The 1,153,433-nt window shown below is 41.8% G+C and overlaps 12 protein-coding genes and 1 long non-coding RNA gene across 39 annotated transcripts; 6 read left to right on the plus strand and 7 right to left on the minus strand.

Annotated features, from left to right (window-relative positions):
- Positions 1-10,655: 10,655 nt before the first annotated feature.
- Positions 10,656-17,600, minus strand: MANSC1 (MANSC domain containing 1). The gene is made up of 4 exons (XM_049822265.1): positions 17,573-17,600; positions 16,726-17,316; positions 15,688-15,828; positions 10,656-11,881 (listed from the first exon to the last, which is right to left on the minus strand). The coding sequence occupies exons 2-4, from the start codon at positions 16,943-16,945 to the stop codon at positions 10,887-10,889; spliced, it is 1,356 nt and encodes a 451-aa protein (XP_049678222.1). The 5' UTR covers positions 16,946-17,316; positions 17,573-17,600; the 3' UTR covers positions 10,656-10,886.
- A 3,951-nt stretch (positions 17,601-21,551) lies between these two features.
- BORCS5 (BLOC-1 related complex subunit 5) lies at positions 21,552-98,436 on the plus strand. The gene is made up of 4 exons (XM_049822385.1): positions 21,552-21,801; positions 22,378-22,521; positions 76,864-77,021; positions 94,262-98,436. The coding sequence occupies exons 1-4, from the start codon at positions 21,744-21,746 to the stop codon at positions 94,490-94,492; spliced, it is 591 nt and encodes a 196-aa protein (XP_049678342.1). The 5' UTR covers positions 21,552-21,743; the 3' UTR covers positions 94,493-98,436.
- Positions 98,437-102,359: 3,923 nt separating this feature from the next.
- Positions 102,360-171,189, minus strand: DUSP16 (dual specificity phosphatase 16). 9 transcript variants are annotated; one of them, XM_049822376.1, is made up of 9 exons: positions 170,912-171,189; positions 152,590-152,669; positions 141,590-141,667; positions 134,240-134,841; positions 132,935-133,073; positions 118,084-118,247; positions 111,022-111,181; positions 110,200-110,323; positions 102,360-106,586 (listed from the first exon to the last, which is right to left on the minus strand). In XM_049822376.1, exons 4-9 carry the CDS (start codon positions 134,468-134,470, stop codon positions 105,410-105,412), a joined length of 1,995 nt encoding a protein of 664 aa, XP_049678333.1. In that variant the 5' UTR covers positions 134,471-134,841; positions 141,590-141,667; positions 152,590-152,669; positions 170,912-171,189; the 3' UTR covers positions 102,360-105,409. The 9 variants fall into 9 exon arrangements, with proteins under 9 accessions (XP_049678333.1, XP_049678331.1, XP_049678336.1 ...); XM_049822374.1 differs by lacking the exons at positions 152,590-152,669; positions 170,912-171,189 and adding exons at positions 140,403-140,514; positions 170,623-170,752 and having other exon boundaries at positions 141,594-141,667; XM_049822379.1 differs by lacking the exons at positions 152,590-152,669; positions 170,912-171,189 and adding exons at positions 140,403-140,514; positions 170,623-170,752 and having other exon boundaries at positions 134,240-134,593.
- A 19,143-nt stretch (positions 171,190-190,332) lies between these two features.
- On the plus strand, positions 190,333-207,314 carry CREBL2 (cAMP responsive element binding protein like 2). 3 transcript variants are annotated; one of them, XR_007508744.1, is made up of 5 exons: positions 190,333-190,491; positions 200,758-200,955; positions 202,103-202,250; positions 205,674-205,796; positions 206,361-207,314. XR_007508744.1 is itself a non-coding variant. In XM_049822387.1 (4 exons), exons 1-4 carry the CDS (start codon positions 190,477-190,479, stop codon positions 206,363-206,365), a joined length of 366 nt encoding a protein of 121 aa, XP_049678344.1. In that variant the 5' UTR covers positions 190,333-190,476; the 3' UTR covers positions 206,366-207,313. The 3 variants fall into 3 exon arrangements, 2 of the variants coding, with proteins under 2 accessions (XP_049678344.1, XP_049678345.1); XM_049822387.1 differs by lacking the exon at positions 205,674-205,796 and having other exon boundaries at positions 206,361-207,313; XM_049822388.1 differs by lacking the exons at positions 205,674-205,796; positions 206,361-207,314 and adding an exon at positions 202,985-204,169.
- A 12,770-nt stretch (positions 207,315-220,084) lies between these two features.
- On the minus strand, positions 220,085-231,343 carry GPR19 (G protein-coupled receptor 19). Of its 2 annotated transcripts, XM_049822383.1 has the most exons (3): positions 231,057-231,343; positions 226,684-226,749; positions 220,085-221,456 (listed from the first exon to the last, which is right to left on the minus strand). In XM_049822383.1, the coding sequence occupies exon 3, from the start codon at positions 221,434-221,436 to the stop codon at positions 220,192-220,194; it is 1,245 nt and encodes a 414-aa protein (XP_049678340.1). In that variant the 5' UTR covers positions 221,437-221,456; positions 226,684-226,749; positions 231,057-231,343; the 3' UTR covers positions 220,085-220,191. The 2 variants fall into 2 exon arrangements, with proteins under 2 accessions (XP_049678340.1, XP_049678339.1); XM_049822382.1 differs by lacking the exon at positions 226,684-226,749.
- A 39,474-nt stretch (positions 231,344-270,817) lies between these two features.
- Positions 270,818-275,356, minus strand: LOC126048010 (cyclin-dependent kinase inhibitor 1-like). Its single transcript, XM_049822386.1, is given in 3 exon segments — positions 270,818-270,885; positions 274,964-275,245; positions 275,248-275,356. Coding segments are annotated over 3 exon segments (459 nt in total).
- Positions 275,357-336,041: 60,685 nt separating this feature from the next.
- On the plus strand, positions 336,042-339,206 carry CDKN1B (cyclin dependent kinase inhibitor 1B). Its single transcript, XM_049822384.1, has 3 exons — positions 336,042-337,003; positions 337,616-337,746; positions 339,031-339,206. Exons 1-2 carry the CDS (start codon positions 336,529-336,531, stop codon positions 337,735-337,737), a joined length of 597 nt encoding a protein of 198 aa, XP_049678341.1. The 5' UTR covers positions 336,042-336,528; the 3' UTR covers positions 337,738-337,746; positions 339,031-339,206.
- A 57,284-nt stretch (positions 339,207-396,490) lies between these two features.
- On the minus strand, positions 396,491-900,649 carry LOC126048006 (potassium voltage-gated channel subfamily KQT member 1-like). Its single transcript, XM_049822381.1, has 16 exons — positions 900,267-900,649; positions 875,883-875,973; positions 854,859-854,985; positions 848,874-848,952; positions 845,849-845,945; positions 840,806-840,946; positions 833,697-833,807; positions 832,583-832,678; positions 831,536-831,664; positions 828,921-829,083; positions 802,075-802,189; positions 615,160-615,235; positions 611,465-611,559; positions 610,434-610,474; positions 601,375-601,436; positions 396,491-397,729 (listed from the first exon to the last, which is right to left on the minus strand). Exons 1-16 carry the CDS (start codon positions 900,647-900,649, stop codon positions 397,574-397,576), a joined length of 1,962 nt encoding a protein of 653 aa, XP_049678338.1. The 3' UTR covers positions 396,491-397,573.
- Positions 444,106-476,325, plus strand: LOC126048013 (uncharacterized). Of its 7 annotated transcripts, none has more exons than XR_007508751.1 (4): positions 444,106-444,259; positions 444,908-449,368; positions 458,568-475,205; positions 475,570-476,325. It is a non-coding gene; the product is annotated as an uncharacterized LOC126048013 (long non-coding RNA). The 7 variants fall into 7 exon arrangements; XR_007508746.1 differs by lacking the exon at positions 475,570-476,325 and having other exon boundaries at positions 458,568-467,349; positions 467,701-474,331; XR_007508748.1 differs by lacking the exon at positions 475,570-476,325 and having other exon boundaries at positions 458,568-467,023; positions 467,258-474,331.
- Positions 900,650-914,807: 14,158 nt separating the features above from the next.
- Positions 914,808-940,301, plus strand: MRPS35 (mitochondrial ribosomal protein S35). 2 transcript variants are annotated; one of them, XM_049822162.1, is made up of 9 exons: positions 914,809-914,827; positions 914,859-915,021; positions 916,963-917,006; positions 918,035-918,202; positions 918,599-918,659; positions 921,951-922,090; positions 926,350-926,459; positions 928,217-928,286; positions 939,799-940,301. In XM_049822162.1, the coding sequence occupies exons 2-9, from the start codon at positions 914,868-914,870 to the stop codon at positions 940,075-940,077; spliced, it is 1,026 nt and encodes a 341-aa protein (XP_049678119.1). In that variant the 5' UTR covers positions 914,809-914,827; positions 914,859-914,867; the 3' UTR covers positions 940,078-940,301. The 2 variants fall into 2 exon arrangements, with proteins under 2 accessions (XP_049678120.1, XP_049678119.1); XM_049822163.1 differs by lacking the exons at positions 926,350-926,459; positions 928,217-928,286 and having other exon boundaries at positions 914,808-914,827.
- A 6,882-nt stretch (positions 940,302-947,183) lies between these two features.
- MANSC4 (MANSC domain containing 4) lies at positions 947,184-956,121 on the minus strand. Of its 2 annotated transcripts, XM_049822364.1 has the most exons (5): positions 956,073-956,121; positions 955,784-955,928; positions 952,637-953,045; positions 949,391-949,525; positions 947,184-948,399 (listed from the first exon to the last, which is right to left on the minus strand). In XM_049822364.1, the coding sequence occupies exons 3-5, from the start codon at positions 952,863-952,865 to the stop codon at positions 947,711-947,713; spliced, it is 1,053 nt and encodes a 350-aa protein (XP_049678321.1). In that variant the 5' UTR covers positions 952,866-953,045; positions 955,784-955,928; positions 956,073-956,121; the 3' UTR covers positions 947,184-947,710. The 2 variants fall into 2 exon arrangements, with proteins under 2 accessions (XP_049678321.1, XP_049678322.1); XM_049822365.1 differs by having other exon boundaries at positions 955,784-956,080.
- Positions 956,122-963,470: 7,349 nt separating this feature from the next.
- Positions 963,471-976,741, plus strand: KLHL42 (kelch like family member 42). Its single transcript, XM_049822209.1, has 3 exons — positions 963,471-964,488; positions 971,884-972,077; positions 975,945-976,741. The coding sequence occupies exons 1-3, from the start codon at positions 963,551-963,553 to the stop codon at positions 976,394-976,396; spliced, it is 1,584 nt and encodes a 527-aa protein (XP_049678166.1). The 5' UTR covers positions 963,471-963,550; the 3' UTR covers positions 976,397-976,741.
- A 66,388-nt stretch (positions 976,742-1,043,129) lies between these two features.
- On the minus strand, positions 1,043,130-1,056,544 carry PTHLH (parathyroid hormone like hormone). 8 transcript variants are annotated; one of them, XM_049821777.1, is made up of 4 exons: positions 1,056,447-1,056,544; positions 1,053,662-1,053,784; positions 1,047,628-1,048,050; positions 1,043,130-1,043,604 (listed from the first exon to the last, which is right to left on the minus strand). In XM_049821777.1, the coding sequence occupies exons 2-4, from the start codon at positions 1,053,760-1,053,762 to the stop codon at positions 1,043,595-1,043,597; spliced, it is 534 nt and encodes a 177-aa protein (XP_049677734.1). In that variant the 5' UTR covers positions 1,053,763-1,053,784; positions 1,056,447-1,056,544; the 3' UTR covers positions 1,043,130-1,043,594. The 8 variants fall into 8 exon arrangements, with proteins under 8 accessions (XP_049677734.1, XP_049677732.1, XP_049677739.1 ...); XM_049821775.1 differs by lacking the exon at positions 1,056,447-1,056,544 and adding an exon at positions 1,055,033-1,055,079; XM_049821782.1 differs by lacking the exon at positions 1,056,447-1,056,544 and adding an exon at positions 1,055,029-1,055,067.
- Positions 1,056,545-1,153,433: the final 96,889 nt, after the last annotated feature.

Consider the following 1,153,433-nt stretch of genomic DNA (forward strand, 5'->3'; position numbering starts at 1 on the left):
TTACTTTTTTTTTTTTAATCTTTATATCAACTAATCACAATGTAGATAATAGTTTTAATTAGTCCTTGCTCACTTCTCAAGTAAAGCAATCCCAAGATATTCGACAGTGGCTGATTCTACAGTCTATCCCTTTTTAACAATCCTTGCCAGTAATTTAGTTAGTGAATTTCTGGTTTATTAAAACCATGGCGATCTTTGCACCAAAGCTGTAGGACTCGGAGGGCATGGCTGAAGTGGAAACAGAGTGCCAAATTCTGCCCCCTACCCTGGCAGCAGCATGAAGTGCAGGTTATGCTGTAACCACCCCCTGCCTCCACAAAAGATACTTGAAATATAGACACAGGACACCAAAAAGCTTGGCACATGTTCGCCCTGGCCATTAGCTAAAGTGTCTCCCATTATTTCATTGCCTGTTAGAGCAGGGACGAATGTGGGTCCTTAAGCTTGTACTGGCTCCGTATGTAAAGGTTTCCATGGCTTATGGCCTATAACTCACTCTTCATGTGATGAGGGGATGGAAGAGGCAATTATATATGGTTGAATATTTGCTGCTTTTCCATCTCCATTAGTTCTTTGAATAATTTCCTTACAGTATGGACTTTGATAAAGACTCTTCCAGAACAGCTGGCAACTGAATATAGATAAGTGACAAAGGAAAACACAGAGAAAGACAGACCCACTCCCCAAGTATATTTGTTAAAACAGTTGCGCCTGCTATAAAGATATAATTGAAGGATCATCATATTCCATTTTGGAATAATTAGATTATATTTTCTCCTCTCAAGAAAAAATAGTGATTAGAGTGAGGCTATCCAATCCATTCCTCATCCTTCCTTCTTCCACCCCCTCCCCACTCAAACCTACAAAGACAGTATTTGGTCACATGAATCTTTGAATAAAAGACAGGGAATTGTGTCTGAATAGCCCTGACTCATAAAGCTCCTTCCAATGCCTTTTTCAGTGCCGGAGCTTTGCAGTTAATGCAACTTCTACTAATTTTTTTCCTTACTACAATTGTGAAAAATCTAATACCTTTAGAATGATCTGAAAAGAGCTTACACAGAACAAAATCCCCATTTAATCTTGGCATATTAAGAAATCTTTTCTTTGAACAATACATTTAAAATTCTATTTTCCCAAAACATTTTTTTTTTTAAGATAAGTAAAGCTCTAAGTATTGAAAGAAATTATGATTTAGAGTCCTATCTTCATTTGTGGTTTAGGAACCCTGGCACTTTAACTGGAGGAAACGTTAGTGAAGATATGTGTGCATCCTGTGGTACACTCTGGCAGTAGATCATTAATTCAGTATATCAAAAGGTGTTCCAGTCACCATGTTAAAAAAAAACAATGGGAGCCACAGACCCAAACCACTTAAAGATAAGAGAAAAAAACATTTGCAGAGCATCATATATACCAGGTGTTTAGTTGTTGCTCCCACTTTGTGTACTATCCCTCAGTTCTCAAAGTCATAGAACCATAGAATCACAGAACGGTTTGGGTCAGAAGGGACCTTTAAAGGTCATCTAGTCCACCCCCCTGCCATGGGCAGGGACACCTTCCACTAGACCAGGTTGCTCAAAGCCCCACCCAGCCTGGCCCATCCAGGGATGGGGCATCCACAACCTCTCTGGGCAACCTGTTCCAGTGTCTTGCCACCCTCACGGTAAAAAATGTCTTCCTTCTGTCCAATCTACACCTACCCTCTTTCAGTTTTAAACGGTTGCCCCTTGTCCTGTCACTACAGGCACTGGCAAAAAGTCTCTCTCCATCTGTCTCATAAGCCCCATTTAAGTGCTGAAAAGCCACAGTTGAGGTGTCCCTGGAGCCTTCTCTTCCCCAGGCTGAACAACCCCAACTCTCCCAGCCTTTCTTCACAGGGGAGGTGTTGCAGCCCTCTGACCATTTTTGTGGCGTCCTCTGGACCTGCTCTAACAGGTCCATGTCTGTCTTGTGCTGGGGACCCCAGAGCTGGACACAGAACTCCAGGTGGGGTCTCCCGAGAGTGGAGTAGAGTGGGAGAATCACCTCCCTTGACCTGCTGGTCACGCTTCTTTTGATGCAGCCCAGGATACGGTTGGCTTTCTGGGCTGCAAGCGCACATTGCTGTCTCATATCTAATTTTTCATCTGCCAGTATTCTCAAATCTTTCTCTGCAGGGCTGCTCTCTACCCATGCATTCCCTAGTCTGCATTGATATTGGGGATTGCGCCAACCCATGTGCAGGACCTTGCACTTGGCCTTCTTGAACTTCACGAGATTCATATGGCCCCACCTCTCAACTCTGTCAAGGTCCCTCTGGACGGCATCCCTTCCCTCCAGCGTGTCGACCGCACCACTCAGCTTGGTGTGGTCGGCAAACTTGCTGAGGGTGCACTTGATCCCACTGTCCATGTCACTGATGACGATATTGAGCAGTATCAGTCCAAATATGGACCCCCAAGGGACACCACTTGTTACTGATCTCCTGTCTGCTGATCATTTAGACCTTGACTGCAACTCTGGATGCAGCCATACAGCAAATTCCTTATCCACCAAACAGTCCATCCATCAAATCTGTATCTCTCCATTTAAGCAACAAGGACATTCTGCACATTCTACAGCTTTTACAAAACAGCAAGGTTTGGGCAACCTGCACTTGCTCTCTATTTATTTGCTTTACCCCAGTGAGTCATCACAGTGTGCAAGCAGAAGAGCTATAGCTCTTGGTCTCATTCAGTGCCCCAGCAGCTCCCCTGGTTTCTGCACAGAAAGTTTAGAGCACTCAGCTATGCATCTGCTAATTCTTTTTATTATTCTTTCCATTAAATATGTGCCATGGTTTATACTTACATGAACACAAAATGTTTGGGACTCGTGCCTATGGTGTAGCTGGAATGCTTGTTATAGCTCTTTGAGACAAACAAAGGGCAAAATCTGGTTTTTTCTGAGATACTGGGTTTTTATTACAATAGATTCAGAAGGACATCTTCATGAGCAAAAAGCACTTGACATTATGCAGCCCTGGGTCTGTGACTTATGGATCACCCAGTAATTATTTTGCTACATAGATACCATTTCAAAAGAAAGTTTAGAACATCAAAGTTCAAGTTTAAAATACTCTTCAGTTTTAAACAGGAAGATCTGAAACCTAAAGCAAAACACAACCTAGCAAATACAAAGGCAAATTCCCATTCTCTTTCCCTGTGCAAAACCTCCACTCTTGAGCAATGTTGGATAGACAATGGAAAGGCTGTGCAGAAAAAGAAGCTACAGGACAGATACTGAGTTGTCACAACTGATGGCAATAGGGTAAAATAAATGTAAGTTGAGCTGAGTTAAAGATTGAAACAAGATTTGTTAAATTTTAGGTCAAAAGCCAAATGAGAAATATGCAAAGTCTTTCCTGGAGAGGCCTATCTTGTTTTACCAGGTCCATTATGAGACCTGCAACCAAGGTCATTTCTAATTAGGACTTAATCAACATTCAATCAGGTGAAAATTAACTAAAGGAAAAAAATAATCGGGGTCAGTTACAAAGTTATAACCTTTACCCCAAAAACAAGACTCATCTTTGAATTCAGCTTTCAAGCTTACATTCCTTCTACAGTCTCAGCTGGAACATAGGTGTCAGCCGGGAGCACAACAGGTCCAAGAACGAGTGTGTCACTTGCCGGCTGATGCACGGTGACTTGCTGTTTTGCAAGGTCACAGACCTCAGCTGCTGCATCTGCCCACTCTAACCCCATCTGGATTGCTACCCAGGATAGCCTTCTTCTATGTTCGAAATGCCTGATGTTTTCCAAAGTCAGGAGGTGCTCCAGCCACGAGGAAGTAAGCTGCACTGTAACATCTTATAGCACTTACGCGCTTTACTGGTTGCTCTTTTTGCTATAGCTGGTTTATGCAGACTGAGTTCCTGGAAACCACTTTCGTTACCAGTGGATAGGGTACCCACTGGAGATGTCTGCTGTCACCAGTGATATCCAGTTTTAGTGACTGCAAAAACATCATGGCACTTGAACTACCCTCAAACTCACCCTTGAGACAGTCTACAGCATAATTCTGGGAAAGCTTACAATCTCTCTGCTAGACGTAGCATGTGGATAGACTTCAACATTCAGGCCTGTCACTTTTCAAACTCTACCATCCTTTACAACACTCACTTGAATGGGGTATACCCTTGCTTTATGTATTTGTTGGTGTAGGAAAGCTGCATGTGTATCTTGTTAAGTTTAGTAGGGAGCAGCATAGCGTGAGCTGTTCTCACTTTTTTAAGACTATACCTCACAAACAAATTATTTTTTGCCCTTTCTAAAACGGAGTGCTCCATAAAGGCAACATATAGCATGTGCCAAATCTGGAGTCTTTCCAGAAATAGTGGTGAGTTATCACGTGGTGGAAAAACATTTGAACTCCTTATTTCGTGCCCTGAAACAAAACAAGGACGTAGTTAAATGGCATAGTTAAATAATCAGAAGCAGCTGGGAAAATGGTCTTCGGATTCTTTCAGAAATTTTACCTCTGGGCTGAGAAGTCCTGTCATCCTATAAGGCAATTGTTTTGGAAAGTTATGAGCCACTGAGTGGAAGGACTTGACTTGTAGCCATAAAGTATGTGCTGGAGGACCTCCCACTGACACCAATGGGAGTTGCACGCACAAAGACAGAGCAGCACACAGCCAGTGAAGTAAAGGAATCATCTCATTCCTAACTTCCTTGGGCTACACAGGACTTCAGCAGTGTCAGTGGAACTTGGATTTAGGGATAGGGGAAAAAAAGGCTCTTTCATAAAAGCAGACAGGAAAGCTTACTTGGAAACTAACTAAGAGCAGGCAAGCCTATAGGAAATCTGTGTCATAGTCAGGGGTTTTCTACCATCTTCCTAGCACAAGAATAAATGTTTGAACTTTGTGCAAATTTTCAATTTCAGTGTTGCTGAGAAGAGCTGCAAAAGTTGCAATGTCAAAGTCTAAGCACCGCTGATCACATCCTTCTTTCAGTGTAAGTGGGGCACAGAGTAAACCTGGTGCTGCTCCCGGTGGCTTTTGAACATTCAGCCAGAACTCGGCTGCTTCTCTGATGTGGCAGGTACCAAAGCACCTTCTAAGTCCTTATACCTTATATAACCATCCTTACCATCCTAGCATTTTGAAGAAATACCTTTGTGGTCTTCAGAGTGACTGTTCAAATCTGCAAATGTTTCAAAACATGCCTATGGTTTAGCCAGTCTAACCCACAACATCCTGAAGTTGTTCTGGATGTTAACTGCTTGTTAAATTTCTTTGAGAAAATACAGAAAATTATCTAATGACTATTCCTGGGTCTTGTCAGTATGATGGAATTTTCAATTTTCTATTAAAAACACAGCAAACCAAAAAGAAGAGGGATCAGAACACCCTGGGCATGGCATATCTAAACTCTTTTGCCACTTAAAACAATGACATTTTATAGGTTGGAAGGAGGGGAATAACCCACAGGGGAAGGGGGGGTTCATGAAGTGAGCCAATATACAGGAAACAGTCATCCAGTGTAGTTGTACTGAAACTTAAAAATACATTTAATCATTGTTTATAATATCTACCAAACACAAAGAGGACAAAGAGCAGCAGCTTTAGGCTTTGGACTTTGATATCCTGAAGAAGTGTAGAGACCTAGAAGAAAAAATCAAATTTAGACTGCGAGATAAGAGCATAGGCTTCCTGAAGATGAAGGAAAATTTTCAATATATCCTAATCCTTCAGGGGACCTACCCATCAAGGGGCTAGTAAAGCATCTGGGAATAGCATGTACACTCCTGAAGGGATGTTCAACACTTTTAAACAATGAGGGGACACAGCTATCCCATAACTATCAATGAACAGGGATGTAGAGAAGTATATTACCTGTATGAAAGAATGAGTAATACATAGGAAGGGCCCAGCATTCTAGGCCAATTTCAGGAGCGTGACAGAGCACAAAGTATAGCTCCTCTATATGAAGGGATACTGAGTGGAAACTGTTGACTGCAAACTCTATGCTTGTATCAGCATGGAGCGTGGGATGGTGGGATCAAAGCAGTATCTAGTGGTGTCATCAGATTCAAATCTACTGAGATGGTTTTGTACGAGGAGGAAAATAAGATTCAGTTTTGAAACTGTCTTCTCGTGTAATTATTTTTCTGTTTTTTGTTTGGTTTGTTAGTGGGTTAGCGCATTGGGTTTGCATGGCAAGGTTTTGGTAGCAGGGGGGGCTACAGGGGTGGCTTCTGTGAGAAGCTGCTTGAAGCTTCCCCTGTGTCCAACAGAGCCAATGCCAGCCAGCTCCAAGATAGACCTGCTGCTGGCCAAGGCTGAACCCATCAGTGACAGTGGTAGGACCTCTGGGATAACAGATTTAAGAAGGGGGAAAAAAGTTTCTGTGGGACAGAAACTGCAGCCAGAGAGAGGAGTGAGAACATGTGAGAGAACAAACCCTGCAGACCCCCAGGTCAGTGAAGAAGGAGGGGGAGGAGATGCTCCAGGTGCTGGAGCAGAGATTCCCCTGCAGCCTGTGGGGAAGACCACGGTGAGGCAGGCTGTCCCCCTGCAGCCCAGGGAGGTCCACGGTGGAGCAAATATCCACCTGCAGACCGGGGAGGACCCCACGCCGGAGCAGGGGGATGCCTGAAAGAGGCTGTGACCCCGTGAAAAGCCCACACTGGAGCAGGTTTTCTGGCAGGATGTGTGACCCCACGGGGGACCCACGCTGGAGCAGTCTGTGCCTGAAGGACTACAGCCCGTGGGAAGGACCCACGCTGGAGCAGTTTGTGAGGAACCACAGCCCGTGGGAAGGACTCACATTGGAGAATTTTGTGGAGGACTGTCTCCCATAGGAGGGACCCCGCACTGGAGCAGGGGAAGAGTGTTGAGGAGTCCTCCCCCTGAGGAGGAAGGAGCAGCAGAGACAAGGTGTGTGAACTGACCCCAACCCCCATTCCCCATCCCCCTGTGCTGCTGGCGTGGAGGAGGTGGAGAAAACTGGGAGTGGAGTTGAGCCTGGGGAGGAAGGAAGGTGTTTTTATGATTTAGTTTTTATTTCTCATTATTACCAATAAAATCAGGGTTGGATAAATTAAATTAAATTTTCCCCAAGTTGAGTCTGTTTTGCCCATGATGGTAATTAGTGAGTTATCTCTCCCTGTATTTATCTCAACTCATGAGCCTTTCACTTTATTTTCTCTCCTCTGTCCAGCTGAGGAGGGGAGTGATAGAGCAGCTTGGTAGGCACCTGGCATCCAGCCAGGGTCAACCCACCACAGTTAGTAATTTACTTGAAAGAATCCTGAGTATAAGCATTTCCTGCTCCTAAAGGAATTACAATAAACTGAAGCATCTGAATTTGAAGAGAACATGCTATACTGAGTTTGGAGCCCTTTGAGGTAGGGACTATGTGCTCTTCTCATACATCTCAAATAGATCTGCAATTTATTTCTTTAAGATTGTTTGCAGTTGTTTTAAAACTTGGGCTTTCTATTTGCCCTACTGTACAATACCACAAAACAGTTTTGTTAACCACTGTCTATATTTAGTTATTTAGACACTTCATGTTTGCTCAACACTATAAAGCAACAACATGAAAACAAGCAGCTACAGCATTTATTACACTCTCCAGGTGATTAAAGTCAATCAGCTTTTGGCCTCGAGCCATAACATAACTGGTTACCTTCAGAAAGAGCCACCCCAAGTGCACAGGTTGTCATCATAGCATGATGGCTGATGATCCAGTGACATGAGTGTGGTGCACAGTTAAGACCACAGAGGACGTCAATGGAAAAACAGAAGAGTGCACAGGAATTTTAGATAAACAGTGTTGAAAAGCATAAAAACTGGATGGATTTTTTACAGTTACTCTGTCTCACTCCATTCTCATTATACAAGAGCATTATCCAGACAAATAAATTAGCTCCAAAAACGCATATAATTAAGCAGCATAGTTGAAAGAATGACGATAGGAAATCTCTCTCTCCTGCTCTGTTAACTGGCAATGCCCATACATGACTAATAATACAATCTGATTTAACATTATTAAAATAGAGAAGATAAAATGCTTAGTTTTGTTGCCTTCTACAGCTGTTCACTACCACTATATGATATAGTAAGAAGTTTAAAAAGTGTGCGTATATAATCCTCCACCCAGGACCTTCCAATAAAAAAACCAGCTTTCCTATAAAATATTTTTGCAATGAAATAGCCATTTATAGGAAAGTAAAAAACCGAGCTAATTAAAACATTTTTAAATTGGCATCCTCAAAACTTGTCAATTCTATTTAATAAACTGTGGTTGCCCTCTAGTGTTCAAACATAGCTTCAGCTTGTAAATGGCCCTCCAGAAAGATTCAAACCAGTCACCTAATAATTCCATTTTTCTTAATCCAACAAGACAAATGGATGGCAAAATAAAAAGGTGTTTCAGTACACCTGCCTAATACTTACATTTCCTTGCTCAGACATAAACCAGGATTTTTAATGTAAGAACATTTGAAGTTGTTTGTTTCATTCAAAAACTGTGAAAGGCCACTCCACTCAGCATCCCCACCGAATTAGTCATGGTATCTGTGCACCTCTCTGCTTTACTTCTGCCATTCACCATGCTTGACATACACTGCTGTTTGGGTTGGAGGGCAATGTTTCTAATTATATTAGCCAAATACATGCCCAGTGCTCTGAACGTCCCCGAGATATGCCTGCCTGCCTTCTCTTGAACGTAGCTCTACTGTACTGTACCAATTAATACCAACCATCTCTCCCTCCAACAAATTAGTTATTACAGCAGAAATGCACAGTGAGGATTCAGGGGTTGTTCTCAGCACCTCTCCTGCAATAAGCTGCCATGATGGCATCAGCAACATAGAAGGCTTCTCGCAAAGTTGTAGTTCTTTTGGGAGAAAACTGCGGTCAACCTCAGATCTGCACCTGCAGATCTTTACAGCCCACAACTGGGCCTAGTACTTGTCATTTTATTAACTCAATTCCCAGAAATGTTGTTACCCCTCGTCACATTCCTTGACCAGAAACCTTTGAAAATAGCTATTAAAAAACAACAACAAAAAAGAAACTGAGGTTAAACAAAGTGCAGTCAACAGACAAGCTGATAAACTTGAGATACTTTTCTTTTGTAATTTTGTTCACTTTTAAAGAGGTTATCCAGAATGTTTTTCATTTAAGCATTGTCAGACTTAAGCAATGTAGAAGACCAGCTGGTTTTGTATGTATAAAGCAATCTGCAGCCTCCATATATCCTGACATAAGGAACACTGACTCTTCTTTGATCTTTGAATAATGGAATTTTCAGAGAATTTTCTGCATAAAGTTATTGTTAGAGCTCTCAGAAAACTTACCTTGAGGCCATTTTTGGATCACGATTGCTTCCCACCGCACTAAGCTTGAGAGATCTAAGAACTTCTTGGACATGAGTCACATTTCATATTTTGTAATAGAATTATTTCCCTGTATTCATGAGGCACCCTTCTTTCTCTGTCCTGATGTTTGTCATAGGTTATGCTGCCTGCCACATGGATACTCTGAGATCTCGTCTTTCATTCTAAAATCAGATTCAGACTGGGTGTGTGTAAGGGGAAATGTAAAGAATATAAACTGGAAGTTGGGTAGCAAGCAGTAGATGCTCGCACGTACTCTCACTCATTTCTTGTTGCAGAGGTGGGGAAACATATGGAGCAGCTATGCTTACCGGTCACATAAAGATGACCCTAGAAGTGAAGAGGGTGTGCTTTGAGAGCTGGTAAAAGCTCTGCATGTTTGGGAGGGACAGCAAGTCCAGCACTTGCAAGCAGCTCTTTCAAGAGCCACCAACCTGGTGAGGGTAGTCGGAGAACACCAGAAGCAGGAAGATAACGCAACCTTGTTCATCTGCTCCTGCTGACCATAGGAAACTTCTTTGAGGTTGGCACCCTCCTACAACATAGCCACCATTTTCCTTTAAAACTTCTTTACCTCCCCTGAGATGTCCAGCGAAAGGAGACCACACCTTCCTGTGTGTCTTCTGCCAATAATACAGCTGTTGTCTTTGCCAAGCCCCCTCACAAGTTTCTGCCTGCTCTGCGATCAGGTGTTGAGCCTCAACTGTTAGGGACTTTGGTATATTAGAACAGATTCTCTCTCATGCACATGCCAAGTCACTTGGTCACGCCATTACTAAGAGCTTAACTGCAGCTTGGTTTACTTTGATATGATAAAAACTCTTCCTCTCTGACACATGTTGCAAAAAAGCAATGTGCTACAGGGTGGTGAGCTCTTTGGAAAAGGCAAACTCAGATCTGCAGCATGCGGTTTTAAGGATAGCTTGAGATGTATGCAGAAAAAAACATTAAAGATACATATATATATCCATAAACTATATGTAGCTAAGGAAAATTAAGCTACGTTATGTGTACTACAATTTTTACTGTTTGTACCTAAAACCATTTGGACGCAAAGCTCTACTACTAAGTACTCCTTTAAGACTACAAACAGAGTAAATAGGATTGCCAGACAATCATGTAACACTGTGGCATTTGGTGCAAACAGCACTGAAAATTCTCATGCGCTGCAGAGGTCCTCAATTTATTAGGTGTACTTCTATTCCACTAATCTTGTCACAGTACAGATTAAGCTCTTGAAATGCTTTTTCTCCTTAAATATAAGACCTTCTTAGCTTAACTTGGATTTGAGTGTTTATTTTCAGGATTTAGTAATAAATGAAAAATGATAGACATTACAATTCAGCGTAGAAAGAGCAGTTCTATTCCCCACCAAAGCCATCTGCCGCTTTCCCATTAGCAGCCAAAACCCAAATCTATCCTCTTCTGAGATTTCAGTATCTACTGTTCCGTTTCATAGTTGTCCTCTCAAAGATGACAGATGCTCCTTACAATCTTATTCCCTCTCCCCATCATACATCAGCATACATTCCATTGATCAAGTAATCCAGCCTGGTATAATGCCTTTTCTGAAGAGACTCGCTTATTTTCTTCCCTGTCAGTGCAATAACTAGCAACAGGAATATCACCCCAAAAAGCAAAGCCGCTACAAGGCTGCTTTTTTCTCCCAGCTGAACAACACCTTTTCCTCTCAGAACACTCTCTGGCAGGTAGCTTCCTGAATCAGAGAGGTCATAACCCTGAGGGTCATTTTGGGAAGCCACGGGGGAATCACTAGTAGATGGAGCAAAACCTGAAAAAGAGAGGAGGGTAACCTCGCTGGTACTGTTGGAAGAGGCAACTGTTGGCTCAGGAGGCACAGCTGAAGTTCTTAGCCCTGACGGGGTGGTAGCAGATCTGGAATTTGTGGTCATCCGCTTGATTGTAGGAGTAGAGGAAGTTGCGGGACTGGAAAGAGGAACACGAGTAGCAGCAATGCTGGTGGCAGGGACACCAGGTTTAGCTCTAGCAGTCGCAGTAGGTGGAAAGGTAGCTGTGGTGGTGGTGACAGGAGGAGGTTCAGCACCACCAGGATGCAGAGAGATTTTACGGGACTCCAGTCGGGTGGTGCTTGTAGGCAGCGGAGTAAGAGTAGTACTGCTGTGGTCGGGAGCGCTAGACTGAGTGGTGGGGAACGAAGCAGAGAGGTTTCCAATTTGAACAGCAGAAGACGTCTTTGGCGGCAGGTTAATTACTTTCTGCCTTGGGATGGGGTCTAAGCTCTCAGGATGTTTTGCCCTTGGAGGTTCAGGAAAAATGGTATGAACTTCAGCGTTGTCTAAATGCTTGCCCACGTGGTTCAGGAGTTCAGATGTCTGATGAGAGACAGATTGTTGCAAAGCAGCAGTAGGATTCTGATGGCTAGTCTGACTGCGAGAAATAAAGGCTCCAGCATCCAAGGACAAAGAATACCCATTTGAAGAAAACTCCTCACTTTTGAAGGTTGTATCCTCTGACGCATGGGTGTCTGGAAACAGAAAGGAAATACCAGTATTTAATTATTAATCTCTCTTTGACTCCCACAGGCTTACTCCATTTGTATTTCTTAGTAAGAGAGAGATAAGTGGGCTCCAGAAAGTAATGACTAATGAAACTGAGGCATCAAGATCTTCCTTTCTTTAAAATATAGAGAGTGACTTTTAAATTCTGTCTGTGTCACAAGACCTGTCAGCCTCAAACCTGGATATATGAGACCCGGATGCAGCTTATTACAGCATTGACCTGTGCAGAGCAAGCATCCTAATCTGATTGTTTTATACTCCTATTGCATGCATGTAAGCCTTTATTTAGAGGTGAAAAGCAGAGTGAGTAGGCCCATTGCCTTCAAACCGTTCTCCACCTCTGTCAGTTAAGAAGTAGATATTACCAACCTCACTTTTATTTGTCAGACATACACATTTCCACCTAGCCAAGATGATTATATAGTCCCCTTTCTTGTAATATCCAAGCACCCTGTGATTGCCTGACACAATTCAGTTCACATACAAAAAGTGTATTGTGATATGAGGTGGCAATAATATCCCCATTTTATAGGCCATTTTATACACATACTGATTTGTAGGAAAGACCTTAGCTCCTATTGCCATGCTACAAGAACGACATTGCTCTGAGAGTCTCCAAGGTATTTGCAGTGAAGGCCTCCACAAGAAGCAGACTACACTTTATGATTTCTCCAGAAGTCGATATGTATTCTGTGCAGAACAGGTGGGTGAAGGTCTTTCAATAGAATTTGGAAGCAGGGCAACAGCATTATGTGACAGAAATTCCATACAAATGATAATCCTAGCAGCTACCTGATTCTACACAGGTATTACAGAGAGAATTCAGGTGAGCACGAGTTCTTGGAAAGACTGGCTAATTGTTATAATTCAGATTTATATACATGCATATATTAATTTTATAATTGTATTTATAATTATAATACATATTATCATTCAGCTGCCACACAGAACATTTAAAAGAGAACATGCTCTCAAGTAGTTCTGACTCTCACTCATCTCTTTTTTATAGACAAAAAGAGGTTTGTTAACTGCACTGGAATTGAAACAAATGACAAAAAGTCTATGACATTTTCATTGTCACTTTTTTCTCAAGTAGGAACTCTTATCTAGAGGGGTGGATTTATGTCAGTTTTATTATACATACAAAGAAGCCTACTTGGCTGCTGTCTTAATATATATTTCCAAGCCCTAAGACTCCACAAAAAAACAAAGTGCAAAAAACCCCACCAAAACCAACAAACCAAAAAACTGGCAATGCTTTAAACAAGAGCACAGCAACTACTTCCCTTGAACTATAGACACCAATTTTAATGCTACCCTTCCAGTCAGGCACCAGCTTGTTAGCAAAGCAAGATCCTAGATAGAGATTACGGACTCCAACCACAAGGTCTGACTTAGAGAAAGCCATACTCTGGTTTTAGAGAGTGGCCTTAAATAACAAAATGTTCAGCGATTACAGAATCAGAAACTGCACGGCCAAAGACACCCAAACTCTCAGCTGCTTCTGCAGCTCTGGACACACTTCTAGACCAGTGAGGAAATGGCCTGTCACCACCAGAGTCAGTCCTCAACTCACTTTTTCCCTGTTCCCGATGCACTCCCAGGGACGGTCCCCCCACCCCGCGCGTTTAAACAAACAGCGGATGTCGTGTGACAACCACAAAGCACTTGCAGCATGCTATGGCATCTTCAGTTCACTCGCCTGGGCAACAGCTAGAAAAGCCCTGAGCATTCAGGCAGCGTTCAAAGGACGGGTGGAAGGAGCACAGGGAGAGGGAGGCTACCTGATGAGTCCCATACAGGAGTTAAGTATCACTGATACTCTGCTGCACTTGGATTAATTAATGTAACTGCCTGCATTAATTAACTCTACTCCACATTTTCAGCATCAAACCTTGATTTTATAGTATACTTTTTTCTCCATTTTAGACTACAAGCTCCCAAATGTAATTGCCCAAAACTGTTGCGTGTGAGGCCCAGCTGGGGTATTAGGATAGATAAGCTTGTTGGTAAGAAAGAACAAGGGCACTACACAAGTCAAACTTTAAAAAGAGATTAAAAACCCAAAGTGGTCCTGCTGGTATCTCAAATCCGATAAGCTGCATTAGAAACCAAACTTTAGGTTGTCACTCTTCAAAAACAAACTAAAGACCTCCTGAGCATACTTTGCTAGAACCCAGCAGTCTTGCCTGGGTATCTTGGTGGGGTGGAAAAGGCAAGTGCCACAAAAGTACATGAACAGCAGAAACCAGAAATGTTACTACTTTTTTTAGCAAGAGCTCTTTGCAACCAGGACCAGGAAATGTTTTACTTCCCAAGCCATAGGTTGTTTCCATTAGTTAGCAGCCACAAGGATAGTTAAAAAAAGAAAAAACAAAATTTCATTACCAACATAGCATTAGTATTTTAATTTGCCTTATTACCAGCAAAGCACCTTTCCCCCTTTTAGTTTGGTTTTCAGGGTAACCACATTCAGATTCTCATACAAAAAAATGAAGCTTCAAATGTTTGTCAGTACCAACGCCACCCAGGTGCCACCTTTGAAAACTTCTTCAGAACATAAGGTAGATAAACTAGCATAAATAAGCTAGCATAATCTTTCCATAATTCAATGTTCACAGAAGCTAAAAAAATGCAAAATTAAAAAGAGATGGTATAGGCAATCAAGCTGTTAACTAACCATTACACTACATGCAGGACAAAAGCACAAGCGTGATTACATTTCTTGTTAATTTGTTTGAAACCCCCATATGCTTCTAAGGGAGAAAGAGCTGGAGAAAACAGTTCTAGCGATAGTTTTACAGGCATGTAATTCATTTGTTGCACATAGCTTTTGCCCAATTCCTGTGTGATTATGCTTGCACAAAAATACTTGGTAACATTATCTGAATAATCTTTCTACATATCTTGCTGTCACTCCTTGCATAGTTCCTCTTGGAAAAGTTCTCTTTTTCAGCAAAAGTTCAGTCTCTGGAAATACGAAATTTCTGCTCTCTCAAGCAGCCACACTGAAACCACCTTGTGAACTCTTGGCAGGAGGACAGTCTAATTATCAGTTTCTTATCTGAGCCGTTCAAACAGGTCTGGTGCAAGTCAACGTCAGTCAACAAGTAAGACTCACTATTAAAAATCCCACAGCACATGACAGATAGCAAGAAGTTTCTGAGTGTGCAGCCCACATGCCATAAAGTTTTGAGTTTAGGCAGTCTGCATCTGCACTTCAGGTTCCCTAACTGGAAGCAGAAGATAATGATTACTATTGCCAATTACTCAGCAACATCACACCAGTGCTCCGAGGCTTGCCCAACATTTGCATAGTGTTTCTGCCTGTGTGTATATGGTATTCATCAGAGTAGCATGGATCCTTTGAATACACTGACGGCTTACAAGGGCATTGTATTTCCATTGCTTTCAGTGATAACTCTTCAGCATTACATACAGGAAATTTTGCTTCTTGAATATATCAAGATGGAAGCGGCTTCTTTTTGTTTTAAGCAAGAGAAAATTATGAGGAGTTCTGAATCTAACGTGAAGGAATTTCATAAGGGTTGGGATGTTATTCCAGCTGGGAAGCTGGGCCCATGCAGGAGCTCACTACACACCTGCCCATCCATCTTCCACAAAGCAAAAGAGCAGCACTTTCAAATTACGGTGCTTGGCTTAGAACATTTTACCAAAAATGCAACCCCCAAACATTTTCTGGTCACTACTGAAAACTCACAGGTACAAAAGTCATCTAGTGTGGGGACTGGTGGCTCTCACTGTTATTTACCTCTCGTTATCTTGTAGCTCACAAATCCTGTCACGGGTTTCATTGGACAAGCCTCTGTGCTAGGGCAGTGAAACAGGTAGCAGTTTGGATGTGCGCTTGTCCTTCGAGCATCAAAAATCATCAAGTTGCACTTCTTGTCTCCTGCAAAACATGATAAATACATGTTTCAGCAACAAGAACTTTTATAGCATCTTGATAACGAGGTCTAGTTTGTTAGATTAGTTTTTCCTCATGTGAGTAAGAGGAAAACTACTAACGTGTAACATTCCTGCAGGAAAAACAGCCCAGGACTGCGAAAGAATGGCCCGGGGCCAATACATGAAAGGTCACACCTTCCTCTTCCCGTACAGATGAACTTGGGGAAATAATGAGTCTAATTCCTCATCCTCCCCTCACCCACACCACACTGGCACCACTTCCTATATAACAATTTCTGGCTTACAAATCCTGATAAATCTGAAAACCTCCTTGATATACTCACAGGGAAGAAAATTATTTATATGTTTTTCCCTATCCCATCCCAGAAACCGCTTGGCTTGTCGCTGATGGAGGAGTCACCTTTACCACTGTCATTTCTCCTTGCTGCTCTACCTCCTGCTGCTGCTCCGAGACCTTGATGCGAACCAGCGGTCTCAGATAAGGGCAAGCGCTCTCATTTTTCGGCTAAAGTTGAAGACGGTGCAAAGCGTCGCTTACTTTGTGGAGCGTCCACCAAGCGCAGCTCGTGCGTCTTCGACTTAGGGGACGTGAGAGGTTGTAACATTCACAACTACCGCCGTTTCTTTGCCGCAACTACGATCCTGAACGCTACGGGGTCTTGCGTTAAGACCCAACGGCGCGCTTGGCGAGACGGGACGGCAGCCGCAAGCTGTTACTAGTCGCAGCGGGCACGAAAGCCTAAATTAAGGCTTCTGTGCTGACTAGAGAGAGCAGCCTCGTCCCTTCTGCCTGAAAACCCCGCGAGCCCAAACTTCAGGATTAACTCCCCGAGCGGTCGCACGTCGGACTGCCGCGAAGGGCCGAGGAGGAGCCGGTTACCTGAGAGCTTCTCCCCGGAGCAGCAAGCGCGAACGCAGGCCGCCGCGGTGGGGGCGTAGGCTGGCTCTGCGCCCCGGATCCCTCGGGCCAGAGAGAGGTCGATATCGATGATGGTATCTTCCATCTTCTCCGCGGAGCACTCCTGACCCAGGGACGGGCCGGCCATCAGGCAGGTGACCGCCAGCAACCGAACCGGCCACCGGCTGCTACCGGGGGACATGGCCGGGGTCGCTCGGCCGGGGTCCCGGCGGCGCTGGGATGGCGCCGGCCCCGGGGCGCCCCTTTACCACAGACGGGCCGGACCCTCCTCGCACGGAAACCGCCGTTCGCCGCCGCCTTCCCCAAGCGCCGGCAGCCGGGGAAGCGGCTTTCTGGGGGCACCTTCGGGCTGACCCCGCTCCCCTCTTCCCGCCGTCCGGGGGCGGGAAGGCAGCGGAGCGGCGGGGAACGGCGGGCGACCCGCCTCGGCCCGACCCGGCCCGGCCCGGCGGCACGTCCGGGAGGAGGGGCCGCGGGGGAGGCGGGCACCGGCCGCCCGCCTGCCCGCCCTCCGGCCTGCCCGCCTGCCTGCTCTCCTGCCCGCTTGCCTGCCTGCCCGCCTGCTCTCTTGCCCACCTGCCTGTCTGCCTTCCTGCCCTCCTCCCTGCCCTCCTGTCCCCCCTCTTGCCCTCCTGCCTGCCCTCCTGCCCGCTTGCCCTCTTGCCTGCCAGCCTGCCCTCTTGCCTGCTCTCCTGCCCGCTTGCCCGCCTGCCTGTCTGCCCTCCTGGCCTCTTGCCTGCCTGCCCTCCTGCCCGCCCTCTTCCCCTCCTGCCTGCCCTCTTGCCTGCTCTCCTGCCCACTTGCCTACCTGCCTGCTTGCCCCCCTGCCTGCCCTCCCGCCTGCCCACCCTCCTGCCTGCCCTCTAGCCTTCCTGCCCTCCTGCCCACCTGCCCTCTTGCCCGCTTGCCCACCTGCCTGCCTGCCCTCTTGTCCGCCTGCCTGCCCTCTTGCCTGCTTGCCCACCTGCCTGCCTGCCCTCCTGCCCTTCCCACCTGCCCTCCTGCCTTCCTGCCCGCCCGTCTCTTTGCTACCTGAGTAAACCTGTTCAAATCATAGCCAAGCACAGGGTATTTGCTGAACAGGCGTTGTACGGACAAGCCAGTCTACTGGGAGCACGGACTGGTGGCTTAGCCAGTCTTCTCTCAACAGCCTTAGTGCAATTGCTTGCTTAAGTAATGTTTTTCCTTGGAAATTTTTCATTTCCTCTTTTAATTTTTTTTTTCTTCTTATTTTTGGGGCAGTGTTTAGGAGTGAAAGTGGCCCAGAGGGTAAGGAGTGCAAGGAATAAAAAGACTGTAAGGTATAGTCCTTCTTTTTCAGGTCTCTCACCCTTAGAGAGAAGGATGAGAATGCTAGGAGTACTTAGAATAACAGAGTTATGCATAAATAAAAGACATTTTCTTTTTAGGGGTGGTCCATTACATGAAGAGATACCAAAGGGCATGTCATTTTACATACTGGAATGGTCAGAGTAGAATAATGAAAAAAAGGGTGTCTGGTTGCACCTCTGGCAGACATCCACCGTCTACTTTAAAGAAACTTAAATCGAGGTGAGATTTCTTGCTTCTCTGAGATCCTCCCCTGGAAGGGGCGCAGTGCCGGTGGTGGCAGCGGCCTCCGTGGGCACATCCTGCTTCACGCTGCCCTGCTGCCTGCCCTGCGCTGTGCCTAACACCGGCGACCCAGGGACCCACGCCAAGGGGTGGGCGGCTGACTTGTTCTTCACGCCCAGTCGGTCCCTATCTCCTTTGTTAATACAGCTGGGTGCTGGCATTTATCTGGACATAAGTGCTGTAAGAGACCGAGCCCGTCATCTCATTTCACATCAAATGGCTAATCTGGGGCAATTCCTAACGTTGCGTTGTAATTCTCGCACACTTGGTGCTTTTTTTCTGAAATTTTCAGCTGCGCTTGTTTAAGAAAATGTTTATTTCTAGCCAGGTTTCCCTCTTTTAGTCAACTGGTAAAATTATTTTCACTATTAAAAGAAAAAGCTGTAAGAGAACGTGAACATTTAAGTTGTCACCTACTAACCATATCACACAATGATAGTCACTATGGGAATGAATACTAAAAGCAAGCACAAATACTACCTGTGCTATGCCTTAGGCAGAGCCCCAGCTGCCACCTGCTTTTGCTTACATAGTGGTGGTGAGAGAAGCTGAGCTGAAAGACGCTCAAAAAAAAGGCTGAAGGTCTGGCTGAAGTGGTTGTAACTGGAGGGTGAAGAATATGGCTCTTCAGCGGAGCTGTTGTGTTAGCGTTAAAGGTTAGGGGTGTCGGGGTACTGGAATGATAGCGAATGTGTAGACCTGCACAGACAGGCTTAGATGATTATGGGATTATGAAAGGGCTGATGTGATATATAATATAAGCAGGGCAGAAGAGATACTATGGGATGACACGATTGCCCCAGTCCAGCCACCATTGCTTCTTTCCCTCCTTCCTACCTCCTTTCTGTAGGGTGGGCACTCAACCTCCCTGGAGAGAGCAAACGCAACTCAGCCAGGCTGATGAGGTGCAGGGAGCCGAGATCCATCAAAAGCCATGCGGAAACCACTGGCTAGGAGAGACCGTGCCTTGCCCAGTGGCTGCCATGCTCCCCTCCACACGGAGATGGGAAGGGAGGGAGACCAAGAGAGGGGAGGATAGCTGGACCCCATCAGCCCCGTGTCACGGTGCTAAGTCGCTAAATGTGTTATCCTGCCTCTGTAGAGCACCTCCCCGCTTGGGAGCTGGTGCCCTACAGGGTGAAACACCTGGGTGCAGAAAAGGGGAACTTCAAATATATACATGTAAGTACGTTTGTGGGTATTCACACTCCCCTTCACTCACATGTAGTTAAATCCCTTGCCCCCCAAACTAGTCATTGTAAACCGGTCTGGGAGAGTGCAGGAGCGTGGCTCCTGACCCACCTTGCTCGGTGGCGGCAACGAGGCCAAGGGGACTGTCCCCACCTAATCGGGACTGCACATGAGGTGACACTCCCCCAATGCAGGGGCAGGTAGGTCAGGGCTATGCCTGTGCCGTGTTACCCCCATGCACAGCTTCTGCCTGAAGGCCTAGCCAGGCCCTTCTGAGGAACCTGCAGTTACGTATTTAATATACCAGGCAGTTTCAAATTATCCACTTATGTCCAGCATTGAATATACAGAGTAAGTCATAAAGGAAAATGAAACTGATAAGAAATGATATAAAATATATGCCAAGGCCCTTAAGTTGCTTGGGTCACGGTAACACAAACATCAGATTTATGTATTCTAACGTAGAGACATAAAACCGTACGCTGTTTCAGTACATTAATTCAGTTACTGTCTGCAGGACACTACAGAGGACTTGTGTTATACCTACATTAGTGGCAAAATAAAGAATTCACTCACACAACTAACACATTAAAATATACCTTAATTTTAATAATGTTTGCAATGATAAAATTCCACACGGTAGACACATATGTTGGTTGATAGCTAAATTAAAACTTTTCCGGGGGTGGTGGTATACCGCAAATTCACACTTTCACAATAATAAATGAAAACACTGCAGAGAGGAGCAAGAAGTCCATTCCATAGAAGTGGAAAGGATGCAAATTGAAGTTAAATGTGCTGATCCAACACAGCTAATTTTAAAATTTGTCCGAGCCTGACGGATATTGTCAAATGACATTGTGGCAAGCAGTAGGTAGGCTGCAGTCCCATGGACATAGTGCACTTCATCTTTAAACACTGCAGCATTTCTCTTTAAACACTGCCAGTCCTTCCTTAAAAGCCAGAGACTACTCACAGGTGTGACTTTATTCATGTGTGTGCATATTGCAGATTAGGAACTCAAGTCTGTAAACCAAATTGCGCCAAGAATAGTTTGTTCTTCCCCCCAAATAATGACATTGCTTTCATACTATTTATTTGTTATATTGGCAGGGATCAAGCAGTCTTTCAGGTAGCTGAAAGAAAGGTCAATTATTATTAGGTTACAAAAGCACATTGTAGAGCCTACAGCTGGCAAAATGCGATGCTGGATTGGGACCGTCTTCCCGCAGCCTTGATCTGGCTAACAGTTGTGAGGTGCTGTTCCCATGAGACAGGAGCGTTATTTTTGTGTTAAATTAAAACTTGGTGGCAGTTAGCAGAGGCAGCCAGGGGAATCGACGCCGAGTTCAGCGCAGAGCTTTCCATGACGCTGGGAATCGTATGCGGGGGGAGAACAGGCTTGTTGGTAAGCTAGCCCAATTCCACGGTTATAGACGACCCTTCCGTCATAGACAATTGCGCAGCTTCTTTGCTGATTTGACTCTCAAATATTAAAATAATAAGTCTGAAATCTCAAAGCATGTTTCCTTCTCCTTTTCACTTTTTTTTTTTTTTTCCTTAACATGAGTTGCCTCTGAACTTTTGGTCGGGGCTGCTTTTACCTCACTCCTGGCCCAAGGATGAAGGCAGCCGGCTCCCGCCCCGCCTCGGACAAGGGACTGTAGGGTTGGAATTTTTTTTATTTTTTTGGGGGGGTGGGTGGGTGATGTCTGCCAGCCCACCCAACAACCCACGGGAGAACAGCGTGGCCCTGCCAGGGGTGGCTTTACCGGGCGGCCTGGGACCCAGCACTCTGGGGTTCGGTGGCTTTGCCTTCGGCCAGAAAAATTAATATCCCTAATTCAAAAAAAAAAAAAAAAATTAGCGCTGGTTTGCCTCCCCGCCTCACAGGAGGGCCGGGCCTGCAGGCCGAGGGTGTGTGTGTGTGTGGAGGGGAGAGGCCTCCGGCCTCGCAGCCGCCACCCCCTCGTCTCCCCGGGCCCTGCGGCCTCGGCCTCTGCGCGGAGCCGGGCCGTGCCGGGCCGGGCCTGTCGGGGCGGAGCCTGCCCGTCACCCGGGCGCAGCCGCCGGCGGAAGCCCCGTCGGCGGGCGGTGGTGGCGGCGGGGGCCGCGCTGCTCCCCCCGCCGCTCTGCAGGTAGGCGGGGGAGGAAGGCCGGCGTCCGCCGCCGCCATGGGAGCGGAGCAGAGCGCGGAGGCCGAGAGCCGCTCGGGCGAGCCTAGCGCCTCAGGTCGGTGGCCGGGCCGGGAGGGGGAGCGGAGCGGGACGTTGGCGGGAAGGGGCCCTCCGCCCCCGGGAGCGGGGTTCCCCCTGCCTTTGGGTCGGCGGGGATGCCCGCGGGAGGGCTCCGGAGTTGTGTGGAGGCGAGGGGCGGAGGCGGTTGCTGTGGAGAAGCGAACGGCTTTTTTTTTTTTTATTTTGCCAGACTGCAGCCGCCGGCGGCGGCCCGGCCCTTCCGCTGGCGGCCGAGGCCCGCTGAGGGCGGGTGGGGGTAGCCCGGAGGCCGGGCGAGGGCCCGTGTCCCGCTGGAGGGAGCAGGGTGAGGGGGAGTAAGGAGGAGGGTGTCAGCGGTGCAGGTGTCTTAAAACCGGCCGCGAACCAGGTTTTGAAAAACTTTTGCAGTACGTTCTGGGAGGGAGAGGCCGAGAGGGGAGCGTGCGGCCCTTCGGGGGTCTCGGCCGTGCGTTTATGCCATAAAAAAACGTACCTGTACTGTGTCGAACGTGGCAAGGCTTGCTGAGGGTTGAGTTCTGATGGAATCTGCTTCTTCATCTGATCGTTCCCTTCCTCTCCTGTATCCTTCCAGCATCTCCGTCGCCAGCCAAGCAGCGAGCAAAAATGGATGACATTGTGGTGGTAGCCCCAGGAACGCAGTCCTCCCGGAATGTCAGCAATGATCCAGATGTCATAAAACTGCAGGAAATTCCAACTTTCCAGCCCCTTTTGAAAGGTAAGTGATTGTTCTTCCTCTGTTTTTAAAGGCCTTTTATTTTGTTTTGTTTTGTACCTAACAGAGTGTGTGCTTTGTGTATCCTGAGGTTCCTACTGAAGTTCATATTTCTGTCCATATTTTTCATTACACCTCTTGTTTTAAACTTTACTTTCTTTTGTTCTTTTGTAATTATTCCCGGCCTTCTAGAATGGTGGGTGAGCTGGTTTAGAAGTGTGCTAGTAACGTTCTCTGCAGTGGAACCATCTGCTGTGACGATAGTACAGCTCCAAGCATGTGAGCTCACCCTGTACCATTGGTTGATGAGAGATGCCATGTTATATATATATTAGATGCCATTCCAATATATAGTGGACCACTGTCTCCAGTTTTGCTCTAGGCTCTTAAAAACATCTGTGTGTTACTTTCTTGGAGTCATGGCTACATGTCTATGGATTCAGTTGCTTTAAAATCAGTATTTCATGTTGGGGTTTCCAACCTAGAGGAGATTTTGTTCTTGGTTTGGGAGGTGGGCCTTAGGGGTTGGACTGAGGCCTAGGGTGGTCCTTAAGCCCTGTGTTGACAACATCCCTTTATACAGGTGAACCTCTTAAATTCCCACTGTGCCTCTCTCCCCTTCTTTCTTTGTTTCTTTTCCTCCTAGTTTTTTGGTTTCTTTCTTCCCTTGCACCCATTCTTTGTTCCTCTTATTCTGTTCAATGGGAAGTGAAGATTTGAATCGGAGTTGCCAAACCAACAGTTTACCAAAAACCATTTGTGTGTTTTGCGGCCTGGCTTCTAGTGGTCTCTTTTTCTGGAGGCTGTGCAGCATCTTTAGTCTCCGAAAGCCCCTTGGGAAGGAAGATGTCTGGAGCAGCCTGCGCAAATTGATTTGGTAAAGGCAGCCTGCTCCTGGGTTCCTCTCCCTGGAACGGTGTGGGTCAGCAAGCTTGTGTGAATGTGCTGTGGACACTCAGTGAGGCAGTGTTTTTTTGAAAATGCAAGGCCTACTGTGCATGTGTGCATTGGCTGCGGCACTTGCTCATGCCTTGTAGGCCTGCTGTGACAAGAGAGGAAGGAGTTGGGATGTTCAGTCTTCCCTGCTATTGGAAGAAATGATGTGGTCTTGTACAGCTGCAGGTTTAGGTGCTACTGACTGGTCTGAGTGTCACTGATTCATGCCTGGCTGCTGTGAAGTAGCCACTTTGCCCTGCAGGCATCACTAGAAGTGACGTAACATCACAATGTCACTTTTTGGATAGGAACTCTCTAACTTTTTTTTGTTTGTTTTCTGTGTGTGTGTCCGTGTCTGCTGCATGAGGACCCTGGAACATGACTAGAAATTGTGGACACTATGATAACCCAATGGGCCAAATATTTGGCATTTTATTGGGTACTGCTGGATAGGTGTCTAGATGTGCGCAGCACTGACTACTGTTTGCAGCAGAAGGGACAGAAAGATGGGGAGGCCATTAAGTAGGAGAAGAGCAGACATGAATGTTTTTGGGGCTGGTGCTGCTGTGTTATATCTTTTTTTTTTTTTTTTTTTTTTTTTAACTTTACAGAGGGTGATGTAGAAATCTGTATTTGATTTATTCCTAACACTTTCACAGCCATTTTAGAATGGACTGTATGATTGCTGATGTTGGCACAGTATTCATGTCAGCAGCAGGCTGGATCATTACCTATGGGCAGAACATGCTTTGCCCGAGTCCTTGTACAAAAGGCAGAACCAGGATCTCGCCAGTGGCAATTTGGAATATAAATGCTGGAACCCACATCCACAACAGAAATAAGGAAGTTTTAATCTGAGAGACCAAATTTAGAAGATGCATTAACATCTGGCACCGAGGTTGTTCTGTGTGTGAAAGAGTGCAATGACGAAGAGTTTCAGTTCCACCCAGCCTCAAACTGTGGTGAGCAAACCTGGGTTGTGTAAGAGCTGTGGAAGTCCTGGGAAGCAGGACTGGTGATTGCTCCAGAGGCGGTGTTCCTTATGGGTGGTTGAGGAGCAAGGATACAGAGCTTGAGGTAGGAAGTGAGAAAGAAGAGATAGCAGCAGTCGTGTGGCTGAGATAGAAAGGTTGGAAGGCACTGCCTTAGATGGCCGGTCCCGGTCCTTTAACTCCTAAACATGCATGCGTGAAGTTGTTTGATGGCAGGTCATCTTGGTCACTGAGTTGCTTTTGCTTGTCTTACTTCCGACCTGAAGCCGTGTATGTACGATAGAAACCTTTTCTATTTCTATCACTTGGCCTGCTAAGACTTTCCCTCCGAGTCTCTTGCGATGTGGTGACATCTGTTGACTGCTCAAGAGTATTGCATGCTTAATCATGTTTACGTTTGTGAACAGCTTTTTCAGCCTCAAATACTTGTTATTACTTGAACAACAGACTGCAGTACTTGTGTTCACTACAGAAAGCAGTGTGGTCTTTTGAGTGAGTCGAGTCTTGAGAGACCCCAGATCTGCCACAGGCTGGCTTGAGAAGCTGTTCTGGTTTGGACTGGTCTCTGTATTCTTCACATGCAAGATCATGTTCCTAGAATGGATGAAGAAGGATACTAGAGATCTTTTAGGAGTTAATCCTAAAAACTTGTGTCTTGTGATCTACCAGCTTGGAGAGCTGAAGACCTGAGCTCATAGCCCTTGTAAGCTTCATTATTCTTTTCAGTTTCTCCTTGGCTAAGCAAAGCCAAGGGGTTTTATTTTGCTTTTAAGTCTCAGAAGCAGCCTAGTAGTTAAATTGGTGGACTGGGGAAGCACATGGTCATGAAGAGACTGCATGTTCTTGAGAGACAAAGAACTTAAGAGCTGAAGCAGTAGCCTCTCTTAGCCATGTTGAGTTGAGCTTGTGATCAGTGAAGCTGGAGGTCTTTAGCGTTGTACACCCTTGCATGGAAGAAAATGCAAGTGTTGTGTCCATTGCATCTTTCATACTAGGTTTTCCTTGACTTCTACAGCAAGAATTGCACCTCAGAGTTACCAGCTATGATTGTGTAGGGTCCTTCTAAGTAATGTTTGCCTTCTTCAAAGTACCATCATTGTGACTGAGCATGCGTAATAAGCAGTGTTTGAGAGGTTAGCGTTTAAGTATTTGCTGATTCCAGTGTTTAAACCTGTCAGACATAGCTCTTCGGTAGGGTAGGCGCTACTGTCCTGAAGTGGTTGTGTAGCACCTACTGTGGTGAGTCAAGGACTAGAATGTCTGTCTCTTTTCTTAATGCCAGGGACTATCTTCTCTGGTGCTGTATTCATGTGGACAGAAAGGGGAGAGTGTCCCACATGTGGTAGGTTTAGGAAAGCATTCCAGTGGATGCCTGTTGTATTGCCATTTGTAAACATCAAATCCCAATCTCACCCAAACTGAGAGGAGGGAAAAACTACTCTTAGGGAGTGCACCTGGGAGTGAAGTGCTTGACTGTTACTCTCCAGAAACTGCTATATATTTGGGGTGTTTGCATTTTTTTTTTCCCCTGAATGTAAAAAACCTTCTATTAAAAATGCTAGCAGGGAACTTCACTGGTTGATGAAACAAGACTCTTTTTAAAGTGGGGAGGACAGTTTGTAATCTAGACTTCTGGGAGCAACAGAGGAAATCTCCTATATTCTCCCTGGTCACAAGCATTCCCTGTAGAGACCTCTTTGTAAGTGATACACAACAAATGGGATGTGCTGTTTCTTTCCTTTATGCAGCTTCCTGAGGATATTTGCATGAAAATGAAGCCTCTGTCTGTTCAGTGTCCCCTGTTCTTCCAGTCTGTTCATAGCATGAAGTCATCACCAGCTGTGGGTAAAATCCAAGTCATCTTCTCTGAGTAATCCAAAGTGGTTTTACTTTTGTAGCTTATGAACAAAACTTATGAAGGTGTTTGGAAAAAAACTAAAAATGCAATTTTCTGTGTGGTCATGATTGTGGAAAGTTGATAAGGTACTACAGTGTGGGATTTTTCTTGGAAAGACTCTTCCTAGATCTGTAAAGTATCACCTCTGACCCAGGATTTGGCTTTTAAGACCAGGGGATCCTCTCTGAGGATTGAGGACTGCTAGTAAGAAATGGGATTCACTTGACAAAGCACCTAAAGCACCTTTACCAACAGGTGGGCCAACCTGAAAACAAAAGTGTTAAATTAGGAATGATTATTGACCACAGTTAAGTGAGGAAGCAGTGGACAGGGTTGAAAAGCAAAGGGTGAATATTCTGTTGTTTGACTTTTTTTTTTTTTCTATGCGGTTTTTCTTGGTCATTAAAGCAAGATGGGTGGGGTAAGGAAATAAGCATTGTTACAAAGCTTCCCAAAAGCTTTTGAAAAGGGTGTTTACGTTTTAAGTTTGTGTTGTGAAAACAGAATGCTCGTTACATTCTTCCAGAGGGCATCAGCATCTCTCCCAAGCCTCAAAAATGATTGAGGTCCGTCTTTCTGGTAGCAGTGGAGTGTTACGGTAAACAAAAAAGACAGCTACATATAAAGGACTTATTGGTGCGGGTTAGTAATATAGAAGCTGTTTGAGAACTAGTCATCCAGCTACAAGTATAATTCCTATTCTGTGCCAAGGTCAGCAAGACTTAAGGCAAACAAAATATTGAGAGCTTGATAGTAGGAACAAAAACATTGACTGGTGTATCTGTTAATTTAACAATCAAATTAAAATGGGTTGAGACTGACACTGTTACTTTCCTTGACTGATAAGTTCTGAGAAAGGGAGCAGGTCCTGGGTGAGGTCGGAGTGTGTGTGTCTGGGGCTCTATTTTGGGCAACTGTCTTGTAAGTGGCATGCTCTAGACTTTGTAAGACAAAGTAAATCTTGTGGGTCTTTTTGAAGGAAGTCCGTGTAATTGATATCCATTTGTGACTATGTCTTCTTGCAGGAAAAATGATTTAACTTTCATTGCCAGTGGGTTAAATGGAAAGCAAAAGGTTCCAAAGTTTGTGTTAGAAGAAGAGTCTTGTTACTTCTTAGTTACTTTGCAGAAACTGTGTCACAAATAGATTCTAGGCTACATCAGCTGTTTCTGATGGTATTTAATGTCAGCTTGGTCATTTGTTTTGGAAACTCCAGATAAAAAAGGGTACATTAAACAAATGGACTTGTCTATATGATGGTGACAAAAAGATTTCCAAGCAAAATCCTTCTTCTAGGCATTTACCTAAAATAGAAATTGAAAGAAATGAAGTCTAGAATGGCATGATAGAACCAAAGAATGGTTTGGGTTGGAAGGGAGCTTTAAAGACCATCTAGTCCAACCCCCCTGCCACAGGCAGGGACATCTTCCACTAGATCAGGTTGCTCAAAGCCCTGTCCAACTTGACCTTGAACACTTCTCATGATGGGGAATCCACACCTTCTCTGGGCAACCTACTCCAGTGTCTTGCCACCTTTGTCATAAAAAAATTTTCTTCCTTTTGTCCAACCTAAACCTACCCTCTTTCAGTTTAAAACCATTGTCCTTTGTGCTCTTGCTACAGGCCCTGGTAAAAAGTCTTTCTCTGTCTTTCTTATAAACTATATTTGTCCTAGGGAGCCTTTTTTTGGAAGTAAACTTGTTCCTACTTATGGCTAGAATTCTGTACTGGTAAAAGGTGTTCAGCGTGAAGAAGCAAAATAAACAGAGGTTACTGTCTCACTGCTGAGGCACTGCGTGGGCAGCAGAAGCTTCCTTACAGTGCTGTGCCTCCTCCCATCCTCATAGGATTTTGTGATTAGTTTGCTCTCCAGTCTGGTTTTATGGTTCATCTGGTCACCCTGGTGGTATTGTGAGCATTTGAAACATCCTGACTGCCTGACAAAAGCTGCCAAAAAGGCAGTGGCTTTCTGCTTCGGCTGGCCAAGCTCTATCAGTTGTTAATTTTGAAGGGTGTCGCTTGTCATTTCCAAATTCTGTGATCAGTCCCATTAATGTTCATGGGCTACTTGTGTCTGTTGACAGACTTGCAGACTCTAACCTGGTTTTTGAAAAGGGAATGTCTTAGCGAATGGTCTTCATGCTTTATTGAGACATTTCTGGAACATCTGAAAACCAAGGTGTTTCAGTAGCCCATGGCTTATATAGAAAATGGCAACTTTCAGGTTGCATTCTGTTTGGTCCCAAGTTAAAAATTCAAGTAGCACATGGGTATGGGAAGAGAAATTATTCTTGTTTTGAAGACGAGTTCTTCACACAGTGTAAGAATGACTTTCAGTTTCTTCTTGTATTTGGTGTTTGCTTCACAGTAGTTCATTGAATGCCCAGGCTGGCAGCTTGCCCCTGTTGAAAGGGGGACTTACTCCTTGTTGCTTTTGCTTCTGGCCATGTGGGTATGTGTCCTGTTGCTCTGGCTCTAGTATTTCTTGGGCTTTTTGGCAGAAAACTTATCTTTTTCTGGTTATTTCTGTGCCAGGTTGGTGAGCAGAGCCAGCTTGCAGGAGAGGTCAGTGAGTGCTAGAGTTGATGTCTGATAATTGACGGGAGCAGTGGTGAAGGAGGAGCCCAGGGCGTTAGATCCCCTTTTCAGTAGCAACCTGTTAAATCGGCTCAAGTCTAGTGACTTCATTATGTCTTGATACTGTGTTGGTCATGACGTTGAAAGAATTAGCTTAAGTGTTGCCTGTTCTCTCTGTGTCTACTAATGGTATCATACAGAGGACTCTACGATGTAGGTTGTGAAGTAGCTGCTGCTGGTGAAATGTGATTAAACTGCTCCTGTGATGTGCCTGGGTTGTCTGTCCAAAACAGTGGTTCCTGAACACATCTCTTTACTATGAGTCTGCATTTAGCTGGAGTCTAGTTCTGCATGCAGGGCCTTCTATCTTAGCTGTTTGCTGCAGTTGTGCTTTGTTTCCTCTTGCTTTAATGTTTTGGTTTTTTTCCAAGGTGGCAGACTATTTTCTGCTGCTGCTGGTTATACTTTATTAGGGACATTGTCTTTTTAAAAATTCAGGAAGACAAATTCATGCCCAGGTGGTGACTTAGGTGCCTTATGAAATGAAAACTGGAATTCGTTCTGTGTGCTAGGCAGACACCCTCTGGCTCCTCCTCAGCTGACGGCTCCTCCTCAGCTGATGGCAAATGCCTTTTTGATGCCTTTGGTTTGAAGGCCTGCGCTGCCGTCTGCCAGGTCTTTTCCTCGGGAGGTGGTGCAGGGAGGACTGTGACCTTCTTCTAGGTAGGTCTTGTACATTACAGTTAACTTCTAACTAAAACAACACCTGCAAGTAACTTGACACAAACTTTTGGTAACCAGTCCCCTGTCAATACTGGCAATTCTTTTGTGCTGCCATTTTCCTTGTCCTTTCCTCCTCATTTGGAGGAAATGATTGCCAATATGGTGGTAGCATCCCTTGGAAGTGTAAGTGGTACTCAGTACGGAGCGTTAAGTAGTACATACTGTGGGTTCACTGAATATGGGCTTGTGGTTATTTAGAGATAATTCAGTAGTGCTGTCTTGTGTTCTGAGTTATCTATGGAAGAAATCTTAATTAAACTAAAAAAAAAAAAATTTCCTGCTAGATATTTAATTGTTGAAGCTGTTGCTGATGCCTGCTTGGCCTGTTGCTCAGGAATGTGATGATACTGTTCTTTTTGTTTCGTTTTGCCTGACAGTCTTTGGTTTGTAGTGTGCAAGTTCCCCTGAGAGCAGGGATTGTTTCTGCGAGTTAGGCAATGTGCTGATATGTAACTGGAGACTGTGGCTTATGGGCAGTTTAGGTATGGGTCATGTGCTAAGACTGCAGATTGCATTTGCTATCATATGCAGCATGTCTTTTGTTAGAGGAACTCCTGATCCCCCCAGCATGGAGAGAAACAGTTATTGAGGGTTGCTGAGGCTCTTAGTTCAGGCTTGCCTGTGTTCCCAGGCATATCACATAGGTGAGAGGTGGCTTCTCTGCAAGTTACGTGTGGTGTACTCCATTCCGTTGTCAGACATACATGGTATGCATCTCGTAGCTTGTAGCCATATAAAGTATATTGTGTGCAGCTCATTAGCATCCCCTAGCCCAATATAACTGGATTCTTGTCCTACAAATACTACTGCTGCTTTAGTAAGAATAGCAAAGCATGGGAAGAGGTTGCTCAGTACGGTTGTAGCATTTCTGTCCTTAACGTTTTTAAGGACATATTAAGCAAAGATCTATCAGGTGTGAATTGGAAGTAAATGAATAGGTTATGGCTAACCCAGTGAGATCTTTTCTTACTATGCTGCCTGTTATCCTTATTTGCATTGCTTTGTTATTTATCAAGAAAGGCATTTCACAAAGAAGAAAACGAGGCCTTTACTCCGAAGAGTCTAGGATATAGTTTACCTGGCAGTAGTGTAAGAAAGAAACCGAAGTTATGTGGCAGAAATAGTCTTGAAAGATAGGTCCAGCATAAGGTGTGTCTTTTTTGTCTCAGTTATGGTGTTTTTATTACAGCTGGTGCACATCTTCAGCAGAGAAGCTGAAGGGAGATGCTGAGAAATCTTCTGTGAGGGAGAACAGTGGTGAAACTTGTGCTGCCGTACTGATGCTGTGCCAATCTTCTGTTGTCTTCCAATCACAGGAAACGTAAGCTTATGTTAGGTAGCTTGAAAAGATTGTTTATACCTTTATAACTTTTTTGGTAAGGTCACTTTTCAGGCAGGAAAACTACTTGTCAGAAAAATACTGATGTATTTATTTTTCTGGTATAGCATGTAGAGGAAAGGTGGGTGTTTAAGAGTTTATTGCCTTTAAAGCAATAGATTTCGTCACATCTGACTCCTCAGTATTTTCTGTTGACTGACATATCCTCTCTTCTTTCCCTGACCTTGCTGTATGCTGCTACTTCCATTTATTGTTTAGGGAATTTAGCTAATAGCACACGTTAGTGAATTTTGTTCCTATAATTCTCTAAACATTGCGATACTTCAATCCTTTTTAATTCTGCCCCTGTGCCTTACAAGGAGGATCTGCTTTTTGCAACACTTAACAGTGCTGCTGAGGGTATAGGGCTCTAAGAATTTTCAACATCCAAATTTGTTGGATGGACCCCATGCTCCTAACAGGGTCTGTGAAAATGAGCATGTTGGGCAGAAAGAAATACCAAGAATGATAATGTGAGTGCACACCTACCTGGTGTTTGGTGTTTGTTTTGTTTTGTTTTTAATTGGTTGGGTTTGGGTTTTTTTGGCTTGTGGACCAGTATTTTGTATTATGGAGAGCTGTCTCTCTGTATTGGTTTCATGACTCAAAAGTAGCTCCTGAAAACAGAACCTAGAAGATGCCTCAGTTTTGAGGAAAGGAGCTTTCCTTTCAAAGGGTAGTTGGAGGAGAGGAGAGGAGGATGATAGTGATGTCCTATTTCCATGTATTCCTCAGTGGATTGTTGACTATTTGGAGACCTGCTCTAACTCAATTTTATGTGTGGGAGGATTTGAGTCTGTGGTTAGATATTACCCAAACAATATGCTCAACACAAGCTGGGAGAGTATGAGGGACTGTGGATACTCGGTTGTCTACCTTTTCCCCGCGCCGTCCCATAACCTTGCAAGCTGTTCTGCATTGCATGGTGTAATTCATGTATTGGCAGATAAACAGAATGAGTCTGAGTCTATAAACCTAGATGATTAGCCTGGCCTCCCCTTTCCTGGGTGGGTACCCTTGAACTCCAATTTCTGCTGAACCCAATAGCTGTGACTCCTGCTTGGACCTCCTCAGGCACATATGGCTCCTCCCCACCATCTTGCTGCACGTGAGTAAGCTTTGGTGGTCATCACAAGTCACCTGGAGATTCTCCTTCCTTTACCTTCACAGAGCTTCTGTGACAGAGCTCTCCAGCTGGCCTGTACGGCTCTTGGGGTGCAGCTACCCTTTGGATACATTAGAAGATGTGCTGAGGAAAAATACCAGGTGGTAAGGAGTTAACCATGTCCTGGCTTATAGATTTGCCACACATTTTGATGAGGAGTAGCCGCATGTTGGCCAGTGTACCTTGAAATCACTATTAACTGGTTAAGGTGAAATGAAAATAATTATTTATAACATCCAAAATACATAGCGTAATTACAAATGTTTACAGAAGGTATAATCTCTTTATGTCAGGAGGAGATTGGAAATTGGATGCATCTGACTAGTAAGGTATAAGAGCTAGTGTGCTCTACCGGAGTGTCACCAATCATCTTTCTAGGACAAGGATAAGCATGTGATAGAAAAGCACTTACAGAACTTTTTATTTTTTTGGGGGGGGGGGGGGGAAGGTGGTCCTTGAAGGACTTCAGGCATCTAAAGCTAGCTAGATATTTTTTTTTTTTTTCCTCCTTCACATTTGTGTACTTTTATTCAGCATTATTGTCTTGCTCATAAGTTAAGACTTGCTTGTAAGTCTTGGGTTGAGTCTGTGACTGAAGGGCCAGTGAAATGTCTCTTCCTACCTTCCCTGTTTGGTGTGTCTATGGGTACCTTCCTCTGATGTATATCCCTCTGTTGAACCTGATGTTTTGTATCAATGAAAATTGCATGCAAAGAAATGTTCCGGTTAAAAACGTGTGTAGGTTATATACATATACAGCCACGCATGTGTGAGTGTGTCTGTGTATTTATAGAGATAGATAGTTGGAGAGATTACTCTCCAAGACTGCTCCTGTAGGGATATTACAACAGTGTTATTCAGCGGTCTGAAGTCTGTAAAGTAAGTTTCCCTTCTGTAGGTTAGATGGGGTTGGAGAAAGAGTAGGGGACCCAATGGAAGCTGCCTCCTGGTGCCATTACTTTGGTTCTCTCCTCTTTAGCTAGTCACTGTGATACCTACTACTCCTTTGACTTTGCTGTATTCTTCCAGCCATTAGTATCATGATGTATTTGTGTTTACTGGATAGTAACTGCTATGTTACATGTTGCACACTTGGATGTACAGACACAAGAAGTTTGTGTGGGGGAGGTGTCTGTCATGCTGGGACTGAAACATCTGATGATCAGGGAAGGGATGGGACCTTGGAGTCTGACTGAGTTCCAGAGGGGAACTCTGACACACAGACAGAAAATTTTAGTACCTTTAGTTACTATGGCAATGAGCAATATAGACATGTTCAGCCAGAGGTGCAAAGGAAAAGGCTGGAGGATGCTGCAACAAAATACCTGACTCTTCTTAATGAGAAATGTCTGCTATCTTGGAGGAAAGGATGAATGGTAATTACATATTTGAAATAGCACTTTAATGAGGAATCTCTCTGCTTATAAATATAACAGATTTCTCTGTTACCATCATCAGTGGTCGCTTCAGTTACGAAGAAGTCTTATTTCCCTATCTTCTGGTGTTGAAAATCTAAATTAAAATGTAAAAAGAAAATGAGCTAGACATGCCAAAGGTCATTTTGCCATTACCTGCAGGACGGGTCTGCCATTAGGAATCGGTGAAACTCTCAATAGAAAGCGAGAAGGAAAGAAGTCAAATGCTTTTGAGCTATTTCCTGCATCCCTAAACCTCCCACCTCTGTCCTCAAAAAAAAAAAAAAATATTAAGAAAACACCCAACAAAACAAACAAAAAAACCCAAACCAGACAAAAAGCCCCTAACACCCCACAAAACAACAACCTGAAAGTATTTTGGCCTGAAGTCCATATTCTAGACTTCATATCTAGTATGTTGCTTGACGTACTTTATTCCAAGTGCCTTCCCAGCAAAGATCAGTGAGCTCTCTACTTCCCAGTGGGCAGGTGGCTGACTGACTGCCAAGTGCACTATGCTGTTTAAACCTCATTGATCCCCAGTGCTGACCTGTAGTTGTGTGCAGTGGCAGGACATTTCTTTTAAATATTTTTTTTTTCCTTCTGCACTGAAAGGCTGAAGATGCACCAACATGCTCATTTGCCAACAGTTTCTTGTTTGTTTGTTTTTTAAATTGTACCTCCTGATATATCCCTTAACTTTGAATACTGTTGGCTTTAAAATATTTTATATGTGTGTATGTGTGCATACATACATCCTATATATAGTATGTATATACTATATGTACAGATGATGTATGTATCGTATGTATTTTCTGTACATAGAAACTGTACATGTATACTTCTTGTGATGCTGCTTGGGCCCTGTTAATGATCATTTGCTTGACTGGAACGCTTGTGTCTTGCTGCTAGGCCAGTAGCAGTGTTGCAATGCATCGCTTTTGCAAAATGAATGTTTCTGTTTGATCTTTGGCTTTATAGGAGTTAATAAGTTTATCAAAGTCCAGAAGATTATTTGGTTTTAGGCCAATCAATTTTTTGAGAAAGATTATGATTAACCAAGAGGCACAGTGTAAATTATTACACCGTGAGTCCTAGTTCTTGATTTATTTTTTTTCCTATGAGTGCTGATTCAGTTAAGTAACCATCAGCAAAGTAAAGGATGAGTGGATACTCCTGTATCCACAGCCTGTCTGTAGTTAACTGCACTTACTATAACATCACATCATTCAGAACTCTACTCTTGTCTTTATTTCCCTGCCCAGGCACTGTTAGTAGAATAAAAAGCAGATTCCAGGAAGTTTTATGTGTAGATAATACGCCCCTTTTCTAATTAAGAATTTGACTTACTAAAATTATATAAAGATAAAAAGGTTATTAAGGTAGAAGTGAAAAAACAAGTTTGCTCAATCCCTAAATCTTGTTGTCAAAGCAGTATGGTGGGATCTTAGCTTAACCATGTTCTCTCTGTGTAATTGTGTAAGATGAGATTGGCAACCAAGCAATAAAGCACAAGTCAGCAAGCTCATTGTTATAAACCCTTGAATTTTAGAACCAAAATCTGCCTCTATTCCTTTCTTAGGGCAGCTTAACAAAAAGGAAAATAGGAGTTTTGTGGTTCATTTGGCTTGAACAGTGACATTTGACATACTGAATTTTGTAATATTCCCTCTGTTTTCCAAGTGGAGCTGGTCATGCTACTCTTGGCTTAGTTGTCTGCACCCTTGCATATATAAACCAGAAGATGCACAATTGCAGGTTACATGCTGAATCCTGAGGTGCAGATGATCTGCTGGAGATAATACTTTTTAATTTGCAATAGTAACAAAATTACTAGTAGTAACCCTTAGTAGGAAGTGGAATTGCTGTCTGTTGTAGGTGTGCATAAGCACCACTCTGCCAGCGTGCTGTACAAATCAACATAAAAGCCTACATCATCCTGAGGTAGTGGTCAGAGAAGGGACTACATTAGTCAAGGATGAGGGGCAGGAGCTGTAAAGCAATGGTTTGTTTCAGTAATGGATGTTTGGGGTGAAATTGCAACTTTGCCAAAGTTGAAGGCAAAGCTCGTGTCCCAGCAGAGCAAGGATTTTTGTCCCAAAATAGTGTGCATTTCTGTATAGTTTAAGCTCATATGGTAGAGTGCTAAGGTTGATGTTTGAAGTTTGACAGTAATAAACATGTTGTGGAGACAGTGTGGAAAGGTGCCCAGTAAGAATGTTGGACTTGATGCTCCCACTACCCTCCCACCCTTAAGTTAGATCCACAAGGGGCTTGGTTGTTCACGAGATGGGAACATCCTTAAAGGTTTTTGTGCTCACCTGTCTGTTTATACACTCTGTATTAAATAATCACGAGCTAGAAAGCATTTGTAGCTCAGAAGAAGGGATTGGAGACCAGGATCCTCACTAGTTCCTTCACTCTAGCTCTACCCCTTTTATTTATCCACCTCCCTGTTGGTTATTCCTTGGCCATGCGTACTGAACTAAGGGGCTCCAGACAGCCTTTGGCATGACAGAGGTGCTGCTGAGATGCTACTCAGCCTTCATAAAACTGTGGTCATCCTTGGCATACTCTAGCAGGATTTTAGCACCTGGGGAGATTTTTTTTTTTGTGATGGAAACTCTATCTTCCAGCAATCTTAAGACACTTGAGAAGTTCTAAATATTGCAGTGCAGTGACGTGAGTGCCTTTTGTGGGCTGTTGTCTTGGATGCTTGTGGAGTTTTTTGTTTGCGGTGTTCTTGTGTGTGTAGAGAGCGTTTGAGTTCCCTGGGTGCTTTTACCTGTGTTGCACATGTCTACTTTGCTCATGTTCCAAAATGTTTACTAACTGTAATTTTGGCACATAATTTCAGAGAAGACACATGATATCATGGCAACCAGGGCATATGTTCATTAAATGTAAAATGCCCTGCAGTGCAATATCTCCTGTGTTAGAGATTCACTTTGAGCTGATTTGAGGCACTGTATCCAGTATGTTTTTTTCATATGGTAAAGAGTTGAAGGGCAAAAGTAAATGCATGTGCTGTTAGGAGATGAATTTTTTTATGAGGTTAAGAGCAAACAGTAAAAATACTAGGCTGCTGTTTGAATTCATTTGTGTGGGTTTTTTTTTTTTCTGTTTCAGTAGCTGCTGCATATAGAAAATAACTCTGGAAATGGTAGGTGAGTCTGTTCTAATGCAGTGAAAACTGGGACTTTATGATTGCAGGCTACAGTCCTCTAACTGATACAGTTGGAATACCTCTTAGAAGTCACTTGTGCAACTTGCACAGACAGAAATAACAGAGTGCGAAGTGCAGTTCGGTGTTGCAGTAGAAGACCTGAGAAGCTCAGTCAATAAAACTAGATTTTTCCACCATGGTGTATCAGCCTGGCAGTGATGTATTCTGCCCAAGGGAAAGGTGTAACAGCCGGTGTAGTACTGCTTTTCAATCTGCCTACTGAGCTGCGGCTGGGGAGTCAAGGGGACAGCGTCACAGGCTGCTAGTAAGTTACTCTGCTGTGGAAGAGAAACCTGTGCATTTCATGCCTCGGGAGTAGTGGGGCACAGCAGCAGTCCTTCAGCTCAGTGCTGCAATGTCCTTTCTCTGTTTTCTGATTTGTTGTTCTTTACCCCCGTAGGCCTTTGTTGACATGGAGACTTGGAAAGACTGCAGTCTAGGTAACTGCCACAGGGTGTCACTGGAATACAAAAGGAGTAGTAGATGTGATTGAAAAGGACTGGAAACCTTGCTGAAACAGCGCATGGAAACTGCTTTCTCTTCAAGCTCTTTTCATGAACATTTGTGTTCTAGTTGCATTCGTTGTACCAAGTGCCCGAGGTCTTGGTGGCCTTGGTGGCAAGCTGGGTTTGGTACCAGCTGGACCTGTGAGCTGAGCCACACAGTGCTTAACTGAGAGACGGCTACAGCCTGAAACAGTACTGGGTCTGTGAGGAGGAGATGGTGCAGAGATCTTCAGCTGAAAGTCTTTCAGAAGTCTTTATGATCTTGACAAATAAAAATCTTGTGTGCCACTTATTTTCATTTGTTGATATGAGGAGTTTTCTAAGCATGTATGGTAAGAAAATGAAATATAGATCAGCAGTAATACAGATGGAAGCACATGAGGTTTGGCTCTTGTCCACGGCTATTGATCCTCGCCTGAGTACCCTGTCTGTGACATGGAGTTTAATAGTATTTTCTTGGCAACACTGTTTTGATCATAGGTGTGTTGAAGACTGAGGTGTTCTCATCCAAGATACTGGTGCATAGTAAGTTTTTCCCCAGTGGGCCATTGTGCTTGGAAAAACATTCATCCAGAACACGGAATGGAACTGGAGAACTCATGTGTGTAGAAAATAATTGCAACACCCTCTCCTTCCCACCAGCCCCAGCCCCAAGATATTAATCTCGATCAAATCTTCTTTCTAGTTCATCATCAGCCCTACAGCACCTAGTGCTGCCAGGGTCCACAACACGGTATGAACTGAGACCCTTTAGCTAGTGGGTGAGGGGACAGAGGTGAAATGAGAAAGGGGGAAAGAGGAAGAAATTATGCATCTGTTAAGTGATGGCCTAAAATTCCAGACTTTAACACCACCTTCCTAGTCTTTGTATCCTAGTGTATCTCACATAAATGAACACATTTGTTTGTATATGTCTCTTCAGCTTAAAATGCAATGCTTTGCTAATTCCCATGTTATTTCTTAGGAGAGTGAGCGTGGAAGGGAATGTCATGAACGTGCATCTCTGTTGCCTTGGAAATGTCATTAAGATACCTCGACTCCAGTCAATCATGCCAGTAAAAGCCCTTTCACATTGCAAGGGATTTAAGTGGTTCTCTTTTCATTAATGCATTAATGGGAGGTGTGTACCAAAACATCTGGACATCAGTTGGGGAGTCAACGCCCTTCACTATATGCTGTTCAAACCTTTTCGTGCCTGTGAAGGTGTTGGCACTCACCAGGAACTTGAGGCTATAACCTATTTGCATATAACCAGTTTTTAAAAATTAAAATGCTAATATAGGCAACCTTAACGCTTGCCCAAACTTGTTTTCAGTGACACACCATGCAAAATTGCTTGTGCTTGTTCTCCTCCCCCTGATCTCACTGTTCAGATTAGAGATCTCTGGCAAGACATGCCTCTTCAGCACTCGGACTTTGGTATAAAATTACTGGAGTCTGAGTTTCCTTATTTAAAATTCATTGTTTCTGCAAACTCTTTCTAAACTCATGTGCCAGCTACGAGGGATGGGGAGCCATGTTTCAAGTTAAACCAGAAGCAGAGTGCCGAGGAAAACCCTTCTCCTGAAGAATCCCTTTCTTTTTCAGATATTACCTGGCTTGGACAAGTGATCATCTCTTCTCTCTAGGTTTTGACTGTGTTATGTCCTTATTGTGGTGGATTTTTTCTTGTGTGTGCGGGCAATCCTTCAAGGACAGGATGCATCTGTGACTGACCCTGCCCATTGTACCTTGGCATATTGCACTTTCTCTATGCCTGCTGTGTGTAATTGGAAGCTGACCTGGAGTCCACGGTGGATACCACTTGTGGTTGTGGCAGTGTAAATGGGATGTTTCCAAAGTGGAAACTGGGAAGTGTGGTCTTCTTATGGATCAGGGCTTTGTAAGTCATAGTGATCAAGACACTTCAAAAAACATTGTAACTTTCATCTGGCTGTGTTTTAGTGAGTGACCCTTCGCTTTTAGTTCTTGGTGAGACCAAGATAATGTACTGCAGCACCCTGCTTCTTGGACCACATATTATCCTGGTGATATATTTCACAAGTTTTAAATAAAATTGCTTATGTTTTAAAACGTTCCTTTCCACACGATACCAACCACAAATAAAACTGCTGGAAAGGCACTGCTGACACTCTTGATGCTGACTGATCTCTCTTTGCAAGGAACGGGTCAGGGATGTTCAGCCAGATGAGGAAGAAGATGGGCAAAAGGTTGGTCAGGGTTTTATCAATTCTTATTCTTCATAATAATAGTCTTGGAGGATTTCTGTCAGCTAATCAAAGCCTGAACCTAAAGGGAAAGTTTGATTTTTTTCCTTCTAGTCCTTAGGTCTCGATTTCCTCTGAGTAAACAGAATTTTTATCTGTAATAGGAAGTGGAAGAGATACTGGAGATGGAACTTCTTCTTAAGTAACACCTCCTGAGAGATTAAATCTTGTTTTTTCTGTGATGTATGAGTAGCAAAAGCAGATGATTGGAATGGAAGTACATGTTTGTATTTATACGTTTGTACAAACAGGATGACTTAACTCTTGCTTTTTGCTGCCTCCCATTGAGGGGTCTTGTCATCAGTTTTAGTATGAACTGAAATTTCAAGTCAATTTGAGTGGTGGCTCAGTTGCTTTCATTGCGATAGTTTGAAATTCTCCACTGTTCTACATTTCCTCAGTTTTCCATCTGATCTATTATATTCTATGGTAGAGAAGGCAGTAAGGAAGCATACATTAGTCATTGAGATGAGAGGCTTTATTTCTTTTCTTGAATGTTTGCTCATAGATACTTTTTTTTTTTTTTTTTGGTAACTGAAATCATTCCCAAGCTCTGAATTGCACTTGGATATATGGGTGGCAGAAACAAAATTGCTGTTTTATCAGAGATGAATCTAAACTGCACACAGCTTTGTCGTCTTTGGAGCCAAGAGCCCAGTGGAGCTTTAAAATGGAATTCACTGCACCTCTGCTGTTTGCTAACACAGGGTGGTCCAGAGACTTGAGGTGCCAGCGTGGATTTACTTTGTACAACCTAGCACGTGCGGTGCTGCAGGGCCTTGCTTTGGAGAGGAAGAGGATTTGGCTGTGGCTTCAAATTCTGTGAGCGATTTGGCGTCTTGCCGCAACCAGGCAACACAAAACTTACAAAAAGTGCAAACCCATGGGGTTTTTGTCCATGTTGTCTTTGACATCTTGTTACCAGGCTTTTTGTTTTAGTAGTAACTTCAGTATCCTATGAGTAAGTATCACTGCAGGCAGTTGGAATTTTCTTGCTTCATTTCCTAATGAAGGCAACAGGAGATGAAAATCAGACTTTGGTTCACATATTAAATTGGTCTCGAGTTGTAATTGTTTCAAGGGTCCAAATGGCTGGTTTGATGGAATTTATTTATTTACTTATTTATTTTTCCACATCATGTGTCTAATTAAACTAACTGTGATTCTGGCTCAGAAAAATTTTGTGCAGATATTATGTGATGCTTAAAGCTTCTTATTGGATGACCAACAAAAAGAGAAGAATAAAATGTTATATTCATTTATTTCAATCTCTCATAATACCTAGTTTCCAGTGAAGCAGCAGTATATAGGTATGCTGCCTACCTGCTGTCCTGTGTTAGGAGATAAATTTGATGCTTCTATCTGTCCTTGCTTAGTTGTCAAGTGTTCTGTCTCTAATATCTGGATATTGGGAACATCTGCTGGCATCTTGGTGAACAACAAAGCTAATGATAGTTATTAGTGAAGTTTTGTGCAAAAATTTGTTTCTTCTGCTATAAGAGGGATTTCTTCCCTGTGACCTCATAAGCTGTTGCTGTGCTACTACTTCTAGCAGCTGTGCTGCTACTACTACTATATACCATCTATGTGAAAGACCCTGCTAGTACAAAACTCTCAAATCTGAAGTTAGATTTGTGCTTCAACTAGGTGTTCCTGTTGCCTTTTTTTTAAGTTAGGAAGTATAAGGCTCACACAGTCGTGTTCTGTGTTTTAACAATTTCATAGAGACGTAGACGTGCATTGCTGAGGGGAGGGGGAAGGCGTTGACTGTCACTGCATGTTGAAGTGGGCATGTGAAGTATTTCAAAGTCTGTTCACTAAAAGTTTAGAAAGTTCTGGAGGCTGATGAGGAACCTGATACAAACCTAAGTCTTGGATTCACTAGGTTGTAATTATTACAGCTGTAGTAAATATGGAATTTGATCAATGCTGAAATGGATGTCATAGCACTTAATGTTTAATGAAGACTAGCATGTTAATAAAGTAACATATCAGATGTCAAAGGTGCTGTTGGAAACAAAAATTAACAGACTTGAATTTGCCTGTTTTCATCACTTCTTCTGATGTAAAATGCAGAGGCTGATGAGCTGTCAGTGGTCAAGAATGGATTTGGACTCATTTTGGAAAGTCTGTTTTACGTGCTGCTTCTGTTTTTAAACATACTGATATGCCTGACTTTTGCAGGGTGGAGGGAGACAGGGGCTTTGTTGAACCTGGAAGGCAGAAGTTTTCCGTGATGTTGGCCTTGGGTTTCTCCAAATCAGCTTTTAAATTTATTACCCTCAATATTTTTGTTTTTGAAAGACATTGGTTTTCTCATCTCAAGAAATTTGGACCAAAAGCGTAAAAGCATTTTAAAACCAACCAACCAACACAAAACAAAAAAAAAAAACAACAAAAAAGCCCCAGCTCTGCTGGTTAAAGCTATTTGCCTGAAGTATGTTTCTCCAGAGGGCCTCTTAAAATTGCATGTCTGTGATAACATCCAACAGGTGAGAAAAGGTGTGGGTCCAAAAGTTGGGTACCATGCAAACATTGCATGGTTTTGTGGATTAATCACTTGGGTTCGTAAATTATTTCTTTTGTCTAATGATCTGTAGTACATCAACTGATGACTGAGCTGCAGTGGTGTTTCAGACTTCCTGTTCTTTATTTTAAATGGCAAATGCCTTTATTAGTATCTAAATCCAATTACTTTTGTTGTCAATGTTTGCATCTGTATTTGGATGAAAATGTGAAGACTCAACCTAGCTTTTAATGCCAGGCAATGGGACAGATGTGGGAAGAGTAGATTTATTTTTCATGTCATAACTCTTACCTGTGCAAAGAAAACTGTGGTGGTGTGTCTACCTTTGTACCATCTCAGCTTGCAGAAGAAAGCATCTACAAAGGTGCAGGTTAAAGTTTTGATTGCATCAACTATTTAAAATCTAAATTAAAATAAAGTAGTTTTCCTGTGCAGTGAATCGACAGGAGTGAGTTAGATATAGAGGTGCTGTACCATGGCAGTAGGACTGATGTGAAGAACGTTGATCTCTCAATAAAGATACAAAAAACTGGTTGAGTGAGTTGGCTAAAAATGGGCTGTGCTCATGTGTGCCATCACGGTCAATGTGCAACAGGGAAAGATAAGGATAGTGCATACAGGACAAAAGAAAAGGGAGAAATTGTTAAATATTGACAGATCAGGTATACTTTTGGAAAAAGGGGAGAAACTGAGGATGTTTGTTTTCCAACCTCTAATCAGTTAATGTTTAACCAGTGGTCACAGGTGACTCATCTCTACTATCTGTTCCTTGTAAATGCAAATTTAAGATGAAAGAAAAATAGGGTGATCAGCGTAACCAAGGAATTATCTGGGAAATAAAAAAGGGAAAACGTTTCTGGCAGGCAAGGAACTGAATTGGCTTATCATGGGATCCAGCAGGCACTGGGGCTGGCGTGGGGAGAAGTCCCATGGGTTGTGGAGTGAGGTCACGTCGGGGCCAGCTGAGATCCGCTTTACTAGTTGTAGAGCCGCAGCCTCATGTGGTTGAGTAACGCTGGAGCATACAGGCTTACGGCTGCGGTTGCTACGTCATTCTCCATAAATCCATCACAGATTTCCATCTGGAAACATCTGGCACCATGCTGGTTGAAACTAGCTGTCCCAGCTAGGTACTTCAGAACTAAGGAGACACTTATCTTGGTGGTTTAAAGGCGAGCATGTTATCAAATTAGGTTCTGGACTCGAAGTGGAGAAGATAATGTGCGCAGGATTTATTGAGGCGCTCGGGTTTCCCATGAAGGGTCCTGGCTGGGTTGGCCTCTCTGCTTTGCTGACGGGCTTACCCTGTTGGAAGGGCGGCCGTGCAGCGGCTGTGGGGGGCAATGCGGTGGCAGGAGCGGAGGACTTGCACCTCAGTGGCTTTCTGTACAAATATTTGGTATTCCACTCTTTGATGCCCTGTTTGGTTTAGTGATTTTTTTCTAAGAGCAGGGGTGAACAGAACAGGCCAAGCTAGCGATTTGGGGCTTTTTTTTTTTTTTTTTTTTTTTTTTTTTTTTCCCCCTAGAAGCAGCAGAATTGATCTTTTCTTTGGAAAGCAGCCATCAGAGGGAACTAAGGTTGAAAAAGATAAAAAGTGCTGAGACTGTTCACAAACATTTTGTTTAGAAACTGTTTTGATGCTGACTATTTCGATGCTTTTGATTTTACCCCTCCCTTATCTTAACTCAAGGGGCTTAACAGGAAAACAGAATCTGTACTACTTCGAATTTTTGACCCTACTGAAGTTTTTCAGAAGGCTGATCACAGACTATACTGTGATAAACTGCCTCTTTATTATCCAGATGGCTAGGCTTATTTTTCTTGCTTGTCAAAAGAAGGTACACTGTAAATTGAGATAAGAGTGTATTATTGTATTGTTCAAGCCCTGAATATCAGAAAATAAAATGAAACTTACTATGCAGTTGAAAACCACAGAAGTCTCTCTCCTCTGTCATTTCCCCAGCTTCTAGTCAGTACTACTTAAATGAAGCTTGCAGCATGTGTGAGTTCTTCTTTGACTGAAGTCTCAGTGCACGTAAGAACAAAATAAATGTGACCTCTTCTCGAGCGCTTTTCTACTCCTGTGGCCCACCGCACTGGTTACTTCTCCTTTGAAATATTTCCTTCACAAAATGGAGCCACAAATGTACCCTCGCATGAAATAGAAGGGATTTAGGTTGATGGCATTTGGTTGTAAAAAAATAAAAAGAAATTTTCTAGTATGTGAAAGGGGAGGGGGAATTGGCTTTAGCACAGTATTTACTAGTCCCCCAAAGGGTGTTATTCAGTCTCTATAGTCAGCTTAATATGTCAGGCTACAAACCAAGTACATCCTTGGTACTTGTGGATAGCTTATTATAGTAAAAATGAGAATGATTTCACTGTTCTTTCAAAAACATGGTAAAAAGTCTTTGGACCTCAGTGTAATAGTCTTCATGTGAGCACGTGCAATGCCTAGATAACTTTTTTCCCCAGAACTTTTAATGAAATAGGTAAGTTTCTCCAAAGCATTTGACAAATTGGCATTTTCCATGTGCAAACCTAGTGTGCATATTCATCGGTGTGCTTTGACTGCTCTCACTCAGCAATAATATTTACTTTTAATGGCTCCCCCTCCAAACTTGCTTCACCCTCTTTGTTAATAAGGCAGTTTCTGGAGAGCGTCTGTGGCAGGAGCAACTCTCCAGGTCTACTGGGACAGTTTCCTGTGAAGCCACCGAGGAGCAGGTAGGTTGCTCTCTCCTGAGCCACAGTTGCGTGCCTTATGCCATGCCGTTGTGGAGCAAGCACAGCAAAAAACCAGAAGTAGGATGGGATGGGATGCAATGGAAAAAGGGACTGGATCCCTTTTTTGAGCACAAGCAAAAGAATCCGTGCCAAAGTCCTAGCCGTAATACGCCTTCACATACTGGTGTCGGCTATTATCCAAGTACGTTTCTACTCCCTCTGCATAATGGTAAAATAAGGTAATGTCTCCAGTCACAAACTCGGTGCACCACCTACCCTATTGTCCGTTTAAACCTGTGTCAGTGTAATTTAAGAGAGGGTCAAGAGTTCTGCTGGTGAGAACTTAAGTGCTATTTCATTAAATGTTGGTATTTTGCTCAGAGCTATTGCTATCCCACTTTACATTCTCAGCTGTGGGACATTTTCTCCTGAATTTAAGCCAGGATGTGCTCACTTGCACGGAGCTGTGTGCAAATGCCTTTTTCTCCCTTGAGGCTCAGTTATCAAAGTTTGGAATCCACTGTACCTAACATATATCTAATTTTGTTCCTTTAACACACTAGCCTTGTTCCAGCCAAAATGTTGGTCATGAAGCACTAGGATAAGAAAATTTTAAGCTTGAAAGAAAACTTTTTAATTCTTCCACAGGAAATCTAATAAATGACCTTAAAATAGTGCCTTATCTCAACTCTTTGTTTGTCTTTTTTTTCTTACAAAAGTAATAAACATTCTTTGAGTCCGGAAGGATCAGAGAGCTGAAAGACTCCCATGTTCATGTGTGTTCTTTTTCCTTTCTATTTATTTCTTCACAGTGACATTATAGATCTTGCCTACCTGAAGAGCCTTATCCTTAAAATAATACTTTGCATCAGGATGCATAGTGGTGGAATAACAGCTGCTCCCCGTGGAGCTTCCTGTAGTTCCAGGGACACTGAAAGCCAGGGCTGCTGCCACCCATCTTCTCCCGGGCTGCTCCCTCGGAGGTGCTGGTGCTGGTATTGCTATTGTAAAACAGGTCAGGGAACAGAGATGCACTATTCTAAAAGTGCTACTTTACACTGGCCTAAAGGCCACAGTTTTGCTGATATTTTGGGTCAAAACAGATAATTTCTTATTAGATTAGGTTCGTTGTTGGGTTTCGGTGGGTTTGTTGGTTTTTTTTTTTTGGCTTTGGTTTCAACAGTGAGCCTTTGAAACAAGACCTGGGACTTCTGATGATGTCATTCTGCTTAATAAAAAAGCAAAAAAGTTAAGTAGCTGGTTTTAGTTTTCATAAATATTTAGCATTAAGTAGAAATGGATCATCAGGACTTATGCACATTAGAAAGCAGTAAGACAAGTGAAAATGCTAATGTTTGGGGTTTTTTTTGCCTTCTTCTTCTTTAACTACATGCCTGCTGACACCTATGAAGCAAAACACAGACTTGCTTAATAGGCCCTAATGTTCAAAATGGCCTCAAGTTACACCATAGCAGCTTTTGGTTCAGAGTTGAGCCAGGAAGATCTCCTCAGTATTCTTGTCCTTGGAAGGACACTGTTGTGTCTTCTCTAGAAAGACCTCATGGTAGATGATACCATCAAAGATTGTAAGGTTTTGAAGACATCTGTTGCCTTGAATGTAGGTAGGGGTTAACAAATTGTAAAATGTATGGTTTAGTTCAAGGGGATCCCTTACATTCCCAGTGGCAGTGTAAAAATATTGAGGTGATCTCTTCTGTCCAGGAAAGCATACTGTCCAAAACTAAAAAGGGAGAAAGGATAGTTAGATTGAGTCTTTGCTCTTACAATGTAGAAGGCAGTTAATTGCTGTAGCCCCACAGAGCTCTGCTCTTCTGAGGTGTCATGGAGGAGTTTGGGATGATATTAAATATACTTGCCCTCAGGCATGTTCTTGTTATGTAGTTAATCATGCACGCTAAAGGTGATGCTGTAGCTAATGGAATTTTTTTTTAAACTTATATGGAGGGGTTTGTGCTTTAACTGCTGTGCCCCCTGCTTTGGGATAATAAACATAGGTTTGTGTTAGAAAGCTGTTCTGTATTGAGAAACACGTTTTTCGGGTGAAATAATTTATAGACCTTTGACATACCTCTGGTTACTGTTCTTATTTTGGGATGTTGGCATCTTAGGGGTGTTTGTGTGTGTATGTGTGTGTGTATATATACGTATGTGTGAATATACAGGTACATATATATGTACACACGTATGTGTGTGTATATATACATCCATATTTTTAATGTTTCTGGTAGGTTAGATGAAATACTGCAGGATGCAGAGAAGCAGATAATCTTCCATGCAGTAGAGCACATGGACAAAGACTCCATAGCTTACCTAGTTCTGGCTGCTTAGATATTAGAAGAAGTAAACCTTGTTGCTAGCTAGACATGTACCTTCCTTGTAGAAGGAGATTTTAAAGACTTTTGTGTACAAGCTTACTTTAAAAGTAAATGCTGATATTTTCAAGAGTAATGAGTGATATTGGGATCCTTTGGTTTTTGGATACTTGGTTCTAATAATGTCTTTAAACAGTCCTAAAATAAAGGCCCCTTTCTGCCAGCTGCAGCCCTTTGTGGTATCCTAGTAGTGAAAGCATCTCCGATGTCTCGGGCCGCAGCTCCATGTGTGCTGTAGGAGCAGACGTGAAGCTTGAAGGGATTTATGCTGCTGGTCATCCTACCAGTAGTATGGCTGGTAGGACAGGTCTGTGGCACAAGGCAGGCCTATCTGACCTAGCCTTGCACTCCCGTTATAGTAGGTCCTGCTCTGTCCCTTCCGTCCGTCCGTCCTTCCTCCCACTGCTCCTGGCCTGGTGGACCTGCAGTGAACTTGAGCAATGGGAGCAAATAGGTTTGCTCCCGGGCTGGGGAGTTGGGTTGCACAGAGGGGTCTAATGAGAACCCGTGAGGATGGGACCACCTAGTCAGGAGATGGGTGCTGTGAGGAAGGAGGACACTTAACTTTTGGTGGCTGTGGACTGTTGGGCTGGCTCAGCTGGTGGTTTTTACTGGCAGGTAAAAATAACTAGGTGACTGTACACTGAAACACATGAAGAGGACCCCTGTGATCTGCTTTGCTGTCTCTGCTTCTGGGAATAGTAAAGTCAAAAAAGGCTGTTTTAAGAACATCTTAAACCACTGTAGCCTTTTATTCAGTGACTATCTGCCCCTGTTCAGTGACTGTTAAAAACATGCTCACGAAGTTGACTTTTCGCTGTCCCCTGCTTCAAATGCAAATAAATACTCATTGCATAGTTGTTTTCTGATGTCTTTGAAAGGAAGCTGTTTCTGCAAAGTGGATACAATCTGTTATCTGAGCAGCAGTCCAGCGCGTGGCTGAACTGCTAATCAATTCCTGCGCGGAGAGGATGCCTGGAATATAGTTCAGAAATGTTCTAGGTTCATCATTTCTTAATAGAGGGATCAGACTGATGCATTAGTTTTTCTTTTTGGCTACATCTAGCAAACTAGCACCTCATGGAGCATTTGGAAAAGTAAAATAAGGAAATATGCTGCTTTTTTTTTTTTTTTTCTTCTTAAATGAACATTTGATTCCTATCAAAATGACATTTGTTGCCTTGAAATTGTATAACCCTCTTGTAGTAAAGTGAGGCAGTTGCTGAAGAACTGCAGGTTTAAAGGGTATTTGCTCTGAAAGCTTGCAGAAGGCAAAATTTCTCTGGCCTGTGCAAGCTAAGTGCTTGGCTTGGGCTCTACCTGTAGGATGAGTACCATGGGGATTGTTGTTCACTTCTTATGTGCACGTTGTACCTAGGGTTTGTGTAGTTCATTTGCCTGTGCTGATGGATGGGAGAACATTAAAATGACGCTGTACACAACTGGAAAACTCTGAATGCGGAGACTGATGGAGAGAGGTTGATGTTCTCTCCAAGGCAAAGTGAGACAGTCTGTTTCCTCAGGGTCAAGTTATGCAGTGTAGCTTGAACTGATGTAATAGCTCCTCCTTTCCAAAAGAGGAGAGTATACCTTCTCACGTTCTTCCTTTGCGTGTCGTTCCCCCTCCATTCATCCTCATTGAGTCTGATGTTTATCTGACCCTATATGAAGCCAATTTGTCTTGCTAACCTGGCGGAAAACTCTTTCTCTACCAGGTTAATTTTCCACCGTTAATAAGCTGATTTGGTTTAATGCTCTATCAAACAAGTGCTAGGGTTGGTACAAGAAAGAAGGTATAGATGCTGGGCCAGCCTTTTCTTATAATGATGAACTATTATAGCATTTAAGCGAGTGTTGCTGCTTGATGACCCAGTCCCTTCCCACCTTTCCCTTGTGTTGGCTCCAGCACGTGTTTGGATGATGTGCTGAAACATGTTGGCATCTAAGCTGCCATGAAACCACAGTCTTGAGGTGTCATAAAAGAGCTTTACCTGTTTTACTCTTGGTGAGACTCAGGTTTCACAGAGGACTTCAACTCCCTGGTAAGCACATACTGGCGTCATGTGGCACACGTGTGTCACGCTGTCTGCCCTCGGATCCTGCTCAGAACTCCAGGGTCATCTGTCCCTTTAGATGAAGTCATGTGTCCATGTCCGATTGCAGCATTTGCTGGGTAAAATCAGTCTAATAGATTGTACTTCTGCCATTTATATTGTCAGTTGCATGTATATCAACCATTTCAGCTCAACTGTTTGATTTTTTTTTTTTTTTCTTTTTTTCTGTTCCAGCAAACTACAGTAAGAAATTTGGACCCAACAATAAGTCTCTAGTGGGATAAAATTAGATTTTTTTAATGATTTTTTTTTTTTTTTTTGGCCATGACTGCAATTGTTCTGGATATCAAAGACTCTTGTTAATTTTTTTTTTAATTTTTTTTTTAAGTTGTTGAATAGCCTGTTCATTCTTGGCTGTTTTCTTCTATTCCTCCTCCTCTCAAGTGGTTGCACAACTTGACATTAAAATCAATAATTCCTCATTGATGATTGCTGTCAGGCTATGACATCAGGATTTTCTGGAAATACAAATTCATAGTGCTGATAGCAGACTATATGATTTCATTCTGGAAACTGGCCAGTGCAGTTGGGCTCCCTGATGTACAGGATGCAAGGGAGGAGATGATACAACATTGGTGTGCATATGTGCCTGACACATTTGGTCTGTGTTTTCTATTTTGTTTTCTAGGGACTGCTGCGTTACAAGAGCACATCTTTAATTCAGGTGTGCTCTGATAAAACCAGAGCATTTCCTTGTTATTAATTGTTTGAATATTTTGGTGTTCTGATTCAGCTTTCTTGTTTTCTGCCTGTGCCTTATTTATTTTTGCCTTGAAGAGTGAATTAATTGCTTCTTAAAAACACTGCTGCAGGGATTAGCCTGCCATAGGCATTCTACTTCTTGCCTTTCCGCAATTCCTGATGGTCTAATATGTGGGTTTCAGAGGCTTGGTGCAGACCTGCGTTGAGGCAGCACTCTACTCTGAAGCAGATGTGTTCAAAAGGATTATCAGGAACATTCTTCATTTGCACGTGGGTGGAGTGGGCTCAGTGTTCAAGTGAGAAAGACCACAGCAGGCAGCTCCAGAAGTTAGGAATTGCAATTAGATGCTGGAACAGTCAACCACAGGATGCTGACAGGGCCAAGAATTTAACAAGGTTCAAAAAGGAGTTGGATGTTTGCTTAGGGGTTAGGAATACAGGGAGTTGTCAGAATAAATGATTACCAAACGTTTTGGAGGGAGCCTCAAACCTTACGTTTTTGAGTCTGTGCTGGTTTCTAGGTATCCGGCTAGGTTACCCGTTACCCAGCTTCTGCTGATTCTAGGGCTCTTAATATTGTAGGTGAGATGCAAGACTAGTCAGACTTGTAGTTAGCAATCCGCTTTGGCAGTTCTGTGTTCAGAAAATTATGCCTGAGGCTTTTGGGGACCGGGAACGTTGCATAGGTAGGTTTGGCTTGCAATGTGGTGTCCTCTTGGTTTCAGACATTTTGGGGGTGAACTGCTTGTGGTAAGGCAAGATACTTGCACCCTCAGCAATAGTCTGATTCCTGTGTGAACTCCCAAAGTGCCTTGGTGAGGAGTAATGTATGTTAGGGGCTGACTTTTAGATAGCGCAAGGCAGTGTCAGGGAGACTCAAACCAGTGACGCAGAACATTCTCGGCTAATAAAGCTATTAAGTGTATCCCTGAGCTGGGCTGTACGCTTCCGCCAGACCTAAGCCTGTATCTCTTGCAGGAGACTACGTTGGGCTTTGTAGCTGTGCCTGCTTGTTCGACATTGACTTGTACCTCTTCACAAAGCTTTTTATTTTAAAACACGTTTGCCTCACATACGCATTGTACACACCTCAGGCACTGCAGTGGTCTTTGGGGAGTGGCATGAGCACAGCAGGTTTCATCTCCTGATGTTCCAGCTGGCTCGCCAAGTTCAGTTTGAGCTTAAAGCTGGTTGAAGGCAGTCTTGTTTTCCCTACTCCCTTGTGTTATCCCTGCCTCTCATGCAGCCAGACAGAGAGCTGAGCCAACTGAAAACTTAACCCTACCCTCTCTAAAAATAACACTAGTTTTTCTCAGTTCCCTGATCTAGCTTTCCACCTAGCTGTAAAAGCGCCAGTGACAATATAAAGGAGAGGTCAGTATAATGTGGCCAGTTGTATATGGGGGTGTAGGGCAGCAGGTTTTCCTTAAATTGGCTTACCCTGTATGCAGAGATACTGTATTTCTTCCTGCAATCCTAAAAACAGATGCAAAGCAGAAACAAGTGGGGGTTTATCCCCCCCCTTTTTTTAAGAAAAAAGAAACTTTCAGTCTTTGAGGTTAGGCTTCCATGAACTGTCTTAATCTGCTAAGAGGTTATTTATTTATTTTGCTGCCAGTTTTAAGATAAAACTGGTAAAAAAATCCTATGGGTTAATGTCGGTGCTTTTGGATAAAAATGAAAATGAGAGAATTTTCATCATCTTGCTATGTTTGCTGGACAAACCTGATGCCAACAAGGGCAGTAATATTGTCAAGGAATGCTCATTAATGTTCTCTTTCTCTACCAGCAGCGTAATTTCTTGATAGTTAAATGGTAGGATCTTACACTATGCCTTTACCAGTTTTAAAAATTTTCTTTAGGCAATAACAGGATGTATTGTAGTGTACAGAGCACCATGGATGAATGAATGAAACCTTGCAGCATGTGGTCTGATGACTATTGAGAAGTTGGCATTGGTCTGTAGGGAAAGTCACCTTTCTTTTTAATCGTTTGGATGGCATGAGTGAAAGGGAATGTTACCTTCAATAAAGCATGGTTAATGCCAGGAAATGTAAATTTGTTTACATTGTGATTTTTGTGCTGCAGCCATAGTTGAGAAGTGGCTAGTTTTTCTAGAGAAAGCGTTTTCTGCCCTGTGGTTTTCTGTGTTTTGAACCTGTCTAGGTATCTGGCAGTGTTCGGGTGAAGGTTAACGTCTGGGATGCAAGCTGCTTGCTGTCTTCCAGGTTCTCTACTGAGATCACCCCTCTCTTTAATGGGACTCTTGCAGTGAAACCTGGAGGACGCAACCTGCTGCAAGCTCAACTCCTCAACCCGGATTCCACCTGGTTAAACCAGGACAGATTGATTAAAGCATGCAGAGAAATGATGGGGTAGCTATTGCAAAACATACAAAGACTTTCTTCCCTCTTTTCAAAATGTACTGAGACATGACAGTGTTCTGGTCTTAAAATCGGTGGAGCCTGTGAAACATGTTTTATGGTATTGGCCTGGAGGAGAAGCAAGTGTATTCTTAAAGACTGAAGGTGGGGAAGTTGGAGATAAATAGCTATGAAGTTTGGCATGCTCTAGGAGGGCAGAGGTTAGGATAGATGAGGCAAAAGGAGTGGCTTTCTGACCTAGAGCTTGGAATGCTCCTGGTAAAAAGGACCAGAGAGGGGCTTCCGGCCCTTCCCTTGGAGGAGGAGAGGGCAAAACTGGTCCTGGTAAAAAGACAGGCTCTGCATGGTTGTTGAAGCCGGTGGGTGCAGGTGGCAGAAGTTGCACGAGTGGGGAGGTCAGTAGCTAGTTCCTGTGCGACCTCGGGCAAGCCTTCCTGTGTACTACAATTCTGGATGGTAGTCATGCGTGATTTTTAAGAACTTAGGTGGGCATTACAGGAATTGTAAGTTGAAACACCTGTGTTTACCTTGGTTATCTCTAAGGAAAGACTTGATGTGGATTGAAGTGTTCTGGTTGAATGACAGCTGTCTTTATTAGCCTCAAGCACTGAAGAGTTGCATGCTAACTGCAAAAATTGCCATTTAGGAATTTTGCTTTTTAGACAAAAAAATCAAAAGGCAAATAAGGAGTATGGGAAGAACATGTGTTTCCAAGCTCTCTGCAGCCAGCATGTCTAGAAGTACAGGGGATAGTCCTATAACTTTGTAATGCTGTAAGAAAAAATACTGCATGGTATGAAACTTGCAGTGCAGTTATGGAAGTAGCACTGGGTCTAAACATGTGGGGTGGGTGCGTGCGTACATTCACACATACAACAGTAATTACAATAGCCTAAAATTCATGTCCTGACCACAATGATGTTGCTCCATTTTTCAGTAACTAAGAAAGGAATTTGGCCCAGTGAATGAATTTGAAACGCTCTCAACTGGCCCGAGTGATCAAGAAGCATTCCTTCATGTTATAAGAAACATGTGCATTTTATGTTCGCAGGCAGTGATTGCCTTATACCAGAATGCAAACGAAGTACTCCTTGCTGCTGCTTCTCCTCTAACTCAGGCTGAACTTGACTAGTTTGCATTAACCAAGTGGGATAAAAGAGGCATAGTGCAAGCACTGAGTTAGAGCTGGGTGTAAGTTAAAAGTCCTGTTCTGGTAGCGATTCTTCATAGCTCTCTGTCAAAAGGGTACAGTATGAGCCTACTGCAAAGAAGTAATGTGCAGAGAAGTTTTATAATGTTCTTTAAGAGCAGTAGGGATTACATAAGCACTGTTTACAAGTCATTGTTGCCCTTATGAAGCCTAATTTTTGCCTTTGCCTGTTGCTCAGAATTGCTGAGGGTGGCAGGTGCCACTGGAGACAGCCTAGTCCGCTTCCTCTGTTCAAAGCAGGGTCAGCACGAGTGGGTTGCCCAGTCTGGTTGTGTTTTGAGTATCTCCATGGATGGAGACTCCACAACCTGTCTGGGTAACCTGTTCAGTGTTTGATCACCTTCATAGTAAAACAAACGAACAAACAAGAAACCCAAAAAAACCCACAACAAACCAAAACCGAAACAAGCTTATGTTTATGTGGAATTTTCAGTATTTCAGTTTGTGTCCGTTACCTCTTGTCCTTTCACTCCATACCTGAGAGAAGTCTGGCTCCATCTTCTTTACTGCCTCCCATCAGGTGTTGATCATAGATGGGATTCCTCCCTGAGCCTTCTCTTCTCAAGGCTGAACAGTCCCAGTTCTCTTAGCCTCTCCTTGTGTGACATATCTCTAGTCCCTTAATCATCTCCGTGGTCCTTCTCTGGACTTGTGGCAGCATGTCCATGTCTCTCGTACTGGGAAGCCCAGCACTGTGCACAGTACTGCAGAGGTGGCTCCTCCAGTGCTGAGCAGAAGGGAAGGATCACCTCCCTTGATCTGCCGGCAACTCTTCCCAGTGGAGCCCGGGATCTGTTGGCTGTCTCTGCTGCGGAGGCACGCTGCTGGCTCACGTTCAACTTGCTGTCTACCAGGACCCACGAGTCCTTCTCTGCAAAGCTGCCTTCTAGCCAGTCAGCCCCCAGTGTGCGTTGGTGCTTGGGGCGATTCCTCTCCAGGTGCAGGGCTCTGCATTTCTTATTGCTGAACTTCATGAGATTCCCATCAGCACATGTCTCCAGCCTGTCAAGGTGCCTCTGAAGGGCAGCACAACCCTCTGGTGTTATCAGCCGTTCCTCCCAGTTTTGTATAATGTGAAAGTTTGCTGAGGGTGTGCTCCGTCCCATCATCTAGGTCATTAATGAACGTGTTAAACAGTATTGGCCTCAGTATGGCTCTCTGGAGTAACACCACTAGTAATTGTCCTCCAGCTGGACTTCATGATACTTGTCATAACCCTTTCAGCCTAGCAGCTCAGCCAGTTTTCAATCCACCTCACTTTCGGCTCATCCAGCCCATTTAGAGGTTGTATTAGGTTAAAATCTGTATCAGTAAATAAGGACTCGTCAAACCATTGCTAGTTCAAAAATCCAGATAAATATTGCTGGAAACAGGAGATTAAAAATAAATAGTAATGGAAAAGCAGATAGAGAAGGCTGCAAAAGAATGAAGAGAGGAAAGGAGGTGGATAAGTACAGTTTTGGGTGGAAGGGGAGTTCTGCTAATTAGCTGTGGCTTAGCTTTTCCTTTGTCTATAAGAGACTTTGGAAGTGTGGACTGATTTTTCTTTTCTAAAAAAAAAAAAAAAAAAAAAAGTAGGTCAAAATGATAGGAAGGAAAAGTTCACAATCTTGTTTGGAGATCTCAAAAAGTTACTGAAAAAACCTGAGCCTTGCCATGGCTCAGTTTCACAAGGACAACTGGCTGAGATCAATGTACTGGATTCAAACCCTTCTTGTCCCCATAGGAGAACAACTTTCCTTTGATTATTGTTGATTTATCCAAACTTTTCTCTCTTGAGTATGGGAAATGATCCAGTACTTTAATTAGTAGGCATTGTGAACCTCAAGGTCATGCGTGTTATGTACACGTTTATCTCAGCTTGTTCTGTTTAAATTGATACTAATTGGTTTTGTTGAAAGCAAAGCTTCTGATAAGATGTCTTGTTATCAGTGTTACTGCTGAGCTAATTAAACCCCTGAGACAGCATTGCTATATGTTTTTTCTTCCTGTCATAAAAAAAAAAAAAAAAGTGTTTATTTTGTTCATAGGCATATGAATTCCTGTATTGCAACTATCACCTCTCTTGTTACATAGGGGTTTATCTTACTGGGAGGGCGGCTCTGGCAAATTCTGCAGTCAATCTATCTGTTGAAACAAAACAGCCAGAGACTGCCAGAGAGGTGTTGGTCGGCCAAATGCCACTATAATTAGGTGGCTAATTATAGTCAAGGTCATTTGGGAATTTGTGTCCCTGTCAGTATTTCTGTGACCAAACATCCCATTTCCAGATACTGGAAATACTCAAATACTTCAAGTATCATAAATTATGATACCCTAAAAAAGAACTCAACGCTAAAATGAGCAGAGGTGTGAATATCACCCAGGTTTCCTATGGAGCTATGTCTCTACATGTCAGCCAACAATAGTTTCACCTTTAGGACAGTAAAGCAACCACTGACACAGTAGCATCAAATGGATGTCCTTGTATCCCTTCAAAAATATTCGCCCCTTTTCCACCCAAGCTCTGACCACTGAGTTAAGATATGTTTCAGTGCAAATACTTGTAGTGAATTTGGTGCTAAAAATGTGCTTCATGTATTCTGGAAAATCACTCTTTAAATTTTATTTTAAGGCTGGCATGTGTTGTTTCTATTTGTGTAGTTTTTTATGCATGCTTCCCTGGAATGATAATACATGTTCAGTTATAGATTCGTAGTGTTGTTTCTATGTAAATTGTTGGTGCATCTGGCTGGCTGTTCAGTCATGAAAAGTGACAGGATAACCTTGATGGCAGTCTGTTGCAGTAGGGATGTGGCATCTTATTAGGCCTTGAAGGCAAGAGGAGAATTTCTATTCATTTAGGTGGCTGTCTTATTGAAAAGAGAGAGGGGCGTCCCAATAAGTAGCACATAGATTAATCTACTCAACCCTTTGTTGCAAAATATGTATTAGCAGGCTAGCTGATGACTATTTTTTAACTACTACTAATATTTTACAGTTTCAAAAAAACTGTTATGTGAAGAGGAAATAAGACCTTGATCTTCCCAAACATCTTTCTAAAAGATAAGCAACCTTCTCACTGGAAACTGATTTAAAACGTTGCTTACTGTATCTGAGAGCCTGTATCTTCCTTCCTCATGGTTTGTTTGAGAAGGTACTTCTTGCCTGATCTTGACTATGGTTGTTACTTGTACTCTGCCTACTTATTTAGGGTATGACATGGTCATGAACTTCAATGGGAACAGTCAAGGCTTTTAGAAGATGAGGCTATGAGTACAGAACTGTCTTGTTTGTTAACATTTTCTGTCTGAAATAAAAAACAACAATAATAAAGGAAGCATAAAAAACAGTGAGAAACTACACAAGGACAGAGTTTGCTGTTGTGAAAGAGGATGTTGCAGGTAGCCCTGTGGCAGCAGGTATCGCTAACATTTGTGAATTCGCAGGAACGGCTGGATCCAAGTGATATTAGCCACACTACTGAGAATTGGAGAGGTTTAAAAATCAAAGGACAGGTTGACTGACCTGTCTGAACACTGGATTCCTATGCTTTGTTTTAAGCCAGGTCATCACCTTCCCTTTCTTTCTTCTAGAAGACTCCTCTAAGTGATGATGGCAGGGAGTAATTTTCCTCAGTACTTCTAATGCTCTAATACAGTTGGTATGTGTTAATGGTAACATTTGAAAGTAATTTTTTTTTCTTCATTTGCTTTCTGAAGAAAATTGACCTTCATTCTGTCACATATAAGCTAAAAAGATGTTGGTTTTATAAGCTGTTCAGAACAGCTGCAACCTTTTCATGAACACCAGAGGAGGTTTTAGGACTATTTTCCTAGAAAAGCAGGAGTCTGTAGGTTGATGCTACCAGAACATCTCCTTCCAATTACAGCAGACTTTTCCGTCTGGAAAACTGTACAAATGGATTTTTCTTTCTCCCCAGTGACCCAAGGAAGAACACAGTAGTGGATGCAAAGTATCCATCGTCCTGTAAGTTGGAAGTTTCTGTACAATGCTTCCTCTTCAGTGGAGTTGTAGACAGGAGCCATCCCAGGCTAAAAGGTGTCTGTTTTCATTCTTTGTTCACTGCTAGACATTTCAGGGCTCTTGAATCTTACTCAACGCTTTTGGTTTTGTAAAAATCTTTTCTCACCCTTGCTTTAATAGATTGCCCATGGATTCCACGTTGCTGGGACAAACAGTAATGCATTTCATTCAGTACTAGTTGCCTGAAGGCACAGGTTGATGTATTTCAGATAAACGTCAGCTTGGGTAAAATGCAAGGGGAGTGTGCGAGGAAAAGGATCGTCTGCTTCCCTTTGCTCCAGAAAGCTGGTGGCTTGTGAGGAGAGGACAGAAAAAGGATGGAGGGGAGAAGAGGAAAACATCTGAGGTGCTTTATCAGATGGGGGTCAGCCCAGAAGCATGAGACAATATAGATGCCAGATTGAGCAAATATTGCTGAGTCTTGGTGGAGAGTGCTGCTGTGCAAGGAGACAAGGGTACATCAGCCCATTAATCAGCTATGCTTCTTCACTAACTTTAGAGCATGCTAGGGAAGGATATAAGAAAACCTGTACAAAAAAGTAAACAAAGGTCAAAAATCCATAGGTCTACACTCCTGAATTGCTTTTTGCACACGCTTTGTTCCTATCTTTTTTGCTTCTCCCCAGTGTCAGCTTTTTATTGTTCATAGGGAGACAAACAGATTCTTGTTCCAGAGGGAAAAGGGTGGTGGGAAGACCCGGGTAAGCGGGGAGGAATGTCCTGTTCACTGCCTCGCTCTGCCTCCAGGTCGAAGACATGGGGGGGGATTTCAGTGTATAAGGAGCAGCAAAGTGTCAGAAAACAAGCGACAATGAAAACAAAATGCAGCCAGTAACCTTGGGGCTCTGACACTGAGCAAATGTTTATCAGAGGAAGATTCTGCTGGACATCACCGGATAAGAATGAGTTGATGTCACTATTGGCAAGGGCAGAAGCTCGGTTTTTTCCACACAAACAGCACAACACGGCAAGGGGGAAGGAGAGGGAAGGGTGGGAAGGAGGGGAGGGGAAAGAGGAAGAGGAGGAGAGCGCTGTTTGCTATAAATTGGACTAATAAAAATATATAAAAGCATGGCTTGTTTTGTTGGAAGGGATCTCAGTGCTGGGACATAAATAGACAAAGGTTAAGGATGCTTCAGGGCTCCTCCTACACTGCAGCTCTGAAGAGCTGTACACAGATTCCTGACGGCCGTTGCGTAATTTGCTTTGACTTGCTCCGAGTTGAGAGCATACTATGGGCTTGCTGCTGTGGCCCTTATTCAACAAAACTTCATTTGGCTTTAATGGGAATTTTTGCTTGAGTAGAGAAGTTCAGCTTTTGTGACCTCTGGTAGCTTCAGTGCCTGGCCAATGAATAGGAGGATCTCCCCTCGCCCTCAACCCCTGCATACCCTTCTTTTAAAGCTTCATCATATTTTATACTTCAAGTAATGCAAAGTTCTCTCTGCAGAAAGAGGGACTTAAACCAGGCAGACAGCAGAACAGTGAAAGCCACCTTCCAACAGATACCACTCTGAAGCTAAGAAGTGACTACTGGTATTTGGTGAATTTGATGGTGAGCAGTGTTGGAAAGCACCTCAGAAAAGGTGTAGGTACAATAAGTGAATGTTGTGATAGAGCACTTTTTCCTAAAACTGCTTCTAAGAACAAAACAAAGTGTCTTCTAAAACAAAAAAAGCATGGGAAATCATTAACAGCATCTAATCTATAATCTATGAGCTGTCTATACTGGAACACCTACTGCTGGTCATCCCCTGTATGAATGCTCTTGCAGACCATAGAAGTGACATGGCTTTTTATTTATTTATTTTAAACCTATGACTTGGTCTAACAACTTTTTTTTTTTTTTCTTTCCTTAACAAAAATAGGAGTTGTATGGTGTTTACTCTGTTTGTGTTCGTGGGTTCTAGTTCAGAGCAGAAAGTGGCACAAGTTGAACTAGGAAAGAGCTCTCCTAGGCTGGAATAAGTGCCAGTACTCACCCTTCTAGCAGTGTTAGATGTGAGGTATTTTCTGTGTCCTGTATCCCTTTCTTTCCTCATCTCCGCCATGCGTACAAGTTGCTATGGGCAGCCTACAGCTACCCAAACATCTGTAAGGTATTTGTGTCATTAGCAAACAGCCTTTCATGATACTGAGAACTTGTGAAAAATTGGGCATTTATTTTTCAGAACTTAAAAGGATTTAAAAACTAGATTGTTGGGGGCACAAACTTTGCAAATCAATTTAACAATGTAGCTAATATTCAACTGGCACTCATTGCCAGGCTTTTAAGAGCTGCTGTAGTAGTGTAAAGAGGCAAAGCTTTACATTTGACCCTCATGTTGTGCAATTCCCTCGGGTATATTTGACTTTCTGGAAGCTTTTCAATTTGATGACTTCCTGCTGGACAATGCTATCTCGTTCAAAAAATTTGGCTAGCGTGGTGTTGATTGAATAGATTTGAGTGATTTCTGTTGAATGACAGACATGCGCACACTTCAGACCTCTTTTGCAATGACTCAGCTCTGGGTATGAGCAAAGAACAGTGCACCAGACTTCAAGGCAGACTGGACAAGGAAAAGCTGTTGCGTTTGTGCTGGAGCCGTTCAGAAGCGCAGGCAGTGTAACTGGGAAGGAGGAATGGTCAGGTTTGTTTTGTGCTCCACTTTTTTACTGGAAGCTATCAGGATCAAACAAACCATTTAACTGCTGCTGCAAGTGCCGTCCTTCTCTCCCTCAATTATAGCAGAAGAAGAGAAAAAAATAAAATAATCACATATTAACTAGAGAGTTGAATGAAAACATTTAAGGTACTAATGCATTTCTAAGAGAGTCTTAAGATCTCAAGGCTCCGGACTTTCAAGTTTTAATGTGTTCTGAGTTGTTTTGCACCTTAGTTTTAAGGTAGTTGAGGACATAGATACTGTTGTATGTTACTGTCACTCATGTCTTCTTTAGAGTTGGTTTTCCTATTCTCTTTCTCCTCCGACCCAAGAAGAGATGCGTACATGTCTGTGCTACCACGGTTTGTTTTCATACTGCTTTTAGACTTTTTTTTGTTAGAGTGGAGATGTGGGGTCAACATGTTGATACGTATTTATATTAGTGAAAACAAGAAATGCTTCATGATTTCAGAACAAAAAAAAAAAAGTAAGGCTCTTCTGTTATCACCCCTGTGGTTACAGATTCCCACATGATCAAAATTCTTCCCCTACAACTTCTAAAAAAAATTGTGGCTGATCCCTTCTACATCCCTTTTCTGAAACCTACCTCTGAGCGTGTTTTTATACAGTTTGAAAAAGCAGTGCTAAAATCATTGCAAAAGTAGATATATTTATGTAGGACCCTATACCAAAACAGCATCTTGAACAGCTACTTTCTGTTAACAGCTGCAGGTCTTACAGCCATCCTGATGTTACCGGTGAGCCTAACGTGAACAAAGTTTAGACATGCAAGGTCTATCACCTTCATAAGAAACCTAAGAAAGTATGGATCGTGTCCTGCAGATGGAGAACCTAACGTCAAAATCACATTCCAGTGACAGTGAATCAGTGGTTAGATGTAGTAGGCAGAGGTCACTTAAACCTGGATATACTGTTTGTAGGACTTCGCTATTTTGCTGGGTTCAGTATTACGCTGGACCTGATGGATGGTTTTCTGAAAGTTAGACTGAAGCTACCGAGTCTGCAGACTGTGCGCAGGAACGAGCCGCTGCGGGTAAGGAGTCAGTGTATGTGCAGCATCTACCTCTTGTAGGCTGGCAAGGGTGAAGCAAGGCAGCTTGTCTCCCCGGTCTTGACAAGTAAGCCACCCTACCTTGCATTTCCCAAGGGAGGTAGCCTCTGTTATTGGCTTATTGCTGCACTTTTGATTTGTGTAGCCAGGCTCTGAATCTGAAAAACTTAACGAAAACCAGGAGGATTTCACAGTGTAAAGGCACTGGCGCTCCAAGGTGCTGCTGCTGCAGAAAACCACCATTGTCTCCTGTTGTGGTGGGTTTGGTGGCTGCACAGCCACCAGGTCCTTTGGTTGGGTGGGCCAGTGGGAAGGAGAAGCAGTTCTGCTGAAAAGGGAAGGCTTTTGCTGGATCAGCCAGCTTGAACCAGTTATGTCCCACAGCCATGTGAGTGCTAAGCCTGGGAAAAGGTGGCTGGGGTCAGAGCGGCACACAGCCCTTTGGGAAGGGGGTGGGTGGGAGAACGGGGACCCGTTCTGGGGCTTGTTGGGCACCTCTTACCCTGCAAGAGCTCAGCCTATGTCTGTTTAAACTGCGGTGGCAAATTGCTGTGGAAGAGCAGCCCAACTCTGGCTGATACACAATACCAAGTGACTGCTTGCAGGCATTGGAGCATGATCCTTTCTTCAGTCTCTGGTGATCTGAAAAGCAAAAAGTCTTAGGTTCTGTCTCATGGGAATGCTAAGACTCTACAGTTTGCTATTAAGAGCTTTAAAAATGCCAAATGCAGTGAAAAACAACTCTTTTCTCACTTCTGTAATTTTAAAATAGCAGCAAATGCAGGTAATGTCCCACCAAACGTTTAATTTTCAATTGTTTTCATGTATAATCTCAAACACTTAAATTGGAAGCTTTCTGCCTTTTTTTCCTCTCCCTATTTTTATAACAAAGAAGAGCATTTGCCTGGGAACAAGGCTGTCTTTGGCTTTACAGCTCATCCCTTCCTGGTATTTCATTTCTTATCTGAAGTCAGAACCTTCTGCACAGAATATAAGAATTAATTGCTGTCGCTGTTGCAAACCAAGTTGTTGTTTTGGATCTTTAGTGAAGAGAAACTGAGCTCTATGGGCATGTATGTGTATATACATATACTAATACAGAATAATGTGGTTTTCTTGAGGTCCCTTTCTGCCCAGCGGTACATTGCAGAGGAGGAGAGGTGTCCGGCCAGTTCTCTCTTGCTCAGGGGCTCCTCCTGGATGCTGCATGACCTGGGGGCCCTGGGTGCTGCTGGCGGAGCAGTCCCGTGGCAGCCAGGCACCTGGGGCTGAGGAGGTGAGTGCTGTGGCAGGAGGCCTGAGCTGGGGAGCAAGCCTTGCTTCTCACCACGTAAGCCACGGAGCATCGCAGCTCTGCGCTCCGATTCAGGCCCCTCGTTAATCATTAGGAAGGTTACAACGCTGGAGCCTCACCAAGAATCGTAACTGGCTTTGTGCACAAGTAGTACCCGATGGAGATGTGTTAATTGAAATGCTGTTAAGTTTCTCTTATAGTAAACCAAGTCAGAAAATCTGGTTTGTTTGGTGTTTTTTTAAAGCCATACCAGATAGAATACTCAACAGTTGAGTAACTATTCAGTGTTTTTAGTTTTATTTGGCTATTGTGTATATTGTCTGGTGTTATGAGCACAAGGAGTAGACGAATGTCCTCAAGTACCCATAATTACTCTAACTGGTGGTATTCTGATGCTGTATGCATCCATAACATGGTGTATTTTTCTTTCTCTCTTAGCGTAGTCAGAGGATGCTGAGAGTGAGTCCTGTGCCTGGGGGGCTCTTACAATTTTGCATGCCAGACTCTGCCCTCGGCTGAGGAAGAATGTCTGTCTGTCTCCAGATCATCCTGAGTGGGAGAGCTGATCTAACAGCTGAGAGGAGGAAGGCTGTACCTATAGCTGTGTGTTTCGTGCTGCTGCTGAGGCTTGTCAGCTCCCTTGTGAGCCAGTTTGGCTTGGTGGGCTGGTGGGGAACTAATAGTGACAAGTAGGTAGTTTTGGGGTAGGCTGATGAGCTGAATCCATCTGTGGGGGAGCTCAGTGAGAACCAGAACTGGTACAAGGACAGGGCCTGGCCTGCGTGGCAAGGAGGGGTGGCAGAGCAACAAGTTTCATCCCCTTTTCAGTGGCAGAACCCCTTAAGTTCAGCTCAGGATGTAGTTCTGTGGGGGTCCCTTCTTAAACAGGGGCAGGGGGCTTTTCCTGACTTCTGGGAGGCTTTCCGGGTATAAAGGCTTTATAGGTCTTGTAATGGACCTTAAAAGTACCTTGAGGGAGACGTGATTGCGGATGAGCAAAACTCCACCTACCGTGTATTTGGAATAGTTACGATGAGGAAGTGAATTTTTGCTATAGAATGACTGATACTTTCCATGACAGACTTAGGAGATAAGTTCGTGCTGTGTGTGAGCACACCATCGGTAGACTGTGTATTAAAAAATAAGGGGGGGGGGGATGTTTTTACAGCTGCACTGTTTGGGGGGGGTTAAGTGCAGGGAGAAATGAATTCTTATATTCTGGGTATCTCTAACCACAGAGGGAGTGACGCATGTGCTTGGCGGAGCTGGAATGTGGAAGTTGTCAGGGCTGGCTCCGAAATGTGTCTCCCTGGGCTGATGGCTATGCTGGGACTCGAGTCATTGTCCTCCAGCGTGGGGAGCTGGGGCTCAAGAAGCTCCCAGGCTCACTGACGCTGTGCTGTTACTTGTTGTAACTGATAAAAGCGGTACTCCTAGAGTACTGTTATCTACAGGTTACCTATAAGGACAGGATTGCACAAATATGGTCATTAGGTATTCAAAGCTTGCTTAAGTAGCAGCTTATTTTAATAGTAAGATGATGCTCTTTCATAATATTTTACTAGTGAGTTCATTTACTGAAGTGCAAAAGGAATGTAAACTGTCTACTACAGAGGAGGTGCAATTTGCTTGATTTGCCCCCGTCCCCCCCGCCCTGGGGATTTTAAAACACTTCATGCTAGGGATTCCTTATTGTGCTTTGTCTTTCTTCAAGGCACTTTGCCACTTGACAGTATTTGACAGGAGCTGATAAACACGGAGGTAATATAGAGCACAGCAGGCCACTTACTTCTGTGTAACTGTTGAATGTTTTAGGTGCCCTAATAAGCCCTGTAAAGCTGAGTAATTAGTTTTTTAAACACACTGTCAAAAGTAAATAGTGTGTGTATTGTCTCCTCCTTCTCTCCCCAACTCAACCTTTGAGTAATTTCAATATCCTAAATTTAGTTGTTACAATTTCATGCCAGCTCCATGATTCCTTCTGGCCAGGGAAAATACCCTTATGTTGCAGTACAATGCTGGGAACAGTAATAGTTATTTAGATGCCAGTCCTGCTGGGAGAATGACATCCGTTGTATCCCTTGAGTTACTTCTAAAATTGGTTCTAATGGATGCGGGAAAAGAATCCAAGCAGACTGAGAAAGAGAAGTACATCAGCGCTTGAGTTTGGCTAACTTGAATTAGGAAGGCAGGAACAAAACCTGAGTATTTTAAGTACAGGTAGGAGAGCTAGGACAGGGATGAAAGCATTAGTTCAGACTTCAGCAGCAGGGTTCACAGAAGAAATGACAGATGGTAGGATCATTTAAATAGAAAATGGCTCTTCCTGAATAATTTTGTGCTGTTTGGGCAGTGGGGTTGATGAAGAAAAAAGTTCAATTGTCTGATGGCATCCGGGTTTCCAAAGTGATGGTTCCTCACTTTGTACTGAACAGGAGAAATGCGGTGGGTAGACCTCTCTTTCCTTTACTCAGTTGGACTTGCTAGTAGATAACCACTTACCCTAATAAACGAAATAGTCCACTTAAACTTGTTATAAGAAAAAGTAAGGAGCATTTACTTAATTTGTGTAAAGTATATGCTGTATGAGCTATGTAAATATGGGTTGTATCATTAAAGAAGTTTCATCAGCCCCACTTGGACTTTGCTACTCCTGAGTAGTGCAGCCATTTCAAATCATGCTGGTAAAGCCTTCAGAGAGGAAAAAAAGTATCATCCAAATTAAAATTTGGTTGTGAAGTGGCAGCCCCTACTGCTAGCAAAATGACTGAGTGGTAAGTTGGGTCACGTGAGAAAAAAAGGTAGAGTAGAAAATGTCAACTGTCTTGCATTTACAAATGACTCTTGCTCTTCCTATATGTTCCTGAATGTACCTAGTAGAGAGAAATCACTATTCCTAGTACTTGTGGCCAGAAAGTGTCAATAGTATGTTTTGGACAGTGCTTCTTTAACGTATATTTTAGATAGTGCTCTTGGAAAAATGGACAAAGGCCATGACATTGCCATAACTTTTAGCCATGATGTTAATTTTACTATGGCAGTGTGCCTTTGCTCAAACCCTTGAGGTTTGGGGCTGCAGTTGTAATTGAGGATGTAGTGTTTGCCAGAACAGAAGTGAATGATTTTCAGTCTAGCACTTGACTATGTTTTGATATGATACAGAAATTCCCTGTGAGGAAAGAGGAAGAAAATATAACAGGTGTCCACTTTTTTGTGATGATACAGAAATGATAGGAAATACATGAAAAGTGCTGCTACATACCAAATAGAAACCACGTATTTCATGTATATAAATGATGGTTATACCAGAATCAGCACTGTGCTTTGTTTGCAATTACAAAGCATCGATAAAAAGTTTCATCAGCAGAGCCTATTACTTATTTAAAAGGAACTCTTTCAGTGAAGCTATCATTAAAGTTTTCTCTGCCACTTTTAAAACCCTTTTCTCCATCTCTGGAAAAGAAAACTGAAGTCTTGGACTTGCTGAATCCATAAGTAAATGGCCTGTTCATCAGTCTTGCTCTGTGCCATGCTGTGGCAATAAACTGCAAACAGAAAAGTCAAATTGACATCTGAACTGAAGAAAGTGCCTGAAACTTTGGAGAAAACCAACAAACAACGATATTGGTTAATCTAATAAAAGATGTTACTTGTAGAAGAAGCATACCTCCTTTACAGGCATGTCGTAGATGTAATCTGTGAGCCTGAAGTGGCTGGCCGTTTTCCCTTACATCGTCTTTCCTGTAACGTGGTCTCAGGCACAAGGCCTATGAATAAGTTACTGTGGAGAAAACTAGGTTGTGAACTCAGGCTTGCAGCACTTCAGCTACGCTGTAGTAATTGCTTGTGTGTGTGCTTTTGCCTCTTCGTAAAAGTAGCACAGTATACTCTACCCCCACTGAATTTACTTGGGGTTAGTGTGTACACAAGCTGGTTATTGTGGAACAGCAAACGTGCCCCAACTTCACGTGGGTGCCCTTGGGCTCAGAGTTGACTTTAGATGTCACCTTTCTTCCAAACCACTGAACACGGGTTTTTGGTTTTGTTTTTTTTTTTCCTGCTAGTATGTGCTATGTCGTGTGGATGAATATCCATGCACTTTTGCCTAAAATAAAATAAAGATTGCCATGAGGCTAATCTTTATTACTAGTAATAGAATCAATTAAATGAGTTTTAGCTTGTAGATTTTTGTGACATTTGGGTTTTGTTTTTTTTAAATTTAATTTAAAATAAATTGAGTTTGTTCCTGCTGTCCCTTTTCTATCTACAGCCTAGAAAACTTTGCATCTGGTGGCAAATTTCAACCAAAGTTTGCAGTGGGAGAGAGATACGAAAGGTAGTTAAAATCCTGTTATTTCAAGGAAGATGTGTGGACAGGTAAAGTTGAGACTTTCTCAATGCTTTGCATGCACAAAAAAATTTGAAGTGACAGCTTGCTGTTGCTAAAACTGAAAAGTCCCACTCTGTCCTTTCCTTCCCTTCCCTCTCTTCTGCCTCTGCTGGCACTAGCTCTAGTTTTTGATCGCCTGGTGCTCTGATTCCTTTTGCTACCCTAGAGGAAAAAGAAAACCACTGGATTAGTTCTCTGTGGCTTTAGTGAAGTGAATTGTTTTTTGTGCAAAAGCTGTGGTGAGGCATGTGATGAGGAAGATGAGAATTGGACCTTCTCTTTTGTGGAACGTGTATGTGGGGGTTGGAAGGAAGAAGCTGTTGATTTGGCTCTAGCTGTCTTACGAACCTTTATTAGATGTCTGAGAATCTGTGTGGGAGAGACTGTGTTGATGCTCAGTCCTCAACGCTGATGGCAGGCTCCGCTGCCGCCTGCCCTGCTGGCATTTGGTATTTGAGAGTGAGAGAAGGAGAGGGATGTTCTGGCGGTGAAGTCATTAGGCCGAGGGACAGCAGTTTCCATGTGGTCTCAGATAAATCATTTAATCTCTTGGTGTCTCAATTCCTCATCTTATAAAATGACGTTAGTCTTCTGGCCTTTTGGTTTGCAGAGTACTGAGGATAACGGGGTCAGTTGTAGCCTGTGGATATCATGTGCTTATGTAATCAGATGATGGTGGGTCTTGGGTCTCTCTTGATGTGTTTTCCAAAAAAAAAAAAAAAAAAGTTGCTGCAGAGTAAATACAATTTAGTGCATGACACAGGACCATCGTCTCTCACTTCCCTGTGAACTACCCCATCCATTTTTCTAGCCTTGTGCCTATTTTTATACTTCAGGTTCTGTTGCAGGAAGCTGGCCATACAATATTGCAACTGTGTAGTCAAACCCATTTCTTTTTGATATTACTTATGCATTCTAGAATTGAAAAATCAGTGGGGAGATGGACTGGGTGGGACCTTGGAGGCTGCTTTTAGTTGACAAAGTGCAGCTGTGTGCTTTTCTTCAGAGTATGTTGTGTACCTTTTTTCCTACCTGAAGCTTCAAAAGAAGGGTATTGGTAGACATGCTTCCAATTTTATGGCAACCACTAGTGACTTTTTGAAGGTGTAGCACTGGGCAATCTCATACTTCCAGAGAGGCATATCTAAGTAACTGCAAACTGAAATCTCAGTACATGCAGATGGTGCGCTATTTTCTCCTTTTGGACATTCAGGTTTCTAACAGTCCAAATGAGGAAGCATTTCTGATTTCTTTCTGTTTTACTTCTTTTCAAATGGAAATTTTAACTTAGAGATTTTTTTGCATCACTGAGACATTTGTGTTTAGCAGCAGTCTTCAAATTCCTGGCCATGATCAGGCTCCATTGTGCTAACTGCTGTACGGATCATACAAAGTGTGGGACTAAAGTCGTCACATCAGAGAAGCTGCAGGCTTCAGTGGTGCAAAAAATTGTGTGCACATTATTGATTATGTATAGCCATACCTATGTGACAGGAGAAAGCTTTAGTGATGTATAGAAATCTTTGCAAGATCTAGTCCTAAGGAAAAATGAGGCTCAATAGGAAAGCAGAAATATCATAACCAAATACTGTTTTTATTGTAATAATAATAACAACAACAGAATCCCCTCTGAATCACAATTTCTTCTAATGTAAATTATGTGACCTTAACAGGTGGAAATCTCTTAAGAGTGTAGAGTTTTTGTCTTAGAATTGTAGCAGACTACATTTTTATAGAAGCCTAAATGTCTAGATTCTTCTTAATGTTTGTTTTTTAAGACAAATGGCAGAGGAACAAAAAAGGAAGGTGATTTATATATCCTGGTGAGTACTGTTTTACAGTTAATAGCTTACACTGCGTTAGGAGGCTGAGGTGCAGTATTCATACTGAGAGCATATTTGAGCTCTGCGGTCAGAAAAGTTGCCTGTGAAAAGATGTGACAAGATGAGAGTCTTCAGCCCATCTGTCGCCCATGCAGAAGTAAATGATCACATGGTACTGACTCCAAAGTAGAGGGAAAATCTGCTGTTACAGCCAACATTCCTTGCCACAGTACAAATATGTTCTTTGCTCACATAATAGCTATTCAGTTTGCCTACAGTCATTGTGTTCCCCCATTAAAGTTCAAAGGAATTGAAAATACACAGTCGACAAAGCCAACTTTTGTCTTGGAGTGAATATGTATTTTATTACAAGGTGTTTTATCAGTGAGATTTTTAGAAAATAAACTGGTCTGTGAAAAAGATCATGTGGTCATCCACATTTGAGCTTAAATATTTCTGGGTGAGTAGCAGTGATTTTATTTTTTTTTCTTTTTTACTTTTCTTCAGCTTCTTTACTGTTGACTTTTATTAATTCTATGGTACGTGCCCTTTTCTTAAGGGTGGCCTGGGTTTCCAAATTTGAGTGTATAAATTTTGATGTTTCCCAACTGAGGTGTTATTAAAACAAACAAACAAAAATACCACAACAAAACAAAACAACCTCCCAAAAAGCTATTTTGACTCTTCAGGGTTTGTTGAAAATGCAGTCTTTACTTAGTCTTCAAGAATGAGAGAGGAAGTACACAATTAAAATTCAAAGCATTTAGTCAGTAGGAGCCCTGTAAATCTGATTGCCTTACTTGTTTGGAAGTCTTTTAATGCCTTTTTATTCTGCTACACATACAGGTGCAATTATTTCTTTTCCATATGTCATATTAAAGCTGTTCTGCATGGAGAGTATATGAAAACAAGCTCTCTATCTCAGCTAATAGCAAGTTGCTGCCTCCAAACTTGTGCAAGCAATAACAGTCAAGAAAGAAGACTCGGTCTTTAGGGATGTAATTTCATCTGTTTCTTGTGTGGATCTTTTTTTGGTCCTTAGGATGCCTGAAGGTACTGGCAAAACAATCTCCCCATGCAAATAGCAACAAGAAAGGCGACTGTAATAGTTAACCTGTGGCCACTGAGGCCAGGCTTTATTTAAGAAGCTGGCCGGACTGGGTAGCTTCTACCCAGGAGCTTTAGAAATGCTTGATGAGGCAAGTCGTGGGGTTGATCGTTTTTAAATACTCTTGGAACACAGGAAAATTCCTGGAGTCTTGAAAAACACTAGCGCTTTTTAAGCTAAAACTAATGCTGTCTTAATGAGGGTAAATGAAATGACTCAATGCTATTATATTAACTGTAACCATAGTCTGCTCAAATTGAATGAGGAATAGAAGAGCTGAAAAAGTTTTGCTGTCGGATTAAATTTATGAAGAGGAGTCTCCTAAAAAATGAGGGTAGTAAGAGCAGAAGTTGGGAACAGCTCAAATGCACTAAATTGCACGCAGCACAGGTGATTTTTGAAGGATGGGAGAGGGAAAAACAGTGTAGTTAAAGCAGTGTGAAGGGAGCTGTAGGCAAAAAGATAACCACACAAAAAAAAGGGCAAAAAGAACCTTCTGTTAGGAGACCAAAAGATCACAAACTCTAGCAGGTTAACTATGAAATCATGAGGACACCAGAGTAGAAATTCCTTGAAAACAGCTTTCTGCTAGCATATACTTAATAAAAGCTTTTTAGACTCTCCAGAAGCTTGCTGAAGAGTCTGTGGGATTGTCTTCAGAGAAGAATTTCAGAAAAGCAAAATCAATTACTTGAATCAGCATTTGCTACAAAAGAAGTATGTCATTCTTTACAAGGGTGAATGAGAAGTGTTCACAGAAGAGGTTTTAGAAAAAATAGTGATGTACACGGTAATAAACCTCCAGAAACAGGTACCAGAACTGGGAATGCCTCTGTAAAGTTGACAAGCTATTGTTAATCGTGGTGTGTAGTCTGTTGCTTCATTTAACCTTGCTCTCAGGAGAAGAGGTGATGACATGTGCAATACTCTTAAAAAGGGATTTGCTGATTAGTAGGTCCACCAAAGGGGTAGCAATTATAGAAGCAACTGGATTGTTAGAGGTGAAACCATTATACTATGTAGAAGAATTGACTTGGCTTTTAAAGAGGGAAGTCAGGCCTCAGGTTAGAGGTATTTGAAGGTGTTACAGAGGTAATCAGAGAAATTAAGTCTTCTGCGGGAGAGAAGACTGATCAGTGCGGTTCTTGAGCTTGGAAAGGCGGTGGGAGGAAGTACACCCCGCTCTAGATTCTGTTGTGTTAGAGCACAACTACTACAGAGTAGCAAGTGTGAAGCAAGTGAAAAGAGTTTTCTTCACGCTGTGCATAAATAAGCATATTCCTTACTGCCACAGGATACTGTAGAGATAAATGTATACCTTTCAAAAAGGATTAGTGAAATTCAAGTATCATAGCTTCACTGAGCACAGTATTTTGTGCCTGAAAATTTTATTAATAACTTTTGGAGGCAGGAAGGTTGTCGTAGAGGAAGAAAAACTGATATTGTTTTCTAAATGTCCACTGTTGTCAAATGTTGGAAGCAGTATTCTGGGCAAGGTAGAATTCTGGTCTGATTAAATAAGGAGTTACTTTTAAAGTCCTCACTTATATTCTACAGAAAGATTGGTTAGCTGATGACAGCAACCCTTCCTGGCCTTAAAATTAGTAACAAGACCACAGTATCATGTGTTTTGCTGTCTGTAATAATGAATTAACAACTGTGGACCTGTTGATTTTCTTTTTGTAATGTCTGCTGTTACTGGTTGAAAAGGTGATTGACAAGTGGAAATACAGAAATCAAAAAGAAATATTAATGCTTTTCAGGTTGGAAAGCACTCAAGTTGTTAGGATTGTCAAAGCAGCAGAACGAAACTATGGTGGGTTACTATGTTCTGTATGTATGTAGAATCAGTATAGCATGTAAAGCATTTTTCTTCAAGAACTTCACTTCTAGTCATAAAAATGCTTTTTAAACTAAAAGCTTTCTTCTGCTCAGTAGGATGTGATTTGTTGGAAGTGTATGTTGACCTGGAACCAACAAGGAGATGACTAAGTAGGAGGAAAATGGTTTTAACATGCCTCTGCTTTGCCAAGAAATATGGAAACAATAACAGATTTGTCAAGTCTGTGGGTCAGCTAGCCTTGTAGTGATATATGATATTTCTCTATGCATGACATACTTGGTGTATTGGGTTGGTTTTTTTCTAAAGCACCATTTAGGAGCTGAAATGTGAATCTTTCTTTGTCCCAGTTGCTGTTTATCACCTTCATGGGCATGCTGTTTGTTTATCAGATGTATCCAGAGTAGGTGGGAGATCTTGACTTCTCTTCATCGTGGCAGGCACGTAACATGGTCTGTCTTCGTATTTGTTTTATGGTGTAATTTGATAGCCAAGACTGTGCATGTTTGGCAGTTGCCAAAGCATTTTTGGTCCATGTGCTAAAGCTCTACAGTAATCCTTCTCCTGTTTCCCCATTTTTGTTTTCCCCAAGCCACGACATCTTCCATGCCGCCTTTCCTTATCGTGCTGGGGTATGTCGCATCACTCATGTGCTAAGCAGTCTCTTCTCGAGGTTTCAAATGGTGCAAAGATGATTCCTGCTGTGCCTCCTTCTTTGGAAGAGAACCAACAGCTTGAAAAAATGAGTATTCAATTTAATAAGAAATTAAAACTTCAGGTGCTGTTTTCTTCCCATTTAAGAGCAGAACCGTGCTCATGGGGGGTGGGGAGTAATAATCACACAGACAAAATCAGAGGAACACCCTTTCCTCAGTGAAGAGGTAGTAGCTCAGCAGTTAGTTGCCCTGAGATGTGCTGGTGATCAGGTTCAAGTCTGGCTGTTTTGGGAGTAAGCCTGAGCCACTCGGTTACCTCTGTCTCTCCCCCTTTTGGCACTTGTAAGAGTGACCTAATAAATATTTTGTTGCAACAGATATGATCTCATATCCTTTTACAAACCCTGGGTAGACCAGTCACTGAGGGATAGCCCTGTTCAGTGGAGAGTTCAAAGTGTGGGACAAGAAGGAAGCAGTGATTTTCCAAGAGGTGGGTTGTTTAATAATACCTGGAGGTTCACAGTGCTGGCCATCTCTCTGCTCTAAAAATCAAGCTTTCTCAGTGCTGAATTGCTAGAGGCTTTTAGATATCTCCTCAACTTTCTGTTAGTATAGGAACAAAGGATACCAGCAACACCCTTTTAAACCCCCTACCCTTTTCTGTGTCTCACTGATTCTGGTTCAGGGTTTTTCCTGTGGGTCTCAATTTTTTCATGGGTATAGGGAAGTGTGCTGCTGTCTCTTAAGTGCAGAGCTCACGGAGGAGGTACTGCATTAAACCTGTTTGGGCTTACTGCCTGCTGCTGGGGAGACGAGGAAGGCAAGAGATCTGGGTTCCATGGCACGGGGCGGGGGGGGGCTCCTTTCCAGCCCTCCATCTCTCTGTTTCTACTCCCTGGGCTTCCCTGGTAAAACCTTTCTGGGATCTGAGTGCTTGCAGTCTCTCTTCCATTGAAGTTTCAAGATGACTTATTGTTGCCATGTGCTCTTCTGGAGCAAAGCTACTGATTTGCTAAAAAATAAAGTGCAGCAAATCAATAAAATCATAGAATCTTAGTGGTTTGGGTCAGAAGGGATGGTCAAAGATGATCTAGTCCAACCTCCGTGCCATGGGCAGGGACACCTTCCACTAGACCAGGTTGCTCAAAGCCCTATCCAGCCTGGCCCTGAACACTTCCAGGGATGGGGCATCCACAGCTTCTCTGGGCAACCTGTTCCAGTGTCTTGCCACCCTCATAGTAAAAAATGTCTTCCTCATGTCCAATCTGCACCTACCCTCTTTCAGTTTAAAATGGTTGCCCCTTGTCCTGTCACTTACAGGCCCTGGTAAGAAGTCTGTCTTTTTTACAAGCCCCCTTTAAGTATGGAAAGGCCATAATGAGGTCTCCCTGGAGCCTTCTCTTCCCCAGGCTGAACAACCCCAACTCTTTCAGCCTTTCTTCACAGGGGAGGTGTTCCAGCCTTCTGACTGTTTTTGTGGCCTCCTCTGGACCGGCTCTAACGGGTCCATGTTGGTCTTGTGCTGGGCTCCCCAGAGCTGGATGCAGAACTCCAGGTGGTGGTCTCACCAGAGCGGAGTAGAGGGGGGTGTTAATGTTAAGAAAATGTTAATATTTATAGAGTGGGCAATAAGTAGTTACTGGGAACAACAAAAATGGTGGGTCGACTTTTTGACAATGGGAATTTCTGCCAGGTGGATGGCTGTATGGCCTTTTTCATGCGGTTTACTTTTTCTTTTCTTGCAAGTTGAAACTCTTAAGCTAAATTGTTCTCTGGCATTGTCATCATGAGCCTAGAGGTCTTTGGAGAAGCTAATTCTTTTGGCTTTTCCCTACTGCATCACCCAAAACAATACCATAGTCTATCTTTAAGCGGCATATGCTGTTTGTTTTTTATCGCTACTCCAAACATTTGTACTGGATTGTATTTCCACCTCTGCCTTCTTACAAAGGAATTCTAGCTGAACAGTTAACGTCTCCCTTCACTTGCGCTTGTGTTTTTCTGGATAGTGAATTAGAGGCTCCTTACAGTTTATTAATTTTGCTTTTAGCATTTTGTAACCTGTACAAGGTTGTAAGTACATAATACAAGTTTGAGTAGCGTGTTCCTTTATAGCTCATTTTACAGTCCTTGGGCCTATTCTGCTTCAGAATTCTCATAAGCAGTGTAAGTTGGCCAAAATACACACTTCATGTTAATTACGTCTCTTAAATAGAGTCTAATTTTCTTCCTCCTCTTGAAGTTGGTGAGAGATTAGTAATAAAAGAAAACTAGTTGGTTGATAACATCATGTATTTGATAGGTGCGGAAACAGGATAACTGCCTCAGGTGTAAGGTGAACTCTTCATTCCTGTGTGAACATTCAACATACAAAAAGTTGACAACATTATTTGAACATTTATCCTGTCAAGATAATTTTATAGAAGATCGGAATTAACAAACTGAGGAAGCACTAGAACATAATGTATACATTTAAGAAAGTCCTATTTCTTTCAGTGGGTTTGCTCCCATTAAAGTTTTGCTCTTCAGCTGAAAGTAGGCTTGAAAGATTTGCGATAGATATTGCTGGACCTAAGATTTTGTTTGAGATGATTCTTTTTAAAACATAAAAAAAAAAAAAATTTGGTTGTTGCTAATACAGGGGTTTGAGACTAAATAGTGAAGTGTCTATTTCCTCTGCTGACCTCTTGACTCACACAGCACAACTGTAGTGGGCAACAAGTCAGTAAAACAAAATTATCCTTTTTTCCCCTTAAGATGAGGAAAGAAAAGGTTTTGTGCAAAGAGTAATTGAGAGCATCCTGAGAGAATAAACTGTTGAGTGTTGATGAAAAGTAAACCTACTTCACGGTATCTGATGAAGTTGCTGTCCTGGTTTTGTTTTCATTTCTGTCTGCAAATGTTTTCAAAGGTTTAACTTTCTCAAATTCATAAGATGCTTCTGACTTACATCTTGGTTTCTATCTTGTTCTTGTGTTTTGGCAAGAACTCGATGTCACCAGTTGGAGCTTCCAATAGGCATGAGGGCCATCCAAAATAGTTTCCATTTCCCACTGAGGTACATTCTTAGAAGAACTTTTCCAATCCAAATAACTGGCATTTATTACTTTTTAATTGCTTAGTGTGATACTTGCTTACATTTGCTGTTTTAATGTCTTTTCCTGTCTGTAAACTGAGAGTCCCAAAGGGCACATGCGTGCAGTCACTGAATTCAGTTTACATAGCTTGACGGATGTTTTGGGAAAAGCAGATTGTGTGTATGTGCTGGTTGTCACAGATGGTGTCCCACTAAGAAAAAAGTTGTGCTAATGCTGAAGGAAAATTAAATGAAAGTAAGTAAATGAAATAGCAAAAAAAGGGTGGCCTGAGTTTAGCATGATTTTTTCCAGCAGCTTTGGGGAAAGTATGGCACACGCATGCTTGAGCTCAGCAAAGGCTCTCAAGTTGTGCTATGTAGGCAACAAACAATGGGCAGGAGAAATTTCTCTGGACAATTTCGCTCCTCTGGATATTACCAGTGTCCCAATTTTAAGTCTAATACCCTTTTTTGGTGAGCTTTTTTTGAAACCTGTTCACACAATTAGGTAAGGATCTTAATTCCATTTTAACAAAAAAAAAAAAAAAAGAGAAGAAAGTATATTGCTAGTCTTTGAGATTGTGAAGAAAGATCTTAGAAGATAAAAGGGTTCTGAATCCTTAAAAAAGGCAAGGTAGGCAAAACGTGGACATTTCACCCCTAGTAATTTAACTTAGGTGGGTAATTTTTTATTCAGGTTTGTTTCAGGGGGTCAGTGAATTTTTAGAGCTCTGGTTTTGACAGCATGATTCTAGTGAAAACAGTTTGAGTCCCATGCCCATATGGGAATGCAGATCTCAACTCCCTTCCCTTCTGGCATACATAAATAAGGAGGGGGTTCATTTTTTACTGTTTAGGACTAGCTTTACACAGCATATCACTGAAAACCAAGCTGAGGTGCGTTAATGGACTTGCATTTAGAGTCTGTGTTTAACTTCTTTCGGGGGGGGCTAAGCTGTATGGCAAACTGTTCTTTGCACTGCTATAAATCCTAAACATCCATAAATCTTCAATCCGCACCCTTCTTACTTTTAGCCTTCACTGGACTGTTACGTTGCTGGAGTCTATTCAGTAGCCTAAGATCCTGAATTAGTTTTTCATTACCCCTTCCTTATAAAGCTTTTTTCTGGGTTTGTTCTGCTGCCTCTCAGCTTGCAGCTGAACCAGTTCCATGAACAGTCAGATTAACTCTGGTCCTTCCCTTGCCTTGTAGGACTCCTCAGTGGGCAGACTTCTCCGACCAACACCAAACTGGAAAAGCTGGACCCCCAGCAGGTGCTGCAGCTGTGTCTCCGGTACCAAGATCATCTTCACCAGTGTGCAGAAGCAGTTGCCTTTGATCAGAACGCGCTCGTGAAGCGGATCAAGGAGGTACTGCCTGCAGCGTGCCTGCTTCGGTGGGGAAGGGCTCAGGGCATCAGCTTGGCCATCGTGTGCTATGAATGCAGGTGCTTGCTGTAGATAGCCGTGGGTCACTTGCAGCGGTCAACTTCAGAGTAAACCCTGCAGAGAAACTTTGTGGGTCTGCACTTCAAGTAGAGTTTCCTGGCTTTCATTGTGGTTACTGTTAGGTGGTGTGTTTATTGGTTATAGATAGATATAGATATGGATATAGATTCCTGGCTGTAAACAGTGGCTGTTCCTCTGGTATGGCAAGTACTGCAAGTAACTGTTGAAGAAGTAAAAGATGACTGGAATTTTTAAAGGTAGCATTCCTTATTTCGGTCTGTATAGCATACATTTTATTATGCCTCATGGTTAGGCTCTAATTTAAGGAAAGAAATGGTTATCTTAATATCTATGGTTGGAGAAGGTAGTAGTTCTTCCTTTCTTCTGTGGGTTTGTAGAGCTAGACTTTGTTTTCAGAGCCCATAATGTGTTGTCTCTTCTCTGATCTGTATGGCAAAAAGATCTTCCTGTGCTGCTGTTCTTACCACTAAACCATCGTTTGAAAATCACTGATCTACTTAGATATTCAATGATACTGTTGGGGAAGAAATTAATTCCTGGGGTGAGCATCCCCAGGGTGAGCATCCTGCAATGGGATTGTCTCATGTGTAACTACTGATGTTGGAAGCAGTAGGATGACTGACAGATTTTTTTGTTTTGTTTTGTTTTTTTGTTTTTTGTTTTAAATGTCAGGACAGACTGGCATGAGAGGAGATGCTGTTTGAGAATGTTCTCTCACACATTCCCAGATGTGTAGAAGAACTGGTGAATGCTGCATATGTCAAAAGTCTCTATGAGACCAAATACCTTTCAATGTCAAAAGAAAAATTTTTGAACAGGTGGTTAATTTTTATTCATGCAGTATAAACAATGACCTTGATTCGTTGTTGCTTTATTGGCTTAGAGTTTAGAAAATCCCACATGACAAACTGGATAATAAATTTGATTCATGAGCTGTTTTGAAAAGCTGCTGTCATCATGAAGTTGTAAGTCCAAAGTAACATGGGAGCCATTAAAAAGGCCTTTTTACTTTGGTATATCAAGATCTGAGGCCAGCTATTACACAAGATGTAAAGATATTTGCAGATGTTGGTGACTCAGATCACACAATCTCAGAAATGGGATTTAATTGCCAGCCTAATGACAGTGTAGTGCATTAATCCAAGCAGATTGTAATTCTTTTGGCTGTTAAAGTGTGAGAGGGAATATCGACATGATTTAAAGTCATGGTAGACGCCACCAGTGCAATCTGCATTAGTTGTATTTGCCTCCTATAGGGCAAGTGGCAGAGTGCCTTTCAAATTAGCTATGGTGATATTTTTTTCTGGTTTGTAAGGCTTATGGGTTTTTTTAACGTAAAATAAATAAAATTATGATACCGATATTGTCACTAGCTTCTTTATCACAGACTCCTCTCTGACAAAGTAAAGAAGAAATGGGCGACTGTAACTTGGGCAACTGACAAGTCAGTTGAGTTGGTGGGTTTTTTTGGTCACAACACTTAAGTAACTTCAGATGCTTTCAGTTCCTCTGCCAGATCTGGTGGGGTTTTACTGTTCATTTTCCTAATAATTTTTAAATGTTTTTCTTGCATTGGCTGTTCTGTGTGTGTGTTCTGGAGGAGCCGGGTGGGACCCACTCAAATCATTCTTTCCAAATTGTTTGGGCTCTCCTTGGTGCACTAAATTGAACCACTGTTGACAGTTGTTGACAACGAGGGGTGCAGCTGAACTAGAGCAGGGTATGTCTCTTGTTAAAAGCGTAGACAAAGGAAATCGCATTTGGCTGCACCCATTTGTCAGCAATGATTTAGTTTCGCCATGTAGACAAAGCTTTGACCGCTGCTAAAGAGTAAAAATGAAAATGAAGTGTATTGTGAAAAGCATAATGTGTGCATGAGCTGGACAGTAAATTCTTATCCTCATTTTGGTAGTCAGTATTTCCCTTTTTCTTTCTTGAACGCTGTAAGCATTGAAGTGTTTTCTTCCAATAACAGACTTATCAAGTGACTGATGCTTTTAGCTTTCCTACAAAATGTTGGTAAGCTTCAGTCCCCAATTCCCTACCATTTGTCTGAGGTATGTTCACCTTTCAGACTGTCACTGACTGTACTCGGTGCAGTAACAGTCCTACTGTATAGTATGCTACAGTCGTACTGCCTGCAGCCAGGTTTGGTTTTTTTTGTAGTCTTTCCTTGACAAAATGTCCCAGGGCAAGTATCTTTTGCTCGTTGTCTGTGTGGCCAGAAAAAAAGTTTCCTGTTTTCTGGCAAAACTCAAAAGTACTGTTGTAAATTTATTGGTCCTCGATAACTCATAATTGACAATGGTGGTTTGTAAATTGGCACACAATCTGAATTAAAATGGGTCTGAATAGGAAAGAGAATAAGCTAAGGAAAACAGAAACATTGTATGACAGTAGTTACTGCAGATCTAAGTAGACCCATCTGTGCGTTCCCTTACTTTGGGGACCAAAACAGTCTAGCTTTGCTCTCTATTCCATTTCCCAGTTTAGCTAGAATTTCTTTGCAGTGTGTTGGCTGGATCTGTATCTGCTCCTAAACGTAGAACCTGTGCAGCTTCGAGGTTGCTGTGACTGTTCTCTCTCAAGAAGAAATACATTTACCCAAGCATTTCCTTGAAGGGGAAAGAATTGAAGATGTGATTGAAGATAGTTGTCTCAACTGCCTCTCTTCAGCAGTTACACTTACTCATACCCAAACTGTTGGTTTTGGAGGGGATTGATTTTTATGACAATAGGCTTTGTCTTCACTGCCAAAAAAAAAAAAAAGGATGTGCTTGCATCTTTTAAGGGAAAAAAAATAACCACTATGCATTAAATATTATGTTTCATATTAATTTTTGGCAGCTGACTCACCATCTGTTGCAATACTGCATTAATTTCAGGACCACTGAAATATTTAGGATTCCTTTTAATTTTTTCTCCTTATCAGTTTGAAAAACAACAGAACAGCAATTTGGGATTTATGTATGTGTTAATCCAGGGTTATGGCATCTCACAAAATTTGACAGTTTTCAAGAAAAAAGCCTGTGTGCAGCATTTTCTGGGTAATTCGTCTATACTTTGGTATTTTTTAGGATGAAAATTTTTAGATTATTGGATGAACGACCACATTATTGACTTCTGGGGGCATTCTGTTCTGATGGGTCTGGGAACAGGATCTAGCCTGTGTACTGATGGTATGTTGGACCCACGTGAGCTTGTTATATGTGTATGTTAGGAAAAAGGTGCATTTTTAAAACCCAGTAGATAGTATGTTACAAAATGCTAGGGTATAAAAGGCAATTATAGGTAGTTAACAGGTTAAATTGATCTTGCCTGCACCTTGGAGCTTTTGCCACAAAATGTTTAATGATGGGGACAGAGTTGGCGATGCGCCTTAGGGAGAATGTGATATTTCTTGTTTCTGTGGTGGGTTTAGGGTCCTAGCTGTAGACAGGAGGTCTTAACTTGCTGCATCCCACATCTGCATCTGCTATGGCAGTGCTATAGATCTGCATTATAATTAGTATGACGTTTTAAGCAACTCCAGCTGCTGTTGGGTTTGAGACCTGCATGTGATTTCTTCGCCAGGAGTGCCTGCCTCGGTTTTGCGATCTGTAAAACGGAGGGTTTCTGCCAAAATTAGTTTGAAGGCGAATGTTGACGAGCACTAAATACTAGGTATGACTTGGGGAAAAGAAGGAAATGAAGCAGGGAGAGGGCTACTTTACATTAAGTCCTTATCCTTAATGGAGGATACCTGTTTTGGGTGGCAGGAAGAGAATTTGGAGAGTCATCTAATTAGGGAATGTTGAGTAGCAAGGAATGGGAAAGAAGTAGAATAGGTAAAGGCTGGGGAACAAGACCTAAATTTTCAGAAAGGGCCCGTGATTTTGTGTGCCTCCAAAATTGTCTAGTTTCAGTGCCTTAAACAAACCCTATTTTTCATGAACAAGGTGCTAAGCTTCTGCAAAATCGCATCTTTCAAAATATCTGAAGCTGAGTATCCAAAAATTACTAGTCACACTTGAAAATTCAGTCCTAGCTTCTTACTATGAAAACAAAAGGGAAGCTGAAAGCCATATAAGCTCCTTTCAAGGAAGCGTTTCTTATTAGACTTCCAATATTGGCAAAGGGGATGTGCTTCTCAAAGCATCCTTTGTGTACCCTTAAAGGCAAATGTAGTTCCTAGATTAACTGTGCTTAGAATGTATTTGAAAGTCGATCATTGGGAGGGCTCTTATGCTTTGCCCTAAAAACAACTATCAATGCAGTGTTATCTGTAGCTTTAATTGCCATAGGAATCCCAGACTGACAATAATTCTGAAAACAACGCTTTTTACAGTACAAAATGAAATTAAAAATATCTCAGTCTAAGATGATACACATCTTTGGGGACCCCCCCCATCTTCAAATGTAATAAACATTACTTCTATATTCTTAATAGTTAAACCACTTTTGTCCAGGCAGGCATTAATATCACTAATTGGTTTGCCACATAGCAAATTACAGCGTATGGCTTGTTTCATACCTGTAAATTCGTCTATGGGAACAGCTCATTGTTTTGAACAAATATTCCAGAATAAGATGTGTATGGATTTATTTTTTTATGTTTGTTTGGTTTTGGTTTTTTTTCTTTACCAGCTTGCTGCAAAAAGTAATTGTAATGGGGTTTTCTAGTATGTAGTTAAGATGTCCAGAAATACATCTCTTAATATTTGGCAAGTAAATAACTTTTGAACCACACATACACCACATCGTGTCTCCCAATGTATTTCAGCTGTTTAAAATTATGGATAGGAGTTAAATATAAGCAACAGACTAAAAAAAAAAGCACTTTTATACACAAGCATTATATACAAGCACATTGTAGCTTATCCCATGTATTTAAGACTCATAAATTGTGATTCAGTCATTCATGTCACCATGTGTGTGAAGTAAAACATGCCCAGCAACTTGGGGATTTAGGAATTTCAGTTTATTTTTTGTGAATGCTTTGTGGCTTTTTGACCTTGATTGCATCTATGTTGTTTCTTTGACATCGAGCCTTTGTTTTATGGAAGAGACTTGTCACCTACTGGCAAAACGTGCTGGGGAATGTGGCCTGCCGAGGTCATCAACGTGGCTTTGTTCCACCCTGAGGGGAGGACGGGTTTGCTGTGGGCAGGACCCCTGGCTTTGAACCCCTCTCCTTAGAGGTGAGAGGGCTGGCAGTGGTAGGGACAGCTTGTAAAGGTGGAAGGTCCTGGTGGAAGTTGAAGGACAAGGTACCTTGAAGGTGGTGATAAAGGGAAAAGCTGCCTAAGTGGGGGATGCTGTTCCATCACTAGGAATGAATGAATTTTGGGCCAGAAGCCTTGGAAAGACATTGTCTGGCTGGGGGCTAGGTTGATGCAGTGCAGGATCCCATTAACCAAGCCTGCAGTTAGACTCGGGGTGTATTTCTGCTGCAAGCATATATAGTTTCTACTGGTGATGCGCCACAGTTGCTCTTCTTAGCTCCATTCCTCTCTAAGCAAAAAGATTTGGAGTGTCTGGGATTCATCCCGTGCTCCAGTCACAGTTGACCAGTGTCCCTTCAGAGAATGGACTCAAATGAAGGGGAAGTTTCATGGAGGTGTTTTTTGCTTGCTCGTTGGTTGAGTTTGTTTTAGTACTCTGCTGAGAGATGTTTGTTGCTGTTCCTGTTAGTTACCGTTTCCCTGTAGGTGGTACCAGACCTGAGTTTCCAAAACTATTTGTGAAACCTGCCCTGAGAATGACACACCTTCTGACTAAACTGAATTAGGCCAGCAAAATATGAGCGGCCTTGCCAAGCCCAAAATGTTTCTTCAACTTCAGGCCTTTGCTTCAAGGTCTATGTACTCGTATGGATCAGACCACTAAGTTACCTTTCGTCCCATTAAAAGGAAGGGCTCAGAGGATCAAAAATAAGGCTGTTAATTGAAGCCTGGCAAAAGTGAAAATGGAGGTGTGTTTCATTTTGACACAACATATAAAGAGTTTCGAGATGAGGCCATGTTAACTTGCAAGCAAAATTGAGCCTTTTGGTTCACAGACTTAAATTAGCAATGCCCCAAATCCAGGGACAGAGGCCTGAGAATTCCTTGGAATGTAATATTTCTGAAATGGGGAAGAACCTGGGTTGAAATGACACTTGTATTTTCAAGGAATTTAATGCCATGCTGCCATGCTTTTTAGAAAAGCTAGGGAGCATAGTGTTCTGTGAGGAAATCAGTACCTTAAATACAGTCTTTGGTGTCTTGGAATTATGAGGACTGTGGCGCTCTATCAGGCTCTTTATTCCTCCTCTCTTCTGTGATGAAGTGTTATTTATAAAGACTGGAATCTTAACAGGCACCATCATGCAGAAATAAATGTACAGGGTTGTTAAGCTGGAAACTTACCTTCATATCCTCTAGTTCATGTTGTTCTTTTTTTCCCTCCAGCCTGATGTGCAAGTAGCTTGAATTCTCAAGTGGTGGGGTGATGTCCTAAGGAGCCAGCATCAACATGGGAAACTGCTTTTGAAAAAGCTTCCCAATTGTTACTTTAATACATAGAATCAATGGCTTGCTGTCTGTGCCTGAGGCAGATGGCCAGTGCTCTGTGGTACACAAACTTTATGAAGTGATCTAGCAGTTATTAAGGAAGAGGAAAGATTGTTTGCACTTGTGACAGCCTGAGATCTGTTGCACTGCTTCATTTGGTGTTATAAAAAAGACCAGTCCCTCACTCCTGGAATATATGTGTGAAATCAGTTCCAGCACATTTCCTTCTCTTGTGCTTTGGTTTCTTACGGCCTTTTAAGAAAAGATCTAAACTGGAATCCTTTTGACTCCCAAATTTCCAAGAAAGAGTAGAAAATTAAACATAAACAAGCATCTAGCATTCAGAAAGTTTTGTGTTATTATAGAACTTAAGTGCTTAAGAGACTGGCACTGAAGGTCAGAAGTCTTAGTATGCTAAGGCTTACATTAACACTTCCATCAGGATTACTGCATCGAGTTTATGATTATCAGGTACCAGAAGGAATAGAATTCGGTTTCTTCTCACAGCCTGTTTAAATTAAGAAATTGAGTTTCTTATTCTAGCCTTCTTTTACCAGGCGGGAAAACCCCCAAACAATAACAAACAAACAAAGAAAGCACCCACCTCACCCCAAAGCACTGTAGATCTTGAAATAGGAATAAGTATTGAAGTCCATTCCAGAGTTGGCAGACTTGATACTGAATTTGGGCATGAAACAGATTTGAGATATGAAGAAAGCAAGTATCAGCCTGGGGGTGTGTCACACAAGGTATTCCCAGGAGAAACAGGAACATATCGATTGCACAAGGCTCTGAGACAATCTTGTCTGATGCACTGCGCAGCTCTCGCAATGTTCAAGGAAGGCAAGTTCATAGTACAACAGAAGGGCTATAAGGATTTGGGGGGGAGGGGGGAGCTGGAAAAGCTTTACTTGTTTGGCTTAGTCAAATGAAGACCAAAAATGGTACAATTTCTCTTTCTAAATAAGTCTGGGGTTAAACGTAGATTGAAAATGGTCTTCTCCCTCCCTGCTGGATTGTGTTGATACAGGAAAAGTCACTTTACAGGCTTTCATTCTTAACGATTACTGCCTGTTTCAAGGTCGAATTGAAATTTTCAAGGTGTCAACTCTACCCCTAAGTGAGAATTGGGGGAGGAGAAGGAGGCTGGGGTGGGGTGGGGGGGTGTGTGTCAGTAATGTTAGCTAAAAGCCGTTCAGCAGTTTGATGTTCTTTTTAGATTGGTTTGCAACTCCAAATATTTGCAAATAATACTGGCTCTGATGACTTAAAGATGCTAGATGGTAGGCTGGGGGAGCGGGGTTGACCTTGTGTTAGCAGCCCTATAATTAGCATTCTGATAACAATCAGATGTGATCTGCAGAGATGACTTCATGTTGAAAGTATTACAAAGCCTTAGTGCAAGTAATCTGTCCATCTTGCTTTTTATGAAGGGTAGGGTTTCCTTAATGTTTCTGTGCCATTGGGGCATGAATGTTTCTAAATGAGAACATTATTAGCCATTATTTCAACACTGCTCTAGAGGTATGAAACATATCATTTACTAGTAATTAATTCATATGGGTGTTGTTTCTGACTGGATGTGTCATCTACCTCTGGAAGCCTGAATAAAATGCTGAATTATAGTATAGTAGAATACCCTTTAATCCAGTGTATGAACTGTGCCATACTGTGGTGTAGTGGAGAAGAAATAAGTTGTGGGGTTTTTTTGTTTGTTTGGTTTGGTTTTATGTTTTTACCAGAAGAGAAAGTGATGTACTTGAAGAGCAATTGCTGGGGCTGGCAAATTATCTAAAAGATAAAATCCCAAATCAGATAAATTTCAGCTGAAAAAGGTGCTCAGGTAGTTGTAAAACTTTCCTTTTGCTTAATCCAGTCCATAGAATTTAATTCTTGCTTATGCCTGACCTAAGCTACATGGGAACTGAAGATGAGCTACTTACTTTTCAATTACAAGTTCTTCTGCCAGGTTATAGCCCAAATTTTCAAATGCCTTCTTGCTTTTGATCAATTTGTTCTAGAGACCCATTTGTAGAAATAAACAAGGAGAGAGGAGAAATACTCAGCCTTCTGTGAATGCTCAGAGTGGATTAGAGTTACCACTGCTCACTCACTGAACTTTTGTCTGAATTGTTGATGGTTGGTGGTGGTATGTACTCGTGTTATTTTGAACAATAGTCTATAGCCTCAGAAGAGCTTGCTATGGAAAGCTAAGCTACAGTGCTTAGGATTTCCTTAAGGCTTTCCTGAAGCCAAAGGCTTACTATCAGATGTTGTGACCTCCAGAAAAGTGCTGGGACATTTGAGCTTCAGGACTGTGGAAGTATGGTGGAGTCAGTCTTGAAAGTAGCTCTTCTGGGAATGAAGGGGTACATATTCCCCTTCTCATCATGACTGGGATGCGCTTGGTTCATTTCATGTTCTGTTTGAACATGAAAGAGCTGATAGAGCTTCAAAAAGATCTTTCAGAAATTTTTCAGGTTATCTATGGCTAACATTGTTAGAGCTGACATACCTTTGAGTTTCCCTGATGAGAAGTTGTTGATTTGGACTTTCATATGAGAACTGTGTCTGTCAGGGAAAGGGCAAAAGCTCTGATTCCTGATTGCTGGGCTTGTGCCCCTGCACATCTCACACTTCAGCTTCCTTGTGTGTATAGAGGCCATATGCACAGCACATGGGAGGTAGGTCTGATGCAACCAGATGTGTTGGACGGGCTGTGTAAGTGCGGCAGGGTGCTTGGACCCATCTTTGTCTGCAATTCCCCAGACAAAAAAAAAAAAAAAGGGTGTCCCTAATAATCCTTTTACCACTTCACAAACTGTAGGAAATGGTTAAAACTCGGCTCCTTTGCATTCTCTGAGAACAGGTTTAAGAACTTTTTCTTCTTTAGTGTTCTCTTCTAGAAAACGCTTTCTTCTAGTGTGTCTAACCCTGACTAAATACGGCAAAGGTAGCATCCCCTTCCGAAAAATTTTGAAAGACCTTTTCTAGGACACCTGGAAAAGAAGACCTACGGCTACCAGGTCCCAGGTGTGATGCTGAGAATAATGTCATATATCAGACAGCTTGCAAATGTAATGATGCTTACTATTTTAGATAGCACCTTTTCACTCTGAAATGACAACGGTGGTGTTTTCTGAGAAACTTCTCATTAATGACAGTGGTCATCACTTTAAATCAAAGCTCATTTTTGATGGGAAAACCAACTTGCTTAAAGGTAGTCATTCTAACATGTTGAACGTACAGAACTGAAATTTATAGTAAAATGAAACCCTAAGGGTGAATAACATTTATAAGTGCTGTTGTCCCGTAATATTCCAGCTCTGGCTGGATATGGGAGTGTTCTGAATGAGTAATATGGCAGCAGTGTAAAATCAGGAAATGAGGGAATTGAAGGCCATGTTTTGTAGCACAATTATTAGGTAGTCTGAAATAAGAGTTGTGCAAGTTATCATTTAGGCAACAGATCAATCTGTTACAGATACAGATTTTTCCTTCTCCAGGGACAGCAAATTAAAGACAGGTTAGGAGTGTCTTATTAATTTCTGTGGAGTTGTACTCCACAAAAGAGAGGTTTTGTGAGGATGTTGTACACACAGGTTCATTAATCTTATGTGTTGTTTGGGTGGCTTTTTGTTATTTATTTTTCTTAAACTTTGTCATTTAGGAGAGCTATGGAAGTATTTCTAATGCTTTGAATATTAGTATTTTTTAGTCATGATACATTTTACAGATGACTTTTTAGATGGATGCAGATTGTTCTATGAAAGCAATTGAAAGCTCTAAAACGTGTTCTTACTAGTTAAAGTCAATAAGCTAGAAATTACTGTAAACTTTTCTTGGTGACAGTTTAGAAAACTTACTGATAAAATCAGATTTATTTTTTTTTCTTTCCCCCAAGAATCTTGTTGTGCATTTGAAAGTCTGATGGCCACAGCAAACACTAGGTTAGGATCCAGGAACACATACAGTGGGAGAGACGGTGCTTCTCTTCACATAGCGGTCCTGCCGCTTCTGTGACTGTCAGGCTGACAGGTCAGTCAAGCAAGCTGATGGAGAGAAGACCAGACCACTGAAGAAGAGAGAGCCTGGAAAGACCAAACTTGTTTTGTTCTCCCCTGCAGACTTACGTGCAGACCTGAGCCCGTGATCATGCAGCTGATTTGGAGGAGGAGGGTGGGACTGCTGCTTTACAGCCTGAGGTTGTGTTGGATTTTGTGTAATGTGAAACTGTGCCCTGAGTTTCACTTGCTTATGTTATGGTTTAGCTGTTTTGAGGGAGAAGGAAGATAAATAGCTGTGGTGTTGAGGAAAATGTAAGTAAAGTAAGTCCAGTAGAACAGGACTGTGATACGCGATGTATCCAAGCTGGAGAGCTGGCTACAGCATCTATAGCACCAGATTCCAGATGGCTGCTGGTTGTCAGGCTTTGCTGTCCATCTTCTCCCACCTCTGTGAAGTGGGGCCCTACTTTTTCAAGCACTTGGAAGTCTACTGGTTCATTAGTGCTGGGTGAGAGGTAGGTATTGTTTTAATTGTAGCTTTAGGACTCTTAGCTGTTTTGGTTTTTTTGGTGTTTTTTTGTTTTGGTTTGGTTTTTTTTAGCAACAGGTAGTGATAGCAGTCATAACTTAAGCTTGGGGAGCTGCCAGTTGGCAGAAGGATGCTGGTAGCTCTCAGGCAGGGAAGGCTCAAGTCAGAGCTGAGGGAGACGTGGGCTGCGGAGGTCAGACCGCAGGGTAGCGACAAACATATCCTGTCCAATAATGCAATATGCAGGAAGGTGGAAAAGCTAACTTCAGGAACGAACCTTCTGAATCATTTGAATTCTGAATGCTTTTGTGTAACACGAGGCCTCCCAAAATAGTTACATCTTGATATTACAGACACAGCAGCCTATCTTACACTATTGTATATCTATTATAGCTCTAAGGGACCAGGTGTGATTTAGCTGTAGATCTTTTGAAGTAGGGGCCCTGATGTACCTCTTAATACTATTAAACCTCAATGTGAGAGCCAGTTAGAATGGTTACTCTTCATACTCTAACTTGATTGCGATCCATGCAATGCTTAGACAGAATAGCCCTTGGCAATTTTTTATAGCAATGACAAATTACAGAGGGAGCAAAAGGAACATTTTGGCATGGCATTTGGTCTTGGATGTGATAAGCAAGACGTAAACACAAATTGTAATTGTTTACCTGGCAGTGGCGCAGAGGGAGGGTACTCACAAGAGCTGTACTCATGACTGGTGCTGAAGAGAAGGATGTGGGATCCTTGGCTGGGCATCTGTTTTCTGCCCTAGAAAAGATGCTACCCAGTAAGTTTATCGCTTACCAGTGTGTGGGATGAGTGGGAGAAACAGAGGATGTTCCTGTCATCAGGAAGTCATCATGATCTATTGTGCAAACTTTGCGTGACATTATCAAAGAGAGAAGGAAAGAATTAAAAAAAAAAAAGCCATTAATTGAGCACACTTGTTTTCAAGCACTACAGAAAGAGGAGCTGTCTTCAGTTTTAAGTGCGTTGATTGAAAAGTATTTTCACACCAGCACATCGTGACTAATATTTCATGCATTCGTGTTCCCGCCTGTCACTTTCTGATGTGGTTTTTGTGCAGCTGCAGGAAGGAGTTAATTTCACCCCAGCCAGGCACCTGACAATGTGAAGGGAAAGGCCGCTTGTGCTCGGAGCACTGTTCTAGCAAGTGAACTTTCTGGAATAAGGATTGTACCTTAATGGCTGTGTTTTTTTGAGTGGCAGCCACAGGGGATGGGAGCTGACAGCAAATCGTTCAGGCAGAGGGACACAGGACAAACGGATGTCTAGCTGAGCTCTTGAAGGCTGTTGCTGAGTGGGGGAGAACAGAACATCATCTTGCCTTATTGGCATTTTGAGGAGGGAGTGGAAAAGCTGGGAGTGACAGAGCATCCTCTTAGAAGATGTATTTGTTTTGCTACAAATGTCAGCAGTGCCCCTCTAGAAATTTGATTCCAAGTTTAGTGAACTTCTGATTGCGTTTCCATGTTCTGCAACCAGGGAAGATGTGTCTACCTGCAATTTTCAGTCTCACTCATTGAACTAACAAGATGCGAACTCTGTTTCCTAGACCTCAGGACACTTACATGACCGTGACAGAGATGCTATAAAACCACACCAGGTAAGAGGTGTATATAGGGCACTGGTTTGTTTTCAGTGTGGTCTCTTGAAAAGAATTGGGTAGTGTCCAGTGCTGATCTCACTCTTTTTGTGGGCTAAATTAATGTCTTTATTCTGCTTGGCAGTGTGGGCCAAGAAGAATTTTAAAATGAATGCAAGAATTTGTGGTGTGCAAGATGTCTGAAAGTACCCTCAATTGGTTTTGTGTTTCATCAGTGTGGTGTTACAAATGGGCCTGTGTAACGCAGAGGAGTGTCTGCGAGTCCTTACTGGTTGGCAATGTGAATGGTGTCGCAGGAGGGGCTGTGCTGGCGCTCTTTTAAGTGGAGGAATATCCATCTTGCGCTGTTGTTGGAAGTAATTATGAATCTGTTTTCATTTGAAGAAAGAAAAGCCCAGTAGATGTCATTTCATGTTTAAAATGTGAAGCTGAGGCATAAATTAGTGTCCTGCTGCTACTGATCCATGGAGGAGTCATGAGCTTTGAAACGGAAACAGACCCAATTTCTGAATGTCAGTGGCTGTACAAAAAAAGTACATCACGTTGGAAGACCAGTTTTAAGCTTGTCTGTTTTTGTGATACTATACTCTTAAAAGAAACACTGAAAAAACTCTTCTATCCTTTTCAATGTAGGAAGGAAAAAAATCCTGTCTTCTACTCTGGGCATGTCCAGCCTCAGGTTTCCTGCTCTAACAGGAGGAATTTTTTCTGGGAAGAAATAAACTGTGTATTGGGAACTCACACCCATTCACTGAGAACATGTCATTTTTTCCTCAAGACCAGGCTGGGCAGAACCTCTTGCTATGACAAGAATTAGGACGCCGATCTCACGTGCTGGGCTCTGCCCTCTGCTTTTGTTCTGTTGCTTCTTCACAGGCTTCAGGTCTGGTCTTTTGACTCTGAACTCTTCTGTACCTGTCAGTTGGGAGTGATGATGGCTTACTCAGTGGTGATGCTTGCAGGATAAATTGGTGATGGTGAAGCCTCGATGGGGAAGTCATCGAGGGGCTGGTGACAGTGCAGCTCCACATCTGTCATGGCTTGTGGCTACAGGGTGGTGACCTGCTGGTGGGGGAGTTGCCTACAACTGTGGTGGCCCAGCGTTGTAGGAAGCTCAAAGCAAGCAGAGTAGAAACAACGGCTCAGGTAAACACTTGCAGATGGTTGTGGGGAAGCGGAAGAGCTGCTGGCTCTGAGGCATCTTGCTGGGCTTCCCAGAGAACTTCTTAGCTGGGGTGGGCAAGAAGGCTGAGACCTGAGTGTTTTCCAGAAGAGAATGTGGCAGGGCCTTGTGTCAGGGAGGTGGGAGTTGATGGGAGCAGATTCACTCATCTGACCCTCAAGGGTGTCTTGAAAAGCGTGGACTGCCTTGGATGTAGGCAAGGGAGCAAACTCTTTGCCTAAGCTCCCCTTCTCCAGATGCTTTTTATTGCTACTGTATGGAATTAAATAGATGGGAATTAAGCGGATTCTTGTGTGTGTTCCCGAGTCATTGCAGATTCCTAAAGGACAGTTTTAGTCTCTGTGGTGGGTAAATAGGGTTGACCCTCTGAGTCCTGCAACTGAAGGCCCCGTCTGAGCACCAGAGGAATGGGACTGCGTGCCAGGAGAGGTAAAAGCACAAAGTCTGGCACTGGAGGAGCTTGCTTCAGGGGGAGGAGGCAGGAAGGATGTAAGTGTGTATTTAGGCCCGCTTCAAGGAAAGCTGCAAAGAGGCATTGGCGTTTATATATAGCAGTTAACAGGTAGCTTTTTTTTTTTTCCTAGTTAAAAAAGACCAGGTTCAGTCTGAGTAAAAATTGACCTTTCCTCACAATTATTCAATTTCAGTCCTCTTTGTCGCGTCGCTGGCTCTGCAGCTGCCGTGGCCTCCCGCAACAGGCAAACTTGAGCACTAGGTGTAGGGAAACCATAGGAAACACACACTTCCACCCTTTCTCTTTTTTGTGAGGCAGCTTTTTTTATATCCATTGTGAATGCGTCCAAAAGTAGCAAAGAGCTTGGAAGGCCACTCTGCGTTTCTTCTTCCTTTTGCAGGTCAGCTTCAGCTTCTCCCCATGTTCCCCTCCTAAAAGTCAACAGATGGAAATTATTGGAATGGAGAGAAAAGGGGGCCTTTGGGTTTTTTGTTTCAGAGCTTGGTAGATGAGAGCTTTGCCTCTTGCACAGTGCTGTGAGGCCATGTGGAGAACCTGCCTGTGGAGGAGAACTTGAACACCAGAGGAGGCTTCTGCCTGGGTCCCCATGCTGCTCGGTTTAATGAGGCGTGCTGGCTTTTGGCAGGTTTCTGACTGGCTGCCACTCCACGCCACTGTCTCTCATTAGGTAGGACATTTTTAGGCACTGGATTGAATTTACTTCCATCCCATGCAGACCTGGTGGTGGTCTGCTTTTTACACACTCTAATTTACAGAGCTAGCGCCAAGCTACTAAATTATTAAGCTGGGGTTTTAATAGAAACCCCTGTGTAGGCTTAAATTGTTTCCACTCTATTTGGAGTTTCCTGCTCTGCTGGTTTTTATTTTGTCCCGTGCATGAAAGCATGGAGGGAGGAATTCACAGGAAAGCACAGAGGCAAAGCGGAAGAATTCAGCCTGAGAGCACTAGAGAGTACAGACGAAATAAAAGGTTAATTGGTACTGTATCCAGCTCTGATGGAGGTGATAGGGGGAAAAAAATGCTTCCTAATCCCCATGGCAGTTCAGCGGAAACTTGTGTGTTTGTTTTCAATGCTGTTTGTAACTTAGGTTTCTCAATAAAACATTTTCTTGCCCAACTATTTTTGACTTGACCTCTTCCCCAGGGCTTGAAAGGGGTGTTTGTCAGCAAACACAGCTCCCCCAGTTTTTCCCCCAAACCCTGCTGCCGCCAGCGGGACAGCAGTGCTCTGTCTGGTGGGACTTCCCTCCTCGGTGGGGGATGCCCCTTCCAGCTTTGCACCGTTTCCACCCAGTCCTCCCCTTGCTGCAGGCTGTGCCCTACAGCCCTGCACCACTGCGTACTGGGTCAGGATTGCACTTACCGATTAAGTACTGTGCAAGTCAGATGGGGTCAGCATGGCTTGTATTTTAGCACTGCACCAATAAATTTGTGTTGTTCCTGATGACAGGTTGTCCTGGTTTTGGGACACAGGTACGGTCACTGTCCTCCACCAAATGGGTTGACTGTCACACAGTTAAAGTGAGGGATGTTGTTTGAACCTGTGCTTCGTGGTAGACCAGGAGTTCTCAGCACCGATTCCCCGAGGCTGCTTCATCACGAGCAGTGACCTCCTTCCTCTGCAGGTAATTAGACAGGAGAGGTTTGGAAAAACGGTGATAAGAGGTGGCAGTGAGCTAAAACTGGTCAGTGGATGTCCGCTCCTGCCCTTCACTTGTCGGCCACTCTGGGCATGCGCCGAGCCCCAAGCGAGGGGACGAGGACAGGGCGAGCATGGTTGCAGGATGCATGCCCACTGCTCAGACACACTGGTTTGAAGACCCAGCCCACTGGAATGACTGGGGTTGTTGAGCACAGCTACGGCGAGCCGAAGCAACCGAGCTTCAGGTGTGTGCTTGAGAGCTTGGAGCAGATGTGTTACCAAGCTCTCTGAATAGATGGTACATCTTACAACATGTAAAACAGCTTAAACCGTCCGACTCGGCTCATGTGAGTACAGTACTAGCAGCTATCAGCTGAATCCCGCCTGGAGTTTGCAGGTCTGGCTGAAGAGAAAGTTGGGCTGTGAAGTATAAAGGCTACCTTCGTCACTCAGTGGCAGGAATAGCACTGCAGTTCCTGTCATTGTCATCATGCTCGAGCCATGTTTGGGTACTTACCGTGTTTAATTGCATGGCTGATTTACTTAATGTCTCTCCTGGGGTCACTCATAACACTTTTATTTTTAGGATTCGGGGATATTAGGGACACTAGCAATCCACTGTGGCTCTCTCTCAAAGCGGGAGTTTTCCAGATGCCGATGGTAATAATAGCAGTAGGTTCATCACAGAGCAACCTGGCTAAGGCAATGAAATTAGCACTGGCAAGTGTGGTAGAGCTTAACACTTGCAAATGAACAATCTCCACCGAAAATACACTACAGGTGTAGGTGGAGGCTATGAGTTCCCTGGATTCAGGTAACTTGGAGGATATGCATATGGTTTATTGGGAAATTCCTGGCAGTGCCTGTTTTTCAACCCTGTAAATAAAGAATTTTCTGATCAAATACTCAGTGTTTGGGTGTAGAACTGAGGTGGTCATATGTCCTCCCTGGTATACAGCTATGAATTATCCCATTTCATGACAAACTGGTTATGTACCTACAGAGGAGCTCCTTTGTTCCTGGCTGGTATATTAGTGGGGCATCTAAGGTGCTTCTCGACTGCTTTTAGGAAAGCCAGTGTGCTGAAAGGCCTGCGGTAACAGTTGGCCTAACGTGCCTCGCTGTGCTTGTTGTTTTTAAACAGATGGACCTCTCTGTGGAAACTCTTTATAGCTTCATGCAGGAGCGTCAGAAGAAGTATGCCAAGTATGCGGAGCAGATCCAGAAGGTCAACGAGATGTCTGCCATCCTCCGGCGTATACAGATGGGCATCGACCAGACGATCCCACTGATGGAGCGGCTGAACAGCATGCTGCCAGAGAGCGAGAGGCTGGAGCCCTTCAGCATGAAACCCGACCGGGAGCTGAAGTCTTAGCTGATCTGGCAGGCCCCCCCTCCTCACCTTCCACGCTCCAGCGTTCAGCACAGACGCGCTTCCAATGGGCTGAACTGGCAGATGTTTGAAGCGGACGGCGGTGCTGCCTGACTCTCTGCCAGGGCATCAGAGGAAGAGCAGCGTCAGCTGCCAGAACTGCGCAGCCAGGAATCCAGGAGCTCCCCGGTCCTGTCATCTGGAGAAGATGATTTACCATTCTTGCATCTCCCTCCTCTTGCCCTCCTGTCTCCTTTACCGCTACCACCACCTGTGCTGAGACATTTGTTTCGTTGCTGTGACTAGATCGGGGTTTACAGAGGAGGAGTTGTCTTTCATCTGATTTCTGTTTTTTTACTAGGAAAATTCAAAGGGATACGGGGTGTGACAAACCCTCTAACATGGTTTTTGTGCCACTGGGGTTTAAACAATTAGATGGCTGGCAGGTATTTCTGAGATGCCCTGGCCTTGGAAATGTGTGTGGTTTATAGGTGAAAGTGTGGGAGCCAGGAACTGGCTTATTAAAATCTGCCTATTATCATAATTAACATGGTTTGCATGGCAGGGTTTTGGCATGTCCTCCTCGAGGCTTCTGTTTTTATGGGCTCGCTAATTTATGAGGCTGTAAAGGAATAACTGTTCCAGATACGTATGTCTGTTAATGTTAAGCAAGCCTTAGCGTTCCTCTCCCCCTTGCCCTGGCAGTGTCCCTGTGCCCCAGCTGGTGGCATTTCGTGTCCCTGACCTTGCACAGTGATTCTGACAGGTGCTGGCACCGACCTGCTCACTTTGCCTCCCAAAGTTGGACGTGAGGTGTCTTTTTTTAATTTTTACTGGGACACTCCAGTTATCTCGGTGCTGTCTTTTCTACCAGAGCGATGCAGTTGTTTCTTTACCTTCAAGTGCATGGGCTTGGAGGGGGGAGAGATGAGAAGTCCTTTGGGTCTTTGCGTTGGCTTAGCTGCCGTCATGCCAAGAGTTTGCCTGAGCACGGTGTTTAATGACTGAACCCACGTGGCCCTTTGGGACCGTGCTCAGCAAACTGCTCCAAAGGCAACAGGACGTTCTTGCCTTCTTCCAAGCCGAGGGCCCTGCTGGAAGGCAGGCGGTGTGTCCGTGCCACCCGGGTGATGGGCTGGCCCGTAGGAGACGGGTTGGTTGCCAAGTCTGTCACTGGTCTGCTGGATGCAGGCAGTTTGCGGCACCTCTCCGAGCTTTGGTTTCTCCCTGTATAAAACGGGGATATTTTACACGCTGCTGTAAAAATATTTACGGATCTAGAAATAGGGTTTAACAGCTGGCGTTGCCATTGCGTGGCAGTTCTTGTCTGCAGCAGAAAGAGCATGAAACCAGGAGTGAGGAGTCCTTGGTTTGCTGTGTCAGGTGTAGGTTTGTGTGTGTTACATTAGCCCCAGGATGCTGTTGCTGGCAAGGAGGCTGAAGCACGTCCAGGAACCCCAAGGGTTGTTGTATGTCAGGACTGCGATTCCAGTGGTGAGGACAGTCCTCTTTGAGAGAGTCAGTGACGGCCCATCTTCCAGTACATCACAAGGCTACGTGACTTGCCAAAGGCAACTTGCTTCGATGCCTCTTAGTACTTAAGAGTACTTAATCAGCAAAAGATGGTCTCTGACCATTTGGGAATAAAAGCGCAGTAGGTTTTTGATGGTACTAATTACTGCCTGGCGGCAGGAAGCAACTGGCTGTTCTCTTCTTGCATTCCCAAAGGCCACGTAGCATAGAGTCAATTTTTGTGATACAGACTGCAGCCAACTTAGACGTGTAGCTGAACCATAGCGGTGACTGGACCCCAGGGCCTGCTGAACACTGTCTGAAAGCAGAATCCCATAGAAATGATGCCCTGGGAAGAGCGATTGACTGCTTCAGAGAGGGCAAGGAACTCAGCAGATTTTCTAGTAAAGGCAGCAGAGTGGGCCTCTTTGTCTGCTGTTTCCACCCCAGTTGTTGTTATGTGGTTGTGTATATGTAGGTGTACGCTGTACGTTGCACAGGATATAACATCAGGCTTCCATCCTTGCTCATGAGTCCTGCAGTATTTTACACTTGGTTTGTTAAAAGCTCAGATGAGACTTAACAACCCACGAAAACCTGCTTGTCATGGCCATGCCCATGAGTGTCCTCATTGTCCATCACAGAGTATGCCTCTGCCTCCCACCATCAGACACACCAGAATATTCAGCAGCTTTAAATAGCGGCTGCAGGCGTTTTTGTCCTCCTTGTCCAGATGATGCTGTCTGGAAGTTTAGAATGTGCGACATTCAGCCGTCTGCCAGACGGGATCATGAATATCCCACACCCTGGCATGCTGGAAGCCTATACTGGTGGGAAGATCCTGATATTGGATCTCGAGGCAGGGGCTAGGCTGCAGATGCTCTCTCCTGTAAAGCTTCTAGACATCTGGCCTCATGCTATTAAGTATCGGATCAAAGCATTGCTTCTTGCAGTGCTAATGAGGGCAAGCGAATAGTATTCCTATCTGAAAGCTGCAGGAACGAGGGCTGCAAATCAGTCCCTTCCTTATTTGCTATAAAACACCTAGACATTGGCTGATAATGGGAGAAAAATGCTTGTTCCTATGAACGCTGGCCTTTAAGCTTGTGGCTATGCTGCTGGGCCTCCCAGCTAGAGCTTTCTGAGCAGCAAGGGTAAGTTGTGAAAAACATTAATAGCTTAACGAGAAAGAAATCGGAGCTGAAACGTGAAGGCTGACCTCTTCCAAAGCACACGGGTCATCACCTTCATTCCACAGGTGATAAAGTGTTGTATGGGTACCGTAAGATAGTGTGCACCCTCTAACAGTTCTCAAATGATGGTTTACAGTTTTATTTAAAACATTGTCACTAGCTTCATTAACTATAAGTCTTTGGACCTCTCACCGAGGGGAAGATGTTTCCTGCCACATCTTCGTGAGCTGCTGTTTGTTGCTTGGCTGCTCCTCATTTGCCTTGCTCTGTGTGCTGCTGTCAGCTCCATCTCGGATGCAGGTGGTGCTCAAGGTGAGACACTTGCTTTGCTCCCTTTCCTGCTGTCTGGCAGAAGATTTGAGATGTGACTGGAATTACCTTTCTGCTTCTGAATTTCCTTTTCCAAGCCAAATGCTGTTGGAGAAGGCCTCAGGTATCTCTCATGAATGTACTAGCCGTTCCTTCCACCACAAAGTTAGTGCTATGAACAGAGAATAATCTGGTGTGCTCCACTGAAAACAAACATTTCTGTCCTTTTCTGCATACTGAGGTGGTGTGTGGTACGGGCTAAGCTGCTTGATACGCAGTCTTCTGAAAAGCCGGAGAACAGGCTGAGTCTCTGGGTCTGTGGTGGCCCGCTGGCCTGAGCTGCTCTGGTTCTTCCCCTGATTCTGCTGTTGCGACTCCCTCCTTTGTGCTGCTGCTGGTGCTTGTTGCATCCTACGCTGGTCAGTGTGCTACACGCGTGGAAGAGGTTTGCTTTGTTGTTTCTGTTGTTTTTGAAATTTAATGCATTGACAGGGTGCTTAAGTGCCAACCTATCCGCAGGGCAATTTCTGTGAAGATCTGGTGAAGGGGACAGAAAAGAGTTTTCGTGTTGGTTTTTTTTAAATATATGTATTTTAAATTAAATATATTTAAATATATTTAAATATTTAAAGTGTATTTTCCCCTCCTCTAAGCTTTTACACAGAAAGAGTAAAAATAGGTGTTTTCACAGGCCCAACTGTTGCATGAGCCAGCCCCTCTCTCTCAGACTGCGTGCCAGTGGTTTCCCGAGTTACTATTGTAATGTCCCTCTTGTACCCGAGCTGCCAGAGCGTATTTGGATTACCAGTCTCGTGGCTGAGCGCTCCTCGGTTTATGGGTGGTTATCCTGCTCGCAGACTTGCTCTGCTTTCAGCTCCCTACATGCTATGTGTTCCACAGCTCCATCATTAAAACATTTGGTATTCGCTCTTTTCCAAGCGTGTTGTTTCTCCGGTTGCCTTGCTTATTCTTCATTTACAGCGCACCACTTCTTGCTGTGATGTCTATGGACAATACAGACGCTTTAGCGTGGGAGGTCGTATCTTAGCTTTACTGCTTTGTACACGGAGCCCACCTTCGTGCCACGGAGGTGGCTGGTTTCAGCTGCTCTGGGGTTGACTCTGGGCTGGGACTGTAAGGAAATGTGTGTCCCGGAATGAAAATAAATGTTGGGTTTTTTGGATGCTGTCCCAATTCTGGTTGGCACTGCTGTCCAGTTCAAATAAATGATGTGCACAGCAATGCTTGTGGCTCACCAGCAGTGGGGCGGGACTGTAGTTCAGCTGGCTGCCTATTTTTCTGTGCTGGTAGCCTCCTGGAGGTAAAGCAGAGGGTCTGGGATTAGATGGGCTCAGATACTTGTCTAAGACTGCAGCTTCCCTACACAAAGCACTTGTGGTGAGACACCCTCTGCCTGTTTTGTTAGGGCACATGCACCCAACGGCTTTACTAAGATTCAGCAGGAAGACTAAACATGAGCAGCAAAGCATTTCTCATTTCTTTTTTTTTTGCTCCCCCCCCCCCCCCCCCCCCCCCCCATCTCCCTGCCAAAAAGAGACCATGTCCTGACAGACACTTTACATCCATTCTTTGCCAGATCGCAGAAGGAACTAGAGCTGGGCATCCTTGGGCAGGCTGGCTTTCAGGGTGGCCTCTGCCCTGCCGGCTGCTCATCTCCTACAGATTCCTCACGCATCACTGGATGGGTCGGTTTGCACTTTTAGCCAAAGTTCAGCCTCTTTTCAGCTGGTCTGTGGTACTTCTCTTGAGGGTTGTTGGTTTGCTTTCAGCTGCCACAGTTAGGTTTTAATTTCTTCATAATGGGAGCCTGAATGGGACAGCCTGATGCACAGAAAGGAGAGTAACTCACCCCGTGGTCCCCAAAGCCAGGGTAGGTCTGGGTGTGCTCAGCAAACCTACAGCATTGCGCACCTCCTCAGGTGTGGGGGAGGAGAGGAGCACACAAAGGGCAATTCTTAGTGTCAGCTGCCTAAAATACCTAAAATAACCCTTTTTGTCTTTTTAAAAGCTTTTTATTTTAACAGATGGAGAGTGAGCACTGACCTCATAGGGGAGCTGTGACGGTAATATGATGGCCTACTGCAGGACAGTAACGCAACCAGAAATAAATGAGGATGGCTGTAGATTTTGTCAAAACCTGACTCCTAGTCGGGTATGTGAACGGCTACTTTATACAGAGATTTGAGAGAACTTCCCAGTGTAGCTTACAACTAGCAAAAGGGCTTCCCAGCCCCAGTGTTGGGGAGCTAATTGTTGACAGCCCTGTAATCTGCAAAGCACCTGATGCCCACTCTGCGCACGGAGGTGGCAGGAGCCTGCGAACTTGGTGATCTTAGGGAAGCCCAGCTTTGAAAACATCCCGACATGGAGCTGTTTCCAGCAGAAACAGGTTAGTCTAATAAACTTAGAAAATCAGTGGTAGAGGTGAGTAAGTGGATGTACCTGCAGCAGAACGCTGTTCTCCTGGCATTGGGGAAGCAAAGCGGTGATGGACTCTCACCTGCTGCACAGAGGTGCTGAAGAAAGATGTAAATGTACAGGGTTTTTTGGCTGGCTTGGTTGTTTGGGGTTTTTTTTAAGTGATTTGATGCCCCAGCCTTATCACTGCCTGTACTACATCACGCGTGGGTTTTGTACAGCATTGGTGCTTGCTGAGGGTCCCTGTAAAGAGCAGCTGAAATCCTTCCAGCAGGGCAGTTCCCCAACTCTGTTTTACAGCATTTTGTGCTAGGAAAGCAGCCCCTTCCCAGAGGGGTGGGTATTGCAGGCTAGAAAAAGCTCCCTTTCCTTTTCTATTTATAGTGGCTGTCATTAATATTCTCAAAGTGCAGAACAGCCGAAGGCTCCACTGCAGAAACACTTCAGTTTGCTTCAGAGCAACTCTTTGGCCCCGAAGGCCAAGAAGTTCTCTGTAGGCATGGTTCAAAGGGAAAGGCCAGTTGCCAGGCTAAGCCGGTACATTACGAACCCTGTTCTTCTACCCAAATTCCCAGTTGTGGTTTTGTGTGTATAATGTAATGGTGGCATTGTGTTATAATGCTATGATGTCTGGAGTACTAGAATTACTCTACTTTTATCTTGGAAACTTTAAGAACAAATAACAGGCTAGCCAGTTTGGTCCCTGTTTAGTCAGGGTGTGGCTAATTAAAATGTCTAGGTAGGCGAGTTTGGCTGAATCTCAGTAATTTCAGATTTAACAAGCGGCAGTAACAGCCTTATTAGGACTCCAGTGCTGTCCCCAGGAGAAGCACGAGGCCACTGTTCTGGGCTTTTGATACCACCACTTTCTGGTAGAAATCAATTTATAACTTGTGCTGTGAGTCAAAGCGTAACGAGCAGCTAGCAGATAAACACATAGTACGCGTAGCAGCTCATGTAATTACCACATTTTAATTCTCTTCCTTACCGCTCCCCCCAGTCCCCTTGAAAGCAGGGCTGCCTGATCATGCTGGGGGCAGGTTTGCCCTGTTTTCCTGTTTGTGTCACTCCAGGAATGTAACTGTGATGGTTACCTCAAGAGCCTAGTGACCTCGGGGACCTCTTCCCAGTAACGCCAGTCAATGAAATGAAAATGAAATGTTGATGACATGCATGAGACACATTTCAGTTGCCTCTTGGGTTTTGACTGGAGATGGAGTTAGACTGTCTCGTCACAGAGCGGTCTGCTGGCAGGGGCAAGAGCAGAGGGATGGAGGAACAAGAGCAAAGTCCTGCCAAGCAGGTAAAAGGACGAGTGGTGAAAGCTAAAGTGCGTGCTTCAAAAAACAACTTGAGGGAACAGAGCTAGTCTGACCTACTGGGAGCAGAAGTGGACTTTGGAGTAGGGTGAGGGAAGCTAGAACAGGTAGATCTTGGAAGATTGTCGAGTCCACCTGTTTTGTAGGCTAGCGAGCGGATGCCATTTAGGTCTAGTATTGTGCATGGTTCTTGTTTTACCATCTAATGGATAAAAGCTTTCTATCTAAGAGCTGGTATGTCTTGTTTGTAGAAAGTAAGCACAGAAGCTCACACTGGTTGTTAGCTGTGCTCTGGCTGATAGTACGGCCTCTTCTAGAGAGGCCAAAGATTCTGCATTTCCCTTGCTGGGATGATGCTTTGAAATTCTCTTTAATAAAAAAAAAAAAACCACAACCCCCCCCCCCCCCCAAAACCATTCTGTTACTGCACCTGAGTTTGAAGATGCTGTTACAGAAACTTGTAGGCTTTGCCATCTAAGGAGATAACCAAAGCAGCCATATTCTACTGCAGGATTTAATTTTAATGTATGTTAGGTTTGTATAACCTATTCTCTGAAGGAGCAATGAGGGGCATACTCCTCCCTCCCTCAGCAATCTGAAATTGCTCTGAATGCTTCAGGACTGGCAGAATCAGTCAAAACAAGTATTTAAACAAGTAATTAAATTCTTCTTCAAGTAAGAAGTATGGGAGTCAAGAAAAAAGCATGGGGTTCGTTCTAGGTAACAATCAATTTGAAATACTTGCTTCAGAAAGGCTAGCACAGCTGCCTTGGGAAAGGTTTACCCACAACAGTATCAGACGTTGTAAGGTGTTAACACAGAGAATTCCCACTGTTGCTGTTGAAGGGAGCAGAAGAGGTGGGGTGAACAGGTAAGAGGCCTAAGCTGTTAGTGGTGCTGTAAAATCACCGCTGCTTGCGGCAGGCGATCCAAAGCTACCCCATCTGTGTCACTCATTAACAGGCACGCATCCGCAGAGAAGGACACGTACGATAAGGACGAGTCCCCTGCTAGTCCTGGGTGCTGGGGAGCAGGTCATACTGCAGGCGGGTAATGCACACTCCATGGCCAGAGGCATGCAGGCTCCTTCCTCAGCCGTTCTATATAAACAGGTACCATTTCTGATTTTATTTCATCATAACATACAGGTAATGCTCATGACACAACAAGATGAGAAACTCACATCTCTCTGAACCATTTAAACAGCTTGCCATACACCAAAGAACATTATATTCATATTGAACATGTACACATTTCCCCCCTCACATCCTCCCCTTTGCTTTCCAAACTTCTACAAACCATTTCCAGCATTGTTCAGGTACGGGACGCTAGTTCAGATAGGAGACAGGGCAGCACCCTGTGCAGGACATGGGGTTAAGGCTTCCTCCTACAGGAACCCGTCCCCTAAAAATACTGAGCCTACAGCTTTGATTCATTCAAGGACTATAGTGTATTGGAAATCAGGAGGAGCCAGAAGGCCTGATTTCAGTTCCTCAGAAGGCAATTAATCAAACAAAACCCAAACAAACATATTTGTATGTATAGAGAGAAGGGGAGAACACACGTCTGTGAAGGAGCACAAAAGACAGGAAGCTTCTTCTGGCTCTAGGGACTGATTTGTGTTAACCCCCATTAACTGATTTAAATCAAAGGCATGGGCTTTTACTGAAATCTGGCTGAGAGGAGCACTGCTAAACCATTTACATAGCATGTATACACACTGTGTGTGTATATACCTGAAAATAGCTGTAATGTAATTGCTTTCACTTGATAGTTAAACAGAGACAAGTGGCAGTATGTTTAATGAATAGCCAAGACCTGACATGCTTTCCAGCATGGTGTAAACCTATCCCTTGCCCAGACTACCCCTTCTTCCAGCATCTCATACACACAGCACGAACACAGCCTCTGGGTTCAGTTACTCCTGGTGCTGCCTCGCTGTGCCTTTTGCACTTTTGAGGATCAAGTTAATCAATGCTGTAGCTTTCAGTGCTATTTTCAACAGTCCACTGTAGGAAATTAAAGTCACATCCTAGCCACAAAACAAAACAATGACAGAAATCTTTTCCACTTTTCAATATAGTAAAACCTGAGATTTGAGTCACAAACAAGCTAAACTTACAGTAAAAAAACCAAACATAACCCAAGCTGCTGACTTGAATTAGGGCTTCAGTTTGCTGCTGACGAATTTTTTTTAAAGCTGTTGGCCAGGGGTAAGTATTTGTTACATGTGATTTACAATTTTCAGCTGCCTGCACTGAAACGGGACAAAACAATATAGTTCCCCACCCCTGCCGACACACATGTTCTCTTGTTCTGAGGGGTGCTGGGGAAGACTGAGATAACAGGCACGCAGCTCCCACGGGAGCAGGAGGGATGAAGCTTTACTCTACCTCTTGCGGCAATGCGCGCACATAAAACAATTTGAGCAGTGGCAGCCAAGGTACCGCACGAGTGGCGAGCTGGAGGGGAAGCAGCTGGTTCTCTGTCAAAAACAACACAAGAAGGGCTGTGCCCGATCTCCCGTAAAACACTCGCGCTGGCAGCAGGGAAGTGACACCTCCCTGAGCTGGTGTGTTCCCCTGGGGTGGTGAGGGTGAGGATGCGGAACTGGCCAGGATGAGCTCGGCTACAAGTGTCACAGCCAAATCACGCATCGGCATGCTGGGAAACCAGGACCCTACGCTGGGATGGAGAACGATGGCCAGTATCGAGTTCCTTAGGAGCTGCGAGTGCGGGAGGTGAGCAGGCTTCCCACTAAAGCTGTCTATTCTCTAACCCCCTTTCTGTCACTATGAGATGGGATGCTGGAGGTCCCCTTCTGTTTTCCTTGGACAGCCAGCCAGACTTCTCTTTCTCAGATGAAGTCAGCAAAACTATCGAGAAGCTTCTCTCTCCAAGTCAACGTGGTTTGGGTGAGGATGTTGGGATGGAAAAAAACATCCACCTGAATTACCCCCAGCCCACACGTGACTGGAACCATATATGATGAGCAGTTCCTTAATGGTACTGCTCAGTTAAGGACAAAAGCCCATCCCAACTCATTTTTAGCTTTAAAAAACAAAACAAAACAAAAAGCCTCAAGAGCCACCTATTGAATTGTCAATTGGCATGAAAAGGATGGTGCAGTATTGTACCAGCCGCTTCTCTTGCACATAACCCTAAGTATTAACCACTCCATATAGCTTAGAAGCCAAAGCAGCTACCCCTCTCCCAGAAGCCAGCTTACTATCAAAAATACAAATACTGCTTATTTTATGTTTCAAAAGACTGGCAGAAACAGTCATAGATATGGTTCATTTGTCTTTTTTAAGAATTGCTGCTGACCCAACTGAAACACTTGTGCGTAGACAGCTTTAAAAAAAAAATAATAATCAAATGTGGCTAGTAGTTACTTGTTCACATTGCTTATGAACTGACTACCAGCATCTGGCAGCCATAAAGCCCTAGTTTATTTTTTGTATTTTTGAGGTACTGGGTTTTTTGTTTTTTGTTTTTTTTTCTCTGAAGCGGCTCTCTAGCAAATCACCTAAAGCCTATCCATTAGAACAATAGTTACACCAGTATTTACATTTGTCTGAACTGTCTGTTCAGACCAGCCTTGCTGTAACCAGTCCCTACATCCTTTGGAATCGCTCCCGGTCTCCTTTCTTACGAGAAAAAGGTCTCCCTCCAGAGGTTGGCTCAGTGTCAGGGCTAAGGTGCACTGGTGAGGACATGGGGCATGAGGAGGGGAGAACAAAACTAGCTTTGATGGGTAGGAGCATGCTTCAGTGGAACCAGAGAAAGGGTTTGATACCAAGAGAGCTTCCTTTTTAAAAGCCACTGAAAGGATGTGCAATCCATTGCATATAATTGCTTCCTCTGTCAGGGAAAGATCTTTGAAATGTTCTGCCCTTCTCCAGGAAAGGGGAGGAGAAAAACCCAGCGGTACACTTGGTCTCCTCGGGCAGACGCTCACTTATCATTTCTTTGCCATATTAATCTAGTCACTGTGTTCACACTTGAAGCCTTGCATTTCTTCCCTCCCTCCCCCCCTTTTTTGCAGGAAGTTTGTTCTTTTCAGATTCACAGGGACCTCTCAAATGCTGAGGGAGCAGCCTGGAGGGGGAAGCAACTCGGATACAGTCACACAAGCCTGCTGCCCCTCAAGACACTTCAATGATTTCCATGCTGCCTGAAAAACTCGACTGACTGCCTACTTTCCCCAGTTCTTCTCTGGATCTGTTGTCCGACATGATGCTCTCCCCAAACTCCATCTGGCAGCTTCTGCGCTTAAACTGCTTTTCAAAAGAGCTTTCCTCATGCCAGCTCCGCCTGGAGTCACCTCGATCACCCTGCTTCGCCCTCCTGCGCACAGCACAGGCTTGGTCGCAGCCCGTGGGCAGCTGACTACAGCTGTAGGCAGAGTAAGCAGCACTGTTCCCGTAGATGGCGGAGGCAGAGTAGAAATGCGAGGACTCGGTTGCAAAATACCAGCTGTTGGTAAGGGACGTAGCCGATGTCTGGGGAGCCAAGATGTCCGAGTGCCAGCCTTTGAGGCCCAGCCCAGCAGCCGACTTCGCCAAATGCTGCTGGCTGGTGGAGAGACCAAACAAGAAGTTCGTTCGGTAGTTGTCTTCCATGCTCCCGCTCCGGTGGAGGGGGTACAGGAGCGACCGCTGAGTGGTGGCACTGCTGCTGGCTCTCCCCAGGTGGTGCCGTTTGCTCTGGCTCTCCAGCTGCCAGGGGTTCTGGGGTTTCTTGGGAGGGTTTGCTTCCTCTTTGTCAGGGCTGGTTTCTGGGGTCTGCTCCGAGACCTCCTGGACAGGGGAGAACTGACACAACTTGCTGCTGCCCTCTAAAGCAGTCGCGTGTTTGTAGTATTCCAGGGTGTCTTCGGAGGAGGCAAAGCCCTGAACTGATGCAGTCACACAGTTGCTACTTGTTGAGTAGGATACAGATTTGATATCCAGAGAAAAGGAGCGCTTCAGCCGGTTGCTGTCTTCCACCTTATCTAGGGAGACGTGCAGTCCGTTTATGCCCTGTACCAGTGGGCCATCTTCCAGAGGGGACAAGTGCCCGCACGGTGCAGCGCCGCAGTCCGTCGGCTTCTGTTCCACGATCTCGGAGGTAGCAGTAATGCAGAGCTGGTTAGCGGAGAGGCTGCTCTGCCCAGCTTCTGGGACCAGCACATGTTCGCTGCTTTTTTCCAAATGCAGAAGTTTCAGCTTACTGATATGTCCGGGCTGAGCACTCTGGTTCTTGATCTTTTTCTCAAAGTCCAAAAGCTGGCCCAGAAAGTTGAAGTTGGGAGAAATGGTTGGCCTTTTTTCTTTCACAAATCTGGAAAGAGGGGACAAACAAACCAAGAATTAATTTAAGGACCTGCTGCTCAGACCTGAGATAACACTAGAGCAATTGTTGTAAATGTTAACAGCCTAATTTAACTTGTCAGGATGCCTGGACTGAGGTTCAGTCATGAAACACGGATGGAGAAAAGAATAAAAAGGCAGCTTTTAAACAAGGTAATGCTGGATGCTCTCAATTCTTTCTGTAGCTTACTTAAAGGTGGCTAAAAAAGGGACAAGCAAGCTGCTTTTTTTTTTTTTTTTTTTTTTTAACCTCTTTATGATGTCCACAACAAGGTTTGAGTGAATCATTTTCTTTATTTTACTTTACCACGGGGATCTCTACTACCTCGGTTTCTGACCAGAGTTAAGAGCTGCTCAAGTTCTGCATGAACAGCATCAGAGCTCTAGCCAAGAGACCCTGGACTCCCTTGCGCTGCAGAAATCAGACCACCTTCCCCACCGTTCAAAGGGATGAAATCCCATGTTTCATCTCTCTCATGCTGTTGTTACTGCAGTGAACGCTTCCTACCCCGTTTATCTTTGTCAGGCAAGACAAAGAGCTCTGATATATGCTGACCTTATACAGTAAATGTCAGTGATTTCTACCATATGCTGGTATTGACCACTGATACGATCATCAAAAAGAACAACAGAAAGGAGCAAATGCAGCATTAAAACAAAAACGCTCTCTCAAGCGCTGTAGGTGTTCAGCAGTAAAGGGCAACAGTATTACCAAATCACTACAACAGTTAACCTATTTTTGAGTCCTGTAGGAAGCAGCCCGACTTGCAAATGTGTGCCAATCTAAGCGTGCACGTACATACTCAGTTGAACATGAAGAAGGTGCAATGCATACTTAAAATGTTTTCTCAAACCAGGACTCTAAAGGTATGAAAGACTTAAGTATTGTAAGTCATGTCATATACTTCAAAGTTAAATACAAAAGCATACTTCCTACCTGTCTGGTCTGCAATATAGCTAAATAAGTACTCTCTATTTTTTACAGGCTGTAAAACAGAAAGCTGCCCAAATCCTTCCACCTCTTGTTTGGTTTGTTTTGTTTTTTTTATAAAAACATTCCTGGAACTATGATAAACCAGATGACAAGGGAATTAACAAGGGAAGAAACCTTGAAAAGCTAAATCTAGTACAAACACACATACAATGGATCACTGGGAAAATCAAATATTATTAAAAATAAAATCTCTCTGGGCATGTGTACAGAAGGTGACTGTACAGTCATTAAAAACAGCATGAGAAAAACTCAAAGGTGTACTTGTGTGTATGTGTACACACTAGCACAGAAGCAGGCAAGCACATGAAAAATATCAAACAAAACCTGCATTTTTGTATTATGGTTTTTTTCAAGTTGCCAAACAATAAACAGTAGTAGAAATAGCTGAGCTGACATGATAATCTGGAATATCAGGTTGCACAAACTGATAGTGGAAGCTTCCACCATGAAGTGTAAAAGACTGTCAAATAGAGAAAACTAGTAAGTCTCCTCTGGGGAGATTCTTTAGCTTGATCTCTTAGCATTTCATTTGGGGGCTTGTATTCCGGTGTGAGCAGCTCGCGCACAAGAATTCATACAGTCTTCATTTGTTTTTTTCCACTGAAAGCAAGATCCTTATGGTAAACACTGCGATTTCTGGCCTGTGTTCTGCTAGCCTCTCCAAAACTCTCTTCCTTCCACTTTCTCCTCATCGCAGTCCTAAATTTAAAACTAGCTTTTTAAAAAATGAAAAGGGTACAAGAAAGTCTACTGGATCCCCCTGACAAGTGTTAAGGCTTTGCAAACTTTTTCATTTAAAATTGCACACTCTTTTTTTCCAATTGGAAAACATGCATAACATCTAGTTCTGATGTTTATTTCCCCTGTATATAGTCCATTATACAAAAGAAAAGATTAAAAACATTTATTTCCTCAGATCTTTCACTTCAAGTAACAGTGTCACCTTTTTATTTCTGTAGTAGTGTCAAACATTTTATCTAATGACTTCCATTAACTCAGGTAAAAGTATTTTTCTTTCAAGCTTTGCCAACAAGAGATCACAAACCAATGAGTGAAATGTGCTGCAGACGGTTCTCACTAAGCCATATCAAAGGAAATATAGCAAAATATAATTAAATTTCACAGTAGTTGTTCAGTATCTACAGTGCAAAGAGAAGAAGAGCTAGGATGATTAATCCTTCACACTCAATTCACACTTATGGTTAAGAAACAAACTAGAATTTAATGCAGAGATTTCGTGGAAGAATTTAGCAGCAGCACTTCAGAAGTTCCCTGAAGCATGTGCATTTTAGAAGTGTTCAGTATTCTACAGCTCTAACCTCCAGACCACTACAGCCTGAGACCAGACAGGTTTTTTTAGTGACTCAAGCTCATACCTTGCACAGTATCCATCCACTTCCACTAATTCATCCTTATTGTCTATACCTGTATAACTGTGAGTTTTCAGCTACGCCTCCTAACCAAACCTGTTTCACCATACATGTTGAAATTACTGCACAACACCAAACTGTCAGCAGGCTTTAGTAAGAAACTGTGGAAAATTTCCAAAGGCAATGGGAGCTGGTTGTAGTTCAGGCACCTCTTACATGCAATTTTTTCACTGCATACATAATTATGTTCATCAGCTTAAAAGAAAATGCCCCAGGGAAATCAGGCTCCACAATGGAATATCAAATGTTCATCCCTCCATCCTTATCGGTGTTTTAGAGATGGTGGTAGCAAACACACTAGTGATTTTGAAGGTGCTCCTCTCCACCTGGCTCCAGCGCAATTGTTCAAATTGCCTCTGCACAACGCGTGTTACAGCGACATGTCAGCTGTGCCAATTAGCCTATAAAGCCTATCAAAAAGAAAACCATTTTCTGTACAATGCAACAAAGCACTTTGTTAAATGAAATAACAGAAGTCATGGTAAACTGCAACCAAGCCACCTGGAGTGTAGTAAAGTGTTCACAATCCAAATATAGAAAAAATGGTATTTGAAAGGTTAAAAAGCAGGGGAGGGAAGAGGGTCTCCACAAAAATTCCCTAATGACACAATTGCTGATACTTCAAAATACTTTCTCCCAGAGTTTTTGGTTGACTTTAGTAGCAATAAAGAAGCTTTCTTAATTCCTAGACATTTCACCTGCAGGCAGTTCTTTGAGAGCATTACCAAATACCAAACTGCAGTCAACAGATGCAGCCTAGCATTTGTCATAAGCATGTCTCTTTAACCCTATCCATTCCATTCTCTCGCTGACTTACAAGATACTGTTATAAGCGTGCTGTAGCTGTGTGTGTATATGTCTGTACATACACACACATTTAATAAGCAGTTTAAATTCCACGTATTTGCCTACTTGGAGCAAAGACCAACATCAGCATTTTGCAGGTGGGCAATTAATATTAGCTGTGTGATGTCTACACAACACCATCAGTTTGGTTATGGAGGAAGCCTACATTTAAAAGAAGTGTGCGCAGAGGCCAGGGAACTACCAGACAAAATAACATGTCAGCTTCTACCCTTGGTCATACAATCTTTTATCATTCACCGTAAAAACAAGCCAACAGGCACAAGAATTAGTATAAAGGGAAATTTTCTCCTTACCTGTAAGCTTCATCTAAGGACATATCCATTCTCTTCATGATATATGCAATAGCAATTGTGGCAGAGCGAGATATTCCAGCTAAACAGTGCACTAACACACGGCCATTTGATGCTTTTGCTTTTTCTACATAGCAAAGAAATTGGCAAGTGTCAAACTCGGCAGCATTATACCATGATGAAAAGTTTGCAAAGCAAGCAGTTTTATTTAAAATTGTTCCAAACTTCCAAATTAACTGCTAATTGCAAATCTCATGGAAGCTTTAAACAAAAATCACTTATTTTCTCTAGCACTGTATAGCATCGAGTATAGAAAAAACATGCAACTACACACAGGAAACATACTGCAGTTACAGCATACCGCTTTTTAATACGCACATAAACAACCCTATTTAGATGTCTGGGAAAGGTGATTGTTTCTAATTTTATGAGCAAGTAAAAAGCAAGCATTCATGATGGAACAATTTAGCCAGTTCAAATTTGGCTAGCTCACTTCTCAAAGCTAAAGACAGGATCCATATGTCTAATTTTCTAATTCGTTCTCTGCAGACATGTATCAGGCATCTACTAGGTTGCCAGAAAGTAGAGTTGTGCTCTTAAAAAAAGTGTCTTTGTTCCATAAGTGCTGGAACATGCAGTGGCAGAATCTCCCTATGTTATTTTGCTTCTGTGTTTATAAAGTGATGGTGATCATGTATGTAGATCCTTAGGGTATTTTCATACCACCCAGAAAGCACTCGGGTCTTCTCCAGCCAAAACAGTAAGGCAGACCCACAAAGGAATCCAGAATCTGTTTTAGAGAGAGAATTTAAATTTTCTTCTCACCTATAAAATCAACTGATTTATCCAACCAAGGCAAAATTTTCTCACAAAAGCTGTCGTTCACAGGCACTCTCAGGAAATGGGATTCTGGAATAAAATCAGGCTTTGGACAAGTATTGCTGGCATTCAGTACGTAGCCAATATCATTCTGCTGCATCAGCTCCTAGGAAATAGAGAAAGATTAAGCCTAGAGAAGTCAAATGGTACCTTTGGCACATTACAAGCCTAAAAACCAAACTGAGATTCGTGTTGGAATTGCTCTAGCTGTATTAGGGGCATTCTTTTGTGAAAAAAACAACTCAGCTTTTGATTCTTCAACTTTTAATAAGATAGCCAGTGTGTCCAACTAACACATGAACTGCAGAGCCCATAAAAACAAGGTTAACAAAGAACAGAAATAATGGTGGAATACCTTCTGCTACTATGAAGCATCACTTCCAAGAGATTTTTTGCTACTTTGGTTTAAATTCTCACTGTGCAAGCTGGCAACATAACCAAACATTTCCCACATGTAGTTTGCTGACCTGAATACGTGTTTTCCGGACCACATATCTAAGACTGAGGTTGCCCCATAACCGATATTGGTGAGAAATATGAAATAAAGTGGATGTTTCCTGCAGTCACCTCTTCCAAGTGTCCAGGACTTCCTTGTTTCTAAGGCAACATGCAAAATTCACTCAAAGCCTTGAGGGAAAGAGCTGACTAAGAGCTGACTGAAGACCTTGAATTAGACCATTTTCACACAGCATTAACTGCAGTTTTATAGTTCTGCTTTGTGCTTTATGATTTAGTTGTTCATATTTCAGTTCTCAGTCTTTAGTTCTCTCGCATGTCAAAGATTGTCACAGGAACAAGCAAAGAGACTCAACCTATAAGTCAACTGGGCTTTTTAAATAAGTCAATTTTCATGACTGCAAATAAATTTAAAAAAAAAACCAAAAAACAAACTTTTCTGCACCTTGCCATACTCTTTGTATTTAGAGTTCTGCAAAGTAGTATCTGAGGCAGTCAGTACCTTAGTGCCAGAACATGTGACACAAGTACTAGAAAACTAGAGATGGCTCTACCAAACCCATGCAGTCTCCTGCAAGTAAGCATCTTGACACAGCCAAGCAATTAAGCAGGTTGGAGTAATACTGATCAAACAACTCTTCTGGTTCAGATACGATCTGGCAGTAAGTGACATGCAGTACTATGCTTGGACAGTATTTACGCTGAATACAAACATTGGGGAGCTTTTGGCCAGATTTCTATGGAAACTAATGTCTGAAACTAAACTGAAATGTAAAAAAGGCCAACAAAAATCTGGTTTTAATCCTTTTGCTTTTATACCAATTATATAAAAAAGAAAAGTTATGTCAATCCATGGGAGCAGTAGCAAGAATGAATTCTTACACTGCAGATTTCAACTGGAGATCTACCAGTATGAAAATACAGTCATGATGCCAAATGGTCGCTTCTTCCCCATGTGTATTTTTTCTGCAAGCATAAAGATGCTTTAGTGAGGAGAAACAGGGATATGGCTATTTAGCCAGAACTCTCATCTTATTATTTAGACTGCTCTGGTTTGAACAAGTGATGTTGAGTACACAGGTACACCACACATATGTTACAGTGTGTATGTAGAAGGGATGAACACACACATATATATGCATGCATAAATTAAATGTTCAGCGAGAACAAAGGACTGCAGGGGAGAATGGAATCTACATCAGTCATTTGCAGAGGCAAATGCATAAAGTCCAGCCAATAGTGGTTGTAAACAGGGAATTTACATGAATTTCTGCTAGCAAGCTGAATTTTGTTGCCTGGAGCAAAACGAGCAGCTTCTCCAAACTTTGGATGAAAAGTCCCTCACATCTGCACATTCAGAGGTGCCTGAAGGTGTAGGCACCTTAACCTGATGAACATACATCGTATCATAAACATACCCATGCAAGGGGAACAGGAGATGACCAATTACTCACAAAGCAAATCATCAGAAATATAATTTGCAGCAATAGTGAGGGGAAAAAAAAAAAAGGCTTGATGTGTCAACATAAGTTCTCAGCCTTACTGCTTCTTGCCCTGCAAGTCTCCTACATCACATCACACTCCCAGTAAAGCTCAGCTTCTCATCAATGACAACAAATTCCAATGTCACCGATTTCCCCCTCTCCCTTCCTTCCCGTCTCCCCAACTCAACCAGCAAGCTTCCTCTCAGCCCTGCGTGCCTTTCATAGCCGACTCCGTCGCACCTTCCTTTACTATATTTAGCTCTCATACCCCGACAGACCTACCAGTTTAAAAGCAGGAGCGCTGTAAGGAAGTAGGGGAATATTTGGAGTCATCCAGAGAGGGAAGGTATTGGGAATGGGGTTCTTGGCACAGGGGACTAGCTACCACTAGACCTGTGGTATCTTCCGTGTGTAAGACCCCCGATCCCATCATCTCTGCCTTGCTGTCCTGGCCTACACAGCTTCCCCCTTCCAGGATCCCAAGCTCTTCAGCATCAACTTCCATAAAATAAATATCTGCTTTAGATCACTATGTTGAAATACTGCCCCCAAACCAGCTCACCTACTGTTGTAACTGCTTAAAGGGGAGTGAAGAAAAACTGAAATAGCAGGTACGAATGTACATGTGGGGTCATGAACTTTATCATGTCTAAAGGAGAGAGGCGATGAAGGTATCACTAACAAATGGACTGCCGTGATGCGTGTTTGTTCAGAGTACAGCTAAAGGGTGCTACCATGCTGATGAATTTAGAAGAAGAATAGAAAACTTTATTTATTTTTTTTAAAGCATGAACACTGGTGGGCTGCACAGTTCAACCATCACAATTCCACAGTTATGCAAGGTTTTTGATGTGGAATTGATTATTCAAATGAGAACGAGAAGGCTGCAGACGCCAAGTCTGAAGTCTCCGAGCCAAAAAACCACCCAAAAATGTGTTAGTGCTTGTCTTTGAGACGAAGGCTAAAGAAAAAAGTTATGCTTCCTTCTGTTCTGAAGTATCAATCATTCCCTGCACAACACGCTCCAATATAATAACCATAACAGTGCCTTCATTGTAAGGCACCCAAGAGGAAGAAGTGAATTACGATGGGAGGAAGATCCAGAAATCCTAATACTAACAACTTTGTGAAAAGAAGGTAAATGCTCTTTTGTCAGCTTATTTACATTTTATGACTTGTTTAATCTGAAAATTAATGGCACCCTAAAATGTTATTTTGTTCCAGGAAATAAAATCCAGGTCTGGAAAAAAAGAAAGAGAATAGTTATGTAAGTAGCAAAGCAGAAAGTTTTACACTTTAAATGCTGGTACAAAACATGGGATGTAAGTAGGAGGCTCATTCAGGCCCATAAGCACAACGCAGATCAGTTTGCTGTTACACTAACTTTCAGAAAGGACACTATCACTCCCGTGTAGGTTAGAATTTAGTTTGCCTCTCTTTCACAAAGAGCGACAAAGATCTGTAAAAGTAAGTACCCTCTTGCAATGCCACCAATATATCACACTGAGACCCAAAAACTGAAACAAACTTTTTGTTAGAACTTTTAAGAAGACCTTTTAAGAGGTTTTTAGTATTTTGATACTGCAAAAAAATATTATGAACATTTTCAGAATTAAGCACTTAGAAAGAAATCTGTAAAGCAAAAAATAAAAAAAATATCTCCAAAGGCTTTTCTGAATTAATCATTAATTTTGCTAAAGGACACAAACCAAGCATTTGTGTTGGCATCTCTTTCATAAATAAAGCGTTATCAGCAGAGGTATTAATGGCAAATAGCGTTAGTATTCTAAAAAGGTCATGAATACAGACTGTCCTGCAACAAGATAAGCACTTCCCTACCCATGCACTCAGAGATAAGCTTATAAAGATCCTGAAAAGATAAGCTCATCTTGATAAAACATCTTTTAATCATCAGGTTGAACAGTAGTGCAGATTAAGAGTTCTTTCTGCAGATATTTTTGATACATTTTAATTTTAGAGAAATCAGTATGTCAGTGGAAGGAATCATAGGAACTCACAGATAACATCTGAAGGCAAAAATAAGGTCAATCAACCACACCTTAATAGTTTTGGGACTCCTACTAGAATTTTTCAGAAAATTATTTTTAAAAAATCTGGACTTGAATTAAAAAAAAAAAAAAAATCTTAACAGAAAGCTGACTTCTTGTTCCCAGTAGCCAACAAACCAGCAAGGCCATTAAACCAGAGCATGCAAACTTAACCACTTACCAGCTTCCTGGACTGTCCTAACAGAGACAGAACTTTGCTACTTATCCCTGGTTTTCGTTTCTTGCCCTCCTCTTTTGAACATTCTTCACTTCTCAGCTTTCTCACCATGTATTGGTATTTCTGGGCACTCAGTGTAGTGTCATCCTCCTTGCTCTCCCCAATATCCCTGCGTAGGATCCAGGCTTCCCCAGAAGCGAAGCGTGTTGAAGGGACAGCAGGAGAGATCTGTTGTTCACATTTCTAACACGCTGATGTCCAGCTACTGCTAACTTTTGGTTGAATCAAGAAACTGATTAAACCCAGGAAACTGGGAGTTGCCAATAGTTGGGAAAATGCTGACTGGATTTTAAGAGGTAGACATCATAATTGGTTCCCACAGCTTCTTTAGGTTAATAAAGGTAATAATATTAAGGTGGAAGCCATTTTTAATTTTCCACAGGCAGTCACTGAAACTGAAGAGGGAAGATAAGCTACCAACACTAAGTTCACTGCACTGAAGTAGACCAAGCAACGTGCTCAGAATAAAGCATTGCCTGCATTTGTTCAAAGTAAGAGGAAAAAGGGTACAAAACCCAAGCAGATCTGAAATCGTAGGATGTGTATTTGTCCTAAAATGGGTAAGAAATCTAAGAGGTTAATTTAGTCATCAATGGAAGAACTGCCAAAAGATTGACTATCAAGGATGACACCAGGCAGTAAGAACTCGCTGAACTTTCTGTGGATTGTATGCTGTCATTTTTGTGGTTCTCCAAACAAAATGGGAAACAGTCATCCTCGATCGTAACTCCCAACAGTATGTGAGGAAGTACAAATCTGACCAACTCCTGGAGGCCTTACATTAATTCTAAAGTATTTGCAGCTGCAGGGCTTCCTTCAACAAGTGCTGAAATAATATGAAATAAGATTGTAGATAATAGGCAAGAGAGCCACCACCAGGTCTAAACTCTTTCTGTAGACGGCTCTGCCACACTCAGGGCTCACCCGTAGTAATTGCGGTTTTAGCCCTATAATGAAATTCCTGACTGCCGCTACCACTTGGATTCCTTTCCTGGTGAGGCACACATACTGTGCCTGGGCCCAACACCTATTCACAGGCATCAATTTACTGCAAGGAAAGGGAACAGCCTCTTTCATCCCTCTGGGATTATTCACCACTTAAGGGCCACAGCACTGGAGTTCCAGTCACATCCCAAACGAAGGAGCACATCCCTGGCCCTGGAGGAGAACGAGGAGAACAGGTTGCCCCCTCACTCCCACTGTGACCTAGGATAGCACTTGCCATTCACACATTGAAACAAACAGCGTAAAAGCATCTTTCTAATACTCTACCACTGAAAGCAAGGAGGTTTGTTGTTGTTTTTTTTTTTTGTTTGGGTTTTTTTAATTACTTGGCTCCTGCTGTCTTTTGTCTGGGGACCACAAATTGCTTTTGTAGTAGGAAAAGTAATAAGCTGCTTTGACATCCGTCATAAGTGAATCAAGTTTGAATTGCTGACTGACTTGCTACCTGGCAGTAAAGACATGGAAGATTTTAAAGGACACAGTAAATACAATGACTGCTGACTATTCTCCATATAAAAGGTATTTCTGTGCACTCTATTAAAGTACAATTACCTTCTACATGATTGCTTGTGTGTCAAAAATCCCCTTAAAACAATTGTGCAAAAACTAAAAATAGCCTATTAATGGCCAGACTGGGATGGAGTGAAAGTAGAAGAAAGCAGTGAAAAATATGATAATGGTCAAAGCATATGAACTTGATCCAATTATAGGACTATTAGGATATTTCCTGCCTTAAGCTTTATACATGGATAAAAACCATACACATAAGCCTTGCACATAATTAAGGCAATATGCTAGGGCGAAGCATTCCTCCCCTCTCCCCCATCCATGTATTTAATGCCAGCTTATAAAAGCTGTTGGAGATTCAACTAATGAATAGGACTGTCAGATGACATGGGAGGCAAAAGGGCACATGCGGCAGAAGTGATAAAAATTCCCTTGTGAAGGGACCCAAGATGTAGATTGTAAGCAATAGAGTTGATCTCATGGAGGCAAACATCTGTGGATATACATAGGAATATAGAACTGTAGCAATTTGAGACAAGCTCTTTTAGACATCTGATAGTCCAGCACCCTACAAGTGCTATATTTGATGACTTTGCTGACTATTTTAAGTATACCAAAATATCCTGGGCTATTCTTTAGGAACAGAAATTATTAAATGCACATGTATTTAGAAAGAATGAAAGTTTCAGTGCCGTGCTACCATAAAAGCTCATTTTAAATGACCCCACTGATTATCCAGATCTGAACATTTTATTACATGTACAAAAATTTGTTTGCAGTAGTCCCTCATTACACAATTCATGGTATTTAAGTGCTATTTTTTCCAGCACTTGAAGGATATACTAAAAAACAGACAATCTTCCTTTGTCCTACTGTAACCACTGATATAATTGTGTTAACATCGAAGACCTGCCAAAACAAACCAGTCAGAGCTATACACAGGAACATATCTGACCTGCTGTAATGGCAGATTTGCTAAGTTTCCTGTTGGTTGGTAGGTTCCCGAGGAAGGTACGGTATCATCTTCTCCAACATGAAGGAGAAAGGAGACCGAGTTTCATATTACATGACACGTGAATTAATTAATTATGTGGTCTGTGTATTGTTAGTTGTCACATAGTTTTCCATAGCTTATGCACAGACAGCTATTATCTGTATCTACTTTAGGTGTTTTATAGCTGTAATGATGCAGCATGATAGAAGCATGGATGAAGACACATGGAGATTATATACTCATCCAAGTAAACAACATGACGCCCAGAACACTCACCTTGTTGAGGACATCCCGCTGACACCCAAGATAGAGATGAGGCAGGATTCTGGTGGGGCCAATGTTGGAGACAGGTAGGCAGGGTTGAGAAATGCAAGTAGGGATGAGCGTGGATTTTCCTTCACAGAGACCAGGGAAAGAGCTGGAGAACTCAGCAAATCCACCTGTGAGAGGAACAGTATGTATTTAATATACATGCAGTCTTGTAGGCATTGGTGCCCGTTCCAGTTCTCGGAAAGCGGCATTTGTTGCAGGAGATGGGGAGGCATTAAGGGGCAGTAGGAAAGCCTTAACAGAGGAACTGTACGTGTGCCTCTTCCAGAGGTCCCATGACTGTGTACTTGCAGAAGGCAAGGCCTGGCTGCGTATTCCCACTCTGCCTGGAACATTTATTTCTCTCTCTCACTCCATTCCTCAGAAGTTTTCGATGCTTTTTCCCATTCTTAGTGATATGGGGAAAGGAGACTTGAGAAAAACAGCCACAACACCCACCACACCAAAAGCGCACACAGCTTTTCCTCTCTGCCCCTGCAAGCTGTTTTCTAAACACCTCCTGCTCCTGCATGAGGTCTATAATTAGACTTAATTAAGAAAAAATCATGTTTACTTAATTTGGTAAAAGCATCAATATGTGGTTATTAATGCTTGCTTTTAAAATCCTGCATTATTATTTTCTATGCTGCTCCATAATTAATACATTTCATCCAACACACTGGAAGAGATTTCACCTTTCAAAACCACACCAAGCCAAGGCTTCTCCTTCTCAGGGGAAGGCTTCACCCAGCCATGGACTTCCCATGCAGCTCACCACAAGTCTCCTCCCTTTACTGCTAGCTGGTTCTTCATCTGCACCAGTTATTAGGCCCCATCCCTATTATGGCTCCAAAACATTTTCATTACTGTTTCCCACCACTACATTAAACCACTCAGGAAAACTAGAGTGGAATGACTGGTAACACATTTAAATCCACCTAAAATCCCAGTGGCCATCAAAAATGCTCCCTGGCTGTTTCACCAGCAGCATGGCACAGCTGCTATGGAACATTAAGGGAATAAAAAGTGAGGCTGAGACTGCTCTAGAGACAAATAGATGCAACCCAGCTCAAGCTCTATTTCTTTTTCTTGCTCGGCTAGTTCCCAGCTTCCCTCCCATCACAAGGGCTGCATTATAAATCTGTGCCACTAACTGTGGTCCAACTGGCCTTAGCCACAGTTAGAAAACAGAACCAAAGAAAACTCCTACAACAAACTTATACTTTGACTAAACATGTTCTCAGAAAAGCTAGCTAGCTTTTTCCAAGCCGAGCTAAACCCCAAGCTCAGCTCGTTCTCATACTTTATCTTCACAAACTAGTCTGAAGAAGAACTGGAGGCAGCTGCTTAAATCAGTATGTTATAGGCTTTTTTTGACTGTTTTCACCATTTAACAGCCAACCAGTAAGGGTGAAAGTCGCAAACTATAGTGAAAGTCCCCAACTATTTCCCTACATTACAGCACAGAGGCAAGCAGAATTTTAATTGAAGGAAGCTTAATTATAACCTGTTCAGAATGAGGTACCTTTTTATCATCACAGAAGTGAAGTATTAACATGCTAAGTCTGCCAAATGCTATGTTCACTATTACTACAGTTTGAAGATGTGAATTAAAATTATTCAGGAGTAAGATAATGCAAGCCTTGACAAAACAGTACATTACCATTGCCTGAATTATGCCTATTCTTTGGATTTAAAAATCTGTATCTTTAGTAAATATAGAAAAAAACCAAAGTAATAGCCATGCGTGTAACAGTCCATTTCATCTGATAAACAAAAAAGCCATCAAGCAGATTTCAGCACAAAAGTTTTATGAACAGCGATTCCTGTTCAGTCTCCTGACTTACAAAAAAAATCCCCCAAATCACTTGTCTATTTTGTTAGGCAAGTGATTTTAGACAACCATGACAATGCTCATCAGGAGAATATGAGCGTGAGGTTGGACTGTATGGGACGGGCAGGGGGGATACTAAGCCAAGGCACTGCCCATCACAGAGCCATACCCCAAAGGACCTAGGCTAGGGATACAGTAAAGGTTAGGCTCTGACATTTTCTATTCCTATTAGCTGGGATTCCTCCTCCTTGCTTTACAACCTCCCTGTGTGTTCAGGAGCACAAATGTTGCTTGTTCGATGTCTCAGTCAAATGACAGAAGGAGTTTGCAAAACAATTCTCTCTCATACTTGCTTAATTTTCTTCTGTATGGCATAACATTTTCCCCTCTGTTACAGGAAGCAATCCTTGAATTTATAGGCATTATATGCCTCTCAGATTAAATTTAATATAAGATACGGTGACCAGCAGTTCCTTGAGAGATTGGGGGAAGAAGGGGAAACCAAGTATTGATCTTTGGTTTCATTTGCTTATTCTTTATTTCTTGTTGGCTGCTTTCTGGATCCTCTCTCTGACACAGCTGGAAATAGAGAATTGACTCTTCTTCCTTACAAAGAAGCAGCACAAGCAAATAAAAGATTTTACATCTGTGCTTTCTTTGCAAGAGACTACATGGGCAAAGTTTAACAATAACAAAAAAAGAATTTTCCCAACTACCTACAGATTGGTCTCACTTTTGTATGAACACTGCAACAAGAAATTAAGCAAGAAGCTAATATGCAAAAAAAAATGAGATTTTGGCAGATGGAACCCACACTCTGTCATCATAAGTGTAAGAGCAATTTTTAATTTTATTTTTATCCTAGGGCTCTGTCAAGGCAAGTGATTCAAGATTAGATGCTTCAACACTTCCTCTGGGACATTCATCCTTTCAAAGTCATGTTTCTTCTTTCTACTCACGCTTTACTAGTAACATGTTGCTTCAGTATCTTTACAACATGAATTACAGCGACAAAACTCTCAAATCGGGTAAGTCTGACATTTTATTACCTATTTTTACACATGCTCCCAAGTGAGCCCTCATTTCCTTTTAATGTATTTTAAGCTGGTATTAGTATCAGTAGTGAAATTACTTGAAAAAGGATGAAATCGGTGACTTGTTTCAAATATTAATCTATCTTCCCTGCCATCTTCTATAACCATTTCAAAAAGTTAGTAGCTTTTCAACAAATCTGGCTTTGATTTATGGCACTCCAAATAGGAAAAACACATTCTAGATCAGCATATGTTGAAAAATTGTTTTAAAAAACCCCACAAACAAACAAAACCCATACCAACAAAACATACTCGTATATGCATCCTGCTAAACTACAGATTTCTTCTAGTGCAACAAACATAGTATCAGGAATCTGGAACAACAGCATCCATGCGTATGATCACTGAGCTGTTGTGTCATGAGACTAACTTCTATTCTAAGGAACTGCACTCATCACTCTTTGCTGGCATTAACTTAAAAAAATTATCTATTTTTTAAATTATACAGATATATTAAAAAAACCCAGCACATAAAGATGTGTAGAAAAAAAGGTACTTATTTCATGTGTCTCTCTTTTCCAACGCAGATTATGGTCCCCAAAGCTGAAGTGTACGTACAGTCTACATGAGGAACCTCTTAAGAGAAAAAAGTGCTTTATGCACTCAGGCTAGCTGTACACTTGTGCTGTAAATGAAGCAGACTGTCTTCAAAAAAACAAACTTTAAACATTTGGAAGAATGAATTTAGCCTACAGGTGGGAATGCAGAATAGAAAATAGAGCCTTAAAAGAAAGATGGGATGGGTTTAGTTTCAAATTCCATATTTGAGGATGACCTTTGCATCAACGCAAATATTGTCTTTAAATGTCCTTACCTACCTCAGTTGGAATAGGGCTATTGGCAGCACTGTGCAGTTTGTTTTAATAAGAGAAAATACACTTTTCTTCTGGAGCTAGTTTCTAAACAACACCCCTTCTCCCACCACTACTCCAGCCTCTTCAAATAATAAATCAATCACAAAAGCATGTTTAAACTGTGGGGAAAAAATATCTGCAGGTCATTAACAGAGCTACTGGGTTACTAAAGTTTCACTGAAATCCTTAATAATGTAACTGGGCCCTGGAAATAGATGACTGACAAACAACGCCAAAATATTCTCTCCTAAATAGCTATGAACCATACAGGTTTTCTGTTTTCTTGATGGTGGTGCTCAGCTGAAACAGCTCTCTTGACATTCCACAGGATGAAACCACTTCTTGTCTATTTGAATGGTATGGACAGAGGAAGGAGGAAAGGGAATAACTTTTATGTATTATACATATATCTATAAAATTTTGCTTGTGTTTAAAAAGATCTCCCCCACCTCCCTGGAGGCTTTTGAAGTTTTTCACTCTACTTTTTCTGATATCAATGAATTAAATGGAAGACTCTTACATCACCACTCACGGAACAGTTCCACCACATCTGAAAACCTTGATGGGCAAGCACGATAAGGAGCACAATGCATCTCCTTCTTCAGTTTTAAATAGACGGTTGCTTGTTGCTTCTGTCATGACTTCACATATGTAAGTCATCGTATCCTCTGGCTGGTAGCAAGTAGCTAACAGTACTCTTACGTCTCTTACTTGAGTAACAGGCCCTACCCAAGTCTGAAGGAAAAAATCTTTGGGGAGGATGACTACCATCATTACGGGAGCAAATTAAAGCAATGAGACAGAAGTCATTTCAGACTTTTATCATCCAGTATATTTTCTAACATGAAAGCAAAGATATCAAAGTAGCAGTGGTAAACTGTGAATTCAACTGGTTGTCCCTTATGTTTCTGAGACAAAAATCAATTCATTAAATTTGGCTCTAATTTTAGATTATCCATCAGGAGACTGCAAAGTTCTGTAACTGTCCCAAGGCAACTCAGCTCTTGCTTAGGTAGCTTGTTAAAATAAACAGACCAGTGAAATTATTTCAGTTTTAACCAAGTGGCAAGCATGCCCTGGCTGCAGCATGTTTAACGAACAGCAGTACTGTACCGCATTCCAGTGCTGACTTGTTCTGTTCACTTCTTGTGGCTGCGACTCACGCAAGAGTTTTTACAAAACCATGTTAAGGTGCCAAAAGCCATCAGCGGTTTTGCAGCCTAAGCCCTCATGCGTGTGGCAGACAACCCAACACCTCCTAGGTCTTTATAGTAAAGCCTGCGTTTCTTCCTTACAAGCCTCCACATCCATTAGCAGAAATTTGGCAAGATCCAGCAAACGACTCAATTACCCTGTTGCTATGGTTCTGCAAAGTGGTGACTACAGACTTTCCTTTGATCAAGACATTACCGTTTCCTAACTACGATTGTGATCGTAAAGGTATGATCGTTAAATGAATCTTGGTATCAGAAGTTTCGTCTCCCTTCTCAGCCAACTCAGGAAACAAAATAGCGCCAAACCCAGAAGGGATTAAAAAGTTTCAGCAAAATTCCACAGTAAAAGTTATTCTTTCTTACAGATTCACTGCATAAATCCTCGTATAAATAAAACTCCCAACTACTTTGCCAGCAGCAGGAAGAGGAGAGGGAGAGAAGATGGGATCAGGTGGCAACAAATGATAGCCAGAGAAATGTTACTGGTTTGGGAAGAGCTACCTTTCACTGAGGGAATGGAATCCATCCAGATCCTTATGACTACTTAGTTTAACTACCATCAGACACAAATCCTAAATTAATACAGAGGAATAACTACTGAGAGCCACAAGCATTTACATCAGCTCATCTCTAATGTTCTGTGGAAACAGACCAGGAGCATTCCACAGTGCTGCCAGTTGCCACGCTGTAGTTGGAGGGACAGTAGCTCTGTAAACTGCTATGGAGGTTTGCAAGTGAAAGGCCAGTTGAGCTCTAAGATCTTGATTTGAACACTTACTACAGAGTTGTGAAGTGCAGATAACATTTTACTGGTTTTACCCAATACTCAGTAAAACCATTCCAGTTAAATGACACCATAATAGGACATAACACTGGGGGGGGAAATGGTGGATGTTTCCTGTGTTCATTCCATGTTATGTTGGTTTCTCTTCCTCCTCCCTATTTCCTTCAAATGGGTCAAACCACTCAGAGATGTAACCAATCAAAATAAGACAATGTCACAGGAAACATAGCAATTCTGAATCAAAAACTAAAAGCATTTTTCTTTGCTTATAGAAGGCCAAGTACTTGTGCGACTGATCTGGCATTGGGGAAGAGTAAAAAAGTTAAGCAGAAACACCAATCTACTAAAAATTCAGTTTTCAAAATATAACTTGTCGTTCTTAATTCACATCAACACACATCCCTTCCTTACACAAACACAGGTTACTCGGCTTTGGCTTTAGACTATCATGGCTGGTCCAGTGAAATTTCGTCTGTTATTGAGCAGATCAACACCTGCATCTACCCTGCACACATCCCCCATCCACCAGTCCAGTACCCCCTTTGCTCTCCTGCCCTCCACCTCCCCCAAACACCTTTCTTTTCTGCAGGGTGCTGGAAAGAGAGGAGAATGCCATTTTCTCCTCCTGCTAGCTTTCAAAGTTCACCTTGAGCAGCTCACCGATGCTTACATGACATATCACAGTAACTAGGCTGTTGGCTGGTTGTAATTACCAACGGTTATGTTAGCCAAACAGGCCTGCTTCAGTGACATCTTCCCCATCCACGCTTATTTGTATGTCCTTCCTTTGCATGCATGTGGAATACAGCACAGATGTTCCCTCATACATTCATCCTATGTCTCAACTTGCATATATTTCTAACATACAGAAAAATCAATCATGAGGCAACCAGTATCTCTTTAAAGTTGCTTTTAAAATTACTGTTGAAACAGCCAATTCTGTAATTCCTTTCCATCCTCATATGTTTGCAGAGATCTGCACCAGAAGTTTTATTCTTAATCATCTGGAGATAGCTGCTCTTGCTATCAGGCAAGTGCATACTGACAAAGCGCAGAAAGGAACAGAGACCTGACTACACTTCAGAGACAAGGTGGATTAAGGTTGGGTATGAAAAGTGCAACAACTGACGTGCCCACAAGTCTGCAGTGAAAGGGAAACATAAAAATAGGGGGCCTCCCCTTTAGGTGTAACTTGCTTTTTTCTGTGTAACTGTCCAAGTATGGAGACAACTCCTACAAAGACAAGAGCTCCATGCATATACAAATTCTAACACTAAAAACTTACCAACAAGCTTACACTGCATTTGTTCTGGGAGAATTTCTTACTACTTCTTTGTAAAGGCAGTCATGAACCATAACTTGGAATGAAAGCAAGATGAGAAAGTAGGTGTTCACATCACTTGATGTGTTTCCTATAAGCCTGTCAGCTAAAGCTCAAAGGAGAATGCCAGCAATTGCTTTTCACGCCCAGAGCCTGGCACCATAGCCGAGGCGGAGAGGAGAAGAGAAGAGATTCAGTTAGAGAAGAGGTTGCTAACCGAGATGAAGGTGCCGGCCAGCTTCTCTAACTAATGGAGACCGATCCAAAAGGCCAGAAGAGCAGCTTTCAACTTTCACACTAAGCAAACATGTTTTTCAACCAAATAATTCAAAGGGCTGTAGAAACCGAAGAAGCCCACCTGCCATCAGTGCCCATCTCTTGGTGGATCCTCGGGCGGCTATCACAGCCTGAGCTCCCCAAGGGTCCTTCTTGCATTGCCGGGACCCACATGGCACTGCTGCTTGGTCACACCAGCAAATCCACAACCAGCTCAGCTCAAGCCAAAACTACTTTTCGGGGGGAGATGCTAATTTGAGGCTCAATGCTGTACCAGTGCTCATTTCCATAGGGCTTACAAGAACTTCCATTATTTTATTCATTTCGTTACTCCTTTTGTCAAACCTTACTGAAGCTGACCAACAAGCTTAAACATCTTTTGTGGGTGACAGCAGAGAGACAGACAACATGGCAACTCCTGTGAGCTTGGCTTCCCTAAAACTTCAGGCTAAGAAAAGCCTATGAAGTGTTTTATACAATATCCCTGCAGATCCAGCTGGCCCTGCAGCTCTGCGTGCTTCAGACAGGATGCACAGAAAGATCCCGTCTTGCACTCATGATGGAGAAATAAGAGACAGTGAACGTGTCTGGTTTCCACAGGTCATGAAGTCTGCTGGAAAAGCCCAAGGACAATGCACACTGGTAAAAGAACAAACTTCGGCATTTCTCTTAAGTGCCATTCAAATCAGATGCTTTGTCTTCCCCCGCTGCCCCCCCCTTTGGATTCTGACCATTCAGAAAAGGCCAAAGGGAGAAATTAGCTTTCTTCAATGAATTCTTGAAAACAGACTAGAAGCAACTTCCCTCCTTTTCCCACAAGACCTAATTGTCTGCCAGTTCATCAGTGTTAACTCAGTGTCAAACACAATTATTTTAAAGCAGGGAGTGGAAAAGGTCTAAGACCCAAGTGATGAGTCAAAAACCAAAGACTACATGCATGTACTAGGAAAGGATTGCAAGAAGACTACTTTGAAGCTCATGGACTTGGCAGAAGATGCCACCACCTTCGTTAAATCCAGAATTGGCATCTTCATTAATGGCACTAATTATTCATAAATTTTATATAGCCATATACGGATAAATATTATACTGGTATCCCTTTTTAAAGGAAAAGAAGAATAAAAAAGCAGCAAAATTTGCAACGACTTCTACAACATAACATTTAGACGCTGTCATTTTAAGTAAGCCTTACCAAACTCCTGTATTCACCAAAAGTACGCAGTGAAGTTCATTCATGTTTAGCTTTTTTTTTTTCCTTCTCCTGATAGCAATTTAGAATTTGTTACTGTAAATACTAGTTAGTGATAGACACATAACGCAATGTTACTGAAAACTATCCTAAAACAAATAAATCAAATTTAAACAGCACTACAGCAAAGACAAAAATATACAAAACTAACATTTACTTTGCCTCAAATCAGAGCAGAGGCTCTTAATGCTGTGACTTAACAGCACTTTCACAGTCACATTCCCATCAAACATTAAAATGTTTATCTAAAAGCTGCAGTATAGATTTTCCCCTCACCAAGGAAGGAAAGTTGTAAACTTTCTGACTCACAAGTTTTATTAATCTACAATGTTTCCACTCTGTTTAAACGAGCTGCAGACCTCCACAGGCCATTACAATTCACGCATTCCAGCTCAGCTCCGCAGGGATGCTTGCCATTTTCCATTACATAAGCCCAGGCTGGATTGCCCCGTTAGGAGCGCTGCCATCCCCACGCCCGCTCTCCCCTTCCCGTCCCCTCTCATCAGCCACCGGGAGTCCTTCCACCGGATTCAAGGTTTCACGGTTTGGGAAAGCTACGGTGTTTTTATTACGGCGGTCTTCAGAAAGTAGCCCCGTTATGCCAGGTGTTTTACAAGCACAGTAGCAAGGGAAGTTCTTTGCCCTGGAGGGTTTGTGCCTTTGGTAAGACAAGGTTAACAGGCAGGTTAAGCAAACAAGGTTGGGGGGGGGTGTGTGTGTGTCAAGCCCGCACTCCCACCCAAGTGGTGTATAGAAAAGTCAGACTAAGGACAAGTAAAGAGAGCATATTGGACACTGACACTTGCCTTTTCTGCCTTTAAAGAAAGAAAAAAAATAAATACCTTCATCGTAATTTCAGTCAATTAAGTTTCACAAGCATCCTGAGGTATCCAAAACAAAAGCAAACTTAGCAAGTTATTCTTGGGTTTGACAAATGTTATGAGAGCTCCACACTAGTCAAACTTTGCTCTCTCTCAAAAGACAGTAAGTGGATACACATATGAAAGTAATAAACCCTACTCCCATTCTTCAAGTGCTTAAAACAATCATGGCACTAAATGAACACTCAAAACTGCGTTTTAAGTACAAAGGGTGGGAGGATATTCACAGAGGACTGACTGTAGCCAAGGGTACTAGTTTTTCTATGCTCCCATTAAAATTTGATGGAGACTTTTGAAAAGGGTGATTCAGAGCTAAGCTCCTCTCTCGCTCTCGTCTCCTCCCCACTGACACTGGCTGTACTCCGTGGGTTAGGGGACCACTTGGGGAATACTGCACTCCCTCGGCAAGATTTTCACCTCTTTTAACAGAGACTTGCTTCTAACAGCATCAACCATTCAGAGCATCAAGACAGCTGCCATCACAGTGCAACTACCCTTCCTTCTCTAAACACTGGGAGGATATTTAACAGCTTATTCTCGCTAGAATTATTTCAACTTGCAGATAACTTGATCATTGTAATCGATGACCTCATTTGAAGGCAAGGCGTGCTCTTCTCCTTGAGGCACTCTGCAAACACTTATATATAGGGAACGCTTAGAACTTCAGCCAGCCACAACCAAAAGTTACTAAGCTCCAAATCCAAATGTGAAAAGGTGTCAGGATGTTAGACAGGAATTTATCAGAAACCACAAACCACAGCTACTTCATGCCATCTTTCAATCCACACTGGGTACCCTCCTACTTGGCATATGGGACTACAGAAGCAGGGAAGAAAGCTCAGTCTCGCAGCCCTGGTCACTTCAGGAGATAGAAATGACCAGCTCTACCTATACGAGAATACTGTCAAGATTTCCTGCTGCTCTGCCACAAGGCATGTTTTTTCTGGTGACAAAGTGGGGAGAGAGCGCTGGGCTTTTTTTCCATCCAGCTCTGCTTTAGGCAAGTAGAGACAACACAGTGGTAAACATACCCTCAAGATACTGGCATTTTTGTACTAGGATTCCTTTAAATGGGCTTCCAATTTCAAATATTTTTAAGAAAAATACCAGCATAAACAAGAACTGTAGAAGAGTTCCTGACTTGTTTCCTTCTCCTTGCATGTCCCATGCAAGTCTTCCATTTTGTACACACACTTTGTTAGGCGAGGGACAGGTCAGGGGGAAAACAATGATTTGGGAAGTTTCAGCAAAAACATACCTTTTGCAACAGTATCTGGCTAATTACTGACTATTTCATTTCCAGGACCTTTGCCCAATCTCACTGAACTCATTGTTTGCTCTTTCTTTACATACTTTCAGCTTATGACTTCATCCACTGTCCACTGCAAGTCACCTGCCTTTGTCACTGAATAGAAAATTAATAACTTATGTCTTTCTGCTTATCACGGTAGGTTTGTGCCCTGTAGAAGCTTATCAGAGAGCCCTTGTGAAAGCAAAATCCATTAAATCACATTAGTGCTGACATTTCTTATAGGCAGAAGAGTAGCAGAGATTAGTAGGCAATTCACCACTTGGGCCTTAATTACTTGTCAACACCACTTTTTTTACATGTTGACTGTACCCACAGTCAAACCATGGTTTTGGGAGGGGGGCATAAAGCTCCCCAGCTCGGTGCTCAGGGGGTCTGCAAGTCAGATGCGAGCTTCATGCCTGGAAAATCTGTAATTCTCTACTAGTAATTCTCCAAATTATACAGATAACCTGCTCTGGCTCCACCCAAGTACAACAACTCTTGCTTTTGGTCTCAGTTCAGAGCCAGTACAGTGTTTCTGTGTTAAGCTATTACAATTTTTAATGTCAGGTTGGAAATACAGAAAGGTAGGCATTTCTGTTTTTTCAGAGATCATTCTGTTTAGAATGAGTCTTCTGTACAAAAAAATAACTTAAAAACACCACCACAAAATAAAAAGCTGTGCTTTATCTTCTTCACAGCCAACATTTGAAAGGTAACCATCATGAAGACATCTGTGCTTGCATGGGTAGGAGTATGCCAGATTAACAGAAACAGGGAAGAGCAAGTGTTTTAGCAAAGTAGAACATGAGTGATTTCCATTGGCATAGTGGAATAGAATTTAAGCAAGACTCTTGACCTTTACCTCCTTAATAATGCTAATTCAAGCAAGAATTGCTAGCCTCTTTTCACTGTTTTTGCAGACCAAGCAGAAACATCATAAACATACTGTAACTAGGAAAAGGACTCCATGAAAGTAAATCCAGTTCTCAAAGAGAACACTGGAAAGAGAAGGAATCAAGTCACATCCCTGTGTTTAAATCTTATTTAACTTAGCATGCAACGATGGGACTGGGGTTAAGCCTTCAGTACCCACATTTCAGTATTTTGCACACTGTTAAAAATTAAGAACCAAAACAAATATTTAAATTCCTGAAAACATTCCCCACCAGATTATAAATATTTTTATGAGGCTAGATCAAGAGCTTAAACTAATTGCTAAGGGTTCCTTTGAGGTCTTTACATTAGTTACTTGAATGAAAAACAACCTCCAGGGTAGAGCATACCTTTATGCAAAACTTAAATAAAAAGCCACCTCACTGAGCGCTCAGTAATGGGGGGAGGCAGGAAGAACAGATGCAGGAATTTCAGATATTTGTTAATTGCTTCTTATTCTATCCCAACAAAAAAATATTTTCCTACCACAATATGTTTATTTAAGGTCACTATTTTAAATAAACCGGATTGAGTGGCATAGGGAAAACTCAAGTCCAAAGGTTTTTCTTTTTACGTGGGGCACTGACCCCTACTCTCATTATAGGCTATAAACATTTACGAAAGTTCGTCATCAGCTTGCTGAGACAACACATTTTATCTAGTTTCCTAGAGCCACGTATCAATAATCTCCAAGAAACTTCCCATAAGACCGCAACTAGCACCTTCTCCTTCACCCCACATCTCAAAAGGTTTCTCGTGTGCATTTGTTTGTCAAGTAACTAGCTTTTTAGTAGATGTAAGAAAACAACAGGACTGTGAAATATGTTTTCTTATGTAAGGATTAAAATCAGAACAAATTCATTGTAAGAGAAGGAAGTGCTAGAGAGCTGAAAGAACAGAGTTGATGTTAATTCCTTTACTACTGATTCATCTTAATTGGGTATATGTCCTGAAATAAGAACTTAACTGTAATAGATCGGTTGTAAACACTTTCCTTACATTTCCCTTTTGTTCCTATACTCCTCTACCACTGGTTTTAAAGCCATCAGTTGTTTCTGCATTCGTAAATATCCTCCTCACTGTCTGTTTAACCAAAAATAAGATTAAATTCTCAAATCTTTGCCAAGAGAAATGCATTTGACATGCTAAAATTAAAATCCCCCTTTCTATAAGGAGGGTTTTAACACATGAGATTCCCTTTCTCTCCCCCTAACACCCAAACTAATCCTTACCAGCTGCACATGTCTAAGTTCACTTCAGCCAGCTAAGGTGCACTATTACCTTGCATGTGGTTTAAGTTCCATTTTCAGCTTGAACAAACAACTACCACGTGCTAGAAATAAAAACAAAACAGAACAATTCCTCATAGTATCATTATGCTACACTCAACTGGTCTTTGCCCAGACTATGCGCTGGGCAGCTGGAGAACACTCCCTTCCTGGTACTGTCCATTCCTACAGGAGCCACAGGCAAGTCTGAGGATGGAAACTCTCTGACCACCAGCTTCACAGGGTCCAGCAGAGGAAAAAGAAGATCAAAGCCATGTCTCACACAACTAATCTATAGAGGGACAGTAGAAGGAAGGGAAGTTTTGTGATACTCCCCTGTGCTTGGCCTTATTAAGGATCCCCCCCAATTCCTCCCTGCCGTGAGGTCTAATTATCAGTTATTAGGAGACCTGTGTCTCTTTTGATTATGGAAATTAAGCTGTGAAAAGTCTGTATTCCTGCATGGGGCTGTAATATGCTTCTGGTTATTAAACAAACCTCAAGACAGATGAGCAGAGTTGGATATTCAAACAATAAAAGGATTTCTTAAGAGACATGAACTGCTTCTAGACTGGCCTATTTTTTAAATAACAGTTTTAAATTTAAGGGAGTATTAACCACATATTTCAGCACTCTTGCATTAAGCATTTACTGTGTCTAGACACCACACATTTACTTGGTGGCTCATATGGAAGAAGAGTTACTTAGTCCAATATTGTAGTCCACAACCCACAGGTGTAATTCTTACCAAGACAGCAAAGAAAGCAGAAGCACCAAACATAGCCAAAGCAAAACCCTACTTAGTTTACTGTAAATACAGCTCACGTAAGCACCAAACGCACCTTTCCAAGTGCAGGAATGATTCATTTTCTCTGTACTCACTTTCAAAATAGTTTGGGGGAAAGTTCTCTCAGTAACACAACCACCTCCCTGTCACCTTCATCTGAAGTCACTAAAAACCTCAGTGAAACCTTCTTGCTAAGGGGAAGCATATCTGCCTTTCCCTCATCATTATTCAGTCTCTGGCTTTAGTTTTAACATTTCTCAGAGACTACGCATACACTTCATTAGATCACTGATTGAGTCATTGTAATGGGTTTCCCACTTGTATTGGTCATTCCCCCGTCTTTCAGCCCTGGATCTACTTCATGCCCCTCCTTGTTCCTCCTTGTGAACACTGGGTCTACTGTTCCATGACAGAAGTAACAACACAAGCGCATGTTAACACCAACAAATCCTGTATTAGCAGGGCTTGAGTTTCTATGAATGCTTTGACCTGGGATTTAAAAAAAAAAAAAAAAAAAAAAAAAAAAAAAAAAAAGGAGGGCTGAGGGAAAAAGACCTAAATACCTAAATAGAGTACTACCACTTAAGGAGGTGAAGTTTAAAAAGTCACACAAAATAATCTCCATAACTCTGGGAGATAATTTCTCTTGTTCTTATTGTAGTAATTACCAATTCAGCAAGGAAGAGGTTTTCCTCCTAGCTCATACAATACTTAAAAGACCAGGGAAGCACATTTCTTTTACTATTTTTGACCGTAAAGTAGCAGACATATGCATCTAAATAACCCTGCATTGCTCGATTTCCATTTACTTAGCACTAATGGTGTAATATATCCCCTGTAAGATGCAATTTCTAAGCATTATATGTATTACGAGTGTCACTATATGCATAAAGAACTACAGAAAAAGCTATGCTATAACTGAAGTTTATACCAGCACAGTTGCAAAACTGTGTACACGTTTATATAACAATAGCATTTTCTATCTTCTCCTTATTCAAGTGTTTCATTTTTTTTCTTGGTACATCATACCTGAAAGCAGATACACAGAGCTGAAATTCTTCTCCAGTTTGCCCAGGAGCACAGTAAGAAAGCAGTCAGATGAGAGAGAGGTCACATCTTTAGAGCTTTGGTCATACACCACCACTTCCTGCTTGCAATCAATTTCAATCTGAAACACAAGTAATTCAGAATAATATAGGAAGCAGGGAGATGATTAAAAGCACCACATTATCACCCTCATCAGGGTTCCCACGTATTTGCTATACAGCAGTTCAGATATATAGATTTCTTACAATGCTGTACACAAAACAGTTTTTATTTTATACTTAATATGCCTGATCAGATTTAATTCCTTTGAGAGTTTGTAAATTGATTATTTGCTCCAGGTTGGAGCGCACACTGCAAATTTCTACCATTAGGTAATTTTATGTCACTTGTAAAATGCTTTGCCTTCAGCTAGGTTGGTTGGTTTGTTTAAAAACCAAGCTTTTTAAAAGAAGGCCCCACCTCAGTTTCTGCTTCTACGTTTTTTTGCATATAAATAGTAGAGACCTTAAACTACCTAAAGCCACACACATTTTATCCATCAATAGAACTTTATGTATAAAATACAGTTTAGATGATCAATAATAATAATAATAACAGCAATCATCATCATCTTCAGTTTTTAGCATGTCAAAGCAAGATTATAACAGATTATTTTTGTACCCAAAGCATGTGAAACAAGTACCAATGGATTAAAAAAAAAACACCCCACATACGTAGATACACATTAAGTTTAAACAGATTAGCTATTTTCTTTTCACTGATAACACTACTTAAAAAAACAAAACAAAACAAAACAAACAAACCCCATCAAAATACTCAGACGAAAAGCATTTTAAACATTAAATAGGAGCCAGGATTGACACAGCTACAGTTTCTTTCCAAACTGTATGACCACTTGTTAAGAAATCCCTACCACCGCAGATCCCAAAGAATCCTCTGCAGTTTAGGAGGAGAATATTTCCTGCCTTAATTACATACATTTTAGGGACTGTGCTTTACAAGACATACAAGAACCCTGAGAGCATTCTTTTGGAGTTATTTCTAAATCCCTCCCCATTACTCTGTCACTTAGGAGAGAGCAGGCTACCAAGATTCCCAAAGATAAACTTAGTAGTAACCAATAGCCTCAGACAACAGCTCAGCAAAACTCAGTCCCCTAGTTTAGGTTGGTTTTTTTGGTTTGTTTTGTTTTTTGTTTTTTTCAAATGAAATACCTAAATTATTACAAGTTGCTTTCCAGGCACTCCTTTGAACAAATACAAGGAATAAGAGGAAAATGACCCCTACCTTGTGTTTTGCTGAATGCTGAATGAGCTCTGTAATCAAAACTTTGTCCTGCTGCAGCCTCCGCTTCATAAGCTTGGAGCAGTTGATGTTGATGGCATCCAAGATGTGGGACGTATTGTATTCCACAAAGGGGCGGCTATCAATCAGCAGCAATTTTTCTGTACCACTCTCCAGCAAAGCCACCAACTTCTCAGCGACAATGGGTTGAGTCCTGATCATCTCATCGGCCATGACAACAATAAGGCCTCTTTCACCACCTCCCTCTCTAATTTGCTGCGATGATGTAATGGCTGTGTACTCAAAGGCTTAGCCACACCATTGTACTAGAAGTGTATGAGGTCATGCTGGTAGTGACTGGCAAAAGAAAAGTTAAACCCATTTTCAGAAAGAGCTCTTCAACTGAATGTCTCCTCCTGCTTCCAGTTGATGTGCTGTTACAAAGGGTTCATTCCACAAAGCAGCCCCTCACATCTGATTCATCAGGAAGATGACTATGGAGTAGCCATTTCACAATTCAAACAAAAGATGCTTTCTGGCTGCCGCTGCATTACATCATTCTTTACCTTTGCTCCCACCCATCAGCTTTACACCGGACTAGGAGCCTGTAAGAAGGAGAAGATTAAAAAAAAGAAAAATAAAAAAAAAAAAACAAAACCACAAACCAGTTGAGGCTGTGAAAGTTTGCAGAACAAAACAAAATTAAACTCTGGGGCTAACTGCACAGTGGTCTGTACCATATAATACAGACACCCCTGAGAAGTTCTCCTCTCTGCTGTATATGCCAAACACCTAGAGAGAGTATTTGCAACTACAGTCTCTGAATCTATTCCAACTACCTTGCCTGGACAATTATCTTGTATTTCAGGCAACATACCCTGTCTTAATTGCAGACTTTTGTTGCCACTAGCTCTGCCTCTTCACAAGACTTTGTTAGAATATAATTAAGAGATACTACCCCAAAACATGGTATTCCTTTCAATAGCAAAACTAATTAAATGTGTTTCAGCACTTCACCACTTAGTAAAGAGTTGTAAAATTAGTTAGGATACACTTTTAAAGTTTAATGCCTTGGAAAGTATTTTACAAACCAGCACTGCAAGTCAGGGAACTGAAACTGTACAAAAGAAAGGACAAAACTTACATCCACTTCTCTCCTTCAAGAACATGGTTGAAGAGAAACCAGAAGAACAAGATGATACATCAGGACACAAGCATTTTATTTGAATTAATCACCAGACATAGAAGAGAGGCCTCGTGAATACACTACCAAATGGTAAAGCTGGGAACACTGACTCTGGTCCTTCTGGAGCAGGTGGGACAGTTACGTGAGGTGCGTTATAATGTCTGAAGCAAACTATACTTTTGTAAAATTAGATCCTGACAGCAACCAAACCACATCAGCCAAAATGGCAGCAGCAGCAGCAGCCGAGCAGTAAAAACACCTGACATGTTTCACAACCCGTTTGTATTTCTGCCTCACAGGTGTCCTCAGGCTTTTCAGAGCCTCCCAAAACACACTTGGATGGAATAAGTCCCTGTAGGAACACTCCTCACAAGGGGCTTTGCCCATGAGAGGTTTAGCTGCCTTTTAGCGCACATAGTGCCACAGCTACAGATGCAACAGAAAACATGAGACAACTTGCTTTGCTCCCACAGTTCAAAACACGATCTCTTAGTGCGATCATGGATATTTTCAGAGACCGCTGTCTATGTAAGGCTGCAAACAACCGCTCTGGGGGAGACACAAGCCATGGGTTCCGCTGCCTTGGTAATCAACTCCAGCAAGAGGGGACAGCTGAGGGTGGTAATTTCTTCAGCCCAGGTGGTGGAGCTCACAGGTTGGAGCCTGTACATGGAAGGACAGGCCTGACAGAGTCCCTCACCTCGTTAGTGTGGCAGACCTTTTCGAAATGAGCAATCCAGGCTCAAATCGGTGCAGGATAAAGGCAGCTCAGCAAGAAACCACGTTTCTCCAGTTTGCGTGTCTCACGCTATCGCATTCCCTTTTCCTGTTTGGGGAAGCAATTTTGGGTCAGCAAAACTACACACCACCTCTTGCACGAGGCCAAGTGTGCCTTCAAGCGACTCTTACGTCAGTTCTGGCCCGCGCCACCCAGCCTGTGACCCAAGCAGCCTTTCCACCTCTGCTTTCTGCTGGCTGGGACAAAGCAAAGTAACACAACTGTCACAAAACTGAAGTGGCCAGATGAAGAAAATAAAAATCCAATTGATTGACACTCTTAAGGCAGCGTAACATTTGTAAACAGAAACAAGTTATGAGGATACATTTTCGTGGATTCTTAATGTATGTATGGGTACATATAGGATGAAGATTTTTTATCTTTAAAAAAAAAAATTTACATCTTCAGCTTAACAGGTTCAACTGGAAAACTTACAGTCTACTTACAGCGTTGCTGCTTCAGTTTGAAATGTTTATTGTCTATCTTAATTGCAAGAGAAGTAATGAATTCAAACTAATTTATAGATAGTTTATTAAAAGTCCTGTTACAGCAACAGGTCAGTTGCATTTAGCAATAGGAAATCCCAGGTCAGCAGATGTTTTACTCATTAGGTATATTATACAAATCTACCTATACAAAATCTTAAATAAATTAAATTCTGAGAAAAGTACAAACTTCACTTTAACCACACACACAAAAAAACAACCTGAAAGAAACTTATTTTGTGAGAGTTTCATGTAGCAATACAAAAAAATCACCAGGTTTCACATAAACAGCCATTAGGTTGACAAAATGTGATCTTCTATTTGCCTTGACTCTAGCGCTATAGAGCCAGTGCTTTCAAGCTCGTCCAGATAAATGGAAGTGTATAGCAGGGAAATGCATATTGCTCTAAATGACAAGAATTATTGGAAAAATTACTATACTAGGTCTTAATTAAACCTATTAAAAAACCTCCTTATCTTTGCAATGTGGTTGGCAGGTGTGCTCCCCCTAAAAGAGCAGTCGTTATATACTGGCCTTAGGAAGATATCAAAAGACTATTGAGTAAAAGTAAGGGGGGGAAAAAGTGAAACTTGATAGTTGTGTCCATTTTTTTTCAGACAGGAAAAGGTATTCTGCATTTTTTTTATTTCTCTGTACATGTTCTGTCATGAATTTTGATTCTCTTTTATTCACATCAAAGGCTGCCAGATACCAAACCCACTGAACTCAATTGAAAACTTTTCCACTGGCTCTAGTGGGAATTGGCTCTAGCTCCTTTGTGAGCTAGACAGTTTGTTCGTGAACTAGACAGTTTGTTTTGATGGGTAAATTGCTGACTTAAAATCCAAGTAATAACAGGAAAATAAAGCAGCTGAGAAACTACAGAACTCTAAAACAGAGGCTGTTAAAAATACATAATTTTTAATTTGCAACTTTCAGTTTGGGTATATTTCTTATCTGCTAAATGCTTAGTGCTCGCTGTCTCAGCCTTCACTCTCATATGATAGAAGTTTGTTTCAGAAGACCCTTAAAAAGAATTGAAACCAGTCACATATGGTGACTGGGTAAAGAGCATGTAAATAACATAAGGCAAGTGGGCTACCAGTCAAGAATCCTATAAATAACACTATTACCTTAACGTGTAGCTATGTGTTAAGTTTCTGAAAGCATTCTGCCCATGGCTTGAAAGTAATAAACTTAACAGTAATGTCACCTCAAGTTATTGTGATTGAAATCCTATTTTGACAGAAGCAGCTACATTGGGCGGGGAAGGAACAACAATTTTATCAATTACAAGTTTTTGTTTTATTTTAATTCTCTCTGTTTCTGGTATGATCAGCCTTTGGGACTCTTCCTTCGGACCTATCTAAACAAGAGAAACTGGCAGCCTCCTGCTTTAGGTAAACACTAGAGCTCTCCTCCCATTCCTGGTGACTGCTCTTTATCATTCAGCTACTATTAGGTGCTGAAATACGTTTCATTTCTAATCATAATTTGTAAAAAGCTAAAATTCAATTTTTTGACCGTTCTCTTCCTGCTGTGCTACTTGTGACTTTGATAGCAATGGTATGTATTAACACCATACTGTCTCATAAAATGATGCAATATAACATTTTGCTCTAAACAGGTCATTATGTTGCTGATCTGCAAGCTAGGAAACCATCTTAGCCACAGGATGTTCTACACTGAAATCAGGATTACGGAAAAGTGATCTGTAATTTAACTATGAGAAGACTGCATGAAGTCATTCACATACACACTGGTAATACTGCATGGCTTCTTCCTCCTTGTAGAGGGACTGCAACATGTGGCACTTCTTGTTACCTCTTCTTTTAAACTCACTGTAAAGCTAAAAAGATCTGTTCCACGCTTGCCGAGTATCTTTACAGTTTCTCCATACTGTTTAAAGAACCAAAACAACAAAAACCATACCATCTTCCACACAAACAACGGTGGATCTCTAATAGGTATGTGTAATGCTGCCACAGAACTACAGGATCTCTCTTTGCCTCGGGGATTCCTGTCCCCATCCCAAATGGCTAAGATGGAGCGAAGCAGGCAACCACATAACTGGAAACCTGGCACTTAAGTTGTGTGTTTGATTCTTCAGTCAAAATAACTCACATTTTGCATGCACTCCTAATTTCTACTTGTACCACTTTGACTCCAAGCAATTCCCTTACATCATAGCACGATGCTTGTTTGAGTTACCTCAGGTCTTGGTTCATATAATAGCAACCATTTTGAAAGAGGCAGATTTAGCAAGAATGTATTTTTAAAACTCTCAGAACAACACTCTAATTCTAGCTCAGTTAAGGAACTAGCAAAGAGCTTCTAGAAGCATTGCTACAGTGTCTGAAAGCCTTCTACCTCACATAAGAAGATAACCTTAAAGTTGAACCTTGGTGTCATAAACGCTCAGCAGTTTTGTTCCTGACTTCACTAGCGCCTGCTTTGTCAGGTGCCTACAGCAATACTCCCACATATGTCACTGCTGCATGGCAAAACACCAACAAAATAATACAGCATCTGAATATCAGAAGGTCCTGAATGGCCTGAGCCAGCCTGAGACACCTGAAAGAGCTGATTTTTTTCAAACCCATGTATTTTTCTAGAGGCAAACACATGCATGTATGAGAAAAACACTATCCTCCCCTATAGTCAAGTTCCCTTTCATGTTTCTCAGGATGGACACCAGCATAAAAAGGAAAGCCAAAAGCTGAATCAAAACACAGAGGTAGGAGATCCTAAGCTGTAGGACACATGCCACTGCTGGCACATCAGGTGTTTTCAAAGCAGTATTTGGCTTCAGTGTTACTGAGCTGGGAGCTGCCAGGGGTTCAATAGCTGGTGCCAGTACCTTCAGCACAGTCCCTATCACCACAGTCACATGTGATACTCAACAGACAAGCCTACACAAACTCCTGCATCAGGGAGGAACTCCTGATCCAGGGATCTCAGGGTGAATTCCCACTCCTGCAAGATGTTTTTTCCCCCACAACATCTATGATAGCCACAGCATTCCCTCACCAGCCTCAGAAAGATGGAAATAAAAGTTGTTCTGGACAGATGCTTGTAACCTATGCTACTAGACGCTGAGTGACAACCAAGGAGAGAGAGGGCTGATCCTTGCTCAAGTTGCTACTCATCAGTAGCGAGAAACACAAAGTGTCTATGGAGCTCAAGAGAAATAAGATTTCTAAGTGACAGTGAGGAATGGCTATACTTCTGAATTCAGCAAGTAAGACAATAAATTCCAGAGATAAACAACTGTGTAATAAAGTGTAACAGTTTAACAGTGTAACAACTGTGTAATAAAGGGAAAAAATACATAACTGAAGTTACAAGAAGCCTATGTCTTGCCTGCCATTGTGCAGACCACACAGGAACGAGCTTAAAAATGCTTGTGATCTAAAAGAAGAGCTGTGTTAACAAGGGCTCCTGTTCCTCAGCTGAGTGGAATGAGGGTGTCTTTTAGTTTTTCAGATGACTCAAACAAGTGTCATCATCTCATAAGCACATCATTTCCTCACATTGGTTGGGGGGGTGGAAGAACACAGACTTTCCTCCCAAGCACGCTACACTTTTGTGCAAGAGTGGAGAGCAGCAAGAATTCACTCAAGTAGAAACACACACATTTTTTTAAAAATTAAAAAAAAAAAAAAAGTCACTTATGTACCATGTTCATAAAAAAGAAGCAGTTTTAAGAATTTCACCTTGCTTTCCTTATCTGTATGATCAGAATGGCTGCTCTCTCCTCTCCTACTTTCAGCACATCTATACTTCAGATATATGCAGTCAAAATGGATAGTGTTAATTTTCTTTTCCCTGTAGAAACAGCAACCACATGCATTTTAGATTACACAGTGTATATTCACGAGAAAGGCAAGTATGATCCACGGGGAAAAAAAAACAGATGAAGGAGAATTTTCTGTTCATTACTCTATTGTCCTTCATCCTACTTGACTAATTACTCAGTTTTGATTATTAGTTCTAAAGAAAAGTCACCCCACTTCATTGTGCTCACCAATCTGAAAACTGAGACTTGGAGAGAGTCAGAAAGCAAATCAACTTCCATGAATAAGCTGCACAAAAGACCTCCAGTTTAGATTTCTAAGCTCACTCTATTTCTACACTTACTGCTCAGTGACATTTTTACCACCAGCAATCTACAGCAGCTGGGCTAAGCAACATGAATGGACCTTACATTAGGTAACAGTAAGATATTGCTTTTCATACAAATAGTGGTATTTGAAATAATATAATGTGTTCCACTACCCAAACAAAACAAAAAACCACACCACCAAAACACCACTTTTTGCTGACCTACTCAACGTAGCCCTCAAATACGTGCAACATTCTTGCAAATATCATCCATGCACCATCACCAACTCTAAGCAATAAGCCAGATTATCATCACTTGCATTCACCAAGAAGCCAAGCTTTGCCATTCACTTGTTCACATGGAACAATAAACATTTATTAAGTATTATAGCAGGGAAACCTGACTGATTGAATGTGAGCTCATGGGAAATGTTAGAACATGCTGTCGATATGTTACATCACTCTATTCAACAGCTTAGAGACTTTATCTGGGGACTCCCTTCTCCACCCATACAAGCAAGAAGCTCTTTCCATTTCAAAATACTTTTTTGTTGCAGGTTCACAGCATGTAGTTCTGTGACACCCAGAATGAAAGCCTACCTAATCCACTCCAAACAAATACTGTAATACATAACATTTTTAGTTTCCTATTGCCTGGGACACTAGGCAACCAGGAAAAGAGTCAATGGATTTTTAAAAGATGATTCTCCCTGTATGACTTTCAAGTCAAAGCAACTGAAAATTCTGGAGTACTTTTATATGAATTCATGATTGTTTCATGTCAAAAGCAATTACTCACCTACATTTAAGTCAAAATCTAAACAGGCTGAACAGGACAGAGGGTGGTCCACGTACAAAGGCCAGTAGAGGGAAATACCTAAACACAGGAAAAAAAAAATCCTTATTACAAGACAAAAAAGCCCCCAGAAAACAGATTTCACGCTTTCAGTGCAGTCATTTGCTATAAAACTCCCCCAAACACATGAAAACCTAGGTGAAAAGAGATTTATAAATGCTACCATTTGTTTACATGGAAAGGATCTGAAATAGAAAGTTATGTTATACTGATTTTCTAAAAAAAAAAAAAAAAAAGAAAAAAACCCACAGCAAATCTCTCCACTATCTTTAAAAAGAAGAAAGAAAAAGGTTGGAGATACTTTAAAAAAACAACAACCATACAAAAAAACCAACAGTAGCCTTCCAAGCAATTTGACACATCTCCCTGCTAGAAAACTGATCTCTAACTAGCATTCAAGGGTGATGCATTTGCATGAATTCAAGCAAATTCACAAACTCTTGTTCAGTATCTACTAATAGAGGAGATTGCCATAAGTAAGTCCGATTACACATATATTTTGTATGGACAAAGACTAACGAAACAGAACATCTCAGGTAATTAATCCTACCTCCCCACATGCTAAAAAAGCCAACACTTGAAACTGGTAACACTGGCATCACCAATCATTACGTACAGTCATACCCATAAAACTTCTATACAAAGCACCTGATGTTCCTATGTGAACAAATTAAATAATAACCTTTACATGAGGAAGTAAAAATAAACACATTAGTGTCAATTCCAAATGGTTTCCTGGGCAGCTAAAAACAAAATTCAAATCATCACTATCAAGAGATGACAGCTACGCTTAATCACTGTAACATAAACCATGACAATAAATTATTGCCAAGCACTGCCTTATTACGAAATCCAGGAGTGGCTCTGAACCACGTCGTAAACGACACGACAACCACGAAGAGCCACCACGGCAGAGGGCCGAGCACATTATGACGGCGAAGAGATGCGAAACCCACGTCATCTCACAAGGAAAGGAGCTACAGGAATCGCCTCTCTGTCTTTAGGCAACTGTTCTAAAAAACCTTGCCAACGCCAACAGTAGAATATGGGGCTAGAGCCCTTCGGACAGATAATTAAAGAGTTTGCTACCCAGAACACACTCTGTTCAATGGGACAGACACCTCGACTGTGACCCATGTGTTTGTCCCTAGGAGGTCCCACTTGTCCACCGTTAGCACACAGGAGTATGTACTCCTATGAGAGCAGCAGGGTGGAGAGGTGGACAAGATCTGCTGAAGATTGTGCCAGGTCCGTTTCTCCCCCTGCCTGCTCCGGCTGGCAGATGCCCTTTCCAGCCCCAGGAAGAGGCTCTGCAGATCTCCTTTGCTCCTGTTCCTAGTCCAGCGGCAGAAGGCAATGGAGAACAAAGAGAAAGCTCATCCTACTCATCGTATTTGTTGCTATCCCCTTTTCTAATCTAATCCCTGGAAATTAAAAATAACCTAGTGCTTAACACTGATTAGGCTCTGCCTAGAGACAAGACCCTCTGATCAGAGACCACCTTGTGACAGTCCAAGGAAACAAAGTACTGGGACAAAAAGCATCTCCCTTTTTGTTTCTTAGTGCTTCACGTGCAGTTTCTGAAGTCTCTCTGAAAACTGCCAGGTAGTCTTCACATTCACTAGTACCTGCCATCCATGCCTCCCCAAAGTCCTTACAAATAAACTAGCTGCCACCTCAGGAAACTATATACTACTTTTTCCCAACTTTAATGAATAGAAGTAAATCAGGAGTTTAAAGCAGCCCATAAAAGCCCTCATCTCACCATTGGGCGGAATTAATTCTGCTGAAGAGCAGATGAGAAACAAAGCATATACTTAATTTCAACATAGTTTAGTGGAAAGAGGTGTCACATTTTTAGAACAGGATCCACTCATGATTGAAGACCGAGCTGCTGCAAGTTCAGCCATAAGCATTAAGTGCATTTGGAAATTCCCTGGCAATGCTGTTAAAGGAACAGACATTTCCTGTAATTTTCGGAAACATTTTATATCTCCCCTCCTCCTTTTTAGCCTTGGTGGTAAGAAGGGGGAGGGAGAGAGAGGATACCATATTACCATATAAGTGAAATATGAATGAGCCACCCAAGTTCAAAGTGGAAACTTCAGCTATTTGTGCTTAGGAGAAAGTTTTTAAAAAAAAGTCTTTCATCATTAAGAGGCCAGGATTTTTCTGCTGACTTTAGGAAAATAAATATACATCCTTTCAATTAGGGTGAATTACAAAAGGATATAAACTTGCCTTTTTACTTACTTCTGGCAAATAAGAAGTCCTCCAGGCCTTATTTAAATACCTTTTTCCATTTTCCAGAATTAGAAATGGAAGCCTTTTTTTCTCCTCTCTTGCTCAGGGCCTTCCCTAAACTGCAGCTAAACGAACCCAACCAGTTGGGTCACACAGAGCGTTCCTCCCACAGCTACGGCATTCTGGTGCCAAGCTAGAAGCCAGGAAGAGACTGAACAGCCAAGCGTGACAGCAGCCTTCCAAGGACCTCAGTACCTACCTCTCCTTTCCTAAAAGTTTAATCCTGTCCTTTCCTAAAAATCTAATCTTGTATGAAATATGTGGCATAAAATTTATAAAGTTTGCAATAAGTTATAAAATGATTTTATTTCTCTACATAATCTGAGTCTGAAGAGGTCCAACCCAAAGCCACAGCATGTAACATAAGAATTCACAAAGTGAATTAAAACAGAGGACAGCTGCCTATCCTCACAAAACACATCGCGAGTGCTATCTGGGTCCTGTATACCGAATGGTGAAGATCTGTCATTTAATTGTGACAACTGGCAAAGTCCACGCTTGCCAGTCTCTACCAGCAACTGTATTTTAGTTTTCAATTCAAAGACGCAACCTACAAAACCAGAAAACCTTAAGGGGTTGAACTACTTTATAAATCCTCAAGCTGTTGAAATCCCATCATATCCTTACTCTTTGTAGAACAAGACTGCTTTACAGCAGCCCCTTTCATGATACCAAGGTTTCTATCTACTACACAATCCACACATCCCAAATCAACTGACTGCGTTCTGCAGCTCTGCAGACCAATATGAATGGTGACTTCTGTATTTTACATGATCATATTTTGCTGAGAAACAGATTGAAAGGAGGAGTGCCCTGAAGAGAAGTGCTACCTAAATATCAAGCGCAGCAGTTGTTATAGTCCATGCTACTTCTTTAAACGGCTTCCCATGAAAGAAGATAAGATGGGACCTCAGAGTCTTCAAATAAAGGATAGCCTTTAAGTTTAAGGCCTTTTGCCTAGTGAGCGAGGGGGAGACATTCAAATATGGGTCTGCAAATAAGGAGCCAAAAATTTCGAAAAAAATCTGCAACTCTGATCTGCTTTGTGGTCACTGTATGATGAAAACAGAAGGTGGATCTGAAGTCTTCATACAAGAACCAGGACGGATTAAAGGCAGAGGATAATGATGGTAATTTTATTAGTGAAATAAATCAGAATAGCTTCTGGGCAAGGCAGGGGTGAATTTCTTGCAACAGACTTGTTAATGACTCTTAAATTAAATTGAATGACTAAAGAACACAGTGAGTCAATCTCCTTTAAGAACAGAGACCTGTAAACTGCTTCTACGGTATGGTACACTGTGGGTTAAAATGTTCTGGTCTTTCACCCATTTGAGGAAATGACACCAGTTCTCCCGGAAGGCAACATGCACATTCAACCCCTCCACATCAGGGCATGAGAAAGTTTGGAAGGAATTTCTTTTTTTTTTAAACTGTCAACATTAATACTTTGTTTCTTCCTGCTTGTGTCTGAAAATACAGTGCTGCATTGCGCTGCATGCATGTTCCGTCAGCTGTACAGAGAAACATCTAGAAGTTTAAAAAAAACCCCAACCTACCAAGTGTTAATTAAATCCATTGTCAAACTCATTTAAAAAACTCTCTGCATGCTCAAAACAAAATCAATATTGTGAGCAGTGTGTGCCACATCGTGATAAAAGCACACAGAAACATTTTCAAAAGGGATGTTGGGCCCAACAAAACATTGACATTACACATATGTAAGCTCAGCCCTACTCAGTAAAGCAGTTAAGTTTAATTGGGTTTCTCCTTAAATGATGTTTATATGTCAAAGAGACAGAATAGATGGTGGAAAACAGTGAGTCCACAAACACTGTGCAGCCCAAGTATCTCGAGGTGGGTGTAGAGAAGGAAATGTAGAGGTATAATGGTATACAGCAACGGCTCCCCATTAATGTGGTGGAATAATTCCAAGTTGTTAGGTGTTCCCAGAAATTAAACAGTTGCAATAATCCTGTTAAGAGGTCTTCCATTCTGGGCTGTGCAGAGTAGGAAGAGGTTCAGGCTATGACATGGAGTGACTGCTGAATTGCAGACGAGGCCCAGAAAATAAATTAACAAACTCCTAGATCCAGACGATTGGGACCCAAATTTCTCACCATGGTGTAAGACTCCTGACAGCTCACGCACACTGGGAACAGAGCATATTTTCATACCTAATTTGTACCCACAAAGGCAATTCTGACGGCCTGCTTATTGCAATCGCTTTCATACTTTAATTTGATTGACAAGATGGTACCAACAGGGCCTCAGTTCAGGAACAAAAGCAGAAGTCATGGTATCTCACTGAGCTACGCTCCAGGTAACATGCCCTGGTACGTCTTTCCCAAAGGATCTCAAGTGTTTCTCTGACTTTGAATCATGTTATAGAAGACCTGCAGTAGTGCTAAAGCCACATTTCTAGCATGATAACTACACATCTGAAAAGAGAAGCCATACGTATCTTTACAACGAAAGGAGAGAGGAGAGGGTGACTTATGTTCCCCAGCTGTACCTCTTACATCACTATAAATATTACCATTTAAGTAGACGAAGGAGAATGACATAACCACAAAATATATTAATCCCCCTTAAGAACAACTGACAAAATATGATCACCATTACATCTAGTTTGCAAGAATTAAAAGGGACCGGGATTTTTTAAATTTTGAAGAGCAAAAGCATGCACTACCAAATCAAAGGAGTAAATTCTGTTACTATCTGATACGCACCTTAGCCAAAGACCAGCATCAATAAGAAATGCTCTGTAGCAACCTTTCTGGGCTTCTAACCGGATTTGGAATAGCAAAGAGAAACAACATGTATTCCCTTAAATTACATTTGTATTATCTTGTTTGAAATGTGCTTACATGTATGCACAGCTCCGTACGAATCTATAAACAAGATTTTATATTTCTCCAGACATTGTAGAGGTGCTCTGGTTTACACAGTCCTCTAAAAAGCAACCAGAAAGGCATTGATTGTTGTCAAAGTAATCCCAAGCGAGAAGAGTTCAATATACTTTTGCAATAACTGAAGTAATATATCAACAGAATGGATCAATTTCAGTGCACACGGAGCCAACTAAAATACCTGGAAAGAAGTGTATCACCTGCAGACTGCAAGACCCTGGTATTTCTCAAGGTATTCAGCAATGGAAGAAGCACCAGTTATATGTACAATCATGGATACATCAGTAAATAATACTGATAAGTTTTATAATAACTTACTTATTATACATAAATTCCTGTTGATACCACTGGCAAGTGTTCTGATCATTTTCAGACAGACTTCCAGTCTGCATGTGAGCAGCCCATAGGAATGAGTTAGGTTTTGGTACGCAGTCCTGAGATTTTTACCTCCAGGAAACTGATCCTGAAGGATAAAGGTATATGATGGGTGGTCCTTAATCACTTCCTTTATGTGAAGATTGAGGTCAGAGTGGAAAAAGAGCCAAGGAAGGAAGTCTGCAGCACCCCTCAAACACACACACACACCTTCCTGAACAACTCCTTCGACAGTTTAGAGGGTTAACTCGTAGTTTAAATTAAGTAGTCAGAGGTTGGGATAGAAATAAACAGCTTGCACAAGCAACACACTGTGCTATTAAGTTTTTAGAAGTGACTTAAAAATTAGGTCAGTCTAATTTGTGGCTGATACTTTGTTCTTTCACTACTATGAACTCACAATGATGTCAGTCTCATGTTCAAACATGCCACATTTAGCAGCGTACAGGCTTCCTGAGAGACTCTCTCAGCCTTCCTTTGTGCAAAAGGCTTCTGCCAGATTCTTAGCTCATACTTCACTGACTAAGGCATGCCACTCCAGTTTCAAGGGAGTTACACTGGCTTCCCGTCAAATACTGCACAGTTTGGGGGTTTTTTTCTCCCTTTTTTCTTTTTTTTAACTTTACTGACTAAAAGTTTAAGAACATGTGGCCATATTCAGGTTACCATTTTAGGCCTCACCTTCATTAGACAACATCCAGAAGAGACCTACCCATTAAAAGGTGTGGGAAGCAGGTGTTTTTAATTAATTCAACCCACCTTTCAATACTTAAAGAGGGCTTGTAAGAAAGACGGAGAGAGACTTTTTGCCAGGGCCCGTAGTGACAGGACAAGGGACAACCATTTTAAACTGAAAGAGGGTAGGTGCAGATTGGACATGAGGAAGACATTTTTTACCATGGGGGTGGCAAGACACTGGAACAGGTTGCCCAGAGAAGCTGTGGATGCCCCATCCCTGGAAGTGTTCAAGGTCAGGTTGGATGGGGCTTGGAGCAACCTGGTCTAGTGGAAGGTGTCCCTGCCCATGGCAGGACCAGATGATCTTTGAATGTACCTTCCAACCCAAACCATTCTATGGTATTTTCCCATCCTTACCTGATCTAAAGAAATCCTAGATTTCCCTGTATTCTACACAAATTCAGCTAACTCTCAAAAATGCAAAGCATCACACTGAATTGGGACTTCATACAGAAATGCTTCTTATGCAGCCACCCGAAAAAAACGAAGCACACTCACATACAGAAGCTAATCAGCCTGAATAACTTTTGATGTTCAAGGAAGACATCTTTTCATTATTATTTCTGACACAAAACTTGCTGCAGGGTTTTTAAGCATGTTAGCAAAGACGACAGCTTGAAAAGCACAAGGATAGTGTAAGTTTGTCTAGCTGTAAAACTTCAAATGAGCCTTTGACCCAGCAAGTAAACTTGTGCAAGCATCTTTAACTAGACCCAAGCGAAGCAGCTCTTTGAACCACCACTGCTGCTTGTTTTGCCTGAATGGCAAAATAAAACTGAAAAAGATAAAGGAGAGATTTTAAAAGCAGTTATTAGTCCCTTCTACTTCTCACCTGTCAGCAGGAGACCCACTCTGAGGTGCCACCCTACCTCTTCCCCACTGTTTTTCCCCTCATCCTCTCAGACAGGCCCAATTAGTCTTTTCTGCTCTCTTAACTTAAGGGCACAAAAAAAAATCTCAGGTGGGAGTAAAGGAAAGACATCTAAAAATACAATGGTAGGTAAAAAACAGGTCACTGTTTGAAAATGGCAATCTGTAAGCTTGTTCTTAGCGATCCTAATTCTCACCATTTAACTCATGTTTGTGCCTGTCACTAAATATTTATACTTCACATTGCGTGCATCTCAACCACAATCGAGTCCCACTGCAGCAGCCACCACTGAAACTCTACTTCACAAACACTCAGCTGGAGCAGAAGCAAAAAAGGAAACAAGGGTGACCATTTGTAGGCTGCTAAAGCATTTCTCTTGAGGCTACACTACAAGACATATAATACCAGCCCAGACTCTCCCACTCTCTTGTTCATGATGCTGTTTTTCCCAACCGGTACAGATATTTTTATTTATTCTTTGTTTGTTTTAAACTATCATGTCAGTATGTTCAAACCTGTATTACACATCCATGGAACAATGTTATTGCATGAATCCTTAACATGGCTAGAAAAGCATCCCACTCTGTCTCAGGAAAAGATGCATTATCTCACAGTCATTTCCAGCACCAAATTAAATTCCAGCTACTCTAATAAAGAAAACATACAGACAAGGTTCACAAGAACTGCATATCCAACAGATCCCCACTATTACTGCTGTATCTGCAACTGCCCAAGGATACAGGAAAGGCAAGTCTTGCAGGGAGAGGTGACATTTTTTGTGAGGACAGTTAACGTGGAGCAATAAGAAGAGGGAGGGCACGAACTCCAGAATGCACAAGCCCTTCCTCGCACACACGGACACGAAACAGAACTAAACCGTGACACAGAAACAAGAGCCAAGGCTTCCAAAACATCTCCACATCTAGCCTGTCCCTCTTCCCAAACAGGAAAAGAAGAAGTCCAAAGCACATCCCGAAGTATGTCATAAATTACCCAATGAATCATTATTCCTCATGGAAACTGTCTGGCTGAAGCCACACCGCTGAAAATATGCAATAAAAGACAGAAAGAAACCTAACAGATACCCTCAAAGAAAGAACGTTCCCTTCTCCCCAGATTCTTGGGAGTTAATACCAAAACAAGAAAATCCTGGAGTCATCATAGAGTTACGAGATTTGTGGTACATTTTTCCCATAAACAAACTTTTCTCTGGATTATTAAGTTGTTTATTATTATTAACTCAAACTTGACCTAGATATAGCCTTATATTCACTGCTTTTGTTTCAAGTGGGATTTGTGTTCCTGAAACCTTGCATCTTCCCCAAAATAATCAGTTTAAACGGGGGGGGGGGGGGGGGGGGAATGGGTGTGGATGAATCCCTCTCCTTACAAACCTTTCTTATAACCTCTCTGAAAAAAAATTTTGTATTTTCTGGGGAAAAAAAAACCACAAAAAAACAAAAAACAACAAGAAAAACCCAAACAAAACAAAACAAAGCACACAAAAAAAACCCATATAAAAATTATAGTTTCTTTAAAAGTATTTTTCAGGTTACTGAAAAATTTTGACTATTTCTAGCTACAACTACGAATGTACTGCATTACTCAAAATTATAGAACTAGAAGTTTCATTCTACAATGCTACAAGGAGGCAATAACTTAGCTCTTTTAAAGTAAAACAAATTTTCCTTCAGTTCCAAGCTGACTTAAAGGTATCAGTGACAGAGATAGATGAGATTAGACGCATTTGCCTTCATAAAGTCATGACAGTGATAGATGTAGTTGATGCGTTTGTTACCTGGGAGTTTTTTTGTTAGTTTTTTTTAATTTTATTTGGATTGCAAAGAAATGTTAGCTAGCTAGTTTGCCACCTAGAGTGGTGTTTACAGTTTGGTTCTCCACAGGAACTCTGAGCGGCATGGAAAGACTAACCCTGGTGGTCTGAACAACGGAGTATGAGGAGTCATGGCAAAAACACCCGAGAGAAGCCAATTTCTACCACCAAATGCCAAAAGCATTTCAGATGTGCAGACTTAGGCAAGAAATCTTCCAGAAAAGACTTCACCCCTGACTGCAATTGCCCTCTCTGATAGGATTATAGCACAGGTCAAAATGTGCAGGAAAAGAGCTGAACGCAACCGCAGAAGCAGAGGTCACCAGGAAAGAGGGGAAGGAGCGGCACTCCTCCCAACCCCTTCAGGCTTCTTCCTCTGCAGCCACACCACCAGGCTCAAGCTAGAACAGTAAACGCCTAGGGCACACGCGTCCAAAAATCAAATAATCCATAACCTGGGAGCTGGGCAAACTCCAGCACAAACCCAAATAATTTTTTAGAACATCTAAATTTTAATTTAGCTTAGACTGCTTTGGAACAGGCAAAATAAAAAAACCCTATTACTTAGATCTAGAAGAAGAAAATGTATCTAGTCTACCTGTAGCTACAATGCCCATCCAGGACTAAAACATTCTTCCTAATCTTGTTCTCACCATCAGCTTAAAGCATAGTTTTGCCAAGGTTCAGCTTTCTGGCACTCTATTGAAAGCATAACCACATAAGATCTTCTTGAGAACCAGCTTTACGTTTGGCAGGGAGACCACCTGGCATCAAAGGTATGCCTATTGGTATGCCTACGGCCATATGCCTGAATTTTAGTCAAAAAAGCAAGAAGCTGCAGGGGTATTTTTATTTTAAAATGTGTTTGGCAGCTAAATTCTCCTGATATTCCATGCATGCTTCAGTGCAGGGACAGACAGCATGCAGAGATGCTTAAATCTAAGACTCACAAGCTAGCTCTGAACCAAACCACCAACTTGGTGCTCAAACTAACCTTGATGGAAAGGAGGGTTATTTGTGCAGGCTCACCCCATGGCATGGCTACAGAGCTTTCGACACCCAGGCTAAATACTTTCTCCATGGCACTCCACAGCATAGGGCAGATGGACTAGGCTGAGCATATCAAGCTGCACTGTTCCCCTCGCTGCCATATCCAGAACACCATTACAGTACCAAACACCAGAGAAAGCAGATGATCTCTTAAGCTTGTGTTATTACTTTTGCTCAGACACACAGACAGCATAAGGAATGGAAAATAATCTTACCGCCAGCACACAGAAGTTCCTGCAGACAGCAGGGGTGGTCTCTATACAGAATTGAGTGAGAAGTGTGCTGGAATAACTGAAGGAGAGGAAAAATACACTAGTGCCCCAAAAAGATGAACCCGGCCACCAGATATTAATCCACAAAACCTACAGTTGTCCCCAAGAGTTGATACACGTTTGGTTTTAAACAAAGCATTCACTGCTTGGATGGGAATGGGGGACTTGTCCACAAATAGTTCCTGCTCTGCTGGTACAGATGGTGCCTGCTGCCTGGGTCTAAAGATCCAAAGCCCCGTGACACAGTTCAAAGTGCACCATTGCCCCTTATGCTAGACTGCCTTAGTTTTTTGCTGTGTTTAAGGTAAAACTCAAGTTAACAACTCCTTTCAGCACAAGTCTGTAGAGTCAAGTATGAAAAAGCACCAGCGTGATGATTGCTCACCCAGTCTCAGCACAGCGTCCTTGTTCTTATGCAGCATGATAGGGACATTCCTTGTATAAGCACCTTCCTCGGGGCAGTACTCGCTCAATCAAGGAGTAATTATTTAACCACAATCCCATCTGCTTTGCATTCCCATTAAAGAAAATCTTATGCAAAAAGGTAAGAGCTTGGCTACGAGTCCTTGGCCCAAATACCCTCTTACCAGTGCTGTGCTGCTTGCCAGGTCATCGCTGTTTCTACTTCAGACGTTTGCAGCAGACAGACCGTGCCAAATCCAAAGAACTGTCATTAAAAGAAAAACTTTAAGCTTAACCATAGGAAGTGCTCTCCATGCTTCCCTAATCTTGTCAAACTATACTGTACAGACAGTTACAATTAATAAAAGTATTCTTAGGAAGCTTAATGGCAACTCGGGAGCCACGGTTTCTCTGCTTCAGGTAGACTGGAATGAGGAAAACAGCAGGGAAGAAAATTTCTTTTGCTGTACAAATGCAAATGTACCCTCACAAATGCAAAAAAGGACTCCCAAGGGAAACCGCTCCACTACGGACAACAATTTAAGAGGTGCAGATCTACCCAGGAACATCAGCTTCTCTTTCTGCCTACCCATGGAAAATACCTTTACTAACAGCACCTGAGCTTGTAAGCACAGAAAAGCATGATCCTGTTCTGCATTAGCTACTTAAAGGCATTTGAGGTGTTTCTTCGAAAAGGAGTGAACAAAGTTCGCCAGCTCCAAGAAGAACATCTGAAAAAACATTCACGCCGTCACCACTCAACAAAGATAGAGCTGTGCAATAAAATGGCCCACTCCTTCACTGCATTTTGCACCTACTACGGTATATATAAACTCATATGACAAAGCAGTAACTCCCAGACAGGCTGCTGAATAGTCTAAGGATCTTTTAGCACATGTCTATCTTGACAAAACCATAATCATATCCAAAATCCTTTTGGTGAGCAAGTGACATCAAGAAAATTATTTACTGACTTAGAATTCGTATTTCTTTTTAGGGATAAATGATCACAGAGGACCAGACCAACTAAGAATCTAAATATGGGTACTTTATTTTAGTATTTTTAAGGCATGCTCAAATCCTCCTGAGGCCTTTCACAGACTGTCTATCCATCCATCCAGGTTAAAGGCAATTCCCATTGTATTCCACCCAACCTTTGTTCTTTTCAGGCGTTTAAAGGCATTCAGGTTTATCTACGAGAAAGCTTTTCTGAAGAGCAAGCTCCAAGTCTGAACCCAGCAATTAGACTACCAATAGTTTCAGACACAAACTTGCAAAAATCCATCTCTAGACTACTGATGCCCCAAGCAGGAACAGTGTGTTGCATCCACCATGGCAGAAGCATTCAGAACTTTACAAAAAAAGCAGCCAATGTGCAAAGAGCCTGGAGGTAACAGTGCCATCAGGTTTACTGAGATAGGTGTCTCCCGATTGTCTCACAACGATTAAGAAAACCTTAAATAATTACAAAGGAGAAGAGCAACTCTGGGCCACCTTTTATGCTTCACAGGTTTCAACTAAATCATAAAGAACAAGAGATTAAGCCTCCTGGAAGGTCTGGTAATTTTGTTACCGTATTTATATTATTATCATGATCAATTGTGTTTTGATTTTAATTTTTTAATCCAGAGGAGAGTTACTTAATCCATTATAAAACTATAAACATAGCTAAATCGTTTGAGGTTGACAGCCATGCTAAGAGAGAAATTAATTTGTGGTATCCTATACAAACAGTTCAGTGAAAACCCAGCATTACATATTAGCACCTGATAGGCCTTTTAAAGACAATGTCAGATCTGAAAATTCAATCAGAAAACTTGCCAGTTTGTTGCAGCTTTGAGTTTCCTAAAAAAAGCAGCCTGAAAGTTCTGAAAGCAAATCTCAATTTAACACACACACGTGCAACTCCTTCACTAAGTCCACAGAGAACACAGTAACAACAGCGGTCAAAGGGATGTGTCCTGCTGGAGCAGAAACAAGTTTACATGAACTATGTTTTGGGGACTGTCAGGAACCACCACATGTAAGCCCATCACTTTGACATCTCATCTCATCTTAGGTTGCTGTCTCAAAATTTAGCTCTGTTAAAACCTCCACAGCAAACCTAATCATACATTAAGGAAACAAGCACTGCTTGTAACAGTCCCGAGAAAAAGTAGGAAGACAGGAATTAACACTAAGAGTTACAGAAGAAAGGTGGTTTTGTTTGTTAAAGATTTACTTTGAAGATGTCATCTTACGCATGCCAACTGTTGGCAGTCACCAGCAAAAATAAATTCTTGCTGTTAACAGAATTAACTGAAAAGACAGGCAACTTAAGATGTTACTACATTTTCTTCTGGATTTTAACCACCACACATTGCAATAAAAACCATGACAGAAAGAAAACATGATTAACGGATGACCAATGTAGAAAAACAGATCACTAGCTAATGGTTTCACCTACAAATCAAGTCACTGCACGTTTAAATAATTTCTAGTACCCTCCTGAAGGAGCTCAAAAACCTGCTACAGCTTTTTGCATTCCCCTTTCCCATCAACTTACTTCATCGCATGACAGATTTCTCCCTAGACTTCTATATCAAAGCTAGAGTTGTATCCTGTCCATTTTTCCACTTGGTATTATGACAATTTAAAACAACACAGATGGGTGAAAAATGCTCACCTAGGCACACAATCTCTTTTTGCTAGTAGCACAGTAGCATTTCCTTTGGCCTTGACTATGCTGCTCACACCTATGCAGAACACTGAAGCAAATGTAATTTTCCAGTCCTGTTTCTTTGACCAGATGCATCTTTATTTTCTCCTTAAGCCATACGAGATAACATGAGACCCTCACCTGTCTCGCACTCCTTGCAAACACTGCCTCAAAACCACTACTTCGCCACAATGTCTACAAGGACTTTGGCATCAGTAGTAAGACTATTGTGTTGACCAGAATTGCCTAGGTGAACACCACTCCTCCCTGCCTCTGGGATCACCAAACACAGCAGAGTCCACAGTCTCCGATTAGCATCCTGGGTTCTGTAATAAATATCTGTATTACTGCATGGAAGGGATACTCTAAAAAAAGTGTATATTAAGTAAAAATAAGCTGTGACTTTGGTTTTAGATGCCAAAGCAAACAAGATTAGTACTCCATAAAGAAAATAACTGAGTTATTTACCACTTTGGAGTTCTACCAAGTATTTGATACAACTAAGCTAAAGCCGAGGATTTTAGTCTATTTTCACGACAAGTTGTTCTTGAGTAATTGGGTCTCAAGACAGCACTGTTTTTTGCAGAAAAAAAGATGCAATCTCCAATACCTTTTCTCTACTTCTGGAGTAACACTTCTTAATCACTCCATTTCACAACAGCGACCTTAACAAAAAAAAATGAAGAAACAAGTATTTTGTTATCAAGTCCTCTGTGCTTAGTGTTTCATAACAATTTTATGTATGCAGAGATGCCATGTCATTCCGGACAGAGTGTATTTCAAAATGGAAAACTATCAGCAAGGAATTTAGAGAATCATGCTCTAATCATGCTCTCCAAATGAAGGGAAGACAGCTGATACAGAAGCAGAGAACACACTCTACGATCAGTCCAGCCTTCCTTACTCCTTCAGTTGGTAAAATGGCACTGGCATTACATTTGAAGTCAACTGAAGCACTCTGTACCTGAGGAACCATACGTTGCCATGAAGACTGATGAGGAAGAGTCTTTTCCTAGAGGAAAATAAAAACAAACCAACGCCCAAAAGAGGCTGTATGTGGCTGTCGGGAGGAGGGGAGGAACAACAGGAAGGAGGAAGAAATCACTACGAATCTGGCATCTTTAATTCAGGAAAACATCAGAGCTCTTGCAATTCCCACAAACTAAACAAGACATCACACAGTTACTGTGGAAAAGGGGGAAGAGTCAAGCTAGCTCTGTTTAGAGAAGGAAGTAAGGGGAATACCATGCCAAATGCAAGAGGAATTTAATTTGATGAAGGAGAATCTACATTTCAGTTTAGCCTCTGAATCACAGCAGAACATGCCAAGGGACGTTTTTCATTCCATGTTTATTCTTTACCTGGAAATAAGAAACTAAGCTTTTCTGCTGCTCCTGACTAGACTGATCTTAGTACTATGTCAGAAAGCCAGTTTACTGTTTGCATTAGCTCACCACTAAATGACAGTGACTGTAACACAACTGAGTTCACCACACTCATGGAAGGAATCCTACCAAAACCAGTACCGTGCTGTTACATTTCAGAAATGGTGATTAAGACACCGCCGGTCCAAAAGATCCTCAATTCAAGAAGGGAGAGGAAATTAAAAGCTGCATGTTTAGCTCCCGGCTGAGTCTGAAAGTTGCGGAAGGTATACATACCACTTCACAAGGAAAGGGAACAGGAAGCCAGGGAAGAAAAGAGTCATTATGTTCAAATGGTAATATTTTCGTGAGGTTACACAGGCCAAATGAGCATATCCTAGAAAAATGTGAATCCAAGCCTGGGCAAAAAACATAAAGCAGAATAAGTGACAGCAGATGGGGGGCTGGGGGGGGAAGCTTTAGAAGAGCAGACACTATTAGACTGGAAAATGTATCAAAACAATAGGAAAAATCCTAAGACCTGGTGCACAAAAATGGAAGGGTGCAACTAAATTTGATATTAGCAACTAGATAAAAAGAGCTAAGAAAGCAAAAATAGGCTTTGCAACGGCCTCTCCCACACAGGATGCTGGCAAAAGATAAGTTCGAGATGGACTAAGATGATCTACCGTCAGGACTGACACATCAAAAGAAGAGAAGAAAAAAAAATTGGTTAACTAACAGTAAGCCACCATCTCCTCAAGATTTATGAGGGAATTAAAGAACATAAGGGCTGAGTAGAAAACAGAAATACGTAATACTTATTAAAGCAAGCTATTCCAGCACAGGTACGAAGTGTTTGTAAAACATGCTATAGGTGACAGAAAAAAAGAAAAAGAAAGAAAAAAAAATAATTAGTGAACTTCTGTACTAGAAAAACTTATTTAAAAATAGCCACACAGAACCTCTGGCAGACATGATGATAGGCATAAAGGAGTATAAGGCAAGAAATGAGAGAGGACACAAACCCACCCTTTTCCATCTGACCCAAACCCGCCATTAAATTTGCCCATGTGTCTTTGAGCATGTCAACTCAATTGTTTAAAGGAACTTTATCTAGACTTACTAGAAAGTCAGTCTTGGAATCTATAACAAAAAGTTCCAAAGAATCTAAATTTTAAGATAAACATAATATTTACAGCCATATGCACACAGCCATTCCCCACCACTGAGGAGATGGAAAAAAACCTCAGAGGAGTAGTAAAGGAAAAAAAAAAAGAAAAGACAAATTGATGTCTGTTGATAGAAACAATATTGGATGAAATTATTGGACATTAACCACTTTTTCAGTTAATTATTTAGCTTTGCAGCTGGCTGAATGGCAAAGCTGCATCAACAGGCAGGCTACTTCAGTTGACTTGTTTGCACAAATGCATATGCAAATTTGATGCAAGTCAGCAAAACTCAGTCTGCGTGGTCTGGGAAAAAAAAGCCTCTTCCCTGAATGACAAAAGCCCTCAGCTGACAAAATGCCACCAGTAACAAGACTAGCGCCGACATGCTGTAGGGACAGCAGTTTCATCAGTAGGATGCTCTGGATTCCCATCTGCCCTATACCTGATCTTCCGCAACACCATCTCTTCCAGTGTGGATGCCACTGCGTTACAGCAATGCAAGCAGCCATGCAGCGACAGGAGCTCTGCAGAGCTCCCGTTGAACAGCAGAACCCTTTTACTCTAGGCAGTACCCCAACATGACGATCCTGGTATCAGCATACGACTCCTCAAAGTTAATGTAAAGAACACTCAAAAAACCCAAATGATTTTGAGATTGAAAGTATACGAAAAATACAGTGTTATGATTAAAAAGAAGTCAGAAACACCCCCCGAAGAGGAATGGGAGTACTATATCGAGTTCTAGGTTTAATCAACACCTCCTCCAGAGCAGCAGGCAGAGATGACACAAGCAATTAACAAGTGAGGAAAATGAGAGTTCCATATGACAACTCTGAAGATACTAGTACCATTTAAATTAATATGAGGAGAAAAGGAAAAAAAGAAAAATCAGACAGGGTAAAAATAAATAGACATTCCTAGCCATCCATTCTCAAAGCAGAAAAGAGATTTTTCATTTTACCAAATAAGTATGATATCAAAGAAATGCTTTCAAGTTTTCAGTAGAAAGGGATGAGGTTTTCATTTCAATTTCCTTTGAAAGACCAAGTAATGATCAGAAATCACAAGCATAGTCAAACAGATAAACCATAAGCTACCGAATGAACAAAATTTATCTGCCTACTTCAGAGAGCTATAACCACTAAAACTACATACCAAGCATTTGATGAAGACCATGTATCCAGATCTTCTCAACTCATCACACCTAGACATAGCCTAAGAAGGCTTATCTGCAAGGCTGTTCTGCTTTGCTAGGTATTTAATTGCTTTTCTTATCACATAAACCAAGATATCACTTTGAATTAAAGCTTTACAAGATATAAGCTGATCTGGACAGAGTATGCATGCATATATACGTATGTGCATGTTCATGTATGTATAGATACACAGTTTGTATGTGGATGTATGTATATGAAAACACACACACATACACACACACATATATATGTATATGTGCTGCCACAGTTTTAAAGAAAAAGCGTCCTGACAGAACTCAAGTTCTAAACTTGTCAGGTGGCAGACAAGCAAGTTTCCAACGGCGTATAAAACTCTTGGGGCTCCAGGAACTCAAGCCAAACCAACCCAACTTGAATGCACAGCTGCAAACAAACAGCAACCAGTTTTTTAGCTTGAATCAATGGTTCCAGCCTTAGCTTCCAGTGGGTGAATCCACATAATGAATATATTTCTTGCTGCCTCTGCAGAAGACAAGCTTGGAAAGGAATTCCTCCAAGTTTTAACAATTCCTTTCAAATTGCCATGGGCTACAACGGGCGTACCTGCGCTGCAGGACAGGGGTAACTTCAACTCAAGACTCAGCTCGTGGGCCAAGAGCACAGGAAACCCCCAAAGACGAAAGACACGTCTCTGGAACAAGAGGAAATTCTCTTGCTGGAGCATACCTGGCTACTAAACCACAAAGCCCGTTCCTACCCTCTCAACAGGCAGACATGTCAACAGGAGACAGAGCCCATCATACCTTTGGCTGCTCCCCAAACTGCTGTTCCAGAGCCTCACGCACACACACGCACCCAACTGACGGGGCAGACTGAGGGGGTACGCTCTGTGACAGCTTAAAACAAGCTAAGTCAGGGCTACCAGAGAGCAACCACGTCCCTTACGCCAGCTCACATGTTAATGCAGTGAGCTGACTCAAAGAGCTAAATCAGTTACAAACTAACTGTACAAACAAGTAGAATAAACAAACACATAAATAAACCACATCCAAACAATTTTCGGCCATCTCTGGATCCCGGCTCTGGCTCACTGTGGGATCCTGAGAGCGATTACGAGAGTGAGTTTGCGACAATGGTGGCTGGGAAGACAAGAAAAGAATCACAGTAACTGTAAGGATTTGGTGTTACCTGCCATAGAAATGCACACCCGGTTGCACTAACTTGAGAGCGCTCCACCAGTCTCAGTGGATCCACGCTAACATTCTCCTATTTCACTTTTACTGCTACTGAACCTCTTTCTTTCAGACAACAAGGGTAATGCAAGTTGGACAGTAGGCAGAAGAAAGGAGAGGATAGTCTACATAGTGTTTTACTTCTAAGGCTTGTCTGTGTGTCAAAAAGGCAGGCAATTTAAGGTCTGGCATGGAGCGAAGGACCACCTAGAGCCTACGGAGCAAACAGTATGATAGATTTCTGGTCTGCTTCAAACAAAACACAAACAGTTTAACTCAAAGAGCAGAATAGGCTACTTGTGAATTCATTCTCTGACTTGGCCTCAAGTGAAGTCGGAACAGTCATAAAAACTACTCTAAGCAGCAGACTCAGGGCAGCAGCTAGAGGCAGAGGGACTGTGTCAAGCAGCTGGACTCAGTAACCTTTTCTACTAGCACAGCTGGAAAAAGACACTTTGTCAATAGCCTTTAGACTACTGTTCTTCTACTTTGTGTATTTAGGTTAAAGCTCCTTGTGGCACTGACTAGTTGTCCTTACAAAGCACTCACCCCAATAGCAGTGTATAACATAATCCAAAAATGTTAGAAGACAAACAGCAGGGGCCTGAGGAAGCTGGTCATATTCTAGAAGCAAACACAAAATTTGCCAACTTTTTTTTTTTTTTAAAGATAAAAGCTTCTCTTCCACCTAGAATAACTACATACATATCTGATTTTTAAAAAGCCAACAATAAATTACGAACAGCATGAAGAAAAAGAGCACCTTGCAACAGAAGCATTCAGACAGAACATTTTCCCCACTCCTTTCCATCCTCTCAGTTACACTGAAAGACACATCTTTCCCGAGTGGACTCGGGAGCATGCTACTTGAAGCCTATGTCTCTGAACCTTACAAATTTCCAACATGAAGATATGGTCTATAGTGCAGCATTTTGAAATCAATTCATTCTTAAATATTTACAAATGCCTAGTGATAAAGACCAAATACACAAACCCACCCAATATTATTCTCTCAACAGCCGGCATATATTCTAATCCAGCATTTCTAGTTTTAATATGTATGTTCAGTTACATAAATTATAAACCAAAATACAGACTCAGAAAGGCAAAATGCACAACTTGGTGATTAACAATCTTCAGAAGATATTTTCTAGATGCAGAAATAGTATTTACTAGTATGAACCCACCAGAAGGTACACTTTTCCCTGTACTTCCTATAACTTGTCTTTAGACTTCATTTAGACAGGCTGTCAAATGGCTTTTCCTCATACACACAGAAAATAACTCTTTTGTTATCTACTACTACAAGCTTAGTATTACTAGCCCAAGTGGAATGATCATATCCTGCTGTTGCATTAGAACTACATTTTCTGTGATTTAAAGGCTCATTTTCATGTGCAACTAATGCAGAACTTCTCTCTTCCTTTTAAAAAATCTTTTTCATCTCTGTTGCTCTACTTTCTTCTTTTTTTCCCCTTTTATTTAGCCCATATAGGTATATTTTTCCAACACCTGATCAATACTTCTTCTTTTCCATTATTCCCTGTTCTTTCTCTCTCTCCAGTTCTGTTCCTTACACACGTCTCCCTTTTCTAGTATTCTCACAATGACAGAAGTTGACCCTAATATCCCACAACTTTTGAAACTGAACATACTGTTTGGAACTTCAGCTCCAGAAAGTGATAAGCCTGAATATTTTTCCACTGTAGTGCAATTTAACCACATTTTGAGTAAAAGCAGAAGGATCACAGCTCTGTCCACAGACATCAGAAGATAGTACTGCATTTCAAGTTAACCATTTAAACATAAATGAGAACAAATTCTGCAGAATTCTGAATTCAAAGAATCCTATTTTACTGCTGGTGGAGAAGCTGAAAGATGTGGTTATATGTTGGTGGTTTAATTACTTTACCTTCATCATGTCCCAAACCAGCTGATCTACTTGACCCTCGTCCCACTCCACCTGTCCAAAAAAAGTAATGCTATTTTCTACCAATAGGTAGACTTCTCCAGCTGCGCTTTGATGTATAACAATTGACATTTGAAAGGGAGAGACCTTTCAGGGAGGAAGTTACACTTGTAGATTCTTACTTTGCCAACATAAACAGAAAAAAACAGGTAAATAAGTGATAAATAGTTAAGTAAGAATAATGCTTGACTGTACTGAAAAGCAATGCCACCGGTTGTGCCAAACATTAAGCACTCAGTAGAAATGCCTTACTCTGGTGGATATAACAAGAAGATTTTTGTAAGTGTACTTTATAATTTAGTTAAGCAAAGTTATACAAAAGTGTGCTATTACTTGATATCTACTCCAGTATCGGCAGGTTCCAGGTCAGGGAAAGCATACTATTAAGTGAGGTTGTTTGGTTTTTTTTCCTTAGGACCTCTAACATCTATCATATGCTTAAATATTTGTTTTCTTTCCTTTTTTTTTTTTAACCCAAAATTGAACTGGAGACCATGCATGTCAATACTGAGGCATAACTGTTTGCTGAGCATGTACACACACAAAAAAATAAGTGCTCAACATCCCTCTGAAGTTAATCCATAACATAAATTCTTGGCTTTGAAACATTCAAAGACTTAAATCATCAACACAGTCTTGAATATTTTTTTTTTAATTATTCATCAAGCCATGAAAGCCATTTTTCTGCCAAAGTAGACAGCCTCTTCAAGGAAAAGGGAGAAGGAAAAAAAAAAAAAGAAAAGAGGAAAAACCACCATCGAAGGACTTGGCAGCCTTTAAAAATTCCCAAAACAAACACTGCATCTCTCTAAGCTAGCATTTGCTTACTGTCACTGTATTCGGGTTTTTTTGTGTGCCTGCCACTAACCAGCACGTACGAACTGATAGTTCCAAAGCTTTCTGAAAGGACAAGACCCGAACCTTTAACCTGAATCAGTCCCCCCCCTTCCTCACCCACCCACCTCCCCTATTGCATTACCTCCTTATTGTTGACTGAAACAGTAGACAAAGTCAGTGACTGAAAAGAACATTCTGCCTATTTTAATGCAAAATCTTTAAAATCCTCACCACAGCTCTATTAGAATGATTAGATGATCATTGGTTGAACACTCTAAAAATCCTGCAACTAAGAGAAAAAGATTTAGTGTTAAAGAGCAGCTGTATTTTCACTTAGCTATGCAGACATTTCATAGCCACTTTGCCATACTGGCTTATGTCTGGGCGTTTGAATAAAAATAGCTAATGTGCTTGCTTGTTACGCCATTAAATAAAGTGCACAAAGGAATTGCCAGTACTTTTTTTGCCCATGAAAGGCAATGGTCATTAATAGCTTGTATTTGCAGAAGGCTGTCAGAGGAACAGCATGCCTGAGCTTCCTCCGCAGCTTTCTATAGGCTTAACCACACATGAGGCAGCAGGGGAAAAGACACTACACGTTTCCTCATTCCAGGACAGGTCACACCTGCAGGAGAGTAGGCAAGTCATGCAAGCCTCAATTGGAGAAAAAGATTCAAGTCCTGTAAATTTGAGGGGGCGGAAAGACGCGGGTCTTCTCATGGAAAAAGTACCTTGGGAAAATGTGCAATGATAGTATGTGTTAGTATTTCAACACTTTCCTTTTGCTGTCCTGACTAGTATCTTGGAGATTTGCACTTGTATTACTATTCTTTTTTCATCCATTTTATGCTTGAAGGAGTTAACTAACTTTCAGTAATATTTCAAAAGGAAATAGGCAACAAATAGGCTACTCATACAGTCATGTCTGGGCTGGATAAACAGATTTTTCAAGCATCTTCAAATAGGTCCACCTGGAAATCACAGCAGACAGGCAAAGTGAGCCACACTGAGGAAACAGACTTTGTCAGCTGGATGGTATCCAAACATGGATCACCTAACAAGCAGAACGGAGGACTGAGAAGCTGACAGCATGCTCACAATGTGTCAACCATGAGAAGCCAGGGATTTTCACAAGCTGGACAACAGAGCTCACTCCACTGATCAGGAAAAATGTATCAACATACATACTCAGATGAAAAGTTACATGCAAGAAAAATCAAACCAAAACAAAAAAGGGAGATGGTAAGAAACAAACAAGGTAGCAGAGGCAAGTACAAGCACAAGCAGCTTTATTAATATGCCCTAAATAAGACTCCTACTAGCTAGGAGAACATGAAGTTCACGAGCTCTCATAAGGACGATGCCCGTTTGCCTTCAGCTGCCATGTCTCCCGGAGATGCAGGACTATGAACCTATAGACCAGGCATTTGTTGATTACCTCTCTTCAGTAGGGCCTCAGAGCACTCGCTGTATAAAGCTGGAGAGCTTTTAGGAAATTGAAATGACATGGGAGTAGCCTGGGAGAAAGGGGAAGAAGGTACTGGGTCGTGCTGCTATGAGAAGAGACTTGCCATCAACGCAGAACTCCAAACAGACTATGGGAAGAGAGATTTTCACAGCCTATCCTCAATTTGGAGCACACCTGCCTTGCACCCAGGGTCTTGGAAAAGACAGAGGGAGCCCCACTAAACTAGTGACACCACTTGCCTTCTGCTAATCTGGACTCAATCTAGTGTGTACTTTCAGATTTATTTGGACCTAACAACACGTCAAGCCACGACACTAAGATTACTGCTGTACTTATTTGCTGGAATATTGTTTGTCCTTGCTTAAAAACTGGCAAAACTTTATGAATCTTTGTTGAAATCAAGATGAAGTTTATTCTATTTGCTCCCCAAGTGTTCCTAGCAAGAGGCCTCTACCTAAGTTCTCTTATTTTAGAAAGGCACTTCTGAGTATGATGGGGTTAGAAGAGAGACGTGTAACACAGTTTCTTCCCGCCCCAGCTGTCTTCCCTTCCAGTTTTCCAGAGTTCAGACTCCCATGAAATTGTCAGGGACACCAGAGCTGGAAAGGAAGAGAAAACACTGAGTCCAAAACATATTTTTTAAAGAAAGAAGGTGTGATATCCCAACACCTAAGCAGGTTCCCACCTGTAACAAAATACTTGTGGGAACTGTGTAGATGATAGGTGCTATATTTATTCCACATAGCATTAATACAGTAGTGGAAAGTAATCTCATGCCTGTTCTTCAGGGAAACATTCTTGGTACTTATGACCCACCTTTAAAATTAATGCTTGTTTCAGTAGCGGGATGGCATGCTGAGAGAAGCCCTTGGAAGTGTAGTTCAGACTCTTTGCATGTATTTGGATGATGGTGTTTAGAAGATGGATGGCTTCCATGCTTAAGGGACTATATAAACTTGGTGAAATACGCACTATTGAGAAAGTCACTCTCCTGCAAGCACCATCTTGCAGGTAGAAACCCAAGTCCTGACACGGCATTTGAGTCTTTAAGGTCTGGGGTGAATAATTCTTACACCTAGCAATCATGAAGCAAAACCAACACTCGGGCTATTAAAGTGTGGTGTTTATATCCCTAACATTATGAATTATTCAGCCTTTGAACATGCTTTACTAGGGGTTCAGTAGGAGTAAAACGCAGTACCGAATCAATTTTATCCGGAGTAGTGTGGCAGGGAGGGAGAGTAGCTTTCCTACTTTGAGAGCAACATCTACGCTACACATGCAGAGCCAAAGCCTTCTAATCCAGCAGGCTGAATACATACTAGTTATTCAAACTCAAGAACGTGTGCATAAAAGGAATTTCATACAATTAGTCTCTGTTGTCCTCCTCATTTTATGCTCTCTGTAAAGTTCTCATTCCAATGTTGCTACATTATACACTCGGACCCATCTTTTTGCCTCCCACAATGCCTTCAGTAATATAAAAAAAACATTAGACAAGCAGGCAAGGATGTCTAAAAATTGAGTATTTGTACAAGCCACTGATCTATTATTTAGTCAACAAACAGGCTCAATTCATAGGTTATTATAGCAAAGCAAAATCGAGTGAAGCACAATGACAGGTAACACTATTTTAGTCTCAATATTAGAAACCATGTGTCATAGTTTTCTGCCAAACTAATGTAATGGAACACAATTATGATTTAGTGAAGAAACATTTTCATACTGCTTTAGTGGACCATCACTTTGGATAGCATGTAACAAGATCTTATGGAAGAAAAAAAAATTACATTAATCCTCAATTAATGAAAGCCTCTGCACACCTCCGCTTGTGTATCTTGATTTGTTAAACAACTGACATAAGTTTATAACTTAAGCTTGAAACCAAATGAGAGCACACGTTTGCCTGAGGAGGTCCGTGCAAGGAACTGATCCTAGTTTCTGAGAAACAGGATGAAAACTTGTACTACACAGGGCAAAATTCATTCCAAGAACACACTAAAGAGAAGCTGTATAAGTTACTGGTGACGTATAGCTCATATTGTGACCAAGAAAGAGCAGAGATAACTGACTTCCTCTCAAAGTAGGACCCTGTTTCAGCAGTTCCTTTCATATATTCACACAGCATGAGCATTACAGCTTCGGACAGTGCAAGCACAGAAAAGCAGCAGTGCAGGAGCTCGGGAAGGTCCGTGGCAGAAGAGATCATTCTGCATCCCTGCAGCCCCACAGCAAACCTCCTGTCGCTGAGGCAACACTCTTTCCTAGCCTGCCCAATTATTAATTTTGGGGGTTTTTTTCAGCTGCCAGAGCATTTCGTAGGGACACAACATGGAAAGCTGCCAGCCTTCCCAGAGCCAACTCTGAGTAGGTCAGTCTTGGCTCAGCAGCAGACCACATAGCGCAGCAAAAGGAAATGCAAGGCCTTGAACTCACGCCCATCTTCCCTCTCGTCCTCCATACACACACCCTAGACGCAGATTTTCTTTGATCGCAGAGGAATAGTAATTCACTGGTGGCCAACACCATCTCCACTGGAGACCGCGATAGCTGCCAACAGGCCCTATCCACAAGCAAACCGAGAACTGCTCAGATTAAAACAATGCAAACCCAGAAGTTAAGATGCCAAACTTTACCATTAACGTGTATTTTTGGCTTCCTTCGGGTGCTATGGGAAGTTACAGAGTAACTATAACGGAGATTTCTTATTTGGAGCTGCCAAGCTAATACCAATCTAAAGATCAGGTTGGGCGACAGAGAGAAGTGGCGGTGCGAACTTCCCTGTTCCCACGGCCGTCTTCAGACGGCAGCAACACCGCGGTCACACCGGGCATCTTGGCCTCTAGCCTTGCTCCATAGCAAGCTTCTTCTCAATTAGCTTTGATATCAGAGCGGTGATACTATTATACTCGTGCTGAAGAAAACCCTGAGGATAAGGTCCCCCAAGTAAGGACTAGGAAGTAGCCTGAAGTTACAGCGTTCACATCTGCACCTTCATGCAGATGACTCCTTGTCTTCAGTTAATTGCTAGCTTTAGTCCAGACTGACACCCTGATACACATCACCAGGCCACCCAACACCTATGGCTTTTGATTCATGGAGAAAGTAGAGGCCACTTATGCAACTGACAGCCCTAAAGAATGATGCATTACCCTTCGTTTATGCAGGGGGACACCAAATAAATCAGAGAAATATTACCAATACTGGTATGATATGTAGTTACTGATACTTAAAATAATCCACAGAAACCCTCCATGTCACTACACCAAATCTGGAAGCAATCCCTAAGGAACTGTAGGGAAAGTGAACGTACCATTCAATGCGTCAGGGACACAGCTGCTTCCCTACGACCCAGAAAAGCAGCTTCTTGATAATTCTTCTTAAATAATCATGGAGGTACCATTACACAACCACGCACAAAATACTACAAGATTGCAAGAAACATTTAGTGATTTGATCAGCTTAACAACAAATCTGTAGAGACAGATACACAGGAGTTGCTAGCCAAACCCACGTTTCTTCCTAGGGGTGAAACAAAAGCGAAAAAAGGATGTGCCAATGCTTCCACACCTCATCCTTTGACAGTAACTACTCCGTGCCATCTGGCTATTAAGGATTTGTCAGCATCTGTAGAATATCCATGATGCTTTCCTGACTGCAGGAAAAAGGAAAAAGGAAAAAGGAAAAAGGAAAATTCAATAGGAATTGCTATCACCCTGCCTCCTTTTTCTTGAGGGGAAAAAAATGCTTCAGCTGTGCTTACTGTATTTCTTAGAAGATTTGTATTTTGAAAACAGTGGATATTCCTGAACAGGTCTGGGGATTAAGGCGTCGAACTTTGAAAAGACAGGTGACTGAGCAAGGCCCTCACCCTGCACACAGCTCTGACTGTACAACACACTGGAGCAGAGCTCACCTGAAGACCAATGCAAGTAACAATCAGCGGCTAATTTGCCTATTTGGCATTTCTTACAGCAGTCTAGAGGAGAGCCTGAATTTGCCCTCTGCAGGCTTCTTAAGGCCTACGTGAATCACGTATCTTAAAGGCAGACGAGCGGCTGACCCATCCCACCATGCAGTCTCTAGTAACTCCGCACGTCACTCACCCCATCTCCAGCTGCTGGCTGTGAATACAGAGGCACAGGACTCCCAGGGCATGTCATTTTGCCAAGGAAGGTGCACAGGCACATGGTAGCTACAACCACAACTCCTCCCACGGGCTGAGGGCTGGCCCAGACCCCAGAGACAGAGCTCCCAGTGAAATCCATTTAACACATTTCCGCACAGCTTCTGCCGATACCGTTCCTATGGACGGTTGAAGCTATTCTAGCTAAAAGCAAACATCCTTGCCAGGCTAGCTGCCTTCGCTGAAAGAAGAGCATGCATTTTACAGAAACAAAGATAAATTGAGTTCACTTTCTTCTACAGAAGTTTTTCTGGTGTGATTTTGTTCATTATATCTGCTTAGGTAGCTAACAAAACCAGAGCTACTGGAGCAGGAATATATTTATGTATCTTTATAAAACATGTTGCGTTTTTAAATGCTTGGTTGGGCTTCCTGGACCTTTGCACATGGATTAAGCATACAGTGCTTTGCAGCTACCACCTCTGATTAGCACAGGAACTGGCACCTTCTCTGCTGCTTTTACTTATTTGTTCATTTAAAAAGAGACTTTGAAATGGTGTATTAAGATATACTGAAGCACTACTCTATTAAACAAGCATAACGACCAGAATTTATTACACCTCAGACATCTTTTATAGATTCCTTCCTAAACATATTAATAAGCATACTTGGTAAATGCAGGATTTACTTTTGCGTGTCACTATTCTTTGTATCTTTTGTCATTAAAAATTAAAGCTAAAAATACGCGTACACCCCCCACCACCACCCCGTTGCATACTTGCTCCACATTCAAATAGAAACCCCCAGACAACCAACATAAACAACTGTGATGAATGCTTCAACCTCCAATGGGCAGTGGGATGAACACCATAAAAAGAAATTAAGACTTACTATTTTTCCACCTCCCCTCAAAACACAAGAGTCTAAACCAACTCCTGTTTGGTCAGTTGTGACTTTGTAAACTCTGTATCTACCAAACCACATGCTGCCAGGAATAGCATAAATCTCAAAGCAAGGATTACAAAATCATTTTGGGGTTTTGGTTGGGTTTTTTTCTTTTAAGAACCCCAGCACGCATCCTTACAAGGAGAAACAGTTCGATCTGCTCTTTGCTTTCAAAACTAGCAAAGATCTATTTATTCTGCTGGGTATACACTGAATGTTTTAACAAAAAAAAGTTAGCCACAGGTCAGACAATACAGCTCGCTATGACTACACCCTTCACTCGAAGGAAAAACGGCAGATCGATTTTCTATTTCAACCAGCTGAAATGACAATAAAAGAAAGTAAATCCTCCTGGCTTTTCTTTTCTAAAAAAACCAGCCTCCCATCTGACATCTAACCAAATGTTTTTTGGCCACTGAAAAAAATCCTACCATTGGTCAGCCTCTGCAATAGGCACATCCCATACACCTTGTTCGGCACGCAATTGATGCGCACTCAACTCCTCATCCCGCCGCTTCTACGGGGGGGGGGGGGGGGGGGGGGGGGGAATAAAAGTCAGAAGAGGGTACCTGTCAGGCTGCATCCTGGCGCCAGCCACGGAGTTACAAGTTTACGCCAGTGCAATACCAGGTTAACAATTTGCAATTTGCTTCACTCCTGGACTCCACCGCAGCCCTCCATTTTGTCAACTGCCTCAATTTAAACGCTTTCCAAGTTGAAGGCAGAACTTCAACATTTCTTCGGGAGCCCTTCGGGGCTTTAAAAAGCATCCTCGACCATTTTAAGCAGCGGAAAACCTACTGGGAGCCAGCACCGTTTGCTAAGTTTAGAAAGGCAGACGCGCACACCAGAGCTTATCGGCAGCCTCCCCAAACATCCCCTGCAAGACGGATTCGGGGCGCGCTGAAGAAGTCAGCGCTCTCTTGCTCATCCCTTCCAGCGGCGAGCTGCCTCCCCTTCCCCGCAGGGAAGGCGCCCGGCTTTCTCCCCCCCCCCGCCCCCTTCTCTCCCCTGCCTTTAGGAGGCGAGGCAGGTGGATATCGGGAGGTGAGAAAGGGAAAGGGAGAGGGAGGAGGAGGCGGCAGGAGCCGCCGCGGGCAGCAGGGTGCCGAGCGCCCCGCAGCAGGTAGGGGGAGCGCGGGGCGGCCCGCCGGTGCCGGTGCCGGTACCGGTACCGCTGCCGGTACCGTACCGTACCCCCGTCCCTCCCTCTCGGCCCCGTTCCTTACCACCCGCCGAGGCGGCCGGAGCCTGCCCGGGCCCGGGGCAGCGACCTGTCCGCTGCGGGCGCTCTTCTCCGGAGGTGAGGGGGCGGCGGGGAAGGGCATGCGGGAGGAGAGAGGGAGGGAGGGCTCCCGCCGCCCGCCTCTCCCTCACCTCCCTCCTTCTCCTCCTCCTCCTCCCCGCCCGGCCCAGCCCTACCCGGCCCCCCCTCCCCGCACCCCTCGCCCCCCTCCCGGGCCGGCTTAGACGGGGCTGCCCCGGGCGAGGGGTCCCTGCGCTCCTCCCGGCACTTACTGTGTCACCCCCTGTCTGTCTGTCTGTCCCCTCGGCAGGGATAAAAGTTGTTGCCACCAGCCTCGCCGCTGCCGCCTGAAACAACTTTGTCTCCTTCCAGCCGCTGGGAAAGCTCCTCTTTTTCCTCCTTCTTCAATTAAAAAAAAAAAAAAAAAGAACAGAACAGCAATTAAAAAAAAAAATAAAAAAGAAGATAAAACCTATATTCGGCTCTTAATTGTAAGAGGGGGAAGCGTGAAGGTGGAAGGGGAGAGAAGAAAAAGGAAACATTTGGAACTTTTTTTTTCCCCTCTCCTTCTCCCCCCCCCCCCCCAAGATGGCTTGAGAAAATTAAAAGGGGACAGCGATGAGGGGGAGGGGGGACACACTGAAGAGCTCGGGAGCGGGGAGAAAGGTTTGGGGTCTTTGGGGGAGTTTTTTGGTGTGCTTTTTTGTTTTGTTTTAAAGCCTTCGGTTCCCTGAAGGACCCAAACGATTGCAAACAAACGGGCAGAGCAGGCAGGCACAAGGAGGGGAGCGAGCGAGAGAAAAAAGAGTTTTGCTGGTCAGTAAACTTCAAGCTGCTGGGATGAGGTCATTGGTGTAAAAATAAAGCGATGGCGTCATTTGAAACCAATCCCAGTGAATGAACTCAGCCGGGGGAGGTGGGGGGTGAAGGGGGGGGAGAGGGAGAAGGAGAAAGAGGAGGAGCGGGGAGAGAGGATCCCTGCGGGGAGACGGAGGCAGCGGCCGCCGCCAGCCCCGGCAGCGGGAGGCGGAGGAGCAGGGTTGGGGGGGCTCACCCCGTACCAAACTGTCACTGAGGGCGAAGGGGGGACGACGACTAGGACACGACACACGCGTCCGCTGCCCCCGGCCTCCCCCTGGAGCCGCCGGGCCGGCCCCTGGGAGGAGCCGGGGCCGCGGAGCGATTCAACCGAGCCGCCGCCGCCGAAGCTTTCCCGCCCCTCGACCGGCTGAGGAGACAGGCTCCGCCCGCCTTGCCCTCGCTCGTCGGCCCCGGCCCTGGCCCTCACCTTTCCCGCCTGTCAGCCCCGGCCCTCACGTCCCGGCCCTCACCTTTCCCGCCTCTGTCAGCCCCGGCCCTCACGTCCCGGCCCTCACCTTTCCCGCCCCTCTCAGCCCCGGCTGTCCCGCCTCAGCGTCCCCTGCCCTGCCCGGCGGGTGGCCTGCCCTTGCGCTCGGTGCCACCGGGTAAAGGGCTCTTCAGTACCTAAAATACTGGTCCAGCCTTCTAAATTAGAAGCGGCACGTGCGGCTATGGCGCAGGGCCGTCGAAGAGTTACAGCAGCAAATCCTCCTGGGGTAGCGTGGGTGTGGGCAGAGCGCCCTGTTGGGCCGCGTGGTGCGTCGGGGGCCTTCACCCTTTAAATAACCTTGTTAAGTAAAAAAAACCCTAAAACCAATACCTCAAGGAAAGCGAAAGTTAGGTCTAAGCAGATGCACAGAATTATTTTTGCCTAACTCGTACCTCTTCTGGCTAGTACCGATGTTAACTAGCGAGGTGCATCCTTCAGGGGTTTGGTGGGACCTGCCTGAATTATGCATCCCTCTTCCAGGTGCTCCAGGCTATTCGGCAGCCCTCTTTCTCCCTCAGCAGCCCTCTTTCTCCCTCAGAAGCATCGTCACCAAGGGGAGCCCGCCGGCACTGCTGGGCATGCAGGATGTCTTACCCGGCAGACTCCAAACTCCGGTTGGTCCCCTCTGCTGGCTTTCGAATCCCTGTGCCACAAACCCTTGGAAAACAGCACGGGAAAGGGGATTAACCTCATGGGTCCTTGCGCTCTTGGTGGCTGTCTCTTCAAACAAAGTGCCTCAGGAAAAGGTATGCACGCGGCTATTGCCCCACTCAAAAAGCAGTTTGTGTGGGTGGTGTTTCAGGAAGCAGGTGACTCCAAACAAGTTACACGGTGGTGGGCTCTGTCCTGACAAAACTGACCGGGAACCACCTTGGTGAAGGTCCTGGTGTTAAGGGGTTGCGAGCTGCCTCTCACGAGGAAGCCTTGCTGGCACTTGTGCTGAACAGTCGTGGCCTCTGCAAGGGAGTGCAGAGCGTGTGGGGGAGAGAGAGGTCCCGAGAGACACCCAGTCTCCATAAGGCAGTGACAAAACAAAGATCAAAAGCAGTGAAGAAACTGCGGCAAAGCAATTTTATGTCAGTACATTCGCTGTTTTGCATGTGTCCGTCTTGTAGTAGCTAAGGAGCATTTTTGCCTTTTTTTTGTCTGCTAACCAGTGGTCCTGAAGATACCTTTCGCAAACCCCCAAAGTGCTCACAGTATTGAAAGCCTGCACAGTTAACTGCTGGTTAACGGAGCTAGAACTGACCCATTTCGACGAAGGGGATCAGAGAGCGTGCCAGAGAAACTCGAGGTGACAGCCAGTGCCCCAGCTTATTCAGACCAGAGAAGTGCAGGAACAAATAGTTCCAGCACGGTTATCCTCACAAAGAGAAGTGGGGAGCAGCAGAGAGGGGCGCGTGGTGAGGAGGAGAGACATTTCAATTCTCTCTTCCCTTTTGTCGCCTCAACTCGGGTAACACCTTATGTAACTGTTCTTTTTTTTATTTTGTTTTATTTTTAATTGGGAGACTGAAAAAGTTTCCTCACTGTAAAACTGTAAGAATAAAACGTACTTGTGATCTTTTTGGAATATTTTTATTTTTAGCTGAGAAGAAGGATATATACAGAAAAGTCTAGGACAGCAAGTTAAAGCTTTTTCAGCGTACAGTCAGGATATTTCTTTTCCCTAATGTAATTAAAGGTGCGGCTAAACCACAGTGATATCACAATTAACTCCTGCAGGTTGAAGTTACTACTAAGAATAACTTTTTATTTTCAGCTGAGCTTGAGCTGAGCGTCTGATGTGGGAGAGCACTGCAGGGTGAAAGTGTACAAGTTTGTTGCTAACCTGAAGACACAAACGGAAGGAGTCTGGAGGACTCGAGCGCGGCAGCATCTGACCTTGCTTCACTGAGATTAGCGGCCACGTCCTTTACCTCCTGTTCGCAATGGGCAAAGCGTGCGCGTGTTGGCAGCTGACGTGCCTCAGCTGGCAGCTGGTCACTCGTGAAGGAGCAGTAACTCATTTGTGTGTCAGGGTCTAACTCCAGCTTAGTATTTTTTTTCCTTGAAAGCCTTTGGTTCCTCCCTACCACTTGCACAGCAGGCTCCTGGAAACGATCTGAACTGCAGGTGCAAACCAGGGAGGGAGTCAGGCCTTAGTTTGGTAAAGGAGAGGAGATCTAGGTCCCATCTGCCCATCTGGGACAGGGACTGCTTGGCTTTGCTGGTGTCCCTGCCTGGTGACCTTCCCTCCCCAGGTTTTCAAAGGTCCATTGATTCTATGAAATGTATTTTGCTACATTTCTGGCAATGGATTTTTTTGACCTCAGCACTCACTGCCCCTTTTTGGCAAAATAGTACTGAAAGAGTTAATACGTTAGCATCCCTTTCTTGTGCCTCCTTATCAAGCTCATGAGATAAGAAGACCTGAAGTGCCTATATGGGGTAAAACAAGGGCAAAAGACATTATGGTGGCTATCCAGCAGGCTATGCAACAGCACTCGAACTTTGACACTCCAGCATGTCCTAGCAGTTCACATCGTGCTTCTGGCAGGAGCGGCTGGAATTGTGTCACCCCTTGCTGCCCCTATTGCTTGGGGGGGTGGGAAGGGGGAATAGGCGGGTACTTCCAAGAGCTGGAGGTCATGCACTTTGTTTACGAAGGTTTCTCTTTCTTTATTTGTAAAAGCTAGCATACCTTTTTGTTCCTTTTCCAGCTACGGGATTTTGTGGCGCTTCACTTGGTTAATCAGTTAGCAGTGGTTAAACAGGGGAAAGATGAATGGCAGCCTGAGTAACGTCATCATGTTCTCTGTGCAGTGGAAAGGAGCGGTTTGCCAGAGGAACCTCTTGCGAAATAAGTGAGAATTGAACTTAAAGCACAGAATTTACCATGCTTTAAAATCCCCTTGTGGGTGCTCACTTCCTCCACAGGCTGAAGTGGGGTTCTTGAAGAGGTTACCATTCCCAGGCAGCTCCCAGTCACTGTCCCGGCTGTCTTCTGCCACAGGTTACCACCTCTCCTACCTACCTGCAAGCTGCTCACGCAATCCCTCCCAAACTTGTTTCAGCCAAAGCCAACCAGAGTAGCTTAAGCAGTTTAAATAGTAGATGTCAGCTGAACTGGTCTGGTTTGGCTGAAATGGATTAGGGGAAACACAAGTCAGCAGATGGGAAGTGAGGTGATGACCTTTTCATGGGCAGCTTCGGGGCAGTGGGTAGTTTGGCCTAATCTGCTTTCAGAGCAGACCGCTGTACCAGACATAACTGCTACCGACAGCTCTTCAGGGTATTTAAAAATAGAAGAGTTGCTGAGATACCCACATTGAAACAATGACAGCATTTTTAGATAGTACCGGCTTTGCTGGCATAGACAGCAGGGTACAGCAGTCGGAGCGGTGCAGGTTTGTGGGATAGCAGCAATGGGAACGTGAGGATTTGGAAACCGGTAGGAATAGAAGATGTAGGACTGAGGGTGGGGAAAGAGCAGAAGAGAGAAACGTTTGCAGATGGAGATCAGTGAGAGATCGCAGAGCTCAGTCTAGAGGGGAGGAATTTGAGTAGTGTGAGGAACGCAGGCACCAGAGACATAGGCTGCAGAGCAGCAATGCTGAAGGGAAACCAGTGAGTTGAGAACAACCAGTATCTGCCCATTCTTCCACGTGTGCATCAGACCTTGGGAAGCTCTACCCCTCTGGAAAATGCTTAAATGAGAATAGCCTCTCCAGTCTGTCACTGCAGGTAGTTTTCATACCTCTACCTCCCTGTAGCTTCTCCAGGACTGCCAGATTCACAGCATGTCAAACAAGCTGGAGTTAGTATGCAATTGGAGAGGTCTAGGTTCAATGCAGACATGTGTTTTGGGGCTGGGAGAAATGGAAGACAAGACAGAGCAATATTCTTGTTCTCTGTAAGACAAGAGTGGATGATTTGGAGCAGTGGAAGAGAAAGGGAGAGTTACAGGAACCAGAGCAGCAGAAAGTACAGAGAAAACGGAAGGAGACCATCGGCTGCCTGCTTCCCTCTATCTCCTTACTTCATACATCCTATATCCAGTACTCAATAGGAATTTACATGATCCCTATCTCTATGGTTTCTGAGTACCCTTTATTTTTGTAAGTCTTTTGTGGGACAGAGGAATATCATGATACCATGTTTTATGGATGCAAGAATGAGTTACTGACATGAAGTAACTCATTCAAGGTAGTATAGCAAGACGGCTGCAGATCAGAGAACTGAACCAAATTCTCTTAAATTCCAGATCTAATCACTTATTCATCCTTCTCCCCCTCCCCTCTTCCATCTCTCGAAAGAAATAGTAACTTTTCTTAGTTACCTGAGCAGGCACATTTAGTAAAATTAAGCACTTGCACGAAAGTTTGTTGGCTTTGTTTGCAATTAGAGACACACACACACACACAAAGAGGCTATAAGTGAGATATAGACAACAGAAGACAATAAGAAAAGACAAAGGAAGAAGTAATAATAATTTCTGATTCTATGGATGGGCTTTATAAACCTTAGGGGCTTTTGATCAATCCTAATCATCTTAAACGGAAAAAAACCCAGCTATTTTGATGGTTAAACCACTTCTATATGAAACAGCAAGATTAAGTTTTGAGAAGGCATTTGAAACTGGAGATCATAATAAATATTATTTACAGAAAAGGACCATAATAACATGTTGTCATCAGGAAACAGATAATGAAATGCTGTTCTCAAGAAACAGCAAGTTCAGACAAATCTACAGCAACTGAGAAACTTAACTAGTAACATTTCCCACTTTTCTGTATATCTAAAGAGAAAATATTTAAATAATAACAACAACAAAAAGTGATACATTAAAAAACAAAAGCACAAACACATTCCAGAAATTAAGATAATCGTCACAATAAACACCCCCCTCACCTTCTTTCTTTTCACTCTTACTCACTGCTAGTCACTTGTCTGTAGGCTGGTGTACTTGTACTGAAATCAACTTGTAATGGGCCGTAAGCACATATGTTGTAAATCATCATTGCTCAACTAACACTTAAGTTGCTATGCCAATTTATACTATCTGGAGAGTAGCTTTGTATGTTCATGTTTTGTTTGTGGCCAATGATGAATCAGAACTAAAAGATATTTGTGTTTACTATGAGGGCAATGTAAAATGTATGAGGTCTTTGACTATTCATATCCTTCTTTTTAACTACTTGAATACTTTAAATGATGTGAGAGTATAGTAATTACCAACCTTAAATACATTTTAGACTTCTTTTCTTTTTCTGATAATGAAATATTTTCCTAAGGGTACCAAGGATACGATGAAAAAGGACAACAACCATAAAATGCTTTAAAGTTGTGACACGTGAAATGTAACCTGGGTCAATATAAACCATTAAGTACAAAGTTACTGTCTTGATAGCATGCTAAAGTAAGCTCACAATCAGGAAATTTATTTAAAAGTCTGAATGTGGAAAGTGAATGAATAACCTGTGGTATTAAAGACCAGTTTATTTTTATTCATATTTATTTCTTTTAAAATATTTTTATTTTCAAGACATGTACACAGGAGAGGAAATTTTCTGACAGTTTTAGAGTCTTCACCATTTCTCCTAATCCATTTTGTTGTTTCTGCCTACCTTTAACAGCTCCTGACACCTACAGGTATCCTAAGCCTTGTGGATTTGATAGGTTGCTGTTTATTTTATTTCTGTTTCTAAGGTGCAATTTGGGTATTGCAGTAATATGCAAGCGAAACTAAGTTGTTATTCAAACGGATTGTGAAAGAGATGGATTTCTCTTCTGTAGAATCATTAAAATGTACTTAATAGATAAAAAGAGCCTCATATCAAAAAAAGAAAAGACAGACAAACCCATAATGGAAATGACGAAAACTTGAGTTCTAAAAGGGAAAAGAAAATCAAGTTAATTACTGTTTGTTGTTCCTGTGGGAAAGAAGGGCATGAGCACCACAATGACCTGCATTTATAAACTTTCATCGGTATAAACCTTTAAGTGGATAACACCCAGAACATCAATATTTTGGCTTCACGGTAAAAACATTCATAGAAAAAAGACTGTTAACTCTGAGGAGTGTCTTGTTTAGTTGAATGCAGTGGTCAGAAAATTGCCAGTCTGGTACTAGCCCAATTGTCAACAACATACAGCAGAGTTTGTTGAGAAGGACAGGTGAAAATATCAGGTTACAAGGAAAAGAAGCATGTGAAGATTTCAGAGCGTGTCATTTTTATTTTTTTTTTTTTAAGATGCAAGGTTAGAATATGCCTATTTTAGTAGCAATCTATCTGAGTTCAAAACTCTAAGGTGGAGGTGAGGTGAAGGACTGCTAGTTTATTTTTATATTGCCTTCTTGACTACCCTTCCGATGCTCGGGAACAAGCTGGCTTCTGTGTATTAGGTATGGGTACAAGTCTTTTAGCTCTACAGGGTGGGGCTGAAAATCTTGCAAGAACATTTCTGCTTCAAAGCAGTTTGCCACTTGTTCTCCTTGTAGCTGGGGGAAGAATCATTGACATATTACAAATGTTTAAAACCCTGGTTTATGTTCAGCCTGCAAAAAGAAGGGGAAAAGATCAGTGAGGGTAAAGCACAGGGCTGCACATCCAGTGTTTTATTTTATATGTGAAGGTCTGCCTCAGACTTCTCATGACTTACTTGGAGCTGCATCCACTTACCTCAGATATAAATTTGGCTTGTTTACTCTCCTGTTATTAAAAAATTGTTTCAAGCCACTGATCAAATGATGATGAGTTCCAGATAAACTTATGCTGAAGAACGTGCATCTTCATGACCATTTAAAATCTAAATGGGATATTATGAAATCAAACTGGGCAGAAGGTTTTTTAAGAGGGGGAGTTTCAAGTAGAGGGGACATGACTTTCCAAGACCTTATTTCTTGGCAACTGTGTAAGCTCAGAAGAACTTCCTAGACAGGAATATATGAGGACACATTCTTTTGTAAGGCAGTCAATGGAGGCATTTATGGGAAAATGGTAGATGCAATTTGAGTTCCAGAATATAAAAGGAAAAAGAAGTCCCTGTTAGAAGGGCCTGTCTAATTACTAAGTTGCAGAAATTGTATGTTTATTCATCTGTTATTTTGTACTAGGACTTACAATTAAATGATGTCAGCTACAGTTAAAGAAAAATGGTTATTATAACTGATGATTCATTTAAAATACCTTCTTACCATATAGTGCCAGCAGGGGATCAGGATGCAGTTGCACAAACGCTGTAAGCTGGACATCACTGAAAGAAGAGCTTGGTCCCCCATTTGATTTACAGCACGTAAATGGACAAAGGCTTGAACCGCTGCAGAGGAGATGGCAACATGGGAACAAGGATGCACCGCAAGCAGTAGGGAAAGAGTGAACCAACGTGTGTCAGTGGCAGTCCCTACTCACAGGGCTGTACAGAGCTTGAGAAGATGCAGACCGATGACTTGGTTGAGCCCATCTATCAGGTTGCCGATGCCAAAAGGAGGTGCTTTAGCTCACAGTTTCCTACCCTCTGCTTCTAACTGTGAGCTCCTGCCACTTGCCTTGCTGTGGATCTGGCATTGTTGTAATGCAACACGGGTCGATTCAGCTTGCTAATCCAGCAGAAGTAGAGTGAGTTACTCTTTTTGACAGGCACTAGGTTTGCCGTCCGACTATATTAGAAAAGAGCTCTTTGCAATAAGGGTGGTCAAACACTGGAACAGGTGCCTAGGGAGGCTGTGTCTTCTCCATCCTTGGAGATGGTCAGTGCTGGAATGGACAAGGCCCCGAGCAACCTGATCTAACTTTGGAGTTGGATTTAGTGTTGAAGTTGGCTCTGCTGTGTACAGGGAGTTAGACCAGCTGGCCTCCAGAGGTCCCTTACAACCTAAATTATTATGGTATAGAGAGGGCAGTCATGATTCCTGTGTCTTGTATCTTTATTTTACGCTGAGAAATCTCAGTGCATCAGTATACCTGCCTGAAAATTTATCTGTCAAACATTAAGGTAGTCCTGTCATTATTATGAAATTTCAGTGTATAAATTTCTATGAGCAAAGTTATTTCAAGGAGGAAGTTTGGTTGGATGGTATAAGTCAGTATGTTAAAAATATAGATATTGTAGGGTTGATCTCATTATTGCTAAACCAAACATTATAAAGCCAGCTTATTAAATATGAATTCATACTGTAAAAATTACTAAAGTAAAATGTACACAGTTAAAGTTTACAAACAAGCTTAAATTTATGTTGAAGAGAGACTCTACAATAATCATATGATAATGCATAATGTATTTTAACTGGTCTAGATTAATCTCAGTCGATGTTAAAAACTTACTCAGATTCTGTCTCTACTCTGTCTCTCTGTGGCATGCCTGCGATGCAGCATGGCTTGTGGATTTTATTGGACCAATAAAAGTTGTTGTGCTTAGCAATTGGACTTCTTTATGGTAGCACATTACACTTACATCCATTTAGAGGCCCTTTCACATTGTTGGGGGTGTGAAAAAAGACCCTGGAATAAAATGAGTCAAGGCTGTATATATGTAATTGAAGGAATGAAGGTGTGAAATCCTTCAACGACAACAACAACAACAAAATCCCTAGTAACAACTGCATATGCAAATATATCTTTAAAAAAATCCCATAGTCTTATTCTCAATTACATACCTTCCTCTCCATAGCTGTCCATAAGTTGACAGTGTAGCTGTACAGGGTATATTTACTTCCAGTTAAATGTTCCTCAGCACTTCCAGAGTGGTGCAAAAAGGCTGTATTGTACCATTCTCTTGTTTCTTCTCAGTTGTGCAGCCAAATTAAGAACTTTATAAGCCAAAAACATACAAAGACAAAGCAACAAAACCATCTAAATTGTTTACGAATTATTATCATGCCAAGGAGCTTTATAATTTTTTTAAATTATTTCCATTTTATGCAGACTGTCAGCACTATGGATTCAGGGACATCTGTCTTTTCTGCATTTGAGGACAAGTCAGTACAACCCTATCCTGATCGGTAAGGCACCTACCTTGTTTTCAGTGGTTTACACAGGTATGCTTAAGTGGTTTGAGACGCCAGTATTTCAAACAGACTTTTAAGTAGGTATGTGCTTCCTCTGGCACTTCAATGTATTTTGGTGGGAACACGGCCGTAGACTCCACATTCCGTTCAGAGACGAGCGCAAGCACAAATGCAACCATACTGCAAATGGTCTGGCACCAGGGGATTTGGACCTGAGATGCGCTGAACAGATCATGCATGTGTTGCCCTACAGTGCCAACCAAAAATAAATGTGTCGCAGATAAATTTGCCTCAGGGTGCTTCCCTGTGCAGGTAGTTTCTGCATGGTGAGAGTCTGTACCGCACTGGCAGCAACTGCAGCCTCTCTGGAACTACATGTTCTTTGCAGAGGGTTTTTTCTATACCAGTTGTTAAGTGAGTTGCTCCAGGTATGTACACAGCAGCACTTTTCTAGGATTCCTGGATGCCCTGTGACACATCCGTTAAAAGTAGTAGTCTGCTGCCAAAACCGATGCAAGAAAATCAGGAATTGAGACAGATGAGACCCCCAGTGTAACTCACAAATTCCGGTTTCACTCTTTGAACCGATGTGTAGGACACCAGTCACCAACTTAAGTGGTGAATCAACCATTCTTTCTTGAAACTAGGAATTAAAAAATCATTTCCTTTGTTTGGACTTCATTTTCAAAATCCCAATTGTCTCTAAAACATGCTGGGTCTGATTGCTAGTTTAGAGCAGCTGGAGATCTCATTCTTCAGAAGGGTATCTGCGCTGCCTTGTAGCTTCTATACTCAATTGAAAATTATGTCGAAGTGGGAGTCAGATGCTGACACCAGAAAGATGACAATTGCAGCTTGGTGGTATTCTACATTTGTGAATCTCTCTTGTGCCTGGCCAAAGCACCTGTGGAAGAGGAGTGAACTTTATAAGAAATTCTGCCTCTAAATCTCCACATGGAGCAGAGCCAATAAGAATCAGGCTTGCTCTTTCAGTACATCTATCTGCAAATAGCTACAGTATAGTACAAATAGACATAATAATCCAGTTTATTTTGGATGATTGATTAATGGGAACATTACTCATATACTCAGTGCATGACATTTCCTATTACTTGTTCATATCATTTGAGAGTTAAAAGATATAAATACTTAGGAATTTGCCACCAGTTGGGTTGCCACCTGTCTGCTGAACACATTAAAGGGGGAAAAGGGTGAGTTGTATTCCATTTAAGAATGCTGTAGCTATCTGAGGGACTCTGAATAACATTTCTGACACTGTCAGGGGAAAATTTTCCGTAGCAGTCTCAACACGCATTCAGCAATAGGGTCTTTTCTCCCTGACATAGCTAGACATTTAAAGGACATTAAGAAAGATGGAGGTAGAGGGACGGGAATGATTTCACTGAAGCAACTTGACAGCACTCTGGGGCTGACGCTTCCTTCAATAAGACAAGTCACGAGACAGCTAAGGATTATATATATGCAATCAAAATGAGCATTTAGCTAACAGCTGTCTATTTGTGTATAGATTCATCGCTTCCTTGGTTAATGTTTACACCTGACATTGTAGCAGTTGGTTAATAAATAGCTCATTTGCGTGAAGAACTGGAGATGGTAAAACACAACAAAATCTATAACTGACACACGCAAATCCCCCACCTGCATTTCTTTTGGTAAAATACCTGTCAAACTGATGGCAAAGCTATTCTGTAGCATGACATCACTTGATCCTATGAAATGACGACTGACGAGTCTATTCGCAGCATCTATAATTAGCTACTTACCTCAGTTTCAGTGATTTCGAGCAGCAGACTGATGTAAATGCTTTAAATCAGCCTCTGGAGACGCCTTTGAAACTAAGCAGACTAATGCCTAACATGGGCATCAACCCTACATACGTATGTCAGGCTTTCTCCCGCAGATTTACCTGGGCCTTAAAATCATGGGAAATGCATGGAGAAAACTCATCAATGTCCTATTTGGAAACAGATAGCTGTGGATCTCAAAGGATCTTGGGGAGGATGAAAGCTCCTCTTGCTATAGGGTTGGTGCCCTTGAATTACCTCACAGCATCATTTAGCTCTTTTCTAGAGATGTGCCCCAGCAGACAGAAACCACTAATAGTCCCTTGCGGAGTGCTATAGAAGGAGAGCCATTCAGGAATTAATAAAGCTTTAATGTACACTGCTTCTGGGTCTGACAACAAAACTGTTGGAGAACATGCAGGAAAGGGGCACAGTGCCACAGAGAGCTTCTGCCGCACTCAGGACCACACCACAAAGTCTGATCATGAATGGTTTGTAACACAAGACAGTGGAGACATAAATGGAGCAAGCTATTTTATATAGTTTTCTGAAACTCTAGTGTAGTGTCAGTCCCCAATTCTGGGTGTACAATATAGTCCCCAGTCCCAAATCCTCAAAGGAAATCCTGAGGTAGAAGTTAGAAAAAGACCACCTGCTTAAAAAACAGGTAGCTTTATTTCAGCGTATATTAGTGTTTCACAGAGCCCATTTATTTCTTACCTTGGGTCAGTCTTGTCTGAAAGTTGTTTAACAGTATTGTAACATTCAAAAGAAGAAAAAAAAAAGTCCACAGTGTGTTTTTTGATTTAAAATATGGTCCTTTTAGACACAGGGGAACCCCCCTCCTTGATCTTGTACTTTAATATTTTTTGCAAAGTAGGCAATATTTTCTAATTTTGATCTTATAATTACAGTTAATCCCTCAAATCTTCAAACAGTCACCACAAATCAATTGTGCTTTCAAGTCAGAGACAGTCTTACAATTATTATATATATATATTTATATGGGAATGAGAAGGAGAAAATTAGTTACATTTTTCATATGATACATTTTTTCATAAGACAGACTGCACTATCAGTCTGACTTGTCAATTTAAATGCCACTTCTTCCAGTAAAGTCAAGACTGAAGTGGTCAGAGTAGAAAAATAGCAAAAGGCTAGAAGTGCACAAGATCCTCCAAAATAGCTGTATTGTGCTGTACTTCTGGGGGCATGCCCATGTCTACACTAAGCTGGTGTCACACGGGCAAATTCTGGTCCCCCATCACAAAGCAGGGCACCCGAATACGACACAGCTTCTGTCAGCAGCATGCATTCAGGTTCCCTTTGCTCAGAAACTGGAGAGGAGAGAAAAGAGCTGGCTGTTACGCACGTTGCACCCAGATACTGGATGTGATCAGGGTATGTGCCTGGCTGAGGAACTTAACAGAGCTTCTGGGTCTCTCATTTTAGTTGTTACCTAAATTACTTCAAATGCCTGAGAAGCTGTTCCAATTTGCTGTGAGCTACCAAAAGAGAAGCATGGCAGTATTTAGATTCATTGTTTAGGTGTCAGTAGTACGTCCCAAGGAAGGTGACAGAGCATCAGGTCGTGTGAAACTAGAAAGAGCAGTTCAAGGGTATATCTGCACTTTTTTACTGGGTCATACATGGTCGACTCGATAGGCAAAATTTTGCAACCTCAGTGAAGTGAAACACAAAATTTGATCAGCCTATTTTGTAAATACATGCTTAAAAGTAATTTGCTCTAAACCCAACCTACTCAGGTGAATCAAACTCCAGCCATGTTAAAAAAGTGTTATTCGTATTGTTCTGCCCCTTTCATCTGACCCATGGTCGCTGAGCAGGATCGTGCCCATCTGTAACTACTGCCAGGTGCCGTCATGGACATGTTTGTCAGCAAAGGTCAGTCAGCTCAGCAAATTCAAGCAAAGGCTCATTCAGAGAATTGGAGCAGGTCGTTGGCCGAGGGGAAGGGCAGGAGAGGCAATGTAGGTAAGGGAAGAGGAAGCTTGGTGGTTTTTTCAGGAGATATTGGTGGAGTGGGAGCTCAGGGACATGTCAGGAAGATTTTGAGAGCCAGGGAGAGGGGACCTGATGACAGGTTAAGGATGTCTGTGCTTTGTTCTGTATCTTTCTGAAACAGCACATTTTTATTTCCCCTGTATGGATGGGCAAGGCAGGCAGCCTGCCAGCTCCCAATAACCTGCTGCTTGTTTTGCCTGTTGCCTTGAAATAGCCCTGCAAACAAGTTTGTGTTGTCCAGGAGTGTGTTCTTGTTTTACATCCAGTTAATAGAACACTTTTCATGGTGCAGCCTTTGATCCCATAAGTCACTTTTGTTCACATGAGCAGTCTCATTAAATACAAATCCTGTTAAACGCAAATACAAGGCTCATCAGCAGTTACAACAATACTCAGAAATCCAATATGCTTAAACAAAGTTGCGACACACAAGTTAGCTGATATGATGCTGACTTACTTAAGATGGAGTGAGCAGTGCAGACCAGGGCAAAGTACTGTATTCGATGACCTGACCCTTCACGTGAAACACAATGACATTTCTGAAAGTAGTCAAGGTCATCATGGAAGTCCTCTGACTCAGTTACAATGCAGATCCAGCTTGCCATACGAGTCCTTCATTTTGTGCTCAAGCTATGCAGAAACCTTGTTTGTGCCCTTGAGCAAGACAACAGTTATCAGACTTAGATTAGTAAATGTTTTGGTTGTGAGCACAGTCCATGCCACAGAATCTGGGTCTGGACACAACTGTTTAAAATTATTTTAAGTGTTGTGGAAAGCAACCAGAAATACTCTTACCAGAACGGCCAGCTACAGGCAGCAGTTTTTGGCTGGCTCTAGTAGGTATGCATATGCAGGCATATTTGTTTGCGTAGGCCAAAGGGGAGGAGCATGTTGCAAAATATCTTAAGAACAAAAAATGACACTGAGCTGAAGTGGATTTTTAAACCTCTTGAGTATGAACAATATGCTTTTTTACTAAACCAGTTGCAGATAGAGATCAATGTACACAATTAAAAGAAAAAGACTAATCCTGCTGTAAGTTCACCTCAAATATTTCATGAATTTCACATGATCCACCCACTTTTTTCTGTACCTCTGCAATTACCATATCATCAGCAATAATTCTCTGTTGTTCAAGTGCCAGATACAACATGGCTGTCACATTCCTGAATGTGGCATATTTTGCTGCTCTGTTTGTTTGTTGTTTCAGAACAAGATTAAATTTTATTCACTTGCGCACCGCATTGAACTTTAACCCACTCTTCGTCATCTTCTTAATCAGTGATTTGTTTGTCTTGCTCTTTGGTTCTCAGTTTTTTATATTTAGTTTAAATTCTGCATGAAATCCATGTTATTCAAATCCCTTTTTGAACCATTTCTAGTTTTCTTCTCATCTTATTTGGAACTATCAATCACATGCATGAAGTATAGGAGCATCTGACTTTTTTTTCTGCCTTCTACTAGCTACAAAATATGAAGTAGCTCCTTTCCAACTGCAGCATGGGCATTTTCATGCAATATTTTAATTCACAAATAGTCTATCCCTTCAGCAATATAAAAGCTTCATGAGCACTGTTTCAAGATTTTGCTTCCATGGGAAAGTTAGTTTGACTAGATAAAGCTGTAACTTTTCTCTGTCTGTGTATGCACAGGACAACAGCTGATTATTCCAAATGAACTTATTTTGAGTCCATTTTACTTGAGAAGTTAATGTGCAATAGCTAAACAGGAAGAACTCCCCTTGTAGATGTCACTTCAAGCATTTGTAACTACAGAAGGCACTCATCTTGTCACAAAGTAGAACATTTAGCAAATATGAGAGCAAAATCCTTATCAACATTTAATTATACAGTGTATAGCAAGTAGTCACTGATCAGGCTCCCAATGTGCTATGCTTTGTTCAAACACTGATTAGATTTTAAAAATCAGCTTTCAAAGAGCTTTTATTTTAAATAGAATTTTCTTTTAATGCTACCAACAAGGTGATCAATCACTGTACTTGTGAACATGTGCTGTCCCTGTGTTTACCAGGTCTTTCAGAGCTTTAGCATATCTAGCTTATTTCTCTAATGTAAAAAAAAAACCCAACCCAAACCGGTATACTTTTATCATAGTTATAAAAGCGACAATAAGATATAGAATATTATGTAAATAAACATATTTTGTCACTCCCCAGTGACAAATAAATTAACTGATGGATATAAATGACAAATTGAGGGTGTTCTCTGTCTCAGTATCAACAGAGTCTAAAAACTGAAAGACAGAGAGTTTCTTCTTGTATTTCCAGAAATGTTTCTTGGGTATCAGATTAAAGGGTATAGGAAAATGCAATTCCTTTATTGGTTCTACAAAAAAACCCCAAGGGATTGAAAGACAGGCTGTCCTCGCACAATCTTTCCCTCATGGCAATTGAGTTAGCATCTCTATTAAAGCAATTGGCATTTTGGTACGTTTGGAAAAAAACCCAAGAAAATATCTTAACTGCATCCTTGTTTTCCCATCCATGAATGAACTGATCTCAAAGGCTCTGAATCTGCAAAGACTCCACAAATGGACAGTGGAGCAATTTCAGCAAAATGCTGAGTATTGATGCCAACAGGTTGCAAGATTTATTCTTATCTCAGGCAGGCTTTCAGAGGAACAGATTTCCATTTGCACAAATTAAAAAATTTGCAGTTCTAGAAAGAGAGAATAAACACCTCTTTGGGATGTGTTGACATCACTGCAAATACAAGCACACGGTGCAAAATCACCCCCTGAGCTATTATCTCTTTTTTAGTCACACTGACATAAGCAATGATTTTTAAACTATTGCCTGATCACTGAACTCAGTTTATTTATATACCTCAAAGTCTCTCTGGATCTCAGAAGCACAACCCTTCTTTTAATAAATATAATTCATTTGAGCAAGGAACTGCCAACAGTTATTGAGTAAGACGATTTGTGACATTGGGTTTAATACAAGGCAGTGTTTCCTTGGTGTGCATCACTATGGTTTAGCAATAAAATCATTAGGATGTCTCAGAGAATCGCTTAGGAATGATCACTTACTAGGAAAAACAGTAACCTGCAGTTAGTGAGGATGAGTTGGTCTAGTACACAGACCATTTGCCTTTACTTTAACGAAAGAAGTTTTACTTAAAAATCCTAATTCACTTGTGAGTCTTTGGGGGTCAAAATGGTGACCTGTTAGACAACATGGAAAAAAAAAAAAAAAAAAGCCCCACGGGGTCAGACTATGGTTCCATTTAGTTGAGTATTCTGTCTCTGGGAGTGGCAGGAGGAAATGCTTTTTATGGAGAATATGTGAACTTGGTCTTTTTCTGTGCTCTGCTCCTCTCATACATCCCCAGTATACCAAACTGTTAGATTAGGGATGGTGGAGAATACATCCCTTTAGTACCTCTTTATGAAATATAAATCTGTCTAATCCTTTTTTTGAACGAGCTGAACTCTGCCTTACAGTGTCCTGTGGCAGTTAAACTCCAAGAGTTCACTATTTGCTCTGTAAAGTACTTTCCTCTAGCTGTCAAAATCAGTTTAAAACATTAGAACCTTATGCGCTATATATATGTGCATATATATAATACTCAGTTCCATTTACAACTGTTCTTTCTGACAGATTCCTGTTAAATTTGCATGTTTGTATTCATCCAAGAGGACAGCATAGCCATAGTGGAAAAGCAGACTGAAATGCATATTTTGAGTTGTTTGTTCCATGCTAAAATATGGAAGATCTTAAGTGTTTGGGCAGGGAACTTGTGCTTATCCTGGTCAGAAGCTGAGAGTTCTGCTTCTTAAGTGATATAAAGCAGAATGGGTAGTGTGGGGTAATCTAGTGGAAGGAAAAGATGCAGCTGTAACTCAAATTTGCTGGTTAAAAGGATTCTGGCCTTTCTGAATCAGTATCAGGGCTCTGTCTAATCTCCTTCCTCCACTCATGTTGCAACAGAGGGTTGCCTAAGTGAGCTATGTTGGCTCTTTGCCACTCAATATTTCCCTTCACCAGGGAAACCCCCAACTGGCTTTTAAAGCCAGCTTTATGGCCCCAGGATAGAGCCAAAGGTGGTACAAGGCATCTCACCACCTTCTTCAAGAATTTGAAGGCAAAGATGGGGGAGGGTATCACAGGAGACAACCTAGGCAAGCTCATAGCAAGCTATTCTTTCCACTTTATTAGCTGATGCCTGTTGCCTAACATACTGATCATTCCCGCTTTTTAATATATTTCTTTTTTTATTTCAGGGGCACAGTCGCAAGAAATGATACAACTGTTTCGGACAGGCAAATAGGAAGCAGTGTGCAAACAGCCTTGTCTTTGACAACTGAAAAGCATATAAGCTTATAGGGGAAAAAAACCTTATAAAAAGTGCTTTGTCTCTGCCATCCAGAAAGCACATCCCTCCAAAAGGAAGGTCTGTGATTCAGGGGGAAAATCCCATGACAAAGCCTTTAGCCCTAACAATTGCATGTAAGAGAGATTAAGTCATGGGAAACTGTTGTGAATAGAGGTGCATGAATAAAAAGAAACATGCAGCAACATGAAACATGCCTAGCTTCAGGTTTCACTGCAAACTTGAAACACGGACCGTGTTTACAGCGTTGTTCGCTGGGGTACACGCGTCTTTTGAGCAAGCAGTGGCCTAATTTCCAAGGACCTGGGGGGAGAGGGCACACACGTGTGGCTTGGCTTTGCATCAAAAGCATTCAACATTAACCTTTTCTGGTACGTCAACATGAAAAGGAGAGGAAACACGGTACTCTCAAAGGATAATTCTCAAAAGGACTGCTTCTTCGGACTCGGGGTGGCTTGGCATCTCAGTCCCTGTACACCAGGCAGCGTCCAAGCGACCAGGAAGACTCGGTTTCAGGAACCTGAAGGGCAAAGCAAGGCAAATGGTAGCAGAACACTTAATCGGTTGGTTTGGTTTTTAGTGGTCGCGCCATTATACAGCTGCTCAGCTAGAACCTTTAACGTCTCTCTGCAGCTATCACCAGAGGCTGCGGCGGGGCAGGGCTGCAGTCAGTCAGGCAGGCAGGCCGGCTAGCTTGGACATGGCGGAGGCGGTGGCACTGGCGGTGGTCCCGTCAGCGGCAGGAAAGATTGGGGTCAAAATTACTGCTCATCGCTCGAGGGAGGCAGTGCGAGAGCCAGAACCGGCGGAGGACGGCACACAGGTGAGGACTGGCGGCGGCACCAGGTACCTCAGGGCGGCCGCCGGCGCTGAGGCAGCCGCCCGCCTCAGCCGGCGGGAAGGAGGGAGGGAGGGACGGCGAGCAGCCCACCCGCGGCGAGGCGCGCAGGCCCCCGGCGCCTTCTGGGAAATGTAGTTCTCCCTCCCGGAGGGGAGCCAATCGCCGCGTCTCTCCCCGCCTCACCCCTGCGGGGCCTGCTGGGAGATGTAGTTCTTCCCGCCCCTCCACCTCGGCAGCGGCCAATGGCGGCGGGGCCGGGCAAGACTACTTTTCCCAGCGCGCACCGCTCCGCCGCCGCTCCCCCGCCCGCCCAGCGCGGGGCGGGGCGGGCGGCTGTAAACAAACAGGGCGGCGGGCCATGGCGGCGGCCCCGGGCCGCGCTGGGGGGCGGTGAGTGCCGGTGTCCGCCGGGGCGGGCGGCTTCGGTGAGCTCCCCGTCCAGGGGCTGCGGGGCCGGGGCTGGCGGCACACATGGATGACAGCAAGGTAAGAGGTCTTGCGGGGCCCGCCCGGGGGCTGGGGCCCGTTTGGAGCTGAGGGGAGGCCGCCGGGCTGCAGGTGCAGGCGGTGTGCCGGTGTGCGGTGTAAACCCCCGCAAAGCCTCATGGCGGTTAATAGGCAGGGAACCGCGAGTGAGGCGAGTGCTCCCGCTGAAGGCTCTTGAGGTCAACTTCTGTGGCATCTTCTCTTGAAGGCCTCTGGTCGCTGCCGCAGGAAGGGGGGTTCGTCCCCTTCCTTCTCCTCCCTTGCCGCAGGCAGCGGAGCACAGCGCTTGCAGGCCGCTTCTGGGTTTTCCTTAAAGCTCCGGGCGCGGGCCAAAGGCTGGATACGGATCAGGGGTCTGATCTGGTGTGGTGGGTCGTGTGCCTGTAGCACCCGGAATTTCTTGGATAAAGAGCGATGGCGGACAAATGGTGAGGTACTAGGGTAGGAGCTTGGGTTGCAGCCTTGTGATGGGCGCTGGTGCTTCGACTCTGCCTGCTTCTTGTTATGAGAACAGCACAGGGGCATCCCTGAAGGCCCGGGGCATCCCTGAAGGCCCAGGGCTTCCATTTAAGCAGAGCGAAACATTGGAAGATGCATAAGGAACGCCTCTTATGCCTGCTTGCACCGGGCTGCACCTAAAGCAGCACCTGCACGGCCAGCCTGAGGACTGAGAAGATAATTGCTGTGGCCGCTCAGTGCAGCGTTTCACAACTGAAACTCCCGGTTGAGTTTGGGTATTCCAGCTCACCGGAGTGGTGGTTGCGGTAGTAGCCTGGGTTTTGTGCCAGACGTAGGTTAAGTCCCCAGGAGCGAGCTAGGTGAAACCACACTTGAGGTAGGCTGTGAGGCAGCTGTCTTCTGACTTGTAATAAATTCTGAGCTTGGCTTGAGTATTAAAACTGGTCATATGGTAGTCACATGCCTGTGGTACCTTATGTGTTCTCAAGCTATCTGGTTTTCTTCCCACTTAATTTTTATTAAAATTTTATTAAAACGAAATTGCACTGCCTGTGCTGATCTGCCTTAATTCAAAGGGGAAGAAAATACTGATGTAATTTCTTAGGGAATGAATCTGGGAAACTTAGAAGTGATCAATAATTTGTATATAGGATCCCCAGAATGGATCATAAGTATATAAAAGTTTCATGACTGTTTGCCAATTTAATGTGTATACTATTTGGTTTTATTGAGGCCTTTGTCTGAAAGCTGCAAAGGAAGGTGGGGGGAATCTGCATCACTGAAGTCAACCAAATGATCACAGCTGTGAGAACTGCATGAATGTTTATGTCATCAGGGCAGCAGTTTAGAAGATCCAGAAGATTTAGTTCTGGGGCATACGTAGTTCATGAGTATTAGCTGATTTTTATTTCTGTTAAGAACATTGCATTTCTCCTGTATCAAAATTAACTTATTTGTAACAGATGACTTCCAGATTTTTTTATTTAAAAGCCAATTTTTGATCTATTGTCGTGTCTCATGAAGTCCTGATAATCTGCCTTTTTCTTTTTTTTTTTTTTAAACATTTTGGATGCATTTACTAAATAAACTAAATCTTTTCACCCAATCAATAATACAAGACTTTGCTCTTTTTTTCCTTAGAAAAATTGATGTTGAGTGAACAAAAAAAAATGCAGAGTGGAGTATTTACCCTTCCTATCTTTAGTCTCAACTACAGTTTCCTAGTATGATGTTTTTATTTAAAACTTACTGCTGAGATACTTGCAAAGACAGTGGCATTGAAAAGGGTCCTGCCTAGAACTGCTGGGTGTGACTGTACCTAAGGAAAACTTTGAAAATCTTTGTTACCTCAGCAGGTTTTTCATTAGGTAATAATCTTGGGCGATACTGGAGCCTCATATCTTATACTGAAAACAGCTGATACTAGTCAGTAAGTGCCTGCTGCTTTGAAAGACTTTGCTGTAGTTGTTTTGAAGGGCTGTGGTTCCTCTCAGAACAAGTTCATGAGGCTGCAGGTTGCCCTAAGGGTTTGGTAGCTCCCATCAAGAGATCCCATTTCTCTTGGGAGGGATTTTCCCATTGCATGTTGCTGTGTTGGGGTGAGGTGAGCACTATTTATACTTAATTTTTTAGCCAGTGTGGTCTTACAGCTTGAGCCAGCATGTCCTTGAAATCTTCTAGAAGTTCCACTGAGTCACATTTTCCTCCTTATTGAGAGGGTTGGCCTGCCCGATTGGAGAGTCTTATCTGTGAATTGAACGAGTGTGACTGTGAAAGGAATTTCCCTGTAAAAACGGAGATAACTAAATTACATTAGTAGTGAAGTAACCATTCTATAGCTGCATCTATCCAAGTTCAGTGTTTTCCTTCATCTACATGACATAAAAAATTTTGGATTGGGCTTGCAGGCTGTAATGTTTTCACTAATTCTTAGTGCACTATAATTTAGCCTTACCTGGTTTAAGAGAGCATTAGAAAAATGGTTCATTGTAACATATTCCTCAAAATGGGAAGGAAATACTAAGGAACAAAGGGGGGGAGAGAGAATATCTGAACATCAGATCTAGAAAACTGATGTTCCGGTCTTAAAGGATGTTGTTATATTATTCACACAAAAAAACCCCACCCAAACCCAAAATGTGACCTGTTCTTCTTCCTGCAGAGTTGCTCTGAAACTAGGGCTTGTTCAGATACTGGTCTCACTTCTCCTTGCTGCGGTTTGAGCTATTGGTTGTGTAAGGGAAAGAATTTAGTTATGTAGTTGTTCCTTGGCTATTAGTCTCTGTTAAAGTAACGCTTGGTATCTCTGAAGTATTTAGACACAGGAAAAAGGAGAAATTCTGTCCCTGTGATTTCAGCCTTTAGAGGTGAAATTACTTGGTTAGTTTACAAGACTACATATAGCTTATTGTATACTTATTATATACATTGGGAAGCAGGGGGTTTGCATTAGGGGAAGAAATAATTTTCACATTTGTGTTAGCTGATAAATAACTCTTGTTGGTAACCATTAAAATACAGTTCTACATAGCTAACTGGAATCTTTTGTATTACTTGTAGAAGTTTTTATAGGGAACACTCTGGCAATACTTAATGTGAGTAATTAACTTGTCAATTTATGGGTAGAAATGAGAAATAAAAAAAATTCTCAACATTAGATCGCTTTTGTTATTCCAGTGAAATAAAAAACAAGCAAACAAAAACCAAACCAGCCCCACCATCAAAAAAGGTTGGGATTGCCCTCTTTTATTGGAAATATTCTTTTCCTGTACAGAAAAGATAGCTTTAATTTTCAAAAAGTTTAGATTAAATGTATTTTTCTTCAGAAATAAGCTGAACTGAGCCAAAACATGAATAAGTAGATTGAGATTTAAGAAAAAGTGCATTTTGGAGACAAATATTATATTTAAATGGTATTTTTTAATTTAAAATGGGATTTAAGAAAAAAATTATAATGCATCATTCTTAATCTTAGCATTGGAATGTAGTAATTGATTACTTTTTCAAATGGGAATGAAAATTTAGTGAAATGCACCCAATTGCTTTTTAAAATGCCTTGCTAGTTCAGGGCAGCTACTTATGTGTGTTGGATATACAAAGGAAGGTAAAAAAGCAGGCTTAGGAAAACCTTTGTTACCCAGTTCTGGTGACAATAAAACAGTCCACTCTTCAGATTTTTAAAAGGGTAGATCTCAATCTCTTGCACTTGTTTTAATTCCAAGTTGGTTTCTCAACTTTGAACAGACTGGTTCTTGGTTGTGGCTTTCTTTTGCTTGTAAATAAATTGCTGCGTCCTCTACATGAAGCAGCAAATTCCTTCATACCTGTAAAAGAGGCTGTGGCTGTTGAAAGCTGGGTCTCCAGCTCAGATTGTTTGCTTTCCCATCAGGCTGGTCCCAGGGCGTTGAGCAAGGATGCTGGTCTTGAGGTCTGTCTGTTTCTAAACTTCCACAAGCTTGCGATGTGTGAAGTGAAAGAAAAGCCTTTAAATAGGTAAGGCCAGAGCATTTTCAGGTGTTAGCTGAGTTTGAAAAAGCAAGCACTCAGATAAACTGTTCATATGGGGCATTTATATTTACGGATAGAGCATCTGTCGATGTCTTGCTCTGGTGTTTGTTTGTACAGCCTTTCCATTTTGGTGGAGCATTTGGTGTTAGGGCAGGGGCGGGCCCACAGTAAAAGGCTGTGCACAGGATTTGCGCTGTTTTCCCCACTGCCTAACATCAAATACCCAGTCACGTGTCATCCCAAGGGGAATTTTGCTGGAAGTCATCATTACGGGGATGCAGATGTCCCTTGGAGGGAGTGTGGGAGCAAGTCAGAAGTGAAATCTTGTGCTTAAAATAGAGAACTTCATGGGTCTTCATTCATGAGATGTCCTCTCACACATCTCTGCCTGTGACCCTCGCTGTTGTGGGTGACCAGGATCACAAAGAGAGGGGTGATCTCCCAGGCGATCCTGGAATCAACTCTGAGGAATGCTTTGAACACCACAGCAGGGACTGAGAGCTAGTGTGGAGAGCAAAGCACAGGATCTCTTTTCATAATGACCTCAGTTGTTAAGGAGGTGGGTTACTATGTTTTCATCCTTCAGGGTTTTTTCAGAGTATGCAGGTTTGCAAAGTGCTGGAGAAGGCTTCCACCCAGGGTCAGGTCCGAACGTAAAGTGTTCTCATTGCTGCTTGCTTGGAAATACAAAACCTAAATAGCTTTGGTTATAATTTGAGACAGGCAATTTCAAATCATCAAATGTTTTAACAAGTTGCTGCTCAGCATTGCTCAGATGATGCGTCTGCGTTCTCACATTTGCAATGAGTGAGTAAAATGGATGAGCTTAAACTCTATAGAACAGCTAGAACAGTTTTATTTCACTGTTGCAGTGGGCTAGGAGGATATACGTAGTAGTGTTAGTTGACCATCCCTGTTCCCTGTTTAGAGCTCTAACAGAGATAAGTTTAAAGAAATGCCTGGGTTCTCTTAGTGTAAACTGGGAGAATGCGTATGGCATGTTGGTGGGTGTGCTTCCAGGCGTGAGGCTTTAAGTCCTTCCTGGGGGGAAGAGGAGGGCTCTCACCTGTAAGGTGGCATCTGGGTGATTGCTACGCAGTCTTAAGTGGCAATTCCTGCCCTGAAACTTAATGCTTACCCATCTTGACTTGTGGATGCCTGCCTAACACTTTGTGAAAGCTTGATATTTATGCTTTCTCAAAATAGATGTTTTGGCAAAGATAGCCTTCTTTACACACCTGTGCTAAAGATTACATTCTTAGTACATTAATCGCTTCGTATGATTAGAATTTTAGGATTAATTTCTATTGACGTATCTGCTTAAGACTTAGAAAGTGTTTGCTTGCTAAATAATATCTTACATTTTTGGATCATTATTGAATGCATTTTGTCTGCCAGTGAAAGTTAACTAAGTTATCTGTGTGAAGCATGTAAAATGTCACGCAATGGAGGAATAACCAGCATACTTTCTAGCTGGGTTGTGTACTGCTACTGTGAATGGTATGCTGTGACTTAGCAGATCAGATAACTTCATCTTTATTAGGAGACTTGTGACTAACTTCATTTGATTACTGATTTTGAGAAAAAGTTTGTAAGCGTGAATAGATTCCTCCCCCTCTACTGTAATGAATGCAGTGCTTAGGTTTTATTTCTTTGTAATAATTTTTATAGTTTTATATAAATTCTGTAGATGATCATCGGCTCTGTGCTAAGTTAAATTCTGCAGACCTATACCTTCAGCCACTAATGCAACCAAGAGTCTGCTTAAGACGATTCCTTGAGCTGGATCTCAAGTACTGGTTGATGGAGCACTTAAGAGCTACTTGTTTATCTGTGAATGAACAGAGAGCTGCTGGAAGATGCTGAACTGCTCAATGAGATCAGCATTGCTGATCTGTAGTGCTGTACAGTGCTTCAGATAGTGTTTTAATCTGCCAAATTGTTCAAAAGCCATAGATGCCATGGTGAGGCCAGCTTTATCAAAATCTTCCATCAGTTCCTTGGGGGTGTGAGTGCTAGTAGCCGTGTTATGTATGTATCTCCTTCCTAAGTAGGACCTCTCCATCATGCAATCTGGTACTGCTTCTGTAGAGATCTGCTGAATCCCTCTAATAAAAAATCCAGAAATCTGAGGGCTTTTTCTATGTCAGGGCAAGTAATTGCAGCTATTTCCAATTCCAGGTCAAATAATTTTGTACCTGAACACTGACGCCAGGCAAGAATGATCTTGTGATCTAAGTACTGTATTAAAAAGGGAGGGAGTTACGTTTTTCTATTTTCTGAAGTCTCAGTGAACTGAAGTAGGATTTTGGTCAGACTTCTGACAAATGCATGTCATTATTAATATTTCTATGACAAATTTTATGATTAATGTTGTTCTGGGTCTTGATTGTATATCACTCCCTGAAAAAAACCCAAATCCCTACTGCTGAATGCTAATAGATCACATCCCTTTATAAATTCGGGGGGGGGGGGATAGAAAGGCAATAAAAAAATGTTTGCTTGCTTGTTTTTTCTTGGTCTGCTGCCATGTTCGACATCAACTAGCACTTCTGCTTTGTCTTCTTTCTGTCACATCAGCATAGCAACTGAGTAGGCAAACATGACTAGAAGCCAGGGAGATATGGTAATGTGGGATGGTGGCAAAGGATTTATCAGGGCTTTTTATCCCCAGCTGTGTTGCTTAAGGTTATGGCAGGAGCTTCTAAATACTGGTGAGGAAAAACAGGTAAGGATGCAGGATTTGATTATCTCTTCCCAAACTAGCTGTGCAGGGTGATGCCTAATTGTATGGTGAACTCCAGTTCAGGAGCCACGAAATCAGTATGAATCTTTGGGGATGATGTAAAGGCAGATTGTTAGGGTTTTACTGTTTAAAGACAGAGTTAAAAAGGAAAGAAGCTTTTCATTATTTTCATAGTCCTTGTGGTTAGAGCATTGGCAAGAGATGATCCAAGAGGTTCAAGTCTTTTTCCTTCCATAAGAGAGCTTGTGTGGGGGGCTGCTGCAGTGGTAAAAGATCTTGGGGGAAAGACAGCAATTAGTACACCTATCTGTAGAGAGCTCTATAGTGACTAAAGGGACAGCAGTTAATTGATAGTAGTGGATCCAGCATGCATTTGCAATATGTGAAGCAGTCTACACCAGGGTCTAATTTCCTTTCAGACTACAAAGTGCCTTTAACTGTTTTATGCCCACATCTCTACATCTGTCCATAAAAACATGGCCTATAAACTTAGAGTTTGTATGAGCTCACTTGATATCTTAACTGGTGTCAAGATCCACTCTCCCTTGTTCTTTGTATGTTTTTTGTGTTGATGTGACCCCTACCTTAAAAAAGGCACCAGTTGCATATAAACATACACAAGATGCTTTAAAATAACAGGTCCTTAAATAGAAATTATTTTGTGAGATTGTGGTGTTCGATGTATTTAACTGCTGTGAAGCTGTGCTGCTTGTGAGTGCTTTTCATGGCCAGTGCCTGCCCAAGATGCTGGCTGTGGAAAAGTTGGGTGCTATTTGCCAGTAGCTTTAACTTGCTCGTTGTGAGAAACTGTGGTAGCAACTGTTCACCTACCTGACGTTGTGGTGAAAGGGCTTGGCTGTGACATGCTCCTGTGCAGGACTAAGACTCGAGTTACTCTTTTGTTCATAGGGCAGTACGTGGTGTGCTGGGACTCCAGCCTTGAGTGCTAGCTAACTCTTCTAGAGGGTCAGAACTCAGAGTGGCAAAGGTTTTTTGAGAGAGCTGGAGTGTATGTCTCTACAAGACCTTATCTAGCTCTTGAATTCAAAGATTTACTTTAAACTACCTTGCATTGGCACAGAAAAGCCGCAAGCACTAGATATCTTTGAGAACTGAAGTACTTTGGCTGTAGTGTGTAATGTAATATATAGAAATCTTTCAAGTGCAGGTAATAATAGAGAACAAATTGTGAGTGCCTACAGCCCCTCCTGGGAAGACTGTGTATTTCTAAGTCCTGCTGAGCTAGGAGTGTAAATCACACCACACATAAATAGGAGTGTGGTTCCACGAGAGGACAGAGCCGTGCTTGTCATGCCCAAAAGGGGACAGTCACTTTCCTTTCTTTGGAGCTTCTTTGCCCCTTGGCCATGGCGGGTTAGTTTTATCCTACTTTGGTGAATAGAAGATCTTAAGGAGATCACCTTGGTGGAGTGAATGGATTATTAAAACTGTATTCAGCCGTTCAAATGTAAATGAGCTTGGTTTTTGTTTTCTTTGCTTTTCTGAATGTATTGTGTTTGTTTCATTATCACTAGATGTCCATTAAGTACTTTCTGTTCCTCCATTTGCTTATGCTAGGCAGCTACTCCTGAATAAATTAGGAAAGGCAATGTAGAGAGGGTAGGATTATGTTGGCATGTGATTGTTGACTCACGTTCCAAAGAAAGAATAGGCTCTATTGTATAATCCTTTTTTTTCTTCATTCTAGCACATAAATTCATTATGTTATTGTTTTTATTGCAGCCTGCTGAGTTTGTAGAACAAGTGACTTCTTTGAATGTCAAAGCCACCTTATTTTGTAGCATCACACAGTAAAATGCCTTTTTTTAATGAACTCTGGTATTTTGAACACTGCCTATTAGAAAAAGTCCTGTCTGTATACAGTATGGTGAAACACCTCAGCCAGCAGTGAAATTCTTGTATATAGGTGTGTCTGTTAGGTGTGTTTCTCCACACCCCCTCCATTTAAACAGTGTGGTCAGAATGCAAATAAAGAGAAATCCTCACTTCAGAGGGGAGGTGGGGTGTGTGGCTGATGTAATGCTTACAGGGCGATACTACCCAATGGCCAGTGTACTAAGTTTCAGACCATACTTAAGACTTTCTTGTGCTGTGCTCTCATGTTAAGAGTGAAATATTTGGGTGGGGAAGCATAGAGTAAATATTGAGGAAGCTATTCCCTTTTTTATTTGTAGCAAGAGAAGCTTTCAGACCTGTTAAAAAGAAGCCACAAAGAAGAGGGAAAAATGATTGCAAAATCAACGTTCCATAGGACAAGAAACTAGGGGGTCACATTTCTGGAAGGGAGATTGAAATTAGGCACTGGGAGAGTTAACACTGGGATAGGTTGCATGAGGAGGTGTGAGGAGAATTTTCCAGGCTGTGTAATGATGTTTTGAAGGTAAACATGGCCAGAATGGTTAGATACAACTGGAATAGAGGCAGCAGAGGTAGGACTCAGTGTAACCGAGTTCCCTGTTCAGTAAAAATCCTCAGAAGATTCCTCTGAAAGAAATTGGGACTGAGGAATCGCAGATAGCTAGTGAATAATTCCGACAAGTTTAATCTTTAGAGTTGACTGAAACTGTGGTTGTTTCATTGCAGCAGACCTAGGTTTTGGATTATATTGATACAAATAAATATTTTTTTCTTCCAAATTAAAGTGTTAAACTCCATAATATAATATTTCTAGGGCTAGCAAGTATTAGGACAGGGGTTTTTGGTAATATTAAAACAGTTTCACTACAAGTTGACTATCATGTCTGTCTCCTCAATGTTCCAGATATCCTCCTAGATATCTGAAGTACTGTGTCTGGTTCTGGGCTCCGCAGTACAAGAGAGAAATGGAGCCACTGGAGAGAGTCCAGCAAAGGGCCACTAAGATGATGAAGGAACTGGAGCATTTCTCCTATGATGAAAGGCTGATAAGGCTGGGACCATCTAGCCTGGAGATGAGAAGGCTCAGGGGATGTCATTAGTGTGTACAAATACCTGAAGGGGAGGGTGTAAAGAAGATGGAGACAGGCTCTCTTCAGTGGTATCCAGTGCAAGGACCAGAGGCAGTGGGTAGAAACTGGAACACAGGAGGGCCCATCTGAACATCAGGAAACGCTTTTTTACTGTGAGGGTGACTGAGCACTGGCAGAGGTTGCCCAGAGGGCTTGTGGAGTCTCCCTCCTTGGAGATATTAAAAAGCCATCTGGACATGGTCCTGGGCTGCTCTAGGTGGCCCTGCTTGAGCAGGGAGGGTTGGACCAGATGACCTCCAGAGGTCGCTGCCAACCTCAACCATTCTGTGGAGCTCCTCCAAATCAGATTAGTAGTGTTTACAATAGGACTGCTTAAGCACTGACTTCACTATGAAGTCATATCCCTCCCTTTTGGTTTTGATGCCATCACTGAAAACTTCATACATCAGCCCCCTTTCCTCTGTTGCTCCAGAATCAATGAAAGTATATGCAATATTTTCTACTTGAGACACCTAGTAGGCAGAATGACATGGATACAGCATTACCTTTGCAGAACAGGATCTTTACTGTACCCTCCCTTTCCAGGTGGTTGGAGGCAAGGTAAAGAAACCAGGCAAGCGAGGTCGTAAACCAGCCAAAATAGACTTGAAGGCAAAACTTGAAAGAAGTCGTCAGAGTGCAAGAGAGTGCAGAGCCAGGAAGAAGCTGAGGTACCAGTACCTGGAAGAGCTGGTTTCAAGCAGAGAGCGAGCCATCTGTGCTCTCAGAGAAGAGCTTGAAATGGTAAGAAACTATCATTTAACCTAACCCTCAATATTATTTGGGACCTGTCCTCGTGGACATTTGTTCTCGAAATCACTGTGACTGAGCGTGGGATTTGGATTGCCGTAAGGTATCAAAACATCAGTAACAGATGCATTCAGCTGTTTGCCTACTTTGTGTGTTGAATATGAACCTCATGACACAAGTTATCTGCTGGTTTTGAACTGGAAGCAAGTAAAGAAAGTGCCGTTACATACGGGTCTGTTGTCTTTGAAATGTTTGTTTTGGAAAACCTCTGACAGAGGTAGAAAGAGGTAGAGGGTGGAAAGAAATGTGTTAAACTATCAAGGGGGAACATATATCCACAGTGTGTCATTGCTTCCCACAGACCTTTGCCTCTGTTGGGGAGGTTGGTTCTTGCAGCATACTTTCTGTGTAGATGGTTGCACAGCTGTCCTGTGTTCCAGCACATGTAAGATGGGTGTCTTGGCCAAATAAGCTGCATTAACCGAAGAGAATGTTTCATCTGGAAATACAGATTCAGCTCTTCAGTGATACTGAGATGCCATTGAGATTTCACTGGAGCTGAGGATATTGCCTTGACTGCGCCTTAGGTTTTTTTGAATAGGCAGGGCTAATCACCACAACTGAATAGGGTTAGGGTTGGGTGGAAAGTCAGCCAACTGACCACAGGTTTTTCAGTGTGCTTCAGGGTTTCCCAATGATGGATTTAAGATGGGGGAACTAGGAATAAGGCACGTGTGCTGTAACCGTGCCTTGCACAATCAAAAAGGACCTCTTAATAGTCAATCAGCCCCAGAGTCATGTGAAATATTTGTTTTTAATAGGCCATGAACTGGAACGGTATTCTGGCATGCCAGCAGCGAGAAAACGCACAAAGTGTTCCATGTTGTTTAATAATTACAGTATTGTGTCTAGCACTGCCACTGAGTAGCAGTTTATTGACTGAAACAGGATTTACTGAGGCCAGGTATGCAACCATGGACACGTGCTTAGCTCATTAGTGCTCTGCAGTTTTGTAAGAGGCTTCAACTCAGTAAATTCAAACTGTAAATGAATGTACCGGAAGGTAAAGATTACAGCTCTGTTTTGTCTGCTAATGTGATCCTGGCAGTTTGCTAATGCGTAATGTGTTTGCGTATTTCAGTACAAGCAGTGGTGCATGGCGATGGACCAAGGGAAAATCCCCTCTGAAATAAAAGCCCTGCTAACTGGAGAGGAGCAAGGCAAAGCACAGCAGAACTCAACCAAACTTGCCAAGGCTGGGAAGACAGAAGCAAACAGCAGCAATCCTTGTAAGTATCCAGCCTATGATTAATTCCTATTTTGTTACATCTTTTGTGGTGTAGGAGGATGGCTGCGGTGTGGGAAGAAACATAAGGATGTGCTTTTGGGCACAAACAGTTGATTGAAGCAAAGAGCTTAGTGGGTGGTACAAAGACTCTGTGTAATGTTTACATGGACAACACAGAAATTACACCAGCTAGGAAGCTGGGCATTTACTTTAAAAGAAGACTCAATCTTTGTGTTTCACCAAGGCCTGTGGAGACCTGTGAAGACCTGAGACTGTAATCTTTTACAGTGTTTTCTGTTTTCCTAATGCAAGGTAAATAGAGCACATAAAACATAATTAAATTTTTAAAAACTCCATCAAGAAAACATCCTAGCTGCAAGCACTCAAAAGTGAGAAATGCTGGACTTGGGATCTCCTATGGAGTATTCTTTCTGCCTCATTAGTGCTTGCCCAGGGAATGAAATAAGGTTCTTCTGGGGATTGAAAGGTGAAAAGATCACGTGATATAAGGTAATATTCCTGATATGTACATGCAAAGGAACAGAGTTAAGGTGTAGCATGGGTAATTCTGTATCTCGCATCTTCTAATTTTGTAATATTTCGTGCTACAGGTTAAATTACACTCAGCTGTAAATTTTTTAAAAATAAGAATTCCTAGCTTTATGTTTTTAAGAAACAACATGAAAATCACATTTGTAACTGTAACAATCTTCCCCCATGGTGCATCATTCACAGGAGGCCAATGCAGAACCTTCCGTACTGCAGCAGAGATAGCTTGGTAGCTAGCAGAAGAACGCTGTTGTGAGAGAAGTGGATGCATCCCCAGATGCAGGGGGAAGGATCCCAGTCCGCTGTCTTCTCTTTGCTCCTCCCCACATGAAACTCTTTGATTGTGGTGTTCCTAAGCCTGCATGGAGTGGGGCTTTTGGGGTAATAGGTGTTTGTGTAAGCGGAGCCTTGTTCTTCCTTTCTCTACACCACCCTCCCCAAATACAGCTATGGCAGCTTTTGGGCATTCCCAATAAGAGATGGGGGCTGCTTTTGTGTCAGAGCCCAGAATTAGACTGGGTTTGTGGTCAGTAGTTATGTGGCTGGTAACTGGTGTGGGAATCTGAGAGGTTCTGTAAAATAAAAGCAAGAGGAGGATCTTCCAAGAGCTTTGCTAAAGCCAAATGGAGTACTATAGGTTGAGGAGAAGGAACTGGATCAAAAGCTTTCAGTAAGAAGGTTTATAGTAATGTAATTTGTAACCTAAATAAAGATGTTGCTCTCGGCATCCTTTTATAATGCAGCATTTCTTTCATGTTATTGGGACTCTTTAAGAGACCTACGAGATATATTCCCTGCTTCTGCCCATACTTCTTTTGCAGGATGCATTTCCCACCCCCCACGCTCCCAGTAAGGTAGTCAAAGCATCTCCCTCCACCTTGCTTTGAGCAGTGGAACAACTGCCACCTCATCACACCCACTGTGCCCTGCTATCTATCTTTCTGTATCTACCTACCCTTTGCCCCTAGTATATTTCTGGACGGCAACTTAATAGGAATACTGCTGTGCTATCCTGGTTTCCCAGCTAAAGATAATGCCAAGAACTGGTAGCAAGGAAAACAAGTTGCATCAGTTTGGTTTTATGATCAGAGAGGTGATGGCAAAAGTCTTGCAGGCTGATTGACCCATCCCAGATATTGACAGATAACCTGCTGCTTTCCTTAGACCGCTCTTTCTCCTGTATATGCTTTTTGCATTTATATGATGCAATGTGGAGAGTGGAGCTCTTGGGATCTTCAGTGGCGGTTTTGCTTGCTTATTCTCTGTTTCGTTTGTGACAACGTCTTTCTCTGTATTTTATGAAATGCATGGAACATTTTTTAATCTTATGTTTTCTTCTTCATTTCATAGAATAAATATTATAATGAATGACTTTGCTAGACTGAATGTTGCCTTCTTTTTATTGAATTAATTGGGTCTGTAGCATTACCTCAATTCAGGATTAGTCAAAAGCACTGAAAATAACAAAGTGCCATACTTCAGTGTACAGCACAGTTGCTTTCAGAATTCCATTCTGAGCACTTGTATGTTAATCCTTAAGGCATGGTTTTAAGTTTATTCTCTAGACCCTCCACACATGTACTTAGTTAGCAATTGCTAGAAATGTTGCATAGACATGGAAAACTATTATGAAAGGTTAAGTAACACTGAAGCAGAGTTGGGGAGGATATGAGGCATCTGTCGTCCGCCCCCTCTGTATTTTAAGCTCTGAACTGCAGTTTGTGCTGAAAGATAGCAACAAAGCCAACCCATAAGTTTGGGGATTTTTGTCTATGCTGAATGCTTGCCTTTCCTTTTTCTGGATTCTCTGGAGGAAAGAAAAACTAGGCCAGATGTCCAGAACTATACTCTGTGAACCTTGCAGTTGGATTTTGTAACATGATCATGCCAGAAGTGCAATATATTATTTTTAGTTAGAATTAGATTTACACATTCTAGTTTCAAATGCAAACTATGTATTGTTATTAAACATATATTTCAAATGTTATGTGTATACTTAAGTGTGTTTCTGAATCAGGGATGTAGGAACCATGCAGAGGAGTTATGGTATGTGTGACCAGAACAGCTTCACTCAGCACTAGGTAATGTGACGAACGCAGCTCTGATCTCACCAGAAATACCCCACTTGCTCTCTTCCCTCCACTCCTTTGTTTCACTTTCTGTGATTCCAAACAAGAAACTTCTCAGAAGTTTTCTTTTATGGAGGAAATGGAGAGTTGGAATTTCTCATTGTGATGAGCAACAGTTTTCATCTATTCCCCATCGCAGTGGCTCCTGCTTCTTGGCTTAGCCAGCAGTTACAGGATTGTGTTTGGCAAGCCTGGGCCCAGCTCTGTGGCAGAAAGAGTGGCATCCATGTTCTGACAGGTTTTTTGTGCTTCATGCAGATGGGACAGGAGGCATGTTACAGCCTACGTAATTTTAAATGGTTTCCTTGTTTGTCCTGCAAGCTAAAATACATGTGACACATAGAGGCTCTAACTGCAATTTTCCAACCTGCTCTAGATGCTGTAGTTGATTATGAAGTGTAGGATTCCCAGCAACAATCATTACTTAAAGTTCGTGGCTTCTGTCACATGGCAGATCGTGCTATGGTATAACTGTTCTGAGCTTAGATGGATCTCTGGGAGTCCTTTATTTTGGAGTTTGCAGTTTAGCAGTTCCTCTTGAAAACTAACAGAAACGTTTGTGGTTCATGCTCATATGATATTCTAATGCTTACAGTCTTCATCCATGTTGAGGTGGCTCCTAGAAGTAATACAACCAGGTCCTCTGACTAGGAGTCTTATATAGTACCCTAAATAATGGAGGATGATTTAGTCTTATCCTCCCTTTGTGTAAGATGGGTACAGCATTCCACCCGTTTCTCCTGCAGTGAGTGTGTGCAGCTGGTTCTCTCTCACAAACATTGAAGAAAGGAAATAAGCCTGGAAATGCTTCATTTTCCCACTTGCCATGGAAATCTAATGGTCAGCTAGAACCATTTGCCCAGCTAAAGGTGGGTATCTCTTGGAAACTATCCACAGTCTTTAAAAAATGCTGTCTGTAGTATTTGGCATTTACAACAACGCTAGAACTCTGTTACAGTAAGGTGCAGTAAGACTGAACTCGATGCTAATGGAGTAAGCACTGTACAGTTACACTAATCCTTTTTGAGAATGTAACCCAAGGATTTACCAGAAAGTGGAAACTTCCTAAGAAAAAAGTGCAATAAGTCTTGTCTTTTTATATGCGGTATATATGCTTTGTGCATAGAATCCTGAAAAATGAAGTGGATACATTTAATCGGCTTGTCATTTAATTGAGAACATTTTGTAATTATATGTAAAAACAAAAAAAATCAGTCTGCTTTCATAATCTGATGATAATAAGTGTTTGTCAAAGAATCGGTATTCTATTAAGTGCTTTTCAAAAGACTATTATATCAGAGGTGTTTGGTTTTTTTAATGTATTAGATAAATTTCAAAAAGCTTTTCTCTATCTTGACAGCTCAAACCTGACTACCTTTGTGCGAGTGCCTGTGACTGACTTGTTTTTCTGTTTTTTCCCTTTTACGTTTTAGGGTGAGGATTAATCTACATCAGTAATGAATCTAGTTCTTCCCGGCATCCCATGAGGAGATGGAGAAGATTTGGCATCATAGCTCCATTTGCTACTTCCCAAGAAATTATAATCTTTATAATTAGCTATAAAATGACTATTAATATAAGGACCAAATGTTTCAGACTAGTCTAAAAATGCAGAGAAATCAGAGGAAAAGCTGAAATAAGAACCCTAGTCTTTCTCATTATGCTTAAGAGTTACAGCATGAGTGGCAGAGTATCATCTGATGTAGTAATCCCTGTTGTGGGTAAGCAAGGCAAAACACCAGCTTGTGAGTGTCCTGCTGTTAGTGCCACTGAGCATGAATTTCTCTAAGTTACGTCAATAACTGAATTTCTTGTATGACTCTGGTGTGAATTTGTATGAGAAAACAGAAGCTTCTAATACACAGTAAAATCTGAGGTATCCCATACTGACTAGTGCATCAGTGGACTAAAATTCAACTGATGCTGTGTTTATGGAATGTACAAATTTGTATATGTAGATACAGAAGTAGAATATGTAGTGTCAGTTAGAGCCATTGCCTTAAGCAATTTCTGCAAAGGCTGCTTGATATTATTTATATCATTATTTGTATTTTCTTTATCTTACTTTAAATTGTAACTAGAAAATGCAGTCCTTGTTCAGCTAATGATTTTCAGCAACACTTCATTTAAAAAAAAAAAATTAAAAAACCTAAACAACTGACTTTCAGTTTCTTTTTTCCCCACCATAAAAAGCACTTGGAAGGTGGAAGTTTTCCTTCCATAACTAGTGCAAGATTACCCCTGCTTTTTTGTGTGTCTGCCTGTAACTGACAACTGGCTTAATCAATGCTCCTAACACTAACTGCTGCTTCAAGCAATTCTTGTGTATGATCTCTATATATTAGGGTGGGTAATGGTGACCTTCTTAACTATGCTGCAGCTGATAGGTATTCTCATGATGAAATAAATTTGTGAGTAAAAGACTACAAGTGGATTATAAAATGTGTGTTTTCATGAGACAGTGTGTTCAATGTGAATAGAAATAGCCTGCTATGAAAGGTGATTTTTTCCATACCTTCTTTCTCATTACAACTTTCAAAATACATTTTGATAAAGTTATACATACAGTGCAGGCAACAGCAATGCTTGCATAATCCTGTGGAAAGGGATACCAGCAGTGTCCTCCAACTTCATCATCTCCTTATGTGGCATGCTCTGAATGCCTGCTGATGTAAGAACAATTCTTTCATATTCCCTATCGAACACAGATCCTGCCGTGTTGCTAGGTCAGTGTTTTCTGTTTTGAATTTCTGGGCTTTTTCTTTCCCCTAAGCAGTACTTTGAAATCTCCCACTTTTTGGTATGCATTCCTTTTTCCCTACAGAAATAGTCTTCTGTGAATCTTCTTTCTTCCCTAAGTGGTCTGTCAGCTATTTTCAAAAGCTGTCAAGGGTTCCTTTTCCAGAGGACTATATAAAACCAGGGGTTCCTCTCTGCCTCTGCACATGTGCTGTACTACACCCACCAACTCACACTGAATACCCTGTCTCCATTTTAAGCTCTCAGTAACATCAGTGTAAATACCCCTTCTGCATTGCAAGCTCTTAGTAGTGTCATCACCCTTTGTAGCTCAGGACCCACTTCTTGTTTCTCTGCATAGCCTAGCGGAAGCAGTGCTGATACCAGCTCACCCCAGAGTGGTTTTTAGCTTGTTCAAGCGTTCCTCTGTTTAGCTGTATGATCAGGGGAAAGGCAACGCTGGCAGCAGACAGCAAGGATAACGTCGCACAGTTGTAGGTAGATGTTGGGCTTGTGTTCAAGTGGTTCTGCTACTCACAAAGTTGTAAGTCTTCTTTCACTGAACCATTGAGGTTTGGATTACTTCATTACTTGTATTTCTGCAAAATTCTAAGTTGCCCAGCATTTTCACCAGTGATAGTGTTTTCAAACAAAAAGGTTAAGTTCAGCTTGGGTTTATGTACCTGAAACACTCTATGGAACTAGGGAGGAATTCAATTGTGAGACAGAAAATTTTGGCCCAAGGGCCTTTATCTCATGAACATCAGCCAGAAGAGATTTCATCGGAATAAACAGAATAATAGTGTTTTTTGAGGTTTAAACTGCGAATCCTGTCTGGAATCTCAGAGAAAGGGGAAGCAGGTATCACCTAGATTTCGGATCAGCTAATTACTCCGGTGACATATTGTCGTGGTTTAAGCAGGTAACAAAGCACCACGCAGCCTGCTCGCCCCCCCCCCCCGCGGCGGCATGAGGGGAAACTACAAAGGCAGGTTCGTGGGTCGCGATAAGGACTGAGGGATCACTCCCCACTTATGGTCACGGGCAGAAGACAGGCTCAACTTGGGGTAAGAAACAAACTCAATTTAATTTACTACCAATCGAATCAAACCAAGGATCATGAGAAGTAAAACCCAACCTGAGAACACCTTCCCCCCAGCCCTCCCGCCTTCCCGCCTCAGCCCCGTTCCCGCCTCTCTCCCCCTCCTCCCCCCGCAGCGGACGGGGCCGGGGTCGGTTCCTCACACGGTGTCTCTGCCGCTCCTTCCTCCTCAGGGGGAGGACGCCTCACTCGGCCCCTGCTCCAGCGCGGGCCTTCCCACGGAGCCCGGGCCATCTTGGGGGGCCTCTGCTCCCCCGCTCCCCTCCACGGGCTGGGGGGGACGACAGCCTGCCGCCTCACCACGGGCTGCGGGGGCATCCCCTCCTCCGGCGCACCTCCTCCCCCTCCTCCTTCACTTATCTTCGTATCTGGGGGTTACTCTCACGTTCCAATACCTCCTCTCTGCTGCAGGTTTCCTCTCAAATCTGTTCTCCCAGAGGCGCTACCGCCATTGCTGAGGGGCTCGGCCTTGGCCAGCGGCGGGGCCGACTCGGAGCCCGGGAAGCTTCGAGCAGCTTCTGACAGGAGACACCCCTGCGGCCCTTCCACCCGTACCAAAGCCCCACCACACAAACCCAAAACACAAGTATTTGCGTAAACGTTCACAAGGTGATAGCTGGCTTATACTGCAGGGATCTATTGAAGAGAACAGAGAATATCGCCGTTCTCGCTTCAGCAAGCTGCATTTCTCATGACTTTATTCTTATGGTTTCTTGCCTTCCGAAATACAATAGCAATTAGCTTTTTAATTACTAGTATACCAACAGAACCAAAGTAGATTGCTGTGGGTGTGTGAGAAACAGCCAGTTAACTACTTCAGCTTCCTGGATTTACGTAATCTTGTGTCTTTTTGCAGTGGCCGCTTAACGTTGTCATCGTTTCAGTCCATGCCACTAAAGGAGTGGCATTGTCAATGGAGCTGGTATTGTCTACACATGCTGGCAGATAAAAAAGGCTGACTGACAACTGGGGAACGATGATAAAGGTTGTCTGTTTTAATCCCTCTGCCATGAACTTCTCTCTCGTGGAATGAGCACAGTTGCAGTTTTGTGGATATATTGATAAAAAAAACGTAGGCAGAATGATGAATGGCCTCTTGTGATTGCTTGCATTCACCCTGCATTTTTTTCTGAATCATACTCTGCATGAAATAAGTCCTATAAACAAAACAAATGTGCCTGTTATTAACACAGCTTTGCCTTGGTCTGTCAGAAATACTACCACCAGCTATAACTTTCAATATCACTGGTTAACGTGGATTAAAATGATTGTTACTGTAAAACCTCTTTTCCCTGTCTTCATTAGTATAAAGTGTTTTCAGACATCAGTGAGAATTTTATAAAGTAGCAATTTCAAGTTAATTAGAAGAGGATGGAGAGAAGTACAGGGATTCCTAGGGATGCTTCTAAGCCTAATTCTTTCCATTTATGCCATTTTTCTATCATGCTTGATTTGAAGGTCTACATGGAGGTGGTAAGAGAGCAGAGGATCGTTACTGATGCACTCCAGTTTCTTTACTGGGGAGCTCACCGCTAGCCTTCCAAGGAGCGTTGGGAGCTTATGTGGTCACAACTTTACTATATATAGCAAGGAGCAGGGAAAACTCGGCTAGTAGTGTTTCTCTTGCAGTGATCAGGCTACAAAAGAGAATCAATTGTGGGGTCTATGCTTGGCAGCAATCATTTGTCCTGAGGGTAGCTGACAGTTGGAAGCCTGGACCCCTGCAAACTCCTCTTCTGCCCTCCAACAAAAAATGGAACTTGAGTTGCTTTCCATTAAAAAAATCTAGGGTTTCAAGCTCTCCTCCTACCTGTACACCAGCTTTTCTTTTTCCTTTGAAGTTTTCTTGTAGAGAATTGTCACTTTAGCTCCCTCCTTTGAAGATTAAAATATTGTTACCTGTGTCAGAGAGTATTTCTGATATTGTTGGGGCCACTGAAGGACTGTTTTCACAAACTCATTTTCCTTTGGCTTTGATTGGACTGGGCCTATTTAGAGTCATTTTTTGTTTCTCATCTGAAAGGCAGAAACTTCTTAAATTGCTCCAACCTGATCACTTGTAACTGTACACTTAAATATTTGACACAGATGCTCATAGCTAGTATCACTAGCATCCTTTTATTTTGCTCTGACGTTTGGATGAGGAATGAATATATAGCACACTTATTTTCTTGCTTTTATCTTAGCTTTAATAATGCTAATATACTGTTATGCTTGTGCTGTTTTCATATACTGAAATTACAGGAATGTTTGCATGGTAAAATCTCATGGGAAGGGATTTTGACTGTGTCACTATAAAGCAAGTTGTTCCATTGGTAAAGTCCCTACAGCCTGATTTCCTTTGAGTTTGTGATCTTTGCCTTACTCTTCCTTTTCCTTCACTCGGTAACTGCAGCTGCACCCCTTTTGACTCCCTGAGTCCTGCTGATGGGTAGGAGACAGCCAGCCTGTGGCTGACCTTCAGGGATGCTTGCACATTGACTGGTGAGCAAGGACACGCGCCGGCTGGCTGGTGCACTGCTTTTAGAGTACAAAAAGGGTGATGCAGGTCTCTTTTGCTTTCCCATGCAAGTGGATAGGTTAGTCCAATCAGCCCTAGATTGTTAGATGTCCAAATTGCATTAGCTTTATGATTTCCCTTTCAAATTGAGTTGGACTTGGCAAAGGGACTCGTAAGTTGCTGATACAGACTGACTGCAAATGCAATTGCATAAGCCCTGGTTCCCCAGAAAACCAGGCTGGTGATAAACAAGTCCCAAAATGAGCTTGTGTATACTCAAAAGTCTGAGAGATTCTTGGTTCCAGTTCTACATTTTGGATCAATTTTGACCAGATTCCATCTAAGAGAGAAGACTTCTGTATAACCAGAGTGGCTGAAGAGTCTGGAGATTTCCCTGTAAAGCTGAAATCAATAGCTCACTTATGCTGGGATTTCAAAATTTACAGCGGTGTTATGTTGGTGGATGAAAAACCTTTTCCTTCAAGGAGTTTTAGACATATATGGCATGTGATAAATTTCTCAACAAATGAAAAATAGATGATTCTCTCAACTAGCACTTCTGAGATATTGTGTAAAATAATGTAAAATAATCTAAAATGATCTGGACAGGCTGGATCTATGGGCCGAGGCCAATTGTATGAAGTTCAACAAGGCCAAGTGCCAGGTCCTGCACTTCAGTCACAACAACCCCATGCCGCGCTACAGGCTTGGGCAAGAGTGGCTGGAAAGCTGCCGGGCAGAAAATGGCCTGGGGGTGTTGGTCAAGAGGTGGCTGAATATGAGCCAGCAGTGTGCCCAGGTGGCCAAGAAGGCCAACGGCATCCTGGCCTGTGTCAGAAATAGTGTGGCTAGCAAGAGCAGGGAGGTGATTGTTTCCCTGTACTCAGCACTGGTGAGGCTGCGCCTCGAGTACTGTGTTCAGTTTTGGGCCCCTCACTACAGGAAAGACCTTGAGGTGCTGGAGCGTGTCCAGAGAAGAGCAATGAAGCTGGTGGAGGCTCTAGAGCACAAGTCTTAAGAGGAGTGGCTGAGGGAAACGGGGTTGTTTAGTCTGGAGAAAAGGAGGCTGAGGGGACACCTTATCGCTCTCTACAACTGCCTGAAAGGAGGTTGTAGTCAGGTGGGTGCTGGTCTCTTCTATCAAGTAACTAGTGATAGGATGAGAGGAAATGGCCTCAAGTTGCACCAGGGGAGGTTTAGATTGTATATTAGAAAAAATTTCTTTACCAAAACAGTTGTTAGGCATTGGAACAGGCTGCCCAGGGAAGTGGTGGAGTCACCATCCCTGGAGGTGTTAAAAAAACACCTAGATGAGGCACTTCAGGACATGGTTTAGTGGGCATGGTGGTGTTGGGTGGACGGCTGGACTTGATGATCTTAAAGGTCTTTTCCAACCTAAATGATTCTATGATTCTATGAAAATACCTAAACTGAGAAAGTGGTTTCTGAAAGTAGTATCAATTAAAACTGAATATGCGAATGGTAAAAGTCTAGTCAGGTGAGCTTGAAACCCTAAAATTCAATTTTGGTGTCTTTGGCTTGGAAATAGGAGCATTTCAACTCATTTCTTATACAGCCTCTGCCCCTATAATATTTGGAAAACTTTCTCATGTGCTATCAGTTTTAAAGGCCAGATTTTTACTAGCTGAAGATTGTTTATCAATTAAATGAGAATATAAATTAAATGAGGATTGCAGCCTTTTTACATAAACTCTCCTGTGGCAAGTGTACAGCAGAAGGTTTGGCACTGTGGAGGTGTTTTACAGGTGCCTCCTAAGAGATACTTGTGAATAGGATGTCCTAATCTAAATTATGCTCTATGTTTCTTTTAAGCCAGAAGGTTGTTATTTTAAGTTAAAAGCCTTAGAGAAATAAAGTGTGTTTTCAGAGAAATTGAGAAGAAAGTCATCCTGAGGACTAAAGTGATAATGCTACTGGTCCTGCAATCACAAGGAAATCACAGGGAAAAATATTGGATGTAAGGAATGAGTTACAGAGTACTCTGGATTAATACGAAAGACCAAGTCAATAATGTGGCAAGAGCTGTTTCAGAGTCTGCAGAAGGCCTGTCAGCAGATCAGCTTCAGGCAGTGCTGTGAGTTAATACGAAAATCAGGGCTGCTCCTGCTGCATTTACAGCTAACTGGTAAATAATCTGAAATCTTGTTGACTCTGGATATCACTTAATCGTTTTTCTTCCTGTATTTGGATCAATATGGAGACAGACTCTGTGGAGTATGTATGGCAGTGGAGATGGTAAATCTCCAGGGCTGAAGTGTTGTAGTGCCTTTGGAAATAAGATGGGTAATTACACCCATATGTATGTGGCCTCTGCTGTCTAATTCTGCATGGCCTCAAAAAAATGGAAGTTCTTGATCAGTCTCTCCTCCCCAAACCATGGAAACAAAAGCGTCTCTTGCTCTTACTTGTACATGCAGTGAAAAAGCTAGTGTCTGGCCAGGCATGAGATGAGGACAAATTAAATTATTTGGTGATGTAATCTTTTTTTTTTTCCTATTCCTCTGCAAATGTAGGGCCAAATCAAGAGCTGGTCTAAAATGATTGAGATGCTGAACACAAAGGAATTATTGCTGCCTATGACACTTCTGAATTTTATGCAGCAACCAGTTCATAAGAAAACTGGAAGACTTTGTGTGTATTAGTGGTAGTGCAGAATAAATCTGTGTTTTAGTTCAGACTGCTCACCAGAAGGTGACATTTATATAACAATCTTCCAGTAGGTGTGTTATGTTTTACTAGAAGCCAGTTCAAATAAAGCTTATGTAATTTATAATAGCCTATTCCACAACACTTGCTAGGTTGAAAAGAGCCAACTAATAAAGACATATTCACTTACAGAATCACTTAGGGGGCTAATAACCCTTCCTTTGAGTGTATGGGTCTGGCTTTAATAAACTGCAAATCTGCTTTTTGTTCTTTTAAACAGGAAGGATCTGATATTGAGAATGGCTGAGCACTCAGAATTTCAACTAAACTCGATGGCATGCATTCAACACCTTGAAAAACCAACTCCTAAATCAATGTCAATTAATTCTGAAGTCAAACTGGTTGAGTTGAGGAGACTGAAAAAACTCAGGGGATTCTTAACTGGGCATATGGAAACTCTTAAGTCCAATTATGGGTGATAGCCACCTTGCTGTCACCTCTGGGATGCTGGCTGAAAAATATTTTCAAGCGGTGTGTGTCTGTGCTTCTCAGTAGCCTTCACCCCTCAACCAAAAATTTTAAAATATTTTTAACCAAAAATCCAACTTTCTGCTGAAATAACAAGGGGGGACGTAATTTGACAATTTGTAATAGCAATTCAGAAGTGCAAGCCACTTAATACCAAAAGTAAACAGCAATGATGGAATTTCCACTTAACAGGTGTCTGCTTAATGGAAAAAATAAAGTTTAATGGTTGGCACTGTGTCATGTTGTTACACAGAAAACATTTAAGACTAAGCGGTAGATGGGCTAGAGATCCAGCAGTCCTCTCTTCCAGAACTGGTCCTTTGCAGATAGGGTTGAGATGTGTTTGTGAACTAGTAGTTTTTGTTTGCTCAGTGCCAAACCTGCTATAATAACTTCTGCCAGCTTCAGCCCATGTCTGCATGCTGGTTTCCTCCTCGCTTACACACGTGCTTACGGACACGCACGTGTACTCACGCAGGAGCAGTGGTTGGCATCCCAGGCACCTAACCAACCTTTCTGGGGTAGAAAGGTGTCTTGAGAGCTGTATGAAGCTCCAGGGGCAGTCGCCGTCTATTCCCACATTAAAGTGTGTTTCTTCACAGTACCTTTATCTGAGTAGCATTGCTTGGTTTAGTCCTAAATTTTCCTCACCCCTGTGTGTGAGCTGGTGCAGGCAGGATGCAGGAACAACCACAAAACCATGGATGAAATGCAGAGAGTAAATTTATCTTCATTACCTCAGCAACTGGGGGACCCCCAGAGCAACACCCGGGCAGAAGCACACACCACGGAGCTCGGTCTGTGCTAGAGGAACATTGAGCCTTCCATTTTCGCCTGTATTTCAGGGATTTGTGCAGGTGTAGTTTAGCACTGTGCTTTGATCTTTCCCACAGCAGGGCAGGAATCTGAAGCATGTTTGATAGGGTTCCTCTATTGCAGGCTTATGTTATCGAAACACAGATGTTCTACTTGTCCAACACACAAGGCTAAACAACAATTAGTATGATAGATGTGTTTTTCTACACCTCAGCTGCAGGTCACTTGAGCATGTTTATAATCCTCCTCACCAATCTTCCATTATTTTCCCACACCCTCATTAACTTTATTGTTGCGTTAGATATATCACTGAAACAATCTGTTGGCAATGAGGAGTTGTGAGGGAGTGTGGAGAGATTTGTTTATATTGATGAGACAAATCCTGCAGCATTTTCCATTTCTTGCTTAGATAATCCATCATCTTCCCCCCGAGTCGCTGGCACCTCTGGGGCCTTGGCAGACTAGGAGGTACCTGGCGGTTGGTTCTGTCATACCCATCCATCACCTGTCCTGAAATGATGGAAGGAGTGGAAAAGATTTCTTCGTGCTCTGGAGCCAGGTCAGCACTTGTCAGTCTCCCTCCATTTCATCACATGTTTCCGAAGTGAACCCTAAGCACGGAGTAGCTGCGATTTCAACTGTGAAGCTGCCAGATATTTCCATCTTCAGCACTGCTGTAGCATGGTGTCTTCTTCAGCTCCCACGGTGGCAGCACCAAACTGCCAGTGGCTGGGTGTCATCTGAAGGGCTGGACGTGCCAGAGTGGCTCGGGCAGCCTTTCCTCAGGCACCTCTCCCAGAAGCAAAGTGTTCACCCAGACATGAGCCTGGTCAGCAGCCATAGCCCATGGGAGAAAGGATAGAGAGGACTGGCAGGACTTGGGAAAAAGGGAAAGGAAGGAGGTAGGAGTGAGCATGTACGTGTGCACCTGACGTACAGGCACATCGCTGCTCTTTTTGCTTGTGCTGTGTGGTGAAGGCTGGCTTTTCAGACCGAGGGATCTGGCAGCTAGCTAGCAACTGAAGCAGTGGGGTTTTTTTGATTGCTCTGGATGATTTTTTTAACCATACTGAAAGCTGCATTACATGGAAGTAGAAATCAGGAAGGTTTATCAGTATAACTGCATAAAGGGCAGCTGCATGGGCAAATTCCTCCGAGTTCAAACACAGCTTATGTTAGTGAGAATGTGTTTTTACCAGTATAGTATTGGCTAAAAGAAGCTATACAAGCAGAGTCACGCTTACTCTGGTACAACTGTGACTGGGCTTTTACTGATATGGGAAGGTGGTTTAAGAAAGCCAACCTCCAGTCTTTGCTCATGGTCACAGGGGCGGTTAGCCCTGTGATTTCAGGGCAGAACTGCCAACTGTTTCAACCCGGGGACGTTGTGTCCCTAGCTGTTGTGTCATGGCAGTCCTGGGCTTTTCCTTGCCAGCTTGTGTAGTTTTACAGCTTCTGAGAGGTGGAGAAATGCAGCTGAGTTCACAAGAGGGAAAGGCGCACAGAAGTCTGTGGTTTCACACCCACTGGTGTGTTCTCTGGGCTTTGTATGTGAAATGACATCTGGCAGACTGCGGGTCTGCAACATGGTGCTAGTGCCTTAGGGGTGGACTGCCTCTCTCCCTCCCTTCTGTTTCAGCAATGGAGCAAGTCTGAAGCAATGGAGCAGCTCCTGCACATGATGGCTGCAGCAGTATTTTCCTTCGGGATCCATAATGGTCTGACTCCTGCTCCTCATCTGTGGGCTGGAAGCTGGCTGTGCACAGGCAGCATCCACTGGAACATCTTTGGGGTCCAACTGTACAAGGGCTCACCATCTACAGCCTCTCTGGATACACCTCAACAGGACAGTGACTGTTACGGTCTGTCCTGTCCTTGATGCCTAGATAACAAGGCCGCCTCATGCACTCCCATTCACATAGACTTGAAGGAACAAGTGTCCTGGTTCCCTCTGGACTCAGACCTAGTGGGAGGTGGGTAACCATGACCCTGTGATCCTCTACAACCTCAGGGCTCATTCTGTTCAGTCCTGTTTCTTTGATAAAACTACTAACGAGAAGAACAACTGTTGGGTTTCAGTCTTGCAACCCAACATTAGAAATAACATTGCTAAGTTGACCTGGCTTGCTTACCCTAGATCTGATTTTACTGTCTCAGAGGTAATTAAGTGGCAAAGAAAAACTAAGCATACAGTGATGTTTCAGGGAGAAACAACCTGCTCGGAACATGAACAACACAGAAAATTGGTCTTGTCTCATTTTCAAGGTCCTCTCTCCTCCCAGTTCATGGGATTTTTTGCTAATGGCCTTAATGAGAAATACCAGAACCTTATTTAATGGGGATTTCTGAATTTGTGAAATACATACTGGAAGTGTTCCTGCAGTTAGTAAGGGTTCTTACAACCATACTTCATATGGTACAGGAGGAGGAAGGAAGTTTTCTACCATACATGCAGGAATATTTCTCAACAAAGGAGTTTCCCCACCCACAATGCCAGCACAAGAGTCTCTTCAGAGGATGTCAGCTTGAGGCTCCACCACACGTGTGCTTCTGCTCCCTGCTGACAGGAAAGGGAGATACTCAAGTGTGTTTAATAAACCCTGTAGTACTCGCTTCTCTTGTTCTATTAACTTTCGTTACTGCAGCACTTCCAGGCCCCAGGCATGAACAGGAACCCAGCTGTGCCACATTTGCTCTGAAAGCAGAAGAAAAGGATAATCCTTCTCTGAGGAGGTTGTCGATGAGGATGTCTCTTTCAAACATACAGTGGGGAGCTTAAGATTTTGAAATAGGAGTATATGGAGGGATAGCTGACACCTGCACAGTTTTCTATTGCCTAGTTTAATGCCTGAGATCAAAGTGTCCACAATGCTTTTAGGATGACTTGAGTGTGAAATAGCTGCTGGTAGTTTGAACTTGAGGATGCTTGGCCATGCCCTGGCTGCTACATCAAGGTGCTCCAAGGAGAGCCTGGTCTGGAGCTGGTTCTGTGCAAGAAATGACTGAGTGGGATGAGACTTTAGTCCAGAAAAGAAATAACTGAGATAATACGTGATAGGGGTTTACAAACCGAAGACTGGCAAAGAGAGAGTGGGTGGGGATCAACTATTCACCGTCTGCTGACTTTGTCAGAGCTAGTTGAGAAGTAAATAGAGAATAGGAAGCAAGTGCTTGAGATCCTCAGCTGAAAAGAAGTCAAATTCCTGATTCTCAGGCAAAACTCTCTTGAAACCCACTCAGATAGGGCCTGAGCAAGCAGGGTGGGGCTTCTTGTCCAGTCTTTGGGACTTTGTGACTAGGCCCATTCTTGATCTGGTCCAAATTTACTGAATGGCACCACTTTGAGGCAGCTACCCTGTGAAGTGTGTTAATTCTTAGCAGTGACTGCTGGAGGCTGGAATGAGGTGTCAGTAGAGTAAGTGCTCTGTAGCTTCCCTGCTTCCTACCCTGCTTCCTACGCTCTGTTCTCAAGTACCAGCTGATGGCTATGGTCAATGATAGGATACTGGGATGAACGGAAATCAGGTCCTGGCCCTGCGGGACTCTCCTGTCAACAATGTAGAAAAGACAAAATGGAAACTTTACTGGTGAGGGGTGCAGTAGCCTGGGCTGGACCTTCCATGGTTGCAGCTCACGGGAGCACATGGATCCAGGAGAGTAAGGGGAATTCACCAAGCGGACATTAGTTCCGACTTAATTTTGTGGATGACTACTTACCTGTGTTTTCTGATGGTGTGCTACTGTACTTCTGGACAATATTATGAAAATTAAGAAAAGAAATCAATATTCCACACACAGAATCTGTCCAGTTCTAATTAATGAGGTTAATAACTGCAAAAAAAAAAAAAAAAAAGGCTATCTGTTCCAAAAGTATAGATGACTTTGGGTGGTTTTATGCATTTATACATAATAGCCCATGCACAGGGATGAAAAACAAGCACTGTTTTCCAGTTCCCTTTTCCCCCTACATTTAGAGAGTGTAAGAACTTTTCTGTTTTGTGAAAAGGTTATGCTTGTGATTCAGGGAGAGCGGTTCCAAAAAGCAGGATGCTTCCTGCTCCTGCCTGGCAAAAAGCACTGCCTGCTGCAGGTGCCACAGGCGTACCTGAGAAGAAGGGGCTTAGGCCAGGAGATGCACTCAATTTAAGACGTGGAGGAGTCCCGGGGTACCTGGTACAGCCGTGGCCCCTTTTCCTTTTGATGAGCAGGTCTTCTCCCAGGCGGTGCCCACCCCTGGCTTCTGGGTGGGTGCAGCAGGCTGTGTGTAGAAGCAGCTTGAGAGGAGGCGGGGAGGGCCAGAGCAAGGGAAGGACATTTCTTGGGCGGTTTGGACCATGAGACCTCTGGAGAGGCGCAATGAGGAAGATGCAAAAGCATTCAGTGCTGGCCTGATGCTGACCCTACCGGGGCAGTGGGAATTTTACCACTGATGTCAGTGGGCTCAGGGTTAGGGCAGCAATGCCCACGTACGGACATCTTACCCTTGGGGTCTGGACAAGGAGGAAAACCCCAGTGCAAGGATATTCATGGGGACCGAATGAAAGGAAGTAGAGATGGCTTTGTGTGCATTTATGCATTTATGCATTACACCGTGGCCCATGTGCAAGGATGAAAAACAAGCAGTGTTTGCCATTTCCCTTTCCCCCCTACATTTAGAGAGTGTAAGAACTTTTCTGTTTTGTGAAAAGGTTATGCTTGTGATTCAGGGAGAGCGGTTCCAAAAAGCAGGATGTAACTAAACTGAAACAAAATAGACTGGACACATCAAAATCAAGGCATTTAATAAAATAAAACATCTTTTTTTCTTCCCTAGAAGTTGTGTTAAAAATACGTAAATATACCTTGGTTCAAAACTGAGAGAAAGCTCCTTGTTCTGGGGGGACGTAGGAATGTTTCAAAGCAATGAAGCCAACTAGACAAACGTATTGGGGGGATTGGACTGAATAGGCCAGGCAAGCTTTTTTTCCTTTTCTTCTCTGTTAAAAGCATCATAGATGGAATCTTTGGTGACAGTTTTGGCTGGAGCTGGGTTATCTGCGATCCCAACGTGATTTTTTTTGGCTATCCTGGAACTGGTGGTGATGGTGTATGCGTTGCTTCTGTAGCATTTCATGGCAGACATGCAAAAAGTTTCTTTCATCCCTCTTCTGAAGTTGGCATTATACACAGAGTAGAGGGTTGGCTTGGAGGCTGAAGAGCTGAAAGAAACCCAAGTGACAGCCAGGAAAAGCAAGGTGCTCTTTCTGTAGTCTGTTTCCTGCGGGTGCCACAGCTGTACCACGTAGAAAGGGAGCCAGGACAGGAGGAAGACCGAGTTGAGCGTTAAGAACATCTTGATGGTTTTCACTTTTGTTCTTGGGACAATATTCATTGTCCTCCTGACAGTCCTGCCATCAGTGCCTATTCTCCAAATGTACCTGATGACCTTCTGGTAGAAGAGGATGATGAGGATGGAAGGGATCAGAAACCCCACCAGGAGGTGGATGGCACCGTAGAGGGCTCCTTCCCAAGAACTGGGGAGGAAGAAGTTGCAGTGGTCGTCGCTGTTGGAGCCATAGAAGAAGAAAGCCGGTGATGCCAATACGGCATCAAACAGCCAGGAGGCCAGGATCATTTTCTTGGCTTTCTCCCTGGACACTTTGAAGCTCAGGGGGTAGAGGATAGTGTAGAATCGATCCACGCATATCGAGAGGAGCACGTATATCTGGACGCCAGGGGTGAGGTACTGTACATACCTTACCAGCTTGCACATCGCGTTCCCCAGCACCCACCTGCCGTAGGTAAACTGAAGCAGCACGAAGGGCACGCTTGCGACACTGATGAGAAGGTCTGCACAAGCCAGGGAGACAACAAAATAGTTGGTGGTGGATTGCGTCCGCCTGCTTCTGTGGATCACTAAGCAGACGAGGGAGTTTCCAAAGAGGGAGACCAGCCACAACGCTCCCAAAACCATGCTGGCTGCTGCAATTTCCCCCAGCCTCAGTTGATACTGCAAGACAGTGTGGTTCTTGCCTGAGGGGGGTCCTATGGGTGACTCGGTCCCCCTGTGGCCAGCAGGAGGGGTGGCGGTTTCGGGGTAGCTGTTGTTCTGCAGCAGGAGCAATAAGGTAGGGAGAACAAAAGGAGCGCTGCTGTTATCCATGCTGTGGACAAACATGGCCAGGTCTTTTGCTCAGGCTGTATAAAGAGAGAAGAGAAAAGGTGCTGTTTAACAAGTATGTGTGAAAAACCTAGCTTAGCCAAGGAAAGGTAATTTTAAGTGGTATATGTGCTACTTAAAGTAGCAGATTTCAGAGAAGCGGTCAGAAATATACGGTGAGACTGTCTGGTACAGCAGAGGCCATTAAGGTTCCTGCGGATTTTTGTTACTGTCCTGAATATTTCAGGACAGGCATTTCTGTCCTCTGAAAGAGAAATGTCCCTTTCACAGCTAGAGACTGGGGTGCAGTTTCACCAATGCTGGTGACCTGCAAAGCGAGGGAGCAGAATATGCCCCACCGAGCCCAGAAACGAGCTGTTCTTCCCAGTGTCCGTGGGGGTGGCAAAACCCCAGACCACCAGTGTCCGTGCTCCCTTGACTGGACATAAATGCGTCAAGTAGCGAGACAAGGGAGGTGTTTCTTAGACCGAGAGGTAGAATGGGAAGTAATATTTTCCACTTTTTAGATGTTTTTTTTTTTACCTGTCTGGATGCTTGAGTGACCTCTGTATTTCTAAGCAAGCACTGAAATATAGCGTCTGGGATCAAACTGTGGCTGCTCCGTTGTCGTAGTTATGGAACACACCACAGTGATACCTATGACGTCATTTTTTAAGGAGGAGTGCAAAGGCTCTTAGTCATTAGAACTAGAAAGTCTCTTTCTGTGGGTATATTGTGTGAATGCTTAACTCCAGATTCTTGATATTGTGTAAGATACATCAGTATTCAATTAATGACCGGAAGATCAAAAAGTTAATCCCAGAAGCCAAATGGACTCATTCAAAAACCACGACCATCCTCCTCAGCTTTCCGAGTGATCCAAATTCCCAGCTTTGCTTACTGAGGGTTTTTTCAGTGCTTTCCTGATGTTTTTTGCTCTGCCTACTGTAGCCCTGCATCTATTACCAATTACTTTCTCCTTGTCTGCCTACTCAGAGTGGAGCCTGAAAGCGCAAAGCCACCGGATGAATTTGGGATCTTGCTCCTTGTGCTGTTTTGCATGTCATCTTCAATAACACAATGCAAAAAAATAGTCAGATGTGGAAGAGGAAAAGATGTATTAATTCCCTGATGTGTTTTTTTTTCCTCTAGCATTTTAGACTCTGTATTCATTAGCTGCTGTTAATATAACAGTGCGTGTTTCACAGGAATAGGCTTGATGTACAATCAGCTGCCCAGCACAGGCATAGATAAGGGGCACCCAAAAATGCAGAGTGGGCTTGAGAGCAGTGCGGCACAGCTGCATGGATGCAGCCGCTCTGCGTAGCCTCTGCCGGGCTGCTGCAGGACCCCGCTGCGCCTCTCCTCCCCACCTCACACCGTGCCTGGCCGCTGACTCTGCATCATCGGAAAGTGGGTCAATGCCTGAGTCACCAACGCTGCTCCCAAAGCAGCTGGCCTTATTTAGCAGCTTTCCCATGCAGGTAGTGTCTGAGAGCTAAAATGTGACTCAGGTTAATTTGGACTTGTAGCTGAAACGGTCTGAGTCCAGTGACAACTAGGTTTGTTTCAGTGGGGCGTGTTATCAAGGACTTTTGCATGGCACTCTCCTGTCAAAATAACACTTGGGGCATCAGTAATGAGACCCAGAAGTGGGTGTCATGGTGGTTGAATTGCCAACCGCCTGCAAGGGGCACCGTCTGCAGGTGATACGTTGCCCCTCGCCCCGTCTTCTGCTGGAGGGCGGCGGGTGCTGCCCAGCCTGGCCTTCGCTTTCCCCTCATCCTTAGTTGCCTTCCTTCATCGTTTCCTTAGTAGCCTTGCCTGGCAGATGATTCCTGGTTTCTCACACAGCCCCTGCTTGCCTTTGGATCTGCTCCCGGGGATACCCTGCCGTCATCATCTGTCTGCAGGGTATTGGACTGCTGTCTCTGGCAGAGTGGCAGGATGTATTGACAGTACAACCCGCTACATTACATGTTAGAATTATTTGTAATAGAATAATACATGTGGGGCATATTAACCAGTTAGAAAAGAACATTATGGGCTAATTTTCTTCCTTAATTTCCCTTCTTGCCATGCAGAAGTATGTGCTATTTAAAAATAGCCAGCTGTGCAAATGAAACTTTGTAGAAGAATAACCAGATGAAATTTCTTGACCAATATTGAAGAGCAGTGGAAGCCAGGTACAAGAATGAAATGCCCTTCCTAAACTGTTAAAATATGCAGACTCGCTAACACTGTTCTCATGATATTTCTCCTGGTGAGCCAAACCTACTGTCTGTGTCTGTTCAGACCTGGCAGAGTGGCAGGATGTATTGACAGTACAACCCGCTACATTACATGTTAGAATTATTTGTAATAGAATAATACATGTGGGGCATATTAACCAGTTAGAAAAGAACATTATGGGCTAATTTTCTTCCTTAATTTCCCTTCTTGCCATGCAGAAGTATGTGCTATTTAAAAATAGCCAGCTGTGCAAATGAAACTTTGTAGAAGAATAACCAGATGAAATTTCTTGACCAATATTGAAGAGCAGTGGAAGCCAGGTACAAGAATGAAATGCCCTTCCTAAACTGTTAAAATATGCAGACTCGCTAACACTGTTCTCATGATATTTCTCCTGGTGAGCCAAACCTACTGTCTGTGTCTGTTCAGACCTGAGACATTTAGTTATGCAGGTGGCTGAACCCCAAAATAGTTACAGGCTTGTAGCACTCAAACGGTACTTTTTTTCTGTTGCATTTTGCCTAAAAGTCATCCCAACGGCTGTTTACGGGAGAACTCGGGTTACCTGCAAACAGGCCTTTGAGAAGACAGGCATTCCCAGGAGGGAGCAGCGTGTAACACGCTCAGAGGTGCGTGTGGGGAGCTAACCGGTGGGTGCCTGCAGAGGAGGGAGAATGGCAAGAGATGGAGCCAGCTGTCTTCTGTCGGAGCTTTGCTAACAGAGGGAGCAATGCCTGAACGGGAGAAGCCTTCCCATGTGCCACCCTTCACCAGAGACCATATGCTTGTGGTGAGAGCCAGAGTATTTGATTACAGGTTGCTGGTGGTGATGGTTTTCTCACTGTAAGGAAAACAGAAGCAGCACCGAACACAGGTGCAAGTAATACTACATTTTGTGATGCTTTCTTCCTTGGAAAAATCCAAAGTCATTCAGCACACTTCCCACAAGGTCCAGGTGAAAATTTAAGTGCAACAATAGGGACTTAACTACCCTGAACATAAGATTTTTCTGGTTGAACAGCAATTACTTGTTTTATTATTTTTTTTAAAAAAGTAAATGCTATCTGATTAACCAATGTGCTCTGAGATGCCTGCATTCCTAGTCATAGATGATTTTTGCTTCTAATGGACCAGAAGCTGATTTTCTTTTATATTGAAGGATCCCTATTTAACCCTATTTTTCCTAGGTGGCACTGCGATCAGAATCATGTCTTGATTTAGCACTAAGAACCTTCGTGTTTATGGCCCAGCGTATCTTTTTGTTCTGTGGGCAAGTCTGTTTTTTATAGTGGAGACTTCAACTTCTGCATTATGAGTAATTCTCCTAATGGCAGTAGGAGCAAGAAAAGCTCAGCATATGCACCACTAGAGAAAAAAATAACTAGAGATTCTGTATCTTGCTACATTATGTATCTCCAGTTCCCATGTCCTCATTTACTGAAATATGGTTTAAGTGTTCGTGAACTGTTCAGCTTGTAAATATCAGATCCAGTGGTGAGCTCTTTAGTCTCCCTCTGCCTTGCAGGTCAATAATCAGATATTAGAAACACAAAAAGTAAAAATTATGTATAGCAAATATATGAAGCCTAATTACATTTTTATTTAACAAAAATGCTTTTGTTTGATTTTCCCTTTAAACATATTTAACATTGAGCTGAGCGAAAGGCTACTTTCTAGTAATTATGGGTCTGGATGGATGCAGCAGTGCCAAAAATCTCACTTTTTCTTTTGAATATTTTAGAGCAGGAATGCTTTTAAACCTGGTATAAGGACTTCCTGTATTTCTCTTTAAAACCCTAATTTTTTTGCATTTGCTTGGGAAAAAAAGGGCATGTGAAATGACTCATAATCATCAAACAGGGATTTCCTGGTGCCACAGTTCCTATTTTATGGACCTTAATTTGCAGTTTGAAGGCCCAAACACTCCATTTTCAGGGTTATTCCTTTGGGTTGATAGCAAAGGAAACATATTCTTGCTAAGTCTCCAAAACAGATCTGTTACTTGGAGATGAAGTATTTGAGCCACAAGAACTTCATAAAATCACTGCCACGTCTACTTCGCTGTTGCATAAAGACCATATGGCACAGCTACTATGTGTTTGCCTGTTTACTGTCCTGTCTAGAAATGTAGTGTCCATTGCAATTTGGAAGAGTAAAACCTAACAAGATTCACAAAGGAATGCAATAAATGGCTTTTTAAATGTTTAATCAAAAGAATAAACATTTTTTCCCCCAACCACTGTTTTTTAGGATTAAAAAGGTAGCTAAAGAAACAGATCATTGTGCATTACTTAACCTGACACTATCAGAGGGGCTTTTTTATTCAACATATTTTACCTCTCTGCATCATAACTGCAAAACAGTAGGCAAGCTTTGTCCCAGCAAATTATTTCAAAAGCATTAAGCTGGCCATTTACTCCATAAATATCCCTCTCTGAAGAATATCTTGGGAATAGCTGCCAGACTGGAAGAGGAATGCTTCATCCTACTGAGTTTAATCAACATTAGAAGTGGGAGTAAATTGAATCAGAAGGGGGGGGGCGGGGGGGGGGCCTTTTGTCTGCATGTAAGATGCTAGAAGGAGACATTCATCCCTGCCTAAATTCAAATTAACTGCCCTGTGTGTGCATTGTCTCAATGTAATAATCCTTTTATAGAAGAGCACAGAATGTGTTAACCTCTCTCCGTTTCTTGCTATGCAGAGATGTCTGTGTGCATATTGAGGCCATTTAGTACTTCTTCTTCCAGTGGAGGAATGCGGATACACATGCTTTTGTAAGCACACAGATTCTCTGCCAGTTCTTTTCTCTGGTCTAGTGCTTATAAAAATGCTCAGCTATTCGCTCTGTTCCTCTTACGAAGGCTTTTCTATTCTCTGGGCAGCTCTTCTGAGCAAAGCTTGAAAATCTCTTGATGTGAAGTGTGTTCTTCCTCACTCTCTGCATTCCAGTGCATGGGGATAGAAAACATCTGCCCCCTTTTTATCAGGAGAATAAAATGTTTTGAATGTAATAAAACTTTTAAGATCCATACCCGTATCTCATACGCTGCTGCCTGCTCCCTGGCTCTACCCGGCTGGTGAAGATTCCTCTTCTGCATCTAAAGATGGTATGACATAATGACAGTGTAGATAGGCTCTTTTGTGGATGTGAAGCTTTCAGTACCGATGTGGTCTCAGCTCAACTTATGGAAAAAGCTTCTGAATTGAACTGATGATGTAAGTTGATATATTTTATTGCATCTTATATCAGCATCTGAGAGCCTAGCCTGTATTGCAGGGTGGTCGTGGGAGCAGGAAATATGGATAGAATCAAATAAAGGAAGGAAATGTTCTTAATTTCCAGCACATCTAAAGAATATATGTTATACTTAGCTACTGCATGAGCATGAATCTAAACAAGATTTTTCTGCTGTATGGTTGAGAAAACTAAGGGCAACTGGGCAGTCTCTTTGCCATCAACCTTCATTGATTCTTCCTGTTCTTTCCTGACTATTTTAACAAGGTATTAAAGCTGAGAACAAAGATATAATACTGCAACACTTGCTGGGATTGGGGCCGATTTATATTCCTTGTGCTGGTTGCCTGAGGAAGAATCCTTTTTCAGCTTTATCCTTTTAACTGAGCTTAGCAAGTGGTGAGCCATGCAGTAACTAACTAGACCAAGAACCGGGTCCATGTATTGCTTATGGGTCTATCAGCTCACGTCTGGAGTAACTACTCAGTGCAGACCTGTAGCACTGGGTTTGAGGCCTGGCCCGGGGCAAATCCATGTGGCATGGTTTTGGTGAACATTCAGGGTTCAAAACCATACATAAGTCACAAATTGCTGCATATTGGCTGAGTGTCCTTAGGAGATAGTGCCATCTCTTGAAGCTCATTGTTGTGTTAAACATTCTGGGAGCAATGGATTTTTCCTGCATCTGAAGTCAATGAATTTTTCTCATGTATTTATTTACTGTGGGTTAGGACTGACATGCAGGCAGTCACCATAGGTCTATTAACCTCAAGTGAGTTGCTAAGACCCAGTAATTTATTCATGCACCTAAGCCCTAATAGTGTGTTTCTTCTCTGTTGTTGGTGGGAAGGAGCCCTTAAAGTAACTGCAGATTCCACTTACACCCAACATCGTGCTCTTGTTCAGGGACAGAAAGTGGTAAAATATGACCCAGATTTGTGCTCACCACTACCCAGATAGACACCCTCACCTCATCAGCTTCTGCAGAGCGAGGGAACAGGTGTAATTCTCTTCAGACAGGGCTATGCTGAAGCACATGTGGAGTTTGCAACCATCAGATCAGTAGAAAGGATGACCTTTCTGGAGAGATAGGCAGGGTCATTTGCAGTGAGAAGTCATCCCCAGTAGCTGTAGGGTCGGGTCATCTGTAAGGCCTGGGAAGGACACAGCCTTCCTTCCACAGACCTGGGCTGTGCCGAATGAATTGCTGGGTTTGCCATGACCTTCGGACTGCCTATTTCTTCCATCTCTCTCCTCTGCTCTTGCCTACAGCCTGGTCTGGCTAATCATAGGAGACTCACACAGCATGGTGCTCTGGCTACTACCTCATGAGCATAACTAGTGCAACACACTGTTTACAAATGGGTACGCAGTGGTTATGAGTGGTTCTGAGTCTCTTGTAATAGATGTAACTCTTCTTCCCCAAAGGAAAGACCCACCAACTTTTAAGTGTCTCAGAGATTTATTCTATCCTCCCATTGCTGTGACTAGTAGGCAAAACCCCAGATTAGCACTGTTGTAAAAATGATGGCAGAACCCAGATCTGTGCCCAGTGTGACTGTGGGGGCATGAAAAAGTGGGAGCAAGGAGAAGAGGGACCGACCTCATTTCTAACTCTGCTGTCAAAATAGGTTCCACCTACTGGAGTTGTCCAAGAAGAGTGTGGAGAAGCTTGAAATATACCTTGGCAGGCTGCATGCCTCCCTTAATGAGGATTGAGTCTATCCTCGGACATGGCGAGGCTGGACCCTTTCCTGATTCAGAGGTAAAAAAATGGATGCTCTCTCCCTCAAACTTACATTATTTTTTGGCAACACCAGGCCCTGCCCACAACACAGCATGCTCCTCTGCTTGATGTGAGGAACACAGTGCTTACCAGGGCTGGTTTGCAATGGTGGGTGTTGACAGATAAGCTGTGGTGAATCTCACGCTTGGCTGATTTCTCTGCCCATCTCTTGGAAATTCTCACCCTCTCCCCACCGAGTGTCGTCTCCCCCACAGGGAGAATGTGCCAGCAGCTTCAGTGAGGACTCCAGCAGCTTAGCTCACACTCTCACTAGCAGTGAGCACAAGTTCTCCTCCTAGGAGAACCTTAGGGTTTTTTTTTTTTTATTGCTTCCATATGAAAAGGTCATATAGAAATGAATTCTTGATATTAAATCTTGTGAAATCTGCTTTCTCAGCACATGAGAAGTTAATATGGTAACAAGATTTTTTTACAGTGGTACAAACATTTGTGCTGGGATGTGAGAATGCCTGTAATATGGCTCTTGACCCTTCTCAGTAATGTGGATCTAGCACTCACATGACACTGGTCACCTGTGCCAGATACAGTGACAGAGAGTGGGGTACCACTGGTGGCTAATAATCATGCTAGGGATAGAGTTGCCAGAGATCTCAAGATGCTTCCAGGAGGACTTATCTGATAGGAATAGGAGGAGGAGACCTGAATGAGCAGTAGGAGAGCGTTCCCATGGGTGTCCATCAGAGGATATGGCCGTTAGTGAGAGCATTTCATAGGCTTCCTATACTAACTTTGCTGGAGAAGCCAGGAGGGCTGAAGGCCATGCAAAGCCCACAGTTAGGTTGGAATGCCTGATGCAGAGATGATTGTTGGAAGGGATGTCTCAGCTGAGCTAGGCTCAGGGAGGACAAAATCAGGCTAGGAGAAGCCACTGCAGCAAGATGCTGGCCTGCTGATAACCCCCGAACTGGAGACGTCTTCTTGGGCAGGGTGCCAGTTGCAAGAACTGTGTTGGCTGCCTGTCAGAAGGAGAGTCTAGGGAGTGATGGAAGCTGCTGGAATGGAGGAATCCCCAAAACACAAGCGCTGCATCATGTTTTGGTGCTGGGAGAACTGTGTTTATGGTGGGGAGGGGGAGAAGACTCTACTTGAGGATTTAGGGGGTTATTCTACATTGTCTGATTGAAATTGCTCTCCAAACTGTTAAACACCTGAGGGAGGATGCCTGGTGGGGCTGCAAAGGAAAATGCAGATGGAGATCATACGGTGTGACCCAGATGGGGGAATTGCACTGCACAGCTTTGCCAACAGAGGCTTCACAGGAGAACTGCGGGGGAGTAAGAGTCTGCAGGCTCTTACTTCAGGCTGAGGAGCAGAACTCCCCAAACGTGTCTAAGGTGTAGAAATTCCTCCCCTTACTGACACATCTGAGACCAGGATGTTTAAAATAAACTCGTAAATCAAGCTTCCAAAAATCCATATTTAAACACCCCCCAAAAGATTAGCTTTTAGGGATGCTTCTGAGTTGGCACCCAATTTTTCTGCAAACAAGCCACTTGTTTAAGTGATTAGCAGCAGCTTTAACAACAAATCTTCAAGAACCACATTTGAAAATCTTTGCCAGAAAGAATTGGCTATGAATCCTGCCTCATACACACAAATGGCCTTTTGAAAGCAGAAGGCAGTTTTACTTCTCCATTACTCTGTGGAGCCAACATACTGTTTGACATGCTGGAAGCCAGCTGGATAAATGAAAAATATTGCTATGCGTTCCTAGAGAGTATGTGCCTGAATTAGCAAAACCAGAATAGCCTTCTTGCCTCTGCTGGCTACAGATAAGCAAAGATTACTATGTCTGTGGTGTTTCCCTAAGTAGCTGCATCCAGGCACCCACACAGAAGAAGGGAGACAACACTTTCAGAAAGGAAGATTTCAAATTAATGACTGAAAAATACAAACCCAACTGTTTCAGTGCAATAACACAAGGAAGGAAGAAGCTGTTTGAATGGATCTAGAGACAGATAAAAACTGATGGGCCGATTGGTCTGCTCCATCTCAGCAAAAGTAATTTTCTGCTTTCATTGACCTGATCGTGTCAGGGGATTGTTTTAAGACAAATAAGTGGCATAATTTAAAAATTATGAATATAGATATACAGAATGTAGATTTGAACAGAAAATATGGTTATTCTGCAGTAATTCTACACACCTCTGTGCTTTCAGCAGAATCAGCTTAAAATTCAAGCTCTGCAGAGCATTTGCTCCTGAGGAATGAGTCCTCCCTGCTAAAACCCAAGAATTTAAAATGCACATAAGTAAATACATGTAAGATAAATTACTGGAAAAGATCATCTCACTTGTCTGCGCAAAGAGAACTATCCCTTTAGCCACAGCACCGTTCAGCACAGCACCTATCCATCCACGTACCTGCTCCAAAGCATAATCCCAGGGGCGCCGGTCTGGTCCTTTCTCCGTTTGTTATCCCAAGCGAAGGCACCTCTGGGAAGGTGCCAATCATGCTGGAAACCACAGAGTATATTCACATCTGTAGCTGCCTCTGCCCGGATATTTGTAAATCTGGTTGAGGGGGAGGGATGGGGTATTCTCCCCCTCTATCTTTGACGGAGGAAAAAAAAAAAAAAAAAAAAAAAAAGACGTTTCGCAGGGCTGGCTGCTGCCACCAGTTTCTTTCTGTGTCATGTGGGATGCGGATCATGTGGCAGTCCCTTCTCAGGACCCAGCCTCTCCCTCGTCTCCCCCCCCACCCGGGTCGGGATGCCCGAGTGTGTCCCCCCAACCCCCGGGTCGGGGCCGGGCGCCTCGGGGTCCCTCAGCACCACGGACAGCGCCGCGCCGCCCGCCGCGCCGCGGAGCCCCGACGGGGCGGACACGGGGCCGACACCCCGACACCCCTCCTTTAACTCCCGGCCTTTCGGCGGGGGTCCCCCCCGTTCCCGGGGGAAGGCAGGGGAGGGGAGGGCAGCCCCGGGGGCAGTGCCCTACCCCCCCCACCCCCCCGGCCTGCTGCGGGGCTCGGCTGCCGGCGCTGACGTCCCGGTTGCTATGGCGAGGTGCGGCTGCTCAAGAGGATGCTTTTTCTTCCACGATGGTCGCCATGGGACCCTGGCAATTGAAAGAAACGGAGCGAATGAATAAGGAGAGGGAGGTGGAGAGAATATTTAATTAGCTTCCTCTGGGAATGTGTGTTTTGGTGGTGTTTTGTTGTGGTTTTTTTAATTCCCTTGTAGATACTGAAACTGGTTAAGGGGAAAAAAAAAAAAAAAGAAAAAGAAATCAAGACTGTCTGGTCCCCCCATTTTGCATTGGGCACCTTTTTTTTTTTTTTTTTAATTGATGGGGGATGGCACCAACACCGTTCCCTGCCACATACGCTTTATTAAGCAAGGCAGAGTAATGACAACCCTCCCCAAATCTCAACGAGCGGTTGCTCACAAACATTTGTCCTGCAGAAGTACAATGGCTTCATAAATTATATTGCACTGTAAGTTTAAGGAAGGAACGTATTGTTTTAGTCCTGACAAACTTTCTGCCCGTGAACTAACCAAGAAAATTGTTTGGCGCGTGTATTTGTGCTATTTCAGGATTTCTCATTAGGTGCATGGGTCAGCTGAACCAACAAAGGCTGACTCAAAGGCTGGGTATTTTCCTTTGTTTTCCCTCATTTTTCAGGGGAGAACCCCAAGCATATTTTTGTAATTTTTTACCAGATATTTTTAGGGCAGTGGAGGAAAAGTACAGTTCCTTATCAAAAGCTACTTTCAAGGAAGAACGTTGAAATAAACAGGTTTTTTTTTTCTGAGTAATTACTGCAGTATAGTTTCATTTCCTATATTTTATATTCTTGAGCTACATTACATGCAGTGGAGCAGTTATCCTGGGAATTAAGTCAGAAATATGGAATAGCTTCTCTACAAAGCATGGTTTGAATAGACAGTCCCAGTTAGAAACAGGTAAGGTGTGGACAGATATGATAAAGTGAATGACACAGAGAGTGTGAATAGGGACTGTCTGTTCAGCTTCCAACAGAAGAACTTGGAAGGGAGCATCAGATGAAGGAACCTGGTTCAGAACACCCAGAAAGGAGGGCTTCCTCAAAATGTGAGTGTAGCTTTATGGGGTTTCTTGCCAAAGAATGTTCTGGGTGCAGAATTTCATGTGAATTTGAGGGGAGATTGAACAAGTGTTTGGAAAAGTGCTAAATAGATCTAAACTGTCCTAAGCCAATAAACCACTTCACTTTCAGAAAATCATCTGATCTCAGGGCAGTTGGAGGTTGGGAGAACTCTCAAAGTAAGTATTGTGCTGGGGTTCACTGAAAGGTATCTTTATAACCAAGCCAATAATTGTATAAAGTTTGGGGTGGGAGTACATCTACAGTATTGCCCAGTCAGAGAATGGCAATGGTAACGGCAGCTTGACCATACACCAGCTTCATTTCCAGATATTTCACACTCTGTATTTCAAACTGCGGATTTTTCCCAACAAGTTTCTTTTTTTACCATTTTCCTCCCTGTGATTGTTAGTGTTAGAGAAAGATAATTTTATTTTTTCACCTTCTTTCAAACCTTGTTTCACTGACAGTGAAGGCGGGTGAAGGAAGGGTACCTGACACCTGTGTTGATGGAGTATTGCACAGGGACATGGAAACCACTGGACTGACTCACACAATCATTCCTCTAGTTGAGGGATGCAGTCTTTGGCAGTGGTAAATGCACAGTGTTTTGGAAGAAGGCATAAAAACCTGACAGTTGTTTTGGGGATTCACTTTCTCTTTTTTTGCCACATAGACATCAGGATCAGGACTTGAAATATGTAGTGATATTAGTTTCTCATGAGCTTAGCTCCCATTATCTATTCCAGTAGCTGCTAAATTAATCAACCTTTATAAAATCCAGGTACATCATTTGGGAATTGATAAACTGGAAGGGGGGTGAAGATGTACACCTCATTCGGCATATCCAGAAAGCCTGAAACATCAGGTTGTTCATATTATTTGGAAACTTGTTTCTCTGACAAGTTCTAAACATTTTCTTAAGTTTGTCCTGAACAACCCAGGTTATCCCAAATTTGAAGTCAGTTGTTGCCAGAGCCACAGTTGCTGTTGATTATTTTAGAACTGCTTTTGCAGGGCAAAATAATTTTTGCTTAATGTTGATCTTTCAATTGTGCATTTGTTTGAGCAAAACTGGAAGTAAATCTCAGATTAATTTTTTGACACCTGTCACATTAAAGAAACTTTTATTCCTGTCAATGAATCCAGTGACAAACCTGGACAGAGATGTCAGGTCTCCAAGCTGGCACCTGACTGGGGACAAAAGGGCATTCCGTGGACTCAGTGCTAGAAAGTTTGCTTTGTGGAGCGGGGGGGACAGGACAGAAAAATAAATCATACAAAACACTATGAGGTAATAGGTGCAAATCAAAATATATGGCACATTGTGCCCCCTGCGTATTGGGACTATTATGCCTGAGGTACTCCATGTGGTGCGTACGGAGTCTGTGTTTGTAGGGTCAGGCTGTGGGAAAGCAGTTACGATTTCTGCATGGGGCCAAACTCTGCTCCATCCTGAGCCTTTCCATTTCGTTCAGTGGGACCAAGCTCTGGAGCTCGGTACACAAGGGTCAGTAGCCCTGGGGGGCTGAAGGCACACTGGAGTTGCACAAGAAAAAGTCAGTCTTAAATTCCTGCCTCGGTTGATGCCTGAGACGTGCAGTTTGGGATACATCATTTAACCTCTCTGGGCCAAATTCTGCTCAGGAGCACTGGATTAAATTCAAGGTGACTCTGCTGAAGCCACATGGCAATGCCCAACCTGTTACCAGTTAAACATGTCTCCACTGGTTGTCCTAGGGCTGAACTTGGCTCAGGGCTTTGAGAACTCGGACCAGTCTGTGAATGCCTCCATGTTCTCTAAGAATACTTCATTTCAGCCTGGTTTTGTTTGAGGGATGGACTGGTGATTTGGTATACCTCAGGCATGATCCCTCAGGACTTTTAGGTCTGGTGTGAATTGTGCCCGTAAAGCGTAGTGGCTCAAGGATTGGGGTATTTTTTATTTTGTTTGTTGTTTTCACCTGTTTAAATACCAACAGTGGTTCAGAGAGTAGTGAGAAATGTCCCACAGCTGAGCTAAAGCCATAGCTTTGCTCAGACCTTACAGGGGTCACAGACCCATGAAGAGAGAGTGAAATTTGGGGATAACAAGCTCTGGGGACATCTTATATCTGCTTGGTGTGGGAAATAATAAGTTGCCTGGAGGAAATATGACTCACTCTTATATGTGTTCAGAAAAGTAGGGAAATATCTAGGTTTCCGTTTAATCAAAGCTTAATAAGAACTAGTTTTCTTTGTCTCCTCCCCAAACATTGCATGCAAAGCAGCATTCACCGGCCCTTGAAGTTAATGTACTGCATTATGCATTATAATAGATGACATTTCATGTGACCTACATGCACACAGTGTGGCTGGGATGAGTCAGATTTCAGTGTCTGTGGCTGCCGCACCTGTTACATTCTTAAATTAATGCATATATTTGAAGTGGGGGGAGGACTGATGCTGAAGTTTTCATTCAGAAGCAGCGGTAAGATCTATACCTGCTTTAAAGAGGAACTCATTTCCCTGGAGACGCTGATCCTGCGCCTCTTGCTCAGAGAGAGTTTCCAATCACGCAGTGATGTCAAAGTCAGGTCAGCAGGATCAGGACAGAAAGGATTTCTGGCAATGCCAGTCAGGGAATCCTAAAAAGGGGGGAGCGCTGTAAAGGATGCTATGGCAAGCACAGGAAGCACAGATGATCCAGCACAAAGAAAAATGGAGTCACAATTCATTCTTTTAATCTGATAATTCATTCTTTTAATCCTCATGGGACATGACTGAACGGGAGATCTTTTTTGGATTGGTTGCGTACCTACCTTCTACTTAACAGAGCAAAAGAAGAGCTTTTACTTTCCTGCTGCAGAGCATTATTTTTTTCTTTGGGTTAGTGGGACAGAGGTGACAGAAATTATCTGTTCTAGATATAGGGAGTCAGAGAGCCACAGCTTGCCTTAAACCAAACCAAATCAAAGCAACCCCCACCGAGCCCCAAATCTATGAATTGCTTTGATCTGTCTACCTTCAGGTAAGAAGACCGGATTACTGCAGGCTTCCACTGCTCTCCTTAGAAGAGCTATCCCCATTATAAGTTTAACATGCTTATCAATTGGTTTCCCACGGTGTTAACCTGGCTTTTTAGCAGCATCATTCTGCTGGGCCGCAGAAATGTGAACTGGCTATATATCAACACTGTAAAACATAATACTCCTCCTGAGAGCAGGTCTAATTTTACAGGATATAGAGGGTGAGGAGGTGGTCTCTAGCTGCTGCGTTTGTTACATGCCCTGGCTGTACATCCCCTCAGTCAGATTGGGGTTGTATCCAACCCTGAGTGTGTGCTACAGATTGACACAACAGCACAGGGGTCTGCCCAGTTCAGTGCCGTGGGCAGGTGCCCGAGGCGGACAGGTATTTAAAGAAATAATCTTACTGTGGAGCTGTCTCTTACAACACACAGACCCACTGTAGCCACAAAAGTATCCTGCTACATCCTGCTAAACAGTAGCCCTTAGTCCTCAGCATCTTTCACCCAGCTAAGACTTTTACATAAAATTTTACCCAGTGAGTCAAAAATGAACTAGGCATTCAGGAGACCAAGCCTTACAGGCAGGCGATAAAGGTAATTAGTCCCTTCAGTGCTGCAGTGTCTCCTGAAAATGGGATAGTAGCTTTGCTTCCAACATAGGCTTGCTATGCTGGAGAGAGCAATGCTTAAATATATTTCCAAAATCTGGGCCAAATTCTGATGAGCTCTATCTGATGTGTGGGGAAACACAAGCAAAAGGAATTGAAATGCTAGATGTTAGTAGAGCTCTGAATTGAGCCCTGGTCAACATAGAAAGCATACTGCTCACTTGGCCTAGGCAAATAAAGAAATAGGACACTTTTTTGAATTATCACTAACATGGACTTCTTGAGTTTTCCCAGGAAGGAAATCTAAACTGGAAAGATTCCTCATATAAACACTCCCATAAGCATTTTTACATGTTCACATTTAATGCATTGGTTATTTTCAGATATTTTGTGTAAAATCCTTGCCTTGTTATGGTCAGTGATTTGTCTCTGCTTTGGTGAAGGAGGACTGGGGAGTTCCCTACACAGCTTGAGCCCACATGAGGTCCCAATGACCTTCTCATCTTAGGTACTTCCTTTCTCATGCTGCCTCTTTAAACATGTAGACACTTGCCTGTGCTAAAATGGAGTTCGTTTCAGCAAATCTAGCATAGGGCTTAGGGGTTCTGTATGCTCTAATTATCCTTGTTCACACCTCTCTGGTCAAGCCTGGCTGATGGTGATGGCTGGAAAATCAGGTCCATCTGTTCCCTCCAAAAGATGGAATCAAATGGCATTAGTGAGGAAAATACACCTAAGAAGTGCTATAGGCATGCCTGCTTTTAGCCTAATGGCAGTCTCATTAAAATCAATAAAAAGACTCCCACTGACTTCAGTAGGGAAATCATTTCCTACTCTGGAATTGTCTGCTTGGGTTATGCAAAGGAAGCAAGGTCAGGCTTTATCTTAAAGTTACTTATATAAATAACTCATTACAGGGTTAATAACTGATGACTCAATTCTTACAGAGCCCAAAAGGTCAAAGGGTTGCTTACAACAACTGATAAAACACCCTTGACTGATGTACTCACAGCATCCACGGTAAATGCTGCTGATAGGCATATCATGCTTATCCATCAGTCTTTTATGAACTACTTATAAATGCCATATTGTTATAAATCTCAACAAGCAAAACAAGTCACTTCTGTGTCAGAAAGCTGTGCACAGAGTTCAGAAACTCAAGTCGCTTTTGACGTCCGCAGAACACTTGGTTGGTGGATTGAATGTTGCTTCAGTTGTGAACATATTTCTGGGGGAATATGAGATAGGAAGCCTTGTGGTTGGAGCATAATATGTCATTAGAAAGCCAACTTCTTTTCTGGCTTAGCTTTACGATTGTGAAAAAAACAACCACCAGGGAGCTGATTCAAACAAACATATAACAAACGATGGACAAACCCTGAGAATGGACGCCAGGTTTTGCCACATATTGGCTGTTGTTTCCCCTCACTTCTTGATTTGCTCTTAAAAATGAGTGTGAGGCTATTATGTGTGTCTATTATAAAAATAGCCATCATCTGTCACTCACTGGGGACACCAGGTTTTCTTACTTGAACAGATATGGTAATTTCTTTCCCCCCACTGTGCAATAAACTCTGAGGTTATTTGTGAAGCACTCCAGCACTTAGCTTGAATCCTATCTCGCTGGGAAGAGCCTAAATGGAGTCACCCCTTTGAAGTGTTGACAGTGGCACTGCTGGACTCAGGCCCTTTGTCTTCCCTGGACGAAGCAGTAGCTGCATACCAAATCCCAGTGTCAAAGGGAGAATGGGGATCCTGCTGCTGCAGAAAGCTGGAGTTGACCGTGGGGACACCGGCTCCGACTCTGTGCTGAGCTGGGGGGCAGCGAGGCTTTGGGAGGTGGTGATAACCGGGACGACCACTTCTGCTCGTGGAGCACCTGAGATGGATTTGGTGGGGAGGCGCTTATGTCAGGACGTAAATTCTTCTCCGGAGCTCAGCACCCAGGTCGTTAATCCTTCCTGGGGCAGGTTCAGGTTTTACTCTTTGAGTCACTTTCTGGAGGCTGCTGGGAGAGCTCACAGAAGCGTGCGGCTCTTAGGAATGGCTCTAGCAATGCCCTGGCAACTCTTAGCTTGTCTTGGGGAAGGACAGAGAAGGATGCACATTACAGGGACTTCCACCTCTTCCCTATCTCCCCAACAGTTTTTCACGGTCGTGGCAGAGCAAATTCTGATATGTGTAAAACTGTACGAGAGAGAAATGTACTCCAAAGAGACACACAAAATAGTGGCCATAGGTGGCTATTGTTATTTATTGTCTACAGTCAGCATGCTTTTGGGACAGTGATGTTCAAAGGGACCTGTTCTTTGTCCCAGCCTCCTGGCCAAGAAGGCTCCACCGTCGTGAATTTGACTTGAACGGTTTATAAACCAGAAAAGAGATGCTGCCTTCGTGCCTTCACCCACCAGAAATCTGCCAGGGCTGCACTTACACTTTCTTAGTGACACTCCATTGTAACTTTTCACACTTTCATCAAGACAAAACCCCACAACGGTTTTGCGTGATTACTCTTTAAAAAGCTCCCTCCCTGAAGAATGGACTTATCCGGGATCCCAGACGCGGCGCTTCGGAAAGAAATTCAATGCTGCCCTCCTGCGGCCTCGGGCTCTCCATGCCGGGAGGAAGCAGCAGATGTCCATCATCAGCCTCTCCGCATGGTTTTTCTGCTCTGGAGGGAGGAGAGAGAGGCACCAGGCAGTGGTATTTCCACACTGGGGTTTTTCACACCTCCTTCCATTATGACACCTCAAGGAGGTGCCTAAGTTTGAAGCCCCACCTGGTAAATCAAAGAATGATAACAGCTTAACTGAGTTGTTTGCCATTGCTCTTTGGAGGACCTTACCTTCTTCCCGTGAGTAGGTGGTGAACTCAAGACTGTCAATGCAGATGCAGGAGCCTGAACAGCCATCGGTGCCTGTACAGCCTCTAGGCAACGACAGTGCCGATCACAACCAGGCCTCCCTGGTTTTTTATCCCATTTTTTATCTGCATTGCCTATTTAAGGCTTCTCAGTGACTGGGCGGAGAAGGTGGTGACTCTTCAAGAGGCATTGCTGTCTCATTTATCTTCCCTGTTTCACACAAATACACCCATTCCTTGTACTAAAAATCGCCAGGCCACTTCTGATGACCTGTGTCTCCTGGCCACCAAGGGCTGGAGATGCCTGCACTGCTATAATGAGACTTCAGCAAGAGACGATTTTTAGTGAAGGAATGTTGAGACAACAGCAGTTGTAGATTAAACAAATGTGCTATGCTGGGTGACAGCTGGCTAGCTGCGGAGGTGGTGATGCGTTAAACAGGGCTAAATTCTGTACTAAGTTTAAGTCTGGAGTAACTGCCCTGAAATAAGTAACGTAACTTTGGACTGACTCTGTCATGTTGGAGAGCCGAAGTTGGCCTTGCAATTATGTGAAAAAGTGTAGCAGATGAAGAGTTTCGGGAAAAATTCAATCAAGACAGAGTGAAATCCAACAGCTCTGACCAACCCTTTCTCCTCTTTTCTAGTAGCATTTCTGGGGATGGCTCCTTACGCCACATTTCTCTATTTTTAAAAGGGTTGATGGATTTGCTTTATAAGGCCCAGACTCTCATTTACAGATCTCATTTACACCATTGTATGCCTGCCTATTTCTATGTAGTTCAGCTCTACTTGAGCCTTCCATAAGCAAGACAAAAAAAAATCACAACTGGGCTTATTGTAGCTGAGCAGCAGGTGAACCAAGAGGCCCGCCTGTTGCAACAGACACCTTGAGTGCCATGACTAGAAAGACACCGGGCTGACTTCTGTCCTCATATGCAAATCCTGCTAACATCAACATCTAAGGGTATGCACATCTGAGGGCAGAATTCAGCATCTCTTGCCTCTTCCCCTCCCCCAGCTTTGTAGTTGGGAAGGGGAGCCAAGAGTCACGAGGAATCGCTACAGAGGGCAAGACTGTTCTTGCAGGAGCAGGTTTTCTATTTTTTGACTGGTTTTTAATGCTTATCAGATGTGAAGTTCATAGGAGGAGTAATGAAGCCCAATCAAGGTATTACTTATGCTGAGAAATGGCTGGGCATGTAAGTATGTTGGTACTGGGGGGCCATACTTGTAGAAGATTAAAATGCATTATATATAGTTAGGGTTATAGTTTAGGCTGCTTTAAGGTTGTCACCTTTGAAATAAAAATGGCATATTAGCAACATGGCTGCTGTGCATGCTCTGTACGTGTGTACTGGCTTTAAGAGCACTGGACAAATCTGTAATGCCCCAGCTCGCTGCTGGCAACTTTGTGCTGGGGCCATGAAATTAATTACTTGCCTCACCTCAGCAAGCCAGGTCTCACGCTACCTCTTCCTCCAGGGCCTACATATTCTGGTGAAATTCAGTGTATGTTTCATGATGACAGTGCTATTTCTCTTCTTCCAAACCAGCATCATTCAGAAAAACATCTGCTGATACCAGCGTCCCCAGCCTTGGTTTGCAAATGAACCAAAGTTTTGCTGAAATCGATGGTGCTGTGCTGGTTTGTGCTAGCTGGTCCTCTGTAGCAATGAAGTTATGGGAATTTTAAAAATCTCAGGAAAGGAAAATTGAGACAGATGTCTCCCCTGTTGTTAATACTGTCTGACCTTTTTTCCTGTAGTTTCTCCTGTGTATCATTTAGCATGTGAACACTTCAGGGAAGAGGAGAGGAAGGAAGTATCCTTAATGGGCTCTTTCATGAAATGAGGTAGATTAGGTGACTGGTTTTTTGCTGTAGAAGATTGTAGATTTAACACTGCAGACTTTACTCTTTTAAAGTGTTTAGCCCTCCCTTAAACTGTGAATTTGGCTTAGAAAGGATTAGAAGATGGGTATCAATTTATACATTTTTTTTCATTTCCCCCAGCATAGTCTAGATGCCTGGGTCAGGCTTTTACTGCAACCCTGAGAATGCTAAAAGCTCTCTTCCTATCTTTTAAAACAAAAGCAGCTACAGGGTATCAGTAGTGGGATGATAGGAAAACCACCAGGTCTCACAATATCCGAGTTAATGCAGTAAGAGCTGGCAAAGCCGTCCTCTTGCATGCAGAGCACTGGCTTCCTAGCAAAAGCACACCTGGCTACGGCACATGTTGGTGCACAGCTGTCTCTTGGGACAAAAGGGGTTCCCTTTCATAAGAGTTGCCTCTGGGTTGTAGTGCTTATACCTGAGTGAGCGTTCTGCTCGTTTAAGGTTAAATCCTACATTTCTACTTGCAGGGGATGGTATATTTTTCAGGTGACGTGCCTGAAATCCATGCAGATGCACATGGCCCATTAGGTACAAGTCTTTGTAGATGGGAATGATGAATAATCTTATTGGAAGGGATTGAAAATGATTTGTCTTTGGCGCTTCTGACGTGACAGAGATTGGTCCCAAGACACCAAAGAGTTGGCTACCAAAATGTTGGGAATCAAGGGAGAAGGGCTCCCAGGTGCTAACGTAGACATGGTCTTTGTAACGCCAGCCGCTACTTAAACAATCTGTGTGTCAGCCATTATGTATAAAGTATAGCAGCACTTTTCTTATCTTACAGGGATGCTGAATCAGGCCCACGTACGCACTGACTGCTTGTGGCTTGTGGAAGATATCTTTGGCCTGCAGTGCCTGGAGCAGGGCATGGCTCTTGTGGGGTAAATAACCGGTGGTGGGACAGTGGTGTGAAACGGACAGGACTGTAACAGAGGTGCCTACGGGGGACAGCAGGAGGAGAAGAGCAGGCTTGGAGGCTGTGTGGTTACAGAAAAATGAGGCCCTGGGTGTACATCAGCATGTCAGCCTTTCGTGACTGCTTTAATTTGGACCCTGTGAGGTTGAACATGTGAGGTGTGCATCAGTTCGGAGGTGGGAAGTGCCTCACTGACAGCGTCTGGCTCTGCTTGGTCCCTTGGCAGCCAAAAGCCGCCTCCTTCCTCTCCTTCACTCCTTTCTTCACACAGTCGCAAATGGTTGAGGTTGGCAGGGACCTCTGGAGGTCCTCTGGTCCAACCCTCCCTGCTCAAGCAGGGTCACCTAGGGCTGTCCAGGGCCATGGCCGGATGGCTTTTGAATATCTCCAAGGATGGAGGCTCCAGAGCGTCCCCAGGCAGCCTGGCCTTGCCTCCCACCCTCCTTGCCCAGCTGCTCTGCACTCCTTGCTTCGGTCCGTAGGTGTCAGGGAGCTCCAGCCGATGCTCCCGGCGCCACCGGTCTGGCTCCTGGGCATTCTGCGAGGAGGAAACCCTGCTGAAATCCAGAGGAAATATGTGGCACACAAACGTGCAGAGGATGGGGTGCAAGGACGGTGAGGTGATGGAGAGATGGAGCGTTTGGGGAATTTCTCCTCGGTGAGGCAGAGTAACCTCACGGATGTGGGCTGTGCACCGTGGAAAGCTGCAGGAGGGAGTCCTGCGACTGGCTAAAACTTCCTGAGCTCCTAACTTTTCAGTACTCTAGACCCCTCCACCCTCCCCTGGTGTTCTAGACAAACTCACCTCATCATCACTTCGCTGATATCTTGGGCAAATGGCTTCATCTCACAGGTTTTGGTTTGCCTGTCTGTGAAATGAAGCTGATAATAATCACTCAGCGGTGTCTTAGGGCTACAGCACAAGTTACTTGTTTCCCACCTGACTTGAACAATTAAAATGCAGTAGGAACAGGGATATTATGCCCTGGGATGGGGAATTTTGTCCAGCATCTGTGTTCTTACCCTCTTCAAATTGACCTGCAAAAATGACAACTTTGCCGGCTTGTGAAGACAGCTGATAAGTCTAGTCAGGGAGCAGTGCTGATTTTTATAAACGAGCTGCGAAGCCCATGGTGACTATCTTTCGCGATAGACTAAGTAATTGAATGGGTGCAGGTATAATCAAATTGCCTCCCCTAGCTGCTCTGCTCTGCCCTGCGCTGGAGGTGGCTGCATGCAGCAGAGTGATTGACGTGATTCAGTTGTGCAAAACCCAGTTTCGGAGGTGGTGAGTTAATGAAATGTCAGTGGCAGTGACAGATGGAGTCCGAGGTAGATGGGATTTTGTATCTGGCCCTGCCAGTGATCTCCATGTTATCTGTGGGGAACCCTGCACAGCTGTGGCTGCTGGGAGATGAGCTCTGGGCTCTGGGCTAACAGGAGCACTGAGAGGTTCTCAGCTCCTGCTCTCCAGGCAGGAGACAACTTTTTTATACCGTGACTGAGGTGTTATGTTGTGACACAGCATTCAAGCTAGTTAACCAAGGAAAGGGAACTGAATACAACTCTACTTCTATGGAAGGACTTGCAGGGAGCCAAGGTCTGGCAGCCCTGGGAACAGGAGATCTAAACACTCCTTCGGTCTTTCAAATTAGGCATCACAGAAATATAAGTCTCTTACGGATGCCACGGTAGGTGGTCTAACTATAGCCTTTAATCCTTCTGAGCCTCAGCTCCCTCTTTTTTAAGATACAGATAGGGATACTTTGCAGCCATGCTGGCAATATAAATATCTCAGGGACTGTGATCTTTTCTAGTATCTTGTTACTGTGGTGGCAAAACACATAGGCAGAACATTACTATTTGCTATTAAATTTCCAGAGCTGGCTTCTTAGACAAGAGAGTGTATGTTTTGGAAACAGAGGGAGGGAGGGCTAGAGACAGGGGGGACGTGCTCAGCCTGGCTGTGGGGCAGGGAGTGGGCAAAGATGCTGCTCCCAATCTGCCTCTCCGGTTATGGAGCCGTGTTGATGGATTTTGGGGGAAGCCTGTCTGACACAGGCTGCTACAGCACCAAGCTCTGAAGGTCTGGAGCTGAGGAATAGAGGCATCAGGAAGCCTGCCAAAAGATACCAGGAATCTGTCGTCGGCTCAAGTAACCTTCATAAAACAATAAAAATCACAGCATCCTCTGGAGATATATCTTGACATTTCTGAGCATGAAGAATGAGTATGGGTCACAAAAACTTTGGGGTCCTGCAGCGGTGCTCTTACAGGCAACCGCACTTTGGAGCTTTACTGTACCCTATAGAAGGCATGTGATTAATCCACTTAACTTGTGGGCACCAAATGCTTGCCTTAAGGAGAGAAAGGATCTAATATGGGTCTTAACGCCTCGGGTGGATTTCCTGGCAATCCTAGACATGAGATTTTTCTTACAGAGATTAGTTAGATTACTTGGTAGAAATGGAAATCAGAAGACCTGGGCATGGTTAAAGGAGGAAACAGGGAAGGGATGGTGTAACTGCAAGTTTTTTCATGGGGTGTGGGAAGATAAGAATGTACTTTGGGAGGTGGAAGGCAGACGTATTTCTTTTTAGTGAGGAAAAAGGACTGTGCTTTGAAAAGCCATGATATGAGAGGGATGGAAATGGAGGATATGTAGAAATATAAGGCTCTGAGACCAGGAGAGTACAGTTACGAAGATGCGTAGCCAAGTGAGGAATAATGTATCAGTGAGAAAAAAGATCTCTGCATATACAACAGGTGATTCTTACTGTTTATTTGACAGTTTCCTGGGATAACATGGAAAAATCACAAAGGCAGTCCAAAAGAAAATTGCCAGTTCATACCGTGTTCCAGCTTCCAGCTGGGACAACACTTGTTTTGTTCTGCATCTGATACAGAAGCCTCCAAAATCTGCTTTGAAACTGAGGGATCGTTTTATCCCTGTCTCAGTAACAGCATCTCTGCAGTTAACTGGAGGAGAGTCTGAGCAGTTGCTGGCAGCTCCTCAGCACAGACACTGCACCAATGATCTTTTAATAAGAGTTTGGAGATGTGTAAGTGTTCATGGTACAGTATATGCATATGCACATACACATTCACCTGAGGAAAATTTTCCCCCGAAGCCAGTGCTGTCCTGTTCTGTACCTCCAGCTCTTTCTTCCCCAATAGCGGAGCAGGGCGAGAGGTCCTCGTCCGGCTCCTCCATGGCCTGCCACCTGCCTAGAGGGTGAGATGAAGGTGCAGGAGGTGGGAAGATTTTGGAAACCACCTCGGTATGCTGGATCCGGCAGAAATCAGTTGTGAGGCAGGCTCAGCAGAGGGAGCCTTGGGTTCAGTCCTGGAGCTGAGGAAGGGAGCAGACTTAATGCAGCTCAGAAAGAAAAGGTCGCTTTCCTTTTCCTCCCTCCTCTGGGACCCTGAGCTTGCTGGTGGGACTAGGAATGGCCAGGCAACATCAAACGGTTCCCTTACGTGTGTATATTTGAATATTTTATGCTGCCCGTGGAGTTCATAAAGCACTTTAGAGCCTGCCCCTGTGACGCTGTGCTCCAAAACTCAGCTCTCCCACCGCATCCCTGGGGCAGCTGTCATTCTTCTGGCAAAAGGAAGAGCTGGAGGAGGAGGGCTCCAGATAGAGTCGGTCTGTGTTGTCCAAACTTGTTTGCTATTCAGTGTAGTTATAGTACTTTGAAACCGTCTAAACATCCTGCTGCCTGGCGTTGGCTTCGCCACCAAAGAGCTGGTGTGTGCTGGCTGGGGAGGGAGGTGTTTCTTTTATATGGCAGCTCCCAAACAGACTCCCTGTGTTAAATATTAAGCTCTCGCTGCTGATCTTACAGGTCATTTTACTGTATCTCCAGCTCTCTTGACACACAAGAATATTTGGAGTGTAATGTGAATTTTCTATACATGGCTGTTTCATTTTTAATTTTTTTGATTGAAAACTCAGGCTTTCAGCTAAATGAGTATTTTTAGAAAAATGCCTGCTTTCCTCATAAAATATTTTTGGTCAAAACCTAACATTTCTTAACTTTCGTCTGAAAGGCTTTCATTTTTGTGACAATCACTGTGTGAAAACATTTACTCCTCAAGTTCACAGTTGTTTTTTTCAACAACAATTAGGATTTTATTTTGGAAACTTCCTGTTTTCCAAAGAGTTTTGTGTTTAAGCAGCGCATGTGCCCAGCCCTGGTTCAACAAAAGCCGTTCATGTGCCAGGGCAAGAGGCAGAGGAGAAGATGGATAGCAGTGGTGCCTTCGTGGCTGCTCATTGTTCAGGAGAGTAACTGTTAAGCAAAGATGGCTTTAAAACAAAAAGAACTTTTTTGTGTGTGTGTGACATATGTTGTGAAAAAACTTTACTGCTTCTTCATCCCAGAACTTCAAGGTCTGAAATATTTTTGGGTAGGGTTTAAGCTTGGTTGTGTTTTTTTTTCATTTACGTGTCCATGACTTAACTGAAATGAAGCAGTTTTTAAAAAAGCTGTGTCAGCAGTGGACAGGAGGTGAAGCCCCAACCCAAGGCATCATACATGACGTACCTGTGAGCTCCCTTTCTGTTTTCCTCACTTCTTACATCTTTTTCTCTTTGTAGTGAAGGAGGAGCCTGTCCCCTCCAGGGTCCCAAACTGAGTTTTGATGCAGTAACCTTGCAACTTGAGCTAAAACTGGTTTGCCTGTTCCAGCAGGTAAGAGGAAAGAAAACAAGCCTTATTAGAAAATGAATTGGCCTGCCTATGATTTTAAAGACGGCTTGGCATGTAATTTGATTCTCTTTAAAACACACCAGCTGGTAAAAGACTAGCTCTAACAGGGACTTGATGTGAATCTCAGCAAGTTACCATGTTTTTAACACATCCCGCTCCATCATTTATAAAGACCTGTTGGAGAACAAGCAATTGTGCTCTCTAAGGGTGCTGCCTGGTCTGCTGGAGCACATGGGGCACTTCCCAGTCTCTGTCACCATCCCCTCTTGCAGAAACACAGAGAAATAAACTCAAGGAGCAGCTCGTCAGCCTCTGTCCCATGTACAGATATGACCTAACTGGGTAGGGCAGAGGTTCCACCCTTAAGTAACAGCATCCCTGCAAGTGTGGCTGCTTTGCTGGATAGATCTCCTTGCAGAGGTTTCACCCTTGATCAGAGCGAGTTACAGGCATGACCATCTCGGGTGATTGCTCTCCTGGGAGGACAGTAAGTACTCCAAAATGTGGGTGGGAGGAAAGAGGGACTTTGAAGTCCCTGCCTGGTTCCCTCTGAAATAACCCAATTTGATCCCCCCGCAGGCACACCAGATCTCCCCACTTGACCACAGCAGCTCTCTGAACCTGAACTGGCAGGTCCTATGGGCTAAGACCTGCATGGACCTTCTTACCTGGGCTAGCAGGTGGCTCAGCCCCCAGACAGAGACCACTTGATGGTGTTCCTTCCTGAATATGGAGAACTACCATAGATTTCTCCCACATAACATGTCTAGTCAACACACTGAGTCGGGCTGTATGAGAAACAGAAGAAATACAGAAGGGTTGTTTAGTGAACAGCATTTTTACAAAGTGCCTCCCAGGTGCCGTGCTCCTTCAGCAGAGGAGCTGGGTGAGGCAGGGCACGTCCCCATCAGCCCTTCACGCACCTGCACTTCTTCTGCTCTTCTACCAACCCCACTGACATGCAGTGCAGGGACGCCTTTGAATTTCACCCATGCGAGTCCAAAAAATAGATTAAAGTTCTGTGTGACTGACTTAGACAAATGTGCACCCTTGACTCAACCTCCGATGACTTACATACCCCCTCCTACGCCTGCACTGATGGGCAGACCCCCCCCCGGGCACTGTTGGCAGCACAGAGGCATCTGTTTAAGAGCTCATCACAGGTGCATCAGAGTTTATTTCATGTAGCAACCCACCACAGACCTGTGTAGCATTTAGTTAAGGCACACTAGCAAATCCTTCAAGCAAAGAAGGCCCCTACAGGCAATGCCTGCAACAGACGATGCTCAGCATCTCTGAGGGGCCCAGACCTGGCGCAGAAGCCGTATAGCCCTGCTGCTTTGTTGCGAAGAGCACATCATGCGATGTGAGTTTGGGTCCAGGGCTACAGTAGTGTGGTCATTCACCTCCCAAACTGACAAGTACAGCTCCCAAACTGGCCCATAAATGACAGTCATGTAGATAAGCTGCTGTTGAAAACCCCTGAGCTGAAGGAGATGGAGCCACTCTCCGGTTCTTGGAAAGCATGGAGATGCGACCAACATTTCTAGGATAAAGACAGGAGCATTTCAAGGTGAATAGCAGCGCATACCACCAGCCCAAATTAGTTTCTTTAGCCTTGCTGACTACCAAGGGTGAAGAAGATGGGCTCGAACCAGGGAAACCAATATCCTCAGCCCCACTCGGCACCCCTGAGGGCTGGCAGGGCTCTTCTTCAGCTCCCTACCTCGGGAGAGAGGGTCTAATGCTTTTGCTTAAAGGACGTTCATGGTGTGCATCCCAGCTGGCTGCGGCCCGAGGATGGTGCGAGAGTGTTTCACGGCATCAGCAAGGACAGGGGGAACAGCCGGGAGGTGGATGCCGCCTCGGAGGAGCGGTGGTGGGAAGCCGTTGAGGGTGTGTGGCCAAGAGCCTGGTGGCTGCATTAAGCGTAGCCGTCGGTAGGCCGTTTATCATACGCTGTGTGACCAGCCACCGATCAACAGCAATTACTGGTTTTTTACGGCTTCCAAACAATGTTAGTTGCAAGCTGTGTTTGCTGTCATAATGTAAAAACCAGATAGTTATAGGATGAAAAAAAATGGCTTTGCATCTGCAGGAATTTTGTGCTTTTCTTTTAAAGTTAACAGGTGTTCTTGGTCACCCTGCAAAAACCGCAGTGAAAATATCTGCATACCACTGAAATGAAGCAACTCCCAACCAACCCCTGTGAAGAAAATCCGACCCTTTGCTTTTGTTTTGTAGAAACAAATGGGCAAACCCCCTTCAACTATGGGTTTTCATAATGATAGAGAGGGAGCTTTCACCACCATCCCAGTTTTGTGCAGCATCTGATGCAGGCTCATGGAGACAGGGGACTGTTATTAGAGCTGCGTGAATAATCTACAGCAAGTAACTGAATGGAAGTGTTTGGCCTTTTTTCTGTTTGTAAACTATCTGTGAGCCTGCCTGGATGTTCTTGAATGTGTTTGTTGTTTGAAATAATACTGCCCATAATTTCTGTGAATAATCATTTATTTGTAGCTTGCCTGTGAGCATTTAGATAGTCAAAATGTCATTTCTGTTCCATGGTAACATGAGTGCAACCCTGAGATTTCCAACAAGAGTACCCACAGTCAGCAGCGGTAAATTCACTTGCTGTAAAAACCTACTGAAATCTTTTTGGGCAATGTATGGTCATCTGCAATATTAATGGGAAAAAAAGAAAAAGTGGGGAAACGCAGTCAAATAACAGTTCTTTGTAAAGCATTAAAAAGTATCTCCTATGATTCTTTCTATGGCTAAATGGATGATTTAAGTTTTTATGATTTGCAGTCTGGAACCACTCAATCAGAAGTGAGTTCGCTTCTAAGATTTCTACTTGCGCCAGACACGGTCCCCTGGCCCTATGGCTCCAAAAGGGTGTCCGTGTGCTGTAGTCCAGATCTGAACCACCTCAGGACTCCAGAAGTTGTATACTGAGATACTCAGGTCTCTGACTGCCAAGGGACTGTTCAAAGGTGCAAAGAAGAGCTCACCGTTTGGTTTCCCAGTGAGGCTGTCCCTGGCATAAAGGATCACCCTGGCTGTCGGGGTGATGGTGCCCTCAGCAGAGCCTGCTGCCTAGACTTGGGTTTGGGCACCAGCACCGCTGACCTGTCACTCAGCTCAGCTCGGCACGAATGACCGCAGCTCACTGCTGCTTCTTGCCAAGCTTTCAAGAGAAGGGAGCGTACGCTTTCCAGGAGGAACCCGGTCTACCGGCGACATTCGCCATGCTGTGTTTGTTTTCATCCATAGCCCTTTGGTTACCTGGCATGGTTGAATGGGTTTGCGATAAGGACACCTTGAAGGATAAATTGTGTAGGTATATTAAGGAAGAAATAGTCAATACTATACACAGGCTAAGCGCCTCCACCCCAATTTGACATTTATGTTCAAGGGAAGAAGTAATATTTTGCAAAGAAAACAGTGCATGAATCCAGTTTGGGTCTCTGAAAAATTTTCTTCTTCAATTTCTTTAATACAGGCTAGTTGTTTACTCATTGCATTCTGAAATATACTACAGAAAATTATTTCTTCTGCAAATATTTCCCAGCTCCTGAACTGTGTTTCCAAACAGCTCATCTCTGGACTATTGTACCTGGATAGGCATTTTCAAAATACTCAGATCTCTCTTGGCACACCAAAGAGCAGTGTGGGCTACCAACTTCATGTATCTATGTCATGAAAACATTAGGCAGATCAGTTCTCAGAACTGAGGCTGTCCTCTGTCTTGCATGCCAGACATCCCCAGAGCAATGGATTTTGTAACATTTCAAAGCGATACTTTCTGGTATCTTATAGCTTTCTCAAACGCTGCAATGTTAAATCAGTTTCACAAAATTTTTATTGCCATCTCATTATCTACAGGCTGCTTAGGAAGCTGATGGACAGCAGGAGGTCCGTAAATGACAGTTAAACCTAAAGCAGTGTGGACAAAGGTGTGGACTTGGATTCAGGAGATGAAACGGGCTGTGACCTTGTCCAACTCACTTTATTCTGTTTCCCTTCCCAGCTTTTGTCTTTACCACTTAAACCATAAACATGTTGGGTTTCCTACAACAGATGAAGAAAAGAAAGTTAAGCTTATTGTAATGGGAGGGGGGGGAGAAAAAATAATCCTGTTCTTTCCTTCACCCTTCCTACTCTGTCCCAGGCATTTTGCTGGTTACTTTCATCCTCTTTTCTTCTGTCCTACCCCTCATTGGGACTCCTTCACTGCCCCTCTCTTCCTCCCATTCCTTTTTCTTTCTTTTCTTTCCCCAGGAAGGTTTTAGTGGAGGGGAGTCGTTTGAGGGAGACAGTATCTGCCCATGGAGCTTGTGACCAGTACAGACTGAAATGAGAGTTGCACTGAAGATGAGGCTTTTTTGTGGAAAACAAAAACAAAAATAACTTTTTCTCATATTATTGACATTTTTCAGAGGGTATTGTCATTTGTAGAGTGAATTAAAGCCAGAATTTAGGCTTTGGCTATTGAAATGTTTTGACAAAAATGTGCCAACCTCTAATTTATTTTTTCAATTCTCCAACTAAGGGAAAAAAAAAGATTATTTAAAAGAATCTTTCCCGCACAGCTCCTCCCTCCCCCTTCCTTTCTTTTTTTTGGTCAAAGAACCAATTTTCCACTTGCACTAATTCAATACAATCTTTTTGTTTCAGAAGCCGCGTTGCAATAATATTGAAAAAGGACTCAGAACCAGCTGATTTAATGTTGCACTCGTGGCTGTTTGTAGCCTTCTCATTTTGCTTTACCTTTTCTGAGCTGCATTTGGTGGGAGGTGTTTTATAGGCTAAAGCATCCCAGGTACTCTACAATTCTGCTTTAATGCTGTGCTGTATCACTGAGCTGTAGCGAGCCAGGGTGCATCGCGTGGTCACCCCATTTCACAGCCAGCTAATAGCTGATGCTGGAGGCTCGTGTGTACAGCTAGTGGGTGATCTGGGCTGCTGGAGGAAATAATCTTTTAAAATTGTTCCCAGACAGTTAGTCTGAATGACGGTCTGTCATTTTGGGCTCTATATGGCGTGTGTGTGTGGAGGGTAACTGAGGGTTGGGATTGATTTAGGCCTGAAAAAAAATAGCACGAAAGGGTGGTAGTGACATCCTGGACCACCAGACCAGTGCTTAAGCTGTGGGGACATTCCCCAGACTTCATCCCTTCTCCCCCTGCAAAGGAAATTAATTAATGTAATTTATTTACAAAACCTCACATTCTGTTTTTTTTAAGTAAAACAAGGGCTTGGGGCTGTGTTTAAAAGCGAATGCTGTAAAGGGACGTAGTGGTGGGATGTCTCTCATTTAGTTGTTGAAAAGGGCTCCAGAGGAGCCTTGGACAGAGCGTTCCTGCGAAGGAGGGGGAAGATTTCTTTAAAAGCAGCACTGACGTGCACCTTAGACACGCTGCTGGTGTACAGCCCATCTGTCTTTGTTTGCCTTGCTTCATCACGTCGCAAGCTGTGCTGGGCAGGCTCCATTAGGCTACGTGCTCACAGCACCTAGCCTGATTTGGGTCTCTGCGCTCTACCTCAGCCTTAAAAATACACAGATGATTCACGTTCCTCAAGAGAGATAAAGGACATCGGCTCTGGGGAAGGTGGGATGCAGCTTTCTTGGCTGTAACCCTAAGGTATTTGGGAAGGGAGACGAAGCGGCGCACAGACCGAGTCTGGGAAGAAGAATGATGCAGCAAGGATGGAGCAGGGGCTCACTAAGTGGCACGTTTTTAACAGCTGGTGATATTTAACAGCTGTTTTACTGAACGGGACTGAACTGCCTCCAGCACAGTCCTCTTTACCCTGGTGAGTTAGGAAGAGTGCTTGAAAGGAGCCGGAGAGAGGTTACAGAGCTTTACCCAGTTCTTAGGGCATTAAGTCACCTCCATTTCCAAAGAGGACAATTACACCAGTGTCGTTTTATGAAGAAATGAAATGCAAAGGATGAGCCGGCTGGTTGGCTTTAGTGCCCTACGGCACTAAGTTATAATATCTCCTTCGTGATGATGCTACGATTAGGTCACCAGGAAAGTTAAATTCCACTTCTTGGGCATAACGGAGACTTGGCTCGAGATGCGTGCGGGCTCTGGCAGCACCTATAAAAAGGAGTTAATGGCAGAGCTGGCAAAGTGGATATCTGCCTGCTTAATTTTCATTAATCAAGGGCAGTTGTTCACAGTGGGGCAACTCAGGCCAGGCTAGGAGAGTTAGCTACAGAATAAGGTTTGACTCTAATCCATGCTAAGAATGACTGTGTTTCTTTCACAGGGGGTATACAAGACCAAGGAGATTTTGCATGTATTCTGAAAAAGTTCTCCATCCCTGTAATCTTAGGGTTTTGTGGCATGATCTGGAAATATAACAAAAAGAGGCTCTGGGTGGCTCCGTGCTCCTCTGACTCAGATGCAGCATTTATACCCTGCCTAAATCCTGTGTACTCTCACTGACTCTTGCAACATCATAAACTTCCTTAATATAAATCTAAAGATCACAAACTCGTGTCTTAAGTTGTCACTGATTAGTTAGAGACACAGTCCTGGAGCAGAGTTTGAACACATGGACAGGATGGTCAAGGCCAAGATACTCACTAGTCCTTGTTGCTCTGTCTCCAGACTTTCTCTTCACAGCCTGTCCCAGCATGGCTGTTCATCAAGCGTGGGAAGAATCTGGCTTAATTGGTCATGTTGCAATCTTCCCACTGGATCTATTTACACCTGGACAACGAGCCTTGTTATCCTTCTGGCCAAGATGAGTATTCACAGTAGTGTCTGACAAGTGAGAGTGGGGGGATTCAGGAGAAAAAACATCTTTGTCCAACCCCAAAAGGCAAGGCTTTTTCTAGAGAAGTGCGATGGGTTGCTTAGTGTTCGTTACGACTGAACAGCCAAATAAAAGGAGGAGTATGTTTTAACTTGTCGCCTCCCTCCTGAGGGCAGATGTAGGGTTAAATCAGTATAGTTGGAGGTGGTGGCAAACTGAAGGGCCAAGAAGGCGGCGATGATATAAGACGTGTTTACACAGCAAAGGAAGAGGTGCGATTTCCACATGTGCCAGTCTGACCAACGAGAGCAGGTAAGGGATGGGCATTGGGCTTTGGTGTGTGGTTGGGATGGGAGTCGGTGGTCCTTCAAAGTATTGTGCTTTGGGTGGTTGCCTGAACTAAAGACTGCGTGGCTCACCTTCACTCGTAAACTAGCTAGGTTAGGCTATACAGACAAGCTTTTATGTGTCTGCACTTATATCTCCTATACCGTCAGTTTTCAACTGCAGAGACAAAAATCAATTGCTGGAATGCTCTTCCTGAAGACCATCTGGATCTTGTGTGTTGGCACTTCATGATCCTAGAAACACCGTTGAACTTGGCAGGACTGGCCGAAAACCAGCAGTGCCTCAGGCTAGGATGAAGGTCCACTGACCAAATAGTGTGGAGGAAATCTTGTCTGTGCTTTAATTTATTGTCTTGCATTGCTAGTAAAGCTCGATGCGTAAATCACAATGATTAATAAATCTTTTATGTCCTTCTTTTTGCCTATTTCCAAACTGTCCAAGCCATTTTCTCAACTGCATTTGTTATTCAGAAATTTTCACTGAGTAATTTCTGGAGATAATTCTTGTGTTTTTATCTTGTCTGGGAAATTATGCTGTATCTGACATTGGAGCTGTTTTCATTAGAGACATAAATCTTTCTTTTGTTGTTTCAGAATCACATTTCCCATGCTACCATTTACAATTACAGATATGAAACTTGCTTTCTTTGACTGCTCTTCAACATCCATTTATCACTGGCTGTTTCAGCTGCTGTTGAAATGCAAGTAGACTGTATCACCCTTACATTTGGGACTGAATACCATACACAGAAGCATCAATATACTCGCACAGAAATTAAAAGAGTGAATGAGCATCTGTGAAGTTTCCTTTTTTTGATGGATTTGCTATAATTTGTGTATGCAGTCCGTATTTTGTCTGAGTACCAAACTGATGCGCAACAGAAAGGTGAGGCCATCCATGGGCTGTATATGTTGACGGCGTGTGTCGAAGGATGTCACATTACCATCACCCTTGCTATTTGCTCACCAGACACTGATGCGTCAACCCCTAATCAAAATGGCCTGTACAGGCACGGAGTAGACCTGAGAGACTTCTCCACTAACTAGAAAAGGCAGAAAGAAATAATTCATTATGGCAGTGATCCTTCAAACGGGGCATATGTAATATAGTCATTTGAGCAATGCTGGCCCAGGTTCAGCAGGAGTGGTGAGGAATGAGGCTGGCTGGACATCTGGTCCCCAGCTGGATGGCAGATGCTCCTTAGGGCATCCCAGGAGACTGAGTCCCTGCAGATGGAGACAAAGGAAAGTGGGTACCCACCTTTCTAGGCCAGTGCTCTAACCAACAGGGGTGTACAGAAAAAAGAAGAGGGGAGGAAGGTGAACGTGGACAACTACTTCATTCTGTACTTTAGAAGAAAGTGTTGGCCACCATGGCCTTTTGGAGGGGGGAGGAGGATCCTGAAAATATGCTCTGAGAATGGTTACTAGGTCAAGAGCCTCCGGGAAAAGAGGAGGAGAAATATTTTGTTCCTTGATCGTAACTCAGCTTAGACACTAAGCTGCTCAGACATCTTTGGGCATACAGAAATGGAGATTACTTGTCTCTGGGATCAGGCTCCAGCTGAGCAAATGTTTCTCCAGGACACAGTTTTTGGACTTGGGTACCCAAATTCCCCTGAGGTCTCACTGGCTACAGCCTCTTTGACCTCGTCTGATGTAAATGTCAGGCTTTGGGGCATACTGCTCCAATGTGAGCAGAGCATTTTCTATCATGAAAGGAGAGGCTGGGACAGAACAACTGTTTGCAGGAAAACATCTTAGTGGAGGAATTTTACCATTGCTGCTGGGATAGTGTATTTTAGAGGGGTAATAAAGGGGAAATTTTCTGACAAGCTTGAAGTCTAGAGCATTCACCTTGAATTGAGCAAAGGGTGGCAGTTGGTGGAATAAGAATATCTGAACTCAAAAGCAAGCCAATGCATGCATGCAAAAACATTTGGCAATTGTTTAGTGGAACAACGACAGCTTTAATAGCGCAGCATTAGGCAGAGGGCCAAGAGGCAAAAATATTTGTAAATAGGGTTTGCTAATTTTTTCCACTGGCAAACACAGCAAAAGAAGGAGGGGAAATTAGTGCTCTAAAGAGACAGGCCTGGGAGCACAGGTCCCTCTAGGTTTATGTACAGAATCCCTCTGTAATCCACATCCCAAATGCAAATAAGAAGCTTGTCTCTGTGTGCGTGTGCGTGTGTGCATGCGTGCTTAGCAGAGGGCTATAAAGAGGACATGGTAAGGAAGCATTCCTCCAGTTCAGAAACAGGAGCTGTAGGATAACGAGAAATAGAGAAGGAACCTTCCTCCTCCCCAAAAGGATGCCAAGGCCAAAATGTGAAACCAGTGCTGGCAGGAGATACGGAATACTTCTGCCTATGGACCTGTCCTTTTGAAGGCTCTCTCACAGAGTGGATGTTTGGGAGCTGTTTGTACTCCAGCTCTCCTCCCTCCACTTGGTGGCTTCCTCCTGCTGTGGTCGTACGGAGGAGTTATCTATCATCTTAGAGATGTACTCTGAAGCACACTGAGATAAGATGATTTGGGAGATCTGTAGCAGAACCAGTTAGCAACTGGGCCTGGATTTACTCTCTCTTTGACATATTACTGGGAGTTGTCTCTTCCACAACCCCTTTTCATCTAGAAGGAAAATCTTCTGAGCAGATCCTGTCTATTCTGTGGCTGTTGCTGCTGCTCTTACCTACATGGTGAACCTGAGCTATGTGTTGCTGACAGAGAAACACATGGAAGTCATCAGGGATGTCAATTCTGTAGAAATCAAGATATTAGCCCGTCTTTGATTACAAAATAACAGAGCTTTTCCAGTTTGTTTCTGATCACAAACAGAAGTGCTTTTCACAGGAGTGTCAAAGTATGGGCTGAAGTTTTGGAAGAGCCGTCATTTGTCTCCTTTCTGACATTTTTTCATCAGATGATAAGATCTACTTTTGAGGCCACCTTTTGCTCCTTGCCACAGTAAGAATAAACTTGACTGAGATACAACTTTACTGCAGAAAAGAGCAGGCCATAAGGATTTTTTTTGAACTCATGCAATGGGTGAATTGAATGATCTCCTCAAATTCAACATCATACTGTAAATGTTTCTTCTTGACCCTGAAGCACAATAACTCATCTCTCTGATTTGCACACATTTCAGTATCCAAGTAGGTGATACATGTATCTTAACTGGACTTAAACTGAAGCCTTTTGAGGTTCCTTTTTGAGGCAGAGCTTATCTATTTTGGTTTGGCTTCAGCTTAGCCAAAACTCAAGCTCTGAATAATTTGTATCTAAATAGTGAAAAAAGGACTGTCACAAGACACACCGTTCATGTGAATAATACAAAGTCTTACAAAAACCCAAAGGAGATTAATGATAAAGCTCCTGTTAACATTTACCTGACAAAAAGAAATAAAAAGGCATCTTAAAGGTGACAAGAAGGAACTAACGGGTGTTTTACACAACTAATGCAGGTATGTCAGCAGTACTCTCTGAATCAGTCTGCTGTTCTTCCTCCCTCTGAAATAATCTAACCACGTATAAATGAAAAAAAGAAAAAAAAAAGAAAGAAAAGTGTTCAAGGGAGAGCTTGCATACCTAGCAGCGCTTTCAGAGGGGACGGGGAGCAGAGTAAACACAAAATGTGTTAAGCTAAAATTATCACATGATAGGTAATAACTTCCCACTGGCATATTGTTTTTCTACAGAATGCTTTGCACCACAAAGCTCTTACTTGCATGAGAGATAAGAAAGGGAGTAGCTGTGTAGAAAAGCTTTGGATGTCCATCCTATTTAAAACCAATGATGTGCTGCATCCTCGCTGAGGTACAGAAGTGAGGAGTGGGTTCTTAGGACAATCAGTCAGTTCAGTAAAGGTCCAAGGACAGATTTTTACATCTCCTTTTTAACTTCTCTGCTGCATGCCTGAAGACTTCATGTTTTGCCCATCCGGTCGACGGAGGCTGAGCCAAATTCCCTCTCTAGTTCACGGATGCCGCACTGCAGCTTACTACTTAGGTGAGCATGGGGCACCTTTGCACCTTCCTGATTTTGGAGGGGATCTGGGAGCCTTGCAGGAACCAGGCAAAATAGCTGAAACACCTTTGGCCTCCACCAGACCTCTCCCTTTCCTCCTTTGGCACATATTAGCCCTGGGCCAGTGAGGTGGTCATGTAGAATCAGCAGTGAGCCATCCAGTTTGGTCTGGGGGCTCTGCAGCTCATGTTTGCCTGCAGACTTGGGCTGCAGGAGCCTAGGACTTGGTCCTGGGAGTTCAAGAAGTTGTACTTATTTATTAATGCATTTAATAAATATTGAAAGAGCAAAAGGTCACGGGCTGACCCTCATGCGAAAGTTTTGCTCTTTGCAGAGAGTACAGAAGGTTGCTTACAGGGAGATCGAGAAGCAAGCCCCCCGGCTCACTGCTTTTGTGGCTTGTGACCGAATCCCACTAAAAACAACTTGTGATTTATTTCAGCTGCATAATAATATTACAAAGTAATAAAAATAAAGGCATATTTAATGATGTCCTTCCATTAAATGGTATGCCCTGGCTGTCTACCAATGGCTCTACAGACCTACTGGCGCCTGTGTCAAGACTCTTTCTTTCAGCGTGGGGTGAGACATTAAATACCATGATAGAGTCCTATGTACCACCAGGTTATGCTGCACAATTCATTTCCATCAGGCAAGTCATTTTTTCCTTTCCTTGGCCATTGCAACTTTGTTATGCTAATAAATACGCTTGTGTAGTGGGACCCAATTTAAACAAAGACTCGACATAGTAACTTTGCTGGACACATCCAGAATGGGACATCTGGGTCTCATCACAGCCAAAGGTCTCTTCTCTCACCCTCTCATCTTCACAGCATATCAGTGCTCTCAAGCACAGCTCTCTTCCAGTCTCCCGTACGCATTTGTTATTTTCATTATTAGCTGAAAAAAATCAGGCAATCCCTGTTCAGAAGAGGAAAGGAAGAAGGGTTTTCAACTGTACAGGGAACTGGAGAAAAAATGAGGAGAAGAGGAATTACAGTGGTGGGATAGAAATTGTTTATCGACATCTTCCTTCTCAAAGGATTCAGAAGCTTTTTACAGACTGGATACAGATCACTCCTCCGAAAACCAAAATGCTGCTATCTCTTGGGCAGAAGCGCGGTGGCTGTGGTCGCTCTCCTGGCGTACACCGCAATGTGTGTGGTGAATACTACCCCAAACAGCAGCTCACCAGGGGAGGGCTGAGCAGGCAGGATTACAGCCCACCGATGGTTCGGAGTCTCAAAAGCCTGCTTCTGTGAAAAGTGCAACAGCACGTGCTTGTTAGGATCTCCATTTTCTGCCCTTGCTGAGCTGTTTGGGATAGGCTGGAAGTTGCTCTCAAGCAGCCAAAGTGAAGGAGGCAGCTTTTCCCCATATGTACTACCCCGTGCTGATTTGCTGCGGAAAACCCCTGGAACTGCACATGTTTTCGCATCACGTACCACGTCGCAATCTGCTGTATCTACCTTGGGTAACACCCAGTAACCCGCACTAAAGCTGCCCACGCTGTGGGGTTGATCTGCTTAACCAGCCTAGATGTTCTTATCTAGGTGCAGCGCAAGTAGATGGGGGGGTGCTGGAGTGCCTGGAGGTCAGAAGCAGAGCGTCTGAGGGTGGTGATGCTGGACTTTCCCCGCTTGAATAAATGCCAAATACACAGAGGAGGGAGGCAGGGAGGAGAGCAGGCGAGGCGGCTGGCCTCAGACACAAAACCTCAGCAGAGTTTCCAGGGCCTGGAGGCACCATCAGGGACTTGCAGTGTAGATGCTGTGAGGTGTGAGATTAAAGCTAATGACAAGGAACGATACCCCCGCAAAGGTCCGTAGTGCTACGTAAAGGCCTCGGTTCATCTCTGACGCAGGGATGGTTTCCCACGTACCGAGTTACCAGCACCGCTTTCTGCAGTGCTTGGGTTTTCCTTGACAGTTTCCCATCCAAGGATCCAGCAATGTTGACCTTGGTTAATTATTCCCAGAGGGAACGTATAAGCACAGCATCCTCCCACACAAAGCTGCGCCGCCAGATGAATCCCAACCTGTTCCAGAGGCGGAGGAAAAGGCGCCTGGGGGCAGGGAGAGCAGCTCTGCCCACTTGCTGCCCTCTCTGAACGACCTCCTCGCTGTATCATCTTGGTTTCCCCCATTTTTAGATCAGACCTTGAACTGCGACGCTTTGTTTACTAATGCTTTTAGGCTGGAGAGCCAAGTGAGTTTGGCACCCATCACTCTTCCATTTACAAATCAGTAGCCAACACTGAATGTGTTTTATCTGTTTTTTACCCTCTTACAAGATATTGTTTATTTAGTCATAGGAACAAAGCATAAATGATTACAGCAAGGTTTCTGCCAAGCAGTTTTGATGCACTCCAGAGAGTGCCCCTTCTCGTGCTGTGATTGGATTCAGTCAGCAGCAGCGGAGCCCCTTTTTGAGAGGGGAAAAAAATAAATTCTTCAAAGTGCTACTGTATTCTGGCTCTTCTGCTCCTCAGCGATGGTCCTGAGTGACAAGTTTTGTAACTCGGCTAGGCTCGGTAGTCAGCCTGGGCCACCTCTTCTAACAAACCCAAAGTGTTTATTGAATCTGTGTGCTTAACTGAGACCTCATGCTCTCTTGCTTGATTTCTCACGGCAGCCTGCTGTTAAATTCACCTGACATACTAGCACAATAAGAATTTAATAACGTATTACATAATTATTACATATTCTATAAAATACAATATAATTGGACATACTAAGTTATACAGAATTAACATGTTGTTGTAGGGCAACTTCCTTTGCAGTCATTCCCTGGTCACAGTGGTCTTGGTAAAGGAATAAAACAGTAATAATGAACACGTGCTGAAGCAATATGTTTGATAGTTGATGTTTTCTTTATAACTCATACATGAGTAAGGAGAATGAGAAGAAGAAGGAGAAAGAAGAAGGAGAAGGAGGAGAAGGAGAAGGAGAAAGAGAAGGAGAAGGAGAAGGAGGAGAAGGAGAAGGAGAGCTCAGCATTTTTCCCTTCTCACTTTGCATTTTACTGAAATTGCAGGTCTAGCCAGTTGTGTGATAAAAAGACAAACAAACTCCCGAGAGCTGGGGGTGCGTGACTCGAGGAGATTGGCTGGCTAGGTGCAGGGCCTAACCTTTAATCTGCCTTGATCGCTCCTTCACGTTCTCTTTCAAAAGCTCCTTTTCTGCACTCTAATGTTCTGCCAATCATAATTTGTGTTTCTGAACGCATGAAAGAACTGTTTCCTGTCTCTGGTGGAAAAAGGGAGGGAAAAAAAGTATTTAAAGTCAAAACGAAATTTTTCTTTTAAAGCTTACTATGGGAAAACAAAAGCCATTTCCATTACGGGCACAGTTCAGGCGTCTCTTTAAAAGCGATCACACACGGGAGGTGTTAACAAGCCATGTGCACAGGGTTACATTCTCTTTTCCATTCAAGTGTCAGCTTTGCTAGCTTGCAATCGGAGGCGAATCAGTGATCCATGGCTGAGCACATCAGAGAGGTATGATGTAATGGGCCCTGCGCTCAATCCATCCTTCACGCGGGCGGCGGAGCCCCGTCCCATCGAGTTAATCATTGACATGAAAGAGTTGCCTGGGCACTGACGTGGGAGGGGACTGGGGAAGGCAACGCGTAACCCCCCCATAAGCTGAAGCGGTGGAAATTTTTCTCTCTTACCCAGCCACCAAAGTCTCCAGGAGGTGCTTGGCACTGCCGGGAAAAAGGTTCTTTGATGGGAATTGGATGCCAGCGCCCTGTTTGGAGGTGCTGGTTTATGCGTAGCAGCTCCCCACCACCACTCGGCTAATCTCTATTACATATCTACAGACAAAACAGCTACTTGGCATTGTGTTGCGGATGTCTGCAACTTTTGCCAGGACGTTGAACAGAGGCCAGGAACTTGGGTGGAGACAGGAGCCAGAAGGTCATCTGGGGTTGCTACTCTTTGTTAGAGCTAAATAACGTTGTGAATGTATTAAGCCCCTTTCCACGCACTGATTTTTATTTTTTATTCAATGCCTTCAATAGTCTTTTTTTTTTTTTTCTTTCACTGGGCTGGATTCATGTACAAATATGCAAGGCAGAGCACTCTGCTCATTTGCACTTAGCGTGAAACCCTGAGTTTGAGGGTTTTTTTCAGAAAAAAACGAACCAGCATACTTACTGCAAATGTTTGCTCTGTGAGAACAAGAACTCGGGTGCTTTGTCATTTCCTCTCTTACAGACACCGATCAGACACTCACCTTCACGAAACTATCAGACGATCTCATTATTGTTCCCTCAGTGAAGAAGTTTTTTTTTTTTTTAAAAAAAAAAAAAGCTGGCAGTGGGTTGAAGCAAATTGTGGCACCTGGAATTGCAAAGTTGCTACTGGATCCTACAGCCCTGCTGAGCACTGGTCAAGCTGCTGGAACACCATGGTGGGGACTGAAAAATGGCACGAGTAAGATTTGTGTTTTATACAACCAATGTTATTAAATGAGTTCTGTGGCTGCATGGATGTATCTGCTTACTGACCTGTAAGATGCCAAAGTTTACATGTATATTACTAAGTTGTTGGTGTGGATCTCCTTCATGAAACAGGCTGCAGATGAAAGGAGATTAATACCTCATCAATCTAAATTATGGTTTCTTCCCATGTCAGATTACAGCAAAATACAGTAAATAATTTTCTATCAAGAAAATCTTGTGACAGTCCTGGTTTTGACACCATGGCAAGTGCATGGCTAGGTGAGCATGTGGCGTTCAGGGTTTCATGGCAAAGCCTCCTCTTCACTGGTGAGACTGATGCTCCTGTGGCTATAGACAAGTGGCTTCTTCCCTTTTTTATTCAGGTATTCTTTTGCCCATGAACACGTACCGTCTATTGAATTCTACCCATCCCCTGCTCCACTGCCTGGGGTACAAGAGTCATGGGAGATGTGTTGCTGAGATAGACATCACCAGGCTTTTTTGGTGCTGGGGAACAACCCTATTCTTCTCCAGGTTGGACAATTTAGATGTGAATATCCCCATTCTGTTTTTCCTTCAGGCCATGGTTTTCCACCAGTCCCTTCCCTGACAGGTAGTGCACATTAAGATAGGAAAATCCCAGCATGGCCCTAAAACCCCACAGGTATTCACTGCAGTCACCTCTGCTGAGCCCGGTGTGATGTGTTCGGGACGGGATGCAAACAAATGCCACTGGCTGCCAGAAAATCCCATGTTACCTTCAGATGTTTCCCAAATCGTGTTCCGTGATGGACACCCTCCTGGTCCTTGACAGTCCTGGAGGAGTTTGTGATGCATCCTTTGCAAGGCCCCTCTCTCAGCAAGAGCTTTGTGTTGCTTCCTTGTTACACCAAAGGCAACGCGAGTGTTATGCGTTACCCATCTGCTGCTCCGGTTCATCCCTGGAATAGGATTGCTTTGTATTGGGCAAAAAAGTCCATGTGTCTAAGATGCAAATAGAGCTGTATCTCTATATATTTATATAGCGATATATGGATGCATATACATAATAAATAACAACATATGTATAAACATTTTATTATTTATTAAATAATAAATATGTGCTTTTCTATGTTTTTTTCCCCTAGAGTCTTGCTGAATGAAAGGTGTTGTAACATAAAAGATTTTATTCATGGCTATGTTTATCCAGACCGTGGCACCGTTTTCCAGAGACATTATCTAATTCTAACATCTGAGAGAATCTTAGAATAAGATTTTGTGGTCACCGCAAATAATAAAGGGAGAAAGATTGTGGAAAGGTAAAAAGGCTGATCTTGATTTGCAGCAGGCAAGCTAAAAATTCCCTGCAGTCTCTCAGTCCTACATCCCAGCCTCTTTGTGCTGCTTCGCTGTTTAGTATGGCTCCTTTTTTTTTTAAAGGACAAGACAAATTGTCTAGCCACAAGAATTTAAACAATGCTTTTAATCTGAGTGAAGAAATATGCTGTACTGCTTGGCTGCCTTTACAGTCTACTCTTGCAATATCTCAGCAAAAGGTGTATTCGTAGCAGGGGGAGCTGGAGCTTAATGTAGCTGCGCCGTAAAGCTCGTTTATCCCCACTGCCCTTGATTTACAGCTCTCAATAATTCCCTTGCCATTTTTTTTGGCTGAGAAACCTTCAGAGGTGGTGTCTGCCATGGAGGCCAGGGGAGGTACCCCGCTCCCCCCGGCACTGCCCTCGTCCGAGCGGCACTGTCCCCACTGTCCCGCAGCCAGACGAGCCGGCTGATAATTGATGTCGCTTTTTAAATAACCTGCCTTTTAAGAAAAGGAAAATTGCATTGAAGCTTTTTACGCTGAAACCGTGAGGAAATGCACTGAACCGCACAAATTTTTGTAGAACAGAAATAAACTTTTACTCCCCAAAGGCTGGTGACATCTTGATGCTCTTTTTTACATGGCTCAAGTGCCTGACATAAACCTCTCCACCCCTCGTCTCCAGCTCTATCCTTCCTCTCTTAGCCCAGCATACCCTATTTCACAGGATCCTGATATTTCTAGCGAGATTTGGTGTGCATGCATCTGCATGGCCACAACGGCCGCATATGAGTGGGTTGTATAAAATCCTGCAAAAGGACAGAGATTCAGATAGTGTCCCTCATTTGCCTTTAGGGAAGACAGTGCAGATTCTGCTACCAAGAACAACATCCCTGTGCTGCTGGTGGGAGCAAAGGTGAGTTACCAGCATTTCCCATCAATTCTTGGAGTTCCCCGTTTTCCTCGACAGCCAAAACGTGCATCTTGTGGTCAGAACGGTTGGCCATTCCTGGGTACACACATTTTCTTAACATGCATTTGGGAGGGTCTGTGCGCTATGTCAGCGAAAACAGCTCTGCACCCAGATATAAATCCATATATTGGAAAGAAGGGAGACAGATGGTCTCTATTACCCCGTGTAATGAAACACAGGGTGCAGATGATCTGAAACAATTAGAATGGGAGTTCTCCTATCACAGAGTTTTAAAGAGATTTCATTCATCGTATACTTAGAGGCACAGCTCCAGCTCCAAGGACATACCTGAGACAGGGATTTAAAAATATTCATAATAAAGTTTTTCTGCTCACTATAATGTTATGATTTTAAAGTATAAGATCGCTTGACTCTTTAAAACCAGAAGCAAGCACTATGCATCACGTGAATCCTGTGAGTTTCCCTTTTCCAGTGGGATCATGAGAGTGTTTCTCCACTTTCTTCATGCCAAGGACCACTTAAATGTTTAGGAAAAGGAGTCAGCAGACCAATTATATTACCGCTGCCACAACAGTTTCATTTACAGCAGCTGAACACCAGGCTGATCTTTGCACATCTGTGTATTTTCTCCATTTTGCCTCCTTGCTGCTATGCTGTGGCAATGTGCATGGTTTTTTATTTTTTGAAAATGCCTTTAATTGGTACATGGATCCTCTCCTGAAGTTTCAGGGAACACTAGAGGTCCCCAGCCTGTGCTGCAAAACACTTGCCTGGGGCACTCCTTTCCAATTACCAGCTTACCTTGGTCCATCGGTGTTGCAGTGGGATGAACTACCTACCGTCTTTGGCCTCTCGCTGACACAACTGTGCGGGAAGAAATGTCATGTTCGTACCAAGCTGGCGAAAATATTTATTTAGCAGATGCGTACGTGTTGGTTTTACCGCCTGACCGCTGAAGCTGCTCAGTGGTTTGGAATGCTCCTTGCCTTTACGGAGGGGATTAATGGGCAGCGTGAAGGTTATTATCCTATAAACACCACTGATCACATGAACCCGCCACTTCTCAGCGCCTCCTTATAAGAGAAAGTGGTGGGTTCGGAAAAGATCATCTGAAAGAGGGACCTAGAAAATCAGACCTTTAAATCCATATTTAGCTCCTGAGCTGATTTTTTTTTCAGAAGTGCCGCTCCTAAGTAACTCCTCCAGTTCAGCAGAAGTCATTGTAATGAAAAAATCTGTGTGTATGCATACCATATATTATAAATCACTTCATCTCCTATTGAAGCATGGCAACTTCTGGGTAAAAACATGGCAGATGTTTAGCATGTCATATCACAGCAGCTCTCCGTAGCAGATTTCAGCGGGACAGGAAGAGTGCCATGAAACTGCAAGAAGGATTTAGTTAGGCGAGACGTAATTACCAAAGTTGGACTATGTCCAGGACACTGGGGCAAACCCTCCTGCCTTTGCAAATTTGATTTTAACAACTTTAATTTTAAACACCTGATAGTCATATTTCTTGCCAAGGGAACAGATTGCTGAAAGTAAGAGAGGCAGCATTTCCTAAGCAGAAAAATCTCAGAAAATGAAGAAAGGCAAAAAAAAAAAGTTTCCTCCTATATGGTTTGTGACACCTCAGTGGGAAACCATGAAATATCCACTGCAGAAACACATTTTCTGGGCTGTAGGTCAGCTTAGCTTATAGTACTCCACAGCCTGAGCCAATATTTTGTGCATGGAAGTGATGAATTGTAGAAAGTGGAACAGCACAGAGGAATCAGTGGAGGGAGGCCAGGTCAGAGCAGTGCAGAAACAAAACAAGAAGAATCTGCCTAAAAAGAAGAAAATTCAACGTCTTTTGCTATTAAAACATATTTATGCACCAGCGTTGATTGATAACATTGCAAATATCCACATCCCACAACCAAATAGTTCAACACACCAGCTTGTTTATGTGGAATTCAACTGCATCTACAGCATTGCAACAAAACAAGCAAAGCAAAATGAATACCTGAAAGAAAACATCTTGTATAACACAGACCTTCTGAATCTCAGGAGGAACGTTGTTGATCTTGTCTACCCCTGAGATTTGCCACGTGAACCAAGAAAACCATTTCTCACAGCAGTTTGCAAGCTTTGGAATAAGCACGTCCTGATCCTGCTTTAGCGCAGGGGGATGGAGTAGGTGACTTTCTAGGTTCCCTTCCAGCCAAACATTTCTGTGATATTAAGGCCCACCCCCAAAGCCTATTAACAAGGATTCAAAAGATAATGGTAAAATAATAAAGCGTCTACCATAGCAAGTGGATAGCTTCTCCAGGAAACCAATACTACCCTACAGAAGGGTACTTCAGAATAGTTTGCAGAGGACTTGCTTCAAGTAGAAGAAAGCTGTACTTGCATCACCCTGAAAATAACTAGAAGCATGTGGAGAATCTCTTTTCCTGGCTTTTTCACCCACGTGAAACAACCTTCTCCAGTTGCTGCTGAAAGGAATTTAATGAAATAATCCACACCTGAGAGATTATTTCCATGTTTGTACAAAACATAAAACAAGTGTTCTGTGCTGCACATGGGACACATTTATCTCGGATGGAAAAAATCTGAACTACTGATTTCCCTAATGTATATGCTGGTCACACCGTGGTTATCAGCGGAAGCTAGGTTGTGGCTGTTGAGTAATATATGGCCCTGAGTCACGCATGCAGCTTATATTCAAAAAAGGGGAAGGAGGAGGGCTCAGGCAGATGTAGTTGCACTTACTTATCAGCGTGCCGAGGTTACGGTGTGCTGTGGGCTCCTGCTTCAGACTCCCTTCTGCTGTGTGATCCTCACACAGCCACACAAGACCTTACACCAGTGCTGCTAACCCTGTCTTTAGTGCCCAAAGTCTGAGCACATCCCTTTGCTTCTCGTTATGAGAAAGTGCCGCTTCGGGATTTGATGGATGGCCATAGACCCCCGCAGCCTATCAAACTCACAGGTCAGCAAATAAGCCCTCAACAGCTTTGTTACAGGATTAGGCTCGGTACATTCAACGCACTGTTTAAGCCCAGGGAAGGAAGCAGCCCAAAGCTTCAGTGTATTGCCTTTTCCATCAGGTCTGCTGCCTCATTTAAAGAATGGGAATGTTTTAGACCCACCTACTATTAAAAAAATATTATTATTACAGCTTTGCTACATACTGACATATCCCCTTGAGCATACTGTGTTAAACAAGGAAGTGCAATTCACAAGTTGAACAAAATAATGAAATGCTCCATGTTTCACTGTTTCTTCATCAGCATGGTAATGAAACACAGATATACTTCATCTACCCAGTTGACGACGAAGCTCAGACACTAATCAGAGGTTTGCTGTTATTTTTGGCTGTCGCACGCAAAAAACTATAGCAGAAACCATTTTCCTTTATCTTTTAAAACCCGTCTATGTAGAAAGGAGGCAATGGCTTTACACAGCTAGCCTCCTGTCCATTTGTACTGTAGAGTAACTAAAAGGACTAGTGCAAAACATCTCAGCCTCAGTTGTCCTCTGGTGTAAATCAAGGCAGTTCCACCACAGATCAGTGGAGCTGTAATATAGTGAACACCAAGGGAGGATTAGGCCCTCTGGTACAAGTATAAGAATTTCTAATTGCAAACACAGGTATGAAAACAGTATTTCCACGCCTCCCGCCGCCTTCTTTTGTGTTACTGCGTATCCTCATCTCCAATATTCTGTCACTTCAAAAACCATTAACAAATGCATCATCAGCAAGCAGAAAGACTATCACCTAGTCTGGGCAGCAGCAAACTCTTTTCTAATCCAGCCCTGAACTCTCAGTCACAATCACAGTTAATTGAGATGCTATAAACACGGACAGGCCAAATGTTCAACCATGTCTCCACCTTTCTGAATATATTGAAATTCCACTCTAAGGCTGGTATCTGCACTGGTATCTAACACCTGTGTTACTGATAATTTAAACAATTGTTTTATGAACTCATAGGACATTATAGTGTCCTGATTACAAAGCATTTAAGGCAGATACTTCCTTTTAAAGGTATGCTTAAGCACTGAGCTGTTTTGGAATTAATATGGGGGGGGGGGGGGAAAGATCCTTTCTTGTTTCTTTTGGGACAGCAGTAAATTGAAAGCCGTTATTTCTCCTACTAAAGAGAAGCATCCCTTTTCCCCTTGAAAGAAGAAGACTCAGCTACTTCATGATAACTTCACGCATGGCCAACTTCAGGGCTTTTATGCACAGCTCATGCCATCCTGGTCAGAAAGTAGTTCTGCAAGTAACCCTGCTAAAAACCAGGCTTAAATCACAAACACATGGAGAACCAGTTGTGCAATTTTTCTTAATTAGAGAAAATCACCGCACTTTAAAAAAGAAAAATAGATTAGACTGTTCTAATCACAAGCAAACTTTAAAAATAAAACCAAATATACAAAAAGCCCAATCCCACAACTTTATGCTACATCTTGTAACAGACTGGCCTGGCCCACAAACATACTGAAGGCTCTGTGAGCAGCAGTTGCCAGGCTGGCCCTCATCCTGCTTCATTTGGGTAAAACTCCCTTTGACATCAGCTGGAGCAAGGTTTGTTCCTAACTAAATCAAAAAATCCAAGAGAGAAAATCACAGCTCATGACTCTTGCATGTAGCTGGAAATGGGCTCCAGTCCTGCAATTTGCTGAGTATCTTTATCTCAGCAGACTGAAATCACTGTCTTGGGACATTCTGGGGAAAACCAACTATTATTTATGTCTAAACACTTGTAGCTCTTAATGGGAAAAAAAGAAACACACTAAACCCTCCTGATGTTGCAGGTAATGCAGGGTGTATGACTTGCTTACACCACTTCTCATGCGTACACCTGACACACACATGCAAACACGTTTATTTTTACTACCCAAGAGAAACCTTAGTTTGTTTACATTTGAGACAAAAAGCAGCAGTCCATCATGTCATGTCGTTCTAAAAACCTGACATTTACAGAGCTCTTTCCAAACAAGTTCATTAAACACTGCATGCATCTTAAGGCCATATGCAGCAGTATAATTTAGAGAGTATATTTTATAGGTTTCTTTTTCTGGTTTACCCGCTGGTTATTATGTGCTGTAAAATTTCAATTATCCTAACTAGTCAGGGGAATAAAAAAGGGAAATAAAAAGTAGGTGATGGAAGAGTATATGTTAACAAATGCCATACAAAAGCAGTCCATGCAACACCAAGATTGTTACATGCGTAACTTTTCAGTGTTACTAATACCCTTTCTCTTCTTACAGAAAGATTACTAGAATAAATAAAAAGCACAAAATGGCAACTAAACTATCTCACTCATTCTTACTATGTTCCTACAAGCAGCAAGCATTTTAAAACACTGTGGACAAACACACAGCAAATTTTATCCTCATTTGCACAACGCAGACTCATAGACCTAGATGGAACAGCGCAACCCAAATTAAAGGCTGGATTTGGCCCAGTTGGGAACAGGAATGACTTGAAAGATACAAGAATATATCTGCAAATTTCTCCCCATATCATATAAGTTTAACAACCTAATTCTTGTGTGTGGGGCAGACATACAGGGCTAAAATGGCTGCTGATATAAATGGAAATGTTCCCAAGTAATTTCAGCTTTCTCCACTTACATCCCAGCGTTTGGCACCCAAGCGCTGTTAGTTATGCCCTGAAGAGTCGCAAGCACAAAATTCTGTACCCGAAAAAAAATCACAGAAAGGGCTGGGAATTTTTTTTAGGGTGTCAGATCTGTAAAGCTGAGACGGTGAAACTTAGTAAGCCGTCCCTGCTAAAACCAAAAAAGAGGGTATGTAAAGATGTGACAATATGAAAGGCCCCAACTGTACAGTGACTTGTCCAAGCACATTATTACACATATACAGCTGTTTTAACTGTTTACCACTTTCTCATATACAGTGATTTTCAATGCATGTTAAACTTCTAGCCTTAGCCAATTTCTGGAGTGTCCAAACTTGCTTACCAGTGTTTTTAATGTCAGTTATTTCTCATCAAAGTGATTCCAGTTGATTTGGCCTGACCCCATCCCAATGAAAGTATTTTCTGTTTTCACTGCTGCTGTCAGGAATACATCTCTGTGGGATGCCCCTAAGTGTCTGCAGCCTGCACAACCGGTTTTTGAAGGCTGAGGAAGCTTGGCAGATGTTTCCAACCTCTCCGGTGCAGAGCAATCCTCTCCTTGCTTTCAAGAAGTTGACTTCTTCACAGCCACGCGCATATTCGTTTTGACTTGCTGCTTTGCCAAGTAGTGATCTGGAGAACAACATATAAACAGAATTAGGGCTATGACACTGATAACAGCTGCTTTTCAAGAAATCCCTCAAATCTCGTTTTCGTGTTGAAGAAGTCATTTAGACTTCTCTACAGCTCGTGAATGAACAAAACTAATACCTTTAGCATGTTCCACATAAAGCTATGTAATACCAGGCAAAACAAAGGAAATGTGCTGGCTTTTATCCAGTTGAGATCAAAAGACTTTGGACCTTCTCATGCAAGCTGAGTAATGTGACATTTCACTCCAACTTTCAGATCCACTGCTGCAGTGCTTTCCAGACAGAAATAAGGGCTTTTTTCCTCCTTAAAAGTAACAAAAAATACTCTTTAAAATAACATCAGAAGAACTATATATAGGGCACTTGATTTCTGCTTATTAGATCAAACTGCAGATTCAAGGAGGACTGCATAAAACCTTGCACTATCACTGAATTATTACTAATTCTTTGCTCAGCGAGTAAGCACTGTGGCTTATGGGAAGAACATTCATTACATTTTCTTATGTATGTGTGGCTGAATCTTTGTTTCAGGTGCAAACATAAATCAACCTTAACTGCAGAACCGTGATTACAACACAGGAGTTTCCCTATGGGTTCCTTCCCTGCCTCTCACCCTTGCACAAAAAAATACAAACTTTTTTCAGGTCATAGGGCAGAATTAGCTAAAATGGAAGCTAGATGATTGTTGATCTTTAGAGTCCATGGGATTTACCTGGTGTAAACTGCTTGTATTCATAGCAATGAATTTGCTCCAATTTCAGTTGGGGTTGCGGGGGCTCCATGATATTTAACACTGAGCTTTCTATAGGGTCAAACTGGCAACAACTATCAAGTCCTCGCAGCATAAAGTCTTGCATTGGTTTCAATGCAGAACATTATTGGTGGGATGACTGGAATTCTGTAAGATTTCACAGCCAAGTCTGTGCAATGAAATTCCTGCGCCCAACTTCCTTAAGGATATGTCTGCACGGCACAGTGTAGTGGAGCGCAGCGGTACCTGAGCTAGCCCTAAGTTAAACTTCTGGAGCAGGACATGATTCCAAGGAGAGTGTATTCTCTCAGGTAGGAGAATGCACTGCTAGCTCAGTAGAAAAGCAAATCCTGCTATTGCTATAACCCGCTATAGTCTCTCAGTGGAGCAGGAGAGGAAAGGAATAGCAGCAAAAAAAAAAAAGCTTACATTACCAAATGTAATCCTTTCTACTTATTTCTCCCATTTAAAAGACTTCTATATAGCTATCTTCCATTTTATTTTGGGAAAAGAAATGCATTAGGGAATATGCTTAGTAGGTGAAATTCAGAAAAGACTTAAATAGTGGGTATTTCCATTTCTGCCTGTGAATAATTTTAGCAAGAGCCCAGCTGCTCAGATGCCCACATTATGGAGCCTAGTTTCAAAACTGATAGAGGTGCTTAAAAGCCAGGGGGATGCAGATGCCCCAGAGCCAAATTCAGATGGTCTAGCCTCCATCTAAGATGCTAAACAGAGTCCATGGAAATTGGCTGGTTTGCCTAAGGGACCCTAAAGAGCACTTGCACTGGCGTAAGTGAGGTACTGAGGAGGATGCTGCCTGCAGCCTGTCAGTAGGAAAGCCTGGCCACAGGGACCTGGGGGGGAAAGATTTCTGTTGTTTAAATATACCTACCTAAATACCTGTTTTCCTTTCCTCCCCATTTTCCCCCCAGTCATCTTGCATGAACTATCTGCTTCAGAAGCAGGACCAGCTAGCGAAAACACCGGATTGTTACCAATTTTCTCTCTCTGATATTTAGCAAAGGAGGCAAGGATTTATGAATGCCTCCCAGGAGAGCCAAGGTCTAAGTGTATCAGACTCAGGCAAGCCAAAAGGTTTGGAAGAGAAGAGGAGTGAAGAGCTGGCATGGTTCACCAACCTTGAAAAAAAAAGAAAAGGAAAAAGTGAAAAAGGCTTATAGCCTGTATCTAAGCTGTTTTTTTATTTGAGGCTCTCCCAGAAAACAAAGCAGAACCACACTGGGGTCACAATGAAAAAGAGAGAATGGAGATGGACTGCGTGTATGTAAAAGGGTTGGGAGATAGAAGGAAAAATCTACTTTCGTACCAGTTTGCTCTCTGCGTGTCTGTGGAGTCAAATGCAGCAGCAAAACCTCTGCTCTTTCCACTCTAGAGGCGCCAATGTCCACAAAACCCCATGGCTGGTTTTTAATATATCGATACTTATTTAATGGGCCACAGCTGTCTTTGAAAGTCTAAATTAAACACACATTGTTGGATCTTAACGTCAAGCATTACAGTGTTCTTGTTGACCAAAGCAGAAAGCAGATAACCGGGTTCAAATCCAACCTCAGATCCTAATCCTCAACTGACCTTTTATTACGGGATGGCAGAAGATGAGCAAAGGGGTGGAAGCATGGGGTCAGACCATATCAGTAGGTATGACTTTCCCTGGCTCAGTTTTGCCTGAATTACTTCGGTCGTGCCCAGAGGGACAAGGTTCCTGCAGCTAGAGGGAAACTTCTAATGCATCCTTCAGCTGGCAATCAGAAGGCTGTGTGTCTGTGTGCCTGTAACAGAAGGATTGAGAGAGGGACTGATCTCCAAGCCTCACCAAAAGAGAAGACTGCAAACGATTTTCCTGGCCCATCTCGCACACTCAGATTCCTAGGGGAGAAGGGTACTGTTGTTAGACTAAAGTGTTTTCTCTTATGAAAACACATGTGGGAAAGTGTTAAACTGTGCAGCGCGGTATTTTGGTTTCCACATCCCCTGATGAAATGTTTCTTGCCTGGGGAAAACAAAACGGAAGAAAAATATCCCCTGGAAATATCTGCATAATTTACTCCCACACACCTAGTGAGAGATTTACAATTGAACAGCAGTTCCCTGAAACCATCACAACATTGGGCTCTGAATTACACTTCTGTACTCCTACCTGTAAATTATACTGTTAATTAGTTAATGGCTGTAAAGTGCTTTGGAGAAGAAAAGAGCACTCATTAAATATCATTGTTCTGCACTCCAGTGTGCAATGTTCCACTCTTCATTAATTTCCAACCTCTTCCTGAACCTCTCGCTAGCAATTAAGTTTCATACTCTTAAATAGCAAATTAGTCTATTGTCTGACTTAACTGAGATCAACATCACTGTTCAGAAAGTGTTTCCTGAAACCTTAGCTTCAATTATCTTCTAGGCAATTTCAAGCTGGTGTCTCACATCAAATTCCCCAAAGAAAACCCTAGGTTCTTGAAAACCTCAGTCCTGGGTAAACCAAACCTCCAATATGGACAAGGGAAATCTAGTATATAGGATTAGATTTTTCGAACAAGCTCAAATCCTGTTGAGAAGAGAAAATAAGGGGCCAGAGGTTCAGAAGACCTTAGCATGCAGGGTGCTGAGGACTTTCAAACACCTAAAGCTCTTTTATGGATGCTGAAACCCACTCCTGGCAGCAAGTCCTGGTGAGAGGCATTTGAAAACCTAGCCCTTTCTGCCACCCAGCCAAGTTTAAGATCGATTTGCCCGTAAAGTTCCTGGATGCCTTCACTGAGTACAATATCCAAGCTGAAGTTAGCAAGAGACCCGCCTGCTTTCTCTGGTTTCTGGTCTTCCTCCTAAGGCTTAGGTGGCTGAATGGTGTTCCTTATTGCATTCAGGAAAGGGTGCCCACAGCCAAACCTATAAGCGAGCAAAAACCCAAAACCTCCCATCTGATGGGCAACCTGTTTTCCTGCTGGGCTTCTGCTTGAGAAATCACCTCACTGCCTGTCTTAGACTGCCTTTCTAAACATCTAGCCCTCCTAACCATCATCCCACCAGAAGTGGTCATTATCTTACTGCTCTAACTGTGACAAGTCCTAAACAGACCCCCAGGGCCAGGAGGGGGGTTGTGGCACAGCACCTTTGAAAAACACAAGCCCCATGACCATCAATTTAGAGTGTGCCTTCCTTCTCCTTGAGATGCTTTTTTGAAGGGTTGCACATTCTTAAAGCAACACTGGCTTATGGGCCTGTCAAAGAATTTCTAAGCAGCTGCTGGGACCAGGTGTGATCATCTGAGCCACACCGGGGTGTCACACACCTGTCAAAGATGACTGTCTTCTTTTCTTCCCTTCTGAGATCCTCTTGCCCCCTGTTTTCTTGGAAGTTTTGGGTTTCTCAGTCAGCGCGACCTGGGCAAAATGGTGACTCTTGTCCCCCCTGCCCAGGGGACGGTTCAAGGGCTGCAGTGGTCTCCGAGCATCTCCCACCACGCAGCTGTGGTAGAAGGTGGGCACCTCGTGGCCCTCGAGCTCTTCCCACTGCAGGAGCCCCTCCGTCGGCACGTTCCGGAGGAAATCGAAGTTCCATTTCTGCTGGCCCCCTCGCCGCTGTGACGCAGCATGTGCTGGAAGTCCTGCCGCAGCTGCTCGTTGTCTACGGGGCCAAAGAAGTTCCTGCGGGCGTGGGTTGTCTTCCCTGGCCTCCGTTCCATCTTTTCTCGCCAGTGCTGCTCTCCAGCGACCGTATACAGCAGCGACTCCCTGCCAAGGACAGAAAGATCACCAGCCACCCTTTGCACACTCAGTTTAGTGGGCAATGCATAGTCTTTAAGGGAAGAGTGGCAGTAAACCTAGATAGTTTTGATCCTGCTGCAGGAAATCTTGGCTTATTTTGAAAGAAATTTATCCCAATCTGCAGTCCAGAGTGAGAATTCCCATCTATAGGATGTGTCTATAGAAGGATGGGAAGGGGTGAAAAGCCCTCACTTCTTTTGTGCACCCTTATTTCAGTGTACACTGAGTGAGGCCTTGCCCTCAGGGGACAGAGACACATGAAGAAGTGGACAACATCCCTTGAGGTAGTGCAGCAAAAGCCAGAATGCACAGAAGTGCAACCTGGGGAAACCGACCATGAATATCACCTTAAACAAGGGAAAGGGCCTGAAAATGAAGACTTCCAGGACAACGAAGGCTGATGGCAATCAGTGAAGGACAGAAGACATCTTTAACTTTACAGTGGAGGTGGTATCTCTTTCCTGACTGCTCTTAACACCATTTGTTTTGCAGTGTCAGCCAAGTTGGAAGCTAAAGATGATCAGAGCAATCACCTGTTTCTTGCCTGACATTTTCTTTCCCTCTTCTTGAAGCAATTGCCTGAGAAATGGTCCCAGTCACAGACAAAAATGCTGTCTTTCCTACAATGGCAAATCCCACACAAGCACCAGTAGGTGGATTTCCCATTTGGTAGGCTGGCATGGGGACAGAAGAGATGGGGTTTGCACCCTTGTCTGGCAGGTAAGGTGGGCACATGGCAAGACTGAGAAATCGGGCATTTTGCATATTTCATAGGCCAGAAGGGCATAAACATACCAAATACATTCACCCACTAATTCCTGCACCAGGTTTTTAATTTCTGGAAGATCTTGAATATAGATCTTAAAAGTCATTCAATTCTTTCTCTCTCTGGATCCACAAAACTCAGTCCCTCTCACAAGCTGTGATGCGTAGCAGTGGACAGGCTAAAAAGAAACCTGAGAAACATTAGCAAACAGCCAAATTTTGGATTTGTGGTGCTACTGTATTCTGAAGGGCATAAAGAGTTTGGGGACAGAGCTAAGAGAGGTCAACTGGTGATTTGTTTACAGACCATGCCAACAGTCAGAGCAGCAGAGCTCCTGCAGAACCTCAAGCTTCAGGCTTGTCTCCAACATCTCAAAGAGCGCTTCAGCTGCAGCAGACACAAACCCAGATGCGAATGGTATAATCACCACCTCCCCCATATTATCTTTGCAGGGTTGTATCTAATCCACGCGAACTCTGAGCATCCCCTCGCAATCACACCCCAAGTGCCTACTCTGACAATGTCACTTGGTGGCTCCGGTATCAAGAGCTTGTCAGCAACTGGGTGGTGTTGGCACTTAGATGGTTCTGCACGTAAGTCTGCTGCAGAAAACTCAGATACTGAGGGATGCGGCTACCTCCTCCTAGGTGGAAGCTGAGTGTCCGTTCTGCAGCTGATAACACACCTGAGCAGCTGAGGTCCAAAGAGGTGGACTGGCTCCTGCATTCATTTATAAATCTTATTCCCTGCCCTTAGGGGCTCTGAACCAGCCTCCTGCAAACGCACGGCCCACAGCCACAGGAAATTAAACCAGAGAGTGCCAGGTCTGGGTCGCCCTTCTGGTGCATGGCTTGATTTCCAAACGTTGCGTGTGGTTCTCTGGAGGCTGACGTCTCCCATGGAGCTCCAGGATGGGAAACAGAGTATCCCTGTTCTGTCTGGGACACCATCTGGGGCTGATCATTAGGTCAGATGGGACTCCGGAACCTGCCGGGCCCTAGCCAGGTCCCACTGGTGGCACTGCCCTGTGCCGTGTGGTTACACCGGCTCGTTGGGTGTAACCAGCCTTCAGCACTCGGCTGCCAACAGGAGCAAAGCTGGCGGGTGCCCACCAGATATTCCTCACTCCCTGTAGGGACTATGAAAGGTGGAAAAGCGCTTTTTCTGTGGAGAAGCAACCAAGAGCACAACAACAAGGATAATCCTCTAGGTGGCATCCAGAATCCCCAAACTTCACACAAAACTTTTCCCGGGGTTGCGTGCAGCCTTGCCCTCAGCCTTCGGGATACTCAGCAGTGCCAGCTGTCACTATAGCTAATAACAATCACACCTCTGCCGCTTCTTCACCTGATGCCAAGCCCTTGGCAGCTTAAAATGAGTTAATTCAAAGGCAATCAGGTATTAGGAAAAAGCAAAAGGTCTTAGGAAAGGGCAAACAGTGCTTTGCAGGAATATTCCTCTGTGTTAGAAACTTTCCTCATACATATTAGGAACTGTGCGATACCAGCGAATCAGGGTTAGGAAGAAAGAAGGTATTTATGAAACGACTGTGGCCTTTCCCAATAGCATATTTTAATACCACATAGGAATGAAGTAGAAAAAACCTCTGCCTTGCTCTGTTAATTATGGCTATTCCAGTGCACCCTGTGAATCCAGTGCCTTGTCTTTAAGACTGTCTACTTCCAGGTGTTTCAAAGGAAGATAAAAAGCCTGCAGAGAGGGATAATTACGGAATAACCTTTCCCTGTGGAAAGTTTTCTAATGTGCTTAGTTATGTCACGAATCACAAACACTGCTAACTCTTCTAAACTTGTGTACCTATCATGTGTATATACTGCCTGTTGTCATTTCCATTGTTCACGGTCACATCCAGGGTGAAATCCTGGCCCTACAGAAGTCAGCGCAAGTTTGCCGCAGCAGAACCAGGACGTGACTCCTCGCTTTTTTCAGGACTCTTTCCAGGTCTTGGCTCCAAAGCTGCACCGTCACTATTCCCACAGCTCAGTCTGAGTTGCGTGGGTGTATTAAAACACCCGTAAAACAAGACCAAAATGTTTCTGAAATGCAAAAACATTATCGGTAGGGTCATTTATTTCTTATTCCGTGATTTCTGCGCCACCTAAGACAAGCTGTGGACCCCATTCTGTCAGGCTCACACCCGTACACACATCCTTACTGAGCCAAGGCAGGACAAACGCCGACGGCTGGAGCTCTGCACCGGCAGCGGCCGCTTCTGTCTTCTCTCCAGTTCTGCGCTAGCTTGAATGAGCTGAAAAGAAACAGAACCTTCACAGGCAGTTCAGCGCTTGCTCCTTGTGTCAAACTTTCAGAGCATCAGAGGAACGCTACCCCACGTTTCCGAATTTCCTATATATGCATGAGTTAAAATAACAGATGATAACAAGCCAGGGAATAAATGCTGGGGATATTTCATTTTCATTCTTTTGGTGAAGATCCACTTTCCTAAACAATTGTTATACTGAAAGTTGCTAGCTATGAATCTTGTTTTCAGACGCAGTGCTTCGCCTGCGGCAGGTGCTCAGGTACCTTCAACTCGTTCTTTTTCGAAACTAGAGCTGAAAAAGAGCTCTCCCGGTCCCTCCGGGGTGCAGACCGAGCCACAGCCCTTCTCTCTGCCTTTTAAATCCTCTCTTTTCTGCCTCCCCCGGCGCTGGCTGCCCTGGCAGCGCAGCCGAGTGCCCCCGGCCGCCCCCCCCGTCCACATCGCCTCTCGCTTTTACACCCGCGGCGGGCGCCAGCGTGCAGCGGGGGGGTTCGCATCCAACACGGGGCTGCCGGCCGGAGTTCCCTTCCATGCAACGTTGTCCCGAGTGCCGCCTCCCTGACGGCGGCGGGAGGCGGCCGGGATCGGGATCGGGATCGGGACTCATGTACCGCCGGGGCGGGCCGGGGCGGGCTCCCGTCATGGCGCCGCAGCGTGATGGCGGCGGCGCCGCCGCCGTCCCCCTCTCCGCGGCGGGCGGGGGGCCGAGTCCCGCCTGCGGGTTGCGGAAGGGAGCGGTGCTTCGAGGCCCTCGCTTTTGGGGGCGGTGGGCGCAGGTCGGGCCCCGGAGCCCTTCCCCGGGAGAGCTGCGTGCGGGTCCCGGGGGTGGCAGCGGGGTGGTTTCCCGCGCAGCAGAAGGCGGGCGCTCCCTCAGGGGCAGACCTCAGCGCTGAGGGAGCGGAGGAGGGACAGGCGGTCGGGGCGGGGGTGCGTGTGTGGGGGGACACACACCACACACAGGGGTCCAAAGGAGAGCCCCCGGCCGGGTGTCTGTGGCAAGGCAGCGGCCCCGTTGGCTTGGCAGGGGTTGGACGCCGAGCAGCTTGACGGTATCCCCTCGGTTGTGGGTGGAAAGGTGCCGAGAGCGTTTTCCTGGATTTGGGGGGGTAGTGGGGCCGGGGGCTGTTGGGGTACCGGAGCCCCGCCGGGTGTGGGGGTCTAAGCCGAGCGTGGGTGCCTGTGGGTGTTGGTGAAGACTCTTGTGGTGAGCACACGGGGAGGCACCAAGAAGGTACTGCTGTGATGGTCACGTACATTTGTATTTCAATATCATCATAATCGACACTGTATTTTCCTGAGTTTTAGTAATCTTTAGCATTTCTACAAAAGTAAAGTGTTTCCATGTTTTAATTTCCCAGTTACCCTCAGAAGACTTGTGAGGCAGACCGAATAATTCCTTTGTGGCAAGGTAGGTCTATATTATTTACTCCGTTTTTCAGGTTATGATACACAGGCAGAAGCAGGCAGGTGTTTTGTTAGCGTTGGGGCAGCTCCATCTTTGGAGTTTCCATTTCTGAATTTGAAAGGCCTGCTTGGTTTTATTCTTCTGGGTTCTCTACTGATGTTCAAGAGCAGGAAGAGAGGAAAGACCTGGAGAAAGGCTGTGGTTTTCTTTAGTTTGTTTACAAACCAGGCAGAAAAGTATTATTAACGATCAGAAAGATAAGGGTTTGACTGAGAAGGGGATAAAAATATTAATTATATGAGAACATGACTTGTTAAATCAGCCAGCAGGGCCCTTTCTTCCATCTTCCTCCACTCCCAACATGTAAGATTTACATCATACTTTCATATTCCACCCCTGAGCATTACCCCTGCAAAGGCAATGCCAAAACTTTGCTTTATATGTCGCCCTTCAAAACCGCCTCTAAACTCTTGCAGGGGAAACTGGATGTGGTGTTTTGCATTTCCATGTGGATCGTGACTGTCCCCAGGGCGGGAGAGCTCTTGCAGCCAAACCCAGCAGCAAGGAGGGGGACAGAGCAGAGCCCGGTGATGTTCCTTCACATATCCCAGCCAAGGGAGGTATGCAGCCCACTGGTAGCCCTGGCCACATCATCACCTTGTCTGCCTTCAGTTGCAGAAACTGACATGCTTAACCACGTGGTGTGGGGACAATGTTGAGCCTTTGCCATCAGAGGAGCCCACAGCTTTTTCCAGCCTCCATATAAACCTTCCTTGAGCCCCTCATGGCATCCTTACATGCCCCCACCCACTGCCCTGAGTGCCCTTGCCGCACACACTGATGGCAAACCGTTGTACCCCAACACAGGGAAAGACTCCGCTGGGGCTGCGTGGTGGGAGATTGAGCATCAGGGGCTGGTGGAGGGCTGAAATCCCGCCCTGAGCCCTCTCACCTGTGGAATGGGGAGACCCTTTTTGCTCCATTTTCACTGCAGGTGTTCCGGTGCTAGTCCAGCATTTCTGTGTCGAGGCTGGAAAAGGAGAGCTTTCTTTTTTAAGGTTTAACGGCAATTTCAAATGTTAAGAAAACCCGCCTTTATCTATGTTGTTATGTCTTGCAAAGTGTTTTTTGGTTGTCCTTCATCTTTTCAGAAAGCCTCGCGTTTTAAGCAGTTTTTTTCTTGAGGTCGTTCCTTTGTCATATCACAAACTATGAAACCGTGTGTTTTGCTGGCAGCATTTGTTTTTATTGTAGTCTATCTAGGTAGAGTAATTTCCTAGGGAAGTAGCAGTGCCACTTATGTTAGGGCTCGGTTTGTTTCACAGAAAATTGAACTTTTTGGAAACAGAATTGTGGTTTTTCTTACTGCATTTTTTGGGGTGGAAGCTCAAATTAATAATACAGTTTCTGGCATAGATGCGTGTAATCGTGTGCTTTATCTTAGGCACGTGTATATATTTGTGCCAAATGCTGTGAATCATCTTTTTAGCTGTTTCAAATCATGATCCGAGTTTTCATAAGATTACAAAGGCAATTCATGTTTAAGCATCGCCTCATTCTCAAGGTTCTGCTTTTGGTTTGCAACATGCTTTTTACAGCGGGGATTACTCTCCAGAGGATTACTCTCCAAGTTAGGCTTGCCATCCGTTCTGAATTTCTGAGATCACACATCCTTTGATGTCTCTCGCTCTCAACTTGATACCTAGCTACTGCTTTGCAATTCATTGATGGTGGGCAAAGACAACGGGATGGCTCAAGGGCTTGCAGCAGAAAGAAGCCTGTACGTATGTGTTTGTCTTCCAGTCATGTCCTGGTTGCATCCTCCATATCCTTTGATCCATCGGGATCGGCACTTTGAGATAGGATGCTGTCTTTATAGTTCTAGATGGGAAAAGTAGGTTAAGAAAGGCAGGAGCACCGACACAGTAGATCTTTACAAAGATATTTTTTTCTCAGTTGTGGTTGTGTAGAGTTTTGCAGCTTCCTATTTTCATGCATACCAATAAGAATTAAATAATAATAAAAAATAGAATGTTTGTATTCCTGGAGATTGTGTGACAGCTCAACCCAAAAGCTGAATTAAAATGAAGGATGATGGGTTTGGTGGGAAAGGATTGTTAACTTAAGGCAAGTGTGATAAATGTGAGGCATGACAGCCACATTATTATTATATCAGTTCTGGTCTCTGTGCAAAGCTAAGGGCTTATATTTTCTGTAACTTGTAGCCTTTATGAAGTGCCAGTGAACCAAAAGACAAATTGCCGCAGGACGCCAGAGCTCTCTAATAGTGTGTGCCTTGAAAAATGTAACTAAGTTCCTATTTTCAGTTAACTCTATGAGTGAAAAGATAAATGGAGGGAGAAGAATCACTGCTCCATTATCTATTCACCTGTTCACTGGAGATTAATTTTCAAATAGGCTTAGGAGTATTGACTATAACATAAACCCCAGACATAAACACAGGAAAGATTGAGGGCTAGACAATCTTTTACACTCCATTTATCCTCTTACACTGCATTTAAAATTCAGTCACAGAAACTAGACCCTGTAAGATTTTGAGGGCATAGGAAGACTCCAGACTTTTTCCTCAACCTTCACCCCAGAAAACAGGTTTTCTGTTAGTTTTCATATGTGCAGTGTACCTCACTTACTGAAACAAAGCTATTTTTACTTTCTTAAGAGTGAGAAGGATGTTCTGTGTAATTTAGTTAGCATGTAGAAAATATAGCTAAGTATATTTCTTAGCAAGTATGCCCTGTATTAGAGGTGGAGCAGTTACATGGCCTTTTGCCTGATGGCATATCCCTGAGCAGGGAGAGCAAGAACAAATATTGAAAAAGAAAGCATATGTATAAAACAAAGAGGAAGGTTACTGCTATAAATATCAAAAGTACTTGTGCAGATGTAACATAGATTCTAGTGCAGGGAAAGCCAATTCTGTATGAAGGAGAAGAAAAACGGTTGTATGAAGAGGTGGTAAATGCAAAAGCATAGCTAGAAGCCTCTGTTTTGGGAAGGAGGTGGGAAGAGCCCTCTCTTCAGGGAGGAAAAAAGGGATGGTTACTGTGGGTCCTTTTTCTGAAGAGAACTGGTGGTGTAGGTGGCTTCAGCCTGGGAGGGAGTGACTGCTCATGAGATAGTCAGGACCCCGAAATTGCAGTTCGTGGTGCCCCATAGATGAGAAAACCCTGTGGTCTAGCTGGATTCAGTATTGCACGATGGAGGACGAGGAGGGCTGGGAGGGCAGGACAAACAGAGAAAGGGTGGGTTTCCTGTAGAGAAGTGTGGTATCAGCTGGCTGGTTGCTTTGTCAGCTCAGCACCCCCACCCTGCCAGTGTAGCACAGGCAGCTCAGGGGAGCAATGATGTCTGTGCCCACCCCTCCATGCTGGTGGAGAGGAGCTGGAGGAGGACTGGGGTGGTCTGTCTGCAAGAAGGTAGGGACAATGCGCTACCATGCCAGAGCTGCTGACCCTCCAGGGCAGGTTTGCTGGGCACTGGCAGGATGTGGCAAAGCAGAACCTAGGTGAAAGATATCAACCCAAATCAACATCTCCTTCACTCCTGTGCTTCTCTGCTGATGCTGTGCTTCGTGCTCCCTGGTGCCCTGCCACATGGTCTTGCAGGTTGGGAGAGCCAGAGAGGAGAGTTCGTACACCAATGGGAAAGGCAGGCAGGGAGCACTGCCCATCATGAACCTGCCCTGCTCTCCCCAGTGCTCTCCGGCAGGACAGCTGAGAATCAGGCAAATGAAGGCAAAGGTGCAGGAGAATTCGCTATTCACTCCTCCCCGTGGCCACAGGGCTTCCCTGTGATGGTGAGTGTTTGAAGGGGATGCTTGGACCTGCTCTGTGCCACCCCTGAATCAAATTTTGGTGCTCAGTCTTTGAGCAGCAAAGTTCAGTCATGCCTGCCTTTTGTTCAGTTTTTTCTCAAGTGACAAGCAGCAAGACTATGAAACAAAACTCTGTAAATTAATAGTATACTTCTGGAGAGGAGTTCTTGAGCTATATATTGTAATTCCATCTGCCTTCATTCACTTCCATGCAGAGATGTCAAAGAAGTAAGCAGGAAATGGAAACAGTGCTCCTGAGCCTTTGCTTTTCTTCTTTCCCTTTTTGGGCAGCAGGTGCTATAGCTGATCTAGATCTAGGTATTACCTGCTAGGTATATTGTGTAAAGGAGTATGCAACGTCATAGCCATTGTCAGGCCAAAGAGCACACGCATCAGGAATATATACAGTGCCCAAGGAGGCCTGGGCACTGGCATGACCTGTTGCTCCTCAAAGCTGGTGGATACTGAGCCATGTGCTTAAAAGTGATTAGAGGACAACTGCCAGACAAACGGCCTGACCACTTAGGCCTTTTTTCCTCAGGAGACCAGGATAAAATGGGAACAGAGGAGTGATGTCAGCTGTAGTTTGCATGTTTGTTCCTTTCTTAAAAATGTTCTTATTTTAACCTGTACTTCCAATGTCGTAATCCAGAATTTAACGCATTATTTAGGGTGAAAGCTACTGTGTGATGTTCCCAGTGAGTTCTGGAGAGTCTCACAGACCCAGCAGATACAGAGAAAGTGAATTTCTATAAATTGGTTTTGTAAAGAAAGCTTTCCAGGTGTCTGGAAGTCTAATCATTATGGAAATCCGAAGAGTCTCACTAAGATGCAAAGGTCATTTGGGGGCCAATAGTGTCAAGTGGTAGAAGGAGGGAAATTTTGCCAGGCAGGCTTTGGCCCATGCTTGTCCTGCAGCAAGAGGCGGTCCACAGCTTCTGTCTGTTTCCAATCTGACATCCAAATTTACCCGGAGAAGCTGTGGATGCCTCATCCCTGGAAGCGTTCAAGGTCAGGTTGGATGGGGCTTTGAGCAACCTGGTCTAGTGAAAGATGTCCTTGCTCATGGCAGGGGGGTTGGACTAGATGATGGTCTTCAAAGGTCCCTTCTGACCCAAACCATTTGGTGATTCTAAATTTAACAGTATTTTTTGCCCTTTTTTTCCACTCTCCCAAAGCTGGTAGGAGCCTTAAGGATGTGGGAAGGGTTTCAGTCATTTTCTCTCAGATGGACACCAGTGCAACCAAAGCTCCGTAAGCATCAGAAGCAATGAACCTGCTTCTTAAGGATTTGAGTCCTTTACCCACTCTCTGGCCCAGTGAGCCAAGACATACGTGATCTGTGGCGAGGATAAAACTATGCATGCGTTGCCTGACCAGCTGGATGCCACCAGGTTAGAGTACGTGACTGAGCTCTGTTTGCCTTCTGCACTGGCACTTTAATTTGGGTGCATTTCCTTTATTCAGCTGCCAGTTTTCACAAAACTTGTGAAAACATAATTTTCTTTGATATTTCTTCCCTTCTACCAAATGCGCCAACATATTCCGAAGCTGTGAGGAGAGGTTTGACAGCAGGGTGAATGAGGATAAGTCTCACTTGCTTTGGAGAGCAGGCAAAAATGGCAGCTGATTAGGAATGTGACAAAATGCAGCATGTTATGGCTATTATTTGTTCCTCATGCCTCCTTTTTCTGATTCATCCTGTATATATGTATATATGGGCATGAAGCCATGAAAAATGGGATGTAAGTTAGAGTGTCTCAGTGTCTCTAATGTTTATCTGGGAGGCCTGTGAGATCTGAGGAGCAGTACACGGCCGAGGTCTCCCTGCTGGGGACACAAGTAGTCATGGTTATGCTAGATCTTCTACTGCTTGCTCTCGCAAACTGGGGTATGAACTTCTAGTGTATCACTCCTTCCTGGTCACCTCTAGCCTGTAAGTGTTAGCTTGCTCCCTGGCTTGGCTTTAGTGTGGGCCAGATTGCATGCTCTGAGGTGATGCCCTGCCGTGGTTTGGGGGACCATGTGCCAAGGGCCATTTCCGACTGGCGCTCTGGATGGGAGTACGTGAAGTTTGGTGCCCTCTGTGCAACACAGTTCTTCAGCCCTACGTCAACGGGCTTTGCACCCTCAAACACCTGTACATGCTCTCATGACATGCCCCAGGGTGTGCAGCATTTCCCACTTTGAACCGAAAAATAAATAAATCTGGTCGTAGGAGTACCATACAGGGTTCAGTGCACCAAACGCTATGATGTGGGGATGTAGGCAGCGTGTGCTGCTTAGTGTCACAACCAGAGAATGGTCCCTGACCCTGTTTCACTTAATGTTGTAGGTGTTGCCTGTGTCTCTCCACCTCTGTTTTGTTAGCAGTAAAGATGGGCTGCACATACTCCAAACTTTATTCAAAGCAAAATGAGGCTGTTCAACTGTGATCATGGATTTGTAAGACCAAAGTGTGCTTGAGCAGTTACCTGTAATAGCGCAAAAAAGCCTATCTAAATGTTAATCAGAGTATTTCTTTTGGCAACCTCAACAGCTAAATAATTTTTCAGTTAAATAATAATTAAGGTGCTGCATAGGGCAATTTAGGCCAGCACTAATTCTCTGACTGAGGTTTTAAACCCTTGGCGATAAGGGTGCGTGGTGCGCATGCTGCCAGTGCCCTTTGGGGAGGAGTTGACTCATCACAAGGAGGGTGTGCTGGGCTGCAAGTTGCCTCTGGAAAGGCATTTACTCAGGTAGGACTTCATGGTGGGCCTATATCAGAGAGCCTTGTGTGGGCTTTAAGTCAGACGTGAGCTGTGCTTCCATGTTAGAGTGGTGCGGTGCAGACCTGAGGTGGTGGACCCTGTCTTGTAGCTGGGCTTGTACAGGGTGGCCTGGCCCAGGAGGTCTTTCTCAGCTGTCTGAAAACTACAGAGAAAGACTTGAGTTTTTAAGTATGGTGCAGCTTCCGGAGGAAGAAATTAACTTGACATGGAGTGATGAACCTAGCCTCCTCCGATCTCTCCTCTGACCTAAAACTCTGGGAAGTGTTCTCATTGTAGTTATTATCCAGTAATTGCATGTTTTCCTGCATACTACACAGAGTGCCAAAACCTCAAGGATCAGTGTTTGCTACACTGTAGAAGACATTTGTTGAAAGTATGATATCTCCTCCAGCATGGGATCTGGGTTCAAAGTTGTTGGTCAGTGTTTGTAGCTCTGTTCACACCCCTGTTTGTCATTATGTCTGCAGTTAGTAGCTGGTCATATTTTAGCAGAGTAGATGTGGTATCTCTCAAATATTGATTTTCTGGTAAAAGGGCTGTTTACTATGTGGGGTGGAGTGAAATGTACCATATAAACATAGGAGACAGCCTAAACCCAAGAAAGGCCACAATTCAGAGACTGCACTGCACGCCATCATTCACCATGACTTGGATTAGGCCTCTGAGTGACTTGGGAATGAAACTGAATTCCCCAAAGCCAGTGTGGATGGGATGGGTCAGTATAAAAGGGACTGGAGGGGGAGAAGTACATGGTGAAGAGGTGACTTGCTGTTTCGTACAAGCTAGGGGCTGCGAGAGACAGGAGAGATCCAACAGGACAGACCAACCTTTCCAATGTGGTGGGCTGCCTGGTGCCTCCAGCTGGGGACCGCAGGGGCCAGCTTGGGTGGTCATCTGGCATCACCTGGGGCCTGATAGTGAGGGAGGGAGCTCACAATGCAGAGCTTCATTTTGTTTTGTGATTTTTTAATTATTTTTTTTTCCTGGTAAAGGCACTTGGTTTTGGTCAGTCAGAAGAGCAAAGGCTTCTGTAACCTCCCTACCATCAAAGTAGCTCCAGGTCTATCAGGTCTTTGAAGAAAGACCTGGTACTCAGAGATACATCGAGGGTCTCACTGAGGCCAGTACTGACATCACTGGGAGAGCCTCTGCTCAATTTTGACCCTTTTCCAGCAATTTTGCTCACACCTGGGGCCAGGGCGGGCCTGCTTTTGGTCACCAAGCTGCATATGTGGCTATGCTGGCTGAAGGGAGATCACAAGGGCTTGAAGTCTGTGTGCCTCAGCATGGTGCCTGATGGCCAGCAGGTAAAAGAGCAGAGCTTTCCTCCTTGCGTAATGCTACACCATTAGTTGCACGGTGGGTGTTTTATGCTTTCCTCTGAAGCATCTGGCACTGGTCACTGTCTGAGACGGGACGCTGGGCTGGATGAAGGATCGGTCTGCCCCAGCGTTGCAATGCCAGTGTTGCTGTCTCCCTGGTGGGCTAGCGTCCTGTGATATCCTTCCAGCTGGTAATGTGCCCAGGACAGAGTTTTAGCACCATCCACCACTCGAGGTGCTTGCAGCCTCGGTGTAGTATTACCAAAAATAAAGCTGTTTGAATGAAGCAAGTGTTTGGAAACGAGCTGTCTCTCTCCTGCTCTCTTTCTCTCTCCCCCCAAGGGTGGCAGAGCGTGCAAGAGCAGAGGGAGGAGAGGAGCTTGGCGAAGGCTGACCAGGACATGAGCCCTCCCTTTTTTCCTTCCTTCTTCTCCTCGGGGAAACACAAATGAACGCTTAGGCCACACAGAGCATGCTCACCAAAAAAACACCGTAATGTCTTCATCTGTAAAAAGAGCTCTCAGGATCAGTTTCCCATCCCTTAACCCATCACCTGACACACTGAAAGAGAAGAAGAGAGTCAGGAGCCAAACACAACATGAATCAGATTAGGACCTTTCTTGGGACTTCTTTATTTTTACTTTTTTTCCCCATTTCAGTTACTTACCTCATTTCTCCTGAACACCAGGGGCAATAGCCCAGACAATGGACTGTAACATCCTTCACAGGGTAGATTTTCTAGTCTCCAGCCCAAATGTTTACTCCTGGTTCTGGTTAGTCCCCAGTTGAAGCAGTTAGCCAGTTGGCTGGCCATCTCTTCATACAGCTTATGCTTTCATCAGGGGCTGAAGTGAGCCTGTACCATCAAGGGAGACGGCAGATCTTTTTTATCCTGTTTTCACATTATGCGCTCTGAAACAGCTCAGCTGGGACAAGTTGAGTCTTGGGGGCATGTGCATTGCTGTAGAAGTGTCAAGGAAGATTAAAAACAGGCACAGAAGTATGACTGCTAGGCTAACCTCCAGAAAATGCTAGGAGGGGAGCTTTTTGTCTCAGTGCTAGGTATAAGGAGGTTAGAAACTGAGCAAAGACACTGTCTGCTGCCCTTTCATTTCTACTGTGTGTCTGGAGGTTACAGGCTGGATATACATGCTCTGTAGTAAGAGAGACAAGCATAAGCCTATTTTTTCCTTAACAGAAAAAAAAGGCACAACATTCAGTTAACTGTTCAGGCTAGAAAATGTCACGGCAGTGGTGGTAGTATCAGTTTATTAGCACAGGTATGTGATGGAAATACCATACTGATGCTTCTTTCAGTGTTGTCCCTGAGCTCCCTGTCCAGCTGAGCAGAAGAGATGGATGCGAAATGACATCAGCATCCTTCAGTTAAAGGGTGATGGGGGGGAGGTGGGAGTAAGGGGAGGTTAGACTAGCCTGCTAGCATTTCAAGTGTATTAAGGCAGAGGTGGAGGGGGGAGTGGTTCACGTGGCACATTGTGAGTAATGAGGAGCCAAAGACTGGGATATAGGATATACAAAAAGAAAGTTTAGTCTCAGTTTCAGGAAAGATGTTCTGTCAGCTGTTATATTGTTGACTAGTTTCCCAGGGGAAATCGCAAGGACAGGATTTTTTAAAACCAAACGGGGCAAAGAATGAGAAAATTCACAAATGAAACCAGTCCCAAACTGACCCCTCGTGAACAGCCAAGGTCCCTTCCCTTCTTTTCTGCCTTCAGTGGTTCTTGCTCCCCAGTTAATTCTTCCGCATTAACCCTTGTTTGTATGAACAGCCACAGTGTATCAGACGCCTGATAACATGGCATGTCCTCTCCCACTTGTCACACTTTCCTCCTGCTCTGTACTCTCCGTTCTCCTTCCTACGCTTGCTCTCTCATCCTCTCCCACCCTACTACCTGCCCCCAGGGACTGAGCTGGCTCTCCTCCCTCTTCTGGTTCCACCTTTCCCCAAATTTTTGTGAGTTTCTTACTGCGGAGGACTGCAGCGTGCTGTGTTCCCACAGTAGTGGGTCACTATGCAGGAGACAGGGTTTTTCATCCCTACAGCTCCGTGCGCCTGGCTAAGAACAGGGACAACTGTTATCCACATTTTGCTTATACGAGGAAGCTGAGAGGCAGCCAAGAGAAGAGGTTTACTTGAAGTGGCACGCTCAGGCCAGGAATGGGCTGACTCAGTTCTCTGGTATCCCATCCCAAATCCTTTCCACCGGGCCCGCGCTTCCCCACTCCTGTCTGACCTATCCATCAGGAAAGTCTGTAATGTGAGAGCGCTCCTAGCATGTTAGGCAGTACAGAGGAAAAAACATGATACAGAGGGAGATTAGACTTAGGTGTGATGCTGGAAACTTCCCACTTCCCTCTGGATTAAGCATTTAAACCATTGTTGCCATTTCTTTCAACAAATAAACAGGGCAGATGTAGCATTATTTACCAAGTAAGGAAGTCTTCATAAAACATTCCCCAGATTTGAAGTAATCATGTTTTTCAACGGAATATAAAAAAAAACCCCAACAATTGGCACGCAGCATCTTCTCGTAAGTCTAGGCAAGAGGCACACATTTATTTCCAGTAGCAGCACACAGCGTACTGACTGTAACTAGGTGAGAATGCTAAACAGACCCAGTTTCCCTGCTGGTGTCTGAAAACAAGGATAAATTCCTCTACAGACAAAAGACAGATGGTGTGGGCATTGCTAAAATCCTGGCTTCCCAGAGTCAGAAAGCTATGCAAATTCAAAGGTTCAGAGTGTGAAAGATTGTTAATTAATTATTATCTTTATTGGGATGTTGTCATGCTTTGCCAGTGGCACTGAGGTCTGGCAGAAAGCTTAGCCCTGCGGGCAGGCAGAGTATTTCTGTGATGGTCTTAATTTATCCTTTGCTGGATGAATAATGCACTCACTGTTTCCCATGCAGAGGAATGGAAGTCAGGCTGTTGTTATAGAGGTAGGGGATGCGGAAAAAAAGATGTGAGAAGGGAGCAGCGCTTTTGACAGGTGTTGTCTCCTGATGCACTTGACTAATTTGTGGGGAGAGTGGAGGAATGTCTGAATGCAAAGTTGTTGTGGATTTGATGGTTTTAGTGTTGCATGATACACTGCCTCTGCTGCATGAGCACTGCATCTCTGCCACCGTACCTCACAGTGAAGCTGCTCCAGTACTGACCATTCGGATCGGGGTACCTGCACACACCACTTCTAAGCCCACATTTTGTTGTGGGCTTAAAGTTCTCCATATTTCGTATGGCTGCTGCTCCATCGCTGTACAGAGCATGCTCCGGGGTTTCTTCCTTGGTGCGTGGTGGTAATGCCTACTAAGAAACGGATGCTGAGGGACAGGCGAGGGATCACCCACAGCTTCTTGTGCAGGATCTGGCTTTTGTGCATCAGTGCTGCACTGTCAGCGTAGCTCAAGCAGCACAAAGGGGCTGCAGTGGTGAATATGAGCAGGTTGTTAAAAATGAAGCTGAGTCAGTGGAAGGGTGACTGATGGCCAGGCTGGGGAAGAAGGCAGACTGGAGGAGGACCAGTGAAAGCAGGAGCACAGAGGGAGAGTGGGAGTAGAGATAGGAGATCTGATAGGAGGTCTTGCTGAGAAACAGATGAAAGGTGTGTCTTAGCTAACTGGGAAAAAAAGGCCTGGAACAGGGAACCAGAAATACAAAAGAGATAAAACAGGACAGTGCAGGAAAGGGCTCATTTGTAATGGTTTGCAATAAATATTTGTCTAAGGAGCACAACCCCCTCAAACCTGGAAGGGAACCAGAGTTTTTGATTCTCCCCTGCTGACAAGTCTCTGTGAAACAAGAGGGCAGTGTGTCCCATCTGGCTGTAGTACAGGGACATCTTTTCAACTACCTGATGCTAAGCTCAGGTGACAGAGGTGTCCTGGGTATCAGTCTTGCTGATGAGCCAGTGTGGTTTTGCCCAACCCCACCCTACTTGCCACTTTAGACTGTCACTCACCTCTTAACTTTGTCAGCCATTGTGTTTACATATCTAGTGCTTGATGCTGCTTTTAACAAAGTTCATTGTCCTTGTTCAGTGACACTGTGCATTGGCTTACATAGCTGGTTCTCATCTCACGCTTCTCCACAGCTCAGAGATAGTTCAGCACTGCAGGTTCTCTCCTGTTGCACAATCCCATATAGCATCTGCTGTGACCCCATCCATGTAGCATGCATATGTGAACCCATAATCTGGGGCCAGTGATCAGCAGTGTGTCCTGTGAAGGGATGTGCTGGACAGTGGCTGCAGCACTGCACCACAACTGAGGTGTTTGTTGCTACCTGCAGGTGTGTTCCTGTCTTTGCAGTGGATATTGTCTACCTTGACTTCAGGAAGGCTTTTGACGCTGCCTTCTGTAAGATCCTCATAGAGAAGCTGTTGAAGTGTGGCCCCTGTTCAACATAGTTAATGATCAGGATGATGGGGCACAGTGTACTCTCAGCAAGTTTTCAGATGGCATCAAACTGGAAGGAATAGCTGATATGCCAGAGGCTTGTGCTGCCATCCAGGGGGACCTGGACAGGCTGGAGAAATGGGCTGTCAGGGATCTCTTAAAGTTAAACAAGGGGAAGTAGAAAGTCCTGCACCTGGGAAGGAATGACCCCATGCACCAGTATATGCTGGGGGCTGCACAGCTGGAATGCAGCTTTGCAGAAAAGGACCTGGGGGTCCTGGTGGACAAGTTGAACATGAGCCAACAATGTGCCTTGGCAGCTAAGAAGGCTAATGGTGTCCTGGGCTTCATTAGGAGGAGTGTTGCGAGCAGGTTGAGGGAGGTGATCCTTTCCCTGTGTGCAGCCCTGGTGAGGTCACATCTGGAGTACTGTGTCCAGTTCTGGGCTCCCCAGTACAAGACACGGACATGCTGGAGAGAGTCCAGCAAAGGGCCACTAAAACGATGAAGGGACTGGAGCATCTCTCCAATGAGGAAAGGCTGAGAGAGCTGGTACACTTTAGCCTCGAGAAGAGAAGGCTCAGTGGGGATCTTATTAATGTATATAAACACCTGAAGGGAAGGCGCAAAGAGGATCCTGACTCCATCCAGGACCAGAGACAGTGGGCACAACCTGCAACACAGCAGGGTTCATCTGACCATCAGGAAACACTGTTTTACTGTGAGGGTGACTGATCATTGGCACAGGTTCCCCAGAGGGGTTGTGGAGTCTCCCTTCTTGGAATTATTCAAAAGCCATCTGGACATGGTCCTGGGCAGCTGGCTTTAGTTGGCCCTGCCTGAGCAGAGGGGTTGGACCAGATGACTTCCAGAGGTCCTTGCCAACCTCAATCAGTCTGTGATTCTATGGCTCCTGGGGCTCTCTCCTCTTTGCACACTCCCCTCCTGCACTTTAGTTTCATGGCCTTTCTCCATAGCATGACCTGTTACACCAGCTGGTCCTCTCCTCCCTCTTTTCCCATAGCGGGACATGGCAGACTGAAGTACTTGAGAGGCCCCGAGTATTGAGGAAGACTCCTGAGTGGTCTGTAGTTCAGATAGTCGAGCACCAGCAAGTTCAAGTGATGTTTCCAGTTGTTTCTTTGTATGGTCAGCAGTGTTTCTGGAAAGGCACATTTTACTGCTGTGTTGACTGATAAAAGAGCATCCAATCCTGTTAAGGGGTATATCTGGAAAAACATTAATCAAGTCAACCAGATGGTCAGTTTCAGTGACTAACAAGGGCTTCCCAAAAGGCTTCTAAGTGCATGTTTTTTACTATCATAAGCGTGAGATAAATATTCCTTTGATCCTCCCAGAAATTGTATTGTGATTTCTCCCTTAATTGATTTTAAATGAGCCTTTCTCTCATTTCCCATTAGTTCAGGTTTTTGCTAGTACTGATGTGTTATTTTACAGCATATCAAAGTGCTGAAAATGTATATGTGGCTCCCAAAATTCGTACAGATTACAGGATAGGGAAGGAGGTGGAAGAAGAAAATACATTCTTTCACCACTTCTGCTTCTAATGCTGGAGGCTTCTTTCCAGTCAAAACAGGGCAATGTCAGGTTTACTTATCTTGGGGATCTTAAACATGTTGTGCTTCAATAGCCTGCAGGCAAGAGACCTCACCCTCTCCGTGCTGTGCTGAACAGAGGCTTGAGCCTGCTGACGTTCTTGGAGCCTGATGACTGTTGCTCCACTTGAGAGCCTTTACAGCATCAAAACATTGGCTCATTTGCCACCTGCTCCCTCCCAACCTATAAAGGAGGATTGTGGGTTACTGCTATGCATCAGTTTTGTGCAATGTGACTGCTGTGTCACATGTCATAGTTGTTTTCTTAGTTCTTTCCCTCCGTGTCCTGAAAGCTTTTCATTAGTCATCTGGGGGGGGGGGGGGGGGGGCAGGAAACCTCAACCCTCTCTATTCACATTCTCATGGTGAATTTTCCAGCCTGGATTTTTTAAGACACAGGATCTGGATCCACACTTGAATTTTTTGCAGTCATGAGCAACCAGGTCAGGAAACCATGATTTGAAAAAAACCGGGTCATTTGGGCTTCCAGGTTTGTGGCTCATTTCATTTCCTGGCAGACTGTGTAGCACTCTGTCTCGGCTCTACAGTGTGAGCCATGGCTGCTCAGCAGTTCTGGAAATTTGGGTCACTTACTGTTAGGGGATCAAGAAACAGATTTAGATTCCTGATTTCTAACCCTCCAACTTTAAAGAAGGTCTCTTTGTTTCTTGTGTGGGGCACCTGACACCAAACAGTTCCTGCTATTTGTAGCAAAATCATAAGAATAGGGTAAAAACCTGGATGTCCCCTTGAGGCTTTTTGGAAAATCCAGGGTGTCTAAACTGGATCTCTCAAAGGGGTCCTCAGCTGGTCTTCTGCATGAGACCGTGGAATATTAATCTCCATGCTATTCTGCATTTACTCTTATGATCCCCTAACGCACCTTAAGAGTTGGAGCTTGACATGGCATTATTAGCCGAAGACTTTGCTCTTCTCTCTCTCTTTCCAGTTTTCTTCCCAGGCTGTCAGTGGCCATTTTGCTGGATAAGCAGATGTTGCAAGGATACAGATACCCAGCCCTGGGGTAGGTCCTAAACTCTGCCGAGAACCTCATTCATCTCTCCTGTGGGCTGATTCCAGACCTTTACAGGTGTTGGCTCATTAGAAATATTAAGTGTAGCGCATAAGGGGAGTCTGGGCTGGGCAAATCAGGCCTTAATAGTCCCTGGCTCAGTGGAGTATGGGTGTCCAACTCACTTAGGCTCCTTTGGGTAGTACCAGCTGTGGAACTCAAAGCAGCTGGAGATCCTTAACCATGTAAAGTCCTGTTTGCACTTGCTGTGATTTTAGGCTATTCTGGTTATTGCTATTATTAGTGCTATGGCCATCCCAAAAGGTGATCAGCTCACATCTGAGTCCTAGCAGTTGGCTGGCATGGCCCTTGGAGGTGGGTTGGTTTCCCACAGGGACTTCCAGAGAGGTGCTGGGGAATTGACACCAGAGTTTGTGGGGGCAGAGGTCTGGGTTCAAGCAAAGCAAGCAGATTCACAGCCTCCTTAGTTGATTCTTACTTGGGTGTTGCAACACAGAGGTTTCTCTCTGTGGCCAGAACTAAGGGGGATTTTGTTCTTCCTTTTGCTGTTGTGATCCTACTTTTTGACCAAAGGTACTCTGTGTCTCTATTTCCCTGTCATTCCCTATGTGTTACTCTGCAGCCCTTCTTACAACCCTTCTGTCTGGTTGGGATCGCCCCTGACTTGGTCTTGGCTTCACAAACACCATACTCAAAGCTGCTGAAGTTTCAAAATAAACAGCAAAAGGAGGAAGTTAATCTCTGAGTGGCAAAATTTGCCGTTGGGTTTTGGTTATCTTGGAACAGGTCAGCCATGCTGCTGGTTAGCACCACCATAGATTTCCAGGTTTCCTCCCACATTGCCAGGTTTCTCCCTTCTCTACATCTTCCCTCATTTTCTCATATTTTATGCCCTCCCCAGCCCCCCTTCAGTCACCAAGGTCTGAGCAGGCAGTGTCACCCTGTTGTGGCAGCAGCATGGAAGCTGGGCAGGAGTGGGTCAGGAGAGAGGAGGGTGCTGAGACCTCATGCTACTTGCTCAGCCAGTCCAAGGGGTAGCAGTGGATTAGGGGAGCCAAGTCCTCCCTGTTTGCATGCCTGTGCTCCCCTGGCACTAGCCTGGCTCTGTCTGGGGTATGAAAGCCATATAGCTGTGTTCATGCTGCACTGTGCCCCTGGGACAGCTTCCTTGTCTTGGTGTTAGCTCATGAAATCCCTGCAGTCCACTGCTGGGTTGTCTGTGTCCTTTTGTTTTTTCATTGCCCCCTCGCTGGATGTTTGCGGATCACATAGGCTTGGTGTAACCATAGCTTTCCTTGTTTCAGGTTTTTATTTAGGGAAAGATTTCATAAAGTGGCTCAACCCTTGCCTTTATCCCCTGTTTGGGTGACCCATGCTCTTTGTGATAGGAGAGTGGTGGCCCCACTGTGAAGGTGTTTCCCTTCAGCCTCACCACTGCACCACATTAGCCCCACCGTACCGTCTCCCCACCGTACACATGATTGAGCGTGGACTGTGTTGCAGGGATGAAGGTGCTCATTGTCTCTTAAAATGGGGTGTATTGCAAGGGCAAACAGGGAAAGAAAACCAGCAGTACTTAACCTCCTCGCCCTGCTAAGCCATAGCACCACAAAATACTCACCAGGAAAGTCCCCTTTAAACACTTGCAATCACGCAGGGGTTTATGTAGTTGGTGCAGGAAATGAATAGCAGAAGAGCGTGTCTCAGCAGGAGACCTGGCTGGTTGGTGTGATGTAAGGACAGAACACAAAGAGGAGTCCCAGTGCTCACCGATTTCTCCTTAGAAATATGCCCAGGAGGGAAAACCAGCCATCCCCGTGGCACAGCTTTTTTGCTGTAGGTGAATTCCTTTATCCTCCTTTGAGGTGACTGCTTAGCAATCACAGTATGTTTGAGCACGCTCAGTATTTCCAAACCGAGTCTCTTGTGTTAGGCTCTGAAATCCATCCCTGAACACCCATGCAAAAAATGATCTCCTTTCTGCCTGCAGTCTGAGACAAGTTAGGGCAGGAGTGGAAGGAGAGATAATTCAATACCCCATTTCAATAAGGCTTGGGCTTTTTTTAATTTTAAGGTATTTTAAAGCTATTTTTAAAATTCAGATTTCTACATCCCTACATGTATGGCTTTGCCCAGTCCTGGCCTCCCTGTGATCTGCTGGTTAGCTGTGCCTGTGGTGCCTGGAGTCCCTCCTGTGCCCTGCGTGCACTGAGGGTATCTCCCCATGTTCTGGCGTAGAGCCCTTTCCACTTGTGGTAACTGCTCAAGGACAGGCTCGTCTGCTTGACCATGCAAAACCTTCCCCTTCCCTGGCCCAGGAGAGGTTGTCTGAGGCTGCTGCAGGTGGTGGAGTGCTTTGGAGGCACAGCCGTTGCCCAGGCAGGCAGGGAGCTGTGCCTGGACCCTGTCCATGTTATGCTGGGCAGAGCAGGCAAGCGTGTGGCAGCACACAGCTGACTGGTGTGCCAGCCTCTATGCCCACTGCCACGTTCCAGCTCTGGATCCTTCCAGAGTTAACCAATTCCTTCACCAGTGATGCCGAACCGCTGCTGGATCCCCTCATCTCCTGTCCTCCTACCCAGGACAAGACTTGGTACCAGGTTACTCTATGTGTGCATTAGAAACTGGGATACGAATATGCATGTGAACAGAAAATCTCCAGAGGCCCATATGAACCCTCACTGTAAACACAAAATTAATCAAAATAAAAAGCAATTCACCTCTGAGAAATAAATAGGGGCTTCTGAACATCATATTGGTTTGGCTGTAAGCCTGCAATAAATTTGCTGCGAGTTTAGGACTTGCTCTTGAAGGAATATGTAATTTCTCTGTAGCCCATGTGGCTTCCCTAGAAAGACAGCCAACTTCTGCAGCGTACCAGCAATGCAACAGCAGCTGGCTTTTCTCTTCCTTCTCTGTAGTAAAGCAGCTCTCTTCCTCCCCCAGCTCCCAAGAGGTGAGCACTAGGAATTGGTACAAAAACCTCTGGGCTTGTTATTTGGCAAGGCCTTCCCTCTGCCTTTTTAGGTTTTGGGAGAATGGGAAGGAGGGAGGCTCTGCTGGTTTTGCCAAAGTGGGTCCCTGAGGGTGGGCACCCGCCTTGCACCCCACAGCATTTAGCTTGGGCAAGTCTGGTGCCCCAACTGCCAACCTTGTAAAGAATTCCTACAAATATGTCAATTGGAGTATGTGTGTAGTCCCACTGACTTTGAGGAGGCTGTTGTGTGTTTAAATAGAGGCAAGCTGCTAACGTGCTGGACGGCTTTGGGGCTCAAACAGTAAGCTGTGTCCTATGGGATGCTACATGGTGGTGACTGTCCCTGGAGCCAGGGGCATTTGAGGGAGCTTGGTGCTCTGGAGGACAAGGTCTCTTTTCCTGTGGAAAGTCTGGAGTTTGCTTCCCCACTGCTGGGTTTACTCGAGAGAACCTGTTCAGACCCACTGCCACTTCCCTGAAGCCTGCAGGCTCACACCACAGTGACTGTCCAGCCTGGCTGGAGCAATGCAATGGGGAGTCATGGCCAGGGTCTATGAAGCAATGGGAAGCCCCTACATATTCTGGCTCTAAGCACCAATTGCTGTTCCATCCACTAGGGATACATTATGATAAGCTAAAGCCTTTACATGACTCAGTGATAAAACATTTATGATCTGATGCCTTGGGAGAAGAAGGAAGGCAATTTCAAAGTCTGAAAAGAAAGCTATCTTTTTAGTAACAGCCTTCTTCAGGCTAGAACTGTATTTATTATCATATTAAATGATACTGCTGCGTACTGCGTAGCACATAGCTGCTTAGAAATTGCTTTAAAGAAAAAAGGAGAATGAGTTACAGAGCCCAAGGTACAGATGTTCAGCCAGCAGAAATCATCTTTCCCATGTGGAAGTCCATTGAGTTCTACATCTAAATTCACTAGCACAGAAATAAACAATAACAATACATTAGAATGCTTAAGCAGGTATTCAACTAAACTTTAATTGCTGTTAGAAATCTGCGGTGGAAAGTGGCCTAGAACCAGACGGCATTGCCTGAAATTGGTATCACAGCTGTGGTTGCCAACGAGGTTTTGTGAGAGTTAGGCACTCGGCTGTAATTCAGTGGGGTCTGTGCCCCTGTCTCCCTGGCTTTGTAGGCTTTAAATATTTCATGTGTTATGTAGTGAAGCTATAGCAGCATTTGAATTCTATGGACCATGCTTTAATGGCCAGCAGCAAGTACAATAATGGGAGTGGTGAGTAATTTCATACATCTACAAAGATAAGTGCATATTGTTGACTAGAGACACATTATACAAGGATGTAATATTTTATTGCTATGGGGATTTTCAAAAAAAGAAAGGTATATTGGCATAACTCTTTTCCACTGAAATCCAGACACTGTTCTCCTGGACTTGGAAGAGAGCAGCTTTTAGCCAGTGCCGATTGCTGCTAAAAATCCCACCAAAGGGAAACCAGTTGTGCACACTGGTGTCCAGCCACCCATCATTGTGCGGGGTACCGACAGTGCTCTGTCGCAGCTGAAGCACGAGCGTACTGAATGCCACTCTGCAGTTACCCAATGGATGACAGAAGTTAACGGGGCTTTTGGCATCACCATCTGCGTGGCTGTGATTGCATCTTTGACTTTAAAAAGCACTGAGGAGCTTCAAGGTTGCAGGAACTGACTTTTTATGTTGTGTGGGAGGATTTCCTCACACTCAGTGGAAAAAGAGAGGAGACTGCAGTGGACAGATGCATGGGCTGCTTTTCTCTTAATTCCTGATTTTGAGAAAATCTAATTTCTTCTGGAAATTAGACTGTCTCATTCAGTATATCAGATTGTTTCATAGTGCCTGGTAACTATTCTGTGCTAAGGGCTTACCTATGCTTATCATTTAATGATGTAGTTCTATATCTGAGCCGTATTCTCAGTAGTCTGAGTTTGTTTTTTAAGCTCTGCTACATAAACAGCTTTGCAGGGAGGGACAGAAGGTCTAAAGTTGCTGCAGTGGTTGTTGGGGAGCCCATGGAGGAAGCCACTGTGGGTTATATTCTCTCAGATCTAAAGAAAAGGGACCAGACTCATGTTAGTGATGCTGGAGAAAGCGATGTGTAGGTGCCAGAACAACATGCTCTTCATACTGGCACAGAAGATAATGGCTTGGGCATTTCTGCTGCTGCAACAAGGACAAGGATGAATTTTTTTATGTGCTATGCAAAAAAACTTCTGATAAATGGAGAAAAAGCAGGAAGGAGGAATCTGTTAGCTCCTGAACAATGGGTCTGCATGACAGAGAGAGGACTAGGGTGGTCAGCTGCAACGGGGAGCAGAGGGAGAGAGGTGAGTGAAGACAGGAGGGTTTTGGAGGAAGGGGAGTGCGTTTGGTCTTCGCTATATTAAACCTGATTTGTCAAGAAGAAGCGTACGAAGGACAGGCAGAGACGTGGGGCTGGCACTGAGAGATGGAGATGGGATGGGGAGACCCGTATATCTGTGGCCCGCCAGCTCCCCAGGGCCGTTAAAACTGGGAGAGCGAGGGGGGTGACCCCAAGAATCGGTGCTCCTACAGCTGTCCTCCTCCAGCCCCCCTCTTTCTACCCTTGTGTCCATCCCCTCCAGCCCGGGGGGAGGATCACTCCTGGTGCCCCCTCTGCGGCATTTGGCTTGGTGTCCACCACCTCTGCCCGCAGCCCTTCCCACCACCTATGGGGCTGGAGGTGTTTGCCCAGTAGGCAGTGATGCTTTTCAGGGGGCTCTGCCACCGCGTGAGGGTTCAGATCCTGGAATCAGCCAGGTGTCTAATTTCTGGGGGGTGGTAGGACCTCATATCCCTTTGGGGGTGCTGAGTCTCCCCTTTTTGATGGGCTATGGGTAAAGGGGAACAGTCCAGAGCAGCCAGAGTGATTTGTTCAAAATCTCTCCCAATCTGAAATTGAATTAGCAGGAGATCTGCGTTTTGTTTTGGTTCTTAAGTAGAAACAGCTGGGGTGAAGGGATGGGGGGGTGGAATAAAAAGAAGCTGCTTAATCAGCCTTACTTTGGGCAGTTGCTTGGAGATGTTCCCACAGGGCTGGGTTTCTGCTTCCCATACACATCTACTAGCATGTCTTCCTGGAGTTTTTATTTTTCAGTCTGAAAATGTAGGTCAGTGATAGAGCATAAGTCACACCATGCTGGAATATGTAGGTCAGGCAAACTGTACCAAGAAAAGGGAAAAAAAGAAATTTTACAACTGCTTCCAGCAGGAAAAGGCCACACTGGGAATTGGGCTTTTGAATGGGATATCCTCTCCTGATCCAAGTGCCCCGGCTGGGACGCCCAGCAGTTTGCAGCCAAGAATAACAGGAGGATCAGAGAAGGGGAAGGGGGAGAAGGGGAGGGCAGGGGGTCTGACCAGCTCATATGACCCTCCATTAGAGACTTATAAAAAGGGCTGGTGCAAGCTCATTTTTCATGAGTTTTAATCCCTCCTTTTTATGATGCTGAGCCAAGGGTTTTTCTGGAGAATCTGAGTCACAAGGCTTGCAGCTGGAAAGAGAGGATTGATAGTGGCAGCTCAGCAGGCACAACCATGTCTGGAGAGCTGGGAGGGGAGCAGCAAAGCCACTGGTTTTCAACAACACCACAGTTGTCTTTGAAGGAACGGGGGAAGAGTGGGAGGAACACACCAAAAATATTAGGAAGGGGAAGACGGTGGTTGTCCTTATGTCACTGTTTCTGCTGCTGCTCTCAGGAGCTCTTGGAGTAGAGGATTTTTATAAACAGGGTTGTGCATGTGTGCGTGTATGTAGGGGAAGTCTGCTTTGTGATTTCACGGTAGGCTTAGCTGGAGGCATGTTTGGGAGCAAGAAGATCTCTTAGGCAATTTGGTGTCCCAGCTTGTGTTTGCCTGTCTTTGGTTTTATTTGGAAATTGAGGGAAATAAGAGGGCTTTTTTTTTTTTTTTTCTTAAAATGTGTTTTTCCCCTTATTCCCTTTAAAAAACTATTTATGAAGGGTGAGGTAAAGAAAGAGATTTGGGGGAGAAGAGGACTTGCCAACCACCAAGGCAGATGAGCTTCTCTCCTCATCTCCAGACCATGCAGTATTTTATATAGAGAGGGTTTTTCACTGGAGCTTGACTGGAGTCCCATCCCTTGTGCTGCCAAGTCTGATATCTGAGCAGGAGAAGGGAGGAGCAGGAGGGATGCTTTTGCTCTGGCTCAGCCTCAGTGCATTCCCTCATGGTATGGGCTGGGCTTCCTTTAGGCAGGAGACCATTAAAGCTGTTTGGTATAAAACACAAGGCTCTTTCCCAGTTCCATTTGGGTTTTTGTGTCTGTCAGTCAGTACTTCATCAGCATATTTCATAGCAGATGCTGATGAGGGACAAGAAGTGCCTATGTCCTGTTACATCCCTCTGCCTGCTCTTTCTGCCTGATGGTCCAGAGCCTTATTTTCTGTTATCCTTTTCCCAGGATAGGTGGCAAGCAAAGGCTATTGGCATATTTAAATCTTGTTAACTCTAACAGCAGTTGCCTTCATGTCTTCACTATGTGAATGGGAAGAGCATCTTCTTGGGTTTTAATCAGAACATGCCTGTCCTCAATCCTCACTGCAGACTGATGTGTACAGTTGGTTCCTTCTAATTCATTTTAATTAAGAGATCTGATGAGGGATATTTTGCGCTGTGCTGGGAAAGGGCTGTTACACACTGGCACAGACCTTTCTAGAGCCCTCTCTCTGGTGAGCGTTGCTTAGAGTAAATAAGTCCCTGACAGGTACAGCACTTGGCTTCCCTGGTCATGGTTGCGTTACTGTCATCCAAGCAGAGGGATATACCCAGTTTAGACAAACAGGAAAGCACTTGCTGCAGCTCTGTTTGGATGTTTTCTGGTTGCTTCATTCTTTTCTGCCTCTTGAAGGAATTTGAATTCGTATGGAGGAAGGAATTTAATTGTCTATGCCATTCTGACTGGTTAAACAAGGTAAACCTCAGGCTGCAGCCTGCCTTCATTTCAGGGCAGGACTTTGGAATGCTTGTCAGTGCTTCTTGCACCCTGCTATCCAGGCAAAGGATACCCAGGCTGGGAGGGTGCCACTGCCTCCTCCAGCAGGTCCAGGCTATCTGGACACCTAAGGACCAAGACTGTGAAACAGCAAGCGTCTGTGCTGCAGAGTAGACACAGTCATAACAGCTGGACTACACATGAAAGTCTCTTGGCTCTTTGCATGAGCCTGGCTCCTGCCTCTCAGCTCCTTGCCATCCCATGCCAGCACAGCTGACCTCCCCAAAGTACCCTCAGTCCTGTGATTCAGCTGTGGTGCTGTTCTTATCCTAGATCTTCCTCCCCATCCATACCTTTACTATCACCTCTGAGCTTCCTCTGTAACACTCCCAGCTCTGGTCTGTAGCCCCCCCCGTCCCCCCTTTCCTGGGCTTTGCATGCTTTCCTCTCTCCTTCCCACTCTTTTCCCCAGCCATCCCAGTCCTGGGTGCTTCACACACGTTGGTCCATATCCCCAAGCTGAGACCTGTGCTGCTCTCCTTCCCACACTCTCACAGTCCCAGATGCCCACAGAGCTCCATGCGACCCTGCAGCCCTTTTGCACTCCCCATTTTGAGCCCCCCCCCCCCCCTCTGCTAGCCTCCCTCAGCCCTCACCTGCATGACATCTCCCTTGCTGTTCCCACCTGGGCTGCCCCCATGACTTGTTCAGCACAATTCATGTCCTGTCTGCTGTTCCTGCCTCTTGGTTAGGTCGACACAGGGACACTATAGTGTGCCTCCCTGGCAGAATTTTGTGGGGTAAGGAACCAGGTAGTGTTCAGATAAAGTGTTTACCTGGGAGGGGAATAGCCAATGTGTGCTGGAGCTGCTGGAGCTGCGGGAGCTTTTACTTGGGCTTTCCCACTCTTTGTTTGCCCTGTAGTTCCCAGTGCTAGGAAGGATAAAGTAGTATTTTTGCCAGTCTTGGAGCTTCTAAAAGGTTCAGTTGTAGCCCACTCAGGATCCTGAACCAGCAGCCTGGTTCCTTTGCTCCTCAACAGCAAAGGCAGCTGTGGCTGTGGAGCTTATTGGCGGATGTTTTGGACTAGCTGTCCCACATATCAAGTCTCAAGAGCTCAAGCAGAGCTTTAACTCCTAGTTAGATCCTTACATAACTAAATCCATTTAAAATGTGGACCCAAATCACTTCTGAAAGTAGGACACAGGCACCTAAATCACTGAGAGATTATTTGGAAATGTTTACTTGTGGTCTTTGTTAGGAGCCTGTGGCTAAATGAATCTGTCCTAAGATATGCAGACCTGATTCTCCTCTCAAGTCTGTTTTGGAAGTCAGGGGAAAAAAGTGACCCTAAGGTGATGGACTGATACTCGTGTAAAGCAGAGGTAAAGTGGAGTGAACATCCAAGCCTGCATCAATTTGCTTTGAGCGCCTGGCTATGCATTAAAAAGCATAACAAGCATAAATATCATGCAGAAGAGAAATGCAAATTCTTAAACTGTGAAGAAGCTTAAGGCAGTAAGGGGGAAAAAGTCCCCAAACGGTATTATCTGAATATCCTAAAAATGCATTAAAATTGAAGCCATGATCACCAAGTAGTTTGGTGTGTGCATATGCATTTGTATATTCATCTGCAAATACCTGTGTCTTCCAACGCTGAGTGTGAGATGATGGTGTTGCATCAAGGCTGGACTGTCGTGATACTCCAAGCGCTTTATTGGCAGATCATCCTGAAAGGCCTGATTTTGAACTCTTAGTTTTACCCAAGTGTCTTATGAATATCAGTGGAACCAATGCCCTTATAAATTAACCACAAATATATGTAAGTGTTGGCAAGCTTGGAGCCTAGTCATTTACTGTAAGGGATTAAATTGGTCAGGGGAATCACATTCAAACCAGAATTAATAACAAGGAACAGTTATTTTACATCTGCTTCATACGAAGGTGGAAGGGTCCTTCAGTGCAAAGCTGTGGACAATCAAGTTGATTTTCCTATTTCACTAAATCAGACTTCTCAGGTACTTTCAAGAGCAGCGAGGAAATACCGTAAGATCACATGGCAGGGGATGTCTGGTGCCTCCAGCTGTGTGATGCAAGCAGTGATGCATCGGTAGCTGGGAATCCTTCCTTCTGGTATGGCTCTTTCCAGCATTATCTGTATTACCACCTGTTGTAGTGCCATCATCATCCGCAGTTCATACACGGTATAACGGTACGGAAAGCCCCTGTTATGCTACACTGCCTAAATGCAGGAGCCATGTCCTTGGCTGTTGGGGAATGTGTGCCAATGGGTAAATGTCATGTCTGGGATCCTGTGCGCTGAACCTAACCTCATATCCTTCAAGTGCAGTAAATACTGATTTATACTGCTGTAAAAGTGTGAAGAATTGGTTCGCTCATCTAAGGGCTGAAAATTTTAAGGAAACATGGTAATTGCAGTCAGCCTGGAAACACCATGATACAAACTTTCCTAAAGCATTCTAACATTTATAAAGCGAGTTTCCAGTTTATCAGTGCAAATGGCTCTAACCTCTCTGGGTTTAAAACCAGCTTCGTTTAGCAGAATTTAGATCAGAGGTCGGCTATTTTACAGCAAGTGCTGAGGTAACTGTAAAAGTGGTAACTTTTTTCCAAACACCAAAGAAATTCAGGTTTGGTTGGAGTCCTGAACAAAGCTTTGGGTTGATTTGACATAAACCAGGTTAATTGAAATGGTCTAAGCAGCGAGTCTTTCCTGGTCCCTCTCCTTTAGGCTGGAATGTATTTGGAACTGCTCATGCCGGCAGATAATCAGGCAGCCCTGGGGGGCTGGCAGCTTTGGCAGGGGACTGAAGAGCAGCTGTGGACAGGCTGTCGTAATGTCTTTAACAAGCATGGCTGCAGCTACAAGCGAATGTGTGTACGCAGCCTAAGGGCTGCAGTTATTTAAGTATCCAAATTATGTAGATGGCAGCATTGCTATACATCTAGTTGGCCTCTTCAGATAACTAAATAATGTCAGAAAAGTGGTCTGAAGTTACTCCTGACATCCATAGGTAAGGTGCAAGTCATGCTTATTTCTGCAGACATACAGTTAGACTCCTCAGGAGGTGATTGTGAGAGGGCAGAAGATGTCAAGTGAGGAGAAACTTCTCCTGTGGTTTGGAACATGGTAGTTTGTAGCCTTTACCAAGAGGTCATGGGGAACCAAAAGCTCAGCCAGAGAGTGATGCTACAGCCATGAGCTCCCCTCACCAGGCTGAGGCAGAGTCAAGAGGGAGCCCACTTCTCTCTATTTTTTGCTTCTTAGTACAGAGGAAAACTCAAAATAATACTTTTTCCTCAAAGCAGCAGCCCACAGCCTCCCTCTCTGCTCAGCCAGGCATACCTTTTCTCTTAAACCTCTGCTGAAACTGTCAGACAGACCTTAAATCTCAACTCTTTCCTAACTGATTCATGCATGAATTGTTCCATAGTAGGAATATCCCAATCCTTTTTACAGTTTTCTGGGGCTGCCCATGCCCTTCCCTTCCTGGCTTCCCCAGGAGCCCTGTCACCATGGGTTGGCTCTGTCCTGCTGCCCTCTCCTTGGGGTAAAGGTTAACGAAAGTGGCTTCATGCCTCTGTGTGAAGACCTTTGCAGAGCTTGGAGGGGTGCACACATGCTGCTAAGGCTAATGTGAGTCCCAGGTCTGCAGAATCAGCAATGCCATGCCATGGGAAAGATATAAAAGTGTCCTGTTATAACACCTTGCACTCCTCCTGTCTTGACTCCCCCCCAGACTGCACAGCAGTTTGTTGCAGAGCTAAAGCGAGCAGATAATGTGAGGTGTGTGACAGCAGCTGCCTCCTGGCATCTGTGAATGCTTGTATGTTAGAAACCAGCAGCCACTGTCCAGTGGTGCCATCCTTCTTTACATTTCTCTGCACTGACCTCAGTTGGATTCTTCTGTTTTGGTCAGTGCTGAGTATTTCCCTACCAGGAGCTCCTGGGGGTCTAACCAGCAGTTGGAAAAGAGATTGAGAGTCTGTTAGCACAGGATGCAAAGCAAAGAATTACACCCTCAACAGTGGTAATAGTGATGTAAGAAAAAATACTTATTTTAGGCTTCTGATCCTGCAATGGGCTCAAGATGGACCTTGTAAAGAGTATGTCTCTACAAACACTCCTTTTTTTGACAAAAGCACGACACAGGAACTCAAATTCACTTGTCAGCTCTCAGACAAGGTATTTCTTTCTTTCCTTCTATTTTCCCAACTCTGAAAGGAGTGAGCTTGCCGAGAAGACACAGACCCAGCTGCGTGCAGTGGAACAGGGCTGCAACATAGGTGAGAATGGCCTGAAGCAATTTGCATGACTTCAGCTTGCTTTTCTGTCCAGGGAGGTGGGGTAAAGTCTCCTTTCATGTTACTGCGATGAGATCAGTGGGTATGCAAGGTGTTCATTAACAGCCACCTTAAACAATTTTGACATTTTTCCTTTATAAGGCAACAATATTGAAACCTCCTGGGTCTAATATTTCTCATTAGTATGAAAATTAGTGAAGAATGGGCATCTATTTTTTCTCTGCTGACAGATGAAAACTGTTATTCACAGGTTGAGAGTGTAGCTGACAGGATGATGCCTAAATGCCATGCAAACCAAATTTTCCTTGGAATTGAGTTCAGGCTGTTATGCATGAGATTTTTCCGTACTGTCCTATGGTAAACAGGCTAACCCTATTGTAGGGAGAGTGGAACAGTATGGTGATGAAAGGATGTCTCCAGCAAAGATGCTAGTGCCCAGGGAAGCTGGGAGCAAGGTGGGGAACCCAGCTGGGCAATGAGTCTTTGGACTAGATCTCAGCTGTCCTCTGTTTGCCTAAAGGAGCTTGGAAGAAGATCTAGCCCTTCCATGTTGTGTGTAAATTCAGTAATTGGGAGCTTGTTTGGGAGCTGAAGGGATTTCTTGATACTGGTGAAGGGAGTGATTACATGGTATTTCGTATTTTCAAAACAATTACACATCCTCTTTGCACTCACAATTTGTAATGTATATGGTGGTGTTTACAGCTCATCACTCAAAAGAGAGCAAGTTCCTGAGGGATGGAAGTAGAAGGGTAAAGAAAGAGGAGAACAATGTAAATAACTAAGTATCCTCTTATTCCCAGTATCTAGAAGGCTAATCCTGAACTACTTGGGGTAGGGATCCCTTGAAGCAAGGAGGAGTTTTGCTTCAGCAAAGAAAACAGAGTGCAGATCTTTGATTTTGTGTAAATAAATATATGAGGGAACTTCCAGAATCAGCAGTAGCAGGCATTGTGGAGCTGAGCAATTTTCTCTGTTAGGAGATAATATCTATATGGTCTAATTATAGCTACAGTTCAGCATACGAGGGAAATCCCCACCATTACTCTTTACTAGCTGCTGCTGCAAAGTTTCACAGTCTGAACCATGACCTGCTTGTTAATTTATGTTTCCTACAAACCTGTCAAACTACAAACTTCTCTGTTGGTGAAAAAAATCCTCCCTTGCTGACCCATCCCTTCTCTGTCTCATATTGAGAAAAGTCTGCACTAAGAGCAGTCTGAAGCTAGCCATTTCCGTGAGTGCGCCAGTGGCCAGGTGCTAAGGATCACAGAAATACTGATGTTTTTGTTCATCCACTTGACATACAGAAAGTCTTGAGAGATTCCTGGGGCACACAGACCTCTAGGCCACATGTATGGCAACTCATTCAGTGCCTTCATTGAGCTTTTCTTGCCCTCCTCAACTCCTCTTCCATGGGTGGGTCGCTTCAGTGGTAATGCCTGAGAGTTTCCAAAGTGGAGTGAGCCACCTTACAAAGATGCCCAACTGCATCTTTCCTTCTCATATAAAAGAGTGAGTAGAAGCTGGGACATGGGGCATGAGGGCAGCCAAAACACTGTGTTAACCCTGGGAGAGGCTGTGGCTCTGTCTGGTTGTGGAACTCTGCCAAAACCATGACCCAGGAGATGCAGCCCAGCACAGCTTCCCCATCTCCCGCATCTGGCCTTCACCAGGTCTTTCTGCTGCTCTTCAGGATCTGCCATGTGCTGCCTTTGGCACCTGTGCTGGCGGTGGCTGACTTGCTGTTGAAAAAGGGTCTTAGTGTCAGATAGTTTGCAAATAGGGCCTCTTCAGCTGACTTCAGTGAGGTGCTGCTCATGTCTGTAAGGTTAATTCTCTTCTTTCTGTTCCTTCCCCCAGCTGAAAAGTTTGCATGGGGAGGATTACAATACTGGGAAAGAAAATACGTGCCAGAGCCCCAAACGATTTAGGAGATTGTTCATGAATACAATTCAGTTTCTTAAATCTTAGATTTTGATCTAAACTCCTCCACCCTGCAGCCATTTTGTCCTGGATGCAAGCATCTTTATTTGCCCTGCAAATACAGCCATTGCCTGTCCAGTTTTCCCCAGAAATGCCCTCTTTTTCCAGCTGAAACACTTACCCAGGTGAAATCCTTAGTCCAGGCTTTGGACTAAGGTCTTCAGATGCCTCTGAGTTTGGTTGGAGCAGTTGTTTGCTGCACATATGTTTGTCATTTGTGTGGTGCATATTCTGTAAGTTCAGTGTGTCGGAGATCTTCTGGGTGTGCTGCTCACAGTATGTGCACACATATCTCTCAGCACAAACGTCCAAAAGCTCCCTAAGTGCTTGCCTTAATCCGAGCTGCTTAATGGCTAACTCCTGCCTGAGCTCCAGCAGATCCAAAAATGAAGCAAAGTGGCGTGGATATCTTACAAAACACAGTACACCATGTTTTCAAACCCATCACGAATGAGAGCCTCCTCCGATAGTTCAGTGATTAGCACACTGGACACCAAACTGGTTCAGGTTTGTCCTAAGTCCGGAGAAACTTTCAGGAGAATATCTCTTGTTAGAACTACGCTAATGTGCACCAGAGGATGCCAGATTCTTGTAGACAGAAAAAGAGCAGGTAGAGCTGGTTTCTGTAGCCTAATCCTTAGGGTAGTTGCTGGGGAGGGAAAGCCCTTGATCTGGTCTCTGCTCCTGTGTATTACTTCTACTCTACCCCTTATGTACTTTCCAATACATTTTTGGTGGGTAAAAATCAGTGATAATCTTGGGGCTGGGACAAAGAGCATAGGATTCCCCAGTCACTACCCCAGAGCACTATTTCAGTTCTCAGCTTTTTGATGGTTAAATGCATGTTTTGTGTTGACACAGCTGTTTTGGAGAGGAGGAGATGCATGTCCAGAAAAGCCTACAGAGGCCAGTTATTAGAGCATTTCTGACGGTGCAATGGTTTTAACCCTGCTGTGAAGACAACCTAGGCATCATATCTGGGAGGTGCTCCTACCACTCACGTTAGGGTCTACTATCCTTCCTGTTAGAAAGGGCAGTGGTGGCAAATGCTGCACGGAGTGGAGATCCTGAGCTGGCGTATGGGGATCATGTCCCTGCTGAGCAGATGCAGCAGATCAGCCTCCCAGCCCAGGCTCTGGAGCTTGGCTGGACTTTGGGCAGGCACCTGGGGTTGCTCAGCCGCCTGTCAGGGCCTGGGATCTCTGTATCCTGGCCAGAGCCAGAAATGTAGACCACTGAGGAGCTCGGCTGGTAGATAGCGGGATAGGGGAAAGGGGAGATTCAGAGGTTTAAGATCCCAGTGCCTAAATTCTGTAAGCATTTTGGCCTACCCTGTCTTTTCTGGTATAAATGTTCTACCATAGCTTTCATCTATAGCATAAGCTATATAGAATATTTCCTGTACGAATTACTCTATGTCTTTTCAAAGTACTTATCCTTCTAATTATTGGTTCTAGGTGATCATGCGATTTATATTTATCAAATGCATTGTCTAAGCATATATATATACACATATGCATGTACAAGGATGTATATACCCTTGCATATATATATATTTGCATGTACATTAGTGCAAACACATGTATATATATTTGCATGTACGTTAGTGCAAACACACATGCATGTATACATATACATGCATGTATATATATACAGGAACAACAGAGTTACTGATTTAGGTTGAATCTTCTATTACTCGTCAGTGGCTGATCAGCACAGACTGAATGCTGGGGATCTCCTCAGCTGGAGATTCAGCTTTCTGACAACAGAAATTCCCTGCACGCTGCCAAACACAATTTCCCTGGAAAGTGTCCTGCATTTTTCACCCCAGCAATCAATAACCTGTGGCCTGCTCCCATGGAGCACGTAACCATATTAGGGTTTTGTACTTCAGTTGCATTTGTATCTCCATTGAATTTAAAGTTTGCATGGCCATGTGTAATATCCAAGCAAACACAAAAGCTAATGGTATAAGCCCCACCTGGCCAGATTCAATATTCAATGCCTGTGTGAATAATGGCATTATTGTGTCAGGCAAAGTTTACAATGGAAATTCAGAGCAGCTACAGGTGGTTTGAAATCAAACAAAGAAAAGTCCGTTTACTCAGTGAGCTTACTAAAACATGGTTGCAATTCAGTATCAGCTGATGATCAGTTCTTTTAGATAAGCAGCCATCTGTCACCCACCATGTGCTTTCGGTAAATAAAGAGTCCCCTGTGGGCAGCCCATGTGCCTTGGGATTCTCCTTGGACGTCTGCTCTTCTCTTGAGGTATGGCTGGTAGGTAGGCTGCAGACTTGCCAGTGCTTTCAGGCTTCCCAGAGAAGACCCCCACAATATGTGCTGTGTGAGGAGTCAGGAGGCTGGGGACTTCCCAACTGAGTTGTGTCGGTAGTGAAAAAGAAATTATTTGACTTGGTTGATGCAGGACTCCCTGCCCTTGTTTCACTGGTCTATGAGTACATACGCTCCTGCATAGCAAAAGCAAAGCGTGGTTTATCATCAGGCATGTATACAACAGACCTAAATATCAGAACCAAGTCTGCACTGCTGTGCCACCTCCTCTGGGCATGGTGGTGGAAGACCTTTAGCTAGGGGCAGCAGTGCACGTGGGAGAACCTTGACTTGAAGCGAAAGTGACAGCAATACGGGCAGCTGCTGATACCACTGCAGTATTCCTGATACGGAACAGGGCTGTGCTCTGCAAGGTGCACATCGGTGCTGCCCAGCTCCTCTGTGCCTTTTCCTCCAGCCCTGCTCCTTCTCTGCAGGTCCCAGCTCTCTACAGGTCTTCTCTGTGTCAGCGTCAGGGGGCTAAGCCTGGAGGCAGGCCACACTCCCCTTGGTATCCCCCCGCCTGGCAATATTCTTCTCTCCCTCTCTCCCTGTAACAAGGTGCCAAAGCTGTGGGGCCAAAGTGCTGGGGGCTGGAGTAGGGGATGTTGTGGGGCTGGCTAAGTACCAGTTTGTCTGAGAGATGATTTGAGAGTCCTGCTTATGCATCAAGGTGCAGCTTCCACCATGAAAGGAAGTCTCCCAGGGACAGATCCTGGCCTCATGGAGAGCAGACTAAGTGGGGAGCAGAGGCTTAACTGAGGGAGGGAGAAAGACTGACCATCCCTTTCGGAGCCACCCCAGATCCCATTGACATTTCCTCCAGAAATCCTAACAGTATTCCTGTCCCTGGGGCTCACAGTGCTTTCTGAGTCCTCCCATCCTGAAGAAGTTGAATGCTACAGACCACTTTCCACTGCTCAGCTTTACCAGGTAATGCGATATCCATTCCATGTTGAAAGATGCGTTACTAATTTCACCGGTTAAATAATTCAGGATTGAGCAGAATGCTCTGCGGTAGCTGATAATATACTCGGGATTGCTTAGCTGTATCTCGTTTCCAGCTGGTGGATCACAGTCGACCTTTTTACATGGTTGTTATGGGGCATTTTAAGAACACAAGAGGAAGGTGCAGCCCAACCTCTGAGCTGTCTGCAGGCAGCCCCAGTACCTGCAGCCGCTGAGACCTGCCTGCAATGAGCTGCTCTTGGATGGCCAGCATGGAGCTGTGCACAGCTGTGCTGCCAACGTGCAGCAGTATGACTTAGGGAATCGTGAGCAAAGGGTCTTAAGGCAGCCAGTGTGTTGGACCTGCTTAGTACTGATGGATTGGGAAATAATGGTTGATTTTCTGGTGTGAGATCACAGCTCTAGCAAAATGTCTTCCCCCCGGGCTACCTGTGGCTAGTAGCTGCTCCAGGCGGAAACAAGATCTCTCCTGTTGCCAAAGACCTTTGCTATGGCACTTGCCTTTTACCTCCTATTTTGTGATCCCGTCAGTCCACTGGGGATCCTTTAGGAGCAGCAGATAATAAATGCAAATCCAGAAGAACCTTTCACCAAGGCAGAAGGTCACTGGGTGACCTTGGACAAGTCACTTAGACATTTGAGTTTCTTTTCCCCACAAGTTAATGGGTAAACAGGACTGCCCTGCCTCACAGGACTGTTGTCAGGATAAATATGTCAGAGGTGCAGGAGTGGCACAGCATGCTTTAGAAAGGGCTAAAATCAAGTTGCCTACACACCACTCCTGAGTGCATCACAGTGCTTAGCTCTCCTACAGCATCTTTCTTGTGTGAATTCCAAATGACCTACCAGACATCACTTACTTTAACTTTAAAAATGTTACTGTTAGTTATTAGGCCCCTTGTGTAGTGAAGACAATAGCAGGGTAGTGACTTTCCAAAGAAAGCAGGAGTGGATTCATTTTTCCTGACTCTCAGTGCTGTCCCTTGAACACAGGAATTGCCTTTCTTAAGCTTCAGACTCTTTGGTGATGTTGTCCCTAACCCCAACATTTACACACATGAGCTCCCTCACCAAGTGTGACAGTACCTTCAGCCCTGGCTGGCAGGTTCAGAGAGGCTGAGTTGTTACTCTCATTTGCATGTATCCTACATGTATGGAAGATGAAGGCTTAATTACTAAAATCCTTACGGTTCCACACTGTCTTCCTTCAGTTTTCTGCTGCATGTGCAGAAAAGCAGGCATATTCCCCTCCCAAATGCTTGTAAAAAATAACAGAATGGCTTAGTGTATTGTAGCTTGAAGAACCATGGGCCAAATCCATAGAATCCAATTGATTCGTATAAGAGAAAGAAAATTTGGGGACCCACAAGCCTTGAAAGGCTGTTAGAGGGAAGGTGGTCCTGGGACAGTCCATGCACTGCCACAGAAACACAGAATCTGAGGACTGATGAGGATGGAAGACACCTCTGGAGATCATCTGGTCCCACTGTCCTGCTCAGAGCAGGGTCAGCTAGAGCAGGTTGTTCAAGGCCATGTCCAGTCAGGTTTTGAATATCTCAAAAGGATAAAGACTCTTGACTTTTTTAAGTTTAAACTTTCATGCTTGAGCAAAACTAAATCGGATTACTTGAGCTACTTTTGCAGTGAATCCCTATCTTAATTTAAATTCAGCACAGGATGATAGTGGGCAAAAGAGTTTTGATATCCGACAGCTGTTAGGAGACTACTGAGTGTTGTTTGCCTTAACCTGGTCTCCAGTGGATAACTGACTAGGTAGGCTGACAGTCCATGGACTGGACGGGCAGGGAAAATAAATTATAACTTCATCCTAGATTCAAGCCCCTCAGAGAGGATGGCAGTGGGATGGCAAGGTAAGCCGCATTGCATTCTCCCTGGGCACCCACCTGGCAAAGGTGGAGCAGACCCTCATGATGCTCCTCACTGGCAGCTCTCTTCAGGGTTGCAGTTACACAACATGTCGCAAGGAGAAGAAAAACAAACGTTTTTTGTATCTCCTCACCCATCTGCACTTCCTCCTTTGGACCAGTACTGCAAACAAAATTATCAGAAGCATCATGTTGGCAGTATTTTTAGTAAGCAGAGACTCATGTGAACTTGTTCCTCCTTCTTGTCCTTGTCCCCTATACATACAACAGATTGGAGAGTTTTCTGAGCAGAACCTTTTGAGGTTCCCCTATTTCTGCCTTCCAGACAAAACAGCTTGACTATAACACTGCAGGCCTAGAGCTGACTGAAGAGACAACTCCTCTTTAGGTGGAGGGAATCATTTCCCCTTTGTGTGCTAAGTGCTTTGCCAGGTTAGGATTCCTGGAGTTCCAGGGACTGCCTTGCTGTTGGGTCATGAATGGCTCAATACACAATAGCTGGCAAAGGAAGATGAGGAAATTCGCAGGGGAATACAGAAAAAAGAATAGAAAGTGTGTTTATTAATAAGGAATGTTCCCAAAGGTTTCCAAATTATCCAAAAATAGGCACACGCATTCCTAAGGACAGTGCAAATGCGGGTGGCAAGATCCTCCTGCTACTGTTTGGGGAGAAATGAGGAGGGAGGTGGAAAAGAAATTAGAAAATGTATTTTCATTCAGTTCTCTGGCTTGTCTTAAGCAAGGAAACAACTATCAACTTTTATCCTGCACCATCTCAAGAGCATTGCTGCTGACATGTGTGTTCAAAGACTGGTTTGCACTTTGCCATCAGATGAGGTTTTCCCCTCAGCCCCACTGAAGGGAAAAGCTGGCTGGGCCGGATCCTGCCTGGTGCTTCAGAAATACAGACTGCGTCGGTCCACGTAACCTCTCTCTTCTTCTCTGTTTCCTAAAATCACTTCTTTTTCTGCTTTGAGTTGCCACTTAAACAGCACCTCTGGTTTTATAAGTGCACCTGCACAGCCAGTCATAAGGCTCCTGATGCGGAGGGTCGCTGCTCGCCTCTGTCCCACCTTTATGATGGGAAACGTTATCTTCATGGTCTTCATTTTCCTCCTTACCTTTTTCTTCCTGTTCCCCCCCAGTTCGGAGTGACACCTAGTGCCTGGGACAACTCCTGCAAGGCTTTGCTCCTTTTATCCTCTCTCATGCCACAGACACATGCTTTATATAAAGAAGGGCCATGTTTTGACACAGAAATGGGGTGCCTGGACAGGGCTTGGCCTTGGGCTGCAGGAATTTATCAAGAGATGCTGAAGGAGGACGTTAGCTTGCAGCTTATTCTCATCTACTGTCCTACCTCCAGCTCCCTTTGAAGCTGATGGAGGGCTTTCCCTGATTTTAATGTGAGTCAGACTAGTGCTTAAATAAAATAGGATTTCCTCTCCCTTTTGGTCATAGTTTTCAGGGTACATCTTCCTGCATTTCACCAGAGAGGTTTTCTGGAGTGAAGTCTGTCTGTTTTCTTTTGCGGAGGTGGTAGGTGTTCATAAATAACAAACTTAGTCCAGGCTAAGTTCATTATTGCTGTTTGCTGTATTTTTCATGTTCCCTTGTTTAATTGTTTTGAATAAAGCAAAACAAAACCAAAAAGTAATTACTGAGTATTTCCCCACATTTCACAAACTTCCTTTTTGAGTCATTGTGTACCCTCCCTGGGAACTTGGTTCTGATCTCTTCTGCTTTCTTGCTGATGTGGTCTGAAATATTTTGAAATCTGCAGGATAACTTAACCAAGGTATGTTTCTAGCCTTGCATTTGGTATCATAAACCCTTGGGTAAATTCTGAAATTAATGTTTAGTTACCTTGTGAATCTGTGAATTCCAGAAGTTAGCATGGATTTTTCAGGAAGGGACTATTTTGCATTCTTTTGAGATATCCCTTCATGTGCACTAATTAATTTAAAAAAGAAATAAAGAAAAAAAAGCCCTTTTTTATGGGCAGAGGGGGCAGGGAGAGCTGTTTAGAGACTGCTGTTCTTTATGACTTTAATCTCCAAAATTCTCCAAAGTGCTGTGTGCTATGGCCCTATGCCTTATTTGTTCTTCTAGTGGCCATCCTCATATCAAGGGGTCTTGCAAAGGGGTCTTCAAAGAACAGTTAAGTGTTTATAAAAGCGTAGAATCATAGAATCATTTAGGTTGGAAAAGACCCTTAAGATCATTGAGTCCAACCGCTAACTAGCACTGCCAAGTCCAGCACTAAACCATGTCTCTGAGCCACACGTCTTCACATCTTTTGAATACTTGCAGGGATGGTGACTCAACCACTTCCTTGGGCAGCCTGTTCCAATGCTTGCCAACTCTTTTGGTAAAGACATTTTTCCTAATATCCAATCCAAACCTCCCCTGGCGCAACAAGACGCCATTTTCTCTCCTCCTATCACTTGTTACCTGGGAAAAGAGACTGACACCCACCTCACTACAACCTCTTTTCAGGTAGTTGTAGAGGGCGATAAGGTCTCACCTCCTTTTCTTCAGACAAAACAACCCCAGTTCCCTCAACCGCTCCTCATAGGATTTGTTCATGTTATGAAGCTGTCTCTTTTCGTGCCATAAGTACTCCCCCTTAGCCCAAGAAAGAATTAAAGACAGTGGAAAGATCTCAGTCGCCCTTCCCATTCAGGGGCTCTACAGGTTTCTTGTGAGCAGGGTGAATAGTAATAAACACAGGTATACTTGAAAATTATTGGTCAAACCTTGCTGAGTGAGATAGGTACAATGCTGGGAAGGGCCCACGGCTGGAAGACAGGAGGTATCCCAGTAGAGAGGAGATTATTTTGGAAAGATGTCCCTGTAGAAGGCTGGCAAGGACAAAAACCAGCAGTTCCTGTCTGCAATGGATCCTGTGACTGATGAGCCCCACTGGCACAGTGCTGTGGGAGAACAGATATACCAGAGGTGTCTTTTTTCTTACAGTGTTGGGCCATTTGTTCTCCTCATGCATACTCCTCTCAGTGCCTTATTTCTTTCTTTTTCTTTCCTGGGTCTGTTTCAGTCATTGCAGCAGCAATTCTCTTCCGTGTTTTCCTGACTTGCAGTATGTGCCATGTGTTCGGCACTGCTCTGCTTCATGCTCTCCTCTGAGCAGGGTCTTCAGTGGCCACCCTGAACAACCAGTGAGCCTCTGGAGGGCTTCACCTCTTCCTAAGGGCTTCTGACCCAACAGTTCACATTGGAAATGACTGATGTGTGTGGTTACGTTTCTGGGCCATGGAGTGTTTCTTGGTTTCTTAGATTAGTTTTCTGTCATTCGAACACATTTAGCACTCTGTTACATGAGTGCCTTCCAGGGATGTTGTCAGCATCGGGCTAGCAATCAACCACAAGACCACCGCTCATGACTTCTGGCTCCTCACAAAACTTGGCAAGCCTAAATTATTGCAAGTCACATTCTGCTACCTTTTTTCTTACTGATTTCTCATCCCATATGAAATTTCTCATAGTGAAGAACATCTGAACTTGTGTAAAGAAGGCAATCTAAGAATCTTCATGAACACCCAAATTTTATCACCTTACTGTTAATCCGCATCCTTCAGACTGACAATAAATGCATGGCAAAGCATAGATTCTAGTAATACAAATAGATAAAAATTAGGTTAGCTTATTTTGCTCTTTATTTTTTTGTATGTATTATAGGTTGATAGAGAGAGGACTTTAGATGACACAGCCCATGACATGCAGGCATAAAGTGATTTATATTCTTGTCCCAAATTCCTTGGCATTAACCTACGAGGCTTTAAGAAATGAGTGATATTTGCTCCTAGTGAAGTCAACGAGTGTTTGCTTTTTGCAACTGCATTTTCTTATCCTGCAGTTTAGCAATAAACTGTTTTTCCAAGCTCACATTTTTCCCCCCCAAATCACTTTAACGACTTCATGAGTAGGGGTGGAGGGAGTGGTGGGGGTGCTTTAATTTAATACAGATTTGTGTTCTGTTCGGCTTTTATCAGATTCACTTTGAAATGGTACAGATGAAATATCTTACAATATCTGGGTTTTCTTTCATTAATCATGTTTTACATTCACATAAAAATGGATCTTGTACCAAGTAGTTCATGGTTATGTGCACTGTAAAATTAACTGAGTAGTCACTCTACACATAAATAAAGCATGTGCCTATGACTCAAATTAAAAACAAATCCCAAATATTTCAGGTCCTATCTTAGTATCTCTTTTTGGCATGCCTAACCATGAAAGTCTTTTTAAACACCTTAGATTTGCTGCGTGTCTGGTTATAGTTCTGGTTTCTCTACAGAAGCCTTGCTATCTAAATGGGTTGAGGAAGGCAGATTACGCTTCAGGTCTCTGGCTCTTCAGCCCCTCTGGACCAGATCCACGGAGGCGAAGGCTAGTCAGTGCTGTGCTGTGCCCTACCTGGGTCTTCCTCTTGATCCTCGGAGATGCGCAGCGCACCAGCCCTCTTCACAGGTGACCAGAGGTATCCCCCAGCCCTAACGCTCGGGAGCAGGGGAAGGAAAAACAGCTCCTTCTCTCAGTCGGAGTCACTGGTCCTGGGGCTGTATGTGCGCTTAAAGAGTACAGCAGCAGCTGAGCGGTGCTGAGCAGGGGTTATAGGAGCCCGCCCGGGAACTGGGTGGTCTCTTGGGCGGTCAGTCTGATTTTAGTGGATTTGCCATTTGACCCAAGGAGACAACAAGGAGTGCAAATGGCAAGAAAAATTATTAGTGTGTAAAAAGAATAATTTAAATAAATTGGTGACCCAAATAGGCAGAGTAATGGGACAAAGGTTGAAATATTATGTTTCTAACCACTGCCGCTTGTTTCTTACAGCATGTGTTGGGGAGGAGGGAAGAGTCCATGTGCCGTCAATTGCTTTTACAATTAAGACTACGGGCTGTGGTCAGAAGTGGTTCATTTTGGCTTGGCTGTGAGGAGCAGGGATATATGTAAAGGGTGTCTGAGCCTGAGGTTCTGCCTGTACTTGACAGTTACCCCCACTGTTACCCCCCAGGACTGGGCATATTGCCTCCTTGCATCTGGCTCGATACCTAGATGAAAGCCAGCCCTTCAAGTTGCAACTCTATCGCATGCTCTGTGGCCAAAGTCAGAGTGAGCTGTGCAGGAGCACCGGGCTGAGAAGAGGGTATGTAAAAGCTGAAAAGCTGCAAGAAGCAGCTTAGGCTGAACATTCAGCGTGTTACATTACTAGTGTCGCTGTGGATAAACACAGAGTGATACATATGGGAAAAAGCAGGCTTGTCTCACACGGAAAACAATGGGCTAAGTGCTCGCCGCTGCGGAACGCAGTCACGGGCTGTAATATTAGGAAACCACCTCGGGGATCAGCAGGAGCCAAAAACCTCGTCTCATTTTAGAGAGCAAATCAGAAATCTTCACTATGCCCCTGTACAAATCTGTGGTGTGCCCACGTCCATGAGCAGTTCTGCTCTTCCCACCTCACAAAAGATGTGCAGAACTGGAGGATATTCAGAGAAGGATAACAAAGGTGATCCAAGGCATCGGACAGTTTACTTACAAGCAAAAATTAATTAAGCCAGCTGTTTTAAGCTTCCCTAATTCTTCAGCCTGGGAGAGGATTGGTTGAGGACATCTATGATAGAAGCCTATAAACTCATGTAATGTCTTGGAGGGGTGATTATTCACTGTCTCTTCCAGTACAAAGCAAACAAGCTGTCAGGGTCAAAGTTCAGAATAACCAAGGGTGAGCAGTTCTTCCCATCAGGCATAGTGAAGCCCTCGCCAGCAGATGCGGGTGTTAAGAGTTTACATAGGCTCAAGTGGTGATTGAACAAGTTTGCAGAAGGGAAATCCATCCTAGGTTATTAAACACAAAAACACCAGGAAATTCCTGAGTCTCAAACCATTAGAGTTTGGGAGAATACTCTTGGGAAACAGCATTATAGGCTTGCCCTGTTCCTACATTCTTCACCAGGCATTTGCTTTTAGCCAGTGTCAGAGACAGGAAATTGGACTAGAGGGACCTTTTGACTGACTGGTACTCTTAGCCTCACTATAGTCATCATCAGTATGCCAGTCTATAAATGTTTGCTAGGAATAGGAACATTCATCATAGAAAACTCCACCATCCTTTAAAAACCAGAGTGCCCTGTAGATGGTCTCTGCAGTCTTCACCACCCTGCCTCAGGAGGGTAGAGCACATGCAAGTGTTTAACCTAAGTGGAATTATGGCAGAAGGTGAACAGCAGAGTTGGCAGTTGGGTATTGAAACAAATGGACAATTATTCCTTTGCACATTTAGGTGTTTGTTTAACTGGTTCGTTTTAGCATACAACAGGGCTTGGTGGTATGATCACAGTACCCAAACTTACATGTTCCTAGTGGCATTCCCTCTAATAAACACCCTGATTTATCTGAGGTACTGTATTAAAAAAAACCCCACCAACATGAAGAGAGTAAAATGTGGCATGGAAGGTGATCTCTCAGGTCCAAGTGAATCATCTTCCCTTAGAAAAGTTTTCTGCTATTAGACTTATAGTCAACACATTTGGTCAATTTGAATGAGTTCAGACCCAAATGAGTTCAGACTCGTCTTTTCCAAGTGAAGGCTTTTCATCTGCCCTGGCAAATTGTATTGGAAAGAGGCGTAATCTAGTGGCCTTGTAGCAACAGCCTTGTTCCCTCAGTGAATCTTTCTGACCACTCCTTAGCTAGATACCCCTAGCTCCTAAAAGTGGAGATGGAAAAGATCTAATAGGCAAGTTAAGTCTTCCTGATGTAGGATGTCCAAGAAGATGGCTGCATCAGTTCCACACTGACACCAATGATGGCCTCAATTTCTGCCCATTGCCACCATTTCTCTTTTACTCTTTTAAGCTTTCTGAAGGCAGTGTTAAGTGCATGCAAACTTAATGTTATAAGTCTACTTGCTGTCAATGGAAAGTTGAGCATATGCACAGTTGTTTTTCTTGATACAGAATTGAAGGCTTTTATTCTGGGCTCAGGTATGGATCATAGCCCACTATACAGCCTCGTCACAAATCAGGAGCAGCAATTTACTTTCCTTTACAGGGAATCTGACCTATGTGAAAGTGCTGAATACTTATAAATGGAGAAAGCCTGTGAGCTTGGTCCAACACCCTTAACCCCTGGCAAAACTTTTATTTCATAATGGGACTTGGAGGAGAAATGACTCTAATGGGAGGTACGAAAGTAAATTAAAACAGCGATGTTAATTTGGAGTGAGTGTAAATGGGTGTGACTCTTTTGAAATGGATGAAACTGCCCTCCCTTTCACCAAGTCTGGATTTGCTCCCTTCTCCCTCCCCGTGCCTGTGGAAAAGCAGGTGCCCTGCTCAGCTCAGGCTGGGAGCCTAGGTGTGTGTCCTCATCTGTCAGTCCTGCCCTTACCCTTTCTTTTTACCAAAACAAAAACAAGCCCAGAGGAATTTAAACCTGCTGGTTTTGTTCTGTTAACAAATACTGACTGCAAACCCGTTTTTCTTGCTCTCTGGGTGGAGAGGGAAAGACAGTATAGGACAGGGAACTGTAGATGAAGGGCCGCATCAAATTGATGTTTGCTCTTGTAGAGGTTGGGGAAGGGTGGTTGGAAGGGTTAAACAGGCCTGGTTTTGAAAGCAGTGGAGAAAGGAAGCATGACGGCAAAAATATATTAAAAATAAAACCAAAACATAAAAAACTGGCTGCAAAGATGGACTTGGGCAAAAGCATTTCATGTGGAGAGTCATGCACACATATGGGATAAATTACCAAGAAAGGGCATGGAAACAAAACATCTTAAATGTGTATTTAAAAGCAAAAGAGCAGGGGGAGAAGAGGAGACAGGGGATGTTGCTAAAGAAACATGATGAGAGAGACGGCGTAGGAGCCAGCAGGAAATGGTAGCAAAATAGCTGCCAGCGAAAGGGCCAGTGGGGCCGATGGCGTTCGGCTCCTCTTGTTTGTCAAAGACCTTTGTAGTACCTTTCCTGCTGGATTTAACACAGATGCATAGTGCAGTGTGCAGGGCGTATGCACCTGAGGACGCAGGGAAGGAGAAGTGTGCGGGAAATGAGGTTGGGAAAATGGAAGAGACAAGCAAAACACCCGGTCCCTCACTCAGGGAATCGCTGTGGGCTACAGGGCAGGAGGAAGAAGTGAGAGGAAGGGAGTGAGTACTCTTTGCAAAATACTCCCCTTGGCTGCCACCCAAGAACTCCTATGGGAAACTAAGGTACTTTTGGCATGTGTGGTGCTAAAACAAACCTTATCTACACCACAAAAATTAGAGCTGCGCCGATTATCTGCATGCATTGACAAGGGTAGCTGTAATTGGGACTGTTCTGGTTCATACCTATTCTGCTCCCCATGTTCCTCCATGCTCCCAGCGAGGAGCTGCATAGTGGCTGCAGAAACAGTGCTGAACTTAGTTTGTCCTTGTCTACACTTGCAGCTAATTCACATTCAGCCCTGGTTCAGCCACTTCTGTTGCTGACACCTGTTGTCAGCATTCGGTAATTTCTTTTTTTAGGACAAGCCTACGTTGCCCTGGAGCTCAGAAAGGGCCTTAAATTAGACTTAATTCTATTCAGATGTAGTTAGCAGTATTTAATTAGCACAGTCCTGAAGCAAAAGTCAGTCTATTCCTTGGATCACTGGAGTGCATTCTGGATACTTTCCATATTGCTGCAGGAGTCTGACCTTTATTTTTTTTATCTTTAGCCCAAGAAATGTGCTGGGGCTTTTCAAGAACTTTCAGAGTAGGGGCCGCATCTTAATAGACAGATTCCTTTGCAGATGGCTTCCTGCTCGTTTGCAATTGCAAAACTTCACTGAGGCAATTACCATGATTGCAGACATGGGAATGTGACATTAGGAAAGCATTTAATGTATTCTCAGCATCTGTTACAATACTGCTGCAAATGGAAACCATGGGGAGATGCCAGCACTATGGGTAGGACTCAACTTGCTTAACTTTGACTGACGAGAAGTTCACATCCAGTCTGAACTAGACATATAGGTACTCTCTGTAGACAGTGAACAGACACAGGCATATCCAGAGAGTGATTCACCTATCCTGAGTTGGTGTCCAAGGGAAGAGGGATGACTTGTCCTCTGATGGTGCTCCATTTTCTGAGGGAGTAGTTTAGACTAGCAATCCCATATTAGGCAGCTAAAATTAGGTGACTTGAATCCTGTCCTCTGTGACCATTGTGATTGTCACAGACCACTGGAAATTGCCTCAGAAATGATGAGCCAATGCTAATTGCACCTCCATGGACTATCATCTGGCAAACTATGAGATCTGTCGTTTGCCAGAAGAGTTCAGCTTATGCCCAGAAAGTGATGCAGGAGCTGGCAAGAAGATACTCTATAGGAATAAGAAGGGGGGGTGTATCAGCAGTAATGGAGACAAACCCCAGCCTTCAGATTAAAAGCCTTAGCTGTGTAAACCAAGTAGAGAAGGGTGCTCTAGGACCTATTTGTTTTACCTTTTCTGCTTTTTCATTCAGTTTCTTGCCCATTTTCTGCCTTGTTTCTATGGAGATGCCTACACCACACGGCTAGAACATCATCCTCCTTAAATCCATTTTTAAATGGAAGTTCAGACAAGACTATTGAACTGCTTATCTTAGAGGCTGTTAGTTCTCTGCTGGTGAAATATTTTCATGTTGAATGACATAATTAAATAAGAACAAAGAAATAGAGAGAATTAAAAACATTTATATCCATTTAAAAAATAACTAAATTTCAGGCCCTGAACATAAAACAACCCAGAAAGACAATGAAGAAACCCCAGGCTGGGTGACCCAGGAGAGCTCGTTGGCTGGGGTGCAGGTGGGATCTGAAACGGGGGTGCTGTACGAGCCCCGTGCTGTGGGAGAGGATACAGCTGTGATTTGAAAGGATTGATTCCTCCACATTTCTGGAAAGGAAGAGTTTGGGCACCTTCATGGCTGTGGGTCTTGAGAGGAAATAAGTGTCTGTCTTCCCTGCAACCCAGAGCCAGCTGCTGAAACGGCACAGATTCACCCAACCGAGCTGGGTGTCCCGAACAGGCTGGGTACTGCAATGTAGCGGGTTTCATCTCCCTCATCTCCTCCAGTGGATTCTGAGGCCTGCGCAGAGCTTGGTGTTTGTTGCAGTTTCATGGTTTCCAGGAGAGCTTGCAGCAGCCGCCGGTGGTGACTATTGCAGGCCTTGAGAGCGGCGGGTCTCAGGCTAGAGCTTTTCACCTCAGCCTTTCCTATTAATTACCTTGTTGAATCCTCAGAGTGCTGGCTTCAGCAGACCTCCTCCTTACACGTCCACCCACATCATGGAGGGTGGTGGGATCCAGCACCCTCGCAACTAGTGAAAACATCTCATTTGCTTTGGGGTATCTCCCACTTGTGTTACATGGAAATACCAGCTTGACCGCTGTCGGTGGGGCAGGGGCCCATCGAGGCCGGGGGAAGCCAGGAATCCCCTCTGTGACTGGGCACCTAGGGCCATGCGTGGATGCTACAGTGGCCAGAAGAGTCAGTGCCTGCCCCTGCTTTACCATCTATTAACCTGTGGGTCCTGCCAACACGCTTGTTGGTGGGGTTGCGCTGTGACCCAGACCTGGGAGCTACACCAAATATTAAAAAAGCCCTCTCTATCCCTCCTTTATTACTGATTTAACCTTGGGCACTTCGGTGACCTAGCTCAAACCGTGGCTTGCCGAACAGCAGCATCCGCTCCACTGAGGGGGAAGGTGAAATCAGGGCGAAAATGTACAGCTGGAAATGGTGATGGTGAAGAAAACATAATATTGAAGCAGATCCTAAGAGTTTTCAGAGGTTTCTATATAGCTTAGGCCTAGCTTTTAAGAAGTTAGCCTGAAACTTGAACTAATGTGATTTGTTTCAAATCAGCTGTTGGGGCAAATGTCGTGCTTCTTTGAATTTAAAGTATCTTCGAGTACTCTAAATACTCAAAGTACTTTAAGTACTTCTGAGCCTTTGAGTACCTCGGTGTGTCCGGCAGTGGGAATCAGGCCCCTACAAACACTCTGACGGGGCAGTGCCACAGAAATCATCCTGCTCACCTTCCCTCTTCTCCAAACCCTCATTCCCCTTTGCTATCACAAACATTAGCATGGCTGTGCGCTGAGATGGTTGGGGAAATAGTCCTGGGACTGCTCCTGCATTTAGTATCTTCTTTCCTTCTTTAGGAAAGACCACTTTTGGGCCTCCATTTCCCTCTTCCTCAGTTGTGAAAGTGCAACTGTTTACAGCAGAGCTGCAAAATCATCTGGATTATTCCTCCCCCTTATTTTTCTCTTCTTATTTTTCAGTTTCATTTTAAAGACCTTGCTTAAAGTTGAGGTGGGAACAAGTAGTCAAGGGTGGCAAAGGGTGGAAACCTCTTAAATCGTCTTTGTGACATTGTAGTGAGGTTGTGAAGGGGATCGTGCAGCGAATTGTGATGTTTAACCAGGGCCTGCCGGGGCCGGGGCCAGGGCCAGGAGCTTAGCTGTGGATCGCTGGGCTTTTGGGGCTGGAGACCATCCCTTTGCAGCCCCCCCGAGGCTGAGGAGCGGTGTGTGCCCATCTTCAGACCACACCGTGCCATCCACTTCTCCAGGTTTTTGGGGAGCTCTGTCAGGCTGGTTTGCGACAACTTGCTTACGCAATATAGGCTGTATCTTCTTGCTGCTGCCAGATTGTGGAAATCTGCAAATAATTGCGAAGTCTGCCAGTTTAATTGGATTGTGGTGTATTTGCACAGATGGGTGAAGTCTTCCAGGCCAATATTTTCCAGAGTGACTTAGCAGTCTGTCAGCTTTAAGGTGCCCAATATGAGACTCCTTAAAAGCGATGGGTTTCTGCAGATTTTTTTAAGAGAAGCACCCGCAAACAGAAGTAATCCAAACCTTCGATCACCCAGACACCCCTTGCCCCAGAGACCTTGAGATGGGGGATCTTTCATAGTAGCTTGATGTAAGCCAAACTAAATTCATAAAAATAATACAAGACATCTTAACACATCGTTTGTTCAGCAGAAAAATCCGGTGTGAATGTGTATGTGTGCAGGCATTTACACAGAAAGTATAATGAATAAATGAATATTTGTGTGTTAAGGGAAGGAGGAAAAGAAAGAGTCGGCTGTTGTTGTTGTTGGTTTGGTTTTTTTTTAATAACGTACAAAATCTTACTGTGGAACAGTGTCCCTGTGTGCTCTGGCCCTTTTCCAGGCCTAGAGCTAAGTACTTACTGGGGAAAAGAAAGCATCGTACTTGACTTTCTGAAGTATAGGCTGTTATCATTTGTTAGAAGCTGAAAAGGAAAAGAACCAAATTACTTATTAATTAAATACAAACTCTGTAAAATTGTTCAGAAATAACCAGCCCCTGGGGCCCAAGCTACAGATGCCCGATATTTGAATGTACAAAAGAAAGACAGTTTATTAGCATTATCATCAACTTTTTCTACCAATAACTTGCAGGGAGACAAGAAAGCTGTAGTAGATACTGCTGTTCTCACTGAAAGATTCCACTGAATCACCCTTGCAAAAATAAACAATTTGTAAGAAGGAATAAATGGCTATTGTAAAATGTTGTTAGGAGCATCCACAGAAGGGGTAGTACCAACCTAAAATCAATTCAATTAAGTAAAAAAATAATTTCACAGGCAGAAAAATGATCTAGCTACATGATCTTGCTGTAATTATTATTGAGAACATGACCTTGGAAGTCTGCACAATTGTAATGAAGTTGAGGTGCCCTAGTGCTAAAGTGATTCTTGAAAATAGGACTTCAGCAGCTTGAACCAAAGCTAGCTGGCTTTGTAAAGTCTTCCCAAATGATTCTCCAGATCATGTTCAGAGCTGAAGTCAACCCTTCACTTGTGTAGCCAAAGTGGATGGCGGTTCCCAGTGTGAGGACTTCTCACTATTTTGCTGTGTCAATTAGTTTTTTGTCTTAAAGTTCTTAGTCCTGAAGCCATGCTACTGCTAGAGACTTTTGAATCTTTCCTTTCCAGTTGAATGAGTTCCTCGTACCTGTGGGTAAGGGGGAAGTCTCAAAAAGCAGAAGGCATTAAAAAGTACCCAACACTTACTCTTTTGGAAACTTCAGCATTATTAAAACCCTGAAGCGACCTTGCACCCTCAGAGCTGTGTATTCATTAGAGCCCAACCTCCACCTTCCCACCAGGCACCCTGAGAAGGCTTATTGCCAACCATCTTCTAGAGCATTAGAGACCGGTTTTCAAAGGTATTTAGACACCTGAATGCCTTTGAGGAGTTGGCCCTGAGTTCTCAGCAGGCTTAATTTGGCCTGGTGGGTGGCTGACTAGCTTCTTTTGAGTGCTGAGAGTTGGGGTTTTTGTTTCTAACTCTGGGACTGAGCAAACCAACCACAGCAGAGTGAGGCAAGCCGAAGGAAGGGTCTAGCAAGGTCTAATAGTTTGCTCTGAAGACTTGCAAGGAGCATGTTAGAAAGGGGTCCCCGCTGGCCAGAGCAGCTTTGGCTGCTCTCAGGTTCTTAAGGTTCTCTTGGAATGATGATGTGCTGTAGGGTCAAAAAATGTTCAGACACCCACAAGGTCAGATGAGGGCTTGGATTAATTTTTGGTAGTTTTGGATGTTTTGGAAGGGCAAAAGAGTTCTGAGAGGTTGCACGTGGCTTGCGAGTACTGAAGACCACCAGGAACAGAACTAATTTTAGGACTTCGTTATGGAGAGTTCAAGAGCAGTTATTGAGTCAGACCATAGCTTTTGGTGCTTCTGTGATTTCCCACCTGACTGTTGCAGACTTGGGGTGGGAGGCAGCAGCAGAAAAGGAGAATTGCACGGGGCCCTCATAGTATCAGCTATGTTTTGTCAGTGTCATTCAAGTAAGCTATTAAATATAGACTATAATATTTGCAATGTTGTTCTGAGTGGAAGTTGTTCTCAAAAAGCTTTTCAAACTGGAGATAACAAGGTGACAAATCCTTTAAAGTGATGCTTTCAGGTACTTGTCTTTGAATAGATGTCCCAGTTTAGCTGCTGGCAGCCAGAACAAAGGGAGTAACCAGGCAGCTTGTTAGAGTCGAAAACCACAGCAGATTAGGCCTCTGCTCTGAGAAATGTTTAACTCCTTATGAGGGAAACCCAGAACACATGCTGGTACATACAAGGGCTCTCTTTTTCCATCTTTCTCCTAAGCAACTGAAATCATGGCCCCAGCACATTTTGCAATAGGCTGGCTTCAGTGAAATAATTTTTGCCTTTTGGCTTGCCAACTTACTCTACTATTTTAGGCATGGCTGGTTTAGATCAGCCGTGAGCAGGGTTAGGAGCGCTGATGGCAGCCTGTTGGTAATTGGACTCAGCAGGCTCTTGCCCTGGCAGGACTGCCACTGGTGGGGATGGACGGTGGCAGAGCACTCCTGGGGAGGAGCAAGGAGTTGTAAGTTTGGCTGCTGGCAACTGGGCTGCAAATTCTTAGAGAGCTGAGAAAAGGGGGAGGGGATCCTGTCGAACCTAATATGCAGGTTAGAGACAGTTCTTGGGCGGTTGTTTTTTTCCCTAAGCGGTATCCCCCAAAAGACCGTGTTTGGTTCCAGCGTGGGGTCACTGGGATGACAACGTTTCTTTTGTCTTGAAGTGCCTGTCACCTACCTCATAAGGATTTTCCTGTTGCCAGATGCTTGCAGAATCCATTTTCAATTTTTCTCTGTAATAACATCCCATTGCTGTAGGTTAATGCCCTGGCTTTTGCATCCTGGAGCTGTACAATTCCCTTGCTGGGAACAATTAGCACAAACGAGATGTGGTAAGCTTGAAATGTAATGGGTACTGTTATATTTGTAATTACCCTGGCACCTAGAGACCTTGACTGAGATTGAAGTCCCACTGTACCCAGTACTGTACAAACAGAACGTTTCCAGCAGCTTAAAGTCTAAACACATTAGGAGAAGGCTGAGGGGAGAAATGCAGGTGCCAAGAGTTGCAGCAATGTGCATAACATGACCCAAGGCAGCCAGAACCAGAACTCAGATCTCAAGCACTGCTAGTAATCAGTTATTTAATGCCATCATTTTGCTATGTGAGTTGGGTCATCTCCCTTAAAGGGTTTAGAAAGTAGCCAGACCAGTTCCTCTGTTTACATAAGGAAGATGTTTGCAGACCTCTTGATCCTAAGGCAATTAATATAGCCCATTGCGGGGGTGGGGGGTTGGGGGGGGGTGGAATCTGGGCTAGATTCTCCTGTAAATGGCACCTAGAATGCCTAAAATTCTCACAGATGCAGATGTTTTTGTGTCGGGTTTTTTTTGGTGAGTGGCCTCTTTGTGGTCAGTTGTAAGCATCACATTTACATAGTTTTGTATTTCTGACAAAGCCTATTGCATAAAGTTGGGATCCTACCAAATGAAAACAAAACACAACACTAACGAAAAATAACAAGCTCTTCCAACAATGTTCAGTAACTGAGTTAGAGGTTAGTGCTGCATTCTGGAAAAAAAAAAAATAATCCAGGCACCATATGATTTCATGTGCTAAAAACTTTAAACATTTCAGAGGAACATAACATATGACATAGGGTGTTTTTATTTAATGAATGGCTTTAAGAAATGGGGCCAGTGTCCCTTCTCACAGATGAACGCCTTGCGCCAAGAGCGTTGCTGTACAATGTGTCATCACTTGGGAACCTAAAGAATTGTACTTGAGAAAACATTGCTACAAAATATCATCCCCTTCCCAGAAAGGTTCACTTCAGGCTTTGTAGAAAAACAGAACAACTCATTTCCACTGAATATAATTCATCTGTTGAGAAACTTTCTTAAAGGCGTAGGTTGCGGAGCAAGTGGCTGGAAAACTGTTTAATCTCATAGTGGCAGTAATAGTTTGTCATTATTATTACTGCTTAGCTCTTGCGTTGCACTTTCTATACTTGGCGGACTTTACAAACACGAAGCAGTTAATCCTCACCGTACCCTGGGGAAGAGGTAGAGTGGTTTTGGATGCTTTACGGGGTCTGTGCAGAGGTGCACTCCTGGAGCTGGAGCTCCCTGAAGTATTTCACCTGAGCAGGGCTTGTCTTCAGCCTGAGGTACAGCTGCTGCCCAGGCAAGGGCCTTGCATTTCACTGTAAAGGTCAACCACACAGTGAACTGGAGGGCTTTGTCCAGCTGATTTGTACCTGAGAATATTCTGTGTGGTTTGCATTGTGACTGGGGGGGAAGGGGAAAGGGAAAGGGAAAGGGAAAAAGAAAGGGAAAGGGAAAGGGAAAGGGAAAGGGAAAGGAGCTGTTTAGCTTCCATGAGAAGCCTCTAGTGAAGATTCTCATGTCAAAAATTTGCTATTCTAACAAAGTGGCAAGGAATTTGTGATGTATGAAATGGGAAGTCTTACACAAATGGAATTATACTGGCTTGAAAATGCTTTTGTTCATATGGTGTGTTTTGTCTGGGGAAATTAGGCCAATTTACAGCAAGTAATCATTTTACTGGTCTAAGTCTCACCTTCACAATAGTGTAGTTTGCTGGGATAGCTCAACATAAGAGGGTGTGTGTGTGTGTTTATTTTTAGGGACTGCATCTGAACATCCTCTTCCTTGTCCCTGGTGTGGAAATGGAAGAGTTGATTACCCAGAAGGGTGCATTGCTGCTGGCTGTAGGACACTCCCAGCTTCACCTGCTTCAAAAGCAGTTTAAGCTCGCTCTCATTTTGTACTTCAGGCAAAATGAAAAGAAAAAAAAAAAAAAAAAAGTGGTCTGAGCCATACCAGGAGATTCTTCCCTGAGATAAAATCAGGGTCGTTTAGAAGGCCTGCTCCTTTAGCAAGTCAAGGGAAGGGTGGCGACAAGCAGAGAGCTCCAGAGAGAAAAGAATGAGTAACTTTTCAGTGCTAATAGTTTAACCTGTATCTTTTGCAGACATAACTGTTTGTATAATCTGCCCTACAGCACGGTGAGGTGGTCCAACCCCTTGCACTAGTGCAGAGAAGGCAGTTCTGACAGATTACCCACTTTTTAACACAAATCGCATTAAGGACACCCCTAAGCTGTACCCCCAGCCAGCACCCTCTCAAGGGCTCAAAATCCCCTGAACCGTTCCTTGCACCCTGTTCCTGTCCGAGGCTTCTGCAGGTGTGTGATGGGGCCCACACCCCAGGGCACAACTGCTTTCCACGTGTTGCAAGGGAAATAGAGAGCAGAGCCCCCCCCAAAAGTGAAGGGCCACAGGGATGAGAGTAGGGACCCTGCCTTGGCGGGGGTGGGATGCTCTCAGGAGGGAGGCCGAGTCCTGGCTCTGGCCTGATCTCTGTCCTTAGGCTCCCTCTAGAGTTTACATCAAATGAGCAAAAGGTCTTAAAACTCGGCTTGGCTGTATTCCGCGCCCCCCCCCCCCGCGTCCGCGTCGTGGGCAGCACGCCTGCCTCCTGCCCACGCTGAGCCCTGCTGCCTGCAGCAAGGGGCTTGCAGGCAGGACGGGCAGCAGGAGCAGCTCCCTGCAATGCGGGGGGGTGGGGGGAGCTGGCATCTCCCAGCCCCTTCCTTGGCACCGCTCCGGTCCTGGGTGCTGCTGGATGATACCCCAGGGTCTTCGTAAGCTAAAATGGCTCTTTCCTCCCCGACAGTCTCTGCTGCTGAGCCTTACCGGGCCATAATCCTGCCCAGAAGGGAAGGGGCTCCCATTAAGCACATTAAAAATATCCCCAGTGTACTCAGGTGAATTCTTGGGGCCTGTGCCTTGAATCTCGTAGAGGCCTCACCCCACAGCTCTTGAGGAAATTAGCATTTTGCCTGAGAAACTGGAGGTGTGGGGAAACAGCATCAGCTCAGTAACAGCTGAGGTCGGCGAGAAGCAAACTTCCTCAAGGCTCCAGCTTTCCAACGGGTCGCTCCATGCTCCTGCCCTCTTCATCCTCAACTCTGGAAGACGCATCCTGTGGAGGAGCTCGGGTATTATTCCCAATTTCCCTGCTATTTGCAAGGCAATATTGCAAATCCCAGACAACCCAGATGCTTTACGTGTGCAGTTTAGATGTGCTTTGCTGGTTCACTTGACAACTTTATAAAGTGCTGGGGAAGGAGGGTGGCCAAAATGAGGATGGGAAGCTTGCCTGGGCGGTTCTGGAGGAAAGAAAAAACAGCGAGCAGCTCTGCCAGTGGAAAAGCCCCAAACAAGAGAGAGGAGCAGGGTACTGGGAAGAGAGGGGACAGGGTGTTCAGAGACTGCTAGAGGAACCAGGACATTCCTCGCACAGACCTCCCTATAAATACTCCTCCCTCCTTCCTAGTTCACTCCTCCAAGTTTTGCTTGGGGGGATTGGGGGGGTTGTTGATGTTGCTTGTTTTCCTTTCTTTCCCCTAATCCCCTCTTCCGCTCTTCGGCTGCATCTTCAGCTTAAATGGCAACAGAGCGAGTTAAAAACGGCTTTTGGTGGCAAGAGCTTTGGGGTGGCTCTCGGAGCTCGACCCCCCTCCGCATCCTCATCCCCACCCCGCTGCGCGGCCGCGCAAAGCCCCTCCGCAGCGCGGCTGCTGTACCCCTCTTTTGCAAGACGATGGCGCTCTGATCTTTCCAGAGCTTTACTCCGGGACTCTAGTATTTTTTTTTAAAGCTTCTCACCCCCCCCCCCCCCCCTTTTTTTTTTTTCCACGCTTCGCTGCTACTACAGGCGGGCGCCTGCCTCTCTCACGATTTGCTGCAGCCATCGGGGGTGCCTGACTGTAAACAAAACACTTTAGATCATGGCAAGGTCGCTGCAGACACAGCCTTTTTTCTCCTTTGCAGCCGCAGCGATTTAAGGTGGATTGCCGAGACCGGGGGGGGGGGGGGGGGCGCGGGGGGAAGAAGCCGAAGGGGCCGCGGGGACCGAGCGCGACCCCCGAGCGCGGCCACCGGCCGCGCTCGGGGGTCGCGCTCGGTCCCCGCGGCCGCGGATGCTCCAGGGATGCGGATGCTCCAGCTTCTTCCCCCCCCACCGCGGGAGGCCGCTCTGTTAATTTTTTGGTTTGGTGTTTGTTGGTTTTTGTTTTTTTTTTTCCGTAATTTTATCCCCTTTCTTCATCATTTGTCCCAGAGCGACCCCAACGTTTTTCGACCGCGCGGGTTGGGGGCTGCGCTGCCCGCGGAAAAAGCGCGGAGCTAGCGCGGCTGCGGGGGGGTACAGCCCCCTCCCCGCCTCTTCCCAGCTCCTCGGAGAGCAAGGGAGGGGGTGATGGTGGAGAAGGAATAGAGGGATAAGCCAAGGCGCAGACCACTCCTCTTTCGTTTTCTCTTTTGCTTCCATTAGTGGCTTAAATTATTTGCGCCCCCGCCCCTTTGGCTTTAATTACTCGTTTTCAATATACTTGTACAGCATCCAGGGGCTTAGTCCCAGGCCCTTGTGCTGGGGGGAGGTATAAACAGAAGAACAAAATAAAGAAGGTTCTTGTCCTACAGTAACTTGTTTCTTCTTTTCCAAAGGCTGCAAATAAATCAGTGCTCTTGTGCACCGCAGCCGTGTTCCTGGTTGTTTACCTGTGGGGCATGCGGTCTTTTCCAATATTTGGACCCTGTTATTTATTTTTTTTTTTCCTGGTACGTGTTTCTACTCTGGTACAATGTCGTAATCCTACTGACGAGGGGTTTGCCTTTCTTTTGTGGACTAGGGAGACAAGCAGTGACTCTCAGGGAGCAGAGATTGGGAACTCCTCAGCTAAGGAGTCACCAGTGAGACGTTCGGCAGGTTACCAGCAGGCAGGCCCACATCAGCAGGGTGAGCCCTGGGCATCTTCAGAGAGCCCCCCGGACATATTTTGCAGATCACTTTCTTAGCCTACAACGACTCTCTTGTGTAGATCAACAAGCCAAGCCAAGTGTCCCACACCTGACAGAGTGAAGTCTGAAATGGCACTTCCTTGCTGGTGGCTATGGAAGTCAAAGGCAGGAAAGCCTGGAGAAATGAAGATGAACTCCTGCAAATAAAGCAGATGAATAGGCCCAGCTTTGCCAGCTGATACGGTTTTATCATGGACGTGCAACTTCAAAAAAAAGTCTCAGCTCCTGCAGACATGAGAATGTCAGCTTTAATTTTCTTAAGTGAATTGCTACAACTTGCGGTTGATGAGAGGAGATGGAAAACAACTTCCGAGTGCTAAAAAGCCCAGAAAACAAATAAAAAATAACATGGCTAATATTTTACTTCAACCTTGTGGTTTTTAAACTGATCTCACTTGTATCCTTCTTTTTTTTTGGCCTGTGCACATCATTTTTTTGAACTGGGGTCCGGTGATACTGAGATTACTCTGGTGAGTGGTGTGAGCAGAGCCCGGGGGCTACTACCTCGGGGCTGATGAAGGCAAGCAGACTGCTGTGGCCTGGGCTTGAGCGCTGTGTAATGGTTTTGACCCCCGGCCAGTGTACACAGAGTTCAGCATATCACTTCAGAAGAGCAACTGCAGCCAAGGGTTTGGTGGCCCATCAAAACTGCAGGCCCCAAACCAGAGTGAGCCTGTGGGTGTAAGTACAGCACAGGGTGAAAGCTCCGTGTCTTCAAGGCCAAATCAGTTGACTCTTCCCTCGGCCAGTTAAACCCAGTCGTGTTGACCCCTGCCTTGTTGAGGTAGCTTGTCACTGGTGCGCCCCCCCCCCCCACCCCAGAAGCAAAATTTGGAGGGGGTTGCTCTGCTTGCAGAGGAGACCTGGCCAGCTGGATGGGTGTGAAGAGCCTCCAGCCCTCCAAAGGGTCAGGCCCTGGATCCGAGCCCCTGGAAAAGTCAAAACCTTTGGCACCTGAGAGCACCCGCCGTGTCCCGCAAGGCATCGAGGGGGCTGCCCTGCCGAGTGAGGGAAGATGGCCGTGGAAGGGGCCGGAGACAAGGAGGGTGGTGAGGAGGACGCTGCGTTGCCCTTATCCCCACCGTGCCTGCCGTGGCTATCCCACGAAGTTGCTCCAAAAACCCCCGGCTGTGACTCTTGGCTGATCTAACCTTCCGAGCACCCGAATGGGACAAACCCGAATGCTTTTGTTTTCTTTCCCCTGCTTGCTGAGATCTGAAATCCCTGCGGAGGTTTAGTGCTTTTTTTTTTTTTTTTTCCTCTCCCGAGCCGTTTCTTCACCTTGTCCTTTCTCTGCTGAGAAGGCAGCGGGAGGTGATCGCCCCGTCCCTGTCCCCGGGAGCCCCCAGCCCGGCTCTGCAGCCGGTGGGCTCGGGGTGCTGCGGGGTCAGGGTGCCGGCATCCCCTGCAGATCCCGGGGAGACAGCCCCCCCGCCCCCCCAACCCCGGACCTCGGGGGGCTGCATCGCCAGAGCCCAACCCGGGAAAAAAAAAACCCAACCAGGGCGGTGGGAGACTCCTGTCACAGAAACGCGTCAAAATGTCACCAGCCGCCACCACCACGCAGGCCTCTCGGGCAAGCAACGGGATGGGGCGGCGGTGGGTTGGTGGGTTTTTTTTTTGGGGGGGGGTGGGGTGTGGGTGGGCACAAATCCCACCGAGCCCCAGCTTTGCGGAGAGAGGTGCCTTCCCACCTCTCTCGCCGCCATCGCTCCCCGTCCCCCCGCCTCCCCCCCGGTTCGGTTCGGTTCGGCTCGGCCCGGCCCGGCCGGCGCCACCTTTAGAGCCGGCGGCGGCAGCGAGGTAGGGCCGGGCCGACGGGGCGGTGCCCGCCGCCGTAACCAATGGCTCGGCCGGGCTGTTTAAATAGACTCGTCCTGTCAATCATTTTCTTCTTCGTCAGCCTCCCTTCAATCGCCATATTGGGCAACCGAGAAAAGGGCTCGTCTCCTCTTGTTTTTTTCCGTCTCGCTTTTACTACGCGGCGGCGGCGCGGGCGGCGGGGCCACCACCAGCACCACCAGTACCAGCAGCGGCGGCGGCGGCGGCGGGGCAGCGCCGCTCCCCCACCCTCCTCCGCCCCGCACCGCTCCTCCACCCGCCCGGGGCTCCCCGGCGGCGGCGGCGGCGGCGGCTGTCGGGGTTCATCCCCGGGCCGGCGCCTATGCGAGGGCGAGCGTTCGCCCCTTCTCCGCGGGCCGAAGGCGAGCGGGGCCGAGGCGGAGCCGGAGAGCGGGGCGACGCGGAGAGGAGGCGCGGAGGAGAGCCGCCGAGAGCCGAGAAATAAAAGGCGGAGAGGAGGAGGAGGAGGAGGAGGAGGAGGCTGGGGGGGGGGGGGAGCAGCGAGCAAAACAACCGCCGCCAGAAGAAAGAGGGTGGGGGGAGATGTCAAACGTCCGTATTTCTAATGGGAGCCCTACCCTGGAGCGCATGGAAGCCAGGCAGTCGGAGTACCCGAAGCCGTCAGCTTGCAGGAACCTCTTCGGGCCGGTGAATCACGAAGAGTTAAACAGGGACTTGAAGAAGCACCGCCAGGAGATGGAGGAGGCATGCCAGAGGAAGTGGAATTTCGATTTCCAGAATCACAAGCCGCTGGAAGGCAGGTACGAGTGGCAAGCCGTGGAGAAGGGGAGCTCGCCCGACTTCTACTTCAGACCCCCCAGGCTACTGAAAGCTGTCTGCAAGACCTCCGGCCGCCAGAGCTTGGATGTAAACGGGAATTGCCAAACCGTGGTTTTTGTCGGTTCTCAGGGAATCTCAGAGGACACTCACTGTGTAGATCAAAAGACTGATGTTTCTGAAAATCAGACGGACTTTGCAGAGCAGTGCACTGGGCAGAGGAAAAGACCTGCCACCGACGGTAACGTACCCTCGCGAAAACCGCAGCGCTTTTTTCTCCGCCTGCCCTGCCGGTGCCAGCACCGGGGCTCTCGGCCCCTTCGCCCCTGCCACGCGTGGCCTGGCCGCGGTGGGCTGTGCCCCGCCGGGCACCGGCTTGGTGTATTCCGCCTCCTCCTTTCGCCTAAAAAAAAAAAAAAAAAAAAAAAGCCCAGGTGCTGTTGGCGGTGCCGGGCGGGGGGGGGGGGGGGGGGGGGCCCCGCGTTAAGTGGGAGCCGGTCGATGATTTGCAAGGAAAAGCCCTTAGACGCGGATCATCCCCTCTGCGGGGACCCGGCCTCCTGCCCAGGTGGGAGGAGGTTCGTAACGCTCACACGAAGCCAAAGGGGGACAGGGATTTTAGCCGAAAACGGGAAAACTTGGATTTCTTACCTAGAGAGCTGCCCGTCTCCCCTCCCCCTGCTCGCTTTCACGTAGCCCATAGCCGACATGGGGATCCGGGAATATTCCCCCCCCCCCCCCCCCCCGGCCCCGTCTACCCCCCCCCCGGCTGCCGAGCAAACATCTGGAAGGAAAATATTTTAATATCACTCCCCCCCCCCCCCCCGCCTTGTTTTTAATTTTCCCCTCCTAGATTCCTCTCCTCAAAATAAAAGAGCCAACACAACAGAAGAAGAGGTCTCAGAAGACTCCCCCAGTGCCAGTTCAGTGGAGCAAACACCCAAGAAATCAAGCCCAAGAAGACATCAAACGTAAACCGTTTAGGTAGGTTCCCTTTAGGATCTGGCATTGGGATGCAAAGAAGGGAAGGAAAAGGTGACCGAGGGAGGCTCGCCCTTCTATAAGGGGGGGACAAGGGGGTGTCGAGCCCCTCTGGGCTGGCTGCGGGGTCTTTTCTCCCAGGAAGGGTGGCTTTTCCCAAGCGCTCAGGGCTGAGTGTGCGTTGGAGGGTGGGGGTGGGACGCGTTGGGCTTGGGAAAAGAACAAAACAAGGGGCTAAAACCCAGAGCCGGGCACCGCAGCCTCGTCCGGGCTGGGGCAGGGGCTGGGGTGGGAGCCCCGGCCGCGGTGGGACCGACCCTGCCTTCCCTCCTCGGGGAGCGGGACCGGGAGCGGAGGAAGGGGCAAAGCCCTTTTCCCGAGGACCGTGCGGGTGGAGGCACCGAGTTTCAAAGGCGGCTGGTGCGTGATGTGAGATGACAAGGGATTTCGGGGGGCTTTCCGCGTCCCCCGTCCGTCCCCCCCCGGTGCTTTTTCACCTACAGTGTCAGCGTTGCTGTCGCATGTCACGGCGACCTCCCAGCCCCGGGAGAAATAAGTCAAAAAGTTGGGTCTGAGGGCAAACCGGGCAGGTTTTTTTAAAATCCGAGCTAGGCAAGGTTGTTTTTTTCTTTTTTTTTTCCTTTTTTTTTTTCTTCCCCTGGTTGTTTTGGTTTGGTTTTAGACTCTGGCAAAGGGGAGAGAGTGGGTTAATGCGAGCTGGGTTGTCCTGCCTTTTTTTTTTTTTTTTTTTCCTTCTTCTTTCCTTCCCCCCCCCCCCTCCCCCTTCTTGTTGTTGTTTTGTTTTAAGGCGAGGGCTGGGGCGGAGGGAGTTGGTAAATTGCGCCGGCGGTTTTCGGAGCCGAGGTTAGGAGCGAGGTTTACAAACACGATTTGCGATTGTGCAGAAAAGAGATTAAGCTGTAAAGCAGAAGTTGCAACAAATTAGTCCCGCTGGGGTGAGCGATGGAGGAGCCCGTCAGCATGCGTGGCTATGCAAATACCGCTACTGCCGCCCGCTTGTTGGGGACACACACGGGCACACACCGGGCCGAAAAGGAGGGATCCCACCGCTTTTCTACCCCCCCCCCCCCTCCCCCGGTAAAACGGGCGGAGGACGGGCGGGCGGGGGTGCCAGCAGCGCGGCCCCGGGCAGGGCCTGCCCGCCCCGGGGATGCGGTGTCGGTTTGAACCGGTTGCGCGGGGGATGGCGTTTCTTTTTTCGACGTTTTCTAATCGTTTTCTCCCTCTTCTTCTTCTTCCCCCCCCCCCCCCTCTCTTCGGCTGCAGAGCGGAGGATGTGCGTGTGTCCTCGTTCATCGGGTGCGGCGGGGGGCGATGAAGCGAGGAAGATGTAAAAGTTGTAGTGGAAGCGAAAATACATATCGCCGATCTCCGTGGGATGGAGGTCCTGTACAAGCACTGAAAAAAAAAAAAAAAAAAAACCAACAGCAACAAAACAAAAACCAACAACAACAAAAAGCAAACAATAACACTAAAATTTTAGGCACTCTTAAAAGACCTGCCTCTAAAAGCATTGGATGTAGCATTGTGCAATTAGGTGTTTCCTTATTTGCTTCATTGTACTACCTGTGTATATAGTTTTTACCTTATGTAGCACATAAACCTTGTTGGGAGGGGGGAGGGCGTGGAAGAGGGTGACCGATTGGAACTTGCTTTCACAATCTAGCAAGCAAAGAAATGTATGAAGAGAAGCAGTGTAGGTTTTTTTTATTACTTAAAGATGTATTGTCCCTTTACGTGGGTCCGCTGTGTTTTTTTCTTTATTTTTTTTTGTTTTGTTTTGTTTTTAATGGACCATGGTGGTAACCCTGCTCAGAGCAGATTATGACAGGCCGCTTGTGAAATTTCGTCCTACTGCATTAAGCTGAAGAGGTGGGAGCTGTGATGATTCCGTTATGTAGTAGCAAAAGTTCCGCCCCCCCCCCCCCCCCGACCTCAGATCTATATAGCAAATATGAATGCGTGTAAGAGTCATGTAAAATCATCCTGTTGTTATGTTGCCTGATTTCCTGGTGTTTTTTGGTTTGGTTTTTTTTGGTTTTTTTTTGGTTTTTTTTTTTTTAACTAATTTGGAGGGCCTTTGCTCTGAATCTCGAATATTGTTTTCTGATCTGACCCACTTCCTGAAGTGTTTGTGTGTGAGGGAAAAGGGATACTACATCTTTAAACAGTATTTCTACATTGCCTGTGTACCTGTATGTAAAAATAAAAAAAGTTTGAAGTGTACCTGTGTACATAACTCTGTAAAGACACTGAGAAATTATACTAACTTATTTATGTTAAAAGATTTTTTTTTAATCTAGAAGACAATATTTTTCCCCATAAAGCCAAAGTGGCATGTTTTTGTGCATTTGTAAATGCTCTATTTGGTAGACTTTTTAGGGTTTTTTTTTTTGTTTGGGTTTTTTTTTGTTGGGGGTTTTTTTCCTTTTTCTGATAATTAATATGGCTGTGCTTAAAGGATTGCAGACTGAGCCAATTTAATATTTTTTTTTGTAATGTGTGGGAAAAAAAAATCCAGATTGATATTGTTTCACATCAAGCAATCAATAAAGAAAACTGCCATATATAAGAAATATGTTCTTCATTAGTGTGTGTTTCAACCTCCCTCAGCCTGGCACAGGAGGAAATAAGGCTCCTTCGAGAAATAACAGCAAGTTTCCTTTGGGTATCTCTTCCCGTGGCTCCAGCACAGGTGAAAAATAAGGAATGCAGCTCGCTCTCCTCACCCGTAGTGCCACGCTATCGTTTCTCCTCTGTGATAACTGGGAATAACGTGCCCTTTTAATGCAAGAGAGTGGAATTTCCTCCTGTTGCAATATATTTTTTTTAATTTTTTTTTTTATTATTTTTTTTTGAGGAAGAAAAACACCTCCCTCGAGCTTGTTTCTCACACTTGCTCGTTCGACTCGCAAGACTTAAAACTCGAGCCTAAAATTAGCCCCTTCCTGGCCCAGACCCGCTGCCCGTTGTGGGCCAGAGAGCCACCAAATCTCCGGCTTTGCCCCCCCCCCCCCCAAGCCCTCGCCCTCCCTCCCGGTGTGCCGTGCCGGTTAACCCCCCCCCCCCCCGGCGGTTCCCCACGGACACCCGTGATGCCCTCTCCTCATCTCTCCTCATCTCTCCTCACGGCCGCGTTCCCTGCGAACCAAGATGGCGCCTCACACACCCCTGTCCCAGCAGATGCTGCTGCGGGGCACCGCCGCCCCCCCCGCCACCCCAAACGCGGGCAGATGGCACCCCGAGGTGTGTGCGATTCAAGCCGCGAAACGTGGAAAACCCTGGCGAAAATTTACCCTCCCCCCCCCCAAACTAATTTTTTTAATTTTTTTTTAAATTTTTTTTCCCCAGCACGAACAAAAGTGATCGTGATGGAAAACACAAAACAGCGGCGTCTCCCCGAGCCGGGACAGCGGAACCTCCCCCGGAGTTTCCCCGGGGACTCTGTGTGTGTTTGGGGGGGACACGGACACGCTCGAGGGGAGGGGGGGGCGCTGCGTTAGCGCCCCCCCCCCCCAAATCCCGGGGTCGGGGCTTGTTGTCGCGGCGGGGCCTGGCGAGCCTCCGCGGGAGGAAGCGGCCCTCACCACTGAGGGGGGGGGGGGGGGGGGGGGAGATTTAAGGTGGCGCGGGGCTGTGCCGGGCCGCGCCTTCTGCCTGCGCGGCGGGAGGAATTTTTTAAATTTTATTCCCCCCCACCCCCTTCCTCCTCCTCCTCCTCTTCCTCCTCCTCGTCGCAGCGTTTCCTCCTCGGGCGGCTGGAGGCAACCTTGCCTCGCTGCTTCCCTCCGCCTGACGCGCCGCTCCCCGGGACCCGCCGGGGACGGGGGGGGAAAACGGGAGGGGGGCGGGGGGAGGGGGGAGGGAGGAGCCAACGGCTGGGGTGGGTGGGTGGTGGTGTTAAGCCCCGCCCCGCCCCGCCCCGCCCTGACTGATGCAATAGGCGCGGCGGCGGGAGCGCGCGCGCGCGCGCCGCCCGCCCTCCCGCCCTCCCTGCCGGCGGTCACGCGTCCACGCGGATGTGCGCACGCTCGCACGCGCGCCCCCCCTCCCTTCCCCCCCATTTTCCCGCCCCCACCCCCCCTCCCCTCCCCTCCCCCCCCCCATGTCGGTATTCCCATGCCAGAGGAGAAGGATGTGACGGGTTCCTCCAGCGGGATTATTTGGGACGTGGATCTGACCGGTTTGGGTTTTCTTCGGTTTTTTTTTTTTTGTTTTTTTTTTTTGTTTTTTTTTCATTCGAGACGTTTGGCTGGAAAAGTCCTGACAATGTGTCCTTAAAGTCACTTAACACCCACCGCTTCTCAGCTGGGGAAGGAGCCTCCTCTTCCTCAAATGGGGAAATTAACTGGAAAACCAAGTTTTTCCGACATCCATACCCAGCTGCGCCTCTGAGTAGCGTCAGCTGAAAAAAAAAACAAACCCGAAGAAACGCTGAATTTCATTTGTGAAAGAAAACATTCCACTTGCAGAAATGTCAACATGTTTTGTTTCAACATCTTCTTAGGGTATTTTTGGTATTTTCAACTTTTCATTTTAAGATGGTGTCGTGGTTTCTTTTTTATTTGAAAAGTAATCTACTATTCTTGTGCGTTTTGTGTTTTTTTTTTTAAACACCCTCCAAAAGAAAATGCTGATAGTATAATGGCTTTAAGAAAATGTGTGATCTGCAGTAAAATAATTAGATTATATTGTATAAATTGTTTTGCTGTGCCCCCAAATGAGATCTTTCCTGCTTTGATTTAACTGGAAAAACCTTGAAGACTTTCTGTTCTTTTTTTAACATTGATCTCCCCCCCCTCCCCCCCCCCCCCCCAAATGTTTCATTTACTTACTGAGCCAAAAAAAGGCATTTTTCACGCTGGGCGGGTAGTATCTGCACTTGCGGTTCGCTGTGTTTTGCCCAGGCTCGGCCACCTCCTCCATCCAGGGAGCGCGTGTACCTTCCCTCTCCCTGCCTGCCCTCTGCCTTGCCCACATCAGCCGCTGCAAGACTCAAAATGGGGCAAAAAATAGAGGGGAACGTGCTTTTCTTCTCCGTTATTTTTTTTCTTTTTCATTAAAAAAAAAAATAATTCCTAATTCACTTTACTTAAAGGCAAGCAAATGTGTTCTTTCCTGTAATATAAAATTAATAACGATAATATAAATATAAAAATAATAATAGGATAATCTAGAATGATAATATAAAAAAGTGCCACTGGCTAACCCCAAACCAGCATTAGACTGTCCACCCTTCATCTGCTTCTGCCTGAAGAAAACAAACCCAAACTGACAGCAGCTACAAAAAAACCCACCAAAAACCCAAAAGGAGGTTACCAGCCCTGCAAAACACGCGCGAACAGACGAGAGAAGCAGGAGCTCCGCTCCTCTCCCGTCCCCTTCCCCTGCCCCGGGGATGCGGCGAGGTGCCGGGGAGGCAAAACCAAGAGGGGAAAAAGTCTCGCTTTGGCAGCGTGGACACAAAAATATTGCTGAGGTGAAAAAGAAAGGTCTTGGGGACCTTTCGTCCCTGTCACGGGGTCAAGTTCCAGCCCCAAGCCGCCACCGGAGCAGGGGGGCACGTCCCGGGTCTCGGCGGGCTTTGGAGCCGGCGTCGGAGAAGGAATATGGACGCGTGGCACGTTCCAAGGAATGGATGGGTGGAGAGGACCAGGGTGAAAAACGGAGGCTGCCCCGCAGTCGGCACGCTTCCCAAAACGGGAAGCAGGACCTTCTGCAGGACGCCCTCAGCCTCCCCAGGCCTGAGCCGCCGTCGGGATGCGGTCGTCCCACCGAAATTGCCGTCCTCCGCAAGGAGCCGACGCGTGATCCCGTGCGTCCGTCTCCAACCGAGACATACTCGAGTTAGATAAAGTTGGTTTGCCTTTTTTTTTTTTGGCTCGGGATGCGGCTGCCCTGCGTGTTGCCGCCGGGGAGGGGGCAGCTCTGCCCGTTCCCCTCACTGGGGAGCGGGGTTTGGGGGACCCCCTCTGCGCCCCCCCCTCCCCCCCCCCTTCCCCAGCTGGGCCTGGCTGCGTGCACCCTCCCCGTCTTAATTAACCTCGCTAAAAGCCACACGTTCTCCGCAAGCAAAGGGCACAAGCGGTTTGTGGGGACCACCTCCCGGGGCTCGGGGTTGGCGAGGCGGGGGGAGTTTTCCAGCTCTGGATTTTGGGAAAGGGAACGTTGCAGCTGCAGGCAGCACCTTACGCAGTGGCCCGCGTGACACCGGTACTGGCGTCGACGCGGCGGAGGACGCCGGTTCAGGGCCCAGTTCAGCCAAGCTGGTGCTGGTGGCCGGCTCCGGCCGCGCTGGCAGGGGGATGCTCCGCTGCCTCCCGGCACCTGCCGGCCGGCTCCGGGTGGAAGCACGGAGCAGCACACCTGGTGGTTTAGTGTTCCCTATCCGCAAAGACGGGCTGTGCCAGTTCGGGCTTTTATACCTGGCCATCCTACCGCGCCTGCAGCGGTTTGGAGGAGCCAGCAGGCAGGAACATTAGTTTCGTTCCAATTTTATCCTTGGCCTCACATCTGAGACTTCGAGCAAGGATTCCAGTCGTGGGCAGACGCCCCATTTTGTGTGCTCCAGACGCTACTCCCACAAAGACCAAGCAGCCCTTTACGCGGAGGCCAAAAAAACAACCCTTGCCTGATAAAGCCTTTCTGTCATGACTGGATCTACCTGGATGGAAACCGGGGACCTACGAGTGCAGGAAGGTCTCCCTATCCCCCTGCTAGCCGGGCAGGCTGGAAGAGCTCTGGGAGCAGACAACCGTGCCCTGGTAAGCACAGACATAGCTGCGGTCCTCGCTTTCCTTGGGGAGAGGTGCTGGAGGTCTGGGACTGACCATACCCTAAGTTTTTCCTGCCAGATGCGAAGCCTGGAGTCGGCGTCGTAAGCTTGGTAACCTGGTAGACCCCAAACCTTCTTTCTTTTTTTTTTTTTTTTTTTTTTTCTGGAGCAAAGTGATAAATTGTTCCCATCGCAGCTGCCGGCTTCCTGCTGTATTTATTTTATTCTAGTTGGGGACCGGGTATCAGAAGAGAAGGCACATGTGCGTGCAGACAAATATAGATATTTATTTATTTTTATTAGTGGATTAGTGGAACAGAGACCTCTACTGGCCCAGCTCAAAGAGCCGCTGCCGAGGTCTGCTGCCGGTGGGATTTCTCGCTCGCCTTTGCTTCACCGACTTTGGACATTTCCTCCTGGGTCACAGGCATTTGCTAAGGAAAGCTAAGAAGCAACCTTTCACATTTTCCCTTCTTTTTAAAAAATCCAGCACATAGGGAGTCACTCGGTTGCAATGGCTAGCCCATGAATTTATGACAGTGGTCCATGTACTAAGTAAAGGAGCTTGTCTCCTTTAGGAGGGGACAAACCTTGGGCACTGAAGCATGGCAGAGAGTTAGAGGCTTATCGGTACCGGAGGACAAGGCAGCAGGGTGTTTTCGTCTATTCCATTGATTTCAGTTGCCTTTTATTCTCTTTCTGTTCTTCCTCCCGGCTGGTTGTGTAGTACTGCGGTGAGGATGGCTTCAGAAACCATCTCTCACGGGCCGGTGCTGTTCAGCGTCTTGCCTCTGCTGCTGTCAGGCAGCTGGATAGATGTTGCCTTGTACCTGGGCCATACCCGGGGTCAATAATCAGTGGATGCTTATCTTCCTGGGTCGGGGAAAAGTTAATATATAGGCTTTTTTTTCTTGCAAAGCTGTCTTTCTCTGGGTGCGAGTAATGCAAAAGAGGGCTTGGTGTTGGCAAACAGGTGGAGCTGGGTGAGCCATGGTTGTGCACGGAGTGTGAGGGCTTTAAGTCCTGCAAGCAGTGGAGGCAGCAGTTTCACAGCTGAGTCTGTACTGCTCAAAAACTGGCTTAGGCATCCCCTTCCTTCCTCATCCAGCCCACTCATTCCTGCCCCTGGCATTCCTGGTGAAGTTACAGGAGGAACTGCATCAGAGAATGGATCTGGCAGAGGTTTCCCACCTTCCCTTCTTTGTTGTTGTGTTTTGGGTTTGGGTTTTTTTTTTTTCCCCAGCTGGATCCATTTCTGTTCTAGTTCATCACACGGCTGCACTAACAACCCGACCAGCACAGTGGGTGGGAATGAGCAAGCTGGCAGCACAACCATGAAATCACAGCCTGCGAGCTGGTAGTGTCTTCCTCGTGCTTCGCAGAAAAACAAAAACTAAAGCCTTGTGTGGGACAACTGCCGTCCGCTCTACAGTGCTGAGGCTTGCTAGGAGGTGCTGGGCAATCTCTGGTACTGTAGCCCAGGGCTCTGCCTTCCAGCTTTCATCTCACACCTCTGGCTGTCGAAATCTGCTCCACAAAATTACCTGAGAGCTGCTTAGCTAGGGAAAGAGAGATTAGCGCAGATGGCCTGAAGTTTCCAGATTATCTGCCAGAGGATGTCCATCGCAGAGGTATTACGGCACGATCTGCCGAGTCACATTTCTCCATTTTTTGTAGGAAAGTAACCTGGCGCACTGGATGCAAAGACAGAGGAAGGTGCACCAGTGGCTTGTGGAGCTGCAGGCCCCACGTTCTTCATTGCCATCCCCGTGCAAACTGAACCTGCAGCGAGAAGCTCCTGTGATTGCTCCTGTCCCACGGCCAGGTCCGTGCCTTGCTCGCGTAACCCCACGGATCGCTTCCAGTCTGTCTCCAGCCAATGCCCCGGTCTGTGGTCTGTGCATGGTGTAGGATCACGGTGAAGGGGAGAGGGCACCGCAGCCAGGCAGAATTTTAGAGGCCCCTGAGCCGAGGGACCCGTGAGAAGGCACAAGCTCTAGCTGTCACCTGGTAGACAGCCCTTCCCCATGCACGCCTTTGGACAGCTCGGTGGAGTAGGTGCTCTCACTGTACCTTTCCCAACAGACGTCTATAGAAAAAGCACTTGCTTGCTTTCAAAAGACACTGGAAGAAGGAAGTTGCTCCACGGCTACCTTTTATGCCCTTTCTTTCCACCCTCCCCATCTGTTCCCCTTTTGCCAGTCATGGAGTGGTGAGAACACCCACTATTTTGGAGATACCAACTACCTCTTCTGCCTCGGGGACCAAACTTTCTCTTCTCTCTGGAGAGTGTCCCGGGTTCTGCATTCTCAGCTAGCCTGGGTCCTGCTGTCCTTCTGAGCTGTGCCATCCTCCAAAAAAGAGTGAAGGATTCACTGTGTATTGTCCAGAATTCTTTTGGGCAGGAGCTGGAACATGGGGCTCCTTGTTCTTAGCTGAGTGTCCCATATGCTGAGCACAGAAGCCCGTTTTTTTTCTTCCGTCTTTCTTTCCTTTCATCCTTCCTCTCTCTTTCCAGATCTTTGAGGTCCCAGTGGAAAGAAAAGCTTGACAGACCTGACCAGTTCAGGTCCTAGGAGGTAGAAGGCTCCAAGCCCAGCTCACTTCACCACAGCAGGTTAAGCCCTCTGCTATGCTCATTTAAAATCTGACCTAAAAGCATGCCCCTGCTTCCTAGAGCTTACTGCACATCACTCCCTCCTGATGGCATTTACTGCCCCATCTAATCTGCATTTCTCCTGCCCCATTTATTTGAAATAGCTCTCGGTGCTACCACATCATGTCCTACTTGTCACTCTCGCCTTAAAGTGTGGCTCTGGTCTGAAAACAACGATACTGATGGTATTTTACTTGGCTAATCTGTTCAGCACAAATAAGAAGGAGGGTCTCTGGGTTCTTTTCTTGGGCAGCAATGGAGCAGTTTGCATGTCCCTCATTCATAGCCAGTGGCTAGCGAGGGTGTCACAGAGGGCTTTGCTGGCTGACCGTGTTGTGTAGGTGGTTTAATGGGTTCTAAGGAATCACTGCTGCTTCTGACAGAAACCTGCCCTGTGTTTCTGATCTCAGTGGCTTGGAATAGGAGAGTTGCATCAGGCTCGTATCTTTTATGTTCCAGGTGCTTGGTGGCTTGAACATCTTCCTATCTATCAAAAACCTGAATTCCAGTCTGAGGATCATATTCAACCCCCCTGCTTTTCAGCTAGAATCACAGAATCACAGAATGGTTAGTGTTGGAAAGGCCCTTTTTTGAAGGTCATCTAGTCCACCCCCCCTGCAATGAGCAGGGACGTCTTCAAGTAGATCACGTTGCTCAAAGCCCCGTCCAGGCTGACCTTGAATATTTCCAGGGATGGGGCATCTACAACCTCTCTGGGCAACCTGTTCCAGCATCTCACCGCCCTCACTGTAAAAAAATTTCAGATCCAGGGGAACTTGTAAGCTTCTCTGTCCAGGAGACAGGGGGTTTCTCAAGGACCAGTCCAAGACCCAATGGCAGAAATTCCCCAAGGAGAATCACAGACATACTTCTTTCTGCTCTCCATTTAAGGTATGCTTCCTGGTGCTGACTTCTCTAGCAAACATCCAGAAGCACCTTAAAAACAAAACGCCAAAGCGAAAGAAGCCACTGAACAAGCAGACCTTCCATGGGCAAGAGGATGAGAGCGAGCAAGCAAACCACATGTGACAGATGTTAGGCGTGTTGCTGAATGCAATTCTGGAAGCCGCTCAGATGCTGTGGTCAGGTGGGTGGTTGTTACAAACCTATCTGGGCTAGAAAAGAGAAACATTTTTCTAGCAAATGAAAGATATCTGGTAGAGAAAGCACTGAGAGGTAATAAACACGCGGCAGGGAACTGCCGTTTGGGAAAAGGCTTTTTGGGGTGAAGCCGCGTCATCGTGGTGCTTTCTAAGTAAGCGCCCCGACACTTCAGAGTTGGGAAGGAGAAGATGCGCTCGTGGCAGCGTTACTGAGGCAGGCAACGGGCACGTGAAGGACAGACCTGCCGTACCTCAGAGTACGAACTGGGCTCTACTATCACCACAGCCTGCTTTTAACTGAACAGCCAGATACTTCTGAGGGGGCTTTTTTCCCCGCCCCTAGTTCCTGGGTGTCCTGCAGGGGTTTTGGGTGAAGCCCCGAATGAGTGTTGTGACTGCTCGCTTTGAGGGAGGGTGCTTTGTGCTTGCTCTTCAGTTCGTCTCCTCGTCGGCTAAACAGTTCAGTGCGCTGAACTCCTCTTTCTGTAGACTGTGTGCGCCTTTCTAAAAAGAATAAAAGGATTGTTTGGTGAACCAACGTTTTGTAACTGTGAAGAAATTATGGTGGATGAAACTGATACACAAATCAGTATTTTGTCTGATGAGCTGAAAAACTGTGATGTTGCAGAAATCCCTCGGCCGTTAGGCCTTCCCTAGTACAACCTCAGTGTTGAGGATGCTGTGATGCTCCCTGGGAAAGCTCTGTAACCCCAAAACTGTCTCTGTTCTCCTCAGCCCACTGTGAACATGATCACAGTACTTCGAACTGAGCCTATGAATCTCTGCGGTGATGAGGCTCTTCATTAGGGCATTCATTTGTGGAACACGGGTCCTACGTAACTGTACGGGAATGCAGTCGCTCTTTTAGGTGCACTGTAAGAAAGGGTAGGAGAGTAAAGGGAGAGAGGTGGTGGGACCATATGAATCTGAAGTCTTTGATCAAATGCAAGTATTTGAGGGGGGGGACAGTGAACAAAAGCAGGGCAGGGAAGTTACAAAAAAAATCTGAAATGTAAATAGAATTTTTTTGTTTGTTTGTTTGCATTGTTTTTGAAGCCTGGTAAATGTTTTCTCATAGGTGACAAACCCTTTTTCAGTCATGTAAGACAGCACACGGGATGATGGAGTTTTTCCAGGCTGCCAGAGTGTCTCTCTGTCTGGAGATAGATAGTTTATTGTCACGTATGACCTTTCGGTAATACATGATGGTAGCCCAGGGTGGCAATCTCAAAAGACCAAAAGAAACTGAGGACACTTGGATTATGCTGAAGAATCTGAACATCGTTTTCTGCTTTTGTACACCAGCCACAAAGAACTGCAGCATTTCTTGGGTCAGATGAGGCGCAAAAAAGCAGTTTTCACTTTTTCATTAGTACCCCACCCGAGGCTGGATGCCTGTAATTTTACAGGAATACTCAGAATTGACAGATGGCCATCAGTATTTTCTGTGGGAGTTCAGCGGAGGCAGGTAATGCTCCATCTTCAATCTACACTGAAATGGATTAGAAGTGACAAACGGGCTTTTCCAAAGAAAGTGTAAAGGTTTTCCTTCTTTAAGAAAATTTGTAAACAGCCTGCCCTCCCCCCTCCCTTCCCTCACATTTGGGTTGCTTATCTTTGCAGTCTGGGCCAAGGCCCCTCCAAAGACTTGCAGGAGCTCTGGCCAAGCATGGGGGGGCCACTGATTCTCCACTTCACTGCAATTTGTTGCCTCTTTGAAGAGCAGCTGTCGCCTTTGAAGTGAACTTTTCTGGGCAAATGAGTATCAACGGATAGGGTGAGATTTTGGCTGCAGATGGGCAGCAGCAAATTCCCTTCACAGAGGGGACTCTGCTGGCAGAAGACTTGCAAGATGGGGGTTCAGCTGCTCCACCAGCCATTTCTCACTGAAAATACGCAACAAGTGGGGATGAAGCAGAGGCAATACCAGAGCTGCTCTGTGTTAACCTCCTCCTGGCCTGAAGTCCTTGGGAATGGTTGAGCTCGCTGCCCTGCCTGGCACCAACCCCTCGGTACACCTCTGAGCTGATCTGGAGCTCAGGTAAAGGCAGAGTTTCAAGTCCAGGCTAATCTGCCTCCAGCATAGGACGGGATGGCGTTTTGTGTAGGTTTGTCTGCGTTAGAGCAAGCTTATTGGGCAGGGCTGGGTCATTCCAGAGAAGCACAGAGTCCTGCAAATGCTCAAATGTCTTATTACCCTTCTGCCACCTTTTGTTCCTAGTCTTTTTTTCCTCATCCAGTATGTCTTTTTACTCTCTGCAGTGGATCCTTGTTTTCTCTACGCTTTTCATCCAACCTGCAACTGACCTCTGGATCCAAAACCACTCTCGCTGGCGGTTTGTGCTAATATTCAGGACTATTCCCTGTCACTCCTGAGGATCTGGCGTGCGTCCCCCCTGCACCTGAGTGGCTGCTTCTGGCTGGGAGGGAGGTGGCACCACCACTGCAGGTAAATCCGCTAGAGACTGGGAGACAGAGCCTGACTTGTCCTGCCAGGTGCCTAAATCCCAACTGTCTGTCCTTAAAACTCTGGGTCATCTGTCACGGATATCTGAAGGTGCCTCGAGTTCATCAGTACCTACTTTACGTTCTGTACCTTCTTTGATGTACGTTCATCAGTACCTACTTTGATGGTTCTGAGGTGTCAAGGTCTGCCCAGAAGTACTGAGCTTGGCTGACTCGCTCCCGTGAGATCCTCTGGTTAGTAATCCTCAGGATTTCTCTTTTGCCCAGGCCAGGCACCTTCAGCCTCCCTGTATTTGGGCTTTGCAGCTGCCACTGTAGGCATGTAATTCCCCGTATGAATTACAGCGGGAGTCCAGGTAACCTGGGTCAGACATTGGAAATACTACTGGGGGGGGCCAAAGAATGAGAATTTGGAGACTTGGGCAGGGAAAGTGTCACTCAATTATTTGGTTCATCAGGATCATAAATTACTGAAAACCTGGCTCTATAATGCAAACTTTCAGGTGTGTTTAGTTACGGATGTATATGGCTATATGTCGTACGCTTTGCTGAGTACGACAGCCCTTTGGAAGGTGAAACCTGGAACCTGTCTGCTGGCTCTACTGATTTTTGGGTTTGCTTTGTACAGGGCGATTGCTAAAACAGATTTGTTTGTGGATGTCAAGTGGCTCACACTACTGTGTTTTTATGCAGCGTTTGACAAGTGCTGGACTAATAGACAAACAAAGCAGTCTTCATGACCACTCAAATCTGGCTTGACTAAGCACACCAGTGCTGAATAAAGTATATATGCATTGTTTTCAGACAGCTGTAATCCCTCTGCAGACTTCAGGGTAATTTAATCTTTTGACATGACTGTGCAACTCCTGTTATTTTTAGGCACATACATTAAGAGAAGAAAAGGTCCATTTAATCTGAAAACATATTAGCAAGTTTTCCTGCTTTCACAAATCTGAACCAGGTACCGCAGGGAATAAACTGAAGGTCGTTAACATATGATTGCTATTTGATGGCCAGAACGAAGCAGTTACGTACTCGCTCCTTACCGGCAGATACTGCAAAGCCAGTTGCCGCTCTCAAAGATCGCCTCAGCAAAGATTAAAAACTCACTGCAAATTGTGCAAAATCATACCCAGACTCTCTGCTGATACCAGCTGTCTGCAATCCGTGTGTGCAGTGGACCGCTGGGCATGTGGGTGAGCTGGTGGGGATGAGGGAAGGGCCCAAATTGGTGACGAAGGCGGCGTGTTAGTGCCCTCCCCGATGATGCCTGAGGATGCTGAACTCGGCTGGCTCCCGTCCCCGGGGTTGCAGCCCGGGTGACTGTCACTGCCCGCTCTCCTGCTCTCCTCCTTCTCCTCTTCCCAGCCTCCTGAGTCACTCGGGTCAAGTGACAATGGAGCCTGTCAGGCTACAGGGCGACCCTGGTGGCCGTGAACGTGGCCCAGATGCTGGAGCTCAGGCTCGAAGTCTCCTCTTTGGCACAGCAGGGAGCTCCTGTATCGCTCACCCTGGTCCCTGCGCAAAGCTGTTTCCCTCCCCGCCTCTAAAGGGCAGATGGGGTTACCAAAATCAAAGCAGTTTCCTGAAGGAGGTGAGGATTTAGTTTCCTACTGAAAATTGCTAGCAGCGTTATCCAACAGGCATTGGGACACGTGATAAAAACCAAGAAGGACGTTCAGGCCCTTCTGAATATTCCTAGCAGCGTTATCCGACAGGTGTTGGGACGCGATGAAAACCAAGCAGGATGCTGTTCAGGCCTCCAGAGACTCTTCCAGGCTTTGCTTGGGTGGGAAGGTGAGGTTATGTGTGGCGGGCTTTCCTCATGACTGTCCTCTTTGAGAATAAACGGGGGAAGGCAAAGGGCAAAGTGAGAAAAAACCCCTTAAACTGCTGTGTGTCATGGGGTGGACTGTTGCAGCTAGCAGATTGTTGATTGTTTGTTGAAAAGCCTCCCTAGCTGTGTTTGCTTTGGATACCACAAGTCGCTTGGTCAGGACGGGGACTGTGAGTCATGCTCCTCCTCGCAGTGGAAAACGTGGATTCATCCACCGCTCCTTGCCCGGGCGCGTGGCAGGGCGGGCTGCCCCTTGGGAAGACGGGAAGGTGGCACAAGGCAGGAATCATGGAGGCCTTCCCCTCCAAAAAGTGTTTCTGAAGTGCGTTTTGCTCTTCAGGCATCTGTCCTCAGTTCTGGGGAGAGCTTTGCTGGAGCCTCAAAAAAGTGGCATGCTGGAGATCACGACTTCTCGTGTGCTGGTGTTGCTGTGGATACAGGGCTCTATTTTTGTGCCTATCAAGTTTCGCCTGCATTTTACAGTGCCTTAAATGCATTTTTAGGATTTGGGGTTGTGGACAGCTCAAAGCATCGAAGTCGCGTCTTCTGCGGTCTCAGCGGGAGTTTAGAGCAGGCTGGTCGTGACGACGTTCCCTCCGCTGCCTCTTCCTCTGGCAGAACGAAACCAGGTGGTGGTTTCATCCAGTTTATAGAGGAGCGATGCCTTTGTCAGCGAGAGATGTTGCAGCTCTCTTTCTTTGGCTCGCGCGGAGAAGCCCTCGGTAGAAGAGAGGAATAATGCCAAGAGCCGTCGGAGGCACCGAAGGGTTAGCACGCAGGTCAGCGTGGACCTCCACTGCCAGGATGCCAGTACTGATTTTGGCCCTGAATGCACAGAGCACACAAACCACCTTTGTTTCTCCGTTTTCCTCAGACCGCTCTGGATTTAACCCTTCATTTTCTTTCTGCTGGAAGCATAGACCTGCGATGGTTCCAGAGGCGAGTGTGGGTAAAGACTGTCACTGGGGACACCGGGCAGGGCAGAAGGACCTCTGCCTTAGGTGGTGGCAAGGCATTAACTCCTTCCTTTACATCAGGGAGAAGAAATTCTTTCCTCGCTGAGGGACATATAAGGCTTTTGAGCGCCTTTGGTCTGCCGCACATTAACACATGCCTTAGTGTTACCCAGTAAATGGTGGAATAATAATAATGCGGTTACAGGCCATCTGAAATGAAGTTGTGGGCTGTACCTGTCCCCATGGGCTGCAGGCTCCTGCCTCCTGTGAAAGAGCATGGGGCTAGTAAAGAGACTGTGTGTGGTAAGAGAATAGGTGTATTTAAGGAAATGGGGTTTAAATGAGAATTTAATTACTCGGTTTTGGCCTCATATCTGAGCAAGAATAACATGAAAACCTGAAATTAAGCACTTGTTGCATTCCAATACAGGGAAGAATGCCTCCAGTATTTGAAAATAATTCGAAGATAAATAGAATTAATACTTAACATATAAAAGAGGCAGCTAATGTTTTGACAGACAAGCCTCCTCCTCAGAGCCAAGAACATGCATTACCTAAAGGAGGAAAATCCTCATTTGTACTGAAGGTTGCCAGGAGTCATAATTAAAAAGCAAAATTAGTCGAGACGAGGATGGAATGAAGACTAAAAAGATTGTTGCTTCTTAGATAACCGTGCAGGCATTGCAGAAGGAGCACACATGGTTTCGATGATTTTTGTTTTTTTCTTGATCTGTCCCTCTGTCCATCAAAACATTCACTGCAGGTTCCCTTATATTGAAAATAAAAATAAAAATAGAAGTGTCCCACTGAGCAAGTTGTTCTGCCATAGGTGGAAATAAGCCTCCTTGCCCTCTGTCATGTAGAGTGTCTGATGTCTAATGAGGGGCGAGGTGGGTTTTTTTTCTGTTTTAGTGAGTCCATCGCTGGGGGCGTCATTAAACTTTCTATTCTCTCTTTTGCCACCCACTTGCACAAAGTGCGAGGGTTTGTACTAACTTGGCTACAACTGCCCCTCTGTCACATTTGATGGAAATTTCCTCAGCAGCTGAAAAGCTCCTGGGAAGGCCAAGGGCAGATAACTGGAGACATACGGACCCACCCACATGCCGTATGGTTGCATAAGGCTCATTCCTGCAGGAAACTAGCCTGAAATTTTGCAGAGGATTGGACCCATTTGTAGGAGATTTGTCATTCCGCTATTATTAATGCAGCACACTGTCAACGGTTACCCAGATGTTCCCAAAACGCAGGGAAGAATAGATAACAGCAGTGCCACAGCCAGAGAAATGGTTAACTGGAAAGGAAAAACTGAGGTATTTTTCTGTCAGAGAAAAACAGTGTCTCACTTGGATATATAAAACACACAGCCTTCTCCACCTTACGTGCCTTTCAGAGTGGCAAATGTATAAATCTTTTCTTCCAGAAAGGAATCCAGATGCTCACTTACTTTAATTCAAGTGAAGATAAAATGGCCAAATTTTCTCTGCCTGGAACATCTGCAGAAATGCCACTGAGGGATTTTGGCTTGTTGTTTTAGATAGAAAATTGCAGAAGTCCTCCCATTTTTTCCTCTTTCGAGGTTGGACCAAAAATACATTCAGCAGTCATAAACTGTGGCATATTAATAGAAAGATTTTTCTCTATAAAATGTCCACTACTCCTAGAGGCAGATTTGTACTATATAATCTACCATTTCAAAGGCTAAGGTCACCACCAAACATGTCAGCCCACCAGGATATCATAACACATAAATTACATAATCAATAGCACATGTTTTCCTCCTTTCTTTACCGATTAATGGATTTCTAAAGTAGAGAGCTTGGTTTATATTGTTCCAATCATGTTGGACGGGGAAACCTGTCAGAAGGAGGATTAAGCAAAAAACCAGTATTCGAATAATCAGTAGAAGGCTGGTGTTTAAGACACTCACATCAATTCTTTCTTGCACAGCATTCAGCAAGTGCATAGGAGCTCAGCTGTACTTCCAGTTCTGTTTCATGCCTTCGAACAATTTTATTAATACTTTAGAAAAATTAATATATGTACCACCAGAATATATCCCAGCTTTTTTTTATTCACTTCATCTCAGATTTGTAACATGTTTCTGTGCCAGCATACTTCTCATAAAACCAACTCATTATCCTTTACCTCCTCCATTCTTGCAGTTTCTGATTAGAGCATTCCTCTAATTTTGAATGGGATTAGGGCCAGAGGATGAGATAGCGAATTATTTATATCAGTTGATGGGATATTTCCTGCTCTCGCCACCATGTTTTTGTATAAATTAGGTATTTCTTTGTCAAGGTAATGGGAGTTTGCACCTGGCTCAGCTCTTTACGCTAATTATTCTTCCTATCTGTTTACTTACTAAAGTATAGGTATTTGGGGCTGAATTGTGAAACTCAGTGGTCACTTGTAAGGATAGTCCCACTGAATTAGTAGGCATACTTACTTGAATAGGTGCTTATCAGTGCAGCTTGGCTTAATTTCTGTTTGCTTGCAATCAGTATCCAGAGCAGCATAAGCGATACTTCACGATGTTGATCCCTGATCGCATCACATGAAAACACGTTTTTAGAAGTGCATAGGAAAGAGAGTCAAGCACAAGCTTGTTTTCATTCTGGATTTCTTAACTGTTGCAGGCTTGGCTTTGTCACCTTCACTTTCTGCTTCGGATTTCTTAGATGTACAGTTAATGTTCTTTAATGAAGAAAAGCGAAAGAGAAACCAAACTCCCCAAAGGAAACCATTTCTGGGTTTGTGTTATGTGAAGGATCTTCCCGAGTCCCAGGCTGGTTTGTCAGCAGTTTTCCCAGAACATATGTCCTAAGGCAACCAGAGAGGCATCAGGATCAGACTTCTGCAGGCTAACCTCTTTCTGGAGCGAGCCCTTGAAGGAAACCTACGCCCCAGTAGGTTTTGCTGTCAGTGCAGGTGAGACTCAAGGAACCTCTTCTCGTTCCAGAGGGTCGTATGCTCTTAAGGGATAGTCCCATTCCTTTGGCATTCTTGCAGCAATCGTTGACCACCGTTAATGGAAGATCCGCTGTACAATGCTTGACAAAAGCAGAGGCTAAGCATATGAGTAGGAAGGAGGTTAGTGGGCTTGGAGGCATTGCTTCTCTAGCAATGGCTGGTTGGCAGCAACTGACCTTTTGTTGAGCTAGAAGCTTTTGGAGAGCCCAGAGCTTGGGAAGACAGTCCCCTCATAGTTTCGCAGTCGTTTCCCCCATCCCCTGATTCACATGAGATTTCTCCCTTCCTTCCATCATGGGCCAGGCTCATGGATGAAGCACACAGGTGGAGTTTTCAAACCCTACAAAGTCTGCCCTGAGCCTGCACAGACTGAGGTTTCTGGGAAGCTTATCACGTGGCTGTTTTGGACAAAATCACACAGTGCAGCAGGAGGGCCAGTTTTGACTGCACAAGTGCCATATTCCTTTTCCAGTGTGTGGAGCCGTTACAGGATCCCCCAACCAGCTCTTTTCATATGTATGGTCTGTAACAGGGGCAAAATGTGTTTTTCCCCTAGCCTTGTGCTGAGAAGTGACTGAACCATTTTGCTGAAGCTTTCCCAAAAACCACTTAGCCTGGGGCAGGCAGCATGCGTGGAAAAAATCCAGCCCAAACAGCTGAAATTTGGCAAAGTTCAATGCAAACTGAAACACATTCTTCTCATGGAAAAGTGCTGGGTGACCTAAGATAGGCAGAGCTCCCCGCTCCACCTAGCTGAGGCACACAGGCAAAGTATGCAGCTTACCAGCTGCGCTCATCAGCTTGGTTGTATGTACTCCGAACAGCAAATTTTATGTATAAAAATATACACCCTTCTCTATATACATGCTGCATAGCTCGCCGCTACGCAGGATTCCTGGCTGCAGATCAGTTGCATCACTCCCCTGATGTCATCCTGGCATATACTACCTCCAGCATTCTTCTCTGCCCGGGCGAACGGTATAGTCCAAGACTGGTTTTTGTTCCTCTTTTTCCGCCCCCCCCGTTTGGTTGCTGCCACTGCAGAAAATCAAAGGCAGCCTCACACATTTGTCTCTGTTTTTCATTTTGTTTTGCTACAGAAGTTAAAAAGAAAAATTTTGGAAGGACTTTCTTCAGCACAAGTGAGGAAGCAGCTGTTTACCATGAAAAAAGCCCATAAGTTTGTGCTTCCTGAGCTAGGAAATAGCTGCCGTCACCACCACTACGGTTTCTTTAGACGTTTCTTGTGGCCCGGGAGATGACTTGCTTTGACACTGTGGCACTCAAGGCTGGAGGATGACACCGGGGTGGGGATGGGAGACTAGGCAAAGTCATGTGGTTGTGACTCACTGGAAGTTATTTTTCAAAACCTTTACTGAGACCGTATGTCCAACAGTCGGTGCCAAGCCCTGTAAGAAATCTACCCTGTGTTATAGTTTCCTTGAAAGAAGAGTGGAAGGAGAAAATGCTGTGGGAATGTCGGTCAGCAAAGGCTGTGAAACTGGTGGCTCTGCCACGAGGATGGGATGTTTTGCTCTTTGTGCAGAAGTCAAGGGAGAAAAAACCACTGCAATCCGCTATCGGTGTTGGCACACAGTTAAAAACCGACCGTGTCTTTTTTCTTGATAAATGGTACTCAGCAAAGGTGCCACTGTTGACCCTTGCACTGCGTGTGCACAGGCAGAAGGTCCCTGCAGGAGGTTTGGCAGGTCCTCCTGCAGTCAGGGGCAAGCCATTCTGGGAAATGGGCTTTACAAACATTTCCTCCTCTTTGCACAAGCAGAAACACAACAACACAAGAAGGGTTGCTCTCATTTCCCAATTTATGCCCGCTTGCTTCTCCATCTGGGCATCAGCGCTGATGGGCTCCCACGCCTCTTGGCCAGCACTGAGTGGGCTGTGGCAGCGTTGAGCAGGCACCGACACAGAGGGTGTGTGAGAGGGTTGATCATAGAAATAACTGGATCTCTCAGTGTAGGCATTTCGGGTGTCTCCATATACCATGTTCTGCGTGTGACCTCCATTCAGTGACGCTTTGTGGCCCTGTATGGGGATGGGGAAGGCAGACACTGGCCACAGCAGTGTGGGACCTGCTCTGAGGGCCCAAGACTTATTGCCTGTAGGTTATTTTCGAGGCTGTGGAAGAAGTGTGTTGCTGGACAAGGATTTGAGGGCCGGTCTCACCTGTCCTAGGCTGGTGTTTTGCCTACAGCCTACTCATCCTTCTTTCTTACAAGCAAGAAGCTTCTGCATGCAGTAGGGTATGAGAGAAAAGGGGATATAAGCACATGTCTCAGAGACATGATTTTGTGTGGTCTGATTTAGTAACTCCACCGTGGCCACATCTGGAAGCAGGAAAACAAAAAGAAGCAGCTGTTACTTTATCTCACTTTTCTTCTGCTCTGCCCGGGGGACCTGGCTTTCCTCAGGCGATGCTCCCTGCAGGCCAGGCTCAGCAGGGGCAGCAGGAACATTTCGCCTTGAGGTCCAACGACCCAGCTGATGGGGAAAACACTTGCCATTTTCCACGGAAAAGGCAGTCGCCCTGCTAGACAGTGACTGCCACAAAAGTGTCAGTGGGGGACTTGGGATCGCTGTCCCTGTCGCACCAGGGCAGCACACAGCAGTGAAGACCACCCGTGCAGCGGTGTAGATCAGCCAGGCCCACGTAAGCGACATGAGCTGTGCTGGCTTACACCAGCTCCAAGCCCACCCCTGGGAGCTTTTAACGTCCTTGGTACCAAGGTACCACGCGAGGTGCCATGGGAGGACCGTAGACACCTGCGAGCAGCACGGCCAGCACACCAACTTCATTTCAGCTTCCACTTCATTTCCCTCTTAGCAAGGAAATCTTTCTCTTGAAACTGAAGTTTCACAATGAATGTACATTTGCTGAGATAAGGTTTGCGGGAGGATTTTTTTTCGTATACTGCTGAAAACGCAGCGAGCTGAGCATATTTCTGAGTATTTATTTCCTTTCTTTGGTGGGGGCAAGGAGGTGAAGTGTTATATGTGGAAAAGAAACATAATGTAGTTACTGTTTCTTTCCCCCAGAAGGTCCTGGTGACAAGTCCTTGAAGGACACAGAAGGAACTGCATGCCAAGGGAACCCAGGAGACCAGGTTTGGGTAACCTAACCCAGAAGCCTTTTCTGGAGAAAGGGGAGAATGCAGGAAGGAAAAGCTTTTACATAGGAAGTAACAAATTAGCGGGACCAGAAGATTGTCTGGAGGGAGGGAGGAAGCTGGAGGGGGGTGGTGGTGGCTGGTGCATTTACAAGCTGCTGCGAACAAGGTGCTGAACTTCCCGGGAAGCTGTTTGGGGTTTGCCAGTGATCCCGTCGCAGCTGTGCCTCTGGCTCGGAGACAGCCTGGGTGCACAAGGGATGATGCCCTTTCCCTGCGGGCAGTTCACGCTCTTCCTCGGCGGCTGGCCAGGTTAGGGCGCGGGCTAATTGGGAAGAGAAGTAGTTTCCTCCTTAGTTTCCCCTCCCCACGCACTTGGAGCAAGGGTGGAAGCTGGGTGCCGGAGTCCCTCCTGTCTTCTTGGGGCTGGGGTCCTGGACCCGGGGGCTCGGGCTGAGCCCCTAGGGCCCTGGATGGAGAAGTAGCCGGGGACAAATGAGGAAGCGGTGGGTTGAGCAAAAACCTTGCGCTATAGAAATCTTTTTTTTTTCCAGAAAACCAGGGAAGGGGGTGGGGGAGGCAGGACACCAGCCACCCTGTTGCAGCAGCGATGTGTTTTCATTGTGATGCAAATATCTTCACGTAATTTGGGTCAGGTTCAGGTTCACCCAGTTCTTGTGGCTAGAACTGAAACCAGGATGTCTTCACTTTTGCTCACAGCTCTCCTCGCTCGCTCTGCGATCCCAGAGCTTGTTTTGCGACGGGGCTTCTTCCATGTCTCTTAGAGAGGTGCCGTTTGGTGCAGCACACCACCGACCTTCGTCAGCTAGGTGGTCACCATCCTCCTCACCTCCTCTCTGGGGGCTTTTTTGCGCCGAATAGCTTTTTTTCTCCAGAAAGAGCTGGCATGGGATGTGCCGGGGAGCACATGGGTGTGCTATGATGCTATGAGGTTTCGAAAACTGGTTTCGTTCAATCAGTCACTTACACTAAAGTTAGGCTGACACTGTCTGCGGCGCCTGCAAGAAACCAGCCCCACAAGCACCAGATCGCAATCGGTGAGACACTGCCCTGTACGCCAGTCTGGACAGCTTTGAAAATAGCGGCTTTACTTCTGGGAAACACGACGTACAGATTTGAACAGGAAATTTACTGCCTTCTTGCACAAAACTTGACTTCTCCTCACCCCCTGCTTGCAGTGAGCCTGTAAATGTTTAAGTCACCTCACTGTTATCCTGTGTGGGGTCTTTGTTCCTCGCCTCTCCCACTTATGTTGACCTAGCCCCGCTTCTCTCGCCGCACAGCCGGCATTAAACTCCGGGGGCACAGGGCAAAGGCAGGGCTTGGTCCCTTCTCGCCTGCCCCCCTTGGAGGGGCTGACTTTTGCTGCTGTCTAACGTGGATTAGTGGGGCTCCCCTCCAGTTTTGGGCCCTGGGCAGTCACCTTGGTTGCTCTCTCCTAAATCTAATTCTGTTCCGCTTTGTCCAGATTATAATGCTCCCTGGAATTCATTTTAAATGCAGAGCAGGGTCAGGGGAGGCTTCAGGGACAGCGCAGATGCTGTTAGGGCTAGGGCTGTGCTAAAGGCGCTTCAGGCCTGGTTTGTAGAATTGGCTGTTAAAATCATAGCGGTTTCCTGAGCTGGCTGTTAAAAAATCACCTTCAGCAAGCTCGGCTCCCTGCAGCCGCTGCCACCTCTCCTGGTGCCCAGGCTCCCAGGCTGGATGCTGGGCATGACTCCTCCTACCACCCACGCCGGCTCAGAATTAAAAATCTCTGTCCCCATCAGTGGACGGCCCAGCCTTTGCTTGTTCTCCATCCTGGCCCTATCCCTCATGCTTCCCGGCCCTGGCCCTGACCCAGCTGGCAGCTCAGCCCGCCTGGGTTCAACGCTCATCGAGCCGTTTTGTTACATTGAGCGGGGATGGAGCACAGTGGAAGGGGCGCAAACCTCAAAAAGTCTTGCGTTTCAAAATCGCCTCTTGCTTTGAAGGGTCTGATACCACTTTATGGACTTTCACACTCCCGTAAGGCAATTTGGTTTCCTCGCACTTAAACGCAGCTGCTTCTGGTGCGAAGTATGGCAGCTGCTTTATGCTGCACAGGAGAACACTTTGGCAAAGGAGACCTAATGGTTGTGCTTGGCTGAATCTGCAGAGGGAATTTAGGTAGAGGGAATGTAATTATTGGATTTTGGCCAGCACATTGGGAGAAAACACCTGTACTCTTGTGACATGTGCCATGAGATAGTAATTTGCAGCAAAGGAAAGCGTACACAGTGAAGCCGTCGGTGTTAGGTAGGTTACTATTCTGGATGTGCAGCGTCATGAGTAATGTTCTGCCCTCTCCAACCATGGGGAATGGGGTTTTAATTCTTTGTATATGACAACTGCGTGAGCCAACCGTTTCCCTTAACAAGCACTCATAGAAAGAGGTAGTGGTCTACTCTAATTTTGTAGGGTTTATGGGGAAGCTGTTGGTAAGTTCTCCTGAAATAAGTCTGGTTTCCTGGGCTTTGGTTTCACATATAATTAGAGAAAAAAGCAAAACTGGAATCTTGGATCTGTACAGCCTGAAAGAGTAGGGATGGAGGAATAAGGGTTTCTTCATTAGGGCTGGCTCTCTTCCACCCTGCCCCAGCTGAGACCCTAGGGGGTAAGGGGCTGAGTTTGGGTTTTGAGGTGGCAGTGCTCAAGATCCTGAGGTTCTAGTGAATGTGGTGCGAGACGAGCTGGTCTCCTGGCTATCCTGGGGGATAGCTGAAGTCATGACAACAGCTTCTTTGGTTTCTCTTTTGTTTTGTATCATCCCTAGCCCTTAAGCAGAACCACAAACCCAACTGATGTGAGAATTTTGCCTTGCTGACCATCTTTGGCCCTTCACGGTTACTTTAAGGTCCCGTAGAAATGAACATTATAAGCTCATCAGAGAGGAAAAAAAAAATTTTTCATGTTGTGATTTTGCAGTGACCAGCCTGAGAGGTGGTGAGATCTGTAACATAACTCATATGGATGTGACATATGACAGTACAAATGATAAATGAGTGTAGCTGATATTGATCCCAAATTTGACATCATTTTGATCAGCTGCAGGATTAGCTTTGCCTGACAGCATCCATTCTGGGAGCTGGACTCCTTCTGAAGGTGAACAATATCATTAAATTATCTCTTAATAAGCAAAATAAAAAAAGGACCCCCCCCGCCCCCCCCCCCCCCCCCCCCCCCCCAGGCTCACTAAGAAAGCAATTAGGTTTTGGACTGGACCACAGAATTACTGTGAGAATGAGCAACTGACTTTTTCTTATGAAGGAGGAATTGCTGTGTTACTTGGAGGGCATAAGGATGCTACAGAAAGAGGCACGAGTTCTTGGAAACAGCACTACTGTTTTTTTTCCCCAACAAATTCAGGAAAATTCAGGGGGATTTCCAAAAAGCAGAATTGTGGCTGTAAAGAATGGTGGCTGTTCCAAACAGATAAATCAATCTCCAAACACAATGATCCTCAAGAGAAATAATGCTATTTTCTCCCGGCTATTAGCGAAATAACTATTAACCCCAACGAGAAGGATATGAGGAAGTTCTTATGATGAAATGTTTACAAACAGGAAAACCCCATGGACTGTCTTCTTAGTACCTAAAGAAAGGTCTAATTCTGCTGGGGGGAGGTCAAAGGCATTCCTTAAACCAGGGGATGAACCTCCAGGTTGGGTCCATTTTCTTTCTTTCAGCTCTTGAGATCTTCAAGGGTCAGGTGAGTAGGGGGCATCAGGAAACACCTCAGCCAGGGAGATGGGGTGCAGGATCCGTGCAGCTCACAACTGGTTGATTTTATCTTTGTTCCCTGTTGGGGGAATCGTGTCTGACACCTGAAACATCCCAGAGGGGCAAGAAAGCAAGTGCTGTTCTTCCATGTTTGTCTAGAAAACACCGAGCCATAGCAGCTCGGACCTTCAATGTTTCTTGGAAGCTGCTTTCAGTTTCCAGGACTGCTGGTTCTTGGTGATCTGCTACATATCTCTGAGGCACACATCTCCTGTGCTGTGTGTAAATCTGCAGCAATACATCCTAGATTCCTGTAAGCTCGTACCCCCCCATTCGATTAATAGAAACCCCAAGTTCCTTTTTTAGCTTCCTCTGCTGACCACAACTCACGTCATGAGTAAAGTCCCGCCTGCCATGCTGCCTGCCAGTGTGTGTGCATATGGTCTACAGAACATGAATGCAGCAAACCACTTCACAGCATTGTTGTTTTCTTTTGCCTCTTTTTTTTCTTCTCTCAGTGGAAACTATAAAGACCGAAAGCCTTTGCTAATAAAATTCACACAGCTGCTGTTGCTGCAGATGAAATCCTGACACCACAATAGGGATTTCCAGGCATGGATGCCCCCTTGCAAAGTGCACTGGAGAGAGCAATGCATTTCCAGAGCTTGGAAAGCCGTCGCAAAGACATGTCGCTGTGTGTTTAGCCACCGAACCTGCAAATGAACTAGCCTGCAAGGCTGTTCTCTGCAATCAGGGCAGGCTTGCGATTTCCTCCCTCACCCCTGTGCCGCCAGTGAAGCTGCCCTTCCCCCAAGCATAGCTATGGTTTGGAGATGCCAGGTTCAGACGCCAGTTCTGTCCCGAAGGTGGGGATAAGAGAGTTCACCAGTGGCTCACGTTTGGCCTGTCAACTGCTGGCCATTTGTCTTCTAAGCTTTCAGTTGCCTGATGATAAGATACTGCAATGAGAGTGCTGACACAACAGTGTGGTTCTGCCATGGGGCAAAGGCAAGGGCGAAGAAGGCCTCCATTCCTGCTTTCCCCCTTCGCCTCAACAGAGTTGAAAAGCTGTTTAAAAAACCACATATACATAAAAATTAGTTTGCAGGTTTGAGAGTGGATTCCTCCAGAATGAGCGTTTGGGAGGAGCGGCTGGCCATGCTACAGAAATAACATTTTCTGTTGGGTCCAGCTGTGCCAGGCTGGATAGTCTTTGTAGGGTGGCAGGCCCCTCGTCTTGAGCAGGAGTGTTTGAAGGGTAGAAAAAAGGTCGATTTCCATTGAAGTCTCCATTTCTGGATTTTCTTCCCCTTTTCAGTACAAGCCAGCATTTATCTGTAGGTTTCCAGAGGACAAGTCACTTCTGATGTAATACCGTTTGGTGCAAATATAGCCCGAGTAGCAGCAGTAGAAACTTAATGTTATTCTGTCAGGATACTCAAGCCATAAACACGCAGACATACGTGAAAGATTTCCAAGCCACAGTACTTTCAGTTCTTGTGTGTGATATTTTGTGCCGATTGCAACAGGAGCTGCTTTAGGTGGCCACTTGTACTAAAAGAGTTGGGGCAGAAAGGTCTCTGTGGGAATGAGAGAAGCCGTTGCCCTCTTTCAGGGCCACCAGAGCTTTTGCAGAGCCTTCCTGAACTTCACCATGGCTGGTGGCCCGCTTGTTGCCCCAGGCGTGAGATGTGGGGTGGCTGAGCCACAAGGCAGGTCTGGATTTATGCTAGGTGTCCTCTGCTTCTTGTGGCTCACAGCTTACTCCATCCTGGTGCCCAAAGCCTTATTTCACCTGCCAGTGATGGAGCAGGAATGAGCAAAGGCTGTTTGTAGTAACAACCTGATTGGGGCAAATCAAGATGAATGCGCTGCTTTGGTCTAGCATTTACCTGGGCCTGGTAAGAGGTGTGAAAGTGCGAGGTGGCGTTGTCTTTCCCAGTATTTTGCCTTATTTTAGTGTTCTGGACCCTCCCACTGACCCTCTGGAGACAGCACCTGCCGGAGAGGCTGAAAGCACTCTCTGCTGAGCCGTTCAAAGCCCTTCAGAGTTGTCCCCTGGTTTATTCCCCTCTAGTTTAATGCAGGTGGTTTACACATCTCACTGCCACAGGTGCCTATTCGCAAGAATAATTATTTGTTTGGAGCGTATTCATAATTTTCTGACATGGTGCCCCTTTTCAGAAGAGTGCAGCACTCTGATGCAGCTACTGGAGCGTGTCGTGGCATCACTTAGGGGAAGGAATAATCTTTAAAACCTGTTCCTAGTCCTGACTGTTTGTGTTGTTAAAAAATAAATAACTCTAGAAAAGAAAAGTAAATATCCCCTCCTTCTCCTAGTAGTGTTGCCTAATTATTTCAAAATCTGGTCCCTGAGCATTTTGCTCTGGTTGTTAGAAACTACATGTTCAGCAAGATGCTCCTGCAAGGCTTACGGCTTCTGTTCCTGAAGCCCAGAAATGGGGTGTGCCAGCTGGGGTCTGAGAGTTTGATCCTGCGGCTCTTGTTCACACAAAGATTTTAGTCTTGCACCTGTACAGGGTGCAGAGCAAACTCCCATCCCCTTTAAGCGCGATTTGAACAGGGCCTTATTCAATGCTTGGCCTTTCACTGGGTGAAGGGGTAAAGGGAAAAGAGGACTAAGTGAAAAGAAGTATTCATTGGCTTCAGCAGGAGTAGGCTTTCTTGCTTGGCTGAAGACTACTTGTTCCCCTAATGATCGCCTCCTTACTTGTGAAGTTCATTGCATGAATTCGAGCTGGTCCTGACAGATCCTGTCACCATCTTCCATCCTTAGCACAAAACCCTCACGTACAACTTCAGAGCATCTGTTAGTTATTTACTTATTTATTTATGAGCGTGTTGGCCTGGTTCAATAAAATTGGTTATTAAAAATTATAGCTGGCTCCGAGGTTGCCTGTTCAAAGTTGCTGCCTGCAAGCTCTGCTCCCTGCCACCGCTGCTTTTTCACTGGAGAGCTGGATCACGTTTTCTTCTCTTGGCGAACACTCTTTCTGCTTCCCCAGCCTGCTCCAGCCTGGATGCAGAAGTCTCTCTTCCAGCCCCAGCTCCAGCTTTCTGGGCCCGTTTGCAGGTTACTAGCCCAGCCTGCTCATGCCCAGCCCGGACATTTTGATTCCCAGGGGCCAGTTTCTGTTTTCCCAAGAAGGGAGGGCTGCTCAGGTCAAAACACCCGAGCTGAATGGAGAGATCGGCCACCTCTTTAAGCCTCACTCTCCTATTGAAGAAGAGGGCAGAGGTTTATTACATCTTCTTTTCAGCCTTTTAGACACAAGCTTCAGGCTGCTGACAAAGTGCTATTTGGCTTACTGCTAATCTGGCAGAGACCGAGCCCCGTATCTCTTATTTACAGCTGCACTGCTAATTAGTTAGCAACAAAAATAGATAATAAAATACAGCTCGTACTCAGGCGGGTTCTGGCTAAAGCTAAGCTGAGATATAGTAAGGTAAAAAACCTCAAGACTATGAGCCATGCTGAAGGTAAATCCCACAGAATACAGAAAATTACCTCCACCCTGGGAAAATCAGAAATTTTAAGGTGTTCTCCATGCAGAAAGCTGTGAAGGTAACACATCAGAGCCAAGACTAGACAAATACTCCTAATGTGCACATAATGAAGCCTCTGGATATTGAACAGGCTGGAGCTTGAATCTTTCCCACTGTGGCAACTCCTGTCTAAAACATATAGTTGTGATGATGAAGTCAGAGGATGCTTTATTTTTAAAATATTACTTTAAGAGGAGATGTACATCTTTTCCAATGTTTAAAAATAAATACAAGTCATATACCACTCTTGATTTTATGGTTCTTCTATCTGTTTTGCTGGGTGTTTGCTAGGAGGACATAGTGAATGCAGAAGGACCCAAACGCTCGTGTAAGTTAACCTTAACCTCACGCTTCTGTTTTGCTTGGAGACCCACAGTAGGTTTGTGCTGGTGACATCCTAGACATGTCCTGTGGCTAGATATGTGCAATACTCACAGCACAGGGCTGTGAGCATTCCTACCCATTTCTACTAAATCAGCTTTCTCCCATCTTGCTTGCTGTGACTTGGCTTTCAGGACATCTCAGACCTTGTTTTTGCCCACATGATGTGCCCTCTTGAGTTTTATCCCATAGCCTCGCTGGGAGCGTGTCAGAAATCCAGTGTTGAGTCCTACTTCTGCCTCAGGGGACTTTGGCCCGTCTCTGCCAGGTGAATGTCGTGATGCCTGGGTTTTTGGGTGCTCAAGCCTGGGTTTTCTCAGCCCCAGAAATCAAAGCACTTATGTATCAGCCTTAGCTAGTCTTCAGACTGGGAACTGGATGCCAGTTGTCTCACTCCTAGATGAGTGCCCGACATACTAGATTGCTGTTGGCACTAGCTTTCCTCTCCTCTCACTTTCTCCTCTCTTCCTCCATCCCTGTGAGTGGCATGGATACAGTGAAATCCATAAATCAGTGCTGTGAATCCCATCAGTCAGCAAACTTGCTGCTAAGTTTTGAAGTTTGCTGGAGTGTGCTGGTCTGCCTTGTAAATCTGGCCCACCTCACTGGGTCCAGCTCACCAGCTTAAGAGCAAAGACCTTATTTTTTTCTTGAGGCCCTGTAGAATGATGTTGTCTAGGAGCCCATGGGATGTGGTGATGTGTTGTGGTCTCTTTTTGTCTTAATTAAAAAAAATAATAAAAAAATTACCATTATTTTTTATTCAAGCATTTTCCAAAGCACTTTTTTTCCCCCTTAGTTCTCTGGTGTGCATGAGTGAGTTGTGCTGCTAGAAGAGCTCAAGGCCAGTGCCGTGTCAGATATTTGTGCTCAACATGGATGTGGCATGTAGACGCTCCTTGTCACTGTGAATGGGGCATATCCCTCCTTGCAGGTAAGCCAGAAAAAAAGATGATCATGAATATTCAGAAAAAAAATATTTAAAAAGCTTCTGCTGGCTAGATTTTTTCCTGTAGCTGTTAAATGCAAGGACTCCCTTTTCATTAAAAGTGACTGTATTTCCCGAGCAGTGCCTCCAGGCACTCCCCCCCTACAGATAATCATGCAGAGAGCTGGGATGGTTTGAGGTCTCCAGACGGGAGAGTCTTTCGCTTGGAAGGTGCTAGGGCCAGGGCAGTCCAGCCAGACAGCAATCAGAGGTCATTTCCACCTGATGGCAAGCTTTGCAAGCCCGTGTGAAATAGCTTGGTTCTTCCACAGGTTGTTTTCTGTAGATTCAGGTTTCCGAGCTGTGAAAGCAACAGTCAGTAATAGCAGCGTTTAGCACAGTTTGGTTTCTGGCTGGGCCTGAGAGCCAAGCTTTGCTGTCCTGCCTAAACCAGGGTTGGGCTAACACGTGGAGGCAGAGCGTCTTTTGGGATGTCCTTTCTGGTGCAGAAGACAGCAGTGGTGTCACACCAGGATCAGACCACACACTTGTGTCTGCCGTGGTCTGGCTCCAGCCTGCTCTGGCAGAGGAATAAACATCAGCCTTGAGGGACTGCAGTGCACCAACTTCCCCGTTTTCAGTTTAGAGACAAAAAGAAAAGGACTCTGTGAGAAGTCTGATGAAGTTGGCTGTTTCAGGACCAGCAGAAACTCTGCTGGCCCTGTCCCCTTTTGAGCTTTAGCAGTTGCTGTGATTAGGGTCGGGATTTCACCCCTAATCTGGAGAGGTGCTGGGTAGGTATGAACACTGCCAGAAACAAAGCAAAATTGCATGTAATTCGCTTTCCTCCGGATGAGGCCCAAGGGAGCAGGTGTGCTGTGAGGATGAGCAGGTCTGTGAGGGGAAAAAACCCCAAAAAGTAGAGAGGAAAAATATGTGGAGAAATTAGGAAGTGAGCCGCAGATTAATTAATTGACCAGAAAGTTAGGAAAATAGAAAAAACAAAAGCAATTGGAGTATTTTTTCTCCTTCTTTACAACAGCTGTGTCAGTATCTTTCCTTTCCTTCCCCACAGCAGTGTGGCCTCCTCCATGAGAGCTTCAGCGGCAGGCATCGCGTTTGAGACGAAAAAACAGCCATCAGCAAGAAAGCCTAGAAATATCCTCTGCAGACTATAAGATTTCAAAGGGAGCGGAGAAAAGATGGTCCCCAGACAGGGCAATCAGGCATGGATGGGCCAGGCCACCCAGGGAGGACATCCATCCCCCCTGCAGCCGGTCCAGGGCTGCCTCCAAAAAGATGGATGAAAGAGATGCAGCCCTGATGTACCCACAGAGTGACCGCTCGTCCTAACAGGGCTGCTCCTTGCAGGGCTTGGGTTTTCCCCACCGGCGTGGAGAAGCAGCAGCAGCTGGGAAAAAGCATTTCTGCCTTTTGTCAGCCTCGGGCAGAGGTCGGCACTGGAGGCATCGTCCTGTGAGCTGGTGGTAACGTGGCGTTGGTTAGAAATGGGAGGAAGGAGAAACTTAAAAAAAAAAAAATATATGGAGAAAACAACTAAAAACCCTAGTGGGAAAGATTTTAGGAAGAAGCAGGGGCTTCCCCTGGGGAAACTTGCTTTGGCCTTTATAGTTTAGAAGGCATGTGAGCGTGTTTCCTCTGGCATAGCCCATTGACTGACTGCAGAAAATGCCCTCTCCTGCAGCGCCATGTGTTCGTTCTCCTCGCAGCCCTCCCTGACCCTTCCCTGCCCTCCTGCAGGTCCCCAACTCATGTACAGCGAGTCTTCTGCATGGTTTTGGCCACATTCCTTTCTGCTGTTTACCGGTGAACCTCTCCTTCTGCTGATCGCTACTGCCACCGCCTCCCCTCTCTCTTTGCAGAAGGGCCAGAGCCAGGAGCATCTGCAAACCGACGGCCCTTTCTTCCCCTCTCGGCCCTGGGATTTGTGGAGTGGTAGCATTCCCCATCACTCTGTGTGCAAGACATGCCCTGGGGTGCCCAAGCGAATGAGGGGATGCTGAGATGGGACATCACCCGTCTGGAGGGTTCGCACGGGTCCACGGTCCTGGCACAACTTCCAGCTGCCCAAGCCTTGCCACAGTGCCGTCTTCCCATCCCCTTCCACATCAGCTAATGTCCTGAGGCTTTGAAATGTGAGTCCAAACCATTGGTTATTGAGTACTGTGCCTGCTACATACAGCTGCTACTCCCTCCCCTTCCCCAGTCTTTTATTTCTTCTTCCTGGCATAGGCTTAGGTGGGCATGCATGACTTACGAGTTTTAATTTCCTGTGGGAAACTTTTCTTATGGCCTGCAGGTAGGTGCTTTGTTATTTTTCCTTCCCTCCCCTGCCTCCCCCATTAGGCCTTTCCTTAGCTTTAGAGCTTTTCTGTGCCCCTAACAGCCTCCTTTGAGATCCTGATCCCCTTTGGATCTCATTTACTTCTGGATGTAACTTGACTGGTTTCAGAGGTGTTAGCCCTCATTCACATCTCAGATAAATGAGAAGCAACCCAAGAGTCCATCTGCTGTGTTTTCCTTGGTAAGTGTAAAACAGCCTGTCCATGCTGATATTTGCAATTGGGAAACATCCCGTACCAGCGCATCCTTGCATACAGCAGCGCATTTAATAGTCTGTCTGGTATGGGAGACTCTGGATGGAGGGAGGTGAAATGGTCTGGCCAGTGAAAACTTCTAAATTGTTATCTCCTGCTGAAGAACATAATAGGCTACGGTTCGTGCTGCCTGCATCACAGATGACACAGGCAGGGATGCACACTTGATGGCGGTGGTGCCGCTGCTGGCCATCAGCAGGGCACGATGGACATGATGAACACAAAAGGGTGACAGTACTCTGGGACCGCGGTCTCCCAGCTTTGCACCAAGCCTGGAGGCTCGGGGATCAACAGGAGTGGAAGCTAGCTGTCAAAATAACTGGTGTTTCGCAGTCTCTGCTTCCATCTCACCCCGGTGCACGCGGTCTTTTAATTGGTTTGGACAGTTGATTTCCTCAACCAGCTGAATTTTGACCTTCCAGTGGGCTCAGAGGCAGCAAGCTGTAACGTGTCACTGGGCTGCACTTACCAAAGGGGCAGTGGACGGACACGCAGGCAGTGCGTGTATGTGTGCGCACTGCATGTTTGTGTAGCTCAGTGATTAAAAGGGAGGCGTATGTATATACATACATACATAGAGACACATCTATAAATATATATACATAGGTTGAGCTTTGAAATACGTCTCTTCCCCACCCAAATTTTTCCATCTGGGATCTCAAATGGTACTCCTTTTTCATTTCACTCCAACCCACAGATTCCCTTGGCCCTTAGGATGTAGGGTAGGACTTCATAAAATCATCCTTCCCCAGGACTTTCGTGCTCCACAGCACCTTTAAACATCACTTGTAAAGAGAATGTGTAATATCACGGCCATCTTCAACATGTGCCCTGCTGCCCACAGGGTCCTTTCCAGCTGTCAGAGCCGAGCATGTGGGTGCTCAGGGGTCTGGATCTGCCCATTAGAGCCCTGACACTGACCCCTCCCCCCCCCCCCCCCCCCCAGCTATACTGATTGATTGTCCTGGCTGACCTTGGCGCAGTGGTGAGAAACGATGGCAGGTCTGTGCCACAGCCTGCACTGCTGGGGAGTGGCAGGAAAGGAAAATGCAGCCCAGCAAACAGCTCTGGCAACCTGCGGGGATGGGAGAGTCCAGCAGCTACAGAGGAGGGCAGAAGGGCAACATGCGTTGAGCCTGGGCTGATGTTAACTCTGTGTTTTTACGCAGTCCTCATCCTGACATCCCGTGTATTTAGCAAGGGGTTTTTTAAGAACAGTTTGGAAACACCTGACCTAGGTTGAGTAAAAGGCTTAAGTGGCTGAGATTTCTAACCGTTCACAGAACTCAGTGCTTCGCATTGGGAAGAAATTTGGAGGTTTTGCTGAAAACCGAAGCTTTTCTTTTGCTTTCCAGTTCTTCCCTGCTCATTTATTAGCTGCCTCTGGCTTGGGTACCTGCAGAGCCCCACGTTGCGTTGTGCAGATGCTCTCCGTGCTCAGCAGCCCCGTAAAAAGCCTGATTTTCAAATGAGCCGAGCCTCTGAGCAGGTTCCACTGGCTTCACCTTATTATCACAGGGCTCCAGCTCCAACCTACCAGTCAGACCCACCAACATCAAAGGCACTGCGTAGATTCACACCAGATAGATAAAAGCCTCTTGGGATACACCCTATTCCCTGCCCACGTAATGCCGCTTTCCCACCTGGCCGGCTGTGGGGTAGCGGGGCAGGGTGGGACGAGTGCTCGGCGTGGCAGCCTCTGCCCCCATTCCTTCTCTGCTGGAGGCACCCAGAGACTCAAACGCTGCCTTCGCCCCGGGCCGCTGTCTACAAAAAGGGAATTTCACTTGCCGCCTTCTCCTTTGCAGGCAGCAGCTGCTGATGCTGCCACGGGTGCTGCAGAGGCACGGGCACGCCTGGCCCGACGATGTGCCGATGCCCTCTCCGCCGGGCATTGTCTGCGCCATAAATGCCACGTACTGCGAAGAAGCACAGCGGGATCTTTTTCTGCACCCATACGGTGCAATTTTTGCAGGGACTTCTTGGACAGTAGCGCTTTGCCTACAGATCTGTGGGAATCCAGCACGAAGTGTCCGAAGTCCTCTTTGTTCAGGCCCATTTTTTCACCTGTGGGTCGGAAAATTCCCGCAGCCCCAGTCCCTGGCTGCCTTGCATCCTCCCCATCTCCTGGGGTAAGGTGACTCGCTCTGCTGCTGGCTTATTTCAGTTATTTCAGGGAAAACTGAGAGCTTTGCTCTCCGGATCTCCTTTCCCAGGCACAAGGCTCGCCTGGATCCTGATTTTAAGTGAATTGGTTTTAAAAGCCTGGACTCCGCTGGGTTTCCTGTGAAATTAAATCTTGAAAAAAAAAAAAAGAAAGTGGCTGCACCTTTTCTAAAAAGGCCCTGCTGTCAGCAAAACGCAGCTCAGAGTAGTGGGGCAGCATCTCTGTGTGGTGTAACAGGCTGCCTACAGGCTGGAAAGGTATGAGTTTGCACAGCTTAGCTTATATAAATTGAACAGCAAGTGCCAGCAAACTGCAGCCATACGAGAGAGCCCGAAAGGTTTGAAGTGTTGCAGAACAAAGCTACTTTTATGATTTATACACTTGCCAGACAACCATCAAATTCTTTGCTGAAACTGGAGCTTCCCTGGTAGCACCACGAGGGCTGGCTGGCCTGCGAGGAATTCTTGGCATTGGAGCAGCTGTCCCAGAGTGGTACAAAGGGCTTTGCCAGTGTGAGATGGAGCTATCAATAGGATGTCTATCAGGGCAGGCAACAAATGGGCCGCCGGTCTTGGCTTCGTCTGCCTCCCCAGCCCCAGTGCGTGTGATACACAGCGGTAACAACCCCCTAGACAACTGTCATAACATTTCTGGGCAAGGTGCGGTAGCCAGTGAATGGCCCCTGTGCTTCGTAACGAGCTCTTGATCGTCTGCTGCGCGGAGCTGGGTGGCTGGAGCAAGGGGAGAAGCCCACGGGGCGTGATGCCCCGGTACGGGTGGGCTTCGGGCTGCCCACGGGGCACGGCGTGCGTTGGGAGTCACGCCGGGCCCTCGGCTTTGTCGTGCTTCTGTTTGTGCCCAGCGAGGAGGCTCTTAGCCGTAAACCTTTCTGAGGTACCGTTTCCTCCTGTGTGAAATGGAGAGGATAGAATTTAATGACTTCATAGCCAGATGAAGCATCTTTATAAAGGCATCAGGAAAGGTGAGGACTCCGGAGATTTTGCCTGTTGAGTGAGCTTTGGCCGCCGTGCCCACCTGGGTGTATGGCTTAAAGGTAGGGGCTTGTGCATCAGTGCTTCCCTGGAGGTAGGTAAAGAATACTAGTGAGAGCCTTCAGCCCGATGTCTCTTTGCTAGTGCTAAGCTTGTATGCACTGAGCCGTTATTTATTTAGAGAACAGCTCTTATTGCTGCTGTTTTGCCAGAAAACAACCTCTGGTTTCCGCTGGCCTCTGAGTCTGCAGCATTAGAGATTATTTTCCACATTTGTTTGCACATTGCTTTCATTAATGCTTCCAGCAGAAGTCTGTGGGCACTAAAGCGAGGAGACAGGGCACAAAATCAATGGCAGGCAGGCAGAAGGATGTGGCATGTGAAAGCCCTGCAGGAATGTGTTTGAATATCATCATAGAAAAGTTTTTGGAGGTTTCGCAATGGTTGTAATGGTACACAGCCATCGCGGGGGCTATCCCATTAGCTCCTGTGGGCTGACTGTTCGGATGAAGGCATTCACCTAAAGTAAGGAGGCTGTGTCTGCTTGAAAAGTTTTACAGGGTGGGACTCCAGTTTCAGGTGCTCAGTATCCAGGGATCTCCTGTACCCAACAGTCACCAGAGAGCACCACACAATGATACATAAATAGCTAATTTTACTTTGGGCATGAGCTTTGGTAAGCCTGGCCAGTTCCTTCCTCAAGCTTTTCCTTACAAAGTGCATGTCATCTGGGATTTCTGTATCAGCTGGAACGACTTATTTTGCAGGAGCGTGATGGTGATGATGCTCTGTAGTGGATAGGGGAGAGAGGGAAACCCGTGCCAGAACAGAAACATGTCAGGTTATTTTGGTATGGGGTGAAGTGAGGGACTGGTCCCATTGAAATAACAGGTTTTGGCTCAGACTCCCAGTGGGTCTATTTTCTAGGGTGAGGCAAAGAGGGAGGCCAGTTAACACATGGTGAAAGAACTGGTCCTTTCCATTGGGAGCCACTGGTTTTGCCCGGCTCACCCTGTTTATTCGCAGGCAGCTGACTTGTCTTCTTCTTGGCTTTCTCTTCCCCCAGCTAATGCAGACTGGCCATCTCTCCCATTTAAACAGAATCCAGCAGTATTTTGATGCCAGGGAAAATACCAAAATGTTGCTCTGAAAGCCACAAAGGGTTCAATTATTTCCTGGAGACGATATGAAGCCTATTGAATTGCAAGAGATGGTTATCGTCTCTTACTTGTGGAGGAAAAGGGCTGGGAGTGAGTGGAATAGATATCATTGTGTAGGCAGCTTTTGCCTATGAAAGTCACCCAGCTCAGTTCATAAAATTAGGTTAAGCACGAATTGCAAGAAGGGAAAAGGGGGACCGAAAACCTTGGCACTTTCTTACCCTTATCTCTTCTCCTCCTTTGTGCTGGGCTTGGGCTCCAGGGCCTGATGGCTGCGTAAAACGGGGGCATGCTCGGCTCTGGAGAGCGGGAGAGGCAGGGATGTCTCCTGTAGTCCTCCTCTCCACTGCTCCTCCTGGAAACCAGCAGCCTTTCAGTAGGGCAAGATGTGTTGACTGCAGGGATGAGAGGGAGCTAATTAGCTGTCTGGGTGTTTTATTAGGTGGACGAGAAATGGCTTTTCTGGGAGAACAAGAGAGGAGAGCACTAAGAAGTAATTTTATGCAACTTGTTTTTAGCCCACCTGCTTATTTTCCATAAGAGGTGTCATTTTCTGATGATGGGAAACAGGAGATGTGTCTGGGACACTATCGGGGAACAAGTTTACATAGCATGGCTTATACTGGTGTGCCTGGTAGTAAACAGGAGGCATGTGGAAGCATGTGTGCATAATGCCTGTTGTACCAGACTGCCTTTGTGTGGGATTTCAAAATAGTTCAGAGACTTAATTGTGGTAAAAAAAGAGTAATCTTTGGTGCGTGGTATGGAGGAGCTGGGAGAAAGTGCGAGCTGCTCTTTGAGACAGCCTCCTTAGCAAAGGCTTGGGAAGCAGAGTTGCGTTTATTCCACCAGTTAAAGCACCTGCATTTTGGCCATTCAAAGTAGCTTCCCTCCTAGAAACTCAGGTTTTATGTATGGCATTTGTACAGTCAGCCAAAAATAGCATTTGTTAGGTAGCCCAGTAGCAGTGTCTGGTACAAAGAAACTGTAGCTTCTACAAAGAAGCCCAGATAAGAAACAGCTGATTCCAGAAGCATTGCCTGAGTTATAGCCCTTAATCCTATTATAGCAGGCAGTGGCCTCTCCAGGTCTCTTTCAGCTTGCTGCTGTTTTGTATTTTAAACTGGCGGGATTTTCAGCTTGCTGCATGGGAAGACACCTTTCTTTTTTAAGGAAGGAGGGGGAAAACTGACTTACATGGTATGTGCATGTAGGTACTTCTGCATTGCAGCAGCTGTTGTGGTCGCAGCAGGGTTAAGGAGAAAGAGGAAGGTTCCTTTGTGTGCCAATAGGTGGGGATTGGAGCTCATTTTTCAAATTAAGAGTAACGAAGGAGAGAAAGCAATACCCTGATAAAGAGTCCAGTATGGTGGGAGAGTCCAAGAACAAGAGATGCTGGCTTGGCTTGGCCTCAAGGAGTTGTTCTCGCAGAGGAATGCGTGCAGGGATGGAAAACAAAGCACGCCTCTGCTCCCAGCGTGCCTCTGAGGTCCGGAGAACCGCCCAGAGCAGTCACTGTCCTGACCCAGAGGGGATGGAGCACTGACACTGAAAGGGCTGGCTGCCACCCTTACCCTCTGTCACTTTTAGCATGGCCCCAGTCCTGCAGAGAAGCCCTCAGCTTGACTATTCCGAAATCAGTGGCATCAGGTAATCCTGGCAATGTCAGCCCAGAGGGGAGGCGTTTACCCAAAACAGATGTGTGTGTGTCCTAGTCTGACCCTTGGTGAATATTGTAAGATGGTATTTTTCTTGCCATACTCCCAGCACAGTGTGTGCAGGGAAGCAACACAATGCTCATGCAGACTCCCTGCTGAGCTTGGCCACCAGACTGTAAGTCCATCGAGGAGTCCGTGGTCACACCGAATAGGACCGGGTGCTGTCTCTAGGGCGCCAGGCTGAGACCTTCCTGCCAGTCCAGAATGGTCTGGTAAGATCCCTTCGTGTGTTATTTTGAACATCCACTGGACATGGGTCTTCAGGAGCAGCCCCAGGCTCTGGAAGTAGCTTTAGGCAGAACTGTAGTCCCACCAAAACCAGTAGACTCTTCTGGCTGTGTGGATGCACGTGCTTCTCTGTCTTGAAAGCTTGTAACACAAAATCTCAAATTGTAGGCATTTGTGTAAAGCCAGTATTTTGAGTTGATCCATCAGTCTGTTTTAGATTAGCTAAGAGCTAGCTCTAAGCACAAGCTTTCCTCCCCAGTCCCATGGATGTTTTGCTGTGAGAGCCCCCCAAGTGTCTGGAGCTGCACCGTGGATTGTTAGTGGCAGTTTTAGGCTTGGGATGTAGTTTTAAGCATTTTGTTGTACACCAAAACAAGCAGGGCATTTGTTGATTATGGAGATGTCCATTCTCCATTTATCTTCCTACTTCAAGGCTTAACAGGGCAAAGGCTGAAAATGTATCAGTTGGTCTTCCCGCTGCCTACCTCCCCACCCTCACTTCCTCCAGCTATTTGCTTTAAGTTATTTGCTCAGGATTTGTTTTCCCTCTGACTTTACAAGTTTGCCTTGCACAGCAAAAAAACTGCTATTTTGTTCTCTCTGGTATTTGGCAGGAAAACAAAAAGAACACAAAGAAGAAAAGGATAATCATTGTTTTTTTTCCTGATGATTTAACACACAAGTGTTCTTTTTAGTGCTACTGTTGCTGCTGTGTTAAAGCATCTTCTTTTCTTAGGCATGCCAAGAGCTACTGCGGAGAGAAGAAAACAGGGTGTCTCTTAACTGTGCTTTCCTGGGGCTGGCAGTGGGCTCTAAGCTGAGACCTGCCCATCCGCCTGGTGCTTGCTAGCAAGGCTCCCTCACATGTTATTTTGATCCAGGTGATGGAGTTGGACAGAGCGGCTTTTGTGCAGGGATTTGCAAAACTCGTCTCTTTGCTGTTCTATTCCAGTGGAAGTTGAAACAGGTGTGCTGGAGCCACTGTACTCCTTGCATTTTTGTCTTTTTTGTGGTTCATGTTCCCATGCATTATTTTGTTTTATGACACTCCTTATTTCAGGTTGGGGGTAACCTTCCTCTCCTCAGGACGTACGAAACGGTTGATGAAAGATCCCCGGTGGCTTCTTCCAAATAACTGGGCAAGGACGGGTTTGACAGCAGGGTTGGTAGTTGGCTCAGGAGTGTATCCGGGCAGTCTGAGCCTCTAATTTGGGATGCATACTTTCTGGTTTCAGCCATGAGACTAGCCTCTCTCATGATATTTTTGTTTTCTTCTTCCAGAACAGGTGATGCCCAGGGCACGCTGAACGAGAAGGCAATCCAGCAAGGGCAGTGGGATGAACTCTCCTAAGGGAGTCTTCTGAGGGCCAGAAGGAAGAAGCCTGGGGGTCCAGGCTATTTCCTCTCCTTTCTTTCTCTAATGCTCTCAGTCATTCCCTGCCCCCTCCTGCTTGCATGAGAGAAAATGAAGAGTCCCTCACCTTCCTCATACTGCACAGCGGGTGGAAGAGGCTTGCTCACAGAGTGAAAGAAGAAGCAGGAAGAGGAAAATAAACAGCTGAGTCATTAGAGCAAAAAAAACCCCCCCAACACTTCAGGAACGGGGAGGACTGGAAGGGGCTGGCCATGAAACTTCAAGAGAAACCACAAATGCGGCAGTGGACATTCACAAAGGCAGTCCCTCTCCATCTGCGGAGAAAAGGGCTACAATGGCTCCCACAGAGGACACGGAGGTACCAGGCAGCCCTTGCCCAGGGACAGTGGCAGCATTCAGCAGGTTCCAGCTGCTGAGAAATATGTGGAAATTACATGCTGCAAGTCTGTCAGCTAAATAAACAAGGCGGAAAAATGGCTGAGTCAGAAAAAGTGGACTATTAAGTTCAAATGCGTTATTAATTGGAAAACTGCTTAACACAGCTGGAGATCCTATGGGCATGGGTAAATAAAAATATGATGATGAGAGAACCAATTAAAGCACTAATTAGTCCTTTTAGGAAGTTGTCCAGGTCCATTAATGATAACCCTTAATTGTAAGCTATGGAACAGACAACTTATCTGTATTGCTGCTGCTGCCTTGAGCATGTCCTCTGTGTGCGTGTGTGTGTGTGTGTGTGTGTGTGTCACTTTTTTTGTGTCTATACAGAAATCACCAATTAAGAAACTGCACACTTATCAGTGGCAAGTGCAGGTTAATGAAAAATTAGAAACTTGCTCTTCCAACTACCCCGTGGGTAGTTCACCGAAGAATTATGTACTAGGATAGAAATTATGCGGGTCCACTTTCTGAAATGAAGGACTACCAATTTTTCCCTCTCATTCCCACAGCAGCAGAAATAAAGCAGCAATGCTGGAGCTGAAACCGTTTGCAAGAGCTAAGCATTAAGTATTAATAACCAAGTAATTATCGTACCAATAACTATAATGAAAAACACAAGGTAGTGTTTCCAGAAGATTATGCTTTGCAGAGATGGAAAGAGGTTTCTTGAAGTCCATTGCCCTGCCTGTACAGAATATAGTTTTGAGGCTGAGGAAATCAGCAATTACTGAAGGGAACGTTCACTTGATCTTGGCCTCTGTAGCTCTGCCTTCACCAATAAAAGCAACTGTGGAATTAGTAGGGTGAGGGAAAACGCCCATGTGCTTGCAAATAAGAACGCTGGCCTCCTCAATTTCGGTGTATGTGGAGCTGTTTTTCTGTTCAAGTGCATCGAGAAAAAACCTTCACACGTTTGTGTCTTGGACTGTAAGCGCCCCCTGAAAATAACAGCTTTTCAAGGTATAGTAAATCTGAATGAGTATGTGCAAAGGGTCGCTTCTCCTTCTGCTCAGAGACAATAAAACATGTACAACAAACAGAAACATTATCAGGATGCCAGAAGCCTTCTTGTATGTTGGTGAAAGTTATCTCAGACCATCATGTTAGGCTTCTGTGTTTCCCCAGATCTCAGATTCCTAAATTTTCTCTGAAACACTAAGTTTTATACTCGAGATACAAATACAATTTTAGGTTCCCATTCAAGTTGCTGGGCAGATTGTCATTAGTGCATGAACTAAACGGCATGTGGACCTTTGCATACGCCCATTTAGTTTGCAAACTTCAGGGCAGGCAAGCGGCACCTTGCTTTTAATAGCTATACTGGCTGGAGTCCTACTGCGAGGAAATGAAAGGAATGCTCTGTTCATCGAATGACCAAGGCTTATTTCCTTCTTTCCATGACTGTACAGTTGGACCTCTAGGTCCTTCTGATGTGTGAGCCCCAGCTAAACTGCACCACGTGTGTTCAGTAGCTAGTTACTGAGTAGGACAGTCCTGATGGGGTTGTAATAACAGCCTCGCCTGGGAACAACAGCTCCTCTTTTTGCTTTGCTCTGCATCCACGTGCAAGGGTGCTAGACTCCCTATTCTAAACTTCCAGTCGAAACCAGGTGGGATAAGTCATCTCTCGAGAAGCATCTGCCTGCCACTGGTGACTAAGACTGAGTGCTTAATTTAGAGCAGATGCCCAGCTCTTAAATAGATGGCTCAAATTAGGTGAGGCAAATCCCACCCACAGGGAAGGTTTCTGATCAGCTGAAGCTCGTGCAGGACTATGGAAATGTGTGTTACATTTTCCATTGTTGAGATTTAAAAAACTGTTGGGAAAATCAAATACCCAATAACTGTATAAATTATAATAGCCTGAAACAACCTTACAAACCACTGGCTCATGGAACAAAACACGATCTTACAGCTCTCGTGTGGTGGAGATTCCTCTATTTGCTTTCCTTTCAAGATGCAGCTGCAATAACAAGGCATATGTGATTTTAATGTGACACCATAATCTGTCAACCCTGAGAACTAGGGAGCAGGCCCGTAGAAGATAACTAGCTCAACCTCACAATGATAAACATGTCAAGATACAAAAATCAGTTCTTCCTTTACAAATGAGAGAAAGATGTCATGTAATTGGAGATGTCATGCTATGCTGGGATGAGCAACATTCCCACAATTAATCATACCAGATACATTATGTAGTAGTTGTTGCTTGAAGACAAAGGAGGAATAAATACTCATGTAAACACGCCAAATATGAACTCTCCACAGATGTTGATTGCTGTTCTATATTTAGCATGAAGCACATCAGTACGTGGAAGATATGCTCTACGTCCAAGCAGAATGATAGCTCGGAAAAGGGCTTATGATTCTGTGTGGAGGCTGCAGGTAATGTGGCTGGTGTCTTTTCTAGGGTCCTTAGGAAACTGGATGTTAGGAGCTCCCCTATTGACAGCAAAGGAAAATTTGCCATTTTCATGAATTAGGACTGCATTGGGGCCCTGGTGAACAAGAGATGTTTGGCTGACGATACAGTGGCTTAGAAACTGGAGGCGAGTTCAAAAGTTCCTAACAACACTTCCAAACAAGAACTTTGTGAATACAATGCAAAAGCGACCATGCATATTTGCTGGAATAAAAAACCAAATTAGCTTCAAGCTGGGTTTGTGATTCCTCCCTGACTTGTATGTTTACTTTTCATTAATATTGATTCCTTCTGACCTTCAAGTGCCTCTTCTTCATTGTACATGCTCCACAGTGACTAGCTTACTGGCAATAATATTAATAGCAACAGAAATGTTAACAATAGAGACTATTTGCATGGAGAAATGTCACCTTGTGAATAAAGATTTTTATTTTTTTTTTTCATCAGAAAGCCTCATCTGGGGACCAAAAATGATATACTGTGTGACCTTGTATATAGTGAAGCTGACTGGTATTGCATGAATTTTGATATCATAACAAATGGCTGACAAGCAGTGCAGAGACATACGATCCATCCTGAAAACAGCTCAGACATGAGATTGATATATAAGATTAGGAAGCCATAACCTCTAGGTGACCCATATGGAAATGAGAGCCAGGCTAAATTCAATGAGTAAAACGCTTGCTTAGGTCTAGCCAAAATGAAGAGGTTTTACATTGATTTAATTCTTGCCTTTTTTACTGCTTCCCTTTGATTTCCTTGTCAGCAGCAAAGTTTCCATTCCCATCACCAGCAGTGATTTGGGAGCGTGGTTGGAGAAATCTTCTGAAGACACTTCTCCCTTGGCATCTGCCAGGGTTTCTGTAGCTGTGTTGATCCCTTCCAGTCCTTGGCCTGGGTTTATTTCAGCTGTGTCCCTCTGGTCTCATGGGAGAGACAGCTAGGCAATGGCAAAGGTCGCTTCCTCCGCTGGTTCTGAAGTACCTCTTCCACGAAGGGATGCGTTGCCTTCGGGAGCCGACGTTCTCCCCTAGGTGTAATCAGAACCTAGACATCCAGCCTCCCGTGATAGACACACTGCATAATACTTGGAGTTACATGTAATATATCCAGGCCTCGATGTTCCTTTGCTAATTGATTTCTGCTCCACGGGCTAGCCTGTTCAGTAAGTGAAATTCTCCTAGAAGAAAAAATGCCTTTTGCTCTATGTTTTCCATGGGGAGCTCTTGTAGAATAAGGAGTATGGAACAGCTTACTCCGAAATAGCTGTGCCAGGAGTCCTTCTGCCCTTCTTCCCAGGGTGAAATTTGTTTTTGTTTTTGTTTTAGTACTATGGAAAAAATCCTCTTTCTATAAGAAGCAGCTAAACACAGAAATCTTTTACAGTCCCCTCACAAAGCTGTAATAAAATTTGCATGAGAGAAGAATTTGTGCTTGTTTATTTGGTGCCCTTTATACCCCCTATTGCCTAGAGCTAGCACATCTGACAGCAATGATGGGCTATGGATATGGGAATAGCAGTTCTGTGAAATCTTCCCCCAAACGACAGTACTTGCGGTCTGATTTGTAAATACAAATGCCACAGTGTGGCATCCATGGCATAGAAACTGACTCCAGGATTTTGAAAAATTGAGGCTTAAGGTTAGACCTGCGTTGAACATGGAAATCCATATTAGGTGTGATTTTTTAGAAAATGTCAAACCAGGAGACAAAGTGTGATGGATGCCCAACTTCCTCAGGCTCCTCGGAAGAATCCTCGCCCTCGGCTGCGAGAGCAGCTACTGTGAGCTCCGAGCATTTAAAAATCATATCGCTAAAGATGTGGGTGGAGGGCTGAGATTTTCCAGAGCCTTTAAGAAGTGTTCTACTAGGCACTTGGATTCCTGTGTTATTAAGATGCTTTTGAAGCTTTTACCCAGGAGAGACTAACTTTAGGCACCCACTTTTGAGAATCTTAGCCAGAGGGAAAACAAACCACTGATAAAAGTTAGACAGAGTCTGTGTTTTGGAAATCTTCCCACAGTTATTTACACATCTGTGTATTATCTTGTATTGGTCACTGGTTTTTATATGTGTATGTGTGGTTTGTTTGGGTTTTTTTACAGTGCACCTACCACAAACCTCAATTCAAATACAACCCAAACAACCAGGCAGTCACTAGCATGTTGGGACCCTATCCAGGGTGCATGTTCTGTAGAGGATGAGCACATACAATTTAAGCAACAGTCTCCTGATGCACAGATGCACAATAGGCTGTCAAATGTTACCTGGCTCGGTTCTCATCGCGTGGCAAGTCCACAGCTGCTCTTTGAATATTGAAGGTGATGTGGTGAGTGCTCAGTAACAGACACCGAAGCCAGCGAAGAAATCTGCTATTGCAGAAAAACTTGACTTTGACCTTTCCCCATAACTAAGCTTCTTCCCCCCCCCCCCCCCCCCCCCCGCCTTACTTTACATTCTTTTAAGAATTGTGAGGCCCCAGAGACTTGAGGGAAAATTCATACAGCTCAGGTCATTTTGCCAGTCTGTGCAGCCGTTCAGTCAGTAATAAACACTCTAGCAGGGCAATGATTATTAGAATAGTAGGGGGCATTCTAGCCAGCAAGCCACATGAAAATGATAGACAGTTGCTGAAATCAAGAGAACTACAAAGCAAAGGAACAAAAGCATAAGTAAGTGAATCATTAGGCTGGGCTCAGAGACGTGACATACCAAGTGCTGTGCCTCCTATAAATTTGGTGAGTTGATGATTTACCATAGCACGGCTTTTCAGTAAAGAAAATGAAAACTTCAGGAGGGCTCTTCAGTTCCAAGAAACAGCACCAAGAGAAACATACCCTTTGTGTCACAACAGCTGACTTGGTATTAAAAGCATTGATACCAGTGAATGAGGCTGGAAGAGGCTTCAGACTCTCTCATTCCTATTAGGGTTTAAAAGCACTAGTGCCAGATCCTGCAGTTCTTACTCAAGCAAAGCTCCCATTGATGTGTTCTTAATCTGGAAAAAGTCAACATGGATATTTATGGAGCTGTAGTGCCTAGGGGCTCTAATAAAAACTGTGCTAGACATTGTACCTATATTTAGTAGCAGCCAGTTCATGTCTCATAGAACTTGTGGTCTGCATAGACAAGACTGATAAAGCAGATATGGGGTAGGAATTGCTGTTAGTCCTGTTTTACAGCTGGGAAGTGAAGGTTAGAGATTGCAGGGGGATTTTGAAAGCCACATAGTGATGTTGGATATTTATTTCCCATGCATTTTAAAGGGAATTGGACGTACAGATGCCTTGGTTGTGTTGAAAGGCTCAGCCAAACACAGGCATCCCAGTTTTGGCGGTATGACGGGAAGTCTGTGACGGATGTATAATTAGTTTAGATCTAGACATTCCAGGCCAGTTTGCTACGCCAAGAACATCCATTTTTGGAGAGAGTTTGCCTCAAGTTAGGGCTGCAGAATTCCGACCTACGGACAATGGCTGCCATCAACGTATGGCTATAAAACCAAACAGGTCGGAAACAGAGACAGAGGGAAATGGGAACCCACATAACCCTGATATTACTCTGAAACCTCCTTTGCCTTTGGTGCATGTGGCTGCCCCTTCTTGCATGTTGTGGAAGCCACCTGAAACCCACCAAACCTTGACTGCATCGCAACTGGATACCTAAGCCCAGGCTGGTTAGCTGTAGAGAATGCCTTCAAGTGAAATTTGGCAACTGTGCCTGGAGCATCCAGGTCCATAGAAACCTAACCTGTCACCGGAATTTCCAGGCCAGTGGCAACCACCATGTCTTGGAAAGAGACCAACAAGGCAGAGAAAAGAGCTTGGAAAATTGGAAAGGGTTCAGAAAAAAGCTCACCAAGTGATCTGAAGCCTAGGAATCTGTCTTAGGTTGAGAGTTGTCAGAAGCTCCGTGTATTTTACTCAAGGAAAGACTGCAAAGTGATTTAGTAGAAATATCAGTATGGGCAGTGACTTTTGAAAAGAAGCAAGGTGATTTTTTTTGTAATTTATCTGACTGCTACCTGTGAGATTCTGTGACTGAAAAGTGCCCCTGGACAAATTTGGGCACAAAAATCTTATTTATTTTGCGAAAGATTAATTTCACCACTAAACCAGCAGATTCTCCCTCACTGAAAGATTTGACAGCAAACCTGAAGCTTTTCTCAAAGCTGTGGCCTTAGCCAGGCAGAAGTGTTCAGTTTGATCCAGGAGTTACTTTGTGAGGAGCAAAGGACAAGAGTGAGGCAAGACGGTCGCTGCACTTTTTAACTCAGAAGCTGGGAAAGTCAAATAGAAAAAAGAATTTTATCAGCTACTGCCTTAAAAATTCCTGTAGTATTTCCTTAAGGTTGCGTATTTCTTGTCCTCATACAAAAGACTTCTTGGATCAGAGCTCTTGCAGCCTCCTGCAAACTTATTAGCCAGCCATTTCAGACTAATGAAATCAGTCAACGTAATGGATACAACGCATACCTAAATATAATCAAATTAAGAATGCAGGCTCTCTCCTAACTTTGGATGAGATCTGGAGGGGCCCCAAACAAGATTGTCTAACGTATTTGAGGTCACTGTGGGGCCCGATTTTCAGAAGCACTTACTGTGTGGCCATCAGTCTTGTGCCATTGGTGTCCCAGCACAGGTCAGCATCCCCTGCGCTGTGCTCTTTGGGAAAGGTGGTCTCATTCCTGGTCCTAGGCCCTCAAAAAAAAAGGTCCCATGATTTGCAAATGCTCTTTCCCAACAGGACTCAGCTCTTAACAGAAATGTTGTGACTTAAGTCTGCTGGTACTGAGTTTGCGCTTACTTGAATTTCCACACTGGAAGCACTAGGTCTTTAAAGACTCACTCATTTCTAGTTCTAGCTTAAACAGAAGTTTGTTTATATGTGAGTATTATATTTTAAAAAATCAGATAAAAATAACAGCAGAATAACAGTAATAATAAAAGTCTGAGTTAGCAAAACAAGGGGATCAGATGCATGAGTGAAAATAATGAATTACACCAGCTTGTGAATACAGAGCCACTGTACTTCCATTTTACTCTGCATTTCACTGCTCCAAAAATGCCCATTGTCTTTAGTGGACAAGCCCTCGATCCTATAAAAATGAAAAGACTGTAACTTGTCCTTTTAATGCCTTCCCCCCCGCCCTCTCCTAATGGATCATCTGGAAGATAGAAGGGCAGAGGTTTACTGTGGGGGGAGAGGGGAAAAAACCCAGCATCTCCCAAAATACCCATCTAGCACCCCATGAATATCGAGGGACAAGCAGGGACGCCGTGCGCCGTCAGCTGCTGGGTTCCCCTCCACTTGCCTCCTCCCCACCTGTTCCCAGGCCCCTCTGCAAGTGTGAGATGGGATTTCAGCGAGCCGAGTCCTGGAGGGGGGTGAGCCGGGGGGGCCAGGAGGCAGAGCATGGCTGGCCGGGTGACACATCCAGGATGAAATGTCCAGGTGCAGGGAGCAGGAACAAAAAAAAAGAAAAAAAAAAAGAAAAAAAAAAAAGAAAAAAAAAAAGAAGAAAATAAAAGGCTCATGCGTGCATGCACACAAATCAATAAAAAGTGTAATGCATCTTTCTTTAATTAAATCCCACCCTTGAATTCGCTGGGCAGCCCCGGCCGGCGGCGACCTCTGCTCCCCTCCGGTTTGTTGACTGGCACAGCTGTTAGTAAATCACCTGCTGGTGCGGCTCTCTGGGGCTTTAAAGGTCATCTGTCAGCGGCTGCTGGGGAGAGATAAAGAAGAAAAACAGAACCAAAAGTCTAAAAAAAAAAAAAAAGCATTTTATGAAAGCCAAGCCGTTTGAGTACTCTGCGTCCAACCTTTCCACTGTTTACCTTGCTGGCACCTGGGGGTGGAGGGGCTGTTTTTATTCATCCAATTCCCCCTTCTCTTGTCTATGCATTTTTCCAAGTTTCCAGCTACTTCTATAATCCTTTTGTTTTAAGCTTTTCTTTCCTGCAGGGGAATGCATAACCCCGCTTCAACAGCTCTGCTGAGTCCCCGAGAGCCACACACAACTCCCTGTGGGAGAGGGTGTTGTTGCTTGGATGGCGGGGCGGGGGGGGAAAGCAGAAGATCCCCCATCCTGGCACCCCTTTCCCCGCTCCCCTGCCCCCCCGGCACCCGGTGCTGTGCCCTGACGTGGCCGGGCGTGCAGGACGGCGGTGGTGGGAAGGACACGGAGTGCATTTCGCCCTCCTCTTGTGCTTTGGCTGGTAGGAGCTGCGGTCAGGAGAGGTCTGGAGGATGCCCCCATGTCCCCTGCTTCACTCGGGAGCTGGTTTTAAGCTGCGGGGCTCTCCCTGTTGGTGCCCGCCTGAGCCGCGCTGCGGCTGCATTGCAGCCATGCCCATGCTGTGTACCCCATCGATCTGGAGCCGTACCTTGACGTCCCAGCTTGACCTCCTTCCTTCTTCACCACCGTGGACTTGGCAGGTGATCGGGACTCTTGGTTGAACCCGCTCTGCTGGTCTTGCTCGAGTCCTGTGGGTCTACGTCCCGGTGGGTGAGAGCATGGCCTCTGCTGACCTTGTCATCGCTCCCCCCGGGCATCTCCCCTCCTCACGCATTGCAGCCAGCCCTCATACCCCCTCACTCCCTGCTCCAGGTTACTTTAGGAGAAGCCAGAAGCAGCCATGCAACCTCAGCCTGCTGTTTTCATTTCCAGAGACCCGTGGCTCCAGGGCCCCAGAGCTTCTCCAAACCAGTCATGTAGATAAGGACTGCCTATTGAAAGCCAAACACATCACTTCACCCAAATTGGAGAGTGGGTTGGGTGGAGGGGGGAGTACATGGAGCAGCTCTGTCCCAGGACATGAAAAAACATGATTGTCATAGGTGATTCCTTGTCGCAAACAACTCCTTCAGCTATTTATGCTTGAAGGGATAAGCTGGTTTTATGCCTATTCAACAGTTCTGCTGTCACCTTAATTTTCAGCTTCATGCAAAACATTGTCAGTGAAAATGATGTTATTTTTACAAAATGGGTACATGGGAAAGGCCCAGATAATTTGGGAGTTTTTTTTCTGCCTGATAATTACTGAGATATTTCCAATAATTTATCGTTTTAATTCAGCACTGAACACACAGCAACCTTCTCAGACTTTAATCCCAAGGCAGGCAGAATGTGCAGGTTCTGGTACAACTTCAATTTTTTTGCTTTGGGTTCATTCATATATTAAACTCAAAGGGAAACTTAGGGATCTGAGAACCCGCTCGAAGCAATGCCACTTGCAAAACTGATTGCAGTCATTGCGCACCTCCATCATGTCTGTCTCTGTTCGTTTCCAAACACATGCATTTTCTGTGGAATAAAAACTACTCTCTGCCATTGCAATATATAGGTTTTGCAGGCCACTGGAAAATTTTGTATCTAATCCAGAGCTCCAGTAAGGTTAGTGAAACTAGGCCTTCTTTTAACCTACCAACTGTTTATTCAGACACATGGTAAGAGACATCAAGCCAAATTCATTTGTGGTGTAAGTCTATTGTCTCCATTAGATTCGTACCTGCATTGAATTTAGCCTGCTTTGACCACAGACCCATCGAGCACAAAACCTCTCAGTGGTCTGTGCCTCTGCAGCAGTTTTCATTCTCGTCCCTAATGCTCTTCCTTGTAAACCCCGTGGAGAGGAATGACCATAGGCTGTCAGCTGCAGCCCTTTGGACTAGAGCTTGGTTGGTGCTGACGTTTATTGCTATTGCTTTCCTAATGCAATAGCCTTCCTAATCTGGAAGACTGGCTTAACTGGACCGTTGTGTGGGGAATAACATGATAACAAAGAGGAGAGGAAGCATCGTGGCAGTAAAAGAGACATACACGGCCCTGAGGATGGGGACTTCGTTGGTCTCTTACTGCACTCTGCTAGTCCCTGACCAAAGCAGTAGCCTTCTGGGAGTTGACCAACAGGGCTGGTGGAATCCAAGAGTGATGACACTCATGGTGTAGCCAAACTGAAGAATTTGGTGCAGTACTGATGTGTCACAGGAGCTGTCCCTAGCTCTTCTTGGCCTCCTGACCTGCTATCAAACAAAGGCAAACTTGTACTTACAGTACCAACCATTAGAAGTAGAAAAAAAATCTGTAGTTGGCAAAATCATTTGTTTAGCTTGGAAGAAATGAGCTGTTTAGTGTTTCAGAAAGGGGAAAATTCTTAGCAAAGAAAACAAAAAGAATGAGGACACTGCATCAGGCAATTGCTCTTCTGTTGCAGGAATAGTGCACGGGTACTTCCCCTTCTTCCGCATCTTGGTGATATAAACCCCTCCACTACAAACATTAAGCTACTTGAAGGGCCCTACAGACTAGGCATGGGATGGACCTCTCTCTGCATCAGAAATGGTAAGGAGTGCTCTCCATGAGAAGGACTGGGGTCATTTGGATCAAAACTCAGAAGCTACTTGCAAAGTCTCCCAAGTCACCAAACTTCAGGAGCGGATTAGCTTCATGCTACACTGTAGGACGATGACAAAGGGCAAGCTGTAGGCAGAGGGGAACCAACACACTGCCTTTGCCTGCTCTCATATCACCTGTGTTGTCAGAGATAACTGAACTATGAGCTGGGTGAGCCTTAACTAAATCATTGCTCACCTGAAAAGCAGAGGCCAGGAGACGTGGCAAGACCCCGCTCCTGTCCCTTCTGCTGCTCAAGGACTCTGAACGTCTCGGCAGCAAGTGGTACTTATGGACATCCAGTGCTGTGCTTATCCTGCTGAAAGCATGTCCATCTCTCAGGGCATGCTTTCTTGAGCATTCCTTTTGTCTTTTGGCAAAGAAAACAGCCTCTTAGACCTTTCTGGTGAGGGTTGTCTATAACCTGTGAGCTGGCCAGAGGCTGCTTCATTTGAAACACCGGGGACTTTGCTTCTCTGTAGCTTGGTCCTTAGGTAAAGTAGGTGTAAAATGCTACTAGGCTATTTGGCTGTGTTTAGGCTTTCCTAACAACAGATGTGACAACCCAAGGTACATGGCAGTAAAGAAGAAAAGCTGCATTGTAGCTATGCATAAGAAGTACTTGACAGGTATTTTTGAAATGTGAATTTTCTTTCCCCTCTAAGGCTGAGGTAAGTCTCAGGCAAATGCTTAGCGGACATTGTTCTTGAAAATTATGATTCTTTGGCTAAACAAAGAACAACCTTTGCCAGTCTGATTGGACAGACGAGCTACAGCAGTTACATTAATCACAGAGTTCAAAAATCCCCTTCCCTTCAGTGCTCTTATGGAGTTGGTCCCTTCCCCGCAGCTCCACCCACCCCAGGGGGAGATCAAATAACATCACGAAGATGAGTTAAAATTCTGTTCACAAACCCACATGTACCAAATCCAAACCCTGAGATGAACGGGTGCTCAGCCAGGAATCTAAGCAGAGACATTGTACTTTTACGGAGTCATTTGGGAGCCACTGTAAACCATAATAAGGGCTAAACACAACATAGTAAGTATTTTGGCAAAACAGCTCATTGTAGGGAAGGCGTTCTTTGCCGGTTTACTCTTTCGCGTCTGACAGACACTGTTTACGTATGACGGGGAGAGAGCAGATGCACATCCCCAGCACCAATAACATGAATATAATCCAGAGCTTGGGGTTCCCTGGAGGTTAGAAAAGCATGTGGTATGCAGTGGGAAAAAAGTTAATGACCATTGACAGGAGATTCAAAAAGTTAGTTAGACATTTTTCTCTCTTTCAGTGTTTAATACTTCCAGCTACTTTTGACTGTCTCTTGACTAAGAGGTTGCTTTAACTAAGAGAAGAGGTTGCTCTTCAGGCAGGCTGAGAGGAACTCAAACCTTTTCCTACCAGGGAGGTAGAACGGTACCACCGTGTTTAGTTTTGCTGTCTGGGTTCTGCCCGAGCTAGAAATGATGCCTGAGAAAGATCTCCACCTGGGCTCTTCACCATGCTTTTCCTGGGCCATTACAATGATTTTAGCATGTGGTCCTTCAGAATACTAAATAATGCAATTTTGATGACTGAGATTCTTCACCCGATGGCATTTGAGTCCCTGAACCATGCTTTTCTTTTTAGACACATTGTTCAGACTGTTCAGAAAAGTGCTAAATGAGCCCTGCCATTTAAGGCTCCATGAGCTACAGCACATCCTAAATATATTTATGAGTGCAGACCCTTCAGGGCTTAGGCCTGAAACATCAGCAAGAAGAGAAAACCGCTTGAGGTACTGAGAAGAGGCACCAAAAGAATCCTGCTCATTCTCCATACCCAGTGAGCTGGGAGCTTAGTTATCACCCTACGGAGGTGAGAGGCACTTCCAGCACAGGGTCCTCTGGTGATGCCAGGGCAAGGCAGGAGGATGGAAAACCTCCAGGGCCACTAAATGGACCCATTCCCGAAATGGACAGTGGTGGCTGGAGAGTCTTTTCTCACTTTTTACTCTCCGGAGATGGAGAGAGTGTTCCAGATGAGGCAGCAGATTTATGATCTGTGACCCATATCGGCTGTTTTGGGGGCACAGTTACCTTTCCTCAGGCATGAAAGCCCCGGCTGATGAAAGCTGAACTTCTTATCTCCCTCACTGCTGCAGCCTTATCATACAGAGTACTTTAATCCCACACATCACTTCAGAAATATCGTCATTAAAGATCTGGCTATACATTTTGAGATAAGATTGGTTCACGATAGAATTACTGACTATGTAATTATGGAAATGAGAAAATAACCCCCTCAGGCTTTATTTAATGACTTCTGAGCATCTTGCATCATCATAGGCAGACATCAGGCTTCAGGATGCCATGCATTATTAAAAGGAATGTGGAAAATCTTGTTTTGGTTGGTGTCGATGTCTCTAGTAAGGGAGGACACCATGTATCTTCACAGTGAAATTGAATCGGGTAGAAAAACATGTGATCTTTTTAAAAATAAATAGCTAATCTTTACTTGATCTCCTGTACTTCTGTCTTTTGATGCATCGGTAAACCGCATTCCTGACAGCCACCCTTGCTGATACTGTGGCCTTGAGAGACCTTGGCCGCCTGGTCTATGCCTCTGTTCTGAATCAAAAGACAATGTGGGACCATTGCAGACCTGGCTGCACAGTGCAGATGATAACTTCATTGAACCATTCATGGTATTATTACTATTTTACTGATGCGAGAAGAGTTGCTGTAGGAATGAGCTTGCTGAACGTACTCTTTGGTCAGCTGTTAGGTGTGTGATGTGTGTGCTGGACTTCCAGCATGGAGAAATAATGAACATCGGTGCACTAATGTTAGTAGAAATGGAGATGAAAACACACAAATGGACTTCCCTGGGAATACTTTCTGCAATTTTGCCTCATGTAAGAGCCACTGCTGAGAGGGAACACTCGATATCACACCCATTTTTACAAAGGGTAGTAAGGAGGACCCTGAGAACTGCTGACCAGTCAGCCTCACTTTAGTGCCCAGCAAGATCATGGAACAGATACTCCTGGAAGTTATGTTGAAGCATATGGAGGACAAGGAGGTGATTAGAGACAGCCAGCATAGCTTCACCAAGGGCAAATCATGCCTGACTGATCTAGTGCCCTTCTACAATGGAGTGACTGCATCAGCTGGGCAAGAGCAAAAGATGTAATCTACCTGGACTTCTGTAACGCCTTTGATAGGCTCCCCCATAACATTCTTACCTCTAAATTGGAGAGATATGAATGGAATATTAGAAGGATAAGGAATTGACTGGATGGTTGCATCTAAAGAGTTTCAGTTAACAGCTCAATGTTGAAATGGAAACCAGTGACAAGTGATGTTCCTCAAGGGTCTGTACTGGGACCAATACTATTTAACAACATCTTCATTAATGAAATGATTGAGTACACCCTTAGCAAGTCTGCAGATGACACCAAGCTGAGTGGTGCAGTTGATACGCTTCAGGGCAGGGATGCCATCCAGAGGGACTGTTAGAGGCTTAAGGAGTGGGCCCATGTGAAACTCATGAAGTTCAACAAGGCCAAGTGCAAGGTCCTGGATGGGGGCAATCCCCCACATCAGTACTGACTCGGTGATGAATTGATTGAGAGCAGCCCTGTGGAGAAGGACCTGGGGTTACTGGTGGATGTAAAATTGGACATGATTCTATGATTCTCTAATTCTATGATTCTACGAGAGGAAATGCCCTCAAGTTGCTCCAGGGGAGGCTTAGGTTGGGTATTAGGAAAAATTTCTTTACGGAAAGTGTTGTCAGGCATTGGAATAGGCTGCCCAGGGAAGTGGTGGAGTCACCATCCCTGGAGGTGCTCAAAAAATGTGTAGGTGTGGCACTTCAGGACATGGTTTAGTGGACATGGTTGATGGTTGGACTTGATGATCTTAAAGGTCTTTTCCAAACTAAACTATTCTATGATTCTATGAGCAATGTGCGCTTGCAGCCCAGAAAGCTAATCATATCCTAGGTAGCATAAAAAGAAGCATGGCTAGTAGGTCAAGGGAGGTGATTCTCCGCCTCTACTCTACTTTTGTGAGACCCCACCTGGAGCACTGCATCCAGCTCTGGGCCCCCCAGTACAAGGAGGACATGGACTAGAGCATGTCCAGAGGAGGGCCACAAAACTGGTCAGAGGGCTGGAACACCTCTCCTGTGAAGAAAGGCTGAGAGAGTTGGGGTTGTTCAGCCTGGAGAAGAGAAGTCCTCTGGGAGACCTTATTGTGGCCTTTCAATATATAAAGGGGGCTTATAAGAAAGATGGGAAGAGACTTTTTGCCAGGGCCTGCAGTGACAGCACAAGGGGCAATGGTTTTAAACTGAAAGAGGGTAGATTTAGATTGTATCTAAGAGTGCCCCATCATTGGAAGTGTTCAAGGTCAGGTTGGACAGGGCTTTGCACAACCTGATCTAGTGAAAGGTGTCTGTGCCTATGGCAGGGATGTTGGACTAGAAGATCTTTCTAATCCAAACCATTCTATGGTTCCGTGATACTCACAGTATTCAGAAAGATAATGCACATAAATTTAAATTCTTTCCAATCACATGCAAGAATTATGGCAAGTTTCCCTTAGGAGAACTCTTCCAGAAGATACTGTTGGTGGTGTTTCATCCAGCAGATCCATACTGCAGTTAGCAAAGTTTGCAAAACCTGCCATAGTGCACCTGATGGTTTTCTGATACTGTTCCTTGATGGGATCATATCATGACTTCATAGGACTTGTGTTGCAGGAGAACTCCACAGGGTTTTGGAGTTTCCTGAAGGTCATCCCTCTTTCCATTTCATTGTTGCTACATACTCAATGACCTAGCTCTGATGCTGGTACTGCCGGTGTAGTGGGTGGTAAGGCCTGACAAAAACACATCGAGTAGAAGCCAGTTCTTGCCTTCGGAAATCATAGCTTGCTGCTGAATGTTTGCTGATAGCACACCTTGGTAGAGGGGCACTCAAAATACTCATGACATGCAAATGTATTAATATGCAGTCCTGTTCACTGTGCAAAACCATCTCTGCTCAGAAGAAGGGTCAGGGAGTATTACCAGATGGTCGCATCAGTGTTACTCCTGGATACTTTTACCCCTGGGCAATCAGAAAGATTTTGCTAGATATCAACTCTTGTCCTAGCCGTGGGTGTGGAGATTTGCTTAAGTAAGGATAAGCTATGTTGCTTTTATTTTTTTACCATTAATCTCACGATATGGTGTGAAAATGGGTGTCTCCCACCAATCTTCTTCCTTCTTCTCTGCAATTTGTTCAGGCCGCACCCTTATCTCTCCATCGTGGCAATAGTGATGGTCGCCGACACGTGTTGCTGGTGCTGTCTGAACACGTTATGCCACATCGCAGTGTTCGCAGTCGCCTGCTGTAAAGGGGATGGATGGCCAGCACTGCTGGATTTTCAAACCCTTAAAGGCTCAGGTGCTGGCCTCAGTGAAGACTTGCTGCAGAAACTTTGGCTTGTGTTTAAAAAAAAAAGGCACGTGCACATACACGCATGCACACATTCTTTTTTTCTGAAGGGCTCACTGTGTGCCTCTTCATCCTTTCCTCCCACCCACTCATCCCTTCTGACGCTCTCCATAGCTGAGACCACTTGTATTTTATTTAACTGAATTTTCCAGGGAAGGGCATTTAGTGTGTTTTCCAGGCACTTCAGAGCAGTGGGTGTTACTGTATGTATAGTGCCTTAACACTTCTATTGAGACTCATTAGTAAGTAAAATACTGTTGCATTCCTCAGTCCACCAAACAGTGACCACGCATACCCTCACACAAATACCTGCAGTGTACCCGAGGGAAGTTTCACCTTGTGTTGGCCACAGAAGTCCCTGAGCCCTTCTGCTGAAAGTTGCACTGCTTGTCTTCTGAACCTCGGTGGCAAAGGGATCTCCAGGGAGATTTTTTACCCGTGGCTGATGAAATGGTTCCTACCCTTGGTGGCCAGTTGCCCTTTTAGCTCTGAGTGGCCAGAGTCAGTGAAGTTATATGAAGGACCATTATAGAAACTCATGACCCTGACTGAAAGCCAGGAGAAACTCAATGCTCTGACAATGATTATTTACCATTTTCCCATGTTACATGCTGTATTTGGTCATGTTCAGTTACTCTGTAGTAATCAGACAAGATGGAACGGCGGCTTGTCAGCTGATTTAATTAAAACCACATTGCTTTTTTTTTTTTTTATTGCCTCTCACACATCATTAATATTCTGTCTAAGACGCGCCTGCAATCTAAAGATTGGAATCAGTCTCATTGTGCTCTTTCCAAGCTTGAATTCCCAGACACACAAACCTGGGAAAGAGTTTTAAAGGGACAGGTAATAGTTAGAAGCTAATTTGATTACATTGAAATGGACCAGTCATTGGTCCAAATAAATGCTTATTAAGGGACCAGTCTTTCAGGTTGCTTTTAAATGCAGTGCAGGCTTTGCTTCCATGGATATGAGTGGGAATAGAATATATTTAGGATTTCCCAGGAATCAGGTCTTTGCTCTGCAGACTTCCGCTCATTCAAATGGTTGGTTATGCAAATATATTAAAAAGACTTGAGTAAATAACACTGCGCCCTTTTTAGCTTCGTTTATTATTTACATATTTAGCAACAGTGTAGTATCGTCCGTTTTCTGGAGTGCCAGGTAGGATCCATTTCACAGTGACAGTATGTCAGACAGCATATGCACTCGATTTGCAACCAGATTACAAGGGAAAAAAAAATAATCTAGCATTTAAAATTCTATACAGCAGTTTATTTAAACAGCGATTAACTTTCATCAACAGTATGTGCATTTCTGTTTTCTTTAAGAAACCCTGCCATTCTCAATCACAGCTGCAGCCTTCCTGCAGCACCCTGTTACTCAGTGACTTGAACTGAGCTTTACAGATATTTCACAGCCAATTACCGTACAGGTTTCTTATGTTAAAATTAAGGCAACTGGAGTCAACAACCACTGCTGAATGAAGGTAAAAGCTTGAGAACATTTTGCATAACAGTCATCAGCGTAGCTGATAGCTATTACAGTGTTCTTGTGCAGTAAGCCTACGCAGATACTATCTCTCTTGCCTGTCTGTTCCAACATGCATCTCATCTCATTTGCAACCCTTTGCTTTAATTAGCTGAAGTCTTTGCTTCAGCCTTTCATATGTCAACCAGCCTGTATACACTTCCATATTTTTAATCAGTAGCCTGTTGTCTTTACTTTGTCATTCGCAGTAGCATATAAATCTGCCCTTCTTATGATCCTCACTGCTTGGTAGAAGTCAAAACATGCTGTTTAATTTTCCTGTTCACTGATTTCCATTTGTTTCATGTTCAAATGCTGGCTCTTTTCCCCCTTTTGGGCATGCTGTGAGCATTAAACTTAGTGATTAAATGCCAAAACCCCAGTCCTTTTCCCCTTCCTTGCCCACGAATGGGTCATCCTAACCCTCGCTCTCGGATGCTTTACCTCACCAGCACGCCCCGTGCGTGTGCAGCGAGCCTAAATGGGGCTGGCTGCCCGGGACTGCCATCGACTGACAGAGGTTAGCTAACGATGGCTAATTAAACAGGTGCAAAACTTATGTGCTCTCCTAGGGTCGTGACTGTCTTCTTGCTGCTGCTTCTCATTTTTTTTATTTAATCTACTACAGCAGAATATTTCATTTCACCCACCACACGGCCGAATCCTGACACACCAAGACTTAAAAATAACCGGACGCAAAAGAATGAGAGGGTGACATGTGGCTGTCCTCCGGCTTTCAAATTTTCCGGTTCACTGAGGGGGAATCCGAGGTTGTCTGTAGCTGTCTGACAGGTGGGGTGGCTGGCCCTGACATCTGTGCCTGTGGCTGATCCCCAAACTGAGCCTGGAGCGTGTTCAGGATGTCATCTAGCTTCTGGTCCATCTGCATGACCTGTTAAGGAATCAGAAAGCAGACGAGCTGTCAAATGGTCGCACATGCTTCTGGTGAGAGGCATTCACTGGCCAAAAGCTCTGGATGGATAAAGCCTGGCATGGAGCGTGGGCGTCTGAGGAAGACCAGCTCCTCTGAGTTTTGCCTAGCCTGTTGCTCTGGAGAGATGGAATGAGGCTACAAAGTCACAGGGAGGGCTGTAAAGCCGCGTGAAGCGGCAGCAGAAGGACGGGACGTCGGTGGCCCAAGGACTTGACCCCTTGAGTCAGCCATTTTGTCTCTCAGCCTTTTCCCAGGATTGCGAGCTTCTCTCGGCGATGATGCATCCTGCAAATATCTGCCCTGAAACTCTCTTTCGCTCTTCGGTTTATGGTGAATGTTTTTTCCCACTACCTCTCCCAGCGCTTCACCGCCCTTAGTTGTAGGACATCATGCTTTCCATTACTGTCTTGGGAAACGAAACGGCTCCCCTCCCTTCACACTGTAAATAGATGCCTCTGTGATACATGTTACAGTCAGAGATCCTACCAGATACGGTGTTTATTCCCATGCATTGTTAGGAGGATAGCCTACTGAAAACCACATAATAATACCAATGACTTCATTAAAAAAAAGAACAACTGTTCTATAGGAAGCTCGACGTGCTAATCCCTCCTCTCATTTCTTTGCTTTCCAGCTGAAATTTCTCAGGCATAGTCCCTAGGCAGAGGAGTCTTTTCTAGTTATTATTATTTTTAAGTAGGGAAAGGCAAATCTGGATTTTTAAAGGGACGCTGCTCTCATACTTCCTACTGCTTTTGTGAAATTCTGGCCTTTTCTAGGAGCGCCAGGCAGGCATTATCCCGTTGTGCTGCTAGGGCTTGCCTTCACTGCAAATGGCGTCCCGCTCACCCAGTGGGACAGACTGGGGACTGCTGACTGCTCTGGTTTGGTCTGATGGCAAAACTGTGGCCAGCATCGTGTAAGCAACTGGGATTCCTTCTAATAATGCTTGAATACAGTGCAGCTTTGTTTAATAGATGAGCCCAAGAAAAATGAGCATTTTGAAGAACATTGGAGAGTTCACTTTACAGTTATCTGCTGTGAAACTCTGAGCCTCTGAAAACTGTGATCTGTCCCAGCGGGTCTAATAAACTTTGATAGCAAACCTTTTAAAGTGGTATCAGATCTAAACTGAGCTTTCATTAAAAAGGGAGACAGAGAGAATGAGAGAGAAGGATTCCAGCCTTTTTCTGTGCAAAGATAACTTTGAAAATCGCCATTGGCAGCATGGACTGAAAGTTTAGCAGGCTGAGATTGCTTTAAAAACCAAGGCAAAGAAAATCACCTTATCCACTTTCCCCTCCTCTGCCTTTTCTCACTCCAAGTGTCACTCCCCTGGGGGCCCCTCAAACCTCGAGGTACCAGGAGCTTATTCATGTTATATCATTTTGGCAACCACTATTCTCTCCTATACACAACCTGCCGGGGGAAGGAGGAGCGGAGTCTCTCTCCTACCTCACGGAGGGAGAGATGTGCTCGTCTCTCATTTCTACTTTCATGCCAACTGTCTCCTAGTAGAAGAGCCCCTCTCCCTGCCTCTGCTCTGGTGTGGGTGCGGGTTATCTGGGGCACTGTTTTTAAGCAGCAAGGAGGGAGTATTTAGGGCGTGGGTGACACAGCAGAGCCCTTCGCTAGGATTTCTACCCATGGGCTTTCAGGCTCATGGCCGGCACTGCCCGAGCCGTGACCGGAGCGGGCAGGGAAAGGTGTGTGGGCATGGGAGGATGGGGGCTGCTCACTGCAGCCCCCCCAGGTCCAGGGCGGTCGGTGCCAAGCCTGGCTTGGGACGAGTGACAGTCAAACATCAACTGGGGGAGATGCTGATGCTCTCTGGTTGAGGGGAAGGGACGCTGGCAGAGGCTGTGCCCGGCAGAGGAGCAGCCGCTTCCCGGCCAGCCTGACCCCATGCCGCCGGTGGCATCTCTGCCTTTTCCTGCATCTCAGGAGCTGCTAGGAGAGCGTGGTCGATGCTGCTGCCGTAGGTCTCTCTCTCTGGTGTGGTCACGGACAGAAGCACTGACAGTGCTCTCATCTCGGGCACAACAGCTACACGTTCCGCTCAGCATTAACTCGGTTGGCAGTCTGGAAGTCACTAGTGGTTTAAGGGTTAAGCAGCGTGGAATTAATTTAAAAACCACAGCATTTATTTTCTCCTCCGTTCTTGAAAAGCCTGTTTGGCTGATGCTGGTAATGACTCAACAGAATCTTTCTTAAGCAGAAGGGTTGCGCAGAGCAGAAACTAAAGCAGAACTAACACATTACAGTAGGGTAAAAAGAGGTGTAGGCAGGGAAATGGGATCAGGCAGATGAAAGATCTTTTGGGGCTTTCTTTTGTGAGGCTTTGTTGATTTTGATCTGCACTCTTGATCTTAGATAAGCTATGCCTGCATATTCCATGTCATTTAAACTTGCTGTATTTCCCTGTATTTTGCCAACGCAGTGAAAGAATGTGATGTAGAATAATTTTATGCACTTTTCTTTCCAGGAGAAGAGGAGGGTGGAGAATGTAAATATTCATTTGTAGGGAGGGAAAATGAGAAATTCATACATAAGGGAGTAGATTACACTACACTCTGTCACACCTTGCACATAAGGATCTGCAAATATTTCCTGAACGTTAACAAATGAAGCTGCTCAGTTCTCCTGCATCAACCGTATACACGGGAGAGTTTTAGTGGTTATTTTTGAGTTTAGAAGCAGGACCATGCAAAATTAAGCGACCCATAAGAAGATGTGGTCAGTGGCAGATCTCTTCTAATTCTTAGCTTTGCGTTTTATACACAGGTTCAAGCCACCACTTTCTGGCTTCAGATGCTCTAAAATATGCCTTACTTTTTGAACATACAACTAGACCGGTAAAACTTTAGTCAGAAAGACAAATTCTTAGGTACCTTGTCGAATTGGAGCCCATTAAAAAGGGGTCAAGTTTGGAGGCTGGTTAACTGTGATTAAAGAGTGACAAAAGGAAAGCTATGGACACTTCAAGGCTTGACTGAAGTCAGTAGGGTGACTTGCAGGGTTAGAAGACTTTTCACATGGGTGCAGGTTTTTCACAAGAGAGTCCTGGTTTTAGGTTTCTCCAAAACCACCTAGCAGCTATTACTTTCCTTAAGCCCGAATGGAACGAGTTGCCGGTTTTGAGTAACACACCCAGGCAAAGCGTGCGGGCAAAGGGTTAAATTGTGCAACATGTTTTTCGGCTGAGTAAAGTGAGAAGCCATCCAGGGCTGGCTGCAGAGTTTCCAGAGAGATGTGATATGGCCCTCGCAGGCTCTGTGGAGACAGGTGAGTTTGGCAGCTGTCCATGGGCAAATGGCAACAAAACTTCTGTTCTCCCACATCACAAAAGCGCTCCGGAGACGATCTATAAAATTGTTAAAATGCTTTTATATCCTTTCAACTGCCCTGTAGAAAGGAGACTTGCAAAAGCAGTTTAGAATATTACACTGTTGTTATTGGGGCTATGAGGTGAGCTGAAGGAGTGTTGAAATGTATATTCATTTTAACATCCCCCCCCCCCCCCCCCAGCCCCGTGAAAGGGGGCTGGACTCCATGGTGACATGCAGGACTGTTAGACAAATAAAATGTCTTGCAACCACCTCCAGTGAGTCACAGCAAGCCATGAACGGGAACTGGGTCACTCAACCTGCGGGACGCAGGGCGTCTCTGCCCTTCACCTCCAGCACCAGGTTGGCTTTCAATACCTATGTGCCGTTTGAGGTTGCTTTTGAGCCTCTGTTTGTGAAAGCTGGCGTCTCTAAATTCCTCTTTTTACCTCGGTGGGCTCCTGCTGCAGAAATGCCTTGTGGAGAAGGGGACCCTAGGAATGGCAGCCGCACGGAGGAGGAGGGCTGGATCATGCTGGGGATTTGCCAAATGCTGGACAGATTCCTAACTCCTCCGAGAGCTTTTTTTCTGACATGTTTTGCACACGCACACCATAAACAAAATGCATATGTGGAAAACTCAGTTGGAGTAGCCACATGGTCTCCCCCAAATCCTCTCACTTTAAGCCAGAAATATCCCTCCCCCCAGGTTTTGCCTATCTTTTTAATGTGATTCCTGGAGGCTGGGAGAGCCAATATCAATTATGCGCACAACACACTGACTTGAACTCTTTCCAGAGGAGTAGCAGAAGGGGGAGATGGTCTGCTGGAGCACTGAAGTAAATCTGTAAACCCACAAACACACTCATGTGTTGCTAAGTAGGTGGAGCTTTGTATCAAAAGCTAAACCCCATAAATCAAATAAAGTTGCTGTCACCTCCTTAAGGCTCTGCTCTCTCCCTGCCTGTAGCAGTCCTACATGAACTGATCAAAATGGCTGAGCTGTACAGCCTTCGTGCAGTTGTCTGCAACGTGTCTGGGCTGCTGGTACTGGGGATGCAGCACGAAATGGAGGAGGGAGACAAGACAGCCCAGTTCGTGTTACCAATCAAAATGTCATGGAGCAACAGCAAGTTCTGCTTTTGGTTAAGCTAGATTGACTTTGGCTTCCCGTTTGCCTCACTCAAGTGGGGAAAACTATGAAGCTGTGCCCACAGGACAGCCCAAGGTGTCGTAGCGGGGTGGAGGACTGGAAGAGACTCTGCATTGTTGAGCCCCATCCCCTGCTATTGGAGCCACAGTACGATGGGTGCTTTGGTTCTGGAAGCCCCACAAGACACCCAGGCTTTCTCTCCTTGACATGCAGTCCTCATCCCACAACAAACAAACTGCAAACCTAAGCATGGATGACCAAGAGCCACCAAAGCACAGTGGGCCACAGAAGGCGAGCAAGGGCATTGCCAGATTCTCTGCAAGGTGTTATGTGATATTTTCCTACAAAGTCAACCATATCTGGGGCCAGAGCTGCCGTGGCCATGCAAACACCACATCCCAGCCCAGGGCCTCCGAACCACCAGAGTGCTCAGTTCAGCCCACTGAACACCCCTTCTCTAGCACTGGCCCAACTTTGGGCTCACAGGTTTACCACCACGTAGACATGTCCCACTAAGACCCTATCATTTCCTCTCTTTCCAACCTTTGCTGCAGCTCCTGGCTTCCAAGGTAGCTAGGGTGAAGGAGGATCCACTCGCTGCAGCTCTGACTTAGAAACATTTGATTTGAGGGCTTTAACGCCAACTGCTTGGAGAAGAGTCATCTGATGGGTAGGATTTATTTTGTATGGAGAGAAGAGTGTATGTGAACTTTTGTCTGCCATGAGGTATTCTACCTTGCATGTACTTATTTCTGAATATTCCCAGCTTGTTATCTGTGATAGGTCACCTAAGATCTAGTTCACAGGAGAAAATGCTAATCAGTTTAGTAAAATCAGATGCGATTTAGTTGAACTAGTGCAATCCATTTTATGGATGCTTCCATTTCTGCCTTATGTAACATACTGATTTAGCTTAAGCTCGTTATCCAGAAATTCGTGCCATTTTCTCGTGTCGACCAGGTCTGTCACACGATTTTTCTTCTCATACCAGATGGTGGACTGATTTGATTAGATCCTGTAAAGCCTATGTTTAGCTTTATGTGCACATCTGGTCTTGTAGCTTCTCTCTGCCTACAGTTACACCCAATTATTCAAACATACTAATTGCCTATCGTACGGTTCGAAGTCTGAATTGTTTATTTTAGGAATTGCTTTATTTTTTAGCATGTCCCTGAGTGGATTTATTGCTGTCCAGAGACTGCTGATTCTGGGAAGGGAAATCTTTTCTCTGCAGCACTATGTGCAAAACTGCCTCCCTCTCACCTTGCTTCTCCCCTGTTAGAGAAACATCATTGAGTTGAAATGCTAAAGCCACCGAAACATGGTTTTTTTTTGTTGTTTTTAGCATAGCCAGACAATGCAAATATTGATGTAGCCTGTTGGTAGCTGTCTGTGAGGAAGCAAATGGCCACACCAGCCATTAGAGACCACGAATAGCTTGGGGAGATTTCTCTTGTGCGAGGTGCAGCTCTAATGCAGCCTCTGTCAGCCTGGTCCAGCAAAGTGCTTATGGATGTGTTAGCTTGAAGCATGTGAAGATTCTTGCCGAGTTCACCAAATATTTAAGCGCTTTGCTGGACCGGAGCCAGAATGGTCAACAGTTTGCAAGACTATACCTTTAGGACAAGCTTTTGGAGTCTCCTAAAGGACTCATACACACATATGTACAGAATTATACTATTTTCAAGTCTCTGAGGAGTGATAATAGGCATCTACCATGGCATCCTTCATGAAATGACTTTGGCATCCATATTAGCAGAGACCTAGCATTGAAACAACAACAACAACAACAAGAGGGCTTTGATGAACAGGCTCCCATTAACTGGCTGTTTTTGGGATGAGTTGCAACAGATTTGGAATTGGCCTCAATCCTAAAATGATGCTGCATCCCAAAGCAAGGTTGCCAGGTGGCACGTACACAGGGAAACATCTCACCGAAGTGTGTCAATGTCTCGCAGCCAACTGCCAGCGCTCCCTGCCCCAACAGTGAGCTGTGCAGCTCCTCGCTTCGTTCTGCTGAGGGTGCAAACAGCACAGAAACACCAGCTTCAGTCAATGGGAGCTTTTGCCACTAACCTCAAAGGTCAGGCAAACAGGTACATGAGCAGAAGCTACACAAAGCCCACTTCCATGACAGCCTATTGTTCTGGAAGACCCAATTCTCCATGAACACCAAAAATATATTAACCACCAAACTGTCTTGTTTGACTTATTCCGTGTACCCCTTAGCAGATATCGGTTGTTTATTTTCATTCCATGAAACTTATCTAGATAAGTCCACAATTTTCCAGGCCTCCCTTCCTTTATCCCAAACATCCCCACCCATTCTTAGGTCAGGTGTTATAACCTTTGGTGCCCTAGAATATAGTAATCTTTATTTCAAGTATAGCTTCATTTATTTTGGTTTCCATCTACCTTTCCTGTTTAAATGGAAACACAAAGGTCTATCCCTCTGCACTTCGTTCCTGGGGTATTTCCTGTTGGTACCCTTTTGGTGAGCATTATATTTTTATATTTCCTATGCCACAGCTGCACTGATGAACTTCTGCAGTAAGACCTGTGTCTGTGATTGCTGCTTCTGGTGTAAGATGCCGTTCGCTTAATTGCTAAGCAACTCTCAAGAGTTCAGCCCTGGGTTTCTAAAGCAGGCCTGGTCAGCACACAGATTATGTTAGCAGTGTTACTGCTTCGGGGAAGGTGTGATATTTTTCTTTCAAATGAATCCTGGCTTCCTAAGCAAATGAGGTTTAGCTGATGATGTGTCTGTGTATATGGTGCCACAGCAGCTTTGGAGTAAACTGGCCAGCTTCACACATTTGCCAGAGAGTTGGAGTCCTTTTACAGATAAAAAGTTTGGACAGATTTCTGAAAGTCGGGCACTTGTGCAGAAGACAGACATCCAAATTAGTGCCTCATTGAAGGAAAGGCAGAAGAGGAAGGTGAACTGTATTATTAGACCCTGGAGAATCCACACAGGATGCCCTGACCACAGGAAAAGCTTTATTCAGCTCTTGCCCCTTATTAGCCTCGGATAATCAACCACAAAATACAGAGCCACAGGAAACCAGGCAGCATAATTTCTACTGCTCCCAGAAGTACTTGTTTCTAGCTGAAGAATTCAAGTGGTGCCACTCTTTGAGTGGACACAACGGTAACGTTCCACAGCTGCCATTACGCAGCAGCTCTCGGCTGCTGGCTGTGCTGTAACTACTGCCAGAGTTTGCCTCATTTTAGCTATTTGCACATGCACCTGTGTGTCTGTGTGCAGCCAGTGCTTTGAAACATTTGGGTTTTTTCCCCTGATTTTCCCCCGGTAGGTAAATCAGACTTTGCAGAACTGTCTTTCTCTTGATTTACATACATAAATGGTTATTTTTGTTGTTGCAGGATGTTTCATTCTTTACTCTCCTCCAGATCCTGCTCAGATCCTCCCTGTAATCTTGCCATCTCTCTTTGCGACATCGCTCTTCAGCCGCACCCTGGATGACGCACTGCCATTTCTCAGCTCATTATATTGTGTGGCTACGAGTCCTGCTGCAAAACCAGCGTGGAAAGAAACAACACACAAAAAATAACAAAGCTAGTCCAGCCTCAAAGGTGGATATGCAGCTACTGTGAGTCACACCTTAATTTCACAATAAAGCAACCTTGGAACTTATGCTCCCAGATGCTGATTAATTTAATTTTTAAATCTCTAAACAATGCTGGACAGAGAGAAACAAGGAAAAGAAAATGAAGCACTGAGTATTTAAATGGTGCCAAAGGAGCACTGAGAAAGAAGTGGCCCTAACCTTTCACTAGACGGATGCGATAAGCTCAGCATTTTAGATGGGTGTGATGAACTCAGTGTTTGTGCTTCACCTAACGCTTTGAAGAGATGGTATCAAGCCTTCTACACTAGGATTGTTTTGCCTTTACTTTTGCTTTTTTGAGTTCTATTAAATCTCCTCCATGAGAACAAAATCTAACCTCACCAGCCTTATGACCAGACAGGCTTCACCAGTTCCTGTAATGGGGAGGACACTTTGGACTGTGCTGCAGCTGGTCTGTTTCTTCTCAGCTGAGTTGCAAGGATTACTTACTGATACTGAAATCAGTGGGTGAATCCCCTTAATCCAGGCCTACTGACCTGACATCTACCTAAGGTAGCATCTAGTTAGCACAGCTGATGGACTGTGTATGACAAGGTTACATTTATATGCCTTAACACAAGTATTGATACACAACTGCTCTCCATCGGCACTCATACACACAAAGCTTTACTTCAAATTATCAGTCCATCTGGTTTTATAGGCTGGCAAGAAAGGCAAATAGAAATGGAGAGAGGGAGTGTTATTATTGGGAGGAGCACAGGCATTATGGTGATGGTGATCTAGATAGCAAGACATGTAGGTACTAGAAATGTTCCAGGCAGTTCTTGTCAGACTAGACCAGAACTTCACAAACCCAAGCTCCAGTCTACTCCCCAGCACAGCCTTCCTGCATTGAGGACAAATGACTTCCTAGATGAACCTCATCAATATTTGTTAACCACATGGATCAAATAATCTGCCATTTCTTTTCTTTCTGACATGAAATCACATGAAACTGGATACGTTTGAGTCTTGGTACAACACAGAAGACACAGATGTACAAAAGAGAAGAGTGATCTAAAACGGGGACTGAATTGTTGGCTGTAAGAAGGAAGTAAGTTATATTGGAAAAAGGAAGATCAGTCCCTGTTGGAAGAGGACAGGAGGAGAGAAGATGGTGGTTCTCCTTTCTCTTTCCTACCGTTGGCTCTTTGAGGATTGAAATGGACACGGCAGAGCAAGGCTGGAAGTGTGGCATGGTGGTCATGCCAGGATAAAAAAATTAATCGGGAAGAAAAAGGATGATTGTCCGGAGATCAGAGGGTGTCACTGGGAGGCCACCATCTGGGCTTCTATTTTCAGCTCTGCGAAAGAATTGTCATACCATTTTAGCCAAACCCCGTAGCAAAACTAAGGGCTGGTCCGTGTGCAGATTTCTGCTGATGTCAGGAAACCAAGCCTGTTCCTGGACACTCATTTTGATGTGCCCCATTTCAGTGAAAGTGATGAAGCAAGCTTCATAGGAGCTGACTCCTAAGGGTCGTGGAAAGTGAAAACTGTACCTTTGCACTACGCGCTGTTGAAAAGGGTGAATGAAAACTTCTGCCCTTATTTCTTCTCTACTCTGCAGGGGCCATCTTTAAGTAACAAGTTCACTGAAACTCTCCCACCCTTTGAAGGACGCCGCAAGCCTTGCTTAATGCACACAACACAATTTGAGGAAGAAGCTACAGAAGCACAATGTGGTGTCATGTATTTAAATCATGAGGATTACAAAACACCATTGTTTGCTCATTAAAACACAGAAACCCAAAGCAAGTAAAATATTATCAGACAGTGCTGATTGAGGGCGTAGCAGTTCTTGATTCTTACTGATTCAAACATGCTTTGCTGAACCCTTTGGTTTTAGCCTGTCTGGCTTATCTGTCATTTGATGGATTTTACTAGCTCGCTTGTGTATACGAGGCCTGATTAACAGCACTACCACACACATATTTTTAATGAATTCTTGAAAAAGTCATGGTGAGTGGGTGGACTCTAGACTGTCTGGTCCGGTTTTGCCGCCGCAGTGACCTGACGTTGAGGGTGTCTGTCTGTCTGTTCAGCCATACCAAGCCACAGCATTCGGTCCCAGATCAGCAAAAGCCACAGGCATAAACTGTGCAGCAAAAGCAACTACACAGCAAGAAACGGTTCATGACTTGAGCTGAGATTGCTCAGCACCTGGAAGGGTCTGAGCAATACGTGCGGTGTGACAGCATAAATCAGTGCATAAACCAGGTATAGCTACAGGAACTGTGGATGCAGAGCATCAGAAGAGATTGCAGGGAGAATGAATTTGACTGGATTTGTCTTTTTTCACCTTCCCAAGCTAGAGAATTAATTGCATAATACATTCTGTAGCTAAAGAGATGTCCGTGGGCTTTTAAAACACTGACTGAGAATAGGAGACTGAGTAAAGCAGATTTTCCAAATCCAGAATCTCAACGGTGGACTTTTTACATTTCTTTTGTGCTTGAAAAATAACAGAGAATTTTGAAAAATCAGCATGGCTACATCCCCAGGGGAGACTCAAATAAAGCATTAATTAAAGAAAGGGAGGTGTCTTATTTGAACTCTGCTGAGCTAGATGGATTACCTATGAAAGCTGGCATTGACAGGACAGCTGTACGAAGAAGCCTGTGGCAGAAGTACCGGTGTCTTATACAAACAACAGGAGACAGGGCGGGAGACGCAAAGCCATAATTGCCAGATAGATTTCTTCCTCATGAGGCATATGCTAAGTCAGCAGAAACCTGCTTCAGTTTTCTGTTGCAAGGCACTGCACTGTTAATTAAGGAAAAAAAAAGTCGGTTATACCTCCTATCGCTCTTACAGCTCTTTAGCCTTATACTGCAGGGAATACTGCTGGGGAGAAGAATATTATAGATCTTGCTTGGAGAAACAATCATTTTTTCTCTTGCATGTCTCTTCTTTTTCATATATCATTGCAGAGAAAAAGCACAGCAATAAAAAGGGACATGTATTAACATGAACATTGAGGTGTAGGAATATGAGAATGGCCTGGTGAGATTTCACTGTCCCAGCATTTAGTAAAATAATTTAAACTGGTGCTGCAGTTTAATTAAGCTTTTGGGTTACTGGCTTTTTTGAGGTTCTACAGGTAGATCTGAGAAGCCATGGAGGTCTTTACGCAACTTTCTGCCATGGGGGAAAATAGAACTTTTTCAGGTCAACAAGCTAAAATTCATTAATAAAATAGGTACCTGTTGGGACTACCGAAGACCCCCAGATTTACTTTGCTTCACATCTACTTGCTCTTTTAATATTTTTACTTAGCATGCACTACTACTTTGATCTTCTAACTCAATATAATCTATAATATGTCTAAGACTTATTTAAAAATGCCTGGGTTATTTGTTGTTCTGCAGTGTTTCTTGTCCCTTCAGAGCAAGCTTGCTTAACTCCATATGTAACTAGTTATCAGTGAGAAGGAAAATAAGATATCTATCTTTTTGCTAATTAATACTTCAGAAAGCTTTCACTTTCATGTGTTAAGGCATATGAAAAATCCCAGCTGTGACTGGGTGCTTGTCTTTCTGCACCAGTATGGCGTAAACCAAAAATGACCATCACCATGAATCCATGACATTGACGCTCCGGTTTTGGCTGCTTGACTGCTGTGCTTGGCTTCCGTCACTGCATGCTCAGCCCTGAAACCAGGATGAAAGAGCGTGCTTAAGCCCTGCTGCTGCTGAAAGGCATGGCTCTGCCGGCCCAGCTGCACCCTCCTGCCCTCCCCGTGGTGTAGAGGTCCACGGTCCAGCCTTGGCTGGACTTAGGAGCAAGCCCAGGAGAGCCGTGCAGCACAGCAAAGACTACTCATCCAGGAGAGCTGCCTCCAGCCTGGATCCCAGGGCCATGGATGCTTCCTCCTCTGTGCTTAAATGACTCTTTTACTGCTGAGAGGTTACGCAAGAACACAAGGAAAAAGCAAAAGCTGTACGTGAACCGCGGTCACGTACTGTGCTCCAGCTGAGGCACTGTGCACCCCATCAAAAAAGCTGGGGTTTTTCGCCCTGCTTTCCCTTACCTCTAGTATAGTCAGCTGAAATGTCCGTGGTAAGGCACACAACCGCTTTTTCCTAGGAATCTGAGCTAAGGTTTTAATTACTGTTAATAAGAAAGTGGATTTTCTATCCTGCAAAAAGAGTAAAAGTAAAAAAAACCATCCTCCAGACCCCCAGACCATGCCAAACCTGGGTAAAAGCAAATAATTTCTTTCCCATGAAATCTAAATTTTTCCCTTTCTTATGTGCTAATAATTTGCAGAAGGCAAAAATCACGGTGAAATACATGCCCCCCCCCAACTTTTCATTTGGAAAACACTGAAATACCTCTATTCACATCTTCACTTGTTTTTACTTATTGTTCCTAAAAAATTCATAAAAATCAATATGATCTTCTGTAACACAGCAGATCCTACAAATTTTGCCAGGGAAGGTGCGCTTCAGCGTGAAGGCTCCTGCCAGCTCTAGTTCAAACCCTTGTGACTTAGCAGATCCCAAAAGTGTACGTGGTCTCGCACAGCCGGACAGCGCGGCAGCCCCAGGACCCAGCCTCGCTTGCACAGCCTGTGGAAAGACCTGCAAGCCAGGAGCTAGGAGGTCTCTGCTCCTCTGAGATGTCGGATGCTCTGCTAGGGGTACCAGGCCATAGCTAGCACTGTGCCAAGCCCTATAACGGGGCAGGTTCATTTCGGTATTCCCCTCCTCGCCTGTCGACGGGGAAGATGTCCACACCTCCTCTCTCCTGGCCAGAGGAGCTGCCGAGCTTTGCGCTACCTGCCTGCTGCTCTTTATCACGGGCGAGGAGTGGAAGCGGCTGGATTCAAAATATGTTTGTACGAAGCCTTTATTGGCAGGCAGCTATTTAAAAAGCTGTCCTATACGCTGCTAGCCTCAGGCGGAGCCCCGTGTACATCCCCTGGATGCAGGGCTTCCCCCAGCCTGGGGAGGATGTTACTCTCCTCACCTCTCTGATTTTGGCCCTGGCGCGGAGTGTTGCCGCACTTGACCACCCTTGGGCCTTTTGGAGGCTTAAGCATCATCACTTTTTGGGGGCTGAAGCCCTTCACCTCTAGCCCTAACGAGGGAGGCAGAGGCGAGCAGCAGCCACGCGCACAAGAGGGTAGCAGTGAAGGCTTTGCACGCCCGTGCTGCCAGCCAACACGCCGTGCCTCCCCGCAACCTCCTGCTCATCGGTTCCCTCCCGACGGCCTCCCACGGGGACTCGGGCGAGGAAGGCGAGGGATTACTCAGCTGAAGGCGGTTGCGGCGCTATACCCCGGGACGGAGCAAACGCCTCCGTCCGGGATTTCGGACACGGTTCTGTTTACCTGCAGCAGTCGGGCACCGCCAGCGAACGCGGCGATCTGAAATTTGGTTTTTAAAGCCAGCCATGGCGGTCATAAGTGGATCTGCACGGGCAGCCGGGGAAGATTAAATCCTCTTGTTAGCCACAGGGCAGTGTGGTGTGGCAATTAGTATGTTAAGCAGAGCTGAGAGAGACTTTTGTAATGAAACCGAAAACTTGGCTGGCTCCCAAATTCTGCAAAGGTTCAAGAACCTTTCAGTAAACCTGGATTGAGCCTTGGCAGATTTATAATTTCAAGGAGGAACCGTTAAAAACACCCTAGTTTGTGCAGGATTTTGAGCCCAGACCCGGCCACACTTGGCACTTTGGGAGTTTTGCTTTGGGTTTTTTGCATACAAATCCAAAACACAATGTAGACTCAGCAGGGAGGAACCGATGCAAACCAAAACTGCTGAGTTTTGCACAGCTCTAATTATAATCTCTTCACAGTCCTGGTTTTATTTATTATTGTTTGTACTGTGGTAGCAGTGCGGGGCTCCAACCAGCTTTGGGGCCGCGCTGTGGTAGGTGTTGTAAAGGCAGAAGAAGGAGGCAGGATCCCCGGCCTGAAGAGTTTATAATCTAAATAAACAAAAAAGATAAAGAATGAGGGAAAGACATAAAACACATAAGCAAAGCGATTAGGGGGTGTTGGCAAGACAACCGCCTTTCTTAGAGTCTCTCTCACCCACACATAAAATCTCTGTCTATTTACCTCGTAAACTCTTTGGGGTCAGAGCCGCATTTTCCAAAATGCGGAGGGAGATGGGATGTGAGAAATGATGAGAGAAACGAAGGTGCTGGGGGGCAGCAGCAGGATCGGCAGCCCACAGGGCGGCCCCGCCGGATTTCGGCAGCCAGGGTGGGAGCGGGAGGCAGGCGATGGGGAGAGCCGCGAGGGGGACGGACGAGACAGACGGCAGTCCCTAGCTTGGGTCAGGTCAGAAAACCCATCGTATGCACTATGACAACCTGGGACAAGTCACCGGACCACTCCGTGCTGCAGTTTCCTCTAGGGTTGAGCAGGGCTAAAAATATTTCCCTATATGGCTTAATTCTTCCTTGATGTAAACTGCTTTGAGATACTCAGGTGAAAGGTGCTAGAGGAATGCAGAGATTTATTTTTCATAAACCTCCTTACATATTCTTTTGACTGCCAAGTCAAGGCCTGAAGCCAGGAATTTTAGAGATGCATACATCTCTCTCACTATCTCTCTCTCTCTCTCTGAATATAAAATATATTTATGAAAGAGGCCAAAGTATATTTTTTTAGAAATGAAACCTTAAGTTAGATATCCTAAATCTATATATAGGAACTTAAATGAATGGCCAGATTTAAACCAGGACACTTTTATAAAACTGGGTTCAGGAGTCTAGCTATAAGTTCTTACTTGAAAATGTTTAGCCACAAGCTAGCTGGAAATTTCATATCTTAAAAGAAGTTCGTAATGTCTGTTGTTTTTTTTTTTCTTCTAGGATTTAGGTGAAGGTTTGGGCCAGTTATTTTATCCCAATTATTCACCATTCTGCAACTATTAATTAAAACAAACAGCTCTCTGAAGCTATTTCTCACAACGGGGAAGATTTATATCTGGAAACTGAAGCCTGTTTTCTCACTGCATCTATTTATTACACTGCAAAAACATCCAAGTTTGTTATTGCAGCAATCACCAGCGCGAGCTCTCAGAGCTCCTTGCCAGGCTTGTGATATTTATTGTTTGTTAAGCCCCAGCTCCTGGAGTGAAGTGATTAGATGAGAACCTCGGCTTGCAGTTCAAAAAAAATGATGCAACTTTGCGCTGGACCACAGGGTCGGTGAGAGAAACGGCAAAACACGAGCAGAATGTACAGTCAAGGGTCCAAACATCAGAAAGGCGGGCAAAAAAGAAAACCCCACATGTATTATTATTTTTAAAGCCTAAGGACTCTGAAGCCAACCTCCCCCTTATAATTTGGAAGGGGGGGGGCTGACTCATGGTTTCTGACTGCCAAGGCATGACCATGGCGGGGGTTACTCATCGCCTTAGAGCTGCCCCGAGGTTTCTCACCGAGGGGCTGCTCACCCCTCTGCTGAGCTGCACGTGTTTGTTATCGCGGGGTGTTGGGCTCCTGCCACTTTTTTTCTTTCTTTTTCCTTTTAAAACAACTTTACTGAGGCATTAATTTATGAAAATATCCTGCGCAAGGAACTACACGGACTTGGCAAAGAGAGACGATAGGTCAATTCCTGGCCCTTCCAAATCTGACAGGATCCCTTTAGCTTTCAAAAAAAGAAGAAAAACAGAACTATTAAAAAGTCTCAGCTGCCAAATAGTCAGTACGTCTATAACAATGTAAAGCAAATGTAAACATTATATGATGAAACGCATTTTTTTAAAAAGCCTTCTTTTCTCAGCAGTTAGATGGGCTTTATATACAATGGGAAGATTCATTCCTGAAGGTAGCTCCAGCATATGAAACAAACCCTTACGTATCACAGTCTAAAATATCTATTTTAATAGAACAGCAACTGAGGCATCGCCTTTACCTTGGGTAAAGCTCATTCAGTCTCCCGATTTATGAAGGCTGTACTTCTCACTGCTCCGCTCCCCGCCTCGCCGTGCCCACAAACCCTCTGGGGAGAGGAGAAAAATATGTCTGCAGTGAAGGAACCTAGCTATTACCAGTGTAACTAAAGGAGATTAATAACGGAAAACCAATGTGAAGAGCACAACACAAACACAAGCAGGAGAAAAATGAGACCGTTTGTGTGTGGAAAAATAGCTATACAAGGTTACGGTTTGAGACATGCAAAGGTCTGGCGTGCGTTGTTCGCCAGGCTACGGATGGGAGCTGGGGACACAAGCGGGGATCCAGAGCCAGCTCTGGCCGGACCCTGTGCCCACTCGTGCCCACAGGCATGGGAGAGAGCATGGAGAGCTCTGCTTTCTCACTGCTACAGCCCTGAGGAAAGGTCCCGTTGACAGCAAGCCAGGGTAATGCCGTGGTGTTTTGGGTGCTTGGGAGGATGGGAAGAGGATAGCAAAGCTTTACACAAAACCTCGTGACAGTAGTCACAGGTGAATTGTGCTGCTCACATTTTTCTCCACAAAGAAAGCAGAGGAAAGAAAAAATTCACCCTTGACCTTCCCGCTCCCCTTCAATGGGTCCCTGCTGCAGAAAACGCACTTGCCAGATGCCTGCAATAGGCCTGCAAAGCAGCATAATATTGAGCTCATTGCTGCTGGAAGTTCTCCCTCCCTTGCCACCGTGGATGCTACCTGTAGCGTGTGGCAATAAACTTCGTGCCCAAAAGGCAGAGCGGGTCCCAGAAGAGGCAGTAGGGAGGAACACGGACTTTTCAGCTGCCTGAATGTACTGTCTGTCGCCGTGCTGCAATTTGTGTGGTTTACATTTATTCATTTACGTGGGTACAATTCACATCTCTCTTTAGGGTGCAGTTAAATCTGACTTCTAGTTCAAGGTGTGACTTCAGGAATCAGGACAGTTATAGACCGGCAACAGATGCAGACAGTTAAAGCTTAGAGGAGAGAAAAATCTCCTCTCGCATGAGTGAATAAATGCCAGAACACCCTGAAATCCCACTATTTACCAGAGAACCTTGCATTATGAATGTTTGTGGATCTCTCCTGGGGCTAGGGTTAGGCACGCAATAATGAACCGGTATTGTCCTTTCTGTTTCACACATACTTTGTGAGCTGGTGGAAGACAAATGTTGGACACACTAGCGCTGTCAGCTGCTCCAGTACACTTCAGGAACATCATTCTTTCTATTCCTGCTGTTAATTCAGCAACAGGCCCTGCCAATAAACCATAGCAATAGCTGCCTCACAGGTCATCATCCCTACACAAGAGGAGGCAGCTTGCCAACACCAGACAACTTACCCACCAACCACGGACGCTCTGGGATAGCCAAATCCTCATGGGCAATGGCAGCCTCTCCTGAGCTGACATCCCAGCGGGATGTCCTGGGGCTGAAGGGTTAAGGCATGCTTCCCGGACTTCCGAAGCCACAGCTGATCAACCCAAGGGTGCAGGCTGATACAGTCCTACAGTTTTGTGCGTGCTGCTCTGGTCCAGAACAAGTCAGCACTGGGGTGTCCACAGCTGGTAAGACCTATGTCAAGTGTCTTTGCTCTGCCACGTCTCAGCCTGCGTGAGCTGCTAGGCAAAGCTCACCATTGTCTTCTCAAGGTTACAAGGTAAGGCTGAAGTGGCCTCCAGCCAAATCGTCACATACCCAGCGCTCACATCCAGAGAGATGTATGAAGGTAAACAGCTTGAACAACTGGGTACTTGCTGGAAGGAAGGACACGTCAAACCAGAGCTTTCTGTTTTATTACTCTTTTGCAGACAGATCAAGGGAAAAAGGCAAGCATCCCACAATAACTTGGAAAATACCTCAGTACAATGCTCAAGGCTGTGGGATGTGCCCTCACAGAAAAGCCCATCACCTAATGCAGTCCTGTTGTTGGCACAACCGTGCAATTAAACTTAAGCACCACTTAAGACTTTGGAGGCTTAAACTCAAGAATGCCATGCCCAGACAAATTCTGCTGTAAAGACAAAGTGACTTAGGCAGATTTGTAGATTAAAATGGAAATGCCCTCGCTGTACTGATTACTTATGCCATTTTATTTTGTCCTTCGCTTTTGAAGAGAACTGTTGTGCGAGGAAACAGAGCTTCAGTTTTCTTGTCGAAACTCCTGACGCCAGTGATCCCCCACTTACATGCAAAGCAAAGCTATGTGTAAGTCATAGGGTCAATTTGTTTACCTTGCCTGTGGCAAGAGCTGGGTTCATCAGGTTAATTTCAGTAGTTGCTAAAAGGTCTTGAAATTTTTTCTAGTGTCATATGGCTTTTGCCTTTTTTTTCAAAGCAGGGGGTAACCATGGACTGTTCAAAACATAATGAAGTAAACAACATTTTTCTGCATCAAGCTCATCCTGCAGATTAATTCATTTGCATTTCTAGCCCTTTCAAGTGAAGGAAAGTCATACAGATGTGAGCAGTCATTTAAGGATTTTAAGGGTTATGGTTCGCATCATCCAAAATTAATTCCAGGACTACTTGTTCACAGAAAAGGGAAAAATGAAGGTGGACATGCTGGCGTGTTGGGAAAAATGGGGGATTTTTAATTAAAAAAAATTATTTTACAGCTGCTATTATTTATTTAAGTTCAAAGCCTCTGGGCACATCCACACTGATCTGTTGTGAATTGCTTCTTTGTTGCTGGTTCTAGCAAAGTTGATTTCATATTGCTGATTCATCTAATGGGTTTGGACTGCTCTTGTTATCCTTTCAGATAACGGACCATTGAGCCTGCAAGCAAGTTTGCTGTCTGCTACCATCAGCTGACTTACTTCAGATTTCTAAAATTGAGTAGTTCTTGCTTTTTGGGGTTTGTGCGTATAGGAAAAGTGAGAACTTCATGAGAATCGGAGCAGCAAAATACTCGTTTGGTCAACAACTGGGACGTCTTAAATGTTGGTAATGAGAACTACTCCTGTACACAGGAACGAGTTAATCCTGAGATAACTCAATAATTTGCCATTAACCGTGGCTATTGATTCTGCTGCCTGGCGTTAGGTGAAATTACTATGTAAAAAACCCACAGTGGCAATAGCAAGAAAGTACAGTGTTTTCTGGCAGACTCTGCAAGCCCCTTCAATGCAGGAAGCAATAGATTATAAACAAGTTTTATTTTAATCCCTGCAGGACATATTGTGAGAGTCCAAGAACAAGACCTATTTTTCTCAAAGCCCTCCAGAGAAAAAAGTTCTTGAGATCCCAATACAATATCAAAGAGATCAGCCAGTAAAGAAAAACTATCTGTTCCTGGCAAGACATCAAAACATTTCCCACAAGTTTATAGTTGTCCAACTGATCATCAAAGAAAAAAGTTTTGGTTGGGTTTGGGACTTTTTAGTGCCAAGAGGTGTTATTGATTCTGAGACGCCTGGTATTTTCAAGTATGCCAGCCAAAGGACTGCTGAGGGAACGTAAATGGTCCTTACTATGTGAAATGTGTTATCTCTGGGCTATTTTATACATAAACTGATCTTTCTGTGAGCAAAAGGCTTAGCGGCATGCCCAGTGCAGGCAGCTATTACGCACACAGAAGCTTCTATTTGCACATCCCGCCATGCACACAAAAAGTGAGCATAAATATATTTCCTGTGGAAAAAACTGATGTCTAATTCTTAAAAGTACATGAGTCCATTAATTTCTACTGTGCTCACCATGAACACATCACAAGGGTTTATTTTCATTTTTTTTAGGTGGGGAAATATCTTCCGCTGAAGCAATGAGAGGTTCAGCGGCAGAGATAATTTGTGGCTTAGCTGTGAAGGGATCCAGAAGGCAGCATTATAATCTCCGATTTGTAATACTGTAAAGCAGAGGACCTCAAGCCATGAGACACGGTATTCTTGTGCCGTACACAAATGCAGAAAAAAAAGCCCTGCGCTGTATGACTGCAGCCTCCACGACATTACCTGCGTCACTGGGTGAACCTAAGTTTCTAGCTATCCCAGTAAGCACCCTGAGTAGAAATGCAGTTTACCAAAACCGCAGCGCTTTTGCTGATTTAGCTTCTGCCAAGTCGATGAGGAAAACAGTGCTGAAGCTGTGTTTATGCCCGTACCAGTGGAGCTAACCAGAGCTTATGGCTGCAGCAGTTCTGGGAAGCGCGGACCTAAGGAAGCCGGCTTTCCTATGGCACCGAAGGCTGGATACGTGGGTTCTCGTTCTCTCTCTCGTCTTCTCTCCGTTCCCAGCTCCCGCCCTGCTTGCTCTGCTGTCCCCAGGCCAACGACAAAGGGCTGATTGAGCAGCAGTGGCCAAGGGACAGCTGCGGGGAGCAGCTCTGCTCCGCTCCCCGTGCCGAATCACCCCGTGGCGAGGGACGAATGTGGGTTTGCTCGCAGCCGTCCTGCGGGCAGGGCTGGGACCTGGCCTTTCAAACTGAGGAGGGATTCAAAGAAAAGAAGCCAAAAGCAGGAAGGAGTCTTCTGGCTCTAAATTAAACCTTCATTTGGAAGGTCAGCTGCAAATGCTTCAGATCTCCTAGACAGTCATGAGGTCAAGCTGTGGCTGGGAAACCATCAGCCGCGGCCAGGGCTGCGCAGGAGAGCTGGAGGGGGGTCTCTGCCGAAGAGTGCTCCTGCCCGGGAGAAAGACAGTGTCTCTGGGAGGACAAGCGCAAGTATTTTGGCAAATCTTCCTCGATGTCAGCTTAGGCTTTAACTCGGATGACGCTGTAAGGCCATTTCCCTCTTCACACGCAGCCTTGCCATGCAAGCTGAGACGATTTATGGTCTGTATTTGCCCTTCACGCAGGCTAGCAGTGTGTCAACTTCTCTGAGATGACCAAACCAGTCGCCTGAATGCTGATAATCCCCCAGCCAGAAAGGCTGCAGGTCCTTCCCACTACCTCTCGCTCTCCCCGCCGCTTCTCTCCGACCTTCCCACAAGACAGCAGGGGAGCACCTCGGTTCCCAGCAGCACAAAACAAATGCAGTCTTGGCAATAGGGAGCTGTTAATGAAACACCCTACGGAGGCTGATGCTTGCACATGACTTTGCAGAGTTGCTGGAATAACCATAACACCTGGGCTAACTCTGCAGCAAACTCCTTGCCACTGCAGGGTGCCCGTTGCCCTCCTGTCTGTTCCCCATAGACCTTCGTCCTGGTCCTCGTCCCTCCTGAGCTGCAAGTGCTGATGCTAGATGACCCTTTGGACTTCTGCACTGCTGTAGCTGGGCGTGAGCAAGCCCCAGTGCAGCCGCACGGTGGCCCGGCCACCGAGAAGGATCCGTCCCCACAACGGATTTGTACGCACTGGGCTTCTGAGCCGCCACCTGGCACAACCTACCCGACGTCTGTCCCAGACAAAATAGTGGCGGCCCCAACATTCAAAACTTGTGACTTCAAGGTCATGCTCCTATAGAAGTGATGTCCTTAGCAAGGCTGCAGCCCATCTCGCATCAGAAGAGAGGAGATTTCCGAAAAGCTCAGCTCTGACAATAGGCAACGCTTACTTGAAGTGTTGCCAAAAATCGGACGAGTTATTATTTTTGCAAAGCTCCTTCGCCATAGCTGCCCTGTTGTCCTCTTAAATGCAAATGTTTCTGTCATCTGTCACAAAGAGTGCTGCCATTTTGCTGCAGCGGTAGGAAGCCCAGGCTGTTGAGATAGGAGCTGGAGTTTGGCAGGAGATCTGTGTGAGTAGGGAGTGAAAAAAAAAAAGCCGAGGTGGAAACACGCCAGCGGGAAAATTACACTGTACTGAGAAAGCGGCGGTGCAGAATTTATGAAAGCAAGGGGGCAAGCCCCTTTCAAATGTCCGCCCTTATGAGAGTAAGGTGAAGGCAGATGATTTGCTGGAAGCTAGCTCGCTTGGTGTGAAAGCCAGTTGACGGTGATCGCTGCTGTTAGGCATGGCAGCGAGTTTTGTAAATGGCATGAAGCAAATTCCAGCTTCCAGAGCAGAGCACGTAGCTTTGCAGATTGCTGTGAATGCTGACCCTCAAAACTGATTTTAACTCTGTTTTATCCTCAGTGAGTCAACCTGCATTCCTCGTGACCAAATTCCTGGGAAATCAACACCACGGAGAAAGTCGGCCAGTGATTTTTCACAAAACCATTTCCTATGCAAATAATGTCTTTGCAAGGGACTTAATGACATTTTATTTTGCTGCACAGTTTTCTTCACGTATGCTAGTCATTTGAAAAGGTAAATTACCCAGCTCTGGATATGCAATACTAAAATAATAGAAGGGTTGAAAAATTTTTCTGTAAATGGTTTTGACTGAATTATACTTCTTACTGATTTGTTTTTAGTGATGTAAAAGGTATTCAGAATTTTCTGCTTTCCTTTTAAAAACAAAGTGCAGTTAACACCCTAAATTTCCAGCCTTTGATTTTTTTAAAGCCTTTTACTGAAAGTGTGTTTATTTTAACTGAACACTTTTCTAAGGAATTAAAAAGTCAGTTTCAAGTTTTTAATAAAAAGGAAGAAAACTGATAGAAAATCGATAAAAATAACAGATCCCTCCCCACTCCACTGTCCCATTCATAATTGCCATTTTTTTTTTGATCAGTTCAGCAACAACGGCAAATAAAAGCCTGAATCCAAGCATCTGTGACTTAAACCAACAACATGGCATGACAAAGCGTGCAATTACACTACATTTGCGCACTTTTTAAAGAGGCAAAACCTCTTGGCCGTTTGCCACGTCTCTTACAAGGTAGGAGAGGGGTCTGGGACACCTCGGGGTGACTGCTGGGGGGACTGCCCAACCTCCCACCCACCACCACGACGGGCACAGGCTCAAGTTACTTGTCCTGCCTTTCTGCTTGTGCTTTTAACACTTATGGCACCTATATATATATATATGTCGTTTTCTCATTTGCCTGGTTTAACTATGCAACCAGCTACAGTTTGCACACTTTTGTTCATGATTTAAAATGACATTTTTATTTGCCCACCAAAATTTGGAATGTGGCTTAATCCTTCCCCGCTCCAGACCAGCGTTCTCTGTAACAGGAATAATGTTTAGGATTCAATTCATACTCCACCAGGCGAATATAATCAAAGTCACTGCAGGCTCTGATACTGGGGTGGGGGAACAAAAAAACAAAGGGAAAAAACCCCAAACAAGTCACTCACCCCCCCACCCCCTAGCCCTTTCCTGGGACAGAACAGTGTTTTGTACTCCGTTCAGCTTATTTGGCTGCAGCGCTGGTGGTGGTTCTGAGCACAGGTACAGTGACCTGCTGCTGCTGCTAAACAATCTGGGGGAGCCACCGTGATTTTGGGGATGAAACTCCCCTGGGAAGAGCAGATAGATGCCTTTTCCTGGCTCAGCCCAGGGGGACGGCTCCCCTCTGCCCCGACCCACTGTGGTGTTGCACGTCGGTGCATGCTGGAGGGTGTGTGTGTGTGTGTGTGTGTGTGTGTATTACTAGGGAAGTATTGAAAAAAAAAAAGAAAAAAAAGGAAACATTTTCAGGGACTGCACAGAAAACGGCGCAAGAGTTGCTAGAGCAGTGTGCATACGCTCGAGAGGAATCCCTTTCAGTTCCTCTTTTCTTCAGCTTTATTTAAAAAGGGTTTGAAGGCTGGTTTAATTACGAAAACCAGCTCTCTAGACACCAAACAAAACGGCAGCCTAGCCTAAGTTGGCACCAGGACAGATGCATATTTTGCTCACTTCTCCATGCCAATCGGCTGTAGCGCATCCAGTATGTCAATCCAAGTTGGCTGTCTGAAATCCAAGTTTAGTGGCCTGAAAATATCCCAGTCCGGCTTTGTTTCATGTGGTAAACAGCTTGCTCAGTCTATTTCTTCAACGTTCAAAACAAAAATCAAAACCTCCCAAAAACCCGTTACTACATGTTATGGTAATAGCCTCTCTTTGCATTTCACCCCACTGCAGGATTTCCCTTTTTTTCTCTGTATACGCTGACCATGAAACGCTGGCAAAACACATCGCTTTTTTAAAGATAGGTGATTCTGCCGGGCAGTGAGCATTGGTGAATGGGTTCAGAGTTAAGACTGAAACGACCAAGTCCTGCAGCAAAAATTCGGGGCGGGGAGGGGGGGTGGGTGTTTAGTGCTTGCAGCTCTGCCAGCTCCTCCGAGCTGCCTGGCCATCTCCTAGATTCAGCTAAAATCGGTAGCAGCTACCTGCAGGAGCAGGCAGGTCTCGGGGACGGCGGCTTTGCAAAGCCTGTTCTGCTCGGGGCTTTCTAGAGCCCGGTGGCTTCTTGGGGTTCGCCCCCCCCCCCCCCCTCCTCTTACAAGGTTTTGCAGGACGACGGGTGTAAGTCAAGAATAGCAAGCAGTGTCAGAGAGGGTTTATCGTGATTTACCATTGATGCAAATTCCCTCCCCTCCCTTTGCCCCCCTCTGCCATTTCAGTACAAATAAAGGGGCCCAGGCTCCCTAGTCAGCCAGCAGGATCGGGACTGCCAGAAGAAAACAAATCCAATGCGGGGAGGCTGCCCACAAAGCACGGCTTAGTCAGTATTGCGGAGATGAGAAAAAAACAAACAGCCTCCTGAATGCCAGTGATGGAATATGGTTTCCTTGATAATTAAATTCAAGCAAGGACTCATCTCTCCTGGTTTCCTACTGGCTATTTCCTCCCGAAGGAAACTGAACGTCTCTGAAAACCTGAAATTGGGTCTCCATTTGCCAGCTTTCTAAGCAGAAGCAACGGCTTTCCACAGGGTACAGCTGAACCCCATGGAGACGATTAACGAGGCAATCATCTAGTTTCCACCTTTCCCTGATAGCTTTGCAATTGACCCAGTGGTTACCAGTGTATTTCAGGGTCAGTGGAGGAGAAAAAAACAGATAGAATGCGAAGGGATGACATAAATATTTAGCTTGTGAAAAATGAGGTTAACAATGTCAGGGAATCTGGAGAAATCCCTAGGAAATCAAGAAATATCCCCAGCTGTCACCTTTCTTCTCTCACCTTCCTAGTGAGAAGTTACACGGTGTTCAAACAAGGCAAGAGCATGCTGCCTTTTAATTATCGTACTTATGCGCTTTACATGGGCACTTCACATAGTGGAAGTGCTATGCAAATATTAACTTTGACTCATCTGAACCTTTAGTTTAAAACAAAGAAACCTGGGAGGTGTGGGGAAGCAAATATTGGGAGAAGAGACTCAGTTCTAGCTATTTACCCCGTCAGTGAGCCCGACTGCAGGAAAAGATACCGTCGACTGCAGAGGCGAATTCAACTGGGCTAACGACACTGCGAGATCATATGCGCTATACCGCCGCGTGCTTTTTGCCCCAGAGCAATCCCCTGCTTTATATTTGCACTTAGAGACTGTAAGAACAGAAACGGAGTAACTGCAAGCAGCCTCTGTCCATCCTGGTCTGCAGTATCTGGGCTTTTCCGAATACACCTTTCCTGTTCCAAACTGCAAGGCAGGGAAATGGTGTGGGTATTGCATCTACCTCAGGGCAGCGTCTCTGTGAAACTTGGCAGGTTCGGTTAAAAGCAAATCGCTAGCAACAGGCGAGGAGCCGTGCCCTGCCATGCCTGCCTGCGCTGGCTGGGACGGAGAGGCGTGGGATGCAGCATCGCCTGGGAATCCGCCGTCCCGTTCCCTCAAAACGGAGCGTTTCTGAGACTTCTGAGTTTCTGAAGAGAGGGTTGCGGGGAGCGGGAGGGGAAGGCGACTCAAGCGGCGCTGGGAGGCACCGTGCAGGCACAGCCCAGGGGACCTGCCAACCCCGCCAACCAGCAGAGCCCGGGGCAGAGCGGGCAGGGTTAATCCTGACCACAGCACACACTTCCCCTTTCTCCTCTCCCTGCAAGAAAAAAAAAACAACCCCATATTTCCTGCAAGGGGATGATGACTTTGCAGCGCTTTTAGCAACTCTCACAGCGGCCAGGGGATTTTCTAGGTATCTGGGCTGGGAGACTTCGAAAGCATGTGTTTTTCCACCGAAAAGCACTCTCAGTATCATCTCATGGATTCGCACGCAGTTTAAATTGCTCCAGTGAGGAACATGCGGATTCATCCGGCTTCTGTACTAACCAAATAAATAGGATAACGGCACTGAGGGCTAGGCTCCTAAAGGGCATCTGCCTATTTGCAGGCAGTTATCAGGAAATGCACATGACCACATATAGACACAGGGGTGGATTGAGAAAATTCCTGGTCTCTGGATGAGTCCGGTGGAGCTTTTATCTCTTGGGACAGATGATTCATGATCCGCTGCCTGCTGAAACTCACAGACGTTTTATCCCTTTGCTGCTTTCCAGTAAAAAATCAGCAGCATCTGATAGTTGAGGAGGAAGAGGAGAGGAGAAGCAGAAGAGCAAAGAAAGCAGAAAAGAAGGATGGGCGTTATTTGCTGGTGAAATCTTAGCAGGGGGACTCGGTGTTATTTCCCTGGAACTGGAAATTCTCTGCTCCCACCTTCAGGGAGGGGATGGCAAAGACTGAGGGAGCAGCGAGCAGCCCTGGGTGAGCAGGGGAGTTGCTGTGTCACTGCCTGGCAGCCCCACTGCCCTGGTAAGGTGTAAGAGCCTGGGTTTGGAGGGCCAGTCCTTGTCATCCTTGGAGGGTGGCAACGGGAACATGTCTCCCGGAGGACCGTGGGACCCTCAGAGCTCAGAAATACAGACCCATCTCCGACACAGGAACCGTTTGATACTGATCGGAAACAAAGGCAAAGCTAACTTGCTGCCCTGGGTGCAGAAACACAGCTTTATTTAACAGAGGCACAGACATCCCGAAGAGAGAGGGGCTTGCCAAACTGAGGCTTTTTCTTTCTCAGCAATACCTGGCAATTTTTTTTTGTCCAGATGCTGTCCATCCACAAAGGCCAACCTCCTTCTCTGCTCTCAACTTTCCTCCCAGGATTCAAATCTTAACACGTCTAAAAGTAACTTGGCTTCCTTCCTAGAAGGAGTGGGCTTACGGGAAAGGGGCTGCACAGCGGCAACACCTTGGTTCAGCATGGAGAACGAACCTGTGCACCTTTTCAAGCCCAAACATCAGGGTGATGGGCATTTGCCATTATACAGGAGAGGGAATGTATCAAGATGGTGGGCAAGCTCAGCTGTCACCCATTGCAGGGGAGACAATGAAAACTCTGTATTGGGAGTGAATAAACGGTTTACTGTCACTGAAACCTCACAAGTCAGCTTGCAACCCAAAGATTAACAGATTTTCATGAAGGTCTCTGAAACCATGAGGCTTTTTAGTTTTATTTTTTTGCCCTTCCTGGCAAAAAACCCAAAACAAGCCCCTCCTGGTTTTGGAGCACTCAAGCCACAGGGCTTTTAGATGTTTCTCTGCAATCATATGGACCAGGAAGGTCCTTCTTATTTCAAAAGAACGCTGAGATTCTTGCACAACTGCTTCCACCCAGGAGCTTATGCCCTAGCCCCCAGCCCCAATCCCAGCCCCAGTCCACCAAGTACCTCGAGCCTTGCAATTAAGCCTGTTGGCAATATAATTGTGATGGTTGGCAACCCAGTGTCACTGAAGGAGCTTCCACTCCCGTAGCTGAAGGATTTGGGCTCCCTCTCTATTTCACATCTGCACCGATGTAGAGGGCATAGAGTTCCTTCTTCGTATAATAATGTCTTATTTGCACAGTAATCTCAGCTGCGGAATGGAAATGTCTTCTCTGGCCCAAGTTGTGAGCTGTTAAAAATCTGGCAGATCCCATGCTAGAGGTGGCTGCATTTCAGTGGTGGGAAAAGTGATTTTCATATTGTTCTGGCACAGTTCTTGTAAACTGAACTTCTATAACATTTCTCTTTGAGATCCATGGGAGTTTTTGCCTTCTCTAGGCCTGCGGTGCAGGGCCATCAGTTTGCAAAACACTAGAAGAATGACTGAGAGGAATGCTATAATGAGGTTTGTTTGTCAGAGTTTTTTTATGTTTGGTTTCCCTTGAGATAATCAGAGTTGACTTTTGCATCTTACACTCAAATATTTTTCAAAACTCCCTGCACTCAACAGGACACAACTCACTTGTACAGTTATGCCACTGATGTGCATTTTTTATATTGTTATGATTTTTCTGTGTAATTGATAATGACTTTCCCTGCTAATTAGGTGTGCCACTGAGTGCAATTTAAAATCATATCCTTTCCAAGGCTGAAGCTAACATTCAGCATGCAAACTTCATAACCCAATTTCAGCAGCATTGTGCCCCCACTCCTGCACCTGTGGGCACTTATTTCTGCTTGTCACACTGTGGGCCCGAGTAGCCGTGTGGCAACACAGGAAACTGGTAGAGGAAACTGATGCAAGTGAAAGAGAATTCAGAAAACAAAAATGGTTATTCTTCAGCAGGATCAGTTCCCTGACCTGGTTGATCGCACAGTCCCATGAACAGCTGTGCTGGCACAGTGCAGAAGATGGTGCAAGGGTAGGACAAGGTGGCCAAGGCTTCCTCTGCTGCTGCCTTGGAAACCACAGCTTGAGCTGCTTCTCGGATGTTCCCATGATTTATTTCTGATGCTCTGTTGGCAAGGTCTTTTCCAAGGAAAGATCTCACCATCAATGACTTAACAGAATATCAGAAGCAAGCATTAACACACCTACACATGTCCGAGGGCTGCAGGTCAGGCAGTCCTCTGCACGGTGCCTTGTTCTGGGACCTAAACAGAGTCTGGCACAACAAGGGAGATGCAGACCCTGTGGCAGCCTGTTTCCTCTGGCTCTTGCGTCTACAAGTTAGACCACCAGTGCCATTAAGGACAGGTTGTCCTGTAGCGGTGGCACACAGTAATTTCCCCATTGCTGTGTGAGATCTACTGTGCAACCTTGCAAGATCTCATGGGAAAACCATTTACTTTCATCGAGCTTTTGCACTCCATCTTGTCCCTCTTATACAATTTCAGTGAGGAGCTGAGTTTTTGCTGGTATAATAATACTAAAAAAAAATAAACCCAAAGGAAATTAAACCACAAACAACTATATTCAAAAAACAAAGGGTCTGGCTGGTGCCCAAGAAAACAAGGAAATTTAAAGATAAAGCAAACTGTCCTTATTTCACCTCATTGTGCCTGAGGATGGCTGGGCTTTCCAAAGAAGGCAAGCCACGGCATGCCCCGCTCTGCCAGGGAGCGGCCAGCAAAGGGCTGAGCCCTCCCAGCAGACAAGCTGGACTTTCTCCCCGACTCCTTAATGGGAAAGTCATGCGGCAACGTTGAAACCCAGACGCTGAAATCTAAAAGCCCTCCTAGCCATGTGCGCGGCTGGGATGGATTAGGACTAAATGAAGCCCGGACTCGCTGACAGGACGTGGAATAGGGGAAGACTCGAACGGGATGAACTTCCCTTGAACTCACTGATGGGTGCCCAGCTCCCCAGGACTTCTGCCCGGCCAAGGAGAGGGAGCGGCAACTAGCCGACCTATGCCAGGGGATGCTGGTCACGGTCTGGGAAGGGTGGACTGCATGTCTAAAATCCAATGTCTTAAAATCATGAGGCTCTGGAGTAGCTGAGGCTTCAGCTTCGACACCTCATCAAGTCAGAGGGGGGAAAATTGAAAGCGGCAATGCCAGAGCTGTCTGGAGATTTCCCATCCTGTGGCGCTGCCATGGCTCACACTGGTGGATGGCCTGCCCTGGCTTCCCAGACTCAAGCGAGGGCTAATGGCAGGACAACCTGCCCAAGCCAACAGAGTCATCTCTGCTCATGCTCAGCCTGAATTGGCTTGTGGTGCTCAGAGGGCAGGCAGGGCAGTGCGGGTAGAATTAGCAAGGAACAAAATCCTGAATAAAGCAACCCACTTTGCATGATTATTTGTTAAGCAAATACTCACCTTGATTAGTGTATTTTCTGGTTTCATTATGACAATGCCTGGCAGCATGGTCTGTGCTTGCAGTCCATGTTAATGGCCCCTTTTAACCTTATAACATCTTGGAGGAGCAAGTTGGCCCTTCTTAATTTTTACTCTTTTGTGATACCGGTTTTACTACTACCATGGGCTTCCAGAGAAGCAAACTCTCATCATTTCTATTCACAAGTTATCATTAATTTAGCAAAATCTATTTTATTTATTCTTGAATACTTTGAATATCAAAGGATTTCCTCTATCCTCCTCCTGAGCCTACGTGGCCCTGGTGAATGCCTGCGCTTTCATTCAAAGGCATAGGCGGTGGCCTTGAATGTGAAGATGTGCCAAACCATTGGGAAACAATATACCATACCCCATCTGTGACATCTGCATCCCTGAGAACGCTTCTTGCAGGTGCATGTCCTAGTACAGAGTAAAATGCACACATCTGATTTAGGTGCTCGCTGAAATTCCATTAAACAAATGAGCCGCATGCTTTTTTTCTTTTCTTTTCTCACTGTCACATAAATTTAGCTCTACTAATTCCCCTGTACTCACTTGGACCCCATCAATATTTTCTACAATGAAGTGAAAGGCAAGCAATAAAGCCACTGAATAACCCATCCTTTCAAACCTGCTATGTCTTAAAGACAGAAATTGTTTCCAAGTGATCAGAACATTTTGCTGACTTTTCTTTTCGATACAGTATGCCCTTTTCTACTCCAGGAATCAGATGGTTTCAGGTCTAAGAGCCCACTTCATTTATAACCACTTTTCTTAAAGACAATTGGGTGCAAAGACTACCATCTCCTTGCAGCTCCATTGGCAGAGCCAGATGCCCTGAAATCCCAAGCTTTTTGGCAGTTTGCAGGGGAGCTGGGAACCTAGAGGCCAGCTCTGAGGGGGCATTCATTGCTTTGAAAAACCAAGCTCCCCCCTAGGTTGCCAGCCAAGAACTACTGGGGAACCTTGACTCCCAAGTGGGGTGGGAACCTGGGGAGCTGAATTGGGCCTCCCACGTCCCAGCTGACAGCCTTAATTTCAGACCTGTTGATTATTCTGGGGTCTGGCTTTCTTTTTTGACATGTAACATTTCAAAAGGTCTCAGTTGCAACTCAACATGAATGAGGGAAATTTGTGGAAGCTTGAAAAAACTTGGCAGGATGGAAAAGCTCTTTCTCACCCATCTAAAGTCTTCTGTTTTCTCCTGGATGAGCACAGTGGTTTTCAAGCTTATCTAAATTTTTCCCAGTGGAAGTGGAGACTCCTGCACAGTGAAGTCATGAGAATAGCTTGCTTTTCTGTTATCTTTTGTTGAGCCTTCAGAAGTTGTACACAGACCTCCCTGCACTGGATACTGTTGAATGAGAGGGACAAATGCTAATATCCAGTATGGGGACCCCTATGTTCAATTCCTCCAGAGAATTCCTCTTTTACTGTGCTTTTCAGATGTCTATATAAAATTATTGTTAGTTATTTAGAACTACACCTTTTCTTATTTTGGCCTTAATGAATCAATGCACCTACCACTACCAGGAGAATCTGTAGCACCATTTAAGAGCCTCATTATTTGGGATGCTGATGTCCAGACTCCTACTGGTTCTTACCAGCTGCTAAATAAGAACACCTTTTCCATTGATTCCTCATCACACAATTCGCCAAAAGAGTGTAGTGCTGCCCAAGCCATTTGGCAATTGGGCCATACTACATATTTTTCAGTGGTCAGGTCACAAGGCAGGAAGTGATTAGAGTTAGTTTGAACTGGATACACACACAGATAACGCTGCTAAAAAGTGCTTCCTCTTGAAATTACTTGTGTCCGGTGCCACTGTTTGCTAGACAGTTTGCAGTGTGAACTTTCTCAAAGGAAGCCTCCTTCCAAGCCCAGGCTATGTATGGAAGCTGGCATGGAGTCCTCGCTGCAGATGACTCGGTAGGGAGCGCACACAACTGTGTGTATCATCACATCTATACAAACAAACTTCACCTACTCGCTAGCTAACCAGCCTGCCAGCAAGCATCTCAACAGTATTTCCCCAAAAAAGAAGAACTAACAGGATGGGATCTTTGCATCTGTTTTACCCTGACATCAACACAACTGTCAGAGAGGCACAACTCCAGCGCGTAAACTCTCTGCTTTGAGTCAGGGCTCCAACTCGTTTCATTTGTGGCTCTGACTCACCGGCACGCAGTGCCTGACCGCTTCTACAACCGGGTGGTGGCTGTCTGCTTGCGATAGGATTAGGCAACCACAGGTGGCACCACCTGCTGCAAAGCTGTCCCGCCTGGGTTTACTCCGCTAATGACTCCTAGACATTTAAGAGCCTGCTCAGTTGCTGGAGGCGAAGTGGCCAAGGGGACAATGGGCTCCTTGTAGTTGTTCAACAGTATCACTTGACCTTTCCATTGACTGGCATTTGGCATAGCACGTTGGGCTTGCGCAGTTGGCTGTGCCCCTCCAGAAAGGTGGCAGGAAGAGTTACAGGTTTATGTTGATCTATGAGACAGAGTGTAGCTTTCTCTTTGCCACAAAATCCACCCTTCAGACAGTAGCGTGAACTACTGCAGGTTTTGTCGCAGCCACTACAAGTCTATGGTGTGTAGCTGCTGCTTTTCTTTATTCCTGTGCTTTCCTTATTGTGCCTTCTGCTCATTTGCACAAAGTACCTAATTAAGCGTGTCTCCTGTAGGAGAGCCAAGAACCTCACTAGAGCAAAGATGGTACACATTAAAAGTGCTGCCTTGCTACCTTTGCCTGCAGCCTAAGGAGTTAAGCCAGTGGAGCCATCTATTGATAAAGCCGCCACCAAGTGCCACTGTCACTGTCACTGCTTACCACAAGTCCCAGGCCCATTTTGAGTAAGGGAACTGGCTATAAAGTCCAGCGCTCCCAGGTGACATCTCCAGAACCTGCAGCTCTGATGTCAGCATCTTCTGTGATGATAGATGGGAATTGCTTATGGCATTTATAAAGAATAAATTCCATGTGGAGGCTAATCTAAAGTCTTAGAGTTTCATTACAAAACTCACCTATATAGTCCACCTTCTGCACCCTCTCCCCTCCAATCCCTCAAAACATACAAGAGGTGGGAGCCCCCAAGCAGATCCCCTGAACCCTACACCTTACCTGCCTGGCTGCTCTGCAGCAGAATCTTGGTGTTCACAGGATTGCTAGGTGAGTCTTTCATTTTTATTCTGATGCAGCTTCTTGGTATTTTTAACAGGGGCCCCACCGCCTCATGCAAATGAATGCTGTATGCTTGTTTCCTGGTATGGGGCATAGGCATGTATATGTTTTGCTTTAATATCAAATGAAGTAAGTAATTACAAAAATCAAAGTGGATGTGCCATCCTCTAGCCCATGCAAAAGAGGTCACTACCATGGCTACCTGTCTTCTCAGGTCAGCCTAAACTATGAGCAATGTCAGAAAGCCAGGTATCTGTAGACAGACCACAAAGCAAAGCACAGAATCTGTTCTAGTATATGACTGATCTCATTTCTTGTACTGTGCCATCCCACAGTGCCAAGATTAAATCTGGTAAACCAAGATTAAACTCTCTGCTGCTGGAGGCAAGGGCCCTTTGGTACCCACATGAGGAGGTCCATAGGCAAGCTATGGAGTACAAACAGCTGAGCGTCTGATCCAGCTCCAGGGAACAGAGAAGCAGGCACCCCTCAGACTTCACTTGGAACAGGACTGACTGATAAATTTACCCATATTCATAACTTCAAGATTCATTTTCAATTAAAAGAAAGTTCAAGTGACTTTCACCCTACAGCCACAAAATGAGAAGACTTTTCTAGTGCACGTGTGTGCACACTCACCAGTGGGAAACACTGTAGATATGATTTTTTTATCTAGTCCAAGGTAAGCAAAGGTTTGAAACTTTTGGAGGTCAATGTATGTTCATGTACAAATTCCAGAGGGTCCTTAAATACTGAATATTAAGAACTCATTGTAATGCCAAAGTCCTCATCAGAATGAGCAATCCAGCACCATTATTCTTCAGAGTCTGTAATTTAGACAGTTTACTTGGGATCAATTTCATTTCAGGTAAGCCAACTGAGAACAAATGAATTTCATCAAAACCCCACTTCTTGCTTTTAAATGATTAAATGTTGTTTGCAATAATGACTGCAACTGCTATGTTCCCTACAAGACCATTTCTAAGCACAAGGACATTTTGATTTCCTAGAACACTTATTTGTATGAGTCTAGAGATAGCTTCATCTTGTGGGGCCATTGTTCAGTTTTCTTCATTCCCTGAGAGCACATCCTGCAACAAATGCTCAAAACCTAAAAACCTGATGACATTAAAATGCCCAGATTCATTTACTTCCCTGAATGTCATGCGGTGGAAAGACGAGACAGAATTTCTTGCCTCTGGCCTAGTCCTCTCTTTCTGATCTGAAGATGTCGGCACCACTAAAGCATCTTGGCTTGGCATTTGCTTTATCTCTTGTTTGCAAAGATACTGTTCTGAATGGTACTTTCTTTTCTGCTGTACCAAAAGGCTGGATATTAAAAGGGAAAAATACTAGTGGAAGAGATGTTTGTCTTTCCTGAAGAACAACAAACAGAACTAGATGCGGACCTACAGCCTCCAGCTGTCTAGTAGACTGGCTGTCCCAAGCTGCAGAATAGCCATCCTTTCTGTAGCCAACATCCCAACATTCCCATGCATTCACATGCTGGCATATCAAGCAACCTTGTTCACTTCAACGCTGTTTCTTCAGATTACTCATAAGGACCCAATGCAAATTAATGAAAACAGTGACAATATTTGTAACCCTTGATTCAGCTATTCAGTTTCTTCTGCTGGTACGTACAAGTTCTCATACTTGTCTCTACCGTAGATTTTTTAAGAGTGCCACCAAATTAAAGGTGACAACTAATGTCAATAAGGGAGGCAAGAGGAGGAAGAAAAGGTTTCTTCTATGACACAACAGATTGAATTGCACAGAAACAATGCATGACTTTTGAGTGCTCATGTCCGTAATGCTACATTGACATATTAATGTTCTTTAATACATAGAGTTAAAAATGAAAGCTTCCTTAAAAGCTCAGCCATCCCTCTGCTATCTTTTAGTTCAAACCACAAGAAGTCAGGAAAGGGAAACTTTGAGTTATGCAGCTTAATATGGCTATGTTGCACATCTAATATGAATCAGATTTTAAAAGTTAAGCATTAATCTTTTGTTGTTGTTGTTCTTTACTTATTTAAGAACCTGAAACTCTTCTGAAATCAGGTGACAATCCCTTTTCTTCTGAAGGACCTCATTAGGGCCACCTTTTTAGTCAGAAATGGCTGCACAGGAGCTCCTGATTGTGCAAGAACCCGGTGACTAAGGCACCCACTGAGAAGGGGTCAGTTTTCTCCTTTGTCCGAGGGACGTAAACTCGCATCTCTAGTGGCAACTGCTCTCACAGCTGGGAAAGAAATTGTGCCCCCATTGACTCCAGTTAAATGCATCGGTTATTGCTGGAAGTCATGTGGAGTAGGCTGAGCAGAAAGGCCAGGAATGACTTTACCCTCTCAGGATAGCCCAGTGAGTGCGACACTTGGAGAGGAGAAATAAATGCCTGATCCCCCCAGGAGCTGAAGCCAGATCCCCTGTACCGGGAGGAACGTAGTCATTGTTAAAGAAGGAGTCATGCTACCACTGTCACCCTCTGGGCTCTGAAGGAAAGCCACACTGACCACAGCATTTCATACAGAGCATCATTCAACGGGCTTGCTCAGAGATTGCGGAATGAATTGAGTCGTTTGTGTGATGGATGTAGAAAAATGCCACCTCTGTGGTCATGATAGGGCTTAACTACGAGGCAGGCACTGAGCAGCACAGTCCTGTCAAGATGGAGGCAATGCTGGGAACGCCCTGGAGCACAGATGTAAGTACATTTGTACACTTCTGGGTACAGAGCTGCTGGTCTAAGTTTTCAGTGCGAGGTGCTAAAGTCTTATTTTGGGTGCCTAAAGCCTTTTATAGTTCTAGATATGCCTACAATGTGTATCAAGGAAGGAGTATGAGAGAGAGAGAGAGACTGCTGGAGCTGCACCCTGCCTTCCCTGGGACAGGCTTGTCAGGAAGACATTTATCAGCAGTCCTGGCTAACTGGGGAGGTCCCAGTTGACTGGGGGTTAGCAAATGTGATGCCCACCTACAAGAAGGGCTGGAAGGAGGATCTGGGGAACTACAGGCCTGTCAGCCTGACCTCAGTGCTGGGGAAGGTCATGGAGCAGATCATCTTGAGAGCCATCACACGGCACGTACAGGACAACTAGGCGGTCAGGCCCAGTCAGCATGGGTTTACAAAAGGCAGGCCCTGCTTGACTCACCTGATCTCCTTCTACGACAAGGTGACCCGCTTAGTGGATGAGGGAAAGGCTGTGGACGTTGTTTACCTGGACTTTACTAAAGCCTTTGACACCGTTTCCCACAGCATTCTCCTGGAGAAACTGGCTGCTCATGGCTTGGACGGGTGTACTCTTCGCTGGGTAAACCCTGGCTGGATGGCCGGGCCCAAAGAGTTGTGGTGAACGGAGTTAAATCCAGTTGGCAGCCAGTCCCTAGTGGTGTTCCCCAGGGCTCAGGACTGGGGCCAGTTCTGTTTAATATCTTTATCAACGATCTGGACAAGGGGATCGAGTGCACCCTCGGTAAGTTTGCAGATGACACCAAGTTGGGCAGGAGGGTTGATCTGCTTGAGGGTAGGAAGGTTCTACAGAGGGACCCGGACGGGCTGGGTCGATGGGCCAAGGCCAAGCGTATGAGGTTCAGCAAGGCTCAGTGTCAGGTCCTGCACTTGGGTCACAACAATCCCATGCAACGCTGCAGGTTTTCCATACTCCAGCTTCCAGTTAGCCCATGTAACCTTCCTTCTGCACAACCACCTGCAATCTAGAGCTCTAAATGCACACCCTTATCTCCCCAAGCACGAGCATCTCATTGCTCACTCCAACCATGTTCTCACACACCTAAAGCACATGGCATCTCCCAAACCTCTGGGCCGGTCCTGCCTCTCAGACAAGGGTTCATACTATTGCTCGTGGAAAGAACAGCACTAGCATTGGCAGCAGCAAACCAGATAGGTGCTCAGATGCCAGAAACCAATTTATATTCGTGCGTTCCCTTAAAACTTGCAAACCAGCAGAATTGGAAGTGCTTGCTACCCTTCCCTAACCCAGCCCTAAGAAGTGGTTTATGTACTTATTAGTGAAATGGCAATCACAGGATGGGACTCCCAGTGCTAATGATGAAATCGCCCCCAGGATCAAATGGGACCAGCTGTCCAACAGCGCCCAGCAACACTTGCCCAGGAGGGCAAGGCAGTAAATGAAGAGCACTGTGTTCAAGCGAAATTAAAGAGCTGATGTAGACACGCTGATATATCCAGCCACTAATACTGGATAAATTCAGTGTAATGCCTTGTAAAAATCTGTTTGTCACTTCCAGATGCTCATGGTTGTAGCTAGTTACTGAGCTTGGGGGGCTCAGATGTAAGTAATTAACATCCTAGCCTTGTTAACATTCCACTTTCTTTCATTCTGATGAAGCATCATACTGTAAAGCAGACACCAATGAAAAGCATGTCCATTTTCAAATTGTTTAAATATATTAATCATACAAGCCAGGATGGATTTCAATTCATCATTTTTTAACTTGTGTATGGGGGGAGGGATTAGCTGACAGAACTGTGCAACGTCACTGCCAAAAGTCCCAGCTCTTTTAATAACTGTGTATGAAATCAGAAGAAAAAAAAATCTTTAGCTTAGTGACCAGACCAAAATATATTTTTACAGCTGCCAAGGTTCTCACTGAAGATGTAAGCCAGAATCTAAAGGGATCCTGTGTATGTGTGTGTTGCATTAAGATATCCTACTTACAACAGCACTACCATTAGTTTTGCCGGAGGCAGAATGGTGGAAGAGGAGGGCGAAGGCTTGGCAGAGGTTGCACTCTGGCCAGCGCTGTGTTACTACGTACAAACTAAATCAGTTAGGGAGGCAAGTTTCATGTCAAAGTTGCTGTTTTATTTAGTGTGTGCGTAATGGCTATGAAGGGGCTGGATTGCCTCCTGGGTTCCTCTGGTGGTGGACGAGGCTGGGGCTGGCCTGCGAGGAGATGTTTCTCCTGCGAGCAAGCACAGGGACACACTGTGGTCGCTCAGCATCTGCCTCCCCCTTCCCACCTTACCCCAGTTAGTGCAGGTCAGACGAAGGGATAGATGAGCTCTGCTGCAGTGATCCTCTCTCTGTGCTATAAATCTTTTAAGGAGGCTCTTCTATACCCACAATGTCCCAAGGACAGACTTTTGGTTGATTGAAAAAATGAGTGGGCAGTCAGGAGATCAGGGACAGGATAAAATTCAGTCTCACCACTTGGCTGGTGGGCTGCTGCAAGTTCAGTTTCAAGGGCTACAGGGGAACAGTGCAAAACTGAAACTCGGCACAGAGAGAGCTCTGCTCACGCTATTGCTAACTGAAAGCCAAATATTCAATGCAGTGCCCAAACATATGATTTGGAAGTGACTTTGGGCTGGTGAGAGCTGCCAGACTGCTAGCACTGGGATCTGAAGCATCCTGTAAAGACTCAGCAAGCCCCCTGGACCTGGAGGTGGGGATTCATAGTCAGCTAATGCTGATCTAAATCTGTGACAAAACAGAAGGATGCTGTCCTGCCTTAGACGCAGCACCCTAAATAGTGTCATGTCCTCTGGGGTCAGCGTGCTTGCAGGATGGGAGCCTTGGTGAACAGCATGGCAGACCCAATAACACAGTAAATGTCCCTGTGTCTAGCCCATTTGAACCTGAGGAGCTCTTCTCTGAGTAATGTTCCCCCCAATATTTACCAACTATCTTATTTTTGTGCAGACTGGTGTTAACTGTCCCATCCCCTGCAGTCCTCATTGCAAAACAGAAGATGGCCATTACTCTCTTAGACGACACTGACACTGTGTAAAATTATTGAAGCCACTACTGTGTACACAGGAGAGTTACCTTCTGTCTGCTGAAACCAACGCAGGCATTAACAGTGGAAACACTTTAAAGCCTTGAAGCTGTTTTTCTTTTAGTAGCTAGACTTGATGCATTAACCTATTGCTCACAAGTCTCTCATCAAGTGGGAATGACTTTCAGGCAGTAACATTTTGTCCAAATACAAACTTAATTGAAAGATCTGACTTTCTACGGTCTGCCCAAACACCTCCACCTATAGAACGAAATTTCTTTTATTGAAGCATTTTCTTTCTTAGGGGCCATATTTCCTTTTCATTCTGCCATACAAGCGCCAAGAATGATCAAAGTCTCAAATGGAATCCCAGCTGAAAGTGGTTACAAGAAACTGGAGATAATAAAACAAATATTGTAAGACCCCTAATACGAGCAGCTCTCATAAAAAATGAGCAATCAGGAAATATCTTTGCAAGTCCTCTTTTAAGTTCATTTAGTACATCTATTACACGAGCTCTGAAGATCTAATGTCATAATTCTCCAAAAGTACCATAATGCTGTTTCCACTTAACTTAGAGATTTTCAGCAAATTTTGCAAATAAACAAATGGCTTCATGACATGTATTAAATTCAAACTGAACAAGATGAAGATACCAGAGCAAAACAAAGTACACAATAAAAGAATAGTTGCAGATTATAAATCACAGTTTATAAATGGCAGATTCCAAATCACAATTTATAAATCACAGATTATAAATCGTAATTGTCCTTCAAAATCTCTCACACAGACTTTTGAATTTCTTTTCTGATGCTGATGGCCTAATCTGTGTTCAAATTATCACTTGGTACTTGTAATAAATTCTTAAGATGAATGCAAAAAGAAGTATTAGTTTGTTCTATTAATTATGTTAGAAAATGCTATGCAACATTTGAAATATACCCTTTCAGACGAATGGAAATCAAATGTAGCCCTGTTCCTTTACAGTCTATTTCTCCTACTTTTAACAAAAAAGTTCAAAGAAATATGAAACAGCTCTGGGAGGGCAACTAGCATTGTAACATATTTTCCTGGAGAAAGGAATAATTTGGATTTTTTCCTGCAGATTGAATCTGAAGCACATTTGAAAAATGGTCAGGAGCCATATGTCTGAAATCTTCAAGGAATATTAAGGCTAACAGGCTAAATGTCTGCCTCTGAGATGCTCTAGAGGATGCAGATTGGCTAAATGATGTCCAGCCTTTGTAAACCTGGATATACTCCAACTTGGTGCTTGGAGAAAAGGACCTTAATGAGGCTTTGGTATCTGCATCTATTGTTCAACAGAACATCTTGAGCTGGGTAAAAGATGGATGTAATTTGTGAGGATCTAAACCTAAGGCAGCAGCTCTTGCCCTTATATGCACTGCTTCAAAGGCTTCCTGTGAAGCCTTGAAGATCAAGGAAAAGGGAAAGATCAAGGAGAAGGGAATGAACTATCTCAGTCTGACCTGCCCTTTGGCCAAGCTGTCTGGGGAGGTGGCATGTGAGGGCTTTTAAGCCGTTCTGCTATCAAACCCAGCAAGGGAGCATGAGGTCCATGGACCCACCAGTTTGGGTGGTATTGCTTCTGCTTCTGTCAACCTCACCAGCTGTATGTACTCTCATGGGGACCAGAGGATTTGGGAGATCATGTGCTGCTGCTGCTGGGCAGTGGCACTCTTTCTCTCCTACCCACTAAAAAGGGAAAGGTGCTTGAAGGTTTACCTCTTTTTTACCATCTTGGCTGGAAGGGAATGCCCAACTACTAAAAGAAAATACACGGCAGGACTCAGGACTACGCAATAACTTGGAGGGACTCAGTTTAGGATAAGTTTCTGGAAGCCCTCAGCTCTATCAATTTGCAAACTGTGAAAGTAAACACAAAACCCAAATATGTTGACAACTGTAGTCCATTCCCCCCTTCACTCTATGCAGTCTGTAAAGGGTCTTTTTAATCCCAACAGCAGAGCCTCACCACTGCTGCTGGTTTCAGCTGCGTTCCTGCTGGTGGGGGAACAACAGGGGAGAAGAAGTAAAGCTACTGAATGGCGCAGGAAATTTTTAGTGAAATCTCATGAAAGATGATTACCTGGAACACATTACAGAGACTCAGCAAATACCTAAAATTCCCATCAGGTTGGATTTGACGATGAGAAGGTCACTTTGAGACGTGGCAGACTTAACAAGCTTATGAAGTCCCATGAGATTTTTAGAAAGTATTATTAAGCCTCGGTGAAGACAAACGTGGAAACAAAAAAGGCAGTTCTGCTCATGTCTCAGGATAGTCTTGCCTCCAAGAGTCCACTGTTCCTGACTACCTTAAATGTCTTTAGTGTGCTGTTTTTTGTTTCTATTTTGCTTCACAATTGCCACCAAAGTGAAAAGTACTTCAGATAAAACAGAAAAAAACGATTAGCAAGTTCTACCGAGTGTGCAGCATCCAGCCTCCTGACTTTAGACCAAGCCAGGAGATGTAATGGAAATTTTTACTGTGTATGAAAATGGTTATTGTCACAACTTCAAAGCTACTCAACCAGTTTTCTGCATACTTAATCTGCTTTTTACATTTCACTAGTATACTCAAAATCGATTGCCAGTATGTCCAAGCATTACAATAAACATGCAGGGTTTGTGTTGGCATCTACGGCACAATTATGCATTTGCTTGTTTGTTTTTTGAAGCACAAGCAAGCTACGCCAGTTTTACTGATACTGGAAAATGAACAAAATGGGCACTTTCAGTCCAGTAAAATTTGACTGAGAGAGTTATGAACAGCTAAAAAGCTGTGTTCATAGACGATACAATGGAAATTGCATTCAGTCATCATCGCTAGTGTACAGCCATAATAAAACATCATTAGTCAGCTTTGATGGAAGATGCAAAGTCTGTTACTCTGATGGAGTCTGTGGGAATAACAAAAAGCCTTTGTCTGAGATGTGGAAGGGTCCCCAGCATCCTTTCTGAACAGCACTGACCCTCTAAACTAAACACACCTCTAGTCTAAAATCTTTTATGCAACCATGGAAAATAATGGAAATGAAGGTGCACGGCCAAAAATCCTATCCTGCCCTGGGAAAGCATTTTGAGACAGCTCACTGTCTATGGGCAGCACTTACTGGAACCCCAACAAGTGAAGTCTGGGCTTATGGTAGCCCCAGATTTGTCAGGCCTCCGGAAAAGAAAATGAGAGAGAAGGCAGGTTCGGGTTCCTTCAGGCAGGAAACAACAACAGTGAATTATCCAGTACAGAGCTGTACTGCTTCTGGTACCCAAACCAGTTCACTGCCCTCTTCTGCAACTGATAGTCCCTTTGGGTCTTTCTTAAATCAGTGAGAAAATCAGCCCGTAGGTTCTCAATCCAGATTTCCCTTCCACACGGCGAAAGTTAAGAGCTGTTCAGGTCGTGTAGGCTATATTTATTTCGCTATTTTATTTTATTGAAGGAGAGCTAGCAGGGAGCGGGGGCTGCTGGGGTAGGCGCTGTGCAAGCAGAGGAGAAAGGCGTGGGTGCCTGCCACAGGGTGATGGGGCAGCGCGCAGCCCTGCGGCTCTGCTGATCGATGCTCTTTTGTTCTGTCGAGGAAAGCCAGCGAGGTCTTGTTAGCATTTGGCCTTAGGAAGAAAGGGTTAATTGCCCCAGTTTTTGCCAGCTGGGGAGGCGCTGAGCCAACAGAAAATTGGGAAGGGAAGCAGTACAACCAGCTCTTTGGAGTGGGAGGGGAAAGAGGCTGCCAGGCCTCACTGTTTGTGTTTGTATTTCTGTTTTAAGTTCTGTTTTGAAATAAAACACATTATTACACCTCTGCAAACTACTGAGTTTTATAAGCCAGCCTGCGATACAGCCTACGATCTCGCAGAAACAAAGTCTAGGGGCACACGTAGGAATACAAAGGCAAAAGAAGATAGGCTGTGGTCTCAGCAGCTACTTGTGCTGGCAGGAGCAGGTATCTGCATAAAAGCAAAACTAGGAAAACATCCATTTGATATACTTTCCAAACTGCAGCTTGATTCAGTCAAGGCTCTTTTCATGCTCAGCTCTTTTGTTTCAGTCTTACTACTGCTTGTTTTTCAAATTGACTATTTGCTGCAGGAATTTTGGTTTAATTTAACAGGCAGCTGGAGCTTATTAAACATGATTTTCTGCGGTAGTATTTTATATCAGTACTTGATAATGGCACACCTGTAAACACCCTCTATAACAAGCACCTTTAGGCACCCGTGGAATCCGCCTGCTGCAGTCGGCGTGGCAGGGATGCTGGGTAACAACAGTGCGGCAGCTTAAGCCCAAACTTTCTTCAATTCATTTTTCCCCTGTTTCCTAATCTCTCTTGACATAATGTTGAAAGTTATTACTTAGCTGCATAAAGAAAACCATCTGTCAATTATTTACCTGCTTACATGTGGGACCAGGTACCCAGAAGCTGTTACGGCAAGCCAAGGCAAATGCCCGGCTTCCAAGAAAGCAGAAATCCAATTGCAGTCATCTGATTCAACCGTTTATCTAGGGTAAGTCAATAAAAATCTGTTCTCCGTCAGAGAACAACTGAGATTCCTCCAAATACCATTTTTGACATCCAAGTCACGGCTGAGTAGCCCTTAAACTTTTTTTGGAGCTCTTGGAAAATGAGATTTTTAGCAGCTGTAAGTAAGTATTTAAGTGCATGTCTTGCTGAATAGATGTATGGAGATTGTTCATGTTCATCTATGAAGTGTATCCTCCTTGTGTTGTGTAACAAAAATGCTAACATCTGAGCTCCGGTCGGCATCCGGAGTGCTCGTGTCATAAGTTACAGAATTTACTGCTTCTCCAGTTTTCCTGGCATGAAGACCGGACTTTTCAGAAGCACTTGGTGCCTGCTGAAATCTGGTTCTCTCAGGGTCACTATAATTTCAGTGGAAGTAGACTTTGAATTGAGGGCTTTGGCTATGTGTGCCTTGACTAAAATACCCGTTTTTTTACCTTCCATCCTGCAAGTAACAGGAAACTGTACCAAAGGTTTTGTGAGACTCCTCAGAGAGACCATCTGGGAAAAAAGCCACTCTTGAAGAAACTTGTGCTTTCCTCTCTCATGACCTGTAGGCAGATTTTTTGCTAATGTTACTTCACACCAGCTATTTTCTGCTCTGGTTGGTAGACTCACTTGAGGTCTGTGGATTTCTTATTGGGCTCCCTGGAGCTTAAAAAGAGAAAACCAGGAGTTCTTGTTTTAGGCTTGTGTGCTTGAATTTGCTGTAGCATAGCCTTCAGTGGATACTGTCCCCCTGGGTTCACAGAATTGGAAAAGGACTGAAAGCCAGTGTTTTAGACTGCCATTGCTTAAAATTAAAAGATATCTTTTGATAAACAGAGATTCTGCCATTTAAAAATCTGGCTCATGTTGTTAACATTTCCATTTTGTTGTGATTTCTTTTTTCCTCTGGTAATTTCTAAGGAGAGGCTAGCAGTTGTGAAACAGTGTCGTCTACATGGCTCTTTACTGACATCCTGCATCCAGGCTGGATAAATCCCGTCAGCTTGGTGGGGGTGCCTTGTCTATTTGTGCTATATATTAGCAATATTGCCAGAGGTGGGGAGGGTAAAACACTTGCTAATAGATAATTCCAGGCATATATTACTCACTTCCCTGCTCAAGGACTGAAAGCTTCAGAAATATATTTTTCCTCCATCCCCCCAAACTGGACAGATTAATAGAACTGTTTCCTTGAATTACTTACTCGCAAATCATAGCAGTTATAACTTGAACTTCCAGAAATAACGTGCTAAAGATTTTGTAGAAGATAAACTTGGACTATGTTTGCTGTAAATAGTCAGCATTCATGTAGCAGTGTGTCAGCTACTGGAATAACTGCATGCTGGCCTTAACTTTACAGATGATCTTTATTTGCAGATGCTCCATCTTTTCAAGAATAAAGAGAAGAGGAAAAAACCCCACATTTAGTGTTGGTTACAGTGAGATCAGTCAGGTCAGTGCTGAGCATTTTTGGAAATCCCAGACAATAGAAGCTAAAATGCTTATTGTGCTGGCTGGATAGGAAAAATGTGGAACCTATAGAAGCCAGAAGCAAAATGGCCAGCTTAAGGCAGCATTATCAGCAGCTGCTTTTCAGTCTTAAATAGAAAGTGCTTTTTAAGGAGGTCTGTTGGGAATACTCCTACAACTAAGTGAACCCATAACAGCGTGCTGCTGATGACTAAGTAAATGGAGATGGAGGAGGAGAGTTCAATGGTTCCCAAAGGAGTTGCCATATTTCTTTCCAGGATTTCTTGGACAGAAGTATACGTCTGAGCTGTTTGCGATGCCTTCATAATAAGTATGGTCCTTGTGAGACCTAGTATGCATGCACTGCTCCAATGTTTTGGTGTGTGCGACGGGTCCAACACACTTGGCACACCTCGGGCTCAGTGGCTGCCCCCGTACTCATAACACAGGGCTAAGCCCTGGCACCTGATCACCCGTACTGTTAAATTGCTGCCATGGTGCTGGCTCTATTTGGGCCAACTGCTGCCCTCCCAGACAACGTGTGGGTATGGAAACACTTCGCTGTGTTGGAAAATAAAATAGGAAGGGTGGGAACTGTGCTGAGCCTATTGGCGTAAGTGCAGGAGAATGGGCCTGTGCTGGTTTTTTTCATATTTAAAAATATGACCACTGTGTACAGGCTGCAAAGCTGAGCTAGGATGCCTTTTGCTGCTCTACAGGGGGCCTGTCTGAGATGTGCAGTGGGGGATGTCCTAGACAGTTGTACAAAATCTTCAGATTTTCCTGGGACAGAAACAGAAAATGGGAAGAATTTGCATAAAGGATATTTCAGGATTTATAACTTCCTTTCAGCAGTTTTTTTATTACAATTTTGCCAGCATTCTGTGTTGCTCTTGCATACAAGATGCTGCATAGTCAATGCAGCAACGAAGAAATCACTGCTTTGCTACAACTTAAGCATAAACTCTACTTACAGCTCACAGTCCAAGGATGCTCAGACCTGACCATAGTTGCTAGTGAGATCTAGATCCTCCTTTTTTTTTGCTCTTAAACCACCTCTCCCATTCAGGACAGGCTTTCTCTAAACCCATTTTGTTGTCAGTTTATATTTTCATTTTCAGAATACTCAATTTTTACCTGCAGTGGGGGCAGCTTGACGGCACAGAGGCCTACTGTCAGGGGCACACATGCTGCAAATGCCATTGGAGGCAAGTCAGCCCTTTCAAAGACATTTTTAAAATATCATCTCCACAGCTTGTGTGGCCATTTGTTAAAAACAAATGGCATTTGGGGAGTCTGGAAACCAGGAGCAGCCATTAGGTGGATCTAAAATATGTGTCATCTGTTTAGTGTTGTATCCCCTTACGCACTGTCTCTTCTCAGAAGGCCGGTCCCTCGAGATTTGTGAGATCAGAGGGAAACAGGAGACCCATCTGCAACCTGCTGATTAGCCAGCCATCAACAGATTATCTCCTACAAAGGGATGAGGGTAATGGGCTGAGGCCAGCTAAGTGCATATATGGTACTGAAAGCACCAGTGCCACAAAGATGGGAAGGACCAGATGATGTGACTTCTGGGGAGGGCACCTTTAAACAGACACAAAAAGAAGGGTGGGATTGTTGGGTGAGTCACTCCAGAGCACTTGGCATCGATAGCAAATCGATGGGTTCAGCCTGGCCTTGCGGTTTCCTTTCTGGGCACAGATCTCCACAACCCGGAGGAGCTGGTGGGTGTACGGTATTTGCAACTGCTTTATTTTCTCTGGGCTAAAAATACTCTGCAAACTTTGTTTCTATTTTCCATTCCTAACAGCTGAGCCCTGGTCTGGAGGGAATGAATGTGTTATCCCACTGTGAAAACATCTAAACAGGTGGAAAGGACAAGGGAGGGTAAAAAGGGAGGGTGGAGTCTGGTTTTAGACAGAAATCCTGTTTCCTTTCTGAAAACAGAGTGAAGGTCCTGTAGGTTATTTTAAAACTAAAACTTGTGTTCCCATTCTCATCTATTTGCTTATGTGAAAGAGCCTTGTGTTGGGAGACATCAGGAAGAAAATAGTTATGAAAGAAAAGAGAAAATTGTGGGCACTGTGCTGCTGTTTCAGTCAGACCCAAGCATTCTGCCAATAAACTTCATTTTTCACCTGTAACTTCTGTTATGCCAGCTGGAGTCTCCCATTCAGCTTTACCAAAGTGCTTTCTTTTCTCTTCTTCTGAGAAAGCTCTTTATGAAAACTATCCCAGTTCTGAGATAGCTCTGTCGAAGCAACTCGGTGCTGACTGGTGGTGCTGTTTCTGTAGCCATCCCTGTGCCTCAGCCCAGAAAAGGATATCAAATAGGCTGAATTGTGCTAAATGTTATGTTTTCCATTTTTCAGCATGGAAATATTTTCCATTGAGAATCATGATCCTGCCTGGTAAGACTCTCTTCATCCAAATCCTGTCTGGATCGCAAGTAAGTCTGCAAAGGCAAGGGCTAATGCACTAATCCATTCTGGTACTGTATGTCTTTAAAGAAGCTTTTTTAGAAAAGGAAAACTAGAATCAGAATCCAGAGCCTTGTACTGTACAGAATGTAATCAATAAAGTTATTCAAAGTTTTACACAAAAGCACTCACACAGATCATTAGGGCAGAAACTTTAATCCACTGAGGTTTAGAAATGAGGAATTTCTTAAGTAGCACCTGAGATATTTTTTTTCTCTCCAAGTCTGTAGGGCTTTGTGGACTGTAAATCCTGCCAAAACACTTTTTCAAAGAAATATTGGGGAGGAAAAATAAAAAGAGGAGCAAAGGGAAGCCAAGCTGAAATCTGATAAACAGCCCCAAGATTTCAGCCCTTTCAGGGGTCACTGACTATTGCCCCAGATTCTCCCCTAGGTGATGGAAGTTAGTAAATACTCATAAACGGTGGGGAGGAAAAACTGTGCTGGTGAGAAGAACAAAGCCATGCTGGTTTCACCTTTCCTACACCTGAGCCTTTGGGTAGGCTTTGAACTCCCTTAAACGTGCCTCCTACCATTTGTACTTTTTCTGCTTATCAGCTAAACGTGGGCTGGCTCCGCATCCCACCTGCCCTTGCTGAACGACAGGTTGGGGCTGTGTGAGCCCTGGATTTGCCTTGCCTGTCCAACAGCAGTTTTCTATCTTTCAGCAAAAGCAGCTAGGCTAGAGGAAGACCTATGGGTCAAGCACGAACTGACGGGCGCTCTTCTTCTGGCAGGCGAGTGCAGCTTGGAGTGGGCGCCGAGTCTTTCTCTGCAAGACCATTAGTTTGGGCGCACCGAAGGCAGCCCCATGGCCTGCTAGCAGATTAGTAACACAGATGAGCGATGTGTTGGTCCACCAGCCCAGCCTCAAGACTGTGCCTGTGCAGCCCTGCAGACGTAGCTGCAGGTTAGGCATGAGCCCCACAAGTCCCGGCAGCTGCTTTCCAGTGCTTGGCATGAAGATGGCCTGGAAAAGCATCCTAGAGGTGGGTACCAGGCTGCGGGAGTTCAATGACTATCACTGGTGTGCAGCTGGCACACTGGATGCTCTTCGCCAAGGAGTTTGGCCACAGAAAGGACCTTCCTATGTGACAATTCACCTGACACGAGATAGAAGTTGTCGTGGCGAACTGTGATTCCTCCCACATCTTCTGAAGAATCTGTGAGGTTTGCAAAAAAGCCAAGGGATTGTGGGGCCCTCGCAAAAGATAGCATTGGGACCATACGTTGCTCTTGTGGCAACTTCTACCACCGTTATTTTTTGTGTATCCTCTTTGGTCCAAAGCAGAGAGAGGACTGAGAGGCAGACAAGCATGTGTGAACTACACGATAAATGAATGAAAAGACACATCTACTCTCTATACTATACTCATATAACCCAGACTGTTGTACATATCACCTATGCATTTACTGCACACATTTTATTGCAGTAATGTTGGCATCAGACTGCATGCTTATTTAAGTTGTCTGTATTATGACTGCACATTAGGTCTGGCGGAGCTGTGATGTATGGTCCTCCCCCTCCACCAGAAGATCTGTGGCCTCTACAGTGGAAAGTTAGCTATCCTGCTGTTGTAGGCCAGTGGTTTTCAAACTGCTTGTGAGGCTGGGTGCATGATCTACAGCTGTCTTGGATAGCCATATTAACCAAGGGCTTGCAGACTCGTTAGTTTTATGTGAGGCTAAGTTCATTTCAGAACTGCCAAAGGCCCCTTGGTCCGTCATGGTTGGGAATGGCTGATTTAGGCTTGCTTGGGGTGCCATATCTGCTCGAGGCTAAGGGACAACGTGTTGTGAGGGCTCCTCAGAGATCGCTTCTGCTTCATATAAGCCACTGGAGCAAAAGGAAGTTGGCAAGTGAGTGTTCCTGCCTTCAGCAGGTAAATGGAGATTGTTATGATTCATTCAGATTCATTCAGAAACAACAGAGCAGTTTCACCCATGGCCGTTAAAATGGATTCAGAATACGATCAAAGAAAGTACAGGCAGAACAACTGTTTGGTTGTGTCACCGCCAACAGAAATATTTTGACTTCATCCTGATTACAAATACTCAAATACTGAAAATACTATGATGCAGGGTCTGATGTTCTAGAGAGCAGCCATGAAATAGAAGTCAAGGAAATGCAGCATGGTCAAAGCCTGGTATAACTAGTCATTCAGGGACAAACCAGAAGCAAGTGGTTATGGGAGCAGACTGGAGAAAGATGACTGGAGAAAGAAAACATGAGAAGGGAAAAAAATGATTTTGCTGCCTGACTGCTGGTTCAAGGTTAAAGAGAAATGATGAAATCAAAGCGCCCATTAATTCTAACTATTCAATCTAACTTAGTTTGCTAATGCTGCAAACCCACTGGTTCGCTTTTATCTAAAATTGAAAAAGCGTAATTCAAAGCCTGTTCAAAGAGAATAATGAGATAGCCTGGAAGACCATTACCTAAAAACCAGTTACAATTATATGTTATCTGTTTGGACTCAAGTTTTTATTAGCTTGCATTTGCCCTCCAGGGCATCAGACAAAGGCCATCTATTTGTTAGGCTTTGGAGGAGAGCTAAAATCAAGCCGTTTTGGACAGGGTTGAGGGCAGGACTCCCATATCTCTCTCTGGGATTTCCTAGAGAGATGTAAGCATGCGTGACTTATGCAGTGACTTTACCCTGTGCATGTACTGCACCAGTGATTTGCAAATGTATGGCTAGACTTCTCTGGGGTTTGTAGATGTCCCCGTACGGGCTGTAGCAGTAGCTCTGACTTGGCTATAAGACTTACAATCTTATCCCAGACAAATGGCCAAAATTGTTTTTTTCAGCTGAGCAAGGCTTCTGGACAGAAAAACCGGAATGGGGGAAGCAGGAACGGGGGGAGCTACTGTACTTCCTGTCGGTTAAATACCACTTGCTCTCATGTGCTGGTGGCTGCCTGATAATCTTGTCTGAATTGCATATATAATTGCTGTCGGAGTACTTTATGGCTTGTGTAGAGGCAGTATAAGTACGTTAAATCCAAGTAAATTCATAATACGTTGGACAGTTGAAAGTTGCTAATTCTTACTTTACCCATCATAAGCCCAGTCTCTCCCTCTGCAGCTGTGATTTAGTAACAGGGTACTGTTTTGTAGTCTCAGATTACTAAGACTTTGAGCACAAAATTAATTCCTTACATAGCTCAGTTGAAATTAATGGATTGATTGATACTGACGATTTGATGTTATTCTGTTAAACTGTTTTTGCAGAGACAGAAAAATGTGTAATGGTATGTTTATTTGTATGCTGTGGAGCATAAATGAAAGAGTTGATTGAACTGTTTTATGGAAAAAAAAGGATAATAATATCTTGGCTGTCAGTACTCTTTTGTATCTTTATTGTCTTTGATTCTTTACGGCCTTTACTGGCTTCAGTGGACTTTGGATCAGACAGTTACTAATTTGTCTTCAAATCTTTATGCAAATGACAACGGCACGTTCACTAAGTGTGTGAATTACTTAATCTTCTGGGAAAATTTTAAGTTTACATTGTAAACCAAAGACCTAACGGTAAGTTCTGAGGCTACTTCTGTCACCCCTATAAAATTATTGTTTATCAACCATCTCATACGTTTCCTTGCCAAACTGCTAATATGAGGAAAAGTAGGTTGTGTGTGGTGCTGTGTGTAATGTTAGGGAACCACTGGCAAACGCTGACTTTTAACAGATGCTTTTATAAGAAAAAAACATGTAAAATGTTGTCTAGCAGAGGATGACAGTGAAAGACTAAAGAAAAGAAAGGATACTCAGAGGTGGAAAAACTGTAAATTCAATGTCTAGTGCTAACATGTCATACGTGAAAAAGAAGTTCAAGGTTCCCCTTATTTAAGCTGTTCAGGACAAGTAGTGCTGCAGGGGTGGAACACAGGAGGAGATCTAAATCTCTCTGCAGGCTCTCTAAGACTTGAAGAGAGCTCTGGAAGGTGCTCCTTGCAAAAAAGGCTTTAATAAAAAAGGTGGAGAAGTAACTGCTCTAGTCTGGATTCAGATCCAGACAAAGCCCGAGTTCCGTGGTGAATAAAGACAACTGCTCTGGCAGAGCTTTGCAGGTGATGTGGGATGGTGTCACCGTCCTGTCACCATGCTGAGCTGAAATCTTACACGCTCTGGCTGAGGTGATCAAATGAATGTTTCTTCCACTCGATTGCTGCTTCTCTGAAAGTATCGAGCCACAGTCTCTGGGGTGAATGTAGAATTTTGCTCATTATTATCACAGATTATTATATCTCCCATGCCAGTCACTGGAAACCTGCCTAAAAAGTCATAGATCCCCGTGGAGCAACAGCCAGAACCTGGATCCCAAAATATCCCTCAAAAGGCTGCATGATGGTAAGTGCTGGGTCATTCTGAAGCACTCCCAAGCCACGACTGTTATTTTTCTCTGCTAAAAATCATTCTAAAACTCTGAGGAGGAACACAAATAACAGGGATGAAAGCCTAATCTTTGTCAGAGATCCAGACACTGACTGTATTGTAGTTTCAGCACGGGCATGTGTCCGACATAAAATCAAGGAGGCAAATAAAATGGGAGCACTCAATGCGATCGTGCAAAACTGGGATTTAACACTTTTTCAGCCTGACCAGTTGCAGCCTGGAGTGAATAGTGACCGTGTATTCTGTAAAGGAGGAGTTGTTTTTGTTTTTGTTTTAAAAAGAGCATTCAGATCAGCTGAGTTTGAGCCAATACTGAAAACAGAGCTGCCAAATTTATCATTGACCAGAAGATTTGTATGGGGCCAAGGGAGGTTGGTACAGAGAGATTAGAAGCAGATTATCAGCATGCTTTTAGCTTTATCTGTTTCTAGAAGCAAATAATTAGCCTCAGACACAACCTCAGCTTTAAATAAGTTTCAGAATAGAAATTATTGGTGTGAAAAGACTGATAAAAGTTATAGGAACTGTTATTTCTGCCAGAATAAATTCATTCCCAGAGGAATTAATTTCAATCAACATGGTTTCTGCAGCACTGCTACATTTTTGCCAGGAATAGCCAATTTCAAGAAACTAATTTAGTTCCTTATTTCAAATCCTTGGTGTAACCTGCCTGAAGAAAAAGAGGAAAAAAGAGACAGCTCTGACGTCAGGAACTGGCTCATTTATCTTCTGGAGCTTTGTTATGAAACTGAGAAAATTGCTGGTAATGGCTTTTTTTAGGAGATAAAGTGGGTTGATTCATCCTAGTTTCTGAATTGCACGTGACCCAAAAACCCCGACCAGAGCACAGCCGAGCGGCTCCCAGCACGAGTGCTGTGAAATGTGCGCTGCGTAGCCGGGGCTTATCTCGCCCACGGAGAGATTGTCACCCAGGGAAATAAGCGTAATGTAACTGAGAAACGGCATTCGTCTGTGCTAGTGTCATGTGTGGTCCTAAATGTGGGTTGCTGATAACTTTGGAAATGAAGGGAACGCCCACGGTTTGCCAGCAATATCCAGGTTTCCTTATGATCTTCTTGACAGCCTGGATATCTGATGTCACCTCTTTCAGCTTAAACAGCCTTGCAGAAAGCATTATAGGATTCTTTGCAGCCATAGGGAAAAAGTGGTCTGACTTTAAACTGGTATGTTTACATGTTTTTTCAAAGCAATGAAGATTCAAGTAGTTTCCTTATGCTCTGTTCCCTTATGTTGCTGTGAAAGCCTCAGTTATAGAAATTAAGGATCTTTCTGGAGAGTAAGGGGAAGTCCTTTTTCGTATTTGAAAACTTATAAGCATTCATTGGAAAAAATCAGGTTAAAAAAAAAGCCCCCTATCTCAACATAGGCAAAGTGATAAAGGCAAATGAGAAACGAAAGAAAACTTTGTACACTGGGATAGATGCTACAGACGATTTTTATAAGACAAAACTTAATGCTGCTGGTACTCTTATGCTGAAGAATAAGAAAGCAGGCCTTTTCATCTACATGATGGGCTTTTTTGCCAAACTTGAAAACTGCTGACTGTGTCCAGCCTCCTCCTTTTCTGGGAAAATATCTTGCTCGTACTATGCCTCTAGCAGTGTTAAGTTTTCTTCTGCCTCCCCATTCGGGGTGTCCTCACCTGGTGAAATTCACATCCCTGGCTGAACGCAAATCCTTAGGAGGCCAGACCAGAAGTTAAGACCGAGGCAACCAGTACACTTGTGCCAGGAGATCATCTCTGATCTTCCCTTTTGTCAGGGAGAGCTGAAATCACCTTAAAGGAGAGACCTCGCTGCGGGGGTAGGACGGGCAGATGTGGATGGAAACGCCTCTGCCGCAGGAGAGCCACAACCAGGGCTTTTAATGTCCCGTATGACCGTGGGGCTTCCTGATCCCCTCTGGCAGCTGGCTCACACTCGGTGACTTATGACTTATCTACTAGTGCTTTCATAGGCGGTTTTAAATCCAGAATTTACAGGTTTAGTTGTTACCAAGAAATCCAGGACAATGCTATACCAAAAAAAGGCATTCTTCTCACTCAAATGCAAGGTAAACCCCCAACTTTTTCTCCAAGTCATTTGATAAATAAGAAGCTGCATTCTTTCACAAAGCTGTCTTGATCTCCCTACTCAGCGCCCTCACGACTCTACTCCAGGGAAGATGACGGTTACACGCTTGGTGAGGTGAGGTAAGAGCGATGCATCAGCCCCACCGGTGGCCTGGCAGGGCAGTGACTTCTGCAAGTGCTCGGATGGCGAGAGCTAACCTCGCTGCCTCGCAGCATCCTCAGGGAGGGCAACTGGTGTCAGCTGCACGGGTGCTCGGCGTGGCTTCCCCGAGGAGTGAGAATAAAACTGCATTTTTTTAGTTATGGTAAAAGTGTTTACAAATCCATGTCCGAGTGGGAGAAAAAAAAAAAATTGACACAAATGGGGCCTGGCGTATGCCAAATATATGAGCTGTTCTAAAAGTACGATGTGTCATGGGCTCATTATTCATCAATGCTTCATCACACTGAGTTTATGGTGGCATTAATACTGGAGAAAAAAAGACGTCATTTACATGAAACGCTGGAGACACTCCCTCCACCCTTTGATTCCTTCAGTAAGCTGGAAGGAGGTTTGTGTGCGCATGAGAAAGTGTGCTATACAATGCCGGCCTTTATTCTCTTCTTGAATTACTCATACTGTGCAGTATGTAGCGCAAAAAAAAAAAAAAAAAAAAAAAAAAAAAATGTTTGGGGCTTATTTTGCTCTTAAGAAATAACAGTGAAACACTGAAGCGAAGCTACAATGCAAAGTGAATGCACTGGTCGCTTCTGGAGTTTATTTTTCTAGTGTTTTTTTTGAATGCTAGTATCTCTTTCTGTGCTTCACACTGAAGTTGTTACTTTCCTATGTACACAGGACAAGCCAAATTCCTTCCCCAGCCCCCTAAGTCCTGACCTTGACAAAGGAAGGACTGTTGTCCCACTGCACAAGGTTCTGCGGGCTGTTAAGCAACTGAGGTGGAAAGAACCGGCCGGCCGAAGGGAGCTGGCGCTGGGGAAGGAGCTGGAAATTTGGGCTGGCATCAGCAGAAGGGATTGGGGCAAGGTAGAGAGCTTTGCATGAAAAAACCCCAAATCTCATTGTAATGCAATTGTCTAGCAGAGGACTTGCGAGTTCAATAGCTGACCTCTTTCCCCAGGGTTGGTTTGGGTTTTTTCTAAACCTTCTAGGTTTTCGCTCCTGACAAAAAAGGGCGTATTTCAAAATCCCAGCCACTACGCAGAGCAAGGAGGAATATGGGAGGCTGAGTTCAATGGCCTTCGAACGGGGCTATTGCATTGCTGCCTTGCAGCCAGGGGACCACGTTCTAAAAGGGGCACCAGACCCACGGGAAGGACACAGAAGACAAAACAGGGGGTGCGTGCCTGCACATTTACATCTCCTGCTGACGTCCACCGTAAAGAATTCGGATGGGTGTGTTTTGACTGAGTCGTCTGGCCATCAGCTAAGGTTTAAAGATCATTTGATCACTCATTTTGGAGGCTGTTTAGTTTTTCAAAGTTCATTTCCTAATATAGGCAAAAGACCAACTTTTTTTTTTTTTTTGCATTTTTTTGTGAAGAGGTGAGAATCAGCTTTTACTACCTATGACATTATCCATCTAAGGTTTCTTCAAGCCCATGCTCCAGTCCGACATAACACAATAGACTGGACTGGCTCCAGAGGAGTTTGTTTAGTCCCATATATAATTATTACCTTGTAAACAGGATGCACCTTTAAGTTATAATTTAAATATGATAAATGGGCCAAACCCAAGTGTTTTATTATCCCAGGACACAGTTATTACCAACTTAACAGGAAACACCTGCAAGTTATTGTTATAATTAGAGATGGCTGAAAAATGGGGAAATCATTTTGTGGGAAAAAAAAAAAGAATTATTGAAGTTATTTTCATTCTGAAAGGTTTGAATGTGTCCATTTGGGCAGAATTTTATGCATCCTTTTCATTGAAATCATGTTTTAATGTTCTTATTTGCAGAGAACCGTTACACACTTCCACTGAGAATTAGCTTTTAGTTAAAGAAAGAGTACTAAAAGGAACTTTAAAGCCACACAAACTTAAACTCTCATTGAAACAGCGATCAGAAGTTTTGTTCAATGAAAAATGTAACAATGTGGGCAATTTGTTGGTCAACAATTTTTGTTCCCTAAAAGAAGATTATCTTTAATTAAAATGAGAAAATGTCAAGATGTTCTGATCATTATCTTACTGGAAAGTGTCTCAAGTTCTTCTTTCTGCCCATGAGCTCGGGTGGCAGCAGCTAAGCTGCCAGGAGGATTACTGCCTCCTGCCCCTCAGCGCTGCCTCTGCGGCTGGGGGTCACGGACCACTTCGCTACGCGGGCTGCGCTGCTTTGGTGAGCGCGCCCCGATGCGCTGTGGCCAAAGTAAACTGCGTTAAGAAAGGTCTACTGCTTAAATGTTATAGGCACGGGTCCTCAGCCTTTGTCACCGCAGCCTGAGTGCCACCCTAATTGCTCGAAGTGGAGACGGTTTCAACCCTCAGTCCTTGCTCCAAGCCTCATTCATGCTCCCTGGTTCGGAAGCTGCTCCGCGTCCCGTCAGTCGGTCTCCTCCCTCGTCTCAAACACCGTTCAGAGCGGGAAGTCTTGTGGGAGGCTAGGGTGAAGAGAGAGATCATACTTTTTTGCAAGGGACAGGGACGAAAGACCCATGAAATGACTTGGGAGTGGGGACTTGGGCAGTGAGGAAAGCGGTCTCAGGGGTGGGAGGCATGAACTTTACTGTAAAAGGTTTTGGGATAGCCACAGCGCATTGGTGAAAGGTCAAGAAGCGTGTATCCTCCTCAGTGTGGTCACTGTCTGAGGGGGCTTTCCCGGTAACTCAGGGCTGATGTGTTTTTTTTAAGAAAGTATTTAATTTCAGAAAGTTCTAGAAAATAATTTGAAGGTTTTTACTTTATGGTTTTGAAACTGTTATTGTTTTACTTGTTGTACTACTACTGATGTCACGAGAGCTGAAATAGACTATTTTATTTTAAATTCATGAAGGACACAGAGATGTATTATACTCTTTTCCAGGTTAAGATGTCTACTGTGTATGCTGTGTGATAGCAGGGCATGATATGCGTTGTCTCAATGTTCATTTTAAATGTTGCTACTACGTTAATGTGCCATTATCAGAAGTTTGTCAGATGTATAACCACAAATATGTATGCATTTCAAATAACACCATTAGTCTAAACCTTACGGGGATGAAATGAAACATTTAATAGAAATAGTTTCCCAATTTTTGAAATAAGGTTGCATTAGATTAAGGGAGCATTACTAAAGTAATTAACATTGAAAATGCATAACAATGTTTTAACGAACAGACCGTCCATCAGAATAGTTTATTGTAGAGGCAGTTTAGTTCTGACTTTTTAGTGATACAATTTTTAGTGCTGAAAAATTTTGCATTTAATAATACTTTTTTCAGAAGGAAAATACGACAAAGTTGGTGAGCAGCTTCATGAAAAATCTTTTAAAATAATGGAATATGTCTGTAAGGGACAGTGTTGAAAATCTGTGAGTCTCAGTAGACTTCCATAGGCCTGGGTCCCTTAAATATGGGACTTGGGGCTATCAAGTTAGTAGAAGGCTTTACAAATGTTAACCGACATACACTGTCTATTCAATCTTCCTCGACAAGATTAGTTTAGGAAGAATATAGTGTATAAATGCACTTTTAATGTAAAATGTATTACAGTAATTTAAAGCAGGATGCTGTTTAGACAAAAACACTTCTCCTTTTTTTGCGACAGTAACAGAAAGACAAAGACCAGAAAGCCAAGCTGGCTGGAAACTGTGGTAAACAAAAATGAAATTGAGTTATCTACATCCTTCACTTCTTGCCATATTTAACTTGACATTTCCCTTTAAATTCAGATTTGCCTTCTAAATGCGCAAAGGTGAAATGTCTTACTACTTGCTCTTGTTATATTATAATTATTGGCGCTTTTAGTTTTGCTACAACTAAATGGTGACTAAGAGAAGTGACTTGAACACATGCTGGTTCTCTTTTCTCTGGTACCATCAGACTTTCCCATTGTGCATGCATAAGTAGGAGAGGACATGACTGAGTAATCAACATGAGTCACTTTCTATCTTTAGTGAAATAACCCTCTGTTCAGCATTCCCCTTTGCCAAGTAGCAGGCAGCAATTGCAAGTAGGTAATTGCACTGCTAACACATGCCAAGGCTCAGATAAGAACGGATCTGGGTACACGCAGCGTATTAACAAATTCTCCAAGCACTGACTCTGCAGAATAAGATTCAGCATTTTCATCCAAGATAATATGCTCTAATTAACCAGTGCACGGTACTTTACACTAAATACAGGGCTTGAATAGAACTTTGGGAATGGGATAATGGAGGCTTATTAGGTTAATAAAGAATCATGTGTTCCAAGGCTGACTTAAAAACACGATTAGACTTCCTTTAAAATAGGCCAAAGTATTTCAGATTTAATCAGTCCCCTGGAGGTTATTGAAATTATGAAATAGGTTTGGCAATTGATAAGTGACATCATTTATGCTGTTCAGCAAATGAAAATGCTCTAAAGAAACACCAGGAGCTTTGGTGGCTAAAAGCCACCTTAAAACAGCCTCAGAGACTGGATGCATTTTGTCCAGCATTTGGACAGAAAACATTTTATTACAAAAGTGAGAACCAGTCTCTGATGCTGTGTAAGATTTCTGTAACAGAGGGAAGCTATATGTTATGCCTTCTGGCTTCATTAAGATTACTGGTTGCAATTCCCTGGGAAGATTCTCCTCTAGGTCTTCGGCTTGAATTTAGAAGCCATCCAAAATGACTTTGCTGAGAAACCTTGCTCAAACTTAAGAGAGGCAGTGTATGTACTGGGATGAGGTTCCCTGATTCACCCTAGTTAAGTCTAGACATTCAGTCAGGGGATGCTTTGCCCAAAGCAGGGGACTTCAGCTACTTGGATGAGTTAACGGCATCTTACAAACTTCTTTCACACCATGGTGCTCCTTTCTCATCAAACTTTGGAAATATTACATAGTTGTTTCATATAGTTCCTTGGGCCAGTTTGGGACTACCCAGTCTATAACTTGGAGTATCATATGTGGTCCATTATCTGTGAACCACCGGTGCAGTGGTCTCCCTACTGACCTGTCCTTAAGCCCATGTGGCATCTACGTGACATCACTGGGATGCCTTCGGGTGGCCACAGAAGTTGGGACGCACGTGTCCAGGCAGAGGGAGCTGATTTCAAAGCTCTGTGCTAGATCTGTAGGACAGTGTTCCTGCACAGACATAAACTCTTTGAGGACTCGGTCCCACAGAATGTTGGGAATTTACTTTCTCTTGTCAACTTTCTCTCAGCAACTTGAAACAGTTGCTGGACTGGTTTGACACCTGACAGCATTGTCTGAATCCCTCCTTGAGGCTTTTATTGTGACTGGATGACACAGTAGCATACACAGCATTAATTGCCTTTCTATTTGGTTGGGTTTTTGTTGTTTTTTTTTTTTTTTGAGGGAGCGATTTTTCTTGCACATACACCCTGAAATGTATTTGCTATGCCAGCAGTCTGTGCCATTACTCCTGCTTTTTATCAATTCAAATTTTTCTTAGTTGATTACCTTGCAACTGATGAGCCAAACACCCCAGGGCCTGATCATTAGGCAAAAATCTCACCTGAAATCAAAGGGAGTTACAGCCTAGAGGGTGGGACTGTCTATCATGAATATTGAAAAAACATCATCAAAATGCATCACGCCATCACGTATGTGTAATCAGTAAAGCCAAATGTGTTTTAGCCTTTTTAGTGGAAATAATATTTAAAAAGAAAAATACCGGAAGGGTGGGAACACATCTGAGGAAAGAGTCTGCAAGTAAAATTTGGCTCACGTGACTAGTTTGGTACATTTACAGGGAATTATTTCTATGAGTGGAGCTGGCAGAATTTAATCTTTCCTTTGTAGATCTTCTCAGATTAACATGAGTTTTCCCACATTTTTGAAAATCAAATATTATTCTAGCTTTTTTTTCAGTTTTTCTCCACTTATCACCCGTCTTCCTCCATCTTAGCTGAAATTAAGCTCTAGTTGACCCATAACTAATACTTATAAAACTGTAACTCTCAATACCTGCAAACGAACTATCTTAAAACAGTCCAGCCTGACAAGGCACAAACTGTTCTCCTCCTAAACCCCACAGTTATTCAGTGAGTATCACAGTATTTCATTGCTAAGTCCTCTAAAAAGTGTTACAGAGAGTAAGTACGTATGACAAATCCAGACTTGTAGGAGGACTCCCACATGCTTTGCACGGAACCCTAATTCCACTGCATATCATGAAATACAACTATTTATATAGTCAGATCAGTTCCAAAAATCCCAGCTAAGAGAGATGCAGAAAATATGTGCAGAACTGACAGGCAGCACCTGAATACTAGGTGAATATTATCCGTGGATCTCTTCTTATTCCATGATGTGACATAGATCTGAACAAAGCTCTCCTTAGTCAGCACAGGCCGTTAGGAAAAACATTTCCTGAATTATGTGCAATTTCTGGAATTATGTTAATCATTTGCAAGCCAATAAGAGTTATGTTTAATCATGCAGTGCGATCCTGCTCTGTATTGGCTGTACAGAATAATTAAGATAACAAAGCCCGAAGTTGTCTTTTGTTTACCTCAAATCACATTAGAATACAATGAGATAAGCAAGAAAATCTTGCTTTCAAGTTCTGGAAGTCTGTTTCCTGCTTCAATGTGTATGTGCACTAGGAAACAGTAACTTAGGTATGTTTAGAAGGTCATCTGTCAGCCCCTTTGTTCATATAACAAACAGTTGTATAGTATTTGCCTGGGGAGGGGGACTCCACCTGCTTTTGCTGTTTTTCAAGGCACCATAAAACACGGAGAAATGCCACTGAGAGAAGGCACTGACCTCGCTCCCCTTTTTAGACAAAAAAATTAGGTTTCTGCAGCAACGTCATGCGTATTAATAATGAAAGCCGGGAATTTTTTTTCCCCTTCTCATTAATATGCCCAGTCATGTCAAGAACAAACACTTCTTTGCATATCTCTGTGGATTGCCTCCTTAGGTCCCTGTGTTTTGCAGAGGACACTCACGAGGGATTAAGACCTTCACGTTCAGGCCAGTGGCGTGAGGCTGGTCCTGCTCAGCCAGGTCTGGAAGGGGCAGGTGGTACCTCTTGGGCCTGACCTCCATAAGCTGATGCTAGCCCTCACCTGCTGCTACTCAAATTCTACCGATAGTTACGTTCAAGGCACCCAAAAGGCCCCGGGAGTCTGCTCCGGCTGCAAATGGTCAACGCGTCACTCATTTGTCGCAAAAAGGCAAAAGGAAGAATTTATTTTTTTCAGTGAGTTAAACAAAAAAAATTCAGCCTGAATCCTCTCGCAGTTGGGTGCCTGTAACTCAGCACCCGTTTCTCCAGTGGGACGCCGGTCCCTTTCCCTTTGGGAAGACCAGGCGCATCGTCAAGACAGGAGAAGCCAGGTGAGCCGATGAAAACGACGTTCTGGGTACCCCAGCGGCACTGCGCTTGTTAACGCGCCGTGTCACCAGCACAGGGCTGGATACTGGGCAGGATGACTTCCCTGGGTAACAAAGCTCTTGCTCCTTCGGTTGCCATTGTTAGAGCCAGCAAGCTCTGCAGGACAAGCGATCCCCCCTCCTCCGCCCCCAGTGCCGAACTGCTGAAGGGAGCAGAGCTGTCACAAGCAGGAAAGAAGGCAGCCCCTCAGATGAACAGCGGTAGGTGGGGAGAGGAGGGAGGGTGAAGCAGGCCGGGCCACGAGATCTGGCGTCAAGTCTAATGACGCAGGTCGCTCCACGCGGGGACTCGGTACCCGCGCACCGGCCGCACCTTCCCCGGGGGATGCTGCGGGAAAGGCTGGCGGCGGCACGCCGGGGCGATGCCGGATCCCTGCCATGCTCACAGAAACTGCCCTGCACCCTGCTCAACTCAGCAGGTTGTCCTGGTGTCAGGGACCAGGGACTGGGAGAGCTCCCGCACGGACAAGACCCATTGCCCACTCCTACCACCCCTCCGAAGGATGGGGACAGGCCTGGGTACGAACTGGGGCAGTTCCAGCTCAGAGAGTCCGAGCTTAGTAGGTGTAAAGGAGAAACGCACTCAAACTTAATCAAGAGTTTTCGAGAGGCAAGATTTTACCCTTTTCCTGTCTGCAATTCTTCATCCTGACTCTTTTCAGCTGTGGCCAAGTTAAACATCCCTAAGATCCGAGAAGGCTGCATTCAGCAAAGCCACACGCAGCAGCTTCTTAAAGATGCAACAAGCCTTTTGCCCCCTCTCTGTTGTGCGGCTACACTTGGGGCCGCCTTTCTTTTTGAAAAGGTTCTGTTCTGCACATCTGGAGCTGCGCGGTGCCCCACCAGGAAAGGAATATGTTTATGGCAAGAGTAAGAATAAATATTTACCAGAATTCATCTGTAACAACAGAACAGGAAAACTATTTAAAAACAACAACAACAATAAAGAAACCAGGAGTGGTTAATCCCATTGGCTGGACCGATCTATTTTTACACTAGGAATAACAAACTGATTTGCAATGAATTGTACTTATTATTTTCCATACAGTAGCACCGAGGGCCCCTGTTCAAGAATCAGTCTGTCACTGACATTGCTTGGTTTTATATCAAAAACTAAAGCATCATTTTTATAGCATATAATGTCAATGTTCACAAAAATAACCAAGTGCTGAGGCTTCAGTCCCACTGAAGTGAATTTAAAGGCTCCCACTGACTTATGTGGGAGTTGGATCAGGCCCCATAGAAACTGCTTATGCCCAAATACAAAATATGGCTGCTGCAAGTAGGGGCAAGCTTTAGGTTTGTATGACGGTAATTATATTTTAGATTTTTGTATGGGGAACATATATTTATTCTTGCTTGTTTTTCAGAACTGTTTTTATCTTTAAGTGTTATGATAACCTCTTACTAGGCTCTAAGCTCACACTATAGGTTAAGGGAGGAGTGAATACCACTAGTGCCTCTGCCTAGGAATAAACTCAGCATTAACGGGTGCCTGTGTTTGAATTGTACCAGGCTCAGGAAGAGCAAAGGAGCAATTGCTCCCTGGTTAGAGCCACTTTTCGGAAACTCCTCTGCGGAGAACAAGGGCTCGAGGAAGCGGATGCCTCCCAGGAAGGAGGAGAAGGAGCTGGGTGTTCAAGTCAGCATGGAAACCTCAGAAGGACCTGCAGGGACAGAATTCTTAAGGAGGATGGAAGGGGAAAGGGGCATACGCCTTTAGGGGAGGATCATGCTAAAGCTGCAAGAATCTCATTGCAAGACTCAAAGGTAGACAACGTAAGTTGTGTAAATCTGAGGTGACCTGAAATCTTGAGCAGACACTGGTGTAATACACAAGGAACACTAGCCAAGCATTGAGGAAAGAGCAGCAGAGTGTGACTAAGAAGTGGGTCTTAATTTACCCAGATCTGTATAGCCTTTATGTTGCTTTTAGGAAAAGACTAATGCACCGCAGGCCTTTTACAGGTTTTAAAGATTATCCTTTTTAAGATGGAGAATATGCCACAAGAAAAGGAGGAGGAGGTGGAATGCAGTACAGAAGATCAAATGGCCACCTAGCACGTCTTCTGTTTCCAGCAGCGGCCAGCAGCAGATGTTTATGGGAGAGTATAAAACTGAGGATGTGCAACATTATTCATTTCCTTGTTTGGACACCCATTTTGGGTAATCAGCTCTTCAGGGACTTCCTGAGCTGGATGTTCAATATGGACAGTCATGTCCTACTGGTACAGCTTTCCGGCGTGAATTTGTCCAGTGTCTCTTTGAACCTATTTGAATATCACTCTCCTCGCTGTCCTGTGGCAATAAGCTCTGCAAAGTTACTATATGATGTCCAATAAAACATAGAGCTTTTTCACCCCCCAACCTGCTAACATCATTATTTGTCACGTCACTTGCATTGTAAAACTTAGTGACTAATGGTTAACTTCTGTCTCTCTCTTCCTATTTATGAATTTAGAGACTTCTCCCATATCTCCCCTCAATCATGCCTTTTCCAAACGGAGGGCTTCTAGTCTATGCTGCATGTGTGGTGGAACCGCACACACCTTTGCTCATCCTTGGTGTCCTTTGCTGGGCCTTCTCCAGTTCTCCAGTCTCCTGAAATGGGTGTGATCAGACCTGTGTATTGTAATCACGCTTTTGGAAAGGGTTTTTTAGTTATTGAAGAATCTGAGGATGCTGCCACCAATTTGATAGCTAAGACGGCAGGATCTGGAATACAGTTGCCTAACTAGAAATTCCGAGGAAGCACTTGGCAGTTTCTTAGGTTAGAAATTTTTTTTTTTGGGGGGGAAAAGTTTGCTTGGAGACCCTAGACCTCCTTGATCAAGGTCCAAAATAATATAAAGGGGAGCCCTGCCCAAACAAGCCTAAATCACAAGGATCCGTCTCCCTGGCATTCCCATGTAGAGCAGAGTGAGGATGAAAGCTGTGTCATCCTCAAATCCGTATGTATGATCCTGGAATATACACAGGTGGCATTAAAGGCCTCTGCTCCTGTTCTTCATTCCTCTGATTCTGTGCCTAACGGTAGCTGCTAAAGAAAGAGCTAAGGCATATTCTAAATCTCTTGTGACTTTTCCTTTCTTTTTACTGACTTTTTCAATTTCATCTGGAGTTGTGAAGTCTATGTAATTTTGCTGAAAAACTAGTAAGATAAGAAGTAGATTATCTTGACATACCTTATTTATGGTAAATTCTTTCCTTTCTCTGTAAACTCACATTATGTTCCCAAGGATGAACACATACAATTAAGGCCCTTTGATCCCAAAGGGTTTCTTCAAGAAAGTGTCTATGTGAACTGGAGATGAAAATCACCTAAGGAAAATCGTAGCACATATATTTGAAAATCCCAAATTCAGTCTTTGGGTGATTGTGGAAAGACCTATAAGACATAAATTCTTAAAAAAATAAGGAGGCAATAATTTTCAAATTAGGTGTTTAAAAATAATCCACTGGCTGCTAAACACTCATGACTCTTTCACTGTTTGGAGAATAGCTATTAATTTACGTAAAAAAGGCAGACAATTCAAATAATGGGAAGACCACTCCTTCCTCACCCTTTACAGCTGATCCAGTGCTCTAGCCTTGTTTTCATTCAACTGTCTAAATCCTCATCTAAACCACTGACCGGATGCCGTGCGGAAAAAATATCTTGAAATAAACAGGCTTCTATATTTATACACATTCTGCTGTGCTTATGATAAAACTGATTAAGAAGCTGCATGTTTCTGGAAATCAAACCATTCTTCACAGAAATAAAGATTACAACAAAAGAAAGAGGCAATCCAGTGTTACATCAGTGGTCAAAGGACAGAGCAGGGATGTAATCTGAATTTTGCTGAAAGCTTTGACAAGCTGTGGAAGAGCTCTGCAGGAGTAAAGCACAGAAACCTGGCACTGTCCATCTGATAGGGGCAGAAGAACATGGGATGCACAGCGAATAAGCAACAGCTGATGTAGTCTACTGAGGCTGATAGCCTTTTCTTGCCACTCTGACATATTAATCTGTCCTACCGTCCTTTCCCTCCCACCTCCTACTGTTAGCCACCTCTCAATGAGTTTACCTGTCCTCGGGGGCTATGCCGGTATATAGTACTTTCTCTGTTGTGACCAGTTTTAATTACGTGTCTTAATTGAGCATACAGCTGCTCTGATGAAGGACAGAGCCATATTGCGAGTTGGTGAGTAGCAGACCTGGTATTTGTGGCATTTAATTCAATGTAAGTCAGTCTGCTACCTGAGTCACATCCACATGGGGAGACTAGTTCTCACGTGCTTTTTTGCAATAAAGAGAGAACACTGGAAGCCAAGCTTTGTTCACTATTACCCAGAATTTTGTCAGCATTATACAATTTTTTAGTCACTGTTTGTCATTTCAGACCAACAGAAAACACTGAGCAGAAGGCTTGTTACCTAGTAAACCTTATCTGAAACAGAAAGTCCTGGCAACATGCAAATCATCCAAGGCAAATTCTACTGGCATGATATTTATAATATCCAGATTAAGTCAGTAGACGTAATGACGAGGTATGATAAAAGCAATATAATTTTAAGGCTATTACTGTTATCTTGACAATGTGAAAAATGAGATCCCATCTCATTTCGTGCAGCAATATAACTTACTGAACTCAGCAACAGTTGCATGAAAAATATTGCAGGGCAGAAACTGAGCCAATGTTGATGGAAAAGAATAATATCCCCCAAATTTAAGGTTATGCAACTGCGTGGCAATGCAGATCGCCTAGAAATGGAGAGCGCCACAGAAACATAAAACAGTAGGACACTAAGTCCGTGCAAATGATTTATAAGGGGACTTTTTTCCTTAACGAAATGATGTACCATTAAGTGAATGGCTTCTTGCTGTTCCATTAAGTCCTAACTGTGGCCTGTTGTGTCGTGGTGATAGCCAGAAGTGACTCTGCTGAAGCCAACAGAATAACCTCTGTATATAAGTGCTCCCTTAGAGTGAAGCAAAGACAGTGTATTTATTTCTGAACAGGAGCAATGGTATTATGACATGGTACATTTTGCATATTGCTATAATGGTTCTTCTACAGTTGCTATAATTTTTTTGGCATGCCAAACGGGGATATATGTTTTGTGATTTAATTTTCCAGCTTCTGGTGTACTGCTTCTTACCTAGAAAGCAAACTAGCATGTTTTCAGCATTGAGAACAGGGACTGGTTTTGCCATCTGGGATTGCAGAAAGCAAAGCAGAGGAAAAAAGATATTGTGTGCCTGAACATGGGAAATAGAAGAGGCAATACGCACACACAGAAGCAAGTAAGGCAATATTCTATATACAGCTGTATTTAGCACTGAGGATTTGTTAGAAGAGAGAAGACAAAAGATGCCAGCTCAAACTCAAACTCCTTTAGAGGTCAGCTGTTCCAGGACCAAGCTCTTGAAACCTCTGAAGGAAAACGGAAAACATCCCCAAACAAAGAAAATGCAGTGAAAACCTATCTTGGACACATGTTAAATAACAGCACTGCCTTGAGATAAGAGGGTATTGGGGAGAAATGAGAAAAGTCATCACTCCTGGGGCTTTATTTCCGTGGGGTCCCAAACTTTTAAGTTTACTTTAAAGCTTAAATCACTCTCAGATGATTTCTCCTAAGGGAAAGCCTGAGTTAAAAGAGAATGGGAAAGCATAAACAAGTTGAATGTCACAGCCTGGTAAATAACAACAAGTAGCGGTCCTAAAGGAATGGCTGCGGATTTTAAGGAGACATGGACTCATGCAGGATGTGAGTAACTCCCGGAGACTTCCCACTATCTTTAAGTGGGCTCCCACTGACGTTATTGGTATCCTGTGGTGAGAGAATAGGGCCAATATTTTTAGATTTGTGTACGTTAGCTATTTTCTGGAGTTGTTACAACACTAGTATATTTTTAGTGGTTCATTATATTAAGTCGAAGAGCCTTTGCGTTGTGTTGTGTCATACACAGCGTGCGAACTTCCTGGAGCTCATCTGTTCCTTTGATCCTACCAGCCACAACAGCAGCAGAACTAACTCATCATCCACGACTATTTCTTCCTTAATAGGAGCTCTCCAGGTAGGCGGAAACGCGCCAAACGGGATGGTAACAGCCATATCGACTCTGAGTCCGGCACTGATGTGATGTCCACTGCGTATGGGAAGAATCTGAGCAATATCAGATACATTGCAAATATTTCATGTGTTCGCCTTCCAGAATTCTGTAGTAATACTATGTCACTGGATTCTAAGCATATTTTGCATACTTTGCAACTATAGTAATGTCACACTATAGAAATGATAAATTTCTTGCTGGGTACAGCTATCTGTGCTTATTGTGTAGATGACAGGATTTATTAGATAGACTACAAGGCCTGATGCACTTTTAGAACTCATAATTGAATGTATCTTGACTAACACGTTGACATAGAGACGTCATTTCTAGGTGGTTTTTTCTGGTGTATGTTTCTAGGAAAGACTGAAGGTCAGTTTTCCTTTGTAAAGTTTCTTTGACTTTCCTGTTATGATTGTTAGTCAAAATTACAAAAATATGATGTTCTGCAAAATCTATATTTTTCCTACTGCCTTCCTTTTCATCAGTGAACACTTAATTTGTGTTGTCAGTAACACATGCTAGCTGTTAGAAAATCCAAATAAAATTATACAGTGCCTCATGACAGACATACCATTTCCCCACTCCTCACTGCTATACACACAATCCTTCATGACAGCTGTTTAATATACATGGTACTGACTTTCTCCATAATGCCAGTATCTTATGTGAATTTGCTAGAAAAATAACCCAGTATTACTTCTAATTTTGAAAACATGGGAGTAACTAAATTCTTATGTACAATATTTTGAGAACAGTTATATAAGTTTAACTTTATGCATTTCAACAGAATTTGCAGAATACTTGTATTTGAGTTAGAGAATCACGCAATGTATTTTAACATATTTTTGTCACAATTATCTGTACTGGCCTTTCAGACCAATCCCCTCAACACAGTGTATCTTAAAGACTTTCAGTAGTTTATGAAGCAACACGACTATTGTCTGAGATGTATTTTCTTTTTTTCCTTTTCTCTCCATCTCTCACAGGCAGAAGCCTCTGCAGCACTAATTTCTTTCTTTTTTCTTTTGTGTATGTGTGTGTGTACATTGCACTGCAAATTTCTATTAGTGAAAGAAGAGCTGAAGAAGAGCACCTCTTTATACTTGGACCAGAAATTGGTGACATCTGAAGTAATGCAACACACTAAACTACAGTGCACAGACAGGAGGGCAGTAAGTTACCCTGGTTCAAAGTATGTTTAAGATAACATTTTGGTTGGCTTGCAACAGCCGTGCTGTGGAAGCTCACAAGCTAAGAAAGGCTGGGCCTCATTAATACTTGGATGGGAGATCTCCAGACAGCATTAAGATTTATTTCAGAAAGTTGCATTAGTGACTTCTTAGCCGGCACTTTGACTTGGTGCTGTCTCAGTGTTTAGCATGTTTATAGGGATAGAATATTGCAAGAGAGAAACAGCTGTATTTTCAACTACTTTGCACAGTCTTTACTTCAGCGCAAAAGAGAAAAGTCAGATCCAGGACATAAAAGCGAGCGTTTTAGCACTAAAAATGCTCTGTTGCTAGTTGTAAGTATAGAGGAAGTTTAACTGTAGTGTTCTTGGCCAAGCCTCTGCTTGGGCTCTTTCTGCCCATGAGTGCAGTTTCACACGGGGCTTGAGTCAATCTAAAAGCACATCGCTACTGTGACAGGAGTGGACCTGCTCTCCACCACCACTTCCAGGCGCATACTCCTTACTCTGGCCTGCTCTGCCTGAAAGGCAACCCTACAAAACACCGAGGTGATGCAGAAAGGACCGGACGGATCAATGAGGCGATGCAGCTGCACGATTTAAGGATGCCAGCACAGGGGATGTGGTGGGGACCCATGGCTGGGAGCAAGGCAGGGCTGTTCTACTGGTCACCATCAAACTGTCTCAGGTGACTGCTGAAGTGGTACCCTGCAATCCCTCAGTGGTTTTGTCTTGAGAAGACATTCTGCTCATCCTGTCCCAGGCCTTTCTGTGCAGGGTTATTTCCATCAGCTGCTGCATCCCCTCAAAGGATGGCTGCTGAGAGAATGAGTGACAGGGCTTCATTTATCTTCCATGCAAAGGGTGCTGGCCTTCCACAAAATAAAAGACCTAAAATTTTCAACTGCCTTGGTTTCCACAGAATCCAAATCCACTGAAAGTAGAGCTCTCTTAAAAATCTCCTGCAGTCTCTCTGAAGGCACCGCAGAGGGTACGTGAGGCCCTGGTCGCAATGTGAGTATTTAGGTTGCCACCCCAGTTTTTCAAAACATGTCGGGCTCCTCAAATGCTGCATGATGCGCAGGAACTGTCTGCCAAGAGGCTTTGTCCTCCTTTGGGTTAATTTCTAGGGGAAAGTCTGAAGTCCCCTAACCTAATCCTTGCCATCACAGTTTGTGTGTATCTGTGCATCCATGTATGTACATACATGTATACATAAACATAAACATGTACACACACAAACTCTTCTGGGAAAAAAGGAGGGATAAGTTGTTCATTACAGAAGCAATTCTATCACTACATGAAATTTAAAACTTAGTGGTTTATTCAGAATAGTTTATTATTATTTTTGCTCTGCTTTGATAGATAGCAACTTCAACAAAAGGGAGGAAGAGAAACCAGAACTGTGCACCAGCCAGTGATGGGAATGGAAACATCTCTCTGTCCTTCCAAATGTAATCTCCAGACCAGCTTTCCCTCACGCTGCTCTTTCAAGCAGCGATAGGTTGGAAAGCATTTCACGGCTTCAACTGTTTTTTCTATGCACAGGAGAGATTCCTGGTCTCAGCTGTGTAAATGTTTTAACTGAGATTCATGCTTGGCTATTCAGGTCATTGCTTTCTCTTCCGGCCCACACAGGCCAAAATGCATCTATATAAGCATAAAGTGTCCAAAATCAACACAGTATTTTTCACTTGAACACACCCATGGCACGTGGCTCACTCAGAGCACGGGGTACAATGCCAAGCAGTAGATTTGTACATTTGCCTGATATGAACTTAGCATGATTTATAAAAAAAGATGCAATAGCTCTGTTGTGTGCCTTTGCAAATCTGACTTGGCAGAAACCCTTTTCGAAGAAGGAACCCGAGGAAACCAAACTCTCCCTTCTGTCTTAAGAAAGGACTAATCTTATGTAGGAAGTGTTCTCAAGATATGTAATAATTTATATTCAGAATTACAATGTATTTCTTTCTGAATTTAAGTAACCCTCTAGCTCCTTTACTGGAAGAATAAAATAATTTTCCTTCAGCTGTTTTGACTTTATTGTATAAGGGATTTAGGGACGCCTTGAAACAAACAGCAGTTAACTGATTAAAACACCTTTATTTATAGAAAGACCTAGGTAGCTCTAGAGACACGTTTAGTCAATGCAAAAATGTGCAGGGATTGTGTTCCCACATATTCTCACTCTGCCTGCAACTCTTTGCAATGGTAAGTGAAGATAACGAAACCCAAGGCACACCCTCCTGTGGTGCCAAGACTCTCCTTTTGTGATGCTTCCCTAGAGGTTTCTCTCAAAATTCAGTGTAATCATAAAACCCAGGAACTTGAGAACTATTTTTACTAAATTTAATGAGGAGGTCATGAGGTTTTTTGTGATCCAAACTTGAGGTCCTTCTGAACTCACTGCTGAGGTATTTTGCTGTTTGACATGTCCCCTATGGGGTGAAAGTGGCCATGTTCTCAGCACCCAGGAATTGGTTTTGGTATTTCAGTAGATAATTCACTGCCACATATACCTATCCTTGTTGCTGGAGACTGCAAGGCTACCTGATTGTTGGGCACCCAGAGAAGGGCTCCCAAACAAATGTTCACGAGGCCACTGTTTGCAGCTAATTTGGCTCATGGGTTTCCCACTCCTCTGGGCTCACAGACACTTGCCTGCTGGCATACACAAGGAAGCCAGAAGGCTTTGCTACTGTCTGAGAGTCCTTGAAAAATACAACTAGATAGCTCTGGCCTTGGTATAGGTGCATTTACCATTTTAAGTCTAAAAGAATATGTATGTAATAAAAATAACATAGTTCTTCTGCAGCTGATCTCGCAAAACAGGAGGAGGAAGGCTTCCATCTTTCCCTAAACTTGGGAAAACAACAAAATAATGAAGGGTCTAATGCTAAGAGGTCAATGCAGCTGTCTTAAACCATGTCCATTTGCATATCATTGTCATTGCCACCATTGTCACAAAATCCCCCTTCTCTTTGCCAGCTGCAGTCTATGGAAGGAGGTGCTGCCTATGAGTCTTACCACACAAGGACCATCAACACGTCTTGCCTACAGCAAAGGAATGCTCTAACCACTAAGCTATTTGATAAGCTTCACATTTTCTTTTTCCAGCTTTGTAAATCTATGTCCCTATTCTATCATGAGTTTTCTCACTTCTACTCATCCGATCGTCTCCTCCATCTCACCAGGGGGAAGTGAGTGAACGGCTGCGTGGGACTTCGCTGCCGGCTGGGGTTAAACCATGACATACTTCTTTCCAACAGCATTTATCTCCACAGATTTGGATCAAAGTTGGCAATAGTTCTGGGACAACAAAGCCGCCATTTTTGGTAAATCAGTTTTGGCAGAGAAAAAATCCCCAAGTATTTTTCTGCTTTTGTTCAGGGCAAAGTTGCTTTGGCATCTGGATAGCCCAAACTGCAAATGCGTTTGTGTACATCACTGTAAGTAAACAAACTTCCCGCAAGAGTTAGAATAACATTTATTTGTGCTGAAAAATGCTTAATCGATCTCTTCCTCAGCGACATGGTTGCTTACTGTGTCCCTTACCAGCTGCATTCGTTACAAGTAGCTATGCCTGCTTCAGATGTCACTAAAGGCAAGTGTTTCACATAACGGGCCAATTTAAAAGGTGGCTTACAGAAGACAAAAGTTAAACCAATGCAGAAGTTGAAAATATTTTTCCCCCAAGTTTCTTTTCTCCCTACAAAATGAATAAAGTTTTTACGCTGACATTTCAGGGCAACTGTCATATTGCCTCAACCCCTTCAGTTAAAATTTGCCTCAATGTCTTCAATTCAATATGGATTTGTAACAAGATGGCCTTAACGCTGGGGTAGTTTCAAAGTCATATACCAGTGCAGATTACCAGACTGAATGAAAAATACACTATGTTTCAACTCAAGGTTGAGATATAGAAGGGGAAGCTTGTGTTCGTGAAACATGAATCATTGTAGGGCCAAATATTGTATTGTACTCAAATTCCTCAAATTCCACTTATTTTCACTTGATTGTTTTTTTTTTTATCCTCACAGAGGCACCAGTTGCCACCTCTGGTCCAGAAAGGTGTAGTACCAGGACAATATGGAATAGCTACAGGACAGTTTAGAGCTATACATTTGAGTCCCTTTCACTATTTTGGCTAGCTTAAGGGAAAGCAATAAAGCCATGCAATGATGCATAAAGCAGAGGCCAGCTTGAATCAACAGGATCATTTTCATAGGCCAATTTGCCTCTGTGAAGACCTGAATAGGCATGCTACCTGTCTACCCAGAACTAGTTACAGAAGTGTTAGAAGAAAGGAAAAAAAAGCAAGAGGTGGAAGCAGCTGTTTGTTGATGCTCTCACCTGGCACTAGGACTGGCTTGCCTAGAAACAGGCCACATGCTTTCTTAGTGCGGGACCTGGAGTGAAAGGAACACCTCCAGGTATTGCAACTGGATCCCAGGACACTGTTTCATCTGGTCAGTCAGTATTTTTCTGAACTGGGTTTTTTGCCACCCTGTGCCTGCTACGCGACCTTAGCTGGGTTCACCCCATTTTCCTCATGACGTGCCTTAGCTGGAGGGTTAATCTGTTCCTGTTTCCCCTAGACACCTCACTTTGCAGTAACAAGGTATTTAAGTATCTATCTGAATGTAAGGCTTCATACTGGAGTTTTTGGAGTAGAGAAGACATGTATTTTTTTTCAAAGTTTTCAGCTACATCCTATTAGTATCTAGTCAGTATGTGTAATGCTGTCTTATAACAAGTGGCATAGCAAGTCACGGTATTAGTGTTTTCCTTCTGGTAGCAACCAGTGATCCATAAACACTGTGCGGGCTGCAGTGGAAACACTTGTCTTAAACTTTTACAAAGCCAAGATTAGTGAAGTGTAAAAGGAAACATGAACACCCCTATTATCGATAGGAAATAAAAAATGAAGAGTTATTTGGAGCTTTTCCCAAGTTCAGATGGGAGGCTCGTGTCACAGCTCCAGCTCCCTTAATGCCAGACCCACGATCTAGTCACCAGAACTATCCTTCTCTTAGTAAATCTTTAAATGTCTTCTCCAGCACAGCCCACTACCAGATGCTTCCAGTCTGAATGGTACAACTCAATCAATTTTCTTGTTAGATGTGCTAGAAAGACATGCAGATTATGTCTGACATCTTACAATTTTATAAATATATTTTGGTAACTTTGATTCAATAACCCTTGTAGAAGGATATAGTGAAGTGGTAATCTCAGGAGACATGATTTGATGGCAGCAGTATTGCAAGATATTTCAAGCCTGCACCCTGGTTTTTCCTACCCCTGAACTGTGCCAGAAAAACTCTCACTGAGACCCTGCTGTGAAAGAGGTCAGGGAATTTGGTAGATCCTCCCCAAAACAATTTATTTTCTTTTTGAATTTTAAAATAAGGCAATTCATTCTCCTAGAGGTAGGAATGAGAGGTGTTATACTGGAAAAACTGAAGCTGCATTGCTGCTCAACACTCTCTGATGCAGAAAAGAAATGATAGGGCATTTCATTTAATATCTGTGTTATATGTCCTGACCAACGCTATACCCACAAAACTTAAGTGAATATGCATCTTGAAAATGAGATTTAACGAAACACACAGGCTGAATCCCCCCCTGCTCCCCGCTCCTCATGTTTTGTTGAGCTAAATCAAGCTGTGAATATTTCCATGCAACAAAACATCTATGAAGGCCCATGTTTTACTTATGATCCCAGGGGAAAATGTACTATTACCATGCTAATTTGGAGAAGAGGATGCCAGATGGATAGAACAGACTGCTGAATAGATTTGAAGTTAGGAGAGCTGACATCTTGTGTAGGATGCACAATATAAAGAATTTAAAACAAAAAAAGAAAGAGAAGAAAATGCTAAGTCTAGAGTAGCCTAGAGGTACTATATCAGTCATATAGTGCATGTGAGTAAAATATTGTTAATTAATGAGGGTTGAGATACGCTTAAGGACTAAGAAAGAAGAATATACATCTGGTGTAGAAAATAACACAGCCCACTCAACGAGCATTCACATTGCAAGCCTGAAGCAAATGCTAGAACTGTTGATAAAAAAGCCCACAAGAGTTGCCAGAGACCTTAGTGCAGGAGATAAATCTGAGAAAGAAAATACAACAGCATGTTGTCTGTTACGTAAAAGAACATACCAGGTCCATCTACACATACATCCTGTGTCTGGTAGCATCCCGCAAGAGACAGTGAAAGAGTTTGCCTGCCTTATTTTATTTTCCCAGCAAACTGTGGCCAAAGGTTGTAATCATGTTGTCAGAGCACTTGATACACCTTGCTTTTGTTAATTTGTCTGCATTACCATTTTGAACCTGTTTATGCATATGTAAACTATCTGGCAATGGTGAGTTCAACATGTGAGTCACAAACATGGTATTTCCTTTGATTAAATTGATAACTGGTGTTTTCATTTGCTGTTCTTTATTTCTTGTACAATTGGAAGGAGGGAACGGCCATTGCTCCTTCTTCTGTATGTTATGTTTAATCCGATGGACCCTCTACAATGTCTCTTTTCCAGGTTGCAGAGTCCTAGTCTACTCAATCTAAAGTTGTACAGAAACCTCCCATGCTTTTGACCATTCCTGCTCCCCAGGTGTACTTTCTTTCTAGTTCTATTATAGTCTTTCTAGAACTGCATGCAAGATACACAATGTGGGGTCACCAGGGATTTATATTGCAGTATAATGCAATATATCTTCTCTTATCTTCTTTTGGCTTTTCATTTCTCTCCCAGTAATTCCCAAATGCCTTTTTCACTGCTGGCCTCAGATGGCTTTTTTAGAGAACTGTAGAAGAGGACTCCAAGGTCTCCTTTGTGAGCGCTAGCTGCTCATGCAGGGACTTCCCCATACAGAAATTCTTAGGGTTCTTTCTCCTCTTATTATGGGTTATTTTGCATTTATTGAGTCTGAACTCAGTCTACTATTTTATTATCCTGTCAGCTGAAGCTCTTCACAGTCATTATAGTTCTGAGTACCTTGAATAATTTTGTAGCAACAGAAGACTGCCACCCATAAAATGCTAAATAATCCTAAATTACTGGCTTTTGTTGCCACTGCTCACAAGAGAGAACAAGTCTCATTAACGCTTTGATCTTGCAAGTCTATCATATTAAGGGTACATTCAAGCAATCTATTCTTTATATAATACAGAGAAGGAACAGATAGACATACTGACAGAAGAACATGTCTGTACTATGGAAGGGATTTGCATATTGCAGCTCAAGTCTGTGTGAAATGAAGTCAAAAACGTAAAATACCCAATGGTGCAAGTCAATTATATCAGCAAGTATTAGTGAACCCCAGGGATCTCTTTCTCCGCCTGCCATATATGTTCAGAGGAGCCTGATGTCTCTGCAGCCCCCAGGGCATTGCTTTGGTCCATGCATACAGAACTGCTGTCCCAAACTGAAGTTACTGAGGATTTATTACCACCAATATAATAATCCTCTTTAATTTGTAAGCCTAGTTGCTGGACTCTTCACGTGTATTATCCATTGCGTCAGAAGATAAACCTTTAACTATGTAACTGTGGCAATGCTTCAGTGATTCCACTCAGAAAATATGTAAGCGAAGCTGTGTATGGTGTTTGCCTCTGATTCTCTTATGTAGTTAAAATACACGAGGTTTATTCTCAGTTGTTGAATCAGCCCCCCTTTCTTATCTTCCTGACAACTACTTGCAACATCTGTCAATGCTTATTTAGGAGTGCACCAAGACACAAAGAGCACTAGGACAATTACTCTGAGCTATGTACTCCATTGTCAGGATGCTCTTGTCTTGGCTTTGAAAAAATATGTTCGGTGGGAATAAGATAAAACCATGTGACTTTTTTATGGTTGAGAAAGTATATGTTGGCAAAGGCTTGACTCTAACAAACGCTGTTTCTTCTTTAAATAACATCAGGGGAAAACCCCATCATAACTCTTTTTAACTATTGTAAGACAATAAGCTACTCTACCCAAATAACATATGGCATCTTTCTCATTTCAACCTGCAGTATATCTCTTTGACAGACTTCAAAAAAGTCCTCATAGTCACAGGGAGACAACACTGGCAGATACAGAGCTCAGGAAAGTAAAATGAAAATTTTCCAATTGTTTCAATGGGAACAGATCTTGTCAAAAGAAGGAAAAGGATAAGACAACGGAATTTCAGCTGATGCGGATGGATGGTCCTGCTGTTGCCACGGAAAGCCTAATGTATCTGCTGACAACTGCAGAAAGATGTATTTCCTTCGGGGTTTTTTTTTGTTTTGGGGTTTGTTGGTTTGGGGTTTTTTTTGAATACTTGTAAGTTTAGGGACAGTTCTGTTTTAGTGCCTACTTAGTGCTGAAAAAACCAAAGAAAGGGCAACTTGCTTCACTTCCAAACGGAAAGAAAATTCAATGCACAATTTATTTTTTTTTTTTTTTTAATTTTTGAAAGCAGCTCATTAAGTACTATGAAAAATAACAATTAAAAGCACAAATACAAGCAGGCAATTACTGTTGAGCATCACAAGTGCCCCAGTCCTGCATGCATTTTTGTGGCAAGTTCTGGGACTGCCTACTGAAATAACTGCAACAGACAGAGGTTACATGCCTGAAGCACATCTTTATACGGAAATATTCGCACGACCTGGGTGTTAATGCCCATGTTTTCACAGAAGATGACATTTTTTCACCTATCATAGTCTTGATTAAAATCCCAGTGAAGTTGATGGAAAGGGTTCACATGCCTGTAGAAGTCAAATCAAGTCCATGAGAAAAACTCACCACTCTCACGTGTTCAGAGCAGCACCAAGTATCTGTTCTTTGGGTTATCCTGCTTGGACAAACGTGTGCCCAATGGTGCTCAGGTAGGGCTATCTAGAGCCTGTAATCCAGTATAAATATTTCTAAACTGGGTCTAAATAACTAATGCTGGGTGGGTGAAGCAATGTAGAGAGGTCACCTGCCTACAAATAGGCTGGTGGGGGCGTTGGGGTGTGGGGAGAAAGAAGGGGAGACCAAACCACCCATCACTACGGAGTCATCGCGGGGCCCTTATTTTGTGAGGTGAAAGGGAAGAAGGGAAGAGGCTGCCCATGGTGGCTGCATCCAACTTTGACCCAAGTTTGCATTTGTAAAGATAACTTGGATAGCTCTCCCATTACAAAGCAATCTGCAATACACATTTACATTTACATTGCTCTTTAAAGATTAGAATTTTCCTTTTTTCAGACTGATGCATATGTAGAGCTGTAGACAACCTTCCCTTCTTACAGACAAAGCCCACATAAGGAAAAACCACTGCAACTCACCATGTCATGCTGAAAACTTACACTGAACAGAAGAAGCAAAACTGCTAATAATTATGGTTGCTCAGTAGGTACAAAATAATTTCTCCTCCTCCCCTTCCCTCCAACATGCTGAAGAATCAAAAAGAGCACAGACACCACAGTGTAGTTTAGATGAAAATATTACTAGTTGAATTAAATATCTCACATATTAAATGACTTTACTTGCCCATTTTGTTAATTGACTGTAAGGGAGACTTGCTCAGTACTTGGCCAGGGCAGATTTCTGCTCAGACTTGTCATCTGGGTGACTGTGAAAATCCTGTGTATACTTATATGTATGTACACATAAATAAAGTTATAATCACATTATGAAACCAGTGACTAAAAGTTTCAGGCCTTTGTGACTGATTAGCGTCATGGGCAATCTGATACACCAGAAGCATCCCCAGTATTACCTGAAATGCTGCAAAGCTGAGGTTATCCTAGCCACAATCACATCACATCCACAAGATTTCGAACGTTTATGAGAAGGCTAGTATCACTGCTGGAGTCTTCTTGTGACGCTGGGCATGACAGCGCAGTACTGCTAGGAGTAGTAAAACCCTCCGTGAGAGATCATGTCAAGGAGATCCTGAGTAGGGCAACAGTCTTCTCTGGAGAATGCATTTGGGACTGTGACAACGAGTTGGGGGCACGGGGATCATCTGATCTATTCATGCAGGTCTGAACTTCCCTTTCCAGCGTCCCCAGGGATCCAAGCTCTATGGCACTGCAAAGCATTTTGATGGGATGTTATATGTGGCAGAACCTGTTCAGGAAGCTGCTGTGCACCTAAAACTAAAAAGGAAGTATTGCTTGTGCTTATGGACAAGAATTCAGAGAAAAGGTTTATTTTCTAGTAACTAGAATGCTCTGAAATATGCTGTCGATGTGTCCATAATAACTATGTAATCATTCTCCTAATAGCTTTAAAGGTCCCATAATATATTTCACAGTTATAATGTGAGATATATGTCTATTTTTTGAAATGACTGACAATTTTAATAATTTTACAAAATAGACTCAATTGTGGAAGTGACCTCTATGGTTCTGTAGGAATATACATGTAGAAAAATAATGCCAAATTTTGAGAAATTAACGAAACGGTAATTTTACTAAATGACCGGCTGAAATAATAATTTTGCAAAATGGCTGGAAATTTTAGTCATTTTGCAAATGATTCATTTTGCAATGTGAAAAAAGCATGCTTATGTATTTGCAGGTGAATTTAATGCCCAAGAAAATGGGGAACTAACAAGCAATTGCTACTCCCTGTATTTGCTCCCCAGCACTCAGAACTTCTCAGACCCAGCTCTAGCAATCCATCTGTCTCTTGACCTGAGCTGTCCCTGCTAGGTTAACTGTAGGCTTGCCGGTAAGATGATTTTATGTTGGATGTTCACTAAACAGAAGCCTGCAACTCTGTTTCACTTCTGGTCCAAGTAAATGTAAGAACAGATGTCTCAGGGCCGAGAGAGTGATATGGCTCCTTGGCTGCTTCTGCTAATCTGACCCAAATGTATCTGCAGTTTAAAAAATTAGCAGAACGTCCAAATGCCAAAAATTCTACAACTAAATATGCAAACAATTACCAGACTTGTGCGAATGTGCGGGTGCGCGAGCCTGCGGGTGTGCGTGTGCATGCCCACAGCAAATCCACACCCACATGGACTGCCATTAATCACTCGGGGATGTTTATTCCTGGCTCATGAGGATGCATTCAAAGAACAAATATTTGGTTTTGGAATGCATTAAATGACATTTTAAAAAAATAACAACAGTGTTTCTTGAGGGAGGAGACCTCTGACAACCACACAATGGGTTTTCTCTTCTATGGTGTTAAATAGGCTGGCTGGTAGAAACTACCGAAGATGACTGCCAAGCTGCAAACTGTGTGGGACAGAGACCATCTCTTCTTACACATGCACACAACATGTGGAACCCAGTTCATGACCAATGGCAGAGCCTTGGTGAAGGCCTTTTCCAAGAGCAGGGGTCTTTAGTCTCCAGGCCTTTCCACTTGCCCTGTTCTCAGTCGTGACACTAGCTTAGATCTCTTATGCCAGCTTGCTTAGTTCATCAATTGATGACATTATGAAAAAAATACAGAACATGTGGTGATCACTTGGAAGTGTTTATACAAGAAGTTTTGATTCTTGCTAGCAGGCTAGTGAAAATGAATATACACATCTGAAAATGAACATACACATTGGCATCCGCTGTGCAATTCTTCTGTAGCAGCCCAAGGAAGCTAGAAGCAACTTAGTGGTGGAAGAAAGCAAAAGGCTCAGCTATGCTCAGAGATACCCTGCATCTTCCTTTAGATGCCAAGTATTAAATTCTGCTAACTCCTCATCACTGCCCCACTGCAGCATATCTCTTTCTTAATCTGCAGCTAGCTGAAAAGTGCTCATCAGAGCAGCATAGCTGTGTATGGGCATGGGCCAAGATTTATGTTAGTGGGAGCAATGAAAAGTAGCCAGAGGCGGTAATCTCTTTGGCTTGGAACAGTTGTAGATGGAAGGAGATGTTTGCCTGCCATCTTAGTTGTTTTTTGTTTTGTTACTCCATAAGCCCAAGCACCAGAAAAATTCAACTATTACCTATATACGAAGAAAGAATAATTGAAGGGAGTTGTTTAAGCAAGGCTGGATGAGAAGATGCTTTCAGATTTCTGAACCTTGTGTAATTTATGGTCCATGATGCTATGGCTACATTTCTCAAATGAAATGACTGGTGACTGTCTCTTCACATGATGGTCCAGCTACCCAGCAGAAGGAAAGCCCTTGTTATTTCACTACCGTCAGATAGTCTTACCTCCCAGTTTCATGTGAGAAATGCTCAAGGGACCAACTGAAAGAGTAAGCCTGAATCTCCTCTGACTAACAACATCTTCATATTGTGGAGCTCCTCATGTGACTGCATGATCAAAGAGAAAAGAATCAGGCTACAGGTATGAACTCATAGAAGTTTTCTTTCAACAGAAAATATCCTTGGCTCCCCAAATATGATCTCCTTCCTCTTGTTTAGTCCTTTTCTCCTTAGTCTGCACTTACATTGCACTAAAAAAAGGTCTTTTTTTTGCAAGGCCAAGCTACCAGGTTCTCAGATCCTACCAGCACTGTACTGAGTAAAAAAAAATAAAAATTCTGGAGACTGCCTATAATCAATATCGTTTATGGAAAATAAAATCCTTAAGATATCTGGTGGAACTTTTATTATCCTAACACAGGTATGATGTTGTGAGTTTTCTGAAGCAAACCTATACTTAAATTGTGTGAGACGCTCTGAACTAGAACATTAGTGCTATAAAGTGCCTTCCAAATATTTATTTTTAGGGAGAGGACAATCCAGGGTTAGAGGAGATTGCCGTCATGAAAATGCAGTGGTTAACACACATCAAGCATAAGTTAAACCAAACTTATTAAACTTATTGACCAACCATGAAATCCACTTCCATTCTTTTCAGTCTGAATCATATTTTAAAATTTTATACATCACATCCATACATCTATAATGTACACACAGACACAAACTCACATGTATAGATTTGAGCATAACAGTAGATAGCACATACATGTATACAGGAACTTCTGCGTGCATGTGTAACAGCTGCAAAATAAAAGACAACTTTTGTCTGCTGATGTTAGCACATCAACCTGGATAGGAAATAATAATGATACAGCTACAGCAGTAAAGGAGCAATTTATTTAGAGCAAATTTACTCAACAGCTAGAAAAATGAATATATGACATTGAACAAACTGAAAACAGTCTTAACCTTTGTTGCTTCCCAAACACCATGACAATATTTGGAAACCACCTGTGAAACATACACAAGGACTGGCATAATTTCTTGGTTTTTCTGCTTACTTTTTCCAAAAAAGGGACCTTCAGACCTGTGCACCTGGAGGACACCATACGCAGTAAAATTAAAAAAAAAGGAAACTACTCAGAAATACTTCTTTGCCTCCAACCCTAACAAGACTTCTTTGGGGATGTAAAAATTCAGTAATACTGAACAGCTGCTAGGGTAACCTAAATACAATACCCAGAATCCTTTTTCTAGCCTGTTATTTTATAATTTATCAAAATGTTTCAATGCTCCTTCACTTGGCTATTAAAAAAATATTATTAAATGGAAGAAAGACTCTTCAGAAGGCTTTGAGCTTTAATGCGTTTCACAGAACACCCAGTCAGAGCGGAATGAAGGTGCAAAAATCCTGCCAAGGGCTCAGTGAATGGATAAAGTGTTAGAGGTGATGTGTGTTTTCAGAAGACATTAGACAGTATGATTTCAAAATTAGGACAGGACACTCCCCCCTTTTCAATCTGAAGGCCAAGTGTTAAAGCATATGGGCACATTGCGCTGGATAGACCGCATCCTTAAAGTCTTATTCAGGTGAGAAGTCCAAGGGATGAAATGAATGGGAAAGGGCAGATGCTCAGCTTGGGCTCCTTGAGGTCATACATGAAACCTGAAAGTTTCTGTTTAGTACACATGCTTCTTCTTTAAATGCTAAATACTAGTCTATGTCTATCACAGTAAATGAGTATGTATTCTGACTTGTACACATTTCAGCGTTCTTACGCATCTTGCTTCAAAACAAGAACATGAATCCAGAACCAGGAGCCCATTCTCTGATACCGACAATATTAGCTAAAAGTTGATGGAGCTACACCCATTTTAACCCTGATACAGGAGGGAAATCAGAAAGTCTAGAAAGGAATGTGCTCAAATCCATATGCTGTATTTGAAAATTTGGAAGAGTGGTGAGGAAGGAGCAAAGCCAAAATCTAGATGTGAGTTTGGCAAGTAGTACAAATCCCAGCAAAACCTCTCGGGAGCTTTGGACACTCAAGTTCTGCTTCCAAAACTGCTGCTGGGCCTTGAGCACATCTTGAACCTGGGGTGCATAAATAAATCATGACACCAAGAGAATAAGTTTTTAACTTCCCTTATATACAGTGAGATTGTTTTTATATGCAGTCATTCTTGATACCTGCCTTGCAGACAGGATTTAAGCTGTCTGTTGGAAAATCCTTTGGCTGGCCATTGCCCTTGCTGTTTTCTTTCTAGCCAGCAGGGAATGCTGGTGTATGGAAGTAACTCTCCCTATCACAGGCAGAAATGCCTCTTCCTCAGTTAGGAAAGCATAGAAAACATTCCCTGCACAATCTGGAATTTATTTGTTTCTGGAAGAGCGGATTTCAGACAAAATGCCAAACTGGCTTTCAAATGCAGAGTAGTCTTACCTTAGTCTACCCTGTTTTGCTAGGGTTTCTAGCAGTCTTAAAGTAGGATGTCCTATTTTACAGCACTTGCTCCTAGCGCTTCAGCCAAGGAGGGTCTTCATGCTGCAGTCATAGAAAACCTAGCTTGTCTCCAGGCTGGAAGACATACTGGTCTTTAAGTTGCCAGCCACTATTCTTAAACACGTAAATGGTCCAAAGATCTCTGAGAGCTTGACATGATACGACAAAGCAAAGGTATTTATGTTCCATGATTACTTTCCCTTTTCAGACCCCGTGAGGATAACGTACAGATGTACTTTAAGACCTTCAGTGTTCTCAAGAGAGAAAGCCCTTTTGGCAGGCATCCTTACTTTTTCAAGAAACGTAAGGTTTTTCTAGCTTTTAATTTATAGCACTGAAAGTATCTTTTCCATTCTGTAGTTGATGATACTGAAAGCTGGAAGTTAATAGTACCATAAAAAACCCCTAAAGCCTTGTTTCCAAAACCTGTACACGTTCTTTATACTTTTTGAATCAGAAGATATTTGGGAGCAGATTCTCCAAAGTAACTGAGCTCCAAGATAAATTTCCATGGGGACATTCTCCACTTTGCACTCAAAACCCGCAATCCCCAAGAACAAAGTTGCTCCACACTTAACTGCATCCCTCAAGAGCACCAAATGGAAATGTCTGCCAAAGGAGAGAGGAAAGAAGGATGATACTGTGTTTGGGCTGCAGTTGCAAACCTGCTGGGAGGGAAAGGAGGCAGTGCAGCTGTGGCAGAGAAATGCACAAGTTTTATCTGACTTGACTTCCCAGATCATAAATCTATTGATCTGGAGGGGCATCCTCATTCTTTGACAGCAGTTCACAAGCCTCTGGCAAGCACTAGCATAGGGATCGCTGCCAATATCTACAACAGCAAGGGCTGTAGTTTGACAGCTTGGCAAGGAGTGCAGCATGGCAGAATTTCTGCCACCCTGGGGTTTTGTGCCTCTGCCTCAGCTACGGGTACTCCAAATGCCCAAGGAGAAGTGAACCAAATGAGCGGTCAGGCTCCCAAATCTTGTGCAAGATGCAAAATCATGAGGCAGGCGATGTGGGTGCCACGCAGGGCCGTGTAACAGGGGAGGTAGCAGGTGCTGTGCCATCAAGAAGGAGGTGCTGCAGCTGGAAGGAGAAAGCCCACTGTCTCCTGGGACTCCTGAGTCTGGGGTCCCACCAGGTGTCAGGCACTCCAGCTGTAATGCCGCAGGGCCATTGTCCCTGTCTAATACACACGTATGTATACACACCTATACAAACCATACACTAGGTCCAGCCAGTGACTGAATTGTAGCGGCCAGCCACCAGCCTGACAGAAGACCCTGACTGGGATGGCGAGCTGTTGTACAGAGCTGCACATGGATAGAATTACACCTGTCCATGGGGGGACATAAGAAAAATGTCAGCTGTGTGAGAGTTTTGACTTATATCTGACAGGTTAAGCATAGATAGATAAGCTTCTGCTCTTCTCTTTAAGTCTGTCACTACCTGTGGTAGGAGTGTCATCAACTGCTGTGGTTTAAGCAGCTGAAGCCCCTCTGAGTTTAACCCACCTGCATTTGTGAATCAATAAGCTATGCATGAGCCTACCCAGGTCTGAGCACCTGGTGCTGGGCCCTGACCCTTACGTCGCTGGGTGGGAAAGTAGTTGCTTTAAGGAAGCCATTTCAGCTGACCCTCAGCAAGTCTGCAGAGGACACCAAACTGGGAAGAACGGCTGATACACCAGAAGGTTGTGCTGCCATCCAGAGGGACCTTGACCGGCCAGAGAAATGGGCTGGCAGGAACCTTGTGCAGCTCAACAAGAAGTGCAACATCCTTCACCTAGGGAGGAACAACTCCATGGACCTGTAGGTGCTGGGGGCTGCAGAGCTGGAACGGAGCTTTGCAGAAAAGGACCTGGGCGTCCTGGTGGACAACAAGATGAACATTGGCCCAACAGTGTGCCTTTAGCAGCTAAGAGGGTCAGTGGTATCCTGGGCTGCATTAGGAGGAGAGCTGCCAGCAGGTCGAGTGAGGTGATCCTTTCCCTTTATTCAGCCCTGGTGAGGCCACACGAGGAGTACTGTGTCCAGCTCTGGACTCCCCAGTACAAGAAAGACATGAACATGCTAGAAACAGCCCAGCAAAGGGCCACTAAAGTGATTAAGGGACTAGTGCATCTCCCCTATGAGAAAAGGCTGAGAGAGCTGGGACTCTTTAGCCTTGAGAAGAGAAAGCTCAGTGGGGATCTTATTAATGCATATAAACACCTGAAGGAGGGGTGTAAAGAGGATGGAACCAGGCTCTTTTCAGAGGTGCCCAGTGACAGGACCAGAAGCAATGGGCACAACCTGAAACACAGGACAGTCCATCTGACATCAGGAAACACCTTTTTACTGTGAGGGTGACCAAGCACTGGCCCAGAGAGGTGGTGGAGTCTCCTTTCTTGGAAATATTCAAAAGCCATCTGGACATGGTCCTGGGCAACCATCTCCAGGTGGTCCTGCTTGAGCAGGGAGATGGACCGGACGACTTCCAGAGGTCCCTTCCAACCTCAGCCATTCTGTGATTCTGTGTTCTTGTATTATAGCGCTGCATCACCTATTTTGCAAACTGCATTCTGGGTATTCTTGGGTATTCTTTTACTGAAGCATTGACCCTTACAACTCAGTATGCTCCAAATATACCGCAGCTGAATGAAATGTCGTGACAAATGCTCTCCAGTGCCACTCACAAGCTGACAACACATAGGAATATTTTAGTCTGGTGTTGAATGACATGTGGTAGTTGCTGCTCCAGAGGAGGACCTCTGTCACTCTCCACAGACAAGGGAAGCAGACCCATGCTGGACGTCCTACCTTCTCCACTGCTGATGACCAGGTATCAGGCCAAGTATAAAGGCCAGCTGCTGATGACAAAATATGAAGGCCAAGTGCAAGGTCCTGTACCTTGCTTGGGGCAATCCCCAATATCAGTACAGACTGGGTGATGAATTGATTGAAAGCAGCCCTGTAGAGAAGGACTTGAGAATACTGGTGTATGTAAAATTGGATATGAGCCAGCAATGTGTGCTTGCAGCCCAGAAATCCTGGGCTGCATAAAAAGAAGCATGGCCAGTAGGTCGAGGAAGGTGATTCTGCCCCTCTACTCTGCTCTGGTGAGACCCCACCTGGAGTTCTGCGTCCAGCTCTGGGGTCCCCAGCACAAGACACACATGGACCTGTTAGAGCCGGTCCAGAGGAGGCCACAAAAATAGTCAGAGGGCTGGAACACCTCCCCTGTGAAGAAAGGCTGAGAAAGTTGGGGTTATTCTGCCTAGAGAAGAGAAGGCTCCAAGGAGACCTTATCGTGACCTTTCAATATATAAAGGGGGCTTATGAGAAAGACGCAGAAAGACTTTTTACCAGGGCCCGTAGTGACAGGACAAGGGACAATGGTTTCAAACTGAAAGAGGGTAGATTTAGACTGGACATGAGGAAGAATTGGTTTTTTTACTACGAGGGTGGTGAGGCCCTGGCACAGGCTGCCCAGAGAAGCTGTGGCTGCCCCATCCCTGGCAGTGTTCAAGGCCAGGCTGGATGGGGCTTGGAGCAACCTGGTCTAGTGGAAGGTGTCCCTGCCCATGACAGAGGGGCTGGACTAGATGACCTTTAAAAGTCCCTTCTGACCCAAACCGTTCTGTGATTCTCTGATTCTATCTCCGTGATATCAAAAGTTTTACTTCATGACCACATAGACGTAACAATCATAACCAGCTTCACTATTAGCTAAGCACCTCGCTGTTGGTTTCAGTGCTGGGTCTGCTTTTTCCTGAAACTCCTCACATTATCTGGGAAGGAAACCACACAGCATTGAAAGATCAGTTTATGACAAGACAGAGCTATTTACTAGCTTCGTAACACAGGGCACCAGGTTACACACCATCCTGACTATTCATTCCCTGCACTGTTTCCCCTCCGAGCCTCCATCCTATCGCTGACAGTCCTCCTTGGGACTTCTGGAGCACCTTCCCTGCCACAGCCACGGGGGACCAACTTTCCTACACGCAGGCTACCTTCCTCTCTTTTTGCAGACTGCCCACCAACAGTGGCAGATCTGTAAGTGCTAGATACGAAGGTTTCACAGGAGCTAAGGTTGGACTTGCTCCTGCCACACAGAAGCTCCTGAATCAAAAGCAAAAAATATGTGGTTTGTTTTTTTTTTTAATTTCTCTCTCTTGGATAGGCCACATTTGCACAGACAAGCAATGATCCAGAAAGAATAGAGTGATTGCTACCACATATTGCTGTAGCTCCTATCCTGATGGAGGCAGCTAAGCAGAGATAAGGCTAAAGAGCAGTTCCCGTGGAACTGCAGTCTTAATTTTTATAATAGGATGCTGTGGAAAAAAGTATTATTTTTAGGGACCCAGTTATCTGGGAAATTTCAGCTTGCAGCTGAAATATTACTTTCATGATCCATACACATGGATTTTTATGAATGGTTCTTAAGGGATACTTTTTGCTTCCAAGCCAGTGTTTGGTGACATTTAAAATTATAATAGCAGCATTATGAGGAATAACCTGGTCCAAGAACCCTTTAGAGCCATGAGCACACGTAGCAGATGTGTAGCATCTGCATGTAGCAATAGCTCTTCCATTCACCAGGGTGTGCAGGCTCTGCACAAAATCTCATGGACGAAGCTGCAGGGGGGCATAACCACCACAACAGTTGGGCTGCTTGAGCTGCTCCTCTGCTGTTTCATGTCCTCACTGAGCAGAGAGCACTCATTTCCCATGCCTGTGGAGAGAGCTCCTCTCAGAGATCTAAACAGCTAAAACTTTGCAGCAGCTTTGCACCCCATCACTCCCCTGCCCTCAGAAAATTGTACTTTATCCAACAGCTGAGCACCTGCTGGCCCCCAGTGTCTGTCTCTCAGTTGCAAACACCTGAAAAGTGCGGTATCATTTGTGCCGGGTGATCAGCCTACAGTATGATCTGCACGCGTTCATCAGGACCATGGCCGAGTGCCCCGTGTGTAGCTTCCAACAGTGAGACTCTCCCTATATCTTTTTTCTCTTTTCTTCTTTTTTCTTTGTTTACTTTCCAGGAATTGTCTGAAGTGTTTCCAGTCTGACTTTACCCACCTTCGGTTCTGATCTGACTTTCTTTTTTTAAAATTTATTTATTTTTTATTTTTTTTCCACGGGCAGCCTCACTTGAACCTCTCAGCAGCTTAACGGCTAAGTCTGCTGACTTGCAGCATCCCCGGGGACTTGATTCAGTCAGACTCTCTCTGTGGGTCTCTTCAAAGAGCTCCAGCTCAGAGAGCTGCAGCAAACTGGCAGCTTGCTCTGCTTTTAAATACATAACCAAACAAACTGACTGTCAGCACAGGGGAGCTGGTAGGGCGGTGAGCAAAGGACTGGATTTGTCAGGGAAGTGGTGCAAGAGAGGGAAGAATGGTCTTGAAAAGTATCCCGGCAAAATCCATAGATATATCACAGAGAGCGACCCAAGGTGGGGAGTGCAATCTGCAAGGTATTGAGATTTTATGAATTTTATAATGAAATAGAGGAACTTTAAAATTTTCTTTTGGGTTGACTTGAAATGTGCTTTGGGATGTTTATCCCTTTAAAGCCCTCCTTCCCTTGTTTTTAATGAAATATGGCTTGAGTTTTTTAAAGGTCATCTTGGAGTAAAGGAAAGTTTCATTTCAAGATTGATGAAACACAACATTTCAGCTTTCCATAAGCAAGACGTTTCCATTTTTAAAAAAGTTGAATTGCTTTTTCTTGATATTTTCAAACCCCTTCCCTCATTACTTTTGCTGGGACAGATTCCTAAATTTAAGTGGATTCACGAACAGTTTTAATTTCTCCAAAACTCTGTTTGTGATTGCACTTACTATCTGTCAAACTCAGGAGCCATATGGTGCCAACAGACCTTGTGTAGAAGAGCAGTCTCATGGTTAAGCCGTCACCCTGGGACTCAGGAGGCCCGGGTACAGCTTCTGACTCTGCCAGCTGACTTCATGTTGGCCTTTACCCAAGGCCAAATTCTTCAAGGTATTTTGGCAGTTTTGTTTTTCAAAAAGGTGCCAAAATAGGCTAGGCATCTAATACACACACTGACATAATTTCCTGATAACTAGAACTATTTAAAACCCTGGGATGATGTAGGATGATAGAGCTTCCCTCGCACTTCTTTGCTGCGTTGTGTTATGCTATATTCAGGGTGCAAAGCCGCGCAGACAGGTCACCCAGCGGAGCTGCTGGACTCCAGATCTGGCACCCAGATCAGTAAGAGGCAATTCTAACCGGTCCCTGATCAGCTTATTACAATTACTAGCAAACTGGCAACCCAGCACGCTAATTAAGATGATAGCAGAGAAAAAACATGGAGCTGCAGAAGGTGTTACATAATTCAGAAATGCTTTGAGGAAATGAATCCAAACCAGAGCTAAGGAAAGGCCAAAACACCAGACCGAGGTTTCTGCAACTGTCCCTGGGTCGGGATCTGCTTGGGAGAGCACTGGCAATCTTCATTCCAGCCAAATTCTCCTCATTCTCCCTGAGATACTGTTCTCCTGGGTCACCCTGTGGCACAAATAATGAACCCATTGGAACAATTACTTATATCCAGATAGTTCTGGGATGGTCTTTTGATACCCTAAAAATTAAAGGTCATGGTTGCTCTGAGGGAAGGCGCTTTCACTGTCACCATACCAATGAAGAAGGTGAGGAAAGTGTCGGAAGAGACATTTGTCCAGGATCACACTCAGCAGCAGTAAAGGGAAGAGACTGTCACATGATACCCAAATTATTTTTTTTTCCTCTTTTCTGACCTTGCATTTTGGGTCTTGGTAGTATTCCCCACCTTTGTAACAGGCTGTGAGCTCCTCAGAGCAGGAACTGCTCCCATTGCGGTCACAGACGTGACCACAGGTAGAGACACATCCAAGCTATCCTAAAGCCGCCCCACTCACCGCTGCAAGTGGAGCGGCAGTGGCACGAAGTTCGGGGGGCACTAACTGCAAAGGTGTGCTGGAGGAAGAGGCACCGGGTCTCGGACAAGGTCACAAATTCAGCTTAAAGTTAGCTCAGATGCTGCAATCACATCTCTGGATTACACCTTAGACGTAACTGCACGCACTTTACTGGCTCCTGTGTTGTTCAAAGTATTATACACATATATATTACTACACACATATACTACCTTATATACAGATTACATGAATTCTTTGTCCAAAGCCATAGCCTGATTTTTGCACTGGTGTTGAGCCTCCTTTACAGTTCCTGGGAATTACAAATTAAAGGATGTGAAGAGATGATAAATACGGCTGAGCTCTGATGAGCTGGACTTTTCAGAGCTGCCAAAACGCATACTCTCTTCATGCAAAACTCCCTTGCGGAATCAGTTACACTCACTTATGAATTAGCTCCATTGTTAACACCTCTTAATTTTTTTGGTCAATGATAGTAACCAAGATCCTGAAAGTTCCCATCTTTGTAAATGAAATCACCTTTCTTAAAGTAAGAACTTCAATGTGAGTCTCCCATGCCGTGGGGAGACGCTGCACCAGTTTCTCCTTCCCCTGCACAAGACTCATGCCGGGACAGGAGGCAACCCGGAGATGCCCGCGCCATCTCTGCCGGGGCAGATCTTGCTCTGTTGAGCAGAAATCCTCCCCTGGACTTGGTGAAATCTTCCCCACTAAAGTTGCTGCCACTGAGAAATTCCAACAAAAGATCACGTTTGTGGCAAGTCAGCGTTTTGTCAAGCACAGCATCTTTTGCTGGAAAATCCTTTACCCGCTCCCGCCTCGTCACTGCCAGCCCTGCCGTCCTCTGGCTCTGCGAGGCAGGGACGGGTACGTAACGAATTCACTCCTCTGCTCCGGCTGCAACCCCAGCCTGCGGGTTTCGGTACGGGTGCACATAGCCTCATCCTTCTCCAGCACAGAACAGGGGGAAATTTCAGCAGAGAGGCTTACAGAGGTGCAATTCCCTCCACGGTACCTGTGACTTCACCGACTTGTTTTCTCTTCACTGTGCTTTACAAGCAGCAAGGTAATGGCACTGCCCATATAAAACACTAAGCTCCCATGCTGCCATAAAAAAACCCTTAAGAAATGAATTTTTACGCGAGTTTCCTATAAAGCATTTAAGAAAGCATCCTTGGAGGATGTATCCTGTGTATACACGGAAGTGCTAGGGTGCTTGAGGAGAGAGAGTGAGTTCATAAAATAAATGCCTTTGTGACCAGTCCCTGCAAAATTGTCATCCATAAGAAACCCTCCCAGGTCAGACACTTGTACAGACACTTGTTATCTTTGCTGACACTGCATCTGTTTGACCAGTTCTGTAAATAAGGAGATGAATTCAGTTTTCAGGCTGTTAAGTTTTCACAAGCAGCCAGTTCTCACTGAAAATGCTCTCAAACTCTCCCCTCATAAAATGAACATAACAAATGAAGCATCTCTACTGTGACAGAGGAGTGGACCACACTGTCTTACAAAGTGCAAATTTTTAAGTCCAGAAAGAATTGAGAGAAAAGACTAAGTAGAAGTAAAGTACTCTGAATTCTAAGGAATCATTTGCAAGTGAACAATAAAAATAAGCAAGTATTTCTCGTTTTGGAAAGGGGAGGTGCAAGCCCGAGGGCTGTTTGTGCATTAACGTGTCATAGTGGCTTTACAAGTGTGTGCCTGCCTGTTTATTCATGGATGCAGCAAGAACGGTGTGCTTTCCACGGCAGAGTATGTACTGCAAGTAAGAAATATAACTCACAGATAAGTAGTATTGCGTGGAGTCCAAACACCCATCAAAAAACTGCGGGAACTTTGGTGTCTTTATAAAACATGTTTTGATGGGGAAAGACGTGTATAACAACAAAGCCATCTTACTGGTAACAGTGTTTAACATTTCTCCTAATTTCGTTAACGCTTTAATTCTTACAGGAAGAAAGGCTGGCAAAGTTCATTTGGTTTTAATTAGAGGGGTGAAGTAATTAGGTGACTAGGGTTTGCAAATCAGTCAAGTTGTTTTGAAAAACTAGTTTACAGAATCTTTTTTCCTTATGATTTGTTCTCTTAAGAAAAAAAGAAGAAAAAAAAAAAAAAGAAAATCTGTTTAAGATATATTTCCTGGCTTAAATGAGGCTTGTGGTAAGTATTAGGGATGAAAGTAGAAATTCAGGTGTACTAGAAATAATAATTTTTAAACTGTTTTTCCCTGTCTCAAGTTTATGTTCAGACTTTACGAGCTCTTTCCAATGCATGTCTCCAGTGCCTATTACCACAATATGCTCTTCTCAAATACAGGCCTGTTAAACTTACAGGGAAGACAGGCGGTCACCCGCTTCGTGATTTTCCTTAGTGTGGTTTTTCACACTGCGTGAGCTGAGAGCTGGGTTTCAGGAGGAGAGAAAAGTGTTTGTTTTGCTGTTTGGGACTTATTTGCCCGAGCAAAAAAAAGCTAGAAGAAATTGGGATTCATTGCAATGGTCACAAAGAAGGCCATAAAGTGATTTTTACTAGAGTTCAACTCTTGGTCAATGAGATTCATGTTTGCATATATATCATGGAGCCGTCGGGGTCCTGCAGCAGGTGTTCTGTGGGGAAACACTCGGCCCCACAATGGCACCTGTGCCCATAAAGTCATCACCTACCGCCCGAGACGGGCGCAGAAGCGCCGCGGGTCGCGGAGCCTCTCTTGTTCCGACACCGCCGCACGGTCAGGGGTTGGGCTCCTTCGAGGGGCGAGCCGGTTGGGAAGGATTAATGGCAGAATTACTCTTTCCCCTTCTCGGGGCAACAACTGCCAGCGATACGCTTCTCTCCTGACCCCCGCCAGCCCTGCTCGGAGACAATAGTCAGATTTGGCTGCAGCTGGCCGGCGAGCCGACATAAAACTGAACACCTGTGGACCAAATATGCACAGCTGCAGCGTGCCAGGGCTCAACTACCCATTGTGCAAGCGACGCACGTGCCGCCTGTGAGTGCCTATGAAATGACGCAAGTTCAAAGACGGAGCCGTTGCGGGGGGAAGAGAGGTTTGCCGGAACCCAAGTTATCTGCTTTTACTCAAATGCCCCCAAAAGGCTTTCTGCGGCAGAGGGCATTTCACAGAGCTGTGCAATGTATGGATGAAACCACTTCTATGCCTGAAGAATTAAACGTCTGCTGAGGATGCGCTTGGCCATAGTTTGCATTCAGTTTTTGTGTTAGCTCTGTCATTCACAAAGAGTGATTCACAAGAACAATTAATTCATTTAATGGCCCAGTCTATTACTGATAGATACAGAAAATACCTAGGGAATCACTGAGTTGCATCTTTGTGAATTATTTTGTGTACTGTACTCCGAATACGTAAAGTAACATATATACCTACTATTAGCCACAGTAAATGACTGTAATGCAGAAACTTAAGGGCAGATATTTCATGGAGCTACTTTTGTTCATGAACTTAGAGGGCTGTTTAGACCATTCTTCCTACCCAAGATAACACAAGCTTTAGCAAATTAAGAAGTGGCTTTTTCCAAATCTGAAATGCCAAATGGTAATGATCTGTTATCACGGATAGGGGACGGCTACTCAAATTTATTTGAAGCTGCTCTGAGAAAACATCACTGTACAGAAATCCCCCTTGGAGATTTCAGCTCAGGCAGAACATTGGAGGATGAGCTCTTGAACTAAGAAATGAGGATAGTAGTGGCTGCATGCTGAAAATTTAATTCCAGCATTATTTGTATCCCTAAAAATGACCTGTTCACTAGATGTGTGGTCCAACCTGACTGGCTAAGCACTTTGGCCTCTGGTCTTCTTTTAATTGTAGGTCAAGGCCCCTTCAGAAACTCCTTCACCCGTGTTACGAGAAGTACCGAGATATTTGCACACCTGTCTGACTGCTTCTAGAGATGTGCTCAGTGTTCCCAGTTCTTCTGAAGAGTCCTTAGGAAAGAGGATAGTCAAAACAGGTCATCCCCTCCAGAACAGTTTATTCTGTCAGCCTTTGTTCTTAGGGATGCTTGGAAATATCCAGGGAAGAGGCTGGAGGCCTGCCAGCATTCCCGTGGACCCTGTGATGTCTTGCTGTGTATGTGAAAAGTTAGGGGCTCTCGGGCTCCCGGAAAAAGCCAGAGACAAGGTATGGGATGGATTAATTGTCTTGTGACTATATACGTCCCATCAATGTTGACTGGACAGACTGGGACCATCTGGTTTAATACTGTTACTTCAGACTCTTAAGTAAGTTGCATGTACTAGCTGACTGCTTCGGGACAGACGCATGAGCACAGCTTTACTTTTTTCCTGCTGGGAAATTGACTGTGGGACTTCTAAATTTTTAAGTTAGTCTGAAAATGAAAATAATTGTTGTGGGTTTGTTTCAATTATATATTTTTTTTTTATATTTTCAGGAGAAAATGTCCATGAAGCTGTTTTTCATGGTGAAAGTTTTACATATTCAAACCAAAAGAAATTAAGAACTTGAACTTAACACAACAAGGTGCTTTAGAGTGTGTGTTTGTTATGTTCTCTGTACGGCAGCGTGGCTCAGCAAGCTTCAGTAAGAATTTGTGGCTTCTGGGAAGCTGGCACTTCTGAAAACCAAACACCCTTGTTTGTCCCCCAAACCAGTTGACAACATAAGGCAAAATCACTATTCACCCAACGTACCTCTACACTGATATGAATAAAATTTCCAAAACGGAGATCCTATGCCAGTTTATGAGAGCTATTAAAAGGGTGTTGAGTTTTTTATGCTTACTGGGAAATGGAGGGAGGCCACCCAACGCATTTCACAAAGGCTGCTACAAATCCTCCAGTCAGTAAAAACTTTCAGTCATCCAGGGCTGGATTTGAACTGGCAACCCCGATGTAAAAGCTGCTGTATCCCTTCGCCACTCAACCCCTCTCTCCCCAGTTTTTACGGTCAGCAGGTGTGTGTGTAGGAGAGACTGTGGGCTCTCATTTCATTTGTTTCTCCTGATTTATGACATAATATCAGTTAGGCAGGCTTCATAAAGTTGGAGGCCAGGAAGGCCAACTCGATCATCTACTCTGACCTCCTCTGTAGCACAGCTCATTAAGTTTCACCCGGACACCAGCATATTAAGCTCAAAGACAAAAGTGAGACTACAGCACCTTAAGTACACAGGGGATTAAACTATGTGCCACAGACGGAACACAGGAGAGATGAAAAGTCATCACTGCCCAAGACCTCTGCAGTCTCAAAGAAGAAGAGAGTTGAGAGAAGTCCAGCTGCTATCATGTAGAAAGAGGGTAGAGTCCCCAAATCAAAAACAATGAAGCAAGAAAATTAAGAGTGAGAGCAAAACAGCACCAGAAACTTCTGCCAGCCTGATCTGGGGGAAAATCATATCTTAAGTCCAGATATGGTGGTCAGCAGAGACCTGGATATGACAGAAAGGAACAGCAGCAGAAATACAGGAAATAAAACTCTACCATTGCAAGATCGCTCTTCTCTTTCCTTCTCCCTTCATGCCTTTGAGGAAGGCCAAAAGGAAAAAAAAAAAAAAAAAGGCAAAAGGCTGCCTTGTATGGCTAATGTTAGAATTGCTTTGTATAAAGGTTTAGAAGGGCACTCAGAGACGTTGGGCATGTGATGCTGAGAAGTGATGAGTGTAATGTCATTTCAAGATGAGAAGCTAAAGCGTGGGGAAAACCAGTCCTCAGAACAAGCCATGAGACTAGGGCAGCTCTCTTGAGCCTGGACTTTCCTGACTAGGAAACAACTGACTAACAGGGATCATACATGGAATTAATTTACTGTCAGAGTGGGGGCAAAAATGATAGTTTTGTTTTGTTGGTTTTATTCCATCAGGGCAAAAGCATCACTGGAGAAAAGCCAGTCCAAGCTCCACAGTTTTTAACAAACTAAGAACGGGACAAGAGACAAGCATTGCAAGCAAATACAAAGATTAAAGCAAAGTTTGGTGGACTTCAGCATCCTGTTTCTTTCAACTGTGTAAAAGTTTTAGGGAGAAAACATACAACAATGCCTTCCCCGGAATTATTAGGTGAAATATTAGGGTTTTTAAACAGGTCAAAATTCTCAGCCATCACCTTCCTGCCAATTTTATTCTTCCATTTTCATATTAAAAGGCCAGGTGCCGCAGCAGCACTGTCTGTTGCTGCCAAACAGCATGGTGTGACTTCACTTGTGCAACTAATTTTCCTGATTTTAATGGGATTTCTCAAGCAAGTAAAATTGCATGCATACTTAGGTATTTTTTTGGATTCAGATTAAGGCTTTGCCTTTGCAGAGAGTGAAAGAGAGCCTGTCTGTCTTACCTTTGCATTTGCTTCATGTTTTCTTAGGCTTATCCATGTCGTACTACTGAATCTGAATCCTGGGGGACTTCAAGAAGTAAACCCACAGTATATGGGGTATATTGGGTAAGTATATTCAAAAGAGTGGAGAGTATAGTGCTGGGTGGCTGGTTCATACAGGTGTCTGAACAAAGTCACGGAAGGCATGTCCCACAGGTCAGCTTGTCTAATAGCCCTGAATGACACAGTAAGTAATTTGTCATCTAATATTTCCAAGTTTCCCCTTCTGGTCATTTTCTGAATGTTGTGGATATAAGGAACAGAACTATCTCCTCTCATTGTCTATCTAACATATTTCTCTTTGGCTGCACTACCTTCAGGGAAAATACACTTTTGTGGACACCATCATCAACTAACTCTTGTATACTGAATAACTACAAGGGATAAAAGCCCTTATTAAAAAAAAAAGAAAAAAACCCAAACCATAAAATGTTAGCATAAACTGAGGATTTTACAAGATTCTGCATACAAGTATAAAATCAAATTCTCTGGTGTAATGATGTCACCTGCACATACAAAGCAACTCATACAGCTCCTTTTGCACCAAATTCTCTCTTGATATCTTTCTACGCACCACAGAAACTTTGTGCTCCCTCCACAAACGATGGGAGGGAGGGAAAAAATTAAGAGAGCTGTGGGGAGAGACTGGAAGGGAAAACAAGAAAATGATCAAGGTTGTTTTAAAAAACTAAAAGAGAGAGGGATGCAAAGTGCTGGAAAAAGTGTCTAGAAGGAAAAAGTGTAGAAGTGGAAAGGAAAGAGGAAACTCAGCAAAATATGTACAAGTCAGAGACCAGCAAGCCAGGTTTTCAGCTGGGATAAGCCAGTCAAACTCAGCTAAAGTGAGTGGAGCTGAAATGATTTCTAGCAGCTGAGGTTCTATCCCATTTTGTTACATTAAAGAAATAAAGAACAGGAAATTTACTTTATAGAGAACTCACGAATTAAATGTGATTTAGCTGGCTCCCAGAAAAATTCAGCAAGAACCCTGCTAAGGCCCACTATTCTATATATGTTATTCAATTAGTCTCCTTATATTTTAGAAAGCTTGGTGTTCCTACACTCAGGGTGGATCCTGAGGATGCCCAAGAAGATCCAGATGTGAAGCCTGGGGTTCTGCATGTGTCCAAGTACAACAGGGAATATCTGAAGGCAGACTGGGATTTACCTACTGCATCTACACATTCAACACAAGTCACCCAACTTTTCCTAAGCCTCCATGTTTGAATTGCAGAGTCCTCGAGTTTATCACAGCAGGCAGAGAAGGCAGCAACACATGCAGTAAATCAAAGCCTCTTGTTAACAATTGCTATCCCAGACCACTAGAAAGATTGAGAGAGCTGCTAGCCCAGCTTTGGAGAGCATATCTATTTGGTTTGACACAGAACAGATCATAAATCAAACAAAACAAACCCCCATAATTAAGCCTCACGTAAGGTTGCCTTTCTTGAAAACCTGGAATAGTCAAGGCGCAAGCCAGCTGTGTCTTTTGGGGTGGCGGGGAGGACTCCAGAGTCCCCCTCCCACACGCAATCTCTCCTTGCCGCACTGTGGCAGCCCTCCATCCATCTGGAAACGCTCTGAGGTTCGGAGGAAGCTCGAGAGGAGCAATGTGCAGCGCTCCTTCTCACAGCCTAGGGAGCTATGCCAGGGACCAGGTTCAAGACCTAAACAATGCCCTGCTTGGCTAGTGGTTTGGATAGAAAAATTAATTTACAGCCGAACTGTGGAGTAGGGGCCAAATTCCAAAGAGCACTGAAGTCTCTGGAAGCTTGGCTGAAAAATTAGTAGCGCTGCTGCAGCAGCTGAGATTTCCACTTGTTGCAAACAGCGACAAAACTTGATGGCCACGTACACAGGTAGCCCAAACTGACCTGCACATCCACTGTGAGCTGTCACTGCGGGCACCAACCGGGAACGGAGTGTGCGGTGCGGCTTTTCACCATGACTACAGTTAAGGTTAGGTCTCCTTGCTGAACTAAGCAGTGGGTGTTTAAAATGAAGAAAACACTGAGACGCTAGGAGCTGTAGTGCATTAAGTCTGACTGTAACACGTGGAAACACTTCTTCGTATTAAACATGAGAGTGGTTGCAAGCAGGTCTTTTCCTGGAGGCGAAGTGCAAATTCTCCGGCTCCTGGAGAAGAGCCAGTATTTCTCCGAGGCAAGCAGGAGCGCCTGGTGCTGCCGTGTACCACATCTACAGTTCAGTGTCTCGCTGACTTCTCCATCTCGGTACTTTTAGACAGTAGAAGGACCGTTGAATTGCTGTGCTCAGGAAAAAGTCTGCACCAGTCTGGAGTAAGGGGAACCATCCAGCACTGGTTTTAGTACTTCTGAAGTAGACTGTTACACTCAGCCCTCCACATGGAGACTGTGGCCACTGTGACATGAAGCACTGGGAGCAATGGGAGGGGAAGATGTTGAAGATGCTTCCCTAAAGGAAGGGGAGATGTTAATGGTTTCCCGGGGGGGGGGGAAAAAAAGAGCTGTTTCAACAACAAGAAAACCCCTTGGGATTTTAGAAGGGTGCAACACAGATCACAGGCCTGTTTATAATGTGTCCAATGAATATTTCTGAAGAACTTTCAAAAGCTTTATTTCCCATTTTTACCTAGATTCTCTATTACCTTCGAGAAGATGCACCTTTCTGCAATAAAACAGAGCACAATCAATGTTGCCAATTTAATCTGACTTCCCATGTTTTGGGATAAAAGAAGAGGGTTTGAATCTGCCAAGGTAAAAAAACCCAACACATTCTTGTCTCTGAGTGCATGGCTACTAAAAATAGATCCTGACTACCTCCCTCATTCATTGCTCTCAAAAGGTGGGGGGCTGTGCACGCAGCCATCACTTGCAAAAGGTGTGCCAAGCCCGTTCAAAGGAAGTGGCTCATGAAATAAAACTTTACAGCTAAAAAGCTAAAAATAAAACTTCAGTTCTTCTCAAGTATCTGGCTTAATATTCTCTCTGTTATTCTTCTTATTCTGATGATTCTTCCTGTTATTTGTACAGCTGAGCCAGTGTTTCCAGGCAATTCACAAAGTTACTCGGAAAGCTCAAGTGGGACATGAGGTATTATGAACTGTAATTTTGATCCTCATTTACACTACAGCTTCATTTACACCCAATTTTAAAGTCTCTTTACATTCAAAGAGGTATGAAGGGGCTTTTTTTGCAACAGTATCAGGGGTTTTTTACATGTATCATTATACTATTATTATTAATTTAATTATAATCTCTCCTAATCAAGTTTTGGAGTTTTCCAAGAAGAACTCAATTCTTGGTAAAATTCCACAGAAATTAAGGGAATAATAAAAAGAATTATTTTGGCCACTCCTATTATTTTTAATAATTTTTCTACTACATGAAAGAAAACCTGAGGAGTGATATAGTGCAAATTAGGTTACTTAAAACTTGTTCTTTCTGAACTGTATATGCAGGAGTGCTATCAACTTTTGCAGCCTTGAAAAAAAAAAAAAAAAAAAGGGTTCTCAATGATAGTGATTCACTTCATAATTCAGTATTTAATCATATTTCTCTCAGGTAAAGATAAGATTATTAAAAGACTTTTCAGCATAAAGGCAAGATACTTCTCCTTCAGAAACTGTAGGGTTTTTAAGGGCAGGCTTTCAGTTAGTAGTGTAGTTGCAAAGTTAATCTAAACACCTTCTCATTACCCATGACCCTCCCACACCTGGTTTCAGTTGACCAGAATACTAGTTATGCTCTTGCCTTTCCTAACAACTAGGAAAAACATAGGAAAAGAATGTTTAATGTAATCACATACACATATTCTTGTAAATAAAATAATTTCATGCCATGTAAGGTATTTTGCTACTTGAACACTGCACTAGTATTTTATTTTAAGACTTTACTATAGATTAAAAGAGATATTTGAAACTGAGTAATGCTTTTTTCTGTCCAGTTTTCATAAGCATCCTTTTATCTCTCTGCCTTCTGCACCTTTCTCTGTCTTCCCCCCCTCCACCTTTTCTTGGCTGTTGCAAATGTACATTCCCTTAACATGAGAACCTCTCTTAATGAAAGCTCATGAAGATTTTTCAAACTATTATTTTCAGAGGGATAGATCAGGTCCAAGAAGCATGCCTGTACATGTGGAGATTTTTGTTTCAAGACAGTACGACAGACGTCGTGTATTTGAAGGTAGTCATAGGCTGAATTGAGCTCACCCCATATAATCCACTAACATTTTCATTGTGAGGGATGACATCATTTAAAATGGGCTTTTTATACCGGGAGCAGGGCTGATTCAGAGCATGCTGAAATCAGTAGGAGTCTCTCTACTGACTGCAGTGAACTTATGATTGAGTCCTTTAATACCATCTGTAGAAGACAATTTCAAGGCATTCCTTCCATTTAAAAACCTCAAACACCCTCTGGTGCACAGCAAGGCTTTTAAGAAGCCTGCATGTATCCAGCGGGCATGGCAGCCTACCTGCTCACTGCGTGTTCCAAAGCCCTGCAAATTGCCCTCAGCGTTTGTTTGTGTAAGAAATATCATAATAGTCATTGTACCATTTTGACAGCTGAATGCAGAGACCCCTCGAATCAATAAAGTATTGCTGATGTGCCAGAGACTGAAAAGCCTTTGCTTCACTTTGACTTTTTATTCCTACCAAATTGCCATTTACATTTCAGCAAAATTAAATATCCTTCTGTTTAGGTGCCAGCAACTGATGGGAGCAGTAAAAGAAGTTAATTGAAAGCTACTGGCTGCAATACTCAAGCAAGATGAAAAAAAAAAAAAGAAAAGAAAAGAAAAGAAAAAGTCCTGGTTTCCTAAAAGTCCTGTAGCTGTGACACAGAGTTACTTAGGACTATAAAATATAAAAACCTCATGTTCTATTCTTGGGATGTTCCATTGCGTTGACTCTTTTTTCCACTCAAACTACACTTTTGACTTTATAGCAGTCTGTCTAAATCACCGTTTAGGTCAGGTGGCTCCCGATACTGTACAGCTCACTGCTCCTACTTTTCTCTCTCTCACACAAACTAGCGCAGGGCCGGGTATCGCCCACCCTTACCCACAGTGAGAAAGCTCTTCCCTCCCAAGTATTCCTGTTTGTAGAACCGCTGATGGATCCCTTTGGGAGAAAAGGGGATGGGGCCAGGCCCAGAGCTGCGCACAACCTCGATCCAAGCAGCAGGCAGACGAGGAGGGGGGTTTGGGACAGCCTGGGGTGGGGGCTGCAGCGGGGGAGAGGTACCCGCGGCTCCCACCAGCACTGATGCTTCGTTCTGGCTCGTTGCATCTGGCACGTAGGATGGAGGCGCTGGAGAAAAGCCATAGTGCTGTGGGGGGAGAAAAGTGAAGCACATGGGAAGCAGGAGGTGAGAAACTAACTGGGGAGAAGGAAGAATGAAGCCCCTCTAGCCCCCTCCCAGCAAACTGAGAGCTCTCAGGCCTTTAAGGTCCTATAATTAGCTGCTGCAACCTCGCGGAGCACCTCTGAAACCGACTGTGCACAGGCGAGTCCAGGATCCAACCCCAACTCTGCAGCCCACCAGACTAAACATTTCGTTCAGCAGAGCGCTGTGTCCACTAGCAAAAGTTTGCAAGATGGGGTCCAAAGCAAGCGACTTTACCAGAAACAGTTTTAAACCACGCGAGGAATGGGAGCAGGGAAGACGGCAGAATGGGAAGGCAAAGCAGAAGAGACCCAAACCTGTGTCCAAACCTATGAAGTTTTGGGATACCTAGCAGTTGAGCAGCAGGTGACTGCTTCCAGGCCTTTTGCTACCTTTGCTCACAGCTGGTGTGACCCAAGGCTAAGGAAGATGCTCACGCTAACGGAGCCACCTCTGGTCTCTTTTTATGCTTTTATTTCCAAATACAACCCCTTTGTCACCACAGAGTATTACAACACAAATAATTTCTAAATCAAACTTACAATTTAGCACAAATACTGTTTCTTTCTTTCTTGTACTTCACTTATCGCAAACTCGGGTGGACTTGACCCCTCCTTCTTCTCCACATGTACAAGACAGTGTATTTGGGATTTCCCTGTAAGATCCACCTTACAGACTGGTCCATACAGATCCCACCACTCCTAGTCTGTCTCTGATGCTAGTCAGCATCAAATTTGTCTGAGGAGAGCTCCAGAAATGTTGTGGAAGGCAGCCGTGCTCTGCATTTACTGTTCCTTTCACTTCTTAGGTCTGTCTACAGAAACTACAATTAGCCACATACATAGACTAATCCCTTCTTTGAATAGCGCTAAATTCTCACCTCAACAGCTTCCTGCAGCCACGAATCCTGTAGTCTAATTACACACCCTGTGAGAAAGCTTTTCCTTTTATCAGTTTTGAATATGTTGCTTTTCTGTTTCATTGTCTCCTGTTTCTAATTTTTTCAAAGTCCCATTCTGAGCAAACAACTTAAAAGTCCCAAATCAGCTCTTCACTTACAAGACATACACAGACTGAAGAAAGGTTTCCCTCTTTCTCCTTGGGGCTTTCTTGGCATGAATTTTGGGTTGTTCTGGCAATGTCCAGTGTCTGCTGGGTGACGTGTGCTCATATAATCTGGACTATGTAAGAGGGGTTTTTTTTTGTTTGGTTTTGTGGTTTTTCTTAATTCAGTACTTGGGTAACTGAACAGAGTAAAAACAGGTACCTGACATGAGATGGACTGATCTCACTTCTAGCCACTTATCTGTAATGCTCTGGTTTATATGAATACTGCAAATCCTTCAGAGACTCTTTGGCCTCCATACAGTGAAGACTCCTAGCTAGATTGGTGGTGAAAAAAACCAGGAATTTGCAAGTTTTGGATCAGAAACAGCCATAGAAATAAGCTTTTCACATACTGAAGGCTTTGATGCTGTCAAGCCCCAAGTCACTCAGCACATGCAGCTCCAGCTGCACCAGCCCTGCGTTCGCGTGGCCAACTGGGCGCCCAGCTGGGTTATTTCTTACTGACGGCTATTCCTGATGCCGGGCAGCCTTGCGGCACAGCTTTAGCCCTACTCCGGGCCTCGCACGGCCACGTTTGGCTCCAGCTGGTTGTCGCTGGAGCTAAAAGGCAGCAGCCCCTGGTCACTTATCCCTTCTGTCCGTCCCACCATTCGCTAGGTTAGAAAATGGTGAGTGGATGGAGGTGACGAAGGACTTCTCTGCTGGCTCTGGGCCACCCCGAGGGGGACGGTTACGCTGTCCTTCTGGCTGCGTTGAGCTCTTTGGGCTAGGTAAAGTGGCAATAAAAACTACCCACTGAACAGATGCACGGTTTCAGAAATGTTACCTTCCTTCTCACTTCTCCTTTCCTATGCAGAACTGATAAAGCCAAAGCAGAGGTTAGTAAACATCGTGACAGGCCCATAAGTCAAAATGTATGGAGCTTGTGCAATGGCTACGCAGCACAATTAAGTTCCTTGTGAATGACATGTAGCGTTACTCATGAAAAATATTATGAATACTCTGCATTCACTGTCATAAAAATAAACATGCTGTGACTAGACAAGCCAGTTGTGCTACCGTTACGTACTTTGCTGTTATAATCCAAGACATCTCTGTCGCCAGAACCGAGGCTTGCTGCTGAAGCACTTTATAATCTGGCCACTGCAGAAATACTGATTTCTGTTTGACTAGTATTCAGTCTGGCAGTTCAAGCTTTCTTTGGACTGGGCTGCTGCTAAGCTGTTTTTTGTTGGTTTTTTTTTGTTATTAAGAGAAAATTAAAGCCTGGAAAATTTAGTTCCTGGTATCACTACAAATTATTAGGCAAAGCTGGTTCTGAATCCTGGGCAATGAGTGTGATCTCTGAAATCTCCCAAATGCCACTGTAACTTCTATGTGCAATACAGGGGGTTTATTAAAATGTAATAGGTTCCATCAACAACAGTTGCCAGAAGTCCTGCAATTTCAAGTATGAATTACAGACCTTATGTCTCCAAGGAAGGACAAGGCAAGGAGATTTGACACTAAAGCTTTCTTAGGGCTGTCTCCAAATGAGCTTGTTACCATTTTAGGTATGATACAATCTGTTAAAACCCTATATTAAAGTATTAAGGGCACATCTCAATGAGGCACCAATGGCCGTTAGCCAGCTTGCTACAAAATTCCATTTAAAAATTACTATGAATATTTGTCTAGTTTTATTCCTATAGCTCTGAAGAGCCCAAGACTATTTGATATACTCCCAGGTTGTGCATTCAAATGCCCAATATTACACTAAGAGTTAAGATGGATAAGCTTGTTATTATAAGGTAAATTCAGGTGTGAACTTGCAGCAGTACAGTAACTGTTGTGCACACGTGGCAGCTTGTTTAGCTGTCCGTACCTCAAATTACTGAAGATCAGTCTAATTAAGTGAAGGACTTTTCCAAAAAACAAAGACAAACTGCATAATCCTTTATACAGAATCAGTAGCCACCATGGATTTGTAAAATGATCTAAACAGCTTGTTTACAAACAAACAAGAAGATTATAGCTTAATTCAATATAACTCCTTTGAAATAAGTTTGATTTAAATAATGTTATGCTCATTCAAGTACATTGCCACCTACTTCCCTTTTTGACCCCAGCAAACACAGGCTGAGGTCTGGATGGACTACTCTTGCGATTATGAGAGATAAAAAAAATCCCTTTTTTTCAAGATGGGTTTCTTAAGAGACTGTACAGGAAAGGGGGACTGGAAAGAGGAATTGACCGTCTGTGACAATGGAAAAGAAAAGCTTCATATTATAAATCAAGGAGCAAGGGCTGGAGGAGGTGTATGTGGTCTCCATGCCTGGTCCTAGTCCACAGAGCACACTTGATAAAGGGTATTACAGTAGCTGAAAGAACAAGGAAGGATAGATGGACAGAGCATAAGGATGAGAAGAGCAGCCAGGCAGATGATAGTTAGTGACAGGTATGGTCAATGGGAAGTGGAAATAAAATTTTGTACAGAAAAGACAGGACATATCTTGAAATGAAGAAACCAGAACATCTGGTGCAGGAAATCAAACATATTATTGCAGGAATTACCCAAACCTGGTCTAACTATGGTTGGAATAGGGGTTGTGATCAAAACACAGTTGCTGGAATTACTTCCTCTTCCATGAAAACACATATAATGATAAAAGCCATGGGTAACCCTGTACATTAACAGAGAGGTAACATGGATAAACAGAGACAAAACTGTGACTATCTGGTCACCATCATTTCAAATGGGAAAAAAATTGGGCTACAGGCTGGAGTCACATTTTGGGATGAATAAAGGTCTATGTAATGCTAGTAGAGACAGAAACATTTCTGAGCATTGTACTATGTTGAGATACCATAACTTTCCAGAAATATGTTGGAGAACAAATTCTATCAATAATCTTAGAGACCAAAGGTTCTTGGCAGGGGTACCTGACAGGTTTGTTTCACAGCTGCTCTTGTGGAACGAGCAAAAGGAGATGCTATCTTATTTTTGGTTTTGGTGGGTACTTGAGGAAATGATAGACAAACGGTTCAGAGAAGTAAGCTTAGCTTGAATGTTCATGATTCAATCCACCTTAAACTTAGGAGAAGGAAAAACAAACTAAAACTATAAATAATGAAGGAAAAACTTCAATGAACTTAGGGAAACAGTTAGTGACACAAACTGGTCTGAGGATTTCTAGGATTTGAACATGCAGGAAACCTAGACTATCTTTGAATTAAGGTACACAAAGTTGTCTGAAACTTGTGTCAGACTGGTGTTTGGAGAAGGATTTCACAGCTAACCCTATCTCAAAACAGGACAGCAAAAATAATAAGAGATCCTCTTAATATGCAGAAAAAAGATCCATCTTCAGAAAAGATCTGTCAAAGAAAAACTGTGTTTTACAACTGGAGAATTGTAGGGCTATTGTGAAAATTTCCCATTCAACGCCTTTCCGAAAATTCAACTGCCTCAAAACAAATGGCAAAGGGCTCCTCAGCCATATGAATAGAAAAGAGAAAAGGGAAAATAAGTATAAACTTCTGAGCTTAAAAATAAAGTAGGTGTACAATAAACCAGAACTAAAACTTGGCCGTAGTGCCAAGGCAGGAGAGGAAATGGAGCACAGATTTGGACAGCGTAAAGAACGTGGAGGTATTTTCTAAACTTACATGCTTGCTGCGTTTCTGCCTTTCAGTGTGGTGTATCAGATACAGGAATGGGTTAAAGTCTTGTCTTGGGCTAAGAGAGGAGAAGTCCGGAGATACTTGAATCTCCTTGTGTTACCTGGAGTGGGACAAACCATCAGGACTGAATAGCACATCACCTGACAGAAAACACTGTTCTTCAGAGACAACGGCAGCACCATCCATTTGACATTAACTTTCAACGTGTATCCCTAGGATAAATGGAGTCACCTGAAGGACAAGTTACAGGAGGAGGAGAAGCAGAGAAGAGCTAGACAAGCACACGGAGAGAGGCACACACAGACGCTGACACTTGTCCTGGGGGGTTTCGAGGCCTATGAACAGATGTTGTCTGAGTGTCAAAGATCTGGCTAAGATGGTTTCTCACCTGAGAATTCTGTGACTTTACCGGATGACCAACGAACATAAATCAATGGGAGAAAAGTTATCTGGCCTAGCTGCAATGTCATTCTGACTGCTGATCTGTCCTGAGGGGCCTGTGTCAATTCGGGTTTCTTTCTGGTGGGGCCATGGAAATAGTATGCTGTGACAACCAGAGCAGAAGTTGTCAGCCAGGCCCACAAGTACTGAAAGCTGCAGCCAACTCCAAGAGTTATGTGAGGAGGTTGTGTCAGGGCTAGGGTCAAGAGAAAGATGCGTCTTTGTCACAAATGCACAATAGGGATTACCACGTTGGAGGTGGAAGCAAAAACATTCCTGTGCTCTAGTGAAAGGATTAGCTTTTGGACTGATCTCTTCAACTATTTTCATGAATGGTCTTGGCACAATAACTGGAATGCACAGGAACGCATTAATCAAACTTTTTGATGAGAATTTGGGATATTGCCAGTGCAGCAAAGGATCAAACTGTCATACATGAAGAACTGAACTATTAGAATAAAAGAAGTGTAGTAGGTCATGCACTTATGAACTAATGGTAACAGTTTCTGGAAAAGACTAGGAACTCTCCAGTTGGAAAAGTTCAGGGAAAAAAAAGCTCAGGGAAGCTTGAAAATGCTGTCAATACAGCATGACCAGGAGCCACCGTGTGATGCAGCTATGAAAAAGATTGCTGTAATCCCATGATAACTATTTCCACTCAAAACAGGAAAGTGTTCGTATCACTGTAGAGGGCAGGGACAACTTTTTTCCAGAAAACCTTGTACTGTTCTATTCACCCATGCTTAAAAGAGAGGAATTCAAAGTGGGACAAACACACAGACTCATTAACGATGCAGTTTCCACATCACGGTGAACTGAGTCCCACTTGGTCTCACACCCTTTCTTGTGTTCATGCAACTGTGTGGTGAACCACAACAAGAGAGGAAAAATCTTTTGAGGCAGAGATTACCCTTATAAGATTTGAGGATACAGTTCTTGTAGAACACATAATACTTAAAGACATGGTATTAATTTCCTTTTTAAGAATTCAAATATATAAATGGATTTTTAGGGATATCTAGCTCCCATTATTTTAGTAAGAACTTCAAGTGTTCAAAATACTAAAAAAAGCACCTTAACTGCCATTTTTCCAAACATGCTCAGCAGTTAAAACCAAAGGCAAACTGTTAAAGAGGTGAACTTCCACCAAGGAACTGAAAACAGTTGGGTTTCCAGAAATGCCTTGTACCTCCCAGGTTTTCTCTTCAGATGGATATGGAGCCCTGGAAAGAGCTGAGCAGAGACAACTTCTGACATTCTGGCCACTTCAGACAGCTGTGTTAAGTAAGTGTGCCTTTATGAAAATCTGGCCCTTCATTACTACAGCAACCTGCAGGGGAACTCCTGGATACTGACTTCTTATGAAAATTTGGTGCTTTAATGGATTGTCTGGGTTCATAAAAGCATCAGTAGTCCTTAATCAGGGCTCACCTGATGTCTGTCTTCATATGATATACAGTAACATGTGCACAAATAAATCATATGCATCAGCGAGGCTGAATATTGTAGCACTACAGAAGACAGCAGCTCAGTAAAATCTTGTCCATACAGAAGAATGGCAAGGATTTCTGACAGGGATATTTATACTTGCATTAAGAAAAAGTGTAAAAAGGTTTATGTCCTGATTCACATAGGAACTTAAGCATTACAAGTCCTTTGATCAGCAGTATGGGTAGAAGCGGGGTGTTCATGCTTCCTACAGCATATGCAGAGCATGTTGAGTTACAGCTCAGTGTACTGATGAAGAATACCAACCTGAGCATGGTCCCTTCCCCCAGGCACCCCCTGCCTGAACGGAGGCCACGAGGGCCCTGGTGCTAGGATGTCATTCATAATTGCCCAAACTGCCAAGTCAGCAGGGACCATTCTGGCAGGATTCATACTCCAGATCTGCCTCCTCATGAAGAGCACCTCAAACAGTGCTATCTTTGCAAACACAAGTCAGGTTCGGGGGACTCCTTCTTTTATGAGATGTGATGGTGGTTGAAGAGTTGAGCAAGAATTGACAGGTCTGTGATTGGTATGTCTTCAACCTGAGAGAGCCTTTGAGAAGGATTGTCCACTGCCTCCCATCAGGCAAGAGCAAGGGGGCATGAAATGAAATAATTGGTTTGCAGCACAGAAAGAGCACTCCAGGTGGCACCCAGACTGTAGGACTCATTGCCACAAGTCACTCTCAGTGCCAAATGCTAGCAGAGGTTCAAAAGGTGATTGGACAAAGACACGGAAGAGAGGTGCAGCAAGAGCTTTGCATTTAATACAAAGATAGCATGTCTTTCTTGGGAAAGATTGCTGGAGGCTGGGAAAATACCATGGGGAATAGCACTACCCATTTGCCATGCACTGACACTCTTCTCCAGGCATCTGCTACTGGGCCTTGCTGGAGACAGGGTACTGGCCTCACTGGACCTTTGGTCTGATCTAGAACTGCCATTCTGATGTTCCTTTGGAGCACAATTAAGCTACCTCATCACAAAGAAAACAGTAAAAACTGTCTCTCTCTCTTAGCCGTTCAGAGATAAACTCCTTTTCTTTCCTAGAAAATATTGGGCTGTATGGATGAATATGAACTTCAGACAACCAATAACATCAACATGATAGTGGAAGACTCGTAGTAACAATTCATATGAGTATGTTAGTCACTTATAATGACTTCTAACTTCTTCAAGGACATCAAGACCTGCAAAAATTTAGACAGATTTTTCCACCCTAAAAGTAGGTCCCTACAGGTAGGCCCCTAATACCATATTTAAGCTTCTGTCCTTTATTCAGAGGCAGCAAGAACCCAACTATTTCTATTTTCTCCATTTCTTCTGCCCAGTAACTGGTCAGTTGCAATCTGTATTAATAAAGTCTGGCCTGTATTAGTAAAGTCTGGACTATTCTTGCCTCCTTAAAGATATCCTGTAATTAAAAGAATGGCTTATGTTCCTCAAAATTGGAGAACACAGAGATTTAAAAGCCTGGACAATGCCTTCTAACCTGGAGATGGAGGATGAGCAAGGAGAAAAATAAAAAGAAGGATATTAGTCATATTGCAGAAAAAAGTTGGATGTCTTTTTACCCCTCAAAGATGATAATGACTCAGCTGTTTTCGTCTCAAGTTACAGAATAAAGCTGTTGCTTTAACACTCATTAGCTGCGTACAACTTGCTTTCTTTAGCCAGATTGCGTATGTGAATGTATTCATGGCAAATAAACCACACCTACAAATGAAATATATGTTTATAGGGTTGATGTTATCTTATGCTTCATAAATAGTGTACCATGCGAACAAGCACTGACAAGATAAAACAAGTGTCCATAAAAATATTTGGCCTGGGAAAACTCTGCTTCTGGATTTAAAAGCTACCTATTGTCACAGCACTGGACACATACTTTCTGAAGCAGTGCCAGCCATACTTTCTAGACCACCATTAAGCACCCATGTTAATGACTGAATTTTTCAAGACTGCAACTCCAGCGTAAGCACTTGAGTAAATGCTGAGCTCTTTGCAAATGCTGACAACAAGCAGGAGATGCTAGCTGTTGAGTAACTTTTGAAAGTCTGGCCAGAACTTAAATGATAAGCAGAGATCATATAAAAATGCAGTCCAATTTATGAGTTTTAAACACTTGCAATAATAGTTCTACATATGAACTTTTAGTATGTGAGCATCCCTCTTCAGAGACATTTTGTAGGAACAATGATGGGGGTGTAAAGAATGAAGAAAACCAGTCTGGCTTGCTTGTAGATGCTCTGTTGGATTTTTTTTCCCCCCTTGTTTGTGTTTTTCCTACTTTCAGAATATACCTTTTAAACATTAGACAGCTCTGAAATACGTACGTTGAGTCACGGTAAAGTTACCCCGCATTCGCTGACCCATGCGATTTCTTTACCTTAAGCCATTTATTGCAGCACTCAACGGAGACTTCTACACAGCAACTGTGATCCAAGCTGGCAAAAGTTTCAGGTGCTGGACTACGTCGTGATACCATAGCCTAAGTGCCTCCCTGCTGATGTAGCTTCAAGCAGGGTTTTCTCTAACACAGAGAGAACTTTGTTTCAGAGCCCTCTCATAGTCACTCCTGCAGATATTAAGCATGGTAGTGTAAGCCCATGGCATGCCTGAGACTCAGCTAGAGGACTACTGTATAAACAATAGTAACAGTAATGCTATATGTTCGATATAACACCTGGTACTGCAACAGGCCTATTCCCATTTTGTACATGTAGACCAAGCAGGCTGCTGTAATCTGAGAAGAAACATCTGGTTCACAAGCTTTCGCTCGTTCTTTTCTAAACTGAAAAAAACCCCAACCCCTAAGCCCCTCCAAAACCCCACCCCTTCAAATGCCCACGGAAATGTCCAATAATTATCTGCCTTTTCAAAATTAGCAAAGTATCACTTGGTCGTGATTAAGCTCATTTCAAACCTGTTCCTCAGGAAATGCCACTATTAAATTCCAAGCAATTCTTCGGGCAAACCCACTTAGCATACAATAATAGAAAAATACATTTGTTCCAGGTGCTTTCTTGGCAGAACCTGACATTCAAGTCTGTTTATTCTTTCCACCATCTCCCAAACTCCCTTCCAATTTTGTTATTCTGTAATCCTCCTGGTTGCCCTGTCTCCTTCTCATGCAAGAGATGGCCAGGGAGGGAAGGAGCTTTAATGAAAGGAGCATGGATCAGAGCCACAAAGTGAATCCAAATATGACCTTTGTTTTCTTATTTTGCAGCTGACCCACATGCACTGTAAAACAGACTCTTCCATAACCACTATCCCATTAAAAAGATATTTAGAGCCTCAAATATTCTGCATGTTTTCAATGGAATTTATTCTTTTGTTTGCATGCTTGTTTATTAACTAACATTGTGCAAGGTATTGTATAAAGCACAAAGGAGAACATGCTATTTTCTTCAAAGGTCTTGCAGTCTAAGCAGATAGGCAAAGAGCCGAAACAAATACTGCAGCCCATAAAATGCTGGCAGTTATGGCCACAGCTTCCAAAGTAACTTAGACTTCTGTGTATTTGATTTATAAGAAGGTCTGTATTGTGTTTGCTCATTTTCAGGGGGTGGGGATGGGATGACTGGCAGGTGCCCCAAATTAGGTGCATATAGGAAGTCCTGAGCAGAACCACTAAAAACAAATGTGCCCCAAATACCTGATCCCTTTTAAAAGCTTGATCCTGGAATTTTTTATTTCTGAAAGGAAACTTCCATTTCGATAATAGGTGTTCATAGTACCTTTATTACATGGGCTGATATCTGTGGAGCTCTCAAAAGAAATAAGCTTTATCCAGAAGCAGTTTTTATCACAACCTAACTTCCTCTCAACCCAAAAGTCAATGCTCAAAAGGTTTACAGGTTTGGGGTTTTTTCACCTCTGAGTTTGAAGAGGACTTTGGCAATGGCTAAAGAGTCCAATAAAAAGGGACTTGCTACGGAACACAGGAGCACACCAACAGAGAGATCCAGAGAGGAGAATAATATGATTTTATCAATCATGAGACTAGGAATATATATTTGGGTAATAGTACAGATCTCAAAGCCTAAGCCACTGGGCTTGCCTCTTATGTGCTATATATTTTATTCTACCTCTTACCTCATTTACCACTGAATCACTGTAGTGCAACCTCTCTTTCCAGGTTACAGTTGTATCAGATTAGGACATCTGCTTCATATTCATCGGAGGTTTTTATTAATAATGCACTTTCCTGAATTGAATTCAAGTCAACAAGGTAATTGTATCCGGAAAGAGAATACAGTGTATCTTCCTTCTGTTTTTCATTTAATTAATTTGTGCTGTGGACAAAAACTTATGTGTAAACCCCCCTTTCCTTCCATAGTTTTGCATAACTAATGCAGGCAGAGCTTTGCCCTACAAAAGCAGCAAAAATACAAATCACTTTTCAGCCTTTCAACCCTCAGAGCACTGTAAAAACATGTCACATCTGTTTCTTTATAATGGAGACGCAACTCTCCTGTCCCGCATGACAACTGAAGAACCACTGGACTTAAAACAACATAAGAGACCATTTTATAACACAGGACATTTTTAATCACATTTTTTCTTTGCTTGTTTTAAAAATCTTGTAAACTCCAAAACCAAATGGATATTTAAGGAGAGATCTATTTAGAGGAGAACTCTAAATTCCTTCTTATCTGTAAAAGGGCTCTGCAGTGCCCATCCTGGTCTTCCAGAGGTCGTGACGGGCCTCTAGAATAAACACATGCTGATCATGCTGGAGATCCATGGCATTTCTAATGTTGGAAATATAGGAAGAGAAGATACCTCAGAGAAAACCAAAGACAAAAATCTTCCAGATACCTTTCAGACCCTCATTTTGTGCACTACAACATTTAAGGGTGCACACAACCATTGAAAAAAGATTATTTTGCAGTTTAAGTAGAAATTGCTCCATACCGTGAAATAAACTGTATGATCATTATGGTTGAACAGTGGTTTGCCGCTTCACAGAACAGTTACATCCCTAATCCTTTACCAGGAAACACATTTTCAGGGCTAGGACTACATAGAAATGTATTATGTGTACTAACAGATCATCCGTCTATGGGCAAGCCAGATACTGCTCTTCACAGCAGAAGAAGCTGGCTTCCTAAATTAAATACACATAGTTGTCTGCCTGTAGAAATCATTTGCTTTCCTGAAGGGCTGACAAGGCAGCAGTTCCTACTGTTTTTTTAAAAAGCTCAGGCCTCCTTCATTTAGCAACCTTGATATAAAATTAGAAAGCTAACTTTAGATACCGGGGTTGGAAGATGTTGGTGGCCTGTAAATACGATTACATGTCCGACAGTGCAATTAAAGTTCTAAGGAAATAATTGGTATGTTATCCATCCATCCACCTATCTATCTATCTATACTTACACACCCATACATCCCTGACTACTCCCCCCAAGACGTGAAATTAGCAGTGGGACCGACCATGAAATACATCTGCCTTGACTTAACTCTGGCCCGTTCTTTCTGAATGAAGTTAGCTACCTAAGCATACTTCTTGCCTATCTACTGGCCTTGAAATTGGAAAATAAATTATATGTGATGCTATTTTGCCCATCCTTGGTTACCTCACTGAGAAGGTCCCCACCCATCTTGGCACCATCTTTTCAAGACAGGAAGCACAAAATTGTGACCACATAGGGTAAAGGTGGTGCCCCAACAAAGCCACAAGGACTCTAAATTTAAGCCTGCCATAAAAGCTTTGAAAATGATGACACACAAAGAAGGAGAAACTATGGGGAATGAAACACCTTAATTTTGAAAAACCACAACGATCCACCCAGCACTTTTAGAGCTTTGAGCTCTGAGGCATGAATTAACCACAGGCAGAGTTTTTAACCTACCAGACACAGGCACTTATTCTTTGTAACTTTGCAGCTGCTTAAAAAGGGATGGATGTGTCTTACAAACTTAAAGCGGGCTCTCAACATGTCTATATCTGTTTAAAAAAAACAACCCACACTCACAGTCCAGTAGGCTGGGCACCTGCTTCAACATATGCCTGGGATTCCCAAAGGTAAACTAGTGACCCTTCATTCTGGAACGCAAAATTCAGGATACTGTACTGGTACCTGACTTAGAAAGTTCAGAGCACCCTTGTTCTGCAAAAAAAGTGCTCTGCACTACTTCATCTTGAGCTAGGGTCCCCCCCAAAAGGCATCTGAAATAAGCAGTGTGAAAATCTTGGCCTGGAGTTTGTGATTTCAAAACTCTTGTGGGTTGGCCATGTTCCACAGAAAGGTGCTGACATTGTATTTAACTGTGACTGTAATTAAATCCATTTATTGCATCATTCGTTATTCATTTGTATTCATTAGTCAATTATTGTTATTAATTAAGTGTTCTTTGGATTTCACTTTCATTTGAGTAACACTCTTTAAAGGACAAGAAAATGGTATGAGGTGCCTTCTCAAACATGACGCTATCCAGAACCAGCGGTGAGTGGAAAACTATTATGTACATTAAGCTAAGCTCTTCCCTGAATTAGGGAAATGCTGACTAGTGTTTCCTCTGAAGGTATTTTTTGGGGAAACTTTGTGTGCTGGTGAATGTGAATATCAAATTAAATTGAAAATAAAACCCTACTCTCTGGAATCTACTTCCCCTCAAATCAGTCACAGTCTAATCACTGCTTTCCTTGGAGCAACACTGTGTTTTAGTTTGGGGTTTGTTTGGTTGGGGTTTTTTTTTTTTATGTGCTCAAAAGACAGGGTGAAATTATAGGAATACAGGGATAGAGGAAATTCAAATGGAAATAAAACATGTGGCATGGCCAAGACACAGTTTATAGCCTTCTGCAGGTTACTGCACTTGCTCTTACGGCCAGGATTTGCCAAGGAGCCCGAGGTGTGTCTTTGCTGAAAAACATTAAGAGACCACTGCACAGAGCCATAAGATGAATTTTAAAATCTCAGCCCAGAATCATTCCAAAATTTGTTACAGACACCAACTCTGTGTCCCTAGCAACTCTGAATCCCAAATTTGAGGTGATTTTGGGAGCATCTGAGAAGAGCAGCTTTGGGCTAGGATCCAGACGTGCCCTGAGCCCCGCTGGCAGGGAGCGGGCTCTCCCAGAGAGGTGCACTGCAGTGTAACTGGGAGCACTGGTCTCATCTTCACTCCACCTGCACCCTCTCCCTCTGGCACGCTTTACCTCCGGTTCAGTGCAGTTCAGCTGAGGTGGGAGAGCCTTTCTTTCCCAGTCCTCCGCTGCTCCAGCAGGGCCCAGTAGGTTTCTAGGTCCCTGCAAGGCAAGACCCCAACTCGAGCAGTGAGCGAGGCGCTCCTGGGTGAGTCAGGTGGGGAGTCTAAAAGCAGACTGAGAAACCTAACCTTATGGAAGACAAAACTCTAGTAGATATCACGGAAAAAAAGTTTGAGGATTTCATTCCTGCTCTCTTTATCTGCTCAAAATGTTTTCCTCAACAATTGTCACCTTTTTACTGAAATAAACAGGGGAAGCTCTAGTCCAAAAGCTTTAAAGAGATTTTTCCGTGTGTACTAGTATATATATATGTGCAACCAAATGTTTTAAAGCAAATGACATCCAGAATCTACATTTATTATTGGCACGTGATGTTCCTCCATCTGTCACTCTGACAACAGAAGCAAGACCTCTAATCCATTACAATCTCAAGACATTACCAACTCACTCAAATTACTTTAGAAAGCACAGTAAAATAATGTTTTTCATAGAAATGAGATGTGATAGATATAATTCAGTAGTCAAGAAGGTTGAAGGAGTCTTGTGGTTGCAATTAGCCCGCTACACTTATGGGATCCGTCAAACTATAGAGGAGAAACCGAGCGCAGCTCTGCTGGAGCCAGAGACACGCTTTTGGGAAGATGGACAGGAGCATGGACAGGGCTCCCATTACAGGGATGTCATTGCCAAGACACAGCCCCAGCTTGAGATAACAAAGGGAGAAGATGGTGGCTTATTTGGCTTACTTTCAAATTTGGGACATTTGCCTCTTTAAGGCATTTCAGTTCTCCAGGAGAGGCTCATGACAGGAGCAGGCTTCTGCTCCACAGGGGATGCCACGGAGAGGGAACCCACCAGAAGCCTTCCAAGGGAGCGTAGTTGGTCGCTGCTCCGTGCTCTGCCTCGAAGCCTGACTTCACAGGAGGAGGAAAGAAGGAGCTACAGGAGGGCAGATTGCCTGGCCTCAAAAGGAGATTTCCACTATGGAAAAGTTGTGCATAGCCTGACTTTGCTGGTTGCTGAATGAAGGGGACTATACAAATAGGCAGGCACACTCACATAGATGTTCTTAAGGGAACATTTACACACCCCTCGTCTTTCATCTAAAACTGTATTTTCATTCCTCACCTTTCAATTACTGAAAAGTCCTAATTTCTGTGACCTCAATAAAAAATTATATTCTGAGACCAAAATGCTGAGTCCTCCCTGGTGAGGGGGGTAGCTGAATCTCGTACATCGTCCTGGAGATGGACTGTTTTTCCTCTGTGCAGTTCCTAAAGGCGGGGTATACTATTAAGAGGCTTGTCTGCAGACATAAGGGCAATAATCTGACTGGAGCCAGTCGGTCCGTGACCTTAAGTGCACCATTTAAAAACCACACCTCAAGCCTTGCCCTCATTCTTACTCCACCCTCTGCAGAACAAATCACACCACTCCAGCTTCATAACTCTGGGAGGCTATTTACCCACTTTGGCTATGGTGCCGTCAGCAGCTTTCGGCAGAACTGAGTTAGACATTGTGGGATAGCTTTAAGACAAAAATCTTTCTTCTGACTTTTCTTTTAATATTACCTTGAGTGCTTCTCCTTGCTTTTCACGTTTCCCTCTCCTAGCTTGACAGCACGTCTGAATGAGTTTGCATGGAGTTTATCAAGAACAGCATTATGACTAACATATTTTCATGGGTCACAGAACAACTTATATCAATCCAGCTAATTAGCTCTTTTCTGTGGTACTTTTTTTTTTACATGAAATATTTATTCAGTTTTCTTATCTACTGGAATTTGTGATGTGCAGACAAAGACATACCACAAAGCGATGCGTTATGAAACCCACAAGCCACTGATCTTTATTTGTTCACAAAAACATTCAAAATTAATTTCTCCTAAGGGATAAAAGAGGCAGAGAGAGCAAACTGAAGGAAGATGAAGATAAGGCAGCCTGAAAGAGACAAGAGCAAAGCTTTGCCCAACATCTGGATCTGGCACCTCACCCTACAGAGAGTCATCTGAATTCTTGCACTTTCAGCCTCTTTGTTACATTACTGGCATTTTAGGCTGACTCCCGTCCATTTCCTAGCAGCTGGGAGAAGCCACAACCTGCCTGATGACACAGGTTCTCCTGCCGAGTAAATCTCTATCAGCCCCTGTAGGGCTGGGCAAGTGCTGGAGCAGGGCTGTGCTCTGTGACAGCCCCTCCAGGCTGTTGGCAGGGGGCTGTGAATCACAGAGTGGAACTTGGTGGCAGGACCAAGGAGCTGGAAGGTCACCCAGCTCATCCCCTGCCCAAGGCAGGTCGGCTGCATCCCTGTTCTTCCTAGTACAGGTTTATCAAGCCTCTTCTTAAAGATCTCTACAACCCTCCAGGTAATCTAGTCCAGGTCTTCATTTTCTCTGTCATTAGAAAGTGAAGAGTATTTCAGCCCTGTATTACTTGCTCCAGTTTATCTTATCTAGCATGCAAATAGAGAACAGAGCATCCTTTTCCTCCTTTTAGCTGTCTTTTATGTATTTATGGCATCATGCTCCTCCTCCTGTCTTCCCTTTTGCAGGCTAAATTACCAGAGATGAGTCACATTTTTTGTAGGCCATTTCTCTAAAACCTTTGATCATACCCTCCGCTCTCCTCTGCTTTCTCCAATACCCTGAACTACAGTACCTGGGACAACGCTCATACCCTGACCTAAAGATTGACGAGTGCTAGAAGAAATAGAATGGAAGAATTATTTCACGTGTCAATCAGTCTCTATTCCTGGTTACACATCCCAGGCTGGCATTGCGTTTAGCCTGGATCCAGTACACCACTTGCAAGTTTTTCTCTGCAAAATTGCTGTCTTGCTAACCCATTCCTATTCCTCATGCCTGCAGTTGATTGCTGCTAAAGTGTAGTTTCTGGCACTTGTTGTTGTTGAAATGCATCCTATATTTTCAGGTCACTTCTATATGATCAATTTAAATTTTAATCCCGTCCTTCAGCACACTTGCACTTCCTCCCAAATTGTAATCTGCAAATTCAAGAAATGTGTTCTCCTCCTCTGTCACCACGATCATTAATGTAAACATACCACAGTATGAGATCTCCTTGGAGTTCCCCAAATAATTTTCCACTGAATACGGTTTTTCACCTAGATTTCCAGCCACCCCTTCGTAGACATCTCCAGGCCACATTTCCTTTGCCCTGTTGATGAGAACAACCTGCCGGACAGAGTCAAAAGACTTGCTTATTGGCTGCTTGTCCTCCAGGCATACAGTGTTGCAGCTGGCGTCAGGCGCGATGAGTTAACACGCAGGACCGAAATCCACCGCTGCCGCTATCGCTCCCTTTGGATGCTGCCCTTTAAGGAGCTCGGCCAAACCAGAAAAGCAGGGCCTTTGTGTTTCAGCACACTGCAAAACAAGTCTCAGAAGGAACATAGGAAATCAAAGCAGTTTCTACCTTTATGCTGGTTTTGGATTGCAAGCAAGAGCCCAAAATTCAGCCCTCAGCGGACGGACGGTAGCGTGCGTTTCCTTCCCACTGTCATTGGAGGGGAAGCAGGCAAGTATTTCAGGGCTGAATTTGGACACATTGCTTATGCACATGCTTTCTTCCTCTTGATCTGCAGAGAACTGATATGATCCTGAAAAACTCATTATCCAAAACCTGGGGCCACTGAGCTCCAATCATCGTGGAACAAGGATGTTTCTTGTGGTTGGCTTGCATGGTCCTTCACCTATCACACTTGTGATTTGCAATTTTGTTACAAAAATTAAAAAATACTATTCTAAAAGAACCGTCTGCATTTGAAACACTAGAAATATTTTACTAGTCCCAGATTTTCTTCAAAATACTTTTTTTTACCTTTCACTGCAGACAAGACTTCTACTGATTTAGAAAAACATTTTGCCAGAAGGACTGATGTTGTATCCAGATCTTGCAAATAAGACTTTATTATTTTGTTCTGCCCCTGGCTTGCCATTTATCTTAGTGGAATTCCCACCTGCTTCTTCCAGGTGCTGCCAACACAGATTCATAGGAGCTCTATTAACTTTTAAAGTGCTAGTTAATGTCATTCTAAAAAGCCGCTTGTTTTCATCTTACTGCCATCAGTCGAAAAAAAGCAGCACTCCTCTTTTCAGCAGCTCATTAAATCTTATTAAAATACATGCCTGCAAAATAGGTAAATTAACTCCACAAATCCGCTGTGACAGTGTCCAGCCTGCCAGCCATTCTTTTTTCTTTTTTTTCCCCTCTCTTTTCTTTCTTTCTTTTCTTTTCTTTTAGTAGCAAGCTACCAGACTGGTAAGAATGGATACATAAGTGCTGCTCTCTCTCTCTCCCCCCAGCTTCATTTAATTTGAGACTTTACTAATTCATGCAAAAGAGATTTGGTTCTTCACTCACTACATCAGGGTGACTCCACTGACATTTGCCTTTACAATAGCTCAAATAGAGGAAAATTAAGGCCCCAGACTTGTCTATCTTTAGGCAAAGTATTTCTGTTAAACCTAGCTAATGTATGCTAAATGTTTTTAGGTAATTTCACTGTCTTTCACTTTTCTTACATATAGATAGGTATTGCATATGTGTCAGCCAGCAGAACGTTCACAAAAGAGCAGCTTGTGTGTCTCTAGTTTGCAAAGAACAAATAAGAACCACTGATTTCCAAAGCAGCAGTTCTGATAAGAGTAGCTGATTAAGTGAAATACAGATGGAATAAAAGACTGCCATCTGCCTTCCTGTTTTAATTTTTGTGGTAAATTCTGAGAGCCTGTATCTCTCATTTATGCATATACACACATGAATCATAGCTGCAGGGCAAATGGGGAGTACATGAGCATTATTAATTTGATAAAACAAAACAAAACATGAAAAGAAAAATAATTCCTTGTGTTATTTTTGAAGGGACCTTTATCTTTTGTTTGAACTTCAAACAGAGCTAATGCCAAGTAACCCAACCTTAATTTACCATGAAAGGCACTAATATCCAGTCCTTCACAGAAATGATCCACAATCAGCATTTCCTGCAGGATCTTTGCAACAGTCAGTGGATATTTTTTGTTGCCGTTACCTACTTGTGAATATGCTTTACAATCAATTATTCATCCTGTCTCCTCTACCTCTACCGCCTTTCATCCTTATCTCTGAAGAGGGAATCAAGATGAAAAACATAATGGCTGCAAATTCATTACTTTATAACTGTTATTCTCTTCTGTGACTCCCTTGGCCAAAAGAGCACTTCACTCATCGCTGGATTGCTCAGACCCTTTGTAACTTCTAAAATATTACTACCTAGCGCTCGCTCAGTTAAAGTTCAGGCTTATCAGGAGAGGATATTAAAAAATGGGGAGGCACCCGGGTTCAGTCGCAGCATGAGCACCAGTGCTGGTGCAAAAGCTGCCAGATCGTGACTCTTGCTCATGCTGTTTCCCAGCATCCCACTTATACTGGCACCACATCCAGCTCCTCCGCCATCTCCAGTCTGGACTAGGGCCCTTCCTCTGGGAACAGCTGTGATTTAGGGGAGTAGGGAATTGGCTCTCCACCATGTAGAAACTGCTATCCATAATTGAATCATGAGAGATGTGCTTCGTCTAACTTTATTCCCGTCACCGCCTATGCTTTGGTTTGCATAACTGCATGGTTACCCGCTAGCTATAAACAAGAGGAAGCCTTGTGAAACTCCTGGTTTGCATGCAAAGAAACACAGCGGTAGAGAAAGGAATATTATGGAGAATGTTCTGTATAATATTTCAAAATTATGGAGACCAGATTTTTTTTTTTTTTTTTAATGCCTGAAAGTTTAGGACACTGAGATGTTTTGGTCAGAACCTAACATTTGTATTGAATTTTATTAAAAAACAGAAAGAAAAATGTGTGTATTTCTGTAATTTTTAATCTAAGATGCGATTTGACACAACACCACGGAATCTTTGTCAGTTACACCAATTCCCCGATTAAAAGGAGAAAAAGATCACAACTGAGAGCAACCCTTTGCAAGCTCCTTATGAAATGGCACCCAGCAAAGTGGTAACTGAGGACGAGTAAGAAACCTGGAGCTGGATGCAATACCAAGTACCTTATGGATAACACCTGAGCTCAGCTGAAGAGAATGAACACGTCCCCCAATACAAGAGCGCAACAGTCCGTTACTGCTTTTCATCTTTTAACTCCCCAACGTAACTAAGGTTATAGACCAAACCGCACAATCTTTCCTTAGGTGGCAAATGAAGCAGCTCATGTTTCAAGCTATTCTCTTTGCTGTGTCCAGTGCACAAAGGTCTTCCCTGGTAGCTGCTGTGGATGGGTGTAACCTAGTAAGCAAGATGAGAAAAAGAGGCTCGGGCTTGCCGTGCTGTTTAAACTCCAAGTTTAATTGTATCTGGTTGCCGAGATGCACGTAGCTTTTTAAAACTGTAAATAGAGACTGGCTTCTCAAACAGTAGCTGCAGAAGCCTGCTGACAATTTCATCTGGTGACAGGAGCTAGTTTCAAAGAAGATTAGTCACTGCTATTGAGAACATTCATTGAGAACTCACTCTTTCTGCCTGCAGATTACAAAGGTTTATCAGCAGTGCCGCTAACCTAAACAGACTGGGGTTGTTTTAACCATCCAGTTGCAGCAGTTTTCTAACGTCTTCTGGACCCAGCTTACCACCAGCTTCTTTTAGCTGCAACAAGTTGCAGAAAGGAATATGACTCTTTTAAGACTGTTTTTAGCCAAGAAAACTAGGCTAAGGAAGAGCTACGTCATACATTAACTGGGATTTCCATTCAGTTCTAATTAGGCTGCATAAAAATGTCTCCAAACATATTTAACTTGTATGCAGTGGCATAATGTTCAAGGCTTAAAATTTTAATTTATGGGTTTGGGTGGGTGCCTGATACTTCTAATGTTTAATGAATCTGTCCTCACTTGGCAATTTGCCATTGGTGATCATAGAGTTTGTGCATGCCCCTAGGTATTTATATCTGTAAAATTGATAGTGTGTGAAATGTCTTATATTTGACAAAACATGGCTGTTTTATTTTCTTCTGAAATGACATAATTACTCCTGCAGGATATGTGGTCAGTTGAAGATTGCAATTTTTCATATTAAAGAGTTCTATATATTATTTCTGACAACCAATGTTTTATTTTTGTGAAAGATTCAGAGTGTGTTTAGTTAGTGGCTGTATTTTGTTTAAGTCTCACACTGGAGGCTCCCTGGGACAGGGGCTATCTTTGTGTTGTAACACAATTGAAACAATAACTTTGAAAAACTCTGTAAAAATGGGATTTTCCATTAATTGAACGGATGGTGATTTGCTAAAAATACACAGAGAAATTAAAGCAAAGTGGCACAAAAGCTAGTAAGAGTAAACACAACAAAAAATCTCTTAGTCTAAGTCCAAAAAGAAAGGAACAAGAGACAACAAAAAGCTCATGGATGTTAATAAAAAAAAAGGGGGGGGGGGGGAAATCCTTTTGTTATTCAAGCAGGTCTTTTAAAATATCTTTATTTTTTCCTTTCAAAGACCACCAATGACATATTTAAGTAAAATTTCCACTCCCTTGCCAATATCTACTTAAAAACTACAGTGCTAAAAAAAGACAGGAAAACAAAATCAGGAAGGCATGCATATATGAAAATGAAACCAATCTAAAGTCCTCTGGATACAGTCTGAGGGTTCAACGCTGGTACAACAGTAAGTCTTTTGAAGGACTCCCAGTTCAGCTACAGTTAAGAAAAAATATGGTGTTGTCAACCCCTCTGTACTGCTCTGGCTTTTGTGAGATGAGCCACCATAAAAATTCAAAGCACCTACTCTTTCGGTGTCTGCCCAGGTTCATCCAGCTGTAAAACTAAACTTGCTCACGTCCCTTCTAACACGGTTGCACTGACAAATCTAGCAAATCCAAGAGTTATTCTCTGTGCACTAAACAGTCTCCCCCGTATCCTCTAAGAAAGGAAAACAATAATTTAAAGGAGACACCTTTTAGAAATGGCATATACCAGGCTATTTTTTTCATGACAGTTGCTAACCCTTACACAGGGCTAGTCTGGGCTTGTCTGTGAATAATTAGCAGGTAAAAGGGCTAGTTTGTTCTCACTCTAACGTACAGCAACAGTGAGTTACATTACAGCAAATACGCGTTCTTAATGTCCACAGTGCCTGTTATTTTTGCTATGCTGAATCTCCTGTGTAAAACAGAGCAGAAAATAGGAGGTAGTGTCCCTCACTTGCTGTCTTCTTTAGAGTGTCAGGAAAGGTCTTATAAATCAAAGGTTTAGAGCTGCTTTTTCTAACAGCTCTGTTTGCCTTCCTCTCTAATGCACTACTTCCTGAGCGTGATAGAGCCCGGGATATTTTTAACAGCTTCTTTCTCCTACATCTTCCTTCTTCTCCATAGCTCCCATTCTCCAGGGATCCTCCATCCTTCTGGCTGAAGGACTGTCAAATTTGCTCGGAGCCTAGCAGTCCTTTTTGGAGGTCAGTTTGCAGGAGCCCCGCTGCCTGGTACGAAACTCCAGCTCCACGGGCTGAGCAAACTAAGCTGACTGGCCTCGCATGTGTAGGCGTAAGAGTTTCTCTAAAGAAACTAGGCAACAGTCATTCGGTTTAGATCGGCGCTGATAACACATTTTCCTACGGAGCAGGTTTTTTATGGAAGAAGTTTGGTTTGTTAAGATGGAGACAGTTTGCAGGGGTATGGCAACTCCAGATAAACTTTTGGAAAACCCAGGCAGGCTTTTTTGACCAACTTGTTTACCTGTTGGTTTGACACCCTGTGTGTCATGGCCACACAGCGGTCAACACTGTGCCTGTCTACTGCCGCTCTCCTCCTGGCCAAATCTGTTGCATCATTTGTTACCTCTGTTCTCGGAGGCTGTTCTTAAATTTTCATTCAAGAGAAGTTAGCTTTTTTTTTACTTTTTGTTATGACCTGCAGCAATTTTTCCTCCCAGAAAAGTGATTTCCTTTCCCCTGATGCGAACCTGTCTGCACCGCTTTACTTTTGACCTTGTCTGAAAGTTTCTTTGCATCAACCTTAACATGCTTGTGGTCCCATATAACGGTTTATCCTTGGAGCTTTCCAGCTTCAATTTTATTACAAAGTTCTTTGTCCCCAGAAAACCTCATCCTTCATTTAACTTCAGTATGTAGCAAAGGTGTAGATTGTTCCTGAACATTTAGGGTTCGGAATAACTGAAATTAAGATTGTGAACTTAACAACACCGTCATAACATCTGCCCACTGAAGTCAATATTCTGAATTAATTTGGCCTCTTTACCTATGAAATCTTTCTTCTTACACAGTGTTTGAATTAAGCTTTCACTTAGACCAACACAAAGGTGATGGAGATTATTTGGCCTGACAGCTGTAACTTACTTATTTCACCCACTGTGCCAGTTTGGTTACCTTGGCAGTAAAGAAACCCATTTTAGCACTGCAAATGGGCTGTAGAAGTTGTATAACATTTTCAACCTCTGAGACAGTTTGGCAGCTTGAGCAGAGCTCAGAGATACTGATAGCACACACAGAAGGGGAAGATTACTGGTGTTTCTAGGCTGTTTCTGTTCACTTACTAAATAAATTATTTAAAACTTCAAGGCTTTTTGTCAGATCAAAATTTCATCTAAGCTAAATAATTACGTGCAAGAGGAATATGAGAGAAAGAATGTATAATAACAGGCATGCTTGGCATCGGAGCTTGAAAGAATCCTTCAGTGTGTTCACAAAAGCACATGCAGACAGAAAAACATGCGCACGTGCAGACACACGTGCATATGCATGCGTACACTTCTTCAGGCTCCAACTGTCACACACATTTGTTTGAGGTTTTATGGGTCTCAGAAAATGCTACAAACCTAAATCAGAATACAGCGAAGGGATTCACATTTTTCAGATATTATTATTTTCCTAAAGTGATATATTCACTTTCTGAATTAACATCCTTTCCATTCCAAGGGCCTATTATGAGGGGGGGAAGGAAGGGAAGGAAAAAAAAAGTAGAGAGAAGGCAGTGAAGGCTCCAACAACTTCATTTGAAACTGAGTGATATTCAAATTGTGCTGTTCATACATATTTCTGTGCAAATTAGACCAAAAAAGAAACAGTAGATACACTGGAATAAGGATTATTTGTTAAATTCTACTGTAAAGAGCGGCTGGACGTTTGTGTCTCTCATAAACTCCTCTGACATAAAATAACTAGTTTTCCTGGAATATTTCTGTTTAGTAAAAAGGTTTCACTGCTGAGCACAGCTTTTTTTTTTTTCCTCCTCTTTTTTCACTTCCCTCCCCCCCATTTCTTTTTGAGTCTGACGGTAGGATAAAACCTCAGTGATTAGCTTCGTTGCCAGCAACAAGCCTGATTCTTTAATGTAGCTGCTCTGCTCCTTAGCTTTGTTTTCATTATTATTTGCATTGTGCAGCAGATGACTAAGAGATAGTCAAAAGATCAAAGGTTTCCTTTGATGGTTTATATCACGGATCCCTGCTGTATTAAAAAGGATCTCAGGTCAGGACATTCTTGTTCACACGCAGATCTGAACAAGGGGCTGCACGGGGTGATCAAACTGGATGAAGGCTGAACGCATCCATCAAAGGGCTGGCCACATTGGCCCAAACAGAAGAGAAGGTTCTACCTCCATAACCATGACATTAACTAGTGACAGATGTCTCCCAGTGCCTGCTGCTTTGATGTGTCAGGACTAAGGAGAACCAGAGAACACGGAGAGGTTACACTTTCCACAGTACTCTAGAACTGGTTTATAAAAAAAAATAAAATCATAATTCGTAATGACCAATTTCTAATATCCAAGGAGCTTTGTTCTTTACAGAAGAACACAGACAGGTCCATCTTGCGTAACCAAGCCACACATGTGCCAGGTCACAATATGTATCTCTTGCGCGTTGCATTTAATCTTGCAAACATTCAGTAAACAATAGTAAACTAGTCATCACAGCGTCTCTGTGAAGTAAAGTACTATCATGCACAGAAGGGAGATGGAGATACTGAGACCAAAATGGAAGGCCCAGTCTACAGAAGGTGGGCTGGTGCAGCTTGTCCACTTCCATATTTAAAACCCCTGGCTGTAGGCTAAAATGATTTTGTGTGTGTGTTTGTGAGAGAGGGTGATGACATTTTTATACCATTTAGGATATATCAGGTGAAGATTGCTCTTGCAGCAGGCCTGTCAAAACCCCCACACTAAGCGTGACACTTGTTTAACGAGTGTCGGCACTCCTCTCTTGCTAGGTATCTCACCACCGTGCAGCACAGAGGAACCGCCGCTCTCCTCTGTCACCCATCCACCAGATACAGCAGCCTGCCCTGATTTAGAAACCAGATTAAGCCCAGATGCGTCTTGGTTGCAATTGCACGGAGCAGGGAAGAGACTGTGGCCCGAACGGTGTCAAGAGGGTATGAGGCCAAGGAAATCCTGTGCAAAAGAGAGTCTACCCCAGTGCTAGGTATGGTCGTTTCCCTACCCCACAGCCCAGAGCAACATTTCCTCCAGGACAGGATTCGCGTGCTTCTGGGATTCCCATCACATCAACCAAGATGCCGCTTTCTCCCGCACTGAAGAGACGTTTACTTGGAAGGGGTACACAAACAACCTACACCCATTTCCTGAGTAAAATAGAAAAAAGCAACAACAAAACCCCTTTTCATGCCAGGCAATTTTTATTTACATTAGGACTTTTGCCAGGATAAGTGCTGTCAAAAATAATCTCATGCCTCTGAAGCATATTAATCTACCATTAAAAGATTTAAGTGTAGACTTGCCCTACATTTTACAGACCATCTCTAGCTGCCATTACTTGCAACAGCAGCACAGCTACACCTCCAGGGGTAGGATTCAGCTCTGAAAACATCATGCGAAGAGAGGTTTCTAACCTGAAGTAAGTGTTGAAGCCACTTGCCTCATGTGAGTAAGGCTTCTCTCTCATAGCAGTGAGCTCATGGCACTTCCATAGCTCTTACAGCACTTCCAAAGATGAGTTCATTTTGCCTAGCCTACCATCTGTGTTATGATGCTACAGAGGAAGACCTGTTGACACATTTTGGTTGCGTATTTAGACATCAAAAGTTAAGCGAAATGAATCCCACCGTAATGCACGATGGCTTTCCACTGTGCAGCTGATGTCAGATTTGGGATTTTAGAAAGAATCTTGGCTTGTGTTTTTGTATTCCGTCAACAGTTCCTACTCAGATCATCCTAAACTGGTCTCCGTATTAGAAATCCACTGGGCTGAATTCACGTTTCAAGTAGTATGCATCTGACAGTATCTGTGAGACGGCTTGTTGAATTGTGTTACATCCTGTGCCTTTACAAAACCGACAACACCCCCTCCTTGACCCTCAATGTAGTCGGCAGATACAAAACTAGAAGAATCTGAAAATCAAAGAGGAAGTTTAAAAAGAAAGCCCGTTGCCGAGTAGCTTTGTAGGAGTATGTGTAAGAAGGCATAAGTTCTTAAAAATGTGAAAAAGCAGCCTTCTCCAGCTATCATCAGAGCCAGCTTCTCCTACTGGACCACGGAGGATACCAAGCATCAGAAACCTCATGATCTGAGTGTGCTTATGAAGTAATGGAAAAATTAAACTCTTAAACTATAGACTGCTTAAGGGACCCTTTGTACTAATATCAATATTACCTGGATTAGCCCCATAGTTACTTGACTTAAATTCCCCAAACTTGACAGGCTTACAGCCCAGGTTTTAACTGTTCTCCTTTCTACTGAGACACCACAACATGTTTTTTCTCTCTTCTCAGAACATCAGATATCCAGTTCCAGTAACGGAGAGTTATTTGTCTGTCAGTTCCAGTCTCTGACTGGTGGAAGAGGAGAGGAGATTCTGTTTTGTTACCAGTGGACTTTTGTGTATAGTGCCTTGCTTTCCAAAACGATCACTTTTTTAAATGCCAGTTAGGAATCATGTTTTGAAACACTTACTCACAGCGGTGAATATTTATGTAATAGTTTTAGTGGTGGTAGCGTGGATACCTGTAAAGTGGAAAAACGCCCACAATTTAGTCTTGAAGAGGTGGGGGTTTTTTAAAGGACTTTGTTGTAGGTCTCCTATTAAATTTCTCATCTAAAATGGAAGCATTTGCTTCATGACTGAATCTACTAGAAATTTTTAGATTAATATTCTCTATTTGCTGATGATGTATTATGAAAAGTAATAAGGCTTGTAAGCCGTATTCTGGTACACAGTATTCTCGTGGGCTGCCTTTTTTTGTTGAATGTAGGCACCAGAGTTACACTGCTGCTTGCAGAGAGAATGCCTGGCAAAAACGTGAGGGCAAAAGCACATTTGTGTATGCACAGGCTATATCCCAGCCTGTCAACGACTTGAAATAACATGCAAATAGGTGCCAGTACATCTATCATTCTGTTTATTGTCTTTACTCACTTTCAGTTTGACTTCTCATACAATTCTGGCTCTAAGCAGTTGATAAACACCATCGGACTACTGGATTTTGTTTCCCACCAACATCACATCTTTATCTTTTGGAAAGGTTGATGAAATACAAACAGTATAAGAAAAACTTTACTGGCAAGGGCCTCTGCGTCTTGCTACACCAGCGCAATGTACTATGGTTGCTTTGTATCTGTTGCATAAAGTTTGTTTGAGTGACAGTCTGACAAATGGTCTTTTTAGCACTGAAACTTAAACAAGGAGTGGATTGAGTAAAATCACAACCTGGACTGACTCAAAATGACATATCAGGACCATTTTTCAGTGGTCAGTTTCCTGATGGTTGAATTAACTGCAGTTTTATCTTGCTCTGTATTAGCTGTTTTACCTCACTTTCACCAAATTGCTTTCTTATCGTCATAAACACTACTGAATTACGGTAAACTGCCAAAGTGGCAGAACTCTGTTATCCAGCCTATGGGTGCAATCGCTGGATTTTCCTCTCTCCGTTGTCCATTGTATTTGAAATCATCTCAAGAGAAACAAGCCAACAAAACCATATTTTATCTTGAATTGCACAAACTGTTACATACAGTAACAACTCTATTTTCATATGCCTGGATATAAATTCCATGGACAAATATATGCCAGACAAATCTATGACAGAAAAATAGCTTTGCTCAATCTTTTGGCAGGTTTAGGTGGGTTTTAAAAACAAACACATTTCTGTAGCGGCCTCTCCATTCATTTTGTTGCCAAGATGACCTCCAGAGGAGACTGAAGGAAAGGCATTGAGACTTTGACATGGATGGGTTAGAGGACCTTGGAATTTCTCTCTTCTGAGGGTAAGAAGGCTCAGAGGAGAGGTGTGTCAGGGCAGGATATAATTTTCTCAAGTTAGGGATGAACTGTGTGTCTTAATCTTTTCCTATTTCAATGGAAGTACAAGGCACCTAGTCAAGACCCACCAAAAGATTTCACTGGTCAGTAACATGTGAGGGAAAAACCCCCTAAAGAACAGAATGATGAGCCCAAAGTCAGCCCCACGGCTTCTAGAGAAATGCAACAAAGAGTCTGATTCTTGAAAGGCCTGAAATTGTTACACTTTCCTCCTTAGCTTCTTTGCAGGAGAAAGCAAGGTCCTTCTGCTCAGGAGACAGAAAACCAGTGTCTAAAATTTGCCTTTTCAGTAACTAAGAGTCACCATTGCACTAACTTAGTGACCAGTATACATGCATTGGTTTCCTGATAATTGCAGACCTGTAAGAAGTAAACCTATTTGCCACTGCTGTTACTGGAACACAGAAAGAGAGAGATGAGTCAAGACAGCCTGAAAAGTATGCCATGACCTGATTCCACTGCATGCTCCTGAGCCCATCAAAACCTTTCTCCTGAAATACTCCAGATCATCCCAAATTGCCCCTTTCAAAGACAAAACAAGAGCTATAAAAAGTAACTAGAAGGCAAAACTCTTTGTGTTGATTGGAAGCTGCCACATTTTAGGAAATGGCACTTTGTGTCCCCAGCTTCAATTCCTTTCACTTGGCTTTAGCTGGAACACTGCTTCTGCCCCTTTCCCTTGCTGCAGAAGCCCAGAGCTAAGAGAAAAACATGTGTCCACAGGAAAAGATCAATTTTGCTTCTGTCAATAATGTATTGGGACCTGGCAGGAATAACTAAGCAGGTGTGCGTGGATGTGATTCATAAGCGGCTTACAAGAAGCTATCATTAAATGTGTAATAATAGCACGGTGCTGGCAAAATGAGACAACCAGATCAGTCAAGGATACAGGATTTATAGACCAGTGCTTTATGCAACATCCTTGAACTATGCTTTCCAGGTTGGCTCTCCAACAATCTCATGTTTGTACTGGCAGCTCTGTCATATGGTACCCACATTTTCCTGGGATCTGAAAATACAAAGTCACCATAAAAGCTCCAGTAGCGAATGGGACAGGATGTTCTACACCCACCATTTGATATTTATCAATGATCACTGGGACCAGAGAGGAAGCGGTGATTGAGAAACAGGGCTGCCTCGGCTGCTGATCTCCACTTGGATTACAGCACTGGTGACAGGCAAAGTCTTTTTCAACAGGTTTGTGAGTCATCAGCAAACAAAAGAATTAGAAAGAGACCTTGTTCTTCTGAGGGGCTTGTCCCCAGAGATAGCAGAGAGTGGGACTGTGGATCCTACACAGACCGCCGCCTTTGCAGCACTTCACAATGATTCTTCCTGTGCATTTTCTAGCAGTACCTGCTTTTGAGCAGCAGAAACTGAAATCCAGCTGGTACGGATCAACAGAGTGTTACTAAAGCTGTGACCTCAGTAGACACGAATATGCATTCTTAGTACAAGTTCCAGGTGTGTCTCTTTATACCAGTACAAGTTAAAACTGTGCTTAAAAATGAGTCAAGGAACCTTTGTATAAGCACTCAATTTACCTGCTCTGGCTCAAGTAGGAAATGTTTAATATCATTTGTGTTTTCTTTCTAAATACCAGGGTTTCTGAGCTGCCTGTTACCGTCTTTTGAAACAGAAAAAAATGAGCATCATTATTCTGATTTTAGGATACAGGCACTTCATTGAGCTTCCTCGCTTTCAAGATCGGGGGCCCTGAACGCAACCCCCACCGAAGGGCCTGGCAACCTGTGCACAAGGCGGGCACGGTACGGTACGGTACGGTACAGCCCCGCAGCCTCGGGTCAGCCTGTTGGGAGCAAGCGCCTGGCCCCCTTGCCCAAAAGCTGTGCCATGGCTTTACCGCCGTGCTGCAGCTACCCCCCCCCCCCCCACTCCTGCTGCTTCCTGACAGCAGCTCGCTTCTCCTACTTTCCCTTTCTAGTTTCAAGAGCACAGCTAATTAAACTACGGTTGTGCTAGAATTGGACTTCAACCACTTTGCGGAGCAATCGAATCCCATGCTCCATGAACTGACATTTCTATCTGCATTGCCGTGTTCATTCAGTACCTCATCCACACCTCCTGGTCTCTCGTGTAGACCGCTGGTTCCAAACCTTCACTGTCACATTTCCCTCCCGTTTGGCTTACGTACTTAAGCAACTGTCTCCTCCACCCTGAGAAGTTTGTTTCAAGCTCCTGTTTCAATGTTCCCTGCATTGCTGCTCCTTCTTGCCCCCCTACCCACTGTGCACAACTAATAAGCCAAGAAAATCATCATAGCTTCTTATCTATTTCCTTCGTGGAAGCCTCATCTGCAGTGGAGAAGCCTGGCCATCTCTCTAGTGAGGACTGCCTTAGCACCTAGAAATCAGGGAGAGGGACCACACTATTGTTTTCTAAGGTGACTTAAATGAAAAAGTAATGTTCACACTTTCAGAGTTCAAAAGAAAAAAAAAAAAAAAGAAGGAAAAAAGCGTGACCCAGCTACCCAAGTGGCAACTGTGCCAGCACACTGGGGACAGTATCTTCAGAAAAGTTCTCTGATGTACTTAATGGGGGTCAACCATGTGATGGAGGTCAAGCCACCATAGACCCACCTGAACTCATCCCCTTATTTAACATGACAGAAATTGGGTTGGATGCAGAAGAAAGAAAAGTGCTTGGGCCTTACTGTAGGCAATTTCTGAATTTATGATGTGCCCTACACCTTGCGCATAGCAAGATAAAAAAGTGACCGTTGATAAGTGGGAAGGGTAGAAACAGTGGTAATGTACAATTTTTAGACTCCAGTAATGTGAAAGGAAATGTTTAATCCTTCTCTCTTCCTTTTCCCTTCTGGAAAGCTGCATGCCTGAATGGTTTAGATAGGGATGAACATTAAATATAATGAGTCATCCATACCAGTTAATCTGCCCGACTGGGAGAGCCTGTGGCTGAAGCCAGGCATCTGGGTCTGTGCTAGGCAGCTGGGATTTATGTCAGCTGTCTGGTCTAGAGTTGCACCAGGACCACAAAAGGTTGCCTGATTTGAAGCGTGTGGACTGAAGGCTCCCCGCAGCAACACAGATGGGGCTGCAGGGGTTGTGGAGTGTGGTTCCAGGCAGACCCAAAACAGAGACGCACATGAAAAACTATGTGGGTTATCGCAGAAAATAACACAGCTGGAAGGATCTTAAGGGTTTAAATGATTTCTAGATTATTGCAATGGCTGAACAAATACTTTGTGACTTCAGAAAAATCAAGAAAGATGACCAAGTAACATCCAGTGCTGGAATACCCACCTCAGTTTTTGGGTAAAATTCTCCCCAGAATAAGGCGCCATTGTAATACATATTGCTTGAACATGCACACCTCCCTCTAACAGACAGACTCTCTAGAGCTTCTTTAACCCAGGGTTATCAGGTTAATTCCCCTGAAAAAAGCTTTTGTTAAAGAAAAAGGAGAAGATCCTGCAGGATCTAAAAGGAAAGCTATGTTTTGGCCACAAGTTCCAAGTATCGGAAAAGTGTATTTTCTCAATTATGCGTGTGTGGCAGCCTCCAGTTTAACCACATCTTTGGCAGCCTTAGCTAACCTATGAGAGCACACCCATTCCTTGGATATGATAACCAGGCTCACTGGACAAGGATATAGTGATAATTCATCTGTTCGACACTAAAAAAATGCCCGTGTGCACTATTAGCCAGATTATTGTCCCATTTAACTGTTTCTTCATCACTTTGGTGTTTTGTGCATATTTCTTTGGCCTCTGTATATTATATCTGACTAGTTTTCAGTGGGTTGGAAGTTACTTTGCTTTTCCTTTAGTACCTGCACATTCAAAACCCAGAGACCTTACTAACTTTCCTGCATTCTCTCCTGCCTCTGCGTAGACTCCTTTCATGCTGTGAATACCGAGGGCAAACCCTCTTCTAATGTAGAAGTAACAGGCCCTGAAAACACACCTCAAGTGACAAGGCATGGCACATAACACGGGTGACACAGCCCAGCTTACATCTTGAAATGCATCCTGTGGTCTGCTGAGCAGTATGGGAATTGGATGTATGCCTGAAAAAAAATGGAACGGACTCTACAGGATCTATGAGACACAGTGAAAGCGTCACTGGAAGACAACATCTACTTTCCACAGGCTGGTTGTTGTTAAAGCATCTGCTTTAAGGTATCCACACTTTAGGTCCTCAGCACAATGTCATGCGATGCTGCACCAATAGTGTTTGCTTTTTTTTTCATTATCTCAAGAATATCTTTCTTTTTTTCATATACATCTTAAAATAGTTGTCTTAAAACCTGGAAAATATTAGAAGCGAAAAGTTTCCCCTCCGTTTTGCATATGTAAATCTTCTGTGGTTTTAGGGCATACTTTTCTGAAGACGGTTCTTACAATTGTCTTCAGAATGATAGCTAATTATTTTCCCTCATCTCACAAGTACAATAGTCCCTGACTTAGCTATGCTTTCAGGATGAGACAGGGAAAAAATCTGCAGAAGTAAATTAAAAAATGATACAGTAAGATTATTACTTCCGTTCATCCATCTAGAACATCCTGAGAGGATGACAAAAGGTCTTGGAAGTCCATTAATTTAAAGTACTGCTGACTTTCTCTGTGCAAACATACATATGAACACAGTAAAAAAAAAAAGATAAAAGGATGAGTGAATCACTTCTTGTAACTACCTTAAGACTTTGTAAGATTTTGTGCTGGTACAGCATTACATCTGCTTGTGAGAATCCCATGCGAAACAAAAAGTGTACCTGATGGGAGATGGTAAGCTTAGACACAGCTGCCTAGCTTGCTATATTTTGAGCATATATGGTTCAGAAATCAATAAGGGGAAAACTCTGCAACTTCTCATACTTACTGTAGACCATAAGCCAAACGCAAAACAAAATGAGCTCAATGGACTCAAAAGATTCTACCCAGAGCATTTGAAAACACTGGGGACATTTTCAGATTGGGGCATCTACCTGGTGACTTTCTGGTTCAGTAAATTATGCCATATAAATAATCCAGTTTAAAACTTAAAATGCCAGCCTAATGCCATATGACCAACCTAATTTAAAAGTCCACTTGTAATAACTTTGTAATTAATCAAATAGGGTTTTTTTAATTAAGAAATGGATTTAAATGTGATTACTGATTTATAAGCATTCTAACTCAGAGCCAACATGTTTTTATTTTGTTTGCCTGAATTTACACTGGAGGTTAATTAATCCCGATGAAATTAAAGTCATTGTAATTTTGAGTAACAGCATCTATATGAGATCATGCAGTTTAGCTTTAATGCATTTTAATCCACTTTCATACATCTTGATAATTTGCATTATTTTTCCTCAGGGTCCATGTAGGTAAACCCTAAATACAATTCTAAAGGTACTTATGCAGGATCTATGATTTATCTCAGTTTTCCCTAGAGGAGTGTGGCGGGGTGACGGTGTATCAGAGCACTTACTCTCAAGTCGGAGAAAGGCAGAGGAGGGAGATCTCTGTGTCTGGTTTTGGCATAGAAAAGGAACTATGTTTTCACTGTCCTGCCTTTTATTTGCAACTAGCATTTTTTTTTTCTCCTTGCAGCTGAAGCCCCTAACAAAAGGGAAAGAATGAAATGAGACAAAAAAGCATCTGCTCTGCATGGAATTGGGCCAGTCCAGTCAAGTTTAAAGACTCTGAATCATTTGAGGGGTATGAGACTGGCAATTTACTAATGACTACAACTTATTAAAAAGGCATGAAAAGCTCCCTAATTACATATTTGGATGCTAAGTAGCCATTCTCAGCTTCAGAGACAGCATGACTTTCTCTTCCAGTCTTGTCCCAGACCACACATTAAAGAAAACAGGCATCATAAAGGGTCAGGCATTTTAGACGCTAGGAACTAAAATGTTGTAAAAGAGTTAACCAAACTCTTACTTGAGGCTTTAGGCTACTTTCTGGTTTAACTCTTATTGAAGGCTAAAAAATTTTGGTCATCTTGCAGTGTATCCATTTATAAATATGTAGTAAATCTCCCTGAAATTACCATATATCCTAAATCTTTCAAAAGCAACACAGTACATTAATACCAGCTGCCTTTCCTACCCTACCAGGCTAAGATCACTGGATCATTAGTCTTAAACATCTATTACACTGAAAAACTCAAACAAATCCTGAAAAGCTTTTGGACACAAAGTCAGACATTCAGAAGTTTGGACGTGCCAGAGTTAATTTTGACCACAGCCTTAATTCCGCTTCCTTGTGGGTATTAATTATGAGAGAGTCTTTAATTACATGATCATACAGCCTTCTTGTCCACAGGAACCCTGCCTCATTTAGTGCAAAAGTTCAATGGGGCTCAGCGCAGGGAAATCTATTTACAATTCCTATTATACAAATTACTCAGTGCCTTTATTTACTGCATATCATCCAAAGCCAGCACTAAATATAAAATTATTAATTTCCTCATAAGTGTTATGGGGTTTTTTTTCCTTAAATAATGTATTGACCTAGCGTCGGTCTGCTCCGCAAAATTCTTGAATTCATCTGCAAAAGACAACCTTGAAAGATGGTATTAGTGTTGTTATAGGTCCCAGTTTTCCAGGATTTACTTTTTTTTCCCCTCTCCATCCATAAAGCAAAGCCCATATTTTCTGGAAGTGATGGATTCATTGAGTATGCACTGTACAGCTCAATTGTGCAAAGTTTTATGTTACAAAAAGTCTGGTATAACCTGCATGTGTTGGGTTTGCAGTGTGTGAGCAAAGCACCTGCCTAGAGCACAGACACAAACCAGCCCTTTTCTTTTCAGACATACCCAACCCCAGGCAGAAGCACAGAGCCCCTCCATGCAGTGCATTCATTTTCTCTGCTTTACGGGAACGGAAACGATGTACAGATAGTAACACTGTTGACAGAAGAGGAGAGTCTATTCAGTGCATTGCTGCTGGTTACAAAATTTAAAGTCCAAAAATCCCCTACAAGCAAGCACAAAATCAAAATCAACAGTGGTCTTTGCAGCAAGCAATTAAATGCAACATATGTGTAAAACCCAAGCAAAATAAAGCTGATCCTGTATTTTTATATCAACAGCTCTACAGCTGTACAAGTACTTAATATATGCCTGTTTCTTTTGCTACAGCAACAGTCAGATAACAGTAACTTCTTATATAAACTACTGACCCTGTGTGTAAAATTCACATCAACCTGGTTCTGCTGTTGGGATGGACATATGCAGGTGGGTAGTACACTTTCAAGGAAGAGAGACAGACAAGATTTCTGTGGCTAGTCATTCATATGAGCAGCACCTAAATCACAAGCAATATTTCACCACAGCTGAAAACAGTATGCATGAGACCCATCTCATGTAAACTCAGCCACCTGGAATATAGGTGTCTAGCTGAAGTTATCCTTCCAGATTCCCTCCATCATCAGTGGGCATGGGAGCTTCCAGGAATGCTTCATCCCACCTGTTCTAGATTAAATGCATGCTATACTACAACCTGCCAAACTATATGAAACACGGTCTGTACAAGTTGACTACAGCCAATTAAATTATGATCTGAAAAGTGTTTGTTGGGTGTTTTGGGTTTTTTTTAGACTACAGAATAGAAAGTGCCTAAATTGCATATAAGCCAAAAGAGTTCAGCTTTCCTACAAATGCAGTTCCATTCACGAAGAAGACGGTGACACCACCAATGCTATTTGCTGCAGCATCACTTACCTTTAAAGTTTCCCATCAAATGCAGAGCCAGGCACGCTTAAATCCTGAGATGAAGTTGCAAGTGCAATTTAAAGCATGGTGGCTGCACTACTACCTTATTTCACTTAAAGCAAACACTTTCTGAGTAGCTGAGTCTTTCCTTGCCACAGGAGTGGCCACATTATGTAAAAAGAAAAAAAGTCCAATGTAATATTGAGAAAGGATTACTCTACACAGGAATAAAATCCCTCAATGCCATAACCCCTTCCCTCAACACACACATCTCTTAGGATTCCTACAGGCTCTTCCACAGAGACAACTTGGGAGCTGGAAAAGGAAGAGTAGATGGGTAAATGTCAGGCAGTGCTCCTAATTTTGTCAGAAAAGCTGTCACTGAAGTTCAGGCATTTTGCACACGGTCTGCAGGCATTTTTGGATTTCCTAGACCTTGTTAATCATAGAATACACAACACAGAGGTGGAGCAACGAGATGGGGCTAAGTTCCAACGTAGCGCCTCTGAGTAGAGAGGGGTCAAATAAAAAACCCAAAGTCATTCACGTATGGCCAGGCACAATCTGAAGACCACGCTCATTTTCTGAAGAATGCTTCAATAAACTTGAACAAAAGCCATATACTATTAAACCAACAGAGGCATAAACACCAAGTTCTGTTTCAGCTGATAGAAGGACAATGAAGAAATAATAGTACAACTCACAAGTGTTGTAGGGAAAAAGGCTAAAGATTATAAAGGTATTTTTATTCTTGGCTGACACTTCTATCAACCCAAGCCAAAAATCACAAGAAAAAGAATAGCTGCTTTCCTTTATCCACATAAAAGGATTCTGTGCTGAGCAGCACTTAAGAAAAATGATCAGATTGTGATTATATAACCCTAGCATGAACTTGGTGACCAGTATAGTCATGTCAAATTAGGATGCATTATTCAAGCAGCGGGGAAGGATGAAAGTGTTTACCATCAGATATAAAACCCCTGCATTTCCCTTTCTTCTAACCTGTTCTCTTCTTTTTCCTTTGCTGGCTATGTTGGTGGGCTGGCTCACTTACTGTAGCAGCTCTTCTTCAAAAACAGAGAAATTATCAGTAACAGATGGTGATGGTAACTGAAAAGGAAAGACATCCAGTCATTATTTCTCCCATCTGCCTTTACTAGAAGCTTCTATCTTCTCCCCCTGTCAGGAAGCTGGTTTATTTCTTGCTCCTCTCTTCCCCAGAGCTCTGCACGTTCTTTCCTCTTTTCCTTCATACCAGGGCTCCCATTCTGATTTTTTGCCAGGGGCTCTTCATCTGACCCCATTCTCACTTTCTTCATCACCTTTTTTTAACTTCTTTTCATTAAAATGCATAGCATTGTGCCCATCAATGTCTAGACCACACCTTGTCACTTTTTTTTTCTGTTGATCGGATTTTAAAAAATGAAAAGGCAACAAAATGGAAGAAATAAATGCCACTGAGCTGCAGGGATGAAATACAAGATGAGGCTAAAGCAGTCATAAGCAATGTAAGTTTTTAGATGCAGTTTAACTATGTCTAATTAGTATAATGCAAAGCAATTGTTATATTATTCAGGTGTATTTTGTGCACAGTCATTCTTACTGTCTGAAACTTACCAACCATATCATGACAGCTAGCAAGCTTTATTTTTTGACCACTTTACAGCTTTGAAAACCAACAAAAGCAAAATTTAAGGCACCAAGCCCCACAAAACCAGAGTGCTAGAGCCAGCTTTGGCAACCACAGCACTTGCTAACATCCCATATGAATTTACTTTATACAGTTTTTACCCTCCATCTGAAGATCACAATAAGAGTTTGGAAAATTCAGCTACGTATTTTCAATGATATTTAATTCCTCTATTAAGTCAGTTTAGATTGTCTCGCTCCTTTTCTCAATCGCTCATTAACAGTGAAATATAGAAGAGATAGTTATCTGCCTTGATACTGCGGAATTATGTGTGGACATTGAAACACATACACAGAGGAAAATTTCCTTTTCACCTACTTTTTTGTAGTATGAACTTGTCAGTAGAAATAAGCTTCTTAAGCCTTGGGTAAATATGTTACTCGGATAACGTGATTGCTTGATTCTAGAAGTGAGGTGAAAGACTTTCCATTGCACAGACCAGCTCCCTCTTGGACGCCTTTAAAAGATTCACTGGCTTACCATTAATATATGATAGAAGTCATACAAAAAATTGCATCCCTTTCGAGGATAAGTAATGTGGTGAACTGGTGAACATCACTGTGTTACCAGAGACCTGAAGCCGTAGTCCTGTTAAGAATATTGCAATATGACCTTAGCTTTTCATTGCAAATAATCTTCTTTTACCTTCATTTGCTTTTTAGAATAATCCATCCAGAAATCAGAACCACCAAAACGAAAGATTATTGCTGGGATGAAACAGCATTCATTCTTCCCTTCCTGTGCACTAATTCCTGCACTCACCCTAACCGTCCGCCTTCTCCCTATGTACTCTCAAGGGAAAGAAACGGCTTTTCTGGGGGAATAATTTTGAGCACTCGCCTTAGGTTCCTGCTCAAACGACTCTGAGCAGGGGCATCAACCTCCCTCCTTGGACTCTGGCAGGGGTCTCAGTTCCTAACCCATCCACACTCTCTGCTGGCACAGCATGCCTTTTCAAGAGGACGTGGGATGCGTGGGGCCACCCTGTAAAGAACAAGGAGCACACAGACATCTTGCATCAGTTTGAAAGACGGGGGATGCTTACAAGCAAACCCACCCCCTCTTAACTCTGAATATGAATTTGTTTCTTTGAGAGGAAACCTACGTACCCCTGAAATAGTCAGAATCCTTTCCTTAATATTCCACACCAACATTTAACATTTCAGTATATCCTTCTCATTAGAACAACAGTAGAAACTAGCAACTGTTCCTCAACCCAGAAACGGTCTGTCATCTATTTGGAAGACACTTCTCCTTCATGCATGCTTTTGTGTTGTTTCTTATTTATTCTATAGAAACTCTTTGTGCAGTCAGCAGCACATAGTACACTTGGGCAACAGTTGGTTGCTCCAAAGAGAAATCACACCCCACCAGCGACAGAAGGCAGTGCAGTACAATTTCAAGGAGAGAGCCTGAGCATTCCTAGCTGGAGAGGCAGCCCCTTATTGGCCAGGTCTAAAGAATATCTTACCCACAATCTCAGCCTTCTCCCTCCCACCTTCCTTTTTCTTTTTTTTTTCTTTCTTTCTACTTGCAATGCTTTTCTTGGCACCCCCTGACATTCCACCAGACTGACAGCTGAGCAGCACCTCACTAATGTATTACCTGATTACATTAAGTACTTTCACATGTGGAATTTTGCACATCCAGTATTCAACCAGTGACAGTAACAAATAGGGTATTAATTAACAACACAGTGATTAAAGACTTAGGATTCCGACATCTGTAATAAATGTTCCAAAGATAGTGTCCTTGCATGGGGGATCTGTAAATCAGGGTGCTTGCAAAATGAGCTCTGCTCTTTCTCAGCTCATTGCCATTCGCTGAGTACTAACGAGGTTAACAAGGCAGAGCTGAAGCATTTGAATCAACCCTTACTTTTTCAGAGGACTTAATGAATCATGAGCAGACCATTCATATCATGTGTTTTGCAGCAATAAGGGGAAGTTGATTAAGCAGCTTACCTACCCCACAGCGTATGAAAATCACAGTGTATCAGAGGGGACCCAATCAGTTATATGAGAAATGTTTTTATTTCCTTCTCAACATCCAATTTGATTATCTCATTATGTTTCACCACACTTTGTCTAACTTAGCAATTTGCTTCCAGATCATTTCATTCTTCCTTTTTTGCTCACTGTTAAAAAACAGTGACAGGTCAGATGGAAATTCCTTCTCCAATAGGCCTTCAGTTCAAAGATTAAGTTGATTAAAATGTCATATATGTAACAAAAATACTGGCATTCAGTCAAAATATGACAAATTAGTTACGGCTTGTCTAATCCACATTCAGCTATAAAACATGATTTACCAGATACACTCACCTAACAAAGGGTATCAGATTTCTTACTGAATTCCCTCTATTTGACACTCTCATAATATGCAAACATATATGGATTTCATTTTTTCATTTCCTTCCTGAAAGAATATTTCAACCTGTTAATGTATACACAAATCCTGGTAATCCTGAAAGCTGTTTGGGCTTTATTTTTCATTCAAATTATATTTTCTCTGATTTTTTCCCATTTTCTTTACGTTACACACATCTTTGTGCATGGATTTACAAGAGCAGGCAAATAATGAAAATGGCACATTGTCTCCAATAAAGTAGTGGAAATAGGCAGAAGACCAAGATTGTAAAAAGATATTTTTAAAATCAAAGTTATTAACATCCTAGCAGGTCTTAAAGTTCCCTGGAGAAATGGTTAAAATAGACTCCTCATCATACCGATAAAGGTAAAGTTGGCAGTGGCTAGGGACAATTACAGAGAGGTACTTCAGAAACTTTTTTTTTTCTGGTGCTTCTACCAGGTGAAGACTGTATGAATCCTGGAATTGTAACCCCACGGAAACACAAGTGCCTTTGCATCTGTTAGGACCGCTTTTGGATTTCTGTCCTATGTACAATGGAGATGTGAGACTCAGTCTGTGACGTTAATGGGATCAAATGGTGATGCTTAATCCTATGGAACAGGCAGAGGCCATTTGAACACTCTCTTGAACCCTTATGGCTCTTGCTAAGGTCTTGACCTTTATCTTCTTACTATAAAGTTTGCTAACCAAAGGCATCTTGTTTCTCTCTCTATGTATTATACTAAACTAGATAGATATTAGTTTCCTTGTCAGGTGATATCAGAACCAAGAATGTGTGACAAGCAAAAAGTGCCTCTTTTACCCAGAAATTCTGGTCTTTTTCAGTGCTACTAATTTTCAAAGGAAAAAATAACAACCACACATCACGCTATTTTTCAAGATAAACCATGGCTCAGACAGGTTTTTTCTCTTAGAACAGACACGCTGTGCCTGATGCTGTGACCAACTATATCCCTGAAAACACGTTCTTTTGTACAAAATGAAAGACATAGTAATAGAAGTGGTTATTTGGAGAAACCTGGTTATGGCACTTAAACGCTTGGACTAATACAAGAAAGCAAGCCACGAAAATGGGTGTAGCAGAGAATGGGTCTTGCTGTAGCCGTTTCTGCTGACAGCGTCTCTAGCATGTACCCACCAAGGACAATGGGAGGTATTAAGAGTTAACAACTGAACTTTGACTAAACAATAGGTTTGCTAAGGAAGTTGACTAAAGTTTAAGATAACCCCTACTCCAAATGTCTCCTCAGCAAGCAGATGTGTAGTGAATGGAAAATTCCTAGACACAAAATAACCAGTCAGGAAGCTATGGGTGAGGAAAAAAAGGGGGCAAGAAGCTCAGGGGTTTTCTGTGAGGAGGGCAGAGAGGCTTGGATTTACGTGAGGTACTTGCCAAAGCTAGGCTTTGCCAGAGCATATCCGTAGTTTAGAAGTCAAGAGAGCACTGCAGAATAAAGATCATGGGCAACCTTTATCCAAATAATGCTGTCGAGTAGTGAGAAAAATGAAGTAAGCATCTCTATAATTTGTTATTTTTATGCCACAGAGAGAGAACAATAATATTTCAGAATCCTGGGCACAGCCTCTCTGTTCATCGTCAGCCCTGGCCAGTCAGGTGTCCCTGAAGAGGGATGTTAGCCAGAGCAGCCATACACCTGCACTACTGGAACAGGACATCTTTAAGCTCCTGGGGATACTTGGAGTCCCAATCAGTTTGGGGATTTAAGACAAGTTGTCCTCAGCTGCAAGTGCCCATTTCCAGGAAGCGATAACACTGAGGAGACTCTGCCAAGCAAATGTGCCTGAAAAGCCAAGTAAAGAACCAGTGCTAACAACCTCACGTGCTTCAGGGCAACTGATGCCACAGGTCTGTCCTTGGTAGCACTGGGGCCAAACAGCAAGGATTTTGAAATGCAAGCAGCAAGTTCAAGGTGGTTGCGGAGCTATGAGCAGTGATACATCAAGAGATGGAGTTGGGAGAAGCAGAAGTTCTCATTTCTTTGATTTTGATGCCAATATGCCTGAGAATTTCTTGCCTATCACAGGGGCAAGAAATGGCTTCACAGGTAGCAGACAATATGTTACCTATTAGAGAGACACCAACAACTACCAGGCTCTAGCTAAGTTCCTGCCTGCACGGATAAACTCTAATTCGAGAATGAAAAATATAATCTGGCACACCTGTCCTTGACAGGTCAGTCACGCCCAGCTTAGTGTATAGAAGCTTGAGACCCAGCAGCATAGTGAGGGGTCAAGAAAGGGAGCTACGGCAGCTCTGCATCAACATTGTCTCACTTGCTCTTCAGCAAAAATAAGTCAACAGCCACTGCCTCCCTCCCCCTTGAGCCACACGTTCCCAACGATTTCGTTCCTATGTCTCTTCTCCCCTTTGACAGCAATGTTAATATGTTTTTCAACGCTTCTGCTCCATTTGGTGCTTCTTTTATGTACTCTCTAGCGCTTTCCCTTTCTACCACCACCCACTCCTCATTTTCCCAGTTGCCGGTTGCCTCTGTTTCATTCTGCTCTTCCTGACTTAACCTGTCACTGCTACTGCCAGCTCTGCAGATCTTTTTCTCAGAGAACATCCAAAATACACACAGTCCTCTTGTAAATGTTATGCTCTCTTTTCATTTGGGTCTTTTCCTGACATCTAATTCTCTTTTTTTGCTGGGGCGTTAGGTCTAATCAATGCAAAATGGCTGTCACGTTAAAAAAAAATTATCTCATCTTAGAATCTGAGTCATTTCAGGATAAAAATGTAATAAGGAAGAAAACAGCTTGAGGTCCCCAGGAATCATAGCAGGGCAAGAGCTTAAACAGAAACCTCATTTTTTGTGCTGTGTGGTCTTTGTTCCTCCCTAAACTCCATGGGACAAACTCCCTGATGTGGACGAAACAGCATCTCGGGAGCGGCAGGTCAGAGCATCCTCTCGGCGAGCACAGCGCACCCGCAGAAGCGGACAGCTGTCAACTCAGCCCTGAGAAGCAGCTCGACTAACTTCTTAGATTTAGGCCAGTGTTTTCCAACGGCGGGTCGTGACCCCACATGGGCTGGGGTCAAGACAGAGTTCATAGGGGGTCACAAAGTGTTAGAAAAAGCTAAAGAAATATTTAAGCTTAAGGTTTTCTGTTCGGTTTTCTCCCAGTTGGGGGGGAGGGGGGGGGAAGTGGAGCTGCACACAAACAGATGATCCAAGGAGGCCGATTGTTTCAGAAATCCTGACTTGAAGAATTGGGAATTCCACACTTGAGAGAAATAAAATGGTTCTGTGGCTCGTGTGCAGGGGGAATCCTTTGTCTATGCAGTTCTTTTTATTTTTTTTTTTCTTTTCTTTTCTTAACAAGTTAGTTTGAAACTTGCCAGAAGTCTGGAAAGATTTCAGTAACCTTAAAAGACAGACTAGCAAACAAATACAAGAGACATCAGCATGAGCATCCTAGTAATAGTACCTGGCTTTCATCAGAAGAATTTGAAAGGTTTCTCAACAGTGAAAGCATTTCTACTTCCAGTAGAGTAAAGGAAGGTTTTCATTATCCACATTTTACAGAGGAGAACCTGGCTAGGTGACTTGGTCAATGTCACGCAAAAGTTCTGTGGCAGAGTTGAAAGCTGAGTCCAAAACCAAATCCTTAATTAAGTTAATGCCCTCGCCGCAGGACTATTCTGTGCTCAGAGTCCTGAAAAAAATGCATTTTCAATCATATGGATATCACCAGCACCTATGTAATTAGAATTGTGCAATTACAGGAGCATTGCAACAGACCTCAGGGTCATGCAAGATGTGAGAGGGATTAATCCAATGACTGATTTTTTAAATTTTTTTTTTATCTTACACAAATAATAGAGATACAGCCATAGATAAGATAGTGATTTGCCAATACAATTTCATCCCCAAAGGGAATACCTGCAAAATCTTGCCCACACTTGATTATAAAGATCAAATTCGGTGGTTGCTTTTTGTCCTTCAGGAGCAGGATGGCAGTTAAACAAACAATGTCATTACAGACATTATGGGTCCTACTAATAGCAACGGTAGGGAAATTGCCAAAGGTCTTCCCTCCATGGGCCACCCTGCAGTCCCTTTACTATAGCTTTTGCTGACCCGAGATAGATTGAAACGTGGGAACTGAGGTGGTGTGGGACAGCGGGCCGTGGCGGGCAGCCATCCCACAGCAGCGAAGCCAGGTTGGGCTTGGGAGCAGCTCCAGCACAGCCTTCCCTGTGCGCGCAACCCAGAGCGAGATGTGCAGCCCGGACCTCGTCCATGAGAAGAGAAAAGCTCTTCAACAGCATTTCTGAACTCGAGTAAACTGCAGTGGTAGCAAGGCGTATCGGTAGGGGATCAGCTCACCATGACCACAACTCCTCGGAGCAGGGACTAACCAGCACCAGAATGAGCCTGCATTGATTACGTTTTACAAGTCAAAATACTTTCAGTTAGCTGATATTTGGCACTGGTTCATCAAGCCAGCTGCTGGCACAATCCTGTTTTCTTGTGTAGATAAGAACTTGGCCTCGCCCATTACAGACTGATTCGTTAGCTGGGAAAAGATCATTTATTGCTTTCACATCATTGCTTTAGCTATCCTTGGATAAACTGGTTATGCAATTCAATAGTTGATATTTTTCTGCTTTCAGTGTTTTCTTGATATCTGCATTCTGCATACTTTCCTACTTACTTTAAATATTTCCTTATTCACTTTAAAATATTTTTAAAAGTGAAAACTTGTAGTAATTTTCTTCGTGCCATTTCCTAGTGATGAAAAGAATCGTGCAAGTATCTTTGTATGTAAGAATAAGCCTGTTACAAACTAACAGATCCTCCCACTGTTTTCCCCCTTGAGTTTGGGAAGCTTATCTGTTTACAATCATCACCTCTGTTTCTGCAGGGGAAGTTTGGGAAGCCTGGGACATTCAAAAAAATATTTATGCATGTGCTGAGCGGGGTGGAGTAGGAATGGATACAGACTGGGAACATTTTGATTCCAGAGCTCTTAGAAAACTGTTAACAAGATGATGAAAGCTTGATCTCATAGATCTGTTACGCTCTACTAGGCTACTTTGCAAGGTTTCTTTGTGTATGGCAACTGTCAAGTCCCATCAAAGTGCCTGTAAAATTTTCACCTGTTAGAAGCAAAATCACTTTTGTTTGCCTAGACAAATACAGTGATAAAGGTGCTTAAAAACATCTGCCTAGAGACACTTTAGGCTCCCTTGGTATCTAAGCTCTCTTACCCCGGTAGACATGACACAGGTTGTACTGAAGACCTGTGCCCTTCTGGAAAGGAGGCTAGAGGCCAGCTGACGTGTCCTAGGGCATCTTAAATGGCACTACAAACTGTTGTTTCTGTGGTAACTGAATCCCACACATATTTTTCTTGGGTTTCTGTTCCTTTTTTAATAACAGAATGAAAAATATTATGGCTCTTCATTTCATCATTGTAGGTACTTGTGTGTGTGTACATTTATAAACAACATTAGGGCATTGCACAGCAGCAGCAGCTTGAAGAAAAATGATGGCAAGGAACACAGGCTTGCCTGGCAATAGAGAAACTCACTGGACCTCTTAACTGTTCATTTTCCAAGATCTGGATTTTTTTAAATGTGAAAGTTTGTTTAGAATGTGTAATATCAAGAGCTAGGTGTTTGAAAAAGACTTAATGTTGAATTGTAGCTAATTGTTTGTTCTGGAAGGTACTTGTAACATATATATATGTATAAAACTATATAATTTGATATATTTTTTTATATATACATTACATACATTTAAATGTGGCAGCTCATCAGCAGAATCAGCTGAGTTGCACTCTCTTCTAGAAGGGGGAGTATGGATAAGCACAAGCTCAAAGTTTCTGTTAAATATCATACCTAGGTAGTCAAGACAGGGAAAAGTGTGGTACAGAAATATAGAGATGGCAGGGACTAAAAGAAATAACATTTCCAGCTCACACCACTCTCTCGTCGGTGGCTATGTATGACATCTCCATCGTGACTTAGCTGCACGCCACTGGGCTTCAAAAATTTGCAGCCAGAGCAAAAGGAGACTCCAGAGGTGCAGATAGTTACCTTCTGAGATATAGAAGTAACTTGAAGACCACTCCTAACGCTGCATGATATACAACATGGTAAACAACCATGTAGGCAGTCGTGAACTGAATAAAATACATAAGGCTTCAGGATTTCTAGATGGAGCACTGAGTGGAACAACTTCAGGTTTTCTTCAGGTTTTTAAGCAAAATCATATTTGGAGAGAGTTCTTGGCTCAGCACTTCTTTATTTTCCTTCATTTGGAAGGAAAGGGCAGTTCAACTATCTTTGCTGGAGTCTAAACAGGACCTAAAAAGATGAATTGTCAACTTGCCAGATGGGCTAGTGGTTTTCCATGTTCCCTACCTACCTGATACACTCACAGGAATTGGGCCAAGAAGGAAGATCCTGATGAAATCCTGGCCCCAGTGAAATCAAGGCAAAAGTTTTAGAAGGTGGAGATATCAAAGGTAATCTCAAATTGTCTGAACAATGAAAGGGTCTCCAGACTCAAGTATGTTGTGAAGTCTGACTTCACACAGCTGTAAATGGAAGAAATAAAGAGTAGATATACCCAGTTGACAGAAGACAGTTTTTTTTCTGAAAGCTCTGACAGCCTCATTTCTGCAAAGACCAGAGCTAATACAATTATAAACACAGAAAAAAGGCCTCTCAAACTGTTCTAGCCAAAGCCACATGTTTAAAATGCATTACAATGGGTGTTAGACTCAACCAGCAATTATCTAGATCTAGGCAATAAATAAATAACAATAACTTTAATTACAAATCTGTGATAGAACTCATGCAAGGGACAGAAAAATTATGTCTGGAGCTAATTAATGCTCAAAAACTAACAAACACGAGAAAGATAAACAGAATGAGATCATCTTCAAGGACTATGAGGAGCTAAACTGTGGTGTATTCCCTAGGCAGGGATGAAAACAGTGACAAATCTAAATCAGTTTTCCTGGGAATCACAAGTTTTTTGAAGGGCACATGAAATACATATTGCATAAACGTTCCTGATACCTAATTCCAAAGAGCTCAACGCCAGGTATGGTGATTTAAAATCGCTCAGTTTCCTTGCGTCAGCAGAATTCTCATAAACATAGGCATGCCCAATATGTTGACTGTGTGATTTCATATAAAACCACAATTATCCTTGTGCTCCAAGTCTGTAAACAAGAGTTATATAAATGGCACAATTTCATGCAATGTTTTATCTGAAGCAGCTGGCAGCTGTGCACTTACCCACACCAGCACATCTATCAACAACTCTGAGCCTTTTCAAATACAAGACTTGCATTACAGAAAATGCAGCTACTTTAGACCTAAAATTATCTCTGTCTTCTCAGCTGTGTCCTTGGATTAGTCTGAGCAAGTGCTGGTCCTACGCCTTGTACCGTAAAGCATACTAAAGTAGGCATCATGGTGACAGCACAGCTATCAAAAGGCATTGACCAAGTCAGGTAGTACTTGTCAACAGCGTGTCTCTCTCAGCACTGAATGTGGTGGCTCTGGTGAGCGACATTTGATTGACACCTCGCCTCTATTCATCCACACAACAGGGAGTGAAGAGCTATAGGTAGCATTTGTCCGCAGTCTAACCCGTACCATCTCTGGAAAGGACACTGTCTGGCAGTCACCAAAGTCTCAGGAAAGTCTGCCCCTGATTTCAGTGACTCTTGGTCTGGTCTGCAGTCACTTCGCTGTTGAACCCTGCTGCTGGCAATGGCAGCAAGGGTTCCAGGTGTGAAGGTGGTCTTCATACCGTCCTGCAGACACGGGTCCGACAGGAACTCGAGCAAGGCTGTGACTACTTAATCATTCATTCCGGACAGGCTACTCTAGACCATTGCTTTTCCACAGGCTTCATTCGACAACTAAAAGGCTTGATGCTTGAAGGTTTGTCCATTCATTTTCAAATACTCTGAACGTGCACTACGCTTTCTCTTTCCCCCTTGTTTTTCTTCTTACTAATGACCCACGGTTACAGTTAATTTTTTAGCAGAGACAAGCCCAAATATTGCAGATTGCTGTAATGTTAAAACTGGCTCCATTGTGAATGCTTGAAGTTACTAATAAAAAATTCTAAGCCAAGTAATAAAATGTTGTTTAATTTGAGTAACCTAAAACTAAGCTCAAAACACAGAGGAGGGAGATTCCTCTCTCTTCTCCATAAAACTGTTCCACAGTTGTACTATCAAGGCAGATAAAGGGAACATATTTCACTCCCTACATGTCTACTCCAGTAGGTCTTTTTTAATCTTATGGAGAAAACACAAGTGAACCTTTAATACCAGCCAAATCCAGCCATGAGGCAGCACAAGAAACTCTGGTTCATCCTGCTGTCTCAGCATAACTTTATCTGTTTAAAAATTTTCAGTGGAGCTTGCAGCAGGGCCAGAAATTATTTTTCTGTGAAAAACTAATGAGAAAAGTGAAAAAAAGAGAGGTTTTTTAGTTAAAAAAGCAAATTCGTTTTCCAAGAGTCAACCTCCCAAACTGTCAGATTTGTGGATGACAAAACCAGAAAAAGTTTTTTCCAGAGAATTTTGACAAACATCAACAACAGTTAATACAAAAAAAGTCTATTCTTGTAAAGAAAAGGCAATAAAACACAGAGGAGCTGGTTGTTCATTAAAATATTTCATAAGCTGTTCTTCAGACCTTGTTTGTGTCTTGTTTCCATGTCCGTTAGAAAGTTAAAAAGGAATGAGGAAGAAAGTGCGGTAAAGTTTCAAAGAATTAGAGCAAAAAGACCTTAGTGACAGCTAAGGCTGTGTGATAATTGTGCAGGTAGTGCATTGTCTGTCTTGTTTTTTTCCAAGACAGAACCGACACATAACAGAAGAGGAAAGTGGGGCAGCACTGGGGAAAGCCTAGAAGTAGCAGCCATATAGAACTTAAGAGCTTCCCTGAATTTTGCTATTTTTTCCCACATGGCTAAACCCATCGCTGGTGTAAATCAGCAAGTATCACGGTTTACTTCAGCCTCATGGCAGAGTCAACCTCTTGCAGGAGAAAAAAAGTCAAATTTGTATGAAGCTTGTTTCACAACTTATTCTGCCACAGATTTCCAGTTTACTAAGTCAACCAATCTTTCTGTACCTTGGTTTTCCCTTTGAAATATGCAAAGGCTATTACATATTATTATATATTTGCTCCTAGAAGTAAAACCAGGAAAAGCATATGTGTAAGAGTTCTGACACTACCACTTCTAGGCAGGAGAAGCAGATGAGACTTGCATAAATCATCCCGATCACTGACTAGAAACGGGCCTTGGAGGGGGCTTTCTTCCTCAGGCAGAACTGCCATTTGCACAGCACAGTCTTGGCTTGACTACTTTTCTTTGGGGCTTTGCATTGCTGGGCTATTGCATTCCCAGTCCTGGCTCTCTTCCATAATAGAAATAGTTGATCGCGCATAATTTGCAAAAGTACATCGTGGTTTAGTCTTCCTGTCTACTAGGGACAGCGTTTGGCAAGCGAAAAGATCTGGAGGTGAGGATCTCTGGATTGTGTGAATACGCACACATGCGTCGAAAGGAGAAGTGGCTTCAGAAAACATCAGCTCTTGGGAGTAACTTCTGGAAAGATTTCCAGGACTTGGAATCTGTCATGATTAAAACCAGTTGTTCTCTTTCTTATCTTCTGTCAAACTTGAGAAGTGTAATGACAGCTCTTAAAGATCGCACTCTGCAAGGATTGGGAATGCTCAGAGTGGCACGTGAGCCAGAGAGTGAGGGAGATAAAAAAAATCAGGGGTGAGAGTTCCCTTCTGCATATCACAGAAATGTGGGCATGCTTTGCTTTGCCTCCCAACTAATGATATAAGAACGTCTCATCCTTGAAGGTATTTGGCTTTAAAGTGAAAATCTAAAAGGTGTCTATTGACATTAATATCAAAAACATTGCACTGTGCTCCAAAATGAACTTTTTTGGCTCATACTGTGAAATGTCAGCTTAGAACATAAGAGTGCTCTGTTGTGGTAGCCTTTGATTGTCATATGTGTATGTGCATCCACACACACACACACTCACACACAAACAAATCTGTTTAGCGACGGCCTCCAAAACAGGGTCTTTGGAAAGGTTACCGCTCCACCATATGTAGGACTTTGATTTATAGTTATATTTTTCACAGCATGACACACATTGTTGGTGAACTGAGGCTGTGATAAAATCGTAGAGGTGTAAAGTTTCACTGGCTGGATGGTAAAGAGCGAGTCAGAGAGAGTGTAATGCGAGTCGAGAGCTGCTCTCCAAATGAATGAACTTGTATTGTGGATCTGGTTACAGCCGGCACACTGCCCTAATCCATCAACAGCAAGTTCACTTACAAACCAGCCTTTGTTTTTAATCCATGAGCCTTTGGGGATTCACTATAATCAAATGACCAATCAGAGGAACACATAAGAGGAAAAAAAGATTGCTACAGTGAAGTTTACTCTCAGCCACAAACTCTCCCTCAAAACCCCCCAGGTAATGCAGATAACAGTATAATGCACAGCATTAAGCTTACAGGCATTAAAAACTCCAAGAGTTGAAAGTGAAGGCATGGCAAACCAGATCTCGTTACTTTCTGGGGGTGCTTCTCCGAGGCTCGAGAAGGCTTTGATTTCAAACCATGTGTGCTCGTGGCGCGGACACAGATTAGTGATGGAAGACAGCCACGGGGATTGCAATTGCTACAGCCCGCTTGGAGTTTTCTCTTGTTTTGAACAAATTAAAAAAGAACATCCTGGATTTTGCAATTAAAATGTGTCAAGCTGAAATAACATATGTTCATTGGCAAGGGCGTGATATTAAGCCTTGGGGTGTGTCTATGTATACATAAACAAATACTTTTATTTAAAAATGTGTACGTGTGTGTTTTATTCTTTCTCAGTTTAGCATAAAGTATAAACAAAGAGTAACCTTTAGGCTACTTTTCCTCGCAGAAGACTAGCCCAAACATCCAGCACTGCCCAACAGCCCACATTAGGATGGCAGACACATCCCTAAAGATGGAACTGGGCACAGACCACAGTTCCCACGTTAGCATGATAATATTTTGTTTTCTACTCCCGTGCCACAACTCCGGGCTGCCTGGGCCACCCTATCTAGCTACGCTCCCCAGCAGTCCCTCAAGACGGACCCAGAAGAAGAGGACGCGCAGCGCAGCTCGCTCAGCACCATATGGCTGAGCTCCTCAACGTGTGTGTGCGCGGCTGGGGGGGCAACGGGGGTGGCAGGGGGGAAGGTGGCAAGACGCGCACACCACGCCATTAAAGGAGTGACAGATGGCGGTGAAAGTGCCATAAAACCGTAAGCACTGACAGCTCACGGCCACGACTGAAGCAGCTGCTGAGGTATCACGTTGTAAACAGCCCCCCCCCCCCCCCCCCCCCGGTAGGGCACCCCCCTCGCAGCTCTTATCACAGAACCTGTCATCTCTCGCAAACGCTGCCCTGTCCTGCCACAAACCCACCTCACCCGTCTCTCCCTCTGGCAGGGGATGCCGTGGGGTGAAAGGCGGGTGAAGGAGAGGGACCGCGAGAAGTTTACGGCGGGACTGGAAGAAACCCTTTTGCACTCTGGGCGATCCGAGACGAGCGCAAAAATGGGGAGACAGCCACAAAGTCCCCCATGCCAGAGCATGGGCAGGACATTAGTGCCACCAAGCCGTCACTACACATTTCTTGGTACTCCTCAGCCCGGTGTCCCAGCCGCGCAGCCTGACTCCACGGGCAGGAAGGTCTCGCACTCAAGAGCGTGGCCAGCTCGTCCTAGCGATGGACCAGCTGAACAGCAAAAGCCCTCGGCCTTCGGGTCTGCTGTCCAGCTACGGTGAGCTTCCAGCCTCCTTTAGAGACTTCCATCAGACCTCGTGCAATCTCTCTTTACATCTTGTTCCTATCATGCTAAAGAGAGAAACGTACAGTATTTCCTCTACATGGAAACTCTGGATGGCCAGAAACCTGGAAACAAGCTCTCTGCTCTTAGGGAACTCTTCCTTTAACCCGTAAGGAAGCTGAGATACCACAGCCTGTTCTCAGGAAAAACAATATTAGAGACCATTACTCCTGGGAGCTCATCTCAAATGTCTTTTTTTCACCTTTTTAAAAAAAATATATATACATACACACACTTGGGTTGGGTGGCTGCGACACCCCGTCATTTCTGCTGACATTCCCAAGTCCCACTCCACTCACCCACTCAGCTCCAGTGGAAATTGTGAGCTTTGATGCACGGAGGGACGTAGAAAGAGGGCAGATCAGTCACTCCTTGCGTTTGATCTTTCGATACTGTTGGTACGGCTGCCCTCAGGGTAAGGAGCCAGCGGAGTCCTCTAAAAGCATTTTGGTTTTCTCCTTTCAGAGCAACCTCAGAGACCATCCAGCGACTCCTCTGGCTCCTGACAGAGCCCCGTGGCACAGTCCCGTCCTGCTGAGACCCTTGTCGGGGCGGGGGGCATCTCTGTGGGCTGCAGTCCCTGCGAGTACACTCTCCCACCAGCTTTAAGTGGGTATCAGACCAAGCTGCATCTGGTTTTGTCAGAGCAAGCACAATCTCTGGGATCTCCAGCATCTGACAGAGAAAGGGAAGCATTCAGAGGATCTGGGGTGTCTATACTGGCTTTTTTCTGGCATTATCTGACTGCTTAACACTGGAGCAATGCACAGCCGCAGGGTTTTACTTAACTCAAAGTATCTACACGCTCAGTGCAAAAGAGTTGGCCAGGGCTGCTGGCCTGGGAAACCTGCCCTCCTCCCTGATGTATAGAGCTGTATATAGCTATGTATATAGCCTTGCTGTCTTCCTCCTAGGCTAAACCCTGCTCTAGGGGATCTACCTGGGAATGCCGCTGCGAAGAAATGAGGCAGTCAGCTACTGTAGCGTTGCTTGCTGGACCAGACGTAGATCCGTGGGATTATTTTGGGACTGCTTCATATCACTGTGAGCCTCCCACATGTACACGTGTTGGGGATGTTAGTTTAAGGACTATGAAAGCATCGCAACCCTGATTAACGCTGCGTAACTTGAAGCACTTAGGTGCCTAATTTGCTTTGTTTTCAGTGAGAAGAGAAGGCAGGAGAGTCAATCCTGTCGTGTACAGCCTGAAGTGCCTGCAGCAGGTGCCCTTTGCTAACCCAGCTTGAGCTCTGTTGAAAATAGGCACATAGAGAGTGCCTGCTTTCCTCTACACACTGGGAAAGGAACTGGGAGTTTCTTCACTGTGGAAATACTGTACAACGAGCAGCACAGTCTGCTGGAAAAATTTAGCTGGACCACTTGTCATATGAAAAGTTCTGTTCTCACCCAAATAGAAACTTAAAAAAGTGCTGACTTCAAAAGAGTACAATACTACATTTTTAAAATCTCTTTTTTTTTTTCCCCCTTTTCATTTCAGGAAGTAATTTTTTACCAGCTGGATTTTGATTTTTCTTATTTTTTATTCTTTCATGACATAGTAGGAATAATTTACTAATAACATGTCGTTAAAATAGTTCAACAAATTTATTTTAAGGCTTTTTTTCTGAAGCAAGCTTTAGTATGCAATGCTGAGGAAAACATCTTGTCTCCTTTCCCTGACCCATTTGATGTAACAAACAGGCTTGAGACAAAGATCAAAGTACAGCTTTGGGATGAGGGGATCAGCGAGATGATGTCCACTGATACATTTTAATCTGCAATTTTACTTTGCTTTACTCCCTGCTTCCCACTCTGCTTCTTACCTGTGCTGGAGCTCTTGAAAAGTCCTTTCACCCTGGTGTGCCCTTCCTTTCCTTACATTTACCTCATCTGGACTCTGTACAGATTAGCAGTTTATTCCAGCTTCCCTTTGGAGGGAGCTCTACACAGCAAGCCTGAAGTTATTTTCCATTCGTACCAGAAGCAGTTCAGCAGCGGCAAAGCCCTGTCCAAGGCACTGTCTTTTTTAGCAGCACCAACGAGCCCACGCAAATCTCCATGCGGCTGTTCCTTAGAAAGCATCTAGTATTTGGGCTTGCTCATTTAAAGCCACTTGCGTTGTATGTCAGTCTGCCAAGAGACATACCCATGGTCTCTTTACCACTGAGTCTCTTGCAATCTGCTTGAATGTGCCTCTTTTCTCTTCTATTTCCATGTCTTTGGACAAAGGTTTTCAAACTTTGCCAATATAAGGACCACTATTTTTTTTTTATATATGGGTGTGGACTTCTGTGTTAGGAAGTTAAACCTCCTGACTACATACTTAGTATTCTCCACTAGCTTCTGTGGCCACGTTATAAGTCATCTATGGAGCCACAGATCACAAGCTGAAAACCACTGTTCTGTGATGCTTAAATACTTATGTCTATACTTAGTTATGAAAATGGTATTTACCTAGGAAAACATAGCTAATCAGGCTGCAATGTTAAAAAAAAATTCACAATTTTCAGCATCTCTGCTCCTGATCCATGGTGTCATTACAAGAATTTATTTTCCTCAAAATAAATGTAAGAGAATGCTCTTATGGGTGCTGAGGAACATTTCCAACGTGAACTCTACACACTTCAACACCAGAAGGCTTTGTAGAAAGCAGAGTAATTCCTCTCCCTTTCCCCCTCATACAGCCTCGTCTAAATGTGTCCATTTTAACATCTCATGCTTTTGGAGTGGGTTAGGCTTCACAGTACTGGGGTAGCACAGGAGAAAGGAGAAAAAAGTTTCAGTGTCACCAACTTCAACAGGATATTGCAAATGGTCTGTCATCTACTAGAAAATGAGACTGAAGCTACATGGTGGCAATGAAAAGACACAGCCCTGGTGACAGTGCAGGCAGACATCAATTCTTCAAGTGCTTCCTGTCATGAATGCAGACATCTGGCAGAAAAACACTAAGATTGATTTAGTATCTTAAAGGATACATGAATATGTTACTAGAGGCTCGGACTTACAAATGGATTTATGAATTTCCTTTAGAGATTTGGGAAATTTTTTTGCTGAATTAATTTCTCATTTCATTGAGTTTTTTTGGGTTTATCATATTGTACTGTATGCTCGTTCATCATCTGAACAAGGATAAACTAGATTAAGAAAATACAGAAGTATTTGACTTCTGGTTAAGTATCATCACCAAGCCTAACAGAGAGCTGGTAATTACACAAACCTCTATTTCCTTGTGCATAGGAACCAAGCCTCAGCCTGAGAAAGAACTACTATTTCGCTAAGGTAAGAAAGCTGAAATCGGATGGTGTTATATTATTACCTTATTATTGATAAACGTGGACTGCTAGAATGTTTTAACAGTGATCCAGCCCAGCAATCCTTTACTCATGCAGGCTCTGTGTGTAAGCTTAGGCCCTTAAATGGTTGAACTATTCTTAGCCTTATGTGGTGAACACCCAGGAATGTTCATGGGCAGAATATTAAGGACAGAAGATGGCCCTAACAGTGCTTGGCAAAGGGAGATGGGATTTATGGAAAAATTGCTTTGATGCCGTTGACTCCTAACTACTGCCTTCTGATGCTGCCCTAACGTACAAAATTCGCATTAAACTTGCATTCCAGATGAATGACAGGGAATGAAAAGCAAAAGGGATTTCAGTTAAAGCCTATGGAACTAGATTCAAGCCCAGGATCTGGCCAGGTTTAAAACCAGGCTGGATCTCTTCAGCTGGGAATTCCCTGACTGAGAAACTCTCTAGCCACTTCCTAAACAATATCCTTCCTCTGTAATTGCTTTATAGGAAACACAACATACCTGGTCCAAGTGCTATTTGTGGCTGGCACAATTACCACTGGATGCCACAAAGATGCTTTAGAACTGCAGCCATGTTATATAGACATCTGACTTGGAGGATTCTCCTTTCAAATGTGCTCAGGAACACAGGAATCCTCTACAAATCTTGCCCCACGGTTGTGCTTGCTTGTTATCACCAATGCATGAGAGAAGCTTAGCCAAGCAAAATAAATACACTATTTAAGAAAAAAAACAAAAACATTTCTACAGCTATCCTAAAAACCATCCAATGTTACATTACAGTGTAAAGTGAAGCCACACGTAAATAATTACTACAAGCACGTATTAATTGATGTTGCTTAACAGCTATGAGAAGCAACTAAACGGCAGTTGCGTATGAATGTATTTTGGGAATGGATGGCAGGTATTTATGCAGTGTTGCAGAGCTTTGTCACTACCAGACTCTATATTTCTAACAGAATATTATTTGTTTCACGGTAAGAATGAACCTTTCCTGAGCTTGCTTTTAAATCATTGTAATTACCACCGCACTAAGTTAAACAATGCCTTTTGCAAGCTAGAGATGAAGAATGACTCGGTCTGTGTATGAGGGAGATGCTTGACCTATCATTTTGCAGCCTTTTTGGGCTGGAACTGAGCAGCTATTAAAATAGCACCACATAAATACGTGATACTTTGAGAGCAGAAACTCGGCGCTCCCCCCTCGAACAAACCCAACCTCCGAAGGAAAAAACACCTCATCCATTTAAAGACAGAGGGAAGGTAGTTTTTGTCTTCTGACCAGACTATAAGAACCAGCAGCTACCACTGCTGGGAGGGGGAACGAGTGGTCTTCAATAATCACAACCGACTGGGTTCTTCGCTTTTCAGCTCTTTAGCCCCAGAGCACCCTGTAAGGGTGCTGACTTAGGAGGGACACAGAGGGAATAGTGCCACCTACTGAAGTAATTCTTTTTAGCACTCTAATTTCTTCACCTTGGCTCTTTCCAGCTAAGGTCTAACCATACTGCAGTGTCAATATGGTATTCGTCATATGAAATAGCTCCTCTTCTTCCCCAATTTTGTCAGGCACCGAAAATAGCATTGCAAAACCCCCACAAACTCAACCCCCAGACACCGCCCCCCCCCCCCCCCCCCTCCCCAAACAAGCAATAGACTACCATCAAACTATATTATTATAAAGCTATTCATCTGAGAAATGAAACCTTGGCAGGAGAGTGTCTTTAAGCCTAGGGAGACTTTGAAGCTAGATCAGAATTTTAGATCTGCTCTGATTCTATTTAGACGGATGAAGAAATGCAAAATTATTTTAATGGGTGGAAGTTCACTCTGTGATTTTCTTCCAGCTAATTTATTTAGTGTTGGACCAATAGCCTTGAACTACAGGTTTGAAATTAGTTGCTGTAGGGACTGGAGATGGCTTTAAAAATCCTGACTTAAAAAGATGAGGTTACCTTTTAATCTCTCTCTCTCTCTCCCCCAGGATAAACACAACCCTTTCTAAAGCATGGTATAAAAAAAAAAAAATCCCCCTTCCCCCATATCAATGAATGTGTATAATAATGCCAGGCTAAAGAGCAGCACTTTCTCTTTTCAGCAGGTGGAAGAAATACACCAATGTCCTGTCTTCAGATATTGATTAGTGTTGCCGTGCACCGCCAAAGAGCTATGTAGAGTCACTTCACTGGCAGCTACTTATCAGCAGTGAGTGAAGTGGTCCCTACAGTTTCCCTTAACTACAGCACAGACTTAAATAGTTAATGCCTGCAAAGCGTGATGAGAGGCTTGTTAAGAATGCTCTAGGAACACAGTGACATAACAGGCACGCCATGCGCTGTAAACCAAATTTACCAGTAGAATTATTAATCAACAACCAAAGTCATAAATAAGAACAATGAAATGTTGCAATTCAAAAGTCATCTCGAACGTCTTCCACAGAAGATCTGACTCTGGATGCTGTTTCTGCTGACCCACCAGTAATTTTATTGCTGCAAAGGCAATGCAGCGTATCATACCATGATAGATTTGGGCTGCTTACTGTTATTGTTGGCTCTTGCTGAAGTACTAGAGATAATACAGGTGTTCTGTGCTGTTAGAGCTGGCTGTGCTGGAGAGAAATCTGGGATAAGCATGGGGTGAGGATATGTCTGCTGTGGTGAGTGAGAGCAAGCAGTCAGATGGTATGGAGAAAAATGTCAAATAGACTTCTTTTTGGTCCACTTCAAAATTAATGGAGGACTATTTTATCAGGCTCCTCCTAGTTAAACGGAGAGGATGCTCCATAAATAGAGATCTCTGTTAGCTGGTTGGTTGTTTTTTATCTTATTTTTGCTGATCAGCTGAATGACTCCAACCTACTTGGTCTGATCACCCACGCTAAAACTGTTAGCATGTATGAAGTCATGTGTTTCGCAAGTTTAAAGCTAGTACCCGTGTCTAGCTCGTAACTAGGAGTCATCCTCAATCTGCAGATAGGCAAACTGAGGTGTTGACCAACTGACCATTGCTTCATCTTTAGATGAAGCAATTTGTCCAAGGCTACATGTTAAGTCTGGGAAAGAGCCATAGTCAGGAAACAGGTGCTTCTCAATCTGAGAAGACTGTTTGAATAACCAGAGCAGACAGGATAGTTCCTGCTAAATACAAACTCAGGTGAGTGGTATCTCTTTCTAGTATCAGGGAAGCAATACAAAGCTAATCCCATGCCTCTGTTTTTATAAAAATACTTGACAAATATCAGGAGTAAATAAACAGCTGCCTCTGAGTTATTTACAGTGCTGTTAACCAGTATTTAGGCTTCAAAATTGATCACCAGAGTCAACAAAGGGTTGAACAAACATATCCATGGTAGAGTATTTGTATTTGAGATTAAGTACACATATATAACTGTGAACGCATGTGTTCAGCCAAACTATTCAGGCTAATTATGAAAAGACATCAGACTGTGCATTAAATGGCATTTTGGTCAAAAAGCAAACAAACTATTCATGCAACTAACTCATACTTGTCCTCATCTCCTTGAATCTAATCTAAACACTTATTTGGGACTCTTGCCAATACTCTATATTGAGCTTTGGCCCGATCATTTTTAATGAGTTGCTTTTGGTTTCTCCATTTTAAATTCTTTCCCCTCTACCACTAGTATCTTCTCTAAAGCCTTAGTACCCTTTGAAAGGAGTAGTTCAATAGCAAAGGTTCCCTCCCCACACCCCCATGCCCCTGGGAAAACAAGGCAATAGACACTATACATCCTTGCTGGAGCTTAACCTCAGGAGAGTAGCATCAGGAAAAAAAATATTCAGTGAGGCCCTTCTCTATTTCAGGCTTAATTTTTCATACTGCAAATAAATTAAACACCACAAGTGCTTCAGGGCTGAATTTGCTCCTCTGCAGCAGTGCAGAGTGCAAGTGAGCATGTATTCGGATGGGCGGATACTACAACTTTTCAGTAGGGACTTGAATAAACAACAGAGCCAGAAATAACCCAGTGGTAAACCCAAATAGAGGCAAACAGTTTGGCTTTTGCATTTGTGTTTACCTTTTTTAACCCACTTTTTCAAAACCTTCAGGGAACCGTAACAACCTGGGATCTGCTCTTTCCACAATACATCCACCATCCAGGAACTGAAATACCAGGAGAAGATCAATTCTTGCAGTATTTGGGCTTCACAAATCACCCCCCTTAGACATTTAAAAATTAGAGTCTGAGAATAAGTCAGTCCAAATGTGAGAGAATTTGTGCACCTCTTGGCATATGAAGCTTTTACACATAAGCAGTATCTTGTTTGGGGAAAAAAAAAAAAGAGCGGATTGCACAGTTAGGGAACTTGGAGCAACATTGCACTAGAAAATGTTTCTATTCCTTTCCATCTGCCCTCGGAGGGATAGGTTACGGGGCTCAAGCGGGGGTCAGCAGGGCAGACGCTCCGCTAGGCTAATCCAAGTTCCCAAATTCCAACAACTTTGTGGTAAAGGCAGACGTGGTGTGAGGAGGAAATGCCCACGAGCCTTCTGCCTCCATCAGCCGGGCAGCGAGCAACCAGCCCCTGCCGACTTCTGTGCCTGCACCTCCTTCATCGTCTCCTCACACCGCTTGGGGTCCAGTCGAGGTTGTTAGCAGCCAATAGTTAGTTTTTTCTAGGACAGTTTTACATAGTCTACTCGGAAAGCTTTTGCCCTCCTGCTTTGACTAGCGTTCGTCTGGAGTTGGCACCGAAATGTACCTCCTAATTCTTGTTAGGGCTCTGGACTACAGCGAGGAGCTGGTCAGGGGCAGAGGGTTGGTTTCTTGTCCTGCAAGACAGCAGCCCACGTAGTGGGCAGGGGTTCGGTCCTCTTGACATTTCCACCCTGTGGATATCACTAACACTGTCAGTATTGCTGGTACTAACGCAGTGCCCTCGCTGGCTGTCTCACCACCGAGGCCAGGCGCTGGACGCTTCCCATGCAGCCTTCCCAGGGAGAAAAGCAGGTGGGGAAGCTCACAGTGCTTGAGCCAGTCCTATTTCTGAAAAAAAAAACCAACCCCAAACCAAAAAACCCCACCTCATTTTCTGCGGCTGCTAGTCTAGTACCTTTTGTCAGCACTAAATACTAATGGGATGAAAAAAGAGATTAAAACCAAAATCATTCTTCTGCTCCGTGTAAGAGATTTCAGGTGCAGGGGTTTGTATCCCGAATAACAGGCTACTTGAGTAGAAGCTGATTTTTAACAATGCCACGTTCTTATATTCAAAAAAAACCCAAGCTGCGTGCACTGTAGCTACACACCCTGTTTCACTCTGGGTCTATTTTAACAGGGTTTTAAAGCTATTTCACCTGAGTGCCTGCTGATTAGCATGCTGAGTTTTTTAAACCAATCCATTGAATTCACTTCCTTTCTGTGTCCCCAGTGCCCATTCACCTATAGAAATATATAGACAAACAAGGCCACAGGTGCAGAAAATTGGGCCTTTCCTGCTGTTTATTACAATGTTGACCTCAGGGATTTGTTGGGGGGGGTGGTGGGGAGAAGGAAAGCAAAAGAAGAAATACATGCTTTGCAGTAGGATTCTGCTAAAATCCTACCTTCCTTTTCTTGCACAGTTAAAAAAAAAAAAAAGCCTCCTAGCTGCCAACAAACACAGATATCGAATTATTAGGAAGCGGAGGTGGGGGCAGGGCTGTTTCTTTCACATCTATGGAGGGAATTTGGATGAATCGCTGCTGCCCAGAAAGTCTGCTCTTCTCTCGGGCCCCCTCCCTGTCTGCAGTTTGCCTTCTGGTTATTCTCGAGCAGAAGAATTTGCTCTGCCTGTGGTCAGCCAGCCTGCTGCCTGGTTTCAGTCACACGAGCGCAAGATGAAAGATCCACCTGCTTGCAGGATGAGCGAGGTGCCTTGTGCTGAAAAGGCAAGCCTGGAGAGGTCTCCTCTCCAAAACGCATGGCCCTCGGCCAAAACTGGAGCACCCCGACGCCAGAGGCTGCGCCGCCCGAGGGCAGCCCTGGTTCCCCTCCAGGAGCAGAGTGGAGATCCCCAGATGAAGTGGGCTTTGCCCACAGGAAGAATTCCAACCTTCCTGGATGTAAACTGGAACAACTACTGAGTGGGTCAGGTGTTAAAAATCACGACTGGATAGGGATGGCGAATGGGTGAATGCCACCCAGTACCTACCCGGGGTCACCCTTGAGTGTGCCGAGCTAAGGCAGGGCAGCACACGGGGGCTGCAGCAGGAGATGGATGCGCTGGCTCATGAGCATCCGTAAGGGTTCCGCTTCCTTCTCTTTCTACAAAGGTGTTTTGGACCAATTTCTACAGCTCGATCTCCCTGGATTACATGAACGCATCCAGTAAGGGCTAGACCCTGACTCAAAGAGTTTACAGCCAATTTAAAAAGCAGAGACCATGGATGGGAGAAAGGATGTATTATTCCCAAAATTAATAATGTGGATTTGATGTGCGGAGAGAATAAACAGCTTGTTAGGCGTGCAAACTGAACTCATTTCTACTCAGCACCAGTTCAATGCCTTAATCGGATGACTGCTTTTCCTTAAAGCAAACTGCTTCTCCTCAGGCTCACACAGATTTAGTCTGTGATCGGTGAGGCTGTTTAGGTGCTTAGGTCCTTTGGAAACTCATGTGCATCTGGTCAGACTGACCTGGAGGTAAAGGCTACTGCTTGGGTTCGCGAAGACAGGCATGCTGTGGTTTGCTGTACACCTAAGGTACAAGGCTGACCTGCAGTAAGTAACCTATTCCCCCAGAGTCTGGTCTGAATTTCATCTGTCCTGTTTTCATAGGCACTTCAGAACGTGCATGAAGGTTTACAACAGGGGGACACTTTTTAAGCGCCCATATAGAAGTATCAATGGGGGCTCATTTATTTTGTTGGAAAGTTGGTGCCCAAAAACCCCTCTGAGAAACCTGGACTGTAAGACCTAGTCCAATGCACTTTGAAGCACATTGTAAAATCTGACCAAAAAGGTCCAGACAGCGGCTTGCGCAAGCCTTGCGTAAGGCTGGTCTTTGGTGGGCAGTGATGACTATGTCATGACTATGACGATCTCAGCTCCTGAGTCAGAAATAGAGCAGTCTCAGTGGTTGCTACTTGATATTACACTGTATTGGTAATATTTGGGAAAGGCTCAGAGCATGGCCCTGCATTTTTAGGACTTCTTTCCCCTCTCAGCACCGTATTTCTGGGGCATGATTAGTTACAGGGCCTTTGGCCTGATGCTTTACTATCCTGCCCGTGGCCTGCAGTACAGCCATTCCACAGAAACACTTACCTATGCCGTTGCCTTTAATATCTGCGACCAAAAACCTAGATAACAAACTCAACACAACCAAGGACAGTTGGCACAACACAGGATGGGTTTCAAGCAGTTTGCACTCCTGATAATGTAGAGGCACCCATCTTAAACAACACGACGGGTGGACCAGAAAACTAATTTACTCTCATTCAAGGTGCAGAGACTGCCTGCGGAGACCGCTGCCCGTGTTCTTTATCAAGGGCAGCCCCACATCCATGTGGGAGCCCAACTTCTCCTGAGGACGCGAGCTGGTGGTGAAGCACAGCCATAGGGTGAGCTCGATGGGGTACTGAAGACAGAAAGGGAATGAGCTACTGTTGCCACCGAGGGGCCCTTCTGGGACCTGTCACAGGGATGGATAAGGTCTGTGGGCATTCTGAGTTCAGGTTACCCTTGTTTGGTGGGAAATGCTTGCCACCACATCACGGGCATCCCACTGGAGATGGCTAGGGCTGTGTTAGGATGCCTGGGGCCCTTGGAGACAGTGCTGGTTTTATCTAGAAGACCATTTTAAAGGTACTGTGCAGCCACAGATGATAAATGCGTGCAAGATACTTTAATTTCCATTTGTTTCCTTTTTCTGATGTATGTCTTAGAATACAAGTCCTGAAATTTTAAGACTAATGATGTCAGTATGCCATAGTTAGTGTTAATTACTACTTTATGCCTTCCCTGGCTTGGACACACTTGCATATTAAGAGATGTTTTTAAAAACCAGTAAAATACATATGAGTTATAAGAGTTCCCCTCCATCTCCTTGTGTTCACTTTGATGAATTAACCAAAAAACACATTTTGTTTTGTCCAAGTTATGAATTTAGCTCATATTTGTTAAACCTCAGGTCATGAAAATTAAGCAAGTCTTTCCTGTAATATAGGCAGGACTTAGTGTTAACGCCCAATATGAAGTTCAGCTTAGCCCTTTTTCATGTAAAACCAACTTTCTGTATTTAAATTTTCCAAACCGGAATCATTACTGTAACTGAAAATGCATGTTAAAAAAACAGGTATTACAAATAAACATGCTGGAACCTTCGTTCTAGAATTCATCACTTCATAAACCCATATATCACAGAACTGGCCATTCTGGGCCAAACGCATGCTCCATGTAACCCAGTGTCCTGTCTGTTACCATGATTAATAGGGGAAAGTGTAGAAGATAAAAATGATCTTTTCCCCTGCTGTACCCTCCCACCTTCTAGTAATCAGTGGTTTACAGACCCAAAACGTTGTGTTGTAATAACAAAAATGTAATGCTTCCAATAAATCAAAATTAAATTGCTGTTTGCTTACATTAAGTCACTCAATCTGATTTTATCACGGTATCTGCTTTTTAAAATTTTGTTTAATTTTTTAGAAGCAAATGTATATCTTCATGCTAGCTCCAGAGAATTAAGCTGGAAATATTCCATTCAAATTACAGTACCCAGGAAGAAGAAAGAGGATTCAGCTGGAAAAGAAACTTTAACTAAAGACATGACCTAGTCTGGCAAGTTAAGGGAGCTGTGAATTTGCTCCCATCCTTCCATGTAGAAACTATCTGGATGTTAGAATTTTTTCTCTCTTTTTTTTCTTTCCTTTTTTTTTTCTCCGCCCCCCCCCCGAGGGTCCCTCTGGGTTGTTTCATATTCTTTCCTTATTCTCCTTCCTTCTTGCTCCTTGTTATTAATTGTATTTTTTATTCTCACTGCCTCTTTTCTCAGTTACTTCTTATGAGAATGGAAACACAAACCCAAATTAAAACTTCAAACCTATAGATACACATTTGGTTAGAAAACATGCAGGGATTTCCTCCACCCCAAGTCCTTTTTAAACCCTTCTGCAAACAAACACATCTATTTAGACAGTTTGTTTCTCTATCAATCTGTGAAAAGTTAATACAGTTTTGTGCTATTTTTGTTATGGAAACAGCCCTGTAAAAATACCATATGGTCCTCTGAGGCCTGCCCTTATAACCCCAATAAATACAAATCACCCTAGAACTTATCATTGTAAGTTCAAATATGTAGCTAATGTAATCTCAAAAATCCTTCACAAAAAGAAAACAAACCAGCTCCTCTTAAACCCCTGACTTGTTGCTCTTGACTTCAGCTATTTGTTCAATATTTCAACAACACCATGTGCCGGAAATACTTATCATTTCTGAGTCACCCCCTTGCTATCCTAGATCCCAGACTCTTCGAATTAGTGACTATCTTAAAAAGATTCATGTGATTCATTCTCTTTGTTTCTTTCATTTCAGTATTGTATTCTGCATATCTCTTGAGAGTCTCCTATTATCAATGCTGCCTAATTCTGGGTAATCTTTCTTGATAATTCATTTCCCATCTCCCCATCACAGGCTGTTTTGGCCATTCTGTTTTGTACCTTTTCAAATTCTGAAACGTTAGTATTATTAATGGGACACAACACTGTATATTATATCCAGCTTATGCCGGATGTCAGGGTAGATTTCTCTATTATTTATATTCTGTGTATATACACCTATCAACAAAGTTTAAATGATATATGGTGCAGAAAAGCATTACCTTCCCTCACCTGCTCTGTAACATATGACAATTAATTTGCCCTTCATTGCTTATTTATACATAAGTATTTCAGACAACCAAATCTTCCCTAATTCCTTGTGATTTATAATAAAATAGAATAATAAACATCAAGCAAAAAGCGTGTTCTCTGAACACAAGAAAAGAAGTACTCTGGGGATTATGGACATAGTGGGACATGTTATCAAACCGTATCATTTTATTATTTATCTACAGTATTTCACTAGTGAGTATCTAGAACTATCTTCATGGCAGGGGACCTAGCAGAAAGCAGCCTGATTTCCAATATCACATTAAAGCCTGGCTCTGAACTAACTGCTTTTTCAGAGATGCTTAGTTTAGTTTTAAAAGCGAGTGGCAGTTTTGGTGCCTCTCTTTCTGAGATATCTGTATGATGTCCAATTTTTAGAACTTGTTTCTTCCTGTCAAGGAGTTCTAACACAGAGATGTAGAAATAAAATGTAGCAAAAATCTAACAGTTGCTTTTGAATAATTTCAGTCTTCATGGCTCCTCTGTCTTCTTGAAGTGTGGGTGAATGGGAAAAAGAACCAACTCTGTACGTGGTATTTTCAAGGACATGATCTTGGTCATTGACATATCCTTTTTTCTGGTTTTAATTCTGCTCTCAGAGTGGATTAGTAACAGTGGAAGTCAAAAACCAGTAGCGTAACAGCAAGCTGCACCTTGCTCTTACCAAGGACCAGCCGAGTCCTGCCTCTCTTTTAGGCTTGGCTTTTCCCTTGCACCTCTTCAACTGTTGGATTTGCATCAGTGAGACAAAATACCGTAACTGTAACAACATTTGTACCAAAAATGCTTGTGCTTCTTTTTCCTTCATTTCCAGTGTTGCACTCCAGCACCGCGAGGGACAGAAAAACAACTTTGAAATGCATTTGAGAATTTGATCTGCGAGTGCTTCCACTCTCACCCTAAACTAAAGAATGAAAACAGTGCCAGATGATTTAGAGAAGAGCTATTTGAGATCAACCCACACAGTAAAAAGTCCTAAAAGCTAACTGTAGGGTAAATCAGAAGACTGGATATATATAAAGAAATCACTGTTTACTCAGAGATATTGCACAAGTAAAAGCCCAGAGAAGTTCACTGCAATGCTACAAAGGAACTACGGGCTGCAAGATTTAGTCTACAAAGGCCTTTGGGAGAATTCCCAGGTAGCCCAAACGCCACACGCCTGTCTCTGTACCTCCATCGTGTTACTTGTGCAAAAGCACACCCACGCTGATGTTCAGCGTGAAAAAAGGCTGTGCCAAAGATTGTCTAAGTACTGAGGGAAGGACTGGTGAGGGTTGCTTAATACTACTTTTGTCTCTGTTGTTGGAGCTGTCCTGAGTGGAGCTCTTAAGGCATGATGCAGCCCAGACTCCCAGCCTTAATGTGTTAAATACATTGTCCACTTTGGATTGTTCACTTAGCTGCAGCAAATGCCTTGTATTTTTTCCTGTCTGAGTCCAATTAAAACTGCAGGATATTTGCCAGACAGGCTGAGACTCTTTCACCACTCTAAGCATCCCTTTGCAGTATTGTGAAGAAAGATCAAATCACTCTTAGTTTCACCTATAAACAACGTATTTTAACTGTCTTTACAGGTCCATTTGGAGGCAGCTTAATACACAGACACACGCAGTGAGCTGTACTGTTATCTGTGCCAGACTGCACTTTCATTCACAAAGAAATCATACAGGAAAACCAGGGTAGAGTGAATGAATTTATCAGTGAGCTAAATACGGCGTATGATAACAAATAAAACCAATCTATAAAAAGAAGAAACGACTACTCAAGAACAGGAAAAAACCCACGTTCCTCATACCCTTTTGTATGCCTTCACATGCAAGTCTTAATGATTTTTACAGGTGGCATATCACCAGGTATGCATAGGAATACCTGAGAACAACAAACATGCAGCCTTCTTGCAAACTAACTGCAGACGTCTCTAATTATCAAGATCTGATATACAGCTGATTATATTCCAGGGAGTTTCTTGAGTAGTGATTTAAAAAAAGCTTCTTCGCATTCACTTCATTTATGGATCCAAGAATAGCTAGTGTAAACATGTCCCAGGCACAGAAAATAAATAGATGAATAAATAAAGAAAGAGAAATTAATTTGTACAGAGGCCAGAATAACAAAATGTGTCAGAAGGATGTCAGTTCTGAAAGCATTTAAGAAATTATTTTCCCAATAAGTTCATACTCAACTTTCTGTCCACTTATATTTGTGACCTTGTGCAAAAGAATAAGACCTTAACTATACTACATATACCTATTCAAATACTGTCCTTTGTAGGAAACAGAAGCAAAACAATAGCAATTTATATTTTACCAATATTATCTCTGAGACAAAGTGGATAATACTTTTTTAAAAACATTACAGGCAGTAACTTGCATTATTTTTTTTTCTCACCATATACTTATCTCCTGGTTTTCAGGACAAAAATTTGTAAGATAACTTTTGCCCTACTAAGTTATGACAAAGTGCACTCCTTAGTCAAAAAATACTGCAAAACCTTTTCTGTTAGTACTGGATTGCAACTGTGTTATTTAGTGTAGTTCCTGTCCTGTTCTTTTCTCAACATACATTTCTTTGCTCACAGCTTGGCCTGTACGGTTTCTATTAAATTAGAAGGACTTTTAGTTTGTCTGAAACTAAACCCTCTAGTGCTATAAAGCAGTGTGCCTATATATGACAACAAACACAGTAGGGGCCCTACTATTTGAAAGTTTATTTTAATATAACAACCCCCAGTAGACCACAGAATCAGATGCAGCCTAAAGTCACTGTTATGCATTTTATGAAAAGTTGATCTAAAAACCATATGAAGTTGGCAATTTGGGGGAAAAAAAGGTGTCTGGACAAGTTAGTTACATCAAATCCCACTCTAACAGGTGCAAATCATTAACTCAGTGTCTTTTTATAGATTCCCATACTGGTGAGTAGGTCCCAGAATATTTTTGTATCTGTGTGCATTTGCACTTTCAACACATTCTTTTTGGTTCTCTGCATACTCCTCTCTGGGTTTGTTTTCTGAGAAATACATCAGCAAAACAGTCAAGAAATTAAGAGCAGGGGGTCCCCCCCCCCCCCCCCTTTTTTTTTTTAAACTGTAATTTAGCACTTGTATATTAACTAATGTGAACCAGAACTACACCTGCACACAAGCAAGAAACTAAATCATATAATTTAGTCTGCCTGAGAAAGTACAATTCACCAACACAGCTCAGACAGAAAATCTGTCAGAGTGAATGCACAGATTTTGTGTTATCAGCCAAATAACACATATATCTCAGAAAACCACAATTAAGAACTATTTTGTGCTCTGGAAACCTGAGGAGTTTCTCCTGTTTTTTAAAAAACAGATCTTCATGTGCATCGCTTATTTGTTAAAAGAAAATCCCCCATGATATGACTGCAACGCATGTATACAAAGGGAAGTTCAGAGCCCCTTCCCCAGCTTCCTCTTCCACTATACACTCCTGGTCTCTGATTTCCTACAAGCTACTTTCTTCTGAGAGCTCCTCTGCCTCTGATATCACACGGATTTATTCATTGCAGGAAGGCACCTTTGCTAACTTTCCTAGCAGATTATTTGTGTGATTTATTGATTTGCTGGTCACAAGTGAGAGCACCGTGACAGCAGAGAGTACGTATCGCTGACTAAAAGAAGGATTCATTTCCGAGGAAGTTATCCCAATGCACGCTTTTGAAGGGAATGAAAAATTCTGACCCTGCAAAGCCTTCATGTGACAAGTGCCCCCCAAAGCTGCAAGTCAAAGTCCATCCTGAAGTACTTAGCAGGGACAGTGTTAAGCAGCTCTATTTTGAGGTGCTGTCGTGAAAACATCTCAAACATTCATATGTTTGCGACCGTGTTTACAGGCTGGTGGAAATATATCTGCCGGACATATGAGTGCCGCTGAAGAAAACAGCTTTCCGTGCACTTCCCACGTCTCTCACCACTCTGCCTGGCTCCTGGGAATTGCCCGCTTCTTACTCGTGTGCCGTGCTTGTGGCTGGGGGGGGGGGCACCGCTCCTGCACCCACTGGGCTAGGCGCTGTACACAAAAAGGTCAAAAAGGCTGTTTCTAATCTCAGGAGTTTCTCGTCTAGTATTTTTGTCCTCCTGGCCAGTCTCCTCTTGAATCTTTATACCGTAATGCCACAGTAAAGTCAAAGCTAAATTTATGACATTACAGTCATCACTAGAGGAGCTGACAGCAAAACTGTCCAACGGGAGTAAGGAGAAGATGAATATGGAGAGAGGGGAGAAGAGCTCCACAGTAGGGCTTGCCTCTCATTCCCAAACCCCAATCTTATAAGCAACACTGTATTTCTTAGCTTGTCAAAAAAAAAAAAAAAAAAATTTTTTTTTACAGACAAGGACTGAGCTTCAGGTAAAACGCCTTGTTATTGGGAGGTAAGATAAGGAAGTGATAATCTGCTGCTTGTATATGATCCACGGGAACAACTACTTTCCTTAACAAAGAAAAAGCCCACATCTGAATAACATTCCTTCCGCCTAACAATTCCATATACTGTAACTATTTGCTTGCCTTTTTTTTTTTTTTTTTTAACAACTCCCTTTTCTGCTCCTTGCGCTGTGCAGTAAATGCCACCACTAATGAGATAATATCAGTGTGTTTGAGAGCAGACTGACCCTGCTGTTTTCAAGCAGTTTCAACTTCTCGACAGTCAGGAGCCTGCCTAATGTTTTGTGGCTGCCTCTGGTCATTGACATGGTACAAACTGCCTTATCTCCCTGTGGGAGGGAGGTCATTGCCAAACCCACGGCTACTTGACTGGAGAAGAAGGCAGTCTACAGTGATTCAAGCGCATAGCCTGAGCCAAGCAGAGGGCTTATAACAAATAGCCGAAAATAGCTCCAGTCTTACTGTGTTTCAATTTTTCTCTGTATGCCAACAGTTGACATGCATTGTCACGGCGCTATGTATGATTCAAGAGGCTCACTTAAGTATTTTACAGTAAAAACCCCATTGTTTAGGATTTCTGCAACTTGGGTGCTTTCTCAAATATCCTCCTTTACTTTTTGCAAAGCCCTTTCAATGACCCTTTTTGTGTCAATGTAGAGCTCAGCTCACAAATCAATTGTTCTATTTTTATTTCCAATATTACACTTCCTTCCAGAGCGCTCGTAGGATGATGCCGTGCATTTTGCCACCAACTCTGGCCGAGTTCCCCAAGAACTCCCTCACTGGGCAGAAAAGCGGGATTAGCAGGAAAGTGGAGAAAGTAACAGGAGTTCAAGCAGCGTTAGCCCTCTCCTCTCTCACCATTAGGACTGCTGGCATAGAGCATTTATTTGTGAGATCGGATATCCACCAAACTGGAGTCATGTCTGTGCAGCGGACCATCTGGGATGTCACACAAACGAGCCCAGGAGAATTTGTGGCTTATGGATGGATGGGGCACTGAGCCTACTGTACATGTAAACTAGAGCTGGCCTGTGTTTCCCAGGGAGTCCAGTTCATCCAGAACTCCCCCGACGCTGCCCACACTTGGCAAGGTTCATCCATCCGTGACTTCCCAGCCCCATGACTCACCGCGTGTGAGCAGCAGGACTCAAATGCCAAATTTCTTTCCAGGATCTCCCACTAACAAGACTTTCTAGACCACCAGACAAAGTCTCAGACAAGCATTGCCCACCCCCTCATCTGGCTGTTTCTAGTGCCGCTCAGCTCCTCAGCTCTTTATGGGAACGGAGGGTCCCCCTGTGGGACTCCTCAGAGAGGACTGGGACCTTCAGCACGAGTAAGGATGGCACAAGATGACCCTACTTCTTTTGCATTTTGCCATGTGTTAGTAGAGTGTCTTGCTGCATAACTGGGGCTCTGACATACTAATGCAGTACAATGAAGGAATACACTAGAATAAACACGAAGTTGCTTCTGACCTTTGTGTAAGGGAGATATCGGCATTACGGACAACCAAAGCAGATCAAAACTTGCTGCAACAGTCAAACTTTGTATATTATATCAGACCACAGACACTACTGTAGTATTTAAGGCTGAAGTCTGCTCCTGAAGGAGCATCCTGCTTCCATTTAACTCACCTGGAGACATACATTATTAGCCAGGAACATACACTGATCATACGTACAAGGATTTTCAATCTTTCAGTCTTTTTGGAAAGCTTGAACTACAAAATTGTACCTTACCTGATTTTTTTCCTCCCTCGCTACATTTCAACTTGTTTTCCCAGGACCTGAATACCAGTGATGTTCACTGCTTCAGCAACTGGAAACCAGTCATGAATGGAAACATTTATTATGAAAGAACAATTACATGGAGTTTGTAGTATAGGGTTATCATCACTATAAAGCACACGTGCTTCACAAGCACTGAGAATTTCACCTGTGCCATGCCTGCAGCGGTTAAAGGGACCCTCGCTTTATAGATACGGCCCTGGAGTATGGAGAAATTAGCAGACCTGCTCATGGTATCTAGATATCTCTCCAGTCATGATCTACAAACTTTTACCAAAAGATGTTAATTTTCTCTTACGACACTAACTCAAAGGAGTTACTATTATGCACCGTTCAAAGGAAGAGAAGTAAGCCAGTGCAAGGCCACAGGATGGGCTGTGGATCAGGGCGCTGGCGTCAAGGACTAGGAGAGTGCAGGTCCACATCGCTGCTCCAGGGCTGAACCCCTGCTCGCCCCTGGGCCGCTCATGTGCCCTTGCTAGGAAAACGGGGATGGTAGTAATCCCGTACCTCACCGTCTCCCGTGAGGGTGCCTAGACCTAAACGAAAGGGTGCGGGTACGTGCCCCGGCTGTCTCTGGTGGCGTGTCCTGGCACAGCCGTCCCTGGGCCCCAGGCTCCTGGTGGTGGGGCAGGACACCTGCGAGGTGGGACACCAAGAGGCAGCCCAAGGCTGCGTGTTTCCTGCCGGGGAGGAACAGCAAAACTGTTTTGAGTCAGCTGCAGGCGAGGAGTTGCCTTTCTTCTCCATCTGAGGCACCTGTAGCTGCTGCTTCGCTGCTCGCAGTACTCGCGGCTTTGCTGTGGAAACCCTCCGGCAGCTCCAGCCCACCGTGTCGGAGAGACACTCGCTGCTCACCGGGGAGGGACAGCGCCGTCATCTTTGCGATATTTTTACCTTGTGCTCTGCCAAGCACAGCTTTTCGCTTTGGTCAGTGGTGCTTTCGTCCTCCCTCTCCCACTGGCATTGCTCTTCTTGAATCTCATAACGTAGGGCCAGACTCAACAAAAACTCTGCCTATCTACAACAGTGGAGAAAGCCAAGCCCTGAAAAAAGGACTAAATATTGCTCTGGGGTCCTCTGTGCTGAAATTTACTGAATCTCCCTGATTCTACAGCAGAAAAGCAGTCATTAAACCGTCACGAGCAAAAAAGCAGTATTGTCAATTCACACTTCTCAGGGACTCAGCTGAAACCCATGTCTCAGTGCAGATAGAAGATGTTAAGTGAGGCACAGTGTCCCCAGGATGATTGTATTCTTCCTTTGGGTAATGATCAAACGTTTTCTTTTCACCAGTGTGTCCTGCATAGAGAGCTTGCCGAAGGGACACTGATTTTTAAAAAGCCAACAATTTATTTTAAAGATTTTCTTCCTTCCTCAACCTTTGGACCAAAACCGGCTTGTTTCCCTACATGAAAGTAAGTAGAAAATACCACAAAGAGTGATAAGGCACAACAACCTTTTCAGTATGACTGGTAAAGAGTAGTGTTTACTGCTCTTCAAAGGTACAGTAGTACCAGCTGGGGAGATGATTGTAACCCACAAGAAAATAACAGCCTGGTCAGAAATTTATTCTCCTGCTTAAAGAATTTACGTAAACCACTCTCATAAATAGCTTTTACATCACATTTATGTTAACAAAATGACAAGTTTATGTCAAATCTCAAGTCAGAGCTCATCACAAATAAACAGGAGGAATTAAAAAAAATTGATCAGTAGAATCAAAGCTGAATTAACATGATGGCACGGTCCTAAATAGATGTACTTCACAATACATTAAGCTTTGAAAGAGGGAGAAAGAGAGCAAGAGAGAGTACAAACTATGCATTTAATGTGTGCTTAAGGAACTGTAACAGCATAGTAAGAGCTTGTATTTTTTCTGGCACAGCCCTCTGTCATAATCCCATTGCATACTTTCAAATGTATTTTTAAATTGCTCAGCTTCTGTCAACAGATTCATTCAGGGCTATGTTATTTAAAAGGTGAACACAAAATTCACAGAGCTTGCAATGTCCACTCTGACACATCTATAATGAAGGATCACTAAATCGCCCATTTCCAAGTGAAAATCAAACTACAAGTAGCAGATATGATAAAAAGGAAGACAGCCCCTGTATTTAGCTCCAGCATGCCAAGATGATACCAAATATACTTCAAGACCCATTTCCATTAAAAAGGTACTGACGAAAAAAAAAAAAAAAAAAGCGTTTACCTTGCCTGACTTTGCATGGGTAAACATTCCTGCATCCAATGTAAGGAGCTATACTTAGAAATGTATCCTTACCGGGACCCTAAGTAGGCTTCAGTGAAATCAAACCAGTCCTGGGCCTAACTCTGTCACCAGTCAGACGGATGAAGTCAATAGGAGGTCCACCCGCCTCGCTGAGGTCAAAGCCAGACCCAGAAACGGGCACCCTCCGTCACCCTCACCGCGGGGCAGATCCTCCCTCCCCAGCTGCACAGATAGAGGAGGGCTTCGGAAGCCATATGAAGCCATACCAATTATTTAAAAAGGAACAGCATTATTGAAAAAAATGTTATACAAGCAGTGGTAAACCTCAGTGGTCTGGGTTTCAGACAACAGAAAATCCCTTTGACAAGTAGTAAACACACTAAAAATAGTACTTGGTTCTTTTTAAAGTCAGCTTAAAATAATTCTCTTTGCTTTTTGTATCCTGTTTTGCAGTTTCATATGAAGGTGCCCAGCAATGTTTTACCAGCAATAAAAATGACTAGGGTCTTATTCCACAGACTGTTGTGGAGCCTATTGCAAATAAACAAGATCATAGGAATATCAAGTGAGGACCACATCTCAAGCGCAATATTCCAGCCCATGAGGAGTGCCTACGTCTCACAGTGACATTTTGATGCAGCAAATGTATCTGGGAACAGAAAAATACTAACTTTAATGTCCTGAGCAACCAAGACAGAAAGGATAAGGGTTAATTAGACTGCAATGTTCTTTAATTCATCTTGGCAATAACCTGTCCAGGGCAGGCTGTGATTGTATTCTGAATTATTTTCATCTGATTAAAGACTGCCATCCCCCAGGCACCCGTCCCCTCCAGGTCTCAGCTGTCACTGGGAAGACATCACCCTCTGCTAAATAAAAGAGAGAAAGTGTATCTCTTTCTACCCCAGCCATGAGGAATAGGATTGATCTCATCTTTTTTACACTTGAGCTAGACATCTAGACTCCCTTAGCAGTCAATGGAGAGAAACAAGCACTTCCAGAGCAACACTCATCTGACTTGTCAGACAAGTGCTTTCGGATGAATTATACCTCAAAATGGATTTTTTTAATGCACTGACAGTACAGGGAGTTAGCTCAGACTCAGACTTAAATCTGCATTTGATAAATTCAGTCCTAGGTTGGCTAATTCCCTGCTTTGCTCCAATAAAGAATGCCATCTGAAAAATCATTGTAATCTTTTTAATCACCTATGTTTATTAAGTGCTCAGAGCACGTATGAAATCAACACCTGTCCTGTATTAATTGTGGAAGCCTAACCCGGCCACGCTGCACTGGCTCTTCTGGGTGCAGACCTGAAACACACCTCACCTTGCTCCTCCAGCTTTGGTGGTGAGAGAAAAACTGTTCCTCTCCTGAGGCAACTGATCACATGCTTGCAATAGCCCCTGAAATCTAGCTTCTGGTTACTTATAATAGAGAACTCAGTTTCTACACCTCCCTCCTGGTGTCAGTGGCTTAAACGAACATTACTCGTGTGCTCCTCAAAGTACTCCTTTCTTTGCATCCTTCTACCCCTGCTTTCAGTCCCAGACAGCAATCCCCAGAGGAATGAATGGCCTTTTTTCCTCATCAGGCTGAGCAATCTCCAGCCATCTTCGAGACGAGGAGAATTGCTATCTAAGTGCAGGTTAATGTATGCTTTTGAAAAATTTTGTTACTTTGGAACATACTTTAGTATGTATGTTTAATAAAACATCCTATATGTTTCAAAGGTTTGGCATAAGTTGTTCTCATTTTCCTTTCACTTTGAAGTTGTTGCCTTTTTTTTTTTTTTTTTTTTATAAATTCTGTAATTTTGACAAGAGTTTCTTTTTCATTTTGACTTAGCAGGCATTCCACCACAACAAGGGATTCTGTGATCCTAATCTTCTAATTTAGTTACCGAGTATCTCCAAAGTAAACTTGTATTTCATTGCTGTATCTCCAGTACAGCTATAGCTATACTTAGTTACCCCATATCTAAAATCTGACGTGTTCTTTAGTTTTCAGTTCATTAAGGTTCACTTTAGCTTTTCTACTGAAACAAAAGTAACGTTTCCATGGTCATAAAAGTAGTAGCTGGGGGGAGAAAAAACCTTTGAACGTTTGGCACAGTAGTTTGGTTTTTAATATTCTCCTTGTGTGTAAATTTAAAAGGAAAATATACTGTTTATAGGAGCCTTCAGCTAAGAAAGTAAACAAAGCTTCTTTTAAATATAGCTCCTCAGGCAACTATAATGCAGATTATGAAACAAGGATGGGAACTTACTAACATTATACTTACTGTGCAATGTGCAATCATACATTTTGAATAAACAGAAGAATTACCGTAAAAGCCAAGATCAGCGCCTTTATGGGATGCCTGGTGTCATGGTCTGTCACTCAGACTTTCCCCGAATGCTGAAAATACTTTGGAAATTACACTGGTTTCAACTACTGCATGCTGTGGCTGTAAAATACAAAGCCTCGAGCAGCCATTTTATATGAATTTTTATCCCAAACCAGAAAATCTGAAAAAATGTGTTTAGAAACAAACCATTACCCTTCTTAGCCAAGACTGCTCAATTCTATGCGACGTGTTTACCTGCCTGAACTTCACTCAAATTTCCTTTACATTTTGTATGAACAGGCAGACACTTTCGTTATCCAACATACTAAATATAGCATGGAAAAATAAGAACTGAAGAGGAATAACACATGAAAAGAATTGCAGTGGATTTTAGATTTCTGAAAGAAAAACTTAGAATGAATACTAGATATGCTCAGTTGGAGGCTCTCCAGTATTTTACTAGTTAGTAGTTTACTGATTAACAAAATCTCACAATGTATCTGTTGGAAATATGCTTTTTAAATGCACTTTCATTAGCTTGAAAAGAAGAAACGCCACAGAGAGCTGGGTTCTTAGCTCAGACGTCGCATCCTTCTATCTGGGTGTCACGACCAGTGAGCAAGAGAGTCAGAGTCCTGCTCATCTTGCCCCTCTTCGGAGTCCATTACTCCTGCATCCCTCCACAACAGCTCGCTTATTCGGGTATTAATCAGATTTAGGTTTCCTCTCCCTAGACCAGAGTCTGGAGGTCTCCCACCTTCTCCCAGAGTACTCTAAGCCTTGAATTTATCTGCAAAACGTGAGCGTTGCCTCCCCCAGTTATGCCTTGAGAGAAAATAGCCCTGGCTGTCATTTCGTATCGAGCTCAGAGTTGTTGCTGTGTGGGGGTATTCTCCAAGGTCTCTGCTGGCACAGACCACAGGGGCTTAAGGGATGGGGAAGCTTCCTCCATGAATTCCAAGTGATTTTAGGCATTAGAGAGATGCCTAGATGTTCAGCACGGCCACAGCAGTATTGCTGCCAACCATATACAGCAGCAGAATTTTGGGCATCTGACTACATTTTCATAATCAAATCTATGTGCTTTTGGTGGTAAAATATATTGTCTTACCTCTGCAGAACTCACGGTCTGGATGAGTTGAACTCACTGTTAACCCTAGACCATTGCTGGCATTTTTCAGATGGGGATGTTGAATGACTTGCCTATAAAAGAAAAGGTGAGGGACAGAAGCAGTGGAGGAAATCACTGTCTCCTGCTGCCAGCTTTCTGAACGACTAGTGGTATGTAACTTTTGTCATGTATTCTCCTTTATAATGAAATAAGGAAGGGCCCACGCTGAGATATCTGAATGTATATCTTTTGGTAGAGCAACATACTAGCCCTAAAGTTGTTTCAACTTTCCTCCTCATCTAGCAGTTACTGAAGCACAAACATGTAATCATGGGAAATGCTATAATTAACCATAAATCTCTGCTTCAAATCAAAAGGGCACTGAGCTTTCATTTCAGGCCGAAAGTCTGGAACAAGAGCACAACTATTAGAGAATCTACCTTTGAATCAATTTCTGTCAGTGTGCTGGCCTTGCTCTTTTGGTCTAACCCACAAATTTGTACCTGTAAGGTTAGCCAAAAACTGTACATTATTTACCAACATCAGCATTAAAACTCAAGGATCTGGCAATGCTCCATCTTGGAACTAAAGAGCTGATACTGTACACTTACTTTAAGAACCATCACAACTGTGCCTGAGAATACTGCTCCTTGTATAACTCTACATAGAAGAATTTGAGATGAAATAGAGTTTTCTTAAAGCTTTTTGCTTTTTTATCTGTGAAATTGTTTCAGGTTTGCGAGAAACGGAGTATTCTCAAACACAAGGCCTGATTTTGCAAAGCATATCACACCCCTGTTCCCACTGAGGTATCTACTGAGGTTACTTTAAAGCCCTCCTTCACCATAGTATACGAACAATTAAATATTTTGAAGAAGAGATAACAATAACAGTATTCCTTTCTTGCTTCATGTTTTAACACAAGCAGACTACAGGAGAAATGCTGATTGCAGCAGAACTCTGGTTTTGCTGTAATTAAAGTGGGAAAGCCCCCAAATTTAGGCTGAAATTGGGCTCATTTTCAAGTCCCTAAAAAACCTCGAGACTTATTTAGCTTACACTGCAATTTGTTGGCATCACGGACAAGGTAGAAATAATCTAAGCAGGGGACTCCCAAAACTCAGTCTTCACTCCAAACCAATTTCCCTCTTGTCCTGTCTTCAAAGGGGCAGGTTTGATTTGTGTTGGGATTATTCTGAGTGTTCCTGGGGTTCAAATCACGGTTCGACTGTTCCTTACCTGACCTCATCGATTCCAGTAGTTGGAAAAGTAATGATAAAGCTATTACGGGAGGCACTTAGCTTGTGAACACTCTCGGTCTAAATCAGGTTGCGATGTGTATAAACACAACACCGGCGTAGGATTTCCAGGATTTGCGACAGATCCTGCATGGTTCAAGTGTAGATACCATGGCCTTGGAAGGTGAGCTGTAGCCAGTCCCGAAAGCTCAATAAAAGCCCTAAGCGATGAACCTCAGGCAGAGAGCTACAACCAACTCCTGGGGAGATGTAATACATTTGCAAGAGGAAAATAAAGCGCGTACGTGAACGCTCACTGGAAGACTGTTGCGGTGGGGGAATCGAGAGGAGGCAGGGCACAGAGTGGTGTAAAAACACAGAGGAGCGTAGCCCTGGGGAGGGACTGTTGGGGTTGGAAAGCAGGAGCGCAAAAAGGGGTGGAGGGAGAGAAACTGGAGGAAGATGAAGTGGCTGGCAAAGTCATCAAGTGCAAGGAGCCTGCCAGCGGTGTATTCTTCCCTTTTAAGTGTGCTAAGATCTAAGAGTGATGATAGGGAAAGGGGAAACTGTCTGAATCCCCAGAAATGCCAAGATGAGACATACATTGCTCCTGCATCAGGCAGAGAGCTGACTGCAATGAAAGGGAAGGGATGGATAAAGCATTTTTTTTTCCTAAATTCTATCAAAATACTCCTCTGACCCTGTTAAAAATACAGGAAATTTACTGCGAAAAACCCAGAGCAAAATAAAAAAACCCTCAGATTGAAGCTTGCCTGCTGATAGCACATGCAGTTCTGGAGCACCAGACTCAGTAAAACCTACTGCAGTGAACTCATCTGGTGAGCAGGCCAGTAATTCCCAGGGACCGTGACTTCCAGCGGGTCACAGTTAAGGTTCTGGTGGTATATGCCAGGACTCCTCATTTTCTGTTTTTTCAGAGGTTTGAGTTTTGCTGAGCAAGGCATTTTGGAAAGGCATGAGAAACCACTGGGCAATTTTAACTCTGTGTTAACAAAGATTTTTTGGGTCATTGAATTAGCTTATAGGGGATTTGCTTTAACTGTGCCAAAGTGTGTGTTGGAGAGGAGTTGCAGAGGGGAAACTATGCATTTCTGAGGGAAACTCTCTCGGGCTGAAGCACTCTGCAGAATACCAGAGACCGAACTGTGTGATAAAGATCATATACAGAAGAGTTCAGGGTGGGTGAGTACAGCTGCAGGTTTTGGTACCTGTCCATCCATCCATCCTTCCATTCCTTTTTCTGGAGGAGGAGAAATCCAGGGGTCAAGAGGATCTCAGCACCATCTGGACCTCAGTTTTACACATAAAAATCTTACACATTCACTGTGAAGTCAGGATAGCTGCATATTTTCTGAACAGGATACTTACAGATATTATATCCCTCAGATCCCCATAAGCCACACATCAGTATGTCATCTGATTCTTTAGAGAAGCATGAAGAATCACTGGCTAAACATATCTGCAACCTGGTTAATGATTTTGTTAAAATGGCTTAAAGTGAGTTGTCTTTTTGATTAGAGGATTTTCCTCTAATACAAAAAGCCCAAGCCAGCAATATATTTTTAAAGCAGAATCTTTTTTTTTAATTTTTATTTCAGACAGTCTTCTGGATTTCAAAAAACACAAAGGGCTGTTTTGATTATGCTGGTCTGGTTCTACTTTAGGGAGTTCCTTTAGCTGCTGAGCTACATACTAACTCGACTGGAGCTCCTTCACCCTTCACCACGTTTTTACTTTCATTGTTCTATTGTTCAGAGACAGCTTTCAGTTACAGAGTGTAAAGTCAGGGTACCCCATCTTTGGCAGGTTTATCCTGAACTTAAGAGAAGTTTTAGTCTCATTGCATTGAAAGGGTTCTTGCTTGACTTGTGAGGCATTTTTTTTCAAAGGAAAACAGGGTCTAGCATCTGGGTCAGAAAAAAAGATCTCTCACAGAGAGGTGATGGCATTGTTAGTGGACAGTTATAAGGGAAGACCTGGCTATAGCAGAAATTTCTTTCTAAATCCATCATGTACTGGTTAGGCTGAGGCTCTGAGGCATGAAGAGGCATGAGGCGTATGTCTGGTTTTGAGAAAATGCTAAGTAATGTATTCTAGCTGCCCATAAAGTATCTAATCCTGCAAAACTCTTCCACTTGATAACCTACGTGGCGCTGACTTCCACAGATGTGAGTATGTTTATTTGGGGAAATAAAGAATATCCTTAAACTTTATTTCTTATTTCATTTCATTGCATAACCCCTTCAGTTTACAAAAGCATACAACTAATTATTTGAATGGGGTATTATTTGTTTAAGTTCATTTAATTATGCTCTAGGCACAAGAATCTGCTTCTCAAAAACACAAAATTCAGCCTTGCTACTGTGCCCTAACCAAGCTAGAGTTCCAAGTTACGGAAATGAACTCTTCAGCTATAGAGGCATTGGAACAGAAAAAGTACTCGTGTAAAATCATGTCACAAAATTGCTCACAACTGGACATACGCAAATAAAAATAAGGCAACATTTACAGCAATATACACACTGAATAAATCAGAAAATGAACTAGAAATTGAACTTGACTTACTACAGAAAGTGTATACTTTATGTCTGCATATATTTATAGCTACACACATAGAATATATATTTAGCAAAATTGTGTCTTACCAGAAGAAAGTGTTGACAGTCATCTCAACTTGAGATGTCTATTAAAAACTCAGAGAGAGAGAAAGAAAGCACTGTTCTGATGAAGTACTGAGCATAAGATTTCTAAACTGCTTTTGCCATGCTGTCCCTGAGGTTAAGATCCTGGGGTTATAGGTATTTATAGAGTGTTGGTTTACTATCATGAAGAATGTTACTCTTCTCTGGGTGAATCAGAGTATTTTTCACTTACACCGGCCACACGTACAGACAATTAGCAAGGGAGGAAAAAAAAAAAAAGTTTGGGAACTTTACCTCCACCCAGTTCTCATCAAATCTTAACATATCATTTTTGGTTTTTTCCTGCAGACTGTTAAGGAGAGACGAATGTACTTTCTTTGCAGTTCCTGCCCATGACCCTGTACTGCCTCAGTCCTATTTCTTTTCCTCAGTAGGAAAAATTCCTAATACTTTTCAGCACTGCTGCAGCTCCACCGGCTGTAGCAGTAATGGAACCTGAAACCCAAGGAGGCGAAGAGTTGTGTTACACAATACTGCACACACCACACGTGCTACCAGACTTGCACTGGGGTGGAAACATGCAGCCATATTCTTCCCAGGACTTGTCTCTGCCAGAAAATGACGTTGTGCTAGGACACAGGAAGAAATAAGGCATCAAACGCTGTTTGGAGCTTGGTTACAGACAAGGTGGCTAGGCTGCATCCCATCTGATGGCAGCTATGTGAAAGCTGGGTGTCTAATTTAAACCGGTCATCTGGGCTTTTTCCTCAGTTAATAGACAGAGAGGGAGAGCCAGCCACCTTCTCCACCTCTGGACAGGCCGAACAGCATTTCCAAGGACACTCTCCTGCTCAATCAAGTGGTTTAACTGAGACTTCTGACAGTTTGCAGTGAAACCTTTAACAGGCGCTCACGGGAGCTCAGCTCCATCAGCTGTGGGCAGGAGCTTTCACAGACCAGGCAGGCTTCTCAGGTCTGGTCTCACCCAGGTGAGAGCCAGGCTCCAGGCCCATCTGGGCTCACACAAAGGTAAACTGCTCTATATTAGTTATTTCTTTGAAGCACATTTAAATATCTGGAAGTGGTATTCAGCAGTTTGAAATATCTGTAATTTTTCAGACTGATAACATCTATCATACACATAAGATATAACACCTACTTATCCCGAAATCTAACTGTTTTCAGTTACACCACTGAAATCTAAAGTTAGCTCTATGCATGCAAGAAGGCTAAACAGTCATTTTGCAAATATACCTGATCTCCCTACACTCTTTGCAAACACAGAAGTTATTTTCCAGGGGCTGTCATATTCACTAATCAGTTCGATTTCAAGCTACTTCTTTTGGCAAAGGTCAGTAATAGTCAAAATGTTTGCATGCAACAGCAATGATTTTTCCCCTCTGTATAAGGGACACTTCCAAAGATTTGGGGTCAAACAGATTTGTTTCTATGATCAAAGCCGAAACTGGCAATTTTGACAGCTTCACTGAGCAGAATGAAGCTTGCTACTAGCAAGGGGGTTTATGGGTGAAATTAGAATCTAACAAAATGTGCCTTTATGCAGCCCATAAAGGAAGGAGTCCAAACTAAAATACTCCATTGATACTAAACACACATAAAGCCTTATGCTGCTTGCTGCATGCCCTGAAGACCATAGAGAAGATAAAAATCAACAGCTGCAAGGCATCCTGCCTTCCTGCAAGGCTCTCCATCCTACACAAACACGGTCAGGAAAGGGACTAAGCTGGTGTTGTAATAAAACTCCTAGAAAACATGGAAGATATTGTTGGAAGGTAATCCTGCTGTTTGCAGTAGTCATTCATGCTCCCTGCCTCCCCCCTCCTTGCAGAATGAAGAATACAGGTGCAGCAGAAGTGTTGGCTGAACTGTGGCCCCTCCAGAAGCTGTGGGGTCATTTAAGAATGAAGAACAGAGTTTTAAATGTTCAGAGGAAAATGTTGGCCAGGTGGCCGGGAAGCAGCACAGAGGCTTCTCAGCTTGGATACTCAGTTACATTGAGATCTGACCTTGGAGCCTGGGGATACAGAATAGTGCATGTCTTTGCACAGCAAAACCATCCTAAAGCTTTACCATCGAAGCTATTTCAGTGTTGATGCTTTGGAGACATCTCCCCCTTGCCTGTACGCTTTCCTAGAGATGGAAGATCAAAAAGTATAGCCGTCTATCTAATAACTTTCCAACCAATGTTCTCCCAAAGTGATTCAGACAGATTATACTGCCACAACCTTACTGACTACCGGACCCAAAGACCATACTTTTCGTAGCCATCTGTGTAAGTCTGGTTGGAAATGAATTATCTTTTTATTGTCTTTTAATTCAGACACTTACTCTGACAGACCAGTGAAACTTCCTATTTTGCCTTTCAATGTCATCCTTGCTGCTCACTGGGGAACAAGATGAATGTTCTACAGGGGCCATGGGCAGACACCACAGCCTAAACCAACCAGCAACCTCAGAACAAATGCCTCCAGGAAGGAAATGGATGAAACCACTGCTGAGAATCAATTGATATTTTCCAAGAGAAAAAAAAAAAAAAAAAAATCTCATACACAGGAAACTAAAAAGACAAGCTCATGGTATTCTGAAGTAAAAACCATGAATGGAGGAGAAGGCCATTTTTTAGCACAAGCATCACAACCAAGAAATCCAATTCAGAAGAGCTATCTTCTCCTCCCAATCTCTTTAAATGACAAAATCGTGTGCAAGTCAAATTCTGCAGGAGAGTACACCTGTGTTGCCATAAGCTTGTAAGTAAGTGCAGAGAATTTCCCGCTTTGCTCTTGGAAACCCTGTCATTTGTCACCTCAAGAGCACATGGGAAGCTTGTTTCCCTTCCCTCTAGTCTTATGTGGGATTTGGTTGAGGTATGTACAAAATTTTCCAGGCTCTTTACACCAGAAGACTTTGAGCAATTTCCAGCTGACTCCCTTCTTTTAAAATGCTTTCCCTCCTGTATCTGTTTGGAGTTTGCTGAGGTTTTTCCCTGCCTGTTCCTGGAGTTTCTGGAGAGTGCCTGGTCATGGCTTGTCTTCTAGCAGAGACTGGTATGGAGTCATCTGCCAGAAGAGGTATTAACCATCTTTAGAGGTGCATGGACTGTTGTCTTTAAACAGACTTGTTTTCAAAAGCCACTGGAGATTTTCAATGGAACTTTTTTTTTTTTCTATATTGGAGGATTGCAATAGAAATATAATGTTCCCACACATGCTCAGATAAAATCATCTGCCTTATACCTCCTCCTGAGCCTTCACAAAATGACACATTTTATAGGAAGCACATGAAAGAATATTTTGGCACTTATTCTTGACATGAATTCAGTTGTATGAAAAGAGCTGAGTTAACACCTTTGCTGAGCTGTCAAAAAACCCCATCCAACAACCCCCACCACAAAAACTCAACCAAGAAACTATTGACTCTTGTCCAAAATGCAGCGCTGGCAGCCACGTGCCCCCGCCAGTCATTGTTAGCGGGTTGCATTTTTTCCAAGAGATACGTACAGTGCCTCTTTTCTTTAGCATTTGTCACAAAAGTTTAACATGGTTGCAAGGATGCTAGAAAATCCTTTCCCCATTCTGGCCTCTGTCTCCATATTGCTATTAAAAAATCCAACTGAACCCCAGCCTTTTTAGCTGAAGAGCAAGACAAATAATAATGATATATAAAAACCAACCCCAAAACATCAAAAAATGAACAAACAAAACACCACCACCCATCCATAGTTCTTACTCCAAAATGGAAAAGTGGCAAAAGGGATTTAATCACCACTATTGATGTGAGGGGCGACCTGATCAAACACTATTTCAGCTCTACGCAGCTATGAAAGAGAAGAAAAGAGGGAACGGTATACTAAATGAGATGTTAAATAATACACCTTAAACAAACACTGTAACCAGCTTCACACAGAGACATGCGGTCTGACAAGAGGGCCCATTTAAGCAAGCCAAAATCTAGGGGGGGAAAAAAATCAAAAGATCTGCTGCATATTTTTTCCAGTTTATTTTTCCCTTTTTTCCTCTCTGCACTAACAATTTTTAGGAGGCCAAAGATATTCAAAGTGAAATGTCACCATTCTTACAAGCTTAAATAAACTATTTATTAGCGGTAGACTAAGTACTCTAGAGAAATTTATTTGCCCTGGCAATAATATTTATAAATGACCTATGAAATATTATGACATTGTACCAGTAGCATTGCAGTTTGCCTGTGAGGATTTAGTTCCAATCAGCAAGTGCACTTAGAGGGGGGAAATATTTCTGTGCAGGGCCAGCGAAGTGTGCAGGCAACACTTGGGAGAAGATGAAAAGGCCATAAGCACAATCTTTTCTTTGACACTGGCAATAAATAAATACAGAAGCGACAAATAAATCAATCATTCAGCTCAAAAAGAAATGGAGCCACTTTACAGTCCCCATCCATTGAGTCTCTGCTGCTCGTAACGGAGAGGTCTAAAGGCAGCGCGGCTAAAACGGGAGCTGAGCTCCTCGGCCACAGGACGTTGAAGGCCGTGAGACTGCCGGAGGGGAAAGGAACACAGGTACCTATTGAACACAGGGACACATGGGCTGCTCTTTACATTTCTTATTTTGACCAACGTACCGAGGCAGGAACGACAACAGAAACTCAGCAATTAGGTATTCGAAACACAACTGCTATTTTAAGAATAACAAACTCCATCAATGGTTTGGGGGTGGAGGGTGGGGAGAGTTTAGAAGTAAAATGCATGTGTGCAGACGAAGGTGTAAAATTCAGATCATTTAAACGCTATACTGGAACACTTCTCCCAAATGAGATAGAAGCCAAAATCTATTTTGCTGTGAACCATAAAGCTGTTTTAAAAAACAGCTCATGCTGGTGATATTTGTCCTCCACCACAGGACAGATAAAAAAAGCAAAAAAAAGAGAAAGAAAAAAGCTGATTAATTCTAAAACTGGACATCACTTCCTCAGCTCCTGATGGTAGTTTTGACGATGGAGGGAAATAAGAATAAAGGACTTCAGCATTAGGTTTCTTGAGCATATTCAGTTAAAGTCTGACTTGATTTTTTTTAATAAATGAGTCAACACACGCACAACAAAAGATATTTTTTTCCCCCACAGTATCAGGTATATCACAGGGACAAATCAACAGAATATGCAGATATCAGAAAACAGCTTATATCTTCATCTGTATTCCCACTGAAGGAAAAGTTAAAAGAAGTAACTGTGGCACAAACACAAATATCTCATTAGGATTTAAATACAGAAACTATCGTTTGTAAGATCAACAGATGTCAAGTAGAACATATATTTCCAAACATCAGCTCACTGAAACTACACATATACTTATGAGGTCACTCAGTTTATGCTTCATTTGATTTACTTATAATTTATTAGTTCACTTCCTATACCACACTATTCTGCATTACAGTATCTCCCCATAAAATCTGCATTACTTTGTATAAATGCTATTCCAAAGTACTAGCCTAGCAATTATGGTGAATGCTTATGTGTTCATTCCAAGCTTTCACTATGGGTATCTCATGCATGTAAGCCGTGCAGGTTAAGATTCTTAGTTTTCAGATGAATAGTAACTTTCAAAGTTACATTCAGCAAAATTCTACTTAGTATTCTTTGTGAGAGCAAGATGGTTGAATAAGGAGAAAAGAAACAAAAGAAAATAATTTGAATAGCACTTGCACGGAGTGTAAAAACTTTCTTTTTAAAATACCAAATTGTGTATGTGTACAGTCCTCAATACTATCTACCAAAAAGATTATATCTAAAGAAAGCTGGATGAGAAAGTACCTGTAAAGCTGATGCTGAATTCTATTCTTTCCCTCTCATACCATGTTTGCTTTATTCCAACTCCATTGTGATAATGCTGCAGAGGCATAAGACTGACACAACGATACAAAAAAGGCACAAACCCCAGCCCCTTCGGTACTCCTATCATAGGCTGTTAGAGCGGTGCAGTGGACTTCAGTGCAGTAGGCTTTAACCAGCACGTTTTTGAGTTTCCCTTATGTTAATTTTTGACCTGGATTTTTTTTATTATTTTTTTTTTTTTTTACTGACCCCTAGTTCTTTGCACACAAAATTTTAACATACAAAAACTAGAAAGCCCTGCTGAGATGTGGTTAGGAGCAGGTCCCAACAATGTGCAAGTCATGGGGTGTGTCGTGATTTTCATCTTGACAAGCACATCGAGCCTTAGCTCCTCTAGGGAGTGGCTCTGGGCGTGAACCTCCACAAACTTGGCCCAGGTTTCCTGTTTATAACCGAATAAGGTGTCTTTTGCCTAGTTTGCAAAACAAGCACAGAACTACCCACTGCTGATCTTTAACGTGAGCTTCCCACTTCTCGCGCCGCACAGCTATCTGCTCTTCTGCAGTTCTTTTTCAGTCCCATGTGAGTGTAAGAAGGTGGGTACAGAAGATTTTTTTTTTTCTCCCCAGAAATAACGACTGGTGAAAATGCAGAAAGCAAAGTATGAGACCATAGTGGCTAAGGCAGCAAAACAGACATTCAGGATCATGGGGCTGCCCAAAAAAATTCATTGGGATTCTTCTTATTTGTCTCCTTGCCTTTAAGGACTTGTGCTAATCCCTTGTAAACATTCAGGATTCTCTGTGTGTAAGGTCTAGACGTTGTCACGTAACCACAAACCAGATTATGGGACAACCCTCCGAGCTGGGCTTGGAGGAAAGCCCCAGCTGCAGAGGAGGTAAGCAACGAACCAGTAAACTGTTCTGTGCCACGTACCTGCAGCCCCGGGGCAGAAGGCTTTGCAGGAAAGCTGTCGCCTGCCCACAGCCAGCCCTCGCGGATGCTGGCCATGGGAAGACACCAGCCACGCGTTTTTGGACATCAGCACCCTCCATATTTCAGAGCTGCCGCTGGTGAGTTCTGGCTACCTGCGGGTGCCTCCTGGCAGTTGAGACCCAGGTGCCAAGCTACATGCTGGGGATAAAATGGGGGGCAGATCTGACATGGGGGGGAAAGTGCTGCCCAGTATGGCCCCGTGCGGCAGCGTACCCACACCTGCAGTGCAGGGCTATGGCCTTGCTCCTGCCACTTGATGTCAAACGCAGATGTCGGTGGTCGGTGATTTAGAGATCAGACTGGCAGGTCAAATCCAGTACCTGGAGCTCGGTGGAAGGCACAACACAGTCCCAGAAATGAATAAGACTCAGGCCAGGCTAGGGGGGAACGTGAGGCGAGGTTTCAAGAGTCCAGCTCAACATGTGTGAGACTTGAGAGGTCTCTCCTTAGTCCAGACCAAGGGACAGTCAACAAAGGAGCAAAGATCTTTTTACTCTGGAAAACAACAGGCTTGTTTTAGCTAAACAAATTTCAACAGATCAATAGTAATCCCCTCTCAACTTTATCTTCAAGAGATTAAGTTGTGCCCCTCAGTTTCCTTCCTTTCTTCTTGCTCTCTCCTCCTCCCCCCATTAATCTTAACCGGCTGCCTTGCATCCCTCACGTCTATGTGCTGGGGCTGTGTGCAGCTAGGAGGTGCATGTACGCCGTTACAATGAAGAAATGAAAAAGAATCATAAATGTAGGCTGATATATTAAAAGGTGCAATACAAGATATATTTTGTTCATTGCTGAATCCAACTTGGTCTACTCTGCCTGCTTATTCTAGTTAAATGCACATGTCAACATACAAAAAGTTATTTCAGACTGCAGCATTTCATTACCCGAGCCAAGCCAAATGAACACAGGAATAGCAACAGTACACACGCCAAGGAAAATGAACTTTTTTTTCCTCCTACTGTGACATTTTTGGAGGCAGCCAATTATACATTAAAAAAATCATGAATGAGCAGTGTAATTTTGGAGCCATAACTTAAAGTGAAGTATTCCTTTAAATATGAAATTAATATAATCATGACATTTTAACAGTTTTTCATGGTTCTGCATTCTTCTACAAGGACTCATTCTAAGTAAACCTATATGCTATATAAAAAGACCACAATAATCTTTTCCCACTAGTAAAATTGCTACTCTTATGAGTGTTACATATATAGGAGTTTTTACATACATAAACAGAATGTGGTCACTTGTGGGATCTATGGATTACATTGGGGGCATATTAAGGGAGTAATGCATGCGCCAAATTTGTTGGCGTGTTTTACAGTGTCTAGATTTTTCTATCCTGTGCTATTTTGTACATTTCCTGCCCTGACATAAATGACCTCATTAACAAGAAATTCTAATAAGTATACATAGGGGTTTTTTATTTCAAATCTGAACTTTGCTGGCTACAGCTTACTTCTGTTTTGTGACCTCCCTCCGTATCTATAGCCTGGGAGGAGAAGGAGAGAGGAGAAAAACAAAAATAAAATGAAACAAAATTCTGCTCACACAAGAGAGTTTTCTGCTGAATGACATAATCGGTACTCCCGTCAGTCTGAGCTATGGTCAGCCTGCCCGACCATCTAGCAAAATCAAGTAAATGCAGAAAAGATATTTTGGGGATTGAAAATTGCCTTCCAAATACAAGCAGTTTATTTTTGCCTTCCAAGCCAAAGAAGGAAATCACACAGCAGCATATGGAGTACTCTATTCCCTATGTATTAAAGTTGTGTTAGCTTTATAGCAGTTCCTGTCACCATTCAGTGTCTTACCCCCCAAGCAGATATGTTTTATCACAGGACCAGAAGTCTATTTCTGCAATCCCAACTCAGGGTAAAACTTCTTTGGGACTCTAGGATCTGACCCACTTGCAGCGATCCCTGCAGTAATGGTTACCCTGTAGTTGGGGCTGGAATTAAATGTCGCTGGCAGCCTCGGAAACATTGTTTTATTTTGGTCTTTTCCTCTGGACAGCAAGTTCAGAATGTGCTACAGAAGGAGAGCTGAGAGTACCTAGCAAGAGCTCCAGTCAGAAGTAATAACAATTTTCAGTATTCACAGAGCACTGAAACTGCTTTTTAGACTAAAAACTGGAGGCTGAAATGTGAAAACTGTAAAAGATAGGCAGAAAAAAATAAGATATAGAAGCAAAAATACAAAATATAAATCAGAGCTATATATATATGTATACACATCTCTACAACTGCACACCCAGTTAACATATACAGTGCACCAAAAAGTGTTGACTAAGGTAAAGCCATGCAAGTCTGCAGGACCAGGCTCAAACGAAATCTGGCCTGAAGCATGATTTAGAGGTCAGGCTCCAAAATTCTCTAAGAAAATCTAATTTGTTTGCAGTTTCTACCTCCCACAAGAGTGACTCCATATTTCACCTCCATCCCTCTCCTCTGTTAAACTACCATTGCCCCAACCTCATGTTCCTGCCCAGCCGTCATCTTCCAACCATCTCCCAACCTCACGGCTGCCTCCCCCCACGCTGCACCCACACTGTTAGCCTGGGACAGTTGCCCACTCGTTTAATGATGAGGGTGAATGGACAGGTCAGAGCTAAGGGGCCCCCAGAAACGCATATCTTCAGGGCATTACCGTGGTCTTGCCTACCTAGCCATTACTTTCTGAAGATGGCTATCCCATTTATATGGTAATCACACTTAGAAATTTGGCTTTATGGTGAGCATAGTCTTTGGATATAGTCCTGCCCGTCAAAAAATGGTTTCTAACCAGGCTTGCCAGGTACGTGTGGTGGTGCTGGGAAAAGACCGCTGTGCCCCAGTTTCTGGGTACTCATCAAGGACCATCCTCCTTCTATGGTACTACAGCTATTTGAAACAAGAGCAGAGAAAACAGCTCTTTCTTCTGTTTGATTGCAAATACTGAGGCAAACTGAACACTGCACAAAGATGTTAATGCTCTTTGCGCGGCACCCACTCAATCTTGTTGTACGTTACAGGTTTAGCCTTTCATAGGCGAGAAGACTTGCCGCCTGCAGCTTTAGAAACTCTCCAGATACATACGGTGACAAGTCGTGCAAAGCATGAAAGGGCCGCAGCCGCTAAGCACCTCGAGAGGCAGTAACAAAACTAACATTAATAGGCAGCTCATGGCAAGGCAGAGTAGGAAATTTAAAGGCGGTTGATGTGTTTTGAGTTGCTGTGAGAGAACGTGGGCTTCTGCTGCCTCCTAGGGTATGTCCTCATGGCAGTGCCTGCTGCTCAGGAGGTACCTGACCAAATTTTAAACTTCCTAACTGCAGTGCAGCTGGCAATGTACTTACGGTGGCAGAGAGGCCAGGGTGCTCTAGTTTTGAGCATTTATGTGGCCTTTCAGATGGCTTTTCTGCCTCCCCTGGATGGTGTGGAGCAATATAAATCAGTGTCTGCTCGAGCTATTTACAATCAGCTTAACTAGACTGTCTTTAAAAGCCTAACATTTTAAATACACACTATATATTTTATTTTGAGTTTTGAGGCTACAGGATTTCTGCTTCTCATGTGTATTTCCACAGCGAGGACTAGAAACAAACAATTTTAAGAATTCTCACCTAAGTGCATGTGTCCAGGTACTGAAGCCTTAAGAAACACACAGAGTAGTAGGACACTTGTGGTATTATTGCAGAGCTGAGAGCCTGCAATCTCACTCCAGAAGAGGCAGGGAAGCTGTGTGAGCCAGATCCTGAATCCGGATGGAGATCTGATCAGACGTTTAACCTGACCTGGCAGAAACAGCATGGCCCTGTACGAGCCCACGTTTTAAATGACACTGTTTTGGCCGCTCTCCGTACCTGTTAAACTTGCTTTACATGCCATTGCTATATGCTTCACCTCTTAGAAAAAACAGTTCTTTTTGTGTCAGTTATAGCCTCCTATTTCCGTTAGCATTTTTCAGAAGAGAAAATACGACAGAATTTTCAGTGCTTCTAGTTGTCAGGGTTTGAAAACTCTGAGGCCCAAGACACTGCCACATTCCATATGTGCACTTTAACTGTGGGCTGCAGGTCTCAGAAACACAGACTTGCCAATTCGGTACTTAATGATGCCCCTTAAACAGGAGCAAAGCCTGCCAGCACATTTGTAGTGATTATTTCTTCATCTACATGCTACACAATATTACTAGAGAAGCGCGCTAGACCCACAGTAGCGAAGGTGGGCTGCTGCCGTGACGAAACAACCTCCTGAGGTGCCCTCCAGGCTGAAGGACCCTGTGATCCCCGGATATTTTATGGCACAACCACAGAACTGAGAACGCTGGCTGTGGCCTGATGTGACAGCAGATAGTTTACTTCATGGGCAGAGACAGGCACTTTAAGTTCAAAGAAAGATTAAAGAAGAGATGTTTAGGATTGTTCAGTCCACAGAAGGGCATTGCACTCTGCAGAAGGCAGTGTTTGAGGCTGTGAGGAATACCTCTAGATGCTGCGAGACGAACTTCTAGTTAAAGTATTTATCCCTCTCCCTGTATGATAGTATCTCAGTACCTTACAGTGACTGCAGTAGCCAAGCATTGGGGGAGGCTATGTCTTCTTTTGGAGGTGGGCTGAGGTTCTCCGGCAGAGCACCCCGGGTTTCTGAACCCGGAGCCCAGCGCGTGAGCCAGCAGACAGACCGCGCTCCCCTTCTTTTGGTCGGTTCACAGTCATAACCATTCAACACCAAGCCATTTTAACCTGCAGAAGACCACTTGCTGATAATGAAAAAAGCACAGTTCTTCAATTACGAGACCATGAATAAATCCCTAGATAAACTGCTTAGCGATTGAGGACTATTTAATTGTATTCTGACATTGCATAAAAATACACTCGAGGACCAAGCCTGTGATAAACTAAGCACTGTACCTACGCGATCAGGAGAGATCTGAGGTACTCTGCACCACCTCACCTCCTCAGACACAGAACCCAGTCTCCTTCTGCTGGTCTCGAAGGACTACAGTGTGTAACAGACACATTGACTAACGTGTTTTACTGAAACACCCCAGAACACAGCACTGAAATCAAAGCCAACCTTCTCAACAAGAAAAATATGAATATAATTTATCAACATTATTTACTAGTAGGAAAAGTAATTATGTTGTAGAAGTGACTACGTATTACTGATCTGCTCACTGTTTTCCTGCTATATAAAATTTAAAGCTATGTGTTGCAAATAACAACCTGGTGGTAAATATAGCAAGAAAAGAGTTTCTTGGTTTCTTGACATTTTATATCTCTCTCCCTTACCTCATAAGCCTTTATATGAAATCCTTTATCTGAATTTACTGTTGAGTGAAAATTTTCTTCGCTAGATACAGCCAACAAGTCAGGGCAGGTCGCCACAGGACTCCAGTGTATCTTGGTGGGGTTTTTTCTTTCTTTTTTTTTTTCTTTTACTGAGCTGTGTCGTCCTGCAACTTGTCTTGTACAGCAGTATTCTTCATACTGCTTATTATATATAATCCACTACAAACACCCAGAGACTAGTTATAGCAACTTAGACTCAGTCTATTCTTCTAGTCCATCCCTTAGGATCCGATACTGGCCATCAGCAGCAATAGAATAGCTCCAGGACTAAACAGATGTTTGCTCTGACTCAGCATCACAGTCCTTGCATGAAACATAAATCCAACTGCTAGTCTGGTAACCATTTGAATCACGTAAATCTGGGGTTTTCCAGTGTACTTCCCCTGATTAAGAGGAATTAGAGGTCAATATTACATGGCATTCAAATAATATAAAAACTGCCCTTTAAACTACTGATCTGAAAAATGTGGTAGGTGAAATAACCACAGTAATCCTGAAGTATCGAGTACTAGAGGAAAATTGCTCTTTTTCTATAGCAAAATTTCTCTGTGTTCTCTGTGGATTCTTCATGATGCTGGAATGTCTTTCATTCAAAACCAGAATGAAATAATAACAATCTTAAACAAATGATCTAGAAATAAATCGGTTCAACTGAAATGCTCAGAAACATCAGAGTATTTCACACCCCAATTCTGATTTTCAGAAAGTTGCTCTGAAGTGGAAAATTGGAAACACTTTCTTTCAGTATACGATTTAAAATACAGTTCCATAGAATGTGACACCTTTTCAAAAAATGTTCCATTAGAAAACAATTGTAATTTTCAGATGGAGAAACATTCCAAAGGAAAATTCTCAACTTGTCTGTAGGGAAGGCAGCACTTGCAGCATAGAGCCATAACCAACTAAGAACAGCTACAAAATCTATTTTTAAAAATAGCTTTCTAAATTACATTGTTTAACATCAGTAACAATTGGAGGTCATAAAAACTCTTCAGATGAAATTTATTTCTATCTGAAAGCAACAATTTTTTGAAAAGCTGTTCATAAGAAAAGGCAGGTTTAATGAATTTATAACTTTTAATTTTTTAAAATTTGGACAGGATAGAAGAATTGCTGAAATACTCCATTTTCACTTTGCTAAATAAAGGCATTTTGTTTTGGGGACCAGGATGACCGATCATTTAGAACTTTATGTTAATTTAGAATGACCTATTAAAACTTATAAAAGGTAGAAGCACAGTACTTATAGCTGATCTGATTTCTGTTATTCTTTGGAAGTTCAGGTCAAAGCTTGCTGTGGGAAGAGTTGACTTATTAGCAAAAAAAATTGTCAAGATCTCCAAAATACTCTTAAGGTAAAAACGTATTTTTTTCACCCAGCAGTAGTAAATAAATCGCTTCATAAGCAACAGAACTAACAGAGCTTTGTTTCCTATACATTTGTGGCCGGACTCTCTGGCACCTGAGAAGAACCACGCACACACTGCAGTTTTTTCTTCTGGGAGCAGGGGGATTAACAGAGTGTCTGTCCTCTACCCAGGCACTTATTTTCTCTGAAACTTACAGGAAATCAACATCTCTAAGCTCATGACCCCTTTCTCAATTTCAGTTAAAACCAATTGTGATGCTGGGAAGGTTTTGGGGGAGAACAGGAAGAGACGGACAGGCTCCCTCAACCGCAGCCTTTGTGGTCGACGCTGCTATTTCCAGGACCTTTTCCCTGCAGGTTAAACAGCCCCGGCGCATCGATACGGATTAGATTTCCAACATTGTAACAGCCCATGAAAGATTCCCTTCCCCAAAGGCTCCGTTATTTACCAGCAGCCCTAAATCACTGCTGTTTCTATCTTCCTTGGTATTCACAGTTAATCCGCGTGCTCTCCTCAAGGAGGGTTACTCTAGAGTAGTACACCTTCTGCAAGCGACTCTCCTCATTTCTTATCAAACGTAAGGTAGCTGCAAACTGCTTTCAGGCTGCTATGCAGCGTATTGCTGTGAGCCCCTGCCTGCCCCGACCCCAGCACGCTCCAGGGTGTCATGGGCAGCATTTGCTGCGTGGTTTTGGTTCCACCACAAGAGTTTCAGCCAAGAGAGCAGAAAAGCAAGTATATTGCACCAATTGCCTAATCACAGCAATCCTTGAGACTGCTCTAAATGAGATCAAACTATTCAAGCTGGATCCTAATCAACAGTCAGTGCAATCACTGGGGAGCAGACACTGCCATCTGCACGCTCATTTATTGGGCTTTGGAATTATTTAACGTTTGATTTATGGTGGTGAATTGCGTCCTGGCAAACATTCCCTATGCGAAATTCTTTGCTCCCTCACCCATTAAAAATCAGGGCCTGATCCACGTGAAAGCCTCCTGCTGAGTTCACTACGTTTTGGATCAGGCCTCTGGGTCTCAAGACTGGCAGATAATATTCCATTTCTGTCCAATTTTCTTGCTCAAATTTAGAAGAAGCTCAAGTGTTTTCCATCAACATTTTTATGCTTACTTTTGGGAGAATCTTCACAGTGGGTCAGGTTACTGTGATATCGAAAGGGTGACCCACACTGACATATAAATTTTCAAAAAAATCTCAGCCTGAGGCAGACATCTGCCCTGAAGAATTTCAGCCCAGATGGCTAAAGTTTGGCAAAGATGTAAGCAACTGAAAATAGAGCCCTGTAATGGAAAGTGGTGTACAACCTTAATAATAGGAGGGTGCTACCAAGTACCACATAAGATATGGGTCCATAACAAGAACCATCAGGGAAGAATTCAGGCAGGATTCTTTCAGATATGCTTCAGAACATAGGATCTATCACTTCTTTCCTTTTGCTTGAAAGGCATATCAGAGTTAGCTCTTATTTTGGCCTGATCCTTCAGACATTACCGTAACAACCAGGCAGCTCGAAACCAGCCTTTCCCGCTCAACCGTATTAAACAAGCTTTACCTGAGAAGCATAGAACCACCCCAGATAGTCAAAAGAAGTCCAGGCTGCGATAGCTGCTCTCTGCATCGAGAAGTCAGGTAGCAAAGTAGAAAAGCTGTGCAGCTGAGATCTAAGCTGTTAAATCAGCATTACTTGGTTTTCAGATTAAACACCCATCTTGACGTTTCAGTACAAGAATGCGTGCACAACTTCAGTTCCACGGTACCTTAAATCCCCAGCACAGCACAAAGATTCACTTAGACATAACAGATGAAAAACATGATTGCACTCAGATTACTTCTGAACTTTTTGAGTCCCCATTTCTGCTTTCACCTCGTCTCTGTCAATTCGCTCCTGTTGAGCAGGATGTGAAGACATGAGCTGGAATCATGTTTAAAGCCATGTAAGAAATTTGCTGCAATTTACACCTACGTAAATCCTGAGTAACTCCACTGGCATAAATGGAAGCACAATTTGGCTTGAAGCATCAGGCTTTTTTTTTTTTTTTTTTTTTTAAATTAGGCAACAGCTTAAAAATAGAAATCTAATGACTTCATGGGTATGGTGCAGAATCAATGGATTTGTGATGGACTGGTCTGGAGTAAACGAGATCAGCCTTTGACTGTGTTTACTGGCATCCTGTTCCAAATACCTGTTCACTGCATCTCTGCCTGTGAACCTCCTGTCCGTCTCCTTGAACTGAACATGGCATGCTCCAAGAACACGTACAACAAGCAATACACCTTCCTCACACGAGATATACTAATAACTGCAAGTTACATTAGCTATGTTAATTATCGACTCACACACAATTGTGTTGGGAAGAGATACTCCAAAAGTCAGCACTGTTCGTAGAGGGCCAGGATGAGATGTATTTTCTATTTACAAGAAGGAACAGCAGTGCAACTCGGATAGCTACTTTTAAGAACTATCAGCCTGTTTTAGTAGCTAACAAAAACCACATCACGTCCATTTGCAAAAAGCCTTCTGAAAAGCTTTATATTATGGAATGACTCAATCTTTAAGGAACGGGGGGCAAACAACCCACAAACACCTTCGTGCCAAAATATGTTTTTGTTAACAAATGCATTTGTTGGGTTTATTTCAGACACATTCTTGAAACCTCAAAAATGTAGCACAGTCATTTTGCAACTGACTCACTGTGCACCAGTTTTCAGCTTTTTCCTTTTTTTTTTTTTTTTTTTTAAATGTAATTCAGTTATGCCCATCACCCCACCCACAAATTAGGGGTTTATAATGGAAATTGTAGCAGGGCCTTCACTATGGTGGTGCTTGCAGGCACTGTCATGATAAATAATTTACTATATAATGACTCCTGATGTAATCACAGCAGGAGTCAGATTCACTAACATCCATCTCCCCATTGTTATCCAGGAGGACTAAGATGGTAGGGAAATATCACTCTTCTCTGAGCCTATCTTTTTAGCTCCCAACTTTGAAACGAGTGTTTTAATTGCTAAAGAGAGAGTTTACCACCACAATCCAACCTCTACATTTGTTTATGTTGGATGACACTTTTGTTCTGGCTCACATTACTCAGATGGATAAAGCTCAGAAGGGTTCTGCTTTACTGCCCTGCTTTCTCTTAGTGTTCCTGCATTTTTTAAATGCTACCAAATGGTTGCTTTTGGCTCCCAGCATTATCACATGTTGTCTATAAGTATGGAAATAGTTATGGTAATATGGACGTAAATCATAACTGTAAATACCACATAAAGAAGACTGCCATATAATTATAAAAATACCTAATAGATTTCTTTTTCAAAGACAACACAGCTGTCCCTTCTAACCTTTCATTTGTAGATTCTTTTCTCTCCTGTTTTTATTTATAGGTTGCCGTGCAGTTTGACAGAGCACACCACGATTTTTGTTTCTAATTTTGAAAAGAAAAGAAAAAGAAAGAATACTCATTTCATCATAAAGAAGCATTAGCTTACAATTTTGAAAAGAAACTAACGCCAGCTCTAGAACATCATCTTGGAACCAATCTCCCTCTTAATACATTTCAAAAGAATCTGTCAATGGCTACATACCACAATTTAAAATTAAACCCTGCCATCGAACTAAAGAAAAGGTCGGCCAAATGGCATACATCACGTGTTGGGAAAGAAGCCCCATTCTTTCTCTAAACATCTCTGTGTTTTCATGAAAAGAACCACACTAGGTTATTATGCTGACCACAACAAAATAGGATTTTTATACCCTACTCAGGCAAAAACAGGTTGAAAAGTGTTATGGGTAAACTTGCACTATGCAACATGCCATGCTAATGAGAGGAGTAAAGCCTTACGCAGCACTGATGTTGCCAAAAAAGGTTTTACATATTGTCTGGAAACTGCCACCATAAATTTTATTCCTTTCTAGTCAGCTTTGCAATGCTTAAAAGCAAAGTGATCCAAGTAGATTTTCAACTCTGCTTTATGCTGGACTCGCACAGTGCTTCATCCTACACAACCTTGTTCTTACCTCTTCCTCGTTACCTTAAACTTACATACGGTCGCAAAAGAGAGGCTGCAGACAATGCTACTCGTGCCACATGAATGGAAGGCTGTTATCTTTGAATCTTTGAAACATTTTTCCTCAAAGCTTTTATCTATCACTAAGCAACCACTTCAGAGTTCTGTGCTTATGCCCTTCTACACAGCAAATCCCACATTTTAACTCAAATAGTAGCAAAACTCTCAAGGGAATGGAGTTCATCTTAACCATCAGAAATGTATGCTTCTCCCTCTCTCTCTCTCAAAATTTATAAAAAGAGTAATTATGGCTTTATACAGAACAACACACAGCTCTGAATGAGTGAATTACACTCCGATTCCCTTTCAGAGAAACAACTAAATCAGATGAACTGGAAAATGCTGGTGGGAAAGATCAGTCTGGGGTAGAGGTGTACTAATAGCTTATTGATACAGATTTTTACGCAGATGAAACATTCAAAGCCGCGCTGCATTTCTATCAGTCTACAGCAACTGGCCTTTGTCCAAAAATGTGTCATTTTATCAGATGTGTCACTTGGTTGGGAGGCTGCCATGACTATACTGGGTGACTGAATGTTAAAATAATTTCTCCAGGGGGAAGAGACTGATCCCAAAGGTTTTCTAGTTCCAACGGGGAGATCATTTTTCACCACCAGCTGGAGCCTGATGTCAGACATGCCCTTGCTTCATTTATTCTCCTCAGAGGTTGAAACCCAGCTTGTCCTTCCTGACTCCAATATTGTTTCACATTTGGGCACATAGCAGCTACTACACAGTGAACTATTAAAGAAGGAGAGCCCGTGAGACATGGGAAAATAGTTTAGGGGAAGCTGTTTGACAGCAGGATGCGGTCGTTTCTATTGTCCCATTAAAATAGAGATATCTGGGAAGCTTAACTTTGTTTTCACTATGTAAACACATGTATTTTAGCCTAATGTGCCAAGAAGATGCAAATACAAAAAAAAAAAAAATAAAAAAAATCCCCCAAAACAAATCCACACCACCAAAACCCCAAGCAAACCAACACTACAAAAGTTTGCCAGTTTTGTGCACTGTGTCTACTTACTTTGCAGGAATATGAGAATGAAGCCCCGTACACCTAAAAGAAGGTTATTTTATACTGAAAGAACAAATGCCCTGGGTTCTATCAGACTCTGGCATTTTATTTTACATTTGTAGTTTGGTCTGAGAGCAAAAAGGAAGCTGCAATGACTGAATGTCTTTCATAGAGTCATTTTATGAAAATATCTTGACATATTTTTATTCCCTTCTATTTGTTTTCTCTAGCGCAATAAATAGGGAGATAGAAATCACCAGTTCCCATACAATATGTGGTCAGTTAAAGCACTGCAGTGTAAGTCTTCAAACAAAATAGCAGCTAGGTCTTGCCCACACTAATGGTTTGAGCTTGTGCCAACAATATTTAGATCACGCTTAAATGAAGTTAAGATGGCTTTACCATTGTGGTTTTTTTTAACTTGCATAAGTGTTGTTCCGAGAACATTGCTGTGAATCCCGGCTACAGACTGGTCACCACATGCTTACAATAGACATTTAACATGAGAAGGTGAAACCATGTGGCTTCAGGCTTCATCATCTCCAAGCATTTACATCGAAGCAGCACTGATGAAAATTACAACTTTTTTGAATCAGCTAGAGTTCAGTTTTCTAGCAGGTTTAAGCTGTAAAGGCAGAGCATAAGCAGGTATCTGCAACAGAGGTCATTCACTACAGCATTTACGGCATACACTGGCCTCTCCTGTAACATTGCTCTTCTAACAGCAAGATACCACTGCAGTACTCTAATTAAGGCTTTGAAATAAAAAGTTATCAAATCCACAGCATACTGTGCTAAAGCTGGACCAATGCCAGACACGTTAATAACTTTCTGACCTCTCTTCTTCCATAAACATGGAACAGTCAGGAGACCATGAACAACTGCTTCCAGAAGTATTCACAATACTAGCACTATTTTTCACACAAAATAATCTAACTGTTAGCACAGATACTTTTACCGCTAAATTTTCTAATCTGTATTGCAAGTTTCTTCATATATAGCCAAGAAATCTGAATGAGCTAGTGGTGTGAATTTACAGAATATACAGAGGCTAGAAAGCAATATAACTCTTTTGAAGTGAATTAAGGTAATCTGAACAAAAGCCATTTTCACTTTGAATGAGTGTGTCCGCACAAGGGACCAGTCCACTTTAAAAGTTAACTCGGATAATTTGTCTTTATCTGTGAAGCTGATTCTCTGGCACTATCCAAGAAAGCTAAAAGTCAAAGAAAATCTCTCCATTGACATCGCAGCATCACATATTTCCAATATTGTCCTATTCCAATAATGTCCAATCATTATATTGGGCAGGAGAGGGAGAAATTGTATTTGTTTAATTTCAGTTTCTGCTTTTTTGGCAAGATGCACAGCTCTTCTTAAGAATATCGAAAAGTATCCTTCCTCTTTCCATCTCACCCCACTTCCCCAGAGAAAAGTAAAAAGAAAATTTGCATGACAAATTTGAGTAAGACAAGGATACAAATAGGCAACGGATATGTTAAATTCAAATGGCCTTTTGTCTCAGCTGTTACACCATACCACATACCAAAGCTACCGCATTGCTACTGTCCGCAGACAGCACACTGTTGTAGGGACGCCGGTTTTCAGGGGTAGGTAAGAGCTCTGACCTAAAAACTATTAGAGAAATAGATTCCTAGTTTCAAGCAAACTTGTATTTTTGTTATCACTTGAGTGGGAAAAGCTCTTGAGGATGTTTGGAATAGGTCGAAAACAATAGAGCTTCACTGAGCTTTGGCCTTTAGGCATACTTCTAAGTAACTCCAATTAATAACAAAGGTGAACATACGCTTGGAGAGAAGACCGTGGGGGAGGGTCAGAACTGATGCAAAGATAACTGCATGGGGAAAAAATGCAGTAAACATTAAAGAACCTCAAGATTATTAACTGAGAGATCAACTGTTGCTATTTACAAAGACTCCTGATACTAGCCTCTCTGTTTAACTCACTAATTCTTGTATGACAAACACCTTGTCAGTTCACAGTACTTATCTACAAGATGTGTGATTTGGCTTCAACATGAAAGTAGTCCCTTTTAAAATCAAGAACCAAATCTGTTTGGCAGGTAAATGGTTAATGCTGAGCAACATGCACATGGTACTTCATCAACTCCCTTACAAAAATTAGGATATTATTCTTTATTATGGTGCCCTGTAATTCTAAAGTAAATCATGCCAAGATACTATCTTACACGTCTGTAGATCAGATATCATTACTCAGAAAAAAAAAAAAAAAAAAAAAAAAGCTTTCATGCACTTACCTTATCCTCTAGCCGGATCAGTCTGGCTCCTACAGTGTAGTATCCTTTGTCTACCCCTTTTTCTAAATAAAGAAGAATAAAAATGGGACATTCATTGGATGGAGAATGAACTCAAACTAAGAATTATATTTATGGTATTTAAAGCAAAAAAGAAGCTGGTAATAGTAGGCTAGTATAAATAACATGAACACAACAAGAAAGAATTTCTTCATGGTGTACAGACGTGAAAGAGTGTTGTTGGACAGAAGGGAATTAGTTTGTCTAACTTACAAGATTAAGTTAGTCTAAAGGGCAACCCGGACCTTGGTAGAGGTAGTCTGTGGGCATGAAGGACTACAGATAGTGTCTGAGGTAACTTGATTCCTTGCTTAATTATCCCAGTTAGCTGCATGTAGTTAGATGGAATAGGCACGCTCCCTAGGTATACCCCCTATTTTGAGTATCATTGACGTGAGCAATGTATACTTTCTATACATAAAGAAATCAGAAGAGTTTTCAACTGAGGTTGTAGATGGAGGAGGCAGCACTGCCCAGGGGTTCAAGGGCTGGAGTGGCAGAGACCTATCTCCTCTCTCTGCAAATGAGTGACACTGGGGAAAGCCCTTGCATCTCTAGCCTCATTTTCCCTCCCAGCCTTCATAAGACCTGGTTATTAAAGCCCAATTATGCAATTTGTTTTACTCGCATACCGCACATGGTGGGATTGGGAGCCAAGATTGAAAACTGTGTAAAGTGGGGTCTATTCTTTGTGTTCACATGGCCAATTGCAAAGGAATGCCATAGTTTGGGAGTGTTATTTCACAGGGAATGAAGCACAAAACCACATATATTCTGAGCTGGGAGAAAATCTTCATAGGAAAAAACCACCCCCCAATACTGAAGTAATTTAGAAGCCGATGTCAATGGAAGTTCGACACATTTTTCTCTACTAAACTATACTTCCAATACCATGCTGGGGTCATTACTCCTTATTTGTTCCATAAATCACGTTTATGAGTGGCTGAGCTTTGGTTTTTAAAGCTATTTAAGTCCATTTTGCTTAGGGCATGAGCACAATTTGAAGGGCTTACTAGAAGGCAGGCCGAGATGTGAATTTACAGTGCATCAGCACCCACCGCAACTGCCTGTATGTGTGCTCGTTCTGCAGGGAACTCACATTCTGGCATTTCTCAGTGAATGGTACAACAGATGTGATATGTTTAGTGATATACTTGCACCAAAGTTCATCTCAAGGAACTTGTACCGTATGCACCACAACCTTAGAGGAAGACTTTAGCAAAAAGCAATGCCGGCATGGTACCCTTCTTGCTTTCCTTCTCCTCTACAGACCACCTCCAATATTAAAAATGTCTTGGACCCTTGGCAGCTCTGCACAGGCATTAAAAAGAAGTGTTTCATCAGAGAACCCACAGGAATAAATACCATAAGGAGAGAATACTCAAAGATTGTTGAAGGACCCTGTGTGGGGACAGAAAATAAACAAAGCTTGGCTCCTACATGTGTGCTGTTCCTCATTCATTAGTTCACAACTGCAGAAAGCTCTTAAAATGTAAGTGGCTGAGGCTCAAGTTTATCTATGTAGATTCATCTCTGCCTAAAATGAAATAATTGACTCTGCAGTCTACTTTCTAGTTAGTAAATCAATAGACACTTAACATCTTTCAAAGCATATATGAAAAAAACCACGCGGTTAAGGATTTCTAAAGTAGGATGCAATTTGAGCAGCAGTGGGTAGGTAATGTTTTTGTTTAGGTCTAAAACCAAAAAGCCCCCCAAACCTGAAGAAATGTTCCAATAAGCTTATTTAAAAAAAAAAAAAAAAACAAACCAAACCACAATAATTTCCTCACCAGCTCTAATTACATCCTTCATATAATCACCAGCACATCCCAAAACAACCAAATCAAGTTAATAATGTTTCCTATTCTCAAATATGGTGCGGAACAGAAAACAAGAACAGAGGAAGCAGATAAGCCCTAAGAAGCTATTTTGTGGCATGTGGCACTCCTATCAGATGAAGTGAAAAGAATGATATACATGCATGTAGCTGTGTCATGTCCACCCCTTTACTGGCAGGCAGGCTGTGTAAGTCACAAAAGGCTGCAGTCTTTCCCAGTTCTTATTAGCCTCCATTTAAATCAGCATTCAGCTCTAATTTACAAGCATTTTCCTCTAATAAAGACCATCTTTAAAAGTAAGTAAATGGGGTGCGTATACAATGTGCAGAGCATTGTGGTAAGAAGTGTGGGCAGAAGTTCAGATAACATTGCTCTAGTACGTTTGATTTCTATCTCATGTTTATGCTTTCTCTCTCAACTCTTTTCAAGATATGTTATTTTAGACTTCCTACATTAGATTATTTGCTTTTACATAGTTGAAAACACTGCATGGCTTACTATAAGTCTGAAATATCTTATTTTTACATTCTTTGCTTTGCAATCCAAAATAACTTTCTTTTAGTATTGAGTTTTGCCTGTTCTTTGCGTTGGTCTGCAACAAAACAGACAGATCAGCTAAGCAATCCAGTAACTTTGTACATATATGTGAAAGGCACAGACACAAAGGAAATGATCATCATGAAAGGAGGCACAATTATTTATAACTGGATGAAAATACATGTGGACAAATTTTAGCTCAGAAGAAAAAAATAAATATCTTGAAACAAGCTTGTATCACATGGTTGGTATGATACAAACCCATCATTTTATATACTTTCACTTGAATCAGACAAAAGAGTAGTATATAAACAATAGGCATTATACTTCAGGAAATGGAATAGTTCTTGGGTCATCTAGTCCATTTCTCATCTTTATTAATAAATAAATTTCTTCCCTGAAAGTCTATGCCCTCCTGAGTATACATACTGTACTACATTCAAAACAACATGATCCTGTATTTATTTCCCAATATTTTCACAAAGCTGGCCCATCTCTTTTTCTAGTGAACAAGAGTTGCCTCTTGTATAAAAAAAAAAAAAATAATTAAAAATTTTCATGTATTCCCCACACCAGTTGCAAAACCAAAACTCTTCCCCCTAATGGAAGCACATGACATAAATGAAATATTACTTGTTATTCAAGTTTGTTTTCTTTAACAAAAAACAGCAATTACCATCTGAAATGAGTAAAAGAACAAATCAAATGAGGGGCAGCCCAATAATCTTAAATTTTTACTCAATTAGTGTGCTCCATCTTATCAGAATATACCAAACTTTTAAGAAAATAGATTTTTTAGTTTGGTTAAAAAAATTACTGATGGTTAGCATTAGGACAGTGAATGAATTGCAGACAGATGGTCTGAAAATGATAAAAGCTGGAAATGATCTACTCTGCTTTTACAGAGTAAGAGTCCTTCCTTGATTTTTACTTCTATGGTGTATACAGCTAGAAGAGAGCTAACTAAAAAATTTAAAAATTTATCTGAAAGCCATCAACTTTTTTTAAGCAGAAAATGAGGAATTTGGGCATTATGACACCTAGGATACTCCAGATTGCTAAAGACATCTCAAAACCTTGGCAAATTTTTTCAAGTTCAGTAGTAGGACTACAGAAAGCAGGGTAGTGCAAGATATACCACTACCTTCTTTTGTCTAACTCAATGCAACTACAGCCTTCTGGATCTGTATTTCTTCCAGTTCTGTAAAAGCTCTATGTGGGGAAAACTGCGATAAGCTTATGGCAAGATCTAGATTCTTAGGTTTATAAACCAGGTGTGCTTCTGAAAACGCAAGTCAGGATTGCCCTTTTAAGACCCGGATCCATAAAATAGCAAATAACAAAGTTGCCTTAGGCATCATGACTTTTGACTTTGAGTCTCTTCTCTTGTCAGCCAGAGCCTTTTACAGCTGATGGGCAGAAGAAATTAAAAAGAAGTAAGACATAGTCCTAGATCAGGCACATGTGATTTCCCTTGGACACCTTAAAGAAAATTTTAAAAGTAAACTACGAAAATATTTTCGTTTAGAAGGCTCTACTACAACACAGAAAACTCTGTGATAAAGCTAACTGTTCCATGATGAAGGTTCAACAGTATACACCTAAAGTAGAAATTTCTAGCGTTTCCAAGGTACAAAAATACAGCTGCAGTGAGTAACTTGCCAGGTTAAAGATGCGCAATCACCTTTCAACAAATAAACCAGACCTAAACAAAAGGTCTGGCTGCCTACTTGCTTCGTTTACCCAGCCTCTGAGATAACATATTTGCTCAAGTGGCTCACGAGGAACAATATAATCAATTTATTAGAGAGAACCCATATACACTGAATCTGGTATGAAGTACATCACACTTCTGCCCTTCCTCCAGCAGGTGCTGATGACAGCATTTAGACACACTATTATTATACTATGTATAAAACAATTAATATACCAAATACAAATGAAATTTGTTCTTTCTTTTTATTAAGAATGCAATTCAACACTCTTCGGAGGACTTGGATGAACAGTAAATTAGCTGCAATTTCCAAGCCATCAAAGTAGGATATATGGGATATTTCTGCTGGCTCTTTGCATTGAGGTAGATCAACCCCAGTAATGAAATGAACTTTCAGAGACAAGATTGTGAACAGCTGACAGCTACAGAAAATGTCCAAAGTTTTATTTTTGACCAAGTTGCCATGGATTTTGTCTCCAGGAGGGGCGGAATAAATCAGCTCCTGAAGAAATACAGGTATCTCTCATTTCAAATATTGACTTAAAAAGATAAAAATTAAACTAAGTGTATTTATTATGCTTTAAAAGAGATCGCGACACATTTTCTTCTTAACAGCTGGGAAGGAAATACATCAGAAAGCTTAGGTGGCATTTAATGGAAAAAAAGGCAAACAATGGAACTGTCAAAATTTTACAAGAAAGCCTTTTTCTCCAGGGATTCCCACCTGTGTTATGCAGACCCAAGAGGTTCAGATGAACTGCAGATAAACATCAGCCTTTTGCTTACTTTTCTGAACCCAAACACTGGATCTTTTGTTTTACCTTGGCATTATTGTTCACCTTTGCCCCTGAAAAGCTATAGCAAGTCTCAAAAATTGCATTCAAAAGCAATTAACTCCATCATGTGTAGTGAAGGTCAAGTATTACACTCTTCTTATTTGTATCATTAAATAAGTGTCTGCTTTGTTAATTCAATAAGTTTTATTAACATGTGCTTTGCCTCTATATCAACACTTTCAATTATTAAGGGGTTTGTTTACTATTACGGGAATCTTTGTTTCATCTTACAAAATTACATTACCTGGAACACTGAGATGGGCTTTCAATGAAACTAAGACTCAGTCTTCTTGGTATACTCATAAAAATGGGATCCAAGTCTTTGGAAAATTTATTAATCATCTTAATGCTTTTAAATCCACTCCTGATATTAGAAATTTCAAAGCAAGCTAGTAGATGCCAAGACCGAAACAAGCAAAAAGGGAGGATTCCTCACATACATGTATGTGAAACTTAAATCACGAAAATTCTTGTCACAAAATACCGCAGATATTAAAAGTTTACAGAGGAAACTAAGCGAGCTTGTTGAGGACAAACCAGTTAGGACTACTAAATACACAGAAACCACGTCAGGAAGTCTCTGATCTGTAAATGGCTGAAAGCTTACAGGAAGGTTAGAGGCTTATGCGTGCCCTTTTTTTATACATTTCCCAAAGCACCTTGCTTTTGGCTCCGTCGGAGTCAGGACTGGTCTGACCCAGCACGGCTTTTATTCTGTTCTTGTATCCTTATCTTGTTTTAACACAGCTTTTAGTGCTTTTTATCTTTGAGAAACTAACTTGAAAAATAACAGTAATTGCTTCCAGTGAATTCAGATTCTGGATCTTTTATGACATCATTCACTTTTGAAAGGTAATAATAGTATAGACACACTGCAATTACTTCATATAATATTATCAAAGTTGACAACAGGGTTTCAGTAACAGCCTGATCCAAAACTCACTGAGGTCACTGGAAAGACTCTATTCATTTCAACGGGCTTGGAATCAGACCTTAAGATTCTTTGAACGGGAGTATAATAAAACAGGGAAAAAAAAAAAAAAGGAGCTGGAAAGGAAAATTCTTCTCATGTTTTTCTCCTTGGCAGTTTAATTTTCTTTGCATTCCCATTTCTCTTTTGCTTGCCATCAATAGAAAAATAACACAGTCTGGAGGAAACACCCATATTGTTTACAAATGAGGTTTTTAGCAATGCCTTTGAACTGGAAAAATGTCATATTGAAAATACATTTTTAATGTAGAATAAGCCATCCATTCTGAGGAAAACTCAGGAAGAACTCTTCTTCCAGAGGAGGAGGAGAGTGCAAGAGTCTGTTTCCACCCAAACCAGACCAATACTGTAACCGCTCATCACTGTTCATCACTTGATTATTGGCGGGTTGGTTAATACTGGGATTAATCATAAAGTAACCCTAGCTTTAGTTCTGCAGACCATTTATCTGGAACCACTTACCTTACTTTTGGATTTGTGGAGGGTTTCGATAAAATAACTACTAGATCAAATAACTTTTGGTTTTGGTCTTGCAAACCCATAACTGAGCTTACCAGGGTTTGCATCCCAAACAACCATTTTACCTTTCCCAGTCAGTATTTATTCAGTCCATTTGAGGGCAGAGACATATGTCTTTGCAAGAGGTATGACTTTGTAGAGTTGGCGTGCTGTGGAGGCAGACAGCATTCTTTGCAGGGCTGCCGCGCTTTTGCATCCGAGAGCTGTCTCAAAGCAGCTATTCAGCAGTAACGTTGCACGAAAAGACTAACAAGGGAAGCTAGTTGCATGGACATGGATGCCATAATCTTCTCCAGAGCACAGATTGTGTCTTTGCCAAATAGCTCTGAAGTCCTATGATGCTCTCCACAGTAAGACTATATCCATCATGAATTCTGAAGATGAGCCTAAACCAATTTATCTTACCTCTGGAAGCCAGTGGGGTTTTTCCCACACATTAAGGCCAAGCAAGAATTTTAGCTAAAAAATGATAAAAAACACGTGGCAGATTTTGATTTGAACTCCCCCCGCCCTTAATCCTCTGGGGCTGTATGTGCAGGCTATCACTCCAGGACATGGCTGGGACAGCAAGTTGCTGTGTAGCCTCAGGCCTACAGGTAGATCATTCCCATTGCTTCTGCTGTCCAGTGTTCTAGTGCAGGCTTTGCATATGAGTTGCCCAGGTGTGAATCAATTGTGGACACAACCCCATGGCTCTTCCTCAGTACTTTAGACTCTTTTCAGCACTTGAACGCTTGGAACACTTGTTCAAATCCACAGACCCACCTAAGATCCTCCCAATTGTTACTATGACCCTTTTGACCCAAGTTTTGGTAAGACTAAACTTCCTGAACATCTTCAGCTTCCCAAATGTCTCAGAACTTTATTTCACAATTAGCTGCTTTGCAGCCAACGCTTCTAATTATTCCTCACCTCTGAAACAAGAAGCTGTTTCGTAAAAAGTGCCTCTAATACTAGTCTTGCCCAGCACAAATTACAGTTCTAATTTGGCAATGTTACATTTGAAATAAAATAATACATTCTCGGAGGTAAGCAAAGTTTTTCCATAAATTTAGCTTGCACGCTGCGGAATGAATTCCCAAGCATAAATATTTATAGATGTATTCAAGTAGATGGATTATTTTCCTGTGGGCAAAATCAGCTCAGCTACAGGGAAAGAGGATTATACTACTGAGTCTTCTGCAAAAATCAGATGTTAAAAATGTGTTTGGAGAGATGTTCCTCATTCTGATAGTATAAACTATTTTAACCACTGATAATATGGCATTTTTTAAAGGCTCTGGAATAACTTTTGCACTCTCAGTTACACTCATGCCCATGAGTGCTCACAGTCACTTGGGTATATGGGACTTCTTTTCCTAAGTCACTTTTGAGCTTGTAGGGACAGAGAGTGAGATGGGGCCTCTGGAAATTTGAAGTTAATCTCTTGTGATAAAAAATAAACTCTTCTTTCAGTCCTTCCCATAAAAGCACTCAGGTTTCTGATCTCCGTGATTCCCACCATAAGGTTTTCCCAGAGTCTCACCACTGTGCATGGCCAGAGCCTTCCCTTCTGGCCACACATTTTCAGCTTAAATGTATTTATGGCCAGTTCACAAACGTTTGTTCTTCTGCTTGCACTGTCCTTTGCCTTACAAATTTCTCTGCCTCATAGGTAATTACTCCCCTTGCAGAATTAAGAGACAACCCTTGCCAGCCCTTTGTTTTGCTAGGTTAAAAAGAACAAATTTCTGTTCCACACTAAAAGAATAGGTTCTCCTTTTCCCTAGTCATCCTAGTATTTCTTTCCTATTTTTGTTGCAGTTAGTCTTTCCTAAAGATGTGGCATCAAATTTTTACACAATGTGCCACATAAGGCCTTACCTGAGTCGTGTGCAAAGACATGTATACGTCCCTGTATGTCTTGAAAATCCCTCTCCTGATCCTAGGATCAGACTAATTTTTTCATGGCCATATCACAGCATTTTCTTACACTCAGTTGGCATTTGCTTACAATTAATTAGCAGACTAGGCCTTTCTTTTTCTCAGACATGCCAGACTGTTCACCAGTATAAGTATGTGGGACATTTTTTTTTTATTATTAGTTTCCCCATGCCTGATTTTGCATTTTTTATGATTGAATTTCGTACCACTTCTATCACTCTAGCTTTCCAGGCTACCCCAGTTCTTCCTGAATGATACCCTTGATATTCCTTTGAGCTTTCCAAAACTGAAATCCATAGGTTGTTCAGAAAGGAAGAAATCTTTTTAAGTGGAACCAACATATATCCTCAGTCCAGCACAAAAGATTTAGAAAGAATATTTTTGTGGAAAGATTTCCAGCAGTATGTTTTCAACTCATCACGCACTGATACACACTTTTAACATTTATTCTTAGTTTCCATTTACTCCACTGCCACCTGAATGGAATGTATTTATCTTTCCACACAGTTGTTCCAGGGCTTATTAACAGAATTACATATTCATGCATAATTGGCTGGATTATAAATCCATATTACCGTAGCCATGGGTATTTTCACAAAGTTATGAAGCTAATAATTTTTCATAAAATGTAGTCACTATACCTGGGAGGAAAAGGCCTGGCTTTCCCAAAGAATGGTCCAATCTGAAAAGCAAACAGAATTACCAGCAGTGCAATTACCAGGCAACCTAAACTCCGTTGCTAGGAAAAGAATAGGAGCATAATTTACATGAGAATTTACATTAGCTTTCAACCTAAAGCAAAGCAAGCAAAAACATGAGACTAGCATGATTTTCTGCACATACAGTCAGCAGTTTAGTTCTTTAGAGTTTTTTTCCAAAATCAAACCATATTGTTATTTTCATGAGTACTAATATTTTATTTCTTAGACTTTCATGTTGTAACTAAAACATAGTTCTCCTGTGTCATATGTAATCTAATAACAAAGACTATACAAACAGAATAGCTTCTTAATATCATTTGCAATTATTCCTTGAATCTCATGCAGGCACATTTAATATCTATATATATTGACACAGTAGATTCCATTCAATAGGATTTTTTTTTTTTTTCTCATTTCATTTAAGCACCATAGCAGTTCAGCCTGGTGTCCCAGTCCACAGTGTTAATTTGTAAAGAGAAAAGCACTTTGTGCTGAAACAGAATAGAATAGTTTTGTGGCAAAATATTTCAGCTGCGATCCCCAAACTCGGAGAAAGCATGTGCATAGAGGAATGTGGGCAGGGAAAAGTTCCAGACAGAGAGGAGCACAAGCGAACCAGATTTCTCTCAGTTGTGGAGAACCACAGAGAGGGGACAGAAAGGTAAATCATTATTTGAAAAGTTTTCCTTTTCTAAGAAGAGGGCAGAAAAGCTCATTTCATACTACAAACTTCACAGCATGTACCATAATTTCTTTTAATTACACTTGGAGGAGGAGGAGAGGAAGATAAGGGATAGTTGTAAACTTGATCATAAAAAGGGTTAAAAATGACTCCAAGTTAAATCCTCTAGATATTGTGCTCCCTGTTGTGCTTGCAATTTTGGACAATTACTGTTCATTAAGTACACATCTCTCCTAAAGCCAGCTGGCACCAGAGAAATCAAATATTTCATGAGGTAGACAGGGCCTACCTTCTTTGAAGTTCCTTTATCCGAACCATCATATTGAGGTGTCCTTGTGAGTACTGTTCAATCACATCACGTACATCATACGGTTTCCGAGCTTGCTGTGAAAGGAGTCATACATGAGATTGAAAGGTAAATATAGCTTAGATTTGATTTTTATTTCAGGCAGGACTTCATTCTATGTTTTATCTTTCAGAGGTTATTTGCTTGCTATTTTGCAACGTTTGTTGCAACGAATAAAAAACATATAGCCATTCTAGGAGTGCATATTTATTGTGGAGATGGAGCCAAATGATTCCCATTACTGTCAGTTAGAGTCATGTCTTCATGTTACTTCATACTTAGAAAAATATTAGACCTTCACAGACTATTTAAAAAACACAAACCCAAGATATATAATTTATCTAAGACTATCATGTGCAATATCTCTTGGCTCATTCCAAAACCATATGTTAATCATAATGTCAGAGGAGTGAACCACAGAGACAGGCCCAATTCATAACACTTGGACCCAGAATCAAATGCCTCTAAAGACTAAAGATGTCTGGTGACAGAAATATTATTGCTTAAGTAACTGGGAGGACAGATGCTTTGCCTAAGTCTGAAGACTGCTGCATGTAGATTTTGTTTGCGCTTCTTTGTCTTTAATGATACCTACGAGGTCAGAAAAAAAGGTGTAATTCAAATAAATAAAAAAGGACAGATAAAAAATGCAAGAGAGCTAAAAAAACTCCATCTGCCCAGCTTTATTCCTGTTCTAATGAGAAACCAGATGCTTCTGCCAAGCTCTGGTTTCTCCCTATAACTACTAACGCAGAATTTTGAAACAAGTCTAAAGAATTTGCATAAAGCGATGTGATTATAAAAAGTGCAGCATGGTAAAATTTTATCAAGTAAAATTCGTGTGTGTGTGTGTGTGTTGGAATAAATGCAAATGATATCCTTTCAAAAATACCGGCATGTTCAGAGCCACATCAACCCTTATGGGAAATGTGGGGCAAGATGTGTCCTTTTTGGCTCTGACTCAAGAAAAGAAGAAAAAACGAAAGGTAAACTGCAAATCTAGTAATTGGAAATTACTGAAAACAGCTCATTAGTCATCTTGTTGTCTGTTTCCACTCTGTCACAGCTTCAGCCAGAGCCATTAGCATGCACCACTGCACACATGCATTGAACACCTACAGTATGTGCTGGAGTCATGCTTGGAAGGCGGCCACAGGATCCTAGAAATTTCAAATGAAAGCATGGAACTGGAACGGAAACAAATCCTGTGAAATGAATGAAGAAGCAAAAGCTCTTCGTGATAAAATGACTTCCTTGCGCTCAGCCGTCAGCACTTACCTGCATTATTACTTTCAGAAGAGCTCATGGCTTTGGTAGCGTGTGTGTACATCTATGTGCATTTGTGAGAAGAGAGATTTTGCGGGGGAGGGAGGTTTCAGCTTTCAGTTTATCGCCCTTTTTTTTTTTTTTGCCTTCCCCAGCTTCACATTTTGCAGACGCTGACACATCACTATTTCTGGCCAGAAAAGCAGCCTATTGTCTTCACCCAGAGAAACAGTGCCAGTATCACTCTTTAGATTGACTAGCAGGGGTGCTTTGAGAGCATTTTGGCTAAATCCTCTGTCCTTTCCTTTGGACACTCTATTTAAACACGGTGCATGGCGCAGAGCCTAGATGTGCTGGGGATTTTTCCCCACCTCCCTCCCCTCTCCCCCATGGCTACTATGTGCATAATTAATTCTGCTCATTCCCAATTAAATTTCTTTTCTCCCTCAAAAGAAGTCCTCTATCTGTTATCCCTTTCACCAAATCATCAGCTCTGAATCCTATACTTGCAAAGTACTGTACACTGCAGTCTGCCTGAGTCCTCTCTAAAGCACAGTATAAATATCCTTCCAACTTCCACCGTTTTTCTTTCCTCTTTTCCCATAAAGCTTTAGATCTGAGCATCTTATGTCCTGCCAGACTTTGGCACAATCTCTTGTGCTGTTTTTATTAGGAAATGCTAGTAGAATAGAACTTAAGGTGGGAGGTAATGGGCTCCCAGGGAGGTGTGGTAAATGCAGAACTTGAAGAACTTCTTTAACTTTCATTCTGTCTATAATCCCAAATCCTGGCCATTTGGGCTCAAGCATTCTACATCCAGTGTGCTTAGAGGTCCTAATGCAAAAATCAAAATACTATCACCCAGCTTTGAACTTTCAAAATCTAATCAGCATGGGGAGTCCTATAAGCTATATTTCACAGCCCTAAGAAAGAAAAAAAATGTAAGGTAACTCCTCCTTCTTCCTTTCTATCACTAAAACCAACTCACAGAATCCTCCCCATAGACCAATCAAGTTCAGTTTTTAAGGTTTGGCATGACTGCTATTAGCTGCCAGCTCCAGAACATTAGGTCTCTGGTGGTTTGAAATATCCTCGTTTTTATCCCAACTCGTTTATATACTGATTTTATTTTCCAGGAATGGTGTCCTTAATTTTCTTTCCTTCTTTTTTTTTTTTTTTAGATTTCCCATAGTGTTTCTCTCTCTGATGTATTTACAATATAATCCTGCTCTCCTCTTGTTTGCTGAGTTAAACAGATTTCTAGTCTTCTTTCATAAGGTAAAGTCATCTGAAGATAGATTTCTGCATGAGCTTGGGAAATGTATGTGCTATTCTGTCTGCCCTAATTCAGAGTCTTTTGAGTGCTGGGAGCTTATCTCAGACTTCTATCCCTTGCAATTAAGTGCTCAACTCTAATCAAACTTGCTTGAAATTTAGGTTCTTGCTTTATCTTTTTAAAACCTCTTCAAAAGGATTATGAAAGTTGATTAACTTGCAGTGGACCCTCTTGGACAAAAAAGCATGAACCTTCAGGTGGAAATAACAGGGGCTTTGTAAATCAGGCCAGAAGTTAATTATTCATTTCCATGGCATCACCAGCACATGGGTGATGAGAATGATGATACCAGAACCACATTCCAAACAAGTTTTATCATAATGGGCCTTAGTAAGCAGGCAAAATGAGAGACCCTTTCCAGTACAGCACATTTAGTTTGAGCACTTTGTAACCTGATTGAGAAACTTAAGACCTCTATAAAGACAGCAAATTTCCAGAGGGCAGATGCTCCACAATTTTATAAAATATGGCCTCTCTATGATGTCCCATTGTGGGAAAAAATTTGGAAATGTGGGCCACAAATGTGAAAGCAACTTTACACAGCATGGTATTCATCAGTAAGGTCTATTGATCTGTCAACCATACATAGCACGCAATTAGTTGAACATTCTCTAACCAGTTATTAGATGGTCAGTATAGACAGTAACAGTATTTTAGCAGGCACTCCAACAGAGTCTTTCGTTTCACTTCTTCTAGCAGATGGGTAAGTAGTTTCTATATTGGTCAATATAGTAAAACAACCAACCAACCAGAACCTCAACAAAACAAATGCAGTAAAAAAAGAGAAGTGAAAAATAACTATGCTGACTGCAAAAATTCAGAAGGTTTTCGTATCATACTACACCCATGGATAGTTGATAGTTTTACCCACACTATGAACAAATCCACATAGGCTAAGTATAAGGCCGAGAGCCTAAACGGTACCTTAGACTTATTACAACTGCATGCACAAAGACAAGTTCACTCTCAGAGCACTTTTAATGTCATATACTTAAGCTTACAAATTGTACTTATGGTTAATGGTGCTGCTGCTTACCTGAAATTTTCTTCTGGCTACAAAATACTGCATTCTCCTAATGACTTTTACAGCTGTTCGATGTGCTTCAGTTAATCTGCCAAGACAGACAGACACAGACATACACCAGCGGGGTTAAAAAAAAGTAGTAAAAATATCTTAATGAAAGACGTTGACTCTAAGCACCAAAATCTACAAATATGTTTTATGTCTACAATGCAAAATTGTAGCATAACCCACTGTGTGTGCATGTGTATTTTGTTCTGTTGCTTTACCCTCTTGTATATTGTGGTTCTAAGTATAAAAAACTGATACATGAGACAATGAAAGCAGGTGTACAAAGATAATACATGTGGAGAGGATTAGACAGGATTACTGTCAATGCATACAACTGGCATCAGTTTGAAGAATGTGAAACGTTTTTAGAACCATGACTGCATTCCTTATTTTGCATTTATTGAGTGTTTGCCCATGAGCTTTATTGCACAGAAATTAAGTCCTTTAAAAAGTACTTTGAATTCTCTAAGAAGGAAAGAAAAATTGAAGTATCACAACTAAAAAAAAATAATTAAAATTAACACAACACACCCTCTCATCACACGTGTGTGTGTGCATGTGGCTGGCTGTATTGGTATTCAAACACAGAACTGGACATATCATAACTTAGCAATATCACTTCACCCAGAGGATACTATATTTGCAGAATATTAATTGTGCCACTTGGCTGGCAATTAATTACCACACTCTTATTTACGGTGAATTTTGGAGGGGTAACTGTAAGAACAAGTATTTTATTTAAGCACTGACTCCTTCCCCATGGACTTCTTCATTCATTTAAAACGAGTGAACTAAAGCAAACAAAATTTCCTTTCCAAGGAAGCCGCAATGTTAAGAAATCTATGTTCTATACAGACATCATCTCTGACATGTGATGATAACCATAGGAAAGCTTGCCAGCAAGTTTCTCAAGTCTCCTGAAAACACAATTTGCCGCCTTTTCCCAGTACATCTGACTGGGGAATAGGAAGTATTGGCTAGGCCACCTACTTGGATGCCACAGTTTAGAGAAAAAGTCTTTAAAAAGTGGAAACATTACAGTGTATTATTTCAAAGTGAAGTAAATAAAAGGTAAAACAAACAGGGACTGTAATTAAGAACTAGCATAATTTTTCATAATTTCTCTTTGATAAAATTAGTGCTTCTGGTTGGGTGAATACCACAGCCACAGAAACAGAGTTTTTAAAATAAGCTTTCAATAGCTTTTTCTTGCTCTTTCTATTTCAAGTCCCAGTTTGATATTAAATACATGCACTAACGTGTGAAACTCAGGTGTCTATACTACATATATCCTCACACTTCATATATCTATGTATATTCATGCACATATCCATATATATACACTCACACATGCAAAACACACAGAAGACAATGCAGGGTGAGCACGATTCAAGAACCATCATTGTTGTATACCATCAACAGCATTGCTAAGTACGAATCTTTGCATTTGTGTAAGCCCATCAAAGGGATTTCAGAAGTGTCACTGACGGACTACCAGTAGTTTAGCCTACAGGACCTTTATTATGGTGAAAGAAAAGCTCTCAGCTTGACGCTCAGGGCTCCAGCTGAGCTCCTGTGGCTGGTGACTAGAATGGAGACAACGTTCTGCTTGTAAATGGCACGTACTTGATAGAGAAATCTTTGTCTGTCAGCCCATACAAGTAATATATATATTTTTATAACCAGAAAAGAATCACAGTTTAGGGTTTAGCCTTCCTCCTTTTTGTACCAGTTAAGATAAAAGCTTGAAATTATCCCCCAGCTCTAAATGATGTGAGACTTCATACGTATACTTAAGAGGGGGCGTTTTGTAGGGTAATCCATATGAGATAGTTCATGCATTGTTTAAACAGCCTCAAATACGTAAGCTTCAAGAAGTCAGAGATGGAAACAAACCAAGGCAGTAATTTCCTCCTAATTCCCCTCCTTCGGCAGAAATCAGGGCTACAGAACTTTTTCCAATGTGTTACCAAGTTTAAGTGTCCAAAATGATGAAGTTGACTCCTGGAACCTTATGCACAGTTGAACAGGCCTCACTTTTAGAGAAAGAAGTTATTTATTTGTGAAATACAGCAAAGAAAATCACCTGACTATAATTCAAAAGCATTTGATATTGGCCTGTTCCAACTGGCAAAATTCCCACCAATCTCACTGGGAGCAAATTTTGAAAAAGGTCTAAGTTACTGTTCAGATCTGATGGTCTTTAGCATTAAACTGAGGGACAGAAATACATGAAACTTGGCTTTAATGGAAAAAAGACAGCGTGAAAACGTGCAAACCTGTAGACTGAGATACGTGGATGTGTTATCTTAATTGCCTGAATAAATGCATAAGGAGCACAGCAGCTCTAGATGACAGAGAGCAGCTCTGGATGAGTTAAACTCCCTGCTCTGCATTGCAAGCAGAGCTATCCTCCTGACGGGCGGTTGTGGCAGGGTGGCTGACTGTGATCCTACACATTTTTGGAGATTTTAGCTGATTTTCATAGTTTCTTAGCACTGATGACCAGAATGGGTAACTACAGCTGTTACTGGCAAGGTTACATTTAACTCCGTATTTAGCCCAATACATTTATCCTGCTAAGCCTTCTATTTTAGGCCAAACCCTTGGATTAGGCCAAACCCTTTAAGCCTTGAGGGTGTCAGTCTTTTACATGCCAGAAGCATACAACAGGAGAGAACAAAAGGCCAGAGACACTTTAGGTCATGCTTTAGTAATGCTCAACAGAAACACAACAATGCTTGCCGTGAACCTCCTAAAATATTTTGAGATACACAACTCATGAAACAACAACCTGGGGGGATTGTGGTGGACACCGTACTTGCACACTCTTTCCACGTGGCATTTTCTGCTGACAGAAGACAGAAACGGACAGATCTTCACAGGTATTATGGTGCCTAACTCCCATGGACGGGAAGGTTTAACTACTTTTGTTGCTCCAGCTGCCAAATGAAGTCAGTAGGACCTGAGCACTTGCTCGAAGTAGGAATATGGGTGGGTGGGTGACCGCACCTCCACCCCTATGAAAGCAGCCAAGCTCTCTTGCCTCTGTGCAGCAGAGGGCAGTGGCACACACATAGTGGGAGATGCTTTCCAGCACATTAAAAAAAATTATTTAAATTTAAAATCTTCACCTATAGCACCAAGCATAAATGCTAGACCTTGTAAGGATGAGGTCCATGCTGAGTGGAGTGTTACTGTTAGGTGGGTTGTTCTTTGTGTATGTTTTGCTCAAAAGAATATGATTAGAGTTTTATTGGCGGACAATGGTGTACAATCCCATCTTTTCACGTAAACAACAGACAGGAAGGTTTTGTTAAGACATTCCCCCAAAAGACTGTAAAGGAGAACAAAATGACATTTGAACAGAAGCGATCAGGATTTTGGAACGTTATAAGCACATAAAAAAAATTAATAATGGGAGCTTGTAACATCTGCAACTGTAACGGATACCATGAAACGTCTACTGAAATAACATATACTTGGATCCATAAATGATACTGACATCGTCTATAACTACGTCTTCATGTAGGACCCAAGCCTTGGAACCATTTGCAAACCAGCACGTGTGCCTTACCTTTCTGTGAACGGATGGCCCAGCAGGATGCTCAATTTTAAAAGCAGTCAAACCTACTCCTAATTACAACGAGTCCTTCCCAGTTTGGCTTATGGACTCCTGGGCTGTCGTATCGCTGTGGTAGGGCAGGGAAAAAGAGGAGCGGGTGGAGGGCCTGGACCATATAAGTTAATGAGCAGTCCCCACCCTGATCTGATCTCTCCAGTGACTATTCTAGAAGGTGAGGGGGGAAAGGTGCCCCTCTTTGCTGGCTGACTCGACCTTCCCCTCTGCAGGTTTTGAGTTTGCCAATGTGCCAAAGAGCCTGGCGGGATGGCCATGAGCCAGGGAGGCTCTGCAGCCCCCGGGCTGGTCCTCTGCTCGTGACTCAGAGACGCGCTGTGAAAAGTCCCTACTTTTAGCTTAAAACACCTGGATGCATTTAAGACTTTTTGGTTTTTAACTGCAGAAAGGCAGTAGCCTAAGCCAAAGAAGCCAAACATTTTCAGTTGAAAATAATTGAACCAGAGGAGGAAAGAGAGATGATCAAATCCAAAGCAACTCTGGAAACCATCCACAGGGATTTTTTTCTTTTAGTTTTATATTCTGCTCTGTTTGTTAAAAGCTTGTGTTGGCCAGTTCAGACCTACTCTTTTTCTTCTTCTTTTGCATGGAGTCTGATAACTTTCAGCTTAATGTGCTTTGGAACAGTCAGGGAATATTTTAAGTGAAAAACAGATATGGAAACGGACCCTAAACACAGGCAAAGTTACAACTATTCCAGGCCATGCTGAGGCACAGCTCAAGTCTCCAAACAAGCCTGTTGTCAGCGTGATGCACCTTTCAGTCCAGAAGTATTTTTTAATCATTGGAGTTCGCTTCAGCATAGAGACAAGGGGAAGGACTTTATTCAGGCTGTGCTGCAGGACGGCTGCAGATAGCAGAGCGTGCATTCCAGGCTGGTTTTCCTGCCGTTTATTCAGGTGTCGTGAATTAGAAGAGTTATTCAGTGTAACGTAACTACTTTGATCATGAACTGTGGAAAATAAAGGCCACTTCAGCAAGGTCAATTATAGCTCTCTGTCCCAATTTGCAAAACTGGTTTGAGGATACACGCTTACGGTACCTGGATTACTGCTGAGCTTCATTCATTTGTTACGTTTTGATTGCTTAGCAGGAAAACACATATAAAGTCACACTAACACTACTTTAATATGTTCATTGGATAATGTTGTAACTCCTGCCCAGAGTAACATACAGCATCATCTATTCTGGAATTGTTCACTTGACATCAGTTTCTAAGCCAGCACAAACAGTGACTAGGTCAGTGATGGCAACTGAAACATAACGAAGTTATTTGAGAAGCTCAGTCCTCCATCTGCTTTTTTTTGTTTTCCCATCACATTTGATTAAGAGTATTCACTTTCTGGCTCTGTTTCTAGGAAAGAACTTTGATTCTCAGTCATAACTTTAATTTTTCTCATGTACAATTATCTTAAATGGGCTGATATTTTATTGGGTAAAACATAAAGCAAGCCTTATTTGCACTGAAAGCATGAGCAGACTCCATACAAAACATGAAATGTTGGCATCACAGGATACTTTTGCCTCCAGATGCACATATGCCACTCACTTTCAGAGGCAAGATTTTTCATTAAACTGCAGATTCCCACCGTTACTGAAAGACAATATTTAGCAGAGATGAATATCACCTATATTGAAATGTAGCTAACTGTGTAATTATCCCATCACATGGACAGGATGGACCAGTAAGTTGTTGGGGGAGAAGAAGGGTGGGAAAACAGTAATCATAAAGGACATAAAATTAGAGAGTTTATTACAGACAAGTGCAGCAGTTAGTCCATATTCAGTCACATGCACTATGTGGACCTTCTGTTGATGGAGACAAGTGGTGGAGGGAGATGGTTCTCATCACAAGGACCGTAAAGAAAAGAAGCTTATATAATGTGTTTTAAGTACCAAAGGAAGTTACAACGTCCAAATGAAAAAAATAAAATCTTCCTACCAGTAAATGAAAATAAAATTAGTATTACCTTCAGCTAAGCAAAGCCAGACAAAATGCCTCGAGCCTCTTAAACCACTCGAGTTAAGAGAAGGTTGCAGCTTGAATCTGACATGCAAACACCTGGAAATGTCGGGCGATGATTCCGATTCCAGAGCTCACCCCAAGCCAGGAGCAGCAGAGAAGTGCAACATAAATATAATAGAAGAGGTTACCAGTCTTGTAACATTTCATCAAAGCCTTGTGAAGAACAGATACTTCTGGAGAATTTCCACCACTTACATGATGGAAACTTTGTAAGATGCCATTTGCACTGAAACCTGAGAGAACATTTCAGAAAATGTTGGCACGACTTTATTTTTCCCTTTACTCCTAATCACAATCCCACCTTAAACCTACCTCATCTCTGTTCTAACCATATCCTTATCTGAACCTTTTCTTTTCAAGCCCATGTTTGGCTCAAAACTATAAATAAATTAGGATTGGCTTCTCTCAAAACAGAGCAGCCTGGAGGCCTATTTGGCTTCACCAAGCTCTGCTGACAGCCTCAATTTATGAAGGAATGCTGCAGATTCTGCAAATCCCTCCTCAGCAGGTACGGTCCCGGGCAAAGTAGGAAAGAATACCGAAGTGACATGTTCATGGGGGGCTGCATTCTGGCACCTGGTTATTTTGCTGAAGATTTTGTGGCATTGGCTATCGCCACTCATCCATCACCAGGTACTCTGCTGCCTCTTGGGATTCATTGCAGAATGCAATTGTCTCTGCTTCTACTTGTCTAACCTGGCCTTTCCCTGACGTGAACAACAAAGCAAGCAGATTTCCTACAGCAGTGCTCGTAGGGATTGGGGCAGGGAAGGCAGATTGTGGAGGGACAGAAGAACAGCTCTGAGGAGAAACTGTTAACAGAGGAAGAACTAGGACTTCATTTATAGGGAGCAACTGGCAAGACAATACATTGGCAGAGGAAACACCACTGGGAGAAGCAGCAGTGCAGGGTGTTTTCCTGATGTTGTCCATGAACAGAATAAAAATAGTAGAAAGGTCCTGAAAATAATCAGAGGTAGATGTAACCTGCTCACTGAATGTGATTTAATGAGGAAGAAAACCCCTCAAACTTTGTTTTTCTCAACCCTAGACAGTTAGAGTTTTCAGTTACAAGTTTGTTCTGTAATATTACAAAGTGGGTTTATTGAGAAAGTGGGAGAAAAGCTCTGTGTTAGTCCCTTGCTAATTAACATGCATAATTAAAATGAGTAATTAAGCTTACTACAGAATGCTCTTGTGTTTGGGAGCCCAACTGCCCTTGAACAACAATTCATCTGCTGAACTGTCTCTGAGAACTAAAGTAACCATTGGATATTTTGGTTACATCTTTCCTCTATGTTTTGTTGGCAGCAAAATAAAAGTGCCTGGTCTCTTTTCTGCCATTTTATTTCTTCCATTCTTCCTGCAGTGTCAGAACAAACAAGATGATGTCACAGGGATGTCTTTTCAGTGTGGAAATACAAACACAGAAAGATTTTCTTTTTTTTTTCTTTTTTTTTCTTTTTTTTTCTGAGCAAACAGCTTCTAGAAATTGCCACAATAACTTCCTGTATTGGCGCTGTACCATGACTACTTCTGGTCCCAGGATAGGTGAAATGCTCTCGTCTCCCCGCCACCTCTCATTTGCTTAGAAAACAGACTCTAGCCACAACCACCTTCTTGGGAAGTGGACAAACACTGACAGACAACGGCATGTTTTTACCCCACATATTACAACAGTCGCTGATTCTAGCTGATAAAGGTGGTTTTTCACTTTTCTCTCCTTAAGACTTGGTCTTCATCAATTTGCCTTTAACAAAATGCCAACAGAACTGAATGCCTAGCTAGTAAAAGGCACTGCAGAGAGAGCCATCACTAAGCCCAAACAACCTCCCAGCAGAGGAGATGCCTTTCTGGAATCCGAATAGCCTGCACAGCGGTGCGGGGGGAACTAGAATGGTACAGACTTATTCGACGGGCTCTGGTTTGCTCACTTTAAAAAATGCCACAACCCAAATTAATGAACTTTAAGACTTCATTTTCCTCTTCACTGTATTCAGCATTTATGGGAACAACGTGGTGTTGTTAATATACACCAATGACTGAGCGCTGTATTTATGCCTCAATGATTTTCTGTCATGAGAATATAATGCCTGGCAAAGACTGATTCTCTGAAATACCAGTTTGTTTGGGGTCATTAATCTTAATTCCTATCTTGCCTGAATAGGAACTGGATAACAGTCAAGTCAGGGAATAGTTCTGAGAATTAAAACTTCAATAGTCTTTGGGCTGCCCAAAGCTTTACATTTCTTTTTAAAAATAAGTAATTAATTAATCTGCACCAAGTACTAGGGAGATACCCTGTGGAATCGAGCAAAATGCTTCTTGTGGTTTTAAAAAACAAAAAAACCAGTGGCTTTTGGCAGGATCTTTCCTCAGTAGCTCTTGTGATTTAGTAGTTACAGCAGGGGCTATGGAAACACAACTCCTGGGTTCTTGAACTGATTGATTTAACTGGCCTCTGTCTCTCTGGGTGATCTTGTGCAAGTCCTTTTACCTGGCTATGCTCTAGTTTATATGTCTATAAAGGAAGTGTAAAACCTAAGTCGCGGAGGTGTCATGAGGCTTACTTCACTGGGGATTTTAAGGCAATCAGTGGTCCCAAATGAAGAAGTATTTTATTTATAGGATGACTCAGCAGAAAAAAGAATAGTGACAATGTGTTTTTCCCTTAATGATGGTAAGGAACAAGGGAGACTGATCTGCAGGCTTGGGGAAACTGCCGTGTCACTGCTCCCTAAGCAGAGGCTATTTTCCAGAGCACTCTTCCCTCTCCACCTTCACAATCTCTGCTCCTCCTCTCCTGAGCACCTGAGCAATCTGGGAATTAGGTCCCTGCTCACCAGATACTCAGCAATGCAAGACAGCCACAGCATCTGAAGCCAAGCAGGACCATTAGATCATGAACGTGACCTGCTCAGCAGTGCAGGGGATTGCATTTCACACAGCTGCCCTTGCCCTGAGCCAAAAACCTTGTGTAGAACTAAAGTAACTTTCCAGAAAGGCATCTGGCCTTGATATAAAGACCTTTATATACTGTTTAAAAGTGCCTTATTTGTTATTTAAATTTGTCAGTATTCAGCTTCTAGGCTTCTCTCTCCAACTGGAGTTTTAGCCTTTTCCAGCCCCGTCTTCCTCACAGGGACCTTCAGCGGTGCCAGGTGCACTGCCTCTGGCCTGGCAGGGAGACCAGGCTTGGGTGTAGGGAAGAGAGTGTAATGGTCTCTGGGGAACTGCAAGGAGCAACTGAAATCCTAAACCATTTTTATCATTATTTTTCTGCTTGTGGTTTATGTCATGCTATCAGTAATGATAGAGATTCATAATGGAAATGCTTAGACTGGCAGGAATGGAGAATGAATGGAAAGGTCTGCGTGTGGAAGCATCAAAAAGGGAAAAACAGCATAAAAAGCCCTGTGAGGATGGCAGGTTCTTGTGGGACCTGGACCATCAACATCACAGTACATTTATGAGCAGCTTTTGGAGATACCCAATTCAGGAACACAAAGGAACAGGCATAGTAAAGAACTGCCTCTGCCTAGACTGGAAAAGGACTCCAGCCACTAAGAGGGGATGGTGGGAAAATACAGAACAAGGCTGGTGTCTTAAGACACCCTAATAAGGAGACAGAGTACAGAGAATAAATCCTAATGATTCCCAGAGGTGGGAGAGCACGGAGAAGTAAAAGACCCTGAGCACTGTCAGCTCCCAAAGGCAAAAAAGGGTCAGTGGCACCTGGCTGCCATCCTGAGGAGATCCCAGCAGACACCATGAAGACTCAGTAGAGCATTACTTGGCCCTCCGCGCAATCGCAAGAACTCCCGAGCAGCCCACCTGGATATGTGCAGCTGGGATACAAGCATAGTGGACAGGCTGCTTGGGTACACACATCATTGTATTTGTGAGTGCATGATTATGATAGCATGAATCGCTGAAACTAGCCATTTTAAAATAAAATCATCTCGCCCTCCTCTAATGTCTTGTATCGAGTTTTGGTACACAACAACCAGTTTATAACAGCAGAAAAGATTCTCAAAGGTTAGCTCTAAGTTTGACTTACTATCTGATCACCTTCAAATTTGCCTTTCAAAGGTCTTGTCAAAACTACATATATTCTCACAATGGCCTTGCGAACTCCCATCACCAAGTCACAAAAAGCCAACTTTTAAGCTCCAACACCAGTTTCTACAAACCTATGTGCCAAGAACAACTATCGCTTTGCCATTAGAGGAACTGGCGTTTCAAAACCAGACAAAAATCATGATCTTCCTTTTCTTAAAATTTTAGTGTCTATAAACTATTTTGCAGACAACAGTAGTCGTACTCATAGAACCTCACAAGGAACTTTGTGCAGCTACAGACATTTATTAATTTTCCACCCTGTATTTCATCTAAGAACATGCATAAAAATCTTACAGGCCTCACTTGCCTGATAGTGAAAACATGCAGTGCTTATCAATAGCTTACTACAGAAATAAATATCCTGCTGAAAGTTGCAAGCATCACTTGTGCAAAACTATCACTGAAACCAGAAGTTTTGCTGAGCTACTTATTTCAAGAGATTTCACTTGCTCATTGAGAAACTACTTTGTGTTCAAAGATTGTGAATCTTTTCTTTACCTTCAGGAAAAGATGGTGTGTCTTGGCATTTTTTTTCCCCCTTTTTTTTCTGGCAGACCTTTAGCTCAGCCAGTGGACGAACAGAAGGAAAGTGTTCATTTACCAATTGCTCGTGACTTATTATTAAAGAACAGGAAAAATAATTTTTTCAAAGTAAGTGAGGAAATCTGTGTCTTCATGCTCTGGGGAATTCTGATTTTCCTGTCTTTGTTTCCATCCTGACTCACAGGAAAAATATTTTAAAAGTCATTATGAAACAAAAGATTCTGAAAGCATTTGAGCCTGAAATGATAATATGTTTCATTTTGTCCCATTTTAATACACATTTGTTTTGAAAAGGAAATATTTTATCCTCTTAAACATTAATGCATTTTATCTTGTTTGTGCCCTTTTTCCTCCCAGTAACTGGGACTCTGCGCTGAAGACATATACTCTACACTACATCACCAGGTGCAGAATGAAGAGCACATGCCTTAGAGAAGATGTAAACTCGTTTACAGAATACTATTAAAGAATGGCACATCCATGCTATGAATCCTATGAAACAGCAGACTATGCTGGGCAGATCCAGTTCAAATATTGGCACAGACTTAACTTTGACAATTTTCCACTAATGACAGTGTTCTGAACTGTGCCTGCATCAAATGAATTTTGTTTTAACTCCTTCTGTTATAAAATTAAATTAATAAAACTCCCTCTCCCCCTCAAAGTTTTATCATGGAAAAAATCCATTTTAAAGAATCTTCTTGCACTCGAAAGATCATCAGCTCTGTGTTCACTGAAAGTTAGTAGCAAATGAAGATCTGATAGAAGCAAATGATATCCATATAGTATCAAGTACATATGAGGCGATCTAGTTTACAGGATAATAGCTATTCGTATCAGTGCTTCAAAGTCTTAACCTTTAGGGGTTTGATTTTTTTTGCGTGTTTTGTATGAGTTTTTTTAATTGGGCCTTGACGATGCCAGTACTGCAGTCAAAAGTGTTTCTAAATAATTATGCACTCATTTAGGTGGCTAACTACCTGAATTGCTGTAATTAGAACACTTAATACAAGCAATTAATTATGTCAGCAATGCTGAAGGCTGTTTTTAAGATCTAGATACAGAAAACTGTTCAAACAAAAAAACACAACAAACCCCAAACAAAGGGATCTTTATTTCATTTGACACATTTCCAATGATTGTTCTCTGACAACAATCTGAGAACTCCTTTTGGAAGTTCTGTGTAAGAATGAAATAAAAACTGGGAACAATGCTATCAAGACTTCCACTGGAGTGGAATTTATTTTTTTATCCAAGCAATGGACATTCAGATGTTGCCTCAAATTAGCTTTATCTTGTCCTTGAGCAATTGGCTTTATTCGGGATCTGAAGGAGCTTACTGCAGAGGTGAGGCAGCAGACCAAGTATTCACATACTCTAGCTCAAAATGTCAGTGTTCAAAAATGTGAAATAGGTCATGACCATCTGTCCATTCGAAGCTGAAATAAGGACGTTTCTTCTCTTCAAATATACCTCCGTCGTACAGAAGTTTCCCACTATCCTCTCAGCCTCCAAGTCCTCACAATATTGAACTGGTTTGATAATGAATTACAGTCTTAGTTTTCTAAAAGTTCAGAAACCTATAAACTTCAACCTCATTCCAAAGGAGTCTGACACAATTTATCTCTCTGCTTGGAAATTATGCAAAAAGAAATTATGCAAAATCTGAGGTTTGGCATGGATTCGAAGCAAAACCACTTGAAACACTGCAATTTAAAGTGAATTTACTTTGACAATTTCAGTTTGCCCAAACCTGAAACTCAAAGCAAACCTCAGGGCAGAAGTGTAAACCAGAACAGATAGAAATCAACAAATGTTTACACAACACTCCATGAATCAAAGCTACTTAACTTCACATGACATGAAGCAGAGGCTGACAAGCCAGGAATCAGACTGGAACATTTTTTGAACACAATCTACTTCATTCGCATTTAACAGAACAACAGTTCATCCCTCTTATTACTTGCCTTCTCAACCATGAAGCCCCACTCATCTCAAGTTTTAAAACTCCTATTATCATCACTTCAATCTTTCTCAAATTTTCAAGCCTCCTGCCATGAGAACTATAGGGGAAATAAAGCCATTTTATACTACACAAAAACATCTTTAAATTTGTGCTCAGTAGAATAATCAATCACATGCATCTAACAACCTGGTGAACCAGTTGAGTCTGAGTGAGAGCTGATAATTTCCTTGAGTTATATAGTGTCACAAGTGATAATCAACTTAACCTGATACTAGCACTTATCTAAAGAAAAATACCTTTCTTCAAAGGAACAGATCCAGGCAAATAGTTCATAAATACCAGGGTGGGTTGTTTTTTCTTTCTTTTTTTTTTTAATGTGGCAATTTTTCATCAAAGCGATGAGCAGTTTCAAGCAGAGTCTTTAAAGCAGCTCTTTCTTGATTACAAACAGAGAGAGTGCTTGTCTCCCCAGCACATGGAGGGAAATGTTCAGTTTGCTCCACAGCACAGCACAGTCCGCTCCGTTCCCGGCCACGTACGCCTCGACACCTTACACCCCCCGGGCCTCTTAACTTGTACAGACTATGCAGAGAGCGCTAAGGATGGAATAATTTTAGTATTCTCAAAGATTAATGGAAAATAAGAATATAGCTCTTCAGAACCAGCATCCATACGTATTTGTACATTAGGATATGTCTGTGCTACATCTGTTATTAGCTCCTATGCGCTCTTACTCTAAAAACCATTCATAACAGAATGAGGAATGTTCTGCTCAGGACATTTATTAGAATTGAATTACATATTTTCAATGCATCATGAATTTTATAAAATAACATGGGTGAACCCACAATTATTTACAAATTCCGACTATAAGGAACTGGGATACCGCAGGGAAAATATTCGCAGAACTGTGAAAGATGATTTTTATCTAACAACCAGCATATAAAATACCCATCCACTAACACCTTCCTCTTTCTCCTATTTCTTCCTCACTTACAGGGAAGACAGCCTTGCTGCCTGAGGCTCTGCTATTCTCCTCTCAGCTAGGCTTGCCCCACTTTGCACAGAATAACTAAATATTCACCAAGACAAAGAAGGTAAGTAACTCTCCAGCCTCGTGGTTAAAGCATTCACTGGCTGATGGGAGAAGGCTGTTTTAAGTCCCTGTCTCGGTGGGTGTTTCCTTTCGGAGTGGAGGAGCATGAATGGGATACTGGGTCTTGGCCTCCAAACCCAGAATATTCTGTGATCTGGTGGTGGGGCATGCTTCTGGGGAACGACATGCTCAGATGCCTTCAAACTGAGGAAAGAATTGTACTTAAGCCTCTCACAATGTGGATCCATCGTGGTATTAAATGACAGGACACCTTCCTTCCTAGGAGCTTCATAATCTTAATCTTGTGCTATTTTTGCTAGTCTGCAGGGGAAAAGTTGAGTCAAATAAAAAATTTAATCCAACAGGAAACACATTTTTAGTTTTGTGAAAAAAATGGAAAAGATGTTCATTTGCATTCAAATCAAACAATATTGTTTTTCAAATATTTGGATCAGAAGCTGCAATGGAAAAAAAAAAAACCCAATCAATTTTCAGCTGAGCTCTGGTGGACATATGAAGTCAATGAGTATCACCGAAACCAGTTTCTACTAAGCAAATATAAATTAACCATTAATCGAAATTATGTGATACATTGTCTGTGACAGACTTTAAATCAAGACTGCAGCATCTTTCTGAAGACTCTTCCTGGCTGACCAGAGTGCAACTCCAGTCTATGTTATGTCAAAAACCTCAGATGGTCTAAAAAATTGAAATGCATTCAAATATTAAGTTTATGAATACAGTGTGGAGATGCTTCCTTCTGGCTTAGAAACTCTGAAGGAATTCACATCTGCCTGACATGACAGAAGTTTTCAGAAAGCTGCAACAAAGTCATTATTTCTGTCTGAAGCAACTCCCATCAACTTGTGTTTCGATATGAGGCATCCTGGAGACACAGCTATTACAGACTATTGAGACTCTTGAAAACTTTTTGCATTACTGAGGTACTGAAAAAGCACAGGAAGTTTTAAAAAATACAGTATCTCTGCCTATCATTTTTCAAATATCTCAGGTCACATTGTGGAACTGCAGTCTTCTATTCCCGGCAGCCGTAGCATTAAACCCTGAAAGTGTTTACTCACCTACACACCTCTCCTACACCTTCAAAAATAGCTTTTCAATGAAAGTGCCTAGAAAAGGAGGAACTAGCTAACTTTCCAAATGACTGATGAGAAAGACCTGCATAAGCTAAGATCTGATCGGAATTAATGAAGGGTTTGATTCTGCAAACCCACATCTAAGTAATTCTGTACATGAGTTATTTCACTGAACAACATGGGCTGCAGACAGGTATCAAACTATGTTCAAAATTAAGGTCTGCAAAATGATACCCTAATTATGCAATTAAAAGTGGTGTTGAGGGAATGTTCTTCAATTATTTATCCTCATTATTTTTGCATTTCTTCAAACTGGGACAAATATTGTCAACAAAGTATGTCGGCAGCAACACATACTGCTCTGTCATACCTCAGCTACCCAACGTAGATAGAGCTGATCCTGTACCCGAGTAAAGACTGCAGAATCCCTCAAGCAGTGATAGGCAGCTGGCATCATCCCACAGGATCCTTACTGCTCCACCTTGTCAGCTATAACTTGCCAACCTATATCACGTATATTCATTTTATTCACAAGAAAACTGGACGTTTTGGAGACACGCATATATGTGTATAAATAAACACACTTAATACAATTCCGTGAATTAAGCTGTTTGGTAACTTTCAGAAAATAATTAAATATGCATTAAAGTATATGTATAGTTCTAGGTTATGAGCATAAATATGGAAAAATACAAACTTGATTTATAAGCTCAAAATAACCTCAAAAGTGATTTAGCTATAGTTTTAATAGCATGAAAATGACTAATTTAAGGTCAAGAGTAATTTAGTTTTGACTGACTTGGCAATCCTTTGTTCTCTGGGTCATGTAAGTGTTGAGTAAATTATAAACCTGTAATTCTATCCTGAGGTCAAGGGACTTCAGAATTGATTTGATATATTGGTCTCCTGGAAAGTTCTTCCAAGGCCAGTACCCCCTAAACTGTGTTTATGAGTTGACCGCATTAATAACTAATGGAGTCATATAATATTAGCAGAGGTGAAATTAACCCTTTCAAAGAAGATTACGCTCAAATGCAGGATTTTTAAATGAGGGACAGAAAAATCAGATATATCTGTTAGAAGCCAAGTTTCTATAGAGTATTGAAAAAATAACATGAATGTAAAAAGTTATAGATATCTCACTTCAGGAACAAAATCGTACTGCATCATGAGAATTATTTGGGATAATCCTGAGTTTGTGAAGCAAATCCTATTACCTTGGTATCTTATGGGGCGGGGGGGAATAAAAAAAGCAGCAACTACTCTGACAGCCTATGTAAGAAGCATAAATACACTGAAAAAATTAGCAGCTGCTCATTTAATGCAGGCTTTGCTCTGTCCCCTAACATTTGCCATTGAAAAATTGAGATGGGAAGTAAACTGAGATGTTTTCCATACAAGATTTAAGTGTGCTTTATAGCAGCACTTACTAATTTTGAACCTTTTAATGTTTCCAAATGAAAGTCATCACACTACTAAAAAAAAACTACACTGTAAAGCCCAGACACACGGCCTGGACTATTCTTTTGTCACCAGGCAAACATTAAAGTTAATGGTCCTCAAAGTGTTTAGGGTTATTTCTTTTGCCCAACGTCACGGTCCTGAACTCATTAGTAAGAGGTATATTCAGATTAGCCTGTTCAGTTCTGATTTAAAAGAAACTCAACAGTAATCACAATCTGAAATCTTGAAATCATTAAGATTAACCTAGTGTTACCCTCGAGCAGTCCTGTGAAAAATTAGAAGTAGGTACCCCCAACCTCCAAGGCTGTAGATTTCATGGGAATATTAATATCTCCTGGTATCTATGGAGTACCAGGAGATGTTTGTCCTGGACAGTCTTTGGCTATCTCCTTCCACCGCTTTCAAATTCCTAGCAAGAGCACTAACTGTGCTGTATGCTTTTACATTTACAGTAATTCCTGTATAAAAACCCAACAGTTGGTTAGATTAATGATCAATAAACACACACCAAGGTTAAAGAAATATCAGCATCAGAATTAAAACTGCAACACCTCTTACCGCAATGGATGACAGCATTTGACCTGGTCACACAGTAGGAACCAATGTGCAAAAAAGGAATCATAGCTGCTTGGTAAATAACACAACACAGGAACGTATGCAAAGACCATTGAATGTCACAGAATACATTAAAGTAGCCGTTCTCTTGTAACTTCAAGGGACCTTTGAACAGGTTTTTAATGGACGTTAAAAATAGAAGCCAAAATTCGGACGGGTGTTTCACAATCAGCTTAGGTCAAGCTTCGACCGTGCCTCCTGAGGGGACGCAGTCTTGCTCCCTGCTCGGTCAGCAGATCTCACTGCCTGCTTCCCCCGGGACCTCACCACTGCTCACTGGCTCAGGTCAGGCCAGCGGCGCGTCAGAAAACTAACCCTGAAGGGGAGGAAAAAAAGAGCGTTTTCTGTTGGATAAGTTTCCCGAGCAAAATCACCTTTGCAGGGCAGCTGACAGCAGTGGATGGTAGGGGAGAGGGGAAGGAGGTGGTTTGGTGGTTTGCAGCAGCGCAGACGTAGACCGGTTCAAGGTGTCAAGACACGTACCCACTGTCCTAGCCCTCAGGGTCCCCCCGTCAAGTTTGCTGACAAAGGGGTTTTGTGTTCAAATGTGCATTTCCAGACTGGGTTAATTAAATCAAAAGAATGCTAGCACATCGCAAAAACCCTCCTGACTGACTGACTAGCCCTAAGCAGCATCACTTTATGAAGGCCATCACTGTTTCAGGGCCTTGGGGACACTAAGAGGCCTTAGTGGCCCTGACCAGCCTCACCTGGGCCTCCCCTCATCCCTGCCCATGGGCTCTGGAGCCCCGTTTCAGCCCAGACCCTGCCAGAGCTACGCTGTAGGTGCATTTGTCTCTGGTCCTGTCTCCTGGATGGTCCTCGGACCCACGTTGTAGCCTTGTCCCCAGTCTTGTCTCTGACCTTGTTTCCTTTGGGTCCTGGCTCTTATCTTGCCTATGGCTGTCAACAGACCCATCGATAGCCCCCAGATCTGCCCACTGTTTGGACCCTGAGGGTCTACACGCTGTTGGTGAGGGCACTGCTTGTGCTGGAGTCACCCAGGGATCCCAGCTCGCCCGCCCTTAGGGAGCAGCCAGACCTCGCTTCTCAGTGCCGCGCTACACTAGCACAACCTGACTGGGTTGTAAGATGGAAGGACAGAAAATTTTTGTGCTTGGCTTTGTTAACACGTTGTTCTTCCTCTTTTTACACATAGCCACGCTCCTGCTCATTCTTAGTCATCCACTAGTTATGTAAAAACTCTACCCAAACTTCTTTTTTTTCCTTTAAGAAAGGCAGTTGCCTCTCCCCTCCTTGGGCTCCTTAAGCCAACTCACTGCACTGACCTGGCAGAAACACTTCATAGGTTTTGTCAGACAGCTCTTGGGCTGATGTAGCTATCTGAACTGGCTCAAAACAGGATCCCATGGTGATCGGTAGAGGAAGGAGCAAAGGGGGGTGCAACTGGAGCAGGACCTGCCCCTGTCGGTAGCAGTGACCTGTTACGTTGGCTCAGCCTCAGACTGATTTGTTACTTCAGCTCGGTGACCCTGCATGCTACAACAGGTACTCGACAGCTTGTGAAAAACACCCGGTGAATCTCGGCAGGCTTGAGAACCAAGTCTTGTAACCGCATCTGGCAGGGAAGGGGGGCAAATTAGCAGTGAATACAGCCGGCACTGATTTGAGAGTGAGGGTACTTGAATTGGCTGTCTATAAGCTTACGTATCTGAGTATTATTTACATTACACACATAAATGTAAGGTAGGACTCATCTCCCTGTACTGAACTCAGGACTGCTGGCAAGTTCCTAGCTGAGAGTCAGAGGGACTTAAACTCAGGTTTAGGGTTTAACACCATCAGGAGGAGATGGCCAAAGGCTTGAATCAAGGACTTGGAGCTGGGTTTAACTTGCATTGCAAACCTCCCCTCAAATACCCAGTGAGTAGCAGCCTATGAGTGTTCACTGTGAAAAGCGATATGCGTGAATGGGTTATGTGTGGGACAAGATTTAACGAGTAAAGGCAAAGGCTATCCCCTGTAATACACAGTTCCTATAGTTGCAGTCGCTGTGATGTTATCTAAACTCCGTCAAAAGCATCTCCTTAGTCCTACATCTGGGTTTCTTGGTTTATCAGTACAACAAAATTTCTGTTTATTAACATTTATCAGCTGCAGTTTAAATGAAAGCTATTTTCTTGTAGATACTGAAAGAAACTCCTCTCTTCTCCCATTTTAGATACTACATACTGTATGGAGAGTATACGCTGTATTGTATATTTTCTATAAAAACATTACATTTTTAAGTTCCCTGGGACCATGTATATAAATATTTGTACATGAAATTATACGATAGGCTTTGAAATTTATGCCATACATTTCTGTTAATGTTCTAAAAATATTTGTTCAGGCAAATGAAATTGCAGTAAAATATTTTACTACAGATCAGTCAAAGGTTCTCACAACTTTATCTTCCTAAAAAACAATATTTCAAGCTATAAAAGAGAGTTCCATTTCAGATATGTAAAAGGCAAATTTAACCAGCTTGATCTGATTAATACCAAGTAGTTTAACATTTTTTTAAACACTGAGGTTTAAGGTGAAATAAAGCCAAGAGGTAAGCATTTTCTTTTCTTACATATATGATTTAATTTTGTTTTGTAGAAACTTATACCGTTAGAGGCAAATTGCCTAGGCAGTACACAGGGGGTTATGTGCATATTTCCTATTGCCATTAACAATAATGAGAGCAGGGTGTGTTGCCCAGCACACAAAGCTTCAAGTATACAAATTGTTAATAAATCTGACTCCTCACAAAACAGAAAATTAATGCCGTATTCAGAATGATGTGTGGTCCAAGATATATTTTCAAACATACTCCTTCGGGTGTCCCAACACCTTAATCACAAGCTCAGCAGCCATCTGGCAACTCCCAATGGCTTACCACCCACCGTGGAAGCCTCCTGGGTAGCTGAGTAAGAGCCCTGTTCTGCACCACCATTTCTGCTCACACAAAAGTCCCTTTAATGTCAGTAATTTTACCTCGGGAAGGTTCCAAACAGCCCCCAAATCAATATGCACAATATCAACAGTTTTCCTAGGCGGTACACAGGGGGAGAGTCTGTGTGTCTTCATGAAAAGCTGGTTTTCCCCCCTCTTCCTTCTCTAAATGCCCACCAAAAGACCTACGGTCAGGTGAGTTTGAATCGCTCCCAGCTCACAATTAGTTTTACCGCACGCTCAGCATACCTGCAGACACCTCTTTAGCAAACCTCACACCTAAGTCACAGCATTTTGTTCCGCTTGGCCGGATCCCAGCTCCCGCGAGAGTACGCTCCTCACCGGCCGTCTGCAGCCCCCGCTCCCCACCCTGCTCACGTTGGCTCGCCTCAACCACCGCTAGATACCAGCTACCAAAGCTTGGTCTCTAGTCTTCTCTGCAGGTCTGCTCTGCAGAAATCCCCCACATCTGGTTGCTAATCTCCCTTCAAAGGTGTCGGTGGTACAGATGCTAAGTAGCTGCCCAACGGCGAGTGGATGTTTCAGATAACGGGTGCCAGGGGAACAGCACAGAGAAATTCATGGTCTGTGGGCACGGACTCAAGTTTAGGAATTTACACCAGCAATTTACTAATCCCCATGAATCTTTTAGATGTGCCCAAATACTTTTTTCCCCTCACAGCGTCAGCATGTTGCCTAGCAGATGGAAATAGTTTTTCTTCTCATTCACATGCTGGCAGCAAGCAACAACTCCATGCATATTGGGCTCATGTCAATTTTACACCATCTTTTTTGGGGGGGAGGGGGAAAACATATTTTTGTTCTTCTTTTCAGATTTAACACTATTTTCTTGTAGTTCATGTGTCACTCTAAACCCAGCAATCTAAGTGTCATCTCAGTAGTTCCTCAAAACGAAAGAATCAAGAACACCAGCAATCACAGTTACACTGTCCAATTTTGAGGCAGATCTCTAAATAACAGATCTCTACATAAAGTTGCCTGTTTTCCAATACAATGACATCTGGTAAGCCAGGAGAGAGAAAAGACTATGAGGTATTCAGCAATAAATGTTTATCTACTTCTAATTTGGGCTATATGAAGCCTACCTATTTCCTGCACACAGACCCCTCCCAATAGATTTTAGGGGATTTAGGTCTCCTTTTTATGCAAACTTCCTTGATAATAAAGAATGAGAGAGCGGAAAAAAGAGAACAGAATACAAGGCAGCAACAGAAGTGTTTCTAACGAAAAAGTTCTTGTGAAGTTTTTAATCAGAAAACTTCCTGCTTACCTGGGAAGCTGCCGTGCCAGCAACATCTCAAAGTGAGCGAATGGGGAAGATTGCAAGAGGCAGAAAGCATGCCCCTCTCCCTCTATGTCAGGCTTACAAATCTGCTACGTAGGTATGGCACCTCTTATGCAACATGTTTTCAGTTCCCTAAAGACAAGGTGAGGAACATTGGTAAGCCTACCAGAACTCAGAAATGTGAGCAGTGTCAGTGCTTTCTCTAAATTTCCAAAGAAAAAAAGGTGTGGGTCTACCCAGCATGTGAAGCTGAAGGACTTGCTTTGAGTTTGCAGCTATCTTCCAGGCATTCTTTATAGACAAAAAGGGCAAAGTAAAAAAATGGGTTAAGCTACTTGTAGATACTGTGTTGAAAGAACAGATAACATTAAATTCCCTCAGAATTAGGCAATGTTCTGCCAAAGCTATAAAAAAAAAAAAAAAAAGTGTGAGAATGAAGGGGCTTAGTCACCACTAAAACCAGAATGGTACACTCATACAGGTTGGAAGTCCAGTTCAGTACCTTGTTAGTACAGGGCTAATGTCAAAGTTAGGTCAGGTTGCTCAAGTTTTGAAAATCTTTGATACAGAATCTCCAGTTATCAGATAATAATAATACGAGAGGCCCAGCAGGCTGGCAAGCTGTATTGCAATATCACATAAACGAGCTGAAAATCACCATTAGACACATGCAAAATTATCTACAGTCTGTGTGATATCATAGCAACACACTACATAATCCCAGTAAAAAAAAATACTCTCAATTCCCAGCTAGAATTCTTTTAGAGAACCAACAAAATAGCGAATGAAATTGTACCTGTGGACAACGTGATCTTACTGGGGATGCTAAGGGATATTGAAGATGGTTCCGAATCAGATAATATAAGTGACTTCAATTAGCACTGCAAGTTAGATACATTCAGGTCTATCACAGCTCAGGACATCCTAAAATAATTAGCTCTTCTACCCGACCAAAACTGGCCACATCTCTATATAGTGAGTTTAGAGCAAGGATAGAAGGAAGAAGAGCTCAACCAGCAGCACTATCTGGAAATTGTGCAACAGGCACCAGCAGTGGCAAAACATTATTATCTGTGAGAAACACTAATTTACAAACAAAGGCTTCCCTTTTGATGAAGCTGGATTGTTATGACAAAACTAGCGTTACTTTTACAGTTTGTTAGCGTTAATTTACAAGAGGAAGGATCAGCTTTGTGGCAAGCAAGTCACCACCACACTACACGCAAATCCAAGTAAGGGCAACGTTACAACTGTAAGTGTTTAAGAAAACTTCAATCGCCACATGAGAGGTGTATGTAAGAGATTTTGGAAGGGCAGCGGAAAGACCAGCTTCTTTCCCAAAACCTACTAATGAACTGTTGTGTGACCTCAGGCAAAATCACTTCAGTGCTCCATGCTTCTGCTTCCTTTCCTACTGGGTCTATTTAGACTAGGAGTGCTTTAGGGGTAGGGACTGTCTCTCACTTTCTATTTATACAGTGTCTAGCACAGCGAGCCCCTGATCTTGCCTGAGATCTATAGATGCTATTGCATTACAAAAAATAACAGTAGTAACAATGAAGATGTAACCAAATTAGACAAATATGAGAGGGATTAGATTTACTCTTGAGAAGCTTTACTAGATCTTTTATTAAACAGTCTATGATGACAGTCAATTTTAATGCACAGTTAATACAGCAGGCAAAACCAACGATGAAAATGTATGTAGGTGAACAATTATCTGAACGGAAGGCTGAAGATCAACTTTGGGTCTGTTAAAGGGACCTATAGTTAGTCTGTTATAGCTGATTTTTGTTATATATGATATAGCAGATTTTTTAAATTATTTTCAAAAGGGGAAGATGTTTAACAGATTTGAGAGGCAGAAAACAGTTACCAGTGATTGCATCTGTTAGTAAAATTTCACCCAGTTGTCCCTCATAATGACACCAATAACTTTTTTATTAACCCTTATCCTCAAGAGGATCCTCTTTATTTTTCAAGCTCCAGTGAAATATGTGTAATGACTTTTCACCATTATCCTGGATTTCTTTTCAAAAGCGGTTCCCATTTCAATCCTGTATGAACTACTCATCTGCTGAAGTCCATGAGAATTTTATTGTTTACTCCAGCAGAATTTTTAGCTCCTTCCAATGGATGCTTCTAAGAAGAAGGAAGAATCTACTGATGCCTGGAGATTTATTTTCTCATGTCAAAGAAAAAAGCAGTCTCAGAAGGAGGTAGCACGTAGTAAGCAAACAGATTAAGTGGCTTTGCTGGAAATATTTATGCTTTCCTCCTAAAACACATTTTAGGCTATGATTTAGTATACAATCTAATATCACTTGAAATGAGAGGTAAAGAACGATACCTTTGGTATTTCTCTATGGGGAACGTTTTTGGAGACACCTTATACCTGGGACAGTCTACTCCATTTCAAAGGCAAGTGTTTGCTCTTTAGAAGTAACCTCTGCTAATGGATGCAAACCTAACAGGGCAGCAAAATCACTTTGATCTCCCTTTCAAAATGTTTTTGGAATTTATCCATTGCCAAGGAATGAGTTTCTTCTCCCAGAAAGTACTGAACCCTTGTATTGATTATACCCCTTGATCAACAAAGCTAAATCTTAACATTTTAGACTTACAATATGATTTGTATTGATACAGTCCCCAAATATGGCTTCACCATCTGAATATTCCAAAGATTTCTAGGTCCTTTTCTATTCTATTTTAATTGAGAGACTTATCAACAGGAGTACTTCAGGAGCTAACATTAGTCACTTCTATCTCAATGTAAGCTTTATAAACCAGAAACTGTGCAGAAACTGCACAATTAACAGGGCATAAAATTTTTTAAATTACTGTACATCGTGTCAAAAGTTACCAAAAATTTTTTTTATTTTTGTACAATTGAGCGTGCCTGAGTGGATATTTGAAATGCTGGATATCTGTAGCTTTTAATACTATTAGATGATTTGCCCATGGACAAAGTCCTGCATGATTTCAGATAAAAATAACTAGAACACAGAGGAATTCAAGTCTGAAATACTTCGGACTTTTAACACAGTTTGATGAGGAAGTTTATATTCCTTGCTATAAGGAATCCTAAAATCTTAGGGAAACAAACTCAAAAATACCCCACTATTTGGAACTTGTTTGCTTTGTATTTTTTCATTAGAACCAATTATTTTTCTTGTACTGCTGTTTTGCCTGTATTTACACAAGCCAGAACTGAAGAGCTATATTCACTGAGCTTTTTATCTTTGTAAGATCTCTTGCTATAAGTATTTTTCCCACAGATTTAATCTAGTGTGCTGAATTTTTAAGGACTTAATAAAAGAAAAAAAGCAATAAGGAACAATGCAAATTTCAAAGGCAATCGACAGCACATTAAATACCTTGCACTGAAACAATTGCTTTCTATCCATTGAAGAGCCAGTGAAAACCAGACTGTATTAAAAAAATCACAGCCCACAAGGCAGATGCTAGAATATGAACTCTTGAGTCTGGTCTCCTGCTTTTATATAGTTTACAAAGGTCAAACTGAGCACAAAAGGCAAGTGCACAAAATGAAGCATTGTACTAGCAGTTTAAAAGGTGAGAATTCAGTTATGTTTTATCTTTGTTTTGCTTTCTAGTCTTAAAGCTATTGTTATTAGCTTGTAACCCATGTATAATAACAAATAGTCATCCAAGAGAAATATTAATAATAATAAATACAGGATTACACAATAATTTGATTAATCCAATAAATAAACAAACTGTAACTATCCAATACACTGTGTAGAATGACTTAAAAAGAAAGTAGAGTAATTAAGTTATGTATCTTAAACATTACCAGATATATGCCCAAGTCATACAGTGTACATCAAGATGAAGATCTGACTTTCCTTGTTCTCAATTCAGATTTTGACAATAGCATTATACATACACAAAGTTTGACTTCAGATCTGAATTTTGCTGAAAAGAGTAGATACTGAGTTCTGACTGAAGCCCATTTTTAAATATCACACAGGCTGAGCTTGCTATCCTTGATGAATTATTTGGATGATATTTAAAATACATTTTATTATTTGATCTAGAAAGATGAAGTCACATTTATTCAGCCTGGACTGAATATATATCTTCTCAAAGATGTAATGTCACCCAAGCACTGGCCAGAAGACTGATTGGTAGAAGCAAACCAACCCATGGCTTAATTTTGAATTATCATACTAACACCTTTGAGCTAAACCCCATGTTTATGATGTTTGCTGAACAGGAAGGTAAATTCTAAGAAATGCCCCCGCAAATAATCGGGCACTATCAGACACAAATGTTTAAAGAATTTACTTATGTTTGGGGAAAAACTAGCAAAGTGAGCTCTCAATGTTAGGACTGTAAAAAAAATAATATGAATAAACCAGAAAGCAATATTATATTTCTTACTGTTTTGGAAGAAAAGAGAAAGTAGAAAAAAATTAAGGTGCAATATTTGCATTTTTTTAAGCAAACAGAGCCGACATTTCTCAGAGAGTGATTGAGCACCTCCTTCAAAATAACTGACATCGGGAAAAGAAAGAAAGGAACCTCGCAGCTTCTGCTAGCTAAAGTTGCACAAAAGGCGCCGTTACCAAAACCTCCCCCCATCTCTAACGGGTGGGAAGCGGGACTACTACTGGATTTGCCATTGCCCGCTGTGCACACCGCCGTTTCCCGACGTGTGCAGGGGGAACCTGGCTTGTTCTAATCGAAGACAGGAGCACAAGTGCTGCGAGCACATAGTCTCCTAGCACCGACATATGTTGACTTCAACTGCAGAACGCCTTTCTACGACACTGTAGAGACACTTGACTTCCTATTGGGGAAGTGCAGCTTTCTTTCCTAACAATGGGCCAACTGGTTTTCATAACGGAGATAAACGCTCCCTGCTGTGAATTGTAATAGAAAAACATGTCAAACAACCAACAATAAAAAGAAGCACAGCCAAAAGACTGGCTTTTCCTGTTTTTATGTGCAGCGCAGAGGAAACTAAGCACGTGAACTGCACTTGGCTCCTTACAAGTCAAAATACCACTTCTTTTAAACGAGAAGAGAAAAAATGCAACTCATTTCTGACCCTTTTTTACTCTGAAGTGCAGACATGAAAACTGAACCCATTAGCACTTATTTGCCAGAGGTTATTATGAAACCTCTGAATGTGAAGGTCAGATGCTTTATTAAAAAGGAAGAATGGTTATTCAGTTAGGATTTTTCCACCCTTTTAAAAGCTGTTATAGTTATGAGTGATAAGGACATGCAGCTGCCATTCTGATGATCCCATGATATTGTCTAGTTTTATGTTCTCTGCTTTTGCTGACAGAAGATCACTTGCTTAAAACCCTCTCCTCTTCCATCCCATCATCTGTCCAATTTCACCTGCCCTGCATGATTCTCTTCTTCATTGTCTTACTTTCCCTCCCAGCTACCTTTTCTAGCCCGCTAGCTTTATTTTGATGTTTCTCATTAATTAGTTCTGTGAAATTGCACTGTTAGTCTTCAATGACAATCACTGTTCCTGTACCCTCGCCTTGTCCATTTGGCATGCTTGCAATATAACTTTCCCTTTTTTGCTGTCCTTATCTGCTTAAACTGGAAGAAGCCAACAACGAGGACTTTTCAGTGAGCATGGACGATTCTGCAAATTATTGGTTAATATTAGATCTTCTCACTTTGGGTTAGATTGTGCAGAAGGTGGTAAGGTGATTGCGGTCATAGTTGTTTGATCTCTTTAACCTCAGATTTACACATCGGCACGGCTCAAGACAGCCCTAGTTTATGGTATGCCTCTGGTAGTGGTTGATGACCAGGTGTCTAAAGTGACATCTATAGGCTGAACGGCTGCCTACGTGCTGAGAGCCATTTTGATATAACTTCTGACAGCCCTGCTTTGACAGGAGTGAACACGGCTCTTCATTAGTACCTTTGTTCTTTCCTCAAGCAGAGACATCTCCTGTTCGCTTTTTCTCTTGTTATCCGTACCAGACTCCTAGAAAGAAATATTGGTGCATGTGCCAGGCATGCTGAGCTTCATATGCGGCAGAACTGCAGTATTTAACTTGTTAGCTTTTCAAGGAACACCAGTGCACATACAGGAAACCTGATACCTCCAGGTCTCAAAAGACTTCATTGAACATGCCTAGACTAACTATACAACATGTGTATTTGGATGCATCTGACTCACTGCATCTATAGAATGAATATTTGCTTGAGATCTGAGGACCTTCTAAGCCACAGGTGCTGGGAAGCTGAGCAAGTACCACCGGGTGCCTCTTCTCTGATTTTTCTCCAAGTATCCACCTCACTGGCAGGTGACTAGGCTGGATGGACTTCTGATCCAGTATTTCTTAGGGCTTCAGCAGTCCTGCTGGTGTGAATCATGCTGGTGAGAGATGGTGATAGAAGGGCTAAATCCCTCTTAGGTCCCTCTGATGTCTAGCATTTCAGCCAGTCTGTGTGGTATATTTTTTTTAGCTGTGATTCTGCTACAATGAGCCTATTGCTGTTTGATTTTAAACCAAGCATTTAAAAAGGGCAAAAATAACAGTGACTTCATCTGACATTGCTGTTTGTGTACTACATGTTAGATTTAACACTCCCTTGCTCCACATATAAAGTCAGCACCTCACACCTAGAAGTTATTGTTATCTTAATCACGAACGCTAAATCTCCTAGAGCGTAAGAGGATTCCTCGTTCACTTGCATGGTGGATGCCTGTGCTTTGGGAACAGAAGGCGCTGGACTCTGTCTGTGTTTATAAATGTGACATTCTAGACAAGCGCAAATTGTGAGATTAGAAACAATAGATTAGAGAATGCAAGATGCTTGTTACTGTAATAAGGATGATTAGACTGTGGCTGGGTTGTGAGTGGAATGAGAGAGGTCATGGAAAAAGCAAGGGAGAAGAGTCAGAATGAGAGGCCTTGAATGTGTGGTTATCAGGAAGGCTGCTTCCACCCTGCTCTGGTTTCTGTTAATAAGACCACAGCTTGGAACCCATCTGAAGACTCTGAAATATAACTGCATTAAGGTACATTAGCTACTATGGCTATAAAGAACCTTAGAGTCATGACATTATCAGATATGCAGGACAAAGAACAGATTCTCAAAGCAGCCAGAGAAAGCAAACAATTAATTACAAGAATAGCCTGCCCACATGTTGTTCTTCCCAGACCTGAGCCGGATACCAACAATTCAAAAGGCGTAAATTAGATTTTAAGATGCTCCTAACCAAGGGAGATGCTGAAACTCACTTTCATTTGATATAGAATGAAGTATTCTACAAAGGACAGGCATATACCATTTGTGCAGGGTGTGGAAAAAAAAAATAATAGTCCACTTGGAAGCATAATGATTATCAGGATCTCTGTGGCACTGGAGAAGATCCAGGAAAAGGAGCGGATGCTGGAGGATCTCTTGAGCCAATATACTTGGGCTGGGGTGGGAAGGAGGAGAAAAAGGGGAAAGAATAAAGCACAATTTATAGACGGCTAAAATTCTCTCTCTCCTCGAGTAACAACTGTCAAATATCCCATATGGAATCTCAGAATTAATATGATATTTCGGACAAAATTTTTATATCATTAGATCAAATGTTAAAGACTGTTCGTATTCTGAGTACACCTACCTGCTGTCACAGTTGTATTGGTCAATATTAACTACCTTTTTGGTCACATACCAGATTTCTGACCTTTGGAATGAAAAAGACACTGTCTTTCTGAGGGTTTATATCGTACCAGAGAGGCAGTGAGTGATAAGTTGTAATGGTTGGATAATTTCCATCTACCATCAATGAAGAGAGAGAAGAGGGTGTTTTTCCAGGTAGAAGCGAAGACTTTTTTGTTCCTAGTGATTGTCAGACCTTATTATCACATTTTACTGAATTGAGGCCAAACACGTGAGCTGTTAGAAATGGTATCAGTTGGAAGAATGTCATTGTCTATACCATGAAATTTAGTTTGCAATTTTTAAATTCAGTGAATAGATGTAAATAAACATTCCTCTGTAAAGGTATGGAAATAAGCAGCTGGCTGTGCTACATTATACTTGAGAACAGGAATGGAAATTCAGTGAGAGTAAAGAAAAGGAGAACTGGCTAACTTAGGTTGTCAATTCTTGAATGCCAACAAAGAGGAAGACTGAGACTTGAGACTTTTTAAATATATCAAACTTTTAACAGTCAAATTGAAGCACCTGCTTAGGACTTTATTATTAAGAAATCTTAAAGCTGAAGGTAGTAGAGATATTTAACAATTCAGGTTGCCCAGGAGTCCCTTTCTGCCAGAATTTGCTGGCAATATACATGTCAGAGTTGAAATTAAGCACAATATTGGTGTGGCCTGCCCAGGTGGGTATCGTCCACAGTACATGACCAACACCACATACACAACTGCTGGACAAAAGAAAGAAGAGCCATTTAACCTGCTGTGAAACTGGCCCAAGATTTATGCTCTGCCGAGCTGGTCCATGCAAAGACAAGCTCTAGCTACTGAAATATAGAAGAGGCTTAGTATTTAGCCAATATTAATCACTTGCATCTCTCTTAGTTGCCGTTAAATTTTGATTCACGTTTGCAGAGATTTTTCTTTCCCATCCCATGTTTGAACTACTTCACTGAACTTTTACATGGTGTAAAAATGTACCTACAAAGGGAAAAGCGAAACAGACGGCTCCTAGAGACAAATATATCATGTGGAGTTACTTACTTGGGCCCAGACCTGCTCACTCCCAGTTTCATGCACATGAATAACATTATTGCCTTCAGTGGCCCTTCTCGCAAACCTGGACTGATGTTTGATGGATAGAGGCCTAAGCCCCGTGACTATAAATTCCCTACTCGTATGAATAAAAGCCTTCTGAGCTTAAATAAATAAATAAATAAAATTTAAAGGATCCTGTATATTCATAAATATTTTCCTCTTAGGACATACTTTTTTTTTTTTTTTAATATGAATATCTTAACTATGGAATAGCTCTGATGATTAATACCATACCAATAAGCATAATTCCTATGGGTATAACTAGTTCAGTTACAAAACATGCTTGTTAAATGTTGAAAAGGATATAAAATATTTATAGAACATTTTATAATTTTTTACAAAAGCCGTGTGCGATATGTGGCCTTATTTTACTGCATATCTACTCTTTTTTTTTATATCACTTATTTAAAATCTCAATCTGTCAGAGTTGTGGTTCTGTACCAATCTGACAACTGTGCATTAACACTGTCTGTGTTTTGTTTCTTTTCACAGTGGAACCACAGAAAAAATGTTTATAATGGACCATGCAGTGACACACAGTTACCATGCCTTTGTTTTCATTCGCATGAGTTATCTACGCTCTATACAATTTCCTGTTATATGTATGTTTGCATTCTACTGTTTTCACCTCAGATCTGCTAAAAAAGTGCAGAATCTGTTGATATCTGTGCTGCAGGGACTACCTGTAGCCCAGGGATATAGTCTGTAGTTCAGCAAAGCACTTAAGGACAAGAATAACGTCTTTGTTACTCAGCAAAGCAATTTATTTAAGTATGCAGTTGAGCATTATGCTGAAAATGGATGGAATGATTACTACTTGGTGCTAAAACTGTGTTTAATTGTATTTCTTGCCTAGACAATCAGGGAATTAAAGGATGACCCTGTAGCTTTAGCTATAGTTAAAACTGCTGGGGAAAAATTACAAAGAAAAGAGAGTAGTTTTCTCAGCCCTATTTTATTCTGAATAGTGAGCACAATAAACTGTGCTGCAATGGCAGACACAAACAATTGAAGAGAAATATGTTTGTAACTCAGTACACTATTTTGTGTGTTCAAATGCAGAGACACACTTAATGTTTCAGCTGTGTTTATAAACTGGCATTTTACAGCGTTTGTAGTGAATCTGGTGATTATAGATGTATATTTAGCTTATTTAAACCGGTCCCTCATTAACAACACATATTCAAAAATGGAATCCTTGAATTTAATTGCATATCCCAGTAAAAACGTGAAGGCATTAGAACTATGCCGACGTTTCTCTTTCAGTATTGTTAAAATTTATTTCCATCACAGACTGCCCCTCTTTTTGCACTTACAGTCTTCTGAACACAGGTTTGTCTTTGCAAGAAACGTGAGCAGTCAAGTGACTTCCCATTTTCACTGTTACTGCTGTCACGTAGTCGGTTTTGCCATCCTACGTGTCAACCCAGGCACTCGCATCTTCTGGGTGTGGGAGAAGTTTCCAATACCACAGTTCGTCAACATTCGCACTCTGAGAGATGCTGTACCTGTGATTGGGATCGAGTCTCACCTGCTGTAAGCCAGGCTTGCTTAAGAGAGATCAGTCAAGCTATACCTCAACATTCCTCTTGCAAGTACAGGATTGTGCACGGGCAAAAGAGAAACAGCCCCGTGTACAGACAGGGCTCAAACACCGTCCAGGATAAACCTGCATAGCTCATGCCTCTTCAGAGTAGATCCACTAATGAGCAAAAGGGATATGACATTTTTATTGCCATGAGTTATCACCAGAGGGATTCTGAGAAACAAGGGGATCTGGATGGATGTAAGTGGAGGAGGAGGTACCCGGCCTGGAAAGAAGCAGATCATGCAAAAAAGGCTTGTTTTTGTAAAGAGAAGTAAGCAAGGATAGGAAAGGCAAGAAAAGCCAGAAGAGATGTTATTTAGGTGTTTTTCTGAGGAAGGTGAAGGAATTTGCACTGAAGCGTGCAGGAAAGCAGAAGCAAGAACTTCAAGCGTTTGTCACGTGGTTCAAGCCACGAGAGACTGCAAGCATTTTGGTGAGCAAGGAGCAAAGTGAATTACAAAGAACGTGTCACCATATTAGACAACTGCAACGGGATTACTTCCAAAACAAGTAGCCTACTTTTGGCATATGGCTATGCCTAAAAAAAAAAAGCCTGTTTCTAGAGCCCCTCACATTTCTAGTTGGAAAGGACCATTTGGAGTGCGTCAAGGAATATCTATCAGACTACCACATTTCTTCAGTTGCCACCTTAATGAAATATTTTGGTGGGACCCTGTCTATTTTTATTTTGAGTATTGTTACAGGACCTGGAGCCCTAAGTCACAAAATGGGGCCCCTGTGCTAGGGTCCAGCGATGCACTTCAGCTAGGGGACTGGAGGAATTTGTGGTCTCTAGCAATGCATTTACATGCACCCACTGACATTTGCAGTGTGAGAGTTTATTGTTGATAGCAGTGAGTAGGAGAGGAAGGGAGGGAAACAATTCCACCCTGTGCACAATGCAAACCAGAAAATTTATGGAATGAAAACTCCAATACATCCCTGAAACAGGACAGAAGATCAGATTAATTTAGTTTTTTCTCTGTAACTTTCTTTAAATCTAACTTTAGGGAAATAATTTGTTCCCTGTGCTAAGGACACCAATTTAGTAACTTGAGATAAAATACCGCATTTAGATTTGCCCATAGATGGGCAGAGAAAATTTTACATTACCTATTCCAACGGAGTAGTAATCTCAAACGTATCCTCTCACTGCTCTAAGGATGCCATTATTATTTTATATTTATGCTATTATTCTTATAGCAGATTGTTCACAAAATATTTAATGTGCCTATTGCTCATGAAACTTGGATTTCAGTATTTTAAGTATGGCAGGATACGACAACATGTTTTTAACCCCTTAATAGATAAGTAAATACCTAATACATAGTAAAATACGTCTAAGTATTCAGTAGACTCATATTCCAACTGTGAAGTTGCAGTTCTTTTTCCTTTTTATTCCTTATTATTCACATGAAATTAAATATTCTTAGAGGTAAATATTTGCTACTAAACAAAGACAGAATCAGTACAATCTAGGATAGTTTACTATAAAACTTGAATATTTCCCAAACTGTTTTTCTCAGGGGAAGGTGGGAAAGGAGGAAAGAATAGGAAGAGGGGAAACAATTTGCCCAGCTCTAGATCTAGCCATACAATTCTTAACTTTATTTCTTTTTAACTACATTCTCCCCCTGAAGCAAATTTCTCATTTTATTTTGATGAGCAGCTCAGACAAATATTCGCAAACTCCTGGTATTGCTGGAAGAAAATCTTCCTACAAGAAGAGATAAACTTCATGCTCTCTTTAACATATATTACTGGAAAGTACAATGACCTCATTTAAGTACACGTGGGTAACCTCGTAAATAGTGCAAACGCATTATTGTAAGAGTTAGCAGATTACAGCCTGATACCCAAGACCTCAATCTGTTTATTAGCTATTGCTCTGAGCCCCAAGGGAATCGACCCAGCGACTTCTTCTCCTGTCGTCTGCAGACTTTGTGGAGTCTCTTTAGTCTGGGAGTCTGGTAAACCCAAACCTCCCAAGATCCTTTGAAAACTCAGGTTTGCTTTGGATTTAGATCGGTGATTATGTAACAACACAAAATCTGATCACTGTTGTAGTTCGTGATACCACCTCTCCCCCACATGTAAAAGGCCATTTTAAGACTGTAGGGGAGCAGGCTTCAGAAAGAATTATTTCCTGTATTTAGGGGTAAACAGAGCACACGTTACAGAGTAGGAGGAATAGCGTTTCAGCTAAAGCAGGGCAGGCTCTTCCGCACAACTTTCTCCCACGCATCCCTGCCAATGCCAATGACCTGTTTCACCTCCTGTTATTGCAGTCCTGGGCCTCTGCGTAACTCTGCCAAAACACCTCAGTCCTGACCTCTGACGCCCTTTGCTATTCCAGTCCTGGGGCTCCCAAAAGGTGCTGCCAAGACCTCCTTTCTGCCCTACGCCGAGCTCCCTGCTACATCTCTCTCCGAGCCGCCATGCAGCTTTGTACGGAGGCTGCTCCGGTGCCCTGCGGTACCTCCTGCTCTCCTTGCGGTCCTGGGCCCCTCCGTCGCTCTGTAAATAAGCCTCCGTCCTGACCTGCGGCAACCCTCGCTATTAGGATCCAGGGGTCCCTTCTGAGTTGAGCCTGCCAATCATTCCAGACCACTGCCTGGGGGGACTGGGGGGATTTTTCTGCCTTTTTTTTCTGGGGAGGGGAGGTTAGGGAGGAGAGAGGAAGGGAGAGGGAAAGGGCTGTTTTTAAAGCTTAATAGAATCAATGAAGAATTTAAAGAATACAGTTTAACATGTTATGAAAACAAAGGCTTTGCTCTGGTTCACTGCAGCAAAAGCACATGAAATGACACTTTTCTACTTGTGGGAACACAATGTGGACTAAAATAGAAGGAAAGAGCACATAGGAAAGGATTAGTCAGAAGCAATCAAAGATCCTGATAGACAAAAGAAAACCGTAAATTTCTTTGTGTGTAATTGGAGGTGCAGCCCTGCACAGCTCAGCTCTGCTTCCTTGTAGCAGTCGCTACCGATTTCCCGAATTCAGCATTTTTGCTCTCCCCCGTCTTTTCATATCCTTGCTCGCGTGGGCTGTAACCCAGCAAAAGCTGATGTGTGCCGAGTCTCACTGAGTTCAAGGGGGTTGGTTCACATATCTAACATTACTCGTGAGTGAAAAGACTGGCAAATTTTGAGGACTCAAACCATGAAGTGTTGCGGGTAGAGATTTGTAAGTTTTGCCTGTAGAACTTTATACAAAAAGACACATCAACAGTAATACTGTCTTGAATCATATTAATGTACAAGATATCAAACTTTAAATTCATAAATCTACTTTTAATAATGAGATAACTCTTTAGTAACTCCATAGTGTAGGATGCAGACGTGGCGCTTACCCTCCCCCCCAAGTCTTTTGTAAATACTTGCCCCAAAATTAGTGCTCTCAATCTAGATCTTTTTTCCCCTCTGATCAGTATCAGCATGTAGAATACTTATTTTGCAACCATTTCTTACAGCTGTAGCATCCTCTTTTCTTTTTTCTGAACCAATGTAGTTTTTGCATACCCTCATTCTCCCCCCCCCCCCCCCAACATGCTCAATGCTTTTGGTTTCTTCACATCACCAGGAAAATTTGTTTGCTGATAGTTGTTGGTTTGGGGTTGTTTTTTTTTTTGGTTTGGTTTTGGTTTTTTTTGTTGATGTTTTGTTTTGTTTTTTTTTTTTAATCTTTAGCTGTGTACATTTAGGAAGAGAGATTAAAGTTATAGCTTGTTTTGAGTTATTTCAGAATTCATTAAATGTTTGTACTTCCCAGATTTATGTCAAGACTGTAGGTTGAGATTACTATGATACATTTGCTGACTGGTCTATTTGATGACTTGCTGGAAGCATCATCTCATAGTTTAGATAACAGCTACATATCATTAGACACAAAAATGTTTATTCAGAAATTTCAAGGATTTTTAGGATAACTCTGGAGTCTACAACACGATGCATTGGGTGGAAAGTCATTTTAGACATGTATGAATATTGCTGGGCCGAGTAAAATAAAGAAAAATGTTTCATGTCTCTGTGAAATTACTTTTTAAAATAAAATTTACAGATATTTCTAAATAGGAACCTGTTCAAAAGTTAAGTCAAAATGTTCATGTTAGTATTGATACAATTAATTAATAAAAGCCTTAAAGAAATAATCTTATTTGGCTTTAATTTGGCCAAAAGAAACAAATTCTACCCGATTTCAGCAACAATTTAAGTCCAACAAAAAAGATGTGTCATCTAAAATATTTAATCAGGCATAGCTACAGGTGATCTTCCCAGTACTTAGACCATAATTCTAGCTTTGGCTTAGGTTCACTTTGAGTTCACAGGTCATCCCCATTGAAACCTCAGCGTCCCACATAAATCCCCACTGAAAAAAATGGCCTCTGCCAGCCATTACTGAACACTCGTTTGTTCCATCCTCAAATCCTGCTCTGCAGTGCTTGCTTGGGGAAAGCAGGCATTCATTTTCCCCATCTGCTCCACACCTCAAATTGTCTTTCCTAGTGTGATCACACCCATGATGATCCAGTGGCACCTGAGAAGCCTCCAGTCTGTCCCAAGGAAGAATCAGAAGAGAGATGTTCATAGAAGAGCCCATCTCAACAGGCATCTATAGAAAGATGTACACTCAGCCATATACAGGAGAGGGAACTTAATAACTTCATAGTGCTGCAGCTGGTTTGAACCCTGTCTATTGGTGGGGAAGGGCAACACCATAAAAATAAAACGTGATGGGAAACCACTATTTTCTAGATGCAAAATTTCTGAGACTTTCTGACTGTAGCTTGAGCGATTCTAACCTCCGTGTTTCATTTTCGACTACCATATATGACAAAGAGTTTTGGGGGTTTTGAGCAAAATATATCCCTGAGCGGCTTGTATTGGGTTTTATAAGGAAAACAGAACTGACACAGAAAGATTATTTTTTAAATGTATTGTAGGTAGGGGAAAATATGCTCAGTAAAAGAAATGGAATTCTTTATTGCATAAAGCCCTAAAAACATTAAAGGCAGAGACAGGCATGACAAATGTGGCTGTACATTATAAATTAATACCATTAAAAAGGCCTAGTTAAATTAAATATACTCACCACACCTTAAATAGTATTCAGAGATGGCAAGAGGGATGGCAAGAAAACAAAGCAGATCTCAGACTAGATAGGAGATATTTACGCCATATATTCTGAAACACAATCCTTCAAATTTCCAGGTTTAGATTTTCATTGTACAACCAGAGGCCCAACCAGGACAGGGTAACAAGGATCTAAGCTACAGCAGGGGAGCCCGGAAGGAATTCTCGCAAAGCCAGCTAACATATCTCCAGGAGGAATCGATGGCTTCTAGCCCCAGTGCCCTGGCTGCTGCTGTCTTGTATGCAACCCCTCACCACAACATGCCCAGCAACTCTGGGCACATTTAGTCAACTTTCTGAGACAGCTTCACGGAGCTGAATCCTGGGTTCTATCAAATCCTTGCAGCGTGAGGCAAAGAAGTATGGTTTCTCACATCCCCTCCTCCCTTCCTCCTGTATCGTCAGGTACTGCCTGACCCACAGTTTGCAAACCAAAGAAAACAAATAAAACTTAACCCTGCTCTTACGCAGCTGGTTTTCACGAGGGTTTTATTTGCTAGAAAACTCTTTCTCTGTGCCCCAATTCTCCTTCAGCGCTACAGTGAACTTCTCACGGCGGGCTCCTGAGCTTGACGCTGACCGTTGATTTGCACAACACTCTCTGAAATGGCTCTACCTCATTTCTGCTGCGGGAATAGTAACGAATCTACAGATCGCAGCAGGGACTGCAGAGAGGCATCGCCCACTGGGGGCTGTGGTTTCTGCAGGCTGCACTACCACATTACCAAAGAGAAGACCCTAAGTAACTTAATCTGCTTTATGCAGATTTGATGCATTGCAGAGGTCCCAGAAATTTAGTGAACGTAGGGCTTCAATGGTGAAACATGCGAGCATCTTGAGATTTACGTTTCATGACACAAGGGGGAAAGAATAAAGATATACTACTATTATAGGTGCACCAGAAGAAGAAATGTGACTTGACAGATGTTCATCACAACATTAACTTAACAAGGTCTTAAACCTGTCTTGCATTACCTTCCAAAACGGCACAGTAAGAATGTAGGTACAGAAACGTGCAGGCTGGTTTTAAACAGGCTAATGCTGTCTTTACTTTCCTCACCAGGGTTTGTAGTGGCTGTAACATAAACCTTATTGAGCACAATCAACATGGGAGGAGAGGATGGGGGAAGGGAGGAGGAAAATCAGTCGTGCTAGGGATTGTGTGACTAAAATAAGGTATTGAATTTCTGGTTTTCACAATGAAACACTCCAGGACAAATGAGGTGCTGAAGCAGGATTTATAATTCATTGAGTAATAGGATTTTGTACTGTTTAGCAGGATTAGGCATGTTAAAGAAAGACCTATTTATTTCAGTCTGACAATGGATGAGAAAAGTGTATAGTGCTCTTCGTTGTTATTTTAAGCAATTTACAGGATTACTTAGTAGTGGAGGCCCTGTGGTCCCCCTATCTTTAATGTGTCACAGTAATGGTGATATTTGTATAATTGCAGTTTTCTCCATACAGTTTCAGAATCCCAGCAGTTGAGGGATCAAAGGTGTGAAGGTTGGTGGAGGGGAGGAGGGAGGGAAAGGAGGGATGTCAGGGAAGAAAAAGTAGAAACCAATTAAAACACTCCCTTATTAGGACCATGACCTCGGTGACCTCAGCTCTCCAAGTCTTTGGGACAGCATGCTCTGTGACTTAATGGTTTGTTTCAGGGGTTTTATGCTAAAGTGCTGACTGCGCTTTCTCCAACGATGTCTGCCATTGACATGGCAAGGGACTGAAACCTCTCTTGCAATGTGGTTGGGGGGAGGAAGAAGTTGTTTTTCACTAACACTTAGGATGGGATTTCCTCTAACAGATGTTATTATTTTGTTCCTTCCTGCTCCTCTCTTATTAAAAAAAAAAAAAAAAAAAAAAAAAAAAAAGGCAAAACAAAAAAGCTCTACAGCTTTCTTACTTTTTATGTTCTTAATATTCTATGGTTTTCATGCAGTTGTTTACTTCTGTTGGCAAATGTGGAAAGAAAACTATCAGCACATCCAAGGTAAGATTTCAGAGCAAAAGGCATACGCAGAGACAGTGGGACTTCTCCCAGCAGTGTTCATTCTAAAGCACATGCATGAAATGGCAGCTCGTGTCAGGAAAGCGTTCAGGTCGGGGAAGAGAAGCTGAAAACCAGATTATTCCTTGGGAATCTGAAATGCAGCTTAATTAAACCAGTATTACAGTCTTTTTCATAACAATGTTGTTAATCATGGCCGCTTTCTTTCTGAATTTAAAACTTCTAAGGCAGTTTAAAAAATGAAATCCTTTCCCTCCAGAAACTCAGATGGCCAAACTATACCACCAATTAATTTAAAGAATTCCTCTGGAAGTCTGCAGAGGTTGCATAATGCACAGCTCAAGGTAATTTTAACCCAGAAAATAAGCCCCAGTGGCATGATCACTTTGCTCTCAAAACCCTAGAGCTCTGCTGTGAGCAACAGAATGACCATTTTCCTTCTGGCAACCCCATTATTACTGAAGAAACTGCAAAACTAGGTGCCTAAATTGGGATGACTTTCTGTTGAACACTGAATTGCAAGTATAATCTGCAGAAAATGAAAATCTGCTTTTTAGTCTTCTTAGTAGATGAAACACGAGTCTATTTGCAGCAGGGAAAAATGGCTAATGGAAAATAACAATCTTTAAAATCTTCATCACAATCGCATTTACTGGACTGAGGTGTTCTCAACATTTAACTATTGACAACTGTTCTGCTTGCAGAAGAGAGTGCCAGCTGCAATAGATACCTACCTAATTTCCCTTTCTAACTAAAGGCATGGGAAAACATATTAAAAAAATCCTCCAAAGAACAGAGTAAATTTTATGCATGTACCTATTTTAAGTGCACCTGCAGAAAGTGATTACATTCTCACGGTCTCCACAGAAAGAACTGAATTACCATCAAGTCTGGAACTCACTGGACTTACGGCAGCAACGACAAAAATCTGCAAGTTTAGTGCTTCTCACAATTTGAAAGCAGATATTAAATATTTGACAATGCTAATCATCATGTGGCAGAATTAATTAAAAAAACAGTCTCTTGAAAGCTGGTCATTAGTACAGGCAGAGACAAAACAGAGGGGGGTCAATAATCTAACAAAATGGTCATTAGCAGCAGTTTAATACTTGGATTTGACTGGATTCTTGCTAGGCTCCAAAACAATAGGTTACCCAGCAACGAATAATAAAACTAAGGTCATAAAAATATATTCCTGCTATCTGGCAACAAACACTAATTCAAAATACAGGACAAATTATTTTGGACCACAGCATTGATGGTCAGAATCATATTTTCTGCTCAGAAAATGTTTTACTGAGATGGGAAACCCTTTTTCAAACAGGAGTTACGCCTCAGAGAATTCCTGGGAGGTGAATGCGCCAAATTTTAAAAGTAGTCTGTATGCTACCCATGCCATAGAGAAGTATATAAAATATTGCAGATAAAAAGCAAATTCAGGCACTTATTCTGAACATGCTTGCTTATAGGGGCAAGATTAGACTTCTGAAGTGACTAATGAACATTTACTCTTGTGACTTCATGAAGAGTCTCCTGATACTTCGTGACTTTCTTCTCAGCTCCCCATGCCACTGGCAGCAAGGGATTTTGTAAGAATTCGTGCTTTCATTAGGGGAAATGTCTAGTTCTCAGAGCTCTAGAAAAACTTGCAGGCATGATGTCTGAGATTCAAAACTTGGAATGAAATGTGGAAGAATTTAAAATTAATCATAACAATGTAACATTTTGTGATTTTTGAGGTTTTTGGCTTGCAGTTTTGGAATGTCTTGGAATGGCAATATTGGCTGAACTTTTGGCTGTGCTGCTCATTTGATAGAATAAGAGGTCTATAAGTAAATTATGAGAGGCAGAAGAGCTGCAGTTATTTACTTATCTACTGTTTCTGTGCCTCAACTTCAAATTATGTTTAGAATGCAAACTGAAAAACAGCCCCACATGTCATACTGCATTAAAGGGTATAGTTAAACTGTTGACTTAGAAGTCTCACTATGAGATTAGATTTTTAGACTTTAGATGTTTAATCTATTTCAACATGTAGAAAACTATTATTAGTCCATGCTTGATGTTCTGAGAAACATCCACATGTTGTACTGTTTTATATTGACCCATTTTGACCAGTGAGTAAAAACAGTTAATGAGCAGAGAACCAAATCCATCAAAATTATGTTTTAAAATAACCCTAAACAATTATTCACTTTAGCCCTATTTGTGTTGTCAGTGGTTTGTGCTCAAAAGCAGACTGAGAGGCCACATCTGAAACGTATTTCAATCCAGTTGTTAGGAACAGCAATTATCAACAACACAGACATGTTCCATCACCTGCAAAATAATGTAAGAATGATGTGAAACGTGCTTTGAGGAGGAGTAAGGTGATTTTACATAGAAGACTTCATCAGAAATGAGCTGGCATATGTATGCTAGGCAACTGCACTGGAAATCTATTCAGTCACAGTCTTTCCATTCATTGTCTTTTATATTATTATACCTGGAACTGTTTTAATGGACCAATTCTTTAACTTGCGTTATATTACAATACTTTGGATAGCTATTTTATTTAAGATAGTTTGGGATACCAGCCCATGAAACTTTATTCCTCCTACTGATGCACACATCATCAGCAATGCAAAACCTTACAAACCAACCTTCCTAGGATCAGAAGATAGACGCTGTTAGAGGTTTTAAAATTAACTAGTTTAGAACTCATTTTTGTGCCTTCTACTTTTCTTGTTGTTGAATTGATGTCACGTTTTTCAGGATTTTTTTCCCCTACACTAATTTTACCTGAAATATACTTGAAAAGACAACAAAAGCTGAAGCTATGATCGAACCTATTTATACCCAGTATTCCCAATTTCTATCTATGTATTCCCTTAGTAGAATATCAAATATTGCCCAGGTCATAATAAAATTACAAAAAAATCATGCAACACAGGCTAACCTGTGGAGCGTTTCAAATCGGTGATTTTCAGCCTGTGATACGCAAATACTTCACTGTCCCTGAACTACTTCTAAAGAATCTAAAAAAGCCTATTATCGATAAATTTGAATTCACTGTGCAGAGCTCTGCCTCTCCACTAAAACAAACTACCAAACAAACAAAACCCCCATACTCTCTAGTGTCTGCGAAACCACTGGGAACGAAAACTACTGTGCCAGATTAGATTTGGATCTGAAATGAAAACTAGTGCATGGCTCTGCACTCTTCGCCTTCCTCTGGAGACTGTAAATCTAATCCATTAAGACAAATATCTTTGAAACAAATTATTTGGAGATCTAACAAGTAGATTTCCTATTTTAGAAGGGTAGTATCTTCAGTTGCACTAAGTCAAACTTCAGTCACAGAAGCAGATTACATTATTTTACTAGCACACAGCATGTAAGTAACGTTTGCAGGATTTGTCCGGTCCTCCATAAGAAAATATTTTGCTGTTCTTAAGGACTGCATGCTAAGATTTTTCAACATATCTTGGAGTAAGTAATCCATAACCTATCGTTGAGCTCAGTGAAGCTCAGTGTCCAATACTTCTTTTTTAATGATAAAACAATAACGAAATAGGGTGCAAACAACTGAAGAATGACTGCAAATGTTTCAGTTAGTTCTGCTTAGATAACATAACATTCATACTCCTCTGAGCCACCAGTCCCCAAGGATTAGTTCTGATAGATACAAGTTGCGGTACTTGTTCAAAATATTTGCTAAAAAACCTAGTGTTCAAGTTCTGCAAACTCAAAACACCTGTCTATACAGTCAAAGCAAATTCACTACAAACTAAAATCTACTGCAAGGTAACGTGAGATTAAAATGCTGATTCAGAGAAGTGTCCTTAGTTTTAGGAAGTAAACCAGGTCAGAGTTTTGAAAAGAACATTGAACACAGCTTAGAAAAAAAGCAGAGTATACTTCAAATGTGGATATGAGGAAGGTATTTGTTACTAAATAGCTTCTATCTTCCTTCAAAAGATCTAAAATATTAACTTTCCCCTGCTGTTACAAGTAATTTAAAGCCTGACAATGATCCAAAGGATCATGTAAATTCTCTGTCCCACTACTGAGGAAAAGGAATGAAAATAATGACACGGCCATGGTAAAAAAGCATAACCACATGTGTGCAATTTGCCAGGACAACATGGTAACGCGTGTCCTGCATGCTCTACAGTGGAGCCGAGAGTTCTGCAACAGAGGCAGCGTTATTTTACCTTGTTCAAATACTGCAATGTCAACAAAATCTCAATAGGAAAAGGCTCAGTTCCGTGATGCCTCAAACACCTTAATTCTATCCGTCTGTCTGGGTCTGCATAAGTTTGATAGGCCATTAACATCATAAGAGTGCGCAGCTCTGGGATTGCAATAATATACTGCGGAATCAATTCCTTTGCTGTGAAACAGAGTTAATATTTACTGTGTTGTGTCACTTATCAGATTTATACTCTTTGGTTTTCCATAATGCCTAGCACAATGACACCTTGGTGTCCAGTAACCCAAATGATAAACAATCTAATATGATCCCTGTTGAAAGGCATTTATTTATTATATTCATTTTTTCAGTGGTTACACAGTAGAGGTTGTTAAGAAGTGAATATGTGATTACTTATGCACAGCTGAAACAGCACTTTTCCCAAAGCCCAGTGACACATCTTTGTTCTTTCCATCCTTGGAAACATGAAGTAGGATATTTTTTCTAATGACAGATGACCCACAGCTTCCAGACATCAAGTTTCTTTAACACGTCAGCTTAGGTACCCAACATCATTAGTCATTTTTAAAAATGTTAGTCCTTTTCACTGTGGCACTGGGTGTAGATGAGTCCACCCAGGAAGAAATCTGATTCCCTGTTTAAATTAAATACACTGTTTCTGCAGTAATTACATTGAATACTGGACTGACCTTCCTAAATGTAACAAATGCTTATCCATTTAGTAAAATGTAATGCTTTGACCTTCTTTCCCCTCAGGAATCATAATTTCTTATTAGCCAACCAAGAGACAGTTCTGTCATCTAGCATTTACAGAAAAAGATTTGAAGAAAACTGTTGCAGTTTTGATGGGATTGTATATTACAGCCTCTAGAAAAGACAGAATGCCACGTGCACTGAAAAACACGACGTCCCTACTTTACAGATTTATAGAGGTACCACTATGAACTGGATTGCATGACAACATTACTTGCAACAACAGAAAAGCAGATTTTGTGATCCAAGACAAGATTTTTGGCTATGCCAAGCATAGCATTCATGCATCGTAAGGATTGCACTCCTTCCAATGAAATCATCAACATACCTGATTCAAATGCTGTAATCACTGTTACTGCTTTCGCTTTTTCATGTTTAAGATCATTGAAACTTTATGTTGGTTTTTTTTGTGGAAAGGAGGCAGTTCAATTTCAATTACTACTTCAAGAAAAAATACTGGACTATTCCATTACGGCAGATATAAGCTACCCTTTAAAATAATTCAATATAGAAATTCATACCAAAATTAAGGCACTGAAAACAGGAAATAGAAAGGGTATGGTTATAAAATATAACTTTCCTTTTATTGCTTCTGATTTATTCCTAACTTTGATTGTATTAGTTTTTTCCAAAATGCAAAAAAAACCATTTGTGTAATTCTGGCCTTTATTTCTGTTGGAGACAAATATCAAAAGAGATTAATTCGTACTACTTTTCACAATGTAACTAATTTGGCTAAGGATCTAATATTTTTATTGAAATACTTATATGCATATAAACCTTCACATAAGCATAATTGTACCACTGTAAAGGTTCCTTGTAGTGTTAAAGTGGTAATTCCCTTACACATCTATGGATGTGCACATCTCTCTAAATCTACATGAGGATTGTTTATACTAAATTACTGCATCAGCCAAGTTAAACTACTTGACCGTATGAATTGGGACCATTGTTTCCTCCAATTTCATGGTATCGGACTAAAGTCACGAGAGTGAGAGAATGAATTCACATGTCACTTCTCAGTGACTGGTCTGAGCACTATGCCTCCACCGCTCCAGATTATTTTTACATGTGTGGTACTGTACTGAATACACCTTCCTGATACTGGGCTGCTTTTCATTTCAGACTTTAAGCACTAGTGTTATTGTACTAAATTCAATTTATAGAGCTATGAACATGAATATTGCCAGGGCTAACGTGCCAAGCTAGCAAACAACATGTGACAGAAGTTAGTCACATTGCACAGTCCAGATCTGGCAGTGAATGTGATATGAGAACCTGTACAGAATGGAAACCTGAATTTTGTATTTTGCAACTACAGGATAGTCCAGCTGAGGAAACAGCTATCAGGAACAGAAAGATGTGAAATGTTAGGCTCTTTTTTTTTTCCCCCAACACTTCTAGACCCTTTTTTCTCAGCTAACTGTCCAATAACAACTTTTAGAGCTAGATTTACCAGAAGTGACAGTTAGCATGTTGCGCTCTTTTAATGCTGTCCACACATAGTAGTAGTGAAGTACTATTTTAAATGTAGCAAAAAGTTTGAGATTTTTTTTTTTTAAATTATTTTCTGTTTTTAAATAAAACAATTATATATGTGCAGATAGAATCTTCTGCCAGTTCTATTTTATGGGTGTGCATGATTTGAAACGTGGCAGGAACTCACGCTGTGTCTGCGAACTGAGGAACAGCAAGAGCTTTTGGGGGGTATTACTCTAGAAACTTGCAGGAGTCGTATAAACTCCCTGCATAGCACTAAGTGCTGTCCAACAGCAGCCTCCACCAGTCCGCTTTTGGTGTGAAGACAAGGATGGAGGCAACAGTGAAGCAAGGGATACAGTGAGTGTATAATTCTGCTCTCCAAAAATGACTACAGAATCTTTCCGGCTTTGTTCCTTATCCTAAAGGATGTATTTTCCCAACGTGCCAAAGAGCAAACTCAAAACCACGTACCCTCGGGCTAGCAGCAATACACCTGAGTAGCACCTTCTTTTGACTTGGCTCAGCAAAACTAGAAACCTTTTGGCAGTCGTCTTTGCACTTTAAATAGCATGGGCTCTTTGTCTCCGTGATCTGTTTCACAGTCTGGAGGTTAGGTGCTGACAGACCGAACAAGTTACAGTTTGCCCCGCCTGCTGATGCAGCAGGGAGCTGGTTCCAAGCACTTCGCTGTGCTATTCTGGAGATATGACCACATTTCGTGGTACTCAGAATGAATGCAGGAAGATACTTTTTTGTCGCCTAAAGCCATTTAAAGCTCGGCAGATACAAATCTCCTCGCAGTCACTTGGTTCTAAACCGTTCCTTTGCTGTTGCTTACGTCTCCAAAACAAAGCCAGATGATCCATCCTCCAAACCTGTCTTGTTACATGTGAGCACATTTTTCTGATAAGGTAAATTACAGAACAAAGGGAAATGCACTGCTTCAGCCCTCCCTCCCCCCTGTAATTATCAGTGGCTGGAGACACAATTAATTTTGGAATTAAGACTGTCTGCTTTCATAAAAACATATCCTTCCTTGTCTGGCTACGCTTTTTTTTTTCCAAGCAATGTTAGTAATTATCTTCTGGGTCGCCTCTCAGTTGTCAATAGGCTGTCTGTGTGCAGCTCTGTTTCTGCAGTGTTTATGACAACAGGCTGTTTGTGACACAATGTGGCACAGCCAGGAAGCTGACTGAGCAAGGGAATAAAAAAAAAAAAATAAAAAAAACCCAAAATACTTCAGCAGGGCTGCAGAGGCTGATATTACGGAGTAATTACAGATGTCATACAACCTGATAACATCTTTGAAACACAGGGCTTCCTAATGAGCATGATAAAACTTCAAGCAATTGTTTCAAGTCTTGAATGTGGCATAATTATAAAAAACAAAATCCCACCTCTGAGCTAACTAAATCCCTGACTAAAGGGTGTGGATTTCACAAGCTTCAAACAAGCCTTAGAAAATGCCATCACTACCCACTCTGCATGATCCTAAAGGGAAGGCATACAGGAGATTCGGGAACGTGTGGTGACACAGACATGGATAAAATGGCAAGTGTCAGAAAAAGCAGGGACTTCCAGTTGCTAAAATGTACTGTGTTGATAACTCCGGAGACTGGAGTTCTCCCCATAAAATCTCTGCTCAGACTGGAAGGAACCATACCTAAGGCAGGTGGCAATAGGATAATTTTGTCTCTATATGGTTGACGTTGGTCCTTGATCTCCCCTTGAGAGTGCCCGCAAGGCTGACTGTCACAGTAGCCTGGCCCTGAGAGTAAGATCCAAAAATGAAGACTGGGACTGGAATCATAATAATCTGTTCAAGGAAACTGGAGGTGTGTCGTAAATTGGTACCATGAGACAGACTTAGACCAGGATGCTATCAATGAAAATATAATAACCCACTACCACTGGCCAGCCAAACCCTTTCTCTCTTGTTTTAATCTCAGAAATGCCACTGTTATATCCTAATTGTGTCTTTTTGAACTATACCTCCAGTAGCAGTCTTTTACCTTTGAAACTGGACAGAGGGAGGAACATTTTCAGAAGAGAGAAAAATCAAAAGCACCTCTTGCTCATGCTGGGAACTGAAGCAATACAGCTCCCAAAATGAAAATTCCTCTTCTCCTAGAAAATGAGAACTTGGCTGGCCTAGGAATCCCATAAATTTCTGAGTCAGGGTTCCCATTAGCCAGCGCATGCTCTCTTACCAGACTACAATGGCGGAATATCATTCCTCAGTTCCAGTCTGTGATATAGTGATTAAGTGTAGTTCACTTGCTTACAATACAAAGTTTCTAGAAATACTGGTTCATTCAGTGCTGCTCATGATTTTATGATCTTATTTTGCATCCTTTGTGTTTCTTCATATTTGAATTCCTAGCGGGTGAATGAACCACTCCAGTATTGACAGCTCCATTTTAATCCAATGAGTTTCTCTCTTTCCCTTAGATGCTTATGTGCTGGAGAGCAACCCAAGGGGAAGTTAAAAACATAAAGGCACATGGTAATGCAAATGTATCTACTGTCCTCCTTCAGAAAGATCAGATTATTTACCTTCCCTAGAACTTGTGTTTACTTTTGGAGATACTCCATGCGACAGCACTCCCCCTGCAGAGATGGGAGATCGGGCCACCTGACCGTGACACCTGCAGCTTGGCTACCCTCAGTGACAGCCAGCACAGAGGAATCGCTGGAGTATAAGGCTGGAGTATTATGGTAATACAAGTAATAAAGCAAACAAGCAACTTGCATTTCAGCTTCCCACATCATCTCTTTAGTTGTGGAACTACAGTCAGTTCTTGTGTTCTCAGTGATTTATATTACGTATGGTCTGACTATTGCCAAAGGGGAGAGTGTGCGTGTGTATTAACTGCAGTGAGAACTTCATTAAAGGTCAGCGGCAGAGAGCAGAAGGTAAGCTTGCATGGCTGAAAACAAATTTGGGGTTACTGCAGGGAGGACTGGGGTAAGCAGAGAGCACCTCCATCAACATAAGCCAGTCCGGTCCAGGTGCTATCAGTTTTATTAACTGTAAGGTGCCATGCAACTCATGGTGATTACGTAGAGCACTGTTCACAAATAAGTAAAAACTGCAAATAAAGTTACTGCACTTCATATGGGGTTCAACTGATTCTTGACTCTACATTGTGGCCAACATCTTTCAAGATAATTTTGTTTGTATTTATCCTTTCAGTTACAGTTCTATTCTAACCCTATAAAACCACTGTCATTCGGTTTCCTTTAAAAAGTACACAGCTTTCTGTTCTAGTTCTAGTTAACAATAATCCTATTTATCTTCAGACGTTAAGGAACTTTACAAATTTGGTGTTATTATCTCAGTTTTGTAGGTGAAAAAAAAGGTTACAAAACTTTTCCCAGAACAGGGACTGAACAAGGCCAAATGTAGAAGTAAGCTGTCTACATGTGATATAACCTCTTGACCACAATAACGCTATTTTCTAAAGATACAGCAATATGTATACTGTCAAGAATGTATAAAACTCAGAACGGTATTAAGTACAACAGCAAATTCACATGCCTCTGAAAAAAAATCATCACAGGAGGAGCCATGACTCCCTGATCTACAAGATGTATTTTCTTTTTAAACTTTCCCACCAAAGAATGCCTATGCTGGCAAAGATGAGTGATGATGCCATTAGTACCTCTACTCATAGATCTGCCCTGTGACAAGTCAGACTATGAAGTAGTTAAAATACTGAAAACCAATTGTATTTTACAGGAGCTATTTTCTGAAAACCTATCCAAACGAGAAATATTTTAATTTTCCTCAGACAACACATGTTAAACAAGCTGCTGAAAACAATGAATACATTTTAAATATTTGATTTTTTTTTTTAAATAAAGTGATGGAGCTACTTGTAAAGGCCAAAACCAGCAAGCAGGAAGAAGGACTAAATACGTTATACTTAGAAGGCCTAAGGAACACATATGATTAGAAGGACGTGCCACGCATAAACTGTTGCATATAAAGCACATGCAAAAAGCTAGAAAAATTATTAAAAAATACAGTTTCATAAGACTCTGATGAACACTTGAAGTAACTTGTGCTGGAAGAAATATTGTTACAAACGTGAGATGGAAAGAGAGATTTTTCTTCAGTGTAGAGGTCTATGCAGATTCACTGAAGGAACAGATAAACCAAAGGACAAAGCATGTTCAGCACATGGGGAAGGGAGGCAGATAGCCAGAAATAATTTATCAAAGGCCAGCAAGAACAGACAATTTCAGTAGAGCATCTGGTAGATGCACATCTACAGACATTTTGGAAGTATTGGTGAAGTTAATCCAGCAGTATCTAGAGGGTATCTCTACTCTGTATTTTAATTTGGGATGGTTTTAGAACCCCATGGGCAGTAAAAACCAGGTGCGGAATACACGTTCTGTATTAAAATGCCCACGCTGTAACTGCATTGCAACACTAGTAAAAGAACATGGGAAAATTTGAAGAGGAATTTGCCTTGAGAAGGAGAGGCTCTGAGGGATCTTATCAATGTATAGACATACCTGATGGGAGGGTATAAAGAAAATGGAGCCATACCCTTCCCAGTCGTTTCTCATGAAGGGATGAGAGGCAATGGGCAGAAACTGAAATACAGGATAGTCAGATATTTCAACACAAAGAAAAGTTCTTTTACTGTGAGGCTGGTTGCACACTGGCACAGATTGTCTGGAGAGGCTGTGGAGTCTCCATCCTTGGTGATGTTCACAACCCAACTGAAGAAAGCCCTGCCCAGCCTCCCTAGCTGACTCTGCTTTGAGTGGGAGTTGGACTAGATTATCTTCTGAGGTTTCTCCCAGCCACAATGATTTTGTGATATCTGAATGAAGTGTAGATCTGAGGTAACTATTTAAATAGGAGTCTGATGAGACAGATGACTTTGACGTTTCCATCAGGAACATCATGGAATTTTTAGGTGCCCTGCCAAGTCATGGACTCCATTCAGAAGCTATCCAACAGGAGCATCTGAATCAGGTTGTTTCATCCAGTACCCTACTGAATGGGGGTTACCTGACCAAAAGAAAGCATTCCACCTCATTCAACCCCCAGTTTCCACAGCACCGCTCTTCTCTCCAAAGCCTGGGTATCCAGGACTGAGCCTTGTTAACATTATGAGATAGTTACCTTGTAAGTAATGCATGGCCCCTCTGGGGTCTCCAGCATAAGACAGACATGGACCTGCTCAAGTGGATCCAGAAGAGGGCCACGAAGGTCGTCAGGGGGCTGGAGCACCTCGCCTGTGAGAGCAGGCTGAGAGTGTTGAGGGTCTTTAGCCTGGAGAAGAGAAGCCTTCAGGGAGACCTTACAGTGGCCTTCCAGTACTTAAAGGGGGCCTACAGGAAAGATGCAGAGGGACTATTTCTCAGGGAGTGTGGTGATAGGACAAGGGGCAATGGTTTTAAACTGAGAGTGGGTAGATTTAGATTAGATATTAGGAAAAAATTCTTTACTGTCAGGGTGGTGAGAGACTGGCACAGGTTGCCCAGAGAGGCTGTGGCTGCCCCATCCCTGGCAGCGTTCAAGGCCAGGCTGGATGGGGCTTTGAGCAACCTGGTCTAGTGGAAGGTGTCCCTGCCCATGGCAGGGGGTTGGAACTAGATGATCTTTAAGGTGCCTTCCAAGCCAAACCATTCTGCGATTCTATGATTCTGTTCTATGGCCTCTGTGGAGTCCATTGCCACTTGACATTTACCAACCATTTGAATCAAAGCAAAGAAGGAAAAATTTTCAATAAAGAAGCATGCATAAATGTAGAAAAAAATGGCACAATAATAAAGTAAATAATTCAGTCTTCCTGTGTCTCTAAAGACTGGTCTTTGTAAAGAAAAATATCACTAAGTTTCTCTATAAAAGACATTATTTTCTAATATTTTCAAGTTTCTACTTCAAGCTTACTTTTTGAGGCCACTGAGTCAGCGATGACTTTCTCAGTTGCCATTCACCCATCCTCTTCTAACCATTTCCCTGAATCCAGCTGAACCGGGACCATCTTTGTCATGAACTTTGAAATGAAGATTCCACTTGATTTTTATGAAAGTGCAATTATTACATTGAACAAATCTTTGTCTTGAAACCTAATTCATACTCTCTGAAGGAAAAAAGAAGATAGCTGGAATGACTAGAATACATTGCTGTCAAAAATCTTCTTTACCAGAATTATGATGCTTTATTTCATTTTTTATTATGCACTTGCAATCAATAGTAATCTGCTTCCCAAAAGCCTGTCCGCAAGAAGGCAGTGATGACATATCAAAACTTCCTCTCCTTGGACTGTGCCTAACAGACAAACTAAAAATAGCTGGCCTGGAGTGCAAATGGTTCTAACAATTATACAGACAAAAAAATACTCTCTCCATACCCGAGTAACTGTACACACATGTGTATAATTCCCAAAGTGCTTAACATCGCAATGTAAAGACTTTCCAGTTGCTTTCAATGATATAGTCCTCTTACTAATCATTCCAACCTGAAATTATTGGGCTGCTCCTACTAAAACCTTCAGTTATATCTTCATTAACTACCTTCATTAACTAGAGTAGCTCAACTCCCTAATAAAAACTGTGTGGTGTCTTGGTTAATCAAGTCTTATGCTTGGTAGTTAAGACATTAAAGTGTAAAAAAAACATAAAAGAAAAATGCAAAAAATCCATTCCACTAGGTCAGCACTAAAAAAAAAAAGAAGGAAAAAAATAAATTGTTTTAGCTAATGAAAACAGTCATGCTTAACCTATAGCATCTTCTATTGCATCATACCTCAACATAAATGGAGGCTTACAAATGTCAAACTGAAACAGAATAATGTCGTGCCTTAAAATTAGAGCTTAATTAGCCCAAGGGAGAACAAACAATTGGGCAGATTCCTCCTGCAAGTGATGATTAGCTCTCATTATTTCAGGCTGTCTTCTAGGCCACGTAGCAGGGCAATGGAAGACAATTGGGGAAAAAGTTTACTTGAGTGAGAGTGCCTGCCAATGCAAGTCCTGATTTAATTTCATAGGACAGCGCAGGTTATTTAAATTCCAGCATAGTAAGATATCAAATGTAGACAGTACAGGTCAAAGAAGTCAATCAAATAAAATATAAGTGGAACTGGGCACTTTTAAAAGAGGGGAAAGGAAGAGTTCTACTGTGAGCAGCAATCACTGCAGCATTGAATAGTTTTATGGTTGTCCAAAATATGGTATTTGCTAATGTATGGAAACACATTTCACAAAGAAAGTCCAGTTTTTAGGCACAGAGATAGGCAGAGGAGGAAGAAAGTTACTTACAAATAATTTCATAGAAGTATCTGACCTTGTACCTGTAGCAACAAGGAACCACATCTAGCTGCCAAAGATGTTCCTTCTGATGAATAAAATACAATACAACTGACCCTTTCATACGGGTAAAACTATTTGTTCTTTGTTATTCCAGTTATGTACTGATGTAGCTCACTACTACAACAGATTCTTGGAAACAGAGTTGGATAAATGTAATCAAGCTCAATAACTACATTTTAAGCAAAGGACACTGATTTGCCTAGCTAAGTGGGACTCTAAATTCCCAACCTACGAGAGAGGAAAATACTTTTTCAGCATCAAGTCCCACGCAGCGAGGAACTATCTGGACACAGGAGAGATTCTCTGTGAGTGAAGGATCTATCTACACATAACTGAAATACAGTTTCTGGTATTTGCAGAGCTAGGGTATACAAGTGATTTAGAATTTGCACACGAAGATCAGCTCAAAGAATGGAAGGCAAACCCAGGGAAAGACCTCCGCTGTAGCTCCACTCGTATAGGAAGGTGTGGAAGAATGGTTACTACGCCACATCTACAGGTCGAAGCTGGAGTATCTGAGCCCTGAATACATGGAGAACAATGAGCAAGGCAATGCAGTATTTTACAAAACTCAGCAACGTTACACAATTATTAAGGCTTGGAATGAATTTCAGAGCCAAATGCAGTTGCACCAGAGGTGAAGGAAAATCTACAATGCAATCATTCAAGCAGCAGTTTGGCCAGGCCACCAGGATTAACACCTTCAGCTTCTGCAAATACATCATGGGAACTTTAAGAACCGCAAGTGCTCTGCACTCTGTTTTCATCTCTTGGGCAAACATCCTACTTTGTGAGTCAACAGCAGATTTTTGAATAAATCTAGTACCTATACTGTCTTCTAGAAGGCCAATAAACAAGAGTTGCAATAGTTAATCCTCGATGTTATCAAAGGAGTTTCAGTTCAGTTCAATCCTTTTAATTTGCAACCTTTGGCCTTCAGCCAAATAGTTGTGACTTAATAGGATCTGCAAGTTAAAATTAAAATCCTGCATGCCTGTCTGTTTCAGTTCTTATCCCACACTTCCTCTTTGGGTAAAACACTCCATTATAACTGCTGTATCCAGAGCCTGTATTTTGTCTCTGGTCTCCTTTAACTTGTGGCAAACCCTACTTAACAAAGACCCAAACATACTATAGTATAACTATTTGGGAACAGTTATGTATTCTGTTAAGTCTCCAAAGAACTTTGGTTCAGGACCTTAGAAGCAAAAAAGAGACAATGCACAAGCTCAGCAGACATAGAGACAGAACTTTGGAGATATACAGAAGACATTATACACTCTGTGCTTGAATACAGTAAAAAACACCTTAGAGAAAGCATAGGGCTGAAAGGTCCAATTTAGAAATATTTTTTTTTTTTTTTTTTTTTTTTTTTTGGTTTAAGATAGTTCAGTCCCTTACTTCAAATAACAAACGTAGGAGATTCTGGTACCTGTTCAATCAAGGGATTAGAAATAATGAACAACTGCTGTGTTTGTATGTTATTTTTACTACATGGAAAGGAAACAATTTATGTTATGTAGCATAGGCCAGCGCGTCGGAAAAAAAATACTTATGTGCACTCTAACTACTGAGGACAACTCTGAAAGACATTAGCAGTAATAATTTCAATCACAGATCAACTGTGAATTTTTCCTTCACTTTTTTATTTACATTCCTTTTCTTCTTGCAGGCTTTTTCTTTCCTTCATCTTCTTTCCCCCTCACATTTCTATTCAAACAAGTCGGCCAAATGTTTTAAACAATAAAATGTGTAGCAAATTCACTATCTGGCAGTTCCTTGTCAGTTTGCACAATGAATATACACTGTGTTTTCTACTGCAACCTCAAGGCTTTGCAGACTTGGGAATTATTCTGCATTTGTAAACCAATAAAAATAAATATACATGTCTTTAAAAAAGGATCCAGTTGCCCTCAGAAGAGCTTATAGCCAAAATACTTTCCTGCTTTGTACTCTCCAGTAAACAGAACAAAGAACAAAGTTATAAACTGAGAAATCCCGAGACCGACGTTTCCAAAAGTTTGCTGTTGAATAGTTGTGAAGTACATATGTAACATCCATTATTCCCTACGAATGAATGCTGTATAAGGAAAAGTTCAGCAAACGCGTTAGAAATCCTTATTTTAAGAGGTGCACACTTCATATACCTTTGTTGATAACAAAACAATAGGGGTAAGATAATAAGTTTTTATCCTTGATTACTTTTCTGCTTTAGTGCAGTGCTCCCACTGTGATCTGCACAAGACATTTCACAAGACATTTATCTACGAGAGAAAGGAACAGAAAGAAATTCAGGCAGAGTGATTAAACCTGATGTCTCCTTTCTACAGACACGTGCACAGGCTTAATCAATCTGACGCCAGCAGTCTCCACTTTCACATTGCCTGCTGGCTTCATGCCTGACAGATTCCACCTACTGTACATCTTTGTAGGCAGAATAAAGATGTGAGATAAAGAAAGCAAAGTGGGCCAGCAGAGCAGACTGCATAAATTGCATGCCACTAGTCTAAGCTGCGTGAGGCTCTGATCCCTGCGACTATTGCTGTCTCAGCCACCCTGCAGTGCAAATAGAGTGTTTATGAAGAGTATATGTTTGCTCTTGAAAGCCAAAGCTTGCAAAAAGTTAGGCTTACTCTGTTTTTTTCCAAACTGTGAATGGTAATGCTTTCAACATTAAAGAGTCTGCCTCCTTTAAGTGTTGAGTTGTCCATCTACACATACTACATTAGTCAAATAGGAAACATATTGCGGTAATGGAGGTTCTTATGAAAATTTACCAATTCATCTTAGACACACTGACATAAGAGGATTTTTTTAAGCAACACCTATTAGGCTTGCTATATGAAAGCAATGACTGTTTCAGCCCAGAATTTTCCTAAGGGGCAAAAACCAAACAAAAACCTGTAACTAAATCTCTAGCATTCCCTCTCCCCAATGAAAAACGCCAACAATGTTGCGACTTGAAATTCACTAAGAAAAACAGTTAGCATAATAAATTGCTCCCGGCTTTATGTGTCCTCGCTGAGGGTAATAGTGGGTTCCCCCCTATATAAAAACATCCCTTGAGGATGAAATGCTAGGACAGTAAATACTATGTTTTAAGAGGAGAAGAGGCAGACCTGCCAGCTGTCGTAAACTGAAATCCAGGGAAAAAAATCCCATTTCTTCCTCCTATCCATGTATAATTTAATATTTCAAGGCCCAAATGAGGGACCATATTTGTGCACAAGATGCAAAGAAAGGCACTGAAGAAAAGAAATGACTGTGAGAAACTTTAAACAGCTCAGATACTATATTCTACGATCAAAAAAGCAAAGAGCTTCTAGTTTCAGATTTATAACCTAAAAAAGTTGACAATAATAAGAAAATTCCAAGATGAAGAACAGGAGATGAGTAAGAAAATTACAACAGTAAGAGAAATTCCAAATGTGTATCTGAAATTAAAAATCATTCCTTTACAATGATATAAACTGCAGATGTATGTTTCATTAATTGCAATAAATCTCATTATCATCACTGTATTACAAGTCTATTGGGAAAAAAACCATATAGACAACAACAGATCCCAGATCAAGCTATTATAGGTCAGCCATACTCCCAGTGGTGTGGGCCAGCATCAGGGAATTCCAATTCACTACAGTTCCATGATAAAAAGCGTAATAAAATACTGAATGAGAAAAGTTCTTTTCAAACAGATATGTAATAAGTTGTAAATAATTTCTGTATGCCTGGAAATTTCCCTTTTGTTTCATGGGAGGATATGGTTATGTGAATGGCATCTATTCTTGACAACAAAATATATGGAGTGTCGTTAATTCAGGAAAAGCAGGATAAAGAAGGCGGCTCCTGAGAATTATAGACCTTCACAAACAACGCTGGTATAAAAGAGATCATTCACTCAAATGCAAGAGAAGAAAGATAAGAACAACAAGGTGTCTTGACCCCAGTGTTTTAATAGTGGTCATATGGAAAGAGCCAGATGAACAATCCTGTCCTGACAAAACCCAAGAAAATATTCATTTGAATTCTGTCTGTTAAGATTTAAAAAAAAAATTAAAAGGACAATGTCAAAGCGGGTACTGTAGACCTGAAAAATAGACATCATGTCATCCCTACCCCTGTGTTCTGCTCTCATGAGTAGGCAGTCAAGAGGATTCTTGTCAATACAAGTATTTGTCCTGTACTCATAGCAGAGAGGACAGGCACCCCAGAAAGAATACAAGGTGTAGAGATCTGCAGTTGGGATGTCTATCCACTGTCACAGACAACTCAAGCATCCTCTGAGACAAAATTATCAGTGTGTTTTTAAATGTACCTTTTCAGAGTGCTGGTGTTTTTTCTCATACTAAGAGAAATATGCTTTCAAAACTATGCAATTTTTAATCAAATATTATCATCACCCATTAGACTCCAGTGATGTATACTCCAGCAGTCTAAAGACAGCAGGAAGGCATAACATTTCACCTAAAATATTTTCAATGCCAAGTGATGCTATATGTAAATAGGAAATATAGCTAGATGTTTGCATAGCACATGGTCTGCCAGGATATTTCCCAGGCCTCTCTTGAATCTTTTGGGCACTGAGCAAATAAAAAAAAAAAAAAAAAAAAAAAGACAAAGAAAACAAAGAAAAAAAGGAAAGAAAGAAAAAAACCACATAAAAATAGGGAAATCATGCTTTCCCCTACTTTTTTTTCTTAAGTCTCGGTTGACAGCTGAGTCCTACGATTTACAAACTCCTATTTCTGCCTGATCTTGCCCTTTAGTAACAGTCTTGGATTTGAGACACTGGAATCTGTTACCCATAAAATAACTGTACTAATGATATTGATCCTGTTCAGAATTGCTACAACTGGATCAGCTAGGAAAGCACAAGCACAAAAAGCAAGAGCGCGCCAAGTTTCCACCGATGTTTTCAATAATTAGATGAACAGAAAGCTAAAACCTGAAAAACAAAGTAATTTCTGTTTAAAGAATGATGCTGTCACCTTGTTAACAGACCTTCAAGAAACTAATTGCCTGTAAGGGGGAGGAGAAATTATTTGCTTTCTTGTCAAGAACTGGGGAGTCACCATTGCTGGGGCTGCTTAAAAGTAATCAGTACGCTCATACTTCTGCTTTCTTTAAGGTTTATGTCCACAGGAACATGCACTTCACAGACCTACTGCCCTTTGCACCTGAGACACCCTTTTACCCACTGTTCTTTTTGGTGGTCAAGCCTTCTTGTAACAGGCTCAAAAGACAGGATGGAAAAGGCAGAGTCCCTCCAACCCCTCCTCTGTGGAATCAAGGCAGTTTCACTCAGATCTGCATCACCTCATGGCAGCCAGGATTTACATCTGGCATGTCTGAGAGCTTTCTCGGGTATGAAAATCCTTCTTTAAAAAGAACAAATAAAAAGGAGGAAGAAAGCAACCTCCCTAAGCAGTAGAAACTACCTAAGTAAAACAGGCTGAAGGCGGAGGCATGTGATTTAATTGGGGATGTATTTAGGCTGACAGGAAATGCCACTGATAAGAAGTTAAGGACTAAATGGACAATGTCTTCTAAGGGATTTCAAATTCTTTGATGGGCCTATAAGGCAGAAGTCCTCTAACAGTCTGTGCTGCAACCAGAGTTAATTATGGATTTATACATGCGGAGAAAAGCCTTGACAGTTATCTGTAATAAGCCTAGATTGGAGAGAGACAACCTGAGGTCAGAGAAGTTATTAGTCTGTCACAGAAAACTTGTAGTGAATCCAGGAAAATGAGGGGGCGGGGAGGCAGAAATGCCCAACCCACTCCCCCCTCCTTCCCAAGTTGAAGTAACACTACCTTCATCATCCTCACTTCCTAGCTGACATGCAAAAATCAAGGCTTTCCCCTTTCATAATATCTGCCAAATTTACGTCGCCTTTTCCATGCAAAATACTTTAAACAATAACTCTGTTACTATGCTGTCACAAAGTCACAAATAAAGTCACAAATAAAGCAGTCAGTGAAAACGTAGCTGGTTTCTGGAACACAGAATTTTTCGGGATATCATCTTGTTCTGAAGATGAAGATGGTCTTCCAGAAAAAGAAGGTGCTTGGGGGCCAAAAGCAACTCTTCGCACTCATGCAAGCAGCCAGCACGCTACCTGACTGAGCTTCTGCTGCTCTGCCAGAGGACAGAGGTTATGGTTTAAGAGAGTTCCAGCTGTGACAGAAAAGCACTAGGAAAGCTCTGTAGGTAGAGGACTGAATGCCAGTTTTCTGTGTTGTCATAAACATGAGGTATCTAGGAATGAACAAATGATTTGCCCTGGGGCTTTCTAACTTAATTTGCTATATACACGTTAAATTGAATTAAAAATCTTTCCTTTCCAAGGAGTTACTTTACTGCACTTTCAAAGATGCAGTTTCATCAGCTGACTTTGATTTCACCAGAGGCCTACATTATACATATTGTGCCTGCCAAACCTTCACATAAAAAACCCCAAGCCCCACCGTATTTAAGTGCCTGTTCTAAAAGGGAAACAAAAAGTTCAATCTTCCTGGCTTCAGCTGTTTGATACTCTGCACATTCTGCAGTATATTCACTTGCACACCGAGAGTTTTTAAATCCAAGCAGCGCTCATGGATTTCACGCAAAGGGCTGAGAATATACAGATCCCAATCTGGAACCACAGAGCCCTTGTTGCATGCAAACCCCAACCCGTCGCACCTTAAGAACTGAAGTGCGAGCCTCAGACTTGCCTGAGAGCACCAGGAGGTTTTCCGAGACATGCCGATGTGCAAGCCACGTGTGACTGCATGGTTGCTTCTCATAGTAGGAGCTGCACTTGATGGAGCCCCTGCACGGATGAAAATTTTTCACTGTGAACTTTGAACAGAGAAGTGATGTGTGATTATCAAGGGAAGAAGTTAAACAAAAATAGTAACAAGATTTCTGGGTTATTTCTGATATCTTATTTGTGAGTTTGGACAACTGTTTTTAAAAGGTTGCCCAGCACAGAGCAGAGATGGTACAAGATGTAACAAAACAAACAGTATTAAATTCTTTTTTGACACACAGTATTATTTCTGTTTCCCGATCTCACTACTTTGTTGCGTGTCTGGTTTCTTCTTGAAACTCCAATCCTCGAGACAATATAATTGCCTTCATGAAATACCCAAAAAAGGCTGAAGATCAAACAGTACACGTGCCAGCGAAGTGCGTGCCGCACGGAGGGGATGCCCACAGATACTAGTCAATTCTTCCCAGCCTCTCAGCTGTTAGGGTACGAGTCAGCTCCAGTCCAAGAGCTCTTTGACCAACGCAATGCTGAACAGGACTGCACAATCCTGGCAACATGGTAGGGCTCACAGGCTGGGCTCAACACTGTTCTTGCAATCCAGTGTATTGCATGTAGAAACTGTCCTACTTTCTACCACTATTTACAGCGATGAGTGCTCGGATCACATTCTGATTTTGGTAATGATCATGAAAAATTCTGAAGTGCCCAGGCTTAGGTGGCCTCTTAACACTCAGGCAATACTAGGACCAGGTTCTTACACTGTGATTCATTCAGTCCTTTTTGTCTGTCCTGCATCTGTCCACAAGGACTTGAATTATTGCCAACTGGAAGGACTGGTTTGGTTAGAAAGCACAGGGGAGCAGAGTATAAAGTTTTCCATTGCAGATCCCTACTAATTGCTCTTCAGAGTTTTCCTTTCCAAAGGGAAAAGTGGTGCTCCTCTCTTTCCCTTTTAGTGAAGGCCACAATTTCAGTTTGAGTTATGAGTGGGATAAAACCTATCTTTAAATAAGCAGGTGAGTAGAAATAACTGAAGAGACTGGTTGCACGGATCAAAAGTTTCAGAGGCTGCAAGAATATGCACTTCCATTAGAAACATGTGTGCTGAATATTAGGCAAAATACTTCTGTTCCAATACCACCAGATACTTGAAATCAACCATTCCTATTAAGGTCATTACACTAAATGAGGATGCTTACTAAAGACAGTATTCCTAACATGAAAGAGTATTTTTGACACTATTCCTAACAAGAAAGAGTATTTTTTGTAACCTATAAGTCTAAGTTTTCATTTTCCTATGGCTAGCTGTTTATATAATGAGGGAGAACTTTTTGTTTCAGGAAATATCTAGGCCTATAAAAAGTCTTCATCTGAGACTCATATTAAATGCTGATTTCATCTATCACTAAGAAATTATACCAAGGTTTGTACAAATCTATTTTTAAGCCTTGTAATTCTCATGATTGATAGCATTTAAAATGCAGTCAGTTTAAGACCTTTCACATTTCTTGTGAAAGGTATGGTAAGAATGAACAACAGAAATCAAATATCTGCTTCAACCACCGTTTTAGAAAAATCAATGCCAAACTGTAGGTGTGTTCTGTTGCATTTTGGACTGTGACACTTCTTTTTTGGATGAAAGAGATGCCAGGTGGATTACAAAGACATTTAACACATTTGCAAAGATGTCTGGATTTTTTAGTGCTAGGAACCAACACGAGATTTTTACCATGTTTAACACAAGTATATAAAATGTTGCTTCTGATCTTTTTACTGGATCTGTATTTCAAAACTCATCTGAATACTTCCAGTGCCAGTATACACTTCTAACACTCAACTGCAGCAATGGAACAAGAACAACTCAAAAGAAGGATGTTTCAACCAAAAAAATCTGCGCTACTTCCTGAAGCAATTCGTATTTCCCTCATGATTTCTCAGTCAAGTACTGAGCAGGCTGAGCTTTAGTTAGCTTAGGATACCTGATAAGCCACAGCCAATGGCACAGTTGTCATGTTAAATAAGGAAACTCTCTTCCTCTCTTCGTACATTTTTTTGTGCAATCACTTCCTCTCATTTAATTAATCAATAGCTATATAAGAAAAGAGCAAAGAAAAGCAACAAAAAGAAAGTGTTTTATAGCTGAGTGAGAATGGAAACTCTTAACCTCTAGCATATTGTTCTGGAAAAGTTATACACCAACAACAACCAGGTTTGCAGTAAATGCACAATAGCGCTAATAGCAAGAGATAGTGACTACTGTTATCGTAAATCAGAAACGCTAAAAAGCAGCACACGCGAAAAATGAGAATGGAATAAAAATTACAGATGAATTTAAAGAGCTTATTTGCCTCTGTGCTACCATACACAGTTCTCATTTAATTCAGAAAAAAGAGTACAGCTGGTGAGTCGAGTCTCTGACCTCACTTAAATCTTCAAGCTAATCTTGTGATTATGGTATTTCCTTATGACTGTTCTAATTTGTGAGTTATGATGTTATGATTTTGCTATTTTAAGCTATCCTTTCAAAACATGTATTTGGATTAACTATAATATGTAAACACTCATTCAAATTTAGGAAATGTCTTTGCAATTATAACCAAGCAGATTATTTCTTGCAGAAATATGTTTTAATTAAAAAGAGAACTACTTATAATCCAGCTCATCATGAGAAAGAAAACAAAATGATTGGCATAAAAATTGGCATACAGATAGAAAATTTATGATTAAGATTGCCTGGTATTTACAATTAAAATATCCTAATCTTATTTCCTTGCAACTTTGCCAACTTTGCAAAAATTATACAATAGTTTCAGTGAATTTCGGGAGAAAACAAGCATTTATGTCCATGTAACAAACAAAAGTACTTAAAAGAAAGATCCCCCTGCCCAGTCAGTTACAGTGTTAGTCAAAAGACAGTACTCTGCTGTAAAGGAAAAAGTTAATGCTTGACAGAAGCTTCACACTTCTGTCAGCAGTATGCTTTTTCCTCTTCCCAAGAAATCACCCAAATTTGACCCAACTACAAGTTTCTGAACGACCTGAGTTTACAGTTGCACAGCAAAGATTTCTTACAGCTCAACAGCTTAATGATCTCACGATTCCACTTTTACCAAGCAGAGAGTGATTCTGCAGAGCCTTTACATGACGTCTGTATGGACGCAGGACACGCTCGGGCTGAGGACTGCAGGTGGAAATGAGAGTTTCTTGGCAATTGCTCCTTACAGTTAATTGCAAGGGCTGCAATATATTGGGATTGAGCAATAAGAGCACCGAGCAATCTGCAGGTGCTCTTAGAAGATCCAGCCTTTACTGATGGCTAGTCATACAATAACTAACACGGAGGAACACGGGTGCAGTAACGCTGTTACAATTACATGGACACCTTGCAGCATGACACAGAAATATGAGTTAATAGATATTCCATACCCAAATGCTTTTATATTAACATGGCAATTTTATATGTTAAATTTCTCCATGTTGCCCCCAAAATAAAGATAAACCAGTAGAATATTCTACTGGATATTTTTTATGATTAAAGATATATTAATTGGCTTCTATATAATATTCCAGGTATTGGAACATTAAGGAAACTATAGGGCTCTTATGATGGCCACAGGAGAGCCGTCCAGGACTTCTGTCGCAAGAATTCCTCCTGGTCTAAGATGGTACCAGCTCACAGCAGCTACACAACTGCTTTCCAAACACGCACAACCTACTCCACAGCACCTCTGTCAGGCTAAATGGCTCATACTAAGCTAACCGCTGATTTTCTTTGTTTCATAAAAGATCACTGATGCAGAAATCCTCCAGTGAATCACAGAATAATTAATATTTGGAAGGGACGCACAGACATCATCTATTGCAGCCTCCTCAGGTGGTTGCAGACAGCAATAAGGTTTCCTGTGAACCTTCTCTTAAGGCTGAACAAACCCTGTCCTCGCAGCGTCTTCTGCTATATCATGTACTCCAGTTCCCTCAACATCTTGGTGGTACTCTGCCAGTTCAACAACTGAAGTCAGAGGGAATAGTCGCAGATTAAAATGCCAAATGAAAAAGTGTATTAGGATCTAGTTAAGTACAAAATCAGTAAAAATTTCAAGGTACAAAGAACAGAGAAGTTATTTCACAGAGGAAAAGGGCCCATCATACCTCAACGCTCTCATATCTTACAAAATAACTTTTGTGTCACAAGTGTTTCTGTGGCCTTAGTAACATATTTGGATCTCAAACACCTTTCAAAAGGAATCATTATTCAGTGTTACATGGTAGAAATTACAGGCTGTGATATTTAGAATGATGAGCTCACAAACAACATACACTGCCTACATTTGAGCGGGCAACTGAGGCACACAAATCATGCAGGTGAGTCTGCATCCAGCGTGAGATCAGAAAAACAGCATTTAGCCGCAAATGGAGAATCCCTAAGTAACTTAAGGGGAACGTCCTAACCCAGCAGAGACTTACCTGTTATGGTACACTACTCTGTTTTGAATTTATCAAATACAGAATAAGGACGTGTATAAATACAGCTATAGATATACAGGTATACAAGAATCATTTTAGAAACATGCAGAGAGTCTAAAAAACTTCCCTTAAATTATTTATAATATATCTTTATATATTTATTATATATGTATATATATAATTATATAAATATATATTACTATATATTATAACAAATAATAATAAAATAAATAAATATATTTATAATAATCATATTTAGCAGCTGTGTTGCTGAAGATCTTAGGAGTTCCACACATTGAGCTCTCCATTAAAAAAAACCCCATACAACAAAAACACCCCACTGGAAAAATCATCCCTAATTTATTCTAAAATACAAATGTAGTTCTGAAATTTAAACCAGACTTTAGTGTACGTGGAATGGAGACAAAATGGTGCTTATTAGCAGTTTGGTCACTTGTTTTGATGTTACCAGCATCTCCCCAGGACCTGAATAGTTAACAGAGGGACACAGAGAGACTTGGATCATTTCCAAGTGTTTCTGTACTTTGATAAAACCTGAAGCCTTTTAGATATCTAAAATCATCATTATTATATTCCTCTCTTCCTCCTAGCTAACTGATCTTAAGATTCTAACAAAATGATCGCAGTTGCTTAACTAGTCTCAGATTTTAGAAAAAGAGCTTGACCAGTATTTATGCATTTCAATAGTATGCTGAAGCCCTCCAACCTGGTGTAATTTGTCAGCTGCAGCACGACAAATGTCACAGTCAGCTCAGCATTATAAGACAGACTCAATGGTATCAACATTTGATTTTAAAATTCTCCTCTAAATACATATTTTAATGAAAATCTCAGAGCCATTTATTTATTCATTACTAGTGATTCAGAATTACAGCTTTAAAATGTTGAGGTCAAATGACTGTGTATTGTTTCCTATAGAAATTCAGCAGAATTTTTGTCTCTAGCTACATGACATGGACACAAAATACTTCCAACAGCTACCTTTACACAGAGTTTTGGCCATACATTTCAATGATTTTATCTAGGCCATTAGGAGCTAGCTCATATTACTGTTAATTTCTGAGCTATAGAGAAACGTTATATATATATATATCTATATGTTATATAAAGAAGCTGAAATGCTTAATAGCTCAGTCTTTCACAAGTCAGTATTTTGTCAATTATTGCACGCAGTTTTAATGCGTTTAGTGATGCCACGCTCTTAATGAAAAATCATTTAAGCCCGCTGAACTGCAAATTCCATTTTTCCTGATGGGGTTCACAAGTCAGCACCCTCCTTGTATTTTTTTTCTCTTTATCAAAGATAGTCCAGCCATACAACTCCTAATGCATCTAGTTTTCATAGACTGCAGATTTCCTAGGGAATGGAACGTGAAGTATTTGGGGGTTTCTTGCCCCTAGAAGTATGGTAAGAATCTCCAGTTTCCCTGCTGGAAAGCAATGAGTTTTCAAAAAGAAAGCATGACGTAAACAATGTGTTACTTCTAGGGGCTTGCTCCACTGTTACATACAAGGATGCACCTTCTGTTCATAGTGTGTTTAAAGTGTGGTTCCCGCATTGCAATAGAGCAAGTCCTCTAGATTAGGCAGCCTATACCTGCCAGAGAGCCAAAACAGTGGGCAAGCAGCCAGGCTGCGCTGCAGTGTGCAGAATCACCCCGAAGGCTGGAAAAGAGGAGACCTCTGGACGTTTCCCAGTCCAGCCTCTCATTCGAATTACATCAAGTTGCCTGGGGCCTTGCTCACTTAAGATATTAATATTTCTAGGAATAGAGATTACACATCTTTGGACGCCTGTCCCAGTGCTTAATCACCCTCAACGCAAAGAGCTTTTTCCTTCCGCATATTTGGGAATTCCCTTGGCTACAAGTTGTGTCTGCTGCATCTTGGTTTTTTGTTGCTCACCTCCAAGAAGTGTTTGGCTCTACACACACAGTGATTTCTCTTAGTATCCTGAACAACTGCTGGTCAGCAGTAAAAACGGCCATTTCATAGCTAATGCTGTTTAAGTTAGTGCCAAGACAGTGAACACACATGCTATAAAATGTGATATTCAGTGATATTTGCACTGTCATCATGGAGCCCAGATGCTGCAACCCATGAGGTTACTCTGATGACATCACTGGATACAGACACTACTTGGACTGAAAGCTCATTCCCTTTAAATCAAATTTCTCAAAAGGTTATTTTTAATAAGAAAATTATGTGAAATTAGCTCAGTAAAAAAGTACCTTTGCTTAAATATAGCTTCCTTTGACACAGAAGCACGTGGAGGTCATATATAGACCTCTCTCTAAACGTGTATGTGCTCAAGGGCTGTGAACAGTAAGACATAGGAGTTTCCACAGTAATTGAAGACTGACATAACTACTTATTATGAACATCAACTGTGTAGACAGATACAGCAACGTGGCTTTCGCATGCCTCAGAAAAAAGGAACTGCCAGCGTACCAGTCTGAATACAAAACTAAAACTTCATTCAGAGCAAGGGATGCCAGATCCACTGTCAGCTTCGTTTTAGCTGATCTTCAGTCCCTTCCACTAATGTTTGCTTATGTTGAGGATATATAAGTCTTCAGTAAGATGTCCTTTAGCTTTCTCACTTAACAGATGTATTTCTATCATTCCATCCATGTCTTGTTTTGTATACGTAGTAATGAGAGGTCGTGAGTGCACTATAAAACAGAACCCTCAGGTCAGGAGGCCTCGAACAAAGGCAAATATTGCTAAAGGCAACATACCCTTAACTCCTAAGTGAGGGGAACTAGAAAAACACCACATTGCCCTAATCAGAATATTTTTGCCTCCAACAGCTGGAACTTTTCAACTGAACTATTACTGGAAGAGAATGATATAGTAATGTTTTTATCAATTTACATGGGTAGCTACTCTTACAAGCCATGATTAGGCTGTTGCAGCGTAGGTGTGCTGGCAAGAGGATTAGTGGAAGCAGCTGGTATTTGGAAAAGACACATGCCTGTGGACAGGTGTTTGAGTCAGACATTTTAGTCTCTTCAGCTAGTCTATGCCAGATTTGCTGCCTTTTTTTTTTTTTTCTTGCTTTTTAAAATAAACAATGGTTTCTGTCAATGTTAAAAAAAAAATCAAAATTATAATAAACGGTGATAGTTAATTTGATTAAGGAAGAACTGGCTATGATGAATGGTCAAAGCACAGTTTATCTTCAGGAATGCTTAGTTACCATAGAAGCAAAAAAGAAAAGAACATTGTATTCTCTCTGAGCCTATCCAAATAAGTTTTCTGGGGAATTAAGCTATCTTGCTGTTTCCTACAGCAGATGCAATTTTTGGAATTTAAGTTTAATATTTAGTTTTGAACATCAGATATTTTCCAGAGAATTATAAATCAGGTACCCAATCAGCAGTAACAAAAATAAAGACACCATTTATATATAGTAATTGTCATCTTTGAAACACCGCAGCCACAGCATATCTTACCCGACCAGCACACAAAGCAGGCAGTATTGTAGTCTCCTGATTGACAGTGCTAACAGGGACCATGTACATACTTTCTTGCTCCTGTATAAAGGTCCAAAAGCCGTTTTGCACATTTCCATCATAACTCTCAGATTTATAAGTCTAAGTCTCTATTCCGAAAGACTACCAAAGGCCGTGTTGAAGCTCCTTTTTGATTACTTCATCTCAAAGAGCAATCCATTACTGCAAGTGTATTCTTCTTCAAATATCAAATTATGTGACTCTTTCTGGGATGAACTTGGCAGTGGAAATCAGCGTACTCGACTTCATTACTCTAGTCATGACTGAACATCTTGCTAAAGTCAGCATTAAGGTCTACTCACATGTCAAGACCACAGTATTTAACTGTGGTTAAGGTACTATACTTAATTACTGCTTTGTGCCATCGCTGAAATTTGCTTTGACATTTTGAGAGAGAACGATCACACTCTTATGTAGAAAACCACTTTATGATCCACTTAAGGACTTAAGATGGTCTAAAATTTTTGTCCTATCATAGTCACAGATCAAATATCAAAAGCACACACACAATTTGTAGGAAGAAGGCTAGCAGTTTAATTAGGTTATGTTCTGAGATTGCCATTAGGATGTGCAATGTGATTTCGACATGACCTTTTCCAAAGGAAGTAATGACACTGAACTCGCTGAGAGTCAATCCACAGTGAGGTCAGAGCAGAAGGAAAACAGTGTCAAATTCCACTTGCTTTATTCGGCAATGCAAAATGTAGTTTACTGGAAGTGTTAGGAATTTTAGCAGGATGATTCTGAGAGCCCTTGTAAAAGACAGGTCTGAACTATTGGCCCTTGAGGAATATAAGCACTGCAACAAGTTAGAAGACTAGCCAAAATACCATGACACGGCAATCATAATTCAAGACTGAATCACAAAAAATACATGTTAGGCTACATTCATATCACCTCGTGTAGGTGATTAATTTAGGTATCACGGCAACCAAGATTTAGGCACTCAGCCTCAGCAAGGTATTTCAACAAAATGCTCAGTCTGGAGACGTTTCATCACCTTTGACAGATGGTATCCAGTCATTTGCCACAGGAGCTGAGTCTAGCAGCCCACCTGATACTGAACAGCATATTCTTGAACCGATTACCATGCTTTCCTGTATGACAAACACCTGCTTCAAACACCTGCTGATTCTCACAAGTTCTTAAAATAACATAAAGCCATTTGATTCTGGTAGAAAAGCCAATGCCAGAGTTTCAGCAAGTTTTGAAGATGAGCATCATTAGTACTTCTGCCAGTCTGGCGAGGAACACCACATGAAAGCTTTGTCCCCGCTGCCAGTTCCCCCAATATGCAGGACAGATTGGTGCTTAGATGTGTGTGAAGTGGCCCACAACCTACTCAACAGAGCCACTGCAGCTCTCATTCATTTGCAGAGATACAATCCAGCAGCGACCAAGCTCGGAAGGGAAAGACGCCTGTTTCTTGTCAGGTATTACCCATCCATCTTAGAAGGGAAGGTTTTACAATAGAAAGACACAAAATCATGTCCAGCACAGATGTAGGAGTAGAATTCTTATGGATTTGTCATGTCTTAAGTACTGACATACTACCTAAGCACTAAGTGGATAGACGTTTCCTCCATCATCTCTTTGGAGCCACTCCTGTAAGACCTGTGAGAGGCTACATCGATCTAATGGGCCCAGATCCAGCAGTGACTTAGCAGCAGTCACATCCACTGCCGTTGCAGACCTCAAGCTCACCGCTTTATTCTGCTTCTGGTGTACAAAGCTTTGTTTATGCCCACTCATGTTTAGAAGAAAGTGAGACCCTTAGCATGAAAACCATAGGAAAAAAAAAAAAATCTGCTGTTCTATTTTTTTAAACCTTTAACTACAAACAAACATCAGCAAGTTGTTGTGTTTCTGTGATTATCCTGAGAAGCAACGTCTATGTTCCAGTGTGTTTTCCCAAGCATCCGTATTGTAAAGATGTTTCCTTTGAATATACACACACAGAGATCAGAAGGGCTGCTCCAGCATTCCCATGGGAAAGTTTAAACTTGTGAAACAAATGTTTTCATTGGCTGTGCTAAATTGCAGTTTAATTTCTTTTTAAACCAAGTGCAATTTACAACCCACATTATTACTGCTATTTTGTCAAAAATATGTGGATTCAGGAGAGTAAAAATGAAATTGGTCCTAAGGGTTTGTAGTTAATGGCTGAGGGACATACAGCAGCATTGTTATTTGTTCACAGACGGATAGCTAGAGCACTTACTCTAAATGCTAGCGGTGGTTAAATGTTTAAACAAACAACTTCTAGAAGTAATTGACTGTTCAATCGCTTTTACTTCTGGATAATATCAAGTCTCTCATTTCCAGTATTTCTGCCTGTCTTTGCAGACCCTGCTGGTACTGGATTTGTTGTTCTCCTTAGAAGTCCTGAGGCACTTGGATCCATTATCATCAGTCAGTCTAATCATTTTCTATGGCTTTGATGGCAAACTATATTATCATATTAAAGTATTATCTCCACTTTGTACACCATCATGTAAATACCAGTGCTTATTCACGTTTTACTTAGAAAGAAACCAATACGATGTTTGAAAGGCTAACCCAATTTTTAGCCCTGTGTCCTAAGGAAATTAAAGGGATCATACACTCTGCATAATTTTACATCTTTGTTGGCTTTCCATCTTAGTATGGCTGAGATGGACTTTTAAAACCAATTTGACAGAGGAGTAATGATCACAATTATGTTTTGTTCTAATAAACTTAATGAAAGTAAGAGACAAAGAAGATAAAAAAAAGAGCCCCCATTAGTGGTGCCCCATGAACAGGAAAGACTGCTATATAAGCTCCCTTTTTATTAGACACTAGAGAATCCAGGCACACAAGAGGGTCTGTAAATATCCCAGCTGTGGGAAAAGCTTCAATTGGAACTTAGGTTTTACTGGACATCAGAGAGTCCAACCATGCAACTCAAATCCATAGGAAACCAGGCTTCATTAGTTTCACTACTCACAGACAATATGTTAATAAACAGAGATTTATCAGAGATTTAATTCTATTTAATTCCCACTCGTGTGTACATGCAGACATCGATAAATACAATCAGCATGCACACAGTCTTCAGGAGATACTGCCTGCAAGAACAAAGCACTACAAATTAGGAAACTTTGGCACTCTTCCTGATTCTTTCACCAGGCTTCAATGTGTGATCTCAGGAAAAAATCAAACATTCCCATGGGTCAGGCTTCCTTTATCCAGATATGTTTATGTTTATACAGTACTCTCTGATTCTCAGCTAAAAGGTGCTTTATGAAAGACAGGAAGTTTGGGACTGCTGCTAATATGACGTTGCTCATTTTCCTACCAAACCCACCTGACTCTCAGATGTCTGTACGACAACATTCATTGCTATTTCTACAGTAACTTAACTTCTTCAGCTATAGAAGGCCTCTCTCAAATACAAAGCAAAACAATAACAAAAACACCCCACCCCCCTCCCCCCCCAAAAAACCCCCAACCACTACCACAAAACCTTTTTTTCCCACTCAAGTCTCCTTCTCTCAGGTTTCCCCCTTGGTTAACCTCTATGCCAGGCTATTTGAATTTCAAGATCCTTCCTACCCAGCTTTGTCCACCACTGCTTTACATCCACCAGCTGCAGGTGCACTAACCTCCACTGATTCACCAGACTCCCTCCATCCCACAGCCCTTCTCAGTGTCTCAAGGCCCTGGTCTCCCAAACCACGCACTTCTTTGACTCCCTGTTTGACCTCTCCCAGCCTGGGAGTCCCTTGTATTTCCCTCATTCCCACCCAGTTCCTTTTCTCCCCCTTCTTCTTCTTCTTCCTCTTAGCTGCTATTTAAGAAGCCAGTCCAGCACACCAGAAGAGACACCATTACTAGATATGGATAGAACACAGCTTCTGCTGGGCACCATCTCCACCCTAAACGGCCACAACAGCTCTATGGGGGTGTGCAGCAGCCTCACAGTGGCAGCTGGCATCCTCTCTGCATCTGGGGAGGCATTTAGATCCCAGCAGTTACTGGGGCAGCTGGTTCTGCCTTGTATACAGCCAGATAATGGAAGCTGAGGATTTGTACATATGGACTGGAGGGCACCCAGACGCCCCCCTCCTAGATGAAATGGTAGCTTTGGAACTGGCATATTCTGACAAAACAGCAGTTTAAATGAGTTTAGATACCAGCATCTTGTTTAACTAGGACTTCTGCCTTTGCTGCCATGACCAAGAACACTGGTTAGAAATTTTAAGAGATGTCTAGTGGACCCAAAGCCACACTAAGCTTAAAACTTGTACTCCTGGCACACTTCTTTCCAGCAACAGCTGAAATAAATGGAAGGTGCCAACTCCCCACCCTGTAGTTCTCTCCTGTATATAAGAAGGATGCACATTAAATTACTTCTCACTCATCCCCAGGATGCAGAAAAATCTATGGGCTGCAGATGCATGTGTCAGAAGCTCCTGATCCTTTTTTCCCCCCTCTAGTATATCAATGAATTGATTTATCAAACTATGGGGCTTCCCATTTTGGTTTCCAGAGTGAGAAGGGACTCATTTTATCTGACATACTTTCAGTAGACCATGCTATGCCCAGCTAGAAAGGTTATTGGAAGCAAATTTATTGTCTATGCTAAAAGGCAAAGGTCACGGTGAATGCACCAGAAGAGTATTATTATTTGAAGGATACATCACACAACCCCTACGTTACCTAGTCAGTCAAGTCCTGTTTTAAATGACACGGGAATCAGGTTGCAAAAGAAAGCAAACTGTTTTCAGTGTTTTGACTTAAACCATCATTTGCTCTTCAACAATCCCCTCCGAACTACAGCAGCTAAACTGAATCATACTTGGTGCCACTGTATATTTATAATAACATGGAAACTGAAAATATTATGGGATGGAATAGTGTTTCAACCCTCTCCTTAGTTCCACCTGAGTCAGATATATCTTACAAAAAACCTTTACAAACAAAGGAAAGGATGCAAATGTTGGTACAGTGAACTACAAGATTAAAGGAAAATAAGAAAGTTGGAAAGGCAAGTAGATAATTTTATTTTCAAACTGAATCTGTTATGTGGAGTTCATAACCTCCTTACGAAATGTGTCCTGGATCTAAAACAAAAGCTTAACTCCTTTGCCAAAGGTTTATAGATTTTTTTAAAGAAGACTTTATCTCTGGATTCTTAACAGTATTGCTATAATTCAAGTCTTAGCTGGGAGTTAATGATCAAACAAGTAACTGAAATGCAAGCAAAGTTTAGTTCAAAATTAAAGTCAATGCAACTGGCAAAAAGAACTTTCAGACTCTCCTTGGTGAGGGCAATTTATCAAAATGTCCTTTTTTCATCCTTCTTTCATCACAGTCAATTATTGGGAAGAGCTCACCGTGAGGAAGAAAGACTTAAGAGTTTGAAATGCCTTATGGACTTACTTCACTTTGCTTATTAGGCCTTGGCACCACTATACAGATGGGTAAAACCAGAAATAAGGGGGTCATGTTCATTTTTTAATTAGTGATAAAATTAACTCTCTTTTTCCTCTTCTCACAAAACACTATCCTGAATAACAGTAGGGAGAGAATGCAGGCACAACCAGAGTATGTGCACGAACACGGAGACACTAACGTGCCGTGAATGTGGACTCACTCCATGTGGGATTTAGCTGTGCAACGCGCAACACAGTAGATCTATCCCGTCCAATGTCTGCCCACTGTGTTGTAAGGCTGTTACCAATACCTGTTTCAAACAAAGGACTGCACTTCACTGGCTTATGCCTTAAGACAGCATGGCTCATATTGCTTCAAATGACAAGAAGAGTTCTTCATAAAAATCAAATAACAATGGACTTTGGACTGAAAGGAATGATTCTGTGTTCACTCTGGTAACATACTGAATATTAATGTTTACATAATACTTGATAGTAGAAATATGCATTTATATTTTTTTTCCTGTAAGGTACTTGCAAGATAAAGACTTAAAATCGTGTCTTTCGTTGCACTTTTTAATAAATGTAACGCTTAACAATTTTTATATAATGAAGACTCTTATTATTAAAGAAGGAAATTATTTCAAAATGCCTGCATCGTGCAACTTGTATGACCAACACAAGAACAAATAATCCAGGTCAAAGAATAGAAGGAAAACAGAGTTCAATAAATATTGTTCTCAAACTACCAAAGGGTAATTATAAAGAATCATTAAACTAACAATATTATGAGAGTATCATTTTTTAAACAGACTGGCAAAAGGATAAGTTACAAGATAAACCTTTGGTTTTGCAACTTCATTTTTTTTCCTTGTTCTTTTATTAAAGCTGTAGTCAATATTTTTCTCTGGAGTATCTCCAGGTAAGTCAAGGGAATTACAGCAGGGGGTATATTTAAGTTTTTGGCAAGTGATCCTTTCAAAAGTCATAACGTGACAACAGGAGTTTTACAAAGCTAAATCATTTTATGTCTGGAATGCCTTTCTCTACCAATCCTTCCAACCCCAGTGAGGAGACCTACCCAATTAAAATGCAATGCAGTTTAACAGACCATAAAAGTGTAACAACATATTAAAAGCCACATAGACAACTTTTACTATAAGGGCAGAAAATGATACAAGAGCCAGATGAAAATAACTCTGTGAAAAAAAAAAAAAAAAGTATTTTCAGAACTGTTTTCTTAAAGGATCTGCTGAGGCATCTGTCCAAGAGGAATAAATTCTACATCTCAAGAATCACTAAAGCAAAGGTTTTACCCTGCCAATCAAAGCGGCGAGACTCGAACCCTTTTACAATGAATGCCATCTCAAAACTCTAAAAAAGCAGGTCTTGGATATCTTAAAAAAATCTCTTTGTGCTAAAGACTCTTTTCTTAAAGGCCAATTTTAAAATCAAACCACTAGCTTTTTTTCAGAGAGCCAACATAAAGAAGGCAGAGGGGTAATTTGATCACAGCTATTCAACCCAGGGAGGTAGGCGTGCATTCTCAGCTCTCTCCAGTGCAGTGGTGGAGCTGAGCTGCAAGCCTAACTGAGAAAGAATTACAATAACGGAGTCTTGTGGTCACCAGGGCATATGTACTGCCTTTGAGAGGTCATCCCAGGATACACATGGGTGAAGTCTGTGCAAACTGCACAGCTAAAGAGGGATTTCTGCAGCACTGACAAACAATTTTCCATGGGAAGGGTGTGGTCAAGGATAACACCACGTTTCTTAAGTTAGCTCACGGCTTCTCATCATAACCCTTTCGAAAACTGGGAAGAGGCAGGAAGAGAAAAACAGCCATCTTGCTCCTATTTCCCTTCCTCTGTCCTTTCAAACCCCGCTCCTCCCTCAAACAGTTCTGTACCATTCCACCATCACCATAACACCGATTTACAACCTGCACCAAACCAGAAGCCAGGAAATAGGCTTAGTGGCACCTCCACTTTGTCCGCCTGTTCCACAGGCACCATCGATGGAAGCTCATAATTAACAGGAAGTGTTTCAGTGTTATGACTATGACAGAAAAAGCAAGGGTTTACCTAAAGTAACATTGGCAAAGCCACTATTAATATAGCGCATAGTCATTTAATGAGGTAATCTCTACACCATCATAGCGCTTTTCTGTTTGCCCCGAGACTGACGTCTGACCTCAGCAGCCACCAGAGAGGAAAACAAAAAGTCCATGACAACATGGCTAATAACATACAAAACCCAACTGTTTGTGTTGGTCTTTTATTGACAAAGGTTACACTGCAGCTGACTTCCACTACAGAAGTTATAACAACAAACCAAACATAACCTAGACACAGGCTGAATGGATGTTATGACAGAGTAATGGAACTGAATAATGACTTTAACAGTTCATCAAAATTATTCTTTCTGGCAGTGGTAATATATCTGCCCAACTCCAGGCTAATGTTATGATTTTGTATTGTTGGCTATTCGTGAATTGCCTATCATTACCGTGTGAACAAAAGCCACAGTCTTTCCAATGTAATGGGTAAGCACCCTGCCCACTGATAGCTCTTTGTATAAAACTGATAATTGATGTGTTGAAATGCTCCCAAAGCCCTTCATTATATTTTACTGCACAGGGCCAACAGATAATCAGAGGAGAATTTTAGCAAAACCCAAGAAGTCTGCTGGGGCAGCAAGTGCTAATGTAATTTTTTACCACAATATATAAATAACCCCCCCCAAGTTCCTCTGGTAAGCACATGTGGTAAAAGGAGCATGCAAAGTTTTTTTCACACAACTTTTCCATTGCCTTAGAATAATTAATCAAATAAAAGGTTCCAGAGCTCTAGCTAATGAAAATCTGTACTCCACATTTGCTTTGGCAGTCGGACACCAATATTATGTTACTAAAGCAATTGAACTTTAATAGAAAATGAGTGAACTGAGGGAATCATGCTAAAAGATGAAAGATGAGAGGAACAAGATGGTGTTAAATTTCCACAACACGATTAGAGAGATATACTGTTTTGCCCTTTTCAGGAAGGTCTCAAGTTTTCTGTATCAATATGAAGGCATCTGGAAAAAAACGTAGTGCACAAGTGCTTACAAACTAACATTTCCTCTCCATCCTATCCAGCTATGTTTTTCTTCACAAAAATTGCTGCTTTGACTTTAACGCATGTAATGAATTTTTACCTGAGATGACTTAATGAGCTAATTCAGGTTACTTCCTCATCTGGATTCACTACATGTGTTCTTCCAGGCGTCATCATCTAAACACTGCAGCTTTATGTGGCACTGCCATAACTACTAAGCACGCTCACAATATAGGAACTGCATTGGAGAAGTGCAATAGTAGGCTATAAGGTAAGTGGCGGATTGTTGGCTGAAGGAAAAACCTCAGCTGGCTCCCTACACCATGGCTACACTAACCATGCTGTACCAAAATTTTAACATCCATTGTCACTATTCAAACTTCCTTTCTGCATTGAGAAGTTTTGTTATTTTAAACCTACCTCAATATACCTTAAGGACACCGCTGCTTATGTCAGGTAAAGCTTACCTATTTCTTTTATATCACACTTTTAAGGTGATCTTGGATACCAAAAAAAAAATAACCCAGAAAGAATTAAAATTTTGCACAGACAGTTCCTGGAGGCCAAAGGCAGTTTTACTTGCATTTCTATCACTATGAATATTCATATATTTCAATCATTTTCAAACAAAAGCATCTCCTTCCAATTTATTGAGCTGACACAAAACACTTCAGATGAATTAATCTCAACATTGAAAATGCACTTCCCATTGCCACAGAGGAGGTCCAGTTCAGATCCTATTTATGTTAGGCTTTCTAAATCTCTCATAATAAATTCCAGTTGTGTAACCCCATGATGCACTACAAAGAAGACTGGTTAAAGGGGAAACTTATTTTATGGCAGAAATAGTCCTCTGGTCAGCTCAGACTTCGGGAGACATAGGGAGCTTGAATTTCAGGCCTCAGAGGGAAACGTGCTGGTTGGAAAATGCAGGTATAGTAAGCTGATTTAAAATTAAATGTTTGCAATCCATTCAACTAAATTCTGATGTGCACTGACCTCAAACAATATACTGCAATTTGGGTTTCCTGCTGTGTTTTGTCAATATTTCAGACATTTACATGGAAAAAGTAGACTTTGTAGACATTGGATTTTCCACCAAACAATAATTCTCCAACAGGTCCTGTCAGTAACTGAAACGTATTCAGTATTTCAGTGTATACAATACACTTCCTCCTCCCTCAATCCGCACCCCCCACCCACTCCCACCCCAAATAAAAAAGCAAGAAAAAGCAATACTGACAAATGGTAAGGTCAAGAGGCATGTAAATTACACCAGATAGCATATGACTCCCTTGGATTTCTCAGTTCTGTTTTCAAGGTCCCCCATAATTTCTTCCTTTGGTTACCTAGCAGACAGACAATGACTGGTCCTCAACAGTCATGCATCGTATCAGGCTGTGGCTCCAAGGAAATTTGCCAAACACCTATACAGGATCTATTCTTCTTCCGGAAATGTTTTCCTTTTTCTAGATATCTCGCAAAGGACAGCTCTATATCACAGGTTAGCCTGAAAACTGGAAATACTCTTGGCCATGAAGAAACATGACTGATAAGCTAATCAGTATCAGTTTATATTAACCTTTGCTTGATAGGAGTTGAGAGAATCTGGCCTTGACCAGCTCAAAAAGTGATAACTAAATGGAGTCCAGCTCATTAATATATGTAATACCCCACAGAAAACACGATTATGACAGTACACACATAGTTACATACCTCTAGACTATTAATTCTTTAATTTGCAGCATAATGGGGCATTGGAAGCTCAGCTTCCCAATCAGTAAGACAGCCTTCAAAATATGAAACAAATATAAATGTCACTGCAAGGTGACATCTTGTTCTTGCATTCATTGATCACGTGAAATCTGTATAAGTAAATATCCAACTCCTAGAGCACTGGCTCTAAATGTCGGTGACAATTTGTAGCAGTAGAATTAACTGTTTCACTGCCCACAGGTAACTCCAGTTGCAGGTGGAAGGATGGGAGCAATCTGGCACACAGAAGCTAAGGTAAAGAAAAAAGAAATTATACTTCTCTTTCCCTGGGCCCCCACTTTCTCCACTTCCACACAGATGTTTAAAGTAACTTTTGCCCAAAGCCAGCAGAGAAAAAGGAGATTCACTTCATTCACGTTACCAAAAATCTATCAATAGTAAAACTTATGAAATAACAAAATCAAAACAGCCTCATCTATGACATAGGCTGTTCAAAGCACCAACTAGCATCTCCTTACCAGTAAAATCCTCAAACTTTACCCAGGTGTCCATTACATGGCAGCTGACTCTTTCCAACACAATAACTGGGAAGAGTGGAACCCAAAGTTTCAGCTTGGTGGCAAATGGAGCATAACAACAAACACCTAAGATTTAGTTATTATGCCAATCTTCCAGGCAGAAATGAAGCATGAAACCCTTTAAGTAATTTTTTGCCTTCCTCTAAAGTGAGGTTTAGGCTTCATCTCAAATTAGCTTTAAACATCCTTTTAAACTTCAACTTCTTTTTCTTCAATACCCTTACTAGATTTTATATCCTGCTTGACTAACCCAAGGGAGAAATGTCCTAAGCCAATGCATGTATGTGAAAATATTATGGTTGAGTAGCCCAGTTTCCCAGTGATATAAATTGGCAGTAGCAGTTGTGATTTTTGGAAATTTTAATAAAAAATTAAGTTTTATTGTGCCAAAACCCCCTTATGCCTGGAATTATAAAACAGATTTAGTTGTCTGAGGAAGCGCTGGTCATATAAGTGGAAACAGCACGTTACACCAGTAGAGCTTGCAAACAAGCCATTTACAGGATAATTTCTGTATGAGTGAGATGTTTCACACTAAAAAGGGAGAATGGAAGATTATATTCTGTCTCAAGACACTGCAGCACAAACTAAACAGCTTAGGTTTTTTCAAAGGCTTTCAGATATTCCTTTGAATGGAGTACACCTGGCACTGTCCCACTGACACCAGTACACAGAGAAACAAGCAGTTACAGCATGTTAGTGCCCATGGGCAGAGAAAAGGAGAAAATGACACCCAAAGGTTCTAAAAATGTCACTGATTTGAGGTATTTTGGTTACTAGGTGCCCATCTGGATACTCCTAAAACATGGCAGGGCATCCAAAATCTGCATATTGCAAAAGGTTGTGAAGCTTCACAACAAGGGCACATGAAGACACAGATACATGCTTCTGAAGTAACTTGCCTTAAAGCACAGCCCTGCCTAGCAATTACTACTCTGCAACGTGGCAGAAAGAAGTTCTTCTTAGTCTGTGTCTTTTTTGAGTATAGGGTGGCTATGCTACCCCCTCCCCAAAAGGATAGAGAGCAGAGTGTTGAGATGATTCTGCCAACACTTTCCCCTCATAGTGACTTCCCCACCAAATGTCTGACAGAATGGGCTGGTTTTGGCTGGGATAGAGTTAATTTCTTTATAGTAGCTGGCATGGGGCTATGTTTTGGATTTGTGCTGAAAACTGTTGATAACCCAGGGATGTTTTCATTACTGCTCAGCAGGGCTTACCCAGAGCCAAGGGCTTTGCTGCTCCTCACCCCACCCAACCCCACCAGCGAGGAGGCTGGGGGGGACAAGGAGCTGGGAGGGGACACAGCCGGGACCGCTGACCCCGACTGACCCAAGGGATATTCCACACTATATGATGTCATGCTCAGTATATAAAACCAGGGAAAGAAGCAAGGGGGGACGTTCGGAGTGATGGCATTTGTCTTCCCAAGTGACGGAGCCCTGCTGTCCTGGAGATGGCCTGCCCATGGGAAGTGGGGAATGGATTCCTTCTTCTGCTTTGCTTGTGTGCACAGCCTTTGCTTTACCTATTAAACTGTTGTTATATCAACCCACGAGTTTTCTCACTTTTACTGTTCTGATTCTCTCCCCCATCCTGACGTGGGGGGCGGCGGGGAGCGAGCGGCTGTGTGGTGCTTAGTTGTTAGCTGGGGTTAAACCATAAGACAGGCTTTAAAATTAAAAAAATTAAAAAAAAGACTAGCATCCATTGGAACAAAAACTGGATACTTGTGAAACAGAAACACAAAATAGCTAAGCCAGAGAGAGAGAAGCCAAAAAGATTCTCCCTCGTCTACTGTACTCTTGCTCCATTCCCGGGTTTAATGAAATTGGTGACTTTGAGTGGCAGCAAACTCTACCCAGTCCCCTCTGATTACTACCATCTCTGCTCCTTGCTACTCATCACAATCTGTCTCTCCAAGCAAAGATCAGTCTCTCTTGCCACAACTCCCCCTTGTCATATCCCATGAGCTCTCAGACTTCAACATATTCATTAGCTTGTAGAAACACAACACAAACCAAACAGTTCCTGTTTGCCACTAGAGAAGTGAACTATGGTTTGCATGCACCAGTCAGACTTTATCTTTCTGGAACACAAGAGAGGATTCAAATGACTCTGGACTTCAGCTGTGTGAAACAGGAAAAAAACCTCCCCGCTGGCAATTCAAACCACATGTTCCTATTCAGCTAGAGCGCCTTACAATAGGGAGGAAACCTCTTTACCATCTATTCTCTCTTATCCTTCTTTTCAGTTAATGGAAGAAGAGCTTCAACAAGAGTCGAAACATTGTGTCATGCAAATAAATCGGGTTTTGAGGCCAAGTTAAATGCAAAGGTGCCAGGACTGCATTGGCCGGAGTTATGAATCCATCCCTCCTTCGAGTGTGCTTCCACACACACGCACACACCTGCTTTGTGAGATCGGGGACCTCCCTGTGTGCCACCTGGGCAACACCGACAAACAGGCAGGCAGGTTACGCTCAGCACCGCAAGGCATTCAGGTTGAATGTGTTATGAGTAGACAAGTTCTCTATTTTTATTTTTTTTTTAGTGGGGGTTGTGTTGTTTGGGTTTTGGGGTTTTTTTAATTGTCCAGATACCAACGTTTGTTAGGAACCTGAAACTGCGGCATTGAAATAAATGGGAATTTGATTATGAGATTCAAAGATTGTTTGGGACGTTGTAGTTACTGGGAATTACATTTTAAAACACATATACATAAAAGTACCTCTATCAAGGCAACACTGTGGTGTCAAAGCCAAGCCTTTCAGAAATGAGTAAACACCCCTTAAGAATATGCGTCGTAATACAACCAGAGGCAAACATCCTATTGAAAAATATTAACTGATTCTGCAGTTAATGACTGGGTTACACACATGAAGTTGGACATAATGTGAAACTCCAACTTCTGAATTATTATATTTGAAGCACCGATGTCCTTTTAATGACAGTTTTGTTATGTAATAATTATGCATTTTCTATCTACATGTGTATGAAAAAATTTGTAAAATATACACAAATAACATTCGTTTGATGTAGCTGCCCAGATTTACTGCACCAATAAAAAGTTAAAGTCCATGCAGTAAAGAGATATCTGGCAGAATTTCAAACTAAAAGAATTTGTTCACTTCATGCAAGAGAATAGGTTTCTGCAAAACGAGGTGTATGGAAAAAGGCTCTTTAAGAAAGGTAGCATTTTTATACATTTGTACAGTTCTGACTACAATGGATACGGGAGTACAGTGCACCAATGTTGGAGAAAATAGGAATTATAGAAACTATAGAACATAACAAAACCACTAAATCATATCTGATTTGAGTATGTTTTGTATTACACAATGTATTCAAGAGATAGAATGTTTTCACTTCAAATATGGCATTTCCGGGCAATACGCTGAAAAGAAATGCACAGCATTTATAAGCACATAACTATATTTTTTAAAAATTGCTATCAGATCCCATGGCAATTGTGAGAACAAGCTCAGAATCCTGGGAGGACACACTGCCACTACGAGAAATAATTAAGTACAGACATTTGATTTCTCTCATTTGAGTCTCTGTAGAGCTTCCACAACACAAAAGCTTATCTGAAAACAGAACCAAAAATGGGTTCAGGAAATACTTCTCATACAAGTAACTTGTATGAAAAAGAAATCATAACGATAACATCAAAAATACTTAGTGAAACTGAGAAAAATAGTAGGTGGCATAGTGGAAGAATGACTTAGAAGTACTAAAGTGCAATATGTAGAAGTTCCTTTGGAATTCTCCATTTGTTTTTGCTCCCAGTCTGCGAGTGCAATTCTCAGGGACTTGGACAAAAGGCATGACACAGGCTGCAGATGTCAGGTCCTTGTGACGGGACTGTATTGTTTCACTGAGCATCAAAAGAAACTTCTGTTCAGTGATAGCAGCTTTAGCCCTGCGATTACGTAATACAGGGAACTGGACACCCTCTCCTTATTATACAAAACGTGCATAACAACAAAGGCTCTATCATGTTTTTAAAAGAACTATACTGACGTGTTAGCTAAAGTTACATCTAGATGCCTGTGACCTAGACTGTACAACATGAATTTGAAGACTAAAGTATGTGGCAGTGAAATAAGCAGTTTTGACTTAGAAGTACTGTCAGGCTAAGAGACTGAGTTTACTACCAGTGAATAATAAAGTGCCTGATTCTGCGCTCAGGTTTCGTGTATGTCCCTAACAAGTCAAGAAAATAATAGATTACATAAAGGGGAATTCAATTCAGAAGGAAGACATAATCTAAATTGCTGGGGGGGAAAGAGGGGGGAAGCCACTGTTCCTCAGTGACTACAGGCTCTCTTAGTGACTTAACAGGTAACCTTTCCAAGGGCTTTGCCCCTCTTTATCAGCTTCACCTTGAAAAAGAACAGACAGTCATACAAGAGGGACACGCACATCATTTACTCTGCATTCAAAGGTAAAAGCCCAAGTTCTTACAAAAATACAAACATGAAGCTTTGAAAAGGACCCACCATTTTCTTTTATTCTCCTATCTAGGCAAAACCAAACAACGTTCAAGTGAAAGAAAAACTCTGCCATGACAATTCAACCTTTTCAATGTCTTTGGAAAGGTCGTGTCTAAGGGCACCTACTTGGGCCAGGGTGTGTGAGGTTCTGCAAGTCTTCACTGCTGGACTTGTTTGGGAGAGTGACCGAAGGGACGGCAGCAGGACAAACTGGGGGCAACGATAACTTCTTGGTGTCTGACCACCGTCAAGCATCTCAGCACTGTAAACAGTAGCTGCCTGAAAAACATTGTTTGAAAGGCTCTGGCCAGAAGGGAGTTCAGCTGCTGGAGCTGCCATGAACATCACTTTGCAGTAACTACGCTGTTGAGCTACCACAACCACCCATTCCTTCTGAGATAGTAGCACCTCCTGCTGAGCTACGTTCTCTTGACTGAGGTAAGTGAAAAGTATTCACCTCCTTACTGTTACATCAGATGCAATGAATCTGCAGGCTGGAAGTTGCCAGTTGGAATTTGTGTCTAGTATAAATGAAATTTTCTTTTTATTGCAACAGAGTAAATAACTTGGGGAGGAGAAACATCTGTTTTCAAAGTGTAATATCGGTGCTGCAAATGAGACTTCAACATCCTTACACTTCAAAGGAGAAAATGGGTTTTGAGACAGTACTGATGAAAGCAATTGCCACTCCCAGTTCCTGGAGACCCTCAACTTGCCATAGCATTCTGGTTTTGCTCGTATTCCTGCCCTTCTTGGTCTCCACTGAATTGACCATCAGTGAGAGCATATGTGGATTAGGCAAATATGAGCAGAAAAAGAATTTACCTCTTGATTCATGGAAGCTATTTTGCATTCAAATACATGTAATTTATTTGGATTAAGAATGATCCAAGTGAAGCAATTTGGTTCTGTAGGTTTGCAAGTTGATTATGGTTGGCCATGGCTATGGCATGCAAACATACTAGGTTCACATACAATAACCAGATTGAAATGATCCTTTAGAAAACAGGAAGGTTGGACTTTTAAGTTTTATTACATTTCTTACTACATTCTGAGAGAAGGCTGGTTGTTTTCTGAATAAGTTATTTTTTTAAAAAGCCGTCCACAGTTTTCCTGTTGCTTCTTTTAATTAAATGACATCATTACTACTCCCGAAATAATTAAAAAGCAAACACACACCCAAACCCCAAAAGAACATAATCACTTTCCTTCTTCCAAAACACGGTCTTTTGTTTTGGTGCTTCCAGGCCACCAGAATTTTTTGCCACAGTTCCTTGGTAAAATACCTCAAGGACCACCATGGTTCAGCTAGCAACTCAAGTATCATTCAAGGGCGGGGGGGGGGGGGGGGGAATCTTCTGTCTCTGAGGTCTGACACACCTTAAATCAAGATCTGTAAGGGTAAGTAGATATCTTCATGTTATGTAATTAATTTATAATATTGATATTAAAAATTAATTTATAGTATAATTTCCAGGGAGGCAAGAATTGGTGAAACATTGATGATAGATATATTCCTGGTGAAGTTCAGATTATTTCAGTGAACAGCAACTGAAGTAAATATTAAATAGTTCATTACAGAGGATAACATTCAGTACGGTACAATCCTATTGAACAAATCTATCTCAGATGAAAACTCTTATGCTAATCTCAGTTAATTTGCAGATCTGTTAGACACAGAAAGCAATGTCAGTACAAATATCTAGAGCCTGAAATATCTATTCTTCGGTGGCTGATATTAATTAATTTGTGAGATATATCTGGTAAGTACAGACTGCAAAATTAAAAACCAAAATACAGAAAACAGTCAAAAGACAGTGTCTGTTTAAATATATTTACTAATGCCATTTCAAATATGAGTCATGAAAGAAAAACAAATAAGCAAACACACACATTGAATCAATAAAAGTAGTTAAGGCGTTTTCTTAGTTTTTTCCTAAATCACTGGTGAGAACATCAGAAACCCTTTTTGATTCTTTTGAGATCATCATTCACATCAGTACTCAAAAAGTAACAAATCATTCTCGAAGGGAAGCTCCCCTACGCATCTTTCGACAATAGTTTTGCATTTTGTTTTGTGTCTTCATATAAGACAAACCCAAAGTAAAGTATATTGCTAAATATGACGACAGAACTTTTTCCAAGATGTTTTGAAAACTGTTCTCTATTAATTAAGTTTCAACCTTTTTGCTGGCACCAGACTCTGGATGTTATGCTAACATATAATTGCCGCCATTTTACTTCAAGAAGCCCCAATCAGCAATAGCATGTCTAGTAGTATTGGAGTTGACATGAAATAGGTGTTATACCAAAACCATATTTTTAAATGGTCTGACTAAAAATACTTTGCCACCGAGGCACTCAATTTTCAATATCTTTTGACAGTGTTTGGCAACAGAGATACTGGATGGTGAAGAGCCATATAAATACTGGGCACTTAAACTATGGGTTAGAAACACTCACATTTTTTTAAGAGTCTGGACTGAACTATATTATTTTAGAATCCTGTGTATTTAGATGTTTTCCTATCTGTTAGACTGACTAAAAAGAAAAAATAAATAAAAAAATGCTGCATGCCTCCTTCAATCTGTAAGTAGACAGTTTTCTTCATTCAACACTTAAAAAATGATAAAATCAAATTCAGGAGTTTAATGAGTTTCAAAGAAAATTTAAAGCCAAATAATATATACAACTAAACATCCGGACATACAGTAGCATGGGTTAGACACAAACAATGGACCTGAGTTTCAGAAAGGATATTGATTTTCCAGCTTCAGTCATGAGACAGACTGCACACTGAGAATTATTTGTTCTTGGGGTTTGATTATCGCTCAGACTGCCTTCTTCAGTGTTTCTGCTTTGGGAGTCACACGGTTACTGCCAGAAATGGGACACTAGCCCAGACATACCACTGTTTTGAACTTGTGTGGCAAAAATATCTGTATTCTCATTTGGCTAGAAGAGGAGAAAGGCCAAAGTATACATTTTTAATAGTGTTTGAATGAATATCTACTCAAAAACCCACAGTGGGGGTTGCTAGGATGGGAAACCAAAACCAGAATTCAAAGGGTATAGGCGGGTAAACCAATGAAAGGAACTCTTTCCTGTTTCCTAAAATATGTAAAGATGAGGGAGAGGAAATCAACATATTAAGAGCACAAAAGTGAGCATACGAATTGTTTAATCTATGACCGTTCTCTGCAGCATACCGCTGCCGCTGTCACAGAAAAGGCACCACATGAGAACACGGGGAGAAAGAGCCAGCAGGCGTTGATGGTGGGCCTCAACTTATTCATCTAGAACAGCTTAATGGCACAACAACTTTGAGAAACACTAGTTTAAACAGTAATTTACTCTCTCAAAAAAGATAATGTTTCACCAGGCCAGACAAAAAGTACCTATTTCTTTCTCACCTGTCATTGTGTAGCTTTAAAATAAAAACCGAAACCCTCCACACATGAAAACCCAGAAAGCAGAATTGCATATTGCATACACATGTCAGGAAGACGTGGCATGATTACCAGATGTTTAGGTCCATCTCAGTAATCAGACACCATGCAGACTTGAATAATAGGTAAAGAACCATTTTCCCCATAATGACATATGCTTCCTTGAAAGACGACAGATCAGTTCAGCTTTGGTGAAAGTGATTCATCACTTTATAATGACAAAGCAGAAACCTCATGAGGAACCCGCTGCTCTCCCTGTTCTTTATTTTTCCATGGGTAAGGAACAAAGTGGCATCAATTAATTATTAATTACAAAGATCTTTTTACATGTAGGATGCTAAATTATTGTGCTTTGCTAACAATAGTTAATTTGTTTCTGAGCAAGACTTCTGAAATATTTGAGTAATTTTCTTCATGTTATATACAATGATTTGAGAGATTAATTGTCCAGATGTTTCCTTGGGTTTTGTTCTCTCTTTCTCACATAATAAAAATCTTTCAGCACATTTTTTTTCCCAATAAACCCACAGTCCATCTGTTATACTTTGCTGGAGACATAAAACAGCACTACATGTGTGTTACAATCATTCTAAAAAGTAAATCTTCACCATTTTCTTTTAGAAATAAGGTGAAAGATTCCATTTTTATTTGTTAGGTAATGTCTTGATATGTTGCCCTTTGCCCTAAAACACTAGCTCTGTTCACTAATACCTTCACCTTTGCTTCTAATGTCATGGGCTAAAATATTCAAATCCCAAGTCAGACCATCAAGTATTTCTGTCTCACAACAGAAACTCTGGAAAAATACACCAGAGCAAGTCTTTAACAGTTATCTCCTATTTAAAAACAGCAGAAGTCCTTTAGAACAGTTTAGAACTTATCTATCTCAGCATGTCACGAGTAAAGTGAATAATGATAGTGTGCATTTTTATTTCTGTATGTATGACAAGAAGCGTTTGTTCTGTAAACTGAGCAAGTGAAAACACTAGTTAAAATGTAAGGAGTGTCAAAACTTACTTCCTAGATTGCTTCTACAAAATGACAGCCCTGAAGTAGAACAGATAAAGAATTTTTTAGCTGTAGCCATGGAAAATTGGTAGTTTTAAAGCTTGGTTCCCAAAAACACTTTTGGGAAGCAAAATTTGAAAGCTGCTATTGACTTGTACTTCAGTTGATAATGTTAAAAAAAACAAACAAACAAACAAAAAAACCCCAACCAGAAATCTCTCTGATCTTTAGTCCCTCAAAGACCCACACCAAAGAAAAACAGGAGAACATTTAATAAAATAGTAAGGTAAGACTATGTCAAGAAGACCTATATCAGCACATATGTGGTAGTCAGAACTCTCACAGATTTGAAGGAAATCTTTATGTAACGACATTCTGACTAGACAGATGAGACTTGAAGTGGGGTCTAATATTTGTTGGATTATTTCAGAGCCTTGAAGGTTTACGAAGACTCAAACAGATTTCACACAGGACGAAGTTAAAATTGCTAACAGTTTGCAAAAGCATTGATGAATCTTCTTCAGAGGGCATTTCAGGGTTTCCTCAAGTCTGGCAAGAATCAAAAATCTTTGTTAAGCCAAGTGCTAAATGAAGCAATACTGTGAAGAAGGCTGGTGTGATGCATCACCAGTGGTCCTCAGCTGAACAGTCTTCCCTGAGAGCGAGGTACAAGTCTGCAAAACTTAACAGCAAGAACTCCTTTGGCTTCAGCTGACTTGGAATCCCTCTGGAAGTGACCTGTGAAGATGTGGGGGGAAACTGCATCAGAAGACTTGGGGAGGGGGGTGATACTAGATAGGGATTTGAAGCCAAAGGTATGAACATGTACTGCACCCATTTTTGGGCCCCCCCAAAGGAAAACTTTCATAAACTTGAGTGAGTTCACCAGAGGGTCACTTAGATATGGGGAGGGAGGGGACGGAGAAGGTGTCATTTGAGAAGAATCCTAAGGAATAGGCCTTCAGCCCAACGTCCTTAAGTCATTACCAGAAATGGATGCTTAGAACTTAGTTTCTTCAAGAAAAAGGTGTGGGAGAAGCAGACCGCAGTGACCAAAGGGAAGGTGTATCAGTAGCTGGCAGATGCGCAGTGTTGGGGAAATGTCAGGAGCAGGTACCAGCCAGGAAGATGCAGAATTACTGAGCAGCTGCAGTTGCTGTGGGAGACTGAGTGGAAACCTTCAGTGGGAGCAGACGCCTGGCAAGCTGTGGGACAAGTAATGGGAAGAAAAAGAGCAGCAGATGTATGACATACAAGGCTGAAGGTGAGAATGAACTGGGACTGCTAAGTGCCACCTCTTCAAAACAACACTATGAACTAGGACCTCGAGTCACAGCTGGGTATAGGCACACATACCCTGCGGGAACACCTAACAGTGAAGATGTCTGGGTACTCGATTTTTCCTTTCTGCTGGTGAAAATGCATGGACCTGGGCTTGCTCAGCAAATGAGAAAAGCCAGCCTTTCCTCTACACAAGAAATATGGTATTCTTCCTAAAATAACATGCCATGCTCATCTAAGCAAAACAGACTATCTGCATTAATTAGGAAAAAATAACAAAAGATCATTTGTTTAAATTTTTATATAAACACTATTTCATGTGTGCCAAAAAGATCATAAAAATACAGTTAACATTAAAAAGCACTTCAAAGGGTAGGTAATGAGTGAGCTATTTGGATTTCTATCTTAATTAAAAGTGTAAGACATTACTTATGTTAGCGTATACCTTACCTTTCAAAACTACATCTCATTCAAAAATGTTCATCCCAGAATCAACTGTATCCTTCAAGAACACAGGTGCACTTCTCTACCAAGTTATAAAACTGGCCTTTTTTCACATTTCAAGATACATAAATGGTGATATTGTAGTCATTAAGCAGTATCATGATTTTCTTAAGATGCCTCCCTTGGTAGTTTGTTACTTCCACTGTTCTGCCCTAACACCAGCTGGTTTCAGACTCTATCCTACACACAATGACAAAAATGTGCTTTCAGTTATCTAGGAAGATCTGAAATTACTTAAATATAAGCCAGAATTTAACTCATGATTCCCAGGTATAATATGATTTGAACACCCATTTCTAAAAAGCCACTGTTTTAAGAGAAAGGTGATTTAATTCCATCAAGCAGAACACTCAAATCCATAGCCGTTCTTGTCCAAGATGAAGTGTGGAGGTATTGTAATGGCTCCTTGGTTTTCCAACTGTTGCCTGCAGAAACCTGGAGTCTGTAGACTATTTACAAGAGGCTAGGAAATGTCATAATGCAAATTCATCTATGCTGGGCATATTTGTGAAATTTCTAAAGAGATTTGCATACTCACTGGAAAATGTTTAGGATCTGTAAACTAAAAGATGTTGGAAAACCACTATCATGTCATCATTTTCTGGAAATTGGGTTGTAACCAGCTCTTGGAAATTGAGAACACTGTTTCGGAAGGCCACTTGTTTTCCTGGAAAGGCACAGGAGGAGCATAAGGAACAAGGCAGGAGAAGAGATAAAAAACCTTGCTTACTCCTTGCAAGCACAGAGTTCCTCCTCTTGTTCCTAGGAGTCAGAAATCGAGAAAGGCTGAGGAAAATGAGAAAGCAGTATGAAACTGAGGCAAGGTCCAGAGACCAAAATTCACATGTAGCTCAGAGCTCAGGCTGATCCTCCTTCTCTTGGAGAGCCAGTCCTTTGGACTCATCATGACGTGTTTTAAATGGCAGTGTCAGCATATTGTATCTACCCAAGACAACACCACAATGCAAACACTGCAACCTGATATCTGGATGCCAGACTGACCACGACCACTTTGTGGCACTCAGCATTTTTATTCAACACAGCCAGTTCTCAATTTTTTCAAGGCTGAGTACTATTGCACATTTGAACATTTTTTAAAAAATCCACAACAAAAAAAACTGGCCCAGAAGTTTCCATGAGTTATGCTATTTTTTTAAAGTAACAAAGACTAACATTCACATCCCCTCTCTTATTACTGTAAACTAGTTATTAGCACAGGCAACATGTGCTGAAATCAAACAATCTTCATTCACATGGAAAAGAGCAAAGAAAGAAAAGTATTTTTCTGATAAAGGCATTCAGAATGACAAATGTCACCTGTTAATGTCTGTACCGCTGCCAGAATTCCTAAGTTGGCACAAAAATCTTCATTTATATATACTGACACAAGTTCAATCTTTTTATGTTATTAGAAATAATACTATATAAATGCTTATGAAAAAAGCAGCTGAAAGCTGAATATTGGCATCTCTGTAATCTTACCCTGGCTTTTGGTGTCTCCGAAGGGATGCTGTAACATTAGCTTTTTAATAATGCTTAATAAACATTTAGCAACATCTATTATAAATGGCGGGTACCACATGCAGAGCTGGGTGGGGTCATTCTTTACAGCAGCTCACCATATGGTATCCCTATGAATGTGGCCCTGATAAAAGTAGTCTATTGAACCTGAAAGACTTACTCTGCTGCTGGAGTATTCAATTACTTGCCTTCCTCTTCCCCCATTCACTTGCACTAGGAGTAAAGTTGATTCACCAGTCTATCTCACACTGCAGCTACCATGTTCTCCAGCTGCTTGTGTCACCAGGATTTAATAGCCTCTGTTACATTATTCCACTTGCATTTGGTTTGCAGAGTGGGGGCAGAGAAAGGAACAAAATACATGGGTTAGTGTTTAAAGGATCAAACTAAAGGACTGAATCCTATGCCGTTCTCTCAGCTGCCACTACTATAAGGAGGCTACAAAACTTCTACCTGACTAAAGATTTCTGGGTCAGAGTGAATGATTAGAATTCAATCACCACTGCATTTCTCCATTTCCTTTTGTGTGTGTAGAGCATCTGATTTCACTGAAGAGGCACAATAAGGTGCTGCATCTGGCCTGAGATCATTGAAAGTGAACAGAGGAACAAACAAATGACCTCTCCTTATATGAACTATTGTAAAGCAGGTAACCCACTCCCCTTAAATTGGGGCTCACATACAACTACATGAAAACTACCTGTTTCATGGACAGTGTCTCTAATAAAGGCTTAATTCCTGTCTTCTGTCCCCCACGTTCTCCTTTCCATTGTAACAATTTCTGACCTTTAGGGCTTTCTGCCAGCTAAGAGATGCTACTACCATTGGGGCTGGGCTGGATCTACACATGTTTCTTGGGGACCATATGCCTATATTGACTTGACTGGCTGGCTCCTATCAAACAGACTGTTTAATAGCCACATTTTGCTTTTCGTTCAGTAGAGGCCTTAACTTCAAGGTCCCTTTTCCGCCAGTGGCAAATCTGCACAAAACACTCAAGACCATCGCTGTATGTCCGTCCATTTTGGCTGAAATTTACCATGGGTTCAAAGTTTGGAGGACGAAATACTAACAGACAAAAGACAGTGATCTCACCTAAGACTTACAGCCCTAGGAAGGCAGGCTAAAAGGTAAGTATACCAATAGTGGCCCAGGATATATTACCCAGGTGTGTGTATTCTTTCCTAATTTTTTCGGCTAGTGTTCATAAAGAAAGTTACAGAAAATGTTTAATATATACACAAATAAAAGAAATCCCTTGATAGTAGGTTTATTAAGAGTTTTATCAAAAAAAACTTTTAGAAGACAAAAGAAAATCTATCAGACTAAAGTCTCTTTTAAACTATCAGAAAAAGCTTCAATCATAAAGAAATAAAATGTTCAGGTATCCAGGTATCTCAAGTTCATATCTTATTGATAATAAAATTAATGTGGTGATACATAACAGCTGTATCATTGCTGTTCCCAGTATTTTCTTCCCTCTACCCACTAAGTCATACCATGTTCAGTCATAGGTCCTGAACTTTTAAACATTTAAGTAGTGTATTATTTTATCTAGCTGAGCGGTTCCAATGAAATCAGTGAAGCCATTCACAGGAGCAAATCTATGCATGTGGTTGGGTGCCTGCAAGATCAGGGTCTCAGATAATGAGCATTTTATGGCAGCAACTTTGTGCTATTTTATTTGGACTGCTCAACCACTAGCATACTTTTGGGCACTGCAAGATGTTAATCTGAATATATATTAAAAGATACTGGGAACTAGTGCCTGGATCACCAGGAAATTTTAGTTAACCAAAGTATAAATATAAGACTTTTAGGACTGTCACACCAGTGACATTGCTTATATGTCAGAAGCCTTTCTCTGGTTTCTGCCTTGTTTGCATGGCTAATCATTTCTGGGCTGACATAGTCTAACTTCTTTGTGCAATATGCAATATCAGTCACTAAACATAACATTAGCAAAAACAATTAGTATGTATTAGTGGAAGGTTATTCTGTACATACAACCTTCTTGTGAATGATTCTGTAAGTATTTGACATACGTGTCACTGATACATCATCATTCTTGTGGGTTCTAGGTTCAAAACAAAAGATAAATTTTCGTATCTGTGCAGGTTTAATTAAATGAGCTCTTGCCTAGTATGCAGACTTCCATATTTTTATAGTGCATTAGAAACAAAGAATAGTAATAAGAACCTTTTTCTTACAGATATAATATTTTTAGAGGAAAACTTCTTACTGGAATATATAAAAATTACAAGGAGTTATCAGATCTCATAGAAAGGCTGCCTGCTGAATCCAATGACTTGATTGCCACTGAATTCCATGGGGCAAGATACCACATAAAGAAATCAGCAGAAGTAATGCAGCGTGTTTGACTATCGCTTTGTATCTTAAAAAGGAAAAGAAAAGAAGACACGCAATCGGGAGACAAAAACCATGAAGTAATTCCTACTGTCTGTGCAAGATAACCATGCAGGTACATAGAGGAGAGAACAAAATACATAGCATACAGAAGAAGACAGTGAAGCTGAGTTGAAGTTGCGATCTCTACATGTCTGTCCCAGTAAAAAAGGACTTTGAGGTGCTTACATTTGTGGTGGGCAAAGCAATACAACAAAAAGCAGAAGAAATGCTGGAAACTACTTGACAAAAGATCCCTTTTGCTGAACCAGCAGAAGCAACAGTGGGAATTTTTGCCACTGAAATTCCACCATGTGGATGCAGACGAAGTGTCACGCTAGAAATGAAGACAGGGCATGCATGGGAAACAGCGAGGCCGCTGATGAGGGGAAAAAAAGTGCTGAGCCACTGCTGTTTTAGCCGGAGCACTGACAGCAGAATTGTCCCTGGGAAGTTTGGCTGCTGTTTTTGCTATCTTTATTCCGAGCAAACAGGAACAGAGTGTATTGTATATTTAGGGTAATAGCTACGTGATCCATGTAGGATGAACGATGCACTACAGACACTGCACTGATTCCTCTTTTCATATGAGCAAAAGGGGCAATGAGAGAAATGCTACATGAGTGTTCACAGGCATTAATTGCCTTCCCCATCCTTTGCTAGCAGCACACAACGTGATTGCTCCATTTATGCCAGTGGTGCTGCACTTTATGGCAGGGCTCATACATAGAATAAAATGATGATGAAATGTTAGGGATGCTGCAGATTGCATCCAGGACGTGCTCTGGTCCCTTCAACATTCTGTGCTTTGTTAATACAATTAGACAGTGGAAAAAGAATTGGCAAAAAAGAGAGTTTCATGTGCAGTAGAAACTAATGAACAGGTTATTGCATTTATTGTGGGCTTTTTCCACACTACAATGGTATGTTCAAAGAATCTCCTCCACATTCCTCAATGCAGCAGGCTTGTTGCACGACTGAACTCAAAGGGGAATTTCTATCTTGCTTTCACCAAGAACTTTAGTTTTTATTTTGTCCAGCTTTAATGTAGATGTTATGGATAAAAGAAAACACAAGAGAAAAGGGGCGCTGCCTTAAAGAATTCACTAGAAAGCACAAGTGTGGATTAACACACATGCACAATAATAATGTAGGTGTTTGCAGCATTCATGTGCATGTTGCTTATTTATCACATCAGAAAGGAAAGCCAGGAATGCATCAAAATCATTCAATACGGGTTTGATGTAGTGCACAGCATGAGCTAGTTTTCCCATTCTCTAGGCATTTCTTAGCAAAAGAGGAACTCCACATAGTTTAGCACCTCCTTCCTTCTCCTCTATCCTACCTAATCTGAAAATGAACAATATTCTTTCCGTCTCTTTTTTTTCCACTTCTAGAAATGTGGCAAAATTGAGTCAATGCAGATGAAACAAAAAGATTACTCCCTGGCACACTACACCTTAGAAGTTTGTCATTAAAATTAAAATGGATCAACACATTCTCTCAGCCAGATTTTGAGGACATCCCTAGTGCCCTCTTTGCCAGACTTAGGAAGTTTACCCGAAGTTGCAGTATGGTGACAAAGGCTCAGACATTTCTCACTTTAGTGGGAGCAGCAGCTGCACTACTGTCTGGTCCCAGATTTCTGCTCTCCCCAAAGAAGGCAAGTTAGAATAGACAAGAAGGCATAACTATTTTTCACTAGCCAAAACTCCAGGTCTGCAAAGCTTGAGCCCCGACTGTGAGACTTGCTCAAGTCCCCCAGTTACTTTATACTGGTCTCTTCTGTGAAATCATGTTGCAAACTCTGCTGTAATCTACCAACCAGCCAACTCTACCCCAGGGGATTATGAAAAGGGAGGGAAGCCATGTTACTGCACTGTGGATATAAAACATGATCCTGAGATACTCAAATAGGTACCAGGGCCCAGCAAGGAAAGTCCTGTCCATCGCCCGCCATGTGCCGTTTGCTACACTTGGCCTTTGAGACTTGCACATGAGGTTACAGAGCTCTGAGAGTCCAAGCTCTCAGAGAGATCTTTGATTTTATGAGGGTGAAACTGGCCGTGCTCAGAGGGAAACCAGCACATGCAACTCTGTACCAGAGTCCTAGCATAGGACAGGGGAACTGGAATAAGCTGTGAGTTGGATACTTAACTGCTTGTACTGTTATTCAGATCTAAAACAGCAGAATGCCTGATATCAAAAGCATATTTACAGTAATTCGTGGGGGCAGCAATCAAGAACATTTATTTAAGATCAGTGAATCCATAAAATCCATCAGTCTGTGGAATTCTGTCTCTCCCTGAAAGAACTGTTACACTTGTACTCTCCCGCTCAGTACGCTCCCTGTTCTATTGCAGCCCGTCGTGCTTGCTGCTCATGATAACGATTTGTTGCTGCCCGAGATGAACTGACTTGCATCTTTTTCATTTGTGTACTTTACAGAAATGTAATGGTTTGGAAGGAGTAGAGTATCCAAGGATTTTAGGCAACCAAACCAGCACCTAACTAAAGCTAATGAAAGAACCATCCAAAGACAATCAAGGCCTAAACAGGACTCTGAGAATCCAAAGGTATATGAATAAGTCCAGCAAAAGCCTTTCAGCATTTTGAAACACCTGAGCAGAAAATAACTTTAGCATATGTCTCCTGCCCAATATTCCCTCCCTTCTAGATAGCTATAAACTAGGAGAGAAAAAGAGTAATTTGGACTGGATTTGGGTAATATCACCCTCAGCTTAATGCCTGCGATTCCTACCTGCTGTTTTTAAAACGGAGCTTGATGACATGCAGTCAGCTAAAGAGTATGCATGACAACATTTCTGGCTCAGTAAGAAAACCTGCTGTACAAAAGGGAAAAAAAATGCAAGTAGTTTTCAACTGGATCACAGCACAGATTCCAGTCACCACATTAGTTTCGGTATAAGGCTGAGGGAAGAGGAAGAATGCAGAGTCAAAAGAGGATGAGTGTGCTCCTTACATCAACCACATGCTCTTAGTTTCATGTCAATCACTTTGGATCTGCCCCATCAGTATGTTTTCTAAAGCCTTTCCATTGACATAAATGCAACAGTACAGCTAGAAGTGAGATTAAAACCAACCATCGACTGTTTAAAATAGAGAGGAGAAAGCTTGGTGAGAAGAGAGTTATTTAAAGCATGGATTTAAAAGAGAAACAAACAAACAAACAAATAAATAAATACTGTGTGATGGAGTTTGCATAGCAGACCCCACTACAAAGGAAGAAATCGAACAGGAAAGAAACACCTGCTATAAAAGAATTTTGCCAATTCTTCCTCTGATCACACTGTTATGTGCTTTCCTTTTCTTCTTCAACTATAAGCCATTTGAGATAGATTTTTCTTTAGCTGTGTGTTTCAATAATTTCTGACTGATGGGAGTATTACATATGAATCATGTTCTCATTAAACAGGAACCTCAGAAGCATTTTTCAAAATTATTTTTTGAAAACTAAACAAATTCAACAACTGAAATGAAACTGAGTAAATTTAGTATAAATAAAATGTAACGATAAAAAAAAAAAATATTAAGCCCTAAAAAAGTCATGGTAGATTGTCTTCATATACATTGAAGAACCCCAGAAGAGCTACTCAATATCAAAACACAGCACCTATTGTAGGAATAAATGGATTATTACCAGCACTCATTGATAAATGAATACTAGTCCATTAGTTGTCCATATCCCTCTTATGAGGTTCAGAGTGGAAAAGCTTGGCTTTATTTTGAAAATTTCCACTAAGTGCATTGCAGAGTCTGTACTTTTGATTCTTCTCTTCTTCCTTTTCACCCTTTCCCCCACCACACTGAATAAAATGAGCACCACCCAGGCTGGGATCTCCCACAACTTCCCAGCCCCTAATCCCTCTCCCAAATATTCAAAACTTACGCAACTAGTTTTCTTTCACAGTACTCCTGCTGCAGGTCTACTCCTCCACATGCCTAGGAAATACTGAACAAAGAGGAATGCAAACCCATTTCTGCAAAACTTTTGGGCAATACAAATAAACACAAAGTTTTCAAGCTCAAAAGCAGCGATTTGCTTTCAGGACAAAAGTAGTAAGAAACAGCATTTACAATTCACAGGCTCTTTTGAAAGTTCTATAAATCATATCTACTCAATTACCTTTGTAATTATTGCTTAAATGGAATTTACAAAAATAAACTCCCAACTTCCAACCAAAGTCACAGGAAAGCCATCAGCACATCCTAGTTTTCAGCCGCTCTATCACTATTCTTCCATTTTGGGGAGACTATGGATTTCACAGTTAGATATAGAGGGATGGGAATGAGTAGAATTCAGTTTTACTCCTTTACTTTACGTTTACTAAATTCCGACTATTTGTTTACGCAACTCCTTAGCTACAGAATTTCATGACACTACAATATGTTGTAGTTCACTTCAATGCGGTAATGGCATAGATCTAGTCTACTTTAAAAGCAAAACAGCCTGGTAAGCATGACAGTAAACAGTATAAAGTTTCAAAAGAAATAGCGATTTATCCCATACTGTAAATTAAGTATTTATATAACAATATATATTGAAATTAAAATACACACACATTTAATTATATATTTAAACTTCATTTACATTATATAAGTAAAATATTTGACAGAAAGCACAGATATGATATAAATAAGCAGGAGTGATTTAGAAGTACAGTGATTGCTAGTGGTACGCAAGATGCTGTATTATTTCCTTATGTTTTAAATTAGGTTTATTTAAAACAATCTGTTGTTTAATGAATATTTTTCTCTGTAGAGAAGTATTAGCATTCTGATTTGCTGACTGCTCTTTTCAGTCAGGGGAAGCTGCTGTGCTGAGAAAAAGCAGCGTTCCCTATTTATGTGTCCATATAAAGGAAATACCTCTTCATGCTGTATCAGCATATTGAGTGAAAACACAGGTAATGACCAGTAAACAGACCTCAGAGAAACAACGTTTAGAGCCAGTGAAGTAATACTAAACCACCCACAAGATCAATCTGAAGTCTTACTAGCAGTCAGGACCTAGAAACTTGAGAAAGCTACTGGCACTAGTGTCAGGTTGAACACTGACGGGCGACTTGGGTTTTCTCAATGGGCAAGGCGATGACACTTTGATAAGGAATTTCTCAGAAGGCATCCGAAAAGTCCACCACCAGTCACTGCCTTAGGTTGTAGAAGTCCCTCACTAAGAGAAAGTTCTAAGAGCTTGATTCGGGAATCAATGGTTTAGAGGGACAAGACTTCTCCTTATTGATCTCAGGGCTGATCTTTTGAAGACTAGACACACACACCTGCAGTCACTTTCGCTTGCACTGCTTATTCTCTCCCAAAATTTTGGACTTGAAATTGCACTGTGCTTTCCCACACCAACCTCAGCACGAACAGTGGAAACACGGACAAGATGCAGGGGAAGCAGAAACTTGAAAAAGACCAGAAAGCACTCATTCTGCACTGGAACAGTCCTCACAGAAGACCAGAAAAGGACTGTCAAGCTGGTCAGGGATAGTGAATCATGTTACACAGCCCTATTTCTCCATTCCACTCAGGTGTGCGACAGATGGTGCCTTCCACTCACCTAAGTAGGTAACCAAGAACATCTGTGAAAAATTCACAACTAAAAGCCTGAAACTAAGCTTTTTTTGTCAGTAGCATGTTACAAACAACTTCTTTCTAAATGTTATTCAAGGACTGAAATCAAATTAAAGATGCTGTTATGATGTCACTTAAATACACCGTAAGCTAAAAGAGGCACATAATTAGATTCAGAACAAACCTGTAATTTTTGATGGAAACATTGCATCTCCCTTAAATTAAAGTTTTAAATGAAAAATTTCCAAAATTATTCCTTCTATCCAAATATTGCAGTATTTGGCATAAAAATAGATACTTTCTGTTCTGTTACACACCTCATGGGGAATGGAAGCTGCATTTCTGCCTTATTTTGTTTAAAGTGCCAACTATATTCCACTCTACTCACACCTGATACTCGAAGCACAGTGGCTTCATACTTCTATTTCTTCGTACTTTTTCTATTTTCATGTAAAAGCATGACACATGGTTTTGCAAACTGCTCTGTGTTCAGAAGACCTTTGGACGGTGGATACCTTTTTACAAGCTTCCAAAGACCCTCATGACACCGTGATACATCATTATAAACTTGACACAGCTCTTATTCCTCAACAAATTTAGTTTTATTTCTGATGGGAAAGAAAACTACCATCTGGGTCAGACTTGGCTCAAAGTGATTAGTGAACAGACACTAAATTGGCAACCTCAGTCTTAAACAGCTCCAGCAGGGAGAACTCAGAGAATAAAAATGTGTGTTCTGAAATGGTGCCAGGTCAAGCTAGGTTTAAGCTGGCATGAAAATAAGGGAGAGAAGTTGTACAATGCCTAAAAGTGCTTTCTTCAAGAATAAAAGCTGAAAATGACCAGCTGGACAAAAACCTAATACATCCATTGACCACAGTGTGAAATTACTCTGTATTAATAAACAATGAAAAGTATCTTGGCTACATAGCATGTGTTTAAAAAAAGTAGTTCTTCCTCAGGACTGCAAGTGTTAAAGCAAAATTGTATTTCACAGTTTATAAGTTAAGAACACAAACAGCAGACTGCTTCCAGTATCCTGGCACACACATTAAGTTATAATATTACAAATTCCTAACTTACCTAATGTCTTCAATGTATTTATGTCTTGGTTGTATCAGCAGGGTAATCACCCCTGCCTTACTAATGGCACTGTTTAAGGAATCCTGGCACACATTCCTTTAGTAATAAGCACTTCATTTTGTCAATGACTTCACTTAAAAAAAAAAAAATAATAAAAAAAAAAATCTTAGCTTTCCAAGATCTGCTTATTTTTGCAGAGCATGAAAATTAAATTAACAACTCTACCTTATATAAATTCTTTTATCTGCTTGGAAAAAAGTGCCGGTTCAAACTGTTGCACCATTTACGTGTCCCAGGTTTGGCTTCAACTGTCTGTGGTTTGCGTATTTGGACTCGTGATATTTTTACTGCACTTCTCTTTGTCAGTGCCAACTGTAAGCTATTTTCTTTGGTCAGCTGGGTACTCTGACCAACAAATCTCCCTTCTTCTAGTACCAGTGAGATAGCTGTCAGTTAGAGGTTTGGCATGCTTAAGACTCTGCTTCACTACCCAAGATCCCAGAAAAATAAAAGATACAGAGACAGGGCCATAAATCATATGAAGAAAGAAAACATTTGTATTATACTAGGAGCCCAATAACACCACTGAACTTAAGAATCTGGCAGCCTTTATGTTACAACAGAATTTTCAGAGGCCATAAACATTCACACTGGACTGAAACTTGGCATGAAGTGATGCCATTTGAGTGATCCACATTTTACCCTAAACTCTGTTTCTCATTCAAAGGCAGTGATGGTACACAGCACTCTCTATTCATAACAGATTTGTGAGGTTTGTGCCACTGCTACAGCAAACTCTAGTGGCTAGTTAAAAGCAGACCTCTGGGGAAAGGAGTTCTTGCACTCATGTAAGGAAAACTACTGTGATTTGCTCCAGGCTTTGCCATCCTCTTTTTCTTTACAGAAAAAACAACCCCAAACCAAACAACCCTTACACAACTCCACTTCCCTCTAGATGGACTCACATGCAACAGCGTGCACTAAATCAGCTTCTGGGCACGTCCAGTTAAGTTTTACAAACTGCTGTTTTTACCACCCTCTGATTAGCTCTAAGCTACTCTGTGAGGGTGGTTCTGAATTTCAAGACACAGGTGTCTCTCTAACGTATAGTGCAGCACATGCAAATTAACAGACCTACATTACACTTTCTGGAAAGTTAAGCAGGGATTTCTTTACAAGATGCTTGGCAGGACCCTGTTTCTACTACAATCATTAAGTGTACTTTGAAGGCACAGGAATACAGACTGCTTGACATTGCAGACTCGTCCCAAAATACATCACCTGCCTCAATTTTAACAAGTATGATTTTTCCAAAAGTCGTCTTGGCTCCGTTATGTCTAACTATGAAGATTTCTGAAGCTTGATGAGTCTATGTTTTAAAGTAAAAGTGACCTCAGGGACAGCTATTCCCCAAACCTCTGATACTTAGGATTTAGTCCAAAATCAAAAGTGGCAGATTATTATTCTTCCCGCCTTTTTCTGCCAACAGACCAATTTGGCTAGTGCATTCTAAAAAATCTCTAAAAACCAAAGAGTGGGAAACTTTGCTGTATATTCATCTCTCTACCAGATACAACAAAAGTTTCAAGTCAAAGATAACCTTGACAAAAGGCCTAAGTTGGCTATATGAAAGTCTCAACTGAGATGTTTTTAAGTCAGCACAGGTTGATATACCAGGGCCATTAGAGTCAACATATTGTCATCAAGATTGACATTCCACCCTGAGAGCTGGGATATAAGGAAAAATAGATTGCTTATTATGTTCCAAACAATATACTTTTATCCCAAGAGGTCCAAGACTTCCAACTACCTTCTACTAAACAGCTCCATTTTGTCAGCTTGACGCTTGTCTGTGGTATTATCTCAATGGACTTTAAAACAAAACTAAAGTTTCTGCTGCTCTGTGCGAATGAGACATCCACATTCAAATGTGCCAAGTATGCCTTGCTGTTCTCTAGCAAGAAGCCAAAACTAGATCATTAAATAAGGTGTCTACACTTCTGAAGATTGAGGTCAGAGGTAGATCTTCACAATGTATCTGCATCCAGCACTTACAGTGAAGGTGAAGCCTTTTTGACTGAGCAAATGGAATTCAAGGTCATTTCATGGTGAGTTGTAGTTTAGGATTATCTTGCACCTTGTTCACCATTAAATTGATGCTTAAAAGTACCCACTCCTTAATTAAATGTATGGGGAAAAAAAATCTGCACCTGAAAAAGAAGAATAGTATCCTGCTTTTCCTATAACATCTTAGTATAACGTTTGTGGCCTTAGGAGGTAGAATCAGCAAGAAATTCATACCCAGTTGGATATCACTGGTAGTATCAACTGAGATGTGGACGTATTGAAGAAAATACCTAAAATATATAGATAAATCTAGGGTGTTGCTGTTTGGAGTGGAAGGATGTTGCCTAGAAAGCAAAGAGATACCTAGTCATGGCAAGACAAACTTGGCTTCAGCGATAACTTTAAAGTCTTCCAGGATGTCAGACCCATGTGCTGGAAGCAACTCAGGATTAAGAGAGAACTAATCCTAGCATTAAAAATGCTGGAATGAGAGATAAAGCTTAAGGAACAACCTCAATAAAATGGTTTAGAGAGAAAAAATCACCACACTGTAATGCAAATTAGAAAGTGGCAAGTGAAAAACTACCCGTGGCTAGATGATAAGATCAATTGCTACAAGATTGGTAGTTAGTTCTTGGATTAAGTAACTGAAGCTTTCATTTCATATCTATGATAGGAAATTAATGTAGGAATATTAACAAATGTATTAACTAAGCCTGAGTAAGCTTTCATTACACTGAATAAAAATGGAATTAGTTTTATTCAGTAACTACATATCACACATTTGCAGCCCTTCATGGATTTACCTTGGAACTTTACTTCCAAAGACAAGGTATCAACCCACAGGAGAAACTCTGGAGGCTGGTTAAAAAAAAACACATTAAGCTATAAGTTTTCTTGATCTGTCCACACATTTGGAGTTTAAAGATGTCTCAATAAAATATTCTCTTATGAAATGCTGGACTACATTTGCTAAATGTCAGAGCATGAACGCCTCGGGAGGATGAGATGGGACAAGGCAAAAAGTGCCAATAAAAGAAAGGCAGGTGGGTGACGGGGGGGGTCATTGTTCTTTTTTTCAATCTTAAGAATTTGGGTTCAGGTTCTGATTGAGAAAAAGTAATATTTTTAAACATTTTTTTCTGTCAGTAAAGGGAACGTACAACAGTATAGTTATGTATATATGTATAAGGAGAAGAATACCTCTCCCAGTACAACATATGACTGTATTACAGTCTTAAGCACTTTGCAATGGACTGCAGCTAAGGTTTCAAATTTAACTTTCTATTCCCTTGCTTTTAGAGATTTAAACACCTATTCTTTACTTTTGCAATTTATTAACAGTTTGACTAGAGGTTGGCTTACTTATTAATGTTGGGTTTGGTGCCAAAATTTTATAAACAGCTAAGTCCTTTACTTGCTAACACACAAGTTCAACACCTTTTTCTTGTGGAATATGATTTAATTGGATTAAAAAGAATAAGGCTTTCCTTTAGGAACTAAGGTTCCCTTTTATAAATCAACAACACATAACAATAATCTTTTCACACATTGAAATCTTAGTGGAGGTTTTGTAACACCACTGTCCACAACACATGATGATACTTCACAATGGCCACAGACACTCCTAACAATCTACAACATCTTTAAATACAGTTCAAAATAAAATGCATTTCATTTGTGATTGCTATCTCATATTGAGATTCAGAACATAATTCAGACTGTGTGAAATATATCTTTGCCCTACTTATTAGAAGTTACGAAACTAGGCCGGAAACAAATAGTGATATATCGAATAACTTGCCCAGAGTAGTGTATGACTTACAAATAGCCATGATACATAAAAAGAGTAACATGAGCTGAAATACACCGCTGAAATCTTTCATCTTAGAACTCAATAAGCAGATTACTAGAAGTTAATTTTGTTTTTTCCAAACAAGCAAGCTTGAGGCAATGTCACAGATGAACTGAAGCAAGCAGAAAATCAGGAAAATAACAGACGTGTCATGAGACATTACACACAAATATGCAGACCTGGCCAGCCACGTGGTCATACTCTGTGCTGGCAACCCTAAGAATTAGAGGACAGATTCCAAGGTGTCAGAGATATCTTTTTCACATCGCAAGCTACATGAAAGTCAGCTTGTTTCAGCTTTAAACCCAGTGCATGGCACTGAGTTGCAGAAAGCTACAACTTTTTGGAGCTGAGGACTCAGTAAGAGCACCCACTGCCACTACAGTTCCAGCTCGTCATCTCCTCTGCCCCATGACTACATGTGGCATCAGAGTTGATGGCTAGTGAAGGGACTGACCAGTCACCTACCTACGGCTATGCAGCGACACAGAGCAGGGGAGAGGAGGTGGTCCTTTCGTGTAGAGGCATGAGATGACCGGTTACTCTTGTTTTTTCTTATACGAGAAAAAATAGTTTGCCTTTCATCCTAGACAACTGTGATTGGATACTGTTATTCAGAGTTAACTCATTATCTGGAGCTCTGGAGAATGACTGACACTGTCAGAAATGTAGATTTGAAGCAAGTTAAGCGTATGTTCAGAAGACAAAAGAGATTTATCATCTGTCTCCCCAAAGGAGGCCAAACTAAGGTTATTGAGTCTGCACAGAAAGTCAAATAATCAAAGTCACATAAAAACTGACTTAGTTGTTACAAAAGACACACAAGACTATGCTGGTTACCGATTAAGTGCAGTAAGCTAGTACATACAAAACATTTAAAAGAAACTATATCTAGTTCTGTAAAACACAAATGGATCATAAGTTGAAATACAGACAGAAGCTTTCTAATGGTAAATCCAAAAAAGTCCCCAAAATTCTAGATTGAGATTTTACTTCTAAAATCTACTTCATGTCCTGGCAGCTGAAACAATACTTCCTTGCTAAGTCATGATTTTCAGCAAGCAAAAGACAATGAAGAAATATGAAGCTGACTAGGCTAATTCCATCTTCTAAGCTGAAATGAACCAAAAATGACCCACAGAGCATCAATAACATAAAGAATATTGGCCAACTAAAACCATCAGTTTCTTTTAAAAAAGTCTTAGCTTTTCTTTTAATCCTGTTCCCTTTTTTTTTAAAAAAAAAAAAAAACAACCCTGATTATTAACATATGGCATGGAAATCATCTTACTATATAAACGGACTTCTACATTAAAAACTAGTGAATCTAATGATTTCTCTACCAGGACACATGTTCCTAACTTACAGCACAGTGGGGAGGGTGGGCACCAGTGAAAAAACATCTGACACCTATCTACTGAAGCAAATGGGGAAAAGGAAGGCCAAAAGAGCTGACAACAACATTCTCACCCAAGAGAAAATGAGACCGGATAGACTACATGTTTTGGCCTCCAAGAGAGGAAGAAAAAATTACTTCCTAAAACAAAGGAAAAATTATATATATATAGGTATGGAATCTGTGTAGGTAATGAAATGTGTATTCCCACGTACTTCAAGATACTTATTTGTCTGACCTTGAACCATTCTAGTTTACCCCTGCTTAGCCACAAGAGGCAGGAAATCTTCTGGCATTAATATTTTCTTTGTGGATATTTTTGTGCACATTTCAGGAAGAAGTAACACTGTACAAACAGATTCATCACAGTAGAAAACTGGTTGAAAGTTTTCAAGTTATTCTGCATATAGCCAACAATTTGGCATGCAGTATGTATTACATGGAGTGGTGTAATGAAGTCTGATGACACAACAAACCTAAAAGACTAGCAGTTAGCTAGAGATTTAAATCAGTACACGCCTATTGCCGAAAAGCCAAGCCGCCGTTATCTTCTACCAAAGTTTTTTCAGTTGCAGTGTGAGTTTGCTTCAGTGTTACTTAAAGACGGTTTCCTTTTGTGTGGTTTTAATTGCTATGAAACCTCCAAACTCTCAACTACTACATCTATACAAATATCAAATACACCAGATATCTCTCCCTAATTACCTGTTGTCCAAACAGCAGTAGATACCTCCTCAGGACAGAATGGCTACGTTTTCCTTTGACTTAGCCTGTTAAGTCCTTGTCCAAACCCACGGCACAGCACCTTGATGCACTGCAGTGGCTGACAGCCTCTGACCCTTGAGCCACATAGGGTGGTGAGCATCCCTCCCGTACTGGAGCTGTGCTGGCTCCTGGGTAACCCACAACCCTTGTGTGTTCAGAGGTAAGCCACAGCTGTAAGTTAAGACTGACCTCCTGGGTGCACACCCAGACAGCCCAGGCCTACAGTGGAGCAGTGAAATCCTGGGGTGGCCAATGTAATTTCTCATCCATGTAACGGTCTTCAACACTTCCAAGGTACATGGACTACATCTCGTGGTTCTCAACTATACAAAGAGTACGTGCTTGTAGTCCCAGGAAGACTGGCTACCCTTGGGATAAAGTAGTATGTTACGCAGCAGACAACGGGTAGCAATGGGATTGCTTCTAATAAAGAAGCACTTCAGAGCAGAAGAAAAAACGTGGTAGAAAAATAGCAAGTGGCAAATATTTACGTGTTTCCGTTACAATCGTCTGAAACCAATATAGCCATCGCTGCCATTGCAGAGAACTCAGCGCACACAATGAAAGAGAATAAAAAGCAGTCCTGAGAGTATACCATATACCCTAGGCATTCTATTTATATTCCTCCATTAGACACCTTTTTTCTTTTTCGGAGCAGCTCCCTGGAGTGTAATGCTACAGGTTTCTAGGAAGCTGATGCTAGCACTTGCCAAGTCTTTGACAGAGAGCGCCAGTCAAGAATTTACCAGGTGTCCTAGGATGCAATGAAATTTTTTTCCTTTAAAACAGGCAACCTCCCCCCGCCCCCCCCCCCCCGGTCAGACTGATTTATTTCAGCCACAGAAAAATGGTTGACAAATTCATATGTGGTGTCAGAAGTGGACCATTTACATTTTTCTGGGTCATCATGACAAGATTCCTCCAACATGTTATTTGGTAGCATTTTAAAAATGAGCACTGAAGGGAAAGAATCAGCCTAGGAGTGTCCCTATCCCGAAATCTAGATATTGCTGGGTGCTCTACATCTATCTCTGTTGTGTTAGCGTAAGACTGATGTGCTCATGTGGGTGGGTGGGTGTGTCACCACAGGGATCCCAGTTGCTGGAATAAAACACAATCTAGTCTAGCCCTGGAAATAAAGCATTCGTGAACTACTTCCTCACTAAATGTAGCAACTATGTCTTCAATAAAGCCGTGAGCATCTACAGCTACCTTTGGCTCTGCTCCCCCAGGAAAGAATAAGACTGAGTCATCATATGAGGAAAACGAACTCTCTCAAATCCTAAAGTTCCCCTTTACTCTTTTTGTGCTCAGAACAGTAAAAATAGGGAGGTCTTAAACACAACTGGAAAGGGCAATTCAAATGTCATGTTTAACAGACTTAATTTTTTTATAAAATGACATAATATGCATAAATACATAGAATTAAATTTAAAAACATTCATGATTAGATGACTGATGATACCTAAACAGAACATAAGGTATCTGAGAAAGAGCAGAGAAAACAAAACAAAACAACTTTACATTTCAAAAATCTATGCAAAAGCCAACCACAATCCCAACTAACAATATTTTTTGCACTAGTATCATTCCATCCTGGACCTGGTTAGGGCTTCAGAAACATATCTAATCAATCCCTTTTCCTAAGGCAGAAGGCTTTATACAAATGGCATTTCTGACATATAGCCTCTCCCAGCCTCCTCTCAAAGACCTTCAATACACTCTGTTTTAGAGCATCTCCGATGATCAGAAAGTCTCTCATGAGATTTCTACTAAATCCGTCTTGCTACAGTATACGCCATTTTTTAAATCCTGTCTGTCAAGGAAATAAAGTGTATATCATCAGTTCCTTTCTCCTTATACAAGTTTTGTGTATATTCTAAAAATGTCGTAGTCATTGTCAAGTTTCCCTTCTCAAGGTAGAAGAATCGGTCTCTCACAGGTCATATTGTCTAGCTTGCTGATAATTTCCATTGCTCTCCATTAGAGTCTTTCCTAGTCTGTTCATTTTTCTCTTGAAACATGTTGCCCCAAACTGGACACAGTACTCTCACTGAGGCTTTATGGGATTAATTTCTGTGTCCTGAAAGTTACACTCCTGTTGATACATCCCAAGATGGTATTTGTTTTCTTGCAATAGCATGACATTGCTGACTAATGCTCTGCTTGTGTGCTGAAATAACATCTGTACCCTCTTCTTTAAAGCTGCTCCTGTTCCCCATCCTTTACTTAGGCTTAAACACAAGAATGATAAAGTGCACAAGTGTACTGCTGTAAACTTGTCCCTAATAATTTTCATCTTTTTTTTCCCCTCAATAATTTTCCCCATTTTACAAGATAATTTGATCCTAACACATAGTCTGCCCTACCCACAGCAACCTACTTTCAAAGTATGATAGTTTTGCAGACCTACACAACAGTACCTGCCTGTGAAGCACATTTCCTAAGCTTATCTATGTCACACGAGACGATGTCATGTGAAAGTGTGGCTAAGATCAGAAGGCGGCTGCATTTTTCCTTCTGTCGAAAGCTAAACCACTGCGTCTTTTTCTGAAGAGGTGTGCTCTTCCCTTGATGACTCTGAAATAGTTTGAATCTCAGACAGCTATTTGCCCTCATTGATGTAAAAGCCACGCACCATTGCTCTTCTTTGCACATTTGCATTGGGCACCGGGAGAAGTGCCCTTTTGACAAAGTCCTAACTCACTTTGATGGATTGCTTATTGCTATTTGTCCACTGTCACTTTTGAAAAATTGCAATTCAACAATTTGAATGAAAGTTTTTTCCACCACTAAAACTAATTAGCACTGACAGTGACGAACAATGATTTTGTTATCACCGACACACATTTCTAACTGCATTGCCTCCATTAAACTCCCGATGCCATACACAACACTAAATGAATGTGGCCTGAATTTCAAAGAACCAATATAACGACTTAGTAGGCTTATTTTAGACCTGATGGAGATGTAACGAAAGGATACACAGTTGTTGGTAGAAAATCAGATGAGATTCACATCGCACTGCTTTTACTCAGCAGAGGCCTAGGGCATACATAAGAAAAGGATGGATTTATTTTTCAGGAGATTAAAAAAAATAGGTAATTTATTATTCCAATGCAAACAACTAGGATTTTAAAGAGGTCACTCACTCTTCATATGTATGGTCACACAAATGAATGTATACATATCTGCTGGAAGCCTTTTCTAAAGTATTCTCAATAAAAACAAAACTTTTAAGAAGAATGACAAATGTTTGAGTAGTCACATACTGACATAGCATAAGTACTCTGCATTCCTTTACCCATTTTCAACAGTCAAAACCTTTTAGAAATAAAAATTTATGAAAGTAAAAGTCATTTTTTAAAAAGAAGCCAAAATATGCTATTGTAAAGTAACAGTAACTGTGGGAATATATTTCTGCATTCCATACTTAAATAAAACATTCACTACGCAGGAAATATTACCATTTTTCTAATTAAATAAAGTATGGGTACGAAAGGTAAACCCACCATTCATTAGTACCATGTAATCGTGCTTGGAATAAAAACTATACTGTAGCATGAAAGCTGTAATAAAAAGTCCCCTTTGACAACAAAACCTGAATTCTAGCGGACAGCTTCATTTCTAAAGATAGAAATCTGTATCTCCATATGTAGCACGAAGAATACCTACACAGAGTGTTCCTAACTAGTACTTGACCATAAAGTTTCAGTTTTCAAACATCTTCCCTTTTGCTACCTCTCCAGGGTTATTCCATTTTAATGACAGAGCTGTCACCTGCATACAACTGACCACAAAGACCTTTCATTTTGGCGAAAGTAAAAATGAAATCATAGCATATTTTTTAACCGCTACGTACAAAGACACACTTTTGTTTTGTGAGACCTGACATTTTTGCAAGGCAGCAAAAACAGTGCCCCACAGCCAAACTGAAGATGACACATTGCTAATGCTTGTCCAGGAGCTGGACAAAAGATACAAGTAATTTAAAAAAACCTAAGCAAGCTGAAGAAAAAGAGGGCTTAAATTATTCCCAACATCTCCTCCTAAAATCAGTTGTATTAATCAGCATTTTGTGTGTCATAAATTCAAGGAAAAATTGAAGTTCAGAACTGAAGGCATTAGTATTAAAAATTAGTTTGAACTTTAAATCATGATCACTATCAGGAAATTTGCATTGCATAGTGCATTGTTTTAAGAAAAGTGAATTAAATGAAATTAAAAAACCTTGAACACACATTTAAGATGCAAAAATCAAAATAAAACCTAAGTTGTTATTTGCAAGCTCAAATCCAGGGTTACGTATTTTTCAAGTTCATCAACTTAGTGTGCAAGTGTGTAAAAGCTTACATGCCTGTTTGAATCAGCTTAAAATTAAAGGGAAATTCAATTTTTGCTTTTCAGAAAAAAAAATCCTTAAAATCTACACAGATAATAGCAGGAAAAAAAAAATCACTTTTCTTTATAGACACAGGTCCCTCTCTCACCCAGCTGGCATGGAGACTACATTCATATATCAATCTTTGACTTAACTGTACCACACAATAATTTAACACCAAATTGCTACAGTTGAGAGCTGGCTGAAATTACAATTAGATTCCAGACAGCTTTAGTTGAAAAAAAACCTCAATTCAACATTTTCTGCACTACCAATGGACTTAATTCTCTGGCCTATTTTGACTTAAACAGCAGATGTTTGAAATTAATAATCTAGTATGAAAATAGCCTTAACTGAAGGAACAATCCATTGTCTTGGTCTTTGGGAATTAATTTTGATTTGCATACTCAATTTTGAAATTTCCAGTTTGCAGCAGAACTTTGAAGGTGGAGTTCAGTCTCTTTGTTCAGACTCTTACTCCATTCCCCCTTTTGCAAACATATAATTCTACTGGAGAATTTAACACTAAGAACTCAAGAAACATCACAGTTAAGTTTATCACCCCATCCTATCTCTCTCTTTTTGTGCATATGGAGTGTGAGGCAGTCTTAATTTCACAGTCATGTATCTCAAAAGCAATATGTTGGATTCCCCCACCACCAAAAAAAAAAAAAAAAAAGAAAAAAGAATGCTTTTCCTTTCTTGGCCTAGTTGCATGGATATACAGATTGATTTTTGCAGGTTTTTTTTTTTCCTTAAAGGATTTAGGACTGCTAAGTATACAGACGTTAAATTGCTCCCAACTCATAACAAAGAGCACAGAGTTCACCTGTCTGAATTCCTCCAATGCTAAAACTGGGGGCTAATCATAGGAATGAGCAGAAGAACAATTTAAAAGAAATTTTTAAAATCTTCCTTACGAGAGGAAGGTGAACTCCTGAAACTTGCTGCTATATGAGGCTGTGGAGGTCCGAAGTATCAGCAGGTTCAGAAATAGATTACATAGAATAGAGAGCTGGTTCATAAACAGATACAAAAGATACTTAACAAAAACCCCATTACTAAAAAGGCAGGATGTACTTTTCTAACAATTTTAATTCCGTAGTTCTGAATGGTGGGGCAGCACAAAGGCAAAGGACCACAGAAAGTGGCTAAGCTACTTGTGCGCTGTCTAATCGGCATCTCTCGCTGTTGCTCTTACCTTTCTCAGGAGATGCAATGCTAGGCTGGACGGTCTGACCTACTAGGGAATTTCGAATGTTATGTACTCATTACTGCCAGCCTTCGTGGGAGAGCAGCAGAATACTGAAGGGCACCTTGGAAACTTCAGGTTTCTCTTTCTTCTTAGAGGAGGACCAAGGCTGAATTGCCAATGACAGCACAGCCGTTACCTTTTATCCGCGCTGAACATAAATTATTACAAAAATACCCATTCTTCCCTTGTCTCTTGATACCAGCCTTCAGAAACACTGGTGTCTTTACTCCAGCTGGGAATCAACAGTGGGGTAAATGAAGGTGAGCAACCCCAGTGGCCCCACCAGCCAGTCACCCACTTTAGTGAGATGGAGAAAAGCTGGGCAGCTGCAGATCTTAATATTGTAATGATGGGTCTCACTAAAGGATGAAAATTTTTAGTGGTCTACTGGGGTAGTAGATGATGGAAGAGGTTACAGCAGAAGAGACAAAAGTTTTATTAGGGATTCGGAAAGAGCATCAAAAAAGCATTCTTAATTCTATTCACCACTCCTTCCCCTTGCCAATGGGATGTAGCAAGGCTGAGGTGGAGAAGGGGAAGGACTTAGCATCAGGAGGTGTTCTTTCCCTGCTGTAGAAGCTCTTGAGTGGGAGAATGCATCTGACAAATCCATGAAATTTCTGACTTCAGCCAACTGCATGCACCTGGACCTTGCCCTGCTCTGCTGGAAGATAAAGCCTAAAGAGACACCACTGGACACACATTTGGAAAAGGCAGTTCTGGAAAACTCTCGTACTTTGAGCCTTTTCTTAACATTCTGAATTTTAACTCCTGAATTTGCTTTGTTACCTGGCTCCTAGCTGCTGCTCCCCACTATGACTTTCTACACATAAGGATGAGCAAAGCAAAATCATTTTTAAGGATTAAGCACCATAAATGTCCTGACCAACAATTCAAGAGGACATATTTGTGCACAGCTGATCTCTGATCTGTCATGCACAGATTCACTTGCTTTTTTTCTGCCTCCAGCAGGTCATCATTTACTCCTGCAGTTCAGGCAAATATTTCTTCTTTATTTAAGCTGGATATGGGGATAAGATAAGGCTAAACAATAAAAAATGCTTGCAGAGGAAGCCAAGAAAATAGCAACTCCATAACTATTGTAAGAATGTGCAATCTTATTTGCAATAAAATGAAGAAAGAAGCGTGTGTGTGTGTGTGTGTGTGTGTGTGACACGACGTGTACCATATGATTACCAGCTGGAAGAGACTCAATCCAAAACGGCAGAACTGTCTGTTAGAAAACAGCTTCCAACAACACTGTTGCATCGAATTCAAAGTCATGTATTCATGGTACACTTACCATAAGAAATTATTGCAATAACATCAAGAAAGGTCTTTTTTGGGAAAATCCTTACTGCACCCACAAATATATTTTATATCATATTATATTATATCACAAACATTTGTAAGAAGTGACACAAACGAGTAATTGCAGAAAGTGTCAAGTGTTGCTTTTGGTATGACCACTATGAACTGAATGCAGTCTAATTTCACTCCTACTGTTTTGTAATATGCTCCCAGTCTGATTAGTGCTCTCTGAGTGACCTGACATGCTTCTGCATTCATGAAATTTCTAGTATAATGATTCACTTCTGAATGTTTCTGAGTTAGCTTTACTGCCCATTTGACTAAAAAATACACGTATCACTTCTGTCCAAATCCTTTAGTCTGCCCTCCCCATAAACAGCTTTTGAACAATTTCAAAAAGAAAAACCCCACTGTCCTCCCAACTCCTCACTATTCTGTTTTCTCATGATTGATTTTCAGTATTTATTAATTTTTTTTTTAGTGTGGTCTCCCAGTAGGTGGAAGTTCTGTCTTTCAGCCTCTTCTGTCTGATAAACGAACCAAGACCAGGTCCTACTTCATGAATGTTTTAATCAATAATCTGTCATATAAGTGGGTACCGTTTTTTTTTCTTTCAGCAGAAAAATGAGTAGGCCATCTATCCTTCTGAAAACTTGTCTTTTAGCATTTGGTTGTAAAAGACGATTCCAGACTCTCTCTGGTTGAAAATAAAGGTATTCTTCTGTGTCAGAGTTAGGCTCAAAGGGCCTTGGGATACAAGTTTATGCCTTGCCTTGCTCAGTCATATCTTCACTCAAAGTGGCTGGATGTTATGAATCTTATCCTGAGCCCCTAAACTTCTCCTGTGCTTTAGGAAGGGAGATCAGGCACCCAATATAAGTTCTCTCATGGTGGTAGAGCTGGCCATCAGCCCTAGAACACCAACTATTTCCTCTAGACACCTAAGCTTGGACAATTTGCCAGAAGAGACTTCCGTGGCAGAAGTTACTGTCCTCAGTACTGCCACTGCTTTCCTCTCCAACCATTTCAAAGGAGAATTCAGTCAAAACTCACTTATTTACCCACAGCATGAAATTCTTCCTTTGCATTTTTTGAAACCAAGCACTATTTTTCAAAGCACCAGTTTTCCCCACAAGGAAAAAGCAGCACTTTTTTTCACCAATGCAATGACACTGTCCTTCAGGGGAGATGCTCTATTTGAATATATTCTCTTCTCCAGTGTTACATATACAACTCCTACTTAGTTCACTGGAAACTGACCTTCCACATTATATAAGCTCATTACCACCATATTTTTCATGTCCTACGTAAAACTAAAAATAAAAGAAAATAAAATTGCTTAGCTAAATTTTACATTTCATTTTCCTGTATCCAAATGCAGTTAAAAAAGTAGACTCATCTCTCAAAATACAAAAAGGAAGGTATATAAATTGATAGAAAATATTCTATTCCATATATATGGAAATCTCTGAGCCCTCATTCATTATTCAGTAGATGAAAGAGAAAGAACAACCTGGAAAAGGATAGGGAAAAGCACTGTTTTGTAAAATTAACTATTTCAAGCTGCTTAACCTTAGCTCAGAACATTCTCTATTGGACTGGTGCTTTTATGAAGAGGAATCTGCTGCAAATTAAAATCTTGTCTGCTGCTTTTGAAAATGAAAAACTTGAGAATACTTATAAAGTGGAGCCACCTTCTTTCCCCTTTTATTGATTTGAAAATGAGTCACATTTCAAATGCTTATTCCCATGTGTCATCCAGAGAAGACCACCCAAAGTTATGACACTTCGCACAAACTTTCAGTTCTTCAAACCTTCGGTAGTCCTCTACACTCATCCCCTCCTGACCTAGTCTATTTGGCTCTCAAACACAAGTGTTAAGCAGGACAAAGAGCCACATGCCCCGGTTTCTTTAAAAACACAAAAGGAAAGGGAAAAAAGCCCCTATAATCTCAAGGTGCATTTATTCAAAAAGAGTGGTAAGAAAGTTGAGAATTTCCACCAAAACCAGAACATCCCCCTCCCCCCCACCCCAAAGAGTCCAGCATCATAAGCCTGCTCCAATGACAGAGGCCACAGGCTTCCGCTTTAACTAATCTCAACAGGTGGTATAACTCTGATGCAGTAACTTTTTCAATTAATAGAGATCATCAGGTGACATGGAAATTAAATCTTAACACTTAAGCACTTGCAAAACTGCAGTTACATCTTATTCCTGGATTATTACACTTTTAGAAATACATACATGGCAACCAGGTGGTTAAGGAGAGTCAGACTTCGGAAAACACAACTAAAACATTATATTCCACTATATTGTGGTTTTGTTTCCAATAAATGCCTACATTGTATTCCCAAACCTGCTCAGACCAAATAAAAGATTTATTTATGTTTTCTGCTTTCCCACTAGGATATACGCTGAACTGCCAGTAAATTCATCAAAAGCCATTTCCTCTTTTTGTTGAGATTTCTTCTTGACTCAGGTTTTCCCATTTGCTTGTATTCAGGGTTAGCAGTTTTAAATAGATTTGGTACTTCAGAACTGTTACATACAGAAAACCTCTTAAAGGTAAACAGAAGGAATTATTGGTTGGCAATTCCTGAAGTGAAATTAAGCTGATTTGTCTGAGAATACTCTTTCATCTAATACATTTGCCATGTTTATACCAGCCTTTTAGTTCTAAATGCTGTTTATAGTAAGCTAAGGAACAAAGCTGTGTGCAACTTATTCCTTTAGAGTCAAATAATTTAGCAGATGGGAATTTTAAAGATTTTTGATCTGGTACATTGTCTTCCCAAAGTGGGATTGTTAGGATTGTTTTCTCTCTACTACAAAATGAGAAACTAGTATTTCACTACTTGTTTCAGGTGACCTAGCAGAAATCAGACAGAACCTCTATATCAGAAAACCACAGATGTTGCGCTACTGTGGAATTTAGACCACAACACTGCAAATAAAACACCGCTCAATACTGAGAACACATATCCTTGTTATCCAGCTACCCTTTGAAAGTCATAGAGTTTAGAGGGGCTCTCATCTTCTGAGATCTTTTGTTTCAAGTTAAAAGAAACATTTACAAAATAAAATTGAAATATAAAGTAGTCTTCCACCCAGTTTCTAGAAAAATATACTATTCTTATGCTAACCTTAAAACCCTGTTCACTCCAAGATCATGTATTACCCTTTAAATCTTCTCACATCAGTATTTTTTTTCATAGCGTACATGATATGAAACAAAGTAGCATATCCCCTTCTCGCTGAATCTACCTAACGCCTCTCTATTTCATTCACAGAAATCTGATTTGAATTACGTCTGCTACATAGCATAAATGATGGCGGCAACAGACACTATACATTTTTTCATGAGAGAATTTTTGAATTTATGGGAACATGACACCCACTTGCAACTACAACACTCCTTCCTACCCTGTGGATCACCCAGAAAGCTACACTTTCAACATACAAGGAAAAGAACATCACTGAATGTTGCAGTGGGAGCTTAATAATCTACCTGGCTTTGTATTTCTTAAATAAAAAATACAGGAAGTAAAGGTGCTGAAGGAAATAAGACTTTGAATATTTTGAGACAGTATTTAAACAGGAGATCTTGTGATCCTGTCACAAACCCTTTAACAGACTGATATGTAATTCCAAGTAATGTCAAAAGAATGTAGGAGAACTAGAAAAGTAATTGAGTGGCCAGATAGCTATGATAACAGGTAATGGAAACTGTTTGTGTATAAAAAGTAAAATCAGAAACTAGAAAAAATGTGCTTCCTTACCTGGAAAGAAAGATTATAAGGCGTATATCATAGGTATATATAACACCATAGACAGTCTTGAGAAAGCACAGGAGCAACAATTATTCTGTGTTAACATACATGACAGGATCAAGGAGCAGTCAGTGAAATTGTCAAGCAACGGTTCAACAGGATTCTGGAAGTCATTGCCATGAATGTTTTGGGGGCAGCCCAAATAGAAATGGAAAAAAGGGCAAATTTCAGAGAATAACTCCATTAGTAACATCAAACATTATTACCCAGATACAAACTCTAGCTCAGGCAGTGAGCCATAAATTACTGATGCCACAAGCAGTACAGGGGGAAGGACAAGTTTTTATTTTCCCTGCTGCTGCTTTGTTTTCCTAGGGGCCAGCTCCTGGTCGTATTTGGATACAAGACACTGGGCTAGTGGGGCCTTTGGTCTGATCACCCATAGGCGCATCAAGTGCGTACTCTTGATAGGGAGCACACCACGCTATGGGTGACCCAGGAACGCAACGGTGCAGCATGCTAGGCAGCTGAGCCTTCACTCCGTGGCCTTCCTGAAGAACGGACTCATTTGGATGTGCCAGTAGCAGAAAGAGCATTTAGCTCAAACATTGGCTGATCTTGCATGCTCCACATGGAACTGTTTTGTTGGAATTAAATCTCAATCAACTGACACCCTGCTAAAAAGTGTTCACATTTCATTAAACATATTTGGAAGCCTTGCCCTCTAATGGGTTATTTAATCTATCTCTATATAACATATTTAGGCAAGACTGATACGACTGTCCATAAACCATTCTTTCCTAATATGTTTCATGTCTTGGTTCACACACATGCCTTCACTGTTGATGGTTCCCGCTGCTAGCTTAGCTAGTTTATCTGTTGCCTAAATATTTTTAGTTTTTCTCAATCTAATCTAAAATATGCCTGGTAACGAGCAGGGGGAAGAGACTCTATATATCTACATTTGTTATAACATTTAATTTACGAGTTCCTAAGTGATTACTCAAAAAATTTGAGAATCAACTCTACAGTCTATTATCACCATCAAAAATGATAGTGTGAAACAAGTGCTTATTACATTCTGCTTAAAATATAAAGAAAATCAGGTGCATTTCAATCATTGCCTACAAAGAGTATCACTACTCATTTAGATAGGACCACTGGAATGTGGCTTAGTACAATTATTAATGAAAATTCAATGCAAAAAATCATAAATCTCAATATTATTAAATATTTATCTGCTAGTCCTATCAGCAACAAATTTGTTCTCTGTTGTTGAAAATAAAATTGGATGCACATAACCACACTTCTGTGCCTGTCTCCACAGGCCAAGAGCAGAATCCCAGTCCAATTTGTTAAATTCCTCAAGTCACATCATTTAGCAGGCCAGATAAAACAACCTGAGATACTACTTTGAAAAATTACTGTGAAGAAGTGTCTTAGATGCATATGCTTTCAGAGAGAACACTTATCCACTTCAAACTTTTCTTCCCAACTCCCAACTTCTCTTTTGTAGGCTTGAAGAAAGTGTCACTCATTTGCCATCCTGCTCTGTATGACAATCTTCCTGTGTCATGGCAACAGTCCTGCATTTATGGGACCATCTGCAGCTCTGCCTGCAGGAGAAGTGCTCTTTGACCCTATGAGACAGAGGCAGATTTGTAGGTCATGGTCTTCACGGACTTTAAACTCATTTCTACAGCTGGTTTACTGTCGAGCTAGCTTTACTTGCAAAAAAATTTCTCTGAAGTCTACTGCATGATTAATGGCTCTTGGTTTTAGCTTCCTGCCCCACGCTCTCCTCCCCTCCTCTGCACAGCACATCACTTGCTATAGCCTAGTTTTAAAATATTCTAGGAGCTGTGTTTTTCCTCTACAACACAACATGTTTGGTAGCAAAATTTAATGCCCTCCTTTTAAGTTACAGGAGAAGGCACTCACCAAAACTTGTGTATAATTTTTATGTCTTGCACATTCTGTGTTCATTTTCCAAGTGGGAGAAGAACTTGGCACGGCTAGTGATTCACATCCAAACAGAATGACAATGTGCGAGGAACTTTTCACACTTTCCAAAACCACTTTACAACTCAATCCTTTGAAAAACTCATCAGAAATGTCAAGGAATCACCAAACAATGTAATGCCAGGAATACCATGTCAAATTTGTGGTCTCGCAGACTTAATAAAAGTTCTTTAAAACGGACAGCACTATACATTCATAAAGTCATAAAATCTACTGAAAATACAGAGAACTGAAAATCCACTGAACAGCATTTTCCACACTTGTTTATCCTGAATCACTTCCATTGTTGTTTTCCAAGAAGGTCACACATAACCATGACCTCAGAATTCAGTGTAAAACTGACATTTTAATATAGGCTGAATGGGATAAATTAACTACACATGAAATGTAATGGACTAAAAGTACTCTAAAGAGGACAACGCTTGAATTGTTTAACAACTTATCAGTCAATGTTTTAACCTTTTATTAAGGATGCTATAGATAATGCCTTATCAACTAATATGATATCTTTGTCGCAGGCAGCATCTTGCTATTACTGTCTCTCTAAATAATATATTACAATCATACTTATTTGGCAACTAATATCATAAAAGTGAGAGTAATAGAAAAGACAGACACTTCATTTCAAGTTGATGTAAATGCATTTTTACTTTTTTTGCAGATTGTTAGATAAACCTGTATTTTGGCAACTTTGGTAGTGATGGCAATAGAGAATTTGTTGCTCTGTTGTAAACTATGATAAGTATCCTACCAAAAAGCAACTGTAAGCAGGGTTTCCATGGAAATGTATTCTTACACATGAAAGTTCAGAACCCTAACATTTCTATTTAAAAGACATACCAATTATCATAATGAAATACGTAGCATTTCAAGATAGCACATATTTAGCGTGTACTCGACTTTCACAGTCAGGTTGAAAATGGTGATATTGTTTTGTTTGCAAGTTTACACTTCGAGTGTTTTTACTTTTATTTAATGACTGTACCTATATGAAAAGGTAAAAGTATAAACCCCTTGTAAACTTAAGAAGTCTAGGATACACAAATAGCGAACAGAAAAACAAGTAGAATTTAAGGAAGAGCTGCATACCAAAAGAGAAGTTGGATATACGTATTCTTTCATCTCTATTCTACTAGCATAAGTCAGTCATAAAAACACCTATGCGCTTTTCAATTGAGTCACTGAAATAGTTATTTTCCATGTCTCTCCAATAATGTGTATAGCAATAGCTCTGTTAGCTATAATACAAATACTAACAATGACAAGATCCATGCATATATCATTCACGTGAGAGTAAAGTAGCATAAAAACAAGATAAATTTTAAGTTTCTTATTTATTTGTATTGGCCCTAACAGACAAATGGCTAAATTCCCCTATTACCCAAATAACTGTAACATCAAAGCGTTAGCTCACTGCAAACCAGAAAGGAAATTAGTATTTAGATTCCCTTAGTATCTTCAATTCCTGTTGCAGTAGGAGAAAAATAAATCCTATTTGTACTATAAAAAAATGTCCATTTTGTGTCCATTTCTGATGAGCTATGGAATCTGCCTCTGTACCATTTATACATATTGGTTAATACTGCTAAGTTATTATTTAAATAAGACAGAAAACTGATCAGTTTATTCTTTTGTTTGGTGAGTTTTCAGCTGTATCTGTTCTGTGGTCTGGGTTCACCAGATGGCTGCAGGAGTATTGCAGTCACCTTAAGGAAAAGAATAGGAACTAAGAGATATGGCCAGGACAAGAGCACTTCTTTCAGTAGCAGTCTAGCTTGTTTTGACCTCTAGCAACAGGGAGCCTAAATTAGGTATCAATGATAGTTGTCAACTTTTTGAAAGGCGGGGAAAGGGGCAGAGAATGGATTCAGAAATAAATTCCTTGGGTTATGTAAGAAGCTCAGGAGAGGAGAAGGGAAGAAAAAACCAAGTTTTGGTGTACCAGTTACTGGTGTGACTGCAGAGCCACTCCAACTGAGAGAACACAAGGTAAGCTGGGAAGATTCAACAAGATTCAACAAGACGAGCTATAGCCTTTAGGACAATGATGCTGGAAAACCTCAAAAACCTGAATCCACCTAAAAAAGGCTCTAGACTGGTGATAAAACCACTAAAGGGAAGAACACATAATGTTCATTATTGTTTGTCTGGATTTAGACATTTCTATTGACTCAAGAACAACGTTGGGTTTGAATCTATGGAAAGTACACATATTTGTGGGAGAAAGTATGCGTTACGCTGTTTTCCATCACCTATTTTCTGAACTAGCACACTGCAAGCCAGAAGGCTAATAACCCATGCGGACACTGCTGAGAAAAGTTGTGCATTACCCAGAGATTCTGCACTGATCCCAAAGAATCAAAGAAACTTTAGGCTGTAGGGCTGCCTTTTGAAATGTTTATCACGTCGAGTGCCTAACTCTAGGGAACTTGCTTAAAGGGCTGTGGGCATTATCACCAACATCACCTATTAAGACTAAGAAATCTTAGCACACACAAGCACCAAAGCTGTGATCTGGCACAGTGGAAGTCCAGGAAGAATAGCTTGAACAGTCTCTAACAGTATTTTACAACTCAAGCCTTTTGCATTTGTATGTGTTCACATGTAGTCATGTGTACTTGAAAATTACGACTTGTGTATAAATAAAACTAGCTACGGCAATTGATTTTACTTTAGCTGGGTAGAACTGAAAAGGAATAAACACAACTAATCTAGCAGAAGAGCAGGCAAATTTTGATGACATGCCTAAGCGGAACTCTGAAAATTTCCAAGAAAAATCAAAAATCCTAAAGCAGACCTAGTTTGGCGGGAAAAAAAGGAGTCAATCTCTAGCAACCTGCCAGCCACCAGCAACCCCAACCTAAAAAGCCTACTTTAAGCTTGGCAGTACAAAGCATGAGGTGTCTTGCAAACACAGGTGATTTGTTGCATGGTTTGAAACACGTTCTTTGTCAAAACTTCATACACTTCAGTGTACTAATGACAACATCCACAATAGCATGGTCATTCTGGATTTGTATGCAATTTTTGGCAAACTAATTTTGAAAACATTTATAATTTTCAAACCATGGATACCCACAACTTTCTGAAAACAAGACTCTTAATACACACCTCAAGTTAAAAATCTTATAATTTAATTAACAAAAATATGTAAACATTTGCATCTGTCTTGGCTTAAACAGACAACAATTTTGTTTTATTTACTCTATATGTTAGTCACTTTATTTGCTTATCATAAAATAGTGTAAGTTCAACACTTCAACCACACACAGTGCATCAAAAACAATGTAAGGGAATTACTGATTACATTTCTATTTAGCCACTTATAAGTAATTTGCTTATGTTGTAAATTCTCAGTAAGCTATTTCAAGCTTGACTTATTGGCTTCTGAAATATCTTCTGTAACAACCCATCTGTTGTTACTTCAGAAAATCTATTACTCTAAAGTAGACGAGGGCGAGAGGGAGGAAACAGATCATCTCAGAAGGAAAACTTCCAGAGTTTCCTGGTGTTTCCCAACCTCCTTCTTAAGTAGCGGATTCAAAAATTGGAAGAGTTTTTTGCTATGCAAGAGCCTAAGTATGCAACCTTTAGTCAGAAGAACATGTCAAATCCAATGTACATTAGTGGGCCATTTGTGAAAATAATTTGGCCATATGAGAAAGCTCAACTCAGGAAAACATCTTTTCTTACCATAACTCAAACAAAGGCTAACATTTAAATGCATAAATCACATTTCTGAATTGGGACCTAATCAGGATAGAGACCTAAATCATATTCTCAAAACAAGTTTTTAATAACACTAATTTTAAAGCTCAAGCAAAAATGAGTTTCTGGTTTAATGGAGAGCAGATTCTATTAGAAAAAAAAAAAAGGAAAGAAAAAGAGGTTCTGCATAACCACTTCTTTAGTAAAATACACTAAAGTTATTTGTTTGTGTTGGCATTAGTTTATTTACTTTTGCTTCAGGAATTAACTTCAACAATCTTATATGACACATTGTTGAACAACTACTATTGAAATGGATTAGAAAAATAAATCCTTTATTATAATACTAATATTTTATTTGCTTCTTCCTGTTTTTTTTCATTTAAGTTGGTGAAAAATGTTCCATTGATATCTAAAAGCTAGTGAGACACATATGGAAACACTTCCACACTTCACGTTGGAAAGCAACTTCCAAGTTAAACTAGTAAATTAAAAATCTATAGCTCAGCCTTTCACATTCAGGAACTGTAGTGTATTGCCTGAGTGAGAAGTCAAACACCAAATCGTTACATACATTTATTAAGGAATGCCAATTTTAGCATAGAGGAATCTGTTCTGTACTTCAATTTATTTCTAAATTTTCAGTAAAATGGTCAAGCTTTCCTGAATACACTCAGAGAAGAGAAGTAGTAGTAAGCTGAAAATAAGAGTGCCTGCAAAGGGAGCTTATTCAGGAGTAGTTTATTGAGAATAATTCCATGCACAGATAGGAATCTCCAAGGCATCTATTTACTCACACAGATTGTCCTGCTGTTACATGAAACCTAATGAGTTACGGAATCTGACTGAAATTTCTTTTGGAAGATATTGAGAATTGAACTCTATCCTGAGGTGGTATATTAGCAGACATTGAAATCTGATGGAAATCACAAGTACAACTCTATAGACATGATTTGTGCCTCAAAGTATGAAAAGATGGGAAAGTTCAGAAACAATTCTCTGTTTCAAGGAGAATGTCAATACTATCATTACTTAGCATCAGTATAATTAATTCCACTATCCAGGAAAGATCCTTGTGGAGTTTGGGGTGGGGGGGAGAAATGCTTCAAAGCAATTGCACCCAATCTTTGATTGAGACAGCTGAGCGTTATTGCAAGATGAACCACGTTAATCACTGCTATGCAGAAAATTCTGTGCAACTTACTTCAGAAAATATGAGCAGTGTCTTTAAAGGTTATCTTTTACACTAAACTAAACGTTATAACAGTCTTTCCAGCCTTTAGGACTCAACCTTTTGACAAGATAATATACAAGTACAGAACATTTGCAATCCAAAAGAAAAATCCCATTTAATGTGAACACTGGTTTCTACAAACCCTTACCTTCTTTTTCTATACAGCTTACACTCACACCAGCCTCTGAACAAAACAACCATACAAACTTCAATTAACTTTAGGAAATATACCCAGAGGTTTCATTGTATGTTCTAATACACACTTTAGGCTTTCATAATCACAAATATGATAGTCTGATTACCAATACATACTGATAATACACCAGAGATGCACACTTTAGGCAAACACCGCACACAAATGCACCCCCACCAACACACCACTTCCTATCTATTTTTATACGGATTAGACAACTGCATGGTTAACCCTTTATCTGATTTCCTTCCAATTCACTATATTCATTCCCACATCGTTAGTCAACTTCCTTGGATACAATGTAAAACTACTTTTTTTCTCAAATTGTCTTTTCCTCATGAAAGACAAATGAATCTGGCAGAGGATTACAGTATATCCACTTTAAACCACAGTGCTGACCTGTAGTGATCTATTTAGGGATTAAAGACAGTTCTAACTTCTTTTACTCGTAACAGCCACACCCTGGGAGAATAAAATCTAACATTCCAATAATCCCTACTTCTTGGTCAGTATGCATATGCAAGACAAATAACAAAATCTTTATATAGAAAGTATTCAGATCAGAGCAATAAAAATACCAATATTAATTAAAAGATGAAATTATATAGGAATATTTATAAAGCAAAAAAGAAACCTAGGTAAAGAGAAAATGGAGGAGCATAACAGAGATGACAATTTTTTTTTAAAGAAAAGTCATTGAAGTTATGGCTTTTCCTCCAACATGGAAGTGTCTACAGCCAGCATTATGCATCCAGTCCATGGGTCCTAGGATCATGCAGAATAAAAGCTTTTTGTGACAAGAGCACCCCTGCAGGTTCATAATGCAGCTAGGATTTGGGGGTAGCATTGATAGGAGGGGCAGCACCGGGAGGGATGAGCCCTCTCCTATCCACTCTTGTTTAAGCATCCCTATGTCAGATGTCATGATGTGGGAACGTTCCCACCACGCGGAGCTGCCTGGATGGGGAAGAGACAGCATAGCTCATCAACACACAGCCTGATTACATCTCCTGTCTGCAGCCCTTCCTTGGTTTGGGAAGGGCCAGAGAGAAACCATAGAGCTACATAGCAGCTGGAAGGCTAAGTTCTGCCAGTGCCCCAGAAAATGACACCTAAACCCTCTTTTCATCCATCCTGCATCAGAATAACCTGCACTTAGACAAAATGACAAATGAGGGACATTTGCTTTGACATAATTCCAGCATTCCAGGCCAACAGGAAATAATTTTCCTATTGGTAAGCTCTGTTACTGATAGGAAAGTTATCAAGTTTAGAAACTCAAAATCTGCCTTAGAAAGAATAAAAAGGGCTTGTGGTTTGATGTAGGAAGACATGTAAGTTACATTTTGAAGTATACACATGCACATATATGTGCAAGCATCATTTATTAAATATCACATAGCAATCACATGTGATAATAACATTCTGTATGTTTATTCACACAGTTACATTTTTCTTAGTTACCAAACTAGCACAAGGAGGCAGGACTTTCATACAGCTATTTTTGCTACTTATCAATACCAGTATTAGTCTAAAAGGTCTAGTTGCAGTGGTGACGGAATGTAATATAAACTCCCAGACACTATTAAACTTGGAGAAAGTCAAGTGGACTGAAGCAAAACAAAATTGCCATCCGTGAGACGCCACTGATCATTAGATTGTCATCGATCGTGTAAAAACTACAGTGACCAATGCCATTCTGGACACAAAATGTGTGGATTAGCATAGACAGACCTTTCCCAGGCTTAATTAACCATTGCTAGAATAATACAGTATGCCTCAAGTAATATTTTTGAAGGAATATAAACTTTTACAACAATGTTCTGCATTTGGTACAATATCCTGTTTTGTGTTCCAAACAGCATTAATGTCCTGAGAAATGCTGAGGTAAACATTTCTGTAGGGTCTCCTTCAGCATTACAAACGTTCAGCTAAACTTCTGGCCACAAATGGTCTAAACTGAAAATTCAATCACTTCCAGTGATGAATACATTAGGAAAAGTATTCTATCCTGCTACACTTCAGCTACATTTACAAGTAGGGCAGCAAAAACGGATTAGATCTGTAAAGAGATTTTCTGCTAGGGAACCCTTGTGCACTACATACATGTCAGGCTTCTAACTCTGGCCAGATCTAGGCGACATTTGTGGACTGAAGGTCTGTTCACAGCTAGGACGCACCTTCTTGTTTAACTTGCCAAAGTAAATTCATTTCCATGCTCAGAAAGTACTGTAGGACACATATTAAAGTGCAGTAAAGGAGGGCAGTTCAAATTGCGCTCCTAAACTGAATTGAAATGCTAATGCAGAAACACCTTTTCTTACAGGCAGAGGATCCCACAGACCTACGAAGCATGGGACGGGTTAAATCTGCAATATTATTGATTGCACTCTCTCTGGGTCAGCATGTTTCTTAGGCCTCCAAATAATGATGACATATTTTTTAAGAATTATCATTCTTAAGCACCTGTTGACTAGTAGCTAATTCATTAATCTCGTTATATAGACCACATCCATGTATGCTAATTGGACTATTATCATAAGATGTATAGGGAATTGCAGCTAAGGTAGTTACCAGTAAGCTTTAAATTCACTCACTCTGCGTGACAGGTAAGCAAAGCTGCAAAAGGGCAATGAAATACCAGATGTGAAATATTCTTCACCCCTCTAGACTTTCATATCTCCCTGAAATGACAGGATAATGCACCACAGACACTCCCAAAAGCACTTATATTTTCTGATGAGGGCTGACAACCCATTGCTCCAAGTAAGATCAGTAACAGAGGATCAGTAGCCAAGGATCCAGTCCACTTATCGGGTAGGAAGATGGTGGCTATGATACAAGTCTTTATGCAGTGGGAACTAAATCATTAAATTTAACCTGTTGGGCTATAACGTACCTGTGAGCAAGCAGAAATTCTGAAAAGAAGGATATAAAAGCCTACGAAACAATTGCATGCAAAGACCAGGAAATTCTTCCATAATAAAGAATATTGATCACTGAGTTATTTTAGGCAAAGTTTTGAATTGTTTAATGAACCAAGAACAAAATCTGTGATTATCTTAAAATGAGTACTTTCCAGCTACAAATACTGGACGATAGCTAACTAGTGGACGAGGAGTGAGGAAAAGGCAGTATCCACTTGAAATATCAAGATGAACATGCCAGCTGACTTTTGTTTATTTATCATGCCAACTGACAAGGGGTGGGGGGGAAGCCTCATCATCATAATCCTGTCTTTATTGAAACAGCCAGTCACAGCATGCCATTATCCCCAGTCTCATGATACTCATTTCCAACAAAAGGACCATGAAATTACAGAAAGAAGTTTGCAGCTCTTTCGGGGTAGGTAGTAGAAAAGATAAACCTACAAGCCTTTTATCTGCAAAAGCTTCTATTTTAATCTGGTTCAGGTCATGAAAGATATGAGCTTAGTCGTTTCAATCAAATGTTCTTATCAATGAGGTACCATACAGCTCAACCTAAAAGGCACAGACCAAAAACTAAACCACCAAAGTTTTTGACAGAATAACCAAAATGTGTTTATCTGGTTATCTAGGAAAACTCACAAAGTGTTTTTGTATCCTACCCTGTGCTTCTGAGGGCAGTTTCAGATCCAGAGATACCTTCACAGTGCCTGCTGATTTAATGGTGAAGGTGTGCTCAGCCATGAGTCACTTTGTATCTCCATAGGCTGTAACCCATATTTCTGATTCAGAAGTTTATGTCCAAAGAAAGTCATAGAATTCTGATTGTCATTCTAGGCATCAATTGATCATTGGATTCTACAAGTGCCAACCCGCAACACCATGTAATCGCTCAGCCTCTGCAACTTTAATCACAATTTTTGCAGGCACAGGATTTTGCCTATACGATCACAAGTGAAGGGCATAGGTCATTTTCTAAATATGGAAGGGGCCTTCACGAGGCATTTTTATTTAAAGTCTACATCAATTTTCTTGCCTGCTGTCACTTGGTAAAACTTCTGATAGAAATAAGAATCTCTCTGAACAGTTTCTCAGAACTTTATTTAATGGTGGAAAGGGTGATACTAGGAGATGCTTCTTTTTAATTGTGAGAATTTCTGTCGGAAGAAAATTAATGTATATTTATCTCAATTAACAAATGGAGTCAAACAGCAAAAGAAGCTCCTTTTATTCCTGTATTCTAACTCTAAACCAAAATGAATACTAATGTAATAATGCTACATCAAACACCGTGATGAATTTACACTGGCAAAGGCTTGGTTGTACGATGACAGCGCTCCCCCAGTGAATAAGTGCACAGTGCATTGTCCCTTCTAGAGCTCAACTTCAAAGCCCTTGAAAATCTCCTTTGAGTTTTGAACCTTCCAGATCAAAGCCTTGGAGTTCATTTATACTTTTAGGATCAGATGAAGGCAGGCAGTAAGACAGCCGTGATTTAAAGGATAAATCACTTCAGAACAATGTCTATGAACATTCTCTATGGCATTACACTTGAAACTAGGTTTAGAAAGTAATACCACACAGGCACTTAGTCTGTTTCAGGAAAGCTGAGGCAAAATAACATTATTTTATTTTATTTCTAATTTTCCCAGTGGAATTTACCTTTCTATTTTGCAATTTTGTTTACAGACCGATTTCCCACATAGGTCTAAGCCCAGTGTCTTGACGATTCACACCCATGCCAGTTAATACACACGATGGGATTTAATGTATCTCCGTTTGTTGCGCTGGGGAAAAATAAAGATTCCAGTGCTTCCAAAAAACGTACACAGAAATCTAAAAGAATAAACCTTCCCCCATCAAACAAACAAACAAAAGCCCTGCGGACCAAGCCTGTGGTTTGATGTGCGTGCAAACTAGATCAAAGCATGCCTTGTCCAATCCTGCTACATATGCCTGGTTGAAAAGGACAAAAATAAGCCCTACAGCAACTCTGTTCACACTGAACAATGAAATCATGAGTTCAAATATATTATACATATTAAGTCCAATATTTATAGACTCTTCCAGTGTGTTTAAAGATAGGAAAGCCATAATCAACCCAGCATGCTATCCAGACTCAAAAGCATTTACACAGCTGATGAAAAGGAGTGGTCTAAGGCCTTGATTACTTCTCTTGATTGACCATATAAAAGATTCAAGCCCACGGCAGCTGTGGGCCATGGTCCTGAAGTAAGACAGAACTGTGCTGAGACTACAGGGTAAGTGACTTGATATTAGGAAGTGTGTAGCAGAGCTGAGAAATGCAGCCACAGCTCCAATCATAACTCCATCCTTTCCTCTTCTCTAATACACAAGTTGTAGTAATCTATAGAGCTTGTGCAAAAATAGACCACTGCTGCTTCTCTGTTCTTGCAATGTATAAGTTATCTTTGCACCTTCAGAAGGCAAATTGTGCAGTGATTTGTCCAATACTTGAGACATCATTTCTCTTTCACAACTAGTGATGCTTTTCCTGTTATAAACACAATGAACAGTGTATCCTAGTGGGCACTGATCTGTAGGGAACAGCAAATGCCCAGTATGAATACTGTACTGGGACTTAATTTTGTAGAAGGCATGTTATTGTCATTTTAAAGGCCTACTAAATGAAAACTCTGTTTCTAACTGTATACACATTTACAAAACCAGTGCAAGACAATCTTACTTTTCTAGAGTGTCCTCTGGACATTTTGTGAACCATCTGCACATAGCTGAAAATTTTCAAATGGAAACTTTTAAGATCTAAACAACCAACATTGACAGGGTTTTCTGAGTTTGGATAAGAGTTTGGGTTTGAGTCATTTGCAAAAAAAATAGGTTGGGAAGGGTGGGCAAAGACTGTTGGGGGAGAGCCCGGAGGGAGCACTCAAGAGAGAAATCTACAAAGAAGATCAAACCCCCAACATTTTACATCGTGGTTTTAATTAAACTTCTAGACTATAGAATTATTTAATAATGTCCAAGCATTCTATTCAGTTAAGACTTTTTTGTTTCTTCTTTTTGTCCAATAAAGCCAAACACAACCATCTGATATGCACCTCCCATTAATAAGAGCAAAATGTTCTGTGTGCCTCAAAAAAGTCAGGGTGTTCAGACAAATTTTGATTAACTGCTCAATAGAGAGAAGCACTTCTGTACTCACAAAAAAATTACATGTTTCTCATCTACTTCCTGTTGAATAAAAACAAAACTTAAAAGAAGCCAAGGGACAGCTGAATAGAAAATTTTATTTTCCTTACTGCTCATATATTAAGTATTGCAAGTTGTTCGATGAAAGTAGTACACACAATTTGCTTCCATATAAACAAGAAAAGGATTTACAGAGATTTCACCTTTTGATTTGACCAACAGAAATACTGGAAACAGATGCTGCTGCTGCTGTACTGGAAAGTTTTGGGGACTTTTTGCCCTATGTTTTAATTGTATGACTTAGCCTAAGCAAAGAAACTACCCTTTCCTTACAAAGCTCGCCTTGGGTAGTCTCTTAGTCACAACAACAATAGTGTGTGTACTCCACATAAATGAACTCTTTTGCTGCCCTCAATTGAGGCTATAGAAAAAAGTATGCTGCATTAGAGAAGGATTTTAGAAACATTGCCTGAATATACATAGGTGGAAGCAGAGCAAGGCCAATCCTAAACTCGCATGTCTGAATCCAAGTTTTGCTAACAGCTAACAGCTAAATATTAGGACAAGATATTGCTTTCTGGAGGAAAGCAAATATGTCAATCTATGGTCACTGGTCACTTGAACTACCAACTTTCCAAATAACTATAAACACTGTGAGCCGAGTCTACCTGGCTATCAACCTTTGTATAGCTCATCTGCTCTGACTTTACCTGTTTGGTGGGGGTTTTGTTGCTGTTGCTTTTTGAGGTTGTCCTTTCAGATGTGGGAATTCTGCAAGGATGCAGAGGGATTTATAAAACAAAAGCAGTACAGAAAACAAGGTACCCACAAAGCAGTGGATAGCTTGGGTAGCCACTGGAAAATGGCTCTTACGTATTTCTGCTGCGCTCTCCAAAGTCTTCCATTTGTAGAACACACAGTAGTCATCTAGCCAGGAGATTACAGACACACAGCTGACAAGCTCTGGCTGTGACAAAGCATTTTAACTTTTAGCTAGTCATTAAGATCTGTTGTTTAACTAAATGAAGACTGGAAGTCAGTAATGAAGATATGGGGAGTCCAAGAAGTAGCACAGACCCAGGAACATCTAAAAACCAAACACTTCCTTAACAAAGCAGACACAAACCTCAACTTTCCTAATGTCTTCTACCTCCACCCCTATCGCTCCTGCACAGAACCACCACCTCTGCTGAATAGCACAGAAGCAAAAGCTGAATCATCTAGCCACAACCCTGAATTTATTCAAACTTCCATAATTACACAATCTATAATTTAAAACAACTTCGAAGAATCCTGCTTCTCAACAACATGGAATGAGGAGAAAGGAAAGGAGAGGAAAGGGCAAGAGGAAGAGCCATCTCTATAGTTGCCTGCTTGGGTTTCCTTGCAGGGAAGCTACACATTCATGCCTGTGGACAACAACTGATGTTAGTTAAAATATTTTCCTACTAAATGTTTAGATCTTAACCAACTGCTTTCAATTAAAATTGTGTTTGAATTATTTAAATATTTTATTTTGAAGTCATCTAAACATGGATAACAATCTGTATAAAAATCGATTGGGTCAGAATGCCATGAATTCCAAAAAAGAATAATTATTAATGACTACATGATTATTAAATACTGTGGCATGCTCAGGCAAACTGTTCTTAAAATTTAATGGGAAAAGATACACATTGACCTTTTGCCAATAATTTTTTAACAGGGAAATCTAAACTAACCAAATAAATTGTATGTCATCTTGGCAACAAACCATAAAAGGAACACTCTTTTTCTTCTATACTTGCCTCCCCAAACCTTTCTTCTTCTCAGTTACGTGCATATCTATGCTTTCTGTTGCCTTTCACCCATGCCGAGGATAGGTCCGAGAGTTAGAAATCCTTTGAGATTAACACTATTATTTAAAATAATAGAATACTGTGTAACAGGAAAATGTATGCCAGTCATCTGAGAAGAATGCAGAAAGCCTCTACTTTATCAAAGACCTTATATTTTATTGCAAGAATTAAGGAAAACATTGGAACTTCATTTAGTTGATGGCAAATGTCAATGTAAATCCTGAACGCAGAAGCAAATACTGATATGCTGGATTAGAAAAGAGCAAAGTTTCAAAGCATCATATTTTTTATTCTGCCATTTAATGCACACAGTATCTTATTTCAGAAAGGAATGGAAAATATCAACAATTCAAAGCCACAATCTCTGAAGAAAAAAAAAAAGACACAATAAAACCAAAACAACCCCCCCTCTCTGGAATTTGGTTTGGGGGGCAAAAAACCTACTACCCGACTACAAAAACATGGCATTTACATTAATGTGTAGTTCATTCCGAGTAAGTGGGAAAGAAGGTACAGTCTGCAATTGTACCTGCGCAGAGGCCTTTATTGCTCAGAATGTCAAGGGAGTGCAAAATAAGGCTAAAACTTCAGTACAAACTATAGTCCAAGAGTAATTTGTAACTCTGATAACGATAAGAGGTTACTCAAGAGATTACCAGAAAACCTCAGTATGTTTTGCTGTGTGAAATCAGGGGGGTTAATCAAGTGCTAAAACAGAATTGCATTTGTTGATAGTTTATCTACTACAAATGGTGAAGGCTAAAGTAGTTCAAAATAGATGGAGAACTCCCCTACCCTTTTCCTTCTATTATGTCAACAAGGATGGGGGAAAAGAGACACATTAGGTGAAAGGTTTTAAAGTGAAAACATCTTAAGTAGGCAAAACTTGATCTGCTGAAAGGCAACATAACAACAGCAGCTGAATTACCAAGCACAACATCCCCATCCTACATACTTGCTTTTGTAGAAACTTGTACATGGCTCATGTTCCCTGTTTTTGCGTTGGGTTTTTTTCCCCTCTCTGGGTACATATAAAAACTCATTTAAGAACCTCATGGATTATCTATGTCCCTCTTTAGAGGCACTGACTTTTGCAAATGAATTTTTTCTCTCAGTAACCTGAGGCAGGCATGGTTGCAAAATAACAATTTTATTGAATAATAACATGATCTCATACATAACAAGAAGATGAACTCTCACTCCTCCTGTATATGCTCTCTGCTCTTGAACCTATTTCAAGTATTGGTAACTAATTAGCTGAACTAACCGGTTTAGCAGCTCAGCTTCAGACCAGCATGCAGACATCTGTACCAGAAGGACAAAGAGATAAGGTCGTGTAACTAGCTAGCTCAGAGCAACTTGTCCCCGCAGGGAAGACAAAAGTCTGTAGCCAGTAATGAAGAGTTTTCCATGCCTTGACCTCAGTGCTGCATGCTAGTGCTGCTGCATTAATGACTTCAAAGAGGCCACGAGAATTGAAATCAAATCCAACATAATGCTCATGAGCCAAAGACCTCCCAAAGGTCTGTGGCCTGCTATACTTGTTTTCTACACTCTGCTGCTTAGTCAACTCCCAAAGCCCAGTGGGTTCAAAAATAAAAAGTTTAGAGATCAAAGAACAACAGACTTCGCTGAAATCTTGCCCAGAAGGATGAAGGTGATGAACTGGTGTAAAACTCTCATCTCCCACATACCAGATAAGCAAGTTAGAGATCCTATAACTCCTTGCCTTCAAATTAGAAGGGTAGTTCTGAGAAGAATACAAACATGCAAACTCAACTCATCCTTTATGCAACAGGTTAATGATTATGATTCACAGATGTCAAGAAAATCTGTGTTTGGATATCACTCTGCAATAAATACATCTCATGTAGTAACACTCCAAGGAATGTATTTTGACATATCTAAGACCTAGAGATTTTGAGGTAGTATTTTATGCCATTACTTGGGCATAAAATGGTGAATAAATACAGTCAACAGAAAAAAAAAAAAAAAAAAAAAAAAAAAAAAAATCCCCACCAAACAAAAAGAGACTGAAAAGAAAGCTTTAAAATCTTTCCACAGATTTTTAAAGAGACTTCTCCTTTCACCAAAAAAAAGTATTGCTTTTTTTTTTTTTTTTTTAGTGTTGAAATATTAGACTAGCTCCATGTCTGGTGGTAAATCAAGAAATACTGTACCAAAATCTTTTGGGCAAATTATGAATTCTTTGTAGGTCCAAAACCAAAAGCTGAAAATAGAAATGTGAATAATATTCCCTTATTGTCCTGAGAAGTTCATTAATAAATCAGGGATGCCTATATATTTGATTGCAAAGTGGTCTTGGGTGACCACTGGTAAATGTGACAGTGACTTAAAAAGTGACTGCATGAATTCAAAGTAACTAGACATATTCCTGAAGGATTCAGAATCCTAGTGAGGGCTTTTAAGTACAAAGCACTGTCCACTTGTCCTGTTTTGATTATGATCTGCTCTAAGCATCTGCTGCTGACCATGGATAGAGACAGAAGCTGGACAGGCCTTTGGTTTATATCAGTATTGCCACTGTTCTGTTCACGAGGATGTTGCCCTACGTTATTTCACCATGTATGAGGCCCCACACCTCCCTGGGAACACAGAGTCCAGTTACATTTGTGTACTGTGTTTTCCTCTTCCTGTTGCATACGTCTTGTTCCATTTAACAAAATTTTGCAGTGCTAGACTACTTAAAGATGTTGACACCTGACATACAAGTGATCTGTTCTTATTTGGATTAACATTAATGTGAGAAAATCTGCATATTAGTGTTGTTATACATACAGCTCCACTTTAAAAATATTTTTCCAGCTTGCAAAGTCAGTGAAGTGCAGTGTTAACTGTTTATGTGTAAGTACTAGTGCCATCTGAGACACTAGAAGGCATCTGAAATGTTTGCAGAGGGCTTACAGACAGGAGAACAGATCGATTAGGGACTTGCACCCTTCAGAAATAGCAGCCAGGAGCCAGGTGGGATACCTTAGTGTCTCAAATGACAACAAATACTTACATTTAGGTAACCAGATCCCAACCTGAATGAGAGAACTACAGAAGTTCAACATGCAAACAGCTTTCTTGTGCATCTACTCCGTACACATTAATGAAACTGTAGCCAGACAATTAAAGAATGCATTCCTAATTGCTACCAATTTGAAATAAGCAGCTTACTGAAACAAATAGTGTTGCTTCAGTCTTGCCAAGGTACCACTTTGACAGGAAAACAGATGTCTTTTTATTTTTGCTAAGTTATTTTATATTTCATTAAATATGTCACTACGGAATTCTAAAACATTTAATGCATTCTGAAGCATAAACAAAACATCTGTTACTGAATTATCAATTAGCTCTGATCATTATGCTTATGTGTGTAGTGACTGAATTAATATCACACAGACAATTATAAATCTGGCATGCTCTGTTTCCAAACACTTGCCTCTTCAAGTACGTGACTTTAATGTGGTCTTTGTAATGAATATTACTTATCTTTATAGCATCAATAGTGTTCTATTTACTTCATGGACAAGTTAAGTCATGACCTCTGTCTGCTCCAGACTGTCAGTGGGAATGAGACCTGAAATATTAAATATCAAAAAGTACAGCTCTGTGCATAAAAATCCTCCTTTAACTCTGAGATAAAAAGCAGACTGCATAGTTGCTGAGATCAGCTGCTAGTGAGTCATGACCACATAGCCAGGCCTTTTTATTACAGTTTGGTGATGTACAGACAACGTGAGAAAAGAGAAAACTTTAACACTGGACAGTGACAATTAGAATATTCTACGTAGCTTATTCATTAAAATAATAGATATGCATATGTGTGTGTGTGTGTGTACATGCATACAGCTGCTGTTATTGTTTAATCCTAGCTGGTAAGATAACCCTAAATATGGGCCTTTGAAAAACATGTAAATGTGTCCAATTTTTTCCTATTTCAAGCCTATCATTTCTCCTGCATTGCTTTACATACTATCACCGTCCTTACTAGTTCTGGATGTCTAGCAGCCCATGTTGCAGGATATTCAAAAACTCTGGGCTACATTGGCAAGTGGGAAAACAGTTCACCCTCAGCCGAGGCCGGTGCTTGCCATCACAGAATCAATCACCTGGGGTATTATCAATGACTTACGTCGGAGAAGAGGCAAGTTTTCCTCCCATCGGAGAGAAAAGAGGAAAAGGCAGCATACTGGTAACATATTATATCTGCAGAAGATGGGTTTGGATTGCAGGAGCATTCAGTACCATAGTTATATTCCAAGGAGTAAGAGGTATTCACAGTGAAACTGTTTCACCTTTTCAACACATCCTACTGCACAGCTTTGTAAAAAGTATCTACTTCTCATGTTAATACACCTTACTGTTTGTTTACAAGTAGAAACAGAAAGAAGCAAAGACAGCTGAGAGCTGCCCTCTCAAAGCTCAGCCTGAAGGGCTGACGAAGAGCGCGTGTGTATGCATCAACCAGTCGGCTGGGTGTCACATACACAGGAGGTGTGCAAATAAGTAAAGAAAATAAATTAATGTCTGAATGCAAAATGTTCCCATAAATGTTCCATAGAATAGCGCTTCTGTGATTAATCCTGATGCTAATTACAATATTTAGGACTCTATACCCAAACATATCTGCAAACAGTAGAACTCATTAAACAATGTCTTTGTTTAGAGCTGCCCCGGGTGGATTATCTGCACTCTGACAAGGATTACATTTACACTGTAAGCTTTTTCCTTCTTGGAGGGCAGCTCCTTTGAGTTTCTCTCCACTACCTGACTGCCAGTATTCACGGTACCTCTAGGAATTTAATATATTTCAGACTTCTCCTCCAGCAAATGTGACTGAACTTGGCCAGTAGGTTCAAAAGTTATTGGTGAGGATTGAGGGAGAGGGAGGAAAGAGGAGACTGACAAAAACAGACACAGAAAGGATGATCTCATAAACCTCATCTCCTTGGGAAAGCATGAAGGTATGAGCGGTACAGTTCAACTGTGATACATAAGAGCTGGATTACAGTAATGCCTTTTACTCATTCTTTCACATGCTGCAAATATGGAATATTCATTTAAACAAAATCCTTGTTGTGGCTTCTGGAAAAACTATGAAATAAATGTTAGTAACTAGAATATATACATATGGGCTGCAGAGCACAAAAGCAGTCCACTCTTACCTTGCAGACCATATCTATCAGCTCAACAAACACAAATGAAAATCAACTCGGCTTACTTACACTTATATGCACAGGATCAATGGAATGGTGAGTGATTTTTGCAAAGCAGAGATCAAAGAGGGGAGAAGTGTAAGAAAGGCCAGCATGCATGCACAAACTGTTTTCATCAAACCCCTATAATGTAGTCATATCAAAACAGATTTTCTTAAGATGTATGACTTGAGATTATGACCCTTCCAAAGCACCAACATCCTGTGGGTGAAAGAGATTCAAATTAAATTATTTTAAAAAATTTAAAAGCTAGCAACTTAAAATATAGTAGGCACATGTATTTTAATGTATGCATAATATGGCAAAGTACTTTTCTCAGCCAGAAAAACAAATTTAAACAGGCTTAAGTTTGGGGAAAATGCTTCTTCCACATAGCAATAGAAGTAGGCAGCTTCAGCCCAAATGAAAACATTTTGCAAAGCTATAAACATCTTGAAAATGAGAGTGAGAATTGAATCCCTCTTCACTCAAGGTTTTGTTCCATATACCACCTCTAATTTTGCAGGCATATTCAAAGAAAGATTTTCAAAAAAGCTGACAACAAGAAACTCAGCCCAGATAACTGGAGTTGGAAAAAGTAAAATCTTACACTTCAATGTCTAGTGAACAGAACACAACAGATTTCTTAGTGCTGGATGCTGATCACATCTGAAAATCTGGCTTAAATAAATACATGAGAGAAAGAAGTAAGAAAGCCAAGCTACCTCTGTTTTGATCAAGCTAGGTTTTGAAGCCTATATTTAAAAGAAGAAAGGAAAAAGACAGATTTGATTATTACATGGGGATGTTGAGGTACTGCAGGCAGTTGTCAGGAAATCTTAGGCCAAGTATTAATACTAGAGCTGAGTTTTGGCTTTATGTATCCAAATGCACATACTTAACTACTTGTAAATATTTCATCAAAGGAACAATTTAAATTTCCAAGCATAACACTGTCATAATTTTAGATATGGTATACCTAAGAAAGAATGGAATATTGTGTATACAAATGTGTGTTGGCTTTCAAACTTAAAATACCATTCAACTATTATTGCCATTTCTAGAGTTCAAGAAAGCACATACCTTACATATGCCTTTGAGTAGCTTTCATTCTCATAAAAACAGCAGAAAACACCCTCCCTTCTCCCCAAATGCAAACAAACCCTAGAAGCACGGTTTACATCCTGTCTGGAGTTTATGCAACATAAGAAAAAAGGATTTTCACTTGATGGATATACACCTTCGCTTGAAGGCGTTAATCATTTGTTTAGTAATTCTAAATATATAATACAAGATAGTTTACTGTACGCCATGGACACAAATTAAAAAAGAGAAGTTCAGTGCAGCACATTCTTTTGGTGTCTGAGCGCCCTCTGCATCTTTTGAGGTGCATATTGGTTTCAATTTCTGCTTTAAACATACTTTAAACTACTTTTTTTTTCTTTTTGCCAGCCACTCCCAGACACAATTTTTCTTTCCGTCTTTTGAGCAGTAGTGGAAAGCAGGGAATGCATCTGCTTGCTTTACCTGGGAAGGAAAGGTCAGTCAGTGCACGGGGCAAGAGAACGGAATGGTGAGTTTTTCTTCTCTCCTTAGCCCTTCCGTACAGAGTGAGGTCTGTAAAGTGACCTGGTGGGGAGTTGTGACGCTGTTCTATGACAACGGCTGAACGGAACCCACAAACTCTCCCACTGAATGGCCAAGCCTAGAACTAGGCACGACAGAGGTACAGGCCAGCCAGAGCCTTCACCTCAACACACAAACAGAAGCTGTCCGTGCAGTCAAGTTGTTGGCTGCTTTTATCTCCTGGGTCCCATTTCAAACCAAATTGTGCAAGAGAACAACTACTAGCTAGCATTAGCTGGAAGGTTTGGCTATTTTATTTTATTTTTTCGCAAGACAATTATCTACATTGAGTAATTCTCTACGTTAGAAACAGAAGAGCAGAAAAGTACCTGCAATATACACTGCCTGCAAAATATTTCAGCAGTCAGTGAACTGTTTACAAAAGAGTGTGTGTGTGTGTGGGGGGGGGGGGGGGGGGGGGTTGTGCTATCTGAATAGCTCTGCTCCAGGCCTGCTTTTACTAAACAGTATTGCAGCAACTGCAGTTTCAGAAGCACTGACACACAGACAAGGATGAAAGATCATCTGCCAGTGAGGACACAGCAAATCCAATAGGAAGAGGCTCAGTTGTTCTTAAATGAGTTTTAGCTAGCCTTAAAGGGCCACTGATAGTGGGAGGCTTTCAGAGCATGCAGGGTTTCACCAAAGTTCAGAGAATAAGAAAAATGAGGGTGTTGGGATCATAAAGCAACAGGGCTGCCTGTTGTCAACAGTAGAGCAAAATGGACAGCTGGGATGATTTTGACCTAGGTCTCAGTGAATCTTACTTTACACCAATTTCTAACTACATCCTTTATTCTAGGACATGCGGCCTCCAATTGTAGAGATTGAGGAAGAGAAATAGTTACTCTGAGCTGCTTTGGATGATGCACCAATTCTTTCTGTTCTGAGATGCATCCATAGTATTTATACACTGACCTATCCTCCACCACCCTCAGCTCTGGAATAGAGCTTCAATAAATATGTTTTGCGGTGGTTTTGTGAGAAACCATCATGAGCTGAAACCAAAAATCTCACAGCAGTTGTGATATGGGAAGTTTCTCAGCCTCAGGAAGAAATCTCTGATAAAAATGAGAACATGTCCACTCCAATACCTCACCTGCTATGTCATTTACTGAGCATGTAACAGGAGACCCAGGTTCTGCTGCATACCCTGCTGACTATGGTGGAGGAAGTTGGAATTCAGTTTCCCACAGTCATATAGAATAATATTCCTTGTTCAGGAAAAAATAAAAAATAAAAAAAAAAAATCACACATAGACATTTTTCTAACCTACAGTCCTTCTGTACCTTTTTCAGCCATCCAAAGTTCTCTTTCCTTTTGAGTCAATCTGCTTTCTGTATTTCTATCAATCTTAAAAGCCAAGATACAGTAAAGATTCACTCTTTCCTGCAGCATAACCTGTCAATCATCTGGCCTACCTACTCTGCAGATTATAGTCAATTTATTGCAAAGAGATCCTGGCACCATCAGTAACTGAAGAACACAATGTTAGATTTTGTTTCGCTAACTACTTGGAAACTGAGAATCCTTTGGGTAGACCTTGCCATACTCCTCACAACGTAACATTTATGTAAAGTTAAAGGTGACTAGAGAACTGTGTAAAAAAACGCACGCGGGGAGTTATTTATTATTATCGCTAACTTATTTGCTACTACAATATGAAATGTAATTGCAGCAGTAGGTCAGGTGCACAACAGAAATCTTATCCAGCTGCTTGCACTTCCAGATCGGTTGCTTTCGAGCCGTCCTTCACCGGCAGAGTCTGGTGCTCTGCAGCTGTTCAGCTGCTAATGTATCTGGGTCACGGTTCTGCTAAGGAAAGCAGAGCAGGTTTTGGATTGCGACCAAGTTCTGTTGCGAACTGGGGCACACATGGAAAGGGGGACTGGCGGGAGCAACCACAATTAAAACTCTTAAACTGAGCTACTTAAACCAGTTAGGAACTAAAGGCATGATTCTGCTACGTCCCACTGGACAAAAGCACCTCAATTCCTTCTGTCTTCCTTCCCTCCTATACTATATCTCTCTTTTGATGTGGTGGGCCTCATTTTGAACCTCATTATAAGCTCTTTGAAGCAAGAACCATGTTTTCCTATAAGTTCATAAAGCGCATAGTACAGCTGAACTTGCAGGGATGTTTCCAATAACAGTTCAGTCATTTAGATAATATTCTTCCAAAATGACTGAGAGTGATGCCAGCCATGTGTTGAGCAATGCTCTCTCTACCAGTAAATAAGGAACCCAGAGGTTGCATGAAGTCAACTTCCCAGAAAGCCCACAACAATCAGATTTGGTTTGTTGGCTCCAAGGAGGCAAAGATCTGACATCTGCACTATTAATATTGAAAAAAGCCGCCTCCTGTTTTATCTTGGAGTGCCTGTGGTCCACTTATGTTGCCACATATCAAAAGGGCAATAAACAGCAAAGCTTAGTGATTTTACTACTGCAGTATGTTATGGTGGGAGTTAACAAATAGGTAATAAGATAGGTTTCCAGTTGTAGTTTTTAGGGTACTGTTACACACAACTCGGAGCAATGGTGACCCAAGAAACATTACTAAACACATTTGCACTTTTTATTGTTGTGCTTACATGGAGATTTATGTAGGGTTTTTACAAACCTAAAATGGTTGTGATAATTTATGACCACAAGATATTGCTTATAGAACAATTTTGAAACTTCTAGGTACAGACTGCCAAAAACTATAAAATCTGGTTCTGAAACCTTGAAGAAAAGAGCAAGAGGCTATTTAGTTTGTGCGTTAAACCACATCTGTGTGCAACATACAGTAGAGTACTTTAATGCTAAATGGTTCCAAGATGAACAACCTGTACAAAAAAAAAATATAAAATAAAATAAAATATCCCTTTCCAAACTTCTGCATCTCATGTTTTATACCACATTGCAAGGAGCCTGCTCCAGACCTATAAAGTTATTGTTTTAATAAATCCAAGAACATTTCTCTTTAGAAAAGCTCCTTAATGGACAACCCACATCCAACCTCCAAAATCCCTTACTGTCAGTAAATATTATGGCAAGTCAGTAGCCTTTCCCAATTTTAAGGCAACAACTCTGTTTCTGTCATAAGCCACACTTTCCGCCATACAGTAGCACATGAAAATTGGTCTCACAATGGGTAGCTGAGGCCTGGGAACCAAGATACGACACTTTACTGAACCATAAATGAGTTAGACTGACAGGGCTTTCCAATGACAACATTCTTAAAAACATTAAAATGGTATGCAAAAACTGCATTTTAATTCTGATCCTCCTAAACTACATCAACAAAAGGCCAATAAAGATTTACAGCTTCATAACAAAATAAAGTGCCTATATGTCATCTTGTCCTGCTACTTGTGGAGACAAGGAGGGAGGTCAATGGGAAAACATTACTTATTCATAAGTATTAAAACCAAAATAAAACAGAAAAATCACAGTTAATCAGATGAACTATTTATAAATTACAACATGTAATAAGGGATGGCAGACATTATAAGTGAAAAAAAATTCCCCTAATTTATTTTTTCTCTGGTGGTCAGCAGAGCAGGGACAGTGGAAAACAGAGCGCAGCAAAGTGTGGCATTCCAACCTCATTCCTACCTTAATAGGCTTGTTGGGGGCCCCCTGTTTGCAACTGGCAAAACTCCAGAAATTACCCCACAATATATGTCTTAGAAGGCTCAGCAGGAGATCTTGCAAATAGCCTTCACCCACTCAAAGCCTTAATTTCAGCTATCCCTGCCAGACCAAAGGGGGCTGCTAGAACTACGATATTTTCAGGATACAACCTAGGGACACATCAGCTAAGCAACTGGTAGCTTTGTAGAGAGGATACATTTATGAATGTCTTCCACCTTACTGACTCTTTATTGCAGAAATGCATCATTTTTCCCTTAGAAGAGAGTAGAAAAAAAATTTCTTACAGGGTTGGTGATTATGTGCATGTATGCACACTGTTTACTCATCCAGAGTCCTCTCCTAAAAGCTTTAGAAGTAGTAAATAAATAACTAAATACCTGCTCAATAAGCTGCTGCTTTTTCTTTATAAATTTACAAAAAGCAGTCTTTATAAGAATTAAGAAAAAAAACAAGCATAAACAAATGTAGCAATAGTTACTTTTTCCAACGTTGTCAAATATTATGAAAGCATAGTTTGAGAATAAGGTGGTGTGACATCACTTATTTGTGAAGGAACAAAATTCCAGGAAGAATAATTTAATTATCAGCTTCTGGATTACAGTTACAACTACACAAGTTAAAGCTTTTGGTTATATAGGGTAGATCACCCCCTATAAAATGACCACATTCACTCTTTTTACACAGCTTCTAGCCATCATAAAATCTGTCTTGACCTTCATTGCTCATGATTTTCAGTCTGGCAGATTGCTTATTCTAAAAATAGGTAAGACGTTATAAATCAAAATTAAGAATATGACTTTTCAAAGTAGAATAGACATGAAGAATCTTACTGTCTACCAGAGTTCACAGTGTTTCAGCAAAACATCGTAACATTGAAGCACTAAAAAAGTTATTATCGACCATAAGCTGTAAGTTCATTCCTAGAAATCAAGATTTCCTTGAGTGGAATACAAAGGAAATAGAAAGAGAAGAGAACAGTGATCTGAGCAGTTCATACAGACTCTCGATGTCCCTAACATATAAGAGAGAAAAAAAAAAAACAAATCCCACAGATTATCATCTTTACTTGATATACATTATCATTTAATTCAGCTAAGTTGTTGAAGTGTCTGTACTTTGAAAGGGAAGAAACAGAAAGAAAATCTTCCCAGGAGGGAATAAAGCAAGACTGCAGTTCCACATGAACAAGAAAAATGTTAAGTATGCTTATGAGATGATGTATGTAATTATTTGCTGGCTCATTAATTAAATTAGAAACCAGATTTAATTCTGTATACAACTAGAGCTTTTATATATTAAACACTTATATAAATTGCAACCAATTTAATTTTGGGTTTACCAAGCCTGCGCTTTGTATCTCTAAGGAAATCAAATGCAAAGAGTACATTTGTACATATGTCCTTGCTGATCAGAAAGGAAATATTGGAGAACACTGTAGGATCCTTGTTTGACAACCCTCTGAGGAAGCAGCTGAAACTTTAGATATCATTTTACCTCCTACATATGAACACTGAAACAGTCCAGGCTCCACTTGGTGTAAGCAGTAATGAAAGTGCTGCTTCACTCTGCAAAATTTATGTATCAACACAATCTATTAACATGATATTATTTTGGCTGTTGAATTGGATTGGCATAAAAATACCTTCCTCTCTGAAGGAAATGGAAGCAAGTTTGGCATGTAGTAAATTTCATCCATTTCAACAGAGAGGACTTATCCTGAAGTCAAAACCTTAAGCTACAGCAAGCCCCAGCTCCCTACCAGCAGTGATACAGGCACCACGCCGAACCTGTTTGCTTAATGCCAGTTCACACTTTGAACAGATTTGCTCAGCTCTACTTACATTGATTAGGTTTATGCATATGTTTGAGCCCCAACAAACCGGCAATATTATTCTGTAATCACACAAAAGACAGCACTTTGTATAGAGAAACCAACATGTGAAACAGCAAAGAAAATATATGATAAAGCACAGCCACGCTTTTAATACAGGCTTGGGTGTCGGTAACAGGCTGCTGCCCACAACGAGGATGCAGTTCCAGTTCTCCCTTTTACACTCCAGTAGTCCCCTACAAAGTCTCAACTGGTCTCACAGAACGGTAACCTCAGCTGGCAGATAGATACTATCATTTATGCTGCTGTAAGAGATGTGGATGCAGTCCAAGTGGAAGAGACGACAGTTTCTGGCCTGCAGATCTTATAACTCGAGGGACAAAAGGGGGAGAACAAAGGGCAGGCCTAAGTGTTACAATGTGGAATGAGCACCATCGGGGCAATGGTTAGCACATGCTCAGTTACAACTTTTCATTAAGCACAGACACTATTATTTCTCAGACATCTTCCTATTTCACAGGGCAATGTAGCTCGAATGAAAAGCACTTGGCTCAGGATGCCGGTCAGATGCACTGGCGGAAATGAGAAGATCTAACTTCTCCTGTTACTAGCCCACCACTGGGTCCACCCCTTTGCCAAGATGATGCTTGTCTTCTGAAGTCTGCAGGACTCATCACTGACTCCACATGTTCAAAGAGCATGGAAGAATGTCTTTTTTTTTTTTTTTTCTTCCCTGCAGATCTACAGAAAAACGTACGTATTTCCTTTCAATTTCATCACTATGGTCTGTGGTTTTATCATCACAGCTCAGACTGTGATAATGTTCTGCCTAAAATAAGACTTCTTACTATTGTCAGCACCAGACACCCAGCAGTGCAATTCACTCCCCTTTCAGGTGATATTAAACAAACTCCTCAGCTGCTGAATCCAGAAGCCTAAGACAGGCGAGGCTGCTGCGGCTCCATGCCAGCAGGTTCAACTGGTAGGGGTGTATTCCCAGTAGGCAGGCACACTCATACACACAACAAATACATACGTATACACAGGGTCAGCCACAGATATCAACACAGACAGAAACACTCATGCAAACAGCAGCAATGCCCTTATCTTATTCCTCCACTAGCTGATCGGGATGAAGGTCCATTACAGAAAAACACATACATATATATACAATATGGATCTCTCCAGTAGCTAGCCAGGACACACAAGCCCTTGAGGCCCACAACCCACGCCAGCTGCTGGTAGAGGTCACCCTGGCACACACCGACAGATGCACAAACACACTATAGATTCCTCCAGTAACTGGTGTTAGACAGTCTACTCGGTCCTTGGACCCTCTCACCTTGAGTTGTCCCACAGAGGCACACACATACACTCACTTAATCCTCAAGCCCCGCAGTCTCGGTCGTAAATGGCTTGATCCCTACAGTTCCAACTCACAGACCCTCTGGCCTCTACCCGGCTTCCCTAGCCTACTTGCTGGCTACTCTGGCTTCATATTGGCTAGCGATCGCACACTGACCTGCAAACCCTCGCTCATTCCAGTTGTGGGCTCCACAGATGTACAGCCCTTGTGACTCATGGTCTGACTCCAGCTGCTGACCTCTATATGCACAACTTGCACATGGAGTAAAGAGTCCCTCAAAAAAGAGTGGAGTTTAATAAGAAAATGGGACAGACTGTGCTGATCAGGCAGAGGACGTGGCCAGACCAGTGTACTGAGAAGCACCTGTTTACACGTGAGCAGCCCATTTTCTCTCCTTTTCCCTCTACTTTCCATACTTCTTTCTCCCCAGACCACCTCAACGTCTCCCCCTCTCTCCACCTTTGTTTCCTCCGCTAAACAACCCGCAGCAAATTTTGTACAATCCAGGATGCTCTTCCCCTGCCCCCAGTAATGAGTCCCATACCCCCAGGCAGTGACAGCCTCGGTCTGTTACCCAGAGAGATGTTCTTGTCTTGATGGGTCACGCTGCACCGTGGGGCTGATGCTTCCCTCAGAGGGCCCAGGGTGGGGGCTCCTTCCCCCGCCTGGGTTATAGGGGTGCCCCTGCCTGCTGTTGTGCCTGTTTGTGTGGAGACAAGCCTTTTATCACATAACCCAACAGGTATAAATGTTTACCAGCAATATCTGTCAAATGGCTGTAAATCTCCCTCCAAAATTGTAACAAGAAAATGTCTTAATATTTAAGACAAAACGTGAACTGCAGAGGGAGGGAGAAATGTTGTGGGCAGAAGGTCTGCTTCCTTTAAATTTGACTACAGCTCCAGGAACTACACAATTCCTTCTCAAGCCCCCCCAAGTGGCTTCAGCCCCCTTGCCTGCACAGGCAAAACTAACGAGCACAATTTAAAGGTTGAGCCTTACCTAGTCCTGGTGCTTGGAAATGTGGAATATGTAAAATTACCCCAACAAACCCAGGTTCCAGCGCTGAGCAGGCTCAGCCTCCTAATCCCACTGCACGCAAAAGAAAGTGGCTTTGTTTACAGAAATTTGGCTTTCAGAGTTTTTCACCAACAATCTGGACAAATTTAAAACAGTAGACAATCCGGGCAAAATTACAGATTTCAGTGCACAGACAGCCTAACGTACAGCATCTCCTAATGCACAACAGACCTTCTTTAAACTGCAAACAAAGGCTAGAGGTTCTTTTGTAAAAAGAAAAATCACTGCAATAGGTCAAGATTTTCTGGATAATGGGAGTCTCAATAGAATATGCAGCCACAGCTGCCTTGCCTGCCTGTAAGTGATGTTTGAGATATCACTAGACACTGTAAAAAACCAGGAGGAATGACTGAGAGAGTAGGTTGCTGGGCTGTAGCTGAGCAGCAGAGAGATTAAATGTAGCCAGGACACTTAAATCTAGGCACATAATTTCCAAACTCATAAGGTATCACAGTGTTCTAGGCAGCTAAGGCAACTAGAAACGCAAGCAGAATATATCATTTTCTTGCATACCAACAGCAAATGGAAGCGATAACAGAGAACAGCAGCTTCTACTATCACTGATTTCCAAGCAAGCCAGATCCTTATTTCCTGAAGGATCTGTGCCTTTACTTCTCAGCAAGATGCTTTTGCAAATGTGCTCTCCTTCCTTCCCTCCTCCCCCATCCCAGTTTCCCCATGTTCCATCAGCCAAAAAAATATCCAGCAACAGGATAAGGGTAAGAGGAGCACGGGGAGGAGGGAGTTACAATGAAAAAAAACCCTCCGGACTACATTCTGTAACCAAATAACCTCCAGGTTCTGCTCCAGGCTAGCCCATTTTTTTCTCTGGCTGTCGGCTATTCCACCCTGCAGAAAAGGGCTGTTATTGTGCTCCGCACAGGTGCATAGAAAGGCTCCTAAAGAGAACTCCCAATGAACACAAGGCATAAACAAACTCAAGTGTGGTCTTCTCTTCAAGAAAATAATTCAGCCAATGTGAAACTCCCTCCTTGTAATAAATTAGCTCCTAAGAGTATTCAAAAGCTAACCTTTGACCTCCTCCCGTATTATTCTCATGACCACCAGTGGGAGAAGAGGTCAAGTTGGTCAGTTCTTCTCACCAGTCACTGATGCCTCTTTAGCAAAGGAGAGGTGGGGGAGGAGGGAAAAGAGAAAGAAAAAGAGAGGGAGGGGGGAGAAAAATCAAATTTGCTTCTCCATTGAAACATAGGCTTAGTAAGTAAACCAAGGAGGCCCAAGCCTCCCCCGGCAGGCGTCCAATTTTACAACACATTTGTAAGTGTGCTGCTGTCTAAATATACTCAACACAGAGAAATTCCACACCATGGCTACAGCAAATGGGCCAGCACTCCGCAGCCAGCTGCTGCAGGATTTTTCGGCGTTCGGTCTGCAAACTAAAACCATGGAAAGCTAATGGAAAGGCCACAACTGGCAGCTTGTTTTGGCCGCCTCGCGTACATAACGCTCGTCTCCTGATTGAAAGCATATGAAGAAGGTTAGGGTGCTAAAAATAGAATAATTTGTTAAGTGGCACATTCCACCTACCCGTGGCTGGCACATGCTAAGTTCATTCATACTCACAAGACATTCCTTGCCAATCTGTTCTGACATTTTTCACTTAGTGGGTAGTAATTTTTAGAATAACAATAACATGATAATATATAGTATCAGATAATCTTTGTTAATAAAACCACATGTTAATTTGCTTTCCATGTCACATGCAGTTTCATAGGAAACCCCGCTTTTGATAGTCTGGATAGTTACAGAACTCCTGGTAAATGGAGTTCTCTGGAAAGTATTCCAGCTATCTGTAGCTGGCTAGCACTTGATTTATTTTGCCAGCATATACATCAGGCTGGACTGTGAAAAGAACCCACTTTTATTTTTATTTGGAGTACAAAAGCTGTTCTGTAGTTTCAGTACCTCCCATTGCCTGGATGCTTCTCTGTCACCTCTGCTCTTTGCATTGCTGAGGGGAAAGACTGGGACTTTCAGCAGAGAAATACATTGAATATTTGCCGCCTTAGAACAATATTCATCGGAAAGTCCATTTCATTACCTCTCAGCAAAGATGAGCATTTTTATCTCTGCATTCAACAGTATATAATATGTCTACTTGGCAAATCATCACTGCTGTATCCTAGCTCCTCCTTGTAGCTCCATGATAAAGTCTCCTGAGAAACTGCTTTGCAGTTATTCTATAAAACTATAAACAAGCAAACACTTGTCCATAAAATAAATCTAAATTATATAATTTTGTTATATTTAAAAGGATAGTACAGTTAACTGGAGATGAAAGCTGAACACATAAAAGCTAAGAGAATGAAAAAGACAAAAAAAATCTTCATGCAGACAGAATGAATACAAATGTGGTTTTTTCCCCGGTATTGTTAAAGTCATAATATAATTTATAAGGAAAATTATATTCTGGGGACAGAAAAAAAACCAACGTGACATATTTTATTTCAGTTTTTAAGTTACACAAGTCTTTTAATGAGTTCACATTAAATTTAAACAATTTTTCCTACTCGTTTTATACTCCAGAGCTCTTCCCAGTTTTGTAGAATATCACTGTATAAGACTAATTTATAATCTTACAGCTATGAGAACTATATAAATTTTGTAATCTAACTACTGAAGTGTATGATACACACTCTTTTTAAGAAATTTCTCTTTCTATGAAATTAAAGTGATTTTTATCTTATATCTTAGTAAATCAAACAATTTGGAATGAAAGATTGCAGTCATTCTAACATTAAGTAGTACAGCTATTGTCTAATAGCTTTCAAATCTTGATTTCCATTTCTTTCTCTTGGGAAATAATGCAAGAATATAAATAGACACTGTTGACACCAACACGTGACTCATCCCAAACCAAACTCTGGTGACTTTTCCAAGGCAGCAAAGAAAAACTGATAGCAATGTCACACAACCAGCTACTATAAACAACCCATATGAGTTGCGATGGCAACCAATTAATGTAAAAAATAAAACACAAGTCACAACACAGAGTCCAAAACCACAGAATTTCTTACTTCGCTAAGGTGGCAAGAGGCAGACCAAAGCTGCCGGCTTAATTTTCAGAATCGGAACATTTCAGAATAAACACGTGGCTGTGATAATTGAAACAGGAAACTATTCCAGTGCAAGGCTACTGTTGATCTCCTAGTTGCTTAATGATCTGTGTAAAACAAGCAGCATGATCACGTATCAACTCTCACTAGATAATTCACAATAAAACACCATTACAAGAGGCCACGCTTGTATCACACTGTCAAACAATACAGGTTCTAAAATTTCGTGAAGTCTGACATATCTAGGTTAGTTGCTTGCTCAATAGTTTTACTGTCAGATTTCCTACAACTTTTCTCCAGCAGCGCAGCTGTTTTCACTAGCCTTAAATAAGCAGGATGGCTTTAGGTTCAAGCTGAGGGACTGAAGAATAAGAGAACTGGTGGAGTTTTGAGCAGTACCCTGCCAGGCGGGATAAGAGGAGGCAAGCTTTCATGCTTTCCCACTTTGCAAGTACATTTTGGTTTTTGGCTGTGCTAAGGTGCGTGCAAAGAACACGCACAGACGTCCCTCGGCAAATACACAGTCAGATTGCAAAATGGGTTTTGTCATTTTAGAGCGGCTACTCACAATCTCAGATAAACCTCTTCACGCAGGGCTTGGCCCCACAAGAAGGAGGAACTGGTATGAGGTGAGGCAACGCAGAAGGCACAGGATAGGCTGCAAAGTGTAACACATTTTTCCTGTGCTTCAACTCCAATCAGGCACCCTAGATGCTGAAAGCCTTCAGGACAATGTCTTTTCCCAGATGGACAAATGGTTGGTGGCGCAGCACAATAATCAAATTGCACCACACAAGGGAGAATTTGATGTCGTGCACAGACCTATCTGGGCTGTAGACTGAATGTAAAAGCTTCCCTGGATTCACCCCTAATAAACTTACTAAGGAGAGGTACTGAGTTTCATAAAGTTCACGTGGGGAATCCTCTGTGTCTGCTGCTTCATAATAACAGATATTAATCAGGAGATCTGTAAGACCGTTAATATCCTTTAATGTCACTGTAACCCAACGAGGGCACAAACAGGCCTCTTCTCTCGCAGCCCATGCTATGGCCTTCTGTGGGAACAGTGTAAGCCTGAGAGCCAGGGTGGAATTGAGTTATTAGCCTAGTAGCTATCCCTTTTCTCTCTCACTCCACTTGAAACCTGCTCATAAAATATTGCTTAATGCATAAGAAAAAGCAATAGTAAAAACAGGCATAAAAATACGTACATTTTCACCCATTAAATTACAAGAGAAAACCGCTACCCATTCTCACACACGCAAAGAAGATGTAGTCATTCATAAAAAGTCCGTGTGTCAGAAAATAAGTCAATAATAAGAACATGGAGATGAAGAGCTCTGATAAATACACAGAAAGCTCAGGGCAGGAAAAGCCAAAGTGCTCTGATATTAATAAGATATTTGGCAATACAAGTGGAACAAAACTTGCCTACATTGACACAATGAACTTTCTGAATGGCAACAGGCCTGAAGCCGGAGAGTTGCCAGGCAGCCTCTCCTGTAGCCCAGCATTTTGGTTTTGGGTTCAGAACCTTTGTTCTGTGCAGCTCCAGCATGAGCACGCTGTTGCTTTCACCGAGTTGTTGGTTTTACTAAGTGCCTTAAAAAAAAAGAATTGAATCTAGTATGAAAAAGCATCAGATACATTCCTGTAATGTTTTGAAAGCATTAAAAAGCAGTCCTGAATTCAGCCTCCAGTTATTCTTGGCTGATAGTACAGTATTTGAGAGGGAAAAAACCCCAAACCAAAAACCAACACAATAAAAAGAGATGTGCAGTTAAGCTAGCTAACATTCAAACAGAATGAAACTTACCCCTGTGGGGTAAGAGGGCCACCAATCTCCTCTAAGCCTCACTGAAGCCTTCAAAACAAAATTGGAAGAGCATATAGGGATTTCATCCTACCTATTCCTAGTTTATTTCTCCCATATTCAGAATACAATATATTAAGATTCGGGGCATTTGGCATGTGCCAAGCATACAGGTGCAAGTCTTCGCCATCCTGTACTCCCTGTGTTGGGTCACAGAAAGCCAACAGTATTAAGTCCTAGAAAACTGCTTAGATTCGGTCCAGAAATGTGAGGCATAAAAGCACAACTTGCACAAATCTGGGGGTCATTTCTAGTTCCACACTACAAAGACAGACACATCATTTATTTAAGAGGACAGCATTTTTTTGTGAATCTTTCTATAGATTCTTCTATTCATAATTAAAATAAATAGTTTTAATATAATTTAATTTACTTCACATTCAAATATTTGGTAAGCTGAAGCTTCGTGTGTTTCAGAGACTGGTTAAAAAATTTTTTTACTGGCTTTTCCCTAGAAGTATAAAACTAAAACATTCATAATTATTTGTGCTTTGTATTTAAATTAGGATTAAAATATTTTATCTTCATCTATTTATAGAAAATAAACTCACACAGAAAACATTTAATCCATTTGTGGATAATCCCTAGTAACTTCAGCAAATCATTATTTTATAAAGTATAGCTGTAAATGATTAGTAAGTGTATTAAACTGAACCACTGAAAGTTTCTCTATACTGGCAAAATTACCCAGCATGTTTTAAAATCTTACAAAGATTTTTAAAACTTGTTAGATCTGCAGTGCAGAACTCATATGGTTTTAGTGAACATGACCTGCTTTTACCTCCATAATGAAAGCGATTCAGTAAAAATAAGAAGTCTACCTGAAAGTGGTTCAACGCTATACTGTTATACACTGTGGTATAAAAATAATTTTGGAATGATCCCAATCTAAATTTTGCATCATTTTCAAATTAACTATTTTTGCAGTGATTTTTAAAATGAATAAATGAATGTTATAAAGTTTAAACAATGCCATGGAATGAATTCTCATCACTGACAAACTACTTGCCAAAACCAGGCCAAATTTGGGCATACTTTTGGTTGCACTGAAAGTGTAGGGGCTTTTTTCAGTTTTCCAAGCAAGCAGGACTGACTACTTCGAGGCTAATGTTGAGCAGCAGATATTTTTCCAAACTGTGAAATTTTTCAAGATTTTTAGTTTAAAATCATCCAAAATTGGAATAAAATCTCAAAAAATGTTGTGAACCATAATTGGGGGGGGGGGGGGGGGGTAATCAGAGTATTTTGTTTATATATTGAATTTTTTCTTCATTTGAATTTGTCTACAATACTTTAAAATGTTTAAATTAAAAATCATCAAATAAAAACTGGAATTTAGTTCTGGAACTAAATCAAACCATTTAACAAAAAGATGCTCCTTAATTCTTTTAAATATTAACAGACTTAACAATCTGTGAAGAAAAACAAAGTTAATGTATATGTAGTCTCTATTTTAGGACTTATTAACATGGTTTAGAAAAGCAAAATGAAGAGTAGATTTGCTTGATTTAAAGCTGCTGTAAGTCACAACTGGACCATGCCATGTTTTCATAAATACCATTACAGATGAAAATGACCCATAAACCCAATATTCTCCCTCCATTCACTCACTCAGTACAGATACTCAGATGAAGGACTGATCTTGTGATTAAAACCATTTTGCCTCAGACCAGTCAGCTTTGTCACACACAGACAGATGTACTCCTGGTCAACGAAAGGAGTTGCACATACTAACTCCTCTCTGTTGTAACACAGGGGCCCGTTCCATGCCAGCTGCTCTACTTCAGAAGCTTAAATCCTTCAGTTCTGGGTAAATTCAGGCTTGTTGCCACACAGCTCCTTCATAATCTCAGGCAAACTCCTTAATATCTTTGCATCTCGGGCTTTGAACTACACGTCTTCGGCTTTTGAAAGAGATGGTGCTTCCTTTCTCCGATCTTTTTTAACTACCTACTCCTTTCAGACAATCTGAACTTTGAGGAAAGGACTCACTCCTCTCTGCCAGCCACAGCACTAGAACTAACAGAAGTGAATGTCATTTAGTGAATGTGCAAAAAGTAAAAAAAAAAAAAAAAAAAAAAAAAAAAAAACCAACCAAAAAAACCAAAAAACCCAACAATTTCTCAAAATTGCACATCAATTTTTTTTTTAAGAAAATGATTAGTTATTTCTGAAATTTCCATCTTACTTAGCTTTACCAGTGTGCAATAACAACATAGAGCTTTGCCTGGGTTTATAAGCAGTTTGTCAACAGCCCCTGCAACAAGGAACCAGGGCAAATATTTTCTGCTTTGAAGTATCAGTGAAGCTGTGTACTGTCCCTGTTTATGAATGCGTTTAGAATCCAGTGAACTAGAAAACAACTGTGCCGTAACAATCTGAACTAGAATGAAGACAAATATGCTCTATTCTGGGTGACCATACCCTCTATATAATGTTATGCAGTGTTTAACTGCAAATATCTCTGTTGCAATTAAGTATAAAGGCTGTTTTATTTTCTGAACTTCATAGGATTTTTATACATGCTTTTTTTCCACTGTGGAGTTGTTCTTTTTAGAAGTGTTTGTAGGCAATTGGTTTTAAAAGGGCTCCAGGGGGCTTTTCCCTACTGTGTTAAGCTGTTTTGATATTCTTTTACAAGCACGGTCTTAAAGTTGTTCTCCCAGATGCATTGTCTTACTAATCAGCTTTATGAGGTTCAAGGTCGCCATTCAACATTAATTATTCATTGTACAATTCACAGCTGGTGATGATGCTTAAAATGGCAAATAATATGCATGTTCAAAAATAAACTCATAAAGCATCTTCTCCATAAAGCTTCAGAGCAGAAGAAATAAGAAAGCAGAAGAAAAAAAAGAGACAAGATCAGTATGATACTATGGAAAGCATGCATTAAGATCACCTCCAGAAACACCTGTGGCTTTCCTGTCTTTATAGAAACGTTTTCAGTTATCTGAAAATTAACTACAATAGAAAAAAAGCAGGTTGCGGCCAGTGATATTAAAACAGTCCAATGTCCAAACTAAGGCAGCCATAACAAAATCACAAAGAACAAACTGGATATTTAAAATACATTGTTCAAAGATTTACAAAGTCAAAATGCTTGAGAAGAAAAAAAAAAGCTATCCTTGAGCAAAAACTCATAGCATGGAAAGAGGGTATAAATATCTTACATTTATAGTAGTCCTTGTATGTGTTTTAAATCTGTGCAGCGTCAATTTTAGAAAGGTTTTTTTCTTCTTCTTTAGGCAAGCCAAGACTTGTCACACTTTGACAGTGGCAGGAATGATGTCATCAGCAAAAAATAAGCCTTTTTTAAAGGGCTATTTAGATTTTGGCAAACTGGTGTGGGCAAGCTGCTACAACAGATTCTGCCTGCTCTCTCCTCTGCTGTACTCATTCCTTAAGGATTCAAGAACAGTTGAGGCTTTGAAACGGAGTGGAACCAGAGCCAAAACCTCCTATTATAAGTCTAATTATACTCAGTTCCTTCCATACACATTCTAACAAACATAGCACTTCTCTGTGTACAATATACTTGCTTAACCGAACCTTTTTTTAATGATAGTACCATATTAAAGACCTTCTGTTTTCTTTTCTGATGTCCTGTTTTACAGTTAAAATACAAAATACTCGCTGCCTCCACTCAATCACACTTCTGCAATTACTCTGTGTCTCCTGATAGTACTTCAGCAATTATTTTTATCTGCAGCTGGAATGTTTTTCTTTCCTCTGCATCTTAATTTCTTGGTTTGTTTAGACAAAATATGTTAAGCTGATTTCAAAAATATGGTTTACAAAGTGCAGGTCACTGCCAGATGTTATTTAATACTTTCAGGCTGACGCTTTATGTCCAGGAAAGCGGGTCCTGTGATGATTCTCTTGTCAATAACTGCTGAGCTGACATTTAACAAATGGATCTGATTCAACACAAATATTGAAACTGATACCTCAATTCTGGCACAAATATATTGTTTAGGTTCTTTTCAAAAGCAAGAGACAGCTTGGTTAAGTTTTTGAACACTATCAAATTCTAAATGCTTGCACTCACGCATGTGTGCGTCAATAAGTATGTGCATTTACAAAACCTTGTTCAGTTATCAAGTATGCTCTATTTTTCTTCATTAGTGGTTGTTTATGATAGCTGGGGAAAACTACACACCTTACACTGGCTGCATGCTATGTTTCTTAAGAACTGAATACTTAAAGCACAAAATTTCATTGCCAACAAAATAGGCAGTCAAATTAACCATATAAATACATGTCTGAAAGAAAAGGATTTTTATTTCCAGCTCTGTTTTATGCAGGAATGAAGCATATCAAAACATAATTTCTCTGACTAGACAGACAGTAATTGTTTTTAAAAAAATCATTAAGAATGTGAAATACTATGTCTTTTTATAGCCATTGTAAAATCATAAAAACTCTGCATTTTTAACTTGTTCCATAATTTCATCAACTTGGTTTAATTTACAAGCAAAACTATGGTACTTCCTCCCTCCCTCTCTGAAATATATATGCTTTCAAACTTCTATCTAGAAGACATATAGACAGGCTGCAAGGTAGCAAATTTGAAGTCTCAGCCATCCAATTTTCTAGTTTTCTTTTCCTATTTAGATTTCTGTCATTTGTTATATGGCATCTAGTAGCATCACTAACATCCTACGTTACTCTTGTCAGGAAAACAAAGCTTGCATTTTAAGCAAAGAATATGGGCAAAGAATGGCTGCATCAGCACGTATTTTGAATGCAAACAGGACTGATAACTCTAAAGTGCAGGAGGATGACAATGGCTTCATTTCAGGAGACCACATCTCTACCTCCGGGTCTTCCACTGCTTTTCACTTCACAGATTTAGGAAAATCTGTGCCTCCCTTACTCACACAGAGTTATACATTAGCCTGGGAATAGTTCCTGACCCTTTAGCACTGGGGATCAGTTTCTCTGACATTAAATCAGGAATGAAAAAGGAAGCATTAAGTTGTAGCCTGCTCTTGCTAAGATTCTGCTCATGCAGTCACTCAGCAGAAGTGTTTCATTTAAAAAAAAAAGAAGCTCGAAAACTTTTCTGCACTTTTTGCACATTTGCAATGTATACTGGACTATGCCATGACCAATGTGCAACTTAACCTTTCTAGTTCAGTTCTTCAGTCTTCCCTTTGATTTCTGTTGACATAAAAAGCATTAAGTGTCTGACTTCAAAGAACAGCCAGTGGGGATATTTGTTGTTCAGCATGGTGGTCTTTGCTTAAATGGCTGCTTCTTTTGTGTTTCTTTTTTTCTTTAGTTGACTTACTATATAAACATTATGATCTTGGCCTCCCTGTCTCACTATTCACCCTTACAAAAAATTATACAGCCTTGAATAAATTATTTCGGTAGCCAAATGTAATATATTCCCAGAATATTTTCCATTCCTGTAAAAATCACAGTTTCCAAAATTATTTCTACTCATGTCAAACATTATTCTGAAAACTCACAAATAATGATGACACTATAGTTGTACTAGCAGTTATACTCTCAAACTTAGAAACGAATAGAAAACATACAAGGAGATTAATTTCCTTTCCAAATTTTACACCAGAGACTCTCTCTCTAGAAATGAAAAGAAACTCAGCTATTCTCTGATCAAATTCAATCAGTTTTTTTAACATAGTGATTTTCTTCTATATTTATCATCCTCGTATTAATTGCCTTTAGGGCATACATGTCTAAAATATTGCTCCCTTGAGCAAAGCAAGGAGAAAAAAAAAGGCAGAAGCAACTTGATTGTAAAGGCTGAGGTACAAAGCAGCAGCAACCACTGCTACCGCTAACAGAGTGCTATGGGTGTAAGCTGTCACTCATTCACACGCCGGACCAGCTGGTGTAAATTAACGCAGCACTCCCAAACTTAATAGAGATGTATTAATTTACACCAGTTGAGAATCTGGGACAGATTTTTGGACCACCAAATACACAACAGCAAGCAACTCCTCTGCAATAATTACAGATTAAACACTCTGGCCTGTGTTCAGGCTGAATGCATCTCATGTATTATAAATAATATTCCTCATGGCTCCTTTCCACAAAAATCAATAGAATGCACACCCACAGCACAACTGCCTGCATCAAGCTACCTGGGTCACTGCTTCAACATGACATCGTGGTGTTGCACTGCAACCAAGGTGCGTATTTATCAGAGCTCCATCTCAAAGATCGCCTCTTAAGAGACAATCTAGAGGCTGTACAAAGACTTCTACATGACCGTAGATCAAGGCCATATTCCGGATGCTATCGGTGCCTGTTCTGCCAACCACATGTACACAGCACCGTGTGTTGGAAAGCTGGGAGCACTATGCATTCATCAACACTGATGGTTTGAGTGGATAATGCTACTTATCCTGAATTCTGATTGTCAGTTTCTGGAGAAGCTTATGCCAAGTGATATGAAATTTTTCACAGTTCCCACTAAAAAAAAAAAAAAAAAAAAAAAAGGCACTACAATATCAACAAGTACCACAGACCTTTTTGCACTTTTGGAAAAGGAGCACATAGGACGTTCAAAAAGTTGGAAATGGGGCAAACCTTCTTCCAGTTGTATTCCCACTTGTCAGCACACTTTCTATTGCTGAAGAACCAGAACAGGTCCCAGAATGCATTACTGTTTGGATACTGCTGTAGTGCAAAAAGGTATTTGGTTTAGTACCATCTTCTCTTCCCTATTCTATGCTGGTGCCCAGTATGGCCCCCACAGAGATGTGACAGATTCTTACTGGCCGTGGATCTGGAGTCCTCCTCCTTGCCGCTGACATGGAGAGGGCAGGTAAGCAACAGGAAAACCAGGTAGGGCTACAGGGCAGCTGAACTGTGCACAACAGGGCCAGATTTTTGGCAGAGGGCCAGTACCAAGACACTGTAATACTACAGCAGTATTCTCTGAGAAGAATGCCGAAGTCCTGTTTGGTGCTGCTTATATTTCACAGGAGTATTGGCAGATTTCATCACAGAAAACAAAAGGGAAAAAAATTAAATGCTGTGGACAGGGAAGTTATACACTCTGCTCCACTGCAGCATCTTCAGGGAAGCTGGTCCACTGTTTTTATGAATTAATTTTTAATTTCCCACTGGACTACTTAAGGAGTCTGAAAGGCCATGTGAAAATAATTGTTCTTCATGAGCTGGTATGACCCTATCTGGTAAGAATGTTACTTGGATAATGTAGGACAAATGAGGAACCAAGATAATATGTAGATGACATTGTATAAGTCTACTTACTTTTAGGGCCTGCAGTTTTAGATCAATTTACAAGCAAAAGAAAAAGATACAGGCCCAGTTTCGAAAATGAACTCCCTTATAATTTGTTTCCACTGCTGAATGGCTGTCTCTTCAGAGCAGGGAGAAAAGGGGGGGAGAAAAATAGAAAGAATGAACCCAAGGGAAACTGTGCATAGTGAGTGAATATGTATCATAGCCTCTGTGAGCTGGGAAGGCCAGCAGGACTCCATTCCCTTTCCAGTCCTTCCACTGGGTGAATTATACAGGACACATCCCCTCTTTGTACACCAGATTGCACCTGCAAAATGGAAATAACATCAGAAGTCTCTTCCGTAAAGCGTTTTGAGATTTACTGAAAAAAAAAAAAAAAAAAAATCCAAAACAAAAAACCCACCACACACACAAAATGACTTCCTTCATTTGAGTTTCATGAGAACAGTGCTTGTAAACTTTGTGGCAGTGCCATACTGGACACTCCTTGTAGTTGGTTACAATACTATTATTCTACATGGTCAAGGTGAACTCAAATAATAATTAGGTTTTTGCATAACTTTTCTGATTTTTTCACCAGTAGATCTCAAAACATTTTACAGAAGAGGCAGTTGATGTTATTTCCATTCCAGGCTCTTTTCATGCTGTCCTCACCTTTGAGTGAACAGAAAGCTCAAGCTAAGCAACAAGTCGGTGTCAAAGTCAGGAACTGAACCCAGGAACCAAGCGGCCTTTTTTGTGCTCTAAGCAGAAGAGGAAATATTTCTCAAATTGAAAATTAGCATGACTTTTTCCCTACTCCCCTTTAGGAATCAAAGCAGTAAAATAGGCTTGTGCTTGGCCATAGGAACTTTTACTGCTCCCAGTCAGTTTTACAGCAGTATTTGCTAGCTGCAACAGGTCTATAAAAAGATAATACTCAGAACCATGTCCTATATTTCTTTTATTGTTTGTTGAATTTTAAATGCAATATCTGTATCCCCAATAGCATAATAGAGAAGAAAGCAGAAAAACAAATTGAAATTTAGATAGGTGGAGAGAATTATAACCTACGACCTATTTAGAGTAGGGCACATTAAGAATAAACCTAAGGTGAAAACACAAGTTAACTTTCCAGTGAAGACATTCCCTAAAGAAGAAATGCGGTGGTCTGTATAGAGCATTTGAGTGACCTATTGCATGTATCTGTATATAGATTTTATACATGTGAGCAGGTGAACCTATCAGTACAGAAGGCTTACTACATCAATCACTCTGAAGGCATACATTCTGATCTTTATGGCCTTTAGAAAAAAGAAAGAAAGAAAAACTGGGGTCTTGCTTTTCTTGCATACTTCTCTGCCACTGTCATTTTACTACAGCAATCTAGAAAAATACAGAAAATGTAAACTCTGGGATAAAAGTTTTCCCTTCCTCCACCCACTTTTTTTCTGCTAGAGGCTTTTTATCAGTTTGCACAGAATTGTATCCCACAAAGTGAGTTGGTTTATTGAGTAATATTATAACTGTTCTAATTATTGAAGAAAGCGAAAGGCCACCAAAACAAACATATTCAGTCTGCTAATTTTACTCCCAGTTTCTGAAGTGACATAATGCAGCTTCTTTTTAAAGCTTTCCTGAAAAAAACAGCAATTTCCTGTGTTTATTTTGTCTTCTCATTTCAGAAGAAGTCTCTCTCCGGTTTGTGGTAGCAGATGTGATCTACACGATAGAAAGATTTTTACCAACAAGGTTTTAGTTGGTATGATCACTGGAGAAATAAAAGCCTTTGAGTATTACTGCCTTCACAGATTTTTAAACAAATATTATCAAGTGCCTTTCAAATTACTGTCATTTACAGTTTTAAAAAAGAATAATCTCAACATTTAATTACATTATATAACAACTTATGATCTACTTTATGCCTTAAAGTTCTGACTTAAATTTGATCCATTTTATTCTGCTGAGCAGAATGGAAACTCATATGGTATTTGTTATCTTGCAAGTACTGTGACAATCTGTAGTAGGTCTTTTTTATGTTTTTAAATTACAATAGCAGTGAGAGTAGAACTTTTACGTGCTCATCTTATTGAAAAAGGATTTCATGGACAGCATGGAAGCCAAGTGGACTAGATTGTAAGACAGATTTCAGTGTGCTTTTTTACTGCTTTGACTTTAAGTCAGAATATGCATAATTATAAATGAAACAGCTATTTTTTTAAAAAGAGGCTCTTGGCCAGAGGGTACAGCCATCTACTGGTAAAAAGACATTTCGGGGACAAATCTTAAATAAACTGCAACAATCAATTTACAAGCAATGGGGACAAAAAGTAGGGGAATGTAAATACAAAAAAGCCCTGTCAAGTTGCATGAGTTTGCTAAAAGCAGAATTTTGTGATGTAATATAATGATTTGCCCTATAAGCATTAAATTCTAAAAAAACCAACTTTATTTTCAGAAGGCAATAAGGAAGGAGGAGGAAAACTTTCTAGAATTCAACTCAGAAAACCAAAACTGAGTGTCAGAATTTCATGTGAGGAAAGACATGGTCACACTATGTCAGAAACAAGTAAGTAAGTTTCTTCAATGTAAGAAGAAAAGATAGCTGATACAGACCAAAGATTTAGTCACACATGTATCATAGAAAATCTCAAAATCTTTTGACATGGCCTTCTTGCGGAGTACACATTGTACTGTACCATACTTGTCTCGATCTTCAGCAAAGGCTAGAATAGGATTTTTTACAAGCCTTCAATAGAAATTTTCTTTACCTAACAATGTTGATGGGAAGATTATTTCATAGGCTGACTGTACACAGAACGGCATCTGACTATCACAGAACACCTTTCACAGTCTATTTTTAATAGAGTACTTAAATACTCTTCTACTACGTGCTTACTAAAAATGCTATGTAAATAAGAAGAAATGCTCTGAATCATCTATTCACATGATCCCGTTGGTGATACACGGGACCCATTTTTCAAAGCCTTTATAGACCAGACTACCAAGTTCATGCTTGACAAAGCAAAAAAAAATCCAAGGGATCTTTAACAGATAAGTGCATGGAGGAAGAGAGGAAGAAATGGCCTCAGTATAAAATTGTCCTCCTATAACAGTCCCAAGATGACAATATCCTCCAGCAACAGCAGTAAGCATGAGCTCAGAACTCTGTCAGGTATTAGTTAACACTCTAAAGCTCCAACTATCCAAAAAAAGACCCATCGAATCACATTGAAGACATGAAGCCGTGAATAAGGAAAAGGCAAAACAGTTTATAAGAAATCAAGACTCGCATATAAGAATAACTAATACATTTGAAGTCATAATGACAGTCAAAGTTTACTGCATTAACTGAGCTCTAACATTCTTTCATCAATCTAAAAAAGATGTATTCCATCTTTTCCTACTCGACAGTATGTAAACCCTAACAATATCAAGAGATGGTAAAAGATCAGTAGGTTACTCATATTTAGTACACCCAGTTTTATGACATAAGGAAGACTCTGCTTGCACATATCTGGCTAAGCTAGACACACCATCTTGGTTACATATCTTTCCCCTACCTACACACTGACTGAGCACAGGGTGTCACTGTGAAAGTTCAAGTTTCTGAACTAGTATATTTTTTTTTTTTCCAAAATTCACATAAACTTGAAAAAGAAAACCCTCACAACCAGATAATTTGAAGAGGTAAAAAGAATGCATAAAAGAAACTTCCCTATGCTTATTTGCCACTAGCAAGAAACCAGAAATCAAGATTCTACACACAACGCTCCCTGTAGTATCCTGATTCCCACAAGAAACTTCATGTTTTGTTCCGGTTTTTATTTATAAAGTTACAGTTATCTTGAGTGTCACCTACTCGAGGGAAAACAAGCTGTTCATTTATTACAAGGATCAAGCAACATAAATCTGCAGATGCTGCACTTACCACCCCCAGACTCCTGAAACATGCTTGCAGGTAAGCTCTCATTGAACCAGTGCATAATGTTTGGGAAGCACAACAGCACTGACAGTTTTACAGTACATAAGAAGGCCTACAATCACTACATAAAGTCTGTCAGGGAAACATGTTCAAATTCTAACAATATAGTCTTTAGGGAGGAAGATTCTCCTCTGATATCAACACTCCTTATTCTAAAGCCTTCAAAGGCCTATAGTTTTCAGGATTGCTAAATACAGAGCATAATCCACTTCACTTATTGTTTGACTCCCTGCTTTTTGAATAGACCGGTAGCCAGTTACTGACTATTTTTGCTAGGAAGTTCACTCTACCCTTTCTGGAGAAAATGCAAGGAAGTCATGCCTAGAATTATTTGTTACCATTGTGGGTCTACACAGTCAAATTGCCTTCTCTGCGCACAAGCTCAGTACCTCTCTGCATTGTCTGCAGAAACCTCTCCTGTTCCCCCAGCTCATAAAGCGTTGTAGCCTCTCCCTCAGAGTACTCAAAATGGCTTTCCTGTGAGACTCCTGCCCACAGAAGGCTAGGCTTTAACCACGTACCAGCACCAATTCCATATTGCTGCTTTCAAGGAAGAAAAAGAGAGGAAAACGGGAGAAAAGGGGGGGGGGGGGGGGGGATACAGAGGAAAAAGGAAGAGGCATTTGTCTCACAGCCACACAAAACTGCAAAATGGACAGCTTCTGCAAAACCTGACATGGGAAACTTGACTGGGAACACAATGCTTTCACACAAAGGCAGCAGATTCAGAATTAACTTAAACGCAGTTTTGCCATGAAAGCTTTACAAATCTTCAGACACCAATATATTCTGCAAAGTTGCATGCAAACACCTTAAAGTGCTTGAGTTCACTTGAAATTCATCATACCCTAACACAAGAAAATTCCTATCCACAGAAAAAAAAAAAAAGAATAAATATGAAATATGCAGACACTTGAACTTCAAAACAAAGCAACAATTTGAGCTTACACACACTGAACTACAGCGAACAGAAACCAGTAGTGATGGCAGTTGAATGTCTGGTGAGATACAGGAGCTGGAGGGATTTGTACTTTAAAGAGAAGTTAACGCTGCACATTGTTTTCTAATAGCTTCTAGTTCCAGACTCGTGCAATATCTCTGTTTTTAATACCAGCCATCTGTACTAAACTTGAAATGTATCAGAGCTGCATATCTTTAAGATACAGAAAAAAATGAATTATGTAACTACTGGTCACCAGCCCAATGTCCTTTCTGCCTTACAAGAAACACAAGTTTCTGCTACTGGAAAGATACCCAAACTGTAACATTTTGATTGCTGATGCAAAGAAGGAAACAATTTTCTGCACTCATATTAGAAAATACTAAATCATTGCCAGATACCTTTGAAAACCTGCTGTGCCTTAATTTATATCTGCAAGGGCTAAGAGAAAGAAATAATAAGGGTTCTGGTACATTTCAGACTTCTACTAGCATAAACAGAGCTTGCTCCTGCCTACTGCTTATTAGTCTAAAAGTTGTTCAACTTTCAGGGCAGAGGTGGGAGAAAGAGAAATCCTAACTCTGCAAACTCAACTGGACTCAAACTAAAAACAAACCCATTTCTCCCTTTTCCCTGAAACCCTTTTCTGCTTTTGTTTGTTTGTTCTGGATTTTATCAGTCTCTTTTTCATGCTGGTGAATCATGTCTGTCACAGCTGATTCCATTTATCTATCCTGGGAGAAAACAAAAGCTAAAAATAACTCTTTTGGGGTTTCTGCTGGGTTTTGCACGAGAAGGGACTGAATATGTTCATTCCAAGCTTGTGCGTCAGTGTTTTGCTTTATCTTTGCCAGGGTTGATTTAACTAGTACCATGTTAGAAAAAGAAAAAAGAAAGCTTTTTGCTGTCCATAAAATTCCAAGTTGGCTAAAATTTAACAACATCTGTGGCAAATGAAAAAGAAAACTTTCTTAACATCCAAGTTAGTACTAGAGTATTTTATTTGCAAGTAGGAGCTTTTTTCCCAAAAGCTCTTTGCCATTTCTTGTAATGAACAACAGTGAAATGCACAGGTTCTATCAGGCTGCAGTATTTATGCTTAAAAGGGGGGTTTTCCTACTTTGAAAGATTCTTGCTGTTTAAAAAGAGTTAATGAATTTAAAATATCATTGCAACCAATAATCAGTCTCACACAGTGGAAGACATTTTGTCTGGGCTAGACTGGAAATCTTGCAGGAACGTTTATTTCTATGACCTCCAGTGCCTCCTTCTCCTATTTGTGTTAGACATACCTGACTAGCTCACAACGAAGCTCTTCTAGCTCATGAGCTAGCTTTGACTACCTCATGAGAAGCATTTCAATGTCTGGGGCTTATTCTATGAAGTGCAGTGGGTGCATCTACTTCTAGGCAGTGGGAGGTTTTTGGGCTAAGTCTAGTATGTGTACAGAGGGAAAGTTTAGGTCAGTATTGCATTTCATTAATTTCAACCACGTAATTCTAACCTTAAAAATAAGATGCTAATTGTTGGGTTACCTGCTTATGCAGCAGCTGGGTTCAAGACAGATTTTCAGAAGAACTCGCACTAGTTATAACCCAAACTCAGATTTTCAGAAATCTCACAGCACCTGGCATGACTAGGGGTGAGCATTTCAGCCCGTTTTCTCTACATGCAAGTGCCCTGAAAAGTTAGGTTCTTGAAAAACCAAGCTCAGTCCCTAGCCTGAAAAACATACATTCAAAATGAAATCCACATTGCATGTACCAGGAAAGGTTGTATTCTTCCACCACATCTTATACAAAATATGGTGGTTCAAATAAAAAGAACAAAGAACTTTAATAATATCTTCAGATGGTTTGTGTGTTAGTATGAGTCACTGGAGCATGACTGAGATGTACAGAGAGACAAGATGAGTAATGGTACCAGGAGCTTAGCCTCGGTGTATCAGGCAACTGACCTTTTATCCTAGTTTTGTCTGTTCCATGCTAACTGCTCATCCCAAGCACCCTTTGCATTTGCTTAGGTTGGAGGCAGTGGCACAGGCAGAATAGACCTCATTAGGGCCTGCAAAATCATCTCAGGAAAGTGAGGACGCTTGGGCAGGTAGCTACACTGACCTTTATGGTATTACTGAAGCACTGCTGGCAGTGCGCAGACTTTCGGTTTCAAGTTACCTCACAACATGATCCGAATCACAGTTGTTGGCTAGCTTGCTGTAAAAGAGAAATGAAGCATCAGCGTGACTGAAAATATAAAAAAAAAACAAAAACAAAACCCTGTAGATTTTTAAACATATTTGGGGAATGCAGTAGAAAGATGTACCAGGAAAAAAATGGTGTTACATTTAAAATGAGAGTCTAATTTTCTTTTTCAAAGTTCAACAAGATTAGTGATTGACATACACAGTCACTTGCCAAAAGAAAGCAGATAAGCTCTAAGGAATCCAGCAAGAAACACAGATTGTCTAGCACGAAAATGGTCCATAGGTAAGAGGTATGTCTTTAGGGATCATTAAAAGGCAGTAATTAAAAAAAAAAAAGGGGGTAGTTTTGAGACTATACTTCAACTATGGATACTGCTGGCAGTTATCAAATTTATTTGCTTTTCCTGTTCCAGATCTTTCCAAAAATTCAGACTGAAAGTCATAGGCAATAGACAACAGCAAATCAAGCATACCAGCTTAGACCTTAGGAAAGGGTACCGGGGTGGCAGCTTTTGAGGGTTCTCTGTGCTGAATACATCTAAAGGCGATGTCACAAAGTATGAAAGGATTTCTGAAAACAATATTCATCGAACAACAAAAAGTTACTTCTGTAAGTCACTTGGCAAAACTGCCCATGATATCACCACATTCCAGGCTTCTTACACTGACTGAGCTAGAAGCATTTAAGTTCATGAACTCCAGCCTCTCGTAGCCACTCCTAGTACAGTTATTCTAACTGGGGCCACAATGTGCTTTTCAAAATGTTCCAAACCTAACCTTGAAGTGAATGTGTGCTTCTCCTTGAGAAGGAATAGCTTGTTCTTCCTGCCACCTCCCAGTAACGCGAGTGCTCTGTTCTGTATTACACGTTACAATATATGAAGCAGCAACTTTTTCAGATGTTTCATTGAACATGAACATAGTGGGGATGCAGCGACTACAGCTTCGCTGAGTTGTGGTTGTTGTGGTTGTTCAGCTGCAAGCCATTCTGTATTTGAAGATCAAAATAAATAGCAGAGGAAAAGGAAGAACAAAGTGTTACCTTGTAGAGACAGCAATGGCAAAATATTGACAAAATGTATAATTTTATCACCATATGCAAGTCAATTGCATTTAGATGGCAAGTACATTTAAAGTGCACTTGTTTAACAACACAAAAACCCCTATATGCGATTTCACATCCCGTTTTTTCAGACATATCTACTTTGGGTGAAGAAAGAATTTGCTGTTGCACCACTGTATATAATTAGGCTAAATATTATCTTACTGACTTTTCCCTTATGAATCATTTGCAAGAATGATCTACAAACCTACTCTGCAAAATTTGTAAACAGATACTGAAACCAGGGATCACTCATTTTTACTTCCAAAAGCCTAGCTAATTTAGAAAGGCTGATACTCAGAAATTTTCTTTCAAAACACTCATACCTGATCTGCAAGCTCTTCGAACTTAACGTAACACTATTTTCCTGTCATTTTTCAGCACGTACCTGTATTTTAGCTGGAGGACTTTTATAGAAGCTCTGCAGAGGGGATATATGTACCCATCCACAGCATAGGATTTGGAACAAACACAGCAAGTTCTACCACAGTCATAACACAGGAAACGCAACTCTCAGATACTAGCATTGTATTCAGTTTTCAAAATTAAAAATGTGTCCATACACATACATGCAAGCAGGTTATAATTAGAAGCAAAAATAAAGCTTGACACTACTCAGTGACACACCTCCATGCCAACAACAGCCTGCAGATATGGGAAGCGCACGATACAATCAATAAACATGCATGATTCTCCTCTGTTGCCAGAGGAAACAAAGGATTTTCCTCTGTTGCATTGGTCATGGCCAATGCAACATGATGTCCTTAAAAAAATCCAAATGTGTTTTTTTCATCCCTGGAGAGAGCCATAGGTGGTAGTGAAGAATTTACTATTGCTGAGGTATAGTAGGGAGGGGTACAGGAGGAAAATAATAGTTTTCAATTCAACCTGACCTTTAAAAAAAACCAAACAAAAAAAACCTTGTTTAATTCAAGAGTGATGGATCCTTCTTCCAGTCCTGAAAACACCAGCATCCTAAAAATGAATGCTTGTTAGACAGCAGCCTCTATCATAGTGGGAGGCAGCTGGCACAAAGAAAGTATTAACAGGACCAGGTGGCAAGTCCAAGCGGGCTGTGAAGAAGCATGGAACTCCCCAGGCCTTTTAAGATAAAACAAAAAAACTGTGGCAGAGCAAAACTGCATCTCAAAGCTGTGTAGAAGATGAACAGGAATTCAAGAAGAAAGTTAATACTTTCTGAGGCAGGACTGAAGTACCTTGAAATTGCCTTGGAAAACAGCTTCTCTCCCACTGCTGCTTAAAAGAAGAGGTGTGGGGAAAAGGGATATTTTAAGTCTAATAAATATGCAGAATACTCCTTGTCACTCAGTGCATTGTTGAATGGGTCTTCTTCCTAACTCCTGGCCCTCCTCCTGCACACATACTATTCCTTAGCCTAGGCTCCTTGTCCAGTTAATCCTGGCACATCCCTATTTGTTCACTCTCTCTTTCGAGCAGTGTTTCCATTTTGGCCAAACGTCTGATTTAGCCCTCTGAAATGGAACTTTTTTATTCTAGATTTTTATCTTTAAAATACCCTAGTTGGTGAATTTATAAAATGGTCTTACCATTCTTGAATGCAGATAAATCTGATGCAGGATACCGTAGCTGAAAGTATTATTTTGTTGCTTCTTTGTCTCCCACTCCCTCAGTGGATATGAAGTTATTTCCCTTAAAGTGTACACTGTACTTAAACATCTGCTGATGCTTAAGTGAAAATACAAGATGCTTTAGGATACAGGCTTCAAATGCAACTGCTTATTTTCACGTTACTATTCTTAAACAGAACTTTGTAAATACGGAATAGGAAAGTATATCAGCCTGAATTTCACATACTTTTGTAGGTCATCTCAGTAGCATCCATTAATCAGTATATTGTAACCCAGTTCAGGCATAGGCAAATAGAAGGCCAACCATACCATTAATGTGACCATATGTAAAGTGAAAGAAGAGGGCCAAGAGTTTTAGAAGTTGAAATTAAAAAGAGTAGCTCCATAGACCTTTAAAGGCCAACATGGAAAACATTCTGTTTTCATTATATTCTCAAAGTAAGGAATTGTCCCAAGCTAATGAAGGATTTCTTTTCTCCTTTTATATTCTCAGCCTCTTCTACTGGGTCTTTTGCAGGTATTTAACCAGATAATATCTAGTGTCAAGAAAAGGGAAAATGTGGAAGCAGAGAGGCTGGAGTGCAGAGGGAAGAGCCAGACAAACCTTTTTGGAGGCAGCACAGTCTTAGGTCACTTAAAATTGATTGTGAAACCACAGCCATGAAAGTGAGAAACAGTCAGGATTTCTGTAACATATCAGTAAGAAGACCTGGAAAGGAGCTAGTGAAAGAAAATGAAGCACTTGGTGAGAGACACAGGATTCTACTCACAACTTTGAGAAAGTCTTGATTGTAGGTTCTTGGTTTAAATATTGCTTCTACTTTTTGATGTGATTTTTTTTTTTTTTTTTTTAAACTACATCAAAGTTCCCAACAATTTGCTGCCCTAATTTACTCAAGTGTGTTTGGAGACTCCCCAACAAGACAGTTCTTTTACCTGGAGAAACTAGCTTTCTTGAGCCACACCTTCCACAAAAGTAGACCTAAAGGAAGCTCCACATATCATTTTTTCTTCTAGAAGGATAAAAAAGAAACAGAAAAACTGCTTCCGATTCATCCTCCTCATGTGAGTTCTGTAAGAAACCTGTGTGAGCTCAAAATAACCCCAACAACCAACCCTGCCCAAATAAGCACACCTGTGGCTTTTTATTATTCTTTGTCCAAACTGTCCTACATTTCATTTATCTCTACTACAATTCACCTGTAAATGCACTCCCTACTCCTTTTGTTTATTGAGACTCAATAGAATTTTCTTAAAAACCTGTTTTGTTACCAATTACTGAACCGTCGATTTTTCACAGGTCATTTTACTTCCCTTCTCTGTTCCCATTTTAGTCCTATTGCATCATGTTTCTTAATTCAGTTCTAAAAAGAAAGCAGCAGTATTAAAAAAGCATTGGGAAGCTACACTAGCCTGTGCTTTATTTCAACATTGTTACTTAAAATTTCCAGAGGAAGAGTAAGCTTCTGCTCCAAAGGATAGAGCAGTTTGTGTCACCAATCTTCCTTTGCAACAGAAATAATTTATCTTCATAACAGAGAAATGGACATTTATACATGATTGGTAAAAAAGTGCTTGTTTGCATTTTCACAGGACTATAACCTAGTGACTTTTTTAAAGTGTCATTTTCATCTGAAAACCTCAGAGCATGTTGCAGGAAACTGGGAGCTTGCAGAAATCTCATTGCAATTCTGAGGTACTTACTCTGTACTTTTACAAATGGGTACAATGATGCTGAGACTGAACTTCCCAACCATGGAATAATCAAGCTCAGTAGTATATTAAATGAAGATCAGAAAGCATGGTCCTCCTTTACAAGTGCTACAGCAATTGTACTTTTAAAAGCATTTGACATGATCATATGATAAGGCTTGTCTCAATGAGCAAAGTTTGGACATAAGTAGAGAAGAAACACTAACCACTGTGACAGGTTGTAAGAATTTACATTCTTCCTTTAGCATGGCTAAGGTAAGTACATAGTATAGCTTGGAATCTCACCAATTAGCTTATTTTTATTTTTTCTTTAAGGAACTTAAAAAAACTAAGCAAAGATACAGAATGCTGTTAGGGCATTTCTTGGTATAGGAAAAGAAAAAAAGCACAAACAAAACCAGACTCAAATTTTCAGTCAGGTGGCCATATGTTCCTTTAGTTCACAAAGTTCATATCTCATTTTTGTTGGCAAATCAACAACAAACTTCTACCGCCATTCGCTTGAATTTTTGCCAATGTGTTAAAGCATTTGTTCCCCGAAAGAAAACATATCACCAGCATCATTTACTACTCCCCCTAAACATACTTAAGGCACAACATTACACGCATACTTTTGACAATTGTGCTTTTGGAAAACATCATTCTCTGTAAGTTAGACAATAAAAGCTTTTTCATGCCAGAGAGATACTGTTTTAAATACGTGCTACTGACTAAGAACAGACAGACATAAACAAGAACCTTCCTTAAGATAATGTTCATTTCTTGTCTTTATAATCATAAAAGATTTTACTGTATATAGGTACTAGTGTGAGTAAAACCATAGTCATCTAGTCTTGTAACTCCCAGCCCCCAAAAACTTCTTAATACATCCAAGTTTGAAAGTTCTTTTGACTTTGACCTACAAACAGAAAAGTGGAAAAAATATTTTTATAACACTTGCTTATGCCAGAGTTTTCTTCTTTTCTTGTCTCAAGCTAATAATTGGTTTAGCCCAAACTTAACCTTGCTTTATACGTCAAAAATTTTTGTAGATGATTGCCATCAAGGAACATAAGAAAAGTCAGGTGACTAAAGTTAAAGAATAAAATGCTAAGGGTCCTATAGCTATGATTAATACCAGAACAATTTTTACCATCCTTTGCTGTTAAAGACAGAAAGTCTTTCACTTTGCTCTATAAATATTATGCAAAATGGCATGCACGAGAGAGGAAAAAGGTGGCATCTGCAGAAAAAGTAAGTTGACAGAACATTACAACAAACATGGTAAGTATTAAGTGGCTAAGTCGTGATCAAGCACTGTGTTTATATGTCCATAATCATTTGAAGGAAGATAAGATGAGGTCTGCTAGTTTGTTATTCAGAACTAACAGTCTGATTTTAAGACATTTAAGTGAAGATTAAACTCAGAATATCTCACTGACAGAAAAATATATGTTCACAGAACTCATAGTATCACTGAGGATTGCAAAATTTATATACTCCAGTAACGCCAAAGGAGAAACTGAATGACCTGTTTCCCATTTGTGATTTGGACTTTGTGGATTGTATTTGTACAAAAGGTGTCTTTCCACAGGTTGCTGTGCAGTAGTCCCAGTCCCTCTGCACAGCGAGTCCTCTTTGAAGTCATACCTTTGTAGCAGATACAGGCAAACGCATGACAATCAGAACCTGCCTACACAGTGACTACAACCAGATAGCTCATGGACTGCAGCTCAGTCACCCAGCACAAGCCAATGTGTAAACACTGTGGTTTACAATCCATTTAATAATTTGAGTCCAGAGCCTGCACAGAGAAGGTACGCCACTGCACTCTGAGAACGAGCCAATCTAATATCCCATATCAAGGAGTTCTTCAGATCTCTCCCTGACTCCACAGCCTTCCATTGCTGGCTTTGGCAGCACGACTACAGATTTCACCTGCCAGTGCACAGCTGGTTGCTAGTCCAAGACAGGCCAGCTGTGTTTAAATAAAAGAACTCAAATGAGAACTAACAGTGTAAACCAAAAGACCTTGAACTTAAATTGCTTCTTTCACTTTCCTACCCCCCAATAAACCGAAGCATTTTAAAATGGGGAGATAAGAAGGCTGTGGCTACTACTGTGAAGGATATTTCTGAAATAAAGGTGAAGTCACCCACCTGAGTTGTCAGACAATTCTACGCTATTTCTTTGTTACCAAACAAGAACACTGAAACCAACGAACAAGCAGAAACCCCTACCCAGGGAGAAGTACAACTGTTGTCAAACTTTGATATTTCTATTAACCTTGCTCAGACAGTGCTAGAAGAAAAGCCATCTCAGACAAGTAGTGAGGGGAATGGTGATGTCTTGAATAGCAAATTCTATAATGAGCTCATGCCTCTTCTATTTGTGAAAGAGATAAGCACTTACTGAACAAGGAACAGGCAAAGATAAGATTAAATAACCTTGGTCACAGCTCCAGTTCTTCATTAGCTCATGCATTAAAGCATCACAATTCCTCTGCTGAAGTCAGAGATTTTAGAAATGTTCATTACTGGTGCTCTAACGATACAATTCAAAAAGAGGACAACTTTGTGATACTATGAAGATTATTATTTTTTTCTCAGTTGCTATTGTTTTATTGTGTAATACTTATCAGCTAAAGACTGAATTGGTAAGTTAAAGGCATATATTTTGGTTTTGTAATCTCCAATTTAGTTACAGAGGTCTGAGATATAGACTGTGGCAAAGTCTTTAATCCAAACATCAAAAATAAGAGTCATGTTTTGAGCACTAAAGGACTCAGAAAATTTTACAATATGCCTATGAAAGTACCAAAATAATAAAAAAAATGTTTTACACTCATCTGTGGGATACTTGTTTCTCATGTCAAATAAACCAACTAGTAAAATCTGCTAAACCATGGCTAGGTGTTTATCTATTGAAGGTGAAGAAAGCTGCCCTTGCGAACAAGCACTTAAATTTTATTTTACCCTAGGCCACCCACAGTGTGTTTACTCATCACACACACAGACTTGCTGTAAAGTAAGCAGGAGGATAATTCTGACTTAATTTTCAGGTTTTAATACTATGCATGAGTGATAAATTTAAATTTAGACTCCAATATGCAGGGGTTTAAGCACACAGGTTGATGAAGAGCTTTCACAACTGGGAAAACAAACAACAAAAGAAATCTAAAAAGGTGTAACATAATATCATAGAAAAGAGAGACCTCTGTAAGACAGAGTCACAGACTTCGTTTCACAGAAATCCAATAGCTACCTACATGATTATGCCTCTAAACCTGTGTTTAATCAACTACATAGAAGGCTGATTGCTCATTGTAGCAAATGAGTAAATTTGAAGGCAACAGGGATACCCCCTGCATCCTAGCTTACCAGTTACATCTGCACAGCAGGGACTTGCTGCAACGTTGCTGAAGAGATGCGTTGATAATGAAAGATAAAGACTTTTCTCCCAGTTTTCCAGATGCAAGACATTATTCCTGGGAAAAGTTTAAGGCCCTCTGAGGATGCATAAACTCAGATTCTTGACCAGCTAAAGAGACAAAACTCAGACGCTTGATCATTTAAATAGAAGTCAGAGTTCAATCAAGACTTCTCAGCAGAATGAGCAAAATCAAATTTTGTTGTCCAGATATATGCACACACAATACTCCCGCCCCACAAAGAAGAGGAGAAACTAGAGGGATTAATGAGATGTTGCGGTGGTTATGCACGATGAAGGGAGCTGAGAGGAGCCAGAGCAAACTGAAGCGGTCAGCAAGGTGTGCAAGGGAGCTCTGGGTAAGAGTGAGGGTCTCTAATCTTCATCCCGACTGCTGCTGTTTTCCCTGCATCTATTCTCCTCCCTTCAGGCATGAGCTCCCCATCTCCTGTCCACCTCTCTACCACAATCGACAGGACCCGCAGGCACCACCTAACACTGCACCTAATCGATCCCCCGTCCTCAGGGACAGCCATTGTTCCTGTGTTGCTGGAGGAAAAGGGGGAATCAGGAGAAGAGGGCACAGCCTCAGCCCATTCCTGCTGCTGAGACATCAAAGTTCATGTCACAATGCAATTCTCCCTCCCTGACAGCAGCAGTGCTATAGAGAAGCAGCAGGGATAACTAGCTTAGTAAATTGTACCATATTTTATTTAGAGCTGACCTTGGGTTTCCCTGCAAGGGGGGGCAAACAAAGGGTTTGCAGTCAAAACCCTCAAGGTACCATAGCAGTTCCTTGGCTAGCAAGTTCTCCTTGCCCAGTACTTATTTAACTTAAACCCTAACAGGCTCATTTCCTAAATTAAAACTTAAGCAGAGCTTGGCAGGTGGATAACATGAGATTAATACAAGGCTTTCACTCAAAGTTAGACATAACAGATTATGCATACAAATCCAATTCCAATTTTTCCTACATTTTAAAAATGAACTTAATTCTTTGTCAAGATGAGAAAGCATATGAACTTCCACAAATAATGAAAATCTGGGATGAATATGTATACAGTTTACTGCAGCCACAGCCTAGAAAGAGTAAGAAGAGAACTGAATACAAGGATAGTACATGCTTGGTTTTTCTGAAATGCCTGGTGAACGCTGCAAGTTCCACACATTCAGTTAAGTAATTTTATTTTAAAATAAAAAAAATAGCTAAGCAAGCACAGGAACATGTGGAAACCTCTAGCAAAGTTGTGTCCCAGAAAACAAATACCAATTACATTGTATTATTGGATTTGCATTATTACAGGGACAAGTCACAGAACCCATTGGAGGGGATCCTTCAGTAGCAACTGCTGAAGTAGGAGAAATCAGCATAAGAACAGCTTTATTAGCTCTTTGAGCTTTGTTTTCCAACATATTTTAATACTAATGAGCACCAAATATATTGTAGACAGCTGACTAAATAAAAAAAAAAGCCATCAAGATTATCTATTCTTGCTAGTCCTTGGGTATAAGGCAGTCTAACGTAAACCAGAGGAGATAAGTATCATGAACTTATGAAAAATGCCATTACAGCATGCTAGAAGCAAAACAGCCATGTGAAATGAGAGGAACAGAACTCAATATAGCGTGCAATGACTGTAAGCTTCAGTGCCCACATACTAAGCTTTCTGTACTGTAATGGTCTGATACATTCATTTTGACCCAGAGACCAGAGATAAATTGTCTTAGCAATACAAACAAACAGCTAAGCAATTAGGGCAAAGTTTTTGGAGAACATAGTGATAACATCTAAAAGCATTGTTGGGTGATGGGGAAAAACAGCCCTGGAGATAGGGGGTTTAATCTGAGGTAAAAGAAAGAGTATAATTGCTTCTCCAAATTACAGTGCACTAAAAAAAAAGAAGCAGACAAGCAACTGGCACTTGTATTTGTCTGGCATCTATTTCAGTGTATCCAACCTGAAAAGTAACTTTCATTGTCCCATTTGGAGTTAATCAAGTTTTACCTATAAAAAGAAAGATTTTGCATGTGCAGCTGTGAAAGCGTCAGCTGAAAAATCCATGAGGAATCACCAGGTTTTAAAGAATTTCTATCACCAAAATTTCCTTAGAGTAACTTATTAAAATAAAGTTTCCAAGCACTGAGGTTAACGCAGTAGTCGAATGACCAGAGCAATTTTATCTATCAAGCTTTTATGTATCAGCCCTATTGAGAGGGTCAAACACAGATGCACATTAGCTGCAATGCAGAACGTTGGCTGCAACAATGTCTGTTACCTCCCAGGCACAGAAACAGAGGTAACTCGTATTTAAGCTAAATTGTGTGTTGATTTAGCAATGAGCATTTGGTTACTGCTTTAAAACTTTGCACAAAATGTTATCTACATAAAAACAAACTATTATATAAGTTCAGAAATGAGTGAAATATCAGGCCTAGAATACATTCCTTCAATTTTGATAGGGTTACCCAAGAAAATAGTCATAAGCAGATGTAGTGTAATCTCTCAAATGAATACTAATTTTGTTGTTGTGAACACTCTTGTACAGAGCAAGATAGTTTTATTAGATGGAGATGCCTGCTCATTGCAAAATATCTGTTAGATTTTAGCAGAAAAAAATTGCAATAAGGAGGAGATAATTGTACATTATACTTTTACTGCAGCTGAATGACCAGCAGTCTCACAGCACTCACCTAAGGAACAAAATTGGTATTGTTTTTAAGTTCATAATGAAATGAAGATGTATACAGCAATTTTTTTACTAAAGAACTTATTTTTCCTTGTAAGGTTTTTCTCTGAAATATATTTTTAAAAAAATCAGTAAGACATTCTGAAAGATTCATAATTCAAACATTTATAAGAGAGATGTTTTTGGAACTGTCATAAGTGATCCATCATCTTATCTCCATCCCATATAAGAGAAGCAGCTTCAATAACTCGGACATGTCATCTGAACTCCAATGTAATTTAGTGCATTGAAAGTAGGCATATATCTTGCTCCATTTTGTACTAAGTTGTAGCACAGAAATGTTTGTAAAAGCCACCTGAATTAAATGAACAATTATTTATATTTCAATAAGGAAAAGCACTTGACTAGTAATTCCACAATAAGATTGCACAGAGATTAGCAAATAAGACTGCAACTCCCCTTGGTAAACATTAAATTAACAATTAAAAACACACAAAAAATCTTCACTCTTTTATCTTAGGGTAAGTGGACAGTCTACCTGGTTTCCGGGTAGAAATAAATCAGAAATGCCATTTTTTTTGTTGTTCAAACTCCACTGTGAAACATTATAACTAAATTATGTCATTTTAAATTATGATTGATATATTATTTTACAGGTTATTTTGAAAGTTTTAAAATAGATTTTCATAATATTGTTAATTATAAAATACCAGAGAAATCACCCATAAATAGCATTTCCTAACTACGCTACTGTTCTCCACACTGTAATAAAATTTTCTTTCCTCTTTTGTTCCTCTAATCCATTCATCACAACCTGTCAATTAACAACACTGAGTTCACTTAACTTTGACTGCCAGTTTCTGCATTTTTCTCTGCTTGATACTGCCCCAGAAATAACGTCTGTAGAAGGAACAGCCAACATCACTTCCTAAGAAAGTAGGCTATAGAGATTAAAAGTCCCTTTTTCAACTAGAAGGCAGGATTCTGGCTTGCAAGGATGTGCTGTCAACACAACACTCAGGATAGCAGTATAACGCTCAGATATTATGAAGTAAAATTTATACCCCCGCCTTGAAGAGAATGATAGGGTTTTTATCCCAGCTCTCCCTTCACTGCCATAACTTGAGCTCCTAGGAAAACAAATGGTGTCTTCATGCCTTCAAGCTTTTCTCCACTCTTCCCGCCCCCTCCCCTAATTGCTTATACACTCCTCAGCAGCAGGGATGGGTGCTTGGTTTGATAGGTGGGCTGCCTTACTTTGTCACAGGAGCAGCCCAGGGAAGTAACTGCAGAAGGAAAAAAGAAGGACAACTGGTCTATGCAGTTTCCGAAGGATTTTTTCTGTTGAATGCTGCCAATACAAAACACACGCTATGATGTGGCTTGCGGATGGAGCTAGACCAAGTCAGAAATGACCTATGTATTTTAGTTGCAGACACCAAGAAGTCCTGTCACTGTGCTTTTCCTTTCCCTCAATATACTTTACACAAATGGACACAATGAGCACAATGAAGTGCCTGTTACTAGAATAGGTACACGCATGATTCAGATACATTACATTTAGTCAAAATTTAAAAACTTTAAAAGAAAATGCATGATCATTTATTTCTACCTATGCCATGGAAAGGGACAAAGACACACTTTTGGGTGCATTGCAATCATCATGTTTTTCACCAATCTTTTTTCCTTTCAGAAAAACAAGTACCATGCTTGGCACTTCATTTTGTGTAAAAATGAGACTGAAGCGATCTGATAAGAAGGGTTCTACTGTCATCTTCAGCAAAGAACATACTTTAATGTTACATCTTTCAAACTTTCATCACAAACGCATATAAATGCAGTTATCGATATTGTTAAGTGTCATGGAGCTCGACAGGAACCATGATGGGCATTGTAATATGAATCTTTAACTGAAAACCTCAACAAATTATAAAATCCAAACAAAGCCTTTATAAAATGATTCCTCCCTTTACTAATTTCATCTTCACACATACAGACAAAGCATGCCAATGCTGAAGACTAGGAATCCAGTCTAGTGCTCTGCACCCTTTTCAATAACAAATGAAAGAGTTGCCTTATTTCCATTCTCTAACTTGCTACTGAGAAAAATAATAATTTGAGTAAAACAAAGCCACAAGTGGGAGGTTTTTTACTTTGATCTGAAAATAGACATTCTTCGTAAACTACTTCTTATACAAGACAGGTATTTACAGCCATACATTCCAGAGTCATCTCACCCCCTTCGTGAAAAATTCTATCCTCACTCTAAAATTCTCTGAAATTATTAGAATACTCATTAAGAAAAATTGAATTATATGAAGTGTCATGTTTTTATAGAAGCTTCTGTTTTCAAAACAACTTTTTATTTCAGACTTTTCCATCAGATCTGAACCGTTTGTTGCATGGCTTACATGATATATATGCTTAGTTATTTTTTGACAACCTTCAGGGGATTGTTACCATAGTCTGTTTTCCAGAAAAGAAAGTGTAACCACAATACGAAGAGTTGAGCATTCGGGGGTTGGTTAAGTTTCTCATTAAACTGATGTTCAAGTACATGTAGCATTTTTCCTTAGTGTAGCAACTTGCCAGTTTAACATTGGGGAAATTCAGATGCTTATAAATTAAGTTTATAAGCAAGTTTGTTGAAATGACAAATCAGATTTTGAAAACTGAAACGGGAGTTTCTGTCTCTCATTGCGTTATAGTGCAGTGCCCTCCACTGGCCAAATGTCCTCACTTAAAAATAACAGAGCAAAAATTCTCTGAAAAGTTCAGACTAAAACCAAAAAAAACGTCTCCAAAAAACCTCAGAAGCAGCGTCAAATTCTTAGAAAAGGTTACTACATAACGACACCAATTCATACTAATGCCAGCCTTGCTTTCACATTACATGGTAATAAAATTCTTTGTGTGCTGAAATCAATCCTGAAGCAGCCTTTTTAAAAAGTTTGAAATTAAAGGTGACAATACAAAAATAGGTGGTACTAAAAAGTGTGACTTAACACAAGGCCTTATAATGGCAAAAAGCATACAACCCGATTAGCCCTTACTACTGTCTGTTGAGTTTTCACTATTTTACCTTTTTCCATTCAGAAATTAGACCCTCATCTGAATTTCTCTTTGAAGCAATTAATACGCTTCTGAGTGCAATGGGCAGAACTAGTTGCATCAGTACTACCTATATTAGATGTACCTGAAAGTGAGGATTAATGAGCGACAAGAGCCAACAGCACAATGAGAAAGCTGGAAATTTTTTATATATATATATGAACACCCTCCCTTCATGTTACTGTGGGTTGCCCGCTTCCTAGTTTTTCATCTCTCCCTCTCGCTTCATTTTTATGTTTGTTTCAAATATATGGATGAAAAGTAAATGCAGTGATGGTAGGCAAACTAACATCTTCGGGAATATTCTGTACTCTGAGCAGCCTTACTGCTGTTATTTGGCCAACCCACTCCTCTTGGGTGATGTTACCTCTTATCATACCATTCCCTTCACTAGCTGGTTGATGGCCAGTATTGCTTCACAACTTCCTCCAATACCTATATTAGCTCAGTGACAATATGGGCATATTTACATGATCATGCTTTCAAAAATTAAGAACAACAGCATTTAGAATAATCCATGAACACGTGCAAAAGGACAACAGGTGGTACAACAGATCTAGCTGATGATTAAGGACCTTAGGGACACTACCTTAGTAATAAAACCATTATTAGTGAGCTTTCAGTAGATTCAATTATCCCCCACAAGATCACTATCTTATTATTAGATCTAATGATACTCAACGTGATAGATTTGCTGGTGATAAGGTGAACTGTTTCTTTAGTAAGACTAAAAGCAATAAGCTATAGGAGGAAGTTATGATAAAAATACAAAGATAAATGGTGTCTGCACAGACAGACCAAAACCACAGAAAGATTGAAAAATATGCTTTGTGTCAAGAGTTGCACACTGTTGGATTTTCAAGCAGAGCCAAAGAAGGACAGAAAAATATTCTTAAGTCCCTGATAAAACCTTCACTGACATCTACAGAGGGAAAAACTGGACTCTGAAATAAAGCTGAAAGATGGATTTAACATCCCTTTTTTCAAGTGCTGACCAATAACTTAAAAACGGGCATACAGCACCATTTTATTTGAGCACACCTAATGTAAGCTTAAAGACCTCGCAGAAGTTTTACAGTTTGTTCCATTCATTTTGTATAAAATTTCTGTCTTAGTGGGCAGTGGAGAAAACTAGTCATATTTTGTGTCTGCCAATCCTATAATTAACTACTTCCAATAGAAAAAAAGAAAACCCAACACTGTTCCTAAACTTGTTTTTAAGGAGAAAAGCTAGATGCCAAGACTAATCATAAAGCATCTTCCTTCGACTATAGTAGCATGGATTACTAACAATGGTGGGATTTTCCACTCCAGTGAACAGCAGTGCTACAAGTGTGTGTGTCGTGTCCCTCCCACCCCCCCAATCTCCGTAGACCCCAGTTCTGGTGAAGTGGGGAGCAGCTTTGGTGTTCTGTTCTTCCAGGAAGCCTGGAGGGAGCACAAACACCAACAGACAAAAATAACTTCTTTGCCTCATTAAGCCTCAACCCTCACAGAAGGTTCTGCTCCTCATTGAAAATTAATCTGTGATACTCCTTTTGTATCAGGATTCACCAAAGATGACACAGAGCAAGGCACTCAATCATCTTCACCCTCTGAGTCTCAGTTTCCCCCATTAGAAGGAAGTACGACATTGTAGGTCTTGAGGATTTGCAGCCATTGGTTTACCTCAGATCTGTCTTTTCACCCCTCCTCAAGATTCTTATATAGCTTATAGAAATCAGCTATTTCTTTTTTTTTAAGCAGATTTTCCCACTTCCTTTGATTGTCCAATAACCACATACGAATGCTGGGTTGTTCTGCTAGTCATTTTGCAGACAAGATCTCCCTCATACAATCTTGTTTTTCATACTACGAGATTGAAAGAAAAAAATTGGAGGTGGGAACAGTGGATATCTTGTTGCTTCTACATTCAGATCTCTATGTTTCTATTACACCATTTTAAGACCTCGAACTGAAATAGTGAGCTATTTTCACAGCCATGTTACACATAGATTAATACATAGGAATGTAGAAGTACACAAATGCTTTCTAAACTTTTGCATAGAAATTAGCCAGAATTGTATTAAACCCACACTTCCTTAACATGATTTGACTCTGTTGTGGACAGGGCCTCAGAAAGAAGAGCAACTGTTGGTCTCACTCTCAACCCATGAAAAGTAATTAAGGCCCCACTTTCCCGTGGGGAACAGGTGTAGCTATCACTTCCCTGGCAGCCTGTTCCAGCTGAAGAGTTATTACTACAGCTGTTCAGCTGACGGCAATTACCACTGACGATGGTCATTGTATGTGGATCTCACCTTCTAAAGGTTTCCTCCCAAGAGAGCTGACGTGATGACTGCTGAACTGCAGCATTACACTGCTTTCTGCTAAGAGACCAGCTGACATTTACCTTTACGTGACCTTAGTGAGCTACAAAATGCAAACTCAACCACAGTTGCTTAACCATGCTGACATATAGACTTCCTAACTTTTGCTTTTCCTTACAATGTAAAGAGCTTTAAACACCACAGCTTTAAACCACAGAACTCTGAAAAACAAAAACAGGATGTCTGCCTCTAAAGTTGGTGCTATGTGTATTTTTCCTGAGACTGTGCTATCTGGGACCAGGTTGGTGTAATCTTTCAATACAGTCTATTGGCCAAATTCTCTCTTTCCTGATGGAAGGTTAACTCCAGTGTGTATGACAAAATATTTTCATGGCCAAGGGTTGTTGTCATCATCACAATCTGCATAACAATAGGACCAGCTGGAGATTAAAAATAAATCAAGGCTTAAAGTTATATTCAGCGGTCTCCTTTACTCTTGCAAAGTTCCAGTGCAGCCAGGAAAAATCCAGAAAGATACAAACACCATTTGCACAATTCAACATAGGAACAATGCTATTGTTTCTTCTTCTTACTCAAGAGTGGGCTTTGATACTGCAAGAGTATGTTAGTGCAGGTCTACAGGACTTGCAGTTGAATAGACTATTTCAAGTTGGAAGGGACCTACAATGATCATCTAGTTCAACTGCCTGATTGCTTCAGGGCTGACCCATAGTTAAAGCACGTTGTTAAGGGCATTGTCCAAATACCTCTTAAACACCGACAGGCTTGGGGCATCGACCACCTCTCCAGAAAGCCCATTCCAGTGTCTGACCACCCTCTCGGTAAAGAAATGCTTCCTGATGTCCCGTCTAAACCTCCCCTGGTGCAGCTTTGAACCATTCTCATGTGTCCTCTCACTGGATCCCAGGGAGAAGAGCTCAGCACCTCCCTCTCCACGTCCCCCCCTCAGGAAGCTGTAGGGAGCCACAAGGTCGCCTCTCAGCCTCTTTTTCTCCAAACTAGACAAGCGCAAAGTCATTAGCCACTCCTCACAGGACATGCCTTCCAGACCTTTCACCAGCTTTGCTGCCTTCCTCTGGATGCATTCAAGGACCTTCACATCCTTGCTTGTCAAATCAAGCCACATACCCATCACCAAAGGCTGTGTCACTTCACACAGCTAAAGCACAACTATAATTTCTGGTTTGAACCAGCTGTTGGGAGTGGCTGGCCTTAAATGGTTAGACTAGGAAGAAGGATCAAACCTCCACTATGGTTTGTCCCCACTCTCATTCTGATGTGTATTTCTCCTTTCTTTTTGTCACTTATGAAATTCATACACACTTTGAGAGGTTTCATTTGCGTTTTGTTGCTTACTGACACAGTTCAAGAATTAGTAAGTTTACAGCTTACTCATTTTACAGATCTCAATTGCATCAGCTCTTTTCCTCAAAGACCTTGTGATACACATGATAGGCTGCATCAGACAGATAAAACAGTCCTACCAACAACAGATAGGAGACAAAACTTGAAAAAAAAAAAGGAAAGGGCAGAAATCACAGCCTGGCACTTGCTCAATCAGTGCCATTTGGAGTAATCTCTTGCCTCTTTCATTAGTAAACAATCTGTTAGGGATGCAGGAATTTGCCATATATTGTTTTTAAAAGCATGCCTAATTCTAGACCAGGTCCTCTGTCCTTCTGTCAGAACATGTGTGCACACTGTAGGAAATTAGGTGTGGGGGCTTCAAGACAAAACATCATGGAGAAAGAAGTGGCACTATGCATTATGTCAAATCAAGTTGGATGATGGATTGATCTTCAGATTGATTGATTTTACATCTCCCACCAAAAAAAAGAATAAAAATCATGTGATATAAGGAAAGTGCTAAGGTTAGCAAGAAAGAGCAAAGCAATAAAAATGAACTTTCTAGCTCTAAAAGTAACATTCTCAAGATTTAGGCCTTCCCCAATATATAACTTAATTTAGATAGTTATCAATATATGTAGAAGACAAACCCTAAGGACCAAGCAAATTTTCTGTAATGAGACAAATATAATCACTAGGGTTTTTTCTAGGTTTCAGTGCACAGACAAAACATCATTTTGCAGTCTTTCTATGCACTGATGGAGTCATCTGCCGATTGCTCAGCAGAGAATTTGAAAAATTGGGTTGGTAAATACATCAGGAAATAAGGTAGTCTAAGCATTTATTGTTAAAAGCAGAACTACTCATCAACTGATTGAAATTTATATATTTATTTCATCTCTCAGCTGTGATTAATTTCTAACATCGTTCTTTGGACACCTCAGAAGCAGCCAGTATAAAATAATATCACTCCACTCAGGTCAGCAACCACATGAGATTTTTACCCCTGAGAGCCTGGGCCAGAGATATTCAGCAAGAACGTCAAACAAACACAGAATTATATATTGAATATGATGCTTTTGTTCCCCAGCTAAGGAGGTTGCATTTTTCCACATTTTTGCCCAGATCACTGGAAACAAATATCATCCCAACTATCTAAAGGATCCAAAGCAGCTATTTTTTCTGCAGAAATGTACCTTAAGCTCAATTTGCAAGCTTGCCATTTGATTTGTTTTTATTGACACCTTCCACCTTCTCTAGCATACCTTCTGTAAGCTTGCATGGATCACTACCATCAGAAATCTAAAAGTGGACATATTAACCACTGAAACCTGGGCAGTGCTGCGACCCACTGAACTGGTTTGCTTTCACTTAAGACACATTCTTAAAATGGTATCATAACCAGTTTCCAACCAGCCTGAAAGGTTTTGCTGAGCAACCACTTTAGTTACTGTGAGACTAATGCACATGTGCAGATTGATGCAACAGATGTTTGTCCAAGGTAGCATGGCTCAAGGGTAAGAACTCTGCTCTCCTGGACAATATCTGCCTTCCCACACAATGAAGGGAGTTTTGAAGAGAGTATAGCCAAAAGTAAAGGTTACTGTCAGAGAACATCTCTCCTATCATCTGTCTAGCAGACAGGATTTCAGAAGAATCTACTGTTCGCATTACAGGGAGAAAAAACCCCAAAACACTACAGCTGTAGACCTGACATTTCATGTTTAATAATCAACATAGCAGCTTATGAAGTTTAAAAAATGACCAGTTACTGGCTTTGGAATAAAGGTATACCATGAGATTGACTTTGTCACTCATAATGCTTGTTGAAAGCAAGGAAAACTTTGCCTTTTGGCAGCTTGACCAAGTCAAGCTTGACTTCACAAAGTGCTCCATGTGAAACTGTCACCATCACAGCATACTATCATTAACTGTTACACTGAAAGCCACGTTTTCACTTACTTTGCAAACTGAGAAGGTTCATTGCATGTATATACACCTTTGGCTGAATTCTACCCTTGGAGAATTTTTGTCTAACTCATTGATTGCATTGTGACTCTAGGATGAAGAACTGTCACACTAGTTATCAAATGCATGCTATTCCAAAATGAGATAAAACCACTTTCCATTACGTAGTTCACTCCAGGGTGGGGGGAGTGGGGGGAGGATGTGTGGGTAAAATCTAACTGGTACACAATTTCAGAGCATGAAAAAACATCTATGGGAACAATCAGAATAACTGTTTATTCTAGCCAGGTAAAAGAAACAGAATAGAAATGGAACTTTTAACAGAAAAAAAAAAGTATTTTCCCATCACAAATTCCAAGGCACACTAGACTAGGAAATACACTACTAAGTGCAAAGCAAAAGCCATGCTGTTTTGGAAAGCTCACACACCAAAGCAAGTATAGCACACATGAAGACTTACCTGCTTGCACTTCCGCTAAAAGACAAGACAAATAATCACTCTATCTAATATTCATGTAGAAGACAAGCATATCAGGCAAATACAGCCTTAATACCTTACTGTTTGCATTAGAAATGGAAGTTTAAAACCAAGATCCATAAATACATCATGTTCTGTGCTTGTGCTTGTCCAATGAAGTTCACAATTTGAATAATGAGATACTGTATTTCTACTCAAAAATCAGGACAGCTCTTAAATGGATGCATCCTACTAAGTAGAATTACATGCATATAAAATGAGATAAGTTATAAAGGTGAAAACTGACGTGCTTGACTTTAAAAGCATAAAACTACATAAAATAGCGGTTTGGCTTTGTTTTTACATAGTACCTTTATAACTTCATATTACCACTGTAACTTTTGACCTTATGTTTTCTGTACATTTGAAGTTCATTATAAATATTCAGAAGCTAAAATTTACACTTACATCATATATAAGGGGTCTTAGAATTTAATAATCATTAATTTAGCAATCTTTAGTTGCAAGATCATTCAGTTTATATGCACCTGACATCCACATCAAGAATTAATGAATTGATAATATATTAAACCATGTAGCATATTACTTCAAATACTCTCCATATTTAATTTTTTTTTTTCATTTGTATATTTGGTTACCTTTCTACTATTGCTTTTCTTACTTTCTGCACAAGAGAGAAATGCATTTAAACTCTAATATGAGCTAGAAACACAGGTGTAGTTTGCAAGGTGCACTATACGGAATTAACATCCAATACCACCATTTTTCATGCACTAAATAGCAGAAATAAGATTAGAACTTTCTTTCCAAATGCAAAACCCTGTGCTTGCACCATGCTGATTTTAAAAAAAACAACACCAATTTGAATGGAAAAATTATAATTCTCCAATTTGAAAGAAGGTCCAAAGTATAACATGTTGGAAAAATACAAGCACCAGGGTATCTTGTATTAAAGCATAGTATGTTACTATAGATTTAGTAGGCACACAATCTATACGAGTCACCTAGACAGAAAGTAACCATGTGATGTGAAAGAAAACATCTTAAAAGCAATCACACTATAGATTGGAATCACACTGCTTTCAAATTCATCCTGAACACTGTTGTCTATATTTTTCGGCAAGCAACAGCTTTTGTTCTTTTCAATCTCAGATATTTAACAAAGGGTTTTTCCAACAATTCCATATTTTCTCTTGCAAGCGTGAACTCAAGCAAGTTTTTCACCAACTTTAACATAACATCCAAATGATTAGTTAGACCTTCATGAGCTTGTGCCAGCTGTACCGTACCTTTAGGCCATATATCACTGCTAACTCAAGAGTTCTATTCACCAGCATTGTTTGTATCAGTTTCTGCATGTAAGGTAAAGCCTTAGTATGATACCTGGATGCTCTGGTCCGTCCAGGCCTGGCTGTATGCTTTAATGCCCTGCTTCACATTTGAAATTTACTCCAGAATCCCCATCCCCAACACTGGAATTATACATTATAAGACAAAAGCATGAGGGTTACTCAAGATCCTGTCAAAACAGAATATGGGGGCATCCTGCATGAAGATACTATTATGCTTATTTCAAGAAATAGACATTGGCTAAACCAAATACAAGCAACATGAAAGATCATTTAACAGTTGCAGTGAACTAACTGATAATGGGGATTTTCTGTCCTGGTCAATCTAGACAACTTCAGCATCTCCTTCATTTTACTTTCATATTTTTGGAACACCATTTCTTTACAAGTGTCCCTACTTTATCAAAATATTACACATAATGTAGCCTTTCTATTTTCAGGCTGTATCAATGACTTTCATTTATGTTTCCAATCAATTCATACATTATTCATAATATGAGTGCTTTAGAGCTCAAACTGTTCCAGAATTCTACAAAGTGTAAACCTACCTGTAAAACTCAATCTCAGGAACTGTTTCAGCTGCCTTAAGAAGTAAAACAACCAAAATACCAAGACTGCAAGCCACCCATCACAGAGCAATGCTTCTCTTTCCAAGTGACTGACTGCTTCCATTAAACTTAAAACTAAACCTGCTTTTTTAGAAATGTTCACATATAGTTAAATAAGATCAAACTCATAATCACTTCAAGTGCAGCCAGCCAAAGAATAATACTTTTATTCTGCGACAGGTCTTCCCCACCATTAATGAGCATTTATTTTATCAATTAAAAAATTGTTGTTCCACTTACTGTGCCACATCAGATACAGCTGGCAGTGGCAACTCTTCTGATGCAAGATCAATGTCATCAGTGAAGCTGTTGGCCCGTGACATTTCTTGGGTATTCCCTTCTAAATGTCTTTTCACTGCAAAAATAATTCAAAGAAGTCATAACACATTAGGGACACAACATATACAAGCTCTTTCCCTAGCTTAAGATATTGTGCAGTAGAATAAAGAAACGGTTCTAATATGAGACATGGCTTGCTTTTTTGTCAGAATTGGTGAAGTTGATGCTTATAACGTGCACCACACAAAAATATATATTTGTATATACATAGTTCAAATACACAGGAACCTCTTACAAGAAAGGCTTGTCTTCTTGAGGACTGTCTCCCTGTAAGTAGAAATTCACCACACTCACAATTTCAGTAAGGGCATGATGATAGAAACAATCTGACTTTCATTTTTTCAATTAATACTATTTGATATGTATACTTTAATTTCCCTAAAAACCTTCTTTAAAATTTTATTGCTATTATCAAATAAGCAGCACTTTTGTTTCAAGTATTCTATTTGGTCGCCATATTCACCAGTGTTCAAAAATTCTCCCACGGACCAGGGAGGATCCTCAGGTGTTTGAATGCAGTCAGCTCAGTGGGGTAACCACGATGGATACAAAGCTGTACTGTAGCTCAGCTTATGTTCCAAACACAAGCAAGCTACAGGTTTCATTACAGATTGGGAAGACGTATGATGGCCAACAAATGATGAATTTCACTCACAGACTGCAAAAAACAGAGAGGTGCAGCTAGCCCTGTAACTGATGAAAACTGATGTTTTGAAAAGCTCTAGCCTCAATACGCATTTCCATCAGGTATAGGGCCAACTTCTTCCACTGTAAATGTGAAGTACCTGCCTTTCTGAGTTCAGCTACATCAATACTCATAAACAATTTCCGCGTTAGGGTCTTTTCCATATCTTTTCCTATATTTATTTTGTTCAAAAGCTATGAAGTACGTCTAGCTTAAATTGCTGTGATCTGAAATAGCAATTTGTTTCATGACTATTAGTGATCCTAACAATTTTAGGGAAGCTCCCTATCTATTTTAATTCTGATCATTCTTGAAAGTTTGGCACATACAGTTATGAGCTGGCAGTGTCTAATTTGGAAGATGCATAGGATGACACATATGAATTCAAGGGAGGAAAAAAAAAGATAAAAGTTTGCAGGGGGAAAATCACTGAAATTAAGTGTCAGACAAAACAAGCAAAAGACTAAGTAGTGTCACTTCCATATGCTGTGATGGGTAAGAAGAAAACAAACAATCCACGTGACAAATGAGAAAACTTGCCTCCTAGAAAACTAAGTTGTTGAAGCCTCAAGTTAATTCTACAGCACCACTTTGGCTGGACTACATTCAAGCTAAATACTAAAAAGCTTACGACAGCAGAGCTTACTATTGGAATAGCCATAGCATAAATACCAAGGAGTGAAAATGAAGTCTATGGAATATAGTTATAAAATGGCATAACTAAACACTGCTAAAGGACATAAAATTGTAAAGCTATTTTATTTACATCTGCTGCAATTAATCAGAATTAAACTACATTTCCAGGGGAGAAATCAAATCTTCCTGGCACTGGGAATGTGAATTTCTGTGCTCTTCCAGCACTACTGAAACACTTTGGTTGCTCCAAAGCTTATTATGAGAGCTTTATTTTGTGAGACTTGCCAGTTCTGCACTTGCTCTGGTAAGACATTTTTTCTTTAAGAGAAGTATGCAGCCTTAGTTCTGGACAAAGTCTTGAGATACATAGATCCAATATTTGAGGTATTGCTTTGGGAAGCAGACACAGATTTAGGAATAGACTCCTTCAATCTCTAAAGAAATAACATCACACACGATCACATCTGCAAAATTAAACTAGGGGAGTTTTTGCTTCAACTTCCTTTAGGTTTTCCTCATAGAAACCTAGCAGAATTTGAGAGTCAGCCAAAGGTAGAGCTAAGTCACTGTGCCTGTGTAAGGCATAATCAAATTAAAAGGAAAACTTTCTATTGCTATCAATCCCTACTACACAATGAACTGCTGAAATTGTAAGAGAAAGAACTAATTCATAGGGGTTTGCCTTCTTTATAGCACAGGATAGATACTAAAATTATTGCAATGCATTTGTCATAAGAAGTAGGATTATATTTTATTTCTGTCATTTTAAAGGTTTGGTCCATATTGCCTTATCAAACTTATCTCTGTCTCATCACATTGCTGTTTACAATCTGCATCCACGGGTTCTTTAAAAAAACCACAAAACCCTAATCATTTACATTTGGCTGGCTAATTCCTTTTCTGAGAAGGAACTACTACAATGGCTCTTTGCTCCCTAACACAACAGTTATGAAAAAAAAGGGACAACAGTAGCATGCCAGTTCAGAAACCTTCACTTTCTCGGTATTCCCACTTGCAGGCACTGCGCTGAGCACTGCAAGGCAGCTCTGCTCTTACTGCAGGGTGCGCCTGGAACTCCTGCTTCTCTGACCATTGACCTTCTGCGGAGACATGTAGAATATAATCCCAGGTTTAATGGCCTCAACCTGTGCTTGGTTACCTACACAAACATGGCAAGCTTCAGTTCCCTCTTTAGATAGGGTAAAAGCATGCAAATTTTCTGTTTGGTGAAGACTTCGCTATGATTACCTGTGACAGTCTCATCCCACAAGTAGTACGCATACATTTCATTCCTACAAGCATTTTGAAAAAGACAATGATGTGATTATGTGCTTTATACAGACAGGACTTCTGCAACATATACTCCATAGTTCATTTTATCAGTTGAAGATGAGCACTTAGCTCCAGACTAGCAAGGAAGGGATGCAAAGAAATATGAAGAGGGAAAGCGAAGAGAAGCCATCCTTTCCTTTCCACGTGCTACTACTCAAAATATGAAGAAGCTGTACCTATTTGGTTATGAAACGTATAATATTTCTGAGCATGAACAGTTGGAAGCAGCTAGTTGAAAATATAGAATATCTACCACAGTACAAGAAATACCAGTGAATGCCACAGTCCTAGGAATCCATGAAATAGAAGAGCTCATTAAATGAAACAGCAAAAGGACAACTAAGTTTCATATACCTCTGTTTTTTTCCATCAGTATCAATTTCTAAAACAGTGAGAACATATAATAAACACATCAAAGTGCAACCCAGAGATATTTTTGTAATGCTACTTAGCTTTATCTAACCTTAGATTCTTTATCTATATTACACTAACTTCTGTCTTCATAGTATGGGGAGAAAATGAACTCCCAATTTACAACTGCAGTAGAAAATACAATTGTGCATGGTTCCCATTACCATGGTCATCCTCAAACAGGCAGTGCCTACCAATACCAGGACAAAATAACCAGGAAGATTTTGCAGATTTTACTCTCTTCTCAGATAAAGAAGTTGAAAAAAAGAAAAAGCAGGTCTCTTCTATTGCAATTAATTCCAACTTACTGGTTTTATTAGGAGTTTTTTTTCAGATTCACCAAAAAAACCCAAACACAAATTTAAAGATAATTCATACCATCCCCACACAGTCTACTTTACAAAAGCCTGCAGAGAATCGCAGCGGCTGCTTACGTTATATTGAAGGGTACCCACAGTGCTACCCCTAGGAATACAAACACCTAAGAACTTGAATGAAAGGAAATATTTGGCAAATTAAACTGGGAAAACACAGGCACATGGATAGAAACAGACGGTAAATTTCAGACAGCATAACATAAACCAGTTCCTGTTGCATGAATATTTATTCATCAAATTGTTAAGTAATAGATTGTGTGAAGATAATGCCAAGTACCTGGTGACAGGGCAAAGCTCACAGAGCAGGTAAAGACGACCAGGAAAGGTGTAGAGCCACATGCAAAAACACAGCGGTGGAGAAGGGCCAGATGGGACGTCAAGGATAAGCTAAATCAGCGCTCAAAGCAGTAAAAAGATGAACATACAGAGAATGCTGATGAGGATAAGGTCTCCTCTACTAGGTGAAAATAAGGGTAGGGGCTTTTCTGTTCTTCTGGGAGTTTTGCTTGTTTGGTTGGCTGTTTTTAAAACAGAACATTATAAAAAAAACAGGCTTAAGAGACCAAAAGTAAATTCCAATCTATTCCTTCAGTACCACTGTCTTTTAACCACTTTCAAATCAGAAGTCGTTACAACACACTCTCTCATAACACCAGGCTCCACAACTCAATGTAACAAATGTCTGTGAAGTAAACATATGATTTGTTTAATTTTATATGTAAGGCTGCACCTTGACAGAAAAATCCATGGGATGACTATGCTTCCTTTATCCACAGGAAGGAACTACCTGTGAGATCACAGCATCATTTCTTATTTTCTTTCTTGCATCAGGAACTCATATCACCTCACTGCTCAAAACACAGTATTTCTAAAGCTGTAATAGAGTGGCAGACTGGTTTGGGGCACAGACCGAGACATTTCCAAATCCTTACCTTCCTCAGAAAAAAAGAAAAAAAAAAAGGAAATTTAATGTCTTATGAAAACCAACGTGCCTGTAAGTGTCTGACACCTGACCACCAGCCCGCCTTTAAAAACCTCTTCAACTTGCTATTATTATTCACTTCAGCAGCCAAATGATAGTCAAGCTCATCAGTCATGTTTGAAGAATACAGCAAAACATATCATTAGCATAGACTGAATAACTTCTTTTATAAAAGTTATATTATGAGATCTTTTCTTCCTTACTATTACAGAACTAAAGCATCAGAAGCGTACCCAGTACTAGTTTAAATAAGAAAGAGCTATTTTCATTTTAGTTTTCTGTAAAAACTAAATCTGAACATGTGAAGCTGGGATTTTAAATACTTACTGGGTACTGAAATGTAAGCCATCTGCAAATGCCAAATACTCAGATTGTCCCATACACAACTCTAAGAGCTACAAGTGCTCAGTGCAGTTAAAAAAGCTAAGCCACTTTATGTAACTAATTTTAGGCATCTAAATTTATTGCCATTAGAGACATGGCTGATATTGCAATTCTTGTACATTCTCTCTAAATTTGATTTTGCCTCCAGAAGACCTGTAGAATCAGACCAAAATGAATTAAACAGTAGTTTGCTAGCAGAACAGAAATAAAATAACATCTGAAAAAGTGAATTGAGAAATAAGAATAAATTTGTATTTGCTGTAAACATATTGCTAAGTATATGCAAAAAGTGCCACGCACTATTGCTGCTGTACTTAGTTACATGTTCGGCTGCAAGTGTTTTAGACAAACTTCAACATCTGGTTTCCTGTGTATCTGATTTGAAGCAATCAGCACTCAAAATGCACTAATGCTGACTTTATTTGTTGTACATTCTTTTGCTTAGATAAGCCTGCAGGCCAAATTACATGCTGACTTACACCCCATCACTCATTACATGTCTAATGGGACAGCACAGAGATGTAAATGAATACCAACACATAATTCAAAATCACAAAGGCACGTAGTACTGGAAAACATGCAGAGAGAAAACAATGAAACATACTTCTGAATGCATATGAAGATGCTGATACCTACCCAACTGCCTGAACATCCTTGTAAGACCTAGCAAACAAGAAGGATGCAACAGATCCACAAAAACAACCCACCAAAAATTTTCTACAGCATCATAAATATAGGTCTACTTAAGAAAAAGTATATTCAGCAAAACATCAACTTCTTTTCTTTAAATAAAACATATTGGCTTAAAATACTTAGCTAATTTGTATGAAATGACTTGCAGAGTGAGCAAACGTCCATACCACTGAACCTGTGTAATGTTTGGCATTAACTGACAAGCAGGTTTGTTGATAGATTCAGAAAAGTGGTCAGGGACCAATTGCACCAAGAGTTATAAGTACCTCCTCATACGCAGATACAACCTGCCAGAAGAGAATTGGAGATTAATGGAGCATAGTAGAGAAGCATGCAGTGTTGGTGCCACTCACTATCTGTTCAGATAGCAAGCTATGATTTCCATCATGCTCCGTTCAGTCCCTTTCAAAAGCATTAAGTTAAGGAAGGATTTTCCTTGGCCAGTTTCGCCTGAGAAAATTAATTATTTTTAAATGCCTATTGATTGTGCTGTGGTAAAAGCATTAATGAAAACACGGAGCTAAGTGACAAAGAGCTACTAATCTAGCTATTTAAACTTTTTCATGTCTGGTTGTATTACGCCCAGGATTGTTTTTCAGTTTTCCTCATGGGAACGACCCACAACAGAAAGCTAGAGAAAGCTGTTTTCAGCTCCTTGTCAGAATGGCAAGCTATGCTCCCCAAGCTATGTTCCCCCAAAAATGTCAGATGTGATTTTTATATTTATTTTTTTTTAAACAGTATTAAATGCAGTTAGATGTGACTGAGCTGTAGTCATTCTGCTATCATCATTTAGTCATACTGCATGTTGGACAATAATATGAATATTTACTACATTGCTAGGTCTGTGGCCCCACTGCCTGGATGCTTCCCTCTGACCTCCTGCCTTTCACAGAAGAAAGGAGTACATAGAACTCTGCCAGCCAGATACCTTTTTTCCATGTGTATGCATTAACATGCCCTTAGAGCCTCTGCTTGTTACAACAAAGTTTACCTCTATGGGCTTTTGTCCTCCATATTACTGAGCCAAACAGACTAGAAGACCCCAAAGACAAGGAAGCCAGAGAAACAGTTGGCCTATAACTGAACCCTAGAGAGGCTTCTCATTCTCAACCTCAGTCATCCATAGAAATCTCCCATCTCTTACGATACAGGGTCTATACACGTGTATCTCAGGTAGCTAGCCCTTCCCAGATTTCTATGTGGATATAGAAGAAAACATCAACTTCTTTGTTTTAACATTTCTTCTCTCTTGGGCTCTGTTCCTGAAAAAAAAGTAGTGCCTTTTTTTTCCCTCATGAAAGCTATTTTCCTAAACAGACCCCCCCCCCCCCCCAGGCTTCCAAACTCAGTCAAATGTATGTGGTTGATATGGATGGTAATAAGGGGTAAGGTCTGACAAAGAGGTTGGAAAACAGATTTTCCTGGTTTGTTGGGGAAGAGGACCATTCAGAGAAACCCACAGAGTGAACTGCACAACAGATACAGTTCAGCTATTAAGTTGTGTCACACAGCAGTAGCAGGAGGATTGTGACAGCAGGAAAAATACAATAAGTGGCATCAATAGGAAAAAGAACATTTGTCCAAAACAAAGCACCTACCTACCTTACCTAAAGACTTCCCAGCCTTTGAGGTTACCTTTCTTCAAGTAAGGGGAGCAGGTACCTCATTCTCCTTAAACATCTCCTAGCAAAAATCTGTCTTTGAACATATTTTAACATGTTTATGTTGCCAACTCAACTTCATGCTCAACAAGAAATCCCAACATATCCTTCCTCTCCTATTTCTCTTTCTTTGCAGGTTTATTAGCTTAATACTACATAGTCTTGCATTAAACATTTCAATAACTGGGCAAATCTGCAGTCACAGCTTTCTGCAGAGCAGCTCCAGTTCCACTGCTGTAGTTTACGTTTGCCATTAACACTTCGTGCCTGAAACAGCACAGAATAAGTTGCTGACATCTATTTTCAGCAGTGAGCTACTTTTCCTACATACATTAGGCCCAAATGATGCCACAACTGGTCCAGGAGGAATATGAACTGGACACCTTTTGGAAAGCACTTAAGACAAGTTGTATTCAAACCACGTCAAGAAAACAATGTTTCTCAATATTCTACAACAAAGTATTCTGACTCATTTAAATTTCAAAAAGTATCTCCTTTTTCTCTTAACTGAAGCCTCATTCTGATTCTTTTGTTTATCTGACAGAATCCTTATGCCCACAGATAGTTTGAACATGTTTTCCAAGTTGGAAATACCACCTACACCTTGTGAATATGTTCAAAGACCACCTCTCCAAGACTAAATCCAAGTCACCAATGCTAATGCATTTGACTTTTTAAGGCTAGCAATCCTTGACTGCTAGTTCAGTTACTCTGAAGAACAAAACATACAGTAAGAACAGTCAAAAAAAATAAGACAAAAATAGCTCTGAAAGTGATCATTTGCCACTGCCTGCCCCACCCCCCCCTTTTTTTTTTTTTTCATTAAAGGACAAGAAGAACTTGACCTTAAAATGAAACAAGTAATAGCCAGTGAAATGTAATTTGGCAGCTTGTTAGCTCTGCAGGGAGAGCTCTTAACACATACAAACTCTTAGAATTACACATAGGGAATGTATCATGTAATATAAATATATAGAGTTACTTTCCATTATGGGATTCAGAACTGCCATTATAGTAAAAATGTTTATTTTAAAAAGGAAGTACAGTTTTAGTGTGGCTATTAAAGAAAATAAACCAGTCTGAAAACATTTTTATTTTTCATGACTGTTAATGGTCAAAGCATACAAATTGCAGTGACAGTAAAATTAGAAACATCTTCCGAATTGTTGTCAATGTTTTGACTCACAAGAACACAAAACCCAATTATTGTAATTACAGTGAAATATGCCACAATTCTTTGCTGGTCTAATGCAGTTCTTTGCGTCACACAATTGAATCCTTGTAGAACAATTTCCCATTGACTAGGAGTTAATCATGAATTCAAGACATACATTGTTACCAATCTGCTTATTCTGTAGTGACCAGAAAAATGCTGTAAATTAAAGTAAGTCTTAATACTAGAGGAAATAATTGTCATATTTGTCCTAAAACCTAACAAGCAAGTTCAGCAAAATGATCTGTAGCTATTGACTGCACTAAATCAAAACTATTCCTACCTAAGGAATAGTTTCATGGGAGTGTTCCCTTCTTATTTCAAACACATTTGCTCTGAATACTTACTTGCTAAATGTTGAATGTGAAAGTTTTTTAGGTAGGGCAGTAATCTGAGTAAAAGTCTAAGTTACAGATACTAAAAAAGGAATTCAAAATAGCCATTGTTGTGTGTACTCAATACTATAAAAACTTTGACTGACAGATCTTCAGATCATGGAATTTGAATTGTAACATCTTGTAAGCACAAAACCCCCTCATAATTAGTTATCTTCCTAGAAATGCTGCAAACCAACTGATTACATTTTATTTAAAATTAGTGTAGTCTTCAACTATATACTTCAGAGCTCAATCAGTATGTACATTCATTAGTAATGCTACATTCCCACTTCCTCATATTGCTTATTCAGAATCTCCATTAGGAAATACTTAGAATATTAAGTTCCTCTTAAATTTATTTTTATTACAAAGAAGTTGCTGAGCTTTTGCTGCTACAAAGAAAACATGACTTTAATCCAATTTTTTTGAGACTCAATTACTAGCTTTAGAAGACCCAGTGTAGTTACTATTTTACACTCCCAATAGCAACCAAAAAGTTTACACGACAAGGGAACAATGATGTTTATAACTGAGATACAACTCTAAGTTGACACATGCCCTCAAGTCAGAGGCCTAAAGTCTTTTTTTAATGATGACATTGTGGAAACACATTTGAATGTGTCTATAGTGCTTGAGGCTTAGGGTAACCTTGATCCTCCTCTAGCAGCAGGCCACAATTTTGCTTGAAAAATCATGGTGACGGCAAGAACCACACTGACAGATATAGCGAGACACACAGCTCTACTGTAAGTCTCATTTTTTCCTCCACGAAAGGACCTGCATGCAAGAGGGTGAAAAAGCTCACTCGAGCACACCTTGTGCTTCTCCGTTTAACTGACCCACCCTCTCCACAAAACACATCTCCACAGACCAAAGCGTTCCTCTTGAAGAGATGTGCAATGAAGCCCTGAAAAGCAGAGAACCAAAAGATCGCTGCTAGCACTGAGATTGCTGAATACAACAGTCAACGCAACATTATGAACTGGCTGTAGATTCTGCCAATCCCAAAGAGAAATCTGGATAAACGCTGAATGTGAGCAGTGACTTGACTATAATCAGCATCTTCAGAGAAGGTAGATATTATACAAGTCACAACAAATATGTATTTTCTTACCCTATCAGACCCATTACAAGGCTTTGGTTCCATCTGTGCTTCTTTAAGCCATGTTACTGAGGACTGAGACAAATTCATCTTTGCTATGTGTGCAAGCAACATGGCTCAAATTCTCAACCTTAAATGACATTAATCTCATGATTTATCAGTCAACATTTTTATTTCTATATTTACATACAGCTACAGATGTTGAACCCCAACAGAGGCAGCAGGGGAAAAAACAACTTCCATGATACTGTCTTGATTTCCAACCAAATATTTTTCTTTTAACTGAGAAAAAAATGCAAGTGCAATTTCTTTTCTAAACATCACTAATGGTTTCAGACACGTTGTCAAGAGGACAAACTGCAGATGTGATTAGGACAATCTTTGCGCCACTGACTAAAGAAGTTCTGCTATTTGTTGGTAGGCTATTTGTACACAAACCAAAGACTATCCTTGCAGAATATTCCCTTCAGTTTTCTGTGGCATGAAAGATTCAGATACCACTCTGTTTTTACTCACTTGAAGAACAGCAATTCCCAACTTCCACCCTCTGTCTTGTAATACATGCTAGGATCATATGATAACTAGAATAAAAGTGTCTCTAGAATAACTTCCTTAGAGCCCTTAGGTGATTTTTTTCAGCTAGTAAAAACTCACAGTAAATTGTTAGTTTTGTTTGGTTTTGTTGGTTTTGGTGTTGTTTTTTTTAAAGTAAACAAATACATTTTTAGCTGAAATAAGAAAGAGATTGCTCAAGACTGAACTTCTCTTGGGGGGTGGGAATTCAGCCCTGGCAAACATTTTCACCAGGAACACTGTTTTGCAAGACATTTTAGACAGCTAAGGAATACTGTTTTCTTTTGAAAGAATATCAAACACTTGACAGTTTCATCACTACCTCAAAGGGTTCTCCCTAAGTGACTTCAGCTTGATTTTCCTCACAGTAGATTTCACAAGCCTTTGCTGTTACCTAAGTGCCAAGAAGGATCTTTGAGGAAAGCACTGTATTACTATGCCTGTGTCCCGGGGATAGAGTCAAGACCACACCTGACTGAGTCTGTACTCTGAGCACGGCTACTAGCTCCTTGCCATAGAGAGGCTGGGTTTTAAAGAGAAGTAAAGGCACTTTTTTCCAGAACAATTTCTATTGCATTCAAAGACTAGGATAGAATAGAAGAGGTAATCCTTTGGTAAATACTAGATATACAAGCTACATTAAGAATATTTAAGAATTCTCAAGTGTTCATTCAGCAGTGATTTAGAAATGATAACCATTTTGCTTCATCCACTAAATCTGGACAAAATGGATGATTCATTCACTACATATATATATTTGTTAAGTGTAAGGGTAGCAGGATTCCATGGTTATTCAGATGCAAACATACACATACCATCCTGGAATGGTTTCCACTTTTGAATAACTGCCAAAACAGAAAAAAACAGCTGGATTTTCCCAATATCAGATAACAACAGATCAGGACAAAGAACTGCATTATGCACTGCCTTGTCTCCAACAGAGGTGATGAGCAGACGCACAAGGACAGGACAGATGTATAGTACTAGCTTCAGAGACCTTCCGTGGTCTGCAGCTGCGGGACTTTCCAAGTCTGAGGTGACATCCAAGAATTCTTGATGGGTCTTCTTATTCAGTAAATTTGTATTCTCAACTCCATGTGAACATCCAAATTTGTTTACACTGATTTTAGTACAGATCTGAATGTGCACCTGCCCAGTGAATGCAAAATTCACACAGTGACCTCAAACACCTTTACTATTGCTATGGGGGGGGGGGGGGGGGGGGGGAAGCAATACTAATGAAGCACCATGTCACAAGCCCTAGAAAGGAAGGACAGAAGTAAAATGAATTTTATTCCAATAAGCCTTTAGAGAAAGGCATTACAGTTTCTGGAAATAACAAAGGCATAGCCCAAGAGGCAAGTTACTTTTGATAGGATAATGTGAAGACTCTTACTACAATCCTAAAGCATTAAGGCCCAAGATTTTTACTGTCAGTTGGACTCTTAGCATCATAAAGGCTACTGACTGTTGTATCCAAGGCTTTTGGAGATTTGCTTTGAGGCCAGTAGGGAGAAATTAACACCTTGTTCCCCATCTCCCTCGCTCCCCCCCCTCTTCCTTTGCATTGATGCTCTTGTGCAGTTACTTCCTTGTTCTGAGCATTGACTATGTTCTTCTACTGGACACACACACACACACTCCCAAACCTCCCCAAAACCCATGCCTTACAAGTTGGCTTTCAAGCTATAATGCTTTAGTGTTCTCTTACTCAAATTTGGATATGTCCTTCTTCCATCTGAGAAACAGATTTAAACTAGGTTGAAGTCACAAATGAAGGGAGTATCTTGCTGTTTGATTTGAAGCACTGACCATTTCTGGCTTTGCAAATATTGTTATAACAATGATGTTTGCTAGCATGGCACAGAAGCACCACCTTGATAAGGACCTGCTTCTCTTATGCCCAGATCTAACCATCAGCCTCATCTGATATTACAAGAGACTCACAATTGAAACCTTAGCACTCTCCTGTTCTACTCCAAGGTCCTTATAGACTGGCAGTCAGCACAACATACTTAGTTACTTGCAGTTCAACAGGTTAAATGAAAGCTGACAGCATTGAGACAAAAATCTGCAGCATTATTTACCCTGGAGTACCTGTTCAGTTGCAAAAGCAACTGCTTAGACAAGATCACCGAAACTGAAGAGAGCTTTTCTACAAGAACTCCTTCATTTTTTCATGGCTAAGACATCAATTCCTTTGGAGAGTGTGTCATGGAAAAAACCCACATTTCAGCATTTGAGATGAGACATCTGCACTACACAAGGGACAGTGTGCAAAGCTGAGACCTCCTATCTCCCTGCAGCATAGTTTCTTGAGAGGGTTGTCAGAGAAGTTAACACTATAAGCTGTGGAAAAAATCTCTCAGACAATTCCATCTTATATAGAGAAGAACTGCATGACCCAGTTGTAGCAGCATCTAAATGAAGGGAGAGAAAGAAGACTGTGGATGTGTGATTGCATCCTATGAAATGGGAACACACTAAGGTTCATTCAAAGCTGGTCAGGGGACATACGAAGATGAAGGAGGTATAAGAGAGCATCAGAGGTCTCCTTAGTAAGCTTTACTCTGAATTAAATGCTATAAAATAGACAAACTTGTTCAAATTAATCATTTTTTAGAAATTGCTACTGATGCAGACTTTTTGAACCCCAAATTAAATTGCCTTGCTCTCCATTTGTAAAAGAGTTACAAGGAGTATTTCCCCCCCCAGCTGGTTCCTCTCCAGCCAGTCAACATCTGAGTTTGGCAGGTACTGATGCATTTGTTTATCTAGCAAATAACATGTTTACCCCCTTAAGGAGACTTAAGCAGAAGATAACAAATAACGTAAATTGAGGATCTTTACCAGGCAAAGTAATTCCCCATAAAAGCCATCACTACCTTATCCAAGTAGATCTCTATCAGCTAAAATTGATGTCATTCATATGACATATGAATAGGCCCACTGTTTTATGAACAGCCAAAAAAAGGGAAAAATCCTATTCAACACTGATATTTTATTATGTTAAGGCATGTTTGCATGTACTTTTGCATATACTTTCTGCTCATCAGGCTAAATTAACCCCTGTAAACCTTAAGCTGCTGGGCCTCTGCGTACAAAATCTAGCATATGCTTGCTCTCTCTCTTCCAAAAGGTTATAGAAACAGCAGCCAATCTGAGCCCTTCAAATAAACAGCAAGAGAAACTTGTGGACTTCTATCTAGGGCTGCCGGCACACACTTGCTTCATGATGGCTCACTCAGCACAAACTAATCTAGGAAGGATTCAGGTCAGCCTGACCTGAAATGGATCTTAATTGAGTTAGTACAACCAGGTCTAGAGTATCCCATTGCCATGGTCTGATTCACCCCATTAAAAACAGAACCAAAAAGCCACTAGCAACAAATACTGGCATTATGCTGTTTAAGATTTTTTTGAAAACTGGAATCAAGTTCTGAGAACTCAGCATAATATAACACTTAAAGGAACACAAATAGATCCAAAGGGTCAGAATACAGTCACAGTTTACGTACCCGTGAGGCAGATTCAGGACCAGGCTGTGTGCAAGCCAGAATTCCTGGAACTGGTTATTGGAATTGTAATTCACCTTATTCAAAGATGAAAAAAATATTCTTCTCCCTTTACAGAGGAGTTTCTAAGTCTATGCCAACTACACACAATTCTCCTGTTGGTGAGACAACATGCTACAGACCATAGCAGGAATGAAAAAGAAGAAACCCAGGAGATTTTTTCCTTGATGGTGGATTGCCGCTGCTCGAAGGTGCTCAATACAAAAATAATACATTATCAAAATAACACAATTTTAAGAGCCATAAATGTTGCTTTATATTTTCAAGCTGGGTGCTCTTTTGCTGCATTGGGTAGCACTGATCACATCTGTATTTTTTCATACTACAAGACAGGAGAGTGCCGTATAGCAGTTTTACTTCTCCTTCCATGCTAATGTGAGTAAGAGAACTCCCTAATGGGGGGGGGTGGGGGGGGGGTGCACAAAGCAAAGAGGAAGGGATGCCCAAAGTAATTCATCACCCTTCCCCACCCCACCTCTGTGGGTCTTACCCCAGAGGAATTCCCATAGAAATTATTGCTAAGTCAGCTGGGATATTCACTGCAGATTTCTCAGGAGAACACTAAGAAGGAAGAGCTTTTCCCAGAGACAGATTTAGTCACTTATGGTTTTCAAAGAAGTTCATTTAAATATAAATGTTTCCCTGCAAGTGAACAGGATTTATATTGAAAAAGAGTATATATTCTAGTTTTGCCAGCTTCCCTCGTGAAGGAATGTATTGTGCACACAAAACATCACTTCAATGCATCAGTTATTTTTCCACATATCTCATACCAAGTGGCTTTTTAACAATTGTTAGCATTTTATCCAGTATTACTACCCAATTCAGTGATTCCTTTAGTTTTATTTAACAGAAAAGTCAGCTGAAAAGCAGGTATCAGTAGCTCACTAGAAAAGTCCAACACCATAATTCTGCAAGAAAGACTAAGAATTTTAAGCAAAACCACTCATAGATCATAGGCAGAAGCTTTTTACATACTCAAGGTTTGCTCATAATTCAACATTGTGTTCTATCAAAAGAATAACAAGGTCAAATTGTTTCATCAGTTGTAGTCAAGCAACGCTAAAGAGTTCAGAATTTGGCCCAATTTTAATCAATACAAATAAGCAGTCTTACTCACTTAGAAATTTATTAACTCTGATCAATAGATTCCGTACAACAGCTGCACAAAATCAATGAACACCACAACCTATACACAACATTGCAAATGTTTGCTCATTAGGAAATTACTGTTGCTTCCTCTTTTCTTTCCAAAAGATAACAATATTGCAAAAGATTGTTTAGCAAAGTATTCTAATGCTAAAGGTGCACGAGTTGTTATGTACACAGCAGATTACTGGACACTCCAAATTGAAGGGGAATCAGTTCCAGATGTTTTCCACTGATTAAATTCAGCCCAAGCAAGGTTAAGTAAATGACAAGCAGCTGCTTTTCTTTTTTGCTATAGTTATGAGAAATACTCTTAGAGTTCTGACTAGCTCTAACTGGCAGACACATAGTACAGCACCTATTTTCCTAGGTTTTCATGATCAACAGAGACTGTGGACAGTCTTCAGAGCAACTAATTCTTTTCACCTCCAGTCTGTCAGATCTTATGCAGATCAGAATTAACAGGAAGAAGCTTAACAGTAAGAAAATCATCTCCCTTCAGAAAGCGTCAATTATGTACATCCCTATGACACAGCCGCTCTCACTGCATATGCTATTTTCTACTGCAGTAAGTAGAAATAAAACAGGAAAACGTTAGTCTCACTGGATCAGATCATGGCTTAGTGCAACACTGGCATCACCCTAATAACCCACCACTCCGTTTCAAACAGGACAGCAAAGTGCATTGGTTTCAGGTTCTCAGACATAACACTCATGAGAACAGCAGAAAGAAAGTCTTAGCCAGCAATAGACGCAGCAGGTATAAGTTAAAAATTATTCAAGTATGAAGATTCACAACATAATAGCAAACAAGACCACTTTAAATGTAAGGATTACCTAGCTCTGTCTAGCTAGCCCTCTGACAAGTTCTTGAACCTTTACTTGCAAGAAACCAAAGAACATTGACTGGAATGTGTCAGTTTTTACCAGGTACCGAGGTTGAAACAAAGCTTTATTTCTTAGATTTCTCTGCTATTTATATTCAGACATACAGAGGGGTTTTAGCACCCAATAGCATTGAACTGACAGAAAGGTGTAAGAAGTCCCTTGTGCATTTATCTTTAGGCAAGTTGACAGATTTTCCATCACAACACTTATTCTGGCTAGTGCATGGAAGCATTTCCAAAGCACAGAAGACAAATATTCTGATGGATTTATAGTTGGGAAAATCTGGAAAGAACACCGTGCATCTCTGTATATCAAAATTATTTTCCAGGCATCATCTATAAACTGCAAACAGAATGCTATGTAGAGACATATCAAGCAAACTAAAATTGTTTAGAAAGTGGCTAACACCTGGAAATCTAAACAGGGAGCAAAACCAAAAAAAGAGAACACAAAATTTTTAATTCTCCATATTTAATTAATGGTCAGTGTTGCATATATATACACACACATACACCCCACCCCCAGAACCAGAGTTTAGTTTACTTCTAACGCTGGAATCTTTTCAGCTTTCCCAGCTGACATACAAGGTAAAATATGTAGAATACATGCTTTTCAAGCCATATTAACTCACATATTCAAGACAAAAAGTATATTTAAAGGAATAGTAAAAGTACATTTACTACTCTGCCATTTAAGTAGAGCCAGTTAAAAAAGCCATATTTTATTTTTTTTTAACATGATGCACTGATCTCCTGCAATAATGTTTTGTCATTCCCATCAGAAAGAACAAATTCTTGTGGCTAAAAAGTAGCTTTACACTCTGGATTAAATCACATCTTATTTTCCCCACAGACCATTCTCCTCCACATTTTCTGCAAAAATCAGCTTCTCTTCTTGCAAAAGCTGACATTCTTGATTACCACTCCTCCTTGTTTATGCTAACAATAAATAAACGTGTAGGCCTGTGTTTAATACTGCATTGACTAATAGCATTCTTCACTTCTGTAATGCTGTGTCAGTCTAAAAACACTTCATAAACAATTAAGACTCCCAATATCTCTGTGACAGAGACAAGACTTATATTCATTTAACAGATGACGCAACTGAAGCACAGTAAGTTAATTGTCTGCCCAAGGTCACATAGCAAATCAGTAACAGAGCTAGGAACAGAATCCAGGAACACTGACTCATGCAGTGCTCCCTCCTCAACAGGAGACTAGCTTTTTGCATACAGCCTCAACACCAAAACTGCAGTCTAACAGCCCACTACTACATGCTAGAGCTTTGTCATTGTCCTTCATTCTCATTTTAACAGTCTCTAGCTGTCTCTGCTTCTTTTGTGGAAAAGAATTTGCGGCAAAAGCTGACAATCCTTGGCTTTTTACAAAGCCAGTAGACGCACAAAAATGAAAAAATACAGAGGAAATGCAAAAAGTTGCCCTTATTGACATTTGTAAGATGAATAAGATGAGGTACCTGCTTCTTGCCTTCAGGGGGAAGGCTCTGGGGTGCCTCAAAAAGGCCTTCACTTCCAGTCACTAGTGAACTGCAATGGAAAACCTCACAACCTACAGTACTGCAAGTACTCTGTGTGTCACCACTGGCCTAAGTGCTGGTTGGGCTCTCCCCACCTCCCTTTTCTCATCCACCTGATCGCATGGAGATGTACCTTGCATTTTGAAATTAAATTACTGTTGTTTGAAGTTTGGTCTTTGTCATGTTAGACCATGTATTCTGGGCTGCACTGGAGTGAGACTGTTGCTACCTGACTGAACATTGAACAAAAAGACAGGATTCTAAAGTAGTAGTGGTGAGAAAAATCTAAGTTGTGTAGCACATACTTATCTGTACTTTCAAAAGTAAGTTTCATAGACTGTTTCCCCAGGCAACCTCCATTTATACATGTTCCCCATTCCCTGATGCACTATCTGCATTATAATTTTTAATATTAAGTTAGTTGACCAATTAGAACAGCATTAGAAAATCATGGTCTTCAGAGTTCAAGCCCTCCATAAAAAAAGGAAACCTTAAATCCCAAATTGCCTCCCCCCACCAAAGGTTGCCCTCACTTCCCCAAAATAATTTGGAACCTATGACAGGTGCTGCAGTGCTATGCTGAACTGGAAAAGCCTCTTTCTACAAGGGCTCATTTGAGCACAACACATCCCCCAGTGCTATGCAGTGAGAGGGTTATCATTTCCACACTGTGGCATCACATACCGTAAACAGGTGGCTAATAGACCAGAGATCAGGTCAAGCAGCTGCCTTTGTACTTGATATCAAAAGTATGGAGACAGATCACTGCAGTGAGTTAGCGAGATACAGGATTAGCAGGGGAACATGAGACAGGAGCCAATTGCAGGAGCATCGCTGCCTCTGTGGGAGGCTCACAGGCCCGCAGACTGTCTTCCAAAAGTGCCCTCAGCCGTTGCTGAGTTTATACTAAATGTGCATTGAATAAAAATTCCACTCTAGTCCATGATCTGACCCACTGATAGGCTTGTTTGATAGCACCAGGCTCAGAAACCTCTCTAAACACATTTATCAGTTAAACAGTGAACCACTGGTGAATATTTTGTTAACTATCATGTTCCAACAAGTTTTCATCCCTCCTACAGTAGCCTAAGCTAGTTTTCTAGGCCATAATACAGATCCTGTGTTTATGCACATATAAGGAGGAGATGGGAGAGACTGACTAAAATCAGTATATAAACCGTCTTCTGCTTCTCTCCTATCTACAATGTACATTGCCACATCACAGAAAAATGCCCTGCATGATCTGATGCAATTGCTCTTGACCGATTCGTGTTCACTGTTACTTATTTCCTTCCTACTCTGTTTTGGTTTGTTGTTTTTTGGTTTTTTTTGGTTTTTTTTGTTTTTTTTTTTTGTTTTTTTTTTTTTTTTTAATATTATTTTAAATTTTTTTACAAATAATTTGACCATACTAGCGTTCTTCTAGGAAATAGACTTTCCTAAGTATGGAAATTCCTCCTTCCACTCCTTTCAAAGCATGCATTGCGTGCTCTTTTATAGACCCATGCAACCCACCAGCCTCTTATCAGTCCTGTTAGTGGCTTAGAGGTTGTTTCTGATCACTGCCTTACTGCTCGGCTATTTACTTTGCAAGTCCAGATAACTAAAAGCAACCTGACTTCAGTGTATCTTTCCCAAACCTTTCTCTTCTACTTGATTTGCTCCTCACTGAATCATTAGCCAAATAATAGCAAGTGACATAATTTATAGTGTCAATTTTAGCAAATTCAGTGTTAATTTTCAGTGAAAATAAAAAAGCATTAAGTATTACCTGACATCATTACTGTCTTTACACTTTATGTTTAATAATTGGGCCAAACTTCCATTCTGCATAGATTTTCATCTCAAGTTTAGGTCATTAAAAAAGTTCACAGGTTACCCAGATTGTTCCTATCTTTCCTATGTTTTGGAAAAGTGACAGACCGAGATATTCATTTCAGTTCACCAAGGAGCTCCTATGTCTCCTGAATTCTTCTGTGTTGCCCTGTATTAGCGCTGCTAGTAACAGGGCCTAAGCTTTGTACTAAGTGCAAGACCTAAGGAATAAAGCTTCTCCAGCCTGCTCTGTCCAAACTTTTCCTGGCCTGACTTCAAGTGATTTACCCGAGACAACAGTTTCTCTAGTTGACCAGGTGTCTGCATCTGACTTGTTTTGTTTATCTTTCCATTGTACAACCATAGTTTCATATCTACAGTAGTAATAACAGTTATTCTAGTAGAATGAGGTATGTACAACTAAATAATGACAGAGTTTATAGAAATCCAGGCTAGGGAGAATATCTGAGGCCTTGAGAAGTGGAAACACAGGATGCAGGGTATAGGAGTACAGGCATGAGATAAGACATGGGGCACAGGCTTGGCACTGGAGACACCACAACTATAAACAATTCACTAATGGTCAGTTAAGGAAAAACATAATCCTGGAACAGGACAAAACTGGTTTTAAGGGTAACACAGAAATACTAATCTCACATACATAAAGGTGAACATATTTGGTAAATTCAGATGAAACCTGGAGCTGCACACCAATGAAGAAATACATGAAAGTGTGTTAGGAAACTTTTATAAGTGACCCTAAGCAGATCCCAGGAGAAGAAGAAACTATCAACACAAACATCATATCCTCCCTGTGAAGGACACCAGGTTTCAATAACTCATTGTAGCACTTCCCCTTCTCCCCTGCAGCAAATGAAACCTTAGGACCCAGAGGAACATAAATGCCAGGAAAATAGGCAAAAATTAAGAATTGTTACAGTTTTAATTGTATTTTTACTATTATTGCAACTTTTTAAATATGCAAAAAAATATTGCATTTGATTCTTTTTTGGTAACAATTAGATCTGGACTAATAGTGATTAGATCTCAAGATTTCAGCTATACCAGCACTAAATTCTAGTTTTATAACATGTGCTTCCTCTTGCTTATAAAGACTTTGAGCGTAACACTTTTTAGTCTTACTTCCTACCACACCTTATCTATTAACTCTTGAGTTTCCATTCCTGAAGTCAAATAACTCTATTTCACTTGTCTCTTCTTCCCAAGGCTGGCTAAGACTATCATTTTATGGTTACTCTCCAACACACCTTTTGCATTTTTAATCAGATCTCCAGCAGTACAACTCAAAAGGTAGAACAGTCTCTCCTCTACTTCCACTCTCCACCTTCTGTACTAAGGCTTCCAAAGACTTAGCTGAATAATAGGTTCTTCCAATGCATTCCTTCAGACACAGAGGTCAGGAAAACCCCACAAGGTCCTGTATTGTGAGAAGGTTCTGCTAGGTGCACAAACATTAAAAAAAAACCCAAACTGATTTCCTGTCTTTATGGTCAACAGTTGAATTCTCCCTTGACGCCCCTATGACAGGGTCTTGGATTTTCATCCTTTCTTCACTTACCCAGAGACTTATACAGCAAGACTATCACAACATATATTCTGGATCCAAAAGCAAAAATTATCAGGGCCCCATCAGTACCATGAAACAGCTTACCAAAAACTATATAATTTATTAGGTCATTTTAATCTCACTTTAAAAAGCTACCTTTGCTTTATTATTAGGCAACATGTTGACTCAAATAGAATTTATTTGCCCCTCTGATTTCCTACATTTTTAAGGTTTTAACAATTACCTGAAATACTAATTTCTGGCAACAAAACATCCTATTCTGGGGCATGCCCTCATTTGCAACTCAATCCCCTCCCCTCCCCGCTGTGCTGATAGTGTCCCTTTTTCCAGTTCTAATAGTCAACTTCACCAGAAACACCACTGCCGCTAGTCAGTGGCTGACAGCACTTCTGTTGTTCATTTGGGTTTTTAGCTCTATAGCACAAACTTGTTATTCACCATGAATTTATGCTAAGCCAATGTCATCATAAAGTCTCCCTACCACGCAGAGAAATTTTCTTTTGCTATTGAACAGCTAAATAAAGTCTTACATCACAACTAAAGTTAGTTGCAACATTTTCAATTAAATGAAATTTCATCTAAATGTAGTGTCTTTGATGAAGCAAAAATGTTTTCTGGATAAAAAAAGTCTAAACTCAGTTTTACTGACATTACTAATCAGAAAAAGCTTGAGGGAGCTGCAAATACTTTGTCTCACCATGGTCCCTGGGACCATCTGGTACAAAGTCCCCGCTCAAGTCCTGTGTGACCAGTGATCGAAACTCTGGTCCTAAATCAGGCAGAACAAGGAGTTGAATAAATGCAGAACAAAAATAAATTTTTAAACCTCAAAAGCTGCCAGATTTAATCAGAAGTAAGAGTGAGTTTGGCAGGGGCAGCTGTTCTCTTCCTCTCAGCCTCCATCTCCCCTTACACCACCCCCAGTTCTACCATCCACTTCGGTCATGCAAGATAAACCACAGAATTCACTGGAAGTTCTCACTCAGGACAGCCAGGGCTGAAACAGCAAAGACTGAAAACACTCTGGTAGAGGCACAGAGATATGTTTCCACAATTCTTACTCCCAGGCAAGTACCATTAGTGCCTACAAGTCCTGAACTGACTGACAAATTTAGAAGTTAGAGAGCCCTATGCTGAATATTGATTCTTACTGCAAAACCAGCAGCATGTGCTAAACTCACCTCAAGAGTATGACATTTTTCAGAAGCATGGTATCTGGATACTTCCTCTTACTAATTTAGAACATATCTTTATATTTATGCTTTTCTGGCTTACTGACAGTTATGCAGAGCCTCAAAAGCTTTGCTGTTTGCTTTATTCTGTTAATTTTAGCCACATGTTTTTTCTCACCTTTCACTCAGCTTGTCAGCACTGGAATCTATGAATCCACTTAAATTAAAATGTTTGCTTCTTTATATGTACTGCAGGTTGTAATCCATCTACACCAGTGAGGGAAAGCAACCCTCTTCCCCAATGGAAATGCAGCCAGTTTCCAGGAACAGCCAACCCATTACTAGACAGGTGAATTCTGGAATGTCAGCATCCAAACTAGCGTTACAGACAGAATAAATCAACATTAACACCCTTACACACTTTATATAAGAGGGCTTACAAGGGTATTCTGGGGGTCATCAAAAATTACAGTTCTCTCCCCTCTCCTGGTCAGAAGTTACTATTGTGCAGTTTTGCTTTAAATATGGAGGGGGAGGAAGGGGGGGGGGGGTGCAGAATATGACAGCATGCAAGAAATTCCCAAAAGCAAACAGAAAAGCACAGTGATAAATAGGGAATTTTGTTTTTACCCCAGCAGAGATTTATCACTCTGAGAGTCCTGTGACTTTGACAAATTTACAATAATGAGTTGTGCATACAGCCTACAATATCTGACAGAGAATAATATATTCCATCTGCTGGAGATGTCCCAGGAGGTTGACCTTCAAGGTCCAAAAACTTTCACATTTTTATAATTTTTTTCCTCCCTAATAAAAAGCATTATGAAACAGCTATTCAGTTCATTTTGAGAAGCATACATTGCAGCAAATAGCTGTTATTTGAAGATGAAACTCAAGTGCATGTAAAAGATTTCAGTTACACTCAAGTGTTATTTGTTTTTTCTTCCATTTGGATCAGCCTTTATGACCTGCCACTCACTCTTGCTATCATAAGTAACACCATCTTGATACTGAAGTACCTTCTTTAAATCTTACAGGAATATTAAAGATGCCAGAGAGTTCATACATGTCTTGTCATCCTGATAACAGACCCAGCTGCAAGGGAGTATGTACACAATGGCTGACAGAAGCACAGGTAAAGATCAGTTTCAAGACTATAGAGAACAATTATGGCTATAATCTCAGGTTAGGATGAAATCACTGAGGGTTTTAAACCACTACATGAAAAAATTAAACTATACACCCTAGTATGAAAGAGTTCCTCAGTAAAAGCAATAGATATCCATGAAAAGAATATACTGCACTAGAGTATCTTCAGCATCACAGTTATTTTCCAGAATTGTTTTTCTTAAATGCATGTTTTCTTTAGCTGTTCCTTTTTAGTTTCTTTCTAAATAGCTTCCTCATTTTGAGAGGTTTGACTTGAAACAAGGAAACTATTACTGCCAAAGACTTTTGGCCTTTCCATTCCTGCAAGGATTGTCAAGTTCTTAGGGTTACAGAGCACTTCACATTAGTCACACCCAAAACCCCATGCATGGTTCAGAACTAAGTCAGGAACTATTTTCCTTTTAGGTTATCAAGTACTTGTTTCAAGATTCCATCACTTCTGGTATGTAAAGTTTTAGTTTCTGCATTATGCACTGTCCTATACATGTTTTATTACACATACAGAAGTATCTCAGAAACCTTAATGTTGATCATATCTTTAGGCTTTATAAGGCTTTCCTTTTCTCAAGCCTCCTTCATATAGAAGACAAAAGCATTTTCGCCTAGCTTTGAAAGATATGCCTCCTAAGCAAGTTTGAGCAAGCCAAGAGGATGCTGGGGGGACATGGATATAGGAACAGGACATCCCAAGAAAAAACTTATCTTCATGAAAAAAAGGTATGCTTATGCAATGCAGTTCCTGAATTAAGGTAAAGGACATTTTAACCTAATTTCAGTCTATTTCTGCCCAGAACAAGGAGTTTTCTTAGTGGAACTGTTATTCTGTTGTCTGCACTTGCCAGGCATTTGTTTCAGGTCTCCCTACAGTCTCTCTTGCTGCTGACCAGAGCAGCAGACTAGAAGAGCTGTTTTAAAGCAACAGCTCTGCTCCTCCTAGGTCAGGCCTATAAAAAAGTGATCTAATTCAACCTCAAAGTTTGCCATCATCTGTAAAACATCCACCCCCACAATGAATGAATAAAATATTCCACTATAGCAACACTGAAAGAGAAGCTGGCATGGCCTTTTTCAATTGCCTTTTTTTTAATTATTATTTTCTCTGCTTTTTCTGCTTTCAGCTTTTTAAGAGAGGAAAAATACCCCCATTTACAGGCTTGAAGCCTAGTACTTCCACTTCCCAAGAATAGAATCCTATTAATTCTGGCAAGGAGAACTTCACTGAGAGAAATCAGGTTTAAGCTTTTGAGAGGTGTCAAGAATGTTCAGTCAATTGAGCAAACGAGTTTGCCAACTACATTCCTGGAAGCTTTGCAACAGAAGGAATGAATCAGAAAAGTCAAATGAAGTGTGACTTAGCCCTGACACTGGCTAAGGTAAAACGTGAAAGAAAATGAAAAATAGATAAAACTTAATTGGTAAGGGAATAATATGCATGGCTGTCTCAGAACAAGAATAAATGAGACTAGCTATAATAAAAGTCCAACAAGAAAAAGTGGAAAAAAGTATTTCCTTTTCCTTTGTTACCAAGCTGTCAGGCAGAAAAAGATACAGGCTTGTCTTTTCAATCTTTCCTCTGATGCACAAAGCTTTGCTCAGACTAACTACGGACATTTAGAAAACATAGCGTAAGCAAACAGATGTCCACTGGCAGAGTCACAAATACAGACAACATAGCCCTCAACACCTTTACTGTCTTCAGTACTGTTGTAAGTTACACACCACTTTGCTTCTTCCGTCCATCACTGACTAATACCACAATAGAAAAATACACTCAGCAAAACCAGCTACTTGTAGCTGATAGGTCAGCAAGGGAAGCTGCACAGATCTAACAACAGAATACTATGCTCATTCTCAGCATGTTTAAGAGACATGTAGTTAAAGCAGCAACTTTATAAATAAATCACACCCTTCATCCCCTTTCCCAGAATGCTATAAAAGCACTGGAAATGCCAAACAACAGTTAAAATACCACCATTGCTGAAAAGCATTCTGACCTCAAAGTCACAGATACAAGATTTATGTAAGATTATAAAACATACGGAAGAACATGATGGGTAATGAAAACCTCCATCAGTGGAAGAAAAATTCTTCCTCCCACAATGGCAGTTCATGGCTATCAGCTGCATGAAGCAGAGGCTTGAAGGTCTTTCTAAATCCCTGTGGGAGCTAGATGCTTCTACCCCTTACAGATGTGCCTCAGTATGTCACAGCTCTCAGATCTCTGCTATTCCACATCTGACTGACAGCTCTAGCTTGGATGACATCGGTTGCATTGACAATACAATCTAGCAACTCTGTAAAGTTAAAGCAACCCAGTGGAACTCCCATATTGAACACAAAGGTAGAAGACACTACATGTTCCCCCTGGGGACAAAAATATTTAAAGTACTTTTAATTAAGAAACCATCATGTCAAGACTACAGTCATACTCTCTCCAGGCTGAAACTGTGTGTCGCTTCAATGTCACCTAAATGTAGCAATTTTATACAGAATTGGTGTTCAGGTTTATCAAAGACAGTTGAAAACCTAAAGCAAAGCACCACATAATATAACTTTGACTAGGGCCAGCATCTTTGGATACCTCAGTTAACTTGGCAAGGCTTTGCGTGCCTCTAGGTATGGAGCATAACTCCTCAGACTATAAGGAAACAACCTTCCCTTGAGCTAAAGATTTAGCAGATCCAGAACTAGCACAACTTTCCCCAACCCCATCAGACAAAGGAAATCAACACAAAGGTGGAAAAATTAGTTTTCAAAAAAACCCCTCATTTTATAGTAAACAATATTTCATACCCACATTTCCACTACAAACTCAATTTAAAAGAGAATTTTACAAACAAAGTAGTATCTTAGCTCAGCAGTGAAATTTGGCCAGTTTCCAAGTTGAAATACAACAGCCACTTATAGCTACACACAATATTTTAAATGAAGCAGGAAAAAACCCACTTGTCAAAACCTCTTGGTTGACATAGGCATAAAAAAAATTAGCTGTGCCTACAACAATTTATCTGCACAATGTTTAAGAAGATGGTGTAAAAAAGTAAAGACTTTTCCTGTTTTATTTTCCTTCCTTCAGGCTCTATCTGAGGTAAAGTTTAAAGGTAGGGTAGATCTGAGGAAGCTTTCCATCAACCTCTGAGATAATTCAAAAAAAATCAGAATTAACTATATATCCAATATCTTCATTGAATTAACTTTGGTAAACAAAGAAAGCTCTTTTGATGTTCACACCACAGAAATCTAAAGATTTCTTTAATTTGTGTCCCCCCATTGTTGTTATGCAATTGTCCTCAGTTTGAGGCGTCTTGCTTTACTGATTAGTTTAAAATTATTTCTTCACAAAAATTTTCCCTGCATCAGTTCAATTCACTTTAACACTGCCTCTTAAAAAAATGGCAACCTGAACATAAGTAAAAGTAAATTACCTCCTGGTTCATCAATGTAGAAAGATACATTTTTTTTGCCTTCTTGTTCTTCAATGTGATCATAAGTGATCTGTGGAATAGACAAGGCATTCTCTCCTGGGTTTATTACAGGTGCAGAATCATTACCACAGCCTAGTTTCCCTTTTCTTTTGTATCTTCTAGCCTGTGGTAGAAGTAGAAATGGGATGATATCAGAAGATACTATCAAAACCAGAAAAGTACACATGAACTTCACTATACAGTAAATTCATTTTAGATTTTGTTTGGGTTTTTTAAAGAATGCAATTGAAATTCAGTGAAAGTGTGAAAATATTAGTCCAGGTTGTAAGAGTGGCTGATTCTGAATTACCAACTTAAATCTGATAAGAATTTCATTCTCAGAAGATGCCTAGCACATTCTGAAAATCAGGTTTAAGTAAAATTTCCTCAAACTGGGTCCAAAACTCAAGGCAACCAAAATAGTAATCACTTGAGTATACAACAGCTTGGCTGCAACATCTTTCTAAGTTCTAATGAAACATAACCATAGACTTTGAGCCATGAGCTAGGCACTGTACAGCCTTTTCAATTACAGAAAATTTCACCTTTTAACAAAAAGGCTGAATTAGGCACATCAGGAGAAGATAAAAGTCCTTCCTCCTGCCTCCAAAGATGAGGTTCTCTTGGTTTTAGAAGCCTAAGAGGCAACCTAACAAGCACCCTACAATTGGTACACAAGAACCAAAAAAATGAAGGTTTGGATTCAACTGGTTCCAAGCAATGCTAGTCTCCATCTGCTTTTGTGACTGGAAGCAACCAACATAACAGCCACTCTCATACTGACTAGATGGCCTGTGCTGTCTGCCTCCTGGATGCTGCCACCACCTAGCAATATAAATACTACTTCTCACACCATAGCATTTATTTCAAGTCTTCATGGCCACCTACCATTTGGCTCTAGTCCCACCTGGTTCTCCTGCTCACCTCAAAATAGAGGTAAGAGGCATACGTTAGTTTGCCTGATGCTCCAGTAACCTTCTGACAAGAAGCGAGATATAGGGCTACTGCACTCAATTCTGCAAAGTACTTTGGCCTCTGATGTGACCACTAAGCAGTTAGAGATAAGCATCAGAGGGAACGAGTATTTGCACACATCAACATAAACAGCTGCAGGCTCAATGTATTCACAAATGGGACACTGCTGTTTGGTTTAAGTAAGCCAATTCTTATTTTATTACGGTCTGCATTCAGTCTTTTGGATTTCAGTCTTCTAACTGCTGCACAAACAAAAGCATGTACCAAATTAATCAAACAGGGCATGAAAAATAGTAGAAATGAGCATTTCTGTAGAGAGTAGATGCTGTGCAGTGCATCAAAATGCTTCTAAAGGCAAAAATTTTGGTCTCTCATAGGAGGAAAAGAAACTAGGAATTCTCTGGAGAACAAAATGCTACAACATGCACAAGATGATCAATATACATTTAAGCCTTTAAAATGAGAGGCTAGGTAGAGAAAGAACTAGTCTCCTTTGACAAGGGAAGATGATCCATTGGTAAGAGATGAAAGAACCATTTTTATGTTCTTGATTTAGGGTTAGCAGTTCACAGGGAAGTTTAGGTTTGATAGTATATTAGGGAAATCCTTCTCACTAGAAAAAACAGAGGGAAAATACTAAGGGCACTAAAAACTGTCAATTTTTTCCAGCTCTCCCACCATGGATTGCTTGTTGTTCAGTAAAACATACTACCCAGCCTTACTTCAGCTTTACTCCTTTCCTCCTGGTTTTTCTGCCTCTAGTTATGAAGAAGCTAGTCTCATGGCAAAGTTACACTCTGCTCAACACCAAGTAGATTGCACTGCTTTAACACCAAAACATATACATGCACAAAGATCATGCCAATACATCTTTCTACACATGCTGCGGGGAAATCGTACCGCAATTCTCCACTGGGCAACAGGCATCAGTAGGATTTCACTGCCTAAACCCAGGCCTCTAGCAGCACTAGGTATCTAAGCTAGACCTGCTGCAGACCTGGACCTTTCTACAAGGGGTGCTGAAGGCTAAGGCAAGCTTGCCAATGAAACTACACAACTATATTTAGGCAATCCCACCTGTGTAGACAAACACTATTCCACTTTACTGCAGCCACAGCTCAGGAATTTGCCCAAATTTCTACACACAGTTCCACATAAAATACCATGGCGAGAAGTACTTAGGCAAGAAAAGCACCTATATTGTCAGCCACATGTTGAATGCAAACATAAATTTTTAAACTAGCTTTCTCCTCTTTCTGTATGAAATACTACGCAAAATGAATGCAAAATGGGCAAGTGTTATCATTGACTTACACTACCCTTTGAGAAGGTAGAAGAGACTTCAAAGGGCATAAAACAATGGAGAACTCGCACCTCTCTGACCACCAGGGCAAATGAAAATGAGAAGACATTTGTCCCTCAGGAATATTTTAAGGAAGACTAAACTAATCATGCTGTGGCATGAGGAAAACATTCAAATGTCCCATTACAAATGCTTTTCAGCTCTCCAAATTCTTTGGACACCTCATAAGGATTTTGGCAAGTTATCCCAATCGAAGTAAAAACAAGAAGAGAATAGAGCTCTGCGAACTCTCCGTTACCTGTTTTCTCAGACTAGGGCTAGATGGCGCTGGTGGTTTTTTGGGATGTTGCATCGGTGATGTAACATAGATCTTCCATGTTGCTGTAGAACTGCAGGATTTGTCTGCTGCATAGCACCGCCACAGAGTCTATGAGATAACCCAAACCCAATAATCTCGATGAAAAAGCAGTCACTATTGTCCTGCAGGACAGGCAAGTCAGATTTTGCTGCAAATCAAACTAACAGCAGACTCTTCAATCAATGTAAAAATGCTGCAAAGAGTTCTGACTGCAATCACTGTGCTACACCACACAGTACCATGCCCAGTAAAATACATTCTTCCCTGTATATAACTGTGGCAAGTACAATTTGCACCAGGAAACATGCGTTCAGCACACAGGGATCTTAAGGATGCTCTTTGTAGCATTCCCCCTAGGAGCTGGGGTCTAACCCTGCCCACAGTAAAAAGAAACCAAAAACAAAACCACAAGATCCCACACCCCCAAAAAACCCCTCTAAAATCCAAACAACCCTCATAAAAGCAAATCCCCACAAGCATCATAGAATACTGCTATTTCCCTCTTTCTGCAGTGTGCCACATTTAATATTTGTTCACCATGCTATTGCATTCTTTACATTATCATATAGAATGTCATGCTGGGACATTATTCTAAACTGAGGTGTGTGTGTACATGTATATGTATCCACATTCATCACCTCAGGATTTGGCAGATGCACAGGACCTAAGGGAATATAAAAGGAAGTTAGGAATTAAAGATTATAACAAAGATTTTTTTTCTGTTTCACCAAATAGACTCATTGCATCCAGTTAGTGTCATTATGCCTGTGAATCCCAGGTTAGTAAAACCTCTTATGTTCACTCATGAGAGGGGGACAGGCAATTATCTAATTCTCTCTAGTGACTGAAATGGATCAAAAAGAGAAAACAGTTAAACAAGTTATAGATTTAGAATAAATCTAGCAACTGTGATTCTCAGTACTTTAACTACTAGGCCACACTCCCCCTCCAATACTCACCTAAGCACTTTACTGTTAGGGGCCTTACCTGAATTAGAGAAGCTGCAGCTGGGATTTGTCTGTTGAAATGCTTCTGACGTTGCTTCTGCTGTACTTTCAGGGCAAAACCAGACCCCAGAATACCCTGAATATATTACCAAAATTACTAGTCAGACTGCAATATTACTTCACATGCCCGAAACAAATACTTGGCATATGAAATAAACAGACATTTTATAAAAGACTGTCCTAGAAAAGGTCTAAATTTTCAGATGTCCACAGTGGCAGAATTCTATTTATTCCAACAAATAAACCTGAAATTGAGCACGTTGATATTGGCATCGTGTAACTTCAATAAACAGTATGTGTTTATTGCTGTGATCTACAGGTAACGTTAGTCAGAGGCATTCAGAGAGTCACGTTCCAAAGGCAACCCTACACAATGGTGGGAGAAGCAAATGCCAATGTCACATGACTGATCTACAGCTATTCTTTGAACTTATTTTTAATTCCTTGCCATGAAAAAAACCCACAACTAAAGCCAGAACCCAGCTTGATTTTCCAGGCAAATTGAGCAAAGAAGCTAAAGATATGCTTTACGTCAACATTTCTGTTGAAAAATAGTTACTGAAGAAATACTCTGTCTTTTCTAATTGTTTCAATGTTGTTGTCCTTATTTCCCCCCCATTCCTTTATTTGAAGATCCAATAAGCCCAAAGATGCTTTATAGTACCATGTAGGAAAGCAGATGCAGTTTCCTAGACCTCTGCTTCATGGCAGTGTTCCTCTCCTCACAGGACCCCAAATAGTTGTTATATAATCACAAAATAGCATAAACAAAGGAATTTTCACCTCCAGTGCTAACATACTGATAAAAAACCCTAAACCTCTCTTTCTCTTTACCTCACAGAATAGCTTCAGTTCTCCAAGTAGCAAAAATTACTCTTACCTCCTTTCTAGGCCACACCTCTCTAAAATGACTGCAGTTAAGATACAGCAGTTTCACTCATTTACATGAGTGACACACTTGAGGACACACGTGTGCACATTCTCAAGCAACACCCAACCCCATTATTTCCTATCAAAGGCACTAATTTAAAACTACCTAACTGTAAACCCAAGTCAGACAGAGACTTTATTAAAGTGATCCAAGTTCTACTTACCGCTGGCAGAGCAAAGAAAGATATAGCAAATACTGAAAAACAGGAAGCTATTGTCTTCCCAATCCATGTCTGGGGAACTTTGTCTCCATAACCAATTGTTGTGACTGTTACCTAGGCCAGAAACAAACATCTGATTCACTGCAATGCAGTACCTTTTTTTCCCCAACAAGCAGGAAAAAAAGAAAGAAAGAGGAAAAAAAGTAGAGAAGTATCAGGAGATACATATGGATCAACAGTGTTTGGATTTGTGCATAAGAAAACCACAGGAGTATGCTAAGCATCACTGCAGATTTATCCTGCTTCTACATTCTTCAGCAAGCATTCACAACTGGCCACTGTTCTGGATGCAACAATGGTCTGGACCTAGGATGACTGCTCTCACAGTTTGTAGCTGGCTGCTTCCACTCTCCCAAGACTGCAAGGGTTGGCCCTGTGGGCTTGAAACCATAGGCTTGTAGTTTTTATTCTTTTGGTTTTAAAACGTAGTTCCACAGAGTTGAGAAGAAAGCTTTGAAAGTGCTGACTTGCATACAACCAATGCACAGACATCTACCCAACTCTGCAGTCAGAGAGAGACACTAGTTGCAGCAGGATAAGCTACGCCCTGTGCTGGCAGGAAAGAAAAGCAATAGAACTAATACCATCCCAACTGAATTTTCATAGCAAGAAGAGGAACACAACCATTCCATGACACATTACTTTCCCAAGTAAATATGCCAAAAGACCAAGACCTAAATACAGCAGAGCCCCACACTCAGCTTTTCTCCTCCCCCCCACAAATACAGTTCTTTGCTACTCAAAATTGCGTTTAAGCCACAGGATGCATCATATTACTATACCTGGATCACCTTATTGTTTATCAGGGTGCAGCAAGGGCCAGATACTCCCTAAGGAATAGGGATCCCAGAGTCAAGAGAGAGAACACAGCTGGTGGGGCAGTGCCTCCTCTGTCAGGGTCCAGTCCCACAGCATCCAAGCAAAACAGTTGCAGAAAGGGCAGCCAGATCCAACCAAGAATCCAGATTACAAGGCAATATCACAGCAATGAGGTGGGTTCAACATCAAGCCAGGAAGTCAGGGTTAGGATCAGGTCCAGCAGTCAGCACACAGATCCACAGGGATGAGGCAAAGCCATAATATCAGCCCATAGGTTGAAGTCAGGCTCAAGGGACCCCATACCCAGACATAACTACAGTTGAACTAAAGAGCACCCCTCCCCTAGCAGTGCTGAGCTTAAATAGAGCCCCTGGGTGTGGGTGGAGGCCACAGGTGATGCTTGTTAGTGTCATTAGACCAATTAGCACTCTCAGGGCTGTGACAACAGCCTCCCTTCTCAGCAAGGCATATCCTCACACAAGTCTGGGATCAAGAGGGACGAAATCACTGTGGAAGTGTCAGGCCACCCCTGAAAAGCCACAGAGGCAAGGAGGACCTGAGTGGGACAGAGGTTTTGGGCTGTTTCTGATGAGCCACAGCAGCCTGGAAGAGAATTCATTAGGAGCCCAGTGGTCAGTAAAGGACTGGTGCTCTGGGGGGGATCAGAGTCCGGGTGAAGGCTGGTCCATCAGAAGGGTCTGTAATGTAACAAGGGCCAGCTGCTCCCTAACAGAAGGTGATCCGAAGGAAGGATCCCAAGGGAATCCCACAGCTGGCCAAACAGGGGCCTCACCACCCTGGGCCCAGCCTCACAGCAGAATAGATTCACAGACAGTGGCCACGTCCATCAAAGACTCTTAAATCATACGGCAATATCACTGTGATGAGGTTAAGTCTGAGGTCAAGCATGGAAGTTAGCCCAGAGGTTGAGCCCCAGATCACCAGACCATGGCTGAGCTGGAGACCAGCTCTCCTCCAGCACAGCTCAGGCAAGAAATTAGTACCCAGGGCTGAGCCTAAATAGAGGCCCTGGGTGTTGGGGTGGTCCCAGGTGTGGCTGGTCAGAGCCATTAAGGCTTTTTAGCCTACTCAGTGCCCTGACGCTGCCATAAAATGGTATGAGAAAGATGACTTGTATCTCTGAGAAGTGGAAACATTCTGGTGAGAAAATGAAGAATACTATCACCAACACCAACCACTGGGGAGAGCTTTAAATAGAAGAAATGTAATTCTATTTGGGAGCACTAGCCCTAAACCCAGTCCTACTCCCTATGCCTTGCCTTGAATGGTAGTAGAAATACAGCCAAAACAGACTTAAAAGAATATGTAAATTTACACTGACTACAAAAGAGGATGTGGAAATACTGCCTTTTATGGGGAAAGTTGCTGACAAATACTTAGATATTATGCAAAAATAGGCTTCTCAGAAGAAACTATCAGCAATAAAGTCATGGGAAGAATATATTTCCTCCTCCTCTAAGAGCAGTTCTACAGAGAGCTGGAAGGAAAATTTGCAGGGAAAAAATTACTAACTATCAAACTGAGTTTTTCCAAGTTCAGAAAAAAATTAGGCTTGTGTTTATTCATCACAAATTTCTCACTTGATGTAGTCAACTTTGTAGTATATATATCCTCTAATGAATATTGTTATTTGGAACTGCAAACTGCTCTCAGCAGGAGCTCTGTCTTGCCAGGTATTTGTCTAGATTTAATGTGGCTTGCCCATGAAGTGACTCAGGTGTTGTGTACTACCAGCAGCACAAACAGATGAGTTTTCCAGCCCCCCAAATTAAACCAGACACCCCCCCCCCCCAATTCAACTTTGAAAAGCAGTATGTGTTAGTGGGGAGTTGAGGAAGTTAGAGCAGTGTTTCTTTAACAGCACTTCAGCTCCTCAGTGCACCCAGATGACCCCTTAAAGTCTGAGATTTTTCCTTCCTTTCCTCTCTTTTTTCTTATGAAAGGCTTCTTGTTTTTTTTCTGGTTTGTGGTTTTTTTTTTTTGTTGGTTTGTTTTTTTTTTTGAGTTCTCCAGCACTCAGGACTTAAAAACAAACTGCAGTAATGTTGAGCTGCCTTAGTGTTACTATGGAAGACAGCATGAAAGCTGTAACCACAGAAAAGATGATTTTCCATCTCTACAGCAGGCATTTGGCTGGCGGATTCCTGCAGGTGCCTGAACATGTCTCAGAAAGTTTCTCCCTGGCTATCTTAAGAGGGTTCCTCCTTGGTAATCTAATTAGTGCATTGAAGTATGTGGAAAGGATTATAAATAATGTAATTCTCTGGCTTTCTTTATCACAGCCAGAATCTTTTTCTACTTGTATATCCAAAAGTTATTAGTTATCTGCTCAGAGAACGTTTAATAACTAGGCTTTGGAAAATGACACCTCCTTTGTAACACAGATTTATTATGGCACATTCCAGCTGGTATGCACATGCTCTAACACAGGCACTGAAAACATATATGTATACTTCAAAAGAGGAAGAACTCTAATTTACTAGAAGTCAACAGAGCTTCTCACATGCTTTAAGATAGGCAGGTGTCCTGAAGTTTGAAGAGTTCGAACTGCACACCTCAAAAACCATATTAAATATAAAGGGGTTCAAACTGCTATGTCTGGCATGGAAATTTACTGCTGGAAATTCTGAGCAATTGATCCCAAGTACCTCTGCCAGTTAACACCAATTTACTGGAGCAACTATTTAACTCAAGTTCAACAATACAGAATAGTCCAGTTTGCAGCAAAACCATAAGCATTACCAGCAGCAAGAGATGAGCAAGGAAAGGCCTAAGAAGAGAAGCTTCCTACATGCCTTTCTTCTTTCCTCAAGAAAAAATACCCAGAAAGGACAGAAAAACTGCTGTGACATGGGTTGCAGTTCTGGCAGACTGACAGTGCTGTTGGAATGCTTTTGCATGTGTTCTAACATGCTATAACTTCTGAAAGTGGCTTCATATAAAATACCACAAGCCTTTGATATGTCTTTGCAGTTTCATCTGTGTGCCTGCCAAATCTAGGTGAAACAACCTTGCATTTAACTGGAGCGGGTGAATGTAGTTAGCATTTAATTCCAGCTCTCATTCATTCTTTATTTTCCCTTTTCTTCATATTTAAACCTTTCAGGTCATTTGTATCAAGTTCAGCAAGCTTGCACTTTCTACTCAAAGCAAAATGTTACCCATAATACACTCTGTGGTTTTTGTCAGACACATAAGACTTTCAAATACTTGCTACCAAGATTTTTTTCCTATGGTTCAGTTTTGAAAGGCAAAAGTGAAATCAAATTTCACTCCCTAGTAACTCCACATCTGTGTTTCTATGTTACAGAAGATTTGAAAAGAAAAAGAAACTGATTCACTTTGTCCTTTGTCACTGTTCCCAGCTGTGAACTGCACCTGCACCGTGACTCACTAATGCTGAGGAGGCCTAGACGTCTGAAAAGCTTAAACAACAATTTAAACAGTGTTCTTCATGTGCCTCACAGAGCTAGAGAAAGACAAAGCTGATTTTATCTTGCTATTACACGAAACAAGTCAAGTTTTGGAAAACAACAACAAAACCCATTGAGCACTTTGCAAGGCATATATGTACACTTTGAAATACAAATTCCAAGTCAACAAGGTAAAGTAATGCACATTTTAAACTTATCTGTTGGTCTTCAAAACTGAACTCCTTTTGAATTCCTTAAGTCCAAAATATTAACAAAATATGCTTGTATAGACACATCCTGACTTTTTTTTACCTCAATTTTTTACTCTGACTCAAATCAAGGCTGTAGATACTAGCATTTAAAAATATTTTGTAATCCATATCTAAACATTCAATGCAACTCATAAAGCAAGCTCTGGGTAACTAGAGCTAAAAAAATAAAAAAGAAGGAAAGGTAGAAAAAGCACACTGGCTTCACTTGGAAGTTTTATTACATACAGGAATAACCCGTGCATGAATATACATGGGCAGAACTGGATGCTAAAAACCATAGCTAGTTCCCAAACTGATTGCTGAAAATCCTTTTTTTGTTTTCCACTGTACCTTGCTCCCCTCAGTTTGTTAAGGGGTTCTTCTTCCCTCCCATTCAGGTCTGAATTTGGGCATTTCTTGCCTTTTGCAGTTACAGGCCTAGGAATTACTTTATGAAACACCAAAGACATTGTGCAGAGCACACATGAATCACTGTCCTTTAATGATTACATATTAAGTTGACACCTCCTTATTAATGAACTATATGCTTTCCATTTCTTTCACTGGTGTCATTCTAATTCACATGGTACTACAAACCTCTTTGGAACTTCACTATGCTAGAAAAATTTATGAGATATTTCTCATAGATTTAGCTGAACTAGCACAAACTTGTATGGGAGCCCCTAATGCTGCTGAACTTCCCACAAGCAGCCCCACTTTTAATTAGAAGTACTTCACAGACTATTCAGCTAGACCATTAGTAAAAACAGAAACAGTAGCTGTGTTCCACTGCACTCAGTCATTTAACACTGGTATTTGAGCTGAACTGCTCAAATAATAGCAGAATAAGTGAGCCTGTGTACTGGTTTGTTTTCTTAAAGTAGACATGGGGTATCTTTCATAATGTCAATTACACCCTGATTGTTTTACTTTTACTTTTGAAATATAGCACAATCGTGCTTCTGGGACATTTATTCTTCTCCTCCACTAGCTAGAGATTATCTCATGTCTATAACCATGAGGTTTTATGTTCTGAAAATTTTATCATACGTCTATTGAGGACTTTAACAAGTGATTGTTGTATGGGCTAGTTCATGGTTTCGTTTCTTCCCAGGACATTAGATAATCAGGTCCATCTGGCCATTTAGTGGATTTTTCTTTTTTACTAGATTTTTCTTGGTTTGTACTGTTTTGCACAGCCATAGGTGATACTCCACAAATGAAATGAATACCTGACAACCTAATGACAGGAATTTAATGTTTAAAAGATTTTTATACTGAACCACTTAAAAGGTAGTAACTCAGGCTACATGTAATATAATCTATATTTCTGTATACTTCATTGAAGTAGGGGCTTATGCAGCATCTAATTTAAGGATTAGAAACATATATCTATTAGGAACTTTTTGTCTGACTTCCCAGACCTACTGACCAGTTTATTTGTATGCAGATAAACAATTGTTTTATAGTCTAATAACTATATTGGCATTTTTTAAGTCTATCATCTAAGAACAAATCCAGTTTATTGTGTTTCAAATCACTCTTGAAATATATCCTTCTCTCTCTGGAAGTGGGTGGCTCTGCATCTGTTCTAGTCCTCTCATTTTTCTCTGTCACTAACACCAATGCGATGGATCTCCTTGGGTTTGTTATAATGAGACAGCCAACTTATAAAATATATGAGGTTCTCTAGTGGGGAAAAGGGACCACAAGAGAAGAGATGGTTTGTGAAACAGCTAATAAGGAAGGAAAGCATGAGTCACAGTGAGAAACATGATGAGAAGAGCCATAGGAAAGGAATACAGAAACAATCTGGTCTCTTATTCTGTTCATAGCTATCTATTCCTTTTTCAACTGATTCTGGGCATGCACACAATAATTACCACAATGCTCTCAAAATCCCAGTTCCCCCTTAATAATATTTTTTCTTTATTTCACCAAAGACTTGCACTGACCCTGACTGATGATTGATATCCAATGTAGTTGATGAATCTGTGAAGCTTTGCCAGCTGCTTTTGATGGAGCTATTTACCTCTACAGTGAATCATGGAATTATTAAAAAAACCACAGGAACCTGTAACCTGCATCAAGGTCTGCATTATTACTGAGAGAGTGAGATTTACATAGAAATAAAAAAAGAGTCATTAACCCAACTTCCACAAATAGAATATACTTTTAAAGTTATGCACCTTTTGCAGATAACTAAGTAGAGTTTACAAGAAGTAGTATAGGTTTTGGAGGGTATTTATACTTTTTTTGAAATGTGGATCTCAATGTAGACCTTTTGTATCTGTAAACATTCAATGTCCTTTGCTAAGGACTTGGCTAAGGACTTGCTATCATACTTTCACAATAAAGTTTAATACCAAAATATTTTAATTGTATTTATTAAATTTTTTCCTGTATCCTTTTTTAAAAGGTTTTCGAGCTTCCCTACAGAAATATGTTCTGCAAAGAAAGAAACGCCAGATTTTTTTAAAAGATCACAACTTCAACAGAAAATCTTGTGCACTAAGTTTGCACGTGCATTTTGTTGGTAAAGACTTACCACACCCCACCAAAGGGCATCAGCATAGCTGGAGAAACCTGTCTTTCCATCCTCACCAATTGCATCCTTCTCAGCAAGATAAACAAAATAGGATGAAAAAATTAATCCCAAGAATCCAATGTACAACGTGGTTATGAGTTCCTATTAAAAGAGAAAGCAAACAAGCGCATAAGGTTTGCATCATTTATATTCTATCATTGTAAAACATTGTAAATATCTGGGGTTTTTTTGCATCACAGTAGAAAAACTGATAAGTTATATTTCAGGTATGAAATTTGCTTCCAGTAAAACAAGTAGTTCTGTGATTTGTCTTCTATTCATATCAGACTAAAGATTTCAAGAAGCCATGATTTCTACAACATCATTTTGACAGCTAAATGTAGGGTGGGAGATGTCTCCTATTTTATGTCTTCTGAATGGGAATCATTCCATTTAACTGTCCACTCAAAATACCAAATGTTAATACATTTTAAAAATAGTAAAACAGCTTTAGAAATGCACTTTATGAAAAGTACACTAAAATAACAGTTAAGAAATAACAACCATGTCTTGTGGTTATGACCATATCTAAGCAATTATCTGGTGTATCTGATATTTAGATTGCTTAAGACTGAATATCGATGTCTTAACAGTTTCATGTTAAGATAAAATAAAATCTTAAGATAAAATGTGTTAGGTAGGTGTAACCTCTACTTCAGTGCTGAAAAACAAAGACTGTTTGAGGCTAGGCCAGTTCATTAGAAGGGACTTTTGTTAGGGCATAATACAGTCCTTGTGAATGTACCAGTTTCTCTATAGATTTTTTGGATGATAAAGTTGTATCAAAACTGGTGTGACTTAGATACAGGATTATTACAGTGTTTAGGAAAAATGTGATTGCACATTTAAACAAGCCAAAATGTGGGGTGTCACAGATGCAAAAATGTGTAAAGTTTATAAAAGCAGCGCTACATCATAATGAAATGAGATATTCACCTACCCCTCAGGAAAATCCAATACCTAGTTATCAGGGAAAATAGCTTATTTTAAATACTTAAAGTTTACAATGCTTCAATAGTTAACACATATTATTCTTTTATTTTCTTTGCACATATTTAGTCATCTTTACTATGAAACATTGTTGTACTATATCTTCATTGGCATCTTCCTTAAATTCTTGACATATTTATTTTTCTTTCATTGGATCCAAACCAATATGGGAATTAAAATATTCCCATAGGATAAATTCAAAATTAAGACCTGTCTAAGAAGGATTGCCTCTACTTATAAAGTATATCATGTTTTCACAGATTTTCTGTAACAATCTACCCACGTTTCTTAAACCATTTGTGAGGGAAGGCTCAGGTTTTATCATCAGAATTCCTTCAGGTTTTTTTTTTTTTTTTTTCCTTTTCATTTCCTTATAAGACCTTTCTGGGAAAATCTAGTCCTGGTAGCTAGTAACTGCATTCAGCAGCAGGAACTATATATATTCTTCCTTCTGCTATAGCATTAATTAAAATCTAGGTTCAGCAAGTTTTTAAGCAATCTTGGCACAAAGGAAAGTAGGTGTTTTTTCTCTAATAATTTAATAATGACCTAAATAATAAATTTTGATAGTATTCAGTTTTGCCCATGGGCAAGTCTTCTAATTTAAGCCTTAACTTTTTTGAGGCCTGTTTGCTAAACAAGGCACCTGAAATAGGAAATAAAACTTGGTTTTTCAGCAGTTCAGATTTCTATGTTGGTCTCCATTCTTTTCTCATCTTTTTCTCTAATGATAATGGTACACTGTGTACTTGTCCATATGACTTCATTGCTCTGAAAAGTTCCTTGTGTTTACATTTATAGTTGACTATTTGCATTTCTCTAATTTTTTCACAACTTTTTGGTTTGCCTACACAATGTTTTTTCAATGCACGATGAAACTGTTTAACACCTGAGACTGTAAGTTCAGTGATCCATAGAAATCTACAACAGAAGTGGAGACTAATTCTTGTTGCCTGCTTACAAAGAAAACACTATCCTTTCATCTCTAGTAGGTTTGTGACTTCATTCCACATCAACAAAAAACTCTTAGTTACTCTTGGCATGTTGCTTACTTCTCAGATATTAATAGATTTTACATGTTGTTGAAGAATGGCCATCACTGCTTTCTTTTAATTTTGTCTCAGAGGACAGAATTAGAGAGTGGATGATAATTGGAATACCTCTGTGTTAAGTGCTGGCTTTTTGAGAAGCAGGCAGAAAAATATGCTTTTCAGAAATGCTATACATAGTCTTATGAGATCCTTTCAAAGTGGTTGAAATATCAACAGAACTACTAGGCTTATTTCACCATTGGCACCTCTCAGCTCCAGGTCTATTCATCTAAAGACTGAACTCTTTAAGCCCAGATGAAAATTTAATTGCCTTAGACTTATTCTAAATGCCACTCCATGTTACATATGTATAGAGAAACAAAATACTCCATGCCTGTATTTAAATATTAAGAACAATGGCAGCAATCTAATACATACTGCATTTTAGAGAGAGTGCAGATTTTAAAATAATCCATGCTTCAACAAATTTGGATACATTGGTGTCTACCAATGTCAAATAGTGTGAATTGATACAAGATCTCAAAGGAAAGAGCATTTTACAGAAATCAGGCCTTAAAACTTCACATTTATATAATTTTTTCATAGATAAGAGCTTAAGAATAGAGAGTGCTGCCTGATACAAATGACTGTTTTCAGCAAGGACTTTCAGATACACGTATGCAAAGAACAAAACCCAAAGATACACAAAGGTAAATTTGAATATCGAGAGACTTGATTCAACACATTTTTTTAACTTAGATTTATATTTTCAGTTACAATAAGGACCACACAATATAAAATTCAACACTTAGAAAAAATACAAGAAAACCCCAAGAAAACCTCAAATCCACAACTCATCAGTAACTCCCTCCTCAAAGCAGTAGAAGACCTCACAAAGCAAGGTGAGGAATAAGTAAAACTAATTGAGAGGCTTACAAGCTGGAGCTGCATTGGCTAACTCAGTTTTTCAGTAAGCTGCATGATTTTTCCATGTCTTCCATCACCACATGTGATTTTGACTCATGTTTTGTTGCTTTTGGCGAGAAATGCTTGTATAAGCTCAACCTGCTGAAAATAGAAGAGCATCCTGGCCAAACTGGGCCTGAGTGAGCTAATACAGCTATATGTAAAATTCCAAAACATGGAAATCATTGGTGACAACTTTAGCAAGCTCTTCTGGGCCCACAGAGGTCCAAGTGCTTGTTATTTTCACAGGTCACAAAGATGTGAATTTATTTTCTCACATTGTTCAAGGGTTTAGGGTCCCATTTTTTCTGAAAGATTAACAAACTCAACAAATAAATGAGAACCTTGTGCTCTGCCTGTAAAGAGAAAGCAGCTGGGGTGTGTGTGTGTGTGTGTGTTTTATTTTTTTAAAAACAAAAATTTCTTTAAGAGACTGGACAGGAATAAAGGTTCCATTTTCCCTTCCACTTGGTACCATGCTAGCTAGGGTTTCAGCTACACTTGTCCAATGTCAATACAGAACTGTGTGTTTGATTTTTTTTTATTAATGTGTTAGTGGGTGATCTGCTTTGACAAGTACTACAGATCTGTAGAGTTTTATATATCGTCATAATCACTTCCTTGGATTAGCAGAACTTCAGGTGCGTTTATTCATAAATTCACTTCTACAAGGTTTTTTTTTTTTTCCTTTTAAATCATTGAACTTATTTATGTTTGTGACATTTAAGACTTGAGTGTTATGTTTTGGAGATAGTATTTCCAGATTCTTGACTAAAACTCTGAACACCCACAGGAAAAAATGCTCTCAAACACCTCTGTCAGTAAAGTTAGCAAATGTTGAGAAAGTGTATTTGGATATCAGCTCTGCCCTAGCTAGATATCCAGGCAATGCAACCATGATAAATGAAGACCACACAGACTTCGAGCATTAAAAGTCATCCTGTTGTACAGAATAAAAGTAAGCTTTATACTAGAGCACTTCAGTGTGCATCAGTGCTGCATAGCCATCATGACATAAATTTTCCTACAGAACTGGGGGAAAAAAAATAAAGGGAAGAAAAGTAACTTTTAATGTTAACTTAATCTTTTGGATTAAGTACCTCCCAATAATTTCATTTTTCTAAATAGCAAATGAAACAACGTCTATGTGGAAATCTATAACTATTTGCCAATATCTGGAGAACAAATCTACACTCATAAAGAGTAGGTTAAAGGACCACCCTTACAAGTCTGATGTAAAGATTCATAGCACAGTATCAGCCCTCCACTGCATACTATGATATGCAAGATTTAAAGGCTAATGATAAAAGGTTTATTATGTTCATAAAGCTAAGTCGGCTTTTCATCAAGAGATTCCATGAAGTCACAAAAAGAAGCCTTCAACCAGAAATTTTTTAAAGTCTGCACTAAAACATTTAAGCTTTTCCTGCTTAATGAACTTTTTTACAGAATAACTATTTCAAAGCTTTAATGGACATATAACTATTTACAGCCAAGTTTACCTCTATGACTACACCCTTGAAAAAGTAACTTTTCTTGCATATTATCATAACATAGTATTTTTATTTATAGAATGGATTAGAAAACACCTTATTCGGGCAGAGAAAATCGAATTATTTAAATAATTGACTTGTTCTATCAAGGCTTTTCCACTAGCATTTGTTCTTCCACAGAACAAGCAAGATAGGAACATATCCTCTGTGAAGACAGTGGACAGTATTTGCAATATGAAAGGCATCCCACATAACTGCATTTAATAAATTAAAGGAAGGATAACATCAAAGAGCACAACAGTTAATTAAAAAAAAAATACTGATGCTGGTACCCTGTCAGCCCCTGACCTGAAGTAAATAAGAGTGTTCCCATTTTAAAAGTAGAAAAAAACACATGATGGACTTCTAAAGTACTTTTTCTCTTGCAACAGTAACTGTTTGTTTAAACCAGACCACAATTTGAAGTCCATGAAAAGGACACACTAAAGTAAACAAAATGCTGGGGATCTTTAAAGATCTAGTACCTGACGGTGTATGAAAACAACTGATCCTAATAGTCGCCAGGTGCCACCCTGTCGATCTACATGAAGCATGCGAAGTATCTGAAGGAACCGGATGCCCCTGTACAAAAAATAGGAGATTAAATAAAACTAATGTTTGAGAACAATACTGCTTTACCTATACACAGTTGACTATGTTCACTAACATACTGCCATATTTAGAGAACTGTGATAGCATTGCCCCTCCTTAGGGTTGCATCATAGGCTTGAGACATCTCAGTAGACAGTATGTTTACATCACATTTCATTATATTCAAATATATTCAGAAATATTGACTAGGACAACAATTAGTTAAAAGGAAAACAAACAAAAAAATAGTCTAAAATATATGCTTTCAAACTCAGAGGGAGCTTGCATATTTTACCTGATTATGATTCTCAAATGATTTCTTTCCAAGCAAAACCAGTGCCTCAGGCTTTGCTAACATAAATATGAGCAAACTTTTTCTCTATTTGCCAAAAGCAGAATGTGAATCAAAAATGGTATTACTGAAGTCCTTTTTGTGTAAGTTAGAGAAATCATCTGATTGGAAATAAATACAGTCCTATGTGATTTTTAGGACAATAACTGAATCATGAACTCCAAATATTTTCAACTAAAGAAAAATAATTATCCATATGGTTCTTCAGTAGAATTTTATTCAATGGAAATATTTCATTCTAGTCACTCTTTTGACAATTAACTTTGCCTACACTCATCTTACTATCTTAGCACTGAAACAGAACAGTGAAGAGCAGGAAAGGATGAATGTTGAATTTATCTATCTGAAAAATTTTCACTAGAAGTATTTTTAGCTCTTTTTAGCTGACCTTAAAATTTTGTTGTTGGTGGTGGTTTCTATTTCATTCTTCTTATTTTAGTTCCACCGCGGTTGCATTTTTCTGGGTTATACCAGCAGGCGGGAAACTCAGCCATCCTTCAGTCACTGGTGTTACTCAGACTGGGAAGGCATACTGTCTTCTGAAAGACCCAACTTTTCCTTTATTCAGAGAGCAGGTTTTCTGAGCTTTCACAGTTGACAGTCAAACAATCAAATGCTTGCCATTTTTTTGGAAAGCACACAATCCTATCAAACCACATACCAGTGACTGGGTATACGAACACCATGTTTTGTTATTTCTTTGATATGCCACTGGAATTATAATTTTAATTAGCTGGAAACTTTAAAAGATCCACTTTAAACCTGTTAATTAAAACAGGAGTCCAAGAAGAATTACAAGTCTGCCAAATACATGAGCACCAATAGACTTATGTAATATAATAGCTCATTGGTTGCTTATGGCAGGAGGGGAGAGATCTATGTGTAGCTCCCCTATATAATTACTAGAAACACCTCTTGATGCCTTGACCTCATAGCAGTTCTTGATTTTCCTGTCTCTGTTGTATCTGAGATGGTTATAGCTATGTTACTGCTAAATGCTGACAAGCATGTTATAGGCCAGTGGTTTCACAAATGAAGATTTAAAAAACAAGATAGTGAACAAGAAACTCCAGATACACAGCCTCTGAACATGCACAACCCATTTACTCTGAAAAGAGAAAAGAAATTGGTTGGAAAGACGACCATTTTTATCAATTTGGAGAAATTAAAACAGTAAGGACAGAAGTATATAGGACTCTACTGTGAACTCTGCAGCGCTCCTAGGTTTCAGTCTCCATGGTTGCTGCAAGGATCAAAATGTCAACCTGTCCTACCTGGTGGGTCTGGAGCTTGCAACTTCATTCTACAAGAAAACAACCTAACATGCATGCACCCATGTTTTCTGGGATTGCTGGGATTTAACGGAGGTCCAAAGAGGACCATAAGAGTATACCTTAAAAGCAACAAAAACAAAGGCAAGGATATGAGATTCATTCCTTCTTAATTCACTCACATCACAGTTCTGAGGAAACCTGATGGGACTAAGACTTGCCTGACCCAGATAGGTTTTCAATGGGGCAATAACAACACTGCAGAGACATGGGTTAAGCTTCCCTGGCAGAAAGCATTCTGAGTTGTAGGACAGTGACTGTATAATTTAACACTGGGAAAGGCTGCACTGAGCCCAAAGCCACCTGGGTTCACATGTAAACACACAGTGGGCCTTTTCATTAAAGTTCTTCCTACACTTCTAGTTGAATTAAACAAAATCTTTGGAATTTTCACATTCACCTTCCTCTTCTCTTATATGAGCTGATAAATCACATTCATGCTGTCTGTGTGAGTCTTCATCATCATGTAAGTATTAATGTTCTATGGTAATAGTTACCTTAAAAATACTTTATATGTATTTTTACATACTACATATGTATATGTAGTTCCCTCAATTGTTTGCCTACACAGATAGACAGTTTAGATAGTACTATACATTCTCACTTCCCAGTGATTAGACTGCATTGGAAATCAGAGGCTTGTAACAGAACATGCAGCACATCCTGCAAGTTCGAAGTAATCGAAGTACACCTACTTTGCTTATCATCCCTTTCTTCTATTTACCCACTTTACTTCCCAAAACAAGCTTGCAGTACTTGATGCAAGCTGAACAAACACTGTAGACATCAAATGTTTCTGGTTCGTGTAAGGTTTGAGTTACTTGTGCCAAACAAATCCACCAAAGCATAATTACTCTTTAAACAAAGTAATTACTCATACTCAAAAAATACTAAGTGCTGTCCGGATTACTTCTTAAATAAACCAATGTTCTGTAATACTCCTTTGTCTCAGAAAGAGAGCTGTTTGATGTTTTATATAGGACATAATGTTTCTTTAGTTTTTTCCTCTTGGCTTCAGCATTCCCACCATTCTTCATATGCCTTGTTTCTGCACTCTTGTTTCCCAACCAGTGACCAAGCACAATAACACAGTCTTCCACTGTCCAGTGTTTCAATGTAATAACTTTTCCTATATTAGGAAAATTATATATACATCTAATTGGGAAAATGGGAAATTAGATAGACATCTAATAATATCTGCAGTTGTGAAGAGCTACAGTCACTAGAAGAACATACCTTATTGCAGAGGTGGCAAACACCTGTCCATTAGATCCTATGCTCAGAACAATAATTGACGCTACTACCACAATTAGATCTGTTAAAAAAAAAAAAAAGAATGTATTAAATGTTAGCTCTCAGCACTGAAACGCACAATGAACACAGACTGAGGAAAGCATTTTTAAAAAATAAATGAAGTTAGCTGAAATTTGGTGGGCAGTAAGTTAATGTAATAGTTTCACATCAAAAAACCAATGACTATAGTTTCTTCCATGATTAATGTAATAATGGAAATTTTAAAGATCCTGGCAGATCAGGCGGCTTGCCACAAAAATAACAAAGGCAAGGCATATATACACCCTAGAATTGAATTCACATTTTGGATCAAGGGTCTTGACTTAAGAAGGAAAGTAAGGGTTTGCTTAGATCAGTAATGAAACTCATAAAGGCAAGTATCACACACATATACACATACATACACTTGGTTTAAAAATTGTATCAAAGATGTAAAGCCATGTTTTCAAAGTTTAGGGAACTGTCAGAACAAAGGCTGCCTAAAAAGAATCAGAGTTGTTGTTTTAATTTGTGATACAGTCTTTAATTGTATGAAAAAATAATTGTTTCCAGAGTTTCATTTTTTTTCCACAACTCCACAGTTTACACAGTTCCAGCATTATACAATGCAAATAATGGATTGTGTTCACAGTGCCAGCATCCCTTATCTTCTCTTGTCCTAGTTCAGTGAACAGGTCTATTGCTTTTAATTATTGAACGCTGTTCTAACACTATTCTGAGAAGACATTTTTCTAATTTCCTCATAGGCGTTTCTGTGGTAATCCTCTTTAGAGCATCTAAATGCTTCACTTTCAAATTCTAATCAGAAAATAAAGGATAGTATTATAAATGGGTAGCAAATGTAGCCAGAATGAGGAAAAGTTTTGGTGAATTTTGCTTGCCAGTTTTAAACAGGCAGTACTTTATCCTTCAGAGCCCTTAACGTTATATAGCACTTAAAAAAAAAATAGTGCCTGCTGACTTCACTTGCAGCTGTGAGAGCTCAGAACCTCTGTAACCTGACTTCAAAGTCTTCATTTGGACATCCAGAAAATGAGGCACACTTGTGAAAACTGATTTAAATGACTGTCACAGAGTTTCCATGTGATGCCTAGGCAAGATGCAGGATAGAATCCAACTTCGGAGGCAACAACAGTTGCCTTCAAAAAGGGTAACTCTTTTCCCTCTCTTTTAAACGTTCTCCTGCCTAATTTACAACAGGTATTTGCCGCAACAAATATTGCAGTGGTTCTACAACCAACAGTATCCTTCAGTCTCTGACTTGGATTAAATTCCAGTAACAGTCTGATTATGCTGTAAAAGCAGGGATAGCACTCGATCAGTTTAAAGACTGTACTACAATAATTGTACCTTTATGAAAATAAAAATAAATATAGGGAAGGATAAGTTAAGGCTACAGAAAGAGCTTCCATTTTGGGATAATCTTAACTTTTGAGTACGTGACCTTCCAAATTTTATATACTGTCCCTTTATCATGTATAAGTGTGAACATACATTTATAAACACTCCGAATTTAGGGAGGATTTTCTTCCCATCACATCACAATACAGCAATGCAAATGATGCACCCGATGCCCTTAGTAAATTATCAGACATATACATATCCATCCAATGACCAGCACTGAAGGATGAAAAGACTGACACTTAGGAAATTAGTTTCAATCAGGTAGTGACAGTAACATAGATTTTTCATTTCTACTTTCCAGTTTTCTGAAAATGTGTTCTACATGGTAGAGATATTTCTTTTTTTTTCCCCCCTCAAACCTGTTCTTCTATCTCTACTTCTCTGTTCTCAGTTTTCATGCCAGTTTCCAGTCTTTAGGCTTGTCAAACTAATCTCAGGTTACTGGTTCAAACAATCCTTTTTAACACTCTAGGTCTTCAGCATATCCTTCTGCCCTTATACTGGTACCTTTCAATCCCGTGTATTTTCAGCCCCTACTTTTTTCCTTCAACCTCCTGCTTGCTTGTCAGTCTCTTTATATGTCCTCCTCCCAGATCCTTACATCAGCATCCATCCTCCTGTCATTTCACCGAGCCTGTATGTCCCAGTCCATTCCTCCTACCGCACCACTTCACCTCAGCATTTGAGCATGGTATTTTCCCTTTCCATGCATCCTGGGCAGTTTCAGGAAGAGCACTATAAAACCAAAATCTACAGATTTTCCACTCCCAGCACTGCTGCTCTGATAAACCTGAAATTTGAATTCTGCAAGCTCACTGCAGATTGAATCTTTGATGAATATAAAAGCATTCCCTAGCAGGGCGTTTTAAGCATAAACAAGCTACCAATTTTTCAGAGGCTTGTTAGTCAGTCAGCTTGGAGTTGATTTTCAGTGAAAAGCAAAAAGCTATTTTCTCATTAAGTTTCAAGTATCTGCTTCAAAGTGTGGAAGTGCTAGTGCTTCTCCACAAGAAATCACCAGAATTGACTTTTTCAGGAACAGCTTAAGGATTTTGCATGAAATGTCTCCACAGGACTCAAACTGAAGCAGACACTTGGCATGGAAAATATCAGGATAAAGAGCCAATGTTTGTTTAAATAATTTTTTCAACTCTAGCAAGCATTAGTATTTAGATTAGTATTACATTAGTATTTATGTTAGTTCTTAAAAAAAGAAAGTGTCAGGAAGCCTTGGTAATTTTAAAAATTGAATTCCAGTAATTTATAAACAGCGATATGTGGATATCCTTCTCAAACATTCTACCTACTTACGTGTTTGCAAACATCTCTGTATATACATGAGGTGTAGAGAGACAAAAATGACATAGCATTTTCTATATACTATGTGCACTACATATGTCAATGACAGACCTACATAAATCATGTTCCCTGCAATTTAGCATGTGTAGTACACAGCTTTGAAAACCTCATCTACTGCTAGTCTACTGTCCCCATGGCTTACTCTTATGTTCTGAATTCTTGAGAAATTCCAAACAGTTGCCATTCTTATCTAAAAAAATCAGCTTGCCAGTGAAATATTGCTTGGTTATGCATAAACTTCAGCACAGCACATAGCAATACCTATAATGCAGCTTACCTGAGTACTGCTTTTTTTGAGCAAATTCTAATGTTCTCACAAGTTTACTTTCTAGTATGCAATTCTCAGCTTTTGGATTAAAAGCAATTAATCCTTTTAAAATTTAAAACAGTAAAAATATTTGCATTTGTATTTTAATTTTTAGTTGCCAGAGTATTTTACAGAATGTAAATAGCCTTCAGCTTTCAGGTGTGTTCTTAGTAGTCCAGAGATAATATGTCGTCCATAAGGACTTAAATTAAACAGATTATATGCACACATTTGAATTTGATTTACATCACATTCTTTTTTGCTGAACCTTTGTGTTCTGTCGGCACTTCATAAATTAGGTTTATACAAGGTAACTGGAGCTTTACGTACCAGGTGCTGATGCTTTCTCAGAACTGTATACATAACCAATTAAAGGTGCTCATAAATAAAGTTCTATTGTCCTTTACTTATGGACAATATGAGATGGACACACATATGTGGACTCAGGTCTTTGCACCAGTAACTTATGTCCCCCTTATATCTTTCAAACTGCATGCTGTCAAAGCCAGGAGAAACAAAATTTAATTCCTAAATTGGTTCTTTGTGACATTTTCTGCAAAAACAACAAAAGGATAAAAGAGGTTGTGAAATTACATTCTCCTGATTTTCCCTGTGCTTGGTACCTGCCTTTCATAAAACCCTAATTAGGGGATTTTCAGAAGCATTTAGCTCCTAACCTAACCCTACTGAAATAGTAAGTAATGGAAGTGTTAAATCAGTATTTAGGAAAGGTATCAGTATTACAGCTTCTGCCATAGTACATGAGCACTGCACACTCTTTAAACACGCTCATTCTGTGAACTAGGGAATGAAGAAGCATGGACAGACAAAGTGATTTTTCTGTGGATTCTTGGTATGCTGAGAATGAATTCAATCTATGTCTCCTGACAGGTTCTTTAATTATAGAATTCTCTTTTCTCACTTACATGTAATCACCTATAATCTGTCTGCAAAGAGGAGAAAAAATAGGCTAACTTTAGAAAATCTACCTAAGAAAGAAAAAATTTTGATTTACAAGGTAGAGAAGTTGCATCATTTTCCATTTTAGATAAAATTTTTAAAGACCATTCAAGAAATAGTGTGCCCCCTATTTTCCTTCCCCAGTTATAGAAATTGCACCTTAACATACTATTTTATGCAGCATGGAATACAATAATATTAAACAAGCTTAAAAAATAAAGTAATAACTAGGCTTGACTATTAATCTCTTTCTGGTAGTAAGCACCGAAATAGTTTTTATTTACAATAAGAGAAAGGAAAAAACGAAAGAGAATGGGAGAAATTAAAGAAGTTCAAAACTGCTACCCAAGTTGAACTTTCTAAGAATTAATCCAAATTTTGGTGTGGACAAAATCTCATAAAATAAATCTCTCTGATTTCAAAGACATTTCAATTATATTTTCTGATTTTAAAATAAAGAGTTTTATATTAATACAAAAGTAAAATTAATACCTTATTTTTTACATTCTGTACTAATATTTTAATTTATTTTTCTAGTGTTTGTATTTTATACTTGTTGACTTGAAAATCATAGGATGAGTCAGTATGATTCTATCATTCGCAGCAAATGTATTTCCCAAGTTTAGCTATTTGGATTAGTGTAGACGCAGTTCCATCTGCATTTGATATGCAAAAACAAATCTTGACTTTAAATGTATTGTATTCTTAGGTGAACTTTAAACGTAAAAACAGTACTGATACCTTTGAATGCACAACCAGCTGTAGTCATTCTTAGCTTTTCTTAACAAAAAACAGCGTATCTTCTCCAAGGGCTATACAAACATTAATGTTTACTGTGGAAGATGCACAATACCAGTATAAAGAACCACCATCAAGTTGAAATCACAGTTTAATGGGAGTGTCACATTTTCTCCTGCACCTGTGTACTCTAACATACCTACCTAAGAAGCATTTCTTAATTGAAAGAGAAGTCAAGAACACCATGAGTAGAAAAAAGTTACCTATAGACTTCACGGTTAGATCATGAAACTATAACAGCTCTAGAAGCAGCTGAAGAATTTCTTTGTATGTAATGAAACACTTCTTTCTCAAAAACCCAAACCTGAGTACAGTATCTCATCACATTATTCACTACCCATATCTAGATGTATAATAAAATATGTTGTCTCCTGAGTTTTTGCACCAAGTTTCATAAAGTCACAGATGGTTAAGGAAACCCTTTTCACTTCTCCCACTTTGCTCTATTTAAAACTCAATGAGTTGATATTTGAGCAACGTAAAATTCACAGCTCTACTGGAGTCTATATAAAATCACAGGCTTAAAAAAGAAACACTGATTTTATGGTGTACTACAATTTTATCCGAATATCACCTTTTATTAATCCCTCACTGTTTCACAGGTTCTATTAGTCACCTCTCCCCCTAAGCTCTCTCCTACTCCAGAGGTGCTACCCACAATAGTCCCTCAAACTATCTAAAACGGCTTAATGTTAGTACTACCTGGGGAATTTTTCCTGAGTTATACTTTGCACATTTCCATGTTTTTCCCAATTCATACTCACCTTTGTGTTTGCTTTCTACAGCAGACCTAAGAAAGGATTTTGTGTTCAAAACTTGTCAATTTTCTCCAATTACACAAGTAGATTTAGTAAAGATTTCTTGACTTCACAATTCTACCTTTCTTATGCTGATGTCTGCCTGGGTCTCACAGCCATATTTTAAACGTTCAGTTCTAGCAATCCAAAAGAATAAGTAATTGCATAGGTTCATAAAGTAGATAAATGCTTGAGTGATAGACATAGCTCAGAATTGCAACACAGTCTCTGCAGTAGTTGAGACCTTTACTTTAAAGTGGATGATAATAGCAAAGTTAAGGAAAAAAAGAGTTTAAATCTTACCGATAATTGATATTGGCTTTCTGGCAAACCGTATTCTTCCCTGGAGGCCAACATACTTACTCCTGCAGCCTGCAGACCACAATCGGACCACATATTCAGCACCAAAAAACACAACCAGAACTATTTCCTATCAGAATTAAAAGGAAAAAATATCAGGTTTTTTCATTAAAAGACAGACTACAGTTTGCACATCTAATTTATTCCCATGACTAATACAAATAAGCTTGTTGAGATGAAAGATGCAATAAAAAGGAATGTTCCTAATCTGTTCACTTTTTATATGCATATGCCAGCCAGTACATAAAAGGGAGATATAATCTGTTCCTGAATGTGATTTGCATGAATATAAGGATGGTTTAAACTCCATTCCATCAGTATATCACAGGAAAAAACCACAGTATTCTTCTTCTTTTTTTTCTTTCCAAAACTTAAATTTTTTAAGAATAAGAAATGGAGGGAGGCTACAAGCATATCTTTCCTAAAACTAACAAGTATATGAAACATGTCTAGATCATGAAACAGAATTTATAAACATAAAACCAGAACGTGCAATGTCAACTTTTGTATATTCAAAATAGAATCATAGAATAACTCAAGTTGGAAGGGACCTATAAGGATCATCAAGTCCAACTTCCTGCTCCTTGCAGGACTACCTAAAACTAAACCATGTGTCTAAAAGCATCATCCAGATGCTCCTTGAACTCTGCCAAGCTTGGTGCTCCCTCAGGAGCCCGTTCCAGTGACTGACCACCCTCTCAGTGAAGAACCTTTTCCTAATCTCCGGTCTGAACTTCCCCTGATGCAGCTTTATTCCATTTCCTTGTGTCCTATCACTGCTCACCAGAGAGAGATCAGTACCTCCCGCTCCACTGCCACTGTTGACGAAGTTGTAGAATGTGATGAGGTCACCCCTCAGCCTTCTCTTCTCCAAGCTGAACAAACCAAATGACCTCATCCACTACTTGTAGGTCTTGCCTTCAAGGCCTTTCACCATCTTGGTAGCCCTCCTCCGGACACACTCTAATAGTATGATGTCCTTCTTATATTGAGGCGTCCTAAACTGTTCAAGGTGGGGCCACACCAGTGCAATGGAGAGCGGGACAATCACCACCCTTGACCAGCTAGCTGTGCTGTGCTTGATGCACCCCAGGACACCGTTGGCCCTTTTGGCTGCTGGGGCACACTGTTGAATAACATTCAACTTGCCATCAACCAAAACCCCCAGATCTCTTTCCAAAGGGCTGCTCTCCAGCCTCTCATCCCCCAATTTGTATGTATAACCAGGATTTCCCCAACCCAGGTGGCGAATCTAGTGCTTGGTCTCGCTAAATTCATACAGTTGGTGATTGCCCAGCTCTCTAGTCTATCCAGATCTCCCTGTAAGGCCTCTCTACCTTTGAGGGAGTCCACAGCTCCTCCTAGTTTAGTACCATTGGCAAGTTTACTTCATGTACATTCAATTCCTGCGTCCAGATCATTTATAAAAACATAAAAGAGCACTGGCCCTAAAATTGAGCCCTAGGGAACCCCACTGGTGACTGGCCGCCACCCTGATGTAATCCCATTTACTATAACCCTCTGAGCCCAACCCATCAGCCAATTGCTCACCCAACGTATTATGGACTTGTCTAGCTGTGTGCTGGACAGTTTATCCAGAAGGATACTGTGAAAGCCAGTATCCAAAACTTTGCTAAAATCCAAAACCACCACATCTACTGATTTCCCTTGGTCAACTATGGGTGACCTTGTCATAACAGGAAATTAATTTGGTTAAACAGGACTTTCCCCTCATGAACCTGTGCTGGCTATGGCCAATGATTGCATTGTCTCTCAAGTGTTTTTTGGTAACTTGCAGAATAACCTTCTCCATAATTTTTCCAGGCACTGAAGTGAGACTAACAGGCCTGTAATTGCCAGGGTCTTCCTTCTTACCCTTCTTGAAAACTGGAACAACATTTGCTAGCTTCCAGTCAATTGGGACCTCTCCAGACTCCCAAGATCATTGAAAAATAATGGAGAGAGGTCCCGCAATGACATCAGCCAGTTCTTTCAGTACCCTAGGATGAATCCCATTGGGCTCCACAGACTTATGCGCATCCAGCTGAAGCAGCAAGGCTTGAACATGTTCGGGGGCAGCTGGGAGTTTATCATCCCTGCAAGCATGGTCTTCCAACACAGGGCTCTGGGTTTCCCAGGGCTCATCATTGGTGTTGAAGACAGAGGGGAAGAAGGCAATAAATGTCTCCGCTTTGTTTACGTTCCTATTTGTGAGGTGACCAACCTCGTCAAGTGACGACCCAATGCTATTTCTGATTCTCCTTTTGCTATTAACATATTTAAGAGATGGCTCTTAAAAAGTAACCAGTATTCATGGACCCCAACACCTTCAAAAGCAGATTCTCAGGGGACCTTACTAACGAGATCATTCAGCAGCCCGAAGTCTGCTCTCCCCATATCCAGGATCGAAGTTTTGCTGGCAGTTCTTCTCCTATCACCAACTTTTGAAACTCAACTACTTTGTGGTCACTGTGACCAAGACAGCCACCAATCACCAGTTGGCCCACAAGTCCCTCTCTGTTTACAAACAACAAATCTAGCAGGGCACCTTTCCCAGTCAGCTACCTGCACCAAGAAGTTATCTTCAACACGCTTCAGAAATTTCCTGGACCTGTTTGTGTCCACTCTATGATATTCCCAGTTGATGTTTGGGAAGCTAAAATCACCCATAAGGACAAAGGCAGCTGATCTAGAGATTCCTTGTAGAGTAAGTCATTGGTGTTGTCGTCCTGGCTGGGTGGTCATTAGTAGACCCCCACAAGAACACCTACTTTATTTGCTTTCCCCTTCATCCTTACCCAAAGGCTCTCAACCATGCCATCACCAGCTGTAAGTGTCATACAATCCAACTCCTCCCTTACATACAGCACACCCAACCCCACCTTGCCTGCCCCTGCCTACCCCTCTGGAAGATCCTATGACCGTCCATCATGGCACCCCAGTCACAGGACTCATCCCACCAGGTTTCACTTATGCCGATGACGCTGTAGCTCTGCGGCTAGGCCAAAGCTTCTAGCTTCTCTTGTTTATTCCTCATGCTGTGCACATTAGTATAGAGACATTTCAGATGTGCTCCAGTGTACTCAGCACATCGTGGAGCAGACTGAAGGACCTTGCTAGCACACCATCCCTCAAACATTGGTGCACAACCCCCAGGCTTATCTCTAGCAAGTCTGGTTTTAACCCTTTCCCCCCTCAAATCTAGTTTAAAGCTCTTTCAGTGAGCCCTGGTAACTCCTGCGCAAAGAGCCTTTCCCCCATTTGAGACAGGTGTACCCCGTCTGTCACCAGCAGGCCTGGTGTCACATAGACAGATCAAAACCCCCAAAATTCTGCCAGTGGCACCAGGCTCAGAGCCAGGTATTGGTCTGCTGGGTCTTCCTGTTTCTTCCTTCACCATTCCCTGCAACTGGAAGGATAGACGAGAACACTACTTGTGCTCCTGATCTCTTAACCCATCGTCCCAGGGCTTTGAAGTCTCTCTTGATTGCCCTTGGACTTCTTATTGCAACTTCATCACTGCCTACCTGAAAAATCAATAATGGATAATAATCTGAGGGCCGTACCAGGGTAGGAAGTTTTCTGTTCATGCCTTTAACCCAGGCACAAGGGAGGCAGCAGACTTCCGTAGAAGCGAGTCCAGTCTGCATATTGGGCACAGCCTGCAGCCTGACACTTGAGTGCCAGCATGCTCCCATTGGAGCCCTGTCTGGGAAGCTGCGCCGGTCGTGGTGGGCACAGAGTTTAAAGAAGGCACAGCCTTCTGCCAGGTGGATACCATTGCTCCACAGTTGAGCTGGCAGAGCTACAGCACCCTTCCTGCATGCATACTGCTGCACCATGCCCTGTGTTGCCCTACCTGGTCACTAGCACTCCCTACAGGTTTCTTGGGAGGGGGGATTCAGCCCCAACCAGGTCTTGTCAACTGCTGTCATGCGAGCTGTGGGCTCCTGGTGGGTCTCTTGGCTCCCTCCGAGGTCCCCCCCGTTCAGGAGCCCTCCCCACGCACTGTGCTGGAGCACTCTGCTGCAGGTCGTGCCAGTACTGGAGCTGCTCACCTGGGTGACTGAGGCAAGCAGTATCTATACAGCATATAAAATAAATGAATTATCTGTATTTTAGTATTGCTGCCCCCTATAGCACTATACTGTAAAGCACTTGTGCATAACCAAGGATCAGTATGCTTTGAGATACTTCTAAAGAAAGTGGATTAGTAAAGATCACAACATGGACAGATTTGTTGAGATCTTTGTTCCTTCCTTCCTTGTTTTCCTCCGCCATTGCAATATGCTAGCACAACGAAAATACAGCTTCTAGGCTTTATTCCAACCCAAGCTGTAACCAGTAACTCAGAGTCACCAAACACCTCCTACATAAATTACAGCTTTGGAAAATATTTGTATTTTAACTTAAACATGCTTGCAATCTGCACCTGGGGAATTCTAAAGCACCCAAAGAGTGAACACACTTAAATTAAAATTTTCACTGAATAACAATACCAACATGTCTTTAAAACTGACATTCTGAATGGCTGAAAAGAGACCAAATATTTCAAAGCTGAAAAAACAAATACGAAAAACTCTACACTAATATGCAAAACTTCATATCAATTTTGGTTTTTAACAAAATCAGGTTAACAATTCTGTATTCACTTCTACCTCCTTGTTTTGCCTGGAATGAGAACCAAGAAAATATGCAGTCTTCCTCTGTTTTCATGGCACTTGCAGCCTGGCTAAAACCAAGGATTAGTAGAAAGCTAAGAAAGTTTACAGCACAGTTTGAAGGCAGAAGCACAAGAAAATACACAGCAAATTAGCTCCACAAGTTTGACTTTTTAAATTAATGTATTACCTAGAGCTTCTACAAGTAATACTTCTAAGTTTGTGCTCTAAATACAAACATGTATTCAAGCATAACACTCAAAGCACAATTCAAGAATGATCTTCAAAGGAAAACAATTCTTGCATTTCAGAAATCTTGCAAAATGCTCTCTCACTCATTAAATTGTCTACGTTTTTAGCAGGTTGCTGGTATCATCACTCAGTAGCATTTGTTGTCAAGTCTCTTATTAAGGATCTCTCATTTCCACCAAAGGAAGCAGAACACTGTCTATATGGACCTAATAGACCTGCTGGATGAATGCATTGAAGCTTTGCTGTAGACTGTGAAGTCATGAGCATTTCTTTCTGTAATTAGGCAGAAAGCTAGTACTAAAGCTTGAACTGAAAGAGCATTTCTGAACCAAACAGTTCCACGTCCTTATCTGCAGACTAAAATGGCTGAGCTCTACTGAGCTCCACCTCAGAAATACATGTATTTGCAGTCTTAGAGGAAGAAACACTATTAGAAAGCATAGCTTATGTGACTTTGTTGACAATGTTGGTAACTTATCCTTTCACAAGGGAAGATAGCCATAGCAATTCAAATGAAAACAAATGTGCCATCCAACTGCATCAAAAGCATGCTTCTGCCACTCAGTGGCAGTTTATTCAATGTCGGTCCTAACAGACAACACTGATGGCAGTGGAAGAATCATTACTACAGAAACCGCGTATTAGAATCACTGGGTCAGTTAGGTAAAAAATTCCATTGAAAGGAGACAAGCAGATAAGTGCTGAGGAAGCAAAAACTTCTTAGACTTAGGTTATTCCTTGATGATCCTCTGAGAGTACTTTTAAAATTTTAAATTAAAACTATAACTGGCCTGAGGGTATTTTATTCTCAAGGCAAATTCCAGAACCTATGATTTTATTTCAGCTACCAGTGAGAATCCATCTTGGTTATATCCAGGAAACCCTGCTGAAGTCAATAAGGTTGCATAGTCTATGGAAATGAAAAATAAATTGTTGACAGGAATGAGGAAGGAGGAGGAATCTACATCTTCAAAAAATTTGGAATTAATTACTGATCTCAGTTCATTTTGTGCTGAACAGGTGTCCACATTACCAAAACCACAGCAATTAACACATTTGTTGGCAGCCTCAGACAGGCCAAAGACCAAAAGAGCATGGAAACTGGACAAATATCACAGCTCTATAGGTGGTCCCTCCAAGAAAAAAACAACAAACCCCCAAAAAGGAAGATTATGAAACTTACACTGTTGTTGTGTATACTGAAATGAAAAATTGAAGACATCCATTCCCAGGGCTGTCAAGGCTGATCAAGCTTCACCTCACTAAATTCACTTTTAAAAAAGCCCTAACCCGCCTCCTTTTCCTCCTATACACATAAACACTTTTCAGAACCTTAAATTTATTACCTCATATTTACCTTCTGGTAAAGAAAAAGAAAAACCAGCAATTTTCTGGAAAGTCAGAAAAAATACTTGTTCTCACCAAAATGGCAGCAAAAGATGGTGAGGAGTTGCTGTGGACAAAACATGAACCAGCAAAAAACCTGCACAAAAAATCTGCAAATTATATAGTATGCCAAATATGCTCCTGATGATTGACATCCATCTGTATGTCAGTTTGAGATCTTTCTCCAGCATTCTGAAATTTTCCAGAACCCTTGCTTTCAAAATGGGATTCTACTCACAAGGATCCCATAGAAATTTTTATTTAGGCTCCCAACAGTTATTTTTCCCCTTCTCCTGCAAGTAGTGAAGGAAGAAATGCATGATGAAGGATTCTCAGCAGATTTCATAAACTTGGAAAGCCATTTGACATCAACAGAAGTCAGGGATGAACTCCCCTAATGAAATCAAAACCAAAAATAACAAGTAGGAACAAGCTGTTACCTCAAAAAAATAAGAGCCACATCAGGCTTGATCAAAATAGAGCTAATAAATACCCTTGGGTACTCTCTCTAGAATCAGCTTCCAGTGTCAACCTTCCATTTTTCTCAGCAACCCTTCTCTGAATTCCTGTGAGGAAAGAAAGGGAAAGCAAAACTGCACATCCGTTGAACAGAACAGTTGCCACAAACTGTCAGGACATTTACCATGACCCACTGAAGGATCACAGGACAGGTGTGGAAAACACAGAGCATCATCCCTTGGGGCACTGAATCTGCTCTGGAGGCACAGCCCAAGGCATGCTCTATTGACAAGCGTACCAGTGGAGAGGGTCTTTAGGCAGTAGTGCAAATCGAATTAGGTTCCAGGAAGTGGAGCACAGAGTAAGGAAACAACGGTACGGGCCAGATCCTTCACACTCACATGTTAGGCTCTTCCTGTTTTGTTAGTGGTAAAGGATACTCTTGGCAATTCAAATTGCCACAGTAATACTAGGGAAAGCATTTAACATGCAGTAATTGCCTAACCACTGTAAAGAACTGACATATAATATAATTACAGATTTTAAACTGGGCTTATACTACCTAATACCTCTGCTAAAGTCAGTAGCAGTGTTCCATTATTCTGTGCTTGTGCCTGTTGTCTGGGAAAAAAAAATAATCAAAAAGCACACCTATAATATTCTTTGCTCAGTCAGGTGGAAGCCCTTAAACTAATTTCACCTTTGTATTTTTTTCTTTTTCTTAATTCTAGCCACTGCATAAGTCTTCCCCCCCCAAAAAAAAAAAAAGTCATAAAATGATATATAATCATGTTTATTCTATTCTTAGTATAACTCCATTTTATTAATTTTATTGAAAATATGAAAAAAAAAAGCTTAAAGGGAAATATGTATGCAAATTACTTCCATCCGTATCTAATTCAGTCAAATAAGAAACTTGTGGAAAAGCCATCAACTTTTACCCAAGAATGTCATTGATGACCAAATAAAAAAATGCTCACATTAACACAGAAAATCAACATTTTATACAGGACCATGTGTAAATGAAATATACAGCCTGGAATTTACAATATGTTCCAGTACGGTTATGGATAACTGCATGGGGGAAGCAGAAGGGAAGGAGTTCGGCTGGAGTGATTAAAGTGCACACATGAAAAAGACAAGTATTTTCTCAGCTGCAGCTGTGTTTTAGGTGGAGAGCACACACAAGGCTCTCTTCACTTTTTTTATTGGAATATTTAGGTGCTCGGGTAAAAAGAGGAAGTGGGATGGCTAAATGAATAGTGTGTGCTCACGAAGATTCAATCAAGGAATGGCAGCTCAAAACAATGAAGCCTCAGAAGCAGGCATAAAGGTTTAATAGTCCAAATGTTTGCACACGTGTACTTGTGTCCAAAATTTAATCTGATAACCTGTCTTCAAGGTTTTCCAGTCCTCAGAGTTGAAAATGTCAATTTAGTGACCTGTTTAGCTTAATAGTTACTCAAATGCTATGAAAACCTACTGATACTGAAAAATACTTATTTTCTACCATCATGCTTGCTCTTATAAAGATGGCAGACATCATATGTGAAAATATAATATCCAATATATGGAAGGAAAGATGCCAAATGCTGCTAAGTGTCCTACAGTATCATTAGCTGATTCAGATGTAGATCTCTTAGATGAAATCAATGCACTTAATATTTAAAAGTCTGTTGTTTGGATACAAATGGATTTGTCTAACACTTCTTAAAAAAATGTTCCATGCACTCCTGATAAATATGCTGAATTTACTGACTTCATATCGGGAGTATCTTTATCTTTCAGTTTATTGGCATTTGCTATCTCCTGTACAGAATGAAGTCGTACACTAATAAGGGAAGCACATGGTGCTCTAGTCACATTACTTGTGACAACTACCATTCAATTGAGTTGGGTGAGCTGGAGAGCAAGATTTACTTTTAAATTCTATTTAGGCAGGCAACAGTTTTTCTACAAAGAAAATTAACTACAGTCTCAATTATTTTTGAGCAGGATATTTTCTAGAATTGCTTAATTCAGAAAGATACTGCTAAAGCAAACACAATCAAATAGTGAATCCAGAAAATTTAAGAAGTTAGTGCCTGAAGTTCTTCATTTCTTTATAGATTCACCAGTACCCCACAGGAGCTTTCCAGTTGCCCAAGAGCATGTCTTGAAGCCTGACCTGAAGGGATCACTTCTGGTAGGAGGGGAAGGGTTTAGCTTTACTCCTGGACTGGAATCTATCCAATGTGAATATCCACTTCAGAATTGTAAATAACCATGTCCATGTTTCTTAACCTTTTGATTTGGAAGAGTCTCAAAATTTTGAGGAGAGGAATTGGAAAAATCCTGCATGTACCTCTCCACCCTCCTTTCACTCCCAAATAAGAAATGTTTCTCTAGTCTCTTGGACCACATTCTGAAACCACTTTGCACAGAAAACTCTATAGAGCTAGAGTAAGAAGTGAGTAAAATTTGACTAAGGGCATTATGAGTTGGCCCTTTGTTAATTCGTCTCAGCCATACTTACTGCACAATGATTTTTAGTTAGCAGAAAAGCACACAGCAATCATCCAACACAGCATATTCTGTACTGCATTAGGGCAACCCACAAGGTAATATAACCCACAAGAATAATTGTAGTATAATTCACATCGAGAAGATTGAGTTACACTTGATTCCAGAAAGACTATGGCAACTCAGCAAGATCACTTAGCAGACAACTTAAGCTTAGGGAAGGTGTTGAAAGACTTGTGGACTCATTTTTTTTCCTAATATGTTTAATGTATGAAACAATATTCCATATCTGTTTTAATTATGTTTTATATTATAATAATATAATATTACTGATCTATTTTTTTATCTTCCCACAGACCAACAAGAAGCTCAGAAAGAAACAGGGATTCTCCCTCTTGTTTTCTTTCTCACAGGTTTACAAGGAATAAAAGAATAGAGCAAAAGCTTTTGAGTCATGTGGTTATTTTTATTCAGATGTATTCTACACTAACATAGTCTGACTCTTCCATAGTATAAAAGAAATAGTGTATTTTTCTACTGAAGCAGTTTACCTGTCAGCGCCTTTAAGGGATTGTACACCTCATTAACACCTACTGTTACACAGGCAATATACACTACACAAATATCACCAAATGCCACTAAATATTATGGGACCTAGTATGCATGTGATAATCTGTAAGAAATCTATTATCATCTGTAAGAAATGATCTGGTGAAGCCAGCCAGAGGAGTACCTGTGAACTTAATGTGTTAGACTATCAACATATCACTTTATTAAACAGATGTGGAGAAGGACCTAAGTGCTAATGCCATGTGGCAAAGCACAGATTTAGAGTTATAAATTGGCACAAAAGTAGGAAATGGATAAAAACTCCACCATTTTCACTTTCTAACACTGGTTGCTTTGATGGGATGGAGAAAATGCCCTCAAGCCTATTAGAATACATACACTTCACCATAAATCGTAGAGAAGACTAAATAAAGCTTATAGAATCATAGAATCACAGAATGGTTCGGGTTGGAAGGGATCTTAAAGATCATCTAGCTCCAACGCACCTGCCATGGGCAGGGACACCTTCCACTAGACCAGGTTGCTCAAAGCCCCATCCATCCTGGCTTTGAACACTGCCAGGGATGGGGCATCATTATATACCATGCAGCCTTGTTTCTACTCTGCTAACAGATTAAAGATGACACAGCATTTTATGACATGACTACATAGTTTAAATGGAAGAAGGAACAAAAGCACAGACAAAAACAAAGGAACAGGAGAGCTCCTCCACTGTAGACAGGAAGAGTGTGTCCTCTTCTAAAAACACACACTTTGAAAATGGTGTCATCAACTCACTCCTTTCAAAAAAGAAAAGCCATCCTGATGTCTTGCTCAGAAACAGAGCAGTGAAATACACACATGCCTTAGCTGGCTTAAGTAACCCAACCGTCACTTGGTACTCTGAAGTTTGGGTACTCTGAAGTTTGGGTACTCTGAGAAGCCTACCCTATATATGCAGCAGGACGATGTGTTCATGGCACATGATGCAGAAGAAATCATTATCTAAAGCCAAAACAGAGCAATGACTTCAGGAAAGCCACAGAATAATGTGATCTATCTGCAGCCTTGAAGTCTTTCATGAGATTCCCCCCCCCCGCCACCGCCTTAAGCCATGACTCCTAAATACAGCCACTGCATGACCCTCTCTCCTGAAAAGCTTAAGCAGCAGCTGATGTGGGAGCTCCTAATTTTACATCTCAGCCTTTTCTCCAATAGGAATTGCAAACAGACGAATGCTAATTAAAGCTACATGCTAAATGTAGTCACTACATGAGGACTGCTAGCAACCAAGCAGCGTGAGAGGGCAGTGAGGGCCTACAACAGAGACAAGTGAGGACCCTCAAAACAGAGTCTTTAAGGGTACTGTGTACCCTCTAGTACTCTACTGCTATGAACTACAGGTGTTAATGTGTTTGGAAGATATGCTGTTGCTTTTTCCAGCAACGTCAGAGGAAAGCGGATGCATAAAGTCTGTCTTCCAAAGGAAGAGGTACCACAGGAGCTGAGCTCATCTAGAAAAACCACTGGAATCTAGGATCCAGCCCTGCTGAAACAGGGAAGGTGATCCCAGCTGAAACACTAAGACTAGCCACCTTGTTTGTGGCTCTGCTGCAGAAAGCTTCTAGGACAGCACATGCCCTTTGAAGTCTTACCCCACAAGCCTGAGAAAACTATGGTAGGAAAGCACCCATCAGGAGAATATGACTAGAATGTAGTGACCCCTGCTGAAAGCAAAAGACCAGAAGCCCTTTACCTATTTTAATAGCTAATAGTTTTGTGAGAAAGCCTTCCTTTTGTTCATTGGCAACAGACCACTATCAGAGATACAATGCTGAAATAACTAAGCTTGTTGTCCCATCAGGTATATCATTTCCTACACAGTTTTGCCATTATCACCTAGTCTGAAAATGTTGTAGCGATTTCACATTTGGATTATGTGCTCTGAATTGGAAAGCACATTAAGATAAACAATATTTCCTATTCCTCCTTCATTCTAATTGCAATGACAACAACATTAAATATGTCATGGCATACAAGTAGAAATTAAATTAATAAAGTTAAATCAATATGCTTTATAGCAAAACCATTCTATTTTCTCAGTCAAGAACACTCTTGGCATTCTTAAATTAATAAAAAGCAATTAATATCAATATATTAAAACAGTGATAAATTTCCTCTTTACCTACAACACTCTGTCATGATACAAATTGATGATTTATTGTGTTCTGTTATAGTGTGTAAAAACATCATGTGTCTGATAAAAATAATATTTTTTTTCTTGTTTTTAGAACAGCACAATTAGTGAAATTACTCCCACGACCTAAGAAACTCTCTTTTTGCAAGGTCTTTTAAAAGAAAAATAAAAATCTGTCTTTTGTAAACTACCATGGTGACCTCTCCTGGTAGAAAAGCATATGACCTCTAACCATGAAAATTCAATCAGATTAATCCTCAAAGGAGGAATTACACCTGGCCCATTTTATAGTTTATTTTTTAATGCCATATTCTTAAAGATCTAGATGCCATTTATAAATCAAAACTGACACACAAACTACTAGATCATTAAGAAAACATTACAGCTTCCTGCTGTATAGGCAAAAGCCTATACAAAAGGCTTTGACAACTTCTCAAAAACAATTTTTCAACAGAATCATCTTAGAATAAGATAAAATTATAACTGTATATATTAGGGAATTAAAATTTGGGACAAAGTGGAAAGATAAAATGTTACCTAAAAGTGACACAATGAAGGAAGTCTGAAAAAATAGATGAACATAAGCATATGCATGTTTTGCTGAAAACAGTTTTTTTCTCCTTTTCTGGCATAAACTTTTTAAGTAAAAACAATAATTCCTATAGTAACTTTAAGTAAAAATACTCCTATACACTTTTTTTAGTTTTAATCTCAGTTACTTGGCTACTGTGATCTTGGACTGAGACAACTTCAAGGTTTGCCTACGGTCATGCAAAAAGCCTGTGCTAATACATCAGCAACTCTTTGAAAATAGCTCAAGACATTCTTTGCTTTGAACAACCACCCAACAATACTAACTAGTGAAAATATATACATTTGTTGTATAATATGCACACACACCTAAAAGAAAGCTTTATATATCAGGAAGAAGACATGTCCATGTAAGTTTGATGACCGCCCAGAGAAGAAAGTGGCTGAAGAAGAAGCATAACTTTAAACACTACAGTAAATAAGATTTTAGAGGATCATTCTTAGAACAAGGAGTATAAAAGGAAGACTTACATATAAGTTACAAATGTTAAAAGTCGAAAAGAACAGTTAAGCAAAGCAGAAGGTTTTGTAATGAAAGACTTCATAAGCAATCAGCACTGATTTAATTGATCTGTTGAACTCACAGGGCAAATTTCAACAAATGAAAGCAAAAAGAAGTAAAAAGGTTAGAACTCTAGGAAATACGGTCAACGGAAACAGAGTTGACCTGTGACAGGAATCCAAGGTAATGATAAAAGTGCATATATTTATTTTAAGAACAAGTAGATTAAAGACAACTCTAGTATTTAAAGACTAACTTTTTCTTCTATTAATTATTTATTAAGCCATCTGTAAATGCATCAGTGAAGAACTGAAGTATGAAATTACTTCAAGGAGGTAGGGATTCCAATTAAAAAAAAGAAATAATACTATGCCTGTTCTCTTAATTTCTTAGAATATGCATTTTTAAAGAATTTTACATTAAGAAAAAAACAACAAGCAACAGGTAAGGATGATGGAACAAAAGAACAGCTGTCAGCTTTTGCCTTCTTCAAGATGAACACTCTTCAAGAGCCAGGTTCCTGTCAGAAAAGCGCATGTGGATGCAGCTCTGCAGCTCAGGCAGGAATCACAAACTCATTCTGCATTCAGTCACATGGTATTTAAGGAGCACTTATGAAAACCATTGGGAAAGTAGCAGATAAACACAAGTAATAATTAGGAGTCAATTCTATCAAAGACAGAAAGTGAACATTGTTGACTCAAGATTAAGTATTGACTGTAGGAAATCCCATAATTACTGCTCTTGACTTGTATTTGGAAGAAGCTATTAAAAAGGCAACTGAACCCCATCAAATATCTCCATGAGTGCCAAAAGTGTCGAGAGTAATTAAGTAGGGGAAAAAAAAGACAGCTATTTAACAGGTTTTTCTTTCCTTGTTTTTACCAAAAGTATTAATCCATTTTTTTAAAGGAATTTTAAACCAATTCCAAAAATTCTGATGCTCACATGCCTGTTGAGAACAGGTTTTACCGCATGGTCCACAAAAAGGCAAGAAAGCCACATTCCCTCCCCTACCCTCAAATTGTTACTCATAGAACATACCATACACCCCAGTTATCCACCTGCTGGTACTCAGCCATGGCATGATAATTTGTGAGGCTGTACCTCAAGTTCATAAACACCACACTGTGCAGGAATATTTCAGAAACTTCTTTTTAGTATACAATAGCATATGTTCTCTCTTTTCAGCAATCCCAGTTACAGAACTGTCCATAGTCGTTCTTCACACCACTCTTTTGGCTCAGCACGCTGCTCAGTTTTGCCAGTTCGTTCTGGTGATCAAAATGAAGGATTTCTTAAGAAGGTACCTGCTTCAATATTTAGGACATACAAAAGAGGAAGAAATGCACAGGGACATCACACAGGGGCCTTAAAAGAGGCATGCCAGACTTCTTCCAGAAGTCAGACATTAAGCACTTAGTGCACCAAATCATGATCTGAAAACAGGTCACTAAAGGTGACATCATGGTGGAAGATCGTCACAGATCACATGACCAGGATAAGAAGGGAGACAAAGTCTTCTTTAAACAACTCAAGAAAGTTTCTAGATCATGCCCTGGTTCTTATAGAAGACTATAATTCAGCTAGCACCTATTCAAAGAGCAACATGGTGAGATGCAAGCAATCTGAGAGGTTTCTGGAGTGTTTTAGGAGTAACTTTTAGATACAGTTATTGAGTGGGCAACTGGGAATAAAACACAGCTGGATTGCTGTTTAGATATATAAGGAAAAATTAGTTGGGGAAATAATAATCAATGACAATGCCTTGGATGTAGCATCCAAGAAATAATGTAATTCAAGATCCTAAAGGGAATACAGACCCTACACTTCAGGAGAGCAAACTTCCAATTATTCAGGGAACTGATAGGTGGGATCCCATGGGAGACAGCTCTGAAGGGTCAACAAGCTCAGGATAGCTAGCAGGTCTTTAAAGACAACCTCCTCCAAATGCAAGGAAGTGATGAAAGGTAACAACAAGAGAACAAGGGAAATGATCATTCCCCTTTACTTAGCAGTAGATTGCACCTAGAATGCTGCACCTGGTTTTTTCCACCACTACAAGAAAGACTTTGATAAAGCAAAGAGCAAGTTTTGCATAGGGCCATCAAGGTGGTCAGAGTGTTTGGACCACATGCCCTATGAGGAGAGGCTGAAGGAACTGGACTTGCTCAGCCTGGAGAAATGAATGTATGTGGGACCTCTGAGCTGCCTGTCAATACATACAAGGAGGTAATTGAGAAGATGGAGCCAGGTTCTTAACAGCAGTGCATGGAAGATGAAAGAAAACAGACCACGGCAGAAGAATGAGACAACAAACGAAAATTGAAAGAAGGGAGGTTCGTACTAGATATAAGGAAAACCTTCACCATGAGGGATGGTCAGGCATTGGAACAGGCTGCCCCGAAAGGCTATGCAGTCTCCATCCTGGGAGGTTTTCAAGATCCAATGGGATAATGCCCTGAGCAACCTGGTCTGATCTCATCACTGACCTTGTTTTGAGCAGGGGATTGGACTAGAGACCTCCTGAGGTCCCTTCCAACCCAAATTATTTTCTTACTGTATGAAAAGAAGAAACCACCAAGGCACATGGTTTGAGAGTTCTGTGAGATTCAGCATTTGCATACTATGACAACTGGAGATGCTATTCCCTCCCATTATGCAATCTGTAACTTGAGTGGCTGCAATTATTTTGGAAAACCCTATTTGACCTTCTGTGATGGGTTGACCCTGGCTGAACACCAGGTGCCCACCAAAGCCGTTCTATCACTCCCCCATCCTCAGCTGGATAGGGGAGAGAAAATATAACAAAAGGCTCGCGGGTCGAGATAAGGACAGGAGAGATCATTCACTATTACCGTCACGGGCAAAACAGACTCAGCTTGCAAAATTAACTCAATTTATTACAAATCAACCAGAGCAAGGTAATGAGAAATAAAATGAAATCTCAGAACACCTTCCCACCACCCCTCCCTTCTTCCCGGGCACAACTACCCTCCCGGATTTCACCACCAAGCCCCCCCAGCGGCACAGGGGGACAGGGATGGGGTTTATGGTCATCACACGTTATTTTCTGCCGCTTCACCTCCTCAGGACGAGGGCTGATCACACTCTTCCCCTGCTCCAGCGTGGGGTCCCACCCACGGGAGACAGTCCTCCACGAACTCCTCCAACGTGGGCCATTCCCACGGGCTGCAGTTCTTCACGAACTGCTCCAGCATGGGTCCATTCCACGGTGTGCAGTCCTTCAGGAGCACACTGCTCCAGCACGGGTCCCCCACGGGGTCACAAGTCCTGCCAGAAAACCTGCTTCGTGGGCTCCTCTCTCCACAGATCCGCAGGTCCTGCCAGGACCCTGCTCCAGCGCGGGGTTCCCACGGGGTCACAGCCTCCTTCGGGAACCCACCTGCTCCGGCGTGGGGTCCTCCACGGGCTACAGGTGGATATCTGCTCCACCGTGGACCTCCCTGGACTGCAGGGGGACAGCCTGCCTCACCAGGGTCTTCACCACGGGCTGCAGGGGAATCTTCGCTCCGGCGCCTGGAGCATCTCCTCCCCCTCCTTCTTCACTGACCTTGGTGTCCGCAGGCTTGTTTCTCTTACATGTTCTCACTCCTCACTCCGGTGGCAGTTTCTCTCCATCCCAACTTTTTTTCCTTCTTAAAAATGTTATCACAGAGGCGTTACCACTATCACTGATTGGCTCGGCCTTGGCCAGCGGCGGGTCCGTCTTAGAGCTGGCTGGTATGGGCTCGCTCTCTCTCGAACACAGGGGAAGCTTCCAGCAGCTTCTTACAGAAGCCACCCCTGTAACCCCCCCCCCCCCCCCCGCTACCAAAACCTTGCCAAACAAAACCAATACACCTTCCTTCTTGGAAAATTCCAGCATCTGCAGGAGCTGAAGAGAGGGGCAGGCGCTGCAAGTTTAGAAGGCAGATGGTAATGTAGTATTGCCTTAAGTGTTGCAAATATTTTATTGACAACTGTGGCCCATTCCATTGTGCTTGTTTCCCCAGACAGTGTGCAAGAACTTTCTCATGCAGCAGATCCTAAATACTGATGGATAGACAAGTGAAAAAGCTCCCAACAGTACAGATCCAGGACCAAGGAAAGCCGGGGAAAGGGAAACTAGAGATTCCTTTTCATACCACACTACATGTAGCAATCTGAATAAAAAACAATGGCGAGTGCATTTAAGCTTTGTGGATTGTGAAATAACATGTACATGGTTCTTCTACCTAGAAGTCTTGTGATCCATTTTAAACACTATTTGAAACTCTAAGCTTCTCTCTGCAAGTATAAGAACTTCAGGAGGAATTATGTTCTTGACTATCTATTCTGTTGGTGTTTATCAGCATGATTCATTGTGCCAGTGCCACTGTCACTTCCCTCATTTGCTGAGTTGCTAAATAGTCGGAGGAGAAAAAAAAAAAACCAAAACAACTAGGAATTAACAACGGTCATACAATGTATGTACATGGAAAAATTAAATTAGATTATCACAGACAGCTGGCAAAAACCCTTCCAAGAGTGGCAGTGAATACACAAAATATTTGGTAGTATGAGAACAAAAATGTCCTTCAAATGACAGAATTTACAAGTTCAAGACAAGCAATTTTACCAGTCCTACTACCACAGAAGTAAACTGATTTTACCACAGTGATAATCGGATGGAGATTTACATGTTGTCTTTTCTTCATAAATGCAAAGAACTGAAGTTTCCTTTACGCCCAAGCAAGGACATCAAAATAGAGCAATTTACAGCATTTGGGGAGACATAGCATCAGCCTGTATCAGAAGCTGTGGCTATGCAACATCTTCAATAGTCTCAAAGATGACAGATTGGCCTTAACAGTCAAACGCAGGGACAAAGAGTCATATTTTTTTTCCTCCAGAATTCACTTGAATTTTCAGAGCCTTGAAAACATATGCTTGGCAGGGAGTGGGGCACAGCGAATAAGGGTTTGAGGCTTTTTTTACTTTAAGTTCCAGCAACTGCTTCTTCAGCCCCCTTTTTCCATTCAAACTACAAACACTGCTTTGGAAGGCCTTCTTAATATGGTATTCTCTCCTTGGTATATTCACATAGCTCGTCAGAATGATGATATATTTCACACTTGACAAGAAATTATCTTACACCACCCAGATGTATTAAGAACATGAAAAAATTCAGTCTTTAAAACACAAAACTTTAGTGGCTTAGGACCCATCTGCAGTTACATCTGTTACTAATGTGCCATATCTACCTCAGCGACACGTTATCCAAAATTATATTTGACATATCATCTCACCCTATCTAAGAAAATACAAAACACTTAAACATCTAAAAGTATGAAATGCTATTCTTCTTGTCAGGCCTTACCAACTTGCAACTTTACAATTTTGAAGTTGATCCTTCCCAACTGTTAATGTACCTCAATATAATGAAAAGCAGTTTTTCTACAATTGGCAAAATACCACAAGCATCACAGACTAGTATTTATTTGCTACTGACACACTAACAGGGCTATGCAAAGAATTACAGGTTCCTTCAGTTAGGACAGAAACAAATAAACTTCATTTTGAACTTGATCCAATAGATGTTTTGGTCCAATTTTTTTTCTCACCACACTGGCAGTCTCCACTGTTCTCAAATAGTTTCAAGAGAACAGAGTGGCATGGAAGGCAGAATACATATGCATGCATTTTCATATTTTGGTGAGAGAAGCTCTCTCAGGTTCCATGAACAGTCAACTATGGTATGAAATAGATCAGAGTAATGATCTATTACTAAGTAAAGACAGCAATGACCCCCAGGCTTCTGTGGGGTTAGGACTCTCCTGGGTAAAATGGGAGATGCAGTTTGAAATTCCTTCAGGTAAAGGTGGGGAGAAGTGCTCCAAACATGAGTCTAACCATTCAGCTACTAGAAACAAGAAACCTCGCAACTCTATGAAAAAGAACTAATTCAATTAGCTCTAAAACAATATTTCAAGAGTTGTAACTGAAGTGAATTTATTTCAGAGCAAACTCTAATACTTACAGTTTTAAGACAAATGCTTTCTAGGCAAGTGAATCTACAGTAGCCAGGAGAACAGCTAACCACTGTGTTGGCCATTTCTAGGAAGGAAGCTCAGGAAACAGCAGGGAGAAAAATAAACTCAAGAGAGGTATCTATCCTCCAGGGTAAGGCTGTAACACAAGGTGGCCAAGAAATTGTTCCAGCACTGCCACTGACTATGCATGATTCATTTGTTTGACAATAACATCACTTAAAAATAGCTGGCAATGCTATGTGGGCACTATGTGAACCCCATATCTGTCTTCATCTAGTTATTTTTTGTCCAACAATAATATGTGTCTGTACATGCACATACCATCTGCACAAAAACAATCAGCTAAGCATTGAATCCTTGCCAGTATTACTGTTTGGTGGTGGTTATACTGAGCTATAATCACTCTACATCCTTCAGTGAGTATGAGAAGACTGTGTATGATTGGCAGAATACTGCACTTTGCTTGACACTGAATATGGCTTAAAGGCCAAGCAACATTTGTTACAGGATTAACATTAATCAAAATCCCCAAATAACTAGGGATCCTAATGATGGCTTAGTCAATAGCATTCAAAAGCTGCATATACTAATGTAGTCTAAGCCACAGGAAAACAAGTAACTGATTTTTATTTTCAGACCAGATGGAAAACCCAAATCCATCACATTAGAAGTCACCACTTGGCAAAAAAAAATTACAATAAGAATACTGAGATTATCACACATTGAGATCAGAGGATATGAGTGGCTGAAATACAGATATTGTGTGCAACTGTTTAAAAGTGGTTTACTCCATTTTTATCAAGGATGCTTCATTGCCATTCTTAACTTTCTACAGGTGAAGAGGGGCAGGGGGGAACAGAGAAGGAACATTGTGTGGAGTCCTCATGAAAATGATTTGTATTTTTATTTCCCACCTACCTCAAATTAACACTTAAAAATTTCGTATGTATGTTACAACAGTTGTTAGATGGTTGCTGGATGCGATTTCACATTTTTAAGAGACTTAATAGCTCAGGACTGGTAACATGGTTCAGGTACATTTCATCTGTAAATTAGCCCCTTAGTCCAGTGATAAAAAAAATTTTCCCTGGCTACCGTGAAAACAATAAGTCACTTCTGTATACCTCCAAGTGAGCAGATTTTTCTATTACAACACCTGTTGTTTAAATTACTACTTAAGATCCTAACATCAAGAAAAGGATATTAGATAAGCAGCACAATGTCTTTATGCTTTTACAAAATACCAAGTACAAAACTTAATGTATGCTCAAGAAGAATCCAACACCCTAGTGGATTGCTAACAGCCGTAACAGTTAACAAGCACCAACTTCAAAGCCAATCACTGATGCATAGAGGTGTGATAGAAGCTCTTCCTTTCTGTTCTATATACTGGCAAACTAGTCTGACAGAAATCAGTTACCCCCTGAGATTCAGATACTTCTGAAGAGCATGGTCCTTGGCCAATTTTTTACAATAAGACTTAGAAGAAATGTTTCAAAAATACATTCCTGCCTATAGAATATCCTGTTCCACACTGCATAAGACTGATGAACACCAGTTGTCTATAAAGAGCTACAGGGTACAGTTTCATACCTTATGAAAAGCAAGAATATAAAAACTGTTAATCTATCAAGTACCCTCACAGTTTACAGGTCTAGAAAACAATCATCCCCATTAAACTATGACCTTCCTTTAATGAAAGCAGGTAATACTTTAAATGTCCTAGTAGCATGCTTTGCATGAGGATTTTAAACAGTTATCTCCCTTGTTCACCTAAAGCAATATAGATTTAGTCAAATTGACTAGAGTCTTTTACAAAAAAAGTTCACTTACCATCCAGAAAAGGGTTCCAGTGGCAAATTCAGAATAATGCTCTATAGTAGACAGTACACTGAATATTAAACAAATCAGCACCAAGAGAAACCTGCAAAAAGAAAACAGTGTTTAGTGACTCATCAAGTTGAACTGCAAATCTAGATCTAGTTTTAGCTTTCATTCATATAACTTTTTTCATCACAAGTATTTTGTGTTTAATCAGTTCATTCTTCCTAGTCAAGTGAATACCATCATTTTGCATTCAATAACTTTCAAGAAACATGGAATAAAAATGACAGAAAGGCTGAACACAGTTAAATAAAAAGCTAAAACTCACATTATCAAGTATGATTTCCCATAGAAGCTTGTAATAGTGAATGTTCCATGTTTCACTGATTGCTATATAACTTATGTGCTGCAGTAGAAAGGTATCATAATTGATAATGCATTCATTAAAGTAGAATTAGACATAGGACTGGAGTGAGGAAAAGTAACTTCAGTGAAAAATGTTCCATTGAATACATTCCATGAATTCAGAACTTACATAAATACAGAAGAAATAGCTACTACTACAGTATTTGTAGTATCACCACTCAGATAAAGAAAAAATTTCAAGTCTCAAAATACATAGTCCTGCCCCCTAAAATAGTTTAAAAAAGCAAAACTGAAAAGTCATGAGAACTGGAAAAGAAAATGCACAGTTGAATTTAGTTCATTTAGTTAAATGCTTAAATGCTGGCAGAATACCCATTACTTTGATGTGTACTATGTCTCAGCCATCTTTCCACCATTGGTAACATGTTGAATATTTAAACAACTGGTGAAAATAAATGACGTATGAAGAACTCTGACAGACAGATCAGAAAGACAGACTTCTGATATGTTTGCACTACAGTTTTCACCATCTCTTAAGGTCATGCAGAAAACAAGAGAAAAGTAAGAAAACAGAAATTTCTTCCACTAATAGCCAGAAACATACCCTCTTGTGTACCAGCTCTTCCAGATGTCATTTCCTCTGATTCCGTGCCAAAAGGCTGTACCTAAACTCCTAAAGTCCCAAACCAGCAATTAAAACCTTAACAGTCCTGCATGTAATGAGATATTTTTCCAATGAGAAACCCTTCTAAAGAAGATAAACACTACTGACAAGGCTAATTCAAAAACTTCAAAGCAAATGACAGACTATCAGCCCTGGTGGCTGTACTATTAAAATTGTGAGATTTCAGCAAACAGAAATGAACACACTAATTACACTTAGTGTGCTTTTGGTAGCTTTTACATGAAAAATACAAGAGGAAGAGCTTATCGGGAAGGGGAAAAATTCATGTGCAACCTAGAGACCAGTGACAAGATAATTTCTTAGGATTCTATCCAGGGACTTGCCCTGGTCAACATTTTTACCAGTGTTCAGAATAGGAGATGAAATGCACCTCATCAAGTCCACACATGACACCAAACCAGGGGTTCAGTCAATAAACCTGAGGTGCCTGGAGAGGCTAAGGAACAAGCCTACAGGAATCTCATAAAACTCAACACGAACAAATGTCAAGTCCTGCACATAGTATGGGGCAGGCCCAAGCCCACATCGGATGAAGACTGCCGACATCTTGAACTGCATCCCCTGTAGCCCTGACAGCATGTAAAGGGCAGTGATGGTTTCCTTTTGCTGGACTAAACCTGGGGTGGTGCACACAGATGGGGCCCCAGGGTCCAGCAGAGTGGTGACAGACCAGAGGGAGCTTGGCAGAGGGCAAAAGCAGCATGAGGACAACCCTTACCCAGCGTGAGCAGGGACAGGTGACGCCACCCTAACGGCAGAGGAAGCCCTGCCCCTACTGCCCACCTCGTGGCCCACTTGCCCCAAAGTCCTGTACATCTTCCAGTCACCTCATCTGCTATTTCTGCCCCCAGGGGTTGCCATTTTGTAAAACACCATCCACCACTTTTTCACAGGCTGCCCTGTGACTGGCTGATAGCAACACTTCCCCTTCCTGTCTATGTCAGAAAGGCATCAGAGCAGGACGCTCCTGCCTACGATATACCCGTAGGTAGTGTGGGTAGACCCACATTTTTTATCTCATACCCCACATGCTTTCATACTTCTCTGTGATTGGATAGTTGCCATTTTTTTGAAACCATCATACCCACATGATCTCAGACCACCCTCTGACTGGCTGCTCATTTCCTTTGGATCAGAAAGTGCTCATACGAAAAAAAATTTATATACATTTTTGTATATACGTAGGTTTCATATATAGAAATAGATATACATAATATATAGACTATATAGACTATAGAATTGTGGTGGGTTGACCCTGGCTGGCTGCCAGACGCCCACCCAGCTGCTCCCTCACTTCCCATCCTCGACAGGACAAGGGGAGAAAATAAGATGAAAAGGCTCGTGGGTCAAGATAGACAGGGACAATTGCTGTCATGGGCAAAACAGATCCAACTGGGGGAAAATTAACCTAAATTATTGCCAGTTAAAATAGATTGGGATAGTGAGAAACAAATAAAACTAAAACAACTTCCCCCCACCTTCCTTTCCCAGGTTCAACTCCTCTCTTTCATTCCCAGCTCCTCTACCTCACTCCATCACACATGCCCTGAGAGACACAGGGGGACCAGTCCATAATGTTTTGCCTCTGCCCGCCCTTCCTCCCCCTCACACTGCTCCCCTGCTCCAGCGCGGGCCCTTCCAGGGGCTGCAGTCCTTCAGGAAAAACCTGCTCCAGTGTGGGCTCTCCAGGGGCTGCAGTCCTTCAGGAAAAACCTGCTCCAGTGTGGGCTCTCCAGGGGCTGCAGGGGAATCTCTGCTCTGGAACCTGGATCACCTTCTCCCCTCCTCCTGCTCCTCTCACCTCGGTGCTCGCAGGCCTGTTTCCCACACTTCTTTTTCCCCTTTCACCTCACAGGCTATGCTGTGGTTTTGGCCTTTCCGAAATGCGTTTTCCCCAAGGCATGCCAGCCGTGGCTGAGGAGCTCAGCCGTGCCCGCGGTGGGTGGGTTGGAGCCGGCTGGAACCGGCTGTATCTGGTTTGGGGCAGCCCCGGCCTCTCCTCACAGAGCCCGCCCTGCAGTCCCCCTGCCAGCGCCTGGGCACCTGCGCCCAATCCAAGGATATATAATAGGGAATGCAGAATATAGAAAATAAATATAAGTACACGTAGAAATACAGATATGAAGCAGTATACTAATAGGCATAATATGTTACTTATTTACTCACAGACGCATTTTACACATACCTATACAGACACGCTATAGAGTATATAGCTGTGTATATGTCCACAGATGTCGGGGAGCAGTGAGAGACACTCCATTAAAGCCAGGCACCAAGGGTGACAACAGCACAGGCAAGGCCATCCCCTAACTCACCAGGACGCAGATTTGCAATACCGAAGGAGGGCCGAGGTGGCGAGAGCAATCAGCTCCATAAGCCTTTCAGTGGTTTGTCGTACAAGGTGAGGCAGGGAGGCAGGCCAGCGTCCATTCCAGAAGCCCAGGCAAGAACAGCAAGGGACAGGCCTCTAACGTAGGTCCAGGGTCTGTCCAAGAGACAGGGACTGGTGCAAGACTGGAGACAAAGCTACCTATAACATAGATTCAGGTTTAGCGCTTGCAAAGAACTACTTGTGTGCAGAAACACCCAGAATACGTTTGCCTCAGACAGAGGGTAGACTGAGCCAATATTCTTTATGCAGCACATTCAAACCATGACTAGAACCAGGGGAAAAAAGGAGAATGCTAATACCTATGGGCACACAAGGGCCCTTCAGCTTTCCTTTTCCTCTTGTAGGAATGCTTCAGATTTTTAGACTGCCTCAGGATCCCCAGGAACACTGAACAGAGGATAATGAACACTGAAAACAATTCTCATTCACATAACTGGTATGCTTGGTCTGGTCATTCACACACTGCAAGTCAACTGCATGTACGTGCTAACACAGGCAAAGAGATGGTTGTTTCTCAGCTGCCACGCAGACAACAGCTGACTTTGTTCAAGCCTAAAATTGGATTTGAAGATACAAAAAAATCCCGCTTCCATTCATATGGCTCTAGAAAGGCTCTGTCACTGTTAGCCACAAGTAGAGATTTGTGAAGGTTTGGGCCACCATTAATAACTGAATTTCTTAAGTAGTAGTTAGAGCCTGACATGTACAACTCTCTCTGAATCAAGTTTGCATTTCTTCAGTATTTGCCTATCCTGATCCACACTATTAAGACTGACCTTTAACATGGGTTATCCAGGTTCCTAATCAACTGACTGGTTTTTTTGGATTTTTTTAGCAGCACCCATGGACAGTGGGGTATTTCTAGTTCCTTTTGAGCTGAAGGGAGGGGACAGTATCTGATAGCTGGTTGTGTCACTGCTCCATTTGATAGCTACCATTGTGTGTTCTTGCACTTAAATGGTATAATATGATTAATATGGAAGTATGCAAATAAGTTTTTGAAAAATTTCCTTCCTTGTGCACTTCAAGAGGCTCTAAAAGGCTTATCTGTAATGTAATTATAATTCAGGTATGAGTATAATTGTAATTCATATTAAAAGATAGAAGAGCTATAGAATACAAATGCAATATTTCTAAAATAGTAGCAAACATAAGTGTACTATCATCAAGTGTTTGTAACTGCAGAGCTGGAGCACTATTAATTGCAATCTAGGATTTATTTATTTGAACCCCAGACAGAGAGGCACAATGCAAATTTGAAATACTATGCTAAAGCTATGCTGGTGGAAGTCACTGGACTTGTCCATACCACCTAGTGGAGATTACTGAAGAAACTTTCAAGACAATACCACCTACACCAGCACTGTGGTGGAACCATCCATGTTCAGGGTTTTCATATAGCATAAATGAAATATAACTGTGATAATACAGCTCAATATCTGAACTAATTATTAGCTCTTAGGGATCACTCTACGATTTAATCTGGTGCAGTGCTCTGCTAATTGGGCTATACTACTTCTTAGTCCCAAACTAGTCCCTGCATACAGCATCTAACACTTCCATGCACAGGTACACTAACTCAGCTGTCATTGACTCAGAATTTTCAGTGCTGCAGTCTACTGTATGGTGTTGAAACTCCCTCTTTCATCTCTATAAATGCCAAGATTTTTTGCTTACTCTTCTCTAGAGTTTCAGCAGAACACATTAGGAAAGCCACACAATTAACATAGTATGCTTTGTAAACTCAGAAGAAAAAGTGACTTGGAAATTATCAGAAGAGGAGCTTTAATATCTAAAGTCAAAGGTAAAGCATGATGCAAGAGACACTAAAGCAAACAAACTTCTTACCAGAAAGGTTAGGTTAAAAAAAAAAAATAAAAAGGCATAAAATCCCCATCTTTTTTATGTGGTTGTTTCTTGAAACCAACATAGTGTCCAAATTCAGCGTATGACCCTTTTTAATAAAATTGGAGAACCAGTGTCATGGTGAAACCAGGACAACCAGTCATTACGTGAAGCAAAAGTATACACTTTTTCAGACTAAAGAATATGAATGAGGCTTTCGTTCAACAATATCAAGCAGCTAAGTTAGCACATTTATATTTAATGTTTCAGTATTTCCCAAGGCATTTGAGCATGGCCAGCAGATTGAGGGAAGGGAGCCCTCTCCTCTGCTCAGCACTAGTGAAACAGTGCCAGGAGGACTGGGACTTAGTTTGGGGTCCCCAGTGCCTACAGGTGGGGACACCAGGGAGTGACTCTGGGAGGTGGAAGATGTGTGTCTGAAACTCCCCAGTCTCAGAAGGGTGTTAAGCCCAAGTACATGCTTTAGGTCCTAATCAGAAGCAGCAGAAGCTGGTCATTAGCACCAAGTAGAAAGACTGGGACAAACACAGAGGAATGATTTTAGGCTCAGAGGTGGCTTCAGATTGTAAAACCTGTTCTTACCTAGGCATACAGTTCAGGGCTGTTAATTCTACCCCAAGGGTCTGACATCTTGATCTATTGGTAGAATTAATAAATAAATAAAAATTATTCTGCACTGATTTGCAAAGGGGAATTTGAAACCATTCAGTATTTTTTCTGAAAACTGCTTAAAGGAGACTAAGACACCTAAAGAAGCAAGCTTTTTGAGGTTCCTACCTAACCCCTCAAAGGCCAACAATCTTCTAGATGCCTTCAGTAAACCTCTCCTGGTGACTAGCCGCTACCTGGTTCTCTTGAACTCTGTTCCTGAGCGTGCCCTGCACCCTGCATTGGCCTTGCCTTAGCTGAGAGCCAGCTGGTAAAGGCCTAAGATTCAGCAGCGCTGTGTAAAAGAACAAGCCAAACCTGTGCTGCCAGGAGTAAAGGAGAGAAGGAGCCAATGGGGAAACATGTATATCATGCTTACTGAAAATTAAAATCTGGTTTCTCTGAGTCTGTTATATTCAGGAAGCTGTTTTACCACTTTTGATGGTGTTAACAGAAGAAAAATGTGTTTGTGGTGGGCATCTTAATGATTTCTAGTTCTTCATTAATGGCAAATGCCCAGGGCTGAAATGTCTTTAGAAAAAATAAGGCTGAAAGGAAAAATAGATCCAGATAATACAGCTTAGTCAAGGTTAGCAGTGCTTTTAGCACGAGACAGATCTTAGCCACGTTCTCATGATTTACCAGTTACACAGCCCATCACCCAATCCTGCTACTTCTTTCACTTCAACATACCCAAGTTGCCGAGCATATTAATCAGCAGTTTTACTTCCAGACTCAAATGTTTATCTCTTTTAAAATGGTGGTATGTTATAGGGGGTACAGAGATCTGTCCAAGCCATAATAAAACTGATACATTTCTTCAATGAGCCGCTACACTGACCGAGGATGAGCCAGCCAGCAGAGGGGGCAAAAATCCCACTTTCTTCCCATAGGCAGTATTACTGGAGAGTGACACTCCCCCCCAAAAAAACAGAAAACCAGAGCAAAGTGTTGAGAAGAGACACTGACACAAAAGCCAGCCTTTGTCAAATGGAAAAGTTGATAAGGAGTTTACAGCATAAGTGTATTGCCAACATCCAACGCTAGAAGAGTCTAGTGAATATGCAAATCTTTAGCCCTCCCTTAACACAGTAGCAGTCCTTTTCATGTAAAGAAAATGCAGATATAAAAGTAAGGTAATCAGGGTTATAAGATTCTCCTTTTCTTCTTACATTTAATGTGAGAGGAGTACATTAGTACACAGAAGCCCTCACAGGCACTGAGTACCCCACTCCGTTGGATGCTGTGCTCCATCAGGCAGTTTCTTTGTCCAGACAGCTTTTACTTCCAATTAGCAGTCCCAGTGATGGGTAAATGGAGAAAGACACAAAGAGGTGAACAGACTTGTCCATATACCAGGATAAGACAGTGTCAAATGCATACAGAAGTTGGACATCTTGTAGCTCAGACCATCCTCCAGTCAATAGTCATGGGAACACAGTAACTTTGCTGGTCCCTAAAATAACCACATAAAACAACTCAAGCATAAATTTACCAAGCATTTCTTGAACCTATTCAGTCTGTTGGTTCTCATCTTTTTTATGAGACTGCTGTTCCACTCCTACCATTGTTACAGATCTTATTTCTAGGCAAAATGCATGTATAAAGGTATGGGAAGCTTCCTCTGAGTACAGCCCCTTAATTTCTTCCAGATCCCTGCCATTTCAGTTACCTACTTTCAAATCCCTTTATCTTCTTTTACTGCCCTCCCTAGTAATAAATAAAAAGCCAGGGGTAATTCACATTCTAAGTACTGTCTATCAAAGTACCGAGGATGACAGTGCACTTCACACCTTTTCTCCTTTTCCATTCTAAGTTAAACAAAGAGAAGAACTGGATATTCTTACATACCCTGCAGATATTATCACTACATCTTCAACCACGTCTCCTGTTAGGCCTCAAAAAAAGAAGTTTACAAAAAAAATGAGAAAAAGGTGATGGAAAGTGCCAAGACGTATGTGCATAAGGATGTATAAGGGAGGACACTTGGTGCCATTTATTTAGTAATAACTGTCCAAAGGCTATTAATACAACCTGCAAGTTTTGTAACTTCCAGCTAATTGTTGCTTCCCTCCTGTGTTTATGTGTTGCGACTCTCTCTTTTTCCATTTCCAAAAGACATATTAAAACCATTCAAAGGACTCTTTAAATATACTTGATTCATGGCAATATATATTCTGGCCAGTGAGTGTCACTCCTTCCCAGAGAATAACAAAGGCATCATTTTGCTAGCACAGGATAGGCTGGATATTCTACGGATAAAGTAGTATGTCCTCATACAGAATGCATTTATTTGAAATGTAGAATCGTTGCTGATCACTTTTGGTCATAAAAGACCAAGACGCTTTGTGCAGGAGGGGAAGGCTTAGCTTCAGAGCACCTGGATATATTCCAGTTTCAATAATGTCCTTTCCCAAATCCAAATCATAATGTAAAACCCTCCTGGTAATGTCAAGCAGAAAGTTTTTCTCTTTGTACACTACACCATTAACAACTTCAAGCACTGAAGTGCTTGCATCTAGTGACCATGTTTGTCACTTCTGCCAACTGCATGACACAACAGAATGATCCCTACAAAGCACATGAAAGTTAAAGGTATCGGTGAAGACACACTTGAGACTGGCACTCAGGGAAAGGCAGGCAAGGACGGTATCAGCTCTAAGCAGTACTAGACTACCATACTGTGTTATTCCAAGACAGCTCAAAGTAGGGATAGATGGGCTTGAGACTCTTGACTTTGATCCCCCAAAATGAGAAATTATTACAGCCTGTTTATTAGACCCTGGAAGAGTAACAAGCCTGGCACAGAAACATGAGATAATGTCAGAAAGCCTGATAGTCAGCCTGAATGCCAGAAAGCACAAGGAGACTTTAGCAACTAATATCACAATGGGGAAATGAGTGGTTTCTTTGTCCAAGTGATAAAAAGCCATGCTAAGCAGAGGCAAAAGCAACAGAACCATAAGCATGAGGGCAGCTCACATGAGGCGAGGACAGATTAAGCCGCAGTGAGGACAAAGTCAAAGATAACTGCAGACTAATGCGTGAGTAAGGGCTTTAAGTTCCTCACAATTACCAACAGCAGGAACAGCAACAAAAAAAACCCAAACAGAAAGCAAGCTCAGTTCAAATGCAGTTCAGCTAGTCAACCAGAAAGCCATGAACTGATAGTAAAGATGTTGTTCCAGCAATCTCTAATCACAGCAAAGCTCTGGCACAGAAACAATAGGTTTAGAAAACAAGACTGTACAATAATTTGTATGGAATTGAATGGAGGCACATGCTGCAGGTATTGGCCTGTTGCACAGCTCAGCAGCAAACTGCAGTGGCAGCATTCGTGCAAGTAGTTTGTCACCAGAGAAAGCTGCGCTTTATAAAAAAAAAAACCTTCTCTTCTCATTGAGCCCACCTTGGCTGAAAGATACAGCCATCAAGTGTCCTCAGTTGTAAATCCTAAAAACCATTCTCAGTCATTTTTCTCTTTTATGTGATGGGAAGACCATATTTATCTTCCAGATAGGCAATTTATGTGGGGAGGAAAAAAAGCGTTAGTAGACATTAAAACTGCTAATAATTACCCGGACAATTGTAAAGGCCCTGTGGCCACTGATCTCAGCCTGTCCCAGTCCCCACTCCTACAAGTTAAGATTACAGGATAAATTATTAAATTTAATATTGCTAATAATAACATATTTTGACATATTGAAATTTTTACTGGAACTAAAAAATCACAAACATTTAAAAACACTTGGAGGGTTCTTTATCTATCTTCTTATTTTTGAGGTTTTAGAGTTAAAACAGTGAGAGTTAAATACATATATAATTAAATTTAAATACCCGTACTGTTAATATAATATTGCTTCTAGGAATCAGTACACTAAGAAAGACGTAAAACAGATTCAGATTTTTATCTTGAATATCAAGATAAAATAAAGGTAAGAATCCCAAATAGAACCATTGAAAGTGTTATTAGTTGTAAACAATTTGGATGATGAACACAAACGCACTTATATAAACCAAAATAAAGTTAAGCTTCTTTACTAGCAAAGGCAAAGGTATATTGAGAAGCAGATGGCATTTATTGCTTTCTGTATCCGAAGGTCAATTTTCGTGCTCATGAGAGCTCATAGTCAAATAAAATGCTGTGTATTTTTACATACCATAAAAGACAAAAGTGAGAATTACCTGTTGACTTCCTGATGTGTTAAAAAAAAAAATTAAAAATTAAAATGCCTTTTGCCTGTATGTTGCAAAGACTATTTCAGAAGGTGTAAAGCATGCTGATTCCATGACAGCAGAATTTGCTCCTGACTTCAGCTCTGCTCCATAACTTCCCACTTGAAAAATATAACCTTAAAAAGAATACACTACCTGTTGCCATGGTCCATCTGAATCTACAGAGAACCCAAGACAATGGAAAGGATGTGTCAGGGCTCTGAGAGTACCAACAGGCTCTAATTGCCCTGAGATCCATGAAGCTCAACCCAGTACTTTAGGTCTTCCCCCTAATGCCTCATCACCCGCTTTCCACCAGCAACCCACTCCTGGCCTGCAGGCATGGTACAAGGACAGCAAGAATACCATGAGAAGCAGATTTTGATTACTAGATTACTTTATGGAAAGCTTCAGTACCTCATCAACTGGCAGGGCTACGGACCACATTAACGTTCCTGGGAAGTGGTGGACAGTATGCACAAAGCTAAAACAAGAGTTTTTTACAAGTCCCCCTCCAAAACCAGTCCTTTGCAAAGTGCAGGGACACAGCTTGACAAGAAGAGGTTGGGGCTCTGAGTGCATCGACAGGCTGTATTTGCTCTGGTCAGGCTTTTGGTACACTCAATGCCCCGGCAACATGTGTGATTACTTCCCAAATTCACCTCAGGCCACGTCTACACAAATGTTACTGGAGCTGGAACAGATACACCTGAGCTAGCTTTGCACTGGCTAGCCTGGGAATTGCTGACGGCAGAGTGTCTCGGCACAGGTTAGCCGCCTAAAATGCTAGGTGTGCTTTCTGGTCTGCTGTGGTAGCAGTACCTGATCTAGCTAGTTTAAAGTGAGTGCATGCATGCTGCCATGTCCTGGAGCAACACGTCCTCACGGAGCAGCTCAGGAAACCTGCAGTCCAATAGCTGTGTAATTTTGTCAGATGTTAAACAAAGCAGCATTTCTGCTCTCGGCTTTCTCTTTACACCTAGCATCTTCCTCCACATCTCCTGCTCTCTACCTTCCCTATCACCACCTACCAGCACATTTCTTGCACTCTCTATTCCCTGTGCTGTCCCACAGAACCACACAGAGGAGCCAGACCTACATGCCAGGTTGCAGGGAAAGCTGGCAAAACAGAGCAACAGTGAAGGCTAAAGGAGCCCACAAGACCATGTACTGATGCGGAGTACTTTTCATACATTTCATTCTTTCCATTAATAACATGAAGAAACAAAATTGGTCAGCAGGCCTATACAGCATTAGTTATTATACAGAAGATCCAGAACACAGAAACAAATAGTTTTTCTAGTGTGTATAACCTCAGTAAAAAGCTCTGTCTTTCCAGTACTATCTATCAGCTGAAAGCAGTGAACAAACCCAGTCTCTCAGGTCTACTGCTCCGGCATGCACTTAACGTGATAATTTTCTGCTGGCTTCCTCCAGACTCTGTGACGGTCTTACACCATCCAGTCTTGCGTCCCAGAAGACAGGTTCCTCCGAGTGCAGGAGCTGCCGTGAACCAAGGCCTTCCCAATACCAACTGCTCCTTTTTGATGACAAATCCCCCAAATGCTTCTCCCACTAGCGACGCTTCACATTTCAAACACATCTGTTCTTCCTTTTTCCAAGTAATCCGAAACAGAGGACCTAGACCTGAGATGCTCTAATCATCTTGCTGTACAGCCTGTGGGCTGCTGCAGTCTGTCATCTCCATGAAGATAGAAAAGCCTGCTGAAGTGAGCGGGAATGGCAAGTACCTAATTACTACTCCTCACAACCAATGTGAAAGTAGATCTTCCCATTCTTTCCTTGAAGTGGTTAGAAATTGAACTTGAAAGAGATAAGGGATAGTTTCTGGTACTATCAGCCAGAGTCAGATAGACTGAAGATGGCAAAAGTAACAGGAGCATTTTAAGGCAGATACAAAACAAAACCATACACAAAACCCCAAATGGTACTATTCCAGGCAGTGATCTTACAGTATATAATGTCCCTTTCACTTAACACAGGTAGCAGTTCATGGACACAACCTCAGTGTGAAGAAGCTGGGACTGCTCTTCCCTCTCACTGGATATGTGTGTCCTGGAGGGGGAGGCAGGAAAGGGCTGGAGCTGAGACCCTTGAGGTGCCATTCAGGACCCATGATTTATATAGCAGCCCCAGAGACAGGTTTTAGCCATTGCTGGCGATGCCCCTGCCATAGCAGTGGAGCTGCTTATACTCTCAGTGCACACCACAGGCTGTTGGAAGGAGACATGGGGTTGAGCTGGGTGAGTAAGTGGTATCTGTGTCATGACAAAAGTGCTGGAGACAGGTGGCGGAAACAAAGGCTAAGTCCCCCCTGCCCCCAAGTAAATGCAATCCCATAGAAACACACAATCCTTTTGCATCTTTTTCTTTAATGCAGTGGAACAGCATTTCCTTCTCTGATATCTTTAAACCAGCAGTCAGCGCATATTGCCTTCATATTTTTTTAAGGTTCTTATCTCTGTCATTGAGCCATGCATCAGAATGCAGGTTAGTTTTGACAAGTCTAACCTTAAAGATAAATGGCTTGCTTAATTGCCAACTGATCTGCAGAATCCAACAAGCTACAGCTCTGTTGCCTCTTAGGCAATCAGGAAACTTCCTTGTGGATTGCTCCTAACAGCTTCTGGGATGCTAAACATAGCTCTAACCAATGACCTTTTTAAACACACTGGAGAAAAAAAAAAGCCCTTGGGTGAGTGCCAAATTCCCTATAAAGAGCAGAACAATAGTTGAAAATGCAGTACCACGCACAAACCCTTAGCAAGACTCACCACTAAATACCACTGGTTTGTCTTTATGTGTCACTTCATGTTTTGGTTTGAGAAACAAGCTGTTCCTCAAAATGCAATGGCAAAGTCTACCAGTGTTAACCTGTCAACAAGTAATGACCAGATCCTGGGTCTCACTAAATATTTCTGATTAGGTTTCTAGGATACTTATAGGTAGGGTAAGTGGATGGCTGTGAGTTTAAAATTGTTGGCTTGGGGTGAAAGTATTTAAAGCTTGTCACGTGGCAATTTCCCTTCCCCACCAGCTGCCAGTTTGGCTTTCTCATGTTCCCCGTTATCCATACTCTCTCCAGCAAAGGGCAGTTCTCTGTGCTGTAAGGGGGTGAAAACAGGTTGTGATTATTTACTTGCTTGGAGGTAGTTATTTACATCAACAGAGAACACCCTCACTTGTTGGCGACTGTTCAGTTCCTAAAGGGAAGGAGCTGATGAGGAGGAGACATTACCAACTAGAAGAGTTGGTCTACTCTTTCCTATCCTAAAAGAACTGAGGTGCTGCTTTCTGGTTTTTTGCAGTCCTCTTTGAGTCTTTCTGTGATTCCCGACGATGTCAAGCCATAGTTTGCGCTATTACTTCAGCAAATACTGTTCTCCCTTTCTATCACATAGCTGCTAAAAAGAGAGAAGTTTTTCCTCTCAAAATACCAGGCTTACTTTTCCTTCAGTTTTTTACTTTTCTGAAGACAGAAACATACCCCCAATCACCTATTTGCAGACTTTTCCTCGCTCTCTCTTTAAAAGAGAAAAAAAGAAAAAAAAGAAAAAAAAAGGTTTACTTGTCAGAGAAAAGAAAGAGGATTATCTGAGAATTTCTCATTTGGTTTTGGATTCTCACTTAACACAGTTCACACCAACAGAAGATGGAAGTGCCATGCTTTCCCAGGAGAGGTCTTGCTAACATACACTAAATTTTAGCATTTCTTGATTTCTCCTAAATTCCTTAAGCCTCACGCATACAAAAAATGCAACTGATTTTTCATCAATGTTTTTAAAACATCATCCTTAAATCTGTTTCATGCATTAACAAATTTAAATAGGCAGTACTGGTGAATTGGACAGTTGATCAGCCAGGGTTAAAGGTTACAGATGAATGCCTCTCTGTGTCCCGATCTTCCTCAACATTGCTTCATTTTGGAGAGTAGCCGGTGCAACTGTAAACATGTTTCTGTTGTCCTTGTAGCCAGGGACAAATTCTGTTTAATAGATTCATTGGCCCTGAGCATGCTCTACTGAAGCCTACAAACACTCAGAACTAGTAGGTTAACTACAACACTGAGAACAAAATGATATCAAGTACTTTATCAAGGGTTAACTCTTTCAAGGTCGTGCTATAACAATCTCATTTTCCATGGAAGACAGGCCTAATGAAAGCTCTTAAAGAAGTATTAATCATTCCTCCTTTTAAGTTTTGCATCAAATAATGCCATTTCTAGCAAAGGCTATCTGTGCATGTGGGGTTTTTTTGTTTATCTACTGCAGATAAGTGTACTTGAAGTGTTGATATACGAGATGCTTGTGGGAATGTTATCTCTTGAACAACAAAAAAGGGATGGGTGAGGAGGGGACACACTTTTAAACTGCTAGACAGAGATAGACTCCGTGGCAACCAAAACTAAAATAGTAGCTTTGTGGCCTTTTGGGCTTGCCAAACTTAATTGACTCCGCAAAGCTGTGTTTAGAGAAGAAAACATTTTTAGAAAAACATGAGCTCTATAGTGAAAGAAAATTGACAAAAATTATTCTAGAAAAGCTATTGAAACGTATGCTCTGTAGTATTTAGATGCCTCGATCATGGGTCACTGATGTTTTTAACACAACCAGACACGTCTTTTCCCTGCTGTGCTCCTTCCTCAAAACTGAGCTGCTGTGACTTACTTCACTATATGAAAGCCCTTCAGCTAGATAATCTCAAATGGCTTATATATGTCTCCAGTTTAAATTATATCCAAAACCTATTTTTTTAATTTCTTAATTTTTTTTATCCTATCTACTGTTTGCTCCAGCAAAATGTGAAGTCAAAATGTTCTGTTCTACTAACACACTAGGACAGAAGAAATCCAGTTGCTTCAGCTGCAGTTAAATGACAAGAGACTGGATTGAGGCTAGTACGCCCAAGTAAATCTATGTGAAACTACATCTATTGGAGCTTCAGCCTTTTTCCTGATGATAGACTACAGAGTTGTCTAGTGGAGAGTGATAGCTTGAAGACAGACTGTTGTTACGGAGAGTAAACGAGTTTAGCCAACAGAAAGTTCTTTGAGGGTCTCCGGAGGCATGGACTGCTTTTTATTTTAAGTGGTTATTTTGTGGCAAGAAAATTAAGGAGACCATTTCCATTTTTTCGTGCTAAAAAAGTGCAAGATATTCTCACTCCTGAGCATGTGCATGAAGGACTTCACTGTCTTCTAAATGGGACTATACCGTCGAATAGCCATGTGCTTCTAGAAAACATTCCTGCTAGTCTGAATAAAACCTCATTCCTGGTGCTTACATATTTTTGTTATCCAAAGGAGGTTCTGACTAAGTCATAAAGGGAAGGTTGTCCATGTGCCTTTGTAGGCAAGCTTTGATGTCCCTCAGTTCTCTCACAGATCTATTTCCAGGCTCCTGAGGCTTGATGTTTTGTCGAAAGGTCTTGCGCTTATACATATGTGATCATACACAAATTAGAGTTGGTTGGAAATTTTGGTAAAGGAACAATTTTTTTGCTGAAAATACCAATATGTTAAAATTAGAAAGTAGTCTGGGAATGTGTTGGATTCAGCAGAACTCGAGAAGGAGACCAGACAGGTTTTAATGGAAGCTTGCCTAGCTTTGGACTCTACTAACAGGCAGCCTGCCTGGCAGGGAGTTTGGGCATATGTGACTTTGTTTTGCCTCAGAATAAAATATTTCCAGGGATTTGAAGCCCTCAACCAAAGGAAAATTCCACCTATTATATGGGTATACTGAGGATATCTGTTTTCAGTTTTTTTCTTTAGCTCATTCTAGGTTGCATCCAGAAATGCCTGATAGCCCCATTGCATGTAACATGAAGTTATCCAGCTAGCTCCAATCAGAAGTAACTAGCTAGTATTTCTATAACACCTAGAACATTTAAAAAGTACTTTACAAATACACACTACTATTCTGTATTTTTCTTGAGACCTTTCACCTGCATATGTATAAATTATCACAAATCAGTTTGAATCAATAGCTAATACCAACACGGTTCAGATCACAGTGTGAGCCACACATCATACAAAAAGATCTCCCACTTCAAACCAACTTTCTGAATCAACTGCCCAAAGATAAGTTATTTTTAAAACATCCACAGCTCCTATTAGTAATGAGCACTTCACATTTTCAAAACATTTAACAGCCTAATATACTTGCTGCTCTTTAAAGAGCACTAGGATTTGGATTTTGCCTTTTCTCTGAGTTTAGCTGGCTGTAGTCCAGAACTGACAAATTGTATTCATGCATCCATTACAATCACCAGAAGCACTGATCTTACAGAAACCTTTTTTTCAGTGCCCTCCCATTCCTAGGATTTAAGGTCCCCGATTCAATTGAGTGCCTGTATCTTCCATTAACATTTGTGCTGCTATGTTGGTCTTTTTGCTCTTATCTCCATATGTCTTGGTATCAGAATGTCTACTAGATGACCTCTCTTTCCCTGGGCACAGGAATCCAGCTTCCATTTTGATTCTATGTTACTAAGACTTTCTAGAAGAGACCTAATCCATTCTTTAAACATTGACAGAAACAGTTCATCATCATGACTTCATGATCAGTGTTCATGATTCTGATACATTTATCATCGACCTTGACTGTGAGATGAAAAAATCAGTAGGTTTCATCAGGTGATCTATGACACATGTCCACAGGGACAGGAAATCACTACCACTATTTACAAGATAACACCAACCTCTTTGCAGTACTCACATTAATTAATGTTTCTTAGGTTCAGTATCAAAAAAGGGAAAGAATAAATGCATGTAATGGTGCTGTGAAAATACATCCAGTCATAAGTTAATGCCAGCTTGATTATCATGAAGACATCTGAAACACTTTTCTTCTTGAATTTGATACCACGTGGAGTCCACAAGTTCGTGAGCAATTGTAATGTTAACACCAAGGAATATCTTTCTATTTTGCTGGTTTCTGTAAGAACAGAGGCTTTTTCCACAAAAGCATAACCAAATTCCAGCAATAGCACCATATCAATGCCACACTACAGTATTTGTTTTCACTATAGAAACAAATGGTTTCACTATAGAAACAACATTAGCCTGTGGGGACATTAATGCATATTCATTGCACAGTCTATTACAAAATTGAGCTTTTAGAATAAGATGGATTGAATTTCTTACATAAATGATGGAAAAAGTCATCAATAATTTCAAAAAATGAAAATAAAACTTACGTAGCCTGTGGCTTTGTGCCCTGTGGTTAGGTTATTCTGTGCCTAAAGCGAAGTACACTCAAATCAAAGTTCTTCCTTAGGAACTTTTGTAACATCTCTCTCATGAAAAGACTCTTTGGTGCCAAACAATCTAATTGAGCTGAAAGTGAAGTGTTTTCATCTTTGTGGTTATTAATTTATCTCTCCTCTATCCAAATGCTTATTTTAACGAAATGTGAAGAAACCTAATATCTCTGAAATGTCTCATCCTCTGTCAATATTAGCTGAAACTTGCCAACTGGCTCAAAAGTTTTTGGTAAGGCGCTTTCAGACAGACGCGCTCAGACAGTGTGGTTGCATAAACCTCATTTCCTTAGGAAAAGAGGCTAAAAATTAGTAACTGTCCCCATGTATTTTTAGAACAGCCGAATCTTGGAACTTTACAGAATCCTAAAGACAATTCTCTTTAATATAAGTGCACCTCCATTAGCAACTTAAGCCATTCCACCATATCATCTAGTTGAACATGCAACCCTAAGCAGTAAGAGGAACGCTCCACTTTAATAAAATTAATAGTTATTGAGTTTCTTCCCTTTAATATTGCTCATCTTTTGGTACTTGAAGTTTATCATCATGGACAAGACAGCAGCTTAGTACCTCTCGGTAGCTAGTATATAGATGAAAAGTAGCTACTGTACTTCTAACTTGGAAAACTTGTCAGTTCAATTTCTGTGTAAAATGTCCAAATAAGTAACTGTTATGCTGGCAATAAACACCCTGAACATAATAATAAAAATCATCATCGTCCCTAACTTACTTACCCTTATGAAAGCACGTCATGTCCAGACCTAAGCTGTGACATAGAGGTCAAACCCAGAATCTCTAAAGCAGTCATATGCTTATAATTACTCTGAACTTCACTTGTTGCTCATGTTGGTCATATTACAATCACATCACTGGAAAAAGCGAAATATCTGCTTGCATTCTAGAGATAATTGTGGAAAGGACAGAAATTGGAATTTGACAGCCCCTTTGAGATAAACAGTTATAAATAATGGGCTATAGACTCCATTTACAGATAAAAACAGAAGCAAGAGAACACTATGCTAACTTACTTGCTACATTTATTTAGTTTCACTAAGAGCTGCTACACTCAAAGAACCAAAAGAGATGCAAGCAAGTGCCCCAGTCATTAAAAGGAACCACTAGACCCTTATATTTTAGTCTTTTAATGTTCTTTACATCAGCAGCAGTTGTACGCCAAATAAAAGTGGAGTATCCACCAGAATGGTGGCTCTTAACTTCTTCAATTGCATTAACAGAACACAACTACAGCATTTTTTACATGAAGTTGAGGGAAGTAAAAAAAAATTGAGAAAGCAAAGTTTGAAGATAAACAGTAATAAGATAAAATTGCAATTTTTAATTTCTCCCAATAATCTGAACTCTCTTTTTGTATTACTGATGGTAACACAGACTTTGGTACACAGAATCTTTTCTAAAGTAAAAAGCCCTCAGCTGGCCCGTGCCCATTTTACAAACGAGTTCTTGATCTTCTGTACTTTCCCTCCCAAAGTTTTAAGTTAGTGACATTATTGATATTGTTCATATTTTTGTAAGGATCATGCACTTTTTATTTACTCAACAGTAATTCCTTAGATGAGTTCTTTTCAACAAGCTGCCAGGAACACGTATGTGTGTGTGCATGCGTGCCCCTCTGTGAAGAAGCTGTGGAAGTCAGTCACAAGGAGGAGAGGGATAATAAAGCAAACTTAGGGCATATTTTCATATGAAACTAAGCAGACATCGCCATTCTCTGGTGGCAAAAGGGAGAGCTCTCCCTCATCCCATTCCAGTCCTGGCCAACTGGTTAGTGCTGGTTCCAGCACCATCAGACCATTTGCTGACATGCTGTAACTCCTCAAGGTATCAAGATCTACTCATTTTCTTGCTGGGCTACATTTCTGCCATTACAGTGAGTTGATTTAGCTTAGGAGGGCTACGGTGAGTGCCAGAAGCAGCACACATTTATGCAGGAGACGTGTGGCCAGGAGAGGAGAAGGGAAGGTGAGAGAGGGAGCCTTACCCTTTTGGTATTGGTAAACTATTATGCCAGCTCTTGTGAAACCATACTCTATGGAGGACATTCTCCTTATCTTTCCCATGCAGTCAACAGAGGTAGACAGCATCCTCTAGGAATGATTCAGAGCAATAGCCATTATTCTCTCTGAGTCACCGTTTGGAGGAGTTGTTTCCCCATAAATCATAAGGGAGCCTGGAGAGCAGACTTTGTTGCTAGGCAAACTGCATCTGTGAAATGTTTTGCAGTCAAACCAGGTGGTCTGCAGTACTTGCCAGATGATTTGTAGTGTTACTTTGCAATTATTCTGTACAATTTTATATGAAATTTAACAAGTGATTATGATACACTAGGTGCACTAAGAGAACAATTGTGGAGAGTACTTCAAGATGCTGAATGCGTATTACTAACCTGACAGAAAACCATCCGCTTTTTTCCTGCTGGGCTAGGTTTCTGCTGGCATAGTAAGTTGAACTGGCTATCCAAGGATATCCAAGGACAACTAGAGCTGGCAGGAGCAACCCAAATGGCTAAGGTGGAAGAGGAGAGCAGAACTGGAGGTGGTTTGTTAGCAATGGGCTATTAGGTCAGCTCACCCCATCCCATGGGAAGTTACGGGATATAAAGACTGGTCTAACTTTTAAATGAGAGCAAGGTCTAACACTGATTTAACAAGTGGCCAAACCAGCACAAAGCAAACTGGAACAGCTGCAAGTTCCCACTTAAAATTTCACAGTGTTACACGACAAGAAAGTGGCAGGCCTGAGAACACAATCTAAGAGTCCCTCTCATGGGCCTCCCTCTTGCCTTAGACTTGCCTCCCTTTTCAACCAGCCTGTGGTTTCTCTACTGACTGCCAGCAAGCCTTCCAGCTGTGCTAACTCCAGCGGTGATGCTGACATCCGTTCACTAAGAACTGGACTAAGACCAACAGCTCCTTTTGTATCTCCCCACAGTCATTACTTCTTCTTCTTCACTATTGACTTGGAAGAGATTCAAACCAGTTGCCTATGGGTGAAAGGTTCCTTCTCCCGTCATGAATTCCACGCTCCCTCTTTCCCCTAGCTTCCAGCTGTCATCTCCTGCCCCTTCTTCCTCCCAGTGGCTCTCAGAGCTTCTTGACCATTTTAAGCTGTCCCACAGTTCCAGCCTATATCCAGCCTTCTGGACTCCAAAAGCTGCTAATCCTTTTTTTCTTTGTCCTTCCTGCTTAAGTCTGCTTCTCTTTGTTCTTGAGCTAGCCTGCTCTTGTATTTCTTTTCCTCCAGTTTCAGCATCACTGGCACCAGTCCCAATTTCTGTGACAATCCAATCTAGCCTTCTGTCTCTCAGTCCCAGGTTCTCCTCTGTTCCTGTTTCAGCAGACTCAGTGTAGCCATTTGTTCTGCTTCCTAACTTCTTAGTCCAAGTGCTACTACCCACCCAGGTTCCCTCTAAGTTTCTGGCTTTTAACTGAAGAATTCAGCTACCCAGACAACAGCAGCTGAAAAGACCAAAATCAGAAGTCACTGGAAGTTCCAGAGAAATGGAGAAGATGATAGGACAAGGCAGTTGGATTGCAGTGAGTAGAAACAACAGGGCATATCTGTGGTGAAAAGGTACTATGAATCCACCTTGCTTGCTGAGATATAAGACCAGTTAGCCTCACTGCAAACCTGTGCAAACTCCGTTGATTTTTTTCCCTGAACCTGAGCCGGTGCAGCTGTGCAGCAGAGGGCTCCACTGTGATGTAGACATAGCCTTAGGCTGACACAGGGTGGCCTCTTTCACTCACAGGACAAAATAACATATGACAGCAAGCAGCCACCTTTTCTCCCTGAACATCAGTGAAACCACACTTTTCTATTACCGGCCACCACTGCAGTGTGCGAGCACATGTGGGTGTACATATAGTGATCCTCTTCTTTCAATAGGCTTGAGTCACACATTCCCCACTTACATGCTAGCACTTTGAGCACCTACACTGGATTCTGGTTTTGGTTTATGATCATTGCTACCTGGTGTCAACAATTTTACTATCAGGAAAACTGTCTGACTTCACCCTTCACCACTCAGTCCACGTGTGTGTGAACACAATATTTTAGCCAAATGAACACAATATTCTAGACTACAATTGAGCCATTTCAGTTGTAATTAAATGTATATATGTTTCAGAAACATAAACTCATTGCATAAATAAGTCTCCACTTAGAATTAAACAATTTAAATGTGTGCATTTGCCAACTTCATTACCACACATAACTCATCACCAATACATATTGTACTATTCATTCAAAACCTGAAATATGAGAGTTATACCCTAATACCTTAACATTTGGGTGTGATTTAAGCAACTGCATAGCTGAGTTTAGAAATCAAATTCAAGTGCACACCCTTCTTTTTCTGGACTGAGGACAATATGGCAAACAGCTGGACTCTAATGTATATTGATATCCAATACCTTTAAGGCTCTTACATGGCCACAAGAATTGGCTGGTTAGGATCCATGTATTGCTGTCGCATGCCACAGCTGTTTTCAAGCCCTTACCTCTTTCTAAATTGTCAGTGAGATCCTCCACTCTGTTCCTGGTGATTGCAGGAGTTAAGTATTTCACAGTACTTCCAGTGAAGCTGAAAATTACCTAAGTGAGAAGGTTTTCAGGACTGGGAGAAGGAATTCTCAAGCAAACCACTCACCCCTCCAAAAGTTTTGTTTTGAAGCCATAATTTGAGTCTGGAATACACTCCACTAAAATAACACAAATTCCAGATTTAACTAGATAAAAATAGTTCCCTTTTCTAACACACATTATAAAGTTCCTTAAGAAGCATGAGTTTACTCCCTTAAAAGAAACTTGAAGTAGCAGGCACACTACAAATGTTATGGGAGATGAGATTATCTTGGTAATTTCAGAAGGCAAGAGGAAGGTCACCTCCTAGAGCACTTGCTCTTCCCTCGCCTTGCCTGTTTCTGGAAAGTTAGGTTCTAGCAGAACTGGCTCCAGATCAGAACAGACTCCAATCCCTCTTGGACAGAAACTTCCCGCAAGTTTGTACATGAGTTATGTGGTCTTTGTGGCATATGAAAGACAAAAGGACAATGAAGGGACACTGCACATCCAGCTCCTCCAGGCTACACAAATATCAGCTACAAACTTAGAAGATTGGATTTGTTATGAAAAGAGTCATCATCATCATCAGATCAACTCTACATAAATTACCTCAAAACCACAGATATAACACGGGAAACTTTTTTTAAAATAAATTAAAGGTTGTTCTCATTATAAAATTAATTGTATTTTAGATTAGCACTTTATTGCTTTAAGAATGTTTAACTTTATGATATTTAATGTTGTAGAGTATGTTCTTTCCAAAACAGAAACTTGTCATATAAATGAACACACCGTATAGCTATTGGGATAATTATTAGGACAAATATATTTAAGAAAAAATGCTGGCCGAAACCGTTTTAAAAAGATTCCTTTCAAGCAAACTCAAAGAAAAAGCTTTTAAAAGAGGTCAATTTACATAACTTTCATTTAAGTTAGGAACCCTTGTACTGTTAAAAAAGACTAAGAGTTTTCTGTTAGTAATACCAATATTTTCTCCAATTTTCTAGTGGGGGGTGGTGTATAGATGGTTATTTTTTTATTTTATTTTAATGCCTACTGCAGGCTAGAAATACGTATTAAAGGTCAACCTTAGTCTGAGATAAAAGCAACACAGATGATGAAACAAATGCATTTTAGCAAGATTAATAAGTCCTAACCTCAAATAGTCTTAAATCATGACTATTCACATACTTAAATCTACACAAATTACATCTCTTCAAGCCTTAGGAATTATTATATACTATAAGCATAGTCCTTGAAAGAGGCCCTATCCTTTTACCTGGCAAAATTCCATGAATCCAAAAATCCTTTTAAAAAAATGCATATATGATTTTGAGGGTGGAAGGAAGCAAGTATTAGTAAGACCATCTACTTTATGCCGGATAGAAGCATTATGGTTCATTCTTATAATTACCATATATTTCTCTGGGCAGTTCCTGACCGCAGTAACTGATAATGGTTTTTCCAAAATGCAGTCAGGCCATAGAAAAGTTCATCTAAGACAAACAGAATAATTTCAACAATCTGCATTTCTGTAGGACCTATGCTAATTTTATAATAAAAGCAAGGACTTTTGGCTCAATTTGCATTCCCTATAGCCAGTAAAACTTCCTCTTGCCTCAGTGGAGTGCACTTGGACCCTTTCTACAGCTAAGATGACAAATTATCATTCTGCTAAGCAGCATTCAAAACAGTAATTGAGGTCCTGCTAAACTTGACAGATACCATAAGCAGCTCAAAGAAAACAGTATTAATATATTAACCACTGTTTTACAAGGGTAAATGGAAGCTTTAATTTCCTCCTTGCTTGTACTACATACATGGCATAATGAAAAACTTTTTGCTAAATTTGTACTCATTATATGTTCATGACTGTAAATTAATTCCAATTAGTAACACTATGGTTATATGTTTGTCCAACAAATTACTTGTTTTGGCACTTCAGCATGAGCAAAATGGACTTAAGAAAATGTGATGTATCTGATTACAGCTGAACCTTCCACATGTCATGCTAAAAACAGCAGTCTCTGAAGCTAGAACAATGTAAAGCAGCTAAAGCAGCAACAAAAACTTCCATGAGCATATAGGACTTCCCCTCAGAAACATCAAATATACAGTGTACATCTTTGAAGACAAATATCATGTGAAGAATAAAAAGCCCTCCTCTGGAAATGTTAAAGGATATACCAGCTGATCCTTTGAGAAACTGGCTTTTCCGTTGCTTTCGGTAGGATTACTCATGCAACAGGTTTTCAGCTCAGGAGCACAAGTACTACGATTTCTGGCTGATTAAGTGGACAGTGTCAGATTTTTCTTACACCAAAGATTATGTGAAAATGTAGGTACTTACACAGTAAAATGATAGATAAAACACTTCCATCCACTGGGCCTCTCCAGGAAGTTGTAGACGTCTCCCTGCGTACTAGTTTTAGTTAAATAACGGCTATGGAAACACTTTGTTGTGCAGGCCCTGCGGACTTCACTTTCTGCCAAGGCTGCAGCCTTTGTGCCTTCCTCAGGGCTGCGGGGAATCCTGGATCCATTATTCACCGAGGTTTCTGGATCTGGTGCCACAGCAGAATACTGCCTATTGCTTAAGTTCCCCCTGACTTCCAGCAACACTGCAGATTTCCTATTTCCATTCAGACTGCTAAGCTGGGAAGCAGAGCCTTGAAACTGTCCACAGCGGTTATACATGGGGTGCCCAACAGTTTCTCCGCTATCACAGGACATGCTGTAACAACGCACAGGTATGACTAACCGTGATCAATATTTAAAATCGTGAAGAAGGTATTGTATGTCCTCCCCACCCAGGGTGTTCTCCAGCAGCTGATAAGATGACTTTCTGCTGTTATCACGGAGCTTCTCCGTGACACAAGTGTGAGCTGTCAGGCTGTCACCTGCTGTCACTCACAGCCTCTGAAATTAAATCAGAAAAATGTATTAGACAATGACACATGCTAGACAGCAGAAGTTACAGGAGGCTGGGAAAGGAAAGAGTTTAAGACTTCTGGAGGAAGAGAGAATATTAAGTTTTAAAGTTACATTAGTTAAGAAGGAAGCTTAAAACTATTTAAATAGTGCAACACCAGTACAGCAGCAGAGTTGTCTTGAGATCTGATCCTATGTTACTGTTTTCAGCTGAGCAGTTCCTAAAGTGTCCTGACTAGAGGTGGAACTATGAAAATTTCCTGGAATTTACAAACTTGCTGTTGCCCAAAACACACCTGATCGAGGTTTTGAACTTCAACACCTACATCTCAAGAGATCTTATCTGAAGTGTCAATGACAGAAAGATTTTAAGACCTGAATATTATTTCAGTCACCTCATGGGATCTGATTTTGCAGTCCATGGTATTCAGGAACAATTTTTCTCTAGTGTAAAAAGGAGGATGCCATTGACGATAACTGTCACTGGGAGGTTAATATTGTTACAAGGGAGAAGATGAAAGACTCCTGGCCTGACTCATTTTTCTTCAAGCCATTTAATGTTTGCTGCTAACTTTTCTACTCTCAGGCAAGTACCCAGAGAAAATACAAGAGAGAATAAGACTCTTATAGATCAATATATTTTTTCATAGGGCAGACTTAAATTGCTTCTAATATACAGATACTAGCAGAAGTATTAAACATTTTCTGAGACTGAGAGCAGCTGTCTTTCTGAAGTGTCATTTTTTTGTACTGCCTCATTTCTTACAGTCATGAAAAGCTTCCTTATTTAAAATGCTTAGCTAAAATGAAAATATGAAAATATTATGAATATAGGAGAATATAAAGAGTATCATGAGAGGTGACTTCAACTTCAAAGCACTGCTGACGTTAATGCCAAAATTATGTCTGTAATGTCATATTTTAATGTATTTTGTTATCCGCAATATAATGTCTACATGCTTAGAAGGTGCAGCTGACTGCTCCTCTGCCAGAAGAGAATCACACCCTCATTTTGAGTTACTTCAGCCTCAGCAGAATAATTTAGAAAGAGAATTTCAGCCTTCATCCCTCTTTTCAAATGAAGCTTATTTTTTGTTGTCGCTTAAAGATCCTCATGTGCAGGGAATGAACTCCCATTGTAGTACATCCAAACAGAGCCCGCTAAGTTATTCCACAAAATATTTACACGGAGTAGTGGACTTGTTACAACGCACTCATTTCTTAACACTAGCCATGGTAAGGTGGACTGATGCATTTCTACATTAGTCCTATAGCAGATAGAGATCCTTTCCCTCATCAGTTCTCTTAACAATGAAAAGCTGGAGGGACCAAACATTAAAGTTAAAACACAAAGCCCTTCATCCACATCAATCTACAACAAGAACATAAGAAACACCCCACTGTATCATTCATTTTAGGCTACCTAGACGAGTGCATGTAGCAAAGGCTGGCTACCCAGCAGTTGCAAACAAAGCTACCTGAAACACACTGGCTAGCCTGCTTTAATCAAAACAGGGGATCCCACACAGTCGGACATAAAGCACAGAAAAAAATGAAACCAGCTGGCAAGTAGTACCTACTTTCTCTTGTCGCATGTCCTTCTACTCCTCCTCTTTGCTGCTCCCTCAGCTCCACACAACAGTCTCCCTGGATAGGTGCAGGCAGAGGAGCTGCTGCCTGACTTTGCCCCCAGCTTATCAAGTCCCACCCTGAGTAAGGCAGGGTCCCTCCTTTCTATCCACCTTATATGGCTGCCCTTGCAAAAGGCAGAAAAAGAACTGGGGAACAGTTTTGACGATTTCAGAGAGGAGTTAATTCTGCTACTTCCTGTTGTCAAAACAAGCAATCACAAGCAACAGCTTAATTTTGCTGAGGATCATCCTCCCTTCCCTCCCAGTCCTTTTCTTATCTGCATGCACTTAATTGCAATGGGTTAAAAGTGGCATTTCCTTTCGGCACATCTAAAAAACTGAATTAGGTGTTGCTTGTAGCTGGCTGGAGGCTCTGCAGCAGGCTTTCATATTGAGTAAGTCTAAACAGGCATCTTCAGTTGTTTGTTTTTTTCCATTAAGGTTTTGGCAAAACCAAAAGCAGCACTTCATTATGTTACATTAAGTAATGGAAAATCAGAGTTCTCTATTGTTGTTGCCTTTCTGAACTATGGCTTATTTTTGTTACTAATTTGGGAGGAAGAGAATCCCAAACATAACCATTCCAGCACCAAACTCCTCATTTTGTTGTTGAAGTTTCTAATCAGTGAGGAGAAAGTGAATACTGTTATTTCTCTCTTTTTCTCCCTTTTGTAATAGAAATCAGACTGTTGTCCAAAACACCAGCATTCTGACCATGATTTCCTTCTCACTTTTCCACAGCCATGTGGCTGGGAATGAAACAGAGGTAACCACTTCACCTTTTCTTTTGGCAGTAGGGTAATGTTGCCGTTGTACATGGTCTTCAACTTTTATCATAATTGTTCATGGGACTAAGACCTCTCATTCCTTGGGAAGATTATCCCAGAAATTTACTTTCTTAGTTTCCCAGTTATATTTCCATACAACTGAAAAAAACCCCAATGTTCTTGGTTCCTTTCTTTTTCTGATAAACGTAGTCTGCTCAGTCTTACGTTTTGACTTCGCAAAAAATCACAGCCTCCAGAACGTTGTCCTTCGATGCTGTGTGACTCAGTTCACACTGTACACAGAATCGAATACAGTAGTCCAGATAGTACTGTAGGTGAGCTGTTGCGAAGGACTGATACCTCACTGGAGCCACAGAAAACCTTCTCCAGGTTTTTGCTCATGCTTCTTCCTTGAAATGCTTTCTGCACCAATTAATACTTTTATATTCTCTGCTGTAGTAACTTTTCCAGACAGTAGTTTCCTAAACGTAAAAATAGCTGTCTCTTCTCACCTCTGACCTCTACTGAATATAATCATTCAAGCTCTAAGTAACTAGCCAAAGTATGTAGGAAAAAAAACATTTTAAAAAACACAAACAAACAAACAATAATTATCTTGGATATTTTAAGGTTTAAGCTTACTGCAAATGCAGAAACTCAATAGGAGCAGGTCTGAAACCACTGCAGAAATAGAACACAGAGCATCTGACTCCTATTTCTTGATCAAGGAAAAGAGAAGATTTTTGTTAGAGTGAACTGTGGAAGACGTGACTCATTCCTTCACTGCTTCACACACACACCCCCACCCCCCCCCCAATGTAGTATATCACATCTTTGGGTCAAACTCTCAAAAGGCAATTAGTAACCTACCTAATTTATGACTTATGTGAAATGAAAATGCGTGATTTCAGGAATGTCCAACTGTTGAAGTTTTCACTGGTAAAATTGTATACGCTGTATTGGGTTTGTGTGGTGGGGTTTTGGTAGCAGGAGAGGGGCTGCAGGGTTGGCTCCTGTGAGAAGCTGCTAGAAGCTTCCCTGGCTCCAATTTGGACTAGCCTCTGGCTGAGACCGAGCCCATCAGTGACCGGTGGTAGCGCCTCTGGGAGAACAGATTTAAAAAGGGAAAAAAACCCCAACCTGCTGGAAAACGTGCAGCAGAGAGAGGAGTGGGATGTGAGAGAAACAACCCTGCAGACCCCCAGGTCAGTGAAGAAGGAGGGGGAGGAGGTGCTCCAGGCACCGGAGCAGAGATTCCCCTGCAGCCTGTGGTGGTGAAGACCATAGTGAGGCAGGCTGTCCCCCTGCAGCCCATGGAGGTCCACGGTGGAGCAATCATCCGCCCACAGCCTGTGGAGGACCCCATGCCAGAGCAGGGGGATGTCCCGAAGAAGGCCATGACTCTGTGGGAAGCCTGTGCTGGAGCAGTCTGTGCCTGAATGACTGCAGCCCGTGGAAAGGACCCACGCTGGAGCAGTTTGTGAAGAACTGTCTCCTGTGGGAGGGAGCCCACACTGGAGCAGGGGAAGAGTCCTCCCCCTGAGGAGGAAGGAGCAACAGAGACAATGTGTGATGAACTGACTCCAACCCCCGTCCCCTTGTGCTGCTGGGGAGGACGAGGTGGAGAAAATCAGGAGTGGAGTTGAGCCTAGGAAGAAGGGAGGGGTGGGAGAAGGTGTTTTTAAGATTTGGTTTTATTTATCGTTATCCTACTCTGATTTGATTGGTAATAAATTAAACTGATTCCCCCCCCCCCCCCCCAAGTCGAGTCTATTTTGCCTGTGACCATAAGAGGTGAATGATCTCTCCCTCTCCTTGTCTTGACCCACAAGCCTGTCGCTATATTTTCTCCTCCCCATCCCAGAGTGTGGGAGAAGTGAGCAAGTGGCCACGTGGTGCCTTGTTGCTGGCTGGGCTCAAACCACGACATATGTGTATAACACCCTGCAGCTGCATGTATACAAAAGTGTGGCTTTTATGACTGGGCTCACTTCTCACCTCATATTTAATCTTGATGTGCCTGATGCTGCCCACATGCTCAGAGAGCATATACACCCCACACTGACAGCAGCGTATTTAGCACTAGGCACAGGAAGCATGATAACTTACAACCTAAAGGCCAGGATGGGAGGCACAAAAATGTCTGGTTTTGAGATGCAGATTTGAACCCCTTCTTGACAAGCAGACACTTCTCAGGAAACTACCCTAAACACAGCACCAAACCCATTTGTATCACCATCACTGTCTCTTCCAGGGGTTGTATTTTAGAAGAAAAGCGTTAATCAGTCACACAAGAAACCTAAAGGAACAATATGGATATTACAACTGGATACCTAAAAGTTAGACACTGCTGAGTGCCACATACCATTCTGGTTTAGCTATAGAATCTTTTCTTAGCAATAATCATGCTAGGGCACAAAATCAGTGTGTTACATGCCTCAGACTGGTTGTGCCCAGGCTGCCCTTAAGGGCCAAAATGCCACCCTTGCTTTCTGCTTGAGCTTCCCAGCCTGGTGAGCCAATGGTCTTACAAGGGACTGTAAATGAAAGCTTATTGTGGGTAATTAGGGATCTTGGAATGGGGTATAGGCTTGAGCTCCAAGTTCATGTAACAGTACTCCCTTGTACTTTTCATTTGTGAACTGCACATTGAAAATGGGGTAATACCTGTCTTGTAAATATGTTAGGTAGTTCAGTTGTCTGTATAGTACTTTGCACCATGTAATGTGCACCATGAATACCATTATTCTTCTTTGCAAGGACATGCTGAAGATAAATTATCATGACCTGTGTACTATGATATTGGAAGGATGGTACATAAAAAACCAGCAGATTGTGACACTGGGCTTTCATTCACTTCCAGTTCCCATATTTTACTTGTCAAGTAAAATATATTGTAGCATTTTACAGCACAGGGGAAGATCTGAAATGCTAAATTGCCTTTTATGCACGTTGGCACTGCTTCATTATTTTAGTATTAATATAGATAGTCTACAAGGCTGACTGCTTGACCCAGAGTGGATGCTATAAATTTCTCATTTCCATTATGGAATTGCTGTGAGAAATTGAGATGAGTCCTTCAGTTATGCAGGTTTTTTCTCTCTGTTCAAACTGAAAATAAAATGGTTTATGGGAAAAACAAAACAGAAAATGCAAGTTCTTCAAGAAATGCCTGAAATTAGTAACAGGTGTGATGTGAAGAAAATGTCAGTCTTCTAGTAATATACATATCATATAGATCTTGTACTAGACCTTAGTATAAGACCTAAGCTACATCTTATACTTTAAAATATGGTTGTTATGCCAACTCAAATTAAACAAATTCTATCCGCCTGGTGGAAATATTAATTAATTAATTCACATGATCATTACAGGGGGAACTAGTAGCAACTTCCAGATCAGTTTGTCTGTCTGTTCTTACCACACCCGTCCTTTTCATTTTTTGAAATTTCATCAACACTGCAATCATATGGACTGAAATTTTCTTTTGGAAGTCTCTAATGCTGTTTTTGACTGGTTGGTTAAAGAGCTATTCAGCAACCTTTGATCATAAAGACAAATAGCCAGCTCTTTTAAAATAAAACCCACTGACAACAGACATATAGCAATCCCAAACCAAAACCAACTGTATGGTATTCCTCCTTTTGCTTATTCTGTTTTATTCATTTTTCTGTTACCTCAACCATCCACGCTATCCAGGCAAACTCTGCCATTTTGTGCAATGAAAAGTGCTGGTTGCAGTGGCAGGTACAATAACGCTATTAAGTGTTCCACACTAAAGCACTGGGCAACATGTTGAAGAAGCAACCCAAAGGGAAGGCTGAGAAGGATAGAAATGTAAAACACTCACTGACAAAGGGAGTGCCTTAATTTGAAGGATGCCGTTTTCGGTCAGGAAATAATAAGAGCACTGTATACACCCAATGGTATTGCCCACAGTCACACTTCCTGTGGCTGTCCTCGGCCTATAGGAATGACAAGAGGGTGAAAGCGCAACAGGTTGTGTATCGAAAGCACACTTTGATTCGTCCCCTTCCAGAGCACGTTCAATGGCGTGCCCGCATTCAGCACCCTGGAGAGTGCAAAGAGATCCTGCCCAGCGAGCCCCCACCTGCCCCCCCAGCCCCTGCACCCTCTGAAAACTACAGATAACCACCAGCAGTCAACCAAGAGGGAACCTTAAACGCGTTAAGCTCCCACAGAAATGTACAAAGCGTTTGATGCGCTGAAGAGCTCCCAGATCATGCCCCCCGCAAGCGAGCAAGGTGCATGTATAAGGTTTTCTTCCCTTAGTCCTGGTAAAAGAAGGGAATTCCTGTTTTCAGAATGGTTCTTCAGATTAGGTTCCTTGGGCAACTGGGCCAGCATCTGGACTAACACTTGTGAGCTGCCGTCCTTATTTCCATTTACTCTCAAATCAGTGATTTACATCATTAAAGAACTATGGGCTAGTGTGTCCCTATACAAGGTGAGTGCATCTGTGGGATGTTGAATGGCACTATGGGAAGCATCTCTGATGCAAAGAAAGGTGCGTGTGAACGGGGTACCAAGACAGCATGGGACAGAACAAGTAGCAGCACTGTGAGTAAAGGAGAACAGTGCTCCCAAATGTTGACCCTGTAAAATGCTTAAATGTTTTGTGTGAATCGTTATTTCTAAATATGCCACCATTTATGAATACTAAAAACTGAAATGGAAATTCTGAAAACTTGTTCTTTAAATTGGTGCTGTCCGATGCTCATTCAGGGCTATGTGTGAAATCATCACTTTGTTAGAGAGGTCAGGCAGAAGATGGACATGAGCCATTCAGATCAGCTGAGACCCCCATGTCTTCAGGCTGTATCAGGCAGTTTGCCACCTGCCCCCACCCTGCCCCCCTCCAATCTGCCACAACAGGCAGCTGCCTATTCCACACAGCTTTCAACCAAGTTTAGGAACAATAAATCTATTCCAAGGCCAGCGGGGGCACCTACGATAGCAGTGCACGATGCCTTACAAGGTCTTTGTCCAGGCAGAAGAGATACAAACAGCTAAGCTTTTCACTCACTGAGATGAAACCCAGGAACAAAACGTCACCTGTCTCCCTTTGGACTGTATTATGAAGAGCTTGCCTTTTAAGGGAACATTTCCAAAGGAGACTTAAAAACTTTACAGGTCATTGGTTACAAACAGCAGATAAATCCTTACAATATTAATATATGAGAAGAGTGAATGCCTCCTAAGTTTATGTATTTTCCCTCTTTATCTTGCCAAATTTGCAATTGCTATATGGTTCAGGATGGGGAGAGATGAGCAACAGAAATAATTATTTTTATTCATTGTTAACTCTTTGCTTTTGTGCATTTTTTTCTTGTATGTCACCAGTTAAGCAAAACATCTACGTCAATCCTGTCCTTATTTCTCAAAAGATCTTAGTTATTAATTACCTCAAAGACCTTAGACATTAATTACCCTTAGACCGGCATATTATTTCTAGGCAATACTTGATATGCCTTACACTTGAAAGAAGGAACACGATGGTGGGAATGAATCGAACCATCCATTTGTCCTCACACAAAACATCAGAATTTTCAGAATCTTTATTTCTGAGGTTTTCTCTCATTTTTATGAGTTCTTTGGGTCAACAGCAGTCCAACACTCATCTCAATAAAAGCATACATTTTCTTTTTTTTTTTTTTTCTACTTCACTTTTAGCAAGGATGTCATGTTCAGCTTAACTTTTGTTATTTTTTGTGTGAAAAATCTCAGATAAGCAAATTACTTGTGTGACTTAACTGTCGTTCCACAATCTTTCAGGATAAATTTCACTTTTCCATGAAGAATATACATTCTGTGCCTCAGTCTCTTAGCTTGGTATCCTGTTGCTACTTTACGTTGTCTCCCACTACAAGGACAGGAGAGAGAAAAGCTGGAGAATCAGGGAGAAGAGTTGACAAAGGAGTATGTTTTCCTCTGTAGGAAGGAACTGTGAAAAGTATTCAACTCCATGACTTTTGCACCACAGTTCAGCTAAGTTTCAAGTGCACTAATTTCTATTAGACAGATGCTGTGCCAATGCCATTGTGGTCTGTATGTGCTATGGAAGTGTAGCATCACTCTCATTTGCACAAAGCACTGATCTGTTTGGTTAATAGTTGTATGGTAAAGACAATATTGGGCCCAGAAAAATGAGATCTGATATTCCAGAGTTCAAGAAAGGAAGTAACTCTGGGATGTCATGGCTGCAGGCATCATTGTTCTTGACCCCACTGCGCACAGCCATAATCATGCACTGTCATGAAACAAATGGGACAACAACCTTGCTAATTACACTGTCAGTTCGGTAGGCTTTTGGAAAGAAGGGAATTGTTAAATTGAAATATTGAGAATAAGGAGAAGTTTATATCATGAGAGTGCATTTTCTAACTTGGCATTATATGCTGATTAAGAAAATTTTGATTATTGAAAGCCAGCATCATAGGGTCCTGATCCTGTTTGCCATTTTAGGCACTATTGTAAATCAAGCAGTAATTCCAATGCATTTCATTCCATGACAGCTATTTTTTACAATGCTGAAGCCAAATTCTGCTGATCTTATGTTACTCTACCTGCACAATAGGGAACAGCTTGGTGTGCAGTTTATGGTGTGCTTCATCTTTAAGTTTAGTGCTCTTAACCAGGTCAGCAGAATTTTTAAACTAATTATAATCACAGTAGACCTTCATAGAAACTCATAGTATTTCTAATACCTGGATAAATAAGAATAAAAACACTAAATAAATTGTATGAACTAAAATAAACTGCTACCACATAGGAAAAAGTATCCATTGATGTGCTTAAGTTGCATAAAAGGAAGACAAAATTACTGCTTGAAATATCGTACCTATTCTAATTGATGAAGAGGTATCAGATACCAGTCATGGAGAACCTTCAAATAATAAGAGACAATATAAATTCTTGTAGGGTGAACCTCAACTGTTACTTGATTCCTATCTTCAATTATATTAAGTGTCCTAGCATTGTTTTATGGGGTTTAAATCATTAGTGATGCATTGGAGGAGAAGGATACTGTTATTGGTACTGAGGTGGTAACAGAACACCATTAAAACAGTTGCTTATTACAAGTATATTTGAAAAGATTGATCAAAATATAACTATTGCTTCAGGCGAGACTTTTCCCATAGGAGATGTGTGTTATAACTAAAGAGAGAGTTTGGAAAGATGACGACGATTCTTTAAGGGTAATTGCAGCTGTACAATTTTACATTTACTTGTATGAGTTTAAAAAGTCAGTTAAGACATTCTCTTAATTTTAGTTAAAGATTTCCATAAAGCTTTTTTCTGTAGGCTGTAGGCTCTTTTATACAACCTTTAATTGATTATCAAGTTGATATTAAAGGTAAGTAAACTAAACTTGACATTTTTAATGTAACAGGTTCACGTTACCTTCTCTTCCTGTACTAATCTGGAGCTTGAGGCAGTAATTCTCCTGAAATGATAGGCCCAAAACAGAGAATATCCTCAGCAAGAAATCTCCTATTTCTTACTTCGATCTTTTGTAATTTTAAAGACAACTGTCTGTTACTCTTTCTGGTAGTTCTGAATTCTTAACTGCTTCTAGAGTATGTAGAGTATGTATGTATGTATGTAGAGTATCTAGAGTATGCAGTGCACATGTGCAACAGGACCAGAAAGCCAGGCTTCAGTATTCATCATCTATTCTGCATAGATTTGAAGAGCATGATCGCAGAGGGGCTGCTCAAGTGCCCTCCCACTGTGTTCCAAGCAATCAAATTAACCCAGGCTGACTTAGCTTTAGTACAGGCAGAAGGGTATACAGCTACATGGTAATTACCATGCCACTGCTCTGTGCACTCAGAATGTTAACCAGGGGTGGGATCATAGAAGCAAATTCCCTCTTTCACCAGTAAATTTTTGCTTTCTGAATGACCAATGTGAAATTGAATCTGACTGGGAATATAAAAGAGGAACCATAATCTTTTAGCTACAGTTGACAAAGATGACAGAGCCCTTGTAAATGCTGGCTTTTTCATGAAGAAGATGGGAAAAGAAATCACAAAAAATGGAAACAGGGAGGAAAATTGTGGTAACATAATCTATGATTTAACTACATGCAGTGAACATGCACTTACCTGACACCAACTCCAATAGCTTTCTGCTTATCTGAGTTTCTAACATGTCTGTTCTTCCCCATATGCCATTTCTATGCAAAACCATAGTTTTGAATAAAAATGAAGTGGCTTTAGTTGTACTGTAACTGGAAATGCTTTTCCAAATGTGTGTGCATCTCAAAATTAAGGAATAACACTTGTATGCTGAAGAAGTATACAAAGAATGTACACCGAGGTAATTTTATAAGGCCAGTCTATAGGTCTGTTGATTTCAAGTTAATGTACTTGTAAGGAAGTGGATCACTATAGCAGTAGGGTTAGGAATCTCTGTTTAATCTTAACTAGTTTCTCTGTGATAGAATTAAGCTATTGCTCATGAAACACCATTCAGATTAAATGCTTATTTATAAAAACACAGATTACACTATTTTTTTTAAGATTTCTGGAAAAGCTTGCTAGGATGAAAAAAGATTAAATAAAAAAAATTACCACAGAGATGTATTTATTGAACAGCCACATCTACCAAAAATAGTTGTAAGTAGCAGCTATAGTAAACAGAAACAAAGTATTTTATCTGTGTAGCAATTTTTAGTAACTAGTGATGGTGCATGAAAAGCTGAAAAATACTGTATCTGTATTGCATTCATGGTTTGTCTCATGATCACTTATAGGAAAACTGGATCTTTATTCTCTGCATCTATTTCTCCTTTTTTTCTCTCACTCTTCCATTTCAAAAATAGCATTACTTTCTCAAGTATTATGGGGCTAATAATGATGAGGAAAACAGACTTACGCCCTCACAGAGAAATAAGCACATAGAGCACAGGAAATACTGAAGAACTAAAATATCTTGTCATGCAAACACCAAATAATTCAAATCCAGGAAATAATAAGTTATTTTAAACAGTTTTCTTTGCACCTGCTAATAATAGTCCTGGCAGGATTTTGTTTTCTGCTTGTCTTATAAGAAATCAGCTTTGACTGTGTGGACTGAATTTTTTTTTTTAGGTATACATTTGTTGAAGATAAGATGGAATAGAGTCCTGATGGAAGATTTTGAGAAAACCTTGGTGGCTGCAGAGATCCTGCTCATTCTAGTGCATTTCCCAGCCTATTCATATAATTCTCCATTGCTGTAGCATCAGCAGTTTTCACAGTACCACTAATACAAACATGTGATAACACATGGTGATGACTCAGCTGAATATGATGAGTTCACCAAAGACACCCTGCATCTGAGGCACTTAAGTCCAGTTTTGGCCACCTTTTGGAAATCGGGGACCGTGTTTATCTTGCCTGAATCAAAGAAATCTAAAAAAAGAAATCTGTGATAAAACACAATTTGATCTGTTTAAAAGTAGCTCTAGAAAAGAGGCTGCCTTGACAGTAAGTATTCTGAATGAGGCTCAGATTCTTGAGAGCTGCTTGTTCTAGCAACTAGAACATCCCATAAATGTTTCTTTAAAAAAAACCCTTCTGAAGTAGACAGCTGGATGTTCACTTTCTTGAGTAAAATCTAACACGAGCAGCAGTGTATTGAGCATGGACCATTCTACTGACAGCAGATGTTTAAACAATAATTGTGACTAACGGGATTCTTTTTAGGAAAATCAGGAAAAATTTGAAGAGGATTTTAAAATAAATTAATAACTTTTGATACTGCAACCCAACATGTGCAAGTGATCCATGCTGAAGTCATGAAACAGGAACTCCTAGCTAACACATAACACCTGAGCTTGGATCTTGTTCTGTTACCTGCACTACATGCTTTCAACAACAAAAGACCTCTTCTTATGTCACCCTAATGTGGAAAATAGGATAAGATTCAGAGCATCTTCGAAATAAGAATGTCCTAGCGAGAATATACAGAAGGATTTCAAAAGGTCATTAAGACTGCCTAAGTCATCGTTTAGTATTTGTAAAATTTGCTTACTATACTAAGTGCCAATGTAAACCAATGACTTATCAAACTTCACATATTAACACCACTGTTTTGTCTTCACGTGCATAAACTGACTTGCAAGGTTTCTGTCATGAGGATATAGACAGGAGCGTAGCTGTGCATGAACACAGTGTTTTTCTCGACCTTGACAATGACACCTCACTGTGAAGGCAAGAGGCCATACCTGACAAATATTCTGAAAATGAAGATACAATAACATTTTTTTTTAATTGGAAAAGCAATTATTATTTATAAGGGATATTTCTGAATGTGCTACATGATATTCAGTACAATTTTATATATCCCAAGTGTATAGCATGAAGAATATATACTTTCTGCCTCCAGAGGTGTGTCTCGGCACCTTACTAGTAGTAACATTCAATTTTGTATTTCAGGATAGATTCAAGCTCTTCAGGCACTCAAGCCCAAATCCTCACTTGGATGCCTAGCTCTCTTTGATATCTGGACATTTTAGCTTCACAATTAACTTCTTGAGAATTTAAAGATTTAAAGAATTCAATTAAATAATTTTAGTTTGGAGTAATTATCAGACACTGCTACATCTTGTTTTGTCCTTTTTCCATGCGCTGTTAACGAGATGGACATTCCATAATTCAAAGTTTGTAAAATTAAGAAAAATCTTGCAGAAATCTGAAACTGGAAGGTTTACTTTGTATTTAGCACTAGTAATTAAGCACTATCCATCATTTGTAAGAATGCATTCTGACCAACAATTGTGTTAAAGTGGATGAAGTCATTGTGAGATGCTGTATTAATAATGAAAGGGTAAAATACATTACGGTTATGTTGCAATTTGAAAAAAAAAGATTAAAGCCAGGAACACTGAGCTTGGCCAGGGATACAAGTATATTGCTACAATAAAACCCCCTAACACCTGTACCTAACTGGATCCAAGAAGCTGAAAAAAACCCAAATTTAAGAAAAGCAGCGGTATCTAGCCCGGATTTACACACAAAAGCACAATCATTTTGTTTCCGTATGACAGGGCTGAACCCATTTGCTTTTTGCTGAAGAAATCCACAGAGCTTCGCTTACAGGGGTTGCTGAAAGAGCCTATCCCCGTCTACAAAGAGCATGCAAGGACTGAGAAGTTGTACTTTTAATTGTGAGAGTAAAAAACTGACTTTTGGGAGAGAGCCACCCACAGAAACCCCCATCCCATGACGGCGGCCCGGGCCAGTCCCACAGGTCAGCTGCGCTCCCACAGCCAGCGCAGGAGTGACAGACACTAAGATGGTGGACGCGCCACACAGGTGCGAGGCAATTTCTAGAGCACGACCCTGCGCCACTCTCCGCTCCTCCCTCACCCTCCGCCTCCCTCCCATGAGTAATAAGACCAGGGCCGGGGGTTCCTTTCCCTTCTCTCGGGCGCCTCGGCCCGCTCCGCACCCCCCCTCACCGGCCGCGGCCTTTCCCGCTCCCCTCCTCCTCCTCCTCGAGGGCGGGGAACGGCTACTCTTCGCCTTTCCAGCTGCCTTGGCCCGAGCCGGCTTCCGTCCTGCCGGCAGGTCGCTTGGGGCGGGCCATTACGCGCGTCAGGTCCCGAAAATGGCGCCCGTCAGCGGGGCGGTGCGGGCCGGTGCGAGTTACTGGGCCGTGCTCTCCCGGTGCTGCGGGAGGGTCGTGGTCGCGCCTCGCTTCGGGGGCGCGGCGTATTCCTCCGTGCTTGCGGTGAACAGCGGGGAAGGCCGGCAGAGGGAAGGTGAGAGCGGCCCGGCCCGCTCTGCCGTGGCGGCCGGGGGGCTCGGGCTGCGCCGGGCTGGGGGGGGATGGCTGAGAGCGGGCGGGAAGCTCAGGCCCGTGGCCCTCCTTCCTTCCCGGCTGCAGGCGGCTCTGAAAAAAGACGTTTTGTTTGCAAGTATTTGCCTGAGAGATTTTGTTTAAAAAAAAAATAATAAAATCTCTATGGTAAAGATGATAGATTTGGGCAGCACAACTGCTGCGAGTAGTCTGAAGAAAGAAATGGGCAAGTTGGTGTTTGCTGGACAGATTTTCAGCTCAGGATTGCAGTGGTACAGCGGATCTGCAGTGCATTGCCTGGTTTTAGGTGTTCCAAGTGAGAATTTCATCGTTTGTTAAGGGATGTGTACTCGTGTTAAGCATTGGATGTCGTGCCTGGCCTCAAGCTGAGCTGTTCAGGGTGCAGATGGAAACTGTTGGTCAGGGTTGTACCAATATTTTTCCGAAGGCTGGGCGGGTACTTGTCATCTGCAGATTCGGGAGCAGGCTGGGTTGCTGAAAGGGCCTTTAAGTGGTGTCTGATGTGAGGGCGCGTGGGCAGGAGTAAAAGGTGTCCTGACCTGAAACTGTAGATGTTTGTAACAGAAATAATAAAGACTGCTATGAATGAAGCCTGTTTGTGAAAGCACCACAAAAATGGCAGCTCGAGGGGTAAAAGAATGCTGTGTATTAGCTGTTGCAGAGCCCCATATGTATTCTTTAGTTTTAAGTTTTTACATAGCAAGAAGACAACAGAATTGGATCCATAAAATACTTAAATAAGGAAGATGAAAGAACTGTGAAATTCACAAGTTTTCCCAAGGCTTATGTGGGGTAGGGCAAAAAGAACCCAAACATCCACTTCTGAATCCCATTCAATGTTTTTTGCTGAATATGTACTGTATCATAATGTGGCAACAACTACAAAACAAACAAACCAACCCCAAGCTCAAAACAGGACACTTGAAAAATACATATTGTCAGATTCACCTTCATTTGTCTGACTATTATAAAGATCACATTGTTTTGGTGTTGTTTTTTGGAGTGGGGGGGCTGAAAGTCATTAAATTAGAGTTTGAGGAGGGGGAGGAAATGGACACAAGAAAGTTAAGATTTTCACTTAAATTGAAAATCTAGTGGTATTTGGTATCTTCATTTATCCTTAGGAGTCCCTCACCACAGCTCCAACTGCAGTCGGTTAAAAAGTTCAGCCATATGGTGGCTCAGGCCTGCTAAAAGGGAGTAAACTCTTTCTGTTGCACCTTCTCTGGGACTGCTCAATAAGGCAGATCAACATGGTAAAATGGCAGGAAACAAACCCATTGGTTTGTTCCCCATCCCCAGCTGAAGAAGAAAAACAGTTTGATGTGCTAACTGTTTATACAGGGGTTAGATGAGCTTGAGAGTGGCACAGGAGAGGATGTGAAGACATGCTGTCAGAAGGAAGGGATGGAGCCATGGGATCCTCCTTTTGGTAATAGTGAACTGTTAGGTTTGGCAGTCTTGTACTGGTGGTGGAGAGTGATTTGGGATTTAACAGCTGTGTGGGAAAGCGAAAAGGAAGCACAGTTATGAAGGGAAAAGTGTACTTCTACTCATCTCATTTTTCTCTCCCCCTGTGTCAAGCTGGAATAAATGATGCTAGCAAAATGCATTTAGGCTTGTAACTGCTAGATTATTGTTAATGTCTGTCTAGGATAGACCCAGACAAAATGGCTTACAAGCTTTTTTAATCTTAAGTTTCAAATAATAAGTGAGCAATCTCCAATATGGGTAACTGATCTTCCCCTTCTTCCATGTAAAGGCTGGGAAGTATTAGTGTATATTGTCTTTGTAAAAGAAAAAAAAGCATACAGGATTATGCTGCATTTTTTTTTCCACAAAACCATATAGTTTGTATTGAAAATGTTTCTTTTTCTTTCAGCTTCAACAAGGAGAAGAGGCAGGACGCCACAGTTCATAAGACCAGTAAGTACTGAAACTGTTTTCAGTTAACTCAGAGGTGTTTGAAAAAGTTTTCTAAGCTATATGTCATAACAGTTTGTACAGGAACCCCTTCAGTCAAAACCTGGTGAAACAATCCACTGTGACTATTCGAGAACCAGCACCTAGCTTCTTTAATCTCCCAGCTGTTTTCCGTCTGTGTTCTCATAAAAGCAAAAACATTAACAATAACAAGCTAACAGTTAACTTGTATTGACACCATGTGCTGCAGGTCTTAAAAGTAACTTAAAGTTGCATTTAAAATAAAACCAGACATTTTAATGTTATTTTCAGTATGAGTTTACAGGATTCATAGTGGTTGCTTTCTAGCATAATTAAAAAGTCTGGTATTGTACATAAGTGAAATTGTTCTTGCACAGCAGAATTGTATCTGAACATCTAATCACTGAGAATTTTCTTAGTTGTACACAAATTTCAAAAGTAGTATATTATATGTTATAATTTTTAAAGGTAAATCGTAAAAGTGGACCTGACATGTATTAAATTTATGTTGAACTTCCAAGAGCAGATGTAATGATACACCAAAGCAGTCAGACCAGCTGACTGCATATACACATTTGTCTTTTACCCTTCTAAATTAAAAATTAAGGTTTGGGGTAAAGAAACAGTGACTAGATTTATTTTTATTTTTTTTTAAAAGAGCGTTTGACTGGAACCTTGTTCAGGTATTGGAAGATGCAAGCTATTTCTGCGATATAGTAATTCATCATTCCTATACTGGAATTTCTATAACAAGTAATTTCAGAGTTATTAATACCTACTTCTCTTAATATGAACTTGTTCAGACTTTCAGAATTCTAGAATTTTAAAACCCATTTTCTCTGCCCCCCCCCCCCCCCCTCCCCCGCTGATGTATCACAATGCAAGAAGATAAGTTATTTCTAAGCATTTCTGAACTAAAATGCAATTGAAGACTGGGAAAGGCCTGCTATCTAAGCTTTAAGAGGCTATCTTTTAAAAATTTCAAATTTTTATAATTCTCTATTTATTAGCATGCACCTCCCAGAACTGAGAAGATGGCTGTTGATCAGGACTGGAGCAGTGTTTATCCAACAGCAGCTGCCTTTAAACCTGCCTCTGTGCCTCTCCCCATTCGAATGGGTTACCCAGTGAAGAGAGGAGTTCCTCCACCAAAAGAAGGCAACTTAGAACTTATAAAGGTAAGACACATGCCATTGATGTGTGGTAACTTTAAAAATTATTATTCACTAACACTGCCCTGCTTTGATTAAAATATTTGTATTGGATATTGTTTTATTAAATAGGACAATGGTCTATGTAATTTCTAAATTAAATGGTAACAAATACAAATGTAGGTAACAAATGAACAAAATCAGGAGACTTTTTTAGGAATATCATGCCTGTGACTTTTGTAACGGGGTGGGATTAACTCTTCTGCTAAATCAGATTTGAGAAGAGTCATCTTATCTCAATATTTTTAAGCAACGTATTGTACTACCTTTAAATATTAAAAGTGTAATCAGTTTTCAGTAATGCCCCTTTATTTATGAACGGACAAAAAACTATCTTGGTAACTCTTAATATGTCTGTTTCAGATTCCCAATTTTTTGCATCTTACTCCTCCTGCAATTAAGAAACACTGTGCAGCTCTTAAAGGTGAGGGGTTTTTTTTGGCTTTGTCAGGGGTGGTTTTTTTCCTGTTTTTTAAAAGCCATCTCTCTTGGGAGTTTTAAGACAATGTAAAATGTGACTGTGGTGAAGTAGAAGGTGAGACATGGTCCACCTCTGAAGCTGGTTATTTGTCAGGCGTTGCCTAGTGTTGTATGCTTTCTTATTGCTGCATTGAGTCATACAGGTGATGGGTAGATATGTCTTAGGAGGTTTTCAGCACACCAGTAGCACTTGTATTTTAGCTTTCCATTAGGCCCTGCTTGTACTGGAGAATTTATAATTCAGTGTCTTAAGGAAGATGAGTGATGAATGTGACTCAGTTCTCAGAATATTACCTGTGATTAAACTCTGGTTTAATCAGTAGTTGTTCTGGCATGCATTAAAAAAAATAAATGCTATTAATAAATTAAATCCTCTGTCAGAGCACGGTCTGCTGGGGAGATACGGGATCTAATGAAGACCAAGAGCATCTCTGCCAGCCAGCAAGGCAATAAGGAAAACCTAACAAGGAGGTTAGCCTAAAGAGAAGTGAAGGCACAAGGGGTCAGGGAGGAGAAAGAATCATTTAGGTTGGAAAAGACCCTTAAGACCAAGTCCAACTGTTAACCTAACACTACCAAGTCCAGCACTAAACCATGTCCCTAAGCACCATGTGTACACATCTTTTAAATACCCCTAGGGATGGCGACTCAACCACTTCCCTGGGCAGCCTATTCCAATGCTTGACAACCCTTCTGGTGAAGAAATTTTTCCTAATATCCAACCTGAATCTCCCCCGGTGCAACTTGAGGCCATTTCCTTTCATCCTATCACTTGTTACTCGGGAACAGAGATCAACACCCACTTCATTACAACCTCCTTTCAGGTAGCTGTAGAGTGATAAGGCCTCCCCTCAGTCTGTATGATAAGAGGCCTATCTTGAGTTTTCTGTGTACAAATGCATGCAGCATAGGAAACAGGAAGAATTAGAAGTATGAGAAGTCACAGAAGTGCAGACCGAAAGCTTGTATGACTGAGATACAGGCAGGGATGATGTGGAGGAGAAGCTGACCTGTACCCAAAAGAAAATCTCAGATGCAGAGCTTTGCAGTGAGATGCATAGCAAACTGGTTAAGAATTTGAGAGTTGGGATCAGAGGAGAAGCTGAAAAGGATGTCTTGGTGGGCATCTGCCACAGACTGCCTGGTTGAGAAGAGGAAATGGATGAACAGTGGAAAAAAAAAAAAAAAAAAGCCTCACAGATGCAAGCTTTGATTTTCTTGGGGAACTGCAGCCATCTCAACATCTGCTGGAGCGTTAACAGGATGGGATGGAAGCAATCTAGGAGATTCTGGAGTGTGTTGCCAATAATTTTTGATGCAGGTGCTGGACAAACTGTCTATGGGAAGGTGCTGTTGCACATGCTTCTCACAAGTATGGAAGAACTGGTTGGAGGGAGATGTCAGGGTTGCTGGCAGCCTTGGTTGCAAAAAGATCATGGAGTTCAAGATCTTGAGAGAAGCGAGGAAGGCAAGTAGTGTATTGAAGGCAATATCTCGAAGACGATTGATCAGTTGACTAGATGTGCTCTATTGGATTTGTTGTTCAGAAACAAGGAAGAACTGGTCAAGCATATGAAGGTTAGGGGCAACCTTGGTAACAGTGGTCCTGAAACTGTGGTGTTTAAAATCCTGAGAGAAGTGAGCAAGACAGACAGTGGAACTACAGTCTGGACTTCAGGAGAGTGATTTTGGTTTATTCTAGAATCTGTATTGCTTGGCAGATCTCATGGGGGAATCTCCTGGGGAACAAAGTGGCCCATGAGAGCTGGTGGATGTTAAAGTTCGACCTCCTTAAAAAAGCGAGAATGGTCCATTCCAGAGTGCAGAAAGTTGAGCAAGTATGGCAGAAGGACAGCATGGGTGTGCAGGGAACTCCTGGGTGACCCAAGATGCAAAAAGGAAGTACACAGAAAGTGGAAGCAGGTAAAGACTACTCAGGAGGTACAGAAGGGTTTTGCCTGACCATCTTCAAGAAGGGCAAGAAGGAAGATGCAGGCAACTGCAGGCCAGTCAGCCTCACTACATTCCCTGGAAGATTATGAAGCAAATCTTCCTGGAAGCCATTTCCAAGCATGCAAAAACATGCTTTATAACAAACTGAATAGCAGTAGAGAGCACAACCTCAGCAGGTCTTCAGATAATAACGAATTGGGGGCGGGGGGGGAGGGAACAACAAGTGACACACTGCAGAACAAAGGTGCCATTCAGAAGAATGTTAACGGGCAGGAAAAAAATCCTCTGCAAAGACTGTCATGAAGTTGAAGGCAACTGCAAAGTCCTGTGTCTAGGTTGGAGTAACACATGCAGTGGTACAAGCGAAGGTCGGGGAAGGGGGGGGGGGGTGTGTGGCAGCAAACAGCTGAAAAGAAACTTTGCAGAAAAGGCTACGTGGAACCTGGTGGGCATTTGAAAGCTGAATATGAGTCAGCAGTGTGCCAGTGTGGCAAGGAAGGCTAACAGCATACTGGGTTCTAGCCACCACACTCAGAAAATTAATGCTTTTCCCTCTATTGAGTGTTGCACTTGGTTCTGGTGTCTCCAGTACAAGAAAGATGTAGACTGGTTAGAGGAGGGCCACACAAATGACCAAAGGGCTGGAACGCCTCTCCTGTGAAGAAATGCTCAGAAAGTTGGGGGTGTTCAGCCCGGAGAAGAGAAGGCTCTGGAGGGACCTTATTGATGCCTTTCAATATATAAAAGGGGCTTATAAGAAAGATGGGGAGAGACTTTTTACCAAGGCCTGTAGTGACAGGACAAGGGGCAATAGTTTTAAACTGGAAGAAGGCAGATGTTTAGATCGGATATAAGGAAGACATTTTTTACAATGAGGGTGGTGAGACTGAAGAGCTTGCCCAGAGAAGCTGTGGATGCCCCATCATTGGATGTACTCAAGGTTGGGTTGGATGGGGCTTTGAGCAGCCTGATCTAGTGAAAGATGTGCCTGCCTATGGCAGGGTGGTTGGGACTAGGTGATCTTTGAAGGTCCCTTCTGACCCACCCATTCTATGAGTCTGTTTGGCAATTGTGAGACTGCATCTGGAGTACTGTATCCTGTTTTGGGGAATCCAGTACAAAGAGAGACATGGAAATACTGGATCAAGTCTAGCAGAGACCCTGCTGTTATCTAAATGAGTATGGTTTCTATAAATAGTACTTTTAAAAAGATACGTTGCAATAAATTTGAAAAAAACCCAACCCAACAGATATTACATGGAGTGTTTTCTCTATTATGCAGATTTCTGCACTGAATGGCCAAGTGCTTTGGACAGCGATGAGAAATGTGAACAGCATTTTCCTATTGAAATTGAAACAGTAGATTATGTTTCTGCAGGGACATCTATTCGTAATCCCAAAGCAAGAGTGGTGACTTTAAGAGTAAGTAGTATTTTTGGTAAACAGCCTTTGTTTCAAAAACCCAAATGCTTGGCTTTCTTTTCAAAACATGTGCAAGTATGATATATTGTAAGGAAATGAGGGAAATTATTTACTAAATGTCTGAATAAAAAGCAGTGGATTTCCTTAAGTATATCGCAGCATGTTAGAACTGAGGTTGTAAGGTTATGGATATGTATTTATAAATTAAGTCTAAGCTCTAATATAAACAAAATAGTTTACCTTCTGAAGAATCTACTTGCAGAAAATGTCTTGCTCAATGTCTTGCTTGGGCTCTCACTGCAACTTCATAGACCCTGGAAGTGCTCAAGTATTTAAAGATAGATCATATGAATGCAGCACTATTCATAAATTGAGTTGGCAGGCCTCTGGGCATCAGTGTGTTTGCAGTAGGAGCAGCAGCCTTCTGATCATAGGATCATGGGGTACCTGAGGTTGGAAGGGAGATCAGCAGTTTCCCAATCTCTCAAAGTAAGGTAGGTATGAGATCAGATCAGGTTACTTACGACTTTATCCAGTTGGGTCTTGAAAACTTTCAGGGCTGGAGATTGTACAACCTCTCTGGACAACCTGTTCCAGTGCTTGCCTGTCTTCATGGTAGTAAAGTTAGGATTTGCTGTGGCTTTTGAACATGTGTTTTGAGATGACATTTGAGCCTACCTGAAGAGCAGCAGCAGCAGTGGGGTCAGTGATAGTTGTGTTCTTACTCTTCATTACAGAAGTTAAAATATTGCATGACACCACATGAACATAGAACCTATACAACATCTAATCATGGCAACTTTGGACGGCAGTGGTTAATTTTGTCTGTAGGAGTCTCCACTTTCCCTTTATGTTGTAAAACCTTTTGGTTTTGGCTGTTTGGGCTGAAATTTAATTTGGTCTGCCATTGATTTAAATATGCATTTCACACCGCTGTTAGCAGTAACTTCACCCTGCCCTTGTAGTCATTGCATACTAGAGTTTAGCCTTTTGTCTCCTAATTCAGATCCATGTTCAAGAGCAATTTTTCACAAATTTGTATGCATTAGAATTAAAAGGAAATGGGGTGTTTCTGTGAGAATAGAAGCCCCTGACTTCATGCTGGATTGTGAATGTGTGCAGAGGCAGCACACATTGGACCCCTCCTTGTTCCCATATTCAGTTCTCAGATGGAGTAATACTGACATTTGCTGGTCAGTGGTGGGCATGGTGTCACAGGTAGGCGGAAGAGCTCAGCTGCTCAAACAGCCTTGACTCTCCCATTAAAAACACCAGGTGGTGAGTGTGTGTGAATTTCTGGCTTTCTAAATCATGTAAAACATTACTATGTTAGGTAGAATTGTCTTCTGTTAAATGTGGCTGTTGAGAGACAAGATGTTGGACTAGGGGCTGCCTAGGCTGCAGTGGAGAGGGTAATTCAAAATGATACACAAATGCACATGTCTGTATTATCCTGTCTAAATCTGTCCATTAATGTTAACTGGCCTTGGTACTTGTAAGGCATTATGTGGATGTGTATTATACATGTATATTAAAAAAAGGAGGGGTTGGAGTGGGAGACAAAAACGGAACAACTATCCATATGCTTTTTCAGTTACTGGTGTTCTGATCCCAGACTTCATTAATGCATTCTTTGTCTGATTAATCCTCTGATAACAAAATCTGCCTAAGGAGGGGGAAGAGCAGGATTTAAAGGTGAAAGCAGATGGCACTGGGTCAGATAGTGGTTGAGTTTCTATCAGTGAGAGAGCATTTACTGTGCTCTGTGTTACAGACTATGAGAAACTCTGGTGGATCTTCATGATAAGATTTCCTTTTTTAAATAGTTTAAAAGTTAAACCTTTTTAATCTTAATTTAAAAAATTATGCCTCTTTTCTACCATGTATCATACTGGAGATGCTATTTTTTTATTTCTTGTAGCCTAATGCCAGTATTTCTTGCCATTAAATTTATCCTAGTCTATGCTCAAGTGGAATTGTCTACATTGTGCCAGACAACATAGTACTACAGGATGTAAAATGAGACTTTTTAAATCAACTGCTGTTCTTTGTGGAGCTCTAATTCATCTAAAATTAAACATAAAATAGTCTGTAGCATTGCAGCTAACAATTATAAGCTGTCTAGTTGCTATCCCATTTTGAAGCAAGTAGCCATATAAATATTTTTCACTTTGAAGTGACTTTGGATTAGTAAGAACAACATATTTTTTTGTGATCATGGAATACAGGCAACAGACCAGATAGCTTTTCAGTTTTTGTAGGAAAAGCAAGTCATGTGGAATAAAATCATAGCTCTCTTAACAGGAAATTTCAGATGATCACACTGTATGAAGGCAGCATGATACAACTATGATAATGCCATCCTTTTAAGACAGTGCAAAAAGTACTACTCGGTGAAATTGTTTTGCACTGTTGGTTCAAGCAAGCTAATGCTGGACATCTGGGCTGGACTATCCCATTAAGTTTAGATAGTCATGGTCGTAAAGGGCTTATATGCACTAGCAGTTGTATGCTTGCCAGAAAGTTCTGTCTGAAACCCTTTAGAGTTTAGAACAGTCTTTCTGTGAGTGTTAGAGAAAGATACTGTTAAGAAAATGTGTTTTAGAGAAAGGTTTCTCATCAGTTTGGGTGACCATTGCCAGCTAGCAGTGAGGCTAGTCTGTTCTGTAAGGGAAGGTGATCCAGGGGCAGAAAGGCAGGCAGGGGCAGTGACCTCCCCGAAAAGGGTGCAGCTACTACCCGAGCAAGGTGAGAAGGACAGGTCTGGTAATAGTAAGCTCGTCCATCCAACAGACCAGTAACCACCTGACAAGTTCATAATGATAAGGCAAGTTTGAAGTTGAAGGGGGAGGATTAGGTCTGGTGATAGTAACTCGGATCAGTCAACAGTTTGGTGACTGTCAAGCCAATCCACAGTGATGCAGTAGGTGAGGTCAAGCTGGGAAGTGAAGGATGTGCATCAGGGGTCGGTCAGCGTGGGCCACGGCTGGGCCCAGACATAGCTGCGCTGTGGCTCTGGCAGAGACTAAGGCTGACTGCCTATGCTTAGATGCAGCTTCTCAGTAAAGATGGGGCAGGTCCACCTTCTCATGGCTCGTTTTTTTGTCACCACTGATTCAAGGCTACATTGCTGCACTGTAGGGAAGGGCACTGTATGTAAGGTAGCCTTGAGCGCAAGGGGCCAGACCCTTACAAGGGGATGCTGTGCATAAGGGGACTTGGAAGTATAGTGCCTTCAAAAGTGATTGTTCGTGGTTGTTTTGGGCTGCAGTAAGAATTCAGCTCTCTTTTTGCAGCTTGACTATTGCGTTAAAGGCTAGATGCACTTAACAGGTCAGATAGAATTAAACTTGACAAAATGTGAGCTGTGGGGCAAACCGTAGACAAATTAGTAAAAGACTATTATGTCTTCATGTGTTTAATATTCCTCAGCAACTCTCACTTAATAGAAGCTTATGTTTCCATCACCATGTATCTTTAGACTGTTAAGGTTCTCAGCCTTCTTTTTTGCTATTGTGTAAACAGATGGCTAAAACCAGCTTGCTTTACTTTTCGTACTTGTTATTGCATATAGAAACTAGCTTCAGACTAACTTCTTAAGAGTTTTTTTTAAATGAGTACTAGTTATTTGTTGTGTATCTTACATTCATGGGTTTTATGGTATTGAAACAGAAGGCAAGCCATTCATGGTATTGTTTGATCAATTATGTGAGATCAGAATGTTCTGGTCCATTATATTATCTCTGTGCTTCTTTGCATATTTCTGTTAATCTCCCAGTAATGATTTTGAGAATTCTGATTTGATGTCTCTTGAACTGATGTCTTTCCTCCTCTTTTGGATGTTTGTCATTAATATTTTTGATATATCTTAGTATTAACTTTACTTATTTGTATTTGAAAAAAAATATATCTGAAAAAGATTCATTTTTCCATGTGATGTACATGTGAATATGAAATCAGCTACAAACTAAACTGACAGCTCTTTTTTTCCTCTGAAAAAAAGTTTGAGTAGAAGTATTCTCCCCCAACCCCTCTGGTATTTGGATGAAAAGAAGTTTACTGTTTGAATACTCAGATTATATTTGCCTTGTGTTAAGACTTCTAACGTGATACAATCAGAAGAAATTCTGCAAATGCATACTTAATAGCTCTTCTTTTAATTCTTGATAAAAGATGTGCCTAACTATTTAAAAATATTTGCAGGGTGCAGAGATTGTGTTTATCCAAGTAATTAAAGGTGTTTTCTCTTGTACATGAAGGTTAAACTTTCTAACCTGAATTTGGATGACCATGCAAAGAAGAAGCTCATTAAACTTGTAGGAGAGCGGTACTGTAAGGATACAGATATGCTCACAATTACAACGGACAGGTATGGTTACAAGAAGGGAAAAAAAAATGCCTGTAGGAATGGTCACAGTATAGAAAGGGCTTGGTGTCTTCAGTAATGTCAATTATTGTCTTGGTAAATTATATTTTTAAGGCCAAATTATGACCTAAACATACCAGTACTCCTGTTATTAACTGTTAAAATTGTAATGGACAAATCACATAAGGTTGAACCTAATATTTGTTAAATATGGTTAGTTATTGAAGCTCTGTGTTTAAGTCTCAAATGTTACTTCAGAGTAGTTGTCATGTTTTCCAACAGAACCCATAGGTTCTGTTAGTTTTAACAATGGTCTGAAGTGTTTCATGCAAGAAAAATGACATCAGTGACCAGACATCTCTTGATGTTTTGTTTTTCTAGACATAAACAAATCACTGTAGTTATTTACAGTTATGTTCAGAAGGCTTCATTGGAGAAATGTGGTTTTTGTGTTGAATTCTGAAGCATTTAAGAGAATACATATGTATTCCTAAATTCACAATACACTTTAATTCACAGCTGCTTTCAGTGGTAGGAAAAACATTATTGGTAGTCTTTTCTGTTTGCATGTTTTGATAGAATTCTTCCCCCCCCCCTTAAATTTCCTGTCCTTTGGTATGATATACTGTTTTATTCTACATAAATACAAAATGGATAAAATTGTGCATATATTTTTTGACTATGCTTGGAAATCTGGGTAGTTTCTGGGACCACTTGCACAACCAACAGTTTCATTTTCCTAGCAAGACTTATTTTGTGGCTAAAACATTAGGATAGCTGAAAGGAGCTTACCCTCTAGAGATCTGTGAATGGTCTCATGCTGTGTTCCAGAAGAAACTCTTAATGTGCCTGTTGATATTTCACTTTAGTTCTAGTAATTTCTAAGGCTCAGGCTTGGAGTGGTACCCCTTTCTTTAATACAGGATTTTCAAGGCTGGTATTTAGATTACTTTTAAACAGAGGCTCTTTCACTATGAAAGAAATATACTTTAAAAGCTTGAGTCCTTTTTAAAGTTTATTTGCTAGAATAATCATAGTCCCTAGTCATTCAGATGAGTGGGGTTTTTTTAGAGTCTCAGATGTAGTCTGGCATGATTCAATTTGTTCTGCATCAAAAAGGGGGGTGAAGGAGCCTATCGGAGGAGGTGAGTGTGAGGAGACAGGAGGTTGATCAGCATGAGGAAGAGATTAATGTCATCAAATTCTCAGCAGAAGGTTTTGGTAACTAGTTTTAAGAAATAACACTGTTTTTGCAGGACTGCCTTATCACAAATAATTTTACTGGTGATCCTGTTTTGACTTACAGCTACATTGACTTAAACTTTTCTTCTTAAACTGTTGGCTAGATTTCCAGTTCTGAACTGTATGTCACAGCTCTTTTCACCAGTCATTCCCCTCCCTTCAGATCTGGGGGGAAAAAATAAATCTGGTTTTAAGGGAGTTCAGACTTAAAGTATGTTGGATTCCACTTTGGCACAGAGGGCAAAGAAGTTTTTAATGTTTCTTGAAGATCTGTAAATTCTTGTATTTTGTACATTTTCCTACTGACTTGCAGATGCCCATTCTTGCATGTTCTTAATACTCATTCCTTCATGATGTTACTCTTGATGTGTAACTCAAAGGCATGTGAATCAAACACATATTTTCCGCAAGATTCCCTACATTACAAATCAGAAATGATGGGAAGTTTAATGTTTCGTTCAAAAGTATATTATAGTGGCTTGATTTCAGAAAGATTACCTTTGTTTATGAATTTTCAGGTGTCCACTAAGAAGACAGAACTATGATTATAGTATACATCTCCTCACCGTTTTGTACCATGAATCTTGGGTAAGCAGTCATGAATAACTTGTGCTAACGCACATGTACTCTCTAACGCACTCTTACGTAGCCTAGAAAAAGTTGCATGACTCTGTGCCGCTTAAAGTAAATTATCTTAGATTCTTTTATTCCACCTCGCTTTTCTTCAAATTCAACTGAGATCAGTTACCTCTGAATCTGAATTTCCCAGTCAACTTCTAGTGCATTTTTTTAACTTCACAAGTTCTATTCTGTTGTTTGTGTACATAGTTTGCCTCTCTTCAGAAGTTCTCTAGGTTTTGACCTTGAAGTTCTCTAGGTTTTGACCTTGAAGTTCTCTAGGTTTTGACCTTAAGAGATTCTTTCCCAATACTTCGTTTCTGACAACAAGCCTAAAACTGACCCTGAGCCTAGCAGAAAACACCTTAATTCTAAGGATTCCTAAAGGTATGTTATGTTTGGCAGCATGCTGGGCTGCCTGTGCACAGTATTCAGATATTAATTGGGGGCATCCAGAGAAATGGTATACTCTGTGTTTATCACCTTTTACCTATGCATTTTTAGCTGTGACCATGTTTAAAGACAAACAAGTCTATTCCAAAGAAGCAGGGGGGTATGTTACTGGCTTTAAAGGTATGAAAACTAACATACAGCACAGTATCTATTTTGCCTGATTCCAAATTATTTGTTACTTAGAATCTGTCTTTCCTTGGGCTCTTCCTAGGCTTCAGTAAACCATTGCTGTAATTTGGAAGTATTCAGCTTCTTAAATGCTGTTTCACAAATCTTGCCTCAAGCTGGAAGGAGTGAGGACTTAGGCTGCTTTTTTGAGCTCCCTTTTGCTCAGCAAAAGGGACATCCTCCCCAACTTCTGTTAGTTTTAGGATTTCATTGCATCAGAGTTAGTGTCCTGAAAAATACATAAAATTATTGTAACTCCTTACACTTGCTTTGGTAGAAACATTCAGATAATGTAAACTTTTCTATAATCATTTGGGATATGGCACATTTGGAATTTTTCCCAGTAGTTTTTGTTAAATGGTTATACATGTGAAATATCCAATATAAATGTATTAAATATACTATTCCAATTTATTGATAACTTACTACAATTCTCAAGTAGTCCTCTAAATATAATAAGAGATCTTTAGACTACAGGTCTGTCTTTTATAGTGAATTCTTCAGACTTGTCTCCTGTATTTTTATAGTTAATTTTGTTGCTTATAAGTACTGTCTTAAACAATTTTACAGCCATTTTTTACAGAAAACAAGGTAGCAGTCTGAAATGAAATTGTTGAAAGCCCATGCTTATGTTTGGGATAACTTAACTTTGTTTAAATGTAATATGTTATTAGTCACGTTGAGACACAGTGAAAACCTTCATCATCGGTATATTTCCATAGATGTATTCTTTTAAATAAGTTGTAGCTGATTGCCTAACAAAATTCATACTTAATGTTTTCAGTTGTTCTTTAGTATTTAAATTAAATCTCCATATTGGGCATTTTTATGAATTTGTGTTGATTTTTATCATTGCAGTGATATAAAAAAACATAAGGAGGATGAGCTCTATTTCCCTTTCACTGGAAGTTGCCTTGAAGGATATGTTTTGTAATTGTATAGTGCATCAAATTAAATTCAGCTTATACTAACATCTTAAAAGATGTTTACTTTAGATTTCAAGTGCTTTGTACACATGGATATTTTTGTCCCCATCAGCATTACATTGCATTACAAATCTTTAATGACAGATCAGCTTCCAGTATTAAGCAATGACAAGAGAGCTAGATGCTGCTCACTTTATTAATTCTAGATGAACACCACATCTGTCCTTTACTCTAGCATTACTTAGTGATGGAAGACAGGGCTATATGATATTGCTATGTGAGTGTTCAGTGTGGATTGAATATGCACAAGTCTCTTGCCCTTTTATTACCTTTCAACTTCTATGTTAATATTTGATGAGTTCCTCAATCAGTTGTAATTGTCCATGAAAAATTAATGGTCTCTCGAGGCATGGGTTTTTTTGTGACATGTTTTGTGGAGTTTTTTTCCATGATCAGTGGTAATGCCTTTTAATAACTTGCTGAAAGATAGTTTGGATACATTTTGTAAACCATGAGCAGACAATGTATAGTTTAATTTATATGAGCTGTAATAATGGAGGGGGATGGACAGGGACTGGCCTTCCATGTAGACGGTAACATCAATCCTGTTCACAGAACTAATTGCAATATTTTATGACTTTCCCAGCAGAGTAGTGCCATACTTTTCAAGCATGTGGTGATGGAATTCAATAAAAAAGAGGGCAGTGTTCCATTCTTGCAAAGTGAAGGGGAAGATGGCTGCATGTAAATTTTGCCCTCAATCCTGAAAACTTTGCCTACTCTCTCTAAACATGCCATAACTCTATAATTTGTTAATTACTGGTTTACTGAATTTTGTGAACCAGCAAGCATGTGAATATATAAAAGGAGAAACTGCATGCAGATATACATCAGGAAATGTAATTGGAAGTGTAATTATGTTTTAATTGCCAATGATGCATAAGTCTTTTATTACAGTTACGAACTAGAGCATCCAAGTAGCTTAGGAATCTGAAACCTTTTCAAAAGAATGACAGTTCTTTGTGGTTTTGTTGGGTATGTAGTAAACTATGTGCTGTGAAGCTCCATTGTGTAAAGATGCATTTCCAGCAGAAAGTTATTCTTAACGTAATGAGTATGAAGAGTTTAATTCTGGCTCATCTGTCTCTGTATGCGTGGTTAGAAGACAAAATTTATCACTGTGTCAACAGTAGCCTCTATGTTACAAACTTTCCTGTAGGCTTTTCCAGTCTTGGCTTCAACAAAAACCCAGGGCATCCACAACTTACTGATTCTGTTGCTATTGCAATTAGAGGGCACAGGTGGTGTTAGTTTGCAAGCACCCTTGCTGTTGCATATTTCAACTGTAACTCCATTACAAGTGTGTGCAGACAAAATAGAAGGGAAAGAGAGGAGATTACTAACAATTGGTACAAGTATTGTGCTGCCTCAAGGCTCTGAGTGTATTGTTAAGAATGGGTTTCTTTCTTGGATTGTGATGGTAGGAAGAGAGTTTGTTTGCAGTTAAGTGAATAAAAGGTTGTCCAAATCAAATTTGACAAACTGGTTTGAGAGGTGCTACAGCCAAAGCGAGGTAAGTATGTTTGATAGGTTAATGCACTGACTAGCATTTGTCTCCTCTAATATGCTAGCAGTCAAGATGGTGCAAGAAGACAGACTAGCCAGATTGTGAAAGGCTTTGAAAATGTGTTGGAAGATTGAACCTGCTGGAGGGAAGCTTTCGGAGACATTCAGGTGTTTTTTATGATGATGTGTTTTAAGACCCCTTTTTTGAATGCATGGGGAAATAAGAAAAATGGAAGGAATTGAAAGGAAGGAGCAACTTTACTTGATTTTTGGGGGTTATTTTTTGGCACGGAAGGAGTAGATGAATGTTTGTTTTGGTTTGGTTTTGTGTTAGAGGAAGAAGCAGAGTTTTCACGCTGTGGGAGGGAGGGACAGGAAAAGAATCATCAGACTGTAGATGGTCAGAATAAAGTTAAGTTGAAGAAGCTCACAAAGGTGGCTGGAGTGTAAAAAAGGTACATTTGTGACTTGGGAATGGAGGGAGTAGCTGAAGCTATTTGATTACTTGTAGGAAAAGTGGGATACTACTGGGTAGCCTTTTGGGCTATATAACCCCTATGAATTGGTAGTTAAAAGTAGTATTGCATTTGAAACTGTACTGTCTTTACTGTCTTCTTGCGTTCACCCAGAATGCCATCAATGGACTTGACTATGCAGAATTCTGCAAAAGCTGAGGGTGCTCAGGACCTTTCAGGATTGTGTTAGAATTTACCAAAACACAGTGCAGTATTACCAGTTGGTATTTGATCTGTATTTAAACAGGTAAACCCCCTTTATTTTGAAGAAAGAAATGTGATGATTTTCTTTCGTCCTCTAGAATGCATTCCCGTAGTGGATAATGCTACCCTTGCTTTTGGCAAAGGGCATCTGTAGTGCTTGTTATTTTCTGGCAGAAAAATTCTTGCTTGTTTGTTTTAATAGAGGAAGTGAAGGAAGAGGAGGAAGAACATGAATTCATCCTCTGGTTCTTGATTCATCCTCTGTTATCACAGGTTCAAATGAGATACACTGTAAAGCAGAACAAATCTGGGAAGCTGTTCAGAATATTGGCAGCATATTGATGGATTGATAGTAGTTGCTTCGTAAGGCAGCATGCTGTTTCTTGAGATGGATCTGAACAGTGGGAGCAGTATTAATTAGGGGTCTACTTACCGTGTTGTTGGTTCAGCCTATTTGAATTACAGGTTGGCTAATGAGATTGACTAAATCTAATGGAGACCTCAATTTAGTTGTAGTCTGTTACTTACAGAGGTGGATAAGAAGCAAGAAGTGTACCTTAAGATGCCAGACAGATGCATTTTGCACCTTAGTTTTGATAAATGCAGATAGATATCTGGCCCATGAGTTCAATTATCTTTAAAACATTCCAATTTTAAAACTTAAGAATGTTCATTTATTTTCTTATTTTGAAATATTTGGAGATCTTTTGCTTCCAGTTCAATAGTTTTAAGGTTATTAATCAAATATTTGTGCTTTATTAGCTTTTAGAATGTATTCAGTAGATACCTGACTTATACCTTCTGGTAAGAATTGAATTTATCTTCTTCAGAGTTTTTGTGTGATTACTTTCAAATTATCCCCCAGGATTGTGCCTGGATTGAATTAATCAAAGGAAGGGTGAGATATATTAGGTAGATTGTTAAACAGCAGTTCAATCAGTTGCATTTCTGTTACCTTTAAACGATGATAGTTCTTGAATGCTGTAACATCTCTAAACCTGAATGTTTTCTTATGGTAATAAGTGGTTTTTAAAGAGTAAGAGTTTGCTGCCCTCAAGTGGTTAAAAAGATCATAAACTGATTTCTTCACACTTGGCTCAGATTAATAGTTTATCACTAAAATGTTCTGTTATGAGTTGAAAAACATGAGGGAGAAACAAGCGGAGCAGGAAGCTAATTTTCAAATAAGGAAAAGCATTCATAGTCATTGTAAGGGGGAGGAATCTGAAAAAGAGTGAGGAGGAAATAATTTGCTGTTCTTTTAAATCATTCAAGACTAGAAAAAGGTGCAGCAATTTTCCTTGCTCCGATTCTACATGATTTTCAACATACCCAAATGCAAGATGATGGAGAGTGGAGGATATCATTCTGCGTTACACAGCTGAGATCTTGAAGGATTAGTGAACAGTTGCCCTTGGATTTTCTATTTTCCAGTGTATTTCTTAAAGTAAAAGGTCTAATCTGACATACTAAGAATAACAGAAGAGTAATGCTGTACACACTTTTGAACTCCCTCTTGCTTTTTCTAGTAGTGTAGTTATGGGAGTCTGATAAAAAATTCAAAACTTAGAACAGGAAGGAAGAAGGAATCTGGAATTAGAGTTAAGTGGAAAGTGGCTACTGAATATGTACAGTAATAGCTAAATGTGTTTGCACTCTAGATGTTGTTAGTACTTGAAAGGACAGGGAAGTTGAAGCAGAAAGATGAGGGGAAGCAAAAAAAAAAACCCTGAAGAATGGACAGAGTGACGCTAGAGGCTTAAGTAAAATTTATCTCTGAACCCCAAAGCTGTGTAGTTTGAATGAATTTGAGGAAAGTGTCCCACATTGCTTTTGCATTCTTTTTTAAGTAGTGTATTCAACTGGAAGGCACTGGTAGGGTGGCAAATCTGCGTATGCATGCAGCCGAATGACTATTTTTACATAACTATTGGTGATAATCCTGAAATGCATTGTATAGCTTTTCTCTAGACCTCAGTTAGCTCTTAAATTGTCTTTTTTTATCTATAGTCATTTTAAGCCATTACAAGTAAGCATAATTTTAATCACTTCAGTTGTGCCAGTAGAACTTAGTACAATTTTGCAGTTTTCATAGTAGGAGTTTACCTTAATTCAGTCTAAAATATGTGAAAGGATATGAGCCTACTTTTGAAACTTAAGCTGTTCTCTGGCTACTTAGGTTTCAAAAACATACTTTAACTTCATGTTCTGAATACTCAGGATGTTGTCACACATGGGTTGTAGGGTTAAAATGGGAGGTGGAGGGAGACACTCTTAAGTCTTGCTGAAACTCTCTCCCTGGGCAGAAGAAAATTCAAGGTTCACTGAACGGAAAAGGAGGGCTATAGCCTAGTGATTAGAGCATGTACCCAAGAGAGATTCAGAGCTCTGGGCACCATTTAGTATAACTGAAGACTGCTTAGTGTAGATCTGACTTTGAGGTCTTAGAATAACGAAGTGTGATATAATTGTGCTCTTCCTACAATAGTGTTATGTCTCAGTATGTCATTAAATATGGTTTAAGTAATGCAAACTGAGGCTAAAGTAAAGGTGGTGTCTAAATGTTGCAATATATACTTTGTTTTGAAGCATGTATTACCTGTCATTGTGCGCTTACCAGTGCTCAAAATCTAACAACTTGAAAGAGTCTTCATCATTAATGTGAGTCAGAAAAAGATAAAGCTAAGTAGCATAGTGGATGTAAAATTAAATAAACTTCTTCTGAAGATCTGAGTTCAAACATATAAAATCAAAGAGTTTTGCTGACAGGAAATGTCTATTGTAGTGAAAGAAGGTGAAACTTATTTGTACCTCTTGCTTGGAACCACGAAGAATTGAAGGTTTAAGCAAAAGGTTGAATTAAAAATTGTCTTTGTGCTACTTCAGACTGTAGTAGGCTTTTTTGCAATACCTTGTGTTTAAGCCCCATGTTTGTAGTTGCTGGAGAAACAAGGCTCCTTTTTGATGCATAAATATAACTTCTACAGCTGTTTATTTTTTTGGTCTAAAGTTTGGAGTGAAATGAAGTCTTATGGGGCATAGATATTAACAAAATGAACAGAAAATTATCAAAGATTTGGACCCTTAATATGACTGATCTTTCTTGATGAGATCAGTATCTTATCTGATTGGCATTCAGAAACAAACAGATAAATATATTACAAATGACCCTTTTAGAAGCCTGGATTTTCCAGAAAATACTTGCAGCCACTTCAGCCCAAAGAAAGTAGGTGTTCTAATCTTTGAAAGAGGCTATCTAGATAATGGTGACTGCTGAGAACTCTGAAGCTTGTGACAGAACCTGAGTATCATTAAGTATGAGAGTATCATTAAGCCTGAGTATCATTAAGCCTGAGTATCATTAAGCCTGAGTATCATTAAGCCTGAGTATCATTACCTGAGTATCATTAAGCCTGAGTATCATTAAGTATGAGAGCATCTCTTGCATCCAATATTATTTTTTGAGGCAAAGTTCTGTTCGTTCTTCTCTGCTTGTTCTCCTTTTCTGTTTTACTTTTGTACCTTACTGGAATGTTTAAGCCTAACAGTCTTTCTTCTGATTTTCCTTGACACTCTAGAGGTCTTACCTTCCCTGTGCCATTGCTGTGTCTTAGAAAATAATGTTCTGCTCATTCAAAAGAATGTATTTTAACATATTCTGCATCACCAAGCAATTAAAATTTTTTGTGTCCAATCTCATCAGATACAAATGTTTTGCCTTTTTACAAATTCATGTTGATATTTCTTTTTAAGTTGCTAACTAAATAGTACAGGTCAAAGTTGTAATATATCCAAAGGGATAAGTACATAATTGTTTTGGCAACTCCTCTTTGGATTGAAGGTACCTAATAATTTGGAAAATGCTAGCTTAGCTGTCATTTATTACCTGACAATCTGTGGTTATTGTACCACACAGGGTATCTTTTATTTCAGTGCAGTACTAAGAAGTAGGTGTATTTATTCCAGGCCATACAGAGATTGCTATTTGACTTGCAATTTAAAGACCTTTCCCTCTCCTCAAAAAAAAAAAAAAAAAAAAAAAAACCACAAAAAAAAAACAAAAAAACAAAAAAACCCCAAAACTCACTAAAATACTTAGTCTTTGCTAAACAGTATTGAATTTTTAACTGTTCAAACATTGACAAGAAAATTGACTAGCATGAATCGTGTTTTTACTTTCCTTGAAGATTTGTGTGCCACTTCCAAATTTTAGTTAAAATCTTTTCCCCAAAAGAAACACCAGAGAACTGATAATTCTAATCCTCTTCCATGTTGCTGTGACAGCAAAATTACAAAAGTTAAACTGGCAGGAAAAAAAGGAGGAAAATGATGGTGAAATGCCTGCTTAAGTGATCAAAATGCTTTTTTTTCCTCCAAACTTAGAGGTACAATATAAATTGAAGCTTTTTGTTAATGACTTTTACTTAAAAAGAAATTTCACTGGCCAGGGTACTCTTTTAGTATGTATATTGTGTCAGCATTTCAGATTAAGTACTGTAAAGGCTTGTAAACCTCCTAAAATCCTGGCTTAAGCAGTAGCATAAGACTTGCTTAGACACAAATCCTTTTTCTGTTTATGGCGTTGAAAAAATAATTCTATATCTGCATTGGAAAGTGTTTTAAAAAAAAATCAATCTTCTGTTCCTCTTCAGTAATAGGTTTAGATCCTTTGACTTTATATGAAAAGTTGTTTTCTGGTGATTTTTTTTTTTCTTTCGTTGCGGTTCTTACTGGAAGTTTTAGTAGGAGAAACAGTTGAAATTATTAGCTGAGTGCATCTTCAGCCAGGCTGGTTAATGCTTACTGAGATTGTCTTACATGTGATAGAATGAAGCAATCATTTTTAGTGAATTCATTGAAGAAATATCCATTCTTGAGTTTTTTAACCTCGTTTGCTAAGTGGGGATTCTAGAAAAATGTTACACAATGCCACACTTGTATTCCAGTTTTTAAAGTTTTAGTCTTTTTTGTAAGACTCTGAACTACAGTGTTTACTAACATTTTAAATTTGTAGGGGACAAAAATAATCAATGAACAAAACTTTGAGTGATGAAGACCTCATTTCTGAAGTTTCTTTCACTGTCTCATTAGTTTTCTTCATAACACTTCAAACTGAGACTACACTTGTAATATTTCCACTATTCAGAGTTTGTGTGCTTGTCTACCTAAGGTACTTTTTCAAGTGAAAATATAATTCCAGATTCACTTTTTCTCTTGTAATAAATCTGGTTGGAAAGGTATTTCAAGTTTCACTCCATACAGTCAGTTTGCAAAAATCTGGTTTCTGTTCAGTTTCCTGTTTGTGATGTATGTCTGGACCTGTGTACAGTAGAATAACTTTTCATTTTGAGGCACGGCCACCAACATTGCAGCAATGGATACTCCCTTCTTGTAGCACGGCTAGGAATGGATTTTGAAATCTCCCCCTACTGTCAAATCCCTTCCTGCCTCCCCCCCCCCCCCCCCCCCCCCCGAAGTCAGATTTTATTTTAAAATCCATTTTGACACACTATTCGGCTGGGAAGGATTCCAAGAAGGAATACTTAAGAGTTTCTTTGGCCTGCTGTATAATCTTCTTGCTCTGTATACTCAAAAGAGATGGGGAAATCTTAATCTGTTTATCAGCGTGCATCTCCAAAATCCTGTAAGTTAACGTGTGCAGAGAAGGATTTTCCTAAAGAGGTAAATGTAATAACTGTAATTAGTTCTTGTTGTCTCTGCTACAACTTAAAGGTGTTTAAAAGCCTCACAGTGGTCTTTTGTTTGAACTTCTAACACAAGTTTGGTTCAGGGAGTGACCGGGGGTGATACCCATATTCCCTTACTCTTGAGAAACTCTATCCCTGTGAGAGAAGCTTTTGCTTTAAAATTCTTTTGGAGTTTAGGGAAAAAATGTCTTGGATGGCCACTATGCAGTTAAACAAGGGCTATGTAAAACAGGATGATGTCATTAAATTAAAACTGTGTAAATCTCCATGTTGAATTGCACTATTTTTCAAACCTACAAGGAATACTTGACTATACCTATGTGTTGTGCTACTGTTTTAGCAATACAGGCTACAGTATGTCCTTTCCCTCCCCCCCCCCCCCCCCCCCCCCCCCTAGAAATTGAATGAGGTTTTTTACTTCTGTGTTGTATTGTGTCCAGGTTTTAAAGTCAGTCACATAAGCCTTTTAGCAGTGTTCATCACTGTTTCTGACTAAACATTTGGACTCAGATTTAAAAGACAAGAGATTGAATTTACGAGGTACAGGATGCAGCTTTGTTAAAGTATTGTTAAATTTAGATAAATGGACCCAAGCACACAGGGTTGTATGAAGAAAAATCTTTAGTCTTAGTTAAAGGTTATTAAGTATTGTAGTTTGACTGCAGCAATGTTGTTGACTAGTGGACAGAATAAAATAAACAAATGAAAACCCAACAGCACCCACCCCCTAACCCCCTGGAAAAAAACCCAAAACCAATAACAACGAACAAAAAAAGACCCCAATGCTCCCATGATTGCCAGGTTTATTTGGGTTCTGCATAGCTAAAAATTGACTGAAGAGCTGTTTCTGGCAAGGGATTTAAAAATAAAAAATCCATGTGATGTAAGTACTTTAATGTTTCTTTGAACTTACTCCTAGAGAAATATGAGTTTTATTTAGACGTGATTTCTACAACAATTGTAAGAAAAACATAACCACCAAAAATACTTCAAATTGTGATTTATATAGTTGAAATAACAGGACACTATGTATTGTTTACATCAGTAGAATACTAAATAATTATAAATATGCAAATAAATATACAATCTACAATATATAAAAATACAAATATCTCTATGAAGAGTATATATTTACCAAAGTACAATAAAAATAAAATATATAAAAATGGAAGGTTGTAACATTTGAAATATCCTTTAAACAGTCTGTGAAGCTAGAGGAAGGCCTGCTGAATCGGAGAAATGTTCAAAGACAAAACTTATAAAGCACTGCACAAGCCAAGTATTTACAGGCCCTGGGATTATGTCTTCTGTTTGTGTTCAACTTTTGATCCTGTTTAATCTTGCAATGCTAATTAGGTAAAAATTAGCACCTTCTGGATAGAGATTCTTTTGAGGAACAATCTGTTTTGCAGAAGAGGAAATAGATTAACTGGCGGTGCTTTTCCTTATGAGTCACAATTAAAACATTTCCCTAATGTTGAAGGATTGCTGTCTCTCATCATAGGTTACTTGGTATGAGTTGTGTCACTCTGTGTCTTAATAGCCAATGTAAACCTAACAATCATATGCTAGGGACATAATAGCTAGGTGTCTAATTCCAAATCTTGAGCATTTAGGGTTATTTAAAATTATTACTTTTACGAGTTTTTTGTTATTCATTATGTATAGTCTGTTCTGACTTGTCTAGTTATATCTGCCAGTTACATAAAGAATGGGAGAAGTGGGAGGAAAAACTCATTCTGCACAGAAAATGCACAGCATACAGGCACCCTTTGAACTCTGAGGCTTGAGTTACAGGCTTTGTACTTTAGAGGAGGGGAAATATCTTCCACAAGGAATGTAATTTTTAAATTGAATTGGTATGAGAGATAAGTTTCTTCAAATTATTGTAGCTTTGTTTCAGTCTTAAATAGTTTTTAAGACAATGTATATTCTCTTTCAGAAAACTGAGATGTGGGAGAGCGAGAAGACTGAGGAAGACATGGAAGAATATATCTGGGAAAATAGCTGTTCTCAGAAAAATGCCTTGGATACACTACTTCGAATAAAAGCCTCAGAGAATGTCAGTAATGTAACTAAGGAAGAGCTTCTTGCATCTGAAGTTGTTAAGAATTACAGAAACTCTGTAATTGCACTTAAAAATGAAGGTGAAACAGAAAATAACATGTCTCAGTATAAGGAGTCTGTGAAGAAACTATTGAATATACAAGCATTACCATGAGAGCAGACTCTGCAGGTACACCTGATTATTACAGAAATGTTAAACTACTATGTTAATATTTCTATATTATATGGATACATAATTATTCAGAACCTTAACTGAAAATATGAAAGTTGATGGTAATTTCAGTAGTAATCAGATTTTTCTTTACCACTGGATTTTCTTGTAAACATAATTTTCAGGTCCATGAATCTTGTTTTTTGAATAAAGTATGTTTTGAGTCATATTGGTGACTTGAACATTGTTCTGTGCTTTTAGCTTGGGAGATCCTGGTTCAGTCCTCTGCTTAATCACTTCTCACACAGTATCTTTAGGCATATAACTCACAGCAACAATGTCAAAATCAATGAAATTACTCAGGCTCCCAGATCCATTAATGAAGAGTCTGAAATTTAGGAGTTCTAAACTTTCTAAATGCTTTTCAAATGTCAGTCAGATTTTTCTCTATCTGTACTCCTGTAAAATAAAGGTAATGTTGCTTAAGTAGTTTAACTTTTGGAGAGGTGTTGAAACACACTGAGCAGTATGAGGTTCTCTCAGTTGTCATCATGAGGGCTAACAAATACCCTAAGTAAAAATACCTGTCTCTAAAATGGTGGAATAAAATAAGATAGAAAATAGGGTGGTAGTAGGCAGGTGAACTATCAATTATTGACAGGATACCAAAATACCTGGGAAGGGAAGAATGATGAGAGTTGCTGAAAGTGAGAGCTGGTGAGTAGTGAGGTGAGGAATGGACTGAGTCTTGGTACCCTGAGGCCTGCTGAGTTGTCTCTTGAATGTACCCAGGCTGTTCAAGGAAAAAAACCCAAACATTTGTAGCATCCAGCTTACTGCTGTGAAGCACAGAGAAAGAAATTATATGGGTGTTTATCTTGTGTTTGGTAATTTGTATTTGAAAGGAATTGACTTGAAGCACTGGAATCACAGGCAACTTCTATTGCCCTCTCATGGCTAATAAAAAAAAAAACAAACCAAAACAAAACCCTTAAAAATATCAGCTTGAAAAGACGTAACTCTTCTTGCTTTTATTGTACCTTCCTGGCTTACTAAGATTTCAGCTTAGAGAGAAAGTCTTCATTTTCTAGAAGGGGCAAGAGGGAGTTTTTATTCATCAGACTTAAGGATTCTACATATCTACAAAAAGAACCTAGCATGTGGCCCTGCCAGCAACTTGTTGAGAAGCAGCAGCATAAGAATAAGGACATTGACAACTGAAGGGAATTGATTTCTGCAGGGTGTCCTATGTGGCTTGACTCGCTGACTGCTAGGATTTCTCATTGTTTTGTGTTTGCATACAGCCAAAGGGTTTATGTATTCCCATTTCTAAAACATTGTCAGTTTTGGAAGTATTCTTCTTAGGTAGGGACTGTTCTCTTATGGAGGAGACTGAGTTTAATACAGCTTTTTACTCCCTATGAGAAGTTGCCAGAGCTGTAGCTAAGATTGAAAATGCTTGGCCTATAATTCCAATTTTGCACTTAACAACTTGGTTATTTAGTGGTCCTTCCTTTTAGATTTGTATTAATATGAAGTTTTAGCAGAAGCTTAATATGGGGTAAGTTTTAGCTGTTGTCAGATTGTTCCTTTAGTCAGGGATAATGAGGATAATGTTTAAAATTCTCATTTGAAATAGTATATCTCTAATTCCTAATCTTTTTTTGAACAGCTGTGAAACCAAAATTGCTGAGGAAGCAACTGCAATTTGACTCAGAGTGGTATGGATGGTGGAGTTGTGCCTGGCTTTATGCCAAAGGCAATTTGGTTCTAGTATGTACACAAGAAAAATTTGTTTCCTTAATTAGCTTTGTCAGTGCTTGCATACTGACTGGTGTACTAGCAAGCATATGTAACTAACTTCTTCTTGCAGTGGCGTGTCTTGTACCAGACTGTCATGAGTAATGCCCTTAAATGTTTTAAGAAATCCAAAACCCCATAAGCTTGCTTTTCTCCATAAAGTTGTCCTTATGTACTCAGGACGTATGAGCACCTGATAAAATCCTCTCTGCAACAGAGGACAACTCAATTTTCCTTTGCTCTTCATAGACTTTAAATGGACCTAAGCAGAACTCTGTATGAAAGTTGTAGTTAAAATAGCAATTTGACTTAACTAATAATAATGGCTGGTAGAAAGAACAGCACAGCAAGGGAAATTGATTTTTTCATTTAATTTTGTTAGCATTTCATTAGCTTCACAGCTAATTCATGGAAAACCTAAAATGCACAGGCTTCTAGCGTTCCCTCTGAAATGTTCAAGCCTAGCTCATATACATTCTATAAATGTTTCAAGAAATACAGGCAGGATAAAAGGTTGCTGTCTCCTGAGTGCCAGGACACTCGGATGTCTCTACCAACAATAGGTTATACCTACTGGCAAAGAACAATGGTGGGACTAATTCAGTGTGTTCCTTAACCACATCCAACATTTACCATCAGGAATTAATTGTCAAAGATATCGATTTTCCAGTAGTATCTGGCTTAATGACCCTATGGCTATAGAACACTTGGCCAGCTGGTCTTAGAAATCTGCAAGATTGACCTCCAACCTTGGTTTTCAATGTCGTCTTCATGTCCTCTCCTTGCTAAGAAACATGCGAGCAAAATTAAAAGCCTTTTTAATACTGTAAGTGCCAAATCAAGCTGCTAGAATCAAATGCAATATAAAATTCAGAGTTACACTTGTGATCTTTTAGTAATGGTTTATATGTTACAGTACAGAACTTGTGTAATGCAGTGGACTGGATCAAAGGTAGCCTGGGTTGTATTTTGAGCTCTTTGTCATCTTGGATGTTTCTCTTTCCGTTTTTCTGTTTACCCCTCTAAACTGTTTGTGTTTGAGGGTGGCAGTATTTCTCTGTGATTATGTAGAATACCTAGAACAGTGGGATGTTAACTCCAGTGGAAGTCTTCCCAACCTTGATGATGTATAATATAGCACATGTTTTTATGAACTAAGCTACGCATCTCTATTTTCCTGTATAATACTCTTGCAGACCATGTCATTGGAAACCTGCACTGAAGTTTAAAAACTGTGAAGAGTTAAAGAGTAATAGACTTACAGGTTAAGCAACTGTATGGCTGAGTAATAAGTGTATCTGTAGCAATGGTCACTTATTAATATATCATGTGCATCATAATGTAAATGCATGCCTCTAAGGTGTGTATCCCTCTATCCATACCTGCGTGTATGTACTTTCTTGTTACATGAAAGTGCTCGTGTTACTGAGAAATGTAGGTAGATAATACTTAAATCAAAAAGCAGGCTAGGCCCCCCAGTGCATAAATTTGAAAGGAAGGAGGAGCAAAAAACCACACATAGTATCTAGAGGCATTGACTGTTTCCATAGGTAATTCTTTTACTGGTGTTTACTGGCCAAGAGGAACATTGAGCTGGTTCATGACAGCCCTGACCTCAGGCAACCCTGTCCATCACAAATTGAAACTTGAGCAGGAAGACTACTACTGTATGTGCTGCTTTGCGGTCACTGTTCTAACCTCCAAGTAGCAGATGTCTCATTTCAAATCCAAACACTTGCCCCCGCAAACTGGAAAAGTAAGTTCCTTACAGCAAGGAAAAATAAGCCATCATCTCCAATGGGAAAAGACCTCACATGAATTAAGTTCTTGGCCATCTGGAATAGCTGCGATGCATAGTTTTGCTGGTGCTATTGAGGAGACTAACGTTTCTTTTATCTCCCATATAAACATTCCAAAGAAAGGTTGAGATCTAGTGCTTGCTCAAACTGGAAAAGAACTGGCTTTGTCAGCATTTGGGCTAATTTTTTGCATCTAGAAACTACTGTAATCACTGGCATAAGATGTCCTTAGTAAACAGTGTGCTAGGAGTTGTGCAGTGAGATGTTCAAAGTGTTGCTAGTTTCTTGAGGTTGTTTGTCTATGTTCTATCACATTTTGGCCCTTTAAAAAAGGGCTGTCGGATACTAGGCATAATCTCTTGCTTAGATTAGACAAGAAGGCCTGTACAGAGACATAATTTAGTCTTTGGCAAGGAGAGTAGATGTTACAACTACTTGTAACTTCAGCAAGCCTTAAGCCCTGACTGTGACTGGCTGTGTGTGAAGAGTTGGTAAACCCCTACAGATAATCTCATGGTCTTCAGGGAACTAATTTGTACTCCTGGTTGGAGTTGACACTTTTTGCCCTATTTTCATGCATAACATTGCTACAAGCACAAGTAAGGGATAAAGGGACAGTGCCTAAAAAGGGATGTGTTGTCTGGACAAACTATCTTTCTACCCATTTCTTGTTTTCCCTCATACTTAAAATCTATGTATTTATTGTCTTGTGGCTCTCCTAGTCTGTAATAAAATAATCCTGCTACTGTGCTTTATGTAACCCTTTTCCTGCCTATTTTTTTCTCTATATGCCAACAAACCTAGAAAACTTTTCAGAACATAATCTCGTATGTTTTAGTCATTCCATCCTGCCCCAGAAGCATGTGTGTGTGGGACACACAGAAATTTTCACTTTTGTCTCATTTTCTTTTTCTGGTGAGTATTGAGGTCCTAGCTCCATTATATGATTCTACAGAATATAATATTGAGGGTAAGTATCAGAGGAGCATCAAGGTGCTATTAAGTGCATTATACAGTCACTAATCTGGAGATGAAGAAACCATGGACACCAGGGATGACTGTGACTTGCTGCAGATCACACAACTGATCAATGGTCAGATAGAAGTTATTCTTCTGAGGGTAAAAGGAGGTGAAAAAACCACCTGTTTGAAAGCAAGTAGTATATTACCTATGACTTCTTTCTAGTAAAACTAATGCCGCCTTGCAGAGATTTGTGTTTCTGGCGTGTTGGAGTGTATCTTGTCTAGTGAAAGGATTTCTTTGCTAGTCTTTGCATTTGTAGGTATACAACATCCCTGGTGTAAGAATAGCAAGTTTTCACTTTTTCAGGAGTTGATTTCCCTTTTAAAAATAATAAATCTAATAGTAGTACCTATCCCCTATGACTAGCTTTTCTTCTTGAATCAAGCTGCTGTGGAGGATCATTTACAGCAAAGGAAGAGTTAAACAAGCTGGAAGAGGCCAAGCACTATTGAGTTAGCAGCACTGCAGACTGTCAGCAGATGTTTTGTGGGGCATTTAGGTAGCAGCCCAGCCTGAATAGGAAGAAGAGTCAGGATAAGAATGGATACTGAAGACTTGAGGACAATGAAATTGGTGCAAGTTGACTTGGAGCATGTGGTTAATCAGTTTATTTAATGTATTTGATCAGGTTGTCATGATGTATGAAGCATCTGACCGTTATCTGTGGTAGACATCAAAACATGAACTTTGAAAAATCTCATTTTCTGGTTAAGAATTTATAAATGCTTGTGTCTTTAACGGAAAGGTGGTTCACTGAGCCATGAACATTTCCTTCAGAATTTGACAGAGAATGGTTGGTAGAGCACTGTACAAAGAGAATCCTGAACCACATGGTCTGCAGCTCCTAGTCTAAAAAAGAGTGTACTGACAGTCTTGGTGCACATCACCATTTCCAGTGTAAGTTGTGGAGAAAGGATATAAAGCACATCGCAGTAATCTACAGGATGAGGAACTGAGTTTCTCCTCTCATATATGTGTGCCTTTGTTTCCTAATGAAATGAGTCAGACCTGAGACTTTTCTGTTTCGGGGTCAGATCCATGAAGATTACCCTAAGATGATGAGACATACGTTCATTATTTACAATGTCGCTGTATTCATCCTTTGATACAATATAGAGTATGTTGGTTCCTTTCTGCTAGTTCTTTTCCTTTCAGTGTTAAAAACCTGGAAAAGAACACCTGTCAGCTTCCTCTAACTCAGAAGAGCCCTTGGGGTCTCATCACTCTTAGTTGAAATTTTTAGTGATAGTTAAACTATGTGCTAGATTCAGCCCCATGATGAATTAAGAAAGTACAATTTGATGATAAAAGTCAGCTTGTTCAAATTTACAAGTGCATCATGCAGTGGGCACATCTCCAGAGTTTGTATCACTTTACATATAAGCATAGAACTGCCTTTAAAAACAATTCATACCTGATTTTTCTAGCTAAAATAGAAGGATTTTTTGTATTATTTCAACTGATGAAATAACCCCACTCCTTTAAAACGTTCTCATCCTGTGTCAGTCCCTCTTCTATTACATATAAATTAGCATACAAGGTCAATCAAATAATATAAACAAAGGGATTTTTAACTTCAGTTTTCTAAGCTACAGTGCTGATCACTGTGGGCTGAAATATAATTTTAGGTCTTTTCCTCTGAAACCAACCTGCTCAACTGTAATGAGGTATTCATGTGGCCTTACAACCTCATCACTGCAGTCTTTGAATATTGCATGAATCTTACTAGTTTTAAAATAATTTACTGCCACATAGACATGAAAATCGGTTCTATTTTTTATTGTTTCCTTTTATAACGTTTACACTTGTCTGGGAAGTAGAAACTTCTTACAGCAGGTGAAGAAAGTGAGAAACTCTGAGATGTCGACAAGTTTAAAAGAGGAAGAACAATCCTGGTTACTGTTGAAAATGTTTGCTTTGCTAAGCAAACTTCCTAAGTAAGATAAGGCAAGGAAATACCTTGCTACCTTGTTGATCTAGTTGTTTGACTTATATTCAGGAGGAGCAATTTTACGAATAGAGTATTACAGGATGAGGAACCAAAAAAGAGGGGTTTATTATAAAGGTAATTTACAGAGATTTCAAAACATTTTGTGTATTCCTGTGCAACATACATTAAATGACTGTCCCTATTTTAAAAAGCTAATGATGTAAATGATAAATACAAGTAGGCAAGGAAAAGCAAGTCAAGGTGGACAACACAGACTGATGCTAATTGCAAGGCATGAGCAAATGTTAGCTACATTTGTCTTTTCCTTAGTCAATAACAGAATGGATTTGTCAATGCACTGCAGAGCAAGTAACGTTACAAAATCAGTTGAAGTCTGAGGGTGCTTCTTCTTACCAGAAGTGAGAAGTGGGGTAAAAGTAAAGCATAAAGATTGAATGATCAATTGTTTGGGTATGAGTTTATGGAATTCAGTAGTTTTGGGGATTTGGGTTCTTTTTGGCGTTTTTCTTTGAAGGAGTAAAGAGTGCTGGCTAAAATTGTTTTGTCTCTATATTAGGGATAAATGAGGAAAAAAGGTAAATATAGAACTTGGAGAAAAAATTGATAGTTTTTATAGAAAAAATGAGATCTGAGGCAATTAAAGGATGATTAGGGTTTAATGGTTTTATGATACTATAGAACTTTGGTCAGTTTTACTGATTACACTTATACTTAATTTCTCAGGTTAGTTCAAAGTCAGGGGAGAGGGTACGTACAGCTGCAGTGAATCTGCTCTCTTAATTTAGGGAAAGTGTATACTGTTTGTTAGGCATTAGTCTGGGTCGGATTTTGAACCAAAATGTGCTCGAACACCTCTGAGCATGCAGTGGGAGCTATGAGTGTGTACTTCTTACCTAAAGAGACAGGGGAATTGTGTTTCATCTGTCAAGAATTGAATTACAACTGAAAGATTCTGAAACCATCAGTGAAAAAATTATCTTTGTTTTTGTAAAAGAAATAAGTTGGTATATATGAATAATTTTGAAAAAGCTATTTGTTCCCCAGTAAGGATGGTGACAGTATTTTACAGATCACCTTTGACAGCAGTATATTTTATGAATTGTCTCGACATTGCTGCTCTTCTCCTTATCGGCTTATACTGACCTCTCCTATTGCTGCAACGCCCTGCTGTGAAAGCAACAGTACAACAGCAAAGGAAGATGAGAGAAGAGCAAAAAACAACAGGAATCAACCAGACACCCAAAGCTGCAGCTTCCCAAGCAGGTACCTCGTTATCCGAAGTATAATTCCTACCACTGTAGCCTTTGGTTTCATTTAAGTGTTGCTTACTGCTGTTCAGGCGAGGAGGAGTGGGCATATGGGATAATACCTCGTCAGACTTTGATATCAAAGTTGAGTGTGCAGCCTTCTTGTCTGAGCTGGTGGTTGACATAGCGCTTACTGAAGTTGTGCATGTCCTCTTAGCAAAATAATCATCTAGTGGAAAAGTTTCTGCCCTGGAATAAGTAGTAACCTCAGGTTTTTGGGCCGTCAGGCTTGTGCTGGAGGTGTAAGTGTTTGCTGTTAAGCTGTGGCTGGTGGTAGAAGAGGGAGCTTGGAGCAGAAGAGAGCTCGACGTGGCATTATGATGCTGGCATCTTTCCCACTCGGTGGACTTTGTGCTGTTTTGACTTTCGTATTTACTTGGTGTGGAGTGAGTATTTGGCTCTTTGGATGTCAGTTTTTCAAAAATAAGAAGATCCGGATCAATCCCTATTAAATCATAAACAATGTTAGTTTATGCGATAAAAGCTCATCTGCGCACCCACAAAAGGAGCACATGGAGACAACGGCAGGTCAGGGAGCCCAAATAATACCCATCAACACCTTTTGGACTGGGGGTGTCACTGCCTAGGGTTATGGGACACTTCATGGGATGCAATGGAAGTGCATTTAGGGATTGCACAGGACTTACTATGGGATGCTTAGGGAAGGAACCAAAGGTGAGGAAAGGGGGGGATCTAGGCTACTGGGGAGTAGGGGAGTCCTGACAAACGGGGGCTGTGTGTGTGAGTGACAGTCTGCACCGGCAACTGGAGGGGGGCTGCACCCTCGGGGGCTCGGACATCTGGGTGACAGCAACTGGGGAGACTGGGGTCCAGGCTGGGCAGACCAAGTATCTGAGCCCAGCTGGGGGGATTCATGTTGTACATAGGTGTGTATATATATTTTCGCTAGCAGATCTCCATCGTGTGCAGCCAGAAAAAGCAGGATGAGGCTCTTGGTTCTACCTGTGTTGGTGTGTCTGCTTTATGCATTTGTCTGGGTTACCTGTGTGGCTGGCTGTGTATATATGCATACTTGTGGTAGGTATGTGTGCTCTTCGTGCATGTACCTAATGGGAATACACTTTCAGCCTTGCTACTGGTTGGATCTGGGGTCATGGAGCAGTGGCAGCTTCGCCTCTCGGTCTGTCAGATCTGGTATGGTATTTTCCCCAAGCATAGTATCGATTAGGTACTTGGAGCATGACTCTTGAGAGCAGGATGTATCTTCAAGGTCCTTTCTCATGTATTGAATGGAAGAAAGGGAGGGAGTATTCTCAGAAGTAGGTACATTAATGAATAAGGAAAGAAGTCTTACGCTTTTTTTGCATTGCATGTTACTTCAGATGATGTTCCAGCACAGCAACTGACCTAGTATAATTTTAATGTTTCCTATAGTTGCTATGTTTTCAGCCTTTATAAGTGAAATGTTTAATTACCTGTTGTGATGTTGTACAAAATGACATTGATTCTAGCCTTTAATATGCAGCTTTCTAATGCTGGGCAAGACATGTGCAGGCAATTCATATTCTCATGAATGGCTCCGTGGTAGAACACTGCTAGATTGCAGGAAACTGTAAGACAAAAAGAAGTTGAGCTTATCAGCATAATGACCATTGCATTTTGCATGTTATTATATTATTTAACATCAGAAGATCATTAATATTGGGCAGCTCCATAGTACTTTAAATCTGTGGTTCTCTGATTATCATGTAAACTAATTAAGTATCCAGCCAGAAAAGCAGAACTACTTATAATTATATTCTTATTTTACATCTGGAGAAAAGGAATCAAATAGCCATCTGAATTCTAAATGTATCTGATTAAATAAAATTATATGCTTTATCTTGTAGTCCCCCTACCAGTTGCCTGCCTTCATGTCTCTCATGCAGTGAGTGGACCATTTCTAAAAGTAAAGCTATCAAGGAAGGCAGCTTTAAAGTGTTTTCTTTTGTGCAATATACCTGTCTGTTTGAAACTGGACTGCAACCGCTCATTTCACCCAGACCATTAAAAAACATCCTGAACTACAATAAGTAAATGACATCCTGCCCTGCTGCCAGTTCCCATTTGTTTTCTCTGTTTGCCTTTGGACTATTGTATTTCTGTGAATAGAGCAGTTTAGACAATTCTTCATTTATGTTTGGAGGTTCAGTTTTATCTTCCCACATCAGAAATCAGGGCTAAAGTAATAATGAAAAAATGCCTGAACAACTTGTCGCTGAAACCCAATTTTCAAATTATATGATGTACAAATCCTAATGTTTTAAGATATAGATTGAAAATATATGCTAAAATACTTATGATTAGAGTCACACTATATAAAAAGCAGGAAAGATTCTTCTTTCAGAGTCTTACAGTACATCAAAATCTTAAGTCAAAATATCAAGTCAAAAGTTAATTTTATTTTATTACATCAGTGTGCTTGGAACAGGATCAATGTTAGTTTTTGGTTTAGTCGTACAAAGTGTTGGGGGTTTTATTTATTTCATTTTACCTGCCTTGAATGTAGCCTCCATACCTGAACTAATACGGCTACCTGCAATTAAAAATGTATTGGCAGGACAGGGCTTTATAAATGTCTTCTATTTATTTAGATATTTATTCTGAACATTTTCCTCACATGTGTAAGTAATGAAAATAATTTGTAATGCTTCTGCAATGTATAACAGAAAAAGTCATGCAACTTTTTCCATTTTATGTGTAACTAAAAAAAATCCCTAACCTCTGTACAAATGAGAAAAGAAAGAAAATAGACTAAACCTGAGCTTACTGTCTTTTCTGTATTATTTGTATTTTTTCATCTAGTAGCCTCAATACTGCATCATAGATTTAACACAGTAAACACACACCTTGAAAATGTGGGGGGTTTCAGTCATAATGCACTTACCTGCCCTAAGAGCGAAGTATTTTCAAAAAATGTATACGATTAATCAAAGATAATAATCAGCGATTTTTCTTTCACTAATGTAATTTTCATGTCCTATATCTACCTCTAATTAGGCTTCATCAGTTTCCAGTTCTATGTCATAGGACCTTGAGCTTAGAGTAGATATTTATGAAAGTGAGACTGGTACAAAGAAGGTTATGATTATCAAAGCAATAGAAGAACATAACTTGTGGAAGACAGAATGATAATCTTATAGGGATTATAGAAAGCTCTGGCTTTATTATATACCAATTGGTTTACATTGTTCTTTAAAAGATTAGAAACATTTTGTAGTGCTAGAGAAGCATATTTAGCCAGTACATAACTATTTTGATATATATTTCCTGTGAACTACAGGCATTTCAACAGGTGAGAGATAAAAACCATTGGCTTCTACAGATAAAGGAATTTAAAATCCAGTGACTGTTTTTAAGAAAATAATTCTGAATATAGAAATATTTCTAGGCATCAGTAAACATTTTGCATCATTTTTAGCATAAGATAACAGTCTAAAAGAAAAAGCCCTTCAAATATTTCTGTGAAATATCTATGTAATACTTGCTTTTTGTTCAGGGGCTCTTAAACAGTCTGCAAACATTAACAATGTGGTATTATTGAAGTCATTGTTTGAAATATCACAATTTTCAGATATTTCTTCATATCGATGATTTTTCTTCCAACAGAAAACTGTTCTTCATTTGCATCACATGTAGCAGTATGTACCCTTGCCTTCAGACCCAGGTATACAATGTTCTGGATTTTGTCAAAATTGTTTTTTCCTCATAGAATTTAAGACATAAGTTGACTCTTCCCAGGAATGCAGCTGGCAGTTGTCAAGGTCATATTTTTGCTCGTAATTCAAAATTTCATCAAAATTTATATTGACTGCTTTTCGTAACTGGTACCTCACTTTCATCCTCCATATCCAAAAACCTTTCAAGTCTTTTGAGTTTTGTGGTCAAATTTAGGCACCACAGACACACACTTCATGCACACTCCTAAAATATACTCCTACAGTGGACCAATGCAGTGTGATACAGAGAAAGTATGGTCTTGGGCTTAAGAAAAGCAATGATTTTTTTTATTTTTATTCTGAGTCTGAGTTTACAAGGCTAGGGAAAAGGGGTTGCCAGCTGAATAACTGCTATTACTTATTGCTCTAATTTTATTGTTCATATTAACGTTATTATACCTGGGTTGCACCAGAAACATGGCATAAACACAGAGCAAGAGAGTGCTCTCTCCAAGAAAATGAATATTCTTGTGTTTCAGAGAAGGACAAATTGTGTGTTCCCTCCCCTTACCCCTCACCACGTCCTAGTCTAGTAGTATACTCCATGAAGAAGAGTCCTGTTGGAATCAGTGTCACTGTTTTTTCTCTACAGGAGTAGATGGTGATGGCTCCTGAAGAGTTACTGTTTTAATGTTGGCATTGCCCTCAAGCTTTGTAACAGAGATCTAAAATTTCAAAGCAGACTTTCAGATTTTCATGTGTTTCTAGTGTAGTCTTCTAAAAAATTCAGATTATCAGATTTCTTTCTATGGGACTGACGGTGGGAGAACAGTTACAATTTGCCTCTGCTTTCCTGCCTCAAAAAAATACATGCACCCTTGGTTTTCTTTTTTGGTGGTTTTTTTTTCATTATTTCTTCTTCAAGTAAACGAATGTTTAGATAAAAATTACCCAAAATGTTTTTCCTCAAATGTTGTGATATAAATTTTAATGTATGCCACGATCTTGGTAATAAACACTCACCATTCCTCAGAAGGCAGCAGGTTCTGCTGCACTGTTGGGGTGAGACTTCTGCATAAATCTTCAGCACCTGGGCTCCCCTCTTCTGTGATTCCCGCAGGTCAATCAGAAGACCTGGGAAGCGTCGGATCCAGCAGTTCTTGTAAAAGGTAGTGGGTGAGCAGAGAGAGTCCAACTCCACAGCCAAACACAGAACCAACAGCACTTCAGCTACTGCCACCAGCAGAACCATTTCTTCAATGTAATGGGCTTAATCAGCACGCTTTCTCCTCCATGGATGGATGCACTAACGTTTGGACCAGCATTTTAAGAGACAATCTCTTGAGTGGTGAGGATACTGCCAATTCTGCCAGGGACATGGGTCAGGGGATGTTTTTTCCAAACAATTCCCATGATGCTCGTTGGGCAGCTGCTGGAAGGAAGCAGCTGGTTTAGGAGCTACATACAATTATAATAGTTATTGCTGCTGTTCTCTAACTTGATCATTTGGAGACAGTTTCTGAAGGACAAAAGGCACAGGTAGGTTTTAGTCATTCAGAGAACTTGTTTCTTTGGTCCCCAGTTTGTGTCTCTTGTCCTTCTAAGACCAAACTAGGCAGACAGCCTTAACCTGTGGTGAATAATGGTAAACTCAGCATATTGTTTCACCTCAGCTCTGAAAGTATGCAGTACAGTCACTTGAGAGCGGGTAGGTCTGCCACTTTGTTCAGGCACGATATTACACTCAACACAGTAGAAACAGCTCAGTTTAGTTTCTTAACACTTTTTTAATTATCTGGAGGCTGCAAATATCGTTTCCTTCTTTACTAACAAACTGAATTACCTAATTCTGTCTGCTAGCCAGAGGTGGAAATTTGTTCCCCTTCCCTACTCTGTTTTGGTTGCAAGAATAATACCATTTTATTTGCAAAGATCTAGAAATAGATGAATATGACTGGAGAAGGCTGTAACCTGCATTCATCTCTGGACCAGACAGGTAATCACAGTCCTGCCCCTAATAAGTTTAAGAATATTGACCAGTCTGTATGGGTTTTTCTGCTTATGTTTAAGCATTGGAAAAGGCCTGTGAGACTTAAAGAAAGAAAACAGAGTTGGCATATAGGGAGGCAATTTTTCAAGCACCTGGTCTGAAACCTGAAACTCCCAAGTGTTTTGTTTCTTAAAAGGACCCAGTTTCATCCCTGATTCCCACTTCTGTATGCAAGATTCCCACTTCTGTATGCCTTTCATACAGAAAGGCTTTAAAATATTACAATACATGAGTTGATTTAAACTCAATGGACTACATAGTGATGTTGAGAGAGCTAGGTAGAAATGTGGTTGACTGCTATAAAAATTGTGTGTTGAATATATAAAAATATTTTAGACTGCATTTTTTTCCTTTAAGATTAGAATCAAGGAATTTCCCCTGTTCTATATAAAGTACAGATCGGTTACATGGGGGGCCGGAGGGGAGCCTCAAACTCATTTGAATTCTTTAGTCATTATAGCTGGTGTTTATTTTGCAAAACAAGGCCCCCAAGTTTGGAAATGAGCCAACACGTATACCATTTTGTTCCACACAGAGTTCCTTAGAAAGTAGTAAAGCTCAGAGTAGGTTAACTTCTGTTGATCCAATAGCAAGACCAAGGCATTTATTTATTCAGTGGAACTACTGTCTATAATAAGGAGGATTCCAAATATATGTCTGTTTTTGTGCAGACTGCATGTCTGTTGTGGGGAATACGTGAATTAAATTGTAAGGAAGAGTGTAAGTGGGTAATTCTTTAAGCCTCTGTCCTGAAAACCAGCTCTTGGTACTTGTGTTGTTTTATTTAGTTTTGGTGGTTTGATGTGCTTTATTTTTATTTTAATGTCTGTGAAAATCACTTCTTAAAACCTTAAATATGTTTCCGTACACCTGTTAGTTTGCATTCAGTGGACTGGGATGTTTTTAGGCATTTATCTACTATTGCCACAAGCACTATTGACAGTGTATTTTTCTAAAATTTTTGTTTCAGGTTTCCAAATTCCCAAATTCAGCTTTCTGTAAGACTTGCATGCAAAAATGTTGATTCCTGATTACTTTCCTCACTCCTACTCTTCCCACATCTCCAAGAAGAGAAATCTAGAATATTCTGAATAACTCGGGGAAGCATTTAACAAGGAGATGAAACTGATACAAACCAAATATTTATATCGGGTAAAGCTGAATGTGTCTTTAGTCCATTTATATAAATAGAACTATTTGCACGAGCAAAAAATTAGATGTAATAGGTAGCTTTGATGGTATATGTATTTGTAGTTACATACAGATTATGTCTGTAGATAAAGAAACTGTCTCATGTTTGATGCCTTGCAAGGTATGTGTGTAGATAACATGTATGTTTACTTCTTCCTTTCAGGAAAAAAAAGTAATAATAAAGGACTAGCCCTGTGACCTGTTTCAGTTAGATGGACCTGAAATGCCATATGATTTCTTTGATTTCAGTGGAGCTCTGTCCAGACATTAAGATAAAGTGTGAGATGGGATGTGAACGTGACTGAGCATCTAAATGTCTTTCAGACCATTCAGTAAGTCTTTCTCTGGCATCATGTTTTGAAAAAAGTAACAAAATCTCAAGTACCTGTTACTTCCATTGAGGCAGTCTCCAAACACAGTAAGTGAGAGTACTCACTGTGCCTAATATTTATGTATTTGCAAAAATAGGCTTGGGTAACCAGCCCTGTTGTGTACAGATCTATGTATTTTCAATGTATATTTAATGTATATTCAATGGATATTTTGCCAATAGACACGTTGCTACTCTGAGTACCTTCATGTTTTTATTCTGTTCTGCTGCGTGCTTCAAACAAGCAGCATTTTTTTCCTTCTCATTACTTGTCATTCTTTCTCCCTTCTCTGTTTCTGAATAAATTATAAGACCTGGAATAGCTTCAGGGAAACTTTTTTATTTAATGAAATATAAAAAGACTGAAATAAGTAGGGAAATGGCTGCTTTAGGCAATTTCCTTTAAAAACTGAAAAGTTCTGTCTATTAAATTTCAGAGTCTTCTGCCAGCCTCCCCATAATTTCACTTTGACTTTTCTATGGGAAATGCATATATAAAATTTAATGCTGAGGTTTTAAATCACAAACATTTTGCAAGAAGGAAATACCCGAGTCTTACCTGCAAACCAGTGACCGACTGTTCCATGTGCTCTGCAAGGAGGGATTGAGAGACTTTCACTGTTAGTAAGGAGTCTCTGGCCAGTATCAGACCAGCACTTCATGTTATTCAGTAATTCTGTTCATCGGTCTTCTCAAATTTCTTCCTGGAAAACAAAAAGGCAGTTGCCTGTTTTCTGTGAGAACATGGATGTCTTTGCGGTCCTTTCAGTAGAAGAGATATAAATGTATCTGCCACAAAGGAAGAGAATGATCTTTTTAACGATTTTTCTTATAAACAGAAACAGTACCTGAGGTTTTCCACCTGGGCTGGCAGTGGTAATGGCACAATCCAAGAGCTTCCTAGCACAAAGGATTCATCATCAGGCATTAACTCTTTTTTTGCCAAATACAAACAAAAGCAGACACTTTTACCCTATAAAGTAACAGATATATATTGACATTTGGAATTATATTTAGCTTATATGGAATATATGGTTCTAGTACTCAGAATACGGAAAGACCAGAAAGAGGATCTATAGAGTACAGGAAAGCATTCCTGAAAAGGACTGAAAATGCCAAGGCTTTGATCCTGTAGTCAGGGTGCATCTAAAACCACACTGCACACTGGCTTTGTTCATGGGTCATCTGTTGTCCACGCCGTTATTGTCCCGTCCTTCTCTGCTGAATGAATGTCCTGAAGTCCCCTCTCAGCCCTAATGGGGAAGGACAGTCAATGCCCTGGCTCAAGCCGAAGCTTAGGCATTTGTGCTGTTTTAACAGCTATGGGAGACAGTGGCGTTAGTTGCCGTGTCCCAGTCGAGGCTAGTGCCCGTCTTTGATAGTTTCTCCTTTCTTCTGCTCCATCAGTGGTGGTTAAGCCAGTATGATCAGAGGGACACATGCTTCATGTAAATGCAGACTAGACAAGAGAGGACACTTGGGCCTCCTGTCTGCATCTTCCCTTTCCCAAGTAGGTTATAGGAGAGAAGTGAGAGATACCCCCTGGGGCTCCGATGCAGCAATGCAACGCTCCTCGATGCTGCCGTGATGATGCAGACGCACGCAGCAAACGATTGCTGCTAGCACAGACCCAGCCTGTCTCAGGCATGGGAAGAGACCAGTGCTAACTGTGCAAAGCACTTCTTCTCTGCTACAGTTAAAGTCGAACACGTTAGCTTAAATCGTCTCTGTTTTAGGTTGTCCGTGACAGAGCAGTTGAAAGATGACAACTACCGGCTGAGAACCGAGACCAAAGCCTGCAGTTCCCCAGGTGAGGTATGAACCTGCCTATGTCCTCCTTTGAACATCAGTATGCTTATTTAATCAAATGTGCAGCATAATCCCCCGCAATGTCAGCCCTAATAATCTCTGCTGAAGTCACTGGAGCTCTGTGCCTGTGTTGGGCTCCGTGTGAATAAATTGAATTGCCGGCCTGTCTGGAAATTGTCTTTATCTCAGTTTTCTTAGATACGTGCATGTGTTTTCCTTTTATTACAGTAGTTTCAAGGTCAAAATTTTACCTAAGCTAAGTAGTTTGATAATGCCAGAATATGTCACTGTTACTCTGTAATAGTATAAAAATTACAAAAGGCTAATGTAATGAATCATGAAATAATGAAATGTAAGTACTTTGAAAAAAATATCAAAGCAAATCTTTCTGATGTTATTGAAATACTGTGCTCACTTTTCTTCTCCTTTAAAATTTCCTTGAAATCAAAACATTTTTGCAAAATGTCTTAAGTCCAACGAAACAGCATTTTTTGAGAGAACTGTTTTGTCAAAAACAGCTATTAGTGGTCAGATTTTGGTTTGGAGCAATATATCAAATTTTTAATGAATCTGACCTTCTGCAAGGTTTGTGCCAGTTGGGTCCAAGATTCTGGTTTCAGCCCCATCCCCAGCAACATGGTAAAAAGAGGTGAAATATTACAGTTTCTGTTCCTGGGACTTTATGCAAACCATTTTTTAAAATCTTTGTTTCAAAGGGGCTGCCAGGCCTTGAGATTCTCTCAGAGCTTGGCTTCAGTCTAATTCTGGTAAAACCTCTGCACGAAGGCTGGAATCTGTGTGTTCAAACAAAGAGCAACAGAAGTCTTAGGCAGATTAGATTTATACAAATATAAATCTACTGGCATACATATAAACTTGAGCCAAGGTTTATGACAAAAGGCACAATGTTTAGCAAACACTAATGAATGAATGCTGATTTATGACAGACTTGAAAGTAGGCAAAGGGGATGGAGTTTCAATATTGTGATGTATTTTATACAGCTGGATACTTAGTGAAAGTCTTCCATGTGGATTACCATTCATCTTACCTAGTTATTATGTACTAAAATTCAGCTCTGCCTGTCTGCACCAGGATTTAGAAATACATGCTGTTTTAAAAGCACCCAGTTTACTCTCATCTAGACAGAGCTACACAAGAAAATTCTGGCTGGGGATGCACAATGTGTTTGTGCAAACAAACATCCCTCGCAGGAGGTTCAGCAGCAGGCAGAGCACTCCAGCAGCCTGACCCCCATTCAGGTTTTGTCGGGGAACACTTATTTCACCTGAGAGAGTTTCAAGGCAATTCCTTACTGGGTCTTTGGCATAAAAAAATGGAACAGATTGAATGCCATTGTATCGATTTACACGCTCGTGCCTCCATTCTGCTGTCTGGTGACTGAACTTTTTCATGATCCACAGAGAACGCCCGCGAGCACGCAGACTATTGGAACAGCCTTTTTGCTGCCCAGAGAGAGCTCAGTAGCACACACGTTAGTATCAATCGCTCATTAAATTTGACTAAAGCAGGGATAAGTTAAGTACTGGATAATACATAATCAGTATTCCAGAAAAATACCACTACAAGTATTTTTTCATTAGTGTTACAACATACAGTTGTTGCAAGGAATAAATATTAAATAGTACATCAAAAGCAGAAAAGTTAAACGGAAAATAATACGGAATAAAGTCTAAACAAATGCTATTAGGAATAGGAGCGCTTTTTTTTTTTTTTTTTTTTTTTTTTGGAATAGTGTTGCTAATGGCATTGGGTAAGAAGTGCTTTGTTTGGCTGCAAATCTGAAAAAAGAAATTACCTTTATTTAGCAGCTCATCCTTCACAAATGATAGAGATTTCAGCTGAAATAAAATTATGCTCCAGTCAGTTCCTCTCAGAAATGCCAAGATCCTTTAGAACACTGATATTTTTAATGCTGAAATACTGCAGGATATTTCCTATGTTCCACAGAGCCTTACTCTGTATCCTGTGACAAGGAAAATACTAAACAATGGCAGCAGTTGGTGAAGCCTTTCCAAAAGACTAATTCCTCTCTTGAGTAATTCCACTATTACTCAATACACAGTTCCCTGGCAGTACAGTACAATTCCCTGGCGTCTCAGAGGGAAGAATGTGGCACTTTATATTTTATATTAGATAGCATGTATATTTTAAATATCCCCTGATTCGGTTCCAGTTCACATCTTAGATTAATAAGGCTGAAAGGTATTCAATTTTTCCTTTGTTTTTTTCCCTCTATGTGGTCCTTAGAGCAATCAGGTTGGTGTTACTGTCTGGTTCTCATGTATTATCCAGCGTCTCTGTGTTGAATCAAGAGAAGGTTTGCCTAAAACAAACACAAAACCACTGCAGTCTTCCTTTAGGCACTGTACTGGTGCTTGAGGGTTTTTTCCTCCTCTGCTGCAGATTTTTTGTGTGATCTGGGGTTAGACCCACAAAGAAATTCAGGCTATATTTCACGTATATGTAAACCACGTTTCCTGCCAAGAAAAGCATTTGTCATTCTGATTCCTAGTCACTGGTACTTCTGTTACCACCCCCTTTGCTGTGTCTTGTGACCTTACCAGTCTGGAGATCCATCCAGCCTACCACACGAAGCCATTGAGTGGTTCACGGAGGAAAAACAAGTGGCCGTGGTTTTTTAAGTAAATCTAAGCAGTGTTAAATAGTTGAAGTGAATCTAAAGTGTAAGCAGGCTTCAGGCTTAGCACACAGAGCAGGACTGCACCAGCCCTATACGTGTCCCTTGACAGTCAGGAAGCATGAGCCGAGTTCCACGCAAAACAGAAAGAGAGCTACTTCTGTCTAGTTATCTCTGGCTTTGCTTTTCCCCATCTTTGTAGCAATAGCTGCTCCTGACTCCCTGTGTTTCCTTGCTTTTGCTATGCTGGAAAAGTCAGAGGGCTATAGAAATGTATGCCCAGGCAGAGAAAGGGTCAGAAGCTTAGGTTTTCCATATCATGGTTGAATGGTCTATTACAATGTGGCTGCTGTATAAAAGAGCTTCTTCCATTTCCAAGTCTTTCTAAAAGAAAAGAGTGATCTCTCTTCAGCCTTGGAAATAATTCAGGCATTAACTACAAGAAAATAATTCAGGCACCCAGCACAGGAAAAAGTGTCTAGACTGAATCCCAAGCAGAAATGGCCATCTCAACTCTAGAGTAAGAGACAGCCCTTATTGATGCTCTCTGGTGCCTTCCCGCTCCATTTGTTGGCACTTGAGAGTCCTTTTCCTTGAGATAAATTTGTCTCTCAGGCACTGTAAACAGAGACCTGAACTATCTAAAACAGCTTGAAGATTTTGCTCCAGAAGCCAAACTCTAAAAGCCAGGTACTGAAAAGCTGAACATAGTTACCCTTGCCTTTCTCTCTGTGTAAACATCTTGTTCTTCAGGGTATGTTCTTTTATCACACACTCGTTTAATATCTACCATGATGCAAACTTGTTTTTGTCTTGTTTCACGCTTCAGCGTGCTCTTAAATAGTGATAGATGGCATTTCATATTTGTTTCAAAGATCATGCAAATCTTTTATGGCTTTTAACTACAGATTTTGACTTTGTAACTCTAGCACTAGAGTTCGATTTTTAACTCTGGAAAATACATTTCTTACTCTCTTAAGATCAACAAAGATGATTGCTGGTAAAACAGCAAGATCTTTTCTTTGATTCCAGTATAATAATATGTATTCTTGATCTTAGCATAAAACAGTATAGCTGTGGACTGGGAGACAGATGAAATTACCTCTACAAACATGAACAAAAAGGTAGTCCTCGCCTTGGTGCATTTGCAGTGTAAGTAGTATATAAGCACACCATACAGACTGACCGATTAGCGTAGTAAAAACACAAGGGAACTGCCCTGTCAGCACGCTCTGGCTTAACGCAATTGCCCAGTCCTAAGCCTGGATAAAGCACAGATAGCTGACAATCAGCCTAGTAAAAACAATTGGTTAAGGAAACAGATTTAGGCTTTTTGCAAAAGTGGCCATTCAACAAAGAGTACTGCTGACCCCTTGTGCGTGTGACAGCTCCTAATGAAAGCTACAGAAGTTGGTGCTCTTGAAAGTTTGCTGGCAGGAAGAAAATACTTATTAGTACATGACAGAACTGCTCCAGTCTATTAAAAACCTCATGGACTGTGAGGAAGACAGAATTGAAATCCTTGGCAGAGTGGCAGGTGCAGGCACATAGGCAGCAGGAAGGCACATAAGGCAACAGAAGAAATATTCCATCTATCCAGGCTGCTGTGTCAACACTCTGAGGGAACAGAACTTATTGTAACTGACTACATGGAAAAAATCACTCCCCAATTAGGAGCTAACTTACAGATACATCAAGCATGCAAGACTCCAAAACAGATGTCTAAAGATGGCAATCATACCACCGTGTTGGCAGTCATACTGTATTCCAACAGGGGAGCTTAATGGCCACGACAAACACGAGCTCTCTGTTTACCTCTGGAGTGTGAATGATTACAGTTTCTTGAAATGTCTGCCTATGGGAATTAAAGTACAAGAAGGAAATGTGGGTTGGACTCCTCCTGAAGTGGTAAGACACTTGTTGTACGTGATGATCCTTTCAAGGCTGAACCCGAGGCAGAGAAAAAAACAGCCAGTGCTCAAACTCAAGCTTTGGCTAGGTGTGACAAACTCAAAAAGCCAAATGATGCAGTGGTTCAAGAACAGAAGAAAGGAAAGTGGAATTTGAAAATTAGTTAAATCTTGAGGGAGAATGAAAGAGGAACATAAAACCAACAAACAGGGGAACCTCATTAGTAGGAAAGAGAACACAAGAGGTGATAGTGACCTAGCTGGGGACTGAGGCTGCTGAAGAGAACTCTTTGGAACTGGTTGAAATCCTATATAAAAGGATTTCAGAACAGGAAATGGGCCTTTCGAAAGCAAGATGATGAAAATGTTTTGAAGTGAGGTGGAAACCAAAAATGCACAGAAATCTACCTCACCTCAACGAATGCTTTTATAAAAGTCAGTAGAAGAGAACACCTGTAACTCTGAGATTGATATTCATGTCATCTGTATGGGCTAGAGTTAAGGAGCTAAAGATTAAAACAGTGAGAGAGGATCATTTCACAGAGGAAATGCTAAAAAGCAAACAACCCTGTCTTCCTTAAAAAAACAAAACAAAACAAAAAAAACCCAGTCTAATACCACTCTGAAGAGTTTTAATAGTTGGGGGAAATGATCCCTTCTGAGTAGTGGAAATAGGGAGTTGCCTGAAAACTAAGCAATCTGCAGTAACTGGAGATGAGTCACGTTACTGCTAAAGGGAAAGATTTTCTATGGTCGGCAGTACACGAGGTGCAGGAAATACCTTTATAAACATAAAAAATATATATTTTTAAAGTCTTTCTATTAAGCATCATCATATAGGAATACACAGGATGGCAAACTTCCTCGTCTGTTTCAGCAGGTGTTTGTTTTTTTTAAAGAGAGTGTCATTACATTTCAAGAATATAAGGAGGCAAGCAGCAGAACAGTCACTTTATCCACGCCCAGTTGTTAATTTGCTCCTTCCTTGTTTATGTTGCACAAACTCAGGGCTCTGGTACGTAGATCGCTCTTACGAATGACATAGACGTCCTATCCCAGGAACTTTGCTGAAATAGAAAAGCGAGAGGAGCAGAACAGGTTATGTATCTTTATACGCCAAACGAGGCGCTGAGACACCGAAGGCCTTATGTAGGAGGAACCGGGAAGGTCGTAGCAGAACCGTACTTGCCCTTCCTCGATCCCACTGCTGCACTAGACGTACGCCGTGATCCTTTTTGTTGGTTTTGTTGGCGAACGCCAGCGTGTCAGGACGCCGCGGCACCGGGCCCAGCGCAGCGCTCCCCCCTCCTCTCCGGCCATGCACCGATACACGTACACGCACCATATTTGTGTTTTGTTCCCCACCCACCCCCCACCCCCCCCCGCGTGTGCCGTTCGAGAACATTCCCCCTCTCCATGAGGAGTACATTTATGGCAAGAGCTTAGAGCCATCCCGGCCCAGCTCAGAGCTGGGGACGTGGGGGGGGGGGGGGATCGCATCGCTGCCCCTTCTGCCTGTCGCTGCAGCCCGGAGCGGGACACTCGCCCTTCGGATCGCCTCCCTCACAGGCACAGGAGCTTAAAAATGAGCTTAAAAATGTCCCCCTTCCCCGCCGCAGGGACCGGCCGGCTGCCCTGTGGCGCCGATATCCCCCCACCACCCCCCCCCCTCCCTGCAGCGGGGAGGCCCGGCCGTGGCCTGAGCGCTTAACATTGCCTTTTTAGGGCTTTTTTTTTTTGTTCTTTCCTCTCAGTGGGTTTGGTTTGGGGGGGGTTTATTTATTTATTTCTTTTCCCCTTCTTCCCTCCTTGCAGTGACAGAGCCGCGGCAGCGCCTTCCGCCCTACCTCCCTCCCGGCAGCGGCCTCCGGGGCGGAGGACGAGGAGGAGGAGGAGGAGGAGGAGCCCGCGGCCGGGCTGAAGCGCGGCCAGGGGAGGGGGTGAGCCATGTCCCTGGCGGAGCAGCGGCGGCGGCGGGAGGAAGAGGAGGAGGAGGAGGAGGAGGGGGAAGAGGAAGAAGGGGCCGCGGCCGGCGCGGGGAAGGAGGAGGTGGTGCAGATCCGGCTGGGGGACAAGCGGTTCCCGGTGTGTAAGAGGAAGCTGATCGAGCAGAGTGACTATTTCCGAGCCCTTTACCGCTCGGGCATGCGGGAGGCAGAGCAGGGCCGGGAGGAGCAGCTGCTGCGCGGGGGGCTGAGCGCTCCGGGGCTGGAGCTGGTGCTGGACTTCATCAACACCTCCCGCCTGGCCAGGCTGGAGCAGGAGGAGGGGGACGACGAGGAGCAGCCCCCCTTGCTGGAGGAGCTGGTGGAGGCCGCTTCTTACCTGCAGGTCACCCCCTTGCTCCGCCTGCTGCTCTCCCGGGTGAGGCTGGGCAACTGCTTCGAGCTGCACCGCCTGGCCCAGGTCTACGGTCTGCAGGACCTGCACGACGCCTGCCTGGACTTCATGGCCGCCCGGTACCATCAGGTGCTGCGGAGGCCCGACGCCCGGCCGCATCTCCTCCTGCCCCACGCTCTGCGGCAGCACCTGAAGGAGAGGCGGATGAGGGGCACCGCCACCCTCGTCGCCATCGGGGACTTCATGGGCGCCTCCTCCTCCTCCTCCTCCTCCTCCTCCCCGGGCCTGCTGCCGGGCCGTCACCCTCAGGGGGAAGCCCCCTGGTCGATGCTGAGGTACGATGAGGAAGCGCAGAGGTGGCTGCCCCTGGCCAGCAACCTGCCCCCCGACCTGGTGAACGTCCGAGGCTACGGGTCGGCGATGCTGGACAACTACCTCTTCATCGTCGGGGGCTACAGGATCACCAGCCAGGAGATTTCGGCCGCCCATTGTTACAACCCTTGCCTAAACGAATGGAGTCAGCTGGCTTCGATGAACCAGAAGAGGTAACCCTCGCTCCCCGCAATACACGCGTGTCCGTCTGTGTTGTCCACATAGACCCCATCGAGTCCCGTGGCGGTGACCAGACTTGGCGTTATGAGGAGTGATTCAGACCCGCCGCTGTGCCATCAGTCGCCCGTGTCTCTTGCATCGTGCGCCGGGAAGGATGGCAGCGCTTGGCGACGGCTTAGTGGCGCGCCGCCGGACGGGCCTGGCAAACCTGCTCATTACCGGCAAGAGTTGTCCCGCTGCGGCGCGACGCTGCTGCCTGTCTCTCTGCGGTGCAGGGGCCCCCTCTGCGTGGTGCAGGGAGCTGCCGTGGGAAGGGAAGGGAAGGGTGAGGGGGACGGGACTTTGTTGCCTAAACGCTGGTGGTTAATGGCTCAGCTGTCGGAGGACGCGAGCTCGGCGTCAACAGAGGAGGACCGTGCTATGGCCCTCCACCACGTGTGGTCGCTCACCTCGGTGTGAAGTGGTGGCGGGCTCCTGCTTTTCCTTTAAATCGCGGTATGCAAGGAGCCGGCCTCTCCAAACAGCTGTCTCACTGGTAGCAGAAATTCTCTTTGAAACAACAAAGATTTAAAAAAAAAAAAAAAAAAAAAAAAAAGAAGATAAAATTCTTCGCCTACTTTCTTTGTGGTGCGATTTAACTCCGGTAGTGTAAGCAACAAGTTTTTCTGCTCTTAGTGGGTATGTACGCTCTATCAGAGGTGGAGATGGCTGAAAAAATTAGTGATTTAGTTGGAGCAGTTTTTCATTGGTTTGTCCTTTCATAAAAATCCCAATGTTTTGTATGCCTGCATTTTGGTGAAATATTCAGCAGAAAAACGTCAGGAAGATTGTGAGAAATTTCTCACTTTATGAGAATATTGGGTCTGGGAATCATTCATCATTTTGACCATTTTGCTTTTTTCCTTTATCCTTTTGAATTGTTTGTTTGACATTGATGTTTAAGTTAGTATTCAGAAACACTTGCATAATTTACATTTGAAAGAATAATTAAGAGCTAGCTTTGAGGGGGACCGAAGAAGAGAGGCCATCTCCCTGGCTAAGATTGTGGCTGCTCTACCTTAATCATGCTGCAGTTATCAAAACAAAGCCTTTCACTTCACTGAAACAAAACGTTTCTGTTACCCAACATGAACTTCCTCATTGTTTCCATTTTAGAAAAAGCTTTAAATTTTTACCTTCTCTGTCTGAAGAAGAACAAGTAGGAAGACCAAAATTCACTGTAGAATGGAAATTCTCTTCTCCATCTGGTAAACTCAAAGAGCTTGCAGAGACCTAAACCATTGGCATAAATGCTTTGTATATGGGTAGTAAAACTGCAGTCTCTATTCCAGTCTCTATTTAGCTCTTGCCCCCTAAAACCCCTCAAAACAGGGGTTTGACCTAAAATTGGTTCTTCCCCATTTCACTTTTTTTCCCACTTCTTGTATTGTTGTGAGAATTTCACTGAAATTATTACCTCCATAATCAGTCATCGGAATTGATCAGGAACAATTTTTTTCAGGATTTTTGGCTTCTTGGAACGGTGATGTGCAAAATTTCATCTGTAAAATGAGTGTTTAGCCTTTAAACACTGCAAACACCTTTTCCTACCGATATATTTCTTGGAGACTGAGGCTATAAGCAGTCTTCACCGAGCACCTGCGAGAACTGAGATGTTTTAGCCGGCCTCTCTTCACCAGTCTTGCCTACGTGAGCACAACTGAGAGCACATTGACCTTGGTAGAAAAGGATGATAGGGTCAGCCCACACAGCATCTCCTATGGAAATTAACTTAAACATAGAAGTCCCATGTTGATCAAGTTACGAGGTTTTGGCCTAGGTTTGTGGATGTGTATGGCAAGAGAGATGTTACTGCGTGTGATGATTCTGCAGCATGGCAAATAAGGGCTTTTTAAAAAATGGGATTTTTAAGGCTTTTTTTCGCCTTATGACCTGGCTGTTCAAACTCTAGATCAGCCTTCCCCAGTCCCCTACCCCCCTTTCCCTTTTTTCTAGGATATATAATCATTATATCTGAAATAAACACATGGATATTTTATGCTTATATTGCTGTTTTCATCTACTGCCATACCAACTTAATCTTGAGGCCCATCACAGGTGACAGCAAGGTATTCCTTAGCATAGAATTTTACATTGGCCATTTACTGCAGAAAAGTATCATGCAAATGGATATTTTTGGAATAGTCTCTATTCTTACATTTCATGGTAGTTATTGAAGGCCAAAAAGAACCCAGAATTAATGTCTTCCCCTAGACTGCAAGGTAGCAGCAAGTGAGTATGTTGCTCTCTGAATGATAATCAGGGGAAGTTTTCTTCACGGAAACTCTGTTGACCCCTTCAAAAAACATGTTTTTGACTAACATCTTCAGGGACTCTCAACTCTGAAGTTATTAATTATTACTTTTTCTATCTGACATAACATTTCAGCTCTCTGATACCTGCTTGACATTTTGTGGCTAGAACACAGGAAGGGGTGGCCTGTGCCATAGGAACCAAGGACAGGGAGATTTTCAGGATCAGGATTTTGCATTCAACACGAACAGCACTGATGCCTGTCTGCCGCACAGATGTGCTGCAGTTAGATCTGCAGTTTGCTCAGCATTGTATTTTTAGTTTGTTATGCTGTAGTAAAATAAGCAGGGCAGTTGCCCAGCGTGCTGCTCAGGAATTACAGTCATGTGACTGTCTGCCAAATCAATTTATGTCAGCTGATATAATTACATTCAGGAATTACAGTCATGTGACTGTCTGCCAAATTAATTTATGTCAGCTGATATAATTATATCCCATGGGTGAATTTATTACATACCTTGAGGGAGGGTTCTAGCTCCTGTTGAAGTTGGTTTGACTTCAGACAACAGAGTATCTGGATTTGGCCTATAGGAATGGATGCATATGTTGGCCTCAAGGGAAGGCTGAGAAGTTACGGAAATAATTGTGCTGATTTGCTGTTAATAAAAGAAGTTCTCTGCCCTCTAACAAACCTTGTAAATTCTATTATATTTTTATCTTTAATTATTTCCATCATTGTAATGTAGAATCCCAGGATGCTGGGATTCTCGACACAATGCATGGATGAAATGGTCCCAACTTACTTCTAAGTAAAAGACAAAAGCCATCAGGTATATATTGAATACTTAGCAGTCATTCTGGTTTAGGTTATAGCTGTTAACTTTCTTTCTAGACGTAGAGGTCTTATTACTGTAGTTTCAAATTTGTTCACAATAGGTAACTCCTGTATGTTATTCTTGTGATGCCCACATAAGCTTGATAAAGTGTTTTTCCTTATTTATGCATATCCAAGGGAGGTAAAATAATTTACTCGAGCTCATATAGGAAGTCTGTGACTGAGCCTGGAGTTTCTCATCGTCTGAGGCTTAAGTCTAGTGCTTGTCACAAATAGTCCAAAATAGATCACAGTTTCTAGATCTTTTCATTCTAGATATATTGCTGTACTTGGAGTAGTGTCTTCAGAGAATGACCTGGACTTTTTCATGGAAGAAACTTCATGTAAAGGTTGCCCAAGACCACTTGAGGTCTTTGGGGACAAGAAGGTAATGAAGTGCATTGGGAACTGGTCAAGTAATGCCCTTGAATACGTTGCCGTACTTTTCTTTAAATAGATGCTGTCAGTTGAAATTTGCTATTTAAAAGTAATATACTCACAGGATTTCTACTGCATGTGCCAGTTACAGCTGTATATTCCACTTTTATTTTCCTTCAGAACCTCCTACTCATGGCAGGTAAATCTTCCAGGCTTGGAAGACCCTTGTAAGCCCCTGGCTGGCATTATACACATGCACGTGGAACATGGGTTTTGTGAGCAATCTCTGCTTGAATTACTGCCATTCTGAGGACTCTTACAGGAATATAGGAGAGGATGCTCCTGGGGAATGGTAGTAGTTTATGAGACCTCCTCTCCACATTTTTAAATATTTTTTTTTCACTAAAAATTCCTCTGTGTTGAGGGAAAATAGACTTTTAAAAAATGTTTAAGTTAGAAATATTCATGTCATATTTATCACAAATGTATCACACCCTTCCAAAGCTAATTGTTGGATGCAATATGCTCTGCAGACTCGTGTAAGGAATATAAAAATGTGGTTCGTGCAAAAAGTGTAAAGTGTTTTGGAATTGCCTTCGTAACTGTGCTTTCATAATTCTTCATCTCTGCTGTAAATGCTTTAACTCTAGAATAAAGACGTAATCTGATTTGTGAGAAATTTTAAGCTTAAAGTTGATCATTTGGCAGGAAGGAACCACAGGTTAGTTAGTGCAGGCCTCCTGTTCTACGCCAGGACCAAGCTTACCTTGTGAATACTTGATCTTAAAACTTGATCTTAAAATGTCTAACTTGATCTTAAAACCCTCCAGCAATGTAGATTCCAACCTCCTTCCTCCCAGGTAACTCGTTCCCACATTTAGCCACCCCTCTGATCAGGAAGTCCTCTCTAATATCTACGCTAACTTTTTCTTGTGTACTGAATGAATGATATCTGTCAGTGAACAAGAAGAATGCTTGCTGTCCTCTTCATAGCCACCTTCATAGTTAGGGGTCTCCTACAGATACATGTATGGCTGTTAATGCAATCCAGAACGATGTAGGGTTTTTTGCAAGTTGTTGAATGTTGTATTCAGAAAGCTGTGCACTCTGACTCCTAGATCCTTTGCATTTGTGCATTATACTTTTCTTCCTTTGTGCATGCAGTGCTTTGCACTTGTGTTTATTGAATGAAAATTGTATTTTGAACTGTGGTAAAACTCCATAGCTCGCTCTTGCTTGTGTTCCTGGGGTTCCTTTCAGAGGAAACAAGGGACATCAGAAGACAGCTCATACCCGGTCCTGTCCCAACAAGAAGGGTACGCACTAGGCCTGGCATTTGGAAAGTACTTTTGATCCCCCAAGTTTAGGTAACTCACGGGTGTGAGTGGAGTTTTGTTGCAGTTGAATCGGATGGACTGTTCAGCTCTGTTGTTTCCAAGCTGTAGTCCATGGAACAGTTGTTAGTTGTGGAGAGCTGGCTGGTTGCTCAGTGTTTGCTTTCCTTGTTTCCAGCTGCTCCAACACATTAAAAGAGTGTAAAAATACACTAAATATTTCCTAGTGTTCACTCTCCATAAAAACACCTGCTGTTATTGGCATGGAAAGGTGAATGGGAGAAGTTTTTCATAACATATTGAGCCATTGTCCAAACTTTCATATAAAGTATGCTGATGGATACAGCTGCTTTTGAGTAAAATGAATCTTATAGTTAATGTGTTCCATGAATCTGAGATAATTCCACAGAATGTCATCCATTTTAACAAGTGTTGGAAGTGGGTAAATGACTGACACAAATGTACGTGGCCACCATCTAGAATAACTGAAGTTGAAAGATGTGCTGTACATCTTTCACCGGATAGTTTTCCCTGTGCTGCAAGAAACAATTCAGTGATATGAAGGCCATCAAGCAAAAACTGGATAAATTACCTCCATTTAGATAAAATAGTAAGAGGCTACAATGACAGGGTAACTAGAGAAGCACGTGTGAATTAGGAAACCTGAATCCTTTAATGTTCAGACACTATACAGTTGTTTAGTTAATTCATGTGCTCTCTGGCAGAACTTTTACCATGTTTAAAAAGTGGCTAGAAGACCTTAGAATAGGGGAACGCTATCTGTGTGTGTGTGAACTCATTTTATAAGCCAAAAATCCTGTGCCACTTCCATCATGGGCACAGAGTTACAGACTTTCTAACATACTTCAGGTTTTAAAGGATTGCTTGGAAGATGCATTTACATTTTGGGTTTTTGTCTCTTTGTTAATTTGTGGATTTTTTTTTCCCACCATAACCTGTAGAACAGGTACATTGCTTCGAAAATCATAATGTTTTGCAAGTAATTATCCTCATTTCATACCCGCTATTGATTGCCATGTTATTCTGGATTCTCTAAGATGGAAAACATAATTGCTGTAGAGAGGAGATGAACAGAGTGACCTAATCGTAAATGTCAGCAAAAAAATGAATAAAAAGCAATTAATTCCTTCAAAGGAGCATTTTAGTTTCCAGAGCTATATCAGGATGACAAGAACAAAATGATTCCATCTGGAAACAAATTCTTTTTCCAAATATATTTAATAAAAAGAAATTGCAGGGCAGTCTGCTGCTAAGCAGGGTTCATTTTGTCCAGACAAAACCCTGCAAAACTACTTAGCGGTAAGTTTTGAATCTTGGATTCATGCAGTGTGAAACTCACTTTACTGCTCTGCAGGCCAACGCAAGTCTAAAGCATCAGTTCAGTTTTACAGACATAACGCAGTTCCCCGTTTGGCTTTGTGCTGAGCTGGTGCACTGCGATGACGTTCACGCATCTAGTTAACTGGGATGCTGCATGGTAAAATCTCAATTTGGCTTAGTAGTAGAGAAGGAACAACCTTTCTAGGCAATGAGACTGTTTCTGAGGAGAGGAAGAGCTCATCTTTTATTAGACCAGCTTCCATAGCTGGAAGGAATAGCTGAGCATGCAAGCCCTCGATCTTCACGTCCTCCAATTTCTTCCTACAGACTCGTACCTTTAAAATCCATAGACCGTATGTTTCTGCCTGTATTATCTTAAAAGTGTAAGATAGAACGTTTCTTGCGCTTCAGTAATTATAAAGTTGCCCTTTGCCATGCGTGAAATATAGCAGCATAATGGAATAGAATAAAAAATCATAAAACAGGGCATTGCCTGTGGAGTGTGATGGATATTGTTCAGCTATGGGCGGAGCATTAATTTACAGATATATCTTGCTTCAGTGGGATGGAGGATGTATTTCGTAGTTTAATGTTGAATAAGGTACAGGAGATTCTCTCTTCCTTCTTTTGCAGAACATGATTCAGTGTGTACCACTTTACATTTCTATTTATTAGGGTTATTAAAGAGTTCCTGTATTACAGACTAAGACAAGTATAGATTCTTAGGCATTCATCAAGTCTTGTTTGAAATTTCTGCAATTTTAACTAAAATAATATCCTTGACTCTGTATGTATATAATACGTTTTTCTCTACTAAAGGTACCTTACTAAAAGCCTAGTAAAAATAAGATGTCTACTGAACACATTAGTTAACTAAACACTTAAAGCTCAAACTGTGACAGATTGAAATCCAAAATAAAATATTCATCAGTCTCAGCATCAACATCATTAACATCCAGAATGTCACTGGTTACTGTCCTAAGTAATTACAGTGTAATTATGGAATTTTGGCCTTGCACAGAAGAGTTCAGATGCTGTAATACATGAAGTGATGGTGCAAGTTGTAAGTGATGATGAGTTTGTTGGAGCCTGGATAGGAAGAACTAACTTTCCTATATTTTTCTGTACATCTCTGCAACCCATTTCAATGCTGCAATCTTTTCTTTCAGGTCCAATTTTAAGCTTTTGGCTGTGAATGGAAAGCTCTATGCCGTCGGTGGTCAATCCCTTTCCAACGTGGAGTGCTATAACCCAGAAAACGACTGGTGGAATTTTGTGGCATCCATGCCAAACCCTCTTGCAGAATTCTCAGCTTGCGAATGCAAGGGCAAGATCTACGTCATTGGAGGATACACTACACGAGGTAGAAACCTTGCTTCTACTTTTTTCTTTTAACCTGATTGCTTCTAAGGCCCAGATAACGTTGTCTCTTTTTTCAGGAAATCTTTTGAACTGATGTAGAAAGCTGCATGATACTCATTAAAACATGTGGAAATAAATCACTGGTAGAAAATAATTGACAAATGAAACAAAAAAATTAGCTCTGTCATAGAGGAATCAGATATTTATATTTTTTTTCAGGGCCTGCACGGACCTGGGGCTCTTATTATTCAGAGGGGACAGACTGATGGGTACTTCAGCACCCAGCTTAGCCCTTCTTTTTTTAGATTTTTATCACACAGTAGAAAAAGAGGTCTCAACAGATAGACTTTGCTTACTTTTTAAATACCTGGTTTAGACTGTCAGAATGAGAAATATGAAGAAAGTATCTGCCTGCATTAGTACTTCTCATGTATTAATAGATGTCATGGTCCTTTCACTATAGCATTTCAGTGTTTCACAGGCAAGTTCAAGCTGTAGGTATGATTTTCAGTGCTGAAATAACTTAATTGAATAATTAATCAAAAGCTTAAGCAGGAACCAACGTTTTTAACTTACTTCCTTTCTATACCCTGTTTTTTGATGATACTGTACAGAGGGAAGGATTTGAAGTTGCTTTCTCTCCTGACAATTACTTTATCCCATGGAAAAGCAAGCCACTTACATAGAGCTCCCATTTGTTCCTTAAGCACATAGCGCCATTCTCTGGGAGGAATATCATTTTCTCAGAGTTTTAAAAGTCAGGTTTTTTTCATGTCAGATGTTCAGTATTTACCAGGATTTCCTAAATTTAAATTCCTATCTCTAAGGCCTTTGCCCACTTCATTTGACCACAGTAGTTTTAATTTTTTTTTTTTCCAAATGGAGAATAAAATTAGAGGAGGGATCAGCTTTTACAGAGTACTGCAAGCAAAGCTAAACTGACATTAGAACAAGCTGTCTCTTCTAGAATCTGAGCAGATTTTAGCTCTGAATCATTAGAAGGTTTATAAAAGACACACTTCCACCCCTCATGGTCCTTGCGGTAACGGTAACCTTCCAAAGCATTTTGTCCGCTCCATTCTGACCACCCAGAACCTGGTGGCTTCACCGTGGAAGACAAGATATCGGCATGCCTGTGTCCGTATGGAGGGACACACTGTGGGGTGCTCCGTAGTCCCAGTCCTCTTGTCATCCCCAGTGAAGGACCTGTTGGGGTGCACTGTGCTCCCTGATGTCCGGCACTGGGACTGAAGGATGTCTGGCACACGACACTTGCCGTGCTGAAAAGTCAGACCCGAGGGGAAACATCATTTGAGACAAGAGAGCAGAGAACAAAGAGAAGGGACTGAAACCGAGTGATGGGAAGACTTGTCTCTAGAGACCGGAGTTAGGTTTTGTCATTTTTATCTAGCAAAAGAGAAAGAAGAGGTAAGAAGAAAAAGCTCTGGTTTGGTTAATAGTGCTACAAAATTACAGGAGTACCAGCTTTTCTCTGACATCCCCTGCACTTTGCAAGTTCCTTTTCTGGCGCTTGTGCTGTCCTTTCTTCAGGCTGCCTGCTCCTGATGTCATGGATAGGAAGATCTGCACGTTGCTGGTGCAGATCCTATTCCCTTAAAATTCATTAACAAAGTGTGTGTGGTCAGGATTCCTGCCCTGTGTCGAGCTCCTTATTCAGTACTTACTACTTCTGGTTTCAGCTGAAGGAGGATAGTCAGTGTGTTACCTCTTGCTTCGTCTTCACCTCGGGGGATTGCCACTGACCTTCAGGCCTCTGTTCCTAGATCTTTTCCTAAAAGCTGGTTTTAATGGAAACAGGATAGTAAGCCAGTAGAAAGTTGTGAGCAGTGGATAAGTAGCACATTTAGGCTTATGTTTAAATGGAAGACCATTCAGGACAGCAAACACCTGTGCTTGCTATAATTAAAGATCCTTTCCTGAACAAGGGTCTGGAATGAGGTTTTCTGTGACCCCTTGGCTTAGGACAGCTATCCGACTTAGAAACCAGAATTGCTGCAATTACGCTGGTGATTCACCTTCCAAGTTATGCAGATGTTGGAGAGTGTCAAGGCCTAACTGTCTGAGAGACACTGAGGTTCATTTGCTGTTTCACTACATTCACTACATAAAACACATGCAGCCATTAATATGTAAATTTTTACTTTATTTTATTTTAGTTTTAGTTTTTCTGCATATACCTCAGTTTTGGTAGATTTTGTCGGCTATTTTTTTGATCTGTGTAGAGTTTTCTACTGAGACTGCACTTTCCAAAAGGTGGTAGGATCTGGAATTTTCCACTGTAAATTATAATGACACTTCTTGAATAAAGACCCTCCTTCCAGTTCTCAGCTCTCATTTGTGAACATAACTCCGTGTCAGGCACTATAATGTTCATGGGGTTTTTTTGTTTGGGTTTTTTTTTCAGTGGATATAAAAGACCCAGGCTCTTGACTGAGCAAATGAGGGCCATATCACAATAGACTTCCATTTCATATGCCCCCTCTCAAACCATAGGACTTTTCACCTGGGAAGATTACTGCTATAAGTAGACATAGAAACTTAATTGGGATTTTTCCCTCCCACAATGAGTCAGAGAATGATACATTGCTTGGAGACAAAGATCACCTATATGTAGAGCTTTGATCAGCAATTTCATAGAGTATTGCCATGATATTTTCCCTCTTTTTTTCCTTTATTTAAAGTGGATTAGGTGTTCAAGAAGGCAATGTAAAGTAATAAACAGTGACTGAAAATGATCAGAGTGCAGGCAGATGCTATAGCAGCACCTCCTTAATCATGCTGCTAATGCACTTCATTCATGACAATCCCGTTATATTTATGGCTATTTATACCTGTTCCTTAAATAATTTATCAGTATGTCACCATGTGCTGCTCCACTTGGGAGCTCATCTGGAGATCATCATGCAGGATAGACTTGTAATACGGAGCAGATTTTATTAAACGACCAGGCTGGAGTCTGCAACTTGTTGCCACTTGTCACTTGAGTTCAGATTTAAGCTCAGGTCTCCAGAGACTGAAGCTGAATTTACTAGCTAATGAGTCTTGTGCATTCTGTGTTAATTTACTGAAGCCTTGGACACAGCCAGGGTCTTCACTGCACCATAAATCAGGGTGGTATTGTATGTAGAATAACAGTACTGCCAACACATGCCTCCACTGAGTTGTAACTGAAGTATAGATATGGCTTCAGCTTTTTTCCGTGCCTCTGTCTGATGCTGGAGCACCGAGTTCCTGGTTCTTAAATTATTTTGACAATGAGAGTTTCTCTCTTTATAAGGTACTGAACATTTGCCCCTAGGTCATCCATGCCGCTTGCCAAAATGTAACTAGCTTCATGAATTTTATTCCATTGATTTATAGAATAAAATGCAAAGTATCAAAGTTAAGCTTGGATGATAAATCATCATCTGACAGCCATTAATGAAGCGTACTGTCTTCACGATAATTTGATTCATCTGTGATCAGTGTTGGAGAGCAGAATATTGCTTCATTTCCCTTTTCATAAAAAATTCTTACATATCAATCAGAGACAAAATTAAAAGCAGAAGTTAAAAGGTAGGGATTATTCTGCTAAAATCTGCATCCTCAGACCGTTTACATCATGAAATGTGCCAGAAGTAGCTTAATTTTTCCCTCTGCAAAGGAACAGAACGTTCAAACTTTATTGTCAAGGGCAAAGAGTTGCAGTTCTCAATAATCAGTATTTCTTCCCTGGTCTGCTATGCTTTTGCACTGTAATACATTAGCAATCTGTAATAAAGGTTGATACAGTTTGTAGGGAGGAAGAATCCTCCTCCATGAGTACCTTCTAATATATTTATTTGTAAATATCTCTCCTCTGTTTCAGATAGGAATATGAACATTTTGCAGTACTGTCCCACTTCTGATTCCTGGACCAACTTTGAACTTTGTGATGTCCATGTTCGCAAACAACAGATGCTATCTGTTGAAGAAACTATATATCTGGTAGGGGGTTGTATTCATGAACTTGGACCAAACCAAAAATCCAGCCAAAGTGAGGATGTGTTAACTGTGCAGTCTTACAACATTGCTACCAAAGAATGGCTCTACCTCAAAGAGAACACATCAAAATCGGGTCTTAACTTGACTTGCACTCTCCACAATGATGGAGTCTATATATTGAGTAGGGATATTACTCTATCTACAAGCTTGGAGCACCGTGTTTTTCTTAAGTATAATATATTTACGGACAGTTGGGAGTCACTAAGACGCTTTCCAGCCTTTGGACAAAACATGCTGATCTGTTCTATGTATTTGCCTGATGTGCCACAAGTGTAACAGCATCAGGTTTTTCTTTTCAGCTCATTAATCATTCTTGGAAGAAATATTGCTCCCTCTAATAATTCCATTTTCAGAATGTAATGTGTTTGCATAACATAGACATAAAATACTTTTAAAAAAGTTGCAAAATCCAATATTAAGAGAAATGCTTCCAGAAACATTTTTAAGATTTCAGTTTAAAAATTCTATTGTTTTGGATTAAAATTTCACCAGGTATTGTTTGCAAGTGAAACATAAAATTATTGTGTTGGTAACTGATAAAGGAATTCCAAAGGCAAAACTGATCAGTGTAGTTTTATTCTCCATCTTAATAGACAGTGTAGAAGATGAGCAAGAAGTATACATGGTAAAAGGGGAAATAATTCAATAAAGTAAATAGTAAGTATGATAAAAATTACAAAGGGAATTATTTCTTTTAAAATACAGTTTTTACTCAAACTACATCCTGTCAAATGCACAATGTTTAAAATTGTTTATACTATCACATCTTTATATCTTCTGCAGTAAAAAGTGACATTCTCAAAGGTGCTGGCAATTGGGGTACCATCAAGAAAATAAGAACTTTCCCTGAATTATTTGTAATGAAATGCTTTGCCAGGGACTGGGAGGAATTGCCTAGAGGCTTATGGTTGCTGATTGGATACTAGATGCTACTTTAGTGGAAGTTGGCAGCATTTATTGCTACCGTTAAGACAGAGGTAAAAAGGCTCTAAATTCAAATTGAGAAGTTTGCTCATCTTCTGAAAGATAAGTTTTAGTTACCTTGTTGTATTCTGTAGTACTGAGTGTTAAAGATCAAATTAAAGTTGGCAACAAGCTGCATATTAGGAAAATGTGCAACGGTGATTCTGCACCAGGCACATCCTGCTTGATAACAGTCATCCAGCACATCCATCACTTGGAACGGAAGGGTCGATTTGTGTAAATGACTTCCTGCCAACACCACCCAAAGCAGCTGCACATGGATGCTGGCTCTTTCTTGTGTTACCAGGAGCTTGATGGAGATTACCTCAAGTTTGCCACCCACAGCTGTCGGTCTCTACCAAGAGCACTGTAAGATGGTCACCATGAACACTTCTTTGTGTTCCAAGGACCTTCTCCCTAGTTCCTGCCTATTGCCTGAGAGAATTGTAGTCATGATTGGCCCCTTTTCTTTTTGTAGATGACAAGTTCGTAAGTGTCTTCTCAAGGTACCTGCCCGGGTATGGAACGTGTGTCCTCGCAACAAGAAACGGAGGTGGTCTTGGTCACCATGGGGAGGTTTCACTGCGTCTGCCTTTAGGGGAGAGATAACCAGATTAGACATGTGCTGAATACATTGCAGGGATGCTGGTTCTGCACCAGCTGTTTCTCCACATGAGAAGAGAAGAGATTTAATTCGCCTAAACAGGTTCCTAATATGTGGAGATGGTTTCTTTTCTTCTTCATTGGAACTCAGGAATCTGAATCTTCTTTTGAAGATAGGTGCCTGTTGTAGAGAGGAGGAGGAGGCAGCAATGATTCCCTCAAGGTCCTTTAAACTCCCTGCTTTTCCAGGGTTTGAATGAAGTCAGTGCTGACTAAAAGAGCTCTCAGACTTGAAGTGCCTTGCCAATTACCACTCATGCATTCAGTGCTTAGGTGCATAATTTGGTGCTTCCGATCGTGCGTAGCAACCCAAACAGAAAATCCCAGGAAACCTGTCCAGAATGAGGGCATTTGGGTTTGAACGCTTTTAGGATACAGGTGGACATGAAGCGAGGTATTTTGGATGCCCAGGATTTACCTTTTGGGTGGAATTTTTGCAGCCTGGAAGAGTATGTTATGCTTCAGCCCAAACTAGTGTCTACCATTCAGCTGTATGCATGAATTTAATTAGTTAAATCCATGTCTATGTGTTAGTGTTTATTCCTTTGAAAACACCACGCGTTGAGCAGCTGCTGTGTTTTGACAGCAGTATCAGACCAAACAATGGCTCTTCGTCATTGAAGAAATAAGGTGACTTTCATAAGATTCTTCTTTCAGAAGTGTTTTAGAATAAATGTAAGCAGTCTGTTATTGCCTGGTGATAAATTATCTCAGTCACATTATGTTACTTGCTTTCCTTCATTTCTTTTCAGCTCCAGATGCAGTAACCTACAGTCATCCATAAGTCAACTCAGATCATTACTGGTGGAGGGAGTCCCATCTGAGTAGCAGTATTCTCTTGCCTAGCAAATTAACTGTGAAAACCCATCACTCCCAGATTTGCAGTGTGGTATATCTAATCAAGTCCTTTCAAACCCACTCATTTCTTAGTGCAGTCATAATTCCAAAAGCTATGACATCATCTTTTAGGTGTGATTACTCTTTTTCACAAGAGGCCTTTCCACACTGGACTTATCTACATGTTGGTTTCAGCTTCCAGAGATCAAGTGACCACCTTGAAAATCTGGAGAACCTGCTCAAATGTAGGAGAGAAAGATGGCTCAGACTGTAAATACAGTCAGACACTTTTGTTAATCCATGGTGCAAATTCCTCATATACTGACCTCTAACAGTACCACGATCACAAATCAAAACTGGTGTTGAATTTAGTGGTAGCACCAGACTGTAATAATGGACTGTATTACTACAGGCTGACATAAATATATATTTTTTAAACAAAATTCATTACAGAAAAGTATGCAATATGGGTGGCCCCCATACCTCAGGAAGAGACCCAAACACTCTAATGACTGTCTCATGCCCTTTTCATTTTGTTTCTATCAATTTAATATTTCATATAAGGCACTGTTGGGCAGCTTCTGCCCTTTGCGGCAAGGAAAACTGGTTTAGAGTCACTAACAGAGAATAATTAAAAAGCTGCTGTTTAGCCAATGGAACTGTTGTTCAGTGATTCAGTGTGCTCTCTTTTCTTTGGTGGTGGGAGGAAAATAGGTCATTAAGGTCAAATAAGCTTCTTTTGAATGACAATGACGCAAGTGTAGACCAAGGGGCCTTGCAGTCTGATCAACTGGAAATTCCTGTGTTATCCTGAGTGCGCTTCTAACTTACCACGTGGACTTGGAGAGATCACTCCACCTTCTTGCATCTTCATCCACAAATGTAACACGTGAGTAGGAATGTTCGTCTTGTGGGAACACAAATGGTTTGTCTGGTGTAGTAGTGTAGTATTTGAAGGCATGTTGAGCATGTGAAGAAGCACATATATTCTCGTTGTAACTGTTTACTTGGTTATTCAAACTGCTTCATGACAAGTGGCAGGATAGAAGGCAGCTAGTAATCTCATTGTGGTCTCTGCTAATTACCTTTATTTTGAACTGATGGCTGTTTCCAGTCTGTTATTTTCTTTCTTTTTTTTTTTTTTTTTTTTTTTTTGGTCACCTAATAGCCTGTAGTTCATCTAAGTTTCTTAGTCTTGGTGTTCTTAAGTCTGTATCCAAATTCAAAACTGCTGCTTTCCTGCTGTGTCTGGGTTATCCAGTGCTTACATACCCACTATTCATCTTCTCTGTCTCGTGGACCGATTCCACTTGATAACTGACCAGCAAAAGCTGACTATGGTAGAGGATGATCCCAAATCAAAAGAAAGAAAAACAGCCTCCAAAGTCCTGAGGGAGGAGTAAATGGAAAGCTCTGGGAACTTAGTCCCTTCTCATAAAGTAGAGAAGCGTTTAAGAAGGTTGCTCATATCAAGGCTAAGAAAAAAGCATAAGAGTTTCTTCCTTTCCGGGAAAGGTTTGTGGTTTGCAATGTGAAATAAGAGTTGTGTGGGGCTTAACTTTAATCTCCCTGGCCGGTTTCTATAGGTTTCCCTTTCGGCCCTGTCGGTTGACCTTTCTTGGGCTTAATATCTGTGTTTTCCATTCTTTGAGGATTTGACTTTCTACATCAATGTCCAGCCTGTTTTGCTGAAATTATATGTAGCAGTTTGTTGGTCTTTTCTATTTGTTAGTCTGCTTCTCACACTGATCTGTGACTGTCAATCACCACGATGAAAAAGTAAAGTAATTTGTAATTCAGGTTGAATTTTCATTTATTCAGTTTTGGACTCTTGGAAGAGAAGTCTACGAAGCTACAAATGCTTTGTTTCATTTAATCCTCATTTTAGTGAGAAATGATGCTACAGACACTCAGTTTGTGGAAGTTGATCTGCGTCAGTAATGTGATAGAGAACAGAAGGCACAGAGTGTAATGACAACATTTAGCATGTAAAATGCTCAAAGCCCTACACAAGCAAAGATTACTTATCCCTGTTGTCCCTGTAAGGTAAGATACATACTGTAAATGGTGTTAAACCAGAGACGATCCTTCGAGTATCTGCCAGTATGACCAATAAATTTATCGATGGTTACCAAGAACCCTCAGAAGGCAGAAACCGTCAGCATCTGTGGTAGGTTATATTGATTTTGCATTTACAATAATGACCAAAGGGTGGCTCCCCATCCCCACAGTAAGTCTTAGGAACCAGAACAAATGCTGGAAGATACAGAAAGTTTAAACGTCTTTCTCTACAATATTAACACTGCCATTCTCGGAGTATGTCTTCTGTCTAATCAACTTAGAGCCTATTTTAGTGTAATCTCTGTCTTTTCTTCTCCAAAAGGAGAGTGGAATTTGGAAAAGGAGTCTGGATTTTGTCAGCTGATAGGGGTCGTGCATTCACAGCTTTAAAATTGCTATCCCAATTATATGTGGTATGTGGATTTTTTTCTAAAAGCATTGATATTACTAGTAAACATACGTTGTTACATCCTATGAATATCAGTATTTTCTAAAGTAAGTTTCAGTTTATGCATTGTAATTAGAAGAGTGAAACGTTTTGTTTCTGAAATACAAACTGTCTCACAAAAGAAAAGGAATCACTGCAATTAGTGTATTTTTCTAGTGGAAGGCGGATTAGATGGTGTCCAGTTTTACAGTATCCAGTTACATGATGCGCTGTACATCTTCAACTCATATATGCTTCAGCAGGAGAGGAAGATGTTCAGCACCTGAGCAGTTACCTCCTGTTTGTTGGTACTTACACCACTATTTAAGACTCAGCAGTCAATGCAAACATTCTGAATCCTCCTTCCCTCACTCCATTTTTCCAGCTGAAATTTATGATTACTTGATCTGTTGTTGATTTTCCACTCTCTGATATTTTCCAGATGTTTTTAAGGGTGTGCCTTGTGATAAGACACCCTTTCTAAATAATTTTCAGAAATTAAAGAAGTTTACTCTGACTCACCGTCTTTTGCCTATGAAGATTTAGCCAGCCACAGCTCTGTTATTCTTCTGCCAACAGGCTGCTATAATGCTGCCCCACATTTGCCCTGATCGTGGTATTATCCTCTATGAGCACCCCAAACTGGTAGCACTTTTGGATGAGGCTAAGCTGATTGTATAATAGCTTATGTTGTACTGCAAGTCCTAAATTCCTTTCCCAGGACAAACCTTTAACGCACTGCTTCTACTGTACAGTAACTCAGCTTTGACTTACGAGACACTGTCGGTCCACAAATCACTGCAGAAATCAGATGTCTGATACAAATGTCAACCTCCTCTATGCTGGAAGCTGCCTGTCTCTTTTGGAGTTATACCCAACCCCTCTTGTTCAAGATTCCTGTAAACAAGTGCAAGTCAAGTGATCAAGAACCCCTACTGTAGGGAATTTCTGGGTATATTACACTTCAAAATTAAAATTGACTGCTATGTAGGCTTTGATCTTCCCATTCCTCCCCTTTGTGATACCCCATTGACTTATGCAAGGATACACAGATCCATCCATGTCTTCTGTGTGCTGTTTTTTCCTCAGATGTTTTCCAAGGAAAGATACCATTTTTCTCCATTCACCTTCTATATTTAGAAAAACCCAAAATCCTCACTCCAAGAATCTTCCTAATTTTAATTTATTACATCTTCAAAATGACTTAGCCTGTAAACTTCCTGGTTTGCTTTTATTGGTCACGCTTTGAAAAATGATTCTGTAGAATTTTGCGTACTTTCTTGTACTTAGTAAGTATTCACAATATAAGGGATTTATGCAGTGTAAGGGTAGGGAAATCTTATCTGTAGCTCTTCAAGGATACGACTTCATCTATGCAAGGTCTGAAATGTAAAAAGTGGCATTTCTTAATCTCTTTTGGAACTTAGACTAATTTCAAGATTTACACTATTCACTGAGGTTAAAAAACTTGTAACCGAACAGTGGTTTGGGAGATGGTGTTAGAAGAGCTCTGTTTTCATCTTTGACTATTTTTATTACAATTTTCTTTTTCTACTAGGGATATTATACATTCCTTGGATCACATTGTACTGCCTTTTTTAGTTGGTTGTAAGGGAAATTTTGCCCTTTTACAGGTAGGGCCTTGATTTACTGTGAAGACCAGAGCTGTGTCATTTGAGAATGTGTATTTTGCAGTTGTAAATTATCGACTGATGACAACTGCTCTGAAGCCCATAAAAACATGATTTTGGGTGGTAGGGGTGGAGATAAAGTCAGAAAACAGATGCTTAGGAACAGCCATTCTCTAACCTCCAGGCATAAGCAATTTTCAAATGCAGAAGCAGGCAGAAGAAGTTTTAAATGGTTTTAAAACAACAGCTCCTTTTTCCTTCTTCCCATCTCTCCCCCTGCAACTCAAACCCTTTCAACCACAATAATTTGTGGCAAGGCATCTGTGTATTTGGAAGAAAATGCTAGTGGTGAGATAGGAATGCACTGCTTGGGCAGGTGATCCCTTATCAGAACTACTACTTGGCAGACCTAGAAACCTTCATTCAGCTTTTCTGGATGACTCTCTGACTGACATTTATGCCTCTTTAATGACATGTTATCTGCTAACGTATGTATAATGATAGGTGAGGCAGGGAGAGGGATCACAGAAGCCCTATTGTGTACCTAATAGCAAATGCACAATAGGCTTGTAGAAAGACTTTTCTTTAACAGGGCCCGATCCAAAGCCTTTTGATGTTAATAAAAACAAACAGCTTTGAATTAGGCACATGTTTCAGTGAATTAGATAATTCTAAAAGAATCTGAAAGATGTTAACTGTACAATTGGCTGGTGAAAGAAGAGGCATAGACTGAAGACTTGGAGAATCTTGTTACAGTATGATCTCTGATATGCCCCATCTGTGGTTTTGGCGCTGACTTTCAATGTGAAGTTGTCTATCTCTGTTAACACAAGTCTTCAAAATATACTGGCTCTGAAGTAGTCAGGTCAGTGATGTTTTCCTAAGAATATCTGGGGAGAAGGTGAACATCTCTCCAATTATGCTGTTGGGGAGTCACTGAGAAAGCGTTGCTGATATGTCATGACTTTGAATAGCAAAGCACTGTCGTGTGTCCTAGTCTACATTTTCTTGTACCAAGAAATGTGGTATGGGAGGTTGAAATGTTTTACTTTAGGTCATGGTGCTGTGAGTTGTTTGTTTGTTTGTTTCCACAATGTCTCCTAAAATAACCCACAACAAACCAACAAAATTTGTATGTAGGCATTTGGATCCTTCTCTCACATGCCATAATAATGCCAAACCCAACAAAATGCAGAGTATGGTCACGCGGAACAGACAGGCATCATTCCTGTTTTACATTGTCAATATATACAAATACAAAAGATTTATTTCCACAAGGATTGGAACTTTGGCTAATATTCCATGCAAGGTGAAACAGCTCCAGGAACTGTTTGACAGCAAACCACCTCAGGGCTACATCTTTATAGGAAAGATAAGGGTGTGTCCCAAGTAGTGAGTTGAAATCTTTGAGGAAGAGGATGGACTTGAACCCAAATCTCTTATGCCTTGGCAAATTTCCCAGTAAACATAGTCCCTTCCCTTTTCGGTTTGTATGTGTAACTAGTTTTTGTTATTTGCTTAAGCCAAAATTTTTTTGTCAGGCTTTATTTGGGATAATCAAACTGTGTTTTTTCAGAAAATAAAATATTTACCCCAAGCTGTCTACTTATAACACCCCCAATCGGCGTGTTCAAGCTTGCATTTCCTATGTATTAATTTCCTTGGTTTTTTTCTCTAAATCTGTTTCAGCTACTAGAGTGTTCAAATGAATCTTGTTAATGCTGTGTTCTCTGCGTATTTGCAAAACAGCTTATGAAACAAGAGCGTCTCTCTGTCCATCAACCTGGTATAATTGTACCCATCTGTGGGGAACTGGGCATGGGCTTTACTGGCACTGTAGTTTCATTAGGCAGTTGGTCAGAGTGGGTTGAACCAGCTGTTCAAGACTATTTGTAAAGGCTGTCTGTGATTTTGAGGAGTGATTGTTGTTGACCGGAGTGGCCATAATGCCCCTAGAACATCCCCTTTCCAAGCAGCATAATGCAATAGTAACTCTGACATTGTTTCCTTCTGGATTTTTGGGTGATCCATCTACTCTCCAACACCTTCAAATCAGAGAGATCTTCTTCTGCCAGCTGTGTTGCATAAAAAGTTCCACTCTCTATGTGGCCCCTGAAGTCCAAAATAAACATAGAAGAACATAAACTCTTTCACCCCTTCTGGGCCCAGCACTCAGCGGACTCCTTACCCCTCCAATGGTCAATAGAAGTTAAAAAAAAAAAAAAAAAGGCAAATACTTCCATCCCACCTGGGATCAGGAACCCCTAAGTCACCGGCAGCCAGAAAAATCACTCATTTTCTGCCAGGCCTTCTTCACCAAAGGGAAGCTTTAATTGGGAACAGTCTCCCTTGGCTTCAGGCCTCTCAGTCACCATTAATAGCTGGATACTCAACCTGTCAAGCTCTTCCCTGCTAGTATAACACCTACTTCCTTCAGGTGCCGTAGGGTGGGACATATTAGGAACTCAGCAGCCCATTAATTCTTTCCTGATTTCTGTGGGAGGTCTTAACAGATTTTCTTCAGAGGCAGCAAGTTTGGGATTTGAGTTCCACCCTCTGTAGCAAGCATGGTCCATGCATAGTAATACTAAAGTCTAGCCGTCTTTTTTATCAGAATTAGAATGCACTTGTGCTTTAAAAGTTAATGAAGGCGAAGGTAAAGAAAATGTTCTGGTGCAATGAAAATGTGAATTGGGGTACAGAGTGCACTGGTAATTGCAGCGTTCGCAGGTATGTGCAGCAATGGCAACTCCGTAGACACAGCCATAGACTTGGAAAAAAGGGGCAAAGGTTTTTCAGCATGGTCTACCGTGCCTTAAGCGTTGTGGCATTAAATTTCAGGCACTTCAGAATGGACTCTGATGTTTTGTAAGTTCAGTGCTGAAGTGCTTTCTGAAAGTGTTTCTATTTAAGCATCTAGAAGTTATAGTCAATTGCTCTGAGCCATTTCTGTAAATTTTACTGAGCAGCTTTCTGTATCTTCCTCTTTTGAATGCTTTGCAACTTTGAAAGCACAATTTGCTCAATGGAACAAATTAAACCGAGTTTCCCTCAAGCCATGTTATCTGGACAGAAATAGTGAGGCACTTCCATCACTTCCAGTGTGGAAGTGCAGGTCTTCCAGTTCAAATCTCCACAGTTTTTGTGCAATGTATTCTAGATAAGAGATTTCAAAATACATTGTATTTGTACTGTCCATTAAGAGCTATTGAACAGTGATCAGTAAACAAGAATAGCATGACGCAGGAAAACCACTCGGCGTTGATTTAGTTAAGCATTAAGCTAAGCAACAGAGCGGGAGTGCATACTCAAACGAAGAGACAGAGAAACAAAAGTACCTGGAAATAAAGGGTCTATATCTGTATAACAACGTGATAAACAGACTTTTGGGTTTGGATGCACACTGCTTTTGTGTGTGCACCCATTTTTGTCCTTCCTTTAAGCCAGAGTTTGCTTTATGAAATGCGTTTTCTGTGGCAGGGAAATTCCTTGCATGTTATAGGTGATTTTGGGAAGAGGGGGCAGCCTTGCTCTTCTCTCTCTCCATTATTTTCTGACAGCAGTAGCTGTTAGGGAATATTTCAGACCCAAAGTTCTTTACTGCACTTTTTAGCATTATTCACTTAAAACTGCCATTCTGTTGGAAGGAATAATCTATTAGTTTGTGACTCAAATCTGCAGAACAAATACCAGTTTTGATGCCGTGTTATGATGCCGATGGAATCCCAGAACTGCCAACAACTGTGAAAATTATTTAGCTGATAGTTTGCTACGAAGACCTGGCAGGGTTGTAGAATATTGCAGAGTATTTTTTTGGTGACCTCAGAAAAGCCATTTCCCAGGCTTTGCCATCACAGGTCTCCATGGTTTGCAGATGAGCTGTATGAATAAGGAGCCAGGACGGAGCACCCACAGCAGAAGTCTCAGGCTGAATCATATTGATTTCTACCACAGAGTGTTTTTTTAAAGCAGTAAGAGGTGGCTGGATGGAGGAGGCAAAGATATATTTCCTTTCCTATAACCCTGTAAGTGTTTAGCACTGGACTTGTTCCAGGTAGCTGATAGTTTAATCTGTGCTGGGTCAAATGGGTTGCATAGCGTCCAGGGGGTTTTTCGTATGAAGAACTGTTGCTCAGCAGGCTCAGATGGGAATTAATCTGCCTTGGTAGAAGCAGCCTGGTGAAGTTAGGAGTCAAAGCTCCCTTCTTTGCACGCGTTTCAACCAGCTGTGCTTGGCCGTGGCACCAGGGTACCTTTTGTGTCAAAGTCCGAGACACCTTCAGCTGTCCAGCTGGTGAGAGTCTGGAGGAAGATTGTGGCTTCATTGCGTTTGGTCTCTGTGTATGTGTATAAATGAGTCTGCATACGCATTCATCCAGGCCCTTGCTCCAAAAATCTTTCTTATACTGTTACCAGTGCAAAGTTTTCCCTTCAACTTTATGGGAAGTTTAATCTAAAAGAGATCTGTTTCCACATGGTACCTCTCACTCGAGCTGATTTTGAATGCCTAATTACAAACTTAACACTTCCAGCACATAAAAACACAGAGAAGCTAAAATAATCTTATCATTTGAAATATAACTTGCAAATTCTCAAATTTTAGATGGATCTACACCCTAGGTAAGATGGATGTAGTGACTTCTTAATGATGCATGTACTCTGCCACACACAAACTTACAATTCCAAATGTGGTTTTGACACAAACCACATTTGTCAAACGCTACAAAAATGTCATACTTTGCATTGTTTAAGAACATTTCAAAAAGTAAAACTTACACACCTAGGATAAACCCGACGCACTTATTCCACAGTTTTAGTGTACTGCTTTTCAGAAGCATACCATGCATTCTATAAACATATATAATACATTTCCTTTAGTAAATATTTAAGTAGCTATCTAACCTATTCCAACACAGATGTAGACTTCCCCATGGTTGGGGGGAGAAGATGTTGCTAGGTGTTGCTATACTAAGTGCTATACCAAGTGCAGAATCTGCTTTTGCAATAGCAGGGCATTTCTTATCTAGAATAAATACAGGGTTTCGACTCTGTTAAAAGATTATTTGTATGAAATAAAAAGCTTCAGTGAGCGGAGGCTTATTTTAATTGTATGTTTATGCAGCTCTTGATCGTGATGGAAATATCTTTTCTTAGGCTTTTTAGTAACAGTAGTAATTTATCTCAAATCCCACGTTCCCAGGGCAATACGTTATTGGCATTTTTGGCGCTTGTGTTAGCAGTGTTGTGACTGTATCCTGGCTTTAACTGTGTCTGTTCTCTCTGCCCTACGCTTCCATTTCACCTCTTATATTTAGAGGTAGGACTCTGATTTTCCTCAACTAAAGATACATGTATTGCATGAAACATGTTTATTACTAGACTGTACAGTCTTCAAAGAAAATTCAGAGAAGGTCATTTCTTGTGAGCTGTGGAAGATGGGAGATAACTTTGCTTTCCCCTCTAGTCAAAATATTCCAGAGACCAGAGATCACTTACAAAAATATGATGCATTTGCCTGCGGTTTTATCATGATGTCATTATAGGCTTGCGATAACAGCACTCCAGTAAGACACAATAATAACACACATACGCATGGTCACACTCTGTTTAACTTTTAAGTTTATTCTTCTTTTGCCTCCAGCACTACTTCTGTCTGATGCTGTGTGATTTGAAAGCATTCCCAAGGGGCCAAGAGCAAAGCCCCAGGCTCTGGTGTCCCTGGCGCTCTCTGTTCCCTTGCTGGCTTGCTGGTGGAGTCTCTTTAATGTGAAGCTAATCATGTTCTTTTGAACTGTTTATGACAACAAATTGGATGTGAAATAATAACCATTGGCAGCTCTTTTCAACAGTAAAGGTATCCCAGAACTGACACGAGGTCCTATCAGTTTCTTGAAGAAAGGACTTTCATGTGTAACCTTTTAAAGCAATTTGTCTGTGAGTGAGCATGTTAAGAAATTCTCCTTGCATCTTCCGGGGCTCTCAAGCTCTTTTATGCATTAAAGAGCTTGAGAAGCTTTGCTTTATTTTTTCAAATTTAGAAAAACTTTGAAGAAAGATAAAAATACCACCACTTTGACTAATTACTTAGTGTCTAGTAACAGTCTGTGGTTAACTGGGGCAGCACAGGAAAACTATCTTCACTTTCTTGCTTCAATTGTGAAAGAGATTATTTCTTTCCATCTCCTTCCCCAATGGTTACAGAAATTTACTCTTCACTTACCCACTGACAAAAACACTCAGATACAGTTCGAAGAGCACTAGCATTGCCTAATGAATATAAATGAAACAAGATTGATGCTATTTTTCAAAGTAGGAATTTGGGCTCTTAAACAGCTCAAAGTGCTTGCCTACCATAGAGAACTCTGTGGTGCTTAAACAGCTGGAGAAGGCAGTTAATTCCAGGCTATTTCTTCCTTTTGTCTCCTAACTCATGTTTTCACAGTTTCCTCATGAAGACGATAATTAAAGTAAGTTGCTGCAAACAACATCTCCTGCCACCACTACATCATATTAAAGCTGTGATGTTGTTTGGCAGAATTTAACTTTTTGGTGCGTAAGCAAACATTTTAAAGCAGGCAAATATTGTCTCACAGGGGGATTTGAGTTGGCTGAAGATTATGTTAAATATCAATTTGGAAACATGCCCTAAATTCTGATCTTCTCCTTATTGCTTAGGGGATTATTTTTTTTTTCCCTTCACTAGCATTTTTAACAATTCAAATTATTCCCAAATCCAGTTAATACGAGAGCATTTATGAAAACTGTACAAACAGTACATCCTGCAATAACCTATTTAAGATTTTAATCTTGAGATGTAAAGTGTTTTAGAGAGATTCTGTTAAGATATGGATGTAAGGATGGACTTTATTTTAATGGAAGCATAGGCTTCTCTGTTTTGCTGCTTCTGTATCATTGGGACAGTAACACATACAAAAAAGATTGATGAGTGGATGCAAATATTGAAGAACAGTGCAGACAAAATGAAAGGTATCCCAAGCATCATCATGATAGTAGATTCTCGGCAGATACATAGCTCTAGCACATACAGTGGAAGCCAGCACACTGAGAAGGTAGCAGCAGCTTCATTAGAGAGGCTCTTTGGGTGTTTCTGTGACTCAGCAAGGACATCACGGGACTTCTGTGCAGGAGAAGAGCCGGCCACATGTAGCTGAAAGTAATCACCATGACTGGGGTCAAATAGAGAATAAGCTGCATAAGAAGAATCTGATGGTGTGGCTGACATCAGGATGCTGACTGGCAGGATGTTCTGTTTTGACTGTGAGATGGATTTGCAGTGATAAGCTGATGACCAAGCTATGCCCAAACCGCAGTCAGCATAAAGACAGTGGTACTGTCATAAATGGCACTTACGGGAGCCCTGTAAGGTTTCGCAGTGATTCTGGATGTCCCATATAGCAAGAGGAGTCAAATACAACAAGAGGAGTAACATGAAGAGGCAAAATTATCAACTCCTGGATCTCTAAAGATTTGCAATAATAACTAGGTTTGTGAGAAGAAACAGGACTTACGATATGTGATCCTGCTATAGGGCAGGATGACCAGTGAAGGAGAGCAGAAGGATGCAAAAGGAGGTTCATGGAGATATATGCTGAGCTTACTCTTTCTGTATTGTGGACAGTGATAGCTATAAACATGCTTCTGCAGCAAGGATTGCACGGTTGCTTCGAAGTCATCCCTGACTGCCACCATTCCCACGGTGTTAGGAGTCAGTTCAGACTTGGAAAGTGCCGGGCTGCCAGCAGGAGAAACGATGCGATGCTGGGGCTTGACTGGGTGCTCGAGAGTGTGGTCTGCAGAAGCCAGGGTTGCTGCCAAAATCATGTGTGTGCAACCACAGGCTGTGGTCTGACAGTATCAAGATTTTGGTGGCCGTCCTCACCGCGTGTTCCTGCCTCTGTATCACAGCACACTACCCGCTTGGTTGTGCCGATAATCACTTACATAGCCACGCTATAAACCCGGTCAGAGAATCTTAAAAACACACTGCCAAGAAAAAGGGGCATGTGAAGGGGCTGACGGTTTGAAAGATGGCTAGCTAGTTTCGTCTGAGGTCGTATCTCTCTGAGATAAAGTCTAGCAGCAAAACCGGCTTGAAGTTTTTCACCTCTCCGCTTTTCCCACCTTACAACTCTTCTGTACTCATTCTGTGGTGCCCTGTCCCCTCGGCTGTGTCAGCGCAGCCATTCAAGCAGCCAAGCCTGCCAGCTGGAGTGCAGGCTTTCTTAATGGTCTGGATGTACAGAAACCCAATAACGACATAAGAGAGTTAGCATTTGCTAATGGCTCCCCATTGGAAGAGAAGGCATTGGTCTGCCCTGTCAAACCACACGGCAATTGGAAATCTTTGTCCTGTCGGTTCGGACTGGGCAGAAAAGCCCTACCTTGCGTCTGCTCCTGACCCAAGTCTCGGGATCCTTCCCGTCTGCCGGCAAACCTCCACCTCCCGTTTCTCGGCCCCGCGCAGCAGAAGCAGCGTGGCTTATGGCTGTCGTGGTACCGAGGGCTGGCATCCAGATTCCTAATCTGCAGCGGGGGCTTCAGCCACGGCAGAGTCAGTGCGATGGGTGAGGAGCGTGCTTGGTTTGTGTTTGTGAGTCAGATTTTGAGTATACCATGGGCTTACCCAGTTAAAACTTGGGTATTCAGTTGGCGAGGGTCTTACTTTGCTTCCATTGACTTGAGCGGGGCAGCTCCCGTGGGCAGTGCTGGTACAGGGGAGGGTCCTACCCTGCGTGCCACCCACTGCTCGATTCAATTGCCTGGTTCACAGCGCCTTGTTTTTCTCGCTCCAGCTTTCCGCCTCCAGTTCTATGCTTTCTCTGAAGGCAGTGCCGCAGTCTGCCCCACACATTTCCAGGTTTATTCCTGGTTGCAGTTGGTCTCACCAAGTAGGAAAGTATGAATTTGCAACCTTGTGGTTATTTTTATATAAGAATGCCTTAATACATGGTGGATGTTTGAGTCTAGCTTTCGATGTTTTTCAAACGGTGTCTGTATTTTGATTTTTAATTTGCCTCTGAGCAAGACTGTCTACAAACACTGGCCAAATCTGCCTATCTGGGACCTGGAAGGGGTCCCTGGAGAAAGCACTTCAAGTCATTTATTCAGCACTGGCTGCTTTTACATTTGGCTTGAAGTCTGACAACTTTCCACCAGACCTGCAGCATAGTAAAGCACATCCTCTCTATGACAGCAGTAGAGCCAAGGAACTAGCAGGTTGCAGGAGTGAATGCTATAAAACAGATGTTATTAGTGGGCTTCACCAAGGGTGGGAGGCTGAGTACAGTAGCCCTATTACAGCCTCCAAGGTGGGCCACAAGATTGCTGTCTTATGAGCAAGCTGTGCCTGCAGTATTTGGCTCAGCATCGCATCCTGAAAATTCCAGTGCTGAGAAGCACTTTTGCGCTGTGAGTAAACTGTAAGCTAGATTTGAAAGGAAAGATTTTGATTAAAATCAGCATTTCAGAGCCTTCAGCTGGCAGCTGGTGTGGTGTTAAGGATGGACATCGTTGGAGACTCCTGCGGTAAAGAGGCCCCATGTCTGAGTGTTTAAAACCAGGTTCCATCCAGTTGTGATGGTGGTTTTTAACAGTCAGAGGAAAAAAAATATTGCTGCATATTTACACATGGGGACAGATTCTGCTCCCATTAAAACCAATGGCAGAGTTCCCGTTGATTTCCATGGGTGCCTGCCTCAAAATGTTTGAACAGTAAATATATTCTTCTGGGTGGGAAACCAGGATAGAAATCCCTCTCACAGCCTGCTCCCAGCACTGCAAATGTCAGGGTTTTTCAGCGCTAGGCTCAGAAACGCTACTTCTAATTTTAAAATCCTTTTAAACTTCAACCACCATATGTGGCCTTACTTCACAGCTGTCAATCAGAATCAACAGCCGGTATTATATTAGCCTATATTTACCTCTATTCTCCCTGTATGTAGAATTATTTCATTTTTATAAATATCAAATATATCAGAGTAATTGAGAAATGTAATGTTAGATACAAGCATTTGCTCCCCAAGTGCTTTTAATCAAATAATAAATCTTGATGTGCTTTAGTTTCATTGACACTACATGAGCTGATCTGGTATGGATTTTTCAGTGCTACAGCTTATGCTCTATATGCATTTCCCAAAGTGTGTGTGTGGCTGTGGGCATGTATTTTTTGTCCCTCTCCCCACCTATGTCATGATTGAAAGCTTTAGAAGTTCATGGTCATTTGGGATTTTTAGGGATATAGCATACAAAATTTATAGAAAACAACTTACTTATATATATAAAAATTCCCTAGGTTCTCCCTAGAAATTTGAGACAAAAGCCTTTCTTTAACATCTCTGAAAGCTCCTTAATGCAGAGCATTCCCTGATAAACTGTTGGCTTTGTTTTAAACCTGTAATGTATATATAGATTTCTGTTTCCAATAGTTTTCAGAGTTGTGTACAGTCAACTCAAATTATACAGAGCCAAAACTTCTGGCAAATTACTGTCAACCTGTATCAACATTTGCATCAATAACATTTGGTGTCGCTTGAGGGATGGTCTACATCCAAGCATTTGGAAATGGGTATGGCTCTGTGTGTTCAATGTGCTGGGAACTGTGCTGCCTACTGAAGGCTGCTCCTCTTTGGCAGTCAATGCTTCCTATGGATACGATTGCATGATGGACAACCTGCATATCCCAAACTTCTTGGTCCGAGTCAACTAGAGATTTTTTTCTGTGTTCTGAAATATGCAGTAAGAGGGCACAATGACTGTCCAGAAAGGAGGGAGAAATAGATGAGCAATGGTCTTTGATCACCAAGGTAATCAGAGAAAAAAAAAGAAAGAGAGAAACTAAAAGAGCAAAAAAGAGGAATAAAAAAGAGGTTAAAAGAGGGGAAGAATCAGGAATAAAAGGGAAGTACAAAAAGTAACTGGTACAGTTGACGTGCCTATGCTTCTAATACCACTCAGGTATCAACCCGTTCTTAAGCCACACAAAGCTGAGAGTAAATTGCATCACCTTGGAAATGTTAACCTTGGAAATAGTTTTGAAAATGCTCCTCACTCATTTTTTGGTGCTAATGGAATATTAAACAAAGTTTTGAGCCTGTGCAGGCATTCTTAAATAGCCTATGCCCATTACTTGTAGAGTAAAATCAAACACCTACACAAAGCCAAGAGTTCGCGAGCCGTTCCTTGTTCACTGCAATGAATTTGGCTGCTAGATCTTATGTCTGGTGGAGCCACTGTGTTAAAGTAACGGGATTATTGGGGGTGTACCTATGTTTACGTGTTGTTCTTCTCTCGTGAGAGAGGAGTGGCGCTTATGCTGAAAGATAACAGATCCTATGGAAATGTCCCAAAAGGAAAGAGTGAAGAATAGAAGAAATCTTAGCAGAGGAGCAGACACTTTCATTGCCCGCGGTGCCTTCTAGGTCAGCTTTTACTCATGCTGGGATAACTAGGTTGCGTGCGAGGGTGATAGCAGCCAAAGTAGAGAGAGAGAGACCTCTGTTTCTCCCAGCTTTTGGTGTCCCAAAGGGGAGAGAGTTCCCCCCGTGGGTGCTCACACGCTCCTGCCCTGTTCATTCACAAGAGAGAGACCAGTGATGTGCCCCCGCTTGCTTTCTCAGCACAGGCACAAAATCATAAGTTTCTCTGCAGCTCTAGTGCTTTTACAATGAAATGGTGAAGTAAAGAAAGAACTCACCTAATTTGCAATGCATAAACAATGATCTACTGAATATACCCTTTGGGTTAGAGATGGCACCTTTTACAATTCAGCTCGTGAGAGCAGTGTCTTCAAACGTTTTTCAGTATTTTGCAGAGTCACATTCAGTTTTTCTTCCATTGGTAACCGTGCATGCTGTCAGTAAAAATAACAAGATAACCTAGAAGGAAGAAAAGCTCACATTTATTTCCTTACTTTGGCACAAATTACTCACTAGTCAGAATTTTTGAATCTCTTCACCTTTCTGAGGTAAATAAATTGAGTGCCATGTGTCTTAATATGTATGGGTCTTTCATATAAGATGTTAAAAACTGCATTGTGTAGATAATAGGTCCATTGATGAGGGACCAGACTGGGAATTGGCTAAGCTGGGTTCTCGTGTAGGTTCTCTCTCTGAGTGGCTGTGTGGGGTTAAGAAAGTTGCTGAGCCTTGGAGCACCCATTTGTGACAGCCCCTCTCCCAGTAAAGCACTTGAGGGTGTAGAGGTAAAAGTCACCACATACGGAGGGTGTCAATGACTGAGTGACCTATCTTCCTATATCGGTGTACAAGAAAACAGGACAGGACTTGCGTTTTCTTTCTGGTTTCTACTTTTCTTGTTTTTTTTCTTGTTTTTTTTTTTTCTTTTTTTTCTTCCTGACCCTCCTTTCCTCTGCTGTGCAGTTACTGCTGGTGTTGAACATAGAGTGTTTTTCACTGATGCCTTATCAGTGTATTGGTTTCTGAGTGTACTGTGCTAATTTCCTAGTGTCCATATTACTGTGGGTGGTGGCAACTTGGTGTGAGAGTCACTGAGGTGGCAATCAGTATGTGAGTATGAAGCAGTCTGTTGAAGTTTTGTTATGGTTGACAATTTGATAGCTGAAAAAAAAGGTATGTGTTAAGCTACCCAAGTAATGGGGTTTTTGGTTTGTTGTGGTACTGAAAATGTGATCCAGTTTTAGATCTGCCTGAAATGTTTTACTTTTAACTTCTTTTTATCAGATTCTGCTTTTTTAAAAGTGAAAAAGATTGTTTTAAAAGAAAACTTTGAAATGTTTCAATGAGCATCAGTGCAAAACTTTACAGCTTTCCTACATTTTAATTTTTTTTAGTCAAAAGTATTTGTGAAATTCAGCACAACTTCATGAATGGTTTCAGCCTCCCCAGAACTACATGGTTCTGTGAATAATCTATTTGCCCAAAAGCAAAGTAATCAATCTACTCGGTTCTATTTATAAACAAGAACTTTAAGAATTCATCATTGTTTTACAAAGCTTATTTTGCAAACCTGTTTCTTACTGAATAAATTACATTAATTTTCAGTCTTGTAGTGTGTCCGTTCAAAATAACAGAACCAAAAATCCTGAGTGTTTCTCATAGTTTTGAATTTGTTTTCAGCTGTGGTAATGACACGTCATGCTTTTTGTTCTCTGTGTTGATGTGGACGTTTTCTATGCTTCTGTACAGCCCTTCATAAGTGAGAGGGCTTCAGACTTATATAACATAGGTTCAGATCAAAATCCTGTTTTCTCTTTCTCAAGTGTTTAACTTTCCTGGCTGTGCCCGCAAAATGGCGACAATACTGCAAGGTCCCCAGGGAACACTAAAAAATCTCCTGGGGAAAGGCAATTGGATTAATACTATGGATTAGAATATATTTGTGCTTGACTGATTTTCCAATATCTTCATTAACACTGGTGTTGATAACATGGCTTTTAATAGCTTTTATAACCACAGATGCAACATGGAATGAAGCAAATAGGTCATTAATCCCTTAAAAGTACAATTTAATGCAATGCTTCATGACAGGAAGTGAACAGGATAATAAAACCTTTACTGTTTTAAGCCACACTTAATATTTTTACGGCACAGTTGGCTTGACAAAATAGTCTTTGTGAGTCATCACTTCAAAGCAAGGTCCTGGGGACCAATTAAAGTTGTGTCTGCAACCCTCATGCATAACTGCATGTAAGCGTGAGGTATTTCAAAGAATCTCTTTCAAGTAATAAGAGTTGTACCAAGATGGAGTAAAAGGGACCTTTTGCTTCAAGCCTTTTAATTTAGTATACCCATGTGTGGAGACACCCTTGGGGAATGAGAAATTGATTTTCATTCTTTGCATGGATCCTGCAGTAATGTGCAATGCCAAAATAGTCCGTGGAATTTGTCTTCCAAAAATTATAACCTTGACAGGCAAACAATAGCAAGAGAGATTGTCCTTGATTTCAAGCTTATCTTGAAAGAGAACAAAATGCCCCCGTTACGGCTGATTAAAAAGTGAGAAACATAAAAGTAATTGCCTTGCGTCCAGTTTGCAATTTCTGGGCCAACAGAACTGAATGGATTAAAGATAAATATGAGTATTGGAGAATTTTCTATTCTAATTTAATCTATGCCAATAACCTGCTGTGTGACCAGGCAAGGTGTTTAACTGCCCTTTGGTTAATTTCCATGTTGAATGAATTGGAAATATGTCTATGTCGTTCTGGTGTTGCTGATGTTACCATATACCTAATGTTGATTTCTCATCTGAATGGCGTAGTGAGCACTTTTGTGTGAACTTTATAGGTTTCTGGAGAGTCAGCTTGGGCGGAAACTCTTTATAAGTAACATGATGGCTTTCATACTGGAACAAGTTACATCCACTTTTTTTTGTTGCTTGAGGATCATCTGGGTAGATTCCCATTCATTACTCTGCAAACAGTGGGCATAAAATGATAATTCATTGTTGCAGGAATGAGAAAGCAAATCTATTATTTTCATGTAAGTAGAGGATAAACATTAGATGAGCTGTTTTCTGACAGAGACCATGTGTTTATGGAAAAATCACTCTCTGCTATAGTTGGATTCAGTGTTTTCATTGTGCTTGTTCTGCAAACAACATAGCAAGAGGTAATCTGTGCTTCAACAAGCTTATAATAAAATATTGATTGTTATTACGACAAATGTTGCTGACAGACAAAAATATGGGAGCAACAGGCAGAAAGCGACAGAATGAATCAGAAGAGAGAACTAAATCTGTAGTTCTTGGGTTCTAGTCTAGAGCTGCGTTTGCAGGACTGTAGTATCTCAAGTACTATGGTTTCTTTTTAAAAAATTCTACACTACCAGAAAAAAAACCACAAACAACAAAACATCGAATTGTTTCAAGATCCATCAACTTCTCCCCACCAGATAATAATTTCTCAGTCACTGACATATATTCCTTTTTATTTCAGAATTTCCTTAGATTTTGATTGTGCAGTTTGATTGTGAGTTGGGTTGGTTGAACCAGGACTGAAGAACTGACTTACTACTGTAACAGACGATAGGATTTTTATGTGTTAGTGTCCTGACAAGTGCATGTGTGAAATGCGCTGTGGAGACAGAATAGAGGTGCAAAGAAAAGGTACTTGCATGAGTGGTAGAAATTTGAGATGCAGATGCAAATGACAGAGTTCACGTGAGACTCTTTAGATTTCTGTTTTCTGTCTAGGAAGCATTTTTGCAAGAGTGTTTCTATGAACAACCAACTTTTTTTTTCTCACCTTTCTCCTCCTCACACTTCCTAATTATCTGTCCCTTCTATCTCTTTATCCTGTATCTCCATTTAATGCCCTAGGAACATCTTGGAAGCTTGAAAGTAGACAGCTTTGGTAAATGTTTAGCAATGGCTCATGTGCAGATTTCTGAATCCAAGGAGGTTCAACCCGTGGGAAAGTTTCAAGTCCCATCTTAGGACTAAGCTCCAAGTATTGTTAAATGGCTGAGGTTAGAAATAGTGGGAAAAGAGTAAATATATGCAGAGCTGCAAGTCAAATCTTTACACCCTTTCTTTTCCCTCTCCCCACAACCTTGCCTCATGCACTGTTGTTATATGAGTCAGTCTGTTTCTCCCTCTGCAACCCCCCTCTAAGTGGGAAAGTGGATCTATAAAAACTAATAGAAACGAGAGGGGGAAAAAAAAACCCCAACCAACTCTTGATCTTCAGACTCAGAGACTTTGACTGAGAGCCAAATATTTCAAACAGCAGCCCTTTCATAACCGGGAGAGCTAGCGCTAGATCTGTTGGGTATGCAGTGTGACCACATAACGCTCAGCACATGTCAACATAACTGATAACCAAATTGTACCTCTCAACCTCCCATACAGCCTAACTTTGGCAGGCTGCCAGTCTCTCAGTCCTAATTAACACGCTGCCATACTATGACTGGGAGGTTAAAGCCACAGCTTTATTTACTGCACAATTAACAGGTAAACATGACTTAATCATAACTTAAACATTCAGCATTTATGAGACAAAATCCTTTTAGGAGCCCTTTTGACCTCAAGTCTCCAAGCAGACCTCTTGTAATGTGGAATTAACCGCCTGTTCCACCAAGGGACATCGGGGCTCTCTGTGACACTATAGATTTCCATCCCTGAACAAACTAAAACCAATGTCGACTTAATAGACATTCTTGTGGGGGTGGTCTTATCCCAGTGTCAGGGTTCTTCTGGGCTAAATCTGCATCTGGCGGCATCGGAGGACTGACTTCAGTGAGGATCCCCAAGTTACAGAAGATCTCCTTATTGTTCTTGGATCTCAGCAACTCTGCTGTGGCCCACGGTGACCCCTCAGCTTTGATTGAAATGCAGCAGCTTAGTCCTGGTCCTGCAGAGACCTAGGCACGTGGTGAACTTTACATCTTGTGAACAAGCAAGTTAACTTTAATAAACCAACCGCTCATGAAGTTTGGCATCCATGTACTGTTTGTTTATCATGTTTGGAGCTTTAGATGATAGCTGGCTTACTCAGTTTTAGTTGAGTACTGTAGAAACCCACCAATAAAAAGTGAATTCAGCAGCAAATTTCTTTTTGCTTAAGTGAACTGATGCCTCAGTACCCAATTTATGCTTTGTCTCACACCCAAACAGACGTGTAATCCTCTCAGGTAGACTAGATATTATACCAGGGGTGGGGACCAATCTTTTTCCCTGTGGAACTACCACAGTATGAAGGGAATTCTGTTGTAGCGCGGTGGCCCACCAGCAGCACCGGCTCCATGTGGGACCGTTCACATGCTCCGAGTTAGGCAGCCGTTCCCCACCTCCAGAATGAAGTAATTTACATATCACTAGGTGTACAGGCACCCCATTTTGATAACACACCACCACTGCCACCGCTAGATGTACAGCCACCTCACTGGTACACGCATAGAAATATATCCCTAAAAAGGATGGGAGGGGAAAAAAGCTTTCCTCTTCTGAAAGCAGAATGGCTTGTTGCAAATAAGTACTGTGTACTGAAATTTATTACTTTTCAATATGGCACAAGAAACACAAGGCAATTGTCCACCATGAAAAATACTAACCCTCTTCCACCTGAGCTCCTGATCTTCTAATATTGTCTTTGCTACCAGCACACTGTTTCTGTCATTGCAGAAAATGCTGAGCTGGCAGTTTTACCTCTCACGCCCCTGATTCAGGCTGCAATGCGGAGAATCTTTGGCAGGAAAGGAGGTGAAGTAAAGAAGGACTTGCTGGTATCAACCGGAGCGGGTCAATAAAGAATTTTAAACACCCATTTACATATATGACTGTATTTTACAACCTGTAAATAGTGATACAGAATAAAACTGATCAAGAGAGAAAGAAAATTGTTCATGTTTCATTGCTGGGCAATGTTCTTTATTACAAGTCTTGATGCTGTTGCTAATGTCTGATTTTTTCATAGTAAAACGTATTTCTCCTAGGTACTAAAAGTGCCACATCTTCTACCATGGAAGACTTAATGAGGACATGTGAGAAGAAAAGTGGGTGAATAGAAGCTGGTGCTTCCAGTGCAGTGTGAGGGGAGAGAGCCGAGTAGAGTTGCTGGGAGCTGTCAGGAAGCCGTGCAGTTCCGATGGGCAGAGTTGAACAAAGTGGTCCCTCCATGTAGCAGGCATTCCCTTCCCGTCCCCCTCCCTGATCCTTTGAGCTTCTCCCAACCCTTTAAGAGCGGTTTCCTCTTCCACTTCAGCCCGTGCTAGAAGCTGATATAGAGTGGGAGGAATTGCAGAGTAAAGGAAGCTTTGTGGATGCGGGACTGGCCAATTCATTGGCAAAATTCCTGTGCCGTCCTACTCACTACTGCTGCCACTGCCCGTGCTGTTTACCACCTGCTTGGGTATGCTCTGGGACGTAGCAGGCAACCCTTGAGCATCGCGCTGCTTCAGATCTGCGTACAGCGAGTCATGCGAGACTGTCTTGTAGGGACGAGTGTGAATGAAGAATTCGGAGTGTAATCTTCTCTTTCCAGCCCTGCCGTTGCCTTGCTTGCGCTGAGAGGGAAACCAGTTACTCTGACTTCCATGCTCCTCGGCTTTCCTGTCTGTACAATGGGGCTAGGGGTGCATATCAAGAAACCATGAGTGATTTCAAGTGTTCGTTGTGTTTGGAGAAAGCTTTAGTTTCTTGGATTCGAGGTCCCGTTGGAAGTGTCAAGTAGTATTAATGTAAAGAGAATATGGTGGGTTTTTGCTTCTTTTTAATGTGTTATTCGCTTCTTGGCTTCAGGAATAATGTGCACATCCTCATGTGTGTCTGTGCCAACACTCAATATCGTGTGTGCCAAGATACGTTATAGTGTCTGTATTTACTATGTACAGCCTACATACCGCCTTTGTGAGTAAGTATGGCAGCAATGTAGTAGGGGAAGGCGGGGAGTATCTGTGTGTCTGTATATAAGATCATATATTTGTACAAAGTGTGCGTCTGTGGGCTTCAGAGACTGAGGGGAGTCTGTGGTTCAGACAGTCTGCCTGTTTTTTTCTTTTTTTCTCTGAAGGCAGCAAAATATGTTGATACGGATTTTTTTACAGGAGCTTTTTGTGTTTTGAGTTAATACATTTCCCTCACATCAGATCTTGCCAAACATCATTTACTTACTAGTACTGTGAAAGCAGGTTACCCAAAGGCAGCACCATTCCCCGTTGTTTTCTCTTCTTCCAAACTGCTCAGAGACATACTGTAATAAGACTCCTAGTTAAAAACAACAGAATATCAGCACAGGCAGGAAAGTTGAGCAAAAATGCCTGTGCTTATGCTGCATGTGTGCTTAAGTATTTAGCTGAACTAGTGCCAAGGTTGTGAGTTTGTACAGCAGAAATAGTGCCACTGATGTGCTCTATCTAACTGTGACCCAGTAACTTCATTTGTGAGTTGTGTCCGGTGAGATATTTCTGTTCAATATTCCCACTGGTAAAATGAGGCTTTAATCACGGTGCATATGAGAGAAAGAGAGAAGCTTCATACAGACTAGTCTACAATGAAGTACAGAATTTTCATTCATGAGAATAATGTTTGTGATTTTTTTTCTCCCAGGAATGAAATGCCTGCAGTAAGAAAGTACAACAGAAAGGAAGTGAATTCTTCCTGACTGCTGGAGGTTGCAAGTAATGACCTCTTCTTTTTTTACTTTTACCCTTCTTTTTTCTCCCCCCCCCCCCCCCCCCCCCCCCCCGTTGTTACCAACTAGCAAGATTTCTCAGTGGAAATAAGCTATTTAGGCTATGTATAGATCGTTCATCAGAGGGATTGAAATACATTCTTCACAAGCATGCTGAGCATACCCAGCCATTAATAACAAAATTTTTAGTGGTGAATAAAACAAAGGATATTACACATTGCCAGTAGGGAAATTGATTTATCTTGCTTTGGTTGGTTGTCTACATTAAGAAATGTCACACATATTCGAAGTGTTTTGCATAGCTAGTGTCTTGTGTTTTGCCATACCAAAATCTCTGCTAGACGATGTTTTGGCATCTTTTTCTTGACCTCATGTCAGCAAGGAAACAACTACTTTCAATGAAGTATGTTTAGCCAATCAACATATATACTTTATATAAATATGTATACATGCATATAAATATGTATATAAAGTTATGCACATGTTTAGATATTTTGAGGAATTAGACCGAGAAACTTACTTGCTTCTCCAAAAAGGACCACACTGAAGTGTGTATACACTGACTTTGTACACAATCTTCACGGATGAGTTGTTGACACATGGGAAGACTTGCTGCTTCTGAGAGTAGGACTTCAGAGAACTTGTACTACTGGACCTTATCTTTTCCCATTTAAATCAGTGGCGTTAAGGTAATTAAGACTAGATTTATGGACTTACAAAACAGCTTGCAGACTGCTGCAGCCAAAGCACAGCCCCTACAAGTGGAATTCAGCTGGCCTAGGTCCACAAGGCAGGTTAGCACACTCTCAGATAAGTTTAACTCAATTGGTTGAAAAAAATATGCAGTCCATGATATACCCATAGAGGCAGGATATAAGGCACATTATGCTAATAGACACTTCTAAAACTTCCTTTCAGAGCTGTGGGAACATATCCAATGAGCATCGTTAGGCTAATGGTGATGATGCCACTCTTAAGTATTTATAGATTTTCCCACTACAACTTGAAAGACAGAAAATACTTAAGTTACATTCTGAAAATGAAATTTGGAAGACTTATAACACTAAATTTGTTAATGTCCAGATTTGGCTTGAGGATTTTGTCTTTGTTTGGTATTGGGGTTTTTTTCCTAAACTTATTGAGATCAATGATACATACAAGCAAAATTTGGAAATTCCTTACTGTAGCTGATTTTGAGTTCATTGAGCAGAAAATATCTGATCAGAACATACACGGAAAAATTTTTTGTGTGGCTTTTTTTGTTTTCAGTACTAACATAAATAAACTGTTCAACTGATTTTGTATAAACTTTCCAAAAAAAATCTCAAGCATGGAAAATTTCAGCCCAAAATGGAGTTTATTTGAGAAAATTACAAGCAACAGAAAAAGAGGGTTAGAATGGAAATCTGAACTCCTCATTAACTAGAGTTAAGTGCCAACTTAAATGCCAGGGTTTTTTTCTGTTAATATTTGGTTTAAAGTTACATACAGGTTTGGAAGAGCTTAGCTCTTTTTAACCCCTTTTTTATTGCTGTCACTGACTTAGTTTTGTTTCAAAGTGATGGCACGAGTTCAGGACTCAACAGCTATCTTCACTGCAGTGGGAGACATACTTTTAAACATTTTTCTTTCAGATCATCACTTGCGACCATGTTCACACAGCCTTAAATTGCCTAGTATCCCTCTCCCTAATCCCTCTATTACCTAAATCCCTCTCCCTAGTATTTACTATTGGCTGGCTCTAAAGATTTAGTGGCACAAGCCACTGGAGATCTTTAGGCTAAGGCGGGCCATAGGCTGTCAGATTATGGCTTCTGGTTTCCATTACAGATCTGTGGCAGCGCGAGGAGAAGACAGGAGGTGTACCTAGCGCAGCAAAAAGGTACACGTAAAACTCGGTAAAATACAATGCAGCCGAAACAATGGCGTACTGTGTTTTTAATCCTTCGCTGGGGCAGAAGCCGGCACAGCTTCATCTCGGAAAACAATGGCAAGTAATGTTTTGAGCACATGTTATATTTTTCATCTGGGAATCTCGGCGCCTTTAGGAAAGTGAGGAGATGGATGTTATTTGACTGCTTTTACTCTTGGTCTAACTAAATATGGAGATTGCTGTGGTCTAATGGATAGGACCTGCATCGAACTCCTTAGCAAGCAGCTAACTCCGCTCCTGGCTCTGCTGCAAATTCCCTATGTAACCTCTGGCAAACTTTCTCTTCCTCTGCTCCTTCCTTTGGAAAAATTCCTCTGAATTCAGGGGGGCATTTTGTTGGGGGAATGCAGGATGAGGAGTCACTTTACCAGATTTGGAGTCTCTTTTCCTTCTTGAAGGTTAGCCAATTGAGTTCTGAGACCAACAATGAATGTCTCCATTGCAGTTCTTAAGAGAATTGTCTCTTTTCCAGTGATGTAAATTTTGTTTACATTTTATGCTTTCTACTATTAAAAACCTCCCTCGTCTGTCTTTGTTCCCAATTTTTTAGTCCAAAAGATCTTTTTTTAGATATACAGAAGAAGGGATCCAAGTATGTATTAAAAGCAATTATAAGAACTCTTAATTTAAAAAGTGTGTATTGCAAATATTCAGAAAACATTCAAGTGGTCAGTGACATTGCACTGAGTGTGGGAGTGCACGCTTCTCTTGTTTTTAACTTAGGAAAATGCTTAACTTTTCTATAACTCTGAGGAAGCAAGTGACAACGCAGGCACCTGGAAGAGCAGGGCTACAACTCCGGTACTGCAGCTCCGAAACAGGTCCCTGACCCTTAAAAGAAGACAATTAAAAGAATTCTGTCAGGAACTAACGGCCTGCACAAACATGCATGCAACCTATATGGCAAGGTGCCTACACACTAAGGGCATAATCAGGCAGCCTAAATCCCACGAATGCCTGTGCCTAGTTTTTCCTCTCGGCTGTTTTTCGACGTCTCCATCCTTAGCTGACTTCAGTCCTCTGAACCATACTACAGAGGCCTTCCGTCAGAGCTGCTCGGCTTTCTCCACTGAGTAAGCACGGGGACTTCCGTGGGTTATAGACCGTCTCAATGTGGTCCTCAGGGCCCAGTCATGTTCTCACTAAATGACATCAAATCCTTCACTGTCGTCACTGAAAGCTGAAGTGGACTCTGGTCTGCCCATAGCAACAGCTATTATTAGTTAAAATTTACAAAACGATAAGCTAATGATTGACATTTCTGATAAATTTGGATTCTTTAGACAAACAGCTCCACCACTGGTTAAACATATTTCCAGATTTCTGAAAATGCTCTGAAAATTTCACCATTTCTTCACTAGCGTACCTCTCTTCAAGGAGATCTAATTATGCAGAAAGCTTGGAAGTGTTGCAACAAGCTGCATTTTGCTGTTTCCATTTTTCAGTAACATGAACAAAAATACAACCTAATGAGCAAAACATTTATTTTGGTACAGGATTCTTCCTGCTGCTTAATGCTCTTTCCTTCTGCTTTTTTCTAGAGTACGCGATTTTTCACATTGGCAGGATGTGTGTGGACATTAGCTGAATATATATTTAATCTTAAATTCAGTAGCAAGCATCAAGTTATTGAACAACAATGCCTGCATGAAGACAAAATTATGTCAGTCCAATAGGGACTTATGATAAGGTCGCTACTGACTTTCTCGAGTAGACTGGGACCTGCTTTCAAATAAATAGGGTCCAGCATTTTCTGAAGTAGCAATACTTCTGATATGAATGCTTAGTTTGTACAGAATCTAGAACTCGGACTACAGCCTTTCTTGTGAAAGAGTTGCAACCCCCCCCATAATTAAAATACATTTTGATGTATTTTTTTCCAAGTAATAGTAACTGCTTGAGCGTTCTCAGTGCTGTCTCGGCATGTCATGATGGTTAAAGTAACCTGTATTAGGAAATGAAGTGGCAATTCAGAATGAGGTGGCTGCGAGACTTGTGCTGATTATGGTGGACCTGGAATAAAAATAAAGATGCAAGCTCAGTCTAAACATTTAATGCTTAGACACTTACATGGACAACAGCATCTCCCTTCCTGATGCTAATACAAACCGTATGTTCCTTTTTTTCCCTGTGGGAAGCCCTCAGGCTAACGTTTGTTAGCAGGGAGCTGTTTGCAACTGGGAGAAATGGTGTGTGTGCGTGTGTGGCTACTCTCAGAAATGCTCACAAATCCCAGATAGCCCAATATCATTCTGTGACTGGCACTATGTAACATCTACATTTGAGATATTTCCATGCTCTGAGCAGAAAAATCCCAACTGAATCCAACTCTTGATCTTCATGGAAGGGTCCCTCACAAAGGTACTCCATCCACTTCGAGGTCCACCTGGACACACAGCTTCTTTGGTGCTGATTTATGCAACCTGATCTGTTTACTTCACTGCGGATATTTCCTTCTGGTGATAAAAATAGCTCAGAGTGGCAGAGAGCTTCTTTTCTTTCTCCCAGTTTCTTCCTTTTTGCGCTCTAGGAGATGGTGATGTTGTCTGTCAGCTTGGAGCTTCATCCTCCCATCAGTTAGGTACCAGTCCTGGTGCTACTTCAGCCTTGCGTGGATGGTGAGCCCTTGTGTGACAGTGACTGAAAGGCAGAAAGGAAAGAGGTAACCTTGCAGGAGCTCAAAAATGAGGTGGGATCTGGCAATGGAAGTCTATGGATGGGTTCAAGTTTGTAAGCTGGGGCTGGACTCTGTGCTGTAGGTCAAGGAGCAGGGAATGGCTCAATGTCTCTTCTTTTTCTCCCTGTCATTCCTAGCCCTCTACTGCAAAGCTATGCTGATCTGAGAGGCCGAGAAGTTGAGTCTACTGCTTTTGCAAATAGTGTTGTCCTCCTGCATCAATACTCTAGAGTTTTGGCGTGGGAGGGTGGGAAGCTGTGGTGAAAGTGCTTTGACCTTCACAAGCTTTTGGCAACACAGTTTTCGCTCATTCCTTCATTGCCCTCAAGCTTTCCCAGATGAGTGGACATGCCCCGAGGCATAATTACAGATGGTCTGCAGAGAAGGAACATAGTCAAACAGAAAGAATATTCACGAAAAGTAACCAGGCTCTGAGGTTCATTTAGTGATATCTTCCATTTCTTAAAGGGAACTAGATCTTTAAAAGCTTTTAGATGATTAAAACTCTAGTCACTTAAAAATCCTGGTAGATGTCTGCCTGCTTATTCAGGTGCTTAATTACTTTTTAAAATCTGCTCATCAGAGCTTTCTTTCCATACAGATTTTGGGGCAATTCTTCCTGTGTTGGAACTGTCAACAGCTGTTGTTTTGCTGTCACCTATAAGAGAAGGATATGTCTGCTGCTCATAATTACCAGATAACCTTTCAGAAAGCATAAGTAAAGATGAAGAAAAATAATGATATATGGTTAAAGCATGGCTACAATATTGCTGTTAATGTGGGTGACCAAATGCCTGAAACCAAAATATAAGATGCCTGTTTTCCCTAGTGAGGCTCTGAAGCTGATACTCTATCGGCATAGGAATGAAGCCAAGTAATATGACAAGTGAAATGTTGTGGTTCTGGGAATTTCTAGCAGGCTTATGGCTCACATGTGTATTTCATGTGAAAGCATGTCATGTGCCTGTCCTGGCTGATCTTGTATACAGCTGTTGAACAGAAGTATGTGGAAAAAAGCTTGCATGCAAATCTCGCTTCTATGTGTGCCAAATAGAGGTGTTTTCTTTTCAGTCCAGGAGATGTTAATTATTGGGACTGGGCGAGGAAGTACTTTCAGCAAAGGACCTTTGCTCTGAGGAATGGCAGGATTTCCCACTCAGAAAAATCAATTTTTTAGTATGTCCTCTGCTTCTGGAGTTTATAGGGCATTTTGTAGTGTATTTTATCACTAACTAGTATAGAGCTCCTACCAGAAAGCCAGGTGCCAATGAGAAAAACAGCATCCTTTTCTAAGAGAAAGAGAGGCTAAAAGTTTTGTAAGGTATATTGGAGTTTTGCTTGCATGTATCAGTTTGGTAGGGTAGAAAGAGGGTAATGACAGGATCGTCACCAGAAGAAAAGCAATACAGCCTTTAGTTCATGTACACTCTTTTTAACTGTTACAATGCACTTTCATTACCTAAAATTTAGCATGCCAGTCATGATAATTGATATTCTACTCTCTACCTGTAAACTTCTTCTTTTCTCCATCATCAACATTTCTCAGAAGTGAGTCACTGAAAACTGCAAGGACACATTCAGACACTGCAGTTTCTTGCTTACTTTGCTTATAAGGAATCTCTGATCTTTGATGTGATATAGATTATATATAGAATTGCAAATGTAGTATTCAAGAGACTGCCAGAGTTTCTGTGTCTGCGCAGCTTCAGACCGTCGGTGTGGCCTGAACCCTTGAACCCTTAATAGTGAAAGCATGAATCCTGTCAGTTGGAAATAAAGAGCTAGACTGGTAATGAGGTAGTTTATATTTCAAGCTTTTTTTGCTGATCATGCAAAAATGGTCAAAAAAAAGATGGGAATAAGACACGTTCAAAATGGGGATCAGGCTTTTTCTATGAGCTTCTGCAGAAGTCAGCAAGTACGTGGAGATTGGAACTATTGCTGGTCCATGACTGGTTGATTTTAAGGAGAGCAGGTGATGTTCTGAAACCTCTTCATAAACATCTGTGCTTACACTGGCTTCAAATGGTGACAAAAGTGTTGAGAAGCTGTTTTTAAGGGAAGTCTGAGGAGGGAAGTTAGAAATAATGGATAGGGAAGAACATACCAGTGGATTTGATAGTTTGGTGGCCTTCCTTAAACAATAAATAATCCATCCTAATAATATTGAGCTGTTATCCTAGTTAAAAACCAAAAGGATTCTTCCTTGATCAGTTGGACATTGAGAAGCTTCGGTTTCTTACATTAAATTCTTCCATGACTTCTCACCTGCTAGGTTTTCCTGGTTTTTGAAGTCAAGAGATAAACATCATTCAAGAGTGGCTCAGCTGTGCTGATCAGGGAGACAGATTAAGATGATGTTTCTCTCAGACAACAAATGTGACAGTCTGTTTTTATATGGAGTCAATTTTAAGAAGTCTTACTTAAGAAAACAGAAAGAAGAACTGAAGAGAAGTTTAGTCCGTGACATTTCCTTCCTCCTCCCCTAAATTTGTACTGTATAAAAACTCCCTGAAATCATTGCTTGGAATGACCTTGAATGGTTTCTCAACCTTTGATGAATTACTTTCAGGTTTTACTTCTGAAGAGTTTGTACAATTAAAGAAAAAAGATATTCCTAGGGGATTCCCTAGGAAGATCTGTCTGTCTTGTTATGGGATACATTTCTCGTACTGTCACAAGATGAAATGAGGGGCTCCCCTGACAAATATAAAAGTTATGTGACAACCCATCTATTTTTAGATGATTTAAATCAGTGAAGAGGGAAAAACATTTGTTTCCAAGACTGTAATTTTCCAGATGACACCATTTTATTGCATGGTGCCATACCATGAGAAAGAGCATTCTTGTGGCTTTTGAACTGGAAATCCTGTAGGAATGCTATTTCTGGCATTTATTTGCTGTGAAGCCAGGCACACATGGAGAGCAGACAGACTGACCAGATACAGTTTGTGGTATTAAGGCATTCAGAAAAGTCCCTGCTGCACAGCCCTTTTCCAGTATGCAAAGTGTTGAGTGAAGTTGAAAAATTATCAATGAAGATCAAATCTGAAAGCTATGATCTGATCAGACAGCCAGACTTTCACGCTATTAATGTGTTCCTTCCTCTTACAAAAACGTTATTTTGAAAATTCAGCTTTTCTGTCTTCATACATTGATGCTTGTAAAATAATTCTTGGTAAAGAACAAGATTTTTGATACAAAGTGGGAGTGAAGGTTGAATGCACACTTTAATGAAAAACCAAATGCGGTCACTCCAGTTTAAGTGGGAAGATATTTTTTTTATTTACTTGAGTACTGCGTGTGAGCATGCAAAAAAAATGTTGATTGAAGAACGAACACAAGAGGAGACAGCTTAGGCCCATTCTTTGGTAACCTTCCGAAGTAGGCAGTCACAGTGAATTCAGTATGGCTACCCATGCAAGAAGAGTTCTTGCATGGGTAAGTGGTTATGGGAGGTAGCCCTCTATAGCTTAACAATTTGTATCTTCAGATACTTTCTGTATTCAGTTAGAGTCGGCTGGATTTTTCCTTTTCAAAAAAAAAAAGGAAGTACGCTCTGAAATTTTTCTTGAATATAGTTGTGTCTCTCCACAGCCTCTCTCATAGGAACAGCTCTAAAATGATAGTCTGCCTGAACGGAGCAAAAACCCTAATAAATATGGTGCATTCCTCTTTAAAAAGTATATTTATTTAGTAAGTTTAGAAACCACTCTGAGGTTAGGTTACAGCTATTGGGATTAGAGGGCGTCTCGTGGGCAGTTCAGACATCAAGCTATAGGTCCGTGGAGCGAAGCTGAGCTGTTTCTAGCCTGATGTCTGAATTATGAATTAGGTTCATTCTAATTCCAATGGGGTAAACCTCAGAGCAGTTTATATACTTATGGCTAAGTGCTCCTAAAATACAGGCTATTTATTTAAAACATACATGTAAAAAGTAATATCTAAAAAAGATGTCCGGCCTAGCGATGCTGGAGCACAGCAACCCAGCCAAATAAAATCCGAATTCCAACTCTGGAGCACTACGGAAGGGGATGGCACAGCTGGCTTTATGCCACATGCTGATACTCCCAGCGAGGCCAGATCCCCGCTTGGCTCAGGGCGAACTGGAGCAGCCACAAGACTAAATTAATTTGCATCAGCCCAAGGCACTTGCCTTTTCCTCAGCCATGCCTGACATGCCCAGACTGGGAGAGCCTTGGGTCGCGATGCCCACCCTCGGCCATTCGGGAAGGTTTCTTGGGCCAAGAATACTCTGCAGGGTTGGCTCCTCTCGCTTTCTGTCGCTGGAGTTGTGCAAAGAAGCCCGAATCTACTTTTTAGTCTAGTTGGATATTTGGGGAGTAGAATGGAGCTGGAGGGTTGGACAGAAAGCACAGGGTTTATTAATAGCATCAGCAACTACTTCCATCTGGAGCCACCCTGGTCTCTGAGCTCATTCTAGCAGCGGTGCCAGCTGGTGAACCTCTCACCTTAATCATACGTCTTTGACCCCTGCTGCTAGCAGTCAGGTAGCCGTGCCAAGCTGCAGCCTACAGCTGGCTGCTTCGCAGGACGCTTCTGACTGGCTGCCTTGTGGGGAAGAGCAGTCAGTGAGGGTTTCTGCAGGAGGCTAAGCCATCCCTTCCTCTGTTCATTTTGCTCAGGCGACCAAAGAAACTGAAGGAGAGACAGCATCTGATGTTATTTTCCTGGGACGGGAGTGGAACAGAAACTACCCGCTATTTTAGGACAGCTGAGCTGGGTCCATCACTGTACAGAAAAATGCGTCAGTTTACGCTGTGGTTCTCTCTTCCCTCCTCACCATCCTCCTTTAATTTCCATTCCAGGAAATAAATGGGACGAAATACCTCTCAAGTAGTTACTTCTGCCTTAGCATTGAGTGTGATGTAGAGAAATCTTCTGGAAACTACCCTTCCCAGGTTTGGTCAGAAGGTGAAGATCTGTTGCAGACGTGGAAGCGACAGATGTCTAGTGGACACGAAGGGCAGATTTCTTTGGGCACTGAAGAATTGTCGTAGGGCTGAAGGAGCGCATAATTCATTCATGTGGGGATCCTGGGGCCAAAGATCACTTTATACAAATTTGCAGGAGTTCGCAAAACAAAATGTCACAAGGGAGCCAGTGGGAGTTAAAAACCGTACATGGACAAACCCCGCTGTTATTGTTTTCTGTTTTCAGAGAAACTAAATCTCGCCATTTTGTGTGGCAGCAGAGTGCTTACTCATAGTTTTTGGATGCCTGAGGCTGACCATGCAGCACTAAGTATGCGTGAGTGTAATGAGAATATTGGAATAATACCTCTCCCTCAGCTGCCTAAATCCATTCAGAGATGCTTGGCATAACTGAATTTTGGGCTGGGCTTCGCTCAGTACAGGAGCAAGGAGCGGAGTGCTTTCAGTGGACTGTCGGGATATCGGCAAACTTCCCACGTCACTGATAAGCATGAAGGTAACTCTAATGAAGGGGTTTGGAGAGTGACATAAAAGCAGTGAAAGCTCTGAATAGTGGATCCCATCTAGCCCTGCTGCTGTCCTTTGGTCCAAGATCCTAACTGTCATCGCTCTCTGGGCATTGTCAAATGCGTCTATACTATCAACGACCTTTCCCTGGGCTGTAGCATTCAACTAGTAGCTCTACATAACGGCAGGTGATACTAAAGCCTTTTATTCAGATGCACTCCAGGTACAGGAGAAAGATCACATCTAGAATTGCTTGACTTTTCGCATGCTCTATACCAAAAGTATTTAGGCAATAAGATTTGGTCAGGTGAATGTGTCTTTTTGTTTCGCTTCATTTTGATAGGCTACTCATCCGTCCCTTGAGGTGTCTGGATTAGCATCTGGGTTACTTCAGAGCAGGTAGAACAGGTCCTTGAGGTATGATGGCACTACAGGACAGACATGATGGCTTGGTGAGGGCTCAGATGTGCCTGCAATGTGTTAGAACCAGCTGCATGCCTGGAATGTTATTTTCTTTGCTGATGACCAATACATATGGCCAGAGGAAAAATTCTCCAGGAAAGTGTCGTAGGAGAATATGCATCAGTCAGTTAAAGCAGAATTACAGAAAAAAAAAAAAAAAAAAGATCCTGTTGTAACAGATTAAGTACCTATCAAGTGACAACAGCAGTTTATTTTCCTTGAGCAAACGTAATGGATATACTTAGACATAATCCTACCCTCAAGTGTTTTAATTCTGATGGCACTTCTTATTAAGGAGAGTTGCCAAAATGGAAAAGTGCACACTCTAATGGAAACAATGTCATAAAGCTGACAGCATTTCTACAAGGTAGGTTGACACCTAAATTAGCTAAGAAGGCTTGAAACAAGATGGAAAAAAATTAAAATGAAAAGGAAAGAAAAAGATTTGCTGTGAGTCAGTGTTTTTAATATTTGATGAGTGTTTTGTAGTCTGTATTTTCACAGCCAATTAAGATACAAAGGGTAAGAGGATTAGGTCTTGTTTGTTTTATTCTACCTTCCCGGTCTGTTGACTGGCTAACGAAGAAAGCTCCAGGCCCAGGTGGGAGTTCATACCCACTTGTGATTTCTCTTTGCCTCCATGTTTTACTTGAAAATGTACTTTGTTAAACTTGCAACTCATCCTATAGCCTTGAAACAAAAAAGGCAAATACGATGGATTCAAGCTTCCATGTCTCTTGGCCTCTTGGTGTTGACACTGTAGGCATTGCTTATCCGTACAGGATAGACAATATGCCCATACACTTATTTATTCCATGCAGATGACCAAAATCACATCTGTATGCTGATGTATGGAATGCCAATGTGACCAGACTTGCCTTTGTATCTCCTTAACTTCATTTGTAAGGAGATAATTTTTTCCTAATCAAGGGTTTGCAGGTTATTAAAATCATCCAGCAGACTAATGAGGGACTACAGTGTGTTTCTATGTGATTCCCAGTATATTTTCTCAACCTAAGCAAAACCAAAGTTGTGTAACTCCAGGAGCACCTTAAGGAAAAAAAATGCATGGTTTAAGGAGGCACAATTCCTTTTGTGCTGTCTTCTTGCTCCTGCTGGAAAAAGTATTACTTTTGTACTAGCCCACACTGTCAGCAGATTACTTTGCAACCCTCAGTGCAGAATGTGGCATACCGTAAAGAAAGCTGCTTATGCACAAACTGGATTTTTGGCTCATCACAAGTCAGGCTATGTTATATTTCAGGTCTATGGATTTAATAAAACAAGAGACTTCAAGGTTGGACATCATAATGGAGAGCTCAGCTCCTGTTCCAGAAATGTCATTTTCCTTCTCTCCTCATATGAGAGTTTCTTTGTCTGTATTATATGGTGCAAGGAGTAGGATTTGATTCTCTGTCTTCAAGGAAGGGGGAGGAAGTCATATGGAAGAACTAGAGAAAGACATTCACACACACACAAAAAAACCCCACCAAAATAAAAAAAGGCATAACCATGAGCATGTTGGTTGGAATGAAGTTCTTTCAGGTTCTCTCATGACATTCAGACTTTCAGTCTCCTCCATTCAAAAACTTAACATGACAGGTAGACCAAGATGATATAGTTTTGGGGTGATGAATCTAAAATTGAAACCACCTCTGTAAGAAGTAACAGAAAACCTCTCTGGTATCTCTGTCAGCATGTCTAAAATTTTGAGACAGTCCAGAAGACATTTCAGAAAACAAGTTTCCATGGCTCATTGCTTTAAGTTGATTACTCATCTTTTCCCTTTGTAGTAATGTTTTTCTAAATGCATTTCATTCAACACAGTGTTTCTTTGGCAACAAATGGCAGCTCATTGTTGAATAGCTAGCATTGCTTTGATGATTTTATTACTTCAGTGCCCATTTGCATAGCAGAATCCCCTACAGAACTGACACAGCCAGTTCCTTGTGTCAAAATTTTCAGAAGGTTGAGCTTTAAAAGTGCACAGCTTTCAGCAGCAGAAAGAGGAGTGCTTCATCCCATGAAATTGTTTGAGGTTCAAGAAAGGTTCTTTACTTGTATAGTGGCGAGGCCAAGGAAAACTAAAAGACCTTGTAAAATATTTTCACACACATGTGCAAAGACACCTTGGGACAGCTAAGAGTGGTCTACTTAGGGCACTTGTGTGCGTTGGCAGAGAATGACTTAGCAGAGGTTTAAATCCAGTTTTTTATATCCCAGCTGACAGCCCCAATCAGTAGGCTATCATCTACACTGAAGTTATTTGGGCAGCCTCTCCTTGTGTGTCTCTCTCCTGTCTCATGTCAGTGTGGTCCTCAGTTTTCTTCCTTCCCAAGCAGTCTGATCTCTGACACATGGTGAGAGGATTTCCACATTAATTTTTCTTTGCACAAAGGAAAAAAGAAGTTCTACCAAGCTTTAAAATGGTGTAATTCTAATCTGTTTCAGGCTCCCCGCAGGTCCTGACTATACAGTGGCTGGCTAGGCCTAACACTCCACTGGAGTTCTTTGTTCTGCTTTATTGAGGCTTAGATACCTACAGTTTATCTTGGATGATTGCTGGCTGTGAGTCTATTGGAAGATCTGTAGTTTAGTCTTTCTGTCATCTCAGAGCAGCCCCACTTATTTAAATAAATAAGTATTTTTTCAATGAAACAAGGTTTTGATCTATATTCCAGGTGAGTGTCAAATTACTGAAACTAAGCATTGCAGAAAATGCCATTCAAAATTTAGAAGTGATTTCATGAGACAAGGTTATTCTAAGTTAACACGTCCCCACTAAGAATTCTGGTTTTATGGAACTGATATTTTTGACATTAAAATGTATGTTAAAAAAGCATACTAATGGATGTTTGTGTTTTTCTGCAGACTCATGCGAGGTGAACATCCTGACCTGAGCAAAGTAGGAGCAGGAGTTGTTGTACTGAAGAACTTGATATACTGATTCTAAGTTTTTAAACCACCACTGCAATGCTCCTTCTTAGACAAATAGGTCCAGCTGTACTGTTTATTGTGAGACCTGATTTGCTTCTGACAGAAAAATACATTTATGATAGTATCCTAACTTGTTTCTGATAGAGGGACTAAATTTCTGGATTTCAGGTGCTAATTAAAGTGAGGATTCTTCCAATACATCACTGTGCTCCCACTAAACTGAGTTATAAAATTTCTCTGGGAACAGGGATAGGCTACTTCACAAAACCTCACATTGCTTGTCATTTCTCACATCCATCTAAGGTGGCTGGAACCTCAACCCTTACCTCCTCAGCTTAAGAACATCCTTGCCACTAGGAGCTCTCGGTTACCTGGCCAGCTCTCATTCTACTAGGATGAGAGCTGACTGGGGTGTAATTAACCGGACACTTTCATTTATCTCTTCATGTTGGATCAACAGGGTGAAATGAAGACTACGTGTTTAAAGCACTTGAAAGGCAGTAAACTTTAAAGTGGCATCTAATCAACCTGTGGAATTTGTTGCTGTGGGACATGGAGGCAAACAATTTGAGAGTCAGGGTAGGATTAAGCACTTGAATAAGAATAATACCTGCAGTTAACTTGTGAGGTTAAAGTATTATGAGGTTTATCAGTTCTTTTGCTTCTGGGCATAAACTGCCATCTCAGCTTGTGAAAGAACTGGTTTCTGCTCTGGCTTATTGCTCCAAGCCATCTGTGGGATGTTTTCACAGGGTGTGGGGCACATGAGTAAGTTGGTGCCAGAGGGGAGGACAGCAAATGGGAACGGTCACTAGCCCTACTGTGGAGCAGGGGCTGCCACGCTGGTTTTGACACCCCCTGCTTCTGAGGGATTCTACAGCCCCTGCGGGAGGCAAGCAGCACAGCCAGCGGGCTGCCTTACATTAAATCTTGTTCGCAGAAAATTGTCAAGGCTGGGAAGTGATTTATCATCCAGTCACTGCATGGCCACTTTTCCATACAAAATAGAAGCCCTCCATTATGTATGTGTGTCTTCTGACACGCAAATATATTAAAAGGAATTAAATCCTCTCGCCATTTTGTCTGAGATCACACTTATCTATCTGCACGTGCTTTTTCTGTCTTTTTGGTAAAGAAAAGCTAGAAGGAGGTGGCTTGAACATTCCTGCCTTTTTCAAACTTTTCCTGTAAAGTCTCTTCACAGACAGAGATTATACGTATGCATGTTATGGCTAGAAGTAAACGCACAGGCATTAACTACAGCAGCAGGTGTTTGGGGGATTGTTCACCTCTAGAATATTTGCACAACACCATTTAAACAATTAGCTGTTTGCCCTCAAGGACTGGGGTTTATAAAATGGAACACTTCACAGCAAGGGTGGTTCTGACTGGAAATGGCAGGTTTTGTTCTCAGACGTGAAGATTAAGATTAAAACTTTAAATGCCTGGTTGTACCGAAGTGGATCTTTGGATTTAGACTGCAAATCCAGTCTGTTTAGGCTGCAGGAGAGCAGAGAGACAGTACTGTTGGTAAAGATGTTATATTAGAAAACAGGGTTAAGAGTGGCTCTCTTCGGGCAGAGATACGATGTCTTCAGATAGGCTTGCAGGAGCATCTGATGGTCTTATCTCACAGAGTTTTAAAAAAAAGGAGAACACTCTCACTTCTTTGAATGATTAATTTAACCACAAATGTTACTAAGAGGTCTAGCTGAACCCAAATAAAAGCAAATGATGCTTTTCCTCCAGTTGGCTCCAAGGAGCCAGCCAGTCAAGGTGTTAAATACACTGATCTTGAAGACCAGGATAAAGCGTTGAGGAACCAAATTTAAATGCTTCTTTTATTCCCAGACTTCTGCAAATTTCTGTACTCCATTCACAGCTTTATTGTTAAAGAGGGCAAGGTGTTGGAGATGCCATGAAATATGCTGTACCTCCCTATTGATCTGGGTGTCTACGTAGGGATGCTAGGTTCTCTCATGTGCACTACTGGATTCTGGGGTGGAGGTAGCTGGACAAGCACTACCTATCTGCATGACAACTACTATCGGGAAATGTACTATATGGATCTACTGACCTTACCAATCCCTTCAGGGGCCATCCCTTTAAGACTCTGTGTGCTGAGGTGAGTTGAGCGATGGGACAGAGCACTACTAGGTTACTAAAGGATGGTAATTCCCTCGTGTTACAGGCTCTGTTGCCAAATTACAGTGGTCAGGGCCTCAAGTGCACCAAAAGCCCTTAGTTGCCCTGACCAGCCTTACCCAGGGCCTCCATCCACGCAGGCCCTGCCCATCGGTCCACGAGCTCCATCACGCTCAGTCCTGGGGCCCCCGAGTGCCTGAGAGGTGTTGCAGATGTGCCTGTATCTTGCTGTCCTGAGCTGCTGGCTGGATTTCCAGGGGGGACACCAGGCCTGTGTTGTAGCCCTGGTTCTGATCCTGTCTCTGGGTGGAGCTACAATGTCGGTAGTCTTTGCTTCTGTCTCCTATCTTGACTAGATGACTTGACTTCCAGAATGGACCTCAGCTGTGTAGGTAGCCTTGTCTCCAGCTCTGTCTCCAGCTCTGCCTCTAGAGACCGTTGTGTTATGCAGTAAACATGGAATAATCCAAAGTACATTTGGCATTGAGCTGTAGCTGTGAGGATATTACCTGGCGTAGTCAAAGTCCGAGAGGAAGGGAGAGAGAATAGCAGCTGTGGTGACGTGCTCGTTAATGTACTGTAGACTAATTTACTCGTTGTGAACCACCCAATGGCACCCAGCTTCCTTGTGCCTATTCCTCTACTTCAAACACGCAGCTAAACAATGTCCTGATTCTAGTTCTGTGCCAGAAGGGCAGCTTATAAACCCTTCTCAGACAACGTACAACCTCCTTCTTCCTTCCTGTGAAACCTCCCAGGGCTTAGCATCTGCGGGGGTGGTGGAAAAAGGGAGGGAGAAGAGGAGGAAGGGTGAGAGGAGCAAATATCCGTTGCCAGCCGTTCCCGATGGAGAAAAAGGCTATGATAGTAAATGATGCATTTTATGGCGGAGAGGAAATGCCTTCATCTCATGAGCTGTGGCCGCTTACGAGCACCCTGGCCAGGGTTCTGGCTACCTGAGGAGGAGGGGGTAGGTCCCCGACAGTATTCGGCCAGATGAGAAGTCTGCAAGTTGGGAGGTGTTGTCCCGGGTGGATGTAAAATACTTACAGGTGCTTCCTGCCGCCTGGCTCCAGCTCCAGCTCTATGTCGGGAGAGCTGTGAGCAGATGATGTAGTTGTGTCTGGAAGTTCTCAGGTGGCAGATCACCCCTTAGAGACTGTCACAGCAAGCGTGGGTCAGCACAGCGAGCTGAGTTTGGAGCTGTGGGAGATTGGGAACTGTAACAAGCTGTACTTTTCTGACCTGGAAAAAAGGGCACAGGCAAGGAATGGTTGCAGGTTTTACTTTGTGGAATTTCTTGCCTGTCTCGTTTCATGTTATCCAAAACGCACTTTGAGCCTTGTCTTGAAATGAAACTTTTTGGCGCTCATTTGGAGGCATGCCCAAGGGGTGATCTAGAAGCTCGACAGGAAAGATCTGTGTCATGATGGCTCTTACAAAGTCCAAAGAAAAAGGGGCCTATACCACGTCTAGCAAACTTTGTAAGCAGAGCTTTAACCCTTTTGCAAGGAAGAACATTTTCCCTCAGCCATCAGGGCTTTTTTTGCTGTTTTCCTCTTCATTCTATTTATAGCCTGCTCTAGTTTAATTTTTCTTGGCCATTAGACAAGTAAGCAAGTCTTTTCTCTGCTGATCTTAAGGTGGAGTTTGTTTATACGTATACAAGATCTGTAATTACATAGCAGTGTGATTCCCCACAAAACACCCCCTAGCCTCCACTCCCCAAATTCATATAGGACTTCTTTTCTGCAAGGCCAAACACACTTTCAGAGTTTCTAGACAAAGCTATTTTGTGTACATACGATTTTCCCTCCTGTCTCAACACTTCCCTCACAAAACAGAAAAAGGAGTGGAAAAAAAAAAAAAAAAAGAAGACAGGGCAGCTGGGAAATCTTAGACTAAAGGGCAGATCACATTTCAAAACATTGTGATCTAAAAATAGCAATTCTGATTTCCCCTTCCCTCTCTTTCTCTCCCTTTTCCCCTTCTTCTCAACGTAATTCATTTTCTCTAAAGAAAATTCCCATCCTGGGAGTATATGAACCACGTAACACTTCAGTGAGATTGATTTGATTTGCAAGATGCAGCTATGATTTAAAAAACTGGGAACTGGGATAAAAGCAAGCATGAGACTACTGTAACTTGTGCAACTTTATGTAACGCTATACTGCGTGCACACACTTGCATGTGTGGTAACAGGAGTAATAAGGCTAGAATTCATGTTCCTTTCAGTTTATGTCAGCAATTAGATATTTTTATAGATTTCACATTAATTATTAAATATTTTGGCTTTGTGGACTTACTTCTATCTCTCAAAGGATACTCCTGCTGAAGCTTGTGGGTCTACCCTTCTTGTATGAAGATCAGTGGTTTTAGTTGCGTGAATTAGATTGGAGGGTTTGGGTTGTTGGTTTGTTTTTGTTGTGTTTTTTTTTAACTTTCATTGGTGTTTTCAAAAGCAAAGAAGAATTTTGCACCTTTTTGAGTGCCACTCTGCTGCAGGTAAAGAATGTAACAGCTTGTGAGAGTGCAGCTAGAGCCAATAATAATTTGACTGACATGTCTTGGCACTGAAATGCCTATTAAAACTCACTCTGTCCTTTCAAGATGGAGATTTTAATGCTGGACACTTGTTTGAGATGAAAATTCACTCTCTTTATAGATCCAAAGAGCCTACATCCATGAAAGATTCTCAGAAGGATCTAATATTTCTATTGATGATAGAATAAATCCTTCAGTGTCATGAAGTTTCCAAGCCATGGAAGTTTCCAAGCCCAGTACGTACTGCAAACATGTTTCCATATGTAACACACCGTACTTTTCCATACAGGATCCCAAAGATTCCTTGGAAAACCGCAGAGGGCAGTCGACTATGATAACCTGGTAACAGTTTTAGGAAAAAATATATTTACTTTTAAGAATTTATAGGAAATATAGCAATTCTCAGTAGGGGTTAACTGTGGATTCTAGGGATAACAAAGTTCATCATGGGAACAAATGTCTTCAGATATTTGATGGGCATGATTTCAATGAAAAATAAGGAGCCCTATTCAGAAAAGTTTGATAATATATATACTCTTGTTTCACAGAAAGGCAACTTCTTTGATTTTATGTAAGATATGCACGCTGTTAAAGCCAGTTCCAAAGTAAAATCCTGATATTCTTTCCATGGATTTGAGAGAGTTCCAGTAGGTGGGAGGTTAGCTCTCCTACCTACACGGCCAGTAACCAGAAGAGGTTTTTTAAAGAGCTGTTTATTACATGGTATGGTAGAACAAAATTTTTCAATACAACCCCCTGTCTCCTGCAGCTTGCAGTGCTAACACAGGTTTGTGGTGCCTGCTGGAATCTGCCTGGATTTTAAGGCAGAATTTTAAATAGGCTATCTGTTTGTTTCCCTCTTTACACACAATGCAGTAAAAGCTTGCATTAGTATTTAGAAATATCTGCGTGTGTGAGAACATGACATTTGTTTGACACAGACTCCCGTGTTGACTTTCTGCAGGATTAAAGATACTTTGTCACAGAAGGTACTGCACATGTGTAGGCGAGTTTCTGTGTGTAGACACAGGTATTATAAAGAGATCGATAGTCCAAGTACTCTTACTGCTTTCATTAGCTGCTCTGTGGCTATAGTTTTTTACCTGTAATTGAACATCACCATCATCTTAATGGTGAACTTTAAGGTTTCTACAAGTGCTTTCCAATCCAATATCAGCAAGGATGAATGAATCCATTTAATCCTGGTATCTGCACCACCACTGTGCTTTTTTTCAGAATCCAGAGACATGTAGAATTTGGGGTGAGGTCTTGCCTTCCTGGATCATTCTCTGCTACAAACCTCTTGAAACAGAGATGAAATGTCATTGTGGTGAACAGTCAGATCCTTGTAGATCACCAGAAAATTGGTGTGCAACAGCTTTTATTCCTCTCCTTGCTGAGAAGTCACATGAAATTATTTAGGAGAGTCTGGTTTTAGCATCCAGTTTTAGGAACTGAGCCAAGCTGGCTGAGTTAGCTGTGTCCCTGGACTCCTTGTATAGACAAGGGTGACAAGGATTCTCCTGAGGCTGATGCAAGGGGGACATAACTATCTCCAGCAGCAGCTGTCGAAGCACCCCAGGGGAACTAGGTGCCTGGAATCAGGTAGTACAATGGGTGCTACTGGTATCAAAATCCCAGGTGTGTGAGGGCTTCTCATCGATCCTCTGTGGAGCCTACTGAGGACTTTGCTTCTCACAGTGGGAGATGCTGTTGGGATGGCTGTAACTCTGAATCGTAAATGGTCAGTCATGAATGACAGCACAGACAAACCTCTCTGAATAGGGAACCTGGATTTTCTACAGTCTCCCAATTTGTCAAAACCCATGTTTATGGAGCAGAGAAGACCAATTGTTCTCCCACGGCAGCCCACGGGAGCAGCAGTAGCCAAATACAAGCTACCTCACTGCTCTGCAATTTGCAGTGCTGTAGAATATCTGCATAAAGAACAGTGAAACAGTCTTTGTGATGTCTATGAATTTGATTAATCTTTCACGTAGTTTTAGTTCTAGTTGCACTCTGGCATTTCTGTATGTCTGTGCCACAAGCAAAAATAATTTTTTCCTAAAGCAATAATAATAACTTTTGAAATTCATTGTGCCTAAACAAGCCTCCCATAAGGAAAATATTATCTTACTTTTCCTTTCCAACACACAAAAATTTACAAACAAATATGTATACTGTATATTGTACAGATTTATTTGCATTAGAAATCTAGCTTGTTAGGTGTGTAGTTTTTGAAATACTTCTTTGAATGAGCAAAAAGTGAATTTGTATAAGGAAAGGAGGAAAATGTAATAAAATGAAAGCTAGGCAGAATTAAGAAAAGAAGTTTTAAGATGCCACAGATAATATGAAGCTCAGGATTTCTTTCAAAGAACTCAGGCCAGATTGCTCCTAAAACAACCTGAGCTTCAGGCTCTTTTGTCCTTGTGGAGGTCTGTGGGGTCTCAGATGTTCCAGCTCAGTCACCCCACACTATGGTTGTAACTGTCTTACTCATACTCCTTTGACAGTTTCACAGGGTATGTGAGAATATATCCTGACTATGTTTTCAGGAAAGGTGCTAGAAACCTGCTGGCATAATGTTGTCCCACTACATTTCCACGGCATGACCACTTTTTTCCATTGGTGATTGTTCCATGGGAAACGTCTCTGAGGTTTGATTGCTGTGAATGAGGGCAAAACTTGGCCTTCATCATGTGTGAAACTCCAGTTACCTCTCATTTAGTTTTTACCACAAAGTTAGTAGAAGTAGTGCGAGTCTGCAGCCAGCAGCACCGTGAGAACTACATCTCCCTTGCTTCAAGTACGAAAGGGCGAGCTCCTCCGGGTGTACCTGGCTGCAGTATCGAAGACCATATCTGAACAGATCACGCTGGGCTCCGCTTACAGGCAGGATCAAATCAGTATAATCAATGATGCCTAGAGCATAATCTATCCCATCTGAAAGCAGACACCCAAAACGGGGCTCTAAAGGTGCCACTTTCTTTTCACTATTTATCAAGGGAGCTCTGAGTGACTCATTTGGCTGCGGAATGAAATCTGCTGCGTCAAGGTTGAAAGTGAGAGGAGATGAGCCCCACCTAAATTCTGCTGCCATTGATAGGCATAGTGAATGTGAATTCCAAAATTCAGCTTCTATGTCTCTCCCTAATACAGAGCATATGCTAGCAAAACCAGAGTTGATGATAGCATTCATTGTGACAGCTGATGTTGATGATTTGACTTTTTCCATTAAATAGATGACTCATCTGCAATTTGTTTTTAGATTGTCCAGGTTATGTGTACTTAAAGTCCTTTTGGGATTTTAATTCTGCATTTCATCTGTGGCAAGGAAAAGGGCAGGCATGGTGAGCATATGAAGATGCAAAAAAGGAAACCTGAAGGTTCCCCAGGCTCTGTGAAACAGAGAGTCAGATGCCCTAAGAAACCAGGCAACACAGATATAGAAACTCTTCTTCAGTGTCAGAGATCTGTCTTCTAAAGCAGCAGTAGGAACATGCAGGTGGCATTTCTAGCACTGCTACTGAGATAGAAGCAGCTAGAAAGCGAGTCTGTTGGGATCACTCTGCCTTCCTGAGAAGAGAGGGGGGAAAGAACATGTCTGCTTTCTGATAGGGTCAGGTGGCAGAGGAAGACTTCCTCAAGACACCCCAATTTTAGGATCAGAAATCCATAATGAAACTCACCAGATGACAGCCAGCATGCAAAGTTGTATCTTTGCTTAAACACCTGTTGGTTATTCAGACATGACCTATATCCTGGGTGCTGAGTTCTCCTCAGTATTATTTCTGTGGTTTCAAAAATTTCACCTTTCCTGCAGCAGTGTGTGCTAGAGACCGGAGCACATCTCTCCACTGTCTCTCCAGAGACATACCTCTCTTTAGGAAAAAAAAAAAAAAAAAAAAAAAGAAGAAAAACACTGAACCTTCTTTCTTCCACACTAAAAGACCTTTGTCCCAAACCACACATGTAGATTTTAAACAGAAAATAATATGAAAGCACAGTGCTTCCTTTATAGCAGACCTTATGTGCCTTATGCAGCTTTCTGAGTTCCTGTGTCCATGGATTTATGATGTGCTCTACACTTTCCACATTCTCAGTGTTGTTTTCCCACATTTGAAGGAGAAATGATCAAGAGATTTGTGCTGGAGTGAAATTTATTCTGTCTTAAGCTGTGTAAAGGTTCCAAATTCACCACAGCATGGAAAATAGAAATGCTGTAAGCATCTTGGGCCCTTCCCAGACATGCAGACACCGTGCCTTCTGTAGAAATGAACATTACATTCTTGTAATTACTGTTCTTGTCAGAACTGCTTTTGCCTCTAATAGATCAGGTAAATATGAACTGAGCATATGTTATAATGCCCAGGGGGTCGTTTCTGCATGGGAAAATAGCCCCCGACCCAATGCAGAGTTGCACTCCTCTGCAGAGGAGGGAGCCTGAGTTGCCTTTCTGGTCATTTAGAGTGAATTGCAGGGGTGGACCATCATCACTCCAAGGGGATCCTTTGTTTTGGGGTAGGACGCTGTAATTTCTGTAAATGCTTTAAAAAACAGTTTAGGACTGTGGTAAAAAGCATCACGCTGTCCAGTTTCTTCTGTGTGTGCTAGAAAACTCCGAGTGACCGTCAAGCCTCAGGTGCCGAAGCTGCTGTCCCGCTGCGTGGGCAGCCTGGTAAAGCCCCCACTTCCACAGCAATTCTTAAGAGCAGCACTGCCAGACTTGCCTCCATACTGCTTAGCGAGGAACCACCTCAGTACTTCGAGTATTCCTTGGAAATGTATTCCATTACGGCCATGGTCCTGTCCCCCCCTGTTGAGGAATACTCTAATTCTGCTGAAATTCCTCAGTGGTTTGCTGACTGCCCTTTCCATGGAACAAACAAAAAAAACCAAGCGAAAGTAAAGAATGAATTTCTTCTTACTCCAAGATTAACAAAACAGACACCATAAATAAAGTAAAACCACACTTACAATTACCCTTTCCTTAGATCACCTATTGCTAACCAGCTAACCAGCTCTCGAGACACTTACGTAGCTGGGATCAATCCATACTCAAGATTCCTGGGCATTACTTATATAGAAAGGAATTGACTCAATGAGGAACTTCTCCTTATATATCTATTTAGTCCTTGAGCAAGTAGCTCCAGCTTGAAAAGCGTTTTGTAATTCATAACTTAATTAGGATGCCAATTTTTAGCAGTGCTATTAAAAGATTACTGACCTCCCCTACCTAATTTTAGAAATATCGATGTCTTTTTGGCATAGCTAGGTAGATGTATTTTCTGATCAGGGAATAAACATAATTTGTTAATGACTGTGCCGGTGCTTAACAGGCTACAGATCTATTTATAGTAATGAAGGCAATCTTCCTGCCTGGAATTGTCGAACGTACGCTAACGTTCAAACATTTGTATATGACCAGTGTACACAAAAGCCTATAATTTAAAGAAACATATAAATAGATAATGATACTTCATTCTCTTTTCTGTGTTTGCATAATATGCGTAATTCATTATTATCTCTCAAATCCGGTCAGAATGTGACAGTAATCAATCAAATCTGAGGTGAGAAGTGGTCTGGGGAATAAACATGCCTTACTTTGGCTTGGAGGGATATTGTGATTTGCAGCCTAATATTTTCTCCATTCCATTCCATTCCATTCCCTTTTTTGTTATTCTACACGGGTTTTTAGACTACAGTTACTGGTAGCTGCAGTGAAGAGCATTCAGTTTAATACAATCTAGCCAGACTCTAGGCAAGGGCTAGGTAAGTGCCTCTCTGGCTACATACTCCATGGTCAAAGATGAAGCCCCCTCGATCTACCCATCAGCAGAGCTATGCAGGATAGAATAATTGCCTGCATGTAGTAGAGTCTGATGGCATCAAATATTCATTTTTTAATTTTTTTTTTATTCTAACACATATTAAAGCTAATAAACTGTTGCGATACTGAAGAAACCTCTATTCCAAATATGGGTTTACATTGTCAGCTGGTGATCGTGTTAAATGATAAACATTTCTTACTGTGTCTCACTGCACCCTAAAGTTTCTCTAAGCCAAAACCAAAGCCAAAAAATCAGACCATCACAGAGTGTTAACCCAAGGCCTCTACAGCCCACTTATATCCCACTTAAGCGTTGGGCTTCCAAATTTTACCTTAATGGAACAACTCACAGCATCAAAGGAAAAAACATCACTCTTGTGAACCTTAGTTGCTTTGATCCTTGCTAAGCAATGAGCTGTGCCAGGCCATGCTCAAATTGTCAGTCAACACAGGCTCTGCTCTATTGCTCTCAAACTGAGCAACGGTGTATTTTTCTCTCCTGATCTCTTCCTTCCAAGGACAGCAGAAGCTGCAGAGACAGCACATTTGGCTCCCTCCGGAAGGATGTTAGTGCTTTGTTTGGTTTGAATCTCTCACCTCGTCCTCTAGCCAGTGAACAATCATCATGGGCAGACTCTGAAGGGAATTTTCTCGAGGTCTTCTTGAAGGAAAGATGATGCCAGTGATCTGGCAAGGGGGGATAATCATGCCTCAGAAACCAACGTGGCTCTACCACACCTACCCACAAAAAAAATAATAATATGAATGGTAAAATTAGGGTTGGAAATAAGTAGTGCAATGCTATGACCACAAGTACAGCACAAAAGAAAGCCATAGAAACTGGCATGGTAACAAAATGTGCTGGGATCTGCGCAGAAGGAAAAGAGAGCTCAGAACAAGTTAGGAAGGTAAGATCAACTGGGAAAAAAAGTGCTTCATTATCAGTTATTCTAGTACCTTGCAGTAGATGGCACTGTGGAATTCCCATGGGCCACTACGGTTTATGAGACTGAAGCAGGAGTCATTGAAAAATCTTTCCTTTCCTCTTCAAGGGATGTGATCAAGGACATTAGAAGTAAAAATTAACCTAATAAGAATTGATAGAAAATGAGATAGAAAATGTGGACTTTAAAAAAACCCACCCCACAGAAACCCAGAAAGCATTAAAGGGAAGTAGCCTTAAAAGCAGAAACTAAATGGGAAGCAGGGGGTTTTGTCTATTATATAGGCACTAAAGACACTATATGGGTCTCAGGCATTTGTATGTGGAACAGAAAACTAATGTATTGTAATTCAGATCAAAAGATAAATAAAAGATTGAGAAAGCAGCATAAAAAAAAAAAAAAAGAAGATCCTTTCTTTATTTTAACTAATGATTTTTGAAAGGCAGAGGCAGGCAAAGCTGGACAAACCTACTCCATGATGGGTTTCCAGCTGGACCACAACGCTGCAGTCTCAGGCCCGTGGGGTTCTGGAGCCCAAGGAAACATCATCTGCAAGACAGGAGGGCTTTCCAAAGCCTAGTATGAAAAGGGCAGTTTAGATATGCAGAGCTGGCAGCACTACCTGTTGGTGTAAGACCCCACTTTTAGTGGACTTTGAATTTATTGAATTGCAATAATTTCAGTTGACATCTTCCACACCACAGGTCTGGCTCAATGCACATGATTACTTCTGAGTTTTGTTGTATCCACAGTGACTAATAGATACAGGGAATAAGGAAGCTGTGTGAGGTTGGCTTTTTCATAATACCCAGTGCCCGACGCTTTATTTTGGTATGTCATTATCATAATTCCCCTTACAAATATTCCTTTGTATGCATGAATGCTATAATTGTGCATGCAAATCAAGGGCATGTAATTGCCCTGGCATTTTCAAAAACTAAGTTTCAATGCAGAATTTTAATTTGCTCAGTGTAATCAGTCTGGTTTTAAAGGCCTATATAATAGATGTCCTCCAATGCCCATAAGAATCTTTTCTGCAGCTTTTTGTTTTGATTGCCGTGATTTTTTCCTTACCTGTGTTTATGAAGATGAAATGTTGCCTTAAAAAAAAAAAAATAAAAAAAAAATCTTATTTTGTTTCTAACTGGTTTGACATCAGAGTTGAGATGTTTGCTAGGGGAGCTCATAATCTCTACCGCAGGGAACTTGGCATGTCAGAGCAGAAAACATGACACTTTTATGTACAGATGCATATGCACAGGACTCCACTTCTGACAAAATGGGAGAGCTTTATGAGGAAGATACAGGGCCTTTTTTATGAGTCTTATGATAAATTACTGATTTATTGTGGTAAGGCCTTTCAGAGTTGGAGTTTTCAAAAGTGTACACTTGATCAAGGATACCCCAGCTCCTGCTATTTTGTTTATAAAAAAGCACAGAGGCAAAGGAGAAACAACAGGTCCTAAGACTTTTGGCTGAATCAATGAAGTCTTGGGTGTCCTGGCTGAATTAAAAAAAAAATAAAAAAAATGCAGGGAAGAAAACTCGGTGACCTTTTGCAAAACTCATCTTCTACTTGAACAAGTGCAGTTGGAAAAGGATGAATAGACTGATCATTGCTTTTTAAGGAAAGCATCATCTGTCTGTCTGAAATCTCTCACCATGCTGTAATAGCTATTATCAGCATCTCTTACTGTAAACACTCTTTTTCCATCTTTATTTCTCGTTCATATATTTTGTATATATAGAAGTTCTGGTGTATAATTAGGTCTAGAGTATCCTGAGATACTCGACCACCTTTTCATACTGGTTGTGTGACCAGTCAACTGATGGGGCAATAGTAAGATTTCTTTCTCCCCATTCTTTTTTTTTTTTTTTTAAGGAATGTTCACCACAGGACCAAGGGCGACTCCTTTGGCAAGTTTGCCTGTGCTTTTTGAGTATTTACTTAGTATCATTGTTTAGTACTGAATTCTCTGATTAATCTTCAGTGACAGTAACTTCAAGAAAAAATTACACAGCTTCAAAAAGTGTGTGGGCAAATTCATGGCAGAAAAATCTACTAAGACTATTAAATACAAAACCAGAAAGTCCCTAAACTGCAAATTGCTGGAAGTTGGAAGAGTGTTCCAAGGAAGTATCACTGTATCTTTTGCTTATAATTTTCCCTGGGCATCTGCTTTTGGCCAGCGTTGGAGACAGGGTACTGAGCCAGACAGATCTTTGGTCTGACTCAGTACTGTTACAATTTTACGGAAGTGTCATGAGAGAGACATGACAGATGCAGGGAGGCAGGTGAAGAACTGCTTTTTTTGTTATAGGTAACGTGTCTTTTTTTCCCTTTCTTTTCTTTTTTCTTTCTCCCTCCTCCAGTAATTAATATGCTACGTTTTGCTGCGAGAAGCCATTTCGTTTCAGTCCTTGTTTTGCCAGAGCTGGCCTTTGCAAATTCAACCTAACTGCAAATGTTGTGGGGAAAGAGAAATCTCTCTATCCCTGGAGGAATTAAAGCTCTCAGTGAGAATTCACTGGTCTGATCCTTTGTGTAACCACAGTGTTGTTGCTGAGCTCCTGCTCTCTATTAGCCTCCCGTGCAGTCTAGGGTTTAACTTGGCAGAACTCAAGGTTTTCAGAGAAATTGGTTCAGCTCTTTAACCATCACGTTTACCAGCCCACATGCAAAATCCCTAAATATCAAAAGTCACGGATACTTCGAAAGCACATGAAAATCCATGACTCATATGACAGCTGTGACAAAAATGCAGTCTTTCTTATTGCCCTTTTGTTTATGGTCTTTCGGCGAATTTCCAGTCTGACGGTATAGAAGTTCAAGTCAGTTTTCAAATAAATCAGTAAAGTTCAATAGCAATACCTTGAAAACTTTGCTGAAACTCAGATACAGTTTTCACTGTGTTTGCTTCATCCGTAACTCTTTTAAAGTACAGAATATATATATATAAAAAGATATTGTTTGCCTGAAAAGACTTTATTTTTTTATATTTATTGTATTTATTTGTGTTTTAAAGAGCTCTTTTTGCAGGTCTGGTACTCAGGCATTTATACATATATATTTTAACACTCTTTCTTTTAAATACATTAATAGGAATGTCAGCCACTGCTAAAATGGGGAAGTCTTCAATCAATTGTGCGATGGTGGATTAAAAGAAAATGGCAAGGGCTGTCGACATTTGTAAAAAGCTTGAAAATATGTCAGTTCATGAACAAATTCAACAGTCACAGGTTTTGAGATCTCGCACAGTTATTGAACGGTCACTTTAATTTGGCACAAATCTATGCAGCCAAAAGCGGTATCTCGGCCGTCCTCCCTTCCATCGCACCCTCAGCGACCGCTTTTTTCTGCCTCTCCTATACTGGCACTAGCGCTATTCTTCAGCCTAACCTTTCTGCCACATGGCTGCATCAGGTCTAGCAGTGGAACAAGGATGAGCGTGGGCAGGACCGCTCCTCTGACGCGGCACAAACCAGCGTCTCATTAAAGAGGGCACGTAACCGTGGCCCTGCTCCTCGGCTCTTCCATCAAGTGTTGGGTGCTGAGCGGTTTATCTGGGTCCTTTCTGTTTCAGCTGGGGAAGGTTACACAGGGGAGGAGGCAGATTTTGAAATATGAATAGGAACCAGCCTCACAGTACCTGCCCTAAGCCGAGGTTAAGCTGAAGTCTCCCGTTGCCTCCCCAGACAGCAGGTAGCTGTGGAGTACATGCAGCACAAGCATGCTGCGCATCTGTACGAATGCCACCACCAAAACAAGCAATGTGCTGATCTCTGCAGTCAATGAAGCGCTTAAGTGGCTGCCAAGGAGCATCATTTGGACAATAATCTGAGCCTGGCAAGGCCAGTTGTAGCTGTTAGCTGGAAAGGGGACAAGGGCAGAAAGTGAAGTCCTCCTAGTACCTGCTGTACTGGTGTTACAGCCGTGTGCCGTTGCCTTCCCTCTTCTCCTCGCTTCGCTTCTCTTCTCTCTCTGCTAACTGTTACTAAATGCTCACCAGGGAAGAGCAAGGAGTGGCCACCTCTCGGCAGCTTTCTCGGCCACGGGAAAGCAAGGACTGTGAGGAAGAGGAGGCCCGTCCAGTCACCGGTGCTAGTTCAGGACCCGGCAGGAGAAGAGCAGGACTTCTGCCACTGTCTGCTCCTCGAACCGAGAAGAAGTGCAGTCTCGCAAAGGAAGGATGAAACATGGCTCCTGGTGGTAACTCCGAACCTTTCCACCTGTGTCATCTCCAGCTTGGTCTAACGGCTTTTGTTTTGAACTCCTCATCTGGAAGCAGTGACGTGACTAGATCATACCCAGAAACAATGGTTAGATGTGCTGGGCATTCAAATGCAGCCCAAAAGCGTTGTAGAAGCCTCCCTAAGCTCACACAAACACATACAAGACAGGTGGTCAGATGAAAGCCTACATGCTCCTGTGAAATACATCTGCTGGGGGTTGTGTGGAATCATCCAAGCTCATGGAGGATTAAATTACTCTGTTGAGCTCAGTCTTAACAATAACAGCAATAGTCATGATCATCCCCTGCCTCTGAACACGGGCCAGTTAATAGTATCTCACGAGCAGGGGCATAAAAGGCAGTTATGACCGTGGAGGCATGAACATGGTCTACAACAAGCTTTCAGCAAAGCGAGTGCCAGAATCCATCTGAATGAATGGACTGATTAAAATGTGATCGTCTAGAAAGTACAAAACCTGCTTTCCCCTTAAAGGGAAAGACTTGACATCAGGAGATCCTTAGCCAAAAGCAAACTAGGAGCCATACTTCTTACTCCTGACTCATCTACCAGCCTCTAAATGCTGAGGATGCTTTTCTGAGCACTTGCAGTTTTGTTCTAATTACAGGCTGAAATTGTATTTCCTGACTGTTAATTGGTGACATTCTTCCTTCCTTCCTCTCTGTTCAAATAGCACTATTGATTTTATACTTTTTTCCATTACCTCTCCTAATTACTTCAAATACAGATGTTAGCAATTCAGTCTGTTCACTACCTAACTTGCTTCTACAACCAATAACGGCTGCTGTGCAGTGCCTTCGAGGAGCAGGTGATGGGTATGTTTTCTTGTCATTTCTATATTTACACTTGCTTTTTGCCATGGTTTCCAACTCTACCATCGACTTGTCATATTCTTATTAAAGGAGGGGTTCGAAATGTCATTTTTGACATTTCACCTCCAATAGTAATGCTTCTTCTGCTTTTTAAATTTATTTACTTCGGGTTGCTGTAGTTTTCTTCCTCTTAGGACTTCTCCCCCCCTCATTTTGTGTCTTGGTGAAATGTTCTTATCTGCAAAAGGAACAAAGACAGAATGCAGTTTTTTGCTTCCATTACAATGTATTTTAGAATCACAACTTTGAGCAATCCCTCCTGAAGACCTGTTGGCTGGTTTCTGGTTTTGACTTCTTTTTTGGAGAAATTGTAACCTGTTGGGCCTTAATTATAATGACTCCAAGATTCTCCAGCTGCCTTGGATTTTACTATTTCCTCTTGCTATATTTCTTCCACTACTCCACCTCTTCTTTTCCTCCAACTCTTCTGCTCTTCTTCTGATGAACTGAATTAAAACTTTCACTAGCAGAAATTATGGTGTGCAGCTGTGCACACCATTTGCTGATTCCAGATTCTTTCCCTCTGTTTATGCTTTCCACACAGATTGTTGCTGCCACTGGAAAAACAAATTAAATAAAACTGGCACCCGGCTCTCTGGTGAGACTAGCAGTAAACAAGCTGGGGAATGTTGGAGCTGTGTGATAGCCTTAAGAAAATGAAATTAAATAAAAAGTCCAGCTGCAATGAACCGTTTAGCACAAATGCCTAGAAAGTATCATGAAGGTGAGGCGTCCCAAAGGGGGATGACTGCGGGTTGATTTTTATTGAGCCTAATAAGCTTTGGTGTCTTTCTCCAGGTTAGGGAGCTAACAGGTTGACTTGGAGGCCCTGGGAACAATAACTTGCTCTTTCTAAAAAGCCAGGATTTCTAGTAAAGGATTTTTTTCCATTCTGCTATTCTCAGCAAACCATTTTGCTTGCTTATTAGTTAATGAGTATGGAGAATAAGGGGAAACATTCCCTACTCGGTGTTAAGATACACATATGGGTCTGCTGCGATATTTCAAGTCTGGAACCTAACTGGCAAAACGTTGGGTATCTTCCAACGTGTGTCGCCAGCTGCATGTGAATATGCATCCCTGAAATGCTAGCATTTGGCAGCCATCAAGATCTGCAAATATTAAAGTATTCATTCTTGGATCTACCTATATGTTTATAACTTGCCTCCCCCAACTGTGTGTGAGAGTCCAAAACCAAAGAATCCCCAAATACCCTTTATATGCTCTCTGGCTCTCACTCCCACACACACTCGTACGTGCATGTGCATGTATGCATAGTTATTAGTCAAAAATACATGCAGACATACACAAAAAACAAGGCAGAAAGGAAAGCTGCTCTTGAAGGGACACCATTTGCAAGCTGTAGCGTTTGCAGCTTCATTTTTGTTCTTTTATTTGATAGCAGATAGTTCACTTTTCTTCTGCTTTTATAAAGTGTTCTGTGCTGAATATGAAGTTACCAGAAACTTGTGGAGGGCAACAGGGTGGATTAAGGGCACAGCAGAAATTGGTCTGAGAGAGAGACTATGGGGCCAAAAGGAAGCTGCAGGCTAAAGTCGGGGCCTCTACAGGGCCAAAAAAAAAGCCTGTAGATATCTTTTGGGATTCTTATTCCAAATGAACTTGCAAACCTCTTCTCCTGTGGGTCCGGCCAAGTGATTTCAGCCATTGCAAGTGATGATTGCTGTGCATACCTCTGTCGCAGAGGCAGCAGGCATCGCTGGAGAAACGGGGGATTTAACAGCTGGCGGGGGGAAGGGTGGAAAAAGCAGAAAATGACCCCCTACATTTGAAAGGCGTGATGTTTCTTGCCTTGTTCCCCTCGCCCCCACCGCGCTTCCTTCCCCCCCTCCTACACGCGCATTAATAAAGCGAATAAGGATTTCAAGCTATGCAGTTCTTGGAAATAGGTTGGAGAGCCGGTGGTGCTGTAGCCGATGTGTGATTCTCCTTTTAGGAATGAGTCCCATGCGCTGTGTACAGGGCTGGGGCGCAAAAGCCTCGCTGCCAGCCAGGGCAGAGGCGAAGCATCTGCAGCCTTTTGGTTAAAGTTCCCTCGGTGCTCGGAAAAACAGCATTTCTGAAAGCAAAATGGTATTGTATATGTAAGATATAACGTAACTTTGTTTTTTACAAAAGTTCCTATTCAGCGCGGCGCAGAGCTGGGAGGCTCTGAGCAGGGCAGGACACTTCACAGTCAGATTGAAGACGGTAAACACATACAGGAGATAAAAGTTTGAGATTCTTTGGAGGGAAAGCTGGTCAGAATTCAAGCTTTTGATGTGGACATGAGCCTCGTCTCCTGCCTTGCTTCTGCAGCCAGTGCCTCCAAGTTCCAGTAAAGTCAGACTGGAGATGCAGTCTGACTCTTCTCTCGCCCTTTCAGCCCCCGCCGCCACCACCACCACCTCAAACGGGTGGCTGGTGCACTGGAGGTCCTGCTTTCATCTGACTCCTTCTCCTTTTCTGTCACAGTGACCTCCAGTGGTTCTCTTCATTTACGTCCTGCGTGCTGTGTCCTTCTGAAGAAATTGGGCTAATTTTTTCCCTTTTTTCCCCCTCTTCTTTCAAACATCCATAGAGCAAAACCCGTTGAAGGGAAGAAGTCAGAACGCATCAGGTTTTTCATCACGCTCTTATTGTTGCTTGTGTGGGCACTGGATTCCTCCTTGCTGAACATGCAGCAAAGGCATGCATCTGTGAGACTGGTGAAATAATTAGCTGGTGAAACAGAACCATTATTTGTGACTATTAAATGAATGAGTAAAACCGTTCTGAGATCTGCCAAAATGTTCACATAGAAAAAATCAGACTGCTCAAGGGGAGGGAGGGGGGTGAGAGGCTTGGAAAAACTGATTTGCTCAAGTTTGAAGCAGGTCAGGGAAGACTGGGGGAGGGGAAGGGACTAACTTCATCTCTGAGGTGGTCCCACTTTCAAGAACTTTGTGAGCCCTCTTTCTGGAAGTGGTTCTCTTTATACATTCAGACTTGGCTGGCAGCGGTCACCTTGCTTGGCCTTCCCTTATTTAAAGAAACAGCTGCATATGTCAGTGTTTTTGTTGCTATTACTTTGTACCTTGTGCCAGAAGCTCTGAAGCTATAAGCCTGCTCACCTTATATGTACAGCATATAAATCTGTACTTTAAAGAGGGCTGATGGGACAGTCCTGGAGGCCAGGAATGAAAGGGAAGGGCATCAGAGGCTAGGACTGAGACACCTCTGTACGCAAAGAAGGCACAGATCATTACAGACTGGAAGAGGAACTGTGCTGAAAACGAGTCAAATACTGTCAAACTCTGAGGGGCCCTTGGGAATATTTTTTATGCAGGCAAAACGACCGATGAACTCAATGGAAGGTTTGCCTGGTTAAAGGCGCTTGAATATAGCCCTAGAGCATCCCTCCCCCCACCTGTCCTAACCCAACAAAAAAAAGCAGAAGTCTGGGTGTCGAAGAAAATGACCACCAATGAATTTGTAGTCTGTCATTGAAAACAGTATCACATGTATTTTTTACACAGTGTACACGCAAATTTTGTTGCTTGGAAGTGCCTACGGTGTTCACTTGTGCTCTGAGATAGCTATGCGTCTCATCTGCTGCGAGATCTTCCTCATTCTTGCTAGCCCTGTCTAGTGGCAGAAGGGAAAATATTGATGAAATGCGGGATGACTCCCAAGAATCCAGTGTGAGATCAACCTTCTGTGCTAGCTACTGGTATTTTTTTTCCAGCTGGATGACAAGCCTGCGCTCAGACAAGCTGGGTCTGCCTGTGCACATGAGGCAGATGACGAGCGGGTGAGCGCAGCCTGCAGCACGTCTGACGGGTGTGCGCTGGTCCCAGGGATAGCTCCTGCTAACATCAACAAAAGCTCTGCAGGGTGTTTACGGTGCGCCCAGAAGAGCGTTCCTTTCACAATACCTAACGGACATTGTATATGCCGCTGTAGATTGTTCCATCCAATCCTACCTAGGCTCCGACAAATAGGACCACATTGCAGACTGCTCTTTTCCAGCTTCAGGCAACTTGCCATTATGCTCTCTTTCCTCTCAATGTGTTAAAATCACCTAGGATGAGCCGCACATTTTCCTGAGCTCTTTTTTTTCAGAGAATTTTAATTAGATCCTTGTAGTTGTTTTTCATTATGCTTGCATATGTTCTTACTACAATGCTGTTTAAATGATAACATGCACATCAAATTGTCCACGTAAGTGTGTTCTAAATTTACTGGTGATTTTGGACTGTGAGACTAACTCTTGTTATGTCTGTCTCTGTTGGTCTCTGGCTGCTGGCTTTTTTTATAAGTGTAACTATTAATGGTCCCAGTGGGTTGATCTTTGTCTGATAAAAACGTCTCTTAAATGGATTAAATATAAATGACGGATCATCTGTCATTAGAGCTGTTCTTAACTCCAAGCATTTACCCCATGTCATCTTATCATTATCTGAATAACTCAAATACAGTCATAGTGATTGTGATATATTTATTTAAAGTTTTCGTTCTCCTGCCAATAGTGAGCCTCTGAAACTGAGCAAAGCTGAGACCTCTGGATCTACTTAGACCTACGGAGTCCTGACGTGAGAGTAAGTCCAATGCAAAAAAAAAAAAAAAAAAAAAGTCAGTGGATGTCAGCTGCATTTCATTAATGTAGATAGCATTTTCTGTATCTTATTTCATGATCTGGTGTTTCAAATATAAACAAATCTACTCTGTCCTGTGAGGAACTTCCTGTAGCCATTGCACAACAGCTAGGCTACTTGAGAAGAGGCCTTTTAAAGAATAGTCTCTCTGTATCTTTCGCACTTAAAAAAACCCACCCAAATTTTGTCAAGTTTTTGTACCGCTGCCATTCCTCCCAGCATATCATTTGGAGCTGACTGTCATCCAAGCGATTGGCAGTACTGCTGTCCTGTGCTGCCCAGCTGTACTGAGAGATGAGCCTTTAGATCTTCCCAGCGCTGGTGGAGGGTCTGCCCCATTCTTCCCAGGAGTACGTCGGCTTTGCAGAGTCTGTGCGTTGTCACGCTTTTGCTGTGCGCAGCTGATAGATCCTATAGCCAACAAACACGTAGGACCTCTCTGTGACCAGTGCTTGCAATACTGAGCACTCGTGTATGTGAACAACCCCTCTGTCGTCCAGGAGACCATGCAATCCTTGCTTATTTATTGATTGTGAGCAATCATTTGGAACTCATATTGATGTGGGACTCATACTGATGTATTAGGCTCAAACTGCTTGAGGCTGTAAAGCAAGCCTGTCAACCCAAGGTACATTTAAGCTACCTTCTCAGGATAGTTAGTGAGTTACAAGGAGACTTGTCCTTCATCTCTTCTGATTTCATATGTGTAAGTGGAATGTCATCACTACACAGTGAGAAGACTCATCATTATCCCCAAAAGCGTGATAAGCCCATTTTGCCTTACAAAAAATGTATTAAGCCTGTGTACTTTCCTGGTAAATCTCTCTTGGTTATTATTGGAACAGGAACTGGAGCGATGCAAAAGGTAGAAAGGTAGAAAGAATCTATTTACAGACGCTTCTTCCCTGCTGGCATTGAAAACTGTAGACATTTTAACTGGGTACAGCAAAGCACTAATTTTTTCCCTGTTTTGTAGCAGAATTGCAAAAGCAGACTGGCCTAAAAGCCTAACTGAGGAATTACTAATACCCCCAGTTCTCACGTTGATGGGTCACCACTCCCATGAGCCCCAGCCTGGATGAGAGGAGCCTTGGGGCAGTTTGCATTTCACACTGAGGGTTGATCTGTTTGCAGGACTGAAGCATTGACAAAGTCATATACAGCCACTTTTTCTTCTTATTGGGAAAAGAATAGGTCGTCTTTGGACAAGAGTTTAGCTGCAGTCGGTGATTTACTCTGATGAGCTTGTGCGTTTCCATGTCCTTTCAGCTACTAGAGGGTGAAAGAGGGCAAGAGTAAGTTTCCGAACACAGGTAAAGTGACTAACAGCACAAAAACTTGAAATGCATCAGAGTAGGTCTTCTTCACTCCTCCAGTGTTTCGACAAAAATGGAAAATTTGGATACGTAGTGGAAAACTCAGGTTACAAGATGGGATACTTTTTCCCTTTGTTGTGCCCTAGTTTTCTGTTTGAGGGATCCAGATCTTACAAAATGTAGTTCTAATGATATTAATCCACACAAATCCCTCCAGCCTCTAACACGCTTGTACATGTACAGTCATGGCAAGAGAAAGGCAGTTCCAATATCTTGCTGCTAAAGAAGGATTTTCATTAGTGCATACGTAGAGCTTACCTTGTAGTTCCACTGGGGAAAAAAAAATAACCAAATTTTCTGAAGTTTTCTTTAAGGGAAGCTTGTTCCCAATACTTAGAGTGGTGTTAAACATGCTTTCTAAAGTCCAGATATGTACTCTAGTGTAGCAGTGCATCCAGTAAGGTGCAGAGGATGCTCAACTGTATTGTCAGAGAACAGGATCCAGCCGTTGGAAAAGGATAGTCCATAGCACATGCATTGCAAACCACTCTGTTGGATCACTAACTCATTCAGAAGGAGCAGCATGGAGAGGGTTAGATCATAGATATTTTCCACAGTAAATTAGTTAACATTAACTATAGGAAAAAATTATTTGCGAGGAGAAGAGTCCAGGAAACTGATTAAAAGAGAGGACTCTAGGGGGTATACATTCAAAGAACTGTGTGGGAAGTTGTGTGCATAACTTCCACTGAAGTTAATATCTAGAGGGGCATTGTGGTGGACGGGTGATGAGAAACTGTCTTTAAGCGTGGTCACCTTTATCTGCGTGAATACTGAAACCTATGACTTAACTATCTGATGACTGTATTCATAGCCTAAATTAAAGAACTGGGATAACTAACGATGAAAATAAAAAAGGAACCCAACAAAAAACAAACCAACAAAAACTGGCAGGGGTGGGGGGAGGAGGGCAAGCTATACAATAATGATTTGCTTTTCGGCACCAAGTTTTCAGCAGAGCTCAGAACATTTCAGAGAAGTGGACAAGTCTGACCCCATTTTGAATAACAACTGGGATAAAGAGGTAAAATGACTTCTCCAAGGAGTCTCAGTGCTCCCGTTGTTAAAACTGGGGGCGGATGCACATGCGTCTTTCCCTGCTTTGTTCTTGAATCCCTTAGAAGAAACTGGTGGTGGTCTCAGTAGAGCACAAAATGTATACTTTTTAATGAGTTTGTTGCTCATGTGACCTGACTCCTCATGCTGATGGTTTCCATTTTATTATGGGAGGTATCGTGGCGTGGTGCTTAAAAGGTAGTTTGTGTTTCCTCTACTTGTATCTATTTTGTAATTAAATAAAGGCCTTCAGACTCCAGAAAAACTATTCCAGCACCTTTTCTCTGCAGTAAATTACGACCAAATAACAAAATGTTTTAAACTCTCGAAGACTGTAACTAAATACAGCCAGCATTCCCCTGCTTTCTGAATTACTGCAAGAGAGCCAAATTCTCTGTGGTGGCTCAGGAGATCAAGGGCACTTACTCATAAGTGAACATGCATGCTTACTACACTGTAGGTGCATTGTATTGGGAATAGTGCTGTCCACATGTTGAGATGGCGAATACCTAAGACTAAGCCAAATAGTTCCTGTGCCTGAAATCCCTTCCTTGAGAGCATAGAGTCATTTCATAGTATAGGCGTAAACTACATTGGCTTTTTTGTGTGTCTTGAATGCCAAATGAATGTCTGTATTTACAAAGGACCACGAAACAAACTCTGTGAGTGGAACTCTACTGTTAGTGAGCTACCACTGCCAAGCACACAGAGCCTAAAAAGGTCTGTTATTGAGGTCCAGCACAGGGTAGCTGCTGTGAAGAGCTGTCATCATTTGATGTCTCTTAACAGCTTTTAAGTTCTGTAGTAAACATGGTGACTACTTTAAAACCAGAGCAGCAGTGGGGTGCCAAATGCAGGTTCCCTTTGGAGGTCTTGGGCAGTAACATTTCTGAGGGTGTTAGCTGGATCTGAGAGTCAGGACAGCTGCTCAGTGCGCTTCTGAGGTAGTCCACCGTCTCCTACTATCACACCCTGGCTGCGTGTCTTTGTAATTCTGACTCATCTTTGACCTCTCGAGCTGAAAACTTGTAAACTGTCTTTTAGAAAATTTCAGCCAAATGGTCATACCATTTTTTAAATGAAAAACAAGGAAAACCCATCGTATTATCTGTGTTAAAAACATTCTGGAATTTCTTCTGAGGAGCCCCAGCACCTTTATGGCTCAGGGGAAAAAGTGGAAATTTGGAAGTGCATCCTCTGCATTGGGAATGCTGTTTCATCATGTTGAGGAACACCTGGCCATATTGTAACCCCCTGAAAAATCACACTAATTTAATGAAGCAAAAGCCGTCACTGGTCATGGTCCAGCTCCTGTGCACGACTGGACTTTGAGTGCACATCCCTTACAAGAAACACAAGATCAGTGACTGTGAGCCAGGATGTGGAATAAGGACTTGCTGAACCGGGAGACTGGTAAAGGAAGCTGACATGGGTGAGGTGAGGTCTGGGATTAGCTGGCCAAAGGGGAGGGAAGACCGAGTGCTGCTGGTGATGGTGGGGACCAGGAGAAACAGAGCTGAAAGGGCTTGGGGTGTGGAGAGAGGAGGAGTGAGTAGATGGATGGTGACAGAAATGGTGGGAGCAGAAACGGTGAGCCAAGGAGAGCGCAGGGCAGCTGACGTCGGATGAAAAGGGAAGAGCTGGGTTTTGGTTTCCACAGAGGAAAAGGAATGAGGCATGGATGGGGAAGCAGAGGTGGGAGGAGAGAGAGGGAAGAGGAAATAGGTGGCAGAAGGAAGAACTGTAGTGTCTGATTGTGTAATCCTGGCTCTAACCGTAATGTGGGAGCAAAGAAGCCAAATGACAGTTGCGTGAGCAATCTGCCTTCTGGTACTTCCAAACTCTCGGAGTGCCTCCTTACCCGTAATGCCATCCATTTTAGGCATGTTTAGGTGTCTGCATGTGCCATCGAGTTCATACAATGCAAAGGGTGAAGCTCTAGTACCATTTTTTTGTCACCTTAGACTTGTTGTCAGGTATATCAGAAAATACCAAGATAAGTCCTGATTATTGCAGGGTCTTTGAGACAAATTGAATCATTTGGGTTGAACTGTCTGAGGAACTGAAATCTCTGGGAGATTTTAGCCCCCCACAGTTAGGAAGGCAAAGCTGCTGTAGTTTACCTCAGAAATAGGGGTCTTCAGGATTTATGTTCTCAGCTGCAAAGCTGAGAACTCAAAAAAGCTTGCATTCAGCTTTGCAAAGTCAAACCCAACAATCTGCAGCAGTGACTTTCAAACCACTGACTGTGAACCACAGGATTCATAGACAGCTTCCATAAGGCCTGTGTACAGGTCTTTAAGAAAAACAGGACTTTTGCTTAAATTCACTACAATCACAAATTTTACATGTAGAAACTAGGAAGAAAATGCAAGTCCCTAATGGACCGTGTAAAGATATGGGGGAGACCGGAGGCACTTCAAAATCAGGCCTCCTTTTATGAAGTGCCCAGTTCTGCAGAGCCAAGGTTTAGCATTTGGGTGTATGGGGGTTTTTTAATGCTTTTTGGGCCCCCTGTCTGCCGAGGATCATCCTTTCTGATGAAGATAAATTGCCTCTGCCCACCATAGCTTTAGGTTTTAGTTCCAGCTGGGATATGCTAGTAATACAAAATCATCTTCTGAATATATTGCCGTTAACTTCAGTTGTATAAATCCGAGCATTAGCTGGATCCTATAAATAGGCAGGATGTGCAAGAAGGCCAAGCTGAAAATGTGCAGGAACCATGCCTTCTTTCTTTAATGCAACCCCGAAGCTGTGCTACATTTCATTATGGATAATATTTTTCATCTGAAAAGGAAACAATAAGCGTGTGATTTGTGGCTGTAGTAATTAACTGGACATAATGAAGCGCTGAATTTCACACTTCAGATGGGGGAGGATGGGTAAGTTTTTCTCAAGTTTTCTTACTTTTAGTGCTTTCTTGGAGGTAATTTTCTGCAAGATTGGGTAGAGAGCAGAAATACATCTGTTTTATATTATATGATGGCTGTACTTTGGCAATGGAAAAAGATGGCACTTAAAAAAAAGGAAAGAAGAATAAAAAAGAAAAGCTTGGCAACTACAGAATGGAGCAACAATTACAAGAACTATCTTAGAATTCCCAGGATTTGTAATTTATTTTTCCACGCTTGCATTTTTCTGTTGTTGCTGCTGTTAAAGGAGTGAGACAGAGGAAATTCAGTAGGATTTTACAAAGTACGGATATCTCCGTGAAACAATCTCCTTTATTCAGGTTGCCCCCACAGCAGCTGCTGTGATTAACGTGTGGGTGGTAGCGAAAGGGATAGGAAGCAGGACTCATGTGTTCACTTTAAAAAAACGGATAGATCATAATTTTTTTCTGTTGTTTTCTTCAGCCACTGGCCATGAAGTAATGAAGGTGGTCTCCCCCCTAACTGCAATTATCTATGGGTATAAGGCAGAAGTAAAATTAATGCAGATGTTTTTTGGAATCAGAGCCGTGTGAAGCATCTTTGTGGTGGGAGAGGGGAAAAGTTATTCAAGAAATGAAACAGTACCTAGTGATGTGTCACCTACTGTGGTTTCCATTTTTTTCTTTCCTTTGTATATTCACCCAGGAAACACTCTTCTCCCCCCCCCTCCCCCCCCCCCCCCCCCATTAACATAAGGTGGTCCCAAACTACAAAGAGCTGAGACTCTACTCATGTGGCAGACATTTACATCTTTGAGTAAAGTTGGTGGGAACCGAGGACACTGAGCATCTGTCTATTTTTGAACAAGACTACGGGGTGTGACATGTGAGCACCTTCCAAGAGCGTAGTAAGCGATGCACCCCTGGGGCTGCTTCTCACATCCTCTCACTTGGAGATTGTAACGCTTCAGCCTTTGCAGGGCCGGAGGCTGGAAGGGTTGGGAATCCTGCTTTCCCACAGCGGGGTCTGAGCTATATGACGGTACCCCCAGGTTGTTCAGCAACTTAGCTGACTTGAAATAGAGCACTGGAACAAAATATGTTCTGAGTGATTTTTAAGTAAAAGCTAATGTGAAAATGTGGGCGTTTGAACCAATGTAAACACATTAAATTTAAACCGATTTTCAAATGTAGTAAAGAAAAAAATGGCGCTCCTGCTCTTGAGGTTCCTAAAGGACACATCCTTCTGAGTTATGATTTAATTAGATTATATTTTATTAGACATTCTTTACAAATTTTAAAATACTGCTATTATACATGCACAAAGGAAAATCAGTTTGAACAACTGTGTGTAGGCATTCATTGAAGTCAACCACAAGACAGGAACATTTTATGTCAGTTATCAATGTACTCGATATGTATATCTAAAGTGCATTATGTTACAAAAAATATAGAAAGTCAGCAGCACCAAGATACGTTCACAAAATAAATACACCAGTCAACAAAATAAATTATGGTAAATGTGACAATAGTAATTGTCTTAGCCTTAGCCAAAAAAAAAAAAAAAAAAAAAAAAAAGGAAAATTCACAATAACCGAATGTGCAGTTTCAGAGAGCAATGGGGGGGGGGGTGGGGGGGGAGGAGGTTTTATTCTGAGCATTTACAATATTTACAGGTAATAAATATTTTAATACTTCCCATATGTTCACTATTACAGAATACTGCAATACGTCTTCCAAAAATCTCTTGCTGAAAATGTCAGCGCCTCCTGCAAAGAAAAAAAGGACAGAAAAAATAGAAAAATTAATTTTCACTTCAAATACATAGACATAAAATTAACAGCAAGAATGCCACAGACTATAACGAGTATGCCTTGCTAGTAAACATTTGCAATAATAGGGCTTGTATAACAATGCTACAGTTTTAGACATCTTTTCAAGACCTCTATTATATTTACTTCAGAGCAACTCAGCTAGCAATATGAAGACCTGCAGTTTGTCATGACACTGAGCCCGTCTATTCCACTATAGTGCACACTCAGAGAAATAGGAAGGGGCTTTAGTTTTCTTTAGAGCCTTATGCAAGAAGATTCCTGAGTGCTACAGGTAGAAAAATTGTATCAACCTATAATAAATATGCCAAGTGCTAAAAAGAACAAAGTACAGCTGGAGAAATGAGAAATTGGTTTTGAAGGTAAGAAGAAGAAAGTCCTTATTGAATACTGTGGCAATCATGCCCCTGCTGTGTTAACCGCTTGGCTGTGATGCCAGGCTTCTGATTAAAACTGTCCCACGGGGCTTATTTGGTCTTTCTTTCCCACTGTTAGACCACCTGTTAGACAAGGTGTCTGTTCATCCCAGAGGTATATATTTCTGTGGTGTCATGTCCATGAGTATATACACTGCTCATGCAGTAAAGGCTGCTCAGGTCTTGAAGTGAACAGAGCCTTGATAGCGCGTCTCTTTAGGCGCTTGACCGAATGAAAAGGCTATAATCCTGAAACTTTCCCTCTGTGAGCCAAAGAGCTTGGTCCTGAAAGAAAATGAGCATCTCATCGTGTTAAGCTCTGGCTCCTGTTGCGTTCAGTCCGAGCTGAAACAGTCAGCTGTGTACAGTCCTAAAATTTGGGAGTTCTCTAAGGGATGCTGGCAGCCTGGTGTGAGTGCCCTACTCCTCCCTTCCTTGTGAAGGCATGAGAACAAAAGCAGAGCCTGCTTCTACCCTGTCAGTACATTACTTATTCTACGATATTATTTTAAGTTACTTCTTAGCAGTGCTGCAGGAAATGCTGAAGGGTTGGGCTTTTTTCCCTTCTGTCCCCGTGAACGGCACATTTCTGTAATGCACGTTAGTTCCCTGGAAACAGCTATAGGGTGGAATGCGAAGCCATAGGATGGAGCGGGGATTCGCTCTGTCGCTGGACTGATCACCGAATCTGTGGGTAGCATTCCACATGGCAGACATGTGTGGGCGTGAGACGCAAAAAAAGAAAAAGCAAATCCTTGAGAGTTTAAGAGGGGGGGTTTTACGTGCACATTGAAAGTGAGACTACATTTAACATTAGGGAGTTTACTCATATGAAAGCTTTCTTAGGAAATTAGGTAATAACAGCTTAATTGAAGCGGAATGGGAATACAGCTGGAATGTCCATGAGAAAGAATTTTTTAAGTGCCTGGAATGGAAATGCTAGGATGAAGCTCCTTAATAATTAACTAGTAATATTAGGGTGTATCCAGGCTATATTACAATATGTATAATGATGGCACACAATTCATATAGCATGACTGTATATGTGTGTCTCCACTACACAGGCCTTTTTTTAGAAGGATGACATTTTCAATTTGGCTTGGATTTTAGGCTTTGTTTTAGAGTTTAAGCTAAGCCACATCTTGACAATGGGCTCTATACTAATGACTACTTGCAAGCTGCTTTCTATGATCTGGTCCCAGATTTTGCAAGATTGGCTTCTTTTATGAGATACTTCTGTAGTAAGTCAAAAGATCTAGTGAGCACATTCTTTTGGGCCTTTTTTCTGACCTAAACCCAAAATTTTGGGATCAAGATTGGGTGGAGGGAATTGGCCTGAGGATTTTACTTCAGTGCGTTGAGATGAAAAGAAGCACAAAGATACAGTGGAAAGCACCCTTGAAGTTTATCTTTGCACTGCCTTGACATTCACCCTGCTGCATTATGCATATCCACTTCTTCACTGTAATGACACTTTTCCTAAGCTGCAGCTAGCCTTCGGGGTGCTGCAAAAGCAGCTTCTACTGGTCTAGCATATGGAAATCCTGTCTGCGCACACCTTCCTTGGCCCGCACCAGCAGACAGCATGGAAGTCCCTGATTCAGCTCAGTACAGCTGAGGAATCAACCTCACTCAGATGTGGTCATCCCTCGATCTAAAAATGTGCTTGCCCACCTTATGTCAAGAACCACGTGGACAACTGCATGGAACCTGACTCCCCTTATCTAAAGTACATGTCAGGGAGTTAGGACTTGCTTTCATTTAAAATTTAGAAAGTATATCTTTTGCCAGCCTACTGGGATAACGACAAGCTCATATACTAGCAGTTTCTTAAGAGCTGAACCAGCATATTATGCTCTGTACTCGTGAAGGAGGAATTTCATTTTCCTGTTTTATGGCTCCTCTTTGTTTAATCATCTTCAATTAAGCATCTAAAATATAGGTCTTCCTTAGGAACCTTCTTCTTGCCCTGCAGAAATACTGCATCTTGGGCAATAATATCAGTAAGGTAAAGCAGGACTGCCCTCAGCAGTCTGGACTCCACGGTAAAACTGACTGCCTTCAGCCATCCAGCCATACTCGAAACAGAAAGGCTGAACTGGGAAAATCAACAGGGTTGTACCTGTAATTCTTTTACATATCCCATTGGATATACAACCAAGGACAGAGTAGTAAGAAAAAGAATTGACAGTTGAAATGCCCTAGGATGTCTTTTCCCTGCATTCAAGATTTCTGTGCATCCAAGACAGGTGTTAGTTATTGGCCACCGCAGTTCCGTAACATCTTGAAACATCAGGCATCTCCTGACCGGAGTCCCAGAGCATGTCTTTCCTAAGGCACTAAGGCAAACCGGCCTCTCTTACTTCACTACTGACTGCTACAGCCATGCTGACTGGTTTATGACCCGGGACACTGAACGCCTAGCCCCAAACGCCGGTAACTCCTGTAGATGCCAGCAGAAGTTGAGGCGACGGAGCACGTTGCAAACTGCGGCCTGTAAAGCTTAACCCAAGACTGGATTTTAGTAAATCCCACAGCTGGCGTCTCTTTCTGAGGGATTTACTGTGAGCAAGTGGCACTTCTCTTATGTCTCTATTCTGCCAAAGTGAAGGGGAGGAGGAGAGAAAAGGGTGGGTGTTTTGCTGTTGAACATGCAAACATTTGAGGAGAACTGAGGAGTGGACTCCTTGGCTTTGTCTGCAAGTGTGCAGGCTTCCACTCAAGCCGAGATGGCTGTGAGCGGACGAGTCGCTTGGGACACCTAGGCTGAAGTCTCCAGCTCGCCACTGCCCTGAAAACCCTTCATTGTCATACATGAGGGAAGCACGTCTCTCTCCAAAAGCAATGCTCAACATTTTTCAGCAGCAACGTCATTGTTTCACGAGCTGGCAAAAAGATGGAGCTGAATTAAAAAGTCCTAATGGCAGGGAAAATTTTATGGCGAAAGGCTGGTCTGCGTTGTTTGCAGATATTACTAAGAGAGAAATTTTCCGTGTTCTCCCCTAAGGTTAAACAGTAAAATGAAAAACTGTAAAGTAAGGGTAGGAAAGTTGCCAAAAAAGGGAGGCGTTGAGAGGGAGGAAAGAAAACTTCGCCATTTTATAGATGCAGAGCCTTAAATAAAACTCAAAGCTTTCAATCTGCTGAGGCCCAAGTGTGGGACCAAGATCTGACGTGAGAGACACTACGGTTAAAACAGGAAAGGAAATTTTAATGTCTATGGATGTGCTTTCTTGTTGCAGAAACAGCTTTACTTACTACTCACTCAGCTTCAGGAAGCTCATTTTGGAAATAAGTGGTTTACTTGAATTGTTTGTCATAGGAAGGAAAGACTTTGTCACCAGTACAAAGTGGAAAGGGTACGTACTTACCTCCAGAAAGCACCTTGAGACTGTGCGCTGCTTGAAAAGCCACTGCCCAGTTATGAGCATAAAGGTATACTATTACTCCAGATTTGAGTAAGGCCTTGGCCTCTCACACCGAAGGATAAGAAGATCAGTAAATATATGGTATGCCCCCCTGCAAAAGGATATAGCAGAATTACCTTAAAGTGTGATGATGTGTAGTAACAGAGTTGTCCAAGAGTGGGCTCTCGGTCACGCTGCTGCCATACATGCCAGAGTTTAGCCAAGCCGAGCGGGCTCGCCTCTTTTTCTTCTCTTGTTCCTTACGTTTTCCAGGCTTTGCTTTCTTTTTCTTCCCCGATACCTTCAGGGGCTGCTCCTTGTAGGTCTGTGATTTGTTTGTCTCCTGAGTTAGGTATCTGCCCTCATCTTCGCTACCAAATCGGACAGGGTAGTTCTTCGTATTGGTAGCAGGCTTAGGGTTAGGTGAAACCTCTGAAGTTGCACGGATTTCTGCAGTGTTGACACCTTCAATTAAATTTTGAAGGAATATTCTTCTTCGTAAGTCTTGGATTGACTTGCCTTTGTCATGCAATAGCTGGTGCTCTGATACAGCCCGTTTGCTAAAGAAAGAGAAGAGAGGAGGGGGAAAAAAACCATTTAGGAACTGGTTATTGCCCAGTACTTGGCAGAACTTCTCTTTCCTCTGGCAGTGGTGGCCACAGTGACTGTGTACCAGCTCTCAGGCTTGGAGACATCCAGTTAAGTCAGACTGCTGGAGCAAGTCCTGCTGCTCAGAGTAGCTGCTCCCTACAGAGAAGGGAAAGACCTAAGCGGGTAATAATTCTCAGCTGACCGATCACACACCACTGGACCTGGAGCTGGATTAGTCACCGCTCTGTTCTAGGAAAGCATTACAACTCTTAATATATCACACTTCAGGCAGTAAAAGCAGGAAGGCAGTTGTCAGAGATAGGAAAAATAAAGGGTCAGATAATGCAGCACTGCAGTCAAGCAAGAGAGGGAATAACAAGTACTTGTATTGAAGCCGGAAGCAGTGTTTATACAGCATCATTCTAATAATTTTCTTCTGCTCAGTCATGTACTTCAAAAACATAAATAAGTACATAAAAGTGCATTTCATTTCTAAATTTAAATAAGTGCATTTGCAGGAGCGTAATGGAAAAATGTTTGAATTCGGGTGCCTAAGACATAGGCACTTCAGTCCATAATGAGCTATCCAGAGAGGCAGCCTGAGCATCAGCAGAGATGAGCCTCAGCCGCTCCTGTTGATTTTACTGCTTGGCCACTTGTGTCTAATTATAGTTTTAGATGTCTTTCCAGTATTCCTTTAAGCATGATCTTTTTGGGGCCAAATTTCTTGTCTGCTGTGCTCTCTGAGTTTTACATTAGCCCTCTTCACGGGATCTTCTTCAAGAGCATCCTGGTTTGTTTGTGTGGGTCTCTGGTACTTCTCCAGAGTTCGTGACCTTTTGGTTCACTAACCTCTGTCTTGTTTTCGAGGAACTGGGAGATGGTTAGCTAGCTGTCTTTTAGAGATGTCATACTGGCAAAGAAGGTATGAAATGGCTGAGGAAAGAAGATACAAGTGGCACCTGGATAATAAATATCCGTGAGAAAATACATGCTTTTTCCTTGATGTGGGATAAACACACAGCTGCGCTGTGAACCACAGAAAGAGCGCAAGCTGGGATTTTAGCTATGTTCCCATGAATGCTATAATACAGTTTATCCTTCCAGTTGCCCTACTTCCGTGTGCAGAGATTGGCTATGTATCCTCTCATCTTGCAACAGGGTACTGCATGTGACTGGATTCTTACTGGCCAAAGAAAATGAATTCACTGCCTTGCCTGTCGTACAATCATTTGGTCAGTTAGCTGGATAAGAAGTTGTTGCTGCATATGGGTGAAATGGGAGAAGACACATAACTGTGAGTGAATATTCCTTCCTTCCGTCCCATCCCTAATTATCCTGCTACCTTACCAGGTTTCAAAATGTGGTGGACAAAGTTAGTAAGCTAAATGATAAGTAAGCTAAGAGTTCTGCACTTCATCTTTCTCAGTCCCTTCAGCCAAACTCTTGAGATTTGTGATTTGATCAAGAGTAGAGCTATGTGAAATTGGCAACTTCAAGTAGCATTGGTTTAAGAGTATCCCCTTCACTTTTTGTCTTTGTAGAGCTGCACTTTTTGAGTATTGGGTTCAAGTGATGGGTTCAAGTGACACTACATCTCTATTACTCAATGTAAAATTCAAACAGCAGCTTTCCCCCATTCTACAATGAGACGGAAAGATGACTGTTGATTTTGCATTAAGTCATACAGTAGGGATACTTGCTCAAAATCAGGCCTAGATATACTCAGGTTTGTGAGCACACATTTGACCAGGCATTGTCTATGTTTTAAGTGTCCCCGAATCAGTTTTGGATGACTTCAGGCTTCAGGGCAAATTTTTTATGCCCTTCAACTCAGTGTCCCTAAGCAAAGATGCAATGTGATAATACTGAGCTGAACCCATATTGTTTTTCTCTTCAGTGCAGCTGTGACCATTAACACAAGCTCAAGATCTCCCCCAGGAGAATTTTATTGACCTGTGCGCTCCCTGAAGCTCTCCAATAGCCATCTCTAACAACCTTCTCATTAAGGGCAGTCTGATTTGCAAGTACGCTAATAAAACTAGCACCTTGGACTCCTCTGAGTGGCATACTTCTGTGCTGCTTATCAAGCTGTCCGTTGTAGCTCACGTTACATTCCTAGCTTCAGTAATCTATTTTCCCAGGACATTTGCATGGGAAATGCAGTTCTCCTTTCACTCTTCCAGTTTATAAAAAAGCATAAAAAATCTCCGTGCTTTACTGAGTCTAAAACAGTATGTCTCATGTGATGAGCAAAGCTTTCCTACTGCCTCTTGTAAACTACCAAGGATAATTCCTTTTATCACAGACAACCTAAAGCTGCCTTAATCCTGTAATGTGTATTTGGTCAATTTACCCACTGTGACAAAATCTTGAATCTCTAAAGCCTGTTATTAAAGTACTCTTGATTGAAAAGCTATTCCATTTTACAGAGCTGAAACCTAAAGATTTGGTTCCAGAACACACAAGGCCGTCAAAGAGCATTACAAGATCTGCATCTTGAGTGAGTATGCATTTCCAAAATAATGCAGGGATTGACGTGTGAAGGGTTAGTGTGCCAAAGAGGGTGGGTTTTTGTTTAAATGTCTGTATGATATTTAGCATCGAGTCTGGCCCCAAATAACATTCTGCTCTTCCAGATGATTGTATAACATTACGTAGTGTTACATTTCACGTGACTTTTATTACTCAGCCAGACTTAAGGATTACATTTTGCCTACTGACTTCCTTTGTATGCTCTAGATCAAAAATCTCCTTAAATCAAAGAAGATGTGGTAGATACATATCTCTTTGACCTTCTGCCTCAGTTACTCAAACTCCTATGTTTGTAAATCGGGGAAAAATCCTTGCCCAAGAAGGCTGATGTAAGAAGTGCTTCATAATGGAGATATCAACAATATCCCACCCACACACACAGAGTAGGAAGGCAATGGAAACTGGAATGATTGCATTCACATATTGGGTACGATATCTAAAAAAATATTAGGCTGTTAGGGTTAAGATGACCCACTAGAGGTCCCTTCCATCCTTCTATAAAATGCACCTCTCATTCAAGGAAAAAGAGTCTGTACCCAAACCAAGTGCAGTAAATGCTAAGCTTACATGTGGTGGGCACTTTTGGGAGAAGGATGTTGATGGTTTGTATTTGACCGGAGTGTCCAAACTAATTACCGTATCCGAGTACCCTATGCACATAGGCGACTTAATGTCTGATTATGGGGAAAACAGTAGAAATCCATGACTCGTGACTATCCTGACTTCATGTACTACCAGATAAGCTGTTCTTTTTAGGCACATTCCTTCTTCATTTTTTTTCCCCTAGATATCTAGCGTCACTGAGAGCCAACATTCTTCAAGTGACAACTTTCTGTCTCAGAGAGTTGCTCTTGTTTAACCGTTATTATCCCTGACTATTCACATTGGGTCCGATCGTAAGTTCAGCAAACTAACTGGAAAGGATTCAGTCAGCTCTCTGTCTGGATTTTGCAGGTCTGAGTGCCCTTGCCACTGGCTCCAAAGGGAGTGAAAGCTGCTCAACCTATCTCAGGGTTAGGAAAAATATTTTGAATATATCTGGGGACACGATGCTACAGTGTCTGGGCACGCTGATAAAAATATCTAATTTCACTTTGAGGCATTACTAGATTTCTCAGAAGTTCTTTAGCAGCTAAAGCATTTCTATAACAAATAATATGTCTGGCAATCTTTTCTTGGGACAATTTGCTATTGCTTTCCATGGGAGATTTGCCTCAGTAAAGTCTGTAGAACCAGGCCTATGTCATTTTGATTATTTTTGCATGGCTATAATAATGTGCTTCAGTATTTTCATCCGTTACTGGTTTAAGCCTTTGACTGAAAAAAAATATCTCTAGGCTTAAGAGAGTTATTAACCATTAACTCTAGGAATGGTTTGTGGTGATATTAAAACAGGACACATGTTTGAGTGTGGTGTCTGTGTTTGTGCTGTACCCACAAACAAAACTACGTGAATGCCACTAACTGACAGCTGACCAGTTTCTTGTGTGTGTTTTACATGCCATAGCAAAGAGGGAGCTGAGAAACACATTTGGACTGTTTAGCTTCCACTTCCCGCCCCCCCACCCCCGCCATGAGGGCAGAATGGGGATGTTGGGAAGACCTCTAATCCTGACCTTTAAAAACAAGTGTTAGAACAACGCTAACTTCAAAAAGCGAGGTAGTATTTCTTAGCAAATCTAACTTTTTTAAAAAAACAATTTTGGCTTAGATCCAGTTCAGAGTTTCCTAGCCAAGAAAATAACAGCATTTGACTGTACTTCAATTATTTTCTTTTTTTTTTTTTTTTTTTTTATTTCTGAAACTGAAGTTTGGTTCCTCTATATGCAAAGAGAAGAAAATGGTCTCAGATGGAAGAAATAGCTCAACAATAGCTTGCAGAAATACAAACCAGCTAAATGTTAATGAACTGGGAAGAGTACACTGTAGCATTATCAGCAATAACATGTTCTACACAATTTGCTGTAGGAGATTTGTAATAGCTGTCTGCCTGGTGCCAAAATTTAGGTGTGTCTGAAGTCACTTCACCTGGGGGATTTTTTTTGTTGCTTAAATGGCAGAGGAAGTGCTATTTGGAGATCTTGTCCTTATGTATGTAATAAAACATTTACAAGGAAACCCATCTGAAACTGTTTGCTGTGTCATGTTTCCCTATAAGCTGTGATTGGATTTTCCAACCCTCTTTCTCCAACCTGATTTCCTTTTGAACTTGGTAACAATACAGCCCTCCACAGTATGACTGAGGTGTTTCTTCCTTAGAAAATCTGATGCAAGTCCAGTGAAAGCCAGTGAGTTAGATGTGTGAGACAGCTGCTCCTACATCAGCCCAGTGGCTTCTCTTCTGCACTTCGCGTAGGGGGATTAGTATAAACCACGGTGATTATTTTGGAAGGAGCAAAAAGGTCATTTCCTGAACAGGCTCTCTTAAGTTACATTATCATTTATCAAAAAATATGCTTCTGCCTCAAGTCAGATACTGGACTCCCTTTGGAAATTTTTTTTTTTTTTTCCCTGAAGTGGCAGAAATCCAAAGGAATGGTTCAGTACTTCAGTTTCACGACAGCCCTCGCTACTGCGTGTTTCCCCTACCCTTATCAATATTGGCGCCGTGCCAGTGCCGAAGAAGACTTCTGTCATTTAGTGCGACATACAGCAGTTTGATAAAATGGGATGCTCCCTAACCAGGAGCCTCCCTGGGCGCAGGAAGGTGCCGGGGCACTAGCACATGCCGGACAAGCGCAAAGTTGCATCGCTTCTCCCCTCGGCAGAAGAGACCCTCAGCTTTAACATCTCCTTCCCAAAAGCTATGTAAGGTCAGGCAGCTGAAAAGCTGCCTTTTCCCTGCTCCAAAGCCCTTTTGCCTTATGGCTTAGGCACCACCGGTGGGCACCTGGGGCAGGTAAACGGGAGTCGCTCTGCCACAGAGCCGGCCCGGGGTGGGGGGGTTGTCCGGCCGCCCCCCTCCCCACCCGCACCGTCACCGAAGCGAGGGGGCGGGGGGGGGATAATTTAAAAAAATAAATAAAAAAAAAAAGCGAAACTCACAGTCTGCGGCTGATCCCTTCTACTGATCTCCCGTAAGAGGGCACGGAATAACTCAGGAGAAACACTGCGAAACTCCACTGCTGGAAGAGTTTAGTGAACATTGTATCCGCCGGGTCTTAAAACCTGCAAGGAAAAGGGAGATCAGTCCCGAGGGACACATGCGCCAGCGCCGTCCTCAGGCAGTCCCCGCTTTGGGCTCTCCCAGCTCCCAGGCTGGGAAGGGAAAACAAACTTTGGGAGCTCTCGGCAGCCGCTCACCACTTCCAAACTTCGCTCCGTCTCTCTCCCTTCCTTGCTGTCTGCTTCTCTCTCCCTCCCTTCTTCCCTCCCTCCCTCCCTCCCTCTCTCTCTCTGCCTCTCGCTGCCCGGAGGCAAGATCTCTCTCAATTAGTTTAAAAAAAAAAAAAAAAAAGAAAGAAAGAAAGAAAAATCATCTAGCTCCTATTTGAATCGGGTTAGAGAGCGCGTCCGTTTGTCTCCCTGAGCCCCGTTCAGCTCCAGTCCGCTAAGCCGCTGCCTCGGGGCTTTCTGTTACGGGAGAAGCCCTCTTTGCAGATAAGGAAAGATTCCCAAAAGTCAGCTCAGCTACCCTCGTCTCTGTCAACACACACACACACACACACACACACACACACGGAGATTCAGGAGGAGGGGGTGGGGAGGGGAATGCATCTATCCATCTGTCTTTAAGTATACCTCTGGGGAAAAAAAAAAAAAAAAAAAAAAAAAAAAAGAAGTCAGGTTCACGTCCTCTGCTTCCAGAAAGTTGGGTCCCCAACTGTGAGGAGGACAGGGAACTCCAGCAAAGAGCGCTGCCGGGCTGCCGAGCCCCCGAGGTCTCAGAGCCCGGGGAGGTCGAGGGGCTGGGCAGCGCGCTGGGCTCCGCAGGTTGGGTCGGGCCGGAGCCTGCGGGGTTCACACGCTCGGCGGCAGGCTCCGGGAACCCTGCGGGAGGGACGGAGGGGCTTTGCAAAGAGATGGCGCCCGAGGAACATGTGCGGAGAGAGGCAGAGCCCGGGCGGGATACCCACGGCCAAAAAGGAGCCGAGAAATCAGCGCTTCCCGGGACCGGGATCAAAAAAAGGAGCGAAGAAAGGGAAACACCCGACAGCACATGCACTCGGCAGACCCCGAGGACTCCGGCCAAGCTCTTCGCATCTTCTGCAGCCGGGTTCCCCTCTGCCTCCCCCCCTCTTCCACCTCTCCCTTTTTGTGTTTACCCCCCCCCCCCCCCGGGTCAGCGCCTCCCCCGCCGCGGCACAGGGGCAAGGGCAATCCCCCCCCCATCAGCGGGGGGCACTTTTTAGCTCAAGCCCCCCCCCCCCCAAGCCCAACCTGGGAGCTTTGCCTCCTTGCCTTTCACACACCTACCGTTGTTCGTCGCGGTGCCCCTATTAGCTGGAGGGTTGATTCCTAATGATGTTAATTGTAGGCTAGTAAAGGGGGGGGGGGGGGGGGGCTAAGGGGGAGGGCTGGGGGAAGGACTCGCCGTCTATGAACACAGGCGCTCCCGGCCAAAAAAGTAAATTAGTGGAAAGTTTTCTCCTCCTCCTCCTCTCCCTCTTTCGCCTTCCACTTTGCCCTCCGTCAAGCCGGCCAGGGCGTTGCAAAAAAAAAAATCTGTGTCAGGTTGCGCTGCCGGGAGAGGCGGGCAGCGGTGCGGGGCTGCGCGGAGGGGGGGGGGGGGGGGCAGCGGCTGCAGGTCCCGTCCCCCCCCCATGGAAGGACCAAATTTTTCCATCACAGGAAAACACTGATGTAAAAACCAAAGGTAACACAATCCGCCCCTTTATACGGCCTGCTGGCTCAGGAAAGTGCCCCCGGCTATAACGAAGGAGACAGTCTTGGGGGGGGGGGGGGCATTGGTGCGCCCCTTGGCCCCCCCGCTCCCCCGGGCGGCTCTTCCAAAGGGAACTATGGAGGATGGGCTCTCCCGCAGGCTGTGGCCCTGCCCAGGAGGGCAGCAAGGAACACCTGGGGACGCCGGCTCGGTCCCGTTAGCATCCCGGGAAGCCTCGTCCCTCCGCGGCCGCGCAGGCTCCGCTCCGCGCCCCGCTGAAGCCGCCCCGGGGAGAGGTGCCGGCGGCACGGCCGCTGCCCCCCTCCTCCCCCAGGTACGGAGGGGTCGCCGGTTTCTGCTACTGACAGCCTGGTTTCCAGCAAATGCTTTCCCAACACCCTCCTTGCAAGCCGCAACAACCAAAAAAAAAACCCCAACCCAACCCAACCCACCGAGGCTGGTTGCTCCTTCTCACCCTCTCCTCCTAGTAAGGAACGCTTTCTGGAGAAAGTTTCGTGCAAAGCAAAGCATTATTATTTTTTTTTTCTACCTGCAGGTTATTTTACGTTAAACGACACTTGCTGCCACGATTTAAAAAGCCCAGCTCCCTAGCCAAATTTCATACCACACAGGCAAATAAAACTGAAAACATAAGAGCTGAAATAGAAATCATGCTGAAAACATTAAATCGTTTATGCTGTAAATAAATTCCCTGAACACCTGGTAGGCTATAAAGTAAAATGTATAGCTAATAGGCTTCTTTGATTTGCACTGCCCTTTCGACTAATTAAAAATAATTGTGAGATCCCCTGAAAACAGCCCCCACACACTCATAGGTCTATTGCTCACGTTAAAGGTAAAACGTCCATCAAATATTTTTAGAATTTCCTTTCCCCCAGAAATAAATAAATTAAAAAACCCACCCCAACCCTTACAGACTCAGGAAAAATAAATAGCCTTTATAAACTTGGAATACTGAAGTTTCTTCACAATTTATTACTTCACCTTTTCCTTGAGTTACAGCCCTCTGTGCCTCTCAGAGATCACCCTGGCCAACAGTGGTTGATCTTCTCAGCAATCGCTTCCAAAACTATGTTCTATCCTTAAGAAAAAGAAAAAAAAAAGAAAAGAAATAAATAAAAAAAAAGGGTAATACTTTTCAAAAGAAATCCAGCCCTACAGAGTTCTGATTCTGCCTGCAACAGAGTAGTGCTAAATAAAGGGTGTTAAAAGCAGGTGCTTTTCTCCCTTGCTGCTCTTTTTATTATGAAGCACAGAAGCTTCTCCTAATATATATAGTGAGGGAGACCCTTCTCTATTGCTTTTATTGAAAAGACCAAACTTGTGACATCACTAACCACCTTCCTATGGCTGAGTTTGCCTCACCTCTGCCTCAGTGGGCTTGGGAAAAAAAAAAAAAAAAAAAGAGAGAGAGGAAAAAAAAAAAAAATACAACCCAACTATGGCTTTGCTAATATGGCAGGAACTGAGCAATGCCAAACCCCTTTAGGAGACTTACTATCACACCATGATACCATGCCCCCCCCCCCCCGCCCCCCCCCCCCCCCCCCGAATTCTGTCATCTGCAACAAGCGGCGCAGCGTTTTTTTCTCCAGCCACCTACACAAATGCTTAACCCGTGAGCAAACTCCTCCTAGTACCTAGCCTCACCGCAAGCCTGAGCCTTCCTCTGTAGCAGGACGAGGAGGGGGATCCCCTTTCCCAGGGTTTAAACCCCCTTTCCCGAAGGATGGAGCCCGGCGGAGCTGGGGATGCTCACCCGGGAGGGACCTACCGCCACCTGCAGCATCTCACCCCGTCGACCCCGGCTGGTCCTCCCTGCCAGCTCCGGGTGTCCCCTGGCCTCGGGAAAGGGGGGAGAGGATGAGGCTGGAGGGGAGGAAGGACCGGCGGAGCGATGCTTTGGTACAGGTGTGGGGACGGGAATCGCGCCGTCCGGCGCGATTCCCGTCCCCACACCTGTACCAAAGCATCGCTCCGCTTATGGGACACCCCCGGGCACGGCTGTTCCCGTGTCTAGGAGGAGAAGAAAAACCACAATTTTTGGTCGGGTTTCACCTGCCGGGGCCTCGGTTACAGCAGGGCTCTCCGCCAAGGGGAAGCGTTCGGTTGGTTTCTCAGCCGGGATGCACGGAGGGACCGGGCGTTTTATCGGAGCTGGAAAAGGTTTCAGGGGCAGGGAGGTGAAGCAAACCCCTGTGTTTCCCTTATCATTTTAGGTTTTCTCTCTCCTCTTTCTCCCCTCTTGCCGCCTCAAAGACAATGAGATTCTGGAGGGATGCCGCGCTTGGCTTCTGCCTCCTTTTTCCATACGTACAAACAGGCATAAATCAGCTTTCCTACGAGGAAGTTGACCTGGGAGCTTGGCTAGGCAGATAAGTCCCTGTTCCAGGTTTGGCACGCAATTCCCGAGCGGGGAATAGGGCCAGGGGTGCGTGGCCGGGCTCCCCCCAGAAGCCGCTCAGGAGCGAAACCTTTCCCTGAAACAAAAGCCGGCAAGTGGGACAGGTTCAGCTAATGGGGGAGAGACAGAAGGAAACACTGACTAACCCCCCCGCCCGGTGCTCAGAGACAGGCTAAATCCTCAGCTCTGCAAACTTCCCATCCTTCACCTTTGTAAAGTTCCGCCTCTCCCTCCTCCCTCTTGTTTTATTCACAATAAAGCATTTTCGTCATTTCCCCTCCCGGATTTCTATAACCTCAGTTGCACTCGTCCAGGGCTTCGGTTCAGACGGGGAGTTTAACCTCCCCAGTCTTCCCAGGGTGGAAAAAATGGTGTTCAGAAAAAAAAAAAAAAAAAAAAACCAAAACCAAAAAAAACCAAAAAAAAACCCAACCGAAAAACCAGGCGTGCTGACTGCTTGAGAGCCTGGAGGGGAAGGGAAGGGAAGGGAGCGGCGCACCAGCGATTTCTGGACTCGTCCTGCGAGGACCAGAAATCCCCTCAGATTTGCACAACCCCTCTGATGGGGCAAGGTTCAAAGGCAGCGAGCACAGCCCTCTGCAGGCGAGGTGCGAAGTCCCAGCGTTGTTTTCAAAGCTCCCAGGGTGGTCTTGAGGGCAAGGCTGCTATGCAGCTGGTAGCAAACGCGATTGCTTGCAGATTTAGGCAGACTTCGTAGCACATACTCGTTCTTGCCTGCAACCTAGCCCTGTTGTTGCACTCTGCTGTCCCCTGTTCTCAGAAAGGTTGCCTTCCTCACCTCTGACTCTCCTGTGGCTGTCAGGGATGAGAAACTCCTTAGTCCACGTCTGACGTCTAACCGGGTGAAAAGTTTGCTTGGGGAGAAAGAGAAAAACTTTTTTTTTTTTTTTTTTCCTCCCCATCGGCAAGACCCAGAGGTTTCGCGGCACAGCATGCGTGCACGCTAATCTCCTTTATTAAACAATGACAGAGTAGCTGAGCAGAGCTGCCTCCCTCACTCGAGAGGCGGCCGGAGTTCCCCAAGTTCACAATGCGCCGTTTATTTGGACAATATGCATTTAATTTACCGCGCTCGAGAAAGGGAGGGAGGGGGAAAAAAAAAAAAAAAAAAAAAAAAAAGTCGGCGGTGTGGAACCGAGGGAGGGTTTTGCCAACCCTTCCGCCCGGTTCCTAGAATCCAGCAGACGCCGAGAAGAATAACCTTCAAAGCGGAGGGCAAAGAGTCAGTCAGCTGTTACTTCAGAAAAGTCTCTCCCTACTACCTCCGGCCCCGCGGCGGCGCGGGTGGCGGAGCGGAGCGGGGAGGGGGGCGGGCTCCGGCGGGGCGGCGGGGCCCAGTGAGCTGTCCATGGTGGCTCCGGGCCCCGGCTGCCCGCTCCGCTCCGCTCCCTCCGCTCCGCTCCGCCCGACCCCGGCCACCTGCCCCGACCCCGGCCCCGACCCCGCTCGGTGAGGAGCTGAAGCTCCGGGGCGGGGGAGGGGGGAGAGGAAGGTCGAGACGTCTTGTCTGACCCGCTTCCTGAGGAGCTTGCCTTCTCCTGAGGGATAGCCGTTTCTACTCGTCAAACCTTGACTCCTAATCCGTAGGGAGGGAATCCGAAAGAACCAGGCAGCTAGTTCAGACGCTCCCCCCCGCCGTCGAAGGGAGACTGACAAACATACCCGCTCCAAAGGGTCGTGGCGCTTGGAATGCTAACAGTAACCATGCTTTCAACGCTGCCGGTATTTTCAGTTACTGCTCTGAAACCTGAAGCCGTTAAGACCTCTCTCTAGGTCTGGTCTTGACTTTAAGCTCTAAATATCTCCTAACATAGATTGGGCTGTTTTATTTTGTTCCATTTTTTTGGTGACTGAATATCTATTAAATACCAACAGGAACAAACGTGTCTGGTCTATTTAACTTGCACAAAACTATTACCAAGCTGGGCTGGCTGGAGAACAAGAATTCAATTTAAAGGGGGGGGGGGGGGGGGGGGCGGGGAGAAGCTTTGCAATTTGTTTTTGCACTATGTTGGAACAAAATCCAGCCCTTTAGACATTTTTCTGAGAGGAGACAGACTCACCTCCTGCATTGGAATAGCTTAGTGGTTAGTGTACTCATCTGGGATGTGGGACACCAGAGTTCAAGTCCTTTCCTTCTCTGATTCAGAGCCCTAATCCCTGGACCGTTGGCTTCCCTCAGTTTCATCTCAGACCTAAAATCCTTTCCGACAACATTTGTGATGAATTGATATTTTCCAATGAGTGAAAAATGAACCTTTATTTAAGGAAAAATTCCCATCTAACAGTTAGGCTGAGCAGCCTGGGATTTTTGGTTAACCAAGGAGAAGTCCAGGATGCCATCATACAAGATGGAAGGGAATTGTACGTTGTGAAAAAAAAAAAAAGTGGTGTGCAATGAAAAAGGAGGCATTCTCCTTCTCTGGTGGCACACAGGGCTAGTGTGGTTAAGACATACTTTCGTTAGCTTTAGGTTTGCAGATTATTTTGAAAAAAGGAGGGCTCTGTCCTTCCCCATGGGCACATGGGACTAGTACACTTAAGGTATGCTTTCCTTAGTTATACTTTTGTTTGTTGTTTTTTTTTTTTCCTCTTTCTTTGGCAAATGGAACACAAGAGAAAGTCACACCTAGGATCATATCTAGCCTCGTTTGACTTCCTAGCTCAGAAGTCAGGCTGCCTTTCCCCACGTGGGCTGATGGAAATAACTTGTTTGTGTGAAGTTTGAAGTCATGCTTGTGAATCTGGACAGCATGGTACCATAACACGCTCTGCCATGAGCATAGCCTTTATTTGCTAGTGTTTCTTAAATACTTATCTTTGGTTTATGCGTTTTGTTTTTATTAATCTAATTGGGTTTGGTAATCTCCAGTCTGCCTTCCAGGAACTTTGGTGCTTCTTGCTGTTTGTTTTAAAACACATTGATGACTGGAACTGTTATGTGCATCCTCTGCTTTGGCTCAGATGTGCTTTGCTCCTTCCTTTGCTCCTATACAAGTAAAATGATCCCTCATTCTCTCCTTTCATAGCACATTAATTATCCATTTTCATACCCCTAATTCCTGGTGGAACAAACTGCATCTTTAAACTTTCCCCAGAAGTCATGGGATCTGATCCAGCTCTCACTGAAGCCAAACTGATTCTCTTCATTCACTTTATCTGGATGGTGGTCACCATCTTACATGGCCATCCCTTCTCCAAATGTTGAATGTTCTTCGATCTCACAGTGTGGTTACCTTTTCAAACACGATGTTCCATAGGGTGTGAAGCCTAAGCTGTAATAAGCAAAGTGGAATGACCACCAACAGGCCATCCATAGTGAAATGTAGCCCGGAGAGTTGCCCATGACACGCTGCATAATCAGCTTGGACAGCAGGAGATGTGAGCAAGCACATTTTTAGAGAAGCTTCAATTAACCCTTGCAGGTTAGGGTTCTAAATTTACTAGCTTGTCAAATGTGAAATTCAATTAACCTGAAGAAATAAATAAGGATCAACTATAAAAAATATATATTAGCTGTTATTTGTTTATCCCAAGTTGACTACAGTGTTTCCTATATCATTCTAACACCTTGTCTTACACTGAGATTAGGTTATTTGCTCCTTCATTTCCACATTTCATCTCTCTTAGAAACAATACTCTTTGTGTTTAGTCTGACCTATCAATGATGCTCTCTAAAACCTCGTTTTTGTTTCTTAGGAATACTGATTACTTTATTTCTGCCAAATGCTTGAAGCAATTTCAGTGGCTGTGGGAGATGGATGCGTAAAGGTGCCAAAAAGTTGGCAAAGCAATTTTTGGCTTTAGCAGGCCAAGGTGACAAGGTCTAATTTTCTGCTAAAAATTGAAAAGGAGTTAGAGTTTTGGCTCTGAGCAGGACTGGACATTGACAGTCAGAGTTCCTGGGTTCTGCTGCATCTTTTGAAATCACTCCGTCTTCCAAGCCCTTGAGATGACTTGAGTCTTATACAGGTTCTTGAGCTGGCAAATGAGGGAATGACACATGGGGAAGTTTTCTGAGAGCAGCCCGTATGACTCAGGGGTGGCCTCTGTAGTCATAACGCATGTAAAAACAAAACAAGCTATACTTAGTGCAGGCTGAGGACAGCTCTAGGAAGGATCTGTGTAGGTTGCTATGCTGGCAGGACTGAGATCCAAGGTTGTAATACATAGCCTTGACAAAAGGAGGCTGTAGTCATCATTTCAACCTGTAGATCAGAATAGCAGCAAGGTGTTGGCTTCTATTTTATTGGAAATATTTCAAGTTCTCAATTGCTTTGCAGACTACTGGATTTTCCCATCTTTGTCCTGTTGGAGTATTGCACTTGTCCGGCTGACTGTACCCCCTTGAACAAGCCTTGCCCCTGCAGTATGACAAGCATGCCTAAAATAACCAAAAGGTGCCTCCTTGACATTGCTTTCTGGAAAGGGCCAGTAGCTGAGCACAGAAATGTGACAATCTTCTCGCTTCCAGCCCTGAGTGATGTATCGATTTTGAAATTACCCGTACACACAGACAGAAAAGTCTCCTGGGCTTGCCACAAAGAGTTAAGGCATTCAGGGCATGTGGCTATTCCGGTCCTTTTCAGAGACCCTCTCAGACCCTAGCCATTGCAGGAATTCCTCACGTGTGCCCAGACCTGACAGAGCTCTTCCTCACTTTATTATTTTCCATCTTTGAAAGCACAGCACTGAAACTCCTCCAAGAACCTTGCGCCAGGACCAGCAGACCAGAAGAACTGACATTAAAATTGAGGGATCCCATTTGTATGGAGAGAAAGGGCTTGCAGGACTCAGGGGGGGAAGGTCAGACTTGATTAAATCTGTGTGGTTTTTTGTCAACAACCCACGGAGTCACAGGCATGAATAGGGAAAAAATGTGCAACAGGTGGTGAGGCTTATCAGACAGTTGCTTACCACTAATTACCCCTGGGATGCCTTTATCCTCTTTTCACCAAATATCACTATTTTTGCAGTATCAGGCCAAAAGGTAATCGGTGATAACAACAGCCTGTCCTGCAACAAAGGCAGGGTTTGTTAGACTCAGCATTTCTATGGTTGCAGTCACTGGCAGGCTGCGTCAGTCTCTCCCTCAACCACCTCTTTGAGGGCACACTCGTAAACTCCTTTCATGAAACCAGCCAGCATAAGGGGTTGGGTCTGTGTGGGGGAGGAAGGGAAACAAACTTTATTTCAGTGACTACAGATATCAGAAATATCAGCAACCCATGCTGAGAAGGCCATCTGCATGCTGTGCGATCGGTCCTCCCAACAGCTTCAGAGCAGGTGTCTTTTAATCAAGGTCTCCAGGTGCTTGTTTATGAAATACTTTGTTTCGAGGGACACATGCGCAGTCTGAGGAGGAGTGTGATATCTCTGCAGTCCTCTGGAATCCTGTACTCATTAGTAAGTAGTGATGATGTGCTTGTCAACACCTATAGGAAAGCCAATTTGTACTAAATTATTTAAACTCTGCTCAAACAATGATGATCTTATTTCAGTTGCAGGTGCTCAGCTTCAGGCCCAGGCTTGTGTAAGCTGTTTACTTGTTATGTCTCAAAATGCATTTACTGAAAAAAAAAAAAAAAAAAAAGAAAAAAACCTGAGCATGTAAGAATGCACAAAACATCGTCTTTGTTAAATTTTAGGGCCTTTTTCCATAAACACACAAAAGCTGAGCTAAGACAGTCTTGTTAAGTTTTGCCAGGCATCGGGGCCTCCCGCATCCCGTGTATGTTCTACAGAGCTTTTGTACAATAGATAGTATCTACAGGCTGCAACTGAGCACAAGGGCTCTCTGCTGTGTTTGGTGCTGTACCGTCCTGTGGTACAAAACCAGCTTCTGCTTAACAATCCAGTTTAAGCACGAGTTGCAACAGGGAAATGAAACGGGCAGGCAGGGAGAGGACAAGCAGGATAACAATAAACCCAAATCCATTTCAGTTAGCTTTGTACCAGTCCAGCCCACTGTCTATAAGGCAGTAGACATCACGGCAGAAGTAAAGCTTCAGGTGGAATTTAAAGGTGCGTGAGGAAGCAGCTTAATGGCATAAGGGGCACAAGGGGAGAAAGCACAGAGGGGTGGGAGGTAAATGTGGATGAACAGGCAGGGAAAGCTGGCAGAGCTAGCAGAGTGAAGATGGGAATATGGCAAGAACTGAACAGCCAGGTAAGGTGCAGTTCAGTTGTGAAAGGATTTAAAGGGAGGGATAAAATGTCGGGGGGGGGGGGGGGGGGGTGTTGGTTTTGGCTTTTTTTTTTTTTTTTTTTTTGTCATTTTAGGGAAGAAGGGGGAAGAAAGCAGAAGGCCATGAATGACATGAATTGTAGGACTGAAATAACTAGCGAAGAGGATGATTTGGGCAATATTTGGAGCAGACCAGGTGGTAAACAGCTTGCAATGGCTGAGGGTTAAGACGCAGGGCTGAAGCACCCAAGTGAAAGCTTTTCTGTTCAGGATACATTCTGGAGATGTTGAAAGAGGAAAATATTTGAGTATAAGGCAAGTGTTGGAAGCACCAAAATGCCTCAAAAAGACCCCCCCAAATCAAAATCCATAACCATGGACCCAAAGGACTGCGTGTTTGATAAGACTCTTATTAACACAGAGAAACAGTAAAAAAAGAGCATGGGTTTGGAGAAGAGCTCAGATGAGATCTTAACTGTGTTTAGTTTAAGCTCAAGCCCATACAAGTGAGAGACAGAATAAGGGATGGAACTGGATGGAGGGAATTTCATGTGTCATCATCCTAAAGACAGTTTGAGAGCAAATAAAGGTTCTATGTTTAGGGAGGCCTCATACTGTGGGTCTTGGTCCATAGTTAAGCTCTTAGCTGTCATGGTAATGCAAACACATAATAATCATAAAGGAAGGGTTCAATGACAGCACAGTGTAAAGCCCAAAGAAAGGGAAGGGGGAAAAAGAGGAGCGATCATCTGGATAAGGTTCTAACTGACCAAATAAAGAAATGTAATGAAACACAATGCCCAGTGCAATGTGGAATTTAAACAGGGTGTTGCTGAACAGGAGAACTGAACAGTTTATGAGGATGTGGATAGAGGAGGAGATTTGGGACTTAGCCAAGTGAAAGAGGTTGGAAACTTATCTGAGAGCTGCATTAGTCAAAAGAAGAGGCTAGAAGTCAAACTAGAGACAGCTGTGAATAGTATTAGTGAGAAGGATTCGGGGGGGGGGGGGGGGGTTGGTGTTGCAAAAGGCATGCCTCCTCATTTGAGGGAAAAAAATGGGAATGTTGTCAAGTATGGGTTGTTTAAAGACAGGAAGAGCTAAAGCATGTTTAAAGCAATGCTGTGGCTTTCTCTGTCTTATTTCATCCCATTAGTGTAGGACAGGAATATTTTGCCAAGTGTAAAGTTTACAGGTATGTAATTTTGCTTGTATACTGTAATTCTTATAATGAACTTCAATCCACTTCAGTTGGGTAACAACACAGCATATTTCAGTCTTCCTGTTCCTGCACTTTTACGTTAGTATGAAAAGGATGTCCTTTCGCTCTTTTTTTTTATTCCCTCAGGTCCATCATTGTCCTTTGTGGAAGTCTTACTTTTGTAGTAGCTTTTCTATCCTGGCCTATTTATTTTTGTGTACAGTTTGATTATACCCCTCTGCTATCATAGCTATTTTAAAAACATCTCAAAGTTTTACATTACCTCCTTAAGTAATTCATATGGAATATACTGAGTCTTTCAAGTTACTCCAAAGAACCAAACCAAGCCAGCCAGTTCACTCACCTGAAACCACTCTCTCAAATCCCAGTTAAAGCTGATTGCTTAATCTGTCCTCTGTACTGGAAGGTTCCCTAAGAATATTGGGGAGGGGAGATATCTGAAGTTTTTCTGGATTTCTGTCATTATTTCCAGGGTCTTGCTGGAAGCACTTTACAAATTATGTAATCACACCTTTAAGTCCAAAAATTCCATGTACAGAGTTCCATGAAAATTCCCCTGTGTGAAGAAATACTGGAGGTTTTTTCCAGTCTCTTTTACAGGAGTTTTATTTTAAGTTTCATTATGTTGTGACAAGGCATGTGAATACAGTGCTCGGCCATAAACATAATGACAGACTTCGTAACAAAATGTATTAATTTTGATTTATTTATATCATCTTGTTTATTTTGCTTTATTAGTCATGCTACTATGTTTTTTATTCTTTTTTATGCCATCACAGAACAGATAAACTCCATCTTTCAGTGATGTGGGAAAGGCAACGAATGACTGTTTACTGAAACAAACAGTGACAGTGGAGTTGGCCTTCTTGGAATAAAGAATTAGATCATCTATTTTAAGTGAAAGACTAACAAAAACACTCCAAATGTTGGTCCTTGCTTTACTTCACAAGTTCTCTGACTCTCTAAGTGTACTACAGAGTAAAGCACAGGCAGTGTTATCTGAGCTCTGTGATTAGAAGCAGTTTTCCCCAAGACCACTTTTAATTTTAAGGGTTGAAATCTGTTTTTATTTATCATATATAAAAGCTCATTTCTCTAATGGAGGCTGTTGTAAAAGATGAAGCTATGCATACTTAAGAAAAATAATTTAATTCTTATTTATGGTATTGTCAACAGGTTGATTATTTAATCAAAACAAGCTATTTAGTAATTATAGGAAATATAGCAAGGGTCACATGTACAGTTACTGCTTAGCTAAAAAGAAAGAAGTCTATTGAGATGGTTTCTTTGCTAATCAGAAGCGTGGCAAATTTTCAGGCTCAGGAACTTCATTTAGGTTGCAACAAGGCAACAGTATGTAGATACATTGTTCAGCTTACTTTTTTTCCACAAGCAGTAACAGAATCTTCAGTCGCAGTACTGCAGAGTAAGAGAAAATGACTGTACAAATCCCTGCAGCCAGAAATCTATTTATGATTAGAATTTATGAATTCAGAATTTAAGAATATTTTTTCTAAGACTTCTATGCGACTACCCATTTGCTAAGTAATGTAAAGTGTTTGGAGATGTATCGTTTGAGCTGCTGACATAATTAATGACTTCATTAGGAGCATGAAAGGAGGCTCTTGTATTTCTCTGGCATTAGCAAGCCAAGTTCATGTCCGAACTCTAATAACCAAAGTCGCTTTTGCCGATCTAGACTGCTGGTCCTCTTGTTGCAAAACAAAAATTTGGAGGCCAAATATTATACTGGGCTGTGATACTTCCCAACATGTCAGGAGTGTGACATGTTTTAAATATGAGCAGCTACTATGGACTACAGACTGGCAGAAAACTTACCAGCATTTCACATAACAATGCAAATAAGAAGAATGTAAATAAAATAACGTGCTTGCAGAAGTTCAAAGGAAACCAATTTAAAAATTACCATTTATCCCTCCCATTTCTCATATAAGATCCTCGCTTAGGTAGTCTACGCTCCAGAAGTAATGTTGATCCTTGAAAATTTATGGCAATCCTAAGAAAACTGCAGTAGGATTTGTTAGGAATAAATTATGAATTTGGGACAGTGCCCTTTTAGTTATGCCCTGACTGACTTTTCATCTCATGAGAGTTGGGCTAACATCCTGAATAAGTTGAAATGAGTTTGGTTTCTTCATCTCGATACCTAATGAATAATAAAGATACAGCTGCTACAAAATCCATACTTTGAAGTAGTCCAGAGAAGTGGAACAGAAAGTGTGCTGAAAGCCAGATTTGTGCACTAGACCTATGAGAAAACAAAGCACGTAGGAAGTACAAATAGCCAAATTGACTTCACGGAGACTACCCAAGTGCTTAAGTTAAGGAAAGGCTGCTGAGCTTTTCTGGTTCAGAACCAAGCACAACAAGGACTAAAATACTAAGAGGGCTGGAACCTGTGTCAGGATTGAGAGGCATTGCTGGACTACATGGAAAACTTCTAGTGCATGGCTGGCCTTGGACAGTATTAGCCTCTTCAACGAACATTAAGGTCACACAATGCCCTGCATCAACCTATACTGTGTATTTGTTAGTTTTATAAAGAAGCCAGCTCTTTGGTGATGTTACAGTTATGAAATCGATGATACAAACCAGCCTAAGGATACTCTTGTGAGTAGTCCTTTTTAAACCAGCATTCACATGTTAGAACATGCGCACATATCAAAAGTAAGGAAGATGTGAAACTATATGGAGATTAAGGGGAAAAATGACCCCATATTGTACGTTTGGAACTCTTTTGCTGATTCACGTTAACGTGTTTGGTAGCTTCATCTCTTCATCAATTTGAGGGTATTACACTGTAAGAAAAATGAAAGGAAAATGTCAAAGTTCTCTGTTTATGTGTATTATTTCATAGGACCGACACTTATACGGACCTTGATAGCGAAAGGTTTCAGAGAGGCTAAGAATAACCATATTAGGTCAGAGCCAAGGTGCAGCTAGCCCATTGGATTGCCTGTGGCAGGGGCCAGCAGCAGACACACAGGCTAATATAAAGTGAATCATCTCCAGTTAAATTCTCCCGTCTCTCCATAATCGCTGATTTAGAGAGTGACTGGAGGATGCATTGTACCATCATTCCAAATAGCCACCAATAGACTTACTCTTCCTGAGATTTACTAAAACCTTTTCTGACCTCGGTTACAGTGCTGGCCTCCACAACATCCTGTGGCGGACTTCCACAGTTTAATTATTATGTTGTGCGAAAAAGTACTTCCTTTTGTTTGTTTTTAATGCGGAGGGAACCAAATTCTCCCTAATTTTTTATGTTATGAGAAATAGGGAATAGTCATTTTCTGCTCATCTTCTCTTTGCCATTCATAATTTTGTAGACCCTATTATATTTCTCCTCTGTCATCTCTTTTTCCAGCCGGGAAGTTGTAGTCCATCTCGTTTCTCTTCCTGGGCAAGTCTTTTCTTAATTTAAGTTGTTTTTCTCAGAATACTTATCCTCTGTATCTTTGCCACTTCTACTGTATCATTATCAACAAAGGACAACCAGAATTAGGAAATTATTCAAAAGAGTGCAAACACACCGTGTAAGAATACGCAGGACTCAGATTGCTTTTCCCTCACACTTTTATAGTATTTTATTTCCACGGTAATGTCCAGTGGCTCACTGTTGTTCGGCAGCTTTTGTATGCAGCTTTAGTGCTTCTTGTCCTGAATGGTTTCTGTGTACTCTGTCCTACTGGAGTATTTATAAAGAAAATTCCCCTCTAAGCAACCCAAAGAGGTGACAAATACAGATTTTTTTATTTATTTGACTGTTAGATTCAGATAAGAGAAGGGAAAAAAAAAAAAGAGAAAATATAAAATAAGTCTGCAAATTCTTCATGTAATTTTCAAAGCTCTTGAAGAGCCATCATCAGACATTACCTTTAGAAAAGAACTTAGATTCCAAAAATCCATGTTTAGTTACCCTTCCTTGGAAGTCCTATTCCTAAAAGTCTGTCTCTTAGCTTTTGCTTGGCTGCTTGGTTGCATGTGTGTGTGCGCGCGCGCGCTGGTGTGTGTGTGAGCTCATTCACTTTGTGCTCGGGTTAATAAGATATGAGGTCATTCTTTCTTGAGAAAGGGTTTTGTGGTCTGGCTCGAGAAAAAAAGCCATGTTCAGCATTTTAAGCTGTCTCTTGCTGGGGAAAAGCTCGACTTTCTTGAGGATCCCACTTATCACAGAGAGATCGGGGCATGGAATGAAGTGCTATACTTCAGGTTGCTCAGTCCTAATCTGCTGAATTTATGGGACCATTAGATAAAAAAAAAAGAAAATGTGATTATTCATATATACATATACATGTGTCTAGATAGATCGTGCTTTAGATGTAATAGAAAAAATATGTTTAATATGTATTGTATGAGTATAGAGTATACATATGCCTATACTTAATATACATTATATACGTATGTATATGTAGGCCTATCTATTTGCAAGCAGAAGTAAGTCTGGGGAGTGACAGGAAGCTCTTCTGTCTGGGGAGACCTTCTCTGAGGTAAACAACTGAGGTATAGTGTCCATGTTCACTCCACTTTTGAGAAGCTGGCATAAATTCCCATATTGCTCAATAGACTTGTAGGTTGGTGCTGAGTGCCTTACAGTCCCGAACAACATTCATTCTCTCTCCTGTCTCTTCTTTTTTTTTTTTTTTTTTTTTTTTCCTAATTTAGGCTATTCTTCTTTTCTTAACTTCTGGCTTATTAAGGTGCATATCAGTTACACCACTTACTTGAGGTGTCCCATGAAATTTGTAGCATTATTTGGTAGCATTATTCATGTCAGTAGGAGATGCGGGAGCCTTTACATGTATCATGTATCCACATGCAAAAGTTACGGCTTTGGTTGTGATTTTTAGTTACATGAGTGCAAGACCTTGCTTGGAACACATGGGAAGCATGTGAATTGGGAGTGCAGGTATACATAAACGAGATTTGCTCAGACTGAAACTAAGCTAAAGGAGAAATCGCCTTCTAGTAGACAGTGGGCACAGGGTGTTTCGTCCCAAAGTGAATTGGTTTGGGAAAGTTTTAAGCAACTGAAAATCCAAGATTAAAAATGTGTATAGAAGGAGAGGACTCAAGACTAATCTGGTTAGTGAGAAAGGGTTGGCAAGGGGTTATGAAACCTCATGTCTGGGACTGCATCTTGTGGTAGGGAAACATTTACCACACCAACCAATGTGTACTGGAGGGAGCTGAAAGTCCTTTCCTCTTCCCTCCTTTCTCTCAGTAAATCCACTTTAAATGAACTTTAGCTTTCACTAGCCAAAATGCTAAACTGTGCTTCTGTACACTGCACGTCTGCACCTAGAAAGCATCCATTGTGAGGTTTTCCTGGTTTCTCCCAGTATACCACACACCTAGCAGTGTATAGTACTGGTGAGCGAGAAGATTAACAGGTGTGATTATAATGTATGATTAAATAATAAAATCTTGAAACAAAACTGACATTGAATGGGAAGGTAGACTGACAGAAAAAAAAAATTTTTTTACCAACATCATCAGGTTCTAACTACGTGCCTCTTTCCATTTAGTCTGACTTCCAAGTTGTGCTGCAGTTGCAGTGGGCTCCCTTTTCAGTTGACACATCCAAAGAGGAACACCTCATATAACCGCACGCTGAGTCAGTGCTAACGTTTAATGGGAAAATAGTAGTTGTCGCCCTTTAGGTATTAAAACAATAGTTGAAGTATTAATCATTCTACATTTAATGCAGGGGTGAACAAGCCTTTCCCCTGAAGTTAAATATATTTGTTTGAGCATTATTTCCATGTCATAACTGATTCAGTTGTCCTGCTATGCTCTGACTGCTAAATGGAAAGAATTAATTTAAAATTATAAAACCGACTGGTTTATTATGTTGTGAAACTGTGATTAAAGTGTATTTGAACAAATGGTTTCTTTTGGTTTTGGATTTGGTGGGTTAGAGGTTTGTTTTATTTTGTTGTATACGATTCTATGAGAATTACATTATATATTCTTTCCTTGAAGAATAATTTATCCTGTAGCAACAGCTACACCTCACAATGATTCTTCTTCTTTCTGGAACACTCTTCTTCCAGGAACTTTCAAAATACTGTGCAGACTTATAATATAACTTGGAAATCTTAACATGAGTTTGATTTAAAGCTCAAGGAATGACTTCCATTAGCTTTGATGGCTCTGTCTCAGATACAATAACTTTACTCATTGTTAAAATGGGATGGAATAGAAAAGCATTTCAACACTGCGTGGCAGTACTCAGTAATATTTCAAGAAAATACACACAGAAAAAGAATATAACAAACACCCATCAGAAGCTGCAGTGCAATTAAAATGCAAGACCTCAAGAGAAGTCTGAGTGGGACATGAACATTACCTTCTCCTAGTCTACTTACAAATGCTGTCGAATTTTATATAGCAAAAAAGCTTATCTCTACATTGTCAAATCTTTATGCAGCCTTTGTTTGGTGTATACTGACTAAAAGAGTAGTCCAGGAAAGCTATATGGACACGGTCCCTTGGGAAAAAAGTTTGGAACACTGCCTTGAAATAATTAATATGTAAGCATTGCTGGGAAATGAGTAAACAGTAATCCCAGAGGTAATCCTAATAGTATCAGCTGGAATGGGAATTGTTCGTTTCCACACTCTTATTTGAAGAATTCTTCCCTTTTGTTAGATAGACCGAGGAAGTTCAGAAGGTGTCGCGAGATTTGTTTGAATCAGTGCTTATACTGCGTGCTGAGTTTGAGATTTTTATAAAAATGGGTCTAGAGATGACATGGAAACCATAAGAATAGCGTTTTCCCCTCCCCTGCCAAAGCAGGCCACTGTTACTTCTGCCTTGTTGGAATGCTTTGTGTTCAACCCCTGCTGAACAACTGCAAAATCTTACTGCAGGCTATCATCATATCTAGAAATCTTAGCTAAGCCAGATGTAGCACTCAATTACTATAACTTCTGTTACAACATAACTGACTCCGCAGTTGGAAAGATACAGTTGAAGTCCTGGAGCTCCCAAATTTTGAAGACAGTAGCAGACAAGCAGTGCGTGCCAGAGCGCTAGGCCTGGGAGCACTCAACACAACCGCAGTGCTTCTTCGGATGTTGGGAAGACAAAGCCTAGAAAACTGCAAGTAGGCTGAAGGTGGATGTGAGTCCCCAGGGCTATGTGAGGATGCTCAGCTACATGGCTAATTGAGCTAAAAGCAGCAGTTCTACCTAGTTCAGGGCAGACCAGATTGCAATGCTGCTTCCCATTTTCTTAAACGTAGGCGTTGTGTCTAGTTCATGATGCCTTGAGGGTTTGCCATTGCCTCCACCTTCCATCAGCAATGTGACCGCTTCACAGTTCACTGCTTTCTAGTAACCTTGTGCTCCTCTCTTCCTCCCCATCACTCTCTGTTGCTGCTTTGGGGTCTAACTTTAAGCACAAAAATGTAAACCAGTGAAGGGAACTATGACCACGTACATGACCTAAGGAGATATGATGGTTTTTGGTGGTTTTTTTTTGTCAGCACTTGGTGTATTAGGTCCAAATTCATTTGGTGTACTAGGTCCAAGTTGCCACATCTTCAGGGTGACTAAGAGCTAACTTGTCTTCCAGATTGACACAGGGTTCCTGTGAGAAAATATAAATGTTTTCCTGTCATTAAGGTCTGCAATACATAGGTTTACAGAAGGCAATTGTAAATTTGTTGTTTCTCTACCTTTGGAAGGCTTCAGATGTCAACTAAAACAACAGCCTTCTATCATTATGTATGTACTTTCACGTTAGTTGCAGGCATTTAATTAATAAATGTAACCAAAAAAGCTCTACCCTAATAGTCATTTATCATTCTCCATTGATAGAATTTGACCTCCAGGCCTAATGACACAAGCAATTTCCAACTGAGCATCATCAAAGAGACACAGGTTATTCAGTTCATTAAAAAAAGGTCATTCCCTGTGTGAACTGGACATTTAAGGGAGAGGTACAGCGAGTTCTATTTCTTTGAGCTGATTTTCCTTTGAAGTGATGTCTTCATCACATCTTTGCCCATAACCTTCCCTCTTCCTTTATTTTCAATTTTTTTTTCTTCATCAACTGCTCCCACACTTCAGATCTCTCATCCCAGTGACTTGTTCTTCCTTGTTTCCTGATGAACTGCCATCATACCATGTCCCCACACTGGCCATTGTAATCCTGTGCCTATTACTCTGAGTCCCCTTGGTGGACTGGCAGACCTGTTTTGCATGTACCGGCCCAAGACACAGCCATTCATGGAGATGTTGTCAGTGCAGCATGAAGGCAGACACATCAAATCTCTGGGAGTTTTAGCTAGTTGCCAAAATAACTCTGGGTTTTGCAAAATACAGTAAAAAAACCCGGTGATTTTCAACACCTCTATTACTTGTCCAAATCTGAATTTATTAACAGTACCAGTGAAAGGCATGACACTGGCCCTAAGGCAATCCCCACTTCTGCCAGATTTCAAAGACAAACAATAGAGGTGTTAACGTTATTCAAAAATTGATTGCAATAATCTTATAATGGAAAGCATCAGACAACTTACATACAGGGGCTGGTGCCAGCTCCCACTACAATAACAGTCTCCTCTGTCTCACCACACCCAGGCACTATAGGATCAGATTCAGGGCAAAGTGTCAATTGCAGTCTGATTTTTATTTCTTTTTCGGCTTTTCTCACGCGCTCACTTTGCTTAGCCAAGCGGTCTAATCTTGGGGAGGAAAGTGGGGAAACAGGGATGTGGGGACAGCTTCTGGTCAGCACTTCAGAAGAATGGGCACTAAGTGGGTCATATGGAATAGGATACCCTCGCAGAGATAACAGCTTCGAAGGGTGTGTAGGCTGCTTGATGCTTCTCTTTGTGAATGTTTTCTCCTCTCTGGCCTCATTAGGATGGGGTGACTATCGTATTTCATTGAAATGTCATTAAATTGCCTTGCTTTGGCTGTGTGACTGGATTCTCTTCTCATTTATTTCAAAACCTGCCTGGTGTCTAGGAGTATTTCCTATCAGGTATACAACTGGGATGCCTGCCTGGGACAAGTGGGGTTAAGAAAAGAGATTAGGAAAAGCAATCCCTCTATACTGAGCATCTCCACAATGAACAAAAAAGACCCCACAGTACATATAGTGAATGACCAGGCTCTCTTCACAGTTTCGTTTGGGGACAAGTTTCACCGGAGAGCTGAATTTGGCCAGTTGTCTTTCGGTTTCTCTTTATTAATCTCATCTAATTTAATGACAGGAAATGAGTAATGAAATTCAGCAGTGACAGGCTGCTTATTTAGGCCAAGTGATTTGCATCTCAACAGAAAGGGACCCAAACCGTTACTTTACCAAGATTTGTTCTGCTGATTGCTAATACACATTCAAACAGATAAAATATAAAAGCTTTTATGACAACTTTAAAGCATTACTGGGAGGCAATACTAGAAAGCATTAGCTCTTTAGAGTCTACCATAATGGGTTCTGATAGCCACGACCACTGCCACTAGTGGTGTTCTGGCAAAGTGGCAAAGGGATGCTGCATATAAGTTGGCCAGAAAGCGTTTGTGGCAAGATGGGCAGACCTGAGTTAGCAATATTTACTACCTCTCATAAATTCCAAGTGAAACATGCACACCTGCTGGGATAATGTCTAAAATGGTGATTTTAAGTTTGTTTCCATACTCCTTCATCTGTTGTGTGTCATTTCCGAGCTACAATGAGGGGGAAGGAGGAACAGCAGAAGCCAGATGAAGTGAGATATTTTTGTAATTTAAATGTGAAGGTATTGCCTGGAGGTATTTTCGGCTACAACCCCAGGTTTCGGAATAGAAGTTTAATTGACGTGATGTCATAAAATAAATAGAATAAATTTATGAATTGATGGTCTCTCAGTCTGGCTCTCAGTGGGTGGCAGGTATCTACATTACAAAGACCATCAAGACTGGCACCTCTCTTGGCAGTGGCAGCTAGGAACCTAAGCATTAATTTGGCGTGGGGATTACACTGGTCTTCAAGGTGGTCTCTCCAGGTGATGGCTTCAGCACCATGTTGTATTCATGAGGGGAGGTCTGGGGGGGTGGTGGGTGGTGGCACAGGAGGCAAAAAGCACTATCAGTGCCTAACCAAAACCTGTGTGTGCATCACTGAAAACTCTCTTCGGCAGTGGTGTCAGTCTGACATCTGTCACCACCACTAAGTGAGCTCTTAAAATTTCAAGGAAGATAGTTGGTTGTTTGCTTTTAACCTTAGGGTGTTTTTCAGGTGCTAAAGGGCCCCTTGTTAAGAAAGTGATGGTGAGATCAGAAGGTCTCTCTGCCATATTAAACATGGTCCCTGTGCTGGAGCACCGTGCTGTCTGCTGTTACTGTGGAATGAGTTAGTACTGGAGGGATGGAGGCCATTGGGGAAGGTAGCAAAGCAAAATATAGAAAGGGGCTTGGGGCCACAAGGAAGGAGTGATACCAAGGAAATGAGCTGGTCTTAGAAGGTGGACTCTTTAAGAAGAGAGCTGACAAGCAAGTGGCTGAAGTTACAGTTAAGCCTGGAAGGGGACAGGGCTTCGTCTAGAAGGACTATTGCCAGAACGTTAGCTGGAAGTGTAAGCCATGCAGATGTCTACAGACGCAATTATACAGGTAATAGGGCTTATCCCCATTTTTGTAAGATGAAACTGTCTCTGTGTGGGTGGGGTCAGATGTTGTGAAAGCTGAAGTGCTGTAACCAAACCCAAATAAGCATTTGCCTTTATGGTATTACATTATTACTCCAAATTAGGGTCTGCGATTCCAGATGTTGTGAATGTAATAGCAGGCTACTGGTGCTCTGCATCCCTATGAAGTATCTGCCAACATCCTCAATCCAGATGTACAGGGTGAGGTCTGAAGCCGCCTTTTTTGTTGTGTTTTGTTTTGTTTTTATTATTTTATTTGGCAGGGAATGAAATCTACACCTTCAAGGGGAGGGGAGTTTTCCAGCAGTACTCCTCAGTCTGCTGGCTTTTACGTTATGGAAATGCTGTGATAACAGATGGTGAGTAAGGGGAGGGAAACCATTTCCAACTAACTCTTGGTGTCTTAAATGAGGTTATGTTTGAAAATATCTATCTACGCATGCCATCTTCTCTATGCTGAAAAAAACTGACTTTCAAGCAACACGTAGCACAAGAATTTTATGTAGCCCTGTTACATTCAGGTTCTTTGCCCAGGCAAGCATGATTGTAGGGGAAAATGTTGTCTGCCCATGTTCATTCATGGATTCCTGTGACTATATACATCATTATTGCTAAATATAAACTGTGTCCTAACAGAAATCTTGATCTAAAGAGGTGATGGAGACAGAGGATTTGCGTGGTCTGGGACATTACTCACTGTTCAAAAAAAAAGCCTTATAAAAAGCCTCAGAATTAATACTTGCCTGAAGAAACACAATTGTCTTAATTATGCCAGGTCTGCACTATTATTTTATGCCTTCTCAATACAATGGGGTATTATAGGATTCCAGTGACTGCTGCCATGACCATTTTGGCACAGAAGTACATGCCAGTTGCTAGCTTTGTTTATTTTTAGTGTGATCACTCTTCCCCACACTTTGAACAAAAGAAAATTAGTAGGAGTGGAAGATAGTAAATCCTAGGTCTTAGCTGTACAGTTCTCACTTCCCTGCCTCCTTTCCATCGTCCCGTGTCATTATATGGTTAATCTGTGAAGAATCCTCTTGAAGTGCCATTTATAACTTCTTTTAACATTTTCACAATTTAAATAAAAGCCATCAAACTTTATTAACAGGAAAAGAAAAGCAGTATGTGATGCTTTTGTTAAACCATGCCATTGCTAATGTTTTCATGGCTAGGTCAATGGATACATGCTGAGACTTGATTTCTGTTAAGGTATTTATTTGCTTTCAGAAGAGATTAATTTTTTTTTTTTTTTTTTGGAGGAGGAGATGGAAATGGGGTGCCTCTGGCCATGGTCCACCCACATGAAAGTCTGGGAGAATTATTTAATTTATTCCTTTTTGCCACACCTCTTCTCAATTCTGCTTTTGTCTTCTCAAGCCTTAATGTTTGCATCAACTAATTGGACTTAAAACTGCTTTGTGGCCACACTTAAGAATTAATCAATTCATATTTCCTTTAATGTTTGGCATTTGCTAAAGTTATAAATGTGTGTGCATTTGCATGTGTATATGAAGATAAAAATAGGAATGAAACCATTTTATAAACACTATATTTAAAATGCAGTGAATTGAACTGCTAGCACTGAGAAAGGCATTAATATCTGTGCTGAAAGTCAGAATGAGGCTCATGCAATGCCTGAGTCCCCAAAATAATCTTAAGGTAGAATTTAAGTGAGATTTAACAGTATAAATATATAATAAAAATACAGAGATATTTCCTTGCTTGCAATTAGTTGTACTGGGCTAATCAGAGCTCATTCTAAATTTTCTGAAGGGTTATATTCTAAGCCAACACTTTGTAGAAATATGTGATGAAAGAAATGATTTCTTCTACTACACCATGGAAGGCTAAATGAGAACTCCATCCCATGTCTGGCCTTCATCGCTAAACCATACGTGATACATAACTGACTGAGGAAAAATGAAGAAGGTGCCTGCATGCTATTTGTATTCTAGGCAGAAGCTCTGCTATCAAAATGGCATCTTGTTTTCTCAGCAGGAAGAATCCCCTTTCCTTGGTGACTGATAAGGGCTTTATGTTTCATTTTGACTCCCAGACAGTGCGATGCCTTAGTATGTGTACTGACTTTAAAAGGATAAGAAACTGGTGCACTAGAGAAAAGAGCAGTCAGGATCTACAAATAGATATACATAAACATTGAAACAGGTGAGAATTGAAGTTGTACAGATTTACATCTCATCTTGACTGGAACTCTAGTCATGCATTCACTTCTCAGCCTTTCTCCCTCCTCTCCCTTTCTTTTCCCCTCCCACTTTTCTTCCTTTTCCCTCTTTCTTGCTTCCTCCCTCTCCTTTCTTCCCTTTCCTTTTTGTCCCTTTTCTCACTTTTTCTCACCCTTCATCCCTTTCCCCACCTTATTATCCCTTTCCCCCAGTTTATCCTCTTTTTCTCATGTATTATTTTCCTTTTTTCATCCCCTTTTTTCTTTCCCTTTTCATATTTTTTGAAGTTCACCATGACTTCAGGCCAGTTCGGGCCACTAAAGTCCTCAGGAAACTCTGCCCAGTTCCCCTTTCCGCTAATAATGCTTTACTGCATTTACTGCAGGGCACAAAACGTCAGAATTCAAAGGAAATGGACAGTGAATACTCCCCTCAAGGTGATGGCACCCACTCTGATTTTATGTGCACATATTAGCAAACTTGACAAAAGGAAGCATTTAACTCCCTGTCTGAGGTGAAGGGTGGAGCAGTCATGTTTCATTTAGTTCAGAACGTGATCAAATGCAAAATTTAGGGTACTGAAAAAGTGTCCTGCTCAGTTTTCTTGGTTCCTAGAACAGATCTGCCACTGCTGAGCTTCAGCCTTTTCAGTGAGCATGGAACAGTACTGAGAGGCATGAAAAAGAATTACTAACAGGTATTTTCTGTGAAAAGGTGTTCCCTATTTTGAGCCTGGAAGATAAAAGAGAGAAATTTTTGTAAGCAAAGACTTTCGCTGCTGCTCATCTGTAGTGCTGAAAAAGTACCCAAGTACGTGTGACCCAAGTTGTGACAATGGGAGAGTCCAAAACACCACGTTATGGAGCAGATCATCTTGAGTGCCATCACACGGCACATACAGGACAACCAGGCGGTCAGGCCCAGTCAGCATGGGTTCACAAAAGGCAGGTCCTGCTTGACTAATCCCATCTCTTTCTATGACAAAGTGACCTGCTTAGTGGATGCGGGAAAGGCTGTGGACATTGTTTACCTGGACTTTAGTAAAGCCTTTGACACCATTTCCCACAGCATTCTCCTTTAATGTGAAGGTATTGCCTGGAGAAACTGGCTGCTCATGGCTTGGACGGGAGTACGCTTTGCTGGGTAAAAAGCTGGCTGGCTGGCTGGGCCCAAAGAGTTGTGGTGAACAGAGTTAAATCCAGTTGATGTGAGTCACAAGTGGTGTTCCCCAGGGCTCAGGACTGGGGCCAGTTCTGTTTAATATCTTTATCAACAATCTGGACAAGGGGATCGAGTGCCCCCTCAGTAATATTGCAGACGACACCAAACTGGGCAGGAGGGTTGATCTGCTTGAGGGTAGGCAGGCTCTACAGAGGGATCTGGACAGGCTGGGTCGATCGGCCAAGGCCAAGCGTATGAGGTTCAACAAGGCCAAGTGCCGGGTCCTGCACTTGGGTCACAAGGAGCCTGTAGCATTGCTTGGGCCTGGGGAAGAGTGGCTGGAAAGCTGCCTGGTGGGAAAGGACCTGGGGGTGTTGGTTGACAGCCAGCTGAATATGAGCCAGCAGTGTGCCCAGGTGGCCAAGTAGGCCAACGGCATCCTGGCCTGTATCAGAAATGTTGTGGCCAGCAGGAGCAGGGAGGTGGTTGTCCCCTGTACTGGGCACTGGTGAGGCCGCACCTCGAGTACTGTGTTCAGTTTTGGGCTCCTCACTACAGGAAAGACCTTGAGGTGCTGGAGCGTGTCCAGAGAAGGGCAACGAAGCTGGTGAAGGGTCTAGAGCACAAGTCTTATGAGAAGCGGCTGAGGGAACTGGGGAGGTTTAGTCTGGAGAAAAGGAGGCTGAGGGGATGGAGACCTTATCGCTCTCTACAACTACCTGAAAGGAGGTTGTAGCGAGGTGGGGTTCAGTCTGTTTTTCCAAGTAACAAGTGATAGGATGAGAGGAACTGGCCTCAAGTTGCACCAGAGGAAGTTTAGACTGGATATGAGGAAAAATTTCTTCACCGAAAGGGTTATCAAGCATTGGAACAGGCTGCCAAGGGAAATGGTTGAGTCGCCATCCCTGGAGGTATCTAAAAGACATGTAGACATGGCACTTAGGGACATGGTTTAGTGGTGGACTTGGCAGTGTTAGGTTAATGGTTGGACTCAATGATCTTAAGGGTCTTTTCCAATCCAAATGATTCTATTCTATTAGAAAGTAAAGGCATTAGAAAGAACGAATGTTTGACAGCCCCATGCACTGTAGGATAACCAGGAGCTGATTTATTGAAGGTGCTAAGGGAGCTGTCCACTACCCTTTAATGTCCTGCATAAGATGCCCATTGTAAGCTATACAATTCAGAAATTAGTAATGACATTTTGCTGTCCACCAGATAAGGTTTGCATTTAATTTGAAAACTGTTTACTTTTAATAATAGTCAAAGGACAGTAGTAAAATGTGTGTATGTCTGTGTGTGAGGGAAAGTGCTGAAGGTTATCCGTAGCTGCCTTTCATTGTTTGCACAGAAATTTCAATATGGTTGTTACTATTAATTATATTTCAGTCTTAATGGAGTTTTTCCATTCTTAAAGAGCTTTATTAGTTGTCATTTGATGAGTTTTATTGGTTTAATTCTCAAACATTTTAAATTAATTTTTTTTCTTCATACACCATCTATTTCTTCCTAAGATACCATAGACACAAGTGACTTCACCGATTTAAATTAAAGAAATGATTGAAAAATAACTCTTTGTCTTATGGCCTGCTACGACAATGGGAATAAACATTGTTCACTCATGTATGCATCCACATGTGTGTGACAAATTCACGTGTACTTTCACCCTCTTCTTTGAAGGCTTTCTGCAAGGGTGTAGGCAGGCATAGTGTTCCATTTGTGACTCTAGGGGTGTACAGAGCACCTTGTAAAATATTTATTTTCTACAGTTGAAAGAATCAGTAGCACCCAGCAAATTAGAGATAGCAGTAATAAAGACAATGAAATCTGGTCCTTGCTAATCCCACTAAAAATGTTTTGGAAAAAGAAGGGAAGGGGAACACCTAAGCAAGAAGTGTGGTTGATTGTCCAAGTCAAGTTTATGTTTCCTCTAGTGTTTTGCCTTAGCAATTCTTGTTTAAATCCCTACACAGAGAGCACATTAAGTAAAGGTATCATTTCTGTTCATATCGGATTTGAATATTTAAAGGAACCTAAATGGATAATGTTAGCCCATTGCACAGGCGTGCATTTCAGCCAAGTTGTTTTGCTGGATTATTTTTGCTAAACTGGAATATAATTTGAAGCACAGTTACCAGATTTCTAGAACCCGTGGGTATTATTTTGGCTCTGTGACACAAAAAATTATCATTACTCTGTTACAGATATACAGTCATATTTGGTTTTCAGATTCATAAAAGATAATTCAAAATAACTTTTAAAAGTATGGGTATTGCTTTATGTAACTGAGAAGAGACTTTGCTCCTGTCAAGCATTACAACGGCAGTGTGCTATGGTCATGGCAGAGACACTAGTGCGGTCATTCTAAACTCCAGAAGCTGGGGTCAAAACAAATCTTACTGCAAAGAGGGAGTTGGGTCAGTATTGCTTCCATGTGAAGGCTCCAGCCATGTTTCCATTGCAGTTTCACTAGCTGAGGTGTACCATCTACTATACTAGACACTTTCCCAGGAATTAAATGTGTTTACATTTGTGGTTGCTTTGAAAGCACTATGAAGGCTTTTTATTTAATTAAATTAACATTTATTCTCTTTGGTGAAACATAATGTGCATTCTCCCTTTATATTCATTCTTTACCTTAGGCAATTTGGATAACATTGTTAAGTTGTGAGAAAAGATTAGCTTCACGTAGGATTGTGCTAGCTTTGCAAAATGTATTCTTTCACATCTTTTCAACTCTTGAGTTTAGTAGAGAATGAATAAAATATATCATCCTGTAGGCTAGAATACATCTAATTGCCATCTATCATATTTCAAGGGAGCTCAATGAAATAAGTTGTTTCCTTATGCATTAAATACGTTGCTTAACCTTTTAATTCCTTAAAACAAAAGGAGTGTCCTAACTGTACAGTGTGGTATAAATTAACAAAGTAGAAAACTCTTTTTTTGTTTCCGTATCTTGTTATTTTTCCCCTATGAGAATGTGTTGATAATGTAATAATAAGTGCTCAGACTTCAACAATCTGGCACATGGTGAACTCAGAAGACTGGAAGGAAAAAAAAAAAAAGGCTTATTGGATACTTTTATTAGTCAGAGTTTGGAACTGTCCTGATCTGTTGCAGGTTTGTTATCCTTTTTCCGTTTCCCACCATACAAAAAATAAGCTAGCAGTACGGGTTTGCTGTCACTCTTTCACTTAATCTCAGAGCAGACGGAGTTGCCCATTTCCTTGAATGAATAAAAAGACGTTAATCTATGCTTCACACTATGCTTCACACTATGCTTCACACTATGCTTCATTAAGCATACCTCTCTGGAGTATCAAGGAAGAAATCAACTGTAGGAACTGAAACTTAGAGCACCTTTTTTTTCTGTAGTAAACGGTTTAGCAAGCTAAGTAACAGGTACAGAACTGAGTAACAACACGTATGGGTATTTCCTAGGGATTGGTAACTGGCAGAATACAGCTAATGCTGTGGCCAGGCTTTAGACTACCCTTTAAAAATAAAGGCTTGAAAACTGTTTATATTCTCCAGCTTGCTCAGTGCTCAAGTGGCTGTAATACAGATTGAAGGGTTAGCATGTTTTGAAGCAATCCAGTTCCCCTTTAAACTTGCCACTGTGAAAGCAGGCTTCAAAAATCTTTTGCCAGTTTTTAAACATCGTGGTGGCGATTTCTTAAGACATGGCTGAAGTCATTGCTATTCTGAGTGAGTACAGGATAGTGGTATGGGAAATTTCATAACTGACGCAACTTCACTTCAGTATGTGCAATAAATGGGATTTCTAGATAACACATTTCCTGTACTATTAGGTAAGTCCTGCTCGTAACTGGATGAATACAATCCCAAGGATTTGGTTTCCTTCCCAGATTTCCTGCTCTTCTTCCTCCTCTGCCACTGCCACTGCCTCTTGTCAGCCTGTCCATCAAAAAAAAAAAAAAAAAAATATCCCCACTTCTCTTAATCTGCATGTTCACCATTTGTTGCTACCTCACCTTTCTGCATGGCATTTGCAGGCAGAAGGAAAGAAGAGATGCTTCCTTGTGGCAGTGTTTAATTTTGAGGAGAAAGAACAAATTTTGGAACTTGACCTGTTGGTTAATGAAGACACTTAATTCTGAGCTGTAACCATATTATTCAAGAGAAGCAAGTACTTTGCTGCAGACTTCCTTTCCACTCAGCTGCAAGGGCCAAATTCTGCTCCCAAACTCCAACTAACCGTATGAACTAAACACAAAGCTTCTCTCCAAGGAGTTACAGGGAGAATATCTTTTATCCAAGAAGAGATTTCAGGAGAAACACATGCAGAGCTAGTGGAGAATTATCTGACACTACTTATATTGTTGTTTATGGAAAATGCTGACCTCCTGAATTTAATCTTTCCATGAAATTACATCAGTCGTGAGGGAATCTGAGTCAGGAAAAAATTCTCAGAAATTGAAAGAGGAATAGAAAAAGGCATTGAAAGGATGAGACTCCTTGGACCATGTGGCTCCTACCAGAGACAGAGGATCCAGGCTCAAGAGTTTGATCTGAAGAAGGCAAAGCAGGGATCTGCTCCGGGGTCTTGCAAGTCTCTGTGTGAAATTCATCGCTACTGAGCAAAGCAGTTTGTTTTCAAAACATATAGGGGAAGTTCCCAGCTCAATTCTATTGAAACCTGCAACAAGAAAGGAAGCAAAGGAGAGAGGAAGGGAGGGAAGGAAGAGGGAAGACTGATTGATATGCAGGAGAGATTAGATGTTTCCTACCCTACTTGCTTTCTATGCAAGTACCTCTCAGTAAGGGTTTAAGCTTGGAGACATAACGTGTGTGACAGGTCTCTGTCCAAGTGAACTTTCTTGACTCCAACTTCTCTCACCTTCCAAATCATCTTCTGAGGTCAGGTCTCTTTTCTAGGAGTGAACGAAGCTACACCTCAAACACAGTGTATGTCAGTATAGACAAAGTAAGGTAGTACGTTTCTGTTGTGCATTTCCTTTCCACCTGAAAGGTTGCTGGAGATACCTTTGAGCAACTGTTTGTCAAACTTGATCTTCCATAATTAACTCTTTCTCTAATTAACCCTAGATGTCCTTTGTACTGAAAAGAGCAAACCGTTATGGAACTCATTTAGCAGCACTGTACTAAAACACTTTTAAAGACAGAACAGCTGATTTGCATCACTGATATTCGCCAAGGTTCAGATCAATTGTCTTCATAGTTGGTTTTTTTCTTCTATTTTCACCTTTCTCTGAAAGCAATCTCAAAAGAAAAGAGCCAGGCTAAAAGTTTTTTGCAATCTCTGAAAGGAGGTACTGAGTAGAATGGCTTTAGTATCTTCAGTCCTGCTCCTCAAACACAGGAAGTGGAGAATCAGAGCTTAGAAAATATTTGCTATGATCCTACTCTTTGTTTTATTCTTTAACTTTGTTTTATCACTAAAAGTTACAAGCAATTCAGTACATTCTTCTCATGCTGAAGGTCTGATTTTACTCTCATCTCTTCTGCTTTCCCCTCACATCCTTTCCTCATGTGTAAAAAGAAAAAAAAAACAACAACAAGGCTAACCTGTTGCCTGAGTTATAGTCCATGAATATTTCTTAATAGGATTGTGAAATATGCTCAGCTGCATATTGAAATCTGTGGGCACTAAGTAGTTGCAAAGTGAAATTACTACACAGACACTTTGATATAACCTGTGATTCCTAAAGCTGGAGACGTACTGTTCTAAAGAAATCTTTTGTTGTTTAAAGAACCCTATTCTTTAGTATAATTTAATAACTGATACTAATATAATGCAGCTGGAAATTCTTAGTTCTGCTGTGTAAATCCCTAAAATTACCATGGAAGGAAAGAGAGGTAGAAAGTAAAGACCTAAAATGTCACTGAGGAAAAGACCAGATCAGTAGTAAGTTGGAATGAAATTGTTAATTATTTTTGTATCTGGATGAATAAGAAGTGTTCATGCAAAAGTGACCATACTAAACTGCAGGCTTGCAAATAGCAGTTGTGAAGATGGCATACCAGAGGAATTAGAAACATTTTATACCTACGCCGGCAAAAGGCAGATTGAAATGTATATCCATTTAGTTGTAGTGTTTCCAAAAGAAGCAGTCCCCAGAGAAATGCTACTTGAGTTTGCACATGTTGAAACTTACTGGATTATGTTTTCAAAATACTCAAAATTTCACGCTTCAGCACTTCAGAAAATTTCACCCATAGCACATCAGTTTCCTGCAAATCAGTTGTATGTTTGAATATCTATGTAATTTGCATGTATGCAGTGATCAAGTACATGACTAAATCTAAGGTTGGATCAGGGAGAATAAGCAATAGTAAGTCTGTAGATAATCTCAGTTGAGTAATTAAAAAAAAATTGTAAATATGTGCACAAATTACAAAAATGAATTTTTAAATATCTTTGAAATATATGGGGTTTTCTTCTATTTTGAGCATATAGTACCCTAGATATTGTAAATACATGTGAAACTCAAGAGCAGAATAAAATAACACAGCTCTTTCAGGCTAGGCTATTTTTGGTTATTTTTAGAGGAATTTTACTTACATTGGTCTTAGTCTTTAATTAGTTTTATTTTGGGCCCTTACATAGCTAGAAGCAACAGTTGTGTGTTTCACTGGGATGCTGGGAATTCCCCTCTTCCAAAAGATATAAAGTTCTCTTATCTAACCCTGGAGGGCTTTAATTTATCAAACTTTAAGATAATTAAATGTTTATATGTATATATATATGTACATGTAGGTACAAAAGCTGTGGCCTGCGACAGAACCTTGCCCCAGCTCAGCCTCCTACCAGAGTATCAGAATTTTTTGTGATTTCCATCTCCTATATTAAGGAAAATGGATTAGTGTGTTTGGAGTAAATTATGTGGCTGAAAATAAATTAGCATATCTATTGCAACATCTTTCAAAATAGAGGAGAAAATTCTTCAGAATGTTTTCTGAAGAATGAAATAAAGTTGGCATTTGAAAGGATCACAGAGATGCTATAGATAATAGGCTACAGATTAAAAATGAGTCAATAATAATCTAATTGCAAAAAAGGCAAAAGTCCTACTAAGTTGTGTGAACCAGTGTGTTACATCTCCTGCTCTCTTTGGCTCTTCACAGGCAAAGAAAGTCAACAGTACAGCAGCAAAAATGATTGGAGGTTTAGAAAAAATGTCATGTAAAGAAAAATTGAATGAATTGTGGATGAATAGTCTACAGAAAAAAAATGAGGCAGCTCATCTAGATATATAAGAAGGCGTGCTGCAAAGACAAAGGGAATAATTTATTTTCTTATGTCTATGACAGACAGGACTAAAAGCAATAGGCCAAACTGGAAGAAGGAGTGTTTAATCTGGATACTAGGAAAAATCTTTCCAATATTAAGAAGAGTTGCTTGTGGAGGTTACGGACTATGAGAAGAGATTGGAGATACCTCAGTCAAGGTTAAGTTAGTTGGTCTTGTCTTGGCAGCAGAGTAGACTATATAACCCTCTGAGGCCTCTTCCGGGATTATTTTTGTATGATTTTACTATTTTGATGTGTAATCCCCTGACAATCTTTCTATAAAGTGCTTTTTAGTGAGCTGGTCCCAGGTAGTGAAAAGAGCCTATGGGGAGTCATTCATTTATGACCTATTTTCAATAGGCCAGAGCTAGGCAAATTTCCATACACAGACCTATTGTACTTTCTTTACAGAAGATTCAGTGTACTTGAAGACAGTATAGAATGGGCTCAATACATGTGCTTATTCAGAGCACAAAACCAGGAGGGGAAGTCAGCTAAGATGCTGTCTTAATAATAAAACTTTGGCTAAAGTATAGTCAGATAGTTTATGGCTATCATACGGTGTTCCTGTGCATCTAACCATATGTAAGTGCTTCCGTTGACTTCACTGATGCTCCCCTAAGCTTCAGTTGAGTTAAGCTTTGTGGTATGACTGTCTGTAAATACATCTCCATGCATGCATGGTTTTGTTAACACTCAGTAATTTGATAGTCACGTGCTCTTTTTTCCTGCCTATGGGACATGAATATTGTCCCTACAGTTTGAGACATTGTCATACCTGCCTTTTGGCCCCAGCGAGACTCGTGATTATGAATTTCCGTGAGCTGGAATGACATAAAAACATAAAGGAGAAATACTACCTTTTCATTTTATTTAATGGAAAACATCCAAAATTCTTCCTGTGGGAGACAGAATTGGAATGGCTAGTTTTGGCTAATAAGTTTCTAGGGCTGAAAATTAAGTGTGTATGGCTTCAACGCTTGTACTATGGGAGCAAGGAGAGATACGAAAACCTCTTTCTTTCCTAATTTTTTTATGTGAGAATGTCCTTCTGGCATCATGTCTTAACAGAGTCCCACATTATTTTCAGATCAGAAGTTATGAGCATAGATAGCTTGCATAACTGAGATCCAGACTGCAAAAAAGTTGCTGATTCACTGGTTCACTGAGAGTGCCCAGATCTGCCTGTTTTAAATGCAGCCAATAATAGGAAATGCGTGACTGCTGGAGCAAGAGAGAGGTCAGATAGCTAGAGCGACTTGGTTTGCATCACACGTGCTAAATTCTTTGGAGATACAGGTGGCATGTAAAGGTCCTGTTCTTCTGCCTATAAGCACATACATTTCTTGCCTTCTTTGAAACCTACACTGGGTTTATCTACATGGTATTTTCCAGGCTGACGAGAGTCTGCTTGGGCCGCTCTGTGAGCCACCATGAAGCTTCCATTAGCTCAGCTGGGAGAGAAGCGTTATTAGCTTTGGCACAGCAACGTTAGCTCCAGCTCAGCACTGACCACATTCTGGTCACTGACTGCTTCTGGTCTGGGCAGCTCAGAAAGCAAGCAGGCTGGGCTGGCAGTTGGTCAAGGCACATGCAATCCTGGCTCTTGTCTGCATACTAAATGTCATGTCGGCATTCCCACCATGTTAGGCTAGGGCACTGGGAGAAAAAAAAAAAAAAAAAAAAAGATTGCTTAAAAGCTTAAAGAAGTGGTTGACTGTATCTAATGCTTGCTGTGAAAAGGCACAGAAGGTGAACACACGGTTTCACAGTCTGAGTAATCGTTTACTGAGGTGTACCTAAAAGATAGGGTGGATCTGTCTAACTACAAGCTTACCCTTTAGATCTTGTCCTCCTTCACTTGAGAAGATTTCCTCAGACGGGCAAAGATCTGAGTTCCGTACGAAAGCAATTGTTCATTGTGTGGTTTCTTTATTGTCTGTTGGCATGAATCAGAGCCAAGCTTCCTCAGGTCTGCTGGGCAACCAATGACTACGCTATTGTGCTTTCACCAGTTGAGGAGGATTTTCATAACCCTTGGTGTGCTAGGTATCTATGTGTGAAATCCGATTTTAATCTGTCTCTATAAACATACTAACATATCTCTAGCTAGCCCTTCGGGCATTAATGCCTGAGGTAATGTCTGGGTTTGATGCCCCTCCCCTCCATTGCTCCCTGCTTCCCCTTTCACACAAAAGCTTCTTGCCTCAGCAACGAGTCTAGTCCCTCGTCCTCATCAGATATTTTACTCTTGGGCGAGCTTCCATTTCTTTTGGCGTGTACAAAATGAACACCACCCATGCACCTGCAGAACGAGCAGATGTGAATTTTTCTGATGTGACCTTGTGGCCCCATGGTGGCACCTCTACCAGAGAAGACAGAGCCTTTAGGCTACCTTGTAAGATTCCAGTATGCTAAGTACTAGCATCTACCTGATGACTAATGCTGCTTTTGAATCAAATTTCATGTCCATAAAGGGTTAATCAGCCCTCTGAAAACAGTATAAATATGCTGATTGGCATTAAGGAGTCAGATGTTTGGCAAAGCTAATCACAGTGAGAAAATAGAGCAAACTTTACCACCATAGATCTAATACACCTCTAAAGTAGTACCTCTCGGTAAATACTGGTTTTTGAAAAGTCAGCTCCAAGGACAGTAGTACAGTTGGATCTGATGCTATCAACCCTCTGTTGACTCCTGTGAAGAATAAGAAACAACAAAGTTCCCTAGCCTGCCCACACATCTTATTCCAGCTGAAATACATTCCAGTTCATTTTTTGTCTCTTGTTGAACTCAAAAACAAGCATATGGACAGACAAACTCCACTTCCAGACAATGAAAAAAAGGGATCTCTAAGTAATTCTGGTCATTTTGTACTACATATTTCCTTTTTTGACCAATACACAGGTGGTATTGCTTTGTTATGTTACTCAGCTTGCAAGCCTGGCTTTTTAATTACTGCTGTACCTGCACAAGCATCGGGCTCTGTAAATCTACAAGGTGGTGACTGATACGTGGGCACATCATGCTAATTAAGCCCTCGCTCTTCTCGTAGGGAGAGGCTAGATAGTTTCTAATGAGTCTAGTTAGTCCTTCTGTCGTAACAAACAGTGCCCAGTCTTGCACACGTATGTTGTAATACCTTATCATCACCCTCTCATTAACGTATGAAAATCATAGAATGTAGAAAGGTTTATCGGGCTTCTGTTGTGTAACTCAACGCTGATGAGCAGAAGTGCGTTTCATCACCATTCCTTAGAGAGGGCAGCAGAGAGGAGCTGCTGTTGAGATAGTTGAATTTGGGCCATCTCACCGGACATAAAGTCTCCTCTGTTTTACATCAGGTAGACTATAAAAGTTTAACACTTTCGATGAATAACTGAATGTTAGAAATGTAATCAGCAAAGTGCAGCACGTAAGAACCAAAAGTTAGATGTTGCTGCTTTTCACTAACCCACCATAAAAGGTCTCCAAACTGCATTATGAGACATAGAGGGTTCAAATTTGCTTCAGGACTAAAAATACAGTGAAGATAATTACTAGACATCTTTAAGTCCCCTGAGGTAGGGGTTCCTGCTTGACTACCTGCTTGACTAAGGTTAGGAAAGCTACAAGTTTGCATGCATCTATAATCCAAAGGGATGGTACTTGAAGAGTTACCATACACAAAGAAATAGCTTTCGCAGCTGATGAAGGATCTAGTCTCTTTCTCATTGAAGTCTGCAGAATTCCCCATTGATTTGAGTGGAAGCAGAATTTGGCTCTAACTTCTAAAGCAAGACTGAGACATTTAAGAACCACAAGATCACTTGGTGTAAGACACTCTTTATTATAATAATTATTGTGTTGCTTAATAGCAACTGAATAGTATTGACTCTTACAAAATGTGTTTTTCTTTGTAAATGTTTATACTGTTGGCCAGAAAGGGGTTTGCAACAAAGATCTGTCCCACAACTGTTAGAGTTTTAAACTTAACAGTACTTTATTGTGCAGCATCAGTGTGTAAAACTGAGCATAACTGTATGCACTATAAAAAAAATAGACACATTGATTGTAAATTTAATCGCACAATAGCAAAAGACATTCAGTGTAGCCACTTTCATCACACCTTGATTCACATAAGAAAGAAAAAAAAAGCTAAAATAATATAAATTTCATCTATAAGCACACAGGATGTTTCACATAAATGAAGCAGATCTTCAAAGTGGAAATTCCTGAACCTGAACTCCTTAGCTACAGTCTACAATGGCTGTGCAAATAAAAAGACCCCTTGACACCTCCATATTGGGTGGTGACCTGCAATATGATGTGAGAGTAAGACTTCATATATATGAAACATGGTATGAGATTGGCCTAGGAGCAAATTCATCTGTTCCACTTTTCCAGCAAATAGTAGCAACTAGAAAAGTAGTTTTCATAGAAGGAGCTTTCATGAAGCACATGACCTTGCCTTGCTGGTGGTTTCATCAGACCGTGTATAGAAGTTCCACTGATCTGTGGAATTACTTACTGCAACTCGTTAAAGATTTTAACAACTGCTGAGTGAGATAAACCAGTGAATCCCTGAGGCTGCGGGTGTTATGTAGGGAAAGATGGTAAAAGGTATCTTCATTAAATTTACAGAGATATAGTGGGCTTTCTTATGAACTCCAGTGAGATGTCCTTACTAAGGAATAGTAACATGGATTGCTGAGTTCACAGCAGTCCTTTTCACTAAATCCTATACACTAGCTCTACTAAGAAAATATTCTAGAAGTCTTAGGAAATTTTCTTTGCCCATACCATCTAAGCTGTGGGCATCCACACTGGTAAGTATGAAGTCTGATACAGTCTCCCCACCCCAAGTCATAGTATTAGAGCTGAGGGGAAGGCCCTTTCCTGTTAGAATTTGAGAGGCACGTGAAAACTGGGATCTTAGGAGTGCAGGAGCTGCCTCCAGCTCTTTTGAAACTCACTTGAGGACTGGCAGAGGTAGGTGTGCCTGCCAGTTGTGGCTGCTCCCTGTGAAAACAAGGACCTGCCAGGCGGGGAATGCCTTAAGGGACTGTCAACTCTCTCTCAGGGGAAATCATTTTGGTGAAACCCAGTTTTCATGAAAAAAAACCCAATAAACACAAATACAGGTCTAACTGCACAATAGAAAATACATTAAAAATACTCACGTTTACCACTTTGCTTTCAAATAAGAAGTAAAGTTAATTAAGTTCTATGTGACTGAGAAGCAGGAAGAGAGCATCCTCAGGGATGATTTCATTATCTGGCAGACATGTGAGATGCTGCCTACCTCGTTGTATGTTGAACACGAAGCAGAACCATAGCTCTTGCTTCCTTTATCCATGGTTAGGACTTGCAAGAAGGCATGTCTGAAAGAATTGCACTGACGATATAGCCAAATGTTGTGTGTGTCAATGTGATGTGTTGTCAAGCGTGTTCTCTAAGCTGGGGATGGCAATGAGAAGCAAATCTTTTTCTCCAGTTTTATTCAAGTAATAAGGAGTCCAGGAGGTGGCAAACATTTTTCAAACCAGGAAGAATTTTGATGGAGGAAGCATGAAACTCTGGCATGAGCAGTGCAACTAACCTGCTTCCCAACATCATGGCAATGGAGGAGAGAGTATGGAGAAGCTTAGGGAAATTTGCTGGAGGGAGGGAGAAGGAGAGAAAAAAGCCTAGATGTGAGGCAGAGCCAAATTACGGGGCCATGACAGAAAGGCAGAGGCAAGCCCTCCAGCACATACAGGACATGTTGCAAAACCCTTTCTTGAGCAGAGCTACGTCTACTGAGGACAACATACCCAGGGGCTCTGCCAGTAGGATAGAGGGTCTCCAAAGCACTCAGACTTCCAGTATTTGCTCAGGTTGGACAGGTTCACCGCTGTCCTCATGCAGATTGTAGAGAGAAGATAAACAGGTCACTGTGATCCTACTAGAGCTCTCCATGCTGCTGTCTGGCTGATTAAGAAGGAAGCAACAGCTCTCCTTGAAGACTCCACAGGTGTACTCAGCGGTCAATAGACAGAAGTTGAGGTCCAAGCTGCACTACATATTGGCGTCAGGGTTATCACAGTAAGCCCACAAACAAAAAGCAGCAAGGGATTGGCAGACATACAGGTACCTCTAACCACAGGGTTTAAAACATAATACTGACAGTGGGGGCTGGATTTTCTTGTAAAATAGATATTGTAAAATAGATATCACCTACAACAGTATAAAAGGTGAGCCAACCTGCTGTGGTTGAGAAGCATAGATTGTTGAGACGCGCAGACTCTGACTCTGAGGTAAGGTGGCATCATTAGAATAGTTAGAATAATTTGGGAACCCTTCTGACACACAGCAAATAGGAATTGTTTAAGGCTGCTGCAGAGCCGAGGGTGCTGAATGACAAGATGTTCTCTTGACAAGCAGCATGTGACCACCAAGACTTCCACAATGATTACAGCAAAATGGACTGGCAATCCCAGCTGCCATACCTCTGATCTGTATGAGCATGCCTGTGGGGCTATATCCATGTGCTAGATATTTAACCACAACCACTGGGACACAGTGAATGTCAGCTTGGTGGTAGCGCCTTGAACAATCTAGTTGTGCTTTTGATGTATGGGAGAGTGGCCTTCTTGGAAGAGGCCAGGGCAGCACAGTATTTGAGATGCTTGTACCCCTGTTTGACCTTCTGTGAAGCCTTGAACTTCTTTGGTGTGCTTTCTCAGTGTCAGTGTCCTGCTGCAGGATACTGAGATAACAAGAGCACTGTGGATGCTGAAGGACAGCACTGGATGGGGCTTCTTATAAAGGGCTATGCAGTAGACCTAGCAGCTGAAGTCAAAGTAGACTACTAAATATGAGTGCCAGAAGGTCTGTGTTCAGTGGATTGCAAGGTCATATAGGGCAGTAGGTACTCCCAAGGGCAACTCAGCTTTGATGCAGTGTTGTTATGCCTGAGGCTCGCTGGGGACAGAGGCCACCAGAGGCAGGTTGGAAACATTCAGTAAGGCAATTCTAGCAGAGGCCAGACACAGCTACTGTGTCTGCACCAGGAATCAAAAACTGTGCTGATAAATCAGATGGTTCAGAGAGGAGCCAGGAGAATGATGAACAGTAAATAGAAAGGATGTCTTATTGCTTGGTTTAACAAAAAGAATGATATGGAAAGACAGATGACAGATTATACGCACCTACATGGAGAGAAGAAATTTGCTAACAGAGGGAACATGCTCCTGAAGATAGCATTTTAATGTGATGAAGCTGAATATGAATGAAATCTGGAAATTGAGTGTGAATTTTGGAAACGGTATATTAAACACTTCTGTGGATGGAATTGTGTAAATCATCAGATAACAATCAGTCAAAAGTCCTTACAGAGAGAGGGAGCTGGATGTTGCTCTCTCATTCCTCATTTCACATGGGTATTTGAAACACCAATATTACAGCATCTCTGTTCTTATCAGTCTCTGAAGTTCAATACAAAGAAGCAGAATCTGCTTACTAAATTTGTCTAAAGATTTATGTTCTTATTAACTTCACATAAGCAGTGCCACTAATGGGAAGAGAATGCCTTTTCCAGATATGTTTCCTTCAGTACACCCCCTGTAGGAAATTTAAGGCTCTACTCCAAAAAAAAATACTATAATTTATAGAAGAGGCTGATTGCTTTACAGTATGAAACTGAAAGCTACATTTCATTAAAACAAGTTGGCTGTTCTGGGAATGGAACTGTTACAGTTATAAATCATAAAAAGCCATAGGAGCATTGGTCTGCTCTAACAGCTGTTAGGTTTTACAGTGTTTACAGGTAATATCTGCCAGTGATTAAAACAGAGACTATTATAATGCCACCATTTTCACTAATCTGATTGTTAACTTGAAAATTTTGATTAGTCAGAACTATTTCAAAAGGCTTGCATTCTATAACAGTGAAGGATTATGCCCCTAGATGACATGGTGGGCTGTTCCATCAGAATATTAATCTTAAGAATGGTTCAGGTAGAATTGAGATATATTCTTCGTTCCATATCTTATCCACAGACTAGTGAAATACGACATGAAACACATTGAAAAATTGTCTTGCTTCTGCCATATAGTTGTATTCTTTATCAAGCGTTTTCTTTGGAGAGCCCTGTTAACTTGAATCGCAAAGCCACTTTTTTTTTTTCTCCACATGGAGGCATATCAAGAGCATTTGACCACCTGTATAGATCTGACTGCAGGACTGGAATCTCGGTTCAGCTACTTGTATTTACATTTGTACTAAAATGAAAGTTCATTATTTCACATTCCAGAGTTTTCAAACTCCTGTCAAGTATACAACCAGTTAATATGTATATCAGCCTGTAATCACTTCAGAGCAGTTACAAGACTTCCCCAGTTAAAGAAAAAAAGCTTTGTAGGCAGGGAGGAAAGAAATATTTTTACCATTCCTATAAAACTTCTGAGGAATTATTGTCTGGGACATAATCACAAACAAATACCAGTTTTCCCCTTGAGAATCTGAACTGGTTATACTGACACATAAAATCAAGTGTTGTGACTGTTACTCTTTGTGTTGTACTATATGGAGAGGATTATATACTGTGTATTATACAGGATTCAGTCATGTATTTCTGTTGTCCCATATGTGCTTAAAGCAGAAGAAAGAACCACAACCTTTTCAGGTAGTTAATCTGTGACAGTGAATCTGTTGATCTTTCAGCCCATATACTTCTTCTTCCACAACAATAAACATAATTACTGGACCAAACTGCAGCTGGTATAGATGGCAGTTGTTGCACACTGAGTTTAATATAAAGAAAAAAACCCATACAGATGAAAAGTAATGCCAAAGTAATTAAACCTAAGAAATACACAAATAAATACTAGACAATCTTTTCCCTTTGACCCAATTAGGATTGCCTCCCTATGCGAGACTGTACTTGTCCCAAATAAACAAAATCCATGCCATATGCAATAAACATGTTGAAGAAAACCTACCTCAACTGAAGGAATTGGAGAGTATGCTGAAAGGTATTTCACTAAATAAATAATGTCTCAATTAGGCCTATTAGCATCAAAGGAGAAAGCAAATTACTAGACAATTTTAAAAACAATCCAAACACCTTACCTTACATTATTTTGTTGTCATTTTAGCAAGGGAAGCAAGCAGCACCTTTACAAAGGAGGTTTAGTGTACAACTAAATACAATGAAACAATTTAAAGTGGCTTTTAAAGACATCTTATAGTGTATCAGAAAATTTTTGTTTGCAATGCAGTTTGGGTCTAGTTCTACTGTTTTCTAAGTAGAAATCAAGCATAGAGGTTCTTCATCTATTGAGGGTCCTATTTGGCTTTATCACAATAAAGATGATAAGACCTTTATAGGTGTAGGTACATCCCCTGAATACTAGTGGCTTTATTATGTATTTCCACTAATGTTAAGCAAGAGCATTTTGGCCTTTGTGTTTTCTACAAAATACAGCAGTTTAGTAGGCAACATTGCCAAATTATGAATTTAGCTCCCTTGATCTCTCTATTCTGTCCATTTTCCTACTGTTTGTCTATCTCCCTCTGTTCTCCTTATCTTCTATTTTACCTCTGAGCTGTACTCAAGATCCACTGGAATTTGAATGAGGAAAAAATGGTACCTCTTTACAACAGCTAAATGCATTCAAGCAAGCTGAATGAGCCTTCCTTGCCCCAAAGATATGGAACAAAGACTCTTGAAAATGGCCATGCGGTTAGGAATTCAAGCCAGGAGCTTTTGAAATGCTAGGCAAACAAATGGAGTATCTAATGCCAGAGCTGATGTTGCATCACAAGTCATTGGGAAGCTATTTAGTGCTTTTTTTCACTGTATTTATTGTTGGAAGAGTGGTATTTACTGTTGCATCTTCATGCATGCAAGCACACATAAACTCATCCTTTTTTTATTGTCCTAATATTTCTATCACTCACAGTATGATTGAAAATTTCCTGGAAGTATAAATCTGGACTTAGGGAGGTGCCTTTTGTGGGTTCCAAAAATGTCAGTTTACATTTGGTTGATTTATAATTGTGGAACAGGCATTTTTCAGCCCACAGTTTGAATAGTATAGGAGGTTTGGGTGGTTTTTTTGTGGGGGGAGGAGGCTGGGATTGGAAACATGTCAAAACCCTTCTGTGCTACATTCAGTATCACGAAGCATATGCCCTGTTGTGGTGTTTCACATCCCATCTTAGCAGAGGCCAGACTCTGTGGCTACATGAAAAACAGCCCCTCCATTTCCTTCTGTGTGTATGCACTGCAGAGTGCTGACAAGTATTCAGCAGTAGAGATGACACTGAGTTTCCATCTTGGTGTGTGAGTGGAAGAGTGATGAGAGAAGGAGGCTGTGCTGGCACTTGGGTTCAGAAACCTCTTAAGAAGTTAGTGGTGCCGCCTGCCTATCACACCTCAACGAGCTGAGAGGCAAGAATGAGAATTTTACAGATGTATCTTCTGAGGAAAAAAACCCTTTTTGCTGTGGTACATTGCCCAGAGAGAAAACAATAGCTGTTTGAAGGTGCTGAGAAGTATGAAATGGTAGAAATGGTCCCAGAAGAGGCAGGTTAGTAGGGAAAGGCCAGATGAGGTGTTCAGAAGCACATAATAAATTGTGAAGCCGTGTAATAAATATTATTTAGTGCATGGTTCTGCAGTTTATCATATGATTCTAAGCTTACTGTGAGGATAACACCGTCCATATATTTATGCATATGTTGTATATAATATTTTCATAGGCACATAAAATACTTCTGTAACTAGGACCCTGTTTATACATAAATATCCTGCTGTGTTCTGAAATACTCCTGACTTTTTTGGTATTATGAGTATAAAGACAACAATGGAGAGAATAAATGTTCCTCAGCATTGGAATAGCTTCATCTTTGGCTGTTTACAACTTTTGCACACTTGTATAAACCAGCTGGTATCAAGTTTAAAAGGAAATCGTATCAATGACTGAGAAAAATCAAAGCAGATGCTCATTACATTTGTTTAAGATAAAATTAACTGAACCTGTCATATTTTGTGGGCAATACTTCTAACATCTGCAGAACAAAGCAAATACACTTAATTCACTACAGCCTTTAGTTTATAGGTCAGATATGGCCTCTCAGGGCTATTGTGTTTGTGTTTAAATAGCTTAGAGTAAGTTTGAAAACAAAAAAGCTGGAAATGTTTGTTTTTGTGACCTGAGCTAATCATCCTTCCTGAGTTTCAGTTATTCTAATTTAAGGTTTACACTTGGATGGAATAACCAGACTCGGCACAAATAATTCATATGCAGCTGGATGGGGGAAAGGGAACTCATGCAGGGAATTAATGAATTTAACTGTTACCTCCTGAGACTGGAAAGGAGCCTCTGTCTTAAATAGATCTGTTTCAGAAGAAAGACATGCCTATGTGTCTCCAGAGAAGGCATCTGTCTGCTGTACAGTTTGGCTTGATCGGAGAAATTGCTATTTCTGCCATACAAGAGAAAGGTATGCTGGCAGGTCCGTAACAATAACCTCTATTAGTTATTCTCCATGTCTCAAATTTTCTAAGCAATAGCATAGCTCAAACATTTATCTCTTATTAGAGATAATTTATCTCCTATTATCACTGCCTCCTATCCCTGTACCAAATTTGGGGTGGTATCACTGTGGCTGAGTTCACACAGGGAACTCAAAACCACCAAGATAAAAAGACAAAAAGTGAAACCTTGAATTCAGCAAGGTTTTCCATACAGCCTCCTATAGCAGGCTTGTTAGTAAACTGCAGCAGAAGGGACTGGATATATTGACTAGGAGGTGGGTGAAAATCTGCCTGGACTGTTATGCTCGAAGGGCAGTGGTGAGAGGTTTGAAGATCAACTGGTGACTGGTTACTGGGGCTGATACTATTCCACATCTTCATCAACAACCAGGCTGACAGGATGGAGTGTGCCCACAGAAAGTCCATAGATGGTACCAAACTGGAGGAGTGGGTAACATGCTGGAGGAGAGGGCTGCCACTCAGCACTGTGTCAACAGGCTGGACAACATGGCAGCCAGAAACCCGATGAAGCCCAACAAAGGCAAATGCAGAGACTTGCATGTGGGACAGGATAACTCCATGCCTCAGTACAGGCTGGGACTCACTGGCTGGAAAGCTGCTCTGCAGAAGAGGTTCTGGTGGTAAGTTGAACCTGAGTCAGCAGTGTGTCCTTGTGAAGATGAAGGCCAGACACGTCCAGGGCTGTATTAGCAAGTGTTGAGTGGGCCAACAGAAGAGATTCCTCCCTTCTGCCTAGCCCCTGTGAGGCTGTTCCTGCAGTACCATGTCCCATTACGGGCTTCCCATGCGAGAAAAATGTTGGCATACTATAGTTAGTCCATGGAGGACATGATGGATGAGAGGGGCCATGAGAGCTGGATTTTGTTCACCTTGGAGAAGAAAAGGCTAAGTGAAGGACAGAAGGGAATGTCATTTTTGTCTTCAATTACCCAAACAAGGATTATAGAGAAAACAGAACTAGATGTTTCTCAAACTTGTGCAGTGAAATGCAGTGGATTTCAGCAAAGGACACTGTGGTTAGACATAAGAAAAATGTATTCACTTGAGAGAGGTGCAAGACTGGGAAAGGTACCCACAGAGCCTGTTGGATTTCCTTAAATTTTTAAAACTCAATCAGACAAGGCCCTGAGCAACTGGATCTAGCTTCAAAACAGGCCCTGCTTTGAGCAGGAGGTTAGTCTAGAGAATTCCAGAGGTTTCTTCCAACCTCAACTGTCCTATGACTCTACGGAAGCGGCCCTGGGTTACTGCTGCACAGTTCTTTGGGAATTTCCCTACCTCCTCTTCTTTATCTACACATCTCCCAAATTTGGCATCTTCCTCTATCCCCTCTCTCACAATTAAAACAACCTCACATTTGGAGAGGGCAAATACAAGTCAAGAGATTAGAAGTCAGGTATTTCATGCAGCATTCAGATCCTAGAAATGAGGACTATATCTTTGACTTTATTCACAAACTTCTAACTATTCATAGACTGTTACTACATTGACACTTTACCCACTCCTACACTCTAATAGTCTTTTTAATCTTTCAAAAAATAATTCCTTCAAATCTGTAGTCACATGAATCAGATTGTGCTTCGTTGTTTTGGGGGGAGGATGTAATCAATGCAAGACTGTGTTGTGAGGAGTTAATATCCTTGGGGGAAAGCCAGAGAGGATCAAAAGAGAGGTGGCTCTGAGCGGGCTTCTCTTTTGAGTCAGTTTGCAGAGCTAGTCCCATTATAGTTTGACAAATAAGCTGCACATGAAGAACAGTCAGCGCAATGAACTGTAATACCCATGTGTGCCTGGAAACTTGGGAAGGAATCTCCCTCCCAGGCTGGTAAGGCAGCGCCTAATGGAGTCCTCTGAACAGCTTTTGCTGTTATTGTCCACACTTCCTTTCACTGCGTCATCATTTGTGGGAATTTAAAGGAATTATGTACGTGCTTGTAATGTGGAAGTTGATGATTTAACTTGCTGCTGGATCTGCTTGGCTACACTCTTTTACCTTACTGAATCTCTGTGGTTGGGTAGTACCACCTGTGGGCAGAGGTTTTCAGGAGTAGGACCCACCCATAAACCTTCAACATGCATGAAGCTGAATAGACCTTTAAGGACTTTTATTTTGAGAGAAATATCAGTGATTGCTTTTTAATTATTTTGCATGAGGTAGATTCCTAATATGAAATAAGTGTAAATAAAATAATTCTTTAAGTACAATCTATGCTAGGTATGGGATATCGTTCTATTTTTATGGTACTCTTAGTTTTGAAACAGAATGGTTGAGGTTTATTAAACAAACAGGCCTTCAGGGCTCTTTACTGGTAATTAGACACATAACTGAAATCCATAAAAGTGCTTTCTTGGAACCATTGCTGCTAAAGGGGTCACACAATTTACTTTTGTGCTTGGCATGAGTCCTTGAAGCAATATATACCATTTTATTTTGGGATGTATAAACTACACATGGTTGTCAACAATAGAAACAATTATAACTAGACTTGCTTATTCATGTTAACCCATAATATCATTATAGAATGATTTGAGGTTAAAGCTAAGAATAAAAAAAAAAAGTACATTTTATTTTTATACAGAATGCATAATAAATACTGCCACAAAAATCTCTGCAGAGAGTCAATAGAAAGATTTAATAGGGAAGGGCAAATTTATGTGTGCAGCCAGCAATACCAGCTTTGGTATATACTACAGTTTGAGAGGGAATGGAAGAATATCAGTTATTTATGAGAGAGGAAAAAACACCTTCTGTTTACAAAGTTGTAGTTAGTCCTACCAGTTGAAAGCTTTTACCACAGCTTCTGGAGATATATGTCAGCCCTGCCTTATCCCTGTTGGAATGAACATAAACAACATTTTTTCAAGAATGAGCGTGCCTCACTTCTTTCTGAGCCATGTGACTAGAAGATCACATTTCAAGATAAAGCAAGGAGGATTTTCCAATGTTACCCTTTTGAACCAGCATTTTTATAAACTCTGAACTGTACCCTGTAAATGGCAATGCTCAAGTTTATGTCACAGCTAAGTGCAGGCAGATCCTGACTTCTAACTAGTTGCAGACCAGTTACTGTAGCGCTTGGCCATTACTTACTTATTGTAAACAACTTGACTTTTCTATCCTAAGGCAGCTAAATAAAGGCAGGCAGCTCATTCAAATCAATTTTCTAGAAGCTCATGAAACCATTGCAAAGATGCTGAGCACTGCACACTTAAAGAAGACATCTGAAGTATTTCAGATTTGGACAATCTGATTTAGAATGTCAATCTAATTTAGAGACCAGCGGTGGGATCGGGAATTCAAGGAGAAAGGGAATCTAAAACAGCATTCAAGGGCACTTATTGGAAAATGATGGATTATTATGTCTATCAAAAGATCAGAGAGCTTTCACCTCTGTTTTGGTACTTCCTCTCTCATACCAAGCCCTGCTTCACAACCATTTGGGATCCTGCAAGAAGTTGTTCAAGTTCTAGTACAAGCTTGTCTATACCATAAATAAGATGATCCATACTGAAATTGTCTAGCTTCTCCACAGGCAGCCTCAGAGAAAACAATGCAATGAGCCAGGGGAATAAATGACTCTCTTACTGTTTGCATGTGGTCTGTCATGCCAAATTTCAGGTGCATTGTCAAAATAATGGTGAGGGAGTGTATGCTTCTGCTCCCCGTGTCACACAGCTCCTGCAAACAAATTGATATGTTCACTACTGGGGCTTCTCAGGTTGTCTCCTTTCTCTGGGAATCGGCTTCATTTTCCTTTAGAGAAAACCATGGTAATATCAGCGCTTAAATTGCCAATCTCTGTTTCCTAAAGCGGATACTATTGCTGAAAGATTCTCCCTAAGGCACTCTGAGGCACAGTCCCACTGTTTCTGTGCTCAAGGGATATCTGTCACTCAATAAAAACATAGCCTGAGCCTGTTGCTACTGCTGTGCCCGAGTGCTTCAGCCCATTTTAACGAGAAGTCTTCTACCACTGCAAATGGAGAGCTTTTCCAAGGCTTCTGTGGCAAACACTGAAGAACTGATTTGAAACATTTAAACCCTTGCATACAGGTGTCACCTGAAAGGAAGACAGCAGAAATAAGCCATGAAAGGAGGAATTCACAATATCTAGGGTCAGAGTCAAGGCAGAAATAGAAAATGGAACAAATGAAGCAGGAATCAGAAAGCACCCAAGTCTGGTGGCAAAAGACGAAGTCTGAAAGTACAGGAGGAGCCAAAAGCTACAGATGAAGGCTTGAAGCACCAGCTAGCTAGGGAACAACATGGCCTGCTCCAAAGGTTAAGCTGAAAAGAGCAGTTCTTTGATCCTGGCTAATGAACCCCAGCTAGTGAGAACTGATGCCAAACTCAGATACCTGAAAGCAAGCTACAGTAGAGCAGGCTCCTAGTTTAAGGGCACAGCTTAATCCAGCATTTGAGGTAAACTGCAGAATTTGAGAGGCTGAGTCAATGGCTAGACAGTTGCACTGTGCTTTGGTGCAGTATTCTGTTCAAGTATTTTGCTATTCTGCTTCTTCAGTAAGAACTAGATACTGAAGAGAATGTGAATACCAGTTCAGCACTCCCCATCCAGCAAGTCACGGAAGGGATTTTGTTCCTTTCCATGGGCTTTGGATCAGGTTCATGAGGCCTTTAGCGGCTCAGTTTGTTGGGTGATCGTGAATCATTTTCTTTCTTATCCTATAGGTACCTCCTCTACTTTAGCAGACTGACTGCTGCTGTTATTCAAAGATCTTGAGAAACTGAATGAAAGGAAGTAAGCATTAGACAGGGTAATTTTCCTATGATGAATTAGGGCTGGGCATTCATTTGTTCCTTTGAGAAATCTTTGATCCGGTTTTATATCTTAGTTGTCCTTGATGGGAAACAAACTGCGCCTTTGTCAGGTAGTCACGAGTGGGATAATACTTGTACCTTAAGTTGCTTACCTGCTTCCAGTAGGCTCAATGATCATCTGTCTTCCCCAGACTCCTGAGAACTTCTATTACATGCCGTAAGGGGGAAAAGAAGGGAACAAGAATAGTATAGATCAGCACTTCAGGCCATGTTATAAACTATGTGGTAATTTGGACTGCTGCATTTACAGCTAAGTTCTACCAGATGACACATACAGAATGAATCATAACATGCCTGAGTCTGTACACCCTTCTGACTGCAGTGAGCTCAGGGCAAGAAGGGGCAAAGGGATTAAGTAAGTACTTAATTGTCTCCTTCCTCAGGAGGCCAAATGAAAGACCTGCCTCCTGCTTTTCAGATCTCTGTTTTTATTGCCACAGCTCACTCCAGTCCAAAAGTTCAGTAGTTTTAGATATATATTTACTTATATAAGTATTACCTATATTTACATATTTACACACACACACACACACACAGAGACTTATATAAAACATATGTACATACTAACTTCCATGGTTTCAACATTGTTTGCATGTCAGATGTATGACCAGTGTCACAAGAAACTGGCGGTATGACTGCAAGGGAGTGAGCTGCCACTGCTGCAAGTAAGCGGCTGGTGAAAGCTGCCTCTTCCTTTCCCAAAACCTGATGTCACAAAATGATACCTAGGAAGTCAAAGCTCAGTAGACTTTCCTGAAACGACATTGTTGCCCTTTCACTGACCTCTTTGCCTTACCTGAGCAACTGGCAGCACTACATTATTAAGAAACAGGGCATGCACGCTGCACCCAAAAATCTTTCATAAACACCCATCTATCACAGCTTCTTAGGAGGAAAATGTACTTTTGCCATTGCTCATGGCATCTTGGAACAGCACCGCACACCACTTCATTCTCTGACCTTATCAGCTGGGTCTAGCTGCATGCAGAGCTTAGCAAAAACAAAACACAGTTCAGTCTAGAGGATTTCCCATGGACTCTTTTCTTTTTTTTTTTTTCTTTTTGGGAATCGTCACCAACAATGTTCTTCCATGAGTAAATGTTTTCAGCATTCCTACAGTCTCATTCAGCCTTTTCCTGTAGGTCTGGTTGAGGCAGGAGGGTGAAAATAAACACAACACACTTCTGGTGGGTGAATGGATGTCTCAGAAATTTGTTTTAGAATATAAGAGATTTCTTTTTAATTCTTCCCTGTTTTCAGTCCTGGCTAGACTTGCGTTGCATATGTAGCAATTGCCTTCTGCATAAGGAGAGGACATTAAGGTTCAAGAGTCACTTTTTATTTCACAGCCTACAGAACACACTTCAAATATTCTTTTGAAAACACGAACTTCAGTCTCTGAGTTACACCAAATCTAAATGAGAGCCTGGGAACAGTGAAGCTTATTCCCTTTGGCTGAAAAAAAGCACTGGGGTGAAAAGCTGAAGTCTTGATCTTAGCAAAAGCACGTCATGTACCCTCTGAAGGATCTCCTTCCCCATTCTGCCTCTTCACCCTGCTACCACCAGCTGCCATCCAATGATGATTGCAAGGGGCACTTACAGTTTCTCATGGAGAAGGAAAGGGTAATTCAGAGAATTCAGTGAGCTCAGTTTATACCCTCATATACTCCCAGTAAGGCCTGCCTGGGGCCATTTTGCAAGGGCTTAGTTAGTCTAGCCCAGTGACAACTGTTTCTTTCATCATCTGTTTTTTTATATGTTACATTCCTATTTAACATTGCTCTCTGTCAGGTCTAATCACTCTTTTCTTTTGAGGGGCTGTTTCTGAAAGGGGCTAAAGAATTTATTCTCCAGGCTAAAAAAACCCTGCATTGAAAAAGAGCTAGAGACAAGTATATTACCCTGAAAGCAAATTTTGTTTTGGCTTTAATGCCTGGAAATGGGGTAGCAGAAATGGAGGTAAATGCCTTATTGGAATTAGTCATTAGCCTCTCCACTTCCCCTCTTACAAGAAGACAGAAAGCTTGAGGCAAGTCCCTGGCAGCAGTTGCAAAGTTGGGTGGGGATTCCCTTCCACAGCAGAGAGAGCAGTTATTTGCTATCATTACTTGATCCTTTTTAATTACCCTTTGGACATCTATTTTACAACTCAGTTTCTTTCCAATGGCATGAAGTGGTGTGGGGTCATGTGAATGCCACTCTTCTTTCTCTCTTCCGATCCTCTGAAAGCCCACCAACTCCCACACAGAGGATCATCAACCAGGAAGGATGGAATAATTCTCCCCCCAAAAAAACTTAACCCTAATGACATGTACTAAATTCTAAGATAAAAATTTTACGCTGAAATTGTAAGTCAGTACTTGAGCAGATTAGGTTCACATGCAAGACTTTCTAGCTGTTCAATACTATTCAACAGAAATGATATTCAATTTCTGTACCAACAGAAAAAACAGGAAAGTTGAGGAGAAAAACAAGAGTCCAGGAAATCTTGTGAGAAGAGAAGTCAGTAGGGGTGGAGGTAGCTAACAAGAAGATAAGAATCTCGGGCAAGGTTTTGCTAAGGTTTGATATATTGGTTTTATTTGTAAAGGCAGGCTAATTTTGTGTCAGAATGACCCAGAATTACAGAGACTTTTCCATCTATGTACTAAGGAGCTATATTTCATGCAATTTTGTTCTTGTGTCTCATTTCACTACCTCTTCCCGCTTAAAATAAGCTTTATGCAAATAAATGCTTGAGATTTCTGGATTGCTCTGTGTTTATGAAGGTCTGACAATGCACTAATCATTAAAAGAAGGTAATGATCTTTCATAACAGTTTTTCTACATCACTGTTCAGAAGAAGTCCCAGTAAACTTCACAGATCTGACCTAATTAAAACCAGCATCAAACACATGCCTATTCAGTTTTGATTCAAAACCCAAATCGTATTCTGATTTCTGAATATAAATAAGAAGCTGATTCCATAATCATCAAGCATAAATACGAAAGGCTCCAGCCGCCAAACGTTTTCAATTTTTATTTAGGACAAGCTAATAAATCAGACTCCAACCTCAAAGTATAACTGGAAACATATAATGAAAGTCAATTGTAAGGATATTCTGGAGTAATGTGAAGAACCGGATAGGTAAACAGAAATACTTAAAAAATATCAGTATAAAATATTACTGCTAACCGACGAGAGGTTTTCAGCTCCAGGGTGTTTTATTCCAAGACTTTTCCAGACTTTTTTTTTGCTTTACAGTAAAACAGCTGTACTTACTTATGCAATCTAGTAGGCTACAGTATTGTATCAGTAAATGAACTGAAACTGTTTGCAGGGTACCACTTATGAGAGTTTTCTTAAACCAGTACACAAAGATTTGAGGTCTAAATGCTACTGATCACATCTGTGCCAAGTGGTCACAAACTGCAACTGGAGACCTGTCCCAACTGTTGCGTTATAAAAATTGCAGGGTGATCCTTGACAGATGGCATGTTCTATGATCTCCATACACCCTATGCCAGAAAGAGATTTTTAATCTATTATTTAAGAATTAATTTTCAATCTTAGCTGAGGCAACCAGAGTATCTTCATCTAGAACTCCCTTGTAGTCATTCTTGTGTCTCAGGAGTAGAATTCACCCTTGTTTTTCCATTGTTCACTGACAATGAAAAAAGCCCTGCTCTTTAACTTACTTCATTTTCCCTTTACAGTTCTCCAAAGAGAAGGAAGAGTTTCTTGCCAAATACTGCTGTCAGTCTGACATAACTGTGGGCTTGATCACATGAAAATTGAAAGTGTTCCTCTTTTCAATTGATTAAATGATTGAGTACAGAATTCTTTAATAGGGCAGTCAGCATAACTCATCCATAAACTCAGCATGGAGCACTGTGTTCACCATGTTCTAAATTGCTGACAGTTTATGGTTTGTCACATTTGGCAATCTCTGTACAGAAAAAAGGCTGATCTTAAGCCGAAATAAAAATAGGTGCTTTAACCAGAACTTGGAAACAACTGGTAGGAAGAGAGGTTGTGCAAATATATATCAAAAACATTCAAGCTGTTCCTTTCTCACTTTACTAGCTTTAGTTTTATACATCATCATAACTCTCCTTCCCAGACAAGTTACCATCTCTAAACAATGCAATGTAAATGCATTAAGATTTTTGTATCATGTAATTAGATAACATTTCTAACATATTCAGTTCATGCTGGGCATTAGTGAAATAGAATTGTAGCTAAAGAAGCGAGGAAGGTGAACTTGGAACATCTTGACTCTATTAACTTACTCTCATAAATCTCCATGTCTCAGGTGACACAGACAATAGAGTGTTTTTTCTACCTCTCCACCTTCTGGCAACTTTTTGAAAGTTGACAACTGTGAATTTCTTTAGAAAAGTGTTTTGTCTTGACTTTCTGCAAACATCTAGTATTAAAAAAAAGAAAAAAAATCACGCCCAATAATTTTAGCTATTCAGACAGATATATGGTTCCATCTCCATAACTCTTCGGTTTTGCACTGCTGCAGCTTCAGAGAAGGGATGTAGAACTAGGTTGTCAACTTGTTCTGTGTTTCACAAACTGCCAGGAAAAGATACATCTTCATGCAAAGCTCTTAGATATTTCTCAGCCTCATCTTCTCTAAGATGATCTAGATGAACAGGTCTTCACGGCAATACAAAGCTCTGCTGAGATTAGTTCAGCCACAGCTGGGCACATGGAACCATCCACTTATATTAGGTCACTGAATCATAACCCAAATGGCAGAAAACAGTAAAAATAAAGTGTGGAAAAAAGCTGTAGTAACGTGGGTGGCATATGTATACAGTTTGTGCATGGTTTTGCTTTATAATGTGAGGAAGAGCCATCTGAGAATCCACGAGTGGTATCTGACTCTTAAATGGCAGCTAACTTATCTGTTGGTTAAAATGATGACTCTCTAGCAGAGCCATGTGAGGATTAAAGATTAGAATAGCAGAAGTGTCACAGATCAGAATTCAGCAGCTTCTTTATATACTAGACATACCTTAAAAAGCCAAAATATTCTTGACCTGATTAAATCTGATCTCTAAAAAGCACCGAAAATCTGCATGGCATAAAACTGCCCCAAGTGTAATGTTTCTGGAACTCTTGTCTCTACTGCAGTAGAATGGAGAGTCAGGGCAGGATTACTTATTTTTTTCTCAGTTTATTTAAAGCAATTACTGTAGACGTTATTATAAACACTACCTTTTGGTTTCTGTGACCATATGACCAGGATTAAGAAGTATTATCTACCCTAGAACATGGACTGGTATGGTAGCATAGCTAGCTGTTAGCTGATATAAGGAGCTCGCAGACTGGATGAAGTTCTTCACTAGCTGACAGCCATTTACAGCTGTATTGAGGATGGAAGCTGACAGAAGAGGAAGTCAGGAGCCAAGACAGGACAAGGAAAGGTCTTCAGTATTTCTGCTAGCCTCTTTGATGCTTTTAAATCCAGAGAAACTCTTTTGCAGGTACGACTGCCCTTTTGGCATTTAGATACCAGAAAGCTGTGGATTTCTGAGGATATGGGGTCTACAGAAGCCATCTTTTTCCACCTTCTGTTTTACCTTTGACATACCAGCAGCTGTAGATTCAAAGTTCTCTTCCTGCACTGGAAATATACAACCTAAAATGTAAAAGGGTGCAATATTTCAAGAATCTGAATAGTACCGTAATATTTGCAAAATGCTTCCTCTTTCATATGCTTCTATGATCCTGAAATGTGCTGTAGTCCCAAATCGCAAATGGTGATTAACCTGATTTTGCTACTGATCATAGTGAACTGGGCCTTATTTATACCATTTAGTACAACTTGTCCATCCAATCACAAAGGAACCACTTTCTGTACTGTGATCCCTTATTCCAGAACAGTACAACATATTTGCTTTTTAAAACCTTTGCTTCCAACTATCCCTCACATATGTTAATAAAACACTTCTTGACATAGTAATACATTCTTTGCTTCTGACACAAAAAATGAGAAGAAAAGCTCCCTAACTGACCATTTTCCTTACATCATCTATTTTTAAAGCATTTTATAGACACTAATAGAGTGTTATGGGTGTCATCCAAATTCTAGTGACATAAGTGAAAAAACTCCCACCATTTCAGTGACTTCAGCGAGTTTTGGATCTTACATGAGTAACGTTCATTGCATAAATCTGGACAGCTTTCATTCAGAGAGCATTTTCAGATTTCAAACTTCACTTTTCTCCAGGAATCATTTTTGTAGTTGTTTCTGGTTTATGTAGAATTTTCAGAAGTTTAGTTTCTGATCCTAATTAGAATAAAGTCAATCAGCTTTGATAATTTCATGACACTGATATTATTTGTCTATGTCTGATGTGTAGAACTACTACACAGCAAGAAACCAATGTAGTCCAAGGTTCAGACACTGGAGAGATTAAAATTTTCACTCCATAGTTTCCCTATTTTGTGTAAAACGTTGCATTTTGCTCACAGTAGAAAGTCAGATTTTTTAATACTGTGTATGTATAATTCTTCTATAGAAGTATGTGTGTGTATATATATATAAATGACTACGTCAAAAATATAGAGAATCCAAGCACATGATCAGTTGCCTTATTCATGTTAATTTGAATTTGCTTATCTTGATAATCTATTATAGAAGAGTTAATAGAGATTCAAAAAACAGCAGAAGCACAAATGTGGAAAAACCTGTAGATTAAGTTTAGAGTTAACTGATTTTATTTAAATAGAAAAGCTGTTTGCTAAGATGTTTTCAAATTGTTTTAATTGTGCTTTAACAAACATGTCTCTTTTGCAGATGCAGATCCTTCTAGCTTGTTAAACATTGCTAAGTGAACTCTCTAATAACACTGGTATGAAAAAAATGTTATTTTAGAATGTGCCTACATTAGAACAGCTTCTGGACAGTGAATTTAAAGATTTTTCCCAGCACTACCGATGCTTTCAAGAGAAGACTGGTCACAGAAAGACTTCAGTGTTGCCAGCTAAGGTAGAGCTACAAAAGATCCAATTTCATGCTTCTGAATTTCATATAAAGCTTTCTGGTTTTGTGTGGCTTTTGTTTTTTGGTTTTTTTTGTTGTTTTTTTTTTTAAATTCTGAGCCAAAACTCTATTCAAATTTGGCATTGCTTCTTCTATGTATGATGCAGGTGGCAGAATAGCACATGAAAGTTCGAAAGCTGAGAGCATTGCTACATCTGCTTAATTTGCTATGCAAATGAGCATACACAAGTAGTAAGTACTTAGCTCTTTGCAGGTAACTGTTTAGTTATGGCTCATTTGGAAACAAGGCTTTCTCTTTTATCCAACAACTGAAGCACATGAATCACAAAGAGAGAAAAGTTTGGTGTTTGTCATTTTCTGCTTTATGTTTTATTTTTGATAGTATTCCTCTTCCTCAAAATCTCCATTAGCTTTTATATACTGGGCTATTTGGTTCAGCCAACCTGCTGCTGAGAGCAGAGTCATTATGGGTGACATCATGAGGTACCTCTCTTTATTTATTAGGTTTCAATATTCCTAGAGAGGAAGGAAGTTAAAAGAAATGAGATGAAGAAGGGAGTGGCAAAATAAATATGTGTATCTCTGTGGTGAGTTGACCTTGGCTGGCTGCCAGATGTCCATCCAGCCGGTCTCTCACTACTCATCCTCAGCAGACAAGGGGAGTAAATCAGATGAAAAAGCTTGTGGGTGGAGATAAATAGAGAACACTTCCCAGTTATCGTCAATACGCAAAACAGACTTGACTTTGAGAAAATCAGTTTATTGCAAATAAAAATTGAGTTGGATGGTGAGAAAAAAAGACAAAAATTAAAACACCTCCCTCCTCGCTTCTTTTCCCAGGCTCAACTTCATTCCTTCAGTCCCAGCTCCTCTACATTCTCCCCCTCACCCCCCGGGGTGGTGCAAAGGGATGGGGAGTGGAGGGTTATGGGGCCAAACCATAACAGTTCCTTTATGCTGCTCCTTCCTCCTCACACTTTTCCTCTGTGGGTCCTCTCTGCAGGCTGTAGTCCTTCAGATAAACCTGCACCAGCACAGCATCCTCCACGGGCTGTAGGGTGGAAATCTGCTCCAAATGGTCCTCTCCAATGGCTGCAAGGGAAGATCTGCTCCGATGCCGAAAGCGCCTGCTCTTCCTTCTTCTCTGACCTTGATGTTCACAGGGTTTTATCTCACACTTACTTTCCTTACTCCTCACACTGCCCTGAGTGAATTTTAGCCTTTTTAAAATATGTTTTCCCAGAGGTGCTGCCAGCTTGACTGATGTGCTCAGCTGTGTGCTGTGGTGGGCAGCCCCTGGTCTCTTCCCACAGAGACAATTCCTGCAGCTCCCTTGTTGCCAAAACCTTGCCATCTAAACCCAGTGCAATTACAAAGACAAGGAAAGCCCACTGTAGCTTAGAAAAGGTGGAGTTTCTCGCTCAGCCCCAGTTTTCCCTACTTGCAAGTTACACGTGAGAAACTTCCTTCCAAGCCAGAGCTTACAAGTTGCCCTCACAATGCACTTCCCCATTCCTCTGGATCACTCATGTATTGCTCTACAAGTGAAGTATCAGAAGGAGAGAGGCAGGAAGACATAAGCCAACAGAGACCTTTGGGAGGGTCGTTATTATACACTGTCTCAGCCCAAGAAACTTCCAGCAGAATTGTTAGATGAACCATCTGTTTGCTGTTCATTAATATTCAGGAAAGTGAGAAAATCTAGTTGAAAATCCCATGAGAATTAAACATTCTGGAGAGAGGGACAGCATAAACTGACTCTCTGCTCACCTGACTTTCCTCATACACCTCCAAAGAAAAAATGAATCCATGTAAGACCACACTGGATCTTTCCGATAACTCCTCAGACTCTCTTTAGGCAGAAACACCAGTCATGCTGTGTGTAAAAAGAGTGTAACAGACAGACCTGCTTTCTAAAGACTACCTTAATCTTCTGTAGCCATTTAAAGCATCCAGGTAAAAAAAGTGAAGGTACTTATATTCATTATGACTACGGTCATCTTGCTCCACTGAATGGAGTTAGATATACTGCATAACAGCTATGACAAGAGGTTGTTGTGCTTCCTCTTACCTCATTTCAGATTCTTGTTCAGGTCCTTGTTTTCCCATTTCATAGCTCCTCCTGCTTCATCTCTTCTCAGCTCTGGCTTCTTCTGGAGGCTTTCCTCATCTCTCCACTTTACTGCTTGGTCCAGCTATTTCCTGGGTTCTTTTACCTGGTATTGTCCTCGCTTTGTGTTCTGGTTCCTTCACAGGCATTATTTTTCTCTTGCTCTTATTTGACTACTTTTTGGCAAATCTTTTCTCTTTTCCAGCCCTTATCACTGTGCCTTCCAGCATCTACTACCTGCTCAACTTGGCAGTGGCAGTGGCAGCAGTAGATGGAAAACAGGCATCAGACATACTTACCCCTATATGGTACCCCTTATGTGACGGTCACGATGTTTATCACACCCTTGCTGTGTACTGGTCAGCATATGTGTTTACCCTGGCCAGTTGGTCCAAAAAGAAAACAAAAACAAATCCCAGGCACTGTAAATCAGATTAATACAATAAGAGTGTTTCTAATCTTGTTTATGTCAGTTGTACAAAATTGACCTAAGTATGGTCACTCCTGGTTTACCTGGTTGTGCAATTTGGGGAAATAGCTGGGAAAATGAACTGTCATGGAAGGTGAATAAGGTGAATTTGGGCTTAATTCCCAACTCCAGTATTACACCAGTATAATGCCTGTGAAATCAGCGGCATTGCTCTAGCATAAAACTGTAATAAGCTGCAGGGAATGAAATCCTGTTTTGTTGCCTCTGAGGATTTTCGGAGTCTGCTTGATATGGCATGAGTCAAAAATATTTTGTTATTCACTGCTTTTTCTAATTATCAGATTTGTCTCCAGTCCATTTTGTGGTGTTGGCCAGGCATTTGATCTGAGTCAAGTTTTCCATACAATCCACACTGCTTTATGTTTCAGTGTTTTTTTAATTCTGCCTTAAAACCAGAACAGAAGAGCTGGCTAAGCATGTATAAACCTGCCTGATGAAAAGACTTGTTTTTCCTTTTCTCTCACCCCTTCTTTTCCATTTAATGTTAGTACAAAGATGAAACACAATTTAAGTAGCATAGTGGTCAGAATTACAAATTAGGGAAAGTGATTAGAAAATTATCAATCTGTTCACTTGCCAGTAGACCACTTCATCCACACAAGACATCTTAATTAAGAAGCCAGTCTCTTGGAGATAGCATTAATTCTTATAATAAGGAATTGTGGTATATATCTGATATTGTTTTGAGAATGCTTGTTCCAGCATTCCTTTACTGCTGGGGTTAGTCTATGGAGAGTTATTTTGAGTTGAAGACCATCTCTAGTTGCACAAAATCACATGAGAAACACAAACAACTGGAATGAATAACTAACAAATCCTCCCATTCCTTATCATGGAGGGGTCTCATCACTTGGCCCAAGGTCCTATTTATATTGTTCCCATTATGTACTTGATGCTGGCATTGTTTTCCCCACACATTTCTGCATTTGGAGGAAGGATGTTCACTGTTGAAGTCTAGATGAAATTTCATGTGCAAGTTGCTTGCTGACAATTTTATGCACTACAATCTGAATCCATGACAGACAATTTGGTAGAAGAAGGGGATTACTTGGTCTGGGTAACATGATAGTTCCACTGAATTTTCTGAGCAGAGAGTAGACCCAAGATGCATCACTGCAAGTATTGATTCAGACAAACCTATTTCCTACTGAAGATCACAACCATACTTATGTGGCTACCAGACTTACTGTGTTGCCTTGTTTAGTGAAAATATGCTTAAAAACCTACTTTGGTTTACAAGCCATGGCTGAGGGAGCTCCACTGATGAAACTGTAGCTTTTGGACAAAAAGGAAATGGTCTCTTGCTTATACATTTTACTAAGAAATTTTAGTGTTGTTGGCTTTGCTAGAAAATTTCCAGTGGCATTGGCTTTGGACATCAGAGATTATCAGAAGCCTGGCTTAAACCCCCACTGTTCTAAACTGGCTTTTCCTGAAATTTCCAACTCACCAGGAATAAAAGAACCCAGTAGCTGCTGTTGCACTTCAGTTGCTTTTATTTTTCTGAATGTGTCTTGAGTTGTGTGCTGCCTTTGTCTTATCCAGGGTCAAAGACATCAAAACAAACAAAATGTTCCTGAAGTTGAAAAAAACGTTAAACTTCTGGTCCAGGTGGAACCTCATTTTTTTTCAAGACACCAAATAGATCTGAGTGTTACATCCGGCCTTAAATGCTCTGTTTTAGCTTTACACTTTTGAACTAAAATCTTTTTCTTACCCTGACTGATGTCAGCTGAAAGAAAGTTCCAAGTAAAACGCCCTTTACAGTGCTATTTTAGGGCTGAGGCCATTCTTTCTCTCTTTTCGTCTTTCCATTTTCCTGATGCAATCCTCAGTCTGGCCTTGGGCTCACCTCACAGACATTAAAAAACAAAACCAAAAACAAGTAAAACCAGAGGGACCCTTCAAACCTCAAAATTTTGCTTTCAGAATAGGCTCAGAACCTAGTGATTAGCTTCCTCTGAAGTAGCTTTTCTGATTCCCAAGCTTAGAAAAACTGGAATCATTGAAAGGCCTGGTGGCAGATATATATCTTTTTTTTTTCATTGAGCCTATAACTCAATCTGGCAATGGAGAAGTCTAGAAAAGAAACACTGCAGAGAGAGGAATTAGTTCAGTAAGGCTTGGCAAATACCTTCAAAGAATAAGTGTTCTTCCAAGTTTGATCACTACAGACACAAGCAAACACCTATTAGCTTTATCTAGGATTTTTCTGATGAGCAGAGGGGGTACTTAGGGGGTACTATCCTACCAAAATGACTCGGTTCCTTTTTGCAGCAACTAATCTTCCATGTTTGGTTTTACACTGCTTTACAGTTGGCCTCACCACAGTGCCAGAAGGTCAGATTGCTTGTCCAAGGTCACCAAATGACTCAGTAGATTAAATGAAAACTGAACTCAGAGGACCACCCTGCTTTCTAGCTTTTGTTTTAGGGATTCAACCTACAGGGTTTCTCTGGTATTTCATACATTCCATTAATCCCACTGGCTACCAGCCATAAAGATACTGCAGAAAGTTTCAATACATGTAAATGTGCACAGTGATATATAACATCAAGCTGATGGAAAATACATTGGACAAGCATGATTTAGTTCCTCTGCATTAAAAATACCCTTCAGGCCCATGGCTCAAAAATAAAAGAATATGAGAATACTATTTGTGGCTTTCCCTGCATTTATTAAGATGAATAAGATGAATCTTTCATCTTATTTCACTCTTCCACTAACCACACGTATTCAAAATCCCATGGTTTTGTATCCAACGTCTCAGCTTACTACTATCTGAAAATGAAATTAGTAGCTTGACTGTTATGACTACTCTTCTGTTGATGTCCTCTGGATGCAGATTAGATAAATTCCAAATTTCAGGATAAGGTATTTATTTACATTTTTCCCATTTGTAAAAACTAAGAGCTAGAGATGTGATGAAGTACTCAGTCCATTAATAGTGCAAGGAAGGCAAAACTTTCACCTTAGAACTTGTTCTCTAGAGAGTTGTGAAAGTCTTGTAAAAGTGAGAAATTGTCTCATTCTAAAGCACATTGTATTCTAAAGAAATTGGATTTGGAAATGGAAGAGTTAAGAAGCAGCTACTTGTTGCTACATTTCATTAAGGACCAACAGTAGTAACTGCCCCTTGTGAAACTGCATAATGGGGTAAAGCCCTGTGCTGCTGTAGCAAGGTCTGCAGAAATGCCTCAGAACATTGCGAGGTGGTTAACTAGCAAGAAAAGGACTTTTCTATCATTTCCTTCTTTATGACATCATCCTTTGACTTCTTAACATAAGCAATAAGGGTCTCCCTGACCTGCCAGTCTACATAAACTCAAAGCAGTCATTATATCATTCGGATTAAAGAAATCTGTCTCCTGTCTGAGGTTCTGTATCTTTCACTTCACACATTCCTCCACAAAACCAAGTCCAATCAACTTCGGTGAGAATCTCCCAAGACTGGGCTTTCTACTGCCATTTCTAATATTTTAAGCCTTTTTGCTTTGGGTTCTGTGCAGGTTCCTGGAAAAGGTACTGGTCAGTTCAGATGTTTTCCAAGCCTGTTTGTTGCTTCATTTCCTTCCATAAGAAATACTCCCATCAGCCAATGGTGGTAATCAGCTTCTGGAGACCTATTCACTGAGTTTTTCTTATCTGAGGGTGTCTTTGTTGCATGGTGAGAGGGCAAAGAAAACAGTACAAAAAGTATTTCAAATATTTTGAAGGAAATGAAGGTGGTTACTTGTTAGCCAGAAAAGGGAGTGTATGTGTTGCATGAGTACTCTATGTCTATACAAATGGAATAGATAAGTTGCCAGTAGATGGTGGTCAGGATTGGTAGCAGGGGTCCCGAGTTTTATAGTACCATTAAAATGTGTGTAAATTGTTTCCTTAGATTTATGTCAGATATTAGTATACGGCATGCTCTCTTGGAAACCCCACTGCTTCCCACATCTTCATGAAGAAACACTGCCATTTCCTCTTCACTAAAAAGCTCTGCATATACCCCCCAGCTTCATCTGTAAGTCAGATGTGCCTAGAGGGCCATAGGCAAAGCTCCAGGGAGGAACAGACTTGCAGAAAATTCTGCTGTAAGTTATGTGATCCTCCTTACTTATGGATCAAAATATACGTGCAGAAGTGCTGTGGGAATGTGGTGTGCAGTGAAAGTCCTACTGTCGAAAGTGCACAGGAACTTGTGTGGATCTACCAGGCAACATTGCACCCTTCATAGCTCTCTGTAGGAGTCATAGAGTACAACCTGCCATATGATGTCAGTCAATTAAAGACAGCTAACTTGAGTGTAGTTGCTGTCATGGAGCCCTGGCTAGGAATTTACAAAGTCGGGGTGGAACCTCAGTCTTCAGAACTGTGGATCCCAATTCTCTGCTCCATTCACTCTCTCTGCCCCTTTCTATCCCTTCTGTATTTTAGCAGCTAGATGGCTTGGGAGACACTTGCATGATCTTCTGCTTGGCACAAACATTTCCTTTTAAATGGAGATAGTTACAAGATCAAAAGGTGAATTACAGTGATTTTTCTTAAGCACATGAAAATGAAAACAACACTTGCTTAGAGATGGTCTTCCCAGGACAGCTAAATAAGAGCTTGTTAGAAATACCATGGCTGAAAAATAGCCATGTTAGAAGAGCTGGGCTTACCTGCATGTGGAGGTTTCCAGGTTTACTGTGAAAGAGTACCACAGTATTTATCCATTCATGGCTTTACTTGGCTTGTTTAGGTTTTATTTCTTGGTAGCTCTGGAAAAATGTTTTAGTAGCCCAAAAATCTGTACTTAATTAGACACACAAAAACCAGCAGGCAGGAAGTCTATTTCCTCACGGAGATACTGTGGTGTATATATTCTGCCCTAATACAAAAATGTCTACTATTATTTTCTGATGTTCTTCTTGTTTAAGATGCTCTGAGTAACATGAAAGTTCTTTTTTTGTACACCAATCGTGAAAGAAGACTTGTCAAGACACAGGCATGCTAGACATTACAGTACTGGATGATTCCTAATTCCATCTGAAAAAAGCTTCTGTCTGATTTTATTTTATAGAAGTTTATCTCATTTAAAAGTATTTAACTGTAACTGTGTATATTTGTGCAGGCTTAGGGGCAAAATCTGATAGTGACTCATACCAGTGCTCCCACCCTGAATTTCATCAGTGTTCTAAGTGGTGGGATTATTTCCTTGTTACTTGGGGTTAGTCCAAATAACCAGTGAGTGGAAGCTGTTTAGGACAAGGGCTCTGTGTTCATGAAGTATCTCACAGAAAGGGCCATCAGAGAGCTGCTGTGATAGAATAACTAATGAATAATAATATCTGCAGCCAAAAAAAGGAGGTGAGGTCTTATAAGGGATGTTGATTCTCCTCACTTAAATTTAGAAGTTGTGTGGGAAAAGTAAAATTTGTACCCAAAGAAGTGGTTTAGGTTACCTTAGGACTCTAAGCAAATGTCAGAAAATCTCTGAATTTCACTATTGCTTTTGATTCTTGCCAGAAATTATTTAGCACTTAGGTGATGAGTGGCCCTACAACACCTACCCCTCCAAGCACAGGAGGAAATTGTTCTAGGTTAGAAACTAGCACTATTGCTTCGATATTAAATGCAAATTAAGGTATGCAGCATGACTTACATGCCATGGCAACTATAAATAACTTACTCCCTGTGTTATTGGTCCTTGCTTTTGGGCGGGGGGGTTGGATTTTTTGGTTTTGCTGGTGCTTTTTTTTCCCTTCAGCTAATTATTAGAATATAATTTGTTATGCCTTTGAATATTCCAAACTTGTTTATTTCTTAAGTCCTTTCTCGTGATTCCCACAGACCTTCCCACTCTACTGTGAAGGTTTCTTGCGTCCAACATTCGCTCTACTTTTTCTCCTCACTCTCTCTTAGCATTACATCTCTGTTACTATATCCCTTCAGTCTTTATTGTTCTGATTTCACTCTTTCTCCCACAGAGCTGAGAGAAAGCAAGTAGTATATTCCATGATCAGCATGAAGGGAAAACAAGAACTAAAAAAACCTTGAAGATGAGGCCAGTGTTGACAGTGCTGAAACAGGAATTCTTGAAAACCTAATCCATGTCAGAAGATGTGGAAACAAAGATGAGTCTCTTACCCAGATATCATCCTACTCCATCGCTATTATAAACATATCTGAACTAGACTTGGAGTTAAAAAAAACAACCCCTAAATCACGGCACTGCATTGCTTCTTAAGAACAATCTCCTTCCTCAAGCTATTTGGTATTTCCCACCTGAAATCACAGCCTTAGGTATGTCCAAATCAAGTCCTCTAGAGCATGTGGGACCTCTCTCTATATGCCATGTCCAAATGCACAAATACAGTAATTTGCCAACTGACATTGGCTGTCTGTGAGGTAGCCGTGTGGCTGGAAAACAGCCAGGACCCAGAGAAGGCCTCTGTTCATGGCTCCTCTGCAAGTCATCCTTTCATTGGGGGTAGCCAGTAAGACTAGAACACAAATAATTAGTGAAGGAGATACAATCTTGTGTCTTCTTTCACCTTACATTTGCCTGATGTGGCTAAGGGGAGATGTCTAACAGATATGGAGTAGAAAGGATGTGCATGTGGAAAAGTTCTGATCTCTCAGCAGTCCTTGTCAGACCCATTTGGGGTAGGTGCCATAAATTCTCAGAGAGACTTATTCTTCTTAACATATATTTCTGCAGGTAGGAAAAAAAATAGTTAAGCCCATTTACTAAGTTACATTCCTGTCTCTGTGTAATGGCAACTGATGACTTCAGAAGAAAGCTAAGCCCTCACTTATTGATGGTGAGCTAGCCCTCTGCAAGGCAGCAGATAATCTGGCAATATTTGGGCTGAGTAATGCCCTCTCTCCATATGTTTTTTAGATCCAGTGTGGGCTATGTCCGAGGAGACTTTCAGTACAATTTTTCTTAACATCTCCAATTTTCACCATCTTTCATTTTCCAGAAAAAGAGCCAATACTTAATGATGGCATATGACAACGTAATCACTACCCTGCCTGACCACCCTAGATCCCCCAGTGCTCTTTTATCATCAGTGAAGGAAAGATGGGAGAAAGGTGGAACTATTAACCATGTTGTTTTGGACAAAAAAGGAAAAAATATAGCTATCAAAATACCAGTGGGCTGTATGGTCCTTAACTTGATAAAGACAGCACAGACTAATGATGCTTTTCTCTAAAAAAGAAGCCTTCTCTAATCACTCAAGATTATTTTGTGACAGTGTATTGCAAGCTGCTCTGAGAGACCTGCCTCTGTGATATATCTAAATTCTAGTATATTCTTTGCTACAGGCGAGGTAAGTGACATGAAAAAAACAGACCCAGTGGTAACATTATTGGAAAGCAGATTCCTGTTCAAACAAGCTAGAGATTAATAAGATAGATTTCTAGTGACTAGACTCATCCCTGGCTTTTGTCTTCCTTCGGTGTTAAATAGAAGATAGATAGTTTGATAGAGGAAAGTCTGGCAAAGGTAAATGGTAATGATGGAGCGAAGGAGTCATAACATTCTCCTGACGAAGCTCGGATGCCTGAATAGTGAAATACAGAGGAACATTGATTAAGGTGACTGTCAAGCTTCCCATAGGTTGACAGTAGTACCTATAGTATCCTCCCCAAAGCATACAACAGAGTCAGTTCAGCTCTTTCTTTTCTCTGCACAAACTTCTCTAAAATGCAATCATCCTCTCACATAGAGGGATGTTCCACTTTAACTCCTGCTTCCCCATGTTTTGTGAAGCAAAAGGCATGCTACTCATTGTAACTATTTCTTAAGGCTAAAGTTTTTGCTAGCAATCTCCACATTACATAGTCGTCCTTGAAAATCTAAACCTATCTTTTAATGAAAATGCCATTCTCTGTCTTTACAATTTACAAAAAAATTACAACCTCTCTGTGTCTGTCTTTCAAAATAATCTGACAAAATGTGTTATGTCTACTTTAAATAAGCAGTAGATTGCTTCTTTCCAATTAAATATAATATACAGTAATTGCAGGAATGTAGACTGCACAATTGTCTCTCCTAAGGATATCTTCAGGTACAGAGGTAAAGCACTAAAATATGCAAAGCACTAGTTCACTGTTTTGCAAAGCCAAATTGTGCAATTTTTACAGCTATAAAGAAAAGAGATTTAAAATTTATTAATGTATTTTCTGGAGAAAACAAAACGTACATTTAATATTGGAAAGAGTGCCAAAACGATGTAGGAAGAGATAATGATCTAGTAACTCAGAATCAATTTTCAGTGGAAAAAAACAATATACTTGGAATGTCTTGACTTGATCTTTGAATGACATATTAGGTAACCTTTTTTTTTTCTTGTTGATGGACATTTGTAATGTGAGGGGGAGGATATTTCCCTAGCCAAGTCTCTTATATGAGCATAAGAGCCATCCTGTGCCATAGATTAGACTGACTCAGCACTAATATGGATTAAAAAAGACATTTCTTCCTTGTTCTATAGTAGCCATTTTCATTCTAAACCTGGCAAATATCATGTGGTAACTATTTAAATACATTAATTTATCAAAAGAGACAAATATGGAGTCTCTTCCTTTTGGGCTGACTAGCAAGCAGGGTATTCCTCGTCAAGTGACCTGTTACAGATATAAACTAATACAATTAATTGCTTAACATTAAGCAGAAGAATGGAACAGCAGAAGTTGCTACTTTTTCATGTAGAACCTTTGAATTCAAATTTGAACTCTCTTTGTAAGAGATACACCACATGATGTTGCTTCTCTGTGTTTGGATCACATCACACTTCAAGAAACTGCAAATGAATCCATAACTTCCACCCCCAATCCCTGAAATATTATTTGATTTGGGGAAAATAAGACTCCTGACCTGCAAATATTTATATCTTTGCATAAACCTCTGAGTTGCTAGATCTGGGATCAGGTAACGTAAATGAATCAGTTCATGTGCTTAAAGCTGAGCACATGCAGAAATATTTACAGCCCTAGAGTCTAAGATATCAGTGTTTTCTTTTAAGTGGTGTAATTAGCCAAAAATTCAGAGAGACATGCTGGGGACTACAAAAGGGACCAAGGTATCTAACTTCCACTGAATCAAAGCGCTGGAATGCCTTTAGAAATGTGGTGGTAAAGAAAAACTTCCTGATGCCCTTTTATTCACACTGAGCCATACCTTATTTTGCAATAGTTCTGCCGACTTCTCAACGTCAAGGTTATAGAACATAGCCTAGAGAGGTCACATGGCTTTCTCTTCAGCTCATTGGAAGAGGAAGAAATAGGAATGAGATCTTCATGCCCTTTGACCTAAATATTAACCTCTGCAAGAACATCTCTACTGGATGAATTATCTTATATTATTCCAATTGGTCAGTATCAGAGAGTTTGGTAGTTCGGGTTCAGGAAAGTACTTAAGCGAGTACACATTTCCCAGTTTCTTGGGCATGCAGTTTTGAAATTTTAGGAAAAAAAAAATTATAGTAGTATTTCCAGACAAATCTGTATGATTTCCTCTGAGATATTTCAGTATTTCTGCTTCCAATATGAGATGAAACCAGAAAGCACAGATGCTTGCAAAAATAGGGATCAACAAGAGAAATATGGAAATTAATTGCTCAGAGCCCATAGTAGAACTGAGACTATGCTCATATCTCATGACAATTGGTTGATACTCAAATTCCAAGTGTAACATACATGTGGCTCTTGGGATTTTTTCCATTGGAGTAAAAATAGTAGTGCATTCAAAGGACCCTTGTAAATTTTGATGCCATATTAAGAGAAAGCTTTTGACTTCAATAAAAATGGAACCACTTTGTATAAGGTATTGCACCAATTTCACAAAAGGCTTATCATTTGGCCTTAGCTTGCAGTCACCAGCATGCCTTTCTTTTCAGACATGCATGTGGTAACTTACAGACATGTTCGATAAGGTGAGAGGCAAGCTAATCTGTGAAAAGAAAAGAAATAGAAAACCGTCCACAAAATAAAATGAAAACGTCATCTGAAACAGATTTAAGTATATGCAAGTTACAACAGACTCCCTTAGGCATATATAACTTGTATGCTTACAACAAAAGATAGCTTAAACTGATGTTCAATTTGCCAGTTTATTGCATGGGTGCTATTTTGACTAGTATTAAACAGTCTTGACTGATGACCCCTGTAATTTGTTTGGTGCAAACACTTCCTTTCAACATCAGACACTTATTTTTTTTAACCATCTACTTATTTGAGAGAAAAATCTACTGTGGCCTGTGCAGACAATCCTGCTTTTTAATTGTGTTAAGGTTTTTCTGCATCTGCTAGACAATGCATGAGAGCATTTGATGATGAGAGCATTGATTAACCTTGAAACATATAATCTGGTTCCCAGGCTTGGTTCTAAAGGGTTTTTGGCTCTCCTTTCAAACATAATTTGCCAAAAAGCAATTACTAGGGAGCTGCAAAAAACCTCCCCTTCTGGATTTTAAATTCACTTTCTTCTTTAATGTATTAGGAATCTGAGCATGCTGCCTCCTGCTTCTTATCAGTTAAATATATGCAGTGATACCAGAAAAAGAAACTGTGAATGCTGCAATTCTAGTTCATTAGACGTCGTCATACAGGGAACATCTATAAAAGCAAATGGTGCCAAGCAAACAGCTAAGGCCGTTCATCAACTCTGGATTTAATAACTACCTTATTTAAATCCCACATGCTAGGAAAAATATTGTAATTGGGATGGATTATGTAGAACATGAGGAATGGAATAATTAATGGAATAATTAAAAAAACCCAAAGTCTGCTTTGCTTCTGAGCTATTTGTTTGAGACTGATTGATTCAGTGGGAACAATGGAATACCATTAGTGTCCAATTCCTTTTACTTTTCTGTGTGACGTTAATGTACAGGTCTTTGTAGAGAGAACTTTTTAATGGAGGACAACACTAGAAGGTATTTTCCTCTGTCTTGCTTGTAGTCAACAAGGGGGCCTTCCGAGCTTGCTCAAGATTTTTGTCATAGAGTGCCTCTCTCAGTGACTGGCTTGCAGCAGGGCAACCCAGAACATGTGCACTGTCACTCATGCTCTGCCCTAACACCATAAAACTCTCTGAGAGTATCTGTGCGGCAAAGCAGGACAGCAGGGTGATGTCCTGGCTTCCACATTTCATCCTGTGAAATGCAGGATATTTTGCAGATTATAGGGATTTTTGTGTCCCCGACTGTCAGTGAGCCATCTTTTGTCAGCACTAATCAGCCCTGGAAACAATGGAAAGTATACAGTGTGTTAAGACTTGCACAGGTATCTGATGCAATCACAGTGTGAGACAGTCCTGTTGTATTACCTAATATGTCTAAATGAATGTCCCATAACCCGTATTTTTATGCTGGGGAACTGCTGATTGCAGTAGCTGTTCATCACATACACCTATATGTCTCCAGGTGATAATCCAGCAAATGAAGGACTTTTTAAAAGGAGATATTTAATACACATCCTTCTTATTTAAGGACACCAAGAGTATGGAGCAGTGTTCCAGCAAAGGGGGACTTGCCCTGAATTTCAAAGCGTGAACTTCAGCAGAGTGGGGATGAGCCTTGCACCGTAAGGATCCTTTGTCTTGCAAAAGTGCTCATACAGGTTTTAGCATAAATAAGAACCACATCTTTATTTTGAGTATCAGCTGAGAAGGGCATGAGATTTTTGATAACCTAAAATAAAACTTATCAAAGTATTTTACACATTTTGAATGGTTTTCTTGGTGTTTTTGTTTTATTTTAAAGAGGAGAATGGATATAGCAGATGATTAAAAAACCCAAAACCTAACCACGTGGAGATACATGGCTGTGCAATGAAATACTTACTTAAACCATTCACTGACCTTTTATTAATACGCTTATTAAGGATCTACATTTTGTAATGTTCCTATCTGGAATCAGCACTTTACTTTTTGTTGTAGACAAAGTATTAAAAAAACCCCAACAAATTAGGTATTTGATCATGGAGACAGAAAAGCAGAGAAAGTGGTGTGTGTGCACATTACAATTATATTATCAAGGCTTTCTGTAATGTTATTATAGGCTGTTCCAAGTTACCATGTATGAAAACAAACCACACTGATTCCAAGCCCCAAAATGAGAGAAGTTAGGGAAATATAATCAGTGCAGCTGTGGCAACAATACTATTGTTAAAGCACAGGGAAATTTCATAAACAGTGAGTAAGAAGTCAAGAAGGAAATAGTTGTAGACAAAATCATTGCTAGAAAACTTGAAAGCAACTCTTTTTTTCCCATCCCATCCCATCCCCTCTCCACCCTGTGAAAAGATTATCCATGGAAGGGGAAAAAAGGGTGAGGTTGTGGGTGGTGTCCTACATAAGGCCATAACACACAAAAAGTATGTGTGTTTTTTTCTCTTGGAAGAAGATGAGGAAAAAAATGAGTGTGGAATTTCTTTTGGAACAGATACTGTACTTTCAGGTGCCATCTGTGGGCCATGCGTTGTATGAAATAAGTCTATGTTAAAACAAGAATAAAAAAGATAAAGGACATTCAACACTCAGTCGCAGCCATTGCTTGCAGCATGACATAGATGTTCCCAAGCTGGTTTTAAACTGCCTAGCTGTAAGAACTAGTGGCACTTCAGTTTCTGTGCCAGCAATGTGTAACATAGGGCAACAAATATTTCAACAAATGCTAATTTATCCTGCTTCTTATTGACAAAGCTACAGATGCCTTAGTCAAAAAAAGAAATGCCACTGAGTCAACAGCTGGGCTTTGCACTGGTTTTCATTGACTTTGCTTTGGCATTATGTGAAGAACTTCAGTGGCATTGCTCCTGCTTGACATCACTGCGGAAGAATCGCTCCAAGCCTGATCCCCTGATAAATACCATTTCAAAAGAAATTGATGGAGCAACTCCCCTTAGCATAAGAGAGGCCAGGCTTTAACTCACACATTTTAAACTGCTTCCATTAGCCATTCAGTGATGTGATAGATGAAACCAAAAGACATGAAACTTGACTAGTGTATCATCCAAACTTACATTAAATAAAAGATAATTTTCCATCTGCAGGGAAATTTACTTAATATAAACTGCAACCATATGAAATCTGTTTCCTGATATCACCAAAACTACAGATATATGAAAAGAGTTTCCCAGTATAGCCAATTTTCACCTTACAGTTTTTAACAGTGTTTGGATCATACACTTCAGTTTAGAGCATTTCTAGATTTTAGTTTGTGAGTATGGCAATGCTGCTGTTCTCTGCCATGACAGAAGAGAGATTTTCACCATTTCTTTTGAAGTTCAGACTCTATTAAGCAGCAATATAACATTCACATTTTGGAAAAAAGGTTCTTGTGAACTGGCAGGAAGCACAACATGACTTGCTGGTAATTATTTCCATGACAGTAAGTTATTCCCTTTTGAGGTTTGCTTAGAATATATGTATTTGGTGCAGCTAGGAAAGTTTATTGAGCAAATATGCATACTGATGAGTGACAAATTTTAAAAGGAAGAACTGTGACTATTTCTTCAGATCACTTTGATACAATGCTGGTATTCCAGGACAGATTCTTGAGGTGAGATGTGCAATGTCAACTTGATACTAGAAGCCGAAAGGCTGAATGGAACTTAATCCTGTAGGCAGTAAGAGGCACTCTCCATAAAGATAACTATATGTTTTAGCAATAAAGACCATTCCATCTTTCTTATCTAGCATCTTATCTTTTGCAGAATCAGGTTACCTCTCTCCCCACCCCTCCCCAGTCAATTTACAAACTCCAATAAAATAATTTCAGCCCTTTGTGATTGTGCTTTCTCTACTACCTTCAGCATGTTCTCTGTCTTCTCCCTGCCAAAAGTATTTCCTGTCCCCCAGACATATAAAACTGGCAGTGAAGTGGTTAGGTCAGCTGTGAGAGGATTTCCATGGAATCAATTAAATCTTTCTGGCAGCAGGAAGGCAGACACTGTGGGATGTGATGGGACTCACTTCACACAGAGTCGTGACCTCATCCAGTTTCTAAAAGTACTCTTTGACCTCCAGCCTAGCACCTCCATTGCTACTACTGCCCAGAACTTTTGAACACACAGTTCCCAGACAGACCAGGTGTGCAATAAGAGCTTTTTGCCTCCCTTTGGTACCGGAAACTGTTTGGGGTTCAGTGGAATCCCAGAGCAACAATTAACGCTACTAATTTTTCTGACATGAATACAAATGGCTTAGGGCCAGACATAGCATCAATACAGTTATTGCCAACTACTAAAAACAAATAAATCAACCACAATTTACTAGCATTCCTGACTCTTTTTCTGAATTAGATTAGTACATTTTGAGAGTTTTCAGAGAACATTTGAGAGAATTCAGCTGGATGAGGAACAAGAGTTGTTTCCCTGACATAATTTATTTGGATTTTTAGAGCGCTTTTCACAGTATACCTCACAAGAGGCTAGTAAGGAAACTAAAAAGTTGTAAGGTGGGAGGCGTAGTTGTGTTTTGATCACAAAATGACTAAAAGAAAACAGAATAGAATAAAATTGTCAGTTTTCAATATGGCAGTGGTTAGCAGCAGAACACTGTAAGACTAACAGGACTTCACTATATTCATTAATATTCTGGAAAAGGGCTTAATCAGCATGGTGGTAAGATCTGGCATAGAACTATTTTTTTAACAAGTAACAACTATTTAACTGAGCAGTTATTTAAGTTAGTCAAGACAAACCTAGGCAATTAGGCAGCACAATGGCAGAGGAAGTCCATGATGGAAAATTCAAAATAAGGTGTGTTGGAAGGATATTACTAATACACATTGTTGGATTTTGAATTAACAGTAACCACCCAAGAAAATGACCTGTGTGTCACTTTAAAGAGCTTAATAAAAACATCTGCTTAATGTGGAAAGGCAATCAAAAGCGAATGAAATGTTACCAGGAATAAAGAAAGGGGTGGGGTCCTACAGAACCTGCTCTGGTCAAGACTGTGCAGGATGTACAGTGAATCAGTACACTTTCTCACTCTGCTGCGCAATTGCTAGGATGAGTTGGCTGGTCCGCTGGAGGAGAGGAAAGTGTTGAGTACCTTTGACATCGCTTTCCATTCTCTGCCCCCATCTTTCTCCAAAAGACCTTCCTTTTGCTGGGAACCAGCTGTTCATAGACTTTTGCTGTTGGAAAGAAACTGAATTTATAAAGCAAGCCCACTGAAATGTAGCCATTTAACAACATACAGCACTTCAAAACAGATGAATAAGACTACCTTCACTTAAAAATGAAAAAAATAAAATGAGGTAAGGTGAGTTATTCAGTTCCATTGTGTTGAAAATTGGTCTAAATGCAATGGCTAATGCCCCCAATCACAGAGTCCAACATTTATTTTGTTTTAATTCTCAAATGAAACCATAATTAAGCAGTACATAGACTCAAAAGCTAGGAATACTTACTATTTTGTGATGAAGAAAGATTATTTACCACAGGGCGTCAGGGCTTACTAATCTCTAAAAGCCTAAATTAAAAACATCAAGCACCCACAATACTCAATTAATCACCAGGTTTTGTATGTGGGAGTTCTTTGCACCTCCGTTTAAACATAATCCCATAATGGCATAACATTCCATTGCCTCTAACTTAACACACTATTATTCAGCATGTAAAATCTTACTTTCTTTGCAGTAAAGTGATATAGGGTGGGGACCAGAAGGGCTGATAGAACCAGCCCTGCTCAAACTTAAAGCATGAGTAAGAAATCAAACTTTGATTATATCTAATTGAGAATGCATTTTTCTTCCTTATATAATCCACTTCACAGGATAGTAAGTGTTCTGCACATGTCTGAAAACAGGTAAACCAAAATAGTGCTGAACTGGCTGAACTGTAGTAAAACAAGAAATCAGCTGATCAAAATGCATAGGGAAAAAACCCCACAACAAACCCCAAACCCCTAAGATTATCTGTTTACAGATCTTGAGGGAAACAGAGATGCACTGGAAAGAAAACCAGTGGCCAGATTCTTTCATTTGCCTTTCATTGCTTTGTGCTAGTCATGCAGGTCAGTTTCAGGTATCTGGAGAGACACTCTGAAGTATTTTGTTTCTTTAGCAAGGAAAGGCAGGGAGAGGGAAGGAGGATGCTTGAATACATGGGGAGAACAGGGGTTAAGTTGTGAGAGCTTGCAGGAGGGAGTAGAATGGAACTGGTCTTTGACAGGAAGGAAAGAGACACTGGGAGATATTGGAGAGGTCTGGGCATAGGAGAAGAAGAAATTGATATGCAGTCATTCTTATCAACTTGGAGCTGGAACTGCCTGAACCTGCAACTGAAGTGCTTAGCAGGAAAGCTGGGCTTAGACATTCCCAGTCTGCTGCATGTAGATAAGCAAGAGTTAGGGGAGAAAGAAGAGCTGGACAACTGTCCAGTGAATATCAGCTGGGTCCTTCAGTAGCCGTACAAGGAAACTAAGTTTGGGATAAAAAAATCCCAGGGGAAGGCAAAGAAACTGAGACTAGAAAGAGGGAACTGAAGAATGCAGTCTTGAGAGGAACCAGGAATTACCAGGAATCATGTTGTTAACTCTGGTAGAAAAATGTATTATTTCTGGTTGTGCTGGTTCACCTAGACAATGGTTAGTCATCCTGCAGTCAATTACTCTGTTTATGTAGGACAAAGCAGTACAGTGGATCTAGATCCCAATCCTGCTGACATTTCACATGCTGCCAGAATACAGTACTTTTTTCCAGTTCATTTCTTAAAAAGTTAAGAAGAAATAAAACATTACATGAGAGCTATGCATTATGGTCATAAAGTCGAATGTTAACTTTTATGAAAAGCCCAAACTAGAATTATTCATCCAACCTTTATTTGGCCACCACATACATAGTCATAATATCATCTAATTACATAGTTGAAGAGTTATTTACACACAAGTTCGCAGATTTTTTCAGTATAATGAAGGAAACTTTAGCTCTAGCAGAAGTCCAAGGCAAGGAGAGTCATAAGGCAAAGAACACAGTGTAAGAGGAAAAGTGTCTTCATGGCTATCCAATACCAACCTGAAGGGTTCTCTTCTAAACTCTACTACTTCCCATGTAATAACAGACAGCTGACTTAAATCTGGTTTTCCCAGATGATCAGTAAACTCCATTTTCTAGGTGTCTGCCTTAGGCCTGATTTATAGAAATGCCTAAAGCTCAGGACCATATTTGACATGTATGGGATCTGTGCTTTGAGCACATTAAGCAGTAGAAAATTCTTTACAGTCTGAAAAGGTCTACTCCTAGTCATGCAAAACCTGACCCACACAATCAGTGAAAACTTTTGACCTTCAAATCTTTGTGCTTCTCTTCCTTGCCTATAATACTGTGTTCCCTGAGATTGCCTTGTGAAAATAATACCACAAATATTTGTGAAGCATTCATAAAATGTAGACATGAATATTAAACAAAAAGCCAGAGAGAAATGAGCAATTCTGGTTTTGGATGTATCCAACAGTTTGCAATAAACAGGGTACAAAATCACATACTGAAAAAAAACCCACTATTATAGATGCTCCATGCCTGTTCTTTGACTGAAGACTATCCACCCTCTGTACTCAATGAGACAGAGTCCCCTAGAGAAAATAAAAAACACTGTGGTCTTTAATCCCATGATCACAACGGATATACAAAAGGTGGCCCAAAATTCTGACAGTCCCTTAGTTTGAGGTCTTTATGATTTTGCAATCCTACATGATCTTTTAAGCCTTTTAACTCAAGTTTACATGTGTGAGATACATGTAATAACTGGCTTTGTAACAAAGAACAATGGACACTTGAAGCTAAGTGACTTGATTAACTATCAACCTATTATTTACATTTTATTTTTCATTAAAATCACAGCAGAGCCTGGGGCAAAGAAAATTCCCCAAGATGTACCTATCTCAGAGCTCCTTGATCCTTCTCAGTCTCTTTATTTGCATGGGTATGGTACGGAAATTGCATCGGTTCCACCGATCAGAGAATGAATTATGACTGTACGTCTATGATAATACCGCTAGACTATCTTCCAAGTTTCACTGACTTTCATATTACACAGCAGTCATGAACACTGCTTTTGAATTGCTGTTTTCTCTCCTAATTTGCTTTTCCCAGAATGTCTTGTGTGAAATTCACTTCCTTCCCCTCAAGGCACTCTGATGGGGAACTACACTGGAGATCTGCCTTGTCATCTTTCCTGTTCAATGTGTATTTGAGACTGTTGGGTGAGTGGAAGTAATAGGATCCAGGTATTGTTTCTAGGATGTTATCACAATTCTACCAATCCTCTAACAATCAGTGCGGTCGTGTCTTGCCAAAAGTCTGGGGAAACTGCAGAAAGGTGAAATCTTCTTGCTGATTCATCCAGCGCAACTGGGATTAAATTGATGGAATGGTTGGGCATAGTAACTGAATTGTAAAACCACCAAATCCTTCATTGTTTCGCTATTTTTTACTTATGTTTGCAAATCTGCAGTTATGTTGGATACCAGCTGCACTTTAATCATGTAGCAGAAGCAACCAAAAATGCTGTGTTGCTCTGCTTGAAACATTACTTTGACTGTGGAATTTGCTGTTAGGATCCTTGCTTTGATACTTCAGGACTGGATTACTTCAAAGTGAACTATATGGGGTGCAGTCCAAAATCCTACAAAACACAGAATACCAAAAGAAGAGCTGCTGTTGTTAGCAGCAATATATGCCTTTGGTGTTCCTTCCTATGGAATGGCTCCTAATTGGAATATAGGAAATTGATTTTGGCTCTAAAGTATTGGTAGTGAGTCCTGAGTGCCTGGGTTCTTGTGGCCTGACTAAACACACCACCTCTTTGTGCCAAGTCACCAAAGGTTGTCTCAGTGGAAATATTCTAACTAAAATCTTCTTGACTTGAAAGACAGAAGGCTAGTGACAGAGTGTCCTCTGTTAGCATGCTTCAGCTTTGGAATGACCTGTCTTCCTCTTCTACTGACCTCCATTGTACGCTAGAAGCAGTATGCAGCTGGCTGCCACAGGAGTGGAACTTCAAGGGAGATTTGGGACTTCACTTTTGTTTGTGTAATACATGGCAGGGATAGCCAGAGATTTTATAGTTTTCCTCTCCTTCTTTTCTTTAAGATTTATTAAACACAAATGTTAAAGATAACAGAAGACTTCTGGCCTGTGCCACTACGTGAGTATTCTTGGGCAATGGAAAGTGCAAAAACCAGTTTCATATTGCAACCCCATGGATTTAAAAAAAAAAAAAAAAAAAAAAAAAAAAAAAAAAAAGTGAGAGAAATCCTTCTATAGGGAGAGAACACCACTGTAGACATTTTTTTTCTTCTGTCATTTCTTCCTTTGGATCAATAAAACCCTGCATAGTTATGAGAACCTGCACTTGTTATTTCATCACTTATGAGCAATGTAGTAATTCCAAACTCATGTTTATAAAACTGTTACATCCCTTCAACATCTGTTTCCAATATATATGAGAACTAGGTTTATCTTTGTTGTCTAGTGCAGTCTGGCAGTTTTACTTCGGATTAAAATCTCTATTGAATATACCATTTTGCTGACCTGCTCTGAAATTTTGGCCCAAAACAATGAAGCTCACCTGGAAATGGTTCGTCCTTGTTTTATAGCTGAGGAAGGTACACATCTTTTTGAACTTAGTAAAGTTCATTACACTGATTGACTAGAATATTTAATCATTGTCCTTTCTATCCCTCTTTCTCTGCTGTTTTCCTCTATTATGATTATAGGGTCAGAATCCATTTTATGGTGCCTGAGTAAGCTCTCTTAACTGTATTTCCTACAACAGTATGAATCAGCTATTTTAACCCTAAGTTAACCTTGTACAAATATGTAAGTACAGATTTGTCACTTCCTGTAGAATCATTTCAAAGTAAATAATACGCTGTAGAAATTAATGCAGGCTGGATGATCTGAGGTAAATTGAACAGGTCTGATCATGTGAGATTTTATACTACTGAAAGTTAAAAGAAAAAAGCAATTTTGTCTTCAAATACTGACAGTTTTCATCCTACTGATGGTTACTATTTCCAAAAATGTTCAAAATTTGCATTAATTTTAGCACTAGTTTTCTCTACCCAAGTAAAGCTTTTAAATAATATTCATATAGGTATATTCTTCCTTTCCTATCCCATCTTTTCTTTTTTTTTTTTCTTACTAGCCACATTGTTACTGTGTGTTTGTCAGATTGGCTAGGCTTATGATCTCTATGGGACAAAAAAGCAGAAAGGAAAGAGCGTTTGCTTCAACATGATTTGTGCCTGCCAGCACAAATACAGGCCTGAGATTGAAAAGACAATTTATGTCATTTTTAAAAATCAGTCAAGGACAGCCAACATTTTAACTGATGAACATTGCATGAGAAGCTCCAAAAAGTAAGTGATCAGAGACAAAAGGAGTAAGACTGAATTTGATTTAACCGACTGTAACACACTGAAACACACTGACTTGATTACTTTTGTAACCACCTGGGATACGTCCTGACAGCTTTTCCTAGTTTTTATTCACTCCTTACTCAGGCAAAACTCCCACTAACTTCTCTCCCACGGTATTTTTTCTGACTAATATTTAAGTACATTATCTTTATGTCGTCTTGTATGGATCACACAGAACATCATCTTACTCATTTAGCTTCAGGAGACAGTGTATTTAATATTCAGAGATGGGCAGAGCTGTTACAGCCTGAACATGAAAAAGGATTAGAAACTTTATTACACTCATTACTACTTCACTGTGCAACTTTATACTTCCTTACATAACAATGTTTCTTTTAAAATGGAGAACTGCTTTCATTATACCATTCTGACAAATAAGTATATAACCATATGATGGCAGCAATATGCTTAAATATGTGGATTCCAATATCCAATATGTTTTAACTTGTCTAAAAAAAAAAAGTTACGACTCAAACCAGTGTTCTAAAGAGTAAGACATGCAGCAGTCAAATATCACATTCAAACTGAAGCTTTTGCAATTTTTGACTACAAAATAAAGATTGGCTACAATTCTAGTCACTGAATACAATTCTAATGAGTCCGGTCATTCATTCCAAGGCCATTTTTACCTCTTTAAATGCGGAGATAAGCATTTAACATTAAAAATCTGCCTTGCACATGTGCAGTTCCCAGAGATCTTCAGGAGAATCATGCATATGCAGGAAAGGAATAATAATTTTATTTCTTCAATATTAGATGCACATTGTTACCCTAGTACATGTACCAGATGACGTGGAATTACCTATGCACTTTCCCTCCCACAGTAACTGAAGGAAAATCTAGGAACTGAAGGAAGATCTAGGTTTACCTAATTTCTCCAAAATTTATTTTTTAACAGCTGATGAAAGTGAATGAATATTAAGTATGAGCCAAAATGCAAGGAGTTGTTATAAACATGCCATGCTTGATAAATTGTTTGCAGTTAGTTACCAGAGAATTCTTAAATTTCAGATGGTGTGAAAAATAGCGGTATGTGAAATCTGTGTGGACATACAATCATGTCTATAAAGGTTGGATAAATAATTACAGCATTGGCATAGAACAACTCTCACTGTCATTACCTGAGACCACAGGGGTATCTCAGCTTGTGAAGTATTTAATTGGCTTCTTCAGTAGCTGGATCATGGCTATCTAGCCTGTACACAAGATTTTAAGACTGAAAGTATAAAACATAATGGAGATACTATCTGGCAGGATAAGGGGGACACTGGAAACCTGTTGTCTTATCCCTCTGATGGTAATTTATACTAAGATTGTTCCCAGTTTTTTTCTGAAAATTTAGTAAGCATACATTTTTATCCTGTGAATTTTAGCTTCTAGGATTTCATGGTGGGAAAATGTTGCAGGGAAAGGAAGTGGCATGCCTATAACTTGGACAATGAGCTATTCTTTAGCTAAATACAGATGAGGTCAATCAAGGCAACATCTAAACGAAACTTGGGCTCCCTCTAGGCTTTAGTTTAGACTAAACGTTAGTGTAAATTAGAAGTTGAGGGGTCAATCCTCTCTAGTACCTGCTGTATAACTCCAAATAGGCCTAAAGGAGCATAACAGTGTTTAAACAACTTTAAGGAAATTGGGTTATACAACTTTACACCTCTTTCTTCTTTGTTTATTTTAACTTGCTCTCTTAACCTTTTTTGACTAATCCTTTACCAGTTTGTCGTATTATTAAACTAGGAAGAATATTATTAAAAAAAACCCCAACCAAAACAAAATAAAACATACTTTCACTGATTTGATTTCTAGATAGAGGAAAGAAGCAATTTTTAATCCACAGTTTAAACAGATTACAATAGATTTTAATAGTTTAAGAATGTTAGAATATAATTTCTCATCCAGGAATCCTAATAATTTCTGGAAACAGCATTGTATTTAAGTTTCATCTATTTGCAGTAGGAGATGCTATATGGAGAAGATCAAAGGTGTTTTTAAAAAGGACAAATATCCATTTGGTCTGTATGGGTCTGTGAATTAAGAAAATCAAACACAATTATTTTTTTTTAACAGATGGTTTCTTACAGATCATTTTGAGGATGCATCTGTACCGTCTACATTCATGGCCATGAAAAAAAGTAATTCATAAAAAAATGGTGAAGAGGAAAACTTTGTGGCTTACTGGATATAATTAAAATCCAAAAAGGTCCTGAAGACCATGCTGTGTCTTGTTCTTGACAAACATGCTTTTATGTATTTAGCAGCAACCAAACACTGAGTGTATATTGAATGCTAAAGTTGTCTAGCCATTGACCAATAGGTTCTACCAAATGAAAAAAAATGCTAAAATAATATGATTTTCATATAAAGAAATGAGTAGTGACTTTCAGAGAATCTAAATGATTTTCAGTGAACCTTTCAAAATTTAAGCTTTTATATAGGTTTTACAAATTAATGTTTAGTATCAATGTGAGTTTACAAGCAAACAGAAAATCAGTTAAGTCCAGTGAAATTTATCATTTTATTAACCTCTTCCACATTAATATTCTTTTATATAAGAAAGGGGGATATGTCATATTTCTCACCTCCCATACTTCTTGCACTACTTACTGATTTGATTCTGCAAGTTGCAGCTCAAAAGATCAGAGCTCAACATCTTTGTAAATAAGCTGTACTTGCATAGAATAAATACCTTAAAGGAAATGTGGACTTGTAGATTCATTCCCCAGTTATGCCTAAACCTTACCTATCAGCATCCTTACCTTTTTTTCATGAGCCTTATCCCTTCATTTGAAAAATACAGACAGCATTTTCTAACTTACAGAATGTTCTGAGAATAGATCTTGAACATGATCTGATCCTGTGGTGATGAGCTTTTTTAAAAAAAATAAAAAAATCTGTAATCTGCACCCAAGCAATTTCCTGTTATTATCACAGTCCCATTTTGTTCATATCTCAAAGCTACGAGCATGAGTAGTCTCTGATCAATAAGTGCTTTATCAGAGAATACCATGTATCAAATAAAACTCGAAAAGGCAGGACTGGAGAATCTGCAGATAACCCAGGTGACTAGACTGCAGCAATGCTTGGCTTGCTTTCTTCCATAAGCTATTCAGTCAGTCATTATTGATCATCAGCTAATACTTCCAGCTTCTCCAAATCTTCACCTTTGTCCATTTAGAAATCACAGAATGATAACTAGCCCACTGGCATTGTTAGCCTTTGAATCGGGTCTCATATGTAAAGGAAATTTGTTTAAACAGATGCCAGTTGTATTGTCAGAACTGAATAATACCCATATAATAAGGTATACCAATTTCATTGACTTGTTACCAAACATTCACTTCCACACTTAACTAAGACTTAATAGGTGCTTCCACTATATTCATTTTTTTTCCTTTGTGTCTTGGCCTTTTCTCCTTAGAATATTACTTCTAATTTTCAGTGATTTACCATATGAGATAAAATCCACATAGAGTTCATACAAGACTCAGAGTTTCTGCTGCTTCTGTTTTCATTTTATTTAGGTTTATTTTTCTAAACCACATGTTACCTTATACCTTGCCAATGTAACTCGTTTGGAAATAACATATTAATTCAAACAATGTTTGTTTGGAGGAACTCTCTGATAGCTTTCAGCTGGCTAAACACACTTAGATAGCATCCTGTTGGTTTCTAAGACAGAAGTGAAAGGCTGATACGCTTACCAAGTGATAGCTTTGATGCAATATCCTTACAATATGAGTACTTACAGTCCTATATAACTAGTGATAGCTTTTTCTCAGGAGTCCTTCAAGTGCCAAAGTTCATGCAGTTCATGTTTATATTCAATTAAAAGCTCAGCTAAAATATTTGCAGACAAATGCTGCATTCTCAAGCTACGGAAGCCATTCAGACACATCTTCTACACAGATAACAGGGTGGGCTAAGTAGATAATTCTGTGGCAAATTAGCTCTACTGCTGTTTATTTTGGTAGAAAGTAGTTGCTAAAATTGTTTGCATGCATCCAAAATGAAATGTAACTTGACAACACACCCACTGAAAATATAAAACAGGTTCAGAAAAGAAAACTGCAATTCAGATTTGTTTTAAAGCATTTCATAAACTGCCTGATTATTTTGTTTTCCAGGGGAAACAAAAAGCTGAATGTGCCATATGCAAAACCCATTGAAATTCACTGTGCTTCTAAAATGAACTTGAAACCCTAGTAGTTAAATATAATGATTCATAACCATGTTTTGACAGTGTTTTTTTCTCTTTACTCCCTTAAAGACTTGTAGAAGCAATCAAGGAAAGTAATTACATACAAATGAATGTTAAATGCATTATAAATAACAGTATACCTCCTCAGTATAACAGCCTTTCCCCTCCCTTTGAAAAAAATTAAGTTATTTTAGTAGTGATGCAGCAGCATATTTTATTATCTATTTTAATTAAGCTCAAAACCCCTAGTGTTTAGCTAGAGAATGGTCTAATAATATAAAATACTTTTATCATGGCACACCCACACATCAAATGTTTGTTTTTCTAGCTGTCTATAAATAAACATTTTAAAGTGTAGGTAGATATAATCATTATTACAGCACTATGTTATTTGCTGCTAAACCACTGATAATTAGGTTGAGCAGGGCAGCATAATACACTGGTCACTAATTAATCATAATTAATGTTATCTGGGTTTGATGCTGTTAAGACAAACTAATTACAGAAAACTAGCAGTTCTAGTATCATTTGCCACCACTTGACTGTCTTACAAATGTCTTATTTATAAGCCTTACATAGAAGAAGAGCATCTTTTGAAGGATTGCGGGCAGGATATTTGCTTTCTTGTAAAGGGAAAGGCCTCTTGCAACTACCCAGCTCTATAATGTTTAAAAAAAAATAATTAAATTGTAGATAAGTGGTGCAAACCATACAGAACATGAGCAATTTGAAGAATCTTCAATTTCATTAGACCAAAATTATTACCCATTTCTGGAAATCATATGCAATTTCTCACTAAAAAAACCCTGCCTTATGCCTTTGACAGTCACCTGGGAATGTCCATGGTATGACTGTCATAACTTGATAATTCCCCTCCCTTCAAAGCCCTGATAAGAAGACATGATTGCCGCTGACAGTCTTTCACAACCAGACACTGTCTACACTTATATGTGATTCATGAGGGTTTTCTTCTCTCATTTCATCTTTTGGTTCACCAGAGAATCATAACTGGCAGTGTTGATGTAGTCCCATAATTTGTTTCAAAAGAATGTGCTTAATGAATGCTTCTTTTCAAAAAATGTAAATTTTGACTGAAGAGAAACTTCAGTCAAACCTCAGGATATTTATTGGAGAAAAGCCAAAACCAACCCACCCTAAACAAAATGGAATCCCTGAGAACGAATCCCTTCCCAAAACTAAGAACTTGTTTGGTCCTGTGTTCCTGAAGCTGGATAGATTCTATCAGTACCACATAATTACTCTCAGGGCTTCTTACAATACCTGCTGTAACAAAGCAATAGACCTAAATTGTGTCAGTTGACTTCAGAATGACAGTCATCTCCTAAATAAAGGATGTTTTCTGTCAGTAGCCTCTGTTCTGGAGCTTAGACTTTCCTGGTTCCTTGGGATATATCTGCACTGTCATGTTTGCACAATCTCAAGCTTAAAATTTAGTTCCTGTAACACCTTTATTATCTACATGTTAATGCATGTTCAGACTCATCTTTGCATATGCCAACTTGCTCACTGGCAGAGGAACTCTGTGGTGGAGAAAGAACAAGAACAAAAGATCGAGATCTGATGTAGCTTCAGCTCTATTGTCACAGAAGGTAATGGGCATGGCTGAATTAAGTTGTCCTGGCTCCAGTCCTCCAAAAGCATATCAGTTTGCCATGTCCTGCCACTATGACTCAATATCAACATAATCTCAGTGTTCTACTAAAAATCTGTTAGGCATGAAACAGACTTTTGCTTTCTGGGTGAGTCTTTATGTATTTATGTAGCTATTACGTGAAACAGGTTAGTAAATACCAATATAGAAGGAAACTTTATGGGCTTAGGAGAAAAATAAAATTTCTGGAAATAGTTAAAGGAAGAAAAAGTTTTCTTCTAACAAATCTCTAACCAGCATACAAAGAAGGCCACAGAGGGAATACGATCCCGAACTGGATGCAACAGAAGAATACAGGATTAAGAACCGAAGGATTTACACTTGTACATATGGAACCTCAGCTAGCCCTGCCAGGACACACTTGTCTGTTCCATGACAAGCAGACTGGATGTAACCTACATGATGTAATTCTTGAGCACCTGTGATTCACCTGCACAACTGCAAGTGAAATAGGCAAGGCAGGCCACAGCCTCCATAATGCATTCAAGGTGTGAGGCCATAGGGCATCGGCCCCTAACCTGCCAGGCAGAAGGCTGATTTTGGAAATCCCCTTGCCACAGATGTGTATCTCATACATGCTTCAGTAGGAGACCATTACTGAAGGTCTTGTAGATTAAATCTGGCTGACTACACAGGCATAATGTAGATGTTTGCCGTGGTGAGCACAGATGGGAAGGTCTGTAATGAAAGGTGCAGCACAGACAGAACAACTGGCACATCCAAGTTCCTACTGTGAAAATTCTCTAACTGTCTGAGCCTAGGGTGAGTCTAAACATAAAGCTATTGGGGCAGTCTGTGCACAACTCCAGAGGTTGTACCTTTGCAGATATTTCACATCTCTGAGAAACACACAAAAATATAGACATATTAGAAGGGTAAAGTACAAGAGAATAGGTATCATACTATAGAAAACAGGTATTTAAACAACTATCTGATGAAAATTCCTATCTTACACACCTTTGTTAATTTCCTTGACATGCCTGAAAATGAATTTTCTATAATTCTAGTTAGAATACCACTATTAAATAAAAACCCTCGCAAAGTAAACCTGAGTGAATAGAAAATGTACGTAGAAATGGAAGTCGCATTTTGCTTTATAAATAGTTGTTTGAACTATGTAGAAGAACATTTATAATAATGTTATCAGAATTTTAAAATGTACAGGCATGCTTATTAGCATGAATTAGGTCTATCCACACCACATCTATGGAATGTGAAAAGTTAGGTGGTGGCAAGTCTTACAGCCTGTGGGGTCAATCTTGCCCCTAGACACGTGTATGTGTCATTTATCTGCTACAATGCTAGCCAACACTTGCTGATTTTAGAAAGTATGTGCACACAACTGTGGGCAAGACTGAACAGTGACTTTTCAATTTGAACTTTCTTCATACAAATGCAAACACTTTTTGCAATCTGATTCTAATTAACAATAGAGTCATTCATTCATTCTCTAACAAATGAGCAGAAATCCCCTTCCTTTAGCAATACATAGACATTTGATAGTAACTAAATATTTGAGGTGATTATGTGTTACAAGATCTGATTCTGTTGTACTTAAGATGCAAGTCCTGTTTCCATCTCAGCTATAGGCCACAAAACCACTATGCTGTATTACTTGCTCAGGGGCATTGGAAGAAGAAATCTTCCACCCACAGCTGCAAAGAAAGCAGTGGAGCCATTTTGTCACAATGAAGAAAACTTCAGGGTTGGCCTAATACTTAGCTCATAATCTGTGTAACAGAGAAGTACTTACTGAATTTCAGCAGTGGCAGCTAGCGTAATCTTTTCATGGTCTGAGTTCACTATTATATGAAACTTCTCAGTGATTCCATTGATCCCAATTAATAAAATCAGATTTGTGTAAAAGTGCTCCTCAATCTACTGGCAACACTCTTGCTAATACAGCCCAGTATGCAGTTGGCCTTTTTTTCCCAAAAGAGCTTACTGTTGTCTTATGTTCAATTTGTTGTCCACTAGGACTCCCAGGTCCTTTTCAGCACAACTGCTTCTGTGAGACTCTTGTTTAAGAGTAGAGGCAAGAGGTGCAAATCCATGATTATTATTTTTTTTCAGACAGCTACTACCAAAGTGTTTCCTTTGTGCTGGAGAGCATGTCCAAAGAAAAGCAAGGAAGCCGGTGAAGGGTCTAGAGAACAAGTCTTAGGAGGATGTAGATAATTCTATGATTCTAGGACTAGCTCTATCTGGTCTTACACACCAAACAATTATTCTCAGCTGGGAATATTAGATGCACCTGTCAGGCATCTTCCAGTTTAGTTTCTTTCAAAAGGAATTCAGCTCGTGTTCAAAGACTACTCCACAATGTGACTTGAAGTGCATAAGTGGGGACAATTGAGGGATTCACTTCAAAAGCACACTCCTGATCTAAACTAAAATGCTAATATGGACACACCTATAGGATCCTTCTCAGAACCTTGAGGGAATGGAAATCCTATGATCTTGACCAGGTGCTGGAAGCAAACCCTGTAGCATGAAATACATTCTGTAAGACTCATAAAGGCCTGAAAAATATGAATAGGATCTCAGTGGTTGGTACGGAAGACCAAATGATTTTTGTCCCTAGCAAAGGACCTATCTCTGTAACAATACAACTCTAAAATTCCATTCAAGTCAGAGAAGTGGCAAGAAAATGATTCTAGATCTTGGTGATCTACATAAGAATCTGGTGACTGTAAAGCCATTTAAAGTACCATGACTGACGGTCTTTTGCACAAGGTATCGACAGCATCAGTACTTAGAATCATAGAATCACAGAATGGTTTGGGTTGGAAAGGACCTTTAAAGGTCATCTAGTCCACCCTCCCCTGCAATGAGCAGGGACATCTTCAACTAGATGAGGTTGCTCAGAGCCCCGTCCAACCTGACCTTGAATGTTTCCAGGGATAGGGTATCTACAACCTCTCTGGGCAACATCTTCCAGTGCTTCACCACCCTCATTGTAAAAAAGTGCTTCCTTGTATCTAGTTTGAATCTACCCTTATTTGTTTAAAACCATTACACGTTGTCCTACCACTACAGGCCCTATTAAAAAGTTTGTCCCCATCTTTCTTATAAGCCCCCTTCAAGTACTGAAAGGCCACAATAAAGTCTCCCAGGACCCTTCTTTTCTCCAGGGTAAACAATGTCACCTTTCAGCCCTTCTTAGGAGAGGTATTCCACACCTCTGGTAATTTTTATGGCCCTTCTCTGAACCCATTCCAACAGGCCCATGTCTTTCTTGTACTGAGGACTCCAGAGCTGGATGCAGTACTCCAGGTGGGGTCTCACCAGAGCAGAGTAGAGGAGCAGAATTGCTTCCCTTGACCTGCTGGCCACGCTTCTTTTTATGCAGCCCGGGATATGGTTGGCTTTCTGGACTGAGAACACATTACTGGCTCATGTCTGTTTTTTCATCCACCAGTACCCCTAAGTCCTTCTCCACAGGGCTGTTCTCAATCCCTTCATCGCCCAGACTGTATTGATACTGGGGGTTGCCCTGACCCAGGTGAAGGACCTTGCACTTGGCCTTGTTGAACCTCATGAGATTCACATGGGCTCACTTCTTGAGCTTGTCCAGGTCCCTCTGGATGGCATCCCATCCCTCAGGTGTGTCAACCACACCACTCAGCTTGGTGTCATCTGCAAACTTGCTGAGGGTGCACTTGATCCCATCTATGTCACTGATGAAGATATTAAACAGTGTGGTCCCAATACAGACCCTTGAGGGACACCACTCATCACTGATCTCCATCTGGACATTGAGCCATTGACCACTACTTTCTGGATATGACCATCCAACCAATACCTCACCCACCGAACAATCCACCCATCACATTCATCTCTCTCCAATTTAGAAAGAAGGATGTCATGGGGGACTGCATCAAAGGCATTACGGAAGTCCAGACAGGTGACATCTATAGCTCTTCCCTTGTCCACTGATGTAGTCACTCCATCATAGAAGGGCAGTAGGTTGGTGAGGCAAGACTTGCCCTTGGCGAAGTCATGCTGGCTGTCTCAAATCACCTCCCTGTCCTCCAGGTGCCTTGAGATAGCTTCTAGGAGGATCTGTTCCATGATCTTCCCAGGCACAGAGGTAGGGCTGACAGGTCACTAGTTCTCAGGCTCTTGCTTTCTACCCTTTAAAAAAATGGTGCAATATTTCCCTTTTCCCACTCACTTAATATATAATCTGCAAACGGTGACAGAACCATTGTCACCAGAAGGGTCATTAGTGTTCTGGAAGTCCATATTGCACAAACCTGCACTACAGTAAGCAGCACTGATTCCCCTGAAGCAATCTGACTAATACTGGGCAGTCTCAGACATGGTTTTGTATGAGATACAGGAGCTGTTTAACCAATACATAGGTGGTACTGGGAGAGTCCTTCTGAGTTTCTCAGCCTGCCCTTCCATCCCAGCATTCTGGAAGTCTTGAGGATGTCACTGTGTCACTGCTACCTGTGCCTCATACACTTATCTTTTTTCTATGTATAGGTAATCTGCCAGTACTGAAGCACACTCCTATGGAAATATCTGGTTATGGAGATTAAAAATTTTAAATAACAGTAATATCAAACAACAGAAAAGAGCAAGGATATGGTGAGAACAATAAAAGAATCTAAGAGAAAATTAAAACGCAAAGGAAATTGAAATTTGAAGAGTGGCTGTTACATCTATGTATAAGATGTAGCAGGGAAAATACACAGCAACAAGCAAATTAGTCCTTAGATTAATGCTGTTGTGTAGTGTGAAGAAGACTGCTCAAATTTTGTGGTCAATCAACTTTGCTGTTTCAGAAAATGAATGACATCCCTGCATAATATTCCACTTGCCTTCTCTCTGTTTCTTGTGCAGCACACTCCTGGCTCCCCTCCTGCTACTTCCCCCTTCTCTTGCCTGTCTGTTCTTCAGTAGGAAGGACATTCTACAATACTCACAGAAGGAAAAAAAAAATCTTTGGTGATGTGGCACTACTACAAGAAGGCTGTGATTTGGCATAGGATATATCACATTGGACTCACTCTATTCTCCTTTGTAATGAGTGGCTTGTACTGATCTTAGACTGCGCTAGCTGGAGAAAACTGAGAATGCAGCTCAGTTCATTATATTCTAATGTCTGCAGCAATGCTCTACCTTGGTTGCTTTATATATTTTATCTTCAGTGGTGCATCTTTTATAAAAGCCTATCTGCTCCAATAGGATTTCTGCTTTTCAAGACTGTAAAGCTGACGGATGAGAATAAAAGAGTACAGACTTTTCCAGAGCTTTATAGCAGAAAAGTAGAAAACTAGAGGACAGATAAGCATTGGAACATGTTGTGGAATCTCTGTCCTTGGAGATTTTCAAGGTCAGATTTGATAAAGCTCTGAGCTACCTGCTCTGAAGTTGATGTTAATCCTGACCTGAGCAGGAAGTTGGACTAGGTGATCTCCTGAGGTCCTTTCCAACCTCAGGTATTCTGATAATAATGGAGGAAAAGTTCCTAAAGTTTCTGTAAGTTAGCTTTCCCTGTATAGTACCACAGAGGCCAGATTTGTAGGCAATTTAGCATGATGTAATTGCCAGTAGTGGGACTATGATATTGATGACAATAAGCCTCGATACAAAGTTTGCAGTGACAAGAATGACTCCTCTTGACTGGACCACAGATGCATAAAATGAGGGTGGTTTTTTTCCTGAGGCTGTGCAATGATACAGTAATGGGTCTGCAGTACAGAATGACAGCCAAGTCAATCTGATTGAAAACTGAGAGGGATTTAAACCCCACAGTAGCAACTGAAAGGTGTTCTGCTCATGATCTACTCCACTCTTTCTGGGTAAGGAAATGAAATTCAGATAGGAAAACACTGAAAGATATTATTTTCAGATATCAAAAAAGTTGCTTAGCAGATACATTTTACATATGTCACATAAATAAATTACACAAAGTACAACATTTAAAAAGGATAAGCATTAAATACAAATACAAAAGACATTTAGCAACATGGTCTGGCTGAAATCTACATGGTGTGAGGGCTGCCACAACTTGTTTAGTGGCATGTTGACAAAGGTATTTGAAAGATGATGTCTGTATATGACCTACACTTGTCAGAAGATTCCTGTATTATCTACTGTATAGCTGGTCTAGTTTTCCAGTTATGGAAACTGTTAGTCTGCCTTTGCTTATTAAATAAAGATGACATTATCAAGATATATCTCGAAAAAACCTTTCTTATCTGTTCTACAGCGACTTTGAATTGATCAAAACTGAAAATGTTTTAGAATTAAATTACTTGCCACTACTTAGATTGTTTAGAACTTATCACTTATTCAGTTAAACTGGAATTAGAGTAATCTTTTATTTTTGTCTTATCAACAAGCATTTTTGTCTTTGCAAAATACACTGTATTTTGTTTTCCCTACTGAGATAAATACAAAATGTGATAACTGCTTAAAATGTTTTATCTTGTTAAATTTATAAAATACTTCCACTAATTAGGTTTTGGCAACCCATGATACTCATCTCCTAAAATGTTAACATATTAATTGTATTACTCAAACATTTCAAAAAAATTTTGCACAGCTAGCTTGAGTGTGTACCTACCACATTATAGGAAGCTGTCTTGGCCAAACAATTTCCTCAACACAGCAGGAGAGAGATTACATAGAATTTTACTAGGTACTTTCTGCTCGTGCCAACTGTTCATAGAAGGCATCAGTCCAATAGTAACCTGCTACTTTTGTTCCAAGAAGTAGTTAGAAAACTCTTTTCACCTCAATTTATTATTTTTTCTTTGAAAACCATGTTATAGAATAGAATCATAGAGTAATTTAGGTTGGAAGAGCCCCTTAAGATCATCAAGTCCAACTGTTAACCTAGCAATGCCAAGTCCACCACTAAACCATGTCGCTAAGCGCCACGTCTACATGTCTCTTAAATACCTCCAGGGATGGTGACTCAACCATTTCCCTGGGCAGCCTGTTCCAGTGCTTGACAACCCTTTCAGTGAAGAAATTTTTCCTAATATCCAATCTAAACCTCCTCTGGTGCAACTTGAGGCTGTTTCCTCTCATCTTATCACTTGTTACTTGGGAAAAGAGACTGACACCCACCTCGCTACAACCTCCTTTCAGGCAGTTGTAGAGAGCTTGTCAGACATAAGCAAAAGGATAAGTTTTGTACCTAATATTCATGACAACTTCCTTTAACAGCTCTATGATACAGGCTATCATATAATTTAAAAATCCTTTCCAAGATCTTCCATCTGAACTATTCCAGTTTAAGGTTAATTCCATGTGCACTGAAGTACATGGAAAGGACTTAATTGATTTTAAAACAATTGGATTGATTGGATTTAGCACTGGATGACACAAATTATCACGAGACCATAGTTTAGAACTTTCTATTCTAGCTATCTGCGTGAAGGCCATGAAAAGAAGATATGGCAATACAGAGTTTTTCTCTGTCAAAAAGAGAAAAATATCATTCAGGATCAGGCTTCTTAAATCATGATGTCTGGCCAACGAAGTGGATTAAAAATGAGTTACAAGTGCAATTTAGCATGTTTACCAATTCTTCCAGACTACTATTTTCTTTGTCTAAATATTTCTTTGCTCGCCATTGTGTAAAAGAGTCTTGCAAACAGCAAGACGAATGACTGAGGGTAATAAAACTGATTAAGTATGGAATTTTATCAAGTCCACAAAATACAGAAAATTAGAAAACTGAAAATTAGTTTCCTTTTAATCTCTACCATAATAATAATAATAATCAGCCATGTTGTTTTGAGACTATGTAAATTTACTTTCATGGGTACAGTCCTCTAAGTATTTTTTTCTGTTTCCAAAATGAGTGTGTTAAAAAGGTACTTCTAGTATATAAATTAACTTTTCAAAATCTTTACATTATTTACACCCAGTATTAATGTCAATTTACTGTTCTACCAAGTAGAAGTTCTGTTTCTAAACAAATATGCAATCCGGAAAAGAAAGTCAATACAGGTCTAATTTCTCCATGTTTAAGAAATATACATATTTGCCTAAAATATTTAAATGTAAAACTAATTACTCTCCCTCATATGCAGTAACTCACAATAAATCAGAAAATCTTCAGTTTTGGAATTATGTTTTTGCTTTCTTCACTCATGCAAATAATATACTGTTGTGATATTCCATTATAATATACTAATAAATAATGTTAAGTTTAGTGTATATACTATACTAAAATGTGGATCAGTGGATTAAGGTCAAAATTCTCTGAGTAATTTTGTGAATATTCATCTAATTTTTTCAATATATGGACACATTTCTCAATACATATTTTATAAAGACAGATGTTTCTACTACTTTAAAGGTTTAATAATAGTTCGTGCAACTGAGAATGCAAATCTTATATATATATGCATAAATTGTTTCACAAACATCTTGCAAGTAAAATCTCAGAGTCTGTAACATCTCAGGCCATACCAGGTGCTCAGTACTTTCTCATAAGTTCCTTGATTCCCCAAAGTAATTTTATGCAACTTATATTGGTATTTTAATGGGTATGATAATACAAAATATTGGGACATAACTTTCTGGTGCTTTGAATGTATTTGCAGTGTGACTGTTCCTTTGCTTATTAATGAAAAGAAAATGTTGGTTAATGAGAACCACCAACAGTAGTGACCATCAAATTTTGCCAACTGAAATATCTCACCAGAAAGCCAAGAGTCCATTTCTTTAATTGCTTGTTTTGGTAAAAAATAATTGACAAGCATTCAAAGTACCATTGGCAGATTATAAGTAGAGGTTTACTTCTGATGTTATATTGGCATTTTTTGAGGATAAGATGCAAGCAGTCTTAGTTTATAGCGTGACAAACATTTTATCTTGTCTTTGTAATTAAAATACTTGCTAAATGGTCAACAGGGGTTTTTTTTTGGAGTGGCAATAGCTTGATAGCTGTATCAAAAAAAGTGTGGCTAGGAGGTTTGAGGGAGGTGATTCTCCCCCTCTACTCCACACTCTTGAGACCCTACCTGGAGTTCTGCATTCAGCTCTGTGGTCCCCAACATAAGAAAGACATGGACCTGCTCAAGCGGGTCCAGAGGAGGGCCACAAAGGTGATCAGAAGGCTGGAGCACCTTTCCCTATGAAGACAGGCTGAGAGAGTTGGGGTTGTTCAGCCTGGAGAAGAGAAGGCTCTGGGGAGACCTTGTAGTGGCCTTCCAGTACTTAAAGGGGGCCTACTGGAAAGATGGGGAGGGACTCTTTAACAGGGAGTGCAGTGATAGGATGAGGGGTAACAGTTTTAAACTGAAAGAAGGTAGATTTAGGTTAGATGTCAGGAAGAAATTCTTCATTGTGAGGGTGGTGAGACACAGGAACAGGTTGACCAGAGAAGCTGTGGCTGCCCCATCCCCGGCAGTGTTCAAGGCCAGGCTGGATGGGGCTTGGAGCAACCTGGTCTAGTGGAAGGTGTCCCTGCCCATGGCAGGGGCTTGGAACTAGATGATCTTTAAGGTCCCGTCCAACCCAAATCATTCTATGATTCTATGATATGAGGAAACAAAGGGCAAATCAGTGTAAGAAAATTAAACACAGGATAATACCAGATCTTAATGTTTTTAACAGCCAGTTGTTCCTCTGAAAGCGGTAGGAGTTGGGAACACTTATAACCTGTTCATCAACTTCCCGGGCTTGCCCAATGAACTTTTTTTTTAAAAAAGAAAAATAAGGGGTGCCTTCTTGTAATAATTTCTCCAAGGTGATAATGTATTTTATGAATGTCAAAAGACTTCAATGCTCCTTGTATTCCTTTGCTTGTCAGGCTGTTTCTTTGCTACACTTTCACATTAGCAAACATTTAATGCTTTATCTATTTTCAAGAAAAATATCTAGTCAAACTATCATTTTATGTTTTTAATTGAATTTTTGCATAGCAGCTGGATTACTTGGGAGTCCTTCTAATGGAAAAACAAGCTCCAGTAGATGGATAAATAATCTGGATTTGGACAGAAATCACCTATTTGCTTACTGATTATTGCTACAATGCTATCCCAAAGAAAGGCTTATCTCATGGTTGCACAATGCAAAGATGCAATTTATATGAAACATTTGCTATATGCATGTCATGTTTTTTTCTGTATCAGACAGTAATCTAAGAAATAATTATTATTTCAGGTGTTCATTCCACAATTTTTTTTCCTTCCATAATGAAACGCAACTACATGGGTCACTTACGTTCTTGGCTAAACCACTTCAAATAGTATCATTAAAGCTGTTTTAATTAATAAAATATAGATTAATTTATCCAGGACTGAAAGAGAAATGTAATTGTCCATTGCTACATTTCAGCTATCTGCATTTTTAAATAAATTATTCTGAACTCTAATATGAACAAATCCCTACTGTAGCGATTTTGCAAGTGGTCAACCAGCAAAAATGATTGATTGCATCTAATTCCAGAGACAGATCATTCTCCCTCAACTTTAGTGTGAAGGGATGGAAAAAATATGTATTCATTCAGGAAACAGGAGTGGAACAGAAATCTGTGTTCTTTTTAGTATTGTAATTTTGAACTTAGTCTTTGACTATATCTAGACATGGATACATAAAATCAGACTGAAATTCCTTCAGGGCTCCCATTTGGTGCAATTGTCTGACACTGTTGGATTACGGCTGAAGAAAGGAATGGTCAGTCCCCTCTGACTGACGGTGGAAAGAATGTCATTCCCTATGTAATAGCTGTCCAACAATAATGAGTGCAGCCACCATTGCTGACAAAGTCCAGGACTCAGAAAAGGATGCACACTTTTTACAAAGAGAACTAATTGAGGAATTGTTGTTCCAGAACATTTCCAGCTGCTTCCCTGCATCTGTCTCAAACCTAACAAAGTCATAGTCGATTATAAATAACTCCAGGATTGTGAAGAGGCTAGTCTGAAGATTTTAATGTGAGATAGTAAGAAACTTTCTTGGAATAATTTTTGGAGTTCATCTGAAATACAACTGGGTCTTACTGCAAGCTATTTTTAAGAGTGGATATTAAATTACTCAGAAGGAATGATATCCTAATATGCTGACCAGTCTGATGCAGTACCTGGTTCCAGCAAATCTGGTGAGAAAGGATTCCAGGACTGACTAATGTGGTACTGCATCTGGTTCAACTATTGTACTAGAGTCATGCTTTGAACTATAGGACATGCAATTCCAAGTAGCCGTTCCAAAACAACAGTGTTTGTCCTTCTTTGGTGCTCAGATGATGACCTTGTTTACAGAATCCTGTCTTTGCTCACTTGTAGTTTCCCAGCTCAGCCCCTGACTTAGTAATTGGGACACTCAAGTTCTCTGAAAAATTCTGTGCCGAGCTTTTAATTGTTTGACCATCCATCTGTGGTTTCTGAGATTCTATCAATTAAAATTTTGCAAACCATTTCTATGGTTTGGGGTAAGGGGCAGTGAGATATCAAATCTTGCCAAAGAGTCTAAGGTCAATAATGGTTATAGGCTAGATACACACACATTACTGTGCACCATTTAAGAAAGTGCTTGCTATTGTAAAGCAATACTTGTACCATGTTATGTGAATGATTCTGAAGGCTGTATTTTTTCATATTTGTCAGACCTAAGGCCAGAATTTAAACCTATGGTAAAACTGCAAGTGAAACTAAGTTTCCCAGATGCCTCATAGGACACATTTGTTTACTCTGTCAGCACTGGATTTCCATAGCTTAGAGAGAACTGTGTCACTTCCTGCTGAAAGGAAGTTCAGGACTGACTGCATGACTTCCTAGATTACTTAATGTCTGTATCAAGTCATTGCTATTAATATGGCAAACTTATTATTATAAATTTTCTCAGTAATTTTAGCAAAATATAAATAAACAAACAAAATCCTTATGATAAAGTTCTGCCTTCCAAATATTGGTACTCTGAGTAGAGGTACAAAAAGTAAGTGAAGTGGCATGATTAACTGCTCTCTCATTCCTTGAGGTGGTCTCCACAAAACCATGTTCATGGGCTAAATCCAGTGCCGCAAAGCCTGTCCTTTTCTTTTTATGTATTTATTAAAAATTAAAATAACTACTGAAAAACAACAACACAGCAAAAACTTAGGAAGAGGACCAAAAGCTTTAGGAAAACTTTTGCCCCATTGAATTTATCTCGTACAGGGGTTAACCTGCAACATATTCTTAACTTTATGTACTTTGGCAACATTGTGGAGAAGGTACTGATTACGTTAGAAATAAAATTATGCTTCAGAATGATCCATAGAAGTCTTGAATACTGAAGTTCTAAGAAAGCCAAGTGGAAAAATAGAATTATTTTGAAATGGCAATACTTTTGTCCTCAGAAACTATTTGTTTTGGGTAAAGTTCAGAGTTCTTGAACTTGCTGTTGAGAGAATTTATGGACCATGTTTGTCCACTCTTTCAAATCCTTACAAAATGTGTGTACATTAGCTACCAGCTGAAGAATACAGCCCTAGTTCTTGTTGACGAGGTTTGACTGATTTAAAGTGGTGCAAGTATGCTTGTAATGGCTTTAAAAAGGACTACTTGGACATTTCCTTCACAGCTTAACCAAACTCCCAGCACTTGTGCAGTTTTCCATGATTAACTAGGTGATTTCTTTGTGCAATATTGTTTTCTCTAGAATTTCTATGAACTCAAATATTTATTTATTTTAACATTAAATAAGGGAAACTAAAATACTGTAGGAAAATACCACTTGAAGTAAGAGCACTGTTCATAAATTGCTCTTGCAGAAGTATGCAAAAACTGATTTAAAAAGAGTTGCTCTTGTGAATCAAAAATCTGTCTTAAACCTTTTAACGTGATTTCACACAGAAGTCTCTAGTGTAGCATTGCTGCTCATACAAATGCACTGAACATACAAATCAATTAAACCTGGAAAATGGTAGCTGAAAAATAGATCACTGATTACAAATTCAAAAGTACTTCCATAGGATTTAAAAAACAGGAGGACCAAATATTTAAAACAAAAACACTCAACCCAGAAAAACACCAAGTCACCATGTCACAGTGTCTGGTTAGATGCATAAAAGCTGTAACAATTAGTGAAGGTTAGTAAAGTGGATACTACTAATTCACTGCATGCACAAGATTGCATGACTTGAGATGGCAGGTACAGTACAATACTTTATCAGGATGCCTACTTGATGAACCTGGAGAAAACTTTACATTTCTACCTATAACTGCCTAAAGAGTTTGGCAATAGACAGTTTCTATAAATGGGAAAAAATACTTTAGAACTTGGCCTCTGGGTTCTGCTACTGTCATCCAAAAGGAGAAATATATTACAATAGGTTAGGGAGAAAAGGTACTCTATAGCAGGCTTTTTGTTTAAGAGCAGGAGCTTTAAATGTCTACTTTTTAGTAAATTTTCTTGAAAGGAAATCATAATGATTTCTATACCATGATTTTTCCTGTAAAACCTTAAAAGGCATAGTATGCTTTGACTGTGGTTTTTTTTAGTGGGTAGAAAAGGGTGGCAGAATTTTTCTAAGCAGGCGGATTGTGGTCTAGCAACAAATATGCTTTCTGCTTTATTGCCAATTGTGGTAATACCAGTGAGGACTGAACTAGGTGGTGATGGGAGTAGTGACCTCAATATGGAAGAAATCAGAGATTTAAGTTGGTGAAACAGACTAAATTATTCTACATATGATGGTTAGTTTCAGGGTTGACACAGTGTTTTCTTCTCCTGCCCATTCAGGCTGTTTAACTGTTTGGATCTTGCTCCTAATATTGACCACAAGAATGAGAGAGTATGTTGGTTCTTATCATGGAAACGATAGTTTGCTAACAAGCTGAACTTGGTCCATTCTTTCCTGCTGATCACCAAACAACAGATCAAAAGACTCTAGGTGCTATAATCCCTGACTGTATTTGAAAATGTTGAATAGCACAGTATTAAAATAGTGGTAATCTTTCATATAAAGAAGCTTAATGTCCTGTGTCCCATTGTCTCAATTTGCTTCAGAATAAGAAAAGTGAATACTACATTTTGTTGTCAGTTATGCCACCGATTTAAGGAACTCAGTTCTTTAGGTTAATGAGGGCATTTAACAGTGGTAAATGAATCCAATATCTACTTTATAAATCATGATTGTTCCACACAGTTTTTCTTATTTGTCTACAAAGATGTAAAAAAGCATCCAGTCCAATAACATTACAAACATTGTTTGATTTGGAAGACCCACAAATATGACTGGCTTGCTTCATACCACACAAACTGCTATACTGAAAGGTGGTATTACCCACTTATTTATAACCACCTAATGTTACCATGTAAGGCTGAATCAATTAAAAAAAAGTTCCAGAACTGACAGGAATCTCTATAAACTTTGCTCTCTAGGAGACATAACAATAACATTCAGCCTAAATTAAGTAGTTTTTGGTCTTAGATTGGTTCAAACTATTTTGGGTGCAATTATACTGGACTTTCTGTTTTTCAGTTAATCTGAGTATTATGAAAGGTCTTTTTTCATATTTCATAAAACTCTAGAGAAACATAGTTTAAAGTCGAGTCCAGCTACCAAATATAAACAATCAACCTTTTGCTAATTGCTACATTCAATCTTAAGTCAAA

Source organism: Accipiter gentilis, chromosome 18 (genome assembly GCF_929443795.1).
Source record: "Accipiter gentilis chromosome 18, bAccGen1.1, whole genome shotgun sequence".
NCBI classification, from domain to species: domain Eukaryota; kingdom Metazoa; phylum Chordata; class Aves; order Accipitriformes; family Accipitridae; genus Astur; species Astur gentilis.

Coding starts and splice junctions, on each gene's coding strand:
- MANSC1 (XM_049822265.1), bottom strand. CDS start 16,945: ATGTCCCCCGGTAGCAGCCGGTGGCCGGTTCGGTTGCTGGCGGTCACC. Junction 15,829..16,725: donor CTCCGGGGAGAAGCTCTCAG/GTAACCGGCTCC, acceptor CATGTTTTGCAG/GAGACAAGAAGTGCAACTTG. Junction 11,882..15,687: donor GAGCTACAAGATAACGAGAG/GTAAATAACAGT, acceptor TTCTGTTTCCAG/ACACCCATGCGTCAGAGGAT.
- BORCS5 (XM_049822385.1), top strand. CDS start 21,744: ATGGGAGCGGAGCAGAGCGCGGAGGCCGAGAGCCGCTCGGGCGAGCCT. Junction 22,522..76,863: donor TTTCCAGCCCCTTTTGAAAG/GTAAGTGATTGT, acceptor CTTGCCTTGTAG/GACTCCTCAGTGGGCAGACT. Junction 77,022..94,261: donor TCGTGAAGCGGATCAAGGAG/GTACTGCCTGCA, acceptor GTTTTTAAACAG/ATGGACCTCTCTGTGGAAAC.
- DUSP16 (XM_049822372.1), bottom strand. CDS start 134,470: ATGGCCGATGAGATGATCAGGACTCAACCCATTGTCGCTGAGAAGTTG. Junction 133,074..134,239: donor AGCATTCAGCAAAACACAAG/GTAGGGGTCATT, acceptor CTTGTGTTTCAG/ATTGAAATTGATTGCAAGCA. Junction 106,587..110,199: donor TCCTTAGATGAAGCTTACAG/GTAAGGAGAAAA, acceptor CCCTCTTTCCAG/ATTTGTGAAAGAAAAAAGGC.
- CREBL2 (XM_049822387.1), top strand. Junction 200,956..202,102: donor TCAGAGAAGAGCTTGAAATG/GTAAGAAACTAT, acceptor TGCGTATTTCAG/TACAAGCAGTGGTGCATGGC.
- GPR19 (XM_049822382.1), bottom strand. CDS start 221,436: ATGTTTGTCCACAGCATGGATAACAGCAGCGCTCCTTTTGTTCTCCCT.
- CDKN1B (XM_049822384.1), top strand. CDS start 336,529: ATGTCAAACGTCCGTATTTCTAATGGGAGCCCTACCCTGGAGCGCATG. Junction 337,004..337,615: donor GAAAAGACCTGCCACCGACG/GTAACGTACCCT, acceptor TTCCCCTCCTAG/ATTCCTCTCCTCAAAATAAA.
- LOC126048006 (XM_049822381.1), bottom strand. CDS start 900,649: ATGTCCTGTGATAGCGGAGAAACTGTTGGGCACCCCATGTATAACCGC. Junction 848,953..854,858: donor AAAGCCAATATCAATTATCG/GTAAGATTTAAA, acceptor TTTTTTTAACAG/ATCTAATTGTGGTAGTAGCG. Junction 829,084..831,535: donor GCCCTAGTCTGAGAAAACAG/GTAACGGAGAGT, acceptor CTTCTACCACAG/GCTAGAAGATACAAAAGAAA.
- MRPS35 (XM_049822162.1), top strand. CDS start 914,868: ATGGCGCCCGTCAGCGGGGCGGTGCGGGCCGGTGCGAGTTACTGGGCC. Junction 918,203..918,598: donor GCAACTTAGAACTTATAAAG/GTAAGACACATG, acceptor TGTCTGTTTCAG/ATTCCCAATTTTTTGCATCT. Junction 922,091..926,349: donor CAAGAGTGGTGACTTTAAGA/GTAAGTAGTATT, acceptor TTGTACATGAAG/GTTAAACTTTCTAACCTGAA.
- MANSC4 (XM_049822364.1), bottom strand. CDS start 952,865: ATGGTTCTGCTGGTGGCAGTAGCTGAAGTGCTGTTGGTTCTGTGTTTG. Junction 949,526..952,636: donor CTGCTGCCTTCTGAGGAATG/GTGAGTGTTTAT, acceptor TTTGTCTTACAG/TTTCCTGCAATCTAGCAGTG. Junction 948,400..949,390: donor TTTGTACAACATCACAACAG/GTAATTAAACAT, acceptor ATGATTTAATAG/GGATTGATCCGGATCTTCTT.
- KLHL42 (XM_049822209.1), top strand. CDS start 963,551: ATGTCCCTGGCGGAGCAGCGGCGGCGGCGGGAGGAAGAGGAGGAGGAG. Junction 964,489..971,883: donor GCTTCGATGAACCAGAAGAG/GTAACCCTCGCT, acceptor CTTTTCTTTCAG/GTCCAATTTTAAGCTTTTGG. Junction 972,078..975,944: donor TGGAGGATACACTACACGAG/GTAGAAACCTTG, acceptor CCTCTGTTTCAG/ATAGGAATATGAACATTTTG.
- PTHLH (XM_049821777.1), bottom strand. CDS start 1,053,762: ATGTTCACTAAACTCTTCCAGCAGTGGAGTTTCGCAGTGTTTCTCCTG. Junction 1,048,051..1,053,661: donor GAAGGGATCAGCCGCAGACT/GTGAGTTTCGCT, acceptor CTCTTTCTTTAG/CAAACGGGCTGTATCAGAGC.